This window comes from Mirounga angustirostris, unplaced genomic scaffold (assembly GCF_029215605.1).
Source record: "Mirounga angustirostris isolate CCGP_5_RB_7025 unplaced genomic scaffold, mMirAng1.0.hap1 SCAF_15, whole genome shotgun sequence".
NCBI classification, from domain to species: Eukaryota; Metazoa; Chordata; class Mammalia; order Carnivora; family Phocidae; genus Mirounga; species Mirounga angustirostris.
In genome coordinates, this window is record NW_026991723.1 from 51,094,512 (window position 1) to 52,247,944 (window position 1,153,433).

General features: G+C 40.0%; 10 protein-coding genes, 2 long non-coding RNA genes and 3 pseudogenes across 32 annotated transcripts; 6 read left to right on the forward strand and 9 right to left on the reverse strand.

Moving 5' to 3' along the window:
- Positions 1–8,992: 8,992 nt before the first annotated feature.
- Positions 8,993–48,725, reverse strand: PLAA (phospholipase A2 activating protein). 5 transcript variants are annotated; one of them, XM_045882498.3, is made up of 15 exons: positions 48,146–48,277; positions 43,276–43,340; positions 41,587–41,780; positions 33,331–33,431; positions 33,119–33,239; positions 30,793–30,960; positions 30,199–30,334; positions 27,677–27,846; positions 24,073–24,230; positions 23,163–23,382; positions 20,982–21,053; positions 17,763–17,831; positions 13,989–14,090; positions 12,434–12,598; positions 8,993–11,167 (listed from the first exon to the last, which is right to left on the reverse strand). In XM_045882498.3, the coding sequence occupies exons 3-15, from the start codon at positions 41,756–41,758 to the stop codon at positions 10,602–10,604; spliced, it is 2,220 nt and encodes a 739-aa protein (XP_045738454.1). In that variant the 5' UTR covers positions 41,759–41,780; positions 43,276–43,340; positions 48,146–48,277; the 3' UTR covers positions 8,993–10,601. The 5 variants fall into 5 exon arrangements, with proteins under 5 accessions (XP_045738454.1, XP_045738452.1, XP_064436084.1 ...); XM_045882496.3 differs by lacking the exon at positions 43,276–43,340 and having other exon boundaries at positions 48,146–48,724; XM_064580014.1 differs by lacking the exons at positions 20,982–21,053; positions 43,276–43,340 and having other exon boundaries at positions 48,146–48,724.
- A 2,385-nt stretch (positions 48,726–51,110) lies between these two features.
- On the forward strand, positions 51,111–139,807 carry IFT74 (intraflagellar transport 74). Of its 2 annotated transcripts, XM_045882499.3 has the most exons (20): positions 51,111–51,305; positions 53,812–53,950; positions 57,756–57,891; positions 60,284–60,332; positions 61,817–61,915; positions 62,075–62,135; positions 72,452–72,511; positions 73,829–73,890; positions 85,875–86,013; positions 87,439–87,501; positions 91,490–91,633; positions 92,944–92,984; positions 101,142–101,221; positions 118,861–118,914; positions 120,449–120,546; positions 121,368–121,494; positions 132,003–132,166; positions 132,703–132,828; positions 137,020–137,080; positions 138,949–139,807. In XM_045882499.3, exons 2-20 carry the CDS (start codon positions 53,831–53,833, stop codon positions 139,065–139,067), a joined length of 1,803 nt encoding a protein of 600 aa, XP_045738455.1. In that variant the 5' UTR covers positions 51,111–51,305; positions 53,812–53,830; the 3' UTR covers positions 139,068–139,807. The 2 variants fall into 2 exon arrangements, 1 of the variants encoding a protein (XP_045738455.1); XR_010407928.1 differs by lacking the exon at positions 120,449–120,546.
- On the reverse strand, positions 78,406–83,008 carry LRRC19 (leucine rich repeat containing 19). Its single transcript, XM_045882500.2, has 4 exons — positions 82,586–83,008; positions 80,294–80,807; positions 79,229–79,414; positions 78,406–78,734 (listed from the first exon to the last, which is right to left on the reverse strand). Exons 1-4 carry the CDS (start codon positions 82,664–82,666, stop codon positions 78,406–78,408), a joined length of 1,110 nt encoding a protein of 369 aa, XP_045738456.1. The 5' UTR covers positions 82,667–83,008.
- Positions 139,808–170,289: 30,482 nt separating the features above from the next.
- On the reverse strand, positions 170,290–170,627 carry LOC123850276 (splicing factor 3B subunit 5-like; annotated as a pseudogene).
- Positions 170,628–176,841: 6,214 nt separating this feature from the next.
- TEK (TEK receptor tyrosine kinase) lies at positions 176,842–283,553 on the forward strand. 5 transcript variants are annotated; one of them, XR_010407775.1, is made up of 24 exons: positions 176,911–177,321; positions 219,039–219,350; positions 229,552–229,662; positions 230,520–230,672; positions 233,415–233,546; positions 234,117–234,257; positions 234,834–234,962; positions 237,933–238,084; positions 239,710–239,854; positions 245,176–245,337; positions 246,511–246,645; positions 251,074–251,361; positions 253,322–253,621; positions 255,395–255,549; positions 257,363–257,573; positions 259,962–260,072; positions 262,312–262,502; positions 263,059–263,172; positions 267,324–267,394; positions 268,421–268,461; positions 269,373–269,469; positions 270,726–270,825; positions 271,623–278,869; positions 279,412–283,553. XR_010407775.1 is itself a non-coding variant. In XM_045882503.3 (23 exons), the coding sequence occupies exons 1-23, from the start codon at positions 177,270–177,272 to the stop codon at positions 271,695–271,697; spliced, it is 3,375 nt and encodes a 1,124-aa protein (XP_045738459.1). In that variant the 5' UTR covers positions 176,842–177,269; the 3' UTR covers positions 271,698–283,553. The 5 variants fall into 5 exon arrangements, 4 of the variants coding, with proteins under 4 accessions (XP_045738459.1, XP_045738460.1, XP_064435655.1 ...); XM_045882503.3 differs by having other exon boundaries at positions 176,842–177,321; positions 255,395–255,546; positions 271,623–283,553; XM_045882502.3 differs by having other exon boundaries at positions 271,623–283,553.
- Positions 283,554–288,422: 4,869 nt separating this feature from the next.
- On the reverse strand, positions 288,423–319,475 carry LOC123850277 (uncharacterized). The gene is made up of 9 exons (XM_045883678.3): positions 317,798–319,475; positions 317,274–317,363; positions 315,012–315,216; positions 314,472–314,584; positions 312,942–313,094; positions 294,728–294,824; positions 291,535–291,597; positions 290,202–290,351; positions 288,423–288,676 (listed from the first exon to the last, which is right to left on the reverse strand). The coding sequence occupies exons 1-9, from the start codon at positions 318,956–318,958 to the stop codon at positions 288,423–288,425; spliced, it is 2,286 nt and encodes a 761-aa protein (XP_045739634.1). The 5' UTR covers positions 318,959–319,475.
- On the forward strand, positions 299,298–301,736 carry LOC123849696 (large ribosomal subunit protein eL8-like; annotated as a pseudogene).
- Positions 319,476–322,845: 3,370 nt separating the features above from the next.
- Positions 322,846–336,537, reverse strand: EQTN (equatorin). The gene is made up of 8 exons (XM_054509550.2): positions 336,284–336,537; positions 332,384–332,470; positions 330,308–330,413; positions 329,075–329,190; positions 328,914–328,964; positions 327,377–327,442; positions 324,471–324,624; positions 322,846–323,999 (listed from the first exon to the last, which is right to left on the reverse strand). Exons 1-8 carry the CDS (start codon positions 336,531–336,533, stop codon positions 323,717–323,719), a joined length of 1,113 nt encoding a protein of 370 aa, XP_054365525.2. The 5' UTR covers positions 336,534–336,537; the 3' UTR covers positions 322,846–323,716.
- Positions 336,284–542,865, reverse strand: MOB3B (MOB kinase activator 3B). Of its 5 annotated transcripts, XM_045882507.3 has the most exons (5): positions 542,626–542,865; positions 473,303–473,925; positions 385,852–386,054; positions 344,243–344,358; positions 336,284–336,394 (listed from the first exon to the last, which is right to left on the reverse strand). In XM_045882507.3, exons 2-4 carry the CDS (start codon positions 473,718–473,720, stop codon positions 344,335–344,337), a joined length of 645 nt encoding a protein of 214 aa, XP_045738463.1. In that variant the 5' UTR covers positions 473,721–473,925; positions 542,626–542,865; the 3' UTR covers positions 336,284–336,394; positions 344,243–344,334. The 5 variants fall into 5 exon arrangements, with proteins under 5 accessions (XP_045738463.1, XP_064435763.1, XP_045738461.1 ...); XM_064579693.1 differs by lacking the exons at positions 336,284–336,394; positions 344,243–344,358 and adding an exon at positions 349,619–354,827 and having other exon boundaries at positions 542,639–542,863; XM_045882505.3 differs by lacking the exons at positions 336,284–336,394; positions 344,243–344,358 and adding an exon at positions 349,619–354,827 and having other exon boundaries at positions 542,626–542,863.
- On the forward strand, positions 536,964–537,590 carry IFNK (interferon kappa). Its single transcript, XM_045882508.1, has one exon. It carries the CDS (start codon positions 536,964–536,966, stop codon positions 537,588–537,590), a length of 627 nt encoding a protein of 208 aa, XP_045738464.1.
- On the forward strand, positions 541,512–559,554 carry LOC123849701 (uncharacterized). 3 transcript variants are annotated; one of them, XR_006792138.3, is made up of 6 exons: positions 541,512–541,879; positions 543,481–543,559; positions 544,514–544,585; positions 556,052–556,218; positions 556,828–556,942; positions 558,964–559,551. It is a non-coding gene; the product is annotated as an uncharacterized LOC123849701 (long non-coding RNA). The 3 variants fall into 3 exon arrangements; XR_008506722.2 differs by lacking the exon at positions 556,828–556,942 and having other exon boundaries at positions 541,516–541,879; positions 558,964–559,554; XR_006792137.3 differs by lacking the exons at positions 556,052–556,218; positions 556,828–556,942; positions 558,964–559,551 and having other exon boundaries at positions 541,590–541,879; positions 544,514–547,738.
- Positions 559,555–562,406: 2,852 nt separating this feature from the next.
- On the reverse strand, positions 562,407–588,405 carry C9orf72 (C9orf72-SMCR8 complex subunit). Of its 6 annotated transcripts, none has more exons than XM_054509248.2 (13): positions 588,324–588,405; positions 586,176–586,370; positions 582,559–583,046; positions 581,157–581,216; positions 576,985–577,035; positions 576,786–576,881; positions 575,962–576,026; positions 573,758–573,830; positions 571,511–571,627; positions 568,585–568,820; positions 565,655–565,712; positions 564,297–564,406; positions 562,407–564,183 (listed from the first exon to the last, which is right to left on the reverse strand). In XM_054509248.2, exons 3-13 carry the CDS (start codon positions 583,000–583,002, stop codon positions 563,997–563,999), a joined length of 1,497 nt encoding a protein of 498 aa, XP_054365223.1. In that variant the 5' UTR covers positions 583,003–583,046; positions 586,176–586,370; positions 588,324–588,405; the 3' UTR covers positions 562,407–563,996. The 6 variants fall into 6 exon arrangements, with proteins under 6 accessions (XP_054365223.1, XP_054365222.1, XP_054365225.1 ...); XM_054509247.2 differs by lacking the exon at positions 588,324–588,405 and adding an exon at positions 587,114–587,875; XM_054509250.2 differs by lacking the exon at positions 586,176–586,370 and having other exon boundaries at positions 588,324–588,397.
- An 8-nt stretch (positions 588,406–588,413) lies between these two features.
- LOC129046044 (uncharacterized) lies at positions 588,414–922,959 on the forward strand. Its single transcript, XR_010407858.1, has 12 exons — positions 588,414–588,619; positions 610,131–610,318; positions 648,955–649,033; positions 685,338–685,388; positions 694,917–695,018; positions 712,365–712,471; positions 792,805–792,992; positions 795,971–796,033; positions 807,439–807,528; positions 809,039–809,165; positions 826,618–826,694; positions 922,501–922,959. It is a non-coding gene; the product is annotated as an uncharacterized LOC129046044 (long non-coding RNA).
- On the reverse strand, positions 804,553–806,814 carry LOC123850278 (phosphatidylinositol N-acetylglucosaminyltransferase subunit P-like; annotated as a pseudogene).
- Positions 922,960–956,132: 33,173 nt separating the features above from the next.
- LINGO2 (leucine rich repeat and Ig domain containing 2) lies at positions 956,133–958,655 on the reverse strand. Its single transcript, XM_045882515.2, has one exon. It carries the CDS (start codon positions 958,634–958,636, stop codon positions 956,816–956,818), a length of 1,821 nt encoding a protein of 606 aa, XP_045738471.1. The 5' UTR covers positions 958,637–958,655; the 3' UTR covers positions 956,133–956,815.
- Positions 958,656–1,153,433: the final 194,778 nt, after the last annotated feature.

Consider the following 1,153,433-nt stretch of genomic DNA (forward strand, 5'->3'; position numbering starts at 1 on the left):
TGAGGGACAGAAAAGCAATTTAAAAAAGAAAATTCCCTTCGACCCCATTTCCTAACTGTCTCAGCCATTCAACAACTTTTAATAAGTGCATAAAACAAAACAGATGCAGGGGTAATTACAGCCCTGTGAAAACAGCTGTCTCTACCCCCTGGCTCCACCCTTAGTTTTGCCTTCTAAGGTAAATGCTGCGACGGAGCATATTGTGCTCTTGGAAGTTCTATATTGGCCTCATTAAGTATCTTACCTGAAAGGATTGAAAGTACTATGTTCATAGAATAAGCACATAAAATTAATAATATGTAACATTTGTAACCTTGTTACGGAGTGAATTGTGTTCCCCAAAATTTATATGTTAAAGTCTTAACTCCAAATGTATCTGTACTTGGAGATAGGGCCTTTAAGGACATAATTAAAGTTAAATGAAGTTGGGGCGCCTGGGTGGCTCAGTCGTTAAGCGTCTGTCTGCCTTCGGCTCAGGTCATGATCCCAGGGTCCTGGGATCCAGCTCCACATCGGGCTCCCCGCTCCGCGGGAAGCCTGCTTCTTCCTCTCCCGCTCCCCCTGCTTGTGTTCCCTCTCTCGCTGTGTCTCTCTCTGTCAAATAAATAAAATCTTTAAAAATAGAAAAAAATAAAGTTAAATGAAGTCATGAGGTTTGGAGCCCTAATCAGATAAAACTGGTGTCCTTATAAGAAGAAGAGATACTAAAGATCTCTCTCCCCCTGTCCCTGGTCTCCCTCTACACTTTCCCTTCTCCCCTCCACCCCCATCCCACTCACCTGTGAGCACACAGAGGAAAGCTTAGTGTGAGAAGGGAACCAGCTGTCTAAAACCAGAAAGAGAGATGTCATCAGAGATCAACCCTGATAGCACCTTGATCTTGGACTCTCAGCCTCTAGAACTGTGAGAAAATACACTTATGTAGTTTAATCCACCCAGTATGTGGTATTTTGTTATGGCAACTTGAGATGACTGATATAAACCTACGATGGTATGTATTAGCCTGGATAGTTGCATATTAATTACTGGCTGCAAATTTTTCCCTTATAAAATCAGTTGAGAAGCTTCTCGGTTTCCACCTCATTCTACAGCAAACTGACAAATAGTTCCCATATTTCTTTGGCTGGAGCAAGAAGCCAGGACGCTGCCAACTAGATGGCTTAAGAATTTATCCATTTGGCAGATGAATCCCAGTCTTTGTCCACTCTTCCATATTCTTGTTCTAGAATACAAAGGCATTGTTTGACCACTGGTGATAGAGTACAGAATAGACAAAATCCACACCTTCATTAACTTATATTCTGGTAAGGAGAAGCAAACCAAAAAACCACACAATAGGAAGTGCTTCCATCCTCACTCTGGCATTCTGCATTCTTCTTACTCTGCTTTATTTTTCTTCAGTGCTCTTAATTCCACTACACATGCATTTGTTTGTCTGTCTCCTTTCACTTGAATGTAAGCTCCATGAAAGCAATGACTTTGTGTTACTCACTTCTCTATTCCCACTACCCAAGTGCCCTTAATAAAAAATTTCTCGGGCGCCTGGGTGGCTCAGTTGGTTAAGCGACTGCCTTCGGCTCAGGTCATGATCCTGGAGTCCTGGGATCGAGTCCCGCATCGGGCTCCCTGCTCAGCAGGGAGTCTGCTTCTCCCTCTGACCCTCCTCCCTCTCATGCTCTCTCTATCTCATTCTCTCTCTCAAATAAATAAATAAAATCTTTAAAAAAAAATTTCTCACATAGTTGTTTCTTAATAAAAATTTGTTGCATAAATGATGAATGAAACACAGTTTCAGATGGAGAACCAGATTTATCCAGGATTATATGACCTCACTAAATTATGGGAGTAGAAGTACCTAGTGAAATTAATGGCCAGAAATTTCTTTATTAAAGGAGGTCAGTAGGAGCTTTGCTGGGCATAGTTCAGTGCTCCTTCATCACATGGCAGAGAGACTTAGCTACAGGGACTCAGCTGCCGCTGTGACACCGGCAATCACACGGGCTTTGGAGCAATCATTACAAGCAGCTTTCTAACAGAAACTGGACAATTCTACATGGAGCTCTGCCACTCAGAGAACAGGGAAAGGACTTTGACTCGTGGTTGAACAGGTCATAGACACATCACAAGGTTGGTTGGCTTAAAGCCAGAGAGATGCCATTGTCTCTTTAGGTTGAACCATATGAAATTGCCTTTTTTGGAGGTCAAAACTGATTGAATGTTGACAGTTTCATATGTTCAATATAATATTATAGAGATGAAGAGACCCAGCATTGAACATTGTTACAGACTTCAGCTCAGCAAACATTGTTACAGACCGCTTTTCTGTCGTGGAACAAATACGTGGGAGGGTGGACAGAGATTGGAGAGTTTTTGTTTTTGTTTTAAGATTTTATTTATTTATTTGACCGAGAGACACAGCGAGAAAGGGAATACAAGCAGGGGGAATGGGAGAGGGAGAAGCAGGCCTCCCGCAGAGCAGGGAGCCCGATGCGGGGCTCGATCCCAGGACCCTGAGATCATGACCAGAGCCAAAGGCAGACCCTTAACAACTGAGCCACCCAGGCGCCCCCAGAGATTGGAGTTTATATGCCCTTTTTATAAATGCTCTTCAGCAACTCACTGAGCATTCATCACAATCATCGGCCTGGGATATGTATGTACTAACGCTAGGGCCAATCAGTATTTCTTTGGAATTTATAGAGACACTAGGTGAGAAATTCAGTCTTCCACTTAAATGAACTGTAAGGAAATTATCTCTAGTTGTCATGTTCTCTGTCCTGTGAAGCTCAACAAGAGACACTTACTGAAACAAGACACAAAGTCCTAATACTGCCATTTTCATATCAATGAGCCAACAATTATCTCCTTTTTCATTAAGCTGATCTGAATTGGTTTCTGTCACTTGCAACCTAGATTCCTGATGAATACAACATGTAAGACCTTGCATGATCTGAACAGCATTTTTCTCTGTAGCCCCATATCTTTCCTAGAAATATGCCCTCTGGGCCTATCCAACAATCCGACCTCCACTCATCTTGTTAATTCTAAAATTCTTTTTAAGTATCACTCCGTATTTAAAACCTTTCCAAATCACTTCCTTTCTTAATCCCGTTAAAATGAAATGCTTCTTCCTTTGTAAGACATTGTCTTCCCTACAGGGCATCCAGAACTCTTGACTGAAGGTATTTGTTTAGTATCTTCTCCAATATACTGTTAGTTCTCATGAACAGAGGCTGTGAGTTTAGTGTTGTGTCACCCCCTAATACTGTGCCTGGCATGTGCTAGAAATGGAATGTTAAATTCTGATCTGAGAAGTTCAGGATTCATACAGAGCTTCTTTCCAAATCACCACTCTGGTAAATTGCATTAAGGTCCCCATTTCTTCACCTCTCCCTGTATTCATGCTCTTTGCCATGTAATTTGGCAGTGTCCTTCCACTTAAGGCAAGACACGTAAGTCCCTGCCTTTGGAGTTGACCAGATGACTTAATTTGGCCAATGGGATGTTAGCAGATGTGTAGCAAGCACGGTGTTAAAAAAAAAAAACAAAAACAGCACACCTGGCTGGCTCAGTCAGTAGAGCATACAACTCTTGATCTCAGGGTTATGAGTTCAAGCCCCACTTTGGGCTTGGAATCTACCTAAAAAACAAACAAACAAAAAACCTTATAATTGTGACAGTTCACTCTTGTGCTTCCACCATTACTATGAAAATGATATACTCAGGTTAGCACACTGGTCCCAGGAGAGAGATGAGAGACAAGTAGAGCTCAGCTGCCCAGCTAGACCATCCAGTCAAGCCTAGCCTAGAGCAGGGTCCTCCTCCAACCTACAGATATGAATGAGCCCAGTCAGGATCAGCGACACCTAAGCTTGTAACTTCTTAGGTAAATTAATGCTATTGTTGTTGTTAGTTGTTGAACAGTATTATGGTGGCTATAGTTAACTGATATGCACTTTTCCTTTTCTGTATTTCTCTGCTAGCCATGAGAAGGGTCTTCAAAACTAGCTTCATATTGCCTGAGTCACTATTCAATGTCATGGCCGTAGTATGGGCAGATATAATTCTTAAATTCCAACAGAAACATCTTTATATTTCATAGTGAGGTTCTGTGGCATTATATAAAGTCTAAATGAAGTGTAAGGATGTTTGTTTTCAGAGTTCCAAACAGTTACCAGTTTTGCAAAATATCATCAGGATACCCCCATCTGTGGGCATTTTTTTCCCCCAGTAGCAATAAAATACTCTTCTGCAGTCACTTTTATTGTTAAAGAAGATGGTAGCCTTGTGTTATCTGTGAAAGCAATGCTTGGTAAGTACTCATTATGTGGTAGACATTTCACATATTAATGTACCTTTGATTAAACTGGGGCTGAGACCAAGCATCTTGACTTAATAGCAAGTGGTGGAAATGTCATTGAAATGTATGCCTTTTTAACCCCAAAGCTAGTACTCTTTCACTTGTTGCTTTTACTATTGAAAATTTTAAATGACATAGAAATAAGCAGTTCTTGAATTTATTAGTTCCTTTGAAGACACAAAAATGAAAGAAATGTGTTTGAGAGCTTGTTTCAGGCATACTTCTGCTCTATGTATCAAGCATACATGCCACTACCAGCCACCATAGTTGCTGTTATGATAAAGTGAAGTGTCTACCACAAATTGATATTTTTCTTCATCTTGATATCCAGCTTTGCCAACATCATTTATTAAATACTATTCTCCATTGTTTTGTTATTAGTGCCTTGTTACTTGAGCTCTTTCAGTTTCTTCACTTGTAAAATTAGTAACAGTACTTACCCCATAGGGATAATGAGGATAAGCCTGAAACTAGTATAAAGTAATTGCTTAATGTATGCTATCTAATTTACTTAAATTTGTCTTTTTTTTTCAATGTTACTTAACTGGTTTGCTTTAAATTCAGTTACAAACCATTGTGTAAGTATTGCTATATCATATGCCTTTACATCTGATGAAAGTATCATTGCCATTTGGACATTTTACTTTTCTGATTTATTACAATGTGTCCAGTAATTCCAAGATCAAGTTTTAAGTCCCAGGAGCTCATATTAGGCCTAGGACCAGTATCAGCCTACCTACTTTACAGAAGGGCATTAGTTGGCGTTCTCCTCCGCTTTCATCACTCACTGTATTCTGAAGACTCTTTTCCTCCACGAGAGGCACCAAAGTGGTTTACTTGTTGCTCTCAAAGTCACGATCCTGCCTTAGTACCTCCAGAAAACAAGCACTCTAATTGCAACCATTAAACAAGTAAAACCTGATAATCAGTTAGAAAAATAAAATATAGAAGAATGAAAAAACTTAAAAAATATTCACCCATCTCTGTGAAGATGGTCAGTAGGCCAATTACACCCTGTTTTATCTTCCTAACCTCCTTTAGTTATGGTAAGGGCAACACAAACTTCAAGGAAGCGGAGATATGATGCAATCAAGTAAAAAAAAAAGTACACACACCTATGAAGAATTCTTGCTACAATATTTTAATCTTAATGTAACCAAGTCTTTGGATTTAGCTTTTAGTTTATAGGAAATAGGTATGGCAGGTAGATTCTAAGAAGGCTCCCTGTGATCTTTTCCTGATATTTACAGCCTATGTAATCCACTGTCCTTGAGTAACTTGCTTCCAGTCAATAGAATACGTTGATGTTGAGTGGGTGGCATGTTTGTGGTTAGATTATAAAAATTCTGTCCTTGGTTCTGCTAGCAGACCCTCTCCTTTGCCGGCTTTGATGAAACCACTTGCCATGATGGAGAAGCCCATAAAACAAAAAACTGAGGGCAGGGGAGCCTACATGCTCAGTTGGCTAAGTGTTTGCTTCTTGCTTTAGGCTCAGGTCACGGTCCCAGGGTCTTGAAATCAAGCCTCCTGTAGGGCTCCATGCCAAGATTTTCTCTCTCCCTCCCCCCCCCCACTAAAACATAATAAAGACAAAAAAATAAAGGAGGGAAAACATTTTTTAATTTTTTTTAAAAAGATTTTATGTATTTCAGAGAGTGCAAGCATGAGTGGGGGGAGGGGCAGAGGCAGCGGGAGAAACAGGCTCCCCGCTGAGCAAGGAGCCCAATGCAGGGCGCAATCCCAGGACCCTGAGATCATGACCTGAGGCAAAGGCAGACTGAGCTATCCAGGAGCCCCTGGAAAATATTCTTAAAACAAAACAAACAGGGCGCCTGGGTGGCTCAGCCGTTAAGCGTCTGCCTTCGGCTCAGGTCGTGATCCCAGGGTCCTGGGATCGACTCCCACATCGGTCTCCCTGCTCAGCGGGAAGCCTGCTTCTCCCTCTCCCACTCTCCCTGCTTGTGTTCCCTCTCTCGCTGTGTCTCTCTCTGTCAAAAAAATAAATAAAAAAAATCTTTAAAACAAACAAACAAAAAACTGAGGGCAGCCTCTGACCAATAGCCAACTAGGATTTTAAGTCCTCAATCCAACAACTGGAAAAGAACTGAACACTAACCATGTAAGTGAGCTCAAAAATGCACCCTTCCCCAGTCAAGCCCTCAGATGAGTGAGCCCTCAGCCTTGGCTGATACCCTTGATAGCATGTGAAACAAAGAAACAGAGGATCCAGCTGAGCTGGGCCAGGATTCCTCACTCACAGAAAATTTCAGATAGTAAATGTGTGTTGTTCTAAGCCACTTTACTTTTGGGGTAATTTATTAAGCAGCAATAGATAATTAATACAGAAGAGTTACAGAAATGGTTTACAAATATGAAATTGGGGTACCTTGCATTCTGGAATGCCTAGATACTTCAAAGTCAATGATACTGAAAATAAAAATGGAGGAACCGTTCTGGATTGAGACCAAAGAGATATATAACCAAATAAATATAATACATAAACCTTGATTATTTATATTAGATCCTTTAAAAAAAAGTGTTAAAAGGTATTATGAGACAATAAGGAAATTTGAGTATGCACTAGATATTAGATATTATGAAATCACTGATTCTCTTAAATACACTGATAGTTATAAATAAGAATATTCTTTAAAATGTCCTTATTCTTGATACATATTGAAGTATTTAGTTGATAAGTGTGATATCTGTAATTTCAAGAGTAGAGATAAAGCCAATATGGCAAAATGTTAACAACTGTAGAATTTAGTTTGCGAGTCCATGAGTGTTCACTGTACTCTCTGAACTTTTCTGTATGTATGAACATTTTCATTAAAAAAAACTGAAGAAAACCACATGGAATGATAAGTGAAAAAAATCTTCAAAATTTTATTTATAATCACAACTACACTGTGTACTATAGACTGAAATGCGTCACCCCCAAAATTCAGTATGTTGAAATGTAATCCCCAATGTGATGGGGCCTTTGGGAGATAATCCAGTCAGAAGGGTGGAATCCTCATAAATGGGGAGACCCCAGAGAGCTTCCTCCTTCTGCCATGTAAGAACCCTCATCAAACAAATATGCCAGCACCTTCATGTTGGATTTCCTGGCCTCCAGAATGGTGAGAAATAAATGTTTTTAAGCCACCCAATCTATGGTATTTTTGTTGTAGCAGCCCAAATAAACTAACTCCCTGTGTATAATTTTCTATAGAAAAATATACTAGAAATTAATTATAAACTATTTTTTTAAATTACTTAAAAAAATTGAATAGCATTTCCTAATCTCAAGTAATTTAAATCTCAAGACCTTTAGGAAGTATGATACATCACAAATGATCACGTCTATACATTTTATCATTTCTTAACACAATGACTGATAGCTGCTAAGGAAGCTATGTCCCAGTCTTATCCCCAGAATTTGTGAAGAATCTGTTTTTAGCTATGCTTCTTCCATGATTTAAAAGGAACATGAGGTAGGTAAAAATATCACTGAATTGCTATTTAGTCATAAACTGCAAGTCCCAGGGGCTAGGGGTAGCAGGATTAGAGCAGGGTAGTGGGGAGATCACAACAGAAGCATGCTCATTTAAAAAATGTGATGCCAGATGGAGGCTAATAGTTCTGAAATCAAGGCAATGATAACATGTCTTTTGCAAGCAAATGTGTTTCAAACGCAATATGGACATTAACTCTAAGACTTTTACCACTGGAAGTGACTCGACAGCATGTATCAAGCCTAAAGAATGTGCATTAATTTGGCCCACCAATTCCATGTATAAAATGTAGCCTGAGGAACTAGTAAGACACTTAGGATATTTGTCTGAGCACTGATGATAGCTGAAAATCGAAAACAGTATCAGATAATAGGAAATGGATAGATCCATATAATGTACTATATTTATTAAGGTGGAGGTATGCATATTAATATAATGGCAAGCTTAAAAACCAGGTTATTGTGCAATGTGTATCCCACAGTCTTTTAAGACAAAAACAACACATTTACACACCTACTAATATGCCACAAGACGTTAAGAATGGTTCTCTCTGGGTAGTGGGATTACAGGCAATTTTTATTTGATGTGTGTGTTTTATTCAATGAATGTATGTTTTCATATTCACAAAAAAATATTAAGGGAACCATGGAAAAAAGTTTAACTGAAAAAGACTTTAAAATATCACAAAACCATCATATAACACTTATTTTTCAAGTGGGATTATCTTTTTTCTTTAGATAAATTGTATTTTGTATTTTTTCTTCAATAAACATGAAATACTGATATTCTAAAAGTTGTTGTAAAGACTTGTACACTATACGAAGCAAACAGTGTTTACAATTTGCCACCCCTTACATTTTGAAGAGTGAACTCACGTTCTTAATGTCCTCCCATCATTCAAAGTTTCTACCTAGTATTTCAAAATATTGTAGATAAATTGTTTGTACTTACAACTGCATGCTAGACTGGACATGTTAACAAGAAAGCAGTGTATTGTAATGGAACCAGGCTGACCTGGGTTAAACTCTTAACTTTGCCATTTAAAACTTTGACTTAACCATCTAAATCCCAATTCAACAAAGAGTAAAGCAAAGGTTCCTAATGGAGCCAGACAACAGAATTTTTAAAGTCTGAGTACACATCAGAAAGTTGCAATTTCATACTCAGCAAAATACACATTCCCCCTATTTATATTTTACCCATTCTTTTTTGATATTCCAAATTTTTCCTTGAATCCAGATGATCAAAAATCCTTCCTCCCTTATTGGGGGAAGAACTGTTCTTTGCAATTTGTCATTAAGCCAGTAAATTGATGGTTCTGTATACCATAAATGTTGAGAATGCTGCTATCTTAGGCAAAGTCCTCTTTGTGAAAAGATCTTTCCCACTTTTAAAAATAGGAATAGTTCTGCTTCTCTTAAGAAACTCAAGTTCTTGTAAACACATTAAATTACGTAATTAAAGTGCTGGTTCCTCCTTTGTGTTAATTGCTAGGATGTTCAGAGACAAATTTGTGATGCCTCTCTAGAAAGTATAGTATGGGGGCGCCTGGGTGGCTCAGTTGGTTAAGCAACTGCCTTCGGCTCAGGTCATGATCCTGGAGTCACGGGATCAAGTCCCACATCGGGCTCCCTGCTCAGCAGGGAGTCTGCTTCTCCCTCTGATCCTCCCCCTCTCATGCTCACTGTCTCCCATTCTCTCTCTCAGATAAATAAATAAAATCTTCAAAAGAAAAAAAAAAAGTTTAGAAAGTATAGTATGGTATGCACTTTTCTTTTTTTCTCCTATCATGATTCCTCCCATTATACTTACTTCTGAAAATAGAGACACCATCACTCTTCATCTAAGGGGTTTTGGAAATTAAATATCAAAGTGGTTAGCATAGTGCCTGGATCATGTTAGAAGCTCAAAAATACTACTTTTACATGAAAGGCTCTGGACTTGCCAATAACATTGTTATTGCTTGCACAGTTGCTTGATAAAATTCACCACATTTCAAATTCCCTTTGAGACAATGGAAATGACCAAAAATAAACTAATATCAAAACTAGAATGAATAATGAAGTTACCTCAAATAGGGAGAGACAAAAGAAAATGGATCATAAGCCTGGAGTTAATTTGGGGTCTCATCTGTCTGAACTGGTAACAACCTAATGCAGCTTAGTAAGTTGCTTTTCCTTCATCTAAAAATAAGCCATCAAACATAATTTCTATTTACAAGTAACTTAAATGAAGAAATTATATCTTTTTGATATATGGAATAATTTATAACAAACTTAATTTTTGAAAATTCTAAAGTACTTATGCTAAAATAAGACCTTGAAATGTATCAGTGCTGTTGAAAGAATCAGCAATGAAAATGAGTAGAGCAGAAGTTAAATAAAAGACAACCACTGACAAGTAACAGTTTAGGGTATTAAGTAGTAGAAGCAGATTCTATAAATAAACATTCTTATCTTATGTGGCAAAGGTATGAACATTATGCCACTGTAGCATCTGTGTTGTTGATTTTAGCTTATTCTTGTTCCTGAACTCCTGAAAACTTACCCACATCACACAGGAAAATCTCACAGTTCATCAGTGCAAAAATTTTATTTCTTCTTTACCTCCTCTTACCCCCCACTTTACAAGATCTGAAATTTTACTTAATCCACAGCCTTTTTTTTTTAACCATCTGTAATCAGTCATGTAAAACGTGAGAAAAAAACACTAATCAATTTAAAATCTCAGCCCCGTTCCCATTGTTACAGTAAATTTAGGATAAGTCTACAGCATTCACTTACTTTAGCTGGTTCTGATACTGAGGCATACTTTTTTATTTGAGAATCAACACCTAAAGACTTGGCTAACTGTACAGCATTTAAATCATCACTGATAAGTGTCCCAAGAGCCACAAGGAGTCTAAAAGTGGCTTCTAGGTCTTGTACAACTTCCAAGACTGTGCTAATTACTGATAAGCATTGAGCTTTCCCTTCAATGTTATGGTCTTTATGAAAACAAACAGAATAGTTCAGGGTCAGTGTAGCCAGAGCAATGTGAATGTTCTTATTGCTCCCTGATTTCAGTTCTATTGCATGAGACATTAGTGATTCCCTCTGGGACATCATGAGCTTTTGTCCTGCCTGGCCAACAAAACAATTACAAAAAGTCCTCAGAGCAAGCAGCTGGTTTGCTGGCTTTCCTTTAGGGTTCAGAAGACTGATAAGATGACTGCTGAACTGAGCCCCTTCCTTTTCATTGCAGAAGTTCTCATTCACACTGGGATGTTTAATTGATAACCGAAGAATGTCAAGTGCAGGAAAAACAATATCTATTAAAAAGAAAAATTCATTAATGTTTATAAAAACCCAGAAAATTCCTATGACTATTACTCAGTTTTAAGAATCTTATTTCATTAACACACGACCATTTCAGAAAATGTTAAAAACCATTTGCCTGCTTTACAAAATATGTATCTTTCTAAAACTTTTGTTAATTAATTTTTCATATTTATAGAGACTGGATTTATTTTTACAGGATCATGTACGCTTTAAAGATAATTTAAATGGGTTATTATCTAGCTTGATACATACTGAGTATTCAATAAATCCTAGTGGAATGAATGGGATGGGGACCTTGCTTTTAAAAATCCTGTAAGACCAGAGAGTTCCTATAAGACCAGAGAGTTGAAGAGGAAAAGCTTCTTTTTTTTAAAGTATTCCTTTTTTTTTTGAGAGCGCACGCACATACGTGTGACTGGGAGTCGGGTAAGGGAAGGAAGGAGAAAATCTTAAGCACACTCTACGCCTAGTGCAGAGGCCAGTTCAGGGCTAGATCTCACAACTCTGAGATCATGACCTGAGCCAAAATCAAGAGTCAGGTGCTTAACTGATTGAGCCACCCAGGTGCCCCAAGAGGGAAAGCTTTTTTAATAGAATTCCAGTTGACAAATGCTAATAGGATGCTTACAGGTTGGTGGAGGGCTTTACATTCAAAGGATTGGGCAGACACCATCTGAATGAACCCACTCTATAATCTTAGCATCACTAAAAGTAAAGAATCCAGAAATTATGTGCCCTGTGATATAAAGGTAGTATGCAGCATTGTTTATAAAGCGTATTCATCTAAAAAAAAAATCTAATTATGTTTAGCAGGAACTATAGAGATAGTGGAACACATTAAGTGATCTGCCAAATTCACAATATGGGATATTAAGCAGGACAAATGATTTTTCTTCTCTAATCAATAGCATGAAAAAGTAATAAGGGAGAGGACACTTTTGGAATTTAAAAGGAATTAAGTGAGTTAAAAAAATAATTATACCAAATGGTTGTAGCCTGGGGTTAATAGGTCACAAAACGTTCTTGGGTGGTTTGCAGGGGATCCACAAATGCTATAAAATGGCATATGAAATGGTATATGTATGAGGATCATTACATTCCCTTCAGATTCTCATAAGGCATGTGACCAAATCAAGACTATGAATTACAATTACCCAGGGTAACTTTTACTCAATCTAGAAACACCAGTAATACTGACAGAAATGAAAAGATATGCTTACTGCTTTCTAATTACATTTTAAAGACTGTTTCCATACCTTCAGGCCAGTTAATAGCTTTCCACAAAATCTGAAGTTGCTGGGCTGTGGGTTTTTCTGAAGAACTATTACATATGAGAGACAGTATCTTTTCAAGAAGTATCAAGTCATCCTCAGTTAACTTTTTCTCTTCAGGTGCAGTTCCATTAAGTTCCTTCAGTTTACCTAGAACCCAAACTCAAACTTTCAAAATTCTCTAACTGTAATTAGCCAAATATGATATAAAAATGTCAAAATTTTCAATAAGAGTATTCCACCATACACCATGGGGAAGGTAAGACTTTTCATGGCAATTATCAAAGACCATAAATTAAGAATAAGGCCTGTGAATGTTTTTAGTTGAGCACAGTAGAGAAAAAGAAAGGCTACTGTGATGATTTTTATTTTACCTGTTATTTTCTAAGATCTTATGAAACTTTCTGCTTCAAGTAAGTTTTAAAGTAGATCATACTTGTAATCATTTTGGTTTTCAAAGCAATATCATGTCATTATACGCAAGTATAGGTCAATCTTCTATTTTCTCAAAGAAAAAATTTATAACAACTTTTAGCCAACTTATGTCAACTTATATGACTGTTAATGAATTAACCGAAGAGTTAAATGTCTATTTATAATATTTAATTTATTGATTTATTTCCATATGCACATTTGACATCACATTACTTTAAAAACATATTTAATGGAAATACTGCCTTTTGTTACCATATTCACGAAACATGAATGTTTCATGTTTTCATGAAACAATTTTTTGTTAAAGATTTACTTATTTTAGAGACAGAGTAAGAGACCGGGGGTTGGGGGAGAGAGAGAATCTCAAGCAGACTCCCTGCTAAGTGTGGAGCCCGACATGAGGCTCTATCTCATAACCCTGAGATCATGGCCTAAGCCAAAACCAAGAGTCAGAAGGTTAACCGACTGAGCCACCTAGGCGCCCCTTACCAATGATTTTTATAAATATGGCATAAAGGTTAATTCTGACAACCCCCCCCGTTTTATATTGAGGTGTATATGTTATCATATCTCAATTCTCATGAAGTAGTAGTGGCAAACAGAGCTAGGATTCTCTGTCCAAAAAACACCTATCATTTTGTTTTCAGAGAAAAAAGTTAACAGAAAAAGCATTCAAAGTCAACTGAGCAGTTTCATTTTTAATGGACAATTTGAACAGCCTTTTATTATTATTTCTAAGGGCCACTAATTTTTTTAAGAGAAAACTTTTATTGTTTAAATGCTTTACTCATTCGTTTTCATTATTTTTTTTCCTGAAAACATTAAGATCTTAGGGGATTTCTATTTTTCCCTTTTAGGTTTTTTTTTTTTCATTAAAATCATCATAAAGCATTTACCTTATATTTGTATAAGGCTTCTTGAAAGTATTAAGCGTCCATTATCAGACTGTGTATTTGTAGTCGACGCAGTTGTGTAATCCCACAACAGAAGTCTCTATCATGTAAGCACCCAGTTCCTAGCTCATGTGAGGAGGAGAAACAGTCTTGAGTGCACTGCAAAGAGTCTATGGATATGTGAGAAAACTGTATAATTAAAATGCACTTACCTAATATTTGTGTAGGGTTTGCCTGGTCAAAAGTAACAGCCTCTTTTTTAGGGAAATAAATATTCACTGTCTTAGATGCAGCTGATCGGTAGGCACTATTCCCTATTTACAGAACAGAAGATGATGAAAATCATAAGGAGTAGACAAAACTGAGATTTTTCTAATTGTATGACTTTGTTTTAACAATTATTTAGATATGTAACTACAATAAATTTTAGTTTTTGGACTGGGAGCTTAAATGTAAAACAAAAGCCTTTCCATTTCATATTCTCTACATCTCTCATACTTCTAAGATTCAACCTAATTTACAAAGTTTTAAAAGATCAGAGAGTACATAACAATTATGAAACCTTCCATTCCCATCTTAAGGCATATTGTCTCTTTCTTCTCATGTCTTTTACTGCTTATTCCAAATGATATAGTAGGCATTGTCATTTTCTCCATCATTTAGTTTATTTTTATAAGTTTTATTCAAATTCCAGTTAGTTAACATAAAGTATAATATTAGTTTCAGGTGTACAATACAGTGATTCATCACTTCCATACATCACCTGGTGCTCATCACAATACATTCCTTAATCCCCGTCACCTGTTTAACCCATCCGCTCACCCACCTCGCCTCTGGTAACCATCAGTTTGTTCTCTATGGTTAAGAGTGTTTCTTGGTTTGACTCTCTCTCTTTTTCCCCTTTGCTCATTTGTTTCTTAAATTCCACATTATGAGTGAAATCATAAGGAACACGTGGTGTGTATACAAACACACACACACACTGGAATATTAGTCAGCCATAAAAAAGAATGAAATCTTGCCATTTGCAATGATGTGGATGGAATGAGACAATGTATTATGCTAAGTGAAGTAAGTCAGTCAGAGAAAGACTAAGGCCATATGATCTCCATCATTTCAATAAATCCCCCCAAGATGTAGGTTCCTGAAGGGAAAGGGTCCTAGTCTTTTATACATTTTTATTTCCTAAGTCCCTATTATAGTAACCAAAATGCAGTGTGTCAAAAAAAAACTGGCACAGGATGAAAATTTAGCACAATACATAGTGACTAAAGTCAATTAAAGTATAATTTAAACCTAATTTGTATTTTACCTGCATTCCAAATCTTAATTTAGCATTGGTGGTTCAGTGGTAGAATTCTCGCCTGCCAAATCTTAATTTATTTTTGTTCCAATGCAAAAATTAAGGTATTTCGCAAAAATACATATAAAACGTTTTGATTTTCTGAATATATCAGAAACAGGAATAAGGTAGGTAAAGATTAAGTTATGAGATAAATACACAAAATTAATTTTAATTGCTTATAAAGCATAAATATTTATTGATATGATCAAAGATGAGCTAAAAGACATTGCCTAAAGTCCTGGTCATTACAGTCTAGTTGTGGTAAGGAGAATGCAAATCAAATACCATCCAAACAATTAAGTAAAACAAGAAAGAAAAATATAGGGTGCAATGCGAGCTTATCATAGAGTAGGTGATCCAGCAAAGGGCATATGTGAACATCCAGGAAATTTCATTTAATAAATACTATATTACAAAATTAAATAAAAAAAGAAAATGGAGGAAAAAGCCAAACAATAATTTGTGATCTAAATAACAAAGCAAAGGGGCGCCTGGGTGGCTCAGTTGGTTAAGCGACTGCCTTCGGCTCAGGTCATGATCCTGGAGTCCCGGGATCGAGTCCCGCATCGGGCTCCCTGCTCGGCAGGGAGTCTGCTTCTCCCTCTGACCTTCCTCCCTCTCATGCTCTCTGTCTCTCATTCTCTCTCTCTCAAATAAATAAATAAAATCTTTAAAAATAAATAAATAAATAAAAATAACAAAGCAAAGGGCTCAAGTATTCTAAAACAGAACAGCATCTACCAAACTCCTGAGGTAGAAAATAGCATGGGACGCTCAAGAAACTGACACTGGCCGGTATGGCTGGGCAGAAAAAAGGCAGAGAGGAAGGTGATACAAGCCAAGAAAAAATATTCAATGGGAAACCATTAAAGGATTTTAATCAGGGGAGGAGTATAAACAAAGTTCTACTGTAAAATGATCGCTGGCTGCAGTATGGACCATGGAGAGACCAATTTGGAGGATATTACTTCATTTGTCTAAGTAAGAGATGACAATAAGTTTGACTAAGGTATATAAGGCCCAGTATACACACCAAACTGTTAAAAACTATAACTTCTAAAAAATGACAGGAAGCACAGTTAACTTTAGACCCTTTTCTAATACAACAGGTACAGCTAACAATTACTAAGTATTTATTCTGTATAAAGTGCTTTATATACATTTTGTAATTTTAAGCTCTTAACTCCATGAGGTAGACATTACTTCAACTTTACAAATGAGAAAAGTAGAGGCACAGAAACAGAATAACTGGCTCAAGGCAAAACACGTAAAAAGTAGTGGAACAGAGATTTGAATCTAAGCATTCTCACTCCAGAGTCCTCAATCTTAATCATTGTGTTATACTTCAATACCACCAGTCAATGTTACTTTTGCAGTGAAAAAATAGCTTACAAAAATCATCACATACCAAGTTAGTTCTTAAGTAGAGTGCTGATTCGTTAAGTATATATTTTATTATGGTCAAGAACATATATGTCCCACATATATTAGTCTCTTGTAGAAAATAACAAGTCGGGGAAAACATATGGCAAGAGGTGAACCACAAATTTAGTTCTGCATTTTATTAATAGTCAATACAGAGGGAAGCATGTCTGCCTATATTCAACACTGATGAACAAGTAAGATGTGTCAGAGTCTAGGCAAGATACTAAGAATAAAAAAGAAAAATTAATTGGTCAGGAGAAGGCCAGATAGCATAGGCCTAAATCACAAAAGCAATTTTTTTTCTGGGTCCTCTTAAACAGAACATGTAGCATAGTAAATAACATTCTCTCTTTTTTAAGGTTTTTATTTTGACAGAGAGAGAGAGAGAACGTAAGCAGGGGGGAGTGGCAGAGGCACAAAGAGAAGCAGGCTCCCCGCTGAGCAAGGAGCCCGATGCAGGACTCAATCCCAGGACCCCAGGATCATGACATGAGCCAAAGGCAGACGCTTAACCAACTGAGCCACCCAAGCGTCCCTGAATAACATTCTCAATACATTAAGAATGAACAAAGGAGAGATGCAAAAAAACTCAGTTTTCATAAGGGTAGTGAGTAAACCAGAGCTATGACAGAATAGCAGTTTTCAATCCTGGCTACACATTAGAATCACATTGGAAGATTACGAAAACTACACTTGCCAAGGCCTCAAACCAGAGCAGTAATAGACTCAGTGGGCTTCTCTGGAGATGAGGTTTTTTTAAGTTTCCTACATGAGTCCCATATGCAGTATGAAAAATTCTGAGAACATTCTAAAAGCCAGGTCAAGGGGTACCTGGGTGGCTCAGTCATTAAGCGTCTACCTTCAGCTCTGGTCATGATCCCAGGGCGCTGGGATCAAGTCCTGCATCAGGCTCCCTGCTCGGCGGGGGGCCTGCTTCTCCCTCTCCCACTCCCCCTGCTTGTGTTCCCTCTCTTGCTGTGTCTCTCTCTGTCAAATAAATAAATAATATCTTTAAAAAAAATAAAAATAAAAGCCAGGTCAAGAAGTTTGGTCTTAATCTACTACATGAAAAGTTCTCTAGCAAGAAAAAGATACCAGTTTTCTCAATCTTTCATTAAATAAAAGTTTCAATGAATTTTAAAAATGTAAAAAAAGAAGAAGAAGAAGAAGAAGAAAAAGAAGAAGAAAAAGAAATGAAAAGTGGAAAAGTGTGTACCTGTAAATGGATCAACTCCAGCCATGGTAGTTCCCATACTGGCAGACCCTGGCACATAACGACCACCACCTAAAATGTAATAACACATCTAGTAAGCAAAGGTAACTGCAAGTTAAAGTTCAAAATGCTCCTCTCTACATAGAATAACTTATTTTCATTATGAGTCACACTTCAGCATGGCATATTTATATACATAATAAATGGGCTATAAATTCATTTAGAATAGTACCTGGCATATAGTTGGTGATAAATGTTAGTCTTAAAAGTAATTCTCAGATTACAAAATAAACATTAGATGCCTTATACATTATAATTACAGATGCTAATGAATTGAAAAAGCATTAGTGAATTGGAGAGAAGAAATTAAAAGATTCCCATAATGAAATGTAAACACAGGGTGCCTAGCTGGCACAGTTGGTAGAGCATTAGATTCTTGATCTTAGGGTTGTAAGTTCAAGTCCCACAATGGGTACAGAGAGTACATAAAAAGAAAACGTTAAAAAATTAAAAACAATCAAAAAAAATAAATGTGAACACTATTCTACTGAAATAGAGAGGATCAGCTAATACATAAGCAAAAAAGAGACTAGGTAAGATTTAGGGATGCTAATGATAATAGCTCTGTCTCACATTTGAGATCCTACTTGTGGATGTCTCATTGAAAATGGAAAGAAAGGAACATGAAAAACCAGTGTAGAGAAAGAATCAGCAGGATTTGGAGATGTTCAGAGTCCTGATCAGCCTTTGTGGGAAGAAGAAAGATGAGCTACTTTTCCAGCCCCTCTGAATTTAATATCTAGGCATTGGTATAACCGGTGTAACACATACAGAAAAAGCAAACTATACAAAAGAAAAAAAACCCCAAACTGTAGATATAAATAAATTAAAATAACGAAGAACACAGAATAAGAGGCTTTGTTGAGTTTTTACTAATATGCTAGGTAGCATGCTAAGCATCTTTTTAAAAAAGATTTATTATTTGTATGAGAGAGAAAGGGAGAGAGAGAGAGTGTGTGTGTGCGCGTGTGTGTGCGTGCACGCAAGCGTGCCGGGGGAAGGGGCAAAGGAGAGGGAGAGAGAAACCCAAGCAGACTCTGCTGGGGGCAGAGCCCAAGGTTGGGCTCAATCTCATGACCCTGAGGTCATGACCTGAGCTGAAACCAAGAGCCGGCTGTTTAACTGACTGCACCACCCAGGTGCCCTGCATGCTAAGCATCTTATATTATATACTCATTGAAGTATCAATTAGATACCATTATTATTACTATTTTAGAAGAAGGCTGGATAACTTGCCCAAGGCATTAATTATAAAGGCAAAGTACATCCTACACTTTTCTAAATGTGGTTCTCAACCACGTGAGAGTCACCTGTTCAATATGCAGATTCCTAGGCCCACCCATAACAGCCTAGTGGTTCTCCAAATTGGCTTCTCTTTAGAAACTTATAGGGAGCTTTTAAAGTTACCTAACGGCAAAACAAACAACAAAGAACATTTAATCAGAATCCATGGGTGAGAGATCAGGGCATGAGTAATTTTTACCTCCTCACCGACCTAGTGTATCAGAATTATCTCTGTGGGAAGGACCTTATGAATTAAACAAGCATCCCAGATGATTCTAATTAACATTAGAAGTTTGAGAAGCACATAAATAAGGAAAAAGAAAGAGAATTAAGATTGACCTTAAGCTGTAAGGTGAACGGGAAAAACTCTTTGCCCCAGTGCTACTGGTAAAATTGGGGGAATATATACTAAAATATATTGAGGGCTCACATTAGTCCAGGCATTTTGCTAAACTTCACATGTACTATACCATTTAATTTTCATAACATCTCAATATGTAGGTGCGGTTATCTATTTTTTATAATAGTGTGGTTGTTATCCTAGTATGCTATCTTGCATATCTCCATAATCACTGAATCTTCGGAGTTACTGACATTGTGCAACAGTGAGACAGACGGCCCCAGGAGTTCTCTTGATTTTGATGGTATGCTTGAAGCTTCCTTCTGTTCCAAGAAAAAGCTGCTAATGAGATCTGTGAACTACGCTGTTCTAAGTTTCAGGGCATCACTATGTCTGAATAAGCCATCACCTCTTATCTACTCTTCAGATCCTTACTACCTTATTAAATTGCATTATGTCATCAAGGGTTTCCTTAATAGCCATTGTGCCATCACAACATTTAGCTGGATCTTGATAGATGGTGATTGTAGCATACTGGTTACCAATGCACGGGGTACAGCTATGGGGCATCTGGGCCACCAATTCATTCACAGGAGAGAAGAAGCTCACTGAGAGCAATTCACAACTTCATGATAGTGACTGAAGGTTGTGTGTTGATCCAATCTATGGTTTAGACAGGAATCTATGTTGGCAAGGCCAGTGGATACCATTAAGTGCCAAGAATCTTTTCCCAAACTGGGTATATTGTCCGGGAACTCTGGCTGATGATCCAACAAAAGCATCATAAAATACATCAAAGGCTACTCTGAAAACAGAGACTTCTTCAGCTGCATTAAAGTCCAAGCTTGGCAATTTTTTCCCAGTAGTGTTGATGCTGAGGCATGCATACCTTGGTAAATAAAGTCATTGTGAAGAGATACACCAACACTTCCAGGGCTTCACGAAGGCCATTAATAACATAGATTAGAAGACTAATCCTGGGTGGACTGTGTCCTTCCATGCTAAGGCAAAATATGCTTAAACAGACTTCTTGACTGCACCGCTTCATCCAATATCAACGACTCACATGGCTCCTTTGCTTGTGATCAGTAGAATCTCGCCAGTAATAGCACTCATGCTGTGTCTTGGTTGGTGGGTTCCCCTATTATCTAATTTCACAGATAAAAAAATTAGGCTCAGACAGGTTAAGCAACTTGCCAACTTCTCATAGCAAGTAAGTGGTAGAGCCAGATTTTGAACCAAGGTCTATCTGACTCTAAAAACTATGCCCTTAATGACTCTTGCTCTCCTTGCAGGAAGGACCACTGGAGAAAACGATGAGTTCTAATAATATGCTATTTAAAAGTCATGAGAAAAACTACAAAATACTCCAGGAAAAAGCAAAAATTAGAAGTTAAAGAAAAGGAGATCCATCAAAATTGGAATATAGATAAGGGAATTATTAATTATTAGATGATGTCTCCAAAATGTAAAGCCATATAATGCAAAATGCTACACATTAAGTGAAGAAAGCTGTATTTATCAAAACTGCATCCCACCTGTAAAAGGATCTGCTGCAGGCAGTGTATTAGAAGATCCTGATGAAGACCCCGGAACATACCGACCACCACCTATGCATGCAAACAAAGAAAAAGCTGAAGTATGCCAAAATTTTGAATTTCATAAACAGCACAATGCTTACATTAGGAGACTCTAAGCTTGGAGAAAAAAATAGAAGAGCAAAGCTGTCACATGACAGTATAACAGAAATTAGTCAACATCTTATAGTACGAAAGACTACTAAGAAACTAAAATTTCAGTGATTCTCTAGGTTTCATTTTCTCAACTTTAGCACTTTATTAGGTGTTAGCCACTGCCTTTAAATATTAAAATAACTAAAAATTCAAATATAAAAGGAGATATTACAGGTGGTCTCTGACCTAAATAATATACACATGTAATCAGTTCCTGCTGCTATACAAATTCACTAGAATTCCTGCTGTTGCTATCAGAACCACAGGCATCAAATGTTAATCTTTTAGAGAACCCCTGAGTTCATTAACTCATGTGTCAAATAGTGCGTGCAGTGCTGGGGATCCAGCAGGGAACAAGATTGCTTGTATCCACTGAAGCTTACAACCTACTGGAGAAGAGAATTTTTCAAAGGCGATGAGTGCCACAAAGGAAAGAGATTTCCATTTATACTTTTACAAATGTGTGGTGTGTGTGAGTGTGTGTGAGTATATGTTTTGTTAGTACCTCTAGGGAAATAATCAGAGGTGTCTACAATAAGACATATGTAAAAAGTACACACAAAAGGATGCTTATAAAGTTAGAGATTCAGAAGAGCAAAAAAAAAGCCAGAGCTAAGATTTCCAGATGGAGCCAGCTGCTCTAACATCTGTCTTCTGCTCCACAAAACAGCTGACACAATACTATGATCATGTGTTCACTCTTCTGTACTGTCTGAAATTCTATCAACAGAATACCCAGATAATAAATCCATTTTTTTTTTCTGTCAAGTGCAACTATTGGGAGGGGTTACATCATTTATACTCAGTAGTGAGTCAGTCTGATAATTCTGTTTAAGTCAACATGCAGGTGACATTAGCTTTACTAGGTGAATGAGCAATGGAATTTTGAAATAGAGAAAGAAGAGATAATTTAGTTAGGAGCATGAAGTATCTGTGAGGGAGGAAGACGGGAAGGGATATGGAATCCTTGTAAAACAAGGAAGAGCACTAGCACATGAAAATGCTGTGAGAAATGACAACAGGAAAATATTAACAATAAGGTGCTAATTTCAGAATTTTATTTAGAGCTGGCCCTGTACCTGAGAAAAAAGGAAGCATTTTATTTCCTCCTGTACCATGGCCTCAGTTCCCAGGACCCAAAACTCAGGCTAGTACAACTAGTATTATAATCCATTTCCTAGGAAAAAGGACTCAGACTAATACTACTAGGATTATAATCTATGGACTGGTCTGAGAACCTAATACCATTTATAACATTTTTTTTTTTTTTGCCCTTCCCTGCCTCTCCTCAAATCCCCATTTAGAACATTTTAGACACTATATGTTATAAACAATTGACTTAAAAATGTGGAATACAAAGCACATGTAAACTCAAACTACCCATAGTTCAATCCTAGATTTGATGCCCAACTAACCAATTTAGCCTCATGTGAAAAGAATCTGTTTACTAAAATTCACCAAAACACATATTTTTAAAAAGGAGTAACTATATAAAGGAACTTCTGAGTTTCTTTTCATTTCATATGACTAAATTAAATTTTCGTGATTTAGTTTACAGTGTGGCTGTATTTTTGAAAGGGAAAAGGGGCACCTGGGTGGTTTAGTCAGTTAAGCATCCAACTCTTGATTTCAGCTCAGGTCATGCTCTCATGGGTTGTGAGACAGAGCCCCACATCAGGCTCAGCATGGAGTCTGCTTGAGATTCTTTGTCTTCCTCTTTCTTTGCCCCTCACCCCCCCCGCATGTGCACAGTCTCTCTCTCTAAAATAAATGATAAATAAAATCTTGAAAAGGAACAACATATAATTGTTCTATAAATACAGAATTACTATATGAATTTAAAGTAAAAACCTGCTATAGATCTTAGATCTTGGTTTTTATTTAAACAGCTAATCATAATGGATGTTTAAACACATCAAAAGCAAAAAAAAAAAAAAAAAAAAACAACCAACATTGTTGAAAGTACAGAAGACTTTCCTAACTTACCTGTAAAAGGATCTGAAAAACTGGTATTCCCAAGTCCTAACATTTGACCTTTTGTGTTATCAATAATAAATTTAGCCACCTGATCCAAAAACATGGGATTCAAATCATTCTTTTGTAAGAAGTTGTATGCAGTTAACCAGGGATCATCACTGACGTTATATGGCAATTTATATGATGGTCCACCTTCATTGACATCAATTGAGAAAACATAATCAAATTCCTTCAATAGGAATACAAAAAGGAGACAAATGATTACTAACTTATCTGTTCATATTAATGACATATATATCACAGATGTTATATGTCCTTTTTAAAATAATTATTATAACACTTAAACTTTCTCCAAAATGCAATGTTAAAATCTTCCACTTGGAATATGATGATTGATAGCAACCACCTACATGTGCTGCAAGATCAGCGTTTCACTAGGGGTGGAGGCAGGGGATGTATTACAACTACACAATTAAGGCCAAAGGAGGGTTTCTAATTGGTTGATCTCAAGGCCAAAAGTATTAGCTGTTACCATGCCCCACTCAGCAAAACATGCTGGCATTATAAGCACTGCTCTGTAGGGGCCCTCATATCTTGTCAAGTTAAATATAGTGAGGCACAAAGCATTAGGTGAAAGGTGGCACAGAAGCTCCTAATCCAAAATGGTTGGGAACAGTTTATGTATGGTAAGTACCCAAAGACAAACAGTGGCTAATCTATTAAATGCAGCTCCCCTACATGGAAAGAACTTTTTTACAAATCAATTTCCAGGCAGGGAAAAGAGGAAATCCTCTCCATAGAAACGAATTTTTAAATGTCAAACACCAAAGAAAATTTTATTAGCATGGGGAAAAGGGAAAAGAAAACCTTTGTCTAATGCTTTAAGATAATGGTAATTAGAAAGTAGAAGTTGACATACTTTCCCTTCATATAAGACTTTTCCAGATGTTTGCTGATTAGCACCAGATGAGCCAACAACATCACCAATTTTTATCCACCTCCCTTCACTAACACTCCACTGATAGGCTTCGACTTTCTCCCCATCTCTGATTAGGCGAGTCTGTCCTTCTCTAGTACCTTAAAATAGAACATTTAAGAATCAAAGGTAGAATAGCAGAGTAAAATTCAAAGCCATTTAGATTAAAAAAATTTAACTTTAAAATTTATACATAAAACAGAATATGTATTTGGTTAAATGAAAATTTTATTAAAAGATTTTACAATGTTACTCCACTGCAAAGTGGCCCAAAAGAAAATAATGGTTAAAAGGAACCTATATAAACAAAGAAAGGTTAAAAAAGTATGTTTCTACTAGAAAGAGGCCAGCTCACTAAAAATAAAACAAGTTTTATTACTGAGTATCTTCTGACAACATTTTCACTTTAGTAAATGACCCTCCATTCTTCTAGCTTTTCAGGCCACAAAGTACAGAAGAGTCTGATTCCTCTTCCCCTGAACTCCATGGTCAATCCTTCAGCAAATTCTATCTGTTCTATCTTTAAAAAAGATCTAGAAAACTATCTCTTCTCGCCATCTCCATTGCTACCCAATGGTACAAGCCACCATCATTTCTCAGTTGGATGGCCTCCTACTCTTGCCCTGGAACTCCCTAAAGTCTATATTCAACACAGCAACCATAAAAACTCTTTCAAAAGTTGAAAGCGCTCCTGCCACTCCTCTGCTGGAGGCCCTTCAACAGCTTCCCATCTCTCTTGGTTAAGGCCTAAGTCCTTGGAATGAGGTACAAGGCCTAATATATCATCCTCTCTGACTTTACCTTCCATTATGCCTCCCCTCAACCCACCTCCCCACTTCAGCCATGGAGTCTTTACACTGGCCCTTAATTCTGCCCATGTTGGCAAGATTTGCTTCTTTGCCTCCTTAAGGACTTGAATGTCACATTCTCAGCAAAGCCTTCAGTGGCAGAGATAGCTAGCTGTCTTCCAGAGATTCACACTCCTATTCCATAGGGTAGAGCTGTAGCTGTAGCAAGGTATAGTTCCTAGATGCCACACGCTGAGAAGTGGTCAGTGGAATCTGACTGGGTGTGATATGAGCCAGTTCTAGGCCTAGTCCATCATCCTCTATCCTCCCCTTTTATTCTGTCTGATGGCTGAATGTCTCTACACAAGAGGACCTTGGAAGCTACATGCTAAAGATAGTGGTTTCCATCAGCCTGGGTCCCTGAGTGGCCACAAGGAACAAAACTGCTCTACAAACATGCTCAGCCTACCTTGCCATCAACTGAGCTTTGAATGTTCAACAAATAAACTTCTCTTGTATTAAGTGACTGAGATTTTAGAATTTATCTGTTACAGCAACTAATGCTATCCTAAGTATTATATATTTCCTGACCATTGTATTTAAAATTACAAAACACCCCAACTCCTGCTTTGTTTCCCATGGTACTTATCATTATCTGACATACTTATATCAATACTTATTTGCTTTTTAATTATCTGTCTCCTGTAGAACATAAATTTATAAGAGAGATTTTTGTTCCTTTTGTTATTTGCTGCGTTCCCCAGAGCTTAGAACAATGCCTGGAACACACTGGGTACTTATTTACTCTGTGTGTGTGTGTGTGTGTGTGTGTGTAATGACAAAGAGACTACATTTTGTAAAGAATTGTAAAAATATGGGGCGCCTGGGTGGCTCAGTCGTTAAGCATCTGCGTTCAACTCAGGTCATGATCCTGGGGTCCTGGGATCGAGCCCCGTATCAGGCTCCCTACTTGGCGGGAAGCCTGCTTCTCCCTCTCCCACTCCCCCTGCTTGTGTTCCTGCTCTTGCTCTCTCTGTCAAATAAATAAATAAAATCTTAAAAAAAAAAAAAGAATTGTAAGAATATTAAAAACATGACAGCATAATGCATCAGTTCTCCAACTTTTGATTTCAAGATCTCTTTACAGTCCTAAAAGTTATTCAAAAGCCCAAAGAACTTCTATTAATGTGGGTTATATTAATTGACTTACTGGATTTGAAATTAAAAATAAAAAGTAAAATATGTTCACTTAATGGAAAACAATAATAATTACATATTGAATAATTAATATTTTAATGAAAAATAACAGTTTTAGAAATTTACTGAGAAGACTGGCTTTGTTTTATGTATTTATAAATCTCTTTACTGTCTCTCTTAATAGAAGACAGCTGGATTATCATACCTGCCTCTGCACTCAATCTGTTGTAATCTGTTGTTTTGTTTGAAGTATATAAAGAAAATCCAACCTCAAGCATATAATTGAAAGAGAAATGACTAGTTTAATAGCCTTTCCAGAAAAATATGAATATTCTACAAATAGTAGGTCTTTAAAGGTTATACTTTAGAATCTGAAACCATATCAATTTTTTATGCTATTAAACACTGAAATCCATTGGTCTGTCTTACAAACTCCTGATAGCAGACACAAATTTTCCAAAATTTCAATTTTCACTTGAGAGTTTTGAATTTTATCTTTAGCAATAAATACTGTCAGTATTTTCCCTAAAGCGACATGGTCACTTTGTTCTTTTTAAAAAAAAACAGTCTGCCCCAAACCCAAGCTTGGATTACCATAGTTAGTTGTTCTTTGAAATAAATATGGCATTCCATGAAAAAGTTCAGCCTGCAACTCAAAGGAATGCACAAGTACTTACTCTCGAAACACCATGGTACTTTGGAATACTTTATCTGTACTTTACATTTTGTCAACTAGAATATTAACAAAGACATGCACTAAAGGGTCGAGATGCAGTAAAATTACTTTTTAATGCTTTATCAAGGACATTCTTATGGGCAAATGACTTTTTATTTCAACTGCACCTACATGCCAGTGAAGAGTACAAGAACTACAAGAACAGTCTGGTGTCACCACCTTGATTTCTATACTGAGGAGCCAGCAGTTTTGGGGTATTTTTTTAAATCCACCATTGTTTTGGGGCCATAAGTGTAAATGTTAACACAGTAGAAAAGTCAAATTAACAGCTTAGTGTTATAAAATTAGTTTGACTTTATGGACATCCTGAAAGAGTCTCAGAATTCTCAGGGGTCCATGGACGAAGTTCTGAGAACCAGTGATATAATGGATCAGGCATGTATCTAGATTTCATTCGAAATAACCACTGTCCTCTGATTTAAACTCAAATGATCCCCAACTCGTTAGGCAGACATTGCCTTATTTGAACTCATTTTTATTTTTAGTCTATACAACCTCTCTCAGAGAATCCAATCAACCAAAAGGTATTAAATGAGTGACTTTTTAGTACCTATATATGAGCTAAGTATTAGGAGATTTATTTAAAACAAAAACAAGATTCCTGTTTATGAGGAGTTTAGCTCAGTCTTTAAAACTGTGAGACAGAGGCAAGAACATGGTTTCTCACAGTGGTTAAGTATAACAGTAAAAATTCTAAAAAAATCCCTATATGGCAATGAGAATAACACTTAATGACTAGCAAAACAACCTCTTTTTTCTTATTCTAATTATTCCAAAAGGCAAACATGGTAGCATTTTTTACTACTACATATACTGAAATATTTACCAGGTTCATTCAGATGTTCCCTCCCAGGAAGTTGCTCAGCATTAATGTCTCCTAAATCACCAGTTTTGGAATCAATGGTTGCCTGAGAGAGTTCTTTTTCAAAAGCCTTGATTTCTTCAGCACTTGCTGTCCGATCCTCTGATTCTGTAAACACTCTAATAATACCATCACTATAAGGAAAAAACAAATTGATTTGAAGTCACTGCCATAGTGCATGAACATTATCACATCTGAATGATCCAAAGCAAAAATAATCTGTATTTGTGAATATGAGAAACATTACTATGTATTTATGGCTGAGTAGAGCCCTATGCTGACTTCACACACTATCCTCTGCTGCTTTCTAAAGCCATGTTTAGGGTAGAAAAAGGATAATTTAAGGGAAAAGTCACTGACAAAGGACAGAGAAATAGATATTTGACACAATTTTGAATTCCAAGTTAAGTATTTACCATCATAAAAATCTAGAGACATAACATATACCTCAAGTCAATATTACATAGGTACGTGAGTATGAAGAAGGGCAGTGGGTTGGTTTACTTTACAAAGGATTCAAACACCCAACATAAAGCTTAGAAAATAGCAAATGCTCATTATCTGTCCATTCAGGAAACAGAGTCTGTCTTTACTCTGATTAACTAGCGATGTAATCCCAATCAAGAAAAAACCAGCCTCGCCTTGGACTAGATGGCAACCCCAACCTCTAGTTTTGGGTAGGAGAAGCAAGTTAGTCACTTTCAAATGCACTAATCCTGCCCAATTCTTCTTTTTTTTTTTTTTAAAGATTTTATTTATTTATTTGAGACAGAGAGAATGAGAGAGAGAGAGAGCACATGAGAGGGGGGAGGGTCAGAGGGAGAAGCAAACTCCCTGATGAGCAGGGAGCCCGATGCGGGACTCGATCCCGGGACTCCAGGATCATGACCTGAGCCGAAGGCAGTCGCTTAACCAACTGAGCCACCTAGGCGCCCAATCCTGCCCAATTCTACAGAGAACTTGGTTTCTTACTTAACCTTCCACTAACAGGAACTTCACCTTTTCCGTTTGTTTATTTTTCTTCAACTTTAAATATGCTTGGGAGGAAAATAATGAAACCAACAAATCTGCACTTGACCCAGCCAAAAAGTAAATCACCTCCTTTATTAGGCCCTCCATCTCTTATAGCTGCTGCTTTCTTTTTTTCTCCATCTTCCATGCCAGATCCACTGGCATGACTGTGGCATATCCCCAACTTGAACCTCAGAAGTCTAAAACTGAGGTCCTCACCTTCTATACCAAACCAGTTCTCCCACTTCCCCAATTTTATTAATGCAATCACCAAAAGGGAGAAGCTTTACGCTTTTCTTTTATCCTTCTTCTGATCATCCTTCCTCTGCAATATCTCATATTTTGGCCTCTTATCTATTAGCACTGTGGGGATAACATTTCATAATGGCACATCCCTACTACTGAACTGCTTTCTAAATTGTTTTCCTTGGGAAGCCTGGGTGGCTCAGATGTTTAAGCATCTGCCTTCGGCTCAGGTCATGATCCTGGGGTTTTGGGATTGAGCCCCAAGTTGGGCTCCCTGATCAGCGGGGAGTCGCTTCTCCCTCTGCCTCCTCCCCCTCCTCGTGCTCTGTCTCTCTCAAATGAATAAATCTTTGACAAAAAAATAACAATAAGCACTTATTATTTAAAAAATAAATAAATTGCTTTCCTGCCCACTGTCACCACTAGTTAAATCCAACTTATGTATGTAATTAATTTGCAGGTTATGCTTTAATTATGTCACTACTTCAAAAGCCAGGACCTTTACCTCAAGCACAGAATCTAAAAAATGCCGGCATTCAAGGCTTTCCATAGTTATGCTCTGCTTTACTGCCTTATCACCTTATCAGCACTCCCCACTATTCCCCAGCATGAGTCCTCCACCGTTTTCCTTCATTTCCCACATGTATCACTCTCGTGCCCATGCCACACCTTTATTTATACCATTTGTTTTGATAAATTATCATTTCCCTTCTTACTCATTATCTTTCAATATGCAATTCAAATTTCTTTTTCTTTAAAAGTTTTCCCACACTAATCTCTACCTTCTCAAATTTCTTTTGCATTCAATGTTTGACTGCACAACCTGCAGTACAATACCAGTGTAAAATATCATGTATCATTAATGTAAAAGTTGTCATGCCTAGTACTGTTTTTTCAGTCCAGAAATAGACATACGGTCTCCCAATTCACCTGAAGTTCTCTTATGGCCTATCTCTGTGCGCTAGAGAGGCTATCAAAGGCCTAGACATTTGATTTTTTTTTTTTAAGATTTTATTTATTTATTCATGAAAGACAGAGAGAGAGAGAGAGAGACAGAGAGAGAGAAGCAGAGGGAGAAGCAGGCCTCCCACAGAACAGGGAGCCTGATGCGGGGCTCAATCCCATGATTCTGAGATCATGACCTGAGCCGAAGGCAGACGCTTAATGACTGAGCCACCCAGGCGCCCCCTAGACATTTGATATTTATTGACTGACTAGAATATAAATACCTCGCACCAACCACAATGTCACCATTGTCTAGAACACAGCAGCACCATACAGACTGAGCTGGAAGTCGGATTGTTTGAGCACATTCCCCATGTTTCCAGATTCTCAGAGATCTGTCTTCTGCCGTTGTTACAAAATCTAAAATTAATGAATATAGGAAAAACTAGTTTGAATAAATAAAATTAAATACATGTATTACATATCACCCTCCCAGGTAGGCATAAGAATTTTTTTTAACCCCAAACTATTTTAAAATTAGTTTTACATTTTATGTATTTGTCTCATATCATATACAACTTCAAAAATCTTTTTCTATATTTCACACTTTACATACCATACACTTTGCACCAATAAATTATAAAACATCTTTCCTCAAATACCCAAAAACTTTTTGACATAACCATCAAATGTGAGTTAATATAAAGATGATCACACAATTTTCTCCTTTACGAGAAGATCCTTAATGAGATAAAACTACTGAATTATTCAAATCACAGTTAGTAAACTGATAATTAGCGCTTCTACCCCCAACACAAGAATGGAATGGAACAATGCTTGATATAAAATGTAAAATTTTTAATACATGCTAATCTTACCTTTACAATTTGGAAAGACAGATATGCTATAAATATAATTGGTATGTCCATAATATACTTCAAGACACTCGCCAGTGATTTGCCACCTTCTAATACTAGCATCATTTGCACAGGAAAGAAATTCTGTTTCACTCAAAATTGCTAAACCTCTTACACAGTCTTCGTGCCCTGTATGAAATAAGAATAATATAAACCAGTAAGATGGATAACTTCATTGATGGATCTATGCATTTAACTAACATTATAAAACATATCAGTGAGTAGTAATAACTGATTTTCGAAGTAGAGAAAATTTTTTTCTGTAGAAAAGTCTGATAACCAAAATTTGTATTTTAGGTTTGGCAACATTTTTTATTACCAGCCTTCAGAAGTTATTTTACATTTATCTTATCTTCTCCAAATTATTTCCTAAAGCTTTTCGGAAATAAGATTCTGATCCCAACAATTCTTCCTTTTTACCTGACAATTCATTTTCAACTTTTCATCCACAGTAACAAGAGTAATTCATAACATACAAGACATTCAAACATGACAAAGAGGAACAGCCCCTAAATTTCTCAAAACATAATACTGAAATAAGGCACTAATAAAAATTAAGAAAAAATTATTAAAAATATTTCAATTATTTAAGAATTTGAAATAAAAACCATTATAGAAAAGTAAACTTTATTAAAGTATAGAAAGAATAGGTTAAGAGAGATTAATTTATCTGAAACCACACACCTAGTGGAAAAATTAAAACAAGAATTCAAGTTTCCTGCCTTATAATCCCACTTCTTTTGATCCAACAAATCATAACTTCTCCCGATTCAACCAAAACACAAATATAAAACCAAACATCACTGCTTTATCAGCAGAAACATTTCATAATATATACAAATATAAGCATTAAAATGATACCATAAAAACTGACCATTTTTTTCATAAGCAAGATTTTATGGCATAAACTTCATTATTCTTAATTACATAACTAAAAAATACATATATTCCATTCATAAAAAATTTTAAAATGTTTTTATTTATTTTTTAAAGATTTTATTTATTTATTTGACAGAGAGAGACACAGCGAGAGAGGGAACACAAGCAAGGAGAGTGGGAGAGGGAGAAGTAGGCTTCCCACGGAGCAGGCAGCCCGATGCGGGGCTCGATCCCAGGACCCCAGGATCATGACCTGAGCTGAAGGCAGACGCTTAATGACTGAGCCACCCAGGCGCCCCTAAAATGCTTTTAAAAACTTCATAGGACTCAATTTCTTTCAATATAAATTGACGCAGTGCAGAAGATATTACTTTATTTTTTTTTTAAAGATTTTATTTATTTATTTGAGAGAGAGAATGAGAGAGAGAGAGCACAAGAAGGGGGAGCGGGAGAGGGAGAAGCAGACTTCCCGCTGAGCAGGGAGCCCAGTGCAGGACTCGATCCCGGGACTCCAGAATCATGACCTGAGCTGAAGGCAGTCGCTTAACCAACTGAGCCACCCAGGCGCCCATACTTTTTTTTTTTTTTTTTTTTAAGGACAGAACATTTTCTGAAGCTGATGACCTAGTAAAGGAGATCAGGAATCAAAAAAATTTTCCATGTTCAGTATTTGCTGCTTTAGATTAGCTGCTGAAGATTAATAACAATTTGATAACATATATGTATGGAAGCAGGAACACAGTGATGCTTAGTTATAATTTGTCCATCTATAGATAGTTTTATCTGCACAAAGGGACTTCTTGAAGTATTATCCAGACTAGTGATCAACTTTGAAGGATAAAATAAATAAAAGAGAGGAAAAACAACTCAAAAAAATTCACACCAAAAATTTAAGTGCTCCACAAATAAATCAGCAATACCAGTATCAGTCAGCAGGTGCCTCAGTGTAGGAGTTATTTAATAGGTGAGGTTCAAAAAGACTACCCATCTAAAATCCCAACATAAGCCTGAAATTTGTTATTACTAAATAATGTACTTCAGTATTCCCAGAAGAACTAATGATGTCTTCCTCTATATATGAAATTAACAGCAGTGACCCCTCAATAAGGCTTATGCTTGAAAGTTTCACGCTGAACTTGTTAAACCAAAAACAAATTGCATACCATATTATAAGCTCATCAAGTAGCCACTGATTAGTCCACATCTAGTTGTTTATGAGAGGTTTCATTATATCTTTTAAAAGATTTTAAATATTAGTTGTCAGAACTAAGTTACATTACCCAAATTAAATGGTTCAAATACACTGATGTTTTTCAAATACCATTTTCAAGCTTCTAAGCTTTTGAGAAAACACCATTGGAGTGAATATGAAGTGATGAGACTAAAATGTTGTCTACTCTGATCTTACCTGAAAAGGTCCTCTCACACCTCCCAGCTTTCCACAGTTTAATAGTCTTGTCTGCTGATCCAGTTAACATTAAGCCCTGCTCAGGTAAGATCTTTACTGCCCATACTGCAGCTGTATGACCCTGTGAGTGAAATGGGAATTAACCCAAGTTGCCACAGAAATCATCACATTTAATTACTATGTAGGACATTCACACAGAACTACTACAGTACCTGTAAGGTCATCATGCACTTGTCATTCAGCCAGACTTTTGCAGTGGTGTCCCAGGAGCCACTAAGTAATGTCCCAAATTTTCCAGATGAAAGACTACAAACTAAAGGGGGAAAAGGCATTAGTTAATACAATGTCATATAGAAAAATGTTCAACCTTGCTAGTTATTAGAGCATTGCAATTTTATTTTTTAATATTTTAAAAAGATTTATTTATTTATTTGAGAAAGAGAGAGAGAGAGAGAGAATCTCAAGCAGACTCCACACTGAGCATGGAGCCCGATGCAGGGCTCAATCTCACGACCCTGAAACCACGACCTGAGCCTAAACCAAGAGTCAGTCGCTTAACCGACGCTGCCACCCAGGCACCCCCAAAGCACTGCAATTTTAAAAACACTTTTTGAACTGAGAGTAATGTGGTCAGTTAAGGCTTAACTCAATGGAGATGAAGGAGAGTGCAGTGATCAAGAGCAGACTCTGGGCCAGAATGTCTGGACGCAAGTCCTAGCTGTGCTATTTACGGACAGTCTGACCAAGGGATAACCTCCGATTCCTCATCTGCAAAATGAGAGCAGGATCAAATGGGTTGCACAATGCCTTCTGGTTACAAAAAACTACATAGCGGGCGCCTGGGTGGCTCAGTTGGTTAAGCGACTGCCTTCGGCTCAGGTCATGATCCTGGAGTCCCTGGATCGAGTCCCGCATCGGGCTCCCTGCTTGGCAGGGAGCCTGCTTCTGCCTCTGACCCTCCCCCCTCTCATGTGCTCTCTCTCTCTCATTCTCTCTGTCTCAAATAAATAAATAAAATCTTTAAAAACAAAAAACTACATAGAAAGATAATGCAAATGATTTTGAAATGCTGTTTATAAAAATATTAAATTAAAATGACAAAAAAACAAAACACTGGAGCCCAGCTAAATATTCAACAGCAATGGAAACCGGTAATTAAATGTCTTATTATCTTAATATAAAATTATACAAGCTAAAAATTAAACGTGAAAAATTATCTAAAAAAAAAACAAACAAAAAAGAGTTCTGATTAAAAACGGCAGATTGTTGGGGCGCCTGGGTTGCTCATTCGGTTGAGCATCTGTCTCTATTTCGGCTCAAGTCATGATCTCAGGGTCCTGGGATTAAGCCCTATGTCAAGCTCCACACTCAGTGGGGAGTCTGCTGGAGATTCTCTGCCTCTGCCCCTCCCCCCAGTCATTCGCTTGCTAGCTCGCTTGCTCGCTCTCTCTCTCAGATAAATAAATCTTTCAAAAAAATTTGGCAGATTGTTCACAGTAAAGCTATCAGTGTTATTAATTTACAAGGACAAAGAAAACAGAACACAACAGATTTAACAAAATGGAGGAGATTATAATTAAACACCCACAGAGAGAGATTAGAAACGAGTGACTCCCCCCAGGGAACTCTCATGAGACTCAATAAACAGCTACTAGGTTCGAAGGAGAATGGTGCTAAGCAGAGGACTTGAAATGCTAGATCTCTCTTTTCAGCCTACAGTGTCAGGAAAGCACATCCTCCCCCACTGCAGGAAACTGGAGGTTTATTCTCTGGAGGAACTGAAGCACAGTTTGCACATTCAGGTAACTGGGCAAAATAAAGGTCTGGAATAAGAAGCCCCATGAAGCACAAGGGAAATAAATGGAAAATCTACATCCCCTTCTTCCACAGTACCAGCAACCAGGCATATATTCCCCTCCACCCAGGCAAGAGACAGGAGAATTCTGCTCTGGAAGACTGAATAATGCTAAAGAACTTCAGATAAGGACATATGAGAGGGTATCCCAACCTAAAGGTCAGACCACCACCAGTTTGCCTTCTAATGAAGCCCACCAATCACCAAGCTCTATCTATACAAGCTAAAAAGTTTTCAGTTTACTTCTTTATACCTTATTCTTAAATATGAGCAGCCAATTTAATATCAACAACCATTTAATCTAACTGTCCAACATGAAAGAGAAAAATCCAAACAAAGAAACACAAAAATAAGGGGGAAAGGGCTGGGCAATCCAAAAGAGACAAATCCAACTTCAGGAAGAAAAAAAAAAAGTGGGTGCTTGGGTGGCACAGTTAGTCAAAGCATCCAACTCTTGGTTTTGGCTCAGGTCGTGATATTGGGGTCATGAGATCAAGCCCCGCACTCAGTGTAGAGTCTGCTTAAGACTCTCTCCACCTGCAACTCCCTCCTCCCCTGCACTCCCTCTCTAATAAATAAATCAATCTTAAAAAAAAAAAAAAGGAAGTAAGAACACATAAAAAACAACAAAAAACGAATACTATAATATTTGCAAATAGGTAAGATATTATATAAGAAAAACTAGTGACAGAACAAGAAAAATAAAAGCTAAAAGTAGAAGAACCAAACCAAAACTAAATGGCTCTAGAAAAAAAAAGTCTCTCCAGAGAATTAGACTAAAAAGACAAAGACACAAAAAACCAAAAAGTTTAAAAAGTCAGAAAATAATTTCAGAATGTTCAATATCCAACGATAGGGATTCCAGAAAGAGATAACAGAGGACAGAGCAGAGAGGACAAAGAAGTAATACAAGAAAGATTCTCAAAAGTGAAGGACATGAATGTCTAGATTCAATGACCCCACAAAGGTGCCAAATGAAAGGCACTTTCAGAGACAGAGATGCACTGTGAAAATCTGTAACATCAGAAATAGAGACGATCCTAAAAGCTTACAAGGGGACTAGAAGTATGTCTCGCAGAGAAGATGGCAAATCAGAACAGCATCAAACTTTTCATTTAACACCATACACTAAAGGCCAAAAGAGCAATGCCTTCAAAATTCTAAGATTAAATGGTTTTAACACAGGATTTTACATCTAGCAAAATTAACAACCAAATGTAAGGATAGAATAAAGCCATTTTGTAATATACAAATGTATTTATTTAGCCCCTCTGTCACAGCTTTCTTAAGAAGCTACAAAAGTTAAGTTAAAAATGACAAAAATATGAGAATTTTTTCTAGGAAATATATTGGCAAAGGGGAATCCAGGGCTGTTGTCTGACACTGAGAGAGAGGTGGGTATGTTCTGCCTACACAAGCGAGAGCAAGCTGAATAACTGATAACCAGAGGCAGACTGTGGTGCCCTGCCCTTTCTGTGCATGACGTCAGGCACAGCCAATGATGCACACATTAGTTAACAGTATGAATGGTGGCTGACACTTTGAGGTATATGCTTTTAAGAGTCAATGCATTATTAATCACATTGCCCTTTCACTGCTACACCAAACTCCTGAAGCACATAGAAAGAGAAAGCCCCCACCAGCCTGGGTCCCTGAGAAGCTCCAAGAGCAGATTCCCCTCCTTAATCCATGATGAATATGTACGGTGAGAAATACTCTTGTGTGATGACACTGAGATCAGGGAAGTGTCTGTTACTATACCGTATCTTAGCCTATTCTGACTCATTATGTGTTAGACTATTTGAAACATGTTATAGGCATTTAGGAAACTTCCTGCAACCCTTGTAAAATATCAGTTACAGTTATACAGAAAAACATGGAAATGAAAAAAAGGGGTCACTATCTTTAGGAAAAAACAATTTTTTTCCTGGATAGGAATATCATTTAGGAACTATATATGCATTGAGTACATTTAAATAGACATTCCCCAAATTTTATTATCTACTCTGCTCCAGAAAAATTTTAAATGACTTTCATAAACATATACAATATAATAAAATTAAAAACAAGTAGTAAAGCAAGCAGGACAAAAGGAAAATAGTATTTGTATGTAAAATATGAAGTTGTAAACAGGTGCTGGTGTTGGGCTAACCTTTGCTTAGTGATACTAAAAGATATAGAGTCCTTACCATGTGCCAGACACCATAAAAGTACATTACATTCCACAAGAACCCCAGGAACTAAGTGCTATCATTCCCATTTAACAGATGAGGAAACTAAAGTTCAGAGAAATGAAATGATTTTAATCTTTAAAATGAAAAATAAATTAGTCAGGAAATAGACCTGGTTATTGGAACAGAAAATATCTTCTGTGTGTCTGTAAAGTATTACCCATGCTTAGTCATAGGGACAAAGACCGAAACAAATTACTGTACCCATAAAAATGATTACTGTATTTGAATATTGAAATCAAAGTAAAATTTTCCATTTATGTGAAAAGTTGCTTTTTAAGTAATTAAAAATTTTTAAAAAATCAACTTAAAAGCTTATGCATCATCAGTTGTTCTTTAAACTCAAATGTCCAGAAGAGTAGTAAATTTAACCATTTTATTTTACATTAATACATTATTCATGAACCAGTCTAAAAACAGAAAACCATAAGTTACCAGGAAATGGTTAATTTTTAAAAACTTTTTTCTTTTGGATAAACTTATTTCTCAGATAATAATAATTTACTTCCAAAAACTTATACCATATATTTCCTAATGGATAATAGTGAATCAAGCTGAATTTACAAAATAAGTTTCAGTTTTTAAATCTGTGGGAACAGGAGGTTCTTTCATAAGAAGAATTAGCTACCGATCTTGATAGCTGTAATCGAGAATGTTCTTTATATTCTCTCCGAGATCAATGTAACATGTAATTCAAGAGAAACATTAGAGAGCTCAGAAAGTTTCTTAAAATTTCTTTCAAGATCAGGCAGAAAGAACGAATAACAAGATAAATCTCTTTCAATAAATATAGGGAGCATTCAGCTTTGAATAGGTAGGGGAGAAAAGCCTTAAGATATCATATAATGCAACGTATTACTTAGAATCACAACTTATAATGTAACTGGGAAGTGTTATACATATAATATCAACTAAAGGTTAGTACTACTTTACTATTTAGAAAATAAAATTTGGGCTAGAAAACTGACCAAAAAATGACATAAGAATGTCAATCATTAATTTCTTCAGCTATACTCACTAGCATGCTATGGGGTGTCAAAAAAGGAAAAAAAAAAAAAAAGCAAGTAACATTTGGCTTCTAAACCATCAAGCAAATTAACAAAATAACAAAAGATTACCTTATGATAAAGCAGAAATAAATCAGGCAGGAAAAAATACCCTACAAAAGTGAAGCAGTATTTTTTATTGTAGAGATTTCTATGAGATCTTATAATACTTTAAAAGATCAAGACAAAATGATTACATAAAAATTGACTTTTGCATTACAAAAAATGTGCAGGGTAAAAAAGATAACAAACTGGGAAAAAATTTATAATTGTATCAAAGGCTTAATAACTCTAATTAAGGGCTTCAAATACGGTCAGTAACCCTGTATTAAATGGGCAAGAGTTTTTAATATAGTTCACAGGAAAAAGAAGGGTAAAAATCCCTTCCATATATGAAGATGCCCCCCTCCATGAACAGAGAGATGCAAATTTCACTTTTCACTTATCATTTTGGCAACAATCCAAAAATCTGACAACATACTCTATCAGTAAGGGAAATAGGGACTCATATGATGTTGCTGGAAATGCAAAAAAAGTTACAACATCTAACGAAGGGATTCCGCAATACCTAACAAAACTATATGTGCACTTACCTTTTGATCCAGAAATGGATATTATACCTATGTGACACTTCCAAAAGAAGGAAATGACATATATACAGAGCGACTGATCATGGCACTAACCGTACTAGCAAAAGATTGAAAACTCAGATGTCCATCAATAGGGGACTGGTTGAATAAGCTAGAATCACCACAGTACAGCTAGCTAAACAGTGAATAAAAATGCCACTGTAAAAACGAACGAAGAAGATTTCTATATAGTATAATAAAGAGATCTCCAAGGTGGTAATATTATCAAGCAAAAAGAGGAAGGGCAGAAAATTTCATATAGTATGTTATCTATTTATCTTTTACATTTAAAGGGACAATATAAATATACATACATATCTGCTAACAAAGTTAAAAAATATAAGGAAAGGAATAGTGCAAGAAGGCAATACAGACTAAATCTAGACTTCCTTGAATATACTTTGTTTTTCCTTTGAAACTATATATGTTTTATAGAATTATAAAACAAGATTAGGTTTAAAAAAACTCCTGTTGAGCACCATTCCAGCCCAAACTGAGGTTTCTAGTTATTACTGCCAACTGAAAAAACAAAAGCAAAAACCACAGGGCTTCTTGGCGTAACAGCTGATTTCAGGTCTAGAAGCATAAATGCATAAAGTGAACCTGGAACATTCTGTAGTACCAAAAGCAAGGAAGACTGCTAAAGGTCTTATCAAAAGCCCACAGGGGCCAATTTAAAGAGGTATCCAATGGCCAAATATGGGACAATTTGAGAATGAAAAAGAAAAAAAAAAAGATGTTAGGAAACCTACTCATTCTGAAACTCAGTAAAAGAGCATTTATCCGGCCTTCCCTGTATAAGTCTCCCATGTAACCAAAGAATTGATATGAGAAAATTCTGTATTACAAAAATGCTAGCTATTAAATGCAAAAATAATGGTAGAATTAAAGTACAATGATTTTGCAAATCTTAATGAAATACTAGATCTGTTTGTGATCATCAATACATGCTAAAAACCATTACATAAAAGACTGATGGGAATTTAAAATGAATGAATGATACAACACTTGAACCTACTAATTAATCTTAACATCACAGAGATATTAAGTGCCTCTTAATGTGCTACAACAGAAAGTGCACAATACTACCTATAATGTGTATTTGCCAAGAACTTGAATCTGAATCTGATTAAGCTTCTAGATCTAATAGCTTATAAAACACAGGGGATTGAGGAACATGTAAAAGGAAACAATAAGGCTTTAATAAGCAAAGTTCAGATTGTAGGAAATCCTACAGGATAAATAAGCTGGTTTCAAACACAGAGGGGCAAAAAGGGGAAAGAAACCCATAGATTAAAAGACATGTGGACCTTAGTTGGGTCACAGTTCAAACACACTGTAAAAAAAACTTTTATGAGACAACTGAGTGTAATTTGAGCCTTCACGGGATACTTGATAATAAGAAATTAGGTTTCATTTTAGGCATAATGATTACTTTAAAAAAAGGTAATTTGTATCTTTTTGATGGATCAACAAACTATGCCTGTGGGGCACCTGTTTTTGTACAGTGTACAAACTAGGAATGGTTTTTACATTTTTAAGTGATTGAGAGAAAAAAATTGAAAGATATTTCCTGATACGTGAAAATCATGACATTCAAATTTCAGTGTCCATAAACAGAGGTTTATTGAAATACAGACATGCTCATTCATTTATTTATTGTCAATGGCTGCTTTTGTACACAATGGCAGAGTTGAAAAGTTGTAAAAGTGACCATATGGCCTGCAAAGTCTAAAATATTTACTACCTGGCCCTTTACAGAAAAAGTTTTCCAAAACCTATTTTAGAGCTACATATTAAAGTATTTACAAATGAAATAGTATATTGGAAATTTCCTTTAAAATAATGTTGTGGAAGAGGGGGTAGATGAAAACAAGATAGGCCATGTGTTGACAATACATATAACACTATGTAAATACATGGGTGGAAAAGAGCATTATTCTCTTTTATATATAACTCGTTATAAAATAATGTGTTTCTATTCTTACATTTCAAGACTTCCTTAATAAAGTTTAAAAAGTCTGTATCACTCTGTATTAAAGATTTCACATATACACACACAAAACATCTTAAAAATTTTTTAAGGGAATTAAGTTTAAAGTGTTGATGGGCCATCCTACTTGCTTACCGATCATATTTGTTACACAAAATAAGTACACATACTGCACTGATTAATAAGCATATCGTTTTATAACAAAGAGCTGTTAAGCCACACACAAATCCAGGAACATGAGACAATCAGAAATATGCACAAATCACAGAAAACAATATTCAAAAGTATTAAATACTCTTCAGTTATGATACCAAGGCCCTAAACACATTTGTTCTCGGTCTTCAATTTGCTGCATAAATACAGATATAACAACCAAAAGATAAAGATACACTTTTAGTCTTCCTGAGCATATTAATTCCTTGCACAAAATAGTTGAAAAACCCAAACCACAAAGTATATTAAAATTATATAGCTTCTTCCTTTTACAACTAAACACTTTATTTTTTACATATATAAGCATGTCAACCTTTACTGATGACATTAAATCTGTAACAAAGAATTTACAGAATGATGATGATCCAAAAAGGTTTTCACTACCAAGCCATATCCACAGGTAAAACAAACATAATAAATAGTATGGAATGCATATATGTATTTTATTTTCAACAGGATGAAACTTCTTCAAATAGAAAAAAACCAAAGCATTATACTCACCAGTATTCTTATGACCTTTCAGTATATAAAGTGGTGCTGGACTTTCCAGTGAGAAAATGCAAATATTGTGGTCATTTCCTCCAGTGGCAATTAGTCCATGAGGGTACATGTCACTTGAAGGTATGATGCATACACAAGATACAAAATTGGAGTGGCCACTCATACAGTGCATTTCTGTAAAGCCCCTGTTAGGACTAGAAAGATATGGTAATTAATAAGATATACATTCGTCCCCTGATTTAGCATAGGACATGAGATGAATTGTCAAAGTACTTGTTTTCTTTCATTGAGAAAAATATGTTAATTAACAGAAAGAATAAGGAAGGAAAGGGAGGGAAACGAGTATCATAAGTGGCTTTTTCTCATATTCCATCTTTATTTCCATTCATCCATGACTGTTACCCTCAGAAATTCCTAGTGAAGTGAAACGTTCATGCAATTAGGATAATGGAATCTACAATCAATAAGCCTTAGACACATTGCGGATATTTTCACACTACGAAACGTTAACTTAGTACCCATTAGTGTAGTATGTATAAAATAGCTAGACTATCAATCATTTTCAATATGCAAACTACGGGAATATAGGGATATAAAAAATGACTGCTCTAGGGTATTAATACCTATTTTAGGATTAGAAAGATTATCAACTTCTGGGGCGCCTGGGTGGCTCAGTTGGTTAAGCGTCCTACTCTAGATCTCAGCGTCATGAGTTCAAGTTCACGCTGGGCATGGAGCCTACTTGAAAGGAAGGAAGGGGGAACGCGTGGGTGGCTCAGTCAGTTAAGTGTCTGCCTTCGGCTCAGGTCATGATCCCAGGGTCCTGGGATCAAGTCCTGCATCGGGCTCCTTGCTTGGCAGGGAGCCTGCTTCTCCCTCTGCCTGCTCCGCCTGCCACTCCCCCTGCTGTGCTGTCTCTCTTTCTCCCTCTTTAATTAATAAATAAATAAATAAATAAATAAATAAAATCTTTTTTTAAAAAAGGAAGAAAGGAAGGGAGGGAGGGAGGGAGGGAGGGAGGAAGAGAGATTATCAGTTTGTTTTATTCATCAGTCACTCAGCATCAATGCCTTACCTAACAAGTCAAACAACAGATTACAATATACTATGTGGAAGGCAGTAAGTTAGCTGCTAAGAGTAATATAAAGAATTATATCCCTGACTCAAGCTAAATCAAAAAGTTTACAGTGTAGTGGAAGGGAACAAGACAACTACATATAAAAGACTCCCAGATAAACACAAATACACACACATTTCAAAGAAAAGCATAAACTCACAAGGCCAGGGGGAATGAGAAGAAAAAGAAACAGGAATACAGCTTTGAATACTGAAAGCTGGGTTGAAAAATAATAAAGGCTATAGGAGACCTGAGAAAATTGAGTTCTAAGCAGGCATTAGACAAAGTAGAGGACCAATCTACCAATGAATCCCCAAAAAGCTCAAGAATATTAGCAGCACAATCTAGAAATAGGGACAAAAAGGAAGACTACTGAAAATCTTCAGAATCAGTTGGAAGCTGAATCATAAGAAAAAAATCTTCAAAGGAAGTTATTTGGTAGTAGCTATTTTTAACTTATCCACTTTATTTTTTTTAAATGTTAGAAAGCATTTTATCAACAGGCCTAAGGAAATCCAAAAGATAGGACATGTTTAAAAATCTATTTTATATAAACCACTAAATCTACTTACTTGTGATTCTTAGCACTTCCCAGTATAGATGTTTATGTGCATCTTTTTTAGTCATCTATGAAGCTCTGAAAGGCAAAATCCAGATCTAGTCTTCTTTATATCTCCCCAAGTTCCTAACACAATGTTATATTTGGTAAGCATTAACTATTTCTTTTTTTTAAGATTTTATTTATTAATTTGACAGAGAGAGAGATAGCGAGAGAGGGAACACAAGCAGGGGGAGTGGGAGAGGGAGAAGCAGGCCTCTCGTGGAGGAGGGAGCCCGATGCGGGGCTCGATTCCAGGACCTTGGGATCATGACCTGAGCTGAAGGCAGACGCTTAACGACTGAGCCACCCAAGTGCCCCAGCATTAAATATTTCTTGAACTGATGAAAAAAATAATACCAGTGTTAAGGGGGGAAAAAAAGAAAAAAAAGGCAGCTACATACCCCAGCCAGACAACTGCCCTTCTTGCACCGAGGAAAAGTCTGAACTTTTCTTCTTTAGAAAAGCTGAAAATCTTTGACTATAAGGACACAAGGCATAGTTGAGTCTTGGGGTATGAGGAAAGTGTACATTCACAAGGGCAATGATCCTCCAGGCAGAAGATCAGTCCAGTAAAATGGTCCAGCCAGATAACCCAGCCAGCAAGCCCCAACTGCGAGCAGACCCTCCCAGGAGCTTTTTAGTGCTCCACTCTTAACAATGAGCACAAAATAAGGATTACCAGACATCTGGGAAAGCTCTCTCCACCATGAAATATAGTGATCAAAATAAACAGGCATGGGGAAAAAACCAATTTGAAGGAAACAGAACACTAAGAATAACTTAAAAAAAAAAATCATCACTATTATTCTTAGAGCTAGAAGATATTGCAACCATGGAACAAGAAGATAATTTCACAAAAAGTCAAGGCAATTTCTGAAATAATACAGTAGAGAGAGAGAGAATTCAGAAACAAGTTCAATATCTGAATTAAGTTTCGAAAAATAGGACAGAGAAAATCAAGAGGAAGAAATCTAAGACCTGATTTAAGAAAATGTCCCAGAACTTACAGACATGAGTTTTCATATTAAAGGGCCCACTAATGGCCCTGAACAATACATGAATATACGCTGCTTTCCAGAGAGAAAAAAAAATAATAGCTCAAGAATCAGATTGGCTTCAGACTACTCAAATGTAACACTAGAGGCTAGAATACAATGGAGCAATGGCTCCTTAATTCTGAAGGAAAATTATTTGGGAATTAGAACAGTACAAACATTTAAATTATTATTCAAGTAGGAAGACAGAATAAAATCATTCTCAGACCTGCAAGGTCTTAATACATTTATTATCAGTGCACTCTATTTCTGGAAGCTCCTGAAGAATATGCCCCAATAAAGCATCAAGAAAGAAAACTAAGAAAGTAAAAGGATACAGATAACAGAAATCCAATACAAGAAGCCCCAAAGAGGGAACTATGGAGAGCACAATGAAGGGAGATTTCAGGATTTGTTGTGCACCAGGGGTAGACAGACCAAGGTCAGAAAGTTTCATTGCCAGGAAGATGATACTACAAAATATCCAGGGTGTCTAAAGGTCTTGAGAAGAGATTTAGACAACTAGCAAAGAATATGAAGTTGAATTAGTGACAAATACATAGAAAATGAAGCAAATGAAAACCCAAAGCAGGGCACTTACTAGCTACAGAGAGATCATAAAATGGTTGAGGAAAAATTATCATAGTTTATTCCACAGCTCCAGTGTAAATAGACTTTATGCAGTCATAAAATACTGATTTTGTCTAAATTAAGGTTAACTATTAGGGTCAGAGCATAGAAAAGATGCATATGTGATGGGGGTTGGAAGGGCGTAGAAAGAGAGCTAAATTCTAATACTCCGTAGTAGGAACAGAAAATGCCTAAAACATTTTAAAAATAAAAATAGCAATAAAGCACTTTATGCATAGATGTGGAAGTAAAATACAAAAAATAAGCAGTTAAAAGAGATAAAAATTTTCCTCCAAGAAAAGGAAACTGGGGGTTGGGAAGAGAATGGTTCCTATTCCTCAACAAACCCCATGGAACCACTGGACTTAGGACCCAAAATGCTGAGTGTTTACATGAGGAAGAAGTCATTTCAACCTCAGTATGGTCAGGGAAGATTTAAAACACAACCTTAAATCTGAAGTTGCATCTTTCAAATATGGGTAGTTTTCTTTCTTTCTTTTTTAAAAGATTTTATTTATTTGACAGAGCGAGAGAGCACAAGCAGGGGGAACAGTAGAGGGAGGAGAGGGAGAAGTGGGCTCCCCGCTGAGCAGGGAGCCTGATGTGGGGCTATCATGACCTGAGCCAAAGGCAGACGCTTAACCATCTGAGCCATCCAGGTGCCCCTCAAATACGGGTAGTTTTCAAAAGGCACACAATAGTTGGTAACAGACTTGAGAAATCCAGTTTAATTTGAAGTGGGCTTATAATAAGAGAGGCCTGAAGCAGTCTGAAACAATGGCATGTTGACTGGTTCAGTTCAATGTACAACCAAAAAATAATGTCTCCATTCTGAAGCGTCTTCTGAAGACCCAGAGAGTTTCTGGATTTTCAGTGGGCTTTTGCAAAAGACACAGTATCTGGTTTAGTGCATCCTGGAATAGAATTATTTTGCTTCCCTAAAACTAAATTAAATTCCCCCATCATTCCCAATCCAATTGTACCCTAACTACCCTGATCAACAATGTACATGGGAAAACAATTTTCATTTATTATTTGGCCGCAAACTCTTATAGCACTTCATTAACATACCATGAAATAGAAATTGTCAGGATGTCAGCCTTGAGGACACTCTTTATATGGATGTAGAAAAGACTCATCACCCAGTGACTATGAGATGCCCTACTCTGAGTAGTTGGAAATGAGAGATAAAACAATCTTATCTCACTAATCACCCACTACCTACTCCTGTGCCTGGCACAATGGTGGCTCTCCATCAGCGTTAGCTGAATAAATTCACGGATGGTTTTGAAAACAAAATCAAAAACATGAGTTAAAAAAAAAAACACTCCACTTTTCAAATAGATGATTTCAGCCTCAAATTCCTGAAGTTCCTGAAAAATGCAAATGCTCCAGTGAGTTAAGCTCTTGTCAATCTAGCAGAGTCCTACAAAATGTGTGAAGTTTAATGACAGGACTCAACTATGACAGCAGGCATCCTTTAGATACTCCTTACTGCAATATTTATACCCTACTGGGTATATGCTTCTCTTTTTTTTTTTTTTTTTTTTTAAAGATTTAATTTATTTATTTGACAGAGAGAGACAGCGAGAGCAGGAACACAAGCAGGGGGAGTGGGAGAGAGAGGAGCAGGCTTCCCGCCAAGGAGGGAGCCTGATGTGGGGCTCGATCCCAGGACCCTGGGATCATGACCTGAACCGAAGGCAGACGCTTAACGACTGAGCCACCCAGGCGGCCCGGGGTATATGCTTCTCTTAACTCAATTTCAAGGATATAAGCTTAATCAGTAATTACACTCAAATACACAAAAAGTTATGTATTAGTGTTACTAAGTGATTTGGAATATCACAGAATCTTAGAGTTAAAAGAGACCTTTAGAGATCATCTCATCCAATTCAATATAGGAGGTCGCTCTACAATATTTCTAGTCTGTTTATCATCATGTATTGGCTGCACTACAGCAAAAGCCTCCAAACAGATTTCCACATTTATCCCTTTGCAATCCAATCTCCACCAGCAGCTAGCACAACTTCTCAACAGGTCAATCAAATCATGCTGCTCCCTGCATGAAACTCACTGAAGGCTTCTGCTTACTCTTTCTCACAGCACTCATACCATAGCATCTGGTTCCAGCCAACCTCTGTCTCCTGCCCTCACCTCACAGCTCATTCCCTCCTGCACAAAGGGACTTGCCACTTTCTTAATCCAGGGTCTCTGTGCTTGATCCTCCTACTGTCTACAGGGCCCTTTGAATTCATCCCTCCTCATTCCTTGCTCCCATGACCAGGTCCATCTTGGGGTCAGCTTTAAAAAACAAAACAAAACCGAAACCCTCCTCGGAGGGGCTTCCTTCTTTAACATCCCTCCACTCAATTCTATATTTATATTTGCTTTTTTCATAGTACACATGCCAATGAACAATTATTTTACTTTTTTTCTGATCTGCCTTCCCTCCCAGATTATAAGAAAGCTCCATAAAAACAGGGAACTTGTCTGTTGTCTTATTCTTCTTCAGGACTGTAAACAAATAGGAGGCACTTAACCAACAGTTATCATCTGATTTTATGCATGGTTACCCAAACTCTGAGTGAAACCTATACTAATGGGAAGACTCCTCCATCTAGGCCCACTACAGACCCCAGACTAAGAAACTCTCATTTGGACAATGAGGACAGGAGCCAATGCAACTTCCTGCCACGCAATTTTTGAGAACTAAGGTTCTCAAAAATTAAATTTGAGGGAACACTACAGAGCAAATTCTAGGGAAAGAAGAGGCTTCACTTCAATTACATGTGAGATGTCTCACAATGTTTCATTTAGGGGGGTGCACCTAGCATCAGTAAATTTTCAAATCTAAAAGAAACATGGGAAATCATCGCCCAAAAGATAAGAGGTTCGTCCAAGGTCACCCATCCGTCGGTGGTCAAGTTAGGACAAGAATGTACATCTCTGTTTCCCGAAAGCGGCGCTCTTTCCACCTAAATCTCACAGGTTTCGTACACTGTGCGCCCAGAGTACTAGTGCTCTCAGAACTGGGAGGGAGCGCGGGCTGGAGTCAAGGCCGGGAAGAGTGCAAGGTTAACAGCAGGGAAGAGTCCCCCTCTTCCCATCAGCAGTAGGAAGCTTGCAACACAGGCGGGGGTGGGTGGTGGGAGCCCCCGGACTCGCAGAGCTCACCTGTCTGGGACCCAGAGGCGGGTAGTGCGGTCTCTGGACACGGACACAAAGGCCCCCGGCGGATAAAGGCTGCATACCAGGCCCCGCACGTCCAGCTCGTGGCCGGGGAGCGAGCAGCTCAGCCGGTACCTGGCGGCACCGCTCGCCATGGCCCTCGTCTCTCCGGCGCCCGGGGCCCAGGCACCGCGCGAGATCAGTCCGCAGGGAAGGCCGGGGGTGCGCCGGGACGCGGCGGCCGAGGGGCCTGCAGGTGAGGGGCCGCTGAAGACCGGAAGAGCCCGAGAGCCGGTGCGGAAGGGCGACGGGGAAGGGGAGCGCCGAACGGGCCGAGTGACACAGCAACCCTGGCTTGCACACCGGAATTCATCATCCGTCTCAGCCCGCCATGACGCAAAGCGTGTGCGTCCCGGCTGCTGAGGCCGACGCCGAGATGAAGCTCGCTTCCGTCCCGCGCCTCGGACCGCCAGCCAAGGGAGAGCTACCGTCCGGCCGTTTCGCCCGATCGCCCCAGTCCAGATCCTTTCCGAGCCCGAGTCCTCTCCGAGTCCTGGCTGAACTGCTTATTGTAGTACAAGATGTGGCCCGGGACTACAAATCCCACAATGCCATGCGCCAGCGGGACCCGAGACTCCGGGGCGCCGAATCCGGATATTTTTAAATCTTGATCCGAGGGGCTGCGCGCTCTCTTGTGGTTGAAAAAGATCGCTTCGGTCGTTGTGTCAGGGCAGCCTAGCCCTGATTTCCCCAAACCTGCTTTGCAGTCTCCGGAGATTTTCACAAGCTAAACGTTGTTTTTTAGTTAAAACGAGAGAGCTAGGGACCAAGTTGTAATCAATCGTTTGCCTTAAATCCTGTGAACCCTAAGTTGCGTCCTTGGTACTCTAAAAATACTTTAAATACTTTATGTGTTAAGCAATTCTAAGGTATAGGACATTTCTCCCAACTGTGACGTCTGCATACAGATGACAAATGCTGGGCCCCCCTCCCTTGTGTCTGAAGGCACTCAAGGGGAAATCTCCGTGTCAGTAATTTCTCTCAGACAATTCTGTATACGGAGTAGTTGGACAGAGGTTGTAGGGAAGGGAATAATCTTTTTTCTTTCTACCCTTCTGGGCTTTCCGTGGGGCGCTGTAACAAAAGACAGATTAACAAGAGAAAAACAAATTTATTAACATGTATATGTCCTATATACAAGAGAAACTCAGAGATGAGTACTCAAAGAGATGGCTAGAGTCTGGGCTTAAACAACATCTTAACAAAGGAACAGCATTTACAGAAGAAAAAAAAAAGAACCTAAAGTCTTTAGAGGCAGCAAATTATGGAGAGGCAAATATATGGGGGAACTAATGGTAAATAAAGGCCAGTTAGTAAAGTTTGTTATGTAGATTCCTCTGTGTAGTCTAGGCTGACAAAGGGTCTAAAGTCTCCCATGACGAGGCGCCTGGGTGGCTCAGTCGGTTAAGTGTCTGCCTTCGGCTCAGGTCATGATCCCAGGGTCCTGGGATTGAGCCCCGCATCGGGCTACCTGCTCCGCGGGAAGCCTGCTTCTCCCTCTCCCACTCCCCCTGCTTGTGTTCCCTCTCTCGCTGTGTCTCTCTCTGTCAAATAAATAAATAAAATCTTAAAGTCTCCCATGACTAAATTTGTCCTTCTGGTAGGGAGAGGCAAGAAGGGACACCTTTGAAAATTTATGTCCTGCTTTTAGTCAAATAGGGGAATGGTAGCTTTTCTTGTATCTCCTTTCCAATTGCATTTAGCTCAAAATAATCCTTATATGAAAGTGGCATATTTTATTTTATTTTATTATTTTTTTAAAGGTTTTATTTATTTATTTGACACAGAGAGAGAGAGCGAGAGCAGGAACACAAGCAGGGGGAGTGGGAGAGGGAGAAGCAGGCTTCCCGCAGAGCAGGGAGCCCGATGCGGGACTCGATCCCAGGACCCTGGGATCATGACCTGAGCTGAAGGCCGACGCTTAACGACTGAGCCACCCAGGCGCCCTAAAAGTGGCATATTTTAGAGTGGCAAATGTTACTACCATTCACTACAGTGACCAAAAGAATAATAAATGACCACTACAAATATGTTGGGCTCAAATGGGAGAATTCCACAAAAATATTTTACAAACTTGAAGTGAGAAGTTAGCCACATGACTTTATTTCATTTTCTATTGGATTCATTTTAAACTACTTGAAGGCAGACATACTAGAAAATAAATCTGGATATAAATAAAGTATGCAAGTTGGAAATAATGTAAAAAACGTTAAAAGTCCATATATATTTAGGTTATGAGTATAGCTGCAATCACACTAACTCTATAGGAAGACTGGAAGAAAACTAACGGCTACTTTACTAGAGAGGTGGGATTTGAGATGAAGTAGTTCTTACATTGTGTTTTTTAAAAATACTGATACTAAAATAGTTATTTTAAGACAACTGTCCATTTAATTCATCCTTCCTCACAAACTTGAATCAAAGGAACTCTGAAAGGAAGCTTCCTACCAAATGAGGAATAGATGGTACCAGAAACGCATCTATACTTAATGTTGTATACGTTGTGCAGTCCTAACAGGAAGGAAACCTACCTCTAATAAGAAGTAAAAAGACTGTACAAGGCTGCCTACCACAGATACCTTTAAACAGTTTTTATTAAAAATGATAGCACGTGTGAGGTGACATAGCAATATAATAAAACCCGCTAGGAGTGAATTGAGGTCGGGCACACAATCGGACAGGTTGCTGTAAGTATAAAGAACACTAAAGTTTTCCAATAAAACGTTCTTTCTCAGCCAAGTCGCCGTTTTCTATTTCTTCCCGAAAAGCGCGGAGGTGTTCGGCCACAAAAATTAGCCCTCCAATCTCGCGAGAGCAGTTTACTCTCGCCTCGCTTGTAGTTACCAGGGGCAGAGGCCGAAGATTGGCCAATCAGGACGAGGGCTCTCCCCCCCCTCCCCGCCCCCGTTGCCGGGATACGCAGTCACGCGGGGCCGCTAGTGGTTCGGCCTGAGGGTCCAGGAAAGCTGCGCGTGGACTAGCGAGGAGTCGCGAGTGAGTTAACCGGTACGGAGAAAGACTGGTGGGTTCCGCCGGGGTGGCGCCCTGGTGAAGAAGTTGGAGCTCCCCTGACCGCTGCGACTTCCCTCCTAACGCGACGGAGGAGGTGAGAAATCCCGGGTCGCATTTATCCCTCCCTCAGTCCCTTGGGATCCGGTTATCTCACATCGGAGAACCTGGTCCGCTCCAAAGGAAACACATCCGAACTTCTCCCCTCTTGGCTGTTCTCCTCAGCCTGTCGCCAGGCTAGGGAGGTACGACTCCAGTCCCGCAAAGCGTGTGAAGAGACCTCCTCAGTCTCCTGAGGAAACCCGACAAGGCGAGACCAGAGAGAAGGATTCCAGAGCCTCAGAAAGAAAATTCACTGTGGGCTGAGGGATTTTACTCAAAGTAACAGATTCTGTCTCGTATTAGCAGCTCTCCACTTCTTCATATATCTTAAAATGGGTGGTTTAGGGAGGATAATGGTAGCAATAATTAGGAGGCAGATATTTTATATGTAGTTTCTGTAATCTTGACAACAGCTCATTGCCACACTTGGGTCCTACAGATGAGGAAACACATCCAGTGGGGGTTATATAGCTGGTTAACTGTCAGAGTTTGTGTCACTCATTTTTCTGGAACCAAAGGTCAGGCTGCTTCTCTGTGAAAACGGTGGAGATTATGTGAATGTTTGCGTGAATGACCCAGAGTTAGTGGCATGTTTGTTACTAGTGACCCTTTTTATTTTACCTCTGGAACTGATCTAATGCTAAGCTTTTTCCAAGACAGCAAGGCAGTGGCAATCAGGTGGAAATTTTATATATTGTACATTTTCTTGACGTTATCAGGAAAGCTAGAGTAATAGACTTAAATTTTACATTGACAATAGTCATACCTCATTTTTCTTTTTTCTTTTTTTTAAAGATTTTATTTATTTATTTATTAGAGAGCGAGCGAGAGAGAAACAGCATGAGAGGGGAGAGGGTCAGAGGGAGAAGCAGGCTCCCCGCCGAGCCGGGAGCCCGACGCGGGACTCGATCCCAGGACCCTGGGATCATGACCCGAGCCGAAGGCAGTCGCTCAACCAACTGAGCCACCCAGGCGCCCGTCAATAGTCCTACCTCATTTTTCTTGAGCTTCACAGATACTGAGGTTTTTTGTGTTTTGTTTTGTTTTGTTTTTTTACAAATTGAAGGTCTGTGGCAAACCTGCATCAAGCAAGTCTACTAGTGCCATTTTCCCAACAGCATTTGCTCACTTCATGTCTGTCACATTTTGGTAATTCTGGTGATACTTCAAACTCTTATATTTGTTTCGTCATCTGTGAATAGTGATTAGGACTTGCTGAAAGCTTAAATGATGGTTAGCATTTTTTAGCAATATTTTTTCACTAAGGTGTAAATTTATGTAAACATAACTGAAACAAAATTTAAGGAAACAATACCCTTCCTTTGTGCAGTGAACGCTTATATTTTTTATTTCATGCTTAAAGTATATTGATCAGAACCTGCCAAATTGTTTTCACAAGCCACTAATAGGTCGTGACCCATAATCTGAAAAATGCTATTCTAAATTATCAGCCAAACTTTAAATAATATATTCTGAGGGGAATTGGAGGGGGCTGATAAACTGGGAAAGAATGAGTGAATTAAGGAACTGGTTTAAAGAGGGATGTAGTGAGAATAAAGATGAGACGGGTATAAGGAATGGAGATAAGGTCAGAGAATGAAATATTTCAGTTGATACTGAGGTGAAACAATTCCAGGTGATGACAAGCTCCAGGTCCACCCACAGCTATGGATGACTGAAATGGAGTTGAAATAGTAACTGAAATTTAAGTCAGGGAACTGTGACCCAGAATGTTAGGTATTGAATCCAGTATCCCTGTGGAAGTCATCCAGGACACTGGTGGAACTGAAATAGACTGAACTAGGTACAAAAGACTTTAGTGAAGACGGGTGGAGAGGTTAGGTGGTCCCTAGATAAAAGCAACCAGGAAAGATCCAAGGCAATAAGGTTGCATGCATTCCCTGGTCGTCAGAGAATCTTGTTCATTTTTTTTTTTTTTTTAAGATTTGGAAGAATAGTATTTTGAAAGTGACGCTGGGGAGCAAGGGGAATGTTGTACACTCCCTTTGCTTTGGATTTGTGGATTGAGAAACTAAAACAGCCTTTACTATTGAAAGTGTTTTGGGGGCAAGATGGGATTCTGTTAAAGAGTAAAATGAAGTATTTGATAACAGGATTGAGACTATCAGGGAATGAATCATAGACCAAGAGCCGAGAGAAAAAGTAGGGAGAGAAGAAAGGTGCTGGATATGTCAGAAAAGAGAAATTTTACTAGAATATGGGAAGAGGTGAAGACAGATAGAGGGACTTGCATTTTGGTAAGAAAATAGGGAACTGAGGAAGGCATAGTATAATAAATGATTTCATGGTTCCATACTAAATATAACAATGTCAAATTTGAACAAAATTAAGCTGGTTTAGCCTTGTAGTGGTACTTGGAATGGCAGTTTGCAAGAAAAGTTATTGTGGATTAAATATCTGAAGGAAAGCTATGTGGATTTCCAGTGTCTTGCTATAGAAGATACCAAAGGAGAATTCAACTGTTTCTTGTTTCCAAATAGTGGTTAAAGTGAACGCACAATGGCCAGTAATCACAAACCTTCAGCAGCTCGCCCTGTTTCACGAGGTGGAATTGGGTTGCCTGGAAGACCTCCTTCTGGAATACGACCCCCCTCAGGAAATATTCGAGTGGCAACTGGAGTAAGTTTCAAACAATTCTATTGAATTCTTGTGCGTATGTCCTGGTAGAAGTTGGAATGCCTGTCTATAATAATTCTACTTTGTTCTTTCTTTATTCTGTCAGCATATCATTATACATGATTTTTGGGGGGAAAATACCTAGAAGTATAAATGTGGGAGGATGTCTGAAAGACATTATTGAGAGAAGATGCCTGCTAATATTGATACTCAAATTTATTTTAAAGGTACAATAAGTGGTAGGTATAGTTTATTGGTGCCTGCATCAAATGAAATGGAATAGACAAGATACAAAATTAGACATACATAAGAACATAATGATTAAGGTGACATTTCAAAATAGTTGGAAAAGCATGAAGCATTCAGTAGTGCATTCAAATAGTGGGTAAACGATTTAAAAATCGACCCCTCCACACAGAATTCTAGATGTTTTAGCAACTTTATATTTAAAAAATGAAACTATCAACATACTAGAGGAAAATAGAGGCAAGTATTTCATATAAACCTGGTGTGGACTAGGCCTTTGTAAAACAGAAACACCAAGTACAATATATTTATATATTTGAATTTTTAAAAATTGAAAACACCATAAAAAGTTCAAAATGACCAATCAGTAAAAAATATTTGCAACATATATGTCATAAATACAGTTCAGAATCTTAAAATGAAAAAGCAAACTTTACTAACTTGTAAGAGCTCTTTCTATAGTAAGGCTATGAACCCTATGTTCAATCAAAATTACATGAGATATCATATCAAACTATTGTAAAATTCATCTGAAACAAAAAAGCAAAAATAAGGAAAAGTACAGTACTCTAATATAAAAACAGATTATTAATAATAAGTAAAACAATATTTTGGTTGCTACAGCAGCCTGGAAACAGACTAGAAAATGTTAGTAGCTTAATGTGAAATGGAGAGTGTCATAAATCAGTAAGAGAAACATATACCACATTAAAAAAAGTTGGATAAACATTATAAACTGATAATTCTAAGTAGAATAATATCCTGTAAAGATGATTATTACAGTTTCATTAGAATTATAATAGTGAAAATTTGAGAGCAACTTAAATTACCTTACAACAGGTAAATCTTAAATGAATTACGATATATCTATCCTTATAATAGGCTATTAAGTAGTCATTAAAAATTACTTTCAGAGAGTATTTGAGGAAATTCTATATCTCTATAATACAATATTAAGTGTAAAAAGCAATGTGGTGTCAATTGAACATAAAAATATACATTTATACATACATAAAAAGAAATTAATATGCCAAAATATTCATAATAATTTTTCTGATGCTTGCAACAGATGGTTTCAACTCCTTGTATGTCAAGCTTATACAGTAGGCTAATTGCAAACTAGAGATAATGCTTGGTCCTGTGTTTAATTCATAAGAAGAACAGTAATTTTTGGTGGGAAAAATTTTGGTAAAGTCAGGTTTTCTTAAACTTTACAGATTTTTCTAGAGTTTCAGGTAGTATTATCAACACCATCAACTTATATTGAAATGATTTTTCTAAAGTCTTCACATATATGGTACTGAGCTATTAAAAATTTTTATTTTGGTAAGAATTTATGCTTCCTAATGAAATATTTATGAAAGAATTTGGATACTTATTGGCCACCTACTCTGTGCCATGTGCTTTACCCATTTAGTGTTTGTAGTTTTTAAAATATTGATGCTTGCTGTAAAACATACAAAGGAAAAGTATCAGAGTTCCTTCCTACCCCAGGAATAACTATTGTCAACAGTGTGATGTGTATCCTTCCAGACTTTTTTCTGTTCCTTTACAAACACTAACACCATGCATATGAGATTGTATGATTTTAATATTTTCTAAAATGACCATAATACTATATACATTGTTATGTATTTTATCCATTACCTTCAGTAATATATTTTAAGTATATTTTCATATAAATACATATGTCTATTCATTCTTTTAAATGTGTGTAATTTTAATTTATACTTCTCTGTATTTTCATTTGGTAAATTTTACCTAGGAAGAGATTTAGCATTCTCTTCCAAAGACCACTCAGGATAACCCTGAACTCATTTCTTTTGAATTTGTGGTTAACAGTGTTTCTGTGTCCAGCATATTCTTTGGAATGTTTTACTGTTGCTGGTTCCCCCAGTAACTACCAAGTAATTCTCAGAATCACTTAAGAATTATGTTAGCTGATAGGATTAGAGGCTACCAGCTAAGTATTAAAGACAATCAAAATGAATGACAATGGTTATATATAATCACTATCTAAAATGTCTAGTACATTTTTAATCTACTACTTTATTCTTTGGCAGAGAATGGGGAAAAAGGAAAGAAAGGATGGAAGATAAACAAAAGAAGGATAACTTGGAACAGCTTTGGGTGGTCTCAGACCTTCCCAACATATCTATGTTGTATGAACTGACAAGAAGGGAGTCTTTTTTTCCCCCAAAGATTTTATTTATTTGAAAGGGAGAGAGAGAGAGCGAGAGAAAACACAAGGGGGGAGGGCAGAGGGAGAGGGTGCAGCAGGGAGCTGGACGACCTGGGGCTCAATCCCAGGACCCGAAGGCAGATGCTTAACTGACTGAGCCATCTAGATGCCTCAAGAAGGGAGTCTTTTGTTCTTTCTTCAGAGTGTATAATGTTATATTGGATTTTGCAGACCTGATGTAGAGAATCATATAGAGTAATAATATGAATGCTTGTTGAATGATGTTATCCTTAACACTTACTTGGCTATCTTGTGACGGAATTATATATGATTTCAATTTAAAAATGAAAATGTCTTCTTTTTTTGTGATTTTGAATGTAATATATACTTATTGTAATGATGCTGAAAACACCAAATTGTGAAAAGGATAACATAAAAATGAACTATAATATCATTATTTTATATGAGGATAACCATTGTTACTGTTTTTTATATAATTCTCCAGACTTTTTGTTTTACAAAATGGAATTATGAATATTGTTTTATAAACTGGTTTTTTGTATATTACAACTTATTCAACTATGTCTTATAGTTAAATAAGGACAAATATGTGTATATTTAGTTCCTTTCCAATTTAAAGATTTTTTTATTTATTTGACAGAGAGAGAGAGACAGCGAGAGAGGGAACACAAGCAGGGAGAGGGTCAGAGGGAGAAGCAGGCTTCCCGCCGAGCGGGGAGCCCGATGCGGGGCGGGGCTCGATCCCAGGACCCTGAGATCATGACCTGAGCTGAAGGCAGTCGCTTAACCAACTGAGCCACCCAGGCGCCCCAGTTCCTTTCCAATTTAGAGATGTTATAAATAATGTCTCCACATAGAATTTTATTTATTCATTTAACCTTCTTTTTCTTTCTTTTTTTTTTTTTTAAGATTTTATTTATTTATTTGACAGAGAGAGACACAGCGAGAGAGGGAACACAAGCAGGGGGAGTGGGAGAGGGATCGAAGCAGGCTTCCCGCCAAGCAGGGAGCCCGATGCGGGGCTCGATCCCAGGACCCCGGGATCATGACCTGAGCCAAAGACGCTTAACGACTGAGCCACCCAGGCGCCCCATTTAACTGTATTTTTCTTAAAATATAGTTGACATAGAATTAAAATTTTTTTTAGAATTTTACATTTTAAAGAAATGTGCTGTTTAATGTTCACAGAATTTTAAATGTTAAAGAATTTTATTTAATATTTCATATTTCAGAATTTCAAAATATAAGGAATATTTTACACATTAAATAGAATTTTAATTTTGAAAATATTCTCTATGCAGTCTTAACAGTATAGTATTTTTCTCATTTACTAAAACTGGAATCATGTTTTTCATTTAGATGCCACCTGGAACAGCAAGACCAGGCTCTCGTGGCGGTCCCATAGGGACAGGAGGAGTTCTGTCTTCTCAAATCAAAGTTGCTGACCGTCCTGTAACACAACAAGGTTTGAGTGGAATGAAAACTGGAATGAAAGGTATCTATTTTAAGAAGATAAGTATATTTTATATAAGAAATATTACAGGGCACCTGGGTGGCTCAGGAAGTTGAGCATCTTCCTTTGTCTCAGGTTATGATCTAGCAGGAGTCAGCAGGGAGTCTGTTTCTCCTTTTCCCTCTGCCCTTCCCCCTACTTGTGCACACTTTGTCTCTCTCTCAAATAAATAAATAAAATCTAAAAAAAAAATATTATAGTACCTTATTCCTAAATGAGAATTATAAAAAGGCTATTTTATTCAATTTTTATTCCTTGGTTCACAAGACTGTGGTTAGGGTTAAATAAAAGAATGAATGTGAAAATACATTGTGAACTAGAGAGTAAATACATTTGTGAGCTATTTTAATCTTCATTTTTCTGAACATGGAATTTGTTATAACTTGAAGAAATTTGAAATAATTTGAAGAAAAGCTCAGGAATGAAAATTAGATTCTAGTACTACATAGAAATATTCTGAAATACTTTTTGATATAAAAGTCACACTGTTAAGATATTTATGTATTTATGAGAATGAGTCAAGAAGTGTTACTTTTTCTAATATTTAATGCTTCATTATAATATGTAACTCCCTAAGTAAGGAAATAAGGCTAATGTATAGATTTTTACTGCATCTTCCCTTGTGCCTCTGTGTTTAAAAAGGCATAATGGTACACTACATGTTATGATTCAAAAAATTGGTTTGTGATATATACAAATCAAAGCATGGTGAACTCTATAATGAGTTTTTTATTTTCTATATTTGTGACAAATGACTTATCAGGGATGAAGATATTCTGGGAAAAAATTAATTATAAGATATTATACTACCTTGTATAATATAGTGTGCCATGCCTTTGAGAAGTTTTCTTTATTGTAATACTACTTAGCTCACTGAATATTAAAAAACAATTGTTTAGAAATGCTTGCTTGGGCGCCTGGGTGGCTCAGTTGGTTAAGTGACTGCCTTCGGCTCAGGTCATGATCCTGGAGTCCCGGGATCGAGTCCCACATCGGGCTCCTTGCTCGGCGGGGAGTCTGCTTCTCCCTCTGCCCTTCCCCTCTCTCATGCTCTCTCTCTCTAATAAATAAATAAGTAAATCTTAAAAAAAAAAAAAAAAAGAAATGCTTGCTTAATAATCATCAGTATTGTGAAAAAGTGTAAAAATTATATAATTGTTTAGTCTTTAAAAATGTATTCACAGAAATGTCTGTACATTTTATATTATTAAAAAATACTATAGGGCGCCTGGGTGGCTCAGTTGGTTAAGCGACTGCCTTCGGCTCAGGTCATGATCCCAGGGTCCTGGGATCGAGTCCCGCATCGGGCTTCCTGCTCCTTGGGAGCCTGCTTCTCCCTCTGCCTCTCTCTCTCTGTCTCTGTCTCTCATGAATAAATAAATAAAATCTTTAAAAAAAATACTATAGATAATTTATCAAATATTTATTACTATATTGATTTCTCCTACAGAACAGAACCAACATCAGTTAAGATGGTTTCTACCAATATACTTCAGAGTCTTACAGGAGAGTTCTGATTATTACCACTATGCACTACTATCTGCTGTAACTTGTTCTTACCTGCTCTGGTGCCCCATTTCCCATTCTAACACATTCTCTCTCTCTTCTGAGCATAGACCTCACAGTCAGTGCTCTCTTCCCTTACTTCTCCCACCTTGCAGAGCACTTCATCTCTCAAGGTTTGGGACATTGAGCCTAGGAATATTTTCTTATTCCTACTGAAATAACTGAAATAAGATAATGTTTCTAAAAAAAGGTCTCTGAGACAAATTATGAAAAGTCATAATCTCTTGCATTGAGAAATTCACAGCCTAAATCTGCACTGTTCATTATGATAATCAATAGCTACATGTAGCTATTTAAATTTAAATTAATTAAAATTATGTAAAATAAAGATTCAGCTCTCTAGTAGCCTCAGCCACATTTCAAGTGCTCAATAATCCCAAGTAGCTACTTTATTGGACAGTGGTGAGATAGAGTATTTCCACTGTTGCAGAAGGTTCTCTTGGATAACCCTGTTCTAGACTTTCTTAGTTTGCATTCAGTCAACCTGACCTGTAGAGTCTACTATCTTAACAGCCCTACCTCTAGTCCCATTTTTGTGGTCTTTATTCAAGTTTCCATTATTACATGATGCTAAGATATTCTCTCTTCATTTCACCCTGACATCAAGAGTCACACGCTCTACCGACTGAACCAGCCAGGTGCCCCGGTGTTCTTTACCATTTTAACGATTCATCTTGATTATGAAATTTATTGGGGCATAAATAAAGACTATCAGAATTGTGGAGTAGCACTGTGGTTGTGCTTTGGCTTGGCTATTTTGGTGGCATTTCCAAACTGCACAGTAGTAATTAAAAACTTTTTTTTTTAGGTCCCCAGAGGCAAATTTTAGACAAATCTTACTATCTTGGGCTTCTTCGGTATGTTTTTTCCTATGTATGGTCATGAAGTTTTAACTCTGGTACTTATTAAGATAGTTAGGTATCTTTTGATTTCTAAGAATTATTTTGTGTTCTAATATAATTTCTGGTTAATTTGGCTGTGTTACAAATATATGTGATAATACAGTTAGGCTGAGATTTTAAATTGTATATATTTGCATGTAGATGAACTATTTATGTCAAGTTCACTATTTTTCATATAACGATAAGAATAATCTTTTATGCTTCTTTGACTAATTATTCTGAAATATATTATTCATACCATTGACATGTCACTAGTTCCATGTAATAAGAAAGGGAAAAGGTGTATACTTATTTATGATATATTAACTAGTGTAGGGTTTTACATAAATGTATATTTGGTCATTTGCTACAAATGTGACCTAATTTTAATTAATTTAAAATGTTTATTATGTGGCTCTAAGTATTAAGCTCTAAACTGAGAATTTTTTTCTTACCTTTTTCTTGCTCAGATGTCCTACTCTCTCCATTTCCCCATTTTACTTTGTTTTCTTCTTGGCTCATCATCTATATCTTCTTTCTCTCTTACTTCCATTTCATTTAATCCATCTTCCATCATGTCCTAAAAGTTCTGTTTTCTTAGTTCTTCTGGATTCTTTCATTTCTCAATTATCAGAATCCTTTATGATTCTCAGACTTCTAGAAGGCAATAAAGAGAAATGTAGGTTTTCCCCATCAGTCCATTAAGGTTAGCATTAACCTAAACTAACATCAGCAAAAAAAAAAAAAAAAAATAGTGAGGCCATCAGTTGTATAGCATCTCTTGATATCCAGCCACTTTTTAATTAAAAGAAGGAAAAGTTATAGAACTGTTTTTCATCACAGCATTTCCATGCTTCTTCAGGATTTGTGCTTCAGCATAAAAAAAATAGTTCTAGCTATTTATGTAATTGTTTGATACTATAGCAGTGGTTCTCAACTGGCAGTGATTTTGTCCCCTAGAGAACATTTGGCAATTTTTAGACAGATATTTGGTTGACACAGCTGGGGTTGAGGGGTTATGCTACTGACAACTTGACCAGGTATACTGTTAAACATCCTACAGTGCACAGCATAGCCCCTTCCCCACTGTCAGACTTATTCTTTAATGACCTAAAATGTCAATAGTGCTGCTTTTGAGAAGCCCTGTCCTAGAGGGTAGCAGGCGCTGTAAGGGTGACAATTAAGCATCTACTTCTGTCTAAAGGTTGTTTGTTTGACCAGGCTTACATTCTGGTCCTAGTTCATCTTAATGATTAGAGAATCTCTTTCAGTTTCTTAATCAAAGTTGGGATATGCCTCATTCTTAGTTAAACAAGCCACATAAATTGTTTTTCTTTTCGTTAGTGAAATTTCACAAAACCATTTATATTGTTAACACATGAGAAGTTTGCTTTGTTTGACTAGAAAGGCTCTTTTCTGGATTAGAAGTATTGCTAACTTTCTAATTTCTTTTCATTTAGAAGTAAAATAAGTGAACTTACAACAGAAATTAATAAACTTCAGAAAGAGATAGAAATGTACAATCAAGAGAATTCAGTATATTTGTCATATGAAAAGAGGTAAGTAATTTTGGAGTTAAAATTATACAAGATCTTTTTTATTAATAGACAACATTTAATGTAATATATTTCAGAAGTTTAATACTGAATTCATAGTTATATATAATGTTTGTAATGCTCTTATTTATGTGTTTATGAATATTTGTTTTATGCTTGCAGAGCTGAGACTTTAGCTGTTGAAATCAAAGAGTTTCAAGGACAATTAGCAGACTACAACATGGTATTTGCTCTTTTCTGAGATTTTTTTGAGTATTTTTATTGCTTTTTGCTACTTTAAAAATATATTATTTTAAATACCAAATAATACATGAGTACCAAGCTTATGCTAAAAGATTGAAAACAGGGAAAGTGTAGATTAAAGTATCACTCTGCTTTTTCCCTGATTTCCCTCCCCAGAAATAATTTGGCTTAACAGATTGATATGTATTCTGCCAGTCTTCTTTTTTTTAAAGAACAAGTTTGTTGTTTTAAAGATTTTATTTATTGATTTGAGAGAGACAGACATAGTGACAGAGAGCGTGAGCGGGGAGGAGAGGGAGAAGCAGGCTCCCTGCTGAGCCGGGCGCCTGACGCAGGACTCAATCCCAGGACCCTGGGATCATGACTCGAGCCGAAGGCAGACACCAACTGACTGAGTCACCCAAGCGCCCAATTCTGCCAGTCTTCTTTTTTTTTTTAATGTTTCAAGTTTTTATTTAAATTCTAGTTAGTTAACATATAGTGTACTGTCTGTTTCAGGGGTAGAATTTAGTGATTCATCACTCACATAAAACACCCAGTGCTCATCACAAGTGCCTTCCTTGATACCCATCACCCATCTAGCCCATCCCTACCCACCTCCCTCCATCAATCCTCAGTTTGTTCTCTCTCATTAAGAGTGTCTTTTATGGTTTGCTTCCCTCTCTTTTTTTTCTTTCCCCTGTGTTCATCTGTTTTGTTTCTTAAATTCTACATATGAGTGAAATTATATGGTGTTTTTCTTTATTGACTGACTTTATTGATTCTAGCTCCATACATGTCATTGCAAATGGCAAGATTTCATTCTTCTTTATGGCTGAGTAATAGTGTGTGTGTGTGTGTGTGTGTGTGTATCATATCTTTATCCATTCATCAGTCGATATCCATTCATCAGTCGATGGACTTTTATGCTCTTTCCATAATTTGGCTATTGTTGATAATGCTACTATAAACATCGGGGTTCATGTGTCCCTTCAAATCAGTGCTTTTGTATCCTTTGGGTAAATATCTAGTAGTGCAATTGCTGGATCATAGGGTAGTTCTATTTTTAACTCTCTGCGGAACCTCCATACTATTTTCCAGAGTAGCTGCACCAGTTTGCATTCCCACCAACAGTGCAAGAGCATTCCATTTTCTCCGCATCCTCACCAACCTCTGTTGTTTCCTGTATTGTTTATTTTAGCCATTCTGACAGATGTGAGGTAGTATCTCATTGTAGTTTTGATACGTATTTCCCTGATGATAGGTAATGTTGAGCATGTTTTTATGTGTTAGCCATCTGTCTTCTTTGGAAAAATGTCTATTCAAATCTTCTGCCTTTTTCTTAACTGGGATTGTTTGGTTTTTTGGGTGTTGAATTCATAAGTTCTTTTTTTTTTTAAGACTATTTATTTGACAGAGACAGTGTACAAGCGCACAAGCAGGGGGAGTGACAGGCAAAGGCAGAGGGAGAGGGAGAAGCAGTCCTCCCCACTGAGCAGGGAGCCCAATGTGGGGCTCAATCCCAGGACCCTGGGATCATGACCTGAGGCGAAGGCAGGAGCTTAACCGACTGAGCCACCCAGGCACCCTGAATTCTAAGTTCTTTATAGATTTTTGGATACTAACCCTTTGTCAGATAAGTCATTTGCAAATACTTTCTCCCATTCCAAAGGTTGTCTTTTAGTTTTGTTGATTGTTTCCTTCACTGTGCAGAAGTCCCAGTAGTTCATTTTGCTTTTGTTTCCTTTGCCTGCGGAAATGTATCTAGTAAGAAGTTGCTTATAGATGAGGTCCAAGATGTTACTGCCTGTGTTCTCTAAGATTTTGATGGTTTCCTGTCTCACATTTAGATCTTTCATCCATTTTGAATTTATTTTTGTGTTTCGTGTAAGAAAGCAGTCCAGTTTCATTCTTCTGCATATTGCTGTCCAGTTTTCCCAGCACTATTTGTTGAAGAGACTTTTTTTTCCATTGGATAGTCTTTCCTGCTTTGTTGAAGATTATGATCATATAGTTGTGTGTCCATTTCTGGGTTTTCTATTCTGTTCCACTGATCTGTGTGTCTGTTTTTGTGCCAGTACCATACTGTCTTGATCACTACAGCTTTGTAATATAGCTTGAAATTCAGAGTCCTGATGCCTCCAGTTCTGTTTTTCTTTTTCAAGATTGCTTTGGCTATTCAGGGTCTTTTCTGGTTCCATACAAATTTTAGGATTGTTTATTCTAGCTCTGTGAAAAATGCTGGTGGTATTTTGATAGGGATTGCATTAAATGTGTAGATTGCTTTCAGTAGTATAGATGTTTTAACAATATTTGTTCTTCCAATCCATGAGCATGGAATGTTTTTCCATTTCTTTGTGTCATCTTTCATCAGGGTTCTATAGTTTTCAGTGTACATGTCTTTTAGCTCTTTGGTTAGGTTTATACCTAGGTATCTTATGGATTTTGGTGCAATTGTAAATGGGAGTGATTCCTTGATTTATCCTTTCTGGGCTTCATTATTGTACAGAAATGCAACACATTTCTGTACATTGATTTTTTTATCCTGCTACTTTACTGAATTTGTGTATCAGTTCTAGCAATTTTTTTTGGTGGAGTCTTTCGGGTTTTCTACGTAGGGTATCATGTCATCCGCAAATAGTGAAAGTTTGACTTCTTCCTTGCCAATTCAGATGCCTTTTATTTCTTTCTGTTGTCTGCTGAGGCTAGGACTTGCAGTATTATGTTAAATAACAACAGTGAGAGTGGACATCCCTGTCTTGTTCCTGACTGTAGAGGAAAAGCTCTCAGTTTTCCCCCATTGAGGGTGATATTAGTTGTCGATCCTTCATATATGGCTTTTAGGATGTTGAGGTATCTTCCCTCTATCTCTACTTTGTTGAGAGTTTTTATTAAGAATGGATGCTGTACTTTGTCAAATGCTTCTTCTGCGTCTATTGAGAGGATCATATGGTTCTTTTCTTTTATTAATGTGGTGTATCATGTTGATTGATTTGCAAATATTGAATGAACCACCCTTGCAACCCAGAATAAATCCCACTTGATCATGGGAATGACTCTTTTAATGTACTGTGGGATTTGGTTTGCTAGTATTTTGTTGAGAATTTTTGCATCCATGTTCATCAGGGATATTGGCCTGTAGTTTTGTTTTTTGGTGGAGTCTTTGTCTGGTTTTGAAATCAGGGTAATGCTGGCCTCATAGAATGAGTTTGGAAGTTTTCATTCCATTTCTATTTTTTGGAATAGTTTGAGAAGAATAGGTATTAACTCTTTAAATGTTTGGTAGAGGGGCACCTGGGTGGCTCAGTCGGTTAAGTATATGCCTTCAGCTCAGGTCATGGTCCTGGGGTCCTGGGATTGAGCCCCACATGGGGCTCCCTTCTCAGCAGGGAGCCTGCTTCTCCCTCTCTCTCTGCAGCTCCCCTTGCTTGTGCTCGCTTTCTCTGTCTCTCTGTCAAATAAATGAATAAAATCTTAAAAAAAAAAGAACTAAGTGGATATAATAATATCCAGTAATTATAATAAAAAGAAAGGTTTGGTAGAATTCCCCTGGAAGCCATCTGGCCCTGGACTTTTGTTTGTTGGGAGAGTTTTGATTACTGCTTCAGTTTCTTTGCAGGTTATGGGTCTGTTCAGGTTTTGTATTCCTGTTTCAGATTTGGTAGTTTATGTTTCTAGGAATTTATCCAGATGGCCCAATTTGTTGGCATATAATTTTTCAAAATACTCTCTTATAATTATAAGTTTGTATTTCTGTGGTGTTGGTTATGATCTAGCCTCTCTCATTTGTGATTTCGTTTATTTGGGTCCTTTCTCTTTTCTTTTTGATAAGTCTGGCTGGGAAGTGATCAATTTTATTAATTCCTTCAAAGAACCTGCTCCTGGCTTCATTGATCTGTTCTACTGCTCTTTTTGTTTCTCTATCATTTCTTTCTTTTCTTTTTTTAGAGAGATAGAGAGGGAGAAACAGCACGAGTGGAGGGGAGGGGCAGAGGGAAAGGGAGAGGGAGAATCCTAAGCAGATGCCACACCCAGCATGGAGCCTGACTTGGGGCTCAGTCTCAAGACCCTGAGATCATGCATGACCTGAGCTGAAATCAAGAGTTGGATGCTTAACCGACTGAGCCACCCAGGCACCCCTATATCATTTATTTCTGCTCTAATCTTTTTTTTTTCTTTTAGTGTTTTAGATTTTTTTTTTAATTCTTATGTTAATCTCCATACATTACATCATTAGTTTTAGATGAAGTGTTCCATGATTCATTGTTTGTGCATAACACCCAGTGCTCCATGCAGAATGTGCCCTCCTCAATACCCACCACCAGGCTAACCCATCCTCCCACCCCCCTCCCCTCTAGAACCCTGTTTGTTTTTCAGAGTCCATCGTCTCTCATGGTTCGTCTACCCCTCCGATTTCCCCCGCTTCATTCTTCCCCTCCCGCTACCTTCTTCTTCTTCTTCTTTTTTTTCTTAACATATTCTGCTCTAATCTTTATTATTTCCTTTCTTCTGCTGGCTTTAGGCTTCACTTGCCATTCTTTTTCTAACTCCTTTACATGTGAAGTTAGGTCGTATATTTGAGATTTTTCTTGCTTTTTGTGGTAGGCCTATATTGCTATATACTTCCCTCTTATGACCACTTTTGCTGCATCTCTAAGGTTTTGGACCATCATGTTTTCAGTTGTTTCCATGTATTTTTTTTTTTTTTCTTAATTTCTTCTTTAATTTCCTGGTTAACCCATTCATGCTTTAGTAGGATGTTCCTTAACTTCCATGTATTGTGATCTTCCCAGATTTTTTCTTGTGGTCTTGTGGTTGACTTCTTCCAGTTTTATAGCATTGTGGTCAGATAATATGCATGGTATGATCTCAGTCTTTTTGTACTTGTTGAGGCCTGATTTGTGACCCAGTATGTGATCTGTTCTGGAGAATGTCTCATGCGCACTTGAAAGGAATGTGTATTCTGCTGCTTTAGGATGGAATGTTCTGAGTATATCTGTTAAGTCCATCTGGTCCAGTGTTCATTCAAGCCGTTGTTTCTCTGTTGCTTTTCTGCTTAGATGATCTGTCCATTGCTGTAAGTGGGGTGTTAAAATCCTCTACTATTATTGTGTTATTATCAATGAGTTTTTTTTATGTTTGTTACTAATTGCTTTATACATTTGGATGCTCCCAAGTTAGGAGCATAAATATTTACAATAGTTAGATCTTCTTGTTAGATAGACCCCTTAATTATGGTATAGTGCCCTTCTTCATCTCTTCTTATAGTCTTCGGTTTAAAATCTAGTTGTCTGACATAAGTATGGCTACTCTGGCTCTTTTTTGACATCTGTTTGCATGGTAAATCGTTCTCCATCCCTTCACTTTGAATTTGCAGGGGTCTTTAGGTCTAAAATGAGCCTCTTATAGGCAGCATATAGATGGGTCTTGTTTTTTTCCATTCTGATGCCCTGTGTCTTGATTGGAGCATTTACTCCATTTACATTCAGAGTGGTTATTGATAGATACGAATTTGGTGCCATTTTATTACCTGTTAAATTGTTGTTTCTGAAGATTTTCTCTCTTCCTTTCTAGTCTTTGTTGCTTTTGGTCTTTTTTCCCCACTCAAAGAGTCCCCTTTAATATTTCTTGTGGGGCTGGTGGAGTGGTCACAAACTCCTTTAGTTTTTGTTTGTCCCGGAACTCTATCTCTCCTTCTACTCTGAGTGACAACCTTGCTGGATAAAGTATTCTTGGCTGCATATTTTTCCCATTCAGCATGTTGAATATATCATGCTATCCGCTTCTGACTTGCCAAGTTTCTGTGGAGAGATCTGCTGGTAACCTTATTTGTCTTCCATTAAAAGTTAGGGATTTCTTTTCCCTTGCTTTTAGGATTTTTCCCTTATGTCTGTATTTTGCATATTTTACTATGATAATCTTGGTGTTGGTCTACTTTTGTTGATTTTGATGGGAGTTCTCTTTGCGTCCTGTATTTGGATGTCTGTTTCCTTCCCCAGATTAGGGAAGTTTTCAGCTATAATTTGCTTAAATAAACCTTCTGCCCTGTTCTCCCTCTTTTCTTCTCTGGGACTCCTGTGATAAGAATGTTATTGGGACTCCTGCGTGGCTCAGTTGGTTAAGTGTCCACCTTCAGCTCAGGTCCTGATCCTAGGGTCCTGGGATCGAGTCCCACATCAGTCTCCTTGCTCAGCGGGACCCTGCTTCCCCCTCTGCCTGCCTTTCCTCCTCTGCCTGCCTCTCTCCCCCTGCTTATTCTCTCTCTCTCTGACAAATAAATGAGATCTTGGGATGCCCAGGTGGCTCGGTCAGTTAGGCGTCTGCCTTCAGCTCAAGTCATGATCTCAGGGTCCTGGGATCGAGTCCCACATCAGACTCCTTGCTCAGTAGAGAGCCTGCTTCTCCCTCTGCCTGCCACCCCCCCCCCCCCCGGCTTGTGCTCGCACTTGTGCGCCCTCTCTCCCTCTAATAAATAAAATCTTAAAAAAAAAAAAAGAATGTTATTACACTTCATGGAATAGCTGAGTTCCCCAAGTCTACGTTTGTGATCAAATATTTTTCTTTCCCTTCTTTTCTGCTTGATTTTCCATACTTTTATCTTCTTTTTTTTTTTTTTTTTTTAAGATTTTATTTATTTATTTGACAGAGAATGAGAGAGCACAAGCAGGGGGGAGTGGCAGGCAGAGGGAGAGAGAGAAGGAGGCTCCCCGCTGAACAGGGAACCGGCTGTTGGGCTTGATCCCAGAACCCTGGGATCATGACCTAAGCGAAGGCAGACGCTCAACCAACTAAGTCACCCAGGCACTCCTAATTTTATCTTCTTTATCACTTTTTCATTCTTCTGCTTCTTCCATCCTTGTGGTCATCATATCTATTTGGTTTGGTATCTCAGCTATAGCATTTTCTATTCTAGCGTGACTAGTTTTTAGATCTTTTATATCTGTGGTAAGGGACTCCCTGGTGTCTTCTATGCTTTTCTCAATCCTTATGATTGTTGCTTTAAATACTGGATCAGGTTTAATACTTATATCTGTTCGATTAGATCCTTGGCCATATCCTTTTCTTGTTCTTTCTTTTGGGATGAATTCCTCCCATTTCAGTATTTTGTTAGGTCTCTGTCTTCTTTTGTGTGTTAGGAAAGCCTGTTAGGTTTCCTGCTCCTGAGAGTAATGCTTTATTAAGAAGGGATCATATACTGTCCAGGGCTTAGTGCTTAAGCAAGTGTTTCTGGTATATTCTGTGTGCACTCTGCTGCTGTGTTTTGGCTGCTCTTTCCTTCAGGTCAGTCCTCTGCAGAGTTTCTTCTTGCCTGCAGTGGGGAGTGTTTGAACTTTGGCCAGAGTGTGGCAGGTTTTAACTAGGTGTGCTCTGGTCTGCTTGTTAAAAGAGGCCTGATACTATTTCCACTAGAGCTGAAGCTTTGCAGCTCTCTATGGTCAACAGACTTGCTGTGTGCTGGGGGGAGCGGGGAACTTGTGCTGATCTTCTGGGGGAGGGGCCTGATGCTCTGGTTCTCAGGCACACTTGCCCTAGTAAAGAAGAACCTGCAGATTGCAGGGGGCCGGGGCTTGGTGTAAGGTACTCAGACATTCACTGTTGGCTCTGTGTTGCTCACTGAAGTCAATCCGTGCTGATGGGTGGGAGACAAAAATGGCTCCAGCCCTCTCCCTCATTCATGGAGAGGGGAGTTCACCCCTGCTGCAGTCCGCGAAGCCCTCACAGAAGAGTGAACAATCTCCCCTTGTGTGTCCCATGCGGCCCTCAGATCCCAGCCTTCACACTGTCAGTGCAGTACTCCTATGTTCTATCCGAGGCAGGCCACCCAAATTTTAAAAACTCTGACCTTTAGGGACCTGATGTGGGGTGGACCTGTGCTGGTCCTTTTGCCATGCTGGGACTGTTGCAGGTTTGTCCCAGAAGGGCAGTTGTACCAAAATGCAGGAGTGTGGAGTTTGGAGTAAAATGCTGCGAAGAGCAGGTGTCCACGTTAGCCACCCTCAGCAGGTGTCTCTGTGCCTATGCTGAGGTGCAGGGGAGGGAATTGGTATCTGCCAGCTCTTTTGTCCCCAGAAAGGCAATGCCACCTCTCCCAAGTGCAATCAAGAAGGGGGACACATCTCTCCTAGTGCAGCCCAGGGGATCCTCAGATTGCACTCTCCACTCCTAGGTCTCTGCCCTCCTCCCCAGGTGCACCACAGTGCCCACCAGGCTCCATACCAACCAGAATGTGGACTTCTGAAACTCCAGTCTTTGAGCTCTGCTGGTTGTAAAAACTCAACATAATCAGCCCCTCTCATTTTCCCAGTCAGTGGTTTTGGGGAAGTCTTTTTCTTATGTTATCCTCTGTTCACTGCTCCCTCTCTCCTCTCTCTCTCTCTCTCTGTCTCTCCCTTTTCCCCCATCCCCCTGTTTCCGTGATCAGGGCTCCCTCCCCTCCACAGTACCCATGAATCTTTTCCCCCACAAATCATGTCTCCACACCTCCTACCTTCCAGAGTGTGGTCTCTTCTCTCCCTCTAGTTGTGCAGTTTATTCTCTCAGTCCTCAGATCGATTTCTTGGTGTTCAGAATGATTTGATATTTATCTAGTTGTGTTCAAGGAATGAGGCAAGCATAGGGACCTCCTACTACTTCACTGTCTTAACCCCTATTCTTCCAGTGTTAAAAAAATACATTTTCTTACAAATACTGCAACACACCCTATTTTTCCCTAACAATACTAAAATATTAATTTTAAAAGTAACTAAAATTTATTGTGTACTGAATGTTATTTCTTTGGAAAAAGCATTTTGCCTTTCTGTGGAGAGCTGTTGTCATGGAATTTTAAAAGTTCAATTACTTAGTACACAGATTACCTCCATCCTTATATTTCATTCAAAATACAGGGGTTGCCTTCTGCCAAAATAGAGTATGTAAGATAAACATAGTTCCACCAAGGATTTTTCCCAGTGTGGACTTTCTGAAGAAATAGTCTCCTTGGCTTTCTTCATAACTGCCCCAGTCTTTGGGATGATCTTAGCCCCATGAAAATTTCTAGTGTCAGAATTTTCTTCCTTCTAACTCTGTAGGTCCTCTTGACAGCCATGGTGTTTGGACTTAAAGAGGATAACTTTTATCTCACTTCTAGTAAAAAATAGTGTTACATAAAATAAGAAGCATTCCAGCATAATGGCTAGGTAAATTATGCTCTACCTACTTGATATTGTTATACTGTACTCATAAACAAATTTTGCTGTTTATGGGATATTGTAATTCTCAAATATGTTGGACTATATAATCCATAACGAACATTTTGTAGAGTGTAGTATTCAGTGCAATTTTTTTAGTAAATGTTTTGTTCTAAATATGAGAAAGTTTTTTTATAAAATATGAAATTACATTCGATAAAAGCCATTTTTAGTTGTAGTGGGATTCATTAGGTAAATTACTTAGTATGATAATAATAATGTGTAAAATATGTTGTTTGTAGGATAATGAACACACCTAGTAGAGGGAAAACATTTAGCCAGTATCTAACATATATAGGATCTCAAATGTTAGGTCTTAGTAGCACTTATTCGTATCAGAAGTGAAATATATATATACTAACACATAGTGCGTTAATAAAGCTTAGTCTTTTAGAAATAGTTATATCCAAATAGTTTGGTTTTAGTAGCCTTCCTGTTCAATTTCTGGCTCCACAACTTGCTATATTTCTTTATCTGCAAAATGTGGGTAGTATCTACTTTGTGGAGTAATTGTTAAAATTAAGTGAAGTGTAATACATTCAGCAGGCCCAGAATAATGTTTGGCACAAGGTAAATACATTAGCTATTTCTATCATTGCCAAATGTTTTGAAGTAGGCTTACTGGTGTTCTGATGGTGCCTTACCCTGTTTGTTTTGTTTTTAATTTTTAGAAGACCAAGAAAATAATTTTGCATTTTCACTGGTATAAATTTATAAATCTGTTAATACCTTCTCTGCTGGGGAAAAGAGACAGACAGACACAGGTTCCCCAAACTTTTGTCTTCTTCAGACACTTCTTTTAAGGTCAGACATCTTTTCAAAGCAGGCAAAGCTCTTCAATGTACGATCTTTGAGAGAGTAGTTTATTACTGCTCACTTTGCCACCCTAAAAATGTGATTTATTGATTGGCCAAATGCATAGTATATACTTAGATAACTCAATATTTGTTTTTATTTTAGAAGATAAAATACTTGGAAATATTAATACTTAAAATGATTACTCATTGTAAGATTGAATACCATTTTATGAATTATAGAAAAACATTTATGAAGACTAATAGAGTGGTTTTTTTTGTATCTTTGCTTTTAGTTGGTAGATAAACTTAATACCAATACTGAAATGGAAGAAGTAATGGATGATTACAACATGGTAAGAAAATTTATAAGCATAAGCAATAGACTTACATAGATCATATCCTCCAATACAAAGCATTTTTATCTAGAAATAGTTTGATAAAACCTTACACACCTTACAGATAGGTATTATTATTATCCTAAATACTGTTATTACAGTTGAGTTCCCTCAGTTGCTTTCTGGGGCTTAAACTCACAACCCCAAGATCAAGAGTTGCATGCTCTACTGAGCCAGCAAGGCACCCCTTCAGTTGCTCTTTTTAAATTTCTTCTTCTTGGTCAGATCTCCCTAGTGGATTCTTTAGTGTCTTTCTACAAGGCTAGGTGAACTGGTCTCACACACAGCATTAGTTAGGGAGTCTCATCTATATTTCCTTGTATATAAATTAGTTTGGAATACTTTTGGTTTAATATTTGCACAGATGGAGCTGAGTACTTACTGGAAATACAATGCCACATTTACAAAGTTTTATAAGTAAGAGAGAAAAGTGAATAGTTATCATATGATGCTGGATATAATACTACTTTTTGATTGATAAATGAGAATCTGTGTTCAGTGTTCTTAGATTCCTTGGTAGAAAACAATATTAGTAGCTATAACTTGTTTTGATTACAAATATTTGGAAGAAAGTAACATACGTAGAGCCTATAGTTTATATAACTTATAATTTATTTATACAACTTTTATATAGTTTATGATACAGCTTATAATTTACACAGACTATTCTGTGAAAGCACAGAATTCATAAAATGACTTTTTTCTAAATTGGGGTTCTGAAAACATAATTTGGTGAAACTAGTCTTAATTTTAGAACACAGGAGAATTTCCAATTTAAAAATGTACTTTTAATGCCACATGTAAAATGTGGAAACTTCTTTATGTGTTCTGTCAGTTGTTTGGGATAGAACCAAATTCTAAGCTGAATATGCACAGGTAGAGTCAAGTAGGAGTACTCAGGTAAAATTCTTTTTAAGGATAAAACTTGTGTTTGGTCTAAAATCAACATATTACTAATCAACTATTGAATACCCAATAAATTTTAGAAATTCTATTTACATAAATTAAGTTTACACTGGATTATTCGATAGATCACTAAAGAATAGTGAATATTTTTGGTGTGAGATTACAGTGCCTGTGAAAAAGACTTCCTTTTTTCAGGTTGTAGTTTGTTAAGTGAAATAAATACTATATATTTTTTAAAAACTTTGCATGTGGCATTAGGATTATTATAATAATCTCTCAATTAGTTCATGACCAGAATAACTTTTAAAGAAGTAGTTCAGTTTAATGGTAATTTTTTATCACTAACTTCTCTGTTAACTCTTCATTCAGCTTAAAGCTCAAAATGATCGAGAAACACAAAGTATGGATGTCATATTTACTGAAAGACAAGCGTAAGTACAATCCATTTAGAAATCAGACATTTCTAAGGAGCTGAATTAGGTAGTTTAACTTTGAAGTCATTTATTTCCTTATAAATTTTCTCGTTTTTTCCTTGCTTTTTTTTTTTTTAAGTAGGCTCCACATCCAGTGTGGAGCCCAGTGCAGACCCAAACTCATGACCATGAGATCACACCTTGAGCTGAGATCAAAAGCTGGATGCTCAACCGACTGAGTCACCTAGGCACCCCTTCCCTTGCATTTTATTTAAAAAAGCTGAATATTTGCAATACAAATTTTATTATTTACACATCTGTTATTTTCATTTATCATTAAGTACCCAAATCCTGGATAAATAAAATTACTACATAGATTAGATAAATAAATTTCTATTTCAAGTAGTTTAAAATCTAAGATGGGTAAGAACATCTTCATCTCTGCCATTTATAATTTTAACCTGGGCTTTTTAACTAGTTTGCGTTATGAGATTCAAGGCCCAGTCTAATAAAACGCACATTATTAGTGAGCTGTTTACATTATTTCATTATTCAATTACTAATTTCTAATTAATAGTTATAGTAATGCGTATATGTATATACATCTTTTTATATAACATGGTTAAAGACCCAATGGCAAATAATTTTGACTTTGGTAATAAGTGGCAGTGTGGCAGTGACAAAGGCCTACAAAGGTAATAGGTAGATGTGATGTAGTTGTCTTAGTCCATTTGGGCTGCTATAACAATATACCATAAACTGGGTAACTTATAAACAACAGGAATTTATTGCTCACATTTCTGGAGGCTGTGCAGTCCAGGCTCAAGGCACCAACATGGTCCCATTCTGGTGAGGTCCCTCTTCCTGTTCATACCAGGCATCTTCTTGCTGTATACTCCCATGGTAGAAGGGGGTCTGTGGGATCTCTTTTTATAAGGGCACTAATTGTATTCATGAGGGCTCCACCCTCACTACCTAATCACTTCCCAGAGATTGCACCTACTAATACCATTACCTTGGGGGCTGGGACTGCAACACAAATTTTGGAAGACATAAATATTCAGATAATAACAGTAGTTAACATAATTATTCTTCATTGATTGGGGGCCTTAATTAAATATTGTCTAACGCAATGCAAACATAAAACATAAGCTATTTCGTATACACCCACCCCATACATATTTTGTCTCAGAATTTTATCAGTCTTAATCTCTGAGAGCAAGGATAATAATTAATCAAAATTACTTAAATTCTGTAATACCAAATATACTGTCCTGTTACTTATGCATATAATGTACATATTTGATGAAGAATAGGATGTTAACATGTAATGGCAAAACACTTGAAAGATAAATACAATTTTTTTGTTGATTAAAAATAAAGGAACCTCTTTTTCCCTTATCATTTGATACTGCTGTAAAAGTGCTGCCTTAAAAATTATAAATACTGGAAGTCCTTCCCATTTACAAAGAAAATTACGTATTCATGGTGACCAAGCTCTTACTTGAAAACTTTCTTTTTTACTGTTCCGGTTTTGAACCATTTAGCAAATATTTATCGTTTACCGTACATAAAATAACTCCCCTAGGTACCTAAAAAGTAAATAATGAACTGTAGTCCATTGAATACCTAACAGAGTTTAAAACATTAAGGTCCTCATTTATTTCATCTGCAGTTATCTAATATTCAGGTCAGATTTATAAATATTATATGTATATTTATTATATATATTTCATCCAGAAAGATAACTCACAGATTATAAATTTAAGACTGTCTTAGGCTTTTATGTCTATTTGGTTCATTTAGTTAAGGAAAAAGTTCTTAAAATATGGTGGTTTGTCCTGAAATGTCAGCAGTTTCTTAATGTCTGTAGTTTGTAATTGAGGCTGAATGTATTTGGTTCTTCTGACCCTTTTAAGGAGAAATTTGAATTAAGAACAGGAGTTATCTTCATGCAGTTTACTTTTATATGCAGTAGGTGAATAGATTTCATGCGTTAATCAGATGGCCAACATCTCAGTAACACAATGGATCTACCTTGGCTACACATTCAAAGGGAGCTGGTAATGGCATACCTTGAGAAGGCAGGTCCAAAAAACTTCATTCTCTTCTCTTTTAGTACAACCATTTAGTGTGGTATGACTAAACCATCTGGTTTATTATGGAACATCTATTCATAATAAGTTAGTTATAGTGTAGAGCCTTTAGCATATTACTATAACATTACACTTGGCTTTAATTCAATTTCATATGCCAACATTCAGTTATTAGAGGCTCAAGAAATTAGATATAGTCTTTGCTCATTCATAATTATATTTCACTTTACTAAATTTTTCAAATATTAATATTTGCCTCTCAAATTAGGAAATGATATTTTGGAAAAATAATTATTTAGAAAAAGCATTTTGTTTCCATAATTATCTCACTCTTATAATCAAGATTTAAAACAATAAAGTAAAATTGATATTATCTAATAAGAAATATTACATGTAAAACATTTATATCCTTTATTGAAAACATGTTTCTATAAACACAAGCAAATATGCATTATAAATGAGTAAATTCTATTTCACAGGGTATATATCATCCTAAACAGTTTATTTCCCTCGGTAGACATTTGAACTGAATTTACTATTGATACGACCTTTAAAATGACCATTTTGCAGAATATAACATACATATACATTATTCTTAGACTCTTTTTTCTGAGAAACTGTCAAGTACATGTGCATTTTAAAAACTTTATTATAAAAAAATTTGAACATACACAAAAATAAAATAATGTTATTATATCATCTCCCAGCTCCATCAGCTCCATCTCCCAGCTCTATCAGCTCATATCCAGTCCTCCTCCATAGACATCTAGGCACTACTCCGCTGTATGATGATGAAGAAAATCTAAAACATCATATTATTTCATCCATAAATGTATTTTATTCTAGTGTTTTAGAGATAGATATTCTTTTCTCTAAAGGATATAAATACAGTAAATTTTCACCCCTCTGCAGGGTAAAAATGATGGATTTTGTTACAATTTTTAACGCTACTGTTTGCATTGTTAAAGTTATGATTACAGCCAATTAATTATAAGGAATTAGTAAATAATTAACTTCAGACTCTTTCTGTAGTAGTCTCAAGGTCATTGTTGTCCAAACTGTTTTTTGGATCATTATTGTGCTATGAACTCATTGTAGGCATATCTCAAAGAAAGGGTTTTGTTGTCCAGTAAGTTTGGAAAATTCTTAATACTTAGTTCTTGAAGAGCAGAGAGCACTTTAGCTTATTAGAATCTTGAATAAGTCCTATGGTAAGGACTCTTGTTTCACTTTGTTTAAACTCAGTATTTCCTATAGTAATTCTCTAGTACTTTGACCATGTACTGTTTTTCCCCCTGTAAATATTTCTGATCATTTCCTGGAAATTAATATTCTAGAAAACAATTTGGGAAACATTGCTGTATCTACAGGATCCCAAACATCTGTCCATGGACCAACTGAAGATTCCTCAGCTCTAGCACAGACTCATTTGAATAGAACTCTCCCAAAGAGAGGCAGGAATACAGATTTTTAAAAACAAGATTCGTGGAGACTTGTGATACCCACTTTGGAAGCTACCATACTACTCAGTTATGATGATCATGCATTATGGTGATGGTCTTTCTTTCTAACTGAAAGCAGTAGCAACCTTTTTTTTTTTTTTAAAGTCAGTAGTAACTTATTAGGGATTGTGCTTGGACATTGTACCTGTGCTTTAAGTTAGTACTAAATTTTCAGGAAATTTATTGTGCTAATTCAGGAAGCATTTAAAAAAATATTTTCCAATTCCATGAATTCATTCTGTGAGCATAAAATCAATCTTAGTGTGTTGTATGTTTAAGCGTTTTCACTTCGACAAATTCAAAACCTTTATTTTTTTTAAATTTTTTTCTAAAGATTTTATTTATTTGAGAGGGAGAGAGAGACAGAGAGCACAAGCAGGGGGAGAACTGGGGTGGGAGGACAGGGACAGGCAGACTGCACTGAGCACGGAGCCCAACATGGGCCTGGATCCCAGGCCCCCCCCAAGATCAAGACCTAAGCCTGAGCCAAAACTAAGAGTCAGATGCTCAGCTGACTGAGCCACCCAGGTGGCCCCCAAAACCTTTATTTTTTTACTGATTCTACTCAGTAAAACTTTAATATAATTTAATATGTATTACATCAAATATCTGGGCTAATATTAGAATCAGTTCATTTTAATGAATAATTTACTTTAGGTCTTTTCCTTATTAGGATGTATGGTCTCCTGAATACTGCTGAAAATAGTAATGCTAGTATTGTCACTGTAAGCTACCAGAGGATGTCAATTACTGTATTTGGACATACTTGCTCAGTACCAATGAGAAAAACATGATTTTATGATATTCATGTGTCTTGCAATTAATATGAAAGTCTACTAGCCACAGTTTGGTATGTCACATGCCTAATCTCCATTTATGTCTAAATTGCGAGTAAACCAATGACATTTTTTTAAAAAATCAAGCATTTAAGAGAATTAATTTTCTTCACGTAATTCATGTGTATCTATGTATTTGTCTTCAATAAACCCATCGTCATCTATCACAAATGAATGTAGTTGTTCAAATATTACTGTAGTTTCTTCAGAGTTTGTATCTGGGGCCTGTGAAGGAGAACTTGAATTTCCAGTAAAAGCATCTTCATAGGTTTCTGCTTCATGCTCTTCCAGGCGATGATGATTGTAACTAAGCAGTATATTATACCATATTGGGCATTTGATAGCAACAAATATGAGGAATGAAGTCATCAGTACAGTGACTACCACACCAACAAGAAAAGCCCAGCTTTTTCCAAGAAGTTTATGTTCTTAATTGGAATACCAAGAGAGAAAGAGAGAGAGATTTTGTTAAATTGACAAAAATAATCATTAATCATATGTCCTAATAACTCCATAATATTGTTATTAGAAATAAACATTATAATTTTCTTTAAGCAAAAGTTACTACAAGATATTTCAAAGTGTGCTGAAAAAATACCTTTTTTCCAAAATAACTACTTGTCTTTGCAGGTATTGTTTATCAATTCACGAAAGAACATTATTGATTTATACTTGTTAAGAATTATGATTTAATTGGTCAAAACTAAGACTCAGAAAAGTTACATAAGTTGTATAATGGCATTTGGATGGTAACTAGCAGAGCCTAGTTTGGAAACTTAGTATTTTGTAAATCTTTTGTTGAGATGAGGAGTTGTTCTTTTACATTATTTCTAGAAATTTAAAATTTAGAAAAATGAAAACTACTTCAGTTTATTTAGTATACTGCCTTCAGCAATATTAATGTTCCAAACCAGTACATTACCTGAGTTTTTTAAGTTGTTCAAAGAGCTATTAAATGTTGAGTTGTTAATGGACTGAAAGTGGTTATAAAGATCTTCATTTATAGGTGGAGGAAATGTTGAGTAGCACTCAGCATTATAAGGTACTGTTTTGATACTGTAGTACATCAGGATATCTGGGTAGGTGCACGTGGTGATGTTCTCATTTTCTGGTAAATCAGAATAAGATTTATTATGGAAATAGGATTATTATTGTTAATAAATTATGGCTAACATTTTATAATTATTTTTACCTAGAATTTTTTGGTATACTTATCTATCATTATTACAGATTATAAGAAACTCCTGTATTTGCCTAGCAACACAAGGAGGGAAAGATTCACATTCTTGTTTATTAAGTTATTTTACAATATATATGGGTTTGTTTTTTTTTTAAGATTTTTTTTATTTATTTATTTGAGAGAGAGAATGAGAGACAGCACGAGAGGGAAGTGGGTCAGAGGGAGAAGCAGACCCCCCGCTGAGCAGGGAGCCCGATGCGGGACTCGATCCTGGGACTCCAGGATCACGACCCGAGCCGAAGGCAGTCGCTCAACCAACTGAGCCACCCAGGCGCCCTACAATATATATGGTTTAAATGCAGTATCTGTTTACTGTTCAGTTTGCGTTAGTAAAGATGTTATTAAGATTGTGATAAAAATTGATCTCAGGCAGAGCATGGTTTGCAGTTAAGAAAATAGGGCACCTGTTTTTACCTACTATCTGGCAAGATATCCTAAGAAAAGGAAATACTGGAAAAAAAATTACTCTTATGTGTTCGTATTCAAACTTCAAACTTAATACATGAAGTGACAGTATCATCTCACATATATAGAACATTTAAATTTCTTTTCTTCTCCTTTTTTTTTTCCTAAAAGGCAGAGGAGGAATATCTATTCAGTAGTTATTTTTCAGTGTTTCTTCCTGCTTCCCTTAAACAGGAATAGTTTCTTTTTCTTTAAAACATGAAGTGAGAGACTTTCTTGGGGTGGGACAGGAAAAAATCAATCACATTTTGGTTTTGATTAATTTAAATAATGTTAGCTTACCTAGTGTCACATTTGATGTGTTCAACCAGTTCTGCAAATTCAGTAGACTGCAAGAGCAGTTCCATGGATTTCCATATAAAATTATTAATTCCAGATGAAACAGTTGTGGTACATCAAAATAGCTTATGAAATTGCCTTGCAGATTCAGAAGTATCAGGTTTTTTAGAGGCACAAATACATCAGGATTCAGTTGAAATATTTTGTTTTGGCAGAGATGTAACTGTTTTAGTTTATTTAAGCCCATGAATGCACCCTGTTGAATTATGTGGATGGAGTTTCTACAGATATTTAAAATTTCTAGATTGGAGAGGTTACCAAAGCCATTATTATATAACATAGTGACATTGTTCTCAGTCAAATAGAGTTCAGTGAGTAAAAAATATGTTTGTAGAACCCTGGTGTCTGTAATATTCAAAGTAATTTGGTTATAACTGAGATCAAGTATAGTGACATTTTTATTGATATCTGCTGGAATCAAAGAATAATTCTTTTCAGTGAAATTACATTTGACTTCCTAAAAAAGAAAAAAATTAGAAATGCATTAATTAGGAAAAATATTAACAGAATTTCCCACATTTTCATATGCAGGTAATTAGACATTGGCAGGAAATAGTTTTGTTTTTAGGTGGGGGAGAGGGAGATCTCACAATCCTGTGATCATGACTTGAGCTAAAATCAAGAGTTGGATGCTTAACCGGCTGAGCCACCCAGGCACCCCTGGAAGAAAATGGTTTTAGAAAAACATTTCCTGTCTAATATTTTGATGTTATATTGTGAAAAAAGTAAAGCAAATACTTTTATTTCTTCATTGGGATGAAATACTGAAGATTAAGGAAATTCTGATACATGTACCTGAGCAAAGAGATTCTAGTTAATCATATAGATATCTTCTGTTATTACATACTCATTACAGAAAGAATGTGGGTATAATTTCATTACCTATGTGGAAATACATGGCAAATAATTCTCTTAACTCATATTTGTATATCATTTATAATGAGGAAATTACTTTAAAATTTGTTTTTAAAAATCAGAGCTACCAGCACTACACATAGGCTATTAAATAATTAAGAAATAATACTCAATATATAACTGTATATAGGGTTAACAGCTCAAAGTTTGGTGTTTTAAGAGAAAAAAAAAATTTTTTTTAAGTGATCTTTATAGTCAATGTGGGGCTTGAACTCATGACCCCAAGATCAAGAATCAGATGCTCTACTGACAAAGCTAGCCAGGTGCCCCCAGAAAATATTTTATAACAGAAATTGAACCACTGGGGCACCTGGGTGGCTCAGTCGTTAAGTGTCTGCCTTCGGCTCAGGTCATGATCCCAGGGTCCTGGGATCTAGCCCCGCATTGGGCTCCCTACTCAGCAGGAAGCCTGCTTCTCCCTCTCCCACTCCCCCTGCTTGTGTTCCCTCTCTCACTGTCTCTCTCTGTCAAATAAATAAATAAAATCTTTAAAAAAAAAAAAAAAGAAACTGAACCATTTATTGATTGAATTTAAGAGCCAGCCAACATGAAGTGCTTTCCTTATGTGGCTATAGATCTAAAAAATTAGTTCTTATTTTGACTGTTTTTGCAGTTGAACTATCCCCATAATAATAGTAATGCAACAACAATAATTTTCCTCATAAATATGTGATTTTTAAAAAACCTTCCCTACATTTTAAAGAGTGGTGTTTAGGGGCGCCTGGCTGGCTTGGTCAGTAGAATGTATGACTCTTGACCTCAGCGTCCTGAGTTTGAGCCCCATTTTGGGCACAGAGATTACTTTAAAAAATGAATGAATGAATGAATGAATGAATGAGTGGTATTTATATCCTGAAACTAATCTCAGATTTTATAGTGAAAACTTACAGACTTCTTTAACCAACTGTTAAAGAACTTAGTTTAAATGAAGACTGCTGTCAGATTAGAATGTAGTTCACATATCACAGATTTTGAATATACACAGCTAACCAATTAGTTTTTTGTTTTTTTTTTTAAGATTTTATTTATTTATTTGACAGAGAGACAGCGAGAGCAGGAACACAAGCAGGGGGAGTGGGAGAGGGAGAAGCAGGCTTCCCGCCGAGCAGGGAGCCCGATGCGGGGCTCGATCCCAGGACCCTGGGATCATGACCTGAGCCGAAGGCAGACGCTTAATGACTGAGCCACCCAGGCGCTGCTAACCAATTAGTTTTGATAGCTTAGATTTTTTTTTGCTTTAGTTGCCTTGGGATATTTTACTAAATGTACACAAAGTATGCCTTTGAAAATATTTTCACTACCTTGATTGTAAAAACTTACTGTTTGAGAAGACTGGCTTTCGTCTGATAATAATAGCAGAGAGAGGGGCCAAAACAAGATTGTGATACATGTAGTTTTCATATCGCAGGCCTGATAGAAAAGAGAATATTTTCATCTCAATAGGAGAAGAACTTTAGAGAGTACTGAGGATATTTTGATTTCCCCTTTTCTCCTTTTAAATTCATTTTTTATTAAAGTATATGAAATGTGAAACACGTACATGTTGCCACACCCTCCCTGCACTCTAATCTTAAACTGGAAAGTCCCTGGCAAATGAAACTGTTTTTCGAATGTCTCATTAGTTCCTGATCGATTAAAAAAGTAAACTTTAAAACAAGTGAAGTGGTTGTATATTTTAAAATTTTAATATATGTGTATGAAAGAAAGTCAAGACTATATTTAGGTATATGTACATAAGTTTAAGTATATGCTTATATAGCTATTTTTTGGCTTTTTTTATTTTTAGACATTGTCTATTGATATAATCTGTTGACTTAAAACTGTGGGAGATGAGAGCCTTCAGCTGTTTTTCAGACACTCCCTACCTTCATCTTCAATCCATTGAATGTATGCTTTCTATCTCTTCATTCTACAAACATAGTTACTTATAATTTTGGTCTTTTTCCATCTTGTGAATTTGCTTTTAAGTTAATGTCACTTTCAGAATGCTCTATGATTAGCATATTTCAGAATAAAAAGATCTTATAAATTTGATTAGATGAAACCTTTTTTTCCCTAAAGAAAATTAATTACTTTGTATTACATTATAAATGTATTTGGAAAAGACTTTTTGGCCACATCCCAGGTTTATATTTCTAAGGTAGAGCATACGAAGATATAATTATATTTTCTGCTCTTTCATCCCGTATTAAAGAAAGATTTTTGTAGATTAACAAACCTAAATATGGTTTGTTTTAAATTCACCAGCAACCATCAAACCTGTAAATATATGGGATCTTACCTTTACTTTTTTTTCTCTGAGACTTGTGTGCTAAGGAATCTACTGTTTCTTCTAGACCATTAAAAAAAAAAAATATGTCATATGTTGCATTTCACTATGCTTTAACCTTTGTACCCAAAGAACACGTGATTTAAAAAAAAAAAAAGCTAGACTTTCTTAGCAAAAGATTGACTAGAAGAATAATTTCTTAGTCATCTTTGACTTTTTTAGCACAAGTAAAATGCTTTGCTTAACCTTTTTGTTTCTTAATTACTCTTGAAAAATGTTAAGTATTAGCAAATTAACTTTGCAAGTTAAAGTATATAATATTGAAAAATGCATACTTGGAAAGATATATTGTTAAAGTGATTTAAAGTTAGTCCTAAAGGTATTTTGTGTTTAGAAAGATTCAAGTTGAAAAGATAGCCCCCGAGTTTTGAAATCCCGTTTCAACTTTGTTTACTCATTTTTATGACACTGTCATTGGTGGATTTACTGCCAAGTTATAATACGAGCAAAGTGCTCAAAGCATCAAAAGACCTAACGCTGGCCATATTGCGGCCCTCAAAAAATGAGTTACCTTCCTTGTGCTGCAGCTTCCCCTCTGTAAAATGGAATACTGTATTACCCTCGTTCCCCTGTAACTACAGTAAACATGTATCAGGCAAAAACGTGGTTAAGATTCATTGTCGATAGTGAATAATCATGGAGTTCAGAATGAGTTAGTTCCAAAAGATTAACTCCCATGAGCCTTAGTATCCTTAATCTATGAAACAAAAAGATTGAAATTGATGACCTTTCCTGCTTGAAAGTTCTGTGAGCCCATAAACCCATGTAAATTCAGCAGCAAACACGTTTGTTATACGATAGTAATTGAAGTTCAAAGAGAAGATATCACTCCTTGTCAATAGACAAAAATAAATAGAAATTCCAGGTTGTTTGTCTGATTTTGTTCATCTTTTATTGGGATATTATGAGATGTTGTTTGTAGGAAAATTTCTGAATTTAGATTGTTTTATTCTGGCAGTGTAAAAAATGTGTGGGGAATACGTGAATCTGTAAGGCTTAGAGAGTGATTGTGAAAACTATTAGTTGATAACTACATGTGAAAGATTAAATAGTAGAATACTCCTATTTTGAAACTCAAAATAAAAATTTTGATATTTAGACTAAACAGTTATCTTCAGGTAGTCTTTTTAGTCTTGAAGTAGTTACATGATAACTAGCATCTTTTTTTTTTTTTTTCCAAAATTCTGGAGAATTTTTTCAGAATTCTAGAGAAAAATTCTATCCTATTGATAATTGACCTTGCTTAGGTAATAAGTGGCACATCACTGGTATTTCTTATGATTATATGATAAAGATGGTTATTGTTTGTAATTAATGACTATTTCTCTTATATGGTTACACTTGTGATGTTCGTGTTACGTTTTTGGAGACACTAACTTATTTTGCACCGCTAAAATACAGTTGATAAGTTTTGGAATACCAATTTTAATTAAAGTAGTAGGTAAGCAAAATATATTATTAATCTAAAGTTACGATTTTTTTTTTTTATCAAATTGCACTGTAGGTCTCCCTACTCTCAGATCAGTCAGAGCTGTGTTACTTTATATCATTTACATGGTGAACTACAATACAAGATTTCATTTGGTCAAAGAATCTGTAGCTAAAAGATGTTTGAAAACCACTATTCTAAAATTGTCTTATTAGTCTTGAGGGTATGACAGAGTTGTAAATACATCCTCATATGTGCAAGGCTTTAGGGATTTTTCTGTGATAATCTTTGTGTTTTCTTATAAGAAAGTAAAATGAGTAGTAAGGAAATAGAAGGATTTGGGGATTGAGAAGAGAAAGATATAAGTCTGTGCTGATGGGGACAATTTTTTTTTTTTTTGGAAGTGTAAGGGATTTTCATATTGTCTTAATTTTTAACTGAAGTATAGTTGACACATAATGTTAATTTAAGTTTCAGGTGTACAATGTAGTGATTCAACAGTTCCATATGTTACGCAATGTTCACCACAAGTTACCATCATCATATAGCCCTATTACAGTACTGTTGACTATATTACCTATGCTGTACTTTTCATCCCTGAGACTTACTCATTCCTTAACTAGAAACCTGTACCTCCCACTCCCCTTCACCCATTTTTGCCCATGCCCCACCCTCTTCCCTCTGGCAACCACCAGTTTGTTCTCCAAATAGAATTTTTTGTATATCTATAAGGATTACAAACTATGTTGAGTAACTTTACCATATTTAGTTGGGACCATGACCTCAGTAAAAGTAATTGTTGTTATTCCCCTCAGTGTAATAAGAGGAATATTGGATACTTTTGATTTCAGGAAGGAAAAACAAATTAGAAGTGTAGAAGAAGAAGTTGAACAGGAAAAACAAGCAGCAGATGGCATTATCAAAAACATGTCTCCTGAAAAACAAATCAAGTACACAGAAATGAAAACCACAAATGAGAAATTGTTGCAGGTAATACTAATCACTACTTCATCCAGCATATAGCAGTCTTGCTACTATATGGTCTGAAGATGGGCAGCATTGGCATCCCTGAGAACTTGACTAGACCTACTAATCAGAATCTTAATTTAACAAGGTCCCCAGATAATTCGTATGGACAGACATTTAAATTTGAGAAGCACTAATCTAGAAAACTTCATTTTCTTATGCTGCATGATGATCAAATCTTACTGTATTATTTGTTCATTTCTATGCATCTTTCACTTTTGCATGTCATACAGATACATGAAAACACTTGGGTTTTTTTTTTTAATGAACTGTTAATAGAAATAATAAAAAACCTCATATACCAGAGCCATAGGGATATTTACTTTCTTTTTTCCTACCTAATAAGCAGCACATCTTTTACTTCTTTGTCCTTGATTTGAACAGCTCTTGCCTCCTAAACATAGTGTTTAAATAAGCAATTTGGGAGCCTGCTGAGGGGTTATTGAGAATTCTTCCAACATTCAGGCATGGTGGTGACTCCAGTTTGCAAGTTAGTGCCCTTACATACCCAGATAACCCTTAACTAAACAGCAGAGAATTAGTCCCCCAAAATGCCAAAAGTGAATGTAGTTCTGGTTTCTCAGATATAACTTCATTGACAATTTAACATAACTATTTTAGTCAGGATTTATAAGATACAATGAAACACTGAAGAAAGAGTATTATAGAAATGCCAAAATACCATCAAAATATAGTTAATCTAGCCCAGTGGTTTTTGAATAATAATCAGCTGGAAAGTCTTTTTTTATTTTATTTTATTTTTTTTAAAGATTTTATTTATTTGACAGAGACAGAGATAGCGAGAGCAGGAACACAAGCAGCGGGAGTGGGAGAGGGAGAGCAGGCTTCCTGCCGAGGAGGGAACCTGATGTGGGACTCGATCCCAGGACCCTGGGATCATGACCTGAGCTGAAGGCAGACGCTTAAGGACTGAGCCACCCAGGCGCCCTCAGCTGGAAAGTCTTGTCCCTAGGAGTGAGCCATGTAAATTACTATATGTCTTGGCCCTGAAAGAAATTAGGTAAAAGATATGGAAACATGGTTTTAAAAAATCAAAGTTAACTTTAAACAATAACATCATTAATTTGAGGGCTTCTGATATTTAATATTTTCGAAACACAGTGATGATTCACTGTGAAAAGGTCTGGCTACCTTTGACAAGCTCCCAAGTATTTTTTTAAAGGTAGATCATGGCAAAGTTTTTAGGAATAATGAAAGAAATTGGCAAAGATAGAAATAATGTTAATAAATTCTAGTCAATAGCAAGATGAGAGTTGAATATATTTATAATGTTTACTTTGTCACATCCACATTTGAGATGCTAAGAAACAGAAATATATTATTGTAAACATAACTTGTATATATATTTACTTTTTTCCTTTTTCTTAGGAGTTAGACACACTTCAGCAACAACTAGATTCACTGAACATGAAAAAAAAGAACTTGGAAGCTGTAAGTATAAAATCACTTAAGGGTTCTTATATTAGCTACAAAAGATAATTCAGCTAAATAAAAGGAACTCATTCAAGTATATATTTATTTAGTAGTTTACTACGAGGAGTATAATTTTTTTCCCATTCAGCACCACAAATATCCTACTTTGGTAAGAAATTAGATTCAGGGGGCGCCTGGGTGGCTCAGTTGGTTAAGCAACTGCTTTCGGCTCAGGTCATGATCCTGGAGTCCCAGGATCAAGTCCCGCATCGGGCTCCCTGCTCCGCAGGGAGTCTGCTTCTCCCTCTGCCTCTCCCCGCTCCCACCGGCCTCATGGCTTGTGCTCTCTCATTCACTCTCTCTCTCTTGCAAATAAATAAATAAAATCTTTAAAAAAAAAAGAAAAAGAAAAAGAAATTAGATTCAGTTATTGAGTACCTACTGTGTGCAAAATCATTCTGCCTTGCTGAGGCATGCAAAATCTAATAGTAGTTTAAAGACATAAACAAGAAATTCAAAAGAAGTGGAGGGAGAGAGATCAGTTCATCACTTTAAAGATGTAAATGCTTGCTATTTGTTACTTGTTTACTTAAAGCGGTTTTAATTAAAAAAAAACATGTTTATGGTAAAAAAAAAAAAATTAAAGAAGATGAAAGTGAAAATGCCTGTTTCTTTTCCCTCTTTCCAGACAGAACCACTTTGTATTTTTTGAGTGCTTATTCTGTGCTTTTTTGAGCTCTTTATGTAGATCACCAGCATTGTCATTTAATCTTTACAACAATTTTATAATCCTATCTTGGTTTTATTGTTGTGGAAAACCTCAAGTGGGATTCACATTTAAAATGCTGTCTGCAGCTTGGTTTTGTTTGTTTTCACCTAGCATTCTCTTGATTGTTCACATCAGCTCTCAGAGATCTCCTTCATTATTTTAAATTACTGCATTGTGTTACATTGCATGACTATAACACAGCCTTGTAGATGAATAGCTTGTTTATAGTTTTTTTTAGTATTTTTGGATTATAAACAATGCTGCAATGAAAACATGCATTTTATACAAAGTTAAATGAATATGTCTTCCGATAAGTTTCTTGGAATGAGTCAAAAGCTAAATACACACTTCTGAAATGTAAGGATGCCAAATTGCCTTCCAAAAAGGTGGTTTCATTTTCTACTTCTAGACTCAATGTATGAGAGTGCCTGTTTTCCCGTGCACTCATTTAATAGCAAGCATTATTCACTTTTTCCATTTCTACTAGTTTAATAGGTAAAAATTTCTATCTTGTTTTAATTTTCACTTAGTTATGCATTTGTTGGCCAATGTATTTCTTTTTCTGTGAACTACCTTTGTCATGTCCTTTACACTTCAGTATACTGTCTATACCTCAAACCTTGCCTGCCTTTCCTGATTTCCTGTGGATTCAGGTAGGTATCATGATGATAGGATTTGCTGTTGAAAAAGTAGTTTACTTATGGATTAGTCGATTAAGCCTCTGCCTTCTGCTCAGGTCATGATCCGTCCTGGGATGAGTCCCACATCGGTCTCCCTGCTGAGGAAGGAGCCTGCTTCTCCCTCTCCCCTTGCTCCTCCCCGCTGCTCATCCTCTCTCTCTCTCTCTGTCAAATAAATAAAATCTTTAAAAAAAATTATCAAAATGGCTTTCTATGCTGATTTTCTTCATGTGAGTATAATTTTTATTTTTTTGGATATCTCTGGTAATAGAAATATGCTTCAAAGAGTAAGAACCACATTTAGTATTAACACAGCTGGCCTGCAGAAGTCCTCACTATCTGTTTTAGGGTTTGTGGGGAATGTCAAGTCTTATTTCACTTGGCAAAATTTAGTTTCTGCGGGAAGAGGTGTAAGCTATATCCTTGGATTTAGTGTTTGTATTGATGCCACTTTTTGACATCAGCACATGTATGCCTACAATAACATGAAATTTTATAAAAACTTACAGTATTCTCAGATCAAGAATATATAAGTAGTGGGGCAGACAGGGTGGCTCAGTCAGTTAAGCATCCGACTCTTGTAGACTCTTGGGCTCCCTGTTCAGCGGGGAGTCTGCTTCTCCCTCTCCCTCTGCCCCTCCCTGGCTCCTGCGCATACTCTCTCTCAAATAAATAAAGTCTTTAAAAAAAAAAAAAAGAAAGAAAGATCAACATGCGTTTTATTGAGGAACAGTTTTATTGAGATGCAATTTGAACAAGTCTTAGGATGATTAAGCAAAAGGAAGGGGGAGATAACTATGAAAAGGAATACCCCAAAATACCTGCATTTCTTCTATCTGTATTTCATTATCACACTTTTGCACCTGAACCTAATCCATTACTTTGAGCTGTATATATGGTGCTTTTTTTTTTTAAGATTTTTTTTTTTTTTTGACAGACACAGCGAGAGAGGGAACACAAGCAGGGGGAGTGGGAGAGAGAGAAGCAGGCCTCCCCACTGAGCAGGGAGCCCGATGGCGGGGCTCGATCCCAAGACCCCGGGATCATGACCTGAGCCGAAGGCAGACGCTTAACAACTGAGCCACCCAGGCGCCCCTTTTTTTAAAGATTTTTAAGTAATCTCTACACCCACCGTGGGGCCCAGACCCACAACCCCCAAGACCAAGAGTCCCACTCTCCACCAAGGGAGTCAGCCAGGTGCCCCTATATTATGCTTTTTAAATAGACTTTCACACATTTCCTTTAATTCACTTTTTCCTTTTAAGATTCCTTCTCTTTGGCTTTCAAAAAAGAGGAGGTCTTGCCTCTTAAAAATTTGGTCTCTTTCATGCTACGGACCTAGTTTCAGATATCATCATTCACTTTTATGTTTGTTAACTTAGAAAATTATTTAGATCTCAGATCCTCAGTCTCTTCATGTGTAAAATAGAGATGATAATATTATCTGATAGAGTTGTTCTGAGGATTAGAGATAGTATATAAAGAACATGGAATATAGTGCCTGGCACAGAACAAGTAATTAATAAATAACAGCTTTAAATGCCGTTTTCTCCCTCCTCCTCATCATCACTATCAACAACCCTAGCTCTCTTGGTTATCTACTAAAGTTGCCACAGCCCTTATTTTCTCTTTGTGAACAGTAGAATAGTGGTGAATATACAATAACTATTCTACTCTTGTGTATTAATTTCCTAGTGCTGCTGTAATAAAGTAACACCCACTGGGTAGCTTAAAACAACAAATTTTCTCACTCTTCTAGAGCCTAGAAGTCTAAAATCAAGGTGTCAGCAGAGCTGTTTCCTCTGAGACTTTGTTAGAATCTTTCCTGACCTCTTCCTACCTTCTGGTGGTGCCTATCAATCCTAGGCATTCATTCCTTTATTTTAGCTGCATCACCCCAGCTTCTGCCTGTGTCATCACATGGCTCCCCTTCTGTGTCTCTGTCTATGACTTCTCTTATCAGGACACCAGTCATTCTGGATTAGGGTATTAGGGTCCACCCTATGACCTCGTCTTAACATGACTAAATTGGCAAAGACCCCGTTTCTAAGTTAGGTCATATTCACAGGTATTGGAGATTACCAGGACTTCAACACATCTTTTTGGGTGACAGTTCAACCTATATAACATTGTATTATAGAGTATGTATATGACTACATATATATGAAAATATATTCCCTCTAGAGATCAGTTCTTTAGACTTTAAATTTAATATTGTGGTTAAAGTTGTACATACATTGTGACATTTTCTTTATTATCTTCCCATTGGTAGAGATGTCTTATCTTTGTTCAGGTCTTATATTTAGAAGATAAAATAAACTACCATCTTCTCATGAATCATAGACTGAAAATAGCTTATGAAGGAAAAGGGGTTTATTTTTATTCTTCCAATTTACAAATGTGCTTTGTAGCATCATTGAGTACTGTAGATATTTGATATCACTATTTAAAAATGCTGATGGTTTAAATTTGTCCTTATTCTTATAAACTGAAACCTATGTGAGAATAGTTTTTGATAAAATACTAATTAAATGTTTCTTCTTTTTGTGCCCTTCAGGAAATAGCACACTCCCAGGTAAAACAGGAGGCTGTATTGCTGCATGAAAAACTTTATGAATTGGAGTCCCATCGAGACCAAATGATTGCTGAAGACAAAAGCATGGGATCTCCAATGGAAGAAAGAGAGAGATTACTTAAGCAGGTAGAAAAACAAAAATACTTATTTTACTATATCAAGATGTGGTGAATGTATTGATTTATTTTATTTAAGGCATAAGAATTGAACAGAAAGCCAGTACTTAAAAAACAGTGAAAAGTGAGTTTCATCTAAATTGAGATGAACTATTTGACCAAGAAAATCTAGGTGAAAGTCATTTCTCATATAAACTGTTTCTTGATTTAAATCCTACTTTTATATGGTCTTTGTGCACATTTTGGCCATTTTTTCATCTTTTGGATCCATATAAGGAAACTGAAGGCTCTCTTTATTGGTCAGTAAACAATTAGATAATCTTACTGAAGATCTGTTCCATTATTTGTTTGGGGCTCCAAGGTTCATGAATTTTTGTGGTTATTTTTATCAGTGTCTCCATGAAGTGAATGGAATTAAAATGTCCTATGAAATCATAGTATCTCACCAAGTTGTGTCACATGTATTCAGTAGCTTTATTACTACCCACAGCTAGCTTTAATTTAGCACCAAGTTATAATTAGCCTGTTATTTATAATGAGACACCCTAACTATAGGGCCCTTAGGAGAAATGCATATATATTTGGGAACAACACCCATCAGGAACCTACAAATGAGACTCCTTTGTGGTCTTAGGTTGAGCCCAAATGGTTTGGAAGAACCTTAGGATCAACTTGGGAGCTATTTAAGTATTAGAATCATTCCAGAAAGGTATTAAAATCTAGACTCTGAAATTCCTTGGAAAGAGATCATTGGAGGCAGGGGAGGGAGAGTGTGATCTTGTGATAGGACTGTCAGATGAAATACAGAACAACTAGTTAAATTTTAATTTCAGGAAGCAGTGAATAATGTTTAGAGTAAGAGTGTGTGTGTGTCTGCATGGTATATTAGGGCATGGTATATACATGCCCTAAAAGTTATTCCTTGTCTATCTGAAATTCAGTTGTAATGGAATTGCTGAATCTGGCAACCCCTGCCTTGTGTGTGTGAGTTGAGGGGGTGAGGCGAGACAGTCTCAGAAATCCTGAAAATCCTGGATATTTATGTAAACTGTTCCAGGCCTGAAGACATGTTAACCTCATGGTGCCATGTGGATAGGTATAGCTGTATCAGTCATCACCCTTCCTTTGAAGAAAAAGGAAAAATCTGTGAATAGTTACTTAATGATGTGTTTTTTAACTTCAAAGGTTAAATTTTAAGAAATAGGTTTTAAGAGACTGTATTTGACATTTTAGTACAACATACATAGAAGGAAATTATGTTTAAGGTACCCTAACAATGAGTAATTGTTTAAGTACTATTTTCTTTTTATGCCTTTATAGGTTAAAGAAGATAATCAGGAAATAGCCAGCATGGAGCGACAGTAAGTACTTTATAATAGGACATATTACATCCATTTCACATCTTTTAAATTATAGTCTAAATGTGCAATAGGTACATACTGTTACAGTTATCTTTTCCTATAGTTCACACTGGTAATATTGATGCAGCTTTCAATCTTATTTACAACTTTAAATATTTCTTTTAATATTTAGTTAAGAACCATTGCACAGTATAATTATTATTACTATTTTTGAGAGAGAGAGCATGAGCTGAGTGCGGGGAGGGGCAGAGGGAAAGAGAGAATCTTAAGCAGGCTCCACATCCAGTGTAGAGCCTGATGTGGAGCTTGATCTCATGACCCTGAAATCATGGCCTGAGCTGAAATCAAGAGCTAGAAGCTTAACCGACTGAGCTACCCAGGTGCCCCTATTTTTAGAAAATAGCTTTATTAAGATATAATACCATACAATTCATATATTTAAAGTATACAGTTCAGAGGTTTTTAGTATATTCAGAATTATGTGACCATCACCTCAGTAACTTTAGAACAGTTTAATCTCCCCAGTAAGACCCAATATCTGTTTCCTCACCCCACTTCATCCATCACTCCTAGCCCTAGGTAACCATTCTACTTTATGTCCCTATAGATTGGCCTATTCTGGACGTTTTATATACATGGAATCATACAATATGTGGTCCTTTGTGGCTGGATTCTTTCAGTCAGCATAATGTTTTCAAGGTTCATCTGTGTTGTAGTATGCATTCGTATTTAATTTCCTTTTTTTTTTTTCTGGCCAAATAGTAATCCATTGTGTGGTTATGCCATACTTAACCAGTTATCAGTTGATAGCATTTGGATTGTTTCCATTTTTGCCTATGATGGATCATCCTGGTATGAACATTGTTGTACAAGTTTTGTGTGAACATATGTTTTCAGAGTACAAATCCTTTACCTCTTTGGTCAGATTTATTCCTAGGTATCTTATGGTTTTTGGTGCAATTGTAAATGGGATCAATTCCTTGATTTCTCTTTCCCCTGCTTCATTGTTAGTGTATAGAAATGCAGCTGACTTCGGTGCATTGATTTTTTTCCCCCTAAGTCTTGGTTAACTGTATTTTTTTTTTAACATTTTTTTAATTTAAATTCAGTTAATTAACATTTAATGTATTATTGGTTTCAGAGGTACAGGCCTGTGATTCATCAGTCTCATACCCAGTGCTCATTACATCACATGCCCTCCCTTAATATCCATCACCCAGTTACCCTTTCCCTCCATCTCCCTCCCCTCCAGCAGCACTCAGTTTGTTTCCTATGATTAAGTGTCTCTTATGGTTTGTCTCCCTCTCTAGTTTTGTCTTGTTTTATTTTTTCCTCTCTTCCCCCATATCTATAGCCATACCACCCTGAATGTGCCTGATATTGTCTGTGCATTAATTTTATATCCTGAGACTTTGCTTAATTCCTGTATCAGTTCTAGCAGTTTTTGGGTGGAGTCTTTTGGGTTTTCTACATAGAGTATCATGTCATTTGAGAAGAGTGAAAGTTTGACTTCTTTTTTGCTGATTCAGATGCCTTTTACTTCTTTTTGTTGTCTGATTGCTGAGGCTAAGACTTCCAGTACTATGTTGAACAGCAGTGGTGAGAGTGGACATTCCTGTCATGTTCCTGACCTTAGGGGAAAAGCACTCAGTTTTTCCCCATTGAGAATGATCCTTGCTGTGGGTTTTTCATAAGTGGCTTTTATGGTATTGAGGTATGTTCCTTCTATCCCTATACTGCAGAAAGCTTTTACCAAGAAAGGATGCTGTATTTTGTCAAATGCTTTTCCTGCAACTTTTGAGAGCATCATATGGTTTTTGTCCTTTCTTTTATTTTTTTTATTTTTATTTTTATTTTTTTTATTTTTTTTATTTATTTATTTGAGACAGAGAGAATGAGAGAGAGAGAGCACATGAGAGGGGGGAGGGTCAGAGGGAGAAGCAGGCTCCCTGCCAAGCAGGGAGCCCGATGCGGGACTCGATCCCGGGACTCCAGGATCATGACCTGAGCCGAAGGCAGTTGCTTAACCAACTGAGCCACCCAGGCGCCCTGTCCTTTCTTTTATTAATGTGGTGTATCACATGGATTGATTTGAGGGTGTTGAACCATCCTTGCAGCCCAGGAATAAATCCCATTTGGTTGTGGTGAATATAATCTTTTTAATGTACTGTTGGATCCTATTAGCTAGTATCTTGGTGAGAGTTTTTGCATCCATGTTCATCAGGGATATTGGTCTGTAATTCTCCTTTCTGGTGGGATCTTTGTCTGGTTTTGGGATCAACGTAATTCTGGCCTCATAGAATGAGTTTGGAAGTTTTCCTTCCATTTCTGTTTTTTGAAACAGCTTCAGAAAAATAGGTATTAATTCTTTTTTTTTTTTAAGGTTTTATTTATTTATTTGACAGAGAGAGCACAAGCAGGGGGAGTGGCAGAGGGAGAGGAAGAAGCAGGGAGAGGGAGAAGCACGCCCCCCACAGAGCAGGGGGAGCCTGATGCGGGACTCGATCCCAGAACCCCGGGATCATGACCTGAGCCGAAGGCAGTAGCTCAACCAGCTGAGCCACCCAGGTGCCCCAGTATTAATTCTTCTTAAAATGTTTGGTAGAATTCTGCGGGGAGGCCATCCAACCCTAGACTCTTGTTTGTTGGGAGATTTTTGATTACTGCTCCAATTTCTTTGCTGGTGATGGGTCTGTTCAGGTTTTCTATTTCTTCGGTTTTGGTAGTTTATATGTTTCTAGGAATGCATCCATTTCTTCCAGATTGCCTAATTTGTTGGCATATAAATTGCTCATCATGTGTTCTTATAATTGTATTTCATTGGTGTTGGTTGTGATCTCCTCTCTCATTTATGATTTTATTTATTTGGGTCCTTTTTCTTTTCATTTTGATAAGTCTGGCTGGTAGGGGTTTATAGATCTTATAAATTCTCTCAAAGAAACAGCACCTAGTTTCATTGATCTGTTCTCCTGGTTTTTTTTATTTCTATGTCATTGATTTCTGCTCTGATCTTTATTATTTCTCTTCTCCTGCTGGCTTTAGGCTTTATTTGCTATTCTTTTTTTTTTTTTTTTTAAAGATTTTATTTATTTTTCAACAGAGAGAGAGACAGCGAGAGAGGGAACACAAGCAGGGGGAGTGGGAGAAGGAGAAGCAGGCTTCCCGCTGAGCAGGGAGCCCAGTGTGGGACTCGATCCCAGGACCCTGGGATCACGACCTGAGCTGAAGGCAGACGCTTAACGACTGAGCCACCCAGGCGCCCTTTTTTTTTTTTTTTTTAAAGATTTTATTTATTTATTCATGAGAGACAGAGAGAGAGAGAGAGAGAGAGAGAGGCAGAGGGAGAAGCAGGCTCCCAAGGAGCAGGGAGCCCGATGCAGGACTTGATCCCAGGACCCTGAGATCATGACCTGAGCCGAAGGCAGATGCTTAACCATCTGAGCCACCCAGGCACCCTTATTTGCTATTCTTTTTCCAGCTCTTTTAGGTGTAAGATTAGGTTGTGTATTTGAGACTTTTCTTGCTTCTTGAGAAGGGCCTGTATTGCTATATACTTCTCTCTTTTCATTTGTTTCCATGTATTTTTTTTTTAAGATTTTATTTATTTGCATGAAGAGAGAGAGAGCACACAAGCAGGGGGAAAGGCAGAGGGAGAGGGAGAAGCAGGCTCCCTGCTGAGCAGGGAGCCCAACACGGGGCTCAATCCAAGGACCCTGGGATCATGACCTAAGCCGAAGGCAGATGCTTAACCAGCTTAGCCACCCAGGCACCCCATTTCCACGTATTTTTAAAATTCTTCTTTAATTTCCTGGCTATTAAGATGCTCTTTTACCTCCATGTGTTTGTGTTCCTTCCAAATTTTCTCTTGTGATTGAGTTCACATTTTAAAGCATTGTGGTCTGAAAATACGCATGGTATAATCTAAGACTTTTGGTACCAGTTGAGACCTGATTTGTGACCCCATATGTGATTTGTTCTGGAGAATGTCCCATGAACACTTGAGAAAATGTGTATTCTGTTTTTTTAGGATGAAATGTTCTGAATGTCTGTGTGTCATTCAAAGCCCCTGTTTCCTTGTTGATCTTCTGCTTAGATGATCTGTCCGTTGCAGTGAGTGGGATGTCCCCTACTATTTTTGCATTATTATCAATGTGTTTCTTTAATTTTGTTATTAATTGGTTTATATAATTGGCTGTTCCCAACTTAGGGGCATAGATATTTACAATTGTTAGATCTTGTTGTTGGATAAACCCTTTTATTATGATATAGTGTCCTTCTTCATCTGTTATTATAGTCTTTGTTTTAAAATCTAATTTGTCTGATACAAGGATTGCCACCCCAGCTTTCTTTTGATGTCCATTAGCATGATATATGGTTTTCCACCCCCTCACTTTAAGTCTGGAGGTGTCTTTGGGTCTAAAATGAGTCTCTTGTAGATACCATATTGATGGGTCTTATTTTTTTATCCAGTCTGATACCCTTTGTGTTTTGATTGGAGTTTTTAGTCCATTTACATTTAGAGTAAGTATTGAAAGTTATAAATTTAGTGCCATTGTATTACCTGTAACGTCACTGTTTCTGTAGATTGTCTATGTTCCTTTCTGGCCCTTGTTTCTTTGGGGCTCTCTCTTCACTTAATATTTCTTGCAGGGCTGGTTTAGTGTTCACAAATTCCTTTAGTTTTTGTTTGCCCTGGAAACTCTTTATCTCTCCTTCTATTCTGAATGACAGCCTTGCTGGCTAAAGTATTCTTGGCTGCATATTTTTCCCATTTAGCACATTGAATATATCATGCCTGTCCTTTCTGGTCTGCCAGGTTTCTATGAACAGGTCTGCTATCATTCTTATATTTCTACCCTTGTAGGTTAAGGATCTCTTGTCCTGAGCTGCTTTCAGGATTTTCTCTTTATATTTGAAATTTGCAAGTTTCACTATTATATGTCAAGGTGTTCACCTATTCTTACTGATTTTGAGGGGGTTCTCTTTGCATCCTGGACTAGAATGCCTGTTTCCTTCCCCAGATTAGGGAAGTTCTCAGCTATAATTTGTCCAAATAAACCTTCTGCCCCTCTCTCTGTCTCTTCATCTTCTGGGACCCCTATTATTCGAATATTATTTTGCTTTATAATATCACTGATTTGTCTAAGTCTCCCTTCGTGATCCAGTAGTTGTTTTTCTCTTTTTCTCAGCTTCCTTATTTTCCATCATTTTGTCTTTTATATGACTGACTCTCTTCTATATGACTGCCTCATTTATCCTAGCTGTTAGAGCCTCCATTTGTTACTGCAGCTCAGTATAGCATTTTTAATTTTGGCCTGATTAGAATTTAGTTCTTCTATTTCTATGGTAAGGGATTCTCCGGTGTTTTCTGTGGCTTTTTTGAGCCCAGCTAGTATCTTTATAATCCTTGTTTTGAATTCTAGTTTTGGCATCTTACTTATATCCATATTGATTAATTCCCTGGCAGTAAGTATTTCCTCCTGTTCTTTCCTTTGGGGTGAGTTTCTCTGTCTCATCATTATGTCCAGAAAAGAATAGAAGAAAGAGAGAGAGAGAAGACAAAAATAACAACAACACCACCAGAAAAAAAGCAAACAAAGCTAACCCTAAGAAAACAGAAACAAAACAAAATAAGAAAAAAATCAAACAAGAAGTAAAACAGAACAAAAAGATCCTGGGTGTATTTGGTCTGTTTATTAAAAGAAACTAGATTCCAAAATAGGAAAGAAATAAAAACTTATATATATACAAAAATAAAATAAAATACAATGAAAGGAAACCAAAAATAAAAATATATATATTATATATAAAAATTTTAAAAAAGAATTGAAAAAATAAGAGAATAGCTGGAAAAAAACTAAAGAATAATTAAAAAAAACAAACAAACATGAATGCTATATACTGTTTTCCCCAAGAGTTGAAGTTTTGCAAATTCTCTGTGATTAGTAAACTTTGTGCTAGCCGGTTATTCCTGCTATTCTTCTGGGGTAGGGGCCTGTTGTGCTGATTCTCAGGTGACCTTGCCTTGATGGAATTGCACCCCTGTTGCCAGGGGGTCAGGCTCAGTGTGAGTGGCTCCAGATTGCCTATGTGACGCTGTTTTGCTCCCTGAAGGCTTTCAGCACCAAAGGGTGGGGGGGAATGAAAATGGTGGTGCCCCAGTCTCTAGCCCTGGAGCTGAAGTTTGTGCCCCCCACTCTTCAGTGAGCCCTCACAGAAAAGCAGTCAATCACTCTTGTCTCCCTGGTCTCCATCTAAACTGTGTGTTCACCCAGTCTGTGACCGAGTGTTTTTATCTCAGGCATGCAACCCAGTTTTGAGTCTCCAGACTTTTTGGGTTCCTGTGGCACGGATCCACACTGTTCCTCCTAGGAACAGGAGCGGGGTCACCTGCGTTTCTGCTGGGTCCCTGCCCAGAAAGCAATTGTGTGACTGTGCAGCAGTTCTCAGTATGGCAACACCGAGCATAAAGCTGGCACCTAGTCTCACTTTTTTCAGCCAGCTTCCCCACTCTGATGCCTGGGAACTCTGCTGCTCTCAGGGCATCCCCATTCTTTTTGTGACCCCAGGGTTCCTGAGACCTCGCTTTCCCACCTGGAAATCTGCCCCACTTCGTCAACTAAGCACCTTTAAGCTAGGGACATCCCCCCCACCATAGCAGACCTCTGCAAGTTCCAATTTTGCACTCCTTTGCTTTAATACTTTGCAGTAGGCTCCTTAAGAAGGCTCCCTCCTCTCACTGTATCCTCCAGTGTATTGCCCTGGATTCACATCTCCACATCTCCTTCCAAAAAGTGGTTGCTTTTCTATTTGTAGAATTGCAGCATTTCTTTTCTCAGATCTTCAATTTCGCAGATGTTCAGAATGATTTGATAACTATCTAGCTGAATTCCAGGGACCAGATGAACTTAGTCCCCTACTCCTCCGCCATCTTAACTCCTTCCTGATTTATTTATTTATTTATTTATTTTAGAGAGAGAGAGAGAGAGTGATCAAGTGTGTGCGTGCATGAGTGGGGACAGGGGCAGAGGGAGGGGGAGAGAGAATCTCAAGCAGCCTCTGTGCTGAGCAGGGAGCCAATGCGGGGCTCAATCTCACAAGCTTAACCAACTGAGCCACCCAGGTGCCCCTGCTTTGCCCATTTTTTAATTGGGCTATTTATCTTTTTATTATTGTAAGAAATCTTTATATGTTCCAGAGACAGGTCTCTTATCAGATAAATTATTTGCAAAGTTTCTGTCCCATTCTGTGGGTTCTTTTAAATTTCTTAGGCGTCTTTTGAAGCACAAAAGTTTTAAATTTTGATAATGTCTAGTTTATTTTTTCTTTTGTTGCTTATGGTTTTGGTGACCTATCTAAGAAACCAGTTCCTAATCCAGAGTCAGGAAAAATCATGCCTCTGATTTATTCTTAGAATTTTATAGTTTTCCCCATATGTTTAGATCTATGATCCATTTTAAGTAAACTTTTGTATATGGTGTGAGGTAGGAGTTCAGTTTTATTCTTTTGTTTTTGCATATCCAGTTGTCCCAGCAACATTTATTGAAATATTCTTTCAACAGATATTATCTAATATTCTTTACCCACTTAATTATTTTGACACCGTTGTCAAAAATAGGTTGTATATAGTTACGGGGCCTCATTTCTTTACTCTCAATTTTATTTCATTACTGTATATGTCTTCCTTTATTCCAGTACCACACTATCTTAATTACCATAGCTTTGTAACAAGTACAGATGCTGTTTGTTAAAATTTTAACCTATATAATCTTCAGTCAATGATAAATTTTCTATTTTCTAATTTTTAAGACTAATTTGCCAATTTAGTTCAGTTTGTACAAACCAACAAAAAAGGTTGCTAAAGATTTTCCACTTTAATATCACAAGTTAAGCTCAAAAGAAGCATTGGGGAAGTGTCTGCTTTTGAAATCAGGCAACCTAACATTCTCAGAATATACTTATACTCTGAATATGAATCCTAAAGAAAGATCTGGAAAAGACTTTTCTCTTTAAATTTATAGTATTGTCTTCAGAATAGGGCATATTATATATAGATACTATTTTTGCAACTTAGAAAAGATTTCCTAACATCATTAAATGTTTCTACTGAATATCTAAATTGTCTGTCATAAATTTATTAACTAATATTTTCAACAGATTAACAGATATAAAAGAAAAAATAAACCAGTTTAATGAAGAAATTAGACAACTGGACATGGATTTAGAAGAACACCAAGGTAATTTTTCTGGAATTTTTATAATGTATAATAACAGATATATAGCAGTATTGATTTCATATTAACTTGGGCCTCAGGGACTATTTACCCGGGATTTATTATTTAATTCTTAATGAGATCCCTAACTTTAACTACTAAAATGCTTAACTGTACTTTAATAGTAAATATTATAATTAATGTTAAATTATTGCAGCTGACTAAAACCTTGAAATAAAATGGTGATATAATGACAAGAATTTATCTTGTTTTGCAGAACAATTTTTTTAAAAATGAAGTGAAACAGTTGAAAGTTGTTACAGATTTCTAATTTATACCTCCTTAATATGGTCAACTATAAATCAACTGGGGTAGGAATTGAGGAGGGGAGAGAGGATCATGTCACAAACAGAGAGAATTAATTCTGTAGGGGTCCCAGTAATGAGGTAGCAAGTACTGATTATTCTGATCCTTTTCCAACTTTCCCCAGCTGTGAGATTTGAAGAGCCAAAGGGACTAGAACACTTGTATGTGTTCTGGGGTGTGAACAAGTGGAAATGGGGTGTGAATAAGTGGAAATGCTTTTGGTGGCTGTTGGAGAGCTATAGTGTATGTGTGGTTGGGGGAAGAGATTGGGCATTATAGTTTCCTTACCAGCTTCTTTCTAATAAGGATGAGAAAGGTGGGTTCCTCATGGCACTTTAATCACAGATTAACTGCAAACCGGTATTTATGTGCTCTTGGATTAGGAAGAAGTGACTATATATTCTTATGAGTTACATATGGTATTGTAAACCGTATGCATATACGCGTATACCTATTATGGCTAAAGAAACACTCATAGCAGGGAAAAGAGGTGTTCTATTCCTAAATAAATTTTTTACTTCAGTTTTAAATGTAATGTATTAGTTTTATTTATATTTTTCTTGATGTATGAATAATAGCATTAGCTACTATTGATTGATTACTTACCTGGACTGGGCACTATGTGATCTTTGCAAGAACTTTTTGAAGTCTTATAAGCCCTTTTATACTTGTTGAAGCTCAGAGAAGTTTCTAAAATTCCCACAGCTAGTAAAGGGTAAAGTCTAGATTTAGACCAAGTTCTCTTTGATCCCAAAGTTTTATTCTCTTTCCAAGCCTAATCTTGGCTTTCTGATGTGAAGTGCTACATTTGTGAAATAAAAATATTCTTATGATATGCTTACATAGTTTTATTTACATATGGCTAGTAATGGCTTTAAGTAAGACATATTTAGGCATATTAGCCATATAAGGCAGACAAACTTTAAGTCCCAGTTATTAGGTAAATAAAACTTATCTGAGCTTTTATTTTCTCATCTGCAAAATGAATATAATGGTCCTTCCTCACTAAGGTTTATGAATATTAAATGGCATATATGGCAAGAGGGGCTCAAAATAAATTGTTAAGACTAAGGTCATATTTTCTTTATTAAATTATTTTATTGCTTTTAATTTATGTAGATCCAGTATTCTAGATTTTCTTTATTAACAAATTATTCTAAGAAATCTGATAATGTTCTTGATATTTTAGACACTTTATAGGAAACTTTCTGAATAATTTTCCTCATCCTAAATTTAAATTTCTAACAACATTCAATTTATTTTTCCAGTAAAGTAACTCATTTTGAGGGTACAATTTATTATTAATTGCTAGTTCTAAGATAAATAGAATGTTTTGAATTTTAGCTTCTGTTTTCCTTTTTGTTTTCTAGCCTTTGTCCTTTTTGATTAATGTGGAAAAAGACAATCTATAATGTTAGAAGGTTATATATTAGCTCAGGACTTCATTATTTCTTGCCAGACCTATCACAGTACACTTCCAACTGGTTGTCCCACTTCCAGTCTTGCCCCCTCTCAGATTCATCCACCACAGTGTTGCTAGAGTGACTTAATGTAAAACTGATTCTGTGTCATTCTCCTGCTTAACAGTGGCTCCCCATGACCTATGAGATAAAGTTTAAGAATCTTTGCATGGCATTATAGTCCCTCTGCAATCTGACCTGTATGTTGTCAGTCTCCTCTCTTACTCATCATCTCTATCCTTATATTCTAATAATCTCCTTATGGTACTCCACACCTCACCCCCTTTACGATAAATCAAACTGTTTCATGCTCAATCCTATGCTCCTACTATTTATTCCTTTGTCTTAAATGTTCTTTCCCTTGTTACTTACCTTGGTAATTTCTCATCTTTTAAAATCTACTTCAGATATCCTTTAATCCACCGTAATAACCCTAACTTCTCTCCTTGACCTATTTCTGGGCTGAGCTAAGTGAGTGACCTCCTCCATTATCAGAGCACACTGTGCATAAATATATCACTGTATTGACCACACTGTATTACCGCTATCTACTAGGATGTTTGTCTTTCCTCTGAGGCTATACATCCTCAAAGGATCTGGACTGTGTCTTATTCACTCTGGTAACCTCTTATCAACACAGTGTCTAGGAAAATAAACAATAAATGTTTGTGGCATGAATGAAACAGTGCTATACTTTAGCAGGGAAAGATTTGTAGAATGAACAAAAGATGGAAGTTGGGCTCTATCAATTCTTTGCACCCTTTAGTTCTTAGGATATACATATGCACTCTTTTCTAGAGATAGTTGGATTGGTTAACAAAGGTTTTATTATTTTCTAGAGGATTCCTACCTTGGATTCATGATTTCCAGTAAAGTGGTGGGTTCTCACCTACATCTGCATTCTCAGCAGTTCCTTGACACAAGATTGTAGATAATCCACTCCTTAAGATGTGGAGGATAATCAAGATATTTTGACTTTCCAATTCATATTTTTTCCTGCCTCAGGCTTTATTCCCTCTGGCCCATTTTACTAATTTTATAGATGCTACCTTAGCTTCCGCTATTTATGGTACCTTTGTATAATCCACCTAAGGCCACCTTTTGCCTTGTAGGGGTTCTGGTTAAGATAACATATAAACTATAAATGATGTTTGTATATGTCTCACTTTGTTAGTAGTTGTTTCATCCTTTCAGTTTTGCATAATTCATTTTAAATTCAGAGGCATCCTTGGATACTAGGCCAGGTACAGTTGTGTTTTCTGCTAGGTATTAATGGTGGCTGTGTAGTCCAATATCTTCCTTAAGTGCATTATATTTATTCATTTTGGCAAGTCTCTGAAGTTTTATTTTGCCAAAGGTTACATTGGGTAACTATGTCTCAAAGCTAACTAAGTAAATTCAGTGAACAGTTATTTGACTATTCTCTGAAAATCTTCATTGTGCAGATGCTGAGTTATCCTCATAATACACTTGGACTTTTGACCAATTCTAGATAGGCTTCTTTGATCTAAAATCTTTACTTTTTCTTTGTTAAGTGACCGAAAAAAATAATAATCTCCTTGCAAAAATTTCAGTATAATAAAATAGCATTTCTCTTTTCATACTGCTAAGGGATTTAATTTTATCATCTTGAATATTTTCTAGACTTCACCCAGATAGTAGTTTTACCTTGGTGATGGATGAGGTAATTTTTTTATATGGGTTCTAAACATATTTAGATTGAAATACATATACTGTCCTGTAAGTAATTGTTATTATTATTTATGCTAACTAGAAGCAATGAGAAATAGTTCTATTGAAAGTTACTAAAGTGGTCAGAATTTGGGTATAAACTACATCATTGCTAAAGCAGAGCATTATTGGCAGATGCTGTACTACTTTTCAGAAAAGGCAGAACCCATCCAGATTTCTCCTTTCTCAGCTAAATGCCAGCCATTAAATTTGCTTAATTGTTGCTTTTTAAATATTGCTTCTGCCTAAAGCCAGCAGAAGGGAAATAATAAAGATTAGAGTAGAAATAAATGATACAGAAACAAAAAAACTAGGAGGCACCTGGGTGGCTCAGTCAATTAAGCATCTGCCTTTGGCTCAGGTCATGATCCCAGTGTCCTGGGATCAAGCACTGTGTTGGGCTCCCTGCATAGCAGGGAGTCTGCTTCTCCCTCTCACTCTCCCTCTGTGCTCTCTCTCTCAAATAAAATCTTTAAAAAAAGAAGAAGAAACAAAAAGTCAGTAGAACAGATCAATGAAACCAGAAGCTGGTTCTTTGAAGGAATTAATAAAATTGATAACCCCCTAGTCACTTACCAAAAAGAAAAGAGAAAGGACCCAAATAAATAAAATCACAAATGAGGAGAAATAACCAACACAGAAATGCAAACAAAAGAGAACATTATGAAAAATTATATACTAACAAATTGGGCAATCTGGAAGAAATTGATAAATTCCTAGAAACATATAAACTACCAAATCTGAAACAGGAAGAAATAGAAAACTTGAACAGACCCATAACCAGCAAAGAAACTTAAGCAGTAATCAAAAATCTCCGAACAAAACGAAAGTCCCGGGGCCAGATGGCTTCCCAGGGGAATTCTACCAAACATTTAAAGAAGAGTTAATACCTATTCTTCTCGAACTATTCCAAAAAATAGAAATGGAATCCAAACTCATTCTATGAGGCCAGCATTACCCTGATTTCAAAACCAAAGACTCCATTAAAAAACAGAACTACAGGCCAATATCGCTGATGAACATGGATGCAAAAATTCTCAACAAAATACTAGCAAATCAAATCCCACAGTACATTAAAAGAATCATTCACCATGATCAAGTGGGATTTATTCCTGGGTTGCAGGGGTGGTTCAATATTTGCAAATCCTTCAACATGATACCCCACATTAATAAAAGAAAAGAACCATATGATCCTCTCAATAGACGCAGAAGAAGCATTTGACAAAGTACAGCATCCATTCTTAATAAAAACTCTCAACAAAGTAGAGATAGAGGGAAGATACCTCAACATCCTAAAAGCCATATATGAAGGATCAATAACTAATATCACCCTCAATGGGGGAAAACAGAGCTTTTCCTCTACAGTCAGGAGCAAAACAGGGATGTCCACTCTTACCATTGTTATTTACTATAGTACTGGAAGTCCTAGCCTCAGCAATCAGACAAATAAAAGACATCCAAATCGGCAAGGAAGATGACATGATACTTTATATAAAAAACCCAAAAGGGGCTTCTGGCTGGCTCAATCAGAAGAGCATAGGCCTTTTGATCTTGGGGTTGTGAGTTTGAGCCCCACGTTGGATGTAGAGATTACTTAAAAAAAACAAAATCTTAAAAAAACAACCAAAAAAGTCCAAAAGACTCCACCAAAAAAAATTGCTAGAACTGATACACGAATTTAGTAAAGTCACAAGATGCAATATCAGTGTACAGAAATCTGTTGCATGTCTATGCAGCAATAATGAAGCAGCAGAAAGGATAAATCAAGGAATCGCTCCCATTTACAATTGCACCAAAAACCATAAGATACCTAGGAATAAACCTAACCAAAGAGGTAGGAAATCTGTACTCTGAAAACTATAACACACATAGGAAAGAAATTGAAGGTGACACAAAGAAATGGAAAAACATTCCATGCTCATGGATAGGAAGAACAAATATTGTTAAAGTGTCGATACTACCCAAAGCAATCTACACATTTAATGCAATCCTGATCAAAATACTACCAGCATTTTTCAGCTAGAATAAACAATCCTAAAATATGTATGGAACCAGAAAAGACCCCAGATAGCCAAAGCAATCTTGAAAAAGCAAAGCTTGAGGCATCACAGTTCTGGACTTCAAGTGATATTACAAAGCTGTAGTGATCAAGACAGTATAGTACTGGCAGAAAAACAGACACATAGATCAGTGGAACAGAACAGAGAACCCAGAAATGGACCCACAACTATATGATCAACTAATCCAACAAAGCCAGAAAGACTTAATGGGAAAAAGACAGTCTCTTCAAATGGTGTTGGGAAAACTGGACCACTTTCTTACACCATGCACAAAAATAAATTCAAAATGGATGAAAGACCTAAATTGAGACAGGAAACTATCAAAATCCTAGAGGAGAACACAGGCAGTAACCTCTTGGACATTGGCTGTAGTAACTTTTTTTTTTTATTATATTATGTTAATCACCATACATTACATCATTAGTTTTTGATGTAGTGTTCCATGATTCATTGTTTGCATATAACACCCAGTGCTCCATGCAGAACGTGCCCTCTTTAATACCCATCACCAGGCTACCCATCCCCCCACCCCCCTCCCTTCTAGAACCCTCAGTTTGTTTTTCAGAGTCCATAGTCTCTCATGGTTCGTCTCCCCCTCCAATTTCCCCCCCTTCATTTTTTTTTTTAATTTTATTATGTTATGTTAGTCACCATACAATACATCATTAGTTTTTGATGTGGTGATCTATGATCCATTGTTTTTGTATAACACCTAGTGCTCCATGCAGTACGTGCCCTCCTTAATTAATACCCATCACCAGGCTAACCAATCCCCCCTCCCCCCTCCCCTCTAAAACCCTGTTTGTTTCTCAGAGTCCATAGTCTCTCATGGTTCATCTCTCCCTCCGATTTCCCTCCCTTCATTTTTCTCTTCCTTCTCCTAATGTCTTCCATGCTATTCCTTATGTTCCACAAATAAGTGAAACCATATGATAATTGACTTTCTCTGCTTGACTTATTTGACTTAGCATAATCTCCTCCAGTCCCATCCATGTTGATGTAAAAGTTGGGTATTCATCCTTTCTGATGGCTGAGTAATATTCCATTGTATATATGGACCACATCTTCTTTATCCATTCATCTGCTGAAGGGCATCTCGGCTCTTTCCACAGTTTGGCTATTGCGGACATTGCTGCTATGAACATTGGGGTGCATAGGGCCCTTCTTTTCACTACAACTGTGTCTTTGGGGTAAATACCCAGGAGTGCAATTGCTGGGTCATAGGGTAGCTCTATTTTTAAATTTTTGAGGAACCTCCACACTGTTTTCCAAAGTGGCTGTACCAAGTTGCATTCCCACCAACAGTGTAAGAGGGTTCTCCTTTCTCCACAACCTCTCCAACATTTGTTGTTTCTTTCCCTGACCATTTTTGCCATTCTAACTGGTGTAAGGTGGTATCTCAATGTGGTTTTAATTCGAATTTCCCTGATGGCTAATGATGATACATCTCCAAAAGCTAGTGAAACAAAAGCAAAAATGAACTTTTGGGACTTCATCAAGATAAAGAGCTTCTGCACAGCAAAGGAAACAGTCAACAAAACAAAGAGGCAACCCAGAGAATAGGAGAAGATATTTGCAAATGACACTACAGATAAAGGGCTCGTATCCAAGATCTATAAAGAACTTCTCAAACTCAACACCCAAAAAACAAATAAGTCAAAAAATGGGCAGAAGATATGAAAAGACACTTATCTGAAGAAGACATACAAATGGCTAACAGACAAATCCCCCCTTCGTTTTTCCCCTCCTGCTATCTTCTTTTTTTTTTTTTTTCTTTTTAACATATAATGTATTACTTGTTTCAGAGGTACAGGTCTGTGATTCAACAGTCTCACACAATTCACAGCGCTCACCAGAGCACATACCCTCCCCAATGTCTATCATCCAGCCACCCCATCCCTCCCACCCCCCACCATTCCAGCAACCCTCAGTTTGTTTCCTGAGATTAAGAATTCCTCATATCAGTGAGGTCAAATGATACATGTCTTTCTCTGATTGACTTATTTCGCTCAGCATAATACCCTCCAGTTCCATCCACGTTGCAAATGGCAAGATCTCATTCCTTTTAATGGCTGCATAATATTACATTGTGTATAATATATACCACATCTTCTTTATCCACTCATCTGTCGATGGACATCTTGGCTCTTTCCACATTTTCGCTGTTGTATAGTAACTTCTTACAAGATATGTCTTCTGGGGCAAGGGAAATAAATGCAAAAATGAACTGTTGGGATTTAATCAAGATAAAAAGCTTCTGCACAGCGAAGGAAATAATCAACAAAACTAAAAGGCAGCCTTCAGAATGGGAGAAGATATTTGCAAATGACATGTCTGATAAAGGGTTAGTATCCAAAATCTGTAAAGAACTTAATCAACTCAGTACCCCCAAAACCAAATATTCCAGTTAAGAAGTGGACAGAAGAAATGAATAGACATTTTTCCAAAGAAGATATAGAGCTGGCTAACAGACACATGGAAAGATGCTCAACATCACTCATCAGGGAAGTACATATCAAAACTACAATGAGATACTACCCACACCTGTCAGAGAATGGCTAAAATTAACAACACAGGAAACAACAGATTGGCAAAGATGCAGAGAAAGGGGAACCTTCTTGCACTGTTGGTGGGAATGCAAACTGGTGCAGCCACTCTGAAAAACAGTATGGAAGTTCCTCAGAAAGTTAAAAATAGAACTACCCTATGATCCAGCAATTGCACTACTAGGTATTTACCCAAAGGATACCAAAACACTGTTTCAAAGGGGCACATGAACCCCGATGTTTATAGTAGCATTATCAACAATAGCCAAATTATGGAAAGAGCCCAAATGTCCCATCATCTGATGAATGGATAAAGAAAATGTGGTATATTTATACACAATGGAATATTACTCAGCCATAAAAATGAATGAAATCTTACCATTTGTAATGACGTGGATGAAACTAGAGAGTATTATGCCAAGTGAAATAAGTCCCTCAGAAAAAGACAAACATTGTATGATTTCACTCATATGTGGAATTTAAGAAATAAAACAGATGAACCTAGAAGGGGAAAAAAGAGAAGCAAACTAGAAAACAGACTCTTAACTATAGAGAATAAACGGAGGTTTCCTGGAGGCGTGGGGAGGGGGGATGTGTTAAATGGGTGATGGATATTAATGAGTTCACTTGTTCAGATGAGCACTGGGTGTTGTATGTAGGTGATGAATCACCAGATTATATACCTGAAACTAATATTACAATGTATGCTAACTGGAATTTAAATAAAAACTGAAAAAATATTGCTTCTGAATGAAAAAGAGAAAGTTATGGAAAAAGCACTATTGTTCTGGGTAAAGAAAAAAAAAACAAAAAATAGATAATAGTAGCCTGTATTCTCATTTAAACAGGATATCCTTTCAAATAAGGATCCTTTTACTTCAAGGTTTACTTCTGACATGTAGCCAAGTAATTTGTTTTTGTAATTGTTGACTTAGAAATTTTTTATTCTCTCCAGAAATTAATACTTGAGAGTTTATATATCTCATATTGAAGCTTCCTCAAAGTAGGTAATGTTTCTTAGTCCACTTAAGTCAGATCCTTACTTTATTCTTCACTATATTACATTAAATTCTAAAAAGAAGAGTGTTACTGTTTTAAAACATGACAAAAACACGGAGTAGGAGCACAAAATAAGTGATCAGTCTTCTATGCAAAATTCTGAAACTTTTGAAATTGGGTTGGTTCTCAGCTTTACCCGACGTTGGCTTAGGTTTAGGCTTTCTCTAGTCTGCTCAGTTAGTTGCCACTTGTCTATCTGCTTACAGCTTTTGAAATTTTATTTCTATTATTTTCTTTTTTAATTTTCCTTATTGCTGGGAGTTTTACCTTTAAAAATTCTTTTTACTATAGTTTTAGTTGAGTTTGGGAGAGGATTAGAATTAACTGTGCATATTCAATTTGCCATCTTTATCAAGAAATTACCAGTTTTATAAGTTTTATAAACTTTACTTAGAATTTCTAGAGTTTTTTAAAAAGATTTTATTTATTTATTTGACAGAGAAAGAGAGACAGCGAGAGAGGGAACACAAGCAGGGGGAGTGGGAGAGGAAGAAGCAGGCTTCCCGCTGAGCAAGGAGCCTGATGCAGGGCTCAATCCCAGGACCCTGGGATCATGACCTGAGCCGAAGGCAGACACTTAACGACTGAGCCACCCATGTGCCCGCAGAATTTCTATAGAGTTTTAATCACCTGAGTATGCTTCATTTTATGGGGGATGTGTGTGTGTGTGTGACCATTCTCATGCTTTCATTAACTGTGCAATTAACCTTAGCATATAGGAGGTTATCCCTTCCTGTTTTAAAAAAAAATTTCCAGGACGCCTGGTTGGCTCAGTAGGTTAAGCATCTGCCTTCGACTCAGGTCATGATCCCAGGGTCCTGGGATCGAGCCCCACATCAGGCTCCCTGCTCAGCAGGGACTCTGCTTCTCCCTCTGCACTCTCTCTCTCTCAATAAATAAATAAAATCTTTAAAATATTTTTTTTCCCTTAAAGACTCCAGTTACTTTATTTTTTAAAATTGTGTGCTTTTAATATAAAAATGTGGTATGTACTCAATGTGAAAAATTCAAGCAATACAAAAGTGTCTGAAAAGTCATCTCCTTTTTCCTCATAGTCATCCCAGTCTTTAGAGTCATCCCAGTCTTTTAAATTATTTACAATTTTATGTTTATAGCATTTTAGACTTTTTCTGTTCATATATAAGCATATGTATTTTAAGATGGAGTAATATATAATTCCTCTGAGGCTGAGTCTTTCATTTAACTATATTTAATGTACATTCTTCCATATGAGGGTATATACTTCATTTTAGAAATAATGGTCAGTGTCAGGGTTTTAAAGCCAGACCAAGAATGGTGCCTGGCACATATTTATTACTCCCAACAACTGTTAGCTGCCATTATCATCTTTGTTATTGTTATGGTTAAATAGTATTCACTGTATCCACATTGACATTTAGGTAGTTTCTAATTTTTCACTACCAAAATAATGTTCCATAAATAACCTTGTTGCATACATGTTTTTTAACTTGCATATTTCTATAGGATAAATTTCTAGAAGTGAAATTATGAGTAGAATGTTACTTATGTTTACAATTTTTATTATTTTTGCTAATTTCTTCCAGAAAAAGTTGTGCCATTTTATACAACCAACAGCAGTATGTGAAAATGCTTCCTCACCAATGTTATTTATAAATTTCTTAATTTTTGTCAGTCAAGAGAATATACAGTTTGGGTGGTTTTTTTTTATTTAAATTCAACTAATTAACATATAATGTATTATTGGTTTCAGAGGTAGAGGTCAGAGAATATATACTTTGACAGTTCACTGTTCCTAAAGGCCTGCATTTGTAGTACTACTGTGATCCACAAGGTGGGGCTAGTTTTCTGGATGTCTACTTACACGGACCAGGCTTGACCAATACAGTTGAAAAAGTACGGTCACATTTTTAAAAAAGTATCTTTTATTTTTAAGCACTTGCCTCTCAAGAAGGATTTTTGGGCATTGTTACTCACTACTAATTATTCCTTCATTTTTAGAGTAGAGTATCTTTCCAAGGATGGATTAGATTGTAAAACCAAATATGTGATTGTTGGTATCAGACATCTAGATATCTAATTGCTACAATGTGATAAATATGTATCATGACAGAAATACATGTGAAGTGCTATAGAATCATTGTATTACTGTCCTAAACTCTGTATAAAGTCATTGTAATTTACTCCATAATTTATATGCTTCTTTGAAGAGTAATAAAAAGGTAAAACATTTTTCTTAGGTTTGTCTATAGAATACTTTTTCATACTTAGGGTTCCATGGCCTAGTTTAGAAGCCTTCATTCTTTGCATATGTCAGGTAATATGGAATTTATAAAGACAGGATAGTTTTATTGACGAGCACAGGTTCTACAACCAGAATGACTAGATTCAAATCTGAGCTGTGCTGTTTTACTGGCTGATCTTGGAATACTATTTGACTTTTTAATACCTTAGTTTCTTCATTTTTATTTTCTATTACTTTTTTAGTTTCTTCATTTTTATTTTTTTAAAGATTTATTTATTTATTAGAGAGAGAGAGCACGTGTGTGAGTAGGGGAGGGGCAGAGGGAGAGAAAGAATCTCATGCAGTCTCCATGCTCAGCACAGAGCCGGACTTGGGGTTCAAACTCATGACCCCGAGATCATGACCTGAGCCAAAATCAAGAGCCAGCTGCTCAACTGACTGAGCCACTGAGGCGCCCCTAGTTCTTTCATTTTTAAAATGGAGATGATAACAGTACCTTCCTACTACTTAGGGTCACTGTGCAGATTAGATGAATGAGGTTTTGTGTGTGTGTGTATGTGTGAGACTGAGAATAGCATACCACGATAATAATGCATATAGTGTTAGTTATTAGCTGTTATTATTAAGGCTATTAATTTATAAACTGAAACTTGAATAACTTTCCTGGAGATTTTTGCAAAACATATTTTAGAAAGTATTTTCCCCAGGATATATAAAATAATCGATTCAGTTTCCAAGTGGTTTATATTCTGGTATCTGAGATGTCAAATGGCATTTATACATTGCCATTCTATAGAGATTCAATATACATTAAATGAAGAAGAATGAATCATTGCTTATTGTTCAATTTGAAGATTGGTTAAACTACATTTTGTATTTTTCATTAGAATGATGGTATTATTTCCAGATCGGGTGCATGAGCACCATCTGTAACAAAATCTTGAGCTCCACCTCATACCTGCTGAGTGTGAAATGCTAGGTTTAGGGTTTAGCAGTTTGTGTTTCAGCAACCCCTCCTTTTGATTCTGATGCATGCTAAAGTTTATAACCACTGCTTTAGGAAATAATTAAGAAGTTACATTGTGTTTAGTACATTCCATGGACTACTTATTATACCATCCAGTTTTATTGACATTACTCTGTTAAAACAAATGTCTTCATGATCCTTTTTCTTTTCTTTGTATGGTGAGGCTTTTAGCAATAATTTCAACTTTTACATATTTAGAGAATTTTTATTATGTATTTTTAAAGTGCTTCCAGTGTGTAGAAATAATATTATCAGACTTGGTCTGCATAGCTGTAAAGAAACTTGCCTGCCAAAATTTAAAACATTTTGCAGAGAATGTGTGGTTGATAAGTTGGATGAAGCCTGAAGCCAAAAGGTAGCTTAAAACATTAAACTTATATGGACTCGTTTTAACATACCAGTTTGATATGCTTGTTTATTACTTACTGCTCTAATGACAGGTGAAAAGTAGGTGGGAGAGAGAAACTGAATATAAAAAGATGGAATTTAATAGGAACCCCAAACTGATTAAAATCGAAGTAGGAAGGGGAAGGAGAAAGTGTCCTGGCTTACTAAAATATGTGAAAATGTTAGCGGAGATTTAAACTGTAACTCAGTATGAATTAATGTGATACAGCCTCCAAAACAGCTGAAATCCTAGGTTGCATTAACAGAAAGATGAATATATAGACGTGGGAAGTGATAGTTTCGAATCCTAAATTTCTTGGCATTATTCTTTCTTTTCCTTTCCTTTCCTTTCCTTCCCTTCCCTTCCCTTCCCTTCCCTTCCCTTCCCTTCCCTTTCCCCTTCCCCTCCCCCTTCCCCCTTTCCCCTTCCCCCTTCTCCTTCCCCTTCCCTTTCCCCTCCGCTCCCCACCGCTCCCCTCCCCTTTCTTGTAGGGAGCAGAGGGAGAGAATCTTAGGTAGGCTCCACACCCAGCACAGAGCCCAGTCTCATGGCCCTGAGATGACCTGAGCCAAAATCAAGCGTTGGACGCTTAACTGACTGAGCCACCCAGGCACCCCTTGGCATTATACTTTAAAAGGGATAAAGAAGAACTGGAACTCACTAAGAGTAGAATGAGCAGAATGGTAGAGACTAAAACCATGTCACATAAGGAACATTCAAAGGTATCGAACACTCAAAGGCACTGGGGAGACTTAGCTTGCCTCAGAAGGACCCCAAGTGCTAGATAGGAAGAATTTGGATATGCAGAAGTCCTTTGGGGTTTTATTCTTGGCCCCCTTCTCTAATTTTATTTTCTGTTTGCTGCGCTTTCACCTCCAAAATCAGTAGGCCTGCCAGTTTGGGGAGCTTGAGGCCAGAAGAGTCATTAGCATATGGCTTTTTATATATTAATCAAGATAGAAGATGGGGGAAAAATGGTACTCAGACCTTCTTCAGGGGCAGAACTACTTCTCAGAATATAAAAGTCAAGATAGCTCTGAAAGCCTAGAATCAAGGGAACACTGGATGGTGGAGAAGAGTCAGATGAACTGGCAGTGAGGACAAAGGAGGCTGTGATGCTCCTCAGTCCCTTGGTAGTGCAAGAAAAGCATATCTCCCTTACTCCACTATCTTTCTATGGCAGAGAGCATCAGAAAACAATGATATCCTCTCTACAGTTTTCCAAGTCTTTTGTAATAGTCCATACCCATTTCTTTTTTCCTCCATGTGAGGGAAAAAAGCCTGAATTTATAGTTTATAATTTGGGGGTACTTGTATTGTAGAGTATAAATGTCTTGAAGGCAAGGGTCCTCTTCATCTCTGTAATTCCTACATTACCTGTTAGAGTGCCTTCCTGATAAATATTTTTCTCTATATAAGAACCTGCTGAAGTCTTTCACCTATCTGCTTATTATTGGACTTCATACATACCTCATTTAGAGCACTTATGTTCCATTGTAACTTTTGGTTTGGTACATCTAATAATTTGTAAGCTCCTCTAGGATAGAGTTGTAACTATCTTGTTCATTTTGATTTCCCCAGCACCTACTACAGTATCTGGCACATAGCAGGCATTCAGTAAATTTGGAATAAATAAATTATGTAGAACTATAATTAGATCAAATGTTAAGAATTTGAGGACAGCTCTAAAATAACCCTTATTTTATCAATGTGCCCTCTTCCTTCTCCTTTGGTCTCCTTGATCTTACTACTTTAGACCCTTTCACTTACCTGCTTTTGCACCTCCAGTGTGACATACTGATTAGCATCCCCAGTATATGATCTTGTCCTCTCCTATGAGAGTAAATCTAAGAATAGATTTGGTAATAACTCCTGTATTTTACCTTAACTTAGGACTGTCCACATCTGTACATTGCTTCTCATGGGCCGCTCAGATATGAATCCTCCAACTGAGAAATCGTAAACTAGAGGAGTTCACTAGTTCCCTGATCTCTTTTCCTCTTAGCAACAGTGATATGGGAAGAGGTTTTATGAAGCTTGGGAATCTACTAAGATATATGAGATCTCTGTCCTATCTAATCCAGCTGGCCAGCCGTGTAGCTGGAGACATTGACCAGATATGTCTTCTAGCTCAATCTGATGACAGTTAAGAACATGGATTTGAGAAGAGAAGAAAGGAATATTCTCCCAGGTTTCTGACTTGGTTGATAAGTCTGTGGCCAAGGACTTCTAAATATAATGGGGAATACGGAGAGGTGCAGACTTTGAAAGGGAAGACTGATGAGTTTAATTATGAATTTACTATTAGGATGTCCTGAAAGATACCCACATGAATGTATCTAGTAAGCAGTTGGATAAAATAATCAGAAAATTAGGGAAAAGGTCAAATAATGTAGTATTAGAAGTCAACTAAAAGCAGAAACCAGAATTTAAATGTAGAAGAAAGGGAAAGCCATGAGAGAAGACATAAGGAATGATCTGAGAGTAAGAAAAACCAAAGAAGTTCCCACCCCAACAACAAAAATACATAAGGAAAAGATTTGAAAAGAAGGAAGAATGTATCAATAGTGTCAGATGTTGCAGGGTGAAATAACTGGGAACTGCCCCTTGGATTTGATAATTAAGGAGTCATAATCTTACTGAGAGAAATTTCATTGGGATGGCAGAAGGAGAAGCCTCATTACAGTATCTTGAGGTCTGATAGCAAGATGAAGAACTTTAAAAAGCATGTACAGGAGATTCTTTTAAGTTTGTAAGAAGAAAGAGATAAGATGGTAGTTAAATTTTTATAAAGCCTAGGATGCAGACCTTCCTCCTAATCCCTTAATGCCTAACCAATCTCTGAAGAGTGGGACTTCTCAGACAACCAGGACGTTCTTAGAAACCTAGGATGTGGCAGGTTCAGCAGAAACTAGCTTTTCTGCTACTTCACATACGTTGTATAACATTTCCATGCATATTACCCTCCTATGGAGGGTATTCCAGCTCTAATTCTTTGTTTCTCACTCAAAAACTATTGCCATAAAGTGAGTGTGAATGGTGACATAATTTTAATTTGTCTGTAATCTATTTTTGAAAAAACTTAATCATATACAAATTTGTTATTAATAACAAAGTCCATGCCTCCATGTAATTCGAGGCTCTACCCCAACTGTCTTACTCTACTTCCTAACTTTAGCCAGTACTTGAAAAAACTGCATAGGAGTTTATACAGAATACAGGCTGACCGTTGCATTTTAACCTCTGCACTGTAACTTTTGGCTCCCCTGATTTTTTTTTTTTTTTTTTTTTTTTGAACCCTTCAAGTTCTTCTAAATGCGCAGCTTCTTATCAGGAACCACCTTAGGAATCTCAAGTCTGTTATTCTCTCCATCCTTACTGGGCATCATCTTAATAAGGTTCCTTAGTTTTTCCAGAATGCTAAAAATTGACTGACTTAGATAAAGAAATTACAGGTTGTTGCAAGCGCAAATTTATTCTGCTTTCTCTACCTGGGACCCTGAGAACACAGGGTCTCACTAGTCTAGGGAAATAGTGGTGTCCTTCCAAAACTCAGTTTTTGTTACACGGAAAATCCTTTTGTTATAGAATAATCACGATCTACCTCTGTTAATGGCCCCTTTATGCTGCTAAAGTGTCCAGCTTCATCCATTTGTCAGGGTCTTGGATTTTTGCCCTTTTAACATGTCTTCCACATATATTAAATGCAACATGTCCAAACCTGTTGTAAGCAACTTGTTCCTAAACTTGCTTCTCTTTTTGGTTAATTATACTACCATGTCTTCAGTTGCCCAAGCCAGAAACCTGAGAGTTATACAAAATCTATTTACTCTGGCTCTTAAGTGACTGGATTGAAAATCTACTTTCCATCCTAATTGCCACTGCTCTACTCCAAGAAACCTTCATCTTTTACCTGGCTTACTGTGACAACCTCCTAACTGGTCATATTGCCTCCAGTATTACTTGCCTTTTATTCATTCAACCAGAAATATTTTTCAGAAATGCAAATTGATCATTTTATTCCCCTGCTTAAAATTCTTCAGTAGTTTTACCATTGTCCTTACATTGTCCAAACTTTTATAATATGTGTCTTATAAGGTCTCTCATCATTTGCCTCCTCTTTGTGCCACTTTTTCACTTCACATTCTCTGCCTCAGCCATACCACTCTTTCAGTTCCTTGTGCTGCCATACTCATCCTCACTTTTGGGTTTCCCTACTTGCAATGCTTTGACTTTGAACCTCTTCTCTGTTTCAACCAGGTAACTCCTATTCATTTGTTCTTTATAATTTAGCTTAACTATTACTTCCTTAGAGAAAATTCCTGGAAATTCCTTAACTAGATAAGTTGTCTTTGTGCTCTTACAGCACCCTTTTGCATACGATAGCAATTCTAATTGCTTGTTCAGTCTTCGTAGACTTTAAGGTCTGTGAGGGAGGTTACTTTGCTATTTTGCCTGCTGTTGTGAGTTATTCAAAGATGGGAATGAACTTTTTGGGGAGCTTATGTTTCCCATCACCAGTAGTGTTCATGTGCAGGTTGAGTGGGTCCAAGTTGGGACTGAAATAGAGAACCATTGGAAAGCATTTAGTCTTTTCCAGTCAGGAGATTTTTTCCGAATTATCAAACATACATACATAGTTGTTTTAAAAGATTGTATGTTAATTAAAAAAATTTCACTGAATTGAAAATATTGAATATTCAATAACTATTGGTATATAGAAAAACCTAAGAAATATTTTACATTTAGAGCACTATGTCTGGAGTTTTTGAAATTGATGTTATATTTTGTATCTCTTATAGGCGAAATGAATCAGAAGTACAAGGAACTAAAAAAACGAGAGGAAAATATGGACAGTAAGTGACCTTACTGATATGAAAATATTCTCAGGTATTTGTTCATGTATACCAAATCAGAGATTTCATTTTGGGAAGATACAGTGGCTAATAATAAATGCAGAAGTATGGACATTCAAAGTATTTGCCTTGAAGAATTAATATCTAGCATAATTTAGGAATGGGTAGAGAATTTTAAAAAGATTTTGCACGTTTGTGTGTGTATGAGTAGTTTTGTGCTAGGGATAGATTCTAAAGCTAGTACTTACATTTATTGTTTGTATAGAGACCACTTACTGATTGAATGTTGAATGTTCTCTTTTTCCTGCTTCACTGTATTCATCTTTAGTATCTTTTGCCTTTTTTTTTAGCTTTTCATAATACTTCCTCTCATTATTTATCAGCCTTTACCAGATCTTGCTACTTGGTTCTGTTACTGACTGTAGCTTTTAGTAGCCTTCTGTTGCAGCTTCTCATTTACTTTTTAAAAATCTTAACTTTGTAAGTAGAGCTTCACTTAAACTTAATTGTGTTGTACATTCATAAATTTTAAAAAATTGATCTTTATTATCTGTTACTGGTTTCCCTTTTTAATAATCATTTTTGCTAGAATGTAAAGTTTTATTGGTCCAATGTTAATTGTTACCTTCATAAAAGCATGCCATAAAGTAGTAATTGCCAACTCTGATTTAACAATATCCCAAGATTTCTTTAAAATCTCAGCAAATACTTGGGGCACCTGGGTGGCTCATTCGTTAACCGTCTGCCTTCGGCTCAGGTCGTGATCCCGGGGTCCTGGGATCGAGCCCCACGTCGGGCTCCCTGCTCAGCGGGAAGCCTGCTTCTCCCTCTGCCTCTGCCCCTGCTTGTGTTCCCTCTCTCGCTGTCTCTCTCCCTCAAATAAATAAATAAAATATTAAAAAAAAAAAAACTCAGCAAGTACCAAAAATTATCTCAAAATTAATTCGTTGTTTCTTGCTAACAGTAAAGTTATTTTAACTGTAAGTTTTTATTTTTGAAAGAGCCATAGAAATACCTTAAGAATATGAAAAAGAGTAAATTACGTACTGATTCTGTATTAGACAAGAGAAAGGAAGATTTCTTAGAATATTTATAATGTGAATAAATTATTTAATTTACTTAGTTGAGATTAATGCAACATTTTAAAGAAAATACTCATTTTCAGATTAGCAACTATTTTCCATATTAAAATTAGTGGCTAATTGTAAGTATGAATAATTATAGATATATCAAGGAGACCTGTAAAAACAGATTTTTTTTATGTTCTCCTTAATATCAGCTGTTACTTCTGAGCCCAAATTTTTAACCTTTAGTTTATTTGTATTAAGATCATAACTATTAAGCTTTAAAAGCTGGAAAGTATGTAGAAATATTCTTATTGAGTAATTTAATTACCCTTGGGTTAATAAAAGATTACATAGTAATAATTGAAAATTTGCTTTGAATTTCTAGAAAGTACTAAGATCTATAGATCAGAACTTATATAGTGTTAACTATATTAACCGTAGCTTCTCATCATATTTTGCATCTGCAGCTTTTATTGAGACTTTTGATGAAACTAAGAATCAGGAACTGGAAAGGAAGGCACAGATAGAAGCCAGCATTGTTGCACTTTTGGAGCATGGTAGTCGAGTGAGTGCCATGTACCTGTCTTAGCGTCCTCATTATTTTTACTGTGATTACCTTTCCAAATACAGCTCAAAGAAATGCAGTGGTTCACTATTGCATCTGTTCATTTAATCTGTTTCCTTTAAATCCCCTTGCTTATTGTTTTATTTCTTTAAGCTATTAATTTTTGTATTTCTAGCAAAATTCATCTATGGATGATAGGGGAAAAGGATGAGATATGTATAATGTCAATTTTTAGCGTAGGTAAGGGGCCAATTCAGAGTAATTATTATGATTTTCTTCCATTGTTGACGTATCTGAACTTGGAGAAGTAACGTTTGCACAGAAACTTCAAAGTCTAGATGTTCTAATGGAAAATGTTGATACATTTTTACACAATCATTTGTATTATGAATAGAAGGGATTCTTTTCTTGTAAGAACCTACAAGAGTATAGGTTATCAAGGAATATCTTGATTCATAAAAAAATGTTTGTTGAGCAGCTACTAATGAGTGGTGGAATAGAAGGAAAAATGTGCAGTCTCTTTTAAATATTCTGTGTGTCTTAAGACTCCAAGCAGTTCTTAAAATAGTGTATTTGAATTTCTTCTACAGTGAGATAAAATTCAGAATTGTTTCTTTTACATTAGCTTTAATTTAGTCTCCTTATTGCAAAAACCTGACTTTTAATCTCACTATATTTTTCTAAACATACATGATAAATAATGTATTTCAAAAAAGAATACCGATTCAGAACATGTAGTTGTTTAGCAGTGTTTTCCAAGAGTTTTCTTGGAGAATCAAATCAGTTGAATTTTTTCCATTTTTATTTCTCTACAAATACAGAATATAAATCGTATGAAACAGATCTCTTCTATCACCAATCAAGAGCTGAAGATGATGCAGGATGATCTCAATTTTAAATCTACGGAAATGCAGAAATCACAAAGTACAGCTAGGAATTTGACTTCAGGTGAGAAAACATAGATTTTAATATCCTGTTTTTTCCTGTAACAAATTGAAACTTTAAAAATTTAATGGTATTTTAGTTGATATTTTTGAAAGGCTGAGAATATAATTTATGATTGCTTATTGCTCTAGTCTTTTATAGCCTCAGAATTTTGTGTGACTTTTCACATCAACTTAATAGTATTTCATTGGGACATTCTGATTCGTTTTTAACATTTACTGAATGCTTGCTCTATGCTTGTGCTATAACGTAGGTACACAGAGATTAAAAAAAAAAAAATCCAGTCTCTTTCCTCAAGGAACTTTCAGCCTGGTGGGATAATGACAAAAATCAACTAAAATATAATGAAACAGTACTATGATAGAAGGATAAGGAGTAACAGAATTACATTGGGTTCCTATCCACCCCAGTCTTGGGTAGTTAGGAGAGGAATCCTCGAGGAAGTAATATTTTAATTATAATTAGTTTCAGCCATTATAACTGACATGATACCAGAGCAACACTCTACAGTAGAAATGTAATGCCAGCCACATATATAATTTCCAATTTCCTAGTAGGTAGGTTATAAAAGTAAACAGACAGGTGAATTTTAATAATATACTTTTGTTTAATTAGTTTATCCAAAAGATTATTGTTTAAACATGTAATCAGTACAAAAATGATCAGTGAGATTTTGCAGTTACAGTCCATCTCAACTTGAGACGAGACAGTCAACTGTTCAAAAGCCGAATGTAGCTAATAACTGTCATTTGGACAGTGCAGATAGAGATTAAAAACAAATACACAAAATAGAGCTTAAAGAGTTTAGGATAGTGTGTCAACTACACTCAAAAAAAAGAATTTAGGATAAAGTCAAAATTTGTGTAGAATCTTTGGTTCTTGAACTGATGGTTTCTAACTATGGGTGTTTTTTATGCTGGTGTGTGGTGACTTTGAATTAGCCATGGTTTTTTTTTTCCTACCTGGAATTACACTGGCAGTTAGTGAAATTATGAGGAATAAAGAATTAATATTTGCTAACTTAAAAATGTTGAGATTCTTTAATTGGAATAATGGACCCACAATATTTATTTATCTGGAATCCCAAAATCTAAAAAGCTCCTGGCAGCAAAACCTGACCTGACCTGAACTGACATGAGGCTATTTATAGTCTTTAATTATCCTACCTAATGTGACTGTTCATAATTTTTGCTGCAGAAATAGTTATGTACTTGATGACAGGATGCTGCCCTAACCCCTGCTGTGGGAGTTATATTATAATATATGTGCTATGTTACTTTTCTAAAATCTGAAGAATTCTGCATTCTAAAATGGAGTTACCTGGGAGTTTTATATAAGGATTATAGACCTATAAAAGTATGCTGAATGTTATCAATATACAGTTGAATTTAGGTTGATGATATAGGTGGATAGTAGTTATTTTATACATTAAAGTATATTTTATCTGCCCAGATTTATTTAGAGTTTGTTTGCTGTAGTTTTATTTGTATATCTGAATTATATGCGAAGAAACTAGAGAAGGTATGTTCTGAATTTGATTTATTGGTTTGACTATCAGAATTTTTTTAATTGTAATAAAAAACACATAACATAAAATATATCATCTTAACCATTAACCATAAGTACAGTGTTGAGCAACAGATGTCTAGAACTTTTTCATCTTGCAAAACTGAAACTTCTACCCATTGAACAACTGTCCATTTCCCTCTCATCCCCGTCCTCTGCTAACCACATTCTACTTTGTTTCTATGAGTTTGACTACTCTGAGTACCTCTTATAAGTGAAGTCATGCAATATTTGTCTTTTTGTGAATGGATATTTTACTTACCATAATGTCCTCGAGGTTCATCAGTGTTGTAACATGTGACAGGATTTCCTTTTTTTAAAGGCTGAATAATATTCTATAGAATGTATGTATTACACTTTTTATTCATTCATTGATGACATTTAGGTTGTTTTTACCTCTCGGTTATTGTGATTCATGCTGTAATGAACATGGGTGTGCAAATATCTCTTTGAGATCTTTTCAGATATGAGTATTTTTACATCTTTATTTTCTTCTTTCTATAAGCCAAAGAATTTTATCTTTAATTATTCCATCTAGGAAATCTCTGTTTTGTGTTTTAGATGGTAGTTTTAAGGTTTTCATTTATCTAAAGTCAATTTCAATTTAAAGTTTTTGCCTCCTTTAAGCTGTCTTTGTATAATGACTGTTAAGAAACACATTTTTTAAAAAGTAAATATCAATACCAGGAAATGAATTCAATTATAAGGACTTTGATCCTTTCATACTTTTATACTTTGTGTTTACATTTGCTTTTAAAAACTAGTCATTATATTTTCTCCAGTGATGTAGGGTTGAAAAGAATGAGAACTGGCTTTAATTTTATTCGAGTTTATTACTATGATAAGGGTTTTACTGAAAATTTTCTTTATTAAGGTTTGAATTTTCTGGCCCTTACGATTAATTTCATTCACTCAGTTATTTTTAAGTGTTAATTTAAACCAAGCATATAAATTATTTTCCCTCTCTTTCCTTAACACCATCCCCCATCAACATTTTCTTGTATCTAGAAGTCACCATAAGAAGTCTATACTATTCGGGGCGCTTGGGTGGCTCAGTCGGTTAAGCGTCTGCCTTCTGCTCAGGTTATAACTGCCTTCGGCTCAGGTCATGATCCCAGAGTCCTGGGATCGAGCCCTGCATCCGGCTCCCTGCTCAGAGGGCAGCCTGCTTCTCCCTCTCCCACTCCCACTCCTCCTGCTTGTGTTCCCTCTCTCGCTGTCTCTCTCTCTGTCAAATAAATAAATAAAATCTTAAAAAAAAAAAAAGAAAAAGTCTATACTATCCTTGTTCACCTTTCAGAGATAATGAATTTTACATTCCCACTTGTGAATTGCCTCCCTTTGGCTCTTGCATTTATAATTGGAAATTATATAGAACTTATATAGACTTTATATAATTCTATATAATTAAAAACAATTCTATATAATTAAAAATTAAATTAAAAATTAAAATCAGGAAAATCAGGGTTGTGTAGGGTTGATTTTCTTCGTGTACTCTGTTTCTTAATGAGCCAATATTATTCCCAAAGGGACAAAATTATTTCTTGGAGGGAGAGTAAAAAAATCTTGAATATAATGGTTTGTGGCCCCCCAAAAGGGTCACTGTACAAGTTTCATGGGAGGGTGGTGATTAGCAAAAAAATAGTCTACAGAAGACTCCTTGGGGGGACAATAATGGGGAAAAAAGAGATTGCAAAACACTGGTGTAATGCATGAGTAAAGAGGCAAGGAATCTGTCAGCAATAGTTTTTATTTATATTTTTGGAAAGGAAACTCCAGGGAATAAACAAATGCACTGATGGCAGAATATTTCAGAAACATTTCCCCATGTCAAAGTGGTTCCTTCTGAGATTTTGCTACTATGTACACACTGCTTAGTAAACTTTGCAACTTCATAGCATATCAGAAGGAACTAGTCTGCATCCTCTTCCTGTCTCTTCCCTTGGAGAAGTTTTTAGCTTTTCAAGGGGACCTGCTGTTAAAGGAAGATAAACTTTACCCTATACCAACCAACCATTTTCTCCCTTTCTCTAGGAAAAGCAGTTTGTATAGCTCCTAAATGTATGTCCCTAATAGATCTTCAAATTAAACTTCAGTTAGAGTTCAATAACATTTCACTGAACAGTCAAAATATACAAGCTACATACATTTTCTTTTTGGAGCATTGAAACACCATAAGCCTCAGTGACTTTGATTTAGCACTTTGATTTTCATTTTAATTGTTTTCAACCCTAGTTGAGATATGAATCCAACAAAACACACTCAAAACATTTAAGTCCATATATCCATATGTTTTTTTATAACATATATGTCAGTATGTTTGGATTTTAAGACTCTTCAAGGGACAAAAGGAAATGCTCAAGTTTAATTATACCAATTTCAATTTGGTTGGGAAAAACTTCCTTTCTTAAATCACTGTCTTTTGAAGGCTTAAAAAAACTATTTGATAGTTTATGCTCTATGATAATTGTTATACAGAGAGAGTCATTCAATTTTGAACATGATATTTTTACTGTAATGTTACCTTCCACCTATATTTTAATCCATAATCTCTCTGGTTTCATAGGTAGAAGAAGAAGGTTTAATAGCAGCTTTGTATTTGATTTTCCCATTAGAGAATCTGTATAGATAATAAAACTCAATTCCAAGTAAATTTTGCTAAATTTTATATGAAGAAACCAACTTAATGCCTTCCCCACATAGAGGGAGACATCATGGTAAGAGGGCAACAAAGTGCCAAAATCCACGCATAAACTCTATTCAGATCCTAATCTGACTAGTGAACTATGTAAGCATTTGGGTAAACTTTAGGGGCCCTAGAAAAAAGCAGCAGTTAGAAGTTGAAAGAACTGAGTACAGAGATTTTACATACTGCCTACTCCAAAGGAGAAAAGTTTAGGGTTTTAGTTCAGCAAAGTTTATTGCTCATTATAAGTCAACACTTTTCAAAGGAGCACAATATAATCCAGAATCTCTACAACATGTCATTTAAAGTGTCAATTATACTATAAAAATTTATAGGAAAATTGAATCAAGGGGAAAAACAGTTAATAAACATTAAGCCTAAGATAATCCAGATGTTGAAATTAACAGAAGACTTTAAGCGTTTAGAAACATATTTAAGGATTTAAAGGAAAATAAAATCATAACAGATGAGCAGATGGAGAATCCCACAGAAAAATAAAAATTACAAAAGAGAACCAAGTGAAGAGTCAGTGAACTTGAGGATCAATAAAAATAATATAATCTGGAGAAGAAATAAAAATGAGTAGAACCTAAATGATCTGTGGGACAGTTTCAGGCAGTCTGACATACATATAATTGGAGTCCCAGAAGGAGTGGAGGCACAGAGAATAGGGGAGAAAAGATAGTTGAAGAAACAATAATGGCTGAAAATTTCCCAAATTTGATGAAAAACCAAGTTCTACAGATATAAGAAGCTCATTGAACCCCAAACATGATTGATACTAAAAATCCCTTACCTAAGCCCATCATAGTTAAACTGCAAAAATGCAACATAAAGAAAAAATAATGAAAAATGCCAGAGAAAAATAATACATATGTACAGGGAATAATACATCCCACTATAAGATTAAACTTTGTTATTTTATTATAAAAATCTTTCACCCCTAAATCTCTAACTAATAAAAGAAAGATGTTCACATTTGGCTTTTAATACTCTGAAATATCACCGTATTTTTATGAGGCTATTCATATCCCTACTTTAAAAGAGAGGTAAAGTGAAAGCGAAGTGTTCAAGGATGAAAATGTATCACTACATGCCTCTGTATACAAACAAGTAACTGTTTGGGATATTAGGATTATTGTCATACCTAGCCCTGGGAACATAGGAGAGGGGAAACTAGCTTAGGCAGGTTTGAATTCAGATACCTTCATCTGGATGTGCATGATATATATATGTATTTCAGCTCCATTTTAGTATCCATTTTTTTGTTTGCTCTAATCACATTTTACTTGGATAGCTATAAGAAAAGCAAAACAAAGAATGATGCCTGGGGAAGTCTGAATAGCAAAATTGAGCAAGTGTTACTGTTCCTTTTCTCATAGCTCACTATTCCTCATTGAGGCATCTTTCTGAATCATTAACATTTGCTGTTTTAAAAATGAACCTTTCAGGGTGCCTGGGTGGCTCAGATGGTTGGGCATCTGCCTTCAGCTCAGGTCATGGTCCCAGGGTCCTGGGATCGAATCCCACATCAGGCTCCCTGCTAGGCGGGGAGCCTGCTTCTCCCTCTGCCTCTGCCTCTCTCTCTCTCTCTCTCTGACTCTCATGAATAAATAAATAAAACATTAAAAAAAATGAACCTTTCATAAACATGATAATATCACTCAGCAAAAAAAAGAAAAAAAATAATATCACTCAGCACCAAAGCCTGACTGGCTGTGTGACCTTGGGCAAATGACCTTTCTGATGGGGCTCCTGGGTGGCTCAGTCAGTTAAGTGTCTGCCTTCAGCTCAGGTTATGATCCCAGGGTCCTGGGATGAACCTCATGTCAGGCTCTCTGCTCAGTGGGGAGCCTGCTTCTCCTTCTCCCTCTGCCTGCCTCTCTCCCTCTCTCTCTGTCAAATAAATAAATAAAATCTTAAAAAAAAAATTACCTTTCTAAATTTCAGTTTCATCATATAACATTTACCTCCTAAGGCTGTTAAGAAAAGTAGAAGAGATAACGTAAAGCCAGGCACATTTCAGGTACTCAATAATATTGGTTCCCTCCATTACTTTTCTTTCACTTTAAAAAAGAACTTTTTTGGGACACCTGGGTGGCTCCATTGGTTAAGCATCTGCCTTAGGCTTGGGTTGTGATCCCAGGTCCTGGGATTGAGCCCTGCGTTGGGCTCTCTGCTCAGCAGGGAGTCTACTTCTCCCTCTCCCTCTGTGCTCTCGTTCTTTCTCTCTCAAGTAAATAAAAATCTTTTTTAAAAATTTAAAAGTAAATTAAAAAATAAAGTCAGAACCACAATGTTAAGTCTCTGAAATAGAGAAGGTAGATATTGTATAATTCTATCAGAACAGAATATTTTTTAAGTATTGTTTTCTTATTGTTATTTGTATTCATTATAGAGGATTTGGGAGATACAGAAAAGGATAAATAAGAAAATATAAAATACAGTCTCACTATCAAGAGTTTATGATTATTAAATTTTGGTATTTATCTTTACAGTCTTTTTTCTTTTCTTTTTATTAAGCTTTTTATTTTAATTCTAGTATAGTTAACATACAGTGTTATATTAGTTTCAGGTGTGCAATATAGTGATTCAGCAATTCTATACATTACTCAGTGTTCATCACAGTAAGTAAACTCTTTAATCTCCATCATCTATTTAACCCATCCCCCTACCCACCTCCCCTCTGGTAACCATCAGTTTGTTCTCTATAGTTAAGAGTCTGTTTCTTGGTTTGTCTCTTCTTTTTTCCCCTTTGTTCATTTGTTTCCTTTCTTAAATTTCACATATGAGTGAAATCATACTGTATTTGTCTTTCTCTGACTGATTTCGCTTAGCAGTATGCTCTCTAGCTGCATATGTGTTGTTGCAAATGGCAAGATTTCATTCTTTTTTATAGCTGGAGAGTATTCCATTGTGTGTGTGTGTGTATATATATACACACTTCCCTATATATATATATATATATATATATATATACACACACACACACACACACACACACACACACACTTCTTCTTTATCCATTCATCTACCTATGGACACTTGGGCTGATTACATAATTTGGCTATTGTAAATAATGCTGCAGTAAACATAGGGATGCATGTATCTCTTTGAATTAGTGTTTTTATATTTTGGGGGGTGAATACCCAGTAGTGTGATTACTGGATTATAGGGTAGTTCTATTTTCAACTTTTTGAGGATGCTTCATGCTGTTTTCTACAGTGGCTGCACCAGTTTGCATTCCCACCCATAGTGCACAAGGATTCCTTTTTCTCTACATCCTCACCAACACTTGTTTCTTATGTTTTTTTATTTTAGCCATCCTAACAGGTGTGAGTAGTAGTAGTTGTAGTTTTTGCATTTCTCTGATGATGAGTGATGTTGAGTATCTTTTCATGTGTCTGTTGACCACCTGTATGTCTTCTTTGGAGAAATGTCTGTTCATGTCTTCTGCCCATTTTTAATTGGATTATTTGAGGGTTTTTGGTGTTGAGTTGTATCAGTTCTTTATTTATTTTGGATACTAACCCTTTAGCAGATATGTCATTTGCCAATATATTCTCCAGTCTTTTTTTTTATATTTCATCTTGGAAAAAAAAGAAAAAGCCTCTTCCAGGTATTCTCCGCCCAGCTATCATCCCTCCCTTTCAGAGGTTTCACATCCAAATTTTTAAAAAGCCTTCCTCTCCCTCTTGGTCCCATTTTCTTTTCTATGAAATCTTTTCTCAGGAAATACATCAAGGTTTTCCTGGACAGTAAGTCTAACTTATATTTTGCAGTCTTTTTGTTTGTTTGTTTTAAATCTCTAAGTAGTATTCTGCATTACAAACCACTCTTTTATTCTTGAAATGTCTTTTCACTATTGTTTCTGATTTTTCTTTTATTTCTTTGGTCATTTCTTATTTTCCTTTATGGGATCCTTCATGTAAGTTTATTCTTTAAAAATTTGTTATTCTTACAGGTTCTGTCATGAATCCTTTTCTCTTGATGATTTCACCCATTCCCATAGCTTCAGGTGCTGTCTCTATGTTGATGATTTCAAAATCTCTGTCTTCAAATTTCTCTCAGGGCTTCAGACCCATATATCTATATATGGGCATGTGGGCATGTTTACTATTTGGGTGTTTCTGAGGTAACTCGAACAGCATATCCTGAGTTGGCATGAACCCTTCATCTCATTCCCTCCTACAAACAAAAGTTGATACCTCCCTCTGCCTTTCCTACTATCTACTCCTTTACTCAAGTTGGAAATGGGACTCTCCATTGACTCCTCTTGCTCAACCACTGTATCCAGTCAATTTCTCTAATATCTCTTGAGTCCCTCTACATCTCTCCTTCGTTTTTTCCTCATTTATTTCCATGTGAGATAGCTTTAGATTTCATATATATAGTTGTCTTCCATTGGAATATAGGTTCTATAAGGATAGGGATTCTCATATGCTTTGTTCATTGCTGTATCCCCTATGCCTAGAAGTTTGCCTGGCACACAGAAAGCACTTAATACTGCTTAGTGAAAAAAAAAAAAAAATTCCCTACACTAGTCTAAGATTTCTTATGTAGATCACTGAACCAACATTTAACTGGTCTTTGTACCAATTAATGCTTTTCCAATTAATTGCCCGCATTGAAACCGGAATGAACTTTCTAAAATTTAATTATGCCACATTCCGATTTAAAATCCATCGATTACTTTTCATAGCCCTTAGGATAAAGTTCCAACTCCCTCTATTTTCATTTAAAAAGCCCTTCATGAACTGAAATTCTTCCCACTTTGAACTTTGGGTTCTAGTCATACTGAACTTCTGTTATTTGTGCATATGTACCATGCTTTCTTACCTCTAGACTTTGCACATGTTGATTGTGTTCTCTGGGACACATTTACTTTCTCCTTGGTTTGGTTGATTCCTAATCCTTAAGGCCTGACTCAGTTAAAAGGCATGTCTTTAGAGAACGCTCTTGATCAGTACCTGTATTACTATTTTCATAGTAGTAAAGACTGTTACCTGTATTACTATTTTCATAGTAGTTATCCATTTATTATAAATGCATATTTAATTTACTGGTTCTACTTCTAGAATATAGCTCCTTGAGCAAAAACAATGTTTCTGTTGATTTCCATTATATTCTTAGCACCTAACACATAGTAGATGCTTCATACTTTAAAAACAAAGTATGAGACCCACACACTCCCTCCTTCACGTACACATCTATACTGTCAGTCCTCATTATTCATGGATTCTGTATTTGTGAATTTGCCTACTCACCATAATTAATTTGTAGCTCCGAAATCAGTACTTTTAGCACTTTCACAGTCATTTGTGGACATGTGCAGAGTCAAAAATGTGAATTGCCTGACATGCATTCCCAGAAGAGGTCAAATAAAGCAACACTGTCTTCTTGTTTTAGTCCTCACACTATTAGCAAGTATCCTTTATGTGACATATTTAGTGCCATTTTTTCCCCATATTTTTGTACTTTTTGCTTGTGATTTTGCTATATAAAATGGCTCCCAAGCATGCTGCTGGGAGTGTTGGCTTGTGTTCCTAAGCCCAAGAAGGCTGCATTGTGCCTTACAGATTAGCTTCATTATGTTAGATTAGCTTCATTCAGGCATAAGGTTGGCCTTGAGTTCAGTGTTAATGAATGAAAAATACATATTAAATAAGGTGTGTTTAAACAGAAACACACATAAAACAAGGTTATGTGTTAGTTGGTTGATGAAAATACTATGACCAGAGGCTCTCAGGAACCTAGCCCTACATCCCCTCTAGGAGCAATAGTTCAGTATTTGTTAACTCAATATTTACAGTGACTTTATAGAATAAAACTACCGTAAGTAATGAGAATTGACTGTAGTTGTAAAATTTTGTTCAAATGTGTATATACATATATATAAGTATATATATATAAAACATTTCATAATTTGCTTTCATGCCCCTATTAAAAATAATGGGCCTTTATCTCATAATATATGTTATTAAGTAAGGAAAAAAACACCTATGTGCATTCTTAAATGTTTGTATGAGCATGGAGATAAATATGGTTGATATACATCAGGTTATGTTGGTTACCTGGAGGATGAATATTTTTTTTTCTTAATTTACCTTTGTATTGTCTCACTGGTTGCACAACGTGAAACATGTTTCTTTTGCAGATATTCTTGTAAAACATGATTTTTAATGGTTGCATTGCATTTCTCTTTGTGAAAGGAATAAAGTTTTGACTAATTATGGTCTTGAATTTTCTTGTGTTTCAGATAGTCAACGTCTACAGTTGGATCTACAGAAAATGGAACTTCTGGAAAGTAAGATGACTGAGGAACAACATTCTCTGAAAAGCAAAATTAAGCAAATGACAGCTGACCTAGAGACATATAATGATTTGCCGGCTTTAAAATCATCAGGTGAAGAAAAGAAAAAGGTAAATGGTAACAGTCTTACAGAATTATTCAAATTGTTTTTTCTTGATCAAATTTAATATATATGTAGTTCATAGAATTTATTATTTGCAGTTGATTGTTTGATATATAAGCTAAGATGTTTATGTATATAGGAGGAATTTAGAGAGATGTAAGTTTTAAACAAAAGGCAAAGCAAGAAAAAGCAAGAGCATTTCAACAAATATGAACTTTGTTAAATGCCGGTTTGATTATGAAATTTCCCTCCTTAAGATTTACTCATCAGTGGTTTTTCATTGCTATTTACATTTAATTTAAAGTAAATTTCGTTGGATAGGAACACATATATAGCAGCCTTAGTAGAGCTATTAATACAGTTAATACTAATTTAGCTTATTATATCTCAAAAGATATTTTTACAAACAGGTTTTAGAGTAATTATAATCTTGGTAGAATTTTACCAGAATATCATTGAAATTATTTAAGTTAAAAATGATTTATATTGGCTTACTAGATATTTGCTAAAGTCTGTTACTTATTTCTATTTGGATCTATCTAGAAGTTACATCAGGAGAGAACAGTATTAACAACCCGCAGAAATGCCTTTAAGAAAATAACAGAGAAGCTAAACGTAGAATTTGAGACACTAAAAACACAATTGCAAGAAAATGAGACACATTCTCAGGTAAAAGGAAAAAAAAGACTCTGAAATTTATTTCTGTTTTTAAACTATCTGTCCCGTGTTTTTAATCTATATTTTCACCCTGAAACAATTTTTTTTAACTTGCTGTATTTATCCTTCCAGACTTTGTGCTTTGAAGATAGCCAGACTGTACAATCTCCACTCAGAATGAATTTACTTTTGCTCTCCTTCTATAAACCTATATTGAAGGACTACTCTGTGATAGGCCCTGTTCTGGGCACAGCCTATCGGCTGATAATAGCTTTTAAAAATTTCAGAATTAGGGCGCCTGGGTGGCTCAGTTGGTTAAGCGACTGCCTTCGGCTCAGGTCATGATCCTGGAGTCCCGGGATCGAGGCCCGCATAGGGCTCCCTGCTCAGCGAGGAGCCTGCTTCTCCCTCTGACCCTCTCCTCTCTCATGTCCTCTCTCTCATTCTGTCTCAAATAAATAAATAAAATCTTTAAAAATAAAAAAAAATTAAAAATTTCAAAATTAAAACTTTTTTTTTTTTTTTTTTAAGATTTATTTGACAGAGACAACCGCGAGAGAAGGAACACAAGCACGGGGAGTGGTAGAGGGAAAAGCAGGCTTCCCACTGAGCAGGGAATTAAATTAAATTAAAACATTTTTAATGGAGAAACTTTGCTAAGTCACAAAAACCACAAATAGAGAAAATAAACCTTAATGACTAATATCACAGAAGAATTAATTCTTGTCATTTTTGTGTGGGTCCTTCTAGTCTATATGTATATATGTACACACATTTTTTATATATATGTATACATTTATTTCTATATATTTATAGAAATGGTATCATATTGTACATATTTGGAAACTTGTTTTTCATTATTAACTATACCTAATAAGTAGTTTGCCTTGTCATAGCTTTTAAAAATATGATTTTTTTAAGATTTAATTTATTTATTTGACAGAGAGAGACACAGTGAGAGAGGGAACAAAAGCAGGAGGAGTGGGAGAGGGAGAAGCAGGCTTCCCGCAGAGCAGGGAGCCCGATGCGGGCCTCGATCCCAGGACCCTGGGATCATGCCCTGAGCCGAAGGCAGATGCTTTAACGACTGAGCCACCCAGGCGCCCCTAAAAATATGATTCTATATAATATTTGACTTAATGGATATAGTATAAATTACTGAACCAGTTTCATATTATTGGACATTTAGGTTATTTTTAGTTTTAAAACTGTTTAATGCTGTAAAAAGCAGTCTTGTCCTTGAACTTCTTTTTTTTTTTTTTTTTTAAAGATTTTATTTATTTATTTGACAGAGAAAGAGCACAAATAGGCAGAGTGCAGGCAGAGGGAGAGGGAGAGGCAGGCTCTCTGCTGAGCAGGGAGCCAGATGTGGGGCTTGATCCCAGGACCCCAGGATCATGACCTGAGCCGAAGGCAGCCACTTAACCAACTGAGTCACCCAGGCGCCCCCTGTCCTTGAACTTCTTGATGTACATTTCTGATTATTTACACAGGATTCACAGACAAACCCCCCTTTCACATCATTTATCCTACTGATAGAATTACCTGAACAATGTCGGAGGTCTTAGAGATCGAGTGTCCTGTCTGAGAAGGTAGAGATGATATCTGTTTCATTCACTTTCTCCCCACACTGTGCCCGTGGTTGCCACATAATAGGTGTTCAGTAAGTATTTGCTGGAGGATTAAATGAAGCATGTGTAGCATGTACAAAATCAGTAGATAAAGATTGATCATCTCATCTAATTAGTATATATTAGCAATTTGCAACTATGATTTATTAATGCTAAATGCGTTCTTCCTTTTCTTTAAATGGTAACATGATCATGATAGACAATCATTGTTAACATTTTGGTATAATATCCTTGTAAACTTTTTTCCTTTGCAGTTATACACCCATATTGCTTATATTATTTTTAGAAAAAATGAAATTCTATGCATATAGTCTTTAAACATTCATTTTCTCACAAATATTTTCAAGCTCCTTTTTTGATATTTTTATGAGTATTTCATTGTATGGATTTACCATTTTAAAAACAAAGACATACCTTATATTCATCTTGAAAGGGGTGATGTCTCATCAGAGTTTGCCACAACTACTAAAAGCTTAGAAGTCACTACTTTACATATTCAGATTTATTAGTTATTCTGTCTCTACTTCATAATAAACAGGTCTAGATATAGATTTGTAAGTGGCAAAATTATCCTAGGCTGTTTAGATTGGGGATGGATACTGGAGAAGAAATCTAAGAAGTTTATGAGGCCATTGTCTTAAATGATTCTTAGGAAAAAATACTGATACTGCTTATGGAATATCAGCTCTCCTTTTTCACTGAATAGATTAAGGAGGAAAACACTTGACAAACACAATTTCTTAGAGCCAGTCAATGGCTACTTGTTTATTCCCACATCAAGTGCTAATCATATACTTAACCCCTTATACTGATAACAAGAATTCATAACAACTCACAATTTACCATCCTTCTCTATATTATTTGTTGCTTTTTGGAAATCCCCATTGATCAAATAAAATCTGGTCTCCTTTTGCAACTATTTTCTCGAAAACCGCTTTTTGACATAGATAAATTTCATAACAGACTTTTTGATGAATGGCTATTATTTATTTGATATCATTTAAATATCTTTATATTGGAACAAACTATAAAACTCCTAGAAGAAAACATTAGGGCTAAAGCTCCTTGACATTAGTCTTGGCAACGGTTTTTTGGTTATGACATCAAAAGCACAAACAACAAAGGCAAAAATAAATAAGTATGCCCACATCAAACTAGAGGGCTTCTGCACAGCAAAAGAAACAATCAACAAAATGAAAACAACCTATGGAATGGGAGAAAATATTTTCAAATCATAATATCTGATAAGGGGTTAATATCCAAAATATATAAAGAATATATACAATAGACTGTTTAAGGAAGTTGTAGGGAAAAAACAGATTCATGCCTCAAGATATTCTCAGAGGTTTAAAGGCAAGTCACTAATACAGATGTATAATATATAAGGAAGTTGACCATCTGACAGAGTGTTGCTTTTATAGCATTATTCATTTAGCACTTAAGAGGTCTGCATTCTAAGAAGGCCACCTCTTTGTATGAAACAAAGGGGAAAAGTTTGGTACTTGACTTTTGCAAAAGGTTATTAGAGATTTATTGCCAAAAAGTGCTGACTGCTTCCTTAAGTCCATCTTAACTTTGAGTTCCTATCTGGGGAGCCAGATCTGATTTAATAGTGTTAACTCACAGTACATACAGTTTACATAATTAATTAGGATTTATCCTAATACCTAGATTTATCTCTTTAGAGGAAACAGTGGGATGGATACTACATTAACACTGAACATATACCCTGAAAATAATTTTAACATGAGAGTAGAAATATTAATGCTGCTTTAGTTATCAGATTCTTAAAAATGATCATTACCTCCTAGAAATATCTACACAGAATGTTATTGTAATGTTTCATTTCTCAGACAGTCCTTTGCCTAGGAAAAATACTATGTGCATCTTAAAAAAGAAAGACTATAACCCAGAGTTAAAAGGTTAATTAAATCAGAAAAACAATTTAATTCTATAACAGTAAAATTGTCTTCTGAGGAAGCAACCATCAATATAATATCCACATTAGCTTCCTGTTGATGCAGAAATTATTGTAACAGTGCCAGCTTTTTACCAACCCTCTTATAATCTTCACACTGCAGGTCTGCTCTTATCACAGCTTGTGGAATTAGACAGGAAATTTAGCCCTGGAAATAAGGAAGTTACTCCTATATAGTTGAACCTTTGACAGTGTTAGAATATATATCACATTTGTAGCATTAGACTTCCAGATTTCAAGGGGAGATTCCCATCATGTCCCATTCTTTTCTTTCAAGTTCTTTTTGGAAAGGGGAAAGTCATAAATTGTCTTTCAGTTGGCATGTTCATTGGCATAATAAATATTGTAAATATTTTCCAATTAAACATATAGAGTAAAGCCTGTTGTCAAATTCAACATTGTATTTATTAATGTATTTACTGTTGTTTAATCCTTTCTAATTTTCCTTTTTGTCTGCCATGGCTTTATCTCACCAAAATGCAAGGAGTTGATAAGATTTAAAATTGAGGTTTTTTTTTTTCTTATCCTCTTAAAAGCGTGTATAATTATTTTGAATATGGGTACTGTTTAACATTTTTATTTTGTGTTTTTTAGCTTACAAATTTGGAGAGGAAGTGGCAACACCATGAGCAAAATAATTTTGTGATGAAAGAATGTATCCTTTTAAAAAAGGCAAATGAACTTGACAGTGTTTTGGGGTTTTTTTTTAAGATTTTATTTATTTATTTGACAGAGAGAGACATAGCGAGAGAGGGAACACAAGCAGGGGGAGGAGGAGAGGGAGAAGCAGGCTTCCCGCGGAGCAGGGAGCCCGATGTGGGGCTCGATCCCAGGACCCTGGGATCACGACCTGAGCCGAAGGCAGACGCTTAACGACTGAGCCACCCAGGCGCCCCAATTTTTTTTTTTTTTTTTTTTTTAAGATTTATTCACTTATTTGAGGCGGGGAGTGGGGAGGTAGAGGGAGAGAGACAATCTCAAGCTGACTCCCCGCTGAGCAGGGAGCCTGATGCAGGGCTCGATCTCACAACCCTGAGGTCATAACCTGAGCCCAAACCAAGAGTCAGATGCTCAACTGACTGAGCCACCCAGGCGCCCCAGAGAGATTTTTTTTTCTAAGAATTTCTTTAAAGAAATGAAATGAAATGAAATTTAACACAAACTTATCAAATACCTAATATGTACAAAACACCAAACTAAACTATGTGGGGAATAAATGAGTAAGACTCAGTTTCCAGTCTACAATAATTAGGGTATGTGTGTGTATACCAAAGTAACAATAGAAAGCAGACTGTACAAAGTCATAGTGTGGCATAGTGATTTAAGTGCACAGAATTTTCAGTGTTGACTTTACTACTTGTAGATTAGGGACTTCGGGCAATTTATTTAATTTGTTTAAACCCCAATTTTGTCATCTTAAATATAGTTAATATTTCCTTCTCATAGAGCTATTAAAAGAATTATATAAAACCATGCATATATGTATATTCATAATTGCTGTTGCTTATAATGCTGTACCTTGGATATCTGGGCAGCAGAGGGACGTAAGCCCAGTAGTATCCTGAGAAATTTGACTTTCAAGCTCATCTGTGTTTCAGCCAATTCAACTTCAATTTCTACCGCGGTGGGACTTAAATCCCATCTTCTTGCTAATCTTTTTGTGTGATTATATAGGAGGAAGCAGCTACTAAGGACATGTATTGTAAAATTATAAGAAACATTTCCCCAAAAGTTATTTTCTGTTCCCTTCTTTGACCGTTTAAGGACATCTCTAGCTTGGAGAAGTAGCTCCTGACTCATTGGTAGTTTAGATTCTCCTCCAGGAAACTGCCAAACTTCAGCTCAGGGCAGCGTGGATTCCCGGCTTACTTCCACATCAAATGCATTGGGGCTCTATTCCCAGCAGTCGTGCTACTCAGTATAAAAGCAAAAGACTCTTCAATGTGCTTTAGTCCAGTAGTCTAGTTTATGCAACACAAAGTAGGGGATTTTGAAGTAGAGTGAATTCTAGAGACTTCTGAAATTCAGTGTGGTACTCTAGAAAACATGGTTCTTCTGAACATTCAGTTGTTCGCAGACCAGAATTAGATTGAGATGCATAATATTAACTATAAAAAAGCTCTTAGGGGCACCTGGGTGGCTCAGTCAGGTTAAGCATCTAACTCTTGATTTTGGCCCAGGGTCGTGAGATTCAGCTCCATGTGGAGCCCCGCACTCAGTGCAGAGTCTGCTTATCCCTCTCCCTCTGCTCCTCTCTCTCAAATAAATAAATAAAATCTTTTTTTTTAAAAAAGCTCTTATAGTATGTAGGTGAACTTTTTTGAAACAAGTTTTGCTTAGCCTTTTAGGTTTCAATTGATCTTAATCTGTTAATATATATTTTTAAATATATTCTAATTGTGCTTTTTCTGACCATTTTCAATTTTCAATAAGAAAAATTAAAAAAATGATTTAGTTCCTTCCTAAGCCAAAGTGGATTACTATTTTTGTTGATCACTGTTCCCCCTTAACTCATGTAATTAGTCATAGCAACCAAGAGTCAAGAGAGTGATTACCAGTCAATTATGAAGAATGTAACCAAGCAGATTGCAGAGTACAATAAAAGCATCGTGGACGCTCTACATAGCATGAGCAGAAACTGAGTCTGAACCAACTGCAAGTCTCTATAGTAGTATGCTCTTGCTGCTAAACTTTGTATAAGCTGACTGAAAAAGAATAACTTACCGTTGAAGAGTTTTACCTAAAAATTTTGAGTTCTATAATTTTTGTGACCTCTTTGAAGAGGTTATACTATTTAAATAGTATAATAGTTCAGTAAAAAGTTTGCATACAGAAAAGCATCTTTTTATATTTGTATTTGTGTGGGTGATAAAAATGTGTCAACCAACCAAAAGATGAACTAGAAGTGGCCATTGAGATTCATTTAGTTGGTATAATCCATCTATGGCAGCAAATGAGATCATTTTTTTACATGTCAACTCTAGGAGGGATACATGGAGTGAAATTCTGATTTAGTACTTATGTCAACCTTGTCAAGTTTTGCTTCTAGAAGAAGTAAGAATGGCAGGGAGATGTTTAGCTTTGAACTTTATTTCTCAAATAGGGTATATTTGATGTATTTTAGGGAATATAAAGTTGCAGGTAAGTATATTAACAAATATTCTTTGTATATCAGTTATCCCTAAAGATTCAGAATTGAAAACTTTAACCTTTGCTTTTTAAAAATATTTCCTCATGTGTATATACTAGGAAAAACATGAAGTTTAAAAGAAATGCACTTATGGTAGTCTGTTTTAGACATGGCTGTTGGCTGTTCATTGCCACTCTGGAGTATACATTCAGTCTTTTGGACTGTAAGTAGATTAATTTTGTATTGCCAGAACATTTGAAAAGAAAAACTAGAAGAGGTAGAACTGTATAGTATAAATCTAGGAGATATTATAGTAACTAAAGAGGTATCTTCTCTTGTGGGCAGGAATAAGTCATCTTGGCCAGCATAAAATAATTCGTAAAACTATCCTCCTTTTGCTCTGATTTCATGTTCATCAAGTAACTCCACTTCTCAGTATTCCTGAAACACAAGCATATTGGTTTCTTTAAAAAGTGGGGGGCTTTATTGAGATATAGTTTACATATTATAAATTACCCATACATGTTGCTTTCTTGAAGTATGTATCACCATAAACTCTTCAACTTTAATATGTGTGAGATTATGTAGACGGGTGAGCATTTTGTTTAACTCTGGATTACTAATATGGCTGAAGATCCTGGACAGTGATACATTCATTAAAGTGGCATTCTAAAAATGTGTTCCTCAGATCTTGAGTTCTTCAGGTTATTAATAGGTGTTATGCCACCAAAGGATTCATGGTCGAAGTTTGGAAAACATGGTTTGTAACAAAGGTAAATTGTTTTCTTTTTTCTTGACTCCTAAGAGCCCCTAATATCCTAATATACAATAAGATCAAGAAGAGTATATAGTATTTAAGGGCTTTAGGGGTTTTTTTTCCCCCGAGTGGTGGGATTGTGGTTGTTTTAATCTTCCTTGGACTTTTTGGTCTAAAAATTTTCGTTCAAAATCATCTATCATGTACATATAATATTTAGAAATGCAACAAAAGTTCAAATAAAGTTCTATATGCAGTTAGTACTTCTAACCTGTGGAAAAGAAGTATGGTAGTAAGACAACTCTGCAGTTATTGAACTAGATCTGACCCAATCTTCACCCAGAAAGAAGGTAGGAGGAAGAATGACTTACCTAATAAACATACGTGTTTGCATTATAAGAATGAGAAGCTTGGCAGAAAAAAAAAGAAAATTTCTTTAAAAAAAAAAGGTTTCCAGCCTCTGTTTTAAATTACTCATATATGATATTTGTGGAACATAATTGAGCAGGATTTCTTTAAACTAAAACGTGTTATCTGAGGGAAATTCTCACTAATGTCTCTTCCTTCCTCTCAGAGCTTTTCAACAAATCCAACAAGAATATTTCTTTGCTAGGATAGAGCTGGAGGCTACTATCTGCATGAACCGGCTCTTCCTCAGTCAGTCACATTGCTCAGTGAGTTCCATTCCTGTTAAAACAACACCTTGTAAGTCATATGGAAAGAAGCTGCAGACTGAACAAACATGCTGAGTAATTTTACTAATGAAAATCAACATGGGAAAGTTAGCAAGTCTTTGTTTTTCCCATCCTTATCCTTCATCAATAAATAAACATGAGTTCTTGAATCTCATTTTCACTAACTGGGGAGTCCTTGATTTTGACCACATTCTGATAGAATAATGCCATTCACACTAGAGATAAAAGACCAGTTAGTAGAAGCTCCCATGGTTCTTGCTATCTCCCTGCCAGGAAATTAGAACATTTAGACTTAAAGTGAGAAGAAATCAAGATGGACTACTAGAGCATTATTGTCATCTATTTTAATAGTAACATATCTTTCATTTTCATTTACCTTTCCAGATAAAAGTAGGTTTTGCCTTTAAATTGCAGATTCACAGTTTGAGAACTGATACTGTGAACATCTTTAAAAAGACAGTTTTTAAAATTAAGTTCTGTGTCCAAAATGGGGCTCAAACTCATGACCCTAAGATCAAGATTCACATTTTCCACCAACTGAGCCAGCCAGGTGTGCCTAAAAAGATAATTTTTAATGCAAAGGTAGAAAATTTAGGAAAGACAGGTAACAAAATGAAGAAAATAAATTTATTTGTCATGTCCCCAGTCTCTTTAGATGTTCATCTATATATCTGTAACACATATTTCTTATTTATACACTTATGTATTTTTAATAAAATTAAGATCATATTCTTAAATTTACTTTTGCTGTTTATCATTTTGCACATATTTGTCCATGTCATTATATATTCTTATACAGCATGTTAAAGTGATGCATATTATTCTATTATACAGATATTTTCTAAAAACAAATCCTTCATTGAATGGGGTTTATGGTGTAGGAATTAAGCATAAGTTTTGGATTAGGTAACTGAGTTGGGAAATCACGACTCCCCTACTAACTTGTTATATGACCTTGGGAAGTTTGTCTCTGAATTTTAGTTTCTTCATCTGTAAAATAAAACAATAGGGCTTAATCATAAGATTGGGTCAAAGAGTATGAAGAATTCAAGGCTTTTGACACAAATGGCTTTCAGAAAGGTAACATGATATTAGCAGTGTGCAAGAGTGCTTGTTTCCCTGCCCTCTCACCAACACAAGTGTTATGCAGGTTGACAATGTACCAACTCATTTGTTCTAGTTTTTTTTTTAAATAAACCTAATTGCCTCCGTTATTGTAATTAGAAACTTTACTGTGTTTTAATTAATATGCAGGATATATTTCATACTAAAAATTAAATCTATTAATAAAAATAAATAGAATTTTAAAAATATTCATTATAGCTTTGTAATAACAAAAGTTTAATGCTTGATGCTTATTTTTATTTTTTATTTATTTATTTTTTTAAAGATTTTATTTATTTATTTGAGACAGAGAGAATGAGAGAGAGAGAGCACATGAGAGGGGGGAGGGTCAGAGGCAGAAGCAGGCTCCCTGCCGAGCAGGGAGCCCGATGCGGGACTCGATTCCGGGACTCCAGGATCATGACCTGAGCCGAAGGCAGTCGCTTAACCAACTGAGCCACCCAGGCGCCCTTGATGCTTATCTTTAAAAGATAGTAGATTATACTTTGCTGCCTCAATATCTTCTCTCATAATATAATATCATAATGAATTATTGCTCTGAAAAGCTGACTGTATAACCTTAAGTGGAATAGGAAGAATCTGTGTAGAAATAATCTGCCTGATAATAACCAGGGACGTTCTGTTTGATCATTTTCTCTGTCTTCCTCCAAGTCAGAGCAATTACACATAAGGACAAGCTGTGTTAGAGAAGGGACGATAATATCCATTAGAGAGTTCAGTGTACAAGAGAGTTTGGAGGAAGCATGAGTCCTTAAGAATTCAATGGTCTGCTACCTAAAAGAGGCTTAGACACACTAGGTAAGTCTCTCACAAGGGAAATATAAAAACTAAAATGAGATTTTCAAAGTTAACTTTGATTTCCAAATCTTTCTGTAAAACAGTATTCTCACCGTGATAACAACATGGTGATACCATGGATGAAAGGCAGACTTAATCAGTTAAAATTGTATTTGGCACAAGGTCAAGAAAGAACTACTTCTAACCAAACTGAAATATTATCTCATTTTCTGTGTTTTTAATTTTCAACAGATAAACTCACCCTATTAGAGGAAGCCCAGACTGACATGAAAGTGAAAATATTTGATACAGTCCATAAGTTCAACCTGGATTTTTATCAAAGGAAACTATACTTCATTTTTAAAAAGCCTCTATCTTAAATTTGCTTCTTGTTAAAGTGAACTTTACTGGAGATGGGGAGGGCTGCCTTAGAGATTGACCAGCCCCACCCCATCCCCCCTGCCAAGGACAAAGCAGGGACCTGTGTCTCAGGATTAGGGGAAATGGTTAAGAAGGAGAGGAAAAGAAAATTGCTTTTCCAGCTTCTCTAACTTCCCATGTAGCCTAGAGAGAAAAGCAAGCATCCCTGGGGAGGAAATAACAAAAGTGTTAAACAGTAGATGGATGGATGAAACCTGCATCCCTGCAGTGTACTGGAGCTCTTGCCTTTATAATGCCCCTTGCTTGTAGTTACCAGAAGGCCAAATGGACGTTTACTACCAATTGGCCCTACCCTCCTGGGGGCCTCTACCTTTGAAGATGTTCCTTGGCTCAGTTCCTTTTCCTGCTAGAAATAACAAAGTCAGTAAAGGGGGTCTGGTAAAGCTGTAAAAGTCTGGTTGCCTTGTTTCCTTTTCCAAGGGCACACTTGAGGTATCTGGTTAGACCATAAGAGGTATTCATAAGAGACCTTAAGAGACAGCTAATTGGAAGAAGTGTCAGGTAATAAGAGATAAGTAAGGCTCTTCTTGCAAAACCACCCACAACTACATTATCTCCAAGGTGCCTCTATCTCAGCCGAAAAAGAAAGTCCCCCACAAAATAAACATTCAAAGGTTCTCTTTTCATTAAGCGTGGATTGGATTTCCTTACCAAACACTCTGATTTGTCAGACTTTTGATTCTTAAAATACTTCATGACCCTCCTGTGTACTGCCATCCCCCTCCCTCAACAATAACCTCAACAAGCATGGCACGTATCGATGCCATATTTGCTTAATTATCTTCCCAGTAAGAATTAGGGTATGATCTGATGAAAAGAATTTTTAAAAGAATTTATCGGTTTGATTGTCCATATCAAGTAATGCTTTGACATTGTGTGATCACACCCTCAGAAATTTTAATGTAAACAAAAAGGACATTTCCAAATGATGATGAGAGGAAGCTTAGTACTAAACACCCCAGTAAGGAAAAGTCCTTGGGATTTCAGCTACCACATGGGTTAGACCTTTGCCATGTCTTATAATAATCTGGCTTTATTTCTGTTTCTTTCATTGTGATGAAAGCATCCACGACACATATGATTAGACATTTCTTTAAGCCTTCTTCCTTGAAAGAGCTTTGTAAATCTAATTACTGCAAAGATTTCCCTCACTTACTGGAAAAGATCCATCCCTTCATAATACTCAAGCTAGTCACGTAGTTCCCATGGCTCTTTCCTTCACTACCTTACTCCTCTGCTTGTACATAATTACTGAAATAACGGAAAGGGCATGGGACCTTTGAGTTTGAAGAAGTTCTTCCTATGCAGCTCACCAGCTGCAGACCTTCAGGCAACTCATTCCAGTCTCCCTGAGCCTATTTGCAGGGTTATTATAAGATCCCTATGCAATTAAGGTGTGTGAAATTGCTTTAATGCATAAAGTGCCATGTAAATAAGGTAGTAGTTACTATATTTCTTTAACTTTTCCCCATCTTCACTGCCTGCATACAAACATCTTCATCAGTACCCATTCTTCCTTCTCAGAAGCATACGTGTTCCATCTCAGAAGCGAATGTCTTAGGAGCATAGTTTCTAAGTCATTTTTTTTTTTAAGATTTTATTTATTTATTTGAGAGAGAGAGACTGAGAGAGAGAGCACATGAGAGGGGGGAGGGTTGGGAGGGTCAGAGGGAGAAGCAGACTCCCTGCCGAGCAGGGAGCCCGATGCGGGACTCGATGCGGGACTCGATCCAGGGACTCCAGGATCATGACCTGAGCCGAAGGCAGTCGCTTAACCAACTGAGCCACCCAGGCGCCCCTTCTAAGTCATTCTAAAAGAAGGTCCCTCTCTGTTCAAGGCTAACTCCTCCCCTGGTGCTTGTTGTATCCACGGCAGATTACTTAATGGATCTTTCTTAATCTTCTACCATCCCCTTTCTCCTGTGGCTTTAGCCATCCTCCATTGATTTTATCCTCAGTACAGAAACACATTCATCTTCTTCCCATTACTTTCACATTCATTGTCTGTAAAAGACTGATCTACTTCACACCCCAGTCTCTTCCAAACACTGCTCTCTCTATTGCACTAGAACTGCTTTGTTAACACAACCAATGATACCTTAATTACCAAAATGAATGGACTCCTTTGGGTTGTATTCTAGTAAAATTTCTGTGTAGGTTTTAAAATTATTAACCACTCCTTCCTTAAAATTTCTCTTCATTTGCATTTTATGACCTCACTTTCACTTAATTCCTCTACCTTTTTGTCCACTGTTCAGTCTTGCCTAGGCATCTCTTCTTTTCTGCTTCTACAAGAGGTTTAGATAATATTAGCTTGCCAAATTAAATAATTTTTTTCCCCTTGGCTACTGGAATCGTCTCAAAGATCCCTATGGTAAGCTAATTTCATACTGTGATAGTGAGTTTGTGGTTGGGATAACTATACAGTGAAAACTGGATCATGACTGCTTATTTTCCATATACTTCGAAAGTGTCACTAGATGTGGGTAATTGTTAATAACAGCTAACATGAATTCAGTTTAAGTTTCATCTAAAGGTATGAAAAGCTACAGTAGCAGAAATATAAACAATAAAAACCCCATTATTAAACATTTCCCGAATGCTAGTTGTGTAATTATCAAGTACCAGGGTTACTTGAGCATCTTGTCTTCATCTGGTACTGCTAGACCACAAGTATTTTCTCCTTCCCTCTTTAAGGCAGGTTAGTAAGAATTCTTTATTTCTACTAAACTATGAGGTTTTTCATCACACTGTGGGCTCCCTGAGGAAAGGGATGATGTCTTAGTCATCTGTGTCCTCTCTGCCAAGCAGACCACTTGACATGTAAGTTCACAGTGAATGCTTATTGAATTGAATTAGTTTGGGTGGGATAGACAACCAAATTAAAATGGCATGGGAGATGCTTTGGAAAGCAGTTTGGAAGTTCCTTAAAAAGTTAAACATAGATTACCATATGACTTAAAAATTCCACTTGTAATTATATACCAGGGAGATGAAACCTATTCACACCAAAACTTGAACATGGACATTCATAGCAGCATTATTCATAATAGTCTAAAAGTAGAAATAGTCCAAATGTCCAACTGATGAATGGCTAAATAAAATGTGGTACGTGTGTACACACACACAACACACACACACACACACACACAGGAATGTTATTCAGCAATAAAAAGGAGTGAAATACTAATATATGCTGAAACATGATGAGCCTTAAAAACATGCTGAGTGAAAGAAGCCAATCATAAGAGGCTACAAAATTTTGTATGATTCTATTTATATGAAATATCCAGAATAGACAAATTAATAGAGACAGAAAGTAGATTAGTGGTTGCCTAGAAATGGGAAGAGTTGAGAGTGTTATAATAAAGGTGCAATATTTATTTGGGGGTGATGAAAATGTTCTAAAATTAACTGAAGTGATGTTTGTACAACTCTGAATATTTTTTAAAAATCATACAATTTAATGATACGTGAATTACATCTCACTTAAAAAAAAACACACCAACGGGGCACCTGGATGGCTCAGGGTTAAGCGTCTGACTTCAGCTCAGGTCATCATCTTGGGATTATGAGATCGAGTCCTGCGTGGGGCTCCCTGCTCTGCGAGGAGTTGGCTTGTCTCTCTCTCTGCCTCTGCCCCTCGCCTCACTTGTGCTTGCTTGCGCGCGCTCTCTCTCTCAAATAAATAAATAAATAAATCTTTAAAAATAAATAACACTAAGAAGAGTCAAGGAAACTACATATAAATCATAAATCTAGACTTCGGTTAATGTGGAAGAGATTTTTCATAAAAATTACTCATTTTTTTAAAGATTTTATTTATTTGACAGAAAGGGAGAGAACACAAGCAGGGGGAGCAGCAGGCAGAGGGAGAGGGAGAAGCAGGCTCCCTGCTGAGCAGGGAGCCCAAAGCAGGGGCTCGATCCCAGGACCCTGGGATCATGACCTGAGCCGAAGGCAGACACTTAAAGACTGAGCCACCCAGGTGCCCCAAAATTACTCATTTTTTTAAAAAGGAAAGGATGGGGGAGTTGTATACAGTTACTCGAGAGCCCTTGGAATATTCCCTTGGATTCTGCTCAGAAACAGAAACGTCTAAAACTCTATTTTTCTTCCCTAACATCACTACTGTAATCCAAAGGGAGCTTTGTGAAGCTTATTCAAAGACAGGCCAGGTTTCTGTTCCTCTGAGGATGGATGGATAGATAGATACAGGGAGAGCTGATTACACTTGTTGGAGGAAAAAAAAAAAAGTACAAAACTTGGCACTCCTGTAAGTATAGTTCAGAAAAGAGTTCTTTTTTGTGGAGTATTGAGATGGTGAGAATTTTGATAGCTTTTCTCTCACAATACTTTTGACATTTGCAGCAATTGATTCAGTTTTCCCTTGTCTTTTACTGTGGTTGAGGCAGCATCTGTTGAAATTCATCATTTAAGCTCCCATTTGCTCCCTAGCTGTTTTTTGAGGGTCAGTGATTTGTTATTTCTAGGCAGGATTTTTTTTTTCTTCCAATGGCCAGACTGTTTCTTCCCTAAGAGTGTATACAAAGAAAAGTAAGTATGAAGAAGGCCCTGTAATTGTCTGGGCACAGAGTCAGAGCCCCTGTACAGCTTGTCCATTTTAACATCATGTCAGTCATTTTATGTCTGTGGAGGTGCGTTTGGAAAATGGGGGACATACCTGTCTACTTCTTGAGAGAGAGCTAGGGATTAAATAGATAATGTTTTGAAAGTATTTTGAATTAAAGATATTTTAATACATATATATGCTATAAGTCATTCACACATGTCTATTCAGGGATAATCTTGTAGAAGGAAATACTGCCCTGCTGATTTAGAACAGTGCTGTCCAATAGAAATACAATATGAAGTATGAATGTGACCCAGATATGTAAATTTTTAAATTTTCTTGTACCCACCTTAAAAAAAGGAAAAAGAAAGAGGTGAAATTCATTTTAATATATTTAACTCAATATATTCAAAATACCATGTCAACGTGTAATTAACAAAACAATTATTGAGATATTTTATGCTTTTTTTTTCTGTTCTAAATCTTTGAGTTTTAATAGTATATTTTACACTTAATAGCTCAGTTTGGACTGGCCACATTTCAAGTTCTCGATAGCAACATATTGAAAGTGGCTACCAATTGGACAGCATAGATTTAGAATTTAGAACTTTTTATTCTGATTATAGCAAGGGGATGAGCCATGGGAGGAAGCCAAATGGCAGTTTTGTTAAAGTAAAATTGTTTCATAAGGAAAAAAAACACCTTTGCCTGTGTGAGATTATAATCTAAAGTAGGACTTTCTGCATTCTTTTTGATTACTCTTAAGTTACTTTTATAGACCTATTTTCTTTGAAAAGTAATCTTAATTGGCCCAATGAAGAAAAAAATGTATGTGGTAGTTAGAGATATTTTAGATACTTTCTTCTGAATGGGACCGCTGAAAGAATCTGACTGGCCAGATCTTCTTAATTTCAGGAATTGAAACTATCAGAGGATTTGTGAATTGTGCTTAGATTTAATAACTCCAATATTCAAAATCATTGTATAGCCTATATTATATATATTAATTAGTAATATATATTAATATAATATACTTAGTAATATATATTATTATATATGATATATTAATTAGTGATATATATTACTATAATATTTTATTATCATTTTATATGATGCCATTATCAATAATATTTTCTTCATTTATCTGTGTATCTAAAGAGTAAACTTTAATTGCCTGACCTGAAAAGCTTTGAATTACAGAGCTGCTCTAAGAAAGCCTCTAAACTGAGACCTCCTTTGGAAGAAAATCAGTACAGGAGAGAGTTTTTCTAGTCTCTCCTCCTATGCCCCCACTTCCCTTGTCAAAAATAGCATATTGACAAGTCTATTTGACTAAGTATACCCTTTTATTTAAAATAATACTACATCGGAGGGCGCCTGGGGGCTCAATCTGTTGAGCATCCACCTCTTGATCTCAGCTCGGGTCTTGTTGATCTCAGGGTCCTGAGTGCAAGCCCCACATTGGGCCCCATGCTGGGTGTGGGGCCTACTTAAAAAGATAATAATAAAATAAAATAAAACTTACATTGGGAACTAACAGAAGTTTAGATGCAGCTACAGACAGTTCTCAATAGGGATTTATTTTAACCTGAATTTTGACACTTGGTAAATTATCAAATATTGTTATGTAACAATGTTTAAAGTAAGCTGGGTCACACAAATAAACTTAAATTGCATTCTGCTACTCTTGAGCTCTGCATGAAACTCTCCCTGCCCCTTTCCAGCCACACTCCCTCTCCCCAGGCCTTCCTCTCTACCTCACAGATCTCTGGCACTAGTATCTGCAGAGGAAGGAGTGGGGATGAAGGCAAGTGGATTAAAACAATGGGGAAGGGAAGAAGACAGAGTAGGCGAAGTACCTTGTGACCTTAAAATAACGAGCTGTGTTTTCCTGTGTGTCTGGTAAACTGTCTCTAAAGACAATTCCAAAAAAGAAGCTATAAAAAATGTTTAGAATAAAGACAACATCCTTGGGCTAAGAGCCTGCCCTACCAAGTTTGCTACTATGAAGCTCATCACACTTTCGAATATAACTGAAAAGCTGATTTTAGTGTTTGGAAGGTGAGGAATGGGAGTGAGGTGAGGTTAGTCTTCCTACAATCTTTTGAAAGAATTGAAAAGTAGTGTTCCCCCTGTTCCTATCTGTTAGAAAAAAGATCAGGACTTCTTGGTTGAGGTAGAAATAACTTTCCAGTTTTGTTGATTCAGGGTAAAACTCTGCTGTGTGCCTCTAAATTTCTCAGATTTTTTACATTGAAGCAACAAATAATGAATGAGCAAAGTGAAAATTTTAATGCAATAAGATTTCTAAATAACTGTGGTGCATAGAATATTGCCTCCCAAAGATGTTCACATTCTAAATCCCACAGCCTGTGAATATGTACCTTACATGGCAAAAGAGACATTATAACTGTGATTAAATTAAAATCTTGACATGGGAACATTATTCTGGATTAGCTAGGTGTGCCCAATGTAATCACAAACATCCCTTTAAAAAGGAAGCGAGAGGGTCAAAGCCACGGAGATAAAATGTGAGGAATAGAAGCAAAAGTTAGAATTATGTAATTTGAAGATGGAAGAAGGGCTATGAACCATGAAATGCAGGCAGCTTCTAAAAGCTGGGAAAAGAAAGGGGACAATCTTCCCTAGAGCCTTTAGAAAGACTTTAGCCTTAGATCTCTCAGACTTGTGATTTACAAAACTGTAAGGATAATTTGTGTTGCTTTAGGTCACCAAGTTTGTGGTAATTTATTACAGCAGCAGTATGTGCAACATAAGCCTCAACCCTTTGCAATTAATTTTTATCAACTATAGTTTCTATCCTTGCATTTATTTATCATAATGTCACTGCCAATAACAGGAACTACTAATGGTGTGAAGTCCATCATGGTGAAAGCAAATCATACCTGTACATACAAAGGCAACCATACCAGCAAGTAATAATAATGGATAATAATAATAAATGGCAATTTCCATCTATCAAATTCCTTCAACTAATATATATTGAAGAAAAAAGTGACGAAGACCAACAAAATTCCTGCCCAGAAGGAGCCTACATTCTAATGCAGGAGACAGACAATAATCAAACTATGCTATTTCATATGATGATAACTTTTCTTTGTAAATGCAAATACTGGCTGATTTTGAAAAAGTAAACCAAGTGTCTCTTTGTAAACCCAGCTGCCAGGTTCATGAATCCTTGACTACTATAAGATGTTTTTCCTGAGGCATTCAAGTAAAGCCTCCAGGAGTTCCTCAAGACCTGGCATCCCATCTGTTTCATACCAATTTTCTCAAATTTTATGGGATAATCACTTTCTAAAGAAGACATAAATGAATATTACAGCCTCTGTCCCGATAATCCACCTCTAGCCTTAATGCCATGTTTTGGCCAACATCCCAGAATAACCCAGGACTGTTGAGTCTCAAGATGGCTCCAGAATCTTTATATAAGAGTGTTTTGGGGATGGTAATTTCATTGAAAGTGTGGTTAGGAGACTTGTCTTAAAACTCTGTTTGAATAGAAAGCACACCGTTTATTTGGGGAATAGTGATGTTGGTTAGGGGGTGAAATTCAAAAGCTTCCCCTAAGCCACGTGTTGCTCCTGCCACTGTGAAGTAACTAGAGAGTTAAAGAAGATCTAGTCACTGCCATGGGCAACTTGGGAGGTCTGAATCAAATGATGAGAAGATTGAAGTCAGAGGAATCAAAATCAAGAAGCATCGTTAACTAGAAATACGGTAGGCACCACCTAAGTTCTGTTAATGTTCTGCCTTTGCATTACTTGGGAGTAGAGTACCTCCTAACAAGATTTGGAAATATAGTATTCCTACCTTTATGCCTGACGTCATTAACCAGTAATTGTTCCAACTGACTGTAAGTGACATTTAGTGGAACTGCACAGGGAGTTTCATACTATCCATGTTTTTGTCCAATAAGATAAAACTCCAAGCAGGTAGTAAGTAAGTCTATATGCAAAAACAGATTTAAGAGACAGCCTCATTCTTCTCTTTCCCTTACAGCTTATATTTGATTCAACAGCAGCTTCTAAAGCATCACCTGATTAATGTATTTTTTCCCATTTCTTTTATTATAATCCTAGTTCAAGCCACCATTGCATTTTTTCTTGGACCTTAACTGATCTCTTGCCTTTCTACAATCCATTCTTTAAGAGCAGCCATGGTAATACTTTTTATTTTATTGAAAGATATTATAAGTTGAGTAAATATAAAGAATTTTACAACAAATATCAGTATATTCACCACTCAGAATTAACAAGTTAATATGTTGTCATTACAGATATGAATGGTGTTCAAAATATAATAGAAATAGGTATCACAAGAATGGTGATGTCTTTTTCGTTCCTTTCGTCAGTTCCATAGTCCAGAACTAATCACCCCCTTAAATTTGGTGTTTATCCTTTCAGGCTGTTTTTACGTTGTTATTCCATGTAAATGTTTATAAAAAAATATATAGGATTGTTTTATACTCTTAAAAATTTTACATAAAAGTATTATTCTGGACCTTCTTTTTCCCACAGACATTACTTTATTGAAAGCTATCTCTATTGATTCTTACAGATCTTGTTCATTTTAATTGCTGTATATTTTATTCTACTCTATGAATAAACTACAATTGACTTTTTTTCAGTTTTCTTATTGATTCACATTTAGGTTGCTCTCTAATTTTCTCTATTACAATACCCCAGGGAACATCCTAGTATGTGACTCTTTGTATGAATGTATATGACTTTCATTAGCTGGGTGTAGAATTGCTAGATCATAGGGTATGCACATTTTCGATTAGTTCTTCCCAAAGTGGTTGTGCTGATCTCCTGAACTTGGTATTTTTAAACTTGAATTTTTTTTAATTGTTGTGTTAATGGAATTTCCATGATGACTAGTGAGGTCAAGTATCTTTTGTTATACCTCTTGGACATCAATTTTTCTTCTATGAATTACCTGTTTATATCTGTTGCCTATTACTGTTTTGGATCCTAATAATTTTTGTTTTATATATACCTTATCTTTCACTTTAATCAAAGTGGTATTTTAAAAACACAAGTTAGATCATAATCCTCCCCAGCTTAAAATCTCCAGTGACTTCTCACTGCTAAATACTTTGCAAGTCAGTTTTTCATGATGTTGGGGATCATGATCTTGGGGATCTTCTGACCACCCAATCTAGCCCTGTCCCCCTCTATTTACTTTCTCTTTTTTGCACTTATATTTCTAACTCTTCCTGGTATGTTCTTAAGTGTTTGATTAATGTTGCCTCCACCCTCCAGCCTAGAAATTTGAGCTCCATAACAGAAGAGACTTGGTCTTTTTTACTATAGTATCCAGCAGTGCCTTGAGCAATGTTAGTAGGCACTTGTGTTTTTGTCAACAAAAATGAAACGACCTTACTATAAATCCTGTGTTGTTTTTAGTATATATCGGTATATAATAGAATGTGGACCCATTCATTCTCAATAATGCCTGGAATAATGCTTGGTATGTAGGTACCTGGTAGGTACTCAACAGATATTTTTAAATAAATTAGTGATTATTTTTACCATTGCCATAAAATCCTGTATTGAGAAACTTATGCTTAGTGTTGGATGGTCAAAAAAAAAAAAAATGTTGGATAGTCAACAAAACTAGATAAGCATCACTCATCATAGAATTTTTCTTTTTTTTTTTTAAAGATTTTATTTTATCCATTTATTCATGAGAGACAGAGAGAGAGAGAGAGAGAGAGAGGCAGAGGGAGAAGCAGGCTCCCCGCGGAGCAGAGAGCCCGATGCGGGACTCGATCCCGGGACTCCAGGATCATGACCTGAGCCGAAGGCAGACGCTTAACGACTGAGCCACCCAGGTGCCCCCATCATAGAATTTTTCTTGATGGTCTTTTCTTTCTAGCTACACTACATATCAAAGAAGCCCTTTTCAAGAGAAGAAAGGGTTACAATACAGAGGAAATCTGGTTTCAGAACAATGGGGAACTAATATAGAATACTGGTTAAGAGAATGGTTTCTGGAGTCAGACAAATATGAGTTTTAATCCTGCCTGCCACTTGCTAGCTGGGTAACCCTGGACTATCTGCCTTCTCTAATTCTCAATTTTAGCAACCGCAGAGTAAGGAATATTAAGTCTCCCTCATAGCATATATATGAAGTTAACTAATAAGGTAAAGCATCTGCACAGTGCCTGCCACTAAAGTATTCAATAAATGGTAGCAGTTAATATCATCAAATGGAAGTTATTATATATTCCCAGAAAATCTGTAATGGAAATAGAGAGATTTTAAATTTTAATGGCATTTAAGATTACAATATGGTTATAATGTACTAAGGAATACTTTTTCATTATGAGAACAAATTGCCTCAGGTGATTTACTTCCTATCTTTACTTCTGGTTTCCATTGATGAATTATTACAGATTTGTGCATATTTCAAGTATTATTGCCCAAGCCTTTTATTTATTAAAAAATATTCATTTCTTTATTAATAAATATATGTATAAAATTTTAGATAATACATAAATATGAACACATACATCTTTAGTAATGACTATTTTTTAAAATATCATCTCCTCTCTTCCCCCACTTCAGCCTCTTTTATACCCCATTTCCATGGTAGCCCATGTTAACAGCCTAATACGTATCCATCATTTTTTTCTCTTGATTTATATAATTCTATGCAGACCTATTCATAATATATTTATATACATATGAAAATACAGGGTTATTTTGATCATTAGCTTAAAAAATGGGACCATATTCTCAAATGTGTCACCCAGTAATACCCAGAGGAAATACCTTCAATTCATTTGAGTATAACATGAGTTCATACTTTAATAGCAGCACAATAATCCATAATTTAGATATAACATTATCTAGCATTTCTCCAATTATTGAGCATTCATTTTTTTTCATTTTTTGGCACTACAAATTATGCTACAATAAACATCCTATATGCCTTTATCTACTGACGTGTTTATTTTCTGGGATAGATTCCCAGGAGTAGGATTGGTAGGTTGGAGGAAATGTGCCTTTTAAATTTTAATAGATATTGATAAATCTTTCCCACTAGAAGCAAGAAATGTAAAAACATTTTATGTCACTTTTACCAAAAATGCCACTTACACATAACAGTTATGTAGCAATAAATGTGAAACCTTTAAAAAAAAAAAAAAGAACAATAAACTTCTGGTAAGGAAGTTTAAAACAAAGATGCATTCCATTGGGATATGTCCTCCTTTTTAATTACTGTAATTGGGAAGTGGATTTGAGTAGGAGATGGGGGCAGGAGGCAGGAGACTTTAAAAAAAAAAAGGATACCGAAATAGAAATCTTTCCAAGTTTACTTTCATCAATAGGTGACTTTCCCCTCCATAAGTATGCTGTTCTAAAACAGGATGTCTGAGCCTCCTGACAATACACAATCATGTGGCTGTTACACACTTTTTCTTGCAAGTTCACTGGCTTCTTATTTTGGCTCCATGTTTTGTGCTGTGCAGCATACTGATTTTTACCACGTAAACATTTTTCATTAATTTTCTGTAGTAAGGAGTGGAGAAAGAGGAGAGAGTTACAAGAACAAAGGCTGCCCTGTGAAAGAAAGTACAGACATGTTATCAAGTCCTTCAGCAAGTGCAAGTGAAGTCTTAGCCGAGTTAATTGCTCTGTTCATTAAGCTTACAGTGCATCTTTGTAGGGAGCAGCATAAAATACATGATTTATAAGTTGGAATGAAAAAAAATCTTCATAAAACAGTTATCAGGCCATTCCTATTAATAGAAAGAATACTAATAGAGGCTAGTATGCATTCTAAATGTTTCTCCATTAGTAATTTCTGTTAGGAAATATGAGTTTTGTACATGGTAGATGTATAATAAGAAAGGTTGGCATACTTAATTTGCACATTTACTTTAAAAATATGATAGATGAAAATTGGCTAGAAGGAAACTTCAAAATGCTAAAAAAACAAAAAAACAACTTATAAGACCTTTCTCCTGCAGACCAACAGGAAAAGAGCTTGATTAGTTCATGGCCAAGCGAACTAATTAAAAAAGACAACATGAGGATGACATTTGAAACAAAGATGATATAAGATTTTACATTACTTCAAGAATAAATCAAAACCCTTCTACAAATATGTTTCAGTAAACAAGAAAATATTGAGAAACTTAGGTGATGGGAACACTTTTAATGTTTCATTTTCTTGCTCCTTGCATCACAATTATTGTGCTTCAGATGAGAGCATTCTGGAAAATATATGTATGTATGTATATTTTTTTAACTGAGAAATTTGTCATCTTTTTAAAAGATGAAATGCTCAATTTTATTATTTTTTAAAAATAGAACTTTAATCCAAATTAAGTGGGTAATATGTTCCAAAGAGATATTCTTCCTCAATTCCTAGGAAAAGAAGCAGGATATATAACATTCTTTTACAGTAACATTGGAATTGTTTTTCTTCATCAGCTGTAGGTTTGGATAAGCTATAGGCCTGGTGTTTATCAGGCTTTCAATGAACTGAAGAGAAGGGGGTGAAGGTACAGACCAGGCATATCTCCCAGTGTGGGAGTGACTAAGAAGTACTGTATCTCTTCTTTTAAGTCTAAATCTTCAAAGAGAGTAATGATTAGAGGGCAATTTAAACTATCAAGCCAAAGAAATGCACACACCTAATACCTAACTGTCAAAGAGGTGATTCACAACTTGGTTGCATAACTGGAGGAAAAAAAGAAACTTTTGGAATTAGAATAAACAAACATAAATACAAACACTTGTACAAGATCTGCTGAAACTCCCAAGTGGTTCTTCCCATAATTTGGAGAATTTTTTGAGAAGGGTGCCCTGAAAATCCAAAGCTTATCTAGCAGCAACTCAAATTCAACATAAACCAGACAGAGACTTCTTTCTCCCTAGCCTCTCTTCTACTATGGATTTCTTTTCTACATGAATGAGCCTCTTAGCTATGTTCTATTTATATTTTGTATTCTGTTATTCTATATACATTTTTAGAGAAATAACAGCAGGAAAACCCCACTGAATTTACTCTTTAATAAATACTATGTAATATAACTTTTCCAGACTTCAGTTCCTTGTTTGTAAATGAGGAATCAAACCCATTAGGTAGAAAGGTTACAGACTCGAAAACCAGACATGTCTGTTCATACCCCAACTCTGCCACTTACCATGTATGCTGTCCTGGAAAATTTTAACAACTCCTCTGCATCAAAGTCTCCTTGTTCTTACATTCTTTGGCTTAATGATTTATCTAATGATGTTTCCATATTTCCATATCATACTAAAGAAAATTAAATAAAATATTAGCTTTAAGAGAGCCATGAAATTAGTAGATGTAGACCACAGAATTGTATATATTGCAGTTAAAATTATTAGAGTTGGAGGCTCCCAGGAAAGTACTTCAATCCACTTGACTCTACACAACCATGTTCTTTCCAGCCTGAGTGACTGCCTCTAGCTGCCTCGATATGAGATGTCCTCCTCTTCCTGCCCATTTACCTATATTCTAGCCACACTTCAAAGCCCAACTCAACTCACATTCTCTAACTGAAGCATGCATTTCAGAAACATCCTTCTGAAAATTTCAGTAAAAATTGAATAGTAATTGAACTTTCTAATTAAAGAGTACTTAGGTTCATTATGCATTTCCACCCTTAGCAATATGTAATACACTGTTTTACATGCATGGCCTGCTTAAATTATTCATTCTCTTCTTTATTTTCTTTAAATGCTCATCAAAAATTTACCACATACTCTATGATCTGGGACTTTATGTAATGTTTCTTTGTAAAATGGAAATGAAAATTCTTATCTTTCAGGGTTGTAGAAGATTAAATAAGATAAGATTAATGAAAGGGCCTGGCCTGTGTTATGGCATAAATGTCTGTTTCTCCTTCTTCTGTAAAGAGATATTTTCTGAAAATTAAAAAAAAAAAATTAATTCCCCAAAATAAATGATACCCTATCCAGAAAGCAGGTTTCTTTCTTTGTCACAAGAAACATTGTAACTAGACCTGTCATCTTTATTAGAGTATTTCAGTATCTACTTGGAGATGTCACTTGAAAAATTTTCTAACTTTGCTAACATTAACATGATCAAGTGTTTAGAATACTGGGATTAAAAAAAAGGGGGCGCGATGTTTATAGCAGCAATGTCCACAATAGCCAAACTGTGGAAAGAGCCAAGATGTCCATCGACAGATGAATGGATAAAGAAGATGTGGTATATATATACAATGGAATATTATGCAGCCATCAAAAGGAATGAGATCTTGCCATTTGCAACGACGTGGATGGAACTGGAGGGTATTATGTTGAGTGAAATAAGTCAAAAAGAGAAATACATGTATCATATGATCTCACTGATATGAGGAATTCTTAATCGCAGGAATCAAACTGAGGTTGTTGGAGTGGGGGTTGGGGTGGGAGGGATGGGGTGACTGGGTGATAGACACTGGGGAGGGTATGTGCTCTGGTAAGCGCTGTGAATTGTGCAAGACTATTGAATCTCAGATCTGTACCTCTGAAACAAATAATGCAATATATGTTAAGAAAAAAAAAAAAGAAGAAGAAGAAGAAGGTAGCGGGAGGGGAAGAATGAAGCGGGGGAAATCGGAGGGGTAGACGAACCATGAGAGACGATGGACTCTGAAAAACAAACAGGGTTCTAGAGGGGAGGGGGGTGGGAGGATGGGTTAGCCTGGTGGTGGGTATTGAGGAGGGCACATTCTGCATGGAACACTGGGTGTTGTGCACAAACAATGAATCATGGAACACTTCATCTAAAACTAATGATGTAATGTATGGGGATTAACATAAGAATAAAAAATTAAAAAAAAAAAAGAAGAAGATAGCAGGAGGGGAAGAATGAAGCGGGGGAAATCAGAGGGGTAGACGAACCATGAGAGACGATGGACTCTGAAAAACAAACTGAGGGTTCTAGAGGGGAGGGGGGTGGAGGATGGGTTAGCCTGGTGGTGGGTATTGAGGAGGGCACATTCTGCATGGAGCACTGGGTGTTATGCACAAACAATGAATCATGGAACACTACATCTAAAACTAATGATGTATGGGGATTAACATAAGAATAAAAAAAAATTAAAAAAAAAAAAAGGGGGCGATTCCTTCTTTTTCCTCACCCTTGGAAGGTTGTTTTATACATTTGTAATATAGATAGGCTCTTGTTTTGTTACATTCTGTACTACATCCTTTGGCCTTCTAAATAATTTTTTAAAATTTGAATGTATTAGGGTTCACTCTTTGTGCAGTAAAGTTCCATGGGTCTGACAAATGCACAATGTCGTATGTCTACCATTACAGTATCATACAGAATACTTTCACTGCTTCTAAAAATCCACTGTGCTCCATCCAATCAACACTACCTCCAAACTCCTGGAAACCTTGATCTTTTTATAGTTTGCCTTTTTCAGAATGTTATAGGAATCATACAATATCTAGCCTTTTAATCCTGGTTTTTAAAATTTAGAAATATGCATTTAAGTGTTTTTTATCACCAAATAGTATTCCATTATATGCATATATCTGAATATTTTTTTAAATAGCATCCTATTCTTGCTTCATGATACAATATCTTCTATATTTCTATAATTAATATTCGTCCTTTTTAAATTTTGACATGTCTTCTTCCTTAGTAGTCTCTGTTTCCTCCAAGTTGCTTTTCTTCTGGCTGTTTTTGTAGGCCTCTGGTAAAACCAGGCTTTCCTCAGATACCTGGCCTTCTTGGCTGTTTGTTTAAGAACAGGGGACCAAAAAGCTAACTGGAAGCTCTGAGCATGAGGTCAGTATGTTGAGTATGAGCTTCTCTGTAGCAAAACTAATGGATCTGCTGATCCTTTGGCCAGTTTTCTGCAAGCAAAAGTGGGGAGAAAGCCCAAGGTTTAAATTCAGTTCAGAACTTTAGCCTATTCCTACTGCCTATAACTGTATGGTCTAAAGAACCTCTCTTTTATACCTCCTTCAGAGAAAAGGACTCCCCACCCCCTGCTCCAGTCTTTTATGTGTAGAAAAACTATAGTTGCTCCACTGTGTGCAGAATATGCCTCGAGGGTCCAACTCTTGCGTTTTAATTGGAATAGTTTTATTGAGATACAGTCCACAAACCATACAATTCACTCTTTAAAGTACATAATTCAGCGTTTTTTAATATATTCACAGAGTTGTGCAACTCATACCAGATCGATTTTAGAACATTCTCATCTCACAAGGAAGTCCTGAGTCTGCTAGGGAGCAGTCACCTGGCCCACTACTCCTCGCATCCTCCACTGCCCCCAATCCTAGTCCTAAACAACACTAATCTACTTTATGTGTCTATGGATTTGCCTAGTTGGGACATTTCATATAAATCATTCACTTCTTTTTTTTTTTTTTGCCAAATAATAGCTCATCATGTGGATATACCATATTTTATTTATTCGCTTGTCAGTTAATGGTTTTGGTTTTTTTCCTACTTTTTGGCTCTTATAAATAATGCTTCTATGAACAATTGTGTACAAGTTTCTCAATGGGCATGTTTTTATTTCTCCTGGGAATATACCTAGGAATGGAATTGCCGGTAACTCTTTTTTAACCTTTTGAGGAACTGTTGGTATGTTTTCCAAAGTAGCTCAACCATTTATATTACCACCAACAATGTATGAGCGCTCCAATTCTCCACATCCCAGACAACACTTGCCATTATCTGGCTTTTTTATTACACCACTCTAGTGTATATGAAGTGGTATCTCATTTTGTCTAAATGATTTTAAAACATACTTTCAACTACCTTAAGTTTAATTCCCTTTGTCCCCACTTCTAGAAGTACAAGTGGCCACTAACTTATCTTTTAGAGGTTCTATAGTGTATGTTGCTTTCTCTACCAATCATTTACCAGTAGCATTTTGGTGCCTGCTATATCAGGTAACTCTGGCCCATCAGTTTTCTAGCTTCTAAAGTTTTGTGGTTTCTGTCTTTCCCATTTTCTTTGTCTGGTTGGCTTTATATCCTTAAACAATTCATTTGCTTTATTTTAATGGTTTTGAGAAGGAAAGGTAGTCATGCATATGATTAATTCACCATCTCTAAACTGGAAGTTTATTTTCAATTCTATTTGCATGTTGGAGTTTTTTGTTTATTTTAAGGAGAATAAAGTTTAACAAAATGTTTCTTCTTTCTAAAAGAGGCAATCAAGGCATAAGCCACATTTGCTTTTCTGATTCTGAGGCCTGTTCTCTTAACAATATACTGTATTGTACTGGGGAAGACCTTTGCTTGTTCAATTTATAAGCAGCCCAGATTGGTTAAATCTGCCATAGCATAAATTGTGTATCTATCTGTTTAAACATTGTGCTTGGGTCTGTAGGTATTACTAATATGTATCTACATTTTAAATCAAACATATGTAATTGATTAAATAAATTCTTCCTGCTTATGGATTTTTTGACCTTTATCCAGGTTAAAGTACAAATAATTATAATCAATTAACATTAACTTAATGTGTAATGCTGGAATGCCAGTTTTGGAAGTCAATTTAAATATGGGCTTTCCCATTTTAAGCAATTTGTAGCACATGGGTGCCTGGGGGCTCAGTCAGTTAAGCAGCAGCCTCCGGTCCAGGTCATAATCCCAGGGTCCTGGAATCAAATCCCACACTGGGCTCTTTACTCATCGGGGAGTCTGCTTCTCCCCCTGCCCGCCCCCCCCCCCCCCAGCTCATGCACTTGTGCTCTCTTGCTCTCTCTCTTTCTCACAAAAATAAATAAATAAAATCTTTTTAAAAAAAATTTTGTAGCACAAAGAGACTCCATGTTCCTGCCTTAAAGAGTATTTTGCCAAATGCAGGAGGAAAATAAAAACAAAACAAAACCTTACTTTAAAAAAATTAGTTTCTATTTTGAGTTGTTTTGTTAAATTCCTCATTACAATTGTTTTGTTGTTTGTTTCTGTATCTCATAAGAAGGGTTGATTGCTATCTCAGTGGTTGGGTGTGGCTGAAGAGATGATATACAATCTAACATTCTTTCCAGGTTAATTTGCTCTCTTTCTCTATCTCTTCCCCACTTAACTGAAGCGACTAACTGAAAGAGTTTTCAAGATAATGGGAAAACTTATTACAAAGGCCCCAAGGGGAGGGGGGGAACGGCTTATGGGGCTGTGTTTAGAATGTTCCAGGAATAGTGAGGAGACCATTGTGCCTAAGTGCAGAGGGCAAGGGGAAAGCAGCTCCTGATAAAGTTGGAGAGGTTTGCAGGATGGCTCCTGTAGGCACTGCAGGCCACGCCAAGAGTTCACAATACAGAGCTGATGAGTAGCCATGAGTCACAAAGGGCAGGGGCCTTCCATGTGGCCTAGTGTAAGAGAGTACTCCTGACCCCCTACTGTTTTACCTTCAAGAAATCAAAAGGGAGAAATTTGGGCCTGAGTTTCTAGAATTTTTGCAGGCAGTTTTAGAAGCCAAAGAATTACTGTTGAGTTATTTTATAGTGAGATGTCCGACTGGCCTGGCCAAGATACCTTCAATTTCACCTATGGACACGTACATGTGGAACTATAAATCTTATGTGCAAAAAAAAAAAAAAAAAAAAGTGCAAAAAAGAGCCTCCATTCAGAGAGCTTTTTCTGGACATTTAATCCGTCAGTGCTAATGGCACTGAATTGAGCAAACTCATGCTCATGTAGGAACTAGTTAAACTGCTTTTATTTGGTTTTCCAAAATACTAAAGTTCTCCAAACTGGAATGTCTCCTAAATAGTATTTAAAGGCTCTGTATTTCATGTTCCAACTCTATAACCTTTATAGAAATAGCTGCTGGAAATACTTATGACAAGATTCCTGCTCTCAGGGAGCCCACACTCTATCTACTATGAGAGAAAGATGGGCACACCATTTTTCTAACATAAAGCATGGTAGATTCCCCAGTGGAGACCTGATTCAATTTTTGCTATGGTTGTCATAGGTGGATGTTGATACTTTCTATCTGTGAAATGTATGGGTTGTATTTGATGATGATGATGATGATGATAGCTATCATAATTATCAGGCACTATGCTGGATGCTTTACACAAATTACATGTTATTTCAAAGTAGATGGCCTCTCCCCCTTCTTTCATTTAGCAGATGAGGAAACTAGGCTTCAGAGAACTGAATTAGCCCAAGGTAAAATATCTAGTGAGTGGGGTCCCTGTGATTCCCCCATCAGTGATTCTGGAGCTCTGTACTTCTTGCTCTTCTACAGACGAACTCCTTAAAGACTAGTTTCTATGATGTATTTCTGGAATGAATCAGAGGCAATTTGATAACCACTTTATCACCAACCCTCTAAGGACATTTGCACTGGTTTTGTTTTGAATGATCAAATTGTTCTCTAAAATGTGGACCCTTCTGTATTCACTTCCCAAAACTTCACTGAGTATCTGTGAGTGAAGCATTGTGCCAGTGGAGCTACAAAGATGACTACACCATTGCCCTTGACTCTGAAGAACTCAAAGTCCGGAAAGGAAACAAGGAATTATAACACAGAGTGACAAATACTGTTAGGGTAATTTTAAAAAGCCCTCTTCCTGCTTCTCAAGTCCTGTCTCTCACACTCTTCTACCCACTCTTCCTCCTATATCTACTCCTTATGGTAGTAGCTTCTCTGGGGTCCCTCGCTTTGCATGCCATCTGAGTGACCTTGTTCATCCCCACAGCAATGCTCAGATTCTTCTCTTGAACTTTAAACTAAGCATCTATCCAGACTTGGTTATCCAATATCCAACCCAAGCCTAGTATAGATACTAGAATTTTATGTTGAATTTTCAGTATTTCCCCACAAACGGGCTTGATGGACCTTGGTGAGTATTACCATGTACCTATTGTTATACAAAACAGCAACCCTGGTCTTACCCCTAGTCACCTCCCTCCATGTCATCCCCTAACAGTCATTAAATTAATATTTATATCACTTTAACACTTGTCATTTTCTCCACCTCTGACGTAGTAGAGCCTTAGCTCAGACTTTAATGATCTCTAAATGCCACATTGCAATATTCATCTGAGTTTTCCTAGCTGAAATCTCTCTAAATTTAACATGTCCATTGCTTCCAGAGTGATCTTCCCAAAGTGGAAGTTTGGTCATGACATTCCTTGACTTAAAACCTTTTATTTCCCATTGTTACAGACCTCACTAGTGTACACCAAATCTGAACCCAGTTTGAACAAAGCACCTTGTCTCTTGCCAAGCCCTTTCTCACCCTTATTTCGGCTTGCTCAATCAATCACATTTCCCCTAACATGGTATATTATTTCACACCACTGTGTTTTGGCTCAGACTATTGGTCCATTTGTTGAAATGCCTATCCTACCTCCCTCCTGTCCTTGTCATGGTTCACCTGGTAAACAGCTCTACTTTCAGTACCCCGCTGGAGATTCCCTTGAGCTATATGACCTTTTCTAGGGTGGAGGAATTAATAAATAAGTAACCATAAAGAAGAGAGAATAAGTCTGCTATGACAAATTTCAAAAATTACCACAATATCAAAGTAGACGTTAGAACAGGAAATATCAGAAATGAAGATTTAATATTATTTAAAGATGAGTCAATTTATGAAGATATGTAACAATTCTAAATATGAATAAACCTAACAAATAACCTTCAAAATACAAGAAGAAAATTTGATAGAATTGAAAGGATAAATACAAAGCTGTCATCATCAAGACAGTATGGTACTGGCACAAAAACAGGCACATAGATCAATGGAACAGAATAGAGAGCCCAGAAATGGACCCTCAACTCTATGGTCAATTCATCTTTGACAAAGCAGGAAAGAATGTCCAATGGAATAAAGACAGTCTCTTCAACAAATGGTGTTGGGAAAATTGGACAGCCACATGCAGAAGAATGAAACTGGACCATTTCCTTACACCACACACAAAAATAGACTCCAAATGGTTGAAAGACCTCAATGTGAGACAGGAGTCCATCAACATCCTAAAGGAGAACACAGGCAGCAACCTCTTCGACCTCAGCCGCAGCAACTTCTTCCTAGAAACATCGCCAAAGGCAAGGGAAGCAAGGGCAAAAATGAACTATTGGGACTTCATCAAGATAAAAAGCTTTTGCACAGCAAAGGAAACAGTCAACAAAACCAAAAGACAACCGACAGAATGGGAGAAGATATTTGCAAATGACATATCAGATAAAGGGCTAGTATCCAAAAATCTATAAAGAACTCATCAAACTCAACACCCAAAGAACAAAGAATCCAATCAAGAAATGGGCAGAAGACATGAACAGACATTTCTGCAAAGAAGACATCCAAATGGCCAACAGACACATGAAAAAGTGCTCAATATCACTCGGCATCAGGGAAATCCAAATCAAAACCTCAATGAGATACCACCTCACACCAGTCAGAATGGCTAAAATTAACAAGTCAGGAAACGACAGATGTTGGCGGGGATGCGGAGAAAGGGGAACCCTCCTACACTGTTGGTGGGAATGCAAGCTGGTGCAGCCACTCTGGAAAACAGTATGGAGGTTCCTCAAAAAGTTGAAAATAGAGCTACCATATGATCCAGCAATTGCACTACTGGGTATTTACCCCAAAGATACAAAAGTAGGGATCCGAAAGGGTACGTGCACCCCGATGTTTATAGCAGCAGTGTCCACAATAGCCAAACTGTGGAAAGAGCCAAGATGTCCATCAACAGATGAATGGATAAAGAAGAGGTGGTATATATATATAATGGAATATTATGCAGCCATCAAAAGGAATGAGATCTTGCCATTTGCAACAACGTGGATGGAACTGGAGGGTATTATGTTGAGTGAAATAAGTCAAACAGAGAAAGACATGTATCATATGACCTCACTGATATGAGGAATTCTTGATCTCAGGAAACAAACTGAGGGTTGCTGGAGTGGGGGTTGGGGTGGGAGGGATGGGGTGACTGGGTGATGGACACTGGGGAGGGTATGTGCTCTAGTAAGTGCTGTGAATTGTGCAAGACTGTTGAATCTCAGATCTGTACCTCTGAAACAAATAATGCAATATATGTTAAGAAAGAAAAAAAAGAAGAAGAAGAAGAACATAGCAGTTGGGGAAGAATGAAGGGGGGAAATCGGAGGGGTAGACGAACCATGAGAGACGATGGACTCTGAAAAACAAACTGAGGGTTCTGGAGGGGAGGGGGGTGGGAGGATGGGTTAGCCTGGTGATGGGTATTGAGGAGGGCACGTTCTGCATGGAGCACTGGGTGTTATGCACAAACAATGAATCATGGAACACTACATCTAAAACTAATGATGGAATGTATGGGGATTAACATAACAATAAAAAATTTAAAAAAAAAGAAAGGATAAATACAAATCCATAATTATAGTTGGAACATTTAACACTCTGCCTTCAGAAACTGATATAACTGGTAGAAAAGAAATAAGTAGGGATATAGAAGACCTAAATAACACTATACTCCAACTGGACCTAACTAATTTTTGGAACACTCAGCCACTGACAGAATGTATATTCTTTTCAAGTACATGTGGAAAATTCGCCAGGATACACCTTATTCTGGGCCATAAAACAAACCTAAATGAATTTAAAAGAACTGAAATCATACAAAGCATGTTCTCTGATCATAACAGAATTAAACTATAAATCATTTAAAGAAAGATACCTGTAAAATCCCCTAAATATTTGGGAAGTAAACAATCATGGATTATAAGGGAAACTAGAAAATATTTTGAACTAAATGAAAATGAAAATTCAACTTATAAAAGTTGTAGGGTGGAGCTAAAGAAGTGCTTAGAGGGAAACTTATAGCATAACAGGATTATATCAAAAGAGAAAGGTTTCAATTTAGTGATACAAATTTCTACTTTAAAAAACTAGAATTTAAAGAGCAAATCAAGGGCGCCTGGGTGGCTCAGTTGGTTAAGCGACTGCCTTCAGCTCAGGTTATGATCCTGGAGTCCTGGGATCGAGTCCCATATCGGGCTCCCTGCTTAGCGGGGGTTCTGCTTCTCCCTCTGACTCTCTTCCCTCTCGTGCTCTCTGTCTCTCATTCTTGCTCTCAAATAAATAAATAAAATCTTAAAAAAAAAATAAAGAGCAAATTAAATCCAAAGTAAGCAGAAGGATACAAAGGAACTAGAATAACTAAAACAATTTTGAAATAGAAGAACAAAGTTGGAGGACTTATACTACCTGATATCAAGATTTACTATAAAGCTCTAGTAACCAAGATAGCACAGTATTCACAAAAGAATAGACATAGAGATTAATGGCATAGAATGGAGAGTCTAGAAATATACCAATTCATTTGTGGCCAATGCTTTTTGGCAAAGGTGCAAAGCAAATTCAATGGAGAAAGGATGGTCTTTTCAACAAATGGTGCTGGAATGGTTGGGCATTCACATGCAAGAAAATAGACCTCAACTTTTACCTGACATCTTACACAAAAATTAAAATTAAAATGGATTAGTGAACAAAATAAAAAAAATTATGAGACTTTTAGAAGAAAACATAGAAAATAATCTTTGTGACCTTATGTTTGGCACAGAAGAAATATTTGTAAAAGAAGATACAAAAATACAGATACAGAAGCAATGTTTATAAAAGAAAAAGGTGGGGCACCTGGGCACCTGAGACTGGGTGGCTCAGTCATCTAGGCATCTGACTGGCTCAGGTCATGATCTCAGGGTCTTGGGATTGAGCCCTGCATCAGGCAAACTGCTCAGCAGGGAGTCTGCTTGTCTCTCTCCCTCTTCTTCTGTCCCTCCCCCTGCTTGTGCTCTCTTAAATAAATAAATAAATAAATAAATAAATAAATAAATAAATAAATAAATAAATAAATAAAATAAGATCTTAAAAAGATAAATTGCATTTTTTCCAAATTAAAAGTTTTACCTCTGAAAAACACAATGTTAAGAGAATAGAAAGACAAGCCACGGATTGGGAGAAGATATTTACAAATCACATATTTGACATATAAGACTCCCAAGACTCCTGGGGCACCTGGGTGGCACAGTCAGTTAAGTGTCTGACTCTTGGTTTCTGCTCAGGCCTCAGGTCTGATCTCAGGGTCCTGAGATCCAGCCCCCTGTTGATTCAGGCTCTGGCTCAGGAAGGAGTCTGCTTGGGTTTCTCTCTCCTTCTCCCTCTGCCCCTTCCCCGCCCCCACTCCCCTTCGCCCCCACCTCTAAAATAAATAAGTAAATCTTTTAAAAAAGACTCCTAAGACTCCCAAAAAGAAAAGAAACAACTGAATTAAAAAATAGGCAATTTGAACATTTTACTAAAGAAGATAATAGCAAATAAACACATGAAAAGATGTTCAGCATTGTTAGTTATTAAGGAAATTCTAATTAAAATCACAATGAGTTATCTCTATACACCTATTGGTGTATAGCTAGAAAACAAAATTTTTAAAACCTGACATAACCAAGTGCTAGGGCACTTAGGCATATAGGGCATATAGGGCAACTAGAACTCTTATATGTTGGTAATGGGAATGCAAAATGTTACAACCACAACAGAAAAAGTTTAGCAGTTCCTTATAAAATTAAGTATATAATCCTTAGAATCCACTAATCCCAGTCTCCAGTATTTACCTGAGAAATGAAAAACACGTTTACAAAAAATACATGTATGCAAATAATATACAGCTTAAGTTATACAGATGAATAAAATTATAGGGACATTCCAAATAGTGAATAGATAAATAAATTCTGGTATGTCCATACAATGGCATACTATTCAGGAACAAAAAGGAATAAACTCCTCATACATGCAAATGCATGAATGAATCAGATAAATTATGCCAAATGAAAGAAGCAAGATTCAAAAAACTATATATGATTCCTTTATATGACATTCTGGAAACATCAAAATAATAGAGACAAAACATGTCTGTGATTGCCTGGGGCTGCTGGTTAGATGAGGGGACTTACTGCAGTGGAGTCCAAGGGACCTTTGGGGTGACGGAAATTGGGGTGATTGGAGTAGTGATTATACAAAGGCATGCATTTGTCAAAACTCCTAGGACTATGCACTTAAAAATGGATGAATTTTCACCTCACACCCATTAAGATGGCCACCATCTAAGATAATAAGTGTTGGCAAGGGTGTGGATAAATTGAAACCCTTGTGCATTATTGGTGGGAATGTAAGATGCTGCAGCTGCTATGGAAAACAATACAGAGGTCCCTCAAAATATTAAAAATAGAACTACTGGGGCCGCTGGGTGGCTCAGTTGGTTAAGTGACTGACTTGATTCCGGCTCAAGTCATGATCTCAGAATGGTGAGATGAGCCTCACGTGGGGCTCCACTCAGCCCAGAGTCTGCTTGAGATTCTCTATCTCTCCCTCTACCCCTCCCCCTGCTCATGTGTGCTCTCTTTCTAAAAATAAAGAAAATCTTAAAAAAAAAAAAAAAAGAAATATCATATTATCCAGTAATCCCACTTCTGGGTATGTAAATCCAGAAGAATTGAAAGCAGGATCTCAAAGAGATATTTGTATACCCATGTTCATTGCAGCATTATTCACAATAGCCAACAGGTGGAAGCAACCCAAATGCCCATAAACTGATGAATGTATATAGAAAATGTAATATGAAATATTATTCAGCCTTTAAAAAGAATGAAATCCTGTTATATGCCACAACATGGACAAACCTTGGACATTATGATAAGTGAAATAAGCCAGTCACAAAAAGGCAAATAATTTATGATTCTATTTATATGAGATATCTAAAGTAGCTAAACTCATAGAAACAAAAAGTAGAAGTGCGGCTGCCAGAAGCTGAGGAGAGGGGTAGGTGGGGAATTGCTTTTCAATGAGTATAGAATTTCAGTTTTGCAAGATGAAAAAAAATCCTAGAGATCTGTTGAATGATAAATACAGTTAACACTACTGCAATGTACATGTAATAATGGTTAAAATTTAAATTTTATGTGTTTTATACAATTTTTTTAAAAGGGGGTAAATCTTACTGCATATAAATTAATATCTCAGCAAATGTAACTTTTTCTTTTGAGACTGAAAAATTTCCGAACTTTACAGAAAAAGCAACGACAATCAACGAGCCCAAAACAAACCTGCGAATCCCGTCTCATTCCAGGGCCTTCTCCCCTCTCTTGCTGGCTTTAGGCTCTCTCCACCATCTCACTGCTTCAGGGTCCAGAAGCTCTCCCCCAGGAAGGCAGGTCAGGCAGGACACCCCTGGTATAAGCCCTTCTGTACAAGGAAAGCAGGAGAAACATGGTCATGGAGAATCAGTCTACTTGGGGCAGGAACACGCGGGAATGATGGCAAATGGGAGGAACTCTGTGGGAGATGCTCCCGCACAGCGGTGACAAGATGAAGGTGTCAGTTCTCCCGCTTGTGCGCTGGCCATCCTCCAGGCTGCAGCACCTTCTCCATCAAGTTGAAGCGGACTGGTGCTTTGCTTTCATTCTCTGCAATGGCGAAGGAGCTGAGAAGGTCCAAGTGGCTCAGGTAGGAGCAGGAGCCGCAGTGCTGGTTTACCAGCCCCTCCCACTGGGTGGTGTCGGCGTGGCCCCTGCCGGAGCCCTTGGATGCAGGTGCCCCAGCTGGCTGTGGAGGGTGCAGGGGTCGGTCGTCTCGAAGCTTTCCCTCCGCTCCTGGGTCAGAGGCCACAGACAAAGAAGGAGCGGCTCTAGATTTTCACGCGGGAGAGGGGCCATGGCACAGAACCCAACAAACTTAACTTTTTTAAAAAAATGACCAAAAGTCTTCATTTGAAGAATTCTTGTTCTTTGCATTATAACTTTATAACTCTTCATACCAAAAGGTGAAGTCTATGTTTCCAGCTTTTGGATCTAGTCTTAGCCGGGTGACTTGGTTTGGCAATAAAATGTGGCAGGAGTAATGATGTGCCTAGACCTTGTGAAAAGATCCATTGAGCCATATTAAGAATGTTAAGGGTTTATTTGAGCAAAAATTGATTTGAATCAGGCAACACCAGATCAGAAGTGGTTAGGAACACTTCCACGCACAGGAGTATAGGGGAGCCACCGGGGGAGAGGCTTTTTTAGAGAAAAGGAGGAAACAAAGTAAGAAAATTGTTGATTGGCTGTAGCTTAAGGCCTAGTTGGCTATGACTGGTTGTCCTTAGGGAGGGTTTTGATTTCATAACCTTGAGGCGTTTACAGGCTTAGATTTTGGTTTACTTATAGGCCTACCCAGCTTTAGAGCCATCTCAGTCTAATGGGCTCCTTGTTTAATTAATTTAACGGCCTCAAGAAAACTTGCATCCCTGGCTAGAGACGAATGAGGGAGGCCAGGTGAGATCAGAACTGTCCAGGCGAGCCGGAACTGCCTGTCGACCCACAAAATCATGAGCTATGTAAGTATTTGTTGTTTTAAGCCACCAAGTCATGGGGTGGTTTATTAGATACCATGAACAACCAACTGAAAAAAGTTTTTACAGATGAAGTGATATATGAATTGTATTTTGAAGGATGAATAGAAGTTTCTTTTTCTTTTTTATCCTTTTTGTCTTTTTTGGTAGGTTTTTTTTGGGGGGGTCATGAAAAATACCCCCAGTCTATCCTGTCTGTGGCATATTGGTCTCATAGTGGTTGCAGGAGATCCTGGTTACTCTTTCCCTTAAGCCATTGAGAAAATAACACAGGATCATCTGGAATGAACTACAGAGTCCCTGCAACCTCGGGGGCTGAAGCAAAGACTCCTAAAAATTTTACTGCCAGTACCACCCTTTGGTATTTAACCACACAATGCCTGATTTTGTTATTTAACTTTTCCTGTTTTGATGCATTGTTGTCATGCTAGGATGGTGTCATTGTGAGGTTCAAAAGCAGAAACTACATTTTCTATATCTGCGTCTCTTCCTACAGCTTCAAGCATAGTCCTTGTCATTTAGATGCTAAACGAAAAAAAAAAAAGATTTAGAGTAAATGAGGTTCGTGGAGGGTCAGGTATTTTCCATATTTTCCGTAGCCATCAGCTCTGCTCTAGACCAGAGTGGGTGTTGCCACTTTAATTGTGGTGTCCTGGCGGAGGGCCAGGACTTAATTGTTGATGACCCTTCCTTTTCTGCTAGCCCACTGTTAAGTACAACGGCTTCACAAAAAAGTTCACAAAAGTCCTTAAGAAGCCAGACGTGATGACACTGGAGGTTCAGTGACCACAACCCTACAAAAGGCAGGATGATGCCAAGGCTACCCTGTGGGAAGCCAACACCAAAATCTGTTTGCTCGCCTCCTGGACGCTGAGCTTCACTTGGATTCTTTTTCATATTTGCCAGTGGGTGTTTTAAGGTACATCCTATTGCCCTGGGTCAACTGTCTCAAGGATTTCCCCCAGTCTTCTTCATTTGTACATATATGCTCATTATTTTTTAAAATGTTGAAATTATAAAAAGTTATAAAGAAGAAAATAAATATTATCAGTTTTCCAACAACCTAGAAACAATAGTATTTAATGTTTTGGCGTATATTTGTCATATATATTGGAGCCTGTGTGTGTGTGTGTGTGTGTGTGTAGGTGTATAAATTTCACTGTTCAAACTTTTATCCCAGTCAACAATATACAATACATATCTTTACATCTGTCATGTCAGTATGCTTCCACCACATTTTGACATTTGTCTATTTCATTGTATACCATGATTTATATAAATAATCCATTTTTGTTGGCTGTTTAGATTGTTTCCATGTTTTGATTATTGTCAATAATGCTTCTATAATGCCTTTGTACATACATTTTGGGGCACATCTTTGACTTTTGCTTGGGATATATCCTAAAAGTGGATTTTCTCAGCTAAAGGATGTGCATCTATGGTTTTTGCTACATATCTGTGATACTGACCTCTAGACATGTGAAACCAGTTCAGAGTAACATTGTATACTCTTCACACCTCTTCACATTTCTTATTGTCCCTTGATATTTTTGTTAATCTGTCTCAAAGATCTGTAATGTTTTCTATAGATTTTTTTCCTATATTAGGTGCAAAAACCAGAGAATAGAAAAGAACAAATTAGCCAAGTGCCTTGTTTGCTTATTTTGTTTGCTCATTGCTGGTTTGGTTTTCTATTTGTTCTGCTATAAGTATGTCTGGAAAAATAAAATTAAACTGAGTAAGCTTGACTCATGAGGAAGCTCCCTTTCATTTCCCTGGAGCAAGGCAGCAGAGTGCTCACAGGTCCTGATATTAGCAATTACTATTTTGGAAGCACAATGAGAAGTGACTACATTCCTCAGTGTTATCAAGCTTTTTCCATTATCTCTCAAAAGTTTCATTTCACATACTTTCTCGTAAGGTCTGGATATACCCTATTGGTGTTTATGATATTTTTTATATTTCTCTTTATCTACTTTTTAGCATGTTGTAGTCTAAAGATGAACTATGCAAAAAAAAAAAAAAGTCATATATTAAACTTGCAAAAATTGGGAGCCAGAAGACCAAGATTCTAATACTTCCTCTGCTACCCACAGCTGAGCACAGTACTTAGACTCTGTGGGACCTCATTTCTGCATTGCAAATAGTTCTATATAACAGTCCAGGGGAGGTAGTGGTGGCCGTGAATGGGAAAGAATCTGTAGAGAGTCTTTATTAAATATTACTTGTGCCAGTTACTATGTATATATTGCTAATATTTAGCAATATATATTTTCTTTTTTCTTTTTTTTCTTATGTAGGCTCTGTACCCAGTATGGAGCCCAACATGGGGCTTGAACTCACAACCCTGAGATCAAGACCTGAGCTGAGATCGAGTCAGATGCTTAACTGACTGAGCCACCCAGGTGCCTCCTGTCCTCATTTTAAAGAGGAACCTGAGGTTCAGAGATGTGAATTGCCCAGGTCATACAGTGAGTCGATTATAGCTATAACACGGAACTAGGTTTGCCTAACTCCAAAGCCTTTTCTAGATGTGAGTATATGAGTAATAATGAAAGTGTTTTCACTTATTAGCTCATGAAGTATTTTTATTTAAGACCTACTATGTGCGAAACACTGTGCTCAGTTCGGAGAATTCAGCAAATAAGATATCTTCTGCCTTACGAAGATTACAGTCAACTTGGGGTGGGAGGAAGAGGCATTAAAAAGATAAGGACACAAATATATGATTACCAGTTGTGATTAGCATCACGAACAAAAGGACATGATGTTGTGAGAGAAGAACAGGGGAGACTAATCTGGATTGTGGAGTCAGGGAAGACATTTCTGAGCCTGAGAAGGTAGCAAGGAGTTAGTCAGGCAAAGATGGGAAGATGATTTCAACCTTTCCAGGTGGACCGAGCTGCTAAGCGTGGCAAGCTGATCCAATTGGCCCCCAACAAGGCTCTTCAGGGGATGGAGATGCCCAGATGATGGCCACAGCCAGCTTTCTAGAGAAGGGTTGTGGCATGTCCAAGTATGTGGTATTTCCTTAATACGTTATGTACTGGGGAGAGTCCTGTCCAGACATGGAAGTGGCCTCTCCCTTCCCTTGGAAATTCTGGCATGCCATCCAGTTTTGCAACTTCCCAGGATGTTGCCAGTCAGCTCTGCTGACCTATTGGCCCCACAGCGCCTGGTGAATCTTGTATTATTGTTCCTTGATTGGTTCTTCATGTTCTAATATCCACAGGGCAGAAAGTTAGAGCCGAGCATGTTTGGCCACTTTTGTCCCAGTAATCTTCACTTTCACTGGGAATTTACATGCTAAAGATTCGGACATCCCAGAGAAAAGTTGCTCAGCCTTTTGACTAGTGATGTAATCATAGGCTCAGGAAATCTAGCAGTATTTATTCAATGGGATCAATACTTTGGATGGCATTGGAGAGGACTACATGGAAGATGAGGTCAAACTACATAGCTCTTGGATAATGGAGCAACATTGCCTTTTCCAAGAGGAGCAGCATTTCTGGGTTACAGAGTGAAAAACCAATTCTGGGTAAAGGAAAGAGAGAGGACTTAACAATTCTCAGTAAGGGTAGATCTTTCTGGATAATGGGGGAAAGATGAAACTGCCGTGCTTTTCTGAATAACAGAGGGAGGCAACCCAGAAAGGGAAGCAAGATAGTAGCATCATTGGCCCACAAGAACTAGCCAACAGGAGGGCATGTGAGCAAAGACTTCCTTGTGTGGCCATCAAGCACAAACAGAGGAAGGTGTGTTTGAGGAGGCAGGGGTCCTGGAGTTTGTTTATTTCCAAGGCTTTCCATTGCTGCTGCATATGGCCTGGGGCCAGTGGACCTCACAAAGCTCAGCCACCATGTTCTTAAAATAGAGCATGTTTGTGCCCTCTAGGTTCTGCAGTGACCGAGAGACAAAGCTAGCGTCTTCTCTCAACTGCCCAGATGTGAGGACCTAGAAACCCACTTGGAGATGCTGTGAGGGGACAGTTTAGTCATTTAGACTATGAGCTGTTACAGCTGGAGGGAAATTAGTCACATCCAGTACAAATCCTTCGTTTTACAGTTGAGGAAACTGAGGCCTGCAAGTGGGAAATGACTCGTCCAAGTCCTCACAGGAAAAACAGAGCTGGGACTAGAGCCGAGAATCCCCGACTCCTAGCCTGGTTCTTTACAACACTAAACTTAAAGCCGTTTCATAAGATGAGAGAATGGCTTTCTGGAGGAATCGCTTGGGACAGAAATCAGAGACTGAATGGAAAGACTCAAGGAAATGAATACATTAACATTTAACGAAAGCCTTCTATGAATTAGGCACTGTGCCAACCTCATTTAATCCTCTCAAAAATCCCCAGGTTGGAGATACTTTTTTAAAAGATTTTATTTATTTATTTGACAGAGAGAGACACAGCGAGAGAGGGAACACAAGCAGGGAGAGTGGGAGAAGGAGAAGCAGGCTTCCCACAGAGAAGGGAGCCCGATGCGGGACTCGATCCCAGGACCCTGGGATCATGACCTGAGCCGAAGGCAGACGCTTAACGACTGAGCCACCCAGGTGCTCCCCATGTTGGAGATATTATTGCCTTTTACAGCTGTTGAAACTGAGACTCAAAGAGATTAAGTAAACATGTGGCTGAGTATCTGAACCCAGGTCCGCTTGAAAACAGCCTGTACTTTTCTACCCGAGCAGCTGGAAACATCCATTGGTTCTCAAGATCATCACTGTTGCGGTAAAACCTGGGGCAGAAATGAGGCAAGGCTAGCAAGCATCTGCCTTTTCCTATAGTGAGCAGGCAAAGGAGGAGCAGATAGCTCTTTCCTCAGGCACAAAGGCAGGGTGATGAACAAGAGCATTGACACCTCTATTCTGAAGTCATAGTTTGTGTTATGGAGAAATAATCTTCTGGATCAATTTAGGCTTTCTGATCTCATTTTAGGTATGGTTACTCCAATGGCTCTTTTCCTTTTGGCCTATGTACTCTCTCTGCTCTTATGAATGCTATTTTTATCCCAGTTGAATCACTTATATTACGTTTTGACACAGGTTATTTTGTAAAGTTTTGTATATAATTTGCTTCTGAAACACCACTGGCCAATAACCATGGAATTCCTTTCCTTCTAGGCTAAGTGCTTTAAGAAATGAGATCACCTTCAGATGAATTGTTAATAAAAATTAAAGCTATAGCCAATAGCATGGGTATTTTTGGGCTCTTGGCCAGCAAATAAACCATCTGTGTGAAAGAAAACAGGCTGACCATTTTGGACTCTGGTCTCCGTGGCCGCATTGTGTGTTGACCTCACCGGTAATTATCCAAATTAATTGCCTTTGGGTTGTGTTCTCTCATCATGGAAACCTTCCTTTCCCAATTCAAACCATGTGGGTTAAAATGAGAAAACAAAAGCAAAAAGTCCTCCCCACCCCATACCCGAAAGCCCCTCTGTCAGGGATCCCAGGTGGACCCGGGGGGCGGTGTTGCTGTTGGAGGCCGAGAAGGGCTGGTCATCACCACATACCATCCATAGGTGGAGGTCTGTTATTCTGTTTCCCCCCTATGAGAGGATACCTATTGTTCCTGAAAACGCTGACCAGGACCCACACTTCCAACAAAAATTCCTCCACCCCTACAACAGCAGAAGCAGCGGCAATAGAGAAGGGTTTTGATGAATTGCAAGATGGATAGGGCTTGCAGTGGCCCCAGCCCTGCTGATACCAAATGCCTTTAAGATACAGCCTTTCCCATCCTAATCTACAAAGGAAACAGGAAAAAGGAACTTAAAAACTCCCTGTGCTCAGACAGAAATGAGACTGTTACAGCCCGCTTCTGTGCTGTTCCTTCTTGCCTCCGACTTGTAAACAAGACCTAGTAGAACATGCGAATGGAAAGTCACAAACCTCTGCGTGTTTGAAAGGATCCTTGGGACCTCATGCACATCTGCGGAAACTGGATGGAGAGATTTGGGGAAGCATGGATTCTTTAGCCGGTTTACTTCTCTATGGAGTCAGCTTGCTCCTTTCTGGTAAGGTTTGGCTTTGTTTTTTTAATTTAGTTTTTTTTTTTTTTTAACAGAGCTGGTGATTCTGGGCTCTCTCACCAGCTGTTAGTGCTGGTTAACAAGGGGCAGCTGTGGTATATAGGCACCATTTATGACTTTCCATTTAATCTATGTGGGGATTAAAATGCAATGTCTTTTTGGCATTGAACTGATTTTTCTAGAGTTTCACTCCTGCATAATTGCCAACTGTGTTGCCACAGACTATGAGCACTGATCATGTCACTCTGTAGAGATTCACTTACTATGATACGTTATTTGTCACTCTGTAGAGATTCACTTACTATGATACATTATTTTACTGCTCTTCATTTAGGATTGTTTCCTTATTTAAAAAAAATTAGAAACCGAGTTTTACCTGCTTCAAAAAAAGTTTTCCATAATTTTTTAAAAATGAAAGTCATGCTGAGAATGATGTGGCCCACTTAACGGCAATGTGCAGATTGCCATTTTTAAATGAGAACAAGAATGCTTTTCTATAAGGATTTCATATCCACATCCTTTTTTAATCGAAACAGTCAAAGGCTAGGCTTTTTGTTTTTTCTTTTTTCCTTAGGGCTGTGGTCAGGGCTATATAATTTTTGCTAGCTTTTAAAAAATATTTGTCATGCAGTGATTTATAGTCTTTATTGGCCCAATGGGCTGAAAGTTGGGGCAGTTACCCCGATCCATAGGCACAGGAGAGTATCGAAAGCTGTTGTAGAGCTAAGGAACGGTGGACTTGGATGTTTTTAGATCTCGTATGTCTGTTGCTCAGGTTCTCCAGATAGTGGCATGCCTCTTATGTTCCCTCACCCTGTGGGACACTGGCTGAGAGTGATACTAAAACCTGAAGTGCAGATCACAACTCTAATCGCCAGCATGCTCTCCCTTTTAGTTTGAAAACATTCTAATTATTGTAACGAAAATAGAATTGATAGTGGAAATCAAATTGGGAAAACGTGCTGAATTCAATGGTGCAGTCTATATTATGTTAGTAGAAATTGACCCGAACATACATAAGTATGTGTTACATTATTTTGATCTTTTTCTGTATGTTTGAAATATTATATTAAATATTCAAAAAAATCCAACAAGATAAGAGAATTGCGTGTAATTTGTCTATAGCTTTTCAGTTTGTTTTCAACACCCCATTATATTGAGGATTTAGTAATATTTTTAAGGCTAAGAATGTGTAATATAAATTGCTGAGATGGTTTCAACGTTTTGTTCAAATTACTTATATTAACATAGAAATGTTGATTTCTCCTGTAATAGGCACTTTTAAAACAAATAATTATCATGATTGCATATTTCTTTTGCTTTATTTTCTGTGTGACATATTTATCAGTAACATGAAATCTGGAACTATTCTACACCAGGGATTATAGTAATCCAGGCCCAGGAGGCTGCAGTTGCTCTGAGACACTTTATAAATTATAAATTAAATCACCTGTGTGCACACACATGCAAACACACACACACACAGTTTTGTTTTGTTTTGTTTTTAAAGATTTTATTTATTTATTTTAGAGACAGAGCACAAGAGGGGGGAGCAGGAGAGGGAGAAGCAGACTCCCTGCCAAGCAGGGAGCCCGATGCGGGACTCGATCCAGGGACTCCAGGATCATGACCTGAGCCGAAGGCAGTCGCTTAACCAACTGAGCCACCCAGGCGCCCCCACACACACAGTTTTAATTCAGTTTTTTTTTTCCCCTCAAAGTGACTACGTCATGGCACTTTGCAGTATAGGCTTAGACATAAAATCAGACAAAAGAAATTATGTGGCTGAAATAGTAGCTCTGTGTTTAGATCTTAGTTCCCTGGAAACAAAGCCCTGACTTCAGCAGGGAGAGGGATTTCATGCTCCTACTGAAAGGGAAGGGTAACACTAGCAAGGCTGGTTTCTGGGGTAGGTCTGTTGTATGCGAATCCTAACTGACCTTCCCAGTCTAGCCTTCCATGGACATGGATACACAGTGCTGGGAGCTGCAACAAGAACCCAGCATGATCGTGTCTGCAAGTATAGGAGCCCATTCTTCACACCGACCTCCAATGGTGGACTACAGTAATGGAGCAAGGGACTTACGGCTTACGTGTTTCTCTCTCTATTCCAGTGGGTTCTTTCTGACTCCTTTTTCCTCTGAACATATAAGACTGAAACAATATGTCACATTTGCCTCAATAGAAGTGGCTCTGGGTGGCAGATACTGACCCATAAGGAGTTGGAAAACGTATATAATTTTCAGAAGACTTCCCTAGATTCTGGTACGTTCCCCTCCCAATTGAGAATCATGACCAAATTACAAACAAGTTCTAATAAACATACTGGCTTTTCCCTACTCTCCCATCCTCACCAAATCAGGCTGTTCTGTCTAAAGAATTGTATATGCAGAAATACAAAATAAAACAAATTATTCTTTGTGCTTTATCATAGTATATCCTATATGATCAACACTGACCCAGTGGGAAGTCTCTAGTAGTGTGCCTTCATATCTCTTTCCTATTTCATTTGACGTTTTAAATAACAACCATTATCTCTAAGAGTGGATATCTTGTCTGGAATGACAGTGGAAATTCAGTTACAAGGTCAGGGAAGTGGTCCCAGATGGAACCTTCTCATGAGGGCTGGTCTTGGAAGGCTGTATCGGGTGTGAGTAATGGAGGGTGGAGGTCCAGAAGCCGGGACCAGAGACACACCTGGGAATTATTCTCACAGGGAGGAGTTTTGCTTTCTCCAGAGATGCTCCCTACTAAGCATTGTCTTTGTTAGAAATGTCAGCATTTCCTTTTCAGCTCTATGCTGGGAGAGCTTCCTGCTAGAGTTCTAGTTGTTTTAAGACATCCCTCGAGGAGGAAAGGACTCATCCGAGTCCATTTCAGAAGACTGTGCTATGTCTTCTGGGAGATTCATTGGATGGGCTCCAAATTTTTCTGACATTATAAATTTGTCTAACTAAAAAGATATGTGTGCGACTGTGTAACCTGCTTATTCCCTGTAGATGACTTATTGGTGAGAGCACAGAATCTGGATTCAGATGATTTCTCTAAAGTGGATAAGTGGACCAAACCCAAAAGATAGCATTTCAAAATAGATGAATGTGAAGTTATAAGTTTGGTTTCAAAAAATGTGTGCATGTATGTTCAGTGTGAGAAAGTCTTGATTTGTTGAAAGTTCTAGGGAATAACACCTACATTTTGGTGATACACACAATTCATAGGTGTCAACATGTGCTCTGCTTACTAAAATGTAATATATAAGCTGCAACAGTTCACTTTAGTAGAAATATAAGGTCCACATTAGAAATGGTAGTCACTTTACTGCTCAGAGAATATCCATTAAACACTGAAGACAGTGAGAAATTTGACAGCAAACACAGTGGGCAAGCAGGAAGGTAAGTACTTTAGAAAAATATTAAGCCAGGAGAAAAGAGATGGAGTTTTTAAGGGTTTCCGTAGAGAAGACACCATAGATTGACATTGTATTTTGCCAGATCTAGGATACAGGGATGAAGGGAGTTTGGCTTGATTGATGGAAACCTTCTAAATATTGGATCATCATCCCCATGAAAAGTGAGCTCCCACATTGGAGAGTGTTGAGGCATAGATTGGGTGATCATCTAGCAGGATCACTGAAGAATGTGGAGCGTGATGCTTACTCCACTTCCCTTTTATATCCCTTTCATTTTACTGTTTGTGCCTCCTCCCTGATCACTTGGGTGGAGAAGAATTCAGAAAAGCATCAACATCTTTGCCCAGTGAAACCAAACTGGGTGTGTTTCCTGAATTTTAACTCAATCAACATGTCTTAGGAGAAAAAAACATATGTGTACATGTGCTATGATGACTTTTCTGAAGCCACTGCTTGAGGGGACTGAGGTGGAGCTAATCAAGAATGCAGGAGAAAGAGTTAAGAATATGGACTGTGAAATCACAGACCTGGGGTGAAGCTCAAATTGGATGACTATGGGAAAGTTACTTGATTTCTCGAAGCCACTCTTTCCTCATCTTTTATGGAGGAGAGGACCTATTTCCCAAAGTCCTTATGAGCATCATGTGATGCAAGTAGAGAGCTTAACCAGTAAGAATTTCCTTAATAAATGAAGCTAGTATAATAAAAAAAAAAGAAGTGTTTCTATGAGGACCTCTGTGTTAGTTCAAGACTGGTCTAATATTTTCCAGCATGTGGGGGAGTCACTTACTGCTCATAGAAGCACTCTGCTTCTAAAAGACCTCAACATAATCTAATTCCACAAATTTTATGCTTTTATCTCTCTATGTGGGCTATTATCCAGTGTTTCCCCTCACCTCCCCATTCATCCTTGCTCTAGGCTCTTTGCATTCAATCAGGCCCATCTCTACAATCTATGCACTCTTTCCTCTTGGCTCTTGTTCATGCTCTTCCATCCATTTGGAAAGGACATTCTCCATGCCTACGCTGCAAACACAGTTCAACTCAACCTGCCTAGGCCAACTTTGCCTCATGATCTTCCCCTAATCCTGAGTTCCCTTACCATATAGGCTGTGTCTTTGTGATTTGGGCACATAGATTTAGCTCCATTAGCCTTTAACATTTTGACAACAGATATTACTTCTTTTTTATTCTTGATAGTTCATGCATTTTATGTTCAATAATCTTTATTGGAAAGAGTTTAATATGGTGTAATAAGAAATTATTGATATGCCCCAGCAGGCCTGAAAGAAAGAGGGAATGTTGTAGAGAGGATTTTAGTCACATTGAAATAATAATAATAATAATGACAAAAGTAACAAATAATGTGACAACAGTAAGCAATTTCATATAAACTGCAAGAGGTATTTGCTCAAATCTTAAAAGGTTGGCTTATGTTAAATATATGATGTGAATAAGGTCAAAAGAAAATTCCCTTATTCCCTTAGGTGTGAAACATAAAAATAATTCATGAAAATGGGTCTAACCTGGCCTTTACTTTTGAGTTATTGCCTGTCTTTTGTTGATTCATTTATTCATTCCTTTACTCAACTATCATTGCAGTCAGTGAAGACATATCAAGGATTTACTTTAAGCCAAGTACTGTACTAGATATCAGGAATGCAAAAAAGGATGAGTCATTTTTTTCTCCCTTGCTAAATTCACATTTTAGTAGGAAAGAGGACTATAGGCCGATGAATTATATGATGTTGTGATAAATGATACCATAGGGATACCTACAAAATCAAGCTTTTCAAGAGCTACAAACACTATTAGTGACTCCAGTAGTAAGAAATGAAACTTTAAGATCTAAATTAAATGTCTAAAAACATAGAATGTTAACTTCATTAGTTACTGAATATAGCATGAATAAAATGAATATTTGACAACAATCTGTAGGTTAGATTTTCCTCACTTTGCAAGAATTCCTAAATAGTTGTGGATATTGCCAATTATTGCCAATTGTAGTTATAAGTGGCTCACAGCCAAATGATTTGAAAACTAAGACTATAAAAAGGAAAAGGGAAGAAAGCACTTCCCATTAGAGGGAGCAGGGAGTGTGGAATAGCAGGGCAAGTTCAAGGAAGTCGAGTAAGGCTGGAATGTAGGGTGGAAATGGAGAATTAAGGTTGGGGTCAGAAAGGGAAGGGCCTTGTAGACCATTTTAAGTAACTTGCACCTCATTCTGTACATGTTGAAATTTAGTACGGTGTTTGTCCTATCATAGCTGATTTATATCTTGGAAAATTCACTGTGACAGTAGTATGGAAGATGGGTTGAACTGGCAGAGAGTGTAGGCTCAGACTAATAATGAATGTGTCTTTTCAAAACTCCAGGAAGGAAGGCCTGGATGGACAGGGGGGTTGAGAGTGTTCAGGAGGTGAAACTGTAAGTGTTGGTGATGGGTTGTGTATGGGAGATTGAGTGACAGCAGGGCGAATAAGTATTGCTCCATGGTTCTGGTTTGGGTAATGGTGGTGCCATTCACGGTGCTGGGAAATGTGGCAGAAGGAACTGGTTGGAGATGAGCTGAGATGGAGCCAATCATTATGTTGTACATGTTCATTTTGAGGTTCCATGTATAGGGAAATATTTAGCAAAATTTGGCTCTCTGGGTCTGAGCTTAGATGAAGGAGACTGGGCAAGGGCTTGAGACATAAGCATTCTTGGTTTATGGGAAGTGAAGCCATGGTCATGGATGTGTATGAAAATTAAGTGAAGGGACAAAAAAGAAGTAGTCAAGGGTTCTATGAAGAAGCAGTCAAGGGAATTGGTAGGAGAAGCAAATCCAATCAGATTTCTTTTCTGGAATTCTAGAGAATTGGTGTGGTGGTAGCTAAGAAGAGCATTTTCAGAAGAGGAGAGTAGGATGGGGGCAGCAGAGTGACAGCCTCTGCACTTGACATGGGGGCACCAGATTACAGGTGTGTTGTTTTACAGAACACCAGCAGCACTCACTACATTATGGACCAGAACTGGAAGGGCTGTCAGAGGATCAGTTGGCATGACTCCCAGCCTTCAGGAAAGGGAACGTCTAAAGTTGCCTCCCTTATTTCTGGGATTTCGAACTGATAATCCAATGCCTACCAGTCTGGCCAGACTATTCCTTAACTCCTAGCACATGTGCAGAATGTTTTTTAGCTTGAGCTGTGCCTGCTTTCCTCTGCATCCCATCCCTCCACTACCTCCTCTTGTCCCTTCAAGAATCTGACCATCCTTCTCTCCTTGTCTCTTTCCCAAGGCTGCAGGGGCAGGTGTGGGGACATGGGTCTGCCAGATGGACAGAGTCCTGACTCTTTTCAACACATCCGCTGATTAGAGGGGGTGCGTTTCTTCTGTCCGCTGGTTCCCTGTCGGACATGGTATGGATGTAACAAGGGAGCCGGTCCGGCAGCCAGATGACAGACATCGTGGGTGGTGGCTGTTAGCTTTCTGCTGGCCACTGCCCTTGCTCGGGGCTTGACCAGTGAGGTATATGTGGAGGTCACACCCATCTCAGCAGATCTGTCAGCTTTCCCGCTTTTGTTAGAGGGTGATATCATGCTTCCTGGGGGGAGTGCTGGAAGACAATGCTCGGCCACTTTTCTCCAGATACAATAGGCGGAGTCAGGAAGGCAGTATTGACATTGCTGGGGCTGGGGAGGCACTCATGGCTCTGCGGCCGTCAGATGGTGAACCAGCTTAACCTTGGCACACAGGGCCTGGGTTGTGCAAGGCGTCTGGCTGTGGAGCCAAAGGGGACTCCGCCCTGGGGACGGGACTGCTTTAGACATCTGGGAATCTGGGATGGGCTTCAAATTCCGATCCCTCTGTCAAAAACAACCACAAAACAATAATAGTACCAGATAACAAAAATGACTACCATAGATTGAATGTCTATGTGCCAAGTACTTTTTTTTTTTTTAAGATTTTATTTATTTATTTGACAGAGAGAATGAGAGAGAGAGCACGTGAGAGGGGGGAGGGTCAGAGGCAGAAGCAGGCTCCCTGCCGAGCAGGGAGCCCGATGCGGGACTCAGTCCAGGGACTCCAGGATCATGACCTGAGCCGAAGGCAGTCGCTTAACCAACTGAGCCACCCAGGCGCCCGTGCCAAGTACTTAATAGGGTTTTTAATAACTCACAACAACCTTGCACAGTAGATAATACTATTTTTTAAATAGATGGTAAAACTGAGGCTCAAAAAGCGATTTGCCCAAGGTTAAAAATTAACCTGCCTAGCATCCCTATTTTTCTTTTTCTTTTTTTTATTTTCAGTTAGCCACTGTATAGTACATCATTAGTTTTTGATGTCGTGTTCAATGATTCATTAGTTGCATATAAAACCCAGGGCTCATCACAACATGTGCCCTCCTTAATACCCATCACCCTATTACCCCATCACCCCACCCCCCTCCCTTCTGTAACCCTCAGTTTGTTTCCCAGGGTCCATAAACTCTCATGGTTCATCTCCCTCTCTGATTTCTCCCACTGCAGATTTCCCTCCCTTCCCCTATGGTCCTCCTTGCTATTCCTTATGTTCCACATATGAGTGAAGCCATATGATAATTGTCTTTTTCTGCTTGACTTATTTCGCTCAGCATAATACCTTCCAGTTCCATCCATGTCCGTGCAAATGGTGGGTATTCATCCTTTCTGATGGCTGAGTAATATTCCATTGTATATATGGACCACATCTTCTTTATCCATTCATCTGTTGAAGGGCATCTCAGCTCCTTCCACAGTTTGGCTATTGTGGACATTGCTGCTATGAACATTGGGGTAGCACCCCTATTTTTCAAGAGCTGTCATTATTTCCCTCCCTGTGACCCTGATGGGACTGCCAATCACTGATTACCGAGTATACCACTCATCTGACCACCACAGCAGTTGGTTCAGATGGAGGATGCATGACCCAATAGGGCCAGTTAGACTCTTTCTCTGGGAATTCGTGAGCAAGAGGTTCTTTCTCCAGTGAGTATGCTGAACACCCAGAGCTACCAGCTTCCCTGTACAGTTGAAAGAAGCTGGTCTTGGGCAAGAGAGATGAGTTCATTTGCACAGAGAGAACAGAACCATGACCGGCACTCTGCGATTATTGGAGTGGTGAGTCCAGTGGTTTTAGATCAGAGACCCACCCCTGTACCTTCCAGTTATGGGAGACAGTTACCTTCATTTTCTTCCACTATTTTGAATTTGTTTCTGTCTCTTAAGGTGAATAGTCCTGAGTGACCCCATGGTTTCAGTAGAAAGTGATAGAGACAAGAGTTAAACTGAGATGACCAGACCCCAAATTCTGAGTTCTTTTAAACTCTTCGCTGTGCAGTCTTCTACTAGTGTTTCATGGTCACCTCAGGCTGGTTCCTGGAAAATGAGGCTGATGACAATACTTCTTCGTGTGGTTTTGGAAAAGATTTGAAAAGAAATATTACTTAAAATACTTAGTACGGTGTTGGTACATGATGAGCACTCCAAAAAATCAGATGCTCTTAAATGTTTTCTTATAAATGAAGCTAGAGACTCTTACATTGCTTTATGACAGTCTTTTCCAAGCACATCTCCCTGCGTGAGGGCAGGTCTCATTTTTGACTAAGATCATTACTGGATTTTTGGACCCATCTAAATTAAGAGTGTGTGTGTGTGTGTGTGTGTGTGTGTGTGTGTGTGTGTAGCTCTTTTCCCATTTCACCACTATCTTCGCTCCAATTACTCCTGCTCTTACTCTTAATTCCTCTTTGTGTCTAGTACCGTCACATTTAGAAAGCACTTTCTCATCTTACGGGGTTGCTTTAAATGTCCACCTATTTTACTACTCATTGCTGCCTCTTGAGAATCAGAGGGCAGGGTGATAGTAGCCGTCGGTTAAAATCAGCGCCTTTCCAGGAGCCAGTCTTTGCCTACCTCACCAGACCCTTGGAATTCTCAGTCCCTCATGCTATGTTGGAGGTGTATTTCAGCCATATCAGGCTCTTTGTGGTTTCTAAAGATACACTTTCAAGCCTCCATGCCTTTGTGTGTGCTCTTTCTTTTGCCCAGAATGCCCTCTTCACATTCCCTTCTTCATCGGACTTATTCATGCTTCAAGGTTTATCTCCGGTGTCATGTCTTCAAAGAAATCTTCCTTACCCATCCTGCATGGGTTTGGGTCTGACTTTGCCTGAGATTCCATCGGAAATGTGGCCTGAGGCAAAGGCACGTGTGTAGGTAGATTATTTGGGAAGTGACCTCAGGGCGTCAGGAGTGAGGGACTAGGGGAATAGAACTGTGCTAGAATATGTTATCATGCTGGCCACTGCTATGGACGCCGGATCCTCCAGACATCCTGAGGAGCCTTATGAATGAGACATGCAGGCACCCTTATGCTTGCCTCTGTCGACGTACTTAGAACATTAAATTACGATTAACAGTTTCCTTGTTGTTGCTTTTGTCCACAAGGCTGGGAGCTGTGTTTGGCATTTCAATATTCTCAGCACCAGACATAGTATACTGGCTGGCAGAGAAATGCTTTAATAAATGGTTTTGCATTGGGTTAAATATGGCAGCCATTGCTTCCCTAAGTGTACTGTATATATTACTGCTGGCCTGAAAAATGATTTGATGTGGTTCTTGGAAGCATATTTTAAAATTATCTATTCATTTTTATATGTAAGTATAAATAGATGCATGTATATGTATAGCAATCATATAATTTCTTGAATATTCTTAATACGAAGCTAAGAAAACATGAGTTAAAGAGCATGGTTAATAGAATAATTGTATAAGCAGCAGGTACAGTCAGCAAGAATCATGACTATGATACATAAATTATACAGTTTGGGAGACACTGCTCTAACTGCATGAGTTAGCTAATCCTTTTTAGAACTCGGTGTGTCCAAATAAAAAACAGAAAAGTAATTTGGCATATAATTAATACTATCCTAGTGAGATGAACAAAGTGAAGGGGTCTATGGTGATCAACCTGTCTTAAAGGACCATCTAGGACTCTAATCTTGCTTTTCCCAGTAAACCTGGAAAATGGACGTTTGTTAATAAATCATAGACCCTAGTTTACCCCCTTGGGCATACTGGGCATCCATCAAAATAGGCCCAGCAGTCAGCCAGCAAGCCAGTAGACATCGTCAACCAGGGGAGGAATGGGTAGGTCAGTTATATCCACTCATTCAAGCTAAGTTTTTCTGAGCCCTTTCCATGTCCTGGGAATCTGCTAGGCATTGCAGTTAGAAAGATGGTTAAGAGAGGCACATGACCTCCACTGCCTTGTGGTCTGCTGGGTGAAAAGCTCTGCTTTATTGGAGGCAGACATTGGGAGCATGGAAAAGGGGGGGGGGTAATCTTGCAGAACAGGGGTCTCCTCAAGAAGGTGACGTTTGAGAAGGATGAATAGGATTATGCTTTGTGGAAAATCAGGAGTGGGCGTGAGGAGTAGAGCATTCCAGGCAGAGGAAAAAGCATGAAAATGGGGAATAGAATGTTGAAGAAACATTGGTGCAGTGGTCCTACATGGCTATACTCTAGGGCACGCTGAAGGAGGTGGCAGGGGATACAGCTGGGGAGATGAGTTGGGAAGAAGGTAATTTGGTTTGAGATGGGCTGAGTGGGCAAGGACACCGTAGAAACCCTTCTGGGAGTCATTAGAACGTAGGGTGAAGCTGTGTGAGGGAATGACATTGCCCAAGACGAAGACAGCAGACTGGGTCTGGGAACACCTATATCAAGGGGTGAAATGGATAGAGGAAGAGGAAACCGAAGGCTTTCAATGAGAGAAGGCGAGGGAGGAGTGAGTTTCAACCACATCAAAAATTGCAGAGGCAGGAGCAGGGTAAAGAGAGGGACAAGAGAATTTGGCAATTAGGTGCTGTGCACGGCAGAGCATTCTTAGTGGATGGGCCGGGCAGGGCTGGGGTTGAGGAGTAAGTGGGAGGTGGGGAAGTAGAGTAGGTAAGTATAAATTCCTTTCTGAGAGATGTCCCTTATCCAGGCAGATTCCTGTTACCATGTGCTTTTCTCTAAGCTTGATCCTGAGTGATCTGGTAGAAGAAGGTATGAGGTCCTCTCTGCCAACACGGGCTCATGATGCTAGGAGGATACACAGAGGTCTGGAGATAGTAGGGAAAGAACTCTTCCATCACAGACACTCTCTCTTGCCCCTGGGTGTGGTCCCAAGTTACATGAGTTAGGGAATTATTTTAGTTTCACAAAAACGGTAATAGAGGCAGGAGTCTTCGTGGAGGGGCAACACACTAACTGTTACATAGAGTAACAGAATAGTAGAACTGTCCAAGACTTAAAAGATTATCTAGTCCAGCATTTCTGAATACCAAGTCCAGGAGAATCCTAGAATCCCTTATTTTTATTTTTTGAGTATCATATGGAGCTAACATTTGGTACCGTAAGAAATACTGATTTGATTCAACTTTCTCATTTTACAGATGCCAACACTGAGGCTCAGCACTTTGCTAAAACCCACTCAGCTCATTAGAGGCTAAGTTTCTTCCTTTTAACAGAGAATGTGGAAGGCAATAGAAATTAGAGCTTAATGCATGTACTGTAGAGTTGAACTACTTATGCAGCTTAAGTTAGAGCCCCAACTTAAAAATTCTTTTCTTTGTCTTTTAAGCACTCAGTGGACCCAGCTGTAAGGCCCCTGGCAGGGTTGGCTTGCTTTGCGCTGCCCGGCCCTCCCCGCCCCCTTCCCCTGTATATCTCACACCCAGAGTCAGCAGTGCTTTTCACACAAATAGTCTGCCAAGAGGTGTGGAACTGGAGCCAGAAACACACAACAGCTGCAGAAGCTCAGCCACGTCTAGAGGCTTGCAGTAATCTCCAGCAGGCCTGGACACAGCCCTGACCACTGAGTGACTCTAGAGTACATAAGCCATCAGCAAAGTGTGATTCCAACATGAGTAATACATGCATTCTGCCAGATGCTTCTGGAATCAAACAAAGAAAAACAGTGTTGTTGCCAGCCAGGGAGAAAAAAAAAATCACCATTAATTGCATTACTGTCTTCCCATTAAGGCTGGGGAGAGCCTGTGACTCAGGTGAACCTCTGTTAGAAAACCTCTTTTCCTCTCCTAGAGATCATTTTCTGATGGAACTCATGGCTTATCACCCCTGCCAAGCCCACATTTTCACCCTACCCAGGTGGTTATGAGCACAGACTGTGGGGGCAGATGGATCTGGGCTGGAGCCCCGCTCAATGTGACAGCTGTGTGACCTTGGACAAGTCCTTTCTCCTTTCTGCAGAATGGAGACCATGGTACCCTCTCTAAAGAGTAGTGAGAATTACATGATATAAGTAGATTAAATGCTTAGCAAGTGCAGGTTCATTAAAAAAAGTTCAATAAACATTAGCTATCATTATTATTTCTTATGTTTCCCTATGTTCCTAAGAGCACCCTACTGCTAAGAACCTGTGTAAATGTTACTCTATTCCATTCCATCCCATTTCAACATCTCATTCCCTCCCAGCCTATTCTATTCTATGAACATTTCTTGAGCTCCTTCTCTGTGCCCCACCCTGGGTCAGCAGATGTAAAGATAAATAAAATGAAGTCCCTGCTGCTAAGGAGGCTGCTGGTGGGGTGTGACTTGCAGGTGGACTTGCAGTAGATTCTCACTATTCATGGTGAGTTAGATTCAGGCAAGTCGCAACATTTTTTTTTTAAGATTTATTTATTTATTTGACAGAGAAACAGCGAGAGAGGGAACACAAGCAGGGGGGTGGGAGAGGGAGAAGCAGGCTTCCCGCTGAGCAGGGAGCCTGATGTGGGACTTGATCCCAGGACCCTGGGATCATGACCTGAGTCGAAGGCAGACACTTAACGACTGAGCCACCCAGGCGCCCCAAGTTGCAACATTTTTGTCAACCAATGGATACACCTAGTTTTGTGTATGTTTCTATTTAAAGGCAAATCATTTAGTGCATATGGCTGATTGATTAGCATGGAAGTCATGGCCAACAGCACTAACGACTGCCTCAACAGAGCTTCTCTAACACATGGATTTTCTCCTGGGGCACATCACCGCTTTCTCATGCTTCGGAACGCTGGACGGCACTTCGACACTAAACTTGGGGCCATTTCATTTTTTTTTATCTTTTGGGTTTGTCTTAAAAATTTTTTTTTGAGGGGCGCCTGGGTGGCTCAGTCACTGGGCGTCTGCCTTTGGCTCAGGTCATGATCCCAGGGTGCTGGGATCAAGCCCCACGTCGGGCTGGCTCCCTGCTCCGCGGGAGGCCTGCTTCTCCCTCTCCCACTCGCCCTGCTTGTGTTCCCTCTCTCGCTGTCTCTCTGTGTCAAATAAATAAAATCTTAAAAAAGAAAAAAAATTTTTTTGAGTACAGTTACATTAGTTTCAGGTGTAGGACATAGTGATGTGACATATTGATACATTATGTGGTGTTCATCACAAGTACAACTGCCATCCGTCCTATTACATCACTATTCTAATATCATTGACTGTATTATGATGTGCTTTTGATTGGGGTCATTTTTTTTAAAGAGATTTTATTTATTTGAGAGGGAGAGAGCACAAGCAGGGGGAGGGGCAGAGGGAGAGGGAGAAGCAGACGCCCCGCTGAGCAGGGAGCCTGACATGGGACACTATCCCAGGACTCCAGGATCATGACCTGAGCTGAAGGCAGATGCTTGAGCCACGCAGGATCCCCTAGGGGTCATTTTAAATGGTGAAATAGCCAATTAAAACCACAAAAAATGTGAAAGAATAGCACTAAATATACTGTGAGGAGGATACTGATTTACAGTTGGCAACATGTACATCTGAGGCCTCGGCGTTTTCCTGCTCTGCCATGTGTTCTCGTGACTGGGAAGCCACCACGGGGGTTGATTTTGAGGTGTAGGCACATTGACAGGTACAGAATCAACAAATAATGAGGATAGACTCTTGATACAATTGACTAAATTCAGGTAGTAATAAAGTATCCATAGATGTAGAGGACAAGCACAGGAGAGAGAGAAATGGGTTCCTTCTGGGACAGTCCGCTCTACTGATGGGAATGGGGCTTTCAGAAAGGCATTTCTGATGAGCAGACATGGAAACATGGAGGGATAACAGTATGGCTGCCAGGTTGGGGCTCCGGGGTGGAGGGCTTTCTGCCTCCAGCACTGTACCGTGTGGTCTGACTTGACAGGATGTCCTTCAACAGTCCTCCTTTTGCCCACATTCATCTAGAGGCAAGACCCAACACTCTGAGACACCAAAAACACATGAAACAATCTGATTCCATAGTGTTAGTGAGTAAGACTTTTCAGTGGGTGGAAGGGAAAGATGCTTTGTATTGTACAGTGTGCAGAGCATACTAAGTTCACAAGTAGACATCTCTCTCTTTCCCTGGCAAAGTTCATCTCCAGCTCCCAGTCTCCTGATTTCTCCTCCCTTCCTCCACTGTAGGTTCCAGGCCATTCCATTTTCAGCCCCGCTTGCGCATACCACTCAGCAAATGAAAGACCAGCTAGTTATCCAGCCCCCTCTCCTCTGGAATATTAGCAGGAGCCCTGTATTGTGACTCCAGCATGGCTTCGGGGAGTTTTTACTCTACGCTTCATTCCCCACTTATCCAAATATTCACTCCGTAAAATATTCTCTGCATATTTTGGCATAAGCAATAAAGAAGTACGAGGTCCCAGATGAGTTACCTCTCCCTGTTACTGCCACTTATCCCTGATAGAGTATTTTCTCATCTTGGACACATGACCCATGGTTGCTACAGTTTTTTTTTGTTGTTGTTGTTGTTGTTTTAAGATTTTATTTATTTGACAGAGAGAGACACAGAGAGAGAGGGAACACAAGCAGGGGGAGTGGGAGAGGGAGAAGCAGGCTTCCCGCTGAGCAGGGAGCCCGACGTGGGGCTCGATCCCAGGACCCTGGGATCATGACCTGAGCAGAAGGCAGACGCTTAACGACCAAGCCACCCAGGCGCCCCGGTTGCTACAGTTTTTAAAGAGCCTAGTCCGGGCCCTAGCCACGTTAGATATTTAATAAATGAATAGATTTCCACTAAACTGATGATTTGGGGAAAGGAGACATTTTTGTAATGTTTTCCTCCTCAAAAGGGATAGGTAATTTTACTTATTGTCATTTTCTTACACCTTTCACAGCAAGGTTTTATAATTCTCATCACATTAAGTTCTGAACATTTCTTCCTAATAATTCTCATCAAAATTTCCAATGATACTATTTTTGAAACTTAAAATGTGAATTTTATCTCAAGGAATAAGCAGAAGAAGCAGCTGAGAAAACTCTGGGGAAAAAAAAGTAATTTTTGGAAATAACTCTATTAGATCTTAAGGCAGAGTACAATACTACAATAACAGTGGGGTACAGTACAAGAGTCTGTAGACACAGATTAACAGACTAGAAAAGCCAAAACCAGACATAAGTTTATATAAAATTTTATTATCTATAAAGGATACAAATCAGTTCTGGGAAAATTCATTTTCTGTTTAGAAAAAAGAACTGTTTAAAAAATCCATCTGTGGGGCGCCTGGGTGGCTTAGTCGGTTAAGCGTCTGCCTTCGGCTCAGGTCATGATCCCAGGGTCCTGGGATCGAGCCCCGCATCGGGCTCCCTGTTCGGCGGGAAGCCTGCTTCTCCTTCTCCCTCTCCCACTCCCCCTGCTTGTGTTCCCTCTCTCGCTGTGTCTCTCTCTGTCAAATAAATCAATAAAATCTTTAAAAAAAAAAAATCCATCTGTTACCACACACCAAAATAAATTCTAAATGGATTAAAGAGTAAATGTAAGAAACCAAGCCATCAATAGAAGGTGGAAGTGCATATTTATTGACATTTCGTATGGAGACTTATGTTTAAAAACAGTGGAAGAAGCCACAAAAATAAAAATCAGTACACTTAGCTACATAAATATTTAAACTGTTAATTTAACAATAAGCAAAATTAAAAGGCAAAGAAAAAATGACAAAAATACTTGAAACAAATATGGCATATAAGAGACTAAAGTATTTTCATAAAAGAAGCTCATTGAAATCAATAGAAAAAATCAAAAACATCAGCAGAAAAAGAGGAACAAATAATTCACAGAGGAGGAAATATAAATGGCTAATAGGCTTGTGAAAAAGTTCACTCTCTAAATTAAAGTAAAATCAAGGGGCACCTGGGTGGCTCAGCATCTGCCTTCGGCTCAGGTCATGATCCCTGGGTCCTGGGATCGAGTCCCACATAGGCTCCTTGCTCAGCAGGGAGTCTACTTCTCCCTCTCCCTCTGCCTGCAGCTCCCCCTGCTTGTGCTCTCTCTCTCTCTCTCCCTCCCTCTGTGTCAAATAAATAAATAAAATCTTAAAAAAAATAAAATCAAAATAAGATACTATTTTTCTATATCAAACTGGCAAAGATGAAAAACCAAGTGGGAATTATTCAAGACTACATGGCAGGGGTTGGTGAGATGAGTATGTTTTCATACACTGTAGTTCTTTAGATAGAAACTTAGCAATGTAAATCAAATTGTTAGAGAATTTAAAATGTTGTAAGATTAAAAATTTAGGATATGAAAGTGTTCTGTTTTAACCTAGGAAAGAACTATATATGTTGGTTTCTGCAGTTCCTCTTTGTATGTTCTCTGGGGAAAAAATAAAGGATATACATCAAAATGTTAACAAGAGTAAAATAAAGAAAGATTTCATGATAAGAATATATGTTTTTAAGTAATTTTTTTTAAAAGATTTTATTTATTTATTTGAGAGAGAATGAGAGAGAGCACATGAGAGGGGGGAGGGGCAGAGGGAGAAGCAGACTCCCTGCCGAGCAGGGAGCCCGATGCGGGACTCGATCCCGGGACTCCAGGACCATGACCTGAGCCGAAGGCAGTCGCTTAACCAACTGAGCCACCCAGGCGCCCTGTTTTTAAGTAATTTACATTCTGACTGTTGTAAAAAGAAGATTAAGTATGATATTTTTGTAGTTTTAGAGATAGTCCATGATGATAATTTTTTTTAAGATTTATTCATTTATTTATTAGAGAGAGAGAGCATGAGAGAGGGGAAGGGCAGAGGGAGAAGCAGACTCCCCGCCGAGCAAGGAGCCCGATGTGGGACTCGATCCCGGAACTCCAGGATCATGACCTGAGCCGAAGGCAGTCGCTTAACCAACTGAGCCACCCAGGTGCCCGATGATGATAATTTTTATTCTTAAATTGTTACCACCTAAAGGATAAAAATAATACAAAAGGACCCACATTTATCAGGACTGTTGTCTATTTCACATACATAAAATGTTAATGATTGTCAAGGTATTAATTAATGCTGTATGATTACAGAAAAAAGAGATTCTTGGGGCAATCTCTTCCTTGGACATTTACATTGGAACATTCAGGTGATCTACTGAAGTAAGACCAGAAAAGACAGTGAGAAATATTTCTTTCACAGGATTCAGTTAATTTTTGATGTTTGGGAATAAAAGTACTATACAAATTGGAACTATGGGTAGTTATTTCAAATTACAGCATTTGTATGCGTTAGCTTCCTTAAAATGTATACTTTTCTATAACAATAATTTGATTATAAAAATGTTGACAAAAATAATTCATGTTCCTGTTGAAAAATTTGGATATGCAGAAAAACATTTTAGTATATAAATGAATTATATACCCTTTTAATATACAAATATATTAAATACATTTTAATATATAAATAATATAAAATAACATGAATATATAAATAACATATTTACAAAGAGATCAAGAGAGAAAGAAAGGTTAAGAGACAGACTGAGAGGCAGACAGAGAAATACAGATTTGATTATTTGGTTTTAAACATCTGTTAATTATTGTCTTAAAGCATAAACCCAGTTTTGCAGGCTTCCTTTTATGATGGGAACTGAGAGAGGGAAAAAAGGGGTCTCAACCACAGAATCATTGACCATAAACCAGAAGGGCCATACAAAGTGAAGGAACAGAGCTAAGCCAGGTCTTCGTCATCGTCGTCTTCTTCTTCCTCTTCTTTTTTTTTTTAAGATTTTTATTTTATTTATTTGAGAAAGGAAGAGAGAGGACCACTGGGGAGAGGGACAGAGAGAGAGGGAGAATCTCCTCAGCAGGGAGCCTGATGCGGGACTCCATCCCAGGACCCTGAGATCATGATCTGAGCTGAAGACAAATGCTTAATGGATTGAGCCACCCAGGAGCACTTAAGCCAGGTCTTCGGATGCTGCCGTATTATAATTAACCAAACCCTGGAACAAATACTTTCCTCTTACCCCTGGACCGCCTCTCATCATTTAGACTTAACCCTGAGGATGAAGTGAGAATTCAGGGAAGTGTGAAGGATGAAGGTAAATATCAGAAATGGAGTTGGAATGTCATATATACATTATTTGTTCATAAAGAAGAGGTATTGTTATTAATGAAGAAGAGGGTCAATAAAGACTTGAGAATGTCCAAGAACACCTGGTGTCAAAGGGCATCTTTCAAAATGCTGTGTCCTTCTGGCTCTGTGTCTTGCTCTCCATGTCACTACCTCCTTTGTAAACCACAGGGGCCATCGTCAGCCGAGTTGGAGTAAGGTGAGGATGGTAGCCCCAGTGCCCTCTGCAATCTTGCTCCTTGGCCTCCTTTGTTATTACAATGGCCCTGTGATGTGGCCAAACCCGAAAGCCAGTGTGCTCAGCTTACTGCTGCCCCTTAGTATTTGTATCCAAACTAATTACCAGAGCATGTCTGATCTTTCTACAGATCTCCCATTAGTGGCTCTCATATTTGGTTTATGGGCTCTGGGGTTGCCAGGAGCACCTGTGTGGCTGGCAGAGCTGGCCAAGGCGAGCCGATGCCTGTTGGTCTCAAGCCCTACTTTACCAACTTCAATCAGGGTAACTATACTTTTATGTAGTTAACATCATCTTCTATATAATATTTCACTTGGTAAAAGGATGCCTTTGCTTAAACAAAAGCACGTGGGCGAACCGCTGACGTAAGTTGCAAGATACGCTCGGGCAAAGACAGCCCTGAGCTGGGCTTAGTAGACATGTATCCCACGTGAGGACTTATTGGCTCAGCCAATACTGACTAGAAGTACAGGCTTTGAAACTGAAATATGAAAGCTGATCGGTTTCTTCCATTTACTGGAAACTGGAAACCAGGTCATCACGTCTGTCTGTAAAGGCTGGTAAGGTGTTGATTGAAGGCTTGAGAGACTCTTCTAGGGGTAAAGGGAATGAATTTTAAGCCATGAACTTGATAACACTATTTTTGTTAGCAGAGTTTTGGGTAGATGAACTGTTACTGTATTGATAATCATATTTCATATACTTGAATTAGGAGTTAACATCATCTCATTTACTCCGTGAGATCTACTGCCAGCAGACCTGAAGTTGAATAGGTCCTTGGGAAATCTATTGAATATGTACAGGTATTCCCTTTTAAATTGACATTTGAGTGTTGATCCTTTCACACATTAAAATTTGGAAATAAGTCACACAGGCCTCAGCAGTCAAGTTTTAATTTCAAGCACACACAATAGAGACAAATTGTTATCTTCCTTTGAATACATTTTACATCATACAATCTAAGAACTAAAGTCAATTTGATCTAGTTTTTAACTCCTTTAGGAACCACGCTTAGGAGTATCAGAAATTCTGTTTGAAATCTAGGGCTCTGGCTGATGAGTCATATTTTAAAATTCAGAATCCAGGGATTTTGAACTTACATTCCTAAAGCAGATGGTAAGTCTTGTTTTCCAGTGGTGACTTAGACTATAAATGTGTGTCATTCTTAGATAGAGTCAGATTTTGTCATTAAAGAAACCACAGATTAAAACTTCATGGCCCCTACTAGAAGTTATGTCCATTTGAAGATCTGACCCATTAAGAGAATGGAGGCTTGAGCAACACAGCCCCGAAAGCCAGGATGTAGAAGGAATGTAGTTCTGAATTTTCAGAAGCTGATAGGCTGAGGGAGGCTCATTTCTTCCCTCTGTTTGTGCTGCTTCTCCAGGCTGTTACTACATGGAAAAAAAAAGACACCAAAAGGGTGTGAAATAAATTTTAAAAAGGATCTTTGTCCTAGTGCACCGTTATTGTGCTGGATGGTATTTGACAGCTCACTCTCTGGACCCTGTTTTCTCTGGCTGTAAGATAAAAATGCTACTATAAATTTGAGCTTTTCCCTGTGATTGGCTCTGCAGGCAGGATTGCCCCTCAGGAGGGGAGGGTTGTGCCTATTTTACAGGGGAGTGGACCCTATTTTCCCTTCATTGGTCTCACAGCTTTAGGGAATCCTGAGTCCCCATAGTCATCATCATCTTCATCACCATCATCACTGTTTATTGACTATTGCATTATTGTCACACACTCTTAACACATCATTCATAGAATTTACAAAAATTCTTTCATGTGGGGGTGCCTGGGTGGCTCAGTCGTTAAGCGTCTGCCTTCGGCTCAGGTCATGATCCCAGGGTCCTGGGATCGAGCCCCGCATCGGGCTCCCTGCTCAGTGGGGAGCCTGCTTCTCTCTCTGCCTGCCACTCCCCCTGCTTGTGCTCGCTCTCTCTCTGTTTCTGTCTCTCTGACAAATAAATAAAATCTTTAAAAAAAATTCTTTCATATGATGTAGGTCTATACATTTATCCATCCTCAGCAAAATGCTAAGAGGTCGGGATCATCCCCTCCATTTTACAGATGACCAAGTGGAGGCACAGAAGGCTCAGTCACTTGTGGATGGTTCTGTGTTACATGAGTAATACACGGCAGATCTGGGATTCAAACACAGGCTGGCTTGATTCCCTAGCTTCTGACCACGTACTGCATGGCTCTGCTTCTCAGCAAGCCTTACCTCCCTGGCTGTTCACTGTGGTGGGATCTATTTTGAGATAGTCATAGCCCTGTGCAGGGCACCTGGAGGCTCAAGTAGACACATCACCACCGTGAGAGGCATGACTGTAAATCCAAAGCTTGGCGTGCAGAGCACAAGCCATTTGCTTTCCTTCCAATGAATTTATTTAAAAATGTTTATCTTTTTATTGTGTGTATAGTACCACCATCCAGAGATAGCCACTGTTAACATTTTCCAGATAAGATTGAATTTTATATCCCTCCCTGTGGAATTCACATGCCTCCTACCAGGTTTCCTCTGTGAATTCCCAGGGCACTTACATTCTCATGGTTCCCTCCTACACAAAGTTTGTCTTCAGTTTTAGTTTAATTTATGCACCCCTCCCTTGCTCCATCCTGCTGCTATAGTCTCTGTTCAACTTGGTGTCAGGCTAGACATGCAGCTCAGCCTTTTATCTCAATTAAAAATAAGAAAGGCGGGGCACCTGGGTGGCTCAGTCCTTAAGCGTCTGCCTTCGGCTCAGGTCATGATCCCAGGGTCCTGGGATCGAACCCCGCATCAGGCTCCCTGCTCCGCGGGAAGCCTGCTTCTCCCTCTCCCACTCCCCCTGCTTGTGTTCCCTCTCTCGCTGTGTCTCTCTCTGTCAAATAAATAAATAAAATCTTTAAAAAAAAAAATAAGAAAGGCAACAATTTTTCAACACATAGACACACAGGTACTGACAGATGCAATCATAAACGAAGAGACACACAGACAGATAATGCATTTGTGAGTATAACACACTTGATAAGTTGAAACAGAGATGGGGTTTGCCCCATCCCAGAGATGGGCAATGCAACCACATCTACTTCTTGAAGTCCTTCAGCTGCCCATTTTATTGCTTGTACCTTCTCTTTTTTTCTCCTCTTTCCTTTTGTGCCACCCATTGGGATTATCTTAAATTTATGAATTAATTTAGGAAGAGTTATCTTTCCACTTCAGAACACAGAACATTTCTCTGTGTCTTTAGAGCTTTTTTATCTTTTGGTAAAATTTCATAGATACTTTCATAAAGGTCCTACACGTTTCATGTTGGGCTATTAATACAACTGTGATGAACAACACCATTCTTCCTGTTTGCAATCCATAGAGGTACTTACAGAAAATGAATCCTTTAATAAAGTGCTGAAGTGATTTGCTCATATTTGATTTGGGGTTTTTGCTTTTTCATAAGTGAGATGAGGAGTTAGTCAGCTATTTATTTGAGGTTAGATAACAGGATTATACTACCTTAAAAGAATTGGTAGATTTCTATTTTTTAAAACATGTTTTTGTGGGCGCCTGGGTGGCTCAGTCGTTAAGCGTCTGCCTTAGGCTCAGGTCATAATCTCAGGGTCCTGGGATCGAGTCCCACATCGGGCTCCCTGCTCGGCAGGAAGCCTGCTTCTCCCTCTCCCACTCCCCCTGCTTGTGTTCCTGCTCTCGCTATCTCTCTCTCTGTCAAATAAATAAATAAAAATTAAAAAACAAAACAAAACATGTTTTTGTATTACATAAACTCATCAGCAAAATCAGTTGGCCCGGTGAATTTTTGGCGAGCTAATTCAGGCTTTGTATTTTTGGAGTTTAACTTTAGGAATTTATATTTCCTAATAAAATAACTGAATATATTTTTTTAAATCTATTAGTTGAGAATTATATGTGGGATTTTCTCGTGATTTAAAGCATCTTTTCACAGGCTATTTTACCTTGTGTTTTATTGACAATTTTAGTTTCTAAATAGATTTCAGAGACTTGCTGTTGTGAGTTCTACCCACACCATAAACCAGCTCTTGGAATTCTCATTTTTCTATTTTTAAGTTTATTAATATCTGTATTTAGCTTTATTTTTTCTTTCTCCCTGCCTTTCTTAAAATTTTTAAAAATTTTATTAACTATTTATTTAGAGAGAAAGAGAGAGAATGCAAGTAGGGGGAGGGGCAAAGGAAGAGGAAAATCTTAAGCAGGCACCATGCTCAGCAAGGAGCCAATGTGGGATTGGATCCTGAGATCATGGACCTGAGGTCCCTGAGATCATGACCTGAGCTAAAATCAAGAGTCGGACACTCAACCAACTGAGCCACCCAGAAGTCCCTCTCTCTGCCTTTCTTAAGTCTTATTAGTTCTTTTACACATGTTTCCTGAGTAAAGTTCTTGGTTTATTTATATTCATTAGTAAGCAAAGTATTTAAAGCTATGTATTTGTCTCTGAAAGCAGTTTTGGATTCATTGTGTGGTTTTGAAAGTAAGATGATTATCTTTTATTTTCTAGAAATCTTGTCTTTTTAGTTATGGTCTTTTCTGAGAATTAATTATTTAGAAGACTGCTTTATGATTTTTAAGAGTTGGGTTGTCTTTTCTTGTTCACTGATTGTTAAACTCGATTTATTATGCTGTGTATGGGATCATTAGGTTGTGTTTGGGGAACAGTGCATGGGTGGTTTGTCTTTGCTGGACTTCACTCAGTTGAGTGTGTGTGTGTGTGTGTGTGTGCACGCAAGCATGTGCAGCATTGTTACAAGAGTGAAATACTTCTGTGCCGTCTGGTAAATGCTGCTTGCTCCCCCTGAATGCGCCCCATCCTGCCACCTTGTGCTGCCTAGTCCCTCTAGATTTCCCAACCATCCAGCAACCAAAGGGTATTATCTGGCCTATCAGAGTCTTTCAGAACCTTTTCTGGCACTCAGATCAATGTGCATCTTAATCTGGTTGGCTCAGGTTGTTAAATATTTTGAATATTATCTCTGAGCGGAACCAAATTTAAATTGCAACTAGATACGTTTGGTCTAAACAACATACAAACAGTGCAGATAATTTCACGTGCCCTCCCTCTCCTACTGAGCTTGGTCTTTGTTCAACTGCTTCCCATGCTCTGGTTGTGAGCCCTGTTTGTGGAGGTACGTGTTTTTTGTGCCACCTGGTTCCTGAATACCAGCCAGCTCCTTTATCTGGTTCTCACCCAAAGCTGCAGTGATCTGTTCAGGTGCTGGAAGAAAACCTACATGTTACATTTGTGGATTAATGACACACTTCCACATTATCTTTTATGGATGAGTTAAAGGATGGTCAAGAGTAATTTTGTCTATATACAGTTTTACCTTACACACTGATCTTACTATATGTGTTGCTCCAATGAGTATACTCAATTTTGGTAAATACTGTTTGGATGATTGGGGAAAAAGACAAGCTGAATTCCTTGTTTTAAGATATAGAATTATATATACCTGAAAGATACATATATGTGTTTGTGTGTATATATATATAATTTATAATTTGTAAATATATGTAAAAATTTATAATTATTAATTAAATAATTTATAATAATTGTTTGATTTTTAGTCTACTTCATCAGTCAAAATTTGAGAGAGTTGTGATGCTGTCTCCCAAAACTACTGTACTTTACTCATATTCTTTTTGCTTTTACCTGTTTTTTCTTTATATATTTGATTCTATATGATTTAGAGCACTTTAGATCACAAATTCATAACCACTATGCTTTCATTGTGGACTTTATTTTCCAGCAACATAATATAGACTTAGTTCCATTTCCATTTCATGCTTTCTATCTTGAATTCCCCTTTGTCTGAAACTAATATTATTATCTTTGGTTTCTTTTTTCTTTATTTTTTATCCTTTTTTCTTGTCATTTCTTGATAAATTCTTTGCCCATCTCTTTGTTTTTAAGATTGTGTGAGTTCAAGTGAGTCTCTTATAAGCATCATCTAGGAAGATTTAATTTTTTCTGAGCGTATTTGTTGATAGGTGATTGTAAACACTTATCTTTAAATCATAATATGTTTAATCTTAACTTCTGACATCCTGTTTTATATACTTCCCTGATGTTTCCTTTTAAGGTTTTTTTTTTCTGTCCTTTGCTTATTTGACTTGTATTTTGTTTACATTTATCTTCTCTAGTCATTTTTTTTGATATATACATCCTGTTTTTTAATTTTATTAGTGGTTACTCTTGAGTTTGTCAAAAACATTCTTTAACCTATACTTCTCTATTTGTAATAGTAAATAGTGAAACCATATCTTGAATATCCACATATCAATGAGGAACTCAGCACATTTAAACTTTGTCCCATCCTTCATTCTCCCTTCTCAATCTTTGCTTACTTAATAAGGAATTTGAGATCTAAGTTATACATTTTTAATTTTAAGAGGTACTTTTGACACTAAAAATATTTCAATAATAAAAGCAAATACATTTCTCAGTCCAATTTTATTGACCTTTGTGGTTATTAGATGCTGATAATAGGCTGATCACTGTAGCTACAATTTTTCATTTTTTTGTCTTGTCTTTAGTGAAAAGTTAAGAGAAGCTACACCAAAGGCACTAGTCAGATGACACTTTAAATCTGAGATCCTCAGCTCAAGTGTATATTGATAGATGAATGGATAAAGAAGAGGGGGTGTATGTATATATACACACACACACACACACACATACACACATAATGGAATATTACTCAGTCATCAAAAAGAATGAAATCTTGCCATTTGCAATGCCGTGGATGGAGCTAGAGTATATTATGCTAAGCAAAATAAGTCAGAGAAATGGTACTATAATTCTGCAGTATTTGAAGTGAGAAAGAATGAAGGCATGAAAAGGAGTTGAATGTGAGAGACAGAGCTGAGCTAGAATGCTCAGAACACAATGATTGGCTCTAAACAGTGAGGGAAAGAGAGTTGTCAACAATAACACGGAGTTTTCAGGCATCTGTGTTAGGAAAGCTGGAAGCTTAAGAGATTGTAAGAGAGGGAAGGTTAAGGCAAGAGAAGATGCTGAGTTCATCATAGTCCTAGTACATTTGAGATGCCTATCAAGGGGCCCATAGGCATTTTCATAACCTGTGTTTGTAGCTGGGAAGAGGTTAGAAATGGAGACCCAGATTTGGAACAAGTGATAACTGAAGCCTTGGGAGTTGGTGAGATCACCGTGAACACGGAAATGGGGTCTTCTGTAGCACTGGTCAGGCCATAATCTCGGGGCTAAGGCCATAGCCACTTGCTGAGTTTTGGCAAGGAGGGTGAATGGGAAATGAGATCCAAGGGAAATCTGCTATTTTAGATGCACGGTGTTACACATAGAGTACTCCCGTACCTCTGCTGGGATGACTCAGTACTAAGGTATATGGCTACTGAAACAGTGCACACGGAGAACCTCCTGTGCCAAGCTCTCCATCAGGGAAAAGGAAGAGATAAAATTTTAACTCTGTTGCGGATGTTTTACATTTAAGATCCCATGTAGTCATCACAGGTTGCTTGGCTCATCTAAATCACTTTCGTCACCAGTGGTATACGGAGATATAAATGACAGATACAGTTGTTGAGAGCATTATGTAAAACAATGCACTTAAAGTTCTGAATGATAGTAGGTACTTGATAAGTGGTAGCTATTGTGTTACTAGCAATTTTAGTAATTGTTCCTGTGTAATTGATACAATGCTATTGAAACACCAAACTAGCAAATACTTGATAATACTGATTTGCAAATGGGGCTGCTTAAACAAATGGCTCTAGGGAGGTGCCCAAGGGACTGCTTCAAGGTTGGGGGAGTAGGGACAATGCTGGGCTCTGATTTCCCTGCCAAGGCACAGGAAGCATAGTTTTATCTGTTTTAGTTATCAGGCATTAGCACAAAACTGTGTTTACATAAAGGACTCAACTGAAAAATGAGAGTGGTTTGAAATGAGCATAGACCTGAAGGCACGAGGGAAAGGAACCGTTATTGAACCCAGATGGAGCAGTGGCAACATAGGACTGTCCACCAGAGCTGTGACTTCTGTAGATGGCTCAGCACCGGGGGAGCTGGGAGAACAGACGCCCTGGCTACACACTCCTTCCACCCTTCAGTCTCCTTCTGGGGCTTCCTATTAGCAGAACCCAGTCAAACACAGGGGGCCTCCATGGACCCAGCGCTGGGTGGAGGAGGTAGGAGAGTGGCTGGTGTGGGGCATACCTTGTCAGAATAGAACTGAGGAACAGCCTGGCCCTAGCAGGAGAGACTCTCACACTATGACCTTCACATTTGTGCATTAAAGTTGACTTAAAAATGGACCCAGCCTATCTATGCCCAGAGTATCTGACTTGAACATTTAATGAGATGGCTTCTCTGGCTTTCCTGGTTTTGGACTGCTTTCCCTTAAGTACTGCCCAGACAGCCTCTGTCTCCTTGCTGCCAGAACAATCTAAGTACATCCCACATGGTCTAACTGGGAAGATAAAGGAATCGTTCTCCCAAACCATTACAGTGATTAACTGCCCAGCAGCTGTAGGATCTGTAGGATCACAGCCTCTCACACGGCCATAGGTATTAGGTACCACATCCGTGCACCTGCCCTGTGGCACCTGGGAGGCTTCCCAGGGTACGCGAGAGCATTAGCCAAGCCTTGTGGGCTAAGCAAGAGTTAGCCGGTTGAAGGTGGACATAAAAGCACTGGAGGAGGGCCTTACAGGCAAGGAGTGTGGCTCATGCAAAGAGATTCCAAAGATGAGTCCTTAAGAAGAGCTGCCGACATGTTTGAAATGATGTCATTGTCACTGGAATAAATGTGGGGCTTGGCAGGGGCCCCCAGGGATTACACTAACTTGGGCACCCAGGGCTTCTCAGGAACCCTCTCTTAGGAAGACACACAGCCTAGTACCTCTTGAGACATTCAGGCCTGCAGCATGATAGGGGAAAACCCGACAGAAAGTTTAGTTGGTATTCCACCTGGCAAATGTGTCTGTAATTTGGAAGTACAAAGGATTTTTTTTTTAATGGGGGGGAGGGAATGTGACCAGATACGCTGCTTTGCTTCCAGAAATAGGTGACCTCCTTCACAGAAATAATTCATGTAAGGCCCAGAAGACAACAGATTCCAGAATTGTCATAAAGGAATTTCTAAACTAAACAATACGAGGGCAGAGGGCCCCTGAGCCCTCTTCTACTATGAGTTAAGATCATGACCCCATTGGTGAGCCAGAGGGTTCGATGCTTCTAGAAGGCAGAGCTACTGTCCTGTCTAAGAGTAAAGACTAGCAAAGTATAGGAAATATACTTTCAAGAGAGGGTGCACAGACTCACTTTTTAAAGACAATGAAGAAAATGTCAGAGCGGGTGCTATGGCCCGGGGACAAACACAGTGGGGGGCCATTGGGTTAGGTGAGTGGTTTCCCTGAGGCGAAGCAAAGGCTCATGGAGCGACTGCTTATGTTATCTTCACGTGGCCCCCTGTCCCCCCGACCCCCACGCTGCCCCCATGTCACCAAGCTGGTTGTGAGACTGCTTTCCTAGAATCACTTGCATGTGCCGAGAATTGGTTTCCTGTTAAGGTCAGTCCTGTAAGAAAGGGGACAAGAATCAAAGTACTTTTGAAGGAAACAAAGGGAATCTTCATTAGCTCAGGATCGGCCTGTTTCCTGCTCCTGCGGGTTTGAAGTGTGTGGGAGGGTAGGCACACAGCAGGACACAAAGCCCTTAGCAGTTCTTCCTTCTGTGGGTGCTTGAGTTCCAAGATGACTTAAAAACAAAAAAACAAAAAAACAAAACCCAACCTTCCCCTAAGGCTAATGCAGACCATGATTTGATAGAGATTCACGTGATCAAACTGGCTTTGTGCCAGGCTGACAAAATTAGTCCTTGACACAGAAGTCGGTGATTTAGGTGTCATTCTCCCATTTTACAGTTGAGTAAAATGAGACAGAATTTCAAGACCAAAGCTTTTAGCTACTCTACCATCCTGTTGATGGTGCCGGCAATTAGTAATTCACAAAAAAGTCACCTGTGTTTAAGATGTATTACTTTCAAGTACTGTGGAGTTCTTCCCATTCATCTTAAACGCACTGAGAATACATGCAGTCTGTCAAACACAGTGCTTGGTGCTGGAAAGTTGAGGATGAACAAAGCAGTTCTTTTCTTCAGGGAGCTCACTGTCTAAGGATGGAAACAGACATGTCCGTTATTAATTAGAACACTGCCATTAGATTATTTGTGTATGCTTTTCTGTAAATAAAAATATTTATTTTAAAACTACAAGAGAAATACAACACTAAGTATGTGAAGCAGTAAGTGAACGTCTTCCGTCTTCCTCACCCCATCCTTGATTTCTAAGCCTGACAATTTCATTATCCAAAGGTACCACTGTTATTAAATCGGTGTATGGCTTCTAGGCTTTTCTCTATATTTGGCAAAGATGAGATCACGTATAATTGGTCAGTGTCTTGTCTTTATTTTATTTTTATTTTGTTTTTTACATCTTGCTTTCTTAATGTATCAGGGACATAAATCCATGCAAGCTTCTAATACTCCATTGTATGTAAGAACCATCATTTATTTAGCCGTGCTCCTATTCATGAATTTCGTGGTGTTTCCAATTTGTAGCCATAAGCTGTGATGAATATCCTTGCCGTGTCTTTGCATATTTTTACCAGTAATTATGGAAGATAGCTTTTTATAGTAATTTAAAAGATTAATATACAGCATAATTGACTTTGTGTGTGTGTACAGCCCTATGAGTTTTAATGTTTTAGAGGTTTGTGCAGCTGCCACCACGATCAAGGTACAGAACCATTCCATCACCGCAGAAGTCTTATCGGACTGACCCTCTGTAGTCAAATCTCTCCCACTCCTAATCCCAGGCAACCACTCATCAGCTCTTCATCCTTAAAAGGCTTTCCTTTTCCAGAATGTCGTATAAACGCAGTTATACAGTATGTAGCCTTCTGATGCTGCCTTATTTTACTCAGCATAATACCATGTTGTTGCAAGTACCAACAGTTTGTTCCTTTCTGTTTCTGAGTAGTATTTCATTGTGTGGATGTTGATGCATTCATCTACTGAAGGTCGCTTGGATATTTCCAGTTTTGAGTGATTATAAATAAGTAGAGCTGCTATAAACATTCATTGCATAAACAAAAATTTTCATTTCTCTAGGGTAAATACCAGGAGTAGCCTTGCTGGGTGATATGATAAATATAAGTTTGACTTTATAAAAAAAATGTTGGGGGCGCCTGGGTGGCTCAGTCGTTAAGCGTCTGCCTTCGGCTCAGGTCATGATCCCAGGGTCCTGGGATCGAGTCCCACATCGGGCTCCCTGCTCCTTGGGAGCCTGCTTCTCCCTCTGCCTCTCTCTCTGTCTCTGTCTCTCATGAATAAATAAATAAAATCTTTAAAAAAAAAATGTTGGAGCATTTTCACACAATTTCCCATTCATTTTACATTACGACCAACAACAAATGAGAGGTACAGTCTCTGTGCGTTCTAGCTAGCACTTAGTATTATCAGGGTTTTTTGATTGATAGTTTTGTTTTTAGCTGTTCCAATAGGTGTATAGTAGTATCTCATTGTAGTTTTAATGAGCATTTCCCTAATGGCTAATGAAATGGGACATCTTTCTGTATGCTTTTTTGCCATCCATAAGCCTTCTTTGGTGAAATGTCTCAAGTCTTTTGCCCATTACAAAAAATGAATTGTTTTCTTATTGTTGAGTTTTGAGAGTGTTTTTTAATGCCTTCTGGATACGAGTTGTTTGTCAGATATGTGACTTGCAAATATCCTCTCCCAGTCTGTAGTTTGTCTTCTTAACACTGTCGTTTATAGACCAAAGTTTTAAATGTTGATAAAATCTAATTTGTTCATTTTTTTTCTTTATGGATCACACTTGGTGTCATAGCTAACAACTCACTGCCTAACCACAACATCATGAAGATTTTTCTTCCATATCCCCAACTTTTTATATTTTAACATTTTACAGGATTCATTTTCAGTTAATTTTTAAGGTTGGAGATTTTTGTTCAGGGCTCAGTTATTTTTGCGTATGGGTGTCCAATGGTTCCAACACTATTTCTTGAAAAGACCGACCTGTTGTCACTGAATTGTTGAAACATTTTTGATGTGAAATGGTGTAATATGAGTTTAGTTTAATTGTTAATGGGTCTTCAGGCCAGTCTGCTTAAGTTTGAATCTCAGTTCTACCACTAACTACCTGTGTGACCATGGCCAATACTTAACCTCCCTTTGCCTTAGTCTCCTTTTCTATAAAACAAAGAGAGTTGCAGTGCCTACTCCATAGGATTGCTATGGTGATGACTGTGTGTAATACACCTGAAGCAGCAGCTGACATGCAGCAAGTGAAGAATTAGGGTTGGCTTATATATAACTTTACAATTACTGTGGGTATCGCAAGCATGTCCTATAAGTGCATTTCCAAGAAAATACAAAATACTGCAACCATTTCCTCTTCAACCTACCAGTTGGCTATTTGTATTTCTAAATCTATAAATTGACACTAATTTATTTATGTATTATATGTATTAACACTTTAAGTTTTATTTTTTTTAAAGATTTTATTTATTTTTCAACAGAGGGAGAGAGACAGCGAGAGAGGGAACACAAGCAGGGGGAGCGGGAGAGGGAGAAGCAGGCTTCCCACTGAGCGGGGAGCCCGATGTGAGGCTCGATCCCAGGACCCCGGGATCATGACCTGAGCCGAAGGCAGACGCTCAACGACTGAGCCACCCAGGTGCCCCAACACTTTAAGTTTTATATATAACTTATATATATATATAACATATATAACATATATATAAGTTTTTCCATTAGAGGGTTGGAACTTAAAGTTTTGGGGAAGGGAGAGGAGCTGGAGTTTAAATCAGCCAATGGCCAATAACTAAGTTATGAGTCAGTGAGTAGAGCCTCCGTAAAAACCCAAAAGGACTGGTTCAGAGAGCTTCCAGGTTGGTGAGCACAGAGCTGGGGATTCAGGGACAGTGGTGCTCCTGGAGAGGGCATGGAAGCTCCCAGACCTCTCTCTATACCTTGCCCTCGGTACCTCTGCATCTGGCTTTTGATTTGTATCCTTTATCATATCATTTAATGAACTGGTAAACCTGTTTCTCTGAGTTCTTTGAGCCCCTCTAGCAAATTAAAAGGAGCCACTCCAGCAAACCTCCTAAGGTGGAGGGCCCGGGAACCTCTGCTTTATAGCTGGTCAGTCAGAAGTACAAGGAACACCCTGCCCTTGCAGCTGGCATCGAAGTCCAAGGAAGAGGGTTTGGGAACCTCTAATCTGTAGCCCAGTGGATTTGTGACTGGTGTCTGAAACAGGGTGGGGGTGGGGAGTTTTACAAGACTGAGTGAGCCCTTACTCTGTGGAATCTGATGCTATCTCCGGGTATGTAATGTCAGAATTGGGTGGAATTCTCAGACACCTTGCTGGTGTCCAAGCATTGCTTGGTGTGGGATGTTGGGGAACTCCCACGTTGGAATTGGGTCCAGGAACCCAAAAAGAGTTGGTGTCAGTAGACCTATAAAATGGAATATAAATACCTTTCTTCACTATTATTGTAAGAATTTTGGTGTACAGTGTTTGTGAAGCACCCAGCACAGTACCTATTAAGTAGTGTATGATAAAGAGTGCTAGCTTTTGTCCGTATAGGGTATAATCTGAGGCCTGCTGGCAAGGCTATCCTTCTTTTGTCACTCTCTTCATAGCAACTATCATGATCCTAAACTTTTTCCATTACAGACTCATTTCTTTTGTTTGTTCTTCTTTTTGTTTGTTCTCAGTGTGTGGTCACTTTAGGCTATTCTTGATTATTCTCTTTTTTGTGCAAGCAAGTCAGTCAAATTGGCTTCTCTATCAGGAACTGGAGATCAGGGCACAGAGGAGTTAAAGAGTTCTGTTTAATTCTGTCTAGGAGGATATAGATATTAGGTTGTAGAAGTAGACATGCATACCTTTGGGCAGCCTAAGGGTAGAAGTGAACTTGGCAGGTGATTGAATCGGGAGAAGAGCCCAGAAAGAGTAGGTGGCCTGGCACCAAATGTGGATTCCTCTCACAGCTGATACATTTCCTGGTGCAAATGAACGTGGTCCAATTAAGGAGCAGTCTTCTCTCGGGGTGAAGTGGACAGGAAAGATTGTAAGGCAGCATTGCAAGGCTTGGGGAAATTTGCGAGGTGGGCGGACTTCATTTCTGGGTATTCCCAATCTCTCTGTCCTGTACCCTTTCCGGATTTTTGGCTGCCTCTCCTCAAGGTCTTTCCTCCCTTGCCTCAGCTTCTACCAAGCTCCAGGATTCTCCAGGTACCATCCTGCCAGATCTGTAAACATTCCAAATTCCCTCACATTAAAGATCTGTCCATTTACACTCCTACTCCCGGTGACAGCAAGGGCCCTGGAGAGAAATCAACATTTGGGGACTGGCTTTACCATTGCCTTTCATGTGATCACTGATCAGTCTCTTGTCTATAGGCCTCAGTTTACCTTTTATACATTGTGAGGCTTGCACCGGGCAGTCTCTCAAGTCCTCTTCAGTTTAAACAAGCCTTGATGTGATGGTACCATGCTACCTCCACCCCTACCATATGGAACAGAGCTTGCAAGTAAGTGTACATGTGTGCTTGATACTCAGTGAAGTCTCACAGTGTGGATGTTCTGCCTATTCCCTGGAAATAAAAAGTTTCCTGCCAACTGACTTATGCTAATGCTAACTAGAACATGTGTTACTTATCCTGGTGTTCTAAGGTGGGGAGAGGGTGCCATTTCCTCCAGGAGACAGACAAGGACCCTATTTGGCTGGGAGGCAGGGATGGGAAACAGGCATGCCCTTTGGGCAAACTGCCTTGGCACAACTCCTGGTGAGAACAGTTTGTTGTTAGAGAGGCAAGGCCTAGTCACATCAAGGATGTCCTTGTCTAACTCCAAACTCCCAAATATACAATAAAAAAGTTAGCAACTTCCTTTAGTTATTTCTAGTCTTGTACGTTTTGGTATCTTCTCGTTAATTGCCCAATACCTTCTTGGAAGGAACCTTGAGGATAACGTTATTGCTCAGAGACTTACTACATACATAAAAGGATCATGGAGAACAAAAAGAGTTTAAAGTGTTGGAAGCATGCCCGGGAACTGGATTTCTTCAGAGGAGGCAAGAAAGCAGAGAAGATACTAAAAATATTTTAACATAGAAACATAGAAATGGCTCTAGTAGTTCTTAGGATCCAGTAAGAAGAAACTAATGCCAACTTTAGGATAGATTTAAGAAAGAACATTCTAGAAGTGAGTCCTATTAAATAATCATTCTTAAAAGCCTGCTTCATAGTTACCCTTTCGGGGAAAACTGTTCTGTCTTTTCATATCCCTTTTGCTTTACCTGAGTAAGTCCATCTCTCCTTCAGGCCAGATGTCACTTCCTGAGGGAGATTTACCTGAGCCACATTCTTTCTCATAGTATTTATCATGGTTCCAGGGTTACATTTATTTATGTACTTAGTTTCCCACATCTGTCTTTCCCATTTGCCTGTAAGCTACGTGAGGGTTGAGATCATCAGCTTTATTCATTGTTGTGTCTCCAAGATGGAGTACAGTCTCCGGTACAAGGGAAGTGCTCAGGACATTTGTTTAGTAGATGGATGGACATATAAATGGCTTTATGAGAGGTTTTTAAACTATAGATAATTTTCCTTTTCTGGACAGTAAATAAAAAAAAAAAAAAAATACTCCGCCAAATATCCTGGATAGTTTGGGGGTTGGCTTGGCTTCTTTGGCTTTTTGCCAATTCCCTCATTCCAGAAATGCTTTGGCTAAGATAGTGTTCATTGACATTTTAAATATTTGGAAGTTTAAGATATCTACTGCTGTTACAAAGGCGAGACATCCAAGAACACCTTGGAAAGAGGTTTTACATGTGGTCAGTATCAAATTTCCAAGAAATCATTCATACAGTTGTTCTGAAGGCATGATATCTTACTCTAAACACATATCAATGAAACTTCACCAATACTACAATTCTAAGGTGAGAAGAAGCATAAAGAAATGGCCTCAGTATGCAGTAATTTAACCTGCTTTTTCTGCTTAGCCTGCCAGTGATTTGAAGGCCGGGGAGCCGGGTTAATCAGAACTTCACTATTTGCGGCAGTCCCGAACTTGAATGTGGGAAGAGAGTGACAGCAGGCTAATGAGAATAAGCATGTTGTGTTGCATTGGAATGTATTTTCATTGATAATCACATTTAACCTTTCAGTTTTTTCATCTGTAAAAAGAAAAGTAGTTAAAAGTGGTGATCTTTGAGGTTTTATATGTTTTTATTAAGCAAAATAATTTTTTTTTTGCCAAATGAAAGCTTACATGAAGTGTAAGTATAAAAAAACCAGAAGTTGAGTGGCTTCTTGAGAGCATGTACGTGTGATAATTTCACCTCCACCAGTCTCAGAAACTTCTGGAACAACATTTTAGAAAACGAGAAATAACTCCTTGAAATACAGTTTGAAAAATGGCTCAATCTCTAATTTCTAAATCAATTAAGTTCTATTATATGGGTGTTGATTTAGGTCCACAATCCTTTCTATAATAATTTTTAAAAATATTTTTATTAAAAAAATTTAATTACAGTGTAGTTAACATTCAGTGTTATATTAGTTTCAGGTGTACAATATAGTGATTCAGCAATTCCATATATTACTCAGTGCTCATCAAGATAAGTGTATTCTTGGGGCACCTGGGTGGCTCAGTCCTTTAAGCGTCCGACTCTTAATCTCAGCTCAGGTCATGATCTCAGGGTGGTGAGATTCAGCCCCATGTTGGGCTCTGCTCTCAGCGAAGAGTCTGCTTCACATTCTCTCTTTCCCTCTCCCTCCACCCCTCCCACTGCTCTCGCATGCTCTCACTCTCTCAAGTAAATAAATAAACCTTAAAAAAAAATTAAGCTTACTCTTAATCCCCTTTATCCTATTTCCCCCATCCTGCCACCCACCTCCCCTCTGGTGACCCTCTGTTTGTTTCCTACAGTGAAGAAACAGTTTTTTGGTTTGTCTCTTATGTCCCCTTTTATTCATTTGTTTTGTTTCTTAAATTCCATATATGAGTGAAATCGTATGGTATTTGTCTTTCTCTGACTGACTCATTTCACTTAGCCTAATATTCTCTAGCTCCATCCATGTTGTTGTGAATGACAAGATTTCGTTCTTTCTTATGGCTGAATACTATGTTATTGTGTATGTGTATGCTTCCCATACACATACACTGCTTCCATAATTGGGCTACTGTAAATAATGCCGTTATAAACATCAGGTGCATGTATCCCTTTGATTTCGTGTTTTTGTATTCTTAGCATAAATACCCAGTAGTGCAATTACTGAATCATAGGGTAGTTCTTTTTTAAATTTTTTGAGGAAGCTCCATACTGTTTTCCACAGTGGCTGCACCAGTTTGCATTCCTACCAAAGGTGTGCAAGTGTTCCTTTTTTCCACATTCTCACCAACACTTGTTGTTTCTTGAGTTTTTGATTTTTAGCCATTCTGACAGGTGTGAGGTGGTATCTCATTGTGGTTTTGATTTGCATTTCCCTGATGATGAGTGATGTTGAGCATCTTTCTATGTGTCTGTTGGCCATCTGTATGTCTTCTTAGAAGAAATGTCTGTTCATGTCTTCTGCCCATTTTTAAATTGGATTATTATTATTATTATTATTGGCATTGAGTTGTATAAGTTCTTTATATATATTTGGATACTAACCCTTTATTGGATATGTCATTTGCAAATATCTTTTCCCATTCAGTAGGTTGTCTTTTAGTTTGTTGGTTATTTCCTTTGTTGTGCAGAGCTTTTTATTTTAATACAGTCCCAATAGTTTATTTTTGCTTTTGTTTCCCTTGTCTCAGGAGACATATCTAAAAAGATGCTGTTATGGCTGATATCAGAAAATTACTGCCTATGCTCTCTTCTCGGATTTTTATGGTTTGTCTCACATTTAGGTCCTTAATTCATTTTGAATTTCTTTTTGTGTAAAGTGTAAGAAAGTGGTTCAGTTTCATTCATGAATGTAGCTGTTTAGTTTTTCTGACACCATTTGTTGAAGAGACTGTTTTTTTCCCATTGCGTATTCATACTTCCTTTGTTGAAGATTAATTGACCATATAATTGTGAGTTTATTTCTGGCCTTTCTGTTCCATTCCATTGATCTGTGTGTCTATTTTTCTATGGCTATTTTTGTTGTTTGTTTCAAGTTTTTATTTAAATTCTAGTTAGTTAACATATAGGGTAATATTGGTTTCAGGAGTAGAATTTAGTGATTGATCACTTACATATAACATCCAGTGCTCATCACAAGTGTACTCCTTAATCCCCATCACCCATTTAGCCCATCCTCCATTTAGCCCATCCCCCACCCACCACCCTCCATCAACCCTCAGTTTGTTCTCTATCATTAAGAGTCTCTTATGGTTTGCTTCCCTCTTTTCTCCCCCCTTCCTCTATGTTCATCTGTTTTGTTTCTTAAATTCCACGTATGGGTGAAATCATGTGGTATTTGTCTTTCTCTGAGTGACTTATTTCACTTAGCATAATACACTCTAGCTCCATCCATATCTATGACTATTTGTAGAGAAAAGTATTTCTTTGTCTTACTTAATGAGTCATTTTTCAGAGCAACATTGAATACAAGAAAATCTAAGTGCAAAAACAATTAATAAACATTTTGAGTGTACCACAATGCAATTTAATAAGCAAATGTTACTGTGAAAGATTAGATGATGTGCTGTATAGCCCACAAATGACAGAGTGAGCAAAATAACATTTTAGGATATTATGCTTCAACTGTGTTGGACAATCATTTGTTAACTTGGCAGATGCCATGTCATGATGGAAAGCATTTCCTTACAGATAAGACACATTTTAGGCAAATATTAAAAAGTGTTTGCAAGGTCTTTGCTAAGGAAAAATAATATCAATCCCCAAAGCATAAAAGATGCATGAAATTCAATATGCGTCTTACTTACTCATTTGGCAAACGCAGCCATGATGCTGGACGTGTCAAGAACTAAGCACTGGATTTGACCAGAGCCCTTCAGACCATGCTTGAGGTGGAACAACTGCATGCCTGTCCCCAGCGGGACTTGGGGAAGACAGCGCTATAATGTAGGAAAAGGTGTTAGGCACAGGGGCTGATATGGTGTGAGCCCAGATAGGGTCTGTCTTTGGCAATTTTTCTGAGGCACACGTCCCCAGTAGCAGATTCCTCTGTGGCACCTGCTATGCACCTGCAGTCACACCTTTCACAGTGTCAGTGGCTGAACTCTTTCAAGAAGCCACAGGCCACAGCTGTGCCTATTGCCTAGGGCCCCCGCTCCTTTATACTCTTTGAGAAGCCAAGTGTGGCTACCCTTCTTCTCCCTGTTGGCAAAGGTTTGTTTGTTTGTTTTTAACCCATGTTTTTTCCCCCAGCACTGTGGAATGGTATCATGTTTCCTATTAGTCCAAAGAAGAGAGAAAGAGAAAAGTGTATTACTTGGAAGCAATCCAAAGAGATGTAGGGACAAATGATGAGAGATGCATATATTCCTCTGGCTCTTGATTCCCTTCCAAATGCATCTTTTTAAGGGAAGAGTGATAGCATTTAGTCTTTACATTCAATTTTTATGTGTAGGTATTATTCAAATGGTTCAAAAACCAGCATATATAAGTATACGGTGAAAAACCTCCCTCATCATGTCCCCCAGCTACCCCGCTCTCCCCTAATGGGTCACTATTGTTCTCAGTTTCATGTCTCACCTTCCAGAATTTCTTTAGGCATATATGGACAAGTACAAATACATACTCTCGTTTCAGGAAAACTAAGTAGATGATTTTTAAGATCCATCCCAGGATCTGATAGGTATTTCTTCTCCTCTCCAAAGCTCACATACAAAATCCTTCTGATACTTCTCTGTAAATGGCATTACAAAGGACAGACAACTCACTGGTGGGAGAGGGCTTCCTGTAAGTGGCTTGCTGAATAAGGGGAGGAAAGCATAGTCCAGTCTGGACCCTCGGAAGTACACGATTTCCCTTTCTGTCACTGAGAATAAAGGGAGAGAACTGGGAGGAACAAAAGGAAAAAGAAACCAGATCCATACCCAGAAACAATGTACAGATGAAGTGTGGCTGTCTTTTCAAATCAGCTGCGTTTTCTATTATTTCCTAAAGTCATTAAATAAACCAGAGCCAGTGCCAGAGCAAGTTCAGTGAGTTCAGAGCAGATCCCTTGGTTTTGGCAAGTCACTCACCTGGTCCTAGAAATGAGGCTGGATTGACCCGGAGCTGAAAGAATTACGACGTTTCCTTCCTCTGATGACTCTCTCTGGGAACATGCCTGGAATGAGCGAATGTGGGAGACAAGGTGCTGTTCACTCCGAGGCATAGCTGGACCCACATATGGAGGCGAGCTGGGCTCCAGTGTTATTTTTGGAGGCCCTAGTTCCACTGCTAGTTTTCCTCACTTACCCTCTCTTACAACATTTTTCTTATCCCAACCCCTGTCTCTTCTCTGGAGATTGTGAAGTTACTATTGAGGCTTGGAGCCAGATAGATGCTTCAGGGTCAGATACACCCATTCAAGGCAAGATTTTCTCCCTCAAGCCCATGTATTGAGTTAACATTACAAGAAAAAAAAAAATAGCTCAAATTCCCATTTACATTAAGACTTGACTTTGACATTCTTCTTAATTAATCAGATAAAAATGTAACTCCTAATAGTGTCATTCTCAAAACATCACTGCATACATCCAACAGTGGTAGTTGCCATTTAAAAAAAATTGTATGAGGACTTCATGGCAGGCATAATGCTTAACATAAGCAGAGGCTCAAAAAAGATCTGGTAAATGAATACCAATCAACCCTAAATACTTAGCAACCATTGATCAGCTTTCTGTGGCATTTTATAAAAACCGTAACATTTGCTTTTTTTCTTTAAACTCAGTAATTCTCAAAACAGCCTTTTAAATATGGGCAAGGAAGTCAGTTTAGATTCAGAAGAACACTTTCACTTTTAACCTCATTATTCTGGAAGTGGGATTGGTGAACTTGAATCAAGCAGATCTGGAATAAAATTTGCCCATCCATCCATCACCCACCCACCCACCCATCCAACAAATATTTATTAAGTCCTTTATATGCGGAGACTACGCAGGGTATTCCTATATATGTCAGTGTGAACAAAAGAGCTTCAATCCTTGTATTCATGGAACTTGCCATCCATTGTGCTTGACCTGTCAAGCCCCCTGATCATTGTATGTAGACTTGAGGATCAACCATCACTTGAGCCAGAGAATATCCTCCATCCCTAGTATTCCACACTTGACAGGAGCAGAGAATAGGCACAGATTTCATTTGTTCATCTTAGAAACTTTGGAAATCAGAAGAGAAGAGAAGAGAGGAGAGGCAGGTAAGAGAAGGGGGAGAACGTGAAAAGAAGGGATTTTCTTTTCTAAAATGCGCTTCATCATTTATGGAATAACTTTTAAAGGCCAGATAGAATTTCATTTTTACATTTGGGGAGGGTTGAGGTTTGGGCCTAGGTGTTCAGGAAACAGAATAGAGAGAACTGAAATAATGGTCATTGTTGACCCCATATATAGCTGACACAGTGCTTAGGAAGTTAGGTACTATATCTCATTTAATCTTTACAAGAATCCTGCAAGATGGGTCTTGTTAGCCTCGTTTTTTTAAAATGACTTTATTTTTTTGAAAGATTTTATTTATTTATTTGAAAGAGAGAGTGAGCGAGCAAGAGAGCAGGAGCAGGAAGAGGGAGAGGGAGAAGCAGATTCTTCTGCTGAGCAGGGAACCAGACACAGGGCTGGATCCCAGGACCCCAGGATCCTGACCTGAGCCGAAGGCAGACACTTAACCAACTGAGCCACCCAGGTGCCCTTGTTAGCCTCAATTTAAAGATGAGGCAAATGAAGCTCAGGAGGAAATGTGTAACTCACTCAGTCCTCCTCTAGTGGAATTCTTTGACAACGATGAGAGTGTATAAAGTTAGTATGCAGTGTATATAGTTGATGTATTTCTTTCTTTTTTTTTTTTTTAGATTTATTTATTTATTTATTTGCGAGACAGAGAATGAGAGACAGAGAGCATGAGAGGGAGGAGGGTCAGAGGGAGAAGCAGACTCCCCGCTGAGCAGGGAGCCCTACGCGGGACTCAATCCTGGGACTCCAGGATCATGACCTGAGCCGAAGGCAGTTGCTTAACCGACTGAGCCACCCAGGCGCCCCTATAGTTGATATATTTCTTGAGAATACTTTACTGTGGCAGTACCACATTATCATTAATTTTTATTAATTAGAATTATTTTCACTAATAATTAATGACAATAATGCTATTGTTGTGAATTTAACTCAACAAGCATTTGCCGAATACCTAACTAATGTCACAGACACTATACTGGGTAGAGATATAATGCACAGCTTTGCTTTGGGGAATGGAGAATAACTGAGAGTCCACGGCAGCTACGGTGTGCAGTGGGGCAGGAGGGGTTAGTAGGGTCTAGGTGATACCATAGTAAAGAGTTTTGGATCTTGTCCTATGGAACAGTAGCATTTTAGAAAGACGGCTCCCGAGCTATTTTTAGCCAGGACTTGGTAAGCACCCATTTATCCTGTGGAGCCATGTTAATAACCTTCCTCATAGATGACACACCTTCTTTCTTTTTTAGGAACAGTGGATAGTGCCATGGACCTGATCCTGATCAATTCCCTACCTCTCGTCTCTGACGCGGAAACGTCCCTCACCTGCATCGCCTCTGGATGGCGCCCCCATGAACCCATCACTATAGGAAGGGACTTTGAAGCCTTAATGAACCAGCACCAGGATCCCCTGGAAGTTACTCAAGATGTGACCAGAGAATGGGCTAAAAAGGTCGTTTGGAAGAGAGAAAAGGCGAGCAAAATCAACGGTGCATACTTCTGTGAAGGGCGCGTTCGAGGAGAAGCAATAAGGATCCGGACCATGAAGATGCGGCAGCAAGGTAACATGCCCCTTAGTCGGAGCCGTGAGGTTGGCTGAGACTCGCACACAGCTCTTGTGTTGGCAGCCACTCAGTCGGACACCGGGCCTGGGCTGCGTGAGTGTGGGGCTTGGAGGCCTTGTCGCGGCTTGTGTCTCGTACACACAGAGCGTTCAGGGGAGAAGAGCCCAGCCCGTCCACCTTGCTCACATTTAACCCCTTCGCTAGACATCGTGCCTAGTTCATGAGATGAAATGAAATGTATGACATATTGTACTAAGAGCTCCGTGGCCTTGGGGGAGATACGAACGTGTTACACGTATGTAATACGGAAATCACCATGATGAAGACAACAGTGCGAGCCAAAATATTAGCTGTTTTGAGTTTCTCGTTGACTTTTCATGTGATTCTTTGTTTTGCTTGCCCCTGAGTGTTCTTAACAGAAGTTACTGTTTTCAGGGGACAATGTGGTAGAAATAAAAAACTTAAAAGGGAAACACCTATCAATAACTTAATTGGTTACTTAGTGATGGGTTATCTGTGGCCACAGTAATGCTGTGTACGAGGCAACTGCGACCCACAGGGGCACACAGCAGGGAGCATTCATAGCTTGTGAGTGTGAGTCCGCTGGGCTGATCGGGGGGCCCTGCCATTCCGGACTGGGCTTTCTCCCACATGGACGTCGGCCGACCGTAGGCGTATTATGCCGGCCTCGGCTGCGCCAGCCTGGCTCAGTTCCCTGCATCTGTTTTCCTTTCACAGCCTAGCCTAGGCATATTCTCACGGAGATGGCAGAAGTGCAAGAGACCAAGTGGAAACACACAAGGCTTCTTTTTTTTTTTTTTTTTAAGATTTTATTTATTTATCTGAGACAGAGAGAATGAGAGAGAGCACATGAGAGGGGGGAGGGTCAGAGGGAGAAGCAGGTTCCCTGCCGAGCAGGGAGCCCGATGCGGGACTCGATCCCGGGACTCCAGGATCACGACCCGAGCCGAAGGCAGTCGCTTAACCAACTGAGCCACCCAGGCGCCCCCACACAAGGCTTCTTGAAAGCTGGCCTCAGGATTGCATGCTCTCACTCCTGTCTCATTTTATTGTCCAAGAAAGTCAGATAGCTGAGCCTAAAGTTGAAATGGATGGGCATCCCACTATTAAATGGCAAAGAGACAGGGAGGGATGAAGAATTGGGGCCCTTGTTGCAGGCTACCATTCTCGGAAAGAGACCACGGTTTCATTTTAGAACTTGAGTGGCCACACTTAGCTCACAGAGCCCTGGAACTTTGAAGGGAGATGTTAAGAGGCTTCTGCAAAAGGGGCAAATTATTCTTTGCTACCGCCTCACAAGGCAGTGATGGGATGGAACTTTTCTCCCAAAATGTAAGTGGCTCTAAGCTAAATCTTTAGGCGAGGCCACCAAACTGATGACAGTTGGAGAAGGCAATGTTGTGCATATTATTTAATGGTTCTATTTTGCCCTCAGGCTCCCAGGCCTGGACAGGCAGGTAGACTCCTGGTATCTTGATGCTGCTTACTGGGAGGAAGGCACAGAATTCCAGCAGAGATGACCTCTCCTTGTTCTGACTGGAATGATCTGGCCACTCACACATCAGCCGTTTTTTTCTGGGCTGGTCATACCTGTAGCGAAGGAGTCCTTTCCAGATCCATGCCATCATAACCACAGGGACTGTGGCCTGAGAATGTGTCATTTCATGAGATAATGACATTGTGAACTCGTCAGGGTTTGATTTATCATTGCTAAAATGATCCACATAAATAACACACCTCTACACATGTCTCTGATTGACAGTTTTTTTTTTTAAAGATTTTATTTATTTATTTGAGAGAGAGAATGAGATAGAGAGAGCACATGAGAGGGGGGAGGGTCAGAGGGAGAAGCAGACTCCCCGCCGAGCAGGGAGCCCTATGCGGGCCTCGATCCCGGGACTCCAGGATCACGACCCGAGCCGAAGGCAGTCGCCCAACTGACTGAGCCACCCAGGTGCCCTCTGATTGACAGTTTTTTAGATAGGAGTCTGCATTCTTTTAGACCAGTGTTTCTCAAAGTTGAATGTGCTTATAGATCACCTGTGGGTCTTGGTAAAATGCAGACTCTGATTCAGTAGGTCCTCGAGGAGAGTTCCGAGATGGCGCATTTCTCACGAGGTCCCAGGTGATAAGGTGCCTCTGGGCTGTGCACCACACTTTGGGTAGCAAGGACTTAGAGTCAGCCCCTCACTGGGGTCCACCTGAAAAGATTTCTTTGAATTTGCTAATGTTGGTAATTAAAAGATTTAAAGGCAGGAAGCTCATTTTAAAGTCAAAAGTGATAAAATCACTCTTCATTACAAATGAAAGAAAAAGTTTTCTTAGCAAAACTGTACCAGTCACCTTTAAATGACACTAGGGTGAGTGGGAAAAGTGCACAGCAGACGTTCCCAGGAATGCCGCTCTCCGGTGAGGGAAGAGAGTTTGAACAAAGGGATGTGAGGTGTGCCAAAGCTATCACGGCTAAAAAGTCAGCCCTATTATTTTTCACGCGTGTCATTCGGGATTTGACTCGTATAAAGAGTTATGCCTTTCTGCTGATGTTTCCACATTCTGAATGAAGAGAACCTGAGATTTGTGCCCATTGGCTTCATAGGAGTGAAATGTGAGGTGCCACTGTGCCCTTTTCAGGCTGGCCTGGGTCTGTCCTTGACAGTGTGGAAATAAGAACCTGTAGAGTATATTAAACCAGAATTTTGGGAGTCAAGGACCAACAGTAATGACGGCTCTAAACTGAAAGTCTAGGCCAGCGCAAGTAAAGGAGAGCTTAAATTCAGTCAAATGAGGTAAAGGCAGGCTTGCTAGTGAGAAAGCATGGAGAGAAGATGGCTTTTATTTATTTATTTATTTTTAAAGATTTTATTTATTTGACAGAGAGACAGTGAGAGAGGGAACACAAGCAGGGGGAGTGGGAGAGGGAGAAGCAGGCTTCCCGCTGAGCAGGGAGCCCGATGCGGGGCTCGATCCCAGGACCCTGGGATCATGACCTGAGCCGAAGGCAGACGCTTAAGGACTGAGCCACCCAGGTGCCCTGAGAAGATGGCTTTTAGACTCCTGTTCACCTGAGTTTTAATTCTGTCTCCACCATTTACCAGCTCTGGGGCCCTGGGCAAGTTCCTTAACATCCGTTGGTCTCATTTTTCATCACCTGTGAAATGAATATAATAGTACCTTCAAAATCATCTTAAGTTTTAAATAAGACGGTGTATACCAAACCAGGTCCCATAAGTGAATTTACATGAAAATTTGATGGATACAGTAGATGTTTTGCTAAAAGCTGGGCTGAAATGAGATTATTGCAGAGTAAGTTAGAGTAACAATAGTGGTTTGTAAAGGGTGGGAATGGGGATTTGTTGCCAAGTGACCTGACTGCAGAGCCTGTGTGGATGACCACTACCATACGCTTGGCACATCCCTCCCACTTAGTGTTAACCACCCTCCCCCATTCTGAGCGCTTGGTTTATAAAGTAGAGCAACTCCAACGGAAAGCCTGCAGAGCCACCCAGGGCACAGTGTAGAGACATGGGTTTGAGCCTCGCTCTGCAACTGAATCATAGGATTCAGGGCAAACTACTTGATTGAAATCATTTTTCTTGGGGCGCCTGGGTGGCTCAGTCGTTAAGCGTCTGCCTTCAGCTCAGGTCATGATCCCAGGGTCCTGGGATTGAGCCCCGCATCGGGCTCCCTGCTCAGCAGGAAGCCTGCTTCTCCCTCTCCTGCTTCCCCTGCTTGTGTTCCCTCTCTCGCTGTGTCTCTCTCTGTCAAATAAATACAAAAAAAAAAACAAAAAACTTTTGCTTTCTTGGGGCACCTGGGTGGCTCAGTCGGCTAAGTGTCTGTTTCGGCTCAGGTCATGATCCCAGAGTCCTGGGATCGAGCCCCGCATCGGGCTCCCTGCTCAGCAGGAAGCCTGCTTCTCCCTCTCCCACTCCCCCTGCTTGTGTTCCCTCTCTCACGGTGTCTCTCTCTGTCAAATAAATAAATAAAATCTTAAAATTAAAAAAAAAAGAAATCCTTTTTCTCATTTGAAAAAAATAGTGGAGGTAAGGATTTTACCCCAGACGTTTGAGAATCAAATGAGACCACCAATATATCTGGCTCATAGTAAGTCTTCAATAATCATCATAGTGCCTTGGAATAAGCAATATTAGTAAGACTATTTTTCTTCTCAGTCGTGGAAAAATGTAATACCATCCATTAACATAATTGTGGAAATTTATACAAAATAGAAAAAGAGGTAGTGCTTTCTCTCCTGCATTTTAATAACAACATCTCAGGCTGTTGAACTGATTCTGTTTCTTTCGCTGACCGTCCAGTAGCTGAAATACAGTGGGAGGAAAGTGATATCCTTTATGGTGAATCAGGAAAACCTCCACAACGATATCTTCGTGACACTGTTAATGCCCTAGCAAAACACTATGGGATCTCAGAGGTGCCTGCCCAGGGACATAGCAGGATAGGATAAACAGTAATGTATTCCTGCTTGCTGCTGACTCGTGCATCTGGGAGGAAGTGGAAAATCCATTTGAGATGTGCCAAAGCACGCTTACCTTGGCTCACACACTCCAAATGGCTAAACTGTTTTTATCAATGGCATCATGCAAAAAAAAAAAAAATTCAAAAGCAATTTGTTCAAACCTCACTGGTGATTTCATTTGGCGGTAGGGAGGTATAAATGAAGTTTGAAACCTTTTCACATCTAAACGGCTGTCTCAGAGTGTCCATCAGGAGGAAACATAGGTTATTTCCTTCCTAGTTTCATTTGAGAAAGAGCTTTACTTTAAGGACATCAAACCTTGCAAAGAGGATTTGTGAAGTTGATAGGGAGGAGCCATTTATATCTAAATAACACAAAGGAATGTGTTAAAAGCATAAAGAGGAAAACTTGAGATCCGACTCATTCATATATTCTTTCATTCTTCAAGTACTCTTAGGCCTCTTTTTGTGTCACACATGGGAGCTGCAGTGACGGTAACATTTCCTGAATACTTACGTGCCTGACATTCCCCTAGCCATTTTATATACATTACTGTATAATTTAGGCTTTACCAAATGTGTCTCTGGTGAGGACTGTTAGGACCGGTTTTTTTTTTTAATTTTTTATTGTTATGTTAATCCCCATACATTACATCATTAGTTTTTGATGTAGTGTTCCATGATTCATTGCTTGTGCATAACACCCAGTGCTCCATGCAGAACGTGCCCTCCTCAATATCCATCACCAGGCTAACCCATCCTCCCACCCCCCTCCCCTCTAGAACCCTCAGTTTGTTTTTCAGAGTCCATCGTCTCTCATGGTTCGTCTACCCCTCCGATTTCCCCCCCTTCATTCTTCCCCTCCCGCTACCTTCTTCTTCTTCTTCTTCTTCTTTTTTTTCTTAACATATATTGCATTGTTTCAGAGGTACAGATCTGAGATTCAACAGTCTTGCACAATTCACAGCGCTTACCAGAGCACATACCCTCCCCAGTGTCTATCACCCAGTCACCCCATCCCTCCCACCCCACCCCCCACTCCAGTAACCCTCAGTTTGTTTCCTGCGATTAAGAATTCCTCATATCAGTGAGGTCATATGATACATAGGACCGGTTTTAATAGATCAGGCTTATACCTATTGCAACTTAGGTGCATTCACACACCTGGTTTCCTTTGTTGGACCTGGAAAGGTTCATGCAGGCTGATCCCAGAAGCCAGGCCCTAACCAACACCCTGTGCTGCCTTTCAAAACAGACGTGAACTTGTGTCTTGGCGGTTCAGTCCAGCAGGGGCGCTGCGCTGTGCAGGGCCTGGCGTGGAGATGTGCAAGGGCATTCAGAGAACAGCCTTGGAGCACTTACCCTGGATCCCAGGGGATGTGTAAGGTTCCTGGAGAAAGGGACATCTAGATGGAGACTGAGGATGAGCGGGACTTGGTGAGACATATGGGAGAGGAAGGGGCAGAGGAGAAGGAAGTTCGTGACTTGAGTGGGAGTGATCCCGTGGCCCATTGGCAGAACTGAATATAGTTCAGAATGGCTGCGGTTGAGAGCTGAGGCACGGGGCCTGGAGGGAGATGGGTCTGGAGAGCTAGTGTGGTTGAGGCAAGTGTGGGCCTCTTGAGTTTGTGTCTCAACTTTCACATGGATTCACAGTAAGGGACTAAGTCACCCTTAGGGGACTAAGTAAGGGACTAAGTCACCCTTAACTGCATCTCCCACATGGATAGACGGTGGATAGCACACTCATGAGACTACACAATAATAACGGACATAAAACTACATTATTATGCTTAGTCTTTGTCATTAAAGGAGACACCCAAAATTAACTCAATTATTTTACATCGATGAGAAATATCTTTGTTTATAACTGTTACTAACATCTCTTCTCTTCACCAGCCCTTAAAGAATTAGTGAATCATGTTCTTAGTTAAGTTCTGTTGATGAATTAGCCCATCCAAATGACCTTGAACAAGTTACCTTCAGATTCAGGCCCTAGCAATCTCATTTATAAATGAGGTACTAGGACTTTAAAGCCTTTTGAGTGCTAACATTATATAACCTCTGAAAGGCTTCCACAGCCAAGTAACCTAGCTCAAATCCTGACCCTCCCATGAACTTGCTGTGTGATTTTGGACAAGTTACTTTACCTCTCTGTATCTTAATTTCCTCGTTTGTAAAATTAGGATAATTGTAGTATCTATCTGATAGAAACATTGTGAAAATTAAATCTGTATAAAGTGCTTAGAAAAAGTAGGGCCTGATAGTAGGCACTATTTGAAAGGTGCTTATTGTTTTCATGATCCAGTCAAGTCACATGACATTAATCTATGCATACTGTGTCCAAGTGGGGCTCTTTTGTCATCAAAATACAGCGTGAAGGTTGTAGACCCCTTTATTAAAACTCAGCAGAGAACAGTCAACCTAGAGCCCCTAATACAGGAAGTGGCAGACTGGATAGTGGTGGACTCTGCTGTGACCATGTTTCCACCTAAGAAAAAAGGGAGCTTATGGGATGCCTGGGTGGCTCAGTCTATTAAACGTCTGCCTTCAGCTCAGGTCATGATCCCAGGGAACTGGGATCAAGTTCCGCATCGGGCTCCTTGCTCAGCGGGGAGCCTGCGTCTCCCTCTCCGTCTGCAGCTCCCCCTGGTTGTGATTTCTCTCTCTCTCTGACAAATAAATAAATAAAATCTTAAGAAAAAAAGAAAGAAAGAAAACAGGGAGCTTAAAAGCCACCAAATCTGAAAAAATAAAGAGCCACAGAGTGGGGGCAAAAGAAAAGCCCCGTTGGAGTTGGGAGTTGAGCCTAGTGGGGAATGTCAGTTCCTTTTCAGGATACAAAGCTGAGTGAGAAGTTCCATGGTCAGATCTTCATACAAAGGGGCAGAAAATCAAAACACACCACAGAGAAAGGAATAACTGTATAAAATGGTCACAAAAGATTCTCACAAGAGCCCAGGATCATGCCACAGAGAGCAGGAGCTGAACGCGTTAGTTTTGCTCGAGGAAGCCCCTTGTCATTGCGAGCGGGAGCCCCATTAGGTCTCCCTGCTGGTCGGGCGTGCCTTCCCTGCATGCTTGATCTGTCTTAGAACCATGAGAAAGCTGCCACTGTTGTCCATATTACAAATGTCAGCACAGCAGTGTTGTCGTTTGTTGTTATTTGGAAAGGATACTGACCTCTTCTAAGTACCCAGGGGCTTGGAATCCATCATTTCATATTCCCAACAACCTTTCAAAGTGAATACGTTTACTTCTAAATTAGAGACGAAGAAGCTGAGATGTTCAGAGGTTAAGTAACTCGTTCAGAGAGGTCCAGTAAGTGGTGGAGACTGGCTTCAAGCCCAGGACTGTCTTCTTTCAGCACTCACGCTGCCCTTGGATCTGTCCCGTTCTCTCTCTAGATGCGCCCCATGTCCCCAAACACATTGATGGGGCTGTCCTGGCAGGGCACCATGCCTGGGTGTGCAGACACAGAGAAGAACAGGCAGAGGAACCTAAAGCTGAATCCTTCTGAGTGTAGTTCGAGGCATCTTCTGCCCCCCAGGGTAGCCCTCTAAGCCCATGGTGCGCACGTACCTAATCAGCCTCTCTCAAGCCACGAGTCTGAGAGCCACAGAGGAGCCAGGAAGGCAGGCTGATTCACCCCGCGGACTGCAGCAGGCTTGCTTGCTCCTAGGCTGAAATGCCATAGGGATCCAAACCTTAGGGCACAGGGTGCCTTGCTACTGATTTCTAATTTAGGTGCTTCTGGTCGGAGAACTTGTTCTATAAGATATTGATTCTATGTTATTTATAGAGATGTGCTTTGTGGCTTAATAAAGCAGGCAATATGCTTGAACACATGTTCTTATAACTGGGTACAGGGATCCATGAATAGCCAACAGATCTTTAATTGCGTTACTCAGGTTTTCTTTATTTGTCCTTAGTATTTTTGGTCTGTGATGCATCAATTTCTGAAAGTTTCCACAATGCTTGTGGATTTGTCAGTTTCTTCCTTTCATTTGGTCAGTTTCTGTTTCGTGGGTTTTGAAGCTGTTGTTAGATGCATATGTAAGTTCACGATTACTAGATCTTCCATTTTTTATATCATCATGTAAAGACCATCTTTATCCCTAAAATTTTGTTTTGGCTTTAGAATAAATTATTTTTTCTGACATAAATATTGCAATACAAGCTTCTTTCAGTTAGTGAGTCTGGCATACATTTTTCTCTCCCTCAGTCTTATGTGTTACTATGTTTAAGATTTTTTTTCTTTTCTTTTTTTTATTTGAGACAGAGAGAATGAGAGAGACAGAGAGCACATGAGAGGGGGGAGGGTCAGAGGGAGAAGCAGGCTCCCTGCCGAGCAGGGAGCCCGATGCGGGACTCGATTCCGGGACTCCAGGATCATGACCTGAGCCGAAGGCAGTCGCTTAACCAACTGAGCCACCCAGGCGCCCGTGTGTTACTATGTTTAATGTGTAGGTCATGAGAAAGGGCGCATATATATATATGTATTTTTAAAAAAATTCGTTCTAGGATTCTCTGGCTTTTGACATACATTTGGCAGAATCTATCTTTTCTGTATGCTGTGATTTTTATTTGGGCTTTTTTCTCTCCTTTTATATCTCTCCTACTCTCCATGTTTAGGAAAATTATATATTCTGATTCTCTTCTTTTAGTGGTGATCCTTAAATTTTAAAAATTGGCTTAACCTGTATGTCAATTATATCTCAATAAGGCTGACATTTTAAAAAATTGGCTCACCTCAATAAAGCCTAAAGTTAATCCTCCCTTATTCTTGTAATTGTGGCTCTCTGTAGATTATGGTGTAAATTAAGGGAATTCAGGAACTGTTGTGGCTGGAAGAATGCTAGAAGATTTTATTCACACATCTTGTCCAACAAACCAAAGGACTCCGGCAATGTTGTGTTCCAAGACTGACACAAAGAAAGATGTTTCCAAAAGGGTTTTATAAGCCAAATATATAATAGGTTCCCTAGGGTCTTCCCAGTACTGCCCAGTTCAATTTCTATGTCAGTTTGTGTGTATGTCCATATATTTAATTATATATTTATATTCTATAATAAATGTATATTTATATATAATTCAGAGGAAGATACTGGGTCTCATCTTTGCCTTATTGTCCAATATTCCAATATTTACACCACTGGTAATAAGTCAGCATTGTGCTGATTCCATTCGAGAAATGCTTGTAGCATTCCTAAGCAATTAGAATTAGTTGGATCAATACAACCCAAAAGGACCATGACCCAAAAGGGAAGAGCCATTTGGCAAATGTCTAACCATTTCTATTCTTTTCCACTTTGAGAAAACTTGGTAGGGATTGGAGAAGGGTGTTTGATTCATTTTTACTATAGTTTATAGCTAATATCAGGTCTTAGTTTGATATCAGATATTAATCAACATAAAGTCCTTATCTCCCCAACTAGTTGTATGGAAAAAAATGTGTATATGTATAGTGTGTGTATATATATATTTACCTTTTTACAGAGAGAATGACTATTCCTTTCATCACATTTTTCAAAACCTTAATGAAGCTTAAAACCCATTAGCTGCCATTATTTTTCCTGTTACAAATCAGCTGACTTCTGGCAAGTGCCAGCCCCCATCTTCTGAAGTTCAAAGTTCAGTTGCTCCTGGAGAAAATGTGTGACCTCATTTTCTTATTTGTTTTCTTTCTCTCTTTTAAAAGCTTCCTTCCTACCAGCTACTTTAACCATGACTGTGGACAGGGGAGATAATGTGAACATATCTTTCAAAAAGGTGTTGACTAAAGAAGAAGATGCAGTGATTTACAAAAATGGTGAGTATGTGTTTCGTTTCCTGCCAGCACCATGGTGTGAGACATGAGATCGCACGAAACGTATTGGGTCATTATCCTGGTATAGTCTTGGCGGCAGATGTTGGAAACAAAGCTGTTATGATGCAAGCCAGCAGAATCTTATTAAAGAAGCTCTATTAGGCAATGTGGTCAGTTGCTTAATCGAGTGAAGTAGAGATTCATATACATATATGAATACATTCTATATTTATGAATATATAATATGAAATTGTTGAATGTACAATAAATCCCCATGATGAGGTGCTAAGTGAGGTCCCAAATTCAGCCATGTGAAATGAGGGTTGCTTGATTGCAAGGTTAAGGAAATTACCAGATGGAGCCTGGGAAGCCAGCTGGTGGTAGGTCTGGGAGTCCAAGTTTCTCTTACAAACCTGTCCAGTTCCACCTGTGGTTTGGCACCACCTGGTGGCAGTTGCCTGAGCCAGCGAAATATTGATGGGGACTATTCCGGGTTCTGTGGGTGGATAGGACTTCCATATTGGGCTAATGATTCTAGGTATCTCCTGGTTAATAGATTCGTGGCAGGGATGCCCTTGCCTGTTCATCTCTTCCTGCAGAAGATAGGCACTTTAGCCTTACCTCTATCTTCATACCTTTGGTGGTAGATTGTGTAGACTGACCTATCTGCTCTAGCACCATAACTTTTTCAATTACGGGGAGAGCATTGCCTGGCTCAGCCTTTTCATTCTTCTACAGCCAATATGCTAGAGCACATTTTCTATATCCAGTCAGGGAGAGCTAATGAAGTGGAGAGGCCAGATAGGGAAACAGGAGTACCTGCGTGTGACCCACTGTTCTCCACTCTTCTCCCTTATAAGGTTCCTTCATCCACTCAGTGCCCCGGCACGAAGTACCTGATATTTTAGAAGTGCATCTGCCTCACGCTCAGCCCCAGGATGCTGGAGTGTACTCAGCCAGGTACATAGGAGGAAACCTCTTCACCTCGGCCTTCACCAGGCTGATAGTCCGGAGTAAGTGACTGAGAGGCCACGATCTGTGATGATTTGGTTGTTAGGATTTTTAGCTGCAAATAACAGAAACTGACTCTGGCTACTTAAGCAAAAACCAGGGATTGGTTGGAGGTATACTAAGGGCTCTAGAAAATTGGTGGAACAGCTGACAAACAAGTTTCCAGAAAAGATTGGCCCCAAGGAAGATCTGGGGCTCAGCATGGGTGGGGGTGGATGGACTTTCTCTCTAGGAGGCTACTCTTACCCTACCTGTGCTTCAGCCATGTTTCTTTTACTTACTAAATTTGAATTCCCAGGATAAAGAATCAGATTGCCCTAATATATGTCAGATGTCTCCTGGCTTAGACCAGTGAGCCATAGCCAACCGTGGAACCGCATACCACAGTGCTCTCTAGGACTCCACACTTGAGTAGCAGCTTCCTTCCCATTAAAAGGGGGCATCACAGTGAGCTGGGCAGTCTCTCTTAAAGGTATCTGATACATGGGGATGAGTTGTGCCTTCTGGATTGGTCTAACATCTAGTTAAACATTAAGTCTCCTGTGAGGTGCTTGGGTGGCTCAGTCAGTTAAGCACCCAACTGTTGATTTCAGCTCGGGTCATGATCTCAGGGTCATCAGATCAAGCCCCTCGTTGGGCTTTGTGCTCAGCATGGAGCCCGCTTAAGATTCTTCCCCCCCACCCCCCGCTCTTCCCTAACCCCTCGTGCTCTCTCTCAAATAAATAAATAAATAACATCTAACATTCACTAGTTAGAACTAATAAACAGTCTGCCCCCCCTTACAACTATCAAAGTGGGGAGTAACTATCAACCATTAGTTTTTATAAGAAACTGATTTATAGAAAGAAAAAGCTGCCTTGGATTTTCCTCGCTATACCAAGTATTCATGATATTAAACAACTCAGGTCCAAGTATTTGGGCTTCTCTGTCATTCTTCTAATGTTTGGAATCTCTAACTCATGAATAGTTGTTCTTTTTCTTTGCATTATATTCATTCATTTGTTTGTTCATTCAACAAATATATATTGAACATAACTCTGTGCCCAGCATTGTGTTGGTATGAAATACAAGGATAAGAAGTTTCTTAAACAACCAATGAGTTTATAGGATTTCTCTCTGTATTCACGAATATTTGGTTTCCTAAAATATAAAAACTCAGGGCTTTTGATGAAAATCACAGAAGCCTGATTACATCTTGCTGCTTATCAACAAACTCTTTTCCTAGCTTCTCCATCCCCAGGAGGTCACTCCAGTTTTCCCTTCAAGCTTTATTCTATTGTCTTTCCCAGGCTGAGGGGAGAAGCTGGGAAAGGTCTATAGATAAGTAGAGAGCTAGAGACCTAGTTTAATGTAACAGGAAGCCCATTTTCTTCTCCATGGGCTGCCATCATTAGTTTTCAACACGTGCAAATAACCTGTGGTCTGGCTCTCAAGAAATCACTAATTGTGCAGAAGTATTTTTCCCTTTATATATTAAGGCATGTAAATATTAACTTTTAGACATTTTATAGCTTTATCTATTAAATGGAAGTCTGTAAGAAAGGGTCTGTGTAGATAGTCTTCCTGATTATTTTAGAGAAAATACTGATAACCAGGAATTCTTGCCAAAGAAATTATAAAGTTACATCAGCTGTAGGCACAGGTCCAAGCTTACCACCGTGAGACTAACATTCAGGGACAAAGACACTAGTTCCTTTCAGATGAGAAATTAAATCCCTGACCACAAAAGTTCATGCCAACCCCCTTGCATTTTTTCCTTATATCAGAAGGTGTCCTTGGACCCAAAAAACCATCTAAAATCACCAAATGTTAGAAAGACGTATCTAGGAAATAAGAATCTAGAACCCTTTTACCACTCCTTGTACTTTAAGTTTTATGTATATTCTTTCACGTCCTGTATGTTTTTTACCTGAAAACAGGTGGATGCTACCAGCTTCTGCTCGCTTCTGAGCTGAATCTTGTCTCTACAGACTGCAGACCAGAGGTTCTCACACTCTGGCATGCATCACAATTATGTGGAGGACTTGGCAAGCATAGATTGCTAGGCCACCTCCAATTCAGATGCAATTTGAGATTTGAGATTTGCATCTCTAGCAGATTCCCAGGTAATGAAGAAGCTATTGGTCAGGGATCACACTTGGAAAACCATCGTCCTAGCTCTGATCATACCTGCAGCTCTGGAAAATGCCAGGCTTTCCTTCCCTGCCTCACCTTTGCTTGGAACACACTCTGCAGCCTATCTTCTTTGCTGATTATGTGGTCATGCAGATTCTTCTCTCACATACCACCTCCTCCGGGATGCCTTCCTTTATACCCTCTTCTATCCCCAAGACAGGATTAGGTACTCCTTGTCTTTTTTTTTTTTTAAGATTTTATTTATTTGAGAGAGAGAGATAGAGATAGCGACAGAGAGCACAAGCAAGGTGGAGAGGGAAAAGCAGGCTCCCCGCTGAGCAGGGAGTCCGATGTGGGACTTGATCCCAGGACCTTGGAAACATGACCCAAGTGGAAGGCAGATGCTTAACTGACTGAGCCACCCAGGTGCCCCTCCTTGTCTTTGTTTCTATCCTTATTACTGTTTCCATGTCTGTTTCCAACAGAAGACTGTTAGCTTTTATGAAATTGTATTTTGTTTCTCTTCATTTACTAGTGTCCGCTAAAATGACTGCCATGTTGTAGGTGCTCAGTAAAGGTTTAGGGAGTGAGTGTGCTCTACTCACCAGAGCCTTGTTTTCCTTAAAAGGATGTGAAGCTCAGAAGTGGGGACCTGAATGTAACCGTGTCTGCACTGAGTGTAAGAACAATGGTGTCTGCCACGAAGATACAGGAGAATGCATTTGCCCACCTGGGTTTATGGGGAAGACCTGTGAGAAGGGTAAGTCAAGAATGCTTGATGAGTAAGTTGAGGATGAAGGGGGGGAAGTCGGAGGGGGAGACAAACCATGAGAGACTATGGACTCTGGGAAACAAACTGAGGGTTTCAGAGGGGCGGGGGGTCGGGGGGATGGTTTAGCCCGGTGATGGGTATTAAGGAGGGCACGTACTGCATGGACCACTGGGTGTTATACGTAAACAATGAATCATGGAACACTACGTCAAAAACTAATGATGTACTATATGGTGACTAACATGACATAATAAAATAGAATTAAAAAAAATAAAAAGCCATCATTGCTGGATATAGAATTTTAACTCTGTACACCACTGGGAACAGAAACTAAATGGCCCATGTTAGGCCCTGTGGGACCTCGGTGTGAATTGGAAAAAGGTACCCTTTCCTAAAGGTTCTCTATTGCCAATCACTGTAATGCTGTCCACACCACAGCTGAGATTGGATTATTTTCCATCTTCACTAGTCTAGGGGAGACCTGTAAAAGAAGATGCATACATTTCAAGGGGTTGAATATTTGACGCTGAATCATCTTTTTCTGCCCCCCCCCCCAAGCTTGTGAGCTGCACACATTTGGCAGAACATGTAAAGAAAGGTGTAGTGGACCAGAGGGATGCAAGTCCTATGTGTTCTGTCTCCCAGACCCCTATGGGTGCTCCTGTGCCGCAGGTTGGCAGGGTCTGCAATGCAATGAAGGTATGTGCCGATCATACCCTTGAACAAAAAACATTCTAGCAGGTATACCAAGGAGATCTAGCTTGCTAGAGTTAATAGCGTGGGAGGTACCTGGACTGTTCACTCAGCTGTCCAGGGCTGAGCTACAGGGTTTTGAATCACAGATGTTTTCATCCCAAGTTAATGATGCTTTCATAATTAAGCCTCTGGACCTTATAGAAAGTGCTTCTCAAGCACATCATCTGGGGTTCTTATTAAAACACAGACTCTGATTCCATAGGTGTTGGTCTGGCTCCTGAGGTCTGCATTTCCCAAAACTCCCAGATGGTGCTCATGCTGCTGGTTTTGAGAACACACTTTGAGTTGAAAGGCCATAGAGACTTGTTGTTTTTTGTTTTTGTTTTTGTTTTTCAGTGGGCTGTAGATAGCAGAGCTCTGAGGTCCAATCCGGACAGGATTTGGGATTTGAAAATAGAGGAAGATCTTTTCTTCTGTGGGCCTCACAGAGGCAGTACTAACTTCAGCTCCTAGCCACCCACAGCTTTAGTTTTCTCCCTTCGTCTCTGTTAACAATGGTTCTGGTGTCTTGGTTCACAGCGTGCCAGCCGGGTTATTACGGGCCAGACTGTAAGCTTAGTTGCAGGTGCACCCACGGGGAGCTGTGTGATCGGTTCCAAGGATGTCTCTGCTCTCCAGAACGCCAAGGGCTCCAGTGTGAGAATGAAGGTAAAGCAAGGTAACACTGTAGTTAGGGCCACGTTTAGCATGTCTGAACTGAGCTTTGCTGGTTATAATTCTTGCCCCAGCAGGCCAAATTCCTCAAGCACCTTCTGTTTCCATCCAGAAGTTGGGAAGAATATATCCCAAGTCCTAAAGGACAACATTCTTATTCTTTGCTACAGGCCCTCCTACTGGCCTTCATTTCTCCTTCCACTGGGAATAAACCACGTGCTCTTTGTGGCACAGAGAGTGACGACTGGCTAGCCGGGGGCTCTGCCTACCTTGTCTGCTCCCTTCCCTGGGAACATCTTTTCCCAGGATACGTACAACAGGGAAGAACTACTTTGGAGGGATTTGGACAAAGGATATTTTTGAAAAGAAAGATATAAAAAAGAAGCAAAAAGAGAAAAGATGAAGCCTCAAAACGAAATTTTAAGAAATTCTAGTTCAGAAATTACCATAGAGCCAGGGGTCCGCAAACTCTGACCCACAGACCAAATCCAGTCTGCTATTTTTTTTAACAGCTTTATTAAGATATCATTTTTATACCATGAAGTTCATTCCTTTTAAATGTACAATTGAATGATTTTTAGTATATTTACAGTGTCGTGCAACCATTACCGCAATCTAATTTTAGAATGTTTCTGCCATACCAGAAGAAAGCTTGTACCTATTAGTCGTAACTCCCATTCTCCTCTCCTCTCACCCCTGGCAACCATGAATTTACTTTTTGTCTCTATAGGTTGACTAATTCTTGACACTTCATAAACTGTGAATGGGATCACAAATGACGTGGTCTTTTGTGGCTGGCTTCTTTCACTGACCACACAGTTTTTGAGGTTTAACTGTATTGTAGCATTTATCCTTTTTACTTCCCTACTGTCTGTTGTTAATTTGATTGGCACATAGCCACACTAATTCGTTTAGAATTTATAATCTATGGCTGCTTGCCCATGACATCAGGGTTGAGTAGTTATCAGAGAACTTTCAGCCTGCAAAGCTGAAAATATTTACTGTCTAGTCCTTTACAGAAAAAGTTTGCTCATTCCTGCCCTAGAATATACTTTTTAAAATTAAAAGAAACACATTTTTACATATTTTCAAAATGTAAAAATAATGAACATATATTACTTTTCCAATCCTACAAATCTAAATGTTACAGAAAGGAATCTACACTCAGAGCAGCAAGACCAAGACCTTTACGGCTTTTTCTCTGTTCATTTTAAAAATCGAACAAATATGGGAGGAAAATACCAACAATTGTTTTCTCAAAGGCTTTGGCTTAGTTTCACGTGTTCACTTTCTTCCCCCAGTGTTCGGACTTTTGGCCGCAGGGCAGGAACCTGGGAGGGTCTAGGAAGGGAAGGAAAGGCCTTGGGGCTGCTGGAGGATTGGGTTGAAAATAGGCAGCTAACAAGCTGAAGGATTTGAATTTTCAATTTCATGCCTGCTTTTCTTTTCTGAGCCTGAAGTTGCAAAAGGGGTGAGCACCTCAGACCTAGATCCAGGCCCCCGGCTTTCAGAGAGCAGCTCCGTGCCCCCCTCTTCCCCGCTTCTTCTCCATCTCCACCTGTGCACCCACCTTCACCTCCAGCGGACTGCAGGAAATGCAAGGCGACAGTGCAGGAAAGACTTAACTGCCTTCAAAGTGTCAAAGCCCTTTTTAAAGTTCCTACTCGAATAATTTCTTAAGCCGAAAAATCTGGTAGATTCTAATCACAGTCCCTTCAAGTCTACAGACCGGTCAAAGAATTACCCTTATAGTTCTTAGACCTCTTTCCTTCCTGCTCCATACCCTTTACCCATTGCGTTCTAGGCCCGGGAAATAGGACATCAGTATAAAATATGAATGTTGTGTTTACCGTGGCCCTGCCTACCTTCACCCCCTCCCTCCACCGCCAAGTGTCCAACAGCTTGTAAGTCCCTGCTGCTCTTGGGGGGCATTTCCAATACCCCCAGTCTTCACTAAGTGCTGAACTGTTTTCTACTGTGTCTCACATGTAGTTACAAAGGGTCTGAGGTTCTCTAAGACCCTACAGTTCAGAATAAAATTGTTATATTTCAGGATTATTCCTTCTCTACAATGTAGGTATTAGGCAAGGAGTCCTGATACCCTGTTGATATCAGAGACGTTGTCTTTCAGTATTGGTGGCAACACTTGTGATTGGGTTGTTGCCTAGAAACAGTCTGAGGGAGTAGTTCTATTCCACTTCACCTCCTGCATGTAAGTGTGAATGTTTGTCATCACTTGCCACTTGCAGATTCAATGCGCTATGTCTTGTATATCAAAATGGAGGATCATGTTGGTCAGCAATATCATGGGATTGTTTGCGGAGTCAAAGAGGACCTAGTTTTTGTTTTTGCTTTTGTTTTTGTTAACATTCTCTTAAAAAGTAAAAAGGAGCTGAAAAGTAAGGACAGGGAAGATGTGGTCATGATGATCATTTTATTTTATTTTATTTTATTATTATTTTTAAAGATTTTATTTATTTATTCGACAGAGAGAGAGAGAGACAGTGAGAACAGGAACCACAAGCAGGGTGAGCGGGAGAGGGAGAAGCAGGGTTCCCATGGAGCAGGGAGCCCGATGCGGGGCTCAATCCCAGGATCCTGGGATCATGACCTGAGCTGAAGGCAGACGCTTAACGCCCGAGCCACCCAGGCACCCCATGATGGTCATTTTAATATAGAGACTGTCCGTCCCAGATCCACTGAGGGGAGCACGGCATTAAGGCAGAGTGAGGATTCTGGATTCATACAGATCTGAGCTTGATTCTGGACTCTGAGCTTCAGTGTCCTCATCTGTAAAATGGGGACCACAGTAGCATTCCCCCACAAATTTATTATGTGATGATAAAACAATATAATACTTGCAAGGTTCTTACCTGGGATATGACTTGCCAAATGGTAGCTGCTTTTATTACTGTCGCTGCTGTGTCAAAGATTAGATTTCACAGGACTGTTTTTCTCATGCAGGCACGCCAAGGATGATCCCAAAGATAGAGGATTTGCCGGATCACATAGAAGTAAACAGTGGTAAATTTAACCCCATCTGCAAAGCGTCTGGCTGGCCACTACCTGCCAATGAAGAAATGACTCTCGTGAAGCCAGATGGGACAGTGCTCCATGTAAGAGTTATTCTTAATCTGGCTCCTGACACCACTAGATGCTTTCAGTGGGTAATCCCCTCGCTACAGGCTGGATCCAATGCCAGGGCTTGCATCCTCCGAAGCCAGAGTGTTGTTACCTTGGACCAAATGCCGTGTCCCTGGGGAGGTAGAGCAGAGTCACTGCAGCCTGGCCAGTATCACAGGGCAAGGCTGGAAAGAGACCACCCCAGTGGAATTGAGGACGCTGAGTGCTGCCGATCGCACTCATCCCGCAGAACTTTCCAACTGTGTGTGTTGAGAGGTATACATTAGCCTATGCAGGCTCTGCTCCTCACGGTATATCCCCGTGTTCTAACGTCTCATATCGGGAAGAATGAGGTGGTCTTGTGGCCACCAAAGGGTGTGGCAAGGTGTGGCCCCATGAATCAGCAGGAGATTCTCATGTTACCTACCACGTGCTATCAGGAAATGGAACTCTGATGACTGGTCTACTTCTATTGTGTTCTTTGGAACAAAAATTAGCAGAGTATAAAAGAGGGGAGTTCAGCCTAATTTGGTTGATTCTGTATAGATCTGCTCTCACACTTCCCATTCAGAAACCATAAACCATGGAATCCCCTGGATCTGAATACATTCCTCGGGCCCCTGACCTCTTCACTCTGCCCTTGTTGCTGGTGCTCAGCACTGATTAGGGTGTTGTCCGAGCAATTTTTCTTTGCTGGAAAGGACTAAGCAACTTTTCAATATGCTTCCCTTCTCTCTCCCAACAGTCTTGAATGCAGCACAGATAGGAGTTCCCCAAAATTCTCTGTGTCACCAGAGATCCTCAGGAAGTTGACGTATTTTCTTATCTAAGCATTTTGAAATGGTCATCTTTTTTTTTTTTTCTTCTCAAAGATGACTGAAAATCAACCTGACAAGAGGGTAGATGCCAGTGGCCTCCCGGGGTTGGGATATGTAGAATGTGCCATTATTGGTTTCTACACATCAGATATTCCTGATTCCACTCAAACAACTCCTTAGGTAGTGAAGCCAACTGACAGCTTCTTAAAATCTTGTTGGCCTTTTCCTGAGTTAATGGAAGTAACAGCTACCATCTAGTGAGGGTCAACCGTGCTGTATTCATGCTGCTTAATATTCCCTGTCCCCTTTCTATAGAAGTGGAAATTGGCTGGGTGAAGTTGAGTAAGGAATCGGTCAAGAGTGGCAGAGTAGGGATGTGAATTGAGGTCCATGTGTCTTCAGAGCCCTGATTTTTCCCACGATACTCCACTCGATAGCTCCTCAATTATTTTGGGAAGCCATTTTGTCCTCTCACCCAGCCATCTCTGTATTAAACAGGGAAGGGACAAATGTTACCAGAGCAGTTTAAAGGAATTAGATTCCTAGCCTGTAAGTGTTTACCCCACACTCCTGAACACACAAACACAACAGCAGGATCTGAGAGGGCATCAATCCAATATAAACTTTCAGGGCTACTACAATAGCTTTGGAAATAAGCCAATGATTATACTAGTGTTGCATTTGGCTTCTTAATCTCTCCTAGAAAACTTCTTATCAAACAATGAGATGGGGTCAGTGTTATGGACCTTTCGTGTGTTTATGCCTCCCTAGAAGCTTTTATTTGTGTTTTACCCTTCCAGCCAAAAGACTTCAACCTTACGAGTCATGTGTCAGTGGCCACATTCACCATCCACCGCATCCTCCCCCCTGACTCAGGTGTCTGGGTCTGCAGTGTGAACACAGTGGCTGGGATGGTGGAAAAGCCTTTCAACATTTCTGTTAAAGGTAAGCTCCATTTTCTAGAGGAAGAGCTTGCATCCTCAATGCACTGTGCTTATGTATCATTGGGTGCTGCTCCCAGATAGAAATGTTATCTGAACACTAAAATGACTTTTCGGATATTTTCTAGGATACTACGCCTTAAAATATTTTTTATATGCATGAAAATGGAAAGGAAGGATTAAGTAGATGACCTTCGGAGTCACATAGCCCTGGCTTTGGTTTTTGTCCCTAATAGCTAGAAACCTTGTGTATAGCCCTGAGCAAATGAGTTTAACCTCTCTGAGCCTTTCCTTACTTGACAATGAAGTTTAGTTCATCTACCTCTCAGGGTTTCTGTGAAGATTTGTTAAATATGCAAAACACCTGGAATTGTGTCTGGCACAACATGTCTAGTAGTGTTTATAGTACATGAAAAGTTTGACTTCATCATTGTTGTGACTTCCTATTCATTATTGTACAAAATAAGTTGGAAAATACTTTGAGAATTACTCACTTATTATGAAGCCCAGGCTATGCTATATAATGAACATGAATAATTTTTTTTCACATGTTCAGCATTGTGAGTATTCTTCCTGCTATGAATTAGTATTTCAAAATGCACATTAATCTAAGTAGATGGCTATACATTTGTGGCTTGATGGGGAGAAGGAACGTGGAGGTAAATCCGAGTTAGCTTGGCTGGTACACATAGATACCACAAGGAATTTTAAATTTGGAAGTTTCTTATGAGGCCATTTAGACAAAAGCAGCTAAGGGCTCTCGGACATATTTTGTAGAAAGGCACTGGGCTAAGTACCTCACATACTTCATCTCATTTAATTATTATAAGAATTGTATGCAACAGATACAGTTATCACCACTTTACCAGTCAGAAAACAGGTTCAGAGGGTTTAGTTAACTTGTATAAGGTATCACATCTGTTAAGGAGTAAATCTTAGTTTCTTTTTTTTTTTTTTTAAGATTTTATTTATTTATTTATTTATTTGAGACAGAGAGAATGAGAGAGAGAGAGTACATGAGAGGGGGGAGGGTCAGAGGGAGAAGCAGGCTCCCCGCCGAGCAAGGAGCCCGATGCGGGACTCAATGCCGGGACTCCAGGATCATGACCTGAGCCGAAGGCAGTCGCTTAACCGACTGAGCCACCCAGGCGCCCTAAATCTTAGTTTCGAACCTGGGTCTCCTGGCTCCAAATACTGCACCATCTTTTCTAGACCATTTCGTTTTCTGAGTCTCCTGTGTTAAAGTTTAGGAAGCAAGACAACAAATGCTGACTTGTATTTTACCCATTTTGTTACTTGATGAGGAATCTTTGGGCTATCTGAGAGGTGATTTCCATAAATGAAGTAAGGTAAATGCCCAGAACATAATATTTTTATAAGAGACCAATAACAACATTAACCTAAATACAGCCTTGTAGACTGGGATTCTCTACCCTGAGCCTCCACATAAACTGCCACGGAATCTTTAGTATTTTTTGGAATTACTGGAAAAAGCCCTGATCTGTTTTATTCAGTAGAACATTCACATGATCAAAACAATTTCTTATATCTTGCATTTTCTTGAAAGGAGGGAAATGATATGCAAACAAGACAAATTACCTTATTTTTAAGCTTCTTGGAATGTTTGCTGCCCATGGAAAATAAATAAGTCAAAAATAAACCATGTTGCTAAGATTCAGAAGAGTCAGTGGTTCTAATTTTTATTTTTTAGTGGAAGACACAGCACACAACATCAACGCATAGAAGCATCTGTAATACTAAGTTATTGATACCTCTTCATGTCATATTTACTGATAGATATAAAATCAAAATTGCCATTAGGTAAATTGATCAATATCTTTAATCATAGTATTAAAAAAAAAAAGATGCAAGGCTTTTACTACCAGAATACAAATTGGTACAACCCCTTTGGAAAACTGAAAATATATGCCAAAGTTAAGCATACACAGACCTATGACCTGGCAATTCTCTTAAGTATAAGCTCAAAAGCAATGAGTGTATATGTTCAAAGAGATGTCTTCAATGTTCAGAGCAGTTTTATTCATAATAGCCCCAAACTGAAATTAGCCCAATTATCCGTCCACATTATAAGGGATAAATAAATTGTGGTGTATTCATACCTAATGGGTTGCTAGGGCTGCCATACAAAGTTCCACAGACGAGGTGGCTTAAACAACAGAAATTTATTTTCTCACGTTCTGGAGGCTAGGTAAGTGATCAAGGTGTCAGCAGAGTTGATTTCTCCTGAGGCCTCACTCCTTGGCTCATAAATGGCTGTCTTTTCCCCGTGTTTTCACACGGTTTTCCCATTGTGTGTGTGTCCTAATTTAATCTTCTTATAAGGACAATAGTTGCCTTGGATTAGGAACCACCCTAATGACCTCATTTTGACTTCATTACCTCCTTAAAGACCCTCTCTCCAAATAGAGTTACCTTCTGAGGTACAGGGGATTAAGATTTCCACATAAGAATTTTGGGGTAACACAGTTCAGCTCGTAACATCATACAGTGGAATATTAAACAGCAATAAAAGAGAATTCCTGCAATAGTATGGATATCATAGACATAATAAAGAGCAAACGAAAATACATGCTTTATGATTCCATTTATACAAAGTTAAAGAACAGACAAAACTAAATGATAGTGACAAAAGCCAGGATAATAGTTCCCTATTGACAGGGAAGGGGCACAAGGTGCCTTCCATGGGGCTGGAAACGTTCCCCGTCTCAATCCGGGTAATGATTACATGGGTGTGTGCACAGGTAAAGTCCCTTGAGCTAAATGCACTTAAGATTTTTGCACTTTATAATATGTATATCTCAATACAAATTACTAAAAGACAAAAAATAAAATGATAAATTACTAAGAGGAAACTTTTGGAGCAGTTTGTTTCACGCTTACGAAAGTATCATTTTTACAAGATCCTGGCATTAATAGCTACAATAAAATAAGCATTTGCTGGTTTAAGCAAACAGGTGGTCTTATTTGATCGTACAAGGGAAGTATGACTTAACAAATGAATTTACTCACAGAAGTGCACTCTTCTCAGGAACTGCCCTAAGTAAAAACACTGGCAGAATCTGAAAGATTCTATGTTACGTAGCATACATCCTTGGGGAGAAAAAAAAAAGGTATGCATTTTTAAGAAGGATGGGCTGATGGAGCTATAGAACTCACAAGAAATTCAACTGACAAACACTTATACAGCATCTGTAAACCTACATGGTCTTTTACCTAATGGAATTCAGAGTCCATTGCAGTGTTTTACCACATTTCGATCATTATCCCCTCACCAAGGAGCCCCTTTAGAAATTTATTCCCAAATTCTCCTCCCCTCACCATAAAATGTTAATATCACGAATGTACTGTGTATCTGTTTATATACTGTGGCTCTTTGGAAGGCCACAAACCATTGTAATATCTGAGGCTTTTTCAATCCTGCAAGAATTAATTTTAACCTACATGGGGGTGTTATTTCACCCTATTGAGAATACATGGTCTTTGAGATGGGGAGATTATTCTGGATTATCTGGGTGGACCCACTCTAATCAGATGAGTCCTTAAAAGCAGAGAATTTTACCTACCTATTGTCAGAAAGTGATCACAGTGGAAGAAGGGTTCAAGATACATGACATTGTTGACTTTAAATATGGAGGAAGGGGCCACAAGCCAAGGAATGCAGGTGGTTTCTAGAAGTTGGAAAGAACAAGGAAATAGAGTCTCCCTTTGAGCTCCCTTACAGCCCTACTAACACCTTGATCTTAGCCCAGTGAGACCCATGTCTGACTTCTGACCTCTGGAACTGTATGAATAAATTTGTGTTGCTCTAAGCCAAAAAAAGAAAGAAAGAAAGAAAAAAGGAAAGGAAAGGAAAGGAAGGAAGGAAGGAAAGGAAAGAAAGGAAAGGATAGAGAGAACATGCATGGTCTAGAGGAAGACCAATATCAAATATTCACACAAAATCTCTAAGACTAATAAATTATGAAAATTGCAATGGAGGAAAAGACTAAGTTCTTTGAAGCCTAACTGAGGGGTATAGCCTCTGTGAAGAAATCACATCAGAGCTGATTGTTGAATGATCAGTTAAGAGGTAACAGAGAAAGATGGGAGGTCTGGTGCACTGCTTTCAGGAGAACAACATTTACAAAGAACCTGAAACAGAAAGGAGCTTGTTGCATTGTTGGAGAAATTGAAAGTTCAGGGGCTGGGTGATGGGCATTAAGGAGGGCACGGGATGTGATGAGCACTGCAACTGATGAATCATTGAACACTACATCCGGAAGTAACGATGTACTATATGTTGGCTTATTGAATTTAAATTTAAAATTTTTTTTAAAAAATACGCAATAAAATAAAAAGAAAGGTCAGTGGCACTGGAGGGTATTGGGTGAGGGGAAGAGGAGGCAGGGGCTCAATCGTGCAAGGCCTGACAGGTCATGGTATGAATTTTAGATTTTATTCTAAACATGATGGGAATCCATGGTAAGGTCTTGAGCAGAGGAGTGATCATATTTTAAGAAGTACTTTGTGGCTAATGGGTTGGAGGGGCAAGAGCAAAGCCAGGCGATCACAGCGCAGGCGACTGCATTGAATCTGAACAGAGAACTGAGTGATACGGGAGACTGGGGGAGTTCTCAAGCCCTGAGACCTCAACCACCAGCCAGTGCCACGTCCTTGACTTCCTCATGAGGAAGAATTCAAGGAGTCCGAGAATAGCCGAAGAAGTTTTATTGCAAAGCCAAAGTACACACTGAAAGGGGATGGGCAGAGTGCAGGATCTGAGCTGCCCTGGGTAGACGTAGGGGCGGGAGTTCTGCTGTTTATAGGTAGTCATAACGAGCGGGTGATATAGTCATGAAAGGTTCTGAGAATAGACGGAGAACTTCTAAAAACTCTGCATATCATTACGCATGCTCTATGGCAGCTACTATGCGCAGGTGCAGTCTAATTTTTCTATTACAAATACTCCATGATCAAGATGTACGAGGAGTACTCTAGTACCCCCAGTAGAGGAGTCATTCTTTGACATTTGCAGGCTGACTGGGTCTGTGTGCGTGCGCGCCATGGGCTTGAGCAACAACGGGAAGCTTATGGCCCTGAGAAACCACAGCGCTATCACAGGGTTTACTCAGTTGTCAGGAACAGTCTGTCAGGTGTCAGACTCCGTTCCCTGTCTTTTGTTTTGTCTGCTGTTACCCAGTGTTTCCCTATGCACTTGCCTCTAGAGGGTTTTGTTGGAAATGTAAGATTACCCCTCCTCTATCCTCACCAAAGTACGATAATCAAACTCTAGAGACTAATCTGGTTGTTGAAAATTTTGTTTAGTTCTTCCAAAGCCCCTGAATGCCCCAAACGTGATCGACACTGGACATAATTTCGCTGTCATCAACATCAGCTCTGAGCCTTACTTTGGGGATGGACCAATCAAATCCAAGAAGCTTCTATACAAACCTGTTAATCATTATGAAGCTTGGCGGCATATTCAAGGTAAGGTTTGAACAGGAAAGACTCCAGCTAAAGAAGTGGCACCAGGAGAAAAAAAATTCCTCACATATAGAAATAGAGAAATCCTCTCTCCCACTCTCATTCCTCTGCCCCAGGGTAACAGTGGCTGTAGCCAAGGATTCCATTTCAGAGTTAATTACCTACCAATCCTTTAGTCTCACTATGCCCGTGATTTCCTAAAAAGGGCCCTCTATGCACTGTATGTAGGTAATTGAGGAAGTTACAAAAAGTAGAACAAAAGGAGGTTTTGGTTTAGTATTAACCCAGCTGACCTGGATATGTGGAATTAAGTCATGGCACTGTTACTGAGCTCTTCACATTCTATTGTAGACTCAGCCAAAATTCAGAATCCTAGTGACATAAGGCTGATTTGCTAAGTTGCTGTTGACAATGTCAAAGGCTAGGTTTTATTAAAAAGCAGCTTTTTTTTTTTCATACGGTGGTAATAATCCATCATCACTTTCTGCAAGTGGACATCCACAAAGTGTTCTAAGAACTCGTGAACACAGCCCGATTTTTTTTTCTTACCGACTGGAAATTTACCATATGGTAAGGCGGTACTTTTGCAATACCTGTGGAGAACAGAGCCTGGCTAAAGCAAATAGCTAAGGAGAAAAGATGCATATACTATTTGTTTAGGAGATCTATTTTCAATGACTTCAGAGCCCTCCATTTGTAAATGGTATGACGATTACAAATCTGCTCTCTGGTCTTTGTAAGCAAACCCTCAAAGAATCTCTTCTGTTGATAGCCTGATTGCAATCACTATGTATTTAAAAACGGTGGCAATTAAATTATATTATTTTAATTGAGATTCCCCACCCCCCCTTAAATCTAATTGTTACTCCATATAGTTGAAGATTTGTGTGGTTTTACTCTACAAATGAAAAGACAAAAGCCCTAGAGCAGACGTGATTAAGTGGCTCAGAGAGTCTTACATTAGTGTGTACATCGTAACCTGGAAACTTCCTTAAAAAAGCCTCATTTTCCTTGTGTTAGGAATGTTGAGGCCCTGAAGGGGGGGGATTGCCTGTTTCCTTTAGACATTGTATTTTTGAAAAACCAAACACCAGTTCACATCACAATAATAGCATTCCACTTTAAACAATGTACAAGAATGCCAACTTAAGTTTCCTGGACTTTCCCTCTTTGCAGTGACAAGTGAGATTGTTACACTCAGCTATTTGGAACCTCGCACAGAATACGAGCTCTGCGTGCAGCTGGTCCGGCGTGGAGAGGGTGGGGAAGGGCATCCGGGACCAGTGAGACGGTTCACAACTGCTTCTATCGGTCAGTGGAAGCAAACAGCATTTCTTCCTGCACTGGGTGGGAGGGGGGAGGAAGGGGAAAGAGGAAGGAAGACCAGGAAGGGTGGTGGTGGGCGAGTGGGTGGGTGGGGTTGCAGGGGGAAGGAGTTTGCTTTTGAATGGGTGGGAAAGTGACAGGAAGGTGGGCAGCTTGGAGCCAAATAGTTCTTTTCTTTGGGCTGCACTCCTGGTCTATGTCCCTGGGGGAGGGTGTCTGCGGCAGTACGGGGACAGAGGAGGAAGCAGATGAGCCTTCAGGAAGTCAGGGCCATCCCTTAGGAGTTGGGATTTACTTAGCAGCAACTGCTTGGCTCCTGAGTTCTACCAACAGCTTCCTGTTTCCATCTTAAGGGCCAAAGCCAGACTCTTGGCACATATGTACTTCAGAAATCCCAGTTTATTTATTTTTAAAACTAATTTCTCATTTTCCAAAGTAATTCATGCACAGAGTTAAAACATCAAATAAGATGAGAAGCTTTTATCTGAAGAACAGCCACCCCGTTCCACCTCCCCACCCCCAAATGCTGCCTCCTACAGGCAGCCCGATTTACCTCCTTAAACTACTTCTTTTTTTTTTTTTAAGATTATTTATTTATTTGTCAGAGAGAGAGCATGTGCTCGTGCACAAGCAGGGGGAGTGGCAGAGAGGGGGGGGGGAGCAGGCTCCCCACTGAGCAGGGAGCCCGATGCGGGGCTCAATCCCAGGACCCTGGGATCACGACCTGAGCTGAAGGCAGATGCTTAACCAACTGAGCCACCCAGGTGTCCTCCTTAAGCTACTTCTTATGGGATATAGGCCTCCATGTTTCTAAATCAGTGGTTCTCAAACATTAGTATCCATAAGAATTACCTGGAGAGCTTGTTAAAACAGATTTCTGACCCCCCGCCCCGAGTTTCTAATTCAGTAGGTTTGGGGTCAGGGTTGGGCTCATGATTTTGCAGCTCTAAGAAGTTGGCAAATTGTACTTGATGTTGTTGATCCTTGATCCATACATTCTAAGTAATATATGTAGCGATATTTGATTGATCAATGTTAGTATCGGTTGCCCTTCTATTGTGTTCATTGAGGGTCCCTTGAATTTGTGAAGTTTCCTTGACACTAACCTGGGCTCCAGCTTTCTGCTACCCAGGTACCCCTCTCTGAAACAAGGGAGTGATCCCTTATAAAGTTTGCTTTTCTAGTGTTCACTGTGTCTTATCATTTGTTACTATCTCCTGGTCAGCCCTGTATAGTTTGAAGTTCACATATATTTCATTCATATAACCTTAAAGGGTAAGAATTATCTTCCCCATTTTATAGATTGACAAGTAGCGTCTCAGAATGGTTCATAAATTGATCTTCAGACTTCACATCCTTTTATTTCTCCAATTATTATTATTATTATTAATTATTATTATTATTTTACCTAGGAGCCCAAAGATACCATTTCTTTATCCCAATTGGTAAATTTTTCTGTTTTTAGTCTACTTCGTAAAGGCAGAAGGATCCAGAATGAGTGTGCTCTCCTGCAGGGGTGTTGCATCCCTAACAGAGACTGCCCCCTTCGATCCCCCCCACCCCCAAATTTCCATCTCACCAGCAGCATTCTTTAAGAACCAAATGGAACTCAAGAGCTACTCTGGTCCTTGGAGAAGCAGTGTGCAAATAAGGGATGGTTTCCCAGGACCTCGCCAGGTAGCAAGTACAAAAAATAACACCAGAAACTCTATATAAGTTAGAAGACGAAGAGATCAAGGGGGCCTCTGCTCTGTGGTCAGGTTGCTGCTAAAAGGCAAATGGTAGTTAATTCTCTCTCTGGCCAGTGTTGATGAATCCAAGGCGAAGGTCATAATCTGACTCAGATGGAAAGTATTTATGGAACAGATCATAAAACACTTCACAGACCCACACGATACTGTCTTCAGTATTCAGAGTATGTTCCAGCCTGGATGTATTTAGAAGTCTCTTGGAATATTTCAAAGTAGTTCTCAAGGGTAGGTGGGGAGGGAATTCTTTTTTTTTTTTTTTTAAGATTTTTATTTATTTTGACAGAGAGACAGCGGGAGAGGGAACACAAGCAGGGGGAGTGGGAGAGGGAGAAGCAGGCTTCCCGTGGAACAGAGAGTCCGATGTGGGGCTCGATGTGGGGCTCGATCCCAGAACCCTGAGCTGAAGGCAGATGCTTAACAACTAAGCCATCCAGGTGCCCTGGTGGGGAGGGAATTCTTGAAGGTTCTTCTTTTCCCATCATTTGAATTTTGCTGATGTTTGTTTTTTAATTCATCTGGCAGTTGCACTATTTATAAGTATGTTGATTTAATGGTGAAGACCAGGAGGCCAGGAGCGGAGGGAAGAGATCACACTCTGAACAGAGGCAGAAAGAGGGCAGGTAGGGAGGGGTGAAGGGTAAGTCATGTTTCTGAAGGAAAGGAAAAGGGAAATGACCATTTATCGAGTGACTCTTCTGTACCAGGCCTAGACTTAGGAGGTTTGCATATATGCTCCAAAACATCAACTCTCTGTTCTGCTTTGTCATTTTAAGTTTGCCTGCCTCCTCTGGGCAGCTTCTTTTGGAACTTAAACTTCAGAGATAAGCGAAAGGAGTTACCATCACCTCTTTCAACTTGTAAAGGTTATAGAGAATAATAGTTATTTAGAGTAATACATGTATTAATATTAAATAGTTAAAATAATGATTTTATTTACAAAGGCTACAGAGAATAATTATTGCTTTAGCATAATGCCAAGTGAATTGTGAGACCTGATCGCTGGTTCTCCCTTGTGTAACACCAGTCAGAACTGGCCGGTGGGAGTCACCGTCTTGGTGTATGGAAACAGACCCTTTCTCTCACTTCTAACCGAAAAGAGCAGTTTTCCAACCTTTTCTCCCTCTTCCTCTCTCTCCCGCCCCCACCTTCCTCCTCCTTCAATTACCGCCCCCTTTAGATACCTGTGTCCTTAGGACAAAATGTCTCTTTTGTCCTAATGTCTCCCCTGCCATGAATTTTAATACCATAGATATATTTATATACTGTGGCCCTACATAAGCAATTGTAATATCTAAAATGTTCTCGTATCCCACGAACCAGTGTTTGCCCCCTTTAGGGGCAAACCTGTCCCCACTGAGAATGCATGAGTTAGAGGATCCCTATTCTATGTTTTGAAAATACTTGATGTCTGGAAGTGAAAAGTCAATTTACTATTATAACTGAAAATACAGAGTCCGTCTGTGCCCATTGACGCAAGATAAGACAGGAAGGGAGAAGGGAGGGAGGAAGGAAGGAGGGAAAGTAGGTTATGTCCCTGACTCCTTCTATTTTCATATCCATTATCCCATGTGCTTCTCCTAAGTCTGAAAGATAAGTATTTCCATTTTGTGTTACATGTGAACTTGGAGAGCTTATGAATTTTCCCAAGGCCGCAAAACTAGGCAGGCTCCTATCTCTTTCATTTCAAAACCCATGTTGTTTGCATTCAGGTGCCTGTCTGGTAGCCCAGGTTCTTGGCCAGGGCAGGTGTGGTCATAGCCAGCACCTTGCTGTGATCAGAGCAGGGCGAGCCCAGGCCCTGCCACCACAGCCGTTCCAGGGCTTGAAATTCTTGCTATGGGGAAGTAACCCTGAAATTGCGTTAAAATATATTGCTCAGAATCGTAACCGAAACACTGGGTAGTTAGTTACCCACCCCTCCTATCCCACAACCTTGGAAAATCCACTGTCTTATCAGTTTCCTCCCTACCCTTCAGCAATTATAGCCATGACTTTTACCAAATTGCAACTAGAGTTTTTTCTCATGTATTAGAAATATTTTTTTTGGCCTCCCATACTACTCCCAACGATCTATTTTAATCCTTTGGATGGTTATATCATACTTTATTAAAGCACTTTCCTATTTTCAGCATTTAGATTTCTTCTGATTGTTTGCTATTATTAAATAATGCCATAATGAATGTCTTCATGCACTTTGGTTTTTCTCTTCCTCTGGATTATTTCTTCAGGATAAATCCCTGGTGCGGTCAGGGCCAAAGCAGACGTTCATTTCTAGGGCTCTTGAAAAATACTCCCAAGTTGTTCTCTAAAGGAGTTCCTCTATTATAGTTACTCAAACTACAATTAGAATTGTAATAAATATTTGCAATTTTGATAGAAAAAAAAGTATGACATGGCTGTTAGCTTGTGTTTCTTTGATGGTCTGTGAAGTTGTCTATTATTCTAGAAGCCAAGGTTCTTCTGTAAAGCGGCCCTTTGGGGCTGTTGTGCTTCACCTGATGCAAAAATCATGATCTAGGGGCACCTGGCTGGTACAGTCGGTAGAGCATGTGACTCTTGACCTCGGAATTGTGAGTTGAAGCCCCGTGGTGGGTATAGAGCTTACTTAAAAATAAAAACATCTTTAAAAAAAAAAAATCATGATCTTTCTGGTTTCTCCCAGGTCTCCCTCCTCCAAGAGGTCTCATTCTCCTACCAAAAAGTCAAACCACTCTAAATTTGACCTGGCAACCAATATTTCCAAGCTCAGAAGATGATTTCTATGTTGAAGTGGAGAGAAGGTCTGTACAAATGAATAGTGACCAGCAGAATATCAAAGTGCCAGGCAACCTGACTTCAGTGCTACTTAACAATTTACACCCCAGGGAGCAGTACATAGTCCGAGCCAGAGTCAACACCAAGGCCCAGGGGGAATGGAGTGAAGATCTCATCGCTTGGACCCTTAGCGACAGTAAGTAACTCACATGGCCCCACGTTGCCTGAACGACATTTGACTACTGCTGCTTGGACTTAGCTGCCATCAAGTCAAGACTGCTAGACATCATAAAAGGCAGTTAAGGATGGAAGCTAATTAGCGCCCCCACCCCAACACACCAAACCGTTTAAATAACCTGTAATATGTAAGAAAGGCAGGACTGTGCTAAAATTTACCTTATGCAGTTATTTATTAAGTAAATTAATAACATGAATAAGGTTTTCTGGGGTATGTTTAATTTGTTATAGGACAGTTTTCAAGATTGTCCTGTTTCTTCAGCCCTCCAGATGCTGGCTAATTAGATAGGTCTTTCCTAATCTTAAAAGCTAAATGACTCTGCTTGAAAATCTTCATAGTAGATAATTCTTAGGGTTATAAAATATATTTGATAGTAATAAAACCTTTTTTCTTTCAAAATATTCTGCAACTCAGGCTTTTCTCTATTTCAGATTGGTCATTTAAAATTAGTTGGAACTTCTTGGGTTTCTTGGTAGTACTGAAAGTTTTTCATCATTAAGCAAAGAGTTCTGTTTAGATTCACTGCATTAGAACTGTGTCTGTGTATTTTGGAGTCCTTGGAAAGATAAAATATGTCTTGGCCACACTGACTACCACTTAGGTTAGGATCATGGGGTCCCTTGCCAACACCTGATGTCTCCAGCTCTCTTCTGCAGCTGCATCTCCACTTGCTCAATACCAGGTGTAGAAAACGGCTCCGTGTTCCTCCAGCCACTCTCTTGTATTAGTGACATGTGGAAGTCTCACCTGCTACATCAGCGTTCAGGGATTCTTCATCACTTTTTAAAAATTCTATGAAATTTAAAAATTACAGAATAGTGCAGAGAATGATACAACAAACACCCACATTACTACTACCCAGAATTAACAACTGTTAATATTTTGTCATATTTGTTTTCAGCCCTTTTGTTGATTTGTGGAAGTAAAAACACAATACAGATCACAAGTCCCTTGGACCGTCATCCCTACTCTCATTCTATGGCTGGCTCCCCAGAGACAACTGCGTTATGAGTTTGCTGTGTATCTTTCCATTCAAGGTTGAATTGGCTCAGTGTGTTAGATTCATTCACAGGTGCACATATGCATACATACCATTCTTGCTTTTTGGAATAAACACTATGATTCCTATCTTACCCATGTTCATTGTTTAGATCTGACATATACTTTTTTAACTTCTGCATAATATTCTATGTTATGACTATATCATCTTATTTATATATTCCCTTTGAGGTGGACATTTAGGTTGTTTCCTTTCTGTACCACTTCCTTCCTTCCTTTTTTTTTTTAACTATCCCAAACAAAAATGCAATGACCATCCTTATGCATGTCTCCAGGTGCATAGGTGTGAGAGCTTTCCTAGGGAATATGTCCAGAAGTAGAACTGATAGGCAATGTTTCTCATTCAATGTGTACGATGTTCAGGAGTATACGAGAGTACCATTTTCCCTATATCAATCTCTGTACATATATCCTTTCCCTATATCTATATCCTTTGATGTTGGAGACCTTTTTATTTTTCATAATCTCAAAGGTAAAAAATTGTACCCCACTGTTAATTTCAATTTTCATTTTCTTGATAACTAGCAATGTTGAGTATCTTTTCTTGAGCAGTGGGATTTCTGCTTTTTGATGAATTTGTTGGTACACTTTGCCCAATTTCTACTGGTTGTAACAGAATTTGATGTCTTAATTTAATGCAAGGGTGAGAAAATATGTGATGATATATGTGTTGTCATTTTCCTGTCTTGTGCCATTTTGTCAAGTCTGCATGGAGTCCACTTCCAATTGATTGGAATCACAACCTGAGAAAACACCTATTTGCCATTCTTGGTTTATGAGCTGACAGTAAGTATCCCTTAAAAGCATAATAATCTAAGATGGTAGTGTAACTTAAGTGCATTTTTTTTTAAATTTCTAGTTCTCCCTCCTCAACCAGAAAATATCAAGATTTCTAACATCACAGACTCCTCAGCCATGATCTCTTGGACAATCTTGGATGGCTATTCTATTTCTTCTATTATCATCCGTTACAAGGTTCAGGGCAAGAATGAAGACCAGCACATTGATGTGAAGATCAAGAATGCCACCATTACCCAGTATCAGCTCAAGGGCCTAGAGCCTGAAACAGCTTACCAGGTGGACATTTTTGCAGAGAACAACATAGGGTCAAGCAACCCAACCTTTTCTCATGAACTGATGACCCTTTCTAAATCTCAAGGTTGGTAGAGTGGACAGGTATTTACCTAGGATTATTTCTGGAGAGTATCGGAAAAGCCCCACTATCTTAATTAAGATATTTACCTCATGTGTACGTCATGTGACATAATTCATTTGTCTACATAGGCTTCACCATCTCTAGATAGGTTCTTAAAATGAAAATGCCCCTGAGAGGGATACCGTGTTGATCCATTTTCTTTTTGTTAAGTCTTAGACTAAATTAGCCCATTTAGTTTGCACTCCCCATCCAGCAATGGAAGCTCTGAGGAATGTGAATTCGATTCCATGGAAAAAGAATGTGGAACCTGCTTAGTGAAGGCAGGCCTATGAACTCCATTCTTTCTCAAATGAACTCCTCTTTTAGCTTAGATGACACCATGCAATTCTAAGTTGTTGTTTTTGTTTTTCCTGGGTTTTTTTGTTTTGTTTTGTTTTTATTTGTTTGTTTTTTTACTTTTTGCATCCAAGTTATGATGCCTCCATGTCCACCACTAACCCCCACTCCGGTGAGAGTAAGCTTTTTGAGATAGATGTAGGTCCCTCAGCGTGCCAAGGACACGATGCCCAGTGTTTGTGACTGATAATACCAGTCAAATGTAGTCAAGTGAACAAGGGACCAGGATAGGTGGGACTGCAGCTCCTGGAGCACCTTCCCTTTGAAGTCTGTCTGCAGTGGCACCTGCCAGCCCTCTGCAATGTGTGACATTGGATGGAAAGTTTTGCAGATTTATAATCTGGGCTAGAGTTTATTTTTCCAGAAAATCTTATAGTAGCAAAAACTTCTTGGCTTTCGAGGGCTACCTAGGGCTTAAGAAATAAAATGAAACATGCCATATTTTCAGGACTGATTCTTTGGAATATTTCTGAAATGTCCAAGGAATGTTATGAGTCTGCCAATTATAGAGAGTTGGAGTTTCCAGTTGACACCCTTAATAAATACATTATTTTTACAATTATTTGTGTTTTGGTAAAATGTATACAGGCCCTAAATCCAAGCTATACATAAAATACAAACAGAAAAATTAAAAACAAGGCATAACAAAACAACAAAATCCTCACCATTCTGTTCCAGATGTATCTTTATGTACCCATGCTTAGAGACAGAAGGAAGGAAAGAGAGATAATCACAAAAGAATTCTTGTAAGAAGATGGGGTCATGTTCTAAGTACTGTTTTTCATAAAGATATATTGCATTTAGTTTTGAGTTTAAATTAGGGAAAGAATTGGATTAGACCATAATCTTTAATAGTTTATTTTGACGGGAGCCCTAAATTTAATGGTTTTCCTCTTCTGTCTTTCCCTCCTTCCCCTCCTCCTTTCCTTCATTCTGTCAATGGTATTCTCAGGTTTTCTCCATCAGCTTTTTAAACAAGAAAAAAAAATCTTATAGACTCTAAGCTTGGCATCTTAGAACTTGAGAACTTTTCTAGGTGGGGAAATTGTGCAGGGAGGTTTAGCCACTTTCCCAAAGTCCTATACCTAGTTAGTCATTCTCCCTGCTGCTTGGGCCTCTACTTGGAAGTAAAAGTGGGACAAATGGTAACAACTAATAATTAGCATTTTTCCTTTTTTTTTTTTTTTTTTTTTTAGGTCTTATAACAATCCTCTCCATTGAGTTTCAGAACATATAAATGAGGAGCTCAAGGTCCTGTAGCAATTAGGTGGCAGAGCCAGGGCCGCCATTACATATCCATTGTACCTCGATGTCACCCATAGATGGTCTTGGCTTATCTCTCCTAAACTAACCCTGCTGCTTCTCCTGTGTTCTGTGCAGCACCAGTGGACCTTGGAGGTGGGAAGATGCTGCTTATAGCCATCCTTGGCTCCGCGGGAATGACCTGCCTGACAGTGCTGTTGGCCTTCCTGATCATGTTGCAGCTGAAGAGGGCAAATGTCCAAAGGAGAATGGCCCAAGCTTTCCAAAACGTGGTAGTGCCTCATCTTCCTACTAGCTAATAAGTACAAGTCTGCATGTATGCAGAATCTTTGCTTTAAAAATGTGGACCGGGAAGGATGCCTGGGTGGCTCAGTTGGTTGAGCATTGACTCTTGATTTCAGCTCGGGTCCTAATCTCAGGGTCGTGAGTTCAAGCCCCGCATTGGGCTCCACGCTGGATGTAGAGCTGACTTAAAAAAAAAAAAAAAAAAAGATGTGGACCAGGAAATTTACTTGTAAAACAAATATTTCCCTTCTTCTCTTTGACTTCCATTATGAAATGGGAGATAAACACCATGACTATGTAATTTGTTGTCCAAACTGGAATGGTTTTTGTTTTTTTTCATTTGAGACAGAGAGATAGAGAGAGCATGAGCAGGGGGAGGTGTGGAGGCAGAGGGAGAAGCAGGCTTCCCGCTGAGCAGGGAGCCAGATGTGGGACTCGATCCCAGGACCCTGGGATCACGACCTGAGCCGAAGGCAGAGGCTTAACCATCTGAGCCACCCAGGGGCCCCAAACTGGAATGATTTTGAGAGTGGAAATGTTGCTCTTAATAATTATTTAGGAAGCCAGGGCTAAAACAGAACTATTGCCCTGCCCAAATGAGATGTATGGTCATCCTAGTGATGAGTCACCAGGGAGACCAATCTTGCAACATGAAGAATTGAATGCTGTTGGTAAGGAAGGACATGAGCATAACCAGACCTCAGTATGATGGGTAACGATGTGCTAGACAAGTTTTCCCCACATTTCCTATTTCTAGTTCCTATTTTATACTTCTAATTTCTCCCACAGTCTTATTATTCCTCATATATATTATATATGTAATATATATGAATTTTAGGTACATGTGTGTCTCTCCATTCCTTTGTACCCATCAATTGGCAGTCATAGTTCATACCTGGCACTGCCTCATTCTTTCATCTAGAAATTTTGACTAGTAACCAAGGTTTACAAAATCATACCTGACCAATATACACCCTGTTTGAGTTCTTTGGTATGCCATAGCCTGAAAGATAAATTTGTACCCAATTTATCAATTCCATGTATAAAACATTGAGTACAATTACACATTCCAGAGGAGGTACAGCTTCATGTCCACAAATCCCTGAGATTCCCCTCCTTGGAGGACAAGGGGAGTGTTGTTATCTGACTCTATGCCAGAGCTGACTCAACTCAGGCTGTCACTGGAGAGGAAAGACCAGCAAGGGGGCTAGGTGCACTGTAGCTTTGTCATGATATGTCAGCACCCTCTCAAACTCAGGAGAAAAGGTGATGCTATGTTGGGTTTGACTATAAGCCTCTGTCATCCTGGGGCCAGAGTCTGCTGCAGAGTGGGCTTGAGAGGTTCTAAGGTTCAGGATAAGTCAGAGTAAGAGTCAAGAATAGGCCAAGACAATGCAAGGAGAGCTCTTAGTGAGGCACGGCCTGTTACTGCCCCAGACGGGATCTCTGAGTTCTTTTCCAAATCAGAACTGAACACCTGCTCATTCCACAGCTCAGTAGAAACTCAAGCGTGACTAACTTGGGGATGTGCCATCCTGTGGCATACCTGCTGTTATTCCCCTATGCTTGCATTCTGCAGACATTGTTAATCGATTGTAGCATGCCTTCCACCTGAGGCCTGGAATTAGCTCATGTAGCCCTATAGACAGCCTGTTAGCTGAAACCTATTTCCATCTGCATTCTGGAATTAGATAGACAATTTCTTGTTTTACCTGGTATGGGATACAAGCCAGGAGTATTTAGGCACATTAGAATTATGAAAAATCCTGACACAAAACCATGAAAATATTGTTTCTCCAGAGGGAAGAACCAGCTGTGCAGTTCAACTCAGGAACTCTGGCCCTGAACAGGAAGGCCAAAAACAACCCGGATCCTACAATTTATCCAGTGCTTGACTGGAATGACATCAAATTTCAAGATGTGATCGGGGAGGGTAATTTTGGCCAGGTTCTTAAGGCGCGCATCAAGAAGGATGGGTTACGGATGGACGCTGCCATCAAGAGGATGAAAGGTCAGTGCTTGACCAGATCAAGTCAGCATTTCACTAGGGTGGGGAGAAAACTTGACTTCCTGTTGAATCTTTCCGCTATGGCCTTACATTATTTAAACAAAAAATTGGCATGATGTCAAAGACAGCTGTTCTGTGCAATGGCAGGTGATAGTTCCTTTGAGGTCAGCTAGTGATAGGGTCAGGACATACATATGAAGGCATGAGTTGTTTAAATGCCAATGTCTTGACTCATTGGGATGTGAGAATATAGATTCTCTGTCACACACTTCTAACTTTAGGGGAGCGCTGTTGTTTCTCTTGATGCACTTGGTTCTCAAAATTGAGTGTGTATCAGAATCACCTGGAAGGCTTGTTAAAAACAGATTGTTGGGGTCCACCCTGGTTTCTGATTCAGCAAGTCTGGGGCAGGACCAGAGGATTTGCATTTCTAATTAGCTCACAGGTGATGCTGATGCTGAGGGTTTGGGGACCACACTTTGCAAACCACTGTCTTCATGGATTATCTGCATCAAATCTCCCAGAGATGTTGTTAGAAATGCATCTGCTTGGCCTCTCCCTTTGTCGGGTCCAGTGTATGTGAATTTCTGGGGGGACACGCGAGAATCTGTGTTCTTAACGAGCGTGCTCTGTGATTCTTCTGTATGCTCAAGTTTGAAAACTGCTGATCCAAGATCAGAAGATCTACATCTTTTCCAGTTGTGTTCATCTCAGGACTGCTTGGTGCCTACCCACTTACCAAAATGGCTAATAAACATCATCTGAGAAAGCAGAGTGACTAGCTCACTGGCGGTCCTGGCTGTGTTCTCTTTTGTGTGAAGGAGCAGTTTACGCGTGGCTTGACTATGAAGCTGCAGTGTTGCTTGTCTAGCATGAGGGCTTGGAAAGTCATGTGTTAGAGCAGGGAATTTCATTAACTCCCTGTTGTTGGTTAGCTTCACAATGCAGGCTCTGTAAGGTTGCTGATAGGTTTTCCTTTCTGATGGCAATATTGAGCCTAAAGTTGGAATTAACCCTAAATCTAATTAAATCATTGCTGCTTATTGCAGCGTTGACAGAAAAGAAATAAAATAAAACAAATAAAATAGTGTCTGTGTTTAGAGATAGTAGTATGTTTCAAACACACACACACACACATGAACACACACAATTTTGCTTAATATCCATAAATCTCTTTCCTGTTTTGCTACGTTAGTCACGAGGAATTTGGGGGAACAGAAAGGATAGTATGAGGAAACAGGGTATAGAATCTTGTAAAACCAGGGCTTTTAAAATCTGACCTGAGCCTGATTGTCTCATGCCCATGTGAAGAGGTGAAATAGCTTAAATGGGGCGTCAGGGCAGAAACTGTCTATAGGGAGAGTGATGCATTCAAAGGAGGACAATTACTGAAGTAGGAGGACAGCCTCCTTATAAATAACTTCATTTTAAAAATGCTCCCAAGGCATTGACCCTTGGGCTTCTTGTGGTATGAACAGGGTATCTGAGCTGGAATTGCCTACTAGCTAGTTTTATGGGTACCCGTAACCCTTATGAAAAATTTTATAATTTCCAAGCACATTCAGGCATGCACAGGGCCACCAGCACCCAACTGTCCCCCTCTCCCACCTTTCCTACGCAATGTTATTTTTCAAAAAAACAGTAAGAGTGCTCTGTCACTGATCAAGGCTGATCAGTCTGTGCATCAACCAGAGAGAGCCTTCCCTTCAGCCTGGTTGGTACCTGATGGTTCTTCCTCTGCTCCAAGTGCTAATGGAGAGACAGGATGAAAAGAACAGAAACAAACACAATTCAGTTTCCTGACCACCAAGCATTTCCATGAAAATGCTGTTGGATTTGAGTTTATATTTTAGCAGGACTGGTTTGTGGAAAAGCAAGTTAAAATTATTGTAAGAAAGCAAGGTGTGTGCATTCCTTGTGTTGTTGCCCTGAAACTTTGGTTCTCTTGCTCAGCATATTTATTGCTGGACAGCGGCTTTAGCTAGAATAGGTAGAGACTCTTATCAAGTCATTTCACAGGGTATTTGAGAGTTTAAACAAGGAAAAGTTTAAAGCAGTGGTTCTCAACCAGGGATAGTTTTGCCCCTTGGGGGGACATTCAGCAGCGTCTGGATCCATTTTTGGTTGGGCTGCTGGTACCTAGCGGGAGAAGCCAGAGATGCTGCCATACATCCTGCTGTGCACAGGACAGCCCCCAACAACAAAGAAGCGTCAGCCCAAAGTGTTACCAGTTCCAAGTACTCTTCCTAGAGTAATCTCTGATTTCTGTACAGTTTTCCAGAACTGATAGTGACTCAGTGCCCTGAAGGTCCTCCGAAGGGAACAGGAGAGGACAGTTGTTTCTAAAGAGGCCTAACAGAGAGGGATCACAACTCTTGACTTTCTTCCCAGAATACGCCTCTAAAGATGACCACAGGGACTTCGCTGGGGAACTGGAGGTTCTCTGTAAACTTGGCCACCACCCAAACATCATCAATCTCTTGGGAGCGTGTGAACATCGTGGTAAGATGCTCTTTTCCTATCATTCCTGCCAGAATTTTTTTTTTTTTGAAACAGGCACATTCCATATTAAAATCAGTAAAGATAATAATCTTAAGAATGTCACCTATTTTTTTTTTAAAGTTGCAGTTTCAATCTGAATGTCTAGTCCCATTTATAAATTGTGCTGAGGTTTGGCATTTTTTTCGAGGTAGGTCTCGAGGTTGGATCTTTTGCCCTCTGATGTGGTTCATCATTACTGCTCAAAGGTACCCATGGTTGCTGCACACTCCCATCCTTGCTGATCCAGAGGTTTCCTCAGCTACTATTGCTTAGGTAGACTGGGGGAGCCTTCAGCATTAGGAAGAGAGAAGTGCATTGGCTCTTTTTAATTGCTTACCTTTTTCCCTCCAAACTCAAGACACTGATAGTCTGAATGTTAAATCCATGAATGCCAACAATCAACTGTGATGTGGAAGCATTGGTGATGATTAGGATAAAATAAGAACAATAATAAGCTTATATCTGATTGAGCTTTTTTCCCAAAACCATTACTGGTACAATTACAGTGGAGCTTTACAACTATCCTATGTCGCACATACTTTTTTTTTTTTTTTTAAGATTTTATTTTTTTTGAGAGAGAGAGCATGAGAACAGGGTGAGGGGCAGAGGGAGAAGCAGACTCCCTGCTGAGCAGGGAGCCTGATGTGGGACTCGATCCCAGGACCCCGGGATCATGACCTGAGCCGAAGGCAGTCGCTTAACCGACTGAGCCACACAGGTGCCCGTCACACATACTCTTAAAGTTCAAGTTATATTATTGATTCACATATTATTGAGTACTTCTATGAGTTCACTTCTCCAGGCTACCTGGGTTTATTGTTCTGCAGCAATGCTTACGCTTAACTTCGCATGGAAAAGTTCGCTCCCACAAAAAAAGCTCCACACAGCAATTATTTACAAACCTGACAGCCTCTTGTTGACTTTGCAGCACAAACAGCAACAATAGAAAAGAGACTACTTCCTTTTCCTCAATTTATTAAACTAAAAATACTGGGGCTTCAAACAATATATCATTCTGTGATCCAATAAGGGTGTAATTCTGAAAGCCAGATCATGTCCCTTAGGTTAAATAATGAAGTAATGACATTTATTTTTGAGCTATTTCCTGAAAGGAGTAATCAGCATGGGACAGCAGTAAATGAAAGTTAACAACAACAAAAAAGTAACCACCAACAACAGAAAAATATATCTTTTAAATTTTTACTCTGTCATCACCTTAGCATGTAATTGGTTGGCTCTTAAAATTTATAGTTCAGTAAGGAAGTGAGAAAACATTGAGATGTATCTTGCCTTACAGTGCAACACAGTACAGTGCTAGGTGTTTTTTTTTTTTTTGCCAGAATTTCAATGTCTTAGAATGTCATTGAAGTTCAAAATCATTCGACATTTTAAATTCAAAAAATGACATACCAAAAAAATTTAACTTTAAAAGACTATAAAAGCACTCTACTTTTCATTGACTCTAGAGATCAATGTTTTTATGAAAGAAAGTAACTTTATTAAAAAAACAATTTGGAATAAAACCAAGACAATGGACCATAATGTTTTCGAGGAACCCGTTGTTTTATTTGTCTTTCTAAAAGTTTGTGCTTTCTGTTTTCTCTAAGCAAAATGCAATCTCTGACATTAGACTCTGCTGACCGGCAAGCTAATCAGCAATACGGTGACTTAGGAGAGTTTTCGGGGAGGAGTAGAAGCAAGAGAGAGAAAGTTACCTGATGTGGGTCCTTCTGCCATGGATACTGAATCTTTTTTTTTTTTTTTTAATAACCTCAGGAAAAGCTGAGACTGGAATAACATGCCTAGCTCATATTAGTTCTCAGTCAATATTGAATAAAAATAAAAGGTGATGGAGACCAGCTGTCCTACATCTTCTGGAGGCAAACACGTTGATTTCATTCCACTCTTATTACTGAGTAGGTGAAAGCATTCAGGAAGCCTCCATGTTAGTCCACAGGTGGTGGGAGGGAGGGCAGTGGGAAGGAGGAGACCCTGGGTTCAAGCATGGGGCCCTTTAAGCATGGCAGGAGCATGGAACTTCTCTTTCTCCTGTCACCAGCCTTTCCAAGGTTGGTACTGCTAGACATGTTGCTTTTAGACACCGAGTGTGATGAGCAGTTCCCAGGACCATTGGACATCTCAGAAATTTCACAGCTGTTGAGGGCCACTGAGAAGGTGGTGTCTCTCCCTTTCCCCAAAGGCTACCTGTATTTGGCCATCGAATATGCCCCCCATGGAAACCTCCTGGACTTCCTACGCAAGAGCCGAGTGCTGGAGACCGATCCGGCCTTCGCCATTGCCAACAGCACCGCCTCCACGCTATCCTCCCAGCAGCTCCTCCATTTCGCAGCTGACGTGGCCCGGGGTATGGACTACTTGAGCCAAAAACAGGTTTGTTGTGAGGACCTTGCTGTGGCCATTTTTCCTTTGAAATTCTCTCCAGAATCAGAGTTGAGTTAAATCTACACATTTTTCAAGTCCTCCTCCCCAGTAATTCCCCTTAGTATCTCCCTAATTTTCATCTCTTTGTTACTGTTCTACTTATATAGAAGTTAAGGCTGAACACTAACAATCCCTGTATTTAGTGAATCTCAGCATATGTATTTGGTGAAGTGCCTCAACCCATCTTAGCTGCATCTGGGTCCCAATGATGCATAACAGCAGATGACTTACATGGCAACAGGAAGATTTAGTGATCTGGGTTTCTTTTTTTTTTTTCTCTTTTCTTTCTTTCTTTCTTTTTTTTTTTTTTTTTCCTGAAATGCTTCTCCCAAGACATGGCAGGTCATTTGGCAGAATCCACTGAAAATTCTGGAGAGGAACTTTAAGGGACTTGGATTCCTCTCTTCTCTATTTCCCAAAGTTCTTGCCCCAGTGGCTTTGTGACAGAAGAATGAAGTGAACAAGCAAAAGTGCTGAAAATACATGATGTTTTTTAAAATTTCAGTTTATCCACAGGGATCTGGCTGCCAGGAACATTTTAGTTGGTGAAAACTATGTAGCCAAAATAGCAGATTTTGGATTGTCCCGAGGTCAAGAAGTATATGTGAAAAAGACGATGGTAAGTTCAGAGCGCAGACCCTGAGAACATCCTCCCAGGGCCCCTCCCTCTCCCAATGGCCCTTCTCTTGGAATACTGCTGTTCTTTGGTGACTTAGGCACCTGGCTCTTTACCCCAGGAGATAGTGCCCGGGCCCAGCAAACGTCCTTTCAGAGTTTTGATTCCTAAAATGACTGAGGGCTCTACATTTACCAGTGAAAAGCCACCGTCACATGTGGCCAAGGGATGCTACATGCAAGCCTCATGGTGCAGGGGCTCTGGTCTGCATCCAGTTCAGACCCCTAAGTGTCAGACCCAGAAACCTCTGAGGTGCTCCCTTAATCCCCCTTCATGCACAGCAAGCATAGGAGGGGCAAAAAAAAAAAAAAGACATTTAACTTTCCAAATACAAAGGAAATAAATTAATGAGGTTCCTAAATCATAAGGAGGCCCTGGAGAGAAATTCGTAACTTCTAAAGCCCACAGAAGAGTTCTCTCTTCACCAAAAGTTTTCCACTGTCTCTCCAAGCCCACATCAAATCCACATTCGCCTGATGATACCTCCTCTCCCAAACAGTGATATTTAATCTTCAAGTACAAGATCCCAGGATAACGTCACTACAGTAGGAGGGAAGCTGGACTCATTCTGCTTTTGTGGCCCAGCGGAAATCATAAAGCCCCAGAAATGCCCCTCCCAGGGACTTGAGAGCCCTGCTGACAACATGGCGCCGCCCTCTGCTTTCCCTGCGTGGGTGGGCAAGTGCAGAGCCTTGGGGCTGACAGTTCCTGTGGTGGTCGTATGTGTTCGGTCGCTCTACCCCAGTGGCATGGCCCCTCTTTCCTAGGTCTGACGGACATTGCTCAGGCTCAGGTTTCCTGGGACTACTGCAGTTTTCACATGATCCTTTATGTTTGTGGGTAACAAAGTGCGTCAGCCAGGCTCAGGCTTTTGTTTATCCTCTTATTCAGGGTTTGTTGTTTTTTTTCCCAATATACTTATTTTAGTTACTGACAAGATAACACAAACAATATTCAAGAATGTTTCGAAAAGCAAATGACCCCATAGTTCACCCCCTTGACACATTTTATTTTTCCTTTACTTACTGCCTTCCACAAACATACATATTTTTATATATTTACTATGCCAGTGAACATAACCATTTTGGATCTTTCCAGTCCCTTTTTGGATAAGGGTTTGAAGTGGGGCCCCTTTGGCCCTTAGAGACCATCACACACATCCAGTGGGACCCTAGATACTTATCAATGTCAATGCTTTCAGATGCTGTAGGCGCCTCCTCAAGGGCTGGCTTCCACGCAATACTTTTTTTCACTTGTTCTTATCAGCTTTTCTGAATTTGCTTGACCCAAAGCGGGCAATGTTTCTCTGAGGAGGGGCTGGGCTTGTCTTAAAGAAGCAGGACCCACCACTCACCCATTTACTCCCACTCTCCCTGTTTCTCCTGGGCCATCTGAGGCTTGCGCTCTCCTTCACAGAGCCCCTTTCCTTCTCTCTGGCATTTGGGGGCTGTGGTGCTCTGGGTGACGGGGTGGAGGCACTGACACAGTTTAGCCCCACAACCTACACATTTTATTTGGATGCTGTCCTCAGATCCCCAGGGAAAATGCTAGTTTGCTTGGCATTTCATAAAGGGCAGGGATTTCGGCAGTCTTGGAGAGTTTGGGGAAAATGCGTAGAGGGGCAGAGCGCTTAGATGGGTCAGAACTTAATTCTGTCTGCTAGCAGCTGGGTGAAGTGTTCTGTGGCAGCACAGAGGGTCTGGGAGGAAAGACCAAGGGGCAGCCGAGGCAGAGGAAAGGTGAGGGAATGGAGAGAAACGAGCTCCCTGCAAGAAGGGTGCAGTGTGGCCAGGTACCACCAGAGGGCAGAGCGGCTACCGTCTCTGGCCTCCTGTTTAAACCAGCCATTTTTTACTCTCTGCACTTCAGAATCATCTGGGAAGCTTTCAAAAAGTACCGATGCTGAGTCCTAAGGCCGAGATACTATGATTCAGTCATTTTGGGGTGGGGCTCCTACATCAGTTTCTGTTTGTTTTTTAAGCCCCCAGGTGATGCTAATATTGGAAGTTTTGCAAACTAACGTACTAAGTGATTTGGGGCTTTATTATCGTGATAGATCCAGCCCCTCATCGATTTATTTATGACTAGAGTGTTTCATTCTTGTGCTAGGTTTTGGGGTAACAGAAATTGAGACAGTCTCCACTTTTAAAGAGCTCGGACACGCAATGTACAATTGTCAACAGTTGGTGAGTGCTGAGGGCCAGGAGAGCACAGAGGAGGAATGCACACTGAACTGAGCCTGTGGGCAGTCATGAGGGCTCCCTGGAGGAGGCCAACTCCTGGGTTTTACAAATGTTAAATAGATATTGGAGATACAGGAATGAATTGTACCTGGAGGGTACAGTATATATAAAGACCTAAAGGCAAACATTTGGGGGTCAAGTAGTTCAATGTGTCTGGAGTGTAATGCAGAGAAGAGGGAGAGTTAAAATTCAAGGTGGGAGGAGGCAGGGGTTATAAGGTCTTCTTGAAGATTCTTGAATTCCAGCTAAAAAATTTTGGATTCAGTTAAGGACTTGAGATCTTGGAACAATAAGGAACATTGAAGAACTTTAAGAAAAGGAACCATGTGGCTGGATTTGCCATTTTGAGTGATCAGTCTGGCTATGGTGAGGAGGACTGATCCTTAGGGAGTGAAACTCTGAAGCAGGAAGATCAGTTAAGAGGTTATCCTCAGGTAAGAGGCGATGGTGGCCTGAACTTCGGTGAGAGAGCAAGGGGCACAGGTGGAAGTGGACAGATCCAAAAGATGTCATATGAGAAAAATAAAAAAGCGAACATGGAACTTAGTAATTGGGAGGGATGAGGTCAGAAGCTAGCAGGTACATAAAAGCAAAGACAAGACAGAAAGTGTCAATGACTCTGCATTCCTGTGGAGGGGAAGCAGCAGCCAGGATAACAGGTGGGCAGTTGGGAGGGGTGGGCATGGAGTGGAGGGAGGCGAATGTTGAGGACACACTGAAGAAGTAGGTTTGAGAAGAGATAGTTTTATAACTGAACCGTAAAGTGCCAATCAGACTTAAAATCAGAAAGAGCTTCAGAATATCACTACTTCACAAAGACCTAGGAGACAAGGGCACGTTCAGGAGAAGTTTTGGGGTCCAGGACAGGGCTGGTCTCAGGATGGGTGGCCTGGGAGAATGCCTGCTCCTGTTTCAGGGGGGCTGAGAAGATCCCCCACATAGTCCTGATGTTGCCCCACCTCTTGGCTAAAGTGGGCTGAAACACCACTGTTGGAGCTTGGACAAATCCCTGGGAAGGAGGCAGCCATCTCTCAGTAGGGCCCATGTGATTCCTAGGGTGGGTCATTAGGGAGGGAGCCCCAAATCACCGTGAAACTAGGACTAAAACATAGAAGTCAAACTTCCCAGTGTCCAGTCCACATTCCTTTTTCCCAGGTTGGACTTAAAGAAATGAGGACAACCTGGACAGAGTCAGGGCCAAGCCCCCAAAGGATGAGCGAGTGTCTCTCGTGCCATCTCCAAACCCATTGTAAACTGTATCTACGGGAAGCGATTTCCCCCTCCACTGATGTGTACGCACACAGTTCCCTTTGGTCTGAGCTCTCCTCCCCCCGAGTCACCTGATGACACCTACACATCTTACAGGACCTAGCTCCGAGGTCCCCTTGTCTGAAAGCCTTCCCCATCTCCTCCAGCCACAGTTGGTCACCAGAGCCTCTCCCACATTACAGTTTAATTCTTGGTTTCTCTGCCTCCCTCCCCTTTCAAACCTCTGAGGGCCTCTGAGAGGCACAAAGTGAATAAATGGGATGCCTACCAAGAAGGCCCACAGCCACCCACACGCACACATACCCACACTAATTACACTTGTTATTTTTCTTTATATAAAACTGCCACAGGGACTCCTTGAAGCAAGCAGGGCTTATCCTCTTTGCATGTCTTTGGATTTGAGAACACTCTTGTGCGTGGCACGTACAGAAACAGCAGTCCCTGAGTCCGCCATACCTTGTGTCTGGGGAATTGCAAGTGGAGTTCCCCGTGGGCCTGGGTGAAGCAGAGCTCCAGGCAAGCTGCGCACCCCGGGCAGTGTCCCTGTCTTGCCTAAGTGCTCTCTCACTTTGCTCTCTCCAGGGAAGGCTCCCGGTGCGCTGGATGGCAATCGAGTCACTGAATTACAGTGTGTATACAACCAACAGTGACGTGTGAGTAAGCCTTTTATTTTGAGGGATTTTTTCCCCCCAGGAAAATAAGCATTTGACAGAGTTCTTAAAGAGAAGCAGGACTATGATGTCCCTCTGTGGAATAAAGCTCATCAGTAAGCCCAGGAAATAAATTCATAGTCTACAAAAGGAAGCCTCAGAGTAGACCGTTTTCATCGTGTAAGGCCATTGGTAGCAGGCCGTGGGTTTCCTTCTGCCGGTCAAGGAGAAGTGGTGAATTCTCAGTCTGTAGAGAGGCAAGGGGCATATGGGGCTTCCTGTGGCTCCGAGTCCCAGACCGACCTCAACGTACAGGACCCAGAGCGTGGAGGCAGCCCAGACTAGCTGCTGGGGGTCTGAGGTGGCAAGGACAGAAGGCAGGCCAGAGCAAGAGCACGTCTCTGCTCTCAGCCTGCAGGGACAAGTGTCAGGCTGCCGGTGGACGGGAGGGTTGGGAGTGAGACCTAGGCCATGTGGCTCACACCTTTATTGACGGGAGAAAACGGAGGCCTCGAGGGTTGAGGTGACTTGTCCAGGGAGTTTAGCTTCTGCCTGGGGAAGGGCAGACGGCTGGCGAGTACTCGTATCCTCGCTGCATGCAACGTGCCTTTTGTATGTTCTCTCACATCCTCTCTGCAGAGCTTAGAGGCAGCAGTTGGTGTTCCCACTTTCAGAACACACTGAGAGGCCTCAAGAGGTTCAGTAACTTGTCCCAGGTCACACGAGTACCAGGGTGGCAGAGCTGGGTTTTAACCCCAATCTCTCAGCTTAGACTTGCACCTGCTGTCCCCAGCACCGTCCCATGTTCTCCGCCTAAAGCGAGTGGGGGCTCTAACGCGGTTTCCCTGGTAGAATCCTTCCATCGGCCCAAGAGGAGGTAAACACATGCCACGCCAGGGCCCTGTCTTAGGGAGCGCCCACGTTTGACATTTCCTTTTCTGGCAAAGCGTCCATCACCCTGACTTTTGAGGCAGAAAACTAACTGGTCAACTTGTTTGATTACTGGTTTCCCTGTCGTGTCCCCTGCAGATGGTCCTACGGAGTGCTACTGTGGGAGATCGTTAGTTTAGGTGAGTATCCATGTTTATCTACCAGGTGAGACTTCAGGCAATGGGACTGGGCCCCTCCCGTGCTCCCTCACTGTGTCATTCCATAGGTGCCATTTTTATGTTTTGATGTGGCACAGGTGGGACTGGGACATAGAACTTGATAGGTTTCTGTGTCTGTGTGTGTGTGTTCCCATGTTTCTTTTTTGAGAGCCCTGTATCTAATGTCATGCTTCATACTAACAACCTGGTAGCTGGGAGATTCATTAGAGGTTGTCTCTGAGCAGGGATGTCATAGAACTATTGCAAGTTTGCCTGTACAACTTGAAGATGGTATGTTACACAGCCATGAAAAGTCATTTCTGAAGGCCATTTAATAGCATGTGGAAACATGCATGTCAAAATCCAGAAATTTCCTTACGCTGGGATCCCAGTTTTATAACTATTACCCATGAAAAACCTGGAAGGAGTACACAGAGAGTAATACAAACTATTGCTTGCTTTCTTAACTTTTTTGTATTTTCCAAGTTTTCTATAGTAAGCATGTTTTATAATTAAAATTGAGCAGTAACTATTATAGATCAAAAAGGAAGTGGATAACATAACTGCAGACTCCCAAGTAGGAAAAGATAACATCTCACTGGTACACTAGATGAGCTGGGCAGGCTGACTTTGGGGAAGAGAAATAGCGCTGTGAGTAAGGAGCCCCGTGCTGGATCTTTCCACTGAGCGGATGGCCACCCTGCGGTGTGGTTGGAGGCCTACGTGCAGCGGGGCTGTGCAGTGGGTTTGCTCAGACAGGAAGATCACGCTGGGTGGGCACCCTCCCTTGACATACCCTTTCTCCCAGTCTCTCGGCTTGAGAGGCTCGGGGCAGGTGACACTGCTTTCCACACTAGCAGGGGCTTAGGGCAACGTGGTTGTCTGTCTTCCAGGTGGCACCCCCTACTGCGGGATGACATGTGCAGAACTGTACGAGAAGCTGCCCCAGGGCTACCGACTGGAGAAGCCCCTCAACTGTGATGACGAGGTGTAAGCCAGGCCACACCCTAGGGCCGTTTCATCTTGACCTTCCCCTCGTGTTCCTGGGACAGACAGGCTCTAGTGAAGGGGTTATCTCATTCACACACACATCGCCCTCCCAAATGGGCAGGGAGTTAAGAGCTTTATCTGCGTAGAAATCCAGCAGGAATTGAAGGTGATGAGATCAGGAAGGTGGACATGAGGAAAGGCAACAAATGGAGAAAAGATCTGAAATTCATGAATAAATGTATGAAACCTTGAGGCTCACTTTGGGGATAGAGATTTCAGAGCTGTGACATGAGGAAGATGGATCTTTTTTAAATCACAGAATCTTGATTCTGCAAGGATAATTCTCCAGGACTAAGAATTATTCCCCAGGGAAGGATGATGTGAAACCACCGTTCCCAAAACTACCTGCAAGTCGCTGCTGCCTGATGGGCATGATATGAAAGAGCAAGGCTCTATTGTCCACACGGAGCCACTTCTAAGAAAGTGTGATATTAATTAGGTCACTGGTACAAGAGGCAGGAACCTAGACCCTGCTACGTTGGTAACCTTTGGGGCACATAAGGTTCCCAATGTGAAATTTTGAGCCCTACCCCTGGACCCTGCTTCTATAGGTCTAGGGTGGGTCCCAGGAATATGCATTTTAATGCAAGTGGTTCTGACCACATTTGGGGGAGTACTGCCTTAGACCAGTGCTTCCCCCACTATGTTCCTGGTACATGCAAGATGCAAATAGATGATACAAGGCAGAAGGAGCTCTGTGGTCACTTGTTCCAGGTTAAGTCAGGTCACACAGGTTTTTTGTTTGTAATGGCAAGACTTCTCAAGCTTTTACTCTGCTAATCCCTAAGAGGGAGATGCAATAGGTGGATCTTGCAAATTTATTAGAGCATGGAACCCTTTTTAAAAAAAAAACAAATTACATTTTGAGAGATGGAGTATTCCAAGGGAGATGCTGCCCTAGACACGAGTCAGCTCTTTCCAGATCATCAGAAGAGCTGAGACCAAGATCCCACAGGAATGGTACTGAGGATACGCACTAGTTTTACTGACAGAAGAAAGGGGGATGTGTGGGTGGGGGGCCCGGGGGGGAGGCCAGAGAGAAACTCGGTGCTCTACTTTTGTGCTGTTGGTTAAGCACAGATGCCCATGTGTGAATTGGCTACACTCCCTTCTCTCGTTTCCATACCCCACACCGGGCCATGCCCAGGACTGAAGCCGAGTCACAGAGTTCACTGCTTAACTCTTTGTTTTCAAAGGTATGACCTCATGAGACAGTGCTGGCGGGAGAAGCCTTACGAGAGGCCCTCGTTTGCCCAGATCCTGGTGTCCTTGAACAGGATGTTAGAAGAACGCAAGGTGAGCATGGAGTTCCAGGCAGGCTCTTGAGTCACGATTTGTCATGCACCCTGTATGGTTAAAAAAAAAAAAAAAGCTGATACAATTCAACAAGCTGTTCTGGGCATAGCCCGAGGCAAGAGAGGGTCATAAAAGACATGGCCCCCAACTTTGAGGATGTTACAATGTCCGAGTTAATAAGATTTCTATAAAAGAGAGAGTCACACACGGTACAACAGATAGAATTAGCCTCTGAGCTAGAAGGACCCTCCTCAGTAATCGAGCCTGACTCTCGAATTTTACAGAAGAAATCTACACAAAGAGGTGAGAGTGATGTGTCCAAGGACACACAGCTGATTGATAGACTGTATAGCCTGGGCTGGAGGCTCCTAGGGGGAGGGTCAGGAATTCCTTAAAAAGGTCTAGCAGGTAGTTGGCTATACAGATCTGAGGTTGAAAAGACAAATTTAGGTTAGGGAAATAGATGGAAAGTCACCACTCAAGGGGTAATTAAACCGGAGACGTGGGTGAGATCACATAGAGGAAAATGGGGACTGAGAAATGATCGTGAGAGACTGGGACATTTCCGGAGGGACCACAGAGAGAGAAGAAAGAATGGCCCAGACTGAGAAGAGTAAGAGGATGAAGTCTTAGGTGTAGAAGGCAAGGGATGCATTTCAGGAAGAAAGCTGTCAAATACAACATGGGGACTGAGGACAGAAAAACGTCCCCCAGGTACCTAGTATTTGAATCGAAACAAGTTAAGCAAGTTAGGGTCTGACTATTCCTGCCCCTCTGAACCGCTCTTGCTCTCGCAGACCTACGTGAATACTACACTTTATGAGAAGTTTGCCTACGCCGGGATCGACTGCTCTGCTGAAGAAGCAGCCTAGAACAGCCCACATCCATCTGTACGTAATGTTGCCCCTTCCCAGGCATGTCAGACCCTTGATGCCAAGAAAGCCAGCAAGACTCTGCCAAGAGAGGTGACACGGAATATAAAAATGTATATATATTGCTGTATGTCTGGGACGTGACCACAGAAACCCCTGTGTGTGAATCTATAGGACACTTTGACTCTACTAGGACTGTATATACTGTTTTGAGTAAGAATGTGCTGAACTCAGAATGCCTGTTTATGGTTTCATATGCAATAATATATTTTTCTAAAAATATGGACTTTACAGGAAGGTGTGCGAGTACAATTACTATGATGCCTAACTCATTATCACCCTGGATGTTTTTGATATTTACCTTCATAGTGAATGCTATAAAATGTTTTGCTGTATAGAACAAAGATGTTAATAAACCTCACACCCACCCTGACAGCACCAGTGAGGAAAGTGGGGGAAATACGTTAGATTATCAGGACATAGGTGAACATCTGAAAGGGATTCTTCTATCCATCTCTAAACTTTCTCCCCGACCTGTAGAAGCCATTTCAATTTCACTTGGTCATTGGACACCTCCGTCATGTGTTTCCAGAGCCCACGAGTCAATCCATCTAGAAGGGGACTTAACTCTCTTTCCGTAGGAGTCTAAGGATCTTTAGAGAAGTACAAGTTTGATAAATTAATGGGATTTAGTTTTAGTTTCTCTGGTGATATTGATTTGTGTATTTTAAGAAATCGAGCAGGAACCCTGGGATTCTATTTGGGAGACATGTGACATTTGTACCGACAGGACATCCCTTCACATACTACACATTGTACAGTTTCCATGCTGATCAGTTGTGAGTTTACAGTTTATACCGTAGGCACACATTGCCCTGAGATCGTACAGTAAGTGAATAAATGTCTTGCCTACCTGTTTTTCGTCTGGGAATGTTTCTCCTAGGTCTTGCCAGATGTCTTTCAAGTTACCGTCCTCCAGCTCCGTCAGTAAGATGCCCGTAGCGCAGTGGGTGTGGTACTCCACCAGACATGCTAGTTCCAGCTCGCAGGACTGGAAACATCGAGAAGTGTTCTGTCTAGTCCACTTTCTGTGCCTCCAGTAGTGTTCCAGTGTCAACTGAGGGCTTGGAACTGGAATCTCTCTTAAATGGGACAGTGTGAAATCGGTCAACATACAGCATAAAGTTCCCTATTCCTGCCCCTTAATCCACCTCACGTATTCAGAAGCGATAGCAGGGCCCTTTGTTCACAACAGCGTGTTCAGGTAGAGACAGCACAAGCAAGGCTGCTAGCATACCCTGAATCAACAGCTGGAAACTCAGTGAAGAGCCCTTGAACACAGGTCCAGATACCTGTCATAGCTCCTTTGGCTTTTTACCATGTGTTGTAGACATACTCTGGACCGCGCTTAGTTTCAAAGTACATGGAACTGAACAAGGATGACCTGAAAATGCCGATAATCCCTTCAAATTTTGCATATGACTTTGGAACAGACTTTTTTTTTCCTTATAATAGTCTGACCTTCTTAATTATATATTACTTAAATTCATAATGATCTAAATTTGAATTATTTTACTTCACCTCAAGTACATGACAAGAGACCTGGCTGAGAAGTACGTGGGACAGCAAGAAAAAGATGTAAGTCACAATAGGAAGGCATCCACACAAGCAACGGTCAGAAGGTGACTGGGGTACTTCCGGCACAGAGGCCCTCCTATTGATTACACCAACTCACTTGTTCTATTGGCAATAAAACCTTTGTGATTTTGTAGCATGTCAGCAACAGTAATATTGAAGAGTCATACTTACTTAAGGGTAATCAAACAGAATAAAGTCATGTAGTTTCCACATTTTGAGAAAGCAAGAAAGATGGCGCTAACTCCTCAAAAGAATGAGACAATTCAGGTATTGGGAATGCAGGTTACTGTGTTTAGAAGATCCAGATACTGCCTTAAAAAAAAAATTGTTATGAATTAAAATTCAGTCACAGTACACCAGTTAGAATAAAAACACATTACACAATAGCCAAATGACCAAAATCTTTATGTTAACAGAGTACGCTGAAAAGTTTACATTTACTTTGTGAGGAAAATCTATTCTATTTATATATGAGACCTAAAAAAAATTCTGTTGGGTCAAGATGGTTTTCGGTATTTGGAGAGAAAAAGAAATGTACGTCACCGGAGACATGACCCTGATGGAGGACACGGGCCCACTGGTTCAACTGTAAACCGCGATCCACTGTCACACGCGATCCATGAAGAAGAGTCGAAAATTCAAACCAACTTAATCCTCCCAACTAACCGCCCCCCACCCCACACACAGCTTCTGAAATAAACTGTGGAAGCTTAACCTTGAACATGTAATAAATAAACCTCAACAGCACTTTTCTTTCTCCTCTTTGAAGAAAAAGGTCAAGAAACATCCTACCATCATAGACCCAACTCTACTGTCAGCAGGAGAGATGTCACTGAAACAACACTGCAGGGATTTCAGATCTGCTCAGGCAAAGTGATTACTTCTTCCCTTTTAGGTCTTCTTTCACCTTCCAGAGAACCAGCTCCATGCAGGCGGCAGCACTTTCACTTGAACTGTGACCTCCAAACGGTACAGAATATAAAACAACGTGTTAGACCTACAACGACTTCATCCGTGATATACCACAGCGGTTCGCAGAACGAAGCCTTAAGTTCATGTGTCTAAAAAATTAACACTGAGCACTTACCAAAATATGATTGATTCCTTTGTAAAGATTATACATAAGTCTAGATTAGCAAACATCTCCCTCTTCCTATGTAGCCTGTCCTCACATTGTCACCTTCCCCATATACCTCTTTTACAGAGAACAACAAAGCAGCAGGCATTAGTAAAAGATCTGGCAAAAAGCCAAAAATAGAGAGCGCTAGAAAAAGTACAGCTCTCTACACCAAGAATGACCTCAGATACAAGTGCATGAAATTTACCCAAAATATAAAGCCTACAGTTCTAGTGAGAATAATAAATGATGTATGAGATTAAATGAGAAAAGTCACATGATCAACACATCTAAAATGGTATGGTATTTTTCATTTGTGTTATTCTGGAAAAAAATGGGGTATTAGATGTTTGTATAAGCTGTTTTTTGTGAAGTGAAATATTTTCCTGTCTAAGGTTCAAGACAGTTTTCAATAGAACACATTACATTTTATAATAGAATTTTGTAGGAATTTTTTGAGATGTATTTTTAGCAAAACAGACGAAGACCCACTGAGACAACAGCAGTGTCTAACAGACAGAGTGAAAGAATAAAGACCACACGGTACACTTGGTATTTTGATCAGAGGGCCTTCCCATATCTTAGGTATCCTTAGAAACACAGCATTGTAACATAAATTTTAACATACGCAGAATTAATTTTCTTAGACTTCTATGTTGTGTGAAAGAGGAGCCTACACGGGCACGCATGAATGTAGAGAGTAACTAACCTCCATTCCAAGGCAGACACTGCTCAACTGTGCACAGGGCAATGCCACTTATGGGGTAGTTGGTAGCTATCCTTGCTCTACTTGATTAACTTGTTTAATGTTGGGTGTATTTCATCAGAAAAAACATGTTCTGAGAGCAAGATACACACACCACCAGTATAAATCAAGTGCACATATGATGAATCTATTGAATGTGAACAATTCTTTTTCTAACACAACACACACAATTTACTCTGGGTGAGATGACCCACACCCAGTGAATTCTGGAATCTCATTTGATGAAAAGCTCGTATGAAAAGGGGTACCCAGCTAAATTTAGACTGGAATTAGATCTCCACACCCACAGAAGTTTTATACATGAACTCAAAGGCCAGGCAACTTTCCGAACAAAGATTTGGCCACCATTCTCTGTAATGGTTATTCTGATGCCCATGGAAGATCCACGATGACACCAGGCAGTGGGCATTTTAGTGCTTTTTACATAACAAGATGCTTTAGGGTTCTCCACCCTAGGAGAGAATCCATACAGAAAAACCCACCTTAAGCACTTCAGGGAGCAGACCTTTTACCATGAATCCCATGGTTTGTTTACTCAAGTCAGACTTAGGATCCTGATATTAATCAGGAGCAAACAGGCTCTTACCATTGTCCTGAATGATCCTCTGCAGGTGGTCAGCCACTAGACTCTTGAGGGATCTTTTGTGAGGCAAGCCTAGCCGATGAGGAAACAGAACTGTCGTGTCCACAACTGAAGTATGAATTAGTTGTCAAATGAAAGAGAAAATCCTCTCAGAAGCTCTCCCCAAAGAATAACAACACTGATCACAGCAACAATCATTGTAGAGGGAGAATATGCTCCATGGGCAAGGAATGTGAGGCAGCTAAGACTATCAGTCATTAAGCCCTCCACATGGATTAATCATTACAACTTGCAGACTAACCTAATGAGGTAGATATTTTATTGTCCCTTTTATGATATTGGCCCTTTTTGCAGCCAAGGGAACTGCAGCTCTGAGAGATGAAGAACGGAGTTAGGAGAGTACCTGGAAATCGAATCTAAGTGGTCTGATTTGTGGATCCACTTTCCTCCTGTGAGCACCACCAGGGGGCAGCATGTGCAGACAGGTTCCAACCAAGACTCGGGGTAGATGCAGAGTCACATTCCCACCTTGGGACTCCGCTGAGGGGGGCACACCTCAACTTAGCACATGTCCTACCACATATGAGTGGTTTACTTGTCAGTGTCTGGGGAGGGGTCATAGACAAGGACCCTGTCGCGTCTATGTCCAAATTTCCTGTGCTTATACATGAAAGATGATGCATAAACTTCCACTGAAGTTTCATACAGCAGAAATTAAGATAGATAAAAAGAAGAGCAGTCAGATAACTGAGAGCCTAGAAAGTTAGGTACCAGTTTGGATTCTTGAGGAGGGGAGCTGTATTTTGAAAGGAGCATGGAAGAAGATTAGCTTCAGGAATAATTTAAAGTCTCATTGAAAAATGAGGAGTTGGAAAGTTAACATTTAGCACCAGTATGCCATGTTTAGAAGCACTTTAAATTCTCCTTTAATGTGTCAACTACCAACCAGACACCAGTTCCTGGCTGTGGGGTACTGAATAAATCAAAGAAGACAGTGGTAGAAATAGAGAAGAATAGGAAAATCCAAGAGTTGTCTGGACAGAAGAAACAGACTGATTACAATGAAGAATCGTGATGGTTTAGGATTTTCTGGTCTAGGACACAGGTGGAATAAAATGGTTCCTGAAAAAGGAGAGAAAGTCATGGTGAGAAGTTCAGTTTGAGACGTGAGGTCTCTGAGGCAACAGAAGGACATCCCTGGAAGAACTTTCTCAAAGAAAACTTAGGTCTGTCCCCACCTCTCTTTTCACACAGTTTGGTAGGTCTGGGTAGAAGCACATGTCAGACTTATCTGTCACAGGCAAACACAACACTGCTATTGGAAACAAATCTATACTTTGAATACCAGGTGCTTTACAGAGAACAGGGCTGACATTCACCTATGAAATTTAAATGGCCTTATTTGTATTCTTGCACCAAAGAAGAACTAGCCCTTCTCTGCATGAAGGTAAGTCCTCGGGGTGGCTAAAACAAAGAATTAGCAAATGTCTCCAAAGTTCGAGAGCTGTGCTGTCCAAGTGGTAAGCCACCAGCCGCATGTGGCTGTTTAAATTTAATATAAAAAATGAAAGAATCATTTTCTCAGTCACATTAGACATATTGTAAATGTTCAATAACAAATGTGGCTAGTGTCTACCATGGTGTATAGTGAAAATATAGAAAGTTCTATCGGATACTAGTGTTCTAGAACAGAGGTGGTCACCAAACTCTTAAAAATGCCAAGCTGTAAATATTTTGGGCTTGCAGACCACACAGTCTCTGTCGTAACTATTTAAAAATGCTGTTGTAGCATGAAAGCAGCCACAGAAAATACAGAAGTGAATGGGGGCAGTGGGTCTAACAAAAATATTTGCAAAAATAGGTGGCCAGCACTGGCCACAGTGTTCTGACTCCTGTTCTAGAGCAAAGAACAGATAATTTTAACCTAAAGTATATTAAGGGGCAGATTTTCAAGTCTATCATGCCAAGAAAAATGAACATGACATTTGATTTTGAGCCTACCTGTAAGACCTACCTGATTTAATATGAAAAAGTATCTCCAAGTAGGTGAATAAAATAACCTGTTAGATAAACCTAGTCTTACCCATTCTAATATTAAAGACAATGTCAAACAATGATTCTGGCTTTATCCTAACTAATGGATTTTCTTTTTGATCTGGACGAGACCAATGACTTTAGCTGCCTTATACCACTTCTGGTTTATGATGGTGGGACTATATTATCAACATGGACAGCAATTCTTTTCTTCTTAGTTAACAGGGCAAATCAACAATCAGTGATAATGCAATAATAAGGACTACCATCTTAACATATACTGTTCTGTGAAAGTACAAGGCTGTAATTCTTTACCTTAAGAGCATAGAGACTATGTTCAAAGCTATGTCCAATTAGTACAGTGTCAGCACTGAACAGGTTCAACAGGATGGCTTGGACATCACGGATCGATGTTTTAGTGTTCTTCAGGTCATCTTCAACTACACCGGGAAACCTGCCCCAGTAAGACACACAATGCAAGAAGGTAACTCGCTGGATTTCATCAATTAGAGTTAGAACACATCACTGACCCAGTGTGACAAACACTCACTGAACAAAACAAAGATCTTACTTATGACCATCAGCTATCCTTTACTAGCTTATATTTGTAAAATGTAATGTGGATTAATTAATGTAAACCTGGGAGGGGGGAGACATGAGGAGTTCACAGAGTTCCTCTGAACTCTCTTTGTATAATCTGAGCTTTATCTCCCATTAAAGTAAGCCTAAAACAGCCACCATGGAAAACAATATGGAAGTTCCTCAAAAAATTAAAACTAGAATTACCATATGATCCAGTAATTCCACTACTGGGTATTTACCCAGAGAAAACAAAAACACAAATTTAAAAAGATATATGCACCCCTATGTTTATTGCAGCATTACTTATAATAGCCAAGATGTGGAAGCAACCTAAGTGTCCACTGATGGATAAAGATGTGGTGCACACACAGAGGAGTATTATGCAGCATTAAAAAAGAATGAGATCTTACCATTTATGACAACATGGATGGACCTAAAGGGTATTATGCTAAGTAAGTCAGACTGAGCTTTCACTCATATGTGGAATCTAAAAAACAAATAAGCAAAAAGCAGAACGAGACCTATAAATATAGAGAACTAATGGTTGCCAGAGGGAAGGGGGATGGGAGGATGGTCAAAATGGGCAGAGGGGAGTGGGAGATACATGCTTTTCATTACGGAGTAAATAAGTTATGGGAATAAAAGGTACAGCATGGGGAGTATAGTCAATAAAATTTTAATAGTGTTGTATGGTGACAGATGGTAGCTACACTCATGAGCATAGAATAATAGATGTTGAATCACAATGTTTTATACCAGAGACTAATGTAACATTGTGTGTCTACTAGGCTCAAATAATAAAAAATATAAAGCCTAAATATGAAATATGGGTACCATGGAAGAACCCTAGGCAGAATCCAGATAACCTAAGTTCGAACTCTGCTATGACTCTACTACTTACTTACTATATTTGTGGGGTGTTTTTTACTGTTTTATTTATTTATTAAATTTTTAATTTTAACTCCAGGATAGTTAACATACAGTATTATATTAGTTTCAGGTGGACAATATAGTGATTCAACAATTCTATACATTACTCAGTGCTCATCATGGTAAGTGTACTCCTACTCCCCTTCACCTATTTCCCCATCCCCCCATTCCGTCTGGTAACCATCAGTTTGTTCTCTATAGTTAAGAGTCTGTTTATTGGTTTCTTTTTTTTTCTTTGCTCATTTGTTTTGTTTCTTAAATTCCATCTATGAGTGAAATCATAGGGTATTTGCCTTTCTCTGACTTATTTTTCTTAGCATAATACTCTCTAGCTCTATCCATGTTGTTGCAAATGGCAAGATTTCATTCTTTTTATGGCTGAATAATATTCCACTACATCTTCTTCACACTTACTATATTTGACTTTCAGAACGTTACTTAACCTTCTGGTCTCAGTTTTATCTGTAGAGTTAATTACCTATCTTAATGTTATGAGAACAAGTGAAATACATGCAGAAAACTACACTAGTGGACTCCACTGAAGCACATTCTAAGTAACTGTCCAGAAACATGGCTACTTCTCTGCTTTACTGCAATTTAGGAGAAAAGCAAGACATAAAAATACTGGCAAAGTATTTTTAACTTAAAGTACATATTGATATTATTGTCTCCTGTAAACAAAACATACATGACTCCACTTTTATTTAACATAGTATAAGAAGTATTAGCTAGAGCAACGAGGCAGGAAAAAGAAATAAAAGGCATCCAAATTGGAAAGGAAGAAGTTTCAAACTGTTTGCAGATGACATGATTTTATATATAGACAATCCAAAGACTCCACCAAAAAACTGTTAGAATAAATGAGTTCAGTAAATTTGCAGGGTCCAAAAAAATCAATATACAAAAGTCTACTGCATTTTTATACACTAATAATGAAATTTCATTAAAAAAATTAAGAAAATACCATTTACAAGCATCAAAAAGAATAAAATACCTAGGAATAAGTTTAATCAAGGAGGTAAAAGACCTGTACACTGAAAATTAAGACACTGATGAAAGAAATTGAAGGGGACATCAGTAAATTCAAAGATATTCCATGCTCATGGATCGGAAGAACACTATTAATATTACCATATCACCCAAAGAAGTGTACACATCCAATGCAATCCGTATCAAAATTCCAATGGCATTTTTCACATAAACAGAACAAGCAACTGTAAATTTTGTATGGAACCACAAGAGATCCTGAATAGCTAAAGCAATCTTGAAAAAGAACAACAAAGTTGGAGGCATCACACTTCCTGATTTCAAACAATATTACAAAGCTATAGTAGTCAAAACAGTATGGTACTGGCATAAAGACAAACGCAGAGATCAATGGAACAGAATAGAAAGTCCAGAAATAAACCCATGCATATATGGTCAATTAATCTAGGACAAAGAAAGAGTGAATACACAATGGAGAAAGGATAGTCTCTTCAGTAAGTGGTGTTGGGAAAACTGGACAGCCACATGCAAAAGAATAAAAGTGGACTACTATCTTATACCATACTCAAAAATTAACTAAAAAAGACTTAAAGACTTGACTCTTAAGACCAGAAACCATAAAACTCCTAGAACAGGCAAAACACTCCTCGACATTGATTTTAATCTTTTTTTTTTTTTTTGGATCTGACTCCAAAGGCAATGGCAACAAAAGCAAAAATAAACAAATGGGACTACCTTAAACTAAAAAGCTTCTGCAACCATCAACAAAATAACCCACGGAATGGGAGAAGGTATTTGCAAATCATTTATCCAATGAGGGGTTAATATCCAAAGTATATAAAGAACTCTTACAACTCAACAAAAAAATCCCAAACAATCGGATTAAAAAATGGGCAGAGGATCTGAATAGACATTTTTGCAAAGATATAGAGATGGCCAACAGACACATGAAAAGATGCTCGATATCACTCATCATCAGGGAAATGCAAATCAAAACCACAATGAGATACCACCTCACACCTGTTATATGGCTACTGTCAACAAAATAAGAAATAACAAGTGTTGGCAAGGATGTGGAGCAAAGGGAACCTTCGTGCACTGTTGGTGGTAATATAAATTGGTGTAGCCAACATACTGCCAGTATACAGTATATATGGTACATAGCCGTATACTATGCAAAACATGGAGCTTCCTCAAACAATTAAAAACAGAACTACCATATGATCCACCAATTATACTTCTGAGTATCTATCTGAAGAAGATGAAAGCACTAATTTGAAAAGAAATATGTACTCCAGTGTTTATTGCAGCATTACTTTCAATAGCCACGATATGGAAATAACCTAAGTATTCATTGATGGATGAATGGATAAGAAGATGCAGCATAATATCTACAAAGAAATACCACTTAGCTCTAAGAAAGAAATCTTGCCATTTGTGACAACATGGATGAACCTTAAGGGTATTAGGCTAAGTGAAATAAATCAGAGAAAGACAAACACCTTATGATTTCACTTATATGTGGAATCTAAAAAACAAAATAAATGAACAAACAAAACAAAACTCACAGATACAGAGATCAGAATGGTGGTTTCCAGAGGGGAAGGCAGTTGGGGGTAGAAAAAATGGGTTAAGGAGACCAAGAGGTACAAATTTCCACTTATAAGTCAAGTGGATGTAACGTACAGCAATGAGAGCAATTAGAGTCCTCTAATCATTAATACTGTACTATAAAATTGAAAGTTATTTAAAAAAGGAAATCTTAAAAGTTCTCACAAGAAAAAAGTTTTTAAACTTTGTATGGTGACAGATGATAACTAGTCTTATTGTGATGATTTCACATGCAAATGACAAATCATTATATTATACACCTGAAACTGACAATGTATGCCAATTATACTTGAATAGTTAAAAAAAAAAAAGATACCTGGCTCCATCATCAAGCTTAGGGAATTTGATAAATAGTTAATCAACTCTTTGGATTAAGAAGAAATTATCATGGAGTACTTGGGCTTACTTTAAAACATTTTTAAAAAATTCAATGCACTGAATGCATTTGAAGTTTTTTTGAGACTCAAAATTATTTATAATGCAAGCCCTTCAGTTATCATTTTGTCACTATGAATATCAATAATTACCAAATTATTTCCAAAAAAGCAGTTAGGAAAGATTCCATTAAACCATGAAAGAATAAGTACCACTAGAAGTACAGTAACGTTTAGTTACAATTTTGTTTGTCAATATACCCCAATAAAGCTGGAAAAAAAAAAAACCAATAAAATAGGGCTATTCAAATGTGGCAAAAATGAGTAGGGAAAAAAATCCAAATAGGTCAGAAGAAAGATTAGTATACAAAATGTATTTTCTGATAATAGCAATTTTAACTGATTTTTATGCATATAACCATTTTTATGAACTGTGAGGGAATTTAGGTTTAAAAATGCTTATTAGAATTCTCTATAAGTATTCTCAATATTTATCATCAAAACAACTTTTAATTTACATGACCACTTTGTTTTATTGTGTTCCAAAATTATGGTCATACACACACTATATATGATACATATACTTTATATACAATATTACAAAAGATATTATATATACTACACTGTATTATGTATACTATGTACATTATATATATTATATATGTGTATGTGTATATACAAGCCATATTTATATGTGTAAACAAATCACATATATATACACACACATATAAATGAGTAATTTTAAGTACTTTTGGAGAATGTGTTAAAGAAAACTGAACAATAAATACAATAACATCAATAATAAACACTTCTTATTCTAAAGTACAAATTTAGATCCTTGCCATTTTATATTTGAGTAAGTATATAAATAGGTCATGTTATATGGCTTATAAGCCTTTAGGAAACCCAAATTCAATTGATCAGTGATATCACTGGTGTTTCATACGAGGTTTTTAAAAATTAAAGGCACATCTATATTGTACCATTTCAAAGTTAGCACTGAGTTTGGGTGAGAAATATGTCATATTTTAATAATAATGGTTCACCGAATAGAATCTGCACTGCACCATTACTTTGCATGCCATATCAAAGCCATGTATACTCAGGGACATGTCTACAAGATTGCAGAAATTTTTATCTAATGGGTATTTTTACCTAATGGAAATGGCTAATATCGTATTTTCAAAAGGAACTGATTAATGGTGGAACAATGAATAAAATAGTTTATTCAATATTTTTACCTCTCTAGCCTCCTACCTACCACTCCAACATGTCAACACCATGAGGGCTGAAGCCTTGTCTCTTATTTAGGGTTGTAACCTGGGGTCTAACACAGTGTCTGTCTGCATAATTTTAGCAAGGTACTCAATAAAATATGAATGTTTTTGAACAAATGAATGAGCTAAAGGAAAATAGTATAACTCATGGTGTAACATTGACTCAATAAAAGTACTAAGCTAAAACTCACCTAAACTACATGTTGAATATTCTACATTCTCAAAAGCCAACCCTTTTATATACCTGGTGTTATAGTCAATGACTTCTTCATCCGGTTTCACAAATGTATCATAGACCACCTGGAGGCTGGGATCAACCACGGTCACTTGAGTAAGTTCCAAACCTTTGGCTGTATAGCACTATAAAGGGGGGGGGAGGGAACATATTAAACTTACATAGCATATTGAGTAAACATTTTAACATCTTAGATATCCTAAAGGAATATTTCTAACTAGAATATACAATTTAATCATATTATTTGGATTTGCTGACAAAAGCCAGTCAGTGGATCTGACAGTCTTGTAAAAGATGTTCCAAGCTTTAATTTTGTTTTAAATGTTAGTAGTATTTCTGCTAATAAGATCATTCCATTTTCTTGGCTTAGTCTTCACAATTATTTTTATTAGACATTAGTGCTATCCAGTAGAACATTCCATGATGACAAAATGTTTTATTTCTATGCTGTCTAGTATGGCAGCCACTAGCCACTAGTATGAGGGGCGCCTGGGTGGCTCAGTCAGTTAAGCATCTGCCTCTTGATTTTGGCTCAGGTCATGATCTCAGGGTTGTGAGACTGAGCCCTGCATTGGGCTCTGCACTGGGCATGGAGCCTGCTTGAGATTCTCCCTCCCTCTCTTCATCTGCCTCTCCCCCACTTCCATGTGTACATGCTCTCTCTCTCAAAAAAAAAAAATGAAATATGGCTAGCATGACTGAGGAACTGAGTGTTACCTATTGGATTATGCGGTTATAGATTTTGTTGAATTACAAAAGAAAATCTTTACAATACATAAACATGGCATTGTAGAGGACAACATGGAAAGGATACTTGATTTCAAAGTCTGAAGCAGCCTTGTTTCCAGTTAAAGACCTAAGCTTCAAACAATGCCCTTCTCCACTTATTATTAAATTCTACTAATCTGCTCTCCAAATATACCGTAGGGAATAAAAATTTTAGGTTTCGGCAGAGACAACCGTTCACATGATGTTTGACATGTCCAATGTACTTTCCCCTATTTTAGTATATCTGATTCTCACAGTAACCATGGAGTGATTATTAACCCCATACTTTACAGATTAGAGCATCCAGGAGACTTGCTCGGGGGGTGACAGCGGGTAAGGGGTGGGGCTTCCCAGGTCATAGGATTCCAAGTTCTCTTTGTTCCCTGCTTTTTCATATTGATTCTCATATGAAGAAAAATCCCTAAAAATATTTTACTGTCTCTATAAACAAGAGTTTCTGAAAAATTTATTCAAGTTTTTATGTTGATTCGGGGGTAACGGTACTATTTATAACATTTTCCACCCATATAAATTCAGCAATTTGAGGAGTAGAACCACCATTGGTAATATATAAAAAAAAATTAACAAATAAAAAGAGGACCATGGACCAATTCCTGGCTCTATCCCTTACTAGGTATGGGAATTCCTCCAAGTCACCTCTCTTCAGCTTCAGTTGCTTCTGAAAGTATGTGAACTATACTGCAGAGCTTTGTGGGATGGGGATAAAGCCCAGTGAAGTGCTGTCATACAATGGAGAGTGCACCACAATAATTCGCTTGTAATTACTCCAAGAAGGGTGGAAGAGAAAACAATGACATACCACCTCACAATTCACAGCAAATACACCAGGATTACCATCGGCGCGTGGGCACTTGACGAAAGTCTTCACGAAGCCCTCTATGTTTTCTTTCTGGTCATGAACGTGAAGCTGAAATAAACGTTGCCAAATAAATTACTGTTTATTCCTGCAGGGGCAATTACACTCATAAAAATTTCCTCAATTAAAAATTAGCTAATGAATTCTTTCAAATGCTTCTTGGTCTCTGGAGGCAACACCTCTGGTCCCGACAGGAACAGTGGTCTGGATGACAAGCCCTACCTTGGCAACCTGACACCCGGCAGATCCAAGGACACCTTCACAACAGCTGTACTGTGTCTCTAAGCCACCGAGGACTGCAAACCAACAAAAAATACAAATCAAAACAGGCAAACTCTATAAAGCAGAAGTGGCTCACTCCCAGAGTACGTGTCTTACCCTACCCTCAAAGACCTTTAAGGATACTGCCGTGCACATGATCTGATGTTACCACTCCACATAGTCCTAGTTTGGGATATTACATAATGAACAGGAAAAATCAACTCCTGGAAGCAGAGTTCTTATGGGTCTCACTTTGAAGGTGAATTACAATTACCAATGTCCTGAACACCTTCTGTCTCCTTCCTTTCTCTTTCCCTGATTTTGCCCTGGTCCCTCAGCAATCCTCTGGCATTCATTTTTTTTTTTAAGGTTTTATTTATTTATTTATTTATTTATTTATTTATTTATTTAGAGAGACAATAGGCACATGAAAGTGGGGGGAGGGGCAGAGGGAGAGGGAGAAAGAATCTCAAGCTGACTCCGCACTGAGTGGGGAGGTCCACAAGGGGCTTGATCCCAGGACCCTGAGATCATGACCAGAGTCAAAATCAATAGTCGGACACTTCACCAACTGAGCCACCCAGGCACCCCTGGTGTCACTACTTTATTCTGCTTTGACTTTACCTCAACTATCTTTTCAACCTTCCCTACTCCTTGACCTTCTCTCTCTACTGGAGCCCTCTGGTTGAGGGGTTCCAACTACCACCTTCTCCCTTCCTGTGTCTGAGCTGTTGATCTGACCCAAGAAACCACCCAGTTATGGAGGCTGAGACCACAACACAGATGGCGCCTCCAGCCTTGGCTGGACCTACCAAATCCTGATGCCCTGTCCTTCCGCATCTTTGACCAGGCACTTTGCACATTTTCACAGCAATAATCCCAAGCCTTCATAATTCTTTTCTTATCCCACTCCCATATTCCAGCTCATCTGCTCCCTTATCCACCTCAGCCCTTCTTCCCTCTAGCCAAGGTAACATTCTCTCAACTATTCCCTATTAAATCCTTCTGCCTCCAGTGGTTTCTGCACCAGTTTTCCTTTAAATGTGATTAAGACTGATTTTCCTGAAGCACACGTTCATTCTATCACTTTCCTCAAGTTGTTCCCTTGTACGTTACTGATCAAATGCCAATTTCTCAGACTGGCACTGAAGGCTCATGCTTAACCAGCCTTATGTTACTCATCCAATCTTGACATCCCACAGCTTTATCTTACTTTCTCCTATGATGAGAAAGGAAGACAAAGAACCGGTATTAACGCAGCATCTGTCATAAGCCAGGACTTTGACATGTCACCTCACCGAATTGTCACCTAAAGCTCATTCTATGAAGGTGGAAACAAAAGCTCAGGGAGCTGACGTAACTTTCCCAAGGTCTCAGATAAAGTAGGTGGCAAAAAAGGCCCAAATCTCGGGTCTGCTGATTCCAGAGTCCTTGTTCATTACGTTGTATTGTCTGGTTAGCGCAACCGGTCTGCCCACTACACTTACTCTTCCTTCAGCGTCTTCCCTCTTTGTTTTTCTCCTCTTGGAATACACAGTCCCTCCTCCCTGTGAAACTAAGCCCTCCATGCTCTAAACACTCAGGCCAAACCTGACTGATTTACTTTATTCTTTATCCACGTATTTTTTCTGTCATTCAATGTTCCTTTCTATTTCCTTTTCCTTGCGTTATCTTCTTCATAGCATTTAGTACGATCTCATTCATATTCATGCCGATCTCTACATGAATAATTCCTGTGTCCACACACCCACCCAAAGATTTATGGACGGTCCATATGCATTAGGTAACACACTAAGTGCTGAGGAGACAATGAGGAGAGAAAACAAGGACGGATGGTGGTCCCTCCCAAAGCTTACAGTCTTTTGGAGATGGCAGGTAAATGACTAGATCATTATAAAATGTGGTTAAGTGCTCGCAAAGGAAGAGGCAGTGTGCAGGGGCGGAAGAGGGCAGACCTCGTTCAGATGAGGAGGCTGAGAAAGGACCTTGTGGATGGACAAGTTAAGCAGAGGCCCAGAGGATGAGGAGGATTGAGCCACGGCAAAAGCAGAGGGAACAACAGGCAAGGAGGCTCTGGACAGGGGGCCAGGGGACTGTGAAGGGAACAAGCGACAGGGTGGAAGACAGGGGCACAGGCCAAATCAGGCAGGGTCAGCAAACTAACCGAAGGCTTTTCATCAAAGCAGGGCAGAGACAGGACTGGATGTAAAAAAGTTATTCTGGGAGTTTGGGGGTGAAAAATAGATTTGGGGGGTTGGTAGAAGCAGGGAGACTGAGCAGAACGACAGTGCAACAACTGGGGACAGAGATGGGGGTGGCCTGGACCTGGGCGAGGGCAGGAGAGGTGGAGACAGCACAGACTCAGGCTATGTTCCTGAGGGAGAGCCGATGAAACAGGTGCACTGCTGAGACGAAAACGAGCACAACAGGGAGACTAATGACGGCACCCAGGTTTTCGGTTGGTGCAGGCAAAACACCCGCCTGAGTGGACTGTAGCCAACTACCATGTTGCAGGGAAGATGGGAGCTGGCGGGGTGGCAAAGAAACGATTCTAACCCTGGCAGGGGCAAAGCAGGGGAAGGCCGGGGGGAGAGCTGACCGCCTGGAGGTCCTTCGGCACAACCGTCCCAGCCTGGGTGCTCCTGAGCCCGCGGGCTGCAGGGCTACGAAGTGGTGGTCAGAGGCTCAAACTTCAGGGGTTACAGTCTCTCCTTCTGGGACTGCATTTAATGCATACAGCGAAGGGAATACTTTATTCCACTTTTCTCTCAACAGCTTGGGCACTGACTGGTCAACGAAGTGCAAGAGAGCTACCAAATACTTGCCTTTATGACTCAGCACGGGGCCAAAGTGGTAGTTACATTCTTCTACTCTGCCGTGTTTGCCTGCGGGCGTCACACCATATATCTTCCCACAACGACAACATACCTTCCTGGAAGCTAAAACAAAGGAGAAGTGAAATTATTCATGAATCTACGGAGAGAAAAGAAAAATGGATCAAAGTGCAGGGAATGAAGGGCCTGTGCATTCTTGATCATGCACGGATCACACACCCAGGGCTGACCATGAAGTCACAGGAGAAGCCACAGGGCTCATCAGAGGAATACCTGCGGGTGGCCTGCTCACGGCACCAGGGCCCCCTCCTCAAACAGCATCCCCTGTCTGTCCCCAGAGCCAGCCTAACGCCAGATAACTGTGGCATTAGCCCCACAGTCTGACTGTACCCAACTTGATTAATTACCTGTGTTAGTACTCAGTAGCTCCTGAAATAAGCAAGTCTTTCTTATTATTTTATCCCTTTTAGACATATAGTGACCTGTATAAATATTAAGTCACTGAGCGTATATCTGAGCTTTTCACTAGACCCACTTATGAATAATATTCCTCAAACTGGCTCTGATGATGAAAGCAACTCTTATCTGAATGTCTACTGTGAGCGTCGTCTGAGGCACGCACTGTGCCAAGCATTTCACATGCATTCCCGGGACAGAGTCTCACAACAAGCGGATGGGGGAGCTTCTATTATCCAGAACTGGGAAAACCAAAGCTGGGAGAGGTTAAATGACTTATCCACATCCAACCAGCATGCAAACCCAGATCTGCCTTCCTCCTTCGGAGCCCATGTTCTTAACTGGGGTAAGGGTTTAGGAAAAAAAAAAAAAAAGGTATCACAAATGGTGAAGATAATCCTGAGAAAAATTCTAAAGATACCAAAGATAAATATTTTGTAGTCACTGAAAAATATTCCTGTAACTACATTTCAAACTCTAATGGACCTAAGATTTGACAGTTGTGGTGTTAAGTATCCTATATTTTCTTTTTTTGGCGGGAGAGGAATGAGTTTTAACTAACCATGCCTAGCATTTAGAGAAAACGTGTAATAATAATACCAATTGTAAATCTTTTTTTTTTTTTTTTTTTAGATTTTATTTATTTATTTAACAGAGAGAGAGAGACAGCGAGAGAGGGAACACAAGCAGGGAGAGTGGGAGAGGGAGAAGCAGGCTTCCCGCTGAGCAAGGAGCCCGATGTGGGGCTCGATCCCAGGACTCTGGGATCATGACCTGAGCCGAAGGCAGATGCTTAACGGCTGAGCCACCCAGGCGCCCCCCAGTTGTAAATCTTTTGACAAGAATTCCTAATGAAAGCATACGAAGTATTCAAAACATGACACTGCATATGTGTATGAATAGTAGTTAGGAGTAAGGACTCTAAAATCAGACTCCTTGGGTTCAAATCCTGGCTCTACCACTTATTTTCAGAGGGACCTTTGACAAGTCATTTGACCTGTGAATAGAGGCAATGCTCGTACTTACCTGAAATGATTATTAAGATTTGATAAAATAAATTATGAAAATAAGATACACTACTTAGATACTCGAAATGAAGTGGAAAGGGAAATAATCCTTTCAGTGTTCTAACCTTAATAAGTAGCGAGGATCATTTTCGGTCCCATATACTTACTGTCATTTACAAGCGCTTTTGTCATGCCTGAGGTTAAAAGAATACTTCCTGGTTTGTTAGGGTTGGGCTGGGGATAGTTATTTTCATGTAACTGTTCTTCAGTTAGAAGGTAGTCTTTCAGATGTCTGTAGAGAATAATTCCTGTGAGTACTAAGAAAAAAAAAAAAAGGACTGTTCAATAAAATTTAAATAGCATGTTTTAAAGGAGTGGTAAGGTTAGAGTCTATTAACCCTTCCAGACATGAAAAGCTAGGATGCTGATTAACATTAAGTAAGACAGTAGCCTAAAAGAATCCGAGTCTCCATATCCTCTGACAAAAAGAAAAAAAAAATTATATATATATATATATAGTTCCCTGCATCATCTGATGTCCTATACTTTGGATAAGAGAAGGGAAAGTAAGAATCAGATCAGTAATAGCTAGTGTGTATGCCAAACTATCCTAATGACTTTGATTTAAAGTTTATATTAACCCAGAAGGGCAAACATATTGACCTCGTTTTTGTAGATGAGGGAAATGAGGCTCAGAGAAATGAGGACACATGACCAAGGGTACACAGCACAGTTGATATACAAACTCAGATCCTCTGGTTCCAAATCATGCTTATTGATTCTTAATAGTCACAGAGATAAGAAGAGTACAAAAGCTTACAAGTGGTAAACATGGTGTCTTTCACACAGGCAAAATCATGAGTTCAAGGATCTCTTCCCAACATCACTAACCCTTAAATCCCCTCATACTAATGGATTCTTAAAATTTCTCCTATTATTTCAAACTGGCAGAATTCGCTAGACCACCTTTGGCGAACCCTTCTGTAAAAGGAAGAATTCTTCTGTGTGAGAAGTATTAGGAAATTCTAGAAGTACCTACTTTGTTTCAGACAAGTACTTGGAGGACAAGTACTACCACCTGGTTTTATTCAAAATACAACCAAATTCAAGTAACACCTTTTCTCTAGCTTCTTGCTCCTCGAAGTTTGTTATAAATTCAGACTTTGAGGCTGTTCCCAGACCCGCTGAAGCAGAATCTGTATTTTAACAAGATTCTCAGGCAATTATATGCAAGTTAAGTTTGAGAAGTATGACTCTTGCTGGCTGGCTATATGTTAACTCTCACCCTCTCAAAAAAAAAAAAAGGTTGAGAATTCAAATGCTGCCTAAGTAGAGCCCATTTTTTTCCTGTATTTATACTAATTTTTAAAAAGGATATCAAGTATGCACGGTCTGCAGGTGATCCTTCATAAACAACAGTTTAATAATTACATTATGCTGCATTTAGTTCTCCTTTAAGGTGATAAGGACAAGGGTTTGTCATCATTACACCAAGCTTACCACTTCTCTTCTCATTCTTTTTCAATCCAGTTGTTTTGTTGCTGTTACTGCTTCCAGACACATCTAGAACATACAAGAACTTTTCTCCTGAGACCATGAATTATCATTGTCTGCTTCATAAAAAAATACAGAACACAAAAAAGGTGTATAGCATAGTCAAGACTTTATTTTTACCTTAAAACAAGCACCCAACAAGTGAGATCAAATAACTTCATAACCAATTCCAACTTGAGAAAAAAGTTAAATTTACTGAACTACTAAAAAGGCCAGGGCTTCATAGTTTCCAAAGCTAATATATTTTGTATATTGGCTAGAGTATGTCTAAATGTGAGTCAATGAGTTTTCATCATCATTGACTACAACTCTAACAATTTGCAAATCATTTCTATTTCCATTACAAATATCCAAAATATGTACTTAGACCTCTATGTTCAATTTCTGTGTGCTATATTTAATATGAAAAGAAGGGGGGGAAGTTAGAATACTATAAAAATACTAACCTAAGCGACCTTGTATATTTTTTTTAATTTTTATTTTATTAAGTTTTTTAATTCCAGTATAGTTAGCTTACAGTATTATATCAATTTCAGGTGTACAATACAGTGATTAAACACTTGCATACGTCACCCCATGCTCATCACCAAGTGTAGTCCTTAGTCCCCATCATCTATTTCCCTCATCCCCCCACCCACCTCCTCTCTGGTAACCATCAGTTTTTCTCTCTATAGTTAAGAGTTTGTTCTTTGGTTTGTCTCTTTTTTTCCTTCGTTCATTTGTTTTGTTTCTTAAATTCCACATACAAGTGAAATCATATGGTATGTGTCTATTTTTTACTTACTTTGCTTAGCATAATACACTCTAGATCCTTCCTTGTTGTTGCAAACAGCCAAGATTTCATCCTTTTATATGGCTGAGTAATATTCCATTGTGTGTATATATGTATGTGTACATATATGTATTTATATAAAATATAATGTATGTATATATCTTCTTTATCCATTCATTTATCGATGGAAACTTGGACTGCTTCCATAATTTGGCTCTTATAAATAATACTGCATTAAACATATATGTGCATATATTCTTCTGAATTAGTGTTTTCTTATTCTTTGGGTAAATACCCAGTAGTGCGATTACTGGGTCATAGGGTAATTCTATTTTTAATTTTTTGAGGAACCTCCATACTGTTTTCCATAGTGGCTGTACCAGTTTACATTCCCACCAACATTGCACGAGGGCTCCCTTTTCTCCATATCCTCAACAACACTTGCTGTTTCTTGTGTTTTTGATTTTAGCCCTTCTGACAGGTGTGAGGTGATATCTCATTGTAGTTTTGATTTATATTTTCCTGATGATGAGTGATGTTGAGCATCTTTTCATGTGTCTGTTGGCCATCTGTATGTCTGTATGTCTTCTTTCAAGAAATGTCTGTTCATGAGACCTTGTATATTTTAATGCACATTTAAGTCTACTTCAAGTGCTGTATATTTTTTAAATGCCTTAAAGAAATTATAAAGTTTTTATATTCTTGAAATTAGAATAGCCTTTGTAAGCATAACACAAAACCCAGAAACCAAAAAGGAAAATACCTTCCATATTATTAAAAACTTAATAAGGCTGAAGTACAAGCAACAAACTGAAGAAAACATCTGCAACGCATTTAAAGGAGATATGCAAAAAGCTGTTGCAGATGATAGGCCAATAACAAAAGGGGGCAGAAGGATGCAAAAAGGAATTTTAAAAGAGAGAGGAAAAGGAAGTCTTCATAGTAATAAAAAAAAGACAAATAACTTCATTTCTGGCCTATTCTTTCACACTCTGAAAGAGGATAAATGATTAACTTTTGCAAGGTGTGAAGACAAATACATATACTCCTACCTTATTAGTGGGGGATGTAAAGGGCAAACATTTTCTGGAGGCAGTTAGCAATATTTACCAATTTTAAACATGCAGACCCTTTCTGCTAGCTACTCTGTGCAAGGAATTTATGTTAAGGATATATCTGCTCTAGTATGAGGAAATGTCAGAGTTCACACTCCATTAATCACAGAACTTATGGTAGAAAAAACATGTAATCAACTTAATACTCAGATGCATTCGTTTCATCTGTATTACACATTCCATACAATGGAATATCAATACTATAGGTTCTACACAATCGACTATCACATAGTCATTAAAAAGCATGGTACAGATCTAGATGTTAACACAGATTCTAGATTGACTAGAGACTTCTATGATACCTTATTCAGTGAAAAAAGTCAGACTATACATAAAATGATTGTATTCATTTAAATCATTAAAATATATATTTCTATATTCACTTTATATAATTACCCCCTTATATGGGTCTATATAGGAGATTTCGAAGAAGGCTGCCTGGCTGTGTTTTTAGTTTAGTTTTTTTTTTTTTTTTAAGAGACAGAGCATGGGTGAGAGTGGGGGAGGGGCAGAAGGAGAGGGAGAGAGAGAATCTTAAGCAGGCTCCACACCCACCATGGACCCCAAAATGGGGCTCAATCTCACCACCTGAGATCACAACCTGAGCCGAAATCAAGAATTGGATGCTTAAACAACTGGCCAACCATGTGCTCCTAGCTGGGTTTTTTTTTTTAATGCTTTTCTGTATTATTTGAATTCATGCTATGTATTCTCGGTGAGGGTGGTACTGCCCCTGCGCAAACAAAATTGGCTCTTGTGGGATAAAAAAAACCATAGCTATTACAATGGTATGTGGCTCTCCAAAACTCAACCTTACCCAACAAAATATTATCCCTTAATACTTAATCTTACTGGGGATTGTAGAAAAACAATGGGGTGGTAGAAAAAACAATGGGGTGGTAGAAAAAACAATGTCTAAAAAGAGGCCTGAGGGGGAACAATAATGAAAAAAAAAAAACCAAACTAAGAAATACTATTCCACATGGAATGAGTTACTTTTAAAACCAAAAACCAAGTTTAAATATCTCCGTGATAACCGCTCTTGAGGAGGCTATATTCCTTTGTCTAATTCCAAATCTGATTTGTTATTTTCAATCAAATATCCCACTTGCACATTCTACTCAAGAGAGTATTTTAAAAATACATTGCACTGGATAACTAAAAACAATCCTGCTAATGAAAACACACATTCAGTGGCAGGTATTCATCACAAGTTTTTATCTTACCCCTTGATTAATTAAGAAGAAATTACCTTGATGGCTCAGCTTCTTAAGAGTATTTATTGCTATGTTCACATACATATTTCTACTGCCACAGCGTTCATAAATGGCCTTTTCTTCTATTTTAGCCTAGAACATGAAGTGAATAATAAAAAATATCAAATCTCAAGTCTATGGATAATAAATATCATTTATGATATAATGGAATAAATATGGCAAGATATTTAACTCAAGGGATGGGGGAAATGGCACAAATAAAAAACACATTTTTGGGCTTATGGTTTTTGAGAGAAAAGAAAAAAATAAACTTATCCCATATATCAAATCCAAGTACTAGATACTTATCGTCACAAACTAAAACCACAGTCTAGAGGGCACAGTGCAAAAAGCCTAGAGTGTATATAAATTCATTTGATTCTCAAAGGGAGCCCCTAATGTATCAAAGGCATATACTATTATTCTCATCTAAAAGGTGAGGAAACTAGGCTCAAATTGCTAAAGACTTTGCTTAAGGTCATACAGCAAAGGGAAGACAGGATCCTCTTTTCATTATCTTTATTTTGTATGTTACTTCTCTAAAACTATAAAGTAATTATTATTTTTATACCAGGACTCATTAACATAGGTCAGTAAAAGAAAAAAAATGATATATGACAGAAACAAGTAAAAGGGATAAAATAATAATAAATAGTATATTCTATTAATACTTTATTGAGCACCGAGTATGTGCAAGTTTGGTATCAGCTCATTAACTATTTTCTCAATCTTCATTGTGATTCTGTGAGCATGGGTGTCATCATCACTAAGATATATGAGGCTCAAGAAAAAGTAAATATCTTATTGTTGCAGAGCTAGTAACTGAATCCAGGTGTGCCCAAACACAAAAGCCAAGACTCTTCTCACTATACTAAACCTCATAGAGAGAGAGCCATGGGTAGGGTAGGGGGGTGAGTTGGGGAAAGTGGAAAAGAAAAAACCAAACAAAAGGTAACACTTCTCTGTGAGAGACTCTTTTTTTGTTTGTCTTTGCTTTACCATTATTCTTTAACCAATATAGAATCCTAGAAGAGACAGACTTCCGGAATGGCAGAACAAGAAACTTCATGAACTCACCATCCCATTAAAGTAATAATAATACTGGCAAAACAACCCAAAGTGACCGTTTCAAAACTCTGAAAATTAACGAAAGCCACAGAACAAACTGAAAATTACCTAAGAGAAGCTCCTGAACCTCGGTAAGACAGTGGGGTCTGTACCGTCTTAGCTTCAGGCTTTTCCCACCCCCCACTCCTCACCCCCCAGCTTACTGGTATAGCGGTAAAAAGTTGGCAGCCTGGTAGCCAAAAGAGGACAGACTTCTCTTATAGCTACACAATCAGCATCATCCCCAGAGCACAGTCAATATTTTGTCTGAAGGAGCAGCTCCCTGGAAAGTCTCTATTCCCAAGGTGTTGTTGGTATTTGACGTGACTCAGAACTCAGCTCATGGGGGGAAAACCCCTATTCCCAGGGTGCTATTAAAACAATAGCAACTGGGTGGCAATATGGCAGCTACCTAAGGTTATGATTTCCCGTTGGACAAAGAGGAACCTGGTCAGGAATTTTTTTTTTTTTTTAAATCTTGGAGACCTAGATGACCATAAAGAACTTTGAAGAGCTCTAACATATTCCTGGGGTTTAAAAGGTGGCCCAGGAAAGACCTGAGAAAAGAGAAGGCCTTATAGCGCTGTTCTTGAGGCCCTGGCACAAGCAGGAAGTAAAAGCTAAGGCTATCGACAAACTGCGCTGTTTTAGGGCATGTCTTCTCACACAGAGCCCCTTGGCAAAGGGAGGAAGACATACAGACAAGACACTGAAGAAAATTTTCTAAACAGTCATTGGCTGACCAGTAAGTTATGCTGACAGAGGGTGACCCCACTGAAGCCAGCCTTAAAAAATAAAAGCAAGAACTTAAAAAACAATGCTACTAGAAAACTTAGTGGCCATATACTGAAAGGAATACAGAACCTACAGAATTAGTCCAGTAAAGTCACTAAATAAGTAGGTAGCAACAAGGAAAACAACAAAAATCTAGCAACAACAAAATATATCTGACACCAGGGTTATCACAATATACTATTTAACCATACAGTTTTCAACAAAAAAATTATGAGTCATGTAAAGAAACAAAAAAGTATACCTTATAGGAAAAAAAAAAAAACAAAAACGAGACAAGAGAAAATGTCACTGAGGAAGTCCAGATTTTGGACTTAGTAGGTAATAGGCAGACTTTGTAAATACGTTTAAAAAATTAAGGAAACCATGTTTAAAGAATGAAAGAAAATGGTGTCTAACCACATAAAGAACAGGAATAAAGAGAAATTTTAAAAATAAAAAAAATTAGAAGTTCTGGAGTTAAAAAGTATAAAAATTGATATGAACAATTCACTGTTAGGGCTCAACAACAGGTACACTAGATGGTTATTTGAATCCATATGAGAAGTAAAGAATATTGGCAAATATAACTCCATAGGAAAATATAAAAGAATAAATGTGTTTGTAATCCTTTTCTACTTTAACAATAGAGCAGTAATTATAAAATTGTGTTGATAAGCTTATAATATATAATGTTGTCAACTGTATGGCAAAAATGGTATAAAAGAGGGTGTAGGAAACACTGGGAATTTTTATATATTATTGAAATGAAGGTAGTTTTAATCTGAACTAAATTGTTATAAATTAAGATGGTAACTGTAATCCTCAGGGCAAAAACTAAGACAGTAACTAAAAACACATAGCCAAAGAAATGACATGGACATTTAAATGGTACACTAGAAAATATCTACTTAACACAAAACAAAGCAATAATTATAGAGAAAATAAAAAGACACAAGACATATAGAAAACAAATAGCAAAATGGATTATGTAAATCCTCTTGCTGGCCATTAGTTATTAAATGTAAATTTATTAAATACTCTAATCAAAAGACAGAGACTGGAAGAATTGGGAAAAATATACTTAACTGAATACTGTCTATAAGATAGACACTTTAGATTTTTTTTTTAAGTAATCTCTACACCCAACATGGGGCTCGAACTCATGACCCTGAGATCAAGAGTTGCATGCTTTACCAACTGAGCCATCCAGGCACCCCAAGATAGACTCTTTAGATTCAAAGAACAAACTGGTTGAAAATAAAAGAAAAAAGAAGTACTTTGTAAGTAGTAAAAGATATTTGGAGTGGCTATACTAATATCAAAGTAGATTAAAAAAATTTTTTTAATTTAAATTTTAGTTAGTGAACATACAGTGCAATATTGGTTTCTGGAGTAGAATTCAGTGATTCATCCCTTACATACAACACCCAGTGCTCATCACAAAAAGTGCCCTCTTTAATATCCATCTAGCCCATCCCCCACCCACTGCCCTCCAACAACCCTCAGTTTGTTCTCTATCATTAAGAGTCTTATAGTTTGTTTCCCTCTCTCCTTTTTCTCTTTTCCCCCTTCCCATATGTTCATCTGTTTTTTTTCTTAAATTCCACATGAGTAAGATAATATGGTATTTGTCTTTCTCTGACTTATTTTACTTAGCATAATATATTCTAGCTCCACTCACATCATGGCAAATGGCAAAATTTCATTTTTTTTTTTGATGGGTAATATCCCATTGTATATATATACCCACATCTTCTTTTTTTTTTTAAGATTTTATTTATTTATTTGACAGAGAGAGACACAGAGAGAGAGAGAGAGGGAACACAAGCAGGGGGAGTGGGAGAGGGAGAAGCAGGCCTCCTGCTGAGCAGGGAGCCTGATGTGGGGCTCGATCCCAGGACCCTGGGATCATGACCTGAGCCGAAGGCAGACGCTTAATGACTGAGCCACCCAGGCGCCCCTATACCCACATCTTCTTTATCCATACATCAGCTGATGGACTTTTGGGCTCTCTCCATAGTTTGGTTATTGTTGATAATACTACTATAAACATCGGAGTGCATGTACTCCTCGAATCTGTGTTTTTGTATTCTTTGGGTAAATACCTAGTAGTTCAATTTCTGGATGGTATGGTAGTTCTATCTTAAACTTTTTGAGGAACCTCCATACTACTCTCCAGAGTGGCTGCACCAGTTTGCATTCCCACAACAGTGCAAGAGGGTTTCCCTGTCTCTGCATCCTCACCAACACCTGTTGTTTCTTGTGTTAATTTTAGCCATTCTGACAGGTGTGAGGTAGTATCTCATCATGGTTTTGATTTGTATCTCCCTGATAAGTGATGTTGAACATCTTTTCATGTGTCTGTTGGCCATCTGGGTGTCTCTTTGGAAAGTGTCTATTCATTTCTTCAGCCCATTTCTTAACTGGATTACTTGTTTTTTGGGGTGTTGAGTTTGATAAGTTCTTTATATATTTTGGATACCAACCCTTTACCAGATAGGTCATTTGCAAGTATTTTCTCAGCCCATTCTGTAGGCTGAGCTCTGTTAGTTTTGTGGGTTTTTTCCTTTGCTGTGCAAAACCTTTTTATCTCGATGAAGTCCCAATAGTTCATTTTTTGCTTTTGTTTCCCTTGCCTGAGGAGACATATCTAGTAAAAAGTTGCTACAGCCAAGGTCAAAAGAGTTTCTGCCTGTGTTCTCCTCCAGGATTTTGATGGTTTCCTGTCTCACATTTGGGTCTTTCATTTATTTTGAGTTTACTTTTGTGTATGGTATAAGAAAGTGGTCCAGTTTCATTCTTCTGCATGTTGCTGTCCAGTTTTCCCAAAACCGCTTATTTAAGAGACTATCTTTTTGCCATTGGATATTCTTTCCTGCTTTGTTGAAGATTAGTTAACCATACAGTTATGGGCCCGTTTCTGGGTTCTCTATTCTGTTCCACTGATCTATGTATCTGTTTTTGTGCCAGTGCCATACTGTCTTGATCACTACAGCTTTGTAATGTAGCTTGAAATCCAGAATCATGGTGCTTCCAGTTTTGTTTTTCTTTTTCAGAATTGCTTTGGCTATTCAGGGTTTTTTTTTTTTCTGGTTCCATACACATTTTAGGATTGCTTGTTCTAGCTCTGTGAAAAATGCTGTTGGTATTTTGATAGGGATTGCATTATATGCGTAGATTGCTTTGGGTACTATAGACATTTTAACAATGTTTGTTCTTCCAATCCATGAGCATGGAATGCTTTTCCATTTCTTTGTGTCCTCTTCAATTTTTTTTATAAGTGTTCTATAGTTTTCAGCATACAGATCTTTTACCTCTTTAGTTAGGTTTATTTCCAGGTATCTTATTCTTTTTGAGACAAAATAGATTTTTAAACAAAAGTTGTTACTAGAGACAAAGACATAATAAGAGAGACATTCTATCAGGGAGACATAATAATCATAAACAAATATGCCTGTAATAACAGAGCACCAAAATACAGAAAGCAAAAGCTGACAGAACTCAAGTAAGAAATAACAATTCAACATTAAGAATGGAGATCTCAAGTTTCTCTCTCCTCCAGCCATCCAAGATGCCAAAAGGGAAGAAGGTGGCCCTGGCCCCTGCTACTGTGAAGAAGCAGGACGCCAAGAAGGTGGTCAGTGCCTGTTTGAAAAAAGTCCCAAGAATTCTGGCATCAGACAGGAGATCCAGCCCAAAAGGGACCTCACCCACTTGTCAAGTGGCCCCACTACATTCAGCTGCAGTGGCAAAGGGCTACTCTGTATAAATGTTTAAAAGTGTCTCCTGCAATTAATCTGTTCACCCAGGCCTTGGACCACCAAACAGCTACTCAACTGCTTAAGCTGGCCCACAGACCAGAGACAAAGCAAGAGAAGAAGCAGAAATTGTTGGCCTAGGCTGAGAAGAATGCTTCCACCAAAGGGGATGTTCCCACTAAGAGGCCTCCTATCCTTCCAGCTGGAGTTAATACTGTCACCAAGTTGGTGGAAAACAAGAAGGATCAGCTCATAGTGATCCCACATGATGTGGGTCCAGTTGAGCTGGGTGTCTCCCTGACTGTCCTATGTTGTAAGATGGGGATTCTCTACTGCACTAACAAGGAGAAGGCCAGGCTGGGGCATCTGGTCCACAGGAAGACCTGTACCATTGTCGCCTTCACATAGGTTAACTTGGAGGACAAAGGAGCTCTGGCTAAGCTGGTGGAAGGCATCAGAACCAATTACAGTGACAAATATGATGAGATCTACTGCTCTGGGGAGGCAACACTGTGGGTCCAAAGTTGGTGGCTCACAATACCAAGTTGGAAAAGGCAAAGGCTAAAGAACTGGCCACCAAACTGGGTTAAGTGCACACTGTTGAATTATCTGTACATAAAATAAAAAGTTCTCTTTGAGCCAGTGTCAAGGAAAAAAAAAAAAGAGAAAGACTTCAATACTCTATTTCAATAATGGAAACAAGTCAGATGGTGAAGAAAATAGATATTTCAACAACACTATGAATCAACTATCCCTAGTGGATATCTATAGAACAGTCCATGCAACAACAGAATATATATTCTTCTCAAGCACACATGGAACATTTTCCAGAGCAGACCTTGTGTTAGGCCATAAAAAAATCCTCAATAAATTTAAAAGGATTTAAATCACACAAAGTATGTTCTCTGACCACAATGGTATTATATTACAAGCCAACAATAGGAAATTTGGGAAATTCAAAAAAAAATATGGTAATTAAATTAAATGACAGGGCAAAGAAGAAATCACAAAGGAGAGTTAAAAATTGAGACGCGGGCGCCTGGGTGGCTCAGTTGGTTGGGCGACTGCCTTCGGCTCGGGTCATGATCCTGGAGTCCCAGGATCGAGTCCCATATCAGGCTCCTTGCTTAGCGGGGGGTCTGCTTCTCCCTCTGATCCTCCCCCCTCTCATGTGCTCTCTCTCTCTCATTCTCTCTCTCAAATAAATAAAATCTTTTAAAAAAAAAATTGAGATGCATATAAATGGAAACACAACATACCAAACCTTTTGGGATACAGCTAAAGCAGTGATTAGAGAATAATTACTATTGCAAATGGCTTTACTTAAAAGATCTCAAATAAATAACTTTGCCTTCCATCTTAAACTATAATTTCAGGGGTGGAGCAAGATGGCAGAGGAGTAGGAGACCTGGATTTTGTCTGGTCTCAGGAATTCAGCTGGATAGGGATCAAACCATACTGAACACCTACAAACTCAACAGGAGAACAAAGAAAAGAATAGCAACAACTCTGAACAGAAAAGCGACCACTTTCTGGAAGGTAGGACGTGCGGAGAAGTGAATCTGAGGTGATATTCAGGAGGATAGACGGCGGGGGAGGGGTCTCCGTCGGCCACTTCTGGCAAGTGATAGAGCCGCGGAGCACAAAATCAGAACTTTTAGAAGTCGGCTCCACTGAGGGACATCACTCCAGTGGCTAAGTGGGGGGTGGAACCCTCGCGGGACAGTGTGGTCTCAGGACCCTCAGGGTCACAGAAAGAACGGGGGTGCCTGAGTGTGACAGAGCTCCCAGGTATCGGAGCGGGAAAGCCGGCTGCAGAGATGGAGCCGAGGCGCGGGCTCTCAGCTCGGGGTTGCCATAAACCATGATCCACGGCACAGTCGGGCCACTGCTCCTCCAGCAGGGACCCAACAAGCGGCATATCCAGGGAGACTCACCTTCCTCCCCCCCAGGAGGAGAGGCGCGGGAGCGCACTGCAGGGATCTGCTAGGTTTGGAGACTCCACACGGGGTCGGGTGCCAGAGATAGAAATGCGCGGTCACAGGCCAGGTGAACACAGAGTGCAGCCGGAGACCGGAGAGACGGGAGTGACTGACGGCTTTTCTCTGGGGGCTCACTGAGGAGCGGGGCCCTGAGTTCTCGGCTCCTCCAAGGCAGAGATTGGGAGGCCACCATTTTCACTCTCGGCCTCCAAAGCTGTACGGAAAGCTTGCAGGGAACAAAAGCTCCCGAGAGCAAACCCGAGCAGATTACTTAGCCCGACCAGCAAGGGCGGGGCAGTTCTGCCGATGGCAAAGACATTTGGGAACCATGGCAACAGGACCCTCCCCCAGAAGATCAGCAAGAACAGCCAGCCAAGACCAAGTTTACCGATCAATGAGAACGTCAGAACTCCAGTGCTAGGGGAATACTGCACATAAAATCCATGGCTTTTTTACCATGATTCTGTAGTCTTCCAAACTTTTTTTTTTTTAACTGTCTTTTTTTTTTTTTTAATTTTTCTTTTTCCCTTTTTCTTTTTTCTCTCTTTCCCTTTCTTTTCCCACTGCTTCAGGTCTTTTCTGATTTGTTTAGAGTACATTTTCTGGGAACGTTGTTACCCTGTTAGCATTTCATTCTCTCATTAATCTATTTTCCTCTGGACAAAATGACAAGACGGAAAAAATCACCTCAACGAAAAGAACAAGAGGTAGTACCGACTGCCAGGGACCTACTCAATACGGACATTAGTACGATGTCGGATCTAGAGTTCAGAATCATCACTTTAAAGATACTAGCTGGGCTTGAAAAAAGCATGGAAGTTATTAGAGAAACCCTTTCTGGAGAAGTAAAAGAACTAAAATCTAACCAAGTCGAAATCAAAAAGGCTATTAATGAGGTGCAATCAAATATGGGGGCGCTAACTGCTAGGATAAATGAGGCAGAAGAGAGAATCAGTGATATAGAAGACCAAATGATGGAAGATAAAGAAGCTGAGAAAAAGAGAGATAAACAACTACTGGATCACGGGGGCAGAATTTGAGAGATAAGCGATACCATAAGACGAAACAACATTAGAATAATTGGGATCCCAGTAGAAGAAGAAAGAGAGAGAGGGGCAGAAGGTATAATGGAGCAAATTATAGCAGAGAACTTCCCTAATTTGGGGAAGGAAACAGGCATCAAAATCCAGGAAGCACAGAGAACCCCTCTCAAAATCAATAAAAATAGGTCAACACCCCGACATCTAATAGTAAAACTTACGAGTCTCAGAGAAAATCCTGAAAGCAGCTCGGGAGAAGAGATATGTAACCTACAATGGTAGAAGCATTAGATTGGCAACAGACCTATCCACAGAGACGGGGTAGGCCAGAAAGGACTGGCAGGATATATTCAGAGCACTAAATGAGAAAAATATGCAGCCAAGAATACTATATCCAACTAGGCTGTCACTGAAAATTGAAGGAGAGAGAAAAAGCTTCCAGGACAAACAAAAACTAAAGGAATTTGCAAACACGAAACCAGCCCTACAAGATATCTTGAGAGGGGTCCTCTAAGCAAAGAGAGAGCCTAAAAGCAACATAGACCAGAAAGGAACACAGACAATATACAGTAACAGTCACCTTACAGACAATACAATGGCACTAAATTCCTATCTTTCAATAGTTACCCTGAACGTAAATGGGCTAAATGCCCCAATCAAAAGACAGGGCTATCGGATTGGATTAAAAAACAAGACCCATCGATATGCTGTCTGCAAGAGACTCATTTTAGACCCAAAGACACCCCCAGATTGAAAGTGAGGGGGTGGAAAACCATTTACCATGCTAATGGACACCAAAAGAAAGCTGGGCTGGCAATTCTTCTATCAGACAAATTAGATTTTAAACCAAAGACTGTAATAAGAGATGAGGAAGGACACTATATCCTACTTAAAGGGTCTATCCAACAAGAAGATCTAACAACTGTAAATATCTATGCCCCTAACATGGGAGCAGCCAATTATATAAGGCAATTAATAACCAAAGCAAAGAAACACATTGACAACAATACAATAATAGTGGGGGACCTTAACACCCCCCTCACTGAAATGGACAGATCGTCTAAGCAAAAGATCAACAAGGAAATAAAGACTTCAAATGACACACTGGACCAAATGGACTTCACAGACATATTCAGAACATTCCATCCCAAAGCAACGGAATACACATTCTTCTCTAGTGCCCATGGAACATTCTCCAGAATAGATCACATCCTAGGTCATAAATCAGGTCTCAACCGGTACCAAAAGACTGGGATCATTCCTCGCCTATTTTCAGACCACAATGCTTTGAAACTAGAACTCAGTTGCAAGAGGAAAGTCGGAAAGAACTCAAATACATGGAGGCTAAAGAGCATCCTACTGAAGAATGAATGGGTCAACCAGAAAATTAAAGAAGAATTAAAAAAATTCATGGAAACCAATGAAAATGAAAACACAACTATTCAAAATCTTTGGGATGCAGCAAAGGCAGTCCTAAGAGGAAAGTATATAGCAATACAAGCCTTTCTCAAGAAACAAGAAAGGTCTCAAGTACACAACCTAACCCTACACCTAAAGGAGCTGGAGAAAAAAACAGCAAATAAAGCCTAAACCCAGCAGGAGAAGAGAAATAATAAAGATCAGAGCAGAAATCAATGAAATAGAAACTAAAAGAACAGTAGAACAGATCAACGAACCTAGGAGCTGGTTCTTTGAAAGAATTAACAAGATTGATAAACCCCTGGCCAGACTTATCAAAAAGAAAAGAGAAATGACCCAAATCAACAAAATCATGAATGAAAGAGGAGAGATCACAACCAACACCAAAGAAATACAAACAATTATAAGAACATATTATGAGCAACTCTATGCCAGCAAATTAGATAACCTGGAAGAAATGGATGCATTCCTAGAGATGTATCAACTACCAAAACTGAACCAGGAAGAAATAGAAAACCTGAACAGACCTATAACCACTAAGGAAATTGAAGCAGTCATCAAAAATCTCCCAAAAAACAAAAGCTCAGGGCCAGATGGCTTCCCAGGGGAATTCTACCAAACATTTAAAGAAGAATTAATACCTATTCTTCTGAAACTGTTCCAAAAACTAGAAATGGAAGGACAACTTCCAAACTCGTTTTATGAGGCCACCAGTACCTTGATCCCAAAACAAGACAAAGACCCCATCAAAAAGGAGAATTACAGACCAATATCCCTGATGAACATGGATGCAAAAATTCTCACCAAAATACTAGCCAATAGGATCCAACAGTACATTAAAAGGATTACTCACCACGACCAAGTGGGATTTATCCCTGGGCTGCAAGGTTGGTTCAACATCCACAAATCAATCAATGTGATACAATACATTAACAAAAGAAAGAACAAGAATCATATGATCCTCTCAATAGATGCAGAAAAAGCATTTGACAAAGTACAGCATCCTTTCTCAATCAACACTCTTCAGAGTATAGGCATAGAGGGTACATATCTCAATATCATAAAAGCCATCTATGAAAAACCTACAGCGAATATCATTCTCAGTGGGGAAAAACTGAGAGCTTTCCCCCTAAGGTCAGGAACGCGGCAGCGATATCCACTATCACCACTGCTATTCAACATAGTATTGGAAGTCCTAGCCACAGCAATCAGACAACAAAAAGAAATCAAAGGCATCCAAATTGGCAAAGAAGAAGTCAAACTCTCATTCTTTGCAGATGATAGGATACTTTATGTAGAAAACCCCAAAGACTCCACCCCAAAACTGCTAGAATTCGTACAGGAATTCAGTAAAGTGGCAGGATATAAAATCAATGCACAGAAGTCAGTGGCATTCCTATACACCAACAACAAGACAGAAGAAAGAGAAATTAAGGAGTCGATCCCATTTACAATTGCACCCAAAACCATAAGATACCTAGGAATAAATCTAACCAAAGAGACAAAGGATCTGTACTCAGAAAACTATAAAATACTCATGAAAGAAATTGAGGAAGACACAAAGAAATGGAAAAACGTTCCATGCTCATGGATTGGAAGAACCAATATTGTGAAGATGTCAATGCTACCTAGAGCAATCTACACATTCAATGCAATCCCCATCAAAATACCATCCACTTTTTTCAAAGAAATGGAACAAATAATCCTAAAATTTGTATGGAACAAGAAAAGACCCCGCATAGCCAGAGGAATATTGAAAAAGAAAAGCAAAGCCGGTGGCATCACAATTCCGGACTTCCAGCTCTATTACAAAGCTGTCATCATCAAGACAGTATGGTACTGGCACAAAAACAGACACATAGATCAATGGAACAGAATAGAGAGCCCAGAAATGGACCCTCAACTCTATGGTCAACTAATCTTCGACAAAGCAGGAAAGAATGTCCAATGGAACAAAGACAGTCTCTTCAACAAATGGTGTTGGGAAAATTGGATAGACACATGCAGAAGAATGAAACTGGACCACTTCCTTACACCACACACAAAAATAGACTCCAAATGGTTGAAAGACCTCAATGTGAGACAGGAGTCCATCAAAATCCTAAAGGAGAACACAGGCAACAACCTCTTTGACCTCAGCCGAAGCAACTTCTTCCTAGAAACATCGCCAAAGGCAAGGGAAGCAAGGGCAAAAATGAACTATTGGGACTTCATCAAGATAAAAAGCTTTTGCAAAGCAAAGGAAACAGTTAACAAAACCAAAAGACAACCGACAGAATGGGAGAAGATATTTGCAAATGACATATCAGATAAAGGGCTAGTATCCAAAATCTATAAAGAACTCATCAAACTCAACACCCAAAGAACAAAGAATCCAATCAACAAATGGGCAGAAGACATGAACAGACATTTTTCCAAAGAAGACATCCAAATGGCCAACAGACACATGAAAAAGTGCTCAATATCGCTTGGCATCAGGGAAATCCAAATCAAAACCTCAATGAGATATCACCTCACACCAGTCAGAATGGCTAAAATTAACAAGTCAGGAAACGACAGATGTTGGCGGGGATGCGGAGAAAGGGGAACCCTCCTACACTGTTGGTGGGAATGCAAACTGGTGCAGCCACTCTGGAAAACTGTATGGAGGTTCCTCAAAAAGTTGAAAATAGAGCTACCATATGATCCAGCAATTGCACTACTGGGTATTTACCCCAAAGATACAAAAGTAGGGATCCGAAGGGGTATGTGCACCCCGATGTTTAATGCAGCAATGTCCACAATAGCCAAACTGTGGAAAGAGCCAAGATGTCCATCGACAGATGAATGGATAAAGAAGAGGTGGTATATATATACAATGGAATATTATGCAGCCATCAAAAGGAATGAGATCTTGCCATTTGCAATGACGTGGATAGAACTGGAGGGTATTACGCTGAGCGAAATAAGTCAAACAGAGAAAGACATATATCATATGACCTCACTGATATGAGGAGTTCTTAATCTCAGGAAACAAACTGAGGGTTGCTGGAGTAGGGGGTGGGGTTGGATGGATGGGGTGAGTGGGTGATAGACACCGGGGAGGGTATGTGCTCTGGTAAGCGCTGTGAATTGTGCAAGACTGTTGAATCTCAGATCTGTACCTCTGAAACAAATAATGCAATATATGTTAAGGAAAAAAAAAAAGAAGATAGCAGGAAGGGAAGAATGAAGGGGGGAAATCGGAGGGGTAGACGAACCACGAGAGACGATGGACTCTGAAAAAAAAAACTGAGGATTCTAGAGGGGAGAGGGGTGGGAGGATGGGTTAGCCTGGTGATGGGTATTGAGGAGGGCACATTCTACATGGAGCACTGGGTGTTATGCACAAACAATGAATCATGGATCACTACATCTAAAACTAATGATGTAATGTATGGGGATTAACATAACAATAAAAAAATTAAAAAAACAACAACTATAATTTTAATAGCACACCAAACCCAAAGAAAGTAGTAGGAAGGAAATAATAAAGAGTGGAAATAAATGAAATAAAGAATTTCCTAAAAGAGAGAGAACTAACAAAGCCAAAAGTTGGTGCTTTGAAAAGATCAACAAAATTGACAAAACTTTTGGTAGGCTGACCAAGAAAAAAAAGAAAGAAAACTCAGATTACTAAAATCAATGATGAGAGAGGAGGCATCAGTACAGAACTTACAAAAATAAAAAGAATTATAATACTATAAACAACTATATACCAACATATGAGAAAATTTAGATGAAATGGGAAATTCTAGAAAAATAAAACCTCCTGAAATTAACTCAAGTATACACCAAGAGATGAATTATTAAAAAGAAATTCCTACAAGCCCAGACCTCACTGATGAATTCTCCCAAATATTTAAAGAAGAATTTTTTTAAGAAGGAATTAATAGCAACCATTCATAAAATCTTCCAAAAAATAAAAGCGGGAACACTTTCCATCTCATTCTATGAGGTCATTATAACCCTGAGACCCAAAAAAAGAAAGTTACCACAAAGAAAACTATAATGTCCATCAACAGAGGAATAAAGAAAATGTGGTATCACATGTAATAAAATATTATTCAGCTTTCAAAAAGAATGAAATTCTGATAGGTGCTACAACATGAATCAACTTTGAAAACATTATACTAAGTCAACAAAGCCAGACACAAATGGACAAATATTGCATGAGTCCACTTAGATGAGGTACCTGGAGTAAGCAAATTCACAGAGACAGAAAGTAAAACAGAGGTTACCTGGAGCTGGGGGCAGAGAATGACAAGTTATTCTTTAATAGATACAGAGTTTATGTTTGGGATAAAGAAAAAACTCTGGAAATAGTGATGATGGTCAAACAACATTGTGAATGTACCTAACACCACTGAATTGTGCACCTAAAATGGTTAAAATGGGAAATTTTATGTCATGCATATTTTATCACAATAAAAACAACAGTAATATTTTAAAAAGAAAATTACAGACTGGTGTCTGTTAGATCTGATTAATATTGACACGAAAATCCTCAATAAAATTCTAGCACACTGAATCCAGCAACATAAAAAAGGATTATACACCATGACCAAGGGGGTTTATTCAAGAAATGCATTAGTTTAAGATAAAAACAAAAATAAAACACACACACACACACACACCCAAAACCAAAACCAAAACCAAAAAACCAACCCACAACAATGTAATATACTACATTAACTGAATACAGGACAAAAACTATATGACATCTCAAGAGATAAGAAAAATGTATTTAAGAAAATTCAACATGATAAGACACTTAACCTAGGAAAAGAAGGGAACTTTCTCAACCTGATAAAGGACATGTAAAAATAAAACATCCCACAGTTACCACTGTACTTAATGGACAAAGAGTGAAAGTTTTCCCTTTAAGGAAAGGAACAAGACAAGGATGCCCCCCTCTTACCACCTCTACTCAATATTCTACTGGAAATCTGTGCTAGGGAAATTAGGTAAGAAAATGAAATAAAATGTATCCAGATAGGAAAGGAAGACGACTATCTCTATTTGCAGATGACATGATCTTGTATAAAGAAAATCCCAAAGAATTCACTAAAAAATATTAGGATAAACAGGTACTGCAAACTTTCAAGATACAAGATAAAAATTATCAATTGTATTTTTATATGCCAGCTATGAACAATCTGAAAATAAAATTATAAAAATAATTCCACTTACAATAGTACTAAAAAGACTGTAATACCTAAGAATAAATTCAACGAAAAAAGTTTAAGACTTGTACTCTGAAAACTATAAAACACTGCTGAAAGGAATTAAAAGATCTAAATAAATGGGAAGACATTCCATGTTCATGGTTCACAAGACTTAATATTGGTAAATGACAATCCTTCACAAACTGATGTGCAGATTCAAGGCAATCAAAATTGTAACTCAGTATTTTTATAGAAAATAAAAGCTGAACATAAAAGTTATATGTAAATTTCAGGGACCAAAACAGTTTGAAAAATTTAACAAATTTGGAGGAGTCACGGTTCCAACTTCAATACTTACTACAAAACTACAGTAATGAAGATTGTGTGGTACTGACTGGCACAGGGTAGAAATAAGACCAATGGAATAGAATCTGAGTCTAGAATTTATGGCCATTTATATTTAATATTTATGATCAACTGGTTTTTGACAAAGATGACAAGAAGATAAAGGGGGAAGAATAGTCTTTTCAACTATGTGCTATGATAACTGAATATCCATCGCAAAAATCATCTAAAAATGGATCATATACCTAAATGTAATAACTAAAACTGTAAAACTCTGAGAAAAAAACAAAATAGGAATAAATCTTTGTGATCTTGGCTTCTTAGATAGGATGCCAAAAGCACAAGCAACAAAGAAAAACAAATGAATTGGAATACATCAATATGAATAACTTCTTGTACTGCAAATAATACCATTAAAAATTGAGAACATAACACAAAGAAAAAATATTTCCAAACGGTGTATCTAAGAGACTTGTATCCAGAATATATAAAGATCTCTTAAAACTCAATAATAAAAAGACAAATAAGTCAAAATATGTGCAAAGGATTTCAACAGACATATCCAAGAAGGTATCTAAATGGCCAATAAGCACATGAAAATATGTTCAACATCATTAGTCATTAGGGAAATGCAAATCAAAATCACAATCAAATACCACTTCATGCCCACTAAAATCAGGCTACACAAAAAGACAGATAATAACAAGCACTGGTGAGGATGCGGAGAAACTGGAATCCTTCACGTTGCTGACGGGCATATACAACAGAGCAGCACTCTAGAAAATAGCTTGGCAGTGCCTCAAGAAGTTAAATATGGAACTGACATATGACCCAATAATTCCACTCTTAGATATATCAAGAGAAATGTAGTTATTTGTCCATGCAAAATCTTATAATGTCCATTTATGCACCAATGTTCATTATTAATAGCCAATAAGTGGAAATAACCCAAATGTCCATCTACTGACGGATGGATAGGTATATACATAAAACAGTATTATTCAGCAAGAAGAAATTAAGTAATGATAACATGCTACAAAACAGATGACCCTTGAAAACAATATGCTAAGTGAAAACATTAAGCTGGTCACAACAGAATCCCATATTATATGACTCCTTTTTCTAGAAATGTCCAGAATAGCAAATTATAGACAAAGTACATGAGTGGCTGCCTAGAGCTAGGAGATATGGAGGGCTGGGGGAGGGACAGCTAAATGGCACAGGGGATCTTTCCGGGGTGATGGAAATGTTTTAAAATTGGTTGTAGTGGTTGTACAAGCGCCTGACTTGACAAGTATACTAAAAGTCACTGGAATGTGCACATTAATGGGGTGAATTAATAGGGTATGTGAATTATATCTCAATAGGGCTGTTAATAAAAAGAATTCTCGAGTTCTTCCTCACTCTTAATACAAGAGCCTGTTAAGGGCGCCTGGATGGCTCAGATGGTTAAGAGCCTATTAAGATGACAACTTCACTTACATCCCAAATGTTTCTAGCACCCGGACGCTCCCTGCTTTGTGAAGCGGCAATTTTATGGGCAGCCTATCAGTTATAAAGGTCTTCCTCCTAAGTGATGTGAAATCGGCCTCTTGTTGCATTCACTCATGGTCCATTTTATAACCTCCTAGAGCTGGGGCGCCTGGGTGGCTCAGTCGGTTAGGCAACTGCCTTTGGTCAAGTCGTAATCTCACGGTCATTGTATTGAGCCCTGCGTCAGGCTCCCTGCTCAGGGGGGAGTCTGTTTCTCCCTCTGCCTCTGCTCCTCTCCCTCCCCCCGTTCATGCTTGCTTGCTCTCTCTCTCTCAAATAAATAAAATCTTAAAAAAAATTTAAAATACAACCTCCCAGAGCTATGGGAATTAGCCTCAATCAGAGGCCTGATGGCACCAAGTCCAATTCTAGTGCTCAGACATGTGTTTGTCTAACAGTATTAAAAAAAGATTTTAACAGAACAATGCTTGAAAGATTAGAATTCCATAAATATTGGGCTTGAATTGCCAAATGGCAATAATCAGATGGAGCTAAGTAGTGTCTCTCCCCTTTAGACTGCACTCATTCTGTGTAGTGAGCCATAGTTCCCGGACTCCTTATTACTCACACAGTCCACACTGGTTTTTGAAGATGCACACAGGGACAAAAACTATAGTTCTTGCTACTGATTTGAAAGGTTTCATTTTGGAAAAAAGGTTTTGAGTAGGATTTGCAAACACAAGTGCCTCCAAGAGACCAGGCCTGGCCCATAAATAGGAGTAAATAGATGTATATAATAGGGAGTAGTGGGGACTGTGGTTCACTCAACAGTATATGCCCTATATAAAGGAGGGGAGACACTACTCAGATTAATATACTATTGGCCTTGATAAGAAAAGTATGGGACTAGGCCAGTTTTTATCACTAGAGTCACCAGGATACTCTTTACAACTTAAGAAGACCAGAAAAGTCCTCCAGAAACTGGTCCCACAGCCTGGTTTTGAAAAAGAAGTGAAAAGAAAATTAATGAAGTTGTTTGCTAATTGTGCCCCATGAGTTTTTTTATTCAATGTAATAGTCACAAAGTATGTGTATCTTCAGATATACTTTACTATTCAGTACTGACCTTGTTAAGAGCCTCATCCTCTGTTTTATAAACTCTCAGATACTTCTCAACAAAGAGGTTGACATAGCGTTGTCTTACTTCCTCAGGGACTTTGGAAGAGGATTCTGGCGTGACCAAAGCCCACTTCCGATGAGCCACCTTGTATTTCGGCATCTTGTTAAACACAGAATTGTTGGTGGGAGAAAAGAAAAACATGTATTTCTGTTTAACATTCCTACTATATGTATGAAAGAAGTAAAACTCTCTCAGGTAAGTTCTATAGCAGTTAAATTAAAAAATAATTTCAAGTTTTAAATTCATTAAAAATAGAATGATACAAGGCATAAAATGGCCTGCACTCACAAAAGTCTGCCATGAGACTGCGGAGTCAGGGCTGCACCCTGTGTGTACCCCACTGTAGCTGACCTGAGCACTCAGCTCCTCTCTCAACTTCCCACACCTGGAATCTTCGAGCTCTGATGTGGTCCTCCGCTCAGCAAATAGGAAAGTTTGTCACTTACCCATTCTTAAAACCAATACAGGTCCCAATGTCAGTTACCATTTCACAAAGAAAAATGCTCAGACTTAAATAAAATTTATGAAGGATTTGTGCCTACTCAATATTAACATGATGCGAGCTATCAAAAATTTTAGCATGCCTTTTGAGGAACTTATAAAGACGCTGAGAGCTCTAAAATCAGTTAATCTGCCTCACTTTGGGCAGGGGGAAGCCAATGTTACACTTCTCTGGAGTTGTTGATGTTTCTTTGGGGGGGGAAAGCCTTAAAATTAACAGGTAGTTTTCTGCTGAAGAATACTTAGTAAACAGGAAAAAAAAAAAGTAATTTCCACAAATAGGAGAAAAATAACTAAAGAGGGAAGGTTATACTACCGTATCACTGATAGCCTTATTTACTGAAGGTCTGCCTGCCTTCCCCACCCCTTCATATACATACACCTGGACACCCCTCACTGGATGTTTCTTGAAAGGTATATTCCAATGTGAAACTTTCCTTTGAAAAAGCTGTAGGAGTCTTTTTTTTTTTTTTTAGATTTTTTTTATTTATTTATTTGAGAGAGAGAGTGAGAGAGAGAAAGAGCACAAGAGGGGGGAGTGGGAGAGGGAGAAGCAGACTCCCTGCTGAGCAGGGAGCCCGATGCGGGACTCGATCCTGGGACTCCGGGATCACGACCCGAGCCGAAGGCAGTCGCTTAACCAACTGAGCCACCCAGGCGCCCCAAAGCTGTAGGAGTCTTAAATTCATCAAAGCCACAGAGGTTTTACGTCTAAAAATATGCCCAATATTTCTAAGAATAGGATCAACAAAATAGCTGAATGTGACACGCAGACACAAATCCCATCATAAAATGAAAATAACTGTATCGAACAATAATCAGGAAGCTGAAACTTCTCTCTGGGGTCTGGCATTTATCTGAAGAAGGGATCTCCAGAAAAAAATAATAGAAGCTCTCTCCTAGGGGCTCTATGTATATACAGAAAAGCTGGTTATTAGAAATAAAATTCTGGTCTTCAGACTTAGTTTATAATACCTTTATAGGAAAAGAAGCAATACTTTTCATAGGAATGTGTGATCTGCTTGGCTTTGCAGTTGGCTTTTCCCTTGATAGAACCACATCCAGATGAAGGCTGTTTGATGAATTTTCTAAGAAGTTTTAATGAACAAGGGGGAAAAAAAAGGTAAGTTTTAATGGCCTTAGCCTCAGATGATTAGAGTTTATTTTAATGATCAATTCAAGGTTTCATAATACTTCCTTTACAGACTCTATTCTCTTCTTGAAACAAAATGTAAACACAAAAAAATCCCAATAGATAATCCCAATAGAATCTAGAACAAATTTAGACAATTTATAAAGCTATTCATTCCATGTAGACAGGCTTGCAAAATATTACCTCTATGGCTTAGCATTCAGGGATAAATAGCATAAATGATTTAATTATCATGCTAATCATATTATTTCACATAAAGTTCCATGTCAGTGACTCAACTATAATTGGTAATATGTGGACTTCATAGGAAAGGTTTTTTAAAATAAGGTAAAATTCCATTTCTTAACTGATTTTTCTCATACCTTCTGAGGCTTTCCTATGGGTCTGAGAGATCGGACACGCAAATATTTTCTTTTGTTCTGAAGGGGCAGCAAGAAAAGCCTGCCCACTCTTTATGTCAGCCATTATCTGCACTGCCTGTTGTTGGGCCCGAAGGATTGCAGGGTGACTAATTAGTGGGGGAATGGCCTCCCTCAATGGGCTAATGATCTCTTTACTGGTTGGAACCTAGAAAGCATCAACAGAAAACGCAGAGAAATGATTTTAAAATTTGAGAAGACTCATCATTTCACTTTCCCTTTCTGCACAGAGGCTTTCGAAACAGACTACATTTATAATACCCCATGTAATACAACACACACATAAATGGAGTATTCCCAGAAATAAACTGAGAAGAAAATTGAACCTTTTAAGCATATAATACAAGAAAATTTTCTTGAAATAGAAGAACACATTAATTCTCCTATGAAAATGACACTTAATTTTGTATGCAGGTAAAAATGTGAATAAAACAGCTAAGAGGAAGACCTATCCTACCAAAGTTACCGGAATTTAAGGAAGGAGTTCTTTAGGTCACCAGGTAAAAGTATCAGCTGATGCATAAAGGGAGAAATAGCAGGCTAGCCTCAGACTTTTCTACGGCAACATTCAGTACGAGAGAAAGCAACGCCAGAAAGGATGTTCAGCTTGATTAGTAACAAAAGAAATGTCATACAAAACAAGGAAATAAAATGTCATCCAGACTGACAGGTTTTTTTAAAAAAATTAACACCCATTTTTGGTGAAGATTTGTAGAACGGGAACCCTGAAACCCCTATAGGACTGTACCCTGTTACAACTCTTCTGGAAGGCAATATGGCAACATACTTTTAAAATGTTAAAATTCTATCTTCCTTTGTCCTGTTATTTCCATTTCTGAGAATTTATTTTAAGTGGGGAAAAAATTTTTAAGGGGGAAAGTGAAAATAATATTAGCTTCCAGAAATTTTTTCCTAAGAGAAGGGGAAACTACTCAAGTAGGTACCTATATATCTGACTCTTGGAGAGATACTCCATATCTCCATTTCACAGATAAAGAAAATGAAGCTCAGAGAAATTAAATAACTTGCCCAAGGACATCTAACTATTCTGCAAAGAACCAGAATCCAGGTTCTTATTTGGGACTTGGAAGCATAAACTCTATTTACGCCATGCAGAAGATTCTGCTGTCCGTGTGTCCCAAGTCCAAGTACTACAGAGAATGGAGCCGAGAAATGGGGTTTATTAAATGGCACTTTTTAACCCCAAAGTGATAAAGGAATACTTCTCACAGCACTGCGTCCTTAACTTCCTTACATGGAACGTCAAAGAACTTCAGCACATACAATGTTACAAGAGGTTTAAAGGACTTTGAAAATCTACAGTTCGTTCCCCTTATTCACAGCACTTGCTGTTCTACAGAGTCCCACAAACAACAAATCGGGGAATACTGAACCATGGCTCCTAGGGCAAACACAGAGTTAGGTTCAAGAGAGTCTCCTGTCATATTCCAATCAATAACCTACCTTTGTTTTATGTGTGTTTCTGTTTAAAGACTCTTTACTTAGTATATATTGCTGACTCATGAACATTGAACTCCTGGTCAACAGCACTATAACTCATGCCTACACAGAGTTTATTTAACTCATCGCCGTTGTGAGGCACATCACAGGCTTCTCGATCTCAGGAACACTAGACAACCCTATACTTGGGGGCCACTTTAACCAGCAAAATCACCAACAAACACTGCAAAAATGCAAAGAACATGGCACTAAATAGATTGAGAAAAGGACATATGTTAACAATAGGAGAGCTGAAACAAGAAGGCGGTATTGCCTTGTTCAACCTTAGCTGGGAATGTGCATGTGAGGCAATTTTTTTTTTTTTTTTTTTTTTTTTGCCATTATCCTGGCTGACAAAAGACCACATAAACACAAGTCTTGATTTTAAGGTTACAAATTAACTTCAATGAATAGGTGAATTCGCAAATACAGAATCTGGAAATAATGAGGATCAACCATAGCAATTTATAGTTAAAAAGCTATGCATTAACAACATACCTGCTTTTAATGAAAATGTTATATAATGGGGAGAAAATGAAGGATGCAGAAAATGCTTACAAGTAGGAATCAACTTACTGAGTGTCCACTTGTGCCCCCAGGTGGATAACAAGACAGTAAGTAATGGAACATACTTAAAGCTCAAAATGACAAGGCATGCACTTTATAAAATAATGTGCCCCACGAGAGAAGAACTAAATAACTCACATCAAACTTGGCAATGTGTGCAATTCTCTTTTTTGGTCCAGAAGTGTTTTGATAATACAACATCTCAAATTCCATTTGCTTTCCTGAAGCCTAGTGGGGAAAAGATAAGAATTATCCAATTTCAGCAGAGTAAAGGCAATTCTAGTATTCTTCCTGAAGAGCCACAGGAATTCAAGCTACAAAATATGGGGCAACTTATTAAGAAATAATTCACCAAAAAAAATAATTTGAATCACTTGACATGCATACACTACTATAGAAGATTTCTCTAAGTTGGGAAATCAACTATAAGTTGGTGTATGTACTACCATGGCCTCTGGAATCTGTCAAGTCTATAAAACACTCTATCCAGCCAATTATCAAGGTTTTTGCCTTGTCATTCCAATATATTACTAATCACAAGTATTAGAATATATATTATATACACGTTATATAATTAATATTTCTACAGAGTTCAGAATAGAGTATGTATTTAAGGGAAACTCCTTTAAATTTAGGAAAAGGATTAAAAAAAAAAAACTGACCTGTTTAGTAGTCTCTCTACAAGCTTTACTTTCCGTGAACTCAGTGAAAATCTGAAGACATTCCTTCATGGTGTCATCTGAATCAGAGGGAGTGTCCTCTTCAGTATGCTCCTTATCAAAATCAAATTCAACTGATTTGCTGTCTTCAAAAGTAGTGAAGTCCTGACTCTTGTCTTGTCTTCTCAGCACTTTGTCTTCTGCACGCTCATCTGAGTAAGAGATTTGGGGCTGGGTTGAATACCGACATTCACTTTCCTCATTTTGAGCATCATAAATTGTTTTTACGTATTTTTTACTCCGTGGATAACTCTCGCTACAGATTCTGTTCTGTATTTCTTTGTCACTGAGAGGTGCACAAGGTATGCTTTCTTCTGAAACACAGACATAGTTTTTCTCACCACCAAAGCTTCCCATCTTAGAAATGTGGCTTTTAACACCATATAAGTTTAAGTCACTTTTAATATCTAGTGAACCTTGCATGAGCCATTTTGGTGGTTCTAATTTGTTACCGTCATCATCTATTTGTGTGGTTAGTTGGGTTTTCTCTAATTTTTCCACTTCTGTGCCGCTAATTTGAAGATTTCTCTCCTCTGAGGACATTATATGTAACCTTTTGTCCATATTCTGATATTTGAAACCTCTCAAAGGTTTAGACTTTTTAGAAATAGGCATGACGGGAGGTACATCCATTACAAGGTCATCTTCATCAGATTCTTGAAGATTTATTGTAATTCTTATTGGTGAAACATAAGGTCTTTGGCTCTCCTGGGACTTGTGGCGATTTTCCCCCACAGATTTTTTCAAGTGGCAGACGTGCTGTGTATCAGTCTCATCCTGCCTGGCTTTCGATGTGCCAAGCAGCCCTGCAGAATAACTGAGCAAGGGATCATATTCAAGATCTGTTGCTGGACATTTGTGGTCCAGCACATACTTTCTAGGCTGACTCACTTTGTTCTTTGATGGGTCATTCCACTTATCCTTTGGAAGAAGGCTATTATATTCAAGAAAATCTTGCCTCAAATTTGTGTCACTCAAGGAGGCAATGTGGCTTCGCGGTAGTTCTTCAAGCGTTAAAGTAAACTTGGAGAGCCTCTTTTGCTTTTCTTCAACCTCAGTCTTGACAGATTCAATTTCTTTGTTGAGCCTTTCCAGTTCTTCCATAGTTGTGCCTAGTTTTATTAATGGAAGATGAGTTTTGTTTTATCTTTAAAAAAATCACCTCAGGTGAAATGCAGACACCAGAATATCCTGGACAGGTAGTTTACTATCAGAAGGACATTAGCTCCTCCAAACCCAGCCATTAACACACGATTGGTTCTCAGAAGCAGAATGAGAAGTCAGTCAAGGACTAGCTCTCTGTAAGTCTTTCAAATGTCAAGCCCATCTCCATGACTGATTAAATAACATCCGTGCCTCGTTACTAGAGTGACTATATATCAGTGGGGCAGACCAGGTTTACACATAATTATTAAACTGTGTCAAATGTGATACAGTTTGGATATACCCTATTCACCTTATTATTTACCACCCAGTGACAATTTGAAGAGTTCAAATAGCTGAATGCGACTTACACAGAATTGCACATAGGTTCATACACCAATACATCTTGGTTATAAGAAAAAGTTAATTAAAGTACCAGTCTTTCCTAAATTCAATGGACCTCACAATTTTCATTGAGGTCCCTGGTATTCTACTGATTGCCTCAAACATAAAACACCCCCTCCCCAACATACATTATAAAAAAAAATCTTAAAAAAAAATTCAGTCAATAGAACAAAACTCCAGAGCAGTTTTGGATTCACACTCCTGAGGAAAAACCAGGACAGTAACGAGAGAAGCCTTGCAGTAATGACTGTTCACAGCACCTGGCAGCTCCTTCCTGACTTTTATCTAAGGAAATCACAAGTTTCTTCCCTCGTTTCAAGATACACTTTCCTCTGTCATTTATGGGATAATTTACACACCTCTCTCTTCTCTCAAGAGATTTCAGATTTCAGATGGGTCCCAATTTTTGAAACTCTGAATTTATTTTAGATAAGCCCCATGTTTTGGTAACATACACATGCTTCTTCTTAACACAATGAGCTCTGTCTTGGCTCAATAGCCTTTCGTTTTCTATTAAGAAATTAACTCTGCTGAAATCTAAAACAATGTGTTACAGAAGCGTGTGGCATTTGAGCGGAGGAGGGAGGGAGAAGGCAAAAGGCAAGCATAAGAATGAGAATTATCCTAGGATCCAAACAAACGCCTGGATCAAATTTCCCTTTAAATACACTTGGACAGGCGACTAATCTCTGGATAACCAGCCAGCATTGCATTTTAGCATAAGCTGGGTTTTATTTGGTTGCCTTGGTTCAGGAAAGGCTGTTTAGGCACTGCTTTGGGGGCGCTATTGAAAAAAAGAGATTACACTTTCTCTCCATGTCACCAGTTAAAAAACCTTCTTTTTCCTCATCAGAAGCTACATTTAGGGAGCTAATTTTGAAGTCTGAAGGCACACGTTAACAATCTTCGCTCAGGCTAGAAGTGACTGAGAGGAGTTCCTCTGGATTGTAAATACTTTCTGCTCCAAAGTGGGTCCTACCTCATCTCCTTTCACCAGAGCACACAAAACCCCTATAGTGACTCCACACTGGGGATGGGTTGCAAGGAGGGAGGAGAAAACCACACAAGTCCACCTCACAGCCAGCAAACCTGTGCACACCTTCCCAGGACCCCGCGCTCCAGGAGTCGCATCTGCCGGTCCACAGCAAGGAGACCGCCTACTCAGCGCGCCCCGCTCGCCCCGCCTCCCTGACCACGTGACGTTGGCCCCGCCCCGCGCGCAGCTGTGGGCGGAGCCGCTCACGCAGAGGGGGGCGGGTGCGCACAGCCCTCGGTTACTGGGGCGGAGATGCTCTCTTCTCGCGACCCGGCGAAGAGAGGCTCCTAAGACAGCCAGCCCACTCCATCTTCCCAAACGTTACTGCCCCACATCCCCCAGGTTTCGGGAATCTTGCGACCACCCAAAAGGCCTGAGAAAAACGCTCCCAGTTAGAACCCCCATAGCACCCTTACTGTTTGGCAGATCTGAGGACATACTTACCACGGGAGAGAGAAAGAAAGAATAAAGGTTGGCACTTAAGGCTCCTGATCCTGGGGGTGTGATGGGGGGAGATTTAGTCTTGGGAAATTGTAAATGGCTTTAGTCTTCCTAACCCAAGCGCTTGTTTTTCTCTTGTGTGTAATAGCCACTCTGTAGGAATTGCCCTTAAATAGCTAAGGTAGAGGAAAATAAAGTCCCTCTTTGAGGGCTGAGGAATAGGCGGAGTATGGGCATCAGAGAAAGGAAATAAGAGGGTGTTTCAAAATGCCAGAGAGAGAGATAAGTTAAGCAATTGGTTTTTTTAATGTCCTTTCAGGGGAAATATCCAGAGAATCTGCCCAGGAAATGCAGGTTTAGTCAGTTAAGGGACAAATCAGAAGCTTCCCCCCTACCCCCACCAGCCTGGGCTGTGTGACCCTCTTCTAGCTTCTAGACTAGGGAGTGGGGAGAAGGAGGTGGATACCAGTAAGGACTACCTGCTATTTTTCATGCCCAACCACCCCCCACCATAACTTGACTGCACGTTACATGGTATCTGCAATGGTATCTGCAAGCTCTCTCCACTGATGAGAAGTAAATTCCTAAAAATACGGTTAACATCTCTTTGGGCCAGTTTAGCCATAGTAAGGCTATAGTGATTAACTTTCTCACTCTATAATACTTTTTTAAGTACTGGAGAGGAGTTCGGTGATTGAAACGTGACTTACACCTATTTCTGATGAAGGAAATTCTCGGCACCTCTCAAGGGTGAGTGGAGAAAACAGGTGGGAATGGTTGGTAGTCAACCCCTCCTCAAGCCCGCCTGACGTTCTTTCCACGAGCTCTTTCTCACCCGTGGATTCAACATGGCTCCTCCGCACCTTGAGTACTCCCAAGCAGCTGCAACCACCTGCCTCACTCCGTTCCCACCGCAGGTCCTGGTGCCTGAACTGGCAAAACAAACGCTGGCACAGACCCCCGGCGCCGTCAAAAGGGCACGGAAAATGGCAAAAGTAACCCGCAGAGGGTAGCATGGGCCACTGCTCAAGGTCACCCCCACTGGCTCACGAATTCTGCCCACTACCAGCTAGATCCGAGGTGAGCTGCCGGGCCACTTCTTTTCCCTCAAGGGTCAGTCTTACATAGTCCATAGCTACTCAGGCGGAGCTTCCGAGCTTTCGCAACCAACGGTGAGACTGGGGCTGGAGTCAGGGCGGAAATCAGGGACTGAGCAAATGACTCTGAGAATGGTTGGTAGGGGACCTGGCCGGTGAGTGTAAAGAGTCCGTCTGTCCTCCGTGGGGAAGGTTTATAGAGACCTAAGCTAGAAGTAGGGAAAGCAATTTCCCAAGAGCTAAAAGGACCCTCAAGGAACCTCCTGCCCTATGTGTGTGAGGCTTACCTTGCTCCTGACAACCTCCTTTGACTTTTGTTTTGACTAGTAACCTTCATGGATCACAGAGAGAACCTCGCTTTGGAAGCACATCTTAGCTTTGCCCCTCTCCAGCAGGTGATCTTAGGCAGGGTATCTGATTTACCTGATTTTTCATTTCTTGATCTGTGAAAGAAATGTGCCTTTCAGTGAGATGTAATGTACCAAACCGCCTAGCACTTAAAGTAGGTGAGAATTTACGAAGGCGATAAAACCTATGTTCTCTCCCCACACCCCCCCCAGCTCCACACATATCCACAAAAAATTTGACGCATATTCCCCAAATCCTTCTAGTTGAAACTAATTCCTCAAAGGGAAACAATATCCATATTCCATTGGTCTTCTTTGAAACTGAAATACTCCTGGGATGGATGGCCTCATAAGTGACTGATAACTCGATGACTTTTAAACAAGAATGCTAGGAGTCTTGTAGTTATCCGAAAGGGCACCTGCACCCCAATGTTTATAGCAGTAATGTCCACAATAGCCAAACGATGGCAAGAGCCCAGATGTCCATCGACAGATGAAAAAGGAAGATGTGGTGTATATATATATATATATATACACACAATGGACTATTACTCAGCCACCAAAAAAAAAAATCTTATCACTCACAAGGGTATTATGCTAAGCAAAATACATCAATCAGACAAAGACATTATATGATTTCATACATATGTGGAATTAAAAAAACAAAATATAGGATCATAAGGGAAGGGAGAGAAAAATAAAATAAGACAAAATCAGAGAGGGAGACAAACCATAAGAGACTTAACTATAGGAAACAAACAGTTGCTGAAGGGTGGGGGGATGGGGAAGTGGGTGATGGGCATTAAGGAGGGCACGTGATGTAATGAGCCCTGGGTATTATGTGCAACTGATGAATCACTGAACTCTACCTCTGAAACTAATGATACGCTATATGTTAATTAATTGAATATAGGTAAAATACAAATTTAAAAAGTGGTAAAAATTTAAAAAAAGAATGCTAGGAGTCTCTAGTACTAATTTAGTTTCATATCTTCATAGGGCATAACTATTTTGCCAGTAAAGCACAAATAAGTGTGTTCTTTTTGCTTTGGTGAGGGGGGAGGGGTGTAGGTAGTGGTGATTACCCTGAAAGTCCCCAAAATGCCCCCCCATAAGATAGATATCTAAATGTCCTCATTTTAATGTTAACCGGCCTAAAGTGAATAATTTTCATAAGTCACTGTCCAGGATTATTTTTACTGGATGAGTTTTCCACACCTTAAATTATTTTCTTGTATTTTTTTCCATTATATAATTTTTATGGCTGAGATAATTTTATTGAATATGTCCTCCTTTTCAGGCACCAGAAAATTTAAGTTTCTCAGCAGTTTCCAAATCATGACCTTAATGGAGTCACAAAGAAACTTCTTTTCTGACAAAAACTTAAAGTCGTCTATTCATCAGTGGGTATTTCTTCGCTTGGTTCCTCACTCTGAATTAAATCTGACTCCTCATTCCCGCCTGTATCATCTGAGGCTGTGGAAACAATGTCCGTCGTTCTAGGTTTTGACTGTGTCCCTGTTCTTCTCATTTCTGAAGAAGTGGTGCCCCAAAACGTGCTGCTCTCAGCACTCTTAGAAAATGATGTGTCTGATACGCCTTCTGATGGATGAAAATAAGACAAAGTTGCCAGCTCTGGGTTGACGGTGTATTCAGTCTGATGTCTACTTTTATAACTGAAAAAGAAAACATGTATCAAGAATTGTTTTTAATTACATACATTTGCAGCTCAACTCAATTTAGAAAAGCATCACAAAAATTAAAATAACATATTAATTCTGTCCAATTACTTGGTACAACACCATATAAATAAATGAAAAATGTTAGACCCTAAGCAGATGTGCTGTTTAGAATAGAGTTCATAGCCCTTTTGATCCAAGGCTAGCAAAAAAGAATGCATATCTAGATTCTCTATATCCTTTCCAATCGACGAGTGTTATTTTTATCTCTAGATGACTATTTAATATACTGGGGAAAAATTCTCCCTGAGAGACAGCCCCATGCTCCTTTCTGAATAGGAGAAATGGAGCCTAACACAAGATCTTATAAATTTGGGAGCCACATTTCCTAAACAATGTACCAAAGAAAGGAGGGGGAGAGCTTCACATCATGCATTTTCCAAAGACTCCAGAGGTTTGCGGACTTACTTAATTGTCTTCACTTTGTACAGCATGGCACTACAGACTGCCAAGAGGATAACAAAAAGGAAGAGGGTCATCAATGAGATGCCCAGCATTAATTTTAACTTGATTTCCTGTAGCTTGGTCAGGGTGTCTTCATTTGTAGCATTCAAATCAGAGCCTGAGAGGAAAGAAAGAAAATGCAATGGAAAAGAGTAACTGTTTCCAGCATGTTTTCCTGGATGAGTAAAGAGAGCAAAGCAACTGAAGAGATGCCTTCACCATCCAGGGTATTCACTGTGCACCCTCATTTGTCTCATGCAACCCAAGGAAGAGTATAGGCTACTCCCTAGGGCTAAGTACTCTTTGCTTGTTTTGTTGAACTACCACAATAGTCCTGGAGGAGCTGTTCTTAGCTCCATTTCACAGGATCACAGAAGTTTATAAATTCACCCATGGCACATGTGAGGAAGTGGCAAAATCTGGTTTCAAAACCAGGTTACCAGATGCTCAAATGTGTCTACAGCAATCTTCCTCCCTGACTAATAAAGGCCATTTCAAGACTCTGAAGAGATGACTATTAAAAATGTGACGAACTTACACACTAGGGCCTTGTCTTTCAGAAGAGAAAGATACCCTTTTACTGTTGGGACCCGCATTGAGTTTTCTCTGATGCTAAAAGGATGGTGTACCAGATACTTTCTCCCTGAAGTTTAAGAACTGCATCTGTCATTTTGTTACTGAGATCACCCTAGTGTATTTGATGTTAAAAAAGAAATGAAAATCTACTTCTTTCTAAAGTTAGTTAATAAAAATCATGTCCAGATCCAGAGATGTTGAAGGTCTTTTTACTAAATCTATTAATGAAAATACATCTTTACTGCCACATTTTACATTTTCCTGAATTTCTGTCTGACTTAATAGACATTTACTTAATGGTGACTTGAAATGACCATGTTCATATTTCTCTCTTCCCCCAACTTTCTCCCACCCAAAAGTTCCAAAGGTTTTCATTATTTTCTAGGTCATGGTGTTTTGGTCATAAGCAGTGGCGAGCTCACGTGTGTATTCCCTGATTCCGTAATTGTCAAAGTGCGATCTTAGACCACAAAGAGTGAAATGTATACAGCTATCAATGACTATTATCTTGACTTTGAGGCAGATTCTTTGGGGAATAATTAAACAAATTATGTTAAGAGGGTCTGTGCTCCTGAATTGCTCTGCTACTCCTTAAAAGGATTTTTGTAAAGAGATGTGCTTATAGTACATTTTGTTTTTCAAGGTGATGGTCAAAACTAGAGAAGGGTTTGGAATTCCCCACCACTAGAAATCGTGAGAAAGCTAGTTACAAGCCTGGGCAGGTTTTCTAAGCCTCAGTTCCCTCATCTGTAAAATGGAGATAATCCCAACTTCATGGAGTTGCTGTGAGGACTGACATAATAATGTATATAAAGGACCTGGCATGTAATATGTGCTCCATACATGACAAAAAATCATGTTCAATTTAATTACTTGGAAAGACAAAATATTTCTAAAGTAACACAGCATTAGTCATTCCCATATATAACTTTTCTAAACAAAGACTCACTCGATTTTCTTAAAACCCTGCAAGGCAAATGGCTGTATTTGTCAAATAATATGCAGAATAGAGATGTCAGGCCTTAGATGTGTCACCAGATGTTATTTTTTTCCCCAATAGTTTATTTGTAGGACAGAGGCTTGGGGGAAATTAATATATTGCCTTGTGAAATTTTCTATTGAAATCAGGAGTTCTTTTACTCATATAAATATAATCCATGAATGAAAATTGCAAAAAAACCTGCATTCAGCAGCAGGAATTCTCTCATTCATTGCTGGTGGGAATACAAAATGGTATAGCCACTTTAGAAGTCAGTTTGGTAATTTCTTACAAAGCTAAATATAGTTTTACCACACAATCCAGCAATCACAATTCTTGATATTTACCCAGAAGAGTTGAAAACTTATGTCCATACAAAGACCTACACGTGAATATTTATAGCAGCTTTATTCATTATTGCCAAAAATTGGAAGTAATCAAGATGTCCTTCAGTAGGTGAATGGATAAAGTGGTATATCCACACAAGGAAGTGTTATTCAGTGATAAAAAGAAATGAGCCATCAAGCCGTGAAAATACATGGAGGAATCTTAAATGCATATTACTGAGCAAAAGAAGCCAGGGTGAAAGTCTACATACTTTATGTTTCCAACTATATAATATTCTGGAAAAGACGAAACTATGGTGATGGTGGAAAGATCAGTGGTTGCCAGGGATTAGGGACAGAGGGGTGGATAGGCGGAGCACAGGGGATTTTTAGGGCAGTGAAATTACTCTATATGATTGTGATGGTGGACACATGACATTATGCATTTGTCAAAATGCACAGACCTGTGCAACACAAGGAGTGGACCCTAATGTAAACTATGGACTTTAGTTAATACTAACATACGGATACTGGCTCTTACATTGTAAAACCCGTACCAAACCAACGCAAGATGAGAATGATAGGAGAAACTGAGTTGGGGAGATATAGGAGAACTCTCTGTACTTTCTGCTCATTTTTTTCTGTAAGCCTAAAACTGCTCTGAAAATAGAGTCCATCAATTAAAAACACTGCGTTATAGATACGATTCACTTGCCTACTCCTCTGGTTTATCTGTTTTAGGAATAGAAGTCACAAAACCAGAAAATGAAAACATCCCTCTGCATATGTGGCAACTGGAGAATAATGCTTAGGGACAATCGCTTTTTAAAACAGCAAATGTCCTCTCTGAAATGACGTTAGCCACCACGCTACCCTTTTACGTACATTCCACGTTACTAGGGACAACAGGATCGTCATGCTGTGAAGTCACACACTGAAATGTGTACCGGCACTTATGCATCTATTTAATTGAAGTATTTTGTTCTTACTTGGAATTGGGCGAAATAATTGATCTTTTTCTTCAATCTCCTCAACTGTTGGTGTTGCATTTAAGGCTGTTAAGACAATAAATTGGTGTTATGGTAAACAAAATTCACTCACGAAAATTACTGTGTGTGTGTGTGTTTAATATAGAGAGTTTATTCTCATTATTCATGACAGTTATACTCCGTAAAGTCACGGGAACACTGACTTCGTGAATACTGAATTGTTGCTCCTGGGGGAAATGCAAGCTTAGGTTCTTGAGAACCTCTGGTCACAATGTTTTCATCAACCAATCAATACATAACTGGCTTGATGTGTGTTTCTGTTTAAAGATACTTTATTTAATGTATATTGCTGATTCATTAACATTGAATTCATGATTAATGGCATTATAGCTCAAGCCTAAACAAAGTTTATCTGACACATATTTTCTCCATAAGGTATATCACCGCCTTCTCATGCTCAGGAACACTAACCAGCACCTTAATACTACACTCGGGGGCCATTTTAATTAGCAAAATCACTGACTGAAAGCACAAAAATGCAAAACACGTAGCACTAAATAGACAACAAAAAGGACACTTAATTACAGTCTAAGAGCTGCAGAAGAAAGGCAGAGTGTTGCCTTGTTCTACCTCCGCTGGAACATGAGTGTCAGGCAATTAAAATTTTTTGCTGGGGCGCCTGGGTGGCTCAGTTGGTTAAGCGACTGCCTTCGGCTCAGGTCATGATCCTGGAGTCCTTGGATCGAGTCCCGCATCGGGCTCCCTGCTCGGCAGGGAGTCTGCTTCTCCCTCTGACCCTCCTCCCTCTCATGCTCTCTGTCTCTCATTCTCTCTCTCGCAAATAAATAAATAAAATCTTTAAAAAAAAAAAATTTTTTTTTTTTTGCTGCTCTGTGCATGTCTGCAAATGACCATGAAAGTGATTTGGGAGGTTACAGATTTATTTTAGATGTAGGTAAATTCACAAATACAAACCTGCAAGTAATGGGAATCAACTGAAAATGGTATATATTTTGTGTTTACAAAGCGTGCATATATGTGTGCTACATGAATTCCATTTATACATGTGTGCATCTACATTACATTTATATGTGCATATATAAGACATGCATATTACATCTACACATGTATGCTTATATGTTTACGATATATGCATTACTTTATACATGCATATATTTTGATATATACCTTGCATTTATTCACATATCGCCATGTGCTTACATGCATACTGCTCCAAACACAAAAAGGGACTACATTGAGCAAGAGCCTTATTTAAAATTTTTAATCATAAATCAACTGAATGACAAGATTGCAACATTTATAGGAGAATAAACTTTTGGGGGAGAGAACAAGAAAATGTGCGACACAATCAGTTTTGTGGGTTTGTTTTGCATTTGCTATTACACGTGATAATGGCAGCAGAATGTTGATTTATTAATTCTTAATATTAGAAGTATTTACACTGATCCTGGCTTTCTTACATAAGACTTTAGAAAACCAAAACATTTTCCCAGCTACCTAACTACTATGAGTTTACCTTTAGCTAACATTGTCCAAAATGCAGGCTCATTTGGACCCTTGGTTGGTTCTGTTTAAAAAACAAAATAGAACAGGATAACTAAGTAAGGTAAGTTCACTTTAGTAAATTTGTGATAGAGCACTTATTCACTTGTTAGTTTAGTCATGTAACAGTTATACCTTGAGCTTCTACCATGTGCCAGACGCTGTGGTTGGCATTAAAGTTCAGAAATGAAGAAGACACAGGCCTTATGGTGACGGAACACACTCTCAGTTTGGGAGGCAGGCGAGAATCACTGTTAATTATGATGCAGGATAACGGGGTGGGGGGGTGGGGGGCAGGGGCAATAGAAATGCACAAGTGGTATGCACAGAAAGCCCTAACTCTAGTTGCAAAGGCCAGAAGCCCTTCGAAAGGGAGATGATGTTCCACTATAGGCTTAGAGGACTAGAAATTGCTTGCCAGGCAAACAAGGCAAGAGTGAGATCATTCCACTGAGTCATGAGCAGATTTGGTGAGTTCTGAGAACCTCGGGCAGACTGGAGTGAAGATAATGGACGGGGAATGTGACCAGAAATGAAACTTGAACATTTCTCAATGGTCAGATTATTTCATATTTAAATGCCTGGTTAAGAAATTGGAACATAAAAAAAAAATACGTAAATAAATTTAAAAAAAGAAATTAGAACATGACCCAAGCCTAGTAGTAAATTACTGAAGATATTTTAGAAAGGAACACCACCAGGATGATGAGATTTCTATTTTTAAATATATCAAAAAAAGTGACTAAGATTTTTATTTGTTTTCGTAGTGTTAAAGATGCAAACTAATTCACAGTAACCATATGAGAAACATACTTGGATGCTTCATGTAATGACAGGTCCATTGTCTTCAATTAGACCACTCATTCAAGGCCTTAGAGGAGAGCCATCCTGGGTTGTTATGGTTATACAAATACTTTATAAGGAACAATATTCTTTGCAGGAAAGTAAAATGATGATTTTGATTTTGAAACCTGTCACTACCAACCGCCCCCCACCCCCGATAATTTTAGGAAACACCAAAAATTGACTCTAATTAGAGATAAATTTATTCCTCAAGGAGATAGAAATTTTTACATTATTATTTAAAAATAATATTAAAATGTATTAAAATATACTTATATATCTCATATAAATATAAATGTAATACATTTTATTAAAATAAATTTTATTTTAAAAAGAGCTCACATCCTATCCCCTGTCAGGTAAATCTAAAAATTGACTCAGATTTTCACTGTTTAAAAGATTTTAGAGTGACTTCAAATTGTAGCTGTATAAATTCTTTAAGCATGCTATTACTTTATGAAACACCCAGAGTAGTGAAACATAAATTAAATCATATAATGATATGCTGCAAGTATGACTACAGTTTAGAAATTTTTAATACTTCGATTTTTTTCCCCATAGGGTTCTGTAGGATTTTCTTCACTAGTGCTTTTTCCAGTATGTGATATAGTTGTTTCATTGATGAGTTTATCTGCGAAAAGGGATAACAGATTATCAGGATATACAAATATCGACAGCATCTGTGATTAGGCATTTTTTTAAGCTAAAAAATGGAACAAAGAAAAAGAAAAAAAGAAAGATGTTGACATTTTCCTGAGATATCATAAAGGAGGGGAAAGAAGAAGGCATTGAAGAATGAAGTTTTGGGATAATGGGTTGCCTGAGAGGGGATTAATACACCTATAATTTGTAAGAGAGAGGAAAAGCTGGTACAGGGGGGTTGGGGGTGGTTGTGGTGGTGGTTATAAGCTTCCTTTAGAGGTAAAAGAGATGTATTGGATGAGAACATTGGCTTCAGATGTTTCCCTGAACAGGACTTGAAGTGATCCTATCAGCCCCGGATAGCTTGGTTGCCAGTCAGGGTTAGATAGAACACAGAAGAGGAAGGCACATCAGTATCCTTGTAAATCAGAAACATTTGCATGCTAACTACTCAAAACAGAGTTTTGGGTACAACGATTTGGGGCTACAAATCAAGGGTTTTCAGGCCTGATTTAGTATATATCTCAGTCTATAATGTGTCCATCTTCTGGAGGAACGTCAGTAAGAGTGTATTTGGAGTGTGACTGGGGGACATTTTCCACACACACCACCCACCCCCCCTTGGTGGCCATTTCAGTTAATTTTGTTTAATACGGGAGTCAATGAAGTTCAACACGAAGTACAGGCAATCTCTCTGTAGAAGAAGTTCTACAGAGAGGCAGAATGAATTCAGACTGAGCCTACCAACAGCACCATGACAGGTGCCTTGTTGGCAAGAAAGCTATGGAAAAAAGAGTCTGTTACCAGAGTTGACATGATTCAGGCAGGACTCCAACAAAATTGGTAAGTAATCCTTCAACTCTGCTATGTATCCCTCATACTTGGAGCAAAGTGTGTGGATTTTCCCCTCACAGTTCTGGGGACTAAAAGAATTGTTAGTCAAAATTATTCTGGAGAATTCCATCTCCTTGAGGGGCTTGCTCCTCTAGAACATCCCTACCATGTTAGTATATCTCCTTCTGTCAGAGCCTGCATTTAAAAGGGCAACAATTTCTTATCCCAATCCAACTTTCTTTGACAATACTTTGAGGACCTAAATTGTGGGAATAGAAATTAGGGTTTTAGAATTTCTTCCATTGGTCCTATGGTCCTCAATAATCCATCTCCTAAGGGAATTTGAGCTACCCAGTCTGTTGAAGACCTGGCTCTCTGTTTTTTGTCCCAAACAACTCAAGATGATGTTTGCTGTGTACAAGCAAAATTCCCATGAGTGATTTGTTTAATTAACATATGCCCTTGAAATGTCCCTCACTTATGTCCCAAGGTTTAGAATTACTCAAAATATTCCATTATTGTCAAATAACTTTATTAATAATTAGGTATTATACTGAGTCTGGCTTTCCCCAATATTGAAGCTGCTAGAGCCAGAAACATTCTCTCTTCCCTATTTAATTTTAACCTCTTTTCCTTGTTTTCTGTTCTATGCTCTTGTGTTTCATAGATATGAGCTGTTGATACTTCGTGGTGAAAGATATGGATATGTCCTTCGGAGACTTTTAATGGCCTCCGAAGTCACATGATGGCAACAGTTTTACCTAGCAAATTAATTACACTTGGTAGAAAGATGCAAAAAGGAAATAAAAACATTTGAAGTTGAAGGTATAAGTAGAAAGGAATAAAAATGTGGGTTTAAGAAAGACATACAATTTTCTAGAACCCTAAATCTAGTCATTATTTTTCTTTCCATGAATACCAAAAATATGAGGCTAAGGTATGTAAGAACCTCCTTGACTTCTGACTTTATTAGTGCAAGGGACATGGAGTCTCCTTATTTAGGAACTAAGATTCCCTGACCCTAGCTCCACTAAGACGTTTTTCCTACGTGATACTTTCTACTGCTGTTTGGAAATCTTGCTTTAAGGGCTTTTCATATTTGCAATGGTTACTTTCAGTACTTACAGTTTCTTAGAGCAAATTGCAAATCAGTTGTTGCTCTCACAGATATTTCAGACTGGCTGCCATTTGGATTTTGCGTTGTGAACACATCTAGAAATACAAGATCAAATGTTTTCAGCAACTAAGTTACTTCTTGTTCCTTTAAATTTTTCCTCATCTGATTTTTTTTTCTTAAAACATAAGCACTGACTAATTCTAAGAAAAGAATAATAAAGATTTTGAGACATTCTTCAGCTACAAATTAAGGAAATGGGGCAAGGTTTAAAAATAAAATCCATGGGGCGCCTGGGTGGCTCAGTCAGTTAAGCGTCTGCCTGTGTTTGGCTCAAGTCATGATCCCAGGGTCCTGGGATGAAGCCCCACATTGGGCTCCCTGCTCAGTGGGGAGCCTGCTTCTCCCTCTCCCTCTGCTGCTCCCCCTGCTTGTGCTCTCTCTCTGCCAAATAAATAAATAAAATCTTAAAAAATTAATAAATAAATAAAGTAAAAATAAAATTCATGGAGAAAAAGCCAAATTGGTATCCTTATGCTAAATAACATTCCGAGGGTGCCTGGGTGGCTCAGTCATTAAGCATCTGCCTTCGGCTCAGGTCATAATCCCAGGGTCCTGGGATTGAGCCCCACATCAGGCTCCCTGCTCCACGAGAAGCCTGCTTCTCCCTCTCCTACTCCCCTTGCTTGTGTTCCTGCTCTCGCTGTGTCTCTCTCTGTCAAATAAATAATAAATAATACATAAATAAATAAATAAATAACATTCCGAGAAGAAATTATTGAGGGTTGGTTGTAATTCAAAACTAATGGATATATACACCCAACCAGAGTCAAAGTAAATTGGATCAAGATGGCACACTGACATATTGACATCTCAATGTATACATGTCTCCTCTTTCCAAAAATCTCATGAAATGACAGAAAATTTTATACATACACGAATGCATATGTGTGTTTAATACAGACATGTATATTCAATCATCTTACCATGCAGGCACGTGCATACACACACAAACAGTATCATTAATGTATCATGTTTTTTGAGGAATTTCTGAGCTAGATCTATGGGGAAATATACAAAAGGAAACCAAAGCCCAACATGCATGTTATGAGTTACGAAACTATAAAAATTAAAACACTTTGGTATTTTTACAGGAAGAACAGATCAAAGAAACAATAAAAAGGTAGCAACTGACCCAATTTCAAATGAGAATTTAGATTATATTAAATGGGTTTCACATGAGTAGGGAATTGGTGTTAGACATTTGGCGAACCTCCTCGTAAAATATAAAGTTTTGTGCCTAACTTATGCCATATGCAAAGATAACGATTTAAGACCTAAGAGTAAAAATAAAAATATGAAATTATTTTAAAAAATAGGAAAACAATTTAATTTGAATTTAAGTTGAATAAGGCCTATCTAACCAAAATATAAAATCCAGAAATTATTAAAAAATTAATCAACAATTGATTTTAGAAAATTACAATTTTTCTCTGTGATTAAGATACCAAAACAGGTTTAAAAATAAGCAACAGTCTGGGGAAAAAAATACTTGTTAACTTTTACTATAGGAAAAAGATTAATATACTAAACATAGAAAGAGCTCCTACAAATAAATGAAAATACACACTGATAGAAAAAGGGGCCATGGGGCGCCTGGGTGGCTCAGTTGGTTAAGCGACTGCCTTCGGCTCAGGTCATGATCCTGGAGTCCCTGGATCGAGTCCCGCATCGGGCTCTCTGCTCGGCAGGGAGCCTGCTTCTCCCTCTGACCCTCCCCCCTCTCATGTGCTCTCTCTCTCTCATTCTCTCTGTCTCAAATAAATAAATAAAATCTTAAAAAAAAAAAAAAAAGAAAGAAAAAAAAAGAAAAAGGGGCCATGGATATGAATAGGCAAATCACAGAAGTAGAAATAAAAATACCCAATAAACATAGAGAAAAATACTCACCTTCATAAGTAATCAGAATGCAAATGGAAACAGTAATGGAAATTTCTCACTTATATTCACAAAATATGATCAACAATATTCATTGTAGGTGAGATTGTGGGACATTCTTAGAGGATGTAAATCGGTAGATCCTTTTTGGAGGGCAATTTGCTGGTATCAATATTTTTGAAGATTTACTCTTTATTAAGCAATGCCCATTACCTGATATCTATCCAAAGAGAGATACACCCAACTGTATATAAGAAGAATGTAAAAGGGAAAAACTGCACATAATCTAATTCTTTAAAAAACAGTGGATAAATTATGGGACATGATTTATGGAATACTAGGTATCCACTAAAAATAATGAGGCAGATGTGAAAAGAGCTCAGGAGTTGTTAAATGAGAAAAGTAAGTCATAACACAATTTCTTAGGAAGATCCCAATTATGTTTTGTATATATTGTGTGTGTAAGAAAGATTTTTTTCTTTAATCAAAGTAATCATCAGGCTCTTGGTTTATTTACCCTCTGGATATTTTAAAACAGAGGTACACCCTGAAAAGGAAATGATTGCACCATTTGCACACCATAGGCAGAAGCCTGGTGGTGATAGATTAGATAACACTCCTGACTCTGGCTTTGGTAGTATGAAATCTGGCAATTGACCTAAGAATCAGGTGTTTTTTTCACCTACAAAGGAAGGACATTGATTCACCAAAGAGAAAAGAGAAATACAACTTATGCATTATTATTATCAAAGTACTTGAGTGTATATATATGTATATATCTTGATTGTATTCCTATTTTTCCTTTGATGAATGTTAATAAGGATCCCAAGATAACTAGATTTAATCTTAATTTGCTTTTATTTTAACAAGAGTTTCTTGAGTGGTGGACCTTATAAGGACACGGAAAGAAAGACCATATGAGTAATGATGAATAAACTGAAGTTTGATGGACCTTTCAAACATCTTAAAGTCATCTTGTTATGGGTTGAATTTTTTTTTTTCTTTTAAGAGAAGGTTTTTTTTTATTCTTATGTTAATCCCCATACAATACATCATTAATTTTAGATGAAGTGTTCCATGATTCATTGTTTGTGCATAACACCCAGTGCTCCATGCAGAATGTGCCCTCCTCAATACCCACCACCAGGCTAACCCATCCTCCCACCCCCCTCCCCTCTAGAACCCTGTTTGTTTTTCAGAGTCCATCGTCTCTCATGGTTCATCTACATTATGGGTTGAATTTTGTGCCCTGCTCCCAAGAAAAGACATGTTTAAGTCCTAACCCCCAGAATCTCAGAATGCACCCTAGTTTCGAAATAGGGTCATTGAAGATATAATTAGTCAAGATGGAGTCACACTGGAGTATGGTGGGCTCCTAATCTGATATGAATGGTGTCCTTATAAGAAGAGGGAAATGGACACAGAGGCACAGCAGGAATGCCATGTGAGGATGGAGACAGAGACTAGAATTGTGCTACAAGCCAAGGAATGCCTGGGGCTACAAGAAGCTGGAGGAAGCAAGGAATGATCCTCCCTAGAGGCCTTGTAGAGAGCATGGCATGATCAAAACTTTGATTTTGGATTTTGATTTCCAGAACTGTGAGAGAATAAATTTCTGTTGCTTTGAGCCACTAAGTTTGTGGTACTTGTTTCAGCAGCCCTAGGAAACTGATACCCACCTCCAAATAAATTTTGGTTAACTCACCATAGAATTAGATCAATTGCAAATCACCATAATGCCATGGTGAACTCTGTTATTTATAGGAAATTACCAAAAGAACTTTGTTAAACTTCATAGCATCTCATGAAAAAAAGCTGTAGAAAATAAGAATTTCATTAAACACACTGAAACATTTATAAGATACATGAGAATTTAAGAAGTAGGAAATAAAATTATAGAGTTTTTTAAATGTTAAGTCAAACCAGTATAACCAGCTTTTGTATATGTGCTACTATGAACTTTAAAGACTTACATTGTTTTATATCTTTAAAATAATTGCCATTTTTCTCATTAGTAGGAGTATTCTCCTTAATTTCCGGTTCCTGTTTATATTCTTTTGGAGAGCCAGGCAGCCACATATCATCTGCAAAATTCACGATAAGAAATATGTTGAGTTCTTTTACTACTTTCTTTTTTTTCAATTGTATTTTTCTACAAAGGATTTGAGGCAGAGATTTAAAATGTAAATTATGCCGTATTTCCAATAATAAACTTTGTATCATCCTATAGAAAACTGTCACATACCAGTTTTCTAGGATAATGGGTCATCTTTCTTATCTGCTCTTTCTGTAAAACCTTTAAGTGCTTACTCACCACCACTATGAAAGGAAGTTGTATTGGGGTACTGTAAGGAAAAAACCCCAGATACAAAAATAAACAATATAAAATTCATAGGGAAAATGATCGATTTATCCAGTAATCTCCTGCTCCTCCTCAGAGTTTCCTTTCTGTTGCCCAGCCGATCCTGTAACTAGCTAGGACATTATGATGTCACTGCCAAATGGAGGTCAGAATGCTGGGGATGAATTTCCAAAAGTTTTGTGACTCAATCTGACATCTATTTTATCTTTGATACTATGATGGTTTTTAAAAATTAACCATTATAAGATTTTCTTTGAAAATTAGGAAATATATTTTCATGAAATAATGTGAATTAATTAGTCATCAGATTTTAAAGAACCACTAATATTGTTGATAGCAAAATGATAACAGAAGTTTTTTGTTTTCAAAGCATTACTATATTGTATGTTCTTTTGAATAACTGCAAGAAAGCATCTGTTAAAAACTAATCAGAGATACCTAGATTCAATCCAATTGCCCTTCAAGTTCTGGTTCATGAGCTATCTTAACTATATAATTCCTTAAGAAAAGTGTTTTGAAACTCATCTTTTCCCTGCTGATGAGTGATGTTGAGCATCTTGTGTCTGTTAGCTATTTGTATGTCTTCTTTGGAAAAATGTCTAATCATCTCTTCTGCTCATTTCTTAACTGGATTATTTGTTTTTTGGGTGCTGAGTTTGATAAGTTCTTTATAGATTTTAGATACTAATCCCTTATCCGATAGGTCATTTGCAAATATCTTCTTCTAATCCATAGGTTGCCTTTTAGTTTTGTTGATTATTTCCTTTGCTGTGCAGAAGCTTTTTATTTTGATGAAGTCTCAATAGTTAATTTTTGCTTTTGTTTTCCTTGCCTCAGGAGACATATCCAGTAAAAGGTTGCTATGTCCAAGGTCAAAGAGGTTACTGCCTGTGTTCTCCTCTAGGATTTTGATGGTTTTCTGTCTTACATTTGGTCTTTAATACATTTTGAATCTATTTTTGTGTATGGTGTAAGAAAGTGGTCCAGTTTCACTCTTTTGCTGTCCAGTTTTCCCAACACCACTTGATTGAAGAGACTGTCTTTTTTCCATTAGATAGTCTTTCCTGCTTTGTCAAAGATTAATTGACCATATAGTTATGGGCTCATTTCTGGGTTTCCTATTCTGTTCTATTGATCTATGTGTCTGTTTTTGTGCCAGTACCATACTGTCTTGATCACTACAGCTTTGTAATATAGCTTGAAGCTTGTGATGCCTTCATCTTTGCTTTTCTTTTTCAACGTTACTTTGTCTTTTCCAGGTCTTTTGTAGTTCTATACAAATTTTAGGATTGTTTGTTCTAGCTCTGTGAAAAATGCTGTTGGTATTTTGATAGGGACTGCATTGAATGTGTAGATTGCTTTGGGTAGTATAGATATTCTAACAATATTTATTCTTCTAATCCATGAGCATGGAATGTTTTTCCATTTCTTCTTGTCATCTTCAATTTCTTTCATCAATGTTTATTAGTTTTCAGAGTATAGGTCTTTTATCTCTTGGTTAAGTTTATTTCTAAGTATCTTATGGTTTTTGATGCAGTTGTAAATGGGATTAAGATTAAGATTCATTAAAATACTCAAGTATCTTAATGAATGGCTTCAGATAATCGAACCATGTATACAGTGTGATGACCCCACAGTATCTGCCTTGCAGTGAAAAATGCCAGGTTCATGGAGATTACCCTTTGGCAGTGGTCTTCCCCCTGTGCTTTTTTGATCTGTTTGCAGTTTTATACCTATGTCCCAAATGCTTATTACCAATACAACTGTTTAACAACTATATAAAAAGTTATATTATCTGAGAATATATTAGGAAATGAATCTTTACTTTTCACAGAAAACCTCAAAGAAAATGGATTAACAAAAGGTTGTTTTGCTATGTTTTCACTATATATAACAAATGTAAATTTTGTACAATAAATATTTCCTAGGTTAAAAAAAAAGAGGCCCTTTAATATTTTTTGCAGGGTTGGTTTAGTGGTTATGAGCGCCTTTAGGTTTTTTTTTTTTTTTTAAGATTTATTTATTTATTTATTTGACAGAGAGAGACACGGCGAGAGAGGGAACACAAGCAGGGGGAGTGGGAGAGAGAGAGAAGCAGGCCTCCCGCGGAGCAGGGAGCCCGATGTGGGGCTCGATCCCAGGACCCTGGGATCATGACCTGAGCCGAAGGCAGACGCTTAACGGCTGAGCCACCCAGGTGCCCCAAGCGCCTTTAGTTTTTGTTTGTCTGGGAAACTATCTCTCTGTTCTGAATAATAACCTTGCTGGATAGAGTATTTTTGGCTGTAGATTTTTCCCATTCAGCTTGTTGAATATATCATGCCACTCTCTTCTGGCTTGCATAGTTTCTGTTGAGAGATCTGTAGCCAGCCTTATGGGTTTTCCCTTATAAGTTAGAGACTTCTTTTGTCTTGCTGTTTTTAGGATTTTTTTTTTCTTTATCGCTATATTTTGCAAATTTAATTACAATATGTCTTGATGTTGGCCTGCTTTTGTCAATTTTGATGGAGGTTCTTTGTGCCTCCTTGGTCTGGATGTCTGTTTCCTTCCCCAGATTTGGGCAATTTTTAGCTATTATTTCCTCAAATAAATTTTATGCCCCCCTCTTCTTCTGAGACTCCTATGATACAAATGTTATTACCTTTGATGGAGTCATGGAGTTCCCTAAGTCTATTCTCGTCTTGCATAACTCTTCATCCTTTTGTTCAGCTTCATTATTTTCTATTGGTTTGTCTTCTAGGTCACTAATTTGTTTCCCTGCTTCTTCCATCCTTGTATTCATTGCATCAAGTCTGTTTCGAATCTTTGTTATTGCATTTTTCATTTCTTTTTTTTTTTTTTAAGATTTATTTATTTATTTATTTGACAGAGAGAGAGAGACACAGTGAGAGAGGGAACACAAGCAGGGGGAGTGGGAGAGGGAGAAGCAGGCTTCCCGCAGAGCAGAGAGCCCAATGCGGGGCTCGATCCCAGGACCCTGGGATCATGACCTGAGCTGAAGGCAGATGCTTAATGACTGACCCACCCAGGCACCCCTGCATTTTTCATTTCTGACTGATTGTTTTTTAACTCTTTTGTCTCTGTGGTAAGGGCCTCCCTGAATTCTTCCATTCTTTTCCTAAGCCCAGAGAGTATCCTTATGATTGGGGCTCTAAATTCTCCATCAGGTATATTACTTACATTGGGTTTTGATTCGATCTCTGGCCATGACCTTATCTTGTTCTTTCATTTGGGATAAATTCTTTCATTTGGGATAAATTCCTCCATCTTGGCATTTTTTTGAAGTCTCTGACTTCTAGAAAAGCCTGCTATGCTTTCTGGTCCTGACAGTAATGGCTTTATGAAGAAGAGGTCATATAGTGTCCAAGGCCTGGCACTTCCAGGAGTGTTTCCAGTGTGTGCCACGTTTACTCTGCTGCTGTGTATTGGCTGCTCTATCCTCAGGCCAGGCATCTGCCGAGGGTCTCCTTGCCTGCTGTGGTTAGTGTTTGGACCTTGGTCAGAGTGTGGGGAGTTTTAACCAGGTGTGCTCTGGTCTGCTTATTAAATGAGACCTGAGGCTACTTTCACTAGAACTGAAGCCTTGCAGAACTCTCTGTTCAGTAAATGAGGTGTGTACAGGGGTTTCTGCTAGTCTTCTGGGGAAGGGGCCTGCTGCCCTGGGACTGAGACACACCTGCTGGAGAAAAATAGTCCCAGAAGAGCACAGGGGAGTGGCACTTGGTGTAAGGAGCTTAGGCAGCCGGTGTGAGTGCTGTGCTATTTACCTCAGGTGGCTCTGCCTCTATGCTGAGGGGTGGCAGAGGAAAATGGTGCCCGTTGGCTTTTTGTCCCAGGAGACGTGACTCTGCCAACACCATCTCTCACAAATGTGCTCCAACAAGAGTGAACAGTCTCCTCCCGTGCACCTTAGGCGATCCTCAGATCGTGCTGTCTGCTCCAGGGTTGCTTGCCTGCCTTCACTCCAGGATTGGGCAGCACCCTCAGGGCTCTATCCCAGCCAAGCCCACTGAACTTTCTAACTCCAGTCTTCAAGCCCTGCTGATTGCAAAGTCTCAGAAAAATCAGCCCCTCTTGTTTTCCCAGCCACTGGCTTTAGGGAAGTATTTTCCTTGTGTGATCCCCTGTGTGCTTCACTCTCTCTCACCTTTCTCTGCGACCAGGGCTCCCTCCCCTCCATGGCACCCGCCATCTGTTTCTCCCCCAAACCACATCTCTGCACCTCCTACTTTCTGTGACGTGGCCTCTTCTCTCCCTCTATTGTGGAGTTTGTTCTGTCGGTCCTCAGGTCCATTTCTTGGGTATTCAGAATGATTTGATAGTTATCTAGCTGTGTTCCGGGGATAAGGTGAGCCTAGGGGACTCCTTCTATGCCAACAACTAAGCTCCCCTCCTCTAAGTTGCTATTTTAAAACTTCCGCTTAACCTAAGTCATAAGGAGGTTGCTTATTAATGGCTATCCAATCATCTGGGAAAACAGAGTGAATGCATTAGAACAGAGCAACCAGAACGTTGAGGTTGCTAAGAAAAAAGTGGAAGAATAGATTTACAGTGGGGTCTGGGAGTTTCACTTTTTTTTTTTTTTTTTTTTTGAGAGAGAGAGCAGTTGTGGCTGGTGGGGAGAGGAACAGAAGCTCCACGTTCCACACAGAGGCCGACTCAGGGCTCAATCTCACCACCCCGCGATCATGACCTGAGCTGAAATCAAGAGTCAGACGCTTAACCGCTTAACCGATGGAGCCACCCAGGTGCCCTGTGTTTAACATTTCAAAGCTGGAACAGGGCAGTATGATAATGAGGTCCAAGGACATGGTTTCAGATTGCTAAATTAGATTAGAGGGGAAGAGTGTTGGCATAGGGATGTCAAGTCAACTGAGCAGCCAAGTTGTTGGATGTACTGTCCGTGTGGCCAAGGAAGATCCCTACGAGAAGAATGAGAGGAACAGGGGGAAACTGGTGCCAAAGTCTTCAGTGAATTAGGGCAGCTTTGGAGGATGACTAAAGATGATGATTGTGGATGGGGCGGTAAATGTAGGGCTGAATGGTATAAACCTTGAAGGACAGATGGTATTTGAGAGCAGGAGTCAAGATCTTGAAGGAGCAAGAATGCCAACTCCACCTCAAGGCCCTGATAGATGCTGGGATACATGAGATAGAGCAGAAGGGCTTCCCTTTTAGAAGGCTGCCGTGAAGAGACAGACCCCAGTTAGGACTCGTACTCATACTAGATTGAGATGTGGCATTTATGACTTAACATTATAATATAAGCATCGTCATGAACTTAACATCTCTATGACATCCAGTTTAGTGAATATTCATAACTGGCTTTGGTTATTTGCCCTATTGTTTGTTATTTGGGTTGCTTCCAATTTTCCTTATTATAAACAATGAAGTAATGAGCATATTTATGACTCAGTTTTTTTCAGCATTTATGAATGTTTCATTTAGATAGTTTCCTAAAAAGGGACTTTCTACCTTAAAGCATATGAACATTTTCCCAGCTCTTGATGCTCATGGTTCCATACTCATCTTGGATTTTCTCTGCTCCAGCCCTGGCACCAAGCATTTCTCCAAGAATTCCTGGTTCCTTTACATAGAAATTAGTATTCACATGTCAAGATCTGGGCACTAGATGTGTTCATTGAACCGGCATGTCACTGTCATCAGTGGACAAACAGAGAATATATCGGTGGACAAACACAGAGAATCTGTGGACATCTCGGTGGACAAACACAGAGAATATATCGAGGGCCTAAGTGTCTGTGTATGCAATATACGTATACATATGCACACATACACAGATGCTATTTCTCATCTGTAGGGGTGGTCACAGGAGTCCTGGAGAGTCTGCCTGCCCTCCAGGGAATGTCCTCTTCCAGGTGCAAGCAGGATCATGTGGAGAGTGAGCAGGTATGGAAGGGCTGGGCTGCTCAAGCATATCAGGTGCCTCTACTCTAGGCCTTCAGGACTCCCTGGGGAAAACCAACATCACTGCCACCAAATGAACTATTTCAAACAGCGGCATTACAACCCAGTTGCCTCAGTCAGTGCTCTGCTGAAGGCGTAGGTTATGTATGCACGCTGGGGGAACGTAGCAGAGTAATGTTTATTCTTAGATCTACTTTCTCTATTCTTTGGGCATTGAAATGTCCTTTCTTCTATGAAACAAGGTGATGATAGACGGTAGCATTCCTAAATCACCCTCTATTGTTGAATTTTAAACTTTCTAGTCCACAAAATAAAAAAAAGAAATCTAGGAGTGAGAGGATTGTTGGCCATCCTTTCTAACCTGTGAGAAGCCTGCCTTGGGCCTCACCAAAGAGAGAAGTCTGTTCTGGTGGGAGTGGGCTGCCTCTGAAGGATTCTAGAGGGGACAAGAAAGGGGACATGATCAGGTCTGCAATTTGGAACGGGCACTCTGCAGGCTTCAGTTTGTGAAAAGTGAATGGTGAGAGAAGATCCTAGAGACAGGGAAAGCCCTCCCCTCACTTCCGTAGAGTGATGGGCACAAGCAAGGAGAGCCTGAAGAAATGCAAAGGTCAAAGAGAATGGACATGCAGGAAGAGGGACCTCTTTAGTTTAGAGGCTCACTTTCTAAGAAGAGTTTGAGCACATCTTTTCCCTAAACTGCTGAAGCTTATTTGCTATTTTGTTTTTTCCCATAATTTCATTAAAATAAAGAGTCTGCCCTTCAGGACAATCTTTCTAAGAATGGTAGAGAAAAGGGTACAGTTTTTTTTCCCTAAAAAATTTTTCTTCTGCTGCTAGCCAGATGAGTCTATTTTGGCGAGTCATCCATTGGTAATAGCTGCTTTCTCCATTCTGTATTCACGTATCAACTGTATCTGAACTCTAGTAATTATCAGGTGTCTTCTTTGAATCCTCAGTGTCTCCTAGCTGGCCCTAATGCACACCGCACCTTAGTAACTACCTGACACGACTGGAGTAAGAATGAATGGTGAAGATTTGTACAGAAGGGAAAATCATTCTTCCCAAAGGGCTTCTAAACCAAGGGTTGAGAAAAAAACAGACAGATGCACGTAGCCAAAGCGAGAGCTGAGGCTTTCATACTCCTGCCCCTGTGAAATCCATCTGATGATAGCATCTGTGAGGAGGTTGCGATGCTAAATGAGGACCTACTAAGAGTGTTCAGCCACAGTAGGGATGCAAATGTCTACTGAATCAGCTGGAACTCTGCCCCCCCCCCTTGTCTTCTAGTGTATTCCTATTGCCAGATTTGAGGAGACAATCTTTACTTCCCTGTCCTTGGTATATACTAGTCTTTCCTGGAAGACTAAGTCTGGTCAGGAACAAACCGTCTTGTGGGACAATCGGCAGGTGTGCGCTCTGCATCAAAGGGGCAAGAGCTCTCCTGTACCCCTGACTGGTCTTGTCAAGCTGGCAGACACTGAGCTTCCCCACTTAGTCCTTCTTCCCCAGATGGATGTGGGGCTCGATTCCGGGACCCTAGAATCATGACCTGAGCCAAAGGCAGGCACTTAACCGACCATGTCCCCTAGGCGCCCCCGGACTCACACTTTCTATGCCGGGAAAGAAACATTTGTCTCACCTGGTGTCACTTCCTCATCACAGCTTCCCAAGGGTCCTCTGGGCTTTTCCAGGTCTGCATATTGTGTGATTCTCAAGGTGAAAGCAGCTTTGTCACCAGGATAGCAAGTGAGCAACCTAAAAGGAGGAATGGAGGGGCCTATAACATAGTGATTAGCAGAGGGGGCTCTGGAGACCGACTGCCCAGGTTCAAATCCCAGCGCCACCTCTAGCCAGCTGCATGACTTTGAAGAGGAGACTTACTCCGCAACCTCAGTTTCCTCGTCTGTAAAATGGGAGTAACAACAATGGTGTCCACTTCACAGGATGGTGGAGAGGAATAATTCAGATATTCCAACTCAAACGCTTGGCATGATGCCTAGCACCAGATGACAGTGAGGACTGTCCCTGGGTGAGCTCACCACTGCCCTGCACGCAGCCGCCCTCCCTCTCACCTCTGGAATGGTTGTCACCAGTAACTCCCTTGAAGAACGGTTGTGAGAACTGGGTGGAGAATACCCATCAAGTACCAAGAACTGTGCGTGGCACAAAGTAGATTAATTCCCAGCCCTTCTCCCCCCAACATGCCTTCCTAATTCCCCTGAAAGCTCTCAGCACAGCCAGTTCTTTCCAACACAGCGCCTCGGAATCGATGAGCAGCAGAAGAGGTTCAGGCAAAAACCACCTCATTTCTTTTCCCTTCTTCTTTGCAGTAGGGGAGGTGCTTTAGTATTTTCCTCTAACATTTCTCTATCCAAGTAGCACAGAGTCTCTTTGCAGTCCCTTAGGAGGGATAATGCAAATTCCAATGAAATGTCATGAGCCCAGGGCAGCACAATCCTTTTTCTGAATGCAAACAGACCACATGGCAAAGACTGGCTTATCGCTCTTAGGGACTTTGTGGACTTGTAGTTTTTTATTTCTTTTATTTCAAACCCATAGGCTCACAGAGTTGTGGCAAATTCACTGTCCAGAGAATGCTCTGCCAGTTTGTAATAACAAAACTGTACCTGATGTTATCTGCACAACCTCAGGAATCTCATGCCAAGGTTAGAAGTGTGAAATGGGGCTCACCTTTTGAATGACTTTTCTTTAACTTCCATGGTTCAATAGTTGGTGAATCTAATAATTTACTATTTAAAAACAAAAACCAAAAAACACCTCCCCCACTGCCCCTCTCTTGACAAATGCTGCCTCCTTCTATATTCTGTAGTTGAATCATTTTGTGGACAATGTCCGTGAAGCCCTAGGAATGGGAAGGTACAAGTCATTCATTTCCTCACAGCATATCTATTTCATTCAGCCTTAAAACACAGGCTGGGATTACTTCCTGACATAGTAAAGATCTCCCAGTGGAACAAGGAACTAGAGAACATTTACGGTCTGCATAACTCCTGGTGACCTCAAAGGAGTCAGGTGGAATGGAATGGATGCTGCTTTTCAAATGTAATGTGATTCCTATTCATTTCTCAATTAGTCCATGGAATATGTGCATTAAGAAATGTCACAGCCATGTAGTGCTCTCTAGCCTTTTGGTTACATATTTCTTATTTGTTCACATAATCGTGTATTTTACATTACAGCTGAAGAATTAATGCCATTTAATTTCTTTAGTAGAGAAAGAAAATCAGCAAAAATTAACTGATAGTTCTGCGAACTTCTTTATTTTTTAAATTAATTTTTTAAATTTAATTTTAGAATTTTTGAATTAAAAAAGTTTTTTTTTCAGTTCTGCAAACTTCCTATGGTCAAGGCTAAGATCTGCTTTGGGTATTTATTAATTCTTAAAAGTCTGCTAGTTTTCCCCTAAGGATGAGTGAAATGTATGCTTTTTTTTCCATCTCATAGCAGGGAGCAAGACCTAGACATTTCTTAGGTACTGTTTTAATTGATCATTGAACACCTTGCTCCCACTGTGATTCCTCCTGGACTCATAGATGGTCTTCCTGTCTCCTGCCCACTCACAGACCCCATCCTGGCCTCTGGTCTTACTCTGACACCACTCAACACTTTGTGGACTAGCCATTCTGACCTTCTTGATGTCTCCCTGTTAGATCCATTGTCCCGCCTCATGTCAGACTCAGGGTCCACTTTGTGTTTGTGAATGCTGCGCATCTTGTGAATAGAAATACTTGATAATCTCAGTTGGACTGGTCATAGAAGCACTAATGCAATCACACTGACAAATGACCAAAAAGAAACTGAAAGCTGAATTGCTCCACCACACAGAGCCTGTGTCCATAGAGAAGAAGATAAATCTGAAGAAGAGCTCAATGCCTAGAGGGTGAAGGTGTCTCCTGTGGCTAAGAGTGAGGGCTCTGGAGGACACCTGAGGGGTGTTAAATCCTAGCTCCATCCCCTTACTTGCAACTTTGGGCAAATTACTTGGGTAACCTTGATTGTAGAGATAAACATGGATAGCCAACCTCACAGGGCATTGAGTAAGATTATCCATGTAAAATGCTTAGAGTATACTTAAGTCTATAGTATACACTTAATAAATGTACACTTCCTGGTGTATCATCAAATTAATATTATTATATATTGCTTTTAATTTATTTCTCTTTGATAGCAGACCTTAATTAGACACCTATCTGCCATTAATTCTATTCATTCATTCATTAATTTATCAAAGGTTTATTAAGCATCTACTGTGTGCCAGACACTCTCTTTTAGGTGACAGAGATAGAAATCCCTGATGTGAAATTTATATTCTAGTGGGGTGAGGGACAGACAAGAAACAGTAATAAACCTAATAAATATCATATAATATAAATTATATAATGTATATATATTTACATATTGTGTATATATATGATTTATATAAACACTACAGGAGAAGGAAAATTTGAGCAGAGAAAGGGAGCTCAGGAATCCTGGTGACCCTGGGGGGCAGTTGTGATCGGCAGGGGCCTCAATGAGAAGGTGATGCTCCAGCTAGAACTTGAAGGGGGAGAAGGAATTGGCCATGAGCCTATGTGGGGGAAGAGCATCCAGGCAGGGGAACACCTGGACAGAAGCCATGAGTGTGAGTGTGCTCAGCATGTGCAAGTCCAGCTGGGAGGCCCGGGGTGTAGGAGTGGAGGGAGAAAGGGGCAGCTGAAGTTTTTAAGCAGAGTGCAAAGGGGGGCATTGTAGGGTTTTGAGCAGAGAAGGGGCTAGGTTCTCATCCACCGACAGGGCAGGGGTAGGCAGCCCAGTTCTTCACTTCCAGCCAATGTGAACTTTTCCCACTAGGCTTGATCTGGTCTAAAAGGCCTCCACATCTTTACCAAGATTTTGTCTTAACCACAGACTCACGTGGGTCAAGTATCTCTGTTGTACCTTCATGTGATTAGACTTCTGATAAGACAAACCCTAAGTAAAATAATTAACCTTTAGATAAATCAACAAGTCACAGTTCACGAATTTTCTGAACGCTGCTGCCTCTTGTGGTTCTGTCCACATGCAGTTTTTAGCAGTATCAAATACATCATCGCAGAGACCTATATGTGCACAGTCAGAGCACAGTTACTTGTAACATTGTTTCTGAGTTAGTAAACAGAGGATTCTGTTGATACCTTTCCCCCTCTGTGTTCTACATAGTTCTTGAAAATGCTTAGACTCTCTTTGCTGATCTGATACTATGTGAGATCATGTCTCAGTTGTATGATAGAATTTCCTCTGGAGCAGATATTAAGCTTCATCTAGTGCGCAGTAATACAGTTATAAACTCAATCAAGGTTTATTTAGATAGGATTTCCTCATTTAGTTTTTAATCTATTAAGTACTGGGAATTTGTGCTTGGTTTTTGTGTTCATGAAAACTCAGATGAGGAATGCTGCATTAAAACAATGAGAAGTTTCCATTAACACACTGTGTTCTGCTGAAATCTACTTCACAAAGAAAAAGTAGAAAAATAGGATAAAAGATATAATTGTTATAAATGACACTACCACTGCTTTTCAGTGACTTTTTAACATTTTGGTCAATGTAGCATTGAAGTTTGCCTGGAAGCAGAGCTGAAGTTTAAGAATTTAAAATAATTGAAAGTTGGATAGATGTAGTGATCAGCTTAATGTCCATGGGAGTATCTGGGTGGAGGGACTGAAGGCATTGGATTTGAATTTATTATCTTCTAAAACAGTTTACTATTTATATCAGGAATACAGTGTAGGCTACTAGAAAGAACAACATAATATAGCAGGTAGTCAATATGTATAGGGATCAACTTAAAAATTAAAGGCCTCTCTAGACACCGTGTAGCAGGGGCTGCACCTGAAATGCCTTCAGGGGAGTGGCAGGAAACGGGAGGGAGCGAGGGAAACCTACCAGCCTCAGAGGACAATGGCAACTGACAGCCGCGTGTCTGGGACTCAGTAGGGAGTGGTGAGGACATTGGTAAATTGGAGAGAACATGCTCCATCTAAATGGGTCCACCACTTCTCAGCCAGTTCCTGCCACACGAAAACAAAAGCCCGGTGTTGCCAGATCTTCTGATTTTGTAAGAGGAGCCAGAAATTCTGATTTTTAGGCATCAGATTTCTCAATTTTTTAGATGTTGGCAGCTAGTTAAAAAGAAGAAAAACAAACTGTGTCAGTCTAACAAAACGTGCCTGCAGGCCACATTCCGTCCATAGTCTGCCTCTCTGTCACATCTCCGTGTACATTTCAGACGGTGGAACCGAGAAGTAGAGGAACCCTTTATATTTGTGCTGGGGTTCCAGAAGCCTCATTCCTCACCACCCTCTGTCTAGAAATCACCTCATCACAAATAGCTTTTGTCAGACAGAGTATTCGATTGTGGCTATTAGCAACAGTGGCTGTTATTGGAATCACAATTACTCTAAAGTGGCTAGAAATGTACTAATAACATATAAATATATAAAATGTATATATTTGTTTCCCAGACATGTTAATACTTTTATCTTATATTATTTTGCAAAAATAATTATAAGTCATATAGGAATAAATCTATAAGCAGTTGAAGTTCAGAAATCTGAGGCAGAGAACAATTAAATATACTACTCAGGATCTCACAAGGAAGGCAGTGGCAAACCTGAGGTTAAAACTCAGGTTTATTTACTCTGATTGATGAACTATTTCTCTAGTCAAGATTTATTATATTTACACGCAAGGTTGTCATCAAATTTAGTATTGAATCCTACTGCAAGAAAAAATACACACCACATTCATCTGTGGAGCAGCTAAATTATATGCATGACGTACCCTCCTGGGAAAATCTGAAAAGTGTAAAGGAACTTCTGTTAGAATACAAATATGTGCAGTGTGTTCTCAAACACATTTTGAATTACTTTTTGTAGAATTAACTGTTTTCTTTTCATTTACCTGCTCCAAGACCACTGCAAGACGAAAAACATACCTGTGAAAGAAATTGAGCACACACAAAAAAGACAGGTGATGGTTATGTGTCTTTTATTTGTGACATTTGAATTCCTAAGCTCACATGAACTGATTTCATAAATATCCTTTCATTTCCTCTTGCTTTTCTAATTGATGTAATTGTATTAGTTTGTTCTTATAGTCAAATCTTTAATTTAATCACAAATGGAACTAAAATATAGTAAACATCTTTTTTCTGATGCAATTAGAAAAGATACAGGAAAATCTTAAAATTAGAACACTAAAAACTAGTAACACAGCTTAAATGTCAGATTAGAAATAGACTCTCCCCTCTAAAAGTTACAAAAATCCTTATTTATTCATCAAAAAATTCCTACCCAGAATTAATAACTTCCCAGAGGGAAACAACCTGTTAAAAGTTTTTGGCTGTTAACATACTTTTTAAAGCAGGGGAAAAAAATCCTTCTATTTCCAAAACACTTTGTTTGGCTAATTCTAGGAGAGAATCACCTATTTTATCAAGGACCAAAATGATCCAAACACAAATGACAACAGTATTATCCAAATGACACATCTGACTCCTTCTTGTGATTTTGCCTCTGTACACATTTCTTGAAGACATGGCTCTACTTGTCTCATGATATTTCTTTGACTCACAGTGTGATACCCATGGGGTGTGGAAGTGATAGAAGGTCAGAGACCAGAGGGAATGATGTGCTTCTATCAATGACCAGATGACGACTTGGCCTACATCACCACAAAAAGGTGAGAGGCGCTCCCTCCAAGTCTCTTAAAGCTGTGCCAATTAAAGAAGGGATTAAAACAAAACAGCATGATCTGATGAGGCCTATTAAAGGTAGAAATGAAGGCAACTCAGGAAGATAAACCAAAATGGTTGAATATAATATAGATATGGATTTAGTGTGGACAAATAGAAAAGAAAATTTATAAAGCAAGTCAGGACTTAGCAAAGCCACAATAAAGTTTGGAGAAAGCATGCGGTAATTTCTTACACATTCACTGTTGGTTACATCCGTAATGCACAGTGACATGGAAAGCCTGGGGAAGGGTTCAAATGGAGGTGCAGAAATGTTAGCAACAGGGCAACAAGTCTTCCAAGAGAATTCTGCCCCTGGGAGAGCGGAAGGGAAAGGAGGCTGAAGGCCATTTGCTAACAGTCTTCAAATACTTAACGGATATGCAAATAAGGCTCTCATTTATTATGCTGTTTCTTATCCTAGATAATCCCTGGATCTCTCTTAATATGAGACACTAGGAAAGGTATGCTGAAACCCAAAGATTTGGCTCAGGTTAAATGGGAGGATTTCAGATGTTGTGAAGTGTTCAGTGGGGTATACCAAAGGATGCTGTGAAATGTCTATGCCTGAGGTCTTCGAGAGGAGAATGGGGTTTTCACGGGGAATGTTACTGATATGGTTTGGGAGGGTAGAAGGAATGGATTAAGAAATCTCTTGAAGTTGCTTCCACTCATCCTAGTCCTCAGAAATGAAAAAACACCCCAGGAAGAGAGAATTAACACCTAAGAAGCAGAACCTGACTCTAGATGAGTATTTCTCAACCTTTTTTTTTTTTCCATTATCATCCTCCTAAGGAGCCCTCTAAGATATTTTATTCTTAATCATCCTTCTGAAATTTTAATACCACATAGAAATTTTATACCTACTATGGCCCTTTGAAGGGCCACAACCCACTGTAATATCTAAGATTCCTACCCCCCCCCCACAAAAAACCCCACAATTTTTGCACCCTTGAACAATCACCTTCAATGAGAATACATGCTCTCTAAAATAAACCATGGGTCTGAACAGGAAGTCATTGAGGATGGGAGCAAAAAAAAAAAAAAAATTACACGTATTTCAGCTCTGGCTACAGGAACCATACAAATTCTCATTAGCCAGCATACTAATGTAGTGCCCCCTTCCTCCTTCCCCTTCCCTCTGTTAAATGGGAAGTTATGAATCCTTTATCATTGCTATATCATTTAACTGCAATGGTAATAATCTTTTGGAGACCCTGCACCTCTTTGAGAGTATTAAGAAAAGAACGCACATTTGCATAGCCTCAAACTCTATAATATGTGTGCATGCTGAATTTCAGAGCTTCCTAATGAATTATTTACCTTTATAATGAATGGATCAGGCCGACAACACCTGAACCCACTGGTCAAGCTTCATATCATGAAAAGAGACGACTAGACATTATATGCTTCCTGATAAATGCAATAGGAAGGAAACATCACTTATGTAGTATTGTTCCTTAAAAAAATATGTTTAACTGAGTCTAATAAAGAGGAAACAACCAGGAAAAAAAAAAATCCATATTGTGGAACATTCTACAGAAAACCAGCCTGAAATCCTTAATAACATCAGTGTCATCACACACACAACACACACACACACACACACACACACACACCATCACCTCCACCACCACACCAAACACATACCTAACAGAACTCTAACCCATTAACTAAAGAGAATGACAGCAAATGCCATGTGTGATTCCTAATTGGATCCTGGATAAACAACCACAACAAAAAGCTATAAACATTTTGGGGGCAATTGAGAAAGTATTTTAGGGTTTTATGATGTCTGCAACGTATTTTGAAATGGTTCAGCAATAAGAATGTATATTTACAGAGGAAGAGAAAATATATGGGAAAAGTCAACAGTTAAAAAAATGTTAACAACTGATGCATGTAAGTGAAGGGGACGTGGATGTTCATTGTAATCTTTTCTTTTTGAAATTTCCACTTTGAAACGTCTTGAAATAAAAAAGACAGTGGATACATGTATTACCCAACTAAAAAAAAAAAAAATAGTGGGAAATAAAGGAGGAGAAAGCAGGAGGTGAGGCTCAGACGCAGAGAGTTGGAGGTGCCTGAGCCACTGCCAAGAGCTCAGATCGCCCCTCTTTGCAATGAGAGGTACTTAGGATGTCGTCAGGTCAAAGAGATAAAAATTACCTGTGATAATTTTCTTTAGAATTTGCCAAACAAAGTTCTGCAGGAATAGGAATACTCTAATTAAAAAATAAGAGTAGTTTGCTGGCACTGATCCTAGAAGAGTTGATGAATGCAATTAGAAATATAACCAGGAGGAAACTGTGCCACGAAGCTTAAAAAATATTTGGTCTTTTAAATTGAATGGGAATTTAAATGCACAAACAGTCAACAGAAAAGAACCTTAAAAAGAATTAATAACAAATGTCTTCAGAGTCCAGCATCCTGCTTGATTAGGCATCACTGACATGCAGGAACATGGTCAACTTTTTAATGCAAAAATCCTGTGGTTTTTCCATGGCAGCAGAGTTTCAGAGTTCCTCCCAGGGCATGGGCTCCACGATCTCATCTCTCTGTCCCTCTGCTTGACATCCCCACGCAGTACTTACTGCGTATTGCATAGGTTGGGAAGAGGGGGTCTTATTTCTTTGTTCTCTGGATCCTTAGGACAGTCAGATATTCTTTCAGCCCAAAATGATGCTGAGAAGAATCTTTGCCTATCTTGTTCTCTCAGAGTTACTTAGGAAGCCAAAAAAGGGGAGAGGGTATGTTTGTTGGTGACCAGAGCACAACACGATGGAAAGAGGTAGCAGCATTTGGATTCCATGAGACGACTTGGACAACATGGGAAGCAAAGGTGGCTTTGCCGGGTCAGGGCAGGATGCCACAGTGCCCAGACAGTCAGCCCTTTCTTTGGACAAAGAAAGATTTCATGTTCTCTAGGCTCTTGTAGCAGCCATGAATGGCTTTAATGCATTAAATATAATGAAATGAGATCAGGGTTGTTCAGTTATTCTTTAATTGGTGTTACATTAAAATACACTAATACATTCTTATCTACTTCCCTCCACCAACTGCTACTTTGTCAAATTCAAAGGATCACTGGGAGTATCATCACCCCTTCGTTACAGGCTCTTGGGTCCACCACCAGGTCTGTGGATGAAGCAGAGAAGGCAACGTTTCTGCAACTAAGACTCACTTGGGTTTCAAAAGGCAGGATGTAGCACAGACTGTGCTATTTTGTTGACTGGAATGGGAAAACCGGGAAGGAATGGACGAAGGAAGTTAGCTCCAGTTCCACTGTTACCTTGGCAACGGTGGCACAATCATAGGGACAGAAATTAATTTGTGCCACAACACAATCCAACCGGGGGGGGGCGGGGGCGGGTGGCGTATAAAGGAAGAGAAACAAAACAGGGGCTGGACGAAGGAGCTCAGAGGGCCAGCTGGGAAGGCTACGAGCCAATGAGCCAGCTGGCTGAGTTATGTGCACCAAATAACCAATTGCACTTCTGTTTTTTTTTTTTTTCACTGAAATTTTAGTATTATGTGGAGACAGCCACAACTCCCTCCCCTTTGGTCAAGAACAAACGCTGCACTAATCTATCTGGCTCAGGGCTTCGGCTGATCATTCTTGGTCATTTACAATTTCCTTTTCTTCCTCTCTTCTGGGAAACAGGAAGAAAATATCTTGAAAAGAAGAGACAAGAAATGGTGTGGTTGTAAAAAAAAAAAAAAAGCACATTCTGTTTGGAGTTAACTGGTAACTTGTCAGCTTTCTGCTCGCGACCGGTCTCCTCCCTGTAGTTAAGGTTTGTTCGGGGTCATGGAGTGGTCCCTGAAAGAAATCTGCCTCTCAGGGAAAACGTGTTGAGGCTGCGGGGTGGGTCTCAGATCTCTTGTGGCTACACGGCCCTGCATGAAGTTAAACCACAGAATCAGATCAGGGCGGGAGGTCTGAAAGGAAGGCTTGTTATAGAAAAACTCGCTGCTCATCCAGAGTTCCAAAATTCACCCGGTACTTAGAAAACACGTGACAGAAAAGTCGGCCAGTTGACAAGACAGAAGTGGAAAAGTACAAGTGTCTCAGTCTCAAAACCTGAATTCCAGTAAAGCTTAGGTGGCAGGTCACAGGTAGAGCTGCGACATGCATGGAAGTGCAGAGGCTTCCTCGGGGCGACTCAGAGCCAGAAGGGGCCAGGGGGCAGTCCTTCTTGCATGCTGTGGTCGGACAGGTCCACAGGTCGTGGCTAGCAGCACTCAGAGGGTTAAGAGCACACGGGGTGAGTGGGGAACGTCTCTCAGGAATCACCGTTGTCTCCACCTCTCCTGCTCCTGGAAGTAGGCGTGCCATTTCAGCCAGGGAGGTCTCCCTGCTCAGCACTCCAGGAGCAAAGAGCTTTTCTCTGTCTTCCAAAGATAAGGTGGGGTGTCAGTGACACATCCTGCTCGTCATCTCTTTCTGGAAAGCAGGGAGAGAAGGATGGTTAGGAGTAACTAGAAGCAATGACTTGTTGAAGGATTCTAAAAATACCCTCAGAACCTCTGGAGCCTTTGACCAAGGAACTGCAAGCACGGTCCGTGGATAAGGCTCAGCACGCAAATGTGCTCCATTTGGTCTACAGGTCTGTTTTTTTGTTTTGTTTTGTTTTGATCAAGCAATGTTAAAAACAACAAAAACAACCACCCAAAAAACCTTGGCTAACTTGCCGAAACTCCAGGTTGTTTATTTTTTTGGAAAAACCGCACGAGTTGGAGCCCCTGGACAGCTGGAGTTGAAGAACAGCTGTCCTCTTCAGATGGAGGATGTGCTCTTCAGTTGGCCCCAGCCCCCATGACTCCCAGTTGTCTCCCCAACAGGAGCCAACTATCACTTACTGATTGATATGATCATTGGATTTAGACTGCTATTTTTCTTATAGAATAGTTTCTCTTTACCTACGTTTCAAAGATGGAAAAATGAAGGACAGCCTAAGTGGGTTTAAGGCAAGGGAAGTGGGAGGGAAGACTTTTCTGAATGGGCATGAAGAATATACCAATGTGTCTGACATGCTCCCACCTGGCCTTTCCCTCCACTCCATCACCTGCCTGGCTCCTGTGGGCATTTGCAGATCCCAAATGTACCATCTTTTCTCTTTCTCTGGACCGCTGCAGAGGTGAGACCCTTGCCTGTGGCCTGCTCCTCCCTGCCCTCCTGAACTTAGCTAATTGCCATTCCTTTTCCCAGCTCAGGCAAGATGACTTGCAAGGTGCCTGGAAGGCCTCCTGTTGCTCCTGCCCCCACCACTGTGGAGTCTGCCACTTCTTCCACTGGTGCTGGCCTCTAGTCCTGCTTACAGTGAGCCAGTTTGTACATCTGCATGTGTGTGTGTGCATGCGCGCATGGACCGAGGGCATGTCTGCAGGCCCTACTGGATGGAGGGCTACCGCATGTCAAGAAAAGAAACACTCATGGGCTCACCATATGTGCACTCGTCTGTCTCCCCCGCCCCAACACAGTGCCTGGCACAGGACGGCCACTCCACTTTCAGCTCCAAAAATGGCCTGGAGAGCAGGCCAGAAGGAGCCATGTGCCATGCAGCATCTGGGAGGACACGCTTAACAGCACTTGATGTAAATGAATGAGCTGCTTTCAGGTCCCACCTCCTGCAGAGCTGATGGCAGCTGCCCCCTCTCTCACATGCTCACCCCGGATCACCCCAGCCTAGAGAATAGAAAACATCGGAGTAAAATGAGTTTGAGAACAGGAGTGTCCCGGTGCTTGGAGACTCTATTAGCAAACCATACCAAGGCATTGGTTAAAGAAATGTCAGAATATACACAGCATATTCCAGGCACTTTTGCATCCTTATAATATTATTAAGCACAGGCAATCACATACAGGTACATACAGTGAAACACGAACTGACCACTTCCTTCTACTTGTGACTTGTCCTATGTACCAGGTACCTGGGAGATGAGGTTGCTGTTTGCAGGGAGCTACACTCCATCAGAGAGAAAGAAATGTAGGTCACACGCTAAAAGACAAGGACATAAATGCAACTATCTGGAGGAAGGGAGACCATGAGGCATGGTAGCTCCAAATTCTGGCCACAGTCAGAGCCCACTTCTGCCCTCACCACCTATCTGTGTGACTGCCTTGAGTCTCTGGGTCTTAGCAGACATGCCTTTTCTTTAGGGACCCCCTCCCTGAGCTCTGACATAGGGCATATCCCTCTTTCCTGCCTTTCACAGGGCCCTTCTTCACAACTGGAATAGCCTATTATTTCTTTCTTTCCTGCCTCCTGGATTCATCCCATGTCAGATCCTATAATATCCACAAAGGAAGGGGCTGTGTCTGCTCTATTCCTAGTGCCTGGCAACTGATATTCAACAGATGTTTGTTTAATGAAGCAATGAACGGGCTCTCAGTCTCCTCATCTGTAAAATGGAACTGTGAGATGACCTGAGAAGGTGACCGGGAAGGTTAAAAGTATTAAGATATACCTGGACTTGATACACATGAATTCCTTCTCCTCAAAAGCAAACACATGGCAATAATCACTTCATGCCAGAGCAAGAAAGGGTTTGAGAAGACTTCCCTGTTAATGTATCCACTTAGATGGACCCCAAAATTTAAAGGAGGACCCTGATGATGAGGCGGGGAGAAGGGGACTAGATAGCTGGGGTGGGGGGGGCGGGGAGAGTGGCCGAGGTGGAGCCCTCCGTGGTCTGGTGTTGCTGCGGCTGGAGAAGAGAGGCCAGGCCGGGAGGGCGTGGGGGTAGGGAGACAGGTAAATGCACAACTGCCCAAATATGGACCCATGCAACTGGTGTGAGGACTGGAAAGACATGATGACAATCTTAAAATGAATTTGCTGTCCCTTTCATAAGCTTCCAAAAGTTCTTGTGCTTTTGGTTAACCTTTGATGACAAAGATGGGGAAAGTAAGGTGGGAAAGCAAATGTGCACATGTGTGTATTTGAGTTAGTAAGAGAGACAATTGGCGGTGGGGAGATCACAGACTGAGCACAATTTGGCCTTATAACTAATTCCGTCACTATTCGCAATGGGTTAATACTTTTGGAAAGAAAGGAACTAGCATTTGTGAAGCACCTATGAGGTGCCAGGTGCTTGGTGGAGCTGTTACATCATCGCATCTGTAAAACTCTAAGAGAAGGAACTGTGGCCCCATTTGACAGCAGAGGAATCCAGGCTGCAGAGCAGAAGGGATTTGCTCGAGGAGAACAGGGAAGCTGCAGAGCCCGACCAGTAATAGTTACTTCCACCCAACAAAGCGCAGCTCTCCCTTAGTCCCAGGGTCCCTCAAAGCTCTGCAGATATTACACCCCGTAACTCTTACACTAACCCTGTGAAATGAGACTGGTTGTGCTCACTGAAACAGGCTCAGAGACAGACAGTGTCTTCTAAAAGTCACACAGTGAGTGGCAGGGGTGGGACTTAAACTCAGGTCTAACTGAAGGCAAAGGTCAGCTCTTCCCACTTACACCATGTGATTTGTGGTTTAAAAGCCCCTGAGACATTCTTAGGAAGATACACTCCGATGATACTGATATTAACTGACATATATTCATTATAAATGGTTGCAGTCATTCCTGGATTTTCAAAATGTTGAAGGTATTTTCTCATTACTCAGACAGATGGGACTTGGGATTACAGGTGCACTGGGTAAATACTAAAACAGTTATGCCACTAGAAATATGGAAGAGTTAAACACACACACACACACACAAGGGAACACTTTGATAGAGGACATGGTACTTATCTAAAGCCACTGAGTTAGTCTGTGAAAAGCCAGGACTGGTGCTTTCCTCACTCCAAATGCTTTCTCGCCTCCAAATGAAAGAGAAAAACTGTTTACGGGGATGTCTCCTAACATTCTTATAGGGAAAGAATGGTTGAAATAGCAGACCAGGAATTCCCAGATCCTTCCCTAAGGAAGAACAACTCAGAGCCACCCTTCAAAACTGTATTCTAGCACTTTCCCACTGGGTGGTGCAAATGAGCTGGTTAAGAAATAACTGGCCAAACCAAAAAACTGGCCAGTATTGGCTTCCAAAGCGTTCATCATCATCAAAGCCCTCCCAAAGGCACCTAGCAGAACCAAACACATTCCCTTCCTATCGCGGAGAGGGGCCTGAACAACATCTACCCAGGTTGTTCTTTAAGAATGAATTTGCTAGGGCGCCTGGGTGGCTCAGTTGGTTAAGCAACTGCCTTTGGCTCAGGTCATGATACCAGGGTCCTGGGACAGAGTCCCGGATCAGGCTCCCTGCTCCATAGGGAGTCTGCTTCTCCCTCTCCCTCTGCCTGCCACTCCCCCTGCTTGTACTTTCTCTCTCTCTCTCTGTCAAATAAATAAATAATCTTGGGCGCCTGGGTCGCTCAGTTGGTTAAGCGACTGCCTTCGGCTCAGGTCATGATCCTGGAGGCCTGGGATCCAGTCCCACATCGGGCTCCCTGCTCAGTGGGGAGTCTGCTTCTCCCTCTGACCCTCCCCACTCTCATGCTCTCTCTATCTCATTCTCTCTCTCAAATAAATAAATAAAATCTTTTTAAAAAATTAATTAATTTAAAAAAAATAAATAATCTTAAAAAAAAAAAGAATGAATTTGCCATTATAGGAGTGGTCTAAATGCATCGTGCACTAAGGCAGACTTCTAAAGAACTCCAAAAGGTGCTTGAAAAGCTTCTGCAGAGGTGATGAGAATTTTCTGAGAAAGGTTCATAGGGACTGTATTTGGCTGTCTAGGAAGATGTTTTTAAGCACCTGGATTTAAAAAAAAATCCACCCTTCAGGAAAGAGGAAAGCTGGGCTTTGGCTGGCTCACTCAGTATTCTTTGCTTTAATGTAAGGAAGTAATTGATTTTGTAAAGTCCCTGTTTCCCCACTGTCAACAGAACACATTCCATACTCCAGGGCCTGGCAAACAAAGCTTTTCATAACAGAGACTCATGCCCTCTGCTCATCTCCTGTTGAACCCCCACCCACCCACTCATACACCACACCCACGAGGCAAACTGGACTCTTCCCCTGTTCCCAACAGGACATGGTCTATCAAGGTTTCTAGTAGTTTTTCTAGCTGTTTCTTCTATCTGGGAAATGCTTTCTGCTCTTCTGTGCCTGGTAAATATTGACATCCTTCAAGATCCAACTGTCAGCTCCCAGAAAGGGTTCATTAGCAAACTGTTTGGTTTCCCCCATTGCACACACATATCGTATCACTTTCTACCAGCAGTGGAATTCATCATTTCATTTTTGCCTGAATATGAGAAGACCCTTACAACTTTGTTGTGTATTAGTGTATGATGAGAAATATTTTGGTCAAGTCATTGAATAGTACATATGATTTGATATAATTATTTGGGGAAAAAATACAAGCAAAATATGAGTCCACTGTGATGAGTTTATCTCTGGGTGAATGAAATGATGTATGTGTTCTCTTCCTGCTATTTGCCCTTGGCATATCCTCTTGGATTCTGAGATATTTTTAATACACATGTAATTTTTTTTTCTAAGAAAATAAGCTCCAATAATTTAAAAAAACAACAAAAATAGAAGTAGACCAAACCTCCAAATTGAAATCATATTTAGTTTTAAAAATAAAGTTAAAATGACTTTTGGCTACTTTTCTATGGAATGGGGGTGGTGGCTGAAATCAGCATATCTGCATAAGATATTCAAGCTCTCCGGTTCTAATCTCAACACTTTCAAACTGAAATAGAGGTATCTCTTAGCCATTGCAACAAGTGTTTGATATCTGTAGGATAAACCTGCATGAACTCTAAAAGTCTAAACTTATCTGTCAGTTTACCCATTTTTAGAACTGGTAGTGGAGGACAGGGAGTAGGTGGACACAAAGAGAAGTAAAATGACTTATTCTAGGTCATGCAAATAATTTCCAACCCAGCCGTGACAACCAGAGTCCAACTGACTCTTAGCTTACTGTATATCCCATCACACATTTTTTTTTAAAGATTTTATTTATTTATTTGAGAGAGAGAGAGAGCATGAGAGGGGGAGGGTCAGAGGGAGAAGCAGACTCCCTGCCAAGCAGAGAGCCTGATGCGGGACTGATCCCGGGACTCCAGGATCATGACCTGAGCCGAAGGCAGTCGCTTAACCAACTGAGCCACCCAGGCGCCCCCCATCACACATTTTAATGATCTATTTTTCACATAAAATAAAGGGAAAACATTGATGAATACTAGGTGTCGGTCATCTTGCTAGCATGGCAATTTTACTAAGTTAACATCAGAAACCAGAAAACAAGCTCCAAAAAATGGTGGCATGATCACAGAATCACGGACTACTGTTGAAGCCGGGAGGACACTTGGGTATTGTCTGGTCTAAGACCTTCACTTCAGAGACTGAAAGCCCAGACTGTGAGAGAGGTGACTAGCCTGAGGTGGCGCAAATAATTAGCGGCAGAGCTAGCACCCCTGGCCTGTGGGCTCTGGACACTTGGTGTGGCTCTGAGAGAGGCCATTTGTGCAAACAAGGATGTCTCAGAGTTGGCTCAGTGTGCGTGCTTCAGGTAAAATCCAGCCTGCGCTACTGGCTTTCCCTAACCGATACTCCTTCAACAGCTCTGCACAGTTTTCAAACTAAGTCCCCAACCCAAGCGTTCAACGCTCTTCTTGATCTGGACCCCCAACCTCTCTGCCACCCTGTCACTCCCCAGCTTTCCTTCTCTCCTGCTGAACCCATGGCATCCAGAATCCTCTCGTGTATCTGCTTTTGTTCATTCCTCTTTTCCCAGAACACCTTTCTCCCAACTCCAGCATCCTTCAAGGCTCTTGTGCAGTGTGGCCTCTTCTGGGACACCTTCTCCCACCTCCATCCCTACCCTGACCCCAAGGAGTCTTCGGTGCTCCTCTTCTGGTTTCCTGTGGTGCCCGCCGCACCCTTCACCATTGTTCCGTGACAGTTTATTCCTTCCCTGGCTCCAGCACAGGGCTGCCACTGAAGAGATGAACCACATCTTGGGTCTGTTTGGACCCTGGTGCACCAGCCCTGACACATAGCAGATGCTGGCAAAATGTTTGTTAATTAGACTAAAATCCAATGAAGAAAAAAAAAAAAAGACTAGGTCTACAAACCCAGTAAAACGAGTGGTGGAGGGAAAAATGTGTTGAGTACCTACCATGGTAGAGGCACTTATGTTTATTTTGTGGACTTCTTTTCAAAACTCTGTGAAGTAGGCATTGCTTTTTCTATTATACGGATGAGGAAAAGGAGGCTCAGAGAATTGATGTAACTTGCCCACGTTCACATAGTGAACAAGCGGGAGAATCAGGATTTGCACCCGGGTGGACTCCAGAACAAAAATAAGCCAAAAAACTAAAAACATACTGTTTCCATTACTCTGCTGGGGTAAGAAATAAAAGCAGCGAGGCCTTTTGTTTTTCTAGCGTTTTAGTGTATATTAGGGTGAGAGGTGCTATAACAACAGCATCCTGAAGCCTATGGTTTTAAATTCCCCAACTCTGCTAATTCTGAGAAACAAGAAGGAGAAAGAGGAGGAAGAAATGTTGAAAATAGAGAAATAACTGAGGAAGAAGAGGAGCGCAAAGAGATGAAAGGAAGGTGGGTGTAGAAGCTCCAAAGTTCCAAAGTGTGGTAAGGAGAGCACACTGGGCTAAAAACTTTCTGGAATGACCTTTATGTAATCCCCCCCCTTCCGCCCGCCCCCGTTGGCCACCATTAAAAACCCAACGGCTTAAAAAGGGGTGGTTTGAAGTACACGACTTAGTGTTAGATTTGGCCCTAAGAGGGCAGTAAATTGCCTTCAGTTAAGAGCGCTCGGGCGCGCACGCAAGCACACTGGTGCACACATACTCACGCGCAAACACGCGCACGGATGCAGTTGCCCTCTCCAGTAACGGAGCTTCATCGACACATTTAAAAGGCAATATGTTAAGGTAATGGTTGCTGAAAGAGCACCAAAGAGGAACGGCGAGTCCACCTGGGTGAAGAAGCATCTCTGGGGCTCTGTACCGGTTATTGCTCGCGGGCTCACCGCCCACCGCCCAGCAGCCTGGCCTCAGCCCCCCAGGGCCCCGCCCGGGGCTGGCGCGTGGCTGCACCCCGCCTCTCATCAGCCCCCAGTCTCCTCTCAGACAGACTTGGGAACATGGGTTTGAATGCAGCATGAAGTACAAGGACAGCATTTCTGGCTGGGCTGGAGGGTGAGGGTATGGGGAACATATCGGGAAGAATTTCCTTCAACGAGGCTGGGCCTTCTGCGGGTGTTGGCCCGGTCAGAAAGCAAGCTTTCTGCGGGGCCTTTCATCCTACAAGTGCCATTTTTTTAGACTTGAAAACCTCCAGGTTGTATCCACATTATCCATTTGTTTCTTTTGTTACTGGCTATTTTTTTCTTCCCTTACAAAGTGGGTGCTTTGAGAATGTTAACCATCCTGAAAATTCTGTTTTTCTCAGGAGTCTTGCCCCTTTCCCTCCTCCGTTCCAAACAACTGTGCTGGTGGTGTCTGTGCCAAGATTTCACCAGATCCACCACAATCTCCCTGCCTCTCCAGGTCCTCAGCTCCTGCCAACACCCATTTCCGGCAGGTCATGTTGCTACACTGGAGGTCAAGCAGATTATTTGCAATTTCCTTATCTCCAGATCTAACCCACTGGTAGCAAAAGCAAGTCCCTTTGGGACTGGCAGCTTTCCTGGAGGAACAGGGAGAGTGAGTACCAAAGTCAGCTAGACTGCGTGGGTCAGCCTGAGGTCATTTCCGACTGTATACAGGGACAAGGACTCAGTGAGGTTTCTTCCGGCACCAAGACGCTATGAGGAAGAATTCCAGGAATGGGCAGGTGCGGCTCTCCAGGCTGTCGATTCAGAAGAGGAAGGGGTATTGTGCTAAGGCATTAGATTGTAAGAATCAACCTCAGCTGTTGTCTCCAAATCATCCAGTTTGAAGGACTCAGAATCGCCTGTGATATGACAGTGCCCTGTGACCAGTGTGCAGCACATGCTCTAATCCCCCCAGGTATCATCAGCACCGCCGATGCACCGTTGATCTCCAACCAGGTAAAGTCCCAGCAAGTTAAAGAGACTGCACATATCTCGGATCTACCTCCTCCTTCTCTCCTGCCTTGCACACACCTTGTTTCTGGCTGTTGCTGTATCTTTGTACACTTGTTTCTTCTGCATGGAGAGCCCCATGCCCTTCTCCTGCCCAGAACACTCTTGTTGACTTTTTCGTGCTCTTATTACCGGTCTGTGAGGGTTATACGCTGCCTCAATGGGAGACAGAGTGATTCAGAGAAAGGGACCAGGACTCAGGGAAAGGAAAGAGAGAAAGAGGATCTCGGTGGCTCTAAAGCTGGTTGCTGAGAATGTGGTCTAGCAGCTAGCTCTCCCTCAGACGGGGGTGCAGTGCAGTTCTGCTCTGAAGGGCAGTGTCAAGGGGGAGCCCAGGAAAAACAGCAGGCTGCTTGCTGAAGGGACATCCCCGGACCAAGAGAGAAGAAAGAAAAACAAGCAAATGCAAAATACCCCAATCTATTCTGCCGCCCATCCCCTGTGGGAAAGCTGGACTGTTGACAGAGGGGCGGGGGACAGAAGCTCCTACCTGCCCTCAGGGCACAGGGAGGCTGCGGTGTCTCAGGACCACAGCCCTTGAGCCCACCTTAGAGAATCTCCGTGACACCCTCCCCCTGACCTCTCCTGCTCCAAGCACTTGTTTCACCCAGAGCCTTTGAAGCACGTGGATGCAGCTTCTCTCCAGGGTCCTGTAGGCAGGGAGCTTGTGTTCAGGAGGGCAGCTTCTGACCAGGGAGTGAAGAGCAGCTGCCGCCTTGCACAACGATCAAGCATTGGGCCTAAACATTTTCTTAAAACTTTTTCTTAACATAGTTGTGTCTCTTTAATCGAACTGGGAGAAAGAATTCCAGTGGGAGGCTGATACCAGACACCTTAAATTATTTTTGGAACAAGTCTTCATACATAACTAACTTAATGAATGAATGAATGAATTAGTGTGAGGTCACAAAAGATGGAGTGAACAAGATGGGGCAATGATGTTAAGAGCCTCAATGAGTCAATAATATTGTGTTCCTAACAGAGTAGTATCTATCACTTCCTGCACCCTTTCTATGCCGGACGCTGTGCTCAATGTTGGCTGGACACTCATTATTTCATTCAGTCCTTACAGCAGTCTTAGTGGTATTATCTTCGTCTTACAGATGAGGGAACTGAGGTCAAGTACTCTGGTCAAAGTCACATTGCTAGTAATGAGGGTAGCCAAGGTGGAAACTTGAAAACCTGTCTTCCTAACCAGTTACACTACACCACAAGGCCTTGTGCTGAACAGATCTTCCTGCATACCTGCAAGTACTTTGAGCTGAGTCTATTTGAGTCAGGGGGCACACAAAGCCAGCACTGACCATGGAACAGGGGCGTGGCCAGGAGAACCATTCATGGGAGGCCCGCATTCAGGGCCCTGCTAGCATCCCAAAGTCTGAATTCTTGTCAGGGTGGGCAGGCAGGGCTACAGAATTTTTAAAAGAATTCTCCCAGTTCAAAGTGTACATGGGCTCCAACCAGCACACAGGAATTAAAAATGTTCTTTCTGCTTTCTTTTAGGAATGTGGGTGGCAAATAAGCCAAAAGAAATAAAAATAGAAACAGGGCAGGCCAGACCTCCCTAAACAGGAAAGAACAATATTTATTTGATTAATTCTGTTCCTAAATAGCAGTCCACATTACCGACATGGAGGGCGTTCCCAAATGGAGGGGTGTGTGTGTGTGTGTGTGCGTGCACACACACATATATGCACGCCTCCAAGTACATGTATACATATGTATGGATAGATAAACACACAGACCTGCCACCCACAGAGAATATTTATTCATATGATACAAGAATCAAACTGCTCTTCTTTTCCCAAATCCTGCAAGCATTAAAAATAAGTCGCTTTATGTAAACATACTCAGTCTCTTGATTTATACTGATTCTCATAAAGGCAGAGCTGCACATTTTTGAAACTCTCTCATTTAACCACAGGAGATGGGTTACGGACACACTCCATATGGGGAGACAGGCTGCCTTAGCAGGCATCATGAAAGCAGGCGCATGAATCAAAATGTTTCATCATCACTGCATTTCTCCAGATCTCCTCACCAAAGCCCCGCAGGGCCCCCTTCTGCTCCTCCATGCATTTGAACATCTTGAGTTATTCTGGAGATGGAGTGACCATGTTCTCCCCATGCCATCCTTCTTGCTGGTGCACCATGAGCTCCTGACCATGACAGTACGTGCGTGCATCCAACCTGATTCCTGCTCAAAGTGATGCCCCCTATAACCCAATGAGGCACAGTCCTGGCCTCTCTGGCTGGCAGTTGCCCCTCCCTCCTCCTTCCCCTCTCTGCCAGCCCACGTCCTCCACAGCCTGGCTTGAGGACCACACCGCTACAAAAGGTCTGACCCCCTCCCTCCCACACCCTGCATGTGTCAGGACAGCTGGACTGATTTCTGGCAGATGCTCCTCGTGCCCCTGGTTTTGGGATGAGCGAAGGGTGGCTGAATGCACCCACGCCCTAGGAGGGCTGTGACAGACTTCAAAATGGCCCAGTGGCCACCTATCAGGTTGCAGCTCTTTGAAGACTGGATGTGAGCGGTGGACAGGGTAAGGAATTCCCTTGTTTGCTTCTGTCACTTGGTCTTTTCATGGGGGGGAGGGGGGGAGGGGAGGCACTGGCTGGTGAGGCCCTTCAGTCTAGGTTAGGCTGCTGCAGTCACAGACTCATGAGTTCTGAGAGAAGCTTAGTGGGCCCAACTCTTACAGACATTCAAGAAGCCCTGAAGAAACAGGACTTGTCATTTTGGGTGTGCCCTGAACTTTCAGGGCATGGGTCCCTGAAGAAAGAATTTACCTCCCCCAGGAAAACAAAGAATTCATAGAAGTCATTCAACTGAGCTGACTTCACCACAGGACAGAGCTTGCCATCACTTAATAAGACCTCTATTGTGTGTCTGATGAAAACACAGGGAGATTTTCTTCCTCAGGGAGCCTATAATTTAGGAAGTTTGTAGCATCTTAGCAGTCCCATTCCTTCGGAAGGAACAAAATATTAGGTTAATGAAATAAATGGACATGAAACAAACCAAATCTTCATTTTAGCAAAATAAGATTGCTTGCTAGGAGTTAGACTAGCACCAGCTGAAACACGGGCTCAAACTCCTGAGAGCTTTAGGGGCTGATCTTGGTGTCCCGATTCTGTCCCACTTTGTCACTGACTCTCATCTCTATGGGGAGGCCACTATGCTTCCCCCATAGAGAAACTGAAGCTTGCAGAGGTTGGTGGCCTGCCCATGGTTAATACCTGGCAGAGCGAGTATTTGCCTGACATCTATCATTTGGATCTCCTCAATGGGCCTCAGAATCCCATTTTTTCCTTTACATCAGGGAACTGGAAACCACAGCGCACAGGTCAGATCCAGTCCACACCTGTTTTGTATGGCCCATAGACTAAGGATAGTTTTTACATGTTTAAGTAGTTGGAAAAAAAAAAAAAGAAGAAGACCATTCCATGACACAGGAACATTCTACGAGGCTCGAATTTCAACGTCCATCAGTAAAGTTGTACTGGGATGACAGAGTCACGCCCATTCATGTCTGCATTGTCTCTAGCTGCTTTCCCGCTCCAAAGGCAGAGGTGAGCAGTTGTGACAGAGACCATTTAAGGCCCACAAGCTAAAATGTTTGGTGTCTGGAGCTTTTCAGAAACAGTTTGCTGCACCCTGAGGATACCACGGCCAGTGTGACTCTGTAGGATTAAGGCCCATGGGATTATAAATGGGTCCCCAAACTACCAGGCTTGTAAAGTTGACCTAGCCATAAATAGTCCAATGTTTTTCCTGCTGTGGGCGAGCAGTGATGCTCCATCAGGAAGAAAACACAGGTAGTAAAGCAAGAATAAACTCTGCACGTTGGAACGCCTGGGTGGCTCAGTCGGTTAAGCATCTGCCTTCGGCTCAGGTCATGATCCCAGGATCCTGGGATAGAGTCCCGCATCGGGCTCCCTGCTCTGCGGGGTGCCTGCTTCTCCCTCTGCCTCTGCCTCTCTCTCTCTCTGTCTCTCATGAATAAATAAATAAAATCTTTAAAAAAAAAAAAAAAAGAATAAACTCTGCACGTGCCTGCAGCCTCTTAGAACAGAACTGGTATGGCTTTCAGAGTATGGGAGGAGACAAGCTCCTTTCTTTTTGTAGTCTCCGATTCCCAATTAATGAACCATGAAAACAACATGGATTTTACCTAAAGGGAATGTGCTTCAGAGAGCTAAAGCAATTTTTACGTGTGAGGGCTCCTTCCTCACTCGTTTGGCTGATACTTTAGGACAAAGCTGCAATTTTATATGTTTTAGCAATAGAGGTGATTATCGTTCTACTGTCGGCACATGGTGTTTTGCTCTCAAGATAAGAGGGAAATTGTCTAATGTATTGAAGGTGGGGAGCAGTTCTGCCTCAGCTGAAGAGAAATAAAAGCAGATGCCCCTTTTCTTGGCATACTTTTTGTTCCCTTTCCTGGCCTCAGTTGCACACCCTAAAGACCTGGCTCATATGTGAAAATAAAAGAAGATAAAATAAAAACCATACCTATCAAGATGAAGAGAATTCTGGAAATGGATGGTTGTGTGGGTTGCACAACAATGTGAGTGTACTTTCTGCCACCAAACTGCATACTTAAAATAGTTAAGATGGCAAATTTTACATTATGTGTACTTTACCACAATTTAAAACAAAACAACAAAAATCCCATAGCTATCAATTTTGGAAAAAAGCATTTCAAAAGCTTCAAGGAAGAAAATTTTTATATACAATCCCATTAGCAAAGTGGGAAAAAAATCCACAGAGAAGGGGTTTTGAAAGATTTGAAGATTTATTGGAAAAAATGAGCATTGGTGTGTAGTTTGCGTGTGTGGGTGCTTGTGCGCATATGTATGTACATGCGTACACTTAACGCTTGTGCATGTGCTTTCAAGAACACACTCAGTCCAACTCATTAAATCCCCTCTATCATTGCTGTCGGTATTGGAAACAAAAAATGTTTAGAATTCTTCCATCTGGAATCATCTATTCATACAAAATGCCAAGCACCCTTGCACCAACAACAGAAACCAAAATAATGAGTAACTGTCTGAGAACCTCTTAGGACTCTAACATCTTACAGCAGTGACACCAAGGGGAAAACTACACCTGTGAGTACCTAGTAAGATTCCTCTGCAGTAGATGCACAAAGACCGCTGTCACCGTCCAAGAAAGGGCGAGTTCCAAATAAAGCGAAAACCACATCAGAAACCTTATATTAAAAATGGAATTTAGATATGAACGGGAGTGCCAACTTTCATGAAAAGTCTGCCTCTTCAATCGTGAGGCCATACAACTAAAACCAACCTAGGTGGGATGTGGTCAAATACCTTATTTGACTCCTGTCCATTTGCCTGTGTTTTTCAAAGAGTAGGAAGATGAAATTCCTCGAGTGTGTGCTGTGAGCGCTCGGTACCGTCTGCCAGCTCCCCAGAGCAGGGTTGGTGCGTGGCGGGGCTCCCGAAGGCTCTACTGTTGAGAGTGAATGTATATGATAACAACAGCTGATTTACAGCCCGGGCCTGGCAGCGACGGGGTTGACAATCTAAATGCCAACTGGCGATGACACTGGTCGTGTCGGGTGAAGCCAGAGACAAAGGAACAGATGTGCTCTGTGTCTCCTGGTGCCCGAGACACCACAGTCGCTGCGGACCAGCGATGGCGATGGGGCACGGAGCAGCATGGTATGAAGCTGACGCCAACGCAACCCAATGACCACTGTCGCGTTGGCTTCATCCGAACTGGGGACACCCCCCAACGCGCATGCACACATACACGGCGATGCTGCATTTCGTATGCTTCGAAATTCTGGGCTTTCAAAATAGCGGAAAATTCTACAAACAACACTTAACGTGCAGACACTGTGGACGTGTTGCCAGATTGTAATGGGCCAGACCCGGTCCTGCCCACCACAGGCTCTATATAAGGCAGGAGTGCAAAATGATGGCTCTTGGGCAAATCGCACTCCTAGAAAGAATGGGTTAGGCTTGTAGGTTTAAAAAAATGAAGTGAAATGAAATAAATAAAATAAAGTGTAAGAACTGCTCTAATCAGTCGCCACCATTTAAAATTCTGAAGGGTTCCCCTAAAATGTTGGAGTTCCTATTTCTTTTGATTTGGAAACTCTGGCTCCCAACTCCCCCAGTGAAACCATTATCTAGAGTTGCATGGAGGTGGCTCCCAGAGCTTCCTATTTCTTACTACCTGCTTGCTAACTCACACCTGCCTGGCCTCTGTAGGCTTTGGGTTTGGGTCATCTGACCTACAGACATTACATTTCTTGAGGCAGGCAACATGCCTTTTTAGTTGCCCTAGCACTTAGCACCAGCTCTTTACACACTCTCATGTTGTTTGAGTCACTAAACAGAGCACATTCCATGTGTTCAGAGAGCTGACGTGATCTGACCAGGCCCTCACAGCCAGATGCTGTTTTATCCAAGGGTTAGAACCTTAGGAAATCTCCTAGCTGCTACAGATCATCAGAAATCATTTGAATTAGTGTGTCCCTGAACAAAAATCTGCCCCAGCAGAGGCCACGTCTGGGTTTTGGGGTCAGACTGCCTGTGTTCAAATCCTGACTCCACAGGGCTGTGTGACATTGGACAAATTACTTCATCACCTTGTCTGATTTTCCTCTTCTCTAAAATGGAGATTAAAACAGTATTTATCTCAGAATTATGTGCAGATTAAATGAGGTAACACATAAACCCATTTTCCACAGCACTTGGTACACAGCTTTATTAAAAAAATTTCCCTATCCTCAGATTACTATATTCTCAGAAGCTGAACATACCAAATTTTAAAAGTATATCATTATTACAGGCCATTAAAGTTCTTCCTATGCTGAAATACTTTAATAAGACATAGACATAAATCTCTACTATAAATCTGTTTCAAAAAATTTACTATTATAAATAAATGAAGTAAAAAAAAAAAGGCAGTGGGCAATCTATGTCATTCTGGATCTACAATGTGGCAGAACTGGAAGGAAATCAGAATCTTCCCTAATCCAGTGGATTTACAACATATTTTAGTAGCAGAAACCATTTCTTCTAATGCAATCTGACACAAAAGCCACTAATGAAAAAATATGGCAAATCTGGTTGAAGAGGAGGTGAGGCCCCAGCCCCCATGGGGGGCTGTTGCTAAGGATGACCAATTTGGGCTAAGCTCCCTCATTTTACCAGTGGGAAAACTAAGACTGTTGGTATCTCCACACGGATAGGAGGGCTCACGTTAAGGACCAAGACTAACCTGTCACTGTACCCCCAGAGCCTAGCCATGTGCCTGGAACACAGGGCCCTGGCAGCTCTGAGGTTTGTGTGATGGGGACTCTGATACATGTGAGGGGCCATGCTGAAGTGGTGAGGTCTGGAAGGGATGGACTTCTAGGGTGTGGTGATGATTGCTGCCAGCAAAGTAACACCATCATGGTTTAGACAGGGTATGGGTGTAGGGTTGACTCGGGGGATAAGGGACAGAGTGGAGAGAACTGAGCCTGAACTTAAGCAAATAAAAGTAGTGGGGCTAGATGCCATCTACAAGATCAAGATGAGGGGGCCACTCTTCAGCCTAGGCATCCTGTTGGACTCCAATTCAGCCCAGAAATTGGGGAATAGATGGTATTAGTTTCAAAGTGTGATGCCTGGACCGCTTACATCAACATTACCTGGGAGCTTATTAAAAATGCAGATTCATGAGTCCCATCCCAGAACTACTGAGTCAAAAATTCCAGTGGTAGAACCCATGCATTTATCCTCCCCAAGCTCCCCAGATGTTGTGTGGGAAAAGTCTGGGAAGCACCATACTCGATCTCACTGGGGCTCACCAATGGTGTCTCATGAGGGCCATCTAGAGAGCTGTACTTTGCGTGGGCCCTACCCTTGGAGATTCTGATTTAATAGGCCTGGGACGGGACTGAGGGCTGAGATGCTTTCTGAAATCTCCCCCAGTGATAATGAGGCAGAATGGTTTACAACCATTCATAACTGATTGCCAGAGGGAAGGGAGAGCCACCTGTCTCTGTGACATAAATTATTCCTGTTATTATATAACCAATGAAAATGCAGATATTCTAATTGGCCCTTAGGGATAAGTCACTACTTTCCCTTTCAGTTTGTCTTGTTAACCACCCAGGCAGCTGGGAGACAAGAGTTTTCAGCAAAGACCTATCAAATCACTGTTCTTGTGAATACTGAGGTTGTTGTAAAAATATATTGAATGCATTTACCAAGCATACTTTAAAAATAAAGTTTATTGAGGTATATTTGGTCTTATAAAATGCTTCTACTTAAACGTACAATTCGATGAACTTTGATAGGGATACGCTCCCAGGTAACCACCACATTAAGATATGGAACATTTCCATCACCTCTGGAAATTCCTTCCTGCCCCTTTGCAGTCAATCCCCTACCCACCCCTCCACACCTCCCCCCGAACCCCCGCACCCTGCAACTATCCATCTGCTTTCTGACACTGTCCATTAGTTTAGACTGCTCTAGAATTCGATGTAAACGGGATCAAACAGTCTGTACTTTTCATGTCTGGTTTCTTTTGCTCAGCACAATGTTTTTAAGGTTTCTCTCTACCATGAATTATATTATTTGTTGTTTCTTCTCTGTTTCAAAGGGAAGCGCACAGGGATTCTGGGCACTACTTCAGGAGAAAGGGCAAGTTTCAGGAGTGATGGAGGGCATATTACTGAGACAACGGGCTCGGCTGTCTTCCTCAAGGAGCTTGGCTAGGAAGGGGAGGATGGGGCTACTGCTCTGAGGTAATGGTCACGGGAGTTTTCAAGGAGGCAGGTGATTTCTGGAGGAATGAGCGCTCTGGGGGAGTAGCAGACCTGAGCAGCAGGATGTGGGAAATGAAAGAAGAAAGGGAAATGGACAGGCCAAAGGCAAAATCACCCGTTAAAAAATTTGGTCTCTGTAGTGATTTAAAAATATACTAGAAAGTCTTTGATATTTCTTTCTTTGAGAAATAGAGATTAATTCCCTCTCCTAAGTATGGGCTGGACTGAGTGACTCACTTCTAAGGAAGAGAAAATGGTGGAAGGGGTGACTTATCACCTCTGATACTGGTCCTTAACAATATGCTGGCTTCCATCTTGGTTGCCCTCTTTGCTTCAGGGAGCAGTTAGCACGGAACCAACGTCGTGTAGAGGGAGGGAGGTCTCTCTGAGGAAGGGACAATGAAGCTGCAACTTGCAGGCTGAGGAGGACTCAGGAGGACATGGAGGCTGGGGGCTCACAGGGATCTCTGGGCTGGCAGTGAGAGGACACGGCCCATTCAAGGAACTCTAGGAAGTTCTCTTTGGAGTAGTCTGCATTTCTCTTTCTTCATCCAGACCTACCTGTATGCCTTTATTTTTAGTTATTGGTCCAGGTATATTCAGATTCACAATGTAAATAGGAATCTGTTAGCATTAACAGCGTGGCACTAATATTGATTCATATTATGTTCTACTACTACACTATGGCCTAACTGGCTTTGTTGGTAGCCGATACCTCTGAACTTTATGTATAAAATTATTTCACAGGAAGAGGTGTTCCTAAGACCACACAAGTCCCTAGGATAGGGATTGCCTATGCTCTTATCCTCATGCTTTTATGTGGTGGAACAGGCGGGTGGTGAGAGAAGACATACTGTTATATATCAATAAATAAAACCTTCCTGCATTCAAATCCCAATACTCATTTGATATCTTTTGGAGCCAAAGAATCTAGTCTTCTCTGGCCGGGAAATTTGAATTAGTCTAGACCACACATGGCAGCCAAAATTTGGCAGTCTTATCTATGGGAATCAAGCCATACTGACTATTCCCATTTTCATATAAATGCTCACAGGGATGAATTAAATCCTACTGTGTGTGACTGGCATTCGGCAGCAATTTCCAATTCGGCAGACACAGTGAAGTGTAATTATGATTTGGTGCCCCAGAGATCAACAGCACTCCTGAGATACTGAGCTGCTCTCTGACATGGACAGTCTGACATTGGACCTAGGGAGGAACAGCGAACATATGATTTTGAATTTTACCTGTTTTTCACCTGTAAACCAGGAGAGGAGTGGCCTAACCAGTACACACGTGGCTTTTTGAGCACTTGAAATATGGCTAGGAAGATGAAGAAACTAATTTTAATTTTAATTAATTTAACTTGAAGCAGTCACAAGTAGTTAGTGGCTACTGTACTGGATGGTGCAGCTCTAAGTAATGGATCGAAGGGTATGCTTTTTTAAAATCATGAGTTTCTTAAAGAATGGAGATGTATCTTACCTACTGTCACTCTAGCACTCACCACAGTGTCTGTGATATAGGTTTTTAAAAAAATGCTTATTAACAGACTCAGCAGACAGACGAGAACTGAGCTCATTATGGAGAAGGTAGATTATATAAGACTGCATAGTTAGTATTTCCCAAAGGGTATTTCAAAGCTTTAGATACACAAAAAGCTCTGTAGAGAAAGGATTCCCTGATCAAATAAATCTGCACGTTGCATGCTTTTCTTGGAGGGTGAGGATGCACGTTAGGGTATTAAAGACACCAGAATGGCTTTATTGACTCACTGTGTCCCAAAATTATTTGAATATGGAGCTCCCCTTTCACATAACACCTTTTGACATCCCTTAGAACTAGCACTTTGGGAGATGCTGCAGTAATGACAGGGCAGGAGGGAAACTTCCAATGAATTCCTTGAAAGCAGGGACCCTGATTTTCAGCACATGTTCAGCATGTAATAAATGTTTACCCTGAGTGGTCTAGAAATGACTCTCTGTTAAAAATCAGAGGCAGTTGAAAACCATCCCCATTCAATGCTACCTAGAGCAACCTACATATTTAATGCAATCCCTATCAAAATACCATCAACTTTTTTCAAAGAAATGGAACAAATAATCCTAAAATTTGTATGGAACCAGAAAAGACCCCAAATAGCCAGAGGAATGTTGAAAAAGAAAAGCAAAGCTGGTGGCATCACAATTCTGGACTTCAAGCTCTATTACAAGGCTGTAATCATCAAGACAGTATGGTACTGGCACAAAAACAGACACATAGATCAATGGAACAGAACAGAGAGCCCAGAAGTGGACCCTCAACTCTATGGTCAACTAATCTTCGACAAAGCAGGAAAGAATGTCCAATGGAAAAGACAGTTTCTTCAACAAATGGTATTGGGAAAATTGGACAGCCACATGCAGAAGAATGAAACTGGACCATTTCCTTACACCACACACAAAAATAGACTCAAAATGGATATAAGACCTAAATGTGAGATAGGAAATCCATCAAAATCCTTGAGGAAAACACAGGCAGCAACCTCTTCGACCTCAGCCGCAGCAACTTCTTCCCAGAAACATCACCAAAGGCAAGGGAAGCAAGGGCAAAATAAACTAATGGGACTTCATCAAGATAAAAAGCTTTTGTACAGCAAAGGAAACAGTCAACAAAACCAAAAGACAGCCGACAGAATGGGAGAAGATATTTGCAAATGACATATCAGATAAAGGGCTAGTATCCAAAATCTATAAAGAACTCATCAAACTCAACACCCAAAGAACCAATAATCCAATCAAGAAATGGGCAGAAGACATGAACAGACATTTCTGCAAAGAAGACATCCAAATGGCCAACAGACACATGAAAAAACATCACTCGGCATCCGGCAAATCCAAATCAAAACCTCAATGAGATACCACCTCACACCAGTCAGAATGGCTAAAATTAACAAGTCAGGAAAAGACAGATGTTGGTGAGGATGCAGAGAAAGGGGAACCCTCCTACACTGTTGGTGGGACTGCAAGCTGGTGCAACCACTCTGGAGAACAGTATGGAGGTTCCTCAAAAAGTTGAAAATAGAGCTACCATACGATCCAGCCATTACACTACTGGGTATTTACCCCAAAGATACAAATGTAGGGATCCAAAGGGGCACATGCACCCCGATGTTTATAGCAGCAATGTCCACAATAGCCAAACTATGGAAAGAGCCTAGATGTCCATCAACAGATGGATGGATAAAGAAGATGTGGTATATATATATACAATGGAATATTACACAGCCATCAAAAAACGAAATCTTGCCATTTGCAACACCATGGATGGAACTAGAGGGTATTATGCTAAGTGAAATAAGTCAGTCAGAGAAAGACAATTATCATATGATCTCACTGATATGTGGAATTTGAGAAACAAGGCAGAGGATCATAGGGGAAGGGAGGGAAAAATAAAACAAGAAGAAAACAGAGAGGGAGACAAACCGTAACAGACTCTTAATCCCAGGAAACAAAGTGGGTTGCTGGAGTGGAGTTGGGGTGGGAGGGACGGGGTAGCTGCGTGATGGATATTGATGAGGGTATGTGCTATGGTAAGTGCTGTGAACTGTGTAAGACTGATGAATCACAGACCTGTACCCTGAAACAAATAATAAATTATATGTTAATTAAAAAAAAAAAACATTCCCACTCAGCCAAGGTGAAGAGAGAGGGCAGAGTGTGACTTGTAAGTGTAGGCATTCTTAGGTTGCCGTAGAGGGCATACCTGTAGAAGTGGAAAGTAATCTGACATGGGAGCATTACACAGAAGTATGTAATGGTAAACTGGAACAGAAATAATGAGTTATGAAATATACACACATATATATACATATATACACACATATATACTGATCTCTATGCACAAAATGGAGCTCAAACTCATGACCCCAAGATCAAGAGTCACATGCTCTACTGAGCCAGCCAGGAGCCCCAGGAAATATACTAATAGTGTTTTTAAAACTGTGTACTTTAAAAATTAAACCACAGGGACACCTGGGTGGCTCAGCCGGTTGAGCATCTGCCTTCAGCTCAGGTCATGATCCCAGAGCCCTGGGATTGAGTCCTGCATCAGGCTCCCTGCTCAGCGGGGAGCCTGCTTCTCCCTCTGCCTGCCAGTCCCCCTGCTTGTGCTCTCTCTCTGACAAATAAATAAAATCTAAAAAAAAAAAAAAAAAAAAAGTTAAACCACAACTGGGAATTCATTGTGATTAGAATATCAACCTCCATATAAAGGAATCAATCCAGAGATACAGGGTGGTTTAAAACAGAATGGGGCATGGGTTCCTGGGGACAGAAGAAGAGAATGGTCCTGTCTGAGGGAAAAAAAAAAAGATAATACAAGAATCTGATTGAGACCAGGACGTTGTTAGTTACTTAGTTACTTCCTTAGTTACGTCTGGTTTTGGGCTTTGCTAATACTTTAGCAAGAAGGGATTGGAATTAACTCTAGATCCACGTGATAATTTCAGCTGAAAATTATTTGTAGTTATTATACATACACATATGCTTTCGTTTAATAAAGTATATATAGACCGTTCCATGGTCGAGAATAATCTTCTTTTCAATGAATCCCTTTTGTTCTCTTTTAAAACTTGGAAGTTAAAAAAACTCAATCTTTTCAGATCGAATTGAGTAGAGGAATCCGGGCGGGAAAAACTCTAACCAAAACCTTTCGTCAAGGTCACAGAACCCTTTGCAGTGAAGTGCCTGTACCCTCAGGGCTGGATATGTTACATGTACATAATCCGCAGACTTCATCATGTGCTTTGGAATCACTGAGATCTGCTCCCCTTAAAACAGAGGCTTCAAAATGAAACATGCACACATATTGTAAAGATAACATCACCTCAGTGTCTACAAAGATGCTTAACTCCCTATTCCAGGAGGGCCCACTCCATATCCAGGGAAAGTCCTCACTAATTGTGTAATCCACCTTCAAGTACATCACCAAGCAGTCTGCACCCCCACCAGCTTGCTCCTTCGAGCATTTCCATCACAGCAGCTCTGTGAAGAGAGAGCAGAGCGAAGAGTATGCTCAGAGCCGTTGGTCCTGGGCACGCAGGTCACTGTGAGCAGCTTTGGTCTTTGGTTAGGCCTTTGAAATCACAAGATCTGATTTTCCTGATTATTTTAAAAGTGATACACGTTTGTGATAGAAAACCTGAAAAACCCCCAAAAGTACATATATATATATAAAGAAGCATTACCCATTAATTCCACCAAGAGAGAATGGCTCTTAATACTTCTTGCCACACTTCCTTTCTCAACTATGGTTAGATGATTCTAGTGGACATACTGACAGACACATGAGTGTCTGTTAGAGTGATTTTCCAATACATTTTTGAATCTTGTTTCTATTTACTCAATATTATCTGCTGACAATTTTCACATGGACATCATCTTCCACTGTAATTGAGCACATTTTAGGCCCTGAAATAAACCAGACCACATCTGATCCCAAACCCAACCAAAACCAAGACCAAAAGCGAAAACAAAAGAAACTCAAAAAACTAAAACCAGTCCTCCTCCCACAAACCGGAAGCAAAAGCTCTCTGGACATCAGGAAAGGATGAATAAATAGAACTGACAAAGACATGTGGCTGATTCTGCCACATTCCCAGTAACTCAGCACAAGGCAGTTATTGAAAATAACCCCACATTTCTTTGCTATTTTCTAAATTGACACTTTAGAGCATGTCTGCCAAGGCTCTTAAAATGGCCCCTGGCTGGCACTCTCACTCAGCTGTGGGCATTTGGGTTGCCCTGAGCAACCACTCCCAGCTGATGCCACACTGGACACACACACACACACACGCCAGTCATGTCATCTAAACCGACGAAGTCCCAGGAAAGCAAACTCCAGCTAGGGTCTGTGCTGGTGTGTACCCCATCTGCTGGCATGGGGGGCTTTAACTCATGGAGGCCTCACTAAGCAAGAAGCCACCTTGGACCAAAGATGACAAGGCTGAGGACACGCCACGTCAGAGATCATCATCTCAGCACTCAAGCTGGGGGGACTCCTGATATGGGCTCTTTGACATACGGGAAAACTGAGGACCACAGACATTACATGCCTCGCTCAGGGCTGGACGACCACTGTGGTGACATAACAGTGGGAGCAACACTGTAGCAAAGGCTGAACTGCAAGACTCACAGGCTGAAGCCCTCTCTTCTTCAATGCCTGTGCCCACGTCCGAGAATTTGGGCTGCGAGTCAAGGAAACTGACTGATAAGAAGCATCCCAGAGGACTTTGCACAGATAATTTTTGTAAGAAAGGGTCATTTCAAAAGCCCCCAGTGGCTCTTCTGGGAGCAGCTCTGGCTCATGGGAGAGTCTCTGCTTCTTTTCAGAGCCCTGATCCAATCTTGCCATTACAGGCCAACCTTGGCTACTGCACTCACCCGAGCATCTCCAAGGGGAGTGCAAGCATGACCTGGCCACCTCTTAGGGGAATAGAAGGTCAGCATATGCTTGGGCCTAGATGAGTTGTGGTGAGGGAGGACTTTATGGAACAAGGCTTTCCAACTCTTTGGTCTCCAAAGTACCCTGGTCCTACGGTATCCATTGTTTTGGCGGGGGGGGGGGGCAGTAGGGTTTGGAGCTAAAGCCTAAAATCATTAGGTGCATGAACCTCAATCGTTAGCCAACTGGGGGAGGAGTGGGAGCTCTGGTGCGACAGAATGGCAGTAATGGCAGGGAGGGATGGAGAGGAATGTGGTTTAGATATGGAGAAACTGCCAACCACACTTGTTTGAAGTAAAGGGAGTATGCTTGAACATGCTAAGAACTCAGTGATGGGTGTTGGACCATGGAGGAGGACCGAGGAGTGAGAATGAACAGGGTTTCTTTTCTTTCTGTGAGGCCCTCCACTATGAGGAGTTTCATCTCCTTCTCATCTCCCTCTTTCCATCTTCTCTCTTCCGTCCCCCATGCAGCCGGGGTGGGTGTGGCAGGGGCCCAGGTGGAGACACGGAGGGAAAACTCAAAATCTGGAGACATATCACAAAGATGAGGTCTTGCCCAAAGTTTGCTCAATGGATCATGATCTTTATAAGATGTCAGTGAGTGGGACGCCTGGGTGGCTCAGTCGGTTAAGCGTCTGCCTTCAGCTCAGGTCATGATCCCAGGGTCCTGGGATCGAGTCCCGCATCGGGCTCCCTGCTCCGCGGGGAGCCTGCTTCTCCCTCTGCCTCTGCCTCTCTCTCTCTCTATCTCTCATGAATAAATAAATAAAATCTTAAAAAAAAAAAAAAAGATGTCAGTGAGTGATAACCAAAGAAAAAAAGATTTCAGGGGGCCAAATGTGGTTAAATTAGGTGGGCTACACAAAACTGAACCAGTTTCTTTATTTCATTGACTTCTCAAAGTCTTTAATCTGCAATTATACACTGTGGGTCTTCAGGGCTGGAGATGATGCAGCATTTTATAAACTCTCTTGACCAAGGGAAGGAAGTCTGTTTTCACTGAGCATTACTTAGGACCAACTTTTTTTTTTAAGTATAGTTGACGATAATGTCACATTAGTTTCAGGTGTACAACACAGTGATTGTCAGGTTTATATGTTACGCTACGCTCACTCGCCATCTGCACCACACAGCGCTATTATAATAGCATTGACTATATTCCCTATGCTGTGCCTTTTATTCCCATGACTTATTCATTCCAGGACTGACATTTTGAGGCATACTCTTCGCCAATACTGATGCTTAAGATTTTTCTTCTTTGCTTTACTTCCCCACCTCACTGAGCTAGCCTCCCATCCTAGAGAAGAAGAGATGAAGGGCTACAAATAGTAATTGTCACATCTGAAAGTAACTGTCATGTAGCATCTCGCCCCTCAGAATGTGGTCTGGGAACCAGCCGCACTGACATCCCCTGAGATCAAATTTGCACGCTCAATCCCATTCCAGGTGTACTGAATTGGAATCTACAGTTTGGCAACATGCCCAGGTGATTCATATGCACATTATAGTTTGAGATGAAGATGGAGGGTGCTTGGTAGTAGGCAGTAACCTCAGTAATTCTGATTTGGCATATCTGTGGTGAGGCCCAGGGAAGCACATTTTAAAGTATCAGCTCCAGAAGATTCTGATGCAGCTGGTGTGTGGACCCCTATTAAGAAACATTGATTTGATCGAAGAGCTTCTATGGCCCAAGTGACCTGCTTATAAGGTAAAAGGGCAGCACTGTGATAACATCTGGTTTCCCAGCGGCACTTCTGCAAGGTAGGTCTACCAATCACCTTCATCCTTAGAAATAAGGAAATAGCAACCTGGAGACAGGAGAAGGCCCTGGACCAAGGTCACCCAGGGGTCAGCAGGTGCATGAGGGCAAGCAAGCCCCCTCCTGCCTTTCCTCCCCACCTCCCCCAGCCTCTCTCCTCCTCCCTCATCAGCTCTTTATTCAGCAGCGACTGCACTGCTAACAGCCCTCTCTGAGTCTGCTTTTGTGTTTAGTGAAAGGCCAACAAAACACTGCTGGTTATTTGTGCTTGCTAATGATAATTCTGATTAGCTCAATTCTGTCAGCTGACTCCCAGGCTGCCAGGGGCCCACAGCAGCCTGCTTATTCAATCAGGGCCTGGCCCATTTTCTAATTACTACCATCATTTGGGCTCGTTTCCTCCAACTGTGAATTTGCTTGAGTTCAACTCATCTTCAGCTGTTGCATTTACATGAGAAATGGCTCATCTGTCACGTCTGTGTCTGTGCTCCAGTCCCCCCTCCCTGTTGGAGACCAGATGAAGTGAGTTCCCAGGCTGCTGCTGACCAGCAGGTCCCAGTGGGAGCCATGAGGCAAGCCCTCATCACTGGGTTGGCCAGAGTGACCTCTTCCCAGCTTCTGAATTCCAAATTGTATTCCCACTCTGAGGCCTGAAAGGGTGACCCACTGTCCCAGTTTGCCAGGGACCGAGAATTTTCCCAGGACATGAGACTTTTAGTGCCAAATCAGGGAGGGTCAGTCACCTGGACATAGTAGGATGAGAGCGTTCAACAACCCCCCGGTGATCTAGTTGGAATCTGAAACAGAACTGCCTGGAAGCTGGGGTCCCATTTTTCTCTGTCAGGCCCAAGACTGATGATGCATCCCCTCACAGCTCTGTGCCTAATTTTGCTTTTAATTTCTACTGCTAATCCAATAGGATGAAGCTTTATTTCCAACAGTGAATAAATGGAAGTCTGCTGGCATGTTCTAGGATGAGGTAGCTCCAAGGGAGGAACGACTGGTGTGTTACCCCTTTGAATGGAGGCACATCATCCCCAAAATACTCTTCCTAATCCAGAACACCTTAAACATTTAGAATGTACTTGGCAACTTGGGCATGTGAGCCTTATATCCTGTAAACTCCCAGCCCTCAAAGAGCTGACCATCCCGTGAGAGACACCGATACAAATACGATACTCTGTTACAACGCTACCTAGGGGATCACTAAGATGGCAAGAGGTCACGGGAGCTGGGAAGGGAGAACTGGGGTACCTCTGCTTCCCATATGCCAGCTACTTAATATTCATTATCTCATTTAACAGCCAACATTTCCTAAGCACTTACCATGTGACTAATCCATTTAATTTTTACAACAATTCAAGTATTATACCCATTCTATGAATGAGGAAAATGAGGCTTGGAAAAACCAACCATCTCGCTCAAGACTGCAAGTTAGTAAATGAAGAGTTTGAACCCAGAGAGCCTGAGTCTTATTTTGAAGCACGGAGACTGTATCTCCTACCCTGGTGGTGTGCTGGATTCCCCACACCACCAGGGTGCTGGACACTCAGTCAACATCAGACAAAAGCTACAGGGTAGGCGCTGGGAACCGAGGCGGGTGGCTGTGCGTGGAGAAAGCGTGGCAGAGAGAAACAGAAGGTGGCGTGTCTGCGTTCTACATTCCAAGGCATGATGGCAGGAATGTCCCACTGGAGGTGTGGGAACTCGGGGAATGCTGACATTCTAAAGGAAACTGGCAGGTCGCATGCTGCCCTTCTGGCCCTTTGCCGCCTTCAATTCTAAAGAATGAATGCTACAATGTGAAGCCAAATGCCTGACTTCTTTATCATCCTTCCAGGGCAGAAGATGAGTGTGTCATGATTTTACATTTTTTAGACTGCATGTAAATTCTTTTTTTTTTTTTTTATTTGAGAGAGAGACAGAAACAGAGACAGAGGTACAGAGAGAGAGCAAGAGTGGGGAGGAGAAGGAGAAGCAGGCTCCCTGCTAAGCAGGGAGCCTGACGTGGGGCTCGATCCCAAGACCCTGACACCATGACCTGGGCCAAAGGCAGACACTTAACCGAATGAGACACCCAGGCACCCCTGCGTCTGTAAATTCTTGAAAGCATCTTTCTTATGCCTTGGAACATCTGAATAACTTATGTTGCATATATACGGAATTTGATATATGCAAATCAAGGAAAAATGTGTTGATTTGACATACTATGGCTGGTTTTAATATGTTCATTGCTATAGTCCACTTAGACGTTAGGTATTCTGCGGTGCCTGGGTGGTTCAGGCGGTTAAGCGTCTGACTCTTGGTTTCAGCTCAGGTCATGATCTCAGGGTCCTGAGATGGAGCCCCAGGTCAGGATCTGTGTTCAGCATGGAGTCTCCCTCTGCTCTTCCCCCCTATACTTGCTCTCTCTCTCTCTCTAAAATAAAATCTTAAAAAAAAGAAGTTAGGTATTGTAGCACTATCAACTACTGAAAGTGCTCATTTCAGTAATAACAATCCACAAATCCAGTATTTTTAATGGACACTGGACTGCGCTAAGTATCCAGAGCCTGACATTATATAATTATTGTCCTCAAAAACATCCTCAATCTCTTTCTGTTACTTCATAGGTTTTGGTTTGTGTAAAATGAACACATAATTTCAGATAATTCAGCATGGAAAACACGTGTTAATATGTAAAAGCATTAAAATTAATCACCCTGCAATTACAATTAAGAAAACAGAAAGGTAGGAAGGACACTGTTTCAAGCCAGATTTAAATAAAAGGTTCTAGGGGAAAAACTGATACCCTTCTTGCTCACTTCCACTGTTAATAACTCTTGGTTAATCCAGTCAGTTTCTCCCCAAGCCTCCAAAGAGGCTTTCATCTGGAGTCCTGGGCTGTTCGGGGCCTTTCTGCGACTCTAGTCTTCCAGCCAGCTCCTGGCACTGCTAGGCGTTAGAATCCATGGGGCTTTTCTCCAGTGACAGAAAATAACTGGGAGTATTTTGATGGCAAAGAAAGGCCTTCTCTACTGGCTCAAGCTCAGCTTTGTCTTACAATGGCCTTTATTAAAGCTTCTGGACATAAAGAAGAAATTGACTTTCGGCTCTATCCGATGTTTCTGCTCCTTTAGCTCAGTGAAACCGAAACAGTGAGTGCTTAGGAGAGCCTCTTCCTTCGCGTGGAACCTTGGGGAAGGTAATTCCCCTCATGGTTTCTCCACCCTCTTCATTTCCACGGCCCCTAGTCACTCTTTCCTTTGTCCTTGACATTTTCTAAAATTAGCTTTATCAACTCTTCCCAGTCTTTGAACTCCCTTGAGCTGTTTGCACAACCTTTTCTTCTTGTTAACCCACACTTGCCTTTAAGCAGGACAGAGTAGGAGAAATCAACCAGGAAGTATTTCAGCTTCTATCCACACTGTCCAACTGAATTCAGAGACAACTTGGTTCCTACCCCCCAATAACTTTCTAGAAAACTGTTGTGAAAGAAAATGAAAACAAGCACTTCCTTAGCCAGTGAGATAACTTATTTGTGCCCAGAAAGTCTTGCTTTGTTCCAGAACACTTAGTGATGCAAACAAAAATATTTTTTACATGTACTCTCATAGCACAATAATAGATTTCAAGCACTTAGATCTTTTAGCCGAATTTCCAGTCTTTTTTTTTTAAAAGATAATATTTATTTATTTGTCAGAGAGACAGAGGGAGAGAAAGAGCTCACACAAGCATGGGGAGTGACACGCAGAGAGAGAAGCAGGCTTCCCACTGAGCAGGGAGTCCGATGTGGGGCTCGATCCCAGGACCCTGGGATCATACCTGGAGCCAAAGGCAGACACTTAACCGACTGAGCCACCCAGGTGTCCCTTATTGTGATTCTTTAACATCATGAACTTGCTGACCCTGGAGGGACTGGCCCTCCCAGGGCTAGCCAATTCCTAGATGTAGTAAACAACTCACCCTCCAGCTGTTTACTCCCCAGTCAATACAAACTAATCAATCCAGAGCTCATCCAACCCCCTCCTCTATGCCTCTCACCCTTAGGGCTACTACTGCCCCCCCATCACCCTAGGTCCAGGTACCACACAATTAAGACAGCCCCTAATCCCCAAAGCCTCCTGAAATGATTCAAATTAGTCAATTCAATTCTAATCCTGCTTAGTTCGACTCACCTGTTCCTTCCCAGAGAAACCACAATAAAGGCTTTTGCCCACATTTTCCCTTCTCCTCTGCCTCTGACCAGCCTTGGTGGCTACCCGCGTGCCCCCCCTCTTTCCCCATGACACGGTGTGCCCCCTTCTCTTCGGATCCATGAGTATAATAATCTATCTTTTCAATGGCAATTGTTTTCCTGATCTGTTGGCCTCACCATACATAAGTAACAATAAAACCTCGATTTAAAAAACACATACATAAAGAGAAAGGAAGACGGACTAGCAAAAGACCACAGCCTGGCCTCTGCTTTGCTCATTATTCAAATGGACTTGGATGAAAGTTAGTTGCCCTGTCAGTTATATTTAGCAAAACTGCCACTTTTAGTGTTCCAAGAAAAAAGAATGATTTTAGTATAACGCACTGTATTATACTGGTTAAGAAAGTACTCAGTAGAGCCGACTAGAAACAGCTGTGATGAGGACATCCACATTAAGCCACTACATGTTACAAAAGATGCTGGGAGTTTTAAGGTTCCTTGGCTTCTAGAGCACACAGATTGAGTCCAACTGTAAAAACACCTTATGGAGCAAATACAAGGAGCCCCCATTCACCTAAACAATCATGGTGAAGTTTTTTTAAATCAAATGTTCTGGATTTTAAATATATCCCATTAAAACTGCATCACGGGAGATTCAGTACGAAAAGCAAAGTCCCTGAGATACTGTACTCTCATCTGGGGCTTACTTCTGTCTCTAGCTCTGGAGTCAAAGCTACTCCAAGGCAGTTTTGCTTAACTTTGCATGCCCAGCAGCGGACACACAGTGGGTGCTAAATATATGGTTCCCGAGTGAAAGAATGTTTCTCATTATCTTTAAACAGATGATGTAAGAGATCAAAGATGCTCATTTAAGGGATTATGTAAATCGGTGGCTGGTTTTGGAGCTGAGAATGAAAGCTACTCCCTCTGGCCCAAACCATTACGATCCCACTACATTTTGCCACCGCTCGGAGAGAAATGTAAGACCCTATGTGGTGATGGCAGTGGACATCCTGGCGTCTTCTGACCCTTACGCCCACCTCTCCCTCCTGGCTAACGGCCCCCCACGAGTGAGCCCTTTGCGTGGGCCTGACAGTGTGCTGTGACCAATGGCTGAGCTCCTGGGGGCCGCTTGGTGGCAGCCTGCTCAGCGACACTCACCAAAGGCTCTAGCTCCTTGCGGTCGATGAGGTTCATCTCTGTGACGAAGTAATAGAAGTGCTTGTAGCAGGTGTTGACGTGGGCCTCCGCACCCATCACAATGACCCGGTCAAAGTGGTGGATGTAGACGTGGACGAAGACGCGGAAAAGGCGGCACAGGATCTTCTTGCAGATCTGAAGGAAGTTCTTTGGGAAGGGAACACCTAAAGAAGTCAAAAAAAGAAGAGAGAGAACAAAGCTGTGATGGGAAAGCTCCAGAAGCCCGGGAGCGCACGTGCGAGGCTGGAGAACCGTCCTGCACGCGAGCCTCCAGGCCAGCCTGCAGATGCCTGGCTCTGCGTGGGCAGCGGCATCAGCCACGCCTAAAAAAAGTGGCTGATGATGCTGTTATGTTTAAATACCAACAATGACCAGGAAGAGACCAAAAAAATTAATGAAGGCCAGGTTTGTTTCTTTGGTTATATATATATATACATATATATTCATATGTATTTGGTTTTATTTACATATAAATATTTGCTTTTATTTATATATAAATATTAAATATTGATTTTACATAGAAATGTGTGTTCTCCCTTCTTGCTCCCCACCCTCCCCTTTATAGAGCACAAGAAGGTTCATTTTCCTCTTACATCTAAGAGAACTAGAGGGAGACGGGTGCTCCCTGACAGAGTAACAGGGGGCCGCGGGGACTGCAGCAAATCGGAAAGCACCTTCTCCTCAAAGGGAGTAATGGTGGCAAAACTCCAGCCAACAGTGGCCCGACGGGACAGAGGCCCAGGCCTCTTAGAACTTCTGATTTTTCAAGATAATTCAGGAATCTGGAGTTCTATGTGAACTTGCTACATTTTTTAAACATGAGCGATGAATCTAAAGTTTTAAAAAATACCAGTGGTATTTTTACAAGACATCTTTCTAGCTTAATGTGGCATACAGGCTGCCCGTGTGCAAATTCTGATCCAAATTCCTCCAGAGATTCACTGTTTCCAGGGTGGGCAAATGCAACAACCTCCACAGACAGTGGACATTACACTTATTCCCACTTCATCTCCTCGAGGAAGGTAAGAGTGGGTTATGGGGCCAGAGGGGGCACCTTAAGTGGTAACATGTTGTAAGTTAAACAGACTTTGAATTCCTGCTCTGCAACTTATCCAGCTGTATGACCATGGCCGAGAGATTTAACCTCTGGGAGCTTCAGTTCTTCCATATGTAAATAAAAATTCCAACAGTTGGGAGGATTAGACACAGATAAAAATTCCAGTGGTTGTGAGGATTAGCAGTGGTGCCCAGACAACTCTGGTTTCTCATCTATAAAAGAAGGGTCATAATAAGGCCTTCCTTGCATGAGTAGGAGGGTGTTAACACGAGTAAAATCCCTCGACAGTGCCTCGAACAGAGGAAGAGCTCACTAAATAGGAAGGACCCTCCTTCTCTCTGCACTGTAAGGTCTGCAGCATTTAGCTGTTGTTATAAGGAATGTATTACCTTTATCAAGAAAAGGTAGACATGGCTACAACCTTTCAACAGAATTGCAGAGTGTGCTTAGGGTGGGCTCCTGGTCCCTGTCCATCCCTCCACAGGGTCCCAGTGGCAGCTGTCTGGTGAGATACTCTGTAATGGGATCACCTGGGACCCCCAGGGCACGATGAGAGAGACAGAACATGACTGGCAAATGGCAGGCGCAAGATCTGCCTCCCTGGGGCCCGGCACCGATACCGGCTTTTCTTCGAACACAAAGTGGGACCTATCAAATGAACCCAGGGAGAGACTCGGGCACAGCGTGGCAGCTGTCTGGGCAACAGATGCTGGGATTTGGGGATGGAGGTGAGGCAACGCTGGGGAGTGGGGAGCCCCTCGCAGAGATTATGGGTGGTTTTCTATGCTGAGGAGGGACCAGCAAAAAGCTGCCAGGCTGGGGAAGGGTCTGGAGTCTTCAGAGAAGCCCAAGTCCCAGAGGTGATGGAATCTCCCTCTAAGCGTGTTCCCATCAGAAGGGGAGCCCCGTAACCCACACAGTGACAACACCAAGGGTTGACATGTTTCCTTTACAACCTATCTGCAAAGTGGGCTTTACTACTCAGATGTCAGAGATGACTAACACTGAAACTCTGAAGCACAGATTAACTTGCCCCAGGCTATTTAGTCAAAAAGGGGCAGGGCTGGGAAGTGGACCAAGTCAGTCTGGTTCTCAACACCAAAAGATCTGGTTATGTTTGGAGTGTAACACTCTTTCTCTGCCAAGGATAGAGGCACAGCTCGATGGCTAAGTGTAACGAGGCATCCAAAGGTTACTCTTGGTGGTACAGAAATAGGATTTAAAAAAAAAAAAGTGGTGGGAAGTGAGAGAAGTCTGAAAAAAGTCTATGTCCTTGGCAGTCAAAGATTCAAGGTGATAAGAGGTCAGCTAATACACTCCGCTGCCTTCAAGGAGATATGTGTTTTCTCTGTTCATGCCTTAGGAACCTGGGACTAACAGAAAAGGCCAACATTTACTGAGCACTTACTATGTTCCAGGGACTAAGCCAAGAGCTTTATATGGATTAGCTGATTGAATTCTGACAAGGCTTGAAGGCAGGTACTATTATTGTTTCCATCGCAAAGATGGGAAAACAGACTTGGGAAAATTAAGTAGCTGCCCAAGGTCACCCGGCTGGCAAATAGTAGGGGAGGGGCCTGGAGCCAGGTCTGTCCAACTCCAAAGCCCAGGACCACCTTGAAAACCTGAGATGCTCCTCTGGGGCTCTGCACACACCCCCAGCTCTGTGGCCCTTCCTTTATGTGTGGTCTGAGCCCCCGTGGTGGGTTTACCTTTCACTCCCCCTGCCTCCAACTCACCAGCTGCCAGGGAACACGGGGAGTCCCAGCTGTACCATTTCACCTGCTTGATCAGCCCCACACCCCACACACTGACTGCAGGCAAGGCAGTCTCGGGCACATTGAGGATGTTCATGGCAATTGCTAGGTCCCTCTAGATGGTCCCCCATTTGCATCTTTCCCCCATCCCTGTTCTGCTCAGCTCTGAACTCTTGGCTCTCCCTTCCATCCCGTACCTGGTCTCTGGTCGTGTCTTTGTCCTAGAACTTGGCTTGCCTCTTGTCTCTCCCTTTTGGACCACGGCTAGAAATGATCATTAGAGTAGTGGAGAGGAGTGGCTTTGAGATTCTGGAAGACCTAGTTTTAAAGTCCTCGTCCTACAATTTATTTGCTGTACAGGCAGGTTACTTCATCACTTTTCTGCATTGTAAAATCGATAAAAATATTGGCTTTGTAGTGTCCTTATACTAGTATCTGTACTGAAACGGTCCTTAGTGGGAACTGTCAGACTAAATTCTACTTTTGTTATTTCTCACTTGAACTCCTCCGGTAGGTAAAACCCAGGCTCAGCATCTCTTGACTCTAGCTGCAAAGTTGGATCAGACTCTTCCACCATTCCCTCTCTTACATGTAATTCATTCTTCAAAAGTGAACATTGCAAATGGTTCGAGTTAGGATGTGCTCAGCATGCACCAGTCACCTCAGGCCACCTCTGGAAGCTGAGAAGTCCTGGGCTGGGAGTTCTAGGAAGCCCAGGAACCCCAGCAGGCTCTCGGCTGAACCAGAGAGAAAATCCCAGCTCACAGAGCATGGGGTTGAGAATAAGAAAGCTTGGGGTGCCTGGGTGGCTCTGTCGGTTGAGTGTCTGCCTTCGGCTTAGGTCATGATCTCAGGGTCCTGGGATCGAGCCCCATGTCCAGCTTCCTGCTCAGAGGGGAGTCTGCTTCTCCCTCTCCCTCTGCCTGCAGCTCCCCCTGCTTGTGCTCTCTCTCTCTCAAATAAATAAATAAAACCTTAAAAGAAAAAAAAGAATAAGAAAGCTACATAGAAGTTGGAAATTCATTCAATATCTATGGGTTCAGGGGCCATTTCTATGTATTTTAGCTCTTTTCTCCCCTTCTCTTCTGCCTTCCAGGTGTTCAGATTTGTGTGTGTGTCCATGTGTATATATGTGTGCATGTGTGTATGTATATGTGTGTATATGTATCTGCATATATGTGTGTTTGTGTGTGTATACGTGTGCATGTGTATGTATATGTGCATGTACAAATATGTATATATGTATCTGTATACGTGTGCGTGTTTGTGTGTATGTATATGCATGTGTATATATGTGTGCATGTGTCTGCATATGTATATGCATGTATACATGTGTGTTTGTATGTATGTGTATGCATGTATATATGTGTGCATGTGTGTTGTATGTGTATGAATGTGTGTACATTATGCATATGTCTATGTGGCATGCGTGTCTGTGTGTATTTTAAATAAACCTTCAGAAGGTGGGAAGTAGAAGAGATCACTCCTTTGGAGGTAAAGAACTGGATGTCCACCCCTTTGGTGGACTCTGGAACTATCTCGCCCTGTGTAACTGGCTACATGGCAGCAAGATAAGGCAAGACTCGGCCCTGCTGATCAACTCCCTTCCTTGACAGTCCTCAGAGGGATCAGCTCATGAAATTGGATTAGTCTGAGGGTTTTTGTCTCCATGGTGCTAAGAAGTATCCAATCTTCATTAAATAGCCAAAGGAAAGGGAGCCCTGAGTGATGCGTGATTTGCAGTGTGTCCCAGAACACTCTGAGCAGTGGTATTATAGTTGCAGTTTTATTTTTTTGTTTTAAGATTTATTTATTTAGAGAGAGAGAGAAATCCTCCAGCAGACTCCCTGCTGGGCATGGAGCCCAATGCGGGACTCCATCTCAGGACCCTGAGATCCTCACCTGAGCTGAAATCAAGAGTCGGACACCTAATGGACTGAGCCACCCAGGCGCGCCTGGCAGTTTTGTTTTTTTTAAGTAACGGAGGCTTAGCTGAGTTAAAGTATTTGCCCCTAGCCCCACAGCTAAAGGGAAGTAATGGTTTGGCTCTAAAAGTCAGGTTTTTTTCTTTTGCATCCTGTTACTATGGGCTCCATGGTGGTAGGGAACAGACCAGCATTTTATGACCTGCACTTAGCCCAGGACCTGGCTTATAGAAGGAGCTTGAAAAATATGTGTTTGCTGGCTTTAAATGGCTACAGTCCAGCAGTAGGAAGAATGACAGGCTAATGAATCATCACAAATGGATGCTGGGCTTGTTACAATGATGGCCTGCACCTGAGGGAACGGTATGCTGGCTAGATCTGGGCAAAGGGCAGTCTACGTGGACACGTGGCCCCACTGACCCAGCTCAGGACCACATCCAGTGTCCTGTCCCTCTGCTTCTCTTGTGTTTGTGAGATATTATGGACCCTCCACTTTTGTATTTCCCAAGACATGTTTTAAAACTCACTAATTTGGGAGAGCCTTGGCTAAAAAAAGAGGGTCATGAGATCAAATGTATTTGCAAAAATTCTGCTTTCATAGAGGTTTACAGTGTATCTCTGCATGGGAAAGGACCTGAGAATTCCTGTAGCAAAAAGTCCTATTTTACCCTGAACCCCTCTTTCCCCCCTCATAATATCTATCGGTTTAAAACACAGAGCCTGTAACAAAAGTCTGGCTTTTGTTTCTATCTCACTCTACCTCCTACTCACAATGCAGTCATATGCAAATGGTTAGTCCCTCTAAGCCTCAATTCCCACCCCACCCCACCCCCCCCCGTAGAAAGAAAAGAGGTTGATGTCATCTGTAGCTCCTGAGGTTGTTATGAGGATTAAATAAATGTATAAAAGGCTTTGCTTAATGCCTTGTGGACAGTAAGCACTCTCTTCTGAACTGTTACTTTTAGTATCCCATGGACCCAATGCTCTTCAGAAAATACTTTGGGATTAAATTCCTCCTGCATATTTATTTTTCAGGAGGGCACTTTGGGTATTAACACATCAGTTCTGAACTTACAAAGAACTCAGAGTGGCTATGTTCTGCCTTACGTTATTTTCTACAAGGTTCTCATACTTACATCTTGTCTAATTGTAAGTTCCCTGAACAAAGAGATGGTTTTATATTTTGAGTCTGCCTTTAAAAGTACCTGGCACAGGGCTAGGTGGGGAGTAGTCATCCATCAGAATTGAATCATAAAAGAGCAGTGATCTTATTTAGTCAAGATGTGAGTCTATCTATCATCTCCTCTTTGGGGCAGGGAAAAAGGCTCCAGCAGAAATGATAGCCTTTTGCCAGGATCTTGATATGGTCCTGGCATGGGAGGCTGCACACTGCTTTTGGTGAAAAGGAAGGAGAGCTCTGTGATAAAAACATTTTGATCTTACCTACGGGGTGGGAAGAAAAAACCTGAAACTCCTCTTATCATTAAAACCTCCCTTCTTTGCCTTTCAACGTATTTTTTTTTCAGGTGGTGATCATTAATTTTCAGTTACCGTGCTCAATTAGAAAGTTAATGGCAGACAGTATTAACCAGTAGCTCTAACTGAAGTAGACTGCACGTCTGAAGTGTCTGGAGTTAAACTTTGACTAGTCTTATAATAATTGAGACAAACCATGTGACCATAATCCCAAATAGATGTGCACTGATTGATAGAGAAAACAACCTTTGATCGGAAGGTCTTCACGTGATTTGCAATCACTAATTGAGTCTCAGGGCACCCCGAGCCACATCCCATGACTCTCAGATTCAAGCTGGAAAATTTCATACTTTAAGTTGTTCCAAAATGAGAAGATGTGTTCAGAAGAGTGTTCTCCAAAGAGGTGATAGACAGACACACACACACACACACACACCTTTGGATCTGGATGGTCTTGGGTTATGTGATGGAGCTTGGTCTCTGCAAATGGGTCAGTAATGAAATGAAGCTGGTGAACCTAAAACAGGGCCAGGCTGAGCTCAGATGCCAGAGTGAGCTGAGGCAAAATGCCTGGGCAGAGGTCAGAATCCCAAACCAATCACTCATAGGTGGTTCCGGTAGGAATTTGCCCAACCATTAGACTCAAAGCAAGGCTAGAGTTTGCTGGACGATCGGGCCAAGGAGGAAGCTAAGCCAGAGAGTTGGGATGAAGGCAGAGGGTGAGGTGAGCCTGCAGGGCCCGGACTCTCCTGAAGGCCTGACAGGCAGTGCCCAGCTCTGCCTCCGCTGTTCAGGAAGACGTGGTGCTCGGCAGGGAGTCAGCATCTGACGGGGCCTGCAGAGTTCATGAATGTGCCTAACCACAACTTTCTGATCTCCAAGTCACATTCAGTACCAGCACTAAATCGAGCATGGAATATACTAATTTCTCTGGGGCCCCATGTGGATTTGCCTTTTATCTCTGACTTAGTAAATCTCCTTTCTCCCAAACAAAATTTAATAAAAAATTCCAGTAATTTCTGAGCTTCAATCCGTTTTCTTTCTTCTTTCCTCCTCTTCCCTCCCTTGCACTAGGCAGATGCCCCATTCAATCCTTCCTTTGCGGACACCCCTGAAAGAAAATAAGCTGTCTAAACGGCTTATGTTTCCTTTTTTACCCTGTTATGGGAGCTGCAAAGGGAAAGAGTCCCTCAGAGAATGCAGAAATGCTTGGGATGATGGGGCCACAGACTGGAGACAAAGGTCCCAAACTCAAACAAGAGCTGGGGGTAGTTTCTGTGTTCAGTGAAACTCATTCCTGTTCTCATCATCTTCTCTCTTTTCTGTGGAAGAGAAGGCCCAATGTCTGGTGCAGGATCACACCGGGTTGGACCCGGGCCACGGAGGTAGAGAGAGTAAGGGCTAGGCGGTGGTCTCCAGCGACACCAGACAACTGCTCTCAAACACCCCAGGTCCCACAAGTAGTCGGCAGGTGTTCCAGCCTGTCCTTTACCTAGTTAATGCCTCTACTTTTTTTTTTTTTTTTAAAGATTTTACTTATTTTTTGACAGAGAGAGAGACAGCGAGAGAGGGAACACAAGCAGGGGGAGTGGGAGAGGGAGAAGCAGGCTTCCCGCTGAGCAAGGAGCCCGATGTGGGGCTCGATCCCAGGACCCCGGGATCATGACCTGAGCCGAAGGCAGATGCTTAACGACTGAGCCACCCAGGTGCCCCAATGCCTCTACTTTCTTAAGAGCTCTGCCCAGGTTGTCTGACATCTGCGATCTGCTCCTGAAACTTTCTGAGCACACAGCCCAGATGGTAATTCCACACAGCTCTGTGGGAATCCCTGACCCAGGGCCAGCCCATCTCCTAGACTGTACCCTCCCTGATGGTCCTCACGGCTGATCCTCAGTGCCTACCACGGAGCCTGGAGCAGGCTGGGTGTGTAACCAATGCTTGCACATGCTGGATGGAGGGCTGGGCTCTTAGGCCACATGCTGACCCTGAAATCAAAGCTCAGAAAGGCAAGGGGACTGGCTGGCCTGGGATTTACAGCGAGTTTGTGATGAAAAGGGACCTGCATCCCAGCCTCTCGGATTCCAGAGCCTGTGCTCTTTTTACTCTTGCTAGAGTACTCGACAGGCTGTTCTCACGGCTCCTTCCATTCCTCTTCAATCCTACTGGCAGAGTTGGGGAAGCAAAGCTTGTTAAAAGACGAAGGTGGACAAGGGAGGTTTGGCTCTCACTTCCCCAAACGCATGTGTCATCCAGGGTTAAGGAGAGTGGTTAAGCGTCTGGCCCTGGTGTCCATCATACTTGGGTTCACACTCTAGCTGTGGACCATCCGCGTTTCTTGTTCTTGAGGAAGCATGCTAAGTTCCAAGAGGCTCATTTCCTGATCCAAGAAATGGGGATAATGATACCGAGGCCTCTGTGAGATGGTGATTTTAAACACAAGCCTAGGGCGCCTGGGTGGCTCAGTTGGTTAAGCGACTGCCTTCGGCTCAGGTCATGATCCTGGAGTCCCGGGATCGAGTCCCGCATCGGGCTCCCTGCTCGGCGGGGAGTCTGCTTCTCCCTCTGACCCTCCTCCCTCTCATGCTCTCTGTCTCTCATTCTCTCTCTCGCAAATAAATAAAATCTTAAAAAAAAAAAAAAATTTAAACACAAGCCTAGTACCAGGAGGCACCCAGGGGGCACTCAGTTAAGTAACAGCCAATGTTACTGTGGTTAGGAAGTTTGGGCTCTTCCTCATCGAAGCCGAGGGTGCGGAGAAGGGCAAATGAAACAGGAAAGAGCAAGTTACCTTTTCTTCGAAAGGGCAAACTCCCCTGAAAAGTGGATTTGGGGAGATATCCTGAGAGTTGTCCGAGAAGTTTCCACATGACACAAAATGAAACCTAGTAACGTTCTGGCCAATCCTTTTGGGACCCCTAATGGCACACGAATAACACCCAGAAATGCCCACATTTCTCCTTAAAACAGTCGCTCCTGTCTGAGGGCATCTGTGTTGTCCTTTATGCCTTTGGAGTCCGGTAACTGAGGAGAGCACCTATGAAACTCCCTGTGCAAGTCATAAAATTCACTCATTCTCAATAGTTCATGAATAAAAACAACATCCCACACACGTGGGAAAAGAAAACAGACCTCCTCTGGCAGCGTGGCTGAGAACATACCATTTTCAAAACACTTGCAAAACAAAATGCAATTGGATCATGAGGAAAACAATGAAGAAAAAACTCATAACACAGATCTGTTTCTTAAAAATACACATCTTCCTCCTCTTTGCTGACTCTGCTGCCCATCCCATCCACATTCTCCCGCCTCCTGCAAAATGCATATACATATATATATATATATACATAGAAGCCTCATGCTTTTGCTGATGAAAAGTCAGCTGCAGAGGACTGATTCCTCTAAGCAGATGTTTTGTGTTATCTCAGTGCGTTCCTCAAGAAAGTGTCTGTTCATCATGCCAAGGAAAACAATCCCGTGTAGCAAGACTTTGTTCCTCTGCCTAAAAAAAAGGAAAAAAAAGCCCCCAAACAAGCTGACAGCTGCAAATGGTTAGAAATAAAGTGGCTACTACTCTGTTCTCCACCTCCCTCTGCCCTTCGCCAGAGCCCGCTGTGTTGCCCTCTGACCTATAATCACAGTGGTGGGACTGAAGGAAGAGAGACGAGCATGGGATAATCCGCTCTAAAAAGACTGTTAATTCTTTCAGACGTGCCATTTGCTGGGCAGAGGAAGTGCTGTTTCAGCCACCCAAAGGAGCGGCTGTAAATACAATGTGCCTGCCTGTCTCACTTTCCTCTGCTCCCCAATGTCACTTCTCTGGGGCTGGAGGCTGTTCCTCATCTGCCCCTCCGTCCGCAGGATGTCTGCCCTCACCCTCTGCTGGCATGGCACGGAGGAGGAAGGAGACTGAGAAAGACCCAGCAAAACCCGAAGATACTCATTCACTCTGGATTGGCAATAAGAGCCATAAAAAAACAAAAACAAGCTGTAGCTAGTTCAGACGTGCTGAGTTTGCTGAAAAGCACATGGGCCAAATGAGATGGGAGTGAGCCGAGAACAAGATGTTAATGAACTTCGAGAACAAGATGTTAATGAACTTCATTAGTGCTAGAGACTGAGACTGAGGTGCCTGCCCTTGGATCAGAGCCCCAGTCAGAATCTGAAAATGACTCAGCCTCCTTGTCATGGATGATACGTTGTGGGTGTCTTCACAAGTAAAACTTTTCTCTAGCCACCGGCAGAATCTTTCTCCCATTATGGGAAGGGCAGTTAATACCAAATCTTGTCGGAATAGTTTCTAGCCTATAATTTTCTCTCCATCCCCACTGCCACTTCCCTAGCTCAAGCCATCATCATCTCCTGCCTGGTGCTGGAGTTTCCCCCCAGCTCTACTCTTGGATTTTTCCAGTCTCCACCTGGCAGGCAGATGATCTTCCTAATATGCAAATGATCTTCCTAATATGCAAATCTAACCAGCACATCCATCTTTCTGCATTAAACTCTAAAGCAGCTTCCCACCGCTTTAAGGTAAAATCAGAGCTATTTAACACAGCAGGCAAGACTCCCTATGGCTCCAATATGCGTATCTCTCCATCATCACTTCTGGAGCCTCCTAATTTATATATGCTACTCCAGCCCTCTGAAGCTAAGATCCTCTTGGGCTCACTTCTGGGAGATGCCACATACTGAAGAGTTGGCAGCTGGAAACCCTCTTCCTCAGCTTCCCCTTTTTGTCTGGCTAACTCCCATTTGTTATTCAAGGCTCAACTACGTTTTCACTTCCTCTAGGATATCCTCCTTGGATATCCATGTGTTAGGCACATCATGACACCCTATACTTCTCCCATGACAGTACTTATTACATTGTATTGTAATTGTCCATTTTTTGGTCTCCCACTAGAATGAAAATTTTGTCATATCAGGGAATGTCCTTTTACCTTTCTTGTTCACAGTTATCCCTGGCATCAAATGCATACCAGAACATGGTGGTCTCAGTGAGTATCTGTAGAGTGAATACATGAACAAATGACCATATCAAGTGGGGGTGGTGAAGACTTTGCCTGCTTGGGTTGCCCGTGCTTTTCCCATCCCCAAACAGTGGCCCTGAGTCACAGCCTGAAAACTCTCATTCTGAGGAAAGTTTCCCCAGGGAATTGCTATAGGCCCACGTTTAACCTTGTCATGCCCAAAGCTATAAGTAGTAGTGAAAGTTGATACTTTGGGGCGCCTGGGTGGCTCAGGCAGTTAAGCGTCTGCCTTCAACTCAGGTCATGATCTCAGGGTCCCAGGATTGAGCCGAGTCAGGCTCCCTGCTCAGTGGGGAGTCTGCTTCTCCCTCTTCCTCTGCCTCTTCCCTGGCTTGTGTGTGCTCTCGCTCTCTCTCTCAAATAAAATAAAATCTTAAAAAAAAAAAAAAGAAAGTTGATACTTTTATCTCTTCATACTTGGCAGATCACAGAGAGAAATTCATTTTAACAGGTTTTCACTCATACTGCGAAAGAAGCACCTCCTCAAATCACCTGTTTGTATTGAAGTGCCTATTTTCATCTAAATAGAAAGGTGTCGAACAGGTAGCTTTCCACCTTAGCACAGTTGGAAATAAGCTAGGAATGACTCACAAATACTCCTGAGATACATGATGGGGGCAGACAGGAGAGAGGGAAAAGACAGCAAAGTAACGGATCCTTTTTGGAAAGGGCGGCAGATCCAGACAGAATGATGACTGGAACCCAATTTGAGGGGTGCTTTTTTGCAGAGCCAAAAGGGAGCAGTGACCAGGAGGAAATTAATTTGAGGCAGGGGTGTAGATGTTGGAGGTATCTTCTCCAGACAGAAAGAGTCTAAGAAAAGGAAACTTGCCAAGGAAGTTCGGGGCAGACTGCATGCAAAGACCCATGGAGACTGAAGCTGAGGGAAAAATGGCAGGTGGATGCAAATGACTCTTCACACCTGAGCTGGAGGGGTTAGTTAAGGCAGGGACTGAGCAAGAAATGGTGAGTCATTGTAATTGCATGTAAGATCCAATGAGGGTAGTCATTGTAATTGCATGTAAGATCCATTGTAATTGCATGTAAGCCACCAATGGGTGGTGGCTCAGTGGGTTAAGTGTCTGACTTTAGCTCAGGTCATGATCTTGGAGTCCCCCACTGGGCTTTGGGCTCCACACTCAGCAGGGAGTCTGCTTGTCCCTTTCCCCCGACTAGTGCTTTCTCTCTCTCTCTCTCTCAAATAAATAAATAAATAAAATCTTAAAAAAAAAAAAAAGAAAAAGAAAAAGACCCAATGAGGGTAACATAGTGACATAGGGATGAAACCGGAAATACAGCTCTAATATTTGATCTCTGGGATGGAAGTTCAGCTAAATTCACAGACTAAGCTGTGCATCTGTAAATTACCTACTTGAATACAGTCTGAACCAGGAATCACAAAATCAAATGCCTTCACGGGTCAGAAAGAAATAGAAGAGTCAAGTCAGCTGGGTGTAATACAGCAGGGAGCGGTGTGTACTGTGACAACCTGAGAGCACTTTCTGTGGGACAGGAAAAGAGCCCCTCTGCATGGGCTGATCACTATTGAGCAGGAATGTGGGTCCGGGACGGCCAGACCTTCTAGTAGTCTAGATTCCAGTCTGAAGTCTGTTCACAGTTAAATGTTGATGATGAATTAAAAAACACTGGGTGCCTGGGTGGCTCAGATGGTTAAGCGTCTGCCTTCGGCTCAGGTCATGATCCCAGGGTCCTGGGATTGAGTCCCGCATCGGGCTCCCTGCTCCTTGGGAGCCTACTTCTCCCTCTGCCTCTCTCTCTCTGTCTCTCATGAATAAATAAAAATAATTTTTAAAAAAATCTTAAAAAAATAAAAAACATTAAAAATGTTCAACATTTTATTTATTAATGTAATTTAGCTTCACATAGTTAACTCAGCTTGGAAAAGCTGACTTTCTATAAGATGACAGCTTAATTTTTAAAAGTTTACATTAAAAAATTTTAAATGCCCTCGTAGCTAATGAGTACACACAATACCCAGATCTTAGTTTCTAATACCATTCTTCAGTAAAAGGAATCAGGGCTCCTGGGAGAAATGGCTGACTCTAGGGTGAGGCAGGGGATATAAAAGATGGCCTGCCAGAAAGAAAAGATGTCCTTCATAAAATCACAACCTTGGGTGGGGGGGTGTCCAAGGGACACTGGAGGCAATGTAAAGCTCCCGAACCACGAAAGCTGGAACTGGAGCAACAAAATAAATGGAAGAATACTGGATGATAACCCAAAGTATAAAATAAATATCCGTAAGTCCAGACTGATATAAAGAAATGATTGAATAAATAAATGGAAAATGGACAAATGTCGCATGCAGTGGAATTCCAAATAATTTATGTAGACACTTCCCAGCAAGAGGTAGAACCCCCTTTCCCGCTGTTAACTGGGGGGTATGCGAGGTGACCTTCTCGTGAGTGAGTACAGTATGGAAAAGGAGGTAGAAAGAACAACTTCATGGAGAAAACTGGCAAGCACTACAGTGGCCAGGTGATCGAGGTTAACCCCAGCAATGGTAAGTCATTGGCATGGCATATATCTTTGTTATGATGTGATGCAAATGTCACTTGACTCCTGTAGTCTTCCTCTCAAGAACACATAACCCCTGTCTAACCAAGAGAAAAACATCAGGCAAGCCCAAACTGAGGGAGATTCTACAAAATATTTGACAAATACTGCCCAAAATTGTCAAAGTCATCAAAAACAAGAAAAGTTTGAGAAAGCATCATAGTGCAGAGGAGCATGAAGAGATACAATGGCTAAATGTATTGTGGTATCCTGGATGGAATCCAGGAACAGAAAAGGGGCATGAGGGAAAGTCTCATAACATCTGAATACTGTGTGTTTCGTTGACAGTTGGTACTGATGTGAGTTCCTTAGTTGCGACACATGTATTATAGCTATAAATATAAATGTAATGCAAGATGTTTACCAACATGAGAAGCTGTATGAGGGATATATGGGCACTCTCTGTACTATCTTTGCAACTTTTGGGTAAATCTAAAACGCTTCTAACTAAAATTTTACTTATATAAAAAATACCACTCTGTGGGCCAAAAATATTTGCTTGGGCCCAGGGACCATGAGTTTTTACCCTTTGGTTCATGCACTGACATTTCTATATTTACTGATGAAACTCTGATCAGAATTGGCTACATAATTTGCAGAGCCCCTTGTTCAAAAATTATTAAGAATTTCAAGATGGTGACAGCAGAGTGTTAAACCAAGCCCAGGGCTCTCCTGAGGGCAAGTTCCATGTGACTGTACATGACCCACGCCTGGGAAGCAGGCGGTCTCTGATACACTGCATGGTTTCATCAGAGTTGTCCAGTTAGTAGTCAGATAAAACTCCCACATACACTCTTTATTTGTTCACTAACCAATTTACATAACTAACAAACATTTATTTATTTGGGGATGTGCTATAGAGATTCAGCAATGAGCCAGAGTTAAATTGGACCGATAAATCTTAAGATCACCTTATAGCTACTTGAATCTGGGAATTGACCTCCCCCAGGCAGACAGCTCTGAGATTCATCCCCTCATCCTCTTGATTTTCTCCCATCTCAACTTCAATTCTACTTACTACAATGGGACTTCTGAAGAAAGTGGATTTTAAAAATTCTAATATTAAATATGAAAAGCATTGAAAAGTTTCAATGACTTGGCTCCGAAGAGAAACTTACATTTCTTGAGCACCTAATGGCACCAGGTATTAACATATGTTAATAACACTGATTACTCTAAACAAATCAACAAACCCATGAGTTGTTTCCCCCACTTTGCAGATGAGAAAATGGGAAGCTAAGAGAGGTTGAGTCACTTGCCCAAGAGACAAATGATAGGTGGTAGAGCTGGAATTTCAATCCAGATCCATCCCACTCCAAAGCACACACATTTCTCAAATGAAACACCCTCTACCCCTCCAAAACCAAGGCAGTTCCATTAAAATTATTTTTTAAATTAACTTCATCTTCCAGAAAATACCTCTTAACAGTTAGTTTTAAAAACCCTCAACTGAAATAAATTACTGTGAGGTCATTAGCCAGTTTCAAGGTCCTTAATAAAACACGACTTTTGAGGAGAAGAGTCTGAGAGTTCAGGAAATTTGTCTTTTGGAATTTGGTGGCGGTGGGTGGGAAAAGCAGGAAAAAGACACAGGGACTCAAGCAATTGCCTCTTTAGGCTTTGAGATTCTAAAGCAGAGGTAAAGAAACTGATGCTGCAGGCCAACACCAGCCAGCCGGCATGTTTTCTTTGGACTACACAGTATGTTTGAAATGCTGCCAACATTTAGAAATTGGGAACTATAATACAAAGATCAAGAATTCTGGCTTCTCTTGGAAAAGCTCAGAAGACCTGGCATAACGGAACTGAAATTCCCTCATGGCAATAAGCTAAGTGCTGTCTGCTTCCCGTAACTGGGAGATGCTATATTCACCTGCACAACCCCATTCATTTCATTTATTTATTGTCCCAGCCTGGACCCTTTAAAGAAAACATAGCATGTGGTTGCAGATTTCGCTGCAGTAAATGGTAGGCACTTCTGGCTGGGTGCCCTTCCTTGGGACAGGTCCTCTGCCCTTCAGGGAGAAGGGACTCTTTCCACCAAGGGGTCACCCCAGAATGGTGCCCACTGGCTCTGATTTGGGCCACCAGTCCCACCTCTTGTGGAAGCAGGTGGCTTTGTTTTGTATGGCCAGGTGAGGTTATATCTATTGGCTATATAGGAAAATGATTACCCTAGTGACACTGTCCCTGAGTACGTAATATTTTCAGATTCCTTCTTACCGAGCCTCTCTGTAGTGAAACTGTTCTCTTTCTAGTGCCCCATTTGACACATACGTGCAGAGGGCACCATGTGCTTGTTTTCTGAAGGCAACTCCAGGAGGAGCATCAACAGATAGACTCCTAGGTTAATGAAGGCCATGGGCTAGGTGTTTTGCAACACAGGAGTTTCCTCTCTGTCTTTTCTTTGTTAACATCGATCGGTGGTCCTCAAATTACATAGACTTGATTTTCCCACTGCCTGCATATTTGCATGGTATACATAGACGTTGCTAAACGCCCTTCTTGGCACATTTGGTCTATTCTACATTAACGAACTACAGCGATGCTTTGGTGATGTCACACAGAAGCACTGTCAGCCAGCTTACTCACTGAAGAGGACGATGTCCTACCGCCACCCCACCCCCATGCTGGAGTCCCAGCGGGGCCACCTTGCAGAGCACATGGCCCCTTGCCCAGCACTCCCTCTCCTAAGGTCTGAATTTCCTGGGCTGAAACACATTAGCACCCTTTGAAATGGTTAGCAATTTTACATGTTTCCTAGTTTTGTGAAAAAACTTCTGACTTATAAACCTATGTTTTATTTATCAGACAGGTATTTGGGAATATATATTTATAAAAGTAGGTCACTGCCTAGGTTCTTTTGGTCTAATCATAAAAGTAATAATGTTTAAAATTAGAAAATGCTGTCAAGTATAAATATCATTATCACTGATAATCCCACCAAGGAATAACCACTGATAATATTTTGGTGTGTTACCTTCCAGTCTTTTTTCTTTGCATATCTATATGTATGTGTATGTATGTATGTATGTATGTATGTATGTATGTATGCATATGGTATATTGTTTTTTAAAAATAAGATTAAAATCATATAATACATTGTATCCTTTTTACACTTAACATTTTATCATGAGTACACATTAAATATTCTTTGAGCAATGAATTGTCACAGATTCAACGATTATGAGGACAAAATAATGCTTGGGTGACTCTCCTTGAGTATATCTTCAGCAATTAGTCTCTGACAATTTTCCCTGGTTGGATTCTTAGGAATGGGTTGAATCCCATAGTTTGTATATATTTTTAGTTTACATATATATATTTTGAAAGATTTTATTTATTTATTTGTGAAAGAGAGAGTGAGAGAGCACAAGCAAGGGGAGCGGCAGAGGGAGAGGGAGAAGCAGGTTCCTCTTAAGCAAGGAGCCGGATACAGGGCTAGATTCCAGGACCCCAGGATCATGACCCGAGCCAAAGGCAGACACTTAACTGACTGAGCCACTTAGGCGCCCCTCCCATAATTTATATTAATAGTTCACGCACATTTTGCACTTTACTCTAGAGTAGATCCACTTGTTTTATAGAGAATATTAACTTTTCTGTAAATCTTGAAATAAAATTAATGGGCTCTATTTATCCTGCAGTATTGGCATTCCCTGGCATACCAGTGAATTCCTCGGCGGTGTGAACAGCTCAGTTGGAGAAACCCTGACGTAGGACTGAAGAACTAGGGCCGTAGACAGTAATTAGTAGTCTTCCTTTGAGTATAGCCGTGGTTCTCTCAACCCTGGCTACACATTAGAATTATTAGAATTATCTGGGAAGCATATTACAAAAAAAAAAAAAGGTAATGTCCTACACTAGAGCAACTGAATCTGAAATTCTCCAGATGATTCTAATGTGTGGAGCTAGTCTAGAGCAGTGGTTCTCAAAGTGTGGTCTTTGGACAAGCAGTACCTGCAATATCGGGGAACTTATTAGAAACGTAAATTCCTAGACCCCAACCCACAGGCACTGAATCTGACTCTTTGGGACTAGGACCCAGCAATCAGTGCATTTTAAGATGCACTCCAGATAATTATGATCCATGTTAAAGTTTAAAGACCACTGGCCTAGAGTATTCCTTGTGCATATTCCTGGCCCAGAGATATAGCCTGCTTAACCCAGCAGGGAAGCTTATTGAAGAGTCACAGAATCTGGTGTCGGGCAGAGTTCAAGTCTCTTGTCTGCCACTGACTAGCCACACGATCTTGGGCAAGGGAATTAGCCCCTCTAAGGCTCAGTTTCACCATGAAGGACATGGGGATAATTTTACACCTACCTCATTGGGTTACTGTGAGGATTAAGTGGAAAAAAAATAATGAAAGGTATTTTGCAAAATAGGTAGAGCTCGATAAATATTTGCTATTACCATTACCCATCAGAGATACCATTATTAGTGGTCAGGAGGCCGGGAAGGAAGCTTCGGAGGTGGAGGAAGCCAAGTGATCTGGTGGCTGGAACATCCGAAACAGATGTTTGTTCCCTGACTCTTCTCTAGTACAGGTTTGGATTTAGACTGCACCTGCCGTTGGCATGAACAGATGAGTCTCCCAGGATGAGACAATAAATCATTCTCTCAGGAGCTGTCTTCAAACTGTGGAAGTACTGAAAATATATAGCTAGAGACACAGCCTTGGTTATCTGGATGTGAGAACTGTCAGGGGTGGGAGGAGGGGGAGAAGGAGTGGGAAGCCTTTTTTACTCAACCAGTATTCTCAAACAGGGGCCATAAGAAGCATCTGGAGGGCTCATTAAAACACACATTGCCGGGGGGTTGGGTGGGGAGGAGCACCTGGGTGGCTCAGTTGGTTAAGCATCTGCCTTTGGCTCAGGTCATGATCTCGGGGTCCTGGGATCAAGCCCCATGCTGAGCTCTCTGCTCAGTGGGGAGTCTGCTTCTCTCGCCCCCTCTGCCCCCTCCCCCTGCTTGTGCACGCTCTCTTTCTCTCTCAAGTAAATAGATAAAATCTTTAAAAAAATAAATAAAACACAGACTGCTGGGCTGCGCCCCAGCGTTTCTGTGTGTTTGGGGTGGGGTCTGGGTTTTGTACTTCTATCAAATTCCCAGGTGTTGTTCACATTGCTGGTCAGACCACACTTCTCATGCTAAATTGAAACTTCATGAAACTGAACGGCAACACTGAACTGTGATTTATGAGTTTAAGAAAGGAAGAAATGTTCTCCAAGACATTTGCATTTCCTCTGTAAAATCCAAATGCCTTTTGATGTGCTATTTAGATTTGCCTCTGAACAGGACTGGCCAATGTGACAGATGTGCTGATGGTCACGTTTTCATTTGAACCCCAGGTCCTGTGCAGGGTAATGGAGAGGTGGAGTGATGGGCGGTTGCAGCCCTTAGGCTGCTCCCACAGGTGGCAGTGGTGGGGTGGGATACCAATCATTCCCAGTTGCACCTCCTCCTCCCAAGAAGCCAACCCATACCGATCACTTAGTACCTACTCAGCGTTTGTATACACAATGTCATCTAATTCCTCCCACAATCCTATGATGTAGGTATTATTTGTATCCCAATGTTACAGATGAAGGAGCTGAGCTCAAAGAGGTTAAACAAGTGTTCTGAAGACCTGTGGCTAGTAATAAGGATCTTCAGAAATTAGACCTCAAAATCTTTGTCTTTCTCTTTCTGACCCACACAGTGGGTAGAGGAGTCCCAGGCTTGTAGACTGAAAAGACATGTGCATGGCTGAGAACAGGGAAGGCATTGTTGGCATGTGGTCACCTTGTATCTGAGCCGGGGTGGGGTGGAGATAGTGGGATGGACTCTGCATCTGGGTGTAGGTAAAAGGGGCATGGCCCATATTCCTGTTCACCAGCAAGCTCTAGTCCCACCATCTGGACCAACTGTACAGGAGGGAGAGTTGGCCTCACCCCATCCAGTTCCCTGATAATCACCCTCAAGGATGTGGCAAGGATGATGACATCCATCCCCAGTCCTGGCCCCAGCCCCAAAGGGACGCAGTCAGGATTTAGACCCAGAAGCATCAGAACTTGAGGTCAGCCCAGTGGAATGACCATGGGGATTGGGATTTCTGTGGCAGTCTGTTCATGCCTCTGGCTCACTCTTTGGCTTTCTGGTCCAACCACCCAACCCCTGCCAGTTCTGCTTTGTTCCCTGACCCAGAACCACACCTGGGGGGTACTATATGTATCTTTGGGTATAATATAACTGGGCAAAGGCAGAGCCTGGACATGTGACTGAAGTGATTAGAGAAATTGAGGTCTTATCACACGGGGAGGCTAAGAGAAGACTGGAAAGATAAGGGTTCAAATACTGAAAGGCTGTCATTTGGAAGACAGAGAGGGAAAAGGAAACAGCAAGCCATTTGCCCAGGGCCACAAAGCTGATAGGCACTGGAGTGGAATTCAAGCCCATTTCTTTCTGACTTCCAAGTCTGTTCTCTTTCCACTACTCTCTTCTGCCTCCTTATGGCCAGAGGCAATCCCTTCCTTGTTTAGGTCAATGCAAAGACAAACTTTTGCCAGAAGTGTCCGAAAGTGGGATGCACTGCTTCAGGTGATGGTGAGCTTCCCACGCAGGGAAGTGTTCAAATAGAGGCCACATGCTAGTGTTGTTGGCGAGGGAATCCAGGCAAGAGAAGATGGTTTCCGGCACTGGCTACGCATGACAATCACCTCCATTTGTTAATAGGACAAATTCCCAGGCCCACTTCGGATCTGCCCTAAGAATAGGTAATTTTTCAAAGCACATCCAGGGATTCTAAAGAAGCCTTCGGGAACCTCTGAGATCCTGACTGTAGAGATTCTGGTGTAAGAGGCCAGCTGTGGGGTGTTGGTGCTGATGTTAACAGTGGCAACAAACACTAGTTAACTGCTGAGTGTTCACTCTGGGCCAGGACCTGTTCATGACATCACTAAGTCCTCACAACCATCCCACTGAGCAGACACCACTGTCATCCCCATTTCATGAGGAATCAGGCAGAGACAGATTAACTTCCCTGCCCAAAGTCACACCACAAGGAGTTGGAGGAGCCAGGCTGTGCGTCCACACGGGCTGGCTCTAGATCTTTACTCCCAACCGTAGGAGAAGGCACCAAATGGGACCGTCTCCAAAGCCATCCAGCCCAGGGCAGGTTCTGAATGAAACCTACCAGCAGTTAATCGCCCAAGTATCAAAAACTGCACAGTACAGGAAACATCAGGAGTGAAACAGACTCAGACCTTGAAATGACCATAAGAACTAAGCTGCAAAGCTCTTGAGGTATAAAGTCTAGACCTTTCTTTAGTCTAAATGTATTACATTGGGTTTTTTAAAATTTAAACTTTTCAACACAGAACAAAGGGCATCCAAGTAATTCCTACTGCTGTTCCTTCACTTCAAAACAAAACAAAACTTGCTCCTTAAAAGTGGTTTTATTCTGTCACGGAACGTTCAAACACAATGGCGTAAATATATTGACACAATGGTTAAAACATTAACCCCAGTGAAACTCCTGATGTGTTAATTCAACAGAACCTGCCCATGCCTCTCTGGGAAGAGCTGGGTTACCCCCTGCTTACAGGGTGTGTTCAGATCCTTGCCCCTCCCCCACCATGGAGGCCAGGAGTGAAGCTTTAGTGCAGAGACTTTCTCAACCAAATACGTTCTTCTTTCCTCTTTTGGGCCAATCCCAAGGTTCAGGAGAGCAGAGTGCAGAAAAAGATGGGAACTCACCGGGGACTTTCCAGGCAAATGCCCTGAGAAACTAATCCTCTCATTAAAGTTGATTCTGGTGCAGATTGTAGGAGGACAGGAGCTGGGTCCTCCGGCTGCCACTCCCTCTCCCCTCTGGCATTGTCAATCACCCTTGTTCTTGCTTCCAGCCCAGGGCTCTTGAACTATTCCTGCTATTTAATAATCCTCTCTCTCTCAAAGTTGCTAATCCCTTGCGAGATTGGTTAAAACTCCCAAGAGAGAGTTGGAACGGCCTGAATGGGATCGAGCAGTCAGAGATGTCTGGACTTTCTCCCCCGCTGCCTAGGGAAAGTTTAATTGAAGCTGGGGGGTGGGAAGAGGTGTAGCCAATGTCACTCTGAAATTATCTGGGGAATACCAATTCACACCACCTCTCACCAGACTAAGATGCGGGTGACCTTCGGAGGAACTTGATTAAGCTCTGTAGGGTTTCAGGCTCCTCAGCTGACAAACAGGAGGTGTGGTTGAGATCAGCCTGTCTCGAACTCTTCACCACTGGCACTGAGGTGTTTCCAAGTTGGGAGGAACAAAGGATCTCTTCTTCCACCTAACTATCCCTTTTGACATTCATGTTCTGTGCAGAATTTCACTTGACAAAATTAAAGTTTGAAAATTCCTGGCTTGGGTGATTTCAACGGTTCCTTCCAGACCTAACATTCTCCGTCCACAGAAACAGGCAGCTGTCTCCTCTGGGTGTTGCTACCTCAACCCATGCTGATCCGGAAATTGTTGAAGGGTTCACACCTCTTCCCTGGAGTCCTTGGCTACAAATCTATCTCTGCCAAATGACTGAGGAGCTGCCTCCATCTTCTGCACATCCTCAGATCAGACGGGACCCTCTGTGTCCCTGGAATTCTGCCAAGGGCCTATGCAAACAAAGCCAGCTGCAGATGGCAGGGGTCTGGGAGGAACGGCCACCTCAGGCATCACACCCAGGCTGGGCCCCTCATGGCACTGCCTGGTTTGTGATGGAATTAAAGACTGCTTCCTTTCGGGTGTTGCTCTGGGATTTCCACGTCCGTGAGAAGGTACTATTAAATTGGCAAGAGGTGGGCATAACCTGATAGAAGCAGGTGTTCTCAATCTGGAGCCTTGGCGTCCGAAAGCACTAAATTCATAATTCTGACTTCCCTTCATTCTAGCTTATTTCACGTTTCTGGGCCTCAGCCCTTTCCCAGGTCAAACAGGTGATGAAGTGACATCATGTGTGTTGATGGCGCAGCATGGGCCATCACTGTAACACTGTAAATGTTATTATCTTTTCTTGCTGCCACTTTGCACTAAGTAAACACCTGGATTGTCTTAAAATGTGATGAGTCATAAAAGGAGCCAAAAAAGCGAAGGGGCTCAAAGTTACCCAGCTGTGTGGATATCCCCTGCTTTAGATAGCAAATCCATTCTCCGTCTACAAGGGCTTCTCTGCCTGAATTCCCAGGCTCCCCATAACACACCAAGCAGATTCAACTGTTCCTAGTTATTCTCATGCTCTGACTCATTCTTTACACCTAGAAACTGGAAAGTATGTGCACTGTTCAGAAGATCAAGGCCAATCCTCCCCCAACTCCTCCACCCTCCCTCCCAACTCCTCCGCCCCCACTCTTGTGGCTTAGGGCAGAAAAAAACACCTAATAAATCATGCTGATTCACACAACTAGCTCCTTAGCTCCTACCTGGGCTGAGAAAAGACAAGACCAAGAATTCTATGGACCTTGCCTTCCCAGGACATAACAAAAACCTGGTAAGCGTGGACTGGTAGACATGTGGTTCTCTAGTGTACTGTGAGAGATGAAGGATACTCAGGGGCCACTCAGGATGTTACTCCCTACTGAGCAGAGCTGGCAGAAACAGGGTGCTTACTGCACTTCTCCCAGGGATGTGAAATTAGCTCCCCTCCCCCATCCTGTTGAAAGCCCCACAGCAGTATCCGAACCTCCAACACTTCCATGACCTTTATGTGTAAAACGTATAAACCATTAAATAAGGAAAACCTCATTAAGCAAGAAGGTACTGGGGGAGGGGAGAACAAATTGATTCAGAAGAGAGAACAGATGTGGAGGGAGAAGAAGGTGTTCACCAATATATACCTACCACAGGCCAGGCACCATTCAGGTTCTTTCTAAGAAAGGTAGGAAGGTGAAGCAGCAAGAGCATGGATGTGGGACCCAGCCTGCCTACATTCGCATCCTGGCACATGGTCACTTGGACAAGTTATATAGTCTCTCTGCGTCTTGAAGGTAATAACAAAGCCTCACTCACAGCACTCCCTAAGGATGACACAAATTCCTATGGGCTGGTGCTCTCACAACACAACCTGATGCAGAGGAAGTGCTAAAGAACCTGCTGTTATCCATAAGGTTCCTCATTTAATCTCTCCAAGTCATTCTGATCTTTGTGAGGCAGGCAAGGTCCAAGTTTTATAGCTCTTCTGAAGAAACCTGGACACAATTTATCTAGGGTCACGTGGGCAGTAAGTGGAAGTTTGGTAATTCAGACTCCGCCTCAAATAATTCCAAGTCAGTTAGATAAGTAAACACTGATTCATGAAGGTTCCACGAGAGAGGGCCAAATAACTTGTCAAAGGAGCTGACAGACTAGGTTGTGGGGTAGCTCCTGAAGCAAGTCTAGAAGGGCCAGCAGGCTTTTTATATGTGGAGGTGGGTGTAGAAGGGTACCTATCTGTGGAAACATATTATTTTCCTTTTAAATCAGGACAGAGCAACTCTGTGAACCCAGTGAACCAGTGCCTTTAAAGAGTGTCTGGGAAATACATACATACATACATTTCCTGCTAAGGTGCTAGCAGACTGCATTCTTAATTTGTTATTTATACTGTACTCTACCCAAAACCTAGCGGGCATCTAATAAATGGTTGTGATCACCCTTAATGACTATTCTTTTTTTTTTTTTTTTTTAAAGATTTTATTTATTTGACAAAGAAAGACACAGCGAGAGAGGGAACACAAACGGGGAGTGGGAGAGGGAGAAGCAGACTCCCTGCCAAGCAAGGAGCCTGATGCGGGACTTGATCCAGGGACTCCAGGATCATGACCTGAGCTGAAGGCAGTCGCTTAACCAACTGAGCCACCCAGGCGCCCTAGTTATAGCTCTTAATCCAAATAATCAGCTTGAACTTAGAGAACCTGTACTTATTATAATGTGAAAGATGTTCACATTGAGATACGCTTAATGACTATTCTATGTTGGCATGAGGTTGAATTGCATTATCTAGCATTCCTCAAAGTTTGCTGTCATATGGCTAGATGTTCCTTAAAAAAAAATTTTAAAAGATATCAGAGTTAAGTAAAATGCTGTTTACTGTGGCTCTTTCCAGGAAATTTCCTGGTGTATATAAGCATCATCAAGGTTCTGAGAAATTCTACAGCAAAGAAATCTGCTTCCTTTTAATGCTGTATTTCCTAAGCCTACTTGGCCGCAGAACACTTTTCTATGTAATAGAAACTTCGAGAAATGTTGAAATGACCTGATTAAATTTTGACTTCCCTGCAAGCAAAGGATAATTAACCCCATTTTTGAGGTAAGAAATAGAAACCCATCCAGTAGGTGGAGGAGCCACCACTAGAGACCCAAGTCTCTGCCTCCAAAATAAGAACGCTCGCATTTCCAAAACACTGAGCTATAAAAGCTACCATCACAGGCACTATGTCTTTTGCTTTTCATTTTTAAATTTATAGGTAAAACTAAATGTTAGTAGAATTAAGTGACTTGGGCAAAATCACAGAGGTCCTTAGGAGTGCACAAGGCATGAAGCCTAAATTCACTAACTTTTAAAAATCTATGAACGGAGAAACAAGCTACCATGGTTTGTCATGACTGGTCTGAGGGCACACCTGCCTGAACTAAGACCCAGCCCAGTAGCTGACCTCTCCTCGCATTTATGGTGAGCTGCAGGAATGCAACTGAGGAGATACTGTTATTTCAGAGCTCAAAAGCTCAAACAATCTTAGCCCATTCACATTGGCAACAAGCTGGCACACCCCTCCCTGGACTGATGAAAACAAAAATCTGGCCACTTGGCGATTATAATCACTCTCATTAAAATGACTGTTCAGCAGCAACTCCTATTCTTCCAGAGGAAACAGGAAACAATGGTGGGGGCGGATGTGCATAGTAGGATCGGGACATGCCCGCAGTGGTGCTCTCTCCATCAGGACCTTCCCCTGAGGGTTGTCTGGCATAGCTGAGTGTCGGACAGAAGCAACCCCCAGGCTTGCCAAGTGCCTCCCAGCGCAGCCCACTGGCTGTTCTGCCATTAAAGTAGTAGCATCTGATACAGAAGGGAGTCATCCTGGCCACATGGCACCAGCCCGGACCTGGGAAGGTGAGCCTCGTTCTCAGCCAGCAGCCCACCCCCGCCCCTCTGCCAGGAACCCAGATCATGTCTCACCAATTACAAAGGTTGCTCAGGGAGTCCCTGTAGAGGGGAACTGAGATGAGCATTTAGAGACCATTAAGGCATGGAGATAGGGATCTTACCCTAGAAATCAGCATCAAGCCCAAACTGTGTAATTCCCGTGGCACAGCCCACCACACGGCAGGAAACAGGACTACCAGAAGAGAAGGGAGAAAAAGGAGAATCTACAGGTTATGTTTTCCTGAAGACGTTTTTTAGCTGCGTTTCCTCCATACTCCCCTGAATGCTTACACTCACAGACCATTTTTTAAAGCAAAGCAGGACATACAAAAGAACAGTGACTATGTTTCCCAATTCATATCAACTCAGTAAGAAATGGATTCAGCACTCCCAGAGCATCAGACCCTGTGCTAGGCACCGTGAGATGGTCACAACAGAGTGACAAGAAGATAAAGAAGGTAAACAGGACCAACCAGTGGTTTTGAAACTGTATTGTGCAGGTGTTACAATGGTGCCTAAGGGGCTGCAATGGGGTGTGGGGTGGTGACAGGCTGAGAGCGTGGGGTTCTCTCCAGCTCACTGCCCTCTCTCTCATCCACTCTCCCCACCAACCTCTGCAGCTCCACTATGACCTGCTCTCTAGGTCTCTTTGCAGGGAGAGCTGTTGGGAGACTTAATCTTGGTATCTTGAAATCCCTCAGGAATATTTGAAGGTACTTTCTGCAGGACTGGTCTGGGAACAGAACTCTTATTGAGCATGCAAACACAGAGGCTGATATTGATTGCCCTAATGCGTTCTGGCAGAGGAAACACACTTGGAGCAAACTGTTTGCCGAGAGCTTTACAGCGTGCCCCAGCGCTGGACAGGCCTGGCACGGCCTCAAGCACCAACTTGCTCCCTTTGACAGTTGGCTGTGGCAGCTGCTGAGATAAGCCCCAGAGCACCCTGAGGTTTGGATGCTTCTGGTGCCAACCATGACGGTGAAGGGTGCCTCCGGGCCTCATGCACAGGAGTGAAGACGTTTCTCAAACACATTCCCCATGGACATGTTTGGGGAGGCTTTCAACCTCGTAAGCTCTGGACACCTAGATTGCTGCACAGAGATGTGCAAGACGCCAGGGACAGTCCATCCTGGGACCGTGTCTCCTTAGGCATATGCTGTTCACAGGCAGGAGGCAGCAGGAAAAGACGGTGGGTGCCTCGGATTGTGTGCAAAGTTCAAGTCCTGGGTTCCCCCCACTGCTTTACTTGTGACCTGGAGCAGGCGAATGACTCCTCTCTTTAAGTTTGTATTTTCTCATCTGTGAATCAGGGGGCAATATGGTTCCTATCTCACAGGCTGGAGGGGTTAAATTAGCCACATGAAGTGGTGAGCATCTTAGGTAGGTACCCTATATATCTCAGTCATTTTTAGTATTTTAACATTATCATTGACACATCTGAGAGGAACAACTCCATAAAGCCCAAGGAAATGTCCTGTTAAAGCAATAACCCATTTGACGGTCTGGATATGGAAGGAAGGCTAGTCAAAAACCAAAACCAAAAACCACAAAAAAAAAAACAACAAAACAAAAACCCACCAAAAAACACAAAACAAACAACAAACCAACAAAAACCAACAACAACAACAAAACAAAAACAAAAAAACCTAAAGCAGACTGAAGGAACTGCTATGTTGATGGCAATTCTCTATCTTTTCAAGAACAGCATGAAGAATTTTTTTTTTTCAGATGCAAAACGCGTAAGTACAAGAAACTTCTCTCCTTGGAGAAATTCACCAGATGGAAGCTCTTTTCGCAGGAATTTCAAAATCTATAAATGTAGCACAAACAGGGTCAGGTGTAACCCTGTATTGGTTGTCATCACATTCTTGACGGCCCTTAAGGCCCAGTCAGCCTGAGTTCAGTGATATTTTATTAGCTACAGGAATTGCATTTCAGAACATGTTTTGAAGGAAAATGTCATGAGCTTATCTTTCCAGGGGCCAAGGCAGCAATCAAAGAATCAGCTCATGACTCATGTTATATCCCTCATCCAAGCACATTTCCCACTGCAATCTCCTGGCTGATGGAGGGGTTTGGGGAAAGGTGTGAGCGTTCATCCCTCCTAAATCATGTGAACTCAGCACACCTTTAATTTCACAGCTGTCTGCCGCTGCCACAGCAATGGAAATTTTGTTTGTATTGGCTTTTCCATGCAATCTGGAAATAGCAAAATGTGGCAGAAATAGCAAATTTGGGGTACCAAAAATGTTACAAACCCATGAAAATTAATACATATGACTTAATGAAATCTGTGGCCTTAATGTGTGTTTGCTAAGAAAATGAAACTTAGGTGCCTCCTTTAAACAGAATGAAAGGGGGAAAATGCATGAATAAATGAATGATTGTTTACTTAAAATATGTGTCGTCAATGCAAATCACAATTTCTAAGATACTTTCAATTATGGGAATTTGCTACTGAAGAGACTTGAGGATTAAAGGTGCTACATCTTAGCAGGCAGATCATTTTTCCCTCCTTTGAAAACACAGTGAAGTTAGGAGGATGGAAGTGGGGGGAGGGGCAGACTGCCTGGTTCTGAACCCAGCTGTTAGTTAACTGTGTGACCTTGGGTAAGTCTCTACAGCTCTGTTTCCCCATCCGTAAAATGAGGATGATAATACTATCAAAGTCATGGTGTTGCTCTAAGGATTAAGTGAGTTAATATTTTTTAAATATTTAAATCTGTGTTATGGCACATTTCTGTATAAATATTAGCAGCTGCTATTATTATTACTATTATTACCATTATCATCATCATGCTTATCATCACATTCTCCCATTCTTCCTCCTACGGGCTGCCCTAAAGTTCCTTATATCAGCAACATTAACAGGAGCATTTTAAGGCGAGAGATGTCCTCTCCAGAAAATCATTATAGCATCTCCTTAATCACTGGCCTGTGTGATTAAGACTTTTAGACTGATTAAAAGTCACCTTGAAAGGGAGTTCTGAGAGGCTGGGATAGAAAGCAGGAATATTAAATGAGGAGTAGTTTGTCTTGTAGCAAGGGGTACCATGCAGGGTTAACATGTGAGGCTATTCTGCTCCCCTGGGGGACATTTGGCAATGGTTGCAGGCATTTTGGGTTGTTACAATTAGGAGGGGGAGCGGCTACCGGCATCTGATCGGTAGATGCGGCTAAACATTTTACAAGGCTCAGGACGGTGGCCCCTGCCCACTCCCAGCAAAGAATCATCCAACCAAATGTCAGCAGTGCCAAAGGTCAGAAGCCCCCTGTTAGGGTAGAGCTTGGAAAGAAAAGCAGTCTGGCCTCACAGGAGCTTCCACTTTAAGATGGATATAGTGTTAACCGCCAGCTACCCAAGAGCTAGTCTGGTTTCTAAAGGTGCCTGGCCTACTTGAAAACAACTTCTGGGGATGCCACTCCCAGAGAAGCAGTAGCAATTTATTACCGAGCACGCCCGATTCCCAGAGAGAGAAGACTCAAGAGCCGGTCCCAAGCACCCATACAGTTTTCCTTTTAGCCCTGAGGAGGTTACTGCCTTCAGTATTTCCAATTCATGCCCTGAAGCTTCTGTACATGCTAGTGCTGAGTCACCTGGAGATGGTTCTTCAAATTTAACGTGTCTGAAACATGCCCAACAAATTCCTTTCCTCTTCTTCCCAAACGTGCCCATCTCCCCTACCTCAGTAAATGCCTTGAGCATCTTACCTGCTTCTCAAGCCCCAAACCCAGGCAACACCCTCCCCCTCTCTTCCCCTCACACTCACATTCAATCCTCAGGCAGGTCCTATTGCTGCCACCAACTAAACAAACCTTGAATGCTTCCTCTCTTCGCCACTGCCACTGCCCTTGCCTGACCCCTGTCCATAACTTCCTAAACTGCCCCCCCGTTGTTAATCTTGATAATCTCCAATTAATTCTCCACACAATGACCTAACTCATTATTTAAAAAATAATAATTAAAGGCTATGGCTCCTGACATCCTTTGTTGGATTCTCACTAATGCTTCAAATAAAATTCAAACCCTTTACTATGGCCTGAAAAAGTCTTCTATCAGGGGGTCTCAAAGAGTGGCCCCAGACCCGAAACATCCGTGTATACACATTCCCAGGCCCCACCCCAGACCTACTGGGTCTCCAGGTGTGGGGTCCGTCAAGCTGGGTGTTAACAAGCTCCCGGGGTGATGGTGATGCACGCTGGTTCGAGAATCAGTGCTTTGTGTGATCTGGCTCTCCTCTTTTCTGATTCCACTCCAGTCAAAGGGGCTTCGATTCCTTGACCATGCCAAGGTCTTTTCTTCTACTTCAGGTCCTTACAGAGTCTGCTCCTGCTGCCTGGAATTTCTCACCTCTCTTCTCATCCCCCTTCTCAGATCCTTCCTCTGACCACTGTCATGTAGATTTCTGCCTCCACCTTAAATTCTCTGATAGTTTTCTTCATTGCGCTCTCTATCACCAGCTGTTTTCTCTCTTTTTGTTCTGGCTTACTTGTTATTCTCTGGCTCCTCCACTAGTCTGTAACCTCCATGAGCCCAGGGCCATGTCTTGTTTGTTACTGTATATGTAATGAATACTACAGTGCTCGGGACGTAGTAGATGATCACCCCAGAGGGCTTGAGTGCATTATCACCCTACGGTAGAGCACAGGGAGACCCAATGTGTGGCATCGGCCCCCACCTCACAATTTGAATGAGGCAGACATAGCCATTTGACCTCCACAGTCCTTCCCCCTTACACCTGGCTATGGCTTCAGACTTTGTTATGACACTTCACTCCAAGCATCCACAAAACAAAACAAAACAAAACAGACAAAAAAATCAAAGTTGTTACTTGCAGTGGACGTGGAAGAAACATGTTCATCAATTTTCTAAATAGTATTTCAGTAATGTAATTGTTAATATTATTTATGTGTCTGACATTGTGTTAATATTTCACAAGTCTTATCTTATTTATAAACCCTATGTAGAATATCTAATAATGATGCCCACTTACAGGTGAAAAAAGTGAGTTGCAACATAATGCCACCTGCCCACGTTCCCACGGGAAGTGGCCAAGAGGGGATCTAAACCCAGGTGGCCTAGTTGTGGCACCTGAGCTCATTGCTGAATCTTTTCACTACAGTGAGAATAATAGGTGGTATGCAGGTCCTCAGTGAGAAGCGATAGCAGAGCACCTTGCCCAGGTGGAGATGCCAGAGGGAATCCTGGAGGAGCTTTGAGGCATGAGTGAGTCAAAAGCACGAAAAAGTAAAGAAGCAGGGAAGCAGAGGCATGAACCTTTTACTCACATCTACTTCTTTCTTTTTTTAAAATTTTATTTTATTATTATTATTTTTTTAGAGAGGGAGAGAGAGGAGGGGGGAGGGGCAGAGAGAGAGAATCTTATGCAGGTTTCACGTCCAGCATGGGGCCTCCACTCAGAGCTCCATCTCATGACTCTGAGACCATGACCTGAGCCGAAATCAAGAGTCGGATGCTTAACCGACTGAGCCACCAGGCGCCCCCACACCTACTTCTTTCTTAAGAGAGGTCTTATTTGGGAAGAGGGGAGCTTTGGTAAAATGACGTGTAGCTGAGCAGTATTCTATTTAGAGGTTATACTGCTGGCTGCTCTCATCTTGGGCACTTCTTCAATGATGATCTTCTTTGTGGATATTGGCAGCATAGCTGATCTCTGTGAAGTTTATTGGTATAAATGAAGGCTGGAGTGTAGTGGCAGGGCTGAAAAGATCTCCAGAGAAAGGCCTTTCAAGTTATACTTAGGCCCCAGCTAATCTGATTCATGTTTCCTGGGCCAGTAATCCCCATATGCAATGACTTAGGTTATTGTTGGAAGTGTACAGTTCGTGTGGAAAAATGTGATGGCAGAAAATGTTTGGAAACCATAAATTATTAAAGTATTTTAATAAAAGTAAGCCTTTATACTAAATATCCTCTCTGACTGTGATCCAAAAGAAAAAAAAAAGTGTTTCTCAGTTTATTTGCACTAAAGGGAAATCTGCATGGAGGCAGGAATTATAGCCCAGCCTTCACTTCCACGGCAACTGACTGATGTCACATACAGGATGGAGACCTTCCTGACAGGGTCAGGATTTGGCTGGGAGGTACTGCATCTTGAATCAAGTGTAAAACTGATTTGAAATTTAGGAAATATTTTTTAAGATTAATTTTACTTAAATTGATTTTGGAAGGAAGTGGCTAAAGCAAATCAGGAGGTTGTTTTCTAATATTTTAACCAGAAATGGATGTAGAAATCTCATATAATTCACAAAATTGAGCTTGACATGATGCCATGCCTCCATGGAAAGAACAAAGAATTCTCAGTGTGGAGAAGAGATCATCTCATGTGAGATCCAAGGCCTTTATATGACAGTTTCTGGAAGTATCATTCCCAGATGAGCAGTAGCAGCATCCCCTCAAAGGGGTCCTAAAAAGCCAGATTTGGGGTCCTGCCCAGAACTACTGAATCAGTCTCTGAGGGCAGGGCTCTGGAATCTGAAGTTTTAGTGTTTCCCAGAGAATTTTTAATTGAAACCATTTTTTTTGTAGAATCTGAACAAAGCAACAAGGAAATGTACCTTTATCCAATCTAGAAGCAGGTAATTCTTGAGCATCATTACAGCTTAATGAAAAGTTTAGACCATAATCACATACTAGGCCCGTAGGTTATGAGGAGTATCAGAGAGTGCAAACAGGGGCATTTAAGACATTTGCATGTGTTCTGAGGGAAGCAAAACAATGTCATACAGTAATACTAGACTTCTGGGTTTCAAAATTCAGCACAATTTAAAAAAACTGGGCAAAAAGATCAACATAAGCTGTCTCCTTTACTTTGCCAACAAGGGCAAATAAAAATGCCTCTCTGGTTCTATCATTTCGTAAAAAGAAATGGCTTTTTTTTTTTTTTAAAGAAGTGACATTTTTAACACCAAAAAAAAAAAAAAAAAGCAGAAAAGAATCTCAGAATAAAAAACAGTCCTCTACACAGAATACCCTGGAAAATAAGTACAAATCTTTTGATCTGATGTCTGTACTTTCCTCTACCTCATTTTGTCACAGGGAGCACTTACTCCAGCACTGACCTGGGAACCTTTCACGTAGCGGAGAGACCAGGGTTTTGTAAAGTCAAAAGTCAGTTCTACGCTTTGCCCCTTGCTAGCTGTATGCTTTCAGCATCACTTGCATGACTGATTCATCTCAGCTTCCTCATCTATAAAACAAAGGTAATCATCAATCATGGTAACCATTAATGGCCTAACACGGATCGATGAACTGTCACACAGAACAGACTCTAAAGATATCCTCTTTCCCTGGTTTTCCCTTCTTAGGCTTTACGATCTACTAATCTCCTAAGAATCTTGTTGGATGTGAGCTGAAGACTTGCTTCCAACAAAAAGGAGGAAAAGGGGCTGCTTAATTAATGGTCCCCCAGGCTTTTTTTTAAGCTTCTTTTCTCTTTCTCTAGATTCTGATGGAGTTTTGCATGAGGCAGATCCTTGGTATCTGGCTGTTGCCAACTCTCTGAAATGGAGGTCCCCTGCCTAGTTTGTCATAAAACAAGGAGTATAAGTAAATTCCTGTCACACATGTTTAAAATGCTGTCTAGGGGGGCGCCTGGGTGGCTCAGTTGGTTAAGCGACTGCCTTCGGCTCAGGTCATGATCCTGGAGTCCCGGGATCGAGTCCCGCATCGGGCTCCCTGCTCAGCAGGGAGTCTGCTTCTCCCTCTGACCCTCCCCCCTCTCATGCTCTCTCTATCTCATTCTCTCTCTCAAATAAATAAATAAAATCTTTAAAAAAAAAAATGCTGTCTAGGTTCTTTTTTGCTTTTTCTGTTATACCTATATATGAGTAACTTGTTTCCCAAAAGTAAAAGTAGGCCAGGTGATTATTTGTAAAGGGTGAAGAGGCTGGGAGGTGCGGGGGGAAGGAGGGGAGGGGAGCTGCTGTATTGCACAGCTCCAGGATACCACGCACACAGCAGTCTATGTGGATGGGGTCCTGTTGCTAATCGTGTCTCAACAAGTCATACAAAATGATGGACCCGGGTGGAGGGAGGCACACAGATATATACTGTTCCATGAACAGAGCCTATGTGTGGGCTTCCAGAGAACTTAGTAAGATCATTTCATAGCTAACACTTTTTGAGTCTTATGTCAAGCATTATGCTAAGCACTTTCTATGCATCATCCTATTTTCTCCCTCACAATAACCCTACAATTATTATCCATCCCCACTTTCTATACGAGGAAACCAAGAATTAAGTGGTCACACACTCAAGATCACCCAGCTGGTCAATGGCAGGGGCAGCATTTGAACCTAGATCTGTGGTAACCTACAGCCTAAACTCAATACCCGTTGGCCAAAGTAGAAGAAAGTAGAGAACAGAGATCTTGTTCAACACTTATAAACTTTAAAGGAGGGCTGTCTTCTCTTCTTTCATTCCTCTTAAAAAGGCAGTTGACCAGCTCTGGCTTATGTTTTACCTCTGTGAAGGCAGAAAACAAAAGTATTTTGGAATAACTCATTCCTCAATTCCTAGAGCAATGATATTTCTGTTTTCCCAGGGGTAGGAGGCTCTCATATTTGAGGCTCTCGCCGAATAAGCTGGTTGTTGTATTTCCTAAAGAGATGACCTCCCTTTCTTCAAGCAGTAATCACTCATGCCCTGCTGAACTGGACAGAAAGTGGTAGCCAAATATCCTGTCGTCAAGCCTCCTCCAAGGCAACTCTGATGAGTGGTTATTTTGGAAGTGGCTCTAATCTGTCACGTTATGCAGCTTTGCTAAGACTCACTTTATTAGCTACCACCAAGAGCTAATAAAACATGTCAGGAAGTCTCTGTAAGCTGTAAAAACATTTCCAAAGGTCACTGCCGACACTCCGGACTTCAATGACTTTTTAAAGGAAAAGAAAACAGAGGCAGAGGCCCAGAGTTTCAAAAGACAGAACTACCAAAAGCAGTGGCCCCAAATGGGTGGTAAAGGGCGGCAACGCCATATTACACCAGCCATTGAATAAACTCTGTCCAGAGGATGTCTTGAAGAAAAGGTCCAAAAGCCACAGAAGGGTGGTGGGGACAGTGGTGAGGAAGAAAAGCAGGATATACCATACCAGGATATCCTCATATGAGGATACTTCATTTTTCCTGGTTATTTAAGTTTGGTGTTGGGGGGGAGGCATCTAATAGTCACACTTACTCACAACAGACTCCTTTATAAACAATGGTGTAGGTGACAGAGAAGGGATTGATTTTCAATAACCTACAGCACATGAGGCATTTTTTCTTAACACATGACTTTTTTCCATTTTAAAAGTAAGCACACTTTTTAATAAATAGTAGTAAAACATAAAAAAGGAGAAGTAATCCTGTCACCTTAAAAGCAGGGAAGAGAATTTCAGGTTTTGTGTTTCAGGAGCCGTACTTTATCATGTGGGATGTCCCATGACAAATGACTAGAGCCCGTGGTTCTACTAGCTTGAAAACATAATCATTGAGATTTCCATTCACCACTGAGCAACAGGTCCAGGCCCAGAAGATGCAATAACATTTTTATCCTGGTTTAGGGTAAAAATTTTAGACTTGGAATCTGAACTTGTGGGGGAAAGAGGTGATCCATGGAGCAAGTCAGGATGGCACCTTGTAGAAGCTCAGCAGGAAAAGACCGCTGATAAACTGGTATGCTCCAGACCAAGACAGGCAAGTTCTGTCCTGCTTTGGAGCAGTCCCCAGCCAGCTCTAGCGCAGACTGCACATGGCTGTCCTTAAAACTTACAGGCAGGCCGCAGCAGGGAGTGAGCGGGATTCCATCCTTACGCATTGCAGTGCTCAGTGAACTAATCACTAACTGGAGATCCTGTAGCGTTCAGCTGAGTCAAAGAAATTCCTTTCATCTTACTGTTTTCTTTTTCCTCTTCTATTTGCTAAGACAGGCAACACAGAGCAGTAGAGAGCCCTAGACCCTGGAGCTGAACGGAGCAGGGCTGAGTCCCTGCTCTGCCCTGCCTGCTTCCTAACTCCAAGCTAGTTCTCTTGCTCCCTTCTGCAGCATCTCACCAATGAAGATAACAATAGGACTAGCCCCAGAGAACACTTGGAGGATTAAATCACCTTATAAAGCTCTCAGCAAAAAGCTTCGCACCTAGTGAGCATTCAGTAAGTGAGGAATTCACAACACTGTGTTGCTGGACTGGGAGCTCTTTGACGACGGGGCCATGTCTCCTCCTTCAGATCCCCGGCCAGAGGTGCCTGGGTACCACCCCACGGGGTGGGGGTAGGGGTCTCCATGTATGCCCAAGAATAAATTAATTTGGTTTGATTTCTTTCACTTTCCTTCCCTGGTACGTTCTCCGTATTTTTTTTCCCTCCTTCTCCAAAATAGTAAGCCACATTTTTTCTTGCTTCAAAAGATGTATCATCGACAGTGGGTTAAGGCTATCCAATTTTCTTCTTACTCTTTTACTTGTTTAGGAATATTTATCTTTCTTGTATTATTTTTGATAGTCAGCTTTCCTTTTCCCCTTCCTTTTTCATCACTTTCCTCCCTGGGAGAACTGCTTTCCCTTTTGTTACTGGGGTTCTGGTGAGTTTGCCAGTCTGTTATCCTCCCTACCCAAACCTACCCACCCCAATTCATATATACCCAGAATCCTCACTTGACTCAGAGACCTACTCTGTAATAAACCCCTTTCCCCACCCAGGTTAGTCAGAGTCAGTTTCTGTTGCTGGCAACCAAAGGGCCCTAATTGATCCCTACCTATTTTTTTTTCTTCCTTTCTAGTCATGTTTCCTTCCTACTGCATGGGTGGTTTCCCATATGTCTCCTTGACCATCTACCACCAATCTCCTTCCTCACTGAACATGGCAGAATTTACTCCATTCTGTAAATAAAGATGAGCCACCCCTCTACTCACAGGTCAGCCTTCCTCTTAACTAGCACAGTGGCTTCCATGAAATTCAGTTACCTTCAAGGCAACCTGATATTTTGCTGAACAAAATGTTAATGTCAGCATCCTAAGTGCCCTAAGACTTGGCTATCATAGGCTTAAAATGGTAATGCGTGAGAAGAAGTAGCTACCATCTGCTTTAACTCTATTTGTGTGACTGTGGGGACAAAGGAAGAGACTTTTAATGACTTGTGCAAGGCCAAATGGCCAGACAGAGGTCAGATTAGAATGCAGTCTCCTGATACTTGGGTAAGGTGTTTTCACCATCTTACTGGGCTGCTTACAAGGAAATACTATTTTGGACCCAATCCAAGCAAATTTACTTTGTGAAGTAGAAAAGCCTCTGTCATAGACTGGTAACATCTACAAGACAGTCTCATAATAAAGAGATGTAAGAATTGTTCAAAGCACGGCGCCTGGGTGGCTCAGTTGGTTAAGCGACTGCCTTCGGCTCAGGTCATGATCCTGGAGTCCCGGGATCGAGTCCCGCATCGGGCTCCCTGCTCAGCGGGGAGTCTGCTTCTCCCTCTGACCCTCCCCCCTCTCATGTGCTCTCTCTCTCATTCTCTCTGTCTCAAATAAATAAATAAAATCTTTAAAAAAAAAAAAAGAATTGTTCAAAGTAAAAAGAGGTCAGGGAAGAAAGAAATACATGAAGAAGGGAGAGGGGTGTTAAGGAAAAATGCCTGATATCACTTCATAGGGAGGTGCTGGGATCCTCCAAAACTATATAAATATCAGATCCCCAAGTATGAACACCAAAGGCATATGGCAATGATATGTACCTTTAAAATTCTCTGATCTAAAAATCTGCTTTATAGCAGATATTTTCTAGACAGAGATGTTGGTCGTCATAGCATCTGGCATATTACATTAGCTTTAAAAATGAATGAAATTAGATCTGCACACCTGAGTTTAACCACATTAATTAAACATGTTTATAAGGCAGTTGCAACTGACAAAAGGTGGGCAGATACAATTTTCTCGATTTTTTTTTTTTTTTTAAACAGAGAACTTTTAGATTGAGGGCATTGAGGAACAGTACTTAACTGTTAAATACATAAAGCAGGGTGGTCAAATATATGGCTTACATGTCACCATGCTCCCACCACGTTTCCAAAGCAGACATGGCTGATTCCCCACAGCGCTCTTTTCAACTTAGGCCAGTCTCAGAATCTTCTCAACTCAATACAACAGACAGCCATAACCAACAGATAAACACAAAGAAACCCCATTACCATTCCTCTATTAAATGATCCTGGTACTTATGCTGCTTATCCAATGACTAGAATTTCCATGGTTCTACTAGTTAGCAAGTTCATTAATTATGTGGTTCTCCATAATGAAGAACAGTTCTTGGTTACAAGTAGGTCTAAAAATGTGCAAAATGCATGGGTCATCCATTTTCCCTGGCTCTCAAGAATATATAGATGGGTGCTGAGGATCCCCGTACATTTCAAAGATCTACTCTAGCACTTTCCTTAACATCTCACTCAACTCCACCTCTGTAATTGCAGTAAAAATGCCATCAAGTAAGAGACAGTAGTATTTTTTTCACATTTTCCATCTCAAAAAATGGATTTCTTTTCCTCTATTGAAGACATAGGCCCTGATCTCTTCAATTTCATATCCTCCCCCAAAGTAAAAATAAAACCCATAGGCAGGCCTAGGATGAGACTTATGACTATGAGTCTTAGAGAAGTGCCGCCCGACACCATCACTGCAAAAAAGGTCAAGATTGATAATATAGTTGATCCTTGAAACATAAGTTTGAACTACATGGGTGCACTAACATGTGGATTGTTTTAGATAAAGACAGTAGAGTACTGTAAATGTATTTTCTCTTACGATTTTTTTTTTTTTTAAGATTTTATTTATTTATTTGACAGAGAGAGACACATTGAGAGAGGAGCACAGGCAGGGGGAGTGGAGCGGGGAGAGGCAGGCTTCCCGCTGAGCGGGGAGCCCGATGCGGGGCTCGATCCCAGGACCCTGGGACCATGACCTGAGCCGAAGGCAGACGCTTAACGACTGAGCCACCCAGGCGCCCCTCTTACAATTTTTTAAATAACATTTTTTCTCTAGCTTACTTTATTTAAGAATACAGTATATAATACACATATAAAGTATGTGTTAATTGGCTGTTTATATTCTCAGTAAGGCTTCCGGTCAAGAGAAGGCCATTAGTAGTTAAGTTTTCTGGGAGTCAAAAGTTACATGAGGATTTTCTACTGTGTGTGGTGGGGAGGGGTAAGGACAGCACCCCTCACCCCCACATTGTTCAAGGGTCAACTGTATTAACAATCTCATTTAATTCAAGGCTTTTCTTCCATTGAACCACAGCCTTTTTATAGCTAATACTTATATTAGAAAGAATAACCAAATAAATGCAAGTCACTAGGGTCTCCACTGATTATTATATAAAGCAATACATTACAAGGGAATACACCAATAATGCCTCAGTATTTTGAAGTTACCACTAATTCTGATTACTTCCTCTTCTTGCTCTGATGAGTCTAAGTTTGTGAAATTTGACTGTATCTCTTTCCTTATTACAATATTCTTTTTAAAAAGTTTATAGAACACTCAGGAAATAATAATTAATGATAATAATAATGATAATAACTGAACTCCCTCCTGAGAACTGCTTTTTTGATTAGGTATTTTGTAATTTATAATTATAGTAATTTTTCATGCGCAAAATAAGTGCTTCAAAAATACTTGATAGTTCATGAAATTAACTTGCTCTTTTAGAGCAGATGAACTGTCTTCCCAACAAGTGCACCTTAGACCAGAGTTTCTCTACCTCAACACCATTCACATTTGGGCTGGATACTTGTAGTGAGAGACTGTCCTATGCATTGTAGGGTATTTAGTAGTATTCACCTGATAGATGCCAGGAGCACCCTCCCACATGTGACAACTAAAAAATGTCTATACACATTGCCAAATGTCTAGAATCCCTGGGGTACAGAATCACTTCCCAGTTGAAAACTCCTACTTCAGGTCACTCATCTAGTGCTCACTGACCTCTTCCCTCTTCTGATAAATGATGCAAAGATAAATTTTATGGCATACCTCCTCCCTATTCAAAAGGCCACCCTTCCAAGCTATCTCAGTAGAAATTAAATCAATTTTGCCTTTAATCACATAGCATCCCTGGGAGGAGCTCATGTGTTATCTTCAATCCACTGTTGAGAAACAGAATCCAATGCCACAGAGTAAAAGAAAGATACAGTGTGTCTCCTGAAATGTAACACCTTCTCATCCTCGCTCCCACCCTGGGCGGAGAGATCATCAACTCACCTCTTGTCTTCTTCCCTCAGGGAAATCAACTTTGCACTGGAGGGTTTCAGAGCTCAGAGCAAGAACTAACTAACAGAAAATATCTCCTAGGTAACTCTGGGCAAGTTATGGCATCTCTTAGAACCTCAGTTTTCCTATTCATGAAAACCAAGATAATTCCCACTTCTTCAAGTTGTTGCTTGGAACTGAAGAAAATAGTATATACATAAAACATTTAGCACAGAGTCTAGGATACAGAAGATGTGCACAATGAGTATTGTGGGTCTTTCAGTCCCTCTACATGGGGAATCTCAAACTAGGGCCACCGCACAGTCTAATTTGGAAGTCGTGACGGAGACCAGAAGAGCCATGTGGAAAAGCAAGCACATCAGAGAGGCAGAAAACATCTTTGAAATAGAAATATTCACTGTGTAATACTGCTGAGTCTCTCTACAAATACATAGTTACATATAATTAAATACCCTGATGCCTTTTTAAAGTGGTGTATGATCTGAATTGCCAAAAAGAGACATCTGTGACTGGTGTGACAAACTGTGCACACAGTACATAAAATTTCCCTTGCTTCCACCCCACCATCCACATGCCCTGCTGCCAGTGGGTTGAACCACGTGCAACCGCTGATATTCAACTATTTTTCACCTGCAAAATCGCAATTTCTTGGGGGTCAATCTATCCTTTGGGGGAAAACAGACTCTTTCAAATATCTGAAAGGTTCTCAAGTAGGGGTCAAATAAATTATTCTTAGTTATAGGTGGAAAATTCTGAAGAAACCAAGCCCACGTGAGATGTGCTCTCATTATGTGTGAAAATTCTATTTTTTTCCCATCTTTTTTTCATAAACTCAGGATGCAAATTTACAGTGCTCCCAAGAGGTTCTAGCAAAAGAGGCAGGTAGGTGCTTGATCCTAAATCCCAGTAGAGCTCTGAATTAATAATCACAGGGAGAAGGAATAACTCATCTGAAAATGCTAATAGGCTATTATTAACTAAGAGAGGCATATGTATGCCACAATGGGGGCAGGACAAGGGACAAGGACCATGTAGCACAAAATGGCAGATGGAAATGCAGTGAGGCTATTATATTATAGGTTTGGGCATCCCCCTCCCCCATCCCCAGCTCACTCCTGCCTGGTTGCCCTCCTAGGGAGCAGAAAGGACTAGGAAGTGGGAGGTAGAGCTCCAGGGACTTGGCTGAGAGAGACAAGCCACTGGATGGCTGTTTTATTTTTTTTAATTTTTAAAAAATTTGTTTTACTTATTCATTTGAGAGAGAGCACAGGCAGCGGGGAGAGGCAGAGGGAGAGGGAGAAGCATGCTCCCCACTGAGCCGGGAGCCCGATGCCCTGGCCACCCTCCCATTAATACAAATCTTGAAAATGGTCTTGCACACCTCTCTGAACCCTTCCAATGGTCACAAGGACAGAGTGATCAAAACTCCCAGATCTGCCTAGTCATCCTAATTCTCTTCCCAAGCCTCAGCCTCCCCTCTGACTACCAACAGATCCCCACCTTGATCTCTTATTAGAACTGAAATTGAATATGCTCCCTAAACGAAATCACATCCTCCCGTCCCTTCCTATTCATGAATCGTCTCTCTCAGTGCTGTCACTATTCCCTCCATCTCTTAAAAAGGAAACCCTTCCAATCAGGCTCATGGCTCTTTGTCATTCTCCTTCTACATATTTAAATAATTTTGCTTCAGAAGTGTGTCTCAGGCCCAACTTCTCCTATGGGGCCTGCAGCCAGGGCCCTGGATCAGGTACATGCTTCTCCTGTGGACTTACCACTGCCGACTGCCTGCCTTCCCTGCTCCTCATCTTCCCTCATACCAGTCTCTCCTCCAGATTGCCTCCAAAGCCCTCATCCTGAAAAACTAGCTTGAAAACCTTTCCACTGGTTGGACATTGCCCACAACGCATTTCCTTGTCACTTAACTAAATGAGAACAATACATATAAATGGATTACTTTGGCCCTGGTAGAGAATAACGAATAATACTTACTATAATTATTAATTGCATTGTTAATTATATATTCAGCTCTTCAAAATCTGGCTCCAACCTCACCTTATTCCTGCCATTCACCCAAAACACCCACTTTTTCAACTGCACTGACTTTCTCCTGGTTCCATGAACTCCACAGGCCATTTTATTTTATTTTATTTAAGATTTTATTTATTTATTTGACAGAGAGATATAGCGAGAGAGGGAACACAAGCAGGGGGAGTGGCAGAGGGAGAACAGGCTTCCCGTGGAGCAGGGAGCCCGATGCAGGGCTCGATCCCAGGACCCTGGGACCATAACCTGAGCCGAAGGCAGACACTTAACGACTGAGCCACCCAGGCGCCCCCCCACAGGCCATTTTATAACTCACTGCCTTTGCACATTCCGTTCCCTTTTCCTGGAGTACCTGCCTCCCTCATTCGCTCCCCAACTGCCAGGCAAACAGTTACTCACCTTTCAAGTCTCTGCTCAAAAATCACCTCCTGGGTGAAACCTTCTCCAATGTACTCAGGTGAAAATAGTCATTTCCTTCTCAGGGACCATTTTTATATTTCTGCTATTGTAGCTCCCATATTTTTACTTGTTTGCTGTTCTCTCCATGTTACACTGTGAACACCTCCAGAATAGGTACTTTGTCACTCACTTTCATCTACCCAGTATCTACCACAGAGCCTGGGTTAGAGAAGGCCCGGGGAATGGTGGGTGAAAGGGATGGCCAGTGGCCTGAGCATAACAATGGTTCTAGTGTTACATTAAATGTACACAGATAATTACTTACATAGGGCAGCTTTTCTTATATGCGTTCCTTTCTTTTAGCCTTTCTTTAAGGAGACAATAAAATATCTAGGTTAGTCTTCTGTGGAGAGGGCAGAAGTATCTGAGACCCAGAAGCAGGACATCAGGGCTTCCTCTGTTCCCTTTAGTTGGGCACAAATTGCTTCACGTGCTTTGAGAACTTGTGTTTTGAACTATCCATTGCAAAGAACAGAAGCCCTAAGGAAGCAATTTAAACAGGTGAGGGATTTGCTGTGTTAAAACATGGCAGCCAAGAGCAGCCAGTGAAGTACGGCAATGGAGCTGGGTGAGGGAACCCAAGGGTGGGGACCGGTGCTCGTCTTCTCTCACCGGCCATGGAGTCTCATTGCTCTCCACCTGGAGCTAGTCTCCTGTGAGACTTTACTCTCTCTTCGTTTGACAATGCATGTGAGCCCCAAATGGCAGCCTCAGCCTGGCCCCCATGACTTTTCAACTCAAGGGCTCTAACAATCTTCCTCTGGGCCTTAGTACTGTTCAATCAGTTCAACAAGGAGGCCATTAGGCTGAGGTGGCTCTAATCCTTTTTTTTTTTTTAAGATTTTATTTATTTATTTGTTAGAAAGAGAGAGCGTGGGCGAGAGAGAGTGAGCGAGAGTACAAGCAGGGGTAGCTGCAGGCAGAGGGAGAAGCAGGCTCCCTGCTGAGCAAGGAGCCCGATGCGGAACTGGATCCCAGAGCACTGGGATCATGACCTGAGCTGAAGGCAGCCGCTTAACTGACTGAGCCACCTAGGCGTCCCAGCTCTAATCCCTTTGAAGCCTATGGAAGCAAACCAAGTCCTAAGCCTGAAATGCCGCAAGGTTAAGAAATCAAAACCTAAGGACGACCCATCACACATAGCCAACTAAGCTTTCCCAAATACGGCAAATGCTTAAGCTATAACCGGTCAAATAATGTCCTTGCTTTGCTTCCACCTTTTCTCTGTTAAAATCTTTCCCCTAGCTCCTGCCAGTGGAGAGCTGCTAACTACTTCCAATTTGGCGCTGGGCCTGATCCAAATGGATTTTTACTCCAATAAACTCTTAAAAATCCTAATGCGCCTCAGTTTACCTTTAACGGTAGAAAGATCCTAAGAGAGGAGCTCTAGTTGGCCTAGCTCCCCTTTTAGGTAGCACACAAGTCACAAGGCACAGGTCAACCTATTGGTCCACCCTGGTCACCTGTGTCAAGGAGGGGTGGGGTCACTTGAACAGATGCCTTCTCATCTGGGTCTGTGAGCAAGGACTGGTGACGGGAGAAGGGTCACAGGCAGCGTAGTCACTTCCAAAGGTATACCTCCCCTTCTAATCTCCCCACCCCCCAACACCTGCCAAGAAACTTGCCCTACCCCTTTCCACCTCACCCTTTGTTCCTGGCAACTTCGCTAGCCTGCCAACATCAATGCCGTTGGACAGGGCACATTTAGATGCCAAAAAGGTAAATCCTCTTAATCTAGTAATGAGGAGTTAAAACCATTAAAGGACCATCAAAGCCAGGAAAGCAAAAGAAAAACACACAGGTAAGCCAAAAGCTGGAAACATACGGTGAATTTTGCAATCTATCTGATAGGAGATTTTGAAACACGGCAAGCACAATCCCAGAGGCTAAACTTCATGCCATCCATTATTCCACGTAACAGGTGAGCCCTCTGCTCTACCAGTTTCCCCTGCTCCTGTCCACTGGCCTGGCACACGATGTGCAGATGTTTCTGGACCACAGAGAATAGCACGCAGAAGCTGGAGTCAGACAGAGTTCTGCCAATTAGTATTTGTGACCAAGAGAATTTCGTCCAACCTGTCTGTATATCAGCTTCCCATCTATAAAATGGAAATAATAAAAGCTACTTTGCAGGGTTCTTGTGGATGTTAATCGTGATACTTTTAAAGCACATCCGCCCATCCCTGCCATATAGGGAGCAATAGATAAACAGCATTAGGCCGTATCATATGAAGTTGACCTCTGGGCAGGTCAGATAATACTATATGCTCCCCCTGTCAGAGAAATTATCACTTTCTATCATTATCTCATATTTATATGTTTCCGTCATTAAACTATGAGCTCCCTGAGGCTGTGGACTCTGCCTATCCTGCTTCCCATATAAGGCCTGGCGTAGCACTTGGCAGACAGTGGGTGTTTCATCTATACTTTGAGTGAATGAATGTTGACAATGATGGTAACGGTGGCTACTTCTTCTGGAACAATACGGTCCTTGATTCCACTGCCCGGCATACAGTAGGGACACCATAATGTCTGTTGAAGGAATGAATGAGTGAACAAGTAAATGCATTTCAGGCTTATACCTACAAATTCCAAAGAGACTATCAAGTCAATAAAAACTGCTGTGAAGCTGGGTGTTGGTCAGTGTCATCACAAAACATATAGCAGCTTGCTTTCATTTTCACATTTCCAGCAGGCTCTTTGGTATTATGTGGACACTCTCAGCATTCACGTGGCCCCATGGGCCTCCCAGGAAAACGAGAAAGGCAAAGTGCTGAACTGCAGCCTGACAAGCCAGGAAAGGTTCGGATTGTTGTGTGCAGCTTCCAGAAGCCTGCTGGCTTTAGTCTGCCCAGAAACAGCCAGCAGCTTGCAATTGTACCATAAGCCTCTGGATGGAAGAAGATCCTCCCAAGACACTGTGTGTGGCTCATGCTACTTAATGCAGCTTTTGTCCAAAGGACCTGCTTAATTGATTCCCTGCATCTCTGATCAAATGTTCGATCTTCCCTAGAGAAAACAGGTTAGAAGGGAGAATATTTCTGTGGGGTGGGGGGGAGAAGAAGAAGATCTGGTATCTTGCCCTGGTGACCACCAGAACAGGAGAAGGGCTGGATTGATTCCAAGAAGAAAGAAAGAAAAAGCTTCAGCAAAAAAGGAAGACTTGGGGAAGCTAGGTGGTGCAATAGATTAAGCCTCCAACTTTTGGTTTCAGCTCAGGTCATGATATCAGGGTCGTGAGGTCGAACCCCACATTGGGCTCCATGCTCAATGTGGAGTTTGCTTGAGATTCTCTCTGCCCCTCCCACTCGTGAGCTCTCTCACTCATTCTTTCTCTAAGATAAATCTTCAGAAGGAAAAGGAAGACTTTACTCAGCCATATATTTATCTTTAAAACTTCTAATAATGGCCAGTTTATGTCTCTGGATTTTAGAGGAGAGGAATGTTCTTTCTGGTCTTGACAACAAATAAAGGAGAAACAAAGTATAAAAGGTAGAATGTAAATTACATTTAAAAGAAAACCAGTCATTTTCAATTATTTAACCTTCAGGAAACCACAAATATGCAAGCATGGGGAGAGGGAAGAAGAAAAGAATGGCTGAGGTTCAAGAGACAAACACACCAATGTTATCCCCAAAGATCTCCCACACCACTTACTGCCTGGCCCCCTCTTTGTGTTATCTGCCAGGTCTGGGAAAGGCGGAAGTGCCCTGCACTTCACCATGTGAATTTCAAAAAAAAAAAGGTGCTTAGAGCAGAACATCAGGGAACCATTCCCAGACAAGGCTGAGGATTGCTGCCATTTCTCACGACGATTCGGGAGCTGGTCTTTTCAACTCAAGCTACTGTTTACAGAAGCGTTACCACAGGATTATAATTATAGGTTTTGTTTAGCTATAAAGAGGGTCTGAATCCTCCATCAAAGGATGAGGAAACAACTCACTCAGAGGTGTGGAGTGAATCTTTCACACTCACTGTTGGATGGAATTCCAGTGGTCTGCATGGATTCAGGCCAAAGCGTGGGCCCTTGAGATATGGGGAGCTCTGAGCTCATGGTGGGCAAGAGAGCCCATGCTCTACCCTGCCTTTCCCACTTCTTGGAGAAGTGCTGGATGTGGGGGAAGCAAGAAAGTCCTATGCTCCCACCAGGCCAGCTCCCACCCAGGCTGACTTCCCTCTGCTCTGAACACTGGTCATTCTCATTTCTCCTGCAGAGCATGAAACCTGAAGTGCCCAGATTCATGGAGCGGTCCTGTCCTGGCAATGGGAATGTGGGGCAAGGTTTCAGGGACTATCTCTGGCATGGACTCTGAGAAACAAACTGAGGGTTCTAGAGGGGAGGGGGGATGGGTTAGCCTGGAGATGGGTATTAAAGAGGGCACGTATTGAATGGAGCACTGGGTGTTATATGCAAACAATGAATCACGGAACACTGTATCAAAAACTAATGCTGTGGGAAAAAAAAAAAAAGACAATGGGATCCTTGGAATGCCCATTTGCTCCCAATACTGCTTCCGTTCAACTTCTTTGGTCTTTTCTCTCAATTTTGGCCCTGATCCTAAAACTTGGACTTCACATTCTTTGACAACCCATCACATCACTGCCTCTCAAGACCTAAGCTCTGGTCTTGCCTACCTCAGGTGGTACCTTCCCAGGGTCCTCCCAGGCCTCTTCATTTCTAGAGGCTCTTTCTGTGCACTGAGCCTCGTACCTGGAGCTCACCAGTGCCTCAGGGTATCCTGCTGATCTCTGGCCAGGACTTATACAGCAGACTGGAGTCTGAGCCTCTGAAAAAATGTGGTATGCACAGAGAGGATCTGTTGACCTTCTACCCCACGAAAGCTGTATAGACTAATATATTGGTGACTCAGCCGCTGGAATAATGCATGTACTACTTCTGAAACGTCCCAGCAGGCTCTGTCGAGTTGATAAAACAAGCAAACCACACTGGGGGTAAAAGTAAAAATTACCCTCCTCCTAAGAGAAATCTGCTTGACACAAGCCAGCATCCATTTACTGGACACATAACAGACCAGACTGGGACTTAGTGTCCAGCCTGCCCGAATTCCCAAGAATCTCCATTTCTGCACCCAAGTGGGAGATGCACTTTCTATCAACACCTGAGCAAGAGAGGAAATCCCTAGCTTTGTCCTCCTTTAGTCTACTTTCTCCTGGATCTTGGGCATTAACATTCCATTAACATTTGGTTACCTGGAGCTTCATTTTCCCAGCGCATTATTACGTATCTTGAAGGAATGTGGTAGTTGTAGCTACAAAACCCACCATCAATCACTGGTCATTAATCTCCATTGACTGTTCCTCCTGCTGGGACCTCTTCTAGTTTAAGTTCCTGCTGGCTGGGCCCACTGAGAGCATGCCTCCTGGTTCTCCTGCTTCTGCCTCTGGTCCCCCAGTATCCTTGCCAGGGAGGGCATTTGCTCCGGGGAGCTCTGAGCTTTGTGGATTTTGCAGCACTTCCCCTTTCTTCCTGTTACAAAGCTCTGGCTTAGCATGAAAGCCACCTGGCAGAGGACACTATCTTTCCCAAATCATGGTTGAGGAAATGGAGACAAGTTATCAGCTTAAGCCAGGCCACATAACTAGTAAGAGCTGGAGCTAGAATTCATCCATTCAACAGACAGTATTAGGTTCTTATTATGTGCCAGTTACTGTCTTAGGGATTGGGGATTCCATGTTAGTAAACAAAACAGCCTAAAATTCCTTCCCTCATGGAGCTGATTTCCTCCTGAGGTTTAAACTCAAAGCTGTTTGAGCTCAGAAGTGGAGTCCAAGAATGGTTAAATTATGGGACACCAGAGGGAGTCACTACCACCCAGAAAGACTTGCTTTCAAATGTTTGATTGTAACCACAATGAGATACCACTTCACACCCATTAGGATGGCTTGCATCAAAGAACAGAAAATAACTGGTGTTGGCAAGCTGTGAAGGAATCGGAACCCTGGCATGCTGTTGGTGAGAATGTAAAAGGATGCCAATCACTGTGGACGAGAGTTTGGCAGTTCCTTAACAAGTTAAACACGGAATTATCATATGACCCTGCAATTCCATTTCTAGGTATCTACCTAAAGGAATTGAAAGCAGGGACGTGAACAGATATTTGTACACAAGTGTTCACGGCAGCGTTAATTCGCAGTAGACAAAAGGTGGAAATAACCCAAATGCCCATCTGCAGATGAATGGATAAACAAAATGTGGTCTATATACACAAGGGAATATTATTCAGCTTTAAACATTATTTAGAATGAGATTCTGATACTGGCTACAACATAGATAGAACTTAAAAACATTACGCCAGTGAAATAAGCCAGCTACAATAGAATTATTCAATGGAAATTGTATAGTTTTATTTATACGAGGTACCTAAAATAGGCAAACTCATAGAGGCACAAAATAGAAGTTACCAGGGGCTGGGGGAAAGGAAGAATGGGGAGCTGGTGTTAATGGGTACACAGTTTATGTTTGGGGTGATTAAAAGTTCTGGAGATGGACAAGTGGCGATGGGTGAACGATACTGTGAAAGTACAACATAGCGAATTCACTGAATTTAACACTTAAAAATAGTGAGGGGCACCTGGGTGGCTCAGTTGTTAAGCGTCTGCTTTCGGCTCAGGTCATGATCCCAGGGTCCTGGGATCGAGCCCCGCATCGGGCTCCCTGCTCAGCAGGAACCCTGCTTCTCCCTCTCCCACTCCCCCTGCTTGTGTTCCCTCTCTTACTGTGTCTCTCTGTCAAATAAATAAATAAAATCTTTAAAAAAAAAAAATAGTGAAAGTGGTAAATTTTATGTTATGTGTATTTTACCACAATACAAGAAATAGTTTTGTTTTTTTTTTTTAAAGTTTGATCATAAAGGAAATCAACCCAAGGACAAGAAGCCAGCAGATAATTACTGAGGGCTCTCAGGGTCTGGAGCTCATGCCTAATCCTTCTGTCATTTGATTTCAAAGTGAAAAAACAAAGTGAACAGTATGAAATCTGTGCCTGGGAAAGAAAGTGTGGGGTTGGAAGGAAAGATACTATTGCAGTAGAGGAATCCAGCTCTCTCCTGGTCCCAGAGAAGGCTCAAAATTTCTAGGAAGGAGCACCTAGATGGTGAATCACTGCCCTCTAACTATTCATCAAAGGGCTTGCAGATTTGTACCAACCTTTTGGGATTATAGTGTGGGGATCAGAAGCCAGTGTGAGGCCTCGAATGGGCAAGGCAACGGAGGAGCAAGACAGCCTTCATCAGAGCAAACACTCTGCCTATTTTTAGACTTTTAAATTGTCTGTGTGTATTTCCTTGTTGATCTTTCTCAGGATTTGGCAGAGCTTGAAAATTTGAAGCAGGCCAATTCTACTAAATGAACCAACAAAAGGGGTTTTGATTCACACATGAGGCATGACAAATGTAAATAAGTAAGTAAATAAAGAAATACCAGGGAGTGATGAAACAGCAAAGTGCAGGGGAGCCTTTAGGGCAGTGAAACCATTCCGTAGGCTATAGTGGGTTCATGATATTATGCATTTGTCAAAACCCACAGCACCTTAACACAAAGTGACCCGTAACGTAACCTATGGACTTCAGTTAATAATAATGTATCAATTTTGGTCCTTCAATTGTAACAAGTGTACGCAGGATAAACTATGAGGGGAAAAGGGACATATGAGAAGTCTGCATTATCTGCTTAATTTCCTGTAAGCCTAAAACTGCTCTAAAAAAATAAAGCCTATTAATTTAGAAAAAAAAGAGGATGCTTATTGGCCCCAAATCATTTATTACTGGTGCTGTTTTTATGTAGTCTCACAAAGTAAAATGAAACAATTCAGGTAGTATGTGGCAGGATAATATAGGGCAAAAGTTATAAAAAAAAAAAGTCAGCTTTGTCTTGACATCTGCCCTTATGATAAAAAATAAAATAAAGAGTAGCAGCATAACTATCCATATCCAGTGCAGTGGCTGTAGAGGTAACTCAAAATTCCAGGGGGCAGAGGGGTGCAGTCGGTTAAGTGTCCAATTCGTGTCGTGGTTTCAGCTCAGGTCGTGATCTCAGGGTCATGAGATCGAGACCCGTGTTGGGCTCTGAGCTCAGTGCAGTGTTTGCTCCAGATTCTCTCTCTCCCTCCCCCTGCTCTCTCTCTCTCTCTCTCTCTCTCTCTCCCTCTCCCTCTCCCTCAAATAAATAAATAAATCTTTAAAAAAAATTCCAGGGGCACCTGGGTGGTTCAGTCATTAAGCATCTGCCTTCGGCTCAGGTCATGATCCCAGGGTCCTGGGATGGAGCCCTGCATCGGGCTCCCTGCTCGGTGGGAAACCTGCTTCTCCCTTTCCTTCCCACATGTGCTCTCACTATCTCTATCTCCCTCTCTCAAATAAATAAATAAAATCTTTTAAAAAATTTAAAAAATTAAAAAAAAAATTCCAGGGGGGCGCAGACAGGCTGCTTAGCCGTTACCTTCCTCACCTGGAGATTCTCCTCCAGAGAAAAATCTGAAAAACTCCTAGATGATTTCTAATAAGGGAGGTGGTAGGGTTCCATGATGAAGCCCTCATCCTTTCAGATACAAAAGGGTTACAACTGGGGCTCCTGGCTGGCTCAGTCAAGCATATGCTTCCAGCTTGGGTCATGATCCCAGGGTCCTGGGGGATCCAGCCCCTCATTGGGCTCCCTGCTCAGTGGGGAGTCTGCTTGTGTTCCCTCTGTCAAATAAATAAATAAAATCTTTAAAAAAGGGGGGGTTACAATCATACAACAACCCACTCTTTTTTTTTTTTTTTTTAAAGATTTTATTTATTTATTTGACAGAGAGGGACACAGCGAGAGAAGGAACACAAGCAGGACGAGTGGGAGAGGGAGAAGCGGGCTTCCCGCGGAGCAAGGAGCCCGATGTGGGACTCGATCCCAGGACCCTGGGATCATGACCTGAGCCGAAGGCAGATGCTTAACGACTGAGCCACCCAGGCGCACCAACTACCCACTCTTAACATGTATTCTTTTTCTATACTTCAGTGCCATGAGGAAACATTCAGCACTAAACACCAGAAGCCGGTTTTCTTTTTGTTTCTGTAGTTGTTAGGGTGTTTTTTCTTTTTCTTCCCTTCCTTCTCTTGCCTTCTTCTCTTCAAAATTAAAGTACCAAGTTTGACTTTCCCCACCAAAGCAAGGCTTCTGGATTTACAGCTGTAAATCAAAAAGAAGCCAACATTCTTATTTCTATCATAGGAAGAGGATGATGACAATCAGTGCCGAGGGTTTATGCAGCATGGTCTCAGGAAAGGACCCCAGTGAGGGTTACAGCTTTAGATCAGTTAGCTTAGCTTATTACAGTCAGTCACTAAGTCATCAGCTCATACCTGTCTATGTCTCAGTTTAATTCTGATCCCATTGCTGTATACACCCCATGGCAGCCCTATCTATTGAGATATCACCCCCCTCCCAGGGCTATGGCTAATTGGATGATGAGTGGACGAAGCTGGACCATCCACTCAGATGGATTCTCCTTTGAAAGGCTTCCTTTAAAGAGTTAGCTTCAGCCATGTGTAGGGCAGGAGAGCACAGAGCCACTTAACCAAGTAGGAAGAGCACAAAACCACCCAACCTTGGTAGAGCCTAGAACAGCAGTCCATAGTGGGATAAGAAGGAAGTCACAGAACAGGAGTAGAATCCTGCCATATTTCCCTTGCTCCATTCCCCTGAGGCAAACTGTCCAATGATAAATCTTAGTACCACAAGGAAGTAGGGGGCAGAGGGTAGAAGAAGGAGTCTTCCTTTTGGAATCTTATTATTAACTTGGATTGGATTCATTCTCATTACTGAATTGGGGCTTTAATGTGATTTAAAGTGATGTAGAATTGTTACTACCTAAGAGTGACTAGAAGGACCTGAAAGAATTTTTCTAGGAACAAAGGGAGGACCACCACACTGCAGGCATTTTTTTAAACAGACAGTAGGAGGCAAAGCATAAAGTTACATTCTGGTTGCAACACCAGATATACCCACTAGTGGACCAGTTATGTACATGGCTAGGTTTGTTTCAAAAACTTCCTCTCAGCTATTTTGAAGAGAATGGATTGGAGAGGGGGCAAGAATGAAGTACAGAGACTTAAAATTGGGGGTGCTGTGGTAATGGCAAAGAAAGAAATGGAGAAGTCTGACATGCATTAGAGGGTACAAGCAATAGTATTTAAGGCTAGACTGAAAATATAGGTAAGGAAGGATGCAAGGATTTTTCTAGGTTTCTGCCTTGAGCAATTGAGTAGGAGATGATGGCCGAATTGTGAGCTGGAGAGCCCTGCGGGAGTAGCAGGTTTGGCACACGGAGGGGCCCTGGGGTAGAGGGGAGAGTAATAAATCCAAGCCTTAGCAAGTTCCGGAGGCTATTTTAAAACAGTCTTCCAAAGAGCTCTGGTTTCTTTGAGGTATCTCAATGAACAGAAGGCAAATGCTGGAATCTGAGATGTATTTTGAAAACTGACATATGCATTGGCTGGAGTCAAGCTTTCATTTAGCTTGGGAGCAACAAAGTATCCCATGACATCTCCACACTATGCCTAGCCCTATAAATCTGGAGTGGGTTCTGATGGAGAAACACATATGATCGCTCTCACTGCTGCTTCCCAAGGGGAGGTCTTGCTTTTCAAAGCACCGCATGTTTGCCTACTCTTGTCAACAGATTCCAACTTCTACAGGTACCATTAAATGGCTTCAGAAGACCCTGGAGCACGATGTGAATAACCCTATCCCTGGCAAGAGGCAGCAAAACTGCACATTCATTTCCCAGTGTTCAGAGCAGAAACATCTGTCTAAAGCCACAAGGCCTTGGTGGACGCAAGCAGCTGCAGACCCTTGGGGCTCATTCATCTTGACACCAGATTGTTACAGATGTTTGCAGCTGCTGAGAGCCTGTTCCAAAACTCATGGCCTCCATTCAACTAGGGCTGGGCAGCAGGATGACCCTGAGGATTCCCCACATAAGGCAAGACCCACCTCCTGCCTCAGCAAAGCTAATATGGGGATTAGGTTTAAAATGTCAGAGTCTTGAACGAAAGGCAGTTTTTCTTGGCTCCTGCTACTGAGGTTATACTCCCTATGGCCCTGGATTTGGTGATAAAGAACCGGTTACACATGGTGTAATTTTCAGTGCTGCCTCAACTACTGAAATCAGCAACGTAAACACGAAATGACTCGGTCACAAGTTCTTTCCTCCCAATAAGTCAAATGTATGTAGGCCTTCCAAGCAGCTGTTTGTTAAGAATTGCTGTTCAGATCTTCAACATTTTTAACCAAAGTGAGGAAGAAATCCTTCAAGACAGCTTAGCCAAACTGTATGGTTTTAAAGTCTGTTGGAATGAAGGAATTTTTATAAGATGGCTTTACGTGTGCACACCATGTGTAAAGACAAAATACCATTTTTTTCTCAAATATAAGCTAAAAGCGAAATTTTACTGTTTGTGTTCAGAAAAGTCATTAAAAATTATGACTCAATGCCAATTTCCTAGGTTTGAAAATCGTCCTAAGATTATGTTAATGTTAGGAGAAGTGAGGTGAATGGTATAGGGGAAATCCATGTACTCTTTTCTGCAACTTATCTCTAAGTCTAAAATTAATTCAAATTATAAAATAAAAATTAAAAAAAAAAAGAAAGGACAGGGTTCTATGGTCTCTGGGTTTTCCCATTTATGACTTCTCTCCCCAAAAGCATTATTTCCCACTGATGAAAAAACTTAGCTGATCAATTCTGGATGGGATCATGAAACAATCAATGAGGTAGGTGCTTACATTTTATATCAGTCTAAGCTTTGCAGTAATTGATCCAACAGGCTAGGAATGCAGCAGCTAACTCTGTGAGCAAGATCCTCATTCTTCACTTTCAAATGGAAAAGGTCCTGGCTGATTCAAATGGATTTGGCTCTAGATCTGAAAACCACTGTGTCATCCAGGGACGACCAAACAGATGTCTGTCTACTTTCCTGAAGTGCTGCCTTGCTGAGGAAATCACAATTTCATCACATCTGGTTCTACACTGCAACATTAGTGGCTTCTATGGCTCATCTAGATTTTAATGTGGGGTTTCATGCACCTACTATCTTTAGCTAACTCGTGCAGACAATAGGATTAGATACGCTTTTCATACGCTGTCACCTCTGAGTCATCTATATTCAAACTTTGCCGATATTTGGACTTACAAATATGTGTTTATCCTCTTATTTTATGACAAAAAGGTATTTTGGTTGGTACTATTGTGTGGCATATATTAGTGTCATTGAATTCTGAATAATTAGAATTTAATAAACTATACTTGTGGGAGACAAAATTAAGGATTCCTCTGAGGACAAGATTTTATTAAAGGTATGGTTAAACATCAGTTGGAAAGAGCAATCCAGTAAGTAGCATATCCCCCCCCCAAAAAAAAATTCTTCTTGAATTTGAACATGAGCAAATTTCGTGAAATGGCAAGAGTAGAGGGACCTCAGAGAACATCTGGTCTAGTTATGTTTTGGGATTTTAGGAAGTTTAAAATGACTGGTGCTTAATTTGGGGTTGGGGTGGGGTGCTGGCCTACTTTGGCAATCTGATAAAGCTATAGTGATCCTACCTAGAGAATGCATTATTAACTACTTTAGATATAATTTGAAGGGTTTGATGGAACCCCTGGAGGTTTCTTTTCTTTATTTTTATAAAACAAAACAGAAGAAAAGCACCACCATAGATCCGTAAATGTGTTTATGGTTGCTTGAAGAGACAAGGGAAAAACTGAAGAAAGATATACACTAAACTGTTATCTTTAGTTACGTCTGGAGTTTGGAACTGTGGTGGGTTATGGGGTGAAAGACTCTTGATTCTATTGTGACTTGAGACACTCAGTATTGCTTAAATTATTAGTGCCAGGATGCATTAAGACAAAAGTCTGAAATAAATGAGAAAGGGAGAGAGGGAGAGAGGGTGAAGGAGACAGAGACAGAGACCCCTTCTTTAAGTGAAATGATTCAGTTAGGTTTGGGCAACATGATTGCAGCTCCTCTGCTCAGAGCCTCCTGTCCCTGGCTCCAGGAATCAGTAGTTGTCTTCTCCGGGATTTTTTTTTTTTTTAATTTATTTGAGAGAGAGAGCATGAGATGGGGGAGGGTCAGAGGGAGAAGCAGACTCCCCGCTGAGTGGGGAGCCTGATGCGGGACTCGATCCCCGGACTCCAGGATCATGACCTGAGCCGAAGGCAGTCGCTTAACCAACTGAGCCACCCAGGCGCCCTTTTAAAGATTTTATTTATTTATTTGACAGCGAGAGAGGGAACACAAGCGGGGGGAGTGGGAGAGGGAGAAGCAGGGTCCCTGCCAAGCAGGGAGCCCGATGCGGGGCTCGATCCCAGGACCCTGGGATCATGACCTGAGGCGAAGGCAGACGCTTAACTGACTGAGCCACCCAGGCGCCCCTTCTCTGGGATTTTTAGGAACACCCTCTAAGCCTCTAAACTCCTGCTCAGTGTCCCCAGGGTAGAAGAAAGAAGCCAGTACTTTGGACTAGAATAGTGAAGGGATGGTGAAGGGAGTCGATGTTTACTGAGCTCCTGCCAAGCACTTTACATAGAGGATCTCTTATGATCCTTGTCCACAACCCCCTGGGGTGAGAAAATAGGAAGGGCAACAATATACATCACCGACCCAGAGCTTGACAACAATAATAATTTTATCTGTACTGTGAGCCTTTCGTATACGTGCAGGATACCCTTGCACTCAACTCTTCTTCAGCGGGAAGAGAGGTACTCTCACCCCCATTTTACAGATGAGGGGTGGAGGCTTGCAGTCAAAGAGCTACCTGAGAGTAGCAGGAATCAACTCAAATCTTTTTTTTTTTTAACTCAAATCTTTTTGCTCACATGAAGTACTCCTCTCAAACCACCATGTTCTCTAGCACAGCAGCTAGAATGGTTTTCTTAGAAGTTGAGGTAGATTACTTCATGTCTCTGCTCAAAACCCTTCACTGGCTCTCCATTTCCCTCAGAATAAAATCCAAAAACCTGACTGTGGTCTTACAGAATGTGACTACCTTCAGTCGTCCCCATTTTCCCACTGCATCCACACTGGCCTGCTTGCTGTTCCTAGAACATTCCAAACATGGTCCCTCCTCAGGGCCTTGGTATTTGCTCGTTTCCCTGTCTGAAGCGAACGTTCCCCAAGATGTCCAGGGACTCCATCCCTCATGCCATTCAGGTGTTGCCCCAGTATCACTTTTTTAGAGTGGCTTTTCTGTCCTTGTGGTATGGAACAGCACTCCGTCACCCTCCAGTTACTGTTCTTCGCTTATCACCCCCTCACATCTCATACATGTGATTATAGTCTGCCTCCCACTGCCACTCAAAGAGAAGCTCAATGAGAGTGAGGGCTGGGTCTTTGCTATCCTCTGCTGTATACCCCATAAAAGTCAAAACAGTGCCTGGAACTTGATAGGGGCTCAACCCATATTTGCTGAGTGAGTGAACGAGTAAATGCAAGAGTAAGTGAAGGAATGTTGCCTCCCTTCAGGGCACTAAGTTCCAAAAGGAAAATAATGAGGACTAAATATTCAGTTCAGCTTACAAATCTAGGGCTGGGGCACCTGAGGGGCTCAGTCAGTTAAGTGTCCAACTCTTGATTTCAGCTCAGGTCATGATCTCAGGGTGCTGGGATAGAGCCCCGCGTCGGCTCTGTGCTCAGCGGGGACTCCACATGAGAGTCTCTCTGTCCCTCTCCCTCTGCCCCTCCCCACTTCTCTCTTTCTCTCTCAAATAAATAAATAAATCTTTAAAACAAAAACAAAAAACAAATCTAGGGCTCATCATGCTTTCCAAAGAGATGGCTGGCTGAGCCATTTACACTTGAGCTTTCATTTCCCAGCATTTCCTGAGTTCATTCATTTAATCTTCCGTGCATTAAAATAAATCAAGCACTGGCCATCTCATGCATAAATTAAATTCAGCCCGACTTTATTACCTACTTTCAGAGGAGACTTGCACAACAGAGGCATTTGGTGAATGTGAAATATGCTGAACACCTATCTTGGTGTCATTTCTTTAATTCTGCTGATGTAGTCTGACCTAGGTTAACATCAGGCCCCCTGAAGAAACGAAAGCTATTAGTGGAATGTAACCAAGGTGTCATATTTAATAAAGACAGCTGAAGACAGATTTTATCGTTCTGTTTTCACGCCTTTGCAATATGTAGTTTTATGCCTTGCGAAAAATTTCAGGGGAGTGATGTACTTCATAAGCTTTTTGTATGAGGATCCTTGTGAGATCAGCTTCTAATGAATATTAATGGCTTTGAAAAGCTCATATCTGGACGAGATAATTCAAAGACTGGTTGAAGCATGTATACCACTAATTGTACTTTGTCTGTAAATTGCAGTTACAGAAACAATTTGTCAGGAAACACTGTATTGTGATTTTTAAAAATTATTAAATGTCCTTATAAAATGTTAAAAGATATGCCTTGAAAATCAGTTTTCTATGTCCTGAGTTTGTAGACAGAAAAAAGATGGAGTTCTATAGATGTCAGGTCTTGATAGGGTCAGGAAAAAAAGGCTGTCAATTGTCACCTGCAGAGAAGTAGTATAAGTCATCCTAACAATACTAAAGAAGCATGAAATCTAAAAACACTAGAGTTGACGTTTTGCTTGTGTTCTGTATAGAGAACCAGAAAGAGCATGACCTGGGGAGTCAGGATGCCTGCATGCCATGCCATCCAACAAACATCACTGGGGCTCATTATGTTTTAGGCACTGACCATGCCTGTGACTTGGGGTCATTTTACTACACATTGGGCTTCAGTTTCCTCATCTGTAAATCAGGCATAAATCCTGCCCTGCTGACTTACATCACAGTTAGGAAAATCAAGGGTGAAGAATAAATGACTAAGCATTACAACTCTTCTGGCTATTATTATTATTGCAAATAAATGCAAAAATTTCACCTGTTCTGTAGACATCTTTGGCCTCACACATAAGACAGTAAAAGTAGTAACTATTGTTAAGAAACTTGTCCATGATTACGTCATTTCATGTCCCACGCAAGCAACTACTGGTGTAACTGTTGTTCTAAGACACCCTCACCTCTACTGAGACCCTGATCATTGGACAATGTATGAAGGATTCAGTAGGAGTTTTTAAAGAGGAAAGACAAGGGCGCCTGGGTGGCTCAGTTGGTTAAGCGACTGCCTTCGGCTCAGGTCATGATCCTGGAGTCCCTGGATCGAGTCCCGCATCGGGCTCCCTGCTCGGCAGGGAGTCAGCTTCTCCCTCTGACCCTCCCCTCTCTCATGTGCTCTCTCTCTCATTCTCTCTCTCTCAAATAAATAAAATAAATAAATAAAAATTAAAAAAAAAAAAAGAGGAAAGACAATAAAGTTGGATTTATTATTATTTGGTTTCTGTTCTTCTCTTTAGAAAACATAATGCTTGTACCATCACATGTGTAATAATTTGTTTAGTATCTGTCCTTACCACAAGACTAGAAGATACATGAATTGTTCATCTGTTCAAACACAGTGCCTTCACATGGTAGACACTAAATACCCGCAAGTAAGTATTTGTTAATTGAATGAGAGTCTAACTCAGACTCGATGCTTGTAACGGAAAAGTATCAAATATTTATCCAGAACTTATTGTATGCCAGGTACTTTCTAAGTGATTTTGCATATATTAACTCATTCAATCCTCAAACCACCGTAGTAAATAAGTGCCAGTATGCTCACTTTACAAGTGAAAAAACAAGGACACAGGGAGGTTGAGCAACTTTCTGAAGGATATATAGCTAGTAAGTGGTAGAACTAGGACACGAATCTGGAAGGTTGGCTCCAGAGTCCGTACCCTTTAATCCCTTCCCTAATGCAGGGTGGATATCTATGTACTGTGTACATGTCCATTGCCCCAGCGTCCTGACAGATAATCATCACTCAAATTGACTTAGCCTCTTGACATCCCCCATGCTTGTGTATATGCTGTTAGATAACAAGGAAAATAGGAAAAGGACATTTGCAGATGTTTCTATGGTTTCTTAAAGACACTAAGACTAAAGATAATGCACTTAGGAGAAAAAGGATTTGGCTGCTTTAGAGGCTCATCCCAAATAGTCATGACCAAGTGAAGCCAGGCCCAAGGCCTAGTGGCCAGGGAAAGAGAGCTAATGTGGGTGAAGCTCAAACTGAAGGTCCAAAGAAGGTCCAAAGAAATACTGAGGAACAGGGTAGTTTGCCTCATTTCAAATCAGGATGACTTTTTGCTATCCTTCTCCCATTTTGCTTCATTTCTCATATATTCTTAGGTAAATCAAACCCCACAACTGTGGGGAAGATCAACTCTGAACGATTCCTGTCACTGTCAAAGCCAGTGAAGGAACCCCAGGGGCTGGTCACAAACTGCACAGGGACCACTAGGCTTCTCAGTTAATAGGACTGCTGCTCAGAAGCCTGGCAGCTCTGCAGAGCCTGAGAGCAGAAGACCACTGTAAAGAGACTCTACAAAAGGAAATTCTGATGACGGGCTAATAGAAAAGTGTGATGTGTGTTGGCTACCAAGCAAGTAATATAACAGACTGGAAAGCCAATCTGTGAATTGACACATACATATCAAGTTCCTACCACCTGCCATAGATTGGGGCTCCAGAGTTATAACTGGTATATCAATGGCAGCCATCCTCGTGCCCCTAAGAACCAGAGTTCTAGACCTTCCTAGACCTCCCAGGCCTGCTTCCACCCCCTTCTCAAGGCAGCTTCACTTATGCCCTGGGCTTCTATAAGATATGCCTATAATCCTTTAAATAAATTTCTTGCCCACCACCCCCAATTGATTGTTTGTTCGCTTAAACGACTTTTATAGTTAGCTTTGGTCAAAGAAAAACCCTATTCAAAGTCACTGGGGACAGATTTAGTAGTAGAATTTAGGACTTTTCAGAATTTAGAATAACAACATACTGGTAAAGATACTGCTTATCACATAACACCCCCAGCAGGGCCAAGGGCAATACCTTGGAATCAAACACATTAATATCTTTGTGGCAAAACCTAAGAATGCTCATATAAAGTTAAGTAAAAATATAAGTAACCTCATGCCGGATGAAAACACTTGTAGCTTTTAGACCTTTTCTGGGCTCTGGGATGGCTGATAATAGATTATAGACCCATATTTATAACCCAAAGTCCAAAACAGTGGGCCTTACAAAACTGGATGTGCTCGGGGTGGGGGGATGGAAGACAGAGTTGGGGGGACCTATCAGAAAGCCTGAGGGCCCTTCCATCAGTCCTCTCCTCATTTCATTCCTCTTTTTCCTAGGACCCCCCCACCCAAGGTATTTCCAAACAATGTATTTCAAGCATACATTTTACCACGCATTCATCAATCAAATCACAAACAGCTCAAAATGTGAGGCTAGAAAAGTCACAGAATTAAGTAAGGAAGAGTGGTAACTGGCTTGTCTATTAGACAACACAGTGCTGATTCACATAGCAGAAGAAGGGCAATCTGCTTCTCTATGAAAAAAAAAAATAGAGCACCTGGGTGGCTCAGTCAGTTAAGGGTCTGCCTTCCACTCAGGTCATGATCTCAGGGTCCTGGGATCAAGCCCCGCATCAGGCTCCCTGCTCAGTGGGGATTCTGCTTCTCCCTCTACCCGCCCCCCCCCCCCCCCCCGGCTTGTGCTCTCTCTCTCTCTTTCTCTCTCTCACAAAAATAAATAAAATCTTTAAAAAACAAAAAAAGAAAAAAATAGTCCAATATTTACTCAATGCTTCCCATTGCAAATGGTGCTAAGCCTTCAAATATAAGGTCTCATTCTAGCCTCTCTGTAAATTTTAGGGGGTAGGTGCTATTATTATCCCCATCTTATCTATGAGGACACAAAGACTTAGTAAGGTTAAGTAACTTGTCAGTAAGTGGCAACAGTGGGATTCCAACCTCTACTGTGTTGATAATGGAGTGCACACTCTTGATCTGTTTAACTTGGTATAAATAAAGTCATCCACACTGAGTGGTACTCAAACCCAATTTTCTCAGTTATAAGCATCACTTAGGAAGGAAAGAAGGGCGATAGGTTTTGTGGTTGTTTTGTTTTCCTTCTTGCTAGGCATGAACGGGACAGGACGGTGCTTGTGTTGAGAGGTGGGGAGCAGTCTTGGAAAGCACAGCTTTTTAAGCCCTTACTGGTTGAGATACCACATATATTGGCCAAGCTCATGCACACAGAGGTCCAGGCAGGTGCCCAGGCTGCTGAGGAGCGAATCTCTCATTCGGGCACTAATTGCACTCCTGTGGGGATTTGTGAAGCTGACTTGAGAATGTCAATGCCATCGCCTGTAACGGAGCTCTAGTTCATGTCTAGGCAACAGCTGCTGCTTCTTCAAAAGAAGTCCAGGCTCAGCTGAATTCTGATCTCAGAGTCCTACGTGACACTCTCGCCCTCCACCACCTCAGAATTCAAGGGGAAAATGAGCTGCTCCAGGTTCCCCAGGACTCATTTTCCCAGCTTGCATGATTTCCTCTTCTGCAGCCTCCTACTGCCCAGACAGGGAGGCCTGGCTTCAATCAGAATCATCTCCCCTCCCCCACGAGTGCTTTGAAAGCAAGCGCTCAGAGTTCATTACAAGCACAGAGAGGTGGAAGAGGATGGAATGGGCAAGGACACTTGATTTTTCTTGCAGAACCCCATGCCTGTGTAGGCAAGACGGAATTTGCAAGCACACACTGGATTACCCTAGGTGCCAAATTCAGCAGAGGGCAGCCAAGTTTGCCAAGAGCAAAGGCAGAGTGAGTGCTACATGCCCCCCTAAAAGCAGATGTAGACATTCCAGGGCAGCGGGTGCAGAAAGCCTCCAAGGCTTGACTTCTTACCCATCTGCAGTGGAGTTCGGGGTCTGAGGCAGCCCTAAGACACGGCTGCTTCCATTTTTTTCCCCCACCCCAGATCTAGTGCTAAGCCTCCTTACTACAATCCATACAGATTATGTTCCACAAAAGGAGAAATTTCAGTAACTGATACGGCACCAATGGGCAAGCATCCCAAAAGAGTATCTGGTTATCTCCTAGGGAAAAGGAAATGCCAGTGAGCGTGAACCACTTCACCTGCCAGACCATTCCCATGTGGCCAACATCAAACATTCCTTTGGAGTGACCAGTCTGAAGAGAAATGTCTGCACAGACAAGCATAATCTTTTCATAGCCAGCCACCTCTATGCCCCAGTCACTCTGTTGGTGACTTAATGTCAACCCAGGTGGTCATGCCTTTATAGTAACTAGGTGTGTAAACGCTGCCACCGAAATCTCAGATTCCTAACTAACTTGAGATGTGGATTTATTCCAGTGTGTTGGCTCTTCTCCTCCCCCACCCTCAAGTTCAAATGCATAAAAGGAATGAACAGAAGAGTAAAGATTCTGTTCATATTTTTTGCTTCGTCTTTGATCTAGCTGGAATCTACATTTCAAAGTGGGCTGGCAAATGAATGCCACTGGTTCAGTCTACCTGTCCAAACTTATTTCCCATCATATCCTTCAGGAACGTTTACAAGGTTGCCCTACCCACTCCTCTGCTTCTTTGTTTTCCTCCTGGGTAGGCTCTCCTATGGGCTCTCCAACCCAGCCCACCTGGCCCCACCTGGCCTGTTAGTTGGTTATCATACCTGTGGGCCTGGCTCCCTAATCTGAGCTGAGTCTACTATTTCTGGCTCCACTGAGTGGTGTCCCAACCTACCTCCTCCATCTCCAGCTTGGTCCAGTATAGTAGCTCCCAGGGCACAATCCCTCTTCTAATAGCAGCCACAGCAAACTGAATGTTTGGTCTATATCATTATTATGGGCTCTTCATGCATTCAGTAGCTATTTACTGAGGGGCTGGCATGGAGCAGGCACTGTGAAAGGGAATATGATGGTGAAAAAAATAATGTCCTTGTGATCAAGAAGCTCACCGTCTCATAAGTCTGTGCTTCTCACACTTTGACGTGCATATGGGCTACCTGGGGATGTTGTTAAAACAAACATTCTATTCCAGCAATCTGATCCTGGGTTGGGTCCAAGATTCTGCATATTTTACAATTTCTCATGCAATCCCATTGTAAATCATACTTGGAGTACAAGGTAGTAGGAAAATGGATGGGCAGGTAGACGGGATGCCCACATGAGCACCTCTAACTTGGTCAGCAATATCACAGCCAAGACCCAGAGGCTGAGTAAGAGTTGGCCAGAAAAAGATGGGTTTGGTCCATGTGGAAGAATGAGTGGTGCCAGACGCAAAGGGTAAAATAAAGTAAAAATGTTGAATTTCTATCACTGAAGTCCCAAAGCCTGAACATAAGGAAGCAGACAAGCATAAGCAATCCATCAAAGGTGACAGCATTAGGATCTAAAATGTCTAGATGGTAGGTGCCAGGGCTCCCCACTCTGAAAGAGTCCCATGCTCCAAGACTGGCACAAATGCAGCAACTCGAGGGGACCACGTGGGCTGGGACAAGGGGCATCTCAGTGATAACCAGTGTAGATAAAGGACTGGCGGAGCTGCCTTTGACATGAGGTCAAGTCCTAGAAGCTCTGCCAAACTCTAAGGAGGGAGAGAAAGCCTCAGCGATGTCTGGGGCTGGGTTTCCCACCACCTGGTAGAAAAAAGACTGTTCTCAGATATAAGTTAAATTAAGGAAAATAAACATGACATTCCATTCTCAGTCAGGTTTGTGTTCTTGATTCATACATATTTCAGAAGCTTAAAGAATTCAAAATGGGTTAATCTGGTGGTGACACCCAAAGGGAAACACTCCGGCTTTAGATCCATACTATGGATGCCAGGGCACCAAGGGAAAGAACCAGAGTAACACTCTGAGTGCTTCTCACCAACTCTGGGAACATCGTTGTTATACTCACTTCAAAGAACGGGTCTTGGTTAGGTTTAGGACTTCAGAATAATGTTGTAAGATGAACCACTTGGAAAGCCCAATTAGATACAGCAGTCAACCCACCCCCACAATGCACATTCTCACAATGAAGTGTGTGATGTTTGGAAATACCCCCATGGGAGGAGATGGTATATGCAGAATGCGTAATGGTGTCTCACAGCAGACATCAGCTGAGACCTGATCTCTGAAGTCATAGGAAAGGAGAATTGGGGGCGGGGGGGGGGAATCTCTCCTAAAAATATTCTAATCCCATTCAGAGCAATTTCTCAGAGACCAAGAAACAGTTAAGAGAAAAATATATCTTAAAACTATTAAAATAAGCAAAGGAAATATTCTCGGGAGCTAGAACATTATTCATTTTCTCAGTTTGCTGTGGCAGTTTGTTAGCAGCAAAAATTAGAGGATGGACCAGGCACCAGAGTCAGGAACCCGAGTAAAGGAGTACGCAGCTGGATGCTGTGGCTGATGCATGGATGGGAAGCTTGAGCCAACTACCAATGGTGGAAGGGTACCCAGTTTCAAGGTGATGTTCAAGGTCATGAGTCTGAAGTTTCATAAGCATGAGTTTCAAGGTTACCATTCAAGGAATAAGCACAATCACCAGGTAAAAGCATACATGACCTCCCTAAAGGTTACTGTGAAAGCAGGTATCAGGGAGAAGTAAGAATGTGTTAAGGCTTGGGGTGCCTGGGTGGCTCAGTCTGTTAAGTGTCTGACCCTTGATCTCAGCTCAGGTCTTGATCTCAGGGTTGTGAGTTCAAGTCCCGCATCGGGGACCATGATGGGCATAGAGCTTACTTTAAAAAAAAGGAATGTGTTAAGGCTTAAGCGTCTAAGATAGTGTCTGAGACAGAAAGATCAGTGTTTACAGCCCAGAAGTGAATGCAACAAAGCTCTCTGGGGCCCCTTTGCTGCAACAGAGTGCCCTGACGGGCCCCACGGATGGCAACTGCTTTGTAGGAGCTTCCCAGGGTATTTCCTTAAACTACACTGCCTGATCAACTTTTCTGAATAAATAAGGAGACATTGCTACTCCCTGACCAGGTACTTTCACCATCCACCTCTTCGGCCAGACACACCTTCTCGGGGTAAATGGGGAAGGCTGGAGAAGTTGCTGAGACCATGAGGGGCTGGCACCTGAGCCTCCAACTTCTTCCTTCCTTTTTAAGCAGGCAGGCTCTCTCGGTCTGTGACTCCCTCCTGACTCCCAACAAGAAGAAAGGCAGGCCCTCAAGGAAAATTGTGACAAATGCTTATGAAGCAATGGTTTGCAAACTGTGTTCCTTGAAGCTTTATGATTCCATTTCATGAGCGAGGCAGGTACTTCACCTTAAGGGGGGGGGGTGTCTCTCAGCCTTTCATCTACCACTGTAGCCAATGTAGATCCAATTTTACTCATTTTGTTTCCAGTTCTATACCTTTGTTTGTTTGAAAAACATACAGAAAGGTTTAAAACCAGGAAAATGGTGTGTCTGTAACAAAACATCATACTGTATTTTTTATAGTTAAAACAACTTGAGAGTTGAAGCCAAGATAAAAGCAGAGTATGGCCAGGTGGGATTCAAAGGAGACAGGAAATTCCTGAGAGAGGTCATCATAAAACACAAAAACTCATTGGGCCAATTATTAAGTGAGGGTTTCTGTGGTAGTTGTTTTTAAGTATTTTCTGTGAAAGTAGGCACAACAATGCCTGCTTCTTACCACCATGTTAACCTTCTGAACCCTCCCTTTCAGAACATTAACCGCATGGATTCTGTTCCACATTTTGTGAAGCTGCCATCCTGCCTGCCAGAAAAAAAAATTTCCCAGTCAAGGATCAGATTTCACCTGAGACTCTTAAGCCCCAAGAATTTGGCCACTGGCTAATTTAGCCATTCCTTAAACAGGTTCCTCCACTTGTAAATCACTGGGATTTTGTGCATTGCTAGAAAAACTGACTTCTGCAATTGGGGGAAAGTTCAACTTTTTCTTTCTTTCTTTTTTTAAGAGAGAAAGTTCCATTTTTAAAAATGGTTTTCCACCCCTGAAAGGACATTCTCTGTATTCCCAAAGGAGGAGATGCACATCACCCTACAGTTAAAAAATAAACAAACAAATCCCATGAATCACAACCAAAGAATCAAAAGTTAAGCAAACAACAGTATATTCCTCACTTCACTAGAGATGTGTGGTTTTACTTTGGTTGTTAAATCTAACTCCCGATCTGCTTTCCAACAGGCCTAGGGACTCAAAAACCACATCTGAAAGGAGATCCAAGAAAGAAAATGGAGACAGGGTATCTTCTTGGCTGTTCCTTCCCCATTCTTCACAGAATTCAGAGGGCACCAAACCTCATCAAGATGAGAGCCTCAAGCACTTTCTAGAAAGACAAGACTTCCCTTGGGAGGGAGAGCTTGACCTTGAGTGGCAATAGGAGCTAACTACTATGGAGAGAACATGAGAACGTGGATGTAAATCTTCCCTGCAAAGCAAAGTATAGCATGGATGAGTGACAGCCACACAACTCCTGAGTCTCCACTCCCCTTCACCTTCTTCGGCTTCCCTTTCTAATCTGCCTTTAAAGTGTGGGGTCAGGGTGACGGGGAGGTGTAAAGCTGGGAATCTGGTCATTCTCAAATGCAAAACTCCTGAGGCAGCCCCAAGGGAAGAAGAGAAAGAACATTTTTTTTTTTCCAAATGACACCAAGCGGCCTTAAGTAAATTTATTTGTTCAGAAAAGGTCGGTAAAGTCGTGCTTTTCCCATTGAAAACTGTACACAACGCATCAACACGAGGCATAAACACAGCTCCATGTACTAAGAGATAAATAAATATGCTAAAAATTCCCCCGAACTCTCTAGAGTACCAGGCTGATATATCACACAGAATAGATGAGCTAAAAGTTTTTGGACATCACAGTGCAGGGCAGTTTAGAGCAGAGCTAAAAAAAACTTTTTAGGGCTGGAATGAACCAAGCACCAGCCTGGAAAAAAAAGGTAACATTAGAAAACAGGCCAGCATCAATTAGGTAACGCACTTCACAAAAGCAAAAGACATCAGGCAAACAGCTACCATTTTCAGAAAAATAAAGCAGCAATGCTAAGAGAGAAACTAATTACAAAGAGGAAGGCAGCCTATTATTAAAATGGCCACAGAAAGTAGATCCATGGTTTCACTCCCAGACATTTCTAGAAAACTTATTTTGATCATCCAGCCAGATAGGAGCTCTCCTTCTTTTACTATTCTGGCTATTCTGTAAGATTTCTTTTCTTTTCTTCTTTTCCTTTCTTTTCTCTCTCTCTCTTTCTTTTCTTTTTCTCTCTTTCTTTCTTTTCCTTCCTTCCTTCCTTCCTTCCTTCCTTCCTTCCTTCCTTCCTTCCTTCCAACCTTTCTTTCTGTAAACTCAATTTCCTTCCCTGGGTAGTTGGAATAGTAATAACTCCATCATAGGATTATTGCCATGTGAGTTATTAGAATAATCAGTACACTAAAAAGTTCCATTTTGTGTTGTCATATTGGTAAAACTTTTATGTTTTAGTCTTTCTTCACTTTGAGATGCTAAGCTCAAGGAGTGGGAGCACTTTTTGCTCTTCTTTCTGTACCTTGCAATGCACTACCCCTTGCCCAGTACATGGCGGATATGCATTCACTAAGTCTCTCTTGATCTGAACTGAACTCCAGCCAGGGTTGCATACTCCTGACCCTTGTCAGTCATGCCTGCAGCGCGGGTTCTGTCGTTGACGATCCTTCTCCGTAACAGCTTGTTAGTGCTTGAGAGGACCCTGGAAGTCTTCTAGTTTGATACCTTCCTATCCAAAAACAGTGTTGGGAAAAATGCACGGTTCCCAGCTTGTAAATTAGGGTGGGTTCAACTCTAAGCTATGCATTAACTAGTTAGTGCCCCTAGAGGGTATTCTTTCTCTGCCCCCTTGATTCTACGCCTTCTTATGCAGGGAAAGGGGGTATCAAAGTAAGGCGTCAGGATGAGGTGAGGTAGGAAGAGGAGAAAAAAAGCTGTTTTCCAACCTCAGCTAAAAACACAAAAATATTTCCCAATTACACTGAATACTTGGATTCGTCCAGGAACAAGAGAATGATGCTAAAATAATCAGTCCAGGGACATCCTCTTCTCTTGAGAATATTCTCTTTCCTTTAAGAAAAATCAACATTTTCCTCTGAGGAGATTTTTTTTAAAAATGAGTTTGCTGATTTTCAACTAGGAATCCTCCCCCAAATTTTAAATCAGAAATTGCTCCAGTCCCTAGCTCCCCTCTTTTTCAGCTCCAAACACATTTCCACCCACATCTGTCCCATGCCATAGCTCTTACCTTCGCCCACCTTGAGCAGGAAGATGATTTTAGACTAAGAGGCTCCTGTGAATGAAGCCACAAGGAGGTGAAATTGCTGTCAGATGCTCAGTGGAAATGGGGGTACAAACCTCACTTACCGTCACACAAATCAGAGACAAAAAAATGTCTCTGAGATAAACCAATCTCGTGTCTTCTGCCTTAAAAACAGAGGTGTTTCTCTCACTTTTTCATCCTGCCAAGGATACCAAAAATGAGCCTGCAAAGCCCCATCTCCACCCTTCCAGTTAATCAAGTCTGAAAAATTCCTGCAAGCAAAACAACGGAGGGAGGTTGTGCTGTGAATCGTCAAGGACTTTAGAATCCCTGTGATTTATAGGTGAGAATGAAGCCTTTCCGTGCATGGGGAAGGTGCATGGGATTCGTAATTTACGGTTTAGGAATTGCAGGCTATGGCAGTAAACCTGCTCAGCTACTCAATCACCCATTAGAGGGTGACCTCTAACGGAGCCTGCGGAGGGCAAGCAGCCTTTTCTCCGCGGGTCAGAGTTCCTGGCTTACCCAAGGGCCTTTGCACTGAACAAAAGAGAAAACCACTTGAGTGAGCATAGCGAAGCGGGCAATTTGGCGGAAGGGAATGAGGGCAGGAGGGGCAGTGCAGCATCACGAGGGGAGAAATGGAACTGAGAAGTCAAGACGCACAGTGCTCATTCACCCTCTCTGGAGACGCAAGGCGGCTTCCTGTCTCTCACTCCTCCCTCTGCAGGCATACGTTCTCTGCTTTGGAACTGGGAAGCGGAGCTGGCTAGGCTCTGTTTGGCACTGATGTTGATCAGAATATCTTTAGGAGAACGGGGCTGCTTTAAAAATGTGCTCGCCTCTCTTGGAATGCTGCCTGCCCCTCTCCCTCTATGGACCTGTGATGTGGGTCTTTTCTGTGCTCATCTTAAACCTCTCAACATGCTACTCTTTGCAGCCCTCCTACCCTCTGCTCTGGTGACACCACTCTCCTGGTTTTCCTTACTCTGACTTCTCCAACTCCTTTACCAACATACCCCTGACTCTGCTGCCCCACTAACTTTGGGGTGCCTAGGGCTCTATCCTAGGCCTTTTCTCTTTATACTTTAAACTCCCTCCTTAAGTGAAGCCACACCTATGGCTTCAATGCCCTTTGCATGGCCCACCTCTTTTCCGAGTCCCAGACCTGTATATCCACTAGCCCGGTGCATATTCTCACTTGGATGTCTCAGAGCACCGCAAAATCAACTCATCCAAACTTCCAGCCCCCCAGATTCCTCCTCCGAGATTCTCAATCTCACTAAGTGGCTCTACTCAAGATGCTCAAGCCAGAAACCTAGGAGTTACCCTTTACTCCTGTTCCCTGCTCTATCCCCATACATTCCATCACTGATTCTCCCTGCTAAATCTCTCCAATCCACCAAATTCTCTCCACACTTGAGTTAGGGTTGCACCATCTCTTATCTGCATCACTGCAGTGGCTCCCAGCTGGTCTCCATGCACCCATCCTCGCCCCTCCCCGATTTGTGGCCAGGGCAATCCTTTTAACGTTCAAGTCCTACATTGGCTTCTCTGCTATCAGAGGCTCCCTGGGACCACAGAATAAAGCCTGGAGTTCTCAGGACCTCCGTGTTCTCGTGCATGGCCTCCAAGGCCCCGCTACCCCCTGGCAACCCCCCCGCGTGTCACTCCTGCCTCACTCACTATGCAGCACTCACAACTGCCTCCTCTTATCCCTCGGAGATGCCACGCTTTTCTCAGCTGGGAGCCTCCACATGGCTCTCTCCTTCCGCCCAGACCACCTCCCTCCCCTGCCTTCTCACCCTTGCTGAATCCCACTCGCCATCCAGTGTCACCTTAAAAATCACTTCTGAGGGGCACCTGGGTGGCTCAGTCGTTAAGCATCTGCCTTTGGCTCAGGTCATAATCTCAGGGTCCTGGGATCGAGCCCCGCCTCGGGCTCCCTGCTCGGCGGGAAGCCTGCTTCTCCCTCTCCCCCTCCCCCTGCTTGAGTTCCCTCTCTCGCTGTGCCCCTCTCTATCAAATAAATAAATTAAATTAAAAAAAAAAAATCACTTCTGAGCTCCCCCCCTTACAGACTTTGTGTGTGTGTGTATTTGTGCATGCGTTTGTATTTCATATATTTGGCACACTGCATTTTCTTCTGCTAAACTGCCCACATTTGTAATGATTTTTTTCACTTGTTCATTTGTCAGCTTACACGGAGCACGATGCTCTAGGCACCGGGGCGGCAGCATCAACTGGGCAGGATTCCTGTGCTCACAGGGCTTCCACCCTTTGTAAAGTCTCACTCACTATTTTTTTTTTTTTAAAGATTTTATTTATTTATTTGAGACAGAGAGAATGAGAGAGACAGAGAGCACATGAGAGGGGGGAGGGTCAGAGGGAGGAGCAGACTCCCTGCCGAGCAGGGAGCCCGATGCGGGACTCGATCCCGGGACTCCAGGATCATGACCCGAGCCGAAGGCAGTCGCTTAACCGACTGAGCCACCCAGGCGCCCAGTCTCACTCACTATTTAATTTTAAGTTCCGGGAGGAGAAGGTCATGCTTGTTTGGCTTACCATAGTATTGCAGGGCTCAGCACACCAGCACCTCTCTGGTGCGTGTGAAATATTCGGTAAATATTTGCTCACTGTCTGACTGGCCTCCCGAAGTTACGGGGCACGCAGCGAGTAAATACATGTTGAATTAGACACCTTCTTTCAGGCAATCATGTGCATTGAACAAGGTAATTTTTCAGATTCATGATGATGATTTTCATTTATCATTTGATTTTTAGTAAGGAACCACTGGTTCTCTTATTCCTGTTAACTAATATAAATGAGTAAGATAATTTCAGAATGAAAACAGTATTAAGAAAATTGGACAAGATGGTCTAAGAGACAAACAGAAAGGATCTATGTCATATTATGTCAAATGTTTAGAGAAGTTCTCTCCAAGGAGGGGAAATCTGAGCTGAGACCTGAATGACAAGGAGCCAGCTACACAAAAATCCAGGCGGAGGGTTCTGGACATGAGGAACAGAAAGTGCAAAGGCTTGGAGGTGGGGAGGAAGAACTAGCAGGGGTGGAGGGTGGGGTTGAGAAGCTCCAAGAACACCTGGAGTCCGGTGGGCAGGGGGAAATGACGCAAGAGGAGGTCTGAGTAGCTAAGGGCCTGCTTGTGAAGGATGTAGCAGACCAAGGGAAGGATTTAGGACTTTTTTCTGGTTGTAGTGGGAAGATACTGGAGCTTTTTAAGCAGAGAATGAACATGATCTGATTTGTGATTTTTTTTTTTTTTTTTAAGATTTTATTTACTTGACAGAGACACAGCGAGAGACGGAACACAAGCAGGGGAAGTGGGAGAGGGAGGGAGAAGCAGCCTTCCCGCCAAGCAGGGAGCCCGATGTGGGACTAGATCCCAGGACCCTGGGACCATGACCTGAGCCGATGGCAGACACTTAACGACTGAGCCACCCAGGCGCCCCTGATTGGTGATTTTTAATAAAATATCTTTCTGCTATGTGAAGAATGAGCTAAAGAGTGTTGTGCCCCCCTGGGTAGTAAGATCTCCTAGAATATCAAAGACTACTATAGGAAAAAAAATGAAAGGTTATTCGTTAATTTTACTCCTTTTTGGTGAGTTTCAAGCCTTGCTGAAAGCAATGGGATAACTGTCCTATTTTATTGGACATGAGCCCGTTAAGAGGCCATAGCTCTCTTATCAAATTTACTTATTTATATGAGATCTATTTATCTACTAATCATTGATGACTCTGATCCATTTCATGGGGAAAAAACAGTAGTCATTTCTGATTAAAAAAAAAAAATCTCCCTTCAGCTACTACAATGTGCATAACACTGTCACCAGAAGCCTTCCTTCTGAAATGCTCTGATGCATCCTACATTTGTCGAACTCATTATTTATGAGCAGTGAGCTATGCAATAGAGTGAGAACCATCCTTAGGGAAACATCTGCCTTAGATCTGAAACTGCTTATTCTCCAAGGAAAAAAGACTTCAGTTTGTTTTTTTTTTTTAATGTCATTTAAAACAATGTATTGAAGCATTTTTAGTCTGAAGCCTTCTTGTTAAGGCATGGAATAATGACTTCCCTGAATCCTACTGAAAACAAAAACACATCTAGAAACTATGGGAGAACAGCAATCACGTTGTTATTTCTTAAATTAAGGAGATGGACTGCTGGACGAGATGAACGGAGCATCCTGATAAGGCCCTCCCATGCAGTATGTCAGATGCATTTTTCCTTTTCTTATTTCACTGCAGTACCACTAAGACATTGTGATGCAAGCCAGTCTACCTGTTGGAAGCCACACCCACAGACAGCAGTAGCAGTAACTGCACAGATAGTTGGGGGCACTGAGAATTCTTGTGAGGAAGGGGCTGTACCACCCATTACAGTCACTCAGCCTTTTACCACACTTCAGTTTGGGCAGAGGCGCAGAGCATTAACCTTAGAAAAAGCCTGAGCAGTAAAGTCAGGGCACTACCAGCTAGAGGGGAGCTTGATTCAGAGCCCCGTTCCTGCCCAGCCTGGGAGCCCTCACTTGCTCCCTGCTCAAAGCACGGTGCCCAGCCTGAGGTTGTGGCTGGCTTCTGAGCTTCTGCTAAGTTGGTGGGAGGAGGCCCTCTTCAGTGGCAGGAGGTTTAGGACCCGTGACAGACCCATGAGGATGAGGCAGGTGCTTGGGGCAAATTCACTAGGAGGCAACCAATAGAGCCCCAGCAGATGGCAGAGTGCTATGGCAAGGGACAGGGAGAGGAACTGGGCTGGCCACTGTTCAGCATGGAAGGGACTGGCATCAAGTAGTGCAGACCATGTTATCAGTCTGGACACCAGAAGTGACTCCAATATGGGCACAACTGGGCAGACAAGGTGGGATGCCAGTCTTAAGGGACTGGGGTACCAGGTAGAGCTCCAGGCAAGAATTCACTTCCTGGTCTTGGAATGTGGGACGTGGGGTTGGCCTAATACATAAGATTAGGAGAGACCAGCCTGCCACTAAGACCTGGTAAGAAAGTCAGAGTCTCTGGTGGGTGAAGTGCTCCAACTATGGGAACAGAGGGCTCTCAGGGGTGTGGAGGAGCCCCTGAGAGGTAGCCACAAGGACCGGGCAGACCAGTCTTTGTATCCCACTGATGAATACAGTACTTGGAATGTGGAGGGGCTTAATAAATAGCTGCTGAATTAATAACCCCGAACCTCGTTCTGAAACCTAGCTTTTTCAAGAAACCTGTCCTTACAGATCTATGTAGTGTGTAATTTAAAAGGTTCACTTTGATAACATCCCCTTTCAAACTGTCTTGGAAAAGGCTACCCTATTATATCTGAAAACCTTGAGCCCTGCTCTTGGTTGTCTTTCTCCCGAGCTGACAGAGTGCCCCATGGACCTCGCTCAGAGGCCAGGTGCTGGAGAGCATGGCGGGGAGGCCAAGGAGCCGCGGGGGGTGAACCATACACCTGTGCCACCTGAAACAGCAGTGCGTCCAGTCAGCCCCATGAGTCATCACAGACTGACAAAGGCAGCCAGATTCCAGGGCTGTTCTAACACTCAATATGTTTTCGGGCTAAAAAAATTTCCTGGGCCCCGAAGTGTCCACTGTCTGAGGGGTGACTGAGAAACCACGGCTGAGAAAGTCCACCTCTGCAGGAGGTCCAGAAACCTGCCTCTGACCCCACCTGTCGGGGGGCTTGCAGCCTCTAGGGTTTTTATTTCTGGGAGCCTCAATCACGAATTGGGATGTGCAGCTTCTCCTATGGGAGAAAGACCCAGCACCTACTTTGCAGAGATACTGTATCGGCAATATTATTAGGAATCATGGTAGTTGATATTTATCGTACATTTTCTATATGCCAAATCTATGTGTTATCCTAAGACCTCATAGCAACCACATGACCTAGGTCTTCTAGCATTACAGCAGAGGAAATAGGGTTAACCAACCAAGGAGCAAAGAAGGGGAGGCAGAGGGAGGCAAAGGGATTGTACATATGGTCCTGAAAATTGAAGACTGTACTATATTGGTCTGCCCAGTGATTCGGCGTGAAACCACAGGGCGCTGAATGGAGCAAGCTGGCATACCCTCATATTCTTTTTTTTCCTCGTCTTCTTCCTAACCAGTGAGACTTCTAATCTTTACACACACACACACACACGCACACACACAATCAACCCTCACCACACACATGAAAATCACTGAACCACCTGTCTCACCTTATTAATTAATGGGAGGTTTGTCCCATTGACATCAATGTCCCAAATTGCAGGTGACTGTGTCAAACCCCAGCATTCAAGGCCATGACTTGAAATACCTTATTTCATCCATGCAGGATTTCTTCTGCAAAGGCCCCACGCCCTGGTATCACAGAGAAGTCAAACGTTTTGCATCTTTGAATTATCCTTTCATTTGTTTCCTCTCTCACTCAGTCTTTGAACATCTTTACATCTGTGAGTTTATGTGAAGGCATGCACGCACATGCCAAGAATGTGCATGTCCCAGTGAAAAAACACGATGGAGTCAAACAGAGCTGCTACAGGCCTCCACAGGCTGCGGGACCCCGTGCCTCTCTGAGACGGTCTCCTTATTTGGAAAACAGGCAAAACACACCTCTCTAAAAAGGCTATTCCAAGTAACTGGACTTTGTAAAGCACCTAACCTATTGTAGATGCTCAGTAAATGGTACATATCATTATTACAGCAACTGCATAAAATCAAAGCTAGGTAATGACATGATGCACTTAGAAAGGCAGATGTGAGATGTGCCTCTGACAAAGCAGTAAAACACATTTCATTTGGCATAAGATATTTTTCTAAAGATTTATTTATTTTAGAGAGAGCGAGAGTGTGTGCGAACATGAGTGGGAGGGGCAGAGGGAGAGAGAATCTCAAGCAGACTCTGTGCTGAGTGTGGAGCCCAACGTGGGGCTCGATCTCATGACCCTGAGTTCATGACCTGAGCTGAAACCAAGAGTCAGACGCTTAACCGACGGCACCACCTAGGCACCCCTGGCGTAAGATATTTTAAAAACCCCACCTAAAAACTATTCTATCCCCAGAATCTGTCTCATCTCTGTCCATTTGCAGGTTGGAAGCACTATGGTCATGTCTATCTAAAGCTGACTAACGGCTGTCTCCAGCACAGTGTCCTTTGTCATGGGGCTCAGTTAATGCCAAATTTAATTATCTATGCTGCTGATGGAAAGAACAGGTCACAGATAATCCAAAAGAGCAAATACTTCCTAGATCATTCATCCAATTTCTTTCCCATAATAGCTTACAAGTATTACTTAGGTTTTGGCTAATGCTGGTACTCTATAAGAATATGTACCAGTTGATGGTGAGAAGACATTCAGGGCCTCTCTGATTCAGACAGAACACCATCCTGAACTTGAACACCTGTTGCAAAATATTTGCAAGGTGAATAACCGGTGGTGGTCAACCAGTCCTCACTGTATGGCACAGTAATTATTTCACAGCAATTCCATTCAAATTTTAAAATGCTGCCTAGATGCACATCAAGAACCACCAATTAAGGGTCTAGTTTGAAGTCGCTCTTTAGGTCGGTATGAACACACTGCTAAAGAAACCAGAGGGTTCGTTTTTTTCAAGAGAGTATTAGCATCTTTCTTTTGGTGGTCCTACAAAAGTCTGTGAGAGAGAGCCTACCTAACTATGAACACAGGGGGAGAAAGGTCATCAGCACTGCTGGGTAAATATCACAAAGTTTATGTCCCACTGATCAATGGGACCCTAAGAACAGTGTTGTCTAACTGGTTTATACTACATGATGTCACCAATGTCACCACTGCCACAAGGGACAGCAAACCCTCAATGAAATTTTAATTTGTGTTCATTCAACCAAAATGTCAAGTGCAAAGGACTGGCCTCCCCGCTGCTCTACCTCTATCAGTGGTTTTCAAAGTACTGTATGGAACCCTGGGGGTTCTTTCATGGGGGTCCTGTCGGGTACACAAAGTCATCACATTTCAACTATTTATCTGTGACCCTGGACTTGAACGTAAAACAACGTATCACAATACATTGAAATGCAGAAGCAGATAGGAGAGTCCAATTGTCTTCTAAAGAGACATTAAAAAGATTTACAAAAAAAATAAATAACAATGCCACTCTTCTTACTCTATTTTTTTGTTTTGGGAAACCATTACTTCTCATGGAAAATGTTATATATGTTAATATGTGATAAGTTTATTATTTTTTCAATGAATAAATATTTGTAAACTTTCCTACTTGTAATTTCTAATATGGTAACATTGATAGGTACAACCCATGTAAACAAAAGGCCTTTGGAATTTTCGATAATTTTTAAGACTATGAAAGTGTTCTGAGACCAAAAAGAAAGGGGAAAAAAAGAAAAAAAAATTGAGAACCACTGTTCTACATCTATCTCAAATCTTACAGCATCCCAAACCCCTGTTCCAACTTTGTCTTCCCAGAACTTATCACCGCCTAAAATTATATCATACATTTATTTGTTATTTTTCTGTTTTCTCCACAAGTCAGTCACTTGCCTATTTGTTCTCAGATCCATTCCCCACCCTTTGCAACACAGGTTCCCCAGGCTTCTGTGCCAAAGACAAGGGGGGGTACTGGGAGGAGAACAGAGCAGGGAACAGATGCCCAGGCACTTTTCGTCGCCCTCTCTTCTTTGGACTCATCTTCTTGGCTCCAGGGCTTGTGGACCAGGTCTTTGCTCTGTGCTCCCAGCTCCTGCTGAGGAGCCCTGGCTCCCAGGACCTGTAATCCCCTCCCCTCCCTTTGTCGAATCCTAGGGTCATGGTGGCTCCCACCTTTTGTTTATTACTTGCTTGCTACACCATCCCAGTTTGACTGTCCAGCTCTGCCCATACTTCGGGCAGAGAGAGTCATCTCAAGTTCCTCATTTAAAATAGGGATAATAATAATAATGGTCAACCAGAGCTTCTGTGATGATTAGAAAAAAATATCCAGAAAGAACTAAGCACTGTGTTTGGCCCAGAATAGGTAATACATGTTCGTTAATATGACTACTACTGTATTTTAAACTTTGGAATTTTACTGCCCTACAGAAAAGATGGAATCTACTGCTTTCAGCTGGTGGTCAAGTTTTGATTCTTAACTGGGATTCTAATGGATGTGGGAATTATTTTTTTCCCAAGATCACTACTATAATTACGATATGGTCAATAACTTTTCTCAATTTTTATTTCAGTTGGAAAAGGAGTGTGCAGAGAATGCTGCAGGAGAAATTCTCCTCTGTAATCAGGCATTAGAAACTGCAGTAAATCACAAGACTCCCCTTTTTATATCACTGCAAAAAGGAAACAAAGCTCAAATTTATTCAGCACTTAACTCTCTACCGGGAACTCACGAAGAGCTTCATGTGCATTATGACACTTAATTCTCATAACCTTACAAAGCAGATATCATCATTACTACCCCCATTTTCCAGATGAGGAAACAGGCTCAGAGAGGTTCAGGGCTTGCCAAGTCACAGAGCTCATAAAGCGAGGAACAGAGTTGAACCTGGACTGATGATGAGCCATTCGTCCTATACTACTTTTGGAAAACAGAAATAAAATCTTCAGAACACATCCCATGTGTTTTGACAGTTCCTGCCCACAGATAGTTTCCTAGCGACCTTGGTATATGTCATTAACATATTTGCTCACATTTCTCTTCAAAGACATGGGAAGACAGATGCCCTCAGCTATAGGCTTTTTCTTCCCTACTTTGGGATGGCAAAATATGGATGGTTTATATTTGATGAGGGGCCATCACAGGTAAATCCCCAATATTCAACAACTTCCTTCCCTCTGCTTCTTATAGGATCCACGGTAGGACTTCCTGCTGGGCCCAGCAACCAAGGTGATGTTGAAGGAAGTCATCCACAAGTAATTCTTGGTCGTCCCCAGATACTGAGGCTTCACTGTGCTGCCTTGCCAAGCGTCAGCGCTCCCTCACTTCAGCCTGTCATCGCTGGCACCTTCCCGGATGACAGGACTGAGGTAAGCAACAAAACAAACACTCAGCAGTTGGCTGCAGTGTCTCCCTTAATCACTGCTCTCCACTCTTGGGATCGATCCTGGGCTGAGCGATACAGAAACACCGAAAACCTATCGCTTCTTTTGAAGAGTGATTTCTCCGTTTCCTGTGAGAACACTAACAATTCATTTTGTCTCTCCATGAAGACAAACACTTTCACTTCCAGAGGCATGCCCTGAGAATCAATGAGACACACCATTAAAGAGGTATTCACATAATAAAAGGATTCTTTGACAAGCTTTCTTTAAATATTGAACTTCCTCTGAGAAATGAAAATGTGAGCCAAGTGACAAAAAATTCCACACCTTCCTATTTTGGGGAATACATTAGTTCTCCAGGTGGCCACTTAGCGCAAAGTGTTCTGCCAAGCACTGCATCCTGTGGCGGAAACAAGAAGGTGGAATCGGCTTGGTGCGGCCCACACAGGCTATGCATGTGAAGCATCTTCTGAAGTCCTACTGTGAACCTGCTCCTGGCCCCAGCAGTCAAGGCCAAGCAGGGTTAATCTCATCCCATGCAAGTTTCCCCTTTCTTCCACTGGCTCCACGAGATGCAGCAAAAGAGGAAGGGAACATGGATGATCAACTCCACAGTCAGATGCTTGATATAATTCGTGGATTTTTATCCGAGGTTCTTTCCTTCTTCACCTCAATTCACCTGACACGTCTACTTCATCACACTGATACCGTGTGATGCTGAGGGAAGGAACGTTTAAAGCATATCCAACACTGAGTTAAGTGTTTGAAATGTAGCATGTTATTTAATACCGTCAACAATCCCATGAAGTAGCTACTGATACGTGCATTTTATAGATGAAGAAACAAGCTTAGAGAGACTGAAGATTTGCTAGTAAAAGTTGATTCCTGGGATTCAAAGTCACGTCTGGCAGATACTAATGCTTTTGTTCCTTTTTACCACCCCGCCCCCCGCGCCACCCCCCCCACCCCCCGCTCCAAACTGGCTCATTTTCCCAAGCATCCATTTTACTAGAAGAAGACTTAATGGAAAAGCTGATTATGTGAAGGAAAACATGGATAGAATTAGACTATGAATTTAGCATGAGTTATTAAAGCTAAAATGACAGAAAGGTCCTGTCTGCAGAGACCTTACAGATAACACATGTCCCTAAACCTACAAGGTATTTTAAAGGAAATGAATCACTCTCTACACATGGAGATCTAGGGCAGGCCAATAATTGGATCTCCCTTCAAAATGACATTATTTAAGTATCTATACCCTATCTATAGGGAGGCAGAGCCCTGGTCAGGAGGGCAGAGAGGAAAGGCCTCTGGTATCAGGGCTCTGCAGATGAGCCCTGCTTAGATAAATAAACCTGTGCTCTCTGTAGAAGTCAGTTGGGAATTCCAGTACATGCTTAGGGGTCTCATCCTCACTCCAAATGGCTTGTATCACTGTTCCTTCCAACTCCATACTCTGTTCTGGGCAAGAGTTCTGGTTAAGTCACTTTTGTCCATCCCGTTGCACTTCCAGATATATTTCCACATCCCCTACAGCATGGCTCTGAGCTGGCCTGCTTCTCCATGCAGCATTGACCTCCATAGTGTAGCCTTCCCTGGCTAAGGAAGGACACCATGTCTACACTCACTAACCAAGTTAAAGCAGCAGATGCCCCACCCCTGGCCCATTTCAGCTTGTTTTTCATCTCTGTTTTCCACTGAATATCACATATCCCTTTTGCCTTCCCAACTGATGCTGAGAAGTAACCACTTGTCATCTGAGATCTGGCTCATTAAAATTGCACAGCACAGGTAATGGAGAACTCAGTGCAGGCTGGGACAGTAGGTAATTAGCCTTCCCTTACAGGGCAGTCTCTAGGTCCTCTGAGCTCCCTGTATCTACTTCCCTTCTTCTCTGCTTCTTATCACAAGGAGGCACTCACCATTTTTCAGAGGCATCTCTTGGGATTTGTTGAGTGGGGGTGGTTATTTAACACTGTCCTCATTAAAAGAGCCACCAAGTCACTGCAGTATTGGGTTAACAAGGCAGGGAATTGTGACCATCCAAAATAGACCATCAATTCTCCAGTAGCCAGTGGGGGTGTGGAAGAATGGATTCAACTGTGTCTGCAAGTTTTCCATGAATATACAACTGAACAAACTTGGGGTCCCAGGCACCCCAGAAGAAGAAAGTTCTTAAAAAGAGCAGAACCGGGGCACTTGGGTAGCTCAGTTGGTTAAGCATCCAACTCTTGATTTCAGCTCAGGTCATGATCTCAGGGTCCTAGGAGCAAGCCCTACCTAGGACTCTACACTCAGGGAAGAGTCTGCTTGTTCCTCTCCCTCTGTTCCTCTCCCTGCTCACACACACTCTCTCTCTCTCTCAAATAAATAAATAAGATCTTTAAAAAAAAAGAAGAACCTTGGAGTTCCCATCAGTAAGGGCCCACTATAATTTCTATCAGACGCAGGGCCCTATTTTCACATTCCTCACTGTGACTGTTGGGTTTGTCTTAGGACTTTTCCCAGAGAGGATTTAACATCTGTAACAAGCAAGGGTAAATCAAGGATGGTATTGGTTCTGGGATACGAATGTCACAGACTTGGGATGTTGCAGTAGTTGTGACCATGGCTACGGAGTTGGGCCACCTTGGGTCTGAATCCTAGCCCTGCCTGTGTGACCCTGGCCAAGGTACTTAATCTTTCGCATCTGTGAAATTGAAATCATACTATGTGCCTTAGAGGATTGTTTTACATTTTAAACGACATAATGTAGGTAAAGTATTTAGGGTAGTACCTGTCCAAAAGATGGCAGCTTTATTATTAGAGCCCTCCCAACTAGTAAATTCTTAGAAAGCCAAACAATCTCTTAGATCCCAAAGGCAAATCATGTTTCCAGGGCCTTGGGAAAACTTGCTAGCTCACAAGGCTTTCTTGGGAGCTCCATTCCTGGCATGAAGCTACCTGAGAACCTTTTCCCCATCCTCTTGAGAGATCAAATTGAGGTAACCTTGCCCAACACTGATTTTACTGAGTAGCTTGTCCCAGATGTGACCGGTAGGCTATCTCCCCTCTTCTCCACTAACCTGTACCCACCCTCTGCTGAGGTTAGCTGGTTTAACACTGGACATGGGCAGGTTCAGTACTCAATTTTCTGAAAACCAAGTGAGAAGACCCAACCAAATGGCTTTTTCCCTATAGTTAGGTGTTCATCCCCAAAACTCTAGCTCCTTAAAAAACACTGAAATTTCCCAAAGTCTTTGAGAGATGACAACCTGTAGAGAGATTATACCCCATGACAGAGCAATTCGGCAATGAAGACTGCTAACTTTTAAAAATCTTGTTGAGTCTTTTATAATGCATTTTATTGTTCTAGGATACTGTTCAGAAACTGCCCAGTGGTCTCCATGAATTTGGGTTGGTAGTTATGCAGAAATGTATGCAGAGAGAGAAAAGCAATGAACACATTTGTCTCTCAGCACCACTTAAAGGTGATTATGGCTCTGGTTGGTTGTTTCTACTCACACTGCCTCCTTTAATCCTTACAAAAGTCCTGTGAGATTGAATTACAGTTGTCAGTTTACAAACAGAAACGTGTAAGCTCAGCAATTATGTGTTTACCAACGTCACAGAACACCTCGCGAGGGCAGAGCTCCTTGAATTAATTCAAGTCTCTGCAAGTCCAGTGCTAGTTCTACCACATGGTAAATACATTTTGCTGATGTATGTTCTATCTTATCAGTGTTATACAGATTTATATCAAAACTAAAAAATGAGGGAGACCTACAATAAAAAAAAAAAAGTTAAAATTTAAAGCCTAAGTATAAACCCAGTTCCCTGACACCTCATGTCTGAAAAGTTCTCCCCATGGACATTTTTATAGTCTCATGTTTCCTGCCACAATATTTTGAGAGAGGATGAAACTCAGCTGTAGCCTCATGCCAAAGGGATGCGACTATTTCCACAATGCACTTGACCACTGAACAAACTACTCATTGTAGAAAACCGTACAGAGCAACCAGACATTCTGGACATTATGGAAGCTGCTCAAGGACATGAACTCTGCTTTGCTCTCTCAGTGCCTAAAACAGGGCCTGCTTCCGAGCAGGTACTTGACAAGCAGTCATTGAATGAATGAATGAATGAACGAATGGTAGTAATAGGTCATTACAGGCTCACAAAGTGTTTTCATGAGGCTAAGTCATACCTTCCCCAATCTTGGAATGTAACATGGAAACAGTTACAGTGCCTGGACACACACTCCAGGCATTTTGGTGGTGATTTTTTAAAAAGAAGCAAACAAAACAAAATAAAACAAACAAATAAAAAAAATCACTTCCTTAAAAGTTATAACAAAATCAGGTTTTGTAAAATTTTCTCCATCCTAGACAACCTCCTAGAACCACTGATTGAGAAATCTTTAGCCATGTGAAGGAAAATCTGCAAAATAAAGATTCATGCTATGAATGGTAGGGGGGGGACAAGGGCATGGATTTTTCACTACTCTTGAACCCAAACTCTGACTTCTGAATGACTTATTAGCTGTACGACCTTGGGAAAGCCCCTGAGCTTGTTTAAATGTCAGCATCCTCAGTGGTAAAATGGAATATTTAATTAATTTAGTTATTGCAAGAATTAAGAAAGATTAACAGCTTGCTCTTAGCAAGGTCAAGAGACGTGAGTCCCCTCCCTCGCCTTTCTCGCTTTCCTTCCCTGCTCTCTCCTTCCCTGACACCCATCTATTCTAAAACCATAAAGGTAGGTGAGATCATGTAATTAATTTTTAAATGTTCTTAATCCTCCTGTTCAGAGACTTTTTAAAAACATGAGTTGGAGGAGCTCTAAGTTTTCCACTCATTTTTTCCTTAGTGTTAGAACTAAGATATTACGTCCTATTATATAACAGAAAAACAGAGAAGCTGAGGGCTAGAACATGAAAATTATTGTTAACTAGACAGGCAATAGAATAAAGAAGAAGGATGTAGCTATTTTTCTGCTGTTATCTCTAAAAGCGGTTGAAGAGATACAATGGAAGAGGAGGAGGCCTCTGCTTCTAAAGTTACTGCTGTCTTAGAAGCTTTCACAGGGACATCTGTTGACTTTTTCACAAAGGAAGCTAAAGGGGATCAACGGGGAGTGGAGGAGACTATGGTTCACGAGGGAGCCACATCTGTTTGGTATGCTCCCAACTGAGAACACTCGACTTCAAATAGTATGGGTATCCTAGTTAAACTAGGATCCAGGAACAGATGAAAGCTTTTCTTTCCCCCCATGTTTCAATGGCAGAGATCAACAGCTGTTTATATGCTTTAATACCTAACTGAGGGTGAAGCCTTCACATCTGTCAGTATTTTCCGGTCCTATTTCCTTGGATCACAGTGGGGAGGAGGTGAAGTCTGAACCCCTCCCAATTCCCAGGCAAGAACACAGAAATATGCCTGGGATCCAAAGCCATAATGCTAAGCAGAACTCCCCATTTCTCATCTACCCAGGGTCTGCTGTTTGCAGAGAATTCTTCTTTTACTTTATCCTGACAGACATCTTGATCATTTCCATGATAATGACTCACGGCAGACAAAGATCAAAAAGATGAAAAGTAGGCTGGAATCAGGGGGAGGAAGAAGAGGAGGAAATGAATTCTAACAGAGAAAGTGGCTCCTAAAGATAAGTTTTTTTCAAAAGATAGAAACAATTTAATCCAAGGGCAAATGACAGAGGTGAGCAGGATGCTGATGAAGACCTTTAGGGTAATGGTGGATGGCAGTGGTTTTTACTGACCTCTAACATTTCACGTTGGAAAAATTAAACAGAGAAAATTAAACTCTATGAAGGCAAGGTGCAGGATATACTGAGGAGGGTGATAAAGGGATTCAGAGGTTCTGTTTAAATTTTGATCACCAGCACTACAGATATGTTGGGACTTTATAAAGATTATTTTTTCCTTCATCCTTCCATCCATCGATCTGTCTATCCATCCATTCAATAACTTGTAAGCCACCAAGACTGGACTTAGAACTGAAATATTTAAATGAATAAAAGACATTCCATAACCTTAAGGGGCTTACATTCTAATGGGTGAAAGCCTTCACAGAGGACATGGTATAAAGGATGCAGGAAAATTCACTAGTTAGAGAAGATGGGGGATTCCAGAAGGAGAAAACAAGACAGATAAAACCAGAGAGGTAAGATACAGACTGTTTTTGAGGGGGAATGAAAAGCATTCTGGGCAGTTAAAATAAACAGAGGAGTGGCAGGTGCTTAGTACAAGTGCAGATTCTTTGGTCTCATCTAAGAGATTTTGATTTAGTTGGGGGAAGGTCAAAGAATTTGCATTTTGAAAAGAAAGCCCACGTAATTCTAAAACAAACAAATGTTTGACAACTCCAACTTATATAGATTAACATTTCCCCAAAGATGCTAATGGTGCTTCATTAAAAAAAAAAAAAAAAAAAAGATACAGGTTCAAATTAGGAAATACTACATATTAAAGTATTCCTTTCTCAGAGATTTATAATGCACATTAGCATATTAAAAGTCCTGCAGTAAAGAAATTGTTTTCATTCAGCAGTTCCCAACTTATTTTCCATGGACAAAAAAAAAAAAAAAAAAGCACAGTGCACCCTTAAGGTCTCTCAGAACTATGTACTATGGAGCAAAGGTTGGGCAGAGCTGAAACAGAGGATTCTGACCAGGTGAGTATGTTCTGCAAGTCCACTGAATGGCTAAGGAAATGTCTGGAAAAAGACAGCAAAGTCAGTGACTCTGGGGGACATGGCGGCATCCGCTGATTTCCTCCAAATAAAGTCTAAAACCATCTATGATGTCCTAGTTTCCAAGCCGACTGCCAGAAGCTTCCTTACTCTCAAGTAACACACCATGGCTCTGCGATGTTATTTCTGGTCACCAACTCTATGTGGTAGCCACAGCTGCCAGAGACAGCAGAAGTGCCCAGAGTTCAAAGCACCAAGCAGCAGAAACAGAAGGCGAAAGACGAAGAGGACGTATCCTTGCCCACATTTATTGATCTTTATTGCTATCACGTGTTCTGCACAGAGCATTGGCAGTTGGCGAAATTCCTCCTAGCAACAAAAGAAGCCTCTGACAGTCAATGAAAGTACAAAAAGATATGAACCTAAGAACGTCCCAGCCCCCTGCGGTGCCTGTTACATGGCTGGGGGAGTTTTGGAACCCTGCCTTCTTCCTCCTGTGCTGGTGAGCTCAGGGAGTTTGCACAAGCACACACACCATTTCCTTCCTTAGCAAGGAACAGCACAGAGCAAGAGCAGGCGAGAGCTGGACAAGCAAGGCAGCAGGGTGATTCTGAGCAAATTGGTTTGCGTGCTGAATATTTCAAGATGTACATGCAATGTATACACTTTTCTCCCCCCTGGTATTAGCTTAATTACTTCCATACCCCCCCACACCCACCTCAACTTCCTATATGCCACATGGAGACACACACATCCCATCTAGAGGGGATTTCAACAATGTGTTCCAAATGCTTCTTTTATATCCCAAACCATCTCAGAGCTTTTTAATACTACTGTCCAACAGCACAAGTATTTTCTCAATCATTCCACAAATAGTTCCTGAGTGCCTACAAAGGTTCCAGGGCACCGTGTTAGATACTGGAAACACAAGAGTGGAAGTAGGAGAGTGCTCATTCCTATTGAATCTCAGGCCTAAAAAAACAAAACAAAACAAAACCTGAATTTTAAATTCAGCCTGTCAGTGCATGGAAAATCCAATTATCAGCAGCATAAAGAAATATAAAAGGGAGATAAGGTTTGGTCCTTCCTCTTGAAGAGTTTTATGGCTCAGAGCACCAAGCAAATGAAAGCATTTGCATTTCAAGTGGGTCCAGCAGCTTACATAAGAGTCCACAGTTAACAGTACAACCTGGAATTAATAACAATGATCAGGAGTGGGCAGAACAGAATGCCAGGATCACTATTTCCCCAGAATGCCAACCCCTGTTTGCTTCATCCCCAAACAAGCACATAGAGTCTCACACTGGGATTCCCTAACCTGAGAGACGAATACCAATAAATGCACCAGAGTTAATGAAACTTTAACTAATTAGCCAAAAAAATGAAAATTCTACCAGGATAACTGGGTGGGTTTGGAGTCTAGTCCTAAGGAAGCCAGCAAGATCAAATCTAACATCTCACCAAGGCAATGTTCCCTAACATGTGGAATGTGTACCACTGAGGCCCACAAAATAACTCTAAGTAGTTCACAAATGGTTTTTTGGTGTTTTGGTGGGTTTTTTTGTTTTGTTTTTTTAAATTTCAAGGAGGTATCTTAGATGTGGAAAAAGACACTGCTGGTATAGTGGAATTTAGGGAAATACCAATAGGTGTTCCCCAGCATTTAGAGACAGTCCTAGAAGAAGCCTCTGCAAACTTTCTGAGCTTGGGTGGGATGCAGCAAAATAAGCAAGAAGCTGGTCACGGACTTACCCACACAGGTTGGAAATATGTCCTCATTGTTGATCTGCACCTCGATCCAATCCATAAGAAGGTTCATGTACTGAGGAGCTGGGAGGGCAGTTGGCTTCTTGTACTTGAGGTCATCCTGCCACCGATACTCATATTTGGGGCCCCCCGACATCACGGGGCAGGTCTGCTCGGTGCAGAACTCACAGATGGTGCCATAGATGAGGTTGATCCGATTGAAGAAGTCCACCACGTGCACCGCCACCCAGTCGTTCTGGTCCTCCCCACTGGGCAGCTGCACAGCCGCCTTCAGATCCACGCCTGAATTGAGGGATGCCTGAGCCCGTTTGTGGAGCTCAAATCTCTGTGTGCCGGGTTCAAATTTCCTCTTGGGCCTGAAGGTCTTGTCCTTGTTGAACACCTGCTTCAAGGCTATGGACATGGTCTTCTCCTTCTCTTCCTTTTTTTTGCAGGAAGCAAAAAGGCACCTAGAACTTTTCAGGGAGAGGTCACAACCCAGCAGGGTTTTCCACTGCCAGCCCTCTGGCCCCAGGCTTGCGGTCTGCAGCTTTTAATCTCTTTTAGGCGGCCCTTTCCACCTTCCTCTTGAATAGTCTCCAAGAGAACCTCATGTTTCTTTCTAAAGGCTGAAGAGAAAAGGGTCTTATTAGTACCCAGTTTGCATGTAGGAACGACAAATGCTTAGATCTGATTTCCACCTCGCTTCTGCCAGTACCTACTTCCACCCAGGTATAAGGATATTGAGGACACGCCAAACCCCCGAGCATCTGTAATGGTGATTCAAACCACACAAATAACTCTTTTTCTTCATGGCCTTGGTCAAATCTCTGGCAACTCTTCCCTGTGTGGACATAGGCTAATGGACTCTCCAAGAGGTTAACATGAACATGTTAGTCAAGGGCCCATCCCCATCCCACATAGGCCCCTTTATATAGCACTCCCCACTGCCTTTATTGAGTAAGCATGGAATCGCTACCCCATGCTCTTAAATATAACTGGTTGGAGCAGGGGTGGCTATCACACCATGCTGGCTAATAAGAATATCTCTCCTCGGAATTTGGGATCAGGGCCCAGCCTTTGTCAGGCATTGTTCCTGAGAAACAATGAAAACGGCCTCATTGAGCCCTATTTGGACCACATGCAGTGCAGTTAAGAAAGCTGCTCTGCAGAGAGGGGAGGGAGAAGAGAAGAACAAGGAAGGAAGGAGAATAAGGAGGGGGGGGGTGGAAGAGGAGGAGAGGGGAGAGGAGAAGGAAAATGTCACCGACATACAGAGAAACAGATATAAGAGCACAAGTGGCTATAGGAAGAAGACGACAAGAGAAAAAGAGAAACAGTGAGGACAGTGGTTTCTTGAGTTCCTGTTAATCTTCTAGGAATTGGTTCCAGTTATTATTATTATTTTTTTAAGATTTTATTTATTTATTTGACAGAGAGAGAGACAGCGAGAGAGGGAACACAAGCAGGGGGAGCGGGAGAGGGAGAAGCAGGCTTCCTGCAGAGCAGGGAGCCCGATGCAGGGCTCGATCCCAGGACCCTGGGACCATGACCTGAGCCGAAGGCAGACACTTAACGACTGAGCCACCCAGGCACCCCTGGTTCCAGTTATTTCTGAAGCCCTTGAGATCCATAGATTTTCCCTGAATTAATCAAATAAATCCCTGGGTGGCTCAGTTGCCTGGGTGGCTCAGTGGGTTAAACATCTGCCTTTGGCTCAGGTCATGATCCCAAGGTCCTGCTCAGCGGGGAGCCTGCTTCTTCCTCTCCCTCTGCCCCTGCTTGTTCACGCTCACTCTCTCTAGTGCGTTCTCTCTCAAATAAACAAATAAAATCTTTAGAAAAATAAATAAATCTCTTGTTTCACTTCAGCTAACTTGAGAGGGTTTTGTTTCTTTCCAAGAATCCTTAACTATGACAGCATTTATCACCCCTGTAATATTTCACCCTTTACACCTTTGATACCATACCCTAGAGTTCTGAGGCAGGGGTGTACAACAAAACTTTCTGTGATAATGCAAATGTTCTCTATCTTTGTTGTCCAATATGGTACTAACTAGCCATATGTGGCTAGTGAGTACCTGAAATGTGGCTAGTGTGACTTAAGAACTGAATTTTTCATCTTACTGAACTTGAACGAATTGAAATTCAAATAGCCACATGCAGCTAGTGGCTACCATTTTGGAAAGTGTAGCTTTGGTCTTCAGTACTCTCCTCTTTATTACCTCATTTGACCCTTACAAAATCCTGGTGTGGTTTATAGTAGATTTGTAGTAGTTATCACTATCCCTGGGTCTCTAAAAGATAAATTTACTTGCCTAACAACATCCCATAGCTAGTATGGGCATAGTTAGGATTGAAATCGAGTTTCTTGACTCCTAGTAAATATTCTTTCCACATAGCCTTATATTCTAAGAAGTGATGCCCTTCAACCTGTCTTTCCTGCTGGTTCCTGAAGTCCCTTTACCCAGACCTTCCATCCACAAATTCCATAAAGACCGCAAGTATAGATTGGCTGGAGGTAACGATTGTGTCCTGTGGCTTGGAAACAGAGAGGAGATAACTGATCCACTTGTGGATCAAGCCCTAGCAAAATGGGCCAACAGCTGCAGCCAGATTCAGAAGAGCCCATCATGGAATCTGCTACAATGAACTTGGAGCGTGATCCCACTGTACTGCTCTTGCCCTACATAGATGGGGTTTTGCTATTCCACACTCAAACATGGCATGGCGATGCATTCAACCTTAGGTCATTCAGGTAAAAACATAAAAACAAAAACACCTGAGACATGCGTACTCCCTCTCACAAGCTGTTCTCTGTCAGAACTGCTGATCATTCAGGTGCAAGCCTCCTCTGGCCACCCCCTGCAGCCCCCGTCTGCTCACTTCCTCCCTCTTATCTCACTCTCTTCCTGTTAGCTTTCCACTGAAATGCCACATCTCCGAGGTGGGTTTTTCCTCCTCCGCTCGTGGCGTTGAACACAAACACCCCCCACAAAGAGATCCATGGGGAAAAGCAGGTCCCGTGGCACTCTCTGCCTGAGGCCATCTGTGAAATCACACTCTGGGGTGCTTCAAACTATCACCACGAAGGACATCACCACGCAAACTCTGCAAACCCCTGGCAATCTCTCCCTGAAAAGAACACCTTCCCAAAGGCTTAGTCGGCCTGGAGAGAGGTTTGAGAAAACCGAGGGCCCTAAAAGTGCTTTTCCAAAATAAAAATATGAGCTAGAGGTTGGGAAGATAGAGAAAGGATGGTGAGGTTGGCTTTTTTTTTTTTTCTTTTAAAATAGACAATACTGGGGCGCCTGGGTGGCTCAGTCAGTGAAGCGTCAGACTCTTGGTTTCACCTCAGGTCATGGTCTTGGGGGTTGTGAGATCGAGTCCACCTTGGCTCTACACTCAGGATGGAGTCTGCTCAAGTTTCTGGCTCTCTCTCCTCCTCTGCCCCACCCCTCCACGTGTGTGCGCTCTCAAATAAACAAATAAATAAAATCTTAAAAAAAAAAAAAAAACCAAACACCGGGATGCCTGGGTGACTCAGTCGGTTAAGCATCTGCCTTTGGCTCGTGTCATGATCCCGGGGTCCTGGGGTCGAGTTCCGCATCGGGCTCCCTGCTCAGCAGGAAGCCTGCTTCTCCCTCTCCCTCTCCCCCTGCTTGTGTTCTCTCTCTCTCTCAAATAAATAAATAAATCTTAAAAAAAAAACACACAAAAACAATGGTCCTTCTGTATCACAAACGCTTAATTGCTGACCACCCAACAGCTGCCCCTTCATGTCTCCAGCAAATAAGACTTGGCTGTTCTGTTATTCTGATAATGAGGGTGCCATCAGTTACCATGGTCCTCAGAACAATGTTCTTTCATTGCCTTACATGAGCGTCGGTATCACTTGTTTGGCTGTTTCCCCGGGGCCTGGAGTATCTGCTTGCATGGACACCAATGTGAAACCTTCCCCCATACGATGGCAGGCTCCTATGCACAGCCCCCGAAAGACCCTCTAGCACCTCTCATGACACAGAATAATCATAGCAACTCCTTGTCACAAAGCCCTGCAGTGGCTGGTACTCACAAACATTTCAGTAAATATTAAAACCCCATATGAAGTTTAGAGATTTTTCTTCCAGAGATACTTAGATAATGAACTTGAAGATATCAATCTCTTGAACCGCCTGGACATTTATTCAAAACTTTAACCAGCTTTAAAGTCACCCTTTCTTTTTGCCTCAATGTAAAAGGCTTACTGGAGGGGGAAAAAAGTCATCTTTGGAGGATTTATTTCTCCGTCACGTCCCTTAATGTGCCACTACCAGCTGCCATTTATTAAACTCTACTATACACCAGATCCTTTACGCATATTATTAACATTCTAATCCTCATGACAGTGTTGCACAGTGGATGTTTTTATGACCACTTAGCACAGAAAGAAACAGAGGCTCAACTAGATTAAATAATTTGGCAGAAATCGCAAAATTAGTAAATGGTAAGGCTGAATTTTGAACCCAGAACTCCTTGGCACTGAAACATATGTGATTTTTTTTCTTACTAAATCTGCTTTAAAGCCTCATGAACATTTTTATGTTTTCAAAGCTCCTTCACATGTAGGTTTCAAAGCTCCTCACAACAAGACTATAAAGGAAGCTAGAACAGGTGGTATTTTTATCTCCATTTTACAGATAACGAAACAGAAACTCTATCTCCTCTAGTGCTCATCCAAATGCATTAACCATTCTGACATGCTCAAACCTGAGGATGTCTCCTCTGCTCAAACTTTTTCACCTACAATAAAGTTCTCTGGAGATGGGATAGATTGGTGGGTGGGCTCCCATGTTTAAAGACATTGGCAATCCAGGATGGATAATAACAATTTCATCATACCACTGAATGGCTGAACCAAAAGGCATCTGTGTCTTTGAGTGTCAAATGCTGTATTGGGGCAGATACCCAGAAGACTTTTGAAATGAAAAAGGGAATAGGAAATCCATCTGGCCTTACTGACCAACTCAGAGCCCCTTTAGGACCCCTGCCCATAATTTATACAGTAGGTTTATTAAATGGTTAGAGCAGTGCTTCTCAGATGTTAAGGTGGGATCTTGTTAAAATGCAGGTTCAGATCCAGTAGGTCCGGGGTGATGCCTAAGCATGTGCATTTCTAACAAGCTCCCTGGTGATGCCAAATCTACTGTCCTTGGATGACACTTTAGGTTACTAAGAGAGGTTGTTAGAAACGCAGGCACTCAGGCCTCACTCCAGACCTAGCAGATCTAAGTCTGCACTTTAACAAAATCTCAGAAGTATACGTTTGAGGAGCACAGAGTTGGAGGGCTGCCTGACTGGCTGGGTAAAGGGATGACAAATAAACTTCCATTTGTTGTTCTGTCGACAGTTTGCTTCATAAACAGTCTTCAGTGTGTGAGCGTGTGTGTGTGTTTAAGAAGAATGAGGGAAACTCACTGTTTTGAATACAAATGCCTTGACAGATGGTGACAATGACCAGGTCTATTGATGTGGATTGATTTGGAGAGCACAGTGCCCAGAACCTAGGAGGTCGCCAGTGAATAACTTTCTATAAATGCCAGACAGAATGTGGATGTTACTAATGGCGCTGCAGCCCCATGCGGAAAGCTTCTTTGGCTAATGAAAGTGGAACACTAGCAACAACACAGTTGTTATTCTCTGTCCTTGTCCAGTCTCCAGAAAGGAAAGAACAAGTCATAAGTTTTGCCCCCTGGGCAGAAGCTATAATCCAATTTTATGTTATGAATAGCATTCCGTACAATGCTGGTTCTCAATAAATCTCTGAAGCCAATTGCTCACTCAATCAATGGACATTTACTAAAGACCTTTTATGTGCCAGACTCAAGGCTAGGCACCACGGACACAGAGCTGATGAAAACTTGGTGTCTGCCTTTGAAAAGTCCACAATGTGCTGTTTAGTTTGAGGTTAGTGTATTGGCTTTTGCTTTTTAAGCTACAAAGTTAAAGGTACCAACATGGATAGTGATGTGATTTCTTCACAGGATTACTCCAGTTAAGAATGAAAAGGACAATAAAGAATGAAGTCTTATGGAAAGAGAAAAATGGAAACCCAAATAAACAGCATAAAATTGACAGGAGCTCCATGTGTTCTCCATATTTTCTGCTTAATAGATCAATTATAGCAATAAAACATGTGCACTATAAAAATATGCAGAGAGAATTCTGCTGGGCTGCAAGGGAATGTTGATGAGGTAACTAGGCAACCCTGGCAGGGAAAGTTCTTATTTTTCTTTTCCTATTGATGTCTTCTGCCTTATTAGTTGAAAATTCAAAGTCTCCTTTCCAGGATGAGGAAGAATTGAAGCAATTCTCCCATTCACCCTTGAGAGATCCATCTTCTCTAGTTGTGACCACCTCTAAAGAGATGTTGGTAGTACAGGAGGGTGGGTAGGACAGAGAGGAGAGAAACCAAAGCTGATATTACTTGGGGGGAAAGAAGTTCAATATCTCATCTATGGGGTGGAGGACTCCTTCTGGCAGGATCAGCCAACAGGGCAATTCACCCCCAGGAAACTAAGGGAAATGCCCCAGAGGTGCCCCACCATGTGGGATGTTCCATGTCATTTTCAGTGCTGGGGTCCCTGGAGCTAGGATGGTGCCCGGCACAGAGCCAACTTCACTGAATGTTTGCTGAGTGAATGAACAGAGAACACTAAATGAAGGACTCTTTGTATCAAAGTGATACCAAAAAGTGAAAACAAACTGAACCTCCTGTACTTTAGTAGTTATCTGAGGACTCCCACCTGCATCTGTAAGCTCATTGCCAACTCACTGAGGTCCAATATTACCAGCTGAGGTGCTGCTCTGAAGGATCCCCTCCTCAAAGATGAAGATATCTGTCCCACCTCTCTCTCAAATGGACTGCTCCTTTCCCATGTGTTACCTAAAATTCTAGCTCTTCAGAACTGAAGAATGACTAGTCTGATCTCTCATCTTCCCACCATTTTTCTCTATAGCTAGAACAGTACATGGAACTCTTCTCTAATACCCCAGACACCAAATAAAAGCAGGTTAGGTTTTTATTTTAGAGATGTGTGTGTGTGTGTGTGTGTGTGCATAAAATGAATATCACCTGACTTTCCCAGGCTCCAATGAAGGACAGTGCCTAAAAATGTGATTCCATCAACCTTTTGTACTGTTTTACTCCTGCCTACTCATTAAGTGCTATCTTTGCTCGCAAGACAACCCCAAATTAGAGAGATTCCTGTCTGAGAGGCAGCTTTCTTTCTTTTTTTTCCCCCAACTAATCTACCTCCCCAACTTTGGGCCGCCATATCATTTCATTTTAGATTAGTTGGGAGAAACACGGTTGCCTCATTTTCATCTTCAAAGACATGCGTGATTTCCGAGCTTCTGAATGCCCATGTTATTTCTGAACCAGATGAAGTCAGGATAAGCAGGTGCAGCCCTACAGAGCCCTGCCACACGGCTCTCACACCCCATCATTTTCTGGCTCTTCAAACATCCATTCCAGTTAACACTCTCCCTGGTTCACTCACTTATTTATTCAGTCACCAGTGTAGATATGCTGGCATTAAAAATGGGAGTAAACATTCTAAAGATGAAAACATCGCATGTAATCCTGTCAGACTGCAGAGACAGCGACAGCAGTGATGGATGGATGCACAGATGCTTACAGCAGAGACCCGTACTGAGCCATTTCACAAACGTAGGATCTTCACCATTTGGAAGAGGACACCTGGTTCTCACAAAGCGAGAAGGGTAGAAGGATAGGAGCGGGTGGGATTTATTGGTGTGGTTTAATTCACCACATACATTGTGCTGAAGAAAAGGCAGCCTTTTTAAAAAAAATGTTTTCTTAAAGAGAATAATATTCTCTTAAATATAGGCCTTCTGGAGGCCGGTAGGGATTGGCTCAGATTCTCAGTAATAAGGAAGACGGCAAATCTTTGATCCAACCTTGGACAGGTTGTATCCGATCTTGCTATGGTTTTAAAAATAAATAGTGAAAGTAAAATTATTATAAGATAAATGCTCAGCTGACCCACTGAATATTTATGAAAGATATCCTAATTATTTTATTAATTTTTTAAAGGGGAAAATGAACTTCTCCAAGTAAGTCAGTAACCACTTGCTCTATTATTTCCAAATCTTTGGACTAGCTAGAAAGTATTTTTATGGTTGAAAAAAAAAAAAAAAGACATAGGATTTGAGAACCCAATATGGAAGGCATGTAAAAACAGGGGGATGGAATGACAGAGCTGATAGAATAGCTGAAATTTAAAAACTGAGGCAGATTTTTTTAATTTTTAAAAATTAATAACTTAATTTTTAACATATAGTATAATACTAAACTGTATTTTCAGATTTTTACTCAGATTTTTTATTCATTTTCTGTCAGTTTCAGAAAGTTGTGCCTTTTAAGTAAGTCTTCCATTATATCTGTTTGTTGAATTTATTGACATCAAGTTTCATAATATTCCCTTATTATTCTTTTAATGTCTGTAAGATTTGCAGCAATAACCCTACTTTGAATTCAAATATTGCTAATTTGTATTATGCTTCTGCTATGGACTGAATGTGTGCCCCAAAAATTCATACGTAAAGCTCTAACCCCCAGTGTGATGGTATTAGGAGGTGTGGCCTTTGGGAGGTAATTGGGATCAGATGAGATCACGAGGGTGGAGCCCAATGGAGGAATCAGTACCCTTTATATGAAGAGGAAGAAACCCCAGAGCTTACTCTCTCTGCTACCTGAGGACAAGAGAAAAAAGGCAGCCCTCTACAAGCCAAGAAGAGGGAGAGCTCTTACCAGAACTTAACCATGCTGGCATGGATTTCCAGCCTCCGGAACTGTGAAAAATAAATGTCTGTTGTCTAACCCAAAAAAAGAAAAAAATTAAGGCAAGTAAAAAATGTATTTTTACTTTTTAAAGCACAGGTGTATACCAGCTGGTGTGATGTCACTCAGAACCTCTGTCGGATACTGGGATAAAGGTCACTGTCAATTACCATTTCCTTCTTTCTCTTTGAGACAGAGTATGACAATTCTTTCTTGGGAGAGTCCTGCTTTAAAGGAAAAATGCTCAAATTCAAGGAAGTTTGTTCCTGTAACTGTCAACAGACTTATTTACTCTTAGCCAGTCTAAGTGAATTTGAGTCTCAGGATCTGGAAAATTTTTATCCCTGGTTCTACGGGAACTTTTGTATGACATCTGGAACCACTGCAAGAGATCTGTGAAGGGGGGTAGAGAGAACAAAATGGGCTAGAAGACTGGAAACTGGAAATTACAGTTCTAATTTTCAAAAGAATACTATTTTAAGCTTAGAGAGATGGGTAAAATTGACACCAACAGCAGGCAAGATTTAGAGCAATATAACCCATAGCTAAGAGCGCAGCATCTACAGGGTTGCTGTGATAATTCAAGAGGGTATATGTAAAATGTTTGGAACACAATAGGCACTGAATAATCTGGTCTGCTATCATCATTATCACCCTTCGAGTCATATTATGAGGCAAGTTTTTTAACAGAGTCAGATTCTTGAGAGGCCAAACAGCCACTGAAATCTTACAGTGCTTAAAATTCTATTCAACCTGATTATGTAACCGTAACAAAAACTAACATTTACTTATTTTGCAACCTATTTTAACTTTTATAACAACCCCATGAGTCAGGTATTATTACTCTCCCCCACATTTTGCACTTAGAGAAACTTGAGACACAGCAAGATTAAAACTTTGTCCTAGGTTGTAGAATTTGTAAGTAGCCAAGCTGATTCCAAAACTCCAACCTTAATCAAGACTCCCTCTTTAGACCGTTGGGTAGTTCACAACAAAAAACAAACAAAAACAGAGGAACTTCTAGGGCCTATCCAAGGAGGTTAGGGAACGGGATGGGAGAAACAAAGACTTAGCCCTATGTACCTGGTCATGTGCCACTAGTGCCCAGAGACACGTATTTCTTGAACCATGGTTTCAAGAGAAGATCTGGATCCAGACGCTGGCAATGATTCCAACTGGCGATGTCTTTGGACCAGACACCTTTGACGGGCCTCAGTTTTGTCTTTGAAGATAATGGTGCTTATCTCTCAAGATTGTTGTGAAAATTAAAGAGATACCACCTATGAAAGCACTCCATCAACCGAAAACCATTATGCAGTTATTGACATGGGGACAAAGGGAGCTACAACTTTTGACAGAACATGAAGAAATTACATGAGTAATGGAAAATGGTTCCATTCAGCGCAAATATGTGTTTATGAGTAAGAAACAGGGTGAGGGAAGGGGGACAATGGGAGCCCTGCCTAAAGAGGAAACAAAGAAATCAAATGCTTCCTTCTTGCTTAATTTGGATAGACTTCTAATTCTCAGGCAAAAAGAAATGGTAACTAAGTGATCTGATGATGAGTCCATATTCCCCAACATTTATAATGTACTTAGCTTAATATTGTAAGAGAGTTCCAGTATTTTTGCATATAATAAAATCTAGTGCAATATTACTTCATGAATGTGGATATATCAGGGCAAATTGTGTCCCCCACGCCCTCCCACTAATCCTTCAAACACTTTTTAGAATGGAGTATAAAAGTTTCTCATTTAAAACTTCAAAATGCTTTACATTACTATAAACATATTAGATTATAACTCAGCTGTGACCTCTGCTAGAGTGATCCTGCTCGAAGATTCAAACAGCACCCCCAGAAACTCTCAAGAGAGAAAAGACAACCATCTACCTGGGAGCTTTTCAATCTGCCTAGGTGAAAACAGATGGGTGAACAGGATAAGGCAGAGATAAAACTGAGACAAATAATTAATGATACCATCCTCTCTACACTCCTGAACATTCCACAGCAACTGAAAAAGAGGTTTGAAATAAAATGGAATCACACAAGGATTGTGAAGGATACGGCCACCTGGAGGACTGTGCCAGACTCTACCTCTAGAGTCAGAAAGATATGGTCCTGAGTCCAAACTCTGCTTCTTAACTAGTTACCCTCCTCAATTAAACACTATCTCTTTGTGCTTCAATTTCTTCTTTGGATAAATGAGAGCACTAATACCAATATCATAGTGTGTTTGGGGTTAAGGGAGATAATGTAGTAAAAGCTGGGCAAATGTCAATTATTATACTTATTAATCCAGATTTCTCATATTATTAGCTTTCTGGTGGCTTCATGGGCAATAGGGATCCTAACCATAACCTGGTCTCTTCTTTATATACCTGGTCTCTTCTTTAACTTCTTGTAAGACCTGAGCACCTGACCCTAAAATGTATAAAATCTTGGAACATTTTGGAGGAGAGTTCTGTTTCCCCACTTCTGGGTTTTTTTGTTTTTTTTTTAAGATTTATTTATTTGAGAAAGAAAGAGACAGAGAGGTGGGGGACGAAGGGCAGAGGGAGAGAGGGTCTTAAGCAGTCTCCACACTGGGCTTGGGGCTCAATCTCACGACCCTGAGATCATGACCTGAGTCAAAACCAAGAGTTGGACGCTCAACCGACTGCACTACCCAGGTGCACCAACACCCCCATTTCTGGATTTTATAAGGAAGAATTTTTCCTAAGTAAACAACTGGCCTTTCTCTTTTTATTAATGTTGCCCTGGGGGGAGTGACGGAGTAATTAGCTTAACTGGGTAAATTTGAGAAAATTCAACTGGGTGTGCTCAACTGGCACAGCCTTACCTCTTGGGAGCTGCCTGCCTTCAAGGAGTGTGCTATTTGCTCTTTCCCCAATTTTCTGAATGGAGGAAGCCTCTTCTCTCCAACACAACATGGGAAAAGGTAGGTAAGTCTGGGCTTTAGATTTAATGGGCTCATTTGGTTAACAGACCTAGAGCTTTGTCTTCCAGTTGGCTTCCGTAAGCAATAAAGCTGATGTCTGTTTTTGTTGCTGTTTCAATTGAATTCTTCTGCCACCATGTAGAGAAGAGTGGTATTTGTTTATTGGGAGCCCTCTTGGAGACCCCAACATTACATTGTACAGCCTGGTTTGCGAAGGTAGCTGTTTTTCAGTAGACACTCATTGTGACATCAATTCAAGGAGAGCCCCATACAGGATATCACTTAAAATTTATCTGTGCCTATATATAAGGCATGCATAGTCTTCTCAAAAGTTTCCTCAGACAAGAGAGAGGACCCAGTCACAGGGAGCCTCTGTCCCAGTTACTGCCCAGCTGCAGGCATAGAGAGTGAGAAGGTTCAGAACAGAGTCCCCCCCACCCCCCAGTCAGTGAGGTGTTTCCAAACCTTCCCCAACAGTCCATGAGCACTAGGCTTCAACAGTTCCATGCTGTATGTGGCTACTGTTCAGGAACATATCACCAGTGTTCTCCATAGGGAATCTAGAAACTTCTACCCAGATAAAGCCTCTTTTTTGCCAAATACATTTTCTCAAACTTCTCTCTGGGTTAACTTTAACTTCTGGTATAAAGTAAGGGGAGAGAGGTGGAGGAAGAAGGAAGGCAGAAGGAAGAGAGGCCAATTATCCCTGTCCTGTGAAGTCTGCATCTTGTAAACACATACCCCGTGACCTCACATTATGCTGTATTTCTGAGCTCGTGTGTCTGGCCCCTCTGTCAGCTTGTGAGGGCCGAATCATACCCTAAACTTGACTGCAGTGCCAGTACCTAAGGCAGAACCCAGCACAAATAGGAACTCACTAGTTTTCTGGTTAAACTATGTATCTAAACTATTGCTAATCAAATACTACACAGATAAACAGTTCCTTCTCCAGCTGAGAGGGCCATACTCCCGGAATCATGATGAGAAATAATCAACAAAAGAAACCTTTTCAGAAAACAGATGCTTCACACAAAGGTCAACAGTAGCCACTGGACATGTGGTTTCCCAGGCCAATCTGAATAGCTCACGTGTTTTCATTTTCCAGCATTCATTAAAATATCAGCTCCTTTGTTAGTATGTCCAGCCTTAAAAGAATGTTAAAAAAAAAAAAACTCAGAGTAGATCTTTGTCAAGATCTTTGCATGGTGCTACAAAAGTCTCTATCTGGGTGCTTTGTTTAAAAAAAAAAAAAAGGTTTAAAATATGCCTCAAAGGAAAAACAATGCAGAAGAGGTCAATCAACTTGGGGAATTTTTTTTCTACTATAAGAAGAAAATGTATCCTATCACCTTCTTTAGTGCAAACTCTGCTTTTGTGACTTTGGTGTTTAACCCCAAGCTTCTGCTTCTGCTGCATCCATCTTTGTCCTCTCTGTATCCATCCCTGGGATGTAGCCTCAGGCATTGTGGCCCCTACCCTGTGTCCCTTAATGATCCTGCACAGTGCCAAGAAATTCTTTTTGCTCAAGCATGATCCTGCTACCCACCCTATGTGTATGTTGGAAGGCCTATGAGCAAGATCACTGCTGATAGGATTTTATAGCAGGAAGAACCCTCGAAAATCACTTAATTCAATTCAACCTCTTAATGTATTAAATACAAAACCAGAAACAGACGTGTCTATTGCCCAGAAAAGTGAGGTGAGGCCCACAATTAGGACAGGCTGAGGCTGAAAGCAAAGTCTCAATCCCAGTGCCTATGTTCTTTGCACAAAGCCATGAGTCTCTTCAATGGTTAAGCAAACCTGACACCTAAGTGGCCTTCAAAGGGACCCCAACTTAACTATCTCTTTTGATACTTCAACACAAACCATATATATGTATATGTATATGTATATATATATATATATATATTTTTTTTTTTTTAAATCCTCCTGGTGGTTTTTAAGGCTTTTATTTTTTTAAGCAACACAGTCCATTTCTCCTAAATAAAGCCGTACATGGTACCCAATTATAGAAAAATAAGTAAAAATTCTCTCTTCTGTGGATGAAACAGGGAGAAGGACCCTCACTCTTAGTCTACCCTCTCCCAACAGCCACAGAAACCTCTCTGAGGACCTTCAGGCTTGGCTCTATCAATTAGACAACACACCAGACCCCTATGCCCACTGCACTGTCAGTGACGGAATCTCTGCCCTGGCCTTTCCTTGGCTGGCCTGCTGCCATCATCCTTCAGCCTTCAAGGCCTGGCCAGCTGTCACCAACTCCTGACCATACTATTAGGAAGTGACCCTGTATCCCCCTTGCTACAATGCTCTGAATTTTTAACCCTTCTTCTGTACCAAAACAGTCGGAATCATTCATTATTCTCATGCTCCCCCCCTTCCAACCCCCCTGTAGTCAGGGCCCACCCGCCCATCTGGCAGCCCTGTGGTTCCACCAAACCAGACTTTAAACACAAGCTGCCACTTAGGTGAAGATTCAGCCCACCTCTTCGCCTTCCCTCCTGACCCTTCCCTAATCTGGCTTGGTTTCTACTCATTCTTTTTAAGCTCCTTAGAACCCTTGCTTCTCAACAAATATTTATGGGTTTCACTTGCTCTGCTTGAGTTGACAGGCTTCCCCCAGCACTACCTCCCATTTGTTCTTTTTCCTTTCATTACCCATCCCCCACCTTGAGCTCTGGGAACTCTGGTAGATGTTGAGTAGCTGCTGAAGAAAAAAATTCGACACCTACTCACCCAGCACCATCTGTCCACTGACTATCAAGCTTCCCCCAGGACCTACTAGGGACCCTCAGAAATGATAGAAAACCAAAATCACCTGGGTGTTTACTTAAAATGCAGACCCCCAGGTCCCACCCCTCACCTTCAGCTGTACTGACTCTGATGCATCCCAACATTAAGAACTCCCTAAGTCAGGGAGGCCGAGCCTATCCGGGAGTCCCTGGGCCAATACGCATTTACTGAGGAGAATGGGCAGGACAGAAATGTGGCCTTCTGGAACGCTGAATGTCCAGCAGGAAGGATGACAGAAGAAGTCCTTAGGAAGAACGAGGGCTGACCTGAATCACACTGGGGATTGGGAGTGTGGCCCTCCCCGACTGGCCAACCAGCTACATCACTGATGGGGCACCTGGTTCTGTTAACCACCCCCTGCATCCCAGGCCTGTTGGCCACTGTATTATACAGGCTGGTGGTTAAGTAAATGAGTCTGAGATCAGCCGGCCTGGGTTTGAATCCCACATCTATCATTTTCAGAACTGTGGACTCCTGAGCTTATGAAACCTCACCAAACTTCAGTTTCCTCTTCTATAAAAGGGAGATAAAATGATCTATCACATAGTATTCCTGAGAGAGTTAAATGACTTTATCTACATACAGAATTTGAGAGAGCACCAGGCACAAGGTAAGTTTGTAATAAGCAAACTTTTAATTCTTATCATTAACAATGCTTTCTCGGGGCGCCTGGGTGGCTTAGTCGTTAAGTGTCTGCCTTTGGCTCAGGTCATGATCCCAGGGTCCTGGGATTGAGCCCGTCGGGCTCCCTGCTCCTTGGGAAGCCTGCTTCTCCCTCTCCCACTCCCCTTGCTTGTGTTCCCTCTCTCACTGTGCCTCTCTCTGTCAAATTAATAAATAAAACATTAAAAAAACAAAACAAAACAAACAATGCTTTCTTGAACGCACTCATTTATGTGTGTCCTGTCCCTTCTGGACAGGGAACTCTGTAGGCTTTCTGCTTTCCCTCTCCTAGAAAAACACTCCTAGTAGATTACGCCTGGCAGGATGTGACAGTGATGGAGTAAGACAGTGGGTGAAGAGAGGTCTGGCATCCTGGAAGTACTCAGTAATCGTCCATGATGATTGAAAAGGTTGACCCACCTTGGCCATGCCCTGGTAGCCAGGAACAGCAGGAACTTTCCCTCATCAGAGCTAATGATCTGCACCTCCCTCCAGCCACTAGGCAGAGGAGACTTGCAGGAGGGCAGGAGCCTGACTTAGCAGGCTTCTCCAGGGACCACAAGGAGCTGGCCAGAAAACTTGTGTTGATTAGACATTTATGCTTCTTATTTTATGATGGGAATTTGAACTCTCGTTCACAGCAGTGCCAGAAAAACTCATCCTGAGTCAATGGGTGCTTTTTTAATACCAAATATCTTAATTCTGATTTTCTTATGTAACCACAGTGTGCAGATGTGCCAAAAATGTTAAAAATAGAAGACAACCAAAAATCCAAGAGAAAAATCTTCTCCTAGCTTCTAAATCAACCTTGCATGGAAACAGTTACTGCACCAAAGTGGGACGGGGGTTATTTTTTTCTTTCATTTAGGGGAGTGGTTTTTTTTTTTTTTCCTGTTTTATTCTTTGGGTAGTTTTATTTATTTTCCCCACACTATTCTTTAATGACAAGTGAGGGTGACCCACTCTTCTTAAAAACAATAAAAGCTACAGGGAAAAAAAAAAAGGCCTATAAAGCTTCCAAAGGCGTTGGGGACTTTTGCCCAGAGAAGCGTACTCTCGAGTCAAACGGTCGGTGGAAAACAACCATGGCTGCAGGCACTGGGCTGAGCCAAACCCCTGTGGTGAGGACTCGCTTTATTTCTGGTCCAAACAAAATCCAGGAAGCCACATCCACTGACTTCTTTTTCATTTAAGATTCTGCATTCATTAATACATCTTGTTGAGACAGCCTCCATTAGAGATTTCCTCTTTGCTCTAAGAAAGAGGAGGAAGAACAGACACAGTGACCGTTCCTAGGAAAACAGCATCAGCCCAGCAAGAGATCAAAACAGGTGCTTGCTACTGTCTCCTACTCTCTTTCGCTGAAACTGCATTTTATTCTTTAGAAGAAAAGAAAAAAAGGCAGCTCCCTGAGCTTATACAGTGTTTGATTTTATATAAGTGCCAGATGACTCAAATTCCTTTTGGAAGAAGGTGGTGTAAGAATCTATAAAAACTCTAATAAGCATAACCACAAACATTTCTTCCACAAACTTTAGTCAATTAAAAAAAAAAAATTCAAAGGCTTAATATAGTTGAAGACTGAAAAACAAGAGAGTTCCACAAAGACAAGGCTGTCATATTTTTAAAAAGATGAAAAAAAGCTAACAGTCACTTTAGCACATCTCAAACGCAGATCTTTATATAACTGATCAAGATACAACCATTTGCAAATATTTATATTTCAGATCACAAGATGGTTCTTCCCCCACTCCAGAGATTGTGAGTGATTGTAGAGTGAGTTGATCCTCATTTGGTCTCCCCTAATTTGCCCTAACCCAGCATGGCTTCCAGAAAAAGACAAAACCCAACAGACCAAGCCGGTGGAGACAGGAGCCCTGATTTATTTCAGCTTTGAAGGGCCACTGCACTTGCATTCTCTTTTCAGCAGGGAATGTAGTCCACACCACTGGGCTCACTGTCCTGTATAAAATACACGTTTTTCTCATCTAGTGGAGTAATCTTGTGAAACGTGAGCACGACCTTGCACAAGCGTCAGGAGGAGGGCAGAAGGGGAAGGCGGGGTCATGCTGGGAAACGGAGTCACTTCACCTTCGTAAGCCTAGCTCGCTTGCTCAGCACCAGGCACACAGGAGGGCCCAGACAGGAAGGAGGCAGGGCCTTGACCTTCAAGATTTTCAGGAAGCAAAGCTTTCCACACTGGCATCACAAGCAGAGATGGAGTCGCTGCCCTGACAGTGAGGTCCCTAAACTGATCCACATCAGAGGGAACCCCATGGCTTCTGGGGGCAACACGGGGACCAGAAGTGGAAAGTGGGGGCAGAGTGCAGGGGGATTCCAGACCTTTCTCCACCCAAAGGGCTAGCCACAAACTGGGAAATCAGATGATGGCCCCATCAAGATGATCCCTCAACATCATCAGAGTTCCTGCACTTTCCAGCTCTGCCCCAACCCCATTTTGATCACAAGAAGAAGGTATCTTGGCATTCATTTGGGAAGATGCCAACATAGCCTGAGCTTTCCAACTGGGCACCTGACCTATTGCAGCCACAGACACTTGGAACACCAACTGTTTCATTTTTATAATAGTCTGGTTTTAGGATGTATTTGATTTTATAAATTGTGTGGGAGGGAGACAAAGTAATTCTGATGATGATCTGCATTTCCTCTGACCATATCCTAGTATACACGTAAGAGGGTCCTTATAACTAAAGGTGCTTTCTAATAAAGAAATAAATGTACACCTCATTATTCCATGGCCTACCAGAAACTTCTGAGGAGTGAGGATTTAGAAGAAATGATTTAAGTGGAGTTTCCCTAGACCTCATCAGCCCAACCTACCTCTCTCTGCTTTTACTTTTTAATCCCTCTCACCAAGCTGGCTGAAAAAAACCTCACCCAAGCCAGGAAACAAGTGAAGGCAATGACGTTTTTTTTTAATGGCACAACCCAGGTCAGCATACCCTAGACTAGTTGCCATGATGACGAGGATGGCGTATGCCTGCTGGTTAGAACCCTCCTATCCTTTCTGTTATGAGACACACAGTTATTTCCTGTTCTGAGAAATTTTGGAGGGGCAAGAAAAGGAAGACAGGAAGGGAAGAGATGTTTATGAAAAAGCTGGCAAAGGCTCTTTGAGGATCTACAATCTCTCTTTTGTAGGCAATAGCAAATAGTCCTATCAAAATGAACCTTGAAATCTGGAGTGAAGCTTTTGAAAATAAATCTCATGTTCTACTTTTTAAAAATATGCATAATGTTTCCCTCAGCAAATCACCCATAACAATCTATCAAAAGATAAATATAGTGGACTATTATGGCAAGCAGATTTTTTTTTTTAAAGACTTTATTTATTTCAGACAAAGACAGGGAGAGAAAGGGAGAGAGCATGAGTAGAGAAGTACTCTGCAGAGGGAGAAGCAGACTCTCCGCTGCGCAGGGAGCCTGACATGGATCTCAATCCCAGGACCCTGGGGATCATGACCTGAGCCGAAGGCAGATGCTTAGCGGACTGAGCCACCCAGGCGCCCCTGGCAAGGAGATTTTTAAGAGGGCCCCTAACGATCTCTGCCTCCTGGTATCTATGTCCCTTGAATAATCCTTTCCACCTGAGTGAGGGCTGGACCTCGTGACTTAGTTCTAGAGAATAAGATTTAGCAAGAGAGATGGGGAGCACTTCTGAGTCTGGGTTATAAAAGACTGACTTCTATCTTGCTTGCATATTCTTTCACTCTCTCTTGCTTGCTCACTTTGATGAAGCCATGTTGTGAGCTCTTCTTTGGGGAAGTCCACATGGCAATGAATTGAAGGTGTCTTCCAGTCAATAGTCAGTAAAGAATGAAGGCCCTCAGGCCAATAGTCCACCAGCAACCGATTCCTGCCAACAGCCACTGAGTAAGCTCAGGAGATCCTTCCACATTCCACCCTTCAGATGACCGCATCCCCAGACTACACCCTGGTTACAACTTTGTGAGAGATCCTGAATTAGAGAACCCATTTAAGCTGTGCCTTGATTCCTGACCCAGAGAAACCATGAGATAATACATGTTGTTTTTAAGCCACCAAATTTTGGGGTATTTTGTTATGCAGCAAGAGTAAATAATGTGGCTTTTAATCATCAGTATTTGTAATTGCACGCGAAAGGGGAAAACAATCCAGAAGTCATTCAGAGGGAGCTAGTTCAATCAAGAGTGGCATATCCATACAAGAAACATTAGGCAGCCCTCAAAATATAATGAGGTCAAAATTTCTACATTGAAATGGGAAGATTAGTTCACAAAAATTAAAAAGCAAGTTGCAAACAATGTGAAACTTCTAAAACATGTCAGATATCCGAACTTTCACTTCATCAAATTTGAACTCCAGGCAAGCTTCTTACCCACTGTTCCCATCTCAGAAAATAGCAACTGTAGTTATCTAGTTGCTGTAGGCAAACAAACAAAAGCAAAAGACAAAATATACGCAAAGAGATAAAGAAGAGAGATTGTTCTGACTCTCCTCTTTTGCTCATCCAGTCCATCAGTAAATTATAGAGTTTGCCTTCAAATTGCCACCACATCCCACACTTCTCACCACCCCCCCAGTTACTCCTCCCATCCACGCCACCATCCACTCTTTCTTGCACAGAAGCATAGGACCTGATTCGGTGCCCTGCCGTATTTCACAAATGCAAATGATATCAGGCCACTCCCCTCTCTAAACTCTGTAGTCTTCCCACTACAGTTGGAATAAAACTGTTTGCTAGTTCGCAAAGACATAATCTACAGCTCTGGTCTCTGGATACTTTTCTTTCCTCTACAATTCTTTCTCTCACTTACCTGCTTTATCCACATTGGCCTCCTTGATGTTTCTATAACACACCTAGTTCACTCTCATTTCGGGGCTGTATCAGGTTGCTCAGGCTACCAGAACAAAGTACCACAGACTGAATGGCTGAAATAGCATAAATGTATTGTCTCATGGTTTTGGAGGCTAGAAGTGTAAAGTCAAGGTGTTAGCAGGGGTGTACTCCTTTTGAAGGAGCTAAGCAAGGATCTACTCTAGGCCTCTCTCCTTGCTTCTGGTGGTTTGCTGGCAATCTTCAGTGTTCTTGGGCCTGCAGACCTATTACCCCAGTCTCTGACTTTATCCTCACATAGTGTTCTTGCTGTGTGTGTGTGTGTGTGTGTGTGTCTAAACTTCCCCTTTTTAAGAGGACACCAGTCTTAATGGATTAGGGGTCCATCCTACTCCAGTATGACCTCATCTTATGTGATTATAACTGAAATGACCCTATTTCCAAATTAGGTCACATTCTGAGGTACTAGGGCTTAAGACTTCTATAGATGAATTTGGGAGAGACACAATTCAACTCATAACAAGACCCTTTGCAATCACTGTTCCCTCTTTCTGGAAAGCTCTCTACCCAGAGTGGTTGCCATAAGGATGTGCCCCACATAAGGAGCATAACTGGCCAGGAGTTACAGCTTCTGTGCTCTGAAATTCATCTGTGCATTTATGCCAAAGTCATGCTTCCCACAAATGACTCCTAGTCAGTGACTGAGCATGGCAAGGATACCAAGGCAAGCCTGTTCCTGGGAGATGAAAATTCACCTGACAGGTATCGTTGGCTCAAGAACTCTCCAACAGTCTTACCAAACACTCTAGAGTGCTTCCACTCCACCTTCCTCCCTCCCCTCTCTTCTTTACCTGGGATCAGACTTGCTAAACAATCTGAGGGCTCTCCCAGGCTCCCACCAGCTCCCTCCCCATTTTTGCTTGCAGCTGGGGCAGAGCACTCAAAAGGGCCCTGTACTTTGTTGAATGCTCTGTTGTAGCTGACTTGAAATTCTTAATATGGTATTTATGAAGAAGGGGACCCATGTTTCATTTTGTGCTGAACACTGTTTGGTTCACAGGGGTTGCCTTAATAAATCTCTTGCACAGCTAACCCATGACTTGGTTCTGCTTCTTGGGGGACCCAGGTGGATACCCCAGATATCAGCATGACTCTTTACCACCTCATATGGTCAGATGTCATCTCCTCAGAGAGGCTTCCTTTGCCATCCTAAGTAAAGCACACTTGACCCCACCCAGTCTCTCTTTCCCATTATCCTGCTTTAGTTTTCTTCATAGCTCCATCTGATTTTGCTGTACCTTTTTATTTATTGTTTGTTTTGTCTTTCCCTTGAGAAAGTAAACTAGAAAGGGACAAAGACTTTTTGTTTGTTTATCATTGTGCCCCAGTACCTATAACAAAGCCAGGTACATGATAGGTAGTCAATAATTAGTTTGTGAATAAATTAATTTATATAAAAAAATAAATGTCATACTGAACTCACCCAGCTCCTTCTTCAGTTCTAAACATATATAAAATATAACCCAGTGTGAACCTCTTGAGAATGTACTTCACAGACCTAGACAATATAACTGTTTTTGTTTTTATTTAAAAGACAGGCCAGAAGTGAGGACAGAATCCAAAGCCAAAGCAGTAAGCATGACAGCAAATGCTGCAGTCACCCAGAGGTGAGTTGAATCTGAATACAGCTGCTTAGGAGCCTAGAGCTGGGATTTTAATGCCCAGTTAAGGACAGGTGATGTGGCCCTGGGCCTGTGCAAGGTAGGAGGAAATACCTGAAAATAGGGCTAGAAAAAAACTACCACTGCTCCTCAGTAGCTCAGGGAAGAGGCAAGTAAGTCTGTATTCTGCCCCTGTCTCCTGGTAAAAAAAAATATATAATTAAAAAACAAGACAGCAAGTCTGTGGCATGCACAACTGTGTGGCCTAAATTTACATTGTTTATATTGTGCAAGAATCCAGAGCTACTAAATCACCATAAAAATGTTCCTAGGACCAGAGAAATCTCTGTGGAAGTAAACTCAAATTGCTCTGTAGAAATATTTTCGTAACTCAGGACTCACAGGACTCCCTCAGATTAAACAATTCCTGTTGAACAAATGAGACAAAGAAACAAACCTGTCAGAGGGAGAGGCCACAGGCACAATAAGCAGAAGAATTAGCACTCCAAGAGCTATGGTAATAGAATAACCTGATGGGTCTATAAACTAATTATGTTTAAAGTATTTTTTAAATAAAAGAAGGAATTAAAACTACCAGGAAAAAAATCAACCTCTATGAAAAAAGAAAGGCCAGATTTGGGGGGGGAAAAAAAAAAGAAGTGAATAGAATTCTAAATATTAAAAATGCAATGTTAAGTTGCATATTAGAAACAGCTGAAAAGAGAATTAGTATCATGGAAGATGGCCCTGAAGAAATTAATCATAAAGTAGCAGAGATAGAAAAATATGAAAGAGAGCTTGTAAGACATGGAAAGTAGGTTGAGAAAATAAAATATACATTTAATTGGAATTCCAGGAGGAAGGAGCAGGAGATTGTGAGAGAAGCAATATTGAAACAATAATGGCTGAAAATTTAACAGAATTAAAGTAATGTCTATGCTATTCATTTGAAACATCACAAGTCCCAAGCAGGATTCAAAAGAAACACACACACACACACACACACACACTAGACACACTGTAGTAAAATGCAGAATACTAGAGCCAAACAGAAAGCTGTGAAAGCAACCACAGAGAAAAAGACAGGTTACCAACCTAATAATGGCAATCAGATTAGCAGCAGACTTTTAATCAGTGACAGAAGTGCCAGAAGATAATGGAATAATACATTCAAAGTGGTAGGAGAAAATCACTGTCAAACTAATACTCTATCCCTAACTAAGTTACTGCTCAAATATGGGGCTGAAATAAAGACATATTCATACAAAAAAGGAAGAGAATATCCAATTCACAGACGCTCCCTAAAAAAAATTAAACAATAACAATATATTTCAATATGAAGTAAAATAAACTGAGAAAAAAGATAAACAATGATGAGTAAAGAAGTTAATAAACATGGTAGTAAATTTATAAACACCCCTACTGTTTAATTTTTTTTTTTTTTTTTTAGATTAAGGAGTAGAGGAGTTATAAACAACTTGGAACTAAAATATTAGGTACAATAACATGGAAGGAGAATTACATTAAAGTATTCTAAGGTTCTTGTGTTGTTTGATATGAGGATAGTGATTCTGAATAATTTTTTTAAAATTTAAAGCTAAGCACACATATAATTTTAGGGGAAATGAGGATGGGGATGAGGGAGAAAAAAAGGAATGTATAACTTCCAAAGTAGTAAAGAAGAGACAAAGCGAAAAAAGAATACCCAAATGAGACCTTTACAGACAAATAAAACCAGAAAGAATGTGCCATTAGCAGATATTCATTAAAGGAAACTAAAAGAATGTAGTCCAGGTAAAAGACAACTGATCATAGATGTAATACATATAAGTGGAGATAGAAGATGGAATTGGGAAGATATGAAAAGCTGTAAATAGACGATCCCATGATATAAGAATTAAAAGGACAGAAAATGGTAAATATAGAGGCAAATCAATACAAACATTGATTCTTTTTAAAAAATAAAGGAAACAATGCCTTGTGGGCTTAAAAAATACACACTTTTTTTTTAGCATGGGAGTTGGTGGGTCATACATGGGAAGGGTTTTGTTCAGAGGAAGGTAAAGATATTGAGCACTTTAGAATTTGGCAAGGTAAAGATACCTGCTAGGTTAAACACTAAAAGAGTAAAAAGTCAATATAACTTTCAGAGTGGTACAGAAAAAAAAGTGGAGTGAGACAACAAACCTAATAAACCCAGAAGAAGACAAAAAAGGAGAGAAGAAACATAGAAACTGTGGGACAAATAAAAAGCACAAAAGACTTTGGCAAACATGAATTAAAATACATGAGTAATGGTAACAAAAGTAAATCTACCAAATGCTCCAGCTAAAAGATGGTAACAAGTTCAAATGCCTCCTGGGGCAGGTTAGGTGACATAAATGAGTAAACAGCAGGTATAGGAAAGCAAAGCTCAAATGAAATGGTAACTGATGACTTCTCGGGGTCAGGGAGACAATAGGGTGCAGTGGGGTCTGGGGTAAACTGGTGAGCATATCTGTCTAAAGAAGGCAGCTCTCACAGATTGTTGCCATGTGCAAATACAAATCCAGTGTCCTGTAGATCAACCTTCCAACAAAGCTGGAAATTCAGTTTTGTGGCAAATCTGATTTTTAAACATAGGCTACTAATCTTTTTAAAAGCAAACTGAAAAGCAAAAGGGTAAGAAAATGTTATCCATCCACTGGATGGAAGGAAGAAAGATAAAGAGGCAAAAAGCATGGTGAATAAAATGCAAAAACAGAAACAGAAAACAAAAGAAAAAAAGAACAACCCTTGCAAACCCTTGAACATGAATGGAAGTGATGGCTTATACTCAAACGCCACCGTGATTCCCACCCTGTAATTTCCACCCTGTTCAACCTTATCATTTGGCTGAAGAGACGTAACATTAAAGGATGGGAAAAACACTGAATAATCCAAACATAAAGTACATGGAGCCCAGTGGTCACTCAAAACTCAAAATAATGTCTGGATGTTTGTTCTATCAGTTCTGCTTATAGCAAGTCTCCTTTGGGGCTTCCTGGATACCTGGGCTTCTCTAGCTGTTAATAAAAAACAGTGATGTTAAAAAATGCCTGAAAGGGGGCGCCGGGTGGCTCAGTCATTAAGCGTCTGCCTTCGGCTCAGGTCATGATCCCAGGGTCCTGGGATTGAGCCCCGCATCAGGCTCCCTGCTCCGTGGGAAGCCTGCTTCTCCCTCTCCCACTCCCCCTGCTTGTGTTCCCTCTCTCGCTGTTTCTCTCTGTGTCAAATAAATACATAAAATCTTAAAAAAAAGAAAAAGAAAGAAAATGCCTGAAAGGATGGAGAGGAGGAAGCTGAGAAAGGAAAAGAAGAGCCAGCAATATTCACCTTCTGTTACTCTGAGTCTACTATTTGAGCCAGGTCCTGGAATGCCAGTCTTTCCCACGGCCTATGAGGGGAGGTCCCACGTATTCAAGCATGGCTTCCAAGGCCTTTCAGCCCAGGTCCGTCTGAGCCGCTGCCTTCACACCTTCACCCAGGCCAGTGCCCCTGCCAGGATGCCTTTACTTCCCCCTCCACACTTCAGACCAAATCCACTCCCAAGGGAAGTATTCTCTGAAGGTTGCTTGAGGTTCCAGACACAATCCCTATACGAGGAATGTACCACATGACTATTTTTAAACTTAGCTGGGCTCTGCAAAGACATGTGTAATGAGGCAAAGAAAACTGGGCTCATGATAATTCCAGAAGGCACGAGGGGTAAGTGGGCTGGCCTCATGGGGCTGCTGCAGGCCAAGGATGCAACCATGATGGGGCCTGGACTCTTTTTTTTTTTTTTCCTAGAGGGTCTTGCCCTGTGAACAGGCCTCCTGCCAAAGCTGTCTTACCCACTGCAAAGCAGAGTTTCAGTGCCTATGGTCTAATCTCCTTACGGGGTGTACAACATAACAATTTGAAGGCTTAAAAGAGATTACTGTCTCCAGAATACAAAAAGAAAAACACAAAAATTAGCATATATAATGTTTGTATCTTTAATTATTAAATCTAGTATTCAAAGATATTTTATTCTATGTGAAAATAATTGGTAGGTTAAATTTTCTCCCTTTTTAAGAACATGTGACTGAAGGACTCCTGAAAATATCAAAGCCAATCGGGCGCCTGGGTGGCTCAGTTGGTTAAGCGACTGCCTTCGGCCCAGGTCATGATCCTAGAGTCCCGGGATCGAGTCCCACATCGGGCTCCCTGCTCAGCAGGGAGTCTGCTTCTCCTTCTAACCCTCCTCCCTCTCATGCTCTGTCTCTCATTCTCTCTCTCGCAAATAAATAAAAATCTAAAAAAAATTAAAAAAAAATATCAAAGCCAATCAAAATTGAATGAGTAACTTAGAGTCAATTTCAAAAGCAACTTATAAAAATGCTTTTCATTTCTTGCAGTAAAAGTTATATTTAATGTGGGGTGTGGGTGCATTGGATATGTTCGGTATGCATGTGGGCAGAAGAAAGTCATAAAGACCGGGACCTGTGTTCAGCTGGAGGGGACAGGGACAGCTGGTGGAACCTGACGTGGTGCAGGGGGACAAGGCAGAGGGCTGGTTGTGGCTGAGGTGGGTCCCTCCTCTGCTCCCCACCTCTCAAGAAATCATTAAAAAATGAAAGACCCGGGAAAATGTTGATTTCCGCTGGATTTCTTGTAGATATGGCAAGAGGCTAATACTTGGAGTCCAGGTTGGATTCTGGGTGGAAATGAGACCGCACGATTCAGGAGCAGGGGTAGAGAAACAAAAGCTGGGCCAGAGCAGGGATGAGGGGAGCAGAGAAGCAAAAGAGTAGCCAGAGCAGGGGTGAGGGGCCATGTTGAACTTGCAGTGCCAGGAACTGGGGTTTGGACTAAGTTCTACCTAAGTCTTTGAGGGACAGGGATGCCCCAAGTGAGAGATGTTACTTGCATTTCATAACATATGCTTTTCTAAAAATGCACAACCTGTCAGGATCGTCTGGGGCTAAGGATGGGTGAAAATAGAAGTGATCAGAGTCCTTCATAAGGGCTTCCTTCAGAGAAAAACATTAGTTAAGGAGATGAGGGGGAAGGGCTAGTCAAGAGCTCTTCAGAAGACTTTGATCCTCCCAGGGTTTCCTCGAAAGTCTGCTGCCTATCAGGTAGGTGGGGGTGAGAAGGTAGTCTCTGTGCTTCTAGTTATAATGGACCAATATTAAAACAACAAAAGAAACAAAACAGAAACCTGGGCGGGAGAGGAAACCATAGGAAGTGCACATTTCTCCCTGCACAAAGCTGATGGGTGGGAAGCCGTAAGCAGAGAGCAGACTAAAGTACATTATTCTGAGCTTATTTCTACTTTAAATAAAAAAGTAGTTAACCTACTTTAGCTTACTTTTTTATTACAAAGTTAGCCTCCAATTTGGAAGTCACTCTAACCCGTCCACATTAAAGGGTTACCGTGAAGTCTCCACGGGCAGCGGTCCCAGGATGGTTCCCTTCTATTTGCTCCAGATGTTATCCCTGCTGCACTGGAGATGTGCTCATCTCCATAGCCCTGCACCTGCCCCATGGACTCACAGGTTGCACATATTAACTCCTCTGACTCCACCTGCCCATCTCTCATCTCTTTTTCTCTCTCTTTCACACACACACACACACACACCCTCCCTCAGGAATCCACATAATCCTGGGCTTTTCTGTAGGGGCTCATATCCAGGCATCAGGCTCAGCAGGGTATGAGGCAGCAAATACATCCACACAACCAGGTCCAGGTCCCCACCTTGGATAAGCGAGCCTTGGACTCTGACACATTCAGTGACAGTGACCATTATACCTCAGTTAATGGAAATGCTGACAACACATCAACTACCCTGGAAAAGTGGCCTTGCCACTATTTTTAAACAGACCACTCATCTAAGGTCTAAGCCAGCACTTCCCATTGCCAGGTGGACAGTTTCAACAGGACGTCTCACTGGCATCCAACCTAAATACTGATAAAATATTAATAACAATAAGGGTCACAGCAAATACTCCTATATATCACTTACTCTATACTATTAACTATTGCTAACCATGTAAGTACAAACTTGTTGAGCTGATACTCAAGACTCTTTACAATAAGAGGGAAAAAAAAAAAAACAACTACATTTAATTTATTCAATCAATATTTCTTGAGCGCCTGCTACATCAGGCTGGGTTTGCTCTAGTGAACAGACATGATTCTTATCTTAATGGAGCTTAGAGTCTGATGAGGGAGAAGCATTAAACACACACACACAGCATAGAGTTACAAATGGTCTATGTGCTAAGAATAATAAGAGCAAGTGTTGTAAGAGTAGACAATGGGCAAGGGCTAGTTTGGATGGTGGGCCTGGGGTTCTGGTTCAGATTCAGTGCCCCACTAAAGATCATGGAGGCAATGAATAGAAATAATTTCTGGTATCTTGGGCAGTCATGTCCCAAATGAAGAGAAGCATAACTGGATCAAGCAAAATGGACACTGGTCCTGTGGCATCCAAGAGTCAGGGTTTCTTATTTGATTATAACTTTTACCTGGCATCCAAGGCCCCACATTCTGACTATAACCTAATTTTCCAGCTTTATGTTAGTCTTGCTCTTCTAGAGGTGAGAAGCAGAAAGCCACCCAGGTTAGTATAGGGGGAGGAGTGGTGCTTTTAAGAATGTGAAGGCAGTGGGGTACCTGGGTAGCTCAGTCCGTTGAGCGTCCGACTTGATTTTAGCTCAGGTCATGGTCTCAGGGTCCTGGGATCAAGCCCTGCGTCAGGTTCCACGCTCAGCATGGAATTTGCTCCAGATTCTCTTTCTCCCTCTGCTCCTCCCCCCACTAGAGCTCTTTCTCTAAAATAAATAAAATCTTTAAAAAAAAAAGAATGTAAAGGCAATAAGGAAAACATGAGTTTTGTGTGGATCTAAACAGGAGATAAAGTAGGATTTGGCCTTATGTAAACTGGAGTGACAGCCAAGGTAGCTAAGAGTCCTTAGTGTTGGGAGACAATTCTCCATGGTGTTTCTACAAGTCTTATACCAGACTATCTTTCCTGGGACGTTGCCTTAGCAAACAGCCTAGGACACTAGAGATAGTATTCCTCTCCAGATCACAGGGCACATTTGTTTCCTGATTAGCATAGTAAAGACAGGGAAAATCCCCAACCCAAAGATCTGTTTGCATTCTAGGATAATAAATATAACGGCACTGTTTCTGGAAAGGAGGATTGGCAGGTCCCCCTATAAAACTGAGGGTTTCCTAAGCTCAGTGTGGCTCACTGTGAAACAGAACCCTGTGTGCTCAGTACCCACCTGGGCCCATGTACACATCTACCCATGGGACTTGGAGGGGAGGGGAGAACTGATGTGAACATAAAGCTCATACTGCTTGGCGTATCATGAGTAATAATCTCTCTAGATGCATTTGGGCTCACTGGTCTGGTCCATCAATCAATTACCTTCCCACTCTCAGCTGGTCACTTGACCTGTAGGAGCAGGGGTTTGGTGATTGTCACTCTCGTGTCTGCTGTTAAAATGACTCAACTATTTCCACAGGTTCTCCATGTATATCTTTCTCACTCTGATGCTATGTATCTTTTTCTCTGCCTTTTAGTTTGGTTTCTGTCTTCTCTTAGGTTGGTTCACTCATGACCTCTTTTGTGCAGGCTCTAACTTTTTTTACTGCTCTCTGCTCATCTCTACTTCCAGATGAGAGAAATGTCCTATTGAGCCAACTTGTCTCAGACTGGACAGAGATTTCTAAGCCAAGTCAGTCCATAGGCCTGTCAATACACACAGTGGCTTCCTTTGAGTTCGGTGCAGATTATTTACCTGCTGTTTCCCAGCCTCACACGGGCCCTCCTATACTTTGCTCTATATTGCCCCTGGGGCTGGAAGTCTGCAAATGCTTTTCTCAACCTCCCTTACCAAATGGTTTCCTATCCTATTGTGGGAGGGATGGGAGGCAGAAGAGGGAGAGTATCCAGTGGAATAAAGACAAAATCTTCCTGCGTTTAGCTCAACAGTGTGGCAGCTGCTGGAGCAGCAGAGTCAGGTGATTTAGAAATCTAACCTCCGCAGATAGCATGGTACACTACAGACGTAACTTTTTACACAGAGATTCAAGATTGGCGTCACGTCTGTCGAGGGTTCATGATGCACCCATTGAGTAGCCCTGACTTAATCACACGGGACACTCCTTTGCATACACAACAGAACACCATGACATGTGGTTGGCTCACAGGGGAAATGTGGCTTACGGGACACACATTTCAAGGCTGCCAGTGACGGCTTATCTCGTGCCAGGGCCAAGAGTGCTAGTGGAGAGTTATAACCGTCCCATGGCAGGGGCTCAAAATTGTTCCTACTTATTCTGGAAGGATGGGTAATTTGTACAGACTATAAGGGTGAGACATGATGTTTCAAATGATCATGTCTGGTAGGGATTTTAGATAACTTCGGTTCCCATCCTCATTTTGGAAAATTTGGATGTTGCCACTGGGTTTTCTTTCCAGTCGTTTTGGGCTCGTTTTTCAGCTTTTCTCTGCTGTTTCATACTCACACTTATCTTTTTGCCCTAGCACAGCCTTTTGTCGACAGTATTCCCTTTTACTTCTCCTGGGCCGTCCCTCTCTTTCACTTGTGGTTTTCTCCCCTTGTCATTTAAGAATTCTCAGCTATGTACAGAAATCCAACCGAAGCCGTTTGTGTGGGGGATTCCCAGGCAGTTCTGAAAGCAGTAGATGCCTCTGCAAAGGCTTCTGTCAGACCTTAGACCTATCCCCAACAGCTGCTAATCCTGGGCTCTCATGCTTAAAGGCAGTAAAATGGACTTAAGTCAAAAACAAGTGTGGTGGGGTTAACTCATCTTGAACTCAAGCCACTTTTGCCTTGAAACTTTCCCCAAAACACTAAGCTCATTGCTCTTATCATGGGAAGAGAGGAAGACTATGTTGCTGGCATAGAAGACTATGTTGCTTACATTGGAGGTAGCGAGGCGTGGATTTCCCTAATCAGCAGATAAATGCAAACTCTGTCTATATGGGTGGGGTGGGGGTTGCAAGGTGGTGTTCAGGGTGCCAGAGCTGCAAGTGAAAACACAAATTTCCCTAGCTGGGAATAGGCCCCTGGAAAGGGAACCGCCACACCTGATAAGAAAAGAATCTACTTCCTTTTTGTCCAGGAAGGCATTTAGTCTGCTATCATACGAGTAATGTTTACCTCTCAAAGAATACACAGACTAGATTCTCTACACTCGAAACACACTGATGCATCTATAAAACAGTCACATAAGTTTTAAAAAGACCCAAAAATCTGTTTTATGTTGCTTATGGATTCAGTCATATATATAGTACAAAAAAAATGCAAGGGATCAATGCTTACCAACTGCAAGATAGTTGTTACCTCTGGAGATGAAAGGAGTAGGAAAGAAGGGGTGTATAGCTCTAGGTGTATCTGTAATGTTTTATTTCTTTAATAAAAAAGAGATCTAAAGCTTATGCAACAAACTGTTTACCTCTGCAAGATCTAGGTAGTGTGTATTTCTGTTTGTGGTATAAATAAAACATGAGAAGTGGGGACTAAACAGTGGGATTCCCCACGTTATGCTCTTCCCTTTAAGTCTTGGAAGGTGAGGTCGGTAGACAAATGTATTAGAGAACAAAATCAAAAACAGACACACAACTGTTTCAAAAATTATTTGGGAGTAATATCACCCATCCTCCATACTGAGTTGAGTAGCCCTGACTTAATCACATGGGACTTAATCACACGAGTGATCTTTTTAAAGCACAAATCTGATCAAGGCCCATGCTCAGAGTCCTTAAGGGTTCTCCATTGCCTTCATAACATATCCGAAGTGCTTCACCGCAGCCTAGAGGACCCACCCTGACCTGGACTCAACGCCACCACACTCACCCCTTTGAACTCAATACCCAACTCAGAATATACCTCTTAGGTGCTCCAGGAGCACCATTCTCTGGCTGCTAGGCCTTTGAGCATGCTGCACCCTGTCTGCCTTGAGCTCTGTCCTCCTTTGACCCTCCCTGACCCCTGTTCTTGGCTCTCTCCTACTCATCTTTCAGATTCGAGATTAGACCCCTCTCCGGGAAGCTATACCTGTCCCTGAATTAGGGATCCTCTCTCTGTACCCCCCATATCATAACTCTTATCACAATGGATAAGATGAACATCTGCCAACCACCTGGTTGTTTCTCGCCGCGCCCCCCCCCCCCCCCCCGAGAGGGAGCTCCCTGTCAGGAGGGACTGTATTTTGCTGTCCTCTGGATGCCTAGCACATGGTGTAATGCCTGGCACCCAGAACCTTCAGTAAATATGTGTTTATGAGTGGGAGAGTGGATAGTCAGTGGATAAATCAATGAATCTAGAAATGGGACTAACCAACTCTCCTAGTCACTTCTAGTCCAATGTCAAGGGACCCAAAAATCGGTTTATTTTCTGACAAACATAAAAAACTTAGTGAAAATTTTCAACCAGTCTTTGATTTCTTAAAATCATCACTTTTTAGTTAATTGCTTTTTGTTTTTAAAGATTTATTTATTTATTTGAGAGAGCGAGAATGAGAGAGAGAGAGTACATGAGAGGGGGGAGGGTCAGAGGGAGAAGCAGACTCCCTGCAGAGCAGGGAGCCTGATGCAGGACTCGATCCAGACACTCCAGGATCATGACCTGAGCCGAAGGCAGTCGCTTAACCAACTGAGCCACCCAGGCGCCCCCACTTTCTGGTTAATTAATCAAATCTAGCAGGCCAGGTTAAAAACCAGCACAGGATTATTCAAAGCAAGGATTATTCAAACCTGGTAAAGATTCGGGCAAAGAATACAGTCACATTTTATGAATTTATTATAATAATCAGCTCCCAATGATTATTGATTCTTTAAAGTATAATAAGACATTAGGACTGATAGCATACTGAGAAACCTCAAAAGAGGTAATTTGCTTCTTTTGCCCACCATTGTGAAATGGCAATATGGCCAAACATTTCACTCCACTGACACATTTCCCCTCTGCACTGTACACACAAAATATCACCTAGCTGGGTGTCTGCAGACCTGGTCCCCTTGTTTAAGATCTTTGTCTAAATGTCGAATTCCATGGCGCTGCTTTAATACCATATGGTCCAACCCCCTTACTCCAGATGAGGAAACTGAGGCCCATGCCTTCAATGAACAAACAGGTAAAGAAGACCTACTCTCCATCCGTAGGTCCTGGGGAAAGAAAGATGAATGAGAGACAGCCCCTGCCCTGAAGGTGCTCATGGTTTAGCAAGGGAGGTTTAGCCCTACACACACACAAACATACACACAATCACAATGACATATTGGAAGATTATCTTGAGTGTTTGTAGAATTATGAGTTTGCTCATAATGGAAAAAGCCACTAACAGTATTTAAGAGAGAGGCTCAAGAAAAGCTTCTCATAGGAGATGAGATTTGAACTTGGTCATTTAAAGAGGAGTAGGAGTTTGCCTGGTGGGAGACAAGAAAGGGCATTCAGGGTAGAAGAAACAGTGTATGCAAAGGCATGTAGTGGGAAAGGGCTTGATCAGGCTAGTATAACTTGGGGGATGGCAGTAAGGAGTGGGACAGGAAGTCTAAAGAGATTACATGATTTGCCCAAAGGTGCCACAGGGCAATAGCTCCAGGGCCCACCTAACCAGGTGTTTTGACTCTCCATCCAGTACTCTTTTCACTAGAATTCGATGCCTTTATTTCCAATGAAATGTAACCATGTGAAAGTAGAATCATTTTTTATAAATGCCTTCAGATGCTAGGGGCACAATGGGAACTTCAAGGGGAGGCCACTTGGAAGCAAAGAAAAGCAAATTAGTAGGTGGACTGACAGGTATGTACTCATTGCTATTTTGTTCATTGTTTTCTGGCTGTTTTATAGTTTTTCTCTGTTCCTTTCTTCTCTTGCTCTCTTTCCTTGTGGTCTGATGAGTTTCTTTAGTGTTATGTTTAGTTAGATTCTTTTCCTACTATCTCTTGTGCATCTACTATAGGATTTTGCTTTGTGGTTACCATGAGGCTTACAAAGAACGGCCTATATATATGTATATATATATTCTATTCACAGTCTTTTTAAAGTTGCTAGCAACTTAAGTTTGAAAACATTCTAAAACTATTTTTATACTTTCCATGTGATGTTTTTGATGTCACATTTTACATTTTTAATTTTGTGTATCCCTTAACTGATTATTGTAGTTATCATTATTTTTACTACTTTTGTCTTTTAACCTTCATACTAGCTTTATAAGTGATTAATCCACTACATTCCCTATATATTTACCTTTACCAGTGAGATTTATGCTTTCATGTTTTCCTGTTACTAATTAATGCTCTTTCTTTTTAGCTTAAAGAAGTCCTTCAACATTTCTTGAAAGGTCAGGTTAGTGGTGATGAACTCCTTTAGCTTTTGGTAGTCTAGAAAACTCAATCTCTCCTTCAATTCTGAGTGATAGCCTTGCTGGGTAGAGTATTCTTGATTAGAAATTTTTTCCTTTCAGCACTTTGAATATGTCATGTTACTCCCTTCTGGCCTGCAAAGTTTCTGCTAAGAAGTCAGCAGATAATCTTATGGGGTTTCCCTTGTACATAACAAGTTGTTTTTCTCTTGCTGCTTTCAAGATTCTCTCTTTAACTCTTTACCTTTTAATTATAGTGTCTTGGTGTGGATCTTTTTGGGTTTATCTTATTTGGAACTCTCTGTGCTCCCTGGACCAGGATTTATGTTTCCTTCCTCAGGTTAGAAGTTTTTAGCCATTATTTTTCCAAATAAGTTTTCTGCCCTTTTCTCTCTCTTCTCCTCTGGGATCCCTATAATGGGAATATTATTACCCTTGATGGTGTCCCATGGGTCCCTTAAGCTATCTTCACTTTTTTAAAATTCTTTTTTCTTTGGTGAGCTCTGTCTGGGTAAGTTCTACTGCCCTGTCTTCTGGATCACTGATCTGGAAGGTAGATTATAACTACAACAACAACCAGAACCAAAAGATTATTTATCAAAGCCCCAAATAGCACATCATATAGCCATTTTTTTTAAATTTAGAAAATAAAGTATACCAGGACAAAGGAAAATCAAAATAAAAGTAATAATAATTGCAAAAAAGTGTTCCTAGTACTTTACACTTCTAAAATCTTTTATATATTATTTCATCACAAGAATAAGATAACTATATAGAATGAAAAAAATTAATATGTATTCCATAACTAGAAAGAACAAGATATATTATTTTTTAAAGATTTATTTACTTTTTTTTAGAGAGCAAGAGAGAGCACGAGTGGGAGGGGTGGAGGGAGAGGGAGAGAGAATCTCAAGCCGACTCCACGCTGAGTGTGGAGCCCAACGCAAGGCTTAATCGCATGACCCTGAGATCATGACCCAAGCTAAAACCAAGAGTCAGATGCTTAACTGACTGCACCACCCAGGCCCTCCAAGATATAATATTTATAACTGTTTATTTGAGGTTATCACTGAGTCAAAATACAAAATAGATGCCTTCATGCAGACGGATTTGGCACCAATTCCACATTAACCAGAAGGTTAGAAAAACAGAAAACAAAGTATATTTACGCTATTTATTAAGGTAGATAATCTTTTCCTTTCAAGTGATAGGGTCTTTGAAGTTGTGCAAGAGAGCAAAGGAATAGGCATGGAGAAATGAGTGCAGCATACTTTAATTTTTTTAGTTTTTGTTATTGTTCTTTTTTTTTAAGCTGCCATCAATGTAATATAGACTGTTATGTGCAGAATATGTTACATACAAACCTGATGGTAACCAAAAATCAAAAACCAGTAATAGATATGCAAAGAATAAAGAGAAAGGTATATCATTAAGAAAAGCCAACAAACCATGAGAGAGAGCAAGAAAATAAAGGATCAGAGAAAATCTATAGAAACAACAACAAAACAAGTAACAAAATGGCAATAAATACATATCTATCAATAATTACTTTGAATGTAAATTGACTAAACACTCCAATAAAAAGACATAAGGTGCCAGAGTGGATAAAAAAAAAAGCAAAAAACAAAAACCAAGATCCATCTATATGCTGCCTACAAAAGACTCATTTCAGACCTAAAGTCACCTGCAGATTGAAAGTGAGGGGATGGAGAAACATTTATCATGCAAATGGATGTCAAAAGAAAGCCAGGGTAGCAATACTTATATGGGACAAAATAGACTTTAAAACAAAGACTGTAACAAGAGACAAAGAAGGGTACTATGTCATAATAAAGGGGACAATCCATAAATATTTATGCACCCAATATGGGAGCACCCAAATACATAAAATAATAACAAACATAAAGGAAATAATTTATAGTAATATAGTAATAGTAAGGGACTTTAACACCCCACTTTCATTGATGGACAGTCATCCGAACAGAAAATCAACAAGGAAACAGTGGCTTTGAATGACACCCTGGATCAGATGGATTTAACAGACATATTCAGAACATTCCATCCTAAAACCTGAGCAGGAAACACATTCTTTTCAAGTACACATAAAACATTCTCCAGAAGAGATCACGTATTAGGCCACAAAACAAGTCTCAACAAATTTAAAAAAAATCAGTCATACCATGTATCTTTTCTGACCACAATGCTATGAAACTAGAAATCAACCACAAGAAAAAATCTGAAAAGACCAAAAATACACGGAGGTTAAATAACATGTTACTAAACAATGAATGGATCAACCAAGATATCAAGGAAGAAATAAAAAATTACATGGGAACCAATGAAAATGAAAACACAATGATCTAAAACCTTTGGGATGTAGCAAAAGTGATCCTAAGAGAGAAGTTTATAGCAATACAGGCCTACCTCAAGAAGCAAGACAAATCTCAAATAAACAAAAGAGCTAGAAAAAGAACAATAAACAAAACCTAAAACCAGCAAAAGGAAGGAAATAATAAAGATTAGAGCAGAAAGAAATGATATAGAAACTGAAAAAACAAAACAAATCAGAACAGATCAATGAAACCAGGAGCTGGTACTTTGTAAAGATCAGCAAAATTGATAAACCTCTAGCCAGACTCATTAAAAAAAAGGGAGAGGGAAAGAGAGAGAGAGCGGACCTAAATAAATAAAATCACTAAGAAAGAGAAGAAGTAACAACCAACAACAGAGAAATACAAACAATTATGGCAGATTATTATGAATCTGGCATACCAACAAAATGGACAACCTAGAAGAAATGGATAAATTTCTAGAAACATATAATCTACTAAAACTAAAGCAGGTAGAAATAAAAATTTGAATAGATCAATTACCAGCAGTGAAATTGAGTCAGTAATCAAAAAACTCCCAACAAACAGAAGTCCAGGACCAGATGGCTTCACAGATGATTTCTACCAAACATTTAAAAAAGAATTAATACCTATTCTTCTCAAACTATTCCAAAAAAATAGAAGAGGAAGGAAAACTTCCAAATTCATTCTATGAGGCCAGTAGCACCATGATAACACAACCAGATAAAGACACCACAAAAAAGAACTACAGGTCAATATTTCTCATGAATATAGATGCAAAAATCCTCAACAACAATTAGCAAACCGAATCCAATGATACATTTAAAAAACCATATATTGCAATTAAGTGGAATTTATTCCCGGAATATAAGTGTTGTTCAATACTCACAAAACAATCAACATGAAACATCACATCAATAAGAGAAAGGATAAAAACCATATGATCATTTCAACAGATGCAGAAAAAGCATTTGGCAAAGTTCAACTCCATTCATGATAAAAACCCTCTGCAAAGTAGGTCTAGAGGGAACATACCTCAACATAATAAAGGCCTTATATGAAAAACACAACCAACATCATGCTCAGTGGTAAAAAACTGAGAGCTTTTCCCTTAAGGTCAGGAACAAGACAAGGATGTCCACTCTCATTATATTTATTCAACATAGTACTAGAAGTCTTAGCCACAGCAGTTATACAACATAAAGAAATAAAAGGCACCCATATTGGTGAGGAAGAAGTAAAACTCTCTCTATTTGCAGATGACATGACACCATATAGACTAAAGACTCCCCCCCCCCAAAAAAACTGCTAGAACTGGTAAATGAATTCAGTGAAGCTGAAGGATACAAAATCAATGTACAGAAAAGTGTTGCATTCCCACACACTAATAATGAAGCCAAAGAAAGTGAAGTTAAGAAAACAGTCCTGGGGTGCCTGGGTGGCTCAATTGTTAAGCGTCTGCCTTCGGCTCAGGTCATGATCCCAGGGTCCTGGGATCAAGCCCCGGATTGGGCTCCCTGCTCTGCGGGAAGCCTGCTTCTCCCTCTCCCACTCCCCCTGCTTGTGTTCCCTCTCTCGCTGTGTTTCTCTCTGTCAAATAAATAAATAAAATCTTTAAAAAAAAAGAAAAAGAAAAACAGTCCCATTTGCAGTTGCACCAAAAACATAAAATATCTAGGAATAAACTTTGCCAAAGAGTGAAAGACATGTACTCTGAAAACTATAAAACACTGTTGAAAAAATTCAAGATGATGCAAAGAAATATACATTCCATGCTCATGGATTGAGAGGACAAATATTGTTAAAATGTCTATACTACCCAAAGGAATCTTCAGATTTAATGTAATCCCTATCAAAATACCAACAGCATTTTTCACAGAACTAGAACAAACAATCCTAAAACTTGTATGGAACCATAAAAGACCTCAAATAGCCAAAGCAATCTTGAAAAAGAACAAAACTGAGGGTGCCTGGGTGGCTCAGTTGATTAAGTGTCTGCCTTTGGCTCGGGTCATGATCTCAGGGTCCTGGAATTGAGTCCTGTGTCGGTCTCTCTGCTCAGTGGAGAGTCTGCTTCTCCCTCTCTCCCTGACCCTCCTTCCCACTTGTGCTCTCTCTCTCACTCTCTGTCTCAAATATATAAATAAATTTTTTTTTTAAAGATTTTATTTATTTGACAGAGAGAGACACAGAGAGAGAGGGAACACAAGCAGGGAGAGTGGGAGAGGGAGAAGCAGGCTTCCTGCCGAGCAGGGAGCCCGATGAGGGGTTTGATCCCAGGACCCTGGGATCATGACCTGAGCCAAAGGCAGATGCTCAACAACTGAGCCACCCAGGCGCCCCCAATAAATAAAATCTTAAAAAAAAAAAAGAACAAAACTGAAGGTATCACAATTCCAGATTTCAAATTATATTACAAAGCAGTAGCAATTAAAACAGTATAGTACTGGCATAAATTAAAAATAGAGACAAAGATAGAATAGAATAGAAAATCCAGAAATAAGCCCACAAGTATATGGTATATGGCCATCTCTCCAAAACAAACATACAAATGGCCAACAGACACATGAAAAGATGTTCAACATCGCTCATCATCAGGGAAATGCAAATCAAAACTACAAGAAGATATCGCCTCACACCCGTCAGAATGGCCAAAACCAGTAACACAAGAAACAAGTGTTAGTGAGGATGTGGAGAAAAAAGAATCCTCTTGCACTGTTGGTGGGAATGCAAACTGGTGCAGCCACTCTGGAAAACAGTATGGAGGTTCCTCAGAATATGAAAAATAGAACTACCTCATGATCCAGTAATCACACTACTGGGTATTTACCCAAAAAACACCAAAACACTAACTCAAAGGGATACATGCACCCCTATGTTTACTGCAGCATTATTTATAACAACCAAACTATGGAAGTAGCCCATGTGTCCATCAATAGGTGAATGGATAAAGAAGATGTGATATATATATATATATATTGCAATATTATTCAGCCATAAAAAATAATGAAATCTTGCCATTTGCAACAACATGGATAGAGCTAGAGAGTATGATGCTAAGCGAAATAAGTTAGTCAGAGAAAGACAAATACCATATGATCTCACTCATATGTGGAATTTAAGAAATAAAACAAATGAACTTAGAAAAAAAGACAGAGACACACACACACATCAAGACTCTTAACTACAGAGAACAAATTGATTGTTACCAGAGAGGAGATGGGTGGAGGGATGGATGAAATAGGTGATAGGGATTTAAGAGTACACTTATCATGATGAAAAAATAAATAAAATAATAATAATAGAAATGAGTGCAGCATGCTTTTACAACATTGTAGGTGCTGCAATAATTTTGCCAGCATAAGGCATATTTTCTGTCCAAAAAGAGTCACTATCACTCAACTTAGTTTTGGAGAATAGAGAAAAAGATGTATATCAGGATAAACTACTCTTTTTCAATAATCTAGATCAGAAAGGTAATTCCTTACAGATTAATATAGGCATTTTCACATTTTAAAAGCACCTTTTATTTTGCATCACTACCTTTATAGGTATAGCTCTTAAACTCCAGTCTGACCTAGCTAAACTGAAATAGTCTCATCTTCCCCTGCTCAAATTGAGAATCCTTGTAGTGAAGAAAAATAAATTTTGCAAGTGAGATTGGAGAGCAGAGAGAGGGATGTCCATGACATATTAGAAGCAAATAGCAGAGTATTTTTTGTAAAACTGAAAACCCTGCATATGCACATGAGTGTGAGGAAGGAGAAAGGTGTGGAACAATGCAAGTCCATCTGTGGAGAAAGTGGGAGGAAGGAAGTGGGAAGGAAAATTAAAGGAGAGATTATTAACTTGTCTTCATATATCCTCATAATGTTCACACTTATTACAATGATTGTAAAATGTTACACCTTTCCTTTCATTGAATAGAAAAAAACTTGAAAAGAAAAGCAGATCCCATGAATTAAAAAAATCTTTTAAAAGTTGATCCAAAAAGCATTCCCTGAGTAAAATACATCCTATAGCAAAGAAACAGTCTCTTAAGGCCCAGGTTTCTGACAGGTCATCTGCCAGCCAATTATTCCCCAAATGATCCCCCGTGGGGTCTACCTGAAGATTTGCAGAGAAGTAATTCATCTAACAACTAAAGCTGTAAATAAGCAGACCAGTGGGATTCAACCACTGACCAAAACTGCCTTCAGGACCTGGCAGCTGCCCAGGGCTTCATGCTAGCAAGTTTAGAGCAATTATTAATTATATTTGGGGCAGAAAATAAGTAACTCCACTTTTAGAGCTGGTTGGACTTGGTGGACTAAATTTCCATCATGAAACTGACAGATAAAAGGGAACAGTGTAAAGCAAGCATTCAGGGAGAGGTCTCCAGCACTGGGGAGTCTGTGCAGGTACTGCAGGGACGGGAGCAAGGCTTCGGAAGCAAGCAGTCCTGGGTTTATATTCTGGCTCAGCTATTACTTGCTGCCTGGCCTAGCACACATCCCTTAAGCTCTGTGAGCTTCTGTTTTCCAATGTACGAAATGGGGATAAGTATTTTTTTCTTGAGGTTATACAAAGAAATGAGTAAGATCATATATTTGAGTCATTGAGGAGCCACACTGCCAAGCAATAGACACATCAAAAGGGAGCTATTATTACTCAATTATTCCAACACTCATTGATGAAGAGTGCATGCTCTCTGCTCACCCTTGTAAGAGCATATATTGGTAATGGTACCTCTCTGATTTACAGAGGGGGAGTTCTAATCACGTCACAAAATTTGGATCTTGTTAAAATGCAAATCAGGATTCAACAGGTCTGCATGGGGTCTGAGATGGCTGCGTTTCTAACAAACTGCCTGTGAGACAGAAGGTGCCATAATTGGAGCAGACAGGCTCTAGAAAAAACCAGAAATTAAAATAAGATGAATGAAGCTGAGGGAGACAGAGCAGACTTTGAGGCAGGGCTAGCTGTTCCATCCCTGTGCCTGCACACACCAGGCGCACTTGGCTGGTAGCACTCACCGCACTATTAGAGTTCTTCTCTCTGTGCCACTGAGCTGTGATCTCCTTGAGGGCAAGAAGCCCAACCAGCCCAACCTTAACAGCTCCAGGTGTCTGCTGCACTCACTCAATTCAGGTATGTGTTAATATGTGAATGAAGGAATGGATATATGAATGTGGTGAATGAATAAAATTCAGGGAAATTACTATTGGTTGATGTATAAAAATCTAAGTGGGTTTGAACTTCATTTTTATTAATTACTGGACCAGCTTCATATATTACTAGTGTTGTTGGTGTTAAGTACTTTATTGAGCTTTATATTCAAGCAAAAGAACCATCAGGAAAGGGCGCCTGGGTGGCTCAGTTTGTTAAGCGACTGCCTTCGGCTCAGGTCATGATCCCAGGGTCCTGCGATTGAGTCCCACATCGGGCTCCCCCTGCTCTGTGGGGAGCCTGCTTCTCCCTCTGCCTCTGCTTGCCACTCCCCCTGCTTGTGCTCTCTCTCTCTGTCAAATAAATAAATAAAATCTTTAAAAAAAAAAAAGAACCATCAGGAAAGATTAATCTTGGACATTCACTCTAGACATAAAACATTTCAGAGTTCCCGTTACTGTAACACAAAAACAAAGATACAAACTTTCTTCTTTCATGGAAGGTCTCCTGTCCTTAGGAGACCAGTAGCTACAGTTCCCAGGACCTCAATGGGACATGTCTTACAAAACAATCATGCTGGCAACATATAATAATTAGTACAGATTCTCTTCTAAGGCATGTAACAGCTTTATCCCTCTATACTACTCCAATTTATAGATTTCCTAAGTGATTAAGAATCACTAAAGACAAACAAAAAACCTTCACTGCTTTTATGACAAAATATAGTGAATTTTCTAACTGGGGTTTCACACTGGCATCAGGTTGTACAATCAAGTCATGTAATCTTTACATGGTTAGTCTTACTGCATGGACAACAGGAGGTTACATTTGCCAAGCTGGCTACTATAACAACCACCAGTTTTACTGCTAGGAATTAGAGACCTTGTTAAAATCAGAGGGACCACTGAAAATTTAAGTTTCATTAGACAACACCAGGAAGCATCTGTCCATATTTGACCTATTTATGCAACATGATTCTTTTGACCAGAGCCTTAAGTTCTAATTCAGTTGGTCAGGTCAGGGCTTGTGTTCCTATAGCTCTTTTGTTGCAAGTCGGGACACTGCATATAGACAGTACAGTATCTACTTCTAAACCTCTCCAGATATGTTTAAAATTTTAGCTCTGTAGCCTAAATATTTAAAAATATGGGTGTGGTTAGCTGTGCTTCATCTTCTCAAGAGAATAATAGGACTCCAATAAATATGGTGCATTACATTTATAAGAGGGGGAACTGTAATTGGATGTGCTTTAAAATTTAGCTCTGACTAAAGTCACCCCAGGTAGTCACAACATATTAGTGTTTGTCAGTAAAGGAATTTACCTGTTCTGAACTGCATCCTTCTCAGCAAAGTGGCCTACAAAACACACTCTCCCTGGGCTTCTGGAAAACTTAAAAATCATTCTTTAATTAATATTTTCAGCAACCCTATGGCCTCATTATGCTGTCATTATTAAGTATTTTATTTTCTTGGTCCCAAGAGTTCTCAAAGCAAATACATGTTCCCCAACTGACTTTTATGTTTTCTTACAGAAGCATTGGTCTTCCATTCATGATATAAAACAAATGTTAATTAGGATGATGGTTAAGATGGCCTAGTCTTTTTCCAAACATTTTCCTATAAACCAAGAAACTTAAATGGTTGTCTTTTTCACAGAGTAAAAATATCTGGGTTAAAAAAAGAAAAATCTAGGTAAAAGCAGCCAAAGAATATTGAGAGCAGCTTCCCAAAAAGACATCCTCAGAAAAGTTCCCTACTTAGAGCTCTCATAAAATGCCTTTGGGAGGGGCGCCTGGGTGGCTCAGTTGGTTAAGCGACTGCCTTCGGCTCAGGTCATGATCCTGGAGTCCCGGGATCGAGTCCCGCATTGGGCTCCCTGCTCGGCAGGGAGTCTGCTTCTCCCTCTGACCCTCCTCCTTCTCGTGCTCTCTGTCTCTCATTCTCTCTCACAAATAAATAAATAAAGTCTTAAAAAAAAAAAATGCCATTGGGAGGTTTATTCAGTTCCTTCAACCTTCCTAGGGGTCACCATAAAGCCCAGTTATACCTTTTGATCCACAAATTACCTCTGAGAATTTTTCCAAAGGATAAATCATAGATGTGCACAAAGCTTGGATGTGAAAAACCTATCTTACTAAAAATAGATCAATCATGGAGTACCCATAAATGTAATTCTACAGAGGTATTTTTAAAGCTTTAATATAATAGCTAAAGATATGGAAATATTTATGACTTAGTATTACACTTCAACAAGTAGATGATAAAAGAGCATGTCTACAATTATCTCAATTTCCTAAAAAGTATACATACATGTTTGACTGAAAAGAAACTCAAAAGTTAACAATAATTAGATGGTAGGATAGGGTAATTTTAAATTTTGAACTTTTGTAGTTTTCTTTTCTTTTTTTTTTTGGATGAATCAATTCAATATTTATTTACTGATTTTATTTTTAATTTTCCTCAAAGTTTCATACAGTTAAGATGTCTTTAAATCTTTTTCTTTAAATTTTTTTATTCTTATGTTAATCCCCCTACATTACATCATTAGTTTTAGATGTAGTGTTCCATGATTCATTGTTTGTGCATAACACCCAGTGCTCCATGCAGAATGTGCCCTCCTCAATACCCATCACCAGGCTAACCCATCCTCCCACCCCCATCCCCTCTAGAACTCTCAGTTTGTTTTTCAGAGTCCATTGTCTCTCATGGTTCGTCTACCCCTCCGATTTCCCCCCCTTCATTCTTCCCCTCCTCCTATCTTTTTTTTTTTTTCCTTAACATATATTGCATTATTTGTTTCAGAGGTACAGATCTGAGAGTCAACAGTCTTGCACAATTCACAGCGCTTACCATAGCACATACCCTCCCCAGTGTCTATTACCCAGTCACCCCATCCCTCCCACCCCACCCCCCACTCCAGCAACCCTCAGTTTGTTTCCTGCGATTAAGAATTCCTGGGCGCCTGGGTGGCTCAGTTGGTTAAGCAACTGCCTTCGGCTCAGGTCATGATCCTGGAGTCCCGGGATCGAGTCCCGCATCGGGTTCCCTGCTCAGCGAGGAGCCTGCTTCTCCCTCTGGCCCTCCCCCCTCTCATGTACTCTCTCTCATTCTCGCTCTCTCAAATAAATAAATAAATTTAAAAAAAAAAAAGAATTCCTCATATCAGTGAGGTCATATGATACATGTCTTTCTCTGTTTGACTTATTTCGCTCAACATAATACCCTCCAGTTCCATCCACGTCGTTGCAAATGGCAAGATCTCATTCCTTTTGATGGCTGCATAATATTCCATTGTATGTATATACCACATCTTCTTTATCCATTCGTCTGTCGATGGACATCTTGGCTCTTTCCACAGTTTGGCTATTGTGGACATTGCTGCTATAAACATCGGGGTGCACGTACCCTTTTGGATCCCTACTTTTGTATCTTTGGGGTAAATACCCAGTAGTGCAATTTCTGGATCATATGGTAGCTCTATTTTCAACTTTTTGAGGTGTAGTTTTATTTTTTATACTAAATATGTATTCCTTGGGTAATTAGAATATAAAATGTTTTCCTCATTTTTTTTATGACATGAATATAGCATTCATACATGTGGAACTAAATAATCACCAGATTAGTAGGAAATAAACAAAAATAAATAAAGACCAATGAACATAACTTACTATGGAGATTTGGCATTAACTTGTTATATTTAAATAAATTCCTCCCAGGAGACTCTCTACCAAACATCTCCAGTTTCTACTAGCTGATCTTTTTTCTGAAACAGTTCAATGATTCTTAGAAATCCAAATGAAAATCCCAGACAGACAAGGAAATAAAATGTGCAAAGGAAGTTAGCCTTGGCCGTGTGCAGAGAGGTGGAAACCATGAATATGAATGGATGGAGGTTTAGGACAACGGGATAATGAAAGAGGGAAATACTATTCAGATGACAGCTGCCAGCTCGGTTCCCCGACTGTCACTCCCCTGCTACCCACCCCCCCCTTACTCCCCTCCCCTGCCTTTATTCCCAGCCCAGGAACATTGTAGAGCTTGTAGCCTTCCTGGTGTTCTCACACTCCAAAAGCACAGAGGATAAAAGGCCACTGTGTTGAAAGCTTGTGCCTCATAGAGTAACAACAGTGCTAAAAGTGCTTAAGAATACGTTGTTACTTTTCATATCAATCACAGAGTTGGCCAAGCTACTCTCCAATCTACTGGGAGGTACAGGGTGAGCATTGTTTAATTGGCTTTGGGAATCTTATGAGCTGTGCTAGACCATTAATTAGAGGAGTTGCTAGAGTAAGCGTGTGATATGTGAATGTTGGGAGGGGAGGGCTGGTTATGCCACAGTCTTGGTAAACCATTTGCAAATGCATCTTTGGACAAACCCGTAGAAAAAAGTTAGAACTAACTTCTTAGGAAATAAGCAGTACCCTAAGTCTTCCTGCAGGTATCTAATCTCTTTGAATACAAATACCACTTAATGATGCCTAAATTATTTATTCTCAATGCCAGAATTTTCCTATCTAGGCCAAGGGAGAAAACTGTGATTTGTAGAATCAGGGCCTCATACTCAAATGTGTTGAGCTGTCAGGCAGAGAGGAAGAGACAAATATTGCTGGGGCACACGTACCATTTAAGGGGGGGCAGTTACCCAGCGCTGGCAGCTGTTGCTTATGTGGGGATAAAACCTAGCATTGCTGGATTTTCTGATTTTTATTCTCTCTCTCTTTTTTTTAAGATTTATTTATTTATCTTAGAGAGCACGCAGGAACAGGAGGGGCGGCGGGGAGAGACAGAGAAATTCAAGCAGACTCGCCCTGAGCACAGAGCCCCTCAGGGTGGGCGTTCGGGGGCTTGATCTCAAGACTCTGAGATCACGACCTGAGCAGAAAACAAGAATCAGTAGCTTAACCGACTGCGCCATACAGGCGCCCCTGATTTTTCAAAAGTAACTGGCAATCTTAATTTTTATGTGAAGTCTCTGTGTCTCTAGAGGTTGACAACTAAAAAGAAAAATCGGTGCTTTCTATGAACAAATAAAACATCTCTGAGGGCCAAAATAGACTACCAGGATGTAACCCTGATTCAAAGAATAAGATCTTAAATAGGACTTTTAAAGTGCATGTTACTAAATTTATCTGTATATGCATCAATTACCATCCAGAAAATGGACTACAAAAGAATCATGAAATTAATTTCTAAACTGACCAATTTACCCTAATCGAGTTCCTAAATTCATTTGGGGTGTGTTTTCCTCCTTTTATTAAAATATGAGTAATGTACTAGAGTTTTACAATTTAAAGATTTTATTGGAAAAAAATAAAGATTTTACTTGAGGATTTAAACAGGCAAATGTACTTATTTTTACAACTCAGAGCTACTGCTAATAATTTATTTATGTGTGAAAAGGCTAAGAAACAAAGCAAAATCACATCTAAGCCAGGAGATGAGGCTGGAACCCAAGAACCCTGTCTCCTTATGATTCAACAATCAAATAAAAACCTTCTCTAAAGTATGACTAAGAAAGCAAGCCTATTAACAAGTCAGGCTTATGAAACAAGTAATCATGTAAACAAGTCACTATTCTAATAGTTCCAGCAAGATGAACTCAGGGTCCTCATTTAAAGTACATGGAAAGGAAATGTGTCAGGTTAAGAATCTTTATCTAATAACTGGAATATTAATCACATTTAATCCAATGTACATTTTCAGATGAGTAACTCCACCATTCACTGTCCAACTTAATAAACAGTTGTCAAGGATAGACACTTTAATACTTACTAATTTGCTTTCCATCCATGCCATTTCTCGTTAGAATGGCAACATCTGGTTTGTGAGGGAAATGAGTCATATTATGCCACTATCCTACCTTCCAAGGGACAAGTTAAAGCAGGAAATGAATGGCTTTTTTTGTGTGTGTGTTTGTCGGTACAGGAAAACAGTATATTCTAACACTGAAGGATTTCAACTTGGGGGCATAATTTTTTTTTAGATATTGTTTACAACTTTTAGGGCTGTCTTATATTAGACAGAATTATAATTTTACCATTCAGTTTCAGTTTGAACTGATTCACAATATACAGATATCTCTAAATGTTTGCATTTTTCACCTAAAAATCAACCTTTTAATTAGTCTTATACAGACAATCTCAACTTAGATTTCTGTCATTTACACCTAACAACTGCATCTTGTTCTTAAATGCTGTGGCATTCTTGACTAGACCTCAGAACTATTGAAAACTTCCAAATAATGATTTAAAAAATCCCCATTAAAGTGAGATTACCAGAAACCAGAAATCCAGACCTGAGGTGCCAAAGTCACTTTAAATGAGTCTGTTTCACCTTCTTTAGTTTCTTTCTATGTCTCAAGTTCCTGGTACTGGGAAAACTATGACTTTCTACCTATAAGGTATCTTGTGATAAACACAAAGTTCCTTTGCAAAGCTGCCTTATTATGCAATTTAAATTACAGAAAGCACAAACAGGTGTCCTTCCTGAACAGATGAAAAGAGTCTTCATTTAAAACTCCAATTACGGGGCGCCTGGGTGGCTCAGTTGGTTAAGCGACTGCCTTCGGCTCATGTCATGATCCTGGAGTCCCGCATCGGGCCCCCTGCTTGGCAGGGAGTCTGCTTCTCCCTCTGACCCTCCTCCCTCTCATGCTCTCTGTCTCTCATTCTCTCTCTCTCAAATAAATAAATAAAATCTTAAAAAAAAAAAAAAACCTCCAATTACAGCAATACGATCTAAAAAAAATACTTTTTTAATGCTATTTATGAGATGAGGACTCCATGTTAAGCAAAGTAATATACTTCTAGCAAAGGAAAGTGTCAGAGAATTGGTATTTTGGGGCAGTCTTTGTTTTTTGCTTGACAAAAACAGACGTTGCTGGTCAAAAGGAAAATTTAAAATTACAGTTTACATTTTACCTCTAGATAGTCCTTGATGCTCTTTCAGGGAAAGCACACCCTCAACAAAAAGAACAAGGACCCTGACCATTTGTCTTTCACTCTTCTGCCACCAGTTCAGCTCTCTTATTTTTTCCAAACACATGCAATCCCTCTCCCTACCAATCAGGTAGATCTTCGGTTTCTAGACATCATTCGCTAAGCATAGTACTATAAGCTCTATTGTCATGGCTTCATTGACTGCTATTAGATCAAATGAGATGAGAAAATTCTCCATTTGAAACCAAAACAAACTTTATATCAACTGGTCCAGACACATAGGACCTAGAACTAAACTGATAGAGTCACCGATCTGTGTCTCCTACACAATATCAACATCAGAGAATATTTACACAGTCTAATTCCTCTATCTCTTCCTCATCCAAACCCTGGTTTTGGGATTTAGTTATTCTTCACTATTCCCCTAAAGTCTAGAGACTAGGGAGGCACCTGGGTGGCTCAGTCGTTAAGCATCTGCCTTTGGCTCGGGTCATGATCTCAGGGTCCTGGGATCAAGCCGCATCAGGCTCCCTGCTCAGCGGGAAGTCTGCTTCTCCCTCTCCCTCTGCCCCTCCCCCCCAACATGAGCTTGCGAGTGCATGCGCTCTCACTCTCTCTCCCCTTCTCTCAGAACAGAATCTTTTTTTAAAAAACTTTTTTAAAAAAAAAAGTCTAGAGACTAGACAATTATCTCTTTATCATCCTACATTCAAAACGTTACCTCTGAATAACTCAAAAACTGTAATATATCCCACCCTGGGTTAAAGGTAAGCATTGGGTATCATTTAAAACAAACAAACAAACAAAAACATCCTTCAGCCAACTGAGGACTGTTGGTGGAAACTCTAGTCCCCAAATGGCCAAATACCCAGGCGGCTCCCTGCCCCTCTCCCCTCTGCAGGTGCCAAGTCAGGGCAGCTATCAGTCAGTCAGCCAGGGGCTCCTCCTGCCCTCAGCATCTTTCCTAACTCAGACTCTCCAGGCAGCTACCCCAACACATCAGACTGGGTTCTCCAGATAAACAGCCTGCGTCAAGAAGCCTCCCAATGCTCAGTACCCCCAGGATGTCAAAACTAAATAGGCAGGGGCATCTTCAGTCTCTCTAATGAGAATATCCCATGAAGTGTGCACTGATCTTTTTTTTATCTGGCATTCAGCCTAAGCATTGAGATCAGCGATTGTAAAACAGACTGTCAGCCCTTTGTGACAAAGTCCTCTATTATTGCCCTGATCATCTCCCTACTGACTTCAGGAATCTGCCAACCCCTCCTTTGGGGGGGGGGGGGGGCTCAAAACCTTAAGTGTGAGTTGATCAATCACTTCAGCAAATGAGAGATATTGACCCTCCTGCTTCCCAGTTCAGGGAAGTGGGAGCCAGGCGCCAGGCACCCAGTTCTTTATGACTAAAGTGCTTGGGTAATCAAACTGCAGAGGAGCTGACATCTGTGTGGGGTCTAAGAACCAAAAGGAAAAAGGAGGACGGGGCTGGAGGGGCAGGGAGTCAAACAAAACAAAACAAAACTTCACCTCTTCGTTATATCTATATTTTACTAGAGGAAAAACTGACTACAAAATGTCAAACCTAGCAACTTTCTATTTCAAGTTTTTGTTAATTTCCTCCCTCTGTTCCAATTCAAAGTCCAAGTACCCTAAAATGCCAAGACAAGACCAAGGCACAAGACCTTCAACTTCTCTCAAAGTAACAAGTTGTCAGAAGCGAAAATGCAAGTGGAGGCCAATCCAGGCCCAGGAGGCCTTTACTCTGTTCTTTACTCTGGGAAGGGGGACGTTCTGGCCTAGAAGGTGGTGGCCCTGTCTTCCTCCTCCAGCAACCTGTTAGCTCTCCTGTGCATCTGTCTCTTCTGCTTACTTTGCCCCAGATTCTGACTTGAGGCTTGCTAGAAATAGTGCCCAGGCCCCTCTAAAGTTTGGCTGTCTGATGGCACCAGAATCATAGAATAATCGTTGTAGTGGACCCTGTAACGTGCTGCCCAGATCCCTTTAGGACTGGAGCATTTATTGCCGGGAGTACTGGAGCTTGCCAACTCTCAGGTGAGAGCCTCTCCAGCAATTACACGCAAAGAGAGCCCCCTCTCTGGAGGGAGTTTATCTACTGCGGTTTGGGCAGCCCACATCCAATGACTGGCTGATGGAACAAGGTACAAATCGTGCTGCACTATCCTTTGCTCAATTTCTTTTCTTTCTCTTTCGCTTTCTTTTTCTTTCTTTCTTTCTTTGAGAGAGCAGGGGGAGTGGGGTGGAGAGGCAGAGGGGGAGAGAGAGAGAGAATCCCAAGCAGGCTCCATACCCAGTGCAGAGCCCCACGCAGGACTCAATCTCAGGACCCTGATATCATGACCTGAGCCAAAATCATGAGTCAGACGCTTAACCAACTGAGCCACCCAGGTGCCCCTCCTTTGCTCAACTTCAAATTCATACATAGTTAACGGACATCCCTAACCCTTGCATCAGCCAGATTCAGACTTTGGTATTCAGTGGATTCATGAGGGCATGGCTGCCCACCAGTCCAGTTATAACAATTATACTGTAGGATTTACGGCATAATCTAAATACATGCAGTCCTCATTTTTGTATGGCTCTATTAGGCATGTATTTCAATGACCATGGTTTGGTTAAGTAACACCAGTCCAATAACAACCACGTTCAGATTTCAGTTACCGCAGAATGTTATATTAGTAAGTACTTGAAGTACAAACTGGGTAGGTAGCTCTTCAGTGCACAAATAACAGGTACACATCACTGACCAGTGACCAGTAGCAGCACTTCTTTCGGAGCTTGTTGATGATTGGTCACTGCATATCTAAGCAGAACTGGGACACCTAGACAATATGTCACTTCACATACTTTGTGTGTGTGAGTCAGTAAGCTGACTGGAGTGATGTTGGGCCCCTCGGGAGCAGGGAGCTGGAGGAAGAACAGCCAGAAAGCAGGATCCCCTTGGCCAGATAGTGCTAAGTGGCAGGCCTCCCTGTCAAGTGTCAGTGTCGTAAAAGAGTACCAGGGTATGTTATCCATGCACCCTCAAGCACAGGAAAGGTGAGACCGATAACCATGTAGTGGTTGCCAGTGGCTGCTATAATAAATTACCTAAATAAATTACCACAAACTTAGTGGCGTAAAACAACAAAAATGTATTACTTTACAGTTTGCAGGTCAGAGGTCTAAAATGGGGGTGCCTGGATAGCTCAGTTGAGTGTCTGCCTTTGGCTCAGGTCATGATCTCAGGGTCCTGGGATCCAGCCCTGCATCCAGCTCCCTGCTCATCAGGGAGCCTGCTTCTCCCTCCCTCTCCCTCTGCTACTCTCCCTGCTTGTGCTCTCTCATGCAGGCGCTCTCTCTCATAAATAAAATAAAAATCTTAAAAAAAAAAAAAGTCTAAAATGGGTGGCAGGGCTGTGTTCCTTCTGGAAGCTCTAGGGGAGAATCCATTTCTTTGCCTTTTCCAGTTTCTAGAGGCTGCCTACATTCCCTGACTCATGGCCCCTCTGCTTCTGCCCTTGCATCTCCTCAGACCCTCACCCACCTGCCTCCCTCTGATTACACTGGGCCCACCCTAATACTCTAGGATGATGGCCTATCTCAGTACCTTTAAGCTAACCACATGTGCAAAGTCCCTTCTGACATGTAAGGTAACATATTCACAGGTTCTAGGGATTTGAATGTGGACATCTTTGGAGGGTCATTATTTTCCCTACCATACCCCATCAGGTTCTTCCAAATGACTGTGCTCTCCTAGATAGTGACCCCCATTTGGCTGCTGGCTAAAGCAAAACTGCCTGCAAACACCTGTGTCTGGATCCCCTGGGAAGGGCAAGAACAAAGAAATGATTTAGCCTGGTATTTCTGTTCCTGAATCAGCTTTGCCCAAGTGTCTGCTCAAGCCTCTAATGTACATTCTACACCAAAAATTATCACTTTCCAGTAAGTTTGTGGAGTACAGAATTCAACCTTCCCTCCTTGGACACTCACAATTCATGCTGGCATTTCAAAGGTCTGGAGGAGTCCCCCAGGAAAGAAACTTACTTTTCACGTAACATTTCATGGAACACTTAGGGAATAATGCACTACATTGTCCTCCAACTCTGTTCAACGCCACGGAAATTGCTCTGCAAGGCGTCTCCACACCTCTCCAGCTCCTCTTAAGAGCCTAATGCCTGAAGCCATGCTTCCTGCCATAAGGGAGTAGTCCTTCTCTTGCACAGCCGTCAGGTGAACTTTGGCAAACCCAGAACCCCCTTACTGACTCACACACACAAAGTATGTGAAGTGACATATTGTTTAGGTGTCTCAGTTCTGCCTGGAGACTCATTTCCTGGAGAGCTAGGTGGGTTTCCCCCCCACCCCACCCCCCTTATTCTTCTCTTTTCCCTCTCCTTGACTCTGGCTCTTAAAACTCAAGGGGGGAAAATGAGCAGGAAATGGTGTGTCACCAAATATACTTATGGGTTTCACTGCAGTCTTTCTCAGAAATAGCTGGAAGCTTGGGAGATAGCACAGAATCTCAGAAGAATACTTAGAGATCACTCACCAGACTTCCTTCTGGAATCCTGGCATCTTCCTTCAGTAACCCTAATTAAGAGGCTCTTCATTTATGTTTCATACATTTTATGACCATCAACTATCTACTCACCTGAAAAGAATCCTTTGTACTAGAGTCCTGGAAGACCAGGCAATGTGCCTCTTCTGTATGCCTGAAATGCCTTCTCTCATCTATCTACATCTTCCATAATAATAATAGTAAATATTTATAGAATGTTTACCACAGGGTAAGCACTATGCCAGCCCTTTTAATTATGTCATCTTATTTCATCTTGACCACAATCCCATGAGGTAATATTGCTACTTTATAGACAAAGCACAAAACCATTAACTGAGTTTTTACTGTATTTACTGATACTATTTACTGAGGGTTTTCCATATATCAGACACTAAAGTGGGCTAAGCACTTTACATTTTTATCATGTCTATGAGGAGGTGTTAAGGTTCCTCTTTCGCCGATAAAGAAACCGAGGCTTCCACGAGGTAAGACATCCCCCCACGGTCACACAGCTAGTAAGAGGTAAAACTGGGATCCAAAGCTACAAGTATCTTCTATTTATCCTTCACTGCCTCCTCCCTGTTGTCTTTCCAGCCAGAGGGGTCCTCTGTATATCTGCGAATTCACAGAGCATTTATTCATCACCCCAGTCTTGTTACTTGTCATATTCTTCACAGAGCTTAAGTTCTCCTAACTGGGCATCTCTTAATCTACTTTGCATTCCTTAGCATGCCACTCGTAACACAGGATCTATAAATATAAACTGGTTTAGAGTAAGTCAGCTTACAGCAACCAAGACTCGCAAAATAAACAAAACAAACAAACAGTTTTTTGGTGAAGAGTTTCCAGGTCTCGGTTGATTGCTTCATTGTTTCAGGAAGGAGCTACACAATGGCATTCAGGACAGGGGATGACACTGAATGGTCTGTCCCCTGGTGCTTGTTTGAGCAGCCACCATGGCTGTTCCGCCAAGTCCCCTCGGATTTACTGGTGAGGCCAAGGCTGAAAGAATCTGTCAGAGTCAGCTCCAGCTTCTGGAAAGTGTCTGACACACAGCAGGAACTCAACAAATATCTTTTGAATAATGACCAGTTACAAAGTCACGTGGTACAGATTCAGCATTTAGAAATGATCATCTCCTTTCACCTCTGAAATGATTCTTAGATATCATTCATCTAGAACATGATATACTCAAGACATTTATTTTCACCTAAATAATAGATTACCTTCAATAATAAAAATAAAAAATAACTTTAACAAAACTGATCATAAAAACACATTATTTTATTTAAATGTTAAATGTATAGGAATATGTATTTGTTCTGTGTACACATAGGAAATATACCAGGAGACACTCTCAGAGATTTAAGTCTCAAGCGAAACCTGAGAAATTTAAGCCTCAACCACAACCAAAGTCCAATTAAGTAAATTATTTATTTTGTTGTCCAAAGTATAAGGGACCTAACCAAGTTTAAGACCATCAAGTTAAAGATGTAATGCCAAATAAGATTATTTACTGGTTCTCAAAAAACTGTCCGGTTAATGCAGTAAAGACCTTATAGGTAGATGGATAATCAATGGCACTTTTGGAAAACTGCCTTTGGTGATCACAGCTGTTGACCTGGGCCCAAATGCATCCCGAATAACTTACTAAAAACATCTCTCCAATCAGTCTTCTCTCCAACTCCACTGCTCCTACTTTTATGTACGCCACCACAGCTCTTACCTGGCGTACCGAAATATCTACTCTCCACCTGGGTTCCTTGCTTCCACTCTTGCCCCTTTTCCAAATGGTTCCCCCCAAGGGGTGCCCAAAGCAATCTCTCTAAAGCACAAGTCATATCACACCACTCTCTGGCTTAAAATTCTTCCATGTGTCTTCACTGGTCTTAGGATAGAATTGGAACTCTTGCCCACCCCATCTCAACCTATCCTAGTACCAATCTCCCCATTCCCTTCATTCCAACCCAACTAATCTCCTTTGAGTTCCTTGAATATCTCCAATTCTTTTCCATCAAGGCTTTTGAACTTCCAGTTCTCTCTGCCTGAAATGCTCTCCCTCCAGCGCTTTACATGGCTGATTTTTCTTCATCCTTCAAGTCTCAGCTTAGTTATCACCTCCCCCACTTACCCTCTTGTCCTGTTTATTTCCTTCATAGCACTTTTAATACCCTATAATTTTATTCTCTATTGTCTGGAAATCTAGACACTCTATGAGGACATGAACTTTTCTTTTTTCTTTTTTATTACCTTGTTTCAGGCATCATATCCTCAGAGATGGGTGGATGAATGGATGGAAAATATAAGCAACAGATAATTTCAACATTCTTTGTCCCATGGATCATTCTTGAGAAACTGTATTATCACATTTGTCAATAAGTGTTACTGTCCTGTCCTGGCAGGCATGGTTATAAAGCAATCCCAATTTCTGCTCTCTTAACTGTGTCTCCCCTGGGAACATAAAGAAGTTTTAGTTCTGGGGCCATCCAATCGGCCCCTTCTACACAGTGAGTCTTACTATTAAGTGAAAAATACCCAAGTTTGCAAAACTGATCAACCCAAACGGATATGTCCTAATATTTCATTATCCATGGTCTCACACAAGGCTTTCCTGGCTTTGAATTTTAGCTATCCAACTTCTGAAGAAGCTCTTTCAGGAGAAACAGAAGTCACCTCAGTGCAGAGTAAAACTACAAGCCACTTCCTGGATTCCCATATCTAGGACTATCACCCTTAGAGGAATGGAGCAAATCAAACCGACGACTATATGGAAATCCAGTGCACACTTCACTTTGGTTTATGGCACTGGGTCAATCGGACAGAATAGCTTGTTTTCCCAGTTCCGACTAACTGGAGGAGAGTTGTGCCTACAAATACATTTCCCAGATGTTCCTCTGTACATATAATAGGAAATATAGAATTGGATCTGGGCAGGGGCTCTGGAAATGTCAGGGCAGTCTCTCCACACTGAATGTCCCTGAGAATGCCAACCTTCTCAAGTGACCACACTTTTCCCCACTTTGAGTCATGGTGAAGAACTGCTATCCCAATCCAGCTGAACTGAAGAACTCCATTCTGTAACTCAACATGAGAAAACTCAATAAGCCCCCGCAGAATGCCTGCCAGGGAACTGCACATGAGCAATGTGACATCTGCCTACGCAGAGGGAGGTTATAAGAATCACCCGTGCAAGGCATGTGGTGGTAGTCACTCCTGTAAGGCAGTTGCTGGGGTCTTCACCCAGGAAATTCCATAGTGCTCTCTTCTTGAAGGCCCACAGGAGAAATGCCTCCCAGGACTCAGTACCAAGAAAAGCTTTGTTTCTACTAAGGATTTAGCTTTGCTGATGGTTTGTTTTATCTTTTGGACACTGTGGTTACTTTAACAAGTCACATTTCCTCTTTGCTTCTAGAAAGCCCAGGGACGGATTTGCAACCCTCTTCAACAATGACACTGGACATTATGACATGCATTCTTATGTTCCAACTGTACCACTGACTTCATCTTGTTTTCTTACACGTTTTCCCTCAACTCTGATTTCTTTAAATACTCTGTATTCTCTTGTATTGTATATATTTTACAAGCTGCTTCAAATCCTTTTGGGAATGAAATAAGGCTATAAATGCATAGATACACACAGTGGATTTTATGCCAAACCTATTACAACCCTAGGTCCTGTAAAAACACAATATGGCCTCAGACCTGGGCTTGAATCCTGATTCTGTAGGTTTCTAGCTATGTGATCTCGGGCAGATCCCTTAATAGTTCCAAGCTTCCATTTCCTCCTCGTTAAATTAAGGGTAATATGGATGCCTGAGTGGCTCAGTCGTTAAGCGTCTGCCTTCCGCTCGGGTCGTGATCCCAGGGTCCCGAATCAGGCTCCTTGCTCAGCGGGGAGCCTGCTTCTCCCTCTGCGTGTCACTCCCCCTGCTTGTGCTCACTCTCTCCCTCTCTCTCTCTGACAAATAAATAAATCTTCAAAATAAATTAATTAGTTAAGGATAATAACATCTGCATTGTACCGTGGGTATGAGAAATAATGATAATTTATATGAACAGGCGATACTTAGTAACCGCAAAATAAACAGTGTCTTCTATTATTTTTTTTTAAGATTTTTTATTTATTTATTTGAGAGAGAGAGAGAGCACATGAGAGGGGGGAGGGTCAGAGGGAGAAGCAGACTCCCTGCCGAGCAAGGAGCCCGATATGGGACTCGATCCTGGGACTCCAGGATCATGACCTGAGCCGAAGGCAGTCGCTTAACCAACTGAGCCACCCAGGCGCCCTAGTGTCTTCTATTATTAATAACAACTACGTAGACTGCTACCAAAAAATACATAAAGGCAATGTCTGGAAGACACAGGGACACAGACACATGGAGGATGTCATGTGACTATGCAGGCGAGACTGGAGTACCTAACAAGCCAAGGACCACCAAGAATTATCAGCAATCACTAGAAGCTAGAAGAGGCAAAAGAAGATTCTTTCTTAGAAGGTTTGGAGGAAAAATGCCATGATGACACTTTGATTTTGGACTTCCAGACTCCAGAACTGTGAGAGAATAAATTTCTTATTTTATGCCAGGCTGTTTGTGGAAATTTATTATGGCAGTCACAGGAAACCAATACATCCCCCAACTTCCATAGCCCCAAGTAGTAGAAGTGAAGTAATCAAACCAGGTTTCAATCTAGCTGACATCTGCCAAGGTCTCACAGATACTTACCTGGCTTAAATGAATTAATTCCCCTCTCTGACCTTCAAATAGCTCATCTATAACATGGGATTAGGTCTAGATCAATGACGGCAAATACAGTGTAATTGGGAATGGCTGCCTACGAGTGCTGTGTTGAGAAGGATTATGCGGAGTCATCTGGACAAAGAGGCAGAGATAGTCAAAATACTCCATCTTCATTCTCTTCACGCCTCTGTCACCATCCTTGTCAGTTTCCTCTTCCACTACCCCCTCTTTAAACACAGGCGATGCTTAGGTACTCGCTCACACGTCTCTTCCTACCTTACATGTTCTCCTTAGACAAACCAACTGATTCTTATGGTCTTAAATGATCACCTATAGTTTCTGCTAATCATTTCAAATCTCTCTCTCCCACCTAGATCGGTCTCCTGTCCTCATTTAGTCCCACACATCCAACTGCTGGATGAACATCTCCATTTGGCTAACCCATAGACAATTCCAAACAACTCACCTATAACAAAACCCACCAGTTGCTCCCCGAAGCCTGCTCCTCTCATATGCTACCTCTATGTTGGTGGCACAACCACATGCCTAGTTAGAAAACTGGGCTTTTGGGCGCCTGGGTGGCTCAGTTGGTTAAGCGACTGCCTTCGGCTCAGGTCATGGTCCCGGAGTCCTGGGATCGAGTCCCACATCGGGCTCCCGGCTCAGCGGGGAGCCTGCTTCTCCCTCTGACCCTCTCCCCTCTCATGCTGTTTCTCTCTCTCTCTCTCTCAAATAAATAAATAAATAAAATCTTTAAAAAAAAAAAAAAAGAAAACTGGGCTTTTTCCTGGTCCAGTTCCACTTCCTCAGCCTCCCACTCCAAATCACTTATCAAGACCTGCCAATCTTACCTCCTAGATAATTCCCTTCCATACCTACTATCATTGTCCTAATTCAAACTTCCATCAGTTCTTGCCTTTCAAGATTCAGCTCAGGACTCACTGCCTCCAGGAACCTCTGCAAGGACAGGGGCTTTTCTGCCCCTGTATTCTTAGAATCTGTCACTGTGACTAACACTGTAGGCAATGGATGATGACGATGACGACAACAATGATGATGGTGTGTATCATTTACTGATCACTTACTATGTACCAGGCACCATTCTCAGTAATTTATATCTCCACAACCACCTAATGAGGTTCTCATTATCCCTATTTACAGATGAAGTATAGAAAGTTTAAGGGACTTGCTCAAAGCTATACAGTTCTACAAAGAGGTTGCTGAACTGATCTGAAATTCAATTTAAATTAAGATAAAGTCATAAGGTAAAATAGTGAAACATACACCTATTTGTTCAATAAATATTTATTGAACATATACTATGTGTTAAGCACTGGAGATATAAGTAAATGAATACATAAACACATTAATTTCAGCCATAGGGGAAATCTCTCAGAAAACTCATTCCAAGCCACTTCTCCAGGCCTGAAGTGACCCAGGAATCTGGGAAACCAGTCATTATCTACAGAATTCTAAATGACCTTGAGAAATACTAGGGGTGGCAGACTTAACTCAGGGTTTGCTCCTTTGCTAATTCACCCCTCTGACCCCAATGGTCTATCCCTACCCCACATTCTATTATTTAGATTCTCTACTTCACAGGCTACCAAGGGGCAGGGGTCTTGGCAAGAAGAGATCCTTTCCCACACCCCCTGGCTCCAGTAGATTATTCCTGGACACTACCCCCAAACCCAAGCATTGCTTGGACCCTAAAGAAATCCTAAAAATTGGGGCATGTGAGTCTTCTGTCAGTCTAAGAAAAGTCCACTTAAATTTTCCCATAATAATGCCTTTCTTTGTTATTCATAAATGTCAGGAAACCTATGACTGCATGCAAGCTGACAGTAATTAAAATAAGACCCTGTCCTCTCTGCAATGGCAACTACTTTTAAATATTTATCCAAGATAGGGGCGCCCGGGTGGCTCAGTCAGTTAATTACCTGATTTTGGATTTTGGCTCAGGTCATGTTCTCAAGGTCCTGGGGTCAAGCCCCATGTCAAGCCCCATGTTGAGGCCCATGTTGAGCCCCACACTGAGCCCCACATCAGGCTCTGTGCTCAGGAGGAATTTTGCTTGAGTGTTCTTTCTCTCCCCCTCCCTCTGTTTGTTCATTCTCTCTCTCACTCTCTCAAATAAATAAATAAATAAATCTTTTAAATAAATAAATAAATATTTATCCCAGACAAGAGGACATGTCTGGGAAGAAACAGCAAGAGTGGAGTGAGTGACAGATGATCAACATGTTAGGCTCACCTTGGTTTGAAACTTGCCTTTTCATGGAGAGCAATAAATCCTACCAGAGAATACTAAATGCTCCGGAGCTGAATCACAGCAAACCTGTCTAGACTGAAATGTCTCATCTCCATTTTGTCAAACACATTGTGTCTTGCCTATTATTGTTCACCTTGTAATCCATATGGACTTTACACAGTTCTATCAACAACAGGGCAGCCCCTGACCACATATAAATGATCTCAAGACATGCTAGAGAAATAAGAGCAGATATCATGGAAATATCATTAGCTATGGCAACACACTAATGACAGATGGAGCAGTTGTAACAGATAAATTTTGTGATAAAAACATTTCCTTACACTGTCATTCTTTTCAATTTTTTTTGATATTTTGAGATATACTCACATGGCATGACTTTTGCAGAACAGAGGCAAGACCTATGACTGATCATCCAATAATGCTTCAGATCAGAGCAATTTGTATGTATGTGTGTGTACACATGTGCATGCACCCATGTAATATTTTTAGTATGACCGGTGCCCCTTGGGAGTGTGGTGCGCACAGTTTTTAGGGAAATGCACACAAGTAAAGCCAGCACAAAGTTAGGCAACTGAATGCACCTCTGCATGAGGTGAGCAGCTGGCGGAGGAATAGTTTCCTGTAAAGGGCTTCCTGAGTTCTACTCTTAGAGGTCAATGGGAGTTTGTATGGTGGATAGGGATACCAGGTAAAATAATGGGACACCCAGCTAAATTTGGATTTGGGGTACATGGGTGTTCCGTATTTTTATTTGCAAAATCAGGCAAAGATAAGAATTTTTAAAAAGCTGGGGCGCCTGGGTGGCTCAGTCGTTAAGCGTCTGCCTTCAGCTCAGGTCATGACCCCGGGGTCTTGGGATCGAGCCCCACATCGGGCTCCCTGCTCAGAGGGAAGCCTGCTTCTCCCTCTCCCACTCCCCCTGCTTGTGTTCCCTTTCTCGCTGTGTCTCTCTGTCAAATAAATAAACAAAATTAAAAAAAAAAAAAAAAAAGAAAAGAATTTTTAAAAAGCTAACAGTGGAAGATATGCTTGTCAGTCATCTTTCCTTCTTTATCATGAATCTTGTCACCATCAGCATCAATTAACATTTACAGCACAGGGGGATGAGGTCCATGCTGTAGGGAAGACCTATGAATTACTCCTGCTACCTAACACACTCAGAATGTGCCTGCTTCTTCAATAATGGACTCCTTGAGACCATGGACTACACCTTATTCCTCCATCCTCAAGACCTGCCCAGTGATTGGCATGTGGTACTAGCTAAAAATACAGTTTTGAGGGATGCCTGGGTGGCTCAGTTGGTTAAGCATCTGCCTTCGGCTCAGGTCTTGATCCCAGGGTCCTGGGATAGAGTCCCTTATAGGGCTCTTTGCTCAAAGGGAGCTTGCTTCTCTCTCTCCCTGCTTCTCCCTCTGCCTGCAACCCCCCCCCCCCGCTTGTGCTCTCCCTCTCTGACAAATAAAAAATAAAAATCTTTAAAATAAATAAAAATACAGTTTTGAATAAATGAGGATGTGATATGGAACAACTATAAAGGGAGGAAATTTGGGCTGAGCATGACAAAACTGTACATGGCAGAAAATAGAGGGACCTTCAAGATGGTTGACAACAGCCAAATCTGCAGCCACCTCCCTCACCTACGAGCAGAACCTTGTAGCATAGTAATTCAATTGAACAAACTAGGAGTTTGGTTAGTAAGGTTGAACTGTCTCAAATAAGCGCAAAGTAGTCTAATCATTCTAAGTGGGTAGGGGAGGGAGAAGTATACAAAGTTGGGAAATCAACACTTAAACAATTATGCACTTTAAAAAGCCATAATGAAGGGGGACAAAGCATTTAAAAGCCCCCAAGAGGGACAAGCAGTTCTGCCTAGGACAAGGTAACAAGTTTTAGATGGAAGAAGTTATATGAGCTATGGCCTTCAGAGATGCTTTGCACTTTATAGACTCTGTGTGTATGTTTAATAATATATGTATATATATATATAAACATATATATTTTTATTGAAAAGTTACAAAAATGGTACACTGAACTCCCACATACTTTATGTTATTCTATGGAATGAGAACGGAGTCTTGGGGTAAATTCACATTTCCTTTGAAAGTATCCTAGAATGGAAGTGTTTAAGCAAATAAAGCAGTACATATTGGTCACATTGCAAACGCATGTTTTTCTAGTCAGAGAAAATATTTGTAGCATGTGCACTTCTAGATTTTTTTCTGCACATATATGCACACGTAGGTATTTCACAAATATGCTATCAGACTCTATATAGTATCCATGTCAGCTTGGTTTTAAACTACAAAGTGAATTTATCCAAGTGACCAAATATATTCCCACAACATAATATTTAATGCTTACAAAGAAATTTTCTACTGATGAATTAGTTAACCACCTATCTACTACTGAACATTTAAGTTGTTTTCCATTTTTTTTCTGTGATAAACTTCCTGACAGCTAAGTCTTTAAAGATGTCCATCATTATTTCTTGGGGATAAATTCCTAGAGGAAGAACTGTTGAGTCAAAGACAATGTACATTTTTAAGACTTTTGATACATATCATCATTTTGCTCTCTAGGAAAGTTTCGTCAATTTATAATGTTATAATTATAAAATATTAACGGGCTCATTTTCCAAATTATTTTTCCAGGTTAGTCGCCTCATAAAATCTGCAAAATCAGAATTTAGAGAGCACACACATAGAGTAATATAGGTAGTAAGTACTTCTATGATAGGTATCAGAGGCATGTGTAATGTTAGGCAGCCATGGGAAGCACTAGTTTAGGTTTAACTAAAGGAAGATCCGGATAGTTGGAGAGTATCAACATTTTCTAATGACAACAGAAAACCAAGCCAACTTATAGTAAGTGCCATGTTCAATTGACCAACTCTGTTTTTCATCTTCTTTGAAACCCAGAAAAGTAAAATAGAGAGAAAATATCCAAATAGAGAAGCTTAATTTAACAAGATCAGAGAAAACTAAGCTATGTTATATTCTGGTGGTCTTGCAGTCAAATAATTAAGGTCATGTGGCCAATGTCTATGATTAACTCAATGAGAGAAGATGTTTGGCTACATGGCCAGATACGAAAAAAATTAAAAAAAAAAAATAATGATGATAATTTCTTTAATGGATGGCTCTCTTACGTAATAGTGTTGAATAAGTGGTATAGAGTCAGAACTTTCAATTCTTTCTGAAATACTGTTATCAATCTTGTTATGACAATCCTATAGTACTGGGATGAGTCATCCAGACAACTAAGGTAATGCAATGGTAAAGCTTTGCTCACTTTAAAGAAAAAGATTAGCATTTCCAAAGTCAGTGTAGTCACCCAAAGTCAAAACAAACCTCAGAGGCAAAGGAAAGGGGCTGAAACCCTGAGAAACATAAAATGAGGAATGAGAAAACTCCTCCCCACTGAAGATTATTCAGGTGTATAAAGGCACATGAAGGAGTACTTAAGACCTAAAACATCAGTCAACCTTGAGTCTGGTGGATTTTTTAGCTTGGGGAAAAAAAAATGAGCACTAAGCCTGACTTGTTTAGGACGTGTTTGTGGCCTGCATGCCTTGTGGGTCTGCTCATCACTGGCATCCTCTCTCTGGACTGTAACTTGCTGCATTTTCATCTGATGAAAGTCACCTGGCAAAATCTGAGGCTTCTGAGCAGTACGAGCAGTTCATTTCCCGTAGAGTGCCTACAAGAAACCACAGCTTTTGAGTTGCCCCAAGAGATCCTATCACATACCCAGCCTGTGAAAAGGTACATCAAGGAGGCCTTCTATGAAATGTCCATACAGGCCTTCAACATCTTCAGTCAGCACACCTTCAAATCCACTTGGGAAAAGGACTATCTGAAACAAATCCAAATTGGACTCTATCAGCAGCTGCAGTACTTGGAACAATGCTTGGAGGAAGAGGAGAAAGAAAAGGAAGACTCCAAAGAGATGGAAGAGAACGGAATGAACTGGTCAGGAGCTATGGTCTCCCAGCTGAGCAACCTAGAACTGAGGAGATATTTCAATAGGATAGACAACTTCCTGAAAGAAAAGAAATACAGTCACTGTGCCTGGGAAATCATCCGAGTGGAAATCAGAAGATGTTTCTACTACTTTCAGAAATTTGCAGTACTACTCAGGAAGAAATAAGGTATATTTTTAGAATTAAAATTCCTTTTCTCTCCAACATCTCCTTCTCCTTCTCTTCTTTTTAAGAATTATTGGGCTATCCTATAAGCCTGCCCACTGTTGGAGTGGCAGTGATTTAGGTAATGTTTACTGTCTCTAAAGTTGGCCTTGGGACATCAGCTACATCCACATTTCTAAGAGGTGATGCCAATCGTCCTCTGGGTACCAACATTCTTGTTAGAAAGTTCTGAAGATAGTTTTATTTTATTTTATTTTATTTGTTTATTTATTTATTTATTTTTAAAGATTTTATTTATTTGACAGAGAGAGACACAGCGAGAGAGGGAACACAAGCAGGGGGAGTGGGAGAGGGAGAAGCAGGCTCCCCGCAGAGCAGGGAGCCCGATGTGGGACTCGATCCCAGGACTCCGGGATCTTGACCTGAGCTGAAGGCAGTCGCTGAACCAAATGAGCCACCCAGGCGCCCCTGAAGATAGTTTTAAAGGAGTAAGATCCTCTCCATGTTCGACTCTTTTCTTCCTCTTCCCTTTTGCTATTTTGTACTTGTTTTGCTCTACCGCCTTTGAACTTCACCAAGCCAATGTAGAGGATATGAATGAGAGAATGTTGCAAAATGAAACACCTCGGTGATTTAACTGTCATGCTGCCAAGGCTGTTTATTCTATAAAAGTTGAGCATGTTAAAGGAGCTTATACAAGCTTTCATAGAGTTAAAACCCTCCCTTTCTCTCCCCACTCAAAAAAAAAAAAAAAAAAAAGTGAAATTTTTGTCCTCTTTGCTTCTCAGTTTGGTTTGTTTGAAATGATATAGTTTGTAGGATGGAATTTTATTTTTTTAAGAGAATGAAGATACTCAATGATGTCAGATGGTTGAATTAGATTGGCCATTAAGTTCTCACTCAAACCTTTGAGAGACAATGATTCTAAGGTAGAAAACACAGTTCATTCGTACTGCATACTATTTGATTTCTACATCCAACGGCATGGAAAATGCTGCAGAAAAATATATCTGCCTTTCATTGTTTTTCCGTATTTTTTATTATTTTTTTTTTCCTTTTCAAAGATTTTATTTATTCATTTGAGACACAGAGATACAGAGAGAGAGAGATCATGAGCAGGGGGAGAAGTAGAGGGAGAGGGAGAAGCAGGCTTCCTGCTGAGCCAGGAGCCAGAAGCAGGGCTTGATCCCAGGACCCTGGGATCACCACCTGAGCGGAAGGCAGACACTTAACCATCTGAGCCCCTTTTCCGTATTTTTTAAATGCCTGAGATGAAGTACCTGCAGTCATATTTCACATTGATTTTCACATTGGATTTTCCCAAATAGAAGACCACTTTCTGTCTGTTAAGTAAACTAGTTATAATAATATATGACACTTTAATATAGTTTATCTTTTTAGAAATTATTTGTATCCAGATTACCTAGATTATTTACTTAAATTGTCTTGTGTGATCCTTCATCTGTATTAATCCATCATCCAGCTGAAATTAATTTTTTTTCTTCCTCTCTCTCCTTCTCCCCATTTCAGAATCCTGTACCTTCAAGCAAGAATTAACATAGAGATTTGTGGCTACACAAATGCAAATGCACAAAAGTACCTGGTTCCACCCTTGGGAAACCTCTCCTGCTATACTGTTTCAAAAGCAAGCTCCTGAACGGTTTAGATTCAAAGTTCATTCAGTACAGGACTCAAATGGTAAAGCCAGAGTCTTATAAAACTGAGGCAAATTTCCAGCAAAAGTTAAAAGTTGTGGATTATGGTATCCTGGTTATCAGTGGAACGAATGCAAATAAAATGAGTTAGTAAAATCCATTTAGTAAAAACAGCTCATCAAGAGTTGTTCTAAATGAAAAAAAAAAAAAAAAGGCACCATAAACTGTAAAGATGTTGGGGCATGCAAGCTACTAAGCAGAAAGTATACACTTGGTATTTTCCAAGAATTTCTCTAATAATGCTTTTGCATAGTCTCCCTAATAACTCTACCGAGATCATGTCAGTTCTTTCAGTAATTTATGGCTGCAGTCTTGCCAAATGTTTGCTATGCTAGAGGGAAGAGAATTGGCACTTTGAGTCAATAAAGATTGTCCGATTACAAGGGCAGGGTCAGAAGTCAGAACAGCATGCTTTTATTAAGAGCACCTCTAGTCAGAAAAAGGAAAACATTCCCACTGAAAAAAAATAGGTTAAGGACATAAACTGGCATCATCATAAAGGAAGAAATACTAAAGACAACAGGAAAAATGTTTAATCTCATTTATGGTTAAAGAAATACAAAAGAAGACAAGAGCCTACCTCCTATCCATCTGGCAGAAATGAAAAAGAGTGATTATAATATAGAATGTGAGTGGGGTGCGGGATACAGGAAGAAAAAAATCCTCTTGTATATTGTTAGACAGCAGGTAAAGTGGCATAACTTCCCTAGAGGACGAGATGGCAATCTTAAATATCCTAAAAAATGCATTAACTCCTTCAACCTAGCTATACTAAACTCCAGAAATTTATCCAAGGAAATCATTGGATAAGAGCGTTCACTGGAGGCTTATTTATAATACACCCCCTTCCTTTTGTCTTCATTTTTACCTCTCTGTATTTTCTATTTTTTCTACGATGATTCCGGGGAAGGGAGGTTAATTCTAAAATTAAAGAAACTGTACAAGCTCATCTTCCACTACAATTACCCTGTTTTCCGTACTGGGGGTAGACTGGGACAAACACTGCCCTTTCACTTGGTTAATGATTCCTTTGGGCACTTCTTGAGCAACCCAGGTCTGCCTTGTTGCTTCTCTCCTGCTGCTAAATTTCAAAGGAATCCTTCCTTAGCCATCATTTTCATAATGAGACGTTTGTAAAGTGCCTTCCAGTGCCTCAAAGATTTTGCTTTTTTTCTTTTGTTGGTGCCACTGGTGATAATCCAGAAATTGCCAAAGTGCTCTGTGTCACCTTCCTTAGTAGTCTTTGTTTTTCTATTTATTGAATGGAAGTCAAATTTCTGTTAGTCAGGTAAAGGGAAAACTCCTAGAACTGTGCAGAACTGTGCAGAGCTCCCACTTAAAATGCTTGAGTGGGCACCTAGGTCACAAGCATTCCGATGGAAGCTTGCTTCCTCCCTCCCCAGGCTTGGGGAAGGGATCAAAAGGTAAACGGTAAAAAGAGTGTTTAACTGTGCTTCCTTGGAATAGGGACGACTGGGCCTCCATCAGAAAAAGCTGGTAATACCACTATAGTAAAGCTGAGCATGTAGAGGTTCTAACAGGTGCACAGGCTTGGCCTCCCCTCACAGGCAAAACGACTGTCGGGGCACCGGACGGGAACCCTGCCCTCTCAGAGTAGCTACTTTGCTTTTGCCCTTCTTCTTCTTTTTAAATCCACACTCACTAAGAAGAAGCACGATGTGTAAGCATCTAACTTGTGAGGGAAGGCACAGAAACAGGGTCACCTGTAATCTAACAGGCGCACCCCCAGGGGGAACTCGGAGGCAGTCCCAAGCCACTGGTTCACAAGGACTTGTTGGCGGGAACTCTGCCCCCACGGCGTCTATGCGGTATCCCCCGATTTGCTTTTTCTAAATGCTGACAGGAGACCCGGGATTTAAACTTGGAGCGAGCCCTACCCCAAGTCAAAATTGCACGTTCAATCTGGAGGGAGCCACCTCACCACTACTCTAGGCAAAGTCTTGAGGCTTCTTGGGTTACTTCCTTTTCCACTCTCGCCTGTTCCCCAGCCCTTGGAAACTCGCAGAGCCCAGAACCTCGGCTTTCTGCCTACAAAAGTGCCCTGATCCCGTCCCGCGGCCCTGGAAGCGGCCCAGCCACAGGCCCTCGGGCGGAGACTTAAATCCACTGGAGGCACCCAAAGCACCCTGGCGGAGCGCGGAAGGTCGCTTGCACTCTCGGGAGAGCAGCACTCCTCTCCGGCTGCGCCCTTCGCGGCGCGTCTGGGATCAGATCTGAGAAACGCGCCCCGGGCCCCAGGCAGCCGAGGAGGCGGGGAAGCAGCGACTTTGCCTCCGCCCTCCAACCGCGGGGCCTGGGCGCGGCGGCCGCGCCGGGGTCGGGCTCCTCGCCTTCCCCCGCGGGGCTCCCGGGCGGGAGCCGGCCGTGTGGCCGGCGGGGGGCGGGGGGAGTGCGGGGAGGACCCCGGGGGCGTCCTTCTCTCCGCGAGCCCCGCCAGATGTTGCAAAGGCAAACAAGAGGGGAGACGCGGAGAAACAAAAGGCCATTCGTCACAATCTCCACGGGCTCTGTGGCGTGGTCCCTGCGGGGAGGACCTCTGGGAGGCGGTCAGGAAGGTGGGTGAAGGGGGAGCCTGAGGGGCTTGGGGGTCTCCGGTACTCACTTGCCAGGCACCAGAGGTCGGCCCTTTTCCATTCCGGGAGGCGTCCCAAGGCCGGGAGGACAATCAAAGGGAAGTTGAGGGAGTTTCACCTTCCTCGGCGCAGGGGGACGGAGGGGCTGGCTTCCAGATGTTTGACAGTTGTTGGCCCACGGGGCCAGCGGGGCTTTGTCCGCGCTTCACCCACGCGCTCCCTCCCCGAAGCTCCGGCGGTGCCCGGGGCGAGCGGGCCGGCGGAGCGGGCTTCCCCAGCGGAGCCCGCGTCGAGCCTCCGCACCCGCCCTGAGCGCCGTGCCCCCGCCCAGGCGCCCTTTCGCAAAGTTTGTCTTCCCGCCACCCGCAGCCCGGCCCGCACGCGGCAGTCACCCGCGATTCGGGACGGCTCCGGGGCGCACTTGGGCCCCGCGGGGAGATGCATTTCACCGGTAGAGCTTTCACAGTCAAGGCCCCGGAGCCCGGGCTGGGCACTGGACTCTCGTTCCCGCCCGAGAAGGGCGCGCGAGGAGCCGGCCTGAGCCGGGGCGCGGGCAGGGGTCTGACGCGGATCCCAGCCCCGGAGCCACCGCCCGCCCCCCACCCATCCCACCCCCCGCGGCGCCCGCCCCCAGGTGCGCCCGCAGCCGGGCCCGCCCGGGCGCCACTGGGGGCGAGCAGCTGCCGGGCGGCGCCACTTGGCCTCGCCCCGCGCGGGCTCTCACTCACCGTGGGCTTTTACCTTCAGCCCGCGGCCCTGTCGGCTCCTGCGCCGCGTCAGCCGCAGCCGGCGCCAGAGGAAGAGGGTGAGCCGGGGGCCGGACGCGCGACGGTTGCGGATCCACGCGGCGGGCGCGGGGCGAGCGGCGAGGGGCCAGCACGCGCGGTCTGCAGAAGCGCGCGGGCGAGCGAGAGCCGGGCTCGAGCTCCAGCCGCCGCCGCTCCGAAGTGGCCCCCACACGCGCCCCGCGCGCGGCTATCTCGCGGGGCGCCGAGCGGGGACCCCTGGTGGCCGCCCGCGGAATGGCAGCTCCGTGGGGAAGAGAAGTCCGGTCGCCTGGAGACTCCTCTTGCCTCCTGCAGAGGTGGGGAATGGGCGGTCTACGCGGGCTCCGCGCCCTGCGGAAAAGACCCGGACCCTCTCACGAGGGCGGAGAGGAAGATAACGCCTCCGAAAGGACGCGTTCTGGGTCCACACACAGCCAAGGCACCTAGAGAGGGGGAAATCACCTTCTCCAAGATTTTCTGACTTGTTGAAAAAGACTACATTGGAAAATACTGACAGAGGGGAGCATTAATCATTGGAAAATACTGAGATTCTGGCGGATTTACTAGAACAACCTGGGAGTAGTGGAATGAGCATAGCCTTGGAAGCCCAGGCACACCCTGCGACTTTCTACTGTGTGATTTTGGTCTATGACCTCTAAACCAGTATTTTCCTCTGTAAATTGGGAGAGCATATCTACCTTGCTGGATGGTTTTAAGGGTAAACTAAACATAGAAAGTATTCTTAATAGTAGGAGTCACTAGATGTAAGCTTCCTAAGGAAAATAATGTCTGCCACATCTTTTTATTCCTCTATAGCACCTTAATACATATCGATTGAAGAGTACCAAATGACTAAGGATTGCATTTTACAATTCTGACTACACACTTTAAAGAGGTATGGATATATATTTTTTCCCAAAGATTTTATTTATTTATTTATTTGAGAAAGCGTGTGTGTATAAGCAGGGGCGGGGTGGATGGGTGGGAAGGGCAGAGGGAGAAGCGGACTCCCTGCTGAGCAGGGAGCCCAACGAACGGCTTGATCCGGAGGCAGACGCTCAACCCACTGAGCCACCCAGACACCGGGAAGTATGGAAATATATTAAGTAGAAATTAAGACACGTGAGGGGTTAACATCCTCCGCCCAAAAGTGGTTTCCACCACTACTAAATGAGAACCTCTAAAACCACACACATCTTCTGCAATATCAAGTCATTTCTGATATTGTAAGAAATATTTAATAAATAGCCAAATAGTCATGGTCTAATGATCTTAACACTGGATTAAATGATTTCATTTAATTCTATGTCACTTGGGCAATGCAAAGATAGTGGAGATTGTGAATATGAAACTCAAACATGAGGGGGGAAAATAGTCAGATACAAATATACAGCCATTTAGCAATGATTCTCTACATTATTGAGTAATGCAATTTCATTTCCAAACTGCCTCAAACCCTAGTCACTGCTTTTAGAGCTCCTTTTGTCCTTTTGACCTCATGGCAATCAGAACGTTGGTCATCATCCAGAACAACTAGGATGGAAGTATCTCTGAATTACCCCAGTTTACCTTTAATGGTCCTTCCCTTTAACTCGCTAGTCCCTAATTGGGAAGTCTGTTGTCTGCCTAACAATTCCCATGGCAGGATCTTTTCTGTCCTGTCAAGAGAGGAAAAATAAGGTTTCTGCTCAGAAACTGAAGCAGAACACTGAGATCCAACTTCTGCCCTTGGAGATAGGACTCACTCGCCAGGCTACAGATGAGCAGAGCATGTGCAGGTGAAGAGGGCATTCAATTCTAATCAATAAACATTAATGGAACCATCTCTCCCTCTCTCCTTGCATTTCAGCTTTGCCTGTGGGAAGAGAGGACTTTCATCCCACTTCCAGCCCCTTAGTGGCTTCTTCCCTGGGGAGGAATGGTAAATCTTGTGATTGGGAGGGAGCCATCAATATTTCCTGGATAATTTCTATCAGGGAGCGGGGTCAGTGTGGTGAATGGTGCCCCAGCTCTTGCCAGCTCTCTGGCCCAGCTTCTCTGCCCATGACCTCATGGGCTGGAGAAGGGTGGCTCCACCTTCACAATGTGCTCCGAAGGGCCAGCATTTAGATTCAAGCCCTCCTTGGTCCTCCTGTGTCTTTGTCTGGTGGGGCTACTACAACAAAGCTTGGGGGCTTCCCCACAACAGAAAGGTATTTCTCATAGTTCTGGAGGCTGAGAAGTCTAAGATCAAGATGCCAGCAGGTTCAGTGTTTGGTGAGGGCTTGCTTTCTCATAGGCAGCTTTTCACTGTGTCCTCACAAAGCAGAAGCGGGCAGGGAGCTTTCTCAGGCCTCTTTTATAAAGACACTAATCCTGTTCATAAGGCATCGGCCCTCATGACTGATCACCTCCCAGAAGCTCCACCTTCCAAAACCATCACACTGGGGTATAGGATTCAGCAGATGAATTTGGGGAGGACACAAACATTCCATCTGTAGCGTCCTGGGCTACCCCTCATTCTCCAGTCCAGCTTTTATCAGAGCTCTGCATAGGTGTTATACAGCAAACGGGCTCCATCATGAATTGAACAAGACACTGTTTCCCACTGGCTATTATTCCTTATGGTGTACGGTTCTTGGCTTGTAGGGAAAAGCAATCTGAAGGGAAAGACTAGGGGAAGGGAAGGATTCGGGTACCAAGGGTCCACCCAACATATACCCATCCTCTCCCTCAAATTTGCTCCACTGCTGTCTTCCCCATCCTGGTGAATGGCCTCTCCAACCTTTCATTGGCTTAAAGCCCCAAAGCACAGGATCATCTTTGACTTTTCTCCTTTTCTGTTCCACTTCTAATCTATCAGCAAATCTCATTGGTTTTACCTTCAAAAGATATCCAAATGCTGATAGACCTCTTTCCACCACCTCAGTCCAAGCCACAAATACCTGTAGCTAGTATTACTGCAATAACTTTCTATCTGGCCCCCCTGCTTCCACCTTGCCACCCCCCCATATATGCTATTCTCAGTAAAGCAGCCAATGTGATTCCAGTAAAAGTGGTATCATATTTTGTCAACTTGCTACTCCAGATCCTCCTTGGGCTCCTCTTTCAACTCTGCTTAAAATTATTATCACCTTCCCCTTCTAACACTCCCTATCCATAGTCCCTGCTCCAATTTTCTCAGAATTTATTGCCATCTGATATACAATGTATATATTGTCATCTGATATGCTATATATATATATATATAGTATATTTCTTCATAGAATTTATTGCCATCTGATATACAATACATACATATATATATAGTGTGTGTGTATATATACACACACACAAAATATCCCTGTATTCGTTTTCTGTTTTTTGCCCATGTTAATTTTCTATGGCTGCCATAACAAAGTACCACAAACTTAATGAGGTACAACAATAAAATTTATTATATTCTGGGGGTTAGATGTTCAACACAGGTCTCATTGGTGTCAGCAGGGCTGTGTTCCTCTTTGAAGTCTATAGAGGAGAGAGAATCAGTTTCCCTGTTTTTACTGATTTCTAGAGGCTGCCCACATACCTCAGCCTGTGGTTCCATTTCTCCATCTCCCAAACCAGCAACATCAGTCAAGATCTCATTTTCTTCATTCTGACCTTTCTGCTTTCCTCTTCCACTTCCCTCTTCCACTTATAAATCCCTTGGGATTACACCGAGCCCATCCAAATAATCCAGGATTATCTCCCTATGTTAAAGTCAGCTGATTAGTGACCTTAATTCTGTCTGCAACTCCAATTCCTACTTGCCATGTAATGTAACATGATCACAGGTTATGGAGATAAACATGTGGACCTTTGGGGGGGCCGTTATTCTGTCTTCCACAGTCTCACTCTTTCTACTAGAATGTAAATTCTACATGACATGGGTTTTTATCTATTTTGTCTATTACTCTATCCTCGGACTAGCTCAATAAATGTATAGATGCTCACTATGGACTGAATTATATCCCACCTCCCTCTGCCCCCAAATGCATATGTGGAACCCCTAACCCTCAATGTGATGGTATTTGGAGATGGAGCCTTTAAGAGGTAGTTAGGGTTATTGCTTCTGGCCTTTTGGTTAGATGAAGTGTTAAGGGTAGTGCCCTCATGATGAGATTAGTGACTTTATAAGGAGAAACAATAAAAGAGCAATTGTCTCTCTGCCATGTGAGGACATGGGTGAGAAGGAGGCCATCTGTCAGCCAACAAGACTCTCACCAGGAACCACACTGGCCAGCATCATGATCTTGGACTTCCCAGTCCCCAAAACTATGAGAAATAAATGTGTGTTGTTTAAGCCATCCAGTCTATGGTATTTTGTTATACACCTGAACACGCTAATATGGCCCTCAAATATGTGTTGACTTAATTAATGAAGAAAACTCATTATAGGTATTGCAAATATTTAACATCTGTTAAGCACCTACAATACATCAGGTCCTTGCTAAGTACTTTACATGGAATGTCTCATTTAATTCTCACAAGGTCCCTATGCAGGAAATACAGGTGAAGAAATTATAGACCAGAAAGATAAGGGAACTTACCCAAGGACATGCAGCTAGTACATCATGTAGGCAGGTTTTAGACTTGGCAGTGTAGCTTAAACCCATAGCTGGAACCCTCACACTCCCCTGCCACTATCATGCAGCAATAGGCTGCCTGGGATCTTGCCCTCAAGATGCTTATAACCTGTTAGAGAAATACGACTAGCAATAATACAAGGGAGACTGTGGGGGAGGGGAAGGTATAGAAGAGACCAATACATTTCTGTGGAGCATGGAGACAAGATTAATTCTGGATGGAGTTGACTGTGGAGAGCTTCAAGGAGGATGTGGCATTTGACCTGGACTTAAAGATGGTGACATTGGGGTGCCTGGGTGGCTCAGTCAGTTAAGCGTCTGTCTTCAGCTCAAGTCATGATCCCCGAGTCCTGGGATCAAGCCCTGCATCGGGCTCCCTGCTCAGCGGGGAGTCTGCTTCTCCCTCTGCCCCTTCCCCTGCTTGTATTCTCTCTCTCACTCTCTCTGCTCCTCTCTCAAATAAATAAATAAAATATTTTTAAAATATATTTTTGAGTTTTGTTTTTTTTTTAAGATTTTATTTATTTATTTGGGACAAAGAGAGCACGGAGGGAGAGGAAGAAGCAGACCCCCGCTGAGCAGGGAGCCCGATATGGGGCTCAATCCCAGGACCCTGGGATCATGACCTGAGCCGAGGGCAGATGCTTAACCGGCTGAACCACCCAGGTGCCCCAATAAATAAAATCTTTAAAAAAAATCAAAACAAATAAATAAATAAAGATGGTGGACATCGTTGGAGTTAGAAAAGTTGTTCCAGGTACAGAAAACCTGTAAAGATAGGTAGAAAAATGCTAGATGTGTCCTGGAAACCAAGATTAATCTAGTTGGTATGGGGACTCTGTGCAGTTAGATGATAAGGGCTGGGATCCTGAATGCTAGGCTAGAGATCAAAGGAAATGTAATGATTTTCATTAAGTTATTAATGGAGAAAGTTTACCTGAAGGAGCTGCCAAAGCAATGTCTAAAGCTGTAACTCAAAAGGCAGTAAGTAGAAGACAAAAGTGAACTTCTTGCTGATAAAATGTTTTGAGAGGCTGCTCTGTTTGCCACATTATAAAAGGGCAATCATGATCTGTCATTCTAGGTCCAGAGCACAGCCTCATATATCATAGACCGAAGAGGTTCTAAAGTGAGCAAAAATAGATAATGAAAGCAACTAGGTTATTCCTGACCTTTGGACAAGTATAATTTTTGCCATTTCCATTTCCTAGGTGAAATAACTAAGGCTGGAAGAATTGACTTGCCCCAGATTACACAACTAATAAGATTGGGACATTGATTTTAGGTCTCATGACCATTGCTGCTGTGTGTCCCCATATAGCAGTGGAAAAGGCCCCAAGGGTGTGCCTGTCCAAGATAAAGTTGTCAGATTTCAAGCTGTTTCAGATAAATCTCTCCAGGTAGTTATGGAATAAGTCTAAGGGAATAGGATGGAAGCACTTATGATTCTCACTTCCAAGCTCTTCCAGGGAAAAGAGAGAAGACAGGATCATCTGAAAGATGCATTTTGGGGCACCTGAGTGGCTTAGTAGGTTAAGTGTCTGCCTTCGGCTCAGATCATGACCCCAGGATCCTGGGATTGAGTCCCGAGTCAGGCTCCCTGCTCAATGGGAGAGCCTGCTTCTCCTTCTCCCTCTGTCTCCCAGCTCGTGCTCTTGTTCTCACTCTCTCTCTAGCTCAAATAAATAAATAAAATCTTTTTTAAAAAGATGAAAGATGCATTTTAGGGAGACAAGGTGGCATAGTAATTAACAGAATGGGCTTCAGAGTCTGAAAGACCCATATTAGCTGTGTCATTTTATAAAATGGGGTAAATAATATAAAATGGGGTAAATATAAAATAATATAAGGTAAATAAATAATCAGTCAAGGGATGCATGTAATGTGCTTAGCATAGTGCTTGTCACATAGTATGCACTCCGGAAACTCCATCTCTTTTTCTTTCCAGCACATAGTTCTCACATCACCCTCACATAGCTCCTCCCTTAGGAGGGCAAGAGACCCTAGCCCTCAGCTGTGTTGGACATTCCACACTCAATCTAGAAGCCTTACTGTCCCTTGGGTCATCTCCTAGAATTGGGAGCAAAAAGAATATTTCTGGGTAGTTTGGTATAGTATTAATAACATTCACATTCTTTACCCAAGTCAGTGCAAATTACTTTCTACCATTTTCAGTTCATGCTTTATGCACTTCCTGTAAGAGGAAAGCCATGCTGGTCTTCAATGGTGTATGGGGAAAAATCCCAGAAAGATTCTGTTGCCAAACCATCTCATTAGAGCTTCCACTGAGAGGGCACCATGAGAGCAAAAGGATATCATAAGAGCATCACCATAGTAACATCATAACACATTGCAAAAGAGTAAAGTGGAGAAAACATGTTTGCGCAGTCATTGACAAACATAGACTCACAATCATGTTGCTCTGGAGAGCAGTGCTCACTCAAATTAGATTTGTGAGAGGTTATTCCTATTAATTTGGTAGTCTGATTACCCATTGGCATTGTGTGCTAGCCATAATTATTACAGGCAGCTTACTAACAAAGAGCAGACGTTCCCAGAGTCCTTCTTTTCATACCATGCAATGAGAGTTAACACAACTAACTGTCTACTTAACGAATCTTGAACAATAAGGCACACTTCCTCCTTACCTACTTTGATTTTGCTTTCAAAACCCTGACTGATCATAATCCTGGAGAGATTGTCTCAATGTTGTATGGGGCATCTCTGGGTCCTGGAAATGAATGTGCATGTGTCCCCCAGGCACTGAAATAATGAAGAGATGTGTGTGTGTACAAAAGATATGTATAATATGTGAATATATATGGTATAAAGATATTTATATAAATCTTTTATACATATCTAGTACATATATATGTAAAACTTTTTAAGCAATTTCAAGTCATGACAAGAACCCACGTGTTAAAGCATGTTTCCTGCTAGCATAATTCTTACCGTTTATAATGACTATTGTAAATGTCTATAATCATTTCCTCTGAAATCCACATTCTATCAATCCCATTTTGTGGAAGTGGAACTGAGTCATATAACAGTCACAGGGTTTGAGGGCTGGGAAAACCTGTGACACAGTTCAAAATTGTCCCAGTGCAGCTAAACAAGATGGTACGCTTTGGAATCATTATGGACAATTGCCTGCCTTCCGTTCTATAGGGGCAGAGTGAATGTTCTTTCCCAAGTTATTTTTTTAATTAGTTTTATTTAAATGAGATTGTGATCTTTCTTCCTGCTCTTTGGAGCTATCTCTTCGTATTTTTCTTTCTTTTTTTTTTTCTGTGTTTTTCATAGTGATCCAGTGTCCCTTCAGATCTCCCTACCAGAAGGTGTTTTTTCAGGTTTTGTTTGTTTTTTAAATCATTTGAATCTTGAATAAGTGACTCTTCCCCAGAGAGAAGCACAGTGTTTTTGTTCTGGGCCTGACACACACCAGGTATAGTACACTTGTGGTCTGCCTCAGACTCTGAATAATGGAGAAGAATTGTCCTCTAGGAATTGTCCTAAAATAGGTCAGTAGATATGAGCTAAGGAGAGTTAGTTGCCAGGAGAATTGAACTTTAAGGTAGTCTCATGTAAAGACAGCATAGATCCCCCAAATCAATTTAAGAGTGAGTCTTTCTAAGATGGGGAATCAGACCACTGTGTGCTCAATGGGCTTAAGAAGTTGTGTTCTCAAAGTGATGCATACAGAAGACAGAAGACAGGTGCAAAGGAAGACAGAAGAGGCTGGTATGTCACGGATGCTTCCAACTTGATTGTGCCCCCTCCCCGCCAAATAGGAAAATAAGGAGGCTCTCACATGGACTTTCTCTTGAAGGGGAAAAAAAAACACAGCTTTACCATCTTTGTGATCAGTGTTCACGACCATGGCTAATAAGTCACTCCTTAACTCCGAACTGCCATGTTTGGCAAAAGAAACAACAAAAAAAGTCTTTTGTGCCTTCTCAACTATCCTTGAATATCTGTGGAAAGAAATGAAAGAAGTAAGCTGTTTTCTTGTCTGACTGAAGGTGGCTGTTAATGAACAAGGAGTGTCTCCAAACCACCACCTTGCCCTCCTGGCATAAAAAATAAACAAGATTCTCCTTTTCACATCATAATTAAGGCAAGACACAAAAATGAGGGGATCACTTGTCCTGACCTACTTTAGCTTCCAGCTGTTTTACCTACTCAGGACCCCATTTCCTCAAGATTCCAATTAGACTGGATACATTGCTCAATATTAATTTCCTCCCAAGATGCTGCTTCACCATTTGGAAAGCCCCTTGGGTTGAATAATTATTGAATTTCTAAATGGCCTCCAGCCAGTTTCAGATACAATAATGTTTCATGTCTAGTAATATGAAAGACTTGCCTTGGATATTGAACAGCCCTGATGATGCTTTTCTGAGGAAAAACACCTCTCTGAAAGGTTTTTAGAAAAGTTTCAGTTACAATTTTTCCCAAGTCATATTGCCTAATGCTCAGCAGAGTCTCTGCAGAGATGAATGGATAATTTCCTTCCTTCCTTTTATTTATTCTTTTTACCCTCCCTCTATCCCTCCCTCTTCCCTTCCTCCTTTCTTTCTCTTCCCTTTTGTGACTTTGTACCAAAGAGCATTTAGGTACACTCATTAAGGTAACTCATTAAGATTTCTACCCAGTGTCCCAGAAGAACAAGTCTCCTTTTCTATAAAATTGCATTACACTTTCATTCCTTTTCCTTGCCTATTTGCTTTCCTGTGTTCTTTTCTGTTTATCTCAGCAGTTGCTGAGCTGGGTTTCCAGTTGAAGTTGCTGTTCATTGCTGCTCAAACTGTAGTCAGCCTCAAAAACCAAAAGGAAAGCACAAGTGAAGAGTTGCAAGGACCCTTACGCCCTTGGCCTTGGTGGCTAGGACAGCCCTATGGCATTTACTGGAGATGGATGGCAGAGGACTTATATTTATCAAGCACCTGTAATGTGCTAGGAACTGTGCTGGGCATTTTCACATGTTAGCTCAGCAAATACTTACAATGACTGTGGATGGTAGATATGAACACCTTCAATTTTAGACATTAGGAAACTTGTCCAGGACTCACACGGGCTGCCTATGGTACTCTCAGTCCCAACTTGGTATCACCTTGTATCCATCAGCTCTGCAAGAACTGAGATTAGTGTTTAGGGATGAGGTTTGGTATAGAAAACATCCCTGGTGCCCCCGGTTCTAGTGCCCTTACGGTGGCTGGTTTCCCAGATCTCAAGCACACATCAGGCGTCATTTTACTGTCTGCCTCAAGATTCTCCACAGCTGCGGGAGCTTGCCCAGCCCTGGAGCGAGCACAGTAGCTGTGCTGCAGGGAGGCTAGGTCAAACCCCTAGGGTCAACCAACAGGGAATGAGAGCCAGTGAATAAACGCTCCAGCCTCTTATCCTTGAGATGGACAATTATGGGAGGCATTCTTTAATGACTTAGAGATCCCAGCCTGAAGGGGCCAGTTGACCATTCACCCTTAGGTTGGCTTTTCCTCCTTCTTGTCCCAGGCATCCTGCTCTCACTCCTGCTTCCTGGACTTACCTCCCAAATAAACTAACTGCACTCAAGTCCTTGTCTCAGGCTCTGTTTTGGGGGGAATCCAAAGCAATATTTGGGTTCCTGGTAGACTGGAAATGAAGACCACTTTGTGTGCTGACCAATACAGCAGAAGGTTATTGTCGTGAGTCCTATAGGAAAGTAAGCCAGAGTAAACCAGAGAGAGACCCTGAAGCAGAGAACACAATTACAAGCCCGGAACTCTAAAAAATTTTCCCTTAAGTAGGACTCTAAGAAAATATATGCGAAGTGTTCATTAAACATGCCTGGAAGGAAATGCATCAAGACATGAACTGTTTTTCTCTTGTGAGTAAATCTTCAATGGAAGTTCCCCTGATCTTCCTCAGTTCTCTTATTTATGTCTTGACTGCCCCCTGGGGAATCTCAATTCCTGTCACTGAAGGTAAAAGACCATTTTTTCCTGCTTCTCAAACTGGGTAGAATAATACACGTAGCCATCATTCTCTACCTGGAAGGCAGCACAGCATGTTACCTCAGAATAAGCTGTGGGGTAATAGAGGCAGGTCAAGCTCCAATCAGCTGGCTGGCTGACTTAGTATATCAGTCAGATTTTGCTACAGAAACAATCCTGCAAGTTCAGTGGCTTAGAACTGCAAAGATTAATGTCTTGCTCGTGCAACACACTCATCTTGCGTTGATGGGGGTGGGAGAGGGGGCTCTGCTCCCTCCTATATCCCCCACTGAAGGACCAAGGCTGTGGAGCAGCCACTTTCCAGAGTGTTAATAGTCACCGTGGCGGAGTGAAAGAAGACAAAGCTCATACAGGCTCTCCAACCTTCTGTCTGGAAACAGTGCACGTTGCTTGCTCAAATTTCATTGGTTAAAGAGACTTGTGTGGTCATGCCTGGGTTCATGGAAAGAGAAAGTACAACTTAACTTCCAGGTGAGAAAAGAGAGAGAGGAAAGCAGAATATTTGTGAAAAATATCTATCAGGTTTGGACAATCACTTAACCTATGCTTTAGTGTTCTCACGTACACGGGGATGTGCACTTCATGAGGTCATGGTGAGGGTTAAATGCAAAATTGCTCATAAAGCACCTGGCACATAGCCATGATTCAATATACGCTGTTAATTTGACTGTGAGTCTTGGTACACCTGAAATATGATGTTCAGGTTTATCCCAGTATTTCCCACATCTCTGTGATTAAATAATAGCAAGTTTTTCTTAATGCTTTTCCATAAGTTGCATTTTCTAGTTTTTAAAAATGATCCCTGTGCCTTTTCTCCGAATTTCTCTAAGTTCTGTCCATTCTAAGATATGGATTCTAGCACATTGCTCCCCATATAGAAAGGACCAGATTGCCACCATGCAATGAGAAAATACTTTGTTTTGAAGGAGTAACAAATATAAAATGAGAATCACTGTATTTATTATTTGTAACAAGTTATTATTCTTGTGCAGATAAACTCAGCATAAGTTCATTGGAATAGTATGGGTCTCATCAGAAAGAACATATTATTATTATGCTCGAAAGACTATGGCTGGGTATGAAGTTATAATAACTTCATGGTCTGGGCTCCTTTGGCCAAGCATGTTATTACAGTTTCAGTGGGTCCATTATCCTGTCAACAGAACACTAGTAAAACTCGCAGGGGCTGCCTCTGATTTCACGAGAGTGAACAGACTCTGGTTTTCCCTGGAGAAGGCAGGGGCTTGGTAGGATCCGAGCAAGGGCCTGAGGCATAAGCTGTAGCCCCCTGTCCCTCATCACTTTAGCTTTGGGCTGGAAAGCCAGCATTTTGAGGTCGTGAGACTTTCTCATTGTCCTTGGGCTGGGTCATTGCACACCCCCCTCATCTTGTTCTCACATGATGGTCATGGACTCCTAGTTTTATAAGGTGTTCTTTATTTTGACAGAATTTGGGCCAGAAACTTTCTGTTCAATGAGTGGCTCAGCGCATGTGGACCCTGGGGTTGTTTACGGTTTCAGGACCTGCTATTGAGAAACTCTAAAGAAGTTTATTTTACAGAGCTGGTTTGTTTTTGCCAGAATGAACTCATTTGCTCAAGTTATTTTATTTTATTTTTTTAAAGATTTTATTTATTTATTTGAGACAGAGAGAATGAGAGAGAGAACATGAGAGGGGGGAGGGTCAGAGGGAGAAGCAGACTCCCCGCCGAGCAGGGAGCCCGATGCGGGACTCGATCCCGGGACTCCAGGATCATGACCTGAGCCGAAGGCAGTCGCTTAACCAACTGAGCCACCCAGGCGCCCTGCTCAAGTTATTTTTAAAATGTGCTCTTTCTTAGCTTCTTAGAGAAGCTTTAGTCTCTTGATTATGTGGGTCTGGGTCAGAAAAAAACTGCCGATCTATTGATAGAAGCCCGAGAAAATGTCTAGTCAAAGTGGATCAAAGGAGGTTCTCAGCTTGAACAGAACAGCCTCTACACCCTGAAAGCTGGGTTAAAATACTGTGTGGGGCTGGTCCCAGGGCCTGAAATGCTTGATGCTTCTAGAACCAAGTAGGCCATGCAAATGAGTCTCAAACTGCTCCTACAGGTGTGTGTGGGCGGGGACACCACAAAGGGATATTCATCCAGGAGAACACCCACTGCAGGCAATTGGAAACACCACATAGTCCAGCAGCAGAGAGGCTGACAGAGACCGTTCATAGAGACACAAACCCTCTACCTCATCCGAGTCAAATGGACTGACTCATCAAACTACCTTGCAAACTTTTTATTTCACAATTGGTTTTTTAAAAACAACTTTTTTTTTTTAAGTAAAGATTTTATTTATTTACTTGTTTGAGAGAGAGAGAGAACATGCACGTGCAAGCAGGGGGAGGGGCAGAGGGGGAGGGAGAGAGAATCTCAAGCAGACTCCTCACTGAGCTCGGAGCCCAATGTGGGGCTCGATCTCATGACCCTGAGATCACAACCTGAGCTGAAATCAAGAGTCAGACGCTTGACCGACTGCACCACCCAGGCACCCCTAAAAACAACTCTTAAGGACATATATTCTCACCTTTCAGGGAATTAGAAAGCCCTTTGTGAATCTGATGAAGGCGATGGACCCACTACCCAGAAAAATGCACATACATACAAACTTGCTTAAAATGTTGGTAGTATCATTGGGATAGCATCCAAGAACTGCCAAGGAAGTCCATACATCCCCTTGCTTCAGAATTTGAGTGAACTTTAAACCTGAGATTAATGGTATGTGGATAGTGTTCATTCTTTTGGAACTTATTAAGTTCCTGTTTCATGGCAGGCACTGTGTTGGAAGCTGGGGATGCAAGGATGTATAAGACAAGGACCAGCCTTGTGAAGCTCAGTCTAATGGGAGACAAACAAATCCATAATAATGATGCATAATAATGAGTTAAGTGCCGTGCTAGAACTCCAAGCAGAGAAACCTACCAGCGTCCTGAGCATAAGGTAATTAATTCAACATAATAATTTAATAAGCATAGTGTGTTCCAGGCAATTGGGAAAGAGCTAGTGCAGACATGATCCTTGCCTCAACCATAGGTGAATCCAGACTGGCAAGTAAAGTTCATTCAGGGGAAGGGGTGCATATGCCAGGCATTGGGACCAATGCATGCTCCAGCCGAGAATGGGAGCAAGGTGAGTTAGGGAACTACATATAGCTTGTCTGGGGACGAAGAGAGGGTGAGGAGTGAGGGCAAAGGGAGGAGAGACTCACTGGGTCAGATCCCAGAGGCCCTGTGCTCCATGGGGTACGGGCCTTATGTTGTGTCCAAGGTTTATCACTGAGGGTTTTTTTAAGCAAGTGAGAGAGATCAAGGAAGAGATTCTATTAGAAAGATCACTCTGCCTTCTGTGGAGAAATGGATTGATCCGGGGTGGGGATGTGGGAAGGGGAGGGTGGGGTCTGCGTGAAAAGACCACAAGGGGGGAAGCTGATGAGTTAATGTGAACGAGAAAGGAGAGGTCCTGGTAGTGACAGTGGCGATGGAGTGGGTAGAGTGGAAGAACAGCATGCGGCTCTGGATAGTACCTCACGTGCACTCTTCCATGCCCTAGAATGACCTTCTCCTCAGGCGATGCTCTCTGTTCTATGCAAGGAGGTAGTGCTGGGTTCTCGCTAGTAAAACAACCTTGCTACTAAAGTGGTATCTCCTGGAATCTCGGCTGTGAGGTGAGGTGTAATAATCAGATATGGGAACTCTACATTCAATTGCTTAATGATGAGGATAATGATGGTAACAATGATAACACATTGTTAACACGTTGATAACACAACTTAATTTTATTGATCACTTTTTCTGTGCCCGTTGCCCTTTCAAGCATTCTGCATGTATTAACCCACTCATTCTTCAAACAACTGAGAGTGAACATCTGTTCCAGTTTGCATCTTAGTACCTCCCTAGTCCAGCCTGGAAGCTTCCTATATAATTCCATTCACGTGAAACTCTACAACAGCAAAACTAATCTATTGTGACAGCGTATCAGTGGCTACCCTGGACCTAATCTATTCTCGTGCCTATTGACTAGATGAGGATATTGAAGCAGGACAGAGGGGTTAAATACCTTGTCCAAGGTCACATAGCGTCACATAGCCATGAAGTGGGAAAACAGGGATTTGAGCATTGGAAGTCTTGGCTCCAGGACCCACATGCCTATCAACTCTACTCTCTGCCTACAATGACAGAAATCAGGTCTTTCTCCATAAAATACAGTATGAGCATTAAGATAGACTTTTTTGATTTGTCCCAAACATTCTAAACAATCACAATAAAAAGTTTTTCACATCACTCATGTCTCCAGAAACATATCAGGAGACGTACATGAAGCAAAATGCTGGGCGTGAATGTTTTTGCAGATTCAGGCTCCAAAGAACAGAAAAGCAGAAAAAACAAACAATGGTGTTTTTAAACAATGAACGTTGTTTTCCTCTAACCATAAGGGAGTTTTAAAACTTGACAAAGCCATTCAGCATTCAAAGCATTCCACATTCCCCACCCACAAGCAAATGCCAGAAGGTGCCAATTTGAGCCAACTCTGAGCTCAGGAATGATTTTCTAAATAATGGATCAGATTTCTTGAATGTCCACACTCCACAAATGGATACTTACTATTGTCCTAATTGGTCTGATGAAAACTACTCAGCCATCTATCAAGCTATTAATTTAAAAAGAACATTTCAGCAAGAGATGAGATAGTAAGGCAGAAATGCAGAAACAGCAAATGAAGGTTATTACTACTTTGTGAAGGTTGAAAATCACTGCCTTAGGTCTTTGAAATTTTAGAGCTATGTTGTGCATAGGCTCAATTTTAATGAAGGACTTGGGAGAAAAATGTTTCTGATCATATAAAGAAAGCAATTTCCTTAATTTACAGGGAGGAATTCTCTTTGGAGAGGACAAAGAAAATCATATTTCATATGCTCATTACATTTATTGAACTAACATTTTTTGGGAAGCATGCCCTGTGCCTGATACCATGCTATGCACTGAGATACAAAAATGAAAAAGATAAAGATCTTGTTCTGTAGCCTAGTCATGAAGACAGAGAAGCAAAGGAATAGTGTAATAGATCCAACAAAAGAAGAATGCACTAGCAAGTGAGAAGTGAGGTTAGAGTTGAAGAGGAACTGTGTTGCAAAGATTTTGGATTTAATTTTTAAGTGATGCAGAGTTGTTAAACAGAAGTGATCATGAGACTGTACAAGGATCATGCTGTTATCAATGTGAAGAATCGTTGTAGTAATGGGTTGTTATCAATGTGAAGAGACATCCAAGACAGGTTGAGTTCCCCCCCTTTTTTTTTTTTAGTTTATTGGATTTTGATAAATGTTTACCCCTACTTAACCATCACCCCAGTCAAGATAATGAACATTTTTATCACTCCCAAGAGTTCCCTTGAGCCCTTTGCAGTAAAATATCATCCACTTTTGGTCCAAGGCAGCCACTGATAAGCTGTCACAATAGGTTAGTTTTGCCTGTTTAGTTTCACATGAATGGAATGATATAGTAAGTACTTTCAGGCTGGGACTACGAAGGTCCTAAGATGCAAAATGGAACAGATATTCACTCTCAGTTTCATGCTAGTGTTGACCCTACAATGTACCCTGTATGTTTCTTTTGCTCAGCTTACTGTTTTTGAGATTTTGTTATGTATTTCAGTAGTTTGTTCCTTTTTTTCATTTTTTTTTTTAAGATTTTATTTGTGTTTGAGAGAGAGCATGCACAAGCAGGGGGAATGGCAGAGGGAGAAGCAGGCTCCCCGCAGAGCAGGGAGCCTGATGCCGGACTTGATCCCAGGACCCCAGGATCATGACCTGAGCCGAAGGCAGACGTTTAACCGACGAGCCACCCAGGGATCTCACTAGTTCATTCCTTTTTATTCCCGTGTACTTACTGTTATATATTATAATTTGTTTATCCATTCTTTCATTGATGGGACATTTGGACTCTTTCCATTTTGGTACTTTTATGAATAAAGCTTCTATGAACAGTTGTGTGCAAGTAGTTTTGTGGACATGTGTCCCTTTCTCTTGGGGTAATATTTAGGAGTGGAATTGCTGGATCATATGGCAAGTATGTACTGAACTTGGCAAGACTGCCAAAATTTTCCAAAGTGGTTTTAATACTTTATACTCTTATCAGCAATGTATGAGAATTCCAGTTGCTCCACAGCCTCACCAATACTTATGAACCTTTATTTTAACTAGCCATTCTTAGCTGTGCAGTGATATCCACTGCAGTGCTAATAGTCATCCCCTGATGATTACTATTGGGCATGATTTTATGTGATGATTGGTCATTAATGCATTTGTGTGAAATATGTTAAAATCTTTTGCCCATTAAAAACATTGGGTTGTCTTCTGGGTTGTCATCTTAATAATAAGTAGGAGTTCTTATATTCTGGATACAAGATCTAGGTCAGATCTATGCATTGTATATATCTTCTCCAACATAGTTTGTCTGAGTTCCACTATTCATAAAAATCATTCCACAACTATATCCCCCTTTCTGCTTTCCAATCCACTTCCCCTTGTCCCCCAAACACATACGATTTAGAAATCATCTAATCCTTTACGAGTGCTAGTTTCCAAATAGTAATTCCATTGTGATCAGAGAATATACTTTGTATGACTTGAATCCTTTTAATTTATTGAGACTTGTTTAATGGCCTAGAATATGGTCTATCTTTGTATGTGTTCCCTGTGCTCTTGAAAAGAATGTGTGTAATCTACTGTGGAGTACTGCTGTGTTCTATAAATGTCACACCAAATTGGTTGACAGTCTTGTTCAAGTCTTTTATATCCTTGTTGATTTGGATTTAGCAAGGATAAATTAAGATTTGATTAAGATATGATTAAGATTTTTTCTTAAATCTTTCATTATATGCACAATCTAGCTCTAATATTTGTCTTTTTGTTCCATGAAGCATTGAAAGAGAGATCTTCAGATCTCCAATATAATTGTAGATTGGTCTACTTCTCCTTACAGTTCTTGCTTTGTGTATTTTGAAACTGTTACTAGGTAAACAAACACTTAGGGTTGTTATGTCCTCTTGCTGAACTGACCTCTTTAGCATTACAAAATGGTCTTTATCTCTGGTAATATTTTTTGCTCTGAAATCTGCTTTTCTGTTATTAACATAGTCACTCCTGCTCTCATTTTATTAGTGTTGGCATGGTGTATCTTTTCCATCCTTTTCATCTGTTTGTCCTTTATTTTTAAGATGTGTCTTGTTGGTAGCATATAGTTGGGTCTTGTTTTTTTATCCAATAGGACACTTTATACCTTTTGATTTAGAATATTTACACTTAAATCCCCTTAAAAGATAATTAAGTAAAAATCATAACAACAAAGTATGGAGCTTACAGCATATGTAGAAGTAAAATGTGAGGCCACAATAGCCCAAAAGTGAGAAGGGAGAAATGGAAGTCTACTATTACAGAGTTCTTCAACTTTTTGTCGAGTAGTAGATCACTTGAATGTAGACTGAGAAGGTAAAGATGTATATATAGTATGGTATAGATCTTTATATACATCTGTGTGTGTGTGTGTGTGTGGTCTACTAAACTAGCAATCACTGAAAAACAGAGTGACAATAAGTCAACAAAAGATAAAATGGAATCATAAAAATACTCAGAAAAAGAAAAAAAAAAACCCTAGAGAACAAATAGAAAATGACTAGCAAGATGAGAGATTTAACCTAAACCATATCAATAATCACATTAAATGTAAAATGTTCTAAAATACCCTGGTTAAAAGGTGGTGATTTTCAGATTGGATAAAAAAGCAGGTATGAAGCTCTGGTCAGGTAGTGGTGTAAGCACTTTAGACAGTCTCATTAAATCCTCTCTTAACAATCGTGAGGTATCATCATGCCCTCATTTCAGATATTTAAAACATGAGCCTCAGGTTAAGTAACTTCTCCAAGCGATCCAGCAGGAGATCACACCTGGGTGCTGCAGAGGACTAGTAGGCCGATAGTACTTGCTTCCTTCCCTTCCCTTGCCTTCATTTCAACAACACTGAGTACCTACTACATGGAAGAACTGTACGAGGTGCTGTGCTGCATGGCAACTACTATACTTCTGGGATGAAATCCAACCTCACTAGCTGAGTGACCAGGGGCTGCACATAATAGTTCTTTAAGCTTTAGTTTCCTCATTTGTAAAGTGGAAATAATAATACTGGCCTCATCGTGTTGCAATGTTGGATTGGGAAAGTCCAGGGGGCTATGTATTAATTGGGGGTTATACTCTGCCGATCATAGGAGAAACGTCAATTCAAAACCAAAACACTGTTACATAAGAGTAACAATCACACTCTCCTGTTTAACCGGCAGCATTACAGAAACAGACCACAGCCATCACCATCTCACTTGTACTTTACAGCATTATATGAAGTGTTGGCTTCTTCTGTAAGAATCTTAGCGTGTGATGAATCAGTCTTCTTTTAAAGAAACCTTTCAACTCAACTATTATATTTATGAATTACATTTTTTTTACCTGGAGTAAAAATGGCAATCTTTTTTTTTTTTTAAAGATTTTATTTATTTATTTGACAGAGAGAGACACAGCGAGAGAGGGAACACAAGCAGGGGGAGTGGGAGAGGGAGAAGCAGGCTTCCCGCCAAGCAGGGAGCCCGATGCGGGACTGCGGGGCTCGATCCCAGGACCCTGGGATCATGACCTGAGCTGAAGACAGACGCTTAACAACTGAGCCACCCAGGTGCCCCCAAAATGGCAATCTTATTTGTTTTCCAGATTATAAGGTTTAGATTCCTTACACTTTCATCTTGGACACCTATACTGGATACCTGGAAGAAATAACTTCAGCTCAGGTTATAATAATATTTTATAACAGAAATTTAAAAAAATGACCCAAGCACTAGCTTACATTTGAAATATTAATATATAAATTTAAAAATCAAATTGCAATCCTGTCAGTTAAGCATTAAATTAAAAAAGTAATGAAAGCAACCAGCATTATAAAGAAAAGATTCCAGGCATTATAAAAAACTTCAAATACATTTTTTTTCAAAAACAAAAAAAAACAAGTAAAAAAACTTTAGATATAACATAGACTGTCAGTCTTTCATTATCATAACACTGCTTTTCTGAACAAATAATTGCTGAGACAAAATTTCAAAGATATTTTATTCAAAATTCTCCATCCAAGAGAAAAGATATATAACAATGTTTACACATGCTTTAATAACTTATTTCACTGTACAACTTGCATTCTATATCACAGTACAATAAACCAGCAAAAGAAGATAATCAAGTCAGTACTCTTTAATAATCTCACATAGAAAACACTGAGTAAGGCGTACAACAAGGTACTACCTGTAAATTCTTTCATGACTGAGCCAGAGCGCCAGTCATCCAGTACCATTTGTGTCTATAAATCAGGTTGTCTATACCTTTCTGATCAGTGATGTGAAAGGCAATTAGGACCTTTCCGAAAAGAACATGTTGGTTTGGGTTCAATTTGGTAAGCAACAGCAGAGGGACTCTGTCACGTTTATCCCTTTCTTATAAACATTTTTCCCTTTTGTGTAACTTCCACAGTTTTAAATAAAAATATTTTAGCTGCTTGTATATACTATTATGTCAAAACTGTTCTAGCACAGAATTATATTAATAACTTATTTTATAGCTAGCAAAATGGTCCAAACGCATTAAGGAAACAAAAGAAATTGATCACTTAGTTTTGCCAAAGTTGCACCTAGTAAAATAGCACATCAGTAAAGTTTCTCCTGCTTTCCTCACAAGATGCAGGCAAAGAGACCTGCCAGCAACTTCAAAAATATGGGCAGAAATATAAGAAGAAAAGGATAAGATACTATTCTCTGTTCCTGAAAAAAGATCTTACTAGTTAGTATATTCTCTATTGCATTTTATAACCTTGGGAGTCACAACTGCCAAATCAGGGTGAGAATCTACAAGAGGAAAACAAGATAAAAATGGCTGACTAGTGTAATCTGAACTTCTTCCAAGTCATTATATTTTTCAAGATAAAAAAAGGCACAGGAGGTACACATTTCAATTCGGCTCAAAAATAATAAAAATTAATTTAAATAGTTGGCAATAACTACTAAAACATAAAATCCAATTTCCTCTATTTTCTTTGACAGAGCTCAACACACAAATACACAAACAAACAAACACCCTGACTGTGGTTCACCATCGGGACTACATGTATTGCATGACGTTTTTACACAGACTGAACTCTAAGGACTACTAGTCTATCAAGTATGATCTAATAATTAATTTGAATTAAGCATCTGCTTGATCAATATATTCTTTCTAAAACTTAACCTATGTTCAAGGAACACCAAGAGATGAAAAGTCAACTAGTATTTATCTGTGAAAACTAACTCAGATTTCACTTTGATACATGTAAACCATGAACTGTAAGTTACAAAAACAGTAGTTGTGGTCAAGTTTTATTCTATTATTATATCTTTAAAAGAGAGCAGTAACATTTACTATAACTGTAAACCCAAGTTTGTATCCCAAGATAGCACATCTAGGAAAAGATGCATCCATTGTAACGATGCACCTGACATCCCCTTACAGACTTGTAACAACTGTAGTGTAACTAACTTTAACTGCACTGCCAAGTAGGACTCTAGGGCATGACCCGAGGGAATGATGTCTCCTATACCACCAAGCTACTTTAGCAGCAATCATGATTGTGACAAAATATACTTCACAAGTTACACATTCAAAAAGTCATTAGAACATCTCGTTCTTGTACACTAGTATAGAAAGGTCTTCCAAAGATAAACGAGTGTAGGCCTGGTTTAATTTTCTCGGCTAGAGCCATTATTATGTTAAGGTCGCCCTCTGCTGTTAAATCAAGGTCTATCTTCAGGTTCCGTAGAGATTTAAAGGGCTTTTTCCCTTTCTGCCTATAAATAATGAAGAAAAAAAAATTTTTATATATAAAAATATAGAAAACGTCTAAAAGGAACAAAACAAAACACAATGCACACAGGTTTTTATTCCATGTGGTTTTACTTACGTATCATCTTCTATATATTTTATTAGCGTCAAGGCTTTTCTGTGAAGGACGAGTAGAAACTGTGCAAGGAAAGTACTCCTGAGAGATAAACCAGGTTTCAAATGAAAGACCTAGAGGAAAATGAAGTATTTTAATAAATAATCTGCTCCAATTCTTCTTATACAGCATGTTTCCATCACAGCGTTGACAATGTCTGGCAGATAACACACATTAGAGCAGTTCTCCACAACCATCCAGCCCCTAATAGACAGGAAGTAGAGTCTAAAGTAATCACGTTTTTCTGAAGTCTTCTATTTTATCTTTGAAAATGAACTCAAATTTTGCATTCTATCTCAGAATACATCCCTATTTACTTTATTATTAACAATCATGATGTAGGGGCGCCTGGGTGGCTCAGTTGGTTAAGTGGCTGCCTTCTGCTTGGGTCATGGTCCCAGGGTCCTGGGATCGAGCCCCATGTCAGACTCCTTGCTCAGCAGGGAGTTGGCTTCTCCCTCTGCACCTCCCCCTGCTTGCGCGCACGCTCTCTCAAATAAATAAACAAAATATTAAAAAAAAAATGATGTAATTTACTTCTATTTGTATTATCTAACTTTTTCTGCCCACATCTCCAAATAAAATTGAAGCTCCCAGAAGTCGAGCCATGCTTACAGACTATGGATTTAAGATATTCTTCTCTCTCTACTGTTGGGGGTAAGGGTACATGTGTAGTGGTAAAATGATTTTATTCAGCTCGAGAAGCATGGAATTAATTGCATGACTATGAATTATCCTTGAAGTATGCAATACGTCACAGACTACACAGACCTGGATCTAAAATTTTGAGTTAATCTAAGGACCTCATTATTTCAAAGTTACTTCTATGATACTGTTTCCTGGCCTGGTCCCCAGAATGATGTTATGACAAAGCTGTTATATTAAGAAATAAGTCCCATATAATCTATAATTTTCTTCAAATGTTAACTAAGTAGATATTTTTCAAAATAATGAGACAATAAAGATGTTATTATTTCAGTAGAAGTATACAAAGTTTTAAAGACATTTTGGCTCAATTAAGGCAAATAAAAAATATTCTCCTTTCCCCAAGAGAGTGATAGGTTAGTGGTTGGAATTAAAACATTAATTATTATTATATTGCATCTTTCATTGTTAATATATAGGCTACACCCACTAACAATTCAAAAGAAACACTATGTAGACACTTTAGAAAGATCTGAAACATTACAAAGAGATAATGACTTAAAAAAGTAACGACTTAACTCTATGATGCTACATATATAGCACAGGCAATGTAGTATACACTAAAAAAGAAAACATATCGTATCATTCATTTTGACAATCTCAGGTTTAACATTTACCTGATCCAGGAAGGCTTTTACTAGAGTGTCTCTGTGTAAGACATCTTGAAAAATATTCCTATGAAGAAAACAGTCCAAACATTGAAAAGGCTACTTTCCAAAATCCCTCACTCCAGCCAATAAATTAAATTCTTAGAAATGGAATATTATATGTAAACATATTTATAAAAATTATATATATATAAAAATATATTTGGAGATACAAAAATATTTATTTTAACTCAAGGATACATTTGTGTATTACTGGAGTTTGTCAAGCCACTATGTAATTATTTTTCTCTTAAAGATATAAACATCCCCAAGAAGGGTATGTAAGTCCCTATCAATCTATTTTTGTACCCTCACCTTATAAAAAAAATGTTGAGAGCCTTAGAAAATTAATAAATACGATTGCCAATTCCTGCCATCTCAAAATAAAACAGCAAGAAAAATAAACACATACCACCACCACCAAAACCCAGAACAAAATAAAAGGTTAACTTTATGTTATAGTAACTTGTAATAAGCTGTTGAGGAAGAAAAAGGTAAAAGGGTAAATGTTAAGGAAAATTCAAGTGGGATTAAGGAACATCTTGACCACTGAGCTGCATCAACAAACTTATCACCAAGCAAGTAACATGAACCAACTACTTAGGAAAGAGTTACCTACCTAGGCAATGATCAGAGTAATAAGTTAAGACATAATACACACTAGAGATAATGTATCTCTAACACAGCATAAGGTAAGCAATTTTTCACTGAAAATGGTAGGGATCATCACTGAACTTACAAGAAAGGCAAACAAAGAGAGATGTGTGCATAGAGAAATAGGAAAGTACTTAAAATTTCCTACTTTAGGAGATGGGTGTACCAAATTACAGAAGAAGGAAACTCAGAAGGAAAAAAAAAAAAAAGTCAGCCCTGCATGATTACTAGTCGGCAGCACCCCTTTTCAAACTGACTGTCTCTGTCATAGGTGAATCAGATGAAGCAAAGTGTTAAAGGATATTTCCAGTGACTCACTGTAATGGCAGTGAGTGAAATTATTTTTAGAAGTTAAAATTAAAAATATCTTAAAAGTAAATAATACTGCTTAAAGAAAACTAAAAAGTAAAATATATCTGTAATATGTAAAAGTTAATATACAATCTAATGGCAGAATATTATTTTTGGACAATTTCGTGTTCAGAAAATTTACTTGGGAGTTGTAAATAAATTTTAAAAATTCATGATGTTATTTTTTTAATCATCAGTAAAATAAGACTAGCTGGCTAATCAAAGTCGGTCAAATCAGTGAAGCAATCAAAACATAACTGGCTAAAATGAGTAAGAAATGTTAAAAGCATACACATACATCCTCTAAAAAAATAAAAATAAAATTACTGGATGATAAATCCATTCTCAAGTTCACTAAATTCCCCCCCAAAAAAGCTCTGAAGTAACTAAAAAAAGGGGAGAAAATACTAAATAATTCAGGAAAGAAGAAAATGCTTGAAAGCACAGATTAGTTTTGAGAATTCCTACACATGTACCACAATTACCAATACTTAAAAAATTAGTCACCTGGAATTCCCGTTTTGACTAATTCATTTTCTAAACCAATTTCCTTAAAACTTTCTATGGAACCCACAAAAACAGTGGACAGCTGGAAAAAGATGGGTCCTAATGATGCCATCTTTCTGGACTTAGAGACACATGAGGCTGGGGATTCCTTGGACATGGGGCTCCTTTTCTATGCTTTTGGTCAATAACTTCTGTGTGACTATTGGTGCTCCACATGTCCCCTGGCTCAGCTCCAAATGTTTCGTAGAATTACAGGACAGGGCTGCTTGCTCCAATTTTACTGCTGCTTTATACGCTCAAACATGGATTATCACAAAAATAACATTTATTGAGCATATTAAATGTGCTGGGCACTCTAAATTGATTAAAGAGAACCATCAGACTATACCGCATTTCTTCTCCTGATTTAGAACTTAAGTATTTTCCTGGGGTTTTATAATTTGGGTTTATAATCTTTCCCCTCTAATTGGGTCCACTTTCAACATTTTATCATTACTTTTTCTCTTTTTAATTTACTGATCATACTTTATGAATAAAAAATGAAAAACAATATAAAATGCAAATAAAAGAATGCTCTATACATGTATTTTCAGAGTTCTGCTGTATATTATATTCACATATCAAGAAAAAAAAAAGAATTACTTCCTTGGTTTAGTTAATAAGCCTTTTGATGACTCTTATACACTAGACTGTAGGCCCAACCTTATTAGCACCTCTTATTGTGCGTAGGGCCTCAATGTATATTTAAGTAAATACTTGAATATTTACTTTTAGGGACTAATCTAACCTATCTATGCAAAACACAATTATATTAAGAAAAAGAGACATTTAAGAAAAAAAAATAAGGCAGGGGTGCCTGGGTAGCTCAGTCCTTAGGCATCTGCCTCTAGCTCAGGTCATGATCCCGGGGTCCTGGGATAGAGCCCCACATTGGGCTCCCTGCTCCGCGGGAAGCCTGCTTCTCCCTCTCCCACTCCCCCTGCTTGTGTTCCCTCTCTCGCTATGTCTCTCTCTGTCAAATAAATAAATCTTAAAAAAAAAAGAGTAAAGGGGCGCCTGGGTGGCTCAGTCGTTAAGCGTCTGCCTTCGGCTCAGGTCATGATCCCAGGGTCCTGGGATTGAGCCCTGCATTGGGCTCCCTGCTCCGCGGGAAGCCTGCTTCTCCCTCTCCCTCTCCCCCTGCTTGTGTTCCTTCTCTCTCTGTGTCTCTCTCTGTCGAAGAAATAAATAAAATCTTTAAATAAAAAAAGCGCATGATTAACCAAATTATTTCTTCAAGCATAATTCTCGTAGTAATATTTCCTTCCTTTCAAACATAGGCTTGTTTTGTTTTTACTCATAAAAGATATAATTTCATAATACTGTTTAACAATAATATCATTACATACAAATCTGGAGTGAAGCTTTCGTCTGTACAGATGATAGTATCCTGAGCCATGTCTTCTTCTGAAGTGGCTCTCCAGAATGCTGTCAGCTCGGATCTCATGTACCTGCGCTGATTATAAATATGTTCATGACACGGTGGCATCTGCTTGACAGTATTGACATCCACATCTATGTGTGTGGTGGGGTAGGGAGCATACATGACTTGCCGGAAGGGGAGCACAAAGCTTCCCGTTGAATCCTGTCATAATGAAAAGAAAATTTATTGTCTTACATGCCAAAAGATACGAAGAATTATTTTTATTTATTTATTTATTTATTTTTAAAAGATTTTATTTATTCATGAGAGACAGAGAGAGAGAGAGGCAGAGGGAGAAGCAGGCTCCCAAGGAGCAGAGAGCCCGATGCAGGACTCAATACCAGGACCCTGGGATCATGACCTGAGCTGAAGGCAGACGCTTAACCATCTGAGCCACCCAGGCGCCCAAAACTATTTATTTTTTTAAAGATTTTATTTTTTTTTGCAAGGGAGAGTGAGCACGAGTGAGGGGAGGGGCAGAGGGAGAAGCAGGCTCCCCGCTGAGCAGGGAGCCTGATATGCGGCTCGATTCCAGGACTCTGGGATCATGACCTGAGCTGAAGGCAGATGCTTAACCATCTGAGCCACCCAGGCGCCCCCGAAGAATTATTTTTTAATTAGAAAAACTGGCTTTTGCAAATCCATCTCTAGAAGTTTATCCTAGGAAATGAGTCATGATCGTGTACAAAGTCTTAGTGATGGGTGCACTACAGACTGGTTTAAATAGTAAAATGCTAGAAAATAAGCTAAGCAGCCAAAAAGATAAGTGATTAAATAACAATGGTTTTTTGTCTAGCTGCTAAAAATTGATTTGCTGAAGTTTATGTGATGATACAGAAAGATGTTCATAATATATTGTGGAATATGGAGGTTAAAACATGTGGAGGGGGCAGGGAGTTATGTCAAAGATACATACAGAAGAATAAAAAGAGGAGCAAGGTATATGCCAAATATTAACAGTGGTTATTCACTGGATTATGAGACTATGGGGAACTTTTTCTTTTCTTATAGACTACTTACATATTCTTTTAAATCTCAACGGATATGTATTTTTATAAGTAAAAAATGTACGTCTTCCCAGGTATTGTCAATTGGGCAGTAAATGCCATGTAAGAATTATCTACTGGGTCCAAAGCATTGTGGTATAGATTATGAACACAATACAGAGGCTATTTTCAGTTTTTTACCCTTATAATGCTGTAATAACACCTTTATAAGTAAATCTTTCTCCTTATATAACTGTTTCCCTAGGATGGATTTCCAGAAGCGGAGATAGTAGGTTAAGTCTTTGAACATTTTTAAGGCTCCTGACATATAATGGTAAAGTATTTTCTGAAAGGCTTAACAATTTATACGTGTATGGAAAAGTGTTAACAAATATTTTTTCATTATAGTTTCAAGTTTTCCTCTATGTATCTGGTATAGGTCCTTTTCAGGGATAAAACTTACATAATTAAGTAAGAGGGTGCTGAGGAAATAAAAGTACTAAGTACCTTATTATGTCTTTGATAAAAAGAGATTCTAATTTTCATATTTGTGCAGTTCAAATTGGAAATGAGTTTCCCTTAAGTAGTTTCTGTATTTAAATATTATTCTGAGCTCAGAGCATGCACACTATTGAAAATGCAAAAGCTGAATATAGTTTTTATTTGCAACAATTTTTAATATATTTTCTTTCATTTTGCTATGCCTAGATCCTCAAGAAAGCATTCACTGTGAGAGAATCACATAACCATTAGGAAATCTACTTCTTCACATCTTTGACTATAATTGAAATATCAATGATAGATTCAGTAAAGTATCTTCCCTGTAATTACTGAAAATAATTTGCTAATTTACATTTATCTGCTTTGCTCCTTGAAAAGAGGACTCAATTAGTCAGAGAAACACAAATACCATATGATTTCACCCGTATGTGGAATTTAAGAAACAAAATAAACAACCCCCCAAAAAATCCAGACAAACCTAAAAACAGACTCTTAACCACAGAGAACAAACTGATGGTTACTAGAGAGGAGGTGGTGGGAGGGGTGTAAGATAGGGAGTGAGGATTAAAGAGTACACTAATCATGATGAGCACTGAGTAATGTATAGAATTGTTAGATCACACCTGAAACTAATATAGTACTGTATGTTAACTATACTAGAATTAAAAAGAAAAAGCAGACTCAAGTAAATAAAAAATGTAAAATAATTTAAAAATACACATATGTGAATATGTATATATATGAATTGTTCAAATTCTATATACACTTTGTGAAGACAGGAAGCAATTTAAAATTTTCTTTCAATAAATGAATACAGCACATAAACGAAAAATGCTAATGAAAATTCAAACTCTTGGGGCGCCTGGGTGGCTTAGTCATTAAGCATCTGCCTTTGGCTCAGGTCATGGTCCCAGGGTCCTGGGTTTGAGCCCCGCATTGGGCTCCCTGCTCGGCGGGAAGCCTGCTTCTCCCTCTCTCACTCCCCCTGCTTGTGTTCCCTCTCTCGCTATTTTGTCAAATAAATAAAAATAAAATCTTAAAAAAAAAAAAAGAAAATTCAAATTCTTTTCAGTTAAAAAAAAAAAGGTACCCATTTTAGATATGCAACTTGAATAAATAATCCTGAGGTCAGATAGGCAGCTATAGGAAACAAAGAGAAATACACAAAAAGAGACTCTATGATGTCTCATTGATGCTAACTATAAATCTGTAAGACATATACTCTAAGCTCACACTTGTGTATAGGTCAGCTCCTTGGCATATAACATGAGATGTCCTACATGCTAATACTCAAAATATATTTATAAAGAGTGTCAAAAATGATTTTAAAAAGTTGCTTTCACTTGTGACAAATGGAAACTATACCTTTAGCAGGCCTTGTACAAAGAGCCCTGACTCGTATTTAAATGATGATTCTGCATCACATAATCTGGAACATTTTCTCTCTGCTGGAGTCAGAAAAAGGCATAACGTTCTCACTATCTGTAAAAGAAAATATTTTAGCATTAAAATAAACTAAAGGCCACTGGTTTGCTTATGAAAGAAATTTGAATAGAAACTTCAACCACTATTGTCAATAAAGTACATCCTGAGAAGAAAGTATTCCTTAGTCACCTTCAGGAGTCCATGGGACATCACAGTTGTTGCTTAAAATAGGAATTGTGTGGTCAAGTAAGTTTGGGAAATGCTGGTAAACGTACTGTATATTTCAAAACCTTTAGTGTTTGAATACATATTGTGACCAGGTGATTGATATGATATGCATACTTTATTCAACATATTTGATCACGGAATCCTTATTTCACTAAGAACTAATGACTTAATTATTGATTGTATCTCCACCCAGGGGCAACTATTTTTCAAATCAGCAAACAATTCTGGACAAGAAAACTAAATGCAGTTAAATTAGGCAGAATTATGGCCTCTGTTGAATAGTGAAATTCCATTATAATGAATATTAGGAGTATCCAAATGCTTCAATAGAATGAGAATTAATTCTATTAAATTTGAGGGGCACCTGGGTGGCTCAGTCGTTAAGCATCTGCCTTTGGCTCAGGTCATGGTCCCGGGGTCCTGGGATCGAGCCCCGCATCAGACTCCCTGCTCCTCGGGAAGCCTGCTTCTCCCTCTCCCACTCTCCCTGCTTGTGTTCCTTCTCTGGCTGTGTCTCTGTCTGTCAAATAAATAAATAAAATCTTAAAAAAAAAATTCTATCAAATTTGACTTAAAATAAGCAAGGTATTGGTTGGGGCTTAGAAATCTATGATTCTAACAGGATTTGATCTATAGCTCTATCAGGAAAATAAAAAGCCAAGTAAGTATGTTCAGACAGTTTTCACATTAAAAGTAGTGACTTTAAAGTAGTAGGCTTTCAATATAGAGTGATGGCAACCTTTTTCATACTAAAAAAATAAAAGAGAAGCAATTATGCCAGAAGAGGATGTGGGATGAAAAAAGTGTTTTAAAAACAGAGAGCCCCAACCACAGAGCCTTCTTCTTCCAAAAAGCTACTGGGAAGTCCTTCTGTGAAATCTGAAGGTTCTGGGTGACATAGATGGAAACCTACCTTCTTGGGGTAACAAATATAACAATAAATTGCTAGACCAATATAGTAAGAGGTACACTAACCTCTCATAAATGGATGTATGAAAAATATAATTTTGGTAAATGAAGGGTCAGGCAAAGTATACAGGGTAGAGAAAAAAATACAAATATATTTGTCAAGGAAATAATCATTCCTAACATAGTTCCTGTGTAAAACATAAAAAGAAAAATCAGGTTTACTTAAATTGATAGATATGTGCAACTTATCTCTTTCTAATTAACAGTCAGTGAAGAAAAGTGCAAAATCCCTTAGTTTTTGCCTAATGCTTGGAAAGATAACTTCATTAAGTCTTTATTAACTCATGTAGCACTGAAGGAAGTGGTTACAAATGTTACTGAATAAAACATAACTTCCACTGACCACTCTGTAGCAACAGGTCCCTAAAAAAAATAGATTCAGGAGGAAAAGCAAGATAACAAATCAAGATGAAAAACCAGATAACATTTTTTTGAAATCTGTATCAAAAGTACATGGTTATTGGGCCGCCTGGATGGCTGAGGGGGTTAAGTGTCTGCCTTCGGCTCAGGTCAGGTCCTTCGATCCAGCCCCACCTCTGGCTCTCTGCTCAGCGGGGAATCTGCTCTCTCTCCCTCTGCCCTTCCCCCTGCTTGTGCTCTCCCTCACTCTGTCAAATGAAAAAATAAAATCTTAAAAAAAAAAAAAAGTACATGGTTATTGCCCTATTTATTAAAAGTGACATCAGAAAACAGAAGACAAATAATTTTTAAAAATACCTTATTTTAAGAAATTCTCAAAACCATTTATATAATACTGAGAACTGTATAATATTTATGAATTATCAAAATGAAACGGATTAATGATTTCCTATTTAGCAGTTTACTTCAACTTATTTTTGTCACAGGGTGTCACACAGTAATTTGGCCAGATTCTATTACCTCCTTATAATATTAGATTGTTTTGACTCAAGCTAACTTTTAAATTAGAATCCATGATATGTTAGCAGCATTAAGAAGTCAGATTATTGGCTGGATCATAAAATAAATTACCTTATTTACTTTTTCGGCACTGCTACCTACTACGACAGAACAGCCACAGGTTTGCAAGTGTGAGCTGATGGCACTGCAAGGTGAAGAAAAAAGATGAAAAACGTTGCCAGTAAAACAATGTCACAAACTAAAACAAAACAAAAAAAGGGCAAGTGAACTTCAAACAACTTAGACTAGCTTTACATGATGAATGCCAAAGCTACAAGAGAAATGCCATCCCTTGTTTCCCGTAGTACTTTACATTTTCCTCAGGCCTTTCACAGAGATTCTCCCATTTGAAATTAAAACCCAGTTAGTAAAATATTACCAGTTTATAAAGAATGAAACTGAGGTGTAGAGAGGTTAAGTGATTTATTTAAAATCAAATGGGATTAAAAATAATGATATGAATGGCTGACAGCAGATTCAGCACTAAAGTGCTTCTGAATCAAGCTATGTTAAGGCTTCTAGGCTAAAAGCACTCACGCCTCTGAGCTTCTCTGAGGAAAAGACTATGGACATAAAAAGCAAGTATTTTATCCTTTCACTTCTCATTGAAAAAAATAAAATTTCACAATAATCTGCAATCGTAAAGAAATCGTAAAGAAACTAAGGGAAAAGATGAGTTTATACATGCAGAGAGAGCACTTAGTATAGGGACTGACTCGTAGGCACCTGATAAATTTTGGCTGTTATTACTGTTATTACATTTTCCTTTGAAGAAACAAAAAAAGAAAATGTCAGCTATTATGTGCTTGTTTGTTCCAGGCACTGTTTTATATACTTAATATGATTTATCTCACTCAATTCTTACAACAAATCATATGAAGTAGGTACTATTATTATTCCTATTTTACAGATGAGGAAATGGGGGCACAGAGGCTTCAGGTATCTTGCCCAGGTTTACACAGCAATAACCCAGGAAGTCTGGTTTTAGAGCCCACACTCTTTAAGTACTAAAATCTGCTGAAAGATGGAAAGGATCAATAAAAATACAAATAATTTTCTTTTCTAGGTCTAAAAAACTTAAGTCCATCCAAATGAAACTTAATTTGTAAGGGTTCTGTGATATTGTGATTTTAAGAAATATATATATTTGGTCTTAATCCACAGCTCTTAGCTCAGTTTCCAAAACACTTGGAATTTCCTAAGTGTAGGAAATTACAGAGATGCCTTTTGTTATGTTAATGTGGCAATTTTTGGGGGGAAAGCATCTAAGGATGGGAGCTGATTACTAATGGAGCCAACCACGTGATAAGGGTTAGACCTTTTAGTCCCTCCCCGACCTCTGGGGAGGGGCGAGGGGCTGGAGGTTATCCACCGGCCAATGATTTAATCAATCATGCCCATGTAATTAATGAAGCATCCATAAAAACCCAAAAGGAGTTTGGAGAGCTTCTGTGTTAGTGTACATGAGATTTGGGTAGAGTGGTATTTGGAGATAGTATGGAAGTTATTCACCCTTTCCCCAGACCTTGTCCTATGCATCTCTTCCATCTGGATGTTCATCTGTATCTTAGATTCTATCCTTTATAATAATCAAGTAAATAAAATGTTTGAGTTCTGTGAGCCGCTCTAGCAAATTAATGGAACCCAAGGAGGGGGCTGTAGGAACCTGATTTATAGACAATTGGTAAGAAGTCCAGGGAACAACCTGGACTTGTTACTGGTGTCTGAAGTCCAAGGAGGCTGTGACGTCCAATCTGTTGCCAGTCAGACTGGTGTCCGGGGGTAGGGGAGACGCAGTCTTGTGGGACTGAACCCTTAATTTATGGAATCTGACACTCTCCAGGCAGAGAGTGTAAGAACTGAATTAAACTGTAGGACACCCACTTGGTATCTAGAGCATTGTTTGTTCGTGGGGGGAAGCCCCCACCAACACTGGAAATGGGTCTAAGAACCCCCTTCAGTTCTTTGTTTCAGCTTTAATGAAAAGTAAAATAAGAAACCAGAACCAAACAAGAGACCAAGATTTCCTGCCTGGGCACTATGGACACTCGACTTCTTTAAATATTAAAAAGAGTAACATCAAATATATCACAGACATGTAATAAATGAAAAAAATAACACAAAGCTAAGTAATAGTTTAAATATGCAACACTGTTCCTAGAATAATTTGGGTAGCTAGTCTCTTATTGTTTTCATCCTTCCAAATCATGTCATAGGTGAGCCTAAGATTTCTATCTGCTTTATCCATCTCTTACAAAAAGAAACAAAATCCTTACTTGAGAAGAAAGCCTTCATGACAACTGTCACCAATATCATCATCATTGAGAACTGTGTCAGCTATCTAAAACACACCACAAAAAAACAAATAAAAAAACCAAAGTTATTCTGGCTATAATGTAGCATTGAAATAACACTCTTAAATACACAAGTTTTCCGAAGTCTAAGTTCAATATGACACATTGTCCTCATTTCTAAGCATCAAGAATCCAATAAAACAACCTCTGGGCACTTCTATAAACTTTCAGAAGAACAAATGTGAAAACCAGTCAGGCAAGTTAAGCAACAATCTTGACAAGAACAACTTCCTCTTCTGGGCTATCAGAATCAGGAGACAAATCTTACTGACAAAGAAAGAAACAAGAATAGTTTCCTAAAGATTTCTCTACACATGCAGAGTGTGTAATTCAAAATGCCAACAAATGATAAAGAAAACTAGATTAGTGAATGTAAATAAACTTGTGCAAACCACCACTTATTGGTATACTGCTTTGTTACAAAAAGTATTGCATTCAATACTGATTGCTTCTATAAGGTCTGGAATTCTCCTACTTTTAAGAAATACAAAAGTGGTGAAATAAACTAAGTAAGTGTAATTCTGCCACAACTATCAATGACCAAAAAAACCTCTGTTTGGCTATAAAACTCAGGGTTTTATGTGTGTTTGCTAAAGTGGCTAATACTTCATATGAATAGTATATATGACAAAAAATGGATACTACTAAAATTAGAATACTACTAATATACCTACTAGTAATATAACTCAAGGGAAGTGATAAGAGGGTATCCTTATTCCTATTTAATAATACAAGTAAGAACTTACATCTATTTCTTCAGGAACGCTGTGTGATTTCATAGATGAAAGCAGTTCCATTACAGGAATTACTTCGCCAGTAAGCATTGGAATAATACTCTGACCCTGTACAAAAAAGCAAAATGAAGTGAAGAAAATCACACAATGAAGGTATCCCTGGCTTTTTGAAAGTTTGAGTTATATCACTTTGCTTTTATGAAAGACCTACATTAGTACCTGTTTTCAGTAACCAAAAGAAATCTGAAGAGGATTTCTGCTTCTACAAAAAAAAAAAAAAGGTGAGAAGCTAAAACAGTGTCGAGCATGGGAGGTGGCGCATAGTGCAAGAGTGGCCTGGCCAAGCTCCCGCCCGAACTCCACTCAGCATCTCAGCACCGAGCTGCCTTAGCTTTGGACTTTGTGAGCATCTGTGCTTTAGCTTGATTTATTTTGTCCATCCATCAGTAGGATGTGTTCTAAGGTATCAGAGATGCCTAAGAGGGATTATTTTTTGGGTCTGGGAACACTCAAAAACTTTTCCATATACTAACCATGAGAGACTATGGACTCTGAGAAACAAACTGAGGGTTCTAGAGGGGAGGGGAGTGAGGGGATGGGTTAGCCTGGTGATGGGTATTAAAGAGGGCACGTTCTGTATGGAGCACTGGGTGTTATACGCAAACAATGAAAACACTGCATCAAATAAATAAATAAATAAATAGAAAAAACAAAAAGAGTCATTAGAGACATCTTTGTACTTCAAGAATGACCATTTTTCTTTGTGAATTGAGCTTTTCAGTACTCTAGTTTCAGATCTCTAGGAACAATTTGTGAAAATAAAAAACTGCCCCACATCTTTAAAGGTTTTCTTTTATTCCAGTGATATTTGGGGGAGGCAACTGATGTTACACTCACATAAAATAACATAAAAAACAGTAAATGCCCACTAGAATGTCACTTGGCTTTAATAAATCAAGATGCAATGTACATTAAATATATGAATAAATTTAGATGTTCATTGTAGCATTAATTAATTACACTGACCAACAACAAAAAACTTTTCCATATAAATTAATGGTAACTGCTTCTTTATGGCCATTTCAGTGTATAAAAGATTTTACAGGAATGCTCCGTTTTTGGATAGCAGGGAAAACTTGTATAGGATAAATGGGGCAATAAAAAAATAAGAACTGAAAGCAAGCAATGACATCCTTTGATAGAAATACCTGATAACTTGTTAAAACACCCCCCCAAACATGTCTACTACTCCAAAACGTTTCTAAAGGATGTACAAACTATTTAAAACTAATTTTCATTCTTCCAGGAATGATTTTATTTAGAGTGGAATCATTGGCTTATGATTTACCAATCCACGCAATAATTAAATTATCATGCCAAATTTAGAAAGGATTTCCTTTGATATTTATTTGAGATATGAAAAACTCTTGTTAATTAAAGGTCATTGATGCATTTTATATTTAAAAATGAGGAAAACCAACCATAAAAAGACTTATAGTCAGCAAATAACTCAGTAGTAAAGCTTGAGTCAATGTTCAACCTGTACATTCACAATAAGGTTTAGTACCCAAATGCAAATCAAACTCATCACATATATTTTAAGAATCAATAAACAGACATCAAAAATGTAATTTTGAAATTTGTAGTTTCTAGAATGAAACTGAAAACACAATATAGAACATCACAAGTGTAGAGTTTCTCAATGATGGGTATCTCTCATTTATTCATTATCATCACCCCTGCCCCCACATTTTTGAACCATCCTGAATATGTAAACTTTTATTTTTATTTTTTATTTTTTTATTTTTAAAGATTTTATTTATTTATTTGACAGAGAAAGAGAGAGAGAGTTCACAAGCAGGGGGAGAGACAGAGGAAGAGGGAGAAGCAGACTTCCCGCTGAGCAGGGAGCCCGATGTGGGGCTCGATCCCAGGACCCTGGGATCATGACCTGAGCTGAAGGCAGCCACTAAATCGACTGAGCCACCCAGGCACCCCCTGAATATGTAAACTTTTAGAGAGATGAAACTGTCACATATCTGTTAATTTTTAGCTAAACGTGTTTTTAAAATCACATATTAAGAATAGTAACAGTTTTTTTCCTCACTCATCTCTCATGAAACTATTTTATTCAAACTTTTCACATAGGTCTTTAAATCTCAGTCATTCCTGGAGTGATTTTTTGAGTGACTATAGCCAGTTTTTCAGAAACTTGGGAATTTAAGTATGATGCTGTCTGTGGCAATTTTAAGCTAAGACATAAGCCTCCTTGCATCATATAGAAGGTTTTATTATTTTAAAAAATTCATCCTGTAGTAACCTCCAAACATAACCACTCACTGTTTCCGCTTTTTAAAAGAATTTTTAAAATGCTTGTTTACAATTACAATCAACACATGCAATTCAACAAGAATAATGACTAGCTATATAGCTATTTCCTTGTAAAGTGATTTTATCAGATGATAGCTATAAGCATCCAAAACTTGCAGTGAATGAAGTCAGTGATTGATTCCAGACTAATGTGTCATCCCCAAATAGTATTTATTTGTTCAAAATAAAGTCATTTTAAGCACATGATGTGAGATATGCAAGGATTCAACTATCAGGCAGCTTCTCTGCAGAAAGGATAACTGGAGAAAAATATCTTCCCTTAAGTTTAGGCATATATATAGTGCCATAAACTGTATCTCAGGTATTTATTGTAACGGAATGCATATCCTCATCAAAGCTTAACAAGAGAAATCGTACAAGCCTGAACACAGAAGCAACTCAAAAGAAAATCCCTCAAGTATCTTTTCCTCCTGTGACTTCTCTAACTTGAACTTCTTAGCAGGAGAATGTTTCCCCTTTAAAAACATCCAGTTTGTCTAAATGTACAGAAGGAAGAGGATAACATTTTCAAGAAGAGCCCTTAAAACAGAAATAAATTAAAAGTTAATAGTGGTAAACTTTTTAAGTACAGGTTTCTGGTTTGAAAAAAAAAAAAAATCCCAGGAAAAGCAGAATTTTATTGGGTCTTAAATTTCTTTATCTTGAGGTAACTCTACTAACTACTCCATAACTAGTAGGTACATCTAGAGGTTGGTAAAAGTCTCCCCAATGCTTGCACTCTGCCCATTGACCACCAAGTAAAGGCCAAGCTTCTCTGGGTAAAGGGAAACATTTTCTTGTAAGTGTTAGACCTTTCCCCAGGATTACCTCCTCTGGCCTGGAGAGTTATTTGCAAAAATACAGATATAGTAACAATTTTGTAAAGGAGATCATTTTATAGGGTTTTCTATTTTCCTGGTTTAAGTCCTGTATATTCACAAATTTTTAGAAAAGTTATTGTTTAAAGTACTATTTTGTCTTAGGCACGCTAAAGGAGAACCAGAGTAAAGACAACCCAGTCATCCTCAGACTAGAGTTCAACACAAGGAACACTGAGAGTGGCCAGAGGTAATGGGAGTAAAAGCAAAGAACCCTTTCTCCCTTGGAGATTCCCCTTCAGAACATCTCTGCCCTGCACTGAAATGGTTTACATTTAACTTCCACAAGGGAAACCATATCCATGCAATCATGCATCTCAAATGCTGGTGCCTGTGCCCTAGGCAGATTCAAAGACATGGGATAACCATGGCACGTTTCCCTACAGACTTCATATAATCAGAAATGTGAGGACTATCACCGGCAAATCCGAATATTAAATAGATAGGAAATAAAATATAAATTGCATGAGTGTTAAAAATACAGCATGAGACTTCAAATAAATATTATGCTTAGAACTAATCTTAGATATCTTAGAGGGGTATACTCACTTCTCTCCTGTTATAACTACTTCTGGGGAAATGTTTAAGAAGTAATACCTTTTTTTTTTTTTTAAAGATTTTATTTATTTATTTGAGAGAGAGAACGAGAGAGAGCGAGCACATGAGAGGGGGGAGGGTCAGAGGCAGAAGCAGGCTCCCTGCCGAGCAGGGAGCCCGATGCGGGACTGGATCCAGGGACTCCAGGATCATGACCTGAGCCAAGGGCAGTCGCTTAACCAACTGAGCCACCCAGGCGCCCAGAAGCAATACCTTAAAGAAAATCTCATATAAAACTTAAATTTTTTACCATGAACAAGTTATTCAAAACTTAGTCTGTGCAAACAGAAAAAAAAAAAAAAAAAAAGGTAGCAAAATAGCTATTATTCTTCACTTATTTAACTCTTCAGGTCTAAGATATGGAAATTTTCATTCAATTTATTCCATATATTTCCGTAAAGGCTCTGTTCATTTTCATACTCACTCTGTCAAAACAGTACGGTACAGCTTCAAGGCCTTAAGAAAAGTAGCCCTCAGCCTTATACGGATGCATGTCATGAGCTTGATGGTGTTTGATAGTATGCAGTCTGTATCTTACCTGATCTTCCATTCTTTCTGTGCCTTCTAAGATTATTTTCTGCACATTTTCTTGCCTTTCCTGAGCAAGAGAAAATTCATTAAAATTAACAAAACAAAACATTTTGACATTTGTTTATTTTTCACAATACAGTTAAATGGCAGACATGCTGTTGTGTAGTTCAGTTCGTGGGAAAAATACTTTCCACATTAGGGCAGAAATAAAAAGGGAGGGGGCAGGAAATTAATCCAACAAATCCATTCTCTTATAAACAATACAAAATAAAATAAAAACACCCTTTTCTCTGCAGATAAAAAAAAACTTACTAGAAAACAGTCAATGCAACATCTGCATAATTTCACACAGGAAACTAATGGTTTGTACTTTTCAAATTAAGTAAGATCAAGTTGTATGTATCTGGGGCTTCCTGACTTTTAAATGATTTTCATAAACATTTAAAATAAGAAAACATAGTATGCAAACAGTAAAACACTCTTTCTTTTCAAAGATACTATTACTTTTTACCAGGGGTAAAAGCCTTATAAAATTAAGAACGCTTTAACAGACTTACATATTAGTATCAAACCTGTAAAGCAGAAAGGAGAGTTAAATTTGTTCTTCAGGTCTGCCAAAAGTATATGAAAATATAAATATCACTATGGGGCGCCTGGGTGGCTCAGATGGTTAAGCGTCTGCCTTCGGCTCAGGTCATGATCTCAGGGTCCTGGGATCAAGTCCTGCATCGGGCTTCCTGCTCCTTGGGAGCCTGCTTCTCCCTCTGCCTCTCTCTCTCTCTCTCTCTGTCTCTCATGAATAAATAAATAAAATCTTTAAAATAAATAAATAAATAAATATCACTAAATATTAAATTACAGGATTTAGGGGATGACAGTAATTTCCTCTGGCTGGATCCGCAAAATTAAAAGGAACATCTCCTGGAAACCGTTTGATGCAACCTCCTCATTTTACAAATTTCAGAACTTGGCAAAGAAGTAAAAGAGACCAAAGGCTACAAGGCTTATGAAACACTTGTTTTGAACTGCTTGTACCTACACACAGTATTAAGTGAAAAACAGGGTCATACAATGCAAAAAGAGAAAAGGTTTTACAGTTAAAGGTTCCCAAGACAAACCTAGACTCTAAAGCTTACTACGATGTTCTCAATTCCTCTAAGCTTTAGCTTTTACTTGTAACACAGAACTATCATTTCCAAAAAAAAAAAAAAATAACTATCATTTCCTACCTTCAAGGGTTATTATGAAGATCACTGACATCAGACTACTAGAACTAATAGGGCAGATGCAAATAATAGCTACTGTTTGAAGTTAACTGCATATCATTTCTAAGTATTAGATATAAATTATCAGAAGATAAACTTTCAATGGCTAGGTTAGCATGATTAATAAGCTCAAAAACCACTCACCTTGTGCATCCATATCCTTCCTTTCCTGATAATGTGTGTTAATCTATCAACACACACTCTGTGAAGTGGGAGGTAGAAGCTAAGTTCTGTCTGTGGAAGTATAATTGATAGGCCATATGTGCTCCTATCTCCATTCCAGTTTCCATCAAAGATTAATGAAACAATAATTACTCCTTTTTCAGACAAGACAAAAAACTTCACATCTATAGCCCCACTCTCTGCATTTCGGAGAATTTCTCCATTTAAGGTGTGGTTGGCAAGAAAAGTTATTTCTCCATCACTGAGTAGTAGCTGTTCTGTCTTTGGAGCCCAAATGTGTCTGACTCTAGGACCAAGAATATTGTCCCAGTAAGCAAAGGTAGCTGCTAATAAAGGCGATTCACCACTTAGAGCAATCTCTGTCTTGGCAACAGCCGGAGATGGCGGTGGACAGAGATTCGACATCACTGCATCCCAACTACCACATTATCCAAATGCTCCAGGGATATCTAAACAATAACATACAAAACCAATGATTAGGTTCAGCAATTTTAAAGTCATACATCAGAAATTCAAATGACTTAGGCCTATGTGGTTTTCTCTTCAGTCAAAAAAGATTTAGAAGCATGTCCCCTACTAGGATAGACATTCGACTAGCATGGCGGGTGCACATCAAATGCTTGCTAATACGATGATAACCTTATGATGCATAATAACTTGTCACCTATATTCAGGGAATGCACTTAGAAATTCAAAATAATAATGACCTAAAAAAGGGTCTTTGAACATTAATATGAAATATCATATGTTAAAGCTCATAGAATAGACCCTCACTGTCCCCAAATATCCAATCTATGTGCAATTCTTTTTTTTTTAAAGATTTTATTTATTTATTTGAGAGAGAGAGAATGAGAGAGAGCACATGAGAGGGGGGAGGGTCAGAGGGAGAAGCAGACTCCCTGCAGAGCAGGGAGCCTGATGCGGGACTGGATCCAGGGACTCCACGATCATGACCTGAGCCGAAGGCAGTCGCTTAACCAACTGAGCCACCCAGGCGCCCTCTATGTGCAATTCTAATGATTGGATATTTGGTTCCTAAACCACAACAACAAAGAGGAGCAAATTTGAAAAGGGAGGGCTCAGCTAGAGACCACCACACTTGTTGTGGGTTTAACAGTGTCCTGCCCACCCCCCAAATATATATTTACGTCCTAACCCTTTGTATTTATGAAGGTGACCTTATTTGAAAATAGGTATATTCAGGGCACCTGGGTGGCTCAGTCGGTTAAGCGTCTGCCTTCGGCTCAGGTCATGATCCCAAGGTCCTGGGATCGAGTCCCACATCTGGCTCCCTGCTGGGTGGAGAGCCTACTTCTCCCTCTGCCTGCCACTCCCCCTGCTTGTGCTCTCCCTCTCTCTCTGTCAAATAAATAAATAAAATCTTTAAAAAAAAAAATAGGTATATTCAAATTAAGATGGGGTCACACTGGATTAGGGTGGCTCCTAATCCAATGATTGGTGAAAGATTTAGAGAGAAAGATTTAGAAACACATGGACAAAGAGGAAACAGGGCTATGTAAAGACAGAGGTAGGAATTAAGAGCTACATGATTACAAGCCAAGGAAGCCAAAGATTGCTGGTAACTACTATGAGTTAAGAGGCAAGGAATTTTCTTCCCTATAGCCTTCAAAGGAGCATGTCCCTATAGACACCTTATTTTGGACTTCTGGCTTCCAAAACTGTGAGAGAATAAATTTTTGTTGTTTTACATCACCCAGTTTGTGGTACTTTGTTACAGCAGTCCTAGGAAACTAGTAAAGACACCTGTCAGTACAGGTCGCCTGGGTGGCTCAGTCAGTTAAGCGTCTGCCTTTGGCTTAGGTCATGATCCCAGAGTCCTGGGATCAAGCCCTACATCAGGCTCCCTGCTCAGTGGGGAGCCTGTTTCTCCATCTGCCCCTCCCCACTCTCATGCTCTCTCTTTCTTAAATAAATAAAATCTTTAAAAAAAAAAGACACCTGTCAGTAGAAATACCTTAAAGCTGTTAAAAGGGAAAAAAAAGAAAAAGAGAAAGAAAGAAAGACAAAAGATTGCAAAAAAACAAAAACGAGCGAACAGTACCTTTATTCTCAACAAGCTCTCTGGGTTTCAGGGCACTAAAGCCCAATACTGGTGTTTAAAATAAAATTGAAACATCAAGATGAAGATAAATATATTTAATATGCTACTTAAATTTAAGAAAGCAGTGTAGCAGTACACTGAGTTCATTACCAAGAGTTCTATACTAAATGGCTAAACTAAAAAAGCTTCGGTTATTTAGAACATGTAAACAAAGTGACTGGATAGATACTGGTCAAGCCTCTCACTCTGCTGGGAAAATAGATACAGAGAGAAAAGCTAACTGCCCAAGGTCAGAGTCAGGCAAGAATCAAGGTCTCCTATATATCTTAACCCACTGAAATCTAACACTCTAAAGGTATATACTCTCTGTGATAGTGTAAAATGAATCATTCTTGCCTAATATTAAAATTAAGGGGTGCCAGGTTGGCTCAGTCAGTGAAGCATGTGAATCTTGATCTTGGGGTTGGGGGCTGGAGCCCCATGTTGGGTGTAGAGATTAAAAATAAAATCTTAAAAAAAAATTGAATACGTGTATTGAAAGACCTAAAGTGAAAAGAACCATAACAATTACATTTAAGCAAGTCTAAAACTGTGGACTCTACTCATCATAATGATAAAGGACAGCAATTAATAGGTGAATTATGATACACCTATCTTTGCCTATAGGATTGCTTTGGGAGGCAACTTTTGATCTATAACTACAATTCATTTACTTAAAGAATTTTACCTATATCTTGTCAAGAGAGTTCAGACTGCTGAAAAGAAGTGGCTTCTATTTTTAGAGTATTAGATGAGCATTTTTATCATGCATATCAAGAATAGGTATACAGAACTTGGCAAACACTTTATAGTATGCACGTGTTGAAATGATTTAACATAAAGGCAGTAAATGTATGTATTTTTAGTTCAGTAATTCATTTAGGGAATATTTAATTTCTAATGTGTTATATCAACTTAACAGTCTTAAAAGACTATACTGGACATAAACTGTCTAGCTTATTTAAAATATCCACTGTTTTGGATAAAATTTAAACAGTTTACAATGATAGAATACAGGAATGTAATCTGAATTCAAACTGTAATGATGCTATTGTCATCATTAATAACAAACTGAGGGCCAAGGAGATGAGTTAACACACAGCCACAAAATTATATTGTAACGTTTTCCTTTTGTTCTTCCTTTTTGGATAAAAAAGGTGAATAATCATAAGAACAGTATTTTAACTCAAACATTTCATCATTATGCTGAAAATGAAAGCATTTCCTAAAACCGAACCGAGCCCCAGGGCAAAATCTGCTTGGATTATGAGAAAATTTTTACCTGACTGTGAAAATTAAACTATTACAGAACCATTAATTACATTTATACTCATTGCTATTACCATTAGAAAGAAAACAAAAGACAAGAATCATGTTGAATTGTTTGGCTTAAAATCCTGCCAAAATTAATAATTTTGAGAAATGAAATGCTACAGAGAAGTGTAATTAAGAGAGCTGTAAAAATAATTTTACTAACACTTAAAGTCATCATCTTTGGTGAGGAAACTCCATATATATAAATGTGGCTGAAAAAAATCAGGTCAAAACCAACAGTCGTTTATCTATATATCTACATGTAGTTGGCTACTCCAGAAGGTTATCAAAGATTAGCCTTAAGAGTCTTTTGAGGGAAGCCAGGATCCAAATTGGGTGACACGGTGGCTTTCCACTCCTGTAAACAAAGAATAGGGCTCATGAGGATGTACCCAATATACTTTCTGAAAATAATCCAACATATGCAAACATAAAGATCATATTGATTACCATCTCTTAAAACTGTTAGCAGAGTAGTAGGTTCTAAGCTTTGCTTTTTCTTAAACCTTTGCTAAAAACCAGCCATCTCTTCTCCCACTGGTATTTAGAAAGTTGATTGGTCCACTGCTGTTGTAAATCAGAATTCTACCATCATAAGGCTCACACTTCTTATAATCATGCTTTCTGTTTATTTTCTCCCACCCTAAAAGCAGGGGAGTCGTAAGCCAGCCCACTTTCCAAAAACAGACGCTGCCCAGGCCAGCTTTAATGACAGTGAACTGTTAACACCCGACTGTTTGTGACACTTTCTAAATTTTTATCAGGCAAGATTCGCAAATGAAATTTATATCACTGTCAGGCTATCTCTCACAGATCCAAGTTTCTCACATAATAGGCAGGCTAACCCACACTACTCTTTAGAACTACTTAATTAACATAGAGCCCAAGGGCAGGCTTGAAAGATAGGAGTCCTCATTGTTTTTTGTTTTTACTTTTTTCTCCGAAAGCAAATTTTGGACTGCTAACAGAGCTAAATAAAGAGACTATTTTATCAACGTTATAAAGAGAGAAAAAAAATCTTTAGCACCTATGTAACTTTCCTAGAGCAGGTTAGTGCTGGCTTTGTGCACAATAAGCAATGTGGTCCAGAATTTCTCTCACTTTTGTTTTGGATGTATAAAGAGTAGTCAATCATGAGGCGATTTCCAACTAATTCAGGGCTTTCCAGAGTAGCAGGGTTTGGCTGAGGTAGTGGTCAAAGGTATCTGTGTCACATAACACCATCATATTTCAAGTGTTCCGACTCCATATTATTAATCTTCCATATATTCTAGCTTCTGTAAGCTTCCCATAAGTTTTCTGAAGTCTGATAAAGATGGTATCAAACAGTATTTTTCAAATTAAAAGTACAAATTAAATGTAATGCCAGAGGTGCTGTGTTCCCTTGCTTTTCTTTTTTTTTTTTAATTATGTTATGTTAATCACCATACATTACATCATTAGTTTTTGATGTTCCCCTTGCTCTTCATCACAGGTGAGGGATGGGAACAGTTTGTACTGGAATTTATCCACTGGCCACAACCACTGTTACTTTTCTAGGGCCTAGCAATCTCCATTGTTTCTGAAAGGGTCGCCTCTCTTGAGCAAGTGCAGGACTTCCCTCTGTCTCCTGAATACAGTAGCCTGGTGGAGGAGGGGGTGAATCAGATGCCGTGTGGGCGTATTAGACATGTAATCAGTGTCCTTCTTTCTGCAGCAGATACTATCAGTCAAGTGATGCTCAAGCCATAATGGTCACTTCCTTTAAGTAAGTCTGTGTAACCTCGGAGCTGTGAAGCAAGCAAGTCATGACCCACACAGTGGGTCAAATTCACAGGGCATCAGCAATCTCTAGAAACTTGTATTCAAATGTGCAGGCATATGGTATCTCCCCCGTGCCATCCCACCCCCCTTATCTCCTCTCCGACCCGGACTTGGCGTTCACCGCACACCACCCGCCCTCTGGCCTTCCCCAGAGCCAGGCCTCTCTGTGCTCGAGTCGCCTTCCCTCGAACCCGCGGCGCAGGTGGTCCGACGGGTCCGTCTGGGTCTCACACCGGATCCCCGGGAAGCGGCCGGCTCGTGGACTGCGGGCGGGAAAGAGGGCCAGAGGCCCGGCCCCCAGCCCCTGGTCTCCGTGCCGCCGCAGCCGGGGAGCCGGGGGCCCGGATGGAGGCAACTCTACTAGTCCCCAGCTGGAAAACCCGATGCCGGGCTTCGGTCTGGGACGACAAGCCGAGCCCTGGGGAGAGCTGCTGCCACCGCCCCCGCCCTCGCGCGGTCCCTGTACCCCAACCCCAAACAGTCGCCGGCCCGCCGGCTTCTCACTCACCCTACTCGCCACCTCCTGAGACTCGGCCACCGCGGGCGCAGGGACCGCAACCGCAGCCCGGCCACCGCCCCGCCCCTGGCCCCGCCCACGCCCCGCCCCGCCCCTGGGCCCGCCCCTGGCCCCACCCCGCCCCTGGCCCCGCCCCCGACCCGGGGCCCTCGCGCGTGTCCCGACCGCGAACCCACTTCACGCAGCGGTTGTTTCCCGCCTGGTGCTCTTCTTCTGGGTGAATTTTACCTAATCTTTCGCCCATCACCTTCAACGAATACTATCAGAGTAACGGGAGGGGAGAAAAGGTGAGGAAAACAAAAGCATCCACCGCCCAAGCACACACCTCCTGCTCTCTCTGGACCCCGCCCCCGAGGGGAAGCAACCGGCAGCAGTGGCGGTTGACGCGTCAAGCGCCATCTTTCACGTGGGCGGAAGGAGTTGCTGTGTAGTTTTCGCTTCCTCGTGCGACGCCGTAGGTTCGTTTTGGCGTTTTCGATTTGCGATTACGAGAACGCGCGAGGCCTGTGGAAGGGGGCGGGCCAAACTTGCTCCGTCCCTTTGTTCTTGGACGTGCTTCGTGAAAATGTTGAGCAAGGTGTTAGCCGAGATAGTGCTGTTTTTAGTGGGGAAGGCTGCCCGCCGCGAGCAAGCCCAGTTGGTATCTGTGAATGGTTTTGTTTGTGCTTGGCGGGTAGTGGGCGCTCAACAAGTGTGTGTTGAATTAATGGATTTATTTTTTCCTAATGACACAATTAAGTGGGCTGACTCCGCCCCAAGTCTGGTTAGGTAATTTCCTTTTTCAACAATACGTAGTCACCACAGGTTTGTCTTCTTCACATGTAAACATTTTCGTAAGCTTGATTTTCACACTTCCCAATGTCATGTTTGCTAGTTGCACAGTGTAGGTGGACGAATTGGGTTTTTAAGCCTTTGATAATGTACCGTTGTATATGATGTGCTGTATGATTTATTTTTAAAAACCTCGAGTTAATTAGCCTTTTGGTCTGCAAGTGTATATATTCATGCTACAGATGAATGGCACTTAACATTCTTCATTTTTAAAAATCATACAGCACATCTTTATCATTCACTGAGGAAGAAAAGGAAGAATAAATACACAAATGACTCCCTCAGACCTCTTCCCTCTGCAGAATTAGACCCCTTACCCAGTCAGTGCTGTATATGCTTATAGCACCAAATAACTACCATTTATCTAGTGCCTATTGTGTGTCTGGTACTGTGCTCCTTAGTCTAGGTAAAGAATTGTGTTGAATTCTAACATATCTAGGGTATAGATGTCGTCATCCGGTTTTGTGCAGCTCCAGAGCCCACTGAGACCTGAGGACGTTAGGCTGGTACTAAGTTGATGACAGCTCTTCTCAGGAAACACCTATAGGAGATAATACCAACAGACCCAGTTTAGAGTAAAGTTGAGATTCGGGTTAAGTGCTTGGGAAAGGAATATAGTGCCCAAAACAGTTTTTCGTACTTCAAAATTTTGCCTGTATTCAAAATAGTTTCCTTAGTCTCCAACAGGTCTTGGGTTTTGTGCGATATCAACTTTAGAACAACTGTGCTTTCTAAATTCTGCGTGACCATTAGAAATAAGATACATAATTAAAGTGGCTCTGTACACGTGATGTTTTGTGGCTAGTGGATGTGAATTTCCCCCCATCTTTTAGGCATTGTGTAGCAGTAGCTTGTATGTCTTTCAGTGGATCAGAGCAAAAAAATCAATAGGGAAAAAGTAATTATGACTTAGTACTGTGATCCATAGTACTTATATGGTATAACATTTTATATTTGAAGGTGTGAAATAGGACAGATATCCCTTTTTCAGGGACCCAAAGAGAAAATGATACTAAATACATAGTAATGTGATCTATATTAGCAGCACCAAAGGATGGCTTGGGAGGCCTTTAACCCTTATCTCCTCTAAACTCGGTTAATCAGCCCAAATAAACCACCCCAAATAACTTGCCATCTAGTGAAAGTGAAATTGTGCTATTGAAATATTTCTTCAAGTAAGATTCCTAGTCCTCCATTTCCAACCAGAATCCCCAGACTATCTTTAGAAATTTTTGAGCTATCCACCTATCCACATATTAATGAACAATCATACAAAAAGTGTCTACAACCAGGGGAGCAGTGAATAGTTAAGAGGTTGGGCTATGGAAGAATCAGAGCTAGTGTAAGTATTGTCTTCGCCTTTGATTAGTTGTGAGACTTCAGGCAGCATGTGACTTATTTTGCCTCAGTTTCCTTAGCTACAAAGAGGCAAGCAGAGTAATTTCTCATGGGGTTGTTGTGAGGCTGAGCTGAGATCAAGTAAGCTAAGGATTTAGACTAGCGCATTCAAGAAATGGTGGCTCTAATCTCAATTTTAGTAACCGTGCAAGGATAACAGAAAAAATAAGAAACATCAGATAAATCTCTCAAACTGTGTACATATTTATAATTCTAATAAATAGAATACCAGAACCCAGGGAACATTATTGATATATAACAAATGTCAGTTACTGTCAGGAAGCCTTCTCCCCATCCGTTCTTTATTAATGTATTTCAGGAATGTCTTCTGTGCTCCTTCGGAGCTGGAGTTGAGGACTTGTTGATTACCTCCCATTTACCAGGATTACAGCAAATTAGATTTAACTGTGACTGGCATGCGAACTATCTGACATCGGACATGGATGAGGAATATTGCTATATAAACCATAGTGAGTTTAATTTCTTTTAAGTAATGAGATTTTATGTGGTTGCCTTAATCGTTGGAGACTTATCAGTATGCACTTTATGGTACATTACCTTTTGGTTGGAATATGAATGAGCCAACACCCAACTGAGGTACTTGTAGCAGGAATCTTGGTTATTGGATATATTAAGTTGGTTCTTTGAGCCAGTGTGATATAAATGGTTTAGAAAGCCCTAGTGGGTCCATGTCTGTTCTAATGATGCAGTGTAGGCAACACTCCTGTGAGAGAACATTATGATCTCATGTATATTTTCAGCTCCTTCTGGGATTCACCATTCTTTAAAAAATAAGCTTCTCAGTGAGAGGAATCACATCCTCCACCAGGTATTAACCTCTGTTTCTTCCTCCCTGCTGGCACTCTGTACCTCACAAGCAATAGTTGTGAATGATCTAAGGCCTAAGATAAAGAGTCCCCAGGGAGAAGAAATTCCTAGCCAATTAGAGCATCATAAGATGCACAACAAGAAAGAGAACAACAAGTAGGAAGACAGGCCTACCAATTTCTTAAATCTTAGACAAGATCCTTAGGCAGTTTCTTACAGAGGAAGGCAGACTTTGAAGTTACATCTTGTTAAGTTTGTCATAATTTGATGGAATTTAGATGCAATGGGTAGTGCAGAGTGATAGTTTTGGTGCTGTCCTGCTAGAATGCAAGAGTGACAGTGGACCAGTAGCATTCAACCACAGTGACTCCTATTGCCAGACACTTCCCAGGCCCGTTTCACAAGGTCTCCCTGAGCCCGTCTGCCTGTGGTTCCCCGCCCCAGGCAGCTCTCAGCATTTTCTCGTTTATACTTGTACTTGACTACACTTACTAGTGTGTTGTTTTTAAAAGTGGTTTCTCTAGTTATTTCATGTGTGACTTCTGCCTCTACCCAGGGTGTTGTGCTTACAATTTCATCTTCTATCTCCTTTGTTTTCGGCACATTATCAGGTGATTAGTACATGCCAGCTGGCTGATTGAAACTTTATTCCAACTCCTTGGAATTGTTATCCTTCGGCCAGGCCCCTATCTTGTGAGGGCTTCTTTTGAAAATAGCTTTTGACTTTATGAGTCAGAATCACTGTGTTTAAGGTTCAGGGTCACTTTGATTTAAAGTGGGTGAGGAGGGGCACCTGGGCGGCTCAGCCAGGTAAGTGTCTGCCTTCAGCTCAGGTCATGATCCCAGGGTCCTGGGTTCGAGCCCTGCATCAGGCTCCCTGCTCAGCGGGGAGTCTGCCTCTCCCTCTCCCTCTGCCTGCAGCTCCCCCTGCTGTGCTCTCTCTCTGTCAAATAAATAAATAAAACCTTAAAAAAAAAAAAAAAGAATTAAAAAAAGTGGGCGAGGAGCTCCTGTGTTTTTGTCATCAGTGTCATCTTTCCTACTCCCTCCCTCCACACTATTTCTTTAACCCAAAAAAGAAATAGAAAACCATAACTGTCCTTGGGGCAATCTCAGGTCACCTAGTTTTAAAATGTTTGACATCTGTTTTTTTTTTTTTTAATTGAAATACAGTTGACATACAATGTTAAATTAGTTTTAGGAGTATAATAGAGTGATTCGACGTTTTGTATAGTACTTGTTACTGACCACGATAAGTGTAGTCACCATCTGTCACCAGACAGTTATTACAATATTATTGACTGTATTCCTATGCTGTACTTCTCGTCTCTGTGACTTATTTGTTTTATAGCTGGAAATTTGTACCTCTTAATCTGACATCTGTGGGGTTTTGACATCTACCCTTTTTCTTCTTCAAAATTATCTTGACAAAACTGACCCTTTCTTTTCCATGTGACCATAAGGACCAACCGGCCTCTATCACAAATAAGCTTTGTGATATTTTCATTGGAGTTTCATTGAATTTATAGGCCAATTTATTGTCTTTCCATTTGTAAGGATGGCATATTTTTCTACTTACAACTTCTCATATTTTTTTTTTTTTTAAAGATTTTATTCATTTATTTGACAGAGAGAGACACAGCGAGAGAGGGAACACAAGTGGGGAAGAGGGAGAAGCAGGCTTCCCGCTGAGCAGGGAGCCCGATGCGGGGCTCGATCCCAGGACCCCGGGATCATGACCTGAGCCAAAGGCAGACGCCCAACGACTGAGCCACCCAGGCGCCCCTCATATATTTTTTAATTAGGTTTTATAATTTTTTAAAATGATTTTATTTATTTATTTGACACAGGGAGAGAAAGAGAGAGGGAGAGAGCAAGCATAAGCAGGGGGAACAGCAGGCAGGGGAGAAGCAGGCTCCCTGCTGAGCAGGGAACCCCACATGGGGCTCGATCCCAGGACCCTGGGATCATGACCTGAGCCGAAGGCAGACGCTTAACCGACTGGGCCATTCAGGTGCCCCTTAGGTTTTATAATTTTTGTGTAAAAGACACTTCACATATTTTTTGAGATTTTTCCCAAGTTGTATTTTAATTGTGTTGCTATTACAAATTGTTTCTTCTGAAAATGACATTTTAAATTTTTTTTTTTTTTAAGATTTTATTTATTTATTTGAGAGAGAGAGAATGAGAGAGAGAGAACACATGAGAGGGGATAGGGTCAGAGGACAAAGCAGACTCCCCGCCAAGCAGGGAGCCCGATGTGGGACTCGATCCCCGGACTCCAGGATCATGACCTGAGCCGAAGGCAGTCGCTTAACCAACTGAGCCACCCAGGCGCCCTAAATTATTTGTTGCTAGTGTTTAGTATCACTAGTTTTCTATGTTTATCTTGTGTTTGGCAGTCTTGCTAACAGTTCTCACTGGTTGTAAATAATTAAAAACAACAAAACAAAGAAATAAGCTCAAAACAAAAAGATACTAATCATTCCACTCTCATGTACAACTTTCAGTAGCTGCCTATTTCCCAGAGTGTGCAGGGTCCTTAGCATGACTAACGGCTCTCCACAATCTGGCTTGAGCTGAATTTTCAAGGCCTCATTCTTACTGCCCTTTCCACTAATTTCTTGCAGATCTATGAGTGTTTACTGCTTTGTGACCACTCACCTAGTTCTCTTGGCCTGGAATGCCCTTACCCCTCCAATTCTGTGTGAGGAAATCTTATTAATGGCAGCCACATGCTGCCTCCTCCAGGAAGTCTCCTTGGATTTCCCTAGTTGGAATCAATGTGACATTCTGTTGTATACCCTTAACCTCCACACCTCCGCTGTAAAAATCAAACTCTCTGTATTTACACTTTACAGTTTTAGGATAAATAATCATGTAATACTGAAATTAGAATCTATTTGTACACTTACCACAGTGAGCACTGAGTAATGTATGGAATTGTTGAATCACTATATTGTACACCTGAAACTATCACAACACTGTATGTTAACTACACTGGGATTAAAGTAAAAAACTTAACAATAAAGAAATTAGAAACTATTAAAGATGGTGGCAACAACATGAGGTACTGTTTAAAGGGATCAGCTTTGGAGTCAGGCCAATCTTAGATTTGAATCCTGGCTCAGCTACTTTGTATCCTTGGGCAAGTTACTTACCATCTTTGAGCTTCAATTTCCTCCTCTAGAAAATGGAATTGCTTTGAGGATTAAATGATAATGCACATAAAATGTTTACTCTGATACCTGCCCCATGGTAATTGCTCATTCAGGTTAGCCACTATTATCACATGGTAGATGCTCAGTGGTGTTTGTTGAATAAGGATGATCCTAATGCCTGGTTTACAGATGAAGAAGAGATTGAGAGGGCAAGAACGGAGAAGCTTTCTCAAGGTCATACCTTTAGTTTGGGGCAGATCTGTAACTAACACCTTTGTGTGCTAGCAACCAGGTGAGAACTCTCTCCCTTTTATAAACATAAAGTAAATATAGTCTTTGTCCTTTTAATCTAAAAAGCTTCCTGAGGGCCTCATCTTACTCACCTGTGTACCCCTTCCCTCTAGGCATAGTGCCTTGCTTATGTTAGATTCTCAGTAAATGTTGAGTGCAATTTAATTTAAGAAAGTTCCCATCAGAATCAAGAATAAATTAAGAAAATTCTTTCCCATTCGGTACATAGATTTGACTTTGCAGAAATTTGCTATGCTCCAAATGTGGCACATGATCAAGAGAGATCCTGATAAGGAAGAGCTTAATTTGAATATTATGTTTGTAGGTGACAAAAATAACAGGCCACTTAAGCATCAAGATTTCTAGATAGAGTAAACATTTCATATACTTCCAAAGGAGGAGGATAAGAAATTCAGACACATTATTTTTAACCTGCAGTTTTACCCATGGCATTAATTATGAGCTTAAATTTGATTATGAAAGATAAAAAGTATTGCCTTTATAGAAGTAATGGAATTTGATGAATTGTTAATCATGAAGGTTAATTAGTTCTTTGTGAGAGCAAGCAACTGAGTCACAGGTAGTAAGTTTGTTTTCAAAAATATAAGGAGGGATGGATTATCATGTCATTGTTTTTGATCTGAAAATATGTAGAGAGATATTCATCTTTTTAGTAGCTTGCTTGGGAAATTACAGGATGTCTTTTTTCCCATAATTAAGATTTTGCACTTTTTCATATAAATTATAAAGTTACAGACATGCATAAATAATTTAGTGTAGGACAATAAACTAGACGGATAGATGAGAGGTAAGTTATTTTTATCAAATCATAGTATTAGTTCTCTCAAAATTTATTTTCCTCTTCAGAAATGACTCATTATTTGCTTGCCCGTATTCCATGTGCAGGGATGTAAAAGAGAAATAGTGCTGGAACATTGCTGATCACATCTCAAAACTCTCACTTGCTTTTACCAAATCGTATTTTAAGAAAGAATGAAAATACTGCGTGGGAAATGACATAAAGATCTCATTCTAAAGCACTTTTTCCACTAATGAACTATACATTATAAGCTAGAAGATGTGTACATTTCTTTTCCGAACATGGGGAAAAAAGAAAAGAAAAACAAGTGGTCCCTTTGATGAATAGCCAACACCTAATACCCTTCTGGTGTTGCTACACCAAGATCCATTTATCTCCCCCATTTCTTAACTGTGTTTACAAACTGCTTGTGTATTCAAGTTGAATTAAAAGAAAGCAAAATCCAAATGAAGAAAAAAAGAAAGAACAAAGTAAAGTTGAAGTCCCGATCATTTTCATGCCTACACATTGTCATGGTGGGAAAAAAACATGGTAAAAAGTCGAGTTCAGATTCGTACTTGCTCGAGGGCAGCTTGTGTACTGTCCAGCTCGGTCTGCCAAGTGCTTGTTAAAATTAATTATCATTCAGCAGCTTTCTCTCTCTAAGTAGAACTCCCAGAAAATATGCTTGGAGTGGAGAAATGCAAATTGGTTTATGAGGTAATTTTATACTCTAGGGACAGATTTTTTTTTTTTTTTCATTTCACATTACTTCCCTGTTGGAAAAGGTTCATTATTATTTATATAGCAGAACAAGCCCCAAAGCCAATCCATTTCCAACCTCATTGTCACTTTCTGCATTCCAAACATCACTAAATTCCCAAATGAGTAGGCTAATTCTTTCCTCAGAGAGCCATAAAACTTGCTCGGGGTATTACTAACTTAGGTGACAGCACTTTATTCAAAGTAAGTCTTATTCTCCAGGAATGTGTTCAAAGACCTCATTTCTCTGTGGCCGTAAGTCTGGTGGGAGAGAAGTAGGCTTGTTTCTTGATTATCCCTTCTGAATTGTTTCTTTGAGCACCTTGGACCTATAATAATGGGAGCTGCTGAAATACTTCAGAGTGCATGCTTAGAAGACAGTCATTCTATTTATTTTGCATTTAAGATGCACTTCTGAAAACATTATTTTTCAAGTGAATTTGGTCAACTAGATGACTAAATAGTACATTCAAGGTATATGTTATAATATTCCTATTTTACAATTAATCAAAATATTGTTACCTAATTAATTTCAATGCAAACCTGATCAGGGCTTTTTTAGAACCAAACAGCAGCAACAACAACACATTATTTACTCCCCTCCCCCACCCCACCCCACCCCCATACCCTGACTCCAAACTAATGTAAGGAGGCTGATTCTTCTGGAGTGACTAGTTTAACTTCTGTGAGATGAGTTTGTCTTGTCTGCAGGGTTCCGAGGCTAGCAGTAGAACCAGTGGGTTGAAGATAGATTGTCCATCTCAACATAAGAACTTCCTGGAAGAGTTGCATCAAGATGACAGTGGTAGACAGTTCCCCTCCTGGGAAGCATTCAGGGGCGAGCTAAGCTGTGCCAAAGTGGCCATTCAGGTAATAGATGGACAGTACAATCCTGAGAGGTGACAAATGACTCCTTCAAGGTTGTGTTCCCTCTTTTAATTGCGGGAGCTGGAAGAGCATTTACAAAGTGAAACCCCTTTGTAAGTGTAGATCGGGAACAGAAACTTACAATTCCTCTCTTGATTCTGGCCAACCTATGCAGAGAAAATGTCTGTGAAAGCTGTCAGAGAGAAAAGTTTCCTGGGATGATGTAAAATTTTAAATTGGAAAGGAATAAAATGAAGAAGTGAGACTTTCTAAATTTTGAGTTTCAATCCAACTCTTAATTCCGTGTACTAATTCTGTTTTGAGGAAGGACTAAGATGACCAGGAAGAACTAATTTTGCAGTGTTTGTCACTTTTTGAAAGTTGAGTAGGAATGATGGGGCGTGGCCTTCTTATCTCCTCACCCCCCCACCCCCACTTCTGAAAAATCAGAATCAGGACGGTTCTGAAAAAAGCTTTTTCTACAGAAGAACTTTTGTGAAAAAGATTTAATTTATATGATACCCAAGACACATTTCAAGTTCTGCTTCCTCTGAAGCCTTTCTGGACCAGTTTGGCCAATGGGGTTTCCCTGGTCTGATCTAGAACATTTTTCCTTTGGTATTTAGTTAGCGCTGTTTGCACTGTGGATAGTTATCTTTTTATCCATATGTATTTTGTCTCACCTAAGATCATTTTCATGGTAGGCCCTGAGGGAAAGCAGAATCAGAGATGGGACCCTTACTCCAATATAACTTATAAACCATGAATTCTCTTCCTCCCCCACCTCCTACCACAGGTGCAATGCATCACGTCTAGCACATAGATGCTTATAAATATTCATTGTAGCTAGTTTGAAAATGTTACTATAGTGCTGAACACCAGGCTTTCTACATAGCAGGTAATCAATCAATAAATCGAAGTTAATTTTATGAATGGATAACGCATTCACATGTTAAAAAATCCAAATGATACTAAAATTAATACACTGGCAAGTCTAGCTCCATCCACTATATTCCTCCTGCCCTTTGTAGGAAACCACTTTCTTCTGTTTATTTTTTGTGTCTATCTGGTATCTCTTTATGAAAATGCAGGAAAATATAAATACGTATCCATATTACCTTCCTTTCTTAGATAAGATTCTCATACTCTGTGGCCAGTTTTGTACTTTTTTCATTCAACCATCTGTTTGCCTTCTATGTCAGTGGGTAGAGGTCTTCCTGGTTCTTTTGTAAGAGCTGCAGAGCATTCCATTCTGTGGCTGAACTGTAGTTATATAACCAGTCACCTTTAGATGGACATGTGAATTGCTTCCCGGTTGATGCTATTACAAACAATTTTGTAATGAATAACATACGTGATTTTCTGAGTGCACAGGTGTACCCTTCAGATAAATTCCCAGAAGCAGGATTGCTAGGATAAATCCAATTATAGTTTTTAAATATATCCCCAAATTTCCCTCCATAGGTGTTACATTATTTTACTCCCCCGGTAGTGAATGAAGAGCCCATATTTCCCACAAATTTGCCAACCAGATGTTTAATTAAACTTGGATGTTTGAAGATGTGCTAGGTGAAATATTGTAACTTAGTGTGGCATATTGTTGCATTGCTTTTATTGTGATCACAATTGAAATCTTTTCATATGTTTCAGGATCATTTGTATTTCCCTTTTCCCCCTGTTTTATATTTTGCGCATTTTTTCTATTGGATTTTTGGTCTACACGTGTGTGTGTGTGTGTGTGTGTTTTTAAATTTCTAGCAACTTACTGCATCCTGTAGAGATTAGCCCTTTGTCTATAGAATTAGTTGTAATTGACTTCCTAGTATTTTATTTGGTTTTTGATTTTGACACAGTTTTTTTTTTTAGTATTATTTTTTGTAGCTGTATTGGTTGATATTTTTCATTTGTTTTATGACACCTAAATTGTGAGTCATAGTTGGAAAGGCCTTCCCTACTCTAAGTTTATAAAAAATTCTCCATATTTCTTAAAGTTCTTTCATGTTTTGTTTTAAGTGTTTGATCCATGTGGAGTTTATCCTGGTGTATAGTGTGAATTGGGGATCCAACTTCCATCTTTTTTTTCCTAGAAAGTCATCCAGTAGTTCTTTGTTTTTTTGTTTGTCTTTTTGTTTTTAAAAGATTTTATTTATTCATCTGACAGAGAGAGTCACAGCAAGAGAGGGAACACAAGCAGGGGGAGTGGGAGAGGGAGAAGCAGGTTACCTGCTGAGCAGGGAGCCCGATGTGGGGCTCGATTCCAGGACCCTGAGATCACGACCCGAGCCGAAGGCAGATGCTTTAACGACTGAGCCACCCAGGCACCCCCAGTAGTTATTCTTTGAAGGGGAGCCAGTTTTGCTACCCCAAAATATGCCACTTTGGTATATAGATTATCTTGAGCTGAAGTCAATCAAGACCCAGCAGACTAAGAAAAACTTTGACCTCTTCCTCAGCTATCTAAAAGAATTTACGGGGGGCCTGGCCCAGAAAGAGAGCTATTACCAGAGATAGATTTTTATCTGAATAACCTATCTGTATGGCAGGGCAAACATCTAATTACCAAACATCTGCTCTTCTTATTGTTCTGTGAATTACCCTTCTCCCTTTTGAAGTCTCAGGCCCCTACCTGATCTCTCAGCTCAGGATGGCATATAAGCCTCAACTGCCCGGTTTGCCCTTGAGTCTCATATCTTTGTGGCTCCTATACATACAAAATTAAATTTGTTTTTGTTCTGTTAATCTGTCTATGTCAATTTAATTATTAGATCAGCCAAAGAACCTAGAGGGAAGAAGGGAAAATTTTTCTATCCCTATGCCGTAAATATGGATTAATTGTAAGTGGCCGTGACCACCTTAATAGCCAACCCAGTAGATTGATTTGGTTAATCTAGAGAACAACTGATCACATCGGCAACAACAGGAACAATGAACAGGAACAATGAACAAACACAAAAGTAAAAAAACCAAAATAACAGATTCCTTGAGTTTATCCTTAGCCTTTATTTGATCTTCATGAAGTGGTTTAAAAGGAGTTCTGTTACACCTTGGTCATAACTATGATATGCCTGGCACTGTGCTAGGTGCTTAGAGTGTGTTACCTCTCATCTGGCCAGTCCAAGTCAGATCGGTTTTATTAACCTCATTAGACCTGTGACAAATTGAGCCTCAGAGAAGTGAAGCAATTTGCTCAGGGCCCATTACTAAAGAGTGTTGGAGTAGAGTTTTGATCCAGTCATAAGGTTATAAAGTCAAAGGTCTTTATATTTTCAGAAGACAGTGAACTCCATTGTTTGAGATATCTGTAAGGGAAATAAGGACACCTGATAAGAAAATGATGTATTTGTCAGACACATGCAAAACCACAATCTGCCTTGCTTCTGCTTAGCAATGCCATTGCATTCAATTGTAAACCAAAAATGACTATATACAGAGTGCACTGTAGTGCCTTGTAAAAATTACTTTCCTAATGCAGAGAAGTAAAGAGCAAAGACATTTAAGCTTGTCACATATCTTTCTGGCTTTCTGCTGATTTTTAGGTAAGATTACTTGACTATGAAGCCTTCATTAAAAACTGAAGATCTAGTCTATACAAAAGTGAAATAATTTTTCCATCACCAGGAGTACCTGGGTAATCCAAGTCACACATTGACTGACTGTTGAGGATGAATATGAAAAGTAGAATAATGTTTGTGATCAGATAACTTGCTAGTTTATGGACACAAAAAGGGCCCACATACTCAGCTTTGTGTCTCAGTTTTTGTGTTTTATTAGATTCTTTCTTTGATAGTTGAATTGTTCATGTATTTTTATAATGCATAAAGCTATGTTTTAACATAAACCTAAAATAAAAATGTATTATTTTCAAAATTATCTGTTAATCCTGCTGTCTCCGGGGCCTGTCCATTATGCTCTGGTATGCCAGGTAATGGGGCATCCGTGGCCGTGAACACACAGGCAGGAAGATCCCGGGGCTAGGTATCAAATCTGTGATAAGCTGTCCATGACTGTGTTGCCCAGGCTAGGAGGTGAAGCCACAACTGGGAAGACTAAGGTCTTAGCCAGGCCGAATGGGAGGGGCATCCAGTGAGCAATCTGACCAAGGAGCCAAGGGAACACAAATAGGACCTCACGTGTGTGGTACAGACACTGCTCACCAAGAAGCAGGCAGATTATTTCAGATGTTTTAGAAGTTAAATCTGAGAACAGTTCACTTTAGCCTTTAAAATGTACATTAATAGTATTTTGCAACTTGCTGTTCTCCATGCAACATTTGTATTTTGAGATATATCAGGTTAATACTACATATTGCTTGGGGGTAGATAGAAAGTAAAAGAAAAATCATGCATGGCCCAGATGCACACCAACTTTGGAAGCGGAGGGGCTAGGGATACAGAGAGCGGGAGAAGAGCTTTCAGTAGGTGGTTGTATTATTCTCTGTGCTTTTCCATGTATTTGGAATATTTTATATCTTTCTTAATTTTTATTTTTTATTGTGGTAAAATATCCATAACAAAATTTACCTTTGTTAAATGTATATAACAGTATCATTAAGTCTATTCACATTGTTGTGCAGCCAATCTCCAGGATCTTTTCATCTTGTAAAACTGCAGTTCTGTACTCAATAAACCACAACTTCCCACTTCCTCTTCTTCCCAGCTCTGGCAACCACCATTCGACTTTCGGTTTCTATTCATTTCATTACTCTAGATACCACTTAAAGTATTTGTCTTTTCATGACTGGCTTATTTTACTTAGCCTCATGTCTCTAAGGTTCATGTATGTTGTAGCATGTAGAATTTCTTTCCTTTTGAAGATTGAATAGTACTCCATTGTATGTATAAACCACATTTTGTGTATCCATTCGTCCATTGATGGACACTTGTGTTGTTTCCACCTTAGAGCTACTGTGAATAATGCTATTAACATGGCTGTACAAATACCTCCTTGAGACCCTGCTTTCAACTCTCCTGGGTATATACCAGAAGTGGAATTGCTAGATCATATGGTAATTCTGTTTCCAATTTTTTTTTTTTTTTTTTTAAGGAACTGCCAAACTGTTTTCTAAGATGACTGCTTCATGTACATTCCGACAAATAGTGGACAAACGTTCCAAATTCTCTGTATTTTTGCCAATGCTTGTTATTTTCTGTTTTTTTGGGCGGGGGTTGTCTTGTTTTTCTGGGGGGATAGTAGCTATTCTGATGGATGTGAGGTGATATCTCATTGTTTGCATTTGCATTTCCCTGCTGATTATGTATCTTTTTGAAAGATTCTATGTTGTGGATGCAGGTAAGGGAGATGAGTGGGACTGGGAGTAGTGTTGAGGAGGGGTTGGGAAAGACATGGGCCCAGTCAAGCAGGGAGAGAGGAGAGAAAAAGGCTGAACCCTTCCAGGTACCCAGCAGATGCAGAGGTTTCTGTGACTGAAGGACCAGAGTGAGTTGAGTGAGCAAAGAAATGGGGCAGTGACTGGAGGTGTGCCTGAGATAAATGAGATGAGAATGATGCAGATACAGGAAAGGCAAAGGAAGCACCATAATTCCTGGTAATTAGTTATATTTTCAGTAAAACTGAGTTGAAAGACATTACTTGGTAACTGCCAGGAATAGTTAGGCTCCTTTCACCAGTCAGAAACTAGTTATCATCTACTCTAAGGTATTTGAATTGACCAGACTTCTAGAATGATTCATTCAGTGAAACAGTTTAGACATAAGAAAAGTTCAAGTGTGTATCTTGTCTGTCAGAGGGGTCTGTGTATGAGGAGAGCAGGGGCAATGACTTGTCTCTGGTGTACTCTGTCTCTTGTGTTCCCCTGGGGAGATATTCTACCACTTGCCACCCAGAGAAAAAATAAATGCCTAGAATTTACCAAAGGATGAGTATTTTTCAGTCAGTAGGGAATTGCATGCTTCCTGATGAGCAGTGTCTCCAAGGGCATATTTGGGAGTTGTATTAGTTTCCTAGGGCTGCTATAACAAATTCCCACAAACTGGATGACTTATAGTAACGGAACTTTATTTCCTCACAGTTCTGGAGGCCAGAAGCCCAAAATCAGGGTGTTGGCACGGCTGTACTCTCTCCAAAGGCTCTAGGGGACAGTCCTTTCTTGCCTCTTCCAGCTTTGGGTGGTTATTGGCATTCCTTTGCTTCCTTCGCTCCTGACCACATTACTCCAACCTCTGCCCCTCCAATCTCACACTGCCTTCTCTGTTTCTGTCTTTAGGACATTTGTCAAAGAATTTAGGGTCCACTTGCATAATACAGGATAACCTCATTTCAAGATCCTTAATTTAATTACATCTGCAAAGACCCTTTTCTCAAATAGAGTGACATTCATAGCTTCTAGAGATTTGGACATGGATGTACCTTTTGCAGGGGCATTATTCAGCAGGAGTACAAAAGCCTTCATGAGGAATACCAGCCCTTACCCTCTGACCTAAATCTACCCTGGGAGTGGGAAGAGATGTTGGGGCCTCCATGCTTTCATTTGCTCTTTAACAGGCACCACCCAGAGTCAGTGATGGAGCAAACAAAGTTGGCATGTGAGTCAGTTTAATGTCCCACACATATTGTTCATTAGAATTTCGGACAAATGTTTTGAGTGCTCCCATTTTCGGCTGGTTCCCAGGGACATAGTCCTCTCTTGCTTCATCCTTTTCTCATCTCTATCCAAAGCTGTACCCACTCATGGAGTCCTGCCTGTTTGGTGGTGGGGGCAGGAAGAGGGTAGATTGAGTCTCAGTCCTCAGTAACCTGGATAACCTGAGATAGAGGAATCCAGCATCCGTACCCTAAAACTATCCTGTTGGAACTGCTTACTGAAAGAGGTCGTTTTTACTTGTGGGTGTCTCCTGAACAGGATAATTCCAGGACCAGATATGTGTGTTGGGACAGCAAGTCTACAATTTTACAGAAACTATTTCACTTCAATAGAAACATCTTTATACCAACACAAGATCGATATTTCTGAATTTCATGTTTAGTGTTATTCTTGGAGAATGACCAGAAATTGTTATTTATATAGAGACATATTCTATTCTGATAATGCTAGAGAGCAGATAATGACTTGGGAGAACATCAAGATTAATGCTCCTAGGGTCAACATTTACCATGTAGTCAATGTAATATTAAAGCCCCTAGTGCAGTTTACCTGAAGGCAGAATAAATCCCCCCTCTTTTTTTCTGGGCAACAAATATAGGAAATCCTGTATCTTTTGCATTTATTTTGTAAACTTCTTTTTCATTCGTGGAGCATAGCACATATACAGAAGAATGCACAATTCATAGGTGCACAGCTCAGTGAATTATCACAAAGTAAACACACCTGTGTAATCACCAGCCAGGTCAGGAAAAAGTACATTGTCAGCCTCCCTGCCCCAGAAGGGACCTTGAGACCCCTTTTCTATCACTGCCCCCTCCCTTCTCACCAAAGCCACTGTTTTGACTATTAACAAGATGAGTTTTGCCTGCATTGGAATTTTATGTTGCATATGTTATTTAAGCTTTTTTTAATCAAAGCATCTGGAAACCATTCCTTTCATGACATCCCATCTCAGAGGCAGAATAATTGTTTCTTTGTAGGTAAGTCTTTGTTGGGAAGATGAATAGCTAACCCTATAAATCATTATCATAAAAACTTACTTGTAATTTACATGAGAAGCCAGCATGAAGAGTAACATTGTGATCTAACACATGCGCACAAATGGAATTATTAAAAATAAAGATAAATGAGCACTGGAATTTTCAATTTATGAATTATCTGGTTTTCTTTGCTCTGAACTTTCTCTCTTGATAGTAAGGTGACTCTAACCTTTGGGACACAGTAGCATTCTTTTGATGATTTTTCATTTTTTTTTTTCCTTTCTACCACTTGGTCTCTTGTTCAAATGCATTTTCCCAAACAACGTGTTTCAGTGTTTAATGGTTTTAAAAAAGAAATGACTTCAAAGCCAATAATATAGAGAGAGGCTTATGTTTGGTGACACACTTCTAAAATTATGACCGATCCTAATTCCCACTAAAACATGTGAGCATTGTATTTACCCAATTCCAAGGGGAAATCAGGTGGAAGATGCAATGAAGAAGGAAAAAGACCACACTGAATGTACAGTCAGGTGCCAGGTACAATCTAATTTCAGAAATGTTGAAATGTGTCGGGGGGGGGGTGGATCTTAGAGTTCAGGAACCATATTAGTGCCATTTGCTAATGATCTCCATAGATGATATTGGCTAGGGGTGATTTGATATTGTTAGAGTTTTCTCTAAAAATAAAAAGTGGAAAAAAATCAGGAAGTCACTCTGGAAATTTATATTGCTGTCCATCAGCTACTTCTGGAGGTCGGAACAGGTTACCCTTTAGAGGTAATGGGGACATTTGTGCATCATGTCATTTCAGGAGTTCTACAGAAACTACGTGCCCTCAAAGCATTGGTCCCATGCCACCTTAAAAAACCGACTTTTGGGGGTGCCTGGGTGGCTCAGTTGGTTAGGCGACTGCCTTTGGCTCAGATCATGATCCTGGAGTCCCGGGATCGAGTCCTGCATTGGGCTCCCTGCTCAGCGGGGAGTCTGCTTCTCCCTCTGACCCTCCCCCCTCTCATGCTCTCTGTCTCATTCTCTCTCTCTCAAATAAATAAATAAAATCTTCAATAAAAAAAAAAACAACAAACCGACTTTTGGGTCATTCTTTGAGTACTGTTTATATAAGATATCTGGAAAAGGAAACCAGTTCCTGGGGTTCCCCACTTGCTTTCCCCTCGTCCATCTGCATGCCTTAATTGTATATGTTAGCCAGTTGTCACTATTACAAGCACAGATCCTGACCTTACAGGAATAACATGCAAAGCAGACACCTCTATATTTGCTGACTGCAAACTCAGTTTATTGAGAATAGACAACTCCTTCACAGGCATGTGAGTGTTTCATTAACATAGATAGAGTTTCCCAAAAGTGGAGAAGAGGAAGCCCAATAGGCCAGTAAGCTCCTTCTTCACCCTGTACGTCGAGGTTTGAGTACACCTCTTTTGTGTGAGCTTTAAGGAGTGATCAGTAAAAATCACTATTTCAAGTTGTTTCACTTTGACTTACTAATAAGTGGATGTATTTAACACAGTGCCATTTGCCATATTCTTGTAAATATCTGAGATTACTTTCTTATATTTTTCTTTAAATCAGTGTTAGTTTTTGAAATGTAATTTATTTTAAAGGAAGATTTTATATCACTTCTGTAAATAGAAAACCACTATCACTTCTATAAATAAAAGGTAAATGTTAAATAAGTGCATACCTTAATTTTTTAAATTTTTAAAAATTTTTCAGAGAGATCATGCAAAGGGGAGGTAGGGTAGGGGCAGAGGGAGAGGGAGAGAGAGAATCTCAAGCAGGCCCCATTCCCAGTGTGGAAATGCAGGACTCGATCCCACGACCCTGAAACCATAACCCGAGCCGAAATCAATAGTCGGATGCCCGACCGACTGAGCTGCCCAGGCACCTCAAATAAGTGCATACCATTAAAACCACCTCCCACTTGGGGAAATGACTTAGAAGAGTAAATCTGGGACTTGGAGCCAGAGGATCAGAGTTCTCATCTCTGTTCTGCTACTCTGGTTTGGGGAAAGTCGCTTCTTTGCATCCCAGTTTCCTCCACAGAAGGAAGGGGTGGTGGTGGGGGGAATGATAATAATGCCCACGGCAAAGGGTTATCATAGGGATTAGAAATGACACTTACGGGGCGCCTGGGTGGCTCAGTCGGTTAAGCGTCTGCCTTTGGCTCAGGTCATGATCTCAGGGTCCTGGGATCGAGCCCCACGTCAGGCTCCCTGTTCAGCGGGGAGCCTGCTTCTCCTTCTCCCACTCCCCCTGCTTGTGTTCCCTCTCTCGCTGTCAAATAAATAAATAAAATCTTAAAAAAAAAAAAAAGAAATGGCACTTATACTATCTGGCACGATTTAAGTGTAGGGACTCAGAAGTTGACAATTATTTTTATAATTATATCCTTAGGGGTGCCGGGGTGGCTCAGTCGTTAAGCATCTGCCTTCGGCTCAGGTCATGATCCCAGGGTCCTGGGATCGAGCCCCACGTCAGGCTCCCTGTTCAGCGGGGAGCCTGCTTCTCCCTCTCCCACTGCCTCTGCTTGTGTTCCCTTTCTTGCTGTGTCTCTGTCAAATAAATAAATAAAATCTTTAAAAAAATATTATAATTATATCCTTAGTATTAGTATATCAGAATTTATCTTTGCTCTCCTCTGAAGCTTTGCCTGCCTGCCTGCCTTTCTCCCAAGTGACATTGGATAAATCAAGTTGCAAAGGAAAATCGTGGTTCCTTTCACTTTTAAGCCTAAAGTCAAGCAAGTATGGCACTCGGAGTTCACCTTAAGTGCAAATGCCTGTTCATCAGGAGTTGGTGCCTCGTTCCCTTTATTGACAGGGTTGTGATAGCAGTGCTGTGATTGAGTAATGTTGGCTGTGGGCCCCCACCATGGGAGGCCACTGGGCTGGTACTGCATATTGGACATTAGCTCCTGCCTCCTCTCCACCACGCCCCCTTAGCTTGCCCAAATCTGCCTCTTGCAAGGTGCCTCCAGTTCAGGGTGGACTTCTTCCTCAAAAGAGCCCCTCAGAGTCACTTCAAGTAAATTATACTCATTAAGTCAGTTTTCCATCCTAAAATAGTCACCTCAAATGAAGGCCCTCTCAGGCTCTTCTGATTCTATCACCTCTTTCTCACTCCCGCAGAATAACTCACCTTCCAGTCCAACTAATTCTTGTGAGAGAGGAAAAGAGCTGTCAGTGTAATTGGGGCTGTTCTATCCCTTCCCTTGCTCTGTGATCTGTCTTAAAGGTTTAGCAGGTACAACCCCAAGGAGGCTGGGTGAAGGCAAAATGTGTGAGGCCTGTGTGGTTGGCCTGTGCTCTGGTTGGTGCTGATGTCCCCACAGCAGCTTGCTGGATGCTCATTTACTCAGCTCTGCAAATAGTCTTGGCACAGGGAAGTGCTACCTATAGTGACATTGTGGAAAATCATAGTGCATAAAAGACTTTATGATACTTCCCTTTTTTTCCCAGCTCACACTCTGGAGTGAACCAGTAAACAAATAATTAAAACAGGAGCAAAATTATTCTTCTGGAGTTTAAGGCTCTGTCCTACTAGGAAAAGAATACTGTGGAAGGAAACTTGATGAAAAATACTTAGTGGAACTTTTAAATGATGTTTTGATGCCAACGGATTCTAAAAGCCTGACATCAACATTTCTAATATTTGTCCATTACTGTTTAATACAGTAGGTTAAGTGTGGCTTCAGGGAGCTCGGAATTGTTCACTTCCAAGGAATGAGCAGGATGCTCATTATTTCTCTTATTACTTCTCCTTTAATATTTGTATTGCTCTTATCATCCGCTGACTACTCCTTGGTAATTTTTATTACTAACAAACCCATAACCTGATGGGCTTCTCTGGAAATAGAGGGTATTGTGAAGTCACTCAGGATATAGATATGGTGCTGATGGGATCAATTAAAATGAATCGTAGCCCAGGGAAAGGTGCTTTGTGGAGCATCACAATGTGACAAAGATGAGTTTAAAAATAATCGCTTGTTTTATGATCACATTTCACAATCGTGTTCACCCAGATATTTGTGACAGTCACATTCCGGACCAACATAAAGAGTGAGATAGAGGAAGACTGGCAAACATTATGATTTAAAGGGAATTGATGTTTATCGGTGAACACTTCATCATTTCCAAGGGCTTTCAAGAAAAGACAGCTTCTTTTATAGATAACGAAAGGGGACTGTTAATTCAGATGGCATCATCTGAAAGTGTTTCTGAGCCTCTTACTTACTTTACTTTCCATTCTCTTCTTCCCCCCCAATTAGAAATCATAACATCTCTGTGTGATAGCACTTGAAAATGACACCCCCCCAAACACACAAACACAAAAACAAAAAACAAACTTTGACTAAAGGGCAAGGTTTATTGGATATGTGAGAATGTGCTGTTATTTCATGTTGAATTGGCTCTTGTGGTATTAGTTTGTGATATTATTTGGGAATCTGAATTTAACGATGATGTAAGAACCTTCTAATATGATGAGAGGTTTACATTACTCACTGCTAGAGTTTTCTTCTTTAATTTCAGCTTTTATCCAAAATTTCCCTTACTCAAATCCTTTTAAAGGTTGCCTTACTTCTGAGTACTCCAAACCTCTGCCTGGCTTTAAAGACTCAATCTCTTTGTACTCCTGTCTTCCTCTTCCTCCATCCTCATCAAGTTGTTCTCTGTAATTCCCCCAAACTGTATCTTCTCCTCCCTCTGTTCCCTTTTTTACCTTCTCTCTTCACTTTCATCCCATCAAAACCCATTTCCCAGATTTGACATGCCTTTTATTCTCTCTGCCTCTCCAAGTTCAGCAAGACCTATTCAAGGTCCATTTCTTCCAGGGGACCCAGATTACTCCATTCTCTACTAAGCTCCCATTCATCTGAAATACAGTTTTTTAAAAAAAGATTTTATTTGAGAGAGAAAAAGAGCGAGCACGAGTGGAGGGGCAGAGGGAGGGGAGAAGCCGACTCCCCACTGAGCACGGAGCCTGATGCAGGACTCGATCCCAGGACCCTGGGATCATGACCTGTCCGAAAGGCAGGCGCTTAACCACCTGGGCCACCCAGGTGCCCCTGAAATACAGTTTTTTAAAGCCATGTTCTCTGACAGAAATAAAATACAAAAGCATACATGTAATTTTATATTTTCTAGAAACAGGTAAAATGAATTTTAATGATATATTTTATTTCATTTGTTATTTCCAAAGTATTTTCATTTCTAGTCACTTTAAAATTATTCATGAGATATTTTTATTTTGTTCTAGGGCTTAGAAATCTAGTTTATAGGGGGCGGAGCAAGATGGCGGAGGAGTAGGAGACCTGGATTTCGTCTCCTCTCAGGAATTCAGCTGGATAGGGATCAGACCATTCTGAACACCTACAAACCCAACAGGAGATCGAAGAAAAGAAGAGCAACAACTCTCTCATCAGAAAAGCGACCACTTTCTGGAAGGTAGGACGTGCGGAGAAGTGAATCTGAGGCAATATTCGGGAGGATAGACGGCGGGGGAGGGGCCTCCGTCCGCCGCTTCTGGCAAGTGATAGAGCCGCGGAGCACAAAATCGGAACTTTTAAAAGTCTGCTCCGCTGAGGGACATCACTCTGGTGGCTAAGCGGGGAGTGGAACCCTCCGGGACAGTGTGGTCTCAGGACCCTCGGGGTCACAGAAAGACCGGGGGTGCCTGAGTGTGGCAGAGCTCCCAGGCAACGGAGCAGGGAAGCCGGCTGCAGAGGCGGAGCCCAGGCGCGGGCTCTCAGCTCGGGGTTGCCATAAACCGTGATCCACGGCACAGTTGGGCCACTGCTCCTCCAGCAGGGACCCAACAAGCGTCATATCCGGGGAGACTCACCTTCCTCCCCCGGGAGGAGCCGCGCGGGAGTGCACTGCAGGGATCTGCTGGGTTTGGAGGCTCCACCCGGGGTCGGGTGCCAGAGATAGAAACGCGTGGTCACAGGCCGGGCGAGCACGGAGTGCGGCCGGAGACCGGGGAGACGGGAGTGACTGACGGCTTTTCTCTGGGGGCTCACTGAGGAGTGGGCCCCGAGTTCTCGGCTCCTCCAGGGCCGAGATTGGGAGGCTGCCATTTTCACTCTCCGCCTCCAAAGCTGTATGGAAAGCTCGCAGGGAACAAAAGCCCCAGAGAGCAAACCCGAGCAGATTACTTAGCCGGGAGGGGGCAAGGGCGGGGCAATTCCGCCTCCGGCAGAGACATTTGGAAACCACGGCAACAGGCCCCTCCCCAGAAGATCAGCGAGAACAGCCAGCCAAGACCAAGTGTACCGATCAATGAGAACGGCCGAACTCCAGCGCTAGGGGAATACTGCACATAGAATTCATGGCTTTTTTACCATGATTCTTTAGTTTTTCAAAGTTATTTTTTTTAACTGTCTTTTTTTCTTTTTCTTTTTCTTTTTTTTAATTTTTCTTTTTCCCTTTTTCAACCAACATCTTATCAATCCCTTTTATTTTTTTAAAGATTTTATTTATTTATTTGACAGAGGGAGAGAGATAGCCAGAGAGGGAACACAAGCAGGGGGAGTGGGAGAAGGAGAAGCAGGCTTCCCGCAGAGCAGGGAGCCCAATGTGGGGCTCGATCCCAGGACCCTGGGACCATGACCTGAACCGAAGGCAGACGCTTAACGACTGAGCCACCCAGGTGCCCCTTATCAATCCCTTTTTAAAAAACATTTTTATTTTTCATTTTTAGAGTCATATTCTATCCCTTTGTAGTAGTTACCCGTATTTTTGGCATATATATATAAGTTGTTCTCTCTTTAAAATTTTGAGATAGTTTCTTCTAACAGATCAAAATATACCCTATATCTCTAGTATATGGTTTTTTCTACTCCCCTGCCTGATCACATTCTCTCCCTTTTTTTTTCTTTTTTTAAATCCTCTTCTTTCTTTTTTCGAACAACTTCTTATCAATTCCTTTTATAAAATTTTTTATAATTTCCATCTTTACAGTCATATTCCATCTCTTCATCATATCAACCCTTATTTTTGTACATATATGTTTTTCTTTCTTTAAAATTTTGGGAGGCACTTTCTTCTAACAGACCAAAATATACCCAAAATCTAGTGTGTGGCACTGATCTATATACCAGCCTGATCATATTTGATCACATTCTGGTTTTTTTTGTTGTTGTTGTTTTGTTTTGTTTGTTTTTATCTTTACCTTTTTTTCTTTTTTCTCTCTTTCCCTTTCTTTTCCCACTGCTTCAGGTCTTTTCTGATTTGTTTAGAGTATATTTTCTGGGGACATTGTTACTCTGCTAGCATTTTGTTCTCTCATTAATCTGTTCTCCTCTGCACAAAATGACAAGACGGAAAAAATCACCTCAACAAAAAGAACAAGAGGTAGTACCGACTGCCAGGGACCTACTCAATACGGACATTAGTACGATGTCAGATCTAGAGTTCAGAATCATCACTTTAAAGATACTAGCTGGGCTTGAAAAAAATATGGAAGTTATTAGAGAAACCCTTTCTGGAGAAGTAAAAGAACTAAAATCTAACCAAGTAGAAATCAAAAAGCTATTAATGAGGTGCAATCAAATATGGGGGCGCTAACTGCTAGGATAAATGAGGCAGAAGAGAGAATCAGTGATATAGAAGACCAAATGTTGGAAAATAAAGAAGCTGAGAAAAAGAGAGATAAACAACTACTGGATCACGAGGGCAGAATTCGAGAGATAAGCGATACCATAAGATGAAACAACATTAGAATAATTGGGATCCCAGAAGAAGAAGAAAGAGAGAGAGGGACAGAAGGTATAATGGAGCAAATTATAGCAGAGAACTTCCCAATTTGGGGAAGGAAACAGGCATCAAAATCCAGGAAGCACAGAGAACCCCTCTCAAAATCAATAAAAATAGGTCAACACCCCGACATCTAATAGTAAAACTTAACGAGTCTCATAGACAAAGAGAAAATCCTGAAAGCAGCTCGGGAGAAGAGATATGTAACCTACAATGGTAGAAACATTAGATTGGCAACAGACCTATCCACAGAGACCTGGCAGGCCAGAAAGGACTGGCAGGATATATTCAGAGCACTGAATGAGAAAAATATGCAGCCAAGAATACTATATCCAGCTCGGCTGTCATTGAAAATGGAAGGAGAGATAAAAAGCTTCCAGGACAAGCAAAAACTAAAGGAATTTGCAAACACAAAATCAGCCCTACAAGAAATCTTGAAAGAGGTCCTCTAAGCAAAGAGAGACCCTAAAAGCAACATATACCAGAAAGGAACACAGACAATATACGGTAACAGTCACTTTACAGGCAATACAATGCATTGCACTAAATTCCTATCTTTCAGTAGGTACCCTGAATGTAAATGGGCTAAATGCCCCAATCAAAAGACACAGGCTATCAGACTGGATTAAAAAACAAGACCCATTGATACGCTGTCTGCAAGAGACTCATTTTAGAACAAAAGACACCCCCAGATTGAAAGTGAGGGGGTGGAAAACCATTTACCATGCTAATGGACACCAAAAGAAAGCTGGGGTGGCAATCCTTCTATCAGACAAATTAGATTTTAAACCAAAGACTGTAATAAGAGATGAGGAAGGACATTATATCCTACTTAAAGGGTCTATCCAACAAGAAGATCTAACAATTGTAAATATCTATGCCCCTAACATGGGAGCAGCCAATTATATAAGGCAATTAATAACAAAAGCAAAGAAACACATCGACAACAATACAATAATAGTGGGGGACTTTAACATCCCCCTCACTGAAATGGACAGATCATCTAAGCAAAAGATCAACAAGGAAATAAAGACTTTAAATGACACACTGGACCAAATGGACTTTACAGACATATTCAGAACATTCCATCCCAAAGCAACGGAATATACATTCTTCTCTAGTCCCCATGAAACATTCTCCAGAATAGATCACATCCTAGGTCATAAATCAGGTCTCAACCGGTACCAAAAGATTGGGATCATTCCCTGCCTATTTTCAGACCACAATGCTTTGAAACTAGAACTCAATCACAAGAGGAAAGTCGGAAAGAACTCAAATACATGGAGGCTAAAGAGCATCCAACTGAAGAATGAATGGGTCAACCAGGAAATTAAAGAAGAATTAAAAAAATACATGGAAACCAATGAAAATGAAAACACAACTGTTCAAAATCTTTGGGATGCAGCAAAGGCAGTCCTAAGAGGAAAGTATATAGCAATACAAGCCTTTCTCAAGAAACAAGAAAGGTCTCAAGTACACAACCTAACCCTACACCTAAAGGAGCTGGAGAAAGAACAGCAAATAAAGCCTAAACCCAGCAGGAGAAGAGAAATAATAAAGATCAGAGCAGAAATCAATGAAATAGAAACTAAAAGAACAGTAGAACAGCGAATATCATTCTCAATGGGGAAAAACTGAGAGCTTTCCCCCTTAGGTCAGGAATGCGGCAGGGATGTCCACTCTCACCACTGCTATTCAACATAGTATTGGAAGTCCTAGCCACAGCAATCAGACAACAAAAAGAAATAAAAGGCATCCAAATCGGCAAAGAAGAAGTCAAACTCTCACTCTTTGCAGAGGATATGATACTTTAAAGAGCCCAGAAATGGACCCTCAACTCTATGGTCAACTCATCTTTGACAAAGCAGGAAAGAATGTCCAATGGAAAAAAGACAGTCTCTTCAACAAATGGTGTTGGGAAAATTGGATAGCCACATGCAGAAGAATGATATGAGGAATTCTTAATCACAGGAAACAAACTGAGGGTTGCTGGAGTGGGGGGTGGGGTGGGAGGGATGGGGTGACTGGGTGATAGACACTGGGGAGGGTATGTGCTCTGGTAAGCACTGTGAATTGTGCAAGACTGTTGAATCTCAGATCTGTACCTCTGAAACAAATAATGCAATATATGTTAAGAAAAAAAAAAGAAGAAGGTTGCGGGAGGGGAAGAATGAAGCGGGGGAAATCGGAGGGGTAGAGGAACCATGAGAGACGATGGACTCTGAAAAACAAACTGAGGGTTCTAGAGGGGAGGGGGTTGGGAGCATGGGTTAGCCTGTTGGTGGGTATTGAGGAGGGCACGTTCTGCATGGAGCATTGGGTGTTATGCACAAACAATGAATCATGGAACACTTCATCTAAAACTAATGATGTAATGTATGGGGATTAACATAAGAATAAAAAATATATATATATAAGACCTGAAAAAAAAAAAGGAACACTACATCTAAAAGTAATGATGTAATGTATGGGGGGAAAAAAAAATATATATATATATAAGACCTGAAAAAAAAAAATAAAGGAACACTACATCTAAAACTAATGATGTAATGTATGGGGATTAACATAAGAATTAAAAAAAATATATATATATATATATATATAAGACCTGAAAAAAAAAAAAAGGAACACTACATCTAAAACTAATGATGTAATGTATGGGGATTAACATAAGAATTAAAAAAAAATATATATATATATATATATAAGACCTGAAAAAAAAAAAAGGAACACTACATCTAAAACTAATGATGTAATTATGGGGATTAACATAAGAATAAAAAAAAAAGTGAAAAAAAAATCTTTGCCAACCCCCCCAAAAAAAGATCTTTGCCAACCCCCCCCCAAAAAAAGAAATCTAGTTTATATTTTATACTTACAAACCATCCGAATTTGGGTTAGCCACATTTCAAGTGCGCAATGTGGCAAGTAACTACTGTATTACACTGAGGGTTTAGAGTCTGTAACACATTCTCCAGCTCTCAAACATGTACTTTTATATTTCTTATCTTTTCACTTGGACCAAATTGCAAACAACTCCTTGAAGTTGGAGGCTGTGTTTCTACTTACTCTCTCTTCACACTTCATTCCTGTATAGTAAGCTGTTAGTAATTGCCTATTGATGGATTGGTAATATTATTCTTATCTATGATCCCTGTTTAAGTAACTGTAATAATATTTACGTAAGCATCTTACTCCCACTACAACTTCCTCATGCTTGGAATTTCCCTTCTTTTCCCCATACTTATATTATATCCAGTTACCATATTACTTCTGTCTTGTTAGGTTTGAACCTTTTGGGGTATGTTGGATGGGATTATAAGAAATAGACATACATTATTTGCAGTTCTGTTGCACTAGAGAGCAGCATTTTCACAGAATACTCATCATTCATACAACTTGGACAAAATAGGATTTATAGCTGAAATCAATGGGATAATTGCTTCCATTGCTCTTTTTTACTTTTCTAACGGAGATTGGACAAAGACTCACAGGAGTCTCCTGATCCCGGGACCCAACCGTGAAGCAGAGGCTCTCTGATTTGATTGCATAATGGCAAAGACACAGTTTTACAGGCTGAAACCAAATCACTGGGATAAAGATAGCTTGCAAAATTGCAGGGAGGGAAAGTTGCAGGGAAGGGAAGGAGACCCTGGAGAGAACGGGGACCGACAGGGGAGCTAAAGTAGAGGACAAGACAAAGGGGGTTCCAAACTATGGCAGGGGCGCCAGAATAGGGGAAAGCAGGAGGAGAATATAAACCCCAACTATTGCACAGTTTTATGAACAGTGTACTGATGTGTACTATATCTAGCCCTCTCTCATCAACTTAATTCAAGGCAAAGGTCTCCAGGATGGAATGTTGGAATTATAGAACTGTGCCCAGTAAACAAGAAGTCAAAATCCATGGTTTTTCTCATTACATAAAATTGTCATATTAAAGTTACAAATGTTATCTCCATAGACTCTAATGTTTAATGCATCTTACAGTCTTTATTAAGAATCTGTCAGTTGGTCCCTAAATAACCCATTTATTTAATTTTAAATTATTGTGTCTGTTTCTTATTGGTCATATCAGTCTCGGCTCCCTGTTGGCTTTCTCCCCATATGATAGCAAATATTTCTGCTACTGAACAGAATTGCTTCACTTTGCTTAATTTTACATTTAAGAAATTTCCACATTTTAAACCTTTGGTATCTTCGCATGTTAGTAGAATTTTGACAACACGGTCTTAATATCACAGCCAATTCAGCGAAAGCAAAGGTACAAGTCAGGACCACATTGCTTCAGATGAGGGGCTTGGGAGTTCACCATAACCAAAGTGTGACAATTCTCTTCCAACTTTTGCTGCTGACCTTTTTTCTCTCAGGACCTGCCCCTGCCTTGGCCAACTCTCTAATCCTGAGTACAGGCCTAACACATGTTTTTGTCGAAGGGCCTGGGAAACACCCCTGTCTCAGTACCACTAGCTAGCCGATGGCTGGCATTCAAAGCAAAAGTAGCTTACGTATTTTGTCAGTGGAAATGGAAATGTCCACAGGAAGAAGATTTTGCTTTTTAAAAATTTGTATCAGTGTTTGGTAGGGTATAATCTGTAGACTGGGTTAGCCCGTGATGATTATTTTTTCCTATGTTACATTTGCTTTGATTTCATTTCTTTGAAATGTAATTTTAAGTCTCTTAAAGCCAATAACAAAAAAATTAAGACTTGTATTTTGTATATCTTTGATTTTTAAATTTCATATTCTCATAATTTGCTTTTATTGCATTTTATGAAAGTATTGGCTTCCATGGACCCTTTGTCATAGATGGTTTGAGAAACACTAATATTGTTACTTAGTGGAAAGTAGGCAAAGAATGTTTTTCCCCCTTGAGAGTAGATTTTTATAGGAGATAGGAGAAAGGAAACACAGAGCTCTAGACACCTGAGAGAATAAAAGAGAAAGAAAAATTGTTACAGTCTAAAACATGGTTGCCCTCATTAGTTGGCCAGAGTTAGCCTCTGCATCTGTTAACAAATCTACAAACTTTTATTGAATGTAGAATGTATTCTGTGCTAAAGGTATTGTCCTTGGTGCTGAAAGGGATGGGGTAGTCCTCATTTTCCTCTTGTTAAAGCTTTAGTCCAGGCTTCTCAAACTTGGCTGCTATATATCAGAATCACATGGGAAGCTTTATAAAAAGTATAGATTCCTGGGATCCATTTGAAAACCTACCCATTCAACATCTCTGTTGATGGCATCTCTGAAGCTGTAATTTTAGAAGGTCTGGGGTGATTTTGATGTTTGGTTTGTGTTGGGTAGCACTTAGGCCATGGTCACCCCTTGAAATGAGTTAAAGTGGAATTAGCAAGCATTGGAATATGAAAAATGTAATAATTTCAGTAAGTATTTATTTAGTACTCTACTCTTCTACATGGTAGATGCAAGCAAGTTGTTCTAATTAGGATAATTAATGCTAGACACTATTATCAGAACACTCACATCTCAATGCCTTGGTATAATAGAACTTTATTTGCTCTCATAGAATCTGATGAGATATTCTTGGTCTGGCTGTTTTCCTGGCGAGCTCTTCTCAAAACAGTGAATCAGAAGTTCAGGCTCTTTTAACTTGGTACCCAACCATCCTTACCACATTCCTTCTCCATACTAACTGTTCAGAAGTACTCATAACGCTTTTAATAAGATGAAAGGAGGCAGGTAAATTAGATCTTCCTGAGTATGCAGGGAGGAAAAGAAATGTTCTGGTCAATACATAGTATTCATACATACATAGCCATTTCAAGGAGTAATGGTAATAGAGGCCATTTGATTTTGTATCACAAATTACATCATCAGTACCTCTAATAATAGGTACAGATTGGTTGCTTCCTATGGGGTCTCCAAATGCTGCTGTGGCCGTTCTACATTATAGATACTTTGAGGTCAAATTCCTTCTGATCTACCTTATATTGTCTTTGATAGAGAAAAATTTCTTAATATAAAAAAGACAAGCAGTATTGTTAGAGAAATCAGGGAGTCTAATCTCTAAAATCTGACTAAACCATGTAAAAAAAAAAATCTCCAATCTTGAACTCATGAATTTTGCAGTATCTTTGGGAGATAAGTCATCACTCATGCTTGAAGTATTAAGAGTATACTATTGTATGTAATAAAATACCAGTATAAAAAGTGGAATAGCTTAGGATCCAGGATTGCATAGAGAAGACAGAGATCTGTCTGGCTTGAAGAATCTTTGAAGATTTTATTGATTTTATGATGCCTGGTGACAATGCAGAAGCAAGCTAAACCTTAAATCTATACAAAAGTAACTTATGCAGAGCTTTTCCAGATGATATCACACATTATGCTCCCCAATATTCTCAAAGATCCATCCTTTCTCATTATCATTACATTTCATCTCCTATATTAGTGTCTTCAAGAATGTTTGGTGGGAGGGGGATGGTAGGAATCTTTGTCTTTGTATTATATTTCATGATACACAGTCCTGCCAGTGTATTCATTTGGATTTGAATATCTACAACTATTCTAGTTTTTCAGGTGCCCCATATTTTAAAACCAACATTGAATCTTGAGGCCCAACAATCAAAAAATACAAAGAAGGGAGAGGACAGGACTAGAGTGTTTTGCTTTATAGTCTGATGTCCTTGAATTGGGTATAAATGTTAGTTTTCTGTAAAGCTTCTTTAATAGTAATTTTCCTTAGATTTATATAATATTAATTCTCACAAATGAGTTCTCATTTTTATCCTTAATTATTCCTGTGAATTGTTATTTACTTTTGGACCAAGAATCTGGATCCTAGCTGCATTCTACTGAAGGCTTCTTGTGAGTCCATTTGCTTCCAGCCACGAAGAAGTCTAGTAGGTTTGCTCCTCCCAAGGTCATCATTTTACAGATCTTCCAAGGCCATCATCGTTTTACAGATCTTGACTGCTAATTGATTCCTTATTTGAAGGAATCACGAGGCAATTGGGTGTTTCAGTAAGGTTCTTTCAGTGAACTTTTTTCCATTAATACTCTTATCCAGCACCAGATGATCCTGACCTTTTAGTAGCACATACAGCATGTGTTGTACTTCTTCCATCAATTGATCAAGGTTGGCCTCTGGTCACTGCATACCTGAGGACACTTGAAGGAAGACTGACCTTCTAGATATCATAGTAACAGGCCTTGCGTGAATTCACTTTTCTAGTGTGGCGATTGGTGTCTAGGTCTGAAGAGCTGGAACACACAATCCAGTCTTGTCCAACACAAAGGAATGCAAAGTTCAGGGAAATTAGGTGATTTCAGTAGTCATTTAGCTAGTTAAAAACAGGACCTATAGAAGTTAGGTGAAAATGAAACCAAATGGTCTCTCAATTGCAAACTTTTTATTGGATTTACTTAAAATTGTTTCCTCTTATTAGGATTATGTGCTGAGTAATTTCCCTTCTGAATAATTACCTTTTTAAGTAATTACATTCCTGGGATGTATCCCTAGGAAATAACAGAAAAAAATGATATGTACAGAATTGTTCACTGAGCCATTACTCAAAGTGGCAACAATTTTTAAATGACCCAGTGTCCAATAAGAGGCGAATGGTTAAATAATTGAGGATACACCCAAATGACAGATTGTAATGCAGTTGTGGAAAATGATAATTGATGACTTTTTAGCAACCAGAAATAGTCTATGATAGAATGTGAAATTAAAATACTGGCATATAAAGATGTGGGTTTTCCGACCAGTAAAAAGAAGGAACTGAGGGGAGCAATCAGAGGATGATGAGGTAAAGCATAAAATCTGTCATTTCTGTGAAGCCTGAAATATGGACAAATGAAAGGCAAGAGAGAAGGAAAAACTGCAGTATGACCTATTCATCAATTTTAATGCCCTCACATGGTTGTAAACCCCATGAGGAAATTAAAAAAGCGATGGTTTTGAAATTGTTCCTCCGTGGACACTTGTCTATACAAGGTTGCAATTTCATTGAGAGCTCTTTGTAAACTTGGGAACATTTCAGTTATAAATATATTCAGATGATATTTGAAATTCCTCAACAAGGTGCAATTTATCTTTTAAAATAATAGCCCTTTCTCAGATGCACATGCTGCACATACAGTTACCAAGTATTTGAATTTTAACAGTTTTTAAGACTGCTTTCTGCCCTTGAATTGAGTTTTGGTTAAAACAGTCTGAATCTCTCTCTTCTAATAGCAAAGCAGAGGATGAGCATACACCAAGGATTCATTATTTTGCCACTAAACAAGTTGTAAAGGTAATATTTATTAAGCTCCTGGGAACATGTGTTAAGAACAAAACAAGTTGCTCAAAGAGTCTAGGTTTTGCAAGAAGCATACCTTGACTTTGGAAGTGGACTGTCAAGGTCATAGCACAGAACCAAGAAGCCAAAGGAGGCTTGAGGAATCATATTTTCCATTACCTGCTCTCATACAGGACGTCAGCTAACCTATCCTAGAAAAATAAGACACTGATTTTTAATGACATCCAGGAAGGCATATTGTAATCATATTGAAGAATGGCTTTGTGAGTGGACAATAAATATGTCTGCATATCAGTGTTACTGCATTTGAAAAAGCGTTGCTTAAGCCATTGAAAAACCTCAAGGATTAAAAAATGCCTGTGTTAGGCACTGGCTGTGAGGTGACAGTTTGTTTTTCAGGATTTCTGTGGTTTATGTGCCAGGAAGCAAACCAGACTCACACCACAAATTGTGCATACTGATACACACATGTGTGCTTATTATTTTTATTAATAAAAATTACAAAACTATAACTTTCTACACAGCACTCCATAATTAACCATAGTTTTGTTGTCAAATATGCTAAATATCATCAGAACAGTTGTAACATCTTAGAAAATCCAGTAATCTCATTCATTTGTTTATTTAATAAATATTTATATTGAGTCTCTATTATGTGCAGAGTGTCATCTTAGGTACTCGAAAGCTTACACACACACACACACACACACAGTCCTGCCCTCAAACAAACTTTGAAGGCTGAAAGGGGCACAGATAACACAAATCAAGGAAGTTAACTAGAGGACTGAAAGGAGAAGGATCCTTTGCTGCTGAAGCTATTAAAGACCTTGAACTTGGCCTTGGAGGTCACATGATCCCCTGGTAAATACATTCATTCTCTCAACAAATATTTATTCAATGACCGTGTGCCAGGCACTGTGTTGGTAATGAGTATACAGTGGTGAAGACAAGATTTAATCCAGTTCTCTTTGGACTTGGAGTCTGAGGGGGAGATAGGCATGAAACAAATAATCACCTAGCAAAGCCAAATTAAAATGATCTCAGGAATGCTCAGCTGATTCTAAGAGTGAGAACTTCACTTACTGTTGCCAGTAGGGCAGAGCTGAATCAACCGTTCTCCATGAAGGTTGGCAAGGACTTAGGTCTTTGTGAAATAAATTTACTTGGGAAATGATACCTTAAGAAAACTTCGTAAGCACTAGCTTTCTGCCAAAAGTTACTATTGAGGTTGTGCCACTGCAGAAAAGGGGGGAGGAACCCTTCAAACTTCACCTTTGCTGTTACTATGCTTGGATCATTTTACTATTAGAACCTATCCTTTGTTTGACATTGTGGCTGATTATTATATAACTAAGTCTGGAAAACATTCGACAGCTCTATTGCTCTAGTATATGATGCCATGTGTTATTGATCTCTTCCCATGAATACAAAGACGTGAAAGTCTGTCATTACCTATAGTGTCTCATTTAGCCCCATTATCTACACCATCTCATTCTTACTATAGAATCACTTCCTACTACTGGATGCTGATTTATAGATGCACTGCAGTGAAATTGTATTTAAAAATAATGATCAAAGCCAGGAGCCTTACACTTGAATGCCTAACCTCTCTCAGCATACCTGAGGCTCTTCCTTTTCAAGATGCTTCATTAGAGTATATTTATTATTCTCAATTACACTGCTCTCAGCATTTATGTATTAGTTTTTGATCCAAGTAATTTGCAGCACAAGTTTACCTCATAAAGGAATTTGAGAATATTCCCTCTGTAAACTTACATAGTTAGCTCTGTATTGTATTTATGGGTGATGGTATAGTGGGAATAAGTCAGATTCAGAGATAGTACACAGAAATTTAACTCTCAGTTGGTGATTCTTAAACTTTGCATGAGCCCTGGAAACTGTTCATTAATGTTGTGCAGTAGTGTGATGAAAGTGGAGCTTCTGTGGTTAAAACAAGGGCTGGAAGCTGGAAACTTCTCGTGTCTAGGCTGCAAGGGCCCTTCAAGGAATTTCAAGACTTCTCAGAACAGAGTTCTGAAGCCCAGGCCAGCAGTCTACCTCAGGCCAGCAGTCCTCCCAGCATGAGATCATGGGTTCCTGTGGGTCATGGGCTTCTTCCTGGTGGGCTGTGAACTGATCATTTTATAAGAAAATAATACAGATTTCTGTAGATTTTAATTTTCCCTGTGTGTCATTGAAAGCGACTTCATTGTGATCTATTTGTGTGTTGTTATAGATACAAAAATTTCATACATCTTCATTATTTTTGCCTTTTTAAAAAATTTAATTAAATTAATTTTTTTTTTTTAAAGCACTGAGTTCTTTCTCTGTTGAAAAGTAGAAGCCGGGGAGCCTGGGTGGCTCAGTCGTTAAGCGTGTGCCTTCGGCTCAGGTCATGATCCCAGGGTCCTGGGATCGAGCCCCACATCGGGCTCCCTGCTCAGCGGGGAAGCCTGCTTTTCCCTCTCCCACTCCTCCTGCTTGTGTTCCCTCTCTCACTGTGTCTCTCTCTGTCAAATAAATAAATAAAATCTTTAAAAAAAAAAAAGTAGAAGCCCACATTATAGGTGGGTCTTTGGTCTTTTAGTTTACCTAAATGAGCCACAAGGAAAAAAAGCTTAGAGATCTTTTTCCATAAAAATACATTCAATTTCTACCTTGTCCAGTCTTGGCAACAGGTAGACAAATGAGCATGTTTTCATTCCAGTACATTTTATTTCCTCTGGCCATCTTCTGATGGAGGTGTGAAAAGCCAAAATGTGGATAGCTGGAAGGAAAAGTAGAAATAGGAAAAAGCCGCATTAATGGAACTAGCAATATGTGAAAGTGCTTCAGGGTGCTAAGAACACAGATAATGTGTAGCTCTTTATGTGCAAATTCAAAAGCAGCCGATGTCACTCCTCAGTCCCTGCCTCTTTCTGAGCCTCTGCAGTCCTACCCTTTCCATACCCTAAGCGCCCTGGACCCCCACATACAGGGTCAGCCCTACCCCCATTTTAGAAAGCCATCCTGAATGCCACCAGGAGGGACATAAGTGGCTGTCTCACACGCTGGCTTCTGCATTACATTAGTCTTCAGTTTCTTATCCCATCTTGCCACTAATCTGAAATATGAGGCTTCTCTGTGCCTAGTTGACATAGGCCTTCTAGAACCCTGCTACTCCAAGTATGGTTAAGGGACCAATAGTATCAGCATCATCTGCAGTCTTGTTGGGAAATGTAGAATCTTACATCCTGCCTCAGACCCGCTGAACCCAGACCTGCGTTTTGACAGGATTCCTGTGTGACTCATCTATTTATTGATGTTTGAGAAGTGCTGGTATAGAACCCAGTTCCTGCTCTTTCTGCCCTAGTGACTCCCCGTAGCCTGGAACCCTTCTGTAGGGTACACATCTCCCTGACGGCGGCTGCCAGCCCCCCTGCTCGTCTGTCTTGTCAGTACTGCCTGCTCCCAGATTGGCCGTCACTGTACTGGGCTTAGCTCTTTCAGTACTTTGTCATCTTGTCTCAGATGGCCCAAAGCTGGTGTTTTCTTCGGTTTGCCTTCAGTTATCTGCCTTGATCATTTTCAGGAACTATGTATATATCCAACTGGAATGTCTTTCAATACCTGTAGCTCTGCATCTGCCTGGCGCCTACCCACCCAGTCTACTGCTCCTGAATGTTAACCAACCCATACTCTCACCTAAGAAACATCTTTAAGCCAGTTTATTAACCTGAAAAATTCCTTTAAAATGATTTTTTTGAAATTCTCCAATGATTGATTATCATCTATAAAGGGCTAAACAGAGTTTCCGAATTCTTTTTTAAAAATGTGTTTCTCAGGGAGCTATTGAAACATACGTGTGTGTAGAATTTGGCTTTAAGAATATTAAAGTAATAGGTATGATTAAGTTGTACGTAATTAGTAAAAAAAATTATGAAAAATTAAAATATCTATAGGTGAAAGATACCAAAAACAAAGATAAAAAGAGAAGCATTTAGTCTGGGAGAAAATATTTGCCACATATATAAAAGACAAATGATTAATACCCTGAATAAATATAGAGCTCATATAAATGAAAAAGAAAAAGCTTACAGCATAAAACCAAAGGATATGAACAGACAATTCACAGAAGAAAAGCCAGTGATCCATAAAATAAAAGAATGAATGTTCAGCCTCACTAGATTGGGAAAATGCAAATTAAAACAACAGTGTGACAGTATCCTTTATCCCTCAGATTGGCATTAATTAAAAATATTGACTATAAGCAGAGAGGGTAAGGAAGCAGCAAAACAGACACTGTTCTGACACTGTTGATGTGAATGTAAACTGATACAGAGTTTTGGTAGATTATTAAATTGTAACTATTTATCAAAATAAATATATTAAAACCCTTCAATCTTTTGCAGTTGCCCTCCTGGAAACCCATACTAAAGAAACGTACATGTTGCACAAAGATGCATGTGTGTTAATTGGAGTATAGTTTTTAGTTATGAAAAATTAGGAAAAAACCTAAATGCTTATCAGTAGGGAAAGAGTAAATAAAAATTATGGTCCATGCATATTTTGGAATACTCTACAATTTTATAAAAAATAAATTATATGTATATATAGACAGAAGTGTACTAGAGGTTATAAATAAGTTTTTCCCTAGGCCTCATTATATATATATATAGACATTACATATTACATTATACATATATACATTATACATATATGTATGTTATATATTACCTATATATATTTCTTTCAGACATGTCATTTGGTTGAAAAAGCAGGTCATAGAACAATATCTATAATGCAATTCCATTTATGCTAAAAAATCACATCTATCTGTATATACATGAATGCATATAGGTAAAAACTAGAAAGAGCTAGAAGAGCTAGAAGGTTTGTCAAACTAAAATGATAAAATTATTCTCATAAGGAGCCTGGGAGTTGGGTAGGGTAAGGATGAAGGGGAACTTTCATGGTTTATTATCTTTATGTTGTTTAAATCTTTATAGTGAGAATACATGCAGATATAATAATTGTGTAATAAAAAAAGCAATAAAGAGAAAAATACCCACACCAGACATGATAATAAGGGGTATGATTATGGTATTGTCAAGGTAAAAATTGCCAGGGAAAAACTGCAAGAGGATACAGACAGGTTCTTCCTTGAGGCACATTTTCCTCATCTGAAAGTTCCTCAGGATGGGGAGATGGGAGAGAGGGTGAAATCATTTCTTTTCTGAGACTTTTCTACCTCAAAATTCCATGTCTTTACAGCCGCTTCCAAAGTGTTTTCCAAAGTGGTTGTGCCATTTTGTATTTTCACCAGCACTGTATGAGAATTTCAGTTGCTTTTTATCCTTGTTAGCACTTGGTTTGGTCAGGTTTTTTTTCTTCTTAAATTTAGCCTTTCTAGTATGTGTCTAGTGGTATTTCCTTGTGGTTTTATTATGCATTTTCCTAATGACTAATGATGGTGAACATCTTCTTATGTACTTATTTACCATCTGAAATGGATCAGTGACCTAAAATCAAAACCTAAAACTAGAAAATTTCTAGAAGACAATGTATGAACTAATCTTTTTTTTAAGACTAATTTATTTATTTGAGAGAGAGAGAGCATGCACACAAGCAGGAGGGGCAGAGGGAGAGAGAATCTCAAGCAGACTCTGCACTGAGCACAGAGCCAGACATGGGGCTCGATCTCCGGACACTGAGATCACGACCTGAGCCAAAATCAAGAGTTGGACGCTTAATCAACTGCACCACCCAGGTGTCCCTGAGGTGATCTTTTTGATTACCCTGAACTAAGCAAAAGTTTCTTAGAACAAAAAACTCCTACAAACCCATGAAAGAAAAAGAATTGATAATTGGACTTCATAAGAATTACAAACTGCTCTTTGAAAGACACTATCAAGAAAATGAAAAGATAAATCAGAGACTGAGAGAAAATATTTGCAAAATATCTGGTATTTGCATGTATGATAAAGGCTTTGTATCCAGAATATATGAAAAGCTTTTACAACTCAATAAAAAGGAAACAACTCAATAGCAAATGATCTAATGATTTGAACAGGTGCTTTAGCTGCTTCTTTCAATGATGACTAAAATAAAAGACGAACTATCCTTCTCTGGGCATTGATTGAGTTAATAGCTGATGATTAGAAGCCTATCCAGATGTAGCTATTTTTGCTGTGATAAATGTCCTTTCATGATGATTCTTATCTGGAATTTGTAATAACAAGTGATTAGCCTTTAAAATGGCTAATTTTTCACTACAAGTAAATAATTAACTGATTTCATAAACACTTATATTTTAAGTATAACTAACTAGAGACATCCTACACAAAGTGATCTAACTCTGTCTTACTCCTTGACAGGAATTAGCAAACATTCTGTGGACAAGGATGATTAGATAAAAGTCTCAGCTCTTTGCTTAGCTTTCCATTCCCCATGTTTAATAAGTAAGGTAAGGACATTTACAATATAAACCCATTATTTCTCCCTTTGTTTTGGAGCAGGGGGTGGTACAGTCTAAAACAAAGTGGAAAAAAATAAAACAAAATGGCATTACCATTCACTGGCCAAACACCTACATGGAACCAGGCAGAATGTTCTAGGGGAACTTTTGGCAGGTGATATTTCTTAACCAACACAGAATCCACAGAATAGTATTGATAGGGTGTGGCTTCTCTTATCTCTTCGGTTTGTTCCACGTCCCCTGTGTCCACCCTTCCAAGAGCAGAGTTATCCCCAGCACCCTCTCTCTTGCATCCTCTCTCTTGCCCTTGCCAACTCCTTTTTCAACTCTTTGCTCCCTCCTCTAGGTTTTGTCCTTGAGTCCAGTTCTGATGCCAGAGAGGTTGTGGAGGAGAGGGGAGGGAAGGAGTTATCTCTGTGGTCTGGCCTCAGGGTGAAGTTGACCTACCCCTAATATTTTCAGATTCTCAACAAGAGTGCAAATGGATACTCTGATGTAGTCTCTTTGTTTGGATTGAGAGTCCTCTATTAGTTGAGAATGTGAAGTTGGAATTTTGACTTTTTCATGCTATGGGTTTGATAAGAATAATTCTCTTGCCTATTTTTATAGTTTTGATCAGAAATCAAATCTCCATTATATAAGAATTTGTAATGTCCCATTCATAAATTTTAAGTATGTCATGTTCAAGAGATGTCTGTTCACTCCCATTGTTTTCAGTTGTTAAAAAGTTAAGCAGGCTGTCTCTTTTAAAGATTTGCAGTTATTTTTTATCTTCACCTTTTTTTTTTGAACTTCATGTTCATATATTCTATTGCTATTATAATCTTGACTTGTGCCGTTCTCAATGATATTGGTAGGTAGAATAATTGTGCCCTAAAGATCTCCATGTCTAAACCTTGGATCCTTTTAATGGCAGAAGGGACTTTGCTTGTGTGATTAAGGTTAAGGCTCTTCATATGGGGAGATTATCTCGTATTATCCAGGTGGGTGCGTTCTAATCCTATGAGTCCTTAAGGAGAATCTTGTCCAGCGGCAGTCAGAGGGAAGGGTGTAGCCATAGAATAAGGGTTAAGAAGATGTGATGTGAGGAATCAGCCTGCTATTCTGGCCTTGAAGGTGGAGGAAGGATGCCATGAGCCAAGGAATGTGGGTAGCCTCTAGAAGCTGCAAAAGGCAAGGATTCTCCCATAAAGCCAGAAAGGAATGCAGTTCTTGAATTTAGCCATGTTGGACTTCTGGCCTATGGAGGGGCAAGATAATAAATTTGTATTGTTTTAAATCACTGAGCTGTGGTAATTTGTTACAGTAATAATAGAAAACTAATACTAAAGGATCAAACAATCAAATGCAATTACATTTAAAGTGTATGAAATTTAGACACTTTTATCTAAAAGTTAAATTAAACATAAAAATTTTAAACGGGGGTGCTTGAGTGGAGCAGTCTTAGCTTCGGCTCAGGTCTGATCTCAGGGCCCTGAAATCCAGCCTCACATCTCCGCACTCAGCGGGGAGTCTGCCAGAGTTTCTCTCTCCCTCTCCCTCTGCCCCTCCTCCTGCTCTCTCTCTCTTTCTCTAAAATAAATAAATAAACTTAAAAAAATTTTTTTTTAAAGATTTTATTTATTTATTTGAGACAGAGAGCATGAGAGGGAGGGAGGAGGGTCAGAGGGAGAAGCAGACTCCCTGCCGAGCAGGGAGCCCGATGCGGGACTTGATCCTGGGACTCCAGGATCATGACCTGAGCCGAAGGCAGTCGCTTAACCAACTGAGCCACCCAGGCGCCCCTAAAAAAATTTTTTTAAGCCAAAATCATTTTTCATGTAGCTTTTCAAAAAAAAATTATGTTTATTAAATATTGGGTAATAAGTTTATCCAACATAATTAAAAGAAAACATATAATTTATAAGAAATGTAAATATTTAAAATAAAATTATTTAAATAAAGTTCTGAATTATTTTAGTTTAGTTTTTATGAATTTAATAAAGTCTTAAGTATTTTCAGGATGATGAAGTTTTTGGACTTTTCATGTTCAGTGTCCATCTAATTGCCAGTACTTCAATCACATTACATCTAAGGCTATATAAACACAAATTTATGAAATATTCAATATTGCAAAATGTTCTTTTTTTTTAAGACTTATTCATTTGAGAGAGACAGAGCACGTGTGTGCGGGGGGCGGGGGTGGATAGGGAGGGCAGAAGGAGAGGGAGAATCCCAAGCAGACTCCCTGCTGAGTAGGGCTCAAGAGTCAGACACTTGACTGACTGAGCCACCCAGGTGCCCCAGTATTGCAAGATGTTCTTAAACAACCGTGTTTAATTTTCAAAAGCTGATCTAATTCATAAATACCTGCAGACCTATAAATTGGAACATGAAGAGAGCAAGAAAACAAGTGCATGGTACTCCTGGGAAACTATTTCATTATGCAAAAATCTGTTGTATTCTTATTATCTGAGAGGAAGGATTTGACAAGTTAATTAGTTTGTCTTTTCTCTTATTTGAGCACTCTGCCACTCAAACCCTCCCCAGGTAAGTCAGTGTTTGTCTTTGATTTCAACAGTGGTACAACCCACAAACCTTCGCAGAATTCAGGGGCATTTACCTTTTGTTTTGAAGTCATAGGATTAAGTAAGATAACGTGAGAAGTATTTCTTTGGAGCCCAAATGGTGAGTCGTGAAAGCAGATGTCTGTGGTTTTGGGTCCTGCTGTGCCAGTGCTGAACGTTGGGTCCCAAGTGGTACCTGTGTGTTCTTTGGAGAATATGTGTAAGTCTGTGATATGCCAGGCCCTCTAAAGCCCACACTACAGAGGGGTGGCACCTCTTTCCTGGGCTTCCAGGCAGTATTGAAGTATCTCACACATCCATGAGATCTTTCAGACCATGAAGAGTAATCTCCAGCTTATTGTGCTAACAGAATGTTTCCTTCAGGGCTGAGTTGTATTACAAATGGTCCCTATTTGATCGATTGTCTTTGTACCAGAGGTGCCCGGCTCCAGAAAGAGTGAGGGCAAATGTTTAAGAAAACCCTTTCTCTCATACCAGTGAGTATGACTCACTTTACTGATCATCTCCAGTATTATATTACTTGGGCTTTGGCCCTGTTGGCTCCAGATCCTTAGGATCGGATTTTCTTCTCCCCCTGACTTGCATTACAAATTTATTTTTTTTTCCCCTCTCATTATCTTTCTCCTGCAGCTGCACGTTGTGCATTTGCCATGGTCTCCCGCATCTCTGCTGCCTTTGTGGGCTCTCACCTCCCTGGATGTGCTTCCTTATTCTGTTGCACTTATTTTTGTTGAGGTGAGAAGGAAGGGAGTCCCAAGAAGACCCTGGAGATCTAAGTTTTCATTCTAGAGTTCTTTTCCAGGGGTGCAATGAAAGTGGATGTTAAAGGTTTCTAGAGCAGAAGAGAAAGGAAAGGATTGTCCATATGCAAGAGTCCACCTGAGAGTTTTAGTGTGAATGAGCAAGCAAGGTGTGATCATGAACACTGCTCCTTGAAGACCGGTAAGCCTATTACCAATCACTCATTGTAAAGTCATACTTTATTATCCAGCATTTATTTCAGCAGGACTTGGTGGCATTATAAAAATAAAATATGAGGATTGTTCAAATACTGTAGGATAGATAGCAGTGTGGCTGCAGCTCAGCCATTAGCAAGCATCACTAATTTTAAATACCCTCCTGGTGCTACCTGTCTCTGCACTAAATTTGCATACTCTGGCCACAGGTCCCCTTTGCACAATAAAAGGAACGTTTATGCCATGCAGAATGTTTCTAGGAAGATCAGTGTAAGTAAGCAAATAAACCCTTTCTCTAGGCTACCTTGGGGTTGTCTCTCTCCGAAGGGCACTGCAGAAACAAAGGCATGACTGCCTTGGAACTCGGGAGCTAGGCAGTAAGCTGACCTTTAACTTCTTACTGCCCACTCCGTGTAGGATTTAGGAAAGGCAGGCATGATACTATCTTCAAATATTTGAGCACCTTCTGTGGTGCTCCTAATAATTACTAATGTTCCCAAACAGTAACTGGCAATCTCACAAGATAAACAGTAACAGACTTTTTTTGTGTGTGTGTAAGCTCCACGCCCAGTGTGGGGCCCAGTGCTGGCTTGAACTCAGGACCCTGAGATCAAGAGTCGGATGCTGGACGCTTAACCAGCTGAGCCACCCAGGTGCCCCAACAGGAACAGACTTTTTAAAAGAAAAAGGAACCAGTGAATGAAAACTTCCTCTTTTTTTAATTTAACAAAGAAGTTTTATTTAACACAACAACAAGAAAATCAGAGTTCTACAATTTCTCAGTTTTTTTTCCATTCATTTTCCTGTCTTGCAGCCTTATTAATATAACCATAGCCTAAAATTCTGAGATTGTTTTGAAAAATGGCGTCAAAGCGTGTTAACCCGGGGTAAGTGACTGCGATCTGCAAGTGCAGGCTTTGCCAAGCCTGGGCTCTCTGGCTTTTCAGCCACTGAGGATATTTGATCTACATCTGTGGACTCAGCCCTGAGCCCTGTCCCCAGTTTTCTAAGGGTGATCCTTTTGAAGACACAGTTTGTTTTTTTGTTTTTTTTTTTTAAGTAAGTCTAGAGCAATGGTCCTCAGCCCTAGCTACTGAACAACAGGTAAGGAGCTTCTACAAAATATTAGTGCCTAAGCTCACCCCCACACCGATTAAACCAGACTCTTTGGGGGGTGGGGCCGGGAATCTAAGACCCCGGATTCTTCTCATGTTCCACTAGGGTTATATGCCACTCTTCTATTCTAGAGTAGTGGCTCTCAACTAGGGGTGATTTTTGCTTTCCAGGGGACATTTGGCAATGTCGAGAGACCTTTTTGTTTGTCACACCTGGGACGGTGCTATTGGCATCTAGTGAGTAGAGACCTGGACTGACTGCTAACATCCTGTAATACATAGGACAGTTTCCACAACAAAGAGTTACCTGGCCCACATGTCAGAAGTGTCAAAGTTTAGAAACTCCGATCTAGGCTGACACCAAGGCTCTGTGTCAAGTAACCCTCGAGCTGATGCTGTTGAGATTCTAGTAGCATATTCCAGAGGTGATACCGGGATTCTTGTCCATTTCGCAAAGCCTGAGTTCCTACAGTTCCCTATCCCAAACCTTAATGTTTATTAGAGGAATGAAAGATCTTCAAAAGGCTGACTGACTGCCTTCTTGCTTGCCTGGACAGCTGAAGAATTATTGCTCCCATATGCCCATTCCTGTGCTCTGCCTATCTTTTGGGACACAAATGTTGCCATCGATCAGACTTCCCATTGCCAACTGTTGTCCTCTTTACAGTTTTTAATATTGGAGTTTTCATTCTAGTGTTTTGTTTTTCTTTCTGTGGTTACATGAGTAATTACTGGCAACCCCCACCCCCCCACAAAACCCTTCAGTGGCTTTATTTATAGGTAGGGGGTCATCTAAGATTCAGGGAGGAATTGGCCAGCATTTAGAAGAAAATTCTTCTGCAACAGGATTATCAATAATGAAAATGCATGCTAGCAGGGAATTTATAAGTAAGACAAGCATGTCATTGCCCTACGAGACCTTTTCTGAGCAGACTGCTTTTAGAATCAGAATAAGTCTGACTGAGAAGGATTCAGCAAAGGGAAGAATGAATGAATAGCAGCTCCTCACAGGTATAGGGATAGAAGGGCAAATGTGGACACAGAAAGACATATAAACTTCAGTGTAACACCTTTTCCTGGGAGAGTTGAGCCGTCTGGCATTCTGAAGACAGAAGGGAGAGCCATAAAAGCAGTGGGACTTTGAATTGCTCTGAACTCCTTAGCCAGGCCCCAGAAAAGTCAAAATTTACCCTTTCTCAGTTCTGGGTCCCTGATGTGGAGGTGGGTTCCCAGATTTAGCAAACATAAATAAAGGGCCTCAATTTGAGTATCAGATAAAGAATAAATATTTTTTAGTATAAGTATGTCCCAAATATGGTATGGGATGTATTTATACTGAAAAAAACATTCTTGCCTATCTGAAATTCAAATTTTTAAGAAAGATTTTATTTATTTATTTGACAGAGAGAGACACAGAGAGAGAGGGAACACAAGAAGGGGGAGTGGAGAGGGAGAAACAGGCTTCCCGCCGAGCAGGGAGCCCAATGCAGGACTTGATCCCAGGACCCTGGGATCATGACCTGAGCCGAAGCGAAGGCAGACGCTTAACGACTGAGCCACCCAGGCGCCCCTGAAATTCAAATTTAATTGGGCATCCTGTCTTTTATCTGGCAACTCTAACCTGGAGTTTCCTTCCAAGCAGAGAGCATGAGGAGTAGACCAGATAGGATAACACGGAGCCGCAGTACAGGACTTATAACCTACTACTGACTAACGAGGTTGGTAGAAGCAGCAGTGGGTGAGCAGTACCCAGAGGCTCTCTCATATGCACATACATAAAGTAATCCTTTTATGATTTTAATATCCTTTCTCCTGATGACCTCATTCTTCACAGTTCAAACTCCTCCCAAATTTCTATCCAGACAGCCCTCATTTTCTGACATGCAAAATTAACCAGACCTAGAATGGCTTTCTTTAATTACTGTTTACCTCATTTGCATGAATTTTTTCCTCCTTCATTATAAAGTCATTTCCATAAGATAAGGAATTACTACCAGTGTAACCATGAATGGAATACGTGCAGAAGAATTTTGACAAAGATTTTAGGGGCGCCTGGGTCACTCAGTCAGTTTAGTGCCCAAGTCTTGATTTTGGCTCAGGTCATGATCTCATGGTCATGGGATCAAACCCTGCATGGGGCTCCATGCTTAGCAGGGAGTCTGCTTGAGATTCTCTCTCCTTCTCCCTATGCCCCTCACCCTGCTCACTCTTTCTCTCTAAAATAAATCTTCAAGAAAAAGAGTTTTGACAAAGATTTTTTTTTTTAAAGATTTTATTTATTTATTTATTTGAGACAGAGGGAATGAGAGACAGAGAGCATGAGATGGAGGAAGGTCAGAGGGAGAAGCAGACCCCTGCCGAGCAGGGAGCCCGATGCGGGACTCGATCCTGGGACTCCAGGATCATGACCTGAGCCGAAGGCAGTCGCTTAACCAACTGAGCCACCCAGGCGCCCTTGACAAAGATTTTTAACTCTAAGACTCCTTGTGTGTTCTTGGCTACTCTTTCTCTGGTAGTCAAAAGAATGCAGATAATTCTGTAGTCTTATTTTCTCTCTTTGTTTTTTCTTTCTCTTCCCATTGTGTTTGACTTGTCCTCAACTTTTGCATCCTTTTAATTTGTTAACTGTATGATGCCTTTTCTCTTCCTGTTTCATGGATCTTCTTCTTTTATCCAGGACTTTCCTTTCAACAAATAATAGTTGATGGACACATAAAACAGGAGAGACAGACATGCTGCAAAATGCGTTAGTGTCAAGCAGGTGGCATTCTCTAGGATCAACAAAGGTAAAGTTTAATGGGCTCTTATAACTCAAGGGTGTTTGGTTTTGCTTAATTCGTGTGACCCTAGCGATCCTACAAAAGTAGTAGTGTATTTTTCTGAAACAGGAACTTTAGCCACAAGTACTGTGAGGCTTGTGGGCAAAAGCACATAACTAGGGAGTAAGCCTAGCTGACTGCTTGGCATCTGAATATTGATAATGCTATGTTCGTTCATTCATCAGGTAGTATTCTAGTCCTGGAGATTCAGAAATTAATAGACCTTGCCCTTATCAAACAGACCGATAATAAACAAATAAACAAGAAAATAAATAATTTAATCTCGGGTAGTGGTAAGTATCATAAAGAAAAATTAAGTGGGATGAGGAATAAGTGTAGCATTAGGATGGGAAGGAGGGTGCATTTTTAATATGATGGTCAGAGAAGAGTTCACTAAGGAGGTGGCGTTTGATAAAATCAGACTGATGGGAAGGAGTAAGCCATGTCACTATTCGGGGGAACTTAGACAGAAGGAACAGAAAATGCAACAGCTTGAGTTCAAGAAGCAGCAAGAAGCTGTAACTGAAAGGGAGTGATCACGGAGAGTGGTAGGAGGTGAGTCAGAGACATAAGTAAGGGCCAGATCACGATGGAGCTGGTAGTCCACAGAAAGGAGTGCCATGGGCAGCCATTGGATATTTTAAGCAGGGATGGACAGGGTCTGAGTTAAAATTTAATACATCACTCTGGCTACTGTGTAGAGAATTGACTGGCGGGAGGGAGGGTCGTAAAGCAAGAGTGAATAGGGAGACCAGTTAGGAGTATTGAAATAGAACAGGCAGGGGCGCCTGGGTGGCTCAGTTGTTAAGCGTCTGCCTTCGGCTCAGGTCATGATCCCGGGGTCCTGGGATCGAGCCCCACATCGGGCTCCCTGCTCCGCGGGAAGCCTGCTTCTCCCTCTCCCACTCCCCCTGCTTGTGTTCCCTCTCTCGCTGTATCTCTCACTGTCAAATAAATAAAATCTTTAAAAAAAAAAAAAAAGAAATAGAACAGGCAGAAGAAGATGTTAGCTTAGGTGATAACAGTGGAGGTGGCGATAGATGCTTGGACCATATGGCATTTAATGTGAATAGTGTCAGGAAATAAGAGGAATCAAAGATGATGGGCTTCTGACCCAAGCACCTGGGAAAATAGGGATGCCACTTGTTGATGGAGAAGACTAAATAGGAACACTTTTTGTTGTTGTCTTTGAAATATTTTTTGAAACAGTCATAAATTTATAAAATACTTGGGAATATAATATAAGTAACTTTTTCCCCCCAAACTATCTGTAAGTTGTCCCACCACCTTTGAATATGTTAATACTCCATACTTAGTATTCAGAGTATTTACTTACTATTCAACATATTTATACTCAAAGTATTTATTTAGTATTTAGTTAATATTCCTACTAACAAGCATAGTCTCCTATATAACTGTAAAACATCAAACTGAGGAAGGTAACATTGATTTTCTTCTACCATCTGATTCTCAGACCATGTTCATGTGTTCCAGTTGTTTCAACAATGTCTAAAAATATCCAGTGTGTCATGCATTGCGTTTGGTTGTCCTATTTCTCGTTTAGTCTGGAAGAATCTTTCATCAGCTTTAATGATTGTTTTAGTTTTCTGTGTTGCATAAAATATCACCAGAGACTCAGAAGCAACATACATTTGTTATCTCAGTTTCTGGAAGCCAGGAGTCTAGATATGGCCAGGTTGGATTCTCTGCTTCAGGGTCGCCAGGCTGTAATCCACATGTCACCCAGTGCTATGGTCACATTGGAGATTTGACTGTGAAAAGATCTGCTTCTTAACTCCCTCACATTGTTGGCAGAATTCATTTGCTTCCTGCGGTAGTCCCAAGGTGTCAGTTTATTGCTGGAGATCACCCTTAGCTCTTGTACTTCCTTGCCATGTGGGTTTCTCCAATATGACCACTTACCCCATGGCAGCTTGCTTCTTCAAGGACAGTGAGGCTGTGTCTCTAGCACTTCTGTTAGCAAGGTGGTCTTATACAATGGTCTTTAATGCAATCCTGACAGTGACATCGCATCACCTTTGTGATATCCTATGGGTTCTGCCCAAATTCAAGGGACAGGGATTATTGGTGTCCACCTTAAAGTCTGTCTGCCACAATGAGTTTGATACTTTTGAAGATAACTTTGTAGAAGTTCCTCAATTTGGGTTTGTCTGATATTTGCTTATGATGATAAGCAAGTTAAGAATCTTTTCACAGACCATTACAGACATGATTTTGAATTGTTCTCATTGTATTGTATCTGGTGGCTCATCATTTCAATTTGCCCCATTATTTATGTTCACTTTGTTTATTTGAATTAAATGATACCTACTAGGGATTCTCCACAATAAAGTTGATTTTTCCTTGTATAATTAGTAAGTGTTTTGTGGAGAGATACTTTGAGACTATATAAATATCCCATTCCTCATCATACTTTTAATCCATCACTCAATCATTTTTTCAGTATGGACTTATAATTTCCTATTTAATTCAATGGGTTATAATCCATTATTATAATTATTTATTTTTATTCTCAAATAATTCCAGATTTGTGTTTTGGAAGTCCCTTCAAAATGGCTTCTGTGTTCTTTTGACATACCTCTATCATTCTTTGAGCACTTCCTTTCAGGAGCAATAAACTAGACTCATGTACTTTCCTTGCCCCAGTGCTGAAATCACCCATTACTCCATGAAGCCTTGGACAAGCCAAGATCTGGAGATGAGTTGTTCTCATTGGTATTGGGGTCTTGCTCTGAGGTTCTCTTAGTGGACAGAGTTAGGGAATATTTGTCTGTCTATCCTCACATTTACATCTATATTTCTTTTTTTTTTTTAAAGATTTTATTTACTTATTTGACACACACACACATAGAGAGATCACAAGCAGGGGGAGTGGCAGGCAGAGGGAGAAGCAGGCTCCCAGCTGAGCAGGGAGCCCGATGTGGGGCTCGATCCCAGGACCTTGGGATCATGACCTGAGCCGAAGGCAGATGCTTAACTGACTGAGCCACCCAGGTGCCCCAACATCTATATTTCTATACCTGTATTTAAAATCATGAGTACACACCTATACCTCTAATTTTAATTCAGTACCATAAAGTTTATTCTCTTTTTTTTTTTCCTTTCCATATTTGTAATACCCTTCTCTGACAGTGGGAAACCTTGCTCCCATTAGTCTTATATATTATTTGATCAATTGCTGTGTATGTGATCCATCTCCCATTGCTGCTGCAGTAACCCATGAGGATACCTTCTTACCCAACACTCTGACATCTGTCACTGGGCTACCATTATTCTCCAACACAGCTTTCCTCCCCCCAGCCATGAGTGCCCTTGCCAACTTCCCCATGCTTCAACAATCCAATCTGAGCCACACCACTATGCCAATCTTCCTCAATTTGCTGAAGGCTCTGACACCTCAAATCAGGAGTTTGTTTGCTTTTTAATCATCTTTTATTCTTATTAATTGTTGAAATTCTCTACCACAAAGTGACAGATATTCTATGTGTATGTGAAAATGGCCCCAGTTATATCAAATATTAAGGATCAGCTGCATTTGTTTATTGATTAATGGTGTAGACAAGAGAAATCATGATAGACAACTACCCCATGACTCGAATGCATAGTGCATTCCATGGCTCAGTTTTGGTTCTTGATATCTTGATGCCGATCACTCTTTAAAATATCTAGAGAAGAGAACAAAAATCACAAAAGATAACAGTAGTCCCTTCCTTATAGCATCTGTCTTCCAGGAGGAAAGGATGCAGGAAACAATACACTGTCATAAAGTTTGGATTGAAATTCTTTGTGAAATGGTAATACACTTATTATTAGAAAACACTAAAGCTCTTTAAGAAAATGAGTAATTGGGGATCTTCAAGTATCCAAAAGTGTGAGGATGGTGATACTTAATGGTGATGAATCCTGCAGAACTCCTTGTGGGTTATAAAGCCAATTTCTTCAAGAGACACTTGCTGCTGAATAACTTTTTACCAAATAGCCCAGAGGGAAAATAGGTTTGAGATTCAAAGTACATGATGTGTTGAAAAGTGCAAAAGAAAATAAAAAAAAAAATTAGGAAACAAGGCAAATTTTATTGTCAGCCATTTTAGGATTTTGCTAATCTTTTGTAGTCAAGTTTCAAAGGCAGAAACCTAAGTCAGACTCTGCATTTGATTGGATTACAAAGCCAGGTGTTGATTTTTGGAAAGGTTTTTTTCAGTTGTTATGAGATCGTGTTTCTATTTTTCTTCAGTATTTCGAACTTGCATGAAATATACTTTTGAAATCAGAATCCTTACCCCTTCTTATGAAAAACAAACAGACAAAAACAATTGCAGACCCTGAAAGACAGTGAGGTATTAGTTTCAGGATGCATCTGGAATTATGCCCATGATACACCTCCCACAACATTGGGACAAGGTTGCAGGATCAGCCACAGCTGAGGATATGAAACTAGTTAGACCAGCAGTTCTCGAATTTGTGTCAGCATCACTTGGGAACTTAGAAATGCATATTCTGTGGCCTCGTTTCAGACTTCAGGGTGGGGGCCAGTAATCATGCTTTATCAAGTTTTATCAGGTTGGAGAACCCCTGAGTTAGATTAAGCTACTAATGGCAAATATTGGATTCAGTGAATTATCTTTTTTTTTTCCCCCTCTCTCATTTGCTCTTCAGGACATGATTTCTCTAGCTTTTGGTACTACCAGGGCTACTAAGTTCTGAAAACAATTTTTTCTTGTGTATTGAAAAAAATACTTTTCACATTTTCTTCTGTTCTTAGACATGGCCTATATGGTACTTAACTCAAAGATTAGTGTGTAGGAACTACTCAGGTAAATACTAGTTCCTATCTCTTGTCCCTCAGATATTTGCCTGCTACTCATTACTGAAAAAGATGGAGATAAGATACTGGCATCCCTAAATCATCTAAAGGTAAATTCACTGGGTAAATTGATAATTATTCTTTATGTAAACTGTATTCTTAAATATAACATACTGACTATGATAATTCTAAGAGCAAAGTGAATTAAACATAACATTTTCTTTACCTTCCCTTCCTATTAAACAAACCAATATATGTTTACATCAATAGAGTGAATAAAAAATAGGGATTAAAAATATATCTCATTTTTTCCTGACAGCTCTATGGTTTTCCCTTAAAAGGAAAAATTAAATGCCTAGTGTCCTCATCATCATTTCAAAATTTCCAAAACTTACTTCTCTCATGGGAAATACCTATGTGAGAGCTGTGGATATCTAAAGGGTATCCTTCATGGCTTCCATTGTTTTAGGGTCTGAATCCTCAGACCGCCATTTCAGCTAAATATCAATAATACTGATTTGGCAGCATTCTGTTTGCTAAGGAAGGACCTCCAGGGTACAGGGATCTCCAGGATCCCACATTTTGCCTGTTTCAGAAAATTTGAATTGTACCAGTGTTTATCTCAGATTACCTAGCAGTGGGTCTCAGGCCCAGATTGGTACAAAAGTCCTCTCATGATCTTGTTAAGAAATTCAGAATCTGTTCACCTCCCCATATGATTGATTTAGTGTCTGAGGAGTGGAATCCAGAGGAAGATTGTGTATCGTCAACAAGCACCCAGCATTCTTTGCAGGTCTTCAGAGGACCGCGCACACTGAGAAAAACAAACTAGGTCTCTCCCTTGATCGTGTGTCCATTTACAGAAGTGTTGGTATAGCAGGGCTTGTCATTAGTGCAGATACCCTCATCCCTGCCATCATTCACACAACACCCCCTGTGGTGGTGGGGGGAGGAGTTAAGACGATCATGTGGATGGATGGCTCCTGTCCAGGGCCAGGTTCTTAAACTGGTTCTGAAACACTGTGAAGGAAGGAGGTCAGGAACTTAACTTTGTGAGATTCTCAGCACAGTAAGCCCCAGGACATTCTTTACTTTTAAAAAAATGACTTGTTGGCTTTCAAAGTAGGGATAATTACACTTAGCACTGAGAGAAGCTCAGTCATAAACAATAAAACATGTTCTAAATTATATGTACACTTACAAAATGCTTACTAGTTTAAATTAGAGAAGAAAAATGGAAGTTATGCCTTTTTTTCTGTCTTCTCAAAGTTTCCCAGACTTTTATTCTTCTTGCTCAAAAACTATGTAAATTAAGAATGATCACCTTTTCCTTTATAAAGATGAAGATAGTAAATGTTTTCCTACTACAACTTGACATAGGAATATAATGAATAACTAGATTCCATTAAATGATAACTAAGTGAATTTAGGTAGTTGAATGAAGAATCTATGTTAAAGTATGTTAAATAAAAAAGTTTGAACATTTATATAAATAATAGTTTCACCTAAGGTCAGTTATGTCTCAGTAAATTGGGTTGGGTGGGGCCCAGCTTTATGGTAAAGTTTTTGTTTTAAAATGAACATTATTGCAGTGTAATTAATATGCAATAAAATTCACTTATTTTAAAAGTGTTCAGTTCAGTGACCTTTTGCAAATGTACACAAGCATGTGAATACCATCCTAATTAAGACCTTCCTCTTATCCCAAGGAATTACCTTGTGCCTCTTTGTAGTCAGCACCCCAACCACTGCCTTCCCTGGCCTTAGTCAAATACTGGTCTGCTTTCTGTTACTATAACTTAGTTTTGCTTTCGCTAGAATTTCATATAAGTTGAATCGTATAGTATATACTCTTTTGTGTCTGGTTTCCTTCTTTCAGCGTAATATTATTGATACTCCTTTGTTGTTGCATAAATCAGAACTTCATTCCTTTTCACTCCTGAGTAGTATCCGTTGTGTCGATATCCATGATTTGTTTTTGTATTCTGTTGCTGATGGACTTTGGGGCTGTTTCCATTTGGGGGCTGTTCATAAAACTTTCATGAACATTCTTGTTCATGTCTGTGTATGGGCTTGTGTTTTTATTTCTTTGGGATAAATATGTAGAAGTGGAATTGCTGGTTAAAGGTTTTTCTTTAAAATTTCTTTGTTGTGGAGTGCCTGGGTGGCTCAGTCGGTTAAGCGTCTGCCTTTGGCTCAGATCATGATCCCAGAGTCCTGGGATCGAGTCCCAATCGGACTCCCTGCTCAGCTGGGAGTCGGGTTCTTCCCTCTCCCTCTGTCCTTCCCCCACTTGTGCTCTCTCTTTCACTTGCTTTCTCTCAAATAAATAAATAAATAAAATCTTAAAAAAAAATAAAATTTCTTTGTTTTATTTGTTTTATTTTGCTTGTTTATTTGGTGATTTGGTCTATTTTAGCCTCAAATAAATACCTCCCCATTTGTAATTCAACCATTAGATCAAAGTTCTTCTGGTAGAAAGGAGCCATTGTCTCATTTTCTTTTTATCTAGTTGATATTTAAATTGTCAGACTCTGGCAGTAGTCCAGATACACTGCAATTTCTTTTGTAGTGTTGCCTGTATTTCTGGAAACTGGAAACTTGTCCTAGTTCATAAAAGGATAAGAGGAAATACTCTCTCTGTTAAAGTTTAGAAAGACAAAAATTGGAGATAGTGGGACAATTAAGAGTCAGGATCATCAGCATATGAATTGGGTGGAAAGACACCATTAGGCAAAAGGAGTAAGATGGATACAGAGGAAGGAGGCTGAAATCTTGAATAAATGCCAAAGTGTAAATGCTGAGTACAGAACAAGCTTCAAAATCATTCATCTTCAAGACTTTCCATTGTTTAAAATACAAACATGTAGGGGCGCCTGGGTGGCTCAGTTGGTTAAGTATCTGCCTTTAGCTCAGGGTCCTGGGATCGAGCCCCACAGGTGGCTCTCTGCTCAGCCAGGAGCCTGCTTCTCCCTCTCCCACTCCCTGCTGCTCCCCCTGCTTGTGCGCTCTCTCGGTCAAATAAATAAATACATAAATAAAATCTTAAAAAACAAAACAAAACAAACATGTATCCTTACCCCGGGGTTCTTTAGAAACTTTCAGAGGTGAAAACATTTAGGATCTAATTGGTAACAGGCCAGTAGATTTACAGGCATAGGGACAGCTATCCATTTTTTTTTTTTTAATTTTATTTATTTATTTGAGAGAGAGAGAATGAGAGACAGAGAGCATGAGAGGGAAGAGGGTTAGAGGGAGAAGCAGACCCCCCGCTGAGCAGGGAGCCCGATGCGGGACTCGATCCCGGGACTCCAGGATCATGACCTGAGCCGAAGGCAGTCGCTTAACCAACTGAGCCACCCAGGCGCCCACAGCTATCCATTTTTAATCCAGTACTTGTGGCCAGGGTGGGGGCAGAGTCAGAGAGTTCTAATCTGGCCACCAAGTCCTTCCCCTTTATTATTATTATTTTTTAAAGATTTTATTTATTTGACAGCGAGAGAGACCAGAGAGGGAACACAAGCAGGGGGAGCGGGCAGAGGCAGAAGGAGAAGCAGGCTCCCCGCTGAGCAGGGAGCCTGATGTGGGGCTCAATCCCAGGATCCTGGGATCATGACCTGAGCCGAAGGCAGACGCTTAACCGACTGAGCTATGCAGGTGCCCCGCCCTTTCCCTTTAAATAGCAGACATGAGTGGGGCAGCTTAAGGGAAATTTGGGCATAGCAGGCTCATTGAATGAGGTGTCCACTGTGAGTGGACTTGTACTTACTGGAAGTGGTGGAAAACCTGTCCTCTTAGGCAGCGATCATATAATGCTAAAGTCCGGTAGATGGGCAGACCAGCAGGCCAGTGGACCAGAGCTGCCACACTAGGCAGTCATGATGAAGTTTTAGAATATATGTGAGGTTTGGTGGGGTGAGGTCCGGAGCCAACGACGAAGAGAGAAATCTTGAGACATCTTTGGTGCAAAATGGTGGTTTTTTAAAGCACGGGGACGGGACCGGTGGGCAGAAAGAGCTGCTGCCCTGTGGTCTTGCAGAGTGGCTGATTATAGACTCAGGAGTTGGGGAGGTGAGGACAAAGGAGATGTTCAGAAGGACTGTCATATGCTAAAGAAGACTCTCAGAATAATGGAGACCTGGTTATTGTCAAGCCAAGGCTGTTTTTCTCTCTAATGAGGCACTGACCTGAAGACAGTTGGGAATTTTCTGGAGGAGTGTTACACTGACCACACATCCTTGTCAATGGGCTTTTTTAGATTTAGAAGAAATTCAATTTTATTTACATTTCCTTCCGCCTCAACCTCCCTTAATTTTATGGAGGGGAGGGTGATGTTAGGGCTTCAGGAACTGAGTTATGTGTCCCTGGAAGTTAGGCTATTGATAAGAAAGCTTCTTCCTCGTAAATCACTAGGACATTTGTAAACTGAGGGAGACTCCTGTCCTGCAGGACTGTGATCTCTATCAGTTAACCATTTGTCTTTCCTTTAGGGCAGCCAGGAGTGCCTGAGGAATGTCACATATATCCCTAGGGGTAGGGATGTAGGGTGCTAACTTCTGCTTTGTCCTCAGTTAGCCTTCTGCTCCCTCATCAAACTTCAAACTTCTCATTTTGAAAGAACATTCTTTCCTCATGTCTAATTAAAATTGGCTAGATTGCCAATGGCCTGCTAACTGATTTAACTTAAAACAGCTACTATTAATGAGCACTGGATGAAACATAAAGAAGGAGCAAAGAGGTGAGTCAATTTAAGGGATAGTGTCTCATGATCTATAATAGTAATAAAGAAAATATCTGATTTTGGCTGGGTCTGTGGAGTTGCCCTCACGCTATCTGACGGTTTAGGAGCCAAGCTGTGAAGCTGAAACCTATATTTGGACTAGTGTAATGTTTCATAATACATGAGTTTAATGGAAGCCAGTGATCAGCTTTGAGTTACTTGTCTTTAACTCGTCAGGGTGTAAATGGGCTTCAAGGTAATTTTTAATCTATATGTAAATTAGCTATTTCTGTAACAACCGTAGTATGAATTTGAGTGTGTGCAGAAAAGAGGGATTGGATGCAAGCAATATTTTGAAAATAATGTCAAGAAAGAGGCTGTACAATTGATACATGACATTCAATGAATTTGAATATAGGTTATATTAGGATGCTTTCAATGAAATTATTGTCATTGAAAATTTTCTGAGGCTGATAATACATGAAGTAATATGTAGAACAGAGAATGAAAATAAGGTTTTATTGTTGGTTGTTGAACTGTGTTAAAGGTCACACAGTTTTCCATTAGAGATCTTCCATTTGGCAGATTCTATATAAAAGTTGATTGAATTTTTACTGAATTCATTTTTTACTCAGATAGTAGAGTGACTTAAATTCAAACTCTTGTTTTCTGATACAAAATAATATGCTTACCCTTATTTAAATCTAGGTTTATAAGTAAATATGCTTTCATATATTTATACCTGTAGTGTGACGTGCTAAAAATCACAGAAACCTCAATTTTTCCTAATTTTAGTCAGAAGGAAAGCTGTATAAATATTTTATATCCTAAATCATCTAATCAATTCTTTTTAAAGGAACAGTGTAGCCCAGGGAAATGTTCTGAAGGATATTAATAAAAATTACAAGCATTCAAAATTCATTCTGAAGTTCAGGGACTATTAGTCTCCAAAACAGTTGTCAATTACAAGGAACAGACTAGAAAGCACAGAAGGATACAGACTGGGTTATTATGGCTACCATTTTCTAGTCTCTAATAGTTAAAAGGAAGGTGGGAAATTGTATTGGGGGTCGTGTCTATACCAAAATTAATTGGTAACTTCAAAACAAAACCTAGGCCTCACCACCTGAATTCTTTTAGTTAAAAATGGCTTTAATTCAGTATGCTTTGAATATATTTTGGGGGGGGGCAGTTAAATACATTTGCCAATGATTTGAATCATTATCATTAGGCCTGATCTACATCTAAAATACCAAATCATTGTCATTAAGATCAATGTTAAATCCCCTTAGGAAGAAAGAACTTCTGTACTTTACCAACTTATTATTTTGATTGTCCAGGGATGTTAAGCTCCCTGGTTCTTTAAATATTAACTCAAAGAATTTTTAAAATTCTGACTTTATTTGTATTTATATAACCCCCTGGAGTTTAACTACTGTGCTGGATAGTTCTCACTGTGAAGTGACTCTCATGCAATTGTATTCTTGCTGGGAAATGATTTTATTGCATAAGAAAATGAATGAGCAGGGACCAGTGAGCTGTGTCTGCTGATGGACTATAATTTGCCAACTGTGATGTCAAAGCAGATTTGAGATTTGTGACAACAGTTGGTGATTGCACTGCTCTGCAATTCTGTGGCAGCAATGAACCATGCCAGGCACAATCTCATTCCATGTTTTGCACATGTAGGTTTAGCTTACATAGTTATATGTGGAAAGCTTTCATGGGCACAGGTAATACTGGCTGGAATTATTGTTTTGGTACCGCATGTTTCATTACCGATGGCGCTGAAATATATTTCTCCATTGTCCGGAAGGAACAGTTGTACCCAGTTCTATCAAAGAACAGATAGAAAAGGAATGTTCACACTGTCTATATTAGAGGCTACATACTACCTGGCACAAATGATAGCTATTATTATTACTAAACCCACCATCAAGGTTTTCTGATATCATTGCCTTAAAAAATAAGACAGATGGGTTGTCTGTTAACTTATACACTACTTTTATGTGGCCTTTCAGAGCTCAAAACAGTTTGGTGTAAACCAAGTTAATCTGGCTGCCTTGTGAAGAAAGAGGCGCTTCTGCATAGGGTTCTCCTCACACTCACAAAATTCGGAAGATAGCCTGGTGGTTTTGGCAGCCACATTCTTTGAGAGAGTATTTGTGAGCCAGGTGCCCCAGGAAAAAATGGTGCTGATGGTAGGCAGACTTTTGGCCCCCGTGAACTTTGCCCTCTGATGGCATGCTGTGGTTATGTGACATGGCAAAAGGGACTTTGCAGATGTAATTAAGATGAAGACTTTAACATAAAGAGGTTATCCTCAGTTACCCACGTGGGCTCAGTCGAGTCACACGAGCCTTGAAAAGTAGAGAACGTTCTGGTGTCAGAGAGACAAAATCAGACAAATTTTAAGCATGACAAAGAGTCTACTGCCATAGCTGGAGGGGACCACATGGAGCGTGAGAAAGAATGTGGGCAGCTGTTAGGGGCAATAATCGTCTCCCCCCCCCACCCCGTACCCCAGGCTTATAGCAGCAAAGAAATGGGAACCTTAGTCCTACAACCACAAGGAACTGAATTCAGTCAACAATCTAAACAAACTTGGGTGCAGATTCTTTCCCAGCACCTTGAGCAAGGAATACAGCCCTACCAAGACTTTGATTTTGATATTGTGAGACCCTAAGGAGAGGACCCAGCCCAACCCACATAGACTTTTAACCTTTAGAGACTTTGAGAAAATATATTTGTACTGTTTTAAGCCACCAAGTTTGTGATAGTTTGTTAGAGCATCATCAGGAAACAAACAGTATCCATTTGTGAGACATCCCCAGATGTAGTTCTGGTATTTCCACTGGTCAGATTCTGTTTACATCCCTGTCTTATATTCCTCACCATTTAAGTTAATTCTCCTATGACTATGACATGTATGCCATCCTACAACACGTTATAACATCTATTAGCATCCTGTAACTTCTATGAGATATATGATTACTATAATATCCTGTGATAACCTATAACTTCTATGATGTACACAAAATGCACCTACAAAGGTAGGATGCATGGCTGGGGAAGTTACTCATCTGATCTAAGTAACCTGTATCTCTGGGAATGACTGAATTATATCAATATGTTTTAAAAATATGCTATCTCCCTCCCACCTTCATACTTTCTGCTGACAGTCTCTTCCTGCTAAGCAATTGATTTTTGGTAGCCTGCAATTTAGATTTAGTGGACTGAAATTTATCATATGAGACCATAATGTTAGGCTACCTTAAGGTTGTCATTAACAGACTCCAACACTACTTGCTCAGAGAGAATTGCCTCTCTTTGGTCCACTTTAGCTCAGAGAGCAAATTAACTCATTTGTTTACTCAGAAATTTGCTTCTGGAGTTAGATGGGAAGGATATGAGTTTACAGCTGAGTTAACTACGGCTAGGAGAGCCCTTTCCATTAATTGCTGGCTTTTGCAAGAAGCGTGTGATGTCCATTATTTCTGTTTCCTTTGCCAATTTGTGAAAACACCCAGAGGCTTAATAAGTGAATGTGCCTTTGCATCCTGAAATAAATAAGCAGGGCAGCCAATTAAGGATACATGCACATAAATAAAAATTATTTTCCACATTTGTGCCTGCAAAAAAAAAAAAAAGACTTAGATGGCATTTGTAAAATTTTCCCCAAAATGGTTAGTGTTGGGAGGTTCACTGGAATTAGGAAGGGCATTTCCTCATCTGTGGAGTCACAGAGCTGTGTGTGAATCCCAATTCCATCACTTACTGGTGTGTGATGTTGATTGAGTTACCTAGCCTCTCTAACCTCTTCACCATGGTGATAAGGACCTATCTCTTGAATCTGTAAAGTACGTGACACAGTTCTCCCAAATACCATTCATGGTGGTACTTTCACCAAGACAGTCTGTGGTCAACACCTTTTCTTTGATAGTTCTCCACACGTAGCGCATTTTATGTGAAACATTAAGCTAATAGGAATCTCAGAGATGAGGACTGGATGTATATGGAAGCTATCCTGTGTAGGTTCTTGGAATAATTAATGTAGAAATGTCACTGACATTTGCCCCCTAGAGCCAAATTATTTTGAAAAGTATTTATTTATTTTAGAGGGAGAGACGCGAGTATGAGTGGAGGAGGGGGAGGGGGAGAGAGAGTATCCCAAGCAGGCTCTGCACCCGGCTCATCTCATGACCCTGAGATCATGACCTGAAATCAAGAGTCAGACGCCCAACCGACTGAGCCACCCAGGCACCCTGAAAAGTCTTTAAATATAATTTTTAAAATGTTTTGTTTCTCAGGTACTATCTATGATATGTTAATATCATGTCTTTCAAGTCAAGTCTCAAACTTGAATCTGAAGTTATTTCTTGAGCATCTGAGAATAGAAATTGAACTTCCATATGCTGTGTTTATGATGGTAGTAGGGCATGTCAAGATAGGTCTGAACAGAAAAAAATTTAACATTTTCTGAGGATCTCAGAGAGAAAACTATCTTTTTAAATAGAGTACTGATATTTTTCCTTTGCTAGAAACTTATATTGCAAAAAAACATTCTGTTTGTTAAAACCTACCTTCTTTTTCTGCTTAGATAGGTATCGGTCCTGCCAGAGGCAAGTTGGAAATTTGTTCTTTATCTCAGTAGAGGACATTATGCTGATCACTTTAAGGTAAAGAGTTTCATTGTCTTCTAAACAATAGTTTGTCAGATAAAAAAGCATATTATTTTCTTTTTAAAAATAACTTGAAATATGAATAATCTTAGGTGAGTTTGTCTTAGCTGGCAGAGAAGGCATGTTAAACTGTTTGCAACAAATAAAAGACATTTTTTATAGAAGGTGGGGAAACTTACCATCTCAGAAGTATTGAATTTAGAGTCAAAAGTCATGAAAACCCAGAATTCACCCTAAGTCCCCTGTTTGTCTCGCTCCAAACACTCAGTGTCATAAGTTCTATACCTTCTTCCTCTTTCTCATCTGTTCAATCTTATCTCCTCCCTCCCACCCCACACTTGTCGTCTTTCTTCACATCTCCATTTTCTCTTGCCCTAGACCTTGCCAAGTCTTCTAACTGGTCTCCCTTTCTCCCTTTTCCCATCGTTGCTCCTCCCCTGCCTCCCACCACAATTCATCTCTACAGGTGTGTTTTGTTTTGAGAGAGACCGCATGTGAGCAAGTGGCAGTGGGGGTAGGGGATGGGCAGAGGGAGAGCAGAGGGAGAGAGAGTCCTAAGCAGACTTCATGCTAATTGTGGAACCCGACTCAGGGCTCTGTCTCATGACCCTGAACCTGGGCCAAAATCAAGAGTCGGTTGCTTTGCCATGCCAGGGGCTCATGATCTGACCTTTGGCCATTTCTGTGTTTTTAACCCTACCATCAAGCCCCCTACCAACTCCATGCCAGAAGTAGCTTGCTATTTTCAGCATCTACCAGGCTGTTTAATTCTCTGTATCTTTGCTCACCCTGCTTTGATGATCCTTTCCATTCCCATTTTCCTTATAAACATTCATCTTCTAGACTGAGCTCAATGCTAACTCTCTGATTCTTTTTGCCTAAACCACATAAAACTGTCTACTCGCCTCCTCAAGTCTTCTCTATATTTTGTAGAGACTTCTGGACATAGCGCCAGTCGTATTTTATTGCATTTGTTCACACGGCCATTTCCCACTTCCAGACTTAATCTAAATGATTAAAGCTGTATCTTATCTACCCAGTAGTAATGTGCTTGGCATCTAGCATGTACTTGCCACATTTCTGTGGAAAGAAGAAAAGAATGGAAAGACCCGGGATGGAGCCAGATGCTTGCCAGGTCTATGAATTGGGATAAGACACATAACCTCGGGGCGCCTGGGTGGCTCAGTTGGTTAAGCGACTGCCTTTGGCTCAGGTCATGATCCTGGAGTCCCTGGATCGAGTCCCGCATCGGGCTCCCTGCTCAGCAAGGAACCTGCTTCTCCCTCTGACCCTCCCCCCTCTCATGTGCTCTCTCTCTCGTTCTCTCTGTCTCAAATAAAAAAAAAAAAAAAAAAAATCTTAAAAAAAAAAAAGACTCATGAGCCTTTAAAAAAAAAAAAAAGACACATAATCTCTCTGACCTTAATTTTACTCACCTGTAAAATGACCATAACATTGTCAACTTTTTCCATTGTATTTATTTATTTATTTTTAGATTTTATTTATTTATTTATTTGAGAGAGTGTGAGCAGGGGGAGAAGCACAGGGTAAGGAAGAGGTGGGGGGAAAGAATCTCAAGCAGACTCCCCATGGGGTGAGGATCCCGAACTGGGCCAATCTCATGATCCTGAGGTCATGATCCCTAAGCCGAAATCAAGAGTCAGATGTTTAATCAGCTGTGCCACCCAGGCACCCCTCTATTGTATTTAGAAGAAAGCCAATCATACATACCCTCTAAGCACCAGCCCTATATATCATCTGCTATCTGCTTTCCTCTGGGACTTCATTTCAGGTCTCTCACCCCCTCTGTTCCCAGTTTTCCAGAGGAATTTGCCTTCTGATAGTTCACAGAATGTGCCAAACTGTTTTCTCACCCTTCCCAGCCTCCTTGCACATATCACCTTTGCACTTGCTGATTCCTCTAAATGGGAGGCGCCACCCCAAACTTTACTGGGTTGCCTGCTTCTCATCAAACATCACCTTCTCAGGCCTTGACTAATCCCCTCTCTAAAGTAGGTCTCTCCATGTTATGCTTGGTTATATTTTTTATTTTCTAGTATTCTTTTTAAAATTTATTTATTTATTTATTTATTCATAAAGATTTTATTTATTTGAGAGAGAGACCACAAACTGGGGCGAGAGGGACAGAGGGGGAGGGAGAAGCAGACTCCCCACTGAGCAGGGAGCCTGACATGGGGCTCTATCCCATGACCCTGAGATCATGACCTCAGCCAAAGGCAGGCGCTTAACCGACTAAGCCACCCAGGTGCCCCTCTTTTTTTTTTTTTAAATAACTCCATAGTTTGTACTATAATATATAAAATATACATTTGTACTAAATATATATTTAGTTTTCTGTTTTGTTTTATTTTTTGCTTGTATTCCCCACTGTAATGTCAACTCTAGCTGAGCGGGCCAAGAGAACATTGGTCCTATTTACTGTTTCATTCATAGGGCCTGACACATAGCAGACACTTTGTAAATATTTATTGATGATATGGAACTAATCTCTAAGGTTGATTTTGAAGACCAGGTACAGTATGTGAGTGACGTTTATAAACCAAAAGCACTACATAAATGTGAAGCAATGTTATTATCATAACCGGGGCAGGCATAGAGAAACAGGGAAAGCGTGTGCCAACTTCCATTTTCTCAGGAAATTAACATACAGCTTGACAACAAGTAATTACTCATTTTCCCAGTGTGAAATCGCAGTCTGACCAGTCCAGCAAGAGGGGACTTTATCACGCCAATGGGTAGTATTATTTCTTCATGTTGTCTGCGCTGACTAGAATTCTGGTGATAGGGAAGTTGTGTTCGTACTTTCAGTGAAGGAGGAAGGTGGTCTGTGGGCTCTGGGACCCAGGGTCCAGCCAGAGGAAATATCTCCTCATATATGGCTCTTCCCTCTACTCGATCTACTTTTAGCGTGAAAAGACTTCAATCTGGGCAATTAATTAAAATAGGGTATATCTCAGGCAGGTAGAACACCAGTGCAGGATTGGTAATAGATGACCAGAAGAGGAGAGATGGGCCATGATTTTCTGTGTGGTTTTTCCCAGCAACATACCTTTTGTTTATCTGATTTCCCCTCTCTATCCGTTTGCTTATCTGTAGAATGGGGATAGTAATATTTATTTGATAAGGCTGTTGTGAAAGATAAATATGTAAAGAGTTTGGAATAGTGTCTAGCATGTAATAAGCTCTTAATAAATGCTATTTTTATTGTCAACAGCCCATCATCTCTTATAAACATGGATCAGGTTGACAGGACTCAGTTTTTCCCACCTAGGCAGAGAAGGAGGAATAAGGTAGATTCTCAGCATGTCACCTAATGGTCAAACACACATTAGCCCCAGGATATGACCAGGACTCAGACTTTTTAGGGTGCTCCTGTTTATCAGATCAAAACCATCTTTCCCTGGTCCTTCTCCCTCATAGCTGTTATATCAGAAGCAGGAAGATGATACATCTTTGATTTACTTTCCCTAAGACTCAGAGGGCTCTAATAATAATTAACTCACTATTTTATATGACATAGAAGTACAGTTTAATAAATCATAATATTCTTCTGATTAGACTGTGTTAATCAGTTTACAGTTATTTTTCATTTTTCATTTTAGACTTCAGAAAAGTTGCAAAAATAGTACAAATTTTTTTTTAAAGATTTTATTTGACAGAGAGAGATATAGCGAGAGAGGGAACACAAGCAGGGGGAGTGGGAGAGGGAGAAGCAGGCCTCCCACCGAGCAGGGAACCCGATGTGGGGCTCAATCCCAGGACCCTGGGACCATGACCTGAGCCGAAGGCAGATGCTTAACAACTGAGCCGCCCAGGCGCCCCAGTACAGATAATTTCTTATAGGCTCTTCACCCAGCTTCCCCTAAGATTACTGTCTCACATTATCAATGTATAGTGATCCAAACTGAGAAAGTTACCTTGGCACAATAGTATTAACCCAAGTACAGACTTTATTTTGATTTTCACAGTTTTCCCACTCATGACCTTTTTCTGTTCTAGGATTGTGTCTAAGGTCCCACATTGCATATAGTTGTCATGTCTCCTTAGTCTCCTTACTCTGCAACTGTTTTTCTGTCTTTCCCTGCCTTTCATGACCCTTTTGGAGAGTTCTGGTCAGCTGTTATCTTGATTTGGTTTTATCTGGTGTTTTCCCACAACGAGATTGGGGTTATACATTATTGAAAAGAATAACACAGTGATGAGCCCTTCTCAGTGTAAGATGTCCTATTATGGGTGGTGTGAACTTTGATTGCTTGCTTGGTTCAGGTGGTGGCTGCCAGGTGTCTCAACTGTTATTATTTTCCTCTTTGCAGTCAGTTGATATCTTGGGGAGAGATACTTTGAGACTATGCAAATGACTTGTTTCTTCTCAAACTTTCATCCACTAGTTTTAGCATTCATCTGTGGATCTTGCCTGCAACAATTTCTGGTGTTTTAAGAGTGATTTTCTATTCCCTCATTTCCCCCCACATTTATTAATTGGAATTCATTTGAAGAAAGAGCTTTCTTTTCTCCATTTACTGATTTATTCAATTATTTACATCAGTATAGATGCATGTATACTAACTTGCTTTATTTTATGTGATGCTATCACTTTTTTGTTGCTCAAATTGTTCTACTTTTGGCCATTGTGAGCTCTTTCAGGTAGGGTCCTGTGGCCTTTCCACATTCTCCCTTTTTTTTTTTTAAGTTTGTTTATTTATTAAAGATTTTATATATTTATTTGACAGAGAGAGACACGGTGAGAGAGGGAACACAAGCAGGGGGAGTGGGAGAGGGAGAAGCAGGCCTCCCGCAGAGCAGGGAGCCTGATGCGGGGCTCGATCCCAGGACCCTGGGATCATGACCTGAGCTGAAGGCAGACGCTTAACGACTGAGCCACCCAGGCATCCCTATTTATTTATTTTTTAAAGTAATCTCTACACCCAACGTGGGCTTGAACTCAGGACCTCAAGATCAAGAGTTGCACACTCTTCCCACTGACCCACCCAGGCGCTCCCCTCCAATTCTTTTTCTGAGCACTTACACGTTTTAGAATTTTAAGATGCTCCAGACTCATCTTGTGTTTTCCCTGCCTCAGGCTTGGAATCAACCACTTCTTCAAAGAAATCCTTTGGTTCTTTTTATTGGAGAATGGCTTTTAGAAACAAAGATCTGAGCAGTAGGTGGGCTCATTGCTACCGGGGTGTCATTGTTCTTCCTTCTTTCCTTATCTGTAACTTCTTTCCTGAGCATGAGAAACCTGGTCCTTATTATCTGTAGTATGTTTACTTATTTTGTTTAACCCTAGTAAAAGATCAAGGGGTTTCAGAATTGCTATCCCATATCCCCATGAGAAACAAATTTACTGAATACAGTATGAGTTCAAAATTTTTTAAAATTCATAATACATTCTGTGCGATTATACTCACTATCCGCATGATAATCATTATGATTTTTCCCAAGGAAGGACAACCTTTATAAAAAGTATTGTCATACGCAAACGGGAAGGTGCTTCACCTAGTTCATTTCATTTCCTAAAAACTTCAGAAAATTATTTTTATCTAGTAAGTACTGTTTGGAAGTTAAGGTTGGAAACACTATATTTAATGCATAGTTCATAGTATGTGTTCATGCTTTACTGTTTTGGGAAGTATATAGTTCTGAATAAAAAGTAAAAGATGCCACATAATTCCTTTAGTTTTTTTTTAAGTCAGGAATAATAACATTCTTTGCAGAATATGAAGATAGAAATCTGCTCTGGGGAGTCATGACAGCTGTGCTTGAGATTCAGGGGCTCAGATGAACAGACTAGGTAAAGTAATAATAGCTCTTACAGAATGACGTGTGAATAAGACCAATCCCCGTTTATGGATGGCATGCACATGGGTGAATGCACGCACACATATGTATAGGCATACGTGTGTGCATGTGCATGTATGTGTGGGCACACATATAGTCCAGGCCAATGGCTCATTTTCCAAATCAGTTTCCTCATCCAATTTTGTTCTTGATATGTGCTTTCTGTCTGAAGCATCTGAGCATTGTGAGGAAGGAACCTTGTGAATGTGTGTGTGTGTGAATGTGAACCTTGAGAATTCCAAAATATTTTGCAGTTGTGTTCAAAAACAGCTTACCTGGGGGGTTACCCAAGATAATGTTATTTTATCTTATAGTCACATCTTAGATGATGATAGTAAGTGATATTTCCAGTTTGATCCTTTTAGTTATCACCCTTGGCTCTGTATAACTTTTGGCTATTTCAGATTTGTTTCTGAAGGATAAAAAATTTCCAATCCTTACAGAATGAAACTTTGAGGATGTTAAGAATATGTTCCAAGGATGACAGTAACCCCAAAGAGGACTCCCCCGACCCCAGATGTCTTTTCTCCCCTAAGACAAGATGTGAAACAATTGCAACATTGTTTTTTTTTTTAAAGATTTTATTTATTTATTTATTTGACACAGAGAGAGAGAGAGAGAGAGAACACAAGTAGGCAGAGCGGTAGAGAGGGAGAAACAGGCTCCCCGCTGAGAAGAGAGCATGATGCAGGGCTCGATCCCAGGGCCCTGAGATCATGACCTGAGCTGAAGGCAGATGCTTAACCAAATGAGCCACCCAGGCACCTACAATTTCAGCATTGTTAACAGAACTAGTCATCAAAAGCTTAGAGTCACATCTTGAGTATTGAGGAAATCTCACCAAGGTGCAGAGTACTTAAGATCCTTGACAACATTTTGTGACTTGATTAAAGATCCTGTGCTCTTGCTTCAGTTTCACATTTAGAGAAATGGGAGTCCCCAGAGGATAGAGGCATGTGCCTCTAAGGGCAAGCCAGTAACATACCATCCTGCATTGCCAGTGAGTCTGCCCCTCCTCCCCTACCTCCATCCCCCGTTGAGATTCCCTCTGAGACTTGATGGCAAGGCCATGATAGAAGGTTGTGATTTGGTGGGATGCCTACTAGATTGGAATCAGAAGACCTGGTTAGGAATCCAGGTGTTGATCAGATGCGGCAGAACCTTGAAAGCATTTGCATCATATTGAGCACCCACTGGCCCTCAAATGTTGATTCTGAATCTGAAATTGAAAAGTCAAAGCTTTGAAAGTCAAGACTTACTCTATTTTATATGCACTGTTTAATAATGGGATAAAAATATATACTAGAAGAGGTCAGGCTTTTAATAATCCAATATAGTGAATCTCTTAATTCTTAATAAAAAAGTATAAAAAGATGAAATAATCTAGCCTGTAATTATTCTGCCAAGTCATGAGGTGTAAGCAGGTAATTTTAGAATGTTCTATAGCTGTACTTTGAACCATAGATTGCATTAAAGTCAGGGTAGTAATTTTTCAGGTCTCCCATGGCAGGATTTATTTTCTTAATATAGAAGTGTTCAGTTCATCATGCGAGCATTTTTATATAGGTTAGACCTCTTCTCCATGCCCTCAGATTTCTTTGTGTCCATCTACTTATGCTTATCCACAGCATGTGTGCAGTGCATTTATGAGTGCATGTTCACTTACACACACACACACACACACACACACCTCAGTACATGCAAATTAAACCAAGCGTACGCATAATTGGTCACCTTTTGCCTTATAATTTGGATTTGGGGGGAAAATCCTCTCCTGTTTTTCTTCTTTCAAGAAAACTATGGAGAAATATATTAGCATCCTCACATTTATTGGCCTCATGCACTCCCATTCTCCCCTCATAATCTTGCCAAGGTTTTCTAATATTGGCATATCAAATGCAGATTACAACCCCCCGTGGGCTGGATTCACACTGGCCTCTTGGCTTTTTACAGAACCTTACATAGCCTTGTCACTAGCTTGATGTTAAAGCAAATAATGCTAGCATCCTTCGTGAGGTCTTTGCACTGAAAACCGAGGAAATTCGACCACAATAAACCTGCTGCGAATAAAATCAGGCACTGCTGTAATTATTAGGTCAGAGGCAGGTAAGCACAATTATTTCTTTACTGAACAAAGACAGGAGGGGGGTAGCTGGCTCTACAATGAGGGCAAGGTGCACGAGGGCTGGGGATGCTCAATCTAGAAGCCCACATGCCTTCAACACCCACAATCCTGCTTCCTATGTATTTTTCCTCTCTATGCTATTCTTTTTCTTTGTTTTTAAAAGCAGTCCTAAATTGCTTAACATTTTTTTTTTCCTTCCTCACACTTCTTTCTGTGCTTACAGGCAAGGACAGTAAATTAAGCATAGCTAAGGATTTAATGCTGAAAATCACCTTGGATAATTGGCTTAAGGGGTTGAAGCATGCTTTTCCCTCCGTCTCCTTGTCTTAATGCTACTTCTCCTCCGAGAATACATCTGTCAATAATTGATGGAGCTTTCTTGGGTAAATGAGCTGTTGCTTGGGACATTATAAATCATATTTGGAATCAAGTTTGTTTTCAAGCTGCTTTTAAAGTGTCAGTGCTGTGCTAACTGAATAGAAAATGCTAAATGTTTGAGGGAGTAGTACAAGCCCTCAAGTGTTAAAGGCATGAGCGGATTTAAGAGAACAAATGGAATTTATACCCTCTGAGGAAACAAGAATACATCTATTTTATCAGAAAACCATGTAGATGTGGCAAGGGACTTCCAGAAGGACCTGCCTGAGTACCTCTGCGTGCTGGGCACTGTGATCCATGATTCACTTAGGGTGCCTGAGTTAATCCTCAAAACAGACTCACCTGGCAGGTGTTATATGACTCTTCTAGAGATGAAGAAACAGAGGCTCAGAAAGGTTCGTTACCTCCTCCGTGTGTGCCGTGAGCAAGTGGTAGATTTGAAATTGGACTCAGTGGGACTGTGGAGTCCTCGCTCTTCTTACTCCACCGGAAGTTGGACATGCTCTGTGGCATGGTCTTCAGTCTTTGGTGGGGTCCTGGTGGTTTTCATGTGTTTGGTGTTGAGACAGGCCAGTGGCCCCTATCACCAAACCCCTCGCAGGTCTCTTAGCTCTGTTCCAGCCAGTGCGGCTTCACTTTTATCTCTTTTGTATAGAGGGCTTGAGCATGAGATGTTGATAGAAAGTTTCTGCTGGTAAAAGGAGTTTGAAACCACAGCTGTGTGAGAACAGTAAAAAAATCTATCTTATAAAATAAAGACATTAGCATATGTAAGAACATTCTGCTATGTAAAAAGTTGGAAAATATTTTGCTCCTTTTTCTGCCTCAAAATGCATTCCCAAACAACATTCTAGAATGGCCCTCCTCTAAGCACTGCTTCAGCATGAGAACTAAGCTCAGACTGAGTCCTGCGTTTTCATTTTTGCTCAGACAGTCTTCAGTCTTATTTTCCTGTTTCCTCATCTGTAGGCTGAAGACAATACCGCTCATTCTACCAACCTTAGAACCTATTTGTGACGATCAAAGGTGACCAAAAATAAAAAGAACAATGGCTAGGATAGAAGGTATTGCTACTATTGCATTTTTTTGTTTTTGTTTTTTTTAGTGATCTACCTGAATCTTTTAGTTAAGATTTTAAAGGCAAAATGTTAAGAGTTGAGGGTATTTTAGCATGAGACAGATGGTGATGTAAAAGGCATAAAACTATTTTAAAAGCTCATTCAGAATAATTATTTTAGAGATAATGGTTTATTAAGTTCTTAATATCTGCCCTTGAGTTTTAGTTATTCACATTATTGGCTGCTGTTAATTTTCAAGCTTTCTAGCGAAAAGATACAATAATGAATCACTTTGCTTTTTTTCTTCCTAATTGTCAGGGCAAGTAAATGCTAAATTTGAAAGGATGAAATGGCTGATACAAGACCAGAATTATCATCTGACTCAGGCTGATTTGATATAAGGAGGAGTTGTTTCCTGAATGTCTCTGTCATTCTTCCTTCCCTTCCTCCTACTTTTCTTCCCTGCTTTCCAGCAAACACTTATTAGACACCAGCTGTGTGCACATGTGAACATAGTCTCTGCTCTAAAGGTGCTCAGTCCAACATCTAAATAAGTACACACTTCACTGTGATCAGTCCCATGCCAGGTCTGCCTTCCCCTTACATGACGCCGCTGCAAACACCAGTGGGAGCCCTGAGGGCGAGATGCTCAGTGTGCGTGGGGAGGTCCAGTGAGGTCCCTTGGTGAGTGTTGAGTTACTAACAGCATGGATGACTTCATCTCCATGTTTCTTGGCTTCTTTTTTTCTAGTTACTTCTATTTCAACCCACTTGAACCCTGCTTATTCTCTTGGCTTTGTAATACAAAAGGATTCTCCTCTGCTGAAATCCTGGGGACTTTCTATATTTTATGCTCTTTTTCTTAGTTATCCTAGCTGCATCTGTTTTTGACTTCACTAAGACCTAAGATCTGTAGACACCTACTTCCATGATTCTTCTTCTTCCCTTGTCCCCCTCGAAGACCCTCCTGCCCTCCCTCTTCTTCTGCTTTATCTCTTTCTCATTCCATCCCTCTCCACCCCTCATTTTGCAAAATCAGAGACAAGAAGGTTAGATTAGTTATGGGAGACCTGAGGAGAATGTATGGAGAAAATTGAGAAGAAAACAGATTTGAGAACCAATACTTTAATATTTTAATCTTGCTTTCCACTCTTCGCTGAATCCTCTTCAGATTTTCTGTAACTTTCTCAAATTTGATTTTCAATTGTTTGGGCTCATAGAAGGAGGACATAGTTTCCAAATAGTACCTGTGGGGGCAAGGTCTTCTTTTTACAGACAAGACTGCAGTTGATCGTGCTGGGTTGTGCAATTAATGTCTGTTGGCACAACCAGACATATTTCTTAAGGATTCTGTATTTGGAGGCATTCAGTCTCTGCCATTTTAAGACAGTAGCCCCAAAAGGCACTTTTCCCTGCAGCAGAGGCCAGATTTGCAGGGCACTTGAATGAAAAGCTTTGTTTGTTGTGCATTAAAAGGAGAATTAAATTACAGAGAAGGATTGAGGTGAAATTTCAGGAGCCTCCTCTCTGTCCAGCCTCATACCTAATTGTACCCACTTTTCCCTGCAGGGCTGCTTTTCTTTCTTGAATCTGAGTGGTCGGCCCATGCTGTCATAGCATGGCTTGGTCAGGAGGAACATGTCTGAAGGTCTCAAATGGGTCTGCTGCAGTCTGTCAACTGCCACAATCAAAAGCTCACAGTCTTTGGAGCCAGACTGCCCTGGTTCAAATCCCAGTTCTATCACTGATTGTAAAATGGGGTACATAAAAATGATTTTTGTCCTAGGTCATGTGAGGATTAACTGAGATCATGATAGCTCTATCTAGTCCTTGATAATGGTAAGACCTGGCATTTGTTGTAGGATTGACAAATTTCTGTGGAAACCAGTAATTAGAGTTAGGACAGTGAATGAAGATAAACTTTTCCTGATTCACCTAAAGTTAAGGGTTTGTCCAGGTGAATTTGTGTAACTCCTCTTAGTGTTTATCTTAGAATATTGCTAAATACTCATACTAGCTGACGTTGAGTCAGACACCAAAGTGACTGTTTTAACTTTAGGAGCTCATTTAATCCTCCTCACAATTCTGCTAGGTAGGTGAAAGTATCCCCATAGCAAAGATGAGACTATTGAGGCTTGGAAATGTTAGGTAATTTGTCTGAGGATTCATACCTAGGTCTGTCTGTGCTAAAGCCTGGATTCCGCTACCACACCATGGCTTTTGATCAGCTGGTTATTGTCACCAGGTAGCTTGTTTTTTTCTGAAATTGTCTACCACTTCCAAACCGGACTTTGAAATGTCTCCCCTTTCTACCGCATTGGGCACAGACTCAACATTCTAGCTATTCATTTACTCACTCCTGTGTCTTCTGCATATTCAGGGATCATACCCTCCTGGCTCTTTGTTCATGGAAAGTGCCCTCGGCAGATCTAAACATATCCTTTCTCTAAGGTTGGGCTTAGAACTTATCTTCTGTAAGAAACATCCATCCTGTGGTTAAGATGCATATTCAATCTAGTGCCATATTGATTTCCCTTTATGAATTCTTATCTGTGCATTTTAAAGAGTATAACATTGTATAGTACTTAGTCATTCTTACATGAAATAGTCGTCATTGTCACCATCACATTTATTGAACACTTGCTTGGTGCTAAACTCTTGACAAGTCTTATCTCACTTAATCTCATGTGAACTCTACTAGTTAGGTTCATCTAAAATCCTCATTTTATAGAGGAGGAAGTTGCAATTTTGAGAGGTTAAGTGACATGCCTAAAGTCACAAAGATGATGGAGCCAGGATTCACATATTCTCCCCTTGGAGCCCAATCTCTTATTCACCACATTTGCCATCCACTTTAGTCCTGTGTTCTCAAATGCAATGTGAGGTCGCCCCTAGAGTTAATCCTGTAGTACCAAGGCACTTGATGAAGGGAGTTTCGCTGGTTGGTTCATTCAGTGGATGTTTTGAGTGCATATACTGTGCTTGTCATTGAGGATGGTACAAACAAAGGCCAGTTCTGATCCTTACCTATCTTCACAGGGGTCTATCAAACCACTCAGGCCATAGAAAGTACTTCAATATCCATCTGGTCTATAGAATGAGGGACGAGGAGTTATTGACCTCTAATGAAAAACAGGTCACAGATCAATGGGTGGGTGTCCAATACCTTGAACTGATGATATTCGGTTCCACTACTCCATTTCTGGTGGTCAGTTGGATCCATTGATCACATTTACCTTAATTACTTTTGGGAGGAAGCTCTTCAGTTTCTTCCATGTCTGAAGAAAAATGCATTCAACTATTTTCTTGAAAAGATGAAATTGTGCATGGAAGAGAAGATCATTAACAGTGACGGTAAGGAGACAAAGGAAATTGCAGTGTAACCTGGCTCTCTGCCAGTAAAATTAACACAATCCTAGCAACTGTCCCACTGTTCACTGTATGCTAGGCACTGCTCTAAACACCTTATATATAGTTTATTTAATCCTCACAACAACCCTATGTGGTGGGAATAGTATTTTAAGATTATCATAGATTTATAAATCATCTCAGGGAGATTAAAGAATATGGCCATGAGTCACAGGGCCATGAGCCATCACTTGGTCCGCCTAACACCCATGGCCAAATTCTAACCACTTTATTGTACTGTCTACCAGAGTCCCTTATGGTGGATAACTTCTTACAGGTCGTGGTGGGAGGGGACAGGAAAGGGAACAGAAAGAGAAAGGACCCACCTCACATTGGTTGAACTCTAAACATTGTGGAGGCACTTTATATAACTAAAACAATGTAAGATCAGAATTGTCTCTTCGTTTTACAGATGAAAAAACTGAGTTTTTGAGGTTAAGTGACTTTCTCGACGTCATTCTCTTGGCAAGTATAGAATTCAGCTTTGAATCAGCCCGTGCTCTCTCTGCCCCCTCTGAAGGATTTAAATAGAAGACCCTCTTGTTCCATAATGTATCTGTGAGCTATGGCAACATCTACATTCTGTGGCATTTTCCTTTTCATAAACAGCTTGTGTTTTGGAACTCTATTTTTGTAGTCCTCCTTAAGAAATTATATTTGCTACAAAAAAGAATGAAAATTTGAGTGATACGGTACAACAAAATATCACTGACTAGGGCAAGGTTGAAAGATGGTGCTTTTCAGCGTTTTGTGTCCTGTTCTTAACTCTTTTGTCAGCTAGTTACATGGAGAAGTGACAAAACCACTTTATCTTCCTGGGGTTTAGTTTCTACAGTGGAAGAGTTGGAGGAGATGGTTTCAGTGTCCTTTACAACCACAGAACTCTGTGATGGTTTGAAGGCCAAACTGTAGAGAGTTCGAGCTTTGGAAAGGATCGGCTTGAGAGGATCAGCTCTATCTCCCAATCCCTCCACACATTTGCATACCTGATGCAGGCTCTTGGGTCTCTTGCCATAAGTCCTTGCCTTGCATCTTTTTACCACAGTCTCTTAGTTTGTCTTTAGATTTGCTGTCTTGCCCCAAGACCCAAAACAAATATCCTATTTGAAACATTCTCATATTATATAAGACAAAATAACCCCTTGAGAAAAATGTTGAACTATCACGAAGCTCTTTACTTACTCCATTAACGACCTCTCGTGGGGAGATACAGAACGAATAATGGGTTCTGTACCACCAGCTCTCACCTCAAACATTTTAGTAATGATATGCCCACATCTAAAGCACAGATCTGACCAGGTCACTTCCCTGCTCAAAATCCTTTAACTGGCTCCGTCCACAGGGTCATCTCTAAGTTCTCTCTCTCTCTCCTCTTTGTTTTGTCCTTCCTGCCCAGCACTCCTGGGACACACTGTGCTGTTTCTCGCCTCCGTGCCTGTGCCCTCTGTGTAGCATGCCGGGCCACCAGCCAGTGGCTCTTCATCCATTAGGTCTCAGTTCTAGTGCCACTTCCCTTAGACTCGGTAGGTGCCCTGCCTTGGTCTCCAGGCAATACCATTGCCTCTGCTGATATTGAAAATACTTATTTAATCTGTTTCTCCCAACAAACTGGGAGCCTTTTAAAGAAACTAGGTTTGTATCTTATCCATTTTTGAATTCCTGGTACCATCATGGTCCCTGGCACACAGTAGATGTTCAATAAATGTTTACTAAATAAATGAATATGTGGAGCCCCTCAGTGATAAAGAAATATCAGCTTGTAATTGTTAGGACATTCTTCTTTATATGCAGCTGAACTGTCCTTCTCTAATGGCCCAGATTTTGACCCCTGGAGTTATTCAGAACAATTCCCTTTCTTCCACCACAATACAACCTTTTAAGTATTAGAATTTGGTTAAATCTTCTGTTCTCAGGGCTAAATATTCTTAGTTCCTCCATGTGCCTTCTTATGCTGGATTGTACACTCCCTCATTATACTGCCTGGTCTCTGTTGCTTACATTCCAGTCGCCCTTCTTACACTGATATGCCCAGATCAGAACTCAAGGTACCAGTAATTATTCCAAATGGCAACAGCCCCAGGGGGATAATCCCCTCTTCTGCCCTGTTTACTAAACTTAAAAGTTACCTAAAAGTTGCATAAGGGAACAGTGACTTTAGTAATATAATACATATAATAAAATATACATGTAACAAAGTATATCAGTGTATTTAAAATATAATAAAAATATAACAGAAAACCCCCAAAAGCTCTTTGTACTTTATTTTAGGACTCTCTTACAATAACACTGCAGGGGAGGGGAGAGCTAGGTACAGCTGTTATTCTGTTCCCCTTACAGATGAGAAAGCTCAGAGTGGAGAGAGGGTTATGTTACTTTTTGGAAGGCATAATAAGAAAGTGAGTGGTGGAAACACGATTGGGTCCTGGACTGACTTGTTTAGAGCAAGTCCCATGTACTCATCCAGTAACTATATACTGATGCCCTATGAGCCCTCTGTGAGCTTCCTGCTACTAAGTGCAAAATGTACTCATTTCTAAGGTATAGATGATACATAATTTTTACCATGCTCTCAGGAATCCTTGTCCCCATAGAGGTTAAGAATCCCTGTGTTGAAGGTAGACTGACATCGAGCTTGTAGCCAATTTAAACACCAAATTCGTTTTCCGGTATACCGCTCCTAAACATCTTCCAGATCTTCACTAGTGTAACTGTGGTTTCCTGGATCTACCTTTGGCACAGTAGTACACTTATCCCTGCTGAATTTCATCTTGGTACTTCTGTCTGTTTCAAGGCCATTTCTCTTCATTATTGTACCTCTGTTCACATACTTGCTATTTCTTTAAATAATCTGTTGAGCGTTCCTTCTTGATCATTATCTAACTCATTGCTGGTAATGAAGGCTGACCCAGGAGAGGGTAATTGCTATGAAAATGGTTTGCAAAGCCTGCGTCTCCTCTGCATTTATTTATCTCTTGACGTTGCTCCTCAGGAGTGAGCCGTTGCTCTCAATCAGTGGCAGCCTTGCTGCGTCCCTGATTCAGGATTTCTGAGAATCCGCTGTTCTGGTATCTTAGGTGAGACTTAGTTTCACAGTATGGCATTTACTCTCAGCCTTCTTTGGTACTCTAGCCTTCTCCAGGCTTTCCAGTTAATCAGGAGTCATTTTCTTCCTGTACCTCTTCTGAAGCACATCCCATCTCTTGCCTAACCCCCCAGTATTTTCTGAGAACCCAGGGCCCTGTCTGCTCTCAGGTAACAGGAGTAAGGTCAAACCCGATTTCTTTATTCCCAAGTTGTCAGGTCATTTTAAAGAAAAACAGCACTCTGATATTAAGTGTGGGACGGCTTCACGTCTTCCTGTTTATTTTCCAACACATCTGCAATATGGGCTACAACTAGAGACATTAAAGGATCCTTTCAACAATACATATTTTTAATTTCAGAGGGAAAATTAGCAATGGCTTTAGATTTTTCTGCAAGCTTTAGTTAGACTGACTCACCTTCTCTGTGATTGGTAATAATCTACTTCTTTGTGCTCTTTTTAATCTTTTAGGTTTCCTACCTATATTTTGTCATCTCTGGTTTTTCTCCTTTAAAGCAAGTGTTATTTGATTCTATAGTCATGATTTATACCTTTGATTTTATCCCGTTTTTCAAAGCGATCTTTTCCCATCAAAGGCTCCACCTGCTGATTGATTCTGATTCCCCCACTCAATCCCCCCCACCTTCTCTAATAGCATTTTGAACCATTTTTTGCCAGTTTCATATGAATCCTGTTATGTTTTTATCATTCCTTAGGAACTATGTAAGCTTGGCTCATGATTCCCTTTAACTTTTAATAGCCTTCGGTGTCAATCCCAACTTCACAAGCAAGGAAGTGCTGAAGGGACTCCATAGCAACCACCAATTTGTGTATCCTTTTCTAAGTTGGATGACACTTGGCACTTTGGCCTTTATGCTGGAGATTTATAAGGAAGATGTTTTAAATGTTACTGTTTCAAACCTTATTTTTCAAAGGTTTTCACTGTGGAGTGGAAAAAGAGAACCAGACTTGGGTTTGCGTTTCAGCCGGATCATTTACTGGTGTTACCTTGGGCGCCTCACTTTACTTCTGCAATCCTCAATAGCTTCGCATTTTAAATGGGGAAGCAACTCCTACCTGTCACTGTATGGGACTGCTGCTAGGAATGATTGAGATGAACTTGTTAAACACGAAATTACGCAGCACTCTGTAAGACAGAAGGTACTATGCACGCAGACAAAGCAGAGCTAAGAATTATACTGGTCATTCTCAGTTGTTCTTAATTCTGCTTTTTAATTTCTGGAATTGAAGGTTTTTGAATTCTATTTCTGTTCAGTTTCATATCCCATTTCCTTTCCTCCGCCTCCCTGCCTGAGTACCCAAGAGCTGGCCCCAATTTAAGTTGCATTCGGCATCTGGCTAGTGCCCAGACCAATCAGTACTTCAGCCCTGCCCAGGCATTTTGCTGGACAGAAGCCTCAATGTGGTGAATAGCATGGTGTGGCTTGGATTCTTTACCTCTCCTTGCGTCCCTTCTTTGTCCTGACTCCAGGTTTATTCTTGTGACTTGCTCTAGCACATGGATTAGTAGCAGATGTGATGGAGGCAGAACCTTGAAAACCGTGTTTGGGCCTGAGCTTGCTCTCTCACTCTTGTGCCTTTGCTAATGCCCTGTGAACAGACCCAGCTTAGACTGCTGGTCCCAGAAGGGAGAAAGGGACATGTGGACTATGGTGGGACATTCCATCTTCCCAGCTGGGGCCAACCCATTTCAGCCAACAACCAGCTGACCCCAGATATGTAAGCAACCCTTGCCTAGATCGGCAGAGCCACCTAGCTGACACCCAGCTGGCCCCCAAGACTGTGAACACAAACATTTGTTGTGGTATGGCTCTGAAGTTTTGTGGTTGTTTGTTAGACATTTTAATTCTAGCAATAGGAAATGGATACAGTAGATGTCATAACCCTCTGACTTTAAACCTGGCTTTAAGAACAGCAGTCTCAGAGCTTATGGTCCTGAAAGTATTGCAATAGGCAAAACTGAGGTTTCATAATCACAAGAGACCTAGGGAAGGAATGACTAAAATGTTATTCAATATATATTTTTTTATTCTTATGTTAATCCCCATACATTACATCATTAGTTTTAGATGTAGTGTTCCTTTTTTTTTTTCAGGTCTTATATATATATTTTTATTCTTATGTTAATCCCCATACATTACATCATTAGTTTTAGATGAAGTGTTCCATGATTCATTGTTTGTGCATAACACCCAGTGCTCCATGCAGAATGTGCCCTCCTCAATACCCACCACCAGGCTAACCCATCCTCCCAACCCCCTCCCCTCTAGAACCCTGTTTGTTTTTCAGAGTCCATCGTCTCTCATGGTTCGTCTACCCCTCCGATTTCCCCTGCTTCATTCTTCCCCTCCCGCTACCTTCTTCTTCTTCTTTTTTATTCGATATATTTTTTTTAATGCAGAGATTCTTCAGCATGAAAAGCCTCCTTTGGTGGGTAACCCATCTCTTGAATCACCTTCAGTGGTTAAGGAGAAATGACTGTGGCATTATGATTTGCTGAGGCAGAGCCTCATACAAGTGTTAAGCTACTCGGAAGGCATCACTTTTAAAAGCTTTATACAGAGCTTTTTAGTCTGAAATTGAATGTATTTTTCCTTCCTTTCATTTTCACCAAGTGCCGGCAGAATGCTTGTGTAACTGCTTCTTCACTAATTATCACACCACTTCAGGACACATTTTTCTAGACCTGTTCTCTGATCTATGTATTGATAAGTGAAACGTATTTGATTTCTCTGTCCAGCCTCCATAGATCCCCTCTTGTGTGGTGTAGTGAAGGGGAGAGTGATATGTGACTGATGGTGGAAAGACAATATGTGAAGTATTAATTGCTATTCACCTAGCTCTATGGACTTTTAATCCCATGACCCTGTTCCCTTCCATTGTGTCGGAAGATATGTGAGGCTGACATTCCACATGGAGGGTACAGTCAGGGAATACACACGACAATGGAGGTTGTCAAGAGGACAGAGAAACTGATGTCCATTTCCTGACTTTTAAAGTTAAAAGTCTCAAATCATCTTTCCATATTTTTCCTTGATCTCTCCTTTCTGTCACCCCTCCCTTACCAGATAAAGATGCTTCCAACTGAAGAGAGGGAAGAAAATTGGAAAACTAATAAAGATAGACACTGGTTTTAGAGCAAAGTCCCTATTTTGGGCCAAGTCCCAAATAATGAACCAAGTAATTAGGCTAAGAGACTCTAAGACCCCCAGGTAAGGTTAGGGTCAAGGCAACCAGTGTTGTAGAAGACATTGCAACAGCGTGCTAGTATTTGGGTCCCACTCTTCTTCTGGGCATAGGGAGCATTGTACTGTCCCTCTACCTTGAAGATAGGCATGACCCTGTGACTTGCTTTGACCAACAAATTGTTAATGGAAGTGACACGGATCATTTCCTTGTTGAAGCACCTAATTGCTGGTGCTAGAGGTTTCCAGCCTGCTTTTTTTTCTTGCTGGTCTACAAGCCTGAGCCAAGATGCGAAAGACAGAAGTCATGGAGAGTATTCTGGACTTGTGATGGATTTTATATGAGTTAGGAATGAAATTTTACTGATATTTTGGGTATAATTTATTCCTACAGCATAATCTACTCTGAATAGGATGTCTTCTATTTCCCATCTGAGTGGCTGGAAAGGAGAGATATCACAAAGATTCTTAGGCCACTCAACATGGGAGGGCTTGACGACAGATCCTAACTGTACCATATCCCAGGGATGATGTGAAGCAGTAAACACTGACATTTCTCATGTCCCAAACAAGGATGCATATTTTATTGAGAGAGAAATCTGGATATCCAAAGGATTCTCAAGGTCATGACAAGGGGATGCAACTATAAGTGGTGGCATGGGTTAATCAGTCTGAGACCAGATGAGTGCAAGCCCATTTTGAAGTGTAGCAACACTAAGAACCAGATATTATGATGGTATATATCAGTGGATGTCAACTCTGGACAACCGCAGAGATGTTTTCTCAAGATACTGCATTACTATGTAAACACTTAAGATAGAATCAACCCTGTAGAGAAAGAAGAGGCAAATCCATAATATGATTGAGTATTATAATGAAAAACCTAAGAAGTTACTGAGGTTGTTGAATTTACTTAGAAGTGACTAGATTCAATTTGTTATCAGGAAGCATGAAAGGCTATGACAGAAATTATTTCAGAAAAATTTCTATATTTGCAGATCTGAGCTTGTGGCTATGAAAATCACACACACCTCCTATTTTTGTAAGAGGATGGAACCTAACAGAATTTTCAAAGAATGGGATTAATGATTTAATAGAAAAACATAAAACCACGTTATTTCACAACTTGGCTATTGTTTTTGGTGGTGAGGAATTACTGTATTCCCTCACCCAATTAGAACCCTCCTGGGCCTCCTCTTGAGAACCTGGACCGGACTATTACCGTTGGACACTGGGCTGTACCTGCCCTCCTGCCTCTGTAAGATCAGCCTTTTGGCTGAGGCGCTTGAGCTCTGGCTTACTGTGTTGGGTGGGTCTCTAGCAAGGTGCTGGCTGCCTCAGGGACAAAACTGTAGGCTACTTTGCCAAATGATCAGCCTGCACAATGACTCTTGGTGTTTAGTGGCCCATAACAGTGGGCACAAATGTTGGAGGTGTTGGATATTCTTTTGTTGGTCAGCAGTTCCTCATTGATGTAGACACCTTGCAAAAAAAAAAAACAAAAAAAAAAAACCTATTTAAAATCTATACATGAGATGAAGATACCACAAAAGTACAGAATAATGCCATCATTCATATCATGCTACACATTTGAAAAGTACTCATTAGAAAAATAAAATTAAGTTGCAAATGGCTTAGAGTAACTGGTTTAAAATAGTCTTTCAAATGCCAAGAATGTGGCAAAAAAGAAAAATAGCATGCCCAGAGTGATGTAAGAATCTCAAAAGGAGTTGAAACAGGAGCAAACTCTTTTGTAAGCATATTAATACAGGGCTTTCATTAAACCTACTTAACAACTTCATGAAGAAGATTTATGTGTGCTAATAGATGAGAAAACTGAGATGCAGACAATAACTCTTCAGTGTTACATAACCAGGAAAATAATACTGTTCTTTGTTTTTAACCATCAAGTCTAAGCTCTATTTTAGCACCTTTCTATATAGACTTCATACCACCTTGTTTGGACTCCTTCCCCATTCTAATTGGTGCTCCTGATAGGTGATACTGCTTTAGACAAACGTAGGTGAATATTATCAGAGTTTTCACTTATTTTCTTCTTGGATGGACTGTGGTTTGGATCCTGAATTATGGGAACATCCCCATTTTTTAAAAAGATTTTATTTGAGAGAGAGAATGTGCCCATGAGTAGGGGGAGGAGCAAAGGGAGATGGAGAAGCAGACTCCCTGCTGAGCAGAGAGGCCGATGAGGGACTCAATCCCAGAACCCTGAGAACATGACCTAGGCAGAAGGCAGACACTTAACCAACTGAGCCACCCAGGTGCCCAGGAACATCCTCATTAAGGTTTGCTTAACTCAGTAGTTCTCAGCCTTGGCTGTACATTAGAACCACCTGGGAAGCTTTTCAACCTCCCTGGTACTTGGAATCCACTTCAGTCCAGTTAAATTATAATCTCTGCAGGGTGGAGCCCAGACATTTAAAAAAGATCCTCGGTGATTCTAATATGTAGCCAGGGCTGAGAACCACTGGCTTAGTTAAATTTTAACACATTGAAAAATCAGATTCTAACAGGAGAAAACAATTAACGCAGGTGTGAAGTCAACATGCTAAGCAATCCGTGATATCAAAACAAGTAATCATCAGTAGGAGGTAAAGAAAAGAACTCTAATCAGTCATTAGGAAGGCCCACCGGGATCTCTACCTCAGGATGTTATTCCGGAACTTGAGAAATGAATGAGCTCTTAGTTTCGGTATTGGCATTGAAATCTCTTATTATTTCAGATTTTTAAAAAGAGAAGAGGGAAAATAAATGAGGAAACTCTTTGGAGGCTGATGCTTTGGAATTTTCCCAGGCTTTCATATTTGTGAAGTACGGTTTGATCAGGAATGGGATGTCTGCATAGCAATAGAACACAGAAGTTTTATTTACAGGGCACATGTTCCGTGCTGGGGGACACAATGAAGCCAGTGCCTGCCCGAGAGGAGTTTACATTCTATCTGGAAAGACTGGACATGTATCAGGAGTGATCTTTTTATTTTTTATATTTTAAAGATTTTATTTATTTACTTGAGAGCAAGAGTGAGCGTGAGAGCAAGAGCACACAGAGGGACAGGGAGAAGCAGGCTTCCCGCAGAGCAGGGAGCCTGATACGGGGCTCGATCCTAGGACCCCGGGATCATGACCTGAGCCAAAGGCAGACGCTTAACCAACTGAGCGACCCAGGTGCCCCTATCAGGAGTGATCTTACAATAATGTGGCTGAATCCACAAAATACATTTAAACCTTAATTCTTCATTTAAAGCTGTATCTTGTGTTTAAAAGGGTGCTACAGTGGGGGCACCTGGGTGGCACAGTCAGTTAAGCGTCCGACTCTTGGTTTTGGCTCGGTCATGATCTCAGGGTTTTGAGATCGAGCCTCACGTCTGGCTCCGTCTGGCTGTGTGCTGAGCATGGAGCTTGCTTAAGATTCTCTCTCTCCCTCTCCCTCTGCCCCTCCCCACTGCTCATGTGCACTCTCTCTAAAAAAAAAAAGGTGCTGCAATGAATCATGATAAGACATCCCAAATGCTAAATGAGTGTTAACCTCAAATCATACCGTACAGTTGTGAAAAAATAATGTAGCTTAGCCATCATCTTCTGTTTCCCTTATCTGTGCCTACACTGAGTACCAACGCATGTCCATTTTAGCTTTGCAACATGACTAAATTCATCCTCTTCTTCGTATCTTCAGTGTCTCCAGTTTAGGCATTTCTTTTTTTTTTAAAGATTTTATTTATTTATTTGAGACAGAGAGAATGAGAGGGAGAGAGCACATGAGAGGGGGGAGGGTCAGAGGCAGAAGCAGGCTCCCTGCCGAGCAGGGAGCCCGATGCGGGACTCGATCCAGGGACTCCAGGATCATGACCTGAGCCGAAGGCAGTCGCTTAACCAACTGAGCCACCCAGGCGCCCTTTTTTTTTTTTTTTTAGGCATTTCTTTCCTGGCCTGTAGGAAGAGTCTAGTGCCTGCTTCTAGCTCTTTTGAATTCTAGTCAGTTTCAGGCTAGAGAAGCCACAAGATGGCTCTCCGGTGTCTGCAGGAAAAGATTCAAGATCCAAAGCATGGCATTCAGACTTACTACTCCAAGGATGATTCTCAGGCCAGCAGCATTGGCGTCATCTGGCAGCTTGTTAGAAAGGCAGAATCTTAGAAGCTGCACTTCATACCTTACCTATTAAACTAGAACTGTGTTTTAACAAGATCCCTAGATTATTGGAGCATACAATAAAGTTTGGGAAGCACTTGTGTGTTATTACGATCTGGCTTCAGCCTTTTGTTTTTTCCTTTCTCTTCTGGCCATTGCATGTTCCAGAAATATCAGACATACCTCAGAGGGACTGTCCTTCTCAACACGGTCCTCTTGGCAAATACCAGCTTGTTCTTTAAAGACCTCTCTCTGGAGCAATTTCCTTTGTGAAGTTTTCCCTGTCATTTCCTAGACAGTTAATCCTGTCCTCCTCTGACAACTTGCATTATATATAGAAAACTCTAGTGTTGAAATTGCTTCTTGACCTGTTGCTTTTGCTCACCAGCCCATAAATGCCTGAAAGGCAGGGCTTGTGTGTTTCTTATCTCAGTATGCCTGGTTTGTAGTACAGGGCAGGGCACATGGCAGTCAATTAGTATTTCACATTTGTTGTTTGGAATTTGGTCTGATAAAAGCCTTCACCTGCAGGTGTAATTCTGCTTCAGCTTCAGTCATATATGAATAAAAGAATTCTTTTTTTTTTTAAGATTTATTTATTTATTTGAGAGAGCGAGAATGAGAGAGAGAGAGAGAGAGAGAGAGAGTGAGTACATGAGAGGGGGGAGGGTTAGAGGGAGAAGCAGGCTCCTCGCCGAGCAGGGACTCGATCCCGGGACTCCAGGATCATGACCTGAGCCGAAGGCAGTCGCTCAACCAACTGAGCCACCCAGGCGCCCTGAAGAAAAGAATTCTTAAGCTATTCTGGGCCTTATAAGTTGTAGTATTCATTTTCTTCAATAAAAACCACTGGGTATCTGTATTTTTTCCTGTGTAATAGCTTTCCTCTTTATCCACAATGCCTTCATTTTGGCCCAGGCTTCTGATTCGGGCTTTTCAGCTGTATCTTGGTTTTAACTTAGAGTTGTAGCAGCGCTCTGATAACAACAGGAGATGGGCAACAGCTGGTCCAGGGCCATCTGTCCTCACAGGCTTTGGGGCTGGCAGTCTTCTGCTCCTTCTTTGGACATTGGAGTCTTTTTCCAAGCTGTTCATGGTTTCTTCTGCCTAGACACCCTCCCTTCTGTTTTTTCTAAGACACCCTGCCTGTTGTGTGAATTTTCTTTCCTTTTACTTCCTTCATAAACTATCCAGGTTTTCCCAAGGACAGAGTTGCCAGGTTTATCATATAAAAATAAAGGCTGCTTGATTAAATTTGAATTTCAGACAAACAACAAATCATTTTCTATCATAAGTAGATCCCATGACAAATATGGAACATATTTATATTAAAAAAATCTTTTGTCATTTATCTGAAATTCAAGTTTAACTGGGCATCTAGTGTTTTATTTGCAACTCCCACAAGGGCTTAATCTTTGAAAAATCTCACACCTTTTATCTTCTCTAAAGGGAGGAGGTAGGGGGCACCTGGGTGGCTCAGTTGGTTAAGCGTCCGACTCTTGATTTTGGCTCAGGTTGTGATCTCAGAGTCGTGAGGTCAAGCCCCATGTCGAGCTCTGTGCTCAGCGGGGAATCTGCTGGAGATGCTCTCTCTCCCTCTACCTCTCCACCCTCCAACTTGCTCTCTCTCTTTTTCTCTCTCTAAAAAAAATAAATAAGTAAATAAATAAGTGAGGAGGTAGAACAGTTTTGAAGGAGAAAGAGAAAAATTCAAGGAGAAATAGTCACATATTAAGATTTCATGATATCATCCTGTCAAAATAACTATGTTTAATAAAGCGCTCATTTTCAAGCAAAAGAAAAATCTTCACTGGCATATAGAAACTTTGATAATCTCTCATAGGTAATTTGTATTTTCAGGGAAGTTGGTTTCAGCAGGGTTACGAGGTCGTACAGAGTAGCAGTTAAGAGTGCAAGTTGCAGAGTCAACCCTTGCTTTCTAATCCTGATTCCTAAATCAGCTGTCGTTTTGTTCACTCCTTGATGTGTCACATAAAGAGCCATCTGATGGCTTGGTGTCTGTGTGCATCTGCATCATTTGGAGGAATCATGGGTTTTGGAACACTCTGCAGATACTCAATGCAGTCACCTCTCCTCCCAGATTTCTTTATCATCTTTATTTTTATTTTATTTTATTTTATTTTATTTTATTTTATTTTATTATGTTACTTTAGTCACCATACTTCATTTGTTCTTGATGTAGTGTTCCACGATTCATTGTTTTCATATAACACCCAGTGCTCCATGCAGTACGTGTCCTCCTTCATACCCATCACCAGGCTAACCCATCCCCCCACCCCCCTCCCCTCTAAAACCCTCAGCTTGTTTCGCAGAGTCCACAGTCTCTCATGGTTCAAATCCCTCTCTGATCTCCCCCACTTCATTGTTCCATTCCTTCTCCTAATGTCCTCCATGCTATTCCTTATGTTCCACAAATAAGTGAAACCATGTGATAATTGACTTTCTCTGCTTGACTTATTTCACTCAGCATATTCTCCTCCAGTCCCATCCATGTTGATGCAAATGGTGGGTATTCACCCTTTCTGATGGCTGAGTAATATTCCATTGTATATATGGAGCACATCTTCTTTATCCATTCATCTGTTGAAAGGCATCTCAGCTCTTTCCACAGTTTGGCTATTGTGGACATTGCTGCTATGAACATTGGGGTGCATAGGGCCCTTCTTTTCACTACACCTGTGTCTTTCGGGTAAATACCCAGGAGTGCGATTGCTGGGTCATAGGGTAGCTGTATTTTTAACTTTTTGAGGAACCTCCTCCACACTGTTTTCCAAAGTGGCTGTACCAACTTGTATTCCCACCAACAGTGTAAGAGGGTTCCCCTTTCTCCACATCCTCTCCAACATTTGTTGTTTCTTGCCTTGTCAATTCTTGCCATTCTAACTGGTGTGAGGTGGTATCTCAATGTGGTATTGACTTGAATTTCCCTGATGGCTAATGATGTTGAACATTTTTTCATGTGTCTGTTAGCCATTCCTGTGTCTTCTTTGGATATATTTCTATATATAGTGTAGATATAGAGATACATATGGTATTTCTGTATAGCAGTGACAAAGAGTTTCAAAATGAAATTTAAATAAATTATCAATAACGTTTACATCAATGTGGACGCAACTAGAGGGTATTATGCTGAATGAAATCAGTCAGTCAGAGAAAGACAATTATCATATGGTTTCCCTCATAGGTAGAATATAAGAAACAGTGCAGACGATCATAAAAGGGAGGGAAAACTGAAAGGAAAGAAATCAGAGAGGGAGACAAACCAAGAGATGCCTAACTATAGGAAACAAACTGAGGGATCCTGGGGGGGATGTGGGGTTGGGGGTTAGATAAATGGGTGATGGGCATTAAGGAGGGCACCTGATGTGATGAGCACTGGGTATTATATGCAACTAATGATAGCTGAACTCTACATCTGAAACTAATGATGTACTATATGTTTGCTAATTGAATTAAAATTAAAAAAAAGTTTAAAAGAACCTGGCTGGCCTCCCCTCCCCCAGCCCAACTGCTCTGCCCTGGTTGCCAGGCACTGGCTGACCTCATAGGTGGAACTCTCCACAGGTTTCTGAGTGGTCACTTGCGGCCACAGGACTCTGGCACTTGGAGACAGGGCTGTGGAGCCCGACGCAGCCATGGAGGGCCCCCTCTCGGCCGCCGGATCCACTTGCCAGCTGGTGTTGGAGCACCTGCGGGGCGCGCTGCTGCTGATTTCTGGAAGCTGGGGACACAGCCCGAGTCTCCCCGTGTTGCCCTGGGCAGTGCTCGTATGGACTGTGTTGCTGGTTCTCCTAGTGAAGAGACGACTCACTCGAAGAAGCGCGAAGGCGCTGGGCCACGGGGCCTCTGCCCACCCCGAAGTGTGTGGAGCAGACCGTGAGGAGAGTGGCCCAACCACACAAGCCGAGGCCGCCCTCAGGCCGCCCGCGGTGGTGGCCAGTCCTCCCTTGTTACAAGCCCTGTGCTTGTCGGCAATGAACACAGAACTGAGCAGGTTGGTGGATAGGGACACTGTCAACTTTCTGAGGAATGCACTGAAGGAACTGTGCCAGCCTCCTGACCTGCCCCAGGTCCCTGGGGGAAAACCCATCCTCAGAACATCGGAGAAGGATGGAGAACAGCTTCTGACGAAAAGAACGAAGGATCGGAGTGAAAACACTCCTTTTCCAGAAGGACCCGAACCGCTCAACCAAGAAGTTTCGCGATGGAGGCAGAAAGGGCAGGAGAAGGAGGGGGAAGAAAGGCTGGAGCCGTCGAAGGCATGCGTGGAGCCGGTCCCGAAAGATCAAGCCAGCCAGTCCCCGTCCAGGGCCGGACCCGGGCTGCAGGCCGTCCCCCCGCCTGACCTCCCTGCAGAGCACGCCGGCGCCGGGACCCGGGGAGTCCAGCCAAAGAGGGGAGCAGGAAATGGCGATCAGCCCGCCCATCGGGCAGCAGTGGATCTGAAGGGCGTCCCTGAGGATACTGGCCGCCCTGGGTCCCCTCCAAGTCCCGAAGGGGAACAGCAACACAGAGCCAGACGACTGTGGGCAGGAAGGCGAGAGATCGCGGAGCTGACACGACAAATCCGCAGCCTGCAAACCCAGGAAGCCTCTTCGCAGAAGGAAACTTCACAGCTGGACAGGGAGATTCAGCCGCTGAAGCTGAAACTTCAGAACCCCCTGGATGAACAGGACCAATACATCCTGCAACTTCACCGAAAAGTGTTTCAAGCGGAAGCTCAGTGCTTGGAAATGAAGAAGAAACTGGCCAGCATGTACAGAGAAATGAACGTCACGTGCCGGATTCGCAACCTCTACAAGAAGATGGCCCAAGACCTGACCAAGGAGCTGGAGAGAACCACCTCCTACTATCGCAAGCTGGTCCTCTTCCATCAGGACAGAGCCACGAAGAGCTGGGTGGGAGCTGCACCCAGAGAGAGGGAGTTCCAGGAGCTAAGGAAAGAGAATGATCGCTTGAGGCGGATGCTAGCCGGTGTGGAGTCCAGCTGCCGGCCTGTCCTGAGGGACCCTCTTGGTCCTGCTGCTCCGCCCACAGCCCACGCAGGCTGGGAAGTGTCAGGGGGTCCCCGGGGTCATCGGGCCCCCAGGGGCGATGGAAGGCCCACTGTGAGGGCCCCGGGACCCGGAGTCGCCTGCAAGGGTGACCGGGCTCAGGGCAGCTGGGCTCTGAGTAGCCAAAGCCTGGCTCAGCATCTGCGCGGAGCCCCGTGAAGAACATCTGATGGCTCTCTCTCTAGTGAAACGGCTACTATTTCGGAACTGACGCCACAGTGACTCTCCGCAGGATACCGGTGGAACCCCATCGTGGACTGTGTAACTAGAGCTTCATCCACATTGTCATGAATACATAGCTTCCCCGCTGGACGCTTTAGAACTCTATGCTGTAGGTATGGTGGTCGGATTTAAATTAATGCCACTGGGACTGAAGACATCCTCTATCGTGGACATGGAGAGAGACTTTCAAACAAGACCATTTCTGTGCTCTAGGACTAGGGTTACAGTTCCGCAGAAATAACTCAGTATTTATGTGAATAAAATGTAATTGCCTTAAAAAGAGAGAGAGAGAAAAACTTAAACAAAACATCCCACTCAAACTGTATAAAATAGTTAGTGTAGTCCTAAATTAAATTTTAGTCCTAACTCATATTTTAGTCCTAAATTCAAATTTTAGTCGTAAATCCACATTTTAGTTCTAAATTCATATTTTAGTCCTGAATTCATTGCATTAGTTTAGTCTTAAATTTATAGATAGGAAAACTTAGGAATTTGCAACCATTTCTTCCTTGTTCTGCAATTTTTTTTTCTTCTTAGTCTTTGTTGTTTTGTTTAAAATACTCTTTGTTGTTTAACATTTATGAATTTTATGCAGTCAAAATACAAAGTTTTCTCCCGATGACAAGCATACACACCCATGCACGTGGACGTGTGCACACGCACACACCCCAGGATGCAGAATCTAGACTACTGTAGTTGTTTTGTGAGTACCTGAAAATGTAAAAATAGAATTGAGAATTTAAAAAATTGCTTGTAGATCAATAAATTACTGACACGAAAAAACGTGTGTGTGCAATGTGTAAATCTCGAGAGGACAGGCTCCTTGATCTTCTGCACAGAGGACAGAGTGCCTGATGGACCAGGGAAGATCCCAGGCAGGAGCGCTTCTCCCACACGGTGCGGAGGAGGAGGCCAGGGGACAGTCCCCAGCTGCAGCAGGGAGGAGGGCAGGACCAAGGAGGGGGCTCCCAGCCTCCATCCACAGGGGTAGGCGGTCCCACCCCAGTCCTGGAGGGGAGACAGGGAAGTGGCATCTGCTGAGCTCAGAGGGGGGCTGTCCCCCTGCAAAGTGCCCCCCTCTGCCACCCGGGCCTCCATGGACTGCTGGTGCAGGGCAGCCCCCAGAAGGCCTGGAGAGCAGGCAGGCGAGTAAGCCTTGGGCACAGAGCAGGCAGAAAGGGGTTCGGGAGCAATTTAGAGAAGGACACACACTCGTGACTCTCTTTGATCCAAAGTGTGCCTGTGTGTGTTATTTGCCTTCATTCCCATCCACATATATAGTGAGTATCTCTGTAGCTTCTAAGATTTCTTTGGTGCTGTTCTGGTTGGTGGGGTGCAGTGATGTAAACAACAACCCAGTGAGGCCTGTGGACCCCCAGAGCTTCTGTCCTAGTGAGGGGCAAGGCCAGGGAATCAAGGACAAGGGGACAAGGAGTAGCAATCTCTGCTCTGCAGAGATTTCGAGTAGGGTGATGGCTACCGGGGTCAGAGGCCACACCCAGAGGGGATGTTCAGGCTGAGATGTAGGTGACGGGAGGTGGTCTGGGAGGGCAGGGGGGCAGAATGTTCCAGGCAGGGAGCACAGGAGTATAAAGGCCGAGGCAGGGCTGTGCTGCCGGGGCTGGGGAAACAGGGCACAGGTGAGAGGGAAGGGGGCAGGCAGCAGGGCCCCTGCACAGAGTTCTCCCTCGTGCAGGGTAGAGACACCCGGGGCGGGTGTAGACCTGGAGACAGGGGGTGGTGGCTGGGCACGGCTGTGATGTGTGTTCTGCTCAGATCTGCATGGCTTTGGGGACAAGGCAACAAGGGGAGGGAGGGGGAGACGGGACTGGATTCTGGGAGGGGGCTCACGGGGTCTGCATGGAGCACTGGGGGTTGGCACTGGGGTGGTCGTCATGGAGATGGAGGGGGAGGACAGATCGGGGCTGTGTTGGGGCAGTTGGGGGGTCAGAGGAGAGGCAGGAAGAAAGACTCCCACCTTCTGTAAGATCACTGTGTGTTGTCTGGGCGTCCTCAAGGAACCCTTAGAAAAATCTCTGCGTGGGGCCCTGAGGAGAGTCAGCAAGGCATGGACCCATTGCGCGCAGTGGGGAGCCCGCTTTCTGAGGAGTGCGGCGTGGACTAGGCCTGTCCATTTGGGCTCCCGCCGGGTTTCCACTGTCCCTGACGGCCCTCGTGAGCAGGTGGTCTCACCTCCCAGCTGCTCCCACAACAGGGACCCCAAGGGCAGCTTCGGGAGGGGCTGGAGTGCAGGGGGAGGATTTCCAAGGGGACGCACGTCCTACCTGATGGAGCCGACGCTGCTACCATTGGGAACCACGACAAATACTACGTGGCCTCCCACAGAGTCACAGGCAGCAGGAGAGAGGCTCGGGGCCTGAAAGTGCTCCTGAAGGTGGCATGTGCCCTCATTGCTGGGCCATCCCGCCTCTCTAACTGTCCCTGCTGCAGGCTGGGGTGGGGTGGCAGGGCAAGGGGGCTCTCCGGAGGAGGAGGCCTCTGAGCTGAATACTGATAGATGAGGAGGAGTTACCGATGGTGCTTTCACAGTTTAAAGAGCATAGGAATCCTTGGAGACCTTGTCACAGAACGATTCAGATTCCTCAGGCTGTGGAGCTGAAACTCAGCACGGCCTCCATGTGAGCTCTGTGTTGGGACCAGACATGGAGTAGCAAGGATCCTTAGATGATGATGGGATAGGAGTGGGGGAAGTTGGTTGATACAGGGGATTTTCTGGCAGAAGGCGCAGCACAGGCCAAACACAGGGCCGAAAACAGTCTAGTCTCAGTGAGCAAGGCAAGTTTGTGCAATTAGCTTTCTGGAGTCCTGTGCCGATGGGCTCATAAGGGAATTCTACCAGACATTTAAAGAAGAATTAATACCTATTTTTCTGAAGTGGTTTCCAAAAACAGAAATGGAAGGAAAACTTCCAAACTCGTTCTATAAGGCCAGCATTACCTTGATCCCCAAATCAGACAAAGACCCCAACGAAAAGAATTTCAGACCAATATCCCTGATGAAAATGGATGCAAGACTGTTGAATCACAGATCTGTACCTCTGAAACAAATAATGCAATATATCTGAAGAAAAAGAAGAAGAAGAAGGTAGCAGGAGGGGAGGAATGAAGGAAATCGGAGGGGGAGACGAAGCATGAGAGACGATGGACTCTGAAAAACAAACTGAGGGTTCTGGGCGGGAGGGGCATGGGAGGGTGGGTTAGCCTGGTGATGGGTATTAAAGAGGGCACTTCTGCATGGAGCACTGGCTGTTATGAACAAACAATGAATCATGGAACACTACATCAAAAACTAATGATGTAATGTATGGTGATTAACATAACAATAAAAAAAGAAAGAAAATGGGTGCAAAAATTCTGACCAAAATACTAGTCAATAGGATCCAACAGTACATTAAAAGGATTATTCACGCAACCAGGTGGAATTTATTCCTGGGATGCAAGGGTGGTTCATCATCTACAAATCAATCAACCTGATGCATCCCTTTAATAAAAGAAAGGATAAGAACCATATGATCCTCTCAATAGATGCAGAAGCATTTGGCAAAGTACAGCATTCGTTCTTGATTAACACTCCTCACAGCGTGGGGTTAGAGGGAACATACCTCCGTATCATAAAAGCCATCTATGAAAAGACCACTGAGAATATCATTCTCAATGGGGAAAAACTGAGAGCTTTTCCCCTAAGGTCAAGAACACAGCAGGGACGTCCACTCTCACCACTGTTGTTCAACATAGTACTAGAAGTCCTAGGCTCAGCAATCAGACAACAACAGCAACAAAATAATAAAAGGCATCTGAATTGGCAAAAAAGAAGTCAAACACTCACTCTCCACAGATGACATGATACTCTGTGTAGAAAACCCAAAAGACTCCACCACCAAATTGCTAGAACTCATATAGGAATTCAGCAACATGACAGGATATGAAATCAATGCACAGAAATCAGTTGGGTATGTGCTATGGTGAGCGCTGTGAATTGTATAAGACTGTTGAATCACAGACCTGTACCTCTGAAACAAATAATACAGTATATGTTAAAAAAAAAGATAGCAGGAGGGAAAGAATGAAGGGGGGGGAATCGGAGGGGGAGATGAACCATGAGAGATGATGGACTCTGAGAAACAAACTGAGGGTTCTAGAGGGGAGAGGGGTGGGGGGATGAATTAGCCTGGTGATGGGTATTAAAGAGGGCACGTACTGAATGGAGCACTGGGTGTTATACGCAAACAATGAATCATGGAACACTACATCAAAAACTGATGATGTAATGTATGGTGATACAACATAATAATAAAAAAAAAAGGAAACCGCAAATAAACCTAAATGTTTTGCTATCCAGCCTTTCCTGAACATAGATTGATATTAAATAAAGTGATCAATATGATTTTTAAAAAAATCAGTTGCATTTCTATACACTAACAATGAGACAGAAGAAAGAGAAATTAAGGAATTGATCCCATTGACAGTTGCACCAAAACCCATAAGATCCCTAGGAATAAACCTAACCAAAGAGGAAAAGGATCTATACTCGAAAAACTAAAGAACACTTATGAAAGAAATTGAGGAAGACACAAAGAAATGGAAAAATATTACATGTTCATGGATTTGAAGAAGAAATATTAGTAAAATGTCTTAGGCTACCCAGAGCAGTCTACACATTCAATGCAATCTCTATCAAAATGCCATTTACATTTTTCACAGAGCTGGAGCAATAATCCCAAAATTTATATGCACCAGAAAAGATCCAGAATAGCCAGAGGAATGTTGAAAAAGACAACCAAAGCTGGTGGCATCACGAGTCTGAACTTCAAGCTCTATTACAAAGCCGCAATCATCAGGACAGCATGGTACTGACACAAAAACAGACAGAGATCAATGGAACAGTATTGAGAACCCAGAAATGGACCCTCAATTCTATTGTCAACTAATTTTCGACAAAGCAGGAAAGAAAATCCAAAAGAAAAACAGTCTCTTCAACAAATGACATTGGGATAATTGGACAGCCACACGTAGAAGAATGACACTGGACCATTTCCTTACACCATACACAAAGATAAACTCAAAATGGACGAGAGACCTAAATGTGAGACAGGAATCCATCAAAATCTTAGAGGAGAACACAGCAACAATCTCGTAGACCTCGGCTGCAGCAACTCTTGCTAGACACATCTCCAAAGGCAGGGAAACAAAAGCAAAAATGAACTATTGGGACTTCATCAAGTTAAAAAGCTTTTGCACGGCAAAGGAAACAGTCAGCAAAACCAAAAGGCAACCTATGGGATAGAAGGAGATATTTGCAAATAACTTATCAGATAAAGGGCTAATATCCAAAATCTATAAAGAACTTATCAAACTCAGCACCCAAAAAACCAAATAATCCAGTGAAGAAATCAGCAGAAGACATGAATAGACATTTCTCGAAAGAAGACATACAAATGGCCAACAGACACATGAAAAAATGCTCTACATCGCTCAGAATCAGGGAAATACAAATCAAAACCTCAATGAGATACCACCTCACACCAGTCAGAATGGCTAAAATTAACAAGTCAGGAAATGGCAGATGTTGGCAAGGATGCAGAGAAAGGGGAACCCTCCTACACTGCTGGTGGGAATGCAAGCTGGTGCAGCCAATCTGGAAAACAGTATGGAGGTTCCTTAAAAAGTGAAAAATAGAGCTACCCTCTGGCTCAGCAATTGCATTACTAGGTATTTACCCCAAAGATACAAATATAGTGATCTGAAGGGGCACATACACCCCAATATTTATTGCAGCAATGCCCACAATAGCCAAACCGTAGAAAGAGCCCAAATGCCCAACGACAGATGAATGGATAAAGAAGATGTGGTATATGTACACCATGGAATATTACTCAGCCATCAAAAAGGATGATAGCTTACCATTTACATCACCGGGGATGGAACTGGAGGGTATTATGCTAAGCGAAATAAGTCAATGAGAGAAAGACAATTATCGTATGGTTTCATTCATATGTGGAATATAAGAAACAGCACAGAGGACCATAGGGGAAGGGAGAGCAAACTGAATGGGAAGTCACAGAGAAGAAGGAAAACCATCACAGACTCTTAACTATAGGAAATAAACTGAGGGTTGCTGGAGGTGGATGGAGTGATGGGGTAAATGGGGGATGGGCATTAAGTAGGGCATGGGATGTTATGAGCACTGGGTGTTATATGAAACTGATGAATTATTGAACTCTACATCTGAAATTAATGTTGTACTATATGTTGGCTAATTAAATTTAAATTAAAAAAGGAAAAAACAAAGTAAAATAATTTAAATAAACCAATTATCAATGAAAATATCAAGTATTCAGAAATCTGCCCAAAAATATGCAAAACCTCTATAGGATAGACCAATGGAAAACACTAAAAAGTTCAGAAAGACAACACACCATTCATGGCTATTAATTCACATCAGAAGAGGCAGAAAAACGGAGGGGATGGAATTTAAAATACAGTCACCTTTCCATGTAAAAACAAATGCAACTGGTCCCTGCCACAAAAACCCCATCAAGGTTTCCAAATTATCCAGATGTTACCTTCCCGATCTCTGGCCATTCTTGGTTTTGTTTGTTTGCTTGCTTGTTTGGTTGGTTGATCTTCTAGTTGTAAAAACAGTTTCGGTTAGGGGCGCCTGGGTGGCTCAGTCGGTTAAACGTCTGCCTTCAGCTCAAGTCATGATCCCGGGGTCCTGGGATCAAGCCCCGCATCGGGCTCCCTGCTCGGTGGGAAGCCTGCTTCTCCCTCTCCAGCTCCCCTGCTTGTGACCCCTCTCTCTGTGTCAAATAAATAAATAAAATCTTTAAAAAAAAAAACAAAACAGTTTCGGTTGTCAAGAAGACAGAAGATAAAGAACAAGCTAACTTAGTATCTGCCTTCTTGGTTGGTGTGCTTTGGAAAGTGAATGTGTGATGGACGAGAGCTGAAGTCACTGACAATGCCTCATCCATTCCGCCCTTAGCAAGCCCTATCATGATGGAGTTCAAGCCATCCTGGGATGTTCTCTTATCCTTGAATTGAAATCGTCTGGAGGCTGCAAGTCAAGATCAAAGTGTGGTGTCGTCAGGGTTGGTTCCTCCTCAGGGCCGTGAGGAAGAATCTGTTCCACTCTCTCTCCCAGCTTCTGGGGGTTTGGTGGCAATCTGGCATCTCTTGGCTTGTACAAGCATCACCCCAATCTCTGCCTGTAGCCTCACATGGCGCTCTCCCTGTGCATGCTTCAAATCATTCTTGTTTTCAAAAGATACCTAATGATCTAGAGAAATTGTATTATATATAATATATGTATATAATATACATGACATATTACATTAAATTTAAAAATAGGCATACAAAACAGTTGTATGATCCCAATTTTATAAAAATAACAATGTATGCATTTTTAAAAGATCAAAATGCAACAAAAACAGTGCTCATACATGATTCTTTTACATTTATGTTTTCTAAATTTTTCACTGAGAGCAAATACTACTTTTACAGTATGACATGTAAACAAATGTAATAAATGAATAAAGTGTGGATAGAAATCCTTTAAGTAAGAGGCTCTGGTCCGTGTGAGAGATACAAAGAGATTTCCACTTCATAACAACAACCACACAATGAGCACTCGTTATGCACCATGTGATGCTCTAAGAGCTCTCTTTGTGTACGTCACAAAAGCCGTATGAGGCCAATACTTTTTTATGCCCATTTCACAGATGCGGAAAGAGCTGGATAGTCAGCAGATCCAGGCTGGTTCAAGGATCAAGGTAACAGAATCTGTCTACTTGCTCACTTGTCTGTTTGAATTTGGTTTTTCAAACACAGGTTGCTGCCAGCACAACTACATTCATTTTGTTTGGTAATGGGGCAGAGGAAGAAACTAGTGGGTCAGTATCGTTATGTGTTAGTTTCCATGGGATCCAATAAGTACTTTGTTTGCATTTTTCACTTTTAACCTTAAAAAGCATTTTGTTTACTACTGCCCTGCTACCGTTTCACCCTAAAAATCACAGTGGGCACAATCAAGCAGGAGTTTCAACTCCACTCCACTCTGTGGCCTCCCCAGCCCTTCCGGTGAAAGGAATCAGCAGGGTGGGAGAACGAACTGGCTCTAGTCCCGGCACGGGGGGTCCCATCCCACTGTGGTCCAGCCGGGAGACCTTCTATATTTGCTCCATCTACAAAGTGAGCTATCTGTGTAGATCTCCACCAGCTCCTTTCGGAAAGCCACAGCTGGTGGGTGGTAGAGCTGAGCTCAACCTCTAGGTCTCAACTTTAAATCAGACTAATATTTAAGGTTGTTCTTCCTTCTGTGAAGGACAGGGTCACAGTATTTCTCCTCATGTTGTCTTATAAGAATCTCTGTTCACCGGTTAGGATTTCCTCACCATTAACTGTGTGACTTCAGACAGCTCACTTCTTTTTCTGGGCCACGGTTTTTCCCCTCTGCAAATGGAGATAATAATTGTATCTACAAAACAGGAATTTTTATGAGGATTAAATCATGTCTTGGCAGATGGTAAATACTCAATAAAAGGTTATTTGCCAGTATTCCTTCTACTGCTAAGTGGTTATCTCTAGTCAGTGTGCTAAGCATGTCTCCAGGAAGTCAGGAAGCAATTTTACATTTGATTATCAGAATGGTTGAGAGGAACGGTGTGGTTGGAGCTTGATTTTAGATATATGGATGGTATGAGCTTTGCCGCAGGTGCCCCTAGCCCAGTTGATCACCACTGACTTGAGATGTATGTGTAATACACAATTGCACAGAGTAAGTCCTATTCTTCTGAGATCCAAGTGAATAGGACTCTTTTAACATGTATCAAAGGTCTTTATCAAAATGAAATGTTGCTTTTAAGTGGAAATGTTTTTGCTTTTTAGGAAGTATACTGAGAACAGCGTGGGAAAATAAATGACCCCAAGATTCTATCGTTGTGCTAACTGTATTTTCCAAATAAATGAAAAGAAAGATGCTCTGACAAAGGAGTATTTTATGAATTTTAAATGCATACTAAAATGTAGTCTTTTGAACAGTTTTAAAATTAAATTAACAAGTATCTTTTATTTAGAATTTTAGAAATTTAAATTCATAAGTAATCCTTGATAGTTATAGAAGAAAAGGCAGTGAAGATAAATACAAAGTTGATAAGTATATCTGTATAGTATATAAATAACTAGTAACCATTTATATGTATTTACACATAAATATATGTTTATATTTAAATGTAATAATAATACATTTTATAGGCAATACACATATATGATATATAATGTAGCATTATTAAATATTATGTAATAATAAATCTATTAAATAAATATTTAAAAATATGTATATATAACCAGTGAGTTACCTTACATAATTTTTTTCCCTGACTTTTTAAATAAGATTTAACTTGGTCTTGTAAGTTTACTTTTTATATACAAGGGGTATTAATACAAAAGAATATAATTATCCAAGACAGTCTGAAGAATTCTGAAATGTATAGCTATTATACGGGTGAATTTGATCATGTTCTAGATGATCTGTGTAATATTTTAGCAAGTAACAAAACAACTACATTTTTCATAAGATGGTATGCCAAGTGGCCATAATCTTGTAATATGAAAATATTAAGAGCAGTTACTGTTTCTGTTAAATGTTAATACCCGGGGCGCCTGGGTGGCTCAGTTGGTTAAGCGACTGCCTTCGGCTCAGGTCATGATCCTGGAGTCCCTGGATTGAGTCCCGCATCGGGCTCCCTGCTTGGCAGGGAGTCTGCTTCTCGCTCTGACCCTCCTCCCTCTCATGCTCTCTGTCTCTCATTCTCTCTCTCTCAAATAAATAAATAAAATCTTAAAAAAAAAATGTTAATACCCTAACTCATTTATTTGATTCAGTTATCCGATTAGCCACTTAAGTATCATTGGGGACATTATAGGTACTATGTTTATAGTGTATGCCCTTGCAGAGCTCAGAAATCTAATGGGGACGGTAGATAATAAATAGGTAAACAAATTAATATATAATAAAAAATTTTGATAAGAAAAATAATAGTGTGCTTGGATTACAGATAATAATCTAGCCTAAGATTAGTGAACAGGGCAGGCTTAGACATAATACAGAGATAAGAAGTGTTGTATTTGTTGCTCAGTATTTTAAATCTCATCAGAAACCAGTGAGGAAAGTTTTATTAATATCCATTTTGCAGATGTAAATATGAAACTCAGAGAAGTTAGAAAAACATACCAAGTTCATTCTAGTTGTGGTGTGGGAGAGCATTTTGAAGTGTATATTTTTGTTGTTTTTACTGCTTACCCACTAGAGCCCTTCCTGACCACTGGGGTTTGTGTAATGCCAGATTAGCCTGGACTGATCCCTGGAGGTTAAAGTCACCAGATGTCCATAATTAGTAGTGACAGGCTCCCTTTAATCTTCCTTTCCCATATTTATTTATTTAGGACACAACTCTGAAATGCATTTTTAATAAGGTAGAGAACCATTGGCTTTAGAACAAATTTTAGAATGTTTGGAGCAATGGATACATAAATACACTTTAGGATCTTTCACAAACATGAATTTGGGCAGCTAAACTTTTGGGAAGAAATGAAGAGCAGAGTTCAAAGGTCATCAGTGCTACTAAGCACCTTGGATACAGGGATTACTATGTAGGGCAGACCCATGTGCTTGGACAACCAAGAGGGCAGCAGATAGAATCAGGATCCAATAGAAATACTTCCACCCCCCAGCCCAGCGGGAATCTAACTAAGGTATGCACCTGAATGGGTCCTCATATCCAATAGGTTTAGTGGGCTTCAGAGCACCTATGATCAGAACCAGAATCTTCCTCAGAAAACTGTCCTAGATTATCTATTTCTGTTTTTTTTTTTTTAAGAATTTATTTATTTATTTGACAGAGAGAGACACAGCCTGAGAGGGAACACAAGCAGGGGGAGTGGGAGAGGGAGAAGCAGGCTTCCCGCGGAGCAAGGAGCCCGATATGGGACTCGATCCCAGGACCCTGGGATCATGACCTGAGCCGAAGGCAGACGCTTAACGACTGAGCCACCCAGGCGCCCCCTATCTATGTCTGTTTTAACACAGAAGTTTGAATAGGTGAGGAGGGCTCAGTGTTTTACTCTGTATTACGGCATAATCATAGTGTATTTATCTTAGGTAACTTCTAAAACAGGTATTTTTGATTTTCTACCATGATTATAAACAAAAAGAAGTGTGTCTAATCAATCAAGAGTGTGTCTAATTGAATAGTATATCTTGTTGCATCCTGAGGAAACAGAGGATGTAGGTATAAATAACCATCGGCTGTACACTATCTCAATCTTGGAGGAAATTTTTCCACCTGGAGAGGTCTTGGAAATGGTGGCTATGTATGTCATCAGAGGACTTTGCCCTCCTCTCTTGCTCTAGTTAGATTGAAAGGGACCATTAAGACTCCCTTTGGCCAGAATGCCTGCTCCTATGGAGAAGTCACCTCTGTGGTAGAGTGCCATCCTGCTGCCACTACTAAGGAAGGTCGTGACAGTTCATTAGCCATCAGGCCCCCTGCACTGGCATTTATGCAACTGGGACACTTTCATCTTAACACTGAAATGCTTAACTGAATCTTTAGGGCCTGAAAGTGTGTTTTAGAAACCTTCTGAACCTTCTTGATAGTTGAGGGCAGGGCCAATGGGATTTTTTTTTTTTTTTTTTTTTAACTAGAATTGGCCTTGAAAACTGAAAGACCATTTACTGATACATCCTGTAAGGCAACTTAAGATGAGCTGGTAGAATTCACTGTGTCACAGTGATTATGGACCCAGAGAAGTTGGGTGTTAAAAAAAAGTAGCAAATTCCATCCCAGGTCACCTTTAAGTAGATATTATAAATCTTTAAATACAAGTTACTTTTCTTCTCAGTGGGAGGCTGGTGAAGATTGCTAAGGTGACTCCCATTTATAAGGAGTAAAAGATCCTGGCAGCTACTGTTCCTGGTAATCAGTTCCTTCTCTACTACCCTGAAATTACTTTCAAGGTAGTTCATAAACAGGTTTACAGTTATTTTATGGCTTGCTGTTTAATAGTACCTCCCCAGTCTGAATTTTACTCAAGATATTTTACCTTACCAACAGGGCTGAATTTACTGGCTCTATTAGACACGGATACCAAGTTAGAGAAAGCAGTGAGGTAGGTGTTTTCATCCTGCATAAAGTGTATCTGCTGGGTTTTTAAGCTCAATCTGTTGCCTTGCATTTGGCAAGAGCCAATTCTGTATTTTTCTGAGGAAGAATAAAATATGATTTAATTCCAGTACCTAACCTAGTACCTGGTATATAGTAGGCACCCAGTGAACATTTGTTTATTGACAGTTTATTTAAAAATTTATTGGTTGGTTACTCTGACCGGACCTCATGTCATACACATAAAGTTAGTCTAGTCGGTCCACCATATGTCTGTGGATGAATGAATGACTCCACTCAAGCTCATTGTTATCTGTGGAGAAGCTCCCTTTACACAAGCAGTGGTGGAACTAAGTGGAATCAGGTGAATGGATGTTGGATGGCTAACAACAAAGTTTAGTAAAAACACTAAGGAGGGACAGAAGTAATAGTGATCAACTTCACAGAGGTTATCTCTGTGTCCCTACAAAGTATGTTACCAACTGTGGAATGCTGTGCTTGAATGTAAATGGCATCTGTCACCTCACTGTGACACCAGCGCTCAAGGAAACATTTAAGATTGGAGCTATCCATGTTTATTTCCCCAAGGTCATGAAAGGTTGAAATGTTTTTATGTTTTGAATCACAGAAGTCCTTAGTCTTGAGTCTGAGTTTCAACCGGGCTGTCCCAGAGGCTCACAACGGAGATTGCTTTCTCCAAAGAATAGTGTGAGTTGTTAAAAGAGAGGAAGGAGGGGGAGAAGGTGGAAGAGGGATGGAGAGAGGATGGAAGAGGGAACAGAAAACCCTCTTTGTAATGACTCTGGAATTCTCTAAATGGACAGTAGTGATGGAGTGTTCTGCAGGATTTGAAAAATGATATAAACAAAGGTTATGTAAAAACAGTCATTTACATCTGATCTAATGGTAAATGAAAATATAAAATATATGTATATAAAATATATAAATATTTATAAATTAGATTTAGTATTTAGAAATATTAATCATTTATAAATATTTATAAGATATATAAAATATGTATTACATGTATATGAAATATGTGAAAAACAATAACAACTGTGGTAAAACGCATGCAACAAGCTTTGAGTAGTAACATCCTGGAGAGAAATACATAAAATCATTAATAACAATTACTTTAGGATGGAGAGACAATTACTTTTAAAAAACATTTCAACAGTGATCATATTTTTTTTTTAAAGATTTTATTTATTTATTTGAGAGAGAGAGAATGAGAGACAGAGAGCATGAGAGGGAGGAGGGTCAGAGGGAGAAGCAGACTCCCTGCCGAGCAGGGAGCCCGATGTGGGACTCGATCCCGGGACTCCAGGATCATGACCTGAGCCGAAGGCAGTCGCTTAACCAACTGAGCCACCCAGGCGCCCAACAGTGATCATATTTTAACTATGAAAACACAAACTCTATTTTTAAAAAAATAGAATTGACATTTAAGAGAGAAGCCTTGCAAGGAACTGAATCCCCTTCAATATTGCTCCAAGGAGGCAGGAGATTTATTTACTTAGCATTATACATTTTGTCATAGATTATGGAGAAATGCTTTAGCTCCTAATCATGCTTCACTGCTGCTTCCATTTGATACGTGCTTATAATACCAAAGTGTTTTGTGAGAGTGTTCCAAAACAGTTGTAGTCTTAGCTGGTTCAAAGTCACACAGTTCAACCCTGGATCCATATCCCATTGGAGGCAAGTTAAGGAGAACACAGACAGAGCTGACTAGAGGCACTACAGTGTTGAGGTACAGAGAGCTCAATCAAGGCTGTGAGTGGCTCATGTGAATTGTGAAAAGATATCTAGGGATAAACTTCTCCAACTAAACTATTCACTAGCATTAGAGAGCTTCAGGGATACAAGTTTACCTAAAGTCAAGTGTAAACAGATGCCATATTGGAATGTTGTATCACCTCTTGCCAGGATATGGCTGATTCTGCATTAGGATAAAGCAAACACAGTAGCACCGAAATTCTGTTTTCTATGTCTTCCAAAAGAACGTACCAGCCGTTAAAATTTCTCATTAATAAGTTCAACTTAAGACACATAGTAGTACAAGTTATTAATAATAGTGATGATGATGGCCAGACTAAGTTCTTGTGATAGAAACAGTATATTTATAAAACATTCTTTTTGTGCTTTCAGATCTAAATTAGCCCTTTAAAAAAAGATTTATTTATTTATTTTTGAGAGAGAGAGAGAGAGAGAGAGAGAGACAGAGAGTGGAGGGACGGGCAGAGGGAGAGGGAGAGAGAATCAAGCTGACTCCGTGCCAAGCGTGGACCCGAGATCACGACCTGAACTGAAATCAAGAGTTGGATGCTTAACTGACTGAGCCACCCAGGTGCCCCTAAATTAGCCCTTTTATATTGCATGGCACAAAACTCTAGAATCTCTATTTATTTCTTGCCAGGACAGATTCAGGGTTTCTTCTTCGAGTACAACTTTAACTTTTATTTTGGATCCCTCTGGGACACACTTACTTACACATGAGAGTCTTAATCGTGTTGGTGCCAACAAGCCTGAACTTGGTGCTCAACTCACAGTAAGACCCCTTTAATAAAGGGGTCTTTTTTTTTTTTAAAGATTTTATTTATGTATTTGACAGAGAGATAGAGAGCACAAGTAGGCAGAGCAGGCAGAGGGAGAGGGAGAAGCAGGCTCTCCCGCTGAGCAGGGAACCTGACACGGGGTTCGATCCCAGGACTCTGGGATCATGACCTGAGCCGAAGGCAGACGCTCAACCAACTGAGCCACTCAGGCACCCCGGGGTTTGTTAAATGAAACAGAAAAATCCCTGATTTCTTTCTTCCTGTCTTCATGGTAGCCGCATATGGGCCCCTCCATCAGGATTATCTGAAGTCACTTGGTGGCTTTACCATGGGTAAGGGGACTGTTTGGCTGATTTTAGGCTCCCTTCCTCTTAGGGGAGTATAGATTTCACTTTTTGCTTACCCTCCTCTTTCCTCCCCTTCCGTCCACATTGGATTCTGTTTACTGCGTGGTCTTAGATATGATGGTGTCATGTGTCTCTGTGGTCCAAGCACCTGTCCTCCTTCTTTCCTTGGAGGTAACTTTGGAGTGCATGTCGGCCCAGTTTCATTTTTGAAGCAACTCACATCTCAAATTCTGCCTTAAGTCACCTTAACCCGATTTAAAGCTTTCTTGTCCTCATAGCTTTTATAGATAAGCAGCATATGTCTTGCCTAGCCATCAAATCTAATAAGAGCAGACAGTCTTGTCTCTCTGATGGTTCCTGTGTAATCATCCCCCATCCATGTGTCATCTGACACAGAACCTTTTGTCAGGTTCGGAAAGTGAAATTCATGAGTTTAAAAATAGAGGACATCCTCTGTGGAGTTGCAGCCATACCAGAGTTAGACTTTCTTCAAACAGGGACCACACAAAAGCTGGCTGGCTGATGGCAGCAACACAGGATGAGCTGCGACTCCTTTGGAGGCTGGTATCTAAGACCACCGGTCCATCTGGCACTGACACCAGAGTCTTGGCCACTGATGAGCATATTTCCTGGGCTGAACATTGCCCTTTGCCTGAACTCTTTAAACGCTGTGCTTGTTGCTATTGCTTTAGACTCAAGAGTGTTATAGCTGCACTTTTTGTGCTTATTGCATTGGCCTCCTTTGGTTCGGATGCCACAGTGGTGTCCTGATAAGAGAAACATTAAGGACAAATAAGCAAAAATAAATAAAACAGGATGGAAGTCACAGCATAGCACAATTACCATTAGGTTATTAAGTCCAGAAAGAGGACTTTTTAAAAGTGTTAAAAAGATACTATATTAGAATGTTGTACTGTCTTTTGCTAGTTTGTAGCTGACTCTGAATTAGGATAAAGTGAAAACAGTAGCAACTAAGCTCTGTTTCCTAGTATGTCCTCCAGAAGAACAGACCAGCAATTAAAACTTCTCATTAATAAGTTCAACTTGTAACACATAGTAGATTTATAATACAGGCTTGTTTGAATAATGATGGTGATAATAAAGGTACTTACAATGCTATAAGCTAAGTATTTTACATATAACTCCTCCCTAAGGAGGCCTACGAGGAAGGATTTACTATCCCCACTTTATAGATGATAAAACTGAAGCTCAGAGAAGTGACTTTTTTGAGGACACATGGCCATTAAGTGTAGACCCTTTATGTATCAGCTGGTGTTTTATCAGGGAAGCAGAGTGACTTCTGATGGTGATGTGGACTAAATAACTTATTATAGAGATTAGATCTTTGTTAATTGTGAAACTTGGTGAAGTCTGAGGGAGGCTGTTGCCTCTGCATCTCTAGCGATGGGCTTGATGTCATTGTTGGTAATTGAAGGGGATTTATTATAAGGATATAGAGCTATCTTATGGAACTTTGGGCCCTAGCTAGTGCTTGGAATCAGTAATTGGCAAGTCATTAGGAACCAATGTGCTGGTGCATTCTCTGTCTGTGTCTGTGTCTCTTTCTCCCTCTTTTCTTCCCTTCCTATCTCTCCTTCTCTCTCTCAGCATGGACTTTTGTCTCTGTTTCTCTGTGAGCATCTGCTATACCTTCTCTTTCCAAAGGCTGACATTTTTTTTCTCTTTTGTGCCTTCGGTGGAAGATCTACACTTCTATAGCCACCAAATGTATAGATTTTATATCAAGTGCCCAACAGAGAATGACTTGGGGCCATGAACCCTAATCTAGATTCTAGGGATACAGAATCTCATTGACCCAACTTGGATCAACTGTGACTAGAGAGAAGTACAATGAAGACAAGGAGGGTCATGGGTGGGCAGCCACCTCCAAAAGTGTGTTACAGCCAGGATTGTTCTGGTACTGTATAAAGAATGAGTTGCAGGGGCGCCTGGGTGGCTCAGTTGGTTAAGCGACTGCCTTCGGCTCAGGTCATGATCCCAGGGTCCTGGGATCGAGCCCTGCATCGGGCTCCCTGCTCAGCGGGAAGCCTGCTTCTCCCTCTCCCCCTCACCCTGCTTGTGTTCCTGCTCTCGCTGTCTCTCTCTCTGTCAAATAAATAAATAAAATCTTAAAAAAAAAAAATTGTTAAAAAAAAAATGAGTTGCAGGAAGTGTTAATGGAAACACGGAAAACAATTAGAACACTATCATATCTACTCATTTCTTTAATTTAGGTGAGTGCAACAGTGGTGGAGGTGGAGAGAAGTGGTGAGATTTTGGATATTTCTGAAAGCTGATTTGACTTGCTTCTGTAGCAGTCTCCTGAAACTGATCAGGTGAGAGGGTTAAGATTTTGCTTTTAAAGCCAATGTATCCATTTCCAATGAAGGGTTACCTTGTATCTGGATAGTCATGGTTTTCAGATAATGGTAGAGTGGTTATAGAGATATAATCTGACTTCCACTTTCTGAATTCATGAAAAAAAAACCTGAAGATCAGAGAGATCAAGGGATTATGAAATATCTCTTTTTAAATTTAATTATATTTTTAGCCATAATCTCTCATCCAAATTGCACAGATCTTTTAAGAATGTATTTAGAAAAGGAATTCAGTGATCAGAACTACACTTGACAGATTGGGTTAATCTTCACTTTTTCAAGTGAATTGGGATTAAACTAAATTGTTCTCACTGTAACTTAAAATAACTACTTTCTCTACCAAAAAGAACAAGTATTTAAGTTGACAATCTCATGGTGCTGATTCTGCAGATGTCTCTAGTTTGAACATACGGTGATTGTACTTACCACCTGTGCTGAAATTCTTGCAAACACTGGGGATTTGAGACCAAATGTCAGCTCCAAGTTTGATATTTATTGGCTTCAGTAACTCTTCCTCATAACCTTCTCTCAACCTTAAAATAGTTTAAGATTATTGTATTTGTCTGAGTGTTAGTAAGGAAAGTCATTGCACTGTGGTGGAGAATGGTATTTGAGCAATTGTGATAACTTGTTTCAATTCTGGATTATTATACTTTTCTTTGTCATCTTGGGGCTTTCTAAGCCACTAGCTCCTCTCCTTAATATATTGTAATAAGTATTTTTTTTTTTTTGTATTTTGTTATTCTCATTTTTATAATTTCATCATCTTATGTGAGTTTAAAGTCATTTACAAAAAGGAAAAGAGTAAAAGATTCTCCTTAGGCTTCAACACATTTAACTTTTAGTACTGAAATACTTTTATGCTGTTCTTATTTTATTGCATCTATTAATATTTATGTACAGTTAAATTCCCTTATAATATTTTCTAAGAGACCAAGTTTTAATAGTATAGGCAGGAACAATGTGAAATGTATAATACAGTGGATGTGGAGGCAATTTACAATAGTTAGCCTGCAGGTAAGACACTTCTTAGCATAATACATTGGAAAAAATATATCTCATCTTATTCCATAGACTTGAAATGGCCACCATAACAAGGCAGGTTTGAAAAAAAATGGTTACTATATAAGCTTTAAAGAGAAGGTGGAATAGAATTAATAGAATCAGGGCTGAAATGGAATACAATGACTTGATGTTTATGGACTCATTTTGGTCATATGTTAAAAATTTTTGTATCTGATCAAAGGGGTATACGTAGATACATTCCAATTAGTTGGGTTTTTTTTTTTTTTTGGTTTCTCTTTCATAAATGTTGAACATGAGTTGTAGACATATTAAACAGTTTGTCCAAAGTGGTTTAGCAGTGAACCACTAAAGGAACTAGTATTATTTTATTTTTTTAAAAAGATTGTATTTATTTATTTATTTGAGAGAGAGAGAGAGAGAGTGCACGTGAGTGGCGGGGAGGGGCAGAGAGAGAGAAGGAGAGAATCTCGAGAAGACTCCATGCTGAGTGTGGAGCCCCACGCAGGGCTCCATCTCACAACCCTGAGATCATGACCTGAGCTGAGATCAAGAGTTGGACGCTTAACTGACTGAGCCACTCAGGTGCCCCAAAAGGAACTAGTATTAAGAACAAAGTGTTATGTCCTAACCCTTAGCTTTGCCTTTATGTATTTGTACCACTGTAGGCCGAGTGACTTTGGCCCATACTAGGTACTCAGTAAATACTTGTTGATTGATTGAAACACCGAGCCACAGTTTTCTCATCTCTAAAACTGGAATAATAAAACCTACCCAGAGAGTGGGGAAAACTTATGATCTACATGAAGATAGTTGGAAAAGTTTCATGAGAGGGCAAATGAGTCATTTAGGGATTTAGAATTTTGGTCCTAGAGCTCACTTTCATGCTATTTAAAGCAGAATGTACAACAGGAATGTGTCCACTCGTGGTTATTAGTCAGTATGTGGTTGTAAAAAAGATTATTGAAAGCATCAAGAAAGTGTGGAAAGGGAGAGAGGTCATGCAGAAAATGAAGGAAGAGCAGAGGGTGACAAGATGCAAGGCCACTGCCCTCTCTCTGCAGTGGGAGTCAGGGGTAGCCTTGCCCCTTTGCTTTTGAGTTTTGTGGTGCTCCGCTTTCGCATCTGCTTTTAACCTGAACATTTTTCTAAGGCAAGCCATCACGCCATCCCAGTGAGGTTGTGGGTTCGCTGGTCGGTTAGAGTGCTGCCTTCATATCTCATTGCCGGCATATGGTCTATGGTGAATAGCCCTTCCATTATTTGCACAGCTGTTGAGTAATATTACGTTAAAACATTACATGCACAATTATGTTCAATTATATAAAATGAATCTATTTTACCTAATGCTTATTCTCTAGGGTTTGTGCATCCTTAGTTACAGGAAGTTTAGTACAGAGTAGCAGATGGTACAACACAGTGTTTGTCAGCTAATAAATTTAAATGTCATGGCAGGCTACATTTTTTAGCATATGTATCTATATATTTTAGTCAAATGCCTCAGCTTGCTTTTGAAGTAGAGGAGCAACTGTACGAAACTTCATGCATTTGTATCTTTTCTCGGTGTGATGATGTGGTTGTGGGACGGGAGGGCAGGTGCCAGTAAGCCAGTAAGCCATAGCATTTTCTTTGTACTTTGGCCTCTCTGTCTTCCCCAAGGACACCGCCTGTCAGAGGCACTCCTGTGACATTGCTCTCTGTCCTTTCTCTAAGACTGCTTCTCTAGTTCCCGGTTCTTGTCACGTGATAGTGATGTCACTTCTCTCCTTCAGCCCCGGTTCCCTGCGCTGGCCCGGGCTGGCTGTGGGCTGCTCTCCTCGCACTGATCCCAGCAAACCCTTCAGTGGTGCACTGGTCGGCATATTCAGTCGGCATCCTGTCATTTTTGCCATGTTCTTCCTAGGAGTTCCGTTGGCTCAGGCTTTGGTTGGGGGAGGCAGGTGTTTATCTTCGACATCCAGACTAGGGGATGGTAGAGATGGTCCTGCTTGCACTGAGACTGCAGAACGCCTTTCCTCCGGTCCATTCCCCCTGCCTTCTGCCCTGAATGGAAGTACTTCTCACTTCCAGCCTGCTTTTCTGGGAACTCGGTATTCTTACACTTTTCAGGCCATCCATCTGTTTTGAAACTGTCTGGCCAATGGGACTCAGACTTCATTTGAGACTCAGGGTTCACCTTTTACTTGGACCTTAAGCTTCCAGGAGAACAGCATACTTTTGAAATCGTCTTGCTTCCGGCCTTCAGATTTGGCAAATCCCTCTTCATCTCTGACTACATGGACCACAAGTTTTCCAAGCTCACATTGCCTTTGAAGTGCACCAGAGGATCCCAGGGAAGCTCAGGTTTGCACTGTAATCAATAATAATATGTCTGAACCCCAAGCTGTGCTAGGCATTCTGCCTGCCTTGCAAGTCAAGCTCTGTTCTCTCTCCCATCCCTGAGACCCTCTCGGAGCATCTTCATTGCGGGAATCACGGTACATGAAGACATTTACTCCACCTCCCCCCACTCCTTTAAACTACATCTGTTCTGCTTTATGGGTTATAAACAAAGCTCCATGGCAGGGGGGTGGGGGGAGGTGAGGGGAGGCAGGACAGTGGGATGATTAAGAGCCCAGACTTTGGTGGCAGAGGTTAGTTCTCTAACTTCACTCAGGTTTTTCCTGTTTCCTAGCCTCAGTTTCCCCATTTAGAAAACATGGATAATAAATTCTGCCTCAGAGAAATGTTGTAGAAATTAAATAAGCTAAATAATTTCAAGTACTTACCATAGTGCCTGACACAGAGTAAACAAAGAAATAAACAGTAGTTACTATTTCTTATAATGAGGTGAAATTAATTGGGAATCAGAATTTATTCTTTTGCTAAATCAATATATTAAGTTAATAATGCTAACCAACATACCAAGCATGTGTATGTGGCCCTACTCTTGTGATACCTTCATTCTTCTGTCGAGTTTATATCTAGAATTTTTGCAGTTACCTCATGAGTTGACTTCAGTGGACTTCCAGTACATGAATCCCACTGTGTGGGTTGAGGGGAGTATTGATCCCAAGTTCAAATGGGGCTCTGCCACTTCTTCTTGCATGGTTTTAACAACTCACTTGTCCTGTGTTTTGATTTTCTTATTTGCTAATGGTGAAATTAACACCTTCCTTCGAGTGAGACGGTAAAACTGAAAATGCTTAATACATGGTAGGGAGAAATACTGCTTCGCCCACCCCACCCATTCCTTCCTCCATTACTTCCTCCTTTACTTCCTCAGTTCCTTTTCTATGCAAACTGACTTCTAAATTTCTGAAGTTCCTCAAATAGTGCTGTAAGTTTTTAGACTGTAAGTGGAAATTCCATACACTTTCAGTTAAAGGGATCAATGTCTATATAACACAAGGAGGATTAAACCTCATTCTCAGGGGTGCCTGGGTGGCTCAGATGGTTAAGCATCTGCCTTTGGCTCAGGTCGTGATCCCAGGGTCCTGGGATCAAGCCCTGCATCGGGCTCCCTGCTCCGCGGGGAGTCTGCTTCTCCCCCTCTCTCTGCTTCTCCCCCCTGCTCATGCTCTCTCTCTATCTCTGTGTCTCGAATGAATAAATAAAAAAATCTTAAAAAAAAAAACACCTCATGCTCAGAGAGGGCAGAGATTTGACCTTGACCTTGTGTCTTTGCCCAGTGAGTAGTGCTTGTGAGCTAAATGCTGAAGGATGGTAGTAAATGCCTAAATGGAGATTGCCTTTTTTTTTTTAATTAAACCTGCGTTTGCATCTTCTTACTGTGCTCCCAAGTCCTAGCACATGCATTTCTGTATGTTATTTTTAATATGGATAAATGAAAAGAAAAAATAGATAACTATCAGGTTCTCTTTCTTTTTTCTCTTTTTAATCAGCCTGAGTAGCTGTAGTCCACAGGTTTGAAGGTTAGGTGATATGTTGTCCATGACGTGGAATCATCTAGAAGTCTACTTTGACTTTTGCCTCATCCTGAGTACTGCCTAGGCACTGACTTGTGTTTGGAGCTGACAAACATCTACGCCCACATCACCAAGCTTTTGATTTTGTGAGAGTCCATCAGCTGGAATAGGGTGGTAGAATATTTGTGGCGAATCTCAGCTTAGGTAACCTTGATGTTTTCAGCCAGCTCTCCAGGGCTGTCAGCTTCCTGGGACTTCTGGCATTTGGTAGCATCGCTAGTTTATGGTTGCTTCAGCTGCACATGAACCTACATTTATTAAATAGAAACCTCATATTCAACCTTAGCAGTTTTGCCAAAGGAAGGCAAGCCATTTCTTTTTCCTGGCTGGGGACTCGGGAGGATATTAATTTTTCTATTATTGTTCCTCTCAGACCTCTCTTGCTTTCTGTTTTTAATGAGAGTTTGAATAATACTTTCGGCCTCCTCCCGTTTCCTTGGGAAAAGATTCATCTCCCCCCCCCCCCCCCCCCGCCCGGGATTAAGACTATGAATAAGTAGTGATGGGGGAGGCCTTGGGACTTGGAGCTAGGGAAGTTAGATAGGGAGGCACTACATGTCAGTTCACTAGGAGCCTGGTGAGGTGATGGGGCTGACAGGGCAATTGGACAAGGATACTTGGTCTGGACCAAGGAGAGGAATCTAACGCTAGTGGGAAAGAAGCATTGGCAGCATGAGAGGTGAGGACAGGAGAGACCCAGACCCGGACAAGCCCGCCTTTGGAGCGCCGGTCTCGGAGGTGCAGCTGCGACGGGAGGGACTGCGTGCTGCCTTCCGGATGTTGCGTCATAGAGCAAGTGTAGACATGGCCCATGGGGTGTGATGTTGAGAGGACATTACCTGGCATCAGTGAGGATGGGAAGAGCACTGAGGGAAATTATTTGAAAATGCCCTGATATAGAGCTTAGGTTTGAATCTTTGGTTGCTACTTTGGAGAAAGAAATAATTCTCTTCCTCTGTTTTAAGAGTTCACAGAAATCCTCCCAGCAATGTTCTTATAAATTGCAATGGCAGGGGACAAGAATATCACCTGATTGGAAAAGGATAGTACAAACTATTTTAAGAGCCATAAAAGGTTTATGCTTTGACACAGGGATTTCCCTCCTGGGAATTTCTCTTAAAGAAATAATCCGATAAAGGGACAAAGCTTTACGCGCTATGATATTCACTGCAGCATTGTCTATTTTGGAGAAAATCTGAGAATTGCCTGAAAGTCCAGTACGAGGAAGACATGAAATAAGCTCATCAAATCAATGGACTGTCCTGAAACCCTTAGGAGTTATAATTAAGGACTTTGTAGCAATAGTGGAAAAGTTATTTGTAACACAAAAAGAAATCTAATAGGGTATTTTTTTTTAAAGATTTTATTTATTTATTTATTTGACAGAGAGAGACACAGCGAGAGAGGGAACACAAGCAGGGGGAATAGAAGAGGAGAAGCAGGCTTCCCGCCAAGCAGGGAGCCCGATGCAGGGCTCGATCCCAGGATCGGGACCATGACCTGAGCCGAAGGCAGACACCCAATGACTGAGCCACCCAGGCACCCCTCTAATAGGGTATTACAGCTGTGTCCAACTGTGTAGCATTTGTTATTCATGTAGAGGCCAGGATTAGAAAAACTAAAGTAGCAACTTTGTGAGTGTGATGGGAATGTAGGTGATTTTCTGTTTTCTGTTTTTAGTGCTCTTTAATGGCCGTGCAACTAGAGAATTTTTGTTTTTGTTTTTTTGTTTTTTGACCATGCTAAGGAGAAATAGGGGTTGGATATGTGGGTAAAAGCTTTTAGTGATTCTTGTTCCTTGATCTGGGCAACCTAATTGAGATTTTGTTTAGTCTGTTTAGCAACTCCTGGTTTTTTTTAAAAAGAGGCTGGAGCCAGTTACTGGGGGATATTCCAGAGAGTTAGAAATAAAACCTCTTGGAGAGTGAAGCAAACATTTGTGTTTAAATGCAGTTGCAGCAAAAGGACACTGCATGTGGGTCAAGGAGCAATTTTCCAGAGGGAAAATTTGTTCTTGTTCTTGGAGATGTCAGTGAGAATACCACAGTCTGCTAGATGTCAGCTTTATCTGGGGACTAAGTATAATGGATAAGGTTGGAATATTTGACTTTGAATGTCCTTGCGAATGCACTGAGACTGAAGGCTAACTCCGGTTGATGTAAGTGGAGATTCCTCTAGAGATTTAACAAATCTAGTTATCCCAGTTAGTGGGGAGTCATGGTCAGATGTATCTCTGAGCTGAAAGATTATACCAGCTCAGGGACAAGACTAGGTCTTAAAAAAACTATCTAGGAAAGGCTGGTTCCCAGTCTGACCAGGAAATGTTATCCACAGTAGAAGCAACTAGAAGGAGAGGAGGTGAGAGAAGCTTTCCTGGAACAATGGTCACTTTCATTGAAGGAAGTGTAAGAAGGGATGGACAGAGTTGATCCATGTTTAGGTAGAAGGATTTGGTAAGAACCCAGACCCCTCTGTGGGTGTGGGGTGAACTGAAGCATGGCAGAGGGGATGGGCATGGTGGTGGGAGCTATTGTAATTATTGTATTTCCTGAGGACACAAAATATACTTGAGGCAACACAGAACCTATGAGAAGCCAGGGCTTGACATCTGCGAGCTGCTCCTCAGGGTCCCCCATATCAGAAGTCTTTACCTATACACAGCCTGCACATAGATGAATGTACCTTCATTTAAATGGATCCCTCCCCCTTTATGTGGTTCACTGTGTGTGCCCATTAGGGGAACAAAGAAGAGGGAGTAATTAGAGATCATCTAGTTTAACAGTTTAACACCTTCACTTTTTAAAAGAAGCTGAAGTTTAGTAAAGGAAAAACAAAACAAAACGACAAAACGTTGTGCTGTGTTGGATTCCAGGAAAGTGAATCCTCAACTCCTAGCCCAGAGGCTCCTTGCCTCTGTCAGACTTTGGTGCCAGCCCGACAGCCACCAGTAGGAACTGGCATCTCTAGTGTTTTCTGATTAAAAATGTGGTTTCGGGAAGACTGGTCAGAGGTCTAATGTCCTGGGATAGGATTCGACCAGAGTTTGGGACAGAATGAGACGTGGAGATCTGTATTACCTGAGATGAAGCACAGTACAAGTGTGGGAGGCAGCCGAGTGACCTGGGGAGAAGGGGTGATAGAGGAGTTGGGGGTGGTGAATGAGGATGAAAGTGTCATGGAATCAGGGCCCTACTGGGAGCATGAAGACTGAAATAATGATGGCTCAGGTTTAGGGAAAGTGGAATTGGAAGTAATAAGCAAGTATCCCTATCAGTGGTGCAGCAAGATTGTGGCCCAGGCAGTCTGGCTTATAATCCCGAAGACTCTCCCCTTTCATCTGAGCTCCTAGGGCCTGGGGTTCCTTTGGGACCTGAGGTGGTGGACACTGGTCTTCAGAAATAGGGCTTGGCCTCCTTTGACTCCTTTAGGGAAGACTCCTCTCCTCTCTTTTCCTCCCCACTCCTCTTTCTTTTTTCTTTCTTCTTTCTTCTTTTTTATTCTTAGCCGTGCCCCCATTTGTTCTTCTGGTAGATACAATCACAGATGGGACCAGAATCAACTGTAGGCAGGAGGCCAGAGTGAATGCAGGGAGAGGAGGAGGCCTTCTGTGGGGAATGTGGAGCCAGGAAACATGGGCCATGGATGGCTGGATTTCCATACCCTGAGCTAGGCCATGGGATCACACCATGAAAAGGTGAACTGCAGACTTGGTGAGAGCCTCAGAAAGCCTGGAGGTGTGAAAGGAAGCCAAAGGCCAGGCTTTGTTTGGTTAGGGCAGTACTGAGACGGCTGTTGGCACAGTGTGCAGCGGCAGGTTCTAGGAGGCTCATTTGGACAGCAGGAGAGAGAAAGCAGAATGTATTCATGAAAGGACAACAGCTTCTGGTGCTTAGCACGAAGGGCCTCGTGTGCCTGGAGGAAGCGCTCAGACTTTGCTGGGGAGTCAGCGTGGTGCACTGTGGCATCAGGGTGCTGAGTGGGATGAGCAGCAGATCGGTATGCCTAGGACAGAGGCATAGGAAAGCTAGAAGCAGATGATGCTGGGAGGAGCCTTGGCAGAAAAGCAGGTGTGAAATCTGAGGGCCTGACTGAGGCTGAGAAAGAGTGGACAGAGAGGCAGGTATGGTAAAGGGGAAGGGAGGTCTGTTCCAGGATGAAGGAAGGGAAACCCGGGGATCATTCCCCTCTGGGATAAAGATTTCCTCCAAAATAATTTGTTCATAAGAAACCAAAAAGTGTTGAATGAATAAATGTTCTTCCTCTTCCAAACAAAAGTTCCAGACAATTGAGAAAACAGAAAAGGAAGGAAAGCAGAAGCAGCAGGGGAAGGAACTGTCACTTATAAACAAAACCCGAGTCTTCAGTGACAAAGCCTCTCTGGGGTTACGACCACCGCTACTGAGATCTCAGGCCAGTGGTGTAGCACAAAGTCCCCTTCCCTTAATAAACCAGGCAAAATCTAAGATTAGGGTGCCTTTGAGATTTAATGAAGGTGAGTGGGAAACAAAAGGTAAATAAACATATAGTAATATGTAATCAGAGAGTCTGGTGTACAAGATATGCCTGCCTGCTGGGGACACAGAATCAATCACCTCAACTCCACGACGTCCAGATTTGAGAGGAGACCCAGAGGAAAAAGTGGTCAGTCCTTCTGAAGACAACCTATGACCTCTCTTCTAGCACCCACCTCTTCCTCAGGCACTGACATGCAGAATAACAGTTTCCTACTAGGGTAATAGATAGGTAGGTAGATAGGTAGACAGACAGATACAAGACACCTGCACCTACACCTGCTTGTGTTTCTTGGCCTTTTTGCATCTTGCCCCACATTCAGGGTAGGGGCGCAAAGTCTCAGGGGATGGGTCCCTTCAGGACAACCTAGCTGTGATGTTTCCTGCTGTCTCAGTGACTGCCATCAATTCCAGGAAACAATATCTGGCATTACTTCTGATATATGAGTGTTTAGCAGAAGCTTGTGGACTAGAAGTAAGTGGCTAAAGGTAAGGAGTGGGAATTCCACCGAGACCACTGGTATAGGGCTATGATGTGACATCATCTTTGACTAGGACACATAGGGACCAAAGACATATGGATATGGAACAGTTGAAGGTGAAACACTGAGGGTTGGTCCTCCTACTCTCTGCATCATGTCTGACCCCCAGTCCTCTGGGTGAGTGTAGCTGGGATCTTGGCAGTAGACAGAGGGAGTCTCTAACTTGCAAAGGAAACAGACCCATTCCTGGCAGGTACTGAGCTCTCTCAAGGCTATAAATCTTAACACACCAAAGAAATGATGTATATTTCCCCTTCTCACCAGCAGGGGAACAGAAAGAACAGCTTTAAGTGCAGGTGGGTAGGACTCTGCTGGAAAGAAGAGACTGATAGCCAACCATGAAGAGCAATACAGGCCTTTGTTTTCCAGTCTTATCTGGACTTTGGACACTTGCGTAGTACTCACAACAATAATAGCTCCCAGTAATGGCTCTTAATTTGTGCAATGCTTTTTCCATGTCATATCTCATACAATTTTCACACTAACCTGGTAAGGAAGGCATTTTCATCTCAATTTCACACTTGATTAATCGGGACTAGAGAGGTTCTGTAAGTTGTTCAAGGTCACACAGCTAGTAACTGACAGAGTTGCTTTTGGAACTCCCGTCAGTCTGAGTCCAGAGCCCATGTTGTCTGATCCAGTATACAGCCCTTCCTCTCTTAGCCATTTATGTCCCTGATTCTTTTGGCCACAAGGAGGAAAGCACAGTAGCAGCGCAGGGCTAGCAGAAGCCCCTCTGGGCACTGGGATGATTGCATACCCCACTTCTGGAGCATCATCTATAGACCTGGTCATCATGTATCTTCTTTGTTCTGAAACACCAGAGCATGTCCCCAGTACTGCAGCTGGGATAGGAGAGAGCTCATAAATTGTTCTTGGTAAGGAATGAGTGAATCAACCAGCAGGTGAATGCTGCCTTTGAGAACAGTCAATGAGGAATCGTGCAAACATTTGAAGGATTTTCCATGGAGAATAAGGTTTGTCTCTAGACATTAGAAATAGACTGGCATATGGGCAGATTTTGGTTTGCTGCAGAAAAATAATTTCTAAGAACTGGAGTTGTCAATAGGGGAAATGGGTTGCCTCTGTTCCAACGCTTGTCAGGCATATTGGAAAGATGATTTCTCTATAGGTAGGAATTTGAGTAGATGGCCTCCAAGGTCCTCCTAATATTAATGGTCTACTATCCAAAGTCTTAAAGGTGGATGTCATATTTTACGCCCCATCTAGCTAAGTGCTTTGCTAGAATTGTTGATTGAATAAATGAATGAAGCTGACCCTTGGGGTTCTCTGCAGTAACCTGAAGTAGGTGTGTGGAGCACATTCTCCTCATTCTCTCCCCACATTCTGTGACCTCATTTTCAACAGACAAGACTGAAACACTATTTATTGCTCAGTATGGCCCTCCAGGCTGAGGTGTTCTCAGGCATTTATGCAGACTATAAGGAGAAGATCAAAGCGACGGGGCCAGGAATGTCTTGCAGCTCTGGTGGAGGCAATGCATTCCTATTCTGGGATGGAAAAGAGAAGCACAGCCTCTGGGTGACACAGCTGGACTGGCCTGGAAGGAACAGGTGCATATAAAGCCGTGCGCATGACAGGAGTGATGGAGACTAGAGAGTGGGGTCAGAATCTTACTGTCCTTGGGGTAACACCTGAGGTTCTGGAAAGCTTTTTATGGAAATCCTCCTCCACTTTCCAGGGGCTCAAATTCTTTTATGGGGAAAAAGCCTTCATTGTACATTGTACATCAAGAGCTCAAAATGTCCAAAGCAAATGACTCTTGAACATCATCTAGGTTAGACTGAATGTGAACCTCTCTGAGGTAGGTTGTGAAGGAGAGAAATGGGGAAAGGGAATATTTTGCAGCCCTCCACATATTGGAGGAGGGAATATGTTCACTGCAGGATTGCCGGAGCAGTCAAAACTTCTGAGGACTAACTTTTCTCTCTCACAGTATTGCCTCAGCTGGAAGGAGAGGCTAGAGATACTCCAATTTGAAAAACGTCCCATAGGACTGACTAAAGAAGGTGGAATTTTAAAAATGGTTCATGCTTCAGGATTTTTCTCTGAAATTTTGGCCCTGTAAGCTATGCCTGGGAGATTTTGGCCACCTCTGAAGGATCTCATAGGATTCTCGAGAGCCCTGTACCCAGAGAGCATCTTCGATAGTATCAGCAGATGGTTCTTTCTGTTCTCTGCTCCTGCCTCTCCTTATCTGAACCCCTCTGATCATGTGCCTTCTTCAAGGAGCACCTGCTAACCACCGACTGTGGTTCCTGGTCAGAAATTTTAATTTCCTTAGGAAATAGAAATGTCTTTTATTTATTTTAGCGGGGGGAGGGGCAAAGGGAGAGAGAGAGAGTCTTAAGCAGACTCCACGCTGAGTGAGGAGCCTGATGCAGGGCTTGATCTCATGACCCTGAGATCACGACCTGAGCTGAAACCAAGAGTCAGACGCTTAACCGACTGTGCCACACCCAGGTGCCCCAACAGATGTTTTCCTAACAACTTTTTTGCTGTTTACATGTAGAGTCACAATTTTGATTTGCGTAGATATGGAAACTCTATACATGATACAAAATATGCTTATGTATTTAACCAGATGTTTTAAATAGTTGGAATTCTGGTTTCCAAATTCAAACCATTCACACCAAATCCTTGAAACCATTCCCATCAGGGCATTCACACAGGTAAGCACATTATTTCTGGCTAATGAACCTCTAAGGCTTCCCGTGTTAAGCCCTTAGCTGTTCAGGTGGCAGAGGCCTTCTGTCCCCTCTCTCACCTGGCTGAGTCCTGACTGTCCTTCATATTATGCTGCCGCATGCTGGTTGGCTTTTCCCTTTATCAAGAGTATCATCCCCTCCTTTTTCTGCTCTCCAGATTATTGTCATCCCTTACATTTCCATCTGCGGTCTCTCCCTGTTTCTGAGAAGCCTGCCCGGAGTTCTTACTGTCCTTTCCCTTCTGCTCCTTTTTCATCCCAGAGCACTTACAGTTTCTACCACCCACTTCAGATTGGCTTTTTTCTTCCTTTCTGGTACACACTGAAAATCCTGATTAGTGTTCCTACCTCGGTGGAACAAGGGCACTTCTTACCTGGAGCTGTACTTAGTAGCCATGCATGGTGCTGTCTTCAAGGGGACAGAAATCAATTAGTTTAACTCCTGCCCACCCTTCATCTCCTTTATTGATAGAGATGTGGGAGGGGAGTGATTTATCTAATTGGTAAAACTGGGAAGAATAAACGGGTTGCAAGCAGCCCAGCTCCCCCTCCTCCTGCCCCCCGACCTTGCAAAGCCTGGCTGCAGAGAATATTAATTCTCCACTTTTTCTCCAGGGAAAAGTCTTCAATTCTTTTGGGAGCAGTGTGCAAATCTGCTGAATTCTGTGTTTCATTTTCTAGCATATGTGGCTCTCTCACTAAATTACATCCTCCAATTTGATTTTTGTTGATAATAAAGGTAATATTTTGAGCTTCAATTTGCCATTTTATGGCTTTATTTTTAAATTTACTTAATGCTCAAATTAGGAAAGGGGAGGTGTTATCTATTAGCGACCTTAACACCAGGAAGTGATGGCCTTGGCGTAGGTTTGTGGAGGCAGGAGGCATCCATCATTCAGACTGCTTGACTACGCATTGCTCCGCCGTGACGGCTCTGTCTCAGATCATTTTGAACGGACTTAGCCTCAGGATACGACTACTCAAGAATGGACTGCCAGCTCCCAGATGGGGTCATCTGGTAAACAGAACTTTCGGCAACATTCATTTGGTGTTTCTCAAATATCCGGGCCGGAAGTGGCATCTTGGTTTTGGCACTGGGCACATTTAGCTCTTCTTTCTGATAAAAAGTGATCAAGAGGTTTTGCTGCTTGGAGAGGCTGCCCCTGAAACTGGAAATGGGCCCAGATCACTGGGGGATGCTGGCCTTTGAGTTCACCATGGCCGAAGGTGCCGAAGTCTAGCCCATCTGAGCACTGGACCCTTGTGGTCAAGTTAGAGGCACAGAGATGGGGGAACCTGGGTGGCTCAGTTGTTAAGCGTCTGCCTTCAGCTCAGGTCATGATCCCAGGGTCCCGGGATCGAGCCCCATATTGGGTTCCCTGCTCATCAGGGAGTCTGCTTCTCCCTCTCCCACTCCCCCTGCTTGTGTTCCCTCTCTCGCTGTGTCTCTCTGTCAAATAAAATCTTTAAAAAAAAAAATGAACCAGAGAGACCAGGATCAGGTTTCACATGATTAAGAATATAAATTTTAGGTTAAATATTCTCTCCAGTAACAGCCTTACCTATTGTTATTGCCCCCAGCGTATGGGCTTATGAAACACAAAGAGAAGTCTGAGAGCCCTGTATCAGACTGGAGATATTGCCATTAAGTGGGTAAGAAACTTAATGGGTTTGGGATTAGAGTCTGACAACAGTGCGACAGACAACTCTATGAAAAGTCTGCAGTTGTCCTCTGGAGATTTAGGTACTGGGTGAATCAGAGAGCACTACTGGCTAAAGGGAGAACAGCGAAGTTTCAGGAGCTCCAGTATCCCAGGCAAAGTATTAGGTTGAATGACCACAGGCCTGTAGACAACTGAGAAAACCTGGCATCCGGGTTTTGGGAGACTTTCAAGAAGACAGGTAGGTCTGTAACTTAGAGTGTCAGGCATGGCTCCTTGAAGAGATTGCACATACAGACTGTCTGAGGGTCCCTCCCAGGGGATTGTGCCCAAGAAGTGAACTAAACTGATGCTCAGAGAAAGCTTTGCATTCAGGATGTCACTTTATAGCTCTGTATGTCTCCTGAGTTCCAGGTGCGCATCCCCAGCCCTGTGTACCATGCTAGAGTGGCTGACTTGTCCCAGTTTGCCTGGGGTTTTAGCACTCAAAGTCCACTATCCTAGGAAACGTCTTGGTCCTGGGCAAGCCAAGATGAATGGTCACTCTGTGGTGTGACATATGAATGGGGGGTCACGAAGTGTTTATTGAATGGATGAGGGCATATAAGGAAGTATCATGATACCACACGAGGATCACACAGAGGGAGAAGCACAAGCTTTAGCAGGAGATGGACCTGGGTTAGACTTCTCACCCTCACTTACTAACTCTGTGACCCTCAATAAATTATTGATCCTCCCAGACAGGTAATGTGTATAAAGCACCCGAGATAGTACTTTAATATCAGGTGCTCAGTAAATGGTAGCTCTTATATGATTTTGACATAAAAGTGATATTTGTGGGAAGGTTATGTACAGTTGCCCAAGATTCCAGAAGAGGTACACAGAAGCCTAAAAAGGCTTGTGAGACCAGAGACCCTTTTGAGGCTTTGGTGTCTACTGTAGTTTTATGATCTGAGTCTTTCTAGGCTCTGGAGATTTGGAGGTATTTCTGTATCGCTCTTAATGCCACTGTAAAGACATTTAGAAGAGGAGGAAAGACAGCACATTTCCCTCTCCTCTTCTAAAAGCTCATCCTACATGGGTACCTGTTTCTTGAGGGCTCAGAGCAGCTAATGGTGAGCTACCATTTGCTGTGGTATGGATAGAAGGTGAGTGGCCCACGCTATGGAGGATGTAGTTTCATAGGCTTTGATCAGAATATTGGCAGAGTTTATCTGGCTCAATTCCTTCTTCTTGTATGTGAATAAACTAGAGGAGACCCAGAGAAGTAAGGTGATTTGTTCAATATCATACTTTGAATTAGTGGAGAGCCAGGATCAGAACCAAGATCTCCTGGGGTGCCTGGGTGGCTCAGTCGATTAAGCGTCTGCCTTCAGCTTGGGTCATAATCTCAGGGTCCTGGAATTGAGCCCTGCATTGGGCTCCCTGCTTAGCAGGGAGTCTGCTTGTCCCTCTCGCCTTGCTCTTCCCCTACTCGTGCTCTCTCTGTCTCTCTCTCGAATAAATAAATAAAATCTTAAAAAAAAAAAAAGAACCAAGATCTCCTGATAACTAGTTTGCATATTTTCCTCTATATGTACTGCCTTTTTGTGCTCCGTGGACATAGTTTCCTTCATTTCTGTTCTTGTTCATAGCATACTTTTAGTTTGGAATTGGGCATGGTGCTAGTTTTCTAGTTTTGTGTCACGAGTTACCAGAAACTTAGTGGTTTAAAACAACACACATTTATTATCTCACTGTTTTTGTGGGCCAGGAGTCTTGACATGGTTTAGCTAGTTCCTTTGCTCATGGTTTCCCAAGGCTGCAATCAAGATGTTGAATGGGCTATGTTCCTTTCTGGAGCTTAGAGTCTGCTTTCAAGTTCACATGCTTATTGGCAGTTTAGTTTCTTGTGTTTGTAGGACTCAGGTCTGTTTTCTTGCTGGTTGTCAGCCAGGAGCTGCTCTCAGCTCCTGGAGACACATTTCATTGCCTGTGACCCTCTGACAACATGGAAGCCTACTTCTTCAAGACCTGCAGAAGTATCTCACCCTTCAGAAAGGGCTCAATTACTCTTTTTTAAGAATTTGCATCTGATTAAGTCAGGCCCACCCAAGATAATCTCCTTTTTGATTAATTCATAGTCATCTGATTTGGGACCTTAATTACATCTGCAAAGTCCCCTCACCTTTGCCAGATAATATAACCTATTCACAGGGGTGACATGGGGTCATAGTCATGATCCATGTGTGTGTCCTACCCACATTCAAGGGAAGGGGATCTTTCAGGTAGGGAATGGGGCAGGGATTTTGGAGGCCAGCTTAGAATTCTGCTACCACAGGCTATAGATCGAGGAAGACTTCCATGAGAGGTGATGCATGAGCTGTGAGTTACTTGGGGATACATTATTCATGCTCTTTTATTTAAATCTCTAATGCATAACACAGTGTCTAGTACATCATTAAGTTGTAAGTTTTTGTTATGGAGTTAAATATACATACAAAAACCCACCATGAGCAGCTTTTAGAGATTTGATGAAGCATTTCGAGCTGTAGGAACTACCACAGGGTCAGGTTTAGGAGAAAGCGAGAGAGAGATTGTGACGTCTCTATGACAATTTGCTCTACATCACTGCCAATGGGTTCAGAGAGTGTCTCTTCCAGACCTGGTTACTGCTGCCCATAGTACCACTTTCTAAAGCATCCTGGATACAATCTTCCCAGCAATCTTTTGATGGAAGACCCCAGGATTTCTACTGCTGACCCAGCTGACTATTTGTTGCATGGTCACTGGTTTATCTTGGCTCTCAGATGCCTCTGTATCCACTGATGTCCTGATATATCATGGATTATTACCCCAAGAATCAAGTGATACTGTTTTTATCATTTCTAGAATCCTTGAAGGAGAATTGGGATTACAGTTACTATTCTTTGAGCTTAAAATGAGCTTCAATCAAGAGGAGGAATGAAAATTGCTTAAGTCAGACCCCACAGCTAAAGGTAAAAAATGCCTAGATTCTTTGAAAACTTTAGTTTGAAAGCATTTCTAGTGTTCAGCTCAGCTAAAGGGAAGGGTGCTTTGTTACAGAATACAATGACAGCTCTGGAAAATAGCAGCCTCTATGGCTTGCTGACACTGGGAACATAGATGTAGGAGGGGGAATAGTTTTATGAAAATCTACCTTATTTGGAAAAGGCCTTGCTTTAAGTAAAATAAAAAAAGGGCCCTGAGCTTTGTAAGTTTGGAAATGAATAGAAATAGATATTACTCGACAGACCTACCTAATGTGTGCATGTGGGGGCCAGGATAAGAGGACTGCATTACACTGTTTTTTTCCTCTACAGGGTTGAATATAGCTCATTCTGATAAATTTTTAGTTCAACTGTTGATCCACTTTCTATTTTTTTCTGTGTCCTTTACTCCAAATTATCTTTTTTTTTGCTCTTTTCCAGTAACTTGGTGTAGAAATAATATTTTAAATGTAGGATTTTATTAAAAATAGAAATGAACACACACGCACACACACGCACCACTGCCATCATCACCATCATGGATCTTTAGGAAACTCCCCAAATGCACCATCTTTTTTCTGTGTGCGCGCACGCATGTGTGTGCGCGGGCACGCACGCACTCTTCGGAATTTCTGCTATACCTCAAGTGGTTAGCTGTTCTCCTGACCTCAGTTCTCGGCTGTTCGGGCTTCTTTGCATGCTCCGTTGGGCTCTTCTACATGGGAACCTCATCTCCTTAATCCAGTTTCATTCCCAAACGCGTGCAAATGCTAATGAGTTTCACTAGACTTTGAGGCATGGTTTCGGTTGGTCTTATTGTATGGTGTAGCTTTCTGCCCTCACACTGAGTCCCTCTCTTCTCTCTCTCTGTCTTTTCTTGCCTTTGCCTACCTCCTGAGTTGCCTTAGAAGCTCCAAATTCCTCCTGTCATTAAGCTTTTTTCTTCTTCCTCTAAAGTCTCGGTGCCAGCTCTTAGTTCTTAGTTTGAGTAGGGAGAGGTGGGGGCCACTTCCTACCCACGCACTTAACAAAGTTTTTTTTTTTAAGATTTTATTTATTTGTTTTGCGGGGGGAGCACAGACATGCGCAATTGGGGGTGAGGCGGAGAGAGAGGGAGAGAGAAACTCCAGCAGATTCCCCGCTGAGCATGGAACCAGACAGGACACAAGGCTCGATCCTAGGACCCTGAGTTCATGACCAGGGCTGAAACCTACAGTAAGATGCTTAACCAGCTGAACCACCCAGGCGCCCCAAAGTTTTTTTTTTTTAATCTTTTTTCCTTAACATGCACTGTAGTGTTAGCTGTTAAGATTAAAACATTTTCTCCATGTTGATATGTATGATGATATGTATTATATGAATATGTATATATGTATATGTTCAGAATACATATACATATATGAGGAAAATCGCAATAGAAAAACAGAAAATATTCTGTCTCTCACACACAAACACACACACGTGCGCACGCGCATACCCATACACACAAAGGAAATATACCAAAATGTTAACAATGGTCATCTGAGTAATGGGTTTATGGGTGATTTTTGTTTGTCCTCGTCCTTTACTGCATGCTATTTTAACATTTATGCATGTATTATTTGCAACATAAAAAGCAATAAAAAAACCTAAAATGTAACAGAAAGAGTACATAAATCCTGCTTGCTGTCCCATAAGCAGGGGAGGTGAGAGACCGCGTTCTGATGTAGTCCGTTGTGACCTCGGGAGACAATTTCTCCTCTTTCAGTTCATGAAGACAGAAAACTGACCGTTGATTTGACAAGTGGAGGTCCTTGGTGATCTTGAAAGAACTGTTTCAATGCTGTGGTGGGGAAAATTCTGATTTCTAAGTGGTTTATGTATATTGTCTGCAAGAAAGTAGTTGACTTACAGTCTCCTAGGAATAATAAGTCCCTTTAAACCTTGTTGGCAAAATAAAATTGGACAGCTTATGTACATGCAGTCACCTTGCATTCCTAAATGTTAGTTTTCCCTCCCTATGGAACAGAGTTTTTCTAAACTTTGCCCTTGGGGTTAGATTCATGACCTTGCTGTCGTTGGTAGCACCAGCCAACTGGTCCAGTTGATCACTAAGCCATCCATAGTGTCATCTGCAATTCCTATTTTGAGGCGTTTTTGCCATGATGTTATATTTAGGCAGCTTTCCTGCAGCTTAAGGGAAAGCAGGCTTTTCTGTGTCAGGTAAGAAAATCACTTATTGGACCATTGTTTTTCCACTCTGATATGGAGGCAGAAGCTGACCATATGGCATGTGGTCAACTATGCAACTAGGTCCTTGATCAGCCAAGATGACACATAACAGGTTGAACAGGAATGGCCACAGGGATCTGGAGAAGATGCCTTTGGGAGTTGACAATTTTGTATATTGTATATTCTGTATATTTTCAATTTTGACTTTCCCATTTCCCTCTCCATCTCGAAATTTAGGCCTAAAGATAAATCATCTCATTAGGCGGGGGCTAAAAAAAGATTATTAAATATATGCCAGCATTTGACCTGCATGGGGTGACAGAGTCCCAAAGTGAGCTAACTTCATTCTCTGATGCAAAGGCCGTAACCCAAAGAGAACAGTGCTGCAAAAATCATGTAGGGAAAACCAGCAGGTGGTGCTGCTGCTCCGTATGTCTCTTCAGAGGCACACACATGTGCATAGGGAAGTTGCATTTCAAGAGGCAGAGAAGTGTTTTAATGATGCCCATGCAAGGGTCTGCTGAAAAGAGTAGCCCCTTGTGTCAGTCAGAAGTAAGCTCATCTTGGAAGGGGCTTAGCTCATTTGATCTTGGAAACTGAAGACTTAGCTCCACCAAAAAGAACGGAAATCAGAGGGAGATTTGCAAAGAGCACAGCTTTCAATTCCCCCATGGAGAAATAAGGTTAGTGGTCTGGAGACAGCAAGCAAAAAACAGCACAACTAAAGACATTAGCCTCGGAGAGCCCTGAGGTTAATGTGGACGATAAGAGCTGCAAAACCCTACTACATGCTAATTTGGTTTGCTAACTTATTACATCCTTGAGAGAATATTTTTTTTTCCTCCGGACTGGATGAAGAATTCCCTTGAGCAACAGAGGTTTTTGTATCAGGAGATTAAGTAGCACAGAAAATTACAGCCCTGAATTTGTGCTGTTTGAGTTAAGGTGGTGTCAGCATTCCTATTTTAAGCCATTATTTTCAAGGGTGTGAGTTTGCCTGGGACATACTGGTTCAGTCCAAGTATCACCTCAGCGCAGGACGTGTGTGGTGTGGTAGACTCTTGTAGACAAGCAGAATCACTACAGGGGAGATGGGTTATAGGAGTTGGCTTCCTCTCACTCTTAAACAAAAAATACAACAGAAGTAAGTTAAAAATCCACTGCAGAAACGTGTAATGAGTTAGAAAAAATGTTGGAAGAAGATTGGTAGTGCAAAGACTTAGCGCTCATGCGTGAAAACAGAATTGACAAAACGCACACTTATTAGCTTTTAATGATTACTTGGGCCAGTGGTCTATGAACTGAGATAGATTTCCTTGAGACTGTAATGGCCCTAAGGGGTGTCTGGGTAATAAATACATATTTTCAGAATTGGTTAGCACACGGCCGGGAGCGTTACTCGGGAAGGCCCACTGGCTGGGTTATATGATAACATAGCAATCATAAGGGACGGAAGGTAATAAACACCTGCAGAGGTTTTATTATGGTTCAGACTCTATTCTCTGTATTAGTTTACTCCCACGACGACGCCTACAATAACCCTTGTACAATAGGATTTATTATTCCCATTTTAGAGATAGAAAAAAAAAACCCGAGGCTGTATGAGGTGAAGCAGCTTTCCTTAGGTATTCAGTTGGAAAGTGCCTGGGACTTAAGCTCAGGATTATCTGGTCTGAGGCTCATAATCCTTCCACAGTAATACCTCTTGTATCTGCTCCTTAGAGGATATTTCATTCCCTTCCCATTGATCATTGTTTTTGACAAGGGTGCCTAATCTCAGTTTCCTTGTCTATAGAATAAGGATAATATCATCAGCTTCTCAGGGTTGGTGTGGAAACCTCTCAGCACAGGGCCTAACACACAGAAAGCACACCACATCTGCTCCCCACCATTATATTATTATTATTATTAAAGATTTATTTATTTTAGAGAGAGAGAGTGTGTGCATGAGGAGGGGAGGGGCAGAGGGGAGAGAGAAAATCTCAAGCATACTCTGTGCTGATCACAGAGCCCAACATGGGGCTCGATCCCATGACCCCAAGATCACGACCTGAGCTGAAAGCAAGAGTTGACGCTTGACCAAGTGAGCCACCCAGGCGCCCCTGCTCCCCACCATTATTGCTGTTACATTTGAGATGAAATGGAAAATAAGGCTATGGTAAACAGTGTGCTTTGCAACTAGACCGTTCAGCATTTAAGGGAATTATGCCACAGAAGTGTTAGTTTCCTCAATTTTCTCAGATTCATGAGGTGCAAGAGTAGAGTGCATACATTGATTTTCCAGCCAATAAGTAGACAAAGCCCAAGAAAGGAAAACAGGCATGGAAAATTGTATGTCGATACTCAGAGAAACAAGGTGATTGTGGTAATTGAGTGGAACCAAAAGAAGTCACATGTGTGTTTATTGGCTGCCCTCAGGGTATCAGTATTGCACTTTGTCATGGTCTTTGCATAGACTGGGAGGGATAGGATCATGTAGATATACCTTCATCTCAAATCATTAGGGTCCATTTAATTAATAATTTTATTTTTTATTTATTATTTTCTTAATTTAAATTCAATTAGTCAACATGTAGTACATCATTAATTTCTGATATAGTGTTCAGTGATTCATCAGTTGCATGTAACACCCAGTGCTCATCACATCATGTAGCCTCCTTAATGCCCATCACCCAGTGACCATCATCACCCATCCACCTCCCCTTCAGCAACCCTCAGTTTGTTTTCCAGAGTCCAGAGTTTTTCATGGTTTGTCTCCCTCTCTGATTTCTTCCCATTCAGTTTTCCCTCCCTTCCCCTGTGGTCCTCTGCACTATTTCTTATGTTCCATATATGAGTGAAACTTCATGATAACTGTCTTTCTCTGATTGACTTATTTCACTCAGCATAATCCCCTCCAGTTTCATCCATGTCAGTGTAAATGGTAGGTATTCATCCTTTGTGATGGCTGAGTAATACTACATTGTGTTACATGAACCACATCTTTATTCATTCATCTGTTGAAGGGCATCTTGGCTCCTTCCACAGTTTGGCTATTGTGGACATTGCTGCTATGAACATTGGGGTGCATATGGCCCTTCATTTCACTACATCTGTATCTTTGGGGTAAATAAATACACAGTAGTGCAATTGCTGGTTCGTAGGGTAGCTCTATTTTTTAACTTGCTGCGACTGAGGTTGAAGAGGTTACTGCCTGTGTCCTCCTCTAGGATTTTGATGGATTCCTGTCTCACATTTTGAGTTTATTTTTGTGTATGGTGTAAGAAAATGGTCTGGTCTGATTCTTCTGCATGTGGCTGTCCAGTTTTCCCAGCACCATGTGTTGAAGAGACTGTCTTTTTTCCATTGGATTTTCTTTCCTGCTTTGTCGAAGATTAGTTGACCACAGAGTTGAGGGTCCATTTCTGGGTTCTCCATTCTGTTCCATTGATCTATGTGTCTATTTTTGTGCCAGTACCATACTGTCTTGATGATTACAGCTTTGTAATATAGCTTGAAGTCAGGCATTCTGATGCCCCCAGCTTTGGCTTTCTTTTTCAACATTCCCCTGGCTATTCAGGGTCTTTTCTGGCTCCATACAAATTTTAGGATTGTTTGTTCCAGCTCTGTGAAAAATGTCGATGGTATTTTGTTAGGGATGGCACTGAATGTGTAGATTGCTCTGGGTAGCATAGACATTTTAGCAATGTTTATTCTTTCAATCCATGAGCATGGAATGTTTTTCCATCTCTTTGTGTCTTCCTCAATTTCTTTCATAAGTGTTCTGTAGTTTTTAGAGTACAGACCCTTTACCTCTTTGGTTAGGTTTATTCCTAGGTATCTTATGGTTTTTGGTGCAATTGTAAATGGGATCAATTCCTTAATTTCTCTTTCTTCAGTCACATTGTTAGTGTATAGAAATGCAACTGATTTCTGTGCATTGACTTCGTATCTTGCCATGTTGCTGAATTGCTGTATGAGTTCTAGCAATTTTGGGGTGGAGTCTTTTGGGTTTTCCACATGATACTTTTTTCATGTCATCTGGCAGGAGTGAGAGTTTGACTTCTTCTTTGCCAATTTGAATGCCTTTTATTTCTTTTTGTTGTCTGATTGCTGAGGCTAAGACTTCTAGTACTATGTTGAACAATAGTGGCAAAAGTTGGCATCCCTGTTGTGTTCCTGACTTTAAGGGAAAAGCTCTCAGCTTTTCCCCATTGATAATGATATTCACTGTGGGCTTTTCGTAGATGGCTTTTTATGATATTGAGGTATGTTCCCTCCATCCCTACACTTTGAAGAGTTATAATCGAGAAATGCTTTTTCTGCATCAATTGAGAGGATCATATGGTTCTTGTCTTTTCTTTTATTAATGTGATCTATCACATTGATTGATTTGCAAATGTTGAACCACGCTTGCATCCCAGGAATAAATTCCACTTGGTTGTGGTGAATAATCCTTTTAATGTACTGTTGGATCCTACTGGCTAGTATTTTGGTGAGAATTTTTGCATCTATATTCATCAGGGATATTGGTCTGTAATTCTCCTTTATGGTGGGGTCTCTGGTTTTGGGATCAAGGTAATGCTGGCCTCATAGAACGAGTTTGGAAGTTTTCCTTCCATTTCTATTTTTTGAAACAGCTTCAGTAGAATAGGTATTATTTCTTCTTTAAATGTTTGGTAGAATCCCCCTGGGAAGCTATCTGGCCCTGGACTCTTGTTTTTCGGAAGGTTTTTGATTACTGTTTCAATTTCCTTGCTGATTATGGGTCTGTTTAGATTTTCTATTTCTTCCTTTATCAGTTTTGGTAGTTTAGAAGTTTCCAGGAATGCATCCATTTCTTCCAGATTGCCTCATTTGTTGGCATATAGTTGCTCATAGTTATGTTCTTAAAACTGAATTTCCTTGGTGTTGGTCGTGATCTCTCCCCTTTCATTCATTCATTAATTTTATTAATTTGGGTCCTTTCTCTTTTCTTTTGGATAAGTCTGGCCAGGGGTTTATCAATCTTATTAATTCTTTCAAAGAACCAGCTTCTAGTTTTGTTGAACTGTTCTATTGTTCTTCTGGTTTCTATTTCATTGATTTCTGCTGTAATCTTTATTATTTTTTTTCTCCTGCTTGGTTTAGGCTTTATTTGCTGTTCTTTCTCCAGGTCCTTTAGGTGTAAGATTAGCTTGTATATTTGAGATTTTTCTAATTTTTGATAGAGGCTTGTATTGCAATGTACTTCCCTCTTAGGACCACTTTTGCTGTATCCAAAAGGTTTTGAACAGATGTGTTTTCATTCTCATTAATTTCCATGAATTTTTAAAATTCTTCTTTAATTTCCTGGTTGACCCATTCATTCTTTAGCAGGATGCTCTTTAATCTCCAAGTGTTTGAGTTCCTTTCAAATTTCTTCTTGTGATTGATTTCAAGTTTCAAAGCATTGTGGTCTGAAAATATGCAGGGAATAATCTCAGTCTTTTGGTATCGGTTGAGACCTGATTTGTGACCCAGTATGTGATCTGTTCTGGAGAAAAGTTCCATGTGCATTAGAAAAGAATGAGTATTCCGTTGTTTTAGGATGGAATGTTCTGTATATATCTACGAAGTCCATCTGGTCCAGTGTGTCATTCAAAGTCCTTGTTTCTTTGTTGATCTTCTGCTTAGATGATCTGTCCATTGCTGTGAGTGGGATGTTGAATGTATTATTATCAATGTGTTTCTTTACTTTGGTTATTAATTGGTTTATATAATTGGCTGCTTCCGTGTTGGGGGCATAAATATTTATAATTGTTAGATCTTATTGGCTAGTCCCTTTAAGTATGATATAGTGTCCATCTTCATCTCTTACTACAGTCTTTGGTTTAAAATCTAATTTGTCTGATATGAGGATTGCTACCCCAGCTTTTTTTTGAGGTCCATTAGTGTGGTAAATTGTTCTCCACCACCTCACTTTCAGTCTGGAGGCATCCAGACTGAAATAGAAATAGAAAGAAATAGAAAGGCTACCAAGAGTTTGACGTAAGTCTATGTATATAATTGTGGTTCAGTCTTCCACAAGGTTGACTGCCACTACGTCTCCTGGCTGTGGTGATGCGGGAAGTGCTTCTGTGGAGGTCATCAAGATGCTTTGGAGACAGAGAGTCTCCAACCAGGGGGATTAGGATTAGGTTGGCAGTCTGGAAGGAAGAAATCTTTGGTAGGGAAAGGAAGGAAAGTAGAAGAACAGAGAACAGGAGAGGAAAAGGGCACACAGGGTAAGAAATACAGAAGAGCAAGGAGAGGGATGCACACTCAAGAGTGGAGGCGGAGAATGAAAACTGGCCGCAGGAGAACCCGCCCAGGTCTTATGTTTTCAGCCAGTTGTGAAAGAGAATTTTCTGTACAATGGTTTGGAGCTCACATGGACTGTGTGTGTGCACACACACACAGCCCATGAGCTTTAGAAAGGAGAAAGCTCAGAGAAAGAAACTGCCTCTACATGCCTGACAGTGTGTGAAGGGTTTCTGCACTCATTAAACTAATCCTACTACAACGCCTGTTCCATTTTCCCATATTAGGCATGAGGAAAGGAAGCTCAGCCTTAGGTCACAGAGCTAGTAAGAAGCAGAGCAAAGGTTTAAGCCTACCCCTAAACTTGTGTTCTTTCTACTAGGTCGATGATAGGTAACCTGAGTTTTCATTGTGTTGCAAGATGTCCATAGCAGAGACCTTTCTTGTTTATGACGATGCAAATGGACAAGATTGCCTATATATATAAAGCCCCTACAGCAGGAAATGGTGTCTAGTAAGTGCTCAAGAAATGTGAGTTTCCCTTCTCTGCCTCATTAAGCAGTCAGAATGCAGGGAGGCAAATCCCTCCCAGTCACTTACCAAGCTGGGCTTGATTCAAATCCTTGTACTTCGGGGGAGAAAGTTTTTTTTTTTTCTTTTTAATAGGAGAAACACTTTAATTTTATGAAATAGCCTCCAAGAGACCTGGGGAGGTTGCTGAGAATCAAGTTCTGTTTCATTATAAACAAAAATAATAGAAACTGCTGGACAAGGCAGGGTAATCAGTTACAGGTGACTGTCAGGAGTTGGATTAATGGGAAGAAGCCTAGAAGCACAGCAATATTGAAACACAATGTGAATTGTGTGTTCCTTTGGCTCTGGCCCTCTGGATATGGGCAGATGTGTAGGATATGGGCTTCCTTTAAACTACATTATTCCACCTCCTGAGGGATTTCAGTTCATTTCCAAGAGCTCATCTACATACCACACAGGTTGCCCCTGGTCGAAAGTGTGTCTCTGGAGCGGACGGTAGTAAGATTTGGAATAAGGAATCAACTCCAGTTTAATGCAAAGGAAACACCAAAACTAAGTAGAGAACTGCAAATTAACACCCTCTGGGTTAATAAGGCCGATGTTGACAGAGTTTAAAATTGCTTCCACAATTAGAGAACCCAAGGAAATCTATATGTTTGGGCCTTGGTGAGGACACACCAGATAGTGATGAAGATTCTCTGCTTTTCTAAAAAAAAAAAGGAGAGCTTTACTTCACACATGTTAAAGGGGGGAGGGGAGTGGTGTGACGTTATCTGAAGCAGGTGGCTACTTCCTCCAGCATGTCTGGAGGTAGCCTGTTTGTAGAGTAGCCTGGTAACACCATGGCTTTCCCAGCACATTAGCACGGTCCTTGGCCTGGAGGAAGACAGCCCCCCCCACCCCCCCAGCCTCAGCGCTTTGCAGATCATAAATAACTGTTGTTCTGTGGTGATGAACCTGCGTTTTGCAGAGTTTTCTACTTGGAGGCACGGAAAAATCAAGTCAAGGCCGGTGAATGGCAGAGTGTGCATCAGGATGTGCCTCGCTGCTCCGCCTCTAGGGAAGGTGCCCACAGGCTCTCAGTTTTGGACTCAGGCTTAGTGGCACCCTCTGTCCCTCTGTTCTCTGTTGACTAGTGACCCTTGCTTGGTAGCCACGGCTACATCTGAGGCTCCCGCCAGTGAGACACCACAGACATGGCTGGGGCTGGCCCTGACCCCTCTCTCCCAACAGTCTCTCTTAACAAAGAGTTTATTTATATTTTTACTTAACTTTTGAAAATAACATCAAATCAGCACCTTCATAAGGAACTGGACCACCCCCCCAATCCCTGGTATGCTTTGGGTCTTTTCCTAGTATTTTGTCTTCATTATGTGTTACATATTCCATTTGATTTTTAGATTTCTGTAATATGGTAGAATAAAAATAATGTGGAAAAAATAAAAATATGGTGGAATAAATTTAAAAAATAAAAATCTGTTGCTGCCCAGTTACTACTTTTGGACTCCAAAAATGTGGGAAAGCTTTTGTGGAGAGTGTGTTTTTATTATTTTCCTAAGTTGAAATTACATATTGATTACCCAGGGGCCAACTCTGACCTGTGAACAAGTTTTTTTCATTTTTTAAATGATCATTATTTTAATTGGGGCTAACAGTGAGAATTTGGTGAACTTTTACATTAAAATTGAGAATGTTGGCTTTTCTTAAATATTTAAATGACCTACCCATGATAGATCCATATTCCTGCATGAAGGCACAGGCTAGAGCTGAGTGTTCTCCAGCTAGCCAGTTTTTACCTCTTTTTATTCTCTCCCTGATGCCAAGATCACCCGAGTCCTATTGGTTATTGCATTTGTTTGTATATATTTTTTCTTAAGGTAAAGAAAATATTCCTCTGTACCTACAGCCATCTCATTCATTCTCATGCCTCTTCCTGCAGGCCTTTAAGTTTAGGATCCCTGTTGTAAAGCCTAATGATCAGAATATGAGAAGCAAGGGGAAAAGAGTTAGTTACTGTGGTAACAGCTGGAGGTCCAGCCCCAATCCCTCATTCCAGGCTGGTCCTCATCCCCTAGCTGCCCTTAGTGTTGGCAGCTAACAGCTCACAGATCCCCTTCCTGTCTTCCACGTTGCTGGCAAAGTTACTGCCCTTTAAGACTCACACCCCTCCCAACACACACCCCACAGCCCGCAGTCAATGATGGATTAACCCGGAATGCAGAGGTGAGAAGTGCAGTTTTTGTTGCAGAGTTCCCACGGGATGGGACTAAAACAAGACTCCAGAGGAGGCCTGGCTTTTGCTCCGCTGCTCTCTCCGCCCTACCCTGCCTCCCTCCTCTCTGTCTCTGGAGGGCATCCTCCATCAATGCCTTGTATGAGAATTCCTGCCTGAGGCTTCTTTGGGAAATCCAGTCTGATGAGGCACTGTCTGCAAAGAGCTCCTGGGGACAGTTGGGATCCTGCTCAGGCTTCCTGATGGGACAGGAGGGAATCAGATTTGAAACGGAATATTCTAAAATCCTTGAACCCCTTCCTCCCCAGAATAATTCCAATCCCAGGGATGGTAAATACATTTTACCTCTCATCCCAATACTATTAGATTAGGATTCCCTACTTAGAGTACTGTGTTGGAAGTGTTTCTGAAGTGACATGAGATGAATGATGTTAAGGTGGTCAGGATGTGGAAGAGGGTGGCACACACACCCTTCCTGTCCTTTTTTGCAAGCCTCAGCTTGGGCGCCATTCTTTCAGGAAGCCTCCCCTGAACCCTCAGTTAAAATTAGATGCCCTTTCTCTGAGCTTCTGTAGCAACCTGTAGTTATCTATATTGTTATTGCATTCTTAATACTCATTGAGATATAATGACATATGTATTTAACTTGTGCCATCTGATAGGCTTTTACATATGAACAACCTGTAAAACCATCACCACAATTGTGATAATCAACATTTCCATCCCTACCAAAAGTTTCTTATGCTCCTATGTGATCCCTCCTGACAGTCCCTTCCTACCCCTCATCCATCCCCGGACACCCTAAACAATCACTGATCTGCTTTCTGTCACCATAGACTAGTTTGAATTTTATTTTATTTATTATTTTATTAAATTTTTTTGAGAGAGGGTTGTGGGGAGGGGCAGAGGGAGAGGAGGAGAGAGAATCCCAGGCAGGCTCCACACCCAGCATGAAGACCGATGATGCGGGCTCGATCTCACAACCTTGAGATCACGACCTGAGCCAAAATCAAGAGTTAAACACTGGACCAACTGAGCCACCCAGGTGCCCCAGACAAGTTTGACTTTTAGAGAGTTTATTTATATAAATTTATATTTATATAAACAGAATCACTCACTACATGTTCTTTTTGTTTGTTTTCTTTGACTCAGCACAATTATTTTGAGATTCATCAATATTGTTGTGTATATTAATAGCTTATTAGTTTTTATTGCTGAGTAGTATTCCATTGCATGGACATGTCACAATTTGTTTACCCACTCACCTGTTAATGAACATTTGTATTGTTTCTAGTTTTTGGTTATTATAAATAAAGCTGCTAGGAACACTCATGCACATGTTGAGAGAATGAAAAGGCAAGCCATAGTGGCGAAAATAATTGCAAAGCATATATCTGAAAAAGGGCTTTTATCCAGAAGATACAAAGAACCCTTAAAACAGAAATAGGAAGATGACCTGATAAAGAAATGGGGAAGAGATTTGAAAAGACACGTCACAAAATAAGATACAGAGATGATAAATAAGCACATAATATGCTCAGAATCACTGGTTATTAGGGAAAATTTAAATCAAAACAAGATATCACTACACAACTATTAGAAAACAGCTTGGAAGTTTCTTAAAAAGTTAAACATACATCTATATGATTCAGCCGTTTTTTTATAGGTATTTACTCAAACTGAATTTTGATTTCTGATTATTTGGATGTTTCTTTAACTAGAGTGAGTGTAAACACCTTAAGAATTGGAATGCTTTTTAAAATCTTATCTTATTGTTTTATTTAATGTGTATATTCCTAGAATCAAGTAGCATGTGTGGAACCTGACAGTTGTATAGTAAGTTTAATCGTACGATTGAAAGGTGGGTAGTGGAAAATATTCCTGAATTTCCGTGTCACTGGAGGAGGATTATCATTTCCAAAAACAAAGGTGAGAACATAGAATTGCACCCTTCAGGCTCTGCCGTATTTCCTTTGCATTTCTAGTAAGAGATTTTCTAGGGTCCCATACAGAGTGGCTACTACCCATTGCCTATCCATACACTTCGCAAATCACAGTGAATACCTGTAGGTTCTTGATCTGCCTGGTGGCACTTATCTACCTAGTTTCATAGTTTTTACATGTAAAAGCCTGTGAGTTATTTAAGGGTAGAATTCAGTTCTGATTTATTTTTGCTTCTCCCCACAGCTTCCGTTTAACAAATTGTACGTATATTTGCTCAACTAAATAAGGTGATTGCGTGGATTAAATACAGATTGACATCCCAGGCATGTCTTTTATTGTCAGGAAATATGGAAGCTATAAAAGAAGTAGACAGTTATACTGTCTATATTCAATTTGTCAGAGTATTGGCACTATCTCTAAGATTGGGCTCTGAAAATTTTTAAGCAAAATCTAAAAGCTATTTTCCCCAGTGAAATATTATTTATGCACATTATAGAATGCATAGAAAATATGTTAAATGCAGTGTTAGTGGAAAAGTAAATGTGGTGCAACACCTTTCTGGGGGACAATTTGGCAGTCTACCAAAATTTTAAATTTATCTCCTTTTCTTATCTAGTATCCTGATTTCTACAAGATCATCCTACAGCAAATGGTAAAACAGCCTACCAGGCTTTCTCCCATGCACTTTCTAGTTGTGATTATATAGGGAGTATGGTTTTGTATCCATTTTTTTTTACTAACATGAGATTATTATGAAATACTCATTTCCTTCTGTTGTTTCAAAGTCTTTTGCTTATTTTTTTTTAACATACAGTGTTTTATTAGTTTCAGGTATACAATATAGCGATACAACATTTCCATACATTGCCTGATGTTCATCATGACAAGTGCGCTTCTTAATCCCTATTCCCTATTTCACACATCCCCTCACCCACCTCTCCTCTGGTAACCATCAGTTTGTTCTCTATAGTTAAGAGTCTGTTTCTTGGTTTGCCTCTCTCTCTCTCTCTCTCTCTCCCTCTTTTCTCCTTTGTTCCTTTGTCTTGTTTCTTAAATTCCACATATGAGTGAAATCCTATGGTATTTGTCTTTCTCTGACTTATTTCATTTACCATTATACTCTCTACCTCCATCCATGTTGTTAAAAATGGCAAGATTTCATTCTTTTTTTTTATGGCCAAATAATATTCTATTTGTGTGTGTGTGTGTGTGTATACATATATATATATCACCCCTTTATCCATTCATCAATCCGTGGACATTTGGGCTGCTTCCATAATATGGTGTTGTAAATAATGCTCCAATAAACATAGGAGTGCATGTATCCCTTTGATTTAATGTTTTTGTATTCTTTGAGTAAATACCCAGTAGTATGATTACTGGATCATAAGGTAGTTCTGTTTTTAACTTTTTGAGGAACCTCCATACTGTTTTCCAGAGTGGCTGAAACAGTTTGCATTCCCTCCAACAGTGGGTTCCCCTTTCTCCACATCCTTGCCAATACCTGTTATTACTTGTGTTGTTGATTTTAGCCCTTCTGACGGGTGTGAAATGATATCTCACTGTAGCTTTGATTTGCATTTCCCTGATGATGAGTGATGTTGAGCATCTTTTCATGTGTCTGTTGGCCATCTGGATGTCTTCTTTGGAGAAATGACTGTTCATGTCTTCTGCTCATTTTTTAATTGGATTATTTGTTTTCTGGGTATTGATTGTATATGTTCTTTATATATTTTGGATACTAACCCTTTACCAGATATGTTATTAGCAAATATCTTCTCCCATTCAGTAGGTTGTCTTTTAGTTTTGTTGATTGTTTCCTTTGCTGTGCAGAAGGTTTTATTTTGATGTAGTCCCAATAGTTTATTTTTGCTTTTGTTTCCCTTGGCTCAGGAGACATCTAGAAAAAAATTGCTACTGCTGATATCAAATAAGTTACTGCCTGCCTTCTGCTCTAGGATTTTTATGGTTTCAGGTCTCACATTTAGGTCTTTAATCCATTTTGAATTTATTTTTTTGTTTGGTATGAGAAAGTGGTCCAGTTTCATTATTTTGTATATAGCGGTCTAGTTTTCTCAACATCGTTTGTTGAAGAGACTGTATTTTTCCCATTGCATATTATTTACTGCTTTGTTGAAGATTAATTTGCCATATACTTGTGGGCTTATTTCTGGGTTTTCTATTCTGTTCCATTGATCTATGTGTCTATTTTTGTGTCAGTACCATACTGTCTTGACGATTACAGCTTTGGAATATAGCTTGAAGTCAGGCAACTGATGCCCCCAGCTTTGGTTTTCTTTTTCAACATTCCTCTGGCTATTCAGGGTCTTTTCTGGTTCCATACAAATTTTAGGATTGTTTGTTCCAGCTCTGTGAAAAATGTCGATGGTATTTTGATAGGGATTGCATTGTATGTGTAGATTGCTTTGGGTAGGATAGACATTTTAACAATATTCATTCTTTAATCCATGAGCATGGAATGTCTTTCCATTTCTTTGTGTCCTCTTAAATTTCTACCATCAATGTTTTATAGTTTCAGAGTATAGGTTTTTTACACCTCTTTGGTCCTAGGTATCTTGCTATTTTTGATGCAGTTGTAAATGAGATTCTTTTCTTAATTTCTCTTTCTGATGCTTCATTATTGGTGTATATAGAAATGCAACAGATTTCTATACATTGATTTTGTATCCTGCAAATTTATTAATTTGTGTATCAGTTTTAGCAGTTTTTTTGTGGAGTCTTTTGGGTTTTCTGTATAGACTATCATGTGATCTGCAAATAGTGGAAGTTTTGCTTCTTTCTTACTGGTTTGGATGCTTTTATTTCTTTTTGTTGTCTGATTACTGTGGCTATGACTTCCAGTACTATGTTGAATAAAAGTTGTGAGAGTGGACATCCTTGTCTTGTTCCTCACCTTAGGGGAAAAGCTCTCAATTTTTTCCAGTTAAGGATGATGTTAGCTGTGGGTTTTTTCATATATGGCTTTTATTATGTCAAGGTATGCTCCCTCAAAACCTCCTTTTTTGAGGGTTTTTATCATGAATGGATGCTGTACTTTGTCAGTGCTTTTTCCTGTTGTCTATTGAAATGATCTTACGGTTCTTATCTTTTCTCTTACTGATGTGGTTTATCACATTAATTGATTTGTGAATATTGAAACACCCTTGCAACCCAAGAATAAATTCCACTTGATTATGGTGAATGATTTTTTTAATGTATTGCTGGATTCGGTTTGGTGGTATTTTGTTCAGGATTTTTGCATTTGTGTTCATCAGGGATATTGGTCTTTAGTTCTCTTTTTTAGTAGTGTCTTTATCTGGCTTTTGTATCAGGGTAATGCTGGCCTCATAGAATGAATTTGGAAGTTTTCCTTCTTTTTCTATTTTTTTGCAATAGTTTCAGAAGAGTAGGTCTTAACTCTTCTTTAAATGTTTGGTAGAACTTGCTTTTGAAGCCTTTGGTCCTGGACTTTTGTTTGTTGGGAATTTTTTTGTTTTTTTGATTACTGATTCAGTTTCTTTGATGGTTATTGGTCTGTTCAAGCTTTCTATATCTTCCTGCTTCAATTTTGGTAGTTTATATGTTTCTAGGAATTAGTCCATTTCTTCTAGGTTGTCCAATTTGTTGGCATATAGTTTTTCATAATATTCTCTTATAATTGTTTGTATTTCTGTGGCATTGGTTGTTATTTCTCCTTTCTCATTTGAAATTTAATTTATTTGAGTCTTTTTTTTTCTTAATAAATCTCACTAGAGGTTTATCAATTTTATCGATTTTTTTCGAAGAACCAGCTCCTGGTTTAAATGATCTATTTAATTTTTTTTTAAGTCTCTGTATCATTTATTTCTGCTCTAATCTTTATTATTTCCTTCATTTTGATGGTTTCAGGTTTTGTTTGTTGTTCTTTTTCTACCTCCTTTTGGTGTAAGATGACGTTGTTTATTTGAGATTTTTCTTGCTTCTTGATGTAGGCTTGTATTGCTATATATTTCCCTTTTAGAACTGCTTTTGGTGCATCCCAAAGGTTTTGGACTGTTGTATTTTCATTTTCATTTGTTTCTATGTATTTTTTTATTTTTTTATTTTCTGGTTGACCTATTTATTGTTTAGTAGCATGTTATTTAATCTCTATGTATTTGTGGTATTTTCAGGATTATTTTTTCTTTTGATTGATTTCTAGTTTCATAGCTTGTGGTCAGAAAAGGTGCATGTTATGACCTCAATTGTCTTGAATTTGTTGAGGCTTGTTTTGTGGGCTAATATGTGATTTATTCTGTACAATATTCTGTGAGGACTTAAAACAATGTGTATTCTGCAGTTTTAGGATGGAATGTTCTGAATGTGTCAATTCATCTGTTCCAGTGTAACATTCGAAACCACTTGCTCACGAGGGCCGTCAGGGACGGTGGAAACCTGGCGGGAGCCCGAATGGACAGGCCTAGTCCACACCGCACTCCTCAGAAAGGGCTCCCCACTGCGTGCAATGGGTCCATGCCTTCCTGACTCTCCTCAGGGCCCCACACAGAGATTTTTCTAAGGGTTCCTTGAGGACGTCCAGACAACACACAGTGATCTTACAGAAGGTGGGAGTCTTTCTTCCTGCCTCTCCTCTGACCCTCCAACTGCCCCAACACAGCCCCGATCTGTCCTCCCCCTCCATCTCCATGACGACCACCCCAGTGCCAACCCACAGTGCTCCATGCAGACTCCGTGAGCCCCCTCCCGGAATCCAGTCCCGTCTCCCCCTCCCTCCCCTTGTTGCCTTGTCCCCAAAGCCACGCAGATCTGAGCAGAACACACATCACAGCCGTGCCCAGCCACCACCCCCTGTCTCCAGGTCTACACCCGCCCCGGGTGTCTCTACCCTGCACGAGGGAGAGCTCTGTGCAGGGGCCCTGCTGCCTGCCCCCTTCCCTCTCACCTGTGCCCTGTTTCCCCAGCCCCGGCAGCACAGCCCTGCCTCGGCCTTTATACTCCTGTGCTCCCTGCCTAGAACATTCTGCCCCCCTGCCCTCCCAGACCACCTCCCGTCACCTACATCTCAGCCTGAACATCCCCTCTGGGTGTGGCCTCTGACCCCAGTAGCCATCACCCTACTCGAAATCTCTGCAGAGCAGAGATTGCTACTCCTTGTCCCCTTGTCCTTGATTCCCTGGCCTTGCCCCTCACTAGGACGGAAGCTCTGGGGGTCCACAGGCCTCACTGGGTTGTTGTTTACATCACTGCACCCCACCAACCAGAACAGCACCAAAGACATCTTAGAAGCTACAGAGATACTCACTACATATGTGGGTGGGAATGAAGGCAAATAACACACACAGGCACACTTTGGATCAAAGAGAGTCACGAGTGCGTGTCCTTCTCCAAATTGCTCCCGAACCCCTTTCTGCCTGCTCTGTGCCCAAGGCTTACTCGCCTGCCTGCTCTCCAGGCCCTCTGGGGGCTGCCCTGCACCAGCAGTCCATGGAGGCCCGGGTGGCAGAGGGGGGCACTTTGCAGGGGGACAGCCCCCCTCTGGGCTCAGCAGATGCCACTTCCCTGTCTCCCCTCCAGGCCCGGGGTGGGACCGCCTGCCCCTGTGGATGGAGGCTGGGAGCCCCCTCCTTGGTCCTGCCCTCCTCCCTGCTGCAGCTGGGGACTGTCCCCTGGCCTCCTCCTCCGCACCGTGTGGGAGAAGCGCTCCTGCCTGGGATCTTCCCTGGTCCATCAGGCACTCTGTCCTCTGTGCAGAAGATCAAGGAGCCTGTCCTCTCGAGATTTACACATTGCACACACACGTTTTTTCGTGTCAGTAATTTATTGATCTACAAGCAATTTTTTAAATTCTCAATTCTATTTTTACATTTTCAGGTACTCACAAAACAACTACAGTAGTCTAGATTCTGCATCCTGGGGTGTGTGCGTGTGCACGCGTCCACGTGCATGGGTGTGTATGCTTGTCATCGGGAGAAAACTTTGTATTTCGACTGCATAAAATTCATAAATGTTAAACAACAAACAGTATTTTAAACAAAACAACAAAGACTAAGAAGAAAAAAAAATTGCAGAACAAGGAAGAAATGGTTGCAAATTCCTACGTTTTCCTATCTATAAATTTAAGACTAAACTAATGCAATGAATTCAGGACTAAAATATGAATTCAGGACTAAAATATGAATTTAGAACTAAAATGTGGATTTACGACTAAAATTTGAATTTAGGACTAAAATATGAGTTAGGACTAAAATTTAATTTAGGACTACACTAACTTATACAGTTTGAGTGGGATGTTTTGTTTAAGTTTTTCTCTCTCTCTCTCTTTTTAAGGCAATCACATTTTATTCACATAAATGCTGAGTTATTTCTGCGGAACTGTAACCCTAGTCCTAGAGCACAGAAATGGTCTTGTTTGAAAGTCTCTCTCCATGTCCACGATAGAGGATGTCTTCAGTCCCAGTGGCATTAATTTAAATCCGACCACCATACCTACAGCATAGAGTTCTAAAGCGTCCAGCGGGGAAGCTATGTATTCATGACAATGTGGACGAAGCTCTAGTTACACAGTCCATGATGGGGTTCCACCGGTATCCTGCGGAGAGTCACTGTGGCGTCAGTTCCGAAATAGTAGCCGTTTCACTAGAGAGAGAGCCATCAGATGTTCTTCACGGTGCTCTGCGCAGATGCTGAGCCGGGCTTTGGCTGCTCAGAGCCCAGCTGCCCTGAGCCCGGTCACCCTTGCAGGCGACTCCGGGTCCCGGGGCCCTCACGGTGGGCCTTCCATCGCCCCTGGGGGCCCGATGACCCCGGGGACCCCCTGACACTTCCCAGCCTGCGTGGGCTGTGGGCGGAGCAGCAGGACCAAGAGGGTCCCTCAGGACAGGCCGGCAGCTGGACTCCACACCGGCTAGCATCCGCCTCAAGCGATCATTCTCTTTCCTTAGCTCCTGGAACTCCCTCTCTCTGGGTGCAGCTCCCACCCAGCTCTTCGTGGCTCTGTCCTGATGGAAGAGGACCAGCTTGCGATAGTAGGAGGTGGTCCTCTCCAGCTCCTTGGTCAGGTCTTGGGCCATCTTCTTGTAGAGGTTGCGAATCCGGCACGTGAAGTTCATTTCTCTGTACATGCTGGCCAGTTTCTTCTTCATTTCCAAGCACTGAGCTTCCGCTTGAAACACTTTTCGGTGAAGTTGCAGGATGTATTGGTCCTGTTCATCCAGGGGGTTCTGAAGTTTCAGCTTCAGCGGCTGAATCTCCCTGTCCAGCTGTGAAGTTTCCTTCTGCGAAGAGGCTTCCTGGGTTTGCAGGCTGCGGATTTGTCGTGTCAGCTCCGCGATCTCTCGCCTTTCTGCCCACAGTCGTCTGGCTCTGTGTTGCTGTTCCCCTTTGGGACTTGGAGGGGACCCAGGGCAGCCAGTATCCTCAGGGACGCCCTTCAGATCCACTGCTGCCCGATGGGTGGGCTGATCGCCATTTCCTGCTCCCCTCTTTGGCTGGACTCCCCGGGTCCCGGCGCCGGCGTGCTCTGCAGGGAGGTCAGGCGGGGGGACGGCCTGCAGCCCGGGTCCGGCCCTGGACGGGGACTGGCTGGCTTGATCTTTCGGGACCGGCTCCACGCATGCCTTTGACGGCTCCCGGCTTTCTTCCCCCTCCTTCTCCTGCCTTTTCTGCCTCCATCGCAAAACTTCTTGGTTGAGCGGTTCGGGTCCTTCTGGAAAAGGAGTGTTTTCACTCCGATCCTTTGTTCTTTTCGTCAGAAGCTGTTCTCCATCCTTCTCCGATGTTCTGAGGATGGGTTTTCCCCCAGGGACCTGGGGCAGGTCGGGAGGCTGGCACAGTTCCTTCAGTGCATTCCTCAGAAAGTTGACAGTGTCCCTATCCACCAACCTGCTCAGTTCTGTGTTCATTGCCGACAAGCACAGGGCTTGTAACAAGGGAGGACTGGCCACCACCGCGGGCGGCCTGAGGGCGGCCTCGGCTTGTGTGGTTGGGCCACTCTCCTCACGGTCTGCTCCACACACTTCGGGGTGGGCAGAGGCCCCGTGGCCCAGCGCCTTCGCGCTTCTTCGAGTGAGTCGTCTCTTCACTAGGAGAACCAGCAACACAGTCCATACGAGCACTGCCCAGGGCAACACGGGGAGACTCGGGCTGTGTCCCCAGCTTCCAGAAATCAGCAGCAGCGCGCCCCGCAGGTGCTCCAACACCAGCTGGCAAGTGGATCCGGCGGCCGAGAGGGGGCCCTCCATGGCTGCGTCGGGCTCCACAGCCCTGTCTCCAAGTGCCAGAGTCCTGTGGCCGCAAGTGACCACTCAGAAACCTGTGGAGAGTTCCACCTATGAGGTCAGCCAGTGCCTGGCAACCAGGGCAGAGCAGTTGGGCTGGGGGAGGGGAGGCCAGCCAGGTTCTTTTAAACTTTTTTTTAATTTTAATTCAATTAGCAAACATATAGTACATCATTAGTTTCAGATGTAGAGTTCAGCTATCATTAGTTGCATATAACACCCAGTGCTCATCACATCAGGTGCCCTCCTTAATGCCCATCACCCATTTATCTAACCCCCAACCCCACATCCCCTCCAGGATCCCTCAGTTTGTTTCCTATAGTTAGGCATCTCTTGGTTTGTCTCCCTCTCTGATTTCTTTCCTTTCAGTTTTCCCTCCCTTTTATGATCGTCTGCACTGTTTCTTATATTCCACCTATGAGGGAAACCATATGATAATTGTCTTTCTCTGACTGACTGATTTCATTCAGCATAATACCCTCTAGTTGCGTCCACGTTGATGTAAACGTTATTGATAATTTATTTAAATTTCATTTTGAAACTCTTTGTCACTGCTATACAGAAATACCATATGTATCTCTATATCTACACTATATATAGAAATATATCCAAAGAAGACACAGGAATGGCTAACAGACACATGAAAAAATGTTCAACATCATTAGCCATCAGGGAAATTCAAGTCAATACCACATTGAGATACCACCTCACACCAGTTAGAATGGCAAGAATTGACAAGGCAAGAAACAACAAATGTTGGAGAGGATGTGGAGAAAGGGGAACCCTCTTACACTGTTGGTGGGAATACAAGTTGGTACAGCCACTTTGGAAAACAGTGTGGAGGAGGTTCCTCAAAAAGTTAAAAATACAGCTACCCTATGACCCAGCAATCGCACTCCTGGGTATTTACCCGAAAGACACAGGTGTAGTGAAAAGAAGGGCCCTATGCACCCCAATGTTCATAGCAGCAATGTCCACAATAGCCAAACTGTGGAAAGAGCTGAGATGCCTTTCAACAGATGAATGGATAAAGAAGATGTGCTCCATATATACAATGGAATATTACTCAGCCATCAGAAAGGGTGAATACCCACCATTTGCATCAACATGGATGGGACTGGAGGAGAATATGCTGAGTGAAATAAGTCAAGCAGAGAAAGTCAATTATCACATGGTTTCACTTATTTGTGGAACATAAGGAATAGCATGGAGGACATTAGGAGAAGGAATGGAACAATGAAGTGGGGGAGATCAGAGGGGGATTTGAACCATGAGAGACTGTGGACTCTGCGAAACAAGCTGAGGGTTTTAGAGGGGAGGGGGGTGGGGGGATGGGTTAGCCTGGTGATGGGTATGAAGGAGGACACGTACTGCATGGAGCACTGGGTGTTATATGAAAACAATGAATCGTGGAACACTACATCAAGAACAAATGAAGTATGGTGACTAACGTAACATAACATAATAAAATAAAATAAAATAAAAATAAAGATGATAAAGAAATCTGGGAGGAGAGGTGGCTGCATTGGGTATCTGCAGAGTGTTCCAAAACCCATGATTCCTCCAAATGGTGCAGATGCACACAGACACCAAGCCATCAGTTGGCTCTTTATGTGACACATCAAGGAGTGAACAAAACGACAGCTGATTTAGAAATCCTAACTGGTGAACAGAGCTTGTTATAAGACAACATGAGGAGAAATACTGTGACCCTGTCCTTCACAGAAGGAAGAACAACCTTAAATATTAGTCTGATTTAAAGTTGAGACCTAGAGGTTGAGCTCAGCTCTACCACCCACCAGCTGTGGCATTCCGAAAGGAGCTGGTGGAGATTTACACAGATAGCTCACTTTGTAGATGGAGCAAATATAGAAGGTCTCCCGGCTGGACCACAGTGGGATGGGACCCCCCGTGCCGGGACTAGAGCCAGTTCGTTCTCCCACCCTGCTGATTTCTTTCACCAGAAGGGCTGGGGAGGCCACAGAGTGGAGTGGAGTTGAAACTCCTGCTTGATTGTGCCCACTGTGATTTTTAGGGCGAAACGGTAGCAGGGCAGTAGTAAACAAAATGCTTTTTAAGGTTAAAAGTGAAAAATGCAAACAAAGTACTTATTGGATCCCATGGAAACTAACACATAATGATACTGACCCACTAGTTTCTTCCTCTGCCCCATTACCAAACAAAATGAGTGTAGGTGTGCTGGCAGCAATCTGTCATACGTGTGATTTTCTGTTTACATGGTGTGTCCATTGATGTAAGTGGGGTGTAAAAGTCCCCTTCCTTTGTGTTTGTTATTAACTGTGAATACATATTTGTGATTGTTATATCTTCTTTTTGGGTTGTCCCCTTTATTATTATAAAGTGTTCTTCTTTATCTCTTATTATAGTCTTCGTTTTAAAGTCTATTTTGTCTGGTGTTAGTATTGCTACTCTGGCCTCTGGCTACTCTCTCTTTTTTTTTTTTGAGAATTTTTTTATTGTTATGTTAATCACCATACATTACATCATTAGTTTTTTTTTAATTGTTCTTTTTATATTTATTTATTTATTTATTTTATTCTTATGTTAATCCCCATACATTACATCATTAGTTTTAGATGAAGTGTTCCATGATTCTACATCATTAGTTTTTGATGTAGTATTCCATGATTCATTGTTTGTGCATTACACCCAGTGCTCCATGCAGAACGTTCCCTATTTAATACCCATCACCAGGCTAACCCATCCTCCCACCCCCTCCCCTCTAGAACCCTCAGTTTGTTTTTCAGAGTCCATTGTCTCTCATGGTTCGTCTCCCCTTCTGATTTCCCCCCCTCCATTCTTCCCCTCCTGCTATCTTTTTTTTTTTTTTAACATATAATGTATTATTTGCTTCAGAGGTGCAGATCTGTGATTCAACAGTCTTACACAATTCACAACACTCACCATAGCACATACCCTCTCCAATGTCTATCACCCAGCCACCGCATACCTCCTACCCCACCCCCCACTCCAGCAATCTTCAGTTTGTTTCCTGAGATTAAGAATTCCTCATATCAGTGAGGTTATATGATACATGTCTTTCTCTGATTGACTTATTTCGCTCAGCATAACACCCTCCAGTTCCATCCACGTCATTGCAAATGGCAAGATCTCATTCCCTTTGATGGCTATTGTGGACATTGCTACTGTAAACATTGGGGTGTATGTACCCCTTTGGATCCCTACATTTGTATCTTTGGGGTAAATACCCAGTAGTGCAATTGCTGGATTGAATGGTAGCTCTATTTTCAACTTTTTGAGGAACCTCCGTACTGTTTTCCAGGGTGGTTGCACCAGCTTGCATTCCCACCAACAGTGTAGGAGAGTTCCCCTTTCTCCGCATCCCCACCAACATCTGTCATTTCTTGACTTGTTAATTTTAGTCTGGCTACTCTTTTGACATTCATTTGCATGATAGATATTTCTCCATCCCCTCACTTTCAATCTGCAGGTGTCTTCAGGTCTATAATGAGCCTTTTGTAGGCAGCGTATAGATGGGCCTTGTTTTTTGTTTGTTTGTTTGTTTGTTTTTATCCATTCTGTCATCCTGTGTCTTTTGATTGGAGTCCATTTATGCTGAAATAATTATTGATAGATATGTATTTCTTTTCATTTCATTATTTGTTTTGTGGTTGTTTCTGAAGATTTTATCTGATCCTTTCTTGTTTTTCTCTCTTTCATGGTTTGCTGATTTTCTTTAGTGATTATATTTGAACTTCTTTTCTTTATTCTTGCATATAACTAATGGTTTTTGACATATGGTTACAATTAGTTTGTATATAACCTCTTCTGCATATAGCAGTCTATATTAAGTTGATGGTTATTTAAATTTGAACCCATTCTTTACTCCTCTCCTCCCCACATTTTAGGTATATGTTGTCATATTTTACATCTTTTTATTTTGTGAATCCCTTGACTGATTTTACAGAAATATTTATTTGTACTGCTTTTGTGTTTCTTACCTTCATACTGTCACTTTTGGCCTCACCTTTCCAATCAAAGTGTCCCCTTTAATCTTTCCTGCAGGGCTCCTTTAGTGGGCCTGAACTCCTTTAGGTTTTGTTTGTCTGGGGAACTCTTTATCTCTCCTTCTATTCTGAATGATAGCCTTGCTAGATAGAGTATTCTTGGCTGCAGATTTTTCCCATTCAGCACTTTGAATCTATCATACCACTCCCTCCTGGCTTGGAAAGTTTCTGCTGAAAAATCTCCTGATAGCCATATTGGATTTCAGTTGTATGTAACTGTCTTCTTTTGTATTGCTGCTTAAAATTTTTTTTCTTCAGCTCTGTATTTTTTTTTTTTAGCTCTGTATTTTGCCAGTTTAATTGCAATATGTCTTGGTGTGGGTCTGCTTTTGTTAATTTTGTTGGGGGTTGTCTGTGCCTCTTGGATCTAGATATCTGTTTTTCCACCAAATTAGGGAAGTTTTCAAATTATTTCTTCAAAAAATTTTGGCCTCTGGGCACCTGGGTGGCTCAGTCATTAAGCATCTGCCTTTGCTCAGGTCATGATCCCAGGGTCCTGGGACTGAGCCCCACATAGGGCTCCCTGCTCAGCGGGAAGCTTGCTTTGCCCTCTCCCACTCCCCCTGCTTGTGTTCCTGCTCTCGCTGTCTCTGTCTCTGTCAAATAAATAAAATCTTAAAAAAAAATTTTTTTTTGGCCCCCTTTTTTTCTCTTCTTCTTCTGGGACTCCTATAATATGAATGTTATTAACTTTGATGGAGTCACTGAGTTCCCTAAGTCTTTTTTTTTCCCCATAATTCTTTTTTCTCTTTTTTGTTCAGCTTAATTACTTTCCATTAATCTGTCTTCTACATCATTAATTTGTTCCTCTGCTTCTTCCATCCTGCTGTTCATTACATCAAGCATGTTTTTTATTTTGTTTATTGAGCCCTTTATCTCTGCTATGTTATTCCTTATATCTGTTTAAGGGTCTCACTCATGTCTTCCCCTCTTTTCTCAAGTCCAGTGAATATCCTTATGATCGTGGCTTTAAATACTCCATCAAGCGTGTTACTTAGATCTATGGCCATAACCTTGTCCTGTTCTTTCATTTGGGCTGAATTTGTTTTCTCATTTTGTCTAAGTCTCTGCACCTGTTTCTCTGTGTTAAGAAACTCAGCTCCATTTCCTGTCCTTGAGGGTAATGGCTTTATGAAGAAGAGGTCCTGTAGTGGCCTACAGTGTAGTGTTTCCTTATTCCAAGGGCCTGGCACTTCTGGGAGTGTCTCCAATGTGTGCTGTGTGTGCTCTGCTTGTATGCCCTGGCCACTTTATCATTCAGGCCAGTTGTCTGCAGAGGCTCTTTGCCTGTTGTGGTCCCTGGCCTGAATGTGGTGCATTTTAACTATGCCCTGGTCTGCTTTATGAAGTGAGACCTGTGATCACTGCCACTGGAACTGAGGCTCCACAAAACTCCCCAGGTGAGAGGTGCAGAGTGAGTAGGGATTTGGCTCATTTTCTGGGGGAGGAGGCCTGCTGCTGGGACTGAAGTAAGCTAGACTGGGAAGGGTGATTCCACCTGAGCATGGAGGCGAGAGGCAGGGCTTGGTGTAAGCAAGTTAGGTAGTGAGTGTTTGCACTGTGCTGGTTCCACAGGTGGCCCTGTGTTTATGCTGTGGGGTCCTGGAGGGAAGTAGTGCCTTTCAGTTCCTTTGTTCCCAGAGGGGTCTCTCTCTGAATGCTGCCTCTCTGGACACACTCTGAAATGAGCAAAGAATCTCCCCACTATGTGCCCCAGGTGCTCTTCTAATCACTGTTTTCAGCTGTATGTCTGAGGGTTCTTTGCTGGCCTTTTCTCCAAGAGCAGCCCCCATGCCCTCCAGGCTCTGTCCCAGCTAAGCTCACCGACCTTTAAACTCTAGGCTTTAAGCCCCGCTGGTTGCCAGAAGTCAGGAAATTCAGCCCCTCTAGCTTTCCAAGTCCATTGCTATGGGGATTCATCTTACCCATGTGCACTCCCCTGTGTCATGTATACTCCTCTGTGTGCTAGTCTGTCTTTAGCCCTTCTCTGCAACTGCAGCTCCCTCCCCACCACAGTGCGGGCCTTGACCCATTTCTCTCCCAAACCATGTCTCTGCATCTTCTACCTTTTTCAGTGTGGCCTCTTCTCTACCTTTAGTTGTGGAGTTTGTTCTGCTAGTCTTCAGGTCAGTTTCTGGGATATTCAGGATGATTTGAGAGTTACGAAGTTGTATTCATGGGACAAGGTGAGCCTAGGGTCCTCCTACCCAACATCTTCAACAACTGTCCTCTTTTGCTTATTTTTAATGCCTGTGTGAATGTCTATCGTCAGATGGTACCACAATTCTCCTATTGTCAGTTATTTGGTTTGTTTTGATGGGATGGGAGTACTTATAAATATAGCATGACAGATTTTTTAGAATAAAGTTTTTTTAATATATCAGATTATTTTCTTATTTATGCATATCACTTAATTGTTCTTTAGAAAGGTTTCCAAAAAGGGTGTGGCATTAATTTTACCCTCAAAAATGCATGAGTGTTTTTAGGCAAATTTAATTGCTTTCAGAAATTCACTTGCGGCGCCTGGGTGGCTCAGTTGGTTAAGCGACTGCCTTCAGCTCAGGTCATGATCCCAGCATCCTGGGATCGAGTCCCCGCAGAGCAGGGAGCCCGCTTCTCCCTCTCCCACTCCCCCTGCTTATGTTCCCTCTCTCACTGTGTCTCTCTCTGTCAAATAAATAAATAAAAATCTTTAGAAAAAAAAAAAAGAAATTCACTTGATTCTGAGTCAAGTACTTGATTGTATGAAAGGATAGGCTAGAATAAATGGTTATTTACTCAGTCCCTGACACCAGCTAAAGATCATCTTTCTGCTATGTGCATTTATTTTCACTGTTTGCTTATTAAATAAAGCAGAAGTTTAAATATATTAGAAAACTAATGATTCTTTGCCACAGTTGATATTCCACAGAAGTTATGAGCACTGATCAAGGATCAAAAGAATCTTACAATTCTGTGCTCTAATTTTTGCATCAAAGCTTTCATTTGGCACTCAGACATCCCTAATGATATGAAAGTATGACAAGCAATATCCTGATTAATTTATTTTCTCTGGTTTATACTTTCTCACTGTTTGCAGCAAAGCTACCAGAATCTCCTGAAAAGTGGAATTAAAGGAACTTAATGTCCATCTTGCAAATAAACAAAGCCACCAAATTTCTAATCCAAGATTTGCTTTCATCCAACTTGCTTTTCAGATCTATGAAGAGAGAGGTACAGCTCTAATAGGGATAGATGAGATGGCAATCATCAATATTGTATGGGTTTTGAACTGTGAATAGAAAAAAAAAAGAACTAGTAAGAAACGTAGTAGGAGAAAGTGAAGTCAAGCTTTCATCTTTTCTTTTGAACATGCTATTGATTCTTACATTTGTGAAGGGATTCATATTTTCTTTGTTTTTACTGGAGAGATTGATATCTTTATATTTATATCTATCTATCCATCTTTCACAGTGCTAGTTATCAAATGATTGTCTCTCGGCTCCAAATCTTCTGCTCTTTGCTGTGCTTTGTGATTTGGGGCTAGACATCTTTTATAGACACTTCACTTTGAGAGTTGGTGTAATGTTAGGTCTTGTCAATGGAGGGGGCTAGAGAAACACTGCAGGCATAGGAAAAAAAAGGCTTTCCTGGTATGCTTTTCTCTTCCTCCTTCAGCTGCCCCCCCAGATGCCAGTGGTAAGTGAGTGGCCCTGTGGCATTTAATCTCCCGTGAGACTCTCCAGCACCTCTGTAGAAGAAGCCTTCCTATAGGCCAGCAACAATCTATAAGCACCCCAGTGAGCACTTTCATTAAACCAACCTTACCCCATGGCACCCCCATGATCTTCACCAGCACCCCAACATCTGACCTCCTGCAGATCAGCTCTAGCCTACAACACCCAGTGAAATTTCTGCTTTTTAGCAGGTTGTAGTTGGATCCTTTCATTGAGGTCTAAATCTCAGGGGTGAGTTGGTGCGCTTCCAAATTTTTAGTTCCCTCCTCGTGTACTCTCTTTCACCTGGGTGTGACTGCCCCCAGCATTTGCTCTCAGACCTCTTCAGCTCATTTCATGATCACTTTTTACGAGGTAAGCATTTTGTGTATAAACATTTTCCTGCTGAGATTTCTAGTCTGTTTCAATGACAAATAGGTACTGAGCTCCTATTGTGTCAGACACTGGGCTTGGTAGTGGAGACACAGCAGTAAAGAATACAGACATGGTTCCTGTCCTCCAAGACCCTGTGGTTTCCCGGTAATGAACAAGTAAGGTGTTAGGTATGGTAGGGAAACTTCTTTCAGGATGAGAGTGGTGGGTAGGGTCAAAATGTTCTACTTATGAAGCAACACTTCAACTCAAACTAGATATCAGTAGAAACTGGCCAGATTAAGAGGTGGGTGAAGCGTGTTCTAGTAAAGGAGCAGCTTGTCTAAGGACCAGCTTCAGAATGGAGTGGCAGGTTTGTAGTCAAATGCTCTACCACTGAGCTATACCCTCCAGAGTGGCAGGTTTGCAGACCTGCAGCTTGGGAAGTGGTCTGCTGAGCGTCTGGGTTGAGGGAGCAACATAGAAGCAGGGGCCAGATCTCAGAGGGCACTGACAACCACATTAGGGATTCTGGACTTTACGCAGCAGGCATGAGGGCTGTTGAATCACCGGAAGGTTGTTCGTAAAGCAAGGACATTATGTTCTCTTAATTTAGAGTGGTGGTTCTAAATCCTGGCTGCACATTTGAAACACGTAGGGTACTTAAACAAACCCTGGGCCTGACCCCCAACCAATTAAACAGTCTCGCCAGGCGTGAATACCAGTAGTTCTCACGTTTTTCTTGGTGATTCCAGTATACAGGCAAGCTGCAAACCACTGATCTTGAGAAACAAGAAATTATACTATGGTATGATGAGAGGGTTAAATAAAGTCCATTTATTCAGTGGTGAAAGTCTCCCAGACTAAAGATGATTTAAACTAATCTATAATATTGCTTCATTATGTCAAAGTCATTTAGAAATCCAAAGGCACCGATCTGGCATTTTTGCTAATTAGGGAGTGGTTATAGGTGGCAAATATTTTTGATGTAAATTTCCTCAACTACTCACTCAAGGCAAGCGTCATATTCTTGGGGAGTTAGGCAAAGATCTAAAATTAAGAAACATGCAACATGGAAATTTCTAGTGAGTTTTGCTTTAGTTAAAAAACAAAAGGCTTCAGGTAGTTAAACAAACATTTGCAAAGCAAGTGAATGAATGACCTCGTTGTAATTAGATTCCAACTAAACAAAAAGAAAGGGAGCATATCGGCCACCTTTTATCTTGACTAAAATTAATTAAACATTAATTTCTCATCTGAGATTAACTTCAAGATAAACCAGCTCTTAGAGCTGTGTTTGACTAATTTATGAAAATCTATATTTGGCATAAGGGTGAGGAGTACCGGTTCCTTTGATTTCATTTTTTTTCTGGTACTAAAAGCTAAAGTCAGTTTCAAAAGAATCTTAAGCACTTTCTTTGGCTGCGCAGCTGTTTCTATTGCTTTCTGACATGCTGTGCTGACCTCCAAACCACACTGTTTACCTTACTTTAGAGACTGAATCAGATGCACCACCTCTGGAGACTATGCAGGTTAAAGAAAAAAATCATCAGGTTTTGCATTATGGAGGCATTACAGGGAACGAGGCTTGAAATCATAATGTAGCCACAGTAGACCAGCTAATCTCGCTCAAATGGGACATGGTTCTTGTATGCTGATTACGTGGCATGACAACTGATGCACATATGGATTTCTGTCAAGAGAGAATAAATTAAATGATTATCAGGGGTATTCTAGTCAATCTATAATGTGGCTGAAACATGAAAATTAATGTTGAAATTCCCATTCAGTATTGAATTGACTTCTAGGTACTTATTATCTATTCTACTCCTTTTGGTCTGCTATTTTAGTATGTGCTGCATTTTTCTCTAGCAGTTGGTTACATGCTTGCAAATCTCCTTGAGTGTAAAACCCCTTGAGATTACAGTCCCAAACTCATTATAGAATGCTTTTCTTTTACTCCCATGCCTGGTGGGGGACTAGGCTCAGAGTTGAGCTTTGCAGTAAGTGCTTTTTCAATTACATTGGCAAAAGGATTGGATTGATAGATCATTCCATAAAGAAAACATGTGACTGAACCCGTGGTATCATAAAATATTACAATATGCTATAAAATAAGAGACCACATTATTCCCTAGGGTTTCACTGTATCTTGTTTCACATTCACTCAGCTTCCTCATACATATTTCATAGCTAAATTACTGTGATATAGAAAGCTATGTATAGTGGTATCTGAATTAGAAAAATAAAGTAGCAGTCCAATATGGCCGAAACATAATGTATGCTATTTGGGTGGTACCTGAAGTAAGAATCAAGAACAGTTCTAACTGGCACAAGCATGTAACTGGAGAACAGTATCTTAATGACTGAGAGAATGAGGAATGAGGAAAACTTCCAGTTGCTCAAATTAAGTTCACTAAATCCCTCACAGGGTTCTGCTGAGAATTACACCTATTTACATTATTACTGTCTATACTGAACTCCATTCCAATTCCAGGAATATAGTGCTTGGTCCTTCATCAATCTTCCCATCAGTTACATCTGATATTACTAGTCCCACTCGAAAAGGAGGTAGAGGAAAGAGAAGTGGGAGATGTAGGTTCTAGCTTTGGCTGAACCACTGAGTAACTGGGTGGCTTCGGGAAACTCGCTGGCCTTTTTGGAGGAGATGCAGAGTTGGCGGGGATTCTGGAATCATCTGTCCTGACTTTGTAGCCAACATAAAGTGATCTCTGCTACAAAACCACTTGTGGATTCAGCTTCATTGTAGGTACTTCTCTTAAGAAAGAGAGGTTTATTATGTATTATTATTTTTTAAAAAAGATTTTATTTATTTATTTGACAGAGACAGCGAGAGAGGGAACACAAGCAGGGGGAGTGGAAGAGGGAGAAGCAGGTTTCCCGCGGAGCAGGGAGCCCGATGTGGGGCTGGATCCCAGGACCCTGGGACCGTGACCTGAGCCGAAGGCAGACGCTTAACGACTGAGCCATCCAGGTGCCCCTTTATTATGTATTATTATGTATGATACAGCCAATTCAGTTCCAAAGATTTGAAGGATTTTAATTATATTGAGCTGAAATCTTCTAATATGTAACATCCGTCTATTGGTGCTAGTCCTTTGAAAGACAAGGTTTGGCACATAGGAAACACGCTATAAATGTTAGTCATCATTATCATAACTGTCATTATCATCCCATATTACATTATCCCCTGGAAAAAAGAATCATCCTTGAAAAGTCAGTATCACAGTAGAAAGAAACAATGTTTGGAGTTAGAAGATTCCAACATGAATCCTACCTTCAGTAATTAATCTGTATTAATTCTGATCCTCAACTTTCTTATTTCTAATATGAGATTTCTATCTCATAAGAACATTCTCTGTAAAATGCTACCATTAACATCTTTCTTTCCTTTAGGTTTTGGTTCTGTTACCCACTTTTCGTTACAATCCTCTCATTCCTTACCACTCCCTCCTTCAACTTAAAAACCCATATGATGCTGATTGGCAGCCTTGTGCAGGTGTGCCCTTGTATCATACCTCTGTCCCCTCTACTGGCTCTTATGAAACACATTGATGTTTATGGCTATGACTGATTGCGAGCTCCTTGAGAGAAGACTTTACTTCACTGCTTCTCTCCATCAGACAAAATTAGCTTACCCATATTGGACGATTAATGTGAAGATCTAATACTATATTGCATGTGAAAAATAATTTTGGAAAAATGCTGAATCATGTAAAATTAAGTTTCAGTTGTTGCTATTGGTACCCCATTTAAGAAAAAGAACCAAGGAGCTAAGGAAACCATGGTGAGGCAGCGAGGATCAGAGATATGTTCTTTTCTTTCTTTCTTTTTTAAAAATTTTTTTATTCTTATGTTAATCCCCATACATTACATCATTAGTTTTAGATGAAGTGTTCCATGATTCATTGTTTGTGCATAACACCCAGTGCTCCATGCGGAATGTGCCCTCCTCAATACCCACCACCAGGCTAACCCATCCTCCCACCCCCCTCCCCTCTAGAACCCTGTTTGTTTTTCAGAGTCCATCGTCTCTCATGGTTCGTCTACCCCTCCGATTTCCCCCGCTTCATTCTTCCCCTCCCGCTACCTTCTTCTTCTTCTTTTTTTGTTTTTCTTAACATATATTGCATTATTTGTTTCAGAGGTACAGATCTGAGATTCAACAGTCTTGCACAATTCACAGCGCTTACCAGAGCACATACCCTCCCCAGTGTCTATCACCCAGTCACCCCATCCCTCCCACCCCACCCCCCACTCCAGCAACCCTCAGTTTGTTTCCTACAATTAAGAATTTCTCATATCAGTGAGATCATATGATACATGTCTTTCTCTGTTTGACTTATTTCACTCAACATAATACCCTCCAGTTCCATCCACATCGTTGCAAATGGCAAGATCTCATTCCTTTTGATGGCTGCATAATATTCCATTGTATACATATACCACCTCTTCTTTATCCATTCATCTGTCGATGGACATCTTGGCTCTTTCCACAGTTTGGCTATTGTGGACATTGCTGCTATAAACATCGGGGTGCACGTACCCCTTCGGATCCCTACTTTTGTTTCTTTGGGGTAAATACCCAGTAGTGCAATTGCTGGATCATATGGTAGCTCTATTTTCAACTTTTTGAGGAACCTCCATACAGTTTTCCAGAGTGGCTGCACCAGCTTGCGTTCCCACCAACAGTGTAGGAGGGTTCCCCTTTCTCCGCGTCCCCGCCAACATCTATCGTTTCCTGACTTGTTAATTTTAGCCATTCTGACTGGTGTGAGGTGGTATCTCATTGAGGTTTTGATTTGGATTTCCCTGATGCCGAGTTATATTGAGCACTTTTTCATGTGTCTGTTGGCCATTTGGATGTCTTCTTTGGAAAAATGTCTGTTCATGTCTTCTGCCCATTTCTTGATTGGATTCTTTGTTCTTTGGGTGTTGAGTTTGATGAGTTCTTTATAGATTTTGGATACTAGCCCTTTATCTGATATGTCATTTGCAAATATCTTCTCCCATTCTGCCGGTTGTCTTTTGGTTTTGTTGACTGTTTCCTTTGCTTTGCAAAAATTTTTATCTTGATGAAGTCCCAATAGTTCATTCTTGCCCTTGCTTCCCTTTCCTTTGGCAATGTTTCTAGGAAGAAGTTGCTTTGGCTGAGGTTGAAGAGGTTGCTGCCTGTGTTCTTTAGGATTTTGATGGACTCCTGTCTCACATTGAGGTCTTTCAACCATTTGGAGTCTATTTTTGGGTGTGGTGTAAGGAAATGGTCCAGTTTCATTCTTCTGCATGTGGCTATCCAATTTTCCCAACAACATTTGTTGAAGAGACTGTCTGTGTTCCATTGGACATTCTTTCCTGCTTTGTCGAAGATGAGTTGACCATAGAGTTGAGGGTCCATTTCTGGGCTCTCTATTCTGTTCCATTGATCGATGTGTCTGTTTTTGTGCCAGTACCATGCTGTCTTGATGATGACAGCTTTGTAATAGAGCTGGAAGTCCGGAATTGTGATGCTGCCGGCTTTGCTTTTCTTTTTCAACATTCCTCTGGCTATGCGGGGTCTTTTCTGGTTCCATACAAATTTTAGGATGATTTGTTCCATTTCTTTGAAAAAAGTGGATGGTATTTTGATGGGGATTGCATTGAATGTGTAGATTGCTCTAGGTAGCATTGACATCTTCACAATATTGGTTCTTCCAATCCATGAGCATGGAACGTTTTCCATTTCTTTGTGTCTTCCTCAATTTCTTTCATGAGTATTTTGTAGTTTTCTGAGTAAAGATCCTTTGCCTCTTTGGTTAGATTTATTCCTAGGTATCTTATGGTTTTGGGTGCAATTGTAAATGGGATCGACTCCTTAATTTCTCTTTCTTCTGTCTTGTTGTTGGTGTATAGGAATGCCACTGACTTCTGTGCATTGATTTTATATCCTGCCACTTGACTGAATTCCTGTATGAGTTCTAGCAGTTTTGGGGTGGAGTCTTTGGGGTTTTCCACATAAAGTATCATATCATCTGCAAAGAGTGAGAGTTTGACTTCTTCTTTGCCAATTTGGATGCCTTTGATTTCTTTTTGTTGTCTGATTGCTGTGGCTAGGACTTCCAATACTACATTGAATAGCAGTGGTGATAGTGGACATCGCTGCCGCATTCCTGACCTAAGGGGGAAAGCTCTCAGTTTTTCCCCATTGAGAATGATATTCGCTGTAGGTTTTTCATAGATGGCTTTTATGATATTGAGGTATGTACCCTCGATCCCTATACTCTGAAGAGTTTTGATCAAGAAAGGATGCTGTACTTTGTCAAAAGCTTTTTCTGCATCTATTGAGAGGATCATATGATTCTCGTTCTTTCTTTTGTTAATGTATTGTATCACATTGATTGATTTGTGGATGTTGAACCAACCTTGCAGCCCAGGGATAAATCCCACTTGGTTATGGTGAATAATCCTTTTAATATACTGTTGGATCCTATTGGCTAGTATTTTGGTGAGAATTTTTGCATCCATGTTCATCAGGGATAATTGGTCTGTAATTCTCCTTTTTGATGGGGTCTTTGTCTGGTTTTGGGATCAAGGTAATCCTGGCCTCATAAAATGAGTTTGGAAGTTTTCCTTCCATTTCTATTTTTTGGAACAGTTTCAGAAGAATAGGTATTAATTCTTCTTGAAATGTTTGGTAGAATTCCCCTGCGAAGCCATCTGGCCCTGGGCTTTTGTTTTTTGGGAGATTTTTGATGACTGCTTCAATTTCCTTAGTGGTTATAGGTCTGTTCAGGTTTTCTATTTCATCCTGGTTCAGTTTTGGTAGTTGATACATCTCTAGGAATGCCTCCATTTCTTCCAGGTTATCTAATTTGCTGGCATAGAGTTGCTCATAATATGTTCTTATCATTGTTTGTATTTCTTTGGTGTTGGTTGTGATCTCTCCTCTTTCATTCATGATTTTGTTGATTTGGGTCATTTCTCTTCTCTTTTTGATAAGTCTGGCCAGGGGGTTATCAATCTTGTTAATTCTTTCAAAGAACCAGCTCCTAGGTTCGTTGATCTGTTCTACTGTTCTTTTAGTTTCTATTTCATTGATTTCTGCTCTGATCTTTATTATTTCTCTTCTCCTGCTGGGTTTAGGCTTTATTTGCTGTTCTTTCTCCAGCTCCTTTAGGTGTAGGGTTAGGTTGTGTACTTGAGACCTTTCTTGTTTCTTGAGAAAGGCTTGTATTGCTATATACTTTCCTCTTAGGACTGTTTTTGCTGCATCCCAGAGATTTTGAACAGTTGTGTTTTCATTTTCATTGGTTTCCATGTATTTTTTAAATTCTTCTTTAATTTCCTGGTTGACCCATTCATTCTTCAGTTGGATGCTCTTTAGCCTCCATGTATTTGAGTTCTTTCCAACTTTCCTCTTGTGATTGAGTTCTAGTTTCAAAGCATTGTGGTCTGAAAATAGGCAGGGAATGATCCCAATCTTTTGGTACTGGTTGAGACCTGATTTATGACCTAGGATGTGACTGATTCTGGAGAATGTTCCATGGGCACTAGAGAAAAACGTGTATTCTGTTGCTTTGGGTTGGAATGTTCTGAATATGTCTGTGAAGTCCATTTGGTCCAGTGTGTCATTTAAAGTCTTTATTTCCTTGTTGATCTTTTGCTTAGACGATCTGTCCATTATAGTTAGGGGGGTGTTAAGGTCCCTCACTATTATTGTATTGTTGTCAATGTGTTTCTTTGCTTTTGTTATTAATTGCCTTATATAATTGGCTGCTCCCATGTTAGGGGCATAGATATTTACAATTGTTAGATCTTCTTGTTGGATAGATCCTTTAAGTAGGATATAATGTCCTTCCTCATCTCTTATTACAGTCTTTGGTTTAAAATCTAATTTGTCTGATAGAAGGATTGCCACCCCAGCTTTCTTTTGGTGTCCATCAGCATGGTAAATTGTTTTCCACCCCCTCACTTTCAATCTGGGGGTGTCTTTGGTTCTAAAATGAGTCTCTTGCAGACAGAATATTGATGGGTCTTGTTTTTTAATCCAGTCTGATAGCCTGTGTCTTTTGATTGGGGCATTTAGCCCATTTACATTCAGGGTAACTATTGAAAGATAGGAATTTAGTGCCATTGTATTGCCTGTAAGGTGACTGTTACTGTATATTGTCTGTGTTCCTTTCTGGTCTATGTTGCTTTTAGGCTCTCTCTTTGCTTAGAGGACCCCTTTCAAGATTTCCTGTAGGGCTGGTTTTATGTTTGCAAATTCCTTTAGTTTTTGTTTTTCCTGGAAGCTTTTTATCTCTCCTTCAATTTTGAATGACAGCCTAGCTGGATATAGTATTCTTGGCTGCATATTTTTCTCATTTAGTGCTCTGAATATATCCTACCAGTCCTTTCTGGCCTGCCAGGTCTCTGTGGATAGGTCTGTTGCCAATCTAATGTTTCTACCTTGTAGGTTACATATCTCTTCTCCCGAGCTGCTTTCAGGATTTTCTCTTTGTCTATGAGACTCGTAAGTTTTACTATTAGATGTCGGGGTGTTGACCTATTTTTCTTGATTTTGAGAGGGGTTCTCTGTGCTTCCTGGATTTTCATGCCTGTTTTCTTCCCCAAATTAGGGAAGTTCTCTGCTCTAATTTGCTCTATTATACCTTCTGCCCCTCTCTCTCTTTCTTCTTCTTCTGGGATCCCAATTATTCTAATGTTGTTTCGTCTTATGGCATCGCTTATCTCTCGAATTCTGCCCTCGTGATCCAGTAGTTGTTTATCTCTCTTTTTCTCAGCTTCTTTATTTTCCATCATTTCATCTTCTATATTACTGATTCTCTCTTCGGCCTCATTTATTCTAGCAGTTGGTGCCCCCATTTTTTATTGCACCTCATTAATAGCCTTTTTGATTTCTACTTGGTTGGATTTTAGTTCTTTTACTTCTCCAGAAAGGGTTTCTCTAATAACTTCCATATTTTTTTCAAGCCCAGCTAGTATCTTTAAAGTGATGATTCTGAACTCTAGGTCTGACATCGTACTAATGTCCGTATTGAGTAGGTCCCTGGCAGTCGGTACTACCTCTTGTTCTTTTTGTTGAGGTGATTTTTTCCGTCTTGTCATTTTGTGCAGAGGAGAATAGATTAATGAGAGAACAAAATGCTAGCAGAGTAACAACGTCCCCAGAAAATATACTCTAAACAAATCAGAAAAGACCTGAAGCAGTGGGAAAAGAAAGGGAAAGAGAGAAAAAAGAGAAAGAAAAAAAAAGAAAAAGATAAAGATAAAAACAAAAACAAACAAAAAAAACAACAACAAAAAAAACAGAATGTGATCAAATATGATCAGGCTGGTATATAGATCAGTGCCACACACTAGATTTGGGGTGTATTTTGGTCTTTTAGAAGAAAGTGCCTCCCAAAATTTTAAAGAAAGAAAAACTTATATATGTAGAAAAATAAGGGTTGATATGATGAAGGGATGGAATATGAGTGTAAAGATGGAAATGATAAAAAATGTTATAAAAGTATTTGATAAGAAGTTGTTTGAAAAAAGAAAGAAGAGGATTTAAAAAAAGAAAAAAGAAAAAAAGGGAGAGAATGTGATCAGGCAGCGGAATAGAAAACACCATATACTAGAGATTTAGGGTATATTTTAATCTGTTAGAAGAAACTATCTCAAAATTTTAAAGAGAGAACAACTTATATATATAAGCCAAAAATACGGGTAACTACTATGAAGGGATAGAATATGACTCTAAAAATGAAAAATAAAAATGTTTTTTTTAAAAAAAGGGATTGATAAGATGTTGTTTGAAAAAGGGAAAAAGAAAAATTCAAAAAGAAATAAAAAGACAAAAAGACAGTTAAAAAAAAAATTAACTTTAAAAGACTAAGGAATCATGGTAAAAAAGCCGTGAATTCTATGTGCAGCATTCCCCTAGCGCTGGAGTTCTGCCGTTCTCATTGATCGGTAAACTTGGTCTTGGCTGCCTGTTCTTGCTGATCTTCTGGGGAGGGGCCTGTTGCCGTGGTTTCCAAATGTCTCTGCCGGAGGCGGAATAGCCCCGCCCTTGCCCCCTCCCGGCTAAGTAATCTGCTCGGGTTTGCTCTCCGGGGCTTTTGTTCCCTGCGAGCTTTCCGTACAGCTTTGGAGGCGGAGAGTGAAAATGGCGGCCTCCCAATCTCCGCCCCGGAGGAGCCGAGAACTCGGGGCCCCGCTCCTCAGTGAGCCCCCAGAGAAAAGCCGTCAGTCACTCCCGTCTCCCCGCTCTCCGGCCGCACTCCGTGCTCACCCGGCTTGCGACCGCGCGCCTCTATCTCTGGCACCCGACCCTGGGTGGAGTCTCCAAACCCAGCAGATCCCTGCGGTGCACTCCCGCGCGGCTCCTCCCGGGGGAGGAAGGTGAGTCTCCCCGGATCTGCCGCTTGTTGGGTCCCTGCTGGAGGAGCAGGGGCCCGACTGTGCCGTGGATCACGGTTTATGACAACCCCGAGCTGAGAGCCCGCGCCTGGGCTCCGCCTCTGCAGCCAGCTTCCCTGCTCCATTACCTGGGAGCTCTGCCACACTCAGGCACCCCCGGTCTTTCTGTGACCCCGAGGGTCCTGAGACCACACTGTCCCGGAGGGTTCCACCCCCCGCTTAGCCACCAGAGTGACGTCCCTCAGCGGAGCAGACTTTTAAAAGTTCCGATTTTGTGCTTCGCGGCTCTATCACTTGCCAGAAGCGGCCGACGGAGGCCCCTCCCCTGCCGTCTATCCTCCCAAATATTGCCTCGGATTCACTTCTCCGCACGTCCTACCTTCCAGAAAGTGGTCGCTTTTCTGATGAGAGAGTTGTTGCTCTTCTTTTCTTCGATCTCCTGTTGAGTTTGTAGGTGTTCAGAATGGTTTGATCCCTATCCAGCTGAATTCCTGAGAGGAGAAGAAATCCAGGTCTCCTACTCCTCCGTCATCTTGCTCCGCCCTCCGAGATATGTTCTTTTCAACTGATCTAAGATGGCTTCATAAACTTCTGTGTCTCTGGACCTAATTTATGATCAACTTCAGATAACATGCAGGATTTCGTTAGTTCTTTTCAAACTTATAGTGTATTTCTAAGGGACCAGGTCTCTCCTCTAGAACCATGGAACTCTGGAATGTCGTCTCCTTAGATTCATTTACAGACTATGAATCTCCTTTAAGTCTCTATAAAAATTATCATTTTGAGACACCTGGGTGGTGCAGTTGGTTAAGCGTCTGACTCTTGGTTTCGGGTCAAGTCATGATCTCAGGGTTGTGGGATCAGGCCCCTGCGCTCAGCGTGGAGTCTCTGGAGATTCTCCCTCTCCCTCTGCCCCCCTCCTCAAATAAATAAATCTTAAAAAAAAAATGTTTTGTGTTGCCAAAGCAAGAACTTCTCTCTTATTTGTTGAAATTCATAATACAAGTTCCTTCAGGCTGGAATAACACCATTTCATCTTTTTTTTTAAGTTTCAATACTAAGTGTCTCCTAGGACAGGGATTAGAACATTTTCCCATAAAGGGCCAGATGGTAAATATTTTTTTGGCTTTATGGGCCAGAAGTCCCTGCTGCAACTGCTCTGTGTTTGCTGTGAAAAGCAGCTATAGACAATAGGTAAACAGGTGGGCATGGCTGGGTTCCAATCACACTTCATTTACGAACGCAGGCAACGGGCTGTGTTTGGCCTACAGGTTGGAGTTTGCCAACCCCAGATCTAGTACGTTGCTACTTAAAGTGTGTGGTCTGTAGATGGCCAGTGTCAGCATCACCTGCGATCTTGTTAAAAATGCAGAATGGCAGGCTCTACTCCAGACGTACTGAATTAGGATCTGCATTTGAACAAGATTTCCAGGTGATTCACATGCATATGCAAGTTTGAGAACCACAGTGGCAGATGAATAACACAAAGGAGACATCTGGGAGCATATTGTATGTGCTTATTGGGGTGGCTGCCTTCTCCGAATGTAACTTGTGGGCCTTTTCCAGTCCTCCTTCCTTTGCCAGTTTTCTTCCCCTGGTACATTCTCACCCACTAACTGCATGGTCTGCTTCGGCTGTCAGCTTGCCTTGCCACCTCCTCAGCCTAGCAGCTGCTCATTCCCCAGGTTCTCTGTCCTCAGGGAGGGCGTTGGGAACTCGTCAGATGGAAGGGGTTTGGCCTGCTCGAAGCATGGCTCAGTGTATGACTGTGACCTGTATATTTACACAATGCCCTTGCCTCCGCCCCACCCCCTTCTGTACCCACCTCTCCTTTCAAGTGTCGATATCAATGGAAAAGCAAGCTCAAGGTGGTAAGGAGATTTCCCCTTTGTGATACTGAAGAACCTACAGTAATGATGAATGCTTTTCAGTAAAATAACAACGGCAACAATCAGAAAAATTTCTAAGAGTGCCTGGGAGCAAAGCAATTGAATTGTTCCAGCATTTTCTTAAATGGAACCCAGAGGCCTTAATTATGATGTATGTTTCTTCAGCTAAGACTTTCAAGCAATTTGGAATAGGCAATTATGTAATTTTCCTGCTGTTCTCCCCACCCCCTTCTGTTTTATCCTTCATTATTAATATAGACACCTATCAGAATGAAGTGGCCCACACACAACTTGGGGCTGATGCAAGTGGGTGCAAGCTGATTATTCATTCTAGAAATCTGATTAAAACTCTCCCTGCCCCAGAGTCTCCCTAGGTTGCATTAGCTTTTCCGGGGTGGATGCACTCTTCTGGCTCCTGCTTTCACCAGGTGTTTGGTTGCCCATCCCACACTTAAACACATCCAGCGACAGACATCTTATCTACCTGGAACAGAGTGGCTCATTTAATAGTAGGTCCTCAGTGAGTATTTATTGAAGGCATGTCCTTTTTTCCAGGGCAGTGCTTGATACTGGGAAGAAACACCTTACTGAAATCTCTTTTCCTGTAATTTCTACCTGTTAATCTTTCCACCATTTTGTGAAACCCTAACATGTGTTCTATTAAAAAAAAAAAAAAGGCAGTTAAAAAAATAGTTCTCATTTTCCATGCCAGGCACTGTACATTCATTTTCTCATTTAATCTTCACCATAAGTAGCTGCTCTTATTACCCCTCTTTTAAAGATAAGGAATCTGGGACTTTGAGAGGGTAACTTAACTGAAGTCTTACAATTAGAAAGTGAAGGAACAGAGGTTTGAAACCAGGCAGTTTAACTAGAAAGGGAATACTCTTAACCATTAACAATACCATAAGTTCATGATAGAAATTTAGGGTGTATAGCGTTCTCTAAAGACTAGCATGTTTAGAAACATGTAAGTATTGGTTGCAAAGTGAGTCATGGGTACTTGGGGCCCATGCACATGAAGCTATTATGCATGGGTCATCACCAAAGGCATTGAAAGCTGATGCTGGTATTCCGTTAGTCCCACTAAAGTGTGGCAATGTAAAAATCCCTCCATTTGTCAAGGGCCCCATTCAGTCAGAAGCATAGCTCTGGTAAATGCATAAATAGTGCTGGTTCCCCACAGAGTTAGCTGGTAGAGTCCCAGTGATCATCCTTCACTTCCTCCTTGGTAGTGCCGTCTCCAGGCTTCTCACCAAAGCCTCTAATGCAATCCCAGGATTGCCCGCTTGGTGTAAGCAATGCATTAATGGTGTGAAAAATTGCAGCTCACAAACCCTTCCTTGAGCAACTGTGGTGACAGTGACAGGCTGCTTTTGCCGCCATGGGGGCAGCTCTCCTGGCAGAACATACAATTTCTGAGAATAAGAGCAGCCTGGTTCACCTCGAATACATGAAAATTGACATTCCATTTGGATTTCTGTGGTCACAAGCCTGGATATTTGCCTGGAGCCCCGCTGTTTCAGGCAGTTACTGAGGCCAGTGGAGCTGGGAGAGAGAGGAGACTGAACAGCATCTCAGCTACTCTGCAAAATCAAACCTGAAGGAGAGGTGAAAAACAGCACACTGTTTTTTCTCTTCCTCTGATTGATAATGACAACAAATCATTATTTATGGCTGGATGCCACAAAAGTTGCCTTTCTGGATGGTGAAATAAGAGACATGAAGTCATTTGTGAAGTTCAGATGTGAAACAGACGCAAGGTAGATGCTATTGTGGTCATCGTGGACTGGCTTCTGGCAGAAGTGTAGGGTCTGGGAAGACAGGAAGAGGAAAGAAAACTGTGTTGGAGAGACCAGGATGTACATGTAAGCTGATGGCACGTTTGGTCTCAAATGTCATGTGTAAGCATGGCGTTAGAGTAGAGGAAGTTACTGGTGTGATTTAAATCCAACTCAAATTAGGTTATAATAACTTGCAGCACCCATTGAGAGACATACCTGTTACTGAAATGGGTGTTTGTTTCAGTCTATTGACCCCTACAGTGTCTAACTTACCTAATTTCCCCACACTTCCGTCACAGTCCAACCAGCCTTCTGTTGATACTTTTTAATTCAGATCCATTCAATCACCCAATAGATGTTTACTGAACCCCTACGTTGGCTTAGGCACTGGTCTGCACATAGCTACACAGACAAGTAAGATGGGACCCAGCCCTCAACATCTAGTAGGATGAAAGAGACAAAGGTGTTGCAGGTCCTTAAATTACCTGTACAGTTAATATTTGGGGTAAGAAGGGAGAAGGGCTCAGTTCTTTCTGAGTGGGAGTGGGATGGAGGCAGCTCAGGAAAGTCTTCAAGCAAGTATCTGTTTTGGCCTGGAGGTGGTTATGGCTTTGCAGTGAACTTTGCATGCTCTTGATCTGATCTGTTATATCCAGTCCAGAAGGCAATCTTGTTTTCCTTATTTCCAAGCATGTACTGAGCATCTACTTTGCATCAGGCACTTTGCTAGGAAGTATGGATTTGGGAACCTACAGTCTGGTCTATAATTAATTGTGTCTAGAGAAGAGAAGTGCACTCCAGGAAAGAATTAGATGGCTTTCACACATGTTGTTGCGTCAGTATATGTCTGGAATTCTTTTCTTCAGGCCCCTGACCTCTCCTGCTTCATGACCCAGAGTCATTACTTATTGTACAAATCATTACTGAGCACCTGGGTTGTTTGCCCTTCCTAGTTGAATGGGGTGCATGATTAGTCCTGGCCAAAGAGAATTGAGGAGGGTGATATGTGCCACTTAGAGGTGCAGCTTTCAAATGCTAGTGCCAGGCCCTCAAAGGTATTTGTTCTTCTGCCTTAGCATTTAGTACCATTGGAGTTGATGGCTGTTCTCTCAGCCTGGATCCCTGAGTAACCATGATCAACAGAGTTCCCTGGTATACTACAGTGGACATCCAGGGTTAGCAAGGAACTTGTAAGTCCCTGAGACTTTGGGTCATTAGTTACCCCAGCATAACCCAGGGTGTCCTGGTGATACACCTTTTTGGAAATGCTGCCACATTCCATTAAATAGGTTAGGATTGTGATCCGTATGTGTGCATTGCTTCCTGCCCATACTCTTTCATTTAAAAAAAAAAATCACACTTTAGTACATATTTAACTGGTTAGCTATAAAAAGAGAGGAACCATACTTATTTATTGCCATATTCCTAGGGCCTAGCACAATGATTGGCTTGTAGAAAATAAATACTGTTGAGAGAAAGAATGAATGAATAAAGAAACTGGGGTTGTTGCATGAAATCATAGGTTTAGAAGGGACTCAGCTCTTCACATAAATACTATACTGTTTAAAGTCTCGGGAGCATGTTAGTGAATTCAAAGCATTTCTCCTGCCCTCTTCCCCCAACTGCTGTCCTGCGATGGTAAATGATCTAAGATCAAATAACCCTGATTCTGATAGGACAAGCGGTAGTTCTCAGAGGAATCAGTTTTGTGGGACCCATTTGGTGGGAACAAAGGGTTTCCCCAAATTTGAAGTTGCTTCAGCGCCTTCCCCTACATGGAAGGAAGCATGTTCCCAGCTGCCCGTCATGCTTGGGCCTCCAGTTCGATTGTAAGCCTCTGACTGGAGAGGTTCCCACAGCCTCTAGACCACCACACATCTCTCAAAAACATGTCTTTGATGAAGGGACTCCCCTCCCTGCACAAATACAACAATTAACTAAAGCAGGTAAAAGTGTGTCTTGGGAAGATAATGAGGTTCACCTCGGTGCCTGTATAATTTTGCCTGTGTGTGTCTGGTGTTCTAGCTTGGATCTCATCCAGCTCGCCCCAGGGAAAACATAGCTGGTGTACTCCATGGTGCTTTAATGAAGCGCCTGGCTGTGTTAAGAAAACATCAAAGTTGTGTGAGCTTCAAAACAAGTTAAATTTTGGCAGCTGCGGTTTGGGGGGCAGCGTGGGGGACTGTTCCCCTCTCTGGCAGGTGAACTAATGACAAGAGAGCAAGAACCACGGCTGTTGTGCATCACATGTATCCCCGAGCCCCAAGTGTTAGCAGGTCCGTTTTATATACGGCCCCTTCCTTTAATCTAGGATCCGGGAGGCCCAGGAGAGAGGCAAGCCAGAAAGGCCTTCCACACTGGCTCAGGGTCAAGAGACCTTGTTCTTTGAGAAGACTAGACAGTCTGGGATGTGATGCAGCAAATGCCGAGTGGCCCCTGCCAATCATGTCCACCCTCCTGTCACCTGTTCTTCTGCTGGCCTCGAGTTGACTTGACAGTCTGTTTTGCCTCAGGTATAAACTTACTTCCAGCTGTCCGTCTGAAGCCTGCTGAGCATTTATGCACAGAGGCACTGGCTGCGTGGCTGAAGCAATGGTCCGTGCTCACGGCCACCTCTTTTTGTTATGCTTGCTTCCAGTACATTCATCTTGTTGCTGGTTTTTGTTTCCCTGACTATTTGTGCTTGCCCGCGTTCTGCTGCTGTGGGACCACTCATCCTTATTTCCCAGTGGCAAGGACAGTTTCCCTTGGACAATTAGGGGCAAACAAATATAAATAGCATGATTTGTAGACCAGAGTGCTAAGGGGAAAAAAAACCCTTTATAACCTTCATAATGTTAATCTAGAGATACACTCACAGAATCCGGGAATGCAGAAGTTAAGTTGTCCATTTCAATGCTGTTTGCCCACAACTTGGAAGAACAATTTTACATTATATGGAAGAACATGCAGTAAAGCTGTGTCAACGTGATAACAAATCCATCTGGGCCCATCTGCAGCGGGTGGGCCGGGCTGGTGGAAGCGTGATGCTAACAAAGGACGTCAGTTCAAGCCCTATGTAGATCTGTATGTTTTCCATGTATCCTATGGCCATAGACAGAAGACTTCATCTTGGGCTTTATAGCTCAGAAAAAAGCCAGGGTGGGGGTGGGTATAGGGAGAAATGAATCCGAGTAGGTCTATTAAGACAATGCTCACAACTGTGCTTGAGAAATTCAAGCCTTGTGTCTATCAATATCCTATGGTTATATCTCACATGAGTTTTTTTGGATTCAATTGATTGGAGGCTTCTGTTCAGAGTTTGTTGATGATTCTGAGCCTGTTCCTGTTGAACCACTCAGTCAGCAATTCCATCCAAAGAACATTTACTGAGTGTCCTGTGTTTGTAAGCCAATGGAGAGCAAAGGAGCAGCATGTCTTACTTATCTTTTTTCCCCCCTTGATCCTTAGAATGATGCTGGGCACAAAGACGCTTTATAAATGTGTGTTGAAATTTCTGAACTATTGTCTGGAGAAGGAAGACTAATACATAGTGAGCATCTACTGTCTACCTGGCATGCTAGGCAGTGATAATACAGTGATGAATGGAACCATCTCAGCCCTTAGGAATCCATACTCAAGTCTTTCCTCATGGATTGTGGATGTAGATTATATGGAAAATTTATTACTGACTTTAGGTGCTCTAAGGTCAACTTTGAAATTGCCCAAGTTCATGATTAATGACTTGAAAGAGGCTTGCAGAACTGTTTTGGCCATACTTTCTTTTGTGCATATGCTTAATCTGCTGGAAGAAAGGAGATTGTAAAACTCTAGCATGGATTTGGATATGGCATGGCAGCCTGAAACATACATCTCATGTTTTCCCTTCCCTTGGTTGATAGATGGCTTAGGTTGGGCCAGAACAAAAAACTCACTGATTAAGCTGGTCCCTTTGAAAGAAGCACTGATGCTCTTCCCTGGGGTTGACTACTAAGAGCACTCACAAACATACCGTGGGTCATGCATGTACACTAAGCCATTATTCAATAGCTTTCTTGGCTAACTCTTACCTCACCGAAAACAGCTATAACAGAAGGCACCTGAGAAGCTCTGAGTAGTCCCTCCTTGTGTTCCCCTGAGCATCTATACATCCCTTTTTCATAGAAGAGCAATAATTTATTGCTGTGTCTTCTTTACTTGGCTGGGAGCTCCTTAAGGATCCAGACTGCTGTCTACATAGGTGGCCCAGAATTACCTGCGGAGGAGCTCAGGGCCATGAGGATAAGGGATGAAGCTTTCGTTGGGAGAAGTAAAGCAGTTAAAACTTCTGACTTCACTGTCTCTTTTTGGTTTGCTCCAAGCTGAAAGGACATCTCTATTTTGATCACCTCTTCTGTGCTGCGAATTTGCTGTGATCGGCCCAGGAGTCCGCTCTACCCCCATTCTTTAAAAAAAAAGTCAAACAGGAATCAGAGTGGGTCCTAGAAAACTTGTGCACCAAGAGACGTTCATGCGGGGGGATTGCCACTGCTGTGTGAGGGGGTGCCATTCACACAGACTCTAATGTGACTGGTGCGCCCGCCCTGGAGCTGCTTCTGTGAACTTGCCTCCTCCCTTCCCAGAGGTCACTCCTGTGCACAGAAGGCAGGCAGTTCTCTAGGAGGAGAGGGAATACGGGAATTTAGAACTACCGTCTTAGCCAGATTTGCACCTGCCTGTAGTACCTTTGAGCAGTTGCTGTGCCTCAGAGCTCTGCCGTATGGACAGTTAACAGAAAGAATACGATTTTAGCCCCACTTACCACCAGTTACAGTCATGTCTTAATTTCTTACTCATCTCAGTATCAGCGTCAGGCACCCAGCACATGTTAGATAGTCAACAGGTGGTAGCTAGGACTAGCTGGATGTGTTGCAGTTCCTCCCACATAATTTCTCTTACATCGTTATGCACAGTAAGAATCATAAACAAGAGAAGAAGGATTAAGGCTTAAGAATATGTGCAGAGATTTGCTGCTCACTTACGGACTGGGTTTGCTGCTTTTTGAGCACTTTGAAAAGAGCATCAGCTTTAGAGTCATTTTTAGATTCTGGCTTTCCTACTTCCTACATGTATGACCTTGCACAAGTTCAAAGCCACGTTTTCCTTATCTGAATAATGAGGCTAATATTACCTAGCATAAGTACTCAGTAGTTATTATTATGCTTGTCGCTGTTTGTCTTCAAAACCTGGATTTTTGTCTTCCTTTATACCCAGTACTTAGTCACCCTTTCCCACCATGTTTGACGTCTTTTCCCAGGCTTTTGGTATTGATCATGGCATAACGCTGGATTTTTATTTTTATCCTAATATTCTGGATTGGCATTGTTCAGTATGGTAGCCACTGACCAGAGGTGGATGTTTAAATTTAATTGAATCAAATTTAAAGTTTATTTTCTCAGTAGCACTAGACACTTCAAGTGCTCAATAGCCGTGTGTGGTTAGTGGCTACCATATTGGACAGCACAGCTATGAAACATTTCCATCACTGCAGAAAGCTCTGTAGGTCTATAATGCCCTAGATACTGTTTATTTCTGAACATCTGGATGCTACGAATCATGAGTCCCCCCAGGAAACAGACTCTGAAGGTAGAGATTTGTATTCAAGAAATTGGGGAGTGGTTTTAGGAATAAATCTGGAAGGGAGTGAGGGGAAATAAAGGGAGAGGTTGAACTGTGAAGCGGTCACACAGGGGGCCTCAGCATATCTTGGGGGGAACTCTGAACCTGGGGTGGCTCTTCAGAAACATCTGGAGTTGAGACAAGGGAGCCAGGTCTCTATACCCCTTCACCAACAGTCATTGGATGTTGGCTATCCCACTCTCCTCTTGCATCAGGGGCATAACTTGGGGGGAAGCAACTCTCTTTCAGTAAGGGAGGAATCCCAGGAAGGGGACCCAGCTGTAAGCTCTCAGTTGCCAACACTATTAGCAGCTGAGGAATAGATGCCTCAGGACTTAAGGGGCATGGGGTGGCACACCACAGTGTCCCCCGCATGGCCTCACTAGCGCTTTGATGTGCTTTCACATCGTAGCCTGCTGATGCCTGAAGATCTTGTCTTTGGGCTTCTGCCTCACCAACTCTTTTCTGCTGCTTTTCTTGTCCAGAGTAACACAACTAATGGACTATAAGTGAGAGAGCTTCTGAGACTCAGCAGTACTTCTGTATTTCAAATGATGGTGCTCATTAAAGCCCAAAGAAAGTGGTGTTAGAGCCATGTATATGTTATCTCTATGGGTCTTATCTTCTCACCTTTAACATAAAAACAAAATGTGGAGAGACTAGAACTAATTCTGCTGGAATGCTAGTACTAGGGCTGTCCTTCGGTAGTTTAATGTGGAATGCTAATCACAAACAGTTGTCTCTGGATGATTGTGATTTTAATAATAGAAACCAACTCCAGTTAATCTAAGCCAGAGGAAAATTTATGAGAAGGCTACCAGGGGATCTCATGGAATCTAAGAGCAACCCAGCTGGAATCTAGTCCATACTCTTAGTCCAACTATTCCATATTTCCATGTAGAAAGAACTCTGTTAGTATCAGACTCCTGGCTACTTTCCACCCTCTCACTCACTCCTCCTTGGGAAGGGGTAATTTACCTAACTGGTGGATGTGGAAGAATACGCTGGGCGTGTTTGGCTCAACTTGGGCAGGGAAGAGGGTCTTCGTATTGGGCCTTATCAGAATTCTCTCCACATTTACTCCGGTGCAGCCTTTTCTGACTTTTCATTCACATGACGAAGGATGGCCATGTTCACACAGTTCATTTCTAAAGCCACCTGTAGCAACCGGCTGCCTTTCTTTTCTTCTTTTTTTTCTGGTTGCCTTTCTATCCCAATTCCAAATTCATATAATGGAGTAACTTATTGACTTAACTTTGGACAGATATCCATCTTTGGTTGAAAAAAATTTGCAGAACTGGGGGGAGGGTAAGTTCACATATAATGGAAATGACCTTTCTGGGTGGGGAGGAAAGTGAGGTTGTTGTGACTGCCCAAAGCAGATCTGTACACAACCGTGGCAGGGGGTAGGTGTTTTGGACCAATTAATTGTTTTCATTATGTTGATCAAAAGGTGGCTGTTAAATCTGTTCTGTCTTCATATTTCTGTTGCTATGAATCTATACTTCTTTTTATTTATTTTTTAATTTTTTCATGTGTTAGGCACTGTGCTAGGCATTTATTATGTATTATCATATAAAGTAGCACATAATTGGCATAATTTACATATAAGCAGATCTTTTAATTATGATGTATTAATTGCTTATCAATTATAAAAAATACCATGCAGCAGAATCCAAAAAAGCTCTCAACGAGGATTTATGAGACTTTCTATACTTCTTTTTAAACTGAACTTTCAACTCAGGGGTTTAAATGCCTAGTGGATTTAGCCCATTTGATTAAATCATCAGGATCATTTGATTAAATATTCTCTTTAATCCATCTCCCCCCGTGGTCATGTGCTACTGAAAGTTTTGCTGGAGAATTATGTGTAAAGGAAAAGGGCGAAAAAGATATATCATGGGACACAGTCCAAGTCAACAGGTAGTATATGCCATCCAGAAAGATTTTCCCATATTTGGAATCAGCCATCACCAAGTTTATACATATGGTAGCTTTCAGTGGCATTTCAGACCATTCAGATAATCCCTTACTCAGAATATGATGCTCTGTAATAAAATACATGGTCAAACCAGAGCATCCTCTATGCCTTTAGTTCAAAATAACTCATATTTCCTGGAAACCCAGAGCCAACTCAAAGCGGGTTCGTTTATTAATCATTAAGGTCACCTGACCTATGCCACATAAAAGGCAGGATATTGATGATGAGCCACCCTGCTGAGAAATTAATCTTCAATCAACATGTGTATGTGTGTCCTCTAAAAGTCACCATTGATATTTCATGGCTTCTTTTATTGTAGAACTGAGGGGCATGTTACATGTCAAGATGAAATCAATGTGAAATTGATGGGCTGAGAGGAATTCGGTCTTAAGGGCTTTGCAATAGTGTAACAATCAAGTTATTCTTCCCCTGCCTTACTGAACTATTTTATTTGCAGTAGCAAATTCCCCACATAAAATTCTATGTATTTTCTCAATATAACTCCTTTTTTTTTCAAGTGATCTTAGCTTTGTCATTGTATTTATTGTTATTTTTATTGTAACATGAATATATGCTCATTTTACAGAGCTGGAAAATAGAAAATAAGAAAGATGAAAAATTATTTATAACCCTACCACTATAACATTTTAAACTCTTTCCTATCTGTTTATTTAGGCTTTCCCCAAAACAAAATTGAGTTTATTTTGTATCTATAATTTTGTTTCTGCTTTCTTCTTAACCACTGTTTTTAGCAGGTATTAAGTGTGTTGTTATAACTGCCCTTTACCATAATTTTTAATGACTGCTTAACCATTCTCCTTTGTTGCATATTTCATTTGGTTTCAATTTTTCATGTTTATAAAATATTACATAATTCATAGAATTGTACTGATGATATTACAATTTGTGTTTTGGATGTTAAAATTATATGTATATACACTATATATATATGTATATATAATATATGTATATATAATGTATGTATCATTTTTCCTTCCGATTAATTTCCAGAAGTAGAATTACAGGATCGAGTTTTCTTTTTAATTTTTCTTCTTTTTGATTCAGGCCCCCAAGGATTTGCTGGATGCTTGAGAAAAATATACTCTCTTGGTCTGAGATTCCTCTGAACAAATAAAAGCATGTTCTCTTCATTTCAGTGAAGATGATTAAGTCCCTTTTTGCCTTAGACTGTTTTGAGATGCTTTCATTCTCCCCATCCCTACCCCCAACACACACAAAAATGCACACTATTCAATCATGGAAAATGGAAAGTTTCTCCATATCTTGTCCTGGCTGAGAAAGAAATCTCCTGTCAATTTTGAACAATACAGTTGAAAGTAAAAAAGTTCTAAGTGATTTTAAGGGGTTTCTTTTTTCTTTATCTTTTTCCTTAGGTAAGCTCTACACATTTGCTATTGAAAGCGACCACCTCAATGCCTACGGTGTTATAAACACCTGGTGGGCCCTCATGGGATGGAGGAAAGTGCATTGGACTTGTAATCGGAACATCTGGCTTGGGTTCTGGCACTCTGCCACCTCTGTGTCTTATTCCACATAAAGTGGAATAAGGGAATAAGGCAGAGGGAGAAGCAAGCTTCCTGCTGAGCAGGGACCCCAATGTGGGCTAGATCGCAGGACCCTGGGATCATGACCTGAGCTGAAGGCAACTGCTTAACTGACTGAGCCACCCAGGCGCCCCTGAATGTGCTATTTAAAGCGAAATATAGGTGTTAAGAATTGAGTATGCTAACGAGAAATGTGACTAGTACAGTGTTTGCTTATGTGGCTCATATGGACTTCTGAAAAGTTTAAGATTGAATTTTTCAGAATTTTTTAGTTCCTATTTTACAAGTTTTTATTTTATCTGTTTTCCTTTTTAAAACAAATTTCCTCTAATAAATCCCAAGGAAATGAGATGCAGAAGTATTTGATAACAAAATGTTACGGTATTAGATTTAAGCAAAAAGTTTGAGTTCTTTTAACATAAGTTTCTCAATCTCATCACTCTTGACATTTTGGGTGGGATAATTCTTTGTTGTGGGGGCCTGGTCTATATATTGTAGGATGTTTATCAGCTTTCCTGCTTTCTATCCACTAGGTGCCAGTGACACACTCCCCTCCCAATTCTGACAATGAAAAATATCTTTACATATTGCCAAATGTCCCCTTAGGGATGACAGTATGTGGGGAGAGGGGCCAAACAGGGAAGCTTTGCTCCCATTTGAGAACTACTGCTTTAACAGAATGTGTGTTTTACAAGGTGCAGATTTTGTTCACCATGATCTTGATGTGTTCTCATTTCTTAATATGTCAAAAGTATAATGTAGGAAAATTAATTCTGTAAAGGAAACTATCTTTAGCATTTATTTATTGCCTTGGTCTATTCAAATTTTACAACCTTGTTACTAGATAAATATCATTGTTTTCCTGACTGCCCAAACAATTTTCACTGACTGCCAATACCAAGATCTGAACACAAGATTATAAAAAACAAGAAATAAAGAAAAATAAAAATCCACACAATTACAATGAGAAGCCTGTTCTGGAGATAACAGCTCCTGTAAAATTTCCCATTTGTATTACAGTTTTGGTCTCAGGAATGCATTTGTGTTGTGCCATTTTCAGTTCTTGTTACCATCATTGTCATAACAGGGAATGAGCCAAATCGCAATGCCTCAGATCGTCTGTCACTTGCAATAGTGTGGGGCCCTGCTCTGACCTTCTGTTATTCCAGAGTGACGAGAAGGCACAGTCACTGACCAGAGGAGATGAAGCATTCTGGAGAGATCAAAGGCCACTGAGGCCTGAGTGGCTGTACAATTTAGCACTGGGGTTTCTATTCAGCAGTCTAAATTGCAGCTGGTCCATCTGTCCAAAGAGCAATATGGCACAGAGTTATGTGACATTACTTGGCTTAGCAAAAGGCAGTTATCATCAAAGGAAAGAGGAAACTAGGAAGAGAACAAGTATTTCTTAACACCTACTATGTGCCCCTAGGCTAAGAACAAACCTACATGTGTTTGTTTGCAAAATCTTCACACCAAATGTATGAAACAAATGTTTTTATATCCAGTTTTTTACTCCTGGAAGTAAAGTAACTTGCCTACGATCAGGTAGAGGCTTCCTTCCAGGCTTGGAAGTCTCTCATTTTACTAACTTTGTGCACTTCCAGCCATTATATTCACATATGACCTAGTAATCTAATAATAGACATTATCATGATATGAAATTTATTCAGATATCTAAAAATACATTATTTTATAAAGTGGCTTTTTAATTTTGAGGAGCATGAGGAGCCTGGAGGGAGGCCCCCTTCACCTCCAGAGTAGTTAGTGAGCAGAGGAAGAACAGTGGGCAGTCATGGTAGTAATTAAGAACTTTTCTTCCTAAGATGTTAGAGGTTCTTTGCTTTTCGAAGAACTTGAAGTCTTTGTGATGTTGCCACATAAGTCACTTGGCTCTTTGTTCTTTCTAAAGTGAGGTTCATTTATTTTTAATTATTTTATCCAACAAACATTTATGAAACTCTGTTAGGTGAAGGGGACTGAGCTAGGTACTAGGAATAGGTATAAAACCCAGTCCCTTCCCTTAAGGTGACTTATGGTTTAAGAAATGTTTATTAATTTCTATAAAACATAGGAGATAATTGGAAGAGATTAAGAAATGTTCAGATGAAAGAAATGGCATAGTTCAGAGAAAAGACATACACTCTTTGGCTTGGAGATCACAGTGCCGATTGTCAGAAGAGCAGACTTATAAAATAAACTTTAGGTAAAGGTGAAGGTCACTGATGAATATCTGTTGATGACTCATTTCACTTTTCCAGCCTCCCGCCCCTGAGCAACCTGAGCTTGCTTTTTCTAGCCATTGTAGGCTTCCTCGTTGCCTACAAACAAGCAGGAGCATTTGTGTATTTATGCAAGCTTCTGCTTCCTCCTGTAGTGCCCTGGCCATATTCATCTCTTTGCTCATCTAAATCAAATTGTTGCTTCTTTGATTAAATCATTCTTGACTTCATTACAAACCACACATCTTTTTCTTTGGACTTGTTCTCTCACCCCATTTCTGTCAAAGGGACTGTTTTAGCCTGTGAACCCTGGGATCCTCTTCCTGGCAGGTAATTGAACCAGAGGTCATTTCAGGCCAAAGGGAAACTGGTTGAGCCAAGCAGATTCTGACTCTCAATAACTTGCACTAAGTGACACAGTACCTCTTCAGTCATGGTAGAGATGGATCTGGTACGTGAGACTGACGCCATGTTGGGCCAAGGGGAAGAGTACAGCTAAGAAACAGAAGAAAAGCTAAGAGAAACAGAGCTAAGAGAGGACACGCAATCTCTGAGAAGACAGGTTTGCTGACTTTTCAGGTGTACTTTAGCTCACAGGTGGCTCAGTCATTCTAATTTCCCTACTTTAGATTCCAAGAGGTTTATAACCTCACGCCAATTGACTTGAGCTAATTAGAATGGGTTTCTTACCTTTTCAACCCAGTGGGCTTGGGCCAACATATCTGGCTACCCTGATCTTCCCATTCTCTGACTCCCCATTCACTTACTCTGTGTTCATTTTCTAAATCCATCAGGTGCTACTTAGCGTTCTTATTTGGCTGCTTCTGCTGTGTGTGCCCATTTTCAAGGGACGGTAAGCTTGTTCGGTGTACCGGCAATAACTCACACTTGGGAGGCAGTGTAATATAGTGGTTTGGAGCATGGACCCTGGAGATAAGCTGCCTGGGTTCAAATGCCAACATTACCACTATCAGCCAGGACAGGCTGGAGTATGCTCCGTTAACAGACAACCCTCAAGTTTGCAGAGGCCTAACATGGTGTTTTTTGCTCATGTTAAATGTTCCACTCAGGTTGGCAAGAGGCCTGTAATCATCACAGTCACTCAGAAACCTGGGCTCCATCCCAATACCTACCTCAGTGATAATCAAGCCAGAGCAAAGAGAACATGGTGGATCGAACAGTGGCTGTTAGAGATTCTACCTAAGTGCAATTCTATCATGGGCCTCCGAGGAGAACTGAAATATTTATGAGCAGCCCTTAAGACTTCCATAATTTCTTGCAAGGAGTGTAACTTGGGGTATGTTGCTTTACCTCTTTGTGCCTCAATTTTCTTTTCTTTGAAATGAGGATAATAATAGCACTTCCCTGTCGTGAGGATTAAATGTGATGCTATATGGAAGGTGCTGAAAAGAGTGTCCAGCTCATTGTTAATGCCATCTAAGTGTTTGCTGGTGCTATTTGTAAATACTTAAAGTCTAAGTTACTGTCAACGTCTAGTGCATTGGGGTCCCTGGGTAAGGGTCTATGAAATCACCAGGACACAGGGGATGCAGAGCAAAGGCACCACTTGCAACTGCATACTGCTGTTTATTACTCACATAGCTGTATACTCGCAGTGATCAGATAAACATAACAATGTATCAAGCCAACATCCGTGAAGTGAAATATACACGAAATGCAATAAGAACAAAATACATCCTGTTTATGCTTGCAGAATAAAGAATTCTCTTAGCCATCCTTCCTTTGGAGACAACATGTTCTTTGTCTTTAGAAAGAACACTTCTGTTTAGAAAGATACACTTTAAGCTAGGCAAGAGCCACTTCCTGCTGATCCAGGCATTTAGGCCTTGCAACATGAGGTAAGGGGAAGAGAACATTTTCTCCTCCTGGCCCAGGCCTGCCTGGCCGTCCTTAACCTCAGTGCAGTCCTCAAATGATCTGGGCCTGCAAGGGGCCTACAAGCCTACATCATCTCAATTCCTTCTTTTTTCTTTTGTTTTAATAAAAGTGCCCTCCAAAGGATGGCCATAGAATTCTGGGAAGGTTTTAGATAGCAAAAATGCAACAGCATAAAGCATAAGATAACAATCAACAATACAAATCCCCTTCCTCCAGCAGTATGCCCCAAGCTTTGAATAATGCCTTTTGGATCTAGCCCCTCAAGTTGCTTAAGAAATAAATTGGCCAACGTAGAGGCATCTGATACAGTAAGCAAGGCACACATAGCCAAGAATAAATTGTCAGGCGTACAAGCCTTCCCCGTTCGCTGCAGGATTTTTTGCCCTTCCCCACTAAGCTTTTTAATTTGCCCCCAAGTCGGCAAAGCAGTAGCAAATATCTGCCAACGGCGACGTCGTCCTCCCAAATTCAGATGTGCCATGGCCTGTAACGGAAGTTCATCTTGGTCTGGGTTCCCCATCCGTCGCCTGGTGGGATACGGTGCCGTTCGAATTGGTCCTTGACCGGATCCATCGCGCGGGGAGCCAGGAACAGGTCCGTCCATCCTCTGTGGAGACATAAGCATAACCCTTCCCTCTATAAAGCAATAGCCCCGGTCGCCATTCTGCATCTGTGGTTGGTTTAAGCCATATATGTTCATTTAACAGAGGAGGAGCAACCTCTCCCTCTATGAACTGCTTTTCTGCTCGGGAAAGGATATCTCCCTGCGGAAGATTCAAGAAATTCAATGTAAACAGAGCTTGTTGCAAAATAGAACGTGCATTTGATTGAGTGAATGCTAAGATATGATCCTTTTTCCTCCTTTTTAATTTTTTAATTTGTAACTTTAAAGTACTATGCGCACGTTCTACAATGGCTTGCCCTTGAGGATTGTATTCAATGCCTGTTTTATGCATGATACCATATTGTTCACAGAAAGTTTGAAATTTTTTACTGCTATATGCAGGTCCATTATCTGTTTTAATAATAGATGGTAAACCCATCACAGCAAAAGTTTCTAGAAGATGGGTGATAACATGTTGTGCAGTTTCGCCACTTTGTGCTGTGGCCCATATAAATTGAGAATATGTATCTATTACCACATGTACATACATACAAAGTTCAGAAAACCACATCTGCCACTGCAGATATTCAGGCTCCTTTAAAAGAGCCCGACAGAGGACCCTCCAGTCCTCAGGAGAAAAATTGTTATAATGTCGAGCTAGACCATTAACTAGCTCCTTAACATAATGTGATTGTGGTCCATATAAAGACACTGCCTTTTTCAAGTGACCAATATCTTCTATACCTATTCCTTCATAATATGGTGCTTGTGCCATTCCCTGGACCGGGGGAGGCCTAATAACAGGAAAAGCAAAGACAGAATTAGCTGCGCCAGCCTCATCATCGCTATCCTCTAGCGCATCAAGCTCAGCTAAAGCAGCAGAAAGGAAAGGATTTTTAGAAGAAAGAGCTGGTGCAGACGGCAAAGGCGGAGCAGAGGGCTTCCTAGAGGGTTTCTTAGACTCCTCCGTCATAGCCATAACCTGCTGAAAAACCTTCCACACACGCTCCACCTCGGGATCCGATTTTACTTTCGGTTTTGGTTCTTCATTACCACACTCGCTAGGCTCACGGGATGGAGTAAGCTTAAAGGTATCTTTCTCTACCGCCCTTTTCTCATCCGTATCTAAAGGGAGGTCTTGTATAGAAGGAGCCATCTCCTTATGGAAGTCTTCGACCGTGCGGTCGTCCTCCATTGCTTTAAGCACTGTAAAAATAATCGACCAAATAGACCAAAACCGCACGGGAATTTTTTCTCCCTGTCTCATTGCCTTCTCGACATTATGTCGAACTCGCCGCCAATTATCCATGTCTAAGGTTCCCTCCTCTGGAAACCAAGGATTCCATTCTCGAACCACCTTCAAACACAGCTCAATATCATTAGAAGCGACAGTAATACCATAGACAGCAAGAGAATGCTTCAGCATTCGAACATAAGGAGTAGAAGTTTCTTGTCCCATCACCCTGTACTTAATTAAGTTACTCACCCTTCCTGTACGTCCTTCAGGGTCCCTGTTCAGGTGCCAATTGTCAACGTCTAGTGCGTTGGGGTCCCTGGGTAAGGGTCTACGAAATCACCAGGACACAGGGGATGCAGAGCAAAGGCACCACTTGCAACTGCATACTGCCGTTTATTACTCACATAGCTATATACTCGCAGTGATCAGATAAACATAACAATGTATCAAGCCAACATCCGTGAAGTGAAATATACACGAAATGCAATAAGAACAAAATACATCCTGTTTATGCTTGCAGAATAAAGAATTCTCTTAGCCATCCTTCCTTTGGAGACAACATGTTCTTTGTCTTTAGAAAGAACACTTCTGATTAGAAAGACACACTTTAAGCTAGGCAAGAGCCACTTCCTGCTGATCCAGGCATTTAGGCCTTGCAACATGAGGTAAGGGGAAGAGAACATTTTCTCCTCCTGGCCCAGGCCTGCCTGGCCGTCCTTAACCTCAGTGCAGTCCTCAAATGATCTGGGCCTGCAAGGGGCCTACAAGCCTACATCATCTCAAGTTACTTGCTTGATTCTTTCACATATTCAATCCCTACCTGTGAGTCAAAACTACTAAAGATACCAGAGTTGGCATGCTTCAGGAATGACATCTTGATAGAATTACTTACTGATCCTCTTTCATCTCTTATTCATGTAGGGACAGACATTTCAACCAGTGGTTGGTTGTGCTCTTCTCTTGCCTTATAGCTTCACTTTCTTCTAAAAAAATCGATTGTACTACAAATGCTAGGCCATCACTTTAGTACAGCAGCATTTATTCCGCCTTCTGCATAAAATGGCATTCTAAATAACTGTCGATAATTCAAAAGAAAGGAACACACACCTATTTATTAGCTAGTCCCGGTGTCCATTATTGCCTTGAGAAAATAAACTTAACGACAAGGGCCACACCGAGTATCTGCCGAGTCTGGCTTAGAAATGTTTATTCTCGTTGTCTGGGTAGACTGTCCTGAATAACTTACCACATCCCTACTGCTGTTGGGAAGGGGTTGTCTATTTGCTCAAAGTGCTGTGCTCAGCGTTGCTTCATGGGGAAAGCACAGGGGTACCAGCTGTGGAGGCCTGACATTACTTTCACAGTTTATACCAGAAAGTGTTCTCCTTAAACTGAGCACTGGTTAGGGAAAAGAAAAAAGAAAAAACTTGTCAAGTAGCTGCCTAGAATAAAAAATGGCCTCTATTTCTACCAGAGAAGAAATGTGGTTTGGCATCAGTAAAGGGGTAGATAAGATGCACTGTAACCAGCAAAATGCAGCTTCTGGCCTCATCCTGTGATCAAAGAACAGTGTGTTCTTTTGAATAGCTCCTGGCTCCCGTATTTGCTTTAGCACACCCACCAGGGGGCCTCAGTGATTTTTTTTTTCCTCTCTGGGAGGGATGGTAAATAGCACTTTGATCCTTCAGGAGCCTGTGTATTTACATGGTGTCTCCAGTTTTCTCTCTCTAAACACACAGTGTCCTTCCATTCTATCTAGGGCTGTGCCATGCCCAAGGGAAGCAGGCACTTTACCTGGTCGTTTGCGCCCCTTTGCCCTGCCCTGAACTAAACCTTAAGCCCATTTAGCTGGCGGTTTCTACATTGTCCTCTGATTCTTCGGGGATGCTGGGGATGCCGTGGTTCCTCTTTCTTTACTTCTCTTTCAGTCATCTTTTGTAACTTTTCCTCTCCTGCCATTTTGCTTGATCCCTACTGGTCTTTCTTGGATCTCATATTTTGCTTGAGTGTCATTCAGCTCAGTGGGCTGTGTATTATTTTGTTCTATTTCTTGAGGAACAAAAATAAGGTAAGACTAAACCAAAGAAGGTGTGGGTGTCTCAGAAGCTTTTATTGGTAACACTCCCCTGAGTGCTATAACCATGTGGTGCATCTGGGCTGGAAATTAAGATTAAGTAGTCAGCAAGTCACCCATTGACTGAGGTTTGATGGCCTATCAGGTTTATATACAGCATTTTAGTTAACTTAGCAACCCAATGAGATGTTTACCATTATTATCCCCACTTTACAGATGTGGAAACAAAGACCTGGACAGCTAAGGGACTTGCCAAGGTCCTACAGATATGAACCCAGAAAGTCTGATTTTGGAGCCTGCTAGAGACTGATTGATTGTGTCCCACATAAAATTCCTATGTTGAAACCTAACCCCCTATGCGAGGGTATCAGGAGGTGGAGCCTTGGGGTGGTAATTATGTTCAGAGGGTGGAGCCTTCATGAATGGGAACAGTGCTCTTAAAGGAGACCCCAGGGAGCTCCCTTGGCCCATCTGCCAGATGAGGATACAGCAAAAAAATGACCTTACATGAACCCAGAAGGGACTCTTACCAGACACCGAATGTGCAGGCACCTTGATCTTGGGCTCCTCAGCTCACAATGGGAGGAGAAAAGAAAGGAACACAACCACTCTGAAGAACTTAAAGGAAGCCCTCCTCTTTCCTCTTGGCCTGCAGCCCCTTGGTAATATTGCAGGCTGGAGGTTCTTGTGGTTTGGGGAAAATCAGAACAGACCTTAAACACAGTCAATTAATTGATGCAAATCACTTTCCTTTCAGTAAGATTTAGGTAATGGCATATCTTAAATGACAAACCCTGCTATTTGTCATTTTCACTAAGGAAAACCCTCAGCTGCTTTCCACCAGTAAATTCCAAAGAGAGGCTGATAGGTTTCCCTCATTTAAATATAGCATAGATGCATTTTTAAGAATCTGTTCCTTCTGAAGGGAGTGGCATTGACAGATCTGGACCTTGAATGCTCATTTGATATACTGATGCTCTATGGAGCTTGGCACGGCAGTTTTTCAGGCCACCCTGGAGCATTTTCTGTTTCCTTCCTTGGTTCTATTTTAAACTCTTACTTTACATAGTACCTGCAACCAAGGCCAGTGATTGTCTTCCCCAGAGAGAAAAGTAAGAGTATTTTCCTTCTAGAAAGTTGTGAGATCTTTCTCCCTTCCCAACCCCATATCCAAACCTATACAATGTCCCCATCTTGCCTGAAATATGTATACTTCTTTGCCTTCTGTTCATCTTCCGTGTTCCATCCATTGGGTCAACATTCTTTTTATCCAAAATCTTTTTGGTGAATGAAGCCTTGCCAGTGGTTGGGCTGGGGCCAGAGGTCTCTCTTTTGAGGTCATGGTTTCACTTGTGAGTTTACCTTTTGAAGCAGTACCTCGGCCTTCAGGAAACAGGACCACCCACCTTCTGCCTCCCTTGGAATCTCTCTTCACTTTCATCCTTCCCAGTTTCTGTCCTGTTCCTTTCATTAGCCTTTTTCTTTCACTCCTCACTTTCCCATGACCTTAAATCAGTATCCACGAAAGAAGAGGTAAGAAAAAGTTGTGTTCCCCACTGCCCTGTATGCCCAGAGGGAACGCATAGACAAGGCACTTGTACCGAAGATTTCTTCCACAGATACGCATTAGATCTCTCTGTGGAATTGAGACTGAATGCTGGGAGTCATATCAAATGTACTGGGTTAAACACTAGCGATTTTTTAAAATGGAAGCATTTCTCAAATTAAACATGCTAATATGAATTGTGAATTGCTAAGACAAAAGATAACAAATACAAATTCCTCAAACTTATATGATTGCATCTCTTTTTTTTGCGATGGAGCGAGCATCTTATAAAGTTCTGTGCAACACATTTTAGGAAGCACCATTTTAGAATATTTCATTTATCATATTCCAAATGTTCCTCGGAGTTCTATATTCTTGATATTTTAAAATTAAATCTCCTTGTGTTGGGATCAAATAGTGGATATTTTAATGGCTAAAAGGCATGAACTTACAAAAGGACAGAAAGCATAGCCTAAGTAGCACACTTTCTTGAAAATTATTAATTTTCACACAGTGCTATATATTACTGATGTAGTAAATGAGATGAACTCAGTGAGAATACGCACATATAAAACCTTTTATTTCCTTGATTTTAAAATCATGACCTTAGGGGCGCCTGGGTGGCTCAGTCATTAGGCGTTTGCCTTTGGCTCGGGTCATGATCCAGAGTCCTGGGATCGAGCCCCACATCGGGCTCCCTGCTCAGTGGGGAGTCTGCTTTTCCCTCTCCCACTCCCCCTGCTTATGTTCCCTCTCTTGCTGTGTCTCTCTCTCTGTCAAATAAATAAAATCTTAAAAAAAAAAATCATGGCCTTAAAAAGGCAAGAGCATTGCTGACTTGCCCACCTCTAAATTTGTTTTGTGTATGCCATGTACCTTTCCAGGTACTTTCACTTAGAATATTGGTCATGGGGCACCTGGGTGGCTCAGTCGTTAAACGTCTGCCTTCAGCTCAGGTCGTGATCCCAGGGTCCTGGGATCGAGCCCCACATCGGGCTCCCTGCTTGGCAGGGAGCCTGCTTCTCTCTCTCCCACTCCCCCTGCTTATGTTCCCTCTCTTGCTGTGTCTCTCTCTGTGTCAAATAAATAAAATCTTAAAAAAAAAAAATCATGGCCTTAAAAAGGCAAGAGCATTGCTGACTTGCCCACCTCTAAATGTATGCCATGTACCTTTCCAGGTACTTTCACTTAGAAAATTGGTCATGGGCGCCTGGGTGGCTCAGTCGTTAAACGTCTGCCTTCGGCTCAGGTCGTGATCCCAGGGTCCTGGGATCGAGCCCCGCATCGGGTTCCCTGCTCGGCGGGGAGCCTGCTTCTCCCTCTCCCCCTCCCCCTGCTTGTGTTCTCTCTCTCGCTGTCAAATAAATAAATAAATTCTTTAAAAAAAGAAAAAAAAATTGTGTCATGTATGGTGATTAAGACTATCTGTAATAGATATATATCTTATCATATAATATATTATTAACATTCATAATCATCTTTGTATTATATGCATATTATTTATTACTCATAATAGTAATGATTAATAATTATATATATATTTTATGACCGGTCAGGCCAGTATAACAAGGAGTTCAATCTCACACCCAATTCAACGTTCTCTCCTCTCTCTAGCCGGCTTGAGTGGTAGCTTGGGGTCTTGTGATGGGGCATACGGCATGATATTTTTCCTTGTTATTCCTTGTTTTTTAAATTTCTCTTGTGAAGGGCGTCTGGGTGGCTCAGTTGGTTAAGCGACTGCCTTCGGCTCAGGTCATGATCCTGGAGCCCCGGGATCGAGTCCCACATCGGGCTCCTTGCTCGGCGGGGAGTCTGCTTCTCCCTCTGCCCTTCCCCCCTCTCATGCTCTCTCTCTCTAATAAATAAGTAAATAAATCTTAAATTTCTCTTGTGAATCTTTCTATATCTTATAGGTTTAGAGGAAGGAGAAAGACTGGAGAAAAAAGATACAAAAGTCTTCTGCTTTGTCCTTAATGTTGTATGTATATTTTGTGTAGCTACTATATTTTCCATGACAGGTGTCTAAATCCTGGCTTTTTTGTCAGCTGCATTGATGGATTCTTTGGAGGCTGCACCAGATCACCAATGGTGCACCCAGCAAGGGCAGTGCACTCTCTAGATCATCTCCTCTGTCTATTCCTACTGCTCCTACTGCTGGTGGTGAACCCAAGGTCTCATACCTTCAAGACGGCCTATTTATATTCTAAGGCATCGTCTTGGTTCTCAAGAAATTCATGCATCCTTGCTGGGAGGTCTGTTTTTGCTTTGCTATCACATGCTGCTCTAGCCAGAATCCCACCTTTAGAATTCTCCAGATAAGAGGCAGATCCAGTGTTTATGATTGTGTATGTGAATTTCAATGGACACATCAAATTCCTGAGAGTTCCTTTATCCTTCATTCAGGAGGCTGCACTGGTTTAGGACTACAAGTGTCTGCAACTCAGCAAACATCTAGGCAAGGTGAGTGATGCCAGCCTCCCTTCATACAGGGGTATTACTCTATGGACACTTTCTTAGATCCTTCTCAATCCATTTGTGAGGGAGGGTACTCTCTCTTCTCTCCAAAGGGAGGGGGGAGCCTTTGCACTTTTCACCTCAAAAAAATCGCCTGCCAATTCTCTTTTATCACCTTTTAGAATTCCTAGTTTCCCCTTATTGAGGCTATTGGATCGGTGATGGGGATTAAAAATCATCAGGCTAGTTCTGTTATTCTTAGCATGGATGAAAGTAGCATTCTTCTTTAGTGTTGCTTACCATCTATTGAATTTCAGAAGACAACAGGTAAAGATTCATTTAGCATCCTGTAACACGGGGAAATTAATTCCTAAATGCAAATATTCTTCATAATATTTTGCTTTGTTGGTAGTATATGATTTATAAAGCAATTTCCATTGTTTGAAAATCTTTTGTTACTGGAGTTAATGCTGATATTAATACCTACCTTCATTCATATGTTATATTTTTGTATTCTATTCCCAGGAGTGGCACATCTAGGTGAAAGGGCATTTCCAACTGTCCAGCTCTTGCAGCTTATAGTTAAAGCCTGTAGTTAATTACTAAGTGTTTAGAAGTGAGTTTATGAAACTTTTAGATTATACCACAGCACATATGCACAGGAGTTAGAATAGTAAGCACTTAGTGGATTTTATATCTAATTTCAGTAATTAGACAATTCTCAGCTAATCATTTTTAATTTTAGCTGGATCGTCTGTATCCCCTTACCAATTCTATGACCAGGCTGGGCTGGTTTCCCATACTTTCATTCTCTCTCTCTTTCTCTGTTGTTTGCTTAGTCGCAAGTCTCCAATAGTGTTATTTCCTGCTGGGTTCTCCAGCTGTGAGACACTCCCTCAAGCACCCCTCCCCTTCCCCAGCTGTCTCTATGGACAACATCAAACTGCTGATTTTAACACATTTGTTTAGCATTTAGCAGGGGCCAGGGACTCCTGTTAACTTCTAAAATGTGTTTATGATGCGGAGACACATTTTACTCCTCATTAAGCCTTTGACTAAAGGAAAGAATAAAGGGGTGTCGAGGTTTGAGATTCTAAACAGCCGTCCCAGAAAAGGGTAAAAACCGGTCAAATAAGTAATACAAGAGTTCAAAAGAACGCAAAGCCCACAGCTCTGTTTCTCATAAGCTGGGGGCTGACATTATCTTGCCTTCACTCAGGCTGGGTTGTCTACTGGGAAAGTGGCAGACATACCTGTTAGGTGCAGGAACCCCTGAGGCGGGCAACACAAGAAACTCCTTTTATGAAGGCACCGATTTTCATGTGTTCCAGTATCCTGGAGGTATGTTGTCATTTTTGAAACATTCACAACATTCAATGGCGAGAAAAAGACCCTTGGTTAGCTCCATTCAAGGAGGAAAATTGAGATGCAGCTGGGAGAAGCAGGAAGCATCCAGTCAGCAAGATAGCAGGGAGAATTTATATGACATGAGAGCTTGTGAACATGTTTGCTTTAAGACAGACACAGTGCTGCTATAAGCAAGGCAGGATGTAAATGATTTTTTAAAAACAAGTGGTGGCCTGGATTTTGACTCAAGTTGGTGCCCTATGAATCTTGGTATTCAGTGAAAGTGTTCTGAAGCAAGTAGCAAGCCTTTAGCCCAAACTTGATACAGAGTAAGCCCTCAGTACATTTTTCCTGACTTTCTTGCCTGCTATTTTGTAGCATTCCTAACTTGGCATACAAGGAGGATAATAATGTATATAATGATAGAGAAGCTTTTGCATTATCTTGATTGCCACACCACCTATAGCAGGGTTGAAGGAACACCCATAGAGTTCCATTATCCCTGGTAAACCAGTTCATCCCTGATCATAACATGTCCAAAGAGATCCAAGAGCTATGACATTTCCCAGTAAAATCCAGCACACATTTACCTCAGCTCAGTTAGCCTCTCCATCTCTCCCCAAGTGGGTCAGTTCATGTCCTCCCAGAAGTGGGTGTTAAGACCCAAGTTACAAGTATGAGAGGCTTATTGTGGGAAATGCCTATGAAAGATAAAAGTAAAGGGGGCAGACCTAGTCAAGGAAAGCCTCAGACCTAGAAACAATTTTGACATCTGTGGAAAAAGAGGGGAAAAGAAGGAGGATTGGGTAGGAAGGGCCTCAGACTGTAGGGTAGCCCAAAGAAAGTCTTGACTAGGCCAGTAGGGAGGCCCAATGCAAAGAGTCCTGCTTTCGGCAGGAATGGCCTGTTTCTAGGACTTCCCCATTGCTAGGTCTGGCTGGGAGTCACCCCAGAAGAGTGTGGTGTTGGTGTGAACACCATAGTGGATCACTAAAGCGAGGCAGTTGGAGGCTGTCACCTAACTGGAACGTTTTCTTTAGCAAGGAGGTCTGAAGAATGCTCCCCCACACTGCCATACCATGACACTATCAGCCCCTTCACCACCAACTGCAAGACACTAATCCTAAAAATGACGCTATCCCTAGAACCAGCTTTCTGCTATCCCTAGAGAGACCATCAGACCTAATCTCATTATGCCTCATATGCCTGTTTACCTCCTGCACTATCAAAAAGTTCAAGCCTCTCAAGACATCTATTGTTGTCCAAAATGTAACACCCATGTGGTGTTCCAAATCTTCTGAGACTCTTATACTACTTCTGATCCATGCAAACAAACCCTTTCACATCCAACTCTCAGAGTGTTATGAGTTAAATGTCCCTTATATTCACCTCTTCTGGAAATGTCCTCTTCACCTTGTTGTTCTAACTGAACCTGGCTCATCTCAAGGACACTGCTTCCTTCTCAAGGGGTGGTTATATTATTATTTTTGTCTCATGTGAATAGATAGTGGGTATGGAGGGGAGTGGAGTATACTTAACCAGTTCTCATTTCTTCTTCCGACACATTTCTCCTTCCTTTCTCAAAAAAGCATCTCCTTGAAAGAACCCATCAGAACATTCCCCTACTCACCTTCCTTGTCCTCATCTCTCAACCTCTTGGTCACTCTTTTATTCGTTGAATATTTAGCCCTATTTTCCTCTTCACCATCACTTCTGTTATTGTTGGGAACCTTACCATTCATTTGTTTGATACTCTGACTGCTCAGTTGGATAAATTGTTGCTATTAGCTAAGTCTAGCCTCCTCACTCAGCACGGATCCTTCCCCCATGTACTCATGAGAATGACTCTTGCAATTATCTTCTCTATTCTGCATTCAAAATGTGCCCACTTACCACTGGATTATTTCTTTCTGCTGTTATATTTCTCATCTGAATTATGTAAGTAGTAATATTAAATATTTTTTCACCATAAAGTCCCTGTCTTGACTCACACTTTCCCTAGCTATCACCCTATTTCTCTGTCTCTTCCCCATTACAACAAAATGCCACATTTATGTCTTTATGTTCTCATTTCTCTGTAGCTTTGTAGACGTTCCAAACAGGCTTTCATTCCGTCTACTTTACTAATCACTCATACTGATTTTTCTGAGGTTACTAAGGTCCTCCATGTTGCCAGACTCGATGACTTCCATCTTAGTTGAGCTTATGAGAAAAAATTGACATAGTTTACTATCCCCTTATCTTTGCAACATTTCCTTCCCATAGGTGCAGGATCACCATACTCACTGGCTCTTTCTGCTCAGTCACTTTTGCTGGCCCATTCTTCAGTTGTTTTTTTTTTCTCCAGCTTTTTTGAGATATAATTGACAAATAACGTTGTGTAAGTTTAAGATGTACAACATGATGATTTGATATATATATATATATTGCAAAGTGATTACAGTAAGGTTAGTTAACACATACAGTAAGGTTAGTTAACACATACATCCCCTATTTCTTTTGTGGTTAGAACATTTATGATCTACTATCTTAGTAAATTTCAATTATATAATATGGTATTGTTAACTTATAAGTCACATTGCTGTATGTTACATCTTCAGAACACATTCATCTTATAACTGGAAGTTTTTACCCTTTCACAAACATCTTCTCATTTCTTTCACCGCCCCCTCTCCACCCCAGCAACCACCAATCTACTATCTGTTTCTGTGAGTTTGATTTTTTTAGATTCCACATGTAAATGAGATCATGTGTATTTGTCTTTCTCTGACTTATTTCACTTCACACAGTACCCTCAGGGTCCACCCATGTTGTTGCAAATGGCAGGATTTCCTTCTCTTTTATGGCTGAATACTCTTCTATTGTATTTATATCCTCCTTCCTTTTTTGGTATTTAAATGTTAGCCTGTCCTGGGGATCAATTCTTGGATCTTCTGTTTCTCTGTTTATATTGACTCCCTAGGTGATCTCATCCAAACTCTCCTGATCATTACAGTCTTACACACAACTGTCTAAGGACAACTCCACAAGATGTGTCTGAAACTTACCATAGCCAAACAGCATCTTTAGTTTTCTTCCATCCTAACGTGGGTGCGCACACACACACATACTTGCACATTGTGCATTCTTTCTTCCCGTAGGAAATGGCACCACATTCCTTCAGTTGCCCAAGCCAAAAACCCAGGGCCATGCTTAATTCTTGTCTTTACTTCACAAACTATATCCTTATGATTTATCAGTAAATCCAATTGGTTCTAGCTTCAAATTATATCCTGAATTTGACCTCTTTTAGCCATCATTTTCCTCCTAGACTATTCCAATAGTCTCCTCACTGCTCTTCCCTTTTCTCACTTTGACCCTCACTACTGCTTATTCTCTGCATCACAAATAGTGATTCTGTAGAAATCAGAGCACTTTGTGCCCCTACAGGGATCACTATAATCACTCCAAATAAGTATTTCAATCTAGTTGAAAGCAGAAAGTATTAAATTTAATAAAAGTTTACATTGATCTTTCCATTGTTTCTTTCTTTTTATGTCTTCACCTGTGCCCATGCTGTCCCTAAAGCCTCGACAGATCTTCCCATTGCCAAATCCACTCAACCTTAACCTTTTTGGTCCCGACTTCACCTTTCACCTTTCAATCCAATACAATTCTTCTGAGCACAGTTATTTGCTAGATCATTTGTGCCTCACTGTATATGGTTTTTACCTCTTTGTGGCATCTGAGACACTATTTTAACAATTCTTTTTATGTAACAATTTTCTTCCATTAGACTATTAGCTCCATATATACGCTCATAGTTTAACGGGGTACCTGCCACACAGTAGGATGCAATATGTGTTTGAAAAATAATTAAGTAAACAATTTGGCATACAAAGTTTCTGCCTCTATTATAGAAAAAATAAAATCAAAAAACAAACAGGGTTCTAGAGGGGAGGGGGGTGGGAGGATGGGTTAGCCTGGTGGTGGGTATTGAGGAGGGCACATTCTGCATGGAGCACTGGGTGTTATGCACAAACAATGAATCATGGAACAATTCATCTAAAACTAATGATGTAATGTATGGGGATTAACATAAGAATAAAAAATAAATAAATAAATAAATAAATAAATAAATAAATAAATAAAATCAGTCAGCATGATATTGAATAGTTTCCTGGAAGCAAAAAAACAGTCCCATTTAGGACCAGTCAGTAAGGGCACCAAAGGTTGCCATATCTTTATTAATGGAATCAGCAAAATGGAGAAGGAAAACACTCATGGGATCTAATCAAGGGTAATGTCTACCTAATGAGAAAATCCCAAGGTTAATCATATACACTTTGGTTATAAAGAAATAACTCTAACCTTTTCAGCCTTTAAAAATAAAGGACGTGAATCTGTTTGCTGACTTTTAACAGCTATTTTCTTATATTCTGTGGCTCCATTAATAACTTCTGTCTTGGTTCAGGTTAAGAATAAACCAAAAAACAAAAGCCATATGTTCGAAACAACCTTTCATTTCAAAATTATTGCTAAACTATAGACTCATTTTCCATTCATTTTTTAAAAACAGTGTCTGCCATGTGTAGTAAATAGTATTTTAATCTTTTCTGCAGAAGTGTGAGTGGTGTGCACACTAAGGGTTAATTCTGTAGGAATAGACTTTTAAATTCAATTCAGCACTTCTATTGAGAATGGAGAAGCTTAAAAATTAAGCCAGCAGGCATCCAAAGCCTGAGAGAACACTACTGGATGCATTCTTAATTAGAGCCAATAAAGTGTGTTTTTAGGGAGAGCTTTCCCGCAGAAAGCTCAATGGTAAAACTCAGAAGAAGCAAATTAAATTCTCTATATTAACTGCTTGGCACACTGCTTCTCAAGGAGTTATTTAGCCCAATATGTGAGTTGACAGAATTTCACTTTCAAAGCTTCAAATAACCCTGAGACAAAGTACCAACTACTTACATATTTTATCCAAATAGAAAACAATCTATACTAATTTCAAATCTTACTAGGATACTAGCAGAAAAGAGAACGCTGGAGCAATAATGACGAGTTGGATGATAGATGAAGGACCAAGGATCTAGGATTTTGTTTCCATCACTATTTTTTTTTTAGTTGTTTAGTTAAGTTAAATCATGAGTTGAATTTGTTTAATCACTAATTAAGGAACAAGGAGCGTTGTGCTAAAATTTAGCACTTCGGGAAAAAAGAAGAAAGTAGCAATTCCAAATTCCCATACCCTACAGCTAGCTCCCAGTAGCTTCCAATCTGCCCCCTCTGTCCCTGGTCACACACAAACACACACATGCTACTTTTTTTTTAACCATTAAGCATATATATATGTTATGACTTGGAATATTTGTGTGACACAGGGTATGTGTTTGTGTGAGCTTTAAAAGAAGTTCAGAAAGAACGAAACAGTAGTTTCCAAACTGTCAACGGTGAATCCTTCTGGATAGTAGGATTGCAAATAGGGAGATGAGATATTTCTTTTTAAAAATTCTTATCCTATTTTTAGTCTTTGAGTTTGTATAGTATACTTTAAAAAATAATAAACTTAAAAAAATAAAATAAACTTAAAAAGTTACCAGTTGATTTCTGGAAAATCCTATTTTGGAACTCATAGGCACCAAGCGCAGAAAGCAAATACACAGGCATGGTTCACAGGAGGCTGGACTTCTGATGTGTGCCGAGGACTGTATTTCAAATATGGTATAATAAGTAGCATTTTAGTTTTTTTTGACGATATATTAATGGTGTATATAACTCTGTAAACTGCTTACCAAAATACTAAATCAATATGAGCATTTCTTTTTCTCAACTCTGCAGTGGAAATATTTTCAAGTCATAAAATACAAATATACCTAATGATTTAAATGTAAACTCATATAAACCATTATATGATAATTCAGAGTATTTTAGAATATTTTAAGTGTAAAAGGTATTCTGAAATAGATTGAACTGACTGAGTTGTTTGAAGGTGTATGTTATATCTCTACCATCCATTGATTCATTCATGCACCAACAAAAGATTTTTAAAATCTTATTTCTGAATTATCAATACTTTGCCTAGAAAGGGTACTCTCCTGTCTTGTTAAACATATGAACAAATGAATAATTACTAGTCACTCATCAAGGCTTATTTTCCTCTAGAGGCTTCCTTCATCTCCTTGAGGCGGTTTATTGAGAAAGTTATTTTAATATACCTCAGCTTCTAACATAGTACTTTGCACTCCAGTGACACTTAATGAATATTTATTTGGGGAAAACCTCTACTATTATCAAATGGGGACTATTTAGAGAGGAGAAAGCTGAGGTTCAACAGCATGGAGGTCTTCAAATATATAAAGACTGCCTGTGGGAGAAAGATTAGACTAATATTGTTGGAAGTGGGCTTTTTTGTTTGTTTGTTGCCATTTAAAGCATTATTAAACAGGGGTGCCTGGGTGGCACAGTCCGTTAAGTGACCGACTCTTGATTTTGGCTCAGGTTGTGATCTCATGGTTGTGAAATCGAGCCCTGCATCAGGCTCTGCACTCAGCACAGAGTCTGCTTGAGATTCTCTCTCCCTCTCCCTCTGCCCCTTGTACTCCTGCTCTCTCTCTCTCTCTAAAACAAATAAACAAATAAATAAATCTTTAAAGAAATAAATAAAGCGTTATTAAACAGCACCTTGCAAGACAACATGCAAATGTAATTGGAGACTTGGATGAGAGGATCATTTTCTTTTTTTAAATTGAGGTAAAATTGGTATGTAACATTGTATTAGTTTCAAGTATATAACATAATGGGATATTTGTGTACACTACAAAGTGATCACCACAATGTCTAGTTACCATCTGTCACTGTACAGTTGACCCTATTTGTCCATTTTGCCCACCTCTCAACTCGCTTCCCCTCTGATAACCACCAGTCTGTTCTCTGTATCTATGAGTTTTGTTTTGTTTGTTTGTCTTGTTTTTTAAATTCTACATATAAGTGAAATCATATGGTATTTGTCTTTCTCTGTCTGACTTTATTTTACTTAGCATAATACCCTCAAGGTCCATCCCTGTTATTGAAATGTCAAGATTGCCTTCTTTTTTATGGTAATATTCCATTGTATATATATTCCACCTCGTCTTTAACCATTCATCCACTGAGGGACACTTAGGTTGTTCCAGATCTTGGCTATTGTAAATAAAGTTGCAGTGAACATAGGGGTGCGTATATCTTTTTGAATTTGTGTTTACATTTTCTTTGGGTAAATACTCAGAAGTGGAATAGTTGGATTGTATGGTTGTTCCATTTTTAATTTTTTAAGGAACTTCCATACTGTTTTCCATAGAGGCTGCACCAAACATACATTCCCACCAACAGTGTACGAGGGCTCCCTTTTTTCCACATCCTTTTTAGCAGTCGTTATTTCCTGTCTTTTTTTTAATTTAATTTTATTATGTTATGTTAATCACCATACATTACATCATTAGTTTTTGTTGTAGTATTCCATGATTCATTGTTTGTGTATAACACCCAGTGCTCCATGCAGAACGTGCCCTCTTTAATACCCATCACCAGGCTAACCCATCGCCCCACCCCCCTCCCCTCTAGAACCCTCAGTTTGTTTCTCAGAGTCCATAGTCTCTCATGGTTCATCTCCCCTTCTGATTTCCCCCGCTTCATTTTTCCCTTCCTACTATCTTTTTTTTAAAAACATACAATGTATTATTTGTTTCAGAGGGACAAGTCTGTGGTTCATCAATTCACAGCGCTCACCATAGCACATACCCTCCCTGATGTCTATCACCCAGCGACCCCATCCCTCCCACCCCCCACCACTCCAGCAACCCTCAGTTTGTTTCCTGAGATTAAGAATTCCTCATATCAGTGAGGTCATATGATACATGTCTTTCTCTGATTGACTTATTTCGCTTAGCATATAGTTGCCATTCTAACAAGTGAGAGGTGATATCTCATCATGGCTTTGATTTCCATTTCCCTGATAGTTAGTGATCTTGAACATTTTTTCATGTGCCTATTGGCCATTTATATGTTGTCTTTGGAAAAATGTTGACATCTGCCCATTTCTTAATTGGATTATTTGATTTTTTTAGTTGTTTGTGTTCTTTATATACTTTGGGTAGTAACCCCTTATCAGATAAGTCATTTGGAAATATTTTCTCCCATTTATTTATTTATTTATTTATTTATTTATTTATTTATTTAAGATTTTATTTATTTATTTGACAGAGAGAGACACAGCGAGAGAGGGAATACAAGCAGGGGGAATGGGAGAGGGAGAGGCAGACTTCCCGTGGAACAGGGAGCCCAATGCGGGACTCGATCCCAGGACTCCGGGATCATGACCTGAGCCGAAGGCAGACGCTTAACGACTGAGCCACCCAGGCGCCCCTTTTCTCCCATTTAGTAGGTTACTTTTTCACTTTGTTGATGGTTTCCTTTGCTTGCAGAAGCTTTTTAGTTTGATGAAGTCCTGCTTTATTTTTGCTTTTGTTGCCTTTGCTTTTAGAGTCAGATCCAAAAATTCAATGCCAAGACCAATGTGAAAGTCCTTAACTGCCTATGCTTTCTTCTAAGGGTTTTTTTTGTTTTGTTTTATTTTGTTTCAGGTCTTCCATTCAAGTCTTTAATCCATTTTGAGTTAATTTTTGTTTATGGTGTAAGGGAATGGTCTAGTTTCATTCTCTTACATGTGGCTGTTCAGTTTTCTCAATACCATTTATCGAAGAGACTGTCCTTTCCCCCCCTGTGTATTCTTGGCTCCCTTGTAATAAATTAATTGACCATATATGGGCTTTTTTTTGGGTGCTCTATTATGTCCCTCTGATCTGTGTGTCTCTCTTTATACCAATACCATACAGTTTTGATTACAATAGCTTTGTAGTATAGTTTGAAATCAGGGAGCATGATATTCCCAGCTGTGTTCTTCTTTCTCAAGGTTGCTTTGGCTATTCAGGCTCTTTTCGGGTTCCATATAAATTTTAGAACTATTTGTTCTACTTGTGTGAAAAGTGCTGTTGGAATTTTGATAGGGATTGCGTTGAATCTGTAGATTGCTTTTGGCAGTATAGACATTTTAATAGTATTTGTTCTTCTAATCCATGAGCACAGAATAGCTTTTCATTTATTTGTGTTGTCTTCAGTTTCTTTCATCAAAGTCTTATAGTTTTCAGTGTATAGGTCTTTCATCTCCTTGGTTAAATTTATTCCTAGGGCTTTTAAAAAATTTTTGATACAATTATAAATTATAAATGGATTGGTTTCTTAATTTGTCTTTTGGATGGTTTGTTATTAGTGTATAGAAATGTAACAGATTTCTGTATACTGATTTTGTATCCTGCAACTTTACTGAATATATTTATTAGTTTTAACAGTGTTTTTGGTGGAATCTTTAGGATTTTCTATATATGGTATCATGTCATCTGCAAGTAGTGACGATTTTACTTCTTCATTTCCAATTTGGATGCCTTCTATTTCCTTTTCTTGTCTGATTGCTGTGGCTAGGACTTCCAATACTATGTTGAATAAAAGTGGTAAGAATGGGCATCCTTGCCTTGTTCCTGTTCTTAGAGGAAAAACTTCCAGCTTTTCACTATTGACTATTATGTTAGCAGTGGGTTTTTCATATATAGCTTTTATTATGTTCAGGTATGTTCTCTTTATACCCACCTTGTTGAGAGTTTTTATCATAAATGGCTGTTGAATTTGTCAAGTGCTTTCTCTACATATATTGAGATGGTCACATGATCTTTAGCCTTCATTTTGATAATGTGGTATATCATGTTATTATTTTTTCTTCTTTTTGTGTTGTTTTTGTCCAATTTTGATATCAGAGGAATGTTGGCCTCATAAAATGAGTTTGGAAATATTTCCTTTTGCTCAAGTTTTAGGAAGAGTTTGAGAAGAATAGGTATTAAATCTTCTTTGAATGTTTGATAGAACTCACCAGTGAAGCCATCTGGTCCTGGACTTTTGTTTGTTGGGAATTTTTCATTACTAATTCAAACCTCTTACTAGTAATTGGTCTATTTAGATTTTCCATTTCTTCATGATTCAGTCTTAGAAGATTGTATGTTTCTAGGAATTTATTCATTTCTTCTATGATGTTCAATTTGTTGGCATATAATTATTCATAATAGTCTTTTTTGATCCTTCATATTTCTGTGGTATCAGTTGTAACTTCTCTTTCATTTCTGATTTTATTTATTTGAGCTTTCTTTCTTTTTTCTTAATAAGTCTAGCTAAAAGGTTTGTTAATTGTGTTTATTTTTTTGAAGAATCAGCTCTTAGTATCACTGATTTTTTTTTTAATTGTTCTATAGGTCTCTATTTTATTTACTTCTGCTTTGATCTTTATCATTTCCTTCCTTCTACTAACTTTAGCCTTCAAATGTTCTTATAATTCCTTTAGGTGGAAAATTAGATTGCTTATTTGAGATTTTTCTTGTTTCTTGAGGTAGGCCTGTATCACTATGAACTTCCCTCTTAGAACTGCTTTTGCTACATCCCATGATTTTGTATTGTTGTATTTCCATTTTTATTTGTCTCAAGGTCTTTTTTGATTTCCCATTTGATTTCTTCATTGATCCATTTGTTGTTCTGTAATATGTGGCTTAATCTTCACATGTTTGTGATTTTTCCAATTTTCTTTTTGTAATCGATTTCCAGTTTCATACCACTGTGGTCAGAGAAGATGCTTGATATGATTTCAGTCTTCTTAAATTTATTGAGACTTGTTTTGTAGCCTAACGTGTTATTTATCCTGGAGAATCTCCCATGTTCACTTGAGAATCTGTATTCTGCTGCTTTTGGAGGGAATGTTCTGTATATATCTCTTAAGTCCACCTGGTCTAATGTGTCATGTAAGATGTCATGGCTGTTGTTTCCTTATTGATTTTCTGCCTGGTTGATCTAGCCATTGAAGTAAGTGCATTAGTGAAGTTCCCTACTATCATGGTATTCTGTCAATTTCTCCCTTTATGTGTGTTAATATTTGCTTTATATATTTAGGTGCTCCTACGTTGGGTGTATAAACATTCACAAATGTTATATCCTGTTGTTCAATTGACCCTTTTATCATATGCAGTGCCCTTCTTTGTGTTTTATTACACTCTTTGTTTTAAAGTCTATTTTGTCTGATATTGATATAACTACACCAGGTTAATTTTTGTTTCCATTTGCATGACATACCTTTTTTCATCCCTTTACTTTCAGTCTGTGTGTGTCCTTAGTTTTGAAGTTAGTGTCTTGCAGGTAATATGTAGATGAGTCTTATTTTTTTATCCATTCAGCCACTGTGTCTTTTGACTGGAAAAGTTAGTCCATTTACATTTAAAATAATGATTGAGAGGTATGTGTTTATTGCTGTTTTGTTAATTGTGTTCTGGATATTTTTGTAGTTCCTTTCTGTTTCTTTCTTCTTCTCTTGCTCTTTTCCTTTGTAGTTTGTTGCTTTTCTTTAGTGTTTAGTTTAGATTCTTTTCTTATTATCTTTTGTGTATTTAGCATAGGTTTTGGCTTTGTGGTTACCATGAGGTTCACATATAACAACCTATATATATAGCAGTCTATTTTAAGTTGGTAGCAACTTAAATTAATGCATTCTAAAAACTTTCTATATTTTACTACTCCCTCCATGTTTTGTTTTGATGTCATATTTTACATCTTTTTATGTTGTGTGTCCCTTAACTAATTATTATAGTTAATTTCACTATTTTTGTCTCTTAACCTTTATATTAGCTTTATAAGTGGTTAATTCACTACCTTTATTATATATTTGTCTTTATCAGTGAGATTTTTACTTCATATGTTTTCTTGTTATTAATTACTGCCTTTTCCTTTCACCTTAAAGAAGCCCCTCTAATATTTATTGTAACGCTGGTTTAGTGGTGATGAACTCCTTCAGCTTTCGTTTGTCTGGAAAACTATCTTTCAGTTCTGAATAGACAGCCTTCCTGGGTACAGTTTTCTTGTTTGGAAGCTTTTTCCTTTCAGTGCTTTAAATATACCATGCCACTTTCTCTGGCCTGCAAAGTTTCTGTTGAGAAATCAGCTGACAGTTTTAAGTGGGGTCTCTTATACATGGGAGATGGTGAGTTCAGTGTCTTCCTATGCCACCATCTTGGACTGCCTCTGAAAACATTTTAATGAGGACTAATGTGTGAAAAGCTCCAGGGAGATTTCAGTTTAGATGTTAAGGATGTCTTATACTGCCTTGGGATGTATGAGTTTCTACTCACTAGAAGACTCTAAAAACAGTGAGATAATCTGTTGAGCAAGTTGAGGAGAGCATTTCCACATCAGATGTTTGATTGGAGTGGATGGCTTGTAAGGTCTTTTCTAACACTAGAATTCTTTGATTAAATAAATGAAGAACATGTGATTCCCCCAAACCACTTGAGTATATGCACTAGGTGCTTTTAAATTATGTCTTCCTGTAGCCTTTCTGGAAAGAATTTCTATTTTCCTAAAGACTTGGATAAGTGCAAAATGAAGGAGAAATATTACTTAGAAAAGGCACTAATTTTCCCTGATTTCTTATAATAAAACATTTTAAATATGTCATGCTTTTAGACAGCTCCATATAAAGTTTAGTTGGTACTACTTTAAAAAAAAAATGTATGTGAATGAGGTGGAGAGTAGAGATCGTTTTAGGGGTTGGGAAGTTCTTTAAGGAAGAAACATGGTAAAAGTCAATTTATATTGTTTTTTCCATTTTTATTCATATGAATCTAAGAGCTGTTGCTTTATTTCCTTGATGAAAGTGTTTTCCAGATATGCCTCTTTAAGCTCATACATATTAAATGGACAATAAAGAAAAATAATTAGCTTCTACGTGAATAGAGAGCTCACAGTCTTTTCAGCATTTCAATCTAATGTTCTGGGGAATTTCACACGAGTTTGGGGTTAACTATTAACCACCAGTCAACTCTCAATGTTTAAGCTATAATTAGTTTGCAAATGATTATAAGCAAAAACTGTTAACTTTTTCTTTTGAAAGGCAATACTAAAGAGGAAATAACATTATTATTTATAACATTCTATTCAAGTTCAATTTCTATTTAAATTGCCACCAAAGAATTTAAATTGACTGCATTTATGTTTATTGCATAGCATAAACCATGTAAACAGAAGAATACCATGTGCGTCAAAATAACTACCTACTAATGTAATAAGTACCTGAAGAAATACCTAATTATGTTTTATGAACTCATAATGGTACCTGTGGTATTTCATTATTTTATTGCTTAAATAATCAATTACCCTTTTTCTCTGAAAATGAAAAAAAAAACTGATGCAGTGTCAGTGGAGAGCATTCAGAATTCTAGCTAAATTATTGATATAATGAGATCAGTGAGTAAAATATCACAAAATTAGAGAGAGTTAAGGGAGCCAAGGAAAAGTAAATATAAAAGACCATTTTGGAATTCTTCCAAAAGGAAGAAAAATTAAGAAAATTTACAGCAAAGACCAAAGCAGTAGGAAGGAAAAAGAACCACATGAATCCCTCTGGTTCTGAGTAACTATTACATTGCAGATAGTTTCAATAAATATACTGAAAACACTTGATAAAATCAATTGCAGTAATCAAAAATACATGTGAAGAATACTGGAAATTTATTGATAGAAATATTTTTTATGTCTTATTTTCATTAGATTATACATCATTTACTAGTTGTTTTAATCAAAAAACACAGATTTCTGTCTTTGTGACAACTGAAAAATATGATGAAAATGTTCCGTAAGAGATTTCTGTTTATAGTTATGATGGAGTAGCTTGTTGCAGATCATTGCTATCACTAAGGAATAAAGATGGATTTTTAAAAATCTGTATAAAGACATAAGAGAGCTGTTTAAGTAACCAGCTCTACAGGGGCCAAGATTGTGTAGAAAGGGGAACTGGAGAGAGGTGAGGGGAACTTGTGTTGCAACATCTGTCCCGGCGGCACCTGCTGATTGTGGGTAAGGAGCAAAAGGCTGAGTATCCATGGTTTTCTTAGGCAGAACAGCTGTGTTGAAGGACAAAGTAACCAAGAGAGGCTTGGGTGGTCTTATGGGGCTAGTGAGACATAACTGGAGACTTTGGGGGCCAAGATCCCAGTGAGAAGAGAGGTGTGGAGAACAGACCCTGATAACTGCTCATTTTCTCTTCAGGATATTTGTTGAATTTGGAAGCGATAAAGGGACAGGAGACAGGCCTTTCTCAGAAGGCCTCTGAGAAAACAAAGCAAGGTATTTCAGAAGCCTGAAGGCACTAATGTGGATAGACTCAGGATTCACCAGGACCCACCAGATGGAAGCCCCCTCCTGGCATAGACCCTAATAACAGAGGTGAACTAGAGGTAAATGGAACTTACCAGAATTGCTGCCTAGTTGTGATTCAGTTTTGTCTCAGAGGAAAGGGTGAACCATTTCTGAAGGAAGTTAAAATATGGAGACTATATGTATTTTCTTACAGATTGTACCTGACATTCAATAAAATATTACTAGACATGCTAAGATACTGGACTATAACCTGAGATAGAAGATTATTAAAAAGAGTTTCACAGGAGATTCAGATATTGGAGTTAGAAGCACAAGGTGCTAAAGTAACTGTGACTAATATGTCCCCAAATAGAAGGAAATAATGGGCAAAACAGATGAAGAGATGGAGGATCTCCTCAAAGTCTTAGAATATATAAACAACGAATTAAATAGGAAATTCAGAACTGAAAAATATAATAACTAAAATTTTAAAAATCAGTAATAGATGGTTTAAAGAAAAGCCTGCACATGAGAAGACAGGATTAGGGAAGTCAACAGGAACCACACTGAAGCTCAGGAAGAAAAAGAGTGGAGAAAATTCAGGAAAAAAAGCATCAAAGACATGTTGACTTGGTGAAAAAGATTTCTATACATGAAACACAAATCTCAGAGGGAGGAGATAGAGATAATGAAGCAGGAGAATGTTTGAAGAGTTAAAGAATGTAGCAAGGAAGGAAAATTACAGTCTAATTTGTGTGTCAGAATTGATTAAGCCAAAGAAGTTTGGTTTGTACACTTTTCTGTATATATGTTACCCTTAAATAAACAATTTAAAAAGGCCAAATACATATCTTATTGCAGCAAAATTTGACATCCTATTCTACTGATGTATTCATAGATGCTACTGAAATTCTTGCCACATTAGCATTTAACAGAAGAACTGAAACAGAATCGCAAAGGTTTTTAGTTTTTTATTTTCTGACTGCAAAATTATTTGTTTAAAATTTTACAGTATAAAAAGTAGAAAGTAGAAATTGAGTAACTCCCTGTAAAATCCTATTGTGTGTGTCTGTATGCATTTATATTTTTTGAAACAAAAATGGGATCAAATTACATATGATGTCTAAATTATGTATTTTGCATTAAAAACGTATCCTGGATATCTAGTCACACACTTACTTCAATTTTATCAGTAGATACATAATATTCTATAACAATTTGGGTTGAAAATATTTTTCTAAAAAAATTCTTCTTATAAAAAAAATGCTGTTTTCTTAAGGGAGGTAAACAATATTCTCCATCTCACTGGATGTTTTTAACACTTCCTCGTAAATGTGATCTGGAGGTACTTTTTCCTTGATGGTAATAGCACGCTTAGTTTTTCATCCATCCAAGTATATTTATTTATTATTAGTTCCCTGGTATATCTCAGGCACTGTGCTAGGTAGTGAAAATAAGAGTAAACGAAACAGATGTATTTGCTGCCCTCATGAAATTTAGTGTCAAATGGGAGCACATACCTTGGACAGTTCTCCAGTGAGGCACAGCAAGATCCAGCATAAGGAGGGGTGATGTCAGGAAGGTGTTCCCCAAAGAAGACGCAGAGTTTAAGTTTTCATGGGATTGGGGCAGGGGATGGGTATGTGTAGGCTGCGAGAGGTGATTACGTAGACCAAAAGCTATTTCCTATAATCTCAAAGCCTCCTCCACTAAAATCTCAAAAGGAAACAATTTTTCTAGAAATGTAAGGTGCCAGTGTACATATATTGTTCTCCCATAGAAAGTTTACTGGCTGTATAAACTGTGAATGATTTATACATAATATGGATTTAAATTTCATTCAGAGAAACATGTTCTTTTTTTCTCCCAAAGAATTTTGGAGCACTTATTGATCAAAAGTCATAAGAACATGATGTCCTAAATCAAAAATTTATTTAAAAGTCTGATTTAAGGGGCACCTGGGTGGCTCAGTCATTGGGTGTCTGCCTTCGGCTCAGGTCATGGTCCCAATCCTGGGATCGAGCCCCGCATCGGGCTCCCTGCTCGGCGGGAAGCCTGCTTCTCCCTCTCCTCCCTGCTTGTGCGCTCTCTCGATATCTCTGTCACTATCTGTCTCTCTCTCAAATAAATAAAATCTTAAAAAAAAAATAAAAGTCTGATTTAAGACGGCCTGTTTTGAGAATAAAATTTCCAAATATCCCGTTATTTTAAAGTGTACAATATTGTAGTCCATGAGGCAAATGCAAGTGAGAAAAGTAGAACACTTATGAATAAAGGGCGGAGCTCCCCATCCTGCATTCCCTGGGCGTGGTCTGGATGGTTGTGGCACCTGTCCAAGCTGCTGGGGCTGCAGGGCATGAGTGCCGGCACCCAAGGCTGGGCCGGGCCAGCTCCCTCAGGCAGTGAGCCACAGCAGAGGTCTGTGCAGCGGGAGCCACAGGACTAGGACCTGGTATAATGGCATGAAAGCTCAACTCACGAAAGGAAACAATCTCAGGCATTTTCTTATCTTTTCCCAAGAGGGAAGGCTTGAATAGTGAAATGCCTTCACTTAAGAGTTGGAGAGATGCTAGTATTTAGCTGAAGGTCAAACAAGCATGCAGAATGGTGCTCCAGAAAGTGTTGAATTTCACTCCCTAGCACAGTGCCTGAGTCTCTCTCACACATGCAGACTCATGGGTGAGCCTGAGAGTGATCTTCAGAATAAGGGTATCCCCTGCTTTAGGTGTCGCCTTTCTCAAATTCCCCCCACATTCTCCAACCTGCCAGGCTCTTTATCCCATTCCTCTGGCCAGAAGTAGGGTGCTTCTACTAAAGTTTTAGCCACCTGAATTACTGCTCGACCACAGTTGAGCAACCACAGAAAAGTTGGTTTTCTTTTCCAACTTCTGACTTTCTCTCCAATCCAACGCCTTTTGTGTGCTTTTCAGAGTCCTCAAGTAGCTGCTTTTTGTGTTTGGTAAGTGGTTTTACTTGTAATCAGAGGATAATATAGGCTGTAGTGGAGTTTCCCTACCATGCTGGAGGAGAACCTCTACTTCTTCCGAGGCAGGCTGAAAATGCTTTGTTACTATAGATCATCAAGAAAATGGAGAAGCCTTCCGGATCTGAAGAGGATGGAGAAAAATCAGGAGCTCTGGTAAGCCATATGGGCCCGAAAAAAAGAAGATGCAAACAGAGCTTTGCCTTTAACTGCTTTTTCCTATTTTCTGCTCTCCTGCTCTAAGGAAGTTTACTGATTTTTTGCCTGTAGAACTATTTGAAGAAACTCTGAACCCAGTATTTTCACAGAGGATATAAATCTATTCTTCTACAAAGTCTGTTGCCCAAATTTGAAATTGTTCACTCAATTGGTGTATTGCCCCTGCAGGAACACTCTTTCATTCTTAGGGTGGGAATTGATTTTTTCTTCTCTTATTTTGTCGTGTGAGACTACTAAGTCTATTACAACCTCAGAATTTTCACACATTATTTAAAAACCTGTTCACAATGTGAGAAGGTCTTGCATAGGCTTGCCTATACCAATGTGTAAAAACTTCCAGCTGCCTATGAAATTGTGAAGACAAGCTACATTCCTCATTAAGGGTACAGATTAATGTCTGAAGAAAGCAAGAGCTTTCTACCAACATTTTCCAAGATTTTGAATTTTTCTTTATTTAAAGTGACTTCACCCTAACCTCTAAGCATGCAGATTAGTGGGATTTTTCTATCCATAATTAAAATATTTGCTTGCAAAAAATACATCTAGGCCTTTCAAATTAGTGTTTACCTAGTTGAAGTTTTTGATTTATATAAATTAGTGCTTTTTGAATAGGCAAATCTAAATATTTATACTCAAAATACTTGTTTGCACAAATCCTGCATACATTGAAGTTAGATGACCATTTAAAGACTGGTTTTGAATTCCTGTATCAGTTCTAACAATTTTTTGGTGGAGTCTTTTTTGTTTTCTACATAAAGTATCATGTCATTTGTGAAGAATGAAAGTTTAACTTCTTCCTTGCCGATTTGGATGCCTTTCATTTCTTTTTGTTGTCTGATTCCTGGGGCTAGGACTTCCAGTACAATGATAAATAATGGTGATGAGAGTGTACATCCCTGTCTTGTTCCTGACCGTAGAGGAAAAGCTTTCAGTTTTTACCCTTTGAGGATGATACGAGCTGTGGGTCTTTAATTAAAACACTAACTGGTTGATCTATACTTTCAGATTAAGCTTTGCCACATTCAAGTCTTGTTCTATTCAATTACTAGCTCCCTCCCTTCAGCACCTCCTTCCTTTGACTGTCCACTTTCAGTATGGGTGGGCTAGTCAAACCTTTCTTTTTCTGTTAGTGAAATAAATTGAAATGTTCAAAAAGGAAAATCAAAAATAAACTATGCTGGCATTTTCTTTCTTTCTTTTTTTAAGATTTATTTATTTATTTAGAGAGAGGGAGAGACAGAGAGAACGTGCAAGTAGGGGGAGGGGCAGAGGGAGAGAATCTTCAAGCAGACTCCCTGCTGAGCGCAGAGCCAGATGCGGGACTCAAGTCTCACAACCTTTGAGATCCTGACCTCAGTGGAAACCCAGAGTCAGACGCTGGGTTTACTGAACCCAGGTGCCCAGATGATGGCATCTTCATAGCGTAATTCATGAACTGGGGTTGTCTGAACATGGTATAGACGAGAATCCATAGAAAGAAGGATGAGAAGATGCACTGATCTCCTGTCTTCTCAAAAGGGTATGTCTGGGCACAGATGGCCATATTCTGGGGATAGAATTTAGGAAGGGCCCCACCCTCCCTTGCTGTGCATTTTTTATGAAGCAAGTGTGAGTGTTTCCTTGTCATTGGAGACATAGATTGAGATAGACTGCCAAATAGTCTGGGCTTTAGTGCCAGTTGCTGACAGCATTTGTTGGAGACCTTGGGGGTAGTTGAGGTCATGTCCACCTTCTCCTTCTAGGGGGAAGGCCACCCCCAGTCCCAGCTAGTTGACTGCCATGTAACTCAGAGAGAGCTCTAAGGGCTTTAGACATTCCTGCTTATTCTTCCATATCTATTTTGAATACACATATAATTTTTGGATAATTATGGATTTACAGGAAAGTTGCAAAGTTAGTTGCTAGAGACTAAATAAACGTGACACCCCAGAATTCATCAGTTGAAACCTAGTCCCCAGTGTGATAGTATTTAGAGATGGGACCTTTGGGAAGTGACTCGGTAGACACCCTTATGAAAGAGTCCCTGAGAGTTTGCTCACCTCTTCCACCATATATAGTGAATAATGAATATATATATATATATGTATATATTCATTGGTGACATAGTGAAAAAATGGCTGTCTATGAATGTGGAAGTGGGTCCTCACCCAATACGAAACCTGCTGGCACCTTGATTTTGGCCTTGCTAGCCTCCAGAACTGCGAGAATCATACATTGTTGTTTAAGCCACTCAGTCTATGGTATTTTTGTTATAGCATCCTGAACAGACTAAGACAACAGTACAGAGGATTCCTATGCATTCTTCATTCAGTTTCCGCTAATAGTAACATTACTGTGATAAATTTGTCAAAGAGAAGAAATTAAGTCCTATTAACTGAACTTCAGGCTTTAATTAGATCTAATATTTTGTTTCTGTTCCAGGATCCAATCCAGGATACTATATTGCATTTAGTCATATCTATTTTAGGGTGGAAGGATGAACACTGTGGCTACATGTCACTGAAAATTCTCTGATCGTAAACTTTTTGGATATAGTCATAAGCAAAACTGTATGTAAAAGTGAAATGATTGGAAAATTCAGTCAGGAATATGCTGTGTTGACACTTCTCTTTTCAGATTTATCCACTCTTAGTGCCAGATCTTGATCAGAATTACTGGAGGTCAGGGAGTTATCTTTATACCATCCATTGTACTTAGTACAGTGCCTTGTGCACTGGAGACATGCAGAACATGTTATGAAGTTAATGAACAAATGAATGTCACTCCCTGAAGCTTACTCATCATGACCTAGCCTAATGTGTCAGCATATCAGTACTAGTTTATTTTTAGAATTCACATGGTGTCCCGATGAATCTGTAGCTTCACAACAATATGAATTCTTACAGAAAAATAGAAAATATTCCATCCTGGGGCGCCTGGGTGGCTCAGTCGTTAAGTGGCTGCCTTCGGCTCAGGTCACGATCCCAGGGTCCTGGGATCGAGCCCCGCATCGGGCTCCCTGCTTGGCGGGAAGCCTGCTTCTCTCTCTCCCACTCCCTCTGCTTGTGTTTCCTCTCTTGCTGTGCCTCTCTGTGTCAAATAAATAAATAAAATCTTAAAAAAAGAAAATATTCCATCCTGTTTGCTAATAAACTATAACTTGACCCATCATTCATACACAGTCTAGATTCTGCTGGACATTACCATTCACCAATACTACCTCTTCCTCTTTTTTATTTGTTTTTTAAGAAAAATTGATGTATTCAGTGAGACTTCAAGAAAATGGATGTTCAAGAGGTTTTACTTGGCCTCTCCACTTAAATGAATGAAGTTTGCTTATAGAGTTCCAGTGAGTTGTTACAAATGTGAAGAGATGATGGGTGAAGTAGGTTAGGATGATCGAAGGTAGTACTGAAATCTCTTTCTGATAATTAGGTATGTATATTTGTAAATGGTGCTGCTGACACTTCGCAAAGACAAAGATGCGCCACGCACACACACACACACACACACACAGTGTCTCCAAATCAACTGATCTGTCAACACATTTTGAAAGAAGCTCCTGTAACAGGAATAAAAACAAGGCAACGAGCCCATTTAAAAATCTGTTTCCAATACAGAAGTCACTAGCCATGAATAACTACTTAAATCAACTCAAATGAAATATAAATAAAAACATATTTCCTTAGTTACACTAGCCACGTTTCAAATACTCAGTAATTATTGCATGTGGTGAGTAGCGACTATATTGGACCCCAAGAACATTTCCGCTCTCATAGAAAGTTCTATTGCCCAGGGCTGCATTTAAAGCTACTTGTGAGGCATTTGGCACCATTTGAGAACTAAACTTAAATGATTGTGAAACCAGCAGATCTGGTTCATTTGGTTAAGTTTAAATGTTTTACTTTAATTCTGCTTAGGTTCAATCTGAGCAAATATTTCTAATGGATATGAACCACTTTAACCAGTATATTCTTTTTCTTTTTTTTTAAGATTTTATTTATTTATTTATTTATTTATTTGAGAGAGAGAGAGTGTGAGTCGGGGGAGGGGCAGAGGGAGAGGGAGATAGAGAATCTCAAGCAGACTCCATACTGAGCAGGGAGCCCGCCGGGGGCTCTGATGCCAGGTCCCTGAGATCATGACCTGAGCCAAAATCAAGACTCGGATGCTTAACCAACTGAGCCACCCAGGGAGGGAGAGAACATTAGGAAATATGTATATGGATTTTTCCAGACTCTGCCTGCACATTTTCCCCATATGATCCAGCCGTTTATCCCTACACTTTGCTGTAATAAATCTTAGCCATTTAGCACAACCATATCTGAATCCTATGAATCCTTCTAGGTGAATCTCCAAACATGGGGTAATCTTGGGGACTCCTGACACACTATCTTTAACAGAATTCCTGTTTTTTATTTTTTAAAAGAATGATAAAGGGGCACCTGGGTGGCTCAATCGTTGTGTCTGCCTTCGGCTCAGGTCATGATCCCAGGGTCCTGGGATCGAGTCCCACATCAGGCTCCCTGCTCAGCGGGGAGTCTGCGTCTCCCTCTGCCCCTCCCCATGCTTGTGCTCTCTCTCTCTCTCTGTGTGTCAAATAAATAAATAAATAAAATCTTTTTTTTTTTTAATAAAAGAATGATAAAAGGGTTTTTGTTGTGGGCAACTAAAAATTCCTACAGCTCAAATTGAGACAGACTTAAATTCCACCCAGACTGTCAGTGTTTTCCTGAGCAGGCTAGAGACAATGAAATATTTTTAACATAAATCAAGGTACTCAGCACACAGTAGGAATTCAAATGATATTGGCTGTATTTTTCTTTCTCTTATTCCCTCTACTCAGCCCCATTAGAATTTAATGTTTTTAAGTGGGTGGACGTTAGGAGACATTTATGTTGCCTGTTTTCTTTCTCTGGTTTTCTTTGCTAGAAAGCACACAATATATTTGAAAGTTAGATCATTATCCAGGTTTGTCCTTTTGGCATCTGGTGTCTAAGGCAATTTCAGCTTCCACTCCAATTTTCTTCATCACATGTTCCTACCAATTGAATTTCACTTGTTCTTTTTAAGAGGAGAAATACGAAACACAGAGAGGGATCATTTTATGGTTTCAAATGCAGCAGGGTCAACCAGGAGAGCTCATAATTGAAATCTAAAATGTATGTTTTTTCTTCTTTGCAAGCCAAAAAGAAGAGAAGAGACCATGACCTAAACCACTAGCACTTCTGTTGATGGAGAATGGTAGACACTGAAGCAATTACTAGAGCAAAAGTTTCAGGTCTGGAATGTGGGGGAAGGACTATAGGCACTTAACCAGGGAAATAAGTTATTCAAGAAGTTTCCTTTTCCTGGGGTGCCTGGGTGTCTCAGTCGTTAAGCGTCTGCCTTTGGCTCAGGTCATGATCCCCGGGTCCTGGGACTGAGCCCCGCGTCGGGCTCCCTGCTCGGTGGGAAGCCTGCTTTTCCCTCTCCCACTTCCCCTGCTTATGTTCCTTCTCTCGCTGTGTCTCTCTGTCAAATAAATAAATAAATAAATAAGATCTTTAAAAAAAAAGAAATTTCTTTTTCCTAACACTAGGCCCAGTGACTTAAGTTTTTATTATGAAATATACAGAATAAACGTAGTCCATAAGTTGGGGCACTGACCAACCAGTGATCAAAATATTATAAACGATAAGGTTAAAGACATGCAATGGGATGCTCAGCCTTAAGAATAGGGGATTCTGGCCCCTAAATTCACAGTTGACTAACGACCCATCTCCATTTCCAGCCATTCCCACGTGCAGAAACCTGCCTCTCCTCTTTGAACTTGAGGCCATATCTTCAGTAGTGTCCCACTGAATACTGGTATTTCCATGTGACAGTCCCTTAGGCATCTCAAATTTACTGTATGCAAAAATGAATTCAATTCAGAGAAAAGGAGAATACCTTTTATGCATCACTTGTTATGCTGAGGATGCCTGCATCCATAATCTAGTTCCATAGCTGAGATACTATGTCATGCTCCTGTAAAGGCACTGGTCTTGGCGGTGAGAAAAGTATCCCCAGTTAAGCATTTTGGAATGTTCCATCTGTGGTCCACTGCCTCTGCAGAGGATTCATGGATCACAATGGTGACTCTTGGCCTTCTTCCACCTTTGTGAAGCAGTCCCATGTAGGAAATGGGAGGTCTTCATCTTTGTCCCTCTGCCATCCCTGGACAAATTGTAAGTACCTTGCAGTCAGCAGGAAAATAACTCAATCTAGCTCTCCATTTTCAGTGTGGCTTCTTTGATGAATGATACAATTATAAAAAGGGCCGGAAACACTCAAACTCAGTGCTGCAAATTCTGAGCCCAGCAAACACCCGGAGGCCATCTCTCAAGTCTGAGGCTGTTTGTTTGATACTTTTTGCTCCTTCTCTGTTCCTCCTGCTGTTGTTTCTTTTGGCTTCTTCCTTACCTGTTGATCATGCATTGACCTTTCTGATGCAGGACACTTCTAAGCCTTGTAGGTAACTTCAGACGTTATTTCCCCTTCTCTGACTACAAAGTTACCAAATGTTCTGTTTCAAAAAAACACTGGCCAGGAATACATCTGGTTATCTATCATTTGCTCACACATGCAGCTTGTAACACCTCCATTCTCTCTGTGTAGATCTTTATTTTCACACATTATGATCTACTGGCTCAAAGAATAGAGGGGGTAGATGCACGTGCAGGAGAATTAAAAACAAACAACAAAACAAACAGAAAAAGGTGGATACATGATTTGATGTAGCCCGGAGCATGTTTACCATGAAATTAAAATTGTACGTCTACAGGAGCTGAAGAATTTTTCCAAACAACCTACAGTCATCTGTGATGTGGCTGAGGTTAGATAGAGCTAGGAGGAGTGGCACAGATTAACATTTATTGAACATCTACTATGGCTCTGTTATTTCTTAGACTGTCCCTAAGGATGTGTGACTGGTGAGAGTAATCTGAGACTATCACCTGAAACGTCTATAAGAATAAGTGTCTGTGTGTTGGAAAAGGCGATACTCTGGGTTAGGATGCCATTTGTTTTTTTAACAAGTGCTATACAAACATTTCTAAATCAGTGGAGTCTTTTTTCCTCAAATTAAATAGTAATAATTACAAAATAAATACCACTGGGCATGTGTGTTCTGGACATCCTCAGAGTAAAGACGGGGCTGGAGCCTGATTCCCATCATCTCTTCTTGGAGGGCCCTGAGATAATACCCCAGGACCCTGGAGCTTTGTGGACCACAAGACGACTATATGGTCTGGTGGAAAGAGAACAACTCTCAAGTTAGATGGACTGGGAGTTTGAATCCCAGCTCTGCCAATACTACCTCTTGATCCCGGCAACTTATTTAATTTCCCTGAGCATCAGTTTTCTCAATTTCAACAGAATTGGGGGAAATACTATATATATTTCAACGGTTATAAGAAATGAATGTGCTATGTATTGATGTGGCACAGAGTAGTTGTTTAACAGATGTTAGTTGTCTTTCTCCCTTCCTTGAATTAAAGTCTTTCTTGAGGTTAGAATTAAAGGAGGAGCCTTTGTTAAAATGTAGGGATGGTATTTGGGAATGAGATGTTGAGTACTGCCTTGGACCTTCTTCCACTTACCGTGACTCGTTTAGATAGGGTTAGAGAGCTGGCCTAGAGAAGATAAGAGTGAGAGCTAGTCACTAGGGGAGAAATGGGAAGAGGACAGATGGGTGACAGGGAGAGATAGCTAATGGGAACCAGTTGAGCTCAATTGGATGTCCCGAGGGCATCCTTACAGTATGGGGTATGGAGGACAGTGAAAAGTATCTGGACCAGAAAGGGGACATCACAGATTGATGTCCAAGGGAAGGGATCCTGATTAGATTGTAAATCATAGATTTCCAAGATAAATGTCACTACTTCACACTGGATATCGAAGGGATAGACCAGTTTTATCACAGAATCATAGAACTTCTGAGCTGGTAGGGAGTTTATCTTTCTTCTGGTCTACCTGCCTTGGTTTATAGAGGAGGAAACAGAGGCTCTGAGGTGAAGTGGCTAGCACAGAGTCCCTCTGTGAGTTAGGAACAGGGTTACAGCCTGATGTGTTTCCTCTGTAATATATGGCTTGCTCCTCCAGATTTTCCTCTTATTTCCAGATCAGACTGCATACTAATCTCCCTTAGCAATTTGTCATAATGTTCATGGTCCAGAATATAATTCTCAAATAAGACATTCTGTTTTACCTATATTTAAATCTCAGCCATTAAACATTTTCTGATCTTTTTTTATGGTAATGCAGTATTTTACTTATTCTGTTCATTAATAACTAATACTCAAGAACTTTTATACTATTAATAGAACTTAATCTAAAAGAATCAACTTACTTTGTTTACATTTCAATATTGGGTACGAGAGAGAGTCAAAATAATTATGGTCAAAATTATTACATAAAAAATTATAGTAAATGCTCGGTGTTAGTCTACATACAATTTAGTTTTTGGCATAAAGTTATTTAGTTGCCAGGAAGAACATTTGGTTTACTTCATTAATAGGAATATCTCTTAATGCTGGGATGGCCTCCTCTCCGTATTTTCTTCTGCTGTTGATTTTTAGCATAGTTACCTGTGATTGTATGAATGGAGTTGAGTGGAGAGGTACTCATCATGTTTATTCCAAATAAGAGTACGTAACCAATTACTATAGTAGTGAGGAAGTAGACGGGCAGTGCAACCGCCCAGTATTTTTGAGGCCAAGAGGTTAATCCTAAGGAGCTTAGCCAAGATTCAGGAATAAATGCCCTCACAAGATACAGGATGAAGCCAAACTGGGAGCTTAAGAAAAGAACAAAGCCATAAATCGCTCTTTCTGGCAATGGCGACGGTGAATTTTCCACCACTTTCCCCGTGGCTTCAGACGAACTTGGGTCCTGGAAGCGCCCACTCAGGCCCCTCCCGACAGCTCGGCCACTTCAGCGCCGAGACCCCCCCCCGCCGCGCAAGCGCCTTCCGAAAGCCTCCTGGGGGCGAGAGAGGGAGAAACTAAAGGAAAGGCCGGGTCGCTGCGGCGCCGCCCACCCTCGTCCCCCCGGCTCCGCCCAGGCGCAGGCTCAGCGCGACCCTTGCCGGCCCGGACCGCGGAGCGCGGGGGAGCGCGCGGAAGAGCTCTCTGATCTTTTCTAAAAGCCACTCTAGCTGTAATAACTTGACTACCTCAGATAAACTTAGCAGTGTGTTAAATGCAATAAACCCTTACACATGAGGAGCAAATTCATACAGATAAAAAGAGGAGTTTTTTTTTTTTTAAGATTTTATTTATTTATTTGAGAGAGAGAATGAAAGAGAGAGAGCACAAGATGGGGGAGGGTCAGAGGGAGAAGCAGACCCCCCTCCGAGCAGGGAGCCCGATGCGGGACTCGATCCCGGGACTCCAGGATCATGACCTGAGCCGAAGGCAGTCGCTCAACCGACTGAGCCACTCAGGCGCCCCTCTTTTTTTTTTTTTTAAAGATTTTATTTATTTATTTGAGAGAGAGAGAATGAGAGAGAGCATGAGAGGGAGGAGGGTCAGAGGGAGAAGCAGACCCCCCTCCGAGCAGGGAGCCCGATGCGGGACTCGATCCCGGGACTCCAGGATCATGACCTGAGCCGAAGGCAGTCGCTTAACCAACTGAGCCACTCAGGCGCCCCTCTTTTTTTTTTTTTTTTAAAGATTTTATTTATTTATTTGAGAGAGAGAGAATGAGAGAGAGCATGAGAGGGAGGAGGGTCAGAGGGAGAAGCAGACCCCCCTCCGAGCAGGGAGCCCGATGCGGGACTCGATGCCGGGACTCCGGGATCATGACCTGAGCCGAAGGCAGTCGCTTAACCGACTGAGCCACCCAGGCGCCCCTAAAAAGAGGAGTTTTGATAAAGAAGAATATCACATTTCAGACGCCTTGCCAAAAAGGGGCCATAGCGTGTGATCAGGGGCAGGAACATTAAAGGACCTCCCCAAATTTAGATATAATTCAGTTACAGTCAAGGAATGTATTCTGGCTAAGGCAGAAAAAGCACAGAGGCTACATGAAGAGTTTTAGAAGAGACTTGAAATGTTAAAAAAAAAAAAAAAGTCATATGAAATAAAAATACTTGGGTATAAAAACCACAGAGACTTAAAAATCATGCCTGTTACAGTTTGAGGAAGCAAGCAATAAGACCGTCCCTGGAGGGACAGGAGGTTGGGAGCACACTGATGTGATTACTGCCTTCTAGGGGAGGCTCAGGGGGATATATTCATATAATAAAATCCATAAATAACTAATGCACAAATCGGATGTCACTTTATTAATTTTTAGTAAAAAAAATGTAATTGTCACAAGGGCAAGAAACTTAAGCTTGTATGACATATGCATATTCTCAGTGTGGGTAGTCTATACTTTATGCCTAAAAACCAAATAATAACTAGAAAGTGACTGGGAGAGCATATAGTCAGAACAATGAAAGTTATTTAGGTGATCTTAATGGCAGTTTCATCAAGTTATGACAATCTGATGAATCGATCACCATCCTATAGGGTTAATCTCGATTTTGATCTGATGTCTATATTCATAGGTAAGGGACTCTTTCCTGGAGGGTGCTAGAAACACTCTCAATATTAGTGTTGTAAACTCTCAAAAGTAGAACATTTCCTTTGTGATTGAGTTATATATATATATTCCTTTCTCATTCGTTGATTCAGAAAGTATTTAATGAATATTTACAACTTGTCAGGCATTGTGCTCATGCTGGGCATAAAAAAGGGAGCAAGACAAACTTAGCCCTATGGAAATTAAAGTCTCCTGCTGTACAGAGATTAAGGTCTAGATCTTAATTGAGATTGAAGTTATACAACAAACAAGTTGTGACCAGAGTATAAATGATATAGTAGAGGAAGTTCAGGGTACTGTGGAAGCCAGTAAGAGGGACATCTGAGACTGGGGAGGTCTTCTTGTAGGAAGTGGTATGTTACTCAGGACTTGAAGGTTTTGTAGAGCAAATTTGACAATATTATGCCAAAAGTTTAAAGCTATGTCTATATTTGACACTGTAAATTTTAGATATTTATTCTAAAGAAATAATCATAGATGTGTAAAAAGATATAAAACATTCTGGGTCTTGGTTTTATAAGGAGAAAAATTGGAAATAATAGAGAAATGGTTAAACATATATATATATTAAACAAAATGTGATATATATTATAAACAAAATGATTATATATATATATTGAAAGACATACTGCACAGCTAATACAAATATTATTGTCAGAATATCTACTGTCTAAGTCAGGAGTTAGCAAACTACAGCCAGATTATGACAATGGCCTGCCATCTCTTTGTTTTTTTAACTTTTTATTTTGTAGTAACTATGGATTCATAGGAAGTTGCGAAGATATTACAGCAAAGTCCTGTGTATCCTTCACCTGATATCCTTCGCTGGTTACAGCTTACATGTAATAATAGCACAAGGCAAAACTGGGAACTGACATTATTAGTACAATGTGTGTGTAGATTCCTATAATCATGACCATGATCAAGATACAGAACTACGCCATTATCCAAAGAAATCCCTTGTCCTATTCTTTCATAGTCATACTCACCCCTTCTCCCTTACCATTTCTGAACCTTGCTCTTCATCTCTGTAATTTTGTCATTTTGGAGAATGTTATATAAGTGAAATCATAACTTTTAAAATTGGCTTTTTTTTTTTCACTCAGCATCATATCTTTGGATGCATCTAAATTTTACATGTATTAGTAGTTCAGTTCTTTTTTAGTGCTAAATAATATTCTATGATATGGATATATTACATTTTGTTTAACCATTCACCTATTGAAGGACTTTATGTTCGTATCCTGTTTTTGACTGTTACAAATAAAACTGCTGTGAACATTTGTGTGTAGGTTTTTGTGTGGACATAAATTTTTATTTCTCTGGGATAAATGCCTAGAAATGTGATTGCTAGGTCAGATGGTAAGTGTATGTTTAGCTGTTTAAATAACTGCTAAGTGCCTATATCATTTTATAATCCCCTGAACAATGTATAAGAGATCCGGTTGCTCTGCATCCTTGCCAGCATTTGGTATTATTATTATTTTTTAATTTTAGCTGTTCTGATAGGTCTTTAGTAATATCTAATCATGTGAGATTTTGGTCAGATACATAGTTTGCACTACCACATGGTTTTGATTTCTGCAGCTATAAAACATGTCTTAAAATTGGACAGAATGATTCCTCCCACTATAGCCTTCTCTGAAAATTGTTTTAGCTTTTCTGGTTCTTTGCCTCTTCATATAAATTTTAGAATAATTTTGTCTATATCTGCAAAAAGATATGCTGGGACTATGATGAGAGTTATGTTATGTTAAGCCTGTCTATCAACTTAGGGAGCATTGAGATCTTTACTGTGTTGAGTCTTTCAATCCATGAACACAATATGTCTACTACCTGTTTTTGCAAATAAAGTTTTATTGGAGCGCCTATATGCCTATTCATTATATACCATCATTTACATATTGTACATATTTACATATTGCTTTCTTGTAATAACAGTGGAGTCAGATAGTTGTGACAAAGACTGGCCCAAAAGCCTAAAATATTTACTCTCTGACCCTTTACAGAAAAATTTGCCAGCCTCTGGATCAGATAAATATTTATGCTATACTGTGGAAACAGCATATTACAAAACAGTATAAATGGTATGGTACCATTTTAATTTTAAATCTCAATTTTAATCACACTTACATGTATATATATGCAAAATAAGATGACAGAAAGACTATAAAACAAAATTTTAACCTTGGTTCTTTCAGGAAAGTAGTATTAATGGTGATTTCTAAAAATTTTCTTTGTGGTTATATCTTCTACTTTCTATCCTAGATAGCTAAAAGGAATTTATCAAGTTAAGGAAGGATTCTCCTTTCAATTCTCTCTCACCAATCTTATAAGACTTTTTCTTTTCAGGTTTAAAGAGACTTTGAAATTATAGAAGATATGACAATCAATTGTTTATGTTAGAGATAGTCAATGATGCTTTTCCAATATGCCTTTTCAAAGTGTGGATTTAAGCAACTAACGTTGATAAGCACAGGTAAGAAAATGCCATAGATATTAATTCTTGGTTTATTTCGAATAATAGCAATGGAGTGAGTTTAAACTCAATAAATAAACACTTAAGGTTTATTTACCAGTTACTGCATGCAAATGCAACATGCTTAAGCGTGAACACCAATATGAGCAAATTGGTTACTGCTGAATGACCATTTCAAATTATGGATACTGGCAAAGTGAAAACTTGCATTTCACTAGCAAAGTGAAACTTGCATTTTCAATTAGTGAAAACTCTAACCCTCTATTAACTATTACTGATGGCAGATTAACCAAGATCTAGACAGATCCAATAACAAGTCATACCATGAGGGTAAGCTGCTATTTGAGAAATGGAGTGTATGGCATAAAATATAGTGATGATAGCTATGCTTTCATCTGGAAAGTGCTCTGATAAGATCATGAAAGACCAAAGAGGTGTTTGGAAGGGACACAGGTAACTGACGGGTTAATAACCTCCTTCATAAAGTCACAATGCACCTCAGGTGACTCCACTCTGTTCCTGCATTGATTATTTCTTAAACTCTAATGTTGATTTTTTAACTGTATTCTGCATCTACTCTGCAAATATTCATTTATATGGCATGAACTAAAATAAATTAACATGACTTTAATAACTCTAGGAATTACACATTAATAGTTCCCTTTTCATAACCAATGAAGAAAGTTTGTATGGAGAAAAGATACGCAATTATAAAAGGCTCTGATCCTACTCAGAAGCAGGCACAAATTTTCTTAAATGAAAACATGTTTATTATATAAAGGCTGCAGATGCTCAGAACAGCTTGTCATCCCTTTGCTTTTAGGTGATGCCCACACAGCACTAGGAACAGCAGAGATCTGGCAATTTTCTAATTAAACGTGATCAATATTGACAACCAAAAGGCATCATTCTGGCCCTGGAGTAGATTTTTGGGTCACAATTATCCTATTTGTCTGTCTACATTGTTCACATTAACTGGATAAATTGGCTGATCAAATCTCCACTTCTCTAATACCAGCCTGAAGGAGAGAAGTTTAGGGATTTGTACAACAGTAGAGAATGAATAAAAGGCGTCCATTCATTCATCCATTCTTTTAACAAAGGTTGATGATTGCTCTCTTCTACTGTGCTTGGTATATGGAGATTACAGTAATGGGTGAGGCATGGATCTTTCTCCACAAGAAGCTTAGAAATTATGATAAAAAAATAGGATGCATAATCATGCAGGTATAAGGCAGATATGTCATCAGAAATATATAAATGCAGTACTGTAGGAATTTATAGGATAAGGCATTATTTCTGTCTGAGGGGATTAGAAAGAGCTTTCTGGAGGAAGTGACCTCGAACGGGGACTTGAAGGCAGGATGTAGGTAAGGCAAAGACACAGATAGGGATGCAGAATAATTAATTAGGGTAAACTTAAGAGAGGGGGAAATTAGTGTAAGGCTTCAGGGGTGTTTTGGGGAACTCAATGGCAGGTATGGAGCCAGGCCTCAGGGAGAGATTGGTGTCAAGGCTGGGAAGCAATCAGGAACTCGAAGTTCTTTTATTTTTGCTTCATTTTTTTCTCTCTATAGACTTGCTTTCTTTGCTTCTCCACTCACACAGTGGACTATAGCCACTCCCAACTCTTTAATTAAAAGACAGCAAAGAGGGGTGCCTGGGTGGCTCAGTCAGTTAAGCGTCTGACTCCTGATTTTGGCTGAGGTCATGATCTCAGGGTTGTGAGATCGAGCCCCGCTTTGGGCTTTGCTCTGGGCATAAAGCCTGCTTGAGATTCTCTCTCTCCCTCTGCCCCTCCCTACCCGCCCCCCCCCCCCCCCAGCAGGCACGCGTGCTCTCTCTCAGATAAATAAATAAATAAATAAATTAATTAATTAATTAATTAATTAAAAGACAGCAAAGAGAATCTTCTTGCCCTACATTTATGTCAGTCTCATGAACCACAGCAAGGAGAGTGAAGTCACAAATTAACATAGCTTCCAGGGGAAAATCTGGAAGTTCCTCATTAAGGATAGATAACTTGCATTCTGGTCAGGTATTTCCAGATGGTGATGTACTGTAGGATGTGTGGGGAATTGTAGAACAGTGCAATTGGAATACAGGTTTAGAAGGGCAGTTGAGGAAAAATAATGAAGGACTTTGGGGAATCACTGAGAAGAGTAGTAATATAAAATGAATGCTCTGGATAAATTAATTTGACAGCACTGAGTATGATAAAATGAAGTATAGATTTCCTTTTGTCTTATTTTTGTATTCATTGATCTCGCTGCATTATGTGCACCTTTGTAAGCCACTTTAACTTCTTTGGAAACAAGATGAAAGATGATACAATAATTGTCAATTTTTTAAAAAAGAATACGGGTGATAGGTAATAAAAATTCAACTTAGAATTTGTGTTATCCACTAATTTGTTCTGTGATTATTCATTGTCACTAAACCACTCTGGGTTCAATTTTTCTAGTTTTTAAAAAATGTGAGTTTCAACTAGAAAAATGACTCTGTGTGCCCTTCATTCCACTTGCCTCATCCAGATAATATTAAAGTTCTTGGCACTTTCCCTCTGAGCTTGGACTGGGCATCAGAATCTTTCTCCATTCTCTAGGCAGCTCATAAACACCAGTCCACTGCAGGTATCACTGGAGGCCAAAATATTTGCCATCTCTCGACTACGATTCTAAAGTGTTAGGTTTTCATAATATCACAGGATGCAGATGGAACTTTTTGCCAACCCCCTTGTTTTACAGATGAGAAAACTGAGATCCAGAAAGAGTAAGTGATTGGCATAACATCACACAAGCTAGTAAGTTATAGCCTGAGATTAGATTTTTCTTTTAGTAATTTTAATGAAAAATTGTCTTTGCTGTTATAATCCTTCCTCTATGTGATCACTTAGTTTGATTTGGAATTGTTCTTTTAAATAATGCAACTGAGTTACTGGGGTTTTTTTTTTTTTTTAATTTTATATTTTCTAACAGACTGATGAGACATAACTACCTGAATTCACATTTTCTGGTTAATGAAATGTGATTTTTAGTGGACCACCACCGACATTCCAGAATTCAGCAATTAGGCAAAAGCCATGTTTTTAATGTTGTGAAATTGGAACTTTAACCAGCTTATGAATTGGCAAATCTGGGTACACACTGTACTTGGTGTTCTGTTACTCTTATGTTCCTCTTCTTGCCTGTGTGCCCTGATTTCTCAGCTGCTGTGGGAGTGCAAAATTAGAATCCTAGAGATGCAAGGTTTTTCAGGTCACCTGATCTGGCCTTTGGAGACCAGGGAGATGAGCCTCTTTGTCAACGAAGACAGGAAACTACCAAACTCATTCTGAATGAACTCAACAGATGCAGACCAGATCAGGATCGTATATCCTCCTTTAGTACAGATATTTGTTTTAGTTTATAAACCCCTTGTAGGTGATACTCATTCTGCTGTGTTGCCATTATTTGTTCACTGGTTTAATCTCCCCTTAGAGGCCCTTGAGGACAGGAATGTCTATCTGTCATTGCTTAGAGTATCCAACACATATTAGGAGTTGATAAATGTCCATTGTTCAATGAACAATGCAGCTGCTCATTGAATTCTATTTTGTTATGAAGCATAGTGGAAGCTCTTTTCTTTTGCTTGGCCCCTTCAGAGGGGCCCACATCCCCGGTGCCTCAGCACAAGGACTAATAGAAAAAGACCAATCAGGAAATATTTGTTGAATGAAGAGATGAATAAAAGATGACTTCACATCTCTTGAAAAGTCTCCTCACACGTTCATTCTTGTGTTATCCCTATTTTCCCAATTTGTATTGATGTATTAAAGATATTTTTCCCCATATGAACCTATTCATGCCCTGTTAAACTTCAAAATATTAGTCAAACTAGAAGACATAATAGGCAGAGAATCCCAATTATATGATAGCTTCTTATGCTGGGGCCTTTCCTTATATTGCCAATTAAATTTAACAAGCAATCTTGAACATCTCTGTGTATAAGGCACAGCCGATGGGGCAGATAGTTAAGGAATTTTAGCAGAGTAATGACTTGACCAAACACCCTGTTGGCCCTTCAATATGACCAGTCTTTGCTGACTCCTTGTCAGTCACCTTGTTTCCTCCCACGTCTGGGCTTCCCTCTCTTGTTGTTGCTCTCCCTAGGCATCCTGGCTATCGGGTCAAACATCCCGAATGTGAATCCTGACTACTACCACGACTACTACTGCTGCCTAGTTGTGTGACCTTGGCCATGTTTCTTAATCTCTCTGTGTCTCAGTTTCCTCATCTGTAAAATGGGCATGCTTATACTTAGGAGGTTTCTTGGTTAGGAGTCTATGAAATTATGCACACAAAGTGCTTACCACAGTGCCTGGCACACAATGAATGCCAATCATTTTCATTATTAGTATAAAAAGGCTTTCAGTCTGCATTTCCTCATTCCCTAATCTCTGTTCAAGGCCCAGCTCAAATGTTGCTACCGCTACGAAGATTTCGCTGCAGCTGGTCAACCTGATCTTTCCCTTTTCACGTGTCTTTAGGGTGTACTCTACCTCACAAGTACTCCCTTGTTCCAGGGCAGTAGGCAAGGTTTCCTGGTTTTCCAATGGCCTGTGGCACACAGTTTAGCACTTGGATATAAAGACATTTATTTAATAGCATTCTGCCTTGTTCATGATATAATTATTCCCTGCCTTTGTCTTCCTTTCAAATGAAGTTTAAGCAACATGTGAGGCTAAGCAACAGGACGGGTGTAAGGTAAAACACAGAATCTTAGAAAACACTTTCTGATTTAACAAGGGCTGAAGGGGCCAGGCCACACCCGAGCTTTCTCTCTCTCCATTTTTTTCTCTTGTTAACTCCTGAGTTCAGTTGGCTTTCTGATTTAAATGAGCCCATTTTTCTTAAGCTGCTGCCATTGATTTCTGGGCATACAACACTGTTAGAATCATTGGTTTGTGAAGGTTTTTGGTGTCAGATTCCCCGTTTCCTCAGTCTAAACCCTCAGCATTCTGCACAGCTGTACGGAATTGGCATTTCTATCTTAACCACATCCAATCAGATTGGGAAATGGCCAAATCCAGGGTCTTTTACCCATTAATTCAAACAGTTGTAGGAAAATAGTCTCAAGGATTTGTCAGCCAATTGTGGGCTATGCAGGACAGAGTTGTCTTTCCCTGAGTTAGTGGGGTCTTCATCCTCTGCTTCACGTGTTTTCCTAGCCCTCAGCTATAGACAGCTCACCAAATTGTGGAGGGATGACACACACAAATTCTAGATAATGGTTACTTTTAGGGGTGGAGGATGAGAGAGAGAATGGAGATAGGAAGCGAAAGTAACAGAGGGACTTTCAAGTACAATACTAACATTCCCTAAATTGTCAGTGGTTGCTTGCAGGTGGGTTGTATTAGTTTTTTTATACTCTGCAGTATAATAATTTTGTATGTATTTAATATACATTTTTTTAAAGTAGAAAATTGGGAATTATAAGCCTATGAATATTTTCTCCCTTGCCATCTTTGTCCTGCATTCAAAATGCAATCATCCAAGAATTCTCAAACTTAATATTAGAAAGGTCATCTTGTGCTGCCCACCTTGTCATCTTAGTTTCCAAACTACTAGTTCTTAGGATTCTGTTGGAGGTGCCTCAAGCACCATCCAGAGAGGCAAAGGGAAGTCAATAGGTAGAGTCTGGGCTCCTCACCCCTTTCAAATACACTTGATTCTGTTTTACATGTTAAGATTCTGGGTTAGAAATGGTTAAAAAACCAGGAAGGAGAGCATTATAGCTATTTCTGGTTTTTGAAAGCTACCAAATGAAATTAGACTGCAGGTTGCTTGAGGCAGTCCAAGTTTATGCCTTTCTGCCTGATGTCCCAGGGGAATTACTTACTAATGGCCCCTCCTTTCATTCTTTGATGGTCTTGGTTTGGATCATAAATTGTAAGGTCATCCTAGTTACAAAGAGTACTTTTCTAACAACTTTATCTAAGATTGCAAAGGACTAGTTCCCAAAGCTGAAGCACGGTGTGAAAGAAATGAAGAGGACCGATTAGGGAGCTTTCTTGATCTGTTTTTTTTTCAAGCTTTTTTTTTTTTTTTTAAAGCAGAATTTTTCCTGGGTTTATTTCTTTTTAACCATTTTTTTCTAAGGTATCATTTGCAGATTCCTCACCTTATTGGTCACTGCTCTTATGTGTTTCAGGTTTTGTTTCCCCCGGCGTCTCCAGAAGTAAAAATGATCTTTCAAGTGTTGTCTATTCAGGGTGGATTAAAAAGGCTCTCAGGATTGTAGAATATGTGTATAAAAAGGAAATAAAAGATCATCAAGACCATCCCAGTGGATGGATATGGGGAACTCTACTGTCAGGCACCTACGTAAGAATCATTAGGGTAATTCGCTTGTCCTTGGAGATTCTTATTAGGTTGCTCTGGCTGGCACCTGACATGGGAAGCTGAATTTTAGCAATCTCCAGTAATTCTGTTGCTTGGCCATTTTTGGGGAATCCCCAGGGAGCTTTGTATGGTATTACATATCATAAAAAGATATGTAATTATCTTAATTATTCTAAATGCTGCCTTTCCTCTTATCAAATAAATATCACTTGTCTCCCTCATATTTAATATTTATCAAACCTATAGGTGCTATTGTGACTAATCAAAATACAGTGTGTTTAAAAGTTGTCCAATTCATAATAGCTATTTGTCTTTTCCCCCCCAACAAATAACTACCAAGAATACAAACTATCATGTATAAATCCGATACCTTATTTTAGTTTATTGTTGGGTCCTTACACTCTGAAACAGTGAAGACTTATTACAATTCACTTAACTTTACAGAGAAGGCCAGATAAACCAAATGTCACAAACCTAGGTCAAGGCCAGTGGTGTGTGCTAGTAAATGTTTAATAAGCAGCTCTCTGTTGAGGGTGGCGGGCAGTGGGGGAAGGGGGGTAGGAAAGAAAGCCCTGATTTGATTTGTAAAGTTTATCAAATTTCTGTAATGTAAATATTTTTACCATGACTACCACCGTGACTTTATTCAGTTTGGAACTGGGACAAGATGCACATAATTGGCACTTGCTGAGCTAGTGCAGGCTGGCTCTAGCAGACCACCGGGCTAACTGAAAATCGAGTTTTCATGACTCCTAACTCAATGTTCCTTTCATTACTCTGCAAATGAAGATGGCCTGTTAAGAAGCCCTGGTAGCACATTTTTTCGGGAATCAGGGGCTAGCATTTTGTTTATGAACTCTGGAGCCACATAAATGTAAAATCATCCATGTCTGAATCCCTGTGGGGTTTCCTCTTGCCTCCATATCACCCTGTTCTGACCTTAGAGTTGCCACTTTGGGCTCTCCAGAAGATTTCCATGGACTTTGCCTTCCTTCTTAGCCTGGTTCTTATGGTACAGTCTAGTTTATCTTCAGGGTAGCAGCTTACCAGATCTCCACTTTGGTGTGGGTCAGTCCACTTAACTATGATTTTAAGGTTTTATTAAATCTAGTTTCCCAGTGGTCCTGTGGTGTCTTTGACAAGCATAGACTCTTAATTTTTATTAACTCTCCGTAATATATTGCTTTCCAAAGTGGATTCTAAAAAACAATAGTCCTTAAAGACGTTCAGTGTAGCAAAGGGTTTCGTGGTTGAAGAGGAATGGGAAATGTGGGGCACTATTGTACTGTCTCTCCCACACCTTTGGAAAATCACAGTCCATATTCACAGATTAGTGTCTGTGAACAGTCTTGCAGACAGATGTATACTTACTTTGGTCTGAACTAGCTTCTCCAAAATTTATTCAAGCATGGACTCTTTCATCACTGACCCCTATTTCAATCCACAGACTATGCTTTGGGAAATGCTGAACCAGCAGCATCGGTCTTAGGGCATTTCAAAATTTACATTTCATGTCGGATTACTCTCTACTTTCCCGCATCCGAATGATGGCTCCCTTTGCCCCATTTGAATGGCCGATGGAGAAACACTGACAAACTGTGAGATCAACGACTGACCCAGCCCTTCAGGCTTCAGTGGCCAGCTCTGTCCATCTTCTAGGATTCCTTTTACTCCTCCTTTGGATGGCTTACCCTGCATAAAAGAAGGGTCTTTCTAATATAAGAATCCATTTTTACATGGAAGAACTATCAGACCATACTTCTGTTTTCTTTACTCCTATCTACCTGACGAGAGTGGGTGGCACAAGAATGGGCAGATGTGAGTGAGGATAAAGAAGTCGGGGTTGAAGGAAATAGGGTAATAGAGGACCTGGACAGGCATGGAGAGGAATTTAAATGTGAAGATGGTAAGAAACAGGAAATGGAATAGCTGCCCTCTTTCTTTTGTTCTTGAGCAACTTCTTCAAGAGCAAGAAGCAGTGACTTTATTGAAATAGCTCATTTATAAGGCATTTGTTTCTTTTCCTTAGATGATGACATGGCTTTAAGTTTGAGCCACACCTAACGTGACCCAGGTGGCTTCAGTAAACCTGCTCCTGCCGTGCATTCTTGCATTGGTAATCCCTGACTTCTTTGCCTCTTTCTCCTGTGGAGCTCCTGTGCTGGATTCATTGCAGCTGAGCTACTGGGTACTCAGCCTCAGTCCCATGGCAATAGCCATGAATTTCCTCCTTGAACGGGGTGATATCCCTGGAGAAACCCAACCTGCCCAAAAGGAACAATAAGGTGACTAGTATTTTTTTTATCATGAGTGCCCAATGGAATTATATCATTGCTTTGAATTTCTCTCCATGAGACTTCTTGTCTGGGGAATATCTACTCCATAATTGATAAAATCTGTATCTGCAGGGGATAGAAATACTTTACCAACCATCATTGCTCTGAATAAGTGTGCCTGTCCCAAGAGCCAGTGAGAGAAATGTGGAAATGTTTTAATGCTGCGTCTTCCATTGCCTCGGTTCACCCTTATTTGCTTTGAAGAGATGCTTGCTGTCATGAATGCCCTGCAGCCTGCCTCCTCAGCCGGCCTGGGTGTTTATGATTGCCAAACATTCATCTGCAGCCCGTGCACTGCCAGGCTTCTTATTCGAATTCCCAAAGCTTCTCCAGTTAGGTCTCATTTTTTTTTAATCTTTATTTACCTGATCTTGCAATATGGTAGGGTCATGGCGTACTCACCTTTTTATGGGACTTCCTTGGAATGCGCTCTCCTGCTCACACCTGAGAGCAGGTTTGTTAAGAAAACTGATTCTTTATAAGAGGCCACCTAATTTGGAGAGTAAATGTTGAAACCTTCTTAATCTTTTCCTTCCCTTGTGCCTTAGCTGTTTCTCGGAAATCCCTGTGGAACTTAGATGGAGACCGTGGTTGGAATTGCTAAATGATTATATTACAAACTGTTGAGTCTGGTACTCCCCAGGGACTAGCTGAGCTGAGTGCGCAGGTGTACTCAGTACACGGGGCACACAGGTGTTCTGAGTAGGTTTTAATCATTTCCATGTTTTCTCTGCCTTCTTATCCTTGGTCCTATATTAACAGCTGGTCTTCCTACCCACAATGCATCTGGAGGCATGGAGGGGGCTGTTCGGACACATTTATTCCTGGTAAGAGTTCAATGCCTCTTTCAGGTTATACCGATTCTTGTTTTTCTTCTTGATACTTGAATCTCTGACTCTGTTATTTGGTGTGAATCTCTGTTATTTGGTGTTTACTATTTCTTTTGGGTTCCGTGGCTTTTGGCCATTTGAACTTATCTCCGGCTTATAAATTGTTTTCTATTCCTAAGTTCTTGTCTGGGTGTTCTCTCTGACTTCCACACTCCTTAAAATTTTGGATGAATGATGTTCATGTTAGTCCTGACTGATGTGAAACCCTACTGGCTGGGCTGGGCCCCTTAACCTAGGGAGAAGGGAGTTTTGAAATTTTAGAACCAAATGTCCTTAGTTCTTTGCTTATTGCTAGCCTAGGGACAGTGAGTGAGACCCTCCAGATAACATGGTAATGCAGCTCGTGCCACACGAGTAGGACTCATGGTTCAGCTGGTAGAAATAAAGTTGGAGCCACTGAGGCTTCATTTGCAAACACTCTGGGATTAACGTCTAGCTTGCGCACCCCCATACTGCTATTGATCTTGCTGCTAAAGAAATTCAAGTAGGATTCTAACAGGCTACCAGGCATCCACCTACAAAATCAGCTCCATGTGTGGACTCAGGGTTTTGGATCCTGTGAACACTACAGGTAGTCATTGTCCTCTGTTTGTGGGGGGTGGAGGGTTGAACAATATATAATTGCCCTCCAGGAGCCTGGGAGTATCTCTTTGTGGTGGTGTTCCAGGTTCTAGCCTGTCTTATGATTAACATGGTTGCTAGGCTCAAATGGAATTGAGGTGAGCGATGCACTTTCCTAGCTAAATGGGATAGAAGGTTGGCTTTCTTCTTGCAAGCTTTTATGTTCTTTTGTTTATTCTGCTTACATCTTTAATTCTTCATTTTAGGATGAGGCCCTCTGCTGGAATTCTGTGTTCTTTTTGGCTTGAAGGATTTTTATAGGCCCCTTTGTGACTAGATTATAAGTAATCCCCTGTTTGCCCTTTGGGGTGGTATGCAAGTCTGGAGCTCATCTTTTGATGGATGAATGATGGGCAATGCGGAGGACACATTTAAACGATGGCCTTGGTGCTAAGATAGCTAAAGCACTTGGGTCCACCTGGAAGCGTTTGAATTGCTAATGGCAGATACTGTACATCACATGATAAGGACCCAGGAGAGATTTGAATATAATAGAGGACCCTCATTTGGAAACATCAAATACTCCTCTGACTTTCCTGATAGGTTCTTTAAATTAAAAGGTAATGAGAGAAGTGAGAGGAGTTTAATCGGGAGTGGATTACAGAATTTTTTTTTTTTTTTTTCAAATCCAGTTTTTTGCTTGAGATCATCCTAGGTTTACCTGCAACGGTAAGGCAATAGTATAGACATCCCTTACCAGCTTTTCCCAGCACCCCTGATGGTAATATTTTGGAGAATTCTAGTACAGCATCATGACCAAGATACTGATAGTGATAGGAGCCACTGATCTTTATTTTTTATTATTTTTTAAATATATATATATTTTTAAGATTTTATTTATTTGACAGAGAGACACAGCAAGAGATGGAACACAAACAGGGGGAGTGGGAGAAGGAGAAGCAGGCTTCCCGCTGAGCAGGGAGCCCGATGCGGGGCCTGATCCCAGGACCCTGGGATCATGACCTGAGCCGAAGGCAGATGCTTAACGACTGAGCCACCCAGGCGCCCCCCCCCCCTTTTTTTAAAGATTTTATTTATTTATTTGACAGAGAGACACAGCGAGAGAGGGAACACAAGCAGGGGGAGTGGGAGAGGGAGAAGCAGGCTTCCTGCAGAGCAGGGAGCCCGATGCGGGGCTCGATCCAATGACCCTGGGATCATGACCTGAGCCGAAGGCAGACGCTTAACGACTGAGCCACCCAGGCACCCCAGAAGCCACTGATCTTTAGATTTCCCAGTTTCACTTGCAGCCACGTGTGTGTGTGAGTGTGTGTGTGTCTTTGTGTGTGTTACATTCCATACAATATAATCACCAGTGCAGGTTTGTGTATCCACCACCGTCAAGATACCAAACAATTCCAACACTGTAAGTACCTCTTGTGTTGTCTTCATTAGCCATCCTGACTCCCTCCTGTCCCTATTCTCTACCTTCCCCAGTCCCAGACCTTTTGCAACTACTCATCTGTCTTCCATTTCTAAAAATTGGTCTCTTCAAAAATGTACAAATGGAATCATAGAGTATGTAATCTTCTGGATAAACTTTTCTGTTTCTAATTCCCTGGAGATCCAGCCAAGTTTTTGTGTGTATCAGTACTTAATTCTTATTGCTGAGTAGTATTCCATAGTATGTATGTATTTAACCATTCATCCCTTGAAGGACATCTGGGCTGGTTTCTGTTTTTGGCTATTACAAATCAAATGGCTAGGGACATTGATGTGCAGACTTTTTATATGAAAATAAGTTCTTATTTTTCTGATAAGTGCTCACGAGTGCCTTTGCTGAATTGTATAGAGGTTGTATGTTTAATTTTTAGCAAACTGCGAGACTTTTTTTTTTTTTTTTCCAGAAGGACTATCATTTTACATTCCCACTGCATCCGTGGTGGCATTTGGTATCGTCAGTATTTTTTTTGTTGTAGCCATTCCAATAGGTGTGTAGTGATACCTCATTGGGGTTTTAGTTTGCATTTTATTTTTTTATTTTTATTTATTTTTTAAGATTTTTATTTATTTATTTGACAGAGAGAGAGACAGCGAGAGAGGGAACACAAGCAGGGGGAGTGGGAGAGGGAGAAGCAGACTCCCTGCTGAGCAGGGAGCCCGATGCGGGGCTTGATCCCAGCACCCTGGGATCATGACCTGAGCCGAAGGCAGATGCTTAACCGACTGAGCCACCCAGGCACCCCTTTAGTTTGCATTTTAAATAATGGCTAATAATGTTGACCATCTTCTTGCATGCTTGCTTGCCATCTGCATAGTTCCAGGGCACTGTCTCTTCAGGTCTTTTGCACATTTTCTAATTAGATTTTTTTTTTTTACAGTTAAATTATGAGAGTTCTTTATATACTCAGATTCTAGAAGCACTTTGTCACATATGTGGTTTACAGATATCTCCCAGTCTGTAACTTGTCATTTCATGCTCTTCATATGGGCTTTGACAGAACAAAAAAAAAATTTTTCAATTTTGATGAGGTTCAATTATCTTTCCTTTTATAGATCATAATTTTAGTGTCAAATCTAGGAATTCTTTGTATAGCCCTAGATCCCAAAGACCTCCCTCTCTTTTTTTGGTTTCACAGTTTCAGATCATAACAAGTCTTGATCCATTGTGAGTTATTTTTTTATACAAGGTATAAGGTTTAGGTTGAGATTTTTTTCTTCCCCCTTAGGGATATCCACTTGCTTCAGCACTATTTGCTAATAAAGATGATTCAATATACAAATGGCCTAAATTAGCATCAGCAAAATGTTGTTCTCTGATTTGGGCTTGAGATGCTGTTAGGCTGCTCATAGATGCTCATGTTCACTGTGAGGTTTTTAAAGATCTATAAGATCCTGTAAAGGAAGATTCTAATTAACTCTAACATTTCATGGAGGACATTACTGGTAAGGCTTTCCAAGTGACTGGAAGCTCAGGCATGGAGTGGCCTAATAACCATTTGCTGTAGAACATGACCCTTTCATAACAAGATTGAATATAAAAAGATGAATCCCTGGTTCTAATTCCAGAAGGCCATAAAGACCTCAGAGGTGACTGCATGATCAATAGCTTTGGTGAACAGATGTCCAGCCTTAGGGCCTTTGGGAGTCCGATCCCTTTCCAAGTATTCTCTGGTGCAGCCTCCAATTCTCAGCGGGGACTGGAGAGTTGAACAGCATGATTTGGTGACCAGCCAATAGAAAAAAAAAAATCTCTCCAGGAATCTCCTTGAGCTCTAGGTTTTCTAGGATTTCAACCAATGAATGTAGCTTAGTATAAATTATCCTGGCTTCTCTGTTACTTCCAGTTCAAAGGTCTTTCCTCTCAATTGTCAGAGTGACAGGAAGGTATTTTTGCAATTCTAATGCTAAAAAAATTTCAGAAGCAGTCAAACCAAACATACACCATTACTGACCAAGGGTCAAGAAACGCATTTTCTTGGAAAGATCTCCATTTAATTGCCCTTTGGACCATTGCCACCCAGCTCAGGTAATGGGAAGCATTACCAAATTAGAGCTCACAGGTCCAGAATCTAGTCTAGGCCTCAGTGGCTGGAGGACTTGAGGTAAAGCCCAACTTCTTTATACTTGCGTTTCCCTTTCCTCAAAATGGCAGTAAGATTTGTCTTACTTACTTCACGGTGCCATTGTGAGGCTCAAATTAGATAATAAATGTGAAAGTTATCAGAAAACCTGATAGTTTTCCAGATTAAGAAGATCCCTCATGTACACACAGAGCAGGCTTCCTCGGCTACTCAAAAACCTGGCTACTTCCTACTTCCTCCCTCCCCACACACCACAGCATTGTCCAATTAAAAAGAAAAAAAACCCTAAAACCAAAAAAAAAAACCCCTATTTGGGAATATAAGTAAAGAGCTGAACAATGTCCGGCAGCTAAGTGGTCAGTAAATCATTGCTGTCAGAATCACTCTGTGACATTTCATTACACCTTGCCACCCTCTGGATGACAGCTTGGTTGGGGGTTATAGCCGGGGCAGCTGACGGTCAGCTAGAAAGCCATGTTGCCCTGCTGTAGCACATAGTTCTCGCTGAGAAGGGCTGCCCACACCCATCCCACACTACATGTCCAAAACCCTCTTTTTTTTTTTTTTTATAATTTTTTTTTTAAATGTTTTATTTATTTATTCATGAAAGTCAGAGAGAGAGAGAGAGAGGCAGAGGCAGAGGGAGAAGCAGGCTCCCCGCCTAGCAGGGAGCCCAATGCGGGACTCGATCCCAGAACCCCGGGATCATGACCTGAGCCGAAGGCAGACGCTCAACCATCTGAGCCACCCAGGCGCCCCTCCAAAACCCTCTTGAAGTTAGATGTGGCCACGTGCCTGGGTTGAGCCACGGGAATGTGGAAAAATAGCGATGTGTGCTTCTTTGAGGACTGGCCCTGAGTGCCTCCATGATGCGCCCTGTGCTTTGTCCTGCCTGATGGGCTGGAATGGTGGTGTTTGCCAAGGAGACTGGAAGCAACGTAAAGAAAACAGCAGAGTGTCTGTCAGCCTCCCTGACATCCCGGAATGGGACTGCCCTGTCAACGGGTCTCATGCCCAGGAAAGCTTACTTGAGCAAGAAAGAAACTCCGATTTTGTCTGATTAATTGTATAGTTTTTTTTTAAACTTTTAAAAAGATTTTATTTATTTGACAGAGAGCGTGCACACAAGCAGGGGGAATGGCAGAGGGAGAAGCAGGCTCCCCGCTGAGCAGGGAGGCCAACATGGGGCTCGATCCCAGGACCCTGGGCTCATGATCTGAGCCAAAGGCAGACATTTAACTGACTGAGCCACCCAGGCGCCCCTATTTTATGTTTTTTTTTAAACAGCAGATGGCCTATCCTAAGTTTTGGCTCACTTGGTCATTTTTTTTTTCTTTTATGTGAACATGGGAATGTGTTGGGGGACTTCAAACTTGTGACCTGCTGTATTTTTCCCCTTGTGACATGTGAAAATCTAATTACCCAGCACAGTAGGTCTGAAATCTCTGGTATAGTTCTTTTAAGACTGCATTTTTCAAGAGTTGACTTTATTAAGTGAAATAAGCGTGACCTATAAATATTAGCCATACCAATTTTTGAGATAAGTTTGACAGAAGACCTTTTCTCTCCATAAGGAGTTTTATCTAATCGAATTTTCTTAATGTGGCCTACATCTGGTGCAGGCGCAGAAACTATGAACTCCTCCATCTTTACTTTTCATCCCCCCTGCGTGCGTCTCACACAGTGCTGCCCCTAGCCCTTTAGATATCTTCAGTCTTGATTTGAACAAACAAAACCCAGACCGGGAAACGTTAACACATCACCTGGGCATTTGAATGGTTGTCCCTTCAGCCTTCTTTGAAGCCAAAGGGATCTAGGTTTTGGCTCCAGCTTCACCATCAGATCAGTCATGGACCCACTAAAAACTGACCTAAGACCATTCCCTCAACTGAAAGCAGCACTAAGAATAGCACCCACTCGTGTGGAATCCACGACATCATACATACAGATTGCACAGACGCTGAAATGCACCCAATAAAGTCCGCTATTCTGTTCACAAGCACTTTTTGTAAATAACTGCACTAAAAGCAATTTGAAACATTTTTGCCTCTTTGTTAAACTGAAACTATTTTGCTGCAAGTACAGTTAGACTACCAGCCATAAAACAAAATTTCTACCAGGGAGACTCCTGCTTGGGTGGTGATTAGTGGGATATAAAACTGTGTGTGTGTGTGTGTGTGTGAGAGAGAGAGAGAGAGAGAGACAGACAGACACAAGGAGACCGGGAGACAGTGACATGGGGAGGGAGATGGAGATGGAGACGGCAACACGGGGAAGAAGACGGCGATAGGGAGTGGAACAGAGGGAGCAGGACAAAGTGGGCCGAGAATGCAAATACAAGTCAAAGTCAATAGAACAACATCTCTAAAGTACTGAAAGGAAAAATTAAAACAACTTTCAACCCAAACTCTATACCCAAAAAATTTTTACCATTAAAAAAATTCCATTTATAACTCCTAATTTTTGTGCAGGTGTAGTTTTGACTTGGTATGGTATTCCTGCTGCCTGAAGAACTTAACATTTCTTACAGCGTAGATCATCTGACACTGAATTTTCTCAGTGTTTTGTTAGTCTGAAAAAGTCTGTATTTTCGCTTAGTTGTTGCTCAGTGTGGCCACGTCAAGCCCTCTACCGTTTGCAGTAGGAAGAGGTCCCATCACTGCAGCAGAGATGAAAATTGCCTCAGGGCAGGCTGCTACTTATCATACACACGCGTCTTATTTCCTGTCCCTAGAATGCCAGTCCCCGGAGAACAGGAGTGCTTCCAGCACTTCCAGCACTTAGTGCAGCGCCTCCTCCTGGCCACCCTTTCCTGGGCAGCCACCATCCTACTTGGTGGCAGCCGGGCTCTGGCCCTCCGCTGGCCCCTCTGCCCCCCACCGGCCATGACCTCCAGGGTCTTTGCCATCTGTCGCTGCCACCACCCCTGCTGCAGCCTCGTTGGTGGACGGTTGAGGTGGGCAGGTGACAAGGGTACTGTCCTATCTGCCCTGGGGCACAGCGAAGCAGCCAGCTGTGAGGAGCCAACTGGTGGTGGAGGCAGAGCAGGAGGAGGTGATGGGGCAAGAATGGGACAGAGGTGGCCCCGGGCAGGATCATGTCAGGTAGGGGCAGGATGACATCGCTAGATGAGCTGAGGAAGGACATCCAGGACTTTGTGGAGGCAGAGAATGCCCTTCAGAAGGAGGAAGTGGAGCTGAGGAAGGTGGTGGGGGTGGGGTTAAAGCCTGGCACGGAGGCCTGGGTAGGGACAAGGTGGTGTGTGCCTTTATATGTAGTAGAATTCCTGGTGAGCTGATTGGGAAAATACTTTAAAATAGCAAGGAGCTATTTAATAAGCAAAATAAAGAAGTGAAATAATTATATTTTAATTATGTTCATTAAATGAAATAATGTATATACTGCCCTGGTACTGTACCTAGAACATTGGAGGCACAAGTGAATACTGTTAATATTAACCGCATAAAATTGGAAATTAAAGACTTTTGTCGAAATAGGATTTACCTGCCTTTCTCATCTTTGAATAAAGAAGTCTACATATTCATGATTTATCTACTCTATGTGAATTCCATGACATTATTCCCTGGAATTTAAGTTCTAATTTGCATGCTACCCAGACATAGATAAATGCATGTATAGAAAAGGCTTGAATAGTTTTCCAGATATTCTAATTATTCATCTTGGTGATTTTGTTTCAGGAAAAATTCCTCGAAGATTTGAGTATCATCACCACTTGTCAAAACTAAGTAAGCTCTGGATGTTTGGTAGGCTATTGGTGAGTATAAATAAAATGACTGTTACGGAAATAACAGAAAGAATAATTTAGCCCATATTAAATTGGCTCCCTGCTTCAGATTTTTTTCTCTCTCACAGTCAGCTTTTCTGCCTTAGTAAATTCATATTTCCAGAAAACAGATGTGAGCATGTCTCCTCTCCAACCCACATCCTCCAGGGGCTTGGTCAAATGGCTTGGTCTGACAGCCTGGCACACCTTTCTAGCCTCAACACTTACAATGCCCCTCAGAGACCTTCTGTCCTAGAGAAACTGAGACACATTTTATGCCATGTCCCATGCTTTCCCAGTGGGAATCTTTAAATTCTACCTATGTTTGAAGGCACAGTTAAAATGGCAATTTTTCTTTGGAGCTTTATGTAATTGCCTAAATCTAGGGTGATAATTCCTGTCTCTAAACTATCAAAACACTTCACAGTGCCAGACTGTGCCCACCTGTTTGTTTCCCTTCTTTCCCCCCCCTTCTTTCCCCCCCCTTCTTCCCCCCCTTCTTCCCCCCCTTCTTCCCCCCCTTCTTCCCCCCCTTCTTCCCCCCCCTTCTTTCCCCCCTTCTTTCCCCCCCTTCTTTTCCCCCCCTTCTTTTCCCCCCCTTCTTTTCCCCCCCTTCTTTCCCCCCCTTCTTTTCCCCCCCTTCTTTTCCCCCCCTTCTTTTCCCCCCCTTCTTTTCCCCCCCTTCTTTCCCCCCCTTCTTTCCCCCCCTTCTTTCCCCCCCTTCTTTTCCCCCCTTCTTCCCCCCCCTTCTTTCCCCCCCCTTCTTTCCCCCCCCTTCTTTCCCCCCCTTCTTTCCCCCCCTTCTTTCCCCCCCTTCTTTCCCCCCCCTTCTTTCCCCCCTTCTTTTCCCCCCCTTCTTTCCCCCCCCTTTCCCCTTCCCCTCCTCATTCTGTGCACTATGTCACATGCTGTGCCCCATGTTGAGCATGCCTCAAGGAATAAATCAGGAAAGATCCATGTTCTGAATATGACAGTTTGAGGGAAAGAGGACATTTGTAATTACAAAATGAATTGAGTACCATCAAGGAAACTACAGAGCACCATAAACTAGTGCCGCAGAGGAGTGCAGTTAGATTTTGAAAGACAGAAGGAATTTTGGTCAGGGAAGTAGTGCAGACCTGGTGCTAGCCAAAGACACCAAGAGTCCTACTTTCAGACATTTTAGCCCCCATCCTAGGGCTAACCAGTCTGGCTCTCCTGGAGAGTTCATAAAAAACTGACTTCTTTGGTGCTCCTCCATCTGCCTAGGCACAGAACAGCTCGATTAGCCTTTCTCAGCAAATTACTGATTTATCCAAATTTCACTCACTATGTCTGTGGTTTTCCCTTCTCCCCCTCTTCTTTCTCCCTTATAAAGCCTGATTTTGCTTTTGGTATATGAAATCAGTTAATTACTCATTTATTATTGGTTTCCTCTGCATGTAAATAAATCACATGCAAATAAATATCTGCCTGTTAATTTTTGGCAGAAGTTACTATTGACTGAGCTTTGATTAGTGCCAGGCATCGTGTTAGAGTTTTAAATACATGATCTCATTTGATTTTCACAATGAAATTCTAAATGCTGTGATGATTATTTTGTCATCACAATGGAAACCAAAGCACAAAGTTCAGTCGAGAGGATCAGTATTGGGATCTAGTTCTAGTGGACTCCAAATCCTGTGCTTCTAACCAGGAAGCCATAGATCCCCAGTTGTATAACCTTGAAGGGACGGAAGATCTTTCATCTGTGGTGATTTCTGGCATGTGAGATGGAAAATCAGGTAGAAAAACATACTTGATACCATTACATTTTAGAAATATGGAGGCTTATGCTAATATTCTAAAAATTTGGCTCTCAATTTGAAGGACCCACATCAGTTCAAATTCAAATACCAGTTTTCCATAATAACTAAAATGAGTCTAGTTCATAAGCAATAATTTTATGTGATTTTTTCAAAGAACTGTTTGATTATATTGTAAATATGTTTTTCCTTTGTTTTCTCTCAGCACATTTTTAGCAAATAGATTTTTAACCTGGTTTTCTATCAATCCAAGTGTCTGCCTGCCTTCCTTCCCTTTTTCCTTCTTTATTTTGGGCCTTCTCTACTTTCTTCCTTTTTTTTCCTTTTTCCCACCTTCCTTTGTCTCTTCCTTTCTCTCCACCTGTCATCTGTCCATCCATCCTTTTTGCTCATTCAATACAGAATTCCAGGAGCAGCAAAGTAGTTGAAATTCCCAGAAATTCTAAGCATCTTTGCCTCCAACAAAAATGGTTCTCCATGCATTAACATTCCCATAGCTGAGTTCAGTCGTTGGCATATGAGTTAACTTATTTGAATAGCGTAAGCATCTTCTGTTGAGGATGATTCCTAACTTTATTAGGAAAGGAGTTTTGTTTCCTAAAAACAATTCAGAAGTACTGCTTGTTCTCCACCTGAGAGAATTTCTAAAGCCTTCAGAAAGCATTCCACCGTGAATGAAAAATGAGGCTATCTGATAAATAGGTAGACCTTGAAACCTTGAACATTGAGGTGCTTATCTGATCCTAAACTATGCTTCAGTAGAATAACCTGATTAACTTCCAAGGTTTGACACTTCCTGTTCCAGTCAAGTCAGATTATCTCTAAGGAATAGTCATGCTGGTGCTATCCTTCAAAAATTCAAAATGGTAGAGACAGAAAATACTTTGAAAAATTTTGTGACATATACTTGTGGGTGTATATTCAGAAGTATACATGCAGGATTAAATTTAGACACAAGGGCATTATGAGCAGCCTAATGATGTGACAGCTCCTTAAAACAATATTCTTTAAATAATTGTTGTACATGTATTTAGTAGTATAGGGGAGCATCTAATTTTCTGTTAATAAATACTGTATTCCTCTCTTTACATTCAGAATAAGAAACTTCTTATATGTATTAGATAAAATAATATTTTTAAACTTATTGTAATTATTTCATTCCATTGTTTTTTGTTATTCATAATTTAGTGTTTCCTGGAGTACCTGGCTAGCTTAATTGGTAGAGCATGTGACTCTTGATCTCAGGGTCATGAGTTCAAGCCCTACATTAGGCATGGAGCCTACTTAAAAAGTCATCTGAGTGACCATAATTTAATGTTTCTTTTTTCTCTTTTTTATAGTCATATAAAATATTTATTTTATTCATATTTTATTTATCTTTACAACTTATTTATTTTTGACCTTTGATCTACACTTTATTTTTTAATTTAAATTAACATACAGTGTAATATTAGTTTCAGGTGTACAACAGTGATTCAACACTTCCATGTAACACCTGGTGCTCATCACAAGTGCACTCCTTAATTCCCATCGCCTATTTCACCCAACCCCCCCCAACCCTCCTCTCTCGTAACCAGTTTGTTCTCTATAGTTAAGAGTCTATTTCTTGGTTTGCCTCTCTCTTTTTTCTCTCTTTACTAATTTGTTTTCTTAAATTCCACATATGAGTGAAATCATATGATTTGTCTTTCTCTAACTTATTTTCACTTAGTCACTCTCTAACACTATGTTGTTGCAAATGGCAAGATTTCATTCTTTTTTTATGGCTGATAATTATTCCATTGTATATATATTTATCACCTCTCTATCCACTCATCAGTGGGTGGATACTTGGTCCGCTTCCATAATTTGGCTGTTATAGATAATGCTGCTATAAACATTGGGGTGGATGTATCCCTTTGAGTTAGTATTTTTGTATTCTTTGGGTAAATACCTAGCAGTGCAATTGCTGGATCATAGGGTAGTTCTATTTTTAGATTTTTGAGGAACCTCCATACTGTTTTTCCACAGCAGCTGCACCAGTTTGCATTCCCACCAACAGTGCAAAAGCGTTCCTTTTTCTTCACATCCTCACCAATACCCTCTGTTTCTTGTGTGGTTGATTTTAGCCATTCTGACAAGTGTGAGGATATCTCATTATAGTTGTGATTTGCATTTCCCTGACGACCAGTGATGTTGAGCATCTTTTCATGTGTCTGTTGGCCATCTGGATGTCTTCTTTGGAGAAATGTCTGTTCATGTCTTCTGCCATTTTTAAAACAAATTATTTGTTTTGAGTGTTGTATAAGTTCTTGATATATTTTAGATGCTAACCATTTTATTGGATATGTCATTTGCAAATATCTTCTCCCATTCAGTAGGTTGCCTTTTATTTTTGTTGATTGTTTCCTTTATAGAAGCTATTTTGATGAAGTCCCAATAGTTTATTTTTGCTTTTGTTTCCCTTGGCTCAGGACACATACCTAGAAAGAGGTTGTTATGGCTGATGTCAACAAGATTACTACCTGCATTCTGCTCTAGGATTTTGATGGTTTTCTGTCTCACATTTAGGTCTTTAATCCATTTTGAATTTGTTTGTGTTTGGTGTGAGAAAGTGGTCTACTTTCATTATTTTGCATATTGCTGTCCAGTTTTCCCAACACCGTTTGTTGAAGAGACTGTCTTTTTCCCATTGGATATGCTTTCCTGCCTTCCTGAAGGTTAAGTGACCATATAGTTTTGGGTTCATTTCTGCCTTTTCTATTCTGTTCTATTGATCTATGAGTCTATTTTTGTGCCAGCTGGTCATTACAGCTTTGTAATATAACTTCAAGTCCAGAACTGTGATGACTCCAACTAAAACACAATGATCCCAAGCCTTTGGAATGCAGCAAAACTGGTCCTAAGAGGGAAGTATATAATAATACAGGCCTACCTCAAGAAGCAAGCAAAACCTCAAATAAACAGCCTAACCATACACCTAAAGGAGCTAGAAAAAGAACACCAAACAAAGCCTAAAACCAGCAGAAGGAAGTAAATAATAAAGATTAGAGCAGAAATAAATGATATAGAAACTAAAAATAATAAATCAGTGAAACCAGGAGCTGGTTCTTTGAAAAAATTAATAAAATTGATAAACCTCTAGTCAGACCTACCAAGAAAAAAAGAGAAAGGATTCAAATAAAATTACAAATGAGAAAGGAGAAATAACAACCAGCAGCCCAGAAATACAAATAATTAGAATATTATGAAAAACTATATGCCAACAAATTGGACAATCTGGAAAAAATAGATAAATTCCTCGAAACATGTAAACTACCAAAACTGAAACAGGAAGAAATAGAAAACTTGAACAGATGATAAACAGCAAAGAAATTGAATCAGTAATCAAAAAAACTCCCAACAAACAGAAGTCCAGGACTAGATGGCTTCACAGGCAAATTCTACCAAACCTTTAAAGAAGAGTTAGGACCTAGTCTTCTCAAAGTATTCCAAAAAAGAGGAAAGGAAGGAAAACTTCAAAATTCATCCTATGAGGCCAACATTACCCTGATACCAAAACCAGATAAAGACTCCACTAAAAAAGAGAACTACAGGCCAGTATCCCTCATGAACATGGATGCAAAAATTCTCAAAAAATTACTAGCAAACTGAATCCAACAATACATTAAAAGAAATCATTCACCACAATCAAGTGGGATTTGTTCCTATGTTGCAAGGTTGGCTTAATATTCACAAATCAATCAATGTGATATACCACATCAATAAGAGAAAGATAGGAACCAGAAGATCATTTCAGTAGGTGCAGAAAAAGAATTTAACAAAGCACAACATCCATTCATGATAAAAATCCTCAATAGAGTAGATTTAGAGGAAACATCCCTCAACATAATAAAGGCCATATATGAAAAACCTACAGCTAATCTCCTCCTCAGTGGGGAAAAATAGCACTTTCCCCCTATGGTCAGGGACAACAAAGGGATATCCACTCTCACTACTGTTATGTGACATAGTATTGGAAGTCCTAGCCACAGCTATCAGACGACAAAAAGAAATAAAAGCCATCCAGATCACCAAGGAAGAAGTCAAACTTTCACTATTTACAGATGACATGATATTCTATATGGAAAACTGAAAGACTCCATCAAAAAACTGCTAGAAGTGATAAATTCAGTAAAGTTGCAGAATACAAAATCAATGTACAGAAATCTGTTCTTTTTTTTTAAAGATTGATTTATTTAAGAGAGCGAGAGTGCAAGTGGGGGGAGGGGTGGAGGGAGAGAGAGAATCTCAAGCAGACTCTCTGCCACACATGGATCCCAATGCAGAGCTCGATATCACAACCCCGAGATCATGACCTGAGCCAAAACCAAGAGTTGGACGCTTAACTGACTGAGCCACCCAGGCACCCCTCTGTTGTGTTTCTACACACCAATAATGAAGCAGCAAAAAGAAATTTAGGAATCAATACCATTTACAATTGTACCAAAAATAATAAGATACCTAGGAGTAAACCTAACCAAAGAGGTAAAAGACCTGTACTCTGAACACTACAAAATATTGGTGAAAGAAATTGAAGATGACACAAAGAAATGTAAAGACATTACATGTTCATAGGTTGGAAGAACAAATACTGTTAAAATGTCTATACTACCCAAAGCAATCCGCACATTTAATGCAATCCCTATAAAAATACCACCAGTGTTTTTCACAGAGCTAGAACAAATAATCCTAAAATTTGTATGGAACCACAGAAGACCCTGAATAGCCAAAGCAACCTTGAATAATTTAATGTTTCTTGGTTGTGTTCACTAAAGATAGAAGCAATTCACATGAATATGGCTACAGGTTTGTTTAAAATACTAAGTTTAAAAATGTTCTTTTTTTTCTTTCTGGTTTCTTTTTGGCTAAACATTTCCAATTTTACTGTGGTTCTAGTTTTCCGTTGTTGTTAGACTAGAAAATTTATTGGAAAAACATTGAAATTTTAAAAATTTAGATAAAATAACATTTCACTACACCATGCACTGCATTATACTTTTTTATGTTTTAGGTTTTTCTTTGATTTTGATATTCAACTGATTGCTTTCCATGTTGGTGGCTTGGCTTCATGGGTATGGAGTAGAAGACTGTTTATACTTGTAGATTTACAGCAGACAATGAATAGATTCTTCAGGGCTGTGAGGTTTTTTTTCACTAGTTTTAACCAATTTGAGATTGTTTTGCCACAGTGAGAGAAATTTTCACATTTTTCTCCTTCACATGGCAAAGAACTTTATAGGCCTATGGATTTATAGAAAGAAAGTTAAATCTGACAGGATCCTCAGAGATTGTATGATCAGGCTCTTTTGTGTTTCAGAGAAAAAGAAACTCAAGCTCAGACTGGTGAAGGAGGCTTCCCAAACCTGAAAGAAGTTGCCCTATTTTGGATTTCTTTAGTTTTCATGCTTCAGTGGTAGTCAAGGGTGTTTTTGAGGTGTTGTGAACCTTTTGAATGTCTGTTCTATGTCTTATTCTGATGGAGGACCTACCTTGCAGTCTGAGCGCAAGATGTGGGAGAAAATAGAAATTAAACAGTTACTCAAGAATTACTTACATTATTACTGTTACAAACACTATGAAGGAGAAGTAGAGTACTAAGAATATGCATATAAAAAAAGAGGGGTCTGACCTTGTCAGGTGGACTAGGGAATGTCGTCAAGAGGAAAGCAAATTTAAGCTAAGGCCTGAAGGATAATGGAATTGTCCAGTTGAGGGAGACAATTCCATTAATAATAGTATCATGAAAAACATTGAATAGTAGTGGGAATGTAGGATTTGAGTCCTTGGGTTGTGATAATGACTGCCTGAGGGAAATTCTCTTTTAACAAGTCTGTTTCTATGAACAAGACATTGAAATTCTCTGTTCCTCACCAGTGTTTTTCTGTAAAATGAGGATAATAATGCTATTAGCATATATACTGTTAAAATATTATTATGAAAATCCCATGTGAAATAGTGCACGTAAATTGCCTTAACACATGCCCAGCACATAGTAAATAGCATGTTGCAGATTACAAAACACTTGTATAGACACCCTATATCCTTTGATCACCAGTGCTTCCCTATAGTACTCAGTCCTCTGGGCATACTGGTACTACTCTCTCCCACTGGTACTGTGATTCTCTCAGGAGAAAAAAAGTGGACACTGTGAACCCCTCTTTAGTTCTGTCAAGGGCCAGGAGTATCCCAGAGGAAAAACACAGACATAGCCTGGGTCTTAGGGTCCCAAAGAATATTCAAGAATCCTCTTACCTAGACCAGAAGTTTGTTAATACTTAAAATGCTAGTAGTAGCTCAAGAAGAAAGGAAGCACACATTTAAAGGACTAGGTTATGTGAAAGATTTTGACAACCTGACATTTACGATTTAAGTGCCCCTCAGGAATCATGTCCTCAAACCGTTCAATAATGATGCAAGATGGGTGAGCACACAATTGAAGTGTTACTCTGAAATAATCTCTGCAGGAGCACAATATTACAAATAGTCATCTCCACATCCCTGTTCTGTGAAGTAGCTGTTCATTGTTGTCCATTTCTTTCTTTACAGTTATAAGTCTTTGACCAAGTCACTTAGCATCTTCTAACAATTCTTCAAAGGTCTTCTAAAGAAAGCCAATGTAAGATGGTGTGACTATTATACTAACTGTAAAATAAAGGGTGCCTTTTTAAAAAAAATTTTATTACGTTATGTTAGTCACCATACAATACATCATTGGTTTTTGATATGGTGATCCACAATCCATTGTTTTCATATATCACCCAGTGCTCCATGCAGTACGTGCCCTCCTTAATACCCATCAACGGGCTAACCAATCCCCCCTCCCCCCTCCCCTCTAAAACCCTGTTTGTTTCTCAGAGTCCATCTCTCCCTCCAATTCCCGCCCCCCTCATTTTTCCCTTCCTTCTAATGTCCTCCATGCTATTCCTTATGTTCCACAAATAAGTGAAACCATATGATAATTGACTTTCTCTGCTTGACTTATTTCACTTAGCATAATCTCCTCCAGTCCCATCCGTGTTGATGTAAAAGTTGGGTATTCATCCTTTCTGATGGCTGAGTAATATTCCATTGTATATATGGAGCACATCTTCTTTATCCATTCATCTGTTGAAGGGCATCTTGGCTCTTTCCACAGTTTGGCTATTGCGGACATTGCTGCTATGAACATTGGGGTGCATAGGGCCCTTCTTTTCACCACATCTGTGTCTTTAGGGTAGATACCCAGGAGTGCAATTGCTGGGTCATAGGGTAGCTGTAATTTTAAATTTTTGAGGACCCTCCACACTATTTTCCAAAGTGGCTGTACCAACTTGCATTCCCACCAACAGTGTAAGAGGGTTCCCCTTTCTCCACAACCTCTCCAACGTTTGTCATTTCTTGCCTTGTCCATTTTTGCCATTCTAACTGGTGTAAGGTGGTATCTCAATGTGGTTTTGATTTGAATTTCCCTGATGGTTAGTGATGATGAACACTTTTTCATGTGTCTGTTAGCCATTTGTATGTCTTTTTCAGAGAAGTGTCTTTTCATATCTTCTGCCCACTTTTTGACTTGATTATTTGTTTTTTGGGTGCTGAGTTCGAGAAGTTCTTTATAGATCTTGGATACCAGCCCTTTATCTGTAGTGTCATTTACAAATATCTTCTCCCATTCTGTGGGTTGCCTCTTTGTTTTGTTCACTGTTTCCTTTGCTGTGCAGAAGCTCTTTATCTTGATGAAGTCCCAAAAGTTCATTTTTGCTTTTGTTTCACTAGCTTTTGGAGATGTACCTTGAAAGAAGTTGCTGTGGCCGATGTCAAAGAGGTTACTGCCTATGTTCTCTTCTAGGATTTTGATGGATTCCTGTCTCACATTGAGGTCTTTCATCCACTTTGAGTTTATCTTTGTGAATGGTGTTAGAGAATGGTCGAGTTTCATTCTTCTGCATGTGGCCTTCCAATTTTCCCAGCACCATTTATTGAAGAGACTGTCTTTTTTCCATTGCATGTTTTTTCCTGCTTTGTCAAAGATTATTTGACCATAGAGTTGAGGGTCCATATCTGGGTTCTCTATTCTGTTCCATTGGTCTATATGTCTGTTTTTGTGCCAGTACCATGCTGTCTTGGTGATCACAGCTTTGTAATATAGCTTGAAATCAGGCAACGTGATGCCCCCAGCTTTGTTTTTCTTTTTCAACATTTCATTGGCGATTCGGGGTCTTTTCTGATTCCATACAAATTTTAGGATTGTCTGTTCCAGCACTTTGAAAAATGTCATTGGAATTTTGATTGGGATGGCATTGAAGGTATAGATTGCTCTGGGTAGCATAGACATTTTAACAATGTTTATTCTTCCGATCCATGAGCATGGAATATTTTTCCATCTTTTTGTGTCTTCAATTTCTTTCATGAGTGTTTTGTAGTTCCTAGAGTATAGATCCTTTACCTCTTTTGTTAGGTTTATTCCGAAGTGTCTTATGGTTTTTGGTGCTATTGTAAATGGAATCGTTTCTCTAATTTCTCTTTCTACAGTTGCGTTGTTAGTGTATAACAAAGCAACTGATTTCTGTACATTGATTTTGTATCCTGCCACATTACTGAATTGCTGTATGAGTTCTAGTAATTTGGGGGTGGAGTCTTTTGGGTTTTCCACATAAAGTATCATGTCATCTGCGAAAAGAAAGAGTTTGACGACTTCTTTGCCAATTTGAATACCTTTTATTTCTTTTTGTTGTCTGATTGCTGTTGCTAGGACTTCTAATACTATGTTGAACAATAGTGGCGAGAGTGGGCATCCTTGACGTGTTCCTGATCTTAAGGGAAAGGCTCTCAGCTTTTCCCCATTGAGGATGATATTCACTGTGGGTTTTTCATAGATGGATTTTATGAACTTGAGGAATGTTCCCTATACTCTGAAGAGTTTTAATCAGGAAAGGATGTTGTATTTTGTCAAATGCTTTTTCTGCATCAATTGAGAGGACCATATGGTTCTTCTCCCTCCTCTTATTAATGTGTTCTATCACATTGATTGATTTGTGAATGTTGAACCACCCTTGCATCCCGGGGATAAATCCCACTTGGTCATGGTGGATGAGCCTTTTAATGGATCCTATTAGCTAGGATTTTGTTGAGGATTTTGGAATCCATATTCATCAGGGATATCGGTCTGAAATTCTCCTTTTTGATGGGGTCTTTGCCTGGTTTGGGGATTAAGGTAATGCTGGCCTCATAGAATGAGTTTGGAAGTTTTCCTTCTGTTTCTATTTTTTGAAACAGCTTCAGTAGAATAGGCATTATTTCTTCTTTGAATGTTTGGTAGAATTCCCCAGGGAATCCATCAGGCCCTGGACTCTTGTTTTTTGGGAGGTTTTTGATCACTCCTTCAATCTCGTTACTGGTTATTGGCCTATTGAGGTTGTCAGTTTCTTCCTGTCTCAGTCTTGGCAGCTTATAAGTTTCTAGGAAGGCCTCCATTTCATCCAGATTGCTCAGTTTATTGGCATATAGTTGTTGATAATAATTTCTAATAATTGTTTCTATTTCATTGGTGTTAGTCGTGATCCTCCCTCTTTCATTCATAATTTTATTAATTTGAGTCCTTTCTCTTTTCTTTTGGATAAGTCTGGCCAGTGGTTTATCGATCTTATTAATTCAAAGAACCGACTTCTAGTTTCGTTGATCTGATCTACTGTGTTTCTGGTTTCTAATTCATTGATTTCCGCTCTAATTTTAATTATTTCTCTTCTAATGCGTGGCTTAGGCGACGTTTGTTGCTTTTTCTCTAGTTCTTTAAGGTGTAGAGTTAGTTGGTGAATTCAGGATTTTTCTATTTTTTTGAGTGAGGCTTGGATGGCCATGTATTTCCCCCTTAGGACCGCCTTTGCAGTATCCCATAGGTTTTGGACCAATGTGTTTTCGTTCTCATTGATTTCCATGAATTGTTTCAGTTCTTCTTTGATTTCCTGCTTGACCCAAACATTCTTGAGCAGAGTGGTCTTTAGCTTCCAAGTGTTTGAATTTCTGCCAAATTTTTCTTGTGATTGAGTTCCAGTTTTAAAGCATTGTGGTCTGAGAATATGCAGGGAATAATCTCAATCTTTTGGTATTGGTTGAGACCTGATTTGTGACCCAGTATGTGGTCTATTCTGGAGAAAGTTCCATGTGCGCTCGAGAAGAATGAGTATTCTGTTGTTCTGGGTGGAATGTTCTGTAAATATCTATGAGGTCCATCTGGTCCAATGTATCATTCAAAGCTCTTGTTTCCTGTCTCTAATTACAGTCTTTAGTTTAAAATCTAATTTGTCTGATACAAGAATTGCTACCCCAGCTTTCTTTTGAGGTCCGCTGGTATGGAAGATGGATCTCCATCCCTTCACTTTCAGTCTGGATGTATCTTTAGGTTCAAAATGAGTCTCTTGTAGGCAGCATATGGATGGGCCCTGTCTTTTTATCCAATCTGCAACCCTGTGCCCTTTTATGGGAGCGTTTAGGCCATTCACGTTGAGAGTGATTGTTGAAAGATATGAATTAATTGTCATCATGTTGCCTGTGAAGATGTTGTTTTTATAGATTGTCCCTGTAAATTTCTGTTGTATATCACTCTTGGGGTCTTTCTCCTTTTATAGAACCCCCCCTTAATATTTCTTGCAGGGCCAGCTTAGTGGTCACATATTCTTTCAGTTTCTGCCAGTCTTGGAAGCTCTGCATCTCTCCATCCATTCTATTTGAAAGCCTTGCCAGATAAAGTATTCTTGGCTGCATGTTCTTCTCATTTAGTACCCTGAATATGTCTTGCCAGGCATTTCTGGCTTGCCAGGTCTCTGTGGATAGGTCTGACGTTATTCTGATGTTCCTCCCTCTGTGTGTAAGGAATCTCTTCCCCCTAACTGCCCTTAAGATGGTTTCCTTGGTTCTAAGATTTGCAAGTTTTACTATTACATGCCGGGGTGTTGGCCTGTTTTCATTGATCTTGGGAGGGGTCCTCTCTGCCTCTAGGACACGAATGTTTGTTTCATTCCCCAGATTAGGGAAGTTCTCAGCTACGGTTTGCTCAAATACATGTTTTAGTCCTCTCTCTCTCTCCACTCCTTCCAGGATTCCAATTATTCTGACATTGGAACGCTTCATGGTGTCACTTATTTCTCTGATTCTATTTTCATGGATTCTGAGTTGTCTTTCCCTGGCCTCCTCTTTTTCCCTTTTTATCTGTTATATTGTTTTCCAGGTCGCTTATTCGCTCTTCTGCCTCAGTTACCCTACCTGTTAGATTATCTAGATTCGATTGGATCTCATTGATAGCATTTTTAAGTTCTGCCAATTCAGCTCTCATTTCTGCCCTTAGAGACTCTATGTTGCCATTAATTGATTTCTCCATTCTAGCCATTGTCTTCACAATTGCTAGCCCTGAATTCCATCTCTGACATCTTGGTTATATCTGCATCTATTTGTAAATCTGCAGCATAAGTCATAATCTCTGAGTCTTTTCTATTTTGGGGGCTCCTCCTCCTAGTCATTCTGTTGATGGGTGTTTGAGGGAATGTATAGAGTCGAAATTATTGACCAGAACCCAAGCAAGATGCACCTGTTTTCTTGGGACCTTAGGGTTGCTGGCCTCTTGTTTTCCCAGCCTGTCTTCTGGGGGAGGGGCCTACCATGCTGTTACTCAGGCAACCCTGTTTGGGCGGAGTTGCCCTGCCCCCCTGTGGTGGGGGATGGGCTCAGTGGGAATCAGTTTTTGGGGCTTTTGTTCTCTGGCGGCTTTCCCTGGCGGCTTTCTGTGTCTCTTCTGCGAGTCAGAGCAGAAGAGACTGTTTCCAACCCTCTGCCTCAGAGCAGAGAGACCACAGTCTGTTCTTCAGTGAGCTCTCCAGGCCACACCGTCTCCGTTTCTGTCTGTGCTGCTATAAACTGCAGCGGCCTGGGTTGTGCGCCCCTCCGCAGCACTCCCAGTCCTGCCTCCAGGTTGGGGCACATCTCTGCCCTTTGTGCTTCTAAAACCACCAGCCACTCCCAGTTTGCGTGTGGGACCCTGCGGGTCCGGGTTTCCACCCCGGGGGCTGCCCTAAATTCCTTTCCCCGCCGCTACCGGTCTGCGAGTCTGTGCCCCGTCCCCAGCGCGCAAGGCTGTCACTCACCGGCAGTGTAGGATCCCCATGGCCAGGCACCCTCCTGCTGCCGTTTATCCTCCCATATCTGGCCACGGAATCACGGCTCCCCACTTTGTACCTCGAAACCAACCACCTACGATATTCTGTTTGTAGAGATCCAGATCTTCTTACATCTCAGGCTGGTTTCGTGGGTGCTCAGAGTGGTCTGGTAGATATCCAGCTCAATTCCGGGAACCAGTTGAAATAGGGTCCCCTACTCCTCTGCCATCTTTCCCCCCTCCTCCAAAAGGGTGCCATTTCTATTGTAATGACCATCCTTTGCCCTGTACACATTTAACCTCCTTTTATCTGGTATTGTGATTCCTCTGAGGATAGAGATGGTGACATTTATTGTCACAACTCTAGAGCATTTAACTTTGGGAGAGTTTTTGACAGTTTGCAAAATATTTTACCCATTTAATTACATGAGATTTTTTTTTAAAGATTTTATTTATTTATTTGAGAGAGAGCACACAAGCAGGGGTGGGTTGGGGTGAGAGGCAGAGAGAGAAGCAGACTCCCTGCTGAGCAGGGAGCCCAATGCCAGGCTCCATCCCAGGACCCCAAGATCATGAGCTGAGCTGAAGGCAGACGCTTAACCGACTGAACCATCCAGGCGCCCTGACGTGTGATTCTCATAACAGCCTTTCCCAATTTTTAGTTAGTGAAATTGAGAATCCGAGATGTTCAACAAGTTCTCCAAGTTCATATAGCTGGTGAGTGGGAGAGCCAAGACTTGATCCAAATGTTTGTGTCCAAATAGAGTATTCATGCCAGTAAAATTTGATTTTTTTTTTTTTTGCCTTGTTTTCAAAGCTTGTACATAAAGACAGAGGCACACATTTTAGAGTTGTAAGATCAGTAATACACAGAAGACTCTGACCAGTATGTCACTGAGGACACCACTCAATGTAGATTCTATTCCAAGGAAGTATTAGGGCTTCAGAGGCCAGGCAAGAGGATATCACTGCTGAGTAGGAGAGAGAGACTTGAAGCATCCAGTGCTGTGACCAACTGACCCACCAGAAGAGGAGTCTTGGTGGTATCGACTTAGACTTGGCCACCCTTTTCTGCTACACTGTCCACATTGGAGAATTCCCCAGAGGCCATGGGGCATATGTCCTCCTGAGGCCTTTGGAAGATTTCCAGCCCTATTGAAAAAGACAACCTCCAACCATTTCTCATTTGAGGCAGCCACTGACAAGTTGCTAATAATTCCCCTAGGGTCCCTCACTTCAGGCACTTTAAGGATTATTTCATTTGCGTTTTTTTTTTTTTTTAAAGATTTTATTTATTTATTTGAGAGAGAGAGTGAGAGAGAGAAAGAGCACAAGAGGGGGGAGCGGGAGAAGGAGAAGCAGACTCCCTGCCAAGCAGGGAGCCCGATGCGGGCCTCGATCCCAGGACTCCAGGATCATGACCTGAGCCGAAGGCAGTCGCTTAACCTACTGAGCCACCCAGGTGCCCCGGATTATTTCATTTGAACTTGAATCAGGGCATTTAAAAAATTTTTTTCTTGTTGTTATGTTAATCACCATACATTACATCATTAGTTTTAGATGTAGTGTTCCATGATTCATTGTTTGTGCATAACACCCAGTGCTCCATGCAGAATGTGCCCTCTTTAATACCCATCACCAGGCTAATCCATCCCCCCACCCCCCACCCCTCTAGAATCCTCAGTTTGTTTTTCAGAATCCATCGTCTCTCATGGTTCGTCTCCCCCTCTGATTTCCCCCCCTTCATTCTTCCCCTCCTCCTATCTTCTTCTTTTTTTTTCTTAACATATATTGCATTATTTGTTTCAGAGGTACAGATCTGAGATTCAACAGTCTTGCACAATTCACAGCACTTACCAGAGCACATACCCTCCCCAGTGTCTATCACCCAGTCACCCCATCCCTCCCACCCCATCCCCCACTCCAGCAACCCTCAGTTTGTTTCCTGAGATTAAGAATTCCTCATACCAGTGAGGTCATATGATACATGTCTTTCTCTGTTTGACTTATTTCGCTCAGCATGACACCCTCCAGTTCCATCCCCGTCGTTGCAAATGGCAAGATCTCATTCCTTTTGATGGCTGCATAATATTCCATTGTATATATATACCACTTCTTCTTTATCCATTCATCTGTCGATGGACATCTTGGCTCTTTCCACAGTTTGGCTATTGTGGACATTGCTGCTATAAACATCGGGGTGCACGTACCCTTTCGGATCCCTACTTTTGTATCTTTGGGGTAAATACCCAGTAGTGCAATTGCTGGATCATATGGTAGCTCTATTTTCAACTTTTTGAGGAACCTCCATCCTGTTTTCCAGAGTGGCTGCACCAGCTTGCATTTCCACCAACAGTTTAGAAGGGTTCCCCTTTCTCCGCATCCCCACCAACATTTGTCATTTCCTGACTTGTTAATTTTAGCCATTCTGACTGGTGTGAGGTGGTATCTCATTAAGGTTTTGATTTGGATTTCCCTGATGCTGAGCAATGTTGAGCACTTTTTCATGTGTCTGTTGGCCATTTGGATGTCTTCTTTGGAAAAATGTCTGTTCATGTCTTCTGCCCATTTCTTGATTGGATTCTTTGTTCTTTGGATGTTGAGTTTGATAAGTTCTTTATAGATTTTGGATACTAGCCCTTTATCTGAAATGTCATTTGCAAATATCTTCTCCCATTCTGTCGGTTGTCTTTTAGTTTTGTTGACTGTTTCCTTTGCTTTGCAAAAGCTTTTTATCTTGATGAGGTCCCAATAGTTCATTTTTGCCCTTGCTTCCCTTGCCTTTGGCGATGTTTCTAGGAAGAAGTTGCTGCGGCTGAGGTCGAAGAGGTTGCTGCCTGTGTTCTCCTTTAGGATGTTGATGGACTCCTGTCTCACGTTTAAGTCTTTCAACCATTTGGAGTCTATTTTTGTGTGTGGTGTAAGGAAATGGTCCAGTTTCATTCTTCTGCATGTGGCTGTCCAATTTTCCCAACACCATTTGTTGAAGAGACTGTCTTTTTTCCATTGGACATTCTTTCCTGCTTGGTCAAAGATGAGTTGACCATAGAGTTGAGGGTCCATTTCTGGGCTCTCTATTCTGTTCCACTGATCTATGTGTCTGTTTTTGTGCCAGTACCATACTGTCTTGATGATGACAGCTTTGTAATAGAGCTGGAAATCTGGAATTGTGATGCTGCCAGCTTTGCTTTTCTTTTTCAACATTCCTCTGGCTATTCACGGTCTTTTCTGGTTCCATACAAATTTTAGGATTATTTGTTCCATTTCTTTCAAAAAAGTGGATGGTATTTTGATGGGGATTGCATTGAATGTGTAGATTGCTCTAGGTAGCATTGACATCTTCACAATATTGGTTCTTCCAATCCATGAGCATGGAACGTTTTTCCATTTCTTTGTGTCTTCCTCAATTTCTCTCATGAGTACTTTATACTTTTCTGAGTACAGATCCTTTGCCTCTTTGGTTAGATTTATTCCTAGGTATCTTATGGTTTTGGGTGCCATTGTAAATGGGATCGACTCCTTAATTTCTCTTTCTTCTGTCTTGTTGTTGGTGTATAGGAATGCCACTCACTTCTGTGCATTGATTTTATATCCTGCCACTTTACTGAATTCCTGTATGAGTTCTAGCAGTTTTGGGGTGGAGTCTTTGGGGTTTTCCACATAAAGTATCATATCCTTTGCAAACAGTGAGAGTTTGACTTCTTCTTTGCCAATTTGGATGCCTTTTATTTCTTTTTGTTGTCTGATTGCTGTAGCTAGGATTTCTAATACTATGTTGAATAGCAGTGGTGATAGTGGACATCGCTGCCGCGTTCCTGACCTTAGGGGGAAAGCTCTCAGTTTTTCCCCATTGAGAATGATATTCGCTCTAGGTTTTTCATAGATGGCTTTTATGATATTGAGGTATGTACCCTCTGTGCTTATACTCTGAAGAGTTTTGATCAAGAAAGGATGCTATACTTTGTCAAATGCTTTTTCTGCATCTATTGAGAAGACCATACGGTTCTTGTTCTTTCTTTTATTAATGTATTATAACACATTGATTGATTTGCAGATGTTGAACCAACCTTGCAGCCCAGGGATAAATCCCACTTGGTCATGGTGAATAATCCTTTCAATGTACTGTTGGATCCTATTGGCTAGTATTTTGGTGAGAATTTTTGCATCCATGTTCATCAAGGATATTGGTCTGTAATTCTCCTTTTTGATGGGGTCTTTGTCTGGTTTGGGGACCAAGGTAATGCTGGCCTCATAAAATGAGTTTGGAAGTTGTCCTTCCATTTCTAGTTTTTGGAACAGTTTCAGAAGAATAGGTATTAATTCTTCTTGAAATGTTTGGTAGAATTCCCCTGGGAAGCCATCTGGCCCTGGGCTTTTGTTTTTTGGGAGATTTTTGATGACTGCTTCAATTTCCTTAGTGGTTCTAGGTCTGTTCAGGTGTTCTATTTCTTCCTGGTTCAGTTTTAGTAGTTGATACATCTCTAGGAATGCATCCATCTCTTCCAGGTTATCTAATTTGCTGGCATAGAGTTGCTCATAATATGTTCTTCTAATTGTTTGTATTTCTTTGGTGTTGGTTGTGATCTCTCCTCTTTCATTCATGATTTTATTGATTTGGGTCCTTTCTCTTTTCTTTTTGATAAGTCTGGCCAGGGGTTTATCAATATTGTTAATTCTTTCACAGAACAAGTTCCTAGTTTCGTTGATCTGTTCTACTGTTCTTTTAGTTTCTTTTTCATTGATTTCTGCTCTGATCTTTATTATTTCTCTTCTCCTGCTGGGTTTAGGCTTTATTTGCTGTTCTTTCTCCAGCTCCTTTAGGTGTAGGGTTAGGTTGTGTACTTGAGACCTTTCTTGTTTCTTGAGAAAGGCTTCTATTGCTATATACTTTCCCCTTAGGACTGCCTTTGCTGCATCCCAAAGATTTTGAACAGTTGTGTTTTCATTTTCATTGGTTTCCATGATTTTTTTTTTAATTCTTCTTTAATTTCATGGTTGACCTATTCATTCTTTAGTAGGATGTTCTTTAGCCTCCATGTATTTGAGTTCTTTCCGACTTTCCTCTTGTGATTGAGTTCTAATTTCAAGCATTGTGGTCTTAAAATAGGCAGGGAATGATCCCAATCTTTTGGTACAGGTTGAGACCTGATTTATGATCTAGGATGTGATCTATTCTGGATAATGTTCCATGGGCACTAGAGAAGAATGTGTATTCCATTGCTTTGGGATGGAATGTTCTGAATATGTCTGTGAAGTCCATTTGGTCCAATGTGTCATTTAAAGTCTTTATTTCCTTGTTGATCTCTTGCTTAGACGATCTGTCCATTTTAGTGAGGGGGGTGTTAAAGTCCCCCACTATTATTGTATTGCTGTCGATGTGTTTCTTTGCTTTTGTTATTAATTGCCTTATATAATTGGCTGCTCCCATGTTAGGCACATAGATATTTACAATTGTTAGATCTTCTTGTTGGATAGACCCTTTACGTAGGATATAATGTCCTTCCTCATCTCTTATTACAGTCTTTGGTTTAAAATCTAATTTGTCTGATAGAAGGATTGCCACCCCAGCTTTCTTTTGGTGTCCATTAACATGGTAAATGGTTTTCTACCCCCTCACTTTCAATCTGGGGGTGTCTTTGGGTCTAAAATGAGTCTCTTGCAGACAACATATCGATGGGTCTTGTTTTTTAATCCAATCCGATAGCCTTTGTCTTTTGATTGGGGCATTTAGCCCATTTACATTCAGGGTAACTATTGAAAGATAGGAATTTAGTGCCATTGTGTTGCCTGTAAGGTGACTGTTACTATATATTGTCTGTGTTCCTTTCTGGTCTATGTTGCTTTTAGGCTCTCTCTTTGCTTAGAGGACCCCTCTCATGATTTCTTGTAGGGCTGATTACGTGTTTGCAAATTCCTTTAGTTTTTGTTTGTCCTGGAAGCTTTTTATCTCTCCTTCAATTTTCAATGATAGCCTAGCTGGATATAGTATTCTTGGCTGCATATTTTTCTCATTTAGTGCTCTGAATATATCCTGCCAGTCCTTTCTGGCCTGCCAAGTCTCTGTGGATAGGTCTGTTGCCAATCTAATGTTTCTACCATTGTAGGTTACATATCTCTTCTCCCGAGCTGCTTTCAGGATTTTCTCTTTGTCTATGAGACTCGTAAGTTTTACTATTAGATTTCGGGGAGTTGACCTATTTTTATTGATTTTGAGAGGGGTTCTCTGTGCTTCCTGGATTTTCATGCCTGTTTCCTTCCCCAAATTAGGGAAGTTCTCTGCTATAATTTGCTCCATTATACCCTTTGCCCCTCTCTCTCTTTCTTCTTCTTCTGGGATCCCAATTATTCTAATGTTGTTTTGTCTTATGTTATCGCTTATCTCTCGAATTCTGCCCTCATGATCCAGTAGTTGTTTATCTCTCTTTTTCTCAGCTTCTTTATTCTCCATCATTTGCTCTTCTATATCACTGATTCACTCTTCTGCCTCATTTATCCTCACAGTTAGCACCCCTATATTTGATTGAACCTCATTAATAGCCTTTTTGATTTTGACTTGGTTAGATTTTAGTTCTTTTACTTCTCCAGAAAGGGTTTCTCTAATAACTTCCATGCTTTTTTCAAGCCCAGCTAGTATCTTTAAAGTGATGATTCTGAACTCTAGATCTGACATCGTACTAATGTTCATATTGAGTAGGTCGCTGGCAGTCGGTACTACCTCTTGTTCTTATTGTTGAGGTGATTTTTTCCATCTTGTAATTTTGTGCAGAGGAGAATAGATTAATGAGAGAACAAAATGCTAGCAGGGTAACAATGTTCCCAGAAAATATACTCTAAACAAATCAGAAAAGACCTGAAGCAGTGGAAAAAGAAAGGGAAAGAGAGAAAAAAGATAAAGATAAAAACAAACAAAGATAGAACAAAACAAAACAAAACAAAAAAACAGAATATGATCAAATATGATCAGGCTAGTACATAGATCAGTGCCACACACTAGATTTTGGGTGTATTTTGGTCTTTTAGAAGAAAGTGCCTCCAAAAATTTTAAAGAAAGAAAAACTTATATATGTAGAAAAATAAGGGTTGATATGATGAAGGGATGGAATATGACTGTAAAGATGGAAATGATAAAAAAATTTATAAAAGGAATTGATAAGTCTGAAAAAAAAAAAAGAAGGGGATTTAAAAAAAAAGAAAAAGGGAGAGAATGTGATCAGGCAGGGGAGTAGAAAAAAACCATACACTAGAGATTTAGGGTATATTTTAATCTGCTAGAAGAAACTATCTCATAATTTTAAAGAGAGAACAACTGATATATATATGCCAAAAATACGGGTAACTACTATGAAGGGATAGACTATGACTCTAAAAATGAAAAATAAAAATGTTGTTTTTAAAAGGGATTGATAAGATGTTGGTTGAAAAAGGGAAAAAGAAAAATTAAAAAAAAAAAAAGTTAAAAAAAAATCAACTTTGAAAGACTACAGAATCATGGTAAAAAATCCATGGATTCTATGTGCAGTATTCCCCTAGTGCTGGAGTTCTGCCATTCTCATTGATCGGTAAACTTGGTCTTGGCTGGCTGTTCTCGCGGATCTTCTGGGGGAGGGGCCTGTTGCCGTGGTTCCCAAATGTCTTTGCCGGAGGCGGAATTGCCCCGCCCTTGCCGGTCTGGGCTAAGTAATCTGCTTGGATTTGGTCTCGGGAGATTTTGTTCCCTGCAAGCTTTCCATACAGCTTGGGAGGACAACAGTGAAAATGGCGGCCTCCCAATCTCCTCCCTGGAGGAGGTGAGAACTTGTGGCCCTGCTCCTCAGTGAGCCCCCAGAGAAAAGCAGTCAGTCACTCCCGTCTCCCCGGTCTCCGGCCGCACTCTGTGCTCACCCAGCCTGTGACCGCGCGTTTCTATCTCTGGCACCCGACCCCATGTGGAGTCTCCAAACCCAGCAGATCCCTGTGGTGCACTCCCGCACCACTCCTCCCAGGGAAGGAAGGTGAGTCTCCCCGGATCTGCCGCTTGTTGGGTCCCTGCTGGAGGAGCAGTGGCCTGACTGTGCCGTGGATCATGGTTTATGGCAACCCCGAGCTGAGAGCCCACTCCTGGGCTCCATCTCTGCAGCCAGCTTCCCTGCTCCAATACCTGGGAGCTCTGCCACACTCAGGCACCCCCGGTTTCTCTGTGACCCTGAGGGTTCTGAGACCACACTGTCCCGTGAGGGTTCCACCCCCTGCTTAGACACTGGAGTGACGTCCCTCAGCGGAGCCGACTTCTAAAAGTTCCAATTTTGTGCTCCATGGCTCTATCACTTGCCAGAAGCGGACGATGGAGGCCCCCTCCCCCGCCATCTATCCTCCCAAATATCGCCTCAGATTCACTTCTCCGCACATCCTATCTTCCAGAAAGTGGTCGCTTTTCTGTTCAGAGAGTTGTTGCTATTCTTTTCTTCTATCTCCTGTTGAGTTTGTAGGTGTTCAGAATGGTTTGATCCCTATCCAGCTGAATTCCTGAAACCAGACGAAATCCAGGTCTTCTACTCCTCCGCCATCTTGCTCCACCCCTGTCTAACTTATTTTTAGTTTGGCCAGCTACAAAACACCAATAATATTCTTCTAGACATGCCACTTGAGGAGTGACAATGCAAAAAAAAAAAAAAATCAGGGCATTTTTTAAGGAAAATCCAGCTTGCTTTTTACCACCCTCCTTTGGGATTAAGTTAAGGAAACTAAAGTCATTATCTGCTTGTGGCTTTGCTGAATCAATGAATTTTACTCACTATAAACCCACATGAAGTAATTCTTTTTCACGAAAAGATGGCACAGGCAGTTTCAAGCCTTGAGTTTTGAAGAATGCACAGAAGGCTCTCTCACACTAGTAATTAGAGCTGGCATCAAGGCCATGTTCATGAGCGGGGGAGGGGCTTTTCCACATCCGACACATTGAGTGACAAAGGGGCAGATTCTGTTTAAAGTGAAATAACAAAAAGGGTCTAGATGAAGGAGGGATTAGAAATCACAGAAAATGGTTTTTCTCTGAATGTTATTCTACACTGTACCTTCCTTCAGTTGCTTGAGATACCTGTTCAGAGTGTATACAGATTCAATGATTTTGCTTTTCTGGGGCAAACACAATGGACTGCATACATGGCTTGGGTGTATCTACCATGCTTTCTTAAATCTACGACCTCATTGATTCTAAGATGTACTGTATTACGTTAATGTATCACTGAGCAAGAGAAAAAATACTAGCAGCTGGTCATACCGGTCTCTTCTGGCTTTGACATACATCTTGTGTTTTCTGTTGGTATTGGTTGTATTTCCTTTATTCTATTGCTTAGCACTTGAGAGGTACATACGTATCGTTTGCACATGTTCCAATAACAAAAGTAGCACAGCTTCATATACATCTTGGTTGTAGCTTCATCTAAAGAACTTGTTTGCCCAGCAAGAAAATAGGGAGTTTTGATCATTATTTTGATAAGAAGTATTTACTTCATGAATAATAATAAATTTACTTGTGGTGGTTCATTTTAACAGAATGAACAACAATGTTCATTGTTTCAACAATGAACAACAGTGTAGGCTTTTGAAGACTGACCAGTAATGCCATTTGATAGGTCCCCAATGCTCCTGGCCAACAGTAATAGTAAGACACCATTGATCATAAGACACATTCCAAATTTGGAAAAGTTAAAATGTGAAAAAAAAAAAAGTGTGATTAAGAATTGATGAACTGGGGCACCTGGGTGGCTCAGTTGTTAAGTATCTGCCTTCGGCTCAGGTCATGATTCCAGTGTCCTGGGACCGAGCCCCGCATCGGGCTCCCTGCTCAGCAGGAAGCCCGCTTCTCCCTCTCCCTCTCCCACTCCCTCTGCTTGTGTTCCCTCTCTCGCTGTGTCTTTCTCTGTAAAAAAAAAACAAATAAAATCTTAAAAAAAAAAAAAAAGGAATTGATGAACTATGATGGTTCATCCATCTAAATTGTCAAGAGATGAGAAAACCATCCAGCTGTAGGAATTTCAGGTCCAATGACAAGAAAGAACTAACTCAATAAGCTAGTGAACAAAATTTTAATGTTCTCCTCAGGTTGACTAAACTTTAAATATGTTTCTTCATGACTGTAGGCCCCTGACATCCCTTTTCTTAGTGTATTTACTTTAGAAAACTTGACATTATAAATTCTTTCTCTCTCCCTTTGAAATGTAAATCTTCTAAAACCCCAGTGTACCTTGTCAAGGACCATCCCTTTAAAATGTCATCATCTCAGGAGATAGTCCCTCTATCTCCCAGGCTTTGGGAAGAGAGAACCTTACTTCCATGGGTACCAGTTAGCTAACACAGATAGCCTGGTCACAATGACCAACCCACCCTTACAAAGTCCTTTAGTACTTTTCCACTAGCTTACCCCAGTTCTTAAAAAATTCCCCACTTTTTGTTTCCGTTGACTTGAGTTTGATCTCTCTCCCTTATTGCAATAGTCTTGCATAAGGTCTTCCTTGCCTGTTTAACTGATACAGTGAAATTGTTGTTTTATGCTAGTAACCAAGTTCTAAAGAAATGATTGGCATTAAAATGATACTTCATATGTACTTAGCACATCCATACTTTGAATTGTTTCTTTTTCCTTTTTTTTGCACTTGCTTTGGTCTCCCACATAGCTTATGTTTTCTGAGTATAAAATACCAGTAATGTATTTTTCTCTGTAGCATTTCCATGTTGTAAAGGTGGAGTGTAAGTGTATTGGGAATTATAATTCATGTTGAGAACTGGCCATTTTTATTGTTTCAAACCATAGAGAGGTGAAAAATTCTTTCTAATCCAAATGTCTAATTTTTCAGCCTAATATTTTGTGGCCCAGAGATTAACACTTTCCTCAGGATCACACAGGTAGCTTATAGTTGACCAAGAACAACCTAGTGTTTCCACTAGACCAATGATAACCAATATTGTGCCATGCATTAGATACCACAGAAGCTTAAAAATGCTGATGTACATTTAAAAATCAGGATCAGTTCATTCAGAATCTCATTCAGAATGTAGGCATTTACAGTTGGTAAAAGCTCACTAAGGTGGTTTTTCTTGTGTTTCTAAAGTTCATCTCAAGTAGGGCCGGGTCTGAGAAATACCAGAATATGCTGTCTCCGTCTATGTAATAGACTAAAATCTAGCAAGAAACTAATTGCTAGTTTATATCCTGCACAGAGGAGCAGAAGGCTTGTCATTTTTAAAGCACCTGACACTTAGTTATTCCTTTCATTGCTTTCTTGCCCTAGAAGTGTATAAAGTTGCATGTGGTACTGCTATTTGACTGGTTATGGTAGCTCACAGAACCTGGGAAGGTGGCCTTTGTACCAAAACGAATAGTACTGGATGGAACTTGGAAGCTGGCCTGTTTGCAGATGGAGCTGATGGGCACAAAGGGAAAGAATTTTCAGTGAACATGTCTGTCATGTTACAAATCTACTAGACTGCTATACAGGCGATAGGATATTTTTGTGTGTGTGAGATAGGCTCCATGAGAATGTGAGCTCCTAGGAAGAAAGGAATTGTATAAATGCAAATGATTATTTTATTATGCAAATAAATGAGCCTAATACAGTAATAATTGCAATTAAAAAGAAAGCTAGGTGCCTATGCCCTGGAGAGCAATATCTTTGTAAGGAAATTTAACAAAGCCTTTTATAACTATTATTACATGCCTTAAGTGCAAGGTTTTGAGTAAGAAGCAAACTTTTAAGTGGGTTTTTAAAAAATCTATTAGACGTAAATTAAACCAAACCAGTAGATTGAAGTGTCTCCTCCCTCTTCCTCCCACACCACTGTGGGCCTAAACTTAATTTGCTGATGTTTGCAGTATTTGTACAAGCAGTGCTATCTTCTGGAGCAAAAGCAATGCTACCGTGATGATTCAGGGAAAGGATTAGAAACTATGTATTTTTAAAGTTTTCCTTTTATGAGCAATTTAAATTGGCAGGAAAAACACAATTAAGCAATTTCAAAGGTGTAATTTTATGGAGATTTAAACACTGCATCTCTAAACAGTGCTTTTAAAAAAGAAATTTGTAATTAAGTTTTTCTATTATTTATAGTTCTAATCTTTGTGAGACAGTGGTGAAGAAAATTGCCAAGAATGTGATTTTTACTAAGTACACTTTGAAAGTTCCCAGCCTAAAAAATGTTGAAACAGAGAAAAATCGAGAAAACTAGGGATTTCAGATGCAGAAAAGAGAAGCGATGGCCCCTTGGCACCACTCTTGAGATCATTAAGGAAGTCCTACAGACTCCATCCCTCAGCAGCTGATGGAAAAAAAGTCTTACCTGTAAATTAGAGCGATCTTGCCATAGATACTGCAGAAGGAACAGGAAATTACCAGATGTCTTTAACCTATCCATTTTCACACTCTATCTTTATAACCTTCCAATGCAAGGTTTCATTTTAAAGTTACCTCTGACAGCATCAAGATCTGCTTCAATTACCTGGAGGACGGGGAACCCTTAGTTTTTGAGAGAGTCCATTCCATTGCAGAGCTTTGCTTATTGTAAAATACTTTATTTATTTATTTATTGAGAGAGCACACATGCACAAGCATGGGGGGGTGGAGTGGAGAGGGGTAAGGGGGAGAGGGAGAGAGATTCTTAAGCAGCCTCCATGCTCAGCCTGGAGCCTAGTGCGGGGCTCTATCTCACTACCCTGAGGTCATGACCTAAGCTGAAATCAAGAGTTGGATCCTTAACCGACTGAGCCACCCGGGTGCCTCAAAAAATACTTTAGTATATCAATAAAAGTCTGTTTCCATTTTGTTTTGTTTTGTTTTGTTTTTCCTGAAGTTGCCCCTCTTCCTAAGGCTGCATTCAGTGTCATTAGGTTGGAGGTTAAAATCGTCCATGGTGAGAACGTTTAATCAAATAAATCTGCAAAGACTGCTCCTCGTGAAGGAATCCTTAGAAAGCTGGTTGTTCAGTGTTTGCCAGGACACCACAACCTCTGGAGCTCAGCAGAGTAAGTTTGCTTCCTCACTTCTTCAATAGCCTTTCAGACACTTGTAAGGTTTCTCTCCCCGTCCCACAGAAATCCAAGCCGTGCATGTTAGGAAGGACCATGGCAAGGTCTCTTGCTGGGTCTCTCTAATCCTAGAAAGGTATATGTGTGCTTGTCTGTGTCCTCCTCTAAGATACATTGTCTTACTGAATTGTTTCCAGGAATTAAACAGAATGATGTCTGCAACATGCTTAGCACAGGGCCTTGCACATAGTAAGACCTTGGGTACTGTTCACTGTCATTACCTTTAGTGTGAGGCTTTATTGTACCAGAACAGCCTTTGCTTACGCTCCTCTCCTAGTCAAGGAGGTTAAGAAATAGTGCATCTTAAAAATAGCTTTTGCTTTTTTCCAGATTGTTTCATCTGACTAAAATGCATACAGTTCTGATTAGACACCAAAAAATATGTTTATTTCCAACTTCAAATTAAATACAGTGTCCTATTAGGATACTTTGTGGATTGTTGGGATTCCCATCCTCAGGGTTTCTCCCTGTTCTCTTGCAAAGAGAGTTCTAATCTATTAGAGAATGCCTGTTCTAATATAACCTCTCATTATAAGAGCATAATCTCTGTCTGAGGAGAGACTGAGGTATGCATAGTAATTTCCTATACCGTTCTTTTTCGACCTTTCTGTTTCTCAGAGTCTATAACCCTCTTGGCCCTCTGTTCCTGAATGGTCTACCTTTCGTAAAGTCCTTAAGACTCCAGCCATTCTCAACACCAGAAGAGGAACCCAGCTATGGTTATGCTAAATGGCCCTCAAGTTTTCTTTGCCTTGTCCTGTATAATCCTCTCCCTTTGAATGTGGGTGTGACTATGGTTATGATGGGATAGCATCCCCATGATTAGTTTATGTTACATGGCACAGTTGACTTTAAGAAAGGAAGATTATCCTTTGTGGACCTGGCCCAATCAGGTGAACCCTTATAAGGGCTGCACTTTTCATGAAGTCTTGAGATTTGAAGCATGAGATGGATTCAATGTGATGGAGATTGACTGTTGCTGACTTTGGATATGGTATGGTAGAAACCAATTTTCAAGGGCCTGAGAATAGTCTTCATAAGCTGAGAGTGACCTCCAGCCAACAGCCAGCCAGAAAACATGACCGTGGATATACAGCATCAAAGAAAAGAATTCTGTCAACAATCTAAGTGAGCTTGGAAGTTCTTCCCTGAAGGCTCCAAAAGAGGATTCAACTGGCCTGACATCTCAAGTTTGAGACCCTGATTAAACAACCCAACTTAGCCAGAATGGACTTCCGACTTAGAGAACTTTGTGACTATAAATGCCTATTGGTTTAGGCTGCTAAGTTTGTGGGAATTTGTTATTTGTTCCGTAGGGAATAGCAGCTGTCATGTGTCTTCATAGTATTATCTTCAGTCTAAACAGCTTTAATTTGGTCACCATATTGCCAGGTTCCCTCATGAACCATGGGTGTTTTCTTCTGGATTTTTCTTCCCCAGTGTTACCTCGATGATGCCATAGAATGACTGCATTTAATCTGCATTTCATCTAGTTCTGGCTAATGATCACTCTGCACAGGTAGGACATGGACTAAAATAATCCAAGAGATATTCCAAAATGCAATAAATAAACCAAGACAAAAATTCTGAAGAGGCATGCACAAGTTAAATCAACATGAAAAAGTGTCTTTTCTGAAACAAGGCAAGATAGGAATAATTGAAAAAAAACCAAAACCAAAACCAAAACCAAAACAACAAACCTCTGGCTAAAAGTTAGACCCCTCTCTCTACCGGGGCGTTCTTCGCACCGCCATGTGATTATTTTCATGTTGGTCTATTCTGTGAACCCCTTGTAGGTGAGGAACTGAGTTCTGTTCTTCTCTAAATTGCAAGGATATTACTCCGTATATTACAGGTGCTCACTAAATGTCTTCTATGTTTGCCTGAAACAGAAACATTTGCAAATGACAGGATTTACAGCTGGTTGGGGATTAATTGAAGTTTTTCTCCAGACTTGAAAAGGAACAAAGAGAACTGTCTGTTCAGAAAAGATGTGAAGGGCTGAAGAATGTACCAGAGAGTAAATGCTTTTTCAGAATCAGAAAGCAATTTTTATGAAGGAGGAGGTGTTGGTGAACTCTTTCCGGGTGGGAGATGAAGAATTGAACAAAAATAAAAATGAGACACCTTAGAATTAGTCATAGAATAAACAAGACAGGAGGTAATAACAGTGGTAGTTTAGAGCTGCTCTCAAAGCATATTTTGTCTAGTTGGGGGAGGGCACTGTCTCTCTGTTGAGAGAGACTGGGTTATATACACAGACATAGCCAGGGGGATTTGTCCACAGTAAAATAGCCAAACTAATATTAAGAGAAGAAAATCCACTCATAGCTGAAAGATAAATGGAACAAAGAGAAAGAAGCCGAAGTGCTTCAGGCAAGTCTAGGCTCCCCTACAGGGAACCCAATTAGTACTTTCCTGACTTGGGCTAGCAGTTTCTCAGAGCACAATCTGGGGAGCGTCTGAAGGAAGGAGGCGATTGAGGAGTAACAACCCAAACCGAAACTGATGTTGTTAGTTGCAGTGTATATACTGCATGCCTATGGGTAATATCAGTAACAGTTTTACAGTTCCTTAGTTGGAGAAACTGAGGCTCAGATGGTACATGACTTGCCAAGGGTTGCAGAGCTGATAACTGATAGGGAGGAATGTAACCTAGTACAAGATTTTGCTGTCAATCTCTGTGTTCTTCAGAATATCAAATTGTCTCTCCAAGGAAGCACAGAGAATTGAAAAGTATTTATGCATTTTGAAATTAATATCCCTCCTTCAGGTCTGCTGTAAGAATCAGATGAATGGATTATATTCTTGGGAAGTCATCTAATTTCTCTGGGAAGAAAATCCAATAATCTATTCAATTCTGACAACCTCTGACTGCTTGACTCCTATAATTTGAGTACCTAAGATGGATAAATTGCCAGGACTCAGACATTACAGGAAATACAGAAAATCTGAGACTCTTTGTGCCTCCATATTCACTTATTTGAAAGATATTTTATTTTAGATTATTTATTTGAGAAAGAGAGAGGTAGAGAGCAGGAGCATGGGGAGAGAGGCAGAGGGAGAAGCAGACTCCCCACTGAGCAGGGAGCCCGATGTGGGACTCCATCCCAGGACCTTGAGATCATGACCTGAATGGAAGGCAGATGCTTAACTGACTGAGCCACCTGGGCACTTCACAGATATTTAAAAAAATATTCTTTGCCAGGCAGATACTAGGAAATATTCCACAAGATGCTAGGACATTTTCCTTTGTCAACCAATTAGGCAAGGGTTTTTATTGAAATTTGGCTCATAAATTCCAACTTTGTTTGATACTAGTCCTACAAACATCCTGTTCCTACAAATAGATGTTCTCTGTTTTCCAAATTTCCTTCTAAAAGCAGTTGCTTTCTCATTCACCATTGAAATCTCACATTTAACTTGAAAGTAAAGATGGTTGTGTTTGTTTTCAATAACTGTTAGGTAATAAGCCACTGACTACCACTTTTTATTACAGAAAATATCAATCAGTTTGAAATATTTATTTTATATTTTTTTTGGAAAATGAAGAACGTATAATTCACCTTTGAGGTCTGTCACTTAAAAAAAATTTGCCAGGTAATTAACAGTGAATATCTGTGTGGTACAAAAAGTTGTGATTATTCACTATCTCATTACAAAGAACTGCATTGTTTCTATTGCCAAGTATTGTCTCATTTGAGGTAATGTAATTTACAAATCCCTTTAATGAGACAGACTCAAGGTGTAAAACCACTCAGTATGCCAAAAGTGAACAAATGAGGAATCCACTCACTGTTACCCCACTCCCTCTGGCAGAATTCTCAGGATAGTTGGATTGCTGTAAGTGATACAAATTTCTCTAACATAAGGATAAGAAATCATACATAGAGGTTGTAATATATTCTCTCCCTACCCTGATGTATCAACTTATTCCATCTTATGCCACCATGCCCGTCACTGCCTCCCTGCCATCATATTCCCTCCTCCCAGGTGACAGCAGCTCATTTTGGAGATCACCATTTAAATAGTAGGTGCTGATTGCAGAAAAACTTACACATATACGTGTAAGGAAGAAATTAAACATAACCCATAATCCACCCCCTCAAAATAAACATAATTAACATAGTTGCATTTTTGTGCTCGTGGTGGTTAGTTGGGGTGTGTGGGTATGTGTGTATGCGATCTTTAAAATTTTTTTAATCTCAACACTTGTTAACTGGATTATTTTTCATTTCTATCAGGTTATTAGTATAAAGAGAAGCTACTTATAATTTTATACTTCTATTTATTAATTTTACATTTTATTTAGCATCTTACTAAGCTCTTTTAATTCTAGATTTTTTGTTTAACTGAAGCTTCTTGAGTTTTCCTGACATACAGTAAAATAATCTGCCAAAAAAATTTATTTTCAGTATTTAAACCAGTTGATTCATTTTCTAATCCTATAGCATTTTCTAGAGCTTCCAAGATAAAACTGAATGAAATTGAAATAAATATATTTAACAAGTATAGTACAATTATATTACTAAACTCTCATTATCCATTGGGTTTAACTCAATGTACTGCTCGATTCATGGCTTACTGCTGATCCCTTTATATTTCATCCTCCCCAATCTTTAGAGAATCCCTCCGTTCAGATATCTTTTGATGTGCATGAACTGAATCTGTTTCCTGACTTAGTCTAGTTTTGTCCTGGTTATAATAATCGTATGGTTATTCCTTTCTCTCTACTGGTGGTAGTAACATGGGAAAGTATCGTTGTTTGCTCTGATCATCTGGTCTCTGTAGTTAAGTGGTCCAACAACAGGGAGTCTGGTTTCAAGGGTCAAAAAATCTGGATGTCTGTTAATGCTGGCATTCTTGTATGTTTGTATTGATGATTCTAGTATCACCTGACTTCTGAGTCCTCCATCTCTTTGCTACTAAACTGATTATATTTGTGCAGACCATTGGCTGGTGGTTTTAGTCATAGGGTTGAGAAGTCACTCGTGTCACTTCCTACACCACTAACCATTTGCTTTTCCATCATGATAGAATCCTTTGTGTTGCCTGTCATGTCTGTATGCACTCCAGAAGTCTAGATATGGTATCCTAGCTGTGATAGCACTGTTTGTATAGGAAAGTCTATGAAATATTCAGAAGGCAAAATCAAGTAATGGACATAAAGTGTCTGTATTGCTTTTGACACAGTTGTGAAACTTAAGCTATCAGTTTCTCTGTCTCCATGTCTAGAAATGAAGAAAGCAAAACCAGCTCTTTTGATCCTCAAAAGAGCCTTGTTCAGTAATCTCTTCATATTTATAGCACTTTTGTATCTATGGCCATATCTCTGTGTCTCTCTGTCTCTGTGTTGCTCTCCGGATCTTTTGAAAAACTAGTTAGTAGGTGATTTTGTGTGCACTTCAAGGATCTCTTATTCAGACATATCTACCATTCATTCATTCATTCATTCATTTTTTTAAAGTAAGCTCTAGGCCCAATGTGGGGCTTGAACTTATGATCCCAAGATCAAGAGTCACATGCTATACTGAATTTTATTCTGAATTCTAAGTGAATTTTGCTTTTTTTTTTTTTTTAACAATGCTTATATAAAAAAGTATGGATATGTATTGAAAAGAAAATGCAGATTGAATGAGAATTACTACTTTTGGCTTATCTTGAGTTTTGTATCGTCTCTTTAAGACCTGAAAACCTGAAGTATTCTGAGTACATTTCCCCCCCCTCATCTCTCTTGAAAGAAATAGAACAATTTTATAGAAATTCACAAATGAACTAAATTAAGATGTGAGGAAAACCTTTGAGTGGCTAGAACAAAGTGTAAACAGACCTTAGAGTTAAGCCCTTATCTTAACTTGCAACCCAGCTGGACAGATGTTAGAGAAAACAGCTTCTTCTCTGAAGCAGGGAGAAACAATGAACCTCTAGCAATGAACTCCTTATACTGGAGTTAGGAAATTTTGTTCCTAGGCTAAGATACCTACCCAAGAATTAGCACCAGAAAAAATGACTCCGTGCTACAGAGAATATCTGCCTTCAAATTTTCCTACCTTGACCAAGATACTGAGACTCTTCCTACACTTTGTGAGTTATACATGGTTTTCTAAGCAAATAGGTTTAAATACATTTACCTATTTTGGGGGAGGTTAATAACTACACTATAAAACCTCTTAAATTTAAAAAAAGTTCGCATTCAAATAGATTTATAGGGTATATTTAGTGCTTCTATAAGCCTAGGATAAGAGAATTCAAGAGTTTCTAGACCTAAGAAACTTAACTTCTACGCTTTAAATGCCCTGGCTTTTTAAGAAAGCTCCAGACCTTTATTGAAACTGTAATTCAGGGAGAGAAAAACTTAGCTGTGAATTAAATTAGTAGATATTACTAGGTTATTGTAAGTGATACCATCTTATAAAAAAACAAAACACTAAGAGTTTTAGTATTAAGACAATGGAAGTATTGTCTTTATCTTGATTTTATTTCAGAGTGAAAAATGAATATTCTTGTCCATAAGACTTGGGACATTTATAATACTTTTCTCCCCACTTTTTTTTTAACCAAATTTCTTTATTTAAATTCTTCAAACTCCCTAACTGAACCATTTGCAAGCAATTTCAATGGTTGTCAGCTGTCTTTTCAACCCTTGGTTTTGACATCTGGCCCCAGACGACTCTGGTGAGGTTCTTAGAGCCATATGTATAGCTATGTTCCCTTTGCAGCCAACACAGAAGTATAATCACAACAATTAACTGCTATAATTAACATTTTATAGAGCCTCAAATAAATTCAGAAGAAAGGGATAAAAATGAACATGGAATTAATGATGCAAGCTATGGTCCAATTATTCCTCATGAAACTATGCAGTAGTCATTCCAAGATCTGTTCAATTTCACCAATTTGTATGTCCTTTACTGTAGGCAAGCCCATTAAGACTAGAGTGGTGGATAGCAAATGTTTATCATAAATAGCACGTGTGATTGTTTTCAAAATGCAAATCTCAGGGGGGTGTATGTGTGTTCAAATGGCCTTCCTGTGCTTACCACATCAAAACATGACATATTTTTTATAGAGCCATCTTCCCTTCCTATGTATTCAAAGGTAACCACCCCCTCTACTAATTACTAAATTAGTAAATTAGTACTAATTTACTTAGTGCCTGACAATAATTTACCAGGATGCATGTGAGACACTGGATATCATTAGTAAATGTGAGGATTTCTACCCTGTTTCAAAGTTCCCATGCTAGAATGTCTGATCCACAACTTAAGGCTGACTAAGGCTCAGATAGCAATTAAGTAGCTCAAGCTTTAGAGGCCCAACTGACCAGCAGAAATAGTTCTAGATAATGGATTTTCTCTTGACTATTTATTGGCTAATCGCAGCAAAGTTTGCAAATGACTGAAATACCTTCTTATGTCTGGGTAAAATTTTAGGAAAAAATGAAACTTAGAGAAAATGGCACTTGATTATTTAAATTAGCTGCCATTATCCATGGGACTTTTTCCCTTGGTTAGGTCTAGGCTGAAGAGAAAACTACATATAAATTGGGGTTCCAGGTTTTCTAAAGAATTTTTGATTGCCCTTCTACGCTTGGACTTCCTCCTCTATCTGATATATAGTTGCTTATATGTTACTATGCAGCCAACATCCCAAGTGGATTCTCAGTTAATTATACAGAATCAAAGAGTAAATTCCCCATGGTCAACCTAGCTCTTGTGGGATCTGAGTTAGAAATAAAGGGGAACTGAGAACTCAAGGAGAAATACTGGATACTTAACCAAAATTCCAAGGATAGGTTACCAGCAGCCATAACTCAGACAGACACAACATACCTCTAAAATAGCAGTGTTTCTTAGAAACTCCTCAAATAATGGAAATTGCTTCCCTCAACAACTCCATCTCTACTATTCAAGGGCTGACTGTCTTCCTTGGTAGATTTCCTTACCTTTTTTATGGCTGAGTAACAGTCGTGTGTGTGTGTGTTTCAACTTCTTTATCCATATATCCATCTGTGGACACTTAGGTTGTTTCTATGTCTTGGCTGTTGTAAATAATGCTACAGTGAACATAGGGGTACAGATAGCTCTTTGACATAGTGTGGTCATTTCCTTTGGATATATTTCCCAAAGTGGAATTGCTTGGTCATATGGTAGTTATATTTTTAATTTTTTGAGGAATTTCCATATTGTTTTCCACAGTGACTGTACCAATTTATGATCCCACCAACAGTGCACACGAGGGTTCCCTTTCCTCCACGTCCTCGCCAACATTTGTCAAACTCTGTCTTTTTGATGATAGCTATTCTAATAGGCATGAGGTGATATCCCATTCTCGTTTTGATTTGCATTTCCCTGATGATTAGGAAAGTTGAACATCTTTTCTTGTACTGGTTGGCCATTCATATATCATGTTTGGAAAAATGTCTATTTAGGTCCTTTGTGCATTTTTAATTGGATAATTTTTTTTGTTGAGTTGTAGGAGTTTTTAAAATACATGTATTTTTTATATATAAAATGTTTTATATATTTTTATATATTTATATATACATATGGGATATCAACCCCTTATCAGATATATGGTTTGCAAATATTTTTTTTCGCATTCTGCAGGTTGCCTTTTCATTTTGTTGGTGGTTTCTTTGCTGTGCAGAAGTTTTTTAGTTTGATATAGTTCTACTTGTTTATTTTTTTATTTTGATGCTTGTGCTTTAGGTGTCATGCAGAAATTGCTTGCCAAAATCTGTATTTAGGAGTTTTTTTTCCTGTGTTTTCTTCTAAAAGTTTTAGGGTTTCTGGTCTTATGTTTAAATCTTTAATCCATTTTGAGTTAATTTTTATAAGTGATAAAAAAATAGGGGTCTAGTTTCTTTCTTTTACATGTGATTACCCAGTTTTCCCAGCACTATTGATTGAAGAGACTGTCTCTGTCTTTTCTCCATTGTATATTCTCAGCTTCCTTGTTAAATGTTCATTGACTGTGTGTACATGATTTATTTCTGGGCTCTTGATTCTGTTCCATTAATCTATGTATTTGTTTTTATGCCACTACCATACTATTTTGATTACTATAGCTTTATAATTTAGCTTGAAATGAGGAATTGTGATGCCTCCTGCTTTGTTCTTCCAGCTCGAGATTGTTTTGTCTGAGGTCTTTTGTGGTTCCACATGAATTTTAGAATTGTTTTTTCTACTTAGACAAAAAATGCCATTGAAGTCTTGATAAGGATTGCATTGAATCTATAGATGGCTTTGGGTAGTATGGACATTTTAATAATACTGATTCATGAACACAGGATACCTTTCCATTTATTTACATCTGTGATTTCTTTGATCGGTGTCTTACAGTTTTCAGTGGAGATCTCTTTCTTCTTAAGTCTATTCCTAAGTACTCTGATGCTAAGTTTCTGATGCTATTATAAATAGACAGTTTGATTTCTTATTCAGATGATTTGTTGTTAGTGCATAGAAAGGCTACTGAGTATTATACATTAATTTTGTATCCTGCGACTTCCCTACATCCATATTGATTAGATAAAACTTTTTTTTTTTGATGGAGTCTTTAGGATTTTCTCTATATAAAATTATGTCATCTGCAATAGAGGAGATTTTAGATCTTTATTTCCAGTTCTGAAGCCTTTCCTTTCTTTTTCTTGCTGACTGCTCCTGCTAGGACTTCCAGTACTGTGTTGAATAGGAGTGATGAGAGTGGGCACCCTTTTCTTCTTCCTGATCTTATAGGAAAACTTTTAGTCTTTCACCACTGAGTATGATATTATCTGTGGGCTTGCCATAAATGGCCTTTATTCTTATGAGTATGTTCCTTTTATTCCTAATTTGTTAGGTTTTTATCACGAAGATGTTAATTTTGCCAAATGATTTTTCTGTGTCTATTGAGATGATCATAGGATTTCTTTTACTGTATTAATGTGATGTATGAGATTTATTGATTAGTGTATTTTGAACTACTCTTGTATCCCAGGGATAAATCCCACTTGATCATGGTCAACAATCCTTTTAATGTGCTGCTGAATTTGTTTTGCTGGTATTCTATTGACAAATTTGGCATTTATATTTATCAGTGATATTGGCTTGTTTTATTTTTTTGTGGTGTCCTTTTCTGGCTTTTGTGTCAGGGTAATGCTGGCCTTATAAAATGAGTTTGGGAGTGTTCCCTCCTTTCCAATTTTTAAAAGAGTTTGGGAAAAATTGACATTAACTCTTGTCTCTAAATGTTTGGTAAAGTCCACCAGTGAAGGTATCTGGTACTGGGCATTCCTTCATTGGGAGCTATTTGATTACTGATTCAATATCCTTACTAATTAGTAATTGGCCTGTTCATGTTTTCCATTTTTCCTGATTCAGTCTTCATAGGTTGTATGTTTCTAAGAATTTTTCCATTTCTTTTAGGTTGTCTAATTTGTTGGCATATAGTTAGGTTAGAATAGCCTCTTATGATTCTTTGTATTTCTGTTTCATCAGTTGTAATGTCTTTTTTTAATTTATAATTTTGATTTGTGTTTTTTTTCTTGGTTAGTTTAGCTAAAGGTTTATCAGTTTTGTTTACCTTTTCAAAGAATTAACTCTTAGTTTTGTTAATCTTTTCTCTTCTTTTCTCTATTTCACTTATTTCTGGTCTAATCTTTATTATTTCCTTCCTTCTGCTAACTTTGGGTTCAGTTTGTTGTTGTTGTTGTTGTTGTTGTTGTTTTAGTTCCTTAAGGTACAGAGTTAGATGGAGATCTTTCTTGTTTCTTAATGTAGGCATTTATTGCTATGAATTTTCCTCTTAGAACTGCTTATGCTGCCTCCCATAAGTTCTGGTATGTTGTGTTTCCATTTTCATTTGTTTCAGGATACTTATTTATTTCCCCTTTAATTTCTTCTTTGATCCACTGGTTGTTCAAGAGCGTGTTCAACTTCCATATAATTTGTGGATTTTCCACTTTTCCTCTTGTTACTGATTTCTAGTTTTTTACTTTGTGGTCAGAAAACATACTTGGTATGATTTTGTTCCTTTTCAATTTTCTAAGGCTTGTTTTTGGACTAACATATTGTCTACCCTAGAAAATGTTTCATGTATGCTTGAGAAGAATGTTGTATTCTTTTGTTGGATAGAACACTTTATATATATGTCCGTTAGGTCTGTTTGGTTTATGGTGTGTTCAGATCCACTGTTTCCCTATTGATTCTCTGTCTGGATGATCTGGATCTTTCATTGTACAACTATTATTGTATTTCTGTTTGTTCTTTTAGCTCCGATAGTTGTTGCTTTATATATTTAGGTGTTCTAATATTGATGCATACATATTTACAATTGTTATATTCTTCTTGATGGATCAACCCCTTTATTAATATAATCACTTTCTTGGTCTCTTATCATTTTTAGTTTTTTTGTCTGATAGATATGTGTACCTGCTTTTACCTACCCCTGTTGTTGTTGTTACCATTTGCTTGAAGTATCTTCTCCCATCCTTTCGCTCTCAATCTGTGTGTGTCTTTAAGGCTAAAGTGAATTTTCTCTCCTGCCCGGTCAGAATGGGAGGGCCATTTCAAGCAGCCTCCCAGGTGTTCCTGCTCAGGCTTTCTGGTTGAGATGGGGGTAGGAGCTACACTCTGCTGTTGATGAAGCTAGGAATTAGCTCCCCTGCCCTCTTGGACCAGCTCCAAGCATCGTTCCAGGTGTTTCTGGTCAGGCTTTCTGGTTGGGGGTGTGGGAACTATACTCATTAATGGGCTATAGCCTGAAATGATTCTTTTTGTGGCCTTGACTCAAGCTGACCTGTTCCCCAAGTTCCCTGGCTGAGTAGTGCCACTGGCTTGGTTCTTCAGACAGTCATTTCTGCCTGCCATATTCTCTGCTTGAGCTGGGCTAAGCAGCTTTTGGGTGTTCTGGTTAGCCTTTCTGGTGGGGTGGAGCCAGGAGCTACACTTAGCAGTGAGCTGTGAGTCAGCTCTCCTCTTTGGGTGGGGGCAAACCTGGCTCTAGGGCTGGCAAGGTTCTTTGAGGATCCAAATCAAGCAGACCTACACTCCGCCTAGTTCCCTGGTCAGACTGTGCCACTGTCTTGGCTCTGCAGATCAGCCAAGTTGCTGGTTGGGACTGCTTACTTAGGTGTTGCAGGTAGGAATGTGGTCTGCTAAGATCCACATGCTCGTTTTTGCAAGCCTCTCCTCCCTTCTCCATCACAATCAGATTCCCAGTGGTCAAGCCCTACAGATTCCTCTGAGATTTCCATGAGGTGAGACCAGAGTGGGGGCTCCCAAGAAGTGACCCACATGCTGGGGGAGCTGAACATCCACCCTAGTCTCTGTTTTTAGTTTAGTTTTGTTTTTTTGATGGAGGAATTGTAGGCTCAGGGGAGACCTCTTGGTGTGTGGTGCTGACCCAGCCCGAGGGAAGGGCAATGTGGTCAATGTGTAGCTATTCCTCTTACCCTTCTAATGTAGCCTGACTTGGTCTCTGAGGTGCAGGCATTGCTTCAGCTCTGGGTTCTAGGATTTTCTCATTGGTTTCTTGTCCATGAACTGTAGTTGTTTTTGTGAAGGGGACCAAAGACAGGAAAGGGCTATGTTGCCATCTTGGTGACATCACTTTTGTTATTTACAGATATTGAAATTTGGTTTTCATATAGCATTCTGTGTTATGAAACACTATTCTTCTTTTTATTTGTAACCATTTAAACATGTAAAAAAATTGAGTTCATTGACCATACAAAAGCAGGAAAAGGTTGAACTGGGCCCCTGGGCTGAGGTCTGCTAAGCCATGCTTCAACTGAGTATTTCTGACTTTTTCTTTGACAAGGTGTGAGGAGTAGAGAAATATAGGGAAACAAGAGGAACTTAAGGGGAAAAATCTCTAAAGTGAGCTGATTTTGTGAAAAGAGGGATTGCTAGCTGGGAAATGTTAACCCTGAGGACATTCTTGGCAAAAAACCCCAAGAAATGGGAAGGAAATGAACTGCAAGATGAGTTAGATATATTTCTCATTTCTCCTTTTATAATTTTTTTTATTTGATGTATTTCAAGCTTCACAATGGAAACTGCTATCACCTGCTTATTTCATAAATAGGGTGCAAGAGAAGGAGTTAGAAATACTATTTTGAAGTCATCCAACTCCTCTGGTATACACACACTGTAACATATTTATATCTTCCTGATGGGCTTTCACCTCCCATGCTAATAGTGAATTAGATTTTTGTTTCAAAGAAGCAGATCAGCAAGAGCTTTTCTGAAAAATTCAGACAAACAGTGCCAATGTCTTGTGAGTGATTTGGTCAGGGAGCTTGTAGGAAGAGAAGAAATAAATGAACCTTTTGAGAAGCTACCCTGAACCAAATATTGTGCTAATATGTGTCGAATGCTTAGTATAGTGTTTAGCACAGAGCCAGAATGAAATACATCAAATATAGCAGTTATTATCATATAGCCTCTTCTTGATCTTAACAAAACAACCACGTGCCTGAAGTACTATTATGTTTGTTTCACATTTAGAGAAAAACAATGCTTGTGAAATTAAGTAACTTTTCTCATGTTACATAATTAGTAAGTCATGGCACTGGGTATATAGTATGCTCTCCATAAATATTTGCTAATTTTTTTGTGTGTGTGTGTGGTGAGGATACTTAGCATGAGATCTTCCCTCTTAACAAAATTTTAAGTGTACAACACAGCCTTGTTAACTATAGGTACAATGTTATACAGTAGATCTCTAGAATTTAATTGTCTTGCATGACTGAAACTTATACCCATTGAATAGCAGCTCTCAAATAGGGAGATTTTTAGTTTTTAGAGGAGTGAATCTACTTGATTTGAAATCAGTTCTAATTTGAAGCATTCTTGTTTCTACGTGGCACAGAATATAGTCTATCCCGGTGACAATTTTCATGCTAAAGTAGCTCCTTGACGTGCTGTCGAGATCATACCCAATGAATCCAAGAAAAGAAATTCATTAGCAACTAAGGGAGAGTGAACTTCTTGACCCAGAATAAATGATGCTGTTAAGGGATTAGCAGTGCCATGCATAGAGTTATGATTAGCTAAATAATTGGTGACACTTAACATAGGGCTTTTGCCAAGAGGGGAGAAGAATAACACTATTTGTTGTTCATATAATTAGATTTTTCACCTCAAGTGAAAAAGCAAATTGAGCACAAGATGCGGGCAGACCTTGAAGTGGCTGCTCAAAGGTGATGTGGGTCTTTAATTACAGGACTCATCAGATGTAGGACTTCAGACACACCAGGCAGTGCTGATTTGAAGTCAAAAATATTAAAACGTCTGAGACAACAGATTACTGGTCAGCTCTGCAACCACTCTGGCCTCCAGGAAATGTGAATCATTTATACTGGCACTTCATGAGGATGTGCAATCAGATCCCACTTGAGGTGCCTTTAAATAATTCTGCTTTGCCCTGGAAACTTCTGTCAATCAGTAATCGGAGCTGCCCTTCCTTCCCGCATTGCTCTTTCCAGCTTGGCAGCAGCTAAACCTTTGTGGTCAGAGATTTGCTAATGTACGGGCTCAAAGGCACACATTTCATGTTTCCTGTGCCCTCTTATTTCTTGTCTCTCAAGACACTACCTCTCTAAGGATCCATTTCAGTGTTCCTCATAATTGCCCTACTCCTGAGACAGTGACTATGAGACTGGCCTCTCATTTTCTAAAATATGATCTTCTATTGCAAAATGATCTTCTATTGCCTTGCGTGAGTGTCCTGGAAAATCATATCTTTCCTTTGCAGTATGAGCACCCAAGCTAAGAGGAGTGGGAGATGAGGAGAGAGGGCAATTTTGCACTTGGGGAGTGAGGTGAGGGAAAGGAGTGTTTTGTGTTTCTTTTTTAATCACTACCAATCATGGGCATCATTTCCTATAGCTTCTAAGTAAAAATGTATTTTCTGATAGACCAAATTAATTCCAACAGATCACCTTTTTCAAGTCTCCTAACTAACTAGAAACTAAAGAGTAAATTCTTTTTGCTGACATACATGATATTCTTCTTTATACTTTTCCTGAATTTCTACTTTCTGTATTTTTTAATTATTGTTTTTTTTTAAAACTCAGAATCCCTTTGTTTCCTGCATTTTCTGATTTCTCTTAACTTGAATTTATCTTGTGAATATATGCTCATATTTTAACATGAGTTGCCTCAAACACTTTTTGAAAGTGGGACTGAATAAAGCATATTCTTTTTTTTTTTAAAAGATTTTATTTATTTATTTGACAGAGAGAGACACAGCGAGAGAGGGAATACAAGCAGGGGGAATGGGAGAGGGAGAAGCAGGCTTCCCGCGGAGCAGAGAGCCCAATGCGGGGCTCGATCCCAGGACCCTGGGATCATGACCTGAGCTGAAGGCAGACGCTTAACGACTGAGCCACCCAGGCGCCCCTGAATAAAGCATATTCTTAAAAGGGTAAATCCCTCAGACTAAAAGAATAAGATCTAGAGATTCAAAATAGATATAAAAAGTCCTTCTCTGGTTCTGCTTTAATGTTATTTTTTATGGTCGGTTCGGACTGGTTTTTGAATAGTGGGCTTGTATTTAACAGCAAACAGATACATCGTAATTTGGTTTACATAATCCTGAGTTTTACTTTAAGTGCTGCTATTTGCAGATGTAAACACAGAGGAAGTTTGGTCTTTTCATCAGAGAAAGGCCTTAGGAGAAGTTCCTGAGCCATTGGCTGAAAAGTCATGAGGACAGGGCTAGAGATGCCCAGGTAGATTCCAGCACGTGGCCCTGTCCCTGGAGCTCTGTCAGAGAGGAAGGTCACCTGGGCCAGACCTGCTTTCAGAAGTGTCCCTAAGGGGAGAAGTTACTATGAGTAATATTGCTGTAGCTATGTTATAAAAGTGACTTATACGTGTGGGCCCCAATGGGTAAGTGGTTTCTTAGGAGAGACTGGTGACATTATGAAGTAGCAGATCTTAGGAGGATAAGAAAAGATTTTCTCTCTTTAAATTTGATACCCTGCTTTCCCCTTGATTGCCCCTTTGGTTCATTCTGTCAGCCTTTACTTTTATTGTGTGTTGGGGTTCTGGATTGACTGAGCAATTCCAGGTTTGCCTTGGAGAGGTGGAGTTGATCACTGTTGTCCTGGTAGAACTATGAATAGCATCCGCTTTCACTTTCAAGGAGGCGCAGGCCAACTCCACCAATCAGCGAGGCGGCCGTTGTGCTGTTAGATGGGGCTGGGTTTGAGGAGAGGAGGGACACCCATGGTATCACCACTGTGAGTAGGAGTGTGAGTCCACGAGACTGCTGTCCTTTTTAGCAGTGCCCTTTCAGTGGAACAAAATCCTGCAATGCCTGTGCATCAATATTGTAAATTATTATTTATTTAAGTCAAAATTTTATTTTTTAAATTTTTTTAAATTGTATTTTATTATGTTATGTTATATTGTAATTTATTAAGTCAAAAATTTTTTTTTAATTTTTTTAAATTTTATTTTATTATGTTAATCACCATACATTACATCATTAGTTTTTGATGTAGTGTTCCATGATGCATTGTTTGCATATAACACCCAGTGCTCCATGCAATATGTGCCCTCCTTAATACCCATCGCTGGGCAAATCAAAATTTTAAAAAGGGAGGATGCTACAAATCCTCCCACATGCCACAAATCAATCCTATTCAGCACCTGTTGGTGTACCCCACCTTCTGGTGTACCCCATCCCCCCAGTCTACCAGCTCTCGGCACTGGTCACCTCAGCTTGCTGGGAGTTAGGAGCACTGACAGGTTGTCACTGTTTCAGCTCAAGCAATCACCACTTAAAGCCTTGCTCCCTTGTCCCCTTCACTCTTTATCCAGTATTCTCCAGTGCTCTAGCAGAGAGAGAGAGAGGCTGGTCCCTCCTGGGTCCCATATACAGTGACTTAAATATAATTAAGTCACTCAAATATAATTTCATTTTTTAAGGGAGGCATAAAATGTATATAAAAACATACCCCAAGAAAACATTTTTTTTTTTACCATTATACTCATTAAGGCCTTACCCATTTCATTGCCATGTACCTCATGTTTTATAATTCAGACAACTGACTCATGTCAAAATCAAGGTGATAGAATGTTGTTAGGACCTTCTAGTTAAGCCTCTCAAACTCTGAAAAGGGGATTCTTTAATGCTGCTTTGGTCTGGTATGCCGTTAAAACATGTTTACCATGAACATTGCCTTGTTCTTAAGATAAATTCATACAAAGAATAATAAGTCTGTCTGGCTTATAGCTAAATTCATCCAAAAGCTCTATTAAGGCAGAGGTTTTCAAACACTCAGGATGAGTTCAAGTTTTTAGGATTCCATGGAGATAGCAAACATCAAGGGATTGAAATCATTGGAATAGTATAGCAATCAGAGTATCTTTAACAATGTACTCTCCACCTCAAGGAAATCTTAGAGTATGCTTTCTGAATGTGCTCATTTTGATACTTTGATTAAAAGTAAATTGGGTTATTAGTTAAAATGAAGACTTAGAACCTCAGAGTAGTTGACTGCCTTCCAGAAGGAAGGAAAAGAAGAACACATTCAGAGAGATTTACCTGGGGAAAGTTGTGTTTAGTCAATAGCTTAGTCATTACTTGCCAGGAGTCTGAAATCCTTGAATCTAAGAGCATTTTTCCCATAAGAAATCACCAGAGCCCCCTTTTAAAGGTGGTTAACTCTCAACATTTTGCCTGAGAGGATTGCTTGTTATTTGTGCCTAATGGGAAAATTTCTAAACTGAAGTGATTTACTTAACGTAATAATCTCAAACAGAAGAGTTTATTTCTGATTTCACCTTCAATTATAACATCTTTGGGGATGGATGGCTCAAGCATTCTTAAGCAGTAATGATAAACGAGTGATTGCATTCACTAAGCAAAGGGATCCTTCTCACACAGGATTAACTAACATTTATATGCTAGTTAAACCATACATGCCAGGATCTGTGTTAAAAACACTGTAGTACAAGGTTCAATAAGTGACACTCCCTACCTAGAAGGATATTACAGTCTAGGGGAGAGTGGGGAGATCAGAACTAGAAACAAACAATACGGCCATATGTTAAATGCCCTAACAAGGAGCCAAGAACCGAGTAGTGGAGCTCAGAGGATGGAAGTACTCATTCTGTGTGAGGTAGTAAAGCAAAGTTCCCCTGAGGAGGTGGTGTTTCACTGCCCCGCCCCCCCAAGGCAGAAAGGGAGATAGAAGAGAGAGAAGGGGAAGGATATTCAAGGCAGGAGGAGGATGAGGGGCCAGGCACAGAGCACCGAAAGGGCCTGATGTGTTTCTTTATAATGGTGACACTGGTATCTTGGACCAGAGATGATGGTGGAGGATAAGATGCGCACTCTTATTAGCTAAGCTGGGGTGTTTGACTTGAGTCCTGTATGCAACACGAGCAGTTGTTTCCTTCTTTAAATAGAGCCAATTGGCTGGACAGGAAATGCTCATTGAGGTACAATCGGGAAATATCATAATTCCACCATTGCCTTCTAAATCTACTCTGTTTCTTTCCCTAAATTGGGAAGATTTCATACTTTTTGTCACTTTGAGTTATAAATGATCAGAATCTCATTAGCCTAATGTGCCATGAGTCAAAATGCACACATCTCATTCAACTGAGGACATCTTCCTTCTCCACAGCTAAAATCTGACCCACGTGCAGAAGGGGGTGAGCTGGTCATGGTCTCAGAGCCCGAGACTAGCATGAGCGCCTCCTTAAATCTTGCTCCTTAGGTGCCTCATCTGCCTCACCATATCCCAGCTCCACCTGTTTTAAATCTCCCATCCCTTGCTCTGCCCTCTCCTGTTCACTATGCTGTTTCTGGCTGCTTCAATGTTGGGAAAGGGGAGGGAGTGACAGAGAGGGGCATGCATGCCTTTTCACTTAGCTAGCACAGTTCATCTTTCTTGACCATTAATGCCCTTTGTCAGGATTGACATCCAAGTGTTCTTGCATGGTGTAACTTGGTGGATTCCTCAAAGACCTCTGGACCTTAGAAATGGACAATTTTCAGATGTGTGTTCACCATTCTCTAGCTGGCATCTTTGACTTCTCCTCAGTTCCTACACCAATTATATAACCTACATATGGAAGAGGATTTACCCTGACGCTAATGATGCTTAAGCCTTAGGGCCCCTCCTGTGCACAGGCTCCTACCAAGGCCCCGGGAAAGCCCCTAGCAATGTGTTCACATGGTCATCTGCTTTTGTAAAATTTGTAAGAGTAAGCTATTTTAACACAAGCAGTTAAGACTGAAGCCTCTTTCCATCCTGATTTTCCCTCTGAAATACTCACCTTGTATCCAGTAAACTTGGAGTGTTGGTAGGAATTTGGCGGAGCTAAGGGAAAGTTTGATTTGGGGATTCGTTTAGCCAGGATTTAGTGGGATATATTTGTGTGGTTCAAAAGCTACGAGATTTTGCTAGCGATCCAGTGGGAAATGGCTTCCAGAAATATTCTAATCACTCATGGTGACAGGAAGGTACAGGGACAGAGGATTTTTTTTTTTTTTGACTTGAAGTGTCCTGTGGCACCTGGCCTTAGAAGGATGTGGGGTAATAGAGAAGAAACAAGACCTGAACTCTGTAAAGCTAGCATGTGTGAAATTCTTCTAAATATTAGGGATAGGAAGGAGATTGCTCAGAGTTTCCCAAATTTCATGACAATCCTAAAATTTACATGGCATCATCAAAATAAGATTTAAAGCAGAGAGATTTTCTTAACTATAAAAAAATTAAAGAAAAATAATTCAACCATATCTAAGGAAAAACTAAATGATTTTTTAATTTTCTCTTCTATTATTGTCATATGGGGCAGGTACCAGAAATATGCAGCCAAAAATTTTAGGGAAAGAATTATTATTATTATTACTTTTTAAAGATTTTATTTATATGACAGAGAGAGACACAGCGAGAGAGGGAACACAAGCAGGGGGAGTGGAGGATGGAGAAGCAGGCTTCCTGTGGAGCAGGGAGCCGGATGCGGGGCTCGATCCCAGGACCCTGGGATCATGACCTAAGCCAAAGGCAGACACTTAACCATCTGAGCCACCCAGGCACCCCTGGGAAAGAATTATTATAGAGGACAGTCAGATAATTAATAAAAATATTATTTTCTAGATTTTGGGGGTTTCTGATATTTGTCAGCTTTTAAAAATTTGTATTTTATTGTTACTTATTTTCTCATTCTAAATGAACCTTGACTTTGGTGCCTAATTTTGTATGTGCCAAAGACCTCCCAAATTACATATACTTTAGGCCCCACAAAACCTAGAATCATCCTTTCTCAAGGGCTCATCTTCTCAGGTGGCGTTCCTCTTGGCAAGGATGCTTTTAAGGTGACTTAAACTCTTTGACTTTCCGTGTCACTTGGGCCTCAGGAAATACTTGCATCCGTGTCTTGCTGAACTTGGGAAGGGTAACTTGCTTCAAAGAGCTTATTTTCACTCAGCTCTGAGAGCCAGGCCAGTAAGCGCAAGGTGTTCTGCTCATCAAGCCTGTAGCTGGTTGGTGAGAAAGCAGAGTGCCTTCTGGCAAGGACTCTCCTATCCCCTCCTCCCATCGTCTATACACATAATGTTGCTTTTGATGCGGCTTCCACTTACCTGGAGGCAGAAGGGAACAGGGGATGGGAAATCATTACACTCACCCTCCTAGGTCTCTAACTAAGTCACTTCAAATAAATCTGCCCTGATTGTTCTCCGAAAGGATCCTGTAGCCTCCTCAGATGTGCATGTTTGGACAAAGAACGCATAACTGGTTTCCCTTTCTCTGACAGGCAAGTCCTCTAGGCTGTCTAGCACCTCTTATTAGAGAACAAGAGTTCTCTTGTTACCATTCATCCTTAGTTGCCCTTTCAAGGGAGGCAAATTTGGGGACAATGACTTTTGTCCAAATATGCAGCCCTACCGGGACCCAAAGGCTTTATGAGTTTTCTAGTAATCAGGTCAGGAATCAAACCAAAGAGAGGAATTCCAGGCAGATGATTGGAGCCATGTTAAAGCATTAAGGACAGAAAGAAAGTGGACGGGCCCTGCACCCCCACCCAGGCTGTTGGGGCAGTTGCCTAGGGAGTGAGGGGTGGGGTGGGGTGGCATATGAAATGAGTGTGGAGAGTTGATGTTCGGAAAGTGCCATCTTATGACCTTTTCTAGGATGTTTCATTGTTTTCCCAAAGGATCGATGATAAAATCTGACGCAACATGGATGGACCTTGAGGGTATTATGCTAAGTGAAATGAGTTAGAGAAAGACAAATGCTGGATGATTTCACTTATCTGCAGAATCTAAAAAACAAAACAAATGAACAAACAAAACAAACAGACCCAGGCAACAAACTGTTGGTTACCAGAGGGGGGTGGGGTTGGGGCAGGCGAAATAGGTCAAGGGGATTAAGAGCTCCAAACTTCCAGTTACAAAATAAGTAAGTCATGCAGGTGTAATGTACCACATAAGGAATATAGCCAATAATATTGTGAGAACTTTGGTGACAGATGGTAACTAGAGTTATATTGGGGATCATCTTGTAAGGTATAAAAATATCAAATCACAATGATGTGCACTAAAAACTAATAGCATATTGTATATTAACTATAAGAAAGATTTGAGGCAGCTCTTTAACCTTTACTAATTTTCATCTTCCTTTCTTAATATGTTATACATTTATACTGTCTTTCTCTTCTTTACACCCCCCTGAAAGTCTAATTTTGTACCTCCACTAAAATGTCAGGAATCTGCTTTCAACTCTTTCGGTAATTGATAGCCAGAACATATTCTTTGCCCTCTGAATCACTTCCCCTCCAACTTGTCATAGACTTTGACCACTTCCAACGCCAAACATCTTTCCCTTTATGAAAAGATTCAGTGGCAGAGGGATCAGGAGGCCCTTCATGGTCTGTTATGTATGTATGTATGTATGTATGTATTTATTATTCAAGGTAGTTAACATATAGCGTAGTATTGGTTTCAGGAGTAGAATTCAGTGATTCATCACTTACATAGAACACCCAGTGCTCATCCCAACAAGTGCCCTCTTTAATATCCATCACCCATTTAGGCCATCCCCCAACTCACCTCTCCTCTAGCAACCCTCCCTAGTTTGTTCTCTTAACTATAGAGTCTCTTATGGTTTGTCACCCTCTCTGCTTTTATCTTATTTTATTTTTCTTTCATGGTTTTTAAAGAAAATACTAAGAATGGAATGTGGAAATTGGGATTATAGTGATGGATTTTTCTTTCTTGTACTGTGTTGGAATATCACTCTCTGTGCTTTGGTTTGCCTTCTCTTGATTAAAGTTCAGAATATCAGTATAGTTGTTTGAAGGCTGAAAGACAGTGGGAAAAAGACATGGGTATTGGGTTTACCACACTGCTCTTTTCAGAATGCTTTACTGGGCCTGCTCTCCTTGGATTTTCACAATAAACATGGGAAATAGGATTCCAACTATTACACATGTGGGTCAGTGAGACAAGGATAGGTGGAGTGGATTGGCTAAGGTCACTCAGCTAATTAGGGAGAAGGTCAGGTCCATGATTCTACCTTCCCAATTCACTTTTCTATGTGATGTTCTTTCCCCGAAAAGCCTCTGGACAAGGAAACATAAGAGATCAGAGCAAATGGAGAGAATGGGCAAGTAGAGTGAGGACAGAGCCAGGTTGTTGACTAGCTTGCCTCACATGACTGGGAAGACCTTGGGTAGCTGGGGGTTGTGGGTGTCAGCTTTCGCCCAAAGGAAACCACTTGGAGGAACAGCAGGGGTGGGTCAACGCCCAGCAAGTCCTCTCATTTGGAGATGTCTTATTAAAGAAAACAGAGGAGGTGTTTAGGGACAATTCTACAGCAATTGGTGGAAACTTTTCAGAGGGCTTGGTGTTCTGGGGAGTGTCAGATTTAAACAAATGTCATTTTGTATCTTTAGGTGAATTCTTCTCTTTGATAAATGCTCTTCATATTGTGATTATGTAAGGTGAATTTTTCTTAGAGTCATTAGGTAGGATAAAATGTCCACTGTGGTGTGTTGTTAAAGGAAAGGACATCCAGCATGAGATTATTGCCTTTGCTTTTCTTTACCTACCTGTCTGTTGGGTCAAGTGAGCCACAGCTAACAAGATACAATATGATATAATCAGGCCATTTTTTGAGATGAATATCTGGGGGGATTACACGATATAAATGGAGGTTTTAATTTGACAAGTTAATTCTTTAATCACTCTCCAGGTATTTATTTCTTAGCACATCTTTCTAGTTAACAATCCCAGAGACCATGAAGACTTAGCATCTCTGAGATTATGTGACTCTTAATGCCTCTGTAGTTCTTCAACTTTGTAATTATTAGCATGCATAGGATATGAGCAAATTTAACAAATTACTTTTGTTGCTTTACTTATAAATGTCTGAAATCAAAAGTTTTATGGAACTGCATGTTAGCTATTATGCAAAAAAGGAGTAATTTATTTTATGTACTGGCATGAAATAACACTGTTATAATGCATTTTTAGTATTTACGGTAAGTCTTTTTCATGGAAAATGAATGTTACCAATTTTGTATTATTTTAGTAATGTTTTGGTCAGTCAGCTTAGTATCTTGACTAAGTACAGGAACATACGTCCTCAGAGTTTTGAGTTACTTATTTGTGTAGTGAAAACCAATATGCACATACCAATATTTAAGAGCAGGGAGAGGAAAAAGGCTCTAGGATGCTTATCCAAAGGAATGCTAATTAATAGGAATACAGGATAAAAGGAAGGGGCTTCAATCTCTTTACTGTCAAATAATTGGATGACACCAATGCATTCCCAACAGGTTTGATTTAATTTAACAAATATTTTTGTGCACCTACTAGTGTGCTTCATTGGAGCACTAAATAGTCCAGGGTGGCTCAGTGTAGAATACATACTATATGTGGGAACATTTGTGGGTAAAATTCTGTATAAAATAGGGCCTAATGGTAATGGATTTTGGACATTTGGACTTTATTCTAAAGGTAATGCAGAGCCACTGAAAGCAATGAAAGGACATAACAGGAAGATTAATTCAGAATCAGAGCATGAGGTAAACTAGAGCATGATAGAGACAGGAAGTAGAGACATTAACAGTGTATTAACACACTTTTAAGGTAGTAGTACAATAGTGTAGGCCTGTAGGGAAGCAAATCCAAGAACCAGAACAAGGACAGAAGTTTTGTGAATTGAAGGGTTTAGGTGGGAGATAAAACCAATTATAAAATAAGTCCTAGGGATGTAATGTACAGCATGGAGACTACAGTTAATAATACTCTATCATATATGTGAAAGTTACTAAGAGGATAAAGCTTAAAAGTTCTAATCACAAGGAAATTTTCTAACTATATGTGGTTGTGGCTGTTGACTAGATTTAGTGTGCTGATCACTGTACACTTGAAACTAATACAGTGTTCTGTGTCAGTTATATCTCAATTAAAAAGTCAAAGGAGGAAGCATTTGGGGAATATGGCAAGTCATGTGGGTATTTATGCAAATTTTCAAAATATGTGGGTAATGTGTTATTTGTCTGGGATATGGTGAAGAAGATAGGACATTAGGGTATATATTTGGGAGTCATTTGGAGACATTTATGGGGTGAAAAGAGCCCTGGACTTAAGTGAGAGGGTTGTTTACAGACTTTGTCACTTTCTTCTTCTTCTTTTTTTTTTGGATTTATTTATTTTGAGAGAGAGAGAGAGAGAGAGCATGAGCGAGGGAGCACAAATGGGAAGAACGGAAGAGGCAGAGGGAGAGACAGAATCCCAACCAGACTCCACACTGAGGGTGGAGCCTGACGTGGGGCTCAATCTCATAACCCTGAGATCATGACCTGAGCCGAAACCAGGAGTCAGACACTTAGCCAACTGAGTCACCCAGGTGCCCCCAGACTTTGCCACTTTCTTTCTTTGAGACTCTGGGCCCATGACTACACCTGTCTGAGTCTCTCAGTTTCCTCCTCTGTAAAATAAAGATCAGTAGGTTATTGGGAGCATTAAAGGAAAGGCTATGTACATTCTGTCAACTTCTAGACAAACATAAGGTATTATCGTGGGGAGAGAGCTGAGGTGAATGAGGGTAGGAGTGCTGATGAGATTGCCAGGGGACTGAGAGCAAGGAGACTGAATGGACTCTTTGGGAATGCCTGTGCAGAGGGGGCCTGGAAAAGAGTCACTGGCAAAAGAACTGAGAGGATTCATCCAAAGTGAGGGATCTCCTTAGTATCTCCCAAGTCAAGAGTTTCAAGAGTTAGTAGGAGGTCAATGCCATCTGATATCAAAGAAGGTCTGGAGGATCCTATTTAATAACTTGATGGTTACCAGTGATCCTCAGAAAAGCTTTTCAGTGAAGGTGAAACAGCAGAAAATGGGTAAATGAATGGGAGGGTGAGGTCACTCCCTGATAATCTACCTTTGCCACTCAGCATTGCCATAGATCCTTAGTGCTTACATGGCGACCAAGATGCTCCTTCTTCCTCTCTAGAGCTCTCTGCTCTGATACACTCAGTAGTTAGGTAAGAGGTTCAGGAGAGATGGTGGGAGGATCAAGAAAACAAAAGCTTTGTAACTGTTTTTCCTGCAAATGAGTATGTGATGCTATTTATTTTACCTTTACTGTTGTATCCATAGTTACATTCATATGCCATTTACTTCTCCATGTAAATAATCATTCCAAGAGCCAAGGGTAGAGTGCACTGAAATAGTTGTTTTATTCTTTTTTTTTTTTTTAAGATTTATTTGTTTATTTGAGAGAGCGCACGTGCGTGTGAGTGCCTGCAGGTGGGGGGAGGGGCAGAAGGAGAGAAACTCAAACAGAGCACCCCCCTGCCCCCCGCACTGAGCATGGAGCTTGATGCAGGGCTGGATCTCATGACCCATGAAATCATGACCGGAGCCGAAACCAAGAGTTGGAGGCTTAACCAACTGAGCCACCCAGGTGTCCCACGTTTTATTCTTACTCATCACCATACTCCTGCTGCTATTTTCTGTATGGCAATAGTTCTTTATATTTTGGGTATTAGTTCTTATAAGCTCCCAGAATCCTAATAACCTTTATTCTCATTCTTTATGCCTCTTAGTCAAATCTGAATACATTGCAGTCTGTATTTGTAGTGGTGGTGCTATGGTTGCACATAGTTCCATGGGATGATCCACTCTACCTTCCTTATATACTTCTCATTCTTCTGATGGAATGATTTCCTTCTATCAAATCATAATGAGTCCTTGGTGAACTCAAAAGTGAGAAGTCATTATCTTCCTCCTGGCCAAATTGCACCCTAATAGAGGAAAATAAATCCTAGTTTTTGAAAGTTCCATAAAGATTATAAAAAATTTCTCCTGCTTAGTTACAGTGTGATTTTAATAGCACTTAAGATGAATAAAAGTTTAAAAAGTCTGTGTTCTTATGTTCTGTTTATGACATTTTATTAAGTATTGGGGATCTGTACTTTGAGAACCATGAGAAGCCAAAATTCATTTTCATGTGAAGAGAAATTTGAATTTCTGTTAAATTTGTCCTTTTGTCCTTATTATGGATCAATCTCAAAGAGGAAATTAGCCTGGTAAAGTACACTGTTTTAGGAATTTTCCTTCTGATCATAAGTCTATATCCTAACAATGTTTAAGATTCTACATATGTTGGTAATCTTTACTATGGTTAAGTCCCTTATTGGGACAACTTTAAAAATGTCCATTTTGGAGCACAAGTTGTGCAAGTAAACTGGCTAATATGCATATGACAGATAATGGTCTGTCAAATCACATGCATTATCACTGATTTTATTAGTTCATAGGCCAGATAAATGTCATTTCTGGTAGTATATTGTCTCTGCTTATCAAGTTTTTATCTTTACAGTTGCTAGATGAATTTGTGGCACAAATCAAAATGATCTCATATCCTTAGAAGGAATAGGAGACTAGAAAAGGTACCCTAAGGGCTTAAATATCACATCTATGCTGACCCAACTATGTATGTGATCTTGGGCAAATCACTCCACCTCCTCTGGCCTCATTCAGTTTCTTTAACTATAAAATGAAGTTTGACTAGAACATCTCTAAGGTTCCCTGCTGCTTTTGTCAGCCCTGGGCTTTTCTTCACAGAGAGTGCCTACAGGCTGGAGCGCTCTCATCTCAACTGTTTGAACATCTCCTGCATTTTAAAAATATTTTTTAGCCCTGGTTCTCATTAAATGAATTAAACCACCTCAAGTGGCTATGAACTGTATGTTTCCTTCCACACCCAGTGATCCCTCAGGTAGCCCTATTCAGATTGCTTTAATTCAGGCATACCTGCTGATCAATCCACTCAGTTCTTTTGTATTCTTTCCTACATCCAGAGAATCTTGTTACAAGAGCCTGTTAATTCTGATACAAAATGGTTTTATTCATTGCTATCTCATCTTAATATTGTCTTATTTACAGGTCCGTAGGCCCCTCAGTCTCCCAGTCTCCCCCATCTTCGATTTGTAGTCTTCAAGAGATTAATAAACTCATCCTTTTTTTTTTTTTTTTTAAATTTTTTTATTCTTATGTTAATCCCCTTACATTACAACATTAGTTTTAGATGAAGTGTTCCATGATTCATTGTTTGTGCACAACACCCAGTGCTCCATGCAGAATGTGCCCTCCTAAATACCCACCACCAGGCTAACCCATCCTCCCACCCCCCTCCCCTCTAGAACCCTGTTTGTTTTTCAGAGTCCATCGTCTCTCATGGTTCGTCTACCCCTCCGATTTCCCCCGCTTCATTCTTCCCCTCCCGCTACCTTCTTCTTCTTCTTCTTTTTTTTTTTTCTTAACATATATTGCATTATTTGTTTCAGAGGTACAGATCTGAGATTCAACAGTCTTGCACAATTCACAGCGCTTACCAGAGCACATACACTCCCCAGTGTCTATCACCCAGTCCCCCCATCCCTCCCACCCCACCCCCCACTCCAACAACACTCAGTTTGTTTCCTGCGATTAAGAATTCCTCATATCAGTGAGATCATATGATACATGTCTTTCTCTGTTTGACTTATTTCACTCAACATAATACCCTCCAGTTCCATCCACGTCGTTGCAAATGGCAAGATCTCATTCCTTTTGATGGCTGCATAATATTCCATTGTATATATATACCACATCTTCTTTATCCATTCATCTGTCGATGGACATCTTGGCTCTTTCCACAGTTTGGCTATTGTGGACATTGCTGCTATAAACATCGGGGTGCACGTAGCCCTTCGGATCCCTACTTTTGTATCTTTGGGGTAAATACCCAGTAGTGCAATTGCTGGATCATATGGTAGCTCTATTTTCAACTTTTTGAGGAACCTCCATACAGTTTTCCAGAGTGGCTGCACCAGCTTGCATTCCCACCAACAGTGTAGGAGGGTTCCCCTTTCTCCGCATCCCCGCCAACATCTGTCGTTTCCTGACTTGTTAATTTTAGCCATTCTGACTGGTGTGAGGTGATATCTCATTGAGGTTTTGATTTGGATTTCCCTGATGCTGAGCGATATTGAGCACTTTTTCATGTGTCTGTTGGCCATTTGGATGTCTTCTTTGGAAAAATGTCTGTTCATGTCTTCTGCCCATTTCTTAATTGGATTCTTTGTTCTTTGGGTGTTGAGTTTGATGAGTTCTTTATAGATTTTGGATACTAGCCCTTTATCTGATATGTCATTTGCAAATATCTTCTCCCATTCTGTCGGTTGTCTTTTGGTTTTGTTAACTGTTTCCTTTGCTTTGCAAAAGCTTCTTATCTTGATGAAGTCCCTATAGTTCATTTTTGCCCTTGCTTCCCTTGCCTTTGGCGATGTTTCTAGGAAGAAGTTGCTTCGGCTGAGGTCAAAGAGGTTGTTGCCTGTGTTCTCCTTTAGGATTTTGATGGACTCCTGTCTCACATTGAGGTCTTTCAACCATTTGGAGTCTATTTTTGTGTGTGGTGTAAGGAAGTGGTCCAGTTTCATTCTTCTGCATGTGTCTATCCAATTTTCCCAACACCATTTGTTGAAGAGACTGTCTTTGTTCCATTGGACATTCTTTCCCGCTTTGTCGAAGATTAGTTGACCATAGAGTTGAGGGTCCATTTCTGGGCTCTCTATTCTGTTCCATTGATCGATGTGTCTGTTTTTGTGCCAGTACCATGCTGTCTTGATGATGACAGCTTTGTAATAGAGCTTGAAGTCCGGAATTGTGATGCCACCGGCTTTGCTTTTCTTTTTCAATATTCCTCTGGCTATGCGGGGTCTTTTCTGGTTCCATACAAATTTTAGGATTATTTGTTCCATTTCTTTGAAAAAAGTGGATGGTATTTTGATGGGGATTGCATTGAATGTGTAGATTGCTCTAGGTAGCATTGACATCTTCACAATATTTGTTCTTCCAATCCATGAGCATGGAACGTTTTTCCATTTCTTTGTGTCTTCCTCAATTTCTTTCATGAGTATTTTATAGTTTTCTGAGTACAGATCCTTTGTCTCTTTGGTTAGATTTATTCCTAGGTATCTTATGGTTTTGGGTGCAATTGTAAATGGGATCGACTCCTTAATTTCTCTTTCTTCTGTCTTGTTGTTGGTGTATAGGAATGCCACTGACTTCTGTGCATTGATTTTATATCCTGCCACTTTACTGAATTCCTGTATGAGTTCTAGCAGTTTTGGGGTGGAGTCTTTTGGGTTTTCCACATAAAGTATCATATCATCTGCAAAGAGTGAGAGTTTGACTTCTTCTTTGCCAATTTGGATGCCTTTGATTTCTTTTTGTTGTCTGATTGCTGTGGCTAGGACTTCCAATACTATGTTGAATAGCAGTGGTGATAGTGGACATCCCTGCCGCGTTCCTGACCTTAGGGGGAAAGCTCTCAGTTTTTCCCCATTGAGAATAATATTTGCTGTAGGTTTTTCATAGATGGCTTTTATGATATTGAGGTATGTACCCTCTATCCCTATACTCTGAAGAGTTTTGATCAAGAAAGGATGCTGTACTTTGTCAAAAGCTTTTTCAGCATCTATCGAGAGGATCATATGATTCTTGTTCTTTCCTTTGTTAATGTACTGTATCACATTGATTGATTTGCGGATGTTGAACCAACCTTGCAGCCCAGGGATAAATCCCACTTGGTCATGGTGAATAATCCTTTTAATGTACTGTTGGATCCTATTGGCTAGTATTTTGGTGAGAATTTTTGCATCCATGTTCATCAGGGATATTGGTCTGTAATTCTCCTTTTTGATGGGGTCTTTGTCTGGTTTGGGGATCAAGGTAATGCTGGCCTCATAAAATGAGTTTGGAAGTTTTCCTTCCGTTTCAATTTTTTGGAACAGTTTCAGAAGAATAGGTATTAATTCTTCTTGAAATGTTTGGTAGAATTCCCCTGGGAAGCCATCTGGCCCTGGGCTTTTGTTTTTTGGGAGATTTTTGATGACTGCTTCAATTTCCTTAGTGGTTATAGGTCTGTTCAGGTTTTCTATTTCATCCTGGTTCAGTTTTGGTAGTTGATACATCTCTAGGAATGCATCCATCTCTTCCAGGTTATCTAATTTGCTGGCATAGAGTTGCTCATAATATGTTCTTCTAATTGTTTGTATTTCTTTGGTGTTGGTTGTGATCTCTCCTCTTTCATTCATGATTTTGTTGATTTGGGTCATTTCTCTTCTCTTTTTGATAAGTCTGGCCAGGGGTTTATCAATCTTGTTAATTCTTTCAAAGAACCAGCTCCTAGTTTCGTTGATCTGTTCTACTGTTCTTTTAGTTTCTATTTCATTGATTTCTGCTCTGATCTTTATGATTTCTCTTCTCCTGCTGGGTTTAGGCTTTATTTGCTGTTCTTTCTCCAGCTCCTTTAGGTGTAGGGTTAGGTTGTGTACTTGAGACCTTTCTTGTTTCTTGAGAAAGGCTTGTATTGCTATATACTTTCCTCTTAGGACTGCCTTTGCTGCATCCCAAAGATTTTGAACAGTTGTGTTTTCATTTTCATTAGTTTCCATGTATTTTTTTAATTCTTCTTTAATTTCCTGGTTGACCCATTCATTCTTCAGTAGGATGCTCTTTAGCCTCCATGTATTTGAGTTCTTTCCGACTTTCCTCTTGGGATTGAGTTCTAGTTTCAAAGCATTGTGGTCTGAAAATAGGCAGGGAATGATCCCAATCTTTTGGTACCGGTTGAGACCTGATTTATGACCTAGGATGTGGTCGATTCTGGAGAATGTTCCATGGGCAGTAGAGAAGAATGTGTATTCCGTTGCTTTGGGGTGGAATGTTCTGAATATGTCTGTGAAGTCCATTTGGTCCAGTGTGTCATTTAAAGTCTTTATTTCCTTGTTGATCTTTTGGTTAGATGATCTGTCCATTTCAGTGAGGGGGATGTTAAAGTCCCCCACTATTATTGTATTGTTGTTGATGTGTTTCTTTGCTTTTGTTATTAATTGCCTTATATAATTGGCTGCTCCCATGTTAGGGGCATAGATATTTACAATTGTTAGATCTTCTTGTTGGATAGATCCTTTAAGTATGATATAGTGTCCTTCCTCATCTCTTATTACAGTCTTTGGTTTAAAATCTAATTTGTCTGATATAAGGATTGCCACCCCAGCTTTCTTTTGGTGTCCATTAGCATGGTAAATGGTTTTCCACCCCCTCACTTTCAATCTGGGGGTGTCTTTGGGTCTAAAATGAGTCTCTTGCAGACAGCATATCGATGGATCTTGTTTTTTAATCCAGTCTGTTAGCCTGTGTCTTTTGATTGGGGCATTTAGCCCATTTACATTCAAGGTAACTATTGAAAGATAGGAATTTAGTGCCATTGTATTGCCTGTAAGGTGACTGTTACCATATATTGTCTGTGTTCCTTTCTGGTCTATGTTGCTTTTAGGGTCTCTCTTTGCTTAGAGGACCCCTTTCAAGATTTCCTGTAGGGCTGGTTTTGTGTTTGCAAATTCCTTTAGTTTTTTTTTGTCCTGGAAACTTTTTATCTCTCCTTCAATTTTCAATGACAGCCTAGCTGGATAGAGTATTCTTGGCTGCATATTTTTCTCATTTAGTGCTCTGAATATATCCTGCCAGTCCTTTCTGGCCTGCCAGGTCTCTGTGGATAGGTCTGTTGCCAATCTAATGTTTCTACCATTGTAGGTTACATATCTCTTCTCCCGAGCTGCTTTCAGGATTTTCTCTTTGTCTGTGAGACTTGTAAGTTTTACTATTAGATGTCGGGGAGTTGACCTATTTTTATTGATTTTGAGAGGGGTTCTCTGTGCTTCCTGGATTTTCATGCCTGTTTCTTTCCCCAAATTAGGGAAGTTCTCTGCTATAATTTGCTCCATTATACCTTCTGCCCCCCTCTCTCTTTCTTCTTCTTCTGGGATCCCAATTATTCTAATGTTGTTTCGTCTTATGGTATCACTTATCTCTCGAATTCTGCCCTCGTGATCCAGTAGTTGTTTATCTCTCTTTTTCTCAGCTTCTTTATTTTCCAGCATTTCATCTTCTATATTACTGATTCTCTCTTCTGCCTCATTTATTCTAGCAGTTAGTGCCCCCATTTTTGATTGCACCTCATTAATAGCCTTTTTGATTTCTACTTGGTTGGATTTTAGCTCTTTTACTTCTCCAGAAAGAGTTTCTCTAATAACTTCCATATTTTTTTCAAGCCCAGCTAGTATCTTTAAAGTGATGATTCTGAACTCTAGATCTGACATCGTACTAATGTCCGTATTGAGTAGGTCCCTGGCAGTCGGTACTGCCTCTTGTTCTTTTTGTTGAGGTGATTTTTTCCGTCTCGTCATTTTGTGCAGAGGAGAATAGATTAATGAGAGAACAAAATGCTAGCAGAGTAACCACGTCCCCAGAAAATATACTCTAAACAAATCAGAAAAGACCTGAAGCAGTGGGATAAGAAGGGGAAAGAGAGAAAAAAAAAAAGAAAAAAAAAGAAAAAGATAAAGATAAAAACAACAACAAACAAAACAAAAGAACAACAACAAAAGAAAAACCAGAATGTGATCAAATATGATCTATATGGTATATAGATCAGTGCCACACACTAGATTTGGGGTGTGTTTTGGTCTTTTAGAAGAAAGTGTCTCCCAAAATTTTAAAGAAAGAAAAACTTATATATGTACAAAAATAAGGGTTGATATGATGAAGGGATGGAAAATGACTGTAAAAATGGAAATTATAAAAAATTTTATAAAAGGAATTGATAAGAAGTTGTTTGAAAAAAGAAAGAGGATTTAAAAAAAGAAAAAAGAAAAAGAAAAAAAAAGGGAGAGGATGTGATCAGGCAGGGGAATAGAGAACACCATATACTAGAGATTTAGGGTATATTTTAATCTGTTAGAAGAAACTATCTCAAAATTTTAAAGAGAGAACAACTTATATATATAAGCCAAAAATATGGGTAACTACTATGAAGGGATAGAATATGACTCTAAAAATGAAAAATAAAAATGTTTTTTTTAAAAAAAGGGATTGATAAGATGTTGTTTGAAAAAGGGAAAAAGAAAAATTCAAAAAGAAATAAAAAGACAAAAAGACAGTTAAAAAAAAAATTAACTTTAAAAGACTAAGGAATCATGGTAAAAAAGCCGTGAATTCTATGTGCAGTAGTCCCTTAGCGCTGGAGTTCTGCCGTTCTCATTGATGGGTAAACTTGGTCTTGGCTGGCTGTTCTTGCTGATCTGCTGGGGAGGGGCCTGTTGCCGTGGTTTCCAAATGTCTCTGCCGGAGGCGGAATAGCCCCGCCCTTGCCCCCTCCCGGCTAAGTAATCTGCTCGGGTTTGCTCTCCGGGGCTTTTGTTCCCTGCGAGCTTTCCGTACAGCTTTGGAGGCGGAGAGTGAAAATGGCGGCCTCCCAATCTCCGCCCCGGAGGAGCCGAGAACTCGGGCCCGCTCCTCAGTGAGCCCCCAGAGAAAAGCCGTCAGTCACTCCCGTCTCCCCGGTCTGCAGCTGCACTCCGTGCTCAACCGGCCTGTGACCACGCGTTTCTATCTCTGGCACCGGACCCGGTCTGGAGTCTCCAAACCCAGCAGATCCCTGCGGTGCACTCCCGCGCGGCTCCTCCCGGGGGAGGAAGGTGAGTCTCCCCGGATCGGCCGCTTGTTGGGTCCCTGCTGGAGGAGCAGGGGCCCGACTGGGCCGCGGATCGCGGTTAATGGCAACCCCAGCTGAGAGCCCGCGCCTGGGCTCCGCCTCTGCAGCCGGCTTCCCTGCTGCGTTACCTGGGAGCTCTGCTGCCCTCAGGCACCCCCGGTCTTTCTGTGACCCCGAGGGTCCTGAGACCACACTGTCCCGGAGGGTTCCACCCCCCGCTGAGCCACCAGAGTGACGTCCCTCGGCGGAGCTGACTTTTAAAAGTTCCGATTTTGTGCTCCGCGGCTCTATCACTTGCCAGAAGCGGCCGACGGAGGCCCCTCCCCCGCCGTCTATCCTCCCGAATATCGCCTCGGATTCACTTCTCCGCACGTCCTACCTTCCAGAAAGTGGTCGCTTTTCTGCTGAGACAGTTGTTGCTCTTCTTTTCTTCGATCTCCTGTTGAGTTTGTAGGTGTTCAGAATGGTTTGATCCCTATCCAGCTGAATTCCTGAGAGGAGACGAAATCCAGGTCTCCTACTCCTCCGCCATCTTGCTCCGCCCCCCCCAATAAACTCATCCTTTGAGGGTAAGCTGGCTTGTCTTTCCTCTTGGAGCTGGTGTTGTCATAGAGACCACCAGAGCCTATGTCCTTCAGCATCCTTACTTCTGCTATAGGTAACCCACTCTCTTAGGGCATCTTGGGCTCTGTTACAATTGAGAGTAGATGCAAAATGATCAGGTAATGCAAGGGATTCCTAAGTTCCCTTTCCAGATACACTGTTTTCACATTTTGGCATCTTAGTTTTCAATACCCAGTAACTTTTGTATTAATTCAAACCACAGCTATATTCTTGTCTCCATGGGAAGCTGCATTCTTGCCCTATAAACTGCTGTCTTGCAAGCCTCTATTACTGCAAGGGAACCAAGAGGAGATAGATACCCATGGAATGCAAAAAAGATAGCTTTCCCCAGTCTCACCAAAGATCCACCAGAAACTCCCCAAAAATGTCCTCTAAGTGGTAGAAGTGTCATGGCAGATTCTGCCTTCTGTCACCGTGAGATGGAGGCAAGTCCGCATTTTAGTCGCCCTCTTCAGTGTTGTTATCTGCCAGCCTATATTCACCCCTTCTCCAAGTTCACGTCCTGGCTTTTCAATTGTTGATATAGAAAGAATAAAATTTTTGCATATGTTTTAATGACCACCTCAAGTTTGGTCATGAGGTTATATGAAACTGTATTTCTAGATCCCAAGAAAGTAACAAAAGGCAGAGAGACTCTTCCTTTTTTTTTGTCCCTCAAAAGAGCTTACCTTTCTGATTATCTTTTTTCTTTGAGTCTCCCTTTGTGTAGTTTGGACTTAGCAGAGCAAGTCTTTGGTACAGCTCTTTGGAAGGCAACCACGCCTGGTAAATCAATTTATGGGATTATAATTTCTCGATTTTTGTTTGTGTATTCTCTATGCTTCATTAAGCCTTAGATCTTTTTCAGCTGTGACTCACTTATTAAGAGAAGCATTTGTTCTCGGGCGCCTGGGTGGCTCAGTCATTAAACGTCTGCCTTCGGCTTAGGTCATGATCCCAGGGTGCTAGGATCGAGCCCCGCATCAGGCTCCCTGCTCGCTGGGAAGCCTGCTTCTCCCTGTCCCACTCCCCCTGCTTGTGTTCCCTCTTGCTGTGTCTCTCTGTCAAATAAATAAAATCTTAAAAAAAAAAAAAAAAGAAGCATTTGTTCTCTCTGGGGCCAGAATGTTGGAGGGGAATCAATGCCACTCTCCTGTAGTTCTCATGGTCGTGATGGTTATTAACAGTTAAAGTTTTAGAGCCATTTGTTACCTAGAGCTCATGATTACTTGACAGTGTCTGTGTGCGTGAGCATGGGCGTGTGTGTGTGTGTGTACATGCACATGCTAGGGCAGGGGGAGGGAAAACCAAGGATAAAAATAGATCTTATGCATGTGAATATGTGTTTTTCTGGAAGGTAAATAAAGTTTTCATGAGATTCCCGAAGAGATCCATGTGCCCAAAAAGTTCAGATCCACTGTTACAGCAGAATATCAATCTGGGAATAAAGTTCTGGTTATGAGATCCCCTGGTATTTTCCCTTATGGAACGTTCCCTCTATCATAAACTATAGAACATATGTTTCTACTTTTACTAAGAATGGTAAAAATTTATGCATACCGTCCCTTGATACCTTGACCGGCCATAATGAGAATTGATATCTATATCCATTCTAGTCAGAAATAAAGCCCTTAGCTGGGTCACCGGGCTCATTTCTTGTTTCTTCTGCTCCCTGCTGTCCAGACACATTTTGATGCAACTAGGAAAAACTAAAAAAAGCAGGAATTTGTAGACTGGTGGTAGATTTCTTAGAAACCTCCAAAGGATAACACATAGGAGGTAAAAATTTCAGTGGAGCTTTTACCTTTAAGGGCAAATTTCAAGAACAAAGTTGATAGTTCTCCCCTCTTTGTTTTTATCACATTAGCAAAAAAAAAAAAAAAAAAAATCATTAACTTCTTTGTCAGACTAGTTCTGTCTTTTCTGTCTGTCTCAGGTCATGCCTCTTATTGGGAAAGAAATAATTGCTGTGCTAGTGCTCAGGCATAAGCAAAAAACAAAAAAAGAGCAAATATTTCTAAATGTATGTTTAGGTAATAGGGTGTCTGATGCCATTTGCAATCTTTTAAGGTTTCTTAAGGTCCAAAGAGAAAAGGACCATGTGAAGTTTTAAAAAGTAGCCTTTGGGGCAGCCTCATACCATTTTGTTTCCTTTCAAATGGAAGAATCTTGGCTCCCAGGAAGTCCACTGGTTAATTCTCTAGGAAAAAAAAAGTCATTAACTGTGTATATTTAACCTCTACAGAGGATTTAGGAACTTAAAAACAAGCTGAATCTCTCCTAGCCTTCTCAGTGTGTTCTTCCTGAGGCCCTCAAAGAGTTAGAACTTCATAAGCCTGATTAATAAGACTGCCCAAATCAGCAGTTCTAATCTGGCCAGAAACAGTGTGGAGCTTTTTAGGTCTTACTACAAATAGCATATGATTAATACTGCTGCTATAACATATACTAAACTTAGGCAATTTAATCAAGGTGGGCTCCAATCTGCTCTTCTTTTGATCACCTTCAAGCTTGAACCAGATTTGGACAGTCTTTAGAAATGTAAAGAGAGCAAGCTCATTATATTCAGTACAAAGTACAACTATCAGAGAAAGAGCTACCACAAGGTAGATGCATGCTGCGTAATTCCCAGAGCTTTGACAGGGTTGAGAGACCTTTGAATTTGACCAGCTAGAGCAGAGAGACTTGGTAGAACTTGGGACTTTCAGTAGGGACCGAATGAAGGATCACCTCTTTGTCATAGGGCTAACTATTCCTAGAGTGCTATTTTAGACCTGCATTTAAGTATTAAAAGAAGGCTCAAAAAAATTGGGCTGAAATCTGTCTTGCAAAAAAGGAACCCTCTTTAAAGGAAAACAACAAAATCCAGACACTCTGTAACATAAAATATACAATTCCTAGTGTATAAAAAAAGTTACTAGATATACAAAGAAGCAGGAAAATGTGACCTATAACCAGGAATGAAAACATTAATAGAAACAGATGGATAAATGACAAGGATTATGAAATTATCAGACGAGGACTTTAAAGCAGTATTATAAAAATGTTCAGTGAGTTAAAAACATGAATATATAGATGAGGAATAGAAGATATAAAAAATAACCAAGTACAGCTTCTAAAGCTGAGACTCAGTGACTTGTGGGACAATGTTCAGCAAGCTAACATGCATGAAATTGGTCTTCCAGAAAGAGGGAGTGTCAGAATAAATATTAAAAGAAATACTGAGAAAAAATTTCCTTCTTGATTAAAACTGTATACCTAGAGTTCTGTGAAGCTAAAAAGAATCTAAGCAAGGACTACCCCCTCCCACCACCAAAATGATCAAATTGCTGAAATGCAGTGATAAAGAGAAAATATTAAAAGCAGCCAAAGTGGGTGGGGGATACTTTTTATCGGGGGGAAAAAGATAGGAAATATCAATGACTTCTCATTAGAAGCCATGCAGGCCAGAAACAATGGAATGGCTTCTCCACAGGTCTGAAAGAAAGGAAAAAGACAAACTAGAATTCCATATTCAGTAAAAATATATAAAGGAAGGCAAAAAAGAGAGACATTTTTAGACAAGCAAAAGCTGAGAGAACTTATTGCTAGCAGACCTGTACTACAAGAAACATTAAAGGAAAATATATGAGATGAATAGCTGGATCTACCAGAGATGAAGAGTACTAAATAAAATAAAAACATTAAGTTATAAAGCTAATAAACCAATAGATTAGATAAAATGGAGTATTAGAAGTACTCAGCCTGATTCTCCTCTTCCCACTCTCCCCCTACAAAGAAAAGGCTGACAAAGAAGAAGAAAAGCAATAAGAAGGCCATGATGGTCTCTCTTTTCTCTGTGAAATTGGAATTCTGGTTACAGTTCATCTGCTGAGAAGTGAATTAATCTTCTGGGGACTGTTTGAAAAAGACATTAAGAGGAATGGGAAGGGAGAAGAAGGTTGCCTCCCATAGGGCCCACCTGAGGATGGAGACCATAAGTTTGTGGTAATGTTATTCTACCTGTTGTACCCTTTTCTTCAGTAGTGCTTAGCCATTTGGATTCGACTCTTGATTTCAGCTCAGGTCATGATCTCATGGGGTATGAGATTGAGCCCCATGTCAGGATCTGTGCTCAGTGGGAAGTCTGCTTGAAGATTCTCTCCCTGTACCCCTACCCTCACTCTCGCTCGTTCTCTCTCTCAAATATATCTAAAAAAAAAAAAATCTAAAAAAAAAATGATGGCATGCTAGAAAGCACAACAATGATGAAGTTGTAGGAGTTGGTGATTTTGAATGATCGGTGAGATCTAGGCTAAATATGTGAGGAAATTGGTTCACTCTGGGGCTCAGAGTTTGAGAGAATAAAGAGCTCAAGGTGCTAGAAGTTGTACTAAGGTCAAAGAATAGGTATAATAGAAGCGATAGAAGGAGAGAAGTGAGGGCACACAGATTGAGTGTAAGGAAACTAAAGTTTAATATTTTAGAGGTGGGGTGGGACAGCTGGGGGTGAGGTCAAGTGAAGAGCCAAGTATCTGTTGGTGGATGAGGTTGTCATTGATTTTTGTGAGGCCAGCCTGTTTGGTGAACCGTCCACATGCACGTAGATATTACTTAAGATGGTGGTGAGACATAAGATGAAGTGAATAGAAAGACTGCAAACCAGGTGCCAATAGCCTGTAATCAATAGTAGGTATTTTCAGGGCATAGGAAGTGTTTCTTTATTTTTAGGTGTACTGAGGTATGATTTACGTATACAAAACTTTATATATTTAATGTATGTAAATCAAGTTTGTGAATAAGTGAGACCCTTGAAATCACCACCATCAAGGCTATAAACCTATCCATGATCTCCCAAAGTTTCCTCCTGTCTTTATTATTATTGTTATTTTGGGGGATGAGAACATTTAATAAAAGATTTACTCTCTTAGCAAACTTTGAGTATACCATATAGTATTGTTAGCTCTAGGCACTGTGCTGAATAGTAGATCTCCAGAACTTACTTATCTTGTGTAACTGAAATTTTGTACCTCCCTCCTCCCCTGGCAACCACCGTTCTACTCTCTGCTTCTATGAGTCTGTTTTAGATTCCACATGTAAGTGAGAAAATCTAGTACTTGACTTCCTGTATCTGGATTATTTCATTTAGCAAAATGCCCTTTAGATCTACCCATGTTTTTGCAATGTCAAGGTTCCTTTGTTTTTTAAGGCCAAATACTATTTCACTGCATGCACATAGCACAGTTTCTTTTTTCATTCATGTCTTAATGGGCACTTGGGTTGTTTCTCAATCTTGATTATAGGGAATAATGCTGCAGTGAACATGGGAGTGCAGATTTCTCCTTAAGATCTTGATTTCAGTTCTTTTGGATATATACTCAGAAGTGAAATTGCTGGATCATATAGTAGTTCTATTTTTAAATTTTTGAAGAATTTCCAGACTGTTTTCCATAGCGGATTTACCAGTTTACATTCTCAGCAATAGTGCATTATGGGTTCCCCTTTCTCCACATCCCAGGAGCCATTTTATGCCTAATGAGGTCTATGATTTTGAACTCCCTGTGCTTTGAGCCAGTCAGCTGAACTAACCAGTCACAGGTACTCAGCAAGGGGTGAATATCTATGATGAAATAAGAAGGGGGAAATTACTAGAAATCTCTCTCTCTCTTTTTAAGATTTTATTTATTTATTTGACAGAGAGAGAAACAGTGAGAGAGGGAACACAAGCAGGGGGAGTGGGAGAGGGAGAAGCGGGCTTCCCGCCGAGCAGGGACCCCGATGTGGGACTCGATCCCAGGACCCTGGGATCATGACCTGAGCCAAAGGCAGAGGCTTAACGACTGAGCCACCCAGGCTCCCCTAGAAATCTCTTTATGGATAGAATTCAATAGCTACTAATGCCTATCTATACTCTTTCCAGTATAGTATGTTAAGAAGTGTAAAAAACAAATGAATCACTTCTGCCATCTATTATTTAAAAACTGTAGAAGAAAACAGGATTATGAACACCAACATATACACTTGGATATTACATTCCAAGGGTTGCTATGTAATGTAAGGAAGGTGGGGAGGAGCGCCATTGTAGATTTACAATTGTCTAGAGTTACTATGTGATGTGCTTTCTGTTTGTTCAGTGAGGTTTGAATTCTTAGACTCACTTTACAGATGGGGAAGCTGAGGCTCATAGCATAGATGTCCTCTCACTGCATTGTATCCAGCTGCTGTGGAGAAAACTGAATTGCCTTTCTATCTGGAAGAGTTATTTGAAAAAAACAACTTTGAAATAAAATGGATGAAATTGTTTCTGCAATGATCTGGGGCTTTTATTCACTCTTTTGGTCATCGCAGTTAGAGGTCTGCGGAGTGAAGGGAGCTATTGATAAATTTGGTAAGGGTCTCTATAGCTTTAAGGCCTTGAATTAATAATTTCTTTTTACTTTCATTTGAAATGTTCCACTAAACTACATAGAATAACAAATTGACAATTTGGTTCTGATTTCTGATCTTTTTCTATATGTATTTCTTTGTTTCTTACTGATTTGAACTGTGTTTATTTTTCACATACAATATTGATATAAACTTATGGTTACTTGCTTTGGTGGTTGACTCCATGACAAATACTGATGGTTTGCCTGTTATTTTAATAATCAATATCTGTCAAAAATAAGTTATTCATCTTGATTTTGTTCTTGCATTTTCGCATATAGATAATAAACTATAGTAATTTCTAGAAACATTTTGTATAGACAACATTCAATTTAGGCCCAAGAAAGAATAACTTTTGGGGTTAAAGTGTTACATCAGTTTATATTTACTATTTAATGCAGTTCTTAAGTATTAATCAAAGTCTACAGCTCACCTGTGTCTTTCTCTTTTACTGGAGCTCAGTATTTTGCAATAGGAGGGGATATGGCACTCACTTCTTTCTTTCCCCGGCCTTTGCATTCAGACCCATATCTTTTCTCAGGGCTGTTCTTCCTTCCTCTACCTGTAATCCTGTACTAAGCAAGATGGTCTGTGTCCTCATTCTTCAGAGTAGAACCACTGGAGGTGGGCACTAGGGAGGGCTGTGGATTACATATCTCTGGTTACTGTAAAGAATAAAAGGAGTAAAATGAACATTTATTGAGTTCACATTTATCCTGTCACTATTCTAAATTATTAACATATTTCATTAATCCCCATGTCAACTATATTCTGTATTATCTCAATATTACTGAGAAAAACTGAGGCTTGGGGGGGGTGGTATCTGATTTCCAAGCACATTGTTTTTTCCATTACACTGTATTGCCTCTAAAATACTTTGTAGCTGAATATGTAGGTTTGGAAATGAGAGAGAATAAGATTCTGAGAGCCTTAAAGGGAAAAAATTTAATGGAAGATAAAAGTTGACAATGTGAGCAACTATGAAGAACAATAATAATACAGCATAAAAGATAAGATTAAATAACTACATGGATTTCATTAAGGGATTAGACATGGTTCTCAAACTTTAATGTAAATGAGAGTCAGACTGTCTTGTTTGATCAAATACGAAGTCCTGGTCCTGACTCCAGACCTGCTCAATTAGAAACTATTGGAATGGAACATTGATGATGATGGTCTACATTATATATTTAAAAGACACTGCAATATAGCAAAAAATAAGGTTAAAAAGGGAAAACTGATTTTTCAGTTTACTCATCAAATGTTGAATGAATTGAACCACTGATGCGCTCCGGCTCAGGCCATGCTTGGTACACTCCCAGTTTTTCTGGGGCTTTGTGGTTAGTGAAATTAGGAGTTTTGCCTTATTTTTGCTGGGTCACAGCCTCAATAGACCGCATGACCACCTGGCTCCAGGGCTTTGGTGCCCTCTCATGTCCAGATGCAGTACTGTACACACCCTCAGTGTGGACAGGAAACTGGTCAAGAGACTTTGACGAATTGGACTAAGGTAATAAAGCTGAGAATAAATTCTGATTTTGTTTTGGAGAGAGAAGAAAGAGTAAGTAATAGGCTTACTGTTTGGGGCTGGTGGTGTAAGAACCTATGATGAGATGGAGGCCTTGTCACTGTAATCCTAGATCTTTTTTTTTTCCTCCATAAAAAGTGCATCACAGAAGAGATTGCATAACTAACAGTATTTAAAAAGTGGAGTAGAACAGGACCACCCCGAAAGGGTTCAACTTTCCTGATCAATAGTAAATAATTTAAGAACATTGATGGAACTTTGAAGAGAGATTCCCAAACAGTGCTGTCGATCCTGAAGATAGATGGAAACAAGAAAGGAGTCAGGAGTAAAGATGGGACCATGTACTCCTGATTTTCCAAAAAATAAATATAGAAGACTCTGGAATATGATCTAGTAATGCTGATGGACCCCTAGGAAAAGCTTCAATAAGATTCTTAAAAGTTGTTTGAGATCCACTTAAAAGGAAGTGATGATCACAAACCATGAGTGTGCTGGGAACAATTTAGGTAGGATATAAGTTCACTTTCTTCTTTTATAAGAGCACTAAATTAGTGTCTGAGGGAGTGTAGATCTAGATCTCATGTGCCAATGCCTTTGAATTAAAGTCTTAAAAGTCATAGTCCATAGGAGTTTTAGACATCTTTCTGTCTTGGTTTATTTCAGTTCCCTAATCTTCCATCCATCTTCAGTTAGATCGGGGGGTTGCAATGTTGAGAAAAGTAGAATGTTCACAGGGCAAGTGATCATTGTGGCCTATTTAATATGCCTGTTTGCCAAAACAGACAGAAAAGTACAAATGATTACATAATTATCAAATCAGTAGTTCTGGCATCTTTAGTAGGAAATGTGAGTGAGGCTCCTTTTAGATTAACTAGTTCCATTTAATAATAATTTCTTAACTGTTACATGCTTCACTTATTAGCTATTTGTTTCTATTCTCTAAAACAATGAATAGATATACATGCTTTAAAAAGTTAGTTCAAAAGTGTAAAACTGCAGAAAAAATATTACTGGGTCCTCAATCTCCAGTTCTTTTCAAGAAACACTGCTGTTATAGTTTTAAAAGTTTTGTGAAACAAAAAATATTTGCTTCCCATATCCTTACACACATTGGATCAGGTGATCTGTATGTACTCTTTTACATCTTCCTTTTTTACATTAAATAATATGTCCGATATCTTTCCATATTGATACATATGAAAATTCTTATTCCATCATTTAAATTTATGAAATATTCTATAGTTGTGGTGTTTGGTACTTTAGCCACTAGCTACGTAAGTACTTGAAATGTGGCTAGTTCAGCTTGAGATGGGCTATATGTATAAAATACATACTGGATTGGAAAGCTTTAGTATGAAAATATATAAATACTTTATTAGAAATTTTTACATATTGATTACCTATTGAAATGATATTTTGGATATATTGAGTTACACAAAATGTTATTAAAATGTTTCATTTCGTTTTTTTAAATGAGGCTAACAGAAAATTCAAAATTACATAAGTGACTCACATTTGTGGCTTGCATTATATTACTATTTGGAAGTGCTGTTATATGTGTACAAAAAATAATATATACTCTATGTTATAAGGAATAAAAGGTCACTCATATATCTAGGGCTATTATTCGGGGGAAGGCACTAGTGTGATGGCACTTATAGATTGTTGAAATGTATTCATACTGGCTGGTAGGTAGCTACTGATCTGAACCTCCAAGCGCCCTTCCCTCCCCCACTGCCCCAGCTGTTTGGACCTCAAACTCTCCAAGATTCATTTCCTAAAGACAAATGCCTGGGAAGCCTTGGACTCTGATAAATTACTACAGCAGTTGTCCTTTGAGATTTGCTGAGTAGTCAGACCATTCATATGATTGCATATTTTGAAGGTCAAACCTGATTATATTTACTACCTAGTTTAAGAAAAGATGACTAATATTACTGAAGCCCTTTATGTAACTTTCTCATTAGTATTTTCATTTTATTTCCTCTTCCCCTCACATAGAGTTAGTACTTTTTCTTCATAGATTTACTATAAAAGTTGCATCTATAAATGATAAATTATTTACCTTTGCTGGTTTCATATCTATATATGAATGCAGTTGCAATGTGCATATTCAGCTTGATTTTTTTTTGTTCATTTAACATGTTTATGAGATTTATTCATGTGATTAGTTTTAACTTCTTTTGTTCTGTTGAACAGTATTCTATTTTATAAATACATTATATCCATTTTGTTATTGGTGGACATTTTTTGTTGTTATTCCAGTAGTGCTGCTTTGGACATTTTTTGTTTTGTTTATTGAAGCAAATTTACATTAGAGGTGAAATAATGTTTTCTCTATTGTGCTATGTAGAATATTCCACAAGTTTTTAGTAAGTATTTTAAAAAATTTTTTTTATTCTTATGTTAATCCCCATACATTACATCATTAGTTTTAGATGTAGTGTTCCTTTTTTTTTTTTTTTTAGGTCTTATATATATATATATTTTTTTTTCCCCCATACATTACATCATTAGTTTTAGATGAAGTGTTCCATGATTCATTGTTTGTGCATAACACCCAGTGCTCCATGCAGAATGTGCCCTCCTCAATACCCATCACCAGGCTAACCCATCCTCCCACCACCCTCCCCTCTAGAACCCTCAGTTTGTTTTTCAGAGTCCATTGTCTCTCATGGTTCGTCTACCCCTCCGATTTCCCCCCCTTCATTCTTCCCCTCCTGCTACCTTCTTCTTCTTTTTTTTTTTTCTTAACATATATTGCATTATTTGTTTCAGAGGTACAGATCTGAGATCCAACAGTCTTGCACAATTCACAGCACTTACCAGAGCACATACCCTCCCCAGTGTCTATCACCCAGTCACCCCATCCCTCCCACCCCACCCCCCACTCCAGCAACCCTCAGTTTGTTTCCTGCAATTAAGAATTCCTCATATCAGTGAGATCATATGATACATGTCTTTCTCTGTTTGACTTATTTCACTCAACATAATACCCTCCAGTTCCATCCATGTCATTGCAGATGGCAAGATCTCATTCCTTTTGATGGCTGCATAATATTCCATTGTATATATATACCACATCTTCTTTATCCATTCATCTGTCGATGGACATCTTGGCTCTTTCCACAGTTTGGCTATTGTGGACATTGCTGCTATAAACATCAGGGTGCACGTACTCTTTCGGATCCCTACTTTTGTATCTTTGGGGTAAATACCCAGTAGTGCAATTGCTGAATCATATGGTAGCTCTATTTTCAACTTTTTGAGGAACCTCCATACTGTTTTCCAGAGTTGCTTTGGACATTCTTGAACATATCTGTCCACATGTTCAAGAATTTCTCCTGTGGAGGAGCACCTGGCTGGCTCAGTCTGAAGAGCATGAGACTCTTTATCTCAAGGTCTTGAGTTTAAGCCCCATGTTAGGTATAGAGATTACTAAAAAAAAAAAAATTTAAAAATAAAATTTTCTCCTATGGAGTTCTTTCATTTTTATTTTGTATCACAGATCAGTGTGAAATACATTTCATAATGCATAGAACCCACGTGCCCATACTCATATGTGATTTATTCTTCCCTCTGCTCTTTTCTCCTGTCCTTTTCTGTTCTCATTTTATAGTAGGACAAGTTCACACCACACTCCTCTTTGAGTCTGTTGGCAATTCTTGGCCCTTCATGGTTCCATATAAACTTCATAGTAGGCTTGTCAAATTCCACAGAGGTCCTTGTCAGGATTTTGATTGGAATTGAGTTGAATTTAATGATTAACTAGTGGGTAATTGATATTCAGATCCTTCAGAAATTTCTACTAGTTTTTTTCTCAAATAATCAACTGTTAGTTTTGTTGATTATCTTAATTCTTTTTTTTTTTTTTTTTGGCCTTTCATTAGTTTCTGTGCTTAGCCTCAGTTTTTATTTTCCTTCTTTGCTAACAAGCATTTAAAGCTTGAATGCGTCATTGAGACTGTGGGCGCCACTTCATAGTATAGCCACGTGAATCTCCGTACCTGAGTCTCCTGTTTGTCTTCAAGCAGTCTGCCAACCTGGCTGCTCCAACAAAAGAAACATGCCTGAATGTGTCCTTTATTTAAATGTGTGTCACACAGTGTTCTCCTTGGTCCATCTTTTGTCTTCCTCTTATCTCCCATTTTTCATTTTTTGCTGAGAAATATTTGGCAATTACCTCTGAGCTAGCTATCGTAAATATTTTAGCATTTTAATATAGTGCTAAAATTATTTAAAAAATTGATGTGTCCTTCAATATCAAAGTGCATTTTTATTTAAAAGAATAATATGCCGACTAAAATTGTTGGTTTATTTCAGCCTTGGAAGTAGTGTATTTATATTCAAAAAAGTCTCAGATATGTGGAAAATGCATCCTATCTGCAGCACTCTGCTATGTATCGGCAAACAGTAAGATATCTTTTTTTGAGGCCAGTGTTGTTCAACTATGAATGTTGTCACCATGGGGAAAAAAAGAGAGCCCTTCTCCATCTTCTTAATGATGAAGTATTTCAAACTGGTCATCGCTGGTCCTTTGGGGGAACAACATCTCTTGATACTCATATATTTTTTGAGCGGCTGCTCCTAATTAATTTCAAATGGTTCAGCATTCTCTATCAATTTGACTGTCAAAGTGAAAAAAAAATTAGTGCTGAGGTTAAGCATTGAGTACCTTGAGACTGAATTTTAGTATTCAGTGTTTAAATAGTAGGTACTTTATATGTCTGAAGTAATTTAATTCTCCTAACAGCCTGTAATTTGGCCCATTATTCAGATATCGAACTATATTCTCAAAAATTAAATTATTTGTCCCAATTTCCATTCTTGATATGCTTGCTAGATTGGAAAACTATGGTGCATCACTGAACTGGCATATCTGAGTAGACAGTTTTAACTCCGATTATGAAAGCTCTTCAATGGTGCCATCAAGTAATTCTTTATCACTCCATGTCTATTGAACTTTAGTGGGAAAGAATTAATGGTCATTGTTAACCTCTTTAGGCCTTCTTTAAGTAGATGGAAATCATCAGATTGATCTCATAGGCTGTCAGTTATTCAAATTTGATCAGATGCTTTTCTCATTGATTAGGATGGCTGTTTTCTGTGAAGTTAGTTAAAAGATATAAAATTCTCAAGTTAAGAACTTGCATGTTGATTTCCAAGTTTGGTATTTGAGTCATCCAAAATGATCTTGTCAGTAAATGAGAGCTAGTCTAGCTCTTTGATCTCTTGATCAGCATCTCTACCATGGTTATTATTTTTTTTGGATATGCATCTTTCAGTGGGATGGATTGGAACCTCTTTTGTTTCCAATTAGTTCATGTATTCATGTTATTACTGAATGAGATAAGGATCAACATCAATTCTATTCCTATTTCATGTCTAAGAAATATTATTTATTGAAAAGGAGATGGGAATGGAAGTTTTGTTTTAACAGTGTCACTCACTTTAAAATCCTTTCGAGATATACGACAAAAAAAATTACATGAGAATCATCAAAAATACTTTTTATGAATAGCTGTCAACTGATAAGTTCTTCAATCAATTTGCGTGCAAAGAATTGGAAACTCTTTGACTTACAAAAGAATTTTAAAAAATCCAGTCATTGGAGTCATTCATTTTCTTGATACTAATACCAATATTTAAATCATCCATTTGTTTGACATCCTGGAAACTGCTAGAATTGGGGCAATGAAACATAGTAAAATTAGAGATGGGTGAGTGACAAGACTTTACTCACTTTGTTGAGCTTCAGTTTCTTTCTCTGTAAAAATTGGATAATAGAGTACCTATCTCTTAGGATTATTGTGAAATATACAGGAGAAATGCATCTATCATAGTAATGGTAAGAACCTTTCAGTAAGTGGTAACCGTTACATGATGAACTTGTACTTAATGTAGGTGGGCAGTCTTACCTAAGGGTGAGTGCAGCACAGCACTGAGATTTTCAAGAACAGCAACTATACAGAAAACAATACCATCAAGATCTTTGGTATATATCACAGTTGGAATAGAATTTCATCTAGTAGTAGCATCCAATCTCTTTGGGGAGGAGATTGGCGAAAGCAGGTTGGGAATCAGGAGTCTAGGAATGTGGGCTTAGGCTAAGAGAAAACTCTAATTTCCAGCAGGGATGGAGTACAGGGGAGAAAACGGGGCCAGAAACTCAAATTTAGAGGTGAGACCAACATAGCAAAGTGTGGAGGTTTGAGAGATGGCTATGCATAGGTGTGCAAAGCCAGGTTTCATCCTCTCCCTACAAACATGCATGCATGCGATACAGAGCCTAGGAAAGGGATGGCAGGTGAGTGTCATGTTTGGTTCCATTTCCTATACATTGGTAGGGGATATCTGGAATGATGAGAAGAGTTTTGAGGCCAGATGAGGGTTTATTAAAGATAAACATCCTGGTGGATGGGATAAGTTAGCATTCCAACTTCTTTGTCATGCCAGGCCTATAGCAATAAAATTAATTTTGCTGATGGTGATCAGCTTCCTGATGAACTTTTTGTTTTGCTTAGAACTGGCTTCAATAACTCTATATGATGAGGCTCAATGAAAATAAAAGAGCTTCTTTAATTAACTTCTGAATGCCTTAAGTGGGAAGCAGTGTAGTGTTGTATATATATATATTTTTTAATCCTTAGTAGTTCTCACTCCAAGTTTGCACATAGAGCACAAACTGATCAATGGTTTTCACTGATTATATTAGATTTCTAGGGTTGCCTTAATGAAGTACCAAAAGTTGGGTGGCCTAAAAAACAGAAAATTGGGGCACCTGGGTGGCTCAGTTGGTTGAGCGACTGTCTTCGGCTCAGGTCATGATCCTGGAGTCCCAGGATCGAGTCCCGCATCAGGCTCCCTGCTCGGCAGGGAGTCTGCTTCTCCCTCTGACCCTCCCTCATGTTCTCTCTCTCTCATTCTCTCTCTCAAATAAATAAATAAAATCTTTAAAAAAAAAAAAAACAGAAAATTGTTTGCCCATATATCTGGAGGCTAGTACTCTAGAGTCAAGGCATTAGTGGGGTTCATTCCTTCTGAAGGGTGTGAGTGAAAATCTGTTCCATGACTATTTCCTAGCATCTGATAGCCTCAGGTGTCCTTCAACTTGTAGACAACATTCTGTCTGTGTTGTCACATCGTCTTCAATCTCTCTCTTTCTCTGTCCAAAGTTCTTTCTATTAGGATGCCAATTGCATTGGATAGGGTGCACCCTAATGACCTCATCTTACCTTGATTATTTTCTCTATAAAGACCCTATTTCCAAGTAAGGTCATATTCACAGGTCCTGGGAGATGGGACTCCATCACCTTTTTGGAGAATACAATTCAACCCATGACACTGGTAAATTTTTCAGAGATAGGCAAATCATACAGACATAAAAACACACACAGGTTTTTCTAGACAGTGGAAAATACTGATTAGGAATTAGCTTTTGTTTAAGCTCTACATTTGTCACTTGCTAGCTGTAATAACTCAGCAAATTCTTCAAGAGTTTTAATGTTTTCTTATCTCTACAATGGCAGTAATATTTCACAGGTTTCTTAAAGGTATTATAATAGATGAGAATATATAGGTACTAGTGATTTATAAACTTATACAAATATTGTATAAAATTAGAGCTATTGTTAATGCATTTGTTTTGTGTTCTGTCATTCCTACATTATTCCAAGCACTAAGTAGAGAAAGTTGGAAGTTAGAAAGTAGTTAAAAAACAAGTAGAAGTAGGGACCATTATCTACATAATTAGCTCTTGAATTAGCAATGAATTTCATTATAAGCATTAACATGGTTTGATAACTGGTTATCATAAATGTAATTTAAAATACATTACATGTTTCACAGTTTCATATATGGAATGATTTTATTTATTAACATAAATACTGAAAGCCAAAACAACTTGAGAAATACTTGCAGTTCTTTGGAAGAACAATAATATATTAAATACTCACTGTGGAAGGTAATATACTACATTAAATTTTATATATATATTTCCTCTGTCAAAACAGTATTGGTATAAGAATGTGCAGGGTCAAACTGGGTTCCTACTGTTATGAGTTAAACTTCTATTTTGGCCAAATGAATTTCCTCAGCCTTTTATTCTGCATGCTTGGTAAAGGTTTTGGGGGCTGACAGATTGCTATTATGACCACTGCAGACATTGAAGAATGACTTAGGAGAAACAGCCACTGCTAGGGAGAAACAAATAGCTTCCCAGGAGAGAGAGATTCATGCAAGGGGTCATTAGCACATATTCAACTACTTGAACCTCAAATATGTGTAATCAGTTCAGTATCTGGCAGAATCAGTACAGAAGTTACTTTCAAATCCCTCCTGTTTCTTCCCCCTCTTTCCTTCTCCCTTCCACTGATCCTCATACAACTCCCTTCCATCCCCTCTCTAGGCACCAAACATAGAAACCAAGAGAAATTGAGCACAGTTCATCACCTAGTCCCTGGACCACATCACTTTATCAGCATGGTCTGTATTTTTTCATTTTTTAAAAGATATTTATTTGGGAGAGAGAGAAATTGAGAGAATGAGTGGGAGGAAGGGCAGAGGGAGAGCAGACCTCCCACAGAGCAGGGAGCCCGATGCGGGACTCGATCCCAGGACCCTGGGACCGTGACCTGAGCAGAAGGCACATGCTCAACCAACCGAGCCACCCAGGCACCCTGTATTTTTTAAGTGGATAATAGCACACATAACCATATGCAAGACTACACAGTGTGAATAGGTGCCTACTATATTAACTAGTTGGCATTCAGTAAATATTTAATGGGTAAAAACTATGCCAGGCACTATCCTAAGTCCAGAGAGTAGAGCCAGAAACTGGACAAATACTTTTCAAGGGATTTGTGGTCTAGTGACTAGAACACAAGAGTATACTAGGGTAGGGTACACTGAACAGACAATTATGATAGGGTGTTAAAATTGCAACAACTGGTGATGTCCCGGGTGCTGTGGAGTAGAGAAGTACTTGACCTAGACTGGGAGATGGCTGTAATGATGGGTAAGAAAGGTGTCTTCCAGAAGCATTTTCACTTGCACAGTTTGTTGAAGATGTTAGCCTAGCAAACTGTATTATCTTCTTCATTATAGTATAGGAGGAAAGGAACATTCAGTTTTAAGCTGTTACTGAGAAGAAATATTAGATCTTAATTTGTTTATAAGTTGGACATGTTCTTAAGGGAACTGCAACTTGGCCTTTTCAGTACATTTGCCTTAGCAGCCAAGTTGAGGTATGACCTGTGTATGGGAAATCCAGTCTTCTGAATCGCTACGATCTTCTCGTGGAGTTGTCATACATGTCTTGGCTCAAATTTCCACTTGAGAAAAATCTCTCAACACAGAGTATAATAAACCCACACTAACTCCATGCCTCAAAAGTATGCAGGACCTAAAGTGTGAGACAGTTCATCTATTTAAGTGTAAGAAAAAATCTGTAAATGTAGGAAGGATTATTGGCCCTCAGAAACCCAAAGTCCTAGAGTGTGTCTTGCTCATAAATGGATCAAAGCCTAAAATGACTTGCATTTCTGAATAGAAGATTGTTTTCAAAGCACACTTTTCATTCACAGGGTATGCCAGTATAACCTGTATTCCCCTTTTGCTGGAAGTATCTTTCCTCTGGGATTGTCAACCCTGGGTTTGCCTCTCTTCAACCATAGTCTTTGTCATGTATGCACCCAGATTGTACCTTTCCTTGCTAAGAAACTACTGTAATATTATGCTATGCTCTTTGGGCAAGGTCAGCCCTCAAGTTGTTGACCCTGCAATGAAAATTTTTTGCTAGTGACTTCTCTTGCCCAGAACTACTATGGGAGTACGGCAAGAAGATGTCTGTTAAAAAGAAATCATGGTGTCCAGGGTAAATTTACTCATCTTTTCCTCGCTTATTCAGAAGACCACTTTTATATTAATGTACATTTTTCTAATGTGTAGACATATATATATCTGGCATGTCAATTTTCATAGATATATCTATTAAACTAATAACACATTTTAAAAAATATTGTGTTTTTAAAATGTGGACATTTTCAAATTTACATCCAAACTCTTTTGAAAAAGAGGACATATCAATTTATACCTCTACAGTCGGTGTGAAAATTGTTTCTCTATATTTTCTCAAGCAGTTGAAATTAACAGAGTTTTTTTGGTTACTGTCAACCTGATGGGTGAGGCCTGATAGCATTCATTATTTTAATTTGAATGTCCTTTATTACTAGTGAGGCTAAAGATCTTTTTATCTATTGATTTTTAATTCAGATTTCATCTTCGGTATTTGATTTGTCTTTCATATTCTGGCCTTTAAAAAATTATCTTGCTTTAAAGAATTCCTTTATATTTTGATTACAATCCTTTATCTTTTAAATATATTACAAATATTTCTCAGTCTATTTTTTGCTTTTTAATTTTGATTATGGTCCTCTTTGTAGGACAGAAGTTTTTAGTTTTAATATGATCAAATTCAGGAGTCCTTTTTCCCTTTCATTTTCCTTTTCCTCCTTTGCTTTCTATGTCTTGTTAATTTTTTAAAACATTTAGCTCTTTAATAAAGAGGTGGTAAAATTTTATCTATTGTTTAAACTCTGTGAAAGATAGTCTCCAAAATTTTCTTCTAACTTTAAAATTTTGTTCTTTTTAGTATGTCTTTATTTTTTTCTATGGTTCAAGATTGGATATATTGGAAACTTGAAAATGTTCATATATTATGACAGGGCAATGCTACTTATAAGAGTAGTCTCTAATGACACCCTTCTACTTGTACACAAGAAATCATGGACTCATTGTTTTTATTTTATTTTACTTGTTTATTTATTTGAGAGAGAGAGCATGAGTGGGGGAAGTGGCAGAAGGAGAGGGAGAAACCCACTTCCCATGGGGAGCCGGACTGAGCTACCCAGGCACCCTCTGGGCTCATTGTTTTAAATAAAGCAATATTTTTGAAAGGAAAATAACAGCAACCTAAATGTCAAAATGGAATGAAAAATGATGGGTGATAAATTCACATGGTGGAGTAGTATACAGGAATTATAAGGAGAGAAAGTCATCAGTGCAGATAGATTTCAGAAAAAATAATAGGGTAAAAAGTAGTCAGTTAAAGAAAAGCATGCTATGTATGATATTTTTTTAATTAAGTTTTTATTTTAATTCCAGTGTAGTTAACATACAGTGTTATATTAGTTTCAGGTGTACAATATAATTAGTTCCATACATCACCTAGTGCTCCTCATGACAAGTACACTCTTTAATCCCCATTTTCTATTTCACCCATCCCTTCACCTGTCTCCCGTCTGGTAACCATCAGTTTGTTCTCTATAGTTATGAGTCTGTTTCTTGGTTTGTTTCTCTCTCTCTCTCTCTCTTTTTTTTTTTTCCCTTCCTCAGTTATTTTGTTTCCTAAATTTCACATATGAAAGAAATTATATGGTACTTGTCTTTCTCTGATTGACTTATTTCACTTACCATTATACTCTGTAGCTCCATCCATGTCATTGCAGATGTCAAGATTTCATTCTTTTTATGGCTGAATAATATTCCAGTGTGTGTGTGTGTGTGTGTGTGTGTGTGTGTATGTATGTATGTATGTATATAATAGTAGTGCAATTGCTGGGTCATAGGGTAGTTCTATTTTCAACTTTTTGAGGAACCTCCATACTGTTTTCCAGAGCGGCTGCACAGTTTGCATTCCCACCAACAGTGTAAGAGGGTTCCCCTTTCTCTGCATCCTCATCAACACCTGGTGTTCTTTGTGTTTTTGATGTTAGCCATTCTGACAGGTGTGAGGTGGTATCTCCTTGTCATTTTGATTTGTATTTCCCTGAAGATGAGTGATGTTGAGTATCTTTTCCATGTGTCTGTTGACCATCTGGATGTCTTCTTTGGAGAAATATCTTTTCATGTCTTCTGCCCATTTTTTAATTGGATTATTTGTTTTTTGGGTGTTGATTGTATACTTTATATATTTTGGATACTAACCCTTTATCAGATATGTCATTTGCAAATATCTTCTCTCATTCAGTAGGTTGTCTTTTAGTTCATTGTTTCCTTCACTATGCAGAAGCTTTTTAATTTAATTTTTTTTACAGTTTTATTTATTTGAGAATGAAAGTGAGGGAGAGTGAGCACAAGTAGGAAAAGAGGCAGAGGGAAAAACAGACTTCCTGCTGAACAGGGAGCCTGACATGGGGCTCGATCCCAGGCAGGACTCAAAGATCATGACCTGAGCTGAAGGCAGATGCTTAACTGACTGAGCTACCCAGGTACCCCAGAAGCTTTTTGAGGTAGCCCCAAAAATTCATTTTTGCTTTTATTTCCTTGCTTCAGGAGACCTATCTAGAAAAATGTTGCTATGGCCAATGTCAAAGAAATTACTGCCTGTGCTCTCTTTTAGGACTTTTATGGTTTCAGATCTCACATTTAGGTCTTTAATCCATTTTGAGTTAATTTTTGTGTATGGTGTAAGGAACTGGTCCAGTTTTATTCTTGTGTATGTAGCTGTCCAGTTTTCCTAACACTATTTGTTAGACTTTTTCCCATTGCATATTCTTTTTTCCTTTGTTGAAGATGAATTTATCAGATAATTATAGGTTTGTTTCTGGGTTTACTATTCTGTCCCATTGATCTATGTGTCTGTTTTTGTGACAGCACCATACTGTTTTGATTACTCCAGTTTTGTAGTATAACTTGAAATCTAGAATTGTGGTATCATCAGCTTTGCTTTTCTCCAACATTGCTTTGGCTATTAGGGGTCCTTTTTAGTTCCATACAAATTTTAGGATTGTTTGTTCCAGTTTTATGAAAAATACTGTTGGTATTTTGATAGGGATTTATTAATTGTGTAGATTGCTTTGGGTAGTATAGACATTTAAACAGTATTTGTTCTCCCAGTCCATGAACATGAGATGTCTTTCCATTTCTTTGTGTCCTCTTCAATTTCTTTAATCAGTGTTTTATAGTACAGGTCTTTTACTTCTTTGGCTAATTCCTAGGTACTTTAATATTCTTGGTGCAATTGTAAATTGGGTTATTTTCTTAAATTCTCTTTCTGATGCTTCATTATTACTGTATAGAAATGCAACAGATTTCTGTACATTGATTTTGTATTCTGCCACCTTACTGAATTCATTTATCAGTTGTCATAGACTTTTGGGAGAGTCTCTAGGGTTTTCTATATATAGTGTCATGTCATCTGCAAATAGTGAGTTTTACTTCTTCCTTACCAATTTGGATGCCTTTTATTTCTCTTTGTTGTCTAATTGCTGTGGCTAGGACTTCCAGTATTAGGTTGAATAAAGGTGGTGAGAGTGGACTTGTTTTGTTCCTGACCTTAGAGGAAAAGCTCTCAATTTTTTCCCCATTGAGAGTGATATTCATTGTGGGTTTTTCATATATGGCCTTTATTATGTTGAAGTCTGCTCCCTCTAAACCTACTTGTTGAGGGTTTTATCATGAATGGACGTTGTACTTTGTCCAGTGTTTTTTCTGCATCTATTGAAATGATCATGTAGTTTTTATCCTTTCTCTTATTGATGAGATGTATCATATTGATTGATTTGAGTATTGAACCATCCTTGCTTCCCAGGAATAAATCCCACTTAATTGTAGTAAATGATTTTTTTAATGTATTGTTGGATTTGGTTTGCTAGTAGTTCGTTGAGGATTTTCACATCTATGTTCATCAGAGATATTAGCCTATAGTTCTTTTTTTAGTGGTATATTTATCTGGAATTTGATTTTGTATCCTGACACCTTACTGAATTCATTTATCATAAGAATTTGGAGGTTTTTCCTTCCGTTTCTCTTTTTTGGAATACTTTGAGAAGAACGGGTATTAACTCTTCTTTAAATGTTCGGTAGAATTTCCTGTGAAGCCATGTGGTCCTGGACTTTGTTTGTTGGGAGATTTTTGATTACTGATTTTTTGCTAGTTATTGCTTTATTCAAGTTTGCTATTTGTTTCTGTTTGTTTTGTAGGTTATATGTTTCTAGGAATTTATCCGTTTCTTCCAGGTTGTCCAATTTGTTGGCATATAGTTTTTAATAACATTCTCTGATTATTTGTATTTCTATGGCATTGGTTGTTATTTCTCCTTATTTGTGATTTTGAGTCCTTTCTCTTTTTTTCTTGATAAATCTGTGTAGAGGTTTATCAATTTTATTAATTTTTTCAAAGAATCAGTTCCTGGCTTCACTGATCTCTTTAGTTAGTTAGGTATCTTAGTTTCTATGTCATTTATTTCTGCTCTAAACTTTTATTTCCTTCCTTCTGCTGGGTTTGGTTCTTGTTTGTTGTTCTTTTTCTAGCTCCTTTAGGTATAAGGTTATGTTGTTTGAGATTTTTCTTCTTGAGGTAGACCTGTATTGCTCCAAACTTCCAAGTTAGAACCACTTTTGCTGCATTCAGAAGATTTTGAACTGTTGTATTTTCATTTTCATTTGTTTCCATGTAATTTTTGATTTCTTCTTTGATTTCTGGGTTGACCCATTCATTGTTTAGTAGCATGTTATTTAACCTCCATGTATTTATGGTCTTTCCAGAATTTTTCTTGTGGATGATTTCTATTTTCATGATGTGGTCCTCAAAAAAGACGCATGGTATGACTTTGATCTTTTTAAATTTGTTGAGACTTGTTTTGTGGCCTAATATCTGATCTGTTCTGAAGAGTGTTACATGTGCACTTGAAAAGAATGTGCATTCTGCTGTTTTAGGATAGAATCTTTTGAATATATATTTTAAGTCATCTGGTCCATTGTGTCATCAAAGCCACTATTTGCTTTTTGATTTCCTGTTTGGATGATCTGTCCATTGATGTAAATGTGGTATTGAAGCTTCCTACTGTTGTTGTATTATTATTGATTAGTTCCTTTATGTTTGTTATTAACTGTTTTATGTATTTGGGTGCTCTCATGCTGGGTGCATAAATACTTATAATTGTTATATCTTCTTGCTGAAGTGTCCCTTTTATTATTGGATAGTGTCCTTCTTTGTCTCTTGTTACAGAGTTTGTTTTAAAGTCTGTTTTTTCCAATATAAGTATTGTTACCCTGGTGTTCTTTTGACATCCATTTGCATGATAAATGTTTCTCCATCCCCTCACTTTCAATGTGTAGGTGTCTTTAGGTCTGAAACTTGTCCCTTGTGGGCTGCATATAGTTGGATCTTGTTTTTTTTAATCCACTCTGTCACTCTAGGTCCTTTGATTGGAGTGTTTAGTCCATTTACATTCAAAGTAATTGATAGATATGTATTTATTGCCTATTTTGTAACTTGTTTTGTGGTTATTTCTGTAATTTTTCTTTGATGCTTTCTTCCCTTGATCTCTTACATGGATTGCTGGTTTTCTTTAGTGATGAACTTCGATTCGTTTCTCTTTATTATTTGCATACTGTTACTTGATTTTTGATTTATGGTTATCATGAGGTTTGCATATAACCTCTCCTGTATACAGCAATCTATATTAAGTTCATGGTCACTTAATTTTTAACCCATTCTTTACTCCTTTCCTCATGTTTTAGATATATGGTGGACTATTTTACATTCTTTTATTTTGTGAATCTCTTAACTGGTTTTTACAGATATACTTATTTTTCATACTCTGATTTATGATCTTTACTTTTCATCCAAAGCGTCCCCTTTAATATTTTTTTGTAGGGAGAGTTTAGTGGTCATGAACTCCTTTAGTTTCTGTTAATCTGAGAAACTCTTTATCTCTCATTCTATTCTGAACGATAGCCTTGCTGGATAGAGTATTCTTGGCTGCAGATTTTCCCTTTCAGTGCTTTGAATATGTAATGCCACTCCTTTCTGGCCTGCAAAGTGTCTGCTGAAAAATCCACTGATAGCCTTCTGGGGATTCCCTTGTATATAATGGTCTTCTTTTCTCTTGCTGCTTTAAAATTTTTTTCTTTTTCTCTACTTTTTGCCATTTTATGTCTTGGTATGAACCTCCTTAGGTTGATTTTAAGGGATCTCTGTGCCTGGATATCTGTTTTCTTGCCCAGATTAGGGAAGCTTCCACCTATTATTTCTTCAAATAAACCTTCTGCCCCCCTTTCTCTCTCTTTTTTCTTCTGGGATCCTTTTAATTCTAATGTCATTACATTTGATGAAGTCACTGAATCCCCTGTTCTTTTCTCATTTTGCGTGATTCTTTTTTCTCTCATTTGCTCAGCTTGATTAACTTCCATTATTCTGTCTTCCTGGTCACTAATTCATTCCTCTGCTTCCTCTAGCTTGCTATTTATTCTATCAAGTGGTTTTTAATTTCATTTATTGTGTTCTTCATCTCTGATTGGTTCTTTTTTATGTTTTCCATCTGTTTGTTAAGGGTCTCACACAAATAGGTTGAAAGTGAGAGGATGGAAAAATGGATTTCATGCAAATAGTAACCAAAAGAGGACAGAGATGGCTATACTAATATCAGACAAAATAGACTTTAAAGCAAAAGCCTATTTAAATCAAAAGATTACAAGGGACAAAGAAGGACATTGTATATTAATGAAAGTTGCATACAGTAAGAAGATAGAACAATTACAAACATTTATGTACATAATATACAGACCATCAAAAAATATAAAGTAAAAATTGACAGAATTAAAGGGAAAAATAGACAGTTGTATAATAAGAGTTGAAATTTTCAGTATCCGATTCTCAATAAGGATAGAAAAGCCAGGTGAAAGATAAATAAGGAAATGGAGAACTTGAACAACATATAAGCCAGTTAGATCCAACGTTTATGGAACATACTACGCAACCCGACTGCAACAAAATACACATTCTTCTCAAGTACACATGGGACATTCTCCAGGATAGACGATATATTAGGCCACAGATTAAGTCTCAATGGATTTTAAAAGATCGATATAACACTATCTTTTCTGACCACAATGGGATAAAGTTAGAAATCAATAACAAAAGGAAAACTGGAAAATGCACAGTTTTGTGGAAATTAAGCAACATTCTCTTAAATTGCCAATGAATCAAAAAAACACAAGAGAAATTAGGAAATATTTTGAGAGAAATGACAGCAAAAACATAACATACCAAAAACTTATGGGACACAGTGAAAGCAGCACTATGGGGGAAATTTATAACTAAAATCCTTATCTTAAAAAAAGAAGCAAGATTTTAAACCAACGATGTAACTTTACAACTTAGGGAACTAGGAAAAGAGCAAACTAAACCTAAAGCTAGCAGAAAGAAGGAAATAATAAAGATTAGGACAGATAAATGAAATATAGATTTGAAAAACCATAGAGAAAAATCAATAAAACCAAAAATTGTTTCTTCAAAAAGATCAAGAAAATTGAAATTTAGCCAAATGGACTAAGAAAAAAAGAAGCTTCAGTTGCTAAAATCAGAACCCAAAGTAGGGACCAACAGTTAGGTCTGTGCCAGTTGCATGGGCCTGTGACTTTTCTCAAGCTTGACCATCTGGCATGTAGCCATGGTACAGAAGTTGAATCTGCCTCTGCTTATCATGCTCCTCCTACTCAGCCTGGCCTTGGTGCACAGCTCAAGCCTTCTTTTGTCCTTAAGACTTGGTGTTTTAAGAATGTAACTGAAGCAGTGTGGAGAACATAAACATCTGAAGGTTTTATTCTGGATGCAGCTGAGAGTGGCTTTGGTATGTGTAGGACAGAGCACTGTGATGGCACTGTAGGCTTTGAGGGAAGTCCTGATGAATTTGGAAAATCCATAAGATAGGATTTACTGCTACTGTTATATCTACAAATAGTATAAAATTCAAAACACATGGTTGAAAGGAGATTTGTCAAGTATCTGGAGCTGCGACCCATGCTGATGATGCTACAGGGACAACCTCAGCTCCACTGGGGATAGTGATACATTGATGTGCTTCCTACCAAGCTACCAAGCTGTAGAATATATGAAAAGAGGAGCATATCTAACCATAGCTTTCCAAAAAGTGATTTCAGGAATTCAGAAATATTTTCCAAACTTCTTTGGGGGCTGTTAGATGTGCTGGTGTAACTATAAGTTATGATGTTGTTTATAATAAACTTTCAACATTTACTTGGTTTAGTTTTATAGTTTACAATTCTCAAAAAAAATCAGTCAGCTAAGGAAAAAGTAGATTGCATTTAGTTCATCTTTTCTGTCAGCATCTATATTTAAAGAAACAAAGCCTTAAATGGCTACACAATATCATCGTACAGTGTGCCTCACCTATTTCAGATTCTTTGTGTAAAATTAGCACAAAAATAAGTTTATACTGAGGGAGAAAAGAAAGAAATGAGGACATTATTATTGATGCTTTAGAAATAGAAAGGCTTATGAGAGAGTACTGTAAACAATTGTATACCAAAAAAATTGGTAATCAAGATAAAATGGGCAAATTCCTAGAAACACAAAACCTACTAAGACTGAATCACAAATAAATAGAAAATATGAATAGACCTGTAACTAGTAATGAGATTAAACTAGTAATAAAAAATCACCCAATAAAGAAAATCTCTGGGCCTGATGACTTCACTGGTTAATTCTACCAAACATTCAAACAACAACTAACACCTATCTTTCTCAAATTTTTCCAAAAGAGTAGAGGGTAGAGAATGTTCCCTAACTCATTCTATGAGGTCAGCATTGCCTTGATCCAAAGCCAGACAAAAACACTGTAAGAAAACTATAGGGCAGTTTCCCTTATGAACATTAATATAAAAATCTTCAAAATGCTAGCAAACCAAATTCAGTATATTAAAAGTATTACACACCATGACCAGTTAGATTTATTCTTGGAATGCAAGTATGGTTCAAATATGAAAATCAATGAGTATAATATACTACATGAATAGAATGAAGTTTAAAGCAGTATGATCATCTCAATTGATGCATAAAAAGCATTTGGCAAAATTCAGTAGACCTTCATGATAATAACACTTAATAAACTAGGAATAGAAGGAAACTAACTCAACATAATAAAACCATATATGAAAAACCCATGGAAAAAATCATAGTCAATGGAGAAACACTAAGAGATTTTCTTCCAAAATCAGGAACAAAACAAGGATGCCCACTTTTGCCACTTGTGTTCAACATAGTAGTAGAGGTTCTAAGCAGAGCAATTAGGCAAGAAAAAGAAATGAAAGGCATCCAAACTGGAAAGGCAGAAGTAAAATTATCTCTGTTTGCAAATGATACAGTATTATATGTAGAAAACCCTAATGACTTCACAAAAAAACCCTGTTAGAAATAATAAGTGAATTTAACAAAGTAGCAGGATATAAAACCAACTCAAAAAAACCAATTGCATTTCTATAAGCCAACAATGAACAATCTGAAAAGGAAATTAAAGAAATGATTCCACTTAAAATAGCATCAGGAATAATAAAGGAGGCAAAAGACTTATACAGTGAACACTATAACACATTGCTGAAAGAAATTAAAGGCATAAGTAAATGAAAACATCATATATTCATGGATTGAAAGACAATCTTAAGATGTCAGAGAGCTACAAAATCCATATAATCTTTACCAAAATCTCAATATTTTTGCAGAAATAGAAAAAAAAGGTCTTAAAACTTATATGGAATCTCCAGAGACCCTGGATAGCTAAAACAATCCTCAAAAAGAAAAACAAAGTTGGAGGGCTTATATTTCCTCATTTCAAAACTTACTACAAATTTATAGTAATAAAAAAAAAAAAAGAGGTACTGGCATAAAGACAGTTATGTAGACCAGTGGAACAGAATGGAGAGCCCAGAAATAAATTCTCACATAAATGGTCAAGTGATTTTCGACAAGGGTGCCAAGATGATTCAGTGGGGGGGAGAAGGCAGTCTCTTCAACAAGTGGTTTTAGGAAAACTGAATATCCACATGTAGAAGACGGTGGACCCTTACCTAATACCATGTACAAAAATTAACTCAAAATGAATGAAAGACCTAAACATAAGAGTTAAAACTATAAAATGCTTGGAAGAAAACATAAGACAAAACTTCACAACATTGGATTTGGCAGTGTTTTCTTGGATATGACACCAAAGGCACAGACAATAAAAAAAAATAGACACCTTGGATTTCATGAAAATTAAAAAACCTTTGTGCATCAAAAATAATGTTACCAGAATAAAAAGGTAATGTATGTGATAAGGGGTTTACATCTGGAATATATAGAAAATTCCTAAGATGCAACAACAAGAAACAAACAGCCTCTGGCAAGTATTTATGTCAGCATGTAAATGTTCGCTAGTGAAACTGGACCCTCAAGCAGCAGCTTCTAGAGGATGCAATCAAACCTCTTCCAGGGAAAGACTGGGAGATAGACATTTTTGCTTGGTCCCTCTGCACTGAGCCCTGGGGAGTAGTTGTGCAAGTGTTCATGCACCTGTTAACAACTGCTTCTTTGTTTGCTATAGTCATTTGTGACTCTTGAATGTAAACCCATTGTCTTTCAGAACTAGGTCCCTTGGGTGGCAGCTTTAAAAGCTAGTTGAGTTGCTAGGTATTTGGTTCAAACCCTTCACTCCTCAGGGGGAAGCTGGGAGTTGGGAGTTCCCTCCTTATTGTATGGCACTGTGCTCATACTCAGCACACTGCCAGTTTTGATATTGTCCCAGTTGTCCAATGGGTAGAAGTCACACAACTAGTTTCTGGATTTCTGCCAGAGGGAATTGCTTCATGTGTAGCTGTAAATTTGGTGCATCCATGGGAGGAACTTCAGGAGCCTCCAATGTCTCCATCTTTGTCCCTGCTAGACTCTATTTGAACCACTTTAAAGTAATTAACCACTTTAAATTTCACAAGAAGCCATCAGATAAGAAGGGCATGGTGGACAGGGAATATACAAAAATTACCTTCAATCATAGAGGAAGGAGATTATGGAGATTAAGAAGTACCATGGTCTTCCACCTGCAAGCTGGAGACCCCAGAAAGCCAGTGGTTATAATTTAGTCCAAGTCTGAAGGCCTGAGAAGCAGATTTGCAGCCAGTTGTTTAAATCCTATTCTGAAGTCCAGAGAAGATGAGATGAGATATTCCAACTCAAGTAGGGAGCCAGGAAGCAAAGAGGACCATTACATCATTTTATATTTATTGTTTATCTCTCTTTATAAATTTTACTGGGATATATAATTATTTTTTAAAGCCGTTTTTAGTAATAGTTTCTATAAAGTTGGTCACATAAGAGCAACCTTACTCCATGGACCAAAACATTTTCTCTGCAGTCCTAAAATTAGCACCATCAAATAATCACATCAAGGGCTAGATAATGATATGGTGAAAGTATCTGTAAGAAGAGGGAGTGGCTAATAGAGAAGTTTTCCTATATTCCCCAAATGGTGTAAATGTGGCAAGGTTTTAGAGCTACATAAGAGGCATATACTGATCAAAACCATTTCTACCCATGAACTGTGAGAATGCCACATCCACCATCAGTCCAGAGATTGCGGGTCTATGGGTCTGAGGAGGTAGCAAGCTGGATCAGCTTCACAGTGAAATCTTTAAAATCAGGGGTAGGGTCTGAGATGTCAATCCAAGAAGTTCTTAAAATACATTCCTACAATGCTTTAAACATTATTAACACTGACTAAATTAACTAACTTAAATTTCATAATTTGTACGCCAAGAAAGGAAGCAATAATATGCTTCACGTGCACCTGGGTAAGGGGTGCCCATTTACATAGGAATATCTGTTATTCAATATCACTGGGTATGAGATGTTATTAACCTTCTCTGATCTCCTTGTGCAAAAGGATATTAGCTAGTTCAGGAATTCAGATGCATTTCCTTAATATTATCTCCCCTCCCAATTTTTTCTTTGCTCAAGATTTTGTAAAGAGAGCAAAATAACGTGGAAGGAGTAGAACCCACAGAATGAACTGAATAGTGCATGTTAAGCAGGTAATAAATACTTTATAGTGTGCAATTGCATGGTCCACTATTCATTTCCAATTCCTTCTTACCAGATTCAAGTGATCTTCTGTTTTTATGCAAACTGTGATAGAATCACTATTTTAGCCCTGGTTTTCGTTGCTTTTATTCCATTGCAAACTGATTTGTGGTAGTCATCAGTGTTTGTCACCGAATATATCCAGCTTTCTATCTTCCAGACACATGATAGAATTATACTGTTTGGTTTCTTTGTGGCTGCTAGGTATGTAATAACTCTGATAGGGATGATATTGCCAATTCTTTTGAAGGCGTTTTAAGTAGAAGTGACATGTGCCACTGCCAAGAGGAGTTTCTAATTACCTGTGGGCAGTTCTGCAAAGTGTCCTTTTCTCTTTGGGGGGATGTTGGATTGGCAACACTCAATATGGTGATTTCTTCATCAGACTGTTTCCCTTGGTGTTGAGTCTCCTTGCAGATCCATGATGAGTGTGTAGTGTGAATAAGAATGATTCTCTTTAAGCCATTAAGAGTGGAGAGATGATTACTGAAACACAATCTAGTCTTTCTTGACTAATATCTATGGAGGTTTACCTTTTATACTACTGGACACTTTTTCTTTTCAGATAGGTAAACATGTATATACTTATGAGGTATTCTTAATCTCTGTACAGAAACTTTCTGCTCAAACTAAATATCAGCCTACTAAATGAATTTTATTGCTCAAGGATTTGTTACTATGTACCATTGTACAAATTATACAGATCCACAAAATGCTAGCTGTATGAGTGAGACCACGTATTGCCCTTTAAAATAATGCCTCTTCAAAATTCCATAGCTTTAATGGCATGTTTTGTAGGCCTTGATGATCTGTAAGTGATAAAGGAAAAATGTATGGATTGAGTGTTTTCTAGAAGACTCTGCCATTCCTTGGAAAACCTTCCATGTACTGCTATTCTCTGTTTCACATAAATAAATGAACCTCTGCTATAGCCACTGGTTGTGGCTATCTTGTAACAATAAAAAAGTGGATTATATACATGTGTAATATGTTATGAACAACACTGAAAGGAATTTCAAAGACCCTCCAGTCGTCTTGGCCCCTATAAAATCTTGCAGTTGTTTCTTACTAACCTGTCTTTGCTATTTCTTTAGACATCCTCAAAGCACTGAAAAATCATCCTATTATGCATCAGTGGCATATGTCATGGTGACATCATGAGGTACTAAGATGATTGCCTCTTTGGGGAGGAAGAAGTCTTGCACTCTACAGAGCTGATGCTTCCAACAAATATGACCCCAATAGAGAATTTCAAGGGTGTAGTGAATACTTCAAAAAGGTTAGGAATTGGGCGCCTGGGTGGCTCAGTTGGTTAAGCGACTGCCTTCGGCTCAGGTCATGATCCTGGAGTCCCTGGATCGAGTCCCGCATCGGGCTCCCTGCTCGGCAGGGAGTCTGCTTCTCCCTCTCCCACTCCCCGTTTGTGTTCCCTCTCTTGCTGTGTCTTTCTCTGTCAAATAAATAAATAAAATCTTTAAAAAAAAAAAAAAAAGGTTAGGAATTACCAAAGTAAATGGAAGAAACCGGACCAAGACTAGTAAGTAAAGGGAAAAAAGGCTAATGCTGACTACATATAATTTATGGAATGGTTTTTAATTTAAAAGTAGCAACAAAAAAGCCTGTGGAACCTTCATTTATGTAAACACCAATTGCAAGTCAAACATGAACACTGTGTTAGAGCTCTCCAGAGAAGCTGAACCAACAGGACATATTTTAGATACAGGTATAGAAGAAGAGATTTACTATGGGAATTGGCTCATGTGATCCTGGAGGCTGGGATAAGCCATGATGCAATCTGCTGTGTGCAATCTGGAGAAACAGGAAAGCTAGTGATAAAATTTAGTCCAAGTTCAAAGGCCTGAAGACCAGGGGAGCTGATGATGTAACTCCCACTGGAAAGCTGAAGGCCTGAGAAGGGATGGGGCAGGCCCCTGGTGTAAGTCACAGAGTCAAAACGCCTAAAAGCCAGATCAAATGTCAGAGGGCAGGAGAAGATGGGCATTCTAGCTCACGTAGAATAAGGATTTGCCCTTCCTCTGCCTTTTGTATTTGGGTCTCAACAGATTGGGTGATGCCCACCCACACTGGTGAGGGCATATCTTCTTTACTCAGTCTACAGATTCAAGTGCCAATCTCTTTTAGAAACACCCTAACAGACTTCCAAGAATCATGTCTTACCAGCTGTGTGGGCATCCCTTAGTTAGGTCAAGACAACACATAGCCACCATAAACACCATTCCTTAAAATCCTAATCATCAGATCCATTCCTATGAGGAGGCCATTTTAAATTTGTATCAACATTAGTGTGTCTTCTCTCGTCTCCTACAACCCAGAGCATTGTCAGCTACTTGCACTCTCTATTAGCTGCTCTCATCATTCTTTCTATACATGAATTTGGTTCACATGCTCCAACCATAATCCAATGAATTTTTCCACAATTATTAAGAATATACCTATCATTGTTAGAGTTTTCCTAATCCATTTGAGAATAAATGATTTTCATATACTAGTATCTTTAATATTATTTCTAATTGCTTAACATTTTGAATCAAATGAGCTAGCTATTCTTTAGGTACACAACTGACCTTTCATGGTGATGACATGTTTCTCTGGGGGGAAGATTTATGGAAACAGTTCTGACAAATTCCACCAAATCACTTTTTATTTTTAATCATAAAACTCACAACCACTCCATTTGGGGTACTATAATTTATTTTGCTTAGAATGATTTATGTAGCACATAAATAAAACACAATTGGTGTTTACATAAATGAAGGTTCCACAGGCTTTTTTGTTGCTACTTTTAATTTATATTAAGAGATTAAAGCTGATTTGGACAAATAATGAAGTTAAAGTTTTCATCTCTCCTTTATTTTTGAGTATTTCAAAAGTAGGAGGATTCTACAATGAATCTTGAAATTTCTTTTCAATTTTGTTCACAATGTTTTACATACGTGTTTTACATACGTATTTCTACTTTTTTTGTTGTTATAAGTTAGCCACAAGTCTTAGATTATTAGAGTGTGAGGGAAGCTTTGATATCTTCTAATTCATTTCCTTTATGATAACTGTTGTTTTTTTCCTACCAACATCTGTTTGGATAATAGCACATGGACTTCCTTTGTTTGGTGAGCATGTGACTTAGTCTCAAGCCAACGTGAATATGTATTATCTTGGTCACATTTATGGGTTCAGGAGTTTGTGTGAGCTCATCAGATCAATTAAAGCTTATGAATACTAGTTCTAGGAGTTTTGCTGAAACCATTGAGAAATGTGTTCTCTTCTCCCACTATTGTTACCCAGCAGATAGAATATAAGCCTAGAGTTTCCAAAGGCCTTGTTTGTCTCTCCTTGAGGAGGGCCTTTCTGAGAATGAAGCCAGTAGATAGGAACACCGAGCAAAGGAGAGACAGTAAACTGTTAGACCCCTTAAGCACCTAGATTCAGCCTTTCCTGAGGTCTACTACCTAAATATTTTGATTACATGAGATAATTCCAATTTTTCTTCATTTAAATTATTTTTAATGGGGTTTCTATCACTTGCAGGCAAAATAGGTCTGGTTTATATATTTGTTATTTATACAAAGAAACTAAGACCCAGAAAAGTAATATGATTTGCTTCAGGTTCACAACCCTGGGTCAGAATCTAAAACTGAATCCTTCCAATCCAGAGCTCTTTCCAGTTCACACCCTTCCTCTTTAGAAGGGGATTGTTACAGTCCCCCTTTGGGGAGCTGACCATTTTCCATCTTGCTCTATGTTCATTTTGCATTCACTGAGTATATCAACTTTCTTGTGTCACACACACAGTAAAGTTCCCAGTTGTTCATGCTCTTGACATAGAGGGTAATAGATTGACAGATTCAGAAGGAATTTAAAAATGTCTTTTATTTTTTTGATGTATGTCATGTCAGAAATAAGGTTGAGCTTTGATAGGATACCTTGTAAATAATTCTTAGGTAGAATATACAGAGCACTCACTTTGCCAAGTCTATGGCAGCTATTATAAATTGAGAGGATGTGCTTTCTTCTACCTAAATGAATTTTTAAAAATCCAGTGTTTAATCTTTCTTCTAAAATGAAGACTTTGAAAACTCTCCCTTAGAAATTCCAAAGCAAAGGAATTCTGTATGACTTACTTTGATGAGAGTATGACCATTATGTTTAATGGTCTAATTCTAAATTTAGGAAAACACAAGATACTATCCTCTAGGTAAAAGACATCTGAGGCATTATTAAAACAAGTCTTTGGTTTTTCTGCATGGTCATATTCTTATATAAATATTGGTTTCGTCATTTCAGGCTGCCAGCAGGCCATCTCAAGAAGAAAAGTATTCAGTCTGAAAAAGTTGGCCTTGACTTGGAGATAAGTATTGCTGAGGATTCTTGCTGCTGGATTTATGATCTATGAATGGTTGGGAGGCATTTGGAATATTAAAGTGTATTTGTCTTTGATAGTGCTTGAGTTTGCTCAAGCCAACAGCTAAGGTTGCAGTTAGAGCATTTCCTGCTGCCGTCTGCCCTTACAATATCATAATCTTCAAGGTGGTGTCAAGATGGCACTAGGGTTGAAATGAGTAGTTGCCTCTGACTTCACTACGAGTGCCCTATGCAAAAAAGAATCACAAAAAAATGAACATACAAAACAAAAATTCTGATTTTAATTAAGAACTTCTATTTCTCATCCCATGTATGGTTGATGGAAGGCAAGAAATGGTTTTCATTATAAGAACTTTTCTTACACATTTGTGAATAAAGCTTCTGCTGTTTATTTCAAAGCCATTTGAATTCTTTTGAAGATGGATAATTGGTTTACTAGTCACTGTTTTTAAAACATAGCTGAGGCCGTTCTATTTTGAATGGATTTGGTTTTGATAGGAGTGGCTTTATTCTTTCTGAACTAATATGTAAATTTTACCTTCTGGGTTTGATGTGACACTTGAGAGCTGGCAGTTGGCTGGTAACAGTTAACTGGGGATTCATTCAGTTTACCCAGACTTGCGGTCATTAGCTGGGCAGACCTAGACCTAGCCACGTTGCTGATGCGTTAGGTTGTTGAACCGAGAGCTACATTTTAGATCAAGGTGTACTTTCACCTCACAGATAACTCAGTCTTGACCCCTCTCCTATTTCTCTATTTCCACCATTTTCTGAGTACCATTATTTGGAATAAAAGTACAATAGCTTTAGGATTGACCTATATCCCATTTGAATGATTCAGAATGAGGGGGTAAAGGATGATTTCATCAATTTTAGAGTCTGAGGAGTCATGGAAACAAGTGCCCTCAGGTCTGACTAACTGCTTTCTTTGAGCTCACTCAGTAGGAGGGCTGGAATTAGGAGGAATATTTCATGTCATTGAACCCAGTTACTTAGGGATTAGGAATTGCTGAAGTGTGTGTGTGTTTGTGTGTGTATGTGTGTGTGTGTATTTGCGTTTTATGATATGCAGTGAAGGAATTTTGGAAGTGGATACCACCAAGCCTCTTAAAATATAGCTTCATAGTTACCATTTACTGAACAGTACTTAGCCAACCCAAACACTTGTGAACAATTTCTCTTTTTCTTTTTCTTTTTTTTTTTTTTTTACCCTCTGGTTCATGTTGGTTCCCTAAAACCTTAAAACACTCTGAAAATTTATTGATTTCCTAATAATAGAGGTGGGACACTGATGTACAAAAGGATGGGAACCTTCTTTGTCACTGACTGCCTTGATGGATAAGCCATCTCAGAAGCTGCACTAATTTCTGAGAAGACAAGAAGCAAATGATATCCAAAGAACTGTCTTTTATAGTTTGGCCATCTTGAGAAGGGCAGACCCTACAATGCATAACACCAAACCTCAAACAGGACAAACAAAAGGAAATGTTTCCTAAGTCCCTGAGAGAGGACTAGTACAGATCAATTTTGCAAGACCTGGCAAGTAGGCTTGCTCACTGTGACACATCATTTCCCCAGAAAAATGTTGATTCGAGAGATACTTTGGAGAGTGCAGGAGGCAGAGTCTGTGGCTTACAATGAAATCAGTTGATCATTCAGGCTCTAAAGGTTTAATGAGATCTTTAGAATGCCTTTCTTTGCTTTGGGCACAGTGTTGCTGAAAATTATCTTCAGCTGTTTGCTGATATATGCAGGTCTTTGTTAATTCTGGGTAGCTGGCATCATGGCAAATTGGGAAACTGAATTGCTCTAGTAATTTAACATTTTGGCCAACTGTTAGACACCTGCTTTCTCCCAACATTAGGATCACCTGTGTGTGTGTGTGTGTGTGTGTGTTCTCTGTCTTCACTTTTTCTTGAAAGTTTTCTCCTTGGATGACTTTGAAAGGACAAATTTGCTTGATTTTTGACAAGGACACCTGGCAAAAATGTGAACTGTGTATTTGGTAGATGTTTTAGAGTCCAGTTGTAGACCAAGGAAAAAAAATATATCAAGCAGAGCTATTCAGCAGTGGAAGAGGGTATTGTAGATGATTGTGAGTTCTCCCATTCTCTGGACGTTCAGACGGAGTAAGTGAAGCATAGCTGTTGACAACATGGATTTTGGAGACAGACTGCCCTGCCTTAAAACTTTGGCTTCACCCCATGACAGCTGTGTGACTTGGGCAAATTGTTCTCCTCAGGAAAGTCAACCCTCTCATTGGTAAAACAGGGACAGTAATACCTACCTCACAATGTAATTGTGAATATTATATAAAACAAAGTAAATAAAGCTCCTTGTAAAGTGACACGTAGTAGGAGCCTGAACTGCAGTTGTTAGGGCCACCTGTTACAGATATTGTACATAGAGTCTGGTTTAACATCTTAAAGTCTTTCATCCTACTGTAATGTTCTGCTGTTCTTTTAGGAAATAATTTTCTTTCTGATATTGACTTTCATTATCCTATCTCGAAAGTTTCTTCTAAGAACCCATGGTAGTACCATGTCACTACTTGGCTAATAAAGATTTTTTGGGAAGAGTTAGCCACCTAAACTTTCAGTTAGAAAGTGTTAAGAATTAAATGAGCTAGTAAGAACATGTTTTGTTGTCTAGCATTTTGGATTTGATAGAAGGTTTTTACATGCAGTGTTTTTTCTAACATTTCAAACATCGATGATTTGAAAGAATTGTATAGTGAGCGCCACATTCTGCCATCAATATTTTACTATATTTACCCCATCACATATCCATCTATTTATACATCTATCAATTTTTGGTGCATTTTAAACTAAGTTACACATATTAGTACCCATATCCCTAAATATGTCAGTATCTATATTATTAATTATAGTTCAATATTTGTTTACAGTACTTTCATTTAGACAAAATTTAAACACACTGAAATGTGAAATCTTAAGTGCACTATTCTACAGCTTCTGACAAATGCATACACTTGTGTAGCTTCCACCAGTCAAGATATGGAACATTTCCTTTACCCCAGAAAGTTCTCTCTTCCCCCTTCCTAGTCATGGGATTTCCCCCATAGGCCATCTTTGTCCTGATACTTTGTTCATCATATTTTAGTTTGCCCTCTTCTAGAACCTCTTATCAATGGAAGCCTAAAATGTGTACTCTTTGTGAAAGGATTCTGTCATTCAGCATAATATTTCTGAGATTTATTCTTTATTACAGAATAGTATTTCATTGTATATGAATATACCCCTGTTTAAAAATATTTGCTGTTGATAAACATCTGGGCTGTTTCTACTTTTTGGCTGGGATGAATAAATCCATGAAAATTCTTCTACAAGACTTTTTGTGAACATATGCTTTCATGTCTTTTTGGTTAATGCCTATAATTTTTAAGACTCATAGTTGCTGCACTTCCTCTTCAACAATTGGAGTTATTTGTCTTTTTATTTTTAGCCATTCCAGTAGATGTGTAGTAGTATCTCATTATGGTTTAATATGAATTTCTATTGGATGATAATATTAAGTACTTTTTAATGTGCATATTGGCCATGTTAGATCTTTTTTTTTTTTCCCTAAGTGTCTGTTAAAGACTTTTGTCCAGTTTTGAGTTGGGTTCTTTGTCTTTTATTACTGAATTAGGGAATTTACTCATGTATCTTCAATGCCAATTCTCTGTCAGGTAGGTGTTTTGTGAATATTTCCCGTTCTGTAACTTGTCTATTTACTTAAGGGTGTCTTTTGATAAGCACAAATGTATATAGTTTTGATGAAGTCTAATATACCACTTTTTTTCTTTTATGGTAATTACTTTGTGTGTACTGTTGAAGAAACTTTTCCTACCTCCAAGTGGTAATTCTATTTCCTTTTAGAAGCTTTCTAATTTTAGCATTCACATTTAGGTCTATAATCCAGCTCAACTAAATTTCTGTGTATGGTGTGAGGTAGAGGTCAACATTTATTTATTCCATATGAATATCTAGTTCTTCTAACATATGTTGTAAAGATTTTGATTTCCTCATGGATTTCTTTAGAGCCTTTGAAAAAAAAATCAAATGATCCTATAAATGCATTTTGTTCTACTGACCATTTTGTCAACTGTTAGGTTAATACTATACTATACCTCTATAGAAAGTTTGTATCAAGCAGTATTTGTATTCCAAATTTATTCTTCTTTTCAAGGTTGCTTTTGCTATCCTAGGTCATTGACATTTCTGTGTCAAGTTTAAAATTGGCTTGTCAATTTCTGTTAAAAGAAAAAAAAGCCTAGTGGAATTACAATTATGGTTGCATTGGTTTTGTAGATCATTTTGTGGAGAATTGACATCTAAGCAATATTGAATATCCTAATCCATAAGTATGCTATATCTCTCCATTTACTAGGGTTTTTTTTTTTTTTATTCACTCTCAGAAAAGTTTTGTCTTCCTTGTAGTGAAGTCTTAAAAGTCTTCTGTTAAATTTGTTCCTTAGTATGTATGTTACATTTTTTGATGCCTCTAAAATGAAATTGTTCTTTTAATGCCACAGTATATAAAAATGTAATTGACTTTAAATATTGACCTTATATTCTGCAATCTTGCTAAATTTACTTATTAATTATGGTAGTTGGAGATTCCTTAGAATTTTCACGACAGCAATCATATGTAATCTGTGAATAAAGAGAGCTGACCTCTTTTTTTATGGTCTTTTTTTGTCTGGCCTTATTGCACTGATAGTACATCCAGTAAAATGTTGCATAAATGTGTCAAGAATAGATACCTTTGCTTTGTTCTAAGATTTAAGAAGAAAACCTTAAATATTTCATCCTTAAGTATGATTTTAGCTCCAGGTTTTTCACAGATGCCCTTTATGCAATTTAGGAAGTTCTCTTATGTTTCTTATATTCCTAAGTGTTGAGATGCTCTGTTATGAATGGACATGAAATTTTGTCAGATGTTATACCCTTACCTTTTGAGATGATTATTTGGATTCTCACCCTTTTTTCTATTTATATGGTGAATTACATGATTGGGTTTTGAATGTTAAACCTACCAGGTGTTTCTGGGGCAAATCCTCCTTGGTGATGATCCAGTTCTGTTTGTATATACAATTTCCAGAGGTCATTTGAAAATAGATTATTGAAGATTTTTGTGTTCCTAAATATAAAATAGGTTTTTCTCATTTTAAAAACTCCTTTAAAATAATTGAATCATTAAAAAATAATAACAACCTGTCATGAAGTTTATGATAATGTAGAATTAAAATAGATGACAATGGTTCAAAGGATAGAGTGTATTTTTTTATACTTTATAGAGGCCAGGCATTTTACATGAAATATTATAATTTGAAGTCAAATTAAGATATATTAAAGATGCATATTATGAAGCATAGCATAACCATTGAAACATAAAACAGAGGTAAAGCCAGTTAGCCAATGGAGAAAGACAGAACTGTATGAATTACTCAGTTAACCCAAAAGAAGGCAGTAAGATAGGAAAAAAGCAACCAAAAACCAGAAGGGTGAAATAAAGCACAAATAACAAGATAATAGATTTAAGCCCAATAATATTGATAATTATATTAAATGTACATGGTTGAACATTCCAATTAAAAGACAGAGATTGTCAGACGTGATAGAAAAGGCCCAACTGTATTCCACAGGAAACCCACTTTACTCCCATGATACTCTGTTATAGTCTTTAAACAGTCATGTGTATTTAAAGAAAGGAAAAGTTAATTTTTTTTTACTGGAAGTTTCTAAATTGAATGAAATACATCATTCTTTTCCCCTTTTATGCTTATTGTTCCCTGTGTCTTGTTAAAGAAACATTTGCCTCTCTCCAAGCGGCACACAGGTGTTAGAGCAGAAGCCACATTTTCTGATGATAAGTCCAGTGATACTGTCACTATACCATGGGGAAATTGTGCATATGGGACTGCTATGTTCACTATCAAGCACCACACAAGTGAATATAGAATGTAGTTCTTTTTAGGAATCCCTGAAATGTAGCCATTTCAGGAGGTACCTTTCTGTCAGTGGCCACCAGAAGGTTAGGAATGGTGTCCTCAGCAGCTGGACATTCCTGTTCTGGGAGATTTCTAATCCACGTGTCTGACATCTGTGAGTGCCTGCAGCCTTTTTTGCCTGCCAGGCAGGGTCTCCAATGGCAGGTGCTAAAAGATGACCATTTCACTCGCTCTCCATCCTAATTGTGTTCCCCAAAGTCTCTACCATTTCCTCAAACACATGGTAAAATGTAGTGTGTGTATGAATGTGTAAAGCACAAGCTTAGGTTAGTGTGCCCTCCTCTATCAGAGGAATGAACATTAGCTAGATCTGGAAGTAGGAGGTTGGGAGGAGGTAAATGGAGAACAGCCTTCAGTGTACACAGTTCTTATAAGTCACTTTGGCTATAGCGTGGGTTAGGGGTGTCAATGTCTGGTTTTCTAAATTACAGTTGAACAGAGAAATGAGTTTCAGTTTTTCTCCCCTAATTTAGATTTTACTTTTTTCAAATGAAATTTTCTATAAAACATTAATAGATAAAATCTGACCTGCTCTGTAAAAGAAATGTCTTAGAGATCTACTCCTTACCCTCTGTGGTAGCCTTCCTCCCAGTCTCAAAGGTTAGCAAAGATAATTTATTGTCAAGGTTGGGAAAGAAATCTAGTTAAACTTACACTGAGCTATGTTCACTTAGCTGGATGAGCCACTGTAAAACAAGCATTATATTCCTAGAAACATAACAGAAAAGATTGATAAATTTACCTACAAAAAAGTTGAAAATTGTGTGGTGGCAAAAAAAAAAAAATAGAATAACAATCTAGGATACAGATTTTCAACATAGAAGACAAATGATTAACTCCCTTAGTTCACTAAGTGTTCATACAAATCAATAATTAAGTGATGGGAAACCTTAAAAAAAATAAGGCAAAGCACATAAAAGACAGTTTGTGGAAAAAAACAAATGCAAATAGTAAAAAACAAAACAAAACAAAAAAACCCCCCAAAACATGAAATGAAGCTCCACTTCATTCATAATTAAGAAAATGCACATCAAAGCAATGAGATACTATTCCCCTTCCTTCCCATCAGATGGGAGAAAAATAATGTTTAATGGTATCCAGATGGTAAAAAAAAGTATTTAGGTGAGAGGGTAGATAATGGGAATCCTCATACTTGGTTGCGGGGAGAAAAGGGGTATAACCTTTTGGGAGGGAAATTGAGCAATATCTATGAAGCTAAAAATGACCTAGAAGTCCCTTTGTTAGGAATTATTCTATGGATATGCTTGCAAAGCCATTGCAGAAATCTATCTTTTGGAAGAGAGTGGGAATCCTTTCTTCTATACTCCTGACACTTTCTCCTATGTCGGAGGGACTTCCACCAACATGGGACTGGCCTTGTTTTTGCTCCCTCATTCACTCCTGATGGGAGGTGGATGACCTGATTTGTGAGTTTGGAAGCAGACAGACATAGGTAGTTCGGCCTCTTCCTTTCTCCCTTTGTTTAGAAGCTGCCTGCTTGCAAGGAACACACATTCCACACTCTGCCTCTCCATGTCCTAGTTCTGGGGAATGTGTGTGTAGGGGAGTAACTCTTACTGGGTGGGTAAATCTTCTAATTCTGGGTTAAATTATTAGGAAGCTCTGCTGCAGACCGTTTTAAGCCATATTCTCCAATACCAGCTTTATAGTGATGAAAGCAGCATTTTGGCCTCTGTATGCCTTAGTCTTCATTGTCTCTCTTTTATTCGGTTGAGAACTAGCTTGGGACAAAGAGGATAAGCCTTGAGAGATGTAAAAGGAATGAATTCCGGGGATGAAAGGGACCATTGAGGTTTTTACCTTGGCAGATTGATGTGGCCTTATCCTGGGCAATGGGCTACTTTTCTGGAGTTTTGCCCTGTTTTTAATGGCTGCAAGTGGAATCCATAGGTTGGTTTTTGTTTGTTTGTTGTGGTATCCATAGGTTTTAAGACTTATTTCACGTGGTGTTTTGACCTTAGCAGGATGAACCAGCTTGTGGCATCTTTGTCCACTAGCTAGTGGTTATTTTTATAGGGGCTACACCAGGCTTCCACAAGCACTCCTGGGTATAGCGAAGACAGGGGCCTCAGCAAATTTGCCAGCCTCAGCAAGCACACACACCCTACACCCACAGTCCCCCCAGCAAGCTAATTTTGCACAAGAGGGATCATTTTTGCAATAAACCCTGACTCTCCTACAGCCAATATCAACTGAGCACCTATGTGGATATTAGTGATCCTGAAGGAATTGTAGGATACGAATACTTTGGTCTTGGTTACTATGCAGATAATAAATGAACACACACCCACCAGAAACCCTAGTTCATTCAGTTATTTATGTGTCTGAGGTGGAAATAGAAACAAAGTCTAATCTCTATCAGAGGATCTTCTCCTCTGATCAGGGTACTCTTTCTTCTCCCATTATCTATGCCTGTGCCTTGTCAGGGCACATCAAGATAAGACAAGGCTGCCATCATTCTTGTGTCAGTGCTGTTGTTCTGTGTGAGTAACCACCCTGCTGGAGCCACCTTCTCCACCTCTCCCTGTCCAGCCTTCTCGTCTTCCAGGCCCCCAGGTCATGTCCCCCCTCTTCCTTGAAGACTTTATTTTACTTTTTTTCTTTTTTCTTTTTTTTTTTTTTAGATTTTATTTATTCATTTGACAGAGAGAGAGAGCGCACACACAAGCCAGGGGAGCACAGCAGGCAGAGGGAGAGGGAGAGAGCAAGGAGCTCCCCGCTGAGCAAGGAGCCCGATGTGGGGTTCCATTCCAGGACCCTGAGATCATGACCAGAGCCTAAGGCAGACACTTAACCAACTGAGCCACCCAAGTGCCCCTCCTTGAAGCCATTCTTGATTGCCAACATTTGTCATCTTGCTTCTATGAGTATAGAACTTTATAGCAATGAGTCTTGTATTGTTCAGTAATGTTTCTCCTGTGTTTGCATTAATTTATTACAGACCAAAAACACTGTGGGGACAGGATTTTGTTTGTACTTCTTACCTTCCTCTCCTCTGCTAACAAATCAGAGTATTCTGTTGCTCAGAAAATACTCTAGGATTACTGGGTAGTTTATAATTTTATAATTGAACAGGTTATGAATCAGTGATATTAATCGTTGAAAAGTAAAATTTTAATTTCACTAACCCTGCCAAGAACTATTTTTTATTTTCCTTAATGGTATTACTTTTCTTTAGTTGCTGATTTCATTGCAGATTTTCATTGCATGTAGCATTCTGAATTCTACTTTTCCCACTCTCCTATATCACCATGAATAACTCCATATATCTATATAATCTTCAAATTATTATTTTGGTTGCATAATTTTCTAGTTTGTTAATAGGCCATCGTTACTGTGCCATTTTCTTACTGTGGGGCATAAAGATTGTTTTCAGCTTCTTGCCACAATGTAGAATTAACATTTTCAAATGTGTAGCTCTTTGGTTTTGTTATATTTTGGAGATAAATTCCCAGGGTGTTGTCTGGTTGATAACAGGTGCTCAATAAATGCATGCCATTGATTTTTGTCCCCAGACATTTTTGAGTAACTCTTTGGCCTGAGTCAGAATAAAAGTTTCTCATTTTTCTTTGGTTAACAAAGGTTTACAAAAAAAATGTGCTTACAAAGGCATTTTTTTCCCTAAGCCCCAATGTCTAGCTTCTTTGGGAAATGTAGAGACACTGGAATCTGTCCACCAGGATGTATGTTTTTCCCTTTGGAACCTCAGAATTTCAGATGGAACAGCAATAAAACCACCCACATTTGGATTGCAAGGATGAAACTTTCATGCAGAAAATCTTGTAACCCAAATGGCATTTTCTCTGTGCCCATGGCGAGCATAACAGCGTGTCTAGGGAAATGTGAATTGGTCCCTCATGTGCCTTCATCTGCCGTTCAGATTCTGCTGTCCATTAAAAAATGCAGGAAATTATGTTGGAATTTATCATGGGCTTACTAGCCTACCCTCCTTTACCAAAATTATCACAAACTATAAAACATTGAAGGATTGAAACAGAGTGTATGACACTCATATAAAGATGGTTGTGATTTAAGAGACAGGAAATGTAATTATGTGCTGCTGAAGTTCTTGTCCTTGCTTATGCAAGGGCACAGTAAATATAGAGTTGCCATACCCTAGGGAGTACAAAGTGTTGCTGTAACTTGTTGAAGAGATCTTAAGAATCAAACTTGAAAACCCCCTTTCCTGACATAGCACTTTGTGAACTGCCACAGATAGGTTTGTATTTATTTTACGTGTATGTCACTGAATCAATGAGTAAATGAGTAAGAGCCAGAAGTGTCCATCTCCAAAGCTCATGCAGAAGTAAGAGGGTATCTGTATTCTTTACATCCAGGATTTCTGTGTATGTCTCTTTCCCATTTTGTTCTGTTATGAATCCACCTCCATATTGGGCAACTTATGGACTAAATGGGAAAGATAACGACTGCCCATATTTCTGATGTAAGTAGTAAGGGAAAGGAAGAGAGAAGAGACATATGCAATGACACATAACTAAATGCACCACCTAGTTTCTGGAATGAGTCATGAGGCCACAACTGCTGTTAGCTATTTTTATTTTGCATTATTAACCCTTCCACATTCTCCTTTTCTCTATCTAGTATTTCAGATAGTTAAGGTTCCTTGCCTGCTAGGGTAATCTAAATATTATTTCTGAAAGACAAAGTTTGTAGTGGTCCTACTTGGGTGTAGTTTGAAAGAGTCTCCCCTTAACATTAGCAGAGTGATAGAGGAAATGGTTTAGGGTATCCTCTGGGCTCAAAATCCTTGTGGCCCTCACTGTGTAGCAACAACAATAATTGCTATAATTGTTAGTGTTCGTCACCCCAGCCAACCTCATGACCGTTTTTGCATAAGACATATAGTTTCCAAATGTCTATACTGAGACTCAGCTTTCATTTAATGGCAGTATTTTCTGTGCCCCCATAGAAATGTCCCTTCCGTAGGTGTTAAACCTGTAACTTGTGGAGGGCTGAGCATGGGTCTAGCTGTAAACATTTTGAATGTGGACCATTAAGTGTGTCATCAAGAGGTACCATCCACACTTTTACTGTTTGGTTCTCAGATGTGTTACTTTGGTTGTGGGTAAAAGACACACTGTCTTGGCCATTAGTTCAGGTATATACATATGTTACAAGACATCACTAACTTTAGAAAATATTTCTCCCAGCTAAGACTATATCCACATTCAGTGATCTATTTTAATATCCTTCAATATCAGCTACTATTAGATGATGAGGTACACAATAAGATCTCTGGCTTTACACAGGGTTTAGGATGGAGAGCCTAGGTGTCATAAAAGATTCCTCTAAAGAATCTACAACTGCCGGGAAAATTGGACAGCTATATACAGAAGAATGAAACTCGACCATTCTCTAACACCATACACAAAGATAAACTCAAAATGGATGAAAGACCTCAATGTGAGACAGGAATCCATCAAAATCCTAGGGAGAACATAGGCAGTAACCTCTTCGACATCTGCCACAGCAACTTCTTTCAAGATACATCTCCAAAGGCAAGTGAAACAGAAGCAAAAATAAACTTTTGGGACTTCATCAAGATAAAGAGCTTCTGTACAGCAAAGGAAACAGTCAACAAAACAAAGAGGCAACCCACAGAATGGGAGAAGATATTTGTAAATGACACTCCAGACAAAGGGCTGATATCCAAGATCTATAAAGAACTTCTCAAACTCAACACCCAAAAAACAAATAATCAAGTCAAAAAATTGGCAGAAGACATGAACAGACAGTTATCAAAAGAAGACATACAAATGGCTAACAGACACATGAAAAAATGTTCATCATCATTAGCCATCAGGGAAATTCAAATCAAAACCACATTGAGATACCACCTTACACCAGTTAGAATGACAAGAATTGACAAGGCAAGAAACAACAAATGTTGGAAAGGTTGTGGAGAAAGGGGAACCCTCTTACACTGTTGGTGGGAATGCAAGTTGGTACAGCCACTTTGGAAAATAGTGTGGAGGTTCCTCAAAAATTTAAAAATAGAGCTACCCTATGACCCAACAATTGCACTCCTGGGTATTTACCCCAAAGACACAGATGTAGTGAAAAGAAGGGCCCTATGCACCCAACGTTCATAGCAGCAATGTCCACAATAGCCAAACTGTGGAAAGAGCTGAGATGCCTTTCAACAGATGAATGGATAAAGAAGATGTGCTCCATATATACAATGGAATATTACTCAGCCATCAGAAAAGATGAATACCCAAATTTTACATCAACATGGATGGGACTGGAGGAGATTATGCTAACTGAAATAAGTCAAGCAGAGAAAGTCAATTATCATATGGTTTCACTTATTTGTGGAACATAAGGAATAGCATGGAGGACATTAGGAGAAGGAAGGGAAAAATGAAGGGGGGGAAATCGAAGGGGGAGATGAACCATGAGAGACTATGGACTCTGAGAAACAAACTGAGGGTTCTAGAGGGGAGGGTATGGGGGGGATGGGTTAGCCTGGTGATGGGTATTAAAGGGGCACGTACTGCATGGAGCACTGGGTGTTATATGAAAACAATGAATCATGGAACACTACATCAAAAACTAATAATGTACTGTATGGTGACTAACATAACAATAAAAAAAATAAAATTTTAAAAAAGAAAAATAAAATAAAAATTTACAACTGAGAGTTAAGCCATGGGAAGACATTTGCCAGATGAAGGGAGGAAGGGGCAAGAGTGTTTTAGGCAGAGGGAATAGAATATGCAAAAAACTTGTGGTGAGAGAAAGGGTAGTGTATTTGAGAAATCTCTAAGTGGATAATAGAGTGAAGCACAGAGATTGAACAAAAGAGAAGTACGAAATGAGATGCAAGGGCCAGAGCATTCAGAGTCTTAAAAATCATGTTACATTTTTGGCATTTATCCTAAGAATGATAGGGAGCGATAAAAAAATGTTCTTGGTGTATGCGCATGTGCACACAGAAGGGGAAAAGGTTTGAAATCATCAAATTTGCTCTATAAAATGTTCATTGTTGCTATGGAAGGGAGAGCACATTGTAAATGAAATTGGTGGCAACAAAGACTGGGATGAGTGTTCTCTGGAATACTCTGAAATTCAAGAATTCTCTGGAATTCATGGGATTTTTAGAATATAATTGACGACATGAAAATAGACACAGCTATCCAAAGATGGAGAATAGAGAGAGGACCAAAGGGCTAAGTTTGGGACCTTTGAGGCTTGAAGACTTGATAGTGAAATGGAGGAGGATAAACCTGGAAAGGAGGCTGGGATAAAGAGATCATAGACAGGTTGGAGAGACTTCTGTCGTGGAAGCCAAGGGACAGAAGTGTTTTAAGTGATGGGTGTGGTCAACAGTGTGAAATGCCAGCGGGAGAAGTAAAGGAAGATGCGTACTGAAAAATGTCCCTTGGATTTAGCATCCGGAGGCACTGGTGATCCTCAGCAAGAGCTGTTTTGCTGGATAGATGCAGGTGGAAGAAAGTGGGACATGAGGAAATAGAGACAAAGGGATTGCATCAATTTATTTGAGGAATTCTGTGAGGAGGAAGAGGAAGAAGGAGATTAGTTGCTGATGGGGGTGGATGTGGGTTACTGGATAGTGGTGTTGTCTTAACAGGAGACATTTGTGAGAAAGGACATTTGATAGTGTAATTTGAAACCATGGAAGGATGGGATTTAAATAAGGAGGGGCTGGACAGCTCCTCTATTGTGACAAGACAGGTGCGTTAGATGTGGGAGTGATGGGAGTTTGGTATTGGGAAACCGAGGAGTTCCCATTTGGTGGCTTCTAATTTCTTCAAGTGGAGGTTATCTGCTAAGAGTGAAAACAAATGGGGAGAGGATGGGAGATTTGAGAGGAGTTTTGAAATTGCTGTTAGAGAGGATGGAAGAGTGAGATGATCCTAAAAGCAAAAAAGGAAACATAGAAGGACCGTCAGGCATCTGAACAGGTAGGCTGAGGGGTAGATTATGGAGGATCCAGAGCTAAGTTCAAATGTATGTGTCTAGGTTTGTGATTCTCAGACTGTGTCTGGCAGGTCTTATGTTGAATACTTAAGATGTGAATACATATTTTGCTTAAAAAATGGGGGAAAAACCTTAAGGAGTTCTGCCTACTATCTCTCTCACTGGGAAATTCACAATGTACTTGAGTGTGCTGCATGGTCTGTGAAAATCTTTTTTTTTTTTTTTAAAGATTTTATTTATTTGACAGAGAGAGGTAGTGAGAGCAGCAACACAAGCAGGGGGAGTGGGAGAGGGAGAAGCAGGCTCCCCGCTGAGCAGGGAGCCCGATGCGGGGCTCGATCCCAGGACCCTGGGATCATGACCTGAGCCGAGGCAGACGCTGAATGACTGAGCCAACCAGGCGCCCCTGGTCTGTGAAAATCTTGGAGTAAACTTGCTAAACTTTGCTTAAACCAGCTCCCCCCAAGAGAGGTCTTCAGGAAGGATCTGGCTTGTGCCTGACGACCTTGCCACTTGGCGTCTCCCAGCCAGCTGCCTCCCTCCCCATTCTCTTGGATACTCACATATCTTTAAAAGCCCAACCGTTTGTTTCTCATGTTCTTTGCCCAGAACGGTCCCTTAGCCTGGAACATCCTTTTTGCTACCCCCTTTTCATATGACTGTCTTGGGATAGAAATCTCCTAGGCCAGGGCGCCTGGGTGACTCTGTTGGTTAAGCGTTTGCCTTTGGCTCAGGTCATGATCCCAGGTCCCATGCTCTGCAGGGAGTCTGCTTCTCCCTCTGCCCCTCTCCTGACTCGTTCTCTCAAATCCAACCCCCGCCCCTTGCACTCTCAGATAAATAAAATCTTAAAAAATCTCTTAGGCCAGAAATCCTTCCTAGAATTGCCCAAGCCTTGTGTCAGCTGTGTGTATTTAATCTGTGCTCCTGTTCTCCGGTCCTAGCATCCTAACTCCCTGTGTGCTTGTACTCTCCCTGTACTGTAAGCAACTCGAGGTAAGGAGATTTGCCTTCTTGAGCATGTCTCCCAGGCACTGAGCACAGAGTTCATACATAGTACACACTCTGTGAGTGGCTGGGGGGCCAGGGGTCCTTGTGCTCACGTTGGGCAGGGGAGGGGAAGTACATGATTGCTAGGGGTGCTCCATCAGGGGGGTCGGGCCCTGGGGTGAAGTTGCTGAATCAGCAGGCTCTGTGCTGGTGCTGGAGCCTTGCATTTCCACAGTTGGTTTCTGCCGTTGTTATCCTACATACAATTACATACATGCCTGTCCCCGCATGTGCGTCCCTGAATGCATGCAGCTGTCTATACACACAGATGTGCCCACCATTTGTATTCTCTCCTTTCTCTGTTTTGACTTCTATCTCCTCCATCTGCCCCAGATGCCTTATGGAGTTAGGGCTGTTTTCAGACTCTTCATATTCATCTTGATCTCTTTCCCTCCCCCTTTAACGTTTCCCATATTCATTCCTCTGGGCCTTTCACCCTTTCATTTTGTCTTTTATTTCTGCTGCTTCTTGCCAGGCTGCTTCAGGCGCCTCCCACCAGACTTTCAATAGGAGTTCGGAGGATCGCTTTGGCGGTGCAGATGTTCTGCAGTGGCGGTGTTCAGTGCCTTTTTTTTTTTTTCCTCACAGGGACTAGATGCATACAGTGTTTCACTGCTCATTCTTTGTAATAGTACACACACAAAATGTTAATCAATTATAGCAGCAGAACTAATTAAAAGACATGCATTATACATCTTGTGGACACATTCTTCATTAGCATAGATTCTCAGCATTACACATTCATGTCAGAGGGAATTAAAAAGAGAAACTTAAAAAGATGTACATACAGAGAACAAGACGCCATGGTTTTCCCATGACTTGCGCTGAGTGTATGTCCTTGTGGATTCAGAAGTCCTTTTAATTTTGTGTGTGTGTGATTTTAAATGAAAAGTACTGAGTCCTGTTTTGACGTACTTCAAAAATCCAATGATCCTTAAGATGATTAAGTTAATCCCACTTTTACTCCATCAAAAGCTTAAATAATATTTAAGTGAGCAGGTTTCTAGAAATGGAAACAAGTTTTTAATTTAGCTCTTTGTTAATATTTCCTAATAGGCGTTCGATTATAAATAGCTCAATAACTAGACTCATATTTGTAATACTTTGCTTTCAATTCAGGTCTTACTCCAGAGCCCAGCTTGGTCATTAGTGAGACAGGCCGAGGGTGAGCAGCTCAGAATTTTCTGGTAGTCTCACCTGGTTATTTGACTTCTTTAGGAGGCTACATTGATGTAGGCTTTTTGTGAAGGTTGGGGCTTCACACTCCTGGAGGGTGTATCTATCATCTGTGCTTGCAGGGTTCTTGTGCATTAGTGATCCTCAGAAGTTGCTCTGTGGACATCTTTACGTGGAAACCAATCTGAGAGAAGTAGAAGTGGTAATACAGAGATGACCAGGCATCCCAAGGCTTTCCATTTGAGTTGCTGTGCCAGGCAATAGATGATTGGATTCTGCTTTTAAGTATGAATATTCATATCACTTCTTAGTTTCTTGCTTCCTTCCAAAACAGGATTCAGGAGCTTGAAATGCCCCGGTTGCCTATATTATCACAAGAGCTGTTCAACTTGTCTACCTACTCTCGCTATTGGCCTGCAACTTCTTCTCCACTCAGTGGTCCAAATGAGATTTGGAAAATGTAAGCTGGATCATGTTGCACCCCTTTGTAAAACCTTCAAATGCTTCCCATCATTTAAAAGAAAATTCGAAGTCCTCTAAATGGTCTACCAGGCCCTACTTGATTTGGCCCCTTCTGCAATCTCAATTTCTTACCCTGTCTTTTCTACTTTGCTCTCATCATACTGGCATTTCTTTGTTCTCGGAGCATGTCCAACTCATTTCCTGATCAGGACCTTTGCACATGCTCTTCCTTTTCTCCAACAGTCACTTACCTCAGACGTAAGCACAGTTTGATCAGTCCATTCACCCAGGTGTCTCCTCAGAAGGGACTTCTCTGACTACCTGAGTTAGAACACATTCAAGCTCCTTGTGGTTAGAGGTTTTATCTGTCTGGTTCAGGGTTTTTATAGCACCAGTCTGAAGAGTGCCTGGTACATTAAAATTATTCACTATGTGATTACTGAATAAATGAATGAGTGAATCTTTTTGCCTACAGTCAAATGAATACTGGTATTTGGATTTAACCAGTTACCACACTACACTTGAAAGAAACTATTGGGCATGCCTCTTAATGCAAAAACTTGAGAGGAAATTACACAGGACAATAAAAAATATTGTAAACAGAGAGTCTGGTAGTATTGTACAATGATGTAGGGTCGGGTGGAATCTAAGTGTATTTGATAGAAAAGGACAGAGTGACAATCTTTGTTATAGATGCTTTCATCAAAACCTGGAGTATTTTGTGAGGTTTCAGGGAAAAGAGTCCTCTTCTACCTTACTGTTCAAACCCTAAATCAGCCCCTCTCTGGTATCAGTGCCTATCAAAAACCTCAGAAAGTTGCATTAATTTTTGGCTCAGTGATTCTACTCCAGATGAATTAGCATAAAGAAATAATGAACATGAGTAAATACTTATCTCCAAAAACCTCTAATACAGTCATTTGTAATAGGAAAAAAATTGGAAGTGACCTAAATACCCTACAACAGGTATTTATACCTGCTGATGAATTATAGTAAAATTAGACAGTGGAATTCTGTGCAGCCATTTATGATTGGAAGACAGTCACAATAAAATGCTAAGTGAAGCACCTGGGTGGCTCAGTCGGTTAAGTGTCTGCCTTGGCTTAGGTCATGATCTCAGGGTCCTGGGATGGAGCTCCACATGGGGCTCCCTGCTGGGCAGGGAGTCTGCTTCTCCCTCTCCTTCTGCCTCCCCTCTCTGGCCATGCTCTCTCTCTCTCTCGTTCTCAAATAAATAAATAAAATCTTTAAGAATGAGAGAGAGAGAGAGCACATGAGAGGGGGGAGGGTTAGAGGCAGAAGCAGACTCCCTGCTGAGCAGGGAGCCCGATGCGGGACTGGATCCTGGGACTCCAGCATCATGACCTGAGCCAAAGGCAGTCACCCAACCAACTGAGCCACCCAGGTGCCCCAATAAATAAAATCTTAAAAAAAAGTAAAGGTAAAATTTAAATGCTAAGTGAAAAAGAAGTTTATAAAACAAGAGACACCCATTAAAAATCCATATGTACTATATAGAAAAATTGGTTTAGGCTTATGTTGATTTAACCACATAAATGTTAACAGTGGATTATCTCAGTTTGAGTTACTGGAAATTTTAAGTTTTCTATTTTCTGTTTTTTAATCGTCCTAAAATGGGCATTTGTTATTTGTGTAATTAAAAATACACACCTATAACCCCCATAAGAAGTGAATGATTTGTTAAAAAGCTTCATGCAAGTAAGCTCCTACTCCTTGTCTGTGAATATGCTTCTGCATGATGTGTCCTGTCTTTTTAGGCTATGTACCCATTTATGTGACATGCATTTACTGAGCACCTACTGTATGCCAAACTCCCTAGCAGGCTATCTCTCTACCATGGGGCTGCTGACTTCCAACAGTCCTTCACCACCTTTGTAAGAATTTCCCTGGGACAGAGAAGAGACTTTCACATATCACTTTATTTATTTATGTTTTTTCTTGAAGATATTTCTAAAATGGGAAGTGTGTGCACTAGCCTGATCCCAGGGCTTTTCATTTTGGGATAGTCCACTCTCAGGAGCCTTTTTTTTTTTTTGCCCAGGAAAGCAGCTCCTTGAAAGTGAACTTGAACCTGTGGCCTGCAGCAGTTTTTGCTGAGGTCGTCCCCTCCCTGGGTCACTGACCCAGCTTCCCATGAAGAGCTGATACACGTTGTTTTCCACCTCACAAGGTGGACAAAGGCAGGACTAAAAGCCAGCCTGCTGAAAGACTCCCAGACAGACTGGTAGCTCCAGAACAGGCCCTGACCAGTTATCTCCTTTTCCAGGGGCCGCCTGTAATGCAGAGACTCCTGTCGTAGCTGCCAGAGAGTAGGTTCTCAGTAACTACCTGAGTGAATGATTTACCAAGAGACCAGATAGCAGCTTCCTTGTTCCTCATCTCCCTGAAAGCGTTCAAGAGGGTGGCAAATAGAGCAAATAGTCCGGGTTGCATTGCAAAGATTGCAGAAGCACACGCAGGCAGTCGGCCTTGTCCCTGGTTAACATGCAGGTGTTTAATCGGAAACCTAAATAATATATTAAGGTTTCTGTGTTGGAATCCCTCTGTCATTCTGCTTATCTGTCCCTGAATGAGATGAATTTCCAGCGGCAGGCTTACCTTGCTTCATTCAACACTAGTAGGCAACCACTCACTGTTAATGATCTTTCCTGGTACTTGAAAGATGGTTTTCATCCTCCTGGGGGAGATGGTTGTGACGTGTGGGTCAGAGTTGCCACAAAGTGTCCATCTGCATCATTAACCTCTCTCTCCTTCCCCAATTAGCAGAAGTTTCCAGCCTTACACAACACCCAGTGTTCCCAAATGAGGCCAGCATGTCTCAGTATTTCATTTACCCCAAGATGTATCTTCCTTCCATTAAAAAATTAAAGTTCTGTAGAACAAAGATGATTTCCTATAAAAAGCAGATGGGTTTCCTCCACCAGTGGGTGGCACAACTTACTTTTTATTTCTTTTTTCTTTTCTATTCTGTTCTGTTCTTTTCTTTGGGTTACATAACCAACTTCCCAAAAGAGGGTTTATTAACATGAGGGCAGAAGATGTTTGAAGGTGAGGAGCAACAATATTTTTCCCTGTGGTGGCTGTGATCACTAATGTGGGATGGTAATTTCAGAGGAACCAAAATGCTCCTTTGCCCATTAAGACAGTCAAGCTTTTAGAAGCAGGCAGCAAAGAATTTCCAGCCACATCTGTACTATCATTGCAATTAATTCCAAATTACAATAGCACTTTCAGAGCATCTCTCGTTAGATCCGCATTAGTAGGAAGAGAGTTCACCTGGATGGATGTTGTTGCAAAGAACATCAGGGGAATGAAAAAGGGATCCAATCCAGGGTGGCTGCAGGGGGTGAGGGGTGCAGCAGTGAAAGGAAACAAATCTCAGTTGAAAGCAAAGAGAGTTGGGGAAGCTGAATGTCATGTGTACGGCCACAACGATCGTCAGAGGGCTCCTTGTGAAATGACTAAAATTTTGTTCTACTTAAGAGAATTTCAGAGTTGGGGGCAGCGTGGCAGAGCAGAAAGAAGATGGATTTTGGAATTGGCATCAGGTGAAAATCCTATGAAACAAGAAAGAGAGGTCCGGCCTCTAGGACTTTGGGGAGGATGAATGAGCTTATTTTTGTCATGTTCCAGGTAGGTGGTGGGCACCAGGTGGGTGTAATTGATATCCAGTGTTGCCTCTCGTTTTTGGCTCTGCAAATTTCTCAGAGGATCGTATAGACTGGGCTGGGAGTAACTTTCTTTAAGAAAATGAACCTTTGAAGATTCAGCTCCCATCATGATCACTACTGAGTATTTTCTCAGAACCCTTTCCTGAGGTCCTGACTGAGCAAATAGGCAGGTTGTTTCTGCTTTGGGAGCTGTTCTGTTGCCACATCACAAGAGGCCCTGAAATACGTAATGGAGAGAAGTAGCAGGAAGAAGAGAAGGAAGGAGGTAGAGGAGCAGAAGGGAGTTATGGTGGTAGCAATGAAACATGTTAAATTGCTATTTTCAAACCTAGCTCATCACTTGGGAAAAGATCAAAAGGAATGATACTATGATAATAGCCATGCTTTTGAAAGATGGGAATATAAGATTTTTCTCCAACCTCTTTATTTTCCCACTTTTCTACAGTGAGCAAGTATATATTACTTTATAATTAGGAAAAACCAAATGACCCCCTTGTGAATTACCTTGGTGTCCTATGTCTCGTGCTGGACCTTTGAAAGAGTGATGTTTGAGGAGGCTCGCTAACTAATGGTTAGATGAACACAAATAGAATGGGAGGGGCTAAGAAACCACCACGGCCTTGACCCCCTTAGTGCTCACAAGAGGCAAAGGGCACAGTGTTTCCTGTGAGGGTGTCTAGCCTAGTAAGCACAAGTCTAATCTTTGAGAAAGTAAAATTGTTTCACAGGAGGATTTTACTCTTTTCCCCTGACATCTTTCCGATTTCTGGAAATTTTTTATTCCAGTAGGGGACAAAGTCCATGCAGCCTGGCCTTGGACACAGCGTTTTGGTTCACTGGGAGCATCAGCGAGCATGAGTATATTGGACAGATGTTGGCTTATCACCCTGAGCCTGGCACCTTGCTTCTTAATATCTGCAAACCCAACAGACACAGCCATGGGAGGACAAGTGGGCATTTGAGCAGCTTTTAGTTTGGGAACTTCTCTTCTTCAAACACACAGTTGGCGTTTCTACATTTTATTCACCAGGACTCTTCAGGTTAAGCAAATGGTCACAGCAAGTGCTGTTCTGCTTGTTCAGACAAGAGCACTTAGATTACCTTTTCCACACTAAAATAACCATGGAGAACAAGCAAACAGCCCATAACTTGGCTCCCATGGGTCAGCCAATCTTATCCGGAAAATGGTACAGGTGACCCGGAGTTTGAGTAAATTTTGGATCATGAGGAGAATATTGTCCTGTCTTTTTACTTGACATGAAATCTGTATAAGGCTTTTTCTAGTAGATGGAGAGGGGGTCACAGTCAAAATAGAACTTGAAGGGTTTGAAAGGAGCATCAGACAAGGAGTGGGTATTCCAGAAAGAAGTTAACTAATGGTATTGAATAAGAAAGAAATTTAAGAGGTTAAGGTTTTTGACAAATGGTAATAGAACTCTGGGGGTGTTGTGAGAAATCAGAAGACACAGAAACTCTTTAAAAACTTGGGTGCTGAAGAATGAAACATCATACGTAATTGCAGAAAATAACAACTAGGCCAGAGTCTTGAAGAGTCGAGGAGTGAGTAGTAAAGGAAGTGAAACAAGGAGAGGAATCTTTGCTAGTTGTTGAAATCCTTTTTCAATGCATCTTGGCTTGTTTGTATCAACTTTCCTAATTTGCCTTCCTAATATTATATACCATCTCTCATGCTCATGATCAAGAAGGGCGATGTAGCATTTTGATATGTGTGCAGAAACCAACTTCTGTGGACTGATTTGTGTTGCCCCTCCCCTCCCCAAATTCATATGTTGAAGCCCTAACCCACAATGTGTTTGTATTTGGAGGTAGGACTTCCAGGAGGAAATTAAGGTTCATTGAGGTCACAAGGGTGGGGCCCTAATCTGATAGGATTGGTGGGCCTTATGAAAAGAGGGAGAGAAGAAGCTATCTCCCTCTCTCCATGTTCATGCACCAAGGAAAGGCAGGTTACATGAGGACCCAGTGAGAAAGTAGCCGTCGCAACCCAAGGAGAGAGCTCTACCATACTGACCCTGCCAATACCTTGATCTTGGACTTCCCAGCTTCCAGAACTGTGAGAAAGAAATTTGTTGTTTAAACCGCCCAATCTATGGTATTTTGTTGTGGCCACCCAAGCTCAGATACCAATGTGGTTTTTGGATTTTGCCTGGGGTGGGGTGGGGTGGGGGGGTGGGGGCGGGGTGGGTCAGAGCGGGCAGAGTTACTCTAAATTATTATGGCAGAATCTTGGCCCAGAGATTTTTTTTAAAAATCAAGATCAGTTATTTTCACCTCATTTTTTAAAGTTTCCTGACTGATAAAAATAATATCTTCTGGTCATTTTCCATTACTTGGAGTAACATTTTGCACTGGGGAAAAATAAAGAGGTGATATTACTATATAGCTTGAAAGCTCTTTCTTCATACCTCTTTGTCTTAGGTAATTCCACGGTCAGCCTTGAATTGCAGATCCCTGAGAGTGGGCTCTTCTTGATTTCTTTCAATTCTAAATCTTGAACAATTTTATTTGATTCTTTCCCAACTATATATAAAAAAAGAATTGAGCGATACTGATGAATATAGAAGGCTAAGCTTCATTATAATATGATTAGTACCAAAACACTATTAATGAAACATTAAAAGATGAAGAATAAATGTTACTTTAGAATATTCAAAAACCAAATACAATTTTTTTAGGAAATTATTTTATTTTTGTGTCTCAACAGATGAAATTCATAACCTTGTTTTCTGATAAGACAATTCAAACATACAAATCAATTACAACAATGTGCTTATCAGCTCCCCCCCACCCCTTTATTTTAAAGCAATTGACAGTTATGAAGGACACCAGGACAATAGGGCTTAGCTAAACAATATGGCAATTAAAAATGGCCCTCTAAGAAAATAATTACAATAGTTGTTGAAAAGAATTTGTCCTTTGAGCAAAACAGACTTCATTAAAAGAATCATCATGAAACGAGGATTATAGCTTCCCTTCCACTGAAAGGGAATAGAAGATGTATGTTTAAACAATGGTACAGAAAGCTGGGGAGTCAGACTGAAAACAACAGAAAGCCCTAGGCAATAAATTTCTCCAATAAAATGCATCCCCTTGAATATATCCATTCAAACTCTTGAATCATATTGAAATAAATGTTCCCCCACCCCCAGCACCTGGAAGTGAATCATTTTATTATCCTTTGTTAACATGAGTTTAATAATTTTCCCAAGCCAACATCTTTCAAAGAGAGTGGGGTTTGTGATAAATCTTGTAGAGGTTGTATTAAAGATCAACCAAGCCAATTGATGGTCAATGCCATTTTAGATTCTAGTTGTAAAGGGAGTTGTTATAACCTGGCAGACCTGGGACTCCCAGGGGGAGAGGGGCTCATACTCAATAACTTTATCCAACCAACTCTAAATCCTGTAGCACCTTTGTAATAGGCCCCTGATTCTACGTACCATTCCCTCGTGCTTTCATGGTAAGCCTCACAGCACCCTTGTGAGGTAGGTAGTGTTATGGTCCTTTTGAGAGATGGGGATGCAGAGATGTTAAGTAGCTTGTTCATAAAGAAATGTGAATCCAGTGACAGAGCCCTGGGGACTCTTACCCCAGATCCTTGTTTTTTTAGTACTTAACTATTCTGACTCCCTGAGAATGGATCATTAAAGCAGGTAGGTCCTTAAAGCCAGATTAGTACCTGGCTAATTGGACACTAAGGCCCATCTCTAAACCACATGATTTGGATGATAGAATGAGAAATAAGTTGTGGTCACCTTGGACATCAAAGAAGTTAAAGTGGAGAAATGCAGGAATAAAGTTTGGATCACAATTTGATAATGACTTTATTCATCAATGTGCTATTAAGTTACTAGCATAATGAACACTCAGTAGATGTTGCCTGATTAAATGGATGGATAGATGGATGGATGAATGAATGAATGAAAAGAGCTTGTGCTTGGATAAATGAAAAATTAAAATTTCTACATATTTTAAAACAGAAGCTGGAGAAATCTGATTTGCAATTTCTAATAAAGGATAAAAAGGAAAGAGTTAAGCAGATTCCTGAATTTCCTGTGGGCATGTATTTGAGCTAATACTGGCAGCATTTAAAAGGATATAAATATACAGACATTTAAGGTAATTTTTAATAAAGAATTTGTGTACTTATTGGTTTGGACCAATATTAGAGGCAGTGATACATACATAAACATGATCCATTTTCCTTTGAAGTGAAATTATCTTGTATATACCTAATTTCTCATTGCCATTCATTTGAAAAGCTTGTGCTATCCAGTTCCTATCAAATACTATTCTTAAAATACATTGAACTAAAACAATGAACTACTCTTCTCTTGACTAACCAGTTACTTTGTTTCTGCAAACTTTTTTTCTTTTTTTACTCCAGAAGACTCAGGATTATAAAGAGCTTCCATGTATTGAAACCAGCCCTGCATTAATATCAGCAAATTTCATATTCAGTGCAATGGAAGGATCTTGAGACCACTAAAGCAAAGGCAACCGACCCTGCAGGTGTTGCTAAGATAGAAGAGCTCATATAAATCAAGATGGTGGAGCTGATTGGGTAGTCACATGGCATCACACATTTGTTCTGGGCTCCGTGGATTCATTTCCAGGAGGATGTTTGATACACATTGAGGCTTAAGAAACTCTCGATGTCATGGTATGGATCTGTGTTTAAGGAAGTGTTTAACTTTCATGAGAGCCCTGAATGTATATAACAGATGTAATCTATTAGTCTTTTGTACATCCAGCTAATAGCCCAGGGCTAAAGGAATAGATTAAATGCAGTGAATTGCCTCTGTACTATGGTGCTAGCATGCTTGAGCTTCTGTGCTTAGGAAGAATATGACCAGTGGAGGCTGCAATTAGAAAAGGCTCATGTAAATGCTACCTCTGCCTCAGAAATGGGGGAGGGGAGTCTGGTAAATATATTTATTTCTGACTGTGACAATGAACGAAATTAGTCACTATATTCAATATAGATGTCACTTTTGCAATCACATATAAGATTTGGGTCTTCCAAGCAAAGACGTAACCTATAGAAGAGTAGTTTGGTTTTTTATGGAGACGCTGCTTGGATTTTCATCTCTCAGACCCTGACTCCTTAGTGATTGAGTTCTGTTCTTAGCTTTCCTGATTAGAGGCCAAGTAGAACAGTGAGAATCCTCAGATATGATACATGTTTTCCATCTGCCTGTTATTTCTCTAGATGGTTCTTAGTTATAGGTATATGTATCTGGCAGTAAAATACACATACTACTTAGATTTATTGACATGTCCCAACATTCTGACTTACCTGGTTCAGAGTATTATTGAATGAAACAATGCCTATATAGCTATACCAGCGGATTTCCTTCTCAGTCCACATTTTTTGATAGAAGGTTATAATTTTTGCATTTTGTTGTTTATAAGGGTTGATGAGAAGCGCTGTAGTGACAAACCCTAGAAGCCAGTGTTCTCCACCAGTCACTGGCAGAATTTCTAGGTGAATTTCCCTCTAGAAATTCCACTGAGGTTTCCTCCTTAACTTGGCTTCATGCCACATAAACAAATCTTCATGTCCTAGGTTTTAGTTCTGACAGTGAGGTAATTAAGAAAAGAATATCAGGTTCTATAATAAACTTATCTGCCTTAAGAGGAGTAGGTAGGAACTGAAAATATTTATTTTGACTATATTAAATGACACAGAAAAATTAACAGCCAGCCCACTGGCGCAGTATGCTCAAAACTGAGGAAAATAAGGGGGGGGAACCCCACAAACAAAGTATGATGGGCTTCCAAATTTACGAAGCAGGACGTGGCCAGAGTCTCTTTTTTAAGTAGAGCCCAAAGATAGGCTGAGTTAAAAGTACATTTAGCTTTCATTAAAAAAATCTGACTTAGTGATGTTACCTTCTTCCCAGTGTTAAAAACAAGTCCTGAAGTACTAGAACCATCTCCCTGATCAGTATGTTTACTGGCCAGGCCGACTTGTGATGTATTCGTCTGCAGAGGGATATACTCAACACATTCGAAACTCCCTTCATGGATCATCTATTTTAGTCATGTGAGTTCAGTAGTATAAAATGAAAGTCACATAGTCAGAGATGGGACTCTTACTCAAGCAGCTCTGGCATTACTAGAGAATCTTCAGGGAGAAGAAAGTCCCTCTTTGGTGGCAAGCTCTTCATTTTGCAATTAAAGAAGCCAGCAGGCTCAGAGTTCGAGTGTTTGCTGCTGCGTAGAGGTGAATCCCGGGCTTTCTTGTCCTATATCAAGACGTCCTATCGGCTTGGTGCCTCCTTCTTCCCTGGAAGGCATCTAACAAGCCACAGGGCAGGAAGATGGTATCATGGGATCATAGCTCCCTGAGCACGGCTCCCTGAAGCCCATTCCCTTCAGGATCAAAAGTGAAGAGAGAGCACCTTCATGTTCAGCAGAAAGAGTGCACAAATGCAGATTCTACATTTTTAATTCTTTCACTCTAACACTGGACAGCCTTCTCTTCCCCTTGCTACCAATTTGCCTGAAGACAAGCGATCTTTCTTAAAATTTGTTGTACCTTCCTCTCTTAGAGGATGTCTTGAATCACTGATAGTCGGCTGAGTGAAAAGTAACTGAGAAAAACTAGATGTTATGTGTATGGCTGGCTGAACTCTTCATGCCTGAAGTCATGCCCATTACTTGCTCATGTAACCAAGTCAAATGAATTTGGGTAATTTTTCAAGTGATACAGGATTTATCTTCACTAAAATAGGTTATCTTTATAGTGGGTTAATATTACCTAGATTTGGATATCCAGCAGATCAAACTATGGCCCCTTGGTAATTTTGTGTAGAAAGAACCTAATAGCTTGGTTTCTGATTTCTGCTCTGAGTGGTCTCCACCTACCCTGGCATTAGAATCAGATTTCACTGGATTGGCTTCTTCCCTGACTGAAGATTATTAGATTATTCAATCTAGTAACAGTGCTAAAGATATGTAAGCAACTTCATGTTCCTGGTAAGGCTCATAGAACCTTGCCTCTATCAGTAAGGAAGTATCTTCTGATGTAGGACTCCAATTGCCTTTTATTACATTTCATTTCTTAATAATACCCCAGTGGATTTAACTGAGATGTCAGATGCTTAAGCCCTTTACATATGTAAAGAAAACATATTTTCTTAACTTATTTTACATATTAATAAGTTAACCTGGTTTTACATGTTAAAAAAACATGCCCACAACAGTGAATCAGTAATAGTCAATGAGACGCAAACCTAAACTGAGATACTTTTGTCATCAGCACTAATTTTTTGAGAACAAAAACAATCAGGCATCTAAAAACAAAACAAAAATAAGTTCTGTAGATTGTTAGTAACTTCCAATCATGGGATGTTCCCAGAATAAGATTTTGATAAAAAATCAAAGAAGAGCACAGACACACATTTTTTTTTTCTTGTTCCCTCCTGCTCAAGCATATCAGTCTTTAAAACAGTCACATTTTAAACACTTAAAAAATCAAACCACCCTCTCCCACATATTTATATATGTATATATAAACAATAGCTTTTAAATTATGATTTGGCCATTCCAAACTGTATGGAAAAAACGTAAGACAATTGACTTGCATATCAAGCAACCCATGTGTGTAATACACCTGATTTTATAACTAGGGAAGAAAAGAGTATGTTTTCTTCCAAACCGCCTCTAAACAAAGCTTGTGACTCAGTTCCCATCTCTTGCTATCACATATGTTTGTATATGAGTCAGGCTGCCTTGCTAAACACATATAGTTTTTATAAATAGCATGAAAGGTTTTTTTTTTTTTTTTTTTGCAAGTTTGAGTCAATCTCCTGCTTAATCATTATTATGTGATATTATAGACTGTACTGATTATATTGTAGTGGAGGTTAAAGATATTAAAGCAATTAGAATAGGAGGTGTGCACCAAAATGAAGAAAGTTAACATGGCAAATTTCTGGATTTTTTTTTTTTTTGGTCCTGTACACCAAATTTTAGAAAGTTATCTTTAGAACTTTAGTAATACAGTTAACCAATTTTAATGGGATGGAAATTTGCATTTTTCTTGTGTTCTAATGGCTACTTTGCATATTAAAGGTAAAGCCTTCCTTAAAATATGCAGTACCGTCTTGATTATGCCAGCTCTTTTCTCATTCTGCTAAGGCTATAAATAAAGCTTCTATTTAGGGCTGGCATTGTATCAACCCACCTGCCTCTAGAAGAGAGAAAAAAATCAGAATCGCTCCACCTGCAGAGTGCTGTCAGCCTGTGATTATGTGAATGGTTAAGTCTTAACTTTTAAAGTGTTACAGGAGATAGGCTGGAGCTTTTTTTTTTTATAAGCAATTTCCAGTTTAACAGTTACCCTAAAATTTCTGAGTACCAGTGAAAGCAGACTTATCCGTGGAGAGAGCATTCATTGATGAGGTGTGACAGCAGCAGGGAGATGACACTGCCGAGGAGGGCAGAGCTGGAGAATGAGGGAGCATTTCAATTGTGGTCTCAGGAAAGGAGGCGGGAAAGTGGGGGATACCAAAGCTTTCTGCTCTGTGGGCTGTCTCTGGGGAATGCATAGTCCCCGCTCTCTTCCTCCTTCCCATTCCAGATCTTCTCCAGGGAGATGGGGGGGGGAGGGGAGGGAAAAGTGGCATTAAAGACCTTGGCCAACTGAGACGGGCCATCTGAGGCACATGCAAGTGTGTCTTGATCAGATTCCCATATTTTGAAAGAGGAACATCAGCTCCAGGCCTGTTTTAGAAAAATAAACCTCTTACAAACCTCTTAATCTTCTATATAATATATATATATATATATTATATATTTGCTGCGAACATTTTATTATAGGCAAAGCTAACACAAGCAGTTTTCATTATCTTTTTTTTTTTTGAGCAATACAGCCACATTTACTGCTCCCAAAACAGATGAACCAATTTTGGGTTTGAAAACCTGTCATTGTTGATTTAAACCATAGCTGACTTGGTTAAACCTTGCAAATCTAGACTTTTATGGCCCCAAGACCCAGTTTTTGTTACATAGGTAAATATCGTAGCAAATCAGCTGTCATTTTGATCTTGGAGACTTAAGTCGTGAAGCTGCCCTTTCCCTGTCGCCATACTTTCACTACAGGGAGAAAGAGAGTGCTCTCTTAGGGATGGCTTTTGAAGGAGCTAAGGGGACAGCAACAGGGATTCATCAAGTGTTTGCCGACATATCAGGAAGCACCCTCTGGTGCCTAACCAATGCATTTAATTCTGAAATCAACAAATCATAATATTGCATTCTTCAAGGCTTCCCACACACAAAGGCAAAGTAACTCTAAAACTCCTGGAACAGAAAGTACCAAGGATTGTAGCAGAAAGGACAAGCTCCCAAAGCCAATGGTGGAAAATCCATGGAAATAACCGGGCACAGGATGTACAAGTCCAATGGGGAATGTTGCTAGAACCTAATCCTAGTAATAAAGAACGATGTATCTTTACCTAAGTACCAAGTAGAATGAATGGCTTCGACCCAAAGGTTTTGTTACTAGGTTCATATGCCACAAAATCCATTTGGAATAGATCGTATGAGCTACATAAATGTGACTGGGACGTAGGAAACAGGGATCAAGCAGAAACTAAATTTAAAGAAGATAATTTAGGATTCTTTCTCAGAAGATAGTAACTATAAATTTTAGCAGTAGAGGAAATAGAATTAAAATGGATCCAAGTATCTCCTAACTTTTCTTTAAATCCTCAATAATGTCTTTTTGTTAAGTCTTAGCCTTCTACACTGAAAATGATGTATTTTTTTTTCTTTCCTAGAAAGCCTCAAGACATATTACATGTTGCTGAACAGCTTCTGAGCATAGTCCCTGAAATTAAAACAAATGTCTTGACCCAGAGATGAAAGGAGAACCTGGAAGGGTAAGTTAATTTACATGGGGCTGTACTCAATTTTTCTTCTCCAAGATCACATCCTCTCTTTTGTACTTTCTAAAATATAAATATATTTGTTCCTACTTGAGTCATGGAAAGTGACAAAAGTCAGGCTTCAGTGCAGGTGAGATTTAAATAATCCTTTTAAAAAAAAGTCATAGAAGAATATATAACTTCTGGGCTTCTCTGAGAACTAAGGAGAGCAAAATATTTGACAGAACAATGAAAAAAGAATCCACCCTTGACTCTAGAGCAAATCCTGAATGCCTTCATACTACTGGGGAGTTGCTGGTGAGAAGCAAAATTTCTTGGAAGCTTGAGCAAAACTGAAAATCTGACCCACGTCATCAGGAACTAGGATGTGTAAATCTTGGCAATTCTTGGTTTACATTTTCAGGTTTTGAGACTCTTTGAAAAGCTCATAGCTATAAATGCAATGAAAATGAAATGAGGTTTAAAAAAAGTGAGTACTAGGAGAATTTGGACAAGTAGAAATCCCTCATCAGGAACACATTAAGCCTAACTGGTGAATTACCTTACTATGGTAATACGAATTTCAGATATTTAGGGACATGGATCAATTCTCTCAGACTATTAGGGCTCTAGTCAGAGAATTTGTTCTTCTAGAGATTTAATGCTTAGAGAAAATAAACATTTATCTGAAAATGATGTCAACACACACAACTGAACGGGTCAACCCAAAACTTAGTGGTGAGCCAAACAACTGTATTTCTTCTTGGGACACTTTAAGACAAATCCTCTGGGAAGAGGTTGACTCAGAGAGGTTTACTTAGGAGAGAATTTGGCCCATGTGCTCTCTGAGCTGTTACTCTCTACCATGGTCAACTTTGCTCTAACAAAGAGGTAATTTAAAGCCATAAGGGAAAATTCCTCGTGTGTAACTCCATGCTAAGCCCTAGAGCTAGTTAGTGGAACCCATGGTTGGGCCTTACAGATATACAAAGGAACCCAAAATCTGCACCACTAGTGAAAATAGAGAAAATTAAGTAGCCTTTCAATGAACTACAAATCCATTACTGTGATGTTTCTGGTGGAAAGTAGATTCTCATAGAAATACCTGGCCAATACATTCTTATGATCAGATCACATGTGCAGGTGATATATTTTTTTGTTATCTGTTGGAGTCCACTTCAAATAGCAATTTTACTCTTAGTGGTAACACTGAGTTTAGGACTACTTCGGAAGAGCACTACTTTAGTTCACTGTTGATCAAACTGGGTTTGACGGAACTCGTTTTTCAAGATGTTAACAGTCAAATCAGAAAAGGAAGAGCTTCGTGCTCAAATAATAGTGAAACCATAAGGTGAGCAATATTAAACAGAATTGTTTTTTACAGGACTTGCAGAGGATTTAGTAGGCTCATGTATATTTTGAACATCAAGAGGTGGTTAAAGAATGCAGCATTTTCCCAATTTAGTAGTCTATCCAGTCTCTTTTTTGGAAGAGTGCTTTCTGACGTCTTAAATACCTGTTGTTCCACAGATGAGAGTATGGAAGCCCCGGAAAGAGTACAGTCTCTCTTCTTCCAGTGGAATAATCACAAAATCTTTTGACTTAATCTTTTTGTGGATGGGTTAACTTTAATTCAATTTCATTTGACTAAGCTGTTTTTGGTCCACTTTTATTTTAACAGAAAATAGCAGTTACAATCTCAAGGCCCTTTTATTAATTGCTCAATGTGTGTCTTGTTGTTGGACAATGGGTTGCAATTACAATGTTGCAAAATTAAGATGAAGTATTTTCTATTAAGTTGTGGAAGACTAGCTCTCCACTTTCTTTCCAGTTTGAAAGACCCCATTCCACCTGCACACAGGAAATAGAAATTGCAAAAAAGTCTTGTATTATTGGATATGTAATATAAAGTAATTTCCAAAAGTGGAAAATGAATTTCTAAAAGATCTATGATAGTCATTAGGAAAGTCAAATGAAAAATGACTTAAACAGGCAATTCTTCAATCTTTCTGTCTCATTTCCACCCTTTACTAAGGGTTTAACTGTGCTACTATCCAATCGGCAAAACAATTTCTGGACCTGTCACTTTTTTATTGGGGTCAATTTAATTTTATTGAAGCTCCTCAAAATTTCAAATACTGCCAAAAAAAAAAAAAAAAAAAAGCCAGCTTTTTGAAAGTCAAACCCCCAGGAGGATAGGTGGATATGTCAAGAAATTCACTGTCCAAAAGGGGGCTCACTTTCAGGTCCCTCTCAAAATGTACAAAGTATAGCCATTTCCTATCTGTCCTTTGCTGATTAAATAGATTACATTTCATGAATCCACTCTGTATTCAGTGCTTTCTTGGATCATATGAATATATGCCTTGAAAGGCATTCACTGAATATTTAGCCAAATGGAATTATGTCTCATTGGAACCAGATCACTGGTGGTAGGGGCAGGATGCCATTAAAAAACAAACGCTATAATGTTTTAACTTTCAGTAACAATCATTAATACAAACTGAACTGGACTGAGATTCTTGGGTCAGAGGGGTAAAAGTATCTGCACAATTTAACCTATTGGTAGGGCTCTTGAACTTAGTTTTTTCCTGTACAGAGTAGAGGAAAAAACTAAGTGCTTTTTAACTCACCTGTTCCTCCTCACGTCTTTAAAAATGAGATAGATTCCTCTTATGTACACAAGATAATTCTCAAGCTAAAAGGAAGCAGGGAAAACCCTGAAGTTATCCATTCAAGGTAATACTGTACGTACAGTAAATATTTGAATAGAAAACATCAGAGTGGTAGCTGGATATTTCCTTTGGCAGCAATCCAGCCGTCAGACAGCTATCATTGTAAGAGATCTTTAGTTGCGTTAACATCACGTGATGCCTGGATTACCCTGGTTTGTGTTGGCATCTGAGAAGAACTCCCTTTTATCCACAGAGCTTTTGCATATCCGAATTCTTGATCTCCTCTACAAGGTAAATATTACCCTATGAGTATAGATAACAAGTACGTGCTCTTCCTGTCAACCCATTAGTAGTAACTGATGAAAGTAAAATCAAGTTGTGTTTAAATGGTTCATCTTCATCATGAACACCTACCTTGCATTTTACAGGTACAATTAGTGGTATACAACCTTCTGGAGAAACCAAGGGCTTTGTTACAGTAAACTGGTCCAGGGTGATATCACAAGTATAAAAAATATTCCATTCTGTATCAAAACTAGGCACATGCCTTTATTTATAGTAACAGAAGTTAACAGAGTCGAGCAGTTTTGCCTTGGGCTCTATTTCTTGGCATCCTACATCAGACAAACGCATCATCCCGCATCTCTCCGCCCATAACTCCAGGGATCTAGTCTCAGGGTCATCTGTATGGAAAGGAAGGTGATATCACACTTGGATCTATAGTGGTGAGTAACTAAAAGCACAACCTCTCATTCATATTGCTTTAAAACATATACAGCATATATGTTTCAAAAAAAAAGTAAAGAATATATTGATTTCTTTGTGGTGCTGAATCAACAATACGGTATGATGCAAGGCTTTAACAAATGAGAATCATAGATACAAATTTTTCTGTAGAGTATGTTTTAGACAAATGTGTCTTTTTAATATGTAAATCCTACATTGTAGGTTGTTCCTTTTTTTTTTCCTTTTGTTTTTGCCATGGTAAAAAATGTTGAGTAACTGTCCATGAGCATGAGCCGAAGGTTCAGGTTCATTACTGAGATCCCCAGAATGCCAATATTTGCAATGCAAACAATTAGTATCCCACTGTGAAGGGCTCTGACACGTGTCTGCCTGCCTCTAGGTGGAGAGTCTCCAGATGAAGTCCTCCTGCTTCCGTGGACCCTGCTTGGACACAGGGGCAGCTGCCCGAGGCCACCTTTTCACCTAGTAATTGACTGTGCCAGCTATCTCACTGGTAACCAACACCGACCCGGAAACAACAGTGTGAGCGCTAGACCCTCAGATCATTTTCATGTTGAACCTCCTGGGTCCAGCCACCTCCCCTTCCACAACAGCACCATTGTTTTTTCGGGGCACATACTCGAGGTCAATGCTGTTTTTGTGCTTGCCTTTCCCTCGGCTCCACACAAAAAGGAGGAGAAAACAAAATAAAACCACTCCCAGGAATGTGAAACAGCCCATGGCTGTAGACACCAGTATTGTTTTAAGGTCCAGGGAAAACGTATTGGCATTGGTGCCGTTGGACATAGTGTCGTTGGCGTCCGTCATGTACATAGGGGTCCTGTTGGCATAAAGGAAGCGGTCTGATGTGAAGCCTTTCACGGTTAAAGAGGCCGTGAAGGTGTCGTTCCCCGCTGCATTGCTAGCGATGCAGACATACATCCCGCTGTCTTGATCCTGGGCAAAGCGGATTTCCAGGGTGCCATCGCCCAACACGGTGGCTCTTCCATTGGACTTGGTGGTGATAAAACGCCTGCGCGGTGTCACCCAGGAAATGACAGGCTGAGGGTCTCCGTCAGCGCTGCATTCGAGCTGGACCGTCTGCCCTTCATCCACTAGCAGATGCTGCAGCTTCTTTTCACGGATTTTGGGTTTTTTGCAGGTAAAGTAAAAAGAAAGGGCAGTGCTGTGGAAATCCTTGAATGATCTCTCACGGATGGTGTCGGGGCCAGCACACATGGGCTGCTGGCCCCCGAACTGCAGCGTGGGGTGCCGCTGCAGGATCCAGAGGAGACGGCAGTCACAGGCTAGTGGATTGTTATTGATGCTCAGGACCTCCAAAGCCCTAGGGGAGGAGAAGACATTCTCTTCTAAAGTTTCCAGTAGGTTCTGAGACACATTGAGCACACGAAGGAAGCGGAGCCCTTGGAAGGAGTGAGGCTCAATGGTGCGGAGCTGGGCCCCCACTATATGAAGCTCCTGAAGGCGGATCAGGTCCGAGAACATGCCAGCTTCAATCGTGCTGATGGGATTGTAGGAGAGGTTAAGGTGGGTCAGATATACCAGGTGTTTAAAGGCAAGGAAGGGGACCGTGGACAGGTTGGTATTGGTGATCGAGAGGGACGTGAGGTTGAGACCATAGAGGCTATTGGCAGGCATCATATCCAGTAAAGGCCAATAGTCAATCTCTAGATGTTTCAGGTGGAACAGTCTTTTAAAGGCATACACGGGCATAGTGTTGATATTGAGATGCTTCAGATGCAGGCTAATGAGGCTGCGGAGGTGGGAAAGGGCTTCTGTTGGTACAGCTGTGAGGTTGCATTTCTCCAGGGTGAGCTGCTCCAAGCTCAGCAGCCCACTGAAGGCCCTGTGTGATATATAAACCAAATCATTGTCCCCCACCTCTAGAGACTTCAGGTTGTGCAGGTCCTGGAACATGTAGTCCAGTAAAATGACAATCTTATTCTCACTAATATCCAGCTTGGTGAGGTTGGATAGCCCCGTGAAGACCCCTAAGGGGACCAGTTTCAGGCGGTTACCTTTGAGGCGGAGGGAACGAAGGTTAAAGAGATTGTTAAAAGCTCCTGGCTCCACATTGGCGATGATGTTGTCACTCAAATCTATCTCTTCCAGCAGAGGATAGGATATGAACTCCTCAGGGTTGACACTCTTCAGCCTGTTCTTGCTGAGGTCCAAGATTTTGGTCTCGATGGGAATGCCCTCGGGGATGGCGATGAGCCGCCTTCTGTGGCAGCTAACAGATTTGTTCTGGGCAGAGCACTCACAGCGAGCGGGGCAGCCAATGGTGGAACCCATGAAGATGAACACCACAGCCAGACCCAGGAATGGCTGCCAACATGATATGGCCGTGTGAAGCATGACTCCACCTCTTAGTCTACACCTTGGTCACGGGCCTGCAGGAGGAGGCAGGAAGAGAAGTTGAGTTAGGACATGGATTGGTAAAGGGACATCAATAAGGCAGCAAGTACGATGGAAAGGACCCTGGATTGGGAATCACACTGATATGGGATTGAACCCGAGGGCTGCCCTTATTAGCCACATGGGGTAAGTTGATGCGCCTCTCTGTATGTTGGTTTTCTTGGCTGTAAAGTGAGGATGACGATAGTAATAGCATCCTAGAATTAGGACAAAGACAGTATTTAACAATTATGAGGAGACTAATACACCGTCTGGCACAGAGTGTGAGGCCCAACAGCATGCATTTCACAAAAGGCTCTATGTTGAACTCAAACTCAAGCAACAGAGGTCAATGGCTAAGAGGAAACCTATTCAGTTTGAATCAGTGTCTGCATCTGTAATGTTGGGATATCATCCTCTGCTCAAAATGAAGCTAATAGAAACTTCATTGGATATCAAACAGTTACATGCAATACAAGAGGTTGAGGCTTTATTTCCTTCAGATATAAGCTTTCTATTAAAAACTGCCCCTTAGAAGGTATACATCCTTCAGAATTCAGTAAGTCTTCATTTATGAAGGGGATTTCTTTTTTGAGGTAAGCAAAAAGATCCTCAAAATCTCTTTGCTTTGTGTTTATTATAGGGAAGAGACCGAATCAAGGCACCATAATGGCTATGATGATGAAAATGCTTTAAGAGTGGGAAGAGTCATAATTTTAAGGAAAAAAAAGTTTTTAAATAATAAATGAACTATCCTTTCGTATTCAATTTCAAACCCAGTGGACATATTAAACTGAACTTAAATAGGTATCAAATGATATTGGAAAGGAGTATGCTTTAACTGTAGATGTTTAAGCAGACGCTGAACTTACTGTTCAACTGCATAGCAAGACAGGTGTTGTTGAGCTTTGCTTCTCCACATGAGATCCTGTGGGGTACACTTAATCTACAAACACCATATTTTACACAAGTCTCAGTAGTGTAAAACAGTATTTTTAGATAAAAAGGTATTTGATCAACTTCAGTAGTCACTCCTAAAAGAGCAATTAAAAGTACAATTCTCCATTCACAGTGTTCACATATATGTCTATATCTCCATGTAAAGCTATGTCTACATCTAAATTTATATATCCATAAAAAAATGACTAGGATCCAACCTTATGGTGAAGCACTAGAGAAGTGCCCCCGAATGTAAGAACAAGGCAAAGATTCAGACGGTGCTCCAAAATCCATTATCTAGGAACAAAGGAGTTGGTATTATTGGAAAAGATGCAGTAAAACTAGCATTGTTTGTAGATCAAATTAATGTCTAAATTACCTGAAAAATGATTAGAATAGGAGAATAAAAACATGGTACAAAATAAAAACATTTAGAAAATATCGTCACAAATCATTAGTCACAGCATCTCTGAAAAAATGATATTTCTGGAAGAATAATTTAATGAGAAATACACAGACTATGACAAACAGCCCTACTAAGAAAACAAAACTTAGAAAAAAGAGACATATACTATTTATTTTAATAGATTCAATATTATAGGGACATTGTTTTTCAAAACCAAATATTACATAGTAGTAATGGCAACAGACCCTACAAGATATAAAAAATAAAGCAGTACACTCCATGAAAATAGTCAATGAAACAAAGTAAGGAATTAACATTAAGTATATTTGAAAAGTTAGTATATATAGATGAAAGGTGGCATTTTAATTCAGTGAGAAAGATATAAATGATTGGCTAGATATTTAGTGGGAAAAGATACACAATTTCATTTGGTCCATGAACAGATAATGTATTAGAAGAAAATTCAATAATTTTATAATAGAGTTGAAAAGCATTTTCTATGAATAAAGCCAGAAACCATGAAAGAAAATGGTCTGATTGTATGCATTTAAAAAAATAATAGCATAACAAGCAAACAACATGCACATTGAACACCCAAAGACCATGATCAACTTGGTACTAAACAGCTCTTATTAATCAACAAGGAAAAGAGGTAAATGTCAATAGAAAATGAGGCAATGAATGTAATAAACACTAAAAACAGCTAATCAGTATATGAAAAGATGACCAACCTCACTAGTAAGCAAAGAAATGCAGGTTAAACAACAGGAACATATCATTTTTACCTAAGTTTAATTCCTATTTTTACCCAGAATTAACAAGAGTAGAAGGAACTGATGGAATAGAAACAGGTAGAGCCTTCAGGAGGTTCAGGGACAACAGTGAGGAGTTTACTGGGTACATTAAACTTAAATATATCTAAGTTCAATATGTGCATCCCTTTGAACCATTTTTTTCCTAACTTTGAATTTTTAAAAGCCACTTCATTGAGGGATGACGGAAATACAAAAAATTATATATTTAATGTATACAAGTTGAGGAGTTGGGAGGTAAGTAGATATCTGTGAATCTATCACCACAATCTGTGCCATAAACATAGCTACTGCTTCCAGAAGAGGATTGATTTGATGAGCTATATTTTTTTTCTGAAGATATAAGGAAATAATTTAGTGTGCATAGATGTTTGGTACAGGTTCATCAGGGTTGGGTTGGTTCGTTTTGTTATCTTCCTAAGGTGGAACCCTAGATCATTGATTTTGGTCCTTCATTTTTAATATAAGCTTTTAAAATGCTTAATTGCATTTCAGAAATTTTAATATATATATAAAACTTACTCTGACATTTTTTTTAGTTTACTTTATGCTTCTTTTTTGCTGATGGATGATTTAGGATAGAGTTACCTTGTTCCAAGTATGTAGTTAGATCTTTTCTAGAGTGTTACTGTATTTTATTTATTTACTTCTGTTGTGGTCAGAGAACTGCTCTGCAACATTTCAATCCTTCAAAACCTACTGAGATTGTTTTATGGATCTTTTATCATTAGAAAGAGTCCATCTTTGTCTCTAGTAATACTCCTTGTCTTCAACTCATTTTGAATGATTACTGTAGCCACTCTAGGTTTCTTGAGCTTAATGTTCTCATGGTATATCTTTTTCCATCCTTAACTCTCAACATATTTGTGTCTCTGTAGTTAGTTTCTTTTATAGCCAGCATGTGGCTGGTTCTGGCTTTTCAATCAGTCTCAGGATCTCTGCAATCTCTGCCTTTTGTTAGATTGTTTTGTCCACTTATACCAAATATAGTTAACTAAAATGATTGCATTTTGGGGTGCCATTTTGCTATTTGTTTATCTGTCACCATTTGAATTTTTTGTTCCTTTCTTTCTTGTCTTTTTCTATTTTAATCTTTCAGTATTGCATTTCAATTCTTTAGCCTTTCTGTGTGTGTTTATGTACAGTATTTTTATTTGTGCAAAGGATTATAGTATACATCTTTAATTTATCACAATCTACTTAGAGGTGTCATCAAATTGCTTTAGGTAAAATACATAGTAACCCGACAACAGTTTATTTCCATTCTCACTCCTTAGTCCCCACCGTCATCCTTCATGGAGAGAGAGAGAGTGAGTTCTAGGCAAAGAAAATAGGGAGTACAAAGGCATGGAAGCAATGGAAACCCTCTGAGATTGGAGAATTAAATTCGTCCAGATGGGCTGGAGCAAATACAGGAGGGAAACAGAAAAGAGGTCAAAGAGGTAATTAGAGGAATGATTTACAAGAGGCTTGTAAACCATGATAAGCTGTTTTCACTCTATCCTGAGGGCAACAGCAAGCCATTAGAGTGTTTTATGCAAAAGAGTAATATCAGATTTATATTTTTGGGAAGATTAATCTGCGGCATGAAAAATAGATTTGCAGGAGGGAAAAAGTTGGAACTCCTGAAGCTGTTGCATTAATTCAAGCCGGAATAGAAGTGGTCTCAATTAGGGTCATAGGAATAGGCTTGGGTAAATGGACAGATTGGAAATGTGTTCTGAAGCAGAATAGAGAAATGCTTTAGTTATGGATGGGCTGTGAGGGATGTAGGAGAGGAAGATGCCAAGATGATTTCTACCTTTTTGTCAACTGGCTAAGACTTGGTGTCATTCACTGAGAGGGCAAGCTTAAGGGCAGGTACAGGATGAGCAATTCCTGGTTTCCTCCAATGTGTCCCTCAGTGGGTCAACGCGTGTGGGTTCATTAGGCAACTTAGTGATGTTTTTACTCCTTGCAAATAGTATCTTTCAAATACTTTTAAAGTATTTCTTTGGCAGAGCAGGGAAAATGTACTTTCTGTTACACTTACAGGACTCTTTATGTTCAAGATAAAAGTTTGATTACATATTCTGTACTCTTGAGTTTATTTTGAATTGATGGTAAAGAGTATGTTATTATTATTTTTTTTTATAAATTCTCCTGGAGAGTTTAATCTTCTCTGGCAGAGTTTGTCCAATCTGCTTATCACCAGCTAGAAAAGGAGATAACTGGCATCCTATTTCTGATTTATTTCAGTAATACTTTAAGGGATCCAAGCAATAAAATAAACTTTCCCTAATCTGGCTGAGTGTGTCTAACATATGGAATGACAGTATCTAATTCAGCCATAGCTGCAATTTAACCAGAAAGGAGCTCAACTAAGATGGATAGTATCTGGAATTTTTTTCCTTAAAAAATTTTTTTGTTTGTTTCAAAGTAAAGGACTACTACAAAGAGGAATAGATAAGTACTTAGCAAGCAGGCAGCAGACAAGCTCCTTTCAGATCTGGAATACCTTTCCTGTTCTACCACTGTCTTTCAGGCAGAGTAGATACTTTGGGGCCATATCTCATCAGAGTTCTTTGATGCACTTCAGAAACTGTGTAGGCAAGTTGTGCTTTATTGTTCTCATCACAAATATTTTTCAGTTTTAGTCTAGAAGGGCCAACTGCTGACTCCATTTAGCTTTCACTGTCAGCAGAAGCCTTACAATCAAAGCTTTCTTGTCATGTCTGACTGTGACCAAGGTTTGATAAGATGAACTTCGTTTCATTAAGAATAAAGCAGGAACTAAACTCTGTAGGGAGCTGACTAGGGCCTTTCTATTAATTCTGATCAAAGGGCCTCTCAGGTACAATGATTATACCTTTCTAAACCTAGTATGTGAAGTTGGATATTTTCATACTTATACTTTGTGTGCTGGGTATTTATTTTACAGCTTGTCCTATTAATGTAAGAAACACAAACAAAAACATCAGGAAGTAGACTTAAAGAAGGAAGAATAGAAGTAGCAAAAATTTGGACCCAGAAATACCTGGCTCCAAGTCTAAGTTAAATATTTGTTAGCTGTGGAACATAGGTAGGCTGATGATGACTATGATTCTTAACTCCTCTGTTAATTTGTGATAATAAAGCAGAATAAACATGAGGATTAAAGACGTTCCATGTAAGGTGCCTAATGCATAAATAATAGTTGTCATTATCGATTTTTTTAAAGGGATAATGGTTTGGTTTGTTGAGAAAGCATGCCAAAGAAAGACATGGATTTCCTGAGTACAGATTAGGAGAATATTGGAGAAAAAGGTCCTCAAACAGATGACACAGTGATAAGGACAAATGGAAAGCTTTAAGCAGCCTTCATTAAAAAACAAACAAAACAAAACAAAAACAAAAAGAAGCTATAAAGGAAAGAGGTGATAGTTGTATGCTGTTTAAAAAGAAAGATGTTAAGGTAATGATAAATTGCTTAAGCTGGGAATTCTATGATAAATTTAGTTCTCTAACTGGCAACTGAGTAAGGGAACAAAACAATAAATGGAGAGCACAGAGATCTCTTTAAACCTTCACCCTAGCTAATGGTAGGATTTTTCTTTTTTTCACGAAAGCTATTTCCCCATAGGGAGAGGTGGGTGATGAGGGAGGTGGGGAAGAAAAGGGAAAGATGTAATGAATAAAGGAGTCCAAAATACAGCTGAGGTGATAACTTCAAGGTGTCTAGAACTGTAAATTCAGAAATACTGGTTTGGGCTAAAATCAGATTCTAAAGAGTTGTGAAAGTTGTTTAAAACATTTGAGAACCAAGAAATCAATTTTAGTGTAAGTTTTGAAATTCACCAGGGTTACCTAAATTCTTTGAAGGACCCCAGGTGAACTTGCGATTGAACCCCAAGGTTCAATCAAACCCCTAACCTGGCAGGAAAAATTGGATTTGAACTTTTTACAGAATAAAATTTGTCCTTCTACATGATCAAGAGTTACCCTCCAGAGCACTATATTTTTACCTTTTTCTCCTGACTCAGTTTTGGTAGGGTGGAAATAGAAACTTTGAATATTGAGGTTCAACCTGAAGAACATTCGAGGAGGAAATGAGAAGAGCCAACATGAAAGCCAGATTTGGAGAGGATCCATGGTGTTTTATGTGACAAGATAACTCTTTTTTTAAACAAAAATCACAGATGTAATGATAATCACTCATGCAGGTAGGTGAACAGTTACCCAACATTGTAGATACCTCTCAATTAATTACATGCAGATTGCCAGTTCTGTAAATAACTGAGGATAGCATTTTGATCTCTAGTTGCTAGGACAGAGACTGCTACAATCTCACATTATCTATATAGGCTTCGAACCAAATGATAATTGCAAGTATCTATCTGTATGAAAATTAGCTGTTACTATGATTTAATGCAGTGAGATTAATATAAAATGGTCATTCAACTAGTAAATTGAACAGGCAGGATTTAGATCTAGTCCGATAGCATCTTAATCCCCCCCCCCATTGTCCCTTTATAATTGATTCAAGAGAGGTAAGGAGATCGGGAAACTTCTTTTTTAACTGGAGCTTTCATAGATAACTTAGTGTCTGCTGGGACTGGCAGGTTTTAAAACTGGTTCCTTTTAGGGGGCAAAATCTGGGGCTCTTTGGGATTCACACAATCAAAGGACATCTCTGATGTAGTTCCCTTGATTTGGATGAGTGAATTTCTATTCTATGCTGGTGGAATAGTCTTGCCACCATCCCTAGGAACAGTCACCTCTGGCTAGTTTTGGCAGAGGCCCCAGTAGCCTCCCCCAGGTGGCATTTTGAAGGGACCTAAGACAAGCCCTGTACTGATGCCCTCATTTTGCATGGGGAAAACTCACTTGCCCAGAGAAACCCTGTCAGTGCAGAATAATCCCAACACAGCAGCAACTTCCTCTACTCTGCCACAAAAAAAGGCTGTCTAGCCTAACATTTCTTCTCTGGATTTCCCAGGAAGAAGGTCGAAGTCATGATGTGCCCTAGGAAGGGTTCCATACATCCTGTTTGAAGCACTTTTGTCTCCATTTCAGGGGAAGCACCTTTCTTGCTTCTTGAGCCATGTGCCAAAGGCCATATAGCCCTAGTCAATAACAGAGCCCCTATTTCTATGCAGGATTGGTTAGCTTCACGGGCAGACCTCTTAACCCTCATCCTGTGTTTCTTCCATCCTTTCTCATATAGTATCACTAAATACAACTCATCTCAGATAGCAACTATTTAAGCAACTAAAAAGTAATGCTTCCTTTTAAAATTTCCCCATCTCCCCACTCCCTGCCCCCCCACCCCGGGCTATGCTTTAGTATCTCTTTTCATGGTTCTGAATCTACTTTCCACTGGACTGTATCTATTTCAAAACATGAGTTCATTTTGTATTCAAGTGACTAGTAAACAATTAGCAGAGCTTGTCCTAAGTCATTAATAGTTTCTGTTTAATCTTTTCTCAAATTGGAGAGCCCTCTGTTCTTGTGATTATTTTCATCCCTTTGAAATGCAAATTATTTGCTTCTCTCCCACAGTTCTGAGTCTTTTGGCCTACATAGAAATACTTGGACATACAGAATATGCACATTTTACTTAAACCTTTTAAAGATGAAAGTGCTTTTTGTCTGGCTTGAGATGCTGAGGGCCTCACAAATGTGATACGTGAAGCTTCAAATCGGGAATAAGGGAATGGCCAAGAGGATAGGTGTACAAAATAAAAATGTGTTTAAGTCCTAACTCTCATTCTCAGTCTTCTTATCTTTAAAATGGGAATTATAGTAGCTATCCTACGGAGTCCTTGTGAGAACAGAATGCCATAGTGCATACATATAAAGTCAGAGTTCCCTACGTGTTGGCTATTTTTGTTATTGATTTGGAGAAAGGGAAATATTGCAGATATCTTTAGACATACAAAATTTCTCAGTTGAAGGGAGCACTAAACACCTTTCCTGATGGACACAATCACCTCCAGCGAGAGCCTATCTGCAGGCTCTGGAGTAGCCTATTTAGGGCTGTTAAGTATCTCATAGCATAAATGAGAAAATTCAGGTAACCATGATCCCGGGCAAACATTCCTGCTAATATGTCACTTAAATCTGTCTGAAGGTAGAGTTAGAAAAAGCTATGAAATGCATGCCTCACTTGGGAGTTAAAAAAAAAAAAAAAAGAGAAGGTTGCCTGCCTTTCTGCTGTGATTGCTCAGTCCTCAAGATCCATTCAGGCCAATCTCAATGAAATGTGTGACCACGGAAGACCACTACTTCTCTTGCGTAAGATTATTACATTTTATTTGGGAAAATAAAATCAAATGGAGCAGCATTCTCTTAGGGAGTTCAGATTCTTGAATCCTGTCTGTTGTTCTATGAAAACCTGGACTTTTTTGAAGTGTGGGTATTCATGAATGAAGGGGAGTCTGACTGGAGATTACTTGGTTTTAATTAGTTGGTGCTGAAGGCACCTAGACATTTTCTTTCTTATTTAAAGCTGTTCAGACAAGATAGCTGTCTTAAATCCCATCTGGAACATTCTGGAAATGAACAAATATAAATTTCTGCTGGCTTTTGTAACAGATAAATCCTGCAATCTCAGGGGCTTAAACCAGTAGTTTATTAGTTCTGCTCCACTAAAACACTGAGGGACTTGTGCCTGTATATTTTATGTCTCCCCACTCTTCTAGATCATGGAAATCCTTTCCATTCCATATGGAGAAAGGAAGAGGACTATGGGTAAGAGAGCTTGACCTGACAATAGCACTCATAATTTCTGCTCACATTTCATTAGCCAGAACTCAGGCATGTGGGTACACCTGACCGCATGGGAGGCTGGCAAATCGCTTTGGTAAGCAGCCAGCCATTCTCTCCTGAAAACAAATAGAAAGTGATATTAAGTATCAATCTGGTATTTAAGGATATATTAAAGTTTCTATCATCTATCTAAAGTATCATTGATGCAATTTTGTATTCGGCTGATTTTTTTATTTTTTTACACATTAGAGAAACAAACAATCATGTCTTGCCACAGTAAGCTTTTATTGATGTACCCATCTTTGTCAGAGAAGTGCATCTAAAATTCCCATTTACCTATTCTTAATTCATACTAAGTCATTATTAGGTTCCTAGGTGACAGGAATTTTATTTTTCTAGCTACTTTTTAGATGAGAAAATAAAAAAAAGCTATAGAGTAAACAGACTAAGCAAGAACATGTAATTTTTATATACCAAGATATTCATAACAGATTTTAGCTTCTAAGTAGATATTTGTAGACTTTTCCTTTTTTAGCAACTAATGACTGCCAAGTAATTGCTTAAAATCCCTCTATGAAAGAGTGGGAAACTATCAAAGCAAAAAGTATATTTAATCCAACTCAATAAACACATACTAGGTACCTGCTATGTGCAAGGCAGAGCCGGGGACACAGAGAGGAGTAAATGCAATTCTTGTTTTCAAACAGCTGGTAGTGTAGCTGGGAAAAACTGTCCCGTAAACAAATTAATGATATTAACATCATTCTCCCAAACTGGAATCAAATTATAACTTTAAACATCAAAGATACATTTTATTATGTTATTTAAAAATAAATTGAAATATCACATAAAACCACATCAGGGAGAAATAATTTGCTTATCTGTGATTCATCTTTTTAAATTGACTATGTAGGCATTAAAACTATTGTTACAGTAAGGAGGTATTTAACTTGAAAGATTTTTACATAGAAAATGTAAGCTGAAAAAAGTGGGATATGAATTTGTATCTGTAGCATGAATATAATGGAGGGGATAATACCCTTATGTATTGAAAGAGTGTAAAGAAATACACCAAAATGTTAAGTGTCAGAATATCCAGTATTTGTAGCACAGTCTGTCAATTTTATTTGTTTCTTGTTCAACAAATGTTTTCAATGTGCATTATATTACACTAAACAAGAACATAAAAGCATGATGCCAACCCTTTGAAATGAAATTCAATCACAGTAAATCTCTGTGCTGGTGGATAACTGATCTATAGACATGACCTGCCATGCCCTGCATCAGTTATTTAAATGGCCACCCTCTAAAGTTAGGGCAGAATGTAAGTCCCCTTTGGGGTTCCTGTTTCTATTTTTGCCATGAATACCTTAGGCTTTCCCACCATGTATTAAGTATGTGCATGTCCTATCTACTCTAGTAGAATCTATGTTCTTGGAGTTGCACCTATGTGCCTTCTTGGCATAGCAGTTCTTGACCAGGGTATCGCCAAACTGCAGGTGTAGAGTAAGTTAGTGAGAAAGAAAGGACTCAAATTCAAGGATACTCGAAAGGGAACTACTTAAGAGCCTCAGCCGGATCTGGGCAGTAGCTCTTTTCTTGTATAAGCATGTTTTTATTGCCTGTCAGTCTCCCGAAGGAGGAAAGGTGGAGGTAGTCAGCCTCTGCTGATCGGTGAGATCAGTAGCACCATGTTTCCAAATGTCACTCCTATGACACTGTCATCACTTTTGTTGACTCTGTGTCACTTGTCCTATTTACATGCAACTTTAAATGGAGAATCAGAATGGAAATTACTAAATGGAAAGGCATTTAAAAACCTACAATGGAAGCAAAACATGTTCTAGCTAAAATTTCTTATCTTCCAAAGCTGCACTAGAGACCTGCCTTCCATTTGGGAATGCGGGGTTCAAGAGGTGTTCAAACTGAGTCTCCTCACTGTAATCAGAGGGTAGACCATAAACTTAAAAGGGAATAACTTTATGCCCATTAATGCAGGGTTACTAACCATTTTGTGCCACCTAAAATCAGAGTCCCACATTGGAATGCATCCCAGACTTTGGGAAACACATGAAAGACTTAAATGAAACAGCCTTCTCACTTCTAATATTTCATTTGTCAGGATTCTGTAAGAGCAGTAAGAGAGTCAAACATCTACCAAATGCTGGAATAGACACTCGCCCTCAGCCCTCTCAGCCTCCTACACTCCTGTCTTCCTCCCGGTACAGTTCTGGGTGTCTCTTTCCATCTTATTACTCGGCATCCTTTGCTACAGACAGAGTATTAGTGAATATTCTTCTTTCATGTATTTCTAATGAGGGAACAGAGAGATTGCATCTTATTTGATTTCTTGGTTTCTTTCTTTCAGTTGAAAATACATACAAAGAGATGAGAAGTTTATATATACATGGATACGTGTGTGCATTTGAATTGATAACTATGTGTCTCTTTGGAGATTATATACACACACAGGCTATATGTACACACTATCCAAGGTGTATACTGTATATGGTATAGTGTGTACATATATACACTGTGTGTAGTCACACGCATTAGGGAGGCTTCTATGTGTTTGCCAGTTTATTTGTATTTTGGTAAACATTTCTAGAATCATAGAGAATCACATTATCTTAAATACTATATTTACCCTATTGCAATATACATGCTAATTGTCCTCATCTGGATATTTAGCATGTTCTAAAATCTTTCAATTGTCTTGAAAGAAAACTAATAAATGGCTTAGCAAACTGAGATTTTTATGACAAAAAATTACAGTCAGAAACAAAGTATGAAAGAGCTCAGCATATAAAAGAGCTTACATAAGGTAATGAATTCTAGCAATTCTAACTTTGTTTTATGGAAAACAATGTCATTTGAGGTTTTAGCTCAGCCACTTGAAAGGTATAATTTATATGTGAAACGCTGAGTATTTATTTGAAATCTTGAGTATTTAGAACCAAGTGAAATCTTAGTTTGGTTTTTAGGTAAGAAAACTGATTTAAACTAGGCCTATTAGTACCTAATAATGTGTGGTCAGAAAAAAAAAAAAAGGAAGCATTAACTAATTTCTGGTACAAATTACTTATAGGCCTTATTAAATATCCCATTCTATATTTCAAAATAATGATAAAAAATTTATGACATGCTTACTTTAACATGCATTATATTATTCAGTCCTCAAAGCAACCTCCTCTGCATAGGACCTGTTTTTGTTACCATTTTATATAGATGGGGAAACTGAGTGTCTAGGTGAATTTACTTGTACAAGGTTATACAGCAAAGAAGCAGTAGAAGTAGGATTTAAACAAGGTCTTTCTGGCTCTAAAACCCGAGTTATTCTGTTAAAAACAACTCCGGGTGACAGATGGTATATTTTCTATGTCCTTAGCAGAATATGCAATTGGGACTTTGAGCAACTAGATCAAGTCCATTCACATCCAACTGGTAGGGCTAGGATTCAAGCCTATGTCACTGACTCCATAGCTTAGCTGAACTTCCTCTACCCATCTCTGCATATAGAATTTGGATAGCAGAGGAACAAAGAACCCCTCTCTCTCAACATATCTTATAGATTAAATATGTAACATTCATTATGTAATGTATTGCTCTTAGCTTTACTAACGTCTCATTATGTTGGATTAATATTGCATGTTCTCAGCATGGCAAAACTCAAGGTGGGAAATACATTTGTGTCTGCTCTGGTGATCTAGGTTTCCTACCGGTAGAATGACCACAGAATATACCACCCCAACTGGGACACTCCAGTGAAGGGGTGGGGACACTATTCAGAATAATGCTGGACAACATGTGAAAGGAGGATATATGACCACTGTCCTGAGAGCATGTTGATTCCCCGCCCCCCATAGAGTCTTATGCTGGTATACTCCTTGGGTTCCAGGGTTCTGCTATAACAATTTTTCTACTTGATGCTGACCTCAAAACTAATTGAGTACTTTCAGTGTAAATCTGAAAAAAAAAAAATATTTCTTTGATCTTGATTAATACAGTTTTAGGAAAAAGTTGAGATCAAGCAAGAGATCTGGGGTTAGAGTCCACCAAATTCTCTTGTCTTTTGAGAGCTATGCTATCTTTATAGCCAGAAGACTGTGACTGACAGTAAGGAGTTTATATTTAACCTCAACAGAACATCACTGATTTTTGTGTTTAGTTTTTGCTGTGACAAGAGTGATACTTAAGAATTCTGTTAACCCTTGAGGAAATATGTTGCCTTTGACTCTCAATTGTTGCTCTGAAGTCCAGTGTGGAAACTTTTATATAGTGGGCTGTGCTATTTTCATATCAACCATATTATAATTAGGGGCTGAGTTCATGCCCAAAGACTTGGAATTCACAACCAGTTATCAAGAAATCATAGACAGGGTGCCTGGGTGGCTCAGTTGGTTAAGCGACTGCCTTCGGCTCAGGTCATGATCCTGGAGTCCCTGGATCGAGTCCCGCATCGGGCTCCCTGCTCGGCAGGGAGTCTGCTTCTCCCTCTGACCCTCCTCCCTCTCATGCTCTCTGTCTCTCATTCTCTCTCTCTCAAATAAATAAATAAAATCTTAAAAAAAAAAAAGAAATCATAGACATACTGGTATGCCATGGAAACAGAGACGCATCATGGAAACATCATGGAAAGTCTCCAATGCTTGATCTTGCAACTGCTGATTAACTATGTTAATCATGGCATTTAAACTCAGGGAGCCTCTTTCCTAAGGTCAAGGATAATACATGTTTTTCAGCTATTTGTTGAGATTTTTAAATGAGTCGAAGCACATAAAATACTTAGCATGGAGGAAGCCCTTAGCAAATCTTGGTTCTCCCTTTCTTTTTATTTAGAATAGCAAAGTCACCCCCTAAGTTTTATAACTACACTGTATAATTGCATTTTTCACATCAATCACATAAAATGTCACTATCTTTCTTTTCTCTCCCCTCCCCCCATTTTCCTTTTTTTTTTTTTAAGATTTTATTTATTTATTTGAGAGAGAGAGAATGAGAGCACGAGAGGGAAGAGGGCAGAGGGAGAAGTAGACCCCCTGCTCAGCAGGGAGCCCGATGCGGGACTCGATCCCGGGACTCCAGGATCATGACCTGAGCCGAAGGCAGTCGCTTAATCAACTGAGCCACCCAGGCGCTCCCATTTTCTTCCTTCTCTACCACCTCTCCCTCCTTCCCTTCTTACTTAAAGATTTAAGGTAGCCAACGTGTTATAAAATTGTACACGAAAAATTTGACAGAATTAGAAATTTGACCTTTTAAAAATCATTAGCCAATTTCATTAATTAGCCATTTAATTAAGCATGAGTCATGTTTGTAATACCTTTGTGCAAATGGGCAACATTTTTTCCTCTATAGCAAATACACACATGAATAGTAACTTTAGATAAAATGCTCTTCAAAATTAGTTTGATTCCTTAAAAGCAAATAAATATTAAGGCGTGTAAATTTTTAAGTCCCTTATTATCCTTAGATGGAAACTTCTGTGTTAGTGTTCATGTTTGTTTTTCTTCTTTTTTTTGACCCTTACCCTGTGGCCTTCAGTAATGGGTCTTGGAATAGAACCAAAGTCACAAAAGGATTTATAAAAAGGGAATGAAGGTATGTAGGAAAAAGAAAGAGGGGGTAGTCAAAGAAAGAATCAAATTCCTTTGTCTTAGTTTAGGAGATGACGAGGGCATTTAAGGATTTATTGTATGAATTTGATTTTTCAGTACATTTTAGTATCAGCAGCTGGGTTCCAGTAATTGAACACTGATTACTGTGTAAAGAAGTGAAAAATAGATGTTAATTAGATAAAATTGCCTGAAGAGAACAGCTACATTTGAGTAAACCTGGGACACAAGAAAGACTTTCTGCAAGTCTGTTTAAAAGGGAACATTCCCCCTCCTCATCTCAAATACTCCTCTCTCTAGCCATTCAAAAATCCTCCTGAAAATCTTCTAACAACTCGTCGGTCATAAACAAGTCATTGCTCCAGAGTCCATGGCGTGGGGTAACACACCCAGACAGGATGGAAACCTTGTGATTTGAACCTGATTCACCACTACCGCTCCTACATCTTTTCACCAGTGAGGCCAATTTAAAGAATGAAAGGCTCTACTGTCTTTTTCATGCAAATGGAAATCTTGGTATTCCCAGGGAGATAGTTGGTTTTGTACTTTCTGGTCCTGAGAGGACCAAGGTCCCACGCTGCCATAATGGAAATTTAGGAGAGATGCTGCCCAGAGCTGCAGTCCTCAGTGATGTGCCCCATCTGGGTCCCTCTCCATTCTGAGAGAGCTTTTATTTCTTTGCAATTTTCAGGTAGGAGTTTCACAGATCTTTAGAGAAAGCTTTTCGGGGTCTTTCAGGGGGTGGGGGTCATTATAGTTTTGTAGAATGATAGCAGTGTGTGTAAACATAGAGCAGAGTCAACTTCCTGTTGTGTCACCAAAGGCCTGTTGGTACTACTGGGACAATGTGAAAGCCCTTGAAAAACCTTCAACACCATGCATGCACTGCTAGTTACCATAATTGTGTTCATTGCCACATGGTATTGCAAGTTTTTATTGAGGGATTATCTTGGCACTGAAAGTTCCCAGGTAAAAACACTATTTTTCTAAGGACCAATTGAATTCTTGACCATCAATAGTTGGGGTTAACAAACAGGGAGTAGGTTACTAACATAAAGGATTAATATCCAAAATATATAAAGAACTTATACAACTCAACACCCAAAAAACAATACAATTAAAAAATGGGCAGAAGACATGAACAGACATTTCTCCAAAGACGACATATCTTTGGACAACAGACACACAAAAAGAGGCTGAAATTCACTCAATCAGGAAAATGCAAATCAAAACTACAATGACCTATCACCTCACACCTGTCAAAATGGCTAAAATCAAAAACACAAGAAACAACAAGTGTTGGCAAGGATATGGAGGAAAAAGGAACTCTCTTGCACTGTTGGTGGGAATGCAAACTGGTTCAGCCACTCTGGAAGATAGTATGGAGTTTCCTCAAAAAGTTAAAAATAGAACTACCATACGATCCAGTAATTGCACTACTGTGTTTTTACTCAAAGAATACAGAGACACTAATTCAAAAGGATATATGCACCTCTATGTTTATTGCAGCATTATTTACAATAGCCTAAATATGGAAGCAGCCCAAGTGGTCTATTAACTGATGAATGGATAAAGAAGAGGTCTCACACACACACTGGAATATTACTCAGCCATAAATAGGAATGAAATCTTGCCATTTGCAACAACATGGATGGATTTAAAGGGTATCATGCTAAGCCAAATAAGCCAGAGAAAGACAAATACCATATGATTTCACTCATTTGTGGAATTTCACAAAACAAATGAACAAAGATAAAATACCAAAAAGAGACAAACCAAAAAACAGACTCTTAAATACAGAGAACAAACAGATGGTTGGTTACCAGTGGGAAGATGGGTGAGGTATGGGTGAAATAAGTAAAGGGATTAAGAGGACACATCTTGATGAACACTAATGTATGGAATTGCTGTCACTATACTGTACACCTGAAATTTAATATCACACTCTGTGTTAACTACACTGGAATTTAAAAAAAAAATAGGGAGTAGGTCATTCAAATACTATTAAATGCATTTACTCAAAAACAAACTGCAGCCATCAATGTGAGTAAAGAGAAAGTTATTTGCTTACCATTTTAGGGAAAGAAAGGATCAATAGGTTGAGATTATTTATACATTTGCCCTAATTGTCTGGGGGAATTCCAAGCCTACTTAATGCTAGAAAATTCCAAAATGGGACTTGATTTTAGGAAATGCTATAAGAGTCAAAGACAGGAAACTTAGAAGCACTACATGAACTTATCAAACCTACACCAGACATACTCCTCATTCTTCATTCTTTTGCCAGAGGAGTTATTACAAATCTTAACTTCTGATTGGCATTCTAGGGCTCTAAGAATGAGGACCTTAGGGCACCTTTTCCTAATCATGTGTTTAGCTTTAGGGATGTGGACTACAGAAATAATTATTTAGATACTTAATAGCAAAGGGATGAGAGATAAATTCTGTGTGTCTAATCCACATTTTTGGTTACTGGCAAGAATTCAGTGATTAAAGTTAAGACAATACTGTGATTAACATTCTATTTAATATGCCAGTCTGAGTAATGTACTACTTAAAATATCTTTCTTCTTAAAAGTTTCTATTAAGGAAAAACGTGTGTATTTGGTTTGGGGTGTAAGACCTACTAGAACAGTGGTATGCTGGTAAGTGTTTAATAACATGTTCTCCAAAGAAAAAAATCTGTTTTTTACTTTTTGCTGATTTTCATGGTGTAAAAACTCCCACCAGGGCCAATTTCCAGTTGACAATGTGTTATCAGCACATTTATATAATATGTGAAAAATTAACAATGGACTCTTGCAAAGCTGGGGTTGGATCCATCACACACAGTAAGTGAACCCGATGGCTTTGAACTAAATAGCTCCATATATATATTAACTAGGGCAATATTTTATAATGTATACAATTTTCTGTATCATTTTTATGATATCCACTATACTTTTAAAAAATTGTTATTGGGGGGCGCCTGGGTGGCTCAGTTGGTTAAGCGACTGCCTTCAGCTCAGGTCATGATCCCAGGGTCCTGGGATCGAGTCCCGCATCGGGCTCCCTGCTCTGCGGGGAGCCTGCTTCTCCCTCTCCCACTCCCCCTGCTTGTGTTCCCTCTCTCGCTGTGTCTCTCTCTGTCAAATAAAATCTTTAAAAAAAAAATTGTTATTGGGTAGAGGGGTGCCTGGTTGGCTAAGTCAGAAGAGCATGTGACTCCTGATCTTGGGGTCATGAGTTCAAGCTCCATGTTGGGTGTAGAGATTAAATAAACAATAAATTTTTTAAAAATTGTTCTTGGGGGAGCACCTGGGTGGCTCAGTCACTAAGCGTCTGCCTTTGGCTCAGGTCATGATGCCAGGGTCGTGGGATCAAGCCCTGCATTGGGCTCTCTGCTCCGCGGGAAGCCTGCTTCTCCCTCTCCCACTCCCCCTGCTTGTGTTCCCTCTCTCGCTCTCTCTCTGTCAAATAAATAAAACCTTAAAAAAAAAATTGTTCTTGGGTACAAGACTGATGTGTCTCATTTTACAAAACCTTCTCTACAGCTGCAAGTGATTTGAAAATTTCTCAAATTGATCATCAGAGAAACTAACAAAAGGACTTTTATTTGCATTTCTTAAAATGAAAATTTCTTCTGTCAAAAAAAAAATACCTATTTGTCTTTTGTGTTACTACCTTTCCCATCTGGGAGCTATGTAGGAAGTGAGAGAGGCTCTCAATCAAATCTGGTGCTGAGGATTTGAACGATAGCACAGACTGGGGGTTAAGTCCATGGCTTCTGGAGTTAGGCTGGTTCTACCACTAACCACCCGAATGAATCAAGTTGGGGAAGTTACTAAACCTGCCTGCCTCAATTTTCCCTCTGTAAACTGGGATAATAGTATCGCCCTCAAATAACTATTTGTAGGCTTAAACCATTTAGGATACCTAAGTGCTTGAAACAGACCCTGCAACCTAGTAAGAACCACATATTGCTGTTTTTATGGCCATTTTAGGTTTTATTTTGGGAAGGCACTTAAGGTAGGAGTGTCGAGCTTAATCAGTATTGCTTTGGATCACTGGTGCTCCTAGTAGAGGGGTCAGCCATCTGTGTACAAGCCCCGCAGGTAATTCCCATACACACTCGAGTGCGAGGACCGCTGTTGGAAATTACCACCAGGAATTCCTGTGTTCTAGAAGAGTCAGTATTCTTTCCAGAGGAGTTGACTGATCATCTGAAGATTACCTGCACCAGAATCACTGGTGGAGCTTGCTTAAAATGATCCAAATTATGAGAAAATACTTAACTATGTCTTTGTATGTATGTGAATAAAATAGCTCTTGAAGAATATAAAGATGATATTGGTTTCAGGGGAGGAAGCTCAGTAGATGAGAGGCAGAGGTAGGAGAAAAAAAATTTTATCTTCTACTCCTCTTTTGAATTTTAAATGATACACAATTTAAAAATTAACTACTGAAGTTAATAGATCTATAATCATAGATATATAAATGTGTGGGTTTTACCCAGAGCATACTAAATTAGAACCCAGAATAGAACCTGCCATATCAGAATCCTTGTGGGAGATTTCCAGAATTTCCATGTAGTTGCCTTGGTTATCATGGTAACACATGAGCAGAAACCTACCCATTGCTAATTTCCCTTAATTGTGTAAAAACTCCCACCATGGTCAAGTTCCAGCCATGCTAGAGGTTTGATGTTTCATGGATCGCTCTCTTCACTAGATCAATGGACGAAAGGAGACGTCTCCATATGTGATAGATGGAAGACATTCTTATGTCTTGCATCACTTGGGAAGCCTTTCATGGGTTCTAATGTAGCCCTGCCACTAACTGGAGAACTGGGTAACACCCTTACCTTTTCCATCCCCGAGTTTCCTCACCTATCAAATGGAGGCATTAAAAACTTCTATGGACATCATTGGGTCAAATGAGATTCGATCTGACACAATTTCTAAAGTACAAAGTTAAATGTAAAGGGTAATTAAATCTGGCATTGATTGATTGCACATTATTGACATTTTAATAACATTTAGAATCTAAGTTGGAGCAGAAATCCCTTGTAGAAAAAAATGGGACACAAGTTTCTAAATAATATAAAAATTGTACAAAACTTATGTCTAAAAATCTATTTCTCCCGCTAAGAAAACACAGAGAAGATTAATTGCCTGTCTTTAATCCCATTCAGGTTGTACAAAGTATGTGGATTTTATAGTAGCTTTATTACTATGAAAGAGTTTATTATTCCAACAGAACTGGACATATTTGACTTAAATTGATCTACAATGCCCTTGCCAAAAGAAAAGCATTCACTTTATCTGAATTATTATTAATTAGCTTCCCACAGGCTCTAAAATTGCCATGTGTAAACCTGCCCAAACATGAGGTGGAAGTGAATGAAGTGATGGGCTTGAGCATGGAATAAAGTGCAGCCTAGGTGTTTTTCCTTCCTGGCACACAGCCTGCCTCCCTGTCCTTTGCTGCAGCAGATGAAGCTGGCATCCATCTAGTACTATATAGAAGCTGCTTGGCCTCCTCATGAAGGACACACCCCTCAACACCTCCGCCTTAAACACAGGTGAACTCATTCTCACCAGACATTAAGTTCTTCTCCATTTTTTTTTTTTAAGTAGGTGGAGCCCAACTCAGGGCTTGAACTCAAGACCTGAGATCAAGACTTCAGCAGAGATCAAGAGTCAGACGATCAACCAACCAAGTCACCCAGGCGCCCCTACAGTCTCAAAGCAGAGCCTACTCTTCTTTGCAACAGAACGGTTGCCTGATGATTTAAATTAAATGACTCCTTTCTACTTAGGTAGGTCCAGTGTTTGCTTTTCCATAGAACAGTTTTTGAGATCAAATGGCCTCAACCAAGCAAAGCCCTTGATAATAAAATAAGAGCTATAATCTATATGCCAGACACTGTGCTAGGTTCTTTGTCCATGTCATCGGATTTACTCATCGCCTCTCTATGGAGGAACCACTGTTGCCCCTTTTGACACAGGTGACAACTGATTCTCAGAGCCCTTTAGAAATGTGCCTGATGACAGACTAGCAATGGGTCTGGCTCTATCATCTCTACTTTTATCCACTGCACTATATATGGAGCCTTCTTTCTAAAAGGAGACGTGAGTCAAGATTTTTACCTTCATTTTTTAAAGGGATGAAGTTGTAGGAACGAGATTCACAAATTTTAAATTTTGTACCCTTTATAGAGTTCCCAAGTGAATACACGCTAGGCCAGCAGTCAGCCTAGCCGGGAAAGAAGTATTTGTGTGACAGTAATATACTATGAGTTCTGTCACTCCCATATTTTACAGAACCTTCTGTAGACTTTTTGGATCTAAGTTTGGTTCCAAGCACATAAATCTCTGAGAAATCCCGTGAGAAGATCCCACTAAGGCAGCAACAAAGATGCCTGTTCCAAGTGACTTTTTATGTAAATGGGGAAAAAAATGAATTGGAAGCAAATACCTGAAAATTCTTAAGATGAACTCTCTCAATAATTATGCAATATTCATGGATATAGTCACTAGGCATCAGGATAAAATTTGGACTTTGTCTACATTTTCATAAAGTAGAAGATCCGAAGGGAGGAAAGATCCTCACCCTCACACCCTAGAGACAAGGCAGGAAGAGGCACTTTACCCTCACTCCTACTCGTAAGAATCTGAGAATTAAACCTTCCTGGGCAAGCTTCAGTGGTGGGGAATATTCACGCCCTTCTGGCTGACTAATTCATTACTTCAGGAGGTTGAGAACTCCATGGGCACCCAGCAGTTTTCTTGCGGTGGCTTCCTCTTATCTCCTCAATAGAAAATTATTTTTTGCTTTGGCACTTCCCCAGGTTACCATGACTCCCTAACTACCAGTATAAATAAAAATAAACTATTCAGGAGCATCCATTACAAATGATAAAATTCTAGGGAGAGGGGCGCCTGGGTGGCTCAGTTGGTTGGGCGACTGCCTTCGGCTCAGGTCATGATCCTGGAGTCCCGGGATCGAGTCCCACATCGGGCTCCCTGCTCGGCAGGGAGTCTGCTTCTCCCTCTGACCCTCCTCCCTCTCATGCTCTCTGTCTCTCATTCTCTCTCTCTCAAATAAAGAAATAAAATCTTAAAAAAAAAAAAAAATTCTAGGGAGAGCTCTTGACTGCATTTCCTCAGAAGACAAGCTTTCTTGGAAATAAAGGAATGGGGAGTATGATAAACAGCAGCGTTTATCACTATACACTTCTTAAATATTTACTACTGAGTTAGTGAAATATTTAAAGTGATTATCTGAACTGCTCTCCCCACCCCACCCTGACTGTCACAGGGGAGCCTGAATATGTCACCATCTGATCCAACTGCCTGACAATCTCACGTTGCCACAATGCTTTCCAGAAAACAATTCATGCCGAAGAGTGAATGCGACTGTTTTTATTTTTAATAGGAAAGAAATAAATCTCAAATTAAGTAAGTGCTGAGCCTAGGCATTAACAGATGCAGCAAGCTGTTTGCCCCAGATTCAGGCTCTGCAAACAAGCCCCAGTAGGCTTCTCTGAAAACATCATTTTTGTTTCAGAGTGTGTGCTTGACTGCTTTTAGCTCCCTCTTCTTGATAGGGTCACTGGAAAGAACATCTAATAAAAGAGCCCCTCCGACCTGGCTACACAGGGTGTGTTATTTGTCCCTTGCACCCTTTGCTCCTGGGATGGGATTTAAGAGCTCTTCATCTCCAGATTTAGTTTAAGCACTGACTCTGTCCTGAATTCTAGAACTTTTCAGGCTTCTTTAGACTCTAAAATGAGCCTTCTTTAGCTGAACTGCAATTCAATGCAACAGATACCTTGGAGGGACATTGAGCATGTGGCTGAAAGTGGACTAAGCAGGTGCTAACAGCTAGATTTTATTTCTTAATCAAGTGTCTCCTAGACTGATTTATAATTTTCTTTAATACAACATCTAGCAGCAAGGGCTAAGACACTGTCAGGTAGCTCTATAAAACTCTCACACACATATTTTACTAAACCTAATGAGGCAAAGTTGAAAAGTAGAAAATAGAGAAGAGTATTCGATTCTTTTGGACTTAACAATTGGCATGATTGAGAGCTTACTATATGTATACTTACTATATCCATACACTGTGCTTTGCACAGCTTTGCTTCAGCTTTGTGTATCAGCTAACAACCCTAAGAGAAAAATGGCAGTATCCCGATTTTAAACAAGCCAAGAAGTGAAGTCACTTGCTCAAGGTCACGCAGCTAGTAAGTGGTGAGACTGGAACTTGAATGCTGGTCAGTTCTGTTCTAAACTCCATGCACTTAATTGCTGAACCAGACATAGGAAATACACTTTGCATTGTGAATAATGCGAATCCATGGGAATGACCCCCTGAAGTAGTGGGTCGAGATGGTTTCTGGGGCTGAGTACATGGAATCACCAAGGAGGAGAATCAGACCCATTAGCAGTGCAAGGTAAGTGGCAACTCCTGTGCCTGGATTTGCCATCCTTACTTCATTTTACTGTCCCTCAGTCACTAATCCCTGTGTCCTATGTCAGTTTCTCATGAGTTTCACACTGTGAAAAGGAAATGCAGTAGGTGCGAAGACCCGTGGTTGGTATCTTACTGGCTTGTGTCTTACTTGGTGATCTTGGGGGTAGTCACTGAGTCTGTTCTTATATAGGAATTGAAAAAAATAAAATTGGGTAGTCTTTGCTATTAAAGGCTTTATGTATAAATACATCTTTTAAAATGATCATACCAACTGAGTAATTTTTAAATCGTCTTGTGAATTTTGTTTTATATTGTTTTAGAGTCTCCTTCTGTTAGTAATCTACCTAAAAGAGAAAATAGAAGTACAATAAAATGTCATTTCTATATAAAGCAGAATTTTGCATTTACTTCCCCTCTAGCTCACCTCTGCAATACCACAAAAATTTGGAAGAGTCTTCTATTGTGATCCTTTGATATTCATGACAACCGTGAAATGAAATGTTTCCTGGTTAGAATATGTGATAAACTTCTATTATCACATATTAAAGGACAAAGGCTTATAAAGGAAAAAAAACCCCAAAAAACTAAAACCAACTCGGTCTCAGATTTAAGAAACCAAACCCTTACTATACATGAGAACTGATGAAAACCAGTGTTGTTTTATGTCCATAAGAGTGTGGTTCCTCAAAGGAGAAATCCCATTTCAGGTGGGTAGTCTTTGTCACTAATTCAGGAGGCTGGATTCCAGTTCCATCCTGTGTTACCATACGAAAGGGACAGAGCCTGATGTACATCCTGCCTATTTCCACCCTCAGCTCTTCAGGGTGCTTCAGCTTCTACTGCACTGGGGGCAAGAAGTTTGTCTTGATACTGAAAGGCAAAGGTGCAAAGGAAGAGTTGCTGTGTAGTCACAAGGAACAAAATAGTAAGTCGTCATGAAGCCAGTTGAAAGCACAGGAAGAGAAAGGCCTGACTCTAGCTCTAAAGTCCTCAAACCTGCAGGATGCCAAGTGCCTTTTCATGCCATCACTCATTCATTTCCCTGGAACTGAATGAGCGAGAAAATTTTATTAATAATCCATTTTGCAGGTTAAATCTGAGGCCCTCCAAGGGAACGGCCTTTCCAGAAAGACCTCACAGGGCACAGCCCTTGGAGACACACTGTCCCGGATGCTGGCCGTCCAGTATTGCACGTTATTTTGTTGGCTTCTAAGTTCAAGAGACAGAATGTATTGCCATTGCCTTTAAAGAAAACATCTTCAGTGTTTTGACCACCATTGACAAGATGATTAGCATGCCTGTAGCCATCTTTATGAAACAACAGATGTTTGCCTTGGCATTTTTCCGGCCCTCCCTGCGTCCTCAAGCCCAATATTTGTTCTTCATTAGTTGGTGTGTTGCTCATTTCTCATCCTGTGTGAGGGGGCTGCTCCTTGGCCTTGCCATGCAGTTGCTTTGCTGTCAGATAGAAGAGGTTGGCCTACTTGGGCTGGGTGAAGATATTCCCTCAGCCCTGGCACGTGTCCTCTGTGAAGAGGCTTCGGCAGCTGGGGGGGATAAGGCGGCAAAAGGAGAAGTGTTCTTAAGTGGTATTTTCTTGATGAGGACTCCGTGTTCATGTTTAGCTTCTAATGTGACATAATGAATTATGAACTAAAAGTAATTGGAAGATTTGTGCCCTCAGTGCAGAACAGAAGTTTAATGTATGAAAGCAAACCGCAGGTCAATTAGGCAAGTTGATCAATATTTATATCGCTCTTTAATGAAAGGAAATAACCCTGATAGATTTTCCTTGAAATTGCTGATGAGTATGTATTTGTAGTCAACACATGGAGCTTTTCATTGATCTCAGTCAAATTAAAATTTTATTAACAAGTCAGACACCCATCTGTATTTTTCCAGAAGTTCCCTCGAAAAGCCAGTGCATACTACTGCCTTCTGTTTCTCTCCCTCCGCCCCCATCCCCAGCTCCCTGAACCAACATTTAAGTACCTGATATGGGCTAACCGCTTTCCCCTATCTCACTCAGTCCTCCTAAAAACATCGTAAGATAATATTATCATCATCTCCATTTACAGATAAGGAAACTGAGGCAGAACAAGGCTAAATAACTTGCCCTTTATCCCACAGGAAATAAAAAGCAAAACATGAACTCAGGCAGACCTGGTTTTCTCTGGCCCTGAAGTTCATGTCATGTCTGCCACCCCATACTATCTCCCAGAGGAAGAAGGAGGGTCATTTTGTAGCATGGCCTTGCCTTCCTTGAGTGCAGAAGATGGGGAATGATGACTGATGACGCAGACAGGAAAGGCACCCAGACCGGTGAGCCTCCAAACCGTCTTAACCCCCGCCCCAGGGAGGGCCCTGGGGGTGCTACTCTCGCCTCGTGCAGAGAACAGGGCTTCATGTCCATCTAGATTAGTGAAGAGCCAACAAATTGGACGTGGCCCCTCCAACTCAACTGATAGAATTTAGCACACACGACCCTAAAACCTTTCGAGATTCAGTTTGGTCCCTTGGTTTTTAGAGGCTATAAAGCAAATACAACAGTATTTCGCACAGGATTTTTACTCCCTGACTGTTTGGATTGAGTCTCCTCACTTTGTTCAAAAGCCGGCTTTAGGCATCCAAGCAACAGGCACCAGGTTAGATAGTGTGAGGTTTAATCAATAAAATTGACCAGGAAGGAACTCAAAAGCCCCATTGCCCGCTTCCATGCTTGATACACGGACAAGACACTTCGTTCTCATCTTGCGCGTGATCTACTGACTCTTTGTGAAAACTCCCAACTTTTCCTTCCCGCATGCAATTTTAAATTACAGCTTGTGTTGTGTGCTGTGGGCTGTGGGGTTACTGTGGCAATCTGCTCCCGAAGCACAGGGGTTTTATCTAGGAGCGTCTTAACGGAGATTACGTTAGGGGTCAGAGTCTCATCTCTGTTCCTCTTCTGCACATTGGGACCTCGTTCCCACATGCGTGGTCTGATGCATAGTCACAGTCTCCTTGTGAATATCCTACACATAATTTAAAATCAGGTGACTGCCAGGAATCAGCTCTTTTGTATAAAGGAAAGGCAAAGCACTGCAACAGCTAACGCGTGAGGCATTTCCAGAAATGTGAGAAACCGCTCAAACTACTGAAAACACACACTAGCATACAAATGAACACACAGATGCACATGCATGCACCTGCACACCCACAGGAAGAGACGCATACACACACTCACACTTAATTCAGTGCTGGTTCTGTTGTAAGAACATTACAAGCAATAACTCAGTTCCCCTAACACCCCAGGATGGTTGATTCTATTTTCTTCCCACTCTGAGATGGGTAACGGAGGCATAACAAGGTTAGGTGACTTGCTTTATTTCACTCACCAGCCTAATAAATAGCAAAATTTGGATGTTCATACTAAGCAATCCAGGTAAAGAGGATGTATCCTTCACTTCTCTGCTGTCCTGGTTTAAGATTTGTTCTGAGAGCAGAGAACCTAGATGTGAATCTCAGACCCAGCTTTGTGATCTTGGAGGAGTCACTTAATGATGCTCAGTCTCAGTTTCCTATCTGTAAACTGTGGTTAACAATAATATCAACCCCACATGATAGTTGAGAGGACGTAATCAGAACATAAGGGTGTTGTGTAAACTGTAAAGTGCTATACACATGGCATCAACTAGTTGTGCACACAACACATACTGCATCTCTCCTACGTTGTTCACCTCTGTTACCCTGACGTGATCCCACAATGGACTGGACACATAAAAACACGTAACACTTAACAATTTCTAATTACGTCCAAGCAATTCTGGAAACCTCTTCATAAATCATGATGGCAGCAGTAAGTGTAGGAATACATCATTTTATGTCTCAGGAAAACGGGGAACTAATTTCAGAGCAATGGGAACAATTTTTTTGCCATCCAGTTATGGAAAATACATGTCACTTAGAAGCTCTAGAAGTCCCAATGCTAACTAGAAAAGTATTAGTTAGTAGTAGAGATCCTGTCCTCATCAAAACCATGAAACTAGTGAAGGACGGCACTCTGTACCGTAAGTGCAAGGACTATAAGGGCTCATCAATCATTTGAAGTCAGTGTGACCTTAGCAGCAAAGAGGCTCGGTGAGGAGGTAAGACACCACAGGGGATAGGTCACAGGGTCTTAACTCTGCATGCAGAAAACCAGATTCATGTCTGGCATCCATCCCAAAGTCATGGATGCTTACTATGTGCCAGGCCCTGTCAGCTGGGTACGAGAGCTACCAAAGCATATAAAGACCTGGTTCGTACATTCCTGGGGCTCTCCTGCTCCCCAGTAGGTAGGTGGCCTTATGTCAGTCATTCGTCTTACTAAGAAAAGCCTTAGTGTCCATACCAGTGAAAGGGAGCAAATGAAGAGTCAGAGAGGTAAAGTCACCTTTCAAAGTTCATACAGCTCACTGGTGTCCCCATAAGCACTGGAATGAACACTTCAGACTTCCAATAATCCAGTGCTTTCTACGACGGAGTTCATTATTCCTTCTGCAATCTGTAGCAGAGCTTGCTGCATTTGCTTAAATTTGGCTACAATATGCTAAGATATAGGTAATTAGTTTTTGTTCACATTCTGCTAGGGTTTACTTTTCACTGCCAATGTTTTCTTTTTTCCCCCCAAGACTAGAAATGATTGCTCTTTAAAAAAAAAATAGTTAAGCCACAGACTGGATATATTTTTGCAAATACATATCTGACAAAGGGCTTTAATCCAATTTATAAAGAACTCTAAATGATTAATTGTTGAGTTTTGTCAGATTTTTTTTTTTCTCCTCTTCTTACCCACTAGAAATTTCTGGCACAGTCTGCATCAGAGTCTCCCCTCTTTCTCCCCCAAGATGGGTGTAGTCTGGGCCAGTTCCTGGGCTTTGTGGTGGGGAACTGATAGAAAAAGGGGCAAGGGAGAGGGCGACAGGAGAAAGCAAAATCAAGGGCTGCAGGAGTTTTCCTAGGTCTGGGAAGGGTAGCTGAACTTGTATGGGGCAGTAGATTGGTAAGAACATAAAAGGGGATTTTAAAATTTATTGCTGGGGTATTTCCTGTCCCGGTTATAATAAGTAATGCTAGGTTGAATTGTTTTAAAATTATTCTTGGTTGGGACACCTGGGTGGCTCAGTTGGTTAAGCATCTATCTACCTTCAGCTCAGGTCACGATCCCAGGGTCCTGGGATCAAGCCTGGCATTGGGCTCCCTGATCAACGGAGAGCCTGCTTCTCCCTCTTCCTCTGCTGTTCCCCCCCTGCTTGTGTTCTCTCTCTCTCTGTCAAATAAATAGATAAAATATTTTTTTTAAATATTCTTAGTTGCTGGGACTGTTCCTTTAAGTACAATACTGCTCTGAAATTGATCTATGAGGGTCACGGGTTTATGAGCCTTACAGCAACCACTGACTTCATCTTATTGGCAGTGGAAGGCTGCATGAGGACCTGCCCAATGCATCTTGAATGTGAGAACCAACCAGGCTTTAATAGGTGAGCAATGAGCTGTAGCACAACTCGCTGAAATCTACCAGGGGAAATGGAATCAGCAAATGGAATCGGGTCTTCGGAACATTTGTCTTGTTAAGTACAAATACCTACTTCCGCACTTCCTTCAAAGCTGAGTTAGAAGGGAGACACACGGGGCGCCTGGGTGGCTCAGTCAGTTAAGCGACTGCCTTCGGCTGGGGTCGTGATCCTGGAGTCCCGGGTTCGAGTCCCGCGTCGGGCTCCCTGCTCAGCGGGGAGTCTGCTTCTCCCTCTGACCCTCCCCTGTCTCATGCTCTCTCTCTATCTCATTCTCTCTCTCAAATAAATTAATAAAGAAAAAAAAATCTAAAAAAAAAAAAATATCTTGAGGGACGCCTAGGTGGCTCAGTCGGTTAAGCCTCTGCCTTCAGCTTGGGTCATGATCCCAGGGTCCTGGGATCGAGTCCCGCATCGGGCTCCCTGCTCAGCGGGGAGTCTGCTTCTCCCTCCGACCCTCCCCCCTCTCATGTGCTTGCTCTCTCTCATTCTCTCTGTCTCAAATAAATAAATCTTTAAAAAAAAAAAAAGAAGGAAATGTCAAAGATCGAATCTGTAATTAATGAGATCCTCTCTCTCTCTCATTCTCAAATAAATAAATAAAATCTTAAAAAAAAAAAAAAAAGAAGGGAGACACACTTACAGTCTAGCCTTTCATTATCATGCTACCTGGTGGCTGAAACTAGCTGTCAGTAGGCCTGAGCTTTGGGCTCTAGATTAAGGTCTGGGAAAAATACAGAAAGAGCTCTGGTCTTTTCTGGGCTAAGGAGATGGAATTTGACGGCACTGACAAAATCAATGTAATATTTAATCCACTTTATGTGCTTCTAGCTCTGAAGTAGACACCATAGCTAGCTCTTACCCTTAAAAATGTTACATTCTAGAAGCAGAGTAGGATAGGAGATTGGCATTTACCGCGATCTACTAGTTTAGATTCATCCTCTCTTGCTTTTTAAAATCACTGCAACGCCCCATGTGGTGGTGTTAGTAGTATTCCCCTTTTACAATTGGGGAAAGACTTAGAGAGCCTAAATGACTTGCTCAAGTTATAATTATCATGGTAGATGTTGAAGAGAAGACAATGGGGTATTTAATTATAAGATAAAAGCTGTAAACAAGGGTGTTTTGGGGGAGAGGTTTAACTGAAGTAAGCATTTCTATTTAAAAAAAGAAATTAGGCACATGTGTGTCTTGACTCCGAATTATTTTAGTTTGATAGTTTAGGTGTGATATAAATACATGGAAATGAGACAACAGAACTGTTATGACATTCTTCTTTCTGAATGAGAAGAGAGGGCATGTCTAACGGTAGCTTCTCACTCCCCGAGATGGGTGTCATAACATATCAGCTGTGTGCATCGTCTATACAACATGTATTTATTTTTTGTCCCACTTGTTGGTTCTGAATCTGCTTTGATGTGAATGTGTGATAATTTTAGTTAGTCAAAACAGTATTTCAAAATTTACAGCTGTACAGGAGGAGTGAGTTCCCAGAGATCTGCTATACAAGATAGTACCTATAGTTAATGCTCTTGTGTAAACATTTGTGAAGAGACTAGATCTCATCATAAATGTTCTTACCACAAAACAAACAAAGATCAAGCAAAGACAGAAGAAAACTTTCCGAGGTGAAGGAGATGTTTAGTACCTGGGTTGTGGTGATGGTAACACGAGTGTATACATATGTCCAAACAACAAATTGTGTAAATTATATGTTTTTTGTATGACAATTATACTTCAATAAAGCTGGAACAACAAGTAAATAAATGTGATCCTATTTTCCTCTTAGAAACAAAAATAAGCAGCTCCACAGCAAGGAATCAGGCATATGGTTCACAGTATACATCCAACATAAAAAGTTAGGATACCCCGAGTTCTTCCCTCTTGTTCTTAGATACAGACAAGACACTGCGATCAGATTCTGGAAGTCCTTGACTTGAACCCTGGTCTTAACAGTCGGTTGTGCATCTTCGCATTTTTTATAATGATACCAACTCCCTGAGTCTTTGTTTCCTCATCTGTAATTGAGGATGATAATACTCAACTCTCAGGAGTATTACTGGTATTAAGTGAAAAAAAGTTGAAAATACTTTAGCTCAGTATAAAGCATTTAGCACTGGGTAAAATTTATGGTTCTCAATTAGTCTTTATTATTGTTATTACTCTTACAATTTTTATTATTTTACTATTATTCTATTGGCTGAGAGAAGATAGTCTGTATATGCAAAATCATCTTGCAATTTCCTAACACCTTCTGGAATATTTCAGTTAACAGAGCAGAAGAAAGGTAGATAACATATCAGGTGGAAACAGGTAAAAATTGCAATGGTGAGAGGTTGATGGTAAAAATCAAATCGAACATGTTCTTTTGTCATTGACTGACTGGAACTGAGGATTTTCAAATCCCTCTCTAGTTTGAGAAATTTCTTCTCACTGGGAAATTTTCACATCATATTTATAACAGAGGAGAGACAATGTTATTCTCAGAAATTCCTCTTAGAAAGGGAAATTGCATTGTGGGGGAAAGTATTTGGCTGGGTGTTAGATGTTGAGACATTAAGGAGCCTGGTTTGGGCAGAATTATTATTACAAGCTTTAGATTGTTACTGGCTTTGGGAAAGGGAGAGAGAAGGGGGAAGTAGCATGAGAAGGCAGAAGGAAAGGACAGAAGATAGCCCACTGCCTGGTCTGACAGCCCACCTCTGTCTCCACCCCCCCCCCCACTATCTTCCCTACATCCTACAAAAAATAGGGGAAAAAAGGGATAAAACCACTAACCACTAAGAAATAATTCACTGGGGGCAAAGGGGCAGAGTACTTTTGAAGTAGCACCCATGACCCATGGGAACATGTGGCAAGGCAAGAGAAGCATGAGGAAGTTAGCCATTTGTAGCCATTATGGGAATGAATTTAATACTCTCAGGCCTGCTATATATTGGGTGTTTGGGGCACAATTTAACTAGAGTGTTTAGGAGCGCGGCTCCTTGGCAGTGTTCATTCATTCAACAATATTTACTGAGAGCCTCTGATGAGCCAGAAGGGCTGAGGACCTCTCTGGTTTAGCACAAGAATGCAAATGAAGGAAAAGGGAAAGAGATCTGACTTTCAGGGGAGGGTTGGGGAAAGAAGACCATGACTGGAACGAGGAGAGCTTCCCCCTTGAGTACTTTCTCCCCAAAGGCTCTAAAATTAAATGATGCAAAATCATATATTCTAAAATCAACATTTTCAAGGTAAGTATGTGACAGGATGATGTTTCAGACCATGGTGAAAGGAGCTAAAAATGGTGAGATACACACAAAGGAAGAAAATCTACGGCACCTTTTTTGGGATGCTCCAAGATGATAAAGGACATGACGAGAGCTCCTTGTAGATCATTTTCTCAACTCAGACTCAGGAAGCCGTACCATGGGGCTGTTTTCTATGCAATGAGGGTGGGAAGACTGAATTGCCACTTTCTCATTCCATCTCACTTATGAGCACCTTGTTTTGTGAGTTTGTGTACATATTTCTACATCTCGGTCTCCTACCTAATAGAGTTCACAAGCCCACCTGAAAGGGTCTTTATGAGGATAAATGAGGTGACCTTTAAGCCAAATTTCTGTCACATGAGATGTTCTTAGTAAGTAGTTATCAGTTTTGAATCTAAATGATTATATTTTCAAGATGGCTAAATATGTCTATAGTCACAGAACAGTTTCTCTCTTTAAAAGCTAACTGGTTTAAGTCTGGGTTAGAATTACAACTTTAGCTTTGTAAGTTCCATGCCCCCAACAGCAGAAATAATAGCTCTAGATCACTGTTATAATAAATAAACAAGATATTTATTTTGAAATTGTTTACTTTGAATGTCAAAAAAAAAAAGTCATTCGGTCATGGGAGAAATGAGATTACATGTGGAGGCAACCCTTGGCTTTATGCATGAATGATATTATCTATTGCTCAGACTACAGCCTTAGAAAAATATCACAAAGTCATGTGGAGCTATAAAGTTCAATTTACAATGGAATGAGGTGTCCAGCTTCATTTAGGACTCTACTCAATAGAGGAAAAAAAAAAAAATTCAACTGACCACCCCCCAGACCTGATCTTCCACAACTCTTCTCATTTCTGTCAATGGCACCACCAAGCATCCAGTTGCTCCAGGCAAAAATCAAGAGCTATTTTGATTTCTCTCTTTCTCACACTGCCCCACCCACCCCCACCAATTCATCAGCAACTTGATTGATTGTGGTATCTTTAAAAAAGATAAAAATGGAGACACTATTTTACCCCACTTCCACCATCACCCTAGTTGAAGGCATAATTCTCTCTTCCCCTTAACACTACCATAGCCTCTTTATATCCTGCCTCAACAGTTGCTCACCAACCAGCCCTTCTCATTTCCATGCAGCAGTCAGGGCAATCAGGTCACTCTTCAACCTCACTGTTTCCAAGTACACATAAGAAACTCTTACCTATTTTTAGGAGTGCCTGGGTGGCTCAGTCAGTTAAGCCGGCTGTTTTTGGCTCAGGTCAGGATCCCAGGGTCCTGCGATAGAGCCCCACATTGGGCTCCCTGCTCAGCGGGGAGTCTGCTTCTCCCTCTCCTCCCTGCTCGTGCTCTCTCTTTCACTACCTCTGTCTGTCTCTCTCTCAAATAAATAATAAAATCTTAAAAAAAAAAAAAGAAACTCAAATATTTTTTAAATTCAGGTTTATCTTCTTCCTTTAATCCTTCTTCAGTAGCTACAATGGCATTTTAATCCTTTTGAATGCTGCCAGATGTTTCCCACCTTGAGACATTTGCCATCTCTCTTCTTTCTCCCTGGAAAGCCTTCAGATCTTTGCTTGGCTTGCTCCTTTACTAAGTTCAGGACTCCCATCAAGGGTCCTTCTACTATCCTTTGTGCTCACCCTGATTTATTATTGTCCAAAGCCTCTCTCCTTCCCTGAAGCAGTATTATATGATTGTTTACTTTTGACCAGCGAGTTTCCCAATAGAATGTAAGTTCCATTTAGGGGGGGGACTTTATCCTATCCATTGCCTCATTTTCAAAGTATGCAGAGTGTTTTTAAGAAGTACTTGCTGAATGAATGACAGACTGACCTGGGAGTGTGTATGTATACAGGAACTATAGTAGGAACTATACCATGGGTGGAAGGTTCTGGCAGGTACTGGGTGATGAAATGTGTTGGGCAGGCATGAGATTATTCCAAAAGGCCAGCATGCAGCAAGTGCATCACCATTATGTGCAGCTGGAACAAAAGACCCATGACCAGAACAAAAAGACAGGTCACTATGGGTCAAACACTGTACTGCACACTTGCATATACACTGTCTCATTTAGTTCTCACCCTAGTGAGACTGATATTTTTCTCATTTAGGCCAGATGAGGAGATAGAGACATGAAAAGGTAAAATCACTTCGAGTTCATACAAGAAAGTGGTGAAGCTGGGATTTGAACTTAGGTTTTCTGACTTCAAGTTTAAGGTTTCTCCCCTCAACCTGTTGCTTCTATATTGCTACCAATGTTAGGAAAGCTCAATAGAATGAAAGAGAAGAGATGACAGGAAGAATGAAAAGGAGTCCCAGGTTTAGATGCCTCAACCAAGGCCCATTTCTGCCTAAGTCCACTCCTGATGCCCCAGAATGTCGTTCCTTTGCCTGTCAATAACTCTCATTTAGCACACAGCACATATTTCCTTCCGTTCTTACTCATCATATACATTGTGCAATTATTAAGCTGAATGTTACGATATCACTACTATTCTATTGCTTTTGACCTATAAAAATTGCAATTCAGTATGACTGAACCTAATAGGATGAGCATTCCTTGAAGGCAGGAATCACATCTCATGTTTCTTTGCCTCTACTAGTTTCTGACCAGGTAGTATCTATGATTGATGATAGTGGATATACAATGACCCTCATAGAAACAGATGGAGGACAGACATAATGGCCTATGTTTTTCAGCACATTGAGTATATTTCATAAGTGTTACTGGGCTTCAGTACTTTTGCCAGGCACCACACCAATGGCATTGACCTCTCTAATTCTTTTACTTCAATAGAGAATCTCACCCACTGAAACTTCCAGTGTCCCTTCCCCTCCATAGTAGCCAATTTAAAAAGTTAGAACACTGGGCGCCTGGGTGGCTCAGTTGGTTAAGCGACTGCCTTTGGCTCAGGTCATGATCCTGGAGTCCCGGGATCGAGTCCCGCATCGGGCTCCCTGCTCGGCAGGGAGTCTGCTTCTCCCTCTGACCCTCCCCCCTCTCATGTTCTCTCTCTCATTCTCTCTCTCACAAATAAATAAAATCTTAAAAAAAAAAAAAGTTTTTTTTTAACTCTATGGTAGTGTTAAAAAAAAAAGAAAAAAGAAAAAACTCGTAATAACTACCCACTATACTAAACAGTTTGTGTATATTATTACAATGCGTCTTTGTCACAATCCTGTGAGAAGATATAATATCCCCATTTCAAAGATGAGGAGATTAAAGCATTCCATGTTTGAATAAGTTGGCCAATGTAATAGGGCTAGTAAGTGGCAGAGTCAGAATTAAAACTCAGGTCTGTCTGACACAGAGTCCGTGTGCTTAACCAGTCCGATATACTACATCATCTCTGACAAGACGCATCAGGCGCTTTGCTCCCTATAGGCATGAGCCACTCAGGGTGTCATAGAAACAACCCTCACACACTCACTCTGCTGTCTGGCATCCCTTTTCCCCACTGGGCCTCAAAACTGAGAACTGATTTTGATTTGCTGAAGAAGCCAAGGAGTTCAGGGGCGCTGGTGTCGAGAGCCACTCTCCATGGGTAAGTAGCCTCTCAGCCTGCTTCTCACTAAATACAATCAGGGAGGTCAGGGCCATCACAGGAAACCTCACGCTATGTGGCAGAACCAACAAAGCATCAGATCTTGATGAAAAAGAATGCAACTCCTAATTATTCTAAGCTCTGCTTTTCTTTCTCCCAGTATTCATGTGCGGGTACTCACACCACTGCATAAGGACTTGGGTTAAACACCAAAAAACAAATAGAAGGGCTTCTCCACACTGAGGTGTGTCATTGAGCTTGTCTACAGCTTCCTCTGAAGGGCTTAGAGGGAGGGTAATTTTTCTCTCCAGGATGATTCATTTGTAGCTTTGGTCTTTTTACCTCAGAGCAAGCATACAGACTAGGTGACCTCTAAGGTTGTCCCATAAGCCCTCAAGATCTGTGCTCACATGATAAATCAAAACAAGAGAGTTCTGGGGTGCCTGGGTGGCTCAGTTGGTTAAACGACTGCCTTCGGCTCAGGTCATGATCCTGGAGTCCCGGAATCGAGTCCCGCATCGGGCTCCCTGCTCGGCAGGGAGCCTGCTTCTCCCTCTGACCCTACCCCCTCTCATGCTCTCTGTCTCTCATTCTCTCTCTCTCAAATAAATAAATAAAATCTTATTTATTTATTCATGAGAGACAGAGAGAGAGAGAGAGAGAGAGAGGCAGAGGGAGAAGCAGGCTCCCAAGGAGCAGGGAGCCCAATGCGGGACTCGATCCCAGGATGCCGGGATCATGACCTGAGCCGAAGGCAGACGCTTAACCATCTGAGCCACCCAGGCGCCCAATAAAATCTTTAAAAACAAAAACAAGATAGTTCTGGGCTTCACTTGCATTCTTCTTCACTGGCAACCATAATTAGTACAGTTCTTTCAAGGTTGGGCAGATGCCAGGTGTGAGAGCAGCCTTATTTTTAGAACATTGGAGTCAGTTACCCTGGAAAAGGATGCAGACAGAAAGGGAGGAGCAGACAACCTGAAGGGCAACTTCGAACACTTAGGAACATAAGTAAGATATTGATTATGCCAACATAGGGATTATGTAACTTCACATTTGGCAGACATTTTCACTAGTTGTTTCTCCCACCTCATGGGACTCCTATGGAGAGTAGAGTATTCCTGAAGACAAAAATTGGGGGACACATACTTTCTTTATGTCCAAGAAATCCATTAGGTATTTGCATTATTTTGTGGGGAACAGGCAGTCATATTAAAATCTTATGTATTTCAATTCCTGCCACAAGTCAGCTAAGATATATCCTATTAAAAAAAAAAAATCTCTCTGTTCCCAGTCTTCCTTCACCTGTCTCTCATTTGCTGCAAGATTCCAGTGTTATCAAAAGCATACACTCCTGAGATTAAGAATTCCTCAGGAAACAAACTGAGAGTTGCTGGAGTGGTGGGGGGCATGGGGTGGCTGGGTGATAAACATTGGGGAGGGTATGTGCTGTGGTGAGCACTGTGAATTGTGCAAGACTGTTGAATCACAGATCTATACCTCTGAAGCGAATACATTAAATGTTAAAAAAACAAAAAAAGAAGAAGAAGAAGATAGCAGGAGGGGAAGAATGAAGGGGGGGGGAATCGGAGGGGGAGACGAACCATGAGAGACTATGGACTCTGAAAAAGAAACTGAGGGTTCTAGAGGGGAGGGGGGTGGGAGGATGGGTTAGCCTGGTGATGGGTATTAAAGAGGGCACGTTCGGCATGGAGCCTTGGGTGTATACGCAAACAATGAATCATGGAACACTACATCAAAAACTAATGATGTATGGTGATTAACATAATAAAAAAATAATTAAATAAAAAAAATAAAAGAAGCCAGAAAAAAAAAAAAAAGCATACACTCACTTTCACAGCTATCTCCAGTGAAACCCACGCCCTGATGATGGGAAATTCCCACCCTGAGTATTCAGATTGATTTCAATTACTTTTTTGTTTCTGTCAAGTTACTGGCAAACATGATAATGACAACACAGTTGACTGTAGCTCACTCATCATATAGTTTGACTGCAAACACCCTTCTGTCCTTTGCCCTGACCTCTTACTGACAACACTCACTTTCTATACCTTCTCAAATTCTCATATATTCTAATGCTTGAATACCAACCTCAGAGGGGCTATAGATAGGTGAAAAAATAGGATACCATTTACATCTCAGTCACAGAAACAACAGCTATGTAAATTGTGATATTTTGGCTCAAAATAATGTCTACACCCTCATTATTTTATTCAACATTAATCTTTGAACCGTATCCTGTGCACATTGCTAAAGCAGAGGCAAAGGAATGATCTCTTGGCAGAAATAGAGGGTAGATAGGGAAAAGAAGCAAAAATAAAAGCCCCTACAAACTACAGTAGTTCTACAAAAAGGTAAATATTTTAATAGAGGTGAGAACAGCATGCTATGAGAGAACAAAGGAGGGAGTGATCAATGCAGACAGAAAACTAGTAATTATAGAATTTTGTGTGATAACTAGAAAAGGGCCTAATGATATAATGTAAAGTGAAAATGAATCCATAAAATTGGATTAATACTATGGACACATAGTTGCATATGGAGATGCATTAAAAGGCAATGGAAGTTGATAGGTTAATGTGGCAGATTTCTGGTTGATTTTTCTATTTTACTTTCTCCTTAATTTTTGGAATAAATAAGAAATTTAATGAGGAAGCAATAACTAAGTCAATGGAGCCTGGTGGGAAGCATCACTTTCTAAAATGGATCTCGCCTAAATAAAAGGAAGCGTAAAAACCCGACAGACTTGCTATAATTGGCACACGAGGTTGATGTGTGGATCAGTCTCAGTGCCACTTTTCAGCCATAAGTGGGAATGACGGGAACTCTTTTTTCCTTGTATTAACTAGAATATGTTGTCATTAGATAGGAGGCCACCCATAGAATCATTAGTTCTCCAGATAAAAGGTATTAATCACTTGACCATGGATAATACAAAAGCTTTACTGACCAACTTGCTAAATTTATGGACAATACCAACATTTGTCTAATTTTCTGGAGAAAAGGCCAATGTTTGAAGTATAAGTGAATGTGGGGTTCTCATAGTATTATACATCATATTTGGTAACTTTTCTTCTTTTTCTTTTCCATTTCACAAGTATCCCAGTTTAAGAAATAGGTTTTTTCTTTTTTGGCAACTAGCATTTTGAGGCTGGATTGTGGATAATTTTAGTATTATCCTTGGTTCTTTATAAACAATGTATCAGTATTATCTCTGACTTTTTCCTGTTCAAGTCCTGCTTATCATTAAAAGTCCATCTCAAGCTGTACTCCTTCCATGAAGTCTTTCTTGTCAACAACAAACACTAAATGGATGATTTTTCTCCTTTTCTTCACTCCTGCCTCTTTAAGCATAGGTTAATAATAAACAGTCACTTCTTAGGGCACCTGGGTGGCTCAGTCAGTTAAGTGTCTGCCTTCGGCTCAGGTCATGATCCCAGGGTCCTGGGATTGAGTCCCATGTAGGGCTCCCTGCTCAATGGGGAGCCTGCTTCTCCCTCCCCCTCTGCTCATTCTCCTTCTCAAATAAATAAGTAAAATATTAAAAAAAAAATCGGTCATTTCTTAGTGTCTAAATATTTATGTGTACTAGCCTTTACTCCTATACTTAATTGTAAATTCCTTATAGGGAGGCAATTTTATCTTTTACCACTTACCTGTAGTAAGTAGCATAGGGTGAAAAACATCAAGAGCTCAATAGATACTTACTTTTTTAGTTGATTTATACTATCACAGCACACACATACATATCTATTGTTTTGAGCTTTAGTTGACATGGGTATCAAGAAGCCTCTTGTGAAGGAATATATCAAACTGAATTTTTAATCTCCCAAAGAGAAATGTAATATTCACATACTTATGTTCAGCAAGATTCCTTGTAAAACCATCAGTTCTTTCTTTTTTTTTTTTTTTAAAGATTTTATTTATTTATTTGATAGAGCGAGAGAGTACAAGCAGGGGGAACAGTAGAGGGAGAGGGAGAAGCAGGCTCCCTGCCAAGCAGGGAGCCGGATGTGGGGCTCGATCCCAGGACCCTGGGATCATGACCTGAGCCGAAGGCAGACGCTTAACCATCTGAGCCACCCAGGCGCCCCAACCATCAGTTATTTCTGACACATAATGCTTCTTGCTGGTTTTCTACCAAATTTAATCAAAGTCCAGGACAACTTTCTGCAACATCTGTAACTGGGTGAACCACATTGTCTGCCCAAGGTCAGGGCTAATTATCCACATTTGCACCCACCTGGCAGATGTGAAACACTCAAAATATGTATGCACTCGTTAACTGAGGGTCAAGCTGTTCTCGGCAGAATTCAGCAAAATTCCAGCTGAAGTATAATGGCATTCATTTTGAGGTAAAATTCCCAGGTCATTAAGCACTTTGAGATGTGATTCCTTCTGTAGTAAGTGAGAGGATTTGAGTCCAGATGAACTGCAGTCTGGCTCTGTTCCTAGAACTGTGTGACCTCGGGCAGTTCCCTTCCCCTTGTTGAGTGTCAGACTCCTGCCTTAAAACCTAAAGTTGTTTTTCTAATGCATCACTAAGTATGGTTTCGGCTCAGACTATGATGCTATATTGTTTAATTGAATACTTAAAGCTCATTTTTATTGTGCACTTACTATGTGCCAGGCAATATACTTTTATGAGTTTGCACTGTGTACCAGGCTGAATTAAGCCAGCTTGGGTTTAACCACAATGAAGATATCTTTGCTAAAATATGTCTGTTTGCCTTGTCTGAAAGCTACTGATTAAGCCAGCATTTGTTCTCTAGGTTCTAATCGTTCTAAAGCAAGTTGCATACGACTTTACTGCTGTCATTTTCTAGGTACCAAGCAAGTCATTCATTCCCAAATTGTGTTCAGTCGAGTTGATACTCCTTTCAAAGTGTAGGCTTCCAAGGTATTTATTCTAAATGGGTTTCAGGAAATAAGTCCATACAAGCTTTTTTTTGAAGTGACATTAGTGTGTCGTTTAGTTGCTATTAAAAAATTAGAATGTGTTTTGATGTGTCTGAATGGCTCAGTCTGTTGAGTGTCTGATTCTTGATTTTGGCTCAGGTCATGATCTCAGGGTCATGGGATCAAGTCCTGCCTCAGGCTCTGCGCTCAGTGGGGAGTCTGCTTCTTTTCTTCTCCCTCTCCCTCTGCCCCTGTCGCTGCTTTCACGCACGTGTGTGCGCTTACTCTAATAAATAAATCTACAAAAAAATTAGAATGCATTAGTTCTTTATAATATGCTCTACTTGATACCTACTGTGGTAGCTTGTCTCCAAGATGATGACAGCTTCGATACCTTTCCCCGCTATATACATGAAAGGGAAGGACGTTCTTCTTCCCACGTGAATCTGAGCTGGCTAATGATTACTTTGACCAAGAGAATACAAAGAAAATGGTGCTGTGCGACTTCTGAGGCTAGGTCATATGAAGCTTTCCAGCTTCTACCCGAGCCTCTCAGAATGCCACGTTGGGGAGGCCAGCTGCCATGTAAGAAGCCCAAATGTTCTGAGACCACCTAACTTGGGAAAGCCCAAGCTAGCCATGTGAAGAAGCTTCATGTAGAGATGCCTGACCGGCCCTCAGCTGTTCCAGCCATTCCAGCCCAGCGAGCCCTCAGATAACTTCAGTCTTGGCCTCGTCTGACTGAAAGTGTACCAGGACCCAAGCAAGTACTGCCCAGTTGAGGCCTGTAATTATCAGCGTGTGAAAAAATAAAAACAGATTATTATTTTAAGCCACTACATTTTGGGGGTGATTTGTTATCACACTATGTAAATGGAAAATATGCTAAGCTCAAAAGACGATCGTAGGTAGAAATTTCTTATATACCTTAAGTACGTCAGATTCTACTAGAGGGTGCAGAGTAGAGAGTCAGCCCAGAGCTCCCACTTACTTTTTGTGCTGGTTAAAAATCTTGGCAGAATAATAGAATAATTTAGGCATACTCAGGAATGCAGAATCAAGAGGGAAAAGGTCCATAGAGCCAAAACTCAAATATATCTAGAGGAAGAAAGACACGTTGGGCCCTGGACCTCAGGCTATTCAGACATAATGATTTAGTAATTAGAAGAAAGAGGAAGGGAAGTCTGAAAAGAACAAGAGTGAAGGGCTTCTTTGTAAAGAAGACAACCTAAACTGGTATCTCACCTTCCTTAGACAAAGCTCCTAATGGCCCCAGACCTGGGTCTAGAGAGCAAGCAGAAACAAAGGCATTCACTCCCTGAAAATCCAATAAACAAAACACAAAAAAACAAGACAGAAACCAGATAGTTTAGGAATGTCATTGTCAAAAGCATAAAGCACATCAATGATAATGGATGAATCCTAGATGAGAGACTGGTGGAAAGAGAAAGCAATTGTGCTTTGTGTGCACATGTGAGTTCACAAACACCTTCAACTCGGTCACAGGGTCTAACAGGGAGAGTGGGAGGGTGTGCATACGGTGCCCACATGCCCCTGTGTGTGGATGCCTGTGTGGGCTGTGGAGGACGGGATGGGAAGGATCCTTGTTAAACTTCTGTCCTCAGGGCAATCTAGTTATGGTGGGCTATTTGTTCCCTCTGATGTCTCCCTGCTTTCTGGGAGGCCATGCCACAGGTCCTCCTTTTAAATGTTAGAGAAGTCAGTGGACAGGATAATGGGTTTCTCTTAGTCCAACAAAAACAGACTGTCCAAAGAAATGTTATGGCTCGAGGGGCGGGGGGGTGGGCGGGCAGACGCTGACTTTTAGGACTTGGCAACTCTCACACACGTGTTACTTAACAGAGATATAGTGGAAATTGTACATAAATAGTTAGAGGGCAGAAGAGATTTCAAATGACAAAATTCTCCCCTCATTCAATATCAGATTCTCTACACATGAGGTCAAATAATTGTTGTTATGGTCCTTGAAATGAGCTTTTGAGGGGACTGGATTATTCTCGAAAATCTTTTTCTCAGATATCCAACAATGATGTGATATTGGTTCTAGATACTTAAAAGGATAAGCTCAATGAAGAGACCAGACATGAGTGACGGAGAGCCTAAATACCATGTGTTTACTGAAGGAGTGCTAGGGAGGGGATGATATTAAAACATGAGAGGCAGGAGCAGGGCTAAAATCACAGAATGGCACAATTCCAAAATCAAGTAATTTTTTCTAACTTGTAATATGTTTTTAACTGAAACAATGTTAAAAATGATGGTTAGCTTTACTGGGCAGCCTTCAGAAGACAGACGCAATATAGCGTAGAGCCAAACAGTAGTATGGACAGGCCTAACAGAAGGAACAGAGAAACGAGGAAGAACATGAGAAGGAAGATTGGGTGTTATTTTCCTCCTGGTTCATTCGTTAAATTTTAAAAATCTGAGTCAATGGAATTTGACTGAATTCTTTAATAAAGGTATTGTGGACAATCCTCTCTGTAGACAAAGGCTTTTTAGAAGGTTCTAGGTTTATCAGATTTCTAATCTGATTGGCTAGAATGCAACCTCTGCATTCTTGACGCCCTATTCAATCAGATAAGCATTTATTGAGCACCACCTGAATACCTAACAGTGTGCTAAATTCTGTAAGGACTAGCTCTGACATTTTTGGATTTCATAGACTTACAGAATTTTAAGAAGTGCAGAAACTACCATAAAGTTGGCAAGTCTTTTTTATTTGCCAAGAAAGCACACATAAAAGAAAATAACTACCATCTATTCTCATAATTATGCTTCACTGTAGCCTGGTAGAAACATTACCTAGACTCTCAGAAGGGAGCCACTGCACCGTGCAGTACCTAAAATTAATATAAAACATATTCCCACCTGCCTAGTCTCCTTCTCATGACATGTCAGCTTAATTCTTAGTTGAGCAGTGCTTAAAGCTGATATCCTTTTCAAGACAATTGCAAATAAGTTTTATAAAATGTTTTAGATTAACTGATCATTACAGAGCATTTCAATCTTTCTTAATTTGGACATTATCTGTTTAGGACCCATAATCACCATCAACTTATTTTTACAGAATGTTAAAGGAAGATTCTTAATCTAGTAGAGAGGATGTTCAAAACTTAAAAAAAAAATCATAAAAAAAAATCATAGAATCCTTTCTTCAAATGGAATCTTATTCAGGAAGACCATATCTAAAATAGATCAAAGTGAACTGTTCTGATTGAAGCGGTCTGCTTGCTTCCCCTTGCCTATCTTCCCCATACCACAGCAGCCTCCAAGCCACCTCCATGCAACCCCCAGGGCTCCATGGAGCCGTCTTGAACAGCTACTGATCTAACAGAGCCATAGACTTATAGAATTTCTAAATCAGAAGATACCCTAGCAATGATTTCAAATTATAGAATACAGAACATAAGAACTTTAGAGCTCAACTAATTTACCTCCCTGAAATCAGAGATAAGGAAACTGGGGCCCAGAAGGGTTTCAAAGGATTCCCCTAGTGTCACATTCATTGCTACTTAATGGCAGACACGTGACTGGCGCGAGCCAAGCTACTCATGCTGTTTGACAAAGTCCAAGTATGGGGGACGATCCTGAAAACAGGAGACTCCACAGCTGGCTCCTGCTATTCTCTTTCATTTTGTTTATGGCAATCTTTATAATTGTGGGAATATCTCTGGGGTTTCATGATAAAGTGACTACTCATCTTAGTTACGCCTATCTAAGCAATCATAATGAAGCTAATTCCACGAGGCCCCCCGGGCGCCTCAGAAGCGGCAAGAGTCTAAGAAAGTAACGGCTCAGGCTGTTCCACAGTTCACTGTATTTCCTGCGCTATAGAACGAACTAGCAAGACGGTCACGCTCTGTCTAGCACCTCTTTGCGTATTGTTTTTTAGTTTTAGAGAAAGTCAATAAGCGGAAATCAATAAAGGTCATGTTAATCATTACAAAGGAAAAATAAGGGGCGCCTGGGTGGCTCAGTCGGTTAAGCGACTGCCTTCGGCTCAGGTCATGATCCTGGAGTCCCGGGATCGAGTCCCGCACCGGGCTCCCTGCTCCGCGAGGAGCCTGCTTCTCCCTCTAACCCTCCCCCCTCTAATGTACTCTCTCTCATTCTCGCTCTCTCAAATAAATAAATAAATCTTTAAAAAAAAAAAAAAGGAAAAATAAAAGAAGACTATGTCTGTAATCAAAAAAATGATCTAAGATTATCTCAATCAATTGTGAAAAAACATAATCACATGTTACAAAAGTATGGAAAAACAAAAAAAATCCTAACATATAAATAAAGTTCCTCCACGCCTGTCAGGAGGAGATGCTTGCAACCTGATCCTGTGTCTGTGTCTCCTCATTCGCCGAGGCCGTCCTTTCTTACGAGAGACCCACCCCGGCTGGAGCTGGACTCCGGCAAGTGACTAAAAACCAGGCCTCTGTGACTCTAGTTGAATGTGGGGTTTTTTTGGTTTTTTTGGGTTTTTTTGTTTTTTTTATCTTAATGCAACTCTCCTGCAAGTATTATGCACAGGAAAAAATGACAGGGCCAATTGGAAAATAATTCAAGCAGAGAAAGTATCTAGCAGAGAAGAGGAAGACCAGACAAGAAGATAAAGGAATGGACAAGGGGATCCTATCTATTACTTGTTCTTCTTAAGTTCAAGAGACACAGAAATGGAATCATTGTTACAAGAGCCTCACAATCTAGTCGGTAGAACAAGAATGAGGTGCAAAAGGAATGTTAATGACTCTGCTGATGTTCTAAGAAAACCAACTCCAAGTGATGACATGAAGTCACCAAAAATCTTGGTCATAAATTGGAAGTCACACAGATAGAGGAGGAAAACTTGCAGCCTCATAATCACAGTGGGTTAAAAATTAAAGCTTAGGGGTGCCTCAGTCCATGAAGCATCTGCCTTCAGCTCAGGTCATGATCCCAGAGTCCTGGGATTGAGTCCCAAATTGGGCTCCTTGCTTGTGGGAAGCCTGCTTCTCCCTCTGCCTGCTGCTCCCCCCACTTGTGCTGTCTCTAACAAATAAATAAAATCTTAAAAAAAAAAACAGATTAAAAAAACTAAAGCTTAGACTATAATCTATCTGACAATCACATTTCTCCAAGCTTGATTGTTTCCCTACAGCCTAAATTTCATACACTTTGGGAGTGGGCACTTACTGCTATGCAAGATGCAGTGCTAGGTTAGGGCACAGTTAGCCCCATCAATCAGATTGAATATTACAATACGAACACCACCAACATGAGTCCATGGGCACAGATAAATGAGTCCTGGGGGCGTATCGTGAGGCAGTTTTATGTATAGTGTTGTGTTTTTTCACCCTGAACTCACACGGTCAGTGTGCAGTAGATACAAATTCTCTCTCCCCTCTTCTTCCATTCCTTTTTCTTTCTCTTTCATACTTCAACTTGTTTAAACATGTATAGATCTATGTGTTGTGTGTGTTTATACTCATGAACTGGACAGAAACTATTTTTTCCTAATCTTTAACAATAGTTTGAATTCTAATTTCTATTCACAAAGAAGACAATGGTATATGCCCATTCCTATACAGCTCATCCATTAGCAAGTGGTTCTAAATTAGAAGGCACTACAACTGAGAAAGATTTCCTAATTGTGCTAATTCATTTATTTTTCTGTTAAAAATCACTACAATAAATGGATTTATCCTCATCCTTGCATAACTTTCCATTTATCCATTCAATCAGTGTTTATGTTCTTATCTTTAAAATGGTTGAAATCATGATGTGTCATGTAATTTTGCTTTCCATTTTGGTCGCTTTGTAAGCACTTATCTAGATTGCTACCTAGTCTCTTTGTCCAGGTAAACAAAGCCAATGTACATGGACAGATGTAAGTACACAAAAACTAGCCATCTTGATTGGGATCAAGTTTCTCTGTCTCTTGAACACCACTGTATACAAACATGAGGACATGTCAATATTGCTGGCTTCAGAGTATTTTTTAAATTGGCCATAATTTTTTTTTTAAAGGGTGGATTTGCAATGCCCAGAAGTCAGTGGCATTCCTATACACCAACAACAAGACAGAAGAAAGAGAAATTAAGGAGTCGATCCCATTTACAATTGCACCCAAAACCATAAGATACCTAGGAATAAATCTAACCAAAGAGACAAAGGATCTGTACTCAGAAAACTATAAAATACTCATGAAAGAAATTGAGGAAGACACAAAGAAATGGAAAAACGTTCCATGCTCATGGATTAGAAGAACAAATATTGTGAAGATGTCAATGCTACCTAGAGCCATCTACACATTCAATGCAATCCCCATCAAAATACCATCCACTTTTTTCAAAGAAATGGAACAAATAATCCTAAAATTTGTATGGAACCAGAAAAGACCCTGCATAGCCTGAGGAATGTTGAAAAAGAAAAGCAAAGCCGGCGGCATCACAATTCCGGACTTCCAGCTCTATTACACAGCTGTCATCATCAAGACAGCATGGTACTGGCACAAAAACAGACACATAGATCAATGGAACAGAATAGAGAGCCCAGAAATGGACCCTCAACTCTATGGTCAACTCATCTTTGACAAAGCAGGAAAGAATGTCCAATGGAACAAAGACAGTCTCTTCAACAAATGGTGTTGGGAAAATTGGATAGCCACATGCAGAAGAATGAAACTGGACCATTTCCTTACACCACACACAAAAATAGACTCCAAATGGTTGAAAGACCTCAATGTGAGACAGGAGTCCATCAACATCCTAAAAGAGAACACAGGCAGCAACCTCTTTGACCTCAGCCGAAGCAACTTCTTCCTAGAAACAACGCCAAAGGCAAGGGAAGCAAGGGCAAAAATGAACTATTGGGACTTCATCAAGATAAAAAGCTTTTGCAAAGCAAAGGAAACAGTCAACAAAACCAAAAGACAACCGACAATATGGGAGAAGATATTTGCAAATGACATATCAGATAAAGGGCTAGTATCCAAAATCTATAAAGAACTCATCAAACTCAACACCAAAGAACAAAGAATCCAATCAAGAAATGGGCAGAAGACATGAACAGACATTTCTCCAAAGAAGACATCCAAATGGCCAACAGACACATGAAAAAGTGTTCAACATCACTCAGCATCAGGGAAATCCAAATCAAAACCTCAGTGAGATACCACCTCACACCAGTCAGAATGGCTAAAATTAACAAGTCAGGAAATGACAGATGTTGGCGGGGATGCGGAGAAAGGGGAACCCTCCTACACTGTTGGTGGGAATGCAAGCTGGTGCAGCCACTCTGGAAAACTGTATGGAGGTTCCTCAAAAAGTTGAAAATAGAGCTACCACACGATCCGGCAAATGCACTACTGGGTATTTACCCCAAAGATACAAAAGTAGGGACCCGAAGGGGTACATGCACCCCGGTGTTTATAGCAGCAATGTCCACAATAGCCAAACTGTGGAAAGAGCCAAGATGTCCATTGACAGATGAATGGATAAAGAAGAGGTGGTATATATACACAATGGAATATTATGCAGCCATCAAAAGGAATGAGATCTTGCCATTTGCAACGACGTGGATGGAACTGGAGGGTGTTATGTTGAGTGAAATAAGTCAAACAGAGAAAGACATGTATCATATGATCTCACTGATATGAGGAATTCTTAATTGCAGGAAACAAACTGAGGGTTGCTGGAGTGGGGGGTGGGGTGGGAGGGAAGGGATGACTGGGTGATAGACACTGGGGAGGGTATGTGCTCTGGTAAGCGCTGTGAATTGTGCAAGACTGTTGAATCTCAGATCTGTACCTCTGAAACAAATAATGCAATATATGTTAAGAAAAAAAAAAAGAAGAAGAAGAAGGTAGCGGGAGGGGAAGAATGAAGCGGGAGAAATAGGAGGGGTAGACGAACCATGAGAGATGATGGACTCTGAAAAACAAACAGGGTTCTAGAGGGGAGGGAGGTGGGAGGATGGTTTAGCCTGGTGGTGGGTATTGAGGAGGGCACATTCTGCATGGAGCACTGGGTGTTATGCACAAACAATGAATCATGGAACACTTCATCTAAAACTAATGATGTAATGTATGGGGATTAACATAAGAATAAAAAAAAAAAGAAAAGAAAAAAAAATAAAGGGTGGATTTGAACCCATTGAATAGATAATTGAACCCAAAGGTAACATCTTTTCTTTTTAAGGACAATGAAATAAAGGAATTACTTTTCAGCATGAGAAGTATGAATTGTAGGATATCTGTCCTGGAATGCCAGAACCATTAGCTCTTTATTAATTTAGCTTTCTGATATGGTACATTGTCTTTTAAAAATGAAGTATTTACCTAATCCTCTCTAATTGGGATTATTTCCTATGATGGGCTCTTGAACTCTTTATTTGCATTTTTCTTTTCTACCTCAACTTAAAATACCAAGCAAAAAGTGTATCATTTAAATTTAACATATATGTGACTAGACAACAGTTAGCTCTTCAAAGATAGGAATTTTTATCTGATGCATTTTTATTTGCCTCCCCAACTTACAATGCAGCATTGTACACATAGTATGTGCTCAATAAAAGTTCATTAAAATGAATTGATTTTAACTTCAACATAATCAGTTACCAGGTGACATGTCTTCCTGATCAATCTAAGCCAGTTTGTAACCTAAGTTCTGACACTTATCAGAAGCGTAATTTAGGGCAATGACCATTCGACGGTGTTGGCGGAATATACACACTAGAATCTGAAAAGCTATTACCTTGAGTAATACTGCCATTTCAGTCATGGATTAAATCAATTAACTGATTTCTGACTCCAGGAAGATTTAGACCACCTGGCCTTTTATATTCTGGTCATTCTGTTTAAATTCCACTGAGTTTATGCACATTTATTTACAGAGTTTGGCACAGTCTCTGGCCCACAGTGGATATTCAGAAAGGGCAGATAACAAATTAATGAAATCCAAAAGAAAGCAAAATTTGAGCTGAGTTTTGAAGACAGGTGAGAGAACTGGTCTAGTAGGATGAGAAATATTGGGGAAAGTCCCTAAGGAACTACACTTAATACAGCAGGGACTGCTATGTGTGTCTTGGTAGCAGGTACGTATACAGGAGTTCCAGAAAGAGGTCTGTTTTCATCTGACATAATTTATAAAATCATCAAGAAGCCCAGTAATACTCAGTACTCACAGATATGAAAGGCATTTACTTAGACACCTGCGGTTAGGCTGCCTTTGTTATGCAAGAAGGGGAAATTTCCATGATGCACATAAATTGGCAGGGTTTTTGAAAGTGTCAGGTTACTGTGGTCTCCCTAACCTGGAAAAAGGAAAACGTTAACTGCTTTTTTCCCAATAGCATGTGACTCTCAACTGGGTTTTTTACTTTAAAAATGGTATCATTAGCTGAAGGTAGGATCGGCTGAGACCATACCAATTCAGTGGCCCTCCACCACAGTCATGTCAGACCTTGTCCACTATTCTGGAATGTTCTGTGCCCACCATGGACATTTTAGAAGTCTAGAACATGTAGAGCCATTTTAGTCTGAGGTGACTTGGTTACCATGCTTCTTACCCTGATCTGGTATGGGAATCATTGTATCTGTGCTTCCCAACTCCTTCAAGAGGATGGGGGAACAAATAAGATTGCATTCCAATATTTTTCTCAGGTCTCCTTTTTTCCCCTCTTTCTTCCTCCCTTTTTCTTGCCAGTTCAGTTTCCCTCCTCCCTTCTTCCCCATAGTTTATATCTAATCCTCCACATACCCTAGGACATTTGGTGTTTAATGTCCCAAACTGGTATACTTATTTTCTCTGTAGAAAGTTCAATCTTTACTTATTTTCCCCAAGTTTTATTGAAAGAATGTGGCTGCTCCCAAGTGTCCTGTTGGGCTGTAGGCCTGTTTATTTTGAGCGGGTTATGTTTGGGTGATTTCTAAGATTCCCTTTTCAGCTGCTGAGGAAAGTAAAAATGGCAGTGAGTTTGGATTTATTTTTTCATATATAATCTTTTATTTTGATTGTAACTTTGACAGGAATGCATTTTGCAAATCCACACCTCTCCAGCGCAGCCATTTCAGAGCAGAGGGGAAAAAAAAAAAAGCTTCATGAGAAAGCATCCAAAAGTGCATAGATGGTCTTATTTTGAGATAGTCAACCTGGCCCAGTATCCCTTCTTTGTCTGGTTTCTATTAAAGCTATTAAGAATGGATTCAGCGGACTGCACTTCCTGTCTATCTTCCTGGAGATGTAAACCCCTATGGCATCAGAGTCATATGAATAGGACTGTATGTACTGATAAGCAATTATCACTGGGGAAGAAGAAGAATGATAAGGTCTAAGCCTATCACAGGGCAAAGACACTAAGATTTATTTCCAGTGTTATCAGGAGAGCTTTGCTACCCATGCAAAGCTCCTTCTGGGAGAAAAAAAGGAAGAGAAAAGCATAAGAGGAGATTACATTTCTTGCAAACATTTATCAATCAAAACAAGAAACTCTGAATGCAAAACTGAAACACAATCACAAAGTCAATTTTAAATGGGGGGAAAAAGCCACAGAAAACATGGGCCTTCTGAGGATTAAAAGGAAGAAATCCTTACCTAAGATTTAAAAAAAAAAAAAAAGTCCTTACCAGAGATCAAAATAGAGAAGGGCTAGGAGAGGGAGGAATTGTGAAGAGATTGCTTTTACAAATGATTTGAGATTGAAATAATTTATACAGCTCGTATTCTGCCATTGAGAGCAAGATGAAAAATTTATGGAACTGTATAAAATGGCTTGCATTAGATCAGAACTATAAAAAATAGAACACAAGCTCAACTCCAGGGACTCAGCAAGATTTTTTTTTTATTAGGAAATCCAAGTTGCCCATGGAATGCAATTTTAATCATGAACTTGATGATGATGCATATTAATTCCAACGAACCCTTTTAACCACAGTATCTTTTGCCCCAATAGGCTGACAATGAATTCTCAAGGAAAGCTGAAAACTCTATTAGGGAACACTTCCTACTGTGTGTTCTTTCTTAAGGGCATCCTGTCTGAAATGAAAATTTCAAGGCATCAGCCAGTTCGGGAGCTAACTAGTAGATCAAGGAATACTAAAATGATTTATCACAATCAACTTGCATGGTTCCATATAGAAATGCGTTCCACTAACACTGAACAGCAATGCCTAATGAATATTTATGATTGAACAAATTGAGGGAGCAGCTAATCAACATATAATGAGCTAGTCTCATTCATTTCATTCACTGATTCACCCACACAATTTTTTACTGAACACCTAGTATGTGTTAGGCACTGGACTAAATGCTAGAGATGATGAAGTGAACAGACAAGACATCTGTCCTTTTGTGACTCATACAAACTTGTATTTCACTTGTCTGTTAGTTTGTATTTAAATTCTTTTTTAAAGCCAAGAACTCCTTTTTCAAACAAAATCACTTATAAAGCATAGAATAACATACTCTTACACAAAGGATTTTAGATAGGAACAAAACGCGGAGGTAGGTCATCTAACCCAACTCCTTAATTTAAGAAATGTAAAATCTAGAGTCATTTGTCCAGTGCCTTACAGTTTGCATCACAAGGAAGTCTAAAACCCAGGAAATGGTGATATGCTCAATAATAACTGAAACCTAAGGGAATGCTTTATTGGAGAAGTGAAAACAATTGCATGGGTAGAAGAGGTAGGCAGGAAAGGCAAAAAGAGCCATGCGTGACAAAAGCAAAGAAATGGTCCAGTACCAAATAGAACCTTCAGATTACCACGCCAAAAATGAGCAGTAAACCTGACTATGAAAATGTCTTTTTAGTTATTTTCTTTCCAAAAGGATAACCCCACTTATCTGTATTTCTAGAGTATTGAAATTAGTCTTTTGAGAGTTAAAATGAAATGCCCTTGGAACCTCTGAAATGCCCTCACGAATTGAACAAAATGTTGGAAAAAAATAGAAAGGAAATACTCTTTCTTTTTATCATTGTGATAGCTAACTTCCAACAAATTAACTCATACCTATTAAGAGTCTGTATGCCTGAAATAGCAATTCCTGACAGTTGCAGAGCAAGGTATGGCTTCCTAAGTATTATCACATCGTATGTGTATAACAACCCTTTGATAGTTGGATGGACAACTACACTGATTTCTAGTGTATTGATAAGAACACTCAAGTGACTTGGTCAGAGCCAAAAGAAATCAAGATTGTAGACCATGTTATCTGCTTCCTGGCTTGGTCTTCTTTCTACTGTATCATGGAGTCACTCACAAAAAGCCTAATGTCCAAAAGGCTCCGCAGGTAAGCTCTTTCTCTGCTTATGGTAAAATTCAAGTAGCCTCTTCCACAGAGCTTGGGCAGTGTAGATGTTCCATGCATGTTTACTCAATGACCACTTTTGTTGAAATCAGGGGCTTTTATTTTATGTTTTAACATTGCTCCTAGCTTATAACATCTGTCAGAAGAATTACTCCACTCCACTCTCAGGAGAGACCTGCAAAGGTGGGCAGGCTTTCTGTGACAAGTGACAAAGTAGGGAGAGATTCAAAGATTCTGTTGTTGATGTGCAAACCAAAGGAAAATCCTGAAGTTTAACTTAATTCCCTTATGTTTACCAGAATTCTAGTATTTATCCACCCAATAGCCCTAACTTGACTGCTCTTACAAAATATACATTTATCTATCAATTTTATACATATATGACAAATACTATATATAGTATATAATGTGACTGATGCAAATAATATTAGGAAGGAAAAACTATACTCCTCCCAAATCACAATGAACATATCAAGGTTAAGTATAATTCTACTGTCTATATCTATGCAACATTGTACTGAAGTTTGCACCCAAGGTAATTAAGAAAGAAAAAGAAAAGGCATCAAGATTATATAGAAGCAAAACTACCTTTTTGTTGGTGTTATCATCTTGCATATAGAGAATTCAAAGGAATTCACTGATAAACAATTAGAATAAGTCCATCAGTGACTCATGATACACCATCAATATAAATATATAAATATCAGTTGTATTTATATGCATTGGCAATGAACAATATGGAAATGAAATTCTGAAAATGATTCTATTTACAATAGCATCAAGAATAAAAGTTAGGACTATATTTAACCAAAAAAATGCAAAACTATAAAGCATTGCTAAAAGAAATCTTTTTTTTTTTTTTAAGATTTTATTTATTTATTTGAGAGAGAGAATGAGAGAGAGCACATGAGAGGCGGGAGGGTCAGAGGGAGAAGCAGACTCCCTGCCGAGCAGGGAGCCCGATGCAGGACTCGATCCTGGGACTCCAGGATCATGACCTGAGCTGAAGGCAGTCGCCCAACCAACTGAGCCACCCAGGCGCCCCTAAAAGAAATCTTAAAAGACCTAAATAAATGGAAATACACCCTATATTCATGGATTGGAAGATTTAATATTGTTAGGATGGCAATACTCCCCAAAGTAATTTACAGGGTCAGTGCAATCCCTATCAAAATCCCAATTACTTGCTTTGGAGAAATGGAAAAGCTGATCTTAAAATTCATACGGAATAATAAGGGACATAAGTAGTCAAAACAATCTTGAAAAAGAAAAATAAAGTCAGAAGACTTCCACTTCCTGATTTCAAATCTTAACTACTAAGAGTGTAACAACTACCCTTATCATGGTGAGCATTGCATAAAGGATTGGCAATTTGCTATGTTGTACACCAGAAACTAATGTAACATCGTATATCAACTATACTTCAATAAAAAAAATTTTTTTTAAAGTGACAGTGGGGCACCTGGGTGGCTCAGCCAGGTAAGCACCTGCCTTCGGCTCAGGTCATAATCCCAGGGTCCTGGGATCGAGCCCCGTGGTGGGCTCCCTGGTCAGCGGGAGTCTGTTTCTCCCTCTCCCTCTGCCCCTCTCTCCTCTCATGTGCATGCTCTCTCTGTCTCTCAAATAAATAAATAAAATAAAAAAGTACCAGCAGTCAAAACATTGTGACAATAACATAAAGAGAGACATGTAGACCAAAGGAATAGAATTGATAATACAAAAATAAATCTTTAAATTTATAGTTATAGATTTTTGATACAGTGTCATCAAAATTGAAAGGAGAAACAATCAGTTTTTCAAGTAATCCTGGGATAACTGGATATCCATATGCAAAAGAATGTGGTTGGATCCCTGCTTCCCAGCATACTCAGAATGAGTCATAAGCCTAAGTGTAAGAATGAAAACTAAAACTCAGAAAAAAAACCCAAAACAACATGAGTAAACCTTCATGATTGGGCATTAGGTAAAGCTTTCTTAGATACAACACCAAGAGCACAAGTGAAAAAAAGAAAAGATAAATAGGACTTCATCAAAATTAAAGACTTTTGTGCTGCAAGTAATACCATGAAGAAAGGGAATACGTAACACTCAGAAGGGGAGAAAACATTTGTAAATCATACATATCTAATAAAGGGGCTTTAATCTAAACTATATAAAGAATGCTGACAACTCAGTAATAAAAAGATAAATAACTCAATTAAAAATGGGCAAAGGATTTGAATTGATACTTTTCCAAAGGAGATAAAAAAAATGACCACTAAGTACATGGAAGGACACTCAACATCATTAGCCCTCTGGAAAGGCAAATCAAAATCACAATGAAATGCTACTTCACACCCACTAGGACAGCTATAACAAAAAAAAGACAAACAATAAGCATGTTGGCAATTCTGTAAACATGGGAACTCTCATACATTCGTTGTTGGTGGGAATAAAAAGCAGCGTAGCCTCTTTGGGAAACAGTTTGGCAGTTCCTCAAAAAGTTGCTATAGTAACACTGATTTGTACTATAACCCAGAAATTCCATTCCTAGGAATACACCCAAGAGAAATGACAATATATATATCCACACACACAAAAAACCCCCTCATATGTGAATATTCATAGTACCATTATTTATAATAGTAAAAAAGTGGAAACTACCCAAAATCCATCAACTGATGAATGAATAAATAAAAATGTGATATATCTATACAAAGAATTATTTTGGGGGTGATGAAAAGAGATGAAATAATGATATGTGTTACAATATGGATAGACTTTGTAAACGTTATGCCAAGTGAAAAAAATCAGTCACCAAAGACCACATATGGCATATTTCCATTTATATAAAATGTCCACAGTGGCAGAAAGTAAATGTGTGTTTTCCAGGGGCTGAGGAATAGTGGTGAAGGGCTGGATAGAGAGGTTAGTGCCAAAGGGTACAGGGTTTTTTGGGGGGTGGGGTGGGGTGGGGGATGATATAAATGTTTTAAAATTGATTGTGAAGAATATTGCACTTCTCTCTGAATATTCTAAAAACCATTGAACTGTACACTTGAAAATATGTGTAGTCAACAAATTTTGGCCATAAAACCATTCTAATTGAGGCAAAAGTTAAGTATAACTGATTTATAGGGAGGTAGTTTGTCTGAGTTGTGAGAATGTTCAATCAGCAAGATCCTGCCCTACCGTTTGCAATCTGGACACTGAGTCTGTTACCTCACCAACATTATCATTCCAGGTGATTGTTTTTTAAGCATTATAAAGTTTTTTTTTTTTTTTTTAAATAAACTCTTAACATGGAAGCTCAATGTATAAAGCAGAGAAGAGCCCAGTTTCCCTGGTTCATATGGGCCTGGAGATCCCACTCATGCAGATTTATTTCTCAGATGGCTTCTGCAGCACCCCCAGGCATTCAGTAACACTGTGGGCACCATGGTTTTCTGCAGAACACTGTTTCAAAAGCAGTCTAAACAGGCTCAAGGATGCTTTCCAACCTCAACATTACAGTGTTCACTGCCTACCACCATGGGGTTGTAAGCACAAGCAGGTGTGACCCATGCTTCCAGTAAGAACTGGGTGAAGATCAAGGATATTAAATCAGTAAGCTGGTCTAGGGAGTTGGGGTGTGAATAGGGAGGGATGCTAGAGAATAAGGAGTAAAGTCAAAAGTATGGAACCAGATCAAATTTATTTTCAGATCAGCCGTGAGAAACAAAGGCTGCATTTTTGTGACACTAAACAAAAATTAACTACCGGCACCAGAAATTTTCTGATGGAAAGAAATTCCTTTATAGGTCCTTTGGGAGCAGAAGATCAAGCCCTGAAGGCATGAATATTTGGAGAAAGGAAATGAAAACTGTGTAAATTGTTCCATATTGGGTACAGGGGTGCAGGGAAAATAAGAAGAATCCCTGACTTGGGAACATGGATGGACAGGTGAAAAGCTTTTAAGAACATGAAAAAGTATCCATTCCTGTGAAGTTAATACTCCCCCAAATCTTGACTTTACTGCACACATAAATGCCTGGTGATTCAACAGAAGGTGAGGCAGACGGGCAAGGTTATAGAGGTTATTTTTCCAGTCTTTGGCATTAGAAGTGATGGAATTTGATTTCCTGTGTGGGTGGGTTAGAAGCTTGTGGAGGTCTGTGCATCATCATCTTGGAGAGATTAAATTATCTGCCTGTAGTCACCAACTATGGGGAAGCCTCAGGCTAAGCATTTCTGATGGTATTTCCAGCAAGAGAAGTGGCCTGCTGCAGATGCGTCCTGTGGTGGACAGCCAAAAAGACAGAACTTGAAGTTGTATCCAAGGCACAACTCATATGGACCAACACCTGCCCTGCATGTCCAGGAAAATGTGGGTCTCACCAGGCAACCCCATGTTTCTTTAGGATAGGCACACTGCAGCTCTTACGATGAGAGAATTAGGAAATGTAATTCTTCTAGGGGCCAGTGGAGTAGATTATTTTCTTTCATACCAGCCTCAGTGTCAATACAACTCCACTCTGCTTTTTTCCTACATGAGTTGAGTGAGAACCTCACTAAAGGGAATCTGATTCCTCTTATTATCGTGAAATAAAGCACATTTCCTTGTCTTTGGATACTGTGGGGGTAGGAGTGGAGGGGAAGGGCAATTTTAAGACCCATGTATGAGTTCACACATACGTGAGTTCATTCATGGGGAAGGTGCGAAGGTGGCTAAGAGTTAGTCTCATGTTGACTTTTTGCCCTTCCTACTTCTGAGAGGATGGAGAGTTTGTAAAATGCTAGCTTACCTTGCTTTCTGGGTATGACAAAAACAGTTATAGGTTTTTCGTAATTTACCCTTCAAGGGTAAAAAAAAAAAAAAAATGGAGGATTTGTTAGTCAAAGTCAGGGTCTTCTAGTTTTTAGCCTTCTCTACTGCCTTTACCAAGGTCCATTCAAGGGCAGTGAATGGAAAGTGATGCTGATCATATAATCTCACATGCTTACCCAGCCCAATCTCATGCTCATGGAAGAACCCCTCCAGGGCAACAGCCCCTCCTTTTCCCCCAACTCATCTCTTGCTCACCCCTCTCGATAGCCTAAGCCGCTTTACTCCACAGCGCATATCCAATTGAGACAAGGAAACTGAAGGACTCCATAGAAATCTGCCTTTTACTCCTTCTGCTTCTATTCTTGCTAGGACCTGCACCCCCACCTTACACATGCCTCAGAATGCAAATAGTGTATGTCCTCCTTGTAAGGAACAGGAATTAATGATTTCTTTAGAATAGAGAACATCTGAGGAAGGACCAGGTGAGAACGACCAGGGAAGCTATCATATGTGTATTCTAGACTACCAGCACTAAGCATCTCCATGCCAAGACTCCCTGGCTCCAAGGAATAACACCTAGGCCCTCATCTTTCTTCTAACCAGTTTCTGGATGCCTAAGAGGATATGTACACCAGGCCATAATCCTCAATAAAGACCCCTGGACCCTAAGCAAGGATGAGATTCCTCCTTTCCTTTCTAAGACTCCCAGACACTCTGTCTGTACCTGCACTTTCTCTCTACTTTCAGTAATCTTTGCTTTCACCTCCTTGCTGGCTCATCTTTCTATCCTGCGTGCAACCAAGGAATCTCTTGGCTGGTCCTGTGGGACCCCGCCAGATCCTTGGGGCTAGCCTGCTGGCATTCAATAACCAGTCAGTTTCATTAGCTGGCTTTCAGAGCTTTCCCCAGATGATCTTTTGCTCACAGCTGCCACTTACCTGGACAACACCCATTAATACCCCCAAGGAGATTACTTTCTTTTCTTGCCATTTATAATATCTCTATTCAAAAACTGTCAATCTAAAGTAAACTATTAAAAAAAAAACCCCACCATTTCTTTAAGGTTCTATTGCTGTTCTGTGATTCTCAGTCTTTGGAAAGCATTAGAATCCCCTGTAGGGCTTGTTAAAACAGATTGCTGGGCTCCACCCTGATTTGGATTGTGTAGGTATGGAGCGGAGCCCACCTAAGAATTTGCTTTTCTGACAAGTTCTCGGGTAGCTTTGACCTTTCTGATCTTCCTCCTCCTTTTTTGTTTGTTTTTGTTTTGGCTCTTTAGTGTTATTCTTTTTTCTTTTCTCCTGCCCTAAGCCTGAGTCAGGAGAAGGGCTTCGACATTCATGATGATTGGAATTTATAATAGGAGTGGTGCGAGAAAGAAGCACCAGGGTAAAACTAATCAGCTCATCTGCTATACTTAGCAAAAGCTCTGTTGTTAAACTGGTGTGGTCTGTCCTTCTGCCTGATCATTCAGGAATCAATCCATCAACTAATCAATCAAGGAATCGATCATCCAAACATCCTGCAAACATTTGACTTGACCCTTTTATCAGTATTTATAACTATTAAATACACCTGTCCAGAGGAATGTGGAAAAGGGGTAGAAGTTCAGCAGAGGCTGACATAATTAACTTTATTAGTTTCTTAATGTCTACATTGGCTTTCTATTTGAAGTCTTTGCCTTTTTTTTTTTTTAAAGATTTTATTTATTTGAGACAGAGAGAATGAGAGAGAGAGAGCACATGAGAGGGGGGAGGGTCAGAGGGAGAAGCAGGCTCCTCGCCGAGCAGGGAGCCCGATGTGGGACTCGATCCAGGGACTCCAGGATCATGACCTGAGCCGAAGGCAGTCGCTTAACCAACTGAGCCACCCAGGCGCCCTGAAGTCTTTGCCTTTCTTTATGAAAGCTTTCTAGCTTGCTAATTGGAAATAAAGGGTTCCCACAGAGAATAAAATTATGATTCTTTTCTGTACCCAGATTTTTACCTGGAGCTAGAAATCAATTTCAAGTTCATTTATTACCATAATTCTCTTAGCATTGCAAACTGGTTGATGACAGGGTTTTAACTGATCTTCTGACTGTTAGATGTAAGGATATTTTTTAGCTAAAGAAGGAGGCATTCATTGTCCTTATTTTCTTTTCAGTAATTTCTTCAATTCTTAGCACTGAAATTAGTCACATTGCTAAAGTGAAGAGGTACATGCTCTGATATTTCTGCAGTGAAGTTTTTCATGCCTTGGTATCTTACAAGCCCACATGTCAATAATCATCTCTAGCACCTACAGCCTTCTTACCATCACTGTGAAGGATGTGGTTACCGCCCAGAAATTACAGCAAGTTAATTTAAAGGTTTTATTAAATCATTCTTAGAAACACGTGAACACAGTTGGTGTTCTTGAGCATTTGGAAAATGAAATTATTCTTTAGAATTAGCCAACTGAGCTAGAAGAAAATAAAGAACACCAACCAAAGGGGGAAAAGTGAGAAAAATTCCAATGACTAATGGTTTTTAATTACAATTGCGTAATAGTCTCTTGGTACAAGTGCTACTTAGGGTTTTGATAATTCCTGCCACTGATCCATTAGGCCGCTGCATATATGTGCAGGCACTGAGACTAGAGCACAGAAGACTATCAGGATATTATCTAACTGCACTCAAGTGCCTTGAATTAGATCAATTTAATGGCACTCTCAACCATCCTATTAGCAAATGCTGCGAGTATGAGAAATGATAAGCAGCTTCCAACTGATATAGTAGCTAATGGTTTTATGCTGGGGCAGAACAAATAGAATGTAACAAAGGTAATATTTCTTTTATGGTAACATTTTAAGTTCCTGACCATTATGAATGCTGTTATAAACATTCATGTACTACTTTTTAATGAGACCATAGTTTCCATTTCTCTAGAATAAATTCCCAGAAATTGGATTGTTGTGTCACATGGTAATTGTATGTGCTGAGAGGGTCTGACTGCAAAGGGTCATGGGAGATAATTCTGTCTGTGATGGTGGTTACAAGTCTAGGCATTTGTTATATGTGTTCATGCACCGAGAACTATGTGCAGAATCAGAGTCAATTTTTAATGGAGATTTTAAAAATTAATTATAAAAATGCATAGGACAAGCACATAGGGGGACAATCATGGATTGACAATTGCACTCTCAGAACTTGAATAGCCAAGTCCATAAAGAGCAACTAAGAATTTTGAGGTTTGATTTTTAAATAAGAAGAGCAGACCACTAGCCTTTCTTCTATCTCTAAAATTCTAAGTGTTTAAGATTGGCAAATTTCTAACAATAAATACTGCTTGTGAGGTTGGCAATTTTCAAAGCCCTCATTGTATTAGGAAAACGGGTCTTAGAATCAAAAATCACTTCTATGAAGGAGCAGAAATACCAAAACAGAATAATCCTGCTTTGATGAACACAGTAAGTCAGAATATGCATTTGGGGAAACAGCAAAAATCACAAAGCTGGAGCTGTTTCTGTCCCTTTTGGACCATCACTTAGATGGATGATCCCAACTTCTCTTACACGAATGCTAGGAGAGGAGATGGGATGTGAGCTTTTAGTTATTCATTTGTTAGTTTGTTCATATATCAAATCTATTTTGGATACTACTATATACCATGCACTGTGCTACATGTTTAGGATTCAGTGGTCAGAAAACTGAACTCTGACTTTACAAAAGAAGAGGTCAGATAATGGCACAAATATTTAATTAAAAACCGTGCTAACCATTTTGAAGGAAAATTACAACTGACCCCTCAAAAAGATACATCAGGGATATTTTAGGGAAATGTATCATTTCTGAAGTTCAAAGAAGGCCTTCTTGGGGAAGTGGCATTTGATCTTAATTTTGTGACCAACAACCTGCATTTCGAGATTCCATTTCCTTTTACTTCTGTGTTCTGCCTAATATCTACAAATGATAATCTAGGTTATTTGCTTTAGGTCCAAATGGGACCTACAATTACATTAACCTCGCTACTAGATACAATGGCAGGGGATTGGGTAGCACTCTGCACAGAGAACTGCCATTATCCCCACGGTTTCTGATGAAATTTCCACTGCCTGATACATTTATACCACTTCATGGGAGGTATAATGTATGTTGCAAGCCCTCTCATTCCTAGATTACTTTGGTGCTCTGGAAGAAGGGTTTAATTCTTAGATGTGGTATCTGGAAATAGGAAGGGAAACATGATCTGTATCTGACAAACAGGACATTTCTGATCAGAGGCAGAAGGCATTATATTGAGAAATACCAGTTTTCCACTTATGGGAATTGGGGGAATTCTTTTTTCCATTATTTATCAATGGATTAGCAAACATACACTAAAAACTCACTATGCCTGGGGAGCACTGGGTAAAGTACTTTGAGAGGCAACACAAGAAAAACAGAACCTTGATCTGATCTTCCAGTTTACTCTGTTTGGAGAAATACAAAATATACCAATTATTATTATTTTTTTAAGATTTATTCATTTGACAGAGAGAGCGAGTGAGCGCACACAAGCAAGGGGAGCAGGAGAAGCTGACTTCCCTCCCCCCCGCTGAGCAGGGAGCCCGATGCAGGTCTCAATTCCAGGACCCTGGGATCATGACCTGAGCCGAGGGCAGACGCTTAACCATCTGAGCCACCCAGGTGCCCCTAAACTGTACCAATTAAACAAACTAAAGGCAATGACAAGGAATACTCTAAGTGAGAAATAATCAGACTTATTTGATCTACAGATGCAAAAGAAATGCCAAATGAAAACTTGGTCAGATACATCAAAATTTAACAGCGTTTATCTTCAAGTGGTGGACTTATGGTAGATTCCTAATTTACTCATTTTGCTTGTCAATACTTTAATTTCCTTCCATAAACTTTTTCTTCTCTAAGAATACAAAAACAATAAAAGTTGTATTTAAAAAATTATGTTACTATGGACTTCATGTCTTCAAGTTCATTTTTCTTTCTTTGGCTGTGCCTAGTCTACTAATGAGCCCACCAAAGGATTTTTTTATGTATTTATTTATAGCATTTCCTTTTGATTTTTTCCTTTGGTTCCTACTTCTCTGAATACATTACCTATTTTTGCAGGTTTCCTACATTTTTCTAGTAAAGACTTTAACTTATTTATTTTAAATTCTCTAATTCTAAAATCTGGATGTCTGAATTTGATTCTGATGCTTACTTTGTTCCTTCAGATTTTTTTTGTTTTTTGTGTGGTTTTGTTTTTTGAGTTTTAACATGCCTTGTAATTTTTGTTGAAAGATGGACATGATTTATCAGGTAATAATAACTGAGGTAAATAAGCATTTACCTATGAGTTTGATTTTTCTCTGGCTAGAAGTTGAATTGTTTTTAATATTTACTGGATATGCAGGTACCAGAAGCTTCAAATTCTTCATGTATCCTTGCTTTCGCCTCTCCTTAAATAGACTCTATGCCTTGCAGCTCTTTTAGCTGTAATCCACTATAATTATACTGGAATACTTACTCTAGTGGTAAGGTGTGGGGAGGAGAAATGTTCTCTCATCTTATGAACAAATATTAGTCTTTTAGTGGGCCTATGCTTCTTGGCTTTGACCTTCACATGTTTTCTTAGCTTCCCTAACCTTCAGGTCAAGTAGAAAGATAGAGGGTGCCAGAGTCAGAGAAATATCCTTTTCCCTGGAGGGATAAAGCTCCGGTAGTCTTTTTTTTTTTTTTTCCTGGAGAGTTGACATTTGCTATGGAAAATACTGTGGTCACAGTTGACAATAGTTACTCTTTCTCTTCACTGTGAGAATCTGGTAAGGTTTCTGGAGGTAAAATCCACAAAATATGGAGCTCCTCCTAAGACTGTGGCCCCCAAGAATTTCTCACACTTCTGCTAGCTCACAGTCCGCCTCCAGCATTTTACCATAATTACCATGTAAGTTTCCCTACCAGCTTATGGCTCCAGAAGCTTCAGTCCAGGTAAGCAAATCTCAGCCGTGACCCCTCGGAGTCAGTTATGGACCGAATGTTTGTGTCCTTATAGAAAGGACGTGATGGAAAGAGGGAGACACCAAAGTATGCTCTCTCCACCACGTGAGGATAAACAAAGAAGGCACCTATCTGCAAGCCAGGAAGAGGGTACTCATAGACACCAAATCTGCACCACCTTCATCTTAGACTTGCCAGCCTCCAGAATTGTGAGCAACGAATGTTTGTTTTGTAAGCCACTCAGCTTATGGAATTTTGTTAGAGCAGCCCCAACTAAAACATCCTGTCTCTCTAGATTTCAGGGGGCAGTTGGCCCTGTCTCCTCAATTCTTTGATGGGTCCAAGAGAAGTTATTGATTTTAATTTCGCTTAGCTTTTTCTAGTTGTAAGAACAGGAGAGCCTGCTTCTTAGTTCTCTAAACATTGGAACTGGAGCCAGAAGTGGCCTCTTCTTTTTTATAAGGTATATGTGGTGATACCTTTGAACAAAACAATATGATTTTAAACATTTAAAGTGTTTTCAGGGTCTGTTGTTTAAGTTGTGAAGGTTGTGCTCTACTCAAGGGTGCCCAGCCTAGGAGGCAAGAAGAGATAGCATTTAATTTGTACAAAGGTGCCCTGTGCGCTGACTGCTGACCCTCATTTGCAGGCTGGGGCAAGGGAGATCCAAGCCTGAACTCAGTCACTGCAGCCATCCTAGGAAGCTCTCAGTGGTCCTTCCCAGCCCAGATTGTGGAGTACATTCAGACCCACCCTTTGAATTTCTCCGCCCTGCTGAGGACTTGATAGAACAGGACCACCAGCAGAAAGTCTTTTCAGATGCTTCATTCATTCCCAGCCTCACTCTCTGGGAAGATCAGAGCTTGCCTTGGCCATTCCTTCACCTCTATTGTGTCTCCTGCTGCCTCTTGCCTGCCTCGAGGCTGGTTGACAACTAACATTTGAAAGCAACAAGTGTGTCCCCATGTTGCACAATCACTGCCCCTTCATGGACACCCTCATTGTTCTGGGGAGCCGAGTGGTGAATGTGAACCTGAGTTCAGCAGAGAGGGCCTGGGCAAGGCAGCCAACTTCCCCAGTGTGCAACCAAAGTTTGCCTCGAACAGGGGGATGTGAGCATCACCTTCCCAGCCCTGACAATGCACTCGGGCCCTTACTAGAGGGGAGGGGCTGGTGGCTATAGAATCTGGTAATGATCCTGGCACCGCATCAGCAGCGGGCAGCTCTCATTTGTTTTGCTGCCTAGCACGAAGGCAAGATCATTGTTTATTATGGTTCCAAGGCAGCAATCATTTCACATAATGTGAAGATTTTTTTCACTCAATTTACTTTCTTGCTTTGGGCTGATGAGAATAATAATCACATGTTGATGACTGGTACCTTGACAGATGATGCTCAGAAAAATGCAGGTCACTGCTCATTCTAACCCTGTTTTCCCCTCCAGCATTGAAGGTTGTGATTTGGAATCTCATTCAGTCGCTACTTTCACATCCCAAAGTTTCTGATGCCAAGAAGACCAAGACAAAATATTTCTTTCAGGGGCCCCCAATTCCTGCAGTCTGCGCTAGGGGATAATTTATGCTGATTTGTTTTAAAGAGACAGGCATACATAATTCATGTCCTGTGCATTGCGGCTTCTGGCCATTGAAAATACTCTCTCTCTTTTGGCAGTGCTTGCAGGAACTAGCTACAATAAACATTTCATACCTCAGTGGACACCCTTTTTCTCAGCTAATAGGAGCCTGACTTAAAGGTAGAGACTCCATCATGAGTTTATTTAATGGTGAATTCAGCTGAGTATTTTTTTTCTTCTAAAGCATAAAATGAGCTTATTATCAGTATCAATAGTGAGTTTTTCTCAAAAGGAGTCAAGGTGTGAATGGGCATGAAAGGGAAATTAAATTGAACCTCTTGGTGGTTTCATGGCTGGAGGCCAGTTTAAAACTCAAACTTAACTGCTTTTGAACTAGCCAGCAGAACTGTAGGGTCAGAAAGCACGTAGATGTGAAGGGAACCATCAGGGCTGGGCTTCCCACCTGGAAGGAAGAGGGCCAGACTGGACCCGTCTGTGGTTATGGGGTTAGGGGTGCTGCTAAGGATGGCTGAATTTATACCTGTGTAGCTTACAGTGGTATTAAGTATAATCTACACGAATAGAGCCAAAGTGGTCTTTAAAAATGCAAATCTCATCAAGCCGTTCCTCTCCTGAAACCCCTTCAATGGCTTTTCCATTTTACATGGGATGAAGGCCAAGGAGCATGCATGATCAGGGCTCTGTTCACGCTTCGTCCTCGTCATGCCTACTGCCGCCCTTCCTCACTGTGCTCTAGCGAGGAGGGCCGTCTCCCACTTGTCTACAACTGCGTCCTTTCACCTGAGAAACTCTTGGCTCTGACCGCCAAGTTCATCCTAAATGCCACTTCTTCAGGGAATTTTCCTATTTATTCCGGCAACTTTAAGTCCTCCTGATAAGTGGGCTCAGGCACTTTCTTGCTTCTGTAACTTTTTGATTAATATAATTTTTGATTTTTCTGTCCTTGCACTCAACAGTAAACTCCTTCAGGGCACCTAGACTCTGATTTACAGATACATCCTGTTAGGGCATGATAAGCCCTCTATAAGTAGTTGCTGTCTGAGTGAATCAATTAGAGCAGTAGTTCTCAAACATTCCAGGCAGTTGGTTAAGGCACAGATTGCTGGGCTTCCAAAGTTCTGATGCATGGGGGTGGGACCCCAAAAATTGCATTTCTAAGGAGTTCTCGTATGGTGCTGGAACCACACTTTGAGAACCACCCACACTGGGAAGGCTTTCCACAACTTCACTCTTACCATGGGGATGCCAGGTCAAGAGATGTGCATTTGGATCCATCTCTGCAATGAACCAACCAGAAGTCCTTAAACAATCCCTTCTATTTTCTTTGTAGTCACTTAATAAATCCCTTTTGCTTCTTCCTTTGTGGTTTCCCCTGAACTTCTCTGTTCCTTCCCTTCTGCTCTATTTCTGGACAGGGACACTGTAACCTCACATTTCAACTACTATAACCACATCCTAATCATTCTCTTGGTCCCCACTGTCTGCCCCTGGAATCCCTGATGTACTTTATTGCCAGTTTTGAGTGCCTCAGAGGCCAGTGTGACCATGCCCTGCCCTTATCTAAAATCTTGTTGGTGATATCAGCTTTCAAGGCTTTTCTCAACCTGGACCTCCTGCTATGCATGTTGCTCCCTTGGCCCTAATTCAACATGAGACTCCTCACAGCTTATTGCACTTAACTAATTGTCCATCTTTCCTGACAGGCTGTCACCTGCTTCGGGGCAAACACCATGCCAGTCTTGTCCAACTAACATAACCCTGACCTGGAAGCATGGCAACATAAAACGTTACTTGACAGCAAAATCACCAAACAATGGTGAGTCTTTTCTTCTGCAAAAAAGTAATAATCGTAGAAAGCACATACCTGGGGTCATTCTATGCCAGATTTCTTCTCAGCACTTTACATGTATCAATTTACTTAATCCTTACTACACATTTCCCCATCTTAAGAGATAAGCAAACTGAGGCAGAGAAGTTAAGTAGCAGGTTCAAGGTCTCACTCAAGGATTCAAACCCAGGAATTTGGCTGTTGAAGTTCATGATCTTACCTACCATGCTATACTGACTGAGGAGTAGCCCAAATATGCCTAAAATTAAGTAGAGTACCAAGAATTTGTGCCAGTTTAGTGAGTTACACATAATTACATACAAAAATAATCTCTTGAGTACTTATGTGTAGGGACCCAAGACACATACTGTGGAATTAAGCATGGATAGGATACAGCACCTAAGAATCAGTCTAGTACTATAGATGGAGTCACTGAGTTACTATGTCCTGTTCCCCATCTTTAAAGGGGGAAAGTAAGTTCCATTTCACAAAGTTTCTGCCAGGATTACACATGAAGGGCGTATGTAAAGCACTTAGCACCATAGCCAACACAGTGCCTCTTCAGTAGTTGAGAGCTATCATCTTATCCCTGCTCTTGAGCAGTTTTCTTTATGTTTGGGAGTCAGGAATTGGTAGTGATCCTCTCGAATTACAAATTTAGCTACATCAATAGCAGCCTCAACATATCCAAGACAGAACACCATTTGTGTCCAGGGTAATCCCCAAAAGCCGTACAGGAGAGGTGAGTGACATCAAACTAAAGAGGGAATCGAACTTATGAGTCATAAAACTATTCCCAAGGAAGTTTTTTTTAAACCATTCACTTATTTACTAGTTATTTACGCAGTACCTAGGCATTAGAAACTGTGCCAAGCACAAAGAATACAAAGAAAAAAACAATAGTGTTTATCTTTTTTCTCTCCAAACTGTTTTCATCACCCATGCTATATTTGATCTTCCGTTATTGACCTCTTTGACCACTGTGTTAGGAATGATTCTGAGGTTGAGTTTAGGCTTATATGGAAAACATACCAAAGAACTTACACTTGAATAAAACTGGAAGGCTTGGGCGGGTAGGTGCTTACCACAGCTTTGCAATAATTAGGCAGGTACGAAGCAACCATATAAAATCTATACTTCATCCATTCTCGTCTTCTACTTACTCAGCTTTTCAAGCTACTCTGCCTGCCACAACCACCTTTGCAGCATGAGTTGAGAGGGTATCGTGGTGTTTATATTTAAAATATAAGTGGTTGAAGTAGGATTTGGGTTTCTATATATACTACATATACATAACACTCAAAGAAGACTCCATCAATACACATATGATCATTGAAAGGAACATCTGTACACGTCCACTTATATGCACAGCGTGTGCATGTGTATATAGACGCACATTCTCCACCATGTATTTGTAACACTCCAAAATTTACCTCTCTTGGGCCTCTGGGACCAGTTTAATTTTGGTGCACCAGGCCCCAAGGCAACCATCAAACACTGCACAGACAAGTACTTATTAGATGCTTACTTGGAAGGCTCACAGCAGCTTTCAGAAATAGGACTGGCAGGCCTAGATGAGAGTAAGTATATAAAAAGCCTTCTGTGTAGAGAAACCCCAGCATCACGTCTTTCTCCCTAGGAAGAAATCTGTTTAATTCCTACTTTGATGATTTTAAAATGTCCAAAAAAGACCCCTTTAAAAGTACAATGGTCATTTTTCATCTAAAACAGTGATTTTCAAATTTTATTGCATATTATTATCACTAGAGACTATCAGAAAAATGCAAGGTCAGACCTACCAAATCATCATTTCTTGAGATGGGATCTAGGAATCTGAATTTTAACGAGCATCCCAACTGTTCTGCTGCCTTTCATCTGTGGCCAGCACATTGAAAATCACTAAGGTGTAAATTAAAAACAGGCAGGCTACTACTCCTCACCACTACTTGGAAGACAGAAAGAAGATGCAAAGCTTGTTGATCTATTTGGCAGGAGAAATGGCTAAGCCACTTCGAAATCGAGAGGCAGGCGGGGAAATTTAGCACTCCGAGTACCAGCAGCTCGAGCAGCTATGACAGGAACCACACCCGTATTACAAAGAACAGTCAAGAATGAGATAAAGGAGAGGTTGTCAGGAGATACGCCAAGTGTCCTGAGACAGGCAGTAATAAAAGATACATTTAAAAAGCATATATTGAGATATTAATAGTTTATAATAATTAGTATGTAGGTATTAGGTTACTCTTAGATTCTTAGTTCTTTTAAAACTTCTCTGAATGGTTATTTTCCTACTTAAAAATAGAAACACTTTTTCTCCGTTATCTAAATAAACCTTTTCTTTTCACACATGTACATACATACGCATGCTGACATAGTTTCCCAACAGTTTCATCACTGGCTAATGGGAATTGCTAGGTATTTTAGAGATTAAGGATAAATTTCATGAGATGCTGTGAAGATTGAATACAACAGTGTGTGGGAAGCTCTTAGAATAGTTCCTGGCAACTAGACATTGTCCGACAAATTGTATTTATTATTGTTAACTATTAATGTGCAATTACGTGCCTTCAAAAGCATTTCCTGTTGGCTCGATCAAGGTTGTCGGTCAGAGAGCAAAGCTTTAAAGGTACAATCATCCCATAGTCCCTAGGTAAGTAGCAAGGCTCCTACTGAAGGAGGGCAGAGATTTCAAGTGATGAGCACAAGAAAATGTATCTGGAATCCCAGAAACCGGAGAGGAGGATACAAGCAAGTCACCAGAAATGAGAAGATAAGGAGTAAACCTGATCTCTGAGGAGAAACTATACTGACCTGTAAAATACTCCTTCTACTTTGGGCCATACATGGCTGTCACTGAAACTGCAGGCAAAGCCAAAGTTTGGGGAAGATGGACTTGGCCACGAATTACGTTCCACACACACTGGGACTTGAGAAAACACCTTCCTTGAGTGAGGCCATTTCTGAGATTCCGAGACAGAAGAGTATAAAACCAAGTGCATATTTACTTTTTTCATTTTATCTTAATTCCTTTTGATCAAAAAGTTGAATTTTATTTAATCGATACATTTGATATTTCATATCAGCTAAGAAGTACGACACCCTAAACGAGTAGACTCACTGGTATTCAAGGGATTTAGAAAAAAAAAAATCTTACAAAACTCCTGAGAAATATAAAAAGTTTACTATTGCACCTGAGAGGAAACACAAGGGCCTGGAGACACTTACCTCATTTATGAGCTAAATACCTGGCAATCACAAATATGTAAGATGGTCTGGAAATGGCAAACAAAGGGAGCACTGAGTAGCCCGGTGCATTAAGTACCTAACAGCAGATATTAAGTGGCTATATGGGGTCCTCATATGACTGTGACCCCCCAGTAATGTGCCATCACTCCAGTCTTCATAATCCTCAGAATCTTCCTTAAAATACCTGCAGTCTGGTGTGTTCTGGTCAACTGCCTGGAAGGGAGGCAATCCCTATTAAAAGTTGTTTGGAGATTAGAACTCAGAGAACAGCTGGGTACCTTTGTTACCGGCAGGCTGACTCAAAATGATGGGAAAGGAAAAAACAAATCCTCACTGGGATGAAGAGAGGAGAGAAAAACCCGCAGAGCTGCGGGGGAAAACAGCTTTGGCCTTTGAAAACAGATTGCTCTGCTGTCCTGTTATGAAGTAGGTGTAAGGGCATTCACAATTCCACACAGGGCCTAATCCAATTCTTTGGGAAAACACACACACACACACACACACACACAACAAAAAAACCCAACATGATAAAAACCCAGGGCCAGGTGCAGGCTGTTTTTCTCTTGGTACTCCTTTCGAGGAGGTGTTTGCTGCTCTATTTATATGATGAAAGTGCACACACCGCCTTCTCTCTCACTGCCCAAGCCGCCTTCAGCCCCCAGGACTGCTGAGCACAGAAAGGATCCTGCTGAGGAGACAGAGGGCGATGCTGCCCTTGTCAACAGTTTAATAGGATTCACATAACTAACTGCTCGTGCCTCACGATTCCAGGCATGCCACTGTTTGTGGATTTAGCAGGTAAGAGAAATACCTTCCATTTCTCAGTGTCCTTCAGGCACTGTCCTTCAGGCCTTAAGGTGGCGTGCTGAGGTGGGCACAATGGATCTTTCTTAGCCCCCTTTACAGATGAAAACACTGAGACCCAGAGTGGTCAAGCAACCTGCCCAAGGTCACTAGAACGACGTGACAGACCTGGAATCCTGGAATGAGAACTCATAATCTACTACTGAACATGCATGGACATAGGCAGATCCTCTGGCATCCGAAAGGACTTTGCTTTAGCTGAGCCATAATGGATCCAGGCGGGGGTGCCAGGGACATGGAGGGAACAGTGTACAGACAAAGGGATGCAATTTTTTTTTTTTTTAAAGATTTTATTTATTTACCCGACAGAGAGAGACACAGCAAGAGAGGGAACACAAGCAGGGGGTGTGGGAGAGGGAGAAGCAGGCCTCCTGCCAAGCAGGGAGCCCGATGCGGGGCTCGATCCCAGGACCCTGGGATCATGACCTGAGCCGAAGGCAGACGCTTAATGACTGAGCCACCCAGGCGCCCCAAGGATGCAATTTTAACATGAGGACTATTCACCAGGCTTTGCCTTCTCTTGTCTGAGAAAGAGATTTGAACCTGAAAATTTTAGGAGAGCAGCCTTCTTAGCGCCATCTTTTCTCTGATTACTTAACCAAATAGGGTTCCTGCAGCTCTCGACGGAGATGAGCAGTGGGCTAGAAAACTAGAATATACAGCACAAACAGAAGTTAGTACAATGGCAACTAGTAATTCAAAGCCATTCTCAATTTGCTTCCACAATCTCATTAGTTACTTATGTTGTGTCGATTGTGTACATGAGGCCAGAGGGGACTTCTGTTCCCTTCGCCCACGTGCGCGCAACCCAGCACAGGGTGTAATACTGAGTAGGTGCTCATGAATTCTTGTACCAAATGCTCACTGAATTGGAAGCCTGTTTATTAAATTAAGAAATAGTTGAAAGAAAAGAATCTCAATGATGACGGGCAGTGAGGGATGGGGAAAGAGTCCGTGCTTTCTGAAATGGGAGAGTGGTGGAGACACTGTGGCAACTCTAGGGGTGAGGTGGGGATCACCTAGTAGCAGTGAGAAGCGTTCCTGCCCATCTGTGCAGGCTCACTGTTATGCAAGACTGAAAGCCAGGCGGGCAGCTTTAGTAGGCGGTAGGGGTAGAAGTCGCCATTGTAACAGTTTTAAAAGCCTCCTGGGGGACGCCTGGGTGGCTCAGTCGGTTAAGCATCTGCCTTCAACTCAGGTCATGATCCTGGGGTCCTGTGATCAAGTCCTGAACTGGGCTCCTCGCTCAGCAGGGAGCCTGCTTCTCCTTCTGCCTCTGCCTGATGCTCCCCCTGCTTGTGCTCTCTCTCTGACAAAATCTTTTAAAAAAATAAATAAAATAAAATAGGCGTCCTGGGAAGTAAATATATCAAAATTTCAACTGGATAATTTCATCATGGACTGATTTTTTTTTCTCTTTTTTAATATTTTGAGGATGGATTACTTTCATGTTGCCAAAATCCCAATAATCACCTTAATTTTTTTGAACTGTTTCCCTTCTGCCTAGGATTAATACTGTTCTTAATGAGCTCCCGTCATCTGTGAAATATTAGCAAGCATTAAGAAATAATCAGGATCATCTAATAAACTTATGAGGAAGAGAGCAGAAAACTTTGCTGAGTTGAGTGACTTGGGCCTTGGTGTGCATTTTGGCCCTGGCCATGGGTGGAGTCTTCTTGAAAGGCATTTGTTCAGCAGATAATGATTTCAGCTCCGCCCCAGTCCATCACTTTCCTCTGGGCCCCTGTGAGTTCTACTCTTGTAAACACAACCTCAAATATCGCTTTCTCTGAGAAGGGGCCATTTGGTTTTTTTTCTAAAGATTTTATTTATTTATTTGAGAAAGAGAGAATGAGAGAGAGCACATGAGAGGGGGGAGGGTCAGAGGGAGAAGCAGACTCCCTGCCAAGCAGGGAGCCCGATGCGGGACTCGATCCAGGGACTCCAGGATCATGACCTGAGCCGAAGGCAGTCGCTTAACCAACTGAGCCACCCAGGCGCCCCGGGGCCATTTGTTTTTATGAACTTCTGTAGGTCAGCCTTCTCAGAGATGCCTTCGCAAAGCCTCATTTGCTCTGGAGGTCTTTGGCCCTCCCTGATGTCTAGGAGGCTCCTCCTCAGCGAACCAGCATCAGTTCCCCTTTTGCTCTACCTTGAAGCTGTGAGGTGTTTGTTTCCCGGGCCCAGGGCTTGCTAGGGCGTTCAGCTGCCTGCACACCAGCTGCAACTCTGGTCCCCAGTGCCCATCTTGTAACAACCAGCTCCTCTGCCAGTTGTTGAATACGGAGAGGGGCAGCTGTGAAGGGCAGAAGAAAGCTGATTATTCATTTTCTTTCCTTTGGAAATTCTGCTTTGGGATCCTATTTCTACCTAGAATGTTTCCCCAGAAGCCCATTCCATTTAGCACTTTTGCTAGGGAGCATTTTCTGTTCATTTTCCAAAATGTTATCTATTTCAAGCAGTTAGTTGGAAGTTTTGTCTGTATCCCAGTTAGGAAAGCTCAGCCTGGCTTTCTTTGTATCCCAGAAGCCTAGAATTTTCACAACCCACTAAAGAACTCTAGTGTCCTTATGTGTGGTACTTGAATGATAGGGATTTGCAAGACAGTCTATAAAACAGTGATAGTATCTCTAGGCTGCAGAGCAAACTGAAAATTCATCCTGTTCTGGCTTGGAGAACAAGGATTTATTACCAGAACAAGTTCTCAGGGATGGTAGCCAGTGACTTGTCATTTTTCTCTTATGCGTTCAAAAACACTATTTAAGCTAATAATTGCTGTCTTTTCTTCAGAGACCCTTTGTTTCCTCCTACTTGTTTGGCTCCAGTCTTTATTTTTTTAAATTTTATTTATTTTTGAGAGAGAGAGAATGAGAGAGCGAGAGAATGAGAGGGGTGAGGGTCAGAGGGAGAAGCAGACTCCCCGCTGAGCAGGGAGCCCGATGCGGGACTCAATCCCGGGACTCCAGGATCATGACCTGAGCTGAAAGCAGTCGCCCAACCAACTGAGCCACCCAGGCACCCTGGCTCTAGTCTTTAGAAGCTGAATCAAACTATTGCTTCAGGTGGATCAGGTAGGAATTTGTAGTAAGAACTAGTTGCAGAGTTTTGAATGTACAGGAGTCTGTAGTGACCTGTGAGCACTGGGCAGATATTGCAAACCACAGAACATCCATGCAACTCATTAACTAATGTGCCTGTTTTGATATTCAAATATTTCCTAAAAAAGCAAAGAAATTATTAGCTTGCAGCACCTGCATGCTAGAAAATTCTACCCTCAGGGTGTTTTGGTACAATGGTCTGAAGTTGATTTTCCTAGTTCTTGTCAGCAGAGTTGCTCAGTTGATACGTGTTCTTTCTGTTTTATGATTTATGCTTCATAGGGATTTGTATACGCAAAATGGATAAAGCCATAAATTTCCTTATAGGACATATTTTAAATGACATTACTTTGAATTCAAAACCTGTGTTCTCACTGTGGATATCAATGTCTTTCTCAAAACAATTCAATAAATAATTTCAAGGGCAATGTCTCATTTGTGAAGGCCCTTCACAGTTAATAGGACTAACCTCAGACAATTATAATAGTGTTTCTGGTACGCTACAATGCAAAATAGAATCTAGTGTTAGTAACGAGGAACTAGAATTGTGGAATTTGTTAAATTCAAAGTAATTTGATAATTAGCCACATATGCTATTATCCATTACATAGTCTTCTAATTAATAAATGTTATACAGGTCTGTCTTCAAGTTGAAGCATTTATTTTAAGTATCTTGTTGGCTTTCCCCTTAATAATTACATGCATTTCAGGAGCAACATTATTAGTAAAATTCTATGACTGTTTCAGGGCATTACAATTGAAATCAATCTTTCAAACATACAGGACTGACATCACAGTAGGGATATGTATATTGAAAATGTATTGTTACTTATTAGTGAGAAAGGTCTACATAAATGTAAAAGCTTATCAGCTTTCATAGATCCTCTTGCTTTTAATCTTTTATTATCTATACAAGGAAGAAATGGAAAGAGCAGAATAACACACGCATATATAATACTAATTTGTAATACTAATACTCGTCAGGGTGTTGCTCTGATGAGGTCACTCAATTCCTATCCTTCAGTTTTGAAAATTGGTTCTGGTTGGAACAGTGCCAAAGAAGAACACAGTTCATTTATTTAGTAAAGTGCTTTGAGACTTAGGAAATCTCCCTTTAGAATGTCAGGAAAGGGTTAAAGAACTTGAATGAGCCCCAAAGGGGGTTTTCTATTGGTGAGGCAGTATTTACAGTAGAAGCCAGAGCATCACGAATTAAACAGGACTGTTTTGTTTTGTAGGTGAAAAGGGAAGTTTTTGAAAGGGAAAACAAAGACCGCATGGAAATTATGTGCTGTTCTGAGGCAATCTTCTTACCAACAATCACTGAATTAGTGATTTCTTTTTACCCAAAGCAAAAGGACACATGGGTGTTCCAGATGATGGGAAAGGACAGGGGCCATCACAACAGGAGGGAGGCATATGGCAGCCAGGGTAAGACGAGCTTTCAAGCTTTCACTGGGGAGCCAACTGCGTTACTAGGGCTCCTGGTTAGCCAAACCACGGTTGTTGGGAAAACCAGAAAGACTGAAGTGAGAAATCTCGCTCCAGTAGACCTATGGCTGAGGGTATTACTCTGTCTAGAGGGCAGAGTTTGTAATCGATGAAGGCAATAATCTTTTGGCAAAAAAATGGCTTTCATTAGAAAAGTGTCTCAAGAAAAAGTGCTGCTTTGGGAAAGTTGCAAGGAATGACAATCAAAGGGAAAACACGTTAGCCCAAAGATTGGTGCAACCTAAACTAGAAATGCCTCCTGTGTACTTATTTAGAGGGAAGAAAGAGGTTTCCTCTCAGCAGCCTCCTGGAATATCATGAACAGAAAAATGCAAACTGACGTGTTTAAGAAGAAAGATGAGTTAGGGGAAAAGGCCCCTTAGCAACTTAGTTAAAAAAAATTCAGAAGAGGGGCGAGAAGCCAGAATATTTATAGAAACAGGAAGTGATGAGTACTTTAGTCTGGACAAGGGGTTCTAAAAAAGACTTACACCCGAAATATAGAAAACTATCAATCTCTGCAAATGAGGTGTTTAAATGAGAAAGGTGTAATTAATGCTCATTGCAATTCATTATATCAGGGTCTCTGCACACATCTTGATGTATCTACTTCATCCATATTGCTGCTTGGCTTTGTCTGGTTGCGTTCTTGCTTCTAAAGTTCCAAACTTAAGCACTCCATTCAAGTTGCGCTCATGTAGGGAAACATGAATATGGGGAGAACCAAGTAACTGCCTCGTCATAACCAATGTCTGCTCAGGGTATGGAGGCAACCCTGAGTTGGACCCCTAGTTACACAAACACTCATTACACAACCAACAGCAGCCAGCCTGGCTTTGGTCTACCTTCTTAGCAGGGCCCAATGGCCCTCATGTCTCCTGGCCACTGCCCTAGCTCCATCCACTGCCATTCCTTGACTCAAACTTTCTACTCCAATAAGACTAAATTGCTTGCTGTTTCATAAATTTGAACACTATTACCTTGCCTGGAATTCTTCTGCTTGTTTGCCTGATAGGTGCTTAGTCACACTTCAACAACTCAGATCATCTTTTATCTCATTCCATAAGTCTTCCTAAGCCCTTACACAGTTTTACTCACTGTTTTCTTTGCACTGGTTTTGTACCTTACGGACTTTTTACTCCATGCACTTTCCCACTGCATTTTAATTTGTTTGTTATATGCTTATTCCTTCTGTAGTCTATGAACACTTTTGGGGGCAGCAACTGTGTCTTATTTATTTTTGGGCCACGACTGCTGGCCTAAGGCCAGAACTGCCACGGTAGGGGTTCAGTGAATCACCACTGAATGAGTGAATGGATAAAATGAGAACTCAGGAACTCCAATCTGGAGCATTAAATATGGTTGCCTTCCATTTTACCAATTTTGCATGTAGCATCTGTGGGGTTGACTTCTTAAACTAACCTCCTCTGCAGAGTAGTCATTATGTCAGGTGCCAGCTACTCTGAGTCCTTTACGTGAAATAACTTGTTTATAATGTCATCGCAACCCTGTGAGGTAAACCTTAGTCCTATTCTCCTTTTCGGTGAGGAAACAGAGGCACAGCAAGGTCAAGTAACTTTTCCAAGATGACACAGATAACAGTAGCTGAATGAGCACTGCCACAGGAAAGCGAGTTTCAGAGCAGAGTTCTTAACCACCAGGCTACATGACCTTAATGATGAGTGGATTTCTGAGTGTAGGCTCTTCTTAGCTACTTCTGAAAAAGGAGACTGCCATTTCATTTTCTGGGAGGGTAAGAGGCATTTTAGCCTAAGCAACCCAACATTTATAATGAATTTAATTTAAGACCATGCCAGGACAGACATTTATCATGGTTCATTTAAGTAACTCTTCATTAAGTGGCTGGGGAAAAGGAAACCACGGTGAGACCAGAAGAGGAGAAAAAGAAAAGGATGTGGGAAACCAAGAATCAGAGGTATTGGAAACATATATTATAGAAATTTATGTAGATGGGCACATGTTCATCTTCATAAATTTTTAGAAGCATTAATTGTGAAATTATCCATGTAGTTGTCCATTGCCATGTGGAGATGACAGAAAAACACTCCAAGAATGCATTTAAAAAAAAACCACACTCTTTTTACTTGTAGTTTTCAAACATTCATGAAGGATATTCACAAACCACAACAATATATTAGAATTTCTCTTTGTTTTCTGTATTCACTTCCCTTGGATACCTTAGTTGCTTTCTTCCCAGCATATTTCTCTAAATCTCTTCTGAATGAACTGTCTGAAGTTCCTCTTCCTGGGCCACTCTTCTTTTTGATTCCATGCCATGAAATACCAAAGGAGGAGCTTGTCTTGGGAAGATCATCCCCAGAGTACAGGGCAGAAGAAGAAGTGAAGGGCATAGCCAGACTTCTTCTAGCAGGGAAGGGGAAGAGGACCTCTATCTATTCACAGTTGTTCCTCCAACTCACAGAATTGAAAAACAAACACAAGCTGCCTGTGGGGCTCCATTAACTAGACATTCAAGAAGTATAATTTTCTGTGTTTCTCAAAGAAATAAGGCTGTGCCCCTAATTTCAAGAAATAAGGTGAACAAAGTTAAGTATCAATAGATTTGACTATGTAGTTTTAAAAAGTTTTTCAAGTTTCACATAAGGAATTTAACTGCAAAGAGAATCAGATTTTCATTTACGCAAAATGCAAGGTAACGCTTAACTGTCTACACATTCTAACTTAGAAAAGGAAGAACAGTTTAAGATTGAGAAGGGGAGAAGAAATCTAAGAAAGCTCATCAGAGGAAATGCCAGCGAGCCATCTTGAAGCATAGGAGGGGTCGCTGTGTGTGCGCGCGCGTGTGTGTGTGTGTGCAATACAAGTGGGATCTCTTAGGATTCCACTGAGTCCATATAAGCCTTTAGGACCCTGTGTGTAAATAGCCTCGCATCTGGACAGACCTGCTATTCCCCTCAGAAGAGAATGGGATGAGAATACTTGTGACTCAGTCTTGACAACCGAAAATTCCTGATGTTATTTAACCAGACACATCTAGTCTCTTAATAGTCTCCTAATTAAAACTTTGTTCCTTACTAGGCACAAATAGCAGTGCCACACTTATCTGGTATTGGGGCACATGAGAAGATCAGTTTCTGCTGTATTTCCTCTCAGAAAATGCCCCTCTCTGAGCACTACCTTGTGTGTTCTGCTAGGACACTTGCTCCACGGGGTCACACATGGGCTGAATTTGCTCCTCCTCACACACTTGCCACACTCCCCGAAAATGGAAACTTTATTAAAATTCATGCCAAGCCTGAGCCCATATGCTAATCAGCAGGAGATAAGGTGAGCTATTTTATTTTGGTCCTGGGAAAATTTTCAAAACCATTACACTACATTTGCTCCATCTAGAGGATAAATCAAATGTTGAATGATTATCACTGTCTTCCTTACACACTGCACTTTGCCTTCTTATTTTTCTGTCCATGTTAGCAAGACAGATTGATTCATTAAAAGTTGGTTGTGGTCTCTTTGAATCCCCCACCCACCAAGAATTTATGCATTTGAAGCAAAGGCAAATTACTAATAATTCGTCTTGAACAATATGGCTTGGTGTTTGGGAACCCTTCGCTACCAAAAATGAACCCAGATTTCAAAACCTGCTGAACTGGGAATTTCCTAGCAATGGTCCAGTGTGACTTTCTTCTCAACTTTGAATGGTTGTTCAAAGAGGTTTCAAGTCAGGGTGCCTGGGTGGTGTTGTCTATTGAGCCTCTGACTCTTAGTTTTGGTTCAGGTCATGATCTCAGGGTCATGAGATCAAGCCCCATGTCTGGCCCTGTGCTCAGTGTGGAGTCTGCTTAAGAATCTCTCTCCCTCTGCCCCTCCCACATCACTGCTCTCTTTCTCTAAAATAAATAAATCTTAAAAAACAAAAAAACAAAAAACCAAAAACAGGCTTGAAGTCTTTTTTTTTTTTTTAAGCATAAGACAGATCATTCTTAATTGTTAAAATGCTTTTCTTTGCATTTTAAATGAGAAAATACTTCTTGCTAGGTGCATCAAAGTCTTTCTATTATGACATGTTGGTTCCTAATCCAGCTCTTTACAAAGATCCTATTGTTCTAACATTTTAGTGCCACCTGCCTCAAATACTGCAGTTGTTGGCTATCACCCACTGAGTGCCTACTATTCAATAGCTACTTTGCCCACACTGTCTCCAAACCTTAAACAACATTCCAAGGAAGTTGTATTAATCCTGTTTTTCTGATAAAGCAACTGAGGCTCAGGAAATTTAACCAAAATCTCCCAAAACACACAGACTAATTAGCAGAACCAGAACTTTGAACTCAGGGACGCCTGGCTCCAAAATTAATGTTTTTTTTTTTTCCTACTACAAAATACACACTATTTTCTTGATGTACTGCCCACTATATATCAGGCACTGATATACAGTGCCTGCTGTAGCAATAAAGGGATGTCTACACTCTATGTTCTGCCCTTGAGAAGTTATCAATTTGGAAGGAAAGACAGTCACTTGCTCACAGTGTCGATGGCAGGAAGACTTCATTGAGCTAAGAGTCTTATTCTCTCACTAGGTGTAATCATGCCAGCACTGCTGCTAACGTTTCCTCCATAGAACCCAGGGTCTAAATACAGTGAGATCTCAGAAAGCTACCACTGTAGCTGAAAAATGTCCTCTCAAAAGATATCCAAGACCTGCTCTGTCTAAATTTAACCCTATCTCTTTAGATAGCACTTCGTTAACTGTTTTCCCAGAATCTGGAGGTAGAAGAGGCTCATACCAAAGGAGCCAGAGCTCTAGACTTGGGTCCAGATCAACAACCCTCCATGAGTTCACAAGGGATGGTGGAGTTTAGTGAGATGAACATGTTCAAACTGTGCTGAATAACTGAACTGCCTGAAACCACTCTTTATGTGTGTGCTTTTCATATGAAACCCACTCTGGATTGCTCTTCCTTGAGTAAAAATAATAATGCTAATTGTGTAGGGTAGAAGGTGTGCTGGGTGTCTGTGTGCATGAGAGGGAGTATGTAAGAGAGCATGATAAATACTGGCTAAAATAGAAGGTCAATTTAAGAGGAGGTTTTTTTAATCCAATCCAAAGAGGCATTCAGATTTTTTAAAATCTCAGTTCTAATTTACCGAGGCTTACAGTCCATCAACCAAAATAAGAGAATCACAGAAGTATAATGTAGACTTGATCTAATCAAATTACTTCATGTTTGGCAGAGATAATTTGGGCCCAGAGAATTTAGACATTTGCCCAGGGCTGCATAAATAGTTAGTGGTGGATTATAATTTATGTATTTTCTTCCTTTTCATGGCACTGTAACTTACAACATACAAGTTTGTAGTTGTGATTAATTGAAATTTGGAAATGTTTACAACTCCTTAGTGCCTGGAGTAAGGAGTGTAGACATAGGCATCGACCACAAGTAAAAAGATTTCTTCTTTCAAAGCCCACCAACTACTCTAGGGGTGCATGTGTGGCTCAGTCGGTTAAGTGTCTGACTCTTGATTTTGTCTCAGATCATGATCTCAGGGTCATGACATGGGGCTCCACAATCAGCATGGAATCTGCTTGAGATTCTCTCTCTCCCTCTGCCTCTGCCCCTCCCCACCACTGTGTGTGCCCTCTCTCCCAAAATAAATCTTACCAAAAAAAAAACACACACAAAAAACAAAAAACAAACCCCAACCCACCAACAACTCTAGCACCACCTCCTTTACAGCAACAGAGCCAATGAGGTGCAGTAGAAAGAAAAGAGACATTAGATTCAGACAGAACTGGTTTAAAAGTTTAGCCCTGGGACTTCAACTTCCTAGCTGCATGATTCTGGCTAAGTTACACAACCTCTCTAAAGTTTCAGTTTCCTCATCTCTGAAGTGGGGAGAATAAAATTACTCTTACACTTCTAAGGATTTAATTAAATAAATTGTAGGAAACACCCAGCTTAGTACTGGTACAAACCTTAGTTCCTGTCCAAGGCTGGTAAAAATGGTGGATACAAATGAGTTAGGCTCTGCACATTTCAACTTCCTTCTCTTCCATTTGCTTTTAAAACTCTAAAGGCCTGACTTTGAAAGCCCACCTGTAGGACCACGTCCTAAAATGAGACAAGTGACCTAATTTACTTCATTATGAACTGACCTGGTTGACTTCATTATGCTGTGTGGAATAAGATGTTAAGAGTATACAAAAGGGTTCCAAAATAATGGCTCTATGATGGATGGGGGCTCAACTTAGTACTAGGAAATATCTGCAATTGGAGGCAAGGCAGTTTCATTCCTTAAATCCTGATCTATGCTCCACTCTAAGAGGGAGTAGCTAGAGTGGTCGTTGCCCCCATCCCTCAAGAATGAGGAATGGCAAAAGCCAGGGTGGCATTGGCTCACAAGGACCCAATAGCTACCATGTTATTGTTAAATAAAGATTTGCTTCATTTCTTGCCTGTAAAACATTTGTCTTATCACCTTTGCCTTGCATTGCTGATGTTCCATCCTACTCCATCAGGAAACATCTTCCTGTCATGGGAATAGCTGTTTTTGAAAGAATGAGAATAGAAAATTCACCCCATTAATATCTATTAATCTCCACCATAATCACCGCCTACAGCTTGCCCCCTTTTGCTCTACTCTGCAGAAATCTGTGTTCCAAGCTGAACTATTAACTTATATAAAACTGTTAAGGCCAACAAGGTTCTGGTAGAAAAAGATATGAAGAAGTCACAGGTATACACTAGGAGTTTGATGATGAGATAGGTCTTTGACTGTCATGTGTGTATTTTTAATGACATGCTCCTGGTTTCTTTGAATTTTGTAGAGACACTATGGCAAAGAAGGTAACTTAACCAAAGGCCACCATTTTTCATCCTGAATCCTGGTATTAGCTTGTACAGGGTATGAAAGGAAGCTATAGTTTAAGGGAATTTTTTTTCTACACATTAAATTTCATTGTGTGCCTTATGGAAAAATTCACATCTTTAATCTATTTTTCAGTGTTTTGTATCCATTTCAGAATCCCACTAGAATCTCAAGATGATAATGTACTTGCTTCATTCCTATTCTGCAATGAACAGTACCGTATAATCTTTACTCTCCTTCCCCTTCTCCCCCATGTTTGTTATGTTTGACCTTTCCTCCTTCTTCCCTTTAACAAATGTTAATAATTATATAAATGACAATTCTTAGTAGTATTGAGGAAAAGTAATTAATATTGCTTCCTCTTATGGATCTAGAATTGCCAGATGCCAGGTTCAGTAGCATGGGGGAAGGATAAGGAGCAGAAATAGTGTAAACATTTCCATAGAAAGTAAGTACCCTTTGGTCTAATGTAATGTAGCTTTAGTACATTTCATGGATCAAATAAAAACTGTCCAGATAGCATGCATGCCCAAATAGGGGCATCCTGCCTGCTCAAGCCCCTGGTGTTAATGAGACACTCTGCAGGACAGCCTGGCTTCACCATCCAGACAAGTAGAGGATGTCAGTGTGTGCCTCCTGGGCATTTAGGGCTGGCACTTTTCAAATTTCCTTGCTGCCTGGCAGCGGAAACACTTTCTCAGACACATGATAAAACTGCAGTAAGAGTGGGATAACGAGGCTCTGGCAAGTGCTGTTTCAGAGAACCATCCTGCTCACCAAGTGCATTGATCACATATCAACACACACATACACACACACACACACACACCACTTAAGAGAATTGACTACTCTTTTTACTCCATATGGAGGAAGAATTTACATTTGAGAAGGCTCACCCAAAAGGAATCTGTCAAGTGATATACAGTATGTAAAAGAAATGTGGTTGAGGGTGAGGAGTCAGAGAATTGGAGATGGGAACCAAAATTATGCAAATGTATATTTGCTCAATAATATTAGAAAAAAGAACACTTCCTTGTTCAAAACTCAGAAAGCATAGGGAATGCTATTCAAGTTGACACTCCATTTTAAAAAACATTTCTTTATGAAAAGTTTCAAATATATACATAAGAATGAGATAATGAACTCCCATGTACCCATCACCCAACTTCAACAATGATTAAATTATGGCCACTTTTGTTTCATCTACTTTCCCCACCTCCATCCAATCCTCCACTCTTGTATGAGAATGAAACAATCCTGACCTGATATAATTGAGTATATATCTCTAAGAGCGCTTCAAAAGTCAATGAAAGCTACAAGCTACAAAATACTTCCTCACTATCATCAAATATCCATTTAGTCCATGTTCAAATTTCCCCAATTGATTCCATTTTTTTTTTAATTTCTATTTCTTACATTGTGTTTGCATTAAGACTCAGCTAAGGTCATCACATTGCCATTGATAGGTGATGTATCTTTTACTTTTCTTTCAATCCGTAAGTTTTTCATCATTGGGTTTCAAGTAGCCTTTGAATTCTAAACTCCAGTTCCTTGTACTAGAAGTTGTAAATCTTCCTTTAAAACAACCTGAGCCAACTTAAATGTCCAAATATGGAGAAACAGTAAAATAGAGTGGTGTGTGCATTTGGTTAAATATCATGCAGAGTGTAGTTGAAAGAATGCCCTCTCTGGGGAACCTAGGGAAAGCTGAGCCTCACTGTATCATTTATAAAATGAGAGTAAAGTGATAAATTAAACCCAAAGATTAAATAAATTGAAATACATACATCTCCTATCACAGTGATCAGTGTATAACATCACAACATGCTGGGGTGTTTTTTGATATAATTTTAACATGTTTGATACTCAGACATTTTAAATGGACATACTGAATTTCCCTCTCAAATAAAAATGCTAGGTTGGAGCAGATCAATGAGGTTACTGCCCCAAGGAAAAAGAGAATGGGCACTGTCTCAGACATCATGGGTCAGCTTAATTCTCAAAACAGACTTTCCTAAGAGACTATCTGAAAGCTACATTTGTGAAGTGACAGCAGGAGTTTCCAATTTCAAAGTTCCCCTTCTTTCATGTCAAGAGTTTGGTCTTATAAGGTCTACACAAAGACATACAGTAATTAAAATGGCAAAAAGTAGTGATAAAGAGAGTTTTAAAAGCCGCAAGAGAAAAGACACATACAAAGGAAACCCCACAAGGCTATCAGTGGATTTTACAACAGAAAGTTTGCAGGCCAGAAGGGAGTGGCCTGATGTGCTGAAAAGAAAAAAAAAAATCTGCAGCCAAGAACACTCTATCCAGCAAGGCAATCATTCAGAATAGAAGGAGAGTTAAACAGTTTCCCCGTACAAACCAAAGTTGAAGGAATTCATGACCATTAAACCAGCCCTACAAGATATGTTCAAAAGAATCTCTGAGTGGAAAGAAAAGACAATAAGTAAGAGTAAGAAAAGTAGGAAACACAAAAGCAGTAAAAATAAGTTTATCTGTAAAAATCAGTCAAGGGACTCACAAAGAAAAAAAAAAAAGATGTGAAGTATGACATTATATGCCTAAAACATGGGGAGGAGAAGAATAAAAAATGGGTTCGACCTTAAACAACCATCAACTTAATACAGACTGCTGTATGCAGAAGACACTATATAACACCCAAATGGTAACCACAAGTCAAAAACCAGCAGTAGATATGCAAAAAATAAAGTGAAGGGAATGCAATACCACTAAAGCAAGCCAGTGTATGGTGAGAAAAGAGAGCAAGAAAAGAAAGGAGTGGAGAAGAACTACAAAAATGGTAAAATAAATAACACAATAGCAATAAATACATATCTACCAACAATTACTTTGCATATAAATGGACTAAACATTCCAATCAAAAGACATAACGTAACTGAATAAATAAATAAATAAATAACAAGACTCATCTATATGCTGCCTAAAAGAGACCCATTTCAGACCTAAAGATACATGTAGATTGAAAGTGAAAGGATGGGAGAACATTTATCATGCAAATGGCTGTGAAAAGAAAGCTAGGGTAGTAATATCTGTATTGGACATAAGACTTTAAAACAAAGACTGTAAAAAGAAATAAAGGAGGATACTATATAATCATTAAGGGAACAATCCAATAAGAAGATATAACAATTGTAAATATTTATGCACCCAAATATGTAAAGCAGTAAGTAACAAACAAAAAAGAAGTAATCAATAGTTATACAATAATAGTATGGTGCTTTAACACTGCACTTACATCAATGGACAGATTATTCAAACAGAAAATCAACAAGGAAGGGACTGTGAATGACATGTCAGAAAACTCCATCCTATGGATCCACCAGTTATATTCAGAATACTCCATCCTAAAACAGAATACATATTCTTTTCAAGTGCACATGGAGTATTTTCCAGCATGGGTCACTTATTAGGCTACAAAACAAGTTTCAACAAATTAGAAAAGACTGAAGTCCTACCATGCATCCTTTCTGACCACAATGCTATGAAACTAGAAGTCAACCACAAGAAAAAATCTGGAAAGACCACAAAAAATGAAGGTTAAATAACATGCTACTAAACAATGAATGGGTCAACCAAGAAATCTAAGAGGAAATCAAAAAATGCATGGAAACAAATGAAAATGAAAACACAATGGTCCAAAACCTTTGGGATGCACCAAAAGCAGTTCTATGAGGAAACTTTATAGCAATACAGGCCTACCTCAAGAAGCAAGAAAAATCTCAAACGATTTAACCTTACACCTAAAGAAACTAGAAAAAGAACAACAAAACCTAAAACCAGCAAAAGGAAGAAAATAATAAAGAGCAGAAATAAATGATACAGAAAATTAAAAAAAAAAAAATCAATAAAACCATGACCTAGTTCGTTGGAAAAAAAAAAAAAAACAGCAAAATTGCAAACCTTTAGCCAGGCTCATCAAAAAAAGGGAGAAGAGTAAAAAAAAATTAGAAATAAAAGAGGAGAAATAACAACTGACACCACAGAAATACAAAGGATTGTAAGAGACTATTATGAAAGATTATATGCCAACACATTGAACAACCTAGAGGAAATGGATAAATTCCTAAAAATATATACCCTCTCAATACTGAATTTGGGAGAAATAGGAAAGTTTAGCCCACTGATTACTGGCAATAAAACTGAATCAAGAATCCAAAAACAAGTTCAAGACCAGAAGGCTTCCCAAGTGAATTCTACCAAACATTTAAAGAAGAGTTAATACCTATTCTTCTCAAACTATTCCAAAAAATAGAAGATGAAGGAAAACTTCCAAATTCATTCTATGAGGCCAGCATTACCCTGATACCAAAACCAGATAAAGATACCACTAAATAAGAGAACTACAGGCCAATATCTCTGATGAACATTGATGCAAAAATCCTCAGTAAGATACTCACAAACCAAATCCAACATTACATTAAAAAAGCCGTTGATCATGATCAAGTGGGATTTATTCCTGGGATGCAAATTTGGTTTAATATTTGCAAATTGATCAATGTGATACATCACATCAGTAAGAGAAAGGATAAAAAGTTACATGATCATTTCAATAGACCCAGAAAAAACACTTGACAAAGTACAACATTCATTCATGATAAAAACCCTTAACAAAGTAGGTTTAGAGGGAACATACATCAACATAATAAAGGTCAAGTATGAAAAATCCCAGCTAACATACTCAATGGTGAAAAATAGAGGTCTTCCCCTAAGGTCAGGAACAAGACAAGGATGTCCAATGTCACCACTTTCACTCACCATAGTACTGGAAGTCTAGCCACAGCAATCAGACAATAAATAAAAATCATCCTATTTGGTAAGGAAGAGGTAAAACTTTCACTATTTGCAGATGCCCTGATACTATGTATGGAAAACCCGAAAGACTCCACCAAAAATCACTAGAACTATAAAATGAATTCAGTAAAGTCACAGGATACAAAACCAATCTACAGATATCTGTTGCATTTCTTTATACTAATAATGAAGCAGCAGCAGGAGAAATTAAGAAAACAATCCCATTTCTAATTGCACCAAAAATAATAAAATCCTAGGAATAAACTTAACCAAGGAGGTGAGAGACCTGTACTCTGAAAACTGTAAAACATTCAAAAAAGAAACTGAAGAGGACACAAATGGAAAGATACTCCCTGCTCATGGATTTGAAGAACAGATATTGTTAAAATATCCACACTAACCAAAACAATGTAATGCAATCCCTATCAAAATATCAATAGTATTTTCCATAGACCTAGAGAAAATAATCCTAAAATTTGTATGGAACCAGAAAAGAACCTGAAGAGCCAAAGCAATCTTGAAAAAGAAAACTAAAGTTGGAGGCATCACAATTCCAGATTTCAAGTTATACTACAAAGCTATAATAATAAAAACAGTATGGTACTTGCACAACAATAGACACTTAGATCAATGGAGCAGAATAGAAAGCCTACAAACAAATCCACAATGATATGGTCAATTAATAATATTCAACAAAAGAGGCAAGAATATGCAATGGGAAAAAGTCTCTTCAACAAATGGTGCTGGAAAAACTGGACAGTTGCATGCAAAATAATGAACTGGACCACTTTCTTAACCATACACAAAAATAAACTCAAAATGGACTAATTAAGAACCTGAATGTAAGACCTGAAACCATAAAAAATCCAAGAAGCAAGCACAGGCAGTAATTTCTCTGACATCAGCCACAGCAACATTTTTTCTAGCTATGTCTCCTGAGACAAGGGAAACAAAAGCAAAAATAAACTTTTGGGACTACATCAAAATAAAAAGCTTCTGCACAACAAAGGAAATAAACAACAAAACTAAAAGACAACCTACTGAATGGGAGAAGATATTTGCTAATAATAGATCTGATAGTTAGCATCCAAAATAAAGAACTTGTATATCTGAACACCAATAAAAGAAATAATCCAATTAAAAAATGGGCAGAAGACATGAACAGATATTTCTCCAAAGATGACACAGATTGCCAACAGACACATGAAAAGATGCTCAACTTTCCTCAACATCAAAATGCAAATCAAAGCCATAATGAGATATCACCTCACACTTGTCAGAATGGCTAAAATCAAACTCAAGAAATAGCAAGTGTTGACAAGGATGTGGAGAAATAGGAACTGTCTTGTACTGTTGGTGCGAATGCAAATTGGTGCAGCCACTCTGTAAAACAGTATGGAGCTTCCTCAAAAAAGTAAAAACAGAACTACCCTACAATCCAGTCATCTCACTAGTGGGTATTTACTCAAAGAATATGAAAACACTAATTCAAAAGGATATGTGCACTCTTACATTTATTGCAGCATGATTTACAATAGCCAAATTATAGAAGCAGCTCAAGTGTCCATTGATAGATTAATGGATTAAAAGGTTATACACACACACACACACACACACACAAATGGAATATTATTCAACCATAAAAAAGAATGACAAACCCCAAACCAGACTCTTACCTATAGAAAACAAACAGATAGCTAACAGAGGGGAGATGGGTGGGGGGATGGGTAAAATAGGTGAAGGTGATTAAAAGTACACTTATCTTGATAAGCACTGGAAAAAAAATTTGACCTCATAGAAGTGTTTTCAGTTTTGTTTTTTTTGGTTTGGTTTCATTTTTTTAAGTACAGAGAAAATATAGAATCTAAAGTATAGTAGTTCCAAACAGAGAACAAGGGGAGAGAACTATTTTATCCATTCTGACACAGTGGAGAGTCCAAAAAGAAGAGAGAAGAATTAGGGAGGGTTAGAAGCTCACATGTCTGGACTTCTATGAAGCAGATGTTTTAAGGGGTAGGGAGACTTTTCTAAATGTTGAAGAGAAAGCTGAAAGCACAGGGCTGTTTCCTTTTCTCCATTTGGAAGAATCTCACCTTCAATTCAGGACGATCTCCATAGTAATGTAGGAGAGATGGTATAAAACTGGCTGATAAAGATGGCTCAGTGGATGAGCATAAAAACATTTCCTCCAACTCCCTGTAAATCCTGCATATGCATTCCCTTCTGGGGCCCCAGTGTCTCAGTGAGCTTAGGAGAGTGGATGTGGTGGCTCTGAGAAGGCGAGTGAGCTAGCAGAAGCCAGGCACTGGAATAAAAGCAAAACCTAAGGGCTCTTTCCCCATCACATGATCTCACATAAGCCATTCATCTGTCCACTGCCACCTCACCCCCTGTCCTCCCCACCCAAATTAAAACCCCACCCAGATGCTATCTTGTAAAGAAGCAGAGGAAAGGAAGGAAATCGGAAATATCCGGCACTTATCTGAAATACATTGTCATCTAGGGGATTATTTAACCCGACCCTGAGAAAGAGGGTTGAACTTTACTGACTCTTTCAAAGACACAGGCTGTTTAGCTGGAAAAGACTAAGGCATCAATTGTCAAATTTAAGTGTTCCAACTACCTACCAGGTTGATGAGAAGGATTAAGTCAGCTCTAGCAATTTAAAAAGCTGTATTCTCTTGGCATATGTGGTTGTATTATGTAATTTGATTCCCCGATACACAATAAGGGAAAAAAACAGAATCTAAAATTTTATGCCAAATTAGATTATAGCCAGTAAAACAAAGCTTTAGAAAATGGGAAAAAAGATCAAGAATCATTACTCTAAAATGTAAATAGTGGTCATGTTTAGTTTGGGGATCCAAGGGTTCTATTCTTCTGTTTTATTTAATCATAATACTACTCTCATTTCATATGAAAAATGTATTTTTAAACCTGGAGAGTTTACCACATTGAATACATTACATTTAATAAGCAATGATTGAGTACTGATGTTTCACAAGCACTGCACTAAGCACCATGGTAGGTATAAAGATGGATGAGACATAGTCCTAATGCCAAAGGAGCTCACAGCATGGTGGGAGAAACAGATGGGGATATGGCAAGGGCAATTCAACATGTACTGTGACCTAGCTATAAGAAATTAAATTTAAAATTCTTACCATCTTCTCCAACCCACCCCCCAGAGGACTTCAATTCAGTGTGAAAGAGTAAAACTAGGATGACTGCTCAATTTTTTCATTTACACATGTGTGCTTTGAAAAAAAAAAAAGGCATATAAAGAGGGTGCTCCATGCCTTCACTAATGGACACAGCTTGGTGTATACATATGGGAGACCTCTGGCTATTTATTAGGATACTTGAAGTTCAAGTGAAACACTTTCTTAGGGATGACATCATGAAGGAATCTGTTGGATGAAATCACTTTATAATGAGGTAACTTTGTTATTTCAAAAAGTAACTTTACTTAGATGCAGCACACAATTAATTAATATTATATTGACAAATACAGAAGTTTACCCTTGCATAACAAATAATTAGTAGAGTCAAATTTTAGAGTTGTAAGGGACATTAGAGTTCATTAGGTTAGTAGTTCTCAAACTTGAGCATGCATCAGGATGCACGCTGATCCACTGGTATTAGCTCTTCCATAAATGGATATCTCATAACTATTAATGAAACACTTTATTACCTCATACCGTACAGAAGATCTAAACTCTTTTTTATATTCACAATAGATATTGGCTTTCTCTTTTTATCCATTTGAAAGACTGACCTTAGCACAAAATTTTGCTTTTATTCTGGCTAAATTTCATTGTCTTAATAAATGGGAATTATGAGTTCCTAAGAATAGGATGATGGTTAAGAGCATGGACTTTGAAGTGGGACAGCCCTGGATGTAAAGAGTGCTACTTTTTAACAGCCACATAGCCCTGGACCAAGTATGTGATCAACTTAAACTTCAGTTTCTTCATAGGCATTATAGTGATAACAGTAGTTCCCTTACTGAAGTCTTTCATGAGTTAATATATATGGAATACTTAGCATAATGTCTGGTGTATATTATATGCTTAGTAAGTGGTAGCTATTATTTTATTAAAAGCAATGTAAACACCAAGGTACAAGATAAACGCAAATGCTTTTTACATAAACCTGCAAATACTTTTAAGTTTTTTTTTTTAAAATCAAAATAGTATAATTTTTGCCTCAGTGAGGCAAATTATAAGTCTCTTCACCCCAAGGAAATTTAAAGATTTAGTACAATTTCAATCAAAATGGCAATATGACTTTAGAATTTCACAAAATTTTCCTGAGAAATGAAAGATGAAACTGTAATAGACAATCTGAAAAGAAGAAAAGAGAAGGAAATCCTCCTGTATCAGACATTAAACTTATAAAAAAAAAGTATTAGAACTTGAAACGGGGTAGTACCAGCACAAACAGAAAAACAGGCCAATAGGCAAGAGTGAACAATGAGAAATAAACCCAAAACATATGTAAAAAGTTATGTACCTTTTCCCAAATAAAGGGGTAGAGAAGGTTTATTTAATAGAATATATTAAGATAAACTGTGATGAATTAGAAAACCAAAGTAGTAGAGCCATGCCTTATCCATGAATCCATAGCAGAAGCTCAAAGGTACATGTTGTCACACTGAATATACAGAAACTGGAAGATTCTATAAGTGAAAAATGATGTAAATTGATTTCTTATATAATTAAGAAAAATATTTGTATTGGGGCACCTGGGTGGTACAGTCAGTTAAGTGTCCTACTCTTGGTTTCAGCTCAGGTCATGAACTCAGGGTCGTAAGATTGGGCTCTGCACTCAGCTTGGAGTCTGCTTGAGCTTTTCTCTCTCTCTCTCCCTCCTCCCTTCTGCACCGCACCCTCCTTCTCTCTCTCCCTCTCTCCCAAAGAAATCTTAAAAAAAAGAAAAATATTTGTACTGAAAATGTCAAACTAACATTTATAATGAATGAAGAGTTCATTCAAATTCAGAAGAAGAAACACAAGGACCTATGAACCAAATAAGCCACGATATGAACATAAAAATACAAAGCAAGATATCAGTCATAAAGAAACACAGGGGAGAAGACCATCCTTGATGGAGACGGGAGATCATCGAATTTACCTTTAATCACCTATTAAAGTAGCTAATGAATTAAAAATATTGTTCTCATTGCTGGTCAAAGTTAATCTGTTTATTTGTTTAGAGTCATCATTTAATTTGATATACCCCTTTTGGGAAGCAGTATTTAAGAACAATAAAGATGTATATACTCTGATCCAGTAATTTTAGTCTCTAGAATTTCTAATGACATAGTTCAACAGAACAGCTATCTATGATTCCATAAGACTGAAAATAGTATAAATGTCCAAGATTAGAGGAATAGATTCAATAAAATCAAGTCAGTGAAATATGAATAATATGAATATATGATGTAGTAATTAAAATAATTATGAATTTATAGAATGTTTAAAACACCATAACCAAATAAAATAACAGCATTCACATGTTTTTCTTTTTGCATTTTATAGGCTATATGCTACCCTGAGTATAAAAAGGCAATTATGTGTGCATATATAATGCAAAATGTGGAAGTACTAATGGAGGATTATGTTAACTTTTAAAATCATTACTTGAACACTATTTAAAAGTTTTATATTCTGTTACCATTATAAATTTAAAGGAATTTTGCATTCTAGTTGTGTCACACAACTTCGTTATCTCTTAACTGAAAATTTGTGTCTGAAAATTAGATAAGCGAATACAATGTCTTTATCCACATCAGCAATGTGCAACATGGCAGTTTGAAGAGCTCTGTGGCCTTCTCATCATCCATGCACTCCCCCAGCAAAAGCTTGCTGAGTTGTTACTCTGACTCTACTCTGGGTATATAAGAAGAACACAATATGGCCTCAGCCCTGGTAGGCTAGCGGGAAAGAGACATATAGATGTTTTAGGTGATTGTTACATTATATACATTAAATTATATATGTACTAGATTATGTAAATACAGCACTAGAATTTCATGGGGATATTTTAAATGTATCAATCCAACACAAGAGGTAATAGAAGACACTAGATCTGAGTTCTACAGGATTAGTAGAGTTAGCCAGGCAACGAGGATGAGTGGTTGGGGGAAAGACATTACATTCAATAGTCTGGGGAGTAGAGACAACCTTGGGAGGGTGGAAAAGTAATGGGCTGCACATTTATGTTCTAGTCCTGGTTCTATCACTTATTAGTTTTGTAATGCAAATTATCTATAAAATGCAAATAATTCTACCTACCTCATAAATTAATATAAGGATGAAATGAGATCATATATGTAAAGGAAACACTATGACGCCTGACATGTGGCCAGTCCTCAACAAATGAAGATTACTAAAGCTGTATCAACGGTTTTAATGTTACTGGAATGAAAAGTACGAGGCAGGATGAGACAGGACGTAGCAGACAGTCAGATGATGGAGGGCTACTTCATCAGGCTAAAGAGCCTGGATCCCATCCCGTAAATCATTGAAGCCTCTGAAGGTTTTTAATCAGGGAAGCAACATAGTTAGGTTTGCTTTTTAAATGTGTCACTCTGAAAACCGGCTGGAAGTTCGATTTGGTGTGGCCAAGACTAGCAGTAAGAAAATCAGTTAGCACATGCTCTAATAGTTCCGGAGAGGATGATGGAGGCCTCAAAGAGGAATGGAAATGATGAAATTGTTGGAGAAATATTCAGCAGGTTGAATAGGGAGGGCTTTGGGATTATCTAGAGGTGGGAGGAGGGGAGAGGAGGTGTCAGGGATAACCTACTTTCCAGTCTGGGTGGTTGAGTGGATGGTAGGTAGTACAGCCACTAAATAAATAAAAAGAAGGAATGGGTTGGGGGGGAGATGATGAGTTAGTGGGCACCACAGGTCCCAGGCACTACGCTGAGTTCTGAGGTGACACAGATAAGTAAGACACAGGCCCTCTCTGTAAGGAGCTCACATGCATGCTCAGGGGGAAGACATAGAAATACACAGACAAGTCAAATACAGTTGGGTCATGTGAGGTCACCTATCAGGATTCATAAAAACCATTTAATACCTCATTATGAGGAAGTAATCAGACAAATCCCAATTAAGGGACATCTGCAAGACAATGTGACTCTTCAAAAGTATTAAGATCACGAAAGATTTTTAAAAAATGGGAGAGGGCACCTGGGTGGTACTGTTGGTGACTGACACTTGGTCTTGGCTCAGGTTGTGATCTCAGGGTTGCGAGATCGAGCCCTGTGTCAGGCTCTGCACTGAGCGCAATGTCTGCTTAGGACTCTCTCTCCCTCTACCCCTCCCTCCTACACACTTTCTTTCTCTAAAATAATTTTTTTTTAATTTTATTAACATATAATGTATTATTTGTTTCAGGGGTACAGGTCTGTGATTCATCAGTCTTGCACAATTCACAGCGCTCACCATAGCACATACCCTCCCCAATGTCTATCACCCAGCCACCCATCCCTCCCACACCCCTGCGTTCCAGCAACCTTCCATTTGTTTCCTGAGATTAAGAGTCTCTTATGGTTTGTCTCCCTCTCTGGTTAAAATAAATAAATCTTATTAAAAAAAAGGGAGACAGTTCAGTGCTAAAGGACACTGAAGAGGCATGACAACTAAATGTCATGTGTGAACACTGACTGAACATGAACACTCCCCACTCTGTGATAACAGTTAAAAAGACATCACTATGATAATTGAGAAAATTTGCTCATGGACCGTAAATCAAGTAATGGATACTATCATTGTCAAATGTCTTATGTGTACTAATACTATTGTGGTTACAAAGAAGAGAGTTGTAGACACTCACACATAGATGCTGAAATAGTTAAACAGTTGGAGCAACATGCTGAAATGTTTGTAACTTATTTAAAAATATTTATGCTATTTAAAATATTTAGGTATTTCATATACAGATACGTGAATACATATGGAGAGAGCACTCGTGTGCTTGTGGCAAAATGTTCAAATTCGGTCATTTTAGATGAAGCATATTGTATGTGCACTGTGTTACTTTCTTCCTTCATGTAAAATCACCCAATTTCAACATCTCTAGGATATCGTAACAGGTATAGAAGAAATAAAAGAAAGGATGAAGCAGAGTTCTGATTTCAGCTAAGCCCTTTCTCCAAGATTTTTCTCTGTGCTTTTGTTTTTCTACATATAATGCTGTGTGACAACCATCATTTGAGAAGACTTCTGGCTGTGACAGCTAGGTGAGCCACATGTCATGGTATCAGAAAAATAGACATCATCATAACTCCAGCATCATCACCCAGTATAGACTTTGTTTTCTCCAATGGGAAGATGGAGCCCATATGAACGGATACACTCAGACAGATTATTGGAACAAGTTCATAACACATAGGACAAATCCTCTGTCCCCTGCAGACAAGTTAATCCATTTTCAAAGTGTCTCTCCACAGCATTCTACATCCTTACATCTGGTCTGGAGTAGATTTTTTCTTGTCTCTCATTAATTCTAGAAACAATCCTAGCAACTTCCATTTATTGAATATGCATATGCAGCAAATACTTTGGCTAGTATTTTGCACATATGATATTCACTTATCCAAAATGTATTTATTAAGTGGATATTATGTACCAGGCACTGGAGCAAAAGATATGAATCTCTGCCTCGTGGATCTGATTACATCCCAGTGACCTCACTCAAACCTCATTTATTCTTTCATTTAATCTTCACAATAAACCTAAAAGGGAGTCTTGAAAAGATTTCAAACCTTGCCTAATTGTAGCGGTTGCATTCCAATCATACTCTTTCAAATTCCAAAGTACTGCATTTCTTCTGTATCATCCTCCTTCTTTCCAAGAAAACAACATGACTGGAATTTCAAGAATTTGCAAGGTGATGTGGTGTACCTGTCATAGAACCTCTGCACCCCCCATTCCCCTCCAAAAGGATACACACTCTAAGAATACTCAGTAGTCTGGGATACAGAGTTTGCACAGTGAAGTGTTGAGATTTTTTGTGTTGGAACAATAAAACTAAGTATAGAATATTCAAAGTCACAATTGCCCTGGGCACTGTAGGCATTGCCTCAAATTCCATGTGTCCTGTCTCTCATTATACAGTTTGGGTTGTCTCTTGCACTGTGCTCTCATTACTTTGATATGCTAAGGAGCTTTGAATCAGCAGTGGGTGAATTGGGCCCAGCCAGTGTTCCAAATTTAAATTTTAATTCATTAAAGAGCATGCAGTTCTCTGCGGTGAATTGAACAACAAAATTATGAATTCTGAAAAAGACAGCCCAAATACATTCCTATGGCAACTTGATCTTTGACAAAGTAGGAAAGGGCTGCAAGTTTGAGAGCTGCTTAATAACGAATAGAAAAATCCTCGAGAATAGAATTTTAAAGTACTAATACCAGCAATTAGAAGTAACGACTAGTTTATTAGGCTATCATTTGAACAACATTATTTCCACTTCAACACAAAGCATACTGCTCACGCCTCAGGCATGGGAGGCAGTATCCACTGTGGGGGACTTGGGGGCTTCCATGAGGCCAGAGGGCATAGTTCTGGGACTTCTGGTTCTTACTACTGAGCACATCATTTCACACAGACAGGCCAGCGCTGGCTCTAGCACCATCTGCCGGAGAGGACACGACACAGCCAGGGAGTCCTTCACCAAGAGCACTGGACACCTAATTTTAGAGACTGTTATAGCATATGGATCTTTTGTATGAACTTGTAGCACAGGTGCTCAAGGATGGGAATGAGAAATCCTAGCTCTCAGCGCAAGAAAAGAACCTCTGCTCTTCACCGCCAAGCTTTCTGATAGAAAGGATCTCACAATGACAGATGATGAATTAAAGCCCCAACGAGGTCACGGGTAAGTGGGAGAGAAGAGACATCCATTAGTTCTCAAATGCAATGAATTTGGCACGAAAGGGTTTCCGCTCAGGAAAATACCAATTACTTGGAAATTTTACGTGAAAGCTATCTGGGTTTGCGGGAACTAGGTAACTGATATTGTAGTTCACTTATTGTATATATGCCTAAGTACATATCTGCATTCAAAAGAATGCAATTCAATAGGGGTTTATTGAGCATATACGCTTGGCACCCTGTAGAAAATGGGGATAAAATGGTGACAAATTCAGGTGTATTTCCTGTGCTCATGAAACTTCTACTCCAGAGAGGAATACAGGGTAATAAATAGGCAAGATCATGTGATCAGCCCTAAAGAAGGGAATTGTAAGGTATAACAGGAGTCGCAGGAAGACTCTCTTCCCTCTTTGTGGGATCGAGAAAGATTTAGCAGAGCAAATGATGCCTAGATTGAGTCTTGAAGAATGGAGAAGAATTAGATGCCAGGGAGGTGGAGAGAGTGGTGCAGGCCGCAGCAACAAGATAGGAAAGGGCTAGAGAGAGAATGTGGCCAACTCTGGGGAGCTGTGTGTGGTTGGGTCCCAGTGTGGCTGGGTCTCAGGGTGTGAGGAGTGAGTCAAAAGGGACACAACAGTGTTAAGGAGAAACAAGATGGTAAGTGACTGTAGAGCAAAAACTTCACAAGCATGTATTTTCTAAAGAACTTTTAATTAAATACAATTTAATGAATGATAGCTGTATTTTTTTTTTTTTTAGAGATTTTATTTATTTATTTGACAGAGAGCGAGCGAGAGCAGGAACACAAGCAGGGGGAGTGGGAGAGGGAGAAGCAGGCTTCCCGCTGAGCAGGGAGCCCGATGCGGGGCTCGATCCCAGGACCCTGGGATCATGACCTGAGCTGAAGGCAGACGCTTAACGACTGAGCCACCCAGGCGCCCCAGATAGCTGTATTTTTATAAAATACAGGTTTTATAAAGATTTTATAAAATGATGTATCATTTTATAAAAATTAATAGTGTGGAAATGGAAACTGCTACAACTTTTAAACAAGTATTGACCCCAACTTTAAAGAGTCTAAAGCCTCATTGGATGAGGCGGAGTTCTGAGCTCTTTTCTGGGATATCCGAGTCTGCTGTAGGTTCAAAGTGTTTATAGTCAAGGCATTGTGGCCAGCGTCAGGGGTTGCAAACTGTTAGTCTAGTGGTTCTCAACTCTGGCTAGAATTAGGATCACCTGGAGAATTTTAAAATAAAGTCATGTCTAGACTACACCCCAAGATTCTGATTTAATAGCTCTATATTGGATACTGGTATTTTTAAAAAGCAAGGATGTAAATGCTGAAGGCTGGTAAGGATCCAAGCTACTTTCTATTCTCAGCTGATTATGTCTTCTCAGCTAGACCATAAGTTGCTTGCAAATGAGACTCTGGATCTTGCTCTATTATTATTATCAGTAGTAATAGTAGCAGTATTTTCAACAGCTAGCCACAGGAAAGCTATTCAATAAAATATAAACAACTATTGATTAACAATAGCCATGGGAGAGAAAGAAAGGCTAAGTGCTATATAGTCTGTACTTAATATCAGTTACGAGTTGTTGAGGGTTTGCCGTATGCACTCTGAATTTCTAGTACTTAGTACCATGTATGTCAAAATGAAGGTGTTTAATACATATATGCTGAGTGAATGAGTTAATCTATTGCAGAGAAGAAAATGAAGCTCAAAGTTTCTTATCTAGGGTTACATAATTATGTGATAAAAGATAAAGCTCATCACATTAAAAAAGCAAACTCTTCCAATATACCATGTTCATGAGATTTGTCCAAAGGCAATCTATGGACAACAACCTTTATAGATGCTTTACCTTTCAGAGCTGTGGGAAATGTCTGATCTGTAACTCTGCTGAAAATTTTATCTCCTCCACTTGCCAGTGCTACTACTCAAAAATGTATACACATTACAGACACCCTTTTACACAGGGCAACCTTAGCTCACCTTTTCCCACTGACCCTCTGCAGAGCAGAAACAAGTTGTAGACCAGCTGGCAGAAACAAAATCCTGGGAGTGGATTTGATAACATAATGGGGGGTGCAGATGTGTGATGTGGGGATGCGGCTCTGATGGGAGATGAGAGGAGCCTGTAATAGCAGTCAAGGCGTCCATGCTCAGAGGGTCACTGGGGGCCTTGGCCTTTCACGTACTTATCAGGGTGGTGAGCGACATGTTCCCGACAAGAAAGAATGACAGATGAATTCATGGAGGATCTCGATCTTCTCTCACCTTCTTTTCCTCTCTCTCAGTTGAACGAGAGGAGCTGTGGTTACATCTTAGTCTCTCCTTGTGACTTTACATTTTTGTTGGCTTGGCTATTTTTAGCGTTTTGACTTAGAGGCTACAGAGGGTATCAAAAGGTCATTAGGAGGTGATCAATGAGACAGACGTTTGATAAGACCTGCCTTGGTCTCTATGTATTACTGCCACACCCACATGCATACATACAACCTTCTTCCTGTCTACACCTCAACTGACTAGGGTATACTATTGATTTTAGGGAATATATGTTCTATTTATTGGATGAAGTATGAAGTTCTACAATCAATATTTATTAAAGTTTTAGAAACAGGAAACTTAGAAATCTTTGTCACTGCCTCTTTTTTTTTTTTCCCCTACCTCTAAAGAAAACAAGGAATAGCATTAACTCTAGTTTGTCTTTCTCTTGGTGAAGTGACTCTCCTAATGAATAGAAAATTATAGTAAATAGATTTGTAGGTAAAACCAAAGCATCATATTGATATTATCCATGGGTATATAATCATAAGAAGAGATGATCATATTATAATTTCCAAGAATTTTTAATTTTAAGTGCTTTTTTACACTAAATCTCAGCCTTTGTTTTTATACTGTTATTTTAGAAATATAGATGCCTTTCAACTATCTGAGTACTACTTTCACACATTCCTCAGTCTTTTCCATGTTCCTAATGTTACAATATTCCTTTCCTTTTTTCTAAAATGTCAACATCCTTTGCACAGGTTTACCAAAACTTAATTTGCTTTCTGATTAAAACAAGCCCTCCCTGCTGCTCCCCCTGCAACAAACCTACAATAAAATTTGTAGCCTCCCAGAGGGAAGCTAGATTTTAATCAACAATTTCCAGAAACCATACTATGCTTTACTTACAAAATGCATTTCCAAGCAAAATGCTGAAAACTCTTCTTCTTCTCCTTGTGATTTATCCTCATGTCTGAATTGGCTTAATTTCTTACATTCTTGCAGATTTAATTCCTTATGAATGAGAAGAAGGTCTCAAATTCTTTTTCTTTTTCCTTTAGACATAGTGTCTCCTCTGTTCTTAAGTGGCTTATTGGTGTCCCCAGAGAGAAGGCGTAAGTGGTAGGGAAGGTCTGCTCAGAGGAACAAGTTGCAGACGTGGACTCTGAGTGGACAAGCCATTGTAGGCATTTCCCATTTCTGTCACCCTCAATACTGCATCTCCGTTGGGTTTCAAGGCATTTACAGCAAGTCTATTTGCATAACACATAAGAACTTATAAAAGAAATGGAATAAAGCCCAACTTTAGTAAAATGTGAAGTACTTTCATGGCTTCCACACTGAATTGGACTCTTCATTGGAGCAGTAAGCACCCCGATACATTTTCTCCTAACTTTTCATTACTAGCATGGACATGCATAAAAAAGTAGGTTTGCTTTTAAGTGTAAGTTAGGTTTTCATGGAAGAAAAAATGAATTCTTCTTTGTTAACCATCTGCTATGTTACTTTAAAAATTTATCTTTTTTTAAGAGATAAGAGTCTCAAAATTCTGTATCTTTTAAAATTTTAAATAGCGTTCTTTAGTTCTATTTGAAGCCTTTGGTCATAATTTGATTTAAAACAAGAATAAGTCTTGCTTAGTCTATATGGTCACAACCTGTATTGCTTTCAGAGTACAATATGGCAAATGTGAAGAGTGTGTGTTTTCATCCTAAGCACTCTTTCCATGGGAAAATTAGCCTTCCCACAGTCTTTAGTAAATATGCAGAGTTCATGTGGTTCATCTGATCCCCTTCTCCAACCTCCCCCACTTCGCAGCCAGTGAGGCACCAGTGATTTGCATATAACCCAGAATTGACTGGACAACTCTGTTCCTGGTGAAATGATCGGCCCAAACCAATCAGCCAATGGCAGTGTCTATTAAGAAAAATGCGTTTTGGGATCTGCTGCTCTAAGACTGATCTTGAAGCTGCCATGAGCCATTCTATTCGTGTATGGAGAAGAACCAGGGCCCGTGGCTAAAGCTTATGTGAGTTGTATTTTTGTCACTTGCAACACCAAAGATCTATAGAGAGAGAGGCTGATATGCTGGCATTTCTTTTACAGTGAAGTGTCATAGTATCTTTGATGTATTCAAACTCAGTCCATTATTTTTTTTAATAGAATGACAGAAATGGATATGACCTTAGATTAAAATGCTACATCATTTTTATAAAAATACTGTTAGATTTTAAGAGACCATCTTAATTTAGGTTAATCTCAGAAGCATTTTCTATAGAGAACCATATATAAAATGGACTGCAGAGCACCATGAAATACAATAAAGTCCACATGATGATAGAATGTTTGTTGTTCTATTTTTGAGGTTACAACTATAACACTTACAAATGGTAATCCATTACCAAAAAAGTCTAACTTAAACCAACTTGTTCTTGTCTGTCCTGATAAGGCATTGACTACACTATTTTTTTCCAATGTATTTATTCCAAAGGAAATATACTGCAAAGGAAATATATTCCGTGCCTAACTCATTTCAGAATCACCAAGCTAAGAAAAGTTGAACTTTTCTTTATTGTTTAATTGCAGGACTTCTCAGAACTCTATTTATGTTAATGTGTACTGTCCATCTTCAAGAAGGAGACAGTATTCAATCTTTCTTAAACTTATTTAAGAATAAGTTGGAATCATTTGCCATTAAGCATTATCAGGGACAAGTGTTCTATAAGATACACTTTGGGAAATTCCAGTCCGTATTGTTAAAATGAGCCTTGTACACAGTGCTTGCCAGTTACCAATGCATATTAAAAGAACTAAGTAAAAAGAGAGATTTCTCCTCTTTATGTATTTTATAAGGCAGCAGGGTAGAGAATCAAGAATGCACGGATGTGAATACCTCTAGATCTTCCACTTACTACTAACTGCTTGTTAAGACTATTGTCAATAGGTTTTTTGTGAAGCTCAAACAGGATCTCTCTGCATAGGCTAGTCTCCTACTTCTACCTGAAGTTAATTCCTTATTCTTCAAAAGAAAGCTCAATCATTGCCACCTTCCCTAATGTCCTCTTTGTTCCTGTGTATTGTTACATCATAGCACATACCACAGTGCACCATGACTTTTTGATTGATTCCCCCATTAAGCTTTGAGCTACCTTAAAGCCAAAAACATGATTTGATCACTTTTACATCTCTGGAGACAAGCATTAAGCCTGACATTTACTAAGTTCTCAATAAATGGCTGTGCCAATTCGAAAGTCATCCCTCTTAGCTGCTTATGTTTGCTAATGAATAACTCCAGCTGCTAGTTGATAGTAAAAGGCTTAATGGGTCAAAATATTTGATGCTATCATCACTCAAATCTATTCCAGTAGACTCCAACATCGGTTGCTCTCACTCGCAATGGGGGTGAAGCCATGCAATGCAAGCACTGCCATGCCCCCCCCAAAAAAGAATTTATATTTATATATATATATTTTCTAATGAAGAAGAACTTTATGGCTATATAAAATACTCATTGTCACCCATATAGGGTCAATATTGCAAAAGGTACCCAAGGTAGTTTTAGGCGAGAGAGGACAGGCTACCACACATAAGTATAAAAATGATGACCTAATTCAATCCTTGTTTTTCCAACATACTGCAATTACTTAAGTAAATTGATAGTTTCTATTACTGAACTTAAACTAAATGTCACAAGAGATAAATGGCTTTTAAAAATACCCTGCAAGCAAACCACAGTTTGAAGATACAGCAAAAATGCAAATTCTACAAGCACAAATGAACTACAAGAAAACTGCAGAACAGACTTTCCTCCAATTCGTAGTATAAACTTTCAGCCAATTTACAAGGTAAACACAGTAACAGTCTAATTAGGGGAAAATTTCTAAATTTATCAAGGAGTTTTAAAATATGGATTTAAATCTGCTTTTTGAAATATAATAGATTAGCTGAGATTAGCTGGTGAGGAGATAAACACATTCCAATTCCTAAGACATTAAAAAATTTAGCTTATTTCAACGTAATGCAATCTACTACTAAACATTTATATTTTTCTTAGTTATGTAGCATATATACCCATATATAATAATTATATACATATACTATATATAGTAATTTATATCATTAGGTATATATTTCTTAAGCACTGGGAATAAATGGGATGGCTGTGGGGCATGAAAAGTATTCTATCTCACTGCCAGAAAGTCGTAAAGTCAATGCTTTGTTTGAACTTCTCAGAGAGACAGGCTTGACAGAGTTCAGATATTTAAAACATTAGAGAAGCAGATGAAAAAAAGGACCCAAGACTGGAAAAGAGAAGTAAGATAACAGATTCAGGTCTGAAGCTGATACAACTTGCCAGATTCCCATGGAATGCATTCCTCACTAGTATTACTCTGTATTGCCACGGGATTGATAACTATCTTCCATTCTCTTCCTCTTTTCCTATTCAAAAATTTCATTAAGGAATCAGTATATTCCATTTCAGAGCCATATATTCATCAATATCCAGCTCTAGCACCATATGTCCTAATATATATATAACATGTGTATATACACATATACATATATACATTACATAATTTCTAAATGTTTTTGAACAACTTCATTGACATAATTTGCATAAACACAATGCACCTATTTAAAATGTACAATTCAATGGTTTTTAGTATGTTCATAGAATTGTGCAACCATCACCATATTTTCACCAATTCCCCAAAAGTCCTGTACTCATTAGCAGTCATTCCACTCCCACCTCCCCCCACCCACAGCCCTGGCAACCACTGATCTACTTTCTGTCCCTATAGATTTGTCTATTCTGGACATTTTACATACCTAATAGATTTCTGGTACTACCTTTACTCCTAATGCTACACTGCAAATTCTACCCACTGCAGAGGGACAGAACTTTGCTCTGACATTTTTCTTGCTCTGACAGAAGGCTATCATAGAACCAAGGCAAAAGACCTCAGTATAAAGTTCATTTCTGGAACAATACACAAGTTGCAGAAGATAGCTAGGAACAAGTCCTACTTTTTTGTTTCTGAGTATAGAAATGGAGGAATATAATAAAATATCCTACATCACTACAGATTCTTTTGTTTTTAAGCCTTACATATTACTCATGATTGTTAATGCTTAATACTTCTGGATATATTTTTCTGGGATATATATATATTTTTCAATCAAGTCAGTCTTTCATTTACATAGTATTAATTGAGGCATGTAAGATATGGCAGTTGCTCTGCTTGATTTTTACAATAATCCTATGGCAGAAAGTAGGTCAGTATAAAGATCCCCATTTTAAAGATAAGGAAATTGAGACTCAAAAGTAAAGTGAGTGGCCCCAGTCATGCAACTAATATACAGAAGAAATAAAAACTGAATTTAGGTCGTCACACTCCAGCATGTGCACTTCCCATCATATTACACTTTCTACCAGCAAACAACCACAGTCCTTCTGATATCAACACCCTATGCGAGAGCTAACTCCAAAAAAAACCTTTAAGACCATTTTCCTAAGTTACCTATGACTGTAGTTGAGACATTTCTACATGCAACAGAAAGGCTTCATTATAATTGCTATTGTCGGTCTCAGTATAAAGCCTGGTGTAGAAGAAAAAAAAAATCCTTTTCTGGGTTGCCGCTTTCTCCAATGATCCCAAATGCAGAAGGGCTTAGATATTTGAGCTCTAGAATCTATGGTTTCCTCATTCACGCCTCAATACACAATACTCTCTCCTGGTTATTATATCCCAGTAGGCTTGTTGCAAAATAAAAAAATAACATGAGACAAAAAATAATGTGTGATCATTTTACACAAAGAGTCTTGAGCTAGAAATTCAGGAAGGGGGAAAAAACATGAAGGGAAGAGAACTGGCAGATTAAGGTCAGCCCCCTTTGGCCACAGCAGTGGCTTAACATCAGAGCAATGCCTAATCACCTTACCAATCATTGTGGTCTCTTGCTGAGTCTAGTATAGTGTCCCAGGGTAGATTGCCACTCTTCTAGCTTTTAAGTGTCTTCAGCTTGAAGACACTGACATTTCCAGGAGGTGTACACATTTTACCTGGGGCAGGAATCATCTTTTACAGTCAATATGGCTGCCTGTATGCAGGTTGGGTTTCCAGAATCCACTGGCACAAGTCCTCGGCTCCGAAACAGGGCCAAGCCATGCAGGCCCGTAGTGATGGATCAGCTGGGCTTGTCTTGGTATAGTAACCTAATAAACTCCAGCTGTGAAAGGCACCACTGGTGCTGGGGAACCCGACTGTTCATAGTAACAGGACTTTCTCCAATGCGGTTGGTGAGAAATTCAAGTGGTCCTGTCTGCTAGTAATATCCGGGGCACTACCTCATCCATTTAATTAACCCCCAGAGAGCTAGCTAAGGAACTACTCTGATTACAAAATAATGGGCCCATCAGGCACAATTAGTACCCAAGTGAAACATGGCAGTTTGCGTGAAAACGATCGAAGTAAACAATTCCGGGCCCTGAAAGGGGCTCTCTTCCTAATTAACCCTTAGAGGGCTAATCTGTTTGCCTGAACAAAACCTAACCTCGTGCCTTTGCCAACTGGCCTGCTAGGGAAACGCTTTTTGCATCAGATCTTGCTAGGCATGCCACTGACAAGTGGAAATGACTAATCCCTGAAGACTTACACCATAGAACATGCGGAAAACACATGGTTTCATGAATATATCAAATAGTGATTTGCTAAAGTATTAATGATTATAAAGAATGAATCCTAGAAAGAGGCTTAGAAAAACCCTAATTCTTGGAAGCACAGCATTCATACCTTTGCTACTTGAGAACAAGACTTGTTTTCTTCTAATGGCTCCTCAGAACCCAGCATAATGCCTGCATGCTGAACATGCACCTCCCCAACTGTGGGTGTGGTTTGCTTCAGAGTGAGATGGGGAGAGAGAAAGCTGTTGGTTTTTCTGGACTTGAAATAAAATAAACCAATCACTGTCTCAAGATCAATTTTAATCATCACATTTTTCTTCTGTATTCTTTTTTTTTTTTGGTGGGCAGCAAAGTTTATTGAGCAATAGTACCAATCTCCCAAAGAGGGAGGGAACCTGAGAAGGTTCCATGTAACCTTTAAAACCTCCTTACCCTCCCTAAACCACAGTTACCTCACCTATAAAATGAGGCTACTACTCCCTACCTTTATCTTCATGTAAAGGGCTCAGTTTGTTAGTGATGATGATGAGGAGGAGGATGATACTGATAAGGTTTTGAATCTGATGAACAAGAAAATTATCACAGCAGCTCAAAAATTAAACAGAGCCATCCTCAATTGTTCCCAAGTACAGGAAAGAACTGTGACTCCATTGTACACATATGTACATATGTCCACTTAAGTGCAGTCAGATTCTGGATACAGATCTTGACAACCTATCAAAAATAAAATCTAGCCAAAGAGGTTCTTGTGTGGCTCCTACTATGTCCAGAATAGCACATGTGTCCTGTACCAGGAGGTAGCAGTTGGATTTGTTCAAAGCCCCCGTTGGCCTTCAGTGTGGCAAAACCAGCACCCTGTTCCCTTAATTTACCTTAATCTTTAAGCAAATGAAACTTGCTGGCTGGGTACTACAGGGAGAGCCTTAATTTTCTCCATAATTTTGATTATCAGATCAGCAAACACGTATCATTTTCTCAATATATTTGTGATCCAGGAGAGAACAAAGCCTGAGAAATATAAATGGCTGGCTTGTATTTCGTTTGGGCAAAGGAATACCGAGGACCCTGGCTTTTATATGCTTCTTAATCACAATTATTTCAATCTATGCTCTGGGGTGGCACCGAGGCAATCTCAGTAAGAGGCCATGATCTCATGCTTAGAGGAAAAGCTTTTGCTCCTTGTGGTCCTGAAATTGTATCATGACCTCAGTCAGCCCCTTTGGGGCTTCCCAGGTGGAAACCTTAACTAGCAGAATAGGAATGCTCCTGAGGACTGAGCCTGGTCCCTTTCCATATTACGCTCGAAGTCCTGAGCTTAGTCCCCCTTATTGAACTGCCATTGAATGACAAGACTGTAGGAGGAAGATTAATTTCACTCCAGGAAGAAATATCTTCTGTTCTTCCTCCAAGGCTAACTTAACAAGATCTTTAAAAAATAGAAGGGGTCTTAAAGAAACCCATCTGGCTTCTGAATACCAAATTTGCTCTCAATTCCTGGGAGTCAGGCTAGGCTGTCAATATAATCTGAGCCATAATGTGTTATTCATGTTTCTCTGAAGTCATCAATGTCTTTTGCTTGCTATTGTTCCTCTTCTGCAGAAGAATGGTGCTTGGTGAAGTAATTTCTTAACTTCTACCCTATGCTTTCTACAGTCTATATTCAAAAACCAATAGCTGATTTTAAACTTCTACACCTCATCACCATCCTTCCTCTAGAGATCTAAAGAGATTTAAATCTAGACGACACTACCTATATTGTGATCTACTTAATAACTAATATCGACAGATAAGGAATATGAACCTCAGGCTTCTTTTATGTCAGCACTCAAAGTTTCAAAAGATGCATGATCACACACACACACACACCCTTTTTTTTTTTGAGATTAACAAGCATAAAATATTTTTGTAGTAACAGGCCATTTAAAAATCTTTGTGAAAAATTAACTATCAGCAAGATGGGTACCCTGCCAATCTGATCTCCAGGGACCCATTTTTAAATTGCACCTGGAAAATAAGTTGCCACTAAGAATCACACATTTACTAAAACTTATACTGAAAGGTAGTAGTAGATTTCATAAAACCTCAGCTGTTACCATTACTGGATTGAATATGATAAGAGAAACTAGGTCTCATTGACAATAAAACCTATTGTATTTGAAAACAAGAGAGCTCAGATCTTTGTGCTTTCATGGAAAGAGCTCCCTATCTGCAGTTATTAAATGTGTGTTGGAAACCTAGCTGTGCCATCAGCAAGTTGTGTGACCCTGGACAATTCGCTTTGCCTCTGTGGAACAGTTTCTTCCCTGCCAAGCATGGCTCACAGGATTGTTGTGTGGACTGAAAAATTAATGCACTCATTAAATTCCAGGATGCTAGGAATTTCTAGATCACACGTACATTTTGAGCAAGAAAGTTAATTCTGAGAAGCAAAGGATGTGGCACAAACCCTGAGTCTTTAATAGCACACTATTACTAATAATACCTCACATTTTATTGGCAATTAATAATTTACAAGTCATTTATCAACACAAAGTTTCTTGATCATCACAACAAGACCAGGAGGTAGATGCCTTGGGCATTTTAATCTTCATTTCATTGATAAGACAATAGAGGATCAGAGAGTTAAAGTGACTTGCCCAGAGACACCTGCTGAGACCCTCAGTCTCTTAATACACAGTTTAATTCTTTCCATTATGCCCTGAATTTAGGAGAAAGCTGATCTCAGGAAATGGGCTCAATAAAGTTACAGCATAGCACTTTTTAAGCATCAATTAATTCTCTGAAATGACTGAAGCCCTGTCACCTTCAGATTGCCTTTATTTACCTCTTGATTGAATCCCTAAATTGCTCAGACTTCATGAAATCCTATCTTTTCCTTCTTATGCCTACAGGCACTGTTGCTTTAACTCAGGCTGCCCTAACAGACTACTATAGACCGGGTGGCTTAAACAACAGAGATTTATCACAGATCTGGAGGCTGGGAAGTCTAAGGATCAAGGTGCTGGCAAGGTAGATTTTATGCTGGACCCTTTTCTCTTGGCTTGTTGGTGGCCACTGTCTCACTGTGTGCTCATATGACTTGTTTGTGGCCCACATGAGGTGAGGTAAGTGGAGAGGAGCTGTCTCTCCTGACTCTTTTTATGAGGGCCCAATCCCATAGGGAAGGCTCCACCCTCATAACATCATCTAACAATTACTAAGTACCTTCCAAAGGCCCCACCTCTAAATCCCATCACGTTGGGAATTACGGCTTTAACAGATGAATTTGTGGGGGGGGGGGGGGGGGCACAAACCTTCAGCCTAAAATACAATCATTCATTCAACAGTCATCATTATGGGCTTAGTTGTAATAACTTTTACTCATTTAGCAGTGTACAAACAAGTTCTTTTCCATGTATATCACACTTATTTGATCTTCAAAAGCAATTCTGTAATGTAAGTAAAACAGTAATCTTATCTCCATCTTCTATAGGAAGCTGAGTCTCTGAGAAGCAAAGTCAGCTTTGAGCTTAGTTTTAAATCCAGGACTTTTGAATGCAAATCCAGTTCTCTATAACACAGCAAGATAATGTAAGGGATACAAAGGCATTCATTCATGCAAATTTGTTATAGAGAACCTGCTATCTGTCCACTACAGTTATTGAGAACAGGCAGTGAATACAACATACTGAATCATGCTATCCTTTTGAAGCTTATATTCTAGGATGTTTTACCCTCCAGCAACAGGCAGTTAGGAAGAACCCATGCAAAAAACCCCTACAGTACAGGGCAGCAAACAATAAAAAGCCATCTGAGCAGCAAAGGCAGGAAAGTGGTACAGAATTTCAGAGGACACACAGAATGTTCTTGGTAAAGAAAATGCAGAAAAATGTTCATATAAGGAGAAGCTCTTGAGGTGAAGTTTGGAAAACTGGTGGAATGAAGATATAAGCCAGAAAGAAAAGGAGAGACTAGAGTGTCCACCAGACTATCAGTTCCCTGAGGAAAGGGATTTCTGTCCCTGTGTATTAAGTGCCTAGAATAGTTATTGACATACAGTAAGTGATCAATGTTGGTTGAGTTAGCAAAGGATAATTCCAAACATAAAAATATTACAAATGGCATCCTGAAGGAGGGGAGCTAAAGCTCAAGGTGTGCCCATGGAAGCTATCACAGGAAGAACAGATTGTCTAATGCCTTTAACTTAAAGACCAAACAGAAAATATATACTCAGGCAAGTCCCTTAAATGTGTATTGACATTTGCTGTTGCTGTCTTGCATGCACTGTGGATGGAGTCTGGAAGCTTGACTTCCTTATTCTGCATTTTGAGAGTCACTTTCCCTAAGAAAACAGAGCTGTAGACACACCTTTCAACCTTCCTCTTAAGGGATGTTCCCAAGAGGAGGCCACGCAGGAGAATATTGAGTTGAGTTTGTACCCATTTGTCTCAGAACGTTCCCTATCTCTGAGCTTCAGCAGAAGCAAAAGCCTTCAAAATCCCAACCACGGAGCTCACTTTGTGAAGTGACTGCTTAATCAAGAAATGAATCTGGACAACACAAAGTAATACTTCACCCAGACCACACCTATCAGGCCAAAAGGTCTAGTGTAATTTCTTTGGAGTGAAGAACATATATGCCTTCCTAGTAAGACTTCAAAATATTCCATTTCCTGACTTCAGTTTCAGACTATAACCACTCAGTAAATGAAGCAGAAACTCTCCCTCTGGATTTTTTTTTTTTTTTTTTAAGGGCTAGGAAGGGAGGTAGAAACACAGCCAGTATCTTTTGTTCATTTCATTTATATCTTCACCAGTACCAAATACCCTGGAGCCTCACTGAGATATTGCATAGGGGCCAGGAGCTTTTCTGTTTTTAATATATTTGAGGCTAAGCCACTTAAAGACCAGAGAGGGCAGGGACTGAGACGTTCCCAGTACTTACAGTGCTTTTAGGCCACTCCTAGCACAACTCGCCATCTGGGGTTTCTTCACTGGCCTGTATCTAAATTCAGTTCAGACTTGTCTCCTGCTCACTAGTGATCACGGATTGGCTTGGTGTTTACTTAAGCTCCCTTGGTCTTTGGTTTGACTGCTTAGTTCACATCTTCATTCTGATCCATGGCATCTTCACCACACACCCTGCTCCTGGGCTTAGCTGATCTGGATCTCAACAGACCCCATCTCCAATTCTCCTCCTGACCACCCACCAAACTTCTCAAAGGTTTTACCAGCATTTGAAGGAAAAGAATGCAAGTCCAATTCTCCTTCTTAGATGAAGGCAAAGACCATCCCTTAGCTGGACTTCCTCAAACTCCTTACTTTACCCGAGCCTTTGTTTCCTTGTCCATTAAATGAGGATAGAAATGACTGGCCTGCCCCAGTTTTGCTGTGGGGCTTCTGTAAGTTCATATATATATGAAGTGCCCTTTATATAGTCAAAACAAAACTCTTTGGGTTAGTTCTCTGCTGCCCTCTCCTGGCTCCCAGTTTCTGTAATTGATTTAAGGGTGGGTGGGAATTAACCCTTTAAGTCTTGATAGCATCAATAACTAGAACAGACTTGTAAAAAAAATATTCTCTGGTTTCTATATAAAAAGTATAAGCTGCATACTTGGTTAAGGTTTTCCTCAAGTCTATTTACATTTAGCATCCAACTCTTCTGACTTATTTTTCAACTCAGATTTTTTAATCTCTGTTTTTCCAGTCAGTCTTCATCTCTGTGCCATAAAGAACATTTTTTTGATGGAGATTTTCTTTCTTTTTTTAAACATTTTATTTTTAAGTAATCTCTACACCCAACATGGGGCTCAAACTTACAAACCTGAGATCAAGAGTCCTATGCTTTACTGACTGAGCTAGCCAGGCACCCCTTGTGGAGATTTTCTTAAAAGAGTGATCTTCAGGGGTGCCTGGGTGACTCAGTCGGCTAAGCATCTGCCTTTCGCTCAGGTCATGATCCTGGGGTCCTGGGATCGAGCCCCACATCAGGCTCCCTGCTTGGTGGGAAGCCTGCTGCTCTCCCTACTTGTGCTCTCTCTCTTTCTCTGCCAAATAAATAAAATCTAAAGAAGAAAAAGAAAAGAGTGATCTACAATGTATGTCTCCAAGATTTTCTTCTAAAATACCAGGATATCTATTTTACCATTTTTGAAGCTGGATTTTCTTGATAATATCAGAATATGTCAATGGATGCTTTTCAGAGGACAAGGAGGACTCATTCTTTCCTTAAATAATTTCTTGACTGAAGCATCAAGGGAATTCTGTTGTTTATCATGCCACTCAGAATAATTACTTAGTTTGTTTATAATCAGGTGATGGCAACTGCATCCCAACTTCTGCCTGCCAACAGCTGACAAGGTCTCATCTAGTGCAAGTCCTACCTTGACTTCAGAGAAGTCAAAATGTGAAAAATGTGTATCTTGAAATTGATTAATATTTCATCTTTTTGATACTTTATTACCCATGATCCCTGCCAAGGTGGTATAAAACCATCCAATTTCTTTTATAATAACTTTCTGGATATGATGAGATTTTAGCATGCCCAACATGCACTAGCATATAATGCCACAATCCTTTATTTTGACCGTCTTCCATATGCCAGGTATTTCACCTAGGCACTGCAGGTATAGCGATGAAAGATGGAATTGCCTTGCAGAACACCACATTTTTTTTTTTAAGATTTTATTTATTTATTTGTGAGAGAGAATGAGAGACAGAGAGCACGAGAGGGAGGAGGGTCAGAGGAAGAAGCAGACTCCCCGCCGAGCAGGGAGCCCGATGCGGGACTCGATCCCGGCACTCCAGGATCATGACCTGAGCCGAAGGCAGTCGCTTAACCGACTGAGCCACCCAGGCGCCCCAGAACACCACATTTTGTAATGTGTGCTCCTGCCTGGTGGAGAGGGCATTCAAGTTATATACCAGATGGGTACAATAGAAACTTACTACGGGAAAAACTGTTTTGAGTCTGTTGGTCCAAGCACCTCAACTGACAGGCGGGGAAACTAAGTCCTGGAGAGAAGAGTGCCCTACTCAACGCCAAATATATGCACTAATTAATGACAGGTGTATGTACTGTATATTGTTTTCTATTTTTTTTCCTGGAAAAATGTAGCAATCTATCTAGTAAAAAAGATTAACACTGTTGATTTTAATAAACTTTAAAAGAAGCTTTGTAATGCATTCACTTTATTTTGATAGTATTTTATATGAGGATAAATGAGAAAGGTGGGGAATGAGCAATGTAACTTTTTATTCTTTTAAATTACAGAAAATTTTATACTTATGAAATCATATTTAATGTATTATATATAAGATGCATGGAAGGCGCTAACAGAAGACCTACATTAAGAAATAATTTATGTATCACTGCAGTAATTCATGTATCGCTGCAGCCTCTTATGAAGCCATTTCCTCTTCTCCCCTGATAGGTCATCAGCATTCAGAACTTATTCCCTGGCATTCCTTCATAGTTATAATACATATGTATGGAGCCTGAAATATTGTTTAGTTTTGCATATTTTTGAATTTTATATAAGGAGAATCCAAGCAAATGTATTATTCTCATGACTTTTTTTCTGTTCAACAACATGTTTACGAAATTCATGTTGATGTAAGTAGCTGTTTCATTCATTTCACTGCTGTTTAGTTAACATGGAACCCAAATTTATCTATTCATTCTCCTGTTGGACATTTGTGTTATTTCCAGTTTTTATTACTATAATCAATGCTGTACATTTATTCTGTTGTAGATATATAAGATTGTTTCCAGCTTATACATGTAGGAAAAGAATCGCTAGTTCATTAAATGTGCACATTAATAATTCCACTAGATAATTTACACACATCCCAGAAATGTATGACACTTCTTTCTCTACAGCTTCACCAAGACTACTTGTTCTACTTTAAAAAATTTTATAACTTGATGAGTATAATGGTAGCTCTTTGTGGTATTAGTTTGCATTTCCTTGATTAAAAATGAGACTAATTATCTTTTCATGTATTTATTGCTGTGTTGAGTTTTTCTTCTGTGAAATGCCTCTTTATTCTTTTGCCTTTATGTTTTTTAAGTAGTTTGTTTTTTTCTTACTGAAATTCTTTATATATTAGGGATACAAATTCCTTTTGGCTTTTATATGGTTTAAATATCTTCTATCTTATGGCTATTCCTTTTTTTTTTTAGTATCTTTTGATGAATAGTTTACAATTTTAAGTAGTTAAGTTAAGTTTTCCTTTATGATTTCTGCTTTTTATGTCGTGTGTTACTTTGAGGGAAATACCCAGTTATTTTTTTCCCCTGTATGGATTAACAATTGTTCCAGTAATAACTCCTAAATGGCTCATCTTGCCTTCAGTGATTTGCAATATTTTGTCTCTCATATTATTCTTTGGTCTATTTGTTTATTCCTTCCTTCACCAGTGTGTCATGTCTTAACTACAACAGTTTTTTCATCAATTTTTGGTATGTGGTACCGGAACTACCCCCACATGCTCTTTTTCATGAACTGGCTTTCCCTGATGCTTTGCTTTTTTGTATACATCTTGCAATTACATTAGAATTTTAATTGGAAATCCATTTGATTGATCAATTTTTTCTCAATTTTCCCCCTACTGGTTTGATATCTATACACAGTAATTTCATTCTGTTACTTGATACCATTGAAGTGTAAACATGCAAACTTAATAAAGTCAAGTTAATCAGTGTCTTTAGCTACCTCTCAAACAGTGACAGCATCTTTGAATATTTGAATCCTGACCTCTTCCTGAAAGATGAGCCATTCAGGAGTTATTACTGGAACAACTGTTAATCCATATGGGAAAAAAATAACTGGGTATATCCCTCAAAGTAATACATGACATAAAAAGCAGAAACATAAGGGAAAATTAACAAATTTTACTCCATAAAATTGTAAACTATTCATCAAAAGATAAATTGCTTTTAAATAGCTTACTTCAACTTTTATTTTTTCCTCTCTCATTTGTACTTTGACAAATTGGACATTAATATGTTTGTTTTCAAAGGATATTGGCTTATATCTACCAACATATGTTATCTTCTTTGCTCACTTTCCTTTTTTCATCTCCAATTTTTCTCTGGTATCAACTATTTCTCTCTGAAATAATTCTTTCGAAGTGAAGGTCTTCTGTTAACAAACTTCAGTTTTTAAAATTTTTTATGATTGGATTTATTTCACCCTGGGTGTTGAAAACATAGTTCCATCAGGTTTAAATTTTTAGATTGACAGCTATTTACGGTAGTACAGTTCAGATTCATTCTACCATTGTTTTCTGGATTCCACAATTGCTTTTGCAATGTTACCTGTAAAAACTCATTGCTAATTCTTTGTAGGTGAGCCATCTTTTCCTTCTGGCTGCTTTTAAGATCTAAACCAATGAGTTCATCCTCAAAATTCTAAATCCTGTTCTTTTCATTCTTTGTTTTGGTCTTCAACAAAAGACACTGAAGTGTGTAGTGTAAGTAGCAAGGAAGGATACTTTTCACTAACATTTTTTACATGTCTGAATCATGTTTGCCTTTATACCTCAAGAAGTTTCTATCTCATATAGAACCATAGTAAGTGACGCTAAGCGAAAAACACTTTGACAATGTAGACAAATGGCCCAAAAAAAGTCTGAAACCATATGAGCACACAATGGGACACCAGCATATATTCCCACTAAGTGTTATACACTTACCCTTGTTTGTAGAATAAATCAGTGAGTATTCAGCCCACAACTTAATAAATCAAAATGCTTGACAGGGAGTAAGAGTTGAGTAAGACAAAATAAAAGGATGGAGTGCATTGAGTATGATTAATTCATTTCCAAAAATCACATTTGAAATTTATTTTCGGGGCACCTGGGTGGCTCAATTGGTTAAGCATCTGACTCTTGGTTTTGGCTCAGGTCATGATCTCAGGGTTATGAGATTGTGCCACGTGATGGGCTCTGTGCTCAGTGCAGAGTCTGTTTGAGATTCTCTCCCTTTCCCTCTCCCTCTCTCTCTACCACTCTATCCTCTCTGTTGGCATGTGCACATGTGTGTGCTCTCTCTCTCAAATAAAATCTTAAAAAAAAAAAAGTATATTTTCATGTACTCAAGTGAGCCTTACTAAAATGTGGACATATTTTGCATACTATCCTATAGTAAGGGATAGGAATTTAACAACTTATGAATTTATATGTAAGCATGATATACATTTGTCATATTTTATTAGCTATATTTACTCACTCCTGGATACATTCATTCACTCAAAAATACTGTTTAAGGTCTTCTATATTCTGGGAACCTATGTTTTTATCTAATTAAATGAATCAAAACTGATGCTTTTTTTTCCCCCACAGAGAAAGAAAGCAAAAATTTAGGCTATGAAGGAATCACAACACAAGGTGCTATTTCATCACCACTGAGAAAGAACATTTTCATTGAAATGCCAGCTAAATTGAATAAAACAGTTGCAAAAACTAATAACCAAAGTTCACTCCAATGTTACCCAGAGATTTTGAAAAAGCTCTACTTTTTCTTTGATATAATTGCCAAAACCAAAGAAGAAATAATGAAAAAGACAGAAAAAAATTTAAAGTGGAAGAAAGCAAGCATCCTCAGTCATGTTCAACTTGTAGCTACTTCCCCTTTGTCAAAAGGGATCTATCCTACTGCTCCTTTGAAGGAAAAGGGCAGGTCAAAATACCATCCACTTTTTTCAAAGAAATGGAACAAAGAATCTTAAAATTTGTATGGAACTAGAAAAGACCCCGCATAGCCAGAGGAATGTTGAAAAAGAAAAGCAAAGCTGGCGGCATCACAATTCCGGACTTCCAGCTCTATTACAAAGCTGTCATCATCAAGACAGTGTGGTACTGGCGCAAAAACAGACACTTAGATCAATGGAACAGAATAAAGAGCCCAGAAATGGACCCTCAACTCTACGGTCAACTAATCTTTGACAAAGCAGGAAAGAATGTCCAATGGCAAAAAGACAGTCTCTTCAACCAATGGTGTTGGGAAAATTGGACAGCCACATGCAGAAGAATGAAACTGAACCATTTCCTTACACTACACACAAAAATAGACTCCAAGTGGTTGAAAGACCTCAATGTGAGACAGGAGTCCATCAACATCCTAAATGAAAACACAGGCAGCAACCTCTTCGACCTCAGCTGAAGCAACTTCTTCCTAGAAACATCGCCAAAGGCAAGGGAAGCGAGGGCAAAAATGACCTCTTGGTACTTCATCAAGATAAAAAGCTTTTGCACAGCAAAAGAAACAGTCAACAAAACCAAAAGACAACTGACAGCATGGGAGAAGATATTTGCAAATGACATATCAGATAAAGGGCTAGTATCCAAAATCTATTAAGAACTTATCAAACTCAACACCCAAAGAACAAATGATCCAATCAAGAAATGGGCAGAATACATGAACAGACATTTCTCCAAAGACGACATCCAAATGGCTGACAGACACATGAAAAAGTGCTCAACATCACTCAGCATCAGGGAAATCCAAATCAAAACCTCAATGAGATACCACCTCACACCAGTCAGAATGGCTAAAATTAACAAGTCAGGGAACGACAGATGTTGGCGGGGATGCGGAGAAAGGGGAACCCCAAAGATACAAATGTAGGGATCTGAAGGGGTACGTGCACCCCCGATGTTTATAGCAGGGATGTCCACAATAGCCAAACTGTGGAAAGAGCCAAGATGTCCAGCGACAGATGAATGGATAAAGAAGAGGTGGTATATATATACAATGGAATATTATGCAGCCATCAAAAGGAATGAGACCTTGCCATTTGCAACGACGTGGATGGACCTGGAGGGTGTTATGCTGAGCGAAATAAGTCAAACAGAGAAAGACATGTATCATATGACCTCACTGATATGAGGAATTCTTAATCTCAGGAAACAAACTGAGGGTTGCTGGAGTGGTGGGGGGGGGTGGGGGGGCGGGGTGGCTGGGTGATAGACATTAGGGAGGGTATGTGCTATGGTGAGCACTGTGAATTATGCAAGACTGTTGAATCACAGATCTGTACCTCTGAAACAAATAATGCAATATATGTTAAGAAAAAAAAAGAAGAAGAAGAAGATAGCAGGAGGGGAAGAATGAAGTGGGGGAAATCGGATGGGGAGATAAACCATGAGAGACGATGGACTCTGAAAAAGAAACTTAGGGTTTCTAGAGGGGAGGGGGGTGGGAGGATGGGTTAGCCTTGTGATGGGTATTAAAGAGGGCACATTCTGCATGGAGCACTGGGTGTTATGCACAAACAATGAATCATGGAACACTACATCAAAAACTAATGATGTAATGTATGGGGATTAACATAACAATATAAAATTTAAAAAATAAATAGACGTATGACTACAGAAAAAAAAAAACTTTTTTTTTAAACTTAAAGCACAACAAATAAAATACAGCTCTTGCCTAAAAATATGCTCGTGAAGTATTGACAGAAAAAACATAACTCCTTTACTCCTCCAACTTTGAGTCCATTATCTCAGTTAGTGAGAAGGATGATCAAGCTAGTCAGAGAGACACACACTAGTGAGATGATACTGAAGCCCAATAGGTGACCTAACTCTCAGGAAGTGGGTGTCTCCTACCCAGATGGAACTGAAGGTTAGATTGCAACATTGCTGTCAGTGGTATTTGAGGACTATCCAGAGCAGAAGAGGCACCAAACGACTGCTTAGGACAGTATCTTTTCAAAACACCTTAGTGAACCAAAAGACATTTCTAAATATGACTTTAAAATAGACTATAATAAAAAGAGATTTGTGAGCAATTAAAAAATAAATGGCAATCCTGGGAGCTCCCATATATTCTCTAGCAACAATTCATATCATACTGACCTTGCTTGATTTGGGGTAACATCTCTAGATTTTTTGCTAGTAACTTCTTGTAGACAGAGTGGGAACATATTTCAGCTAGTTTGTACTTAAAAAATGGAAACAAAGATGAAAATAAGGGTTTAACTCTTACACAATTTCCTGGATGCCTAATTGATGGTACCCAAAGTGAACTGTGATGTCAACAAAATGGGGAAACCCTTCAGGTCCTTGGTCTTCATATGACCAAAATTTTTATTAAGACTTTGGTTAAGACATTTTGGTTAAATTTGGAGGTGATGAAGAAACTAGAAAGAAAACTATTACATTTTATAGCAGAGTCAGTTTTCAAAAGAGTCTCAATGGCCTAGAAAGATGAAATTTAATACAGGTAATTAGAGAGTCTAACACTTGAATATAAACATGACTGAACAAAATTTAACAACTTAGCAGGTAAAAACACTAGGGTTTTAGGAGAGTATATTCAGTGTATGAAGGTGATGATAAAAAGCAAGGATTCTTGCCTACACCAAAAAGACCCCAGGAAGGACTTGATCAGCACAAGCTAACCTCTCCAGAAGCATTTTGGGGTATTTCTTTTTATTTCAGTATAGTGTAGGTTATAGTATATGTTTCTTATACTCTTCTCGTCAGTTACTTTAAAAGAATTAATAATGTTACTTTACATTTATTATACTACTTCATGTTTTTTTTTTTTTTTAAGTAGGCTCCACACCCAGCTTGGAGCCCAACACAGGGCTAGAACTCACAACCCTGAGTCGGAGACCTGAGCTGAGATCAAGAGTTCAGTCCTTAACCAACTGAGCCACCCAGGTGACCCAACTACTTCATGATTTTAAAACTTGTTCTTTCTCCCCACCTTCTTCTTTTTCTCTATACACACATACACAGTTCAGTTTAGAGCACACTAAATGAGCATAATACTGTTTCAGATGGCCTCTGTTCCATGTGGTACCTCTTGTCTACTTGTTGATACTTAAAATTCCTTTTATCAAGACTAGATGCCAGCTCCTGGATGTTGGATTGCCCCCTGTTTCTGCCTAAGTACCTTTCTTTTCTCTACAAAATATACACACTTCTCAGGCCATCCCCTTCAGTTTCAAGGTTTAAAATGCAATTTGCATGATGATAACACCCAGATTTACATCTCCATCTCTGATCTCCCTGCTGATCTCAAGATTCACCTATCCTGAATCCTTGACATCTTACTTGAAAGTCACATCAAACATAGCAGCTCCAAACAGGCCATGTGACATTTCCTTCTCCTCTGTTGTTAGTGTGCTACATCACAGGGAATAGTATCATTCTCCACCCAGTTACTGAAGTAAAAAATTTAGGTATCACATTTGATCTATCTTTCCCTTACACCCTGCTCATCATCAAGTCTATCAGCTCTACCTCCAAAGTAACTCCTGATAACAACCATCTCCATTGCTCCACCATAGTCTAAACCCACAACATCTCCCATCATTTCCAAAACCACCTTCATGACTCCCAATTCTACTTGTGCTTCGCCATAGGCCATTCTCCAAGTAATGGCCTAAGTTATCTTTCGCAGCACAGATTTTCTCATGTCCCTGCTTAAAACGCTCTAATGACATTTTATTCCAATAAAAAGAGTTATCTGAATTTCTACTATGGCATACGAGCCCTATCTGATCTGGCCTGGTGTAATTTTTCCAGCCCTTTCTCCTCTTACTCTCACTTATTCATGGGAATCAAATAATGCTGGCTTTCTTTCTATTCTTTTGAACATCTGACTGGATTTTTCTGGTCCCCTTCTCTGAAATTCTTTGTCCCAGATTTTTAAATGGGTTTCTTATCATTTGCATCTTAGTTTGAATGTTACCTCCTCAATGACTCCTCTTACCTCCCCAGTTATTATCAGAACAACCTATTTGTTTGTCTTCAAAGCAAGCATCTCTCTGTGATAATTACCTTGTTTATTTCTCTATTGCCTATTTCCCCTTCACAAGAGTATGTGCAATAATGGGATCCTACCTGTAATTGCTACCACTGCATCCCTAAAGCCTAGAACAGAGCATGGTGCAGAGTAGACAATATTTGTTGAATGCATGGATTATGGAATTAGCGAAGAAAGGTTTAAAGTATGGGTACTTAAATGTCAACACAAGTGTAGCATTAATCAAGAAAAATGAGAGCAGATACTTTCAGCTTGAATGGGAGGAGGCCATGAGGAGAACATCTTTGGACCTCTGAAATGGAAAAGCCATCAGTGGTTGGACAACAGCAAGTGGGATACATTATTTGTGGGGAGGGAGGGCCACCTGGAAATAGAATAAATTGCATTTTCAATAGCTTGAGTCCAAAACTTCCTTTCTGGAGGATTCATGATTGAGAATAACACTGTAAATCAGGGTTTTCAAACTCAATACTATTGACACCTTGGGCCAGATAATTCTTTGTTTTAGGGGCTGTTCTAGGCATTGGAGGATATTTAGCTGCATCCCTGGCTTTTGCCCACCAGAGACAATCACATTTTTCCAGTTGTGACAAGCAAAAGTATCTCCAGATATTGCCAAATATCTCCAGAAAGGAGGAGAGGCAAATCATCTCTGGTTGAGATTAACTACTATAAAAAAAAATTTTTTTGACATTGGCTTTTTTATCTAGCTTATACACAAAATTATTTGGAAGAAATCACCTCTTAGGATTAACCATTGCAAAATCCTCAGAAAAGGAAATAAAAGAGGAAAAAATGCCTTAATTTTAGAGCTGGCTATGGCTTTTATGAGTATGTATAATGGGAATGTTTATTTGGGCCCAATTGCAATATTCAGAATTTTAAAAGAAAGGTATATTTTTCCATTACAATTCGTGGCAAGTTCAAATACAAAACTCAGGTTTTGTGGCATTCTGAGTTGAGAATGGGCTATACTTATGTACAGTAGTCTTGAACCTCAGCTTTGCTCTGTGTGACCTTGGGTAGCTTACTCAATGAAGCTGAACATCAGTTTCCTCCTCTATACAATGGGAAATGCAAGCCCTATTTTTTTTAGAGGTATTATAAAGATTAAATGAAGGAATACACGAAAAATGGCCTGGTTGAGTGTAGTGCAGAATCAATTCTCTTTGAATGGTAGTCTTTTTTCTCTTTTGGTCAAAATGCACTTTTTCTTTTCATGTCACAGAAAAGTAGCTAATGCAAATGTATACAGTGATACAGAATCAATATACAGTGAAAACACTGAGGGACTATTATTTCCATGCAAAGAGACTTTGACAGGAGTCAAGCATCAATTAAGGTACTGCTTTCTGATTACACATTGGATTTCTTGATCGTAGAAACCTTCTTAATTAGACCTGATCTTTATGCACGACAAGTGCTCTCACATTCTCAGCTTTTGATTCAATAATTTCATTTGGTTGGGCGCCTGGGTGGCTCAGATGGTTGAGCGTCTGCCTTCGGCTCAGGTCACGATCTCAGGGCCATAGTATCAAGCCCTGCATCAGGCTCCACACTCAGCATGGAGTCTGCTTGAGATTCTCTCTCTTCCTCTGCCCCTCCCCTGCTCGCTTACACTCTCTCTCTCTCTCGCTAAAATAAATAAATCTTTTTTTTTAAGATTTTATTTATTTATTTATTTATTTTGAGATATAGAAAGAGTGAGAGTGCGAGAATGAGCTGGGAGACAGAGGGAGAGGGAGAAGCAGGCTCCCCACTGAGCAGGGAGCCTGATGAGAGGCCCAATCCCAGGACCCTGGGATCATGACCTGAGCTGAAGGCAGACGCTTAACCGACTGAGCCACTCAGGTGACCCTAAATAAATCTTAAAAAAAAAAAAAAAGAGGTATGAATTAGAACCCTGTTCTGTCTCTGCATCTTGACAGTAGGAAATGTTTTCAACAACTGTATTACAACAGTATTTTTATAAATGGAAGTATAATTGACATCTAACATTCTATTAGTTTCCAGCATACAGCATAATGAGTATATATTTATATATATGGTAAAATGGACACCACAAGAAATCCAGTTAACATGAATCACCTCACATAGTTAAAAATTGTTGGTGGCGCCTGGGTGGCTCAGTCGTTAAGCGTCTGCCTCGGCTCAGGTCATGATCCCAGGGTCCTGGGATCAAGCCCCACATCGGGCTCCCTGCTCTGCGGGAAGCCTGCTTCTCCCTGTCCCACTCCCCCTGCTTGTGTTCCCTCTCACTGTGTCTCTCCCTGTCAAATGAATAAATAAAATCTTTAAAAAATAAAAAAAATTGTTGTCTTGGGGGCGCTTGGGTGGCTCAGTCATTAAGCGTCTGCCTTCGGCTCAGGTCATGGTCCCAGGGTCCTGGGATAGAGCCCCACGTCGGCCTCTCCGCTTGGCGGGGAGTCTGCTTCTCCCTCTGCCTGCTGCTCTGCCCACTTGTGTTCTTTCTCTCTCTGTCAAATAAATAAAATCTTAAAAAAAAAAAGATTTTAGGGCGCCTGGGTGGCTCAGATGGTTGAGCGTCTGCCTTTGGCTCAGGTCATGATCCCAGCATCCTGGGATCGAGCCCCACATCCGGCTCCCTGCTCCTCGGGAGCCTGCTTCTCCCTCTGCCTCTCTCTCTCTCTCTCTGTCTGTCATGAATAAATAAATAAAATCTTTAAAAAAAAATAATTTCACTTGGTTGAGGTATGCCTTTCTCCAGAAGTAGGGGTGCTCCCGTGTCACCTTGGTTTCTGAAGCACATAAAGGTGAATGAAACAGAAAATCATCCTTTGAAACCATATTAAGAGATGAAACTTTAGGGCCATGACCTTTAATTGCTGATTTCAAAAGACCTCATCTCAAATTGGTAATGGAAAACTACATCATCTCAGCACTAGCACAAAAACCAGTCTGCAACCAAACTCAACACAAAACCTTCAATACAATTACAAAATTTCAGATTAAGAAAAAAAAAAAATCTTGCTGTTGATTGTTTGATTTGGGGCCAAACTTCTCAGTCTATCTTAGTGTGGAAATCAGTCCCATTTTAATAAAGCCTCTTCATTCTTACAAAGCTGTGAGTATGGCTTTAGCCACATTGGGTAGGGCTTCGCAAAGATACATTTTGAAAATGGCAGTAGATAATTGGGCAAATGACAGAAGCTTTGAAATCATTAAGATGGGCTTTTGAAGCCTCTGTTTTCAGTTTCTCTGAGTTTTATTAGTTTCTTTAAACTAAGTTCTGTTCTCCCCTTCACAAAGGAGAATGCTCCACTTTGAGAGAGGAAGTGTTCTGTCTCTTTCTTTCTCTGGATCCCTTTCCCTCACTGTGGATTCTTCTGACTTAAAATTTCCTCTTTGTCTGGATTGTCCTGCGATCTCATCATCCTTCAGTCAGGAAAATCGAAGCCAAATTTTAGATGTCCTTTTAGTAACCATGCAGCCTTCTAAGGCCTGAGTTAGTGGGTTCCAATTTTCACTGTGGCATTATTTCAATGACTTATATCAATCATTGACTGTCCCCACCTCCAGGTATACTCCCATGGCACCAGCTGTTTAAACCTCTTAGTACTGATCTGTGACATTATAATTCTTTCCTTCCTTGCCTGCTTCCCCACTAAATTAAAAGCACCTTCCAGCTTTCAAGGCCGTCCTTCAAGATTAGAGTTATACACTGAAACCCACTTGCTCTGCTAAACATCTTATCTGTGAACAAGATTCCCAAACAAGTCATGCTTTTAGTAAGTAGAGATGTCCCTGTAGGCAGGAAGTCTGAGCACTTGCCCCAGGATAGCCATGTGGAACTCTGAAATCCTTAGCCTTGGCCCCTTTAGACTCCGTAGAACAAGTCTGGTTCTCCAAGGAGTGCTCAATCTTCCCATATGGCTGAGCCACTGGATGTTATTTAGAACCTACTTCCTTAAGATGCTTTTGTTCTAAGGGGTCAGGTTACAAGAAAAAAAATGCTACTTCCTCCTCCCAATAGATTGACTATCACTGACTGTTACTGAATTGGCATAAATGCCACCCCATTCTAAAATTTCCTTTGCGGGGCGCCTGGGTGGCTCAGCTGGTTAAGCATCTGCCCTCGGCTCAGGTCATGATCTCAGGGTCCTGGGATCGAGCCCTGCATCAGGCTCTGTGCTCAGCGGGGAGTCTGCTTGTCCTTCTTCTCTGCCCCACACCCCCACTCGTGCATGCTCTCTCTCTCTCAAATAAATAAAATCTTTAAATAAATAAAATTTCCTTTGCATTACAAAGTGAAAGCCAGGTATTTTATTTCCTGGAGTCCCCTTCTCTTTATAGTTTCAGGATAGTCGGCCACTATGAAGATTAAATAAAATGCCACATGTGAAATGTGAGGCACAATGCCTGGCACAGAGTAACTATGTAATCGATTTGAGGTATATCCTCGTTCTTTCTCAACTTTGGATACTGATACCACATTAGGAGCATTCATACCAAATCTAATGAATGTCTAACCTTGAGAGGCCATCAGATATATTCATTAATCAATCAATAGTGATCACTTTTTCTTGAGAAATGTTCACTATAATAACAGCAAAACCTGGAATTGATCTAGAAGTCAAAGGGAAGGAATAAAGAATAGTTAAGTTGACACGTGTGTTGGAAAATTCATATCCAAATAATTGTACATTGTGTGTCACTTCAAGATTAGGATCCATTTTTTTAATTAACTAATAATGATTATGCTGTCATTTTACTGTGTTGTGCGTATCTTCCTAGACCTTCTTGGACCTTAGAGTACAATCTGATGAAATATTAATTAAAAGGGAATTGGTGCATTCTGAAAAGCAAGGGCAGAAAGGAAAGTGGCTAGACACACAGCACTCACAGCACACAGTCTTACAGGATTTGTTCTAGTCTGGTTTGGAGTATTACATTTTTCTGACAGGGACACCTTCTGTTGGCATCAGAATCATTTTAATCAAACGCTTTATATTCTTTGGCTTTCAAAGAGAATTTAAAAGTATCGTTTACTCAACATCTATTACACACCGTCAGGTGCTTGGACCCCACATAACCACTCAAGATGGAAGGACAGAAACAAAATGTTTGTAATAAAACAGAATCTATCTCTATCCCAAGGAAATAACTAAATAGATAGCAAGCACATGTGCTCAATGAAGGAAAGAAATGACCAGTGTACAGACGCACGGCATGTGTCAGGTACTTATTATTGCATCTAATTCCTCAAATTTATCAAGATATTGTTAAAACTTATGAAGGAGGTGTTCTTTTTTCATGTAATACATGACAAAATTGAGACTCGTTTTGTCCAGTGTTACCGAGTATAGATGAAAGGACTAGCAACCGAGCTCTCTGGTGTCAAATCGTATTCATTTATTTAATGGTGTTTCACTTCAGAAAAACAAAACAAAACAAAACAAATAACACTTTTGCTTAGTTGTGGAATACCAAAGACATTGACTTGCACATGATAGGTGCTTCATCCAGTACTACTGGGCGTTGCAGAGGTCCATGGGCTAGAGAGGCTACATAAATAATTCCCCTGGGAATAGAGAAAGCCAGGGGTTGGGATAGATTGGAAACAGCTGAGGGCCCGTGGGGGTGTGAAGGTATGAGAAAATCTTCTGTAGGAGCTGGTACACGGGGCTTCTGTTTAAGGTTATAGCTAACACTGCCTACCTTATCAGACACTGTGGGAATTTTATACATAATATTTAAATTAAACTTCAAAATACACCTTGAGCTACAAAGTATTATTAATCTCATTTTACAGATGAAGATTCAGAAACTTAGATCAAATAACTTGTTCAAGGTCAGAGTCTGGCTGACCCTGGCGTTTACGCTCATAAACATTATGCCATAATTTACAATTAAATGTTATAGTATATTCTACAACATAAAATGCTTATCAGACATAAATTTGATTTCACTGAGATATAAAAGTCACACCCTAGAAAGTCTTATCTGCAACTTATCTGCATGGAAACAATAGGAAAAATAGGTATCTTCCAACTGACTCATTCCAAGCACCTTCAAAACCTTCAGGGTACAAGAATGGATAGACAAGGGCGCCTGGGGTGGCTCAGTTGGTTAAGCGACTGCCTTCGGCTCAGGTCATGATCCTGGAGTCCTGGGATCGAGTCCCACATCGGGCTCCCTGCTCAGCGGGGAGTCTGCTTCTCCCTCTGCCCTTCCCCCCTCTCAGGCTCTAATAAATAAATAAATAAATCTTTAAAAAAAAAAAAAAGAATGGCTAGACAAGGCAAGGCTTTGACATATCAACCTTTAATGATTCTTACAACTTAGGCCTCGGAAGCACTAGAGATGTCCTCATCTGGTTTTTAACAGAATACACCAGCAGGGTAAGATTAATTGTTTAGCATTGATGACATTATTTCTGATGCATCAAGAAACAAAACCAAAAAAATCCTACTGAGTCAGCAACTGAGAAGTGAGATTGTCCAAGGTGATTAATATGTGATTATTAGAACTAGTGATGGTCAGTCTTAGACCTCATTGGCAAAGCTGAGGCAGAGTACCTTGTGTCATGGAAAGCATTCCAGTTATCCCAGAAAGTGGGACATGGAAATAAGGATGGATGCCTCGTTAGCTCATGAGATGGATCAAGATAGCAGGATCCATCTGGGACACAAAGTCCCTAGTATGGAAAAGGAAGTCCCCAAGAATAGTGTGTGGCCTGCCAACAGGCAAAGAGAAACCATGTGAGGGGCAGCTGGGAGGTATTTTGTCAAAATGTTATGTGTTTGCAAGTAAAATGAGGCAGCTCTCTATGTACAGAGATTAGGAAATCTCTAAAGGTAAATTATTAAGTAAACCAAATGTTAAAAAGAAAACCACAGGCCCAAAATGGCGTCAGACCCCTTTTGCTCACCTAAGGAGGGCAACCTTGCCTCAACAATTCATTCCTTGCTAATACATTCCTTCTTTTTCTAATGCCCTCTTTGTCTTTAAAAACCTGTTTTTGGGGGCACCTGGGTGGCTCAGTCATTAAGCATCTGCCTTCAGCTCAGGTCATGATCCCAGGGTCCTGGGATCGAGCCCCGCGTCAGGCTCCCTGCTTGGTGGGAAGCCTGCTTCTCCCTCTCCCACTCCCCCTGCTTGTGGTCCCTCTCTCATTGTCTTTCTCTCTGTCAAATAAATACATAAAATCTTTTAAAAATAAATAAATAAAAATAAAAACCTGTTTTTTATGGGGTACAGCAGAGCTCCCCTCTGCTTGCTAGATGGAATGCTGCCCCATTCATGAATCATTTAATAAAGCCCATTAGATCATCAGATACACTCGGTTGAATTTTGTTTTTTTAACACAAATAAAAAACAACGCATATGTGTTGTATGTTCATATTTATACTGAAAGAAGTAAACAGCTGTATAAAAATATTTGCTTCTGCTTATGTTTACATAGGACAACTCTGGAGGAATATATCCCACTTACAAGGAGCTGGAGGACAGCAGTGTGAGGGAAACCAACTTTCCACTGAAAACCTTTTATGTCACACCACAAGCATATATCTGGAAAATAAGTATTTTAGATAATAAAACATCCGTGTGCACACAGATGTTTCTGGGTTGGAAAAAACAAAAACAAGAAAAACAAAACCCACAAACAAAAAACCAAAAAACCACAAACAACTTGTGAAGCAATGCTGCACTATTTCCAGAATGCAAAGATGATGCTGGTCCAGACTGAAAAAAAGAGGGTAAGACTAGACTAGGAAGAATAGAAACCACCTGCATTCTATTGCTCTCCTTTCAAAGCCTGGCGTCCCCAGATGCAGTTTTTACAAGATAGTCAGTGTAACTACCTTTAAAATGCAGTTTTCCTGGGCGCCTGGGTGGCTCAGTTGGTTAAGCGACTGCCTTCGGCTCAGGTCATGATCCTGGAGTCCCTGGATCGAGTCCCGCATCGGGCTCCCTGCTCGGCAGAGAGTCTGCTTCTCCCTCTGACCCTCCCCCCCTCATGCTCTCTCTATCTCATTCTCTCTCTCAAATAAGTAAATAAAATCTTTAAAAAATAAATAAATAAAAAATAAAATGCAGTTTTCCTTCCCAAACACCCCCATTATTTCCCCTCATTGGAAGCGAAATATACATTTACAGACATTCCAGTACGTGCAAGCTGAGCTTCACGAGGACCCAATCTCATTTCTTCTGCCTCAGAAAAAGTAGAGAGACCTTAGAGCTAGTTCAGTCATACTTTATCTCTAGGCTATAAACCGGGAATTTATGTATGTGAAAAGTGAGTTTACTGGTCATTTTTCAAAGGGAGAAACACAGCCAAATGGTATCGTGCACAACGCAGCAAACCCTGACTGACTGGTGGAGCGGAACCCCGAGTTCCAGCTTGGTTGCATACTTGTGAGATTGAGCGCACTCACTGTTGGTAGTGTTGTTACCACCTTAGATCTCTAATCTTACCAGAGTTTCCTTCAGTACAGGGAAAATTTAAATAGCAGATGTGCTAGCTTGATTGCAAAGATGGCTCCAGTTCTTTCTCTCCCTTTATCTACAACACTTGCAATGGAACTTTGAAGTGCCTTCCATTGAAAGAATCTATTCTGGGGCGCCTGGGTGGCTCAGTCGTTAAGCGTCTGCCTTCGGCTCAGGTCATGATCCCGGGGTCCTGGGATCGAGCCCCGCATTGGGCTCCCTGCTCGGCGGGGGGGCCTGCTTCTCCCTCTCCCACTCCCCCTGCTTGTGTTCCCCCTCTCACTGTGTCTCTGTCAAATAAATAAATAAAATCTTTAAAAATAAATAAATAAATCAACTTAATCTACAACTAATTAGTTTCTCTTTCTTTGTCCATCCTATACAGTCACCGAAAACATGTTCATGTGAAATGGACATGTGCCTGTCTAAAAATCATTCACTTGTTCATTTGAGATTGAAATTGTCTTACATAATTCTCTCTGATAGGCACTTAAGGTTAAAGAAAGGTCTACAGGGCGCCTGGGTGGCTCAGTCGTTAAGCGTCTGCCTTCGGCTCAGGTAAGGATCCCAGGGTCCTGGGATCGAGCCCCGCGTCGGGCTCCCAGCTCAGCGGGAAGCCTGCTTCTCGCTCTGCCTCTGCCTGCTTCTCGCTCTGCCTCTGCCTGCTTCTCCCTCTGCCTCTGCCTGCTTCTCCCTCTGCCTCTGCCTGCTTCTCCCTCTGCCTCTGCGCTGTCAAATAAATAAATAAAATATTTAAAAAAAAATCTATTTTCCCAACCTGTGGATTGGGGCTGGCCCATGACCGGTCTTAGCAAATAAAATGTAGTCAAGTGACAACGTGTCAGTTTCAAGCCCAGGCCTTATATGACCTTGTGTGCTTGGGTCACTCTCTTGTACGTCTGCCACAGAAAAGTCTGGGCTAGCCTTCAGGAGAGACAAGAACAGGAGAACCAAGTCATTCCAGTTGAGGCCATCCCAAACCATTTGGCTCCTCATCTACCTGCCGGGTGATTACAGACAGATGCCAGACCCCGGCTGAAATTAACTGAAATTAACTGAGCCCAGGTTACATCATGAGAACTACCCAGCGGACCCATAGACTCACGAACAACAGCTGGTGGTTGTTTTAAATCACTTAGTTGGGAGGTTGTTACTTGTGACTTCTTGGAACAAGACAAAGAGTACAATAGGAACGCCATCTTATTAGCATTTACTCTAATCATCATTTATTTTTTATTTATTTTTTTAGTGGGGGGGGAGGCACAGGGGGAGAGGGAGAGAGACAAACTTAAGCAGGCACCACGCCCAATGTGGAGCCCGAGGTGGGGCTCAATCTCACAACCCTGAGATCATGACTTGAGCTTAAATTGACTCAGACGCTAAATTGACTGAGCCACCTAGGCACCCCTCTAATCATCATTTTTAAGAACGTTTCAATTGAAGGAAAAAAGAAGCACTTCTAAATAGAAATGATTACATCCATGAGAACATTTTTTTGGGGGAGGGTTCCTTATGTTTGAAAGGTTATCTGTCAATTAAAGTAAGCTCCTACTCTTCTTCATGCAATCTCGGTCCTATTTGGGTGATTTTTTCCTGAATTAACCATAGAATAGATCCTTTTGTGAACTGTTTAGCACTCAGACATAGGAATATGCCAAGAGTATCCAACAGCCACCTCTTCTCGTACCCCCCATCCACTCCTATGCCTTTGGCAGCAGCTTTGAGCTAAGTACACAGAAGGCCCTTACCTAGTTCCTGAAACAATCACATCTGCAATAGCAGCTCATTCTTGCATTCTTCCAGACCTGCGACATGAGTGACCAGCCACAGCTGCTACCCTTCAACAGGCCCCACTGTCCAACACTGCTAGCAAGGGTAAGACTTTAATGGTAGCAGGAGGAACACTTTGGTTACAACACTCCCAATCATTTATATATAGAGAGAGAGGGAAGGAGGGAGGGAGGGAGGGAAAGAGGGAGGGAGAAAGGTATAGATATATTACTTAGATATATAGATCTATAGACAAATATATTTATAGAAATAGATATAATATATATAGATATATATATAAAACATTGCCAGCAAACCAGAACTTAAATTTCTATGTTGGTTTTCCCAAAAGAGAAAGGCCTATGCTCACAAATCAGCACTTGTCTGCTTAGCACCTAACCTTGCCCCAAGACCTTCCTTTGCACAATATAAAAAAAGTAGTCCTGCTTTGATCCATCAGCAGGTACCTTGTAGGACTTCCTTGTTCCTTCTTGCTTTGGTCTATAAAAATCTCTCACCTTGTATAGCTCTTCTAACCTCCTTTCTGTCAGCTGGATTAGATGCTGCCCAATTCATGAATTGCTGAATAAAAAGCCTACCATATCAATTAATTGCCTGTGAAAAATGTTCTTGAAAATAAATATATATATGAATCTATCATCTATCTACTTATCTACATATCCATGTATTTATCAAATGGCTCAGCACAACTGAAGGTTAAATAAATAGCAATAGTTCAGATATGTTCTAGACAATACTCAAGACCTGCTTCTAAGATGCACATTAGGACCCTGGTTGGGACTGCTTTGCCCCTTCGATTCTGTTCTTTATCATCAAGCTACCTTGATAAAAGCCAAATTTTAAAACCAAATTCTAACTGAACAAACACCCTAGTAGTCACAATTTGGTCCATATCTGGCTTCCTCCCCACCCAGCACTCCACCTTGGGGTACGCAGATGACATGCTGGCCTATCTCAAGTTCAAGTCCTCTGAGTGTTGAAAAACATAGCATGCCACACAGTGAGAACCACAGAAACAGCCCTTAGCATGGGATTCAGATCAAACCTGAAAAAATTCCAAGGCAGTTTTCACTATCCAAGACCAAGCAGCTTCTTTCCTCATTTGTGTGCACAATAAGAATTTCATGTCTTTAATGATAGTGAACATTTTATACTATAAGGCCGTAAAAACAGTTTATTGAGTCCTTATCATGCGCCAGGCATTGGACTAAGTGCTTTATATGCTTTACATGCTTTTAATTCTTATCACAACCTCACGAATTAAGTGCTACCACCATTTCTATTGTATGGCAGGGATAAGTAATGCCAAGAGAGGTTAAGTAACTTTCCCAGGGTCACGGAGTGAGCAAGTGGTAGAGGTAAGATTTAAACCAGGTAGTCAGACCTCCAAATCCATGCTCTTTATCTTTCTCCTGGTTCCTCTAGCTGCCCTGCTCAGTGGGGCTGGGACTTTGCCTTCACACGAATTCTGAGACTAGTTCTAAGACTCTGCTACCTAAGAGATAGGAATTTAAGAGGCAATTTATACAGCACCTTTTCTTCCAGAATGGAAGGACTCATTTCCTTCACACACTGCTGCAGACACCTCCGTGGAAAAGATCCCTGGTCATTACTGGGAGCATTAGCAGCAATCTCTGACAAGAAGCAAAGTTTTCTTTGTTCTGATAATGATGAAGACGGGCGTTTGGGTGAATCAGGCTATGGCACTGTGATGGAACTTGGCTTTCAGCATACCAATATCTTAGGGTCACAGCAGTCTTCAAGGGAGTCATTCACAGACTATTTATTGCGGCAATCAGCACATTACAGTAAGTACTCATTAAACATCAGTTTCCTTCAACTGCCAGCTTTGCCAAAATTTTTAATATTTTCCCAATTAAATGTTTAATGTCAGTTACATTAGGACACTTTTCAACACTCAAGAAACCCTTTTGTTCCTGGAAAATGGCATTTTATTTTTATTTTTTTTTAATTTTTTTTTAAAGATTTTTTATTTATTTATTCATGATAGAGAGAGAGAGAGAGAGAGAGAGAGAAACAGAGGGAGAAGCAGGCTCCCAAGGAGCAGGGAGCCTGATGTGGGACTCGATCCCAGGACCCTGGGATCATGACCTGAGCTGAAGGCAGACGCTTAATCATCTGAGCCACCCAGGCGCCCCCTGGAAAATGGCATTTTAAAAGCACCAGCTTCTAGTCTCAAAATGCAGTGTGCTACTAGCCTCAAAAATTCCCTTGCCATGAGAGGGTCATTTTTATAGACCCTTGACTAGGAGCATCAGTGTTGGCGGACTGAGGCATGAGAAAGCCAGCACTGCTAACCGTGTCCTGGGAAGGTCTTGAAACATGAATGCCTTTCCTAGAAGCTAAACATTTTCTATTCAACGTTCTGAGATCATGCACACCTTTGGAGATGGGGCCAGAGCCATATTTTTAGGAGTTGGTAACGAAGGTACATGCTTGAGGAAGACAACTATCATGTCACTTGCCACGTTTCTTGCAAATTGTGAATCCTCTAAATACATGTTGGGTCTGGTACCCAGTAGAGGACCTGGCACACGATAGGCACACAGTAAGTATGATTTGAACAAGGAGCTCTTTGAAAAGGCCAAATGGACAAATTCTCCTTATAATTAATGTGAAATATCTCCTGAGTAGCAGAACTATTTTCAAAAAATTTGGTATCATGGATGTGACCTAAAGAGGGAAGAGAATGGCTGTGAGATATTTAAGCTGACCACCAAAGGAGGGAGAGTAACTTAATTAAAAAGACTACCCCAGATAAGAGGCTGGGAAGAATGGTAGTTATTGCCAAATGAATGCATCCCTGCTGTAGCTCATATTTTAGCCAGCCATAGGAAGGAACAGGAAGTTTGTCTGTAGCTCTTTAAGATCCCTCGCTCACCTCCACAACCTGGAATCTCCCAGAGAATTCAGAGTATGCCATGGTTTATCTTTTTTTTTTTTTTTTTTTTTAAAGATTTTATTTATTTGACAGAGAGAGAGACACAGTGAGAGAGGGAACACAAGCAGGGGGAGTGGGAGAGGGAGAAGCAGGCTTCCCGCTGAGCAGGGAGCCCGATGCGGGGCTCGATCCCAGGACTCTGGGATCATGACCTGAGCCTAAGGCAGATGCTTAATGACTGAGCCACCTAGGCGCCCCTGCCATGGTTTATCTTTTAAGAAAGACCATCTTGAACATATCCTCTAAATTTGGTTAAAAAAAAAAAAATCTAGCTAGCTGTATTTTGCAAGATGAAGCAATGAAGAGGGAAGAGGAAAAAGAGGATAAACATTTCATTTTATCTGTATGTCTTACACTAGAAAAAATCTGTTCTCCTGAGAGCATTATAATAACCCCATGCATTTGGTAACCTATGGGAAGAGTCCTATGTATGCCGCAGGTGGATATTGAGAACTTTTTTCATTGACCATCTAATACATTTAATAAGCTACACATGAGATTAGCACTCAATTTTCATGTCTTTCATTAATGACATTTGAAGTGAAACTGTAGGAGCCAAGCAAGGGCAGGCCGCTTTGGCATGAAGATTATTTGGAGTTAGAAAGCAATAAAAACCCAGTGACTTCAGGAAAGGCCCTTTACCTCTCCCTCTCCAGCCTAAATAGAATTTAGATAGAGGACCTGCTCCAAGAAGAGAACTATCACCATAGATAACTACACTATACTATGAACCAGGCATGGTCAGGGAGGAACCTCACAAGGCCTGTTAGATTTAAGTCCTCCCCGTCCCATTGTTTGAGAGGCCCTGCAAACATTTGTTTATTGAACATTTACTCTGATTCATCTTCCTGTGAATTGCATTCATTCCCTTTCAAGTCCCACAATCCTACTCCCTTCTCCTTAGTTCAGGATGACATCGGTACCTATTTTGCCGGTCTTTGGAATTTCCCTATCTGTATGGATTCCCTGTGTGTACAAAATTCAATTTTGTTTTCTCCTGTCATCTGTCTCTTGTCAATTTGATTCTTAGTCCAGCTAGAAGGACCTTGAGGAGAAGAGATACTCGCTCCCTGACAAAACCATGCCAAAAAGTAGGACTGCTCTCTACCATCCTGTTTCTCCCAACCTATCAGGCCCTCAAAGTTAGCTGTGGAGTTCCTCCGATGGAGCAAGAGCTGATATCCTCTCAGTTCAAGTTGCCTGGAAGCATACCGCACCCTGGGTGGCCTCTTAGTGGGAAGAGGAGATAGGCCTTAAGTGGACACTAACGGCACAAAAACCATTTCAGACATAATTAAAAGATAATCATACATACCTAAACCAGTAACAGGATATTTTAAAAAATTAAATAGCTATCTAATTAGAATTCCACAATTAACATTTGCACTATGTCTGAACTCAGGAAATTTTCCATTCAGAATTTTGAAAGAAATTAAATACCTTTCTCCTAAAAGGCAGAAGAACACCTTCAGTATGACCTGCAAAAGCCATTTAAGAAAAATCTATACTTCAGCATAAGAATACATACAACCTCCAGCAAGGCCCACCACCACTGACATGTTCTGCTAGCTTTGTAACTCAATTAGCATTTGGTACAAAGACAGTCCCCACCCCCTCCCCGCAACTACTCAACACCAAGGTGTCCTGGCCTCCCTGTCATTGGCAAGCAGGTGGTAAGCGACATAAAGGTAGGCTTAAAACTGGGGGAGCTGAGGGGCGCCTGGGTGGCTCAGTTGGTTAAGCGACTGCCTTTGGCTCAGGTCATGATCCTGGAGTCCCGGAATCGAGTCCCACATCGGGCTCCCTGCTCAGCAGGGAGTCTGCTTCTCCCTCTGACCCTCCTTTCTCTCATGCTCTCTGTCTCTCATTCTCTCTCTCTCAAATAAATAAAATCTTAAAAAAAAAACCCAAAAAACAAAAAACTGGAGGGGCTGACAGGAAGTGGGGACATAGGCTGAACTCCTAGTTGAAGGAATGTCTACAAAGGAGTTTTGGCCAATGCTTCTCTTCATTTATTCTAGTAACAGATTTTTAAAAATCTGTAGTGTTACTCATATCTTTGTTACTGTTTATTTCTTCAACCCACCCTCATGGTTTGCCTGCACTCACTTCGGTTCCTCTGGATAGTGCCTTTGAGTCAGATTATGGATTGCTTAGCAACTAGCCTTTCCTGATATAACACAGTTATACCCTCAGGGCATGGATTCTTTTCCTTTCTTCTGTGTGCTAGATATCCTTGGTATAACTTAGGTATTTTTATGTGGAGAGACTGGTGATTGGTAAAAGCACATATGGGTTAAAAGAGGAATTCCCAGCTCCACATGGAGATGTTTAGGGTGCCAATTGGTAGGTGTTATACAAGATGCCAAGAGCTCACAAGAAGTTAAGAATATCACATGGGATAGAGAAAGTAGAGCTGCCAAAGCTTGCCCCGATCTTGGCAAGGGCCCACAGCTTACGTGGGATACAGAATGTTTTGATAATGAGATGATGCTGTGATGAGAGGAACTGACGAGTATATTTGTATTTTGGGCAGGAGAGGATGACTGTTTTTCATAACTTTTAAGTTAAGGGTACTCTTTTCAGCTGACTGTGAAATGTGTTTCATGCTGCAAGGGTGCAAGTGGGCACCAAAATTTATTATTTTTTTTAAAGATTTTATTTATTTATTTGAGAGAGAGAGAGAGAGAGAGAAACAGCATGAGAGGGGATAGGGTCAGAGGGAGAAGCAGGCTCTCTGACGAGCCGGGAGCCTGATGCGGGACTCGATCCCAGGACTCCGGGATCATGACCTGAGCCGAAGGCAGTTGCCTAACCAACTGAGCCACCCAGGCGCCCCAAGGGCACCAAAATTTAAAACAAACCTTAGAAGCTACAGGTCACACTGACTTTGAATTCAAAACATTATGGTCAAACTGTAGAAAGACGTATACTAGGCAGGGCAGTAACAATAATAATAGTATTACTGATTAGATTAACAAAATAACCAAGGACTCTTCAAGGATTTTTTTTTCTATCTTGTCACCTCTATCATGCAAAAGCCTAGGCCCTATCATATGTACTTTGACTAAGAGTATCAGTGGGGCCAAGTATCTAGCACCAGTGATAAAATGGCCATTTGATTTATTATAACAGAGTATCCATAAACAAAAAGATTTTAAAAATACATCTGCACAATTCATCTGACCTCTGTTTTTTGTTGTTTTGTTAATAGTGTACTGTTCATTCTATGAGGGAGGCTTAAATACCGTGTGGATAAGAAATAGAAGAAACCTAGGTTTCATCCTCTCCCTTAATTCCTAAGTGTAATCAGTGAATAAGCCTTGCTGATTTATTCCGTTAGTATACGTGGATACTGTCCATTCTCTCCATCATAACTGCTATTACCTAGGCCCAAGCCACCACTGTATCTCACCGGAACCGTCCAAATACCCTCTTGCCATTGCACATTTTTTTGTTGTTGTTGTTTGATTCTTCATATTAAAGCCAGGGTGATTTTAAAAATGTAAGTATGATCCTACTAATCTCTTAATACACTGAAAGCCCTAAGAATACTCTTGGGATATTCACTCATATTGACAAAATGGCTTTTGAGGCCAGGAAGAGTCTGGTCTTAGCAAACCTTCTCCAACTTCATTTTCCACCACTCTTCCCCAAAGTCAACATGGGCTAGCCTCTCTTAGTAGTCCAACTTGGCCTTTCCATCATGCTGCTCCCTCTGTCTGGAATGTTCCTTCACTTTTTCTTCACTTGGCCAAGAGCTGCACATTCTTCAGGTGTGAACCTACTATCAATTCTGCAACATGTTCTTGCCCCCAGAACCTACCATACTCTCTGCTCCCACAGCTCTCTACTTTTCCTGTTAGCATTTAATGCAATTTTTCTTTTTAGCATTTAATACAACTAAATTCAAAATATCATTTGTGAAATAACTTGCTTCATTGTTTTTCCATTAGATTGTAAGCCACAGGGGTAAGGAATGCATTACTATTTCAAATTTCATACCTAGCACTGTACCAAAAACACAGGAGTTTAAAAATTATTTAACAAATGAGGGAATGAATTAAATCAGGAAAGAATACCGTATGAGAGTGCCTCCCACTATAATACTAGTGGGACCACCCAGTCTAGAGCTACAAGAGACCCTTACTATGGGCCCTCAGTGCCCTAGATGCTAGATGTACAAAGATAAAGCAATGCTCCTTGCTTTCAAACAGCTAACTCCTAGTTTGATGGGGTGCAGGCAGAAGGAGGAGTAAATCGATAAATCAGAATATAACGTAGTAATGCTAACAAAAATTTGAACAATGTCATATGGACTGCAAAGAAATGAACACATGCTGAATGAGGAATTAAAAGCTTACCCTTTTGTAAGGATATAAATGGAGTCACATTTGAGTCTCAAAAAAAAAAAAAAAAACTAATAGAAATTCATTGTTCAGACGATGTTGTCAGCCAACACTCCTGTCAGACTTGTTTGTGGCCATTAATGGCTCCTTACCAATTGAGAACTGAAGCAAAAGGACCTCTGTGGCAATGAAGGCTGAAGTGACCTCCATCTCAGGGAAGATCTCCTCTCATCCTCCAGTTTCATCTGTTCTGTCCTCATTGAATTCATTCAACTTCTAGCCCATAATCTCTTTTTATTTGCAACTTCTAAGATTGAAGCTTTATTATTGGGATTGAGCTTTATTCATGATTTTGTTCACTCTAAGTTCTGCTTTTAAGTTTGCTTTCTCTTCCCACACCCTAAAATTGTATTTTGACAGGGTCTTTTAGAATAATTACATCATTCAATATGAATGAGTAAAGACATGTAGTTGGGGATGGAGGTTAGAGGAAACTGAGGAAAAGTGAATACCTTGAATACCTTCTAAAGTCATACGATTTTTAACAGTTGGGGAGGGGTGTAGAGGTAATATGTTCCCATGTTTTTTAAAGAAAGAATAGAAAGAAGTTACTTGGAGACATTTTAAAACAAAGGCCATGAAGCAAGGACAGAAAGTAGGAGAAGGATGCTGGATTTTTTTTAAGACTTTTTATTTATTTGAGAGAGAGAGAGAGAGAGAGAGAGAGAGAGAGCACAAGCAGGGGGAGCTGCAGGCAGAGAGAGACAGAAAACTAGGATCCCCACTGAGCAAGGGGCCCAATGCGGGACTCGATCACAGGACCCTGGGATCACGACCTAAGCCGAAGGCAGACAATTAACTGACTGAGCCACCTAGGTGCCCCTGATGCTGGATTTTAAATCCTCAGTGGCTCCTTCTCCATTCCAACACTGGTACTGTCCCTCTCTCACCACCTCCGGACCCATTCTCTCTATAGTTAGTTAGATCTTGACTTGACCATGCCATTGACGAGGTGATCATCCCAGATGCTAATCTTGAATGTAGAACCCTATTTTTCAGGCTTTTGATTAATAAGTCCTGAATTTGCCAAAGGCTATGTATTCCTACTAACAGAGAAACCAAATGTTAGTCTACAAAATTAAACTAAGATAGCACTTCAAAAACAAAACAAAACAAAAACAAAAACACAAAACTCTAAACATGATTTTAACTAGGTCACTTCAAGGCTATTGCTAAGGGGGAGAAAAAAGGCTTCTAATTGCTTGCTATTGTAAATGCTGCACAGCCTACTACCTCACAGTGTGAAGAGTAAATTAGAACAACTTTTCATTGATGAAGATTAAACTTTTTCATCATTTCCAAATTCCTGGGACTTTCCCCCACTGCTTCTATGTGTTTTAAGCTTTTCAATTAAATCTCCTGGGTAGTGGTTGCAAAAATGCCCACTGACAAGGAATTAGTTGTCTCTGGGAGAGTTAAACTATTTCAGTAGCCGTTTTGTCAAAATTGTTCCTGTGTATGCTGTATCCCTCAGCGACGGTACCTCATCAGCACACACAGCAAAAGCCAAGTAAGGTTATATTATCCTGCCATCAGAACTGAACTAATGATACATTTAGTTTTGGAAGAGAAGGAGTTTGTGAAAAGTCAGGACGTCAAGAACAGTCAACCTTGATAACTCACTTGTTTTCTATGGGATAATTTATTTTGACATTTAGGAGTATGCACCAGGAATAAAAACCCTGGTGGACATGCCACTGTAGGCTGGTGTGACAAATAGAAGCCTATGACTTCCAATTTTCCATCAGCTTTGCCTCCAACTCACCTTGATCCCTCCCACTGAGTGTTTTGAATGCTTTAGTGGGCTGCCACAGAGACCTTGCTGGAATCACAACTGTTTTGGTCTGTCCCTGGGCTGCTGAAGCAGTCAGTTAAAATCAGCTTAGAAGAAGCCCTGGGAAACGTTGTATTTTTTCTATCAAGTATTTTTGGTGGGACTAAGGGAAAAGACAGCTTTCAGTTTTAAACAGTATATATGCTTGAGTGATAGATCAAAACAGCCATGTGGGAAACTGGCAGCGTGTAAGGCTATCGTGGAAATAACAATCGTATTTTAAATTCAAGTATTAATTCTGATTGAAAAACACAAATTAGGAAGGGGATCCCTAGCTGCCAGGATTGAGGTAAAGGATGAATTCATTTAAGAGATCTTTATTTCCTAAAACACAAACTTGCCTTAAGCAAAAGAACATTTGCAAGATATTATAGATGCAAGAAGAGGGCAAACAGATCACTAATTTTATTTTAAATATGCTGTATGTGTTTAATTAGTTTCAAAACAAGGATTAGTGAGACTGCAGCTGGGAAGGAGAAGGTTGGGTGTTTTTTTTGTTTTGTTTTTAAATTGAGGAGCTTAAAAATAAGCTCAATTCAAATTTGACAGACGCTTAAAACCCACAGCATCAGTGATAAATTGGGCATCTCAAACTATCAAGAGGCATATGACTCTGATCCCTCCTTACCACTCATATGCATGAAAAAAAATATTCATCAGCTTTTATTCCAAGATTTATTCACAGTAGCTTGTAGCTACCATGACTACATTAAAAATGGGACACAGGAAACCCTGAATGACATCCTTCCATGGAAGCCTGGTAGTCCAGTAGTCACTGAAGAACTAGGATTTGGATACTGGAGAACGAAGCAGCATGTTCCATAGTAATTATTCTTAGGATCTCTGCTTGAAAAGCCAAGCTGGAATGTTGACTCCAAAGGATCCATAGCGAATCCAAGATACCCCATGGCTTGACTTGCCAAATTTTCTACTGGATTCTATCCAAAATATGCTTGTATCTAGGCCATTAGCACTTCTCCAAATATATATTCTCTTTAAGTTCAAGAAGAATTCTTAGTACAGATTTCTGTTAAGGTTTTTGAAAGTGAAGGTATGGGACCTATAAAGATATAAGGTAAGATTCCTTGAATGTTTATGGACAGTTGAAAAGCATAATTCAGTTAAAAAATGAAGAAAAATGCATCTGCATTTTTACTTATATGCACTGTGGCAGATTACAAGAGTGATCATGACTCTTCTCAGCTCCTCTCATCAAGAGGTGGAATTTGTTATCTCCATCTCTTGAGTTGAGAGTTGAGTTGACCTGCAGCTTGCTTCGGCCAGCAGAATGTGGTAGAGTGAGGATATGCAGGTTGACCTGGTCCCAAGATGCTTTGCCTGCGTCTATTCAGTCTCTTAAAACCCTGAGCCATCCCGTAAACAACCCAAGTAAGTTTGCTGGGTGATCAGAGATACACAGTCTCATTTACCTCATGCCCCCATAGCCAACAGACAGCAAGAACAGAGATGACAAACTTGACCAGCAGCTGGGTCTGCATTTCTCAGACCCACCCTCTAGCATAAAGCTTCAAAGTAACTGTTTTAAACCATTCATTCAAATTCTCTCTCTTATGACCTCATTTATGATTTGAGGCACAAACCTCATCCCAATTCCTCCTCCAGACATTCTCCCAATGTAGAGCCCAGTGAAGGGGCACTTTCTCTAACAAACATTTCATTTATATTTTTTTCAGTTATAGTCTACTATCATTAAGATAGAACACTCTAGCTTCTCCGTTCTTGTGGTAAAAATAATCCCAATCATTCTGTGGTTCTGTTTTCTCATTATCTCTTTCCACAAAGATATATACAACTTCTTCCTGAATTTACCATAATTTAGCTCTGATTCATCCTTGCTAAGCTTCATGCTCTTCCTTCTTTGATAATGCCAGTTTGATCAATACTTCCTACTCAAAAGGAATGAAAAAAACATTTTAAGAAATATGTTCTTTATAATAAAAAGATAAAATTTAGTATGGTAAAAATAAAGGTAGAATTCTCCTCCTCCCCCGACAGAAAGGAATGTGTTAAAATCTCCTATTAACTGCTGGGCTCACTGTATAACTGAAAACATCCCCCTTTAGGCAAAGATCAGCCTGACATATGCGCATCCTCTGAAGCATGGGGACCCAGACTCACTCATCATTTCAACCTGATTGCAATTAGAGTTCGGAAGTCAGATTGGCACACTTTATTCTCCGGGTATGTAGTAATGGATATCTAGAGAGAAGAATATGCATGAACAGCTGAAGACAAAAATACTCCACTTCTGTTTTCCCTCTGAAGAACTATTCTGAAACATCAGGGGGTATTTTTTCTTGTACTAATGAGAAGTTGCATTATTAGGAAGTGTTCAAAAAATGTGCTCTCTGGTGAAGCTCTCAAAGAATAAACTCTTTTCTTCATTCAGCCAATATTCTCTGGTGTCCTTATTGTGTTAAGCACTATTCTAGGCTCTGAGAGTATCATGATGAACAAAGCAAAATAGTGTTCCAATGAAACTTTAATTTAGTCTGGGGAGAGAAATAATAATAATGAAAATCAAAGAGATAAATATATGAACAAGAAAAATACCAAGTAGTGATAACTGCCTCTCAGAATTCAATAGAGTGATTAAATAAAAGAAAAATGGAGAGGTGCTATGAGGTGAATTGTGTCTTCTGCCCCCCACCCCAAACTCATATGCCCTAACTCCTGAGGTGACTCTATTTGGAGATAGACCTTTAGAAGGTCATTAAAGTTACATGAGGTCCTAATCTGATAGGATTGGTGGACTTATATGAAAAGAAAGAAAGATCTCTGTGTCTCCATTATCTTTCCCCCTTATGCACAAACTGAGGAAAAGGTGTATGAGGCCATAAGCTTGATCTTGGACTTCTGGCCTCCAGAACAGAGAAAATAAGTTTCTAATGTTTAAGCCTCCTAAACTCTGATTTTTTTCCAGCTTTATCAAAATATAATTGACATATAACACTGTTTAAGTTGCAGGTATACAATGTGCTGATTTGCTACACTTACATATTGCAAAATAATTACCACCATAGTGGTAGCAAACATCTCCATCAAGTCATATAATTACCATTTCTTTTTTGTGGGGAAAATATTGAAGATCCCTTCTTTTAACAACTTTCAAGTATGTAAATATAGTATTAAGATAATCACTGTACTGTACATTAGATCCCCAGAACTTATGTATCTTTGTAACTGCAAGTTTTTACCCTTTGACCAACATCTCCTCATTTCTGCCCCACCCCCACCGCCCCCTTCCCACCCCTGGTAACCACCATTCTACTTTTTTTGAGTTCAGCTTTATAAGATGCAGCCTGTGTTATTTTGACAGCTCAAGCAGACTGAGACAAGAGAAAAGCTCACACAATTTTTAAAAGAATCTTAAGAAAATTTGTTTTACTTTTCCCCCCAAGTTGGATACAAAGACAGGAACTATTTAGGCCTGACAATTACTCTTACTATAAATTTCCAATTTTTAAATTGCTTTTTCTCCTGGCTCAGTGCATGCCCTCCCTTACATGGACACCATGAGAGAATGAAATTTTGAACTCCTTATTTCTTCTCACTCCTGACCTAGAAATTTATTATAGAATCTACATGCCTGTACAATGATGTACACATTCTCTATTCATGTACACATTCCCAATTCATTGTTCCTGTCTTATTTGCTTCTTCCTTCAGCATCTCTTCCCAACTCCCTCTCTTTCTCTCCCCATCCCTGCCATCTCCAGGAAAACCCACAATGTATTCTGAAAGTCAACTGTCCAACATTTCTGTTCACTAGCTATGAAGCCTTCTCAAATTATTTAAACTGTACAAACCTTGGTTCCCTTATCTATAAACTGGGGAAAGAATGGCTATATCAGAGAGCTGTTGGAAAGATTAAATAATACAAATAAAAGTGTCTTGTTGATGAAAAAAAATGAGTGCTATTTACTTATATTTTCCTTCTTCTATCTTAGTGGTATCTTTGATGCTTATTCAACTATTCACTACACAAGCAAAAAATTCTGAGCTTTCTCATGATGTTTTGGTGGTGATTCTTTCCCTGGAATGCTCCATGCACCTCTCCTCCATTCCTTAATTCCCCCTCCTGGTTAATTCTTCTATTTATTTGTAGTTTTTCAAATCTCACTTGATTCCTGCTTGTATGTTTTCACAGCACCATGCACCCCTCACATTTAGTACATTTCACAATTGTGTTTTTATACTCATTTGTATGACTGTTTGGTATCTTCCACACAATAGATCTCTAAAACAGCAGGAATTATATTTGTTTTGTTCCATATCTTATCCCTAGCAGCTGTCATAGTTCTTAGTGTATAAAATTTATGCAAATAATTTTAATAATTTTTAAACCTTCAATCACTTTTCCTCAGTGTTAGCAATACCATTTTTTTAAATTCAACTTTGTAGGTTTAATTTTTTTTTTTCAATCTATAATCATGGGTTGAGTTAGTAACTCTAAGAATTCTTCTACTTCTAAAAATCTATGACCATTTCTACTTTGCAATTTTCTGAGCCACCCTATTTGTTTCTATAATTCCTACTGCTTTACCTCTAATAGTTTTCCACTTACCCCAATAGTTATAGAACAGTGTGTTTCTTAATATTAATTTGAAAGGCTAAGTCTTTTCCTAACACATAGAGAACAAAGTAAGGAAGACCAGTGCTAATTCTCCAGCACAATTTCAAATGTAAACTTCTCTCAGTTGGTTTGCTTGACCTCATTCAGGCTTTATTTCTAGGGGCACTGTGTGCATTTTTTTTTTTTTAAGATAAAACATCCCATATATGCTTGACCACTTTTAAAAATAGGTCAGCCATCAAAGCCTAAAATTGAGATCTACTGAAACCTCCCCTCTACTTATCTAAGAAAAAGAAAGTCATTTTGGAGGCCCACTTCATGTTTCAGGACAGAACCGAAGAGCCTGAAGCATAGTCTGTAAGAGTTTTCTAAAAGGAATACAGATAGGAGAATAACAGCAGTGCAAATTCATTGATGCTCAGACAAAAATGCAAGCAAAAAGTCAGGAGCACTGCCAGAACCTTGTTCAAATGGGTATAGTTATAGGCTTTAGAGCTTTACCTGAATGAGTGTTCCCTTTGCACTAGATTCTGAAAGCTCCCTCACAGCTACGATACCCAGTGACTCAATGCTGAATGCCATCTTTGAAAGGGAACAGACTCTGAGGTCCCTTCGAAGTTGTAATTAGGTTGTTTCCCTTATGAAAAGACTGGAGGAAAGGGGTGTAAGCCAACTCTCTCTTCTTAGGTAAAATTAGCTTTGAAGAGTCTTCAGGCAGCCAAGTGTGCTAGAACTATTAAACAGCATGTCACACCCGATGCAATGATTTAATGCTCTGGTACACTTCCATGTAAGTTGAGTGCAGTGGAAAATTCCTTTCTCCTTACACTGGCCATTGATATTTGATACACACTCCACGGCACCTTCATCTCACTTAGAAAGGTCTAAGAGTAACATCAAACATAGCAAGGGGAGAAGGAAGAGAAAGAAGCATTAGACTTTCACTCAGGAGTCTAACTTTTTGAGCTAGAGGCCCCTCAGTACAGCCCAGGTTACTTTTCCTGTTAGGTCTGTTAGTAATAAGAAGGGCAATAAATAGTACAGAATGCAACATGGGCCTATTAGTTGGTGGCAGTAAGTCTCAAAGGATAAAAATAAGTATTCAAGGATGATTCTGAACACTTTGTTTGATTCTCCCATTTAATGTATCAACCCTATGAAGTAAATATTTTACCCATATTTTGGAGATGAGGAAACGGAGTCAGCAAGGTATACAATGTGCAGAGGTCCATACATAGAGATGAGCCTCAAAGCCATCCCAGATCCATCTGAGATTTAAGCCTATACTTTGTCTTCTAGTCAATGCTATTTAAAAATGGGGTAAAAGAGGCTAAGGTTATCAATTTCCCTTTATGTGAGCTTACCAGAATTACAAAAATGGCTTTAGGGAACTTTTAACTCTGACCAGATCTCTCATTCAATTATATTCCTGTTTAAGGAAGGAAATCATCAGAGTGAATTTGACTGGTTCACAGTAATTGTTCTTCTAATTACTCACTTATTCATTCAACAAGTATCTGCTACCCCTTTCCTCAAGAAGCTTAAAATCTACTAGAATGGGGGAGATTGGAAGAAAGTAATTGTAGTGCAATCAACATAATTTAATAAGGTAACATGTAAAAGGCTTCCAAAGTAATTGCTTAATGCAGTATACTTACCTTTTGTTACTAGAAATAGGAAAGAAAGCTGCAATGGCGATAAACAGGAATCTTTAGGGGAACATAAGGAGAGAGGTAAATAATTTCTAGAGAAGTCATCCTATGTGAAGGTGATATTTAAGCCACGTCTTACAGGCTAAGTATTAGTAAGATCAGGCTGATGACTAGAACAGTAACAAGAAACGGGAATGCCAAGAATGCATGAAAGAGTCCAGTGAGGACAGGAGAGTGAACAGATTGTGGAGGACTGACACAGTAATGCTGCACATCTTACTTTTCTAAATGAGTAGATTTTATTTAGATCGAATTGAACTTACTTGGGTGTCATGTCGTACATAATACAAAATATCAAGTTATCCCTAGGTTTTCAGAAATCTTAGTGATTTTTTTCCAACAAAATTAAATTCTAAGCATAATGTTAGTATAATGAACATAAAGCAGAGCTTCTAACAGTACAATAATGTATTCCATGAGTTATCCAATTGTGGGGGTGGCAAGTAGAAGGAAAGTGCATGTAAGGAATCAGAGAGCTTGACAGTGGGCATAATGATGTGATTTTTGAAAGGCTTAGCAACTGATAGGTAATCTTCAAAGAACAATACAGGGGTAAATTCTAATTGCAGTACACCTACACAAGTGTATATACAGTTGGTATTACTGTAAAAGTTAACTCTATGTTTAATAAGTACCAATTATTTTGTGCTCATTCTTTTGAGGTCTATTAAAATGTCTCATGCAAAGTTTTTACCTAACATATTCAGAATATATCTAGCAGAGAACAAAACACAAATATACAATAAATAAATATAAGATAAAAATGATCCTTAACATGAGTCTGGGATGTTAATTACAGAATAACTGTCTTCTATTTAGTGACCTAAGGCAAAAAAAAAAAATCAGAAGTCTATCACATTTTATATGGATCTTGAGGTGACATTTATGGTGAGGGGTTTGGAATTAATCATATAATTTGCCCTTGGTCCTTGAATTTTTACCAGCCTGAGTGCAAGAAAATCTCAGTTAAAATATTCTACCTTTGGAAATAAAGTAAAAAGTATTGTTTTGTTTTTGTTTTTGTTTTTAAAGAGGTACCTTTCTTTTCTGAGTCTATGATAATGGAAGAACAAACTGTGAATAAATTCTGGCAAAATCTGTGTCTTGAAAAGGAACCACAGGTGTGTCAAAATGTTTAAGCACCTAAGACAGCAACCACCAAACCCAATGACCCTTGTCAGGGTTCCCAATCTAGGAAACAGAATCTTAGAAAGCTAGAATCAGAGGTTGTTAGAGATAAAGAGGTAAGAAAACCTCATGTTACAGATGAGAAAATTATAACATAAGTTATAACATAAGCTCACTCAGGTAGTTAACAGAGATTGACTTAGCATCCACATGTCCTTATTCCTACTGCAGTTCTTTTCCCTTAATATTCTATGTCACTCAGTGCTCTAAGTCAACCCTTTGAATACCAGAATCATACTTAGGCCATCTCGGTATACCCATAAGTCTGAAGCTTTGTACACATTAAGGTCTTAAAAATCATTTATTGACTGAACAAATTTGAATTCCTAGGACTGAATGAGTCAAATTCCTATGGAATGAACGAAAGGAATTAACTGAAAATCCTACAGCATAGTCTCAGTTCCCAGTTTATTATCAGTTAGTCCACCAGGACCTATCGTGGAATTCCAATGTGCATACATTAGCAAATGTCTGTATAAAATGTAGTCTTGTGTTGGCTCATGGAATTAGAGACCCATGTTGAACAGGGGTTAGGGGTTCAAGCTATACTCAAGTGGTTCATCTTAGATTCTTTCCATCTATGATCTACCATCACTAGTTGGTTCCATTCTCAAAAAGGAAAACTAAAAGGAATCTGACAGGTTCAGTGAAAAATATCTCACTTCTTTACTAAAAAAACAAAACAAAACAAAAACACATTAAAATGTGATATTTAGTCATAATGAACTAGTTAAAGACAGAGGCTCTGGAACTAGACTGCCTGCAATTGAATCACAAGTAACCCTCGGCATGTTCGTATAATCTAAGTCTCTATTTTTTTTTTTATTCTTATGTTAATCCCCATACATCATTAGTTTTAGATGAAGTGTTCCATGATTCATTGTTTGTGCATAACACCCAGTGCTCCATGCAGAATGTGCCCTCCTCAATACCCACCACCAGGCTAACCCATCCTCCCACCCCCGTCCCCTCTAGAACCCTGTTTGTTTTTCAGAGTCCATCGTCTCTCATGGTTTGTCTACCCCTCCGATTCCCCCGCTTCATTCTTCCCCTCCTGCTTTCTTCTTCTTCTTCTTTTTTTTTCTTACCATATATTGCATTATTTGTTTCAGAGGTACAGATCTGAGATTCAACAGTCTTGCACAATTCACAGCACTTACCAGAGCACATACCTTCCCCAGTGTCTATCACCCAGTCACCCCATCCCTCCCACCCCCCCCCCACTCCAACAACACTCAGTTTGTTTCCTGCGATTAAGAATTCCTCATATCAGTAAGATCATATGATACATGTCTTTCTCTGTTTGTCTCTATTTTTTCATTTTTAAAATAATCATCACTACCATCATCATAATACATATATAATTCAGGGATGCCTGGGTGGCTCAGGTGGTTAAGTGTCTGCCTTCAGCTCAGGTCATGATCTCAGGGTCCTGGGATCGAGCCCCGCATCCGGCTCCCTGCTCAGCGGGGAGCCTGCTTCTCCCTCTGCCTGCCACTCCCCCTGCTTGTGCTCTCTCTCTCTGACAAATAAAAATCTTAAAAAAATATATAATTCAAAGAAATGGGATAACTTAATAAGGTAATGATCAAGTAAGATATCTAAATAAAGTAATATTGTGGCTACTCAATGAATGGCAAATTTTATCAATTGTATCGTATCTTGTGTTTGATAACTAATTCTTCCTTTTGGGGAGATGTGTTACTTCCCCTGCGGATTTATTAATTTAAAGGACTGCTGATGTGTAGTCTTTTTTTTTTTTTTTTTTAAGATTTTATTTATTTATTTGAGAGAGAGAGAATGAGAGAGAGCGAGTACATGAGAGGGGGGAGGGTCAGAGGGAGAAGCAGACTCCCCGCCGAGCAGGGAGCCCGATGCGGGACTCGATCCTGTGACTCCAGGATCATGACCCCAGCCGAAGGCAGTCGCTTAACCAACTGAGCCACCCAGGCGCCCGTGTAGTCTCTTTTTGTCAAACATTATAGAGAACCTGATTAATTAAAAGTCTAAAATATATTTATCAGTGGTCTTTAGTAAATTTAAAACCAATCACCTTTAGAAATATGGTTAAATGTACTGTGGAAAAAAAAACAAAAATCCCTCAGGATTTCTAGTCAAATTTGAAACAATCGAACCTCACTCAATTCACTTATTTTACAGGTCAGACCACAGGTTAAAATGCTGTATTTCCTTTCTTCCCATGTACGTATTGCGGGGAGGGTGGGATTAAAAAAAAAAAAAAAATGCAGCTTCATTTTGAAAGCTCTGAGCTATACTTAACTTTCAGTTGGGAGTGGCTCCTTAAAAGGTAATATGGCAACTTAGCAAGTAAATTTTCCCTAAACCAAACTGGAAAGAAAAAGGATTGATGCAAATGGAAGTAAGGAGAGAACGGAACAGCCTATATAAACGTAGGCTGGTATCCCCAGCACACAAAGATGTGGAAAACCAATCTCAGGTAATTTAGTTCATCACAAAAACACATTGTCCAATTGGAGGTACTGTGAATAATACCTTAGCGCCTGTCACTATAGATGGGGACGGTCTTTCTTTTATTCTTTTATTCTGAGGCAATCTCTTTGTGGAACTTTATTTGTATAGCTAACAATCTGAATGAGGGAGCTCTTGTGAAGACTTGTGCACTGTTATTGTTGCCAGGGAAACTGGGTCTTAATTTCTAGTGGCTGGATGCCAAAGAAAACAGACTACAGAGAGGGGGGAAAAATACTTGGTAGCACGGAATTTGTTGGAGATTTTCAGTGTTAAAGGGTCTTCTTCTGGGGCCCACAATTTAAAGTCGAACTGTAAGTCTCCCTCCCGCTCTTCACTCTGCTGCATTCAAATACCGTACCACACAGCAGTTTAATTTTCAGTTGACGCAGCAATATAGTGATGATCATTCACAGCAATTTTAGATTCAAAATGGAAAAAAAAAAGTAGTGAATATAGGTTCCTGTTCAAATCTAATGGAAACAACACATAATTATCCTTCTGACAATTCAAACCAGCTTATAGGGAAAAGCCTACTGTTTCAATTTACAAGGTTCTTCTTGCGCAGACCAGAGAGCTTTATGTATGTGCTTTTGTGATGTACCGTTTAATGGCTCACGATAGTATTTCATGTGATGTATCATATGATCTCACTGATATGAGGAATTCTTAATCGCAGGAAACAAACTGAGGGTTGCTGGAGTGGGGGGTGGGGTGGGAGGGATGGGGTGACTGGGTGATAGACACTGGGGAGGGTATGTGCTCTGGTAAGCGCTGTGAATTGTGCAAGACTGTTGAATCTCAGATCTGTACCTCTGAAACAAATAATGCAATATATGTTAAGGAAAATAAAAGAAGAAGAAGAAGGTAGCGGGAGGGGAAGAATGAGGCGGGGGAAATCGGAGGGGTGGACGAACCATGAGAGACGATGGACTCTGAAAAACAAACAGGGTTCTAGAGGGGACGGGGGTGGGAGGATGGGTTAGCCTGGTGGTGGGTATTGAGGAGGGCACATTCTGCATGGAGCACTGGGTGTTGTGCACAAACAAGGAATCATGGAACACTTCATCTAAAACTAATGATGTAATGTATGGGGATTAACATAAGAATAAAAAATAAAAAAAAAAAAGTATTTCATGTGACATATAAGATAATGTAAGAAGCAAACCTGCTTGGATTGGAAGGAAGGAAGGAAAAGGAAAACCCTCACATCATCCTACTCAAAAAGATCTGTTCTACATTGATTTAGTTGGAATCTGTCTCACTTGGACTTTCTATTTCTCTCAAAATTATACTTTAGACACATTCGGGGAGAACTTTTGGGCTTCCTGGCCAAAATAAAATCTGGACTAAATTCATGGCAAAAAAAAAAAAAAAATCCTGTAAAACCAGAAAGGGGTAAGAATGAAAGGAAAGGAAAAAAAATGGAGAAAAATGCTCAGAAGAGAGTGTGTATATGCTACCTTTCCGTATAAAGGTTTCTTTTTTGGCAGCAGATTCTTTGACAAATTTACTTACCTGTAGTGAAAATCAAAGTAGCTTTTAAATATTGGTAAATGTTTTGGTTTTATCTCACTTATATCATGGGGCATGACCCAGAATGCTCTTTTAGGACTTTTGTTTTTTCCCTGCTCTTTAAAAGGAATTTAACTGCCTCAAATTTTCTATCCTTTGCAAAAGGAAATAAGGATAATCAAAGACATTCTTTTTTTTTTTCTCTTTTTGGTTGGATTGGTAGTACTCCCATGGAACCTTCAGGAAAATAAAAGGACCTCTTCCCTCTTGTGCTTGGAGCTGCTGCAGCCTGTAGATAGGCAATCTAAATGAAATCAGCTGGGTCTCCTGGCAGAAAGCCTCAAAAGACAATAGGACAATAGAATCTAAAACGTGTCTCTTACAAGAATGTTCCTCAGAGAAATACTCAAAGACTTATAAAATCTATCTTTGAGAAGATTGTTTTATTTAAGGAGGGGAGGGAAGCTCTTCTAAAGACTAGCAAATAAAGAAAAACTGGGCACTTAAGAAATCCAATTTTTTATTATTACTCCACTAGAATATGAATCAGTGAAAATAAGCACAAAACTACAGCCATTGTGCTACTAAAAATAGGTATCTTGTAAAAATGTAGTATTTAATGCTCTTTTAAATTCCTAAAAATTGAAAAATTCACAACATTGCCAAAAATAAATGCCATCATCTTAACTTATGTATGTGAGAGGATTAGCTAACAAATGAATTGGCTTGTCTGGAAAAAATCAGAGCCAAGAGAAAGTATAATTCCTGCCCTGTGTGAAACTAGCAAATAACAATTCTCTTGACTTTATTTCCTAACCCAAATATCTTCAATTGTCTTGAGAAAATATGTAAGGAAGCTGAAAACAAAACACAGAGTAGCATATGTTTTTGTAGTGTCCAGCTTTTGGGATAAATAACTAGCTTGAAAAGCCATTCAAAGTAATTTTTGGAAAGATAGACACAAGCTATGTGATATTAAAAGGTGTTAAGAATTTATAGTGTAACAGAACTCTGTGTATGCAAACACAGGAATGAGGAGAAGGAAAATAACAAGTGTTTGGTGTCCACTATGTGCTAGACAAATACAAAATCTCACCAAAACTCACATATTGTAGTGTTGATTTCAGCATTATTATTTTATATATGAGAATAGAGAATTAGCAAGTTTTTCTAACCAGTCCAGAGTCACACAGGCCCATATAGATTTAGAGCAGATATGTTTGGTTTCTAAACCTTATTTTCCCACGATGCTACAGAAGGGTAGCTCTATGGATTTCATTGTGAACACTGTGCAAATATTTCTCCTTCTGCACTCCTCCCCGGGAGTCAAAACAAGCCATCCCCAAATTAGGCTGACTTAGCCTTTTCCTTGACTTTTCCATTCCAACACCACCATCATTGCATTAGCAAAACCATATTATGTTTTGTAATTTATGTATCTTGTTTCATATACTTTTGGGAGTTCTATTATGCTTCTAGCTATTGTAATTCTTCTGTGAAATTTGTTGGGAAGCAAGCATACAGAATGTATGCCCACTGGTACTTGTTTTCTGATGTTAGGATTAGAAATAATCCAATTTGTCAGAATGTATGTATGGCATGTAAAGAATTTCTTGTATATTCCTTTTTTTTTTTTTTTTTAATATTTGGGCCAAACTTTTTTTCCCGTTCTTTCATGAGGATAGAAATTTTTTTTTTTTTTACTTCTTTGTTTTTCTTAAATTAAATTCAAGTTATTTAACATAGTGTATTATTAGTTGCAGGGTAGAGTTTAGTGATTCATTGGGTCAAATTCTTAACATTTGAAAAATACTGTGTTACTTGTCATTATTCTTTTTCTCCTTCTTATGCTCTTTTACTTTTTGTTGGAACCCAAGTTGAACTAACTAGTTGAAAACACTTGAATAATGCCAAATAGAGGAAAGGGACCACTTCACAATTCTCAGGCTTTTTAGAACTAAAACAAAGAATAGTAATGTTTCTCCTAGTGTCAAGGAGGGAATCTCCAAGAATCACATTCAGGTTCCCAAAAGGAAGTCAATCTATGTAGCAAAATACAGAGAAGAAAACACCTTAAAAAAAAAAAAAAAAGACTATAAACTTCGACTGATGAGAGAGAGAGAGAGAGAGAGGGAAAAAGCACAAGCAGGGGGAAGAGCAGAGGGAGATGGATGAGCAGACTCCACACTGAGCATGAAGCCCAATGTGGGGCTTGATCTCATGACCTGAGATAGTGACTTGAGTCAAAATCAAGAGTTGGACACTCAATGGACTGAGCCACCCAGGTGTCCTATAAACTTAGATTAATATTGCAACATTATTCACAATAGCTGAGATATGAAAATAACCTAAGTGTTCATCAGTGGATGAATGGATAAACAAATTTGGAACAGAATGGATTAGTCTTTATAATGCAATATTATCCAGCCATTTAAAGAAGGAAATCCTGCCCTTATATGTAAAATTAAAAAAAAAAAAGTCGGGACGCCTGGGTGGCTCAGTCGGTTAAGCGGCTGCCTTCGGCCCAGGTCATGATCCCAGGGTCCTGGGATCGAGTCCCACATCGGGCTCCTTGCTCAGCAGGGAACCTGCTTCTCCCGCTCTCTCCCTCTGCTTGTGCTCTCTCTGTCAAATAAATAAAATCTTAAAAAAAATAAAAATAAAAAAATAAAAAAATAAAAAAAAAAGTCAAAATCAGAGAAATAATAGAAAAGTGATTGCTAGGGGTTGATAGGGGAAATAAGGAAAAGTTGGTAAAAGGGTAGAAACTTTCAGGTGTAAGATGAATAAGGCCAGAGGATTGAATGTAAAATATGGTGATTATAGTTGATAGCAAATTTCAGTTAAACAATACAGTGCTAAATCACCTCACCAAAAACAGATCAAGATAAATATGTGAGGTGATAGATGTGTTAACTAGACGGGGAGATCCTTTCACAATGTATAAGTAGGCCAAATCACCATGATATATACTTTAAATATCCTACAACTTTGTCAATTATATCTCCATGAAGCTGAACAAAAACAACAATAAACATCTTGATTTACTTGGCTATGTGAATGTATAGGCCATCTGTATTTAATTTGGCATTGGTTCTGCTAATCTACCTGGTCCTCAATGTCTTCTTCCTCCTCTCTCTTTTCTCAGCTATAGATATGTCCTTCCCAAAGCTGCATTCTCAGGTATTAAGGAAGCTTTTCCAAACAGAAGTAACCCAACTTCTTTTAAGAGTACACTTATCTAATGTAGTCCTCACAACACAGAATATGGTGTCTAGCACACGCTTGGCACTCAAAACACTTTTGTAATTGACCTTCTGGTTAAACAAAATGGGAGCCCTTTATAAGAGAGAATTAACCATTGTTTCTCCAAAATTGACATTAGAATAAATCTAATTCTTGGCATAGAAAAAACACAATAATCTTATGGGCTACCTTATGGGATGGGCCTTGTCTTGGTCTATTTTGGAATAGAAACACAATTCCCACTATGATGGAGATGTCATCCATAGTGTGGATTCTCTCAAGGCATGGCTTTAAGGACACATGACTTATTCCTTAAAGCATGTTTTGTTAATAGTCTTAAGGATCCCATATTGCTTGGCAGCCATTAACCTTGGTCACAATTGACAGTTCTAACCCCAACTGGATTCCAGAAATCTGATTCCACCCTTTTCCTCTAAAAACTATGTTCAAATTAACCTGTTAAAATTATACACTAAAGTTTAAGAACAAGATCTAGTTTACTTCTTTTTATAGGCATAGAAAATTGCACTTCAATTGTTTATCATTGGTAATCTCAAAAATCAAACCATTGCAAAGAGAGGAAGTTTTTCTTGAGCACAGACATATTACATTTATAATGGTGCATATTATACCATCTGCACACTCCTATTAAGCGACAAGAAGAAAGGACTTCAGGGAAAAACTATCTTTTTCTTTCCTTCCTTTTTGAAGAGTTTCACACATATGGTCCAGATATGATTTTTTATTTACCTCTGAGTAAACCAAAATCAAACTTCTTTCCCTTAGTGAGTGAAAATACCAGCCTCATTGGTAATACCCCATTGGCTATCTGAGAAATGGGAGAACTAGTGAGGCAGCCGCTAACTCTCATTAGCAATGTGCTGGAACACCAAGCAGCTATTAGAAGGAGGTCCAGCAAAAGCAGGGTAAGAAACAGGTACTTTCTTCTATGGTCCTCGCCCTGGCTTTTCATTCAAGTCAAACAATCTATAGTGAATAAATATAAGTAATACCAGAAATACTATGAGGGATGACTGCTCAAAAGATGAGGGTACCTTGTGTCATAAAACAGAGGACTGCATATCATTCACACTAAACATATAGGATGAGATAGATAAAATGAAGGTTGGCAGCTGGGAGCCTCCTGAGTGCCATTTCAAATCTTTATGTGTTAGAGTTGTGCTTCTGGTAGAACATGATAACTTTGGAGCCAGAAAATACAGTTAAGTACATATATATTTTCAGCAAGAATCATTGGAGGAAGTATAAAGAGGAAGAAAAATGTGTGTGTGCATGGGCTATTTGGCTATTTGAGCTTGTCAATACTAGAGGGAAGGTGGGGCAATACATTTCTTAAGATCTTTCAAAAGCCTGAGACGCATGACAACCCATTGGTTTAAAGAGAAATAAGGGGCATGTGGTTTATTACAAAATCAAAAATAACTCTTGATTTAAGACAACCCTTTGTTTCAGCATTATCTATTTGCAAATCTGTTTGTTTCAGAGGGTACCATAGACAACAGCTTAAATGTTAACATATACAGGAACTTCTTTTAGCACATTTACTTGTTGAATATTTTAGTGGTGCTCTGGAAACAGTGTGGTACAGTGTCTGCCCAAATGCTGAAACTAGGTTCTTATGATTCCTCTAGTATTTTTCTAGAGCCAAATTAGACCCAACCTTACAAACATATGCTAGAGACCGTACGACTTTCTCATTGTCTCATCCCTGGGATAGAAGAGGTTTCAGTTCCAGATCATTAAGATACACTTAGATTTTCAGGCCCAGAACTTGGGGGAAATAAGTCAAGAAATCAAGGGGAAGTAATCAAGTGACCTTCTCTTTTGTGGAAACAAAGAGTGTCAGCTGAATCTATGAAACTAAATGTTAACATTAATGAAAGACTATAATACTGCCTAAAGCTGATCAATCACTGAGACCAGAGCAGTTACTTCTAAATCTAATTCCAGAGGTTCAGTTTTTACATTCCCCAAATGTCTCTCTAATTGCCAGCATACTATCCCACCATTTGTGATAAACACCCTCTAGTGAAAATTGAGTACCCACCAAACTGCCCCTGGATACCATACCAATAGGATCTCAAATTCACATCATTCAAATTCACCGTAGCATGGCTGACTTACAGGAAGAGACTTAAATATTAAGCAGATCTGTAGTGGCAGAAAGAAAGAAACAAAATCACTCTCCTCTTTAACAGTCTGTGGTGTTAATTCTTCCATGTTGTTTTGTAGCCAAAGTATGTGACATTATCATATTGTGTTTTACTTTAGCAAAGTGTATTAAAATTAAAAATCATTTCTAAAGGTTCAAAATACCAGATACCTATATTTTATGGGCCATGGCCACCATAGAATTATGAAACCTAGAATAACTACTGAATAATCCCATCTGTCAGGGTACTCGGAAGAGGTTCAGTCATAAGAATATAGCCAAAAATGATAGCTCTAAGAATGAAAAGCCATCCTGACTGTTCACTGAGACTTACAACGCACTGAGATTAGTTTATGGAACTCTACCATCTCAGAGTGAATCTCCTTCCCTTTATTACCACATTCATGTGAAACCTGCTTCATGATATTCCCAGATAGGAATTATGTGTTTGAGATGATTTGAGTTAAATTACAGGCTAGTTGGCAGAGATTAAGTTCACTGTGGGGTACACTGGGGGTGCCTCAAAGAGGCAGTCACACAATAGTTAGAGGCTTGTGAATCAACTGGCAGAGACTGGCCATATGCATTAACAAGCCATTGAAAAAGCAAGCATCAGTTTTAAATATAAGGGACAAAAAACTCATGGTAGTGACACCACTTTCAAGTGTTGAATTTGTTGGTTCCAGAGCGCCTGGATGGCTCAGTTGGTTAAGCGTCTGCCTTTGGCTCAGGTCATGATCTCAGGGTCCTGGGATTGAGCCCTGCATGGGGCTCCCTGCTCATTGGAGAGTCTGCCTCTGCCCCTTGCTCGTGCTCGCGTGCTCTCTCTTGCTGTCAAATAAAATCTTAAAAAAAAAATAAATTTGTTAATAGCTCTTCAACTGAGCAGCTCAGTGGTAACCAGTATATTACTCTTCTTGATAGAAAAAAACAGATTTGTTCTTCGGGAGGACATTAAGGGAAAAGAAAAGTAAGTATGTACTTAGCATTTTTTATGTGTGAAACATTGTGTTGGACACTTTACATGCATCTTTTATACTGATCCCCATAGTTTTAAAATGAGCTCTTTTAAAGATGAGGAAATTGGGGCTCACAGAAATACCTTAAGATTTTATTTATTTGACAGAGACAGCGCAAGCAGGGGGAGCAGCAGAGGGAGAGGGAGAAGCAGACTTCCCGCTGAGCAGAGAGCCCGACATGGGGCTCTATGCCAGGACCCTGGAATCTCGATCTGAGCCGAAGGCAGACACTTAACCTACTGAGCCACCCAGGTGCCCCAAGAAGTCCCTTGGGTATTAAGTGCAAGGAGGGGAGATGGACCTCAGTTCTAATTCTGTTCCAAAGATGGCCACTAGCAATTCCTTCCTCCCTGTATGTATATGCCACTGTTCCCACGTGGAAGTGGAGATTAATGACCCTTCCTTTGAATGTGGGATGGCTTTGTGAGTTTTGGCCAATAGAGAAAATTTAAGTGATGTTCTAGAACTGTGGAGCTTGAGTCTTAAGAAGACTTACAAGGTTTCTTAACATACTGGCTTTCACTCTTCAAAGACAGTGACTGTGTTATGTAAAACTGCACTGTTTCAACAGAGAGGTTCTGGAATATGAGAGATGGCACCAGCCCTAATCACTCTGCCACAGCCAACACTAAATAAGGCAGAGATGAGCTATTCCCATTAAGTCCTGCCCAAATTGCTGAATTATGGGGGAAAAGCTGGACACTGGTGTTCTAAGCCACTCAGTTTTTGAGAGGTTATTCAACAATAGGTAACTGAAGAAGATTCCCAAACCCTGGTTGTTTCTATTTTGTAGTGCTGACTTCCATTGTTATTCCAACTTCCTTCACTATTAATGTGATGAGGAAACATTTCAGTCCAAGGGGTGCTCAGCTTGTGTTGGGGAAAAGAACAATTTTATGCGTTAATTTAAGCAAAAATGCATTGAGTAATTACATAGTGCCTGGCACTGTATTAGGGCATTCATCCTCACTACAACCCTGTGAGCTAGGTACTGTTTTTAATCCCTGTTTTACAGGTAAGGAAAATGAGGCACTGAGATAAGTACTTGGCAGCTAGGGAGCTGTAGATCCAGAATCACAACCATGCAGTCAGATTTCAGAGCTAACTCTTAATCCCTGAGTTATATTGCCTGGATTTTCTTGTCACTGGTATTTGAATCCAGCCAACTGAAAAAAGAAGGAGTCCTACTTTTTTAACTGACAACTGTAATGCTTGATTTGCATAGGCTGGACTGTATACTACCCTTAAGAACTTTTCTTGGAGAGTACATGTAGATAGGGCACAAAAGGGTGTCTCCTCGTTCGAATGCCACAGAGTTAGAAGACAGGACACTTCATGTAGGATCAGCCAAGACTACCCAGCCTAGAGAATGCAAAGCCTGGCTTTTGAAGAGTCCTCCAAGGTGGGGTGTCCCCGTATTCTCTGCCATATGTGAGAGCAATTCCCTGGCATGGAAATAAAACTAGCATCTACATACTTAGTGCCACTTTTGCCATGATTTTTCCGGATCAGTGCAGAGTTTGATGTTGGCAAGACCTGGGGTGGAGTAGTGGCTTGCTACTGACTAACTCTGTGACCTTAAAAAGTTCCTTTAGCCCTCAGTTTACATTGACAAAATAGGGACAGTGAGGTCTAACGGAATTCTTTTGAGGGTTAAGGTAAATTATATATAAGCGTGTGTGTGTGTGTGTGTGTGTGCACACTACTATTATTATATATTGCTCCTTCTATTGCTATTAACCACAACTAGAGGTGTTAAATTCGGAGGCTAAAATGAAGAATGCCAGACTGGAAGAAAGTCAAGAAACCTGTCTTAGACAAGAAGGAAGAAGGAAATGAAGAACGTATGATTCTTCAAAAGCCAAGAGAGGAAATTATGTCATCTTGCCTTTTCATTAAGGGTCTCCATTTAGAAAAATCTCATCAGATTTCTATTATCCAAAATCTCCACATGTAGAATTCAATCAGACAGTGTGTTAGTAAATGTTCTAGAAAACTCTGGTCAGATGTCAAGCTTTCTTAATAGAGTTGTAGGACGATAGATGCAAAAACATCTTTTAGATTATCTAGTTCAGTCCCTTTATTTCATAGGCAAAGAAAGCTTCAGAGAGGGAAAGTGATTTGTAGAAGGAGATCCCGCTTGCGAGTTACAGAATAGGCACTGGTACTAAGGTTCCCTGGCTCCCCAATGACAGCTCTATGAAAAACAGAAGCTGCTCCTGGATGAAGGAAACACAACTTGAAAATAGCACTAATTGGTATTGGTGATAATTACTGTGCCCCAAATAAAATTTGTCATACCACCACCAAACAGCCATGAATAAATCAAACTCCTTAGCATTCTCTTACATGTATGGAAGGTAAATAATAACCTCACCAAAGTTCCCCTGCCTCTATTCTTCTAAGTTCTCTACTTAAGATAGCATATTGTTCTTAGACTAGACCTGACTTAAAGTTTTTATAAAGTCTCAGCCAGATTTGGGCAAGGGCTTTTTAATAGCAATTTATTCTTCCTGAGATGTGGTGCTCCAGAGAAGACTACTGGTCTCTTGGACTTGGCCCCTCTACTCTTAGGACCTGGAGCTGAACCAGTGCTGACAATGAACTCTGGTGAGGTACAGCTCTCAGCATTCACAAAACAAGCCAAATGAGAGTTCCCTTTGTTCACCGTGTGTGGTTCTTGTTCCATTATTTAACTGAGTACTCCTATAGCTCTCAAATACCTTGAAGTTCCTGATTTCTAGCATGATGTCTGGACATTCATCACCTAATGAGAGATTCCCCAGTGTAGCCTCTTGATTAGTCTACATATCTCATCACTTGAAGAGCCTATCCAATTACATCTTTTCAGTCAGTCTCCAGAATAGGCCAGATCCTCCCTAGGTGAGTGGATCTAGGACCATTTCTCTGACTCTCCCAAATTCACCAAATCTGTCTTCTGATAAGTAAATAGCTATGATGACATCAAACTATCTGAACTAGAATATGGGGAGGGGGGGTGCTTAAAAATAATTCATTAGTTTCTATTACTGGTCTAGTTGTAAATTTGGTCATTTTTATTAACTAAATGTACAACTATGTATACTTATACTTATGTATATACTTATGTATAAGTATACTTATATGCTGTATAGATATCCTTGGTGATTGAAAAAATATAAAAAATAAAGACTCATGACTGGGTTATTAAGTTTATTTTTAGTTTATAAAATTAAAAATATTTATAATATAATACCTGGAAAAAAGAAAAGCAGACAGGAGAAAAATATGCTTTTCTTTTTATAGAATGAGAAATAACTCCAAACAGATCTTTGATTTGCCCCAGAACACATGAATCTTTGTAGTACAATAACTTATGCTCCAATGGACTTCTATTGTAGTTGACTTTCTTCCCCCTAAAATCTAAGAAACCACATAGTAACCTTTTCAGACTACTCCACATGTTTAAGGGTCCCCAAAATGTATTTATTGATCTTCCAGTAAACTCAAGGGGATTGTGTCAATTCTGATGTTGATTCCCATGTGCAATAGAGGACTTTTCCAGATTTAGAGTTGTGACTTAGTTTTAACCACTAGTGTGAACTCCAGACCCTCTAAAATAGATCTTAAGACTCCTCATCACATTTTTGAAACTTTGCTGCTTATTTTCTGATTCAACTGTATTTGTTCTGCTATGACTGTATTACTTTTGGATTCAAGGTCAGCTACCCATAAGTCTGATATTCAATTCTCCCTCCAGCTGTGAGACTGTAGAATCTATTTAAACTTCCACAAGGAGGAGGGTATGTTGGGAAGGAGTGCCAGACTTGCTAAACCTTAAGTTCTTTTTCTTCCAGATCTAAATTTGAGTCAAGTTTCTGAGACTTTCTTACCATGTGCCCACTGACAACCGTTTAACCTCTGTTAGAAGAATCTGTAAAAATAGAACATGTTCCTCCCCCTACTAGGTACAGTCTAGCTGGAAAACAGGCCATGTACACATGCTAATATAACCAACAGTATCAGAAATCACATCACAAAAAGCATTCATTAATAGGAGAATAATTTGTGCCACAGTATGGGAGTTAAAAGGTGGGGGAGTTATCTTAAGGCTAGTTTGGCCAGAATTTGGGATACTAGAGCAAAGTAACACATTTTTCTTGTTGGCAGATATCTGGGCCAAATGTACAGAGATTAAAAAAAGTTTAGATTTTGAGAAGCAGTCTAGTTTGGCTACAGAACAAAGTTTATGCATACCTATTTCAATGCAGCCATTCAGGGCCTTCCACAATAGAGCCCCATGTCGGTCTTTTAGTTCTGTCTCCATATATAGGCTGCAGAGCAGCCAACCTGATATACTGGGATTTCCCCAGACATGTCTATTCTTCCCTATTGCTACTTTGCTAATGTTTCTTCATCTTCTATCATCTGTGCCACGCCTCCCCTGCCACAATATGTCCTCATAATGAAGTTTAAAAGGTAATTTTCTTCTGTGGTGCACTCTGATAAACTGACAGGGTTTTGGGGGGGGGGGAGGTAATGTGTAGGCAAAGATTTTAAAGTCACTTTTAGCTTCAGGAGGAACAACAAAATGAAACCCTCTATGATTGATTAGTGATGTCAATCAAGGTATGAATTTGGGAGTGGTAGTACGGAAGTCATCTATTTTGCCACACTGTTTAGGGCCTACACAAAGTACCCACATAGGTCATAAAGTTTTTGGGACCCTCTTTGTCAGATGGACATTTTCTTCCTTGAAGGCCCACTGCATTTTCTATTTGTTTTATGTCACTTAACTTATTCCATTTTATATGCTTGTACTTGGCTTATTGCTGGCAATAGACTTAAGCTCCTTAGAAGTAAAGACTGTATCTAAATCATCTTTTTTATCTCCCCAAAATGCCCAGGATAATAAGTATATACTTAATAAATATTTCATGAAGTGAATATAATATAGGGAAGGAGGAGGATCTAAGACTGAAAAAGTAAAATGCAGATTGATTATAGAAGAATAATAGAGTTCAGCTGATAATTGTTCTACAATGGTTTCATGTATATTGGTTTTATCCCCATAATAATTAGATGCTGTAGGGCAAGGCCTTTATTCCATTCTTCCCCACAGATTCTAAGAAGAGTAGGTTGCTGACCATCTAGGAGTTGAGTCCTTCAGCCAGAAACAATCAAAGGCAACACAATTTGTCAATGCATCATACCTCCAAGGGCTTTCAGGGAAATTTTCATATTGGGAGAAAAAGTGCGTTGAACAAAGAAGGAAAGCTATACCTAGGATAAAAACCTGAGTATATAAAAGGATAGAACCTCCTCAGCACATTGTGATAAAGCACAGATTTGGGAGATCAATCTTGAAATCCAAGATCTGGTCTTAGCTCTTCTGCTTCACCATTGTGCCCTGGGGCATATTAAGTTACTTCTCTGAACCTCAATCCCTTCCATTGTGAAAGAAGTGAAATTCTATGGAGGCCAAAAAGATCAGTTAAACATGCAGCCTAATGTTAATGACTTACTTCAGGAAATTCATAGACATGTGAAAGACTGCCTATGCACATGATTTTTTCACATTATACCTCTCAGCCATCTATGTTGCCACTGACCCTGATTTTCTTTTACAATTGATTATATTGATTGAATTACTGAAAGCCATCTCTAAATATTTATAGATCTAGATGGCCCATAAAATTATAAATTGAGTTGTCATATTTGTAGAGCTACTGGAGAATAAAATAAAATAATGTCTTAAAAAAAATTTCACATAGCTTAATAAATGTGATTTCCCCCAATCCTATTATATCTTCCCATCAAAACCATGATAAAGAGATTTTCTAAGGCAAAAAAGTAGATGCCAAGGATATCAGAGTTATAACCATTTCAGGTACCTCAACTTGACAACTTTTGTTTCTATGGCCAGTACTTTGGATTTCCTGAAGTTACATGGTTTGACAGAAAAATTTAAGTACAACTTAAAACAAGATTTTTAGTTAACTGCTTTGTACCTTTTTACGCATTTATGTCAAAGCCCATCATTTTAATAAATCAGGTTTTTCACATGTAATGAATCTACAGAGGCTTTTGGTTTTCATATCTCGACTCCTTGAAAAGACTGAATAACTCTGTTGTTCTATGAAGTGAAAAGTACTTTGTGTCATTAAAGTCTTAGAGCTTTTAACGCCCTTCCTTTGGATGATACACTTTTCAAGGGGAAATAAAGCTGACCTTGACCTGTTTGCTTTTGCTGAACACGTATGTGAATGGCAACAGCTGACACTTGTTCCAAACTGAGACATTGCATCAGTTCTGAGCAGACACTCCTATCCATCAAAAGATAATCTCCACATTTATGAAGAAAACACAGTGAGCTATGGGCAAGGCTTTCAGTCCATACATTTATATATACCACAAATACCCTAAGAATAAGTAACTCAAATGTCACAAAATACAGAGAAAGGCATAATTAGGCATCTGCCTCATTATATCAAACCACACAACAGTTGACATTAAGAGGATTATTTGAACAAAACTGCTCAAAAGAAGACTGTCCTATTCACAAGTAACCTTTGAAGAGATTATGAAGATAAACAGAAAGGATGTAAAAGACTGAATTATTTCTTGAGTATGTATATTAAGGAAGTACCAGATATATTAATTATATACTATATATTTTACAACTATGATGTATCATGTATTTACATTTGGGAGGGGACCTATTACTGTGGTTGGTCATAAAAAACTACAAAATAATTACCTATTTTCCATATTATAAGTATTCTCTATATTAGTAATTACAGAAATCTATGTTTGAAATCCTATTAGCCATTTAAGTAGGGCTGTCAAGTAGAACGATATATGAGCTCTGAGAGAAGATCTGGACTAGATATACAAAATTGAAGTCAACAACATATAGTTTTTAACGTTAAATCTAAGATTAAAAAATATTACTAGCTAGGTAAACCTACACAGTAAGTGATTTTTTGAAGTATTAATTATCTTGGATCACTGAGCTGCAGAGCAGTTTGTTCAGGGACAAGCTGAGGGAGCACTGAAAGACAGCCTGGAGGCATGGGTCATAGAACTCAGATTTCTTTTAAATGAAATGTGGTTGTCTGTCTACCTTAATGCCACTCCTCCTCAATCTCCTTTGCTGGATCCTCTGTTTTCCTTTATTTTTAAATGTTGGTGTTTTTAAGGTTTAATATTAGGTCCTTAATATTCATTATTCCCTCCAAATATGATTTCATCAAATTCCATGTTTTAAATGCCATCTGTAATTTAATGATACCCAAATTTAAATCTCTAGTCCAGGACCATCACATTAGTCCCAGATTTGACATTTCTTTTCAGATGTCTTACGGTATCATCAACATACAAAAATGGCATGTCTGAAAAGAACTCTCAAAATAAAGCACCACCATCCATTCTGTTCCACAAAATCTCAAAATAGATCAGACTCTTCATGGATTACTTTTTCTCCCTTGCACACACTCCCAACAAACAGGACTAAAGGAGGCTGTCATTAGAGAACAGTTGCCAAGATGATGTGTTCAATAGCAGTGGCATATCAAAGAAATGCCACCAGAACTCAGAGAATCTGTATAGGAAGCAAACAGTCTAAATCTGGGGAGAAGAAGGTGTAGCTCTTGAACTATAATCTGGAAGGCTACCTACACCACCAGCAGGGAACCTCTTGTAAATAGCTGATTCAGTAAAATCTTAACTATTCAACCAGAAGTAATAGAGCAGTACTGGACAGGGCATTATTATAAAGATCCTTTGAAAAAGGTGTTAAGCAGCAGCAAAATATGCCAATGGATGAAAGATACTCTCAAAAAAAAAAAAGTGATGGAACATAAAAAATGTAATCAAACATTTCACCATAGACTTAAGTAAATATATGAAGTCATTGCTGTAAAAGATGACTCTAATGAAGACATGTAAGAACTCAAGGAAGAAATGTCTGGACAATGAGAAAAGATAAAATACCAGGTGATGTGATGCAAGAGCATTCAAGAAATTTTTTAGATATAATTTTTCAAAATATAACATTAAAGAAAGACGATTCAAGAAAACACATGAGAGAACAATGGAAAACAGAAATGGACTCAGAAGACTGTAATGAGGAAAAGCAACAGTACAAAACCTTTTTCTATTGCTTTATGAACCCTGTGGCTATATCATCTACTCAAAAACAAAATTCACAACAAAATGAAGGAAATCCTATCAGGTCACTACCATTCTTCAAACCCTCCAATGGCCACTGATGGATTTTAGAGTGATAGCTAAATTCTGTGCCATGGTTTGTCTTAGATTACTGGCTCTCATTCTCTTAACAATCTCAAGTCTTGCTCCTTTCTCATCAGCCACATTGATCTTTTATGAATATGGTTGTCCCCAACTTCATACATGATTCCCAGACTTCCCAAAGCTGAGGCTCAACACACTGTCATTAAAAAAAAAAAAAAAAAAAAAAAAAGCCTTGCCTCTAACCCTTCACTGAACTCAAAAGTATTTATTAGTGATTCTCTCTTCCATCATCCTATTTCTTTCTTTGGTAACCCTTATCATTACCATGATTATCTAATTATATTGTTCACTTAGATATTGTTGTTTTCCCTTCACAGAAATGTAAGGGTCCCAAGAACAGAGGCCTGTATAGTCCAGCACCCAGCAGACTGTCAGCAGTTGATAAAGTCCGATGGCTACAGAAAGGACAGAACTTATTTTTAGGGTTTCTCCTAGTTCTAATGTGCTAGTGATGAGGGAGCAGAAGGCAAGCTGAAGACAAAGCACAAGCTGACACCCCTCAACCTCTCCCCCACCCCCACCCCTGAGTGGGATAGGTGTGACATTCCTCCAAGAAACTCTCCACTGTCTTAATGTTAATGCTTTTCTAGAGAGAAAAACAACCTTAGCCTGACAATAGCAAGGCCCCCAGTATCCTGAGGGTCTTATTTAGCATATGAAAGTCTTTTTGTACACTTCCCCTTTTCCTTACCTTCCCCAACTCCCAAGTATATTATCAGCCATTCCTCATAACCACAGTGCAGCAGCTTTTTCTGCCCACGGGTCCTGTGCTTTAATAAAATCACCTTTTTTGCACCGAAGATAGCTCAAGAATTCTTTCTTGGCCATAGGCTCAGGACCTCACCAACATTCAAAAACTAGATCACTAGTACTTATATATAGTACTTCACTTTGTAGAGGCTGACCAACTCTACCAAAAACATATAACAGACTTTAGGTCTTTGCTTCCCTTGATTTATCAAATTAATAATCACATCATTAATTTCGTTTATCTGTGTAATTATCTATCCTATTGGTTCTGTTTATCTGGAAAAGTATGATGATACAGATTTTGATGTGAATGGTTCTAGAGGAACCATTTAATAGAATGTTAAAGATGAGTTTTTTGAGTTGGTTTTTGGGTTTCTGGAATTGGCTCTCTAATTTGATTAAAGATGCTACTGGTTATTTCTAGTAGTAAGCAGAACAGTCATAATCCATGGCATGATCTGGAAATGGGGATATACAAAATATCTTCACTGAATACTCCTAATCATATAAGAAGGGAGAAACTGAGTTACTATGTATATGATACTTCTGAACAGTTTTAGAAAACTAATAAGGAACCAGATAGGCTAGTTGCTCCTAGTATCACTGGAAAAAGTAGTAAAAAAAAAAAAAAAAAAAAAAAAAAAAAAGAGTTCAGGGATTGGAACTCCCAGCTCAAGCATTGCATAAATGACCTGAAACTGTGCCCTGAAGGAGACGATGTTCCTTGTAGCCACAGGGTTTAACTTGTTTAAAATAAAAACAGGATCTTGTAACTGGCTGAATTACAAGGCAAGTTGAACTTCCAGCCTTACACGGTGTCTACTATTAAAATGAAGCACTGACTGGAAAAGATAGGATTCTGTAAATTAGAAGGGGTGTGTGGGAAGACTCTGATGAATCTGGGGACATTTAGCCCCTCATGAATCTTCCTTGTCAAAGAGGACTTCCCACCCCAGGTGGAAGTGGCCTCCCCACATCCAGTAAAAGTAGCCTCCTCAACCCCAGGTGTAGCAACCTCTCTACTCCCATCTAATGGGATTAACTCTGCATTGCCTCAAGGAACCATAACGGCATTTCTTAAGGCAGTTGCCATGCAACACAACGCTGATTCCCCTCAGGACCCGTGTCAACCACCCATTTTTGCTTCTAGACTTAATAACTAGATTCAAGTCTCATCAGGTCTCTAAAGGTGTGACCTATGAGGAGGTACTTCATGCTCCAAAAGAGCTATTTGTTTTCTAATTAAGACTAAAATCTGGGGAACATACACAAGAATGGATATTAAGACTGTGGGATAATGGTGGAAGGAACATGAAGTTGGATCAAGCTTAATTTATTGATTTGCATTCATTAAGCAGAGATTCTGCATTTTATGTTGAAGTTCAGGGCATTAGGAAGGGCTCTTGACAAACTGGTTGGTTAGCTAACACGTGGACCAAAAGGTGGCCCATAGTGAATAAATTAGAAATGCCAGAATTGCTTTGGTTTAATGTAGGGAAAGGAATTTAAAGGTTTAAGGAGAATGGAATGTTAGAGGGTCTTTATCATGTAGGAGTTACTCATCCACACTGGAAAGGCTCAGAAGACATACTTTTCACCACTACTTTGAGATACAAATTTTTGAGTAGATCCCTGGCATTTTTTTTTCTTATTAGTTTCAGAGGTAGAATTTATTGATTTGTCAGTTGCATATAACACCCAGTGCTTATGACATCAAATGCCCTCCTTAATGCCCATCACCAATTATCCATTCTCCTCACCCACCTCCCTCCATCAACCTGCAGTTTGTTCTCTGTAGTTAAGAGTCTCTTATGGTTTGCCTCCCTCTCAATTTTCTTTCTTTTTTTTTTTTCTTTTTTTTCTTTTTCTTTTTTTAAAGATTTTATTTATTTATTTGAGAGAGAGAATGAGAGAGAGAGAGCACATGAGAGGGGGGAGGGTCAGAGGGAGAAGCAGACTCCCTGCTGAGCAGGGAGCCCGATGCGGGACTCGATCCTGGGACTCCAGGATCATGACCTGAGCTGAAGGCAGTCGCTTAACCAACTGAGCCACCCAGGCGCCCTCCCTCTCAATTTTCATCTTACTTTATTTTTCTCTCCTTTCCCCTGTGTTCATTTGTTTCTTAAATTCCACATATAAGTGAAATCATATGGTATTTGTCTTTCTCTGACTCATTTCACTTAGCATAATACCCTCTAGTTCCATCCATGTTGTTGAAAATGGCAAGGTTTCATTCTTTTTGATGGCTGAGCAACATTCCATTGTATATATATACCATATCTTCTTTATCCATCTGTTGAAGGACATCTGGGGTCTTTCCATATTTTGGCTATTGTGGACATTGCTGCTATAAACATTGGGGTGCATTGCTGCTATAAACATTGGGGTGCATGTACCCCTTCGAATCACTGTGTTTGTATCCTTTGAGCCTTGGCATTTTTGAAGAGCTCTGTGATCACTATTCTCTGTAGACCAGGTAAGAATAGTGAAAACTCATTTACAGTGGAAACTATAGTCACTGATTTGGAAATTTTAAATTCACTAGTAGTAATTGGATCCGGGGAGGCAGAGGCCAAGTGGTAGCACTCAACTACCCCAAATAAGGCAGATATAATTGTTGTAATGGACATCAAAGCCAAGTAGCAATTTGGGCCTAAGGTATTGGCTAGTCAGTCATGGTATTTCTAGAAGTAAAATAGGTAGAAAGCCTACTCAATTCTCCCTTGATCCATATAGGCAGAAAAGTTTTAGGTCAAGTGAATGAATACAAGTCTAATCCAAATCATAAAAACAGAGTCACAGCCCCTCAACCAATTCCCAGAATTGAGCCAGTTTGTAAACACAGAACTCTTCAAATGAAAGAGAAAGTGGGTCCTCTGAGGCAAGGACCCAACCATACTGCCCAAAATATATACTTTCAATCTTTCTCCTAGCCATCCCCAAGAGACCTACAGCTTTTAACAAGGTAACTGTGCACTGGGAAAAAGGAAATAATCAGACCTTTTGAGCACTACTGGAAAGTGTCTCTGAAGAGTAATTGTCAGTGACTCAGCATGTCACTGTGGTCCAAGAGTTAGAGTAGGGGGTTTATAGAGGTCAGGTGATCAATGGTGTTTTTGCTTAGGTCCATATCACAGTTGGCCCAGTGTGTCCTCACAACCATTCTATGGTTATTTTCCTGTTCCAGAATGTGTAATTGGACTAGACATACTTAGCAGCAGGCAGAATCCCCACATTGGTTCCCTGACCTGTGGAATGAGGGCTATTGTGGAAGGAAAGGCCAGGGAAATTCCATTAGAATTATCTCTACCTAGAAAAATAGTGAACTAAATTCAACACTGTACTTCCAGAAGGGTTTCAGAGACCAGTGACATCATTAGGGATTTGAAGGATGCAGGGGTGGTGACTTCCACATCCCCATTCAACTCTATTTGGTTTGTGTAAAAGACAGATGGATCTTTGAGAATGATAGTGGATTATCATAAATTTAACTGGTAATTGAAATTGCAGCTCTATAAAAAAAAATTGTAGCTCTGCTTATAACAGAGATGGTTTCACTGCTTGAACTAATTAATGTATGACCTAATGTCTGATACATAGCTATTGATCTGGAAAATGCTTTTGTCTTCGTTAGGGCCCACCAGAGGCAGTTTGGTTTCAGTTGGCAAGGCCAGCAATACAACTTTACTATCTTATGTCACGTATATATCAACTCCTCAGGCTTAAGTCATGATTTAGCTCACAGGGAAGCCTTCTATGAGGTATCATACTGGTCCATTATGTCAATGATATGCAGATTCGATCTAATGACTAAGTATTAATAGTAACATAGAAAGAAGGTAGAAATAAGTTGACAATTTCTAGGGATCCAGTAGTGTGGGGCGTGTCAAGATATCTTTTTAAGCTGAAGAATAAATTGTTGCATCTGGCTCTTCCTCCACCATCATCACCACCACCACCACCACCATCACCACCCACCATGATACAATGCCTGGAAGGCCTCTTTGGATTTTGGAGCTCACTGGATGTCTTACTCTGGCCCATTTAGCAAGTGACCCAAAAAACTGCTAGTTTTAAGAGGGCCTAGAATAAGAGGCAGCTCTAAAACAGGTCCGGGCTGCTGTGTAAGCTGCTCTGCCACTTGGCGCATATGACCCAGAAGATCCAATGGTCCTTGAAGTGCCAATGGCAGATGTGCATACTGTTTAGAGTCTTTGACAGATCCCTATAGGTGAATCACAGTTCAGGCCCTTAGCATTTTAGAACAAAGCCCTGACATTCTCTGCAGAAATTACTCTCCTTTTGAGAAATAGCTCTTGACCTGCTACTGGGCCTTAATAAAAACTGATCGCCACCAAGTTACCAGGCAACCTGAGCTGCCCATCATGAACTGGGTGTTATCTAACCCACCAAGCCATAAGGTTGGGCATCCACAACAACATTTCATCAAATGGAAGTGGGATATACAAGATTAGGCCAAGAAAACCCTGAAGACACAAGTTACATGAAGAAGTGACCCACATGTCCATGATTCCCCCTTTTGCTATATACTACCTTCTTTCTGCTAGCCTGTACCTATGGCCTCATGGTAAGTTTAAGATGGGTTGACAGAAGAACAGATTTGGGCCTGGTTTATAGATGGCTCTGCAGAATATAAAGGCATCACCCCAAAGTGAATAGCTGTAGCACTATAGCCCCTTTCTTGAACATCCCTGAAAGACACTGGTGAAGAGAAATCCTCCTAGTAAGCAGAACTCTGAGCCCTGGCTGTTTACTTTGCACGGAAGGAGAAACGGCAAGATGAGCAATTATATACTAACTCATGGGCTGTGGCCAATGGTTTGTCTGGATGGTCAGGGTTTTGAAAGGGACCTGATGGTTGAAAAACTGGTGATAATAAAATTTGGGGGAAAGGTATATGCAAAGACCGCTCAAAAAATGGGCACAAAACATGAAGATATTTGTGTCTCACATGTTTACCAAAAGGTGATCTCAGCAGAGGAAGATTTTAATAATCAAGTAGGTAGGAGGACCTGCTCAGTTAATACCAGTCAGCCTCTTTCCCCAACCATTACTGTCATTGCCCAGTGGGCTCATAGACATAAAGGCCACAGTGACAGGGATGCAGGTTATCAGTGGGCCCAGCAACATGGGCTTCCACTCACAAAGGCTGACTTGGCTAAGGCCACTGCTGTATGTTCAATCCACTAGCAGCAGAGACCAACAGTAAGTCCCCAGGATAGCACCATTTCCTGGGGGTAATCATCCAGCTACCTGGTGGCAGGTTAATTACCACTTCTAGCATGAAAGGGTCAGTGTTTTGTTCATACTGGAAGAGATACTCTGGATCAGATTTGCCTTCCCTGCATGCTATGTTTCTGCCAAAATTACCATCTGTAATCATTAGAGAATGCCTTATCCACCATTGTAATATTCCACATAGCATTGCTTCTGGTCAATGAACTTACTTTCAAGCAAAAGGAATATAGCAATGGGTCTGTGCTCATGGACTTCACTGGTCTTACAAAATTGACACTTTCTTCCTTTACTTAAAAAAAAAAAAATACTCTGGTGTGTCTTGAGTTCCATGAAGAGAAAGTTTCTAGAAAATTTATGCAAAGTAAATCACTCAAAACTGGACACTTTGACAAACTCGACAGAAGAAACTCAGTTTGAGTATGTTTCTATTCATTTCATATGTTACTCACTTTTGGGAAATAAAAATAAAATTCCTCTAAAATACCTATCTACTATCAGCTACTGAGTGCCCAACTCTTTGTTGCTAAGTGCTTTATGTATGTTATCAGTTTATCCTTATAAAAACCCTGGAAGGTAGAGATCATCCTCATTTGATAGAGAAAATAAGCCTCAGAAAAGTTAAGGTTGCTCAAGATCACTCGGACACCTAAAATCAAAGTAACCAGTGACCAAGGTCTGATCCCAGCCCCATCTGACTCAAGACCCTTGGTCTTCACCATTTGACTTCTTTTTCCCAAGATCAAAGGCAAATTAATCAATTATACCAGACCACTCCTCAGTATCTCTCCCTGAACTCTTTGTCTTTTGCTTTTACTTCAATAGCATCTATAATAAGTTAGAAATCCCTATCTCTATTAATAGACATGGCTGAAAATTATAAAATATACTTGGTCTACATATATTTTATAGGAGAGGCAAAGATGCCTTTCCAATACAGTCAATGACAGCTGAGAATTTTAAAATTCTGCTCCTCTTATCAAATGCAGAATTGATGCATTTTTTTCCATGAGGCCATTTTTCATATTTGAATCCAAGTTAAGTGATGTAGTGAGGTACTGTAATCTTTTTTCATTGCCCCCAGTCTTTGGTTAAAGAATTATAGCCTTGCTTTGAAAAGCAGGCATTTTCAGTGACTCATTAAAATAATCATGAACTTTATTTCACTTCCTTTTGTAGTGGTACTCCTGTCCTTGAGCCTCTTGTAAGATCATATAAAAGGTTAATGATGCTAATATTAACAAGCATATAAAATACGTGGTATCATAATCAATCCTAAGGAATTTATATAAGCTAATTCATTCGTGGTCATTTCAATACATCTGCCAAAGACTGGCATTCCAAAAGGCAAGATCTTTTCCTGTACTTCACAAATGAAAAATCCAGGGACAAGGAGGGTGAGAAAGCTATTGCCCCATCCCCAATACGTAAGCACTGTTTTTGTCCAAGAAAAGGATAGGTTATTTCTCTCCTGATGGCCCATTTCACTGAAAGTTTATCCCTTTTCTATCAGTGATCCTTAAAAAGGCCTGGCTTGTAGGAGGGAGTGGTCTGTTCATTCATGCCTGAAGCTATTTTTCAGGTTAGTTAAGTATCAAAAAAAACTTAGAGCAGCCTTGCTGAGTGCATCATTATCTACCACGGCAGGATGAGAGTCACACACGTGCAACTCAGCAATGCCAGGGCTGGACCTTAGCAATGACTATGTTGGCCTCTCATTTATTACTAAAAAAGTCACCAGAGTCTTAACCTTAGCACTGGCAATTTGCTCCTGGCAAAAGAAATCTTAGCTTCCAACAGCTTTCTGGAGCTGTTTTAAACACAGGACACATACACCCTCATTTATATAGTGTATACACAAGTGGTAAGTACATATGCCGATGAAGTAAGGAATTAGGTGAGTGGAATATATCCTTCTAAGTTTATTATCTTTTCCCTTTCATCCAATTACAACATAGGACTGGTATATCAGCTACATTACTGTATATTCACTGGGGTACAAATGCAGAAAGCAAAACTGATAAGAGAAATGTAGATTTTTAATTAAAGGACAGAAAGTGGAGCATTTTCCATGGTTAACAATAGAAATGCTTAGATTCTTTACTTGGCTCTTTTCATTAAATTCATTTTTTCCTACTGTGAGATTTAATATAAAATATAAAGAGATTTTACTGCAAGATTTATAGAAATTGCTTATAAAATACATTGAGATGAGCATATTGGAAATTAAGTTATCATAAAAACATTTTTAAAGGGAAATACAATGAACACTAAGTATAAACAGAAAAATCTATATTTTTGTTTTTTGAGGGGAAAAGGTCAAATTGAGTCATTCTGTGTCATCCCAAAGAACCATTGAACTCACTCATTAATGCCCTTGGGTAACATTTGGTCCTGCAATTATTAAGAAGATTTATAGGCCATTCAATTCACTTTACCGACACTTTCCTTAAATTTCTTGAGAGGTCTTTCAAGTAAAAGTTACTTTTACATGAGACTGATGCTCATGTAGATATATACAATTCCAAGGTAGCCTTGGTTCTTTAAGCAAAACAAAATCTTATTGTTGCATCTAAGAAAATCTAAATCTTGAAGACCTAAAAAGGTGGACTTAACTAGCCTACTCACAAGACAGAAATGAATAAATAAAAATTCTGCGTTAATGTGAAAAGCTCTTTAATGTTCTCGGGAGACATTGAGACTAGGGAGGCCAGGACAATCTGACCAGTGGCAATCAAAAACATTGTTCCCTTTTGACTTCACAAAAACGGAAAGTTAAATCTGTAACACAAACTCAGAGGTCTTCACTGAGTCTACCAGATCTGTTAATGCTATGATAGAGTGATTTAGGATTTGCAAACTGTATCACTTGTCACTGTCACCTTAAATTCCTCAGACTTCATGTTTATCCAAGGAGAGAAGCCGTACTTATCCCATTCTCTTGAATCCACACACATCACTGAAGTCTCATAGTTTGCCATTTTTTTCTATTCCATTCTCACTGGACTACTGCTATTTTTGTGTTTTTGCCCATACAGTTTTCTCTCGCTGCAAGCTATTTTCCACCTGGCAAACTTCTACTCATACCTTAAAAACCTTGCTCAAATTAGTATCTTCTTGGAAGTGTTCTTTAACCCCATAGACCGTTATTGCCACTCTCTGAATTTTGCCATAGCATTTTGTACATATATTTTCTGTATTACCTAGCAAACTGGTAATTATTTGGTTGATAGTCTGCCTTCCATACTAAGTTGTAGGCTCCACAAAAACAGAGTGATTCTTACTCATGTCTGTATCTCTAATGCCTATTAAAGGATTTCACACATGGTAGAAAAATCAAGATTATTTTCTTAAATAAATTCAAAGTACTCTTTGCTCATTTCTTTATTTTATCATGTACTTAATAAAGTAACTAATCATTAACAATATAAATCAGAGTTCATACCAGAAACACCAAATTATTTTGAGTCCAAGCTCATTATGCTCAAATTAAAATTTGGTTGAGTATCCTAAAACAGAAAATTGCCTCAATTATTCAACTGGATGGAAAAACGACGTTTTTGTTAGCTGATTACAGAAATGTGAAGTTATTTTGGTCATGGTATTTGCTGGAAATGGAAAAGAATGGAGACTCTGGTTAACTAATATTTGAGTTAAGGACCTAGCCCTCACTTTAGAGTTTTTAGAGATGTACCCTTGATCAACTATACTTCCTTCCAGTGGTTGTCTACTAGGGGTATTTGTCAATGGGGTATTTGTCAGGAAGGGGTATTTGTCAATGTGGTGTAGGGACACTGGTTGTCACAAGGTTGGAGGATGCTAGTGGCATTGAGGAGCCAAGAGCTAGAGAAGATCAGTCTCCTACAATGCTTAGGAAAACCCCACAAAAAGGAAGTGTTCACTGAAAACTAATACTTCATTATATAACACTTCAAGTGATCCTAGAATCATTTTGTATTTATTTGTATTACTAGCTTCTGCAGACTTGATTACACCATGAAATACAGTCCCATCTCCACATATTAGTCTATGCATGCAATGGTATTTCACGGTCAAGCACAATTTTTAGCTACAATTGTTAACCAGGTAGAAATCTTATTGGAAAATTATAAGGAAAAAAAAAAATACCCTTCAGCACATTTCTAGGTTGCCATGACACAAAGAAGAATTTTATGGATGAGTTACTAACAGAAAGTTATTTTGTGTACAACTTTCTTCCTTTTCTTGCATATACCACGAAGACCAGTTTTTTCTTTTGAGACTGGGATTTACTTTCTTCCACTGTGAAAATTAAAAGTTAAAAGCCATGCTTTATTAACATCTATGGCTGATAAGGTGTTTCCAGAATTCCCTAAGAAGTTTACCCTCTCCAAGTTAAAGCAGCAAGGCCAACACATGATATCAAATATATGTAGTGTTTCCTGTAAGTATTTTAAATAGAAAAAGAAATTTAGCGACAAGTGTTGTTGATAATTTGAGCTACAACCTATGTAGCATTGGGTGACTTACTTAACCTTTTGACCCCACCTTTCTCCAAAGGCCACATAGGATTTTTCGTTCATGATTAAAGTATTAAATAACCTAACATATTTCATACATTTAGCAAAGGATCTGACTCAGGAAATGGTAGCCAAGATGATTTATGTCAAAAAATAGTTTGTCAATAGTATTTACATATCTGAAGAACGATTAGGCTAATAAAACAGCAACCAGAATCTCGACTTCATTGGTGGCTAGCACTGCCATAAGGAGAAGCTTCTCTGATCCTCCCATCCTAAGGATTTTTACTTAATTGATAGAAATATCCCAAATGTTCATGATTCCACTTGATAGACAGGAGATACTAGCTCTTGAGATCACCAACAATTCCATAGATTTGTTTCCCTGCTCACCAAATAAACGACTTCTTTTTGCTTTTCCATTTTGGTTTTCCTAACTTGAGTGAGTGTGCTGAACGGAAGATGTAAGCATTGTGGTTCTACTTGAAGTCTCAAGTCTAATTATGGATTAATACCTTTCTAGCTGGTTCACACAGAGTTCTGGTACTAAAAATCTATTCCTGTAGCTTTCAATTTGAGCATTCTAGATGCGCTGGCAAAAGTTGAATTGCTGCAGCTGCAAAGCTAAGAGTAAGACTCTCGATGAACTATTTGTCCAAATCCCAGCTGGGGAGGCCCTAATTAAGTAGCAAGTGAGTCTTGCTCAGAAATCACCTTCATGTTCTATAATGACAACAAGCAGTGAATTTGGGGAAAATCCCCAAATTGTTACCTCGGTTAGATCCTTCGGTGTTGGGTCTTAATGGAATATTTAAAGCAATCCAAATTCTAAGTCCTAGGGAGTCAAAGAAAGCAAAACTGGTAAGCCAAATATAGACTCTAATGACTGGAAAATGAAGAGCCAGACAGATACTTTAGATGGTAAAAGGTTAAGTGCTATTTTGACTTTCACATCTTAAAGTGGATAATCCCTTTTGTATGGAAGACTAATAAAATCCTATCTCTTCAGTTTCAAGTAGCAGAGGATCTTAGCAGTAAAATATGGAATGAACCGGCAAATGAGCAAATAGGCTTTAATAATAGTTAAGGAAATAGGTGAACTAGTGAATCAAACTGCTCAATATTTTCAATATGGACTGAGTAATGACAGTGAAGAAAAAAGTTTTCAGTTGAGTTTTACATATAACAGATAAAGGAAAAGAGGAGGTATTTAACAGAACAAAAACAAAGAGCCTGGTGATAAAAATGAGAAAATGAGGCTTTACCATCAATAGCAAATAAATTTTCCTAATGAAAAGAACCACCTATTAGATTAAATTACTCCTAAGAAAGGGAAAGAACTCCGATCTCCCAGAGATATTTCAATCATAAAGAAAAACAGATGACCTAAGATTTAATCCTTAAACCTTTTGTGTCAAATTAGTTTCTATAAAAATTTTGGTTGTGACTTCTTGCCATAGCATATACTAAATTTAGAAAGGATGAGCTATTAGTGTGGGAATGCCTTAAATTAACAAGATTCACAGTAGATATAGAGGATGTAGATAAATAGATGAGCAGGTATGTGTGTAGGTAGGCAGTCAGATCAATGGATGGAGAATGATGGATAGAAAGACCGATAAGTTGGTTTACAACATTCTTTAATTGATCTCTGAAGTCCTTCAGTAATTGCATAAATGGTCTTGTGTTATAGAAATATCTGCTATTTCAGGGGTGCCTGTTTGGCTCAGTCAGTTAAGCATCTGCCTCCAGCTCAGGTCATGCATGATCCCAGGGTCCTGGGATTGAGCCCTGCATTGGGAATCCCTGCTCAGCAGGGAGCCTGCTTATCCCTCTCCCTCTGCCCCTCCCCCTTGCTTGTGTTCTCTCGCTCTCAAATAAAATCTTAAAAAAAAAAAAAAAAAAAAAAGAAACGTGCTATTTCTTTTGAGCTTGAAGGTAAATGGTGATTTTAAATGAGAAAAATACTTTTTCAAGACTTCCAGATGTAGGCTTATCTTGCCTAGTTCAGTGTTTCTCTAAAGTGGCTCAAGCCAGAATCCCCTGGGATGCTTGCTGAAGATACAAATTGCCAAACTCTGTACTAACCCCTGAAACAGAAACTTCCAGGGGAGGAGTCTGAGAATAGGAAGTTTTAAAAAGCACTGTTGAGATTCTTCTGGTTCCAGGATTTAGCATAACGACTTCCATAAATGTGGGAATAAGAGTTCAATATGTAAATTCTTTCAAAGAGTCCATTTCATTTGTGGAGGAAATTAAGATAAATAAGAGGTAGACTTTATCTGCCGGGTGTCTATTCAGTTCAATTTCCCAAGAATACTCTAAAGTCTACTGACTATATTTAGGCCTCTGCTAAGTACTGGAGGATGGGAGTGGGTTAAAGGGAGGTAGTTATTATCAGAAAACAACAACAAAAGATGAAACCCCTGCTCACAGAGAGATCTCAGTCTTGTTTAGCAAACATGAATAATAAGATAAATTGAAGTTTATACAAGACAGTGTATGATCAAGCATTTGATGACTGAGGAAATACAATGAGAATGTCAAATGGATTATCAGTGTGGCCTTGAGTTGAAGCAGTTAAGCCAGATGGACAGCTAATTTTGTCCAGTGGAAAGGGTATTTTCCAATAAAAACCTTTGAAAGGTGAGATTTCAGTGTCCAGACATACAGCCATCTGAAATAAATGAACTCAGCAAGGAACAGAAGCAGGAGGGAGGACGGGGAGCTGTCAGGTCATGAAGGAGACCATCCAAAGAGAACAATCCAGCACCTCCTCTCCTCCTTTCTCTAGTCTGTCATTGTATTGTTACAGTATTTTCTGAACCAGGATTATCAGGCCATAGAAAGAAATGCTCCACTCTTATGTAGTTTCAAAAAGAAAGGGAGGGGAGAAATTACCAATGTTTACTAGAAGCTGAAGATATTAGGACTGGGTGAGGAGGAAGGCAAGGATAGGTGGTGGGGGGAAATGCAGTGATCGGTCAGTGGTAACTATGGACTGTTTTTAATACATTATATAATTTATAGTTCAAACTATGAGGTACCATAGATTTGCATACATAGGGTATTTTAAGCAATTCTCTAATGCTGCAGAGTATGAAGTAGCCTATAGAACAGTAATATGTTTCTATAGTTTAAGAATATCAAAATGCTTTCTCAAGACTATCACATTATCTCTAAGGAATGGATTTGGATTCATAATTAGAGTCAGGACTGGATGTCTGTACTCTATTTCAGTTCTGAGATCTGCCTCTGACCTATTGTTGTGAACACTTGGAAAACATTTACTCTATATCTAAGCATACCATGTGTTAATTTTCTTTCTTCCTCCTTCCCCACAGAATTTCTCTTGCCTCACCAAATATGCAATTTGAACAGAGGGTGTACAAGTTCCCATTTTTAAGCATTCTTTAAACATTTTATGTACCATTTAATTTTAAGAAGTTCTTCTGTTTCTTTCCTTTATTCATAAATAGCTTCAGCAAAAGTGGCAGAAATGACTGTATTTTCTCCCAGGCTCAGTACCCTAAGGTTCCTTGATCAGGATTCTTTGCAATAAGGCTTTCTCTCTCCCAGATTATCTGGACCTGAGGCCCTTTGGCTGATTTGCTCTGTACTAAGGTTAGTCCTGATCTCCATGTCTTTGTTGAGCAAACAGATGGGAAGGGACAAATTTGTACACCACTGTAAAAAATGATTTAAATAAAGTTCCACTTTTTTTAAATAGCATCTTGAGAGAAATTCTTTTCTCACTCAGCCCTCTCTATGGCTCCAATAAAAACAGGACCGTATATCCCTCATGGGTTATGAACTACCAACTCTACCACCATCTGCCCTCTTCAGATGTAACCGCCTACAGGTCAAGAGCAACCAGTCAGTCTTATATTGCCTGGATAGTCAGTGGAGTGGTTGCTATCTTCCACTTTTAGGAGGTGTCAGAATTGGAAAGGGGATGAGCCAACAATTTCTATATCATCATCCTACCCTACTACCATCCACAGTGATCTCAACGTTCTCTGAAATGAAGGCATCAATAGTGCTCACTCTATGCTGAGATCCACTAGGCACTCTTCTAAGCACTTCGACAATACTAACTCCATCCAGTTCACTTGAGCCTCATAATTACCTTAGGAGATAGAAACTATTAGTTATCTCCAACTTACAGATGAGGAAACTGGTATAAGGAGGTTAAGTGATTTGTGCAAGGTCACACACTTAGTAAGATTTCCAGAAAAGAGAAATTAGGTCATTCCGACCAAATGACAGGGATATTTAATTTTCAGGAAAGTCGTGTGAGTACAAATCTAACATATTCCTGGGGATTCTTGGTTTTCTATGCTTATACTTTATTCACTCCTAGACCTGTCAGGTTAGGGCCTAACTGAAAGAAGACTAGACATCAAATAGGCAGAAGAACTGGTAAGAAGGTGGGGGGTGGGGAGGGGTGTCTGAAATTCTGAAAAAGTTCACTCATGACAGATATCCTTTTGGTGAGGCTGCAGTAGCCAAGAGGATCATACTACTCTCTAGCAAATTCCCTCTAAAAACCTATAGTTTGTATTTTAAAAGAAACTAATAAAACAAATAGCCACTAGCTAGCTGGATCTAGCCAAGACTAAGAAAGTACAAATACTGATCATGGTTTGATAAAGGGGAAAGAATTATAGCTATAGAGGAAATTAAATGTTTCAAAGCCTAAATAAAATGATTGATTTTTTCTAGGAAAACAAACTACCAAAATTGACATAAGAAGTGATAAAAATCCTAAACAGGTCAATAATCTTGGAGGATATTAAGAATGTTGTCAAAGAGCTACTTCCTGAAATAGTGCCAAACTTAGTTACAACATCAAATTGCTTTATCTTTACAAGGAGCACATCATTCTTATGATATTTAAGGTAGTTCAGAAAACAATAAAGGAAGATTTATATTTATTTTACAAAGCCAGAATAACACATAGACCAGATCCTGAGAAAGCCAATGCACTCAAATGAGAAAACTATACACTAATTTCGCTTACTATATTCAATGGAAAAAAATCCCTAAATAAAATTCAGCACTATTTTCTCAGAATAATTCATTATGACCAAGTTTGAGTTATTCTTGAAAAGCAATGGTATTTCAGTACTAGGATATCAATATCTGTAACTGACTACTGGAATAGATCCATGGAGACAGACCATATAATCTCTTCAACAGATGCTTAAGAGGCATTTGATGAAATTCAACATTCTTTCCTCATAAAAATTTTAATAAATTATATAATTAACTGAATATGAATTTTTATTTATACAGGCACACATACAGCTACATATATGCTAAATATCTATATAAAATACCAAAGGTCAATACAATGTTTAGACTTAATGGTAACATTCTAGAAGCATTGAAAATAAAATCAAGAGAACTTAAACATTTCTTTTATCACCACTGATATTTAATATTCCTCTGGATATGTTAATATAGTTAGATGATAGTATTATTATGACTATTTAAATAAAGAAAATGCTGTAATTATTTGAAATTGCTATTAATACAACTAGAAAATCCAGGACAATAAAATAAATTTGATTTTAATAGAACTTAGAGATTTTTTCATATTGTAAATAATGACATGTAAGAGAATTTAATGAAAACAACCCTACTTACCATGGCAATAAGACCATAAAAATTCTTGAAAATGAACTTAAGAAATGCAGAGGTTGTAGAAATTATAAACTAATGCAGAAATGAATGGAAAGACATTTTTTGTTCTTGGACTAGATGATTCAATGTTGTAAAGATATGTTTCTTACATTAATCTAAAAATGAAATGCTGCCCTCCCATAAAAATACCAACAAAATTTTAGAATTGATTTAGAAGAATATACAATAATACACAGATAAATCTTAAGTTTAATGAAGGTTAATTAACTCTACCAAAGATAAGATCTATCTTTATTAATAGATTATGGAACTGGTCAAAGAATGGACTGATCAGTGGAACTGAAGAGAAGACTCCAAAAAATCCAAATATATACGGGAATTTGATGTGTATAAAAATGACATTTTAAATTAGTAGGAAAATAGCTATTAAGTAAATGTCAATAGGCCAAGGGGAAGCCATTTGAAATCAGTAAAGCTAGAGCACTACTTTATTCCTGATTCAAAATCCAGAGTGGATTAAATGTTTGAATGTAAAAAATATAAACACAAGAGGGCTAGGAGAAAATATAAGTGGGTGTAACTTAGGGGTAGGAAATGCTTGAAATCTGACAAAATCTTAAAGTCATGAAAACACTGATAAATTTAAATAATACAAATCAAAAGCATCTATTAGTTTACCTTAAACAATATAATTAGAAGCCAATAGGTTAATATCCATAATAGAGAAAATGCCTAAATATCAATGGGGAAAGGATAAATAACTGGCAATGCTCAAAATTAATAAAGTTATGAAAATTTATTCAGAGAGCTCACTGCTAATTTATCAGGGAAGCAAAATGTTTGTGTCATGTAATAAGGCATTTATTATTTATGGGAGTTTAAATTAGCACAACATTGTAAAAGGCAACTTGGCAATTTCTAGCAAAATAACAAATATTAATAATTTTGACCTAATTTCAACCTTGTGAACATTGGCATAAGTGCCAAAATACATATATACTGAGAATTCCTTGTTACTTTTCTCCCCATAATTGTGAGGCATTAGAAACAGCCTGAATGTCCATTTGTGAGGATTGCATATGCACATTAAGATCTATCTAAACATCTGGAGAGAAATCTCTGTGTGGAAACGGTAATAATTTTAACACACACACACACACACCTTGTTTAGATTATTTATTGCTATTACCCAGAGCCTTGAAAATTGCCTGTTATTTATTGATGTTCGATCAATGTTTGCATATCCAATCAACAAATGTATGATTATATGCCAAAAGTAAATTGTTAAATTGCATGCAACATAAAATCATGGAACTTTTTAAATTTTATTTATTTATTAACATATAATGTATTATTTGTTTCAGGAGTACAGGTCTGTGATTCATCAGTCTTACAAAAAGCACATCTCTTTAAGAGTGGCCCAGTAGTCCTTACTTCACAAAATATTTTCACTTTCTAAATTTGTCAATTTTTATTTTCACATTTTTAATAAACATTCAATATTTTAATCACAAATAATTGCAATACAAAGAGAACATTCCTCTATTTCTTTATACTGGAGTTATGCTATATGGTGTCACCTAAACTTATTGTGGTTAAATTAATAATTAGGAAGTGGGATACTACAGTACACACAGTGATGTTATATCTGGAAAAATAAAAGGAGAGCACAAGTAAGGAATTCACACTGAAGAAAGCAAGTATAATGGAGACAAGCAAGGCTTATCTCCGCTTCATGAATGGGTGTCTACCATTTACTTTCACACATACATTCACTTAATTCTCAGATTATTTGTACTTAAGGATGACAAGAGTAATATCTAGAAAGAATATAGGATCCACAATTAGTAATGAAGAATCAGGACTTCAACGTGCCTTAATTATTCCATTTTACTGCTAGTGCTATGACTAACATCACTGTACAACAAATCCTTCTGTTTGTAGATACAGTATCTTTTTTGGGTGGTGGTGAATGAAGAGGTGGACATGGGGAGTTGGATGGGAAAAATCCAAATTTCCATCTAAAACATTGTAGAGCCTGCTATTTATTACCGTAACAATTTGTTTATTTGAGATACTTCTTTACTTATAAAGAAAAATTCAGACTTTGGGTCAGACTACTAGGACAGTGTTTTTCTACTCAAAACAAAGCTCACTCCCTTCTCTGTGGGGCCAAATTTCAATTTGTAAAGGTTATAAATCAAATATGAACACATGCTGATCCAAATGTAAAGAAATTCCAGGAAAAAATATGGTCTTCCCATTTCTATATTGTTTGGTCTGTTTCGACATATGCGCGTGAGTGGGTTTTCATTTATAAAGACACAGTACAGATTGTATATCATTTTCCTGTTATGGGAGAAATGAGGCTTTATTCACAATGTATTGTATTTCTGGGCATCGAAATTACTTTCTACCTGTATCAAATCCCTGTGTTTCCATAATGAAGAGGAAGCCTTTGTGTTCTAATGAATGATACTGTCCAATTTATAATCAAAGTTTATGAATTTCCACTTTACAACATTCCCTTTTCAAACACCTACGGACTTTCAATATGTGTTTCCAACTACATTTACAGAGATAACAATCTCATCCTAATAATGCTCTAATATTAGATTACAAGGAAGAACACAGTATCAGGTTGGAATGAAAGACAATTTTTCTCCAATGAAGCAAATTGGAAAAAAAAAAACAACAACTGAACTTGTTTCATTTCTTACTTTTAGAAGTTTTAGAAATAATTTGCTTTATTTTCAATCACTAAATCCCTAAGCTGTTAAAAGGCAGAAGTGAAAAGTATCGGTATATTGCAACTGCTTATTGGATTTTAATTCTGTCCTGTGAATTCCAGTCAGAAATTCCCATTATTACTTTATTTATTGGTAGTTTATTTATTTGTAGACATTCTGTCTGAGAGCATTAAGATTCATTAGAGATACAAAAAATTATGTAAGCCATCAACAGATAATGGTTTCCAGCTTTGGGGCAACAGGTTTATCTTGATAATACAATAAATTTAAGAATTCAATTGCTCTATGTTTAGATTTACAGCAAATTTAACAACATGGAACATAGCCAGGAATATAGTAATGGGAAACAAGTTCTCTTAGAAGCCACATGCTAAATGAAAGGATTAGTCATGAAAAGTTATGTCTACAAGAGGGGCCCATATGTTCTCAAACTTTTAGTTTTCTCTTTGCACACAATCCTAACAAGTCCTATTTCCTCATGCCCACTCTTACTTTCTTCTTCTTATATAATGGTCAAAGTGGTCCTTTTATAACAAAAAATTGGTAATGCTACACCCTGTTGAAACTTTTGCACAAAGAATATGCCTAATATATATTTGTCAAAATCAACTTTTTAAAAATATGCTCTACTGAAATGGCAGAATATCGAATCAGGTGCAGATGTATAGAACTGCCTACAATTAAGACAAAAATCTATTCTGGATTTGTGGATATAGATGGCATAATATTGTATAGCTAGATGACTAACCACTACTGACTGGAATCCCTTATTTCCAATTATTCACTATAAGAGAAAGAAATCTTTACTGGAACAAGTATCTAAGAAGTTTTGGGGCTTATATCCTTGTTTTGGGTATAAAGGGTTTTTCCCTTTTCTTCTTACATACCTCTCAATTATACACTGAAGAGAACAGTATCAGACACCTTAACTTCAAAGTATAGAATATTCTTCGTTAACTGAGGACAGACCAGGATGCTACTCCCTTTAACAGAAACTAACAGGAGTCAATATAATTCATTGAGAGCAATCACTCGCAGGAATGGTTTTTAAATATGCAGTAGCTTCAATTAGCATTGTTAAGGATCCAACTACTCACCAGGCCATGTGCTAGGCATTTGAAAAAAACATTCTCTCATAAAATACAAGTGTCTTATACACAGGAATTTTAATCTCTATTGTGCAAATGAAGGTCAGAGACTCAACTCTCCTTAGTGAAAATAAGATGTGTGTCAAATCTCTGGTAGATCAAAATATAATTAGTATAATTTTTCTGTGACATCATAAAGGAAATGAATTGCTAATTTGCATTGAGTCTAGGAAAATCAAAGTCAGTCAGGTATAATTTATGAGTATTAGCCAGTAATATCCAGAGAAGAGTCACTACATCAAGTGGAACAGAGCATACCACCTACTAAAAATAAACAAATGAAATCTTTGAGGGAGCAAGACCCATCTTTAGCCTGCTTGGATAAATTTTAACACTAATGATAATGACAATGCTTGGTAATATCACAACCTATGGGCACTTTCCATGAATCTAACACTGGGCTGTGTTTGTATGTGCCATCTTACTTAAGATGTTCAACTTTTACTTAAAAGTTATACTTACATTTTTAGATGAAAAGACTGAAGCTCAATAGCTTCAAAAATTTGTTACAGGGACAAAACCTTTGGATGAAGGCTACTGTGATAGCAAACTCTGTGTTCTTTTCTCCTAGTACATAAACTGACTCACCACTGTTTAGTGATACCACATCACTGTCCTTGCCATAATCATGCACTCACCCAGCCAACTCCTGGTTATACAATTGGTTTCCCACACACTTGGCCATGATATTGGCCTAGACAATGAACACTCAAGTTCTTTGGAGGTGGTTATCCTCATTGTAGATAAATGCATTGGCCTTTTTAGTATACTTCCCTGGAGTAAGCTTAGGGACTGACATTCAATCCCTCAGTTTCAGAACTCTGGGAGCAAGTGAAAAAAATTAAGCTCCTGCGACTGAAAAGCTCAGCAACAGAAAGACCACATCCATATGAACTCCCAAAACTCAGGTGTCTCTTTTTGAAAAATAGTTTATAATCAGTGGTTTTTCTCACATTCTGCAGACAATGGAAGGCCTTCTAAGGAAGTGCCCCATACCCTAGCCAAGTTTATCAACAGAAATTTCTTCAGAGGAAATCTTTATATCAGAAGCGCAAGTCTCTGATGTCCCAAAGAAGACTTCTCAGGTAGGAGTAAAGAGACTCAAAGAAGGTTAGATAAAGGAGGGTTCGTCAAGTTGGTTGGGGAGTCTGGAAGACAAGGGCAGGGGACTTCACTTCTCCCCATCCATTTCCTTCCTCAGCATTCATAGGTCTTTCCTTCAGTTTGCCTGTTTCTCTTTCAAAATTGGATTAAAAGAACCTCAGAGCTCAACAGAGCGTGTCTAATAGACAAGGCCAAGGCAGTGGGCAGTGAAGGTCTCTCTGGGACTTGGGCAGGAGGGGATTCCCCTTGCACCTATTTCCACTTACAGAGCCTCCGCAGGGGTAGACAGTAACTCCCAGAGCAGTTTCATCGGGGAGGAATCTGTGCAGTCACCATTCAGCTAAGGAACTGTCCTTCAAAACGCACATGCTGAGGAGGAAGTGTCTATTTCAAATTTTCACTTCCATGGGCAACATTTATAAGGGACTAGTTTGACAAACATGCCTTTAGACTAGTCTTCATTCCTTTATTTTGCTTCCAAAGTGTGTGTGTTTGTGTGTGTCTAAATAATAGGACAGTATACAAATAAAAAGGTTAGAGCCAAGAGTAAAGAGTAAAGCAAAATGAAATTAGAAGTTGCATGGACATGCACATGAGGACAGACTTGAATAATCACTAAATTCTTAGACAGTTCATCATTTTCCTGCTTGATTTAAGAAGGTAATGGCTTCATATAGGTATCAAGATGATGGTTTTAAATATCTTGTTACCTGGATTGTCAATTGGCATGTAATAGAAACCATTTCAATTTTTTCTATGAATTCTTTAAAAAGTCAGCTACACAATATTTCCAAGCATTATTAATGAGCTAAATACACAGAGAATTAAAATGCTGGAACTATGTTACAGCATATTTTAAAGGCCAAACCCCCTTAGCTAAAAAAAGTAAATTCTTTGTTTCAGTTTTAATGGGCATGTGTGCAGTTTTCTTTTTTCTTAATTGACATATGAGCCATTTTTCTGATATTAAACGTTGGTGACTTTCTTATCTGAACATTAGGGAAAAAAAGATTACTAAAAAAATATGAATGAACTTTTAAATTTCATGATAACCTTCTGGGATTTCCAAGGAGGATTTGGAAGTCTGATCAACAAGGACCAAATGGCATGTTTCCTGCTTTACCTGATTTCTTAGCTAAATAAAGACAGTAACATTTATTTCAAATAAGCTTCATATAACTAAGAACATCTGCTATAATTGAACACCATTCCTTTGCCCTCTAGGTTACCCATTACCTACAGGTGTGGGGTAACTGAATATTTTTTTTTTTTTAAACTATGAAAAGGTGACTGCTGTCTGTTCAACAGAGAGCTGACTGGAAGGTCCTAATCCAGACCCACTGAATGGGAGATGCTGGTTCATTTGATTGCTGACATGGTATTATGAGTCCCTAACAGCTTCCTGGGAATGTGCTGCCTTATAAAAGAGAATCTGCAGGATTGTGAAAAGGAATTACTCTAGAACATTAAGGTTAATAGGATCATTATCTAATAATGTTCTAAGAGGCAGGGTTAGCAATATCCTGAACTGAGCACATCAGGATATTGCTCGCACTGATTGGAGTCTACTGTAGTCCAAGAGAAATAATGTCCACCTCATGTGTTATTTTTTATTTTTATTTTTATTTTTTAAAGATTTTATTTATTTATTTGAGAGAAAGAGAGAGACAGAGAAACAGCATGAGAGGGGAGAGGGTCAGAGGGAGAAGCAGGCTCCCCGCTGAGCCGGGAGCCCAATGTGGGACTCAATCCCAGGACTCCGGGATCATGACCCGAGCCGAAGGCAGTTGCTTAACCAACTGAGCCACCCAGGTGCCCTCCCTCATGTGTTATCTTGAGAGAGGGCTCTGGCTTGTGGTGATTTTTTGTGAAGTGGGCCACTCGTTAAAGGGAATGATGACCCTTTAGACCTATCACATTAAAAAAAATCAATTAAAAGGAAGGAGAAAAAATTAATTTCTGGCTGCTAAATTATTTATTGCCTCACCTACATTCAGGAATATGGAGAAAATTTCATCCTAATTATCCGCTACCTTTTTGTTCCTTTCTATCAGGCTCTACTCATTAATTCACATGTCCAGCTTGCCCCATAAGAGAGAAAAGTCAGATTTTGTCTTTGCTGTGCTACCTTTATCCCACATCTGCTCTTGCTTTTCACGTCTGATCTGATACTCTGCAAAAGTATATTGATTCATCCTTCTATAGCCATTCGTTTATTTACTGAATATTTAATGATAGCTCCTAAAGAGGGGCACATTTTTCATATTTTCTTATTTTATTTTCAGTGTCTGGCACTACCTCACAATAGTTATTGGATGAATTAATGAACTGAATATCAAGCACCATACTGATTGCTATCATTTGGCTCCATATTCCAGTATATTAGCCTTTCTGATCCACCAAAATTTCTCTATCCTGTTTCCCTTCCTAGCATTTTAGTCATCCATGTTCCTCAACAGTGTTTGATGTTACTCTATCTTCCAATTTTGATCTCTCCAGTGTTCTCAGAAGGGGACTTAAATCTAGCCCCACAGATTCTCAGCCATTTCATCAATAGCTAGGTCCATGTTCTAGCCAAAGGTTCAAGACCATGGAGGGCAAGATTCAGATAACAAGATAAATGCGTAATACTTGGATGAGTGAAATAATTTCTAATAGGCTTTAAGTTGTATAAATACTACTTTGGTCAGTAAGGTTTCTCAAGGAAAGTCAGTTGTGCCCTAGGCCCCCTGGACCACTTGGGGGGCAAAAAGGGCTTAAAGTATAGGAAAAAGGCATTTGGATGTATGGTACTAAGAATACAATTAAGAGCAAAAAACTGTTGGCAATGACCTTCTGTATTGTTTTCCAGAGTTATTTTGCCAATTCAAGAACATTTAAGTCTATAATGATTTTTCATTGTAAAAGTACATCTTTTAAATGAAAACTCATTAAAAATCATTCAGTATCGGTACCAACTAAAAGATAGTATTAGGCTCATTTGTTGATGAAAAAAAAATCGAGTAAGCCTCCTACAACTAAAAAGGAAGTCAATTACTACAATTTCCCATCATTTATAGTCCAAATCAAGTGAGAATGTTTCATGTATAATAGCCACCAGCTAGCAGAGAGTTTAACTTTCTAGGATGCAGAATTCAGATATCAGTTATCTCCTCTTACGCAGATTCTGTGAGACTATTATCAAGTGATACTTCAGAACTTCTCACCATTTCATTCCATCTCTGTAAAAACTCGCATTTCCTAATTTATTCATTACTAACAATCCATTCCTTCCAGTTAATCACTAGCCAACAAAAAGTATTAATAATTTCCCCAAAGTGTCTAAAAAAAGCAATCCTCAAAATGTTTCACAAAATGTGTTAGAATGGCTATTATCAAAATGACGAAAGAGAATAAGTGTTAGCAATGTTCCTCAAAAGTTAGAAATAAAGATGCCATATGATTCATCAATCCCACGTCTGGACAAATATTTAAAGTGTCACAAAATTGCTTATTAAAATAATTTCTGCCAAAAAAAATCTGCACCTCATATTCACTGTAGCATTATTCACAACAGCCAAGATATGGAAAGAACCTATGTGTCTATCAATGGATGAATGATTAAGAGGTTATTATATATAATACACACAGTGGAATATTACTCAGCCTTAAAAGAGAAATCTTGCCATTCACAACAACATGGATGAAACTGGTGGACGTTATGCCAAGTGAAATAAGCCAGACATAGACAAATACTGTATAGTATAGCCTCACTTGGGGAATCTATAAAAATGTCGAACTCATAAAACCAAAGAGTAAAATGGTGGTCATCAGGGGCTGGAAGGGTAGGGGAAATGAGTAGATGTTCGTCAAAGCATACAAACTTCCAGCTTTGACAAGATGAATAAGCCCTCAGGAACTAATGTACAGCATGGTGATGACAGTTAATACTGTATTGTATACTTGAAACTTGCTTAGAGAGCTGGTCTTGAGTGTTCTCACCACATACATGTACAAAAGAAACCATAACTATGTGAGGTGATAGAGATGTTAATTAGACAGCAGTAATAATTTCACTATTTATATCAAAACATCACCTTATATACCTTAAATACATACAATTTTTATTTTCCAAGGATACCACAACAAAGCTGTCTAGCCCCCACACCTCATTTCTGCTGAGTCTAATAAAGCTTCAATCTCTTAACTTCGCTTACTCATGTAACTGCTAGTTCCCTTACCTCACATCCTCTAGCTTTGGCATAAAGAGGTCATCTTTCATGCCAGAGTCTGATTGAAAAAAGAAAAAAAAAAAATCACAGGAAAAGACTGATTCATGTGGTTTGGGTCACATACACAGTAGATCCACCAACTAGAGCTACTAAGGCAGAAAAGTGGTGTAATACAGAAGCTCTTTTAGAGCCACATGGCTTTGGTCAAGGAGTAAGCCTTCCCCCAACTGCAGGAAGAAATACTAGGGAGATCCAACAGCAGTAACAATTCTACTACATGGCTCATTTTAATAAGTAATCATTCTTTTACTATAGACTGCAATCTGCATCTGAGATATTTTATATATTTTTTCTGCATTATTATTATCTACTTGTATATTACTCTCTACACTGGAGATGACTGGATAGGGGCAGTCTGGGTGGGGTTCTAGGATCCCAGGGCGTGGCAATAGAAGCTATTCCTTAAATGGGGCTTAACTTAGACGCGATTGGTTGTGCATGTTAGTCAAAAATACGGTATGGCACAGTGAAGAAGGGGGAGACTACCCTTTGGGTACACTGTTCAAAACTGATGAGGATGAGGTGGGAGGAGTTGCTTGGGGAAAGCCAGGTGTTGAAACACACTAAGTAACAGGTTGAGATGTCTCTATTTTATTCTTCTGGCAACAGAGGTAATCTGGAATTTTAACGCTGGAAGTTATATTTATATTTGTTTTAGAAACAACTCGAGCAAAAATGTGTATGGTCGAACAGAGGAGCAAGAAACCAGAGGCAGAAAATAATTTTAATAAGTTTTCTATAAGCATTCCACACAAACGGATTAGTTACTTCTGTATTTGAGAGCCATTGAAAAGGAGGCATCAGTAGAATCTGGAGTTAAGTGGTAGCTGAGAAAAAGCACAATAGTGAAAGGTAAGGAAGATTTTGAGCTCCTGGGGCGAACATCAGGCTACGCGAGGTTGATAATCAGTAGATATTCTATGGTAACCTGAAATTAATGTGTTGTAAATGGAAAATCTTTATAGTCTATTAAAAAAGGACAGAAAGATATTTAAATAATCTTGTGGTTAAAAAAATTTCAAGAGGACAGAAAATTCTGAAAAGCACTCAAAATAACCATTTGAATTCAGATGGTAAGATATGGGAGAAGTGAATCACAAGGCCTAAAAGTAACGTGCGATGGTACCATATGCTACAGCTTTCAGGAGCTTTACTTGTTCTTAAAGACAAAAATAAAAATAAAAATACATGTTTAAAGATCCACCAACAATATCAGAAATACAGATCATGGTGCATAGTTACTTTTCCTTTGTGGACTAGAGTTTGCCTGATTCACTCATCACTACCACACACACCACATACCTACAGCCCAATTTTCTGCCTAAACGAGCTCCAACTTGCCTATTTACAATTCACTGGACTTCATTAAAACTCTATTAACAATTGTTCAACTGATTGGACTTCCTGGTGTAAGCAACAACGATTCCACAACAGCCCAGAATTAAGATGTTTTGGCCCTCACTTGTAACATTGATCAAAATGCAAGCAAGCAGGTCAGCTTGCATTTGTTAAGGAAATGATTCTGCCTGTATTTTTATCTAAGTCAAAAATGTCAAATTAATCAGGAAAGGAACACTAAATGTTGGGAGTTATTTTTTGCGTAAATGCAATAAAAAAATTAAGTCATATTCCACTAGTGCTATCATAGATAAATATTACCAAAAGGGATAATTCTAAAGAAGTGGCTGGTGCCTATCTAAATTTTTCATTTTCATCTGAACTACAAGTAAGTATTTTGACCACTGTCAGTGCTTTACAAACTTAGGATTCAAGATCTTTTGTTCACATGAATGAAATTCTAGTAAATTTGTATTCACCGGATATTTACAGATCACTGACAATGTGTCAGGCACTATGATAAAATCTAAGATGATCATAATGAGTATATTAATAAAATACCATTTTTCATGTTACTATTTGCCAGGAAATTCTAAGAATTTCTCATGTATTTATTCATTAATGTTCCTTGAAAATGTTATGAACCTAAGTTTAAAAAGTGGTGAAACGGACACTTGGCGCCAGATTATCGGTTTCTAAAGTCGTTCCATGGTAAAAGATGAAAAATACTGAATTCCCCTAGAGCATTACAAATAAATAGCTTGAGAATACAAAAGCAAGCATCTTGACATCCAGCAATCTGGAGGAAACATATGCAAAGTGTCTGGATTGCTTTATGCCCTTGAGGTGGCTGGGCCACTCCCACATATGTGGCTGACACTGTACCATCAGGGTAAGCTCTTGGCAACCTGTCTATAGGTTCTAGCCCCAAATCTTGAGCAACTCTTTCAACTCTCCTGGCCCCGTTCCACATCTCCTTTGCTCCCTGTCTCTTGCTTTGTGTATTGATAGAGGACTTTCACTCATCATTATTGAATTATTGCTGACTGTTACTCCTCCACTAATTGTGGCTTTTCAACTGGAGTATGACACCCACGGGGCCCTTGGTAAAGCTTTGTCTAGAGTCACTTGGGCTCTACTACCGTGAAGCACTGACCTTATCTTTGGACAGCTCTTAAGTTGGGACATTCTTCCTCTCTGTTGATCTCTAGGACAGGGAACAGGACATGGAGTTCCCTTACTTTCTCCTTGTTAGTTTTTCTAACTTTGACAAAGATACTTTTGGTGCAAATCCAGATTTCTAAAATAAGAACAAGTGCAGAATCATAAAATTTACAATGTCTCTGTGGAGATGTTTTTTTGTTTTGTTTTGTTTTTTATAGCTCATTGTACAACATTTGCTCAAAACAGAAGCAGATCAATAGTGTTTTATTGGTCTCTTTCATGCTAAATCTCTGTTAATGGTACACTAAATCTTGTTACTTTGCTGCATTTCACTGCAGAGACCGTAGGATATGTGGTGGGAGATCCAGGCCCCAAAGTTTGGGGTTAAGGAGTCTGACTGTAGAGGAAGGTGAAGTACAGAAAGGATGTGAGATAATTCGTGGCTCTCCTTTCACTACTCCAGGTTTTACACAAAAGATGCTT

Excerpts from the sequence above, each read along its gene's own strand:
- MOB3B (XM_064579693.1), bottom strand. The coding sequence starts at position 473,720 with ATGTCCATAGCCTTGAAGCAGGTGTTCAACAAGGACAAGACCTTCAGG. Across the intron at positions 386,055-473,302 it reads CATATTTCCAACCTGTGTGG|GTGTTCCCTTCCCAAAGAAC; the intron begins GTAAGTCCGTGA and ends TGACTTCTTTAG. Across the intron at positions 354,828-385,851 it reads GCAAGGAGCTAGAGCCTTTG|AAAGAGATGACGAGCAGGAT; the intron begins GTGAGTGTCGCT and ends CCTGCTTTCCAG.
- IFNK (XM_045882508.1), top strand. The coding sequence starts at position 536,964 with ATGAGCACTAAGCCTGACTTGTTTAGGACGTGTTTGTGGCCTGCATGC.
- LOC123850277 (XM_045883678.3), bottom strand. The coding sequence starts at position 318,958 with ATGGAAGAACTGGAAAGGCTCAACAAAGAAATTGAATCTGTCAAGACT. Across the intron at positions 317,364-317,797 it reads GTAGAGAGACTACTAAACAG|GCTTCAGGAAAGCAAATGGA; the intron begins GTCAGTTTTTTT and ends TTTCCCCACTAG. Across the intron at positions 313,095-314,471 it reads TTGCTTCTTTTCCTATAAAG|ATGCCGAAATACAAGGTGGC; the intron begins GTATTATAAACT and ends GTGTTTAACAAG.
- C9orf72 (XM_054509248.2), bottom strand. The coding sequence starts at position 583,002 with ATGTCGAATCTCTGTCCACCGCCATCTCCGGCTGTTGCCAAGACAGAG. Across the intron at positions 576,027-576,785 it reads GCGTTCCTGAAGAAATAGAT|ATAGCTGACACAGTTCTCAA; the intron begins GTAAGTTCTTAC and ends GGTGTGTTTTAG. Across the intron at positions 571,628-573,757 it reads GTGCCGAAAAAGTAAATAAG|ATAGTGAGAACGTTATGCCT; the intron begins GTAATTTATTTT and ends TTTCTTTTACAG.
- LINGO2 (XM_045882515.2), bottom strand. The coding sequence starts at position 958,636 with ATGCTTCACACGGCCATATCATGTTGGCAGCCATTCCTGGGTCTGGCT.
- EQTN (XM_054509550.2), bottom strand. The coding sequence starts at position 336,533 with ATGATACAAAGTTTATTATTGGAAATACGGCATAATTTACATTTTAAA. Across the intron at positions 330,414-332,383 it reads GCAATTTGCTCTAAGAAACT|ATAAACTCATCAATGAAACA; the intron begins GTAAGTACTGAA and ends CCCTTTTCGCAG. Across the intron at positions 324,625-327,376 it reads ATTATTTCGCCCAATTCCAA|GCTCTGATTTGAATGCTACA; the intron begins GTAAGAACAAAA and ends CTTTCCTCTCAG.
- LRRC19 (XM_045882500.2), bottom strand. The coding sequence starts at position 82,666 with ATGAAAACTACATGTATCACAATCTTGTTTTGGCCCCTCTCTCTGCTA. Across the intron at positions 80,808-82,585 it reads AAAGCCAGTCTTCTCAAACA|GAAGTCAAATGTAATTTCAC; the intron begins GTAAGTTTTTAC and ends TTTCTTTTTTAG. Across the intron at positions 78,735-79,228 it reads GAACAACTTAAAAAACTCAG|AACATAAACTTCTTGGAAAA; the intron begins GTAATGTACTGG and ends ATTCCAATTAAG.
- TEK (XM_045882502.3), top strand. The coding sequence starts at position 177,270 with ATGGATTCTTTAGCCGGTTTACTTCTCTATGGAGTCAGCTTGCTCCTT. Across the intron at positions 230,673-233,414 it reads CACCAGGCTGATAGTCCGGA|GATGTGAAGCTCAGAAGTGG; the intron begins GTAAGTGACTGA and ends TTTCCTTAAAAG. Across the intron at positions 257,574-259,961 it reads TGCCATCAAGAGGATGAAAG|AATACGCCTCTAAAGATGAC; the intron begins GTCAGTGCTTGA and ends CTTTCTTCCCAG.
- PLAA (XM_045882496.3), bottom strand. The coding sequence starts at position 48,294 with ATGGCGAGCGGTGCCGCCAGGTACCGGCTGAGCTGCTCGCTCCCCGGC. Across the intron at positions 33,432-41,586 it reads GAAAGGTCATAAGAATACTG|TTTGTAGTCTTTCATCTGGA; the intron begins GTGAGTATAATG and ends TTCCCCCTTTAG. Across the intron at positions 33,240-33,330 it reads AGTGCATGATGACCTTACAG|GGTCATACAGCTGCAGTATG; the intron begins GTACTGTAGTAG and ends TTTCACTCACAG.
- IFT74 (XM_045882499.3), top strand. The coding sequence starts at position 53,831 with ATGGCCAGTAATCACAAACCTTCAGCAGCTCGCCCTGTTTCACGAGGT. Across the intron at positions 53,951-57,755 it reads ATATTCGAGTGGCAACTGGA|ATGCCACCTGGAACAGCAAG; the intron begins GTAAGTTTCAAA and ends TTTTTCATTTAG. Across the intron at positions 72,512-73,828 it reads TAATGGATGATTACAACATG|CTTAAAGCTCAAAATGATCG; the intron begins GTAAGAAAATTT and ends CTCTTCATTCAG.